Source organism: Carcharhinus amblyrhynchos, chromosome 1, assembly GCF_965287045.1.
Source record: "Carcharhinus amblyrhynchos chromosome 1, sCarAmb.v2.hapA, whole genome shotgun sequence".
NCBI lineage: Eukaryota > Metazoa > Chordata > Chondrichthyes > Carcharhiniformes > Carcharhinidae > Carcharhinus > Carcharhinus amblyrhynchos.
The window spans coordinates 173,644,603-174,798,035 of NC_137324.1; the positions used below are offsets into that span (position 1 = coordinate 173,644,603).

Here is a 1,153,433-nt window from a genome sequence, read left to right on the forward strand (position 1 = left end):
TTCGCAATTAATCCTAAAGATTGTTGAAAAGAAGAGTGGGATTGTATAAACGTGATAAAAATTTGATTATATGGCAATCTTTTTGATTAAAAGGGCAGAATTGTGTGCTTTGCTAAAAGACTGAGTTGAGTAATAGGAAGCTCCTCTATCATTTTACCCACGTGAGACAGTTCCATATAAATGATGGAAAAGTGTAGATATCACCCAGAACTGCACTGTAGCCAGCTCTCTGACAAAACTGAGCTGCCAATCTGTGAATTTGATTCCAGGAGGTCAACTTGCATCTTGCATGGGATCCCGCTATGGTAGCTAGTGGAATTTGAATGTAATTATTTTTTTGAAAACATGGAATTGAAAGTTAGTCTCAGTAATGATGAGCATGAAACTATCAATCATTGTAAAAACCCTTGTCCTTTTAGGAAACAGTAAGAAGTCTCACAACACCAGGTTAAAGTCCAATAGGTTTGTTTGGAATCACGAGCTTTCGGAGCGCTGCTCCTTCATCAGGTGTGTGAAGCAGAGCACACACTCCACTCACCTGAGGAAAGGGCAGCACTCCGAAAGCTTGTGATTCCAAATAAACCTGTTGGATTTTAATCTGGCTGTTGTGAGATTTCTTACTGTGCCCACCCCAGTCCAACGCCGAAATCTCCACGTCATGGCTTTTAGGGAAGGAATTCTGCCATCCTCACCTGGTCTGGCCTACATGGGTGTTAGCTGGCACAGCAGTTAACACTGCTGCTTCACAGAGCCAGGGACCCGGGTTCAATTTTGGCCTTGGGTGACTGTCTGTATGGAGTTTGCATGTTCTCCCAGTGTCTGCATGGGTTTCTGCCGAGTGGTCTGGTTTCCTCCCACAGTCCAAAAATGTGCGGGTTGGTTGTTTGGCCGTGCTAAATTGCTAAATAGTGCCAGGGAGATTAGTAGAGTAAATATATGGAGTTATGGGAAGAGGGCCTGAGTGGGATTGTTATTGGTGCAGGCTCAATGGGCCAAATGGCCTCCTTCTGTACTGTAAGGATTCTATTCCATGTGACTCCAGACTGAAAGCAATATGGTTGATTTTTTCCTGTCCTCTGAAAAGGCTTAACGAGCCACTCAGTTCAATGGCAATTCAGGATGGGCAACACATGCTGACTTCCCAGCAAACCCCACATCACATGAAATAATTTTTTAAAACTCCACTGCATGACCTCTAATGAAAAAAAATTCAGCAGCATAAATTTCCCTCGAAGGGCACCACGAATAAAGTGACAGAAATGTAGAGAAATATCAAAACCTTCGACAATATACAGCTACAAAGGTGGTTAATTTGGCCCATTCTGTCTGTGCCAAGTGTGAAGTGCCTAATCCCATTTTCAAACTCTTGACCTGTGGGTCACTACGCCTCAAACATCTATCCAAGTATTTTTTAAATGGTGAAAATAGTTTCTGCTTCTTTTGAGCAGTGATATCATGGTGGCACATGGCACAGTGGTTAGTACTGCTGCCTTACAAAGCCAGGGACGCGGGTTTGATTAACAGCTTGGGTCATTGACTGTGCGAAGTCTGCACATTCTCCTCATGGACACTGAAGAGTGCAGTAGAAAAGAGGGATCTGGGAATAAAGGTACATAATTCCCTAAAAGTGGCATCACAGGTAGATAGGGTTGTAAAGAGTGCTTTTGGTGCACTGGCCTTTATAAATCAAAGCATTGAGTATAAGAGTTGGAATGTCATGGTGAGGTTGTATAAGACATTGGTGAAGGAAATTTAGAGTACTGTGTGCAGTTTTGGTCACCTAATTACAGGAAGGATATTAATAAGGTTGAAAGAGTGCAGAGGAGGTTTACAAGGATGTTGCCGGGACTTGAGAAACTGAGTTACAGAGAAAGGTTGAATAGGTTAGGACTTTATTCCCTGGAGCGTAGAAGAATGAGGGGAGATTTGATAGACGTGTATAAATTTATGATGGGTATAGATAGAATGAATGCAAGCTGGCTTTTTTCCACTGGGGCTAGGGGAGAAAAAAACTAGAGGACATGGGTTAAGGGTGAAGGGGGAAAAGTTTAAAGGGAATATTGGGGAGGGGGCTTCTGCACACAGATTGGTTGGAGTGTGGAATGAGCTGCCAGATGAAGTGGTAAATGTGGGCTCAGTTTTATAACTTAAGAAAAACTTGGACAGGTACATGGATGAGAGGGGTGTGGAGGGATATGGTCCAGGTGCAGGTCAGTGGGACTAGGCAGAAAAATGGTTCGGCACAGACAAGAAGGGCCAAAAGGCCTGTTTCTGCGCTGTAATGTTCTATGGTTCTATGCTTGCGTGGGTTTCCTCCGGTGCTCCAGTTTCCTCCCACAGTCCGAAAGACATGCTGATTAGGTGCATTGACTCAAACAAGTACCGGAGTGTGGCAACAAGGGGAATTTCACAGTAACTTCATTGCAGTGTTAATGTAAGCCTTACTTGTGACTAATAAATAAACCTTGATCCGCACATAGCCCCTCAGATAGCCCAGACATCAGCCCCCCTCCACCCCTGGATGATCCTATAGGATAATCTGCAGAGCTCATTCCCCTTTGATAACATCATAACCTCCAGCACTCAGGAGGACAAGGTCAGCAGAGGTGTGTAGAACTGCAACATCATCCTGGAAATTAAGCAAAATCAAGTAGGAAGAGGAACTTGGAACTGAAACATCAAGTGCTGGTCGGAACCCATTTTTTAAAGTTAGAGGTAAATTTGGAAATTACAAAATATGAGCCATTTTTCCTCCAATCTCCTGGGTTATCCTGGGCAGCACGTTGGCACAGAGGCTAGCACTGCTGCTTCACAGCACCAGGAACCTGGGTTCGATTCCCGGCTTGGGTCACTGTCTGTGTGGAGTTTGCACATTCTCCCCATGTCTATGTGGGTTTCCTCTGGGTGCTTCAGTTTCCTCCCACGTTCTGAAAGACATGCTGGTTAGGTGCATTGGCCATGCTAAATTGCCCCTTATTGTCAGGGGGACTAACTATGGTAAATGCATGGATTTGTGGGGATAGGGTCTGGGTGGGATTGCAGTGGGTGCAGGCTCGATGGGCTGAATGACCTCCTTCTGTACTGTAGTGATTTGGACATAAATATCCCCAGTAGTGGGTGAAAATCCTGAAATATTTCACTGCGGGTGGGCAATTCTGGTTGGGCAATAAAGATACCCCTAGCCTCCATACCTATTTACCAAATTCCAGGCTATTCCCGTTTGCGTCGCCTCTGGAGCTTTTCCTGAATTTTGAAGGCAATTAGATCTCTCAGTAGAACACTGCCACACAATTCAGTTCATTTCTAACATCTATCCACATTCCAGGTGACCTGCCCACTTTCTCGCTCCGTCCCGTCGTGGCACAGTCTCTCTCTCTCTCTCCCTCCTCCCCAACGCTTACTTGATGTTTTCCTGCTATCCATCAGATTATTCATGGGGATGCAACTCTTAAGTCCTGTCCGCCGCTTAGAAATTCCGGAGCACAGCTTCCATTGAGTGTAAACCAGTGACACCTTGCGTACATTCGCTCAGCTGTTTAAATACAAGAAGCAATGCTGTCTTATTCAATCGCAGTTCGAGATGTGCCTAAAAAAAACCCACCAATGGAACATTTATGGACGGTGCCAGATTAATCCAATTTGAGGAATGTGTCAGGTTAATGAAATCACTTTGATTTACCATTAGGGATATATAACCATTCCTGATCCATAACAGCTTTGTTCAATTCCTAATACACAATATAATTCCAATTGGGAATTTTCTACTACCACTCACAATATTAAACATAACAGCAAATGTTCTGAAGTTTATTTATTAGTGTCACAAGTAGGCTTACATTAACACTGCAATGAGGTTACCGTGAAAATCCCCTAGTTGCCGCACTCCAGTGCCTGTTCAGGCATAGAATCATAGAATCCCTACAGTGCAGAAGGAGGCCATTCAGCCCATCGAGTCTGCACCCTCTGCAATTCCACCCAGACCCTATCCCCATAAATGCATGCGTTTACCATAGTTAGTCCCCCTGACGATAAGGGGCAATTTAGCATGGCCAATGCACCTAAACAGCATGTCTTTCAGAGTATGTAAAGAAACTGAAGCACCCAGAGGAAACCCACGTAGACACGGGGAGAACGTGCAAACTCCACACAGACAGTGACCCAAGCCGGGAATCGAACCCAGGTTCCTGGCGCTGTGAAGCAGCAGTGCTAACCACTGTGCCGCCCAGGATAATCCAGAAGATTGGAGGAAAAATGGCTCATATTTTGTAATTTCTAAATTTACCTCTAACTTTAAAAAATGGGTACCAACCAGCAGAACTGTCTCAATGTTTCAGTTCCAAGTTCCTCTTCCTGCTTGATTTTGCTTAAGAACCGCAGGAGTCCCTGTTTTCCATTAATTGTGATTCAACTCCAATAAAGTAAGGATGAACCTCAGGCAGCATCTCGCAATCAGAGCTCAGCGGGGAGTTTGATAGCATCATAATAGTTTGACTATAATCCAGGTGTTAAACAGTAATTAAAACAATTGGCTTCCCCCCAATCCCATACTCAAATAAAAACCGGTTTATCTCAAAGGGGAGAGGGATCTGTGCCAATCCACACAGATCAGGGATTGTGGCCAAGAGTAAGGGTGGCACGGTGGCGCAGTGGTTAGCACTGCTGCCTCACAGCGCCAGGGACCTGGGATTGATTCCTGGCTTGGGTGACTGTCTATGTGGAACCTGCACATTTTCCCCGTGTCTGCATGGGTTTCCTCCTGGTACTCCAGTTTCCTCCCACAGTCTGAAAGATATGCAGGTTAGGTTGGTTGGCCATGTTAAATTGCCCCCCTTGATGTCGGGGGGGATTAGTAAGATAAATACATGGGATTACGGGGACAGGGCCTTAATGGGATTGTTATTGGCGCATGGTCTATGGGCCAAAAGGCCTTCTTTTGCACTGTTGGGATTCTATGCTTCACTGATAAGTAGTTTAAGTTGAGAGGACATGGTTAAGCCCACCTCCCCCAACCCATTGTCAAGATACATCTCGACTCAGTTGAGATGAACATTTGATTAGGTCAGTCCTTTAGTTCTTTGCACTGAGCACATCCATAAAACACACCATCAATTATCAGGAGTTGGGTAATGTAGTGGAAAACCACAGGGAGAAATAATTTTAAACACTGAAGTTATCTGATTTTTATCAGATGTTCTCCATAGTTGTAATATTTCCTTTCTTGAGGGCTGCAATGGGAAAATAGATTTCAAAAAATCTTTTCATGTGATGTGGGTGTCACTGGCTGGGCAAACATTTGTTGCCCATCCCTAATTGCCCTTGAGCTGAGTGTCTTGCTGGGCCATTTCAGAGGGCATTTTAAGAGTTAACTGCATTGCTGTAGCTCTGGAGTCACATGTAAGCCAGACCAGGTAAAGACAGCAGATTTCATTTCCCAAAGGACATTAGTGAGCCAGATGGGTTTTTACAACAATGAATGATGGTTTCATGGCCATTCACTAACTTTACATTCCAGATTTTTCACAGGGAACATGATGATTATTTAAGACACTAATCCATTGGTCCCCTTCATGTAAAATGGGGGTAATACCAGGCACCAGAGTTCACCTGTTTAAGATAACAACTTTGGCCCATGCATATGAGAATTGAAGGGCTTCTAAGTTAGACAATAGCAAAATATTGGGAATCCTGGGAATCTGAAATGAAACAAAATACTTTATTAAAAAAGCTCTGAGTCAGACAGGAATAGAGCAGTGAGAGTGATTTTTTTCATTCTGTGACCTTTCATCAGACAATGGAATAATTAGAAACTTGAAGAGTGGAAGCAGGTGAAGATTGGGAAGAACAGAGTCACAGAATAATGAAGGAGCTTCAGGAGGCTATTCAGCCCATTATGTCAGCATTGGTTCTCCAAAAGGGCATCGTGATTTTGAGCCATTTCCCTGCACCCCTGCACATTGTTTCTATTCAAGTATTTTATTTAGTAGCGTCACAAGTAGGCTAAGATTAACGCTGCAATGAAGTTACTGTGAAAATCCCCTAGTCACCACATTCCTTGTTTGGATACACTGCGGGAAAATTTAGGGCAGCAAGGTGGCACAGTGGTTATCACTGCTGCCTCACAGCACCAGCGACCCAGGGTTCGATTCTGGCCTTGGGTCACTCTGTGAAGTTTGCACTTTCTCCCCATGTCTGCGTGGGTTTCCTCCCACTGTCCAAAGATGTTCAAGTTAGGTTGATTGGCCATGCTAAATTGACCCTAGTGTCAGGGGGTTAGCAGAATAAATATGTGGGGTTACAAAAGAGGGCCTGAGTGGGTTCTGGTTGATGCGCACTCTATGGGCTGAATGGTCTCCTAATGCACTATAGGGATTCGATGACTCTATGGCCATTGCACCTAACCAGCATGTCTTTTGGATTGTGGGGGGGGGGGGGGGGGGTGGCGGCGAAACAAGAGTATTCAGAGGAAACCCATGCAGACACGGGGAGAATGTGCAGACTCCGCACAGACAATGACCCAAGCCAGGAATCAAAGGATCCTTGGCGGTGTGGGGCAGCAGTGTTAACCACTGTGTCACCGTGCTGCCCAGTATTCCCTTCGAATGCCTCAGTTGAACCTGCCTCCACCACACATCCAGGCAGGCAATGCATTGGAGAGGCGGACAATAGCGAGATCCAGGTCAGGGCGGAGGACAGGGGCGGGGGCGGAGGTGGAATTAAAGGAGAAAAATTGGCCTATAACAGAGGAATACGGTCAAGCTTTGATGTGGAATGTTCGGGACAGAGCTTGTGGGATGTAAGGAAAGGTTCGAATGTTCCAACCTGTTCCCCCTTCAATATTATAATTTAATATTTCTCGTTTTTAAAAAAATGGAAAAGCCTCAAAACTGGGTAGAAAGCGGTTTAAACTGGAGCTATTATAACAGAATTTCAGAGATTAATGAGGACAGCATGAGGCTAATATATTTAATTCCACCATTTCTCACCGGATATATAAAAATAATTGATCGCTCTGTCACACACACACACGTGGACTAGCCCTGCAGATACACCCGGGAGTTATTTATATGTCGTGTTGGGGCCCTGGCCCCAAATATATAGGTTGCACTGACCCGTTTAAATCACTGTTATGTACTTAGCCTGACAACAGGTTGAGAAAAAAAAAGTGGAAATGGATTAAACTGCCTTGTCACACAGTTATCAGTCAGGAGAACAGGCTTTTAGAAAATAGTATCGTTTTTAAAAAAAATGTTTTTTAAAAAAAACTTTCACACGCCTGTTCCCAAAAGATATGTGAAAATAAATGTGTAATGCGATCTACCATCCGGATGTGTTAGTGATGGAGTTGTCAGATAGACCAATGGATCCAGAATTAAATACTCTGCTGAACATTCATAGAGAGAATTGAGGGCGGTTAGATCTGTGCTGGCCTTATGTACACCAGCATCTTTGCTATTGAAACTGATTTGATTTTAAAGCATTAGCCCAGTAGGTTTTGTTTATCACCCCCCAAACTGCTACAGAACCTAACTTTCCCCCCCTCCCCGGGGAAAATGTAGCCTTGTGTTTAATGGGTTAAGCACATCGCATTCTCACCACATCCAAACCTTTGGTGGTGATTTTGACGGGCGTTGAGTTGGGGACTGGGTCTAAGATGTAAATTATAACAAAACAAAAGGAATAGCGGGAGAGTGCATTGGCCGGCCGGGGCTATTATTTCCAGGAGGTGGCGAGAGGAGAGGGAGCTGGGGTGGGACTACACAATCGTGTATGTGTGTCCTTGCTTGGGAAGAGGAGGGAGGGACGGTGTGGCAGCCGGGGCACATCTCGCCAGGGCAACGAATGGTTAAATCGCGACTCCTGCCTTGCCAGGCGGGCTGGCAATGTAGGACAGGGCTGATTCCCCCCTCCTCCTCCTCCCGACACCATTCCGGAGCGGCTTTCATCAACTGGGATGAGGCGAGATTGGGTAGACAGTTCCTTCTTGCTCTGACCATGGTTTATCGTGGAGATTGCGAGTAGCGGCTGATAAGAACGAGCTGTGGCTGTTTTTTTCCCCCCCCTCTCTCTTGTATTATCACACACACACACTCTCTCTCTCTCTCTCTCTCTTATACAAATCGCTTTTGCTGCTGGATGCTGGTTTATTCCGATGTGCTACTGATGCTGAGCGCCCTCTTTGGATGCGAATAGCAGCAGATTCTGCAGTTCTCTCGGCTTCTGCTGCCTGCCTACCTACCTCTCTCTCTCTCTCTCTCTCCCACACACACACACACACACACACACTCTCTCTCTCTTCCATCCTCAACCCTCTCTCTGCACGTCGACAGAAAGAGAGAGAGAGAGGAAAAAGTTTTTACAGGTGTGTGCAAATATATCTTTTAGCCAGCAGAAGAGAGAGGGAGAAACCGCAGCCTCCTGGAGCAGACTGGATATTGCCCCCAAAGAACAGATCGTGGATCAAGAAATCTTTTGCCTTTCGAACAATCTCTCTCCCCCTTTTTTGGCTTCCTGGAAACGCAGCCAGAACATTCTTCATTCCCTCCGATTTCCAAAGGAGCTCTCCAATGTTTCAAAGCTACGTTTTTTCCAAAAGCTGGACCCTTTGCGAGGCGGCACCAGTTTCAAGTTAGATGATTATAGATATATATATATTTGTGTGGTGTGTGCGTGTGTAACACCGAACCTTTGCTGCATCAACCCTCCCGGACCGGCGACTTGTCTCCAATTCATTTGAACATTTCCATTGGATTACAACTGGATTCGCTATTCGTGTGGCCATCAAGCTGAGATATTCTAGAGCGAGAAGGAAAAGAGAGGGGGGAGAGAGATTTGCACGACTTTGCAACGTGTTCACTTCAACAAAGGATAAAACGGCATCTGGAAAGGGTGTTTTTTTTTTAAAAAAAGAGATAAAATAAGCCAAGACTGTAAGAGGGAGAGAGGACACCCAGAAGGAGGAATTGGTGGTTAGAGAGGAGAGGGAAGTGTCTCTGGCATTGAGGGGAAGGGACACCCCATCTCCCTCTCTCTCTCTCGCTGTGTGTATATCTCTTTGTATCTGTCTATTCTGCAACTACCCCCCCAGTCTCCCGGAATTAAAGGCAGCGCCCCGCGGATCACCACGGATCCCCCGATAAAATATCAAGAGGAAATCACACGGGGAGGAAATGGAAGTTTTCCCAGCCATCTGCCTGGTGTCCATCCTCTGCTTCCCCTGCCCCGATGTTGTCAGCGCCGATTCCATCATACACATCGGTAAGCTACACACTGCGGTCTTTCCCCTTCCCTCTCTCTCTCTCTCTTTCTCTCCCTGGTTAAATCCTATTGCTTTTCTGCGCTTTATTACAAAAAAAATTACCATGATTTGAGAAGGACTGGGCGAGCAGGAGGCGGTGTATGGTGGATTTGTTGCCCCGCTCTGAACTGAGAGGCCGATTGAAAGTTACACATCTCCCAAATCTCTCATTGAGTGTCGGGAGTTCAAGTCTGGCTGGGCAATGAGCGGGCGAAAGCGCAAAAACACACAGATACACACTGATATACACACACATATGTATACACACACATATACACATTGATATATATATACCCACACATATATACACACTGATATATACACATAGATACACACACTGATATATACACACAGACAAATGCACGCACATATATATGTATACACACATATACATAGATATATGCACGCATAAATATACACATATATCCATACACCTAGATATACACGCATATATGCATGTGCACACACACATATACATGCAAGCACACATACATAAATATTCATAAATATACACACATATATACATATACAAATATATATGCGCACGTGTACACACATATGTACACATATTACTATACAAAATATACACGTATATACATACATACACACACACGTACTCCTACATTCACACACACACACACAATCTCTCCCTCTCTCTGTTTTGACAAGGCATGTTTAAAATTATAATCGGGCAAAGTAGAGGACTTGTTCTTCCCACACAGTGAAGCACGGGGAACTTACTATTTTCATTTTGGGTTTTATGAAATCGTTCGAGAGAGGAAAGGAAGCTGGTGGGAAATGCGAAGATTTATCATCAAAGTGACTCTTTAAAACGAGGAATTGTGTGTATCCAAGTATAACAAAAAGAAAGAAAATCCCCCAAATGAATCATCCGTCCGGATTCTCGATTGCTTTTAGCACGGGGAAGTATTTAAGTCACAACGTTTTCTGAGCGAAAGGGCTAAGCGGTGTTCCTGCACTGGCTGTGCGTGGGGGTCTGTGTGTGTGTATGTGTGCCACTGTGTGTGTGTGAGTGTGTGTGTATGTGTGCCACTGTGTGTGTCAGTGTGTGTACATGTGTCACTGCGTGTTGTGTATGCCACTGTGTGTGTGCATGTGCCACTGTGTGTGTATGAGTGTCACTGTGTGTGTATCACTATGTGTTTGTCACTGTGTATATATCACTGTGTGTTTGCGTATGCCACTGCCACTGTCTGTGTGTGTATGTGTGTGCCACTGTATGTGTGTGTCATTGTGTGTGTGTCACTGTGTTTATCACTGTGTGCTTGTGCGTGTCACTGTGTGTGTGCCACTGTGTATATGTCATTATGTGTTACTGTGTGTAAATTACTATGTGTTTGTGTCAGTGTGTCATTGTGCGTGTCACTGTGTATATCACTGTGTTTATGTGTGTTACTGTGTGCATATCACTGTGAGTTTGTGTGTGTGTGTGTCACTGTGTGTTTGTGTGGGTCACTATATATGTTTGTGTGAGAGAATGTGTGTGTGAGAGAGACTTTATGTTTGTGTGTGTTACTCTGTGTGTTTCTGTGTGTCACTATGTGTGTGTGCGTGTGTATGTTACACTGCGTGTGTGTGTGCATGTGTGACTGGAACCAGATCACAATCAGACTCCCGGGTTACACAAAGCATCTTTCAGTGACTCTCTTCTGCTTTGTGATGTGAATTGTAATAACCCTCAGCAACAGCGAGGTGGAAAAAAAACCCCCACATACAAACAAAACAAGCGGCCCCGGTGCCCAGAAACTTGCCACACCAATCAGCAACAACCCCCACTTCCCTCTCTCTCCCACCAACTCTTGCAGGGAAGAAATGCAATTCTCCCCCCGCGCACCACCACCGCCCCCCACCACCTCCCCCCGACCCGGCCCTCCGCCCAGTCACCTCTGGAAGGTGTTTATCTGGGAGCAGAGAAAATTGAACCAAACGAATTCAAAAGAATAGTGAACACATTCCTGTCGGCGACCTATCGCTTTCATGATGTGTCACTCTCTGTCAATCCTTCCTACCTCTGCATTTACACACACCGTGGACACTAAACCATCAAGGCCAATTACATTGGTTGCACTTTTGATAAGAGCTAATTTTAAAATCATGCTGAATGACCCGTAAAAGGCAGGTTTAGTCCACCGGAATTTTTTTTTTGGTATCTCCAGTTTTGTAAAGCTTTCAGCACATCTCTGCCCAAAGATATGTTTAAAGATCTACTTCGCTGAAACAGGGCTGGGGTACCCCAGGAATGAATTGCTACAATAACTATAGCTTGGCAGTTTTGGCAGCAGCAGTCTCCGAAATGTTATCAAGCTAATTTAGTCACTGGCCAGCTTATTTTTTTGCCAGATAATTGTTTTACAGTATCTGTTAGGAGCACGCAGAAATATTTGCTAGCTAATCCATACCCTCCCTCATCTGAACGCCAGTCTTTTCACATGAAGTATAGTTAATGCAATTCTTAATTGCTTTGTGTGGTGACGTTTAATTGCTACTAAGAGAGAAAAAATAAGAGAAAAAAAAACCACCCTCAAAAATGAATCCTTGAAATTGAAATTAGGATTTTAGCTCTAAGTGATCTGCCATGGTTTGCTGTGGAACTTCCTCAGCAATTGCCTTGCGTTTTTTTTAAATATATTCATTATACATAAAACCTTTGCTTCAGCCACCGGCCTGTGTTCAGAAGAAACCCTGCTGTCCTTTAAACAGAGATATCTGCTCCGTGAAAATAATGGACACAGTGCAAAGCGTAAACCGTCTCTAATTAAAGGAACAGATTAATCAATGTTGCATGCAAATCATTCTCGTGCATCCAGAACAAGCACAGTGCTCGCATACTGCCAGAACAGGAGTCTAAAACTCGAGAGCATGGGTTTAAGGTGAGAGGGGAGAGACGCAAAAGTATCCAGAGGGGCAATTTTTTTCACACAGGAGGCCTGGAACAAGCTGCCAGAGATAGCAGTAGAGGCGGGTACAATTTTATCCTTTAAAAAGCATTTAGATAGTTACATGGGTACAATGGGTATAGAGAGATATAGGCCAAATGTGGGCAATTGGGATTAGCTGAGGGGTTTAAAGTAAAAGGGTGGCATGGACAAGTTGGACTGAAGGGCCTGTTTCCATGCTGTAAACCTCAATGACTCTATGACTATCTATAACTCTGCCACCTCATCAACCATTTAGTACAGTAAAAACCTGCTTTAATTATTAGCATACAATCAGAAAATCCCGACAGTATAAAAAGAGGCCAGTCTGTACTGACCACAATCCCACCCAGGTCCTATCTCTGTGACATCACAAATTTACCTTGCTAATCCTCCTGACACTAGGGTCAATCTAGCATGGCCAATCAACCTAACTGGCACCTCTTTGGATTGTGGGTGGAAACCGGAGCACTCGGAGGAAACCCATGCAGACACAGGGAGAATGTGCAAACTTCACACAGTTTAAAGTTTATTTATTATTCGTCACAAGTAAGGCTTACATTAACACTGCAATGAAGTTACTGTGAAATTCCCCTAGTCGCCATGCTCCGGCACCTGTTCGGGTCAATGCACCTAACCAGCATGTCTTTCAGACTGTGGGAGGAAACTGGAGCACCCGGAGGAAACCCATGCAGACACGGGGAGAATGTGCAAACGCTGCACAGACAGTGACCCAAGGTCAGAATTGAACCCGGGTCCTTAACGCTGTGAGGAACAGTAAGAAGTCTCACAACACCAGGTTAAAGTCCATCAGGTTTATTTGGCAGCACTAGATTTTGGAGTCTCATGCTCCTTTGAAGGAGTCTGAGACTCTGAAAACTAGTGCTGCCAAATAAACCTGTTGGATTTTATTCTGGTGTTGTGAGACTTCTTACTGTGCCTACCCCAGTTCAACGCTGGCAACTCCACACCATGGCTGTGAGGCAGCAGTACTAGTTACTGTACCACCATGCTCCCCCACCCCCCTATGTTTTAACCTGCATTGAGCTCTCTCTGCTTTCAACAACTGCTTTTTTTCAAAAAAACAGAAAGTTCCAGTTAAGCAGCTACAGAGCTCAAATCACCAGTTGGGTCACTTTGTAATCAACGTCTGCTCAGTAGATCAACTGTGCCAGGCCCTCTCTACACAACATATGAAGATACCCCAGTTCTGTGTGACTTCAAGAAGGGATCAAGGGATATGGGGCAAGGGGGGGAGGGGCAGACGGGGAAATGATACGGATATTGAATTTGATGATCAGCCATAGAATCACAAAGAGATACAAAAAGTCTGAGGTCACATCCCAACCGACTCAAGAACAGTTTCTTCCCTGCTGCCGTCAAACATTTGAATGGACCCACCTCGCATTAAGTTGATCTTTCTCTACACCCTAGTTATGACTGTAACACTACATTCTGCACTGTCTCATTTCCTTCTCTATGAATGGTATGCTTTGTCTGTATAGTGCGCAAGAAACAATACTTTTCACTGTATGTTAGTACATGTGACAATAATAAATCAAATCAAATCAAATCAAAATCAAAGACTGGGATTCTCCCATGAAGCCTGTGATTGGAATTTTAGCATGGGGGTTGCAGAGAATGAAGCCCCATTGATGGTTGGGCAGGAATTTCTGGCTCTCAGACCAATATGGCTGGAGAATTCTGCCCATAGAATCCATACAGTGTGGAAAGAGGCCATTCAGCCCATTAAGCCTGCATAGAAAACAATTCCAACCAGATCCTATCCCTGTAACCCCACGTATTTACCTGTTAACCTCCCTGACACTAAGGGGCTGATCAACCTAGCCCACATTTCTTTGGACTGTGGGAAGAAACAGGAATACCTGGAGGAAACCCTAGCAGACATGGGGAGAATGTGCAAACTCCACACAGCCATGATCAAAATGAATGACAGGGCAGGCTTGAAGGGCCGAATGGCCTCATCCTGCTTCTATTTTCTATGTTTCTATGTTATTGCATTGAGAAATTGATGGTTTTCTTTGTTATCTTTGAGCTTGGTGGGGTCAGCGTAAGGGGACCATCAATATAAAGCAGTCACTGCTAATCCAATAGAAATTGAGGAGAATTTTTGTTTTGAAAAAACCCCAGTGAGTGGTGAGAATGTGAAGCTCATTGCCACAGGGAGTAGTTAAGGGGAGTACATGAGTAAGGAAGGAATGTAAGGGTATACAAATAGGGTCAGTGGAGATTCTAATGGATCACACACACTGGCATGGATTTATTGGGCAGACGAGGAATGGGCAATAAATGGTGGTCTAGTCAGTGATGCCCACATCCCATAAATGAATTTAACAAAAGGCCTATTTTGGTACTGTTAGTTCTTTGTAATAACTGTCTATATAAGTTCATCAGATATAGGAACAGAATTAGGCTATTTGACCCATCGAGTTCACTCCGCCATTTGATCATGGCTGGTATGTTCCTCATCCCCATTTTCCTGGCTTCTCCCCTTAACCGTTCAACCCATTAGCAATTAAAAATCTGTCCATTTAAACATCGTTTATCGACCTCTCCAGCCTAAAGTATATATGACTCTGTAGATGTCAATTTGGTTGAGCTTATACTCATACTCCAATGTACATTCTGGGGTGCTTTTTTTCCACCCTCTGGTGTTGGATGCTAATTTTTCTCTTTTGTGAAAGTAATATGCTTCATTAAAAATGACTTTTTGACTTACTGAAGCAGGTGCCCTCTGAACCCAACTGTCAGGTTTATTAATGGAGACACGATCAAATATGGAGTGAGCATGATTGTCGGTTTCTGCTGCGCTTGTGCATTGCTTCTATCAAACCCCGCGCCACGTCTACACTCCACACTGAAAATCAAATATAGGGTTCAGTTTTATGAGTTCCGGCTAACCACCATCCTTAGCACACATTTATTCGAAAAATATTCGTATGCGGCCTCCCAATTAGTGAATGAGTTAACCAATTGCCATGCTAATGATTTGAAATAAAGCATATCAAACAGCAATGTACAACACTGCACATGGCATTTGTGACTCGCCAGGGCTTCTCAGTGCTTTACAAGTGGTTTATGTCTGCACGGGATTTAACAGTAAAGCAATTGACACCAACTTTAACATTTGATTCATTTGTCTTATCCTCGCACATCGTTATTTAAACGCAACTGATTTGAATGAGCTATTCACCTTGATATCAAGATAAATAAATCAACATGACCAGTGGAACCAGTAATTGCGGAAGCCATTTGCTTTATCACTATTTCCATTGCTAATAATTTAGTTTCCTCGCAATACAAATCTCAGAAAGTCATTTTCTCCCAATTATGCCATTGGAACTTAGTGTATTAATCAAAATCGATTCAAAAACAAGATGTTAAAGTTAATTAAATCCTTTTCAATAATTGAATTTTCAATGGGGCTGGTGAAATTTGCACTTTGAGCGGTTACTTTTGACAAATAAATCACTTTAAACTTTGAATTAACAGTTATTCGATAACCTGACAGCTAAGAAATGATTAATTGATCCATCATTTCTTGGGTGATGCGGATGGATTATTTGCATGTAAACAAAGGAAAGAGTCCAATGATTTTATCCAATCACCCAATCCAAATCTGTACCAACTGTATAAACCATCCGATAAAACATATTGATAGTCAATAAACAGATGTATTTTTCTCTAGTGTTAATTATTAGGCATGGCATTCATCAAGAAATTGGAAGTTTATGCCTACTATGGCTGGCACAATGATTTAGCCAGTGTGGGCATCCCATTGGTATCATTAGTTACATTTTAATAGTTTTTGTAAGTCCTTATATTAGCTCTAGAGTCATAGAGCAATACAGCACAAAAACTGGCCCTCCAGCCCAACCGGTCCATGCTAACCAGGGTGTCCTCCGAGTTAGTCCCAATTGCCTGCATTTGGCCCATATCCTTCTAATCCTTTCCCTTCCATGTACTTATCCAAATGCTTTTTAAATGTTGCCATTGTACCTGCCTCAATCACTTTCTCTGGCAGCTCATTCCATATACCCATAAGACCTTAAGACATAGGAGCAGAATTAAACCACTCAGCCCATTCAGTCTGGTCCATCATTCAATCATGGCTGATATTTTTCTCATCCCCATTCTCCTGCCTTTTCCCCATAACCCCTGATCCCCTTATTAATCAAGAACCTTTCTGTCTTAAAGACACTCAATGACCCGGCCTCCACAGCCCTCACCACAGATTCACTACTCTCTGGCTGAAGAAATTCCTCCTCATCTCAGTTTTAAAGGATCGTTCCTTTAGTCTGAGGTGGTGCCCTCTGAATCTAGTAATAGACCCCCCACTCTCTGCATGAAGAAGTTGCTCCTCAGGGTCCTTTTAAATCTTCCCCCTCTCACCTCAAAACCTCTAGCCTCTAGTTTTCAATTCCCCTACTGTGGGCTTTCTTAACTATTGTGTCAGCATGGAGGAACCAGGTCAAGTTGTTGGTGAACTGGACACCTAAAGCTCTCGACCCTTTCCACTTTTTCCCCTTGACGTAGACCTATAATTTAAAATTGAATTTAGATTAGAATCAAAACCGGTTGTTGGATGGCCTACAGTAAGTCAACCAGATCATGAGTCCTCAGTATGTTTTAACATACAGTTGAGAGGAATTCATTTCGTTCTCCACTCAACGAGATGGTATAGTATTTAATAATTCCATGCCGAATAGTAATTTTTCATGCGTTATCGATTCAGGGCAAAAGTATGAGAAATTTTTAATCAATTGTGTTGATCTGATGTGATTTATTATTGTCACATATATTAATATACATCTTATCATCCTATCTATGCCCCTCAAGATTTTACACACCTCAATATGGTCACCCCTCATTCTCCTACATTCCAAGTAAAAAAGCCTTAGCCTGGCCAACTGCTCTCTATAACCAGCCCTGGCAACATCCTCGTAAATCTTCTCTGCACACTTTGCAGTTTATCAATGTCCTTCCTATAGTCCAGATTAAGTGGTTATAGACTGGAAAAATGAATGGCAGAAGTCACAATTTATTTGAAATTTGAATAGGGTCCCCAATTGATTTCTTACAGTAAGCTCCACATTGGCCTGGTCTATACAAAGTGCCATCTTTTAGATGGCATCTTAAACTGTGGCCTCATTTGCTCTTTCAGGCAGAGGTTAAATACCTAATGACAATGTTTCGAAGACGAGCAGGGAAGTTCTCCCCGCATTTTTAACGTAGATCATCTGGCAATGCTTGACCGCTGTTTGTGGGATCTTGCAGTTTGAATGTGCAATTTCTACCTCAGAATGCTGACCAGGTTTAAGATGCACTTCATTAGATGTGCAATATTTTTGAGATCTCCAGAAGTTGTGAAAGATACCACATAAATGCAAGTCTTTCTTATTTTTCCTTTGATTTTTGATTTGATTTATCATTGTCACATGTATCAACATACCATGAAAAGTGTTGTTTCCCTACAGATAAAGCATACCTCTCATAGAGAAGGAAAAGAGTGCAGAATGTAATGTTACAGTCATAGCTAGGATGTAGAGAAAGATCAACATAATGCAAGGTAGGTCCGTTCAAAAGTCTGACAGCGGCAGGGAAGAAGCTGTTCTTGAGTCATTCGCGACCTTTTGTAGTTCTTTGCTGTCTTGGGCAGAGCACAAGCCATACCAAGCTGTGATACAACCAGAAAGAATATTTTCTATGGTGCATCTGTAAAAGTTGGTGAGGTTCATAGTTGACATGCCAAATTTACTTAATCTTCTGAGAAAGTAGAGGTAGGCTTTCTTAACTATAGTGTCAATGTGGAGAGACCAAGTCAGGTTGTTGGTGATCTCGACACCTGAAAACTTGAAGATCTCGACGCTTTCTACTTTGTCCCTGTTGATGTAGACCTTTAATTTGAAACTGAATTTAGTTTAGTATCAAACCCGGTCTAGAGTAAGTCAGCCAATTATGAGTACTCAGTATGTTGTAACATACAGTTATGAGGAATTCATTTCATCTGCCGCTGATTGAGGTAATATAGAATTTATTATTTCCATGCCGAATAGTAATTTTTCATGCTTTATCGATTCAGGGCAAAAGTATGAGAAACTTCAAATCAATTGTGATTTGATTTGATTTATTATTGTCACATATATTAGTATGAAGTGAAAAGTATTGTTTCTTGCTTGCTATTCAGACAAGGCATTCTTTTCATGGAGAAGGAAAGGAGAGAGTGCAAAATGTAGTCTTACAGTCATAGCTAGGATGTAGAGAAAGACCAACCTAGTGCGAGGTAGGTCCATTCAAAAGTCTGATGGCAGCAGGGAAGAAAATGTTCTTGAGTCGGTTAGTACATGACCTCAGACGTTTGTATCATTTTCCTGATGGAAGAAGATGGAAGAGAATGCCCAGGGCGTGTCGGGTCCTTAGTTAAGCTGGCTGCTTTTCCGAGGCAGCGGGAAGTGTAGACTAGTCAATGGATAGGAGGTTGGTTTGCTTGATGGACTGGGCTTCATTCATGACATTTTGTAATTTCTTGCAGTCTTGGGCAGAGCAGGAGCTCTGATATAACCAAGCTATGATATAACCGTATCATATAGCTATGATATAAGCTATGATATATATGATATAACCAGAAAGAATGTTTTCTGTGGTGCATTTGTGAAAGTTGATGAGAGTTATAGCGGACATGCCAAATTTCCTTAATCTTCTGAGAAAATAGAGGGGTTGGTGGGCTTTCTTAACTATGGTGGGGGGACCAGGATAGGTTTTTGGTGATCTGGACAACTAAAAACTTGAAGCTCTTGACCATTTCGACTTTAAATTTTTTTAAATGGCACCGGTGTGGAGTTATCCTGAAATAAAAGTCCTTCTTCCTTTTCGACAGAACATTCAAGGAGATACCTGTTTTCAATATGATGTTCTCCCCACAGATTTTTATGTCTGCGAATGAGCACTTACTGCAGTGCGTGGTGTTTGAACACCCGAGTAGTATGCTGCAACTGACCTGCTGTACTATAGGGGGATGTGTTGAGCAATGCCCTTCAATTTGTTCTCATTTATGGCTGAAGATTTGGAGTAAGGTTTAGACTCAACCAATTCTCAGGCACATTCCTATTTATTAGCTTAGAGCAACATTATCATCTGCAGAGATCGGGATCAAATTGCTTGTCAATTCTCTTGTGTAGTACTTAAAGTGGAAAAAAAAATACACTTTCGGTGACATGGTGGCACAGCGGTTAGCACTGCTGCCTAACCACTCCAGGGGCTGAGGTTCGATTCCAGACTTGGGTGATTGTCTGTGCGGAGTCTCCATGTTCTCCCTGTGTCTGTGTGCATTTCCTCCAGGTGCTCCGGTTTCCTCCCCCAGTCAAAACATTTTTTTTTAAAGTTTACTTATTACTATCACAAGTCAGCTTACATTAACACTGCAATGAAGTTACTGTGAATATCCCCTAGTTGCCACACTCCTGCACCTGTTTGTGTACACTGAAGGAAAATTTAGCATGGCCAATTCACCTAACCAACATGTCTTTCGGACTGTGGGAGGAAACCGGAGCACCCGGAGGAAACCCACACAGACATGGAGAGAACGTACAGATTCCACACAGGCAGTGGCCCAAGCTGGGAATTGAACCCAGGTCCCTGGCACTGAGTGCTAACCACTGTGCCCCCAGGTGGATTGGCCATGGTAAATTGCCCTTTAGCGTCCCAAAATGTGTAGATTAGAGGGATTAGCAGCATAAGTATGTGGGGTTACAGGGATAGAGCCTGGGATATTTCACTGGAGGGGATACTGGGATGTTCCTTCAGATAGTCAGTGCGGTCTGGATGGACCAAAAGGCCTCCTTCTGCACCGTAGGGACTCTCTGATTCTATGAGGATGGATACAAGCAGGTAGAATGATAAATGACCTCAGAATATTATGAGGGTGGAGATAAAAATTAAAATCCATCTTAATGATGAGCCCATCTGTCTATTGCAATAGTTAGCTCAATGCCGTAAGGCCATTTCAGCTGACTTGATCGCTCGCCTTACTCAGCAGTCAGCTGTTCCCTGCTTGTTTCTCTTTAGTTTAACTCCATTATGTTCACTGCTGCGGGTGGAAGCCAATTTCTTAGCGTTGCCCTGTCTGAGTCACTGTGAAGCAATTTCCACAAAAGTAACAATACGCCCTGAAGTCAGATCCTGAGTTCGACACTTGAACACGGCAACGTGGGTTACTCCTGGGGTAACAACTTCCACGAAGGGCAACTCCAGCTACAACATCAGGTTAGGTTTAAAAAGCGTTCGAGCAGCTGGTCAGACTTCCGGGAAACTGACGGACAGGCAAAAAGATTTCTTAATGTTCTGAGAAAAAGAACACTGCAGCAACTCCTGCGTATGTTTAAATAAGGCTTCTAACTGGCTTTCCATTATAAGTGCTACACACTTTCAGAGCCAATTCTGCGAGTTACTATTTAAGCATTAACCTTTCAATACATATATATATTTAAATGTACTGGATCTATTTCTATCTATAGTGTAGATGTCAGCATAAAATGCTTTAATTGTTTTTTGGAAGAAAGGTGAAACCTTATCATTTAATGCTTTTTTTTGGAAGGGTGAAATTTAACAATCTTTCAAAAGTCAAATTTACTTTAGTACAACCGTAGAATTCTGACTGTTGTCAGGCTGTGTTGACTTACAACAATTAGGGCGTCAGTTACCAGTGATGTGCTGGTGTGCAACTGCCTGTGAGGTGCCACAGAGGACCACACCATTGAGGGTGCAGAGATCGGTGACCACCTGTCTAGAGGGTCACATTCTCCTTTGGCACTGGTTCACCATCATGTTCAGGGACCATCACTTTGGTCTGTAAATTCTATGCTCGGGGTCGTGTCTTGTTCGTATCCCTTATCCCTCTCCGTTGATCTCCTAATGCCTGGCTCGCTGCCCCTCATTTACAGGCTGATGCTCCTCATCTCCAGCGGTCTTGATTTCTGAGGGTGTGGCACCCATTTCCGCCCTTCTTGGTGTGCAGGTGGAATCGAAACAGTCCTGATCAGTGCTTTGATGCACACGTGATGCCAGAAGACTGATGACCGCCCGCCAATCTGGCAATGTTCTGAATGCTAATTCCTCTCCCGATCTGTTTGGATCTGCTACCAGTTTAATTTCAGAGGCCTGCATTCCTTAACCTATCAAAAACACAAATACTTATTAGCCTCCATGACTTGCCCATAAGAAGATCCTCACTATCCTTCCACTCGTTTGATTCAGACAGTTGCAGAAGGCTAGCCATGCCTAAAGGTTTTAGAGTCCAATTTTAAACAAGCTCTTAACAATTCTTAGTGTTCAGGCAAAATTGATCTGTTATGCCAACAGGTTAGCTCCCTCACCTTTGCTTGCTTGCAACTGCAAAAATAAACTCATCAGAATTAATGGGAATTCTGAAAACTATAAACATTGTGCTGCTTCTAATGCAATAAATTTATGTGCATTATTTTTTAATTAAATATCGTAGGTAAATTCATTCAAGGCAAAAACAAAAATGTAGACAATTCTGTATTATTAATGTTAATATTCTAATAGAAGATATTTATTTGAAATGTGTTATATAATCATCACAATAACCTTTTACTCAGGAATAAATAGTCTATCTTAATCTATAAAAATCAGCAGTAATATAAATCTTACTGTAAAACTACTAGTCCAAGATGATGCTGGAGCGTGGCAACTTCTTGCAAGCTGTGCCCAGCATATCTTCTAATTCTGTTTTATTCTCATTCTATGATTCTAAAACTTCTTTTTAACTCTTTCAAACTCTCTAACAATGCTTTGATGCAATTTCTTACAGATTTGGTGATCCTTAGGCATTAAGTTGATCTTTCTCCTCACCCTAGCTATGACTGTAACGCTACATTCTGCACCCTCTCCTTTCCTTCTCTATGAACGGTATGTTTTGTCTGTATAGTGCGCAAGAAACAATACTTTTCACTGTATATTAGTACACGTGACAATAATAAATCAAATCGAATCATTGGTGTTGCTTGCTCTCGCAATGGATGACCCCTGAGGTGGTTTGCTTGTGTGGCATCATGCATGTGATGGGGTTAGAGATCTTGGCAGGGTCTCCTCTTTGACCCTGGCTGGGATGTTGGCTGAAATATTCTGGGCCTCGCTCGCGGCTTGGATTTTCCGATGTCGCTGACATCAGTGAATGGAGTTTTGGCTGGGGCGCCGAGTTTTTGCTTCCCAACCCCAATGGGTTCTGCCAAGTTTCAAGTTTATTTATTATTGTCACAAGTAGGCTTACATTAACAGTACAATGAAGTTGCTGTGAAAATCCCACGGACAAGAACCAGACAATCCCACTTGCTGTGTGCCACGAACCAGCCGGAGGACTCTCGTGAGCCACCTGCGTTCTGTGAACCACAATCTGAGAACAACGGTTCTAAAGTAAGGACAAGAACTTACATTTAAATAGTGGGCAGGGTTTTACAGCCTTGCTTGTCCCAAAACCGTAAAATCCCGCCCATGGTCAATGGATCTTTCCATGGTCCACACCTTGCCCTCTCTGATTCCCGTGGTGGACAGGATAATAAAATTCCGGCCAATGACCTTAACCTTGGGAAATGTTTCAAGATGCGCCATAGGAGCTTAACCAGACAGAAAGGGACACAGAAACTGAAGGAGTTATTAGGATATTTGGTAGATTTGAAAGAGTGTTTTTAAAGCTTAAAGTTTATTTACTCATTACAAGTAGGCTTACATTAACACTGCAATGAAGTTACTGTGAAAATCCCTGAGTCACCACACTCTGGCACCTGTTCGGGTACATTGACAGAGAACTTAGCACGGCCAATGCATCTAACCAGCATGGTCTTCGGACTATGGGAGGAAACCGGAGCACCCGGGGGAAACCCAGCAGACACAGGGAGAATGTGCAGACTTCGCACAGACAGTGGCCCAAACCGGGTGCCTGGTGCTGTGAGGCAGCTGTGTGACCACGCCACCCTTCAAAATAGCTTACGGGAGCAGAGATAGACAGAGAGACCGAGGGAGGGAATTACAACACATGGGGCTCAGTCAATTCAAGGCACCACTGCAAATACTGTGCAAAGTGAGTGAGGGATCTGGAAGAGGCCAAGGTTGGAGGACTAGACAGTACTTAGAGGATGCTAGGAGGTGGAAGAAGTGGGGAAGGGCTAGACCGTGATGGTTTGGAGTAGGAGGTTGAGCTTATTTATAATTGAGCCTATGGTGGACTGGGTAAAAGTTTACATGGTTTATCTGGCGAGAGTTAGTCAAGAAGTTGGCACAGCAGCAGAATTGTCATTTATTTACCCCTTTTCTCCCATTTTAAAACTGTCAACACTAGCTAGGTGAAAGAATGGTGTTCAAACATGTTGGAAATACAGTCCACCATTTAAGCACAAAACAAAACAATAATAGAGTAATATTATTCAGGGTCTTGCTTACGCTGCTTGAAGGATAATTTCACAGTTACTGATTGTGGTTGATGTGCATTATCAGGTGTCGCTGCTGAAAGCAGATTAGACATTGAGAATAACATTTTCCACTTGATGCAGCACCACAAATGATGTTTGTATCAATGTTAATGTATTTATTATAATGGCTGATGCATGAGCTGTTACAATAGCTGGTGCTGAAACAAGGTGATGTTACACCGCCCTCCCCCACACAACCCCTCAACCAGCACACCCCATTCAGCACTGAGCTACACTAAGCAGCATGCTTATCAGATCATCTGATCTCAACCCTAAAGGGGGAATTGGTGATGCTAATGCGCGATAGTTGACACAGGGGAGCCTTGAGTTGCTGTGGTAACATGCTTGTTGCAGTCTGGAGCTACAGATAGTGATGCAGAGGCTCCAACATTCTTTCCATGTCATCACTTGGTAGAGTGAAAGAATGGTGTTCAAACAGCTTGGAAATATAATCCACCATTTAATTACAAAACCAGCCTCCCATCCATTATCTCTGTCTATATTTCCCGCTGCCTCAGCAAAGCAACCAGCATAATCAAGGACCCCATGCACCCCGGACATTCTCTCTTCCACCTTCTTCCATCAGGAGAAAGATACAAAAGTCTGAGGTCAGGTACCAGCCAACTCAAGAACAGCATCTTCCCTGATGATATCACACTTTTGAATGGACTTACCTTGCATTAAGTTGATCTTTCTCTACACCCTAGCTATGACTGTAACACTACATTCTGCACTCTCTCGTTTTCTTCTCAATGCACAGTATGCTTTGTCTATATAGTGCACAAGAACCAATACTTTTCACTGTATACTAATACATGTGACAATAATAAATCAAATGAAAAAAAAACTAACATTATTTTAAGGAAAGAACATGACAAGGGGTAATTCCTCTCCCCCCTTTTCCTTCTCCAGAAAGATGTCAACATTTGCTGGGGTGTAGATTAGCAGACAACCAGTAACTTTCAAGTACCTCAACCAATAGGCTGTCCTCATTTGTGAGCACCGACTGCAAGGTGTGAGTAGGATGTGTCGTTATGTTAGCACCATACCCTGGTTGTTGATTGCAGTGTGTCAAAGACTCTATCCAAGGAACCTCAGCGCTCTTTGGTTGGGGAGGGGGCGTCCGTGTGCTAGTGCAAATGCCCACACGGGAAGAGCCCACAATGTTAGTGATTATGGTTGGAGGCTGCAGCATCTTCTGGGAAAGAACTGACAGTATCTGGGTCACACTCGCCTGAGCAGCTGTTGGAGACTGTGAGTGTCAAGGCCACTAATATTCAGAGGTCTGTGGGAGGCCAGGCTTATGCTGTGCCCCAGGCTGAAGACATGCCACTGGGGTAATATATGAGGTTGAAGATGCTGGAAGTTCAACGTGGGTAGAATTTCACAGCTTTGCTTGTCCTGAAAATGTAAAATCCCACCCGAGGTCAACAGACCTTTCCGTGATCCGGCCCTTTGCCCACTCCAATTCCTGTAGCAGGCAGGACGGAATAATTCTGGTCCTCATGTTGGTGCCACTGGGCAAAGGTTAGAGCAGGGATTCTGGATAATTTGTTTGTCCTCTTAAACTTTAGATCAGGCAGAGAAATTTACAATGCTTCGACCTCCTTCATGGGAGTTTCAGGATGCAACGGCTAGTGTCCGTGCCTCTGAAGTTCGGGTTCCGAGTCTCCTCCCAGGATCTAATGGCCAGGGAAGGTGCGATCGTAACACAGCCAAAAAGCTTAACTGTTAGCCTGCAAATCTTTTCAATATACGGCAGGTGGTATTCCTGGTCAACCATGTGATGGAAAGAATGTTGGAGACTCCGCATCACTGTCTGGGGCTCCAGATTACGACAAGCATGCTGCCACAGCAACTCAAGACTCTCCTGTATCAACTGTAACACACATCCCCTTTAGGGTTGAGATCAGATGGATCACCATGGACTGATTTTTAAAAAAATCCTACAGTGCAGAAGGAGGCTATTCAGCCCATTGAGTCTGCACTGACCACAATCCCGCCCCCCCCCCAGGCCCTATCCCCATAACCCCATGCATTTACCCTAGCTAGTCCCCCTGACACTAAGGAACAATTTAGCATGGCCAATCCACCTAACCCGCACATCTTTGGACTGTGGGAAGAAACCTGAACATCTGGAGGAAACCCTCGCAGACATGGGGAGAATGTACAGACTCCCCACAGACAGTGATCGAAGCCAGGAATCGAACCCGGATCCCTGGCGCTGTAAGGCACCAGTGTTAATCGCTGTGTCACTTTGCCACCCTGATTCTGGCAACCAATGCTGATTTGTATAGTTCAGTTTGGTTTGATAACTTGAAGGGGAATTAGAGATTGGCAACAAATACTGGCCTCGCCAGCAACACCCACATCCCGTAAAACAATCCATTCTTTGAAAAGTACAAGTTGATGTTACTTAGTTAAACTTCCATCAACAGTCAGTAACTAAAGAAGAAATTTCCTCAAAATGATCAAAACAAAAACCACACACACCTTTTGTCTCACTGTGTTGCTGGAAAATGGACAAAAGATGTCACAGCTCTCCTGTGTAAAGTGAGGGAATACATCTACGGAGATCACATGCCCACAAAGTTGTGCCTGTTGCTCATTTTTTCAATTTACTGATCAGAAATTCAATTAGCCACATCTGCCTTCTCAATTAGTCACACATGAGCAACGCTGAGTGTATTGGAGTAGAGGAAAAGTTTTGTCCTAATCAGGTGTGACAAGTACACACATGGAAATTGGCAGCTCTCCCTCGGGGAGAAGAATTGGGCAATAATGTCCTTGCTCCCAAGTGCAACTGCAGTGCATTGGCGAGGAATTGGGAAGGTATTTCTGTTGTCACAGAGAGCTGGGTTTTACTTCAATAACTTGCTGGGAAATCTTTCCACTCCCTACCCCCGTACTTTCTGCCTACTGAGAAATGTGAATGATATACAATTCTTCTATCATTATTTCAAGACCAATTTAATCAAAGTGGGTCAATGCCTCAATTTGTAATATCAGACTAAAGAGTGTTTTTTTTATTCATCCGTGGGACATCGCCGGCTAGCCAGCATTTATTGCCCATCCTTAGCTGCTCTTGTTCAGAGGCCAATTGACCAACTACCTTGCAATGGCTCTGGAGTCACATGTAGGCCAGACTGGGTAAGGATGGCAGATTTCCTTTCCTAAAGGGAATCAGTTGGAGTTTTCCAACAAACGATAATGTTTTCATTGTCATCTAGTAGATTCTTAATTCCAAATTTTTTTAAGTTGAGTTCAAATTTCACCATCGGCCAAAGTGGAATTCGAACCTGGGTCCCCAGCTAAATTTCTGGATTAATTGTGCAGCAATAATACCCCTAGGCCATCATAGAATAAAAAAATTCCTACAGTTCAGGAGGAGGCAGTATGGCCCATCGAGCTTGCATTGACCACAATCCCACCCAGACCCTATTCCCGTAACCCCACATATTTACCTTGCTAATCCCCCTGACGCTAGGGTCAGTTTTGCATGGCCAGTCAACCTAACCCGCACATCTTTGGAGTGTCAGACCAAAGTGGAGCAACCAGAGGAAACCCACGCAGACACGGGGAGAACGTGCAAACTCCACACAGACGGTGACACCATAGAACATAGAACATTACAGCGCAGTACAAGCCCTCGATGTTGCGCCGACCAGTGGAACCAATCTAATGACCCTTTAACCTAAACTATTCCAATATTATCCATATGTCTATCCAATGACCATTTGAATGCCCTTAAGGTTGGTGAGTCCAGAATTGAACCCAGTTCTCTGGCTCTGTGAGGCAGCAGTGCCAAACACTGTGACACCGTACCGTCCTTCCCTAAGTGTAAATGTATTAAACTTCCATCGGTTTATGGCAGCAGCGGTCAGTTCTAGACTTGTTTCTGTGTGGTGGCGGTGGATTCGAGTTTGTCATTGGACTATTTGTCACTGTCAGTGGGAAGTGTTTTTTTGCATCTAGGACTTGACTGTCCCATGCATCTGAACGTGGTTAGATGCCCTGCGGCTCACACTGTGTGCCTGGCTTCTGCTCTATAGCTCCTATTATCTAACTTCCTGAATAATTGCGGCTCATAAATTAAACAGATACTCGTGGCTTTCTTTAGCAGCCAAGATTTTATGAAATGTTATGAAATCCAGTTACATAAGATGAGACAAACATGGTGATATTGTTCCAATCTGAATGAAAAAGACATTGATACCACTCTGGTGGGAAAATACAGCATTCCTCCGCTGGCTTTGTTTGGAATATGGCACACCAGTTTGTTTTCAAAAGTCCTTATTAAAGCACTAAGAAGGATATTGTGAGCGAGTTTTCTTAGGCATGGGGTAAAGTTAGAAACCCTGGGTAGTGCTGTCAATCAGAGTACATACTGCTGTTACAGTCTGCGGTAATCTTTCCTATGAACGTTCATTGTCAAATAAAGTTTATTTATTAGTCATAAATAGGCTTACATTAACACTACAATGAAGTTACTATGCAAATCCCCTGGTCACGAGACTCTGGTGCCTGTTTCGGTACACTGAGGGAGAATTCAGCACAGCCAATCCACCTAACCAACACACCTTTCGGACTGTGGTAGGAAACCGAAGCACCAGGAGGAAACCCACACAGACACGGGGAGAACATGCAGACTCCAAACAGATATGACCGAAGCTGGGAATTGAGCCTGGGTCCCTGGCTCTGTGAGGCAGCAATGCTAACCATTGTACCACCAAATGTGACATCTCTAGTAAAAACTTAAGCTGCAATGGTTCCTGTGTATTACTGCAGTGGTTCCTGTGTATTACTGCAGCAAACTTAAATTTCAGAGGAACTCATGCAGACATGGGGAGAATGTGCAAACTTTACACAGAAAGTGACCAGAGGCCGGAATTGAACCTGGATTGTTGGTGCTGTGAGGCAGCAGTACTAACCATGATACTCTATCTTTCCAATGTTTCCCATTTCTGAACATATTCTGACATACTTTGGACATTAGTTTTACAGAATGCTAAAGCAAGTGTGATGGAAGCTTAAGATCCTTCAACCATCAGAAATCACACAATATCCCTTTTCTGATATTCAGATGTTGATCAATCAGACGTTAGTATTTAGCACTTTTTCCAGTAACCATGTAACATTTTTCAAAGTGGAAATTTCTTGACGTTAACCTTGATTGTTCATTTGGAGCAGGTTTCTGTCTTATTCTGTCCACTCACATTGCAAATTAATCTTTACCCAAAGAACACGTTCCTATGGAATAATTGATAGCCCCATTTGAAAATACCATAGTGAAACAGAGCTGGCTAATAATTGTTGATTTGAAAGTTTATCTGAAACATGCATGCACTGGACCAAAGAATTTTAACCTAACTGTCTCTGAGAAAATTAGACTTCCTTGAATCAATGAAATAAATCAAAGGGCATGTTCCAAGTGATGACATTATGATGAATGTACTCTGCCATATGTTGGCATAGGAGCTGGCACGATGGCACAGTGGTTCGCAATGCTGCCTCATAGCTCTAGGGACCTGGGTTCAATTCTGACTTCAGGTAACTGTCTGTGGAGTCTGCATGTTCTCTCTGTGTCTGCGTGGGTCTCTTCTAGGTGCTCCTATTTCTTCCCACAGTCTAAGGATGTGTGGGTTGTGTTGATTAGCCATGCTAAAATGCCCGTTAGTGTCAAGGGCATTAACGGGGCAAATCATTTGATTTATTATTGTCACATGTATTAGCACACAGTGAAAAATATTGTTTCCTGCGCGCTGTACAGACGAAGCATACTGTTCATAGAGAAGAAAAGGGGAGAGTACAGAATGTAGTGTTACAGTCATAGCTAGGGTATAGAGAAAGATCAACATAGCGTGAGGTAGGTCCATTTAAAAGTCTGATGGCAGCAGGGAAGAAGCTGTTTTCGAGTTGGTTGGTACGTGTCCCCAGACCTTTGTATCTTTTTCCCGTTGGAAGAAGGTGGAAGAAGGAATGTCCAGGATGCGTGGGGTCCTTGTTATGCTGGCTGCTTTTCCGAGGCAGCAGAAACTTGGAGTTATGGGGATAGGGGTTGGGTGGGATTGTAGTTGGTGTGGGATCAATGGGCCGAATGGCCTCCTTCTGCACTGTTGGGATTCTACGATCCTCAGCAGCAGTAATATCCCTGAATTGCAGGTGGTGTCAACCTTGGCTCAGTTGGGTGCATGCTGTCCTTAGAATCAGAATTTTCTGGAGTCAAGTCCTGCTTCAAGACTTGATTGATTTACTATTGTCACATGTATTAACATACAGAGAAAAGTATTGTCTCTTGTGCGCTAGACAGACAAAACATACCGTTCATAGAGAAGGAAACAAGAGAGTGCAGATTGTAGTAGAACATAGAACACTACAGCACAAACAGGCCCTTTGGCCCGCAAGTTGCGCCGATCACATCCATACCTACCAGGCCTATTTATAACTCTCAATCCCATTAAATCCCATGTACTCATCCAGAAGTCTCTTAAAAGACCCCAGTGAGTTCGCCTCTACCACCACCAACGGCAACCGATTCCACTCACTCACCACCCTCTGAGTGAAAAACTTACCCCTGACATCTCTGTACCTACTCCCCAGCATCTTAAACCTGTGTCCTCTCATAACGACCATTTCAGCCCTGGGAAATAGCCTCCCAGAATCCACCCTATCTATACCTCTCAACATCTTATAAACCTCTATCAGGTCGCCTCTCAACCTTCGTCTCTCCAAGGAGAAAAGACCTCGTTCCCTCAACCTATCCTCATAAGGCATGCCATGCAATCCAGCAATATCCTTGTAAATCTCCTCTACACCCTCTCAATAGCTTCCACATCCTTCTTGTAGTGAGGTGACCAGAACTGCGCACAGTACTCCAAGTGGGGCCTGATAGTGTTACAGTCATAGCTAGGATACAGAGAAAGATCAACTTAATGCAAGGTAAGTCCATTCAAAAGTCTGACGGCAGCAGGAAGAAGCTGTTCTTGAGTCGGTTGGCATGTGACCTCAGGCTTTTGTATTTATTTCCTGAAGGAAGAAGGTGAAAGAGAGAATGTGCGGGGTGCGTGGGGTCCTTAATTATGCTGGCTGCTTTGCTGAAGCATCGGGAAGTCTAGACAGAGTCAGTGGATGGGAGGCTGGTTTGTGTGATGGATTGGGCTGCATTCACGACCCTTTGTAGTTTCTTGCAGTCTTGTGCTGAGCAGGAGCCCAGACCAAGCTGTGATACAATCAGAAAGAATGCTTTCTATGGTGCATTTGTAAAAGTTGGTGAGAATCATAGCTGGCATGCCAAATTTCCTTGACATTCCAGTGCAGTACTGAGAGAGTGCTGCACTGTTGGAGGGCCATCTTTTTGATGAGATGTCAAACAGAGATACTGACTTCCCTTCCAGTTGGATGTAAATATCTCCAGGCACTTTTTAAGGCATTTAGAGAAGATATCCCTGGTATCCTGTCCAACATTTATCTCTCAATCAACATCACAAAAACACAAAACAGCTTATGCGATGATTATCACTAGATGTGTGTAAATTGGCTGTTGTGTTACTTACATTACAACAGTGACTAGAATTTTAAAAGTGCTTTATTTTCCTTAAGACACCTTTGTCCCATGTTTATGAAAGGTGGTATATAAATGCGTTTCTTTTTGATTTAAATGGTAATCTGAATTTTTTATAGCAGAAACCAGCTCCTTGTTGAAATATATTTTATTTTTACATTTATTTTAGTTGAAAACAGAATTGATCAGGTGGAAATATACTTATAAGAAGATTATTTTCTTTCCTCTGGGAAAATCATTAAGCGAAGATTCCTTCAGAAGCGATGCATTTGCAGGATCAGATTGATTTCCAGTGAAATTACATCTCCCAGTTATGGAATTTGCACAGTAGAAATTGCCTGCTAATTCTGCCTCAGTGGTTGCGCCACCAGGCTTTATGGAATTTTTTTCAAGGGATGTCTATTTGAAATCCGGTTTAGCAATGCTCTGATTTAAATTTTTTATCCTTGCATTCAAATCCCTCTGTGGCCCTGTCCTTCCTCCTTCCGTAACCTCTAAGCTTACAACCTTCTCGGAACTGTCTTCCTCCAATTCTGGTCCCTTGTACATCTCTGATGCCCGTCACCCTGTAGCTGTAGCCTTCAGCTGCCTAGATCCTGGGCTTTAAAATTCCTTTCCTAAATCTCTTCGCCCCTCTCTCTTCTTTGAGTAAAGTTTATTTGCTAGTCACAAGTAAGACTCACATTAACATTGAAATGAAGTTACTGTGAAATTCCCCGAGTCACCACAATGTGGCACCTGTTCAGATCAATGCACTTAACCAGCATATCTCTCAGACTGTGGGAGGAAACGGAAGCACCCGGAGGAAACCCATGCAGAACGGGGAGAATGTGCAAACTCCACACAGACGGTGACCCAAGCTGGGAATCGAACCTGGGTCCCTGGAACTGTGAGATATCAGTGCTAACCGCTTTGCCACTGTGCCACTCCTAAAGGTGTTCCTTAAAACATGTGGTCACCTGTTTACAAATATAAAGCTGAATCAAGCCATTCACAACTTTTTTTTTACTCATTCATGGGACATGGGTTTTGCTGGCTAGCCAGCATTTATTGCCCATCCCTAGTTGCCTGAGGGCAGTTAAGAGTCAACCACATTGCTGTGGCTCTGGAGTCACATGTAGGCCAGACCAGGTAAGGACGGCAGATTTCCTTCCCCAAAGGACATTCGTGAACCAGATGAACGTTTCCGTCAATTGACAATGGTTTCATGGTCATCAATAGATTCTTAATTCCAAATATTTTTTATTGAATTCAAATTCTATCAGCTGCCGTGGTGGATTCAAACCTGGGTCTCCAGAAATTAGCTGAGTTTCTGGATTAAAAGCCTAGTGATAATACCATACGGTCATTGCCTCCCCTGAACATGTAGGGGAACATATTTCAATAGATTTTGGGCAGAATTTTTCCCGCCATCCCGAGGCGGGTTCCGAGGTGGGGGAATGACAAAGTTGAATGGACAGGGAACCCACCTGCCCAAACTCAGGTTCAATTTCGCACTTGGGCAAGGCCGTAGACCATTAGGCCATTTGCCTAGTAAGGCTCTGAGGGGGCTGCTTATTGCCCACTCTTCAGAGCCTTTCCCTGCCCTGCCTCAATTTTTAGGCTGGTGGGAGTGGATGCAGGTAGGGTGGGAAAAAGAGAAGGAAATCTTCTCTCCTATCCCTTGGGTAGAAAGAGAGTGGGTGGCGCCTCAATCTAAAGGTCCCTTCAGAGTTGGACGGCCTCTCCTCCAAGACCATGGTTGACTCTCAACTGCCCTTGGGTAACGAGGGATGGGCAATAAATGCTGGCCAGCCAGCGATGCCCCTGCCCCACGAATTAATAGAAAAAGGGTCTGGGCCTCCCTCAGCCCTACCTACCCTCCGACACCACAATTACAGCCTTTCTTAATCCTCCCCATCTCTCCGAGACGTTCTCCTCCCCATCCGCCCCTGAGTCGCTAGGGACGTGGTTCCAGGTAGCACAGCAGTACCACTGTTGGCCAATGCAGCGCAGTGCCTGTCCTGATTGGCTGGCAGCTGTCATGGGTGGCATCTCCAAGGGCAGACAGCCCTTAAGCAAATGGGAGTTTGAGAGTTGATGGCAGTGCGTAACTCGCCGGCTCTCAGGATGGTGAATGCTAATCACTCACCATTCTTAAAATGCTATCCTATGTTACAGGTGTTACTTGCTGAATAAGTACTCTTAAAGTAAAGATAAAGATGCTCACTCGCATCTCTCAGATTCTGTGCCACAGTTTTGATTGAATTCTCCCTCCCCAAATCTTCGGGAAATTCTCAATATGGTGTTAGAGAAAAAGCAGTGCGTTATTCTGAGGTAGGAACACCTTGCTGCAGCTCTTGTCAATACTTCAATACCTTAACGGAAGGGAAAATGTGACTTGGATTTACATAATGTTGTTTTCTGTCTGAAGAGGGTTGATATTTGGGTGTGAGAACTCCTCAACCATGAAGTCTTTGACGCATTTTGACAGGCTGCATTTGCATTAGAGCAAAGGTTTGCAGAAAGGCATATTCATCACCCCAATGTTATGCAGGGGAGTTGTGGGTAGATTCCCTGGAAGACAATAAATATCAACATGCATCAAGAAAAGACCCCCATACGTTTGCATGGAGAATAAAAGAATAATTCTGTAATAGCAACTGCCTCAATACACTGATGTTCAAGCCAAAATCCAGTAATGACCACGCAAATAATCTGATTCAAACTTCTATTAAAACCTGTGAAGTTTATTTATTAGCCACATGTAGGCTTACATTAACACTGCAATGAAGTTACTGTGAAAATCCCCTTGTTGCCACACTCTGGCACCTGTTTGGGTACACTGAGGGAGAATTTAGCATGGCCAATGCACCTAGCCTGCACACCTTTCAGATTGCGGGAGCAAACTAGAGCACCAGGAAGAAACATGCACAGACACAGGGAGAATGTGCAAACTCCACACAGACAGTGACCCAAGCTGGGAATTGAACCCAGGCCACTGTGAGGCAGCAGTGCTAACCACTGTGCCACCAATGCTCGCTTTTACTGGAATAAATACCATAGGTAAAATGTTATGGCCTTATTGTGACAGGGACAGATCATAAAATGAAGAGGACTTTCAAAAGTCCATTGACTTAGCAGTGGCACAGTCGCACAATGATTAGTACTGCTATCTCACAGCACCAGGGACCTGGGTTCAATTCCTGCCTTGCATCATCTCCCGCGTGATGTCTACACATTCTCCCTGTGTTTGTGTGGGTTTCCCCCAGGTGCTCCAGTTTCCTCCCGCAGTCCAAAGATGTGCGGGGTAGGTGGATTGGCCATGCTAAATTGACCCTAGTTTCGGGGGGGATTAGCAGAGTAAAAATGTAGGGTTACCGGGATAGGGTGGAATTGTTGTCAGTGTGGACTTGATGGGCCGAATGGCCTCTTTCTATACTGTAGGGATTCTGTGACTTCAGTTGAACTGTAAAACCCCACTAGTATAAAATGCTGCCTGTGTAAAATACTGCAATATAAAAAATGTAAGAAGAACTCACATTTATTTAGCACATTTCATAACCTCAGAATGTCCCAACATTCTTCGTGCCAATAAATACTTTGAAGTGCGGTCACTGCCGCAATGTAGAAAATGCAGCAACTAATCTGTGCACACAAACCCCCACAAATAGAAATGCAAATACCCCCAGATAACCTGTTTCTCTGATGAGACAGTAAAGTAGCATTTTCAAATTCACATTCAATGGTTTCTCTTTATGACCAGAAAATGTATCAAATGCATCTGGAAAATGGTTCTGGACAATTGAGAAAGCTTTCAGTGATTGCAGCACGATAGCGCAGTGGTTAGCACTGTCGTCTCACAGCACCAGGCACCCAGGTTCAATTCTGGCCTTGGTGACTGGCTGTATGGAGCTTACATGTTCTCCCCATCTGTGCATGGGTTTCCTCCAGGTTTTCCAGTTCCCCCCCACACAGTCCAAAGATGTGCAGGTTAGGTGGATTGGCCGTGCTAAATTGTCCCTTCGATTAGCATGTATTTATTAATGTTATAAGTGGCTTACATTAACACTACAATAAAAGTTACTGTGAAAATCCCCTATATCCCAAGATGTGTAGGTTAAATGGATTAATTACGATAAATGTGTGTGGGGTTACAGGGAAAGGGCAAGGTAAAACAATCTGTCGGCACAGATTTGATGGGCTGAATGGCCTCTTCAGCAATGTAGAGATTCCATGGCTGGAATCAGACCACCATTCACGATGGCAGGGTTTTCCCATCCTGCTGCAGTGAATGGAGATTTGTCTGGTCACCAAATCCCCCAACTTCGCTGCAGCTGGAGTGTAGCATGAACAGCTGGTAAGATCGCACCCCGTGTCTTTATCTAACCATTTTAGTGGCTTGGGTTAAGTGGGGAACATTGTCAGTTGAAAATGTTTGTCAGCCTAACTTTTTTTTTCTGATGGTGACGGCACAATGTAGCACGAAGCTTGATCTGTTGACTGCGTTTCTGCATTACCAAACGTTTAGATTTATTCCTGGAAGTTTAATTATAAGAGATCCAGTCCCCACTCACATTTGTTTATCCTTCAACCAGAGTAAATGGAACAATTGGACACTGGGTATCCTTTTTTAGCTTCTAACTCGATCAGAGTTGGCGAGGTTATTTTCATTCTCAAACTCTGAGAATGGTTCATTTTTAAATAAAGAACTGTACTTTTATTCGTCCTCTGATTTTTGTTTTTCCCCAGTTGCTTGCAGCTGTAGGCTGGAGGTTAATATTCAATTCCTGGAAATCCTGGAGAGTGGCAACCTTCGGTTTACATAAATCCTGGTTTTACATTTGCCACTGCTTCCTGTCACAACACCAAAACAATGCTGCAACACCTCACTGGCATCTAGTATGGCTAAAGGCTGATGGTAGTGACTTCACATTTTAAGTGCTCTATGTGCTCTAACTGACATTCTCAGTTAGTGTAATAACTCCACGCGGGCGAATGTCCTGTCACCAAATTACTTTATTTACACCATACATCTATACACAGCCAGCTCTCCATTTACTCCCTGCTGAATGCAGGCTGGGAGCCTGACACACCTGCTTTAAATAGGGAGCATAGTCATCATTGTTAGTTGTGTTTTTATGTGATTGACATTACATTGGAACAAGGGGCGATGTGCACCAGCAGCTTTCCCATAAGACCATAAGATATAGGAACAGAATTAGGCCATTCAGCCCATCAGGTCTGTTCCGTCATTCAATCATGGTTGATATTTTTCTCATCACCATTCTCCTGCCCATAACCCTTGATCCCCTTATTGATCAAGAACCTATCTATCTCTGTCTTAAAGACACTCAGTGACCTGCCCATAGCTCTCTGCAACAATAAGCTACACAGATTCATCACCCACTGGCTGGAGAAATTCCTCCTCATCTCTGTTTTAAAGGAACGCCCCTTCACTCTGAGATTAGTGTGCCCTCGAATTCTAGTCTCTGCCACACGTTGGAAAACCCTCTCCATGTCCATTCTATCCAGGCCTCTCAGTCTTCTTTAAGTTTCAATGAGATCCCCCCTTCATTCTTCTAAACTCCATTAAGTATATGCCTAGACTCCTCAAGCACTCCTCATATGACAAGCTCTCCATTACTGGGGTCATTCTTGTGTACCTCCTCTGGACCCCCTCCAAGGCCAGCACATCCTTCCTTAGATATGGGGCCCAAAACTGCATTCAATATTCCAAATGGAACCTGACCAGAGCCTTATACAGCTTCTGCTCCTTAATAGAATGATTCCGCCTTGACATACTATGTAGATTTTTGTGCAGCTATAAAGATGAAGATGACCATAAACATACAGCTATATATAGACATTCATCCTTCTGCACTTGGAATATCGTGTTCAATTCTGGTTGCCATGCTACCAGAAGGATGTGGAGGCTTTGGGGAGGGTACAGAAAAGATTTGCCAGGATGTTGCCTGGAATGGAGGACATTAGCTATGAGGAGTGGTTGGAGAAACATGTTTTGTTCTCATTGGAATGATGAAGGTTGAGGGGCAACCTGATAGAAGTCTACAAGATTATGGGGGACATGGATAGTCAGAAGCTTTTTCCCAGGGTGGAAGAGTCAATTACTATCAGTTTAAGGTGTAAGGAGTAAGGTTTAAAAGAGATGTATGAGGCAAGTTTTTTACACAGAGGGTAGTGGGTGACTGGAATTCGTTGAGGGGGAGCTAGTGGAAGCAGATACGATTGTGACCTTTAAGGGGTGTCTGGACAAATACATGAATAGGATGGGAATAGAAGGATGTGGTCCCCGGGAGATTAGGGGTTTTAATTGAGTCGGGCAGCATGGTCGGTGCAGGCTTGGATGGCTGAAGGGCCTGTTCCTGTGCTGTAATTTTCTTTGTTCCTTGTTCTTTATGCACATGGGAATGGATTCATGAAAAATAGCACTTATGGGGCTACACCCACTTAAGGGCTTTATCCTACCCAGCCTCAATTTTAGGATGGTGGGAGCCGGTGTGGGCAGGCTAGTAAAATGATATTTAAACTTTTCCCCACCTCAGGCAGGAAGGGAGTTGGGGGCACCTCTGAAGACCCCCTCAAAGTTTGGGCGGCCTCTTACCCTGAACGTTAGGACTCTGAGACCTCCTCCTACTTTTGCTTACCTCAACCTGCATCATGATACCGCCCTCCCCGCCTCCCCATCCTGATGGCCACCCCCCTCCCCCTTCCCCCCCGCCCCCAGACATTCCTACCCACTCAGAATATACTCTTTCAAAGACATTGGGACTTACCCCAGACAGAGGCTGCAGTACTGTTGCCTGGCCACTGCAGTGCTCTGCCTGGCTGGGTTGAAGAGTTGTCAGCCCAGCAGAATTGGCTGAAAATCCTCATGGGTGGGGCTTCCTTCCACGGGCGGACAGAAGTTCCACGCCAACCGCCAATCAACACTCAAGTCAGCATTAAATGGCACTGGGAGTTCGAGAGTCAGGGGCTGCACATTAGGCGCCAACTCTTGGTATGGAGGAGGGCCAATTGCCCAACAATCTTAAAATTCGACCCACTGTGTTTGCTCAAACAGTGACAAGATCCCTAAACTAAAATAATAATAAGAACATAAGAACATAAGAAATAGGAGCAGGAGTAGGCCATCTAGCCCCTCGAGCCTGCCCCGCCATTCAATAAGATCATAGCTGATCTGTCGCGGCTCAGTTCCACCTTCCCGCCCTCTCCCCATAACCCTTAATCCCCTCTCTTATCAAAAACCCATCAACCCGCGTCTTAAAAATATTTAGCGAGGCAGCCTCCACCACTTCAACGGGCAGAGAATTCTGTGCCGGTACCTTGTGGGCATAATGCCAGTGAAATCATACCGGGAGAGCATTGGGCAATCTCTTGACCCTTATGAACTCATCTACTTGTCTTTAATTCCCCAGTCTAAGCCAGGTGTAGCCCATTATGTTTAATATTTTAAAGACAACAGTTTGGTCTCAATTTTGGCAGTCATCTCTGAATTTGATGGCATCTAGTGTGGCTAAGGCTTGATGGTAGCGATTTCACATTTTAAGTGCTCTATCCTGTCCAAGAGTGGACATGCTCAGTTAGTTGTGCTTTTTTGTGGTTGACACTACATTGCAACAAGAGACAGAGTGCACCTGTAGCTCTTCCTTGGCCCCTCGCCTTAATAGAATGATTCCTCCTTGACTTCCTATGTAGGTTGTTGTGCAGCTATAAAGATAGAGCAATCGTAGTCCCAGATGACCACAGGCATACAGCTATATTGTACATTCATCCTTCTTTATGCACATGGCAATGGATCCATATTTGCATTTCAGATGTAGGCAATCCCCAGACAGAATTAAAGCCTGTTAAATTTGTTTTGTTTCTGATCAATTCAGAGTGTTTTCTTTCTGTGAATTGCTCGAATGTTTGTACATAGTTGCTGCACATTATCTTTTTAACAACTCTGCAAGAACTGTTTGTAGAGAAGAGGAATAACAAGTGATCGCCAGAAGTGTTGCAAACAGGGCTGACTGGGAATGGTGCTAATGAGTCGCAGTTTATGCTTTAGAAGACTGATGCCAAGCAGTTCTTAGCCAATTACAACCTATCACATAAAGGTGAGTTCCACAGTGTTAAAGTTAGTTCAGCAAACTGTGCTAAGTTGACATTTAAGTCTGTGTGGAGTTTGCACACTCTCCCCATATCTGCGTGGTTTTCATCCATGTGCTCTGGTTTCCTCCCGCACTCCGAAGATATGCAGGTTAGGTGGATTGGCCGTGCTAAATTTCCCCAAAATGTGTAGGTTAGCTGGATTAGCCATGATAAATGTGCGGGGTTATGGAGATAGGGTGAGGGAGAGGGCCTGGGTAAGATACTCTGTCAGAGAGTCAGTGCAGGTATAATGGGCCGAATGGGCACACTGTTGGGTTCTATGATTCAATGAGTGATCAACAGTCCCCCCATCCCCTGACAGTTTGATTATTCTAGAACGGAATGGAAAGCCAGATAAGCAGATTTGAGCCTTCAACCACCTATATGAGGATGGGATGGCCTAGTGGTATCGCTAGACTATTAATTCAGAAACTCAGCTAATGTTCTGGGGGCACAGGTTCAAATCCCACCATGGCAGACGGTAGAATTTGAATTCATTAAAAATCTGGAATTACGAATCCACTGATAACCATTGTCAATTGTCATAAAAACCCATCTGGTTCACGAATGGCCCTTAGGCAAGGAAATCTGCCCTCCTTACCTGGTCTGGCCTGCATGTGACTCAAGAAGCACTGCAATGTGGTTAACTCTCAACTACTCTCCAAGGGCAACTAGCAATGGGCAATAAATGCTGGCCAGCCAGTAACACCCATGTCCCATGAATGAGTAATAATAGAAAAACAAATAATTCACCAAAAGTCTATTTACTCCTTTTGTGGCTCTGTGGGTTTGCCTGGTGAACAGTTACATCTTGGGGACCAGGAAGATCCCATATTTTGCTGCCGATCTGTGCTGAGTTAGCCTATCTTGTCTAGTTGGCACTGGAACACTGCTCTTCATCTCCACTGCTGTGAGTGAGTGACTGATGTGTCCCTCCCCGTTCTGGCGGAAGCCTGGTTTCCAGGTTGGGGACAAGGTTGGAACTGACTGAGATGAAATTAAGTATTTTCATTTACATAGCAATAACAGAGCACCTTTCAAACCCATGGCCGCCATCATCTAGAAGGACAAGATCAGCAGATACATGGGAACACCATCACCTGCAAGTTCCCCTCCAAGTCATTCACCGTCCTGCCTTGATGTGGAGATGCCAGCTCAGCTGATGAAGGAGCAATGCTCCGAAAGCTCGAAATTCCAAATAAACCTGTTGGACTTCAACCTGGTGTTTGTGAGACTTCTTACCATCCTGACTTGGAACGATAGCATGGTTCCTTTAGTGTCGCTAAGTCAAAATCCTGGAACTACCTTCCTAATAGCCCTGTGGGTGTACCTACACCACATGGACTGCCGCAGTTCAAGAAGGCAGTTCACCACCACCTTCTCAAGGGCAATTAAGGATGGGAAATAATTGTGCAATAATCATCCCTTGAATGAATAAAAAAAAGCACCTTTCCTGACATCTCACAGCCAATGAAATAGGTTTTGAAATGCAGTTATTGCGTTAGCAAGCAAAACTGTGGTGACAAATTTATAAATATTAAGACTGCAGTGGCATAACTGACCAAATCAATCTCTTTTAATGACATTGCTTAATATTAATATTAACCAGCATTGGGAAATTCTACTCAATTTTTTCCCCAGTAGCTTAGGAGTTAAAATATGCTATGGAGATGAGAAGTAACTTGTATTTAAACAGTCCCCATCTGGAGCACTGGGCATCCCAAAATGATTTACAGCTAATAAAGGTCGTTTGATGTGTTATCACTGGCAAGAAACATGCCAGCCGATTTTCTGCACAGCAAGGCTCTACAAACAGTGCTGGGATAATGACCAGATAATCTGTTTTTGAGATATCTTTGAGAGATAAATGTTGGTTTGGGACCAAGCAACACCCATGATCTTCCTGAAATAATGTCAGCGGATAATTTCACAGCTACCAGAGAAGGCAGATACAGGCAGTCTAATGCCTAGCCTGAGACGAGGCATCGTGGATAATGCAGCAATCTCTTGGCACTTAAGGGTCAGCCAAGCTGAATTTCTGATGACCTGAAGTGGGTCTTGAAACTGTGACTTTCTGGTCGAGATACCAGAACTCAACAATTGACCCAGGCCTGACTCCTGATACCTTAAGGTGTCTTGAGTCTTTAGGTGCTACTCAGTAGCTGCTCCCTCTCCTTTCCTTCTCCCCTGCCTACTCTATGAATGGTACGCTTTGTCTGTATAGTGTGCAAGAAACAGTAGTTTTCCCTGCATCCCAATGCACGTGACAATAATAAATCAAATCAAATTCCTTTAGCGCTGTTGATCATAGATTGGGAGGGAGAAGAAGAGGGGTGAGGGGAGAGAGATGGGTTGCGGAGAATCTTCGTGTCCCGCCCACCACAGGATTCAAAGCACATTGCGGGTTGGGGGAAATGTCCGTTGACCCTGAGCAGGATTTTCCAGTTTTCGGGTGATTTTTGGGGAAAATCCAGCCTGAAAGACTAATGTGTTTGAAAAATATCGATGCTCAGCCAATTGATAAGATTATTTCCCTGGCTTAAAAGAAAGTTAAATGAATTTCAGCGCAAGATGCAAGAGGAACTTGGGACTAAGCCTGACGGAGTTACAGTTTGTGATGCTGCATAGTTGACTGAAAATATGAAGTGATCTTAGCAGTGGTAGTCTTCTCCCTGTGAGTGATCTCCTCGAATCAGCTGTCCATCTCTCTGATGTCTGCTGCAAATATATTTCTCCCATTCGTATTGGTCTAGAGTTACCTCTGGGTGCCATGTAATGAGAAAGTTAAAGTTAAGGTTTATTTGTTAGTCACAAGTTGGCTTACATTAACACTGCAATAAAATTGCTGTGACAATCCCCTAGTCGCCACACTCCGGTGCCTGTTTGGGTACACTGAGAGAGAATTTAACATGGCCAATGCCATGTCTTTCAGACTGTGGGAGGAAATCGGAGCACCCGAAGGAAACCCACGCAGTCATGGGGAGAATGTGCAAACTGCACGCAGACAATGACCCAAGCCGGAAATCGAAACCGGGTCCCTGGCACTGTGAGGAGGAAATGCTAACCACTGCGCCACCATGGTCAACGAGGTCACCAGCTGTCAGGTGAAGGTGGAAGGAACTGAAGTTGCAGGATTTTATGGTCTGGACCTACGGAAGGTTTCTAATATAATTATATTATAAATTGGTTTTCAGAGTCACAACCCCCCAGTCACAGGGAAAAAAAATTCCATCTGGCAACTGGAATGATGCCCAGGGCTGCCAGGGGTCCAGGTATTTACTCAAGATCCGATGGCCTCATAGCTGCCATGATCTTCAAGTTAATATATTCCCAGCAGATTAAATTTATACGTGTCTCTATACAGCCACTGTGCTGCCAATAAACGGAAATTGCAGCTGCAGTTTCTGCAGCACTGTTGTTGAGGGTGATGGACTGACTGAACTTTGAAGCAAATCTGTGCTAAGTAGAATGTAGAGTTAATGCTCTCTGACCTGAATTTTCTGCCAAGCTTCCAAAAGTGCTTCCTCCTGTCAAGCATCAGTGGCTGAAACAGAGCCCTAACTTACTTCAAAGTGTAAGGATTTATATAGCATCTGTCACCACCTCATGATCAGGCAGCACGGTGGCACAGTGGCTAGTACTGCTGCCTCACAGGACCAGGGACAAGGGTTCGATTCCTGGCTTGGGTCACTGTCTGTGTGGAGTTTGCACATTCTCCCCGTGTCTGCATGGGTTTCCTCGGGGTGCTCCGGTTTCCTCCCACAGTGTGAAAGAGGTGCTGGTCAGGTGGATTGGCCGTGCTAAATTCTCCATCAGTGTACCCGAGCAGGCACCAGAGTGTGGCGACTGGGGGATTTTCACAGTAATTTCATTGCAGTATGAATGTAAGCCAACTTATGAATAATAAACTTTAATCTCTCAAAGTGTTTGACAGACAATGATATACTGAAATGTAACTGCTTGTTGTTAGAAAGAAATCGATTCCAACCTCGGTTCAGTGTCTGTGTGGAGTTTGCACATTCTCCCCGTATCTGTGTGGGTTTCCTCTGGGGCTCCAGTTCCTTTCCACAGTCCAAAGATGGATTGGCCAGGGTAAAATTGCCCCTTAGTATCCCAAGATATGTAGATTAGATGGAGTGGTCATGGTAAATGTGTGGGGTTACTAGGATAGGGCATGGGGTAATAAACTCTGTCAGAGATTCGGTGCAGATTCAATGGGCTGAATGGCCTGCTTTTGCTCTGCAGGAATTCTTCAATGATTCCAATTTGCGTACAATAAGATCCCACCAGCAGCAATGTAAATAAAAGACCAGACAATTTGCCCTGGTACCGTTAGTTGAAGGGTAAATATTGACCAGGAGACATATTGCTATGTAACTGCAAGCTTTCTCTTTCTGAATTTCATGAGCTTGTGGACTCCTTCATTTTTCTGTCAAGTGGGGGAATCGAGGCAGGTGGATGGAGTTAAGATACAGGTCAGCCATGAGTTAAAGAGGTAACAGAACAGGCACAAGGGCTGAATAATTACCACTGTTCCTCTGTTCCTTCTTCAAATAAACAGGTTGCCCTCTGTATATCAAAGTATTGTGAACATTTCTAGAGAACGAATCATTGCCCTGTGTGTGATTTTGTGCTCTGAGTCACCTATGTTGACTAAAAAAAGTCCCTTTCAGTTCTTGCTGGCATTGTGGGAAGGAGTCCGATGTACTATGGGTCCAGGCAGTTAGAATCATAGAATCTCTGCAGTGCAAAAAGAGGCCATTTGGCCCATTGGGTTTGCACCGACCACAATCCCACCTCAGTTATATCCCTGTAACCCTACATATTTACCCCGCTAGTCCCTCTGAGGTGAAGCAGCAACTTAGCAGAACCAGTCCACCTAACCTGCACCTCTTTGGAGTGCGGGAGGAAACCGGAGCACTCGGAGGAAACCCGCACAGACATGGGGAGAAAGTGCAAACTCCACACAGGCAGTGATTCGAGGCTGGAATTGAACATGGGACCTTGGCGCTGTGAGGTAGCAGTGCTAACCACTGTGTCACCGTGCCGCCCTAACAGAGTTCTGGAGAGCTACAATGTTGGGCCAGATTATCTGATCTCGCCGGCAGCTGGGATTCTCCAGTCCCGCTGCGGCGAACGGGGATTCGACGGGACGCCAAATTCTCAGTTCTCGCTGGCTACAGTGGTGTGGTGTGAACGGCCGGAGAATTCCGGGGCCACCTGTTCTGACGATGCTGCTGCTGCATCTTGGAGCAGCAATGCCCTGGATGTCCTGCAGGGGGTGTGTCACAGGCTGAGCTATTGGGTTACGTGGCCACTTACAGTGCTGTCTTCACGTTCAAAGTCGTCCGCGAGTCTTTCTTTGCATTGTATGACAGCATTTCAAAAAAGAGCAAAGAACAGTCGAGCGCAGGAACAGACCCCCCCAAGCCTGTGCTATCATATTGTCCTATCTAAACCACCGCCTATATCCCTCTATTCCCCATCTGTTCATGTGTCTGTCCAGATAAATCTTAAATGTCGCTAACATATCTCCTTCAGCCACCTCACTTGGCAGTGCATTCCAGGCCCCACCACCCTCTAAGTAAAATCTTCCCCCCGCACATCTCCACTGAACCTTCCCCCCATTATCTTCAACTTGTGCCCCCTTGTAATTGTCATTTCTGCCCTAGGAAAAAGCTTCCAACTATTCACCTTATCTATTCCCCTCATAATTTTATAAACTTCTATCAGGTCGCCCCCTCAGTCTCCGTCTTTCCAGGGAGAACAATCCCAGTTTATTCAATCTCTCCTCATAGCTAATTCCCTCCATACCAGGAAACATAAAGCTTTTTTATTCATCGCAAGTAAGGCTTACATTAACACTGCAATGAAGTTACTGTGAAATTCCCCTGGTCGCCACAGTCCGGCACCTGTCGGGGTCATTGCACCTAACCTGCACGTCTTTCAGAATGTGGGAGGAAACCGGAGCATCCGGAGGAAAGCCACACAGACACAGGGAGAATGTGCAGACTCCACACATACAGTTACCCAAGATGGGAATCAAACTCGGGAGCCTGGCACTGTGAAGCAGCAGTGCTAACCACGACGCTACGTCCTGGTAAATCTTTTCTATACTCTCTCCAAAGCCTCTACTTCGGAGTTGCGTGATGTCCCTCATTTAGGACGATTTAGCAGCAGATTCGGACAGTCGGTCCCTTGTGCCACCTGATGTCTTTAGCAGTGCATCACTGCTCTGGCTTTTCATCCTCCAGTCTATCAGGTGACAAGTGCTTTGAAAGCAATTTCACTGCTGTGGACTTTCTGGTTGTTAAGACTAATTGAGAGAGTTGCTGTCGACTTCTAATTCGTCACACATGGCAAACCGCCGGAGTTCAAACATCCAGGTGAGTGCATCACCAGTGCATTGCAAGAAAACGTTACAATCCGCTTAATAAGCGCAGCACGGCAGCATCTCACAGTAATTCAAGAGAAGTGAGGACTGTGTTTACTTCAAACCCGAACAACTGTTGGGCACCATCGCACAATTGACACTGATGTCAGGCTTTATGTCAACAGTAATTACTAAGCTCTTGTTTGTGTTTAGTTAGTTTCAAGAAATCATTTGTCTGTGAGGAAAATCAATTACTTCTCTCTTATTTGTTCAGGAGTTTTGGTTTGGTAGGCCTGGCAGTACATAATTAAACAACATATCAAAAAAAAATCCCAGCTTTTCTTTGGTTGCATTCATGAATTCACGAACCTGTTCTCTAAGCTGAAGTTGTGACCCCCTTGTTGGCGTCCTGGCAAATATTTGTCCCTCAGTCCATATTCCCGACTCGATTTATCCGAAGGTTTATCTCTTGGAAGCTTGTGGAACTTGATGTCTGCACATTACATAAGAACATAAGAAATAGGAGCAGGAATCGGCCATCTAGCCCTTCGAGCCTGCCCCGCCATTCAATAAGATCATGGCTGATCTGAAGTGGATCAGTTCCACTTTCCCGCCTGCTCCCCATAACCCTTAATTCCCTTGTCTATCAGAAGTCCGCATTGTCCGCAATGAACCCTACATTATAACAGGTTAAAAACTACTCCATGGACCATAAAGAACTTCGGGAAAGTGCTACATAAATCCAATATTTTATTATTTTTACCTCATTGTTTCTTTCTCTTTTTCTTTCTTTCCATTTTCTTGGTTTCTCCCTTCCCTCCCTCCTCCATCTCTCCTTCTCGTCGCCATTTTTCTGCTCTCGTTTTCCTGCCTCAGTGTTGGCCAATAGGATAAAGTGATAAAAGAACTCACAATGATTCAAAAACCTGAATCACATCAATTAATTTGATTTATTATTGTTACGTGTAATAACATACGGTGAGAAATATTGTTTCTTGCGCGCTATACAGAAAAAACATACCATTCATAAAGAAGGAAAGGAGAGAGTGCCGAATGTAGTGTTACAGTCATAGCTAGGGTGTAGAGAAAGATCAACTTAGTGTGAGGTAGGTCCATTCAAAAGTCTGATTGCAGCAGGGAAGAAGCTGTTCTTGAGTGAGTTGGTACGTGACCTCAGAATTCTGTATCCTTCTCCCAATGGAAGAAGGTGGTGCTTGACTGTTCCTTGGCTGCTTTTCTGAGGCAGTGGGAAGTGTAGGCAGAGTCAATGGATGGGAGGCTGGTTTGCGTGATGGTCTGGGCTTCACTTACGACCCGTAGTTACTTGCGATCTTGGGCAGAGCAGGAGCCAAACCAAGCTGCGATACAACCAGAAATAATGCAGGTTAAATATGTTTAGTTGTGGGCTTGGATCCTTTGTGGTGAAATTCACGTAAATGGAAATCGGAAGCTCAGTCACTCAGACTGGCAAAGCAGGAGAAGCAGCGCTGACATCAAAATGGTGAACTGGGGTCTCCAAACAAGAAACAATTGCCTCACAGACTGGATCACCATTGACGAGAAACTGCCCAAGCAGAAAGCAGTGATTCAAGATACACTTGATACCATCAAAACCAAATTTAAAAATTCACACGCATATACAGGTAATACAACGGTGCAGGAATTAGGTTACATTCGACAGACAGACTGATGTGAATTCCTATTTTCACAGAGAGAGAGAGTGTAGTATTCACTGGAATTCAGTGATGCAGTAAGAAATAAGCCATTGTAATGGGGCATCGCTAAGATGTTTTGCCGGTCCATGAGACATAATCACATTGGTTACGTACCACTGCACGAAGAAAGAGTTCAACTCGGAACACGTCAAATTCATGAACCATTAATTTTTTTGTTTACTTGGGTAGTTTCTAGTTTAATTTTACGTAGCGACTGTGGCTACACAACGGTCGAATGCTTGGTATCTTTTATTTAAAACGTCCCTCTCATCGATTTCAGTGGACAATTATTTAGAGTAAATATCATGCTGGATATATTCTGGATCATTTAGTGTGCCGCGATGAGTTTAAAGGGAGCTTGGAGCCTTTGGTTTCACATGACCCCTTGAGCAGCACATTCAGCACATAACCACATCAATTCATCAGCCCAGTTTCAGAGGCTTCAGTGTTATTCGGAAAGGTGGCATGCCCGTATATTTCAGCATCAAAGATTATTATATCCGCACCAGCTGAAGACATTGTTTAACTCTTATTCAAATTCAACCACACATGCACTGACACTTGTACTTGCATAGTTAGGGCAGGACTCTCCGGCTGCCAAGAGTAGAAGTTCTCGCCCGAACTTAACATACTTTTGAACGGTCAGCTAAATTTTCCATCTCGCTCACTATGATTCCCAAGGCAGGCAAGATGGGAGAATTTCCGCCATAGAATTTCCAATCCTTCTGGTCAGCGGGGTCTGCCAGTCCCACAGAAGTTCACTGGCAACAGGCTGGGTGAGTCACGCAAAACACTGTAAACATCGGCGGGACTGGAAGATCCCGCTTTGTTCTGGAGCCTATCGGGGAAATAGGTTCTCTCCATCTACCCAATCAATATTTTTGATTATCTTAAACACGTAAGACCGTAAGACATAGGAGCAGAATGAGGCCACTCAGCCCACCAATTCTGCTCCGTCATTCAATCATGTCTGATAATTTTCTCACCCCCATTTCTCCTGCCTTTTCCCCATAACCCCTGATTCCACTATTAAGTAAGAATCTATCTCTCTCTGTCTTAAAGACACTCAATGATCTGGCCTCCACAGCCTTCTTCTTCAAATAGGCCATCAGATTTCCGTTGACCTGTTGTGAGATGGCTGATACTTTTCTTTCCATATGTGTTGACTTACTAACACTTCTACCAGTAATGATCAACAGGCAGAGCAGGACCTTAGCGTTAGGGTTGAGGTGTCTTGCTAAAACTATATAAGGTACTAGTTAGACCATACCTGGAATACTGTGCACAGTTTTGATCACCTTATCTAAGGAAAGATATACTGGCATTGGAGGCAAACCAGAGAAGATTGAATCGGTTTATCCCGCGTATGTAGAAGAGATTGAGCAGGCTGTGGCGGTAGTCATTGGATAGACACATGAATAGCCAGGGAATAGAGGGATACAGGCAATTTGTCTACACAGGACACTGTGATCAGCTGAAGGGGCCGTTCCTGTGCACTTCTGTCCTTTGAGTTTGGACGAATGAGAGGTGACCTTGTTGAGACGTATAGGATCTTAAAGGGGTTTGACAGGGTAAATGCTGGGAGAATGTTTCCCCTTGTGGGAGATTCTAGGACCCGAGGGTATAATCTCAGAGTAAGGAGTTGCTCATTTACGACAGAGATGAGGAGGAATTTCTTCTCTCAGAGAATCTGTGGAACTGTTCACCACGGAGGGCTGTAGAGATGGATCGTTAAGTATGTTTGCGGCTGAGGTAATCAGTAAGGGAATCAAGGGTTATGAGGTTAAGGCAGGTAAGTGAGGATTATCATATAAGATCAGTCATGATCTCATTGAATGGCAGAGCAGACTTGATGGGCCAAGTGGCCTGCTTCTGCTCCTACACCTTATGGTCTAAAAAAATTGTGCTAGGCAGTTTAAGGTGATGTCAGAACCTTTACACGATCTTTGCACAATGCTCATGGAAACCTGAGAATGTTCTCCCAAATCTCACGGTTAGACTAGAATCAACTGAACATTTTAAAACTTGAGATTGACAGGCTGTTGTTAGGTAAGGATATTAAGGATTACTGAGCCATGTGGAGTAGACAGAGTTTAGAAGCAGATCATCTGCAATCTAATTGAACGTCGCAACGGACCCAAGAGGTTGGGTGGCCTCCTCCAGTTGCTATGGTTTCAGGACCCGCAAGATTCAATCCATCTGGACAGCTGTGATTGGTGGGAATGGGAACCGGATCGATGAGGCGAGGGCAGGAGATGGGCCCGGAATGAAAGATGCAAAGGATAGTGGGACAGAGACCAGGTTGTGGATTTGGACCATTTTCATCACCATCTGCGGACATGATTCCTTTTGGAATGGAGCGCAGGGAAGGTGGGGAACGTTGTTAAACTGCTGAGCAATCGCAGTAATGTTGCATTTATACAGCAACTTTCAGGATCTCAGCATGGCCCAACGTGCTTCGCAGTAACTCAGTAATTTGGAATTGTAAATGCCTGTTGTATTGTGCAGAAATATACTGCCGAGTTGTGCATAACAAGATTCCACAAATAGGAGAATGGTGAGTTAGAATCATAGAAGCATAGAACCCCACAGTGTAGAAAGACAAAGAACAAAGAAAATTACAGCACAGGAATAGGTCCCTTGGTTCTCCAAGCCTGCACCAACAATGTTGCCCGCCTGAACTAAAACCCCCTCCCCTTCCAGGGAACATATCCCTCTATTCTCATCCCATATTTGTCCAGATGCCTTTTAAAAGTCACTATTGTATCTGCTTCCACTACCTACCCCCAGCAGTGAGTTTCAGGCACCCACCACCCTCTGTGTAAAAAACTTGCCATAGACATGATGTAGAGATGCCAGCGTTGGACTGGGGTAAACACAGTAAGAAGTCTCACAACACCAGGTTAGAGTCCAACCAGTTTATTTGATAGTAATCTTACAAGCTTACAAAAAAACTTGCCTCACACATCTCCTTTAAACGTTGCCTTTTCTACCTTAAACATATGCTCCCTAGCAATTGACTCTTCCAGGAGGAAGCTATTCAGCCCATCGAGCCTGCACCGACAACAATCCCACCCAGGCCCTATCCCCATGTGTTTACCCTGGTAGGCCCCCTGACACTGAGGGGCAGTTCAGCATGGCCAATCAACCCAACCCACACATCTTTGGAGTATGGGAGGAAACTGGAGCACCTGGAGGAAATCCACGCAGACATGGGGAGAACGTGCAGTCTCCGTATAGACAGTGACCCAAGTCCGGAATTGTACCCAGGTTCCGTGGCATTATGAGACAGCAGCGCTAACCACTGTGCCACCTGGACGCCCCACTGTGAACCGTTTTGATTGTCGACTAAACTTTGGCCAGGACAACTCTGCTATTTTCACCTTCCAGTCGTATCATTTACTAGCTGAGAAGGCAGCCTCATTAAAAGAAGACAGTTGCACTTTCTCAGTTATGTGCCCCAGTTCCTGGACAAGGGATTGAACCCATGACCCCCCTGACTCGGGTGAGATCGCAAACAGTAAACCAAGGCTGACACCTAGTTAGAACTCCACTTAGAATCATAAAGTGCCTGAAGATTCTATTACTTTAGTATGTATTGTTTCCATTATTAAAGGCCAGGAAACCAATTTGTGAGAAAAGGGGAATTAACAAGAAGGGTTTGAAGGGCTTTGAAATGCTCAGAATGAGCTTGTAAAGTCAAATAAAGCAAAACCCAGGCTGAATTCTATCTGCTGCAATATAAATCCAAATCTGCTTGTAAAGAAGTCAAATTAAGAATTCCAAAAAGCCAGAGAACGCTGTCCTGGAGTGACTAAATAATTCGAGGTCACAGTTTGTGGGCGCAGATCTATAATACTACACAGGGTTGATCATTACAGAACATGTGCCTGCATCTTAATTGGTTTCCTAATGTACTCTATGGAAATGGTAAGATGACAATATTTGCCCGGTCAGCCTGCATTCCGAATGCAATAGTTTAAATTAGATACTGAGAGCGCCCGTTTGGCCTTGAAAAGTAATCTGACAAGCTACCCGACATACTTTAAATTGACTGGGGTTCAGGCCCTGCAGAGAGGTCAGTTCAGGAACATGTCAAATTCCAACTGGCTACTTAGCAAATTAATTCTTATATTCAGCACATCCAAATTTATGACATTTACTCATGCCTGTCCTGTTTACTACGGTAATAGCCCTTCAAGAAGTATTTAATTGTTGTGTAAAGCCATGTAGTCTGTGCCCTCTCTTATTTTCTTATTTACCAGCTCCTTGTCTTAGGAACTGTGAAAAGGGCATGTGAGGTTTATTCTACATGACTTGTTTCTCGCGTTCAGCATCAATTGTTACATGAGATAAGCAGCAGTTGTTGTTTTTTTTGTAGAGTCATAAAATCTCTACAGTGCAGAAGGAAGCCATTCGGTCCATCGAGCCTGCACGATACCTATCCCATCCAGGCCCTATCCCAATAACCCCATGGACTTACCCCTCCCTGCCACTAAGGGACAATTTAGCATGGCCAATCCACCTAAGCTGCACACCTTTGGAGTGTGGGAGGAAACCGGAACACCCGGAGGAAACCCTCGCAGACACGGGGAGAATGTGCAAACCCCACCCAGACAGTGACCCAAGGCCGGGATTGAACCCGGATCCCTGACGCTGTGAGGCAGCATTGCTAACAACCGTGCCACCCGTTTACCACCGCTTGTTGTGGCTTTCCATAAGATCTGAGGGCACGGTTCAAGAAACAACAAAGGTTGTTCTTCCAGGCCCCCTCAGTCAACGTCACTAAAACCCTCTGGACTCAGTTAGTGACACACTAAGGTCTGTGGCAGCTTGCTGAGCTCAAATAACTTGCCGTGTACCCAACATTACAACAATGTACGCACTTGAAAATGCTTCAGTGGCTGCAAGTTGCTTAGGGGCATCTTGAGCATTGTTGAGGTTTATTAAAAAAGTGGGGTATTAATTCTTGTCAAATAGTATTCTAACCTGTATGCAAATCAACATGCTTTTGCAGTTCAGTCTTCTCCTCCCTTGATTTGTTTTGATTTATTATTGTCACATGTATTGGGATTCAGTAAAAATTACTGTTTCTTGTGAGCTATACGGACAAAATGTACCGTTCATTTGATATATAGGGGCAAAGGAAAGGAAAGGGTGCAGAATACAGTGTTAAAGTCAAAGCTATGGTGTAGAGAATGATCAACTTAATATAGGGGAGGTCCATTTAAAAGTCTGAAGGCAGCATGGAAAAAGCTGTTCGTTATCATCATAGAATCCCCACAATGCAGAAGGAGGGCGTTTGGCCCATTGAGCCTGCACCGACAACACCCTATCCCTGTAACCCCACATATTTACCTGACACTAAGAGGCAATTTAGCATGGCCAATCAACGTAATCCACATATCTTTGGAGCGTGAGAGGAAACCAGAACATCCGGAGGAAACCCACATGGACACGGGGAGAATGTGCAGACTCTGCACAGGCAGTGACCCAAACCAGGAATCAAATCCAGATCGCTGGCGCGGTGAGGCAGCAGTGCTAACCACTGTGCCATCGTGCCACCCTTGAGTCAGTTCTTGAGCTGGTTGACACTCTTTCTCAGACTTTTGCATCTTCTTCCCAACGGAAGAAGGTGGCACGGTGGCATAGTGATTTGCATTGCTGCCTCACAGTGCCAGGGACCTGGGTTCGATTCCCGGCTTGGGTCACTGCCTGTGTGAAGTTTGCAAGTTTTCCCTGTGTCTACAAGGGTTTCCTCCGGGCGCTCCGGTTTCCTCCCACAGTCCAAAAACGTACACTAAGGGGCAATTTAGCATTGGCCATGCTAAATTGCCCCTTAGTGTACCTGAACGGGCGCCAGAGTGTGGCGACTAGGCAATTTTCACAGTAACTTCATTGCAGCGTTAATGTAAGCCTATTTGTGATGAATAAATAAACTTAAAAGTGGAAGTAATTATGTCTGGAGCGCGTGGAGACCTTGATTATGCTGGCTGCTTTTCTTGAGGCAGCGGGAAGTGTAGATGGTCTGTCGAAAGCAAATATTCGGTTTTAATCCTGGGGAAAGTGGTTTGTGTCTTCACATCAGTGCGGAGTGCGTCTGCACTGGAAAAAAAAACGGGAACACTTAGCCATTTTTGTCACTGAGCATCAGTGTCAAGAGCACTCTGTGACAGGTTGTACACACTCTAACAATTTGCTCCAATGACCTGTCTTAACCCCAACCTCAGGGGAGAATCCCCCGCTATATCAATGCCAGGCTTTTCGATCTATCAAAGCAACTGAGTGTGGCATCTCTTTGAGGTTGTAAATTTAGTGCCAATTTGTACCGTACGGTGGGCAGTTTTTTTTTTGTCCTGTAGAAGCTGGTTTGCAACTGTTCAGATCTATTTAGTTCGACACCTCGTGGGAGGCAGGGAAAAGAGGTTTTCATCTCTTCAATGCAAGCTACATCAAATCCAAGCGCTGAAGATGAAAAATTGTGATAAGCCAATGTGACAACCTGAGTTTCCAACGCTGCGAATGGATGTCAGTGTTTAAAAGAATTAATTCTCTTATGGTTTTTAATCCCGGGTACTTACGCTGGCTCTCGATCTGGAGGCTGAGCTGTGATTGTCTCCTGTTTATGAAGACATTGTACTGCAATTTCATGGTGAGGGTAGGCTTTGCAGCTCTTGATGTGACATTTCAATTGCCGCTGATCTGAGAGATACTTCTAACTTCTGGGAAATATTTAGCTGTCCATTACCCAGTCGTCTTTACTTATGCAATGCCCTTGATTCAGAATAGTCCCGTCTCAACTTGACTTCACATCATTATTAATCGAATCAAACAGTGCAGAAAGACAACACTTGGCCCAGGCTGCCTCTGCAGGGTATTGGAAAGAACTATCCATTTAGTCCTTAGGCTGGAATTTTACTGGCCTGTCCACCATGGGAATCGGAGGGGCGGAGGGCGGAGAATGGGAAGGTCCATTGAATTTGGGTAGGATTTTACAGTTTTGGGACGTGTGAGGGCGTAAAATCCTGCCCATTGAACCCCTACAGTACAGAAGAAGGCCATTCAGCCCATCGAGTCTGTACCAACTCCTAAAAGTGCATCTTATCCAAGTCCACCCCATCCTCCATTTCCACGTAACCCCGTGCATTTACCTTTTGCCATTCTCTCCTGCTCTTTCCACATTGCCTTGCAAATGTTTCTGTTTTCAAGTTTATATTGATCTAATTTCACAGAGCATAGAATAAAAAACAGTACAGCACAGGAACAGGTCCTTTGGCCCTCTACGCCTGCGCTGATCATGGTGACTACCTAAACTAAAACTGTATACACTAATGGAGTCCATGCCCTTCCATTCCCACCCTATCCATGTATTCATCTAGTTGCCCCTTAAAATGCCACTATTGTACCTGCTCCCATCATCTCGCCATCAGTGCGTTCCAGACATTCACAACCCTCTGTGTGAAAGAGTTGCCTCTCACATCTCCTTTAAACTTTTCTCCAAGCATCCTTAAACCTATGTCCCCTAGTACTTGATTTTTCTACCCCAGGAAAGAGCATCTGACTATCCACTCTGTCCATGGCACTCATAATCTTGTAAACCTTTATCAGGTCATTCCTCAGCCTCCTTTGTTCCAGTGAGATAGAACTGAGTTTATCCAAACTCTCCTCATTGCTTATACCCTCCAGACCAGGTAACATCCTGGTAAACCTCTGCTGTACCCTTTCCAAAGCATCCACATCCTTCTGGTAGTATGGCAACCAGAATTGTACACATTTCCTTGGAGCTGTTGCTACCATTCACAGAGAAGGAAATCAGAGTGCAGAATGTAGTGTTACAGTCATAGCTAGGGTGTAGAGAAAGATCAACTTAATGCAAGGTAGGTCTATTCAAAAGTCTGAGGCAAGGCAGCAGGAAAGAAGCTGTTCTTGAGTTGGTTGGTAAGTGATCTCAGACTTTTGTTTCTTTTTCCCAGTGGAAGGTAGAAGAGAGAATGTCCGGTGTGCATGGGGTCCTTAATTATGCTGGCTGCTTTGCTAAGGCAGCGTCAATGGATGGAAGGCTGGTTTGCGAGATAGATTGGGTTACATTCATGACCTTTCGTAGTTCCTTCTGGTCTTGGGCAGAGCAGGAGCCATACCAAATTGTGATACAACCAGAAAGATGCTTTTCCTTAGTCTTCTGAGAAAGTAGAGGCGTTGGTGGGCTTTCTTAACCATAGTGTCAGCATAGGCAGAACAGGAAAGATTATTGGTGATCTGGACAACTAAATACCTGAAGCTCTTGACCAATTCTACTTCATCCCTGTTGATGTAAACAGGGGCATGTTCTCCACTACGCTTCCTGAAGTCAATGACAATCTCCTTCATTTTGTTGACATTGAGGGAGATTATTGTCACTGCACCAGTTCACCAGATTCTCTATCACATTCTTATACTCTGTCTCGTCACTGTTTGAGCTTCGACCCACTATGGTGGTGTCGTCGGCAAACTTGAAAATCGAGTTGGAGGGGAATTTGGCCACACAGACTCAGCAGTTTAGGCACCAATTCTGTAGAGAGAGACAGAGACAGAGACAGAGATAATGGCTGTATTTTACCCGCACACCCACTCCGATTCTGGGATGGGGGAGGCTCACAGAACGGAATTCTCCATTGGCCTCGGGCAGGATTTTACGAGATTCGCCTGAGCAAGATCTTAAAATACCACCCAATGGGCTGTCCCGTGGGGTGTGCAGAACTAAAGTCAGTATGCAGGTACAGCATGTAATAAAAAAGGTAAATGAAATGTTTGCATTTATTGCCAAAGAACTGGAGTATGAAGTGTTGTTGCAATTGTATAGGGTGTTGGTGAGACCTGATCTCTTCTTGAAAACCATTTGGTGATTCAGACTCCACTATGGGGGGCAGCGAGTTCCACAAGTTCACCACCCTCTGCGAGAAGTAGTCGCTCCTCATCTCAGCTTTAAATCTACCTCTCAAACTATACCCTGCGATCGCTTGTTCAAGATTGCCCCATAAGAGGAAACATTTGGTCTACATTTACTTTATTAATCCCTTTTAGTATTATATATACCTTGATCAGATCCCCTCTTATCCTTCTAAACTCCAGCCAGTACAAACCCAAGCTGTTTAACCTCTCCTCATATGTCGAGAGTATTGCATCCAGTTTTGGTCTCCTTACTTGAGGAAGGATATGATGACTTTGGAGGAGATTCAGAGGAGGCTTAACTAATTGATTCCGGGGATACAGTGGTTGACGTATCGCTGAGAAAGTAGCGATGTTGGTAGGCTTTCTTAACTGTAGTGTCGGATGGGGGGAACAGGACAGATTGTTGGTGATCTGGACATCGAGAAACCTAAAGCTCTTGGTCATTTCTACTTCATCCCTGTTGATGTAGACAGGGGCATGTTCTCCACTACTCACAGAGGGTGGTGAATTTGTGGAACTTGCTGCCCTACAGCGAGGTGAATCATCAAATGGCTTTCAAGAAGACAGGAGACCGCACCAACACTCTATATTATTGCAACAACACTTTTCTACTGCAGTGGAACAGGAAAATTCTGCTGGAGAATCCCAGCTCTGATCTCAACAGTATTGTTTTGGAGAGAGAGTTCCAGATTTCTGCCACACTTTGTGTGAAGAAATGTCTATTGACATCACCCCTGAATGTCGCAGCTCGAACTTTAATGTAATGAGCCGTTGTTCTATACACAGGGGAACATCAGCCTAGTTTATGCAACCTGCCCTCATAATTTAGGTTCGTCTATTACACGAAGAACTGATTATTTGTTTGACTCCTAATAGATTAGGTTTCCCAAAAAGGCAATAAAATGCAAATAGGCTCTCATAAAAATAATTGAACCCGGTTTTTGAGGTTAGCCACATGAGAGTTCTTGATCTCCCATTATCACCAGGAAATATCTTCAGGGTGAGTTTAGCAACAGAATCTGGGAGGGTTGACTTTGCAGTCAGCGCTGTCAGTCCTCAGTTTGGTGTCTTGTTGAGGCATGAACATATTTAACTGACAGCGTTTAGAGCCGGCAGGGGAATTTATCACCACACAAGTCCTAGTGGCCTCCCTAAAGGAATTCTATCATGCATTTTCTACATATTTATTTTACAAAATTGCAGCTGTTAAAAATTGGTATCAAACTGATTGCGCAAAATCAGACAGAATATGAATTGCGCTCGTGTGAGAAGAGAAACTTAATAAATTGTCCCCTCATGCTCTAATCACAGTAATCTTACAACTATGGCCATTATCTCTAACATAAGGATGACTTTCGTAAGGAATTCAAATGTAAATCTACCACTTTAGCGGGAGGATTTGATTGCCCTTTTCAGCAAGCGTGTATATTTATTTCAAACAGACATTAAAGGGCTGTTTTCCTTATCAAAGTGCACTATTACCACTTCAAGATGCAAATCCCGTGGTTAGTACATCCAGCTGATGACACGATAGAGCCCTGTCTGTGCAAACTCTTACATTTCAAAATTCAAGCCTCACGCATAGTTATTATCATGAAGATTTTGGTGATTAAAAGCAGCACAGGACAGGACAGATCAAAAGAACCCAAGAATTACAATCAGTTACTTGTCAATGAATAGGGCTTAGACATACACTTTACTGAAGCGACCATTGGGCCCAATTTTGAGCGCACAGCCCCTTTGAGCAAAACAAAATGCCTTCTGGCAATGGAGAATTACCATAGTATTACCATAGAACCCTACAGTGCAGAAAGAGGCCCTTTGGCCCATTGAGTCTGCATCGACCACAATCCTACCCAGGCCCTACTCCCATATCCCTACATATTTTACCCACGAATCCCTCTAACCTAAGTATCTCAGGACACTAAGGGGCAAATTTGGCATGGCCAATCAACCTAACCTGCACATCTTTGGACTGTGAGAGAAAACCCACGTGGACATGAGGAGAACGTGCAAACTCAGGTCACCACCTGAGCCGGGAATGGAACCCAGGATCCTGGAGCTGTGAAACGGCAGTGCTAATCACTGTGCTACCGTGCCACCCTAAATGTTGCGACAGAGAAAGCACCTCCTCAGTATTTACTCAGAAACAATGTGGAACGCACGACCTGGAGTAGTTGAGGCAAGTAATATGGCCTGGCGCTATGGGAAGTGATGGCTGAGTGGTATTATCACTGGACTATCAATCCATCAGCTATTGTTCTGGGGACCTGTGTTCGCATCCCACCATGGGAGATGGTGAATTTGAATTCAATAAAAAATATCTGGAATTAGGAATCTAATGATGACCATGAAACCATTGTTGATTGTCGGAAAAATCCATCAGGTCCACCAATGTTCTTTAGGGAAGGAAATCTGCTGTCCTTACCTGGTCTGACCTAGAGCCACAGCAATGTGGTTGACTCCCAACTGCCCTCCAAGGGCAACTAGAGGATGGATGATAAATGCTGGCTAGCCAGTGACACCCATATCCCACGATTGAATATAAAAAAAATGGATGCCTTAAGGGGGATGTTGGGTGGGGTGGTGGCAGAGATGGTGGGGGTAGGAGGAGTGGGGAGTGGGGAATGGGGGTATGTGGAGTGGCAGTTTGCAGACAAAGCTGGATAAGCACATGAGGAAGAAGGAAAGAGGAGATAAGGTGGGGGGAGATTGGTGTCAACCTGTCGGTAAGGTGGCCCTGTTTAGTGCCGGAACTTACTAACTTGCATTTCCGGAGATTTCATAATGGGACAACATTTTCCTTTCTGTGTCCCTTTTTTTGGCTTCTCCTTCCAGTTGTTCAAGAATAAATGGTGACTACTAAAACTGAATCGAAGGAAATGGCTGGAAAGAGCATCTCGAGGCTGATGGCAAAAGCAAAGGGGATTAGCATTAGTGAACATGGTCATTAGTGAAGCTTTTTGTCTGAGAGGAATTACTAAACCCTGCACTGCGAGGGAGCTGGATTTTATATAAGTGCATTGATTTACGTAAGTGGAGAGGAGTTACTGAGCCTGAGTACAAGAACAAAAATGAACTTCAGTGAAATACCACTTTGAATTTAGTCTCATCATTTCAATGATATGTTTGATTTCACTTCTTTTAGCTAATGGTTTCAGTTTCCCAGATGACTTACTCAGTGTCAAACCACTGGGAATGTTCGAAAAAATGTCAGTTGCGGGTGAAATGAAACCTTTAAAAATTTATTCTTTCATGAGATATAGACATTGATTTGATTTGATTTGATTTATTATTGTCACATGTATTAGCATACAGTGAAAAGTATCATTTCTTGCGCGCTATACAGACAAAACACATCATTCATCGACAAGGAAACAAGAGAGTATGAATGTAGGGTGTAGAGAAAGATCAACTTAATGCAAGGTAGGTCTATTCAAAAGTCTGTTGGCAGCGGGGAAGAAGCTGTTCTTGAGTCGGTTGGTACATGACCTCAGGCTTTTGTACCTTTTCCCCAACAGAAGAAGGTGGAAGAAAGAATGTCCAGGGTCCTTAATTATGCTGACCGCTTTGCCGAGGCAATGGGAAGTGTACAAAGAGAACAAAGAGCAAAGAACAAAAACAGCCTGGGAAACAGGCCCTTCGGCCCAACGAGCCCGCGCCGCCATTTTAATACTACCAGTCCCCCCCTCCACACCTCCCCCCTGCCCCCAATCTCCACCCATATCTATTGTTTTATGGCCATCCACATTGAGGGAATCTAATTTAGGGACAATTTATTACTGCCAATCAGCCTAATAGCACATCTTTGGGGTGTGGGAGGAAATCGGAGCACCCAGAGAAAACCCATGCAAGCACGGGGAGAATGTGCAAACTCCTACAGACACCGGCCCAAATCCATGTGTCTGCACAGCAATCAGTGATAGTCACTGAGCTGTCGTCTTGCCCAGCATCTGGTCCAGTTTAATCAAACACTAACGACATGAAGCACTCGGCCTATCTCGAACAACCAAGAGCAGCCCAAGTACGACCCATCGCGTGTATGCCCCTCGTTGGACAACAAGGCGGACCAACTTAAAACCTGTGAATGAAAAGAGAAAAAACATTATCATCATACATATCCATTTACCTTACCAGGGACGCCCCAATGCTAATGAACCTTATTTAAAACAATCTCCTACATCCACCCATCTCCAACCCACTCATGTGCCTGTCTAAGTTACTCTTAAACAACTCTAGTGTGCTTGCCTCCACCACCTTACTTGGCAGAGCATTCCATACCCCCACTACCCTCTGTGTGAAAAACCTCGCTCTAATATCTGTGTTATGTCTCTCCCCCCTCACCTTAAGCCCATGGCCCCTCGTACTGTGTGTCTCTATCATAAGAAATAGCTTACCTCTGTTTACTCTATCAATACCCTTCATAATCTTATATATGTCTATTAGATCCCCCCTCAGTCGACGTCTTTCAAGGGAAAAGAGCCCCAATTTGTTCAATCTTTCCTCATAACCCAGTCCTTCCATACCAGGCAACATCCTGGTAAACCTCCTCTGCACTCTCTCCAGAATCTCCACGTCCTTCCGGTAGTAAGGCGACCAGAACTGGACGCAGCACTCTAAATGTGGCCTAGACAACGTTCTATACAACTGCAACATTAGACTCCAGCTCTTATATTCTATACCCCTTCCTATAAAGGCTAACATACCATAGGCTTTCTTCACAACCTTCTCCACTTGTACTGCCACCTTCAAAGACTTGTGCACTTTCACCCCCAGGTCTTGCTGCAATTCTATACTCCTTATGGGCTTACCCTTTATCATATAAATCCCCCTTACATTATTCCGTCCAAAATGCATCACCTCACATTTATCCGGATTAAACTCCATTTGCCATATGTCTGCCCAATATACCAGCCTATCACTATCCCGCTGTATTGCCAGACACTGCTCCTCACTGCCTGCCAATCCAGCCATCTTGGTGTCATCAGCAAATTTGTTGATCACACCACTTACTCCCTCTTCCAAGTCATTTATATACACTACAAAGAGAGGAGGTCCCAGTACTGAGCCCTGCGGCACACCACTAGTGACAGACCTCCAGCTAGAAAAGGACCCCTCCACTACTACTCTCTGTCTCCTCTTAGCAAGCCAGTTCTCAACCCATCTAGATACCTGGCCAAGTATCCCATGAGCCTTAATCTTTTCTACCAACCTACCATGAGGGGCTTTGTCAAACGCCTTACTGAAATCCATATAGACGACATCAACGGCTTGTCCTTCGTCAGTGTAGTCAGAGTCAATGGATGGGAGGCTGGTTTGTGTGATGGATTGGGCTACATTCACGACCTTTTGTAATTCCTTGTGGTCTTGGGCACCAAGCTGTGATACAACCAGAAAGAATGCTTTCTATGGTGCATCTGTAAAAGTTGTTGAGAGTTGTAGCTGGCATGCCAAATTTCCTTAGTCTTCTGAGAAAGTAGAGGCGCTGGTGGGCTTTCTTAACTGTAGTGTCGTCATGGAGAATTTGCCAGCAAGGCCAACATTTTTAACCACCCCTATGGATAACTGTACGGCTTACTTGGCCATTTTAGAGGGACCATTAAGAGTCAACCACTTTGCTGTGGGTAGGGAGTCACATGCAGATACAGAAGATTTTCTGCCATAAGGGACATTGGTGGACTGATGGGGTTTTGAAACAATTGATGATATTTTTGTGGTCATCATTACTGAGAATAATTTCAATTTCAGATTTATTGACTGAATGGAAACCCCGTCAGCTGCTATTGTGGGATTTGAACTCATGTCCTCAGGTTATTAGTATGGGCTTCTGGATTATGAGCACAATGAGTTCACCACCGCCACAAACGGTCCTCCTGATTGGGCACACCTTGTAACTCGCTTATGCCCTGTTCCACGCAGTCGGTTGCCTGGGCCATCACCACAGCTTTTTTCTAAACAGATTTTTGTCTCAGCCAGCAACTTTTTTTGTTTTGCAAAGATTTCATCGCATTCCGCAGACCAAACGGTCTCTTAGCATCTCTCCTAGAATGAGACCAAATTTGTGGTGCTCAGCTAACCCTCTCAACCTGGCCACAAAACCAGGGACAATCTCCCCTGTCTCCTGGACTGCAGAACGAAATTTATACCTCAACATAATTATTGAATGTCGGGGGGTGGGAGGTGGGTTAAAATGACTCATGACCAATTCAACTATCTGATCAAAAAGCATTGTGGCTGGGGCATCTGTTGAACATCCCACCAGGCTGTAGACTTGTAAACCACAGATTGTGAGTAGAATCACCTTTTTGTTTCCTCTGTGATTTCATTAGCTATAAAGAAATAATGCAGCCTTTCAATATTCCACTTCTGGTCAAACAACTCAATCTTGCCAATTAAAGGCATGTTTATGTAGTGTATGTATCTTAATTTTTGTTTTGTTGCTTCAGCGCTCAGTCTCCTCAGTGCGAGGGAACTAAAATGGTCCAGGGTTGGGATCCAATATTAGGATCTGGTAGAGATTGGGCTTGGCGTTGGATGATGTACGGGGACAGGTTTTGATGTTGCATAATGTAGAGAATAGGGCAAAAGTTAATTACGGTACAAGATACAGTCAGATTGAAGATGGCACATTGATGCAGTAAACTGTTAGATATGGTATAGAAACAGACTTCATTGCATCAGTTGCTGGAACAAAATACGAAAGCACATTGCCAGAATTGTTGGATTTTAAGTTGCAGCGTTCACTGTGCGTCGCTGCCATTATTGCAGATGTCAAACATGGCATGAAATGTCACATTGAAGTTGGGATTGACCCTGTGTAACAAATGAAAAAATAATTAAAATTGCACAGGAGGAGGAAAGAGGCCAAATCAGATGTTCATTCATTATTTCTATTTTGGGTTGAGATGTCATTTTATATCATGCAAGACTTCTTACAGAGAAAAGTGAACAATGGATTTTTTTTCACATGCCCTACGGTTACTTTTCCATCAAGAATATGCATGAATGTCACCTTGAGTGGAGTCTAATTAATAGAATTGTTCTCATTCTCTTCAAGTTAAAGGTTTTTGAAATTCTGGAATAAAAGGCTCGTTTCTGACTATCCCATCATGCCTTCCCTTTTCAGGTTCAGCACCCGTGCAATTTGATCCATCAGATTCAATGCTCTTTACCTAATTCTGGTGTTTCAATAGATTTATAGCTTTGAATCAAGGCCACAGATTTGTTGTTATCATTGGAAAGCAGGCTGGAAATGTAGCACTTGAATGGTAGTAATACTAAAAACAAATCCGGAATGCCAAGTTGGACTCTACTTAAAACTATCAATCTGAAGCTTGGCTAATGACCTTGTGCTGCCTCAAATCTTGCACTGTGTTAAAGGTGATAATGTTATAGTCCAGGTTAGAAACTCTGAAGTGTTTTATGCAGCCCATCTGAATCATAAGTTTTGCATTTGGAATTTGGCTAGGATAAGCATGAAATCAGATGTGATTCAAAGAGATCTTTTATTGAACAAAGTTTATTTAAGAATAGAGTTAACATGCATAATAAGCAAATTAGCAAGAACTTTTATCAATTACAAACAAGAAACAAAACAACCACTATAATGTATAACTCTTAATGAATATCTCTAGTGTGTTTCCAATTAAAACAAAAACCCATAGATAACAAAAACCATTTTCACAGGTTTAACACAGCACAGACTAATGCTCACATGATAATGGAAACTTGAGCCCCTTGGTTGAAGTCTGCAGTTCTCTGGATTCACTCCAAACAGTTTGAAGACAAGATAGCTTCCCAAAGCACCAGAGAGAGTCTGGTCCAGCCCCCAACAACAGCAGGTTTTCACCCTTCAGGGTGACGATCTTGTTTTCAACTAACCAACAGAACTTTCAACAGGGAGAGAGGGAAAACATTTCTTATTAGCCTGCTGCCCCTTCTAAAACTCAACTCAAAGCTGCAACTCAAAACTAAAAATGAAAATCAATCCTTGTCACCTGACCTGCCCACAGTTTTTTTCTTCCTCTCAACAATGACATCACTAAGACTGTGAGCATGAGTTAGAAAAAAATCTCTTAAAGAAATGCTAATGCCACAATACATAAATTCACAGAAGAGAATTAAACCATAGAGACCCATAGAAAGGTAATAGGAGGGATTGAATAATTTTAAAATGATATGTTGGGGTTGCGGGGGTGGAGTGGAGGATGGTACCTTGACTGCCTCTTTGAGAGCAATGGTCTACTAGTGTTATTGCCAGACTATTAATCCAGAAAATTAATATTCTGGGGACTCCAGTTCGAATCTTGCCACGGCAGATGGTGGAATTTGAATTCAATAAAAAAAATCTGGAATTAAGAATCTATTGATGGTAATGAAACCATTGTCGATTGTGGGAAAACCCCATCTGGTTCACTAATGTCCTTTAGGGAAGGAAATCTGCCGTCCTTACCCAGTCTGGCCCACATGTGATTCCAGAGCCACAGCAAAGTGGTTGACTCTCAATTGCTCTCAGGTAACTAGGGATGGGCAATAAATGCTGGCCAGCCAGTGACACGAATTAATAAGAAAGAAACAATGGCCTCTCTGATCCATTATTCAAACTGAACTGCAAATGGACGATTAACGTCGCAATTTATGAAAACAATTAGGACCTTCCAAAACCCTGCTTCGACAATCAGTCCACTGGGCCATCAATAACAAAAGTAATGAATCTGTCCTGAAGAATTAGAATCGACTTGCACAGGGGATAAGAACTGACCTCTTCCATCTTCATTTTTCATGGTGTTTCTTTTCAGTACTAGGTCAAGCAGAGATTACCGAGTGATAGTCTTGTAAGGAGGGGTGTCTGGGAAGAGCTCTTTTGCCTCGAGTGCGAGGGGACTGAATTAATGAAATTGCTAGATCATCTTCTTTCCTCCCTTGAGTTAATGACCAATTCTGTTGATGCTAATACCACTTACTTGCGTTATTGGACTGTAACTCCTCAAGGTCAGTTCCCTCAATGTTGTCATCAGTACTGTCTCTTTGACGAACAAAGTTGAATTTAAAACAGAAATGAAGGGATGCATGTTTGGCCACATGCAGCTGTAATTACATTTCAAAATGTGATTCAGTTGGTTGAATTGCATTGCAATGTCCTGAGGATGTGAGGAAGGTTTTCTATTGATTGAATATGTGTTCATTCTTTCTCCTTCACCTTTCCTCTCTCTCACGCTCTTTCTTTCTTTAGCTTTTCCTTTATTACTTTGTCTTTGTTCATTGGTGGTGTTCTTACCTTGGTGTCAGAGGTCATGGATTCAGGCATTCCTGCAAGATGTTAATGCCTAAGCTACCCGGTAACTTCTAGTGCCATACTGAGGGAGTTCTATGCTGTTGGAGGTGATCTTTTGGGAGCTGAGATTTTTCCACCCCAGGATGAGAAACAGAAGGGGGGGGCGGGCGGGGAACAGGGAGACTGTTTTTGGGTTGCGAACAACCCCTGGGGGAAAACAGGAAAACAGTCAATCAGTGGGTTTTTTTCACTTTATTGGCATTGGTCTCCAATTAAGACAATTATTTGCTTTTTTTGAAGTGGTCAGGCTAGTTCCAAATCAGCAACGGAGTCATAGAATCATAGAACCTACAGTGCAGGAGGAGGCCATTTGGCCCATCGAGCTTGCACTGACAACAATCCCACCCAGTCCTATCCGTATAACCCCATTATTTTATTCTCCTAATCCCTCTGACACTAAGGGGCAATTTAACATGGCCAATCAACTTAATCTACACATCTTTGGATTGTGGGAGGAAACCGGAGCACCCGAAGGATACATGTACAGACTTTTATTTGATTTGATTTATTTTTATCGCATGTATGAGCATACAGTGAAAAGTATTGTTTCTTGCGCGCTACACAGACAGAGCATACCATTCATAGAGAAAGAAATGAGAGAGTGCAGAATGTAGTGTTACAGTCATAGCTAGGGTGTAGGGAAAGATCAACTTAATCCAAGGTAAGTCCATTCAAAAATCTGATGGCAGCAGGGAAGAAGTTGTTCTTGAGTCAGTTGGTACGTGACCTCAGACTTTTGTATCTTTTCCCCAATGGGAGAAGGTGGAAGACAGAATGTCCGGGGTGTATGGGGTCTTTAATTATGCTGGCTGCTTTGCCAAGGCGGCAGGAAGTGTAGACAGAGTAAATGAATGGGAGGCTGATGTGTTCACGCCCTTTTGTAATTTCTTGTGGTCTTGGGTAGAGCAGGAACCATCCCAAGCTGTGATACTACCAGAAAGAATGCTTTCTTTGGTGCATCTGTAAAAGCTGCTGAGAGACATGGGGAGAGTGTGCAAACTCCACACAGACAGTCACTCGAGGCTGGAATTGAACCCGGCTCTCTAACCACTGTGCCACCATGCCACCCAAGTGAACATCTGCAACCCCTTCATCGCTGCTGCTCATTGTAGTCCTCTCTCACCTATATTGTCTTTATTCTCCATGGGGAGAATGATTCTACTGAGTTGGTGATGATGTGTGTACACTGATGTTTTAGAGTGTACCTGGTGAATTCATGAAAAATACAGAACATTGGGAGCAAATTTTCATCTTTTAATTGTAGGCAGTAACCTGGCAGTATATATCACCTACCCCTTTTTAGAACCCAATTACTGCTAGTTTCAGATGGTTTCTATATGGATTGTGAGGGATGAGTAGATGCTCAGTTGACACGACTGTAAATGATCTCACCTCGAAGAAATGCGTGGCTATGTTTTACATATAACGTACATTAGTATTTATTTTACTGTACAGACAGTCTAGAAAATGTGGCTACAGACCCCATCATTGCAGTTTGAGAAATTGACTGCCAAAATGTGAAAAGACTTGACCAGAAAGCCTTCAGACTGCTTTAATAAATTTGACTCCTTCATTAATATCCTTGAGGGGAGGAAATTGAACGTGCTTACCCAGTCCGGTCTACACGTGATTCCAGTTCCATATTAATGTGGTTGACTCTAAGTGCCCTCTGATGTGGCCTAAGTTGGCACTCCATTGAACAAAGCAATACACTTGAGAGGTTTAAGAAGAAGGCCCATTGCCACCTCCTTGGGAGGAAGATGGGATAAGCAATAGGCATCGAATCATGGAATACTACAGTGCAGAAGGAGGCCATTTGGCCCATTGAGTCTGCACTGACTCCCTGATAAAGCATCCCATTCCCATAATCGCACACATCTACTCCACTAATCCCCCTTAACCTACGCATTAAGGGGAAATTTAGCATTGTCAATCCACCTAACCTGCACATCTTTGGGTTCTGGGAGAAAACTGGAGCACCCGGAGCAAACCCACACAGACATGGGGTAAACACAAATAGTCACCCAAGGCCAGAACTGAACCCAAGTCCCAGGTGCTGTGAGGCAGCAATGCTAACCACTGTGCCATCTAGTGACTGCCTTACCCTGAGAATGAACCCCTCGGAGAATATTGAGAGTAGTGGCGTAGCGGTGATGTTACTGAACAAATAACTCACAATGTTCTGGAGACATAGGGTGGAATTTTATGATTTTGCTTGGGCAAGATCGTAAAATCCCGCCCGAGGCAAACGGAGATTTCTGTTTTGCGAATCTCCGAGTGACACAGTAACATCCCAGCCATAAATTCAGATCCCGTCACGATATCTGGTGGATTTTAAATTCAATTGTCCATTAAATCAGGAATTAAATCCTTTTATCAGTATTGTTGGTGATCATGAAACTACTGGATCACAGTTTGGTCACTAATTCCCTGTAAGGAGGGAAATCAGCTGTCCATACTTGGCCTGGCCTAATATGAATCCAGACCCACAGCAATGGTCAAATCTTAATTCACCCACAGAAACAGCCTATAGCCACTTGGTCATCTTAAACATTAACCACAACTGATGGCCTTGTCACTCATTAGAATGCAGTTCATTATAATTGCGCATTATTTCAATATAATGTTTCCCATGATTTATTTCATACTCTCCCTTAAATTAAATTTTAATTTATGTTTTAACCATATGAAAATTATCTTGTAGCCCACACATACATTGGTGTAAATTTCCTCTAAACACTGTGCAGCACGGTGGCGCAGTTAGCACTGCTGCCTCACAGTGCCAGGGACCTGGGTTCGATTCCTGGCTTAGGTTACTATCTGTGTGGAGTCTGCATGTCCTCCCCATGTCTGTGTGCCCTTCCTCTGGGTGCTCAGGTTTCCACCCACACTGCAAGGATATGCAGGTTAGGTACATTGGCCATGCCAAATTCTCCCTCAGTGTACCTGAACAGGCACTGGAGTGTGGCAACTAGGAGATTTTCACAGTAACTTCATTGCAGTATGAACGTAAGCATACTTGTGACTAATAAATGACGTTTTTTTAAATGGCCCCCTTCTGCACTGTAGTGATTCTATGATGATTTTGAGTGGATCCAACAACATTTTAGTACAGTACATTGTGATGAAAACATGGAATATACTTTGAATAATAAAACAATTTTCATGACTGGTTTATAATATTTTATCATAGTTTTAGGTTTCAGGTGTTCCTCAGTTCACACAATTATGCTCAGGCATTCTATAATCCAGGAAATTCAGGAATAACTTGATTCTGTGCGTTGTGGACCATCGAAATGATGGTGTATCTCATTATTTTAACATGGTTTTGCTCGCCGTGTGCCGTTATCAAGCACAGTAACGTTACACTTACACATCTCCCGACACATGAACACTCAGCCTGGAGCCAACGATTCGAAATAGGCACCGGTGCATTTAATTATGACAGGTTATCATGCAAAAATTTCAACATTGGCAGCTTAGACTGTGCTAGCCCTGGACATGTCTCAGTGCTAATAAGCAGAATAAGAAGCAGGAATAAGCAGAACTTGTAAAAAGGCCGTAATAGGCCGCGCAGCTATCATTAACTTTAATGATGACATTAAATATAAAAGGTCGTGAGGATTAAAAGAAATACTACCTTTGGATTTTTCTCCCAATGGTTTTACAGGTTCTAAAACTCTTCAGAGAGTTTGTTTTTTTTTGTTTTAAGAACTGAATGGCCTGAATTCTCCCATTCCATCCGCCATTGGAATTTTAGCGGGCAGGTAGCGGAGAATGTGAAACGCCATTGATGGTCAGGTGGAAATTTCCAGCTTTTAGACCAGCGCAGCCGGAGAATTCCACCCAATAATCTGGTGTCATAGAGGGCTGACAGGTTTGCCCAATATTTTCCTATGCTTGCATAATTTGCCGGAATTTTCCAGCCATTCATGTTGGCAGGTTTTATCCGAGCCCGTCGCAGCGAACGAAGCTTCGGCTGAGCGCCAAATTCCCCTTCTGTGCTGGCAGGGGCGGCGGGCTGTGAATGGCTTAAGAATTCCAGTCATTACGTGCAGCAATGACAATGCCGTGGTCACGTGTTAGGAAGGATGTTAAGGCGTCAGAAGAGGTGCTGAAAAGATTTATGGAAATGGTGCCGGGGTTCAGAGTCCTCAGTTATGTGGTTAGATTGGAGAGGCTGGAGTTGCTCACCTTCAAGAAGGTTGAGAGATTTGATACAGTTGGACAAAACCATAGACAAACTAGAAAGAGAGAATCTGTTCCCACTGGCAAAAGGCTCAAGAACCTGAGGGTGCAGATTTGGGATGAATGGTGAAAGCCTGAATGCAGTATGTTGGACATCTTTTCTCCATCATAAGTTGGTGCGGTACATCTTGAGTGTGGCAGAGGCAGATTCAATCATTTTAATTTTATTATTAGTGCCGTAAGTAGGCTTACACTAACACTGCAATGAAGATACTGTGAAAATCCCCTAGTTGCCACACTCCGACCTATGTTTGGATATACTGAGGGAAAATTTAGCATGGCCAACGCACCTAACCAGCATGTCTTTTGGATTATGGGGGGAAGCCAGAGCACTCGGAGGAAACCCACGCAGACATGAGGAGAGTGTGCAGGCTCAGCACAGTCACTCACCCAAGCTAGGAATCAAACCCAGATTTGTCGCATTGTGAGGCAGCAGTGTTAACCACTGTGCCACCGTGCCACCCATTTTCTTTCAATGGGACAGCACGCTGGCACAGTGGTTAACGCTGCTGCCTCACAATGCCAGGGACCCGGGTTCACTTCCCGGCATGGGTCACTGTCTGTGTGGCGTTTGCACATTCTCCCCATGTCTGCATGGGTTTCCTCTGGGTGCTCCAGTTTCCTCCCACAGCCCAAAGATGTGCAGGTTAGGTTGATAGGCGATGCTAAATTGCCCCTTTAGTGTCAGAAGGTTAATAGGGTTCAATAGGTAGGGTTATGTGGATGGGGTTTGGATGAGATTGTGGTTGGTGCAGACTCAATATGTCAAATGGCTTCCTTCTGCACTGTAGGGATTCTTCTTCTATAAACCTGGATTAAATTTTTTAAATTAAAAACGTTTGCAGGACTACGGGAGGAAAAGGTGATGGAGTGGGACTAGCTGAATTGTTCTGGCAGAGTGCTGGCACCGATATGATGGGCTGAAGGGTCTTCCTCTGGGCTGGAGCCATTCCTTGATTACTAATCTGCTAAATCTTGCTTTGCGATTAGCAAATGATGGCTAACGTTACCTCCACAAGTAGTCCCATCTGCTGAATCTATATTCAATGGCATGATTTTGTTTTAAATATCACAGCAGATGCCATAAATATATTAAGCTCCATCATTTATTGGAACAACCTGGTGCCAAGCAAGCCTTGTGTGGAATCAGACAGGCTTTTCGCAACATGTATTGACTCTGTCCCACATTCCATAGCTTCAACACAAGATGCCTCAAGCTCAGCATAGCATAGGAGATGCTCAATAAAGAGGCATGAAGGATTATTGCGGGAGTGATGTCGGCTTAGTAAAGCATCAGGGGGCCTTGGTATAGCTCAACTCCGTACAAGGCTATTACACACTATGTTTGGCGTCGGGCTGCCCCGGGTCCAAACTATACAAAGCCATCATGGTGTGACATAGGCTGGTTCTGCCTGCACGAAGGTTAAGTCCCCGGTGCATGAGGTTAAACAAACAGCACCTGCAGTCTTTGAGATAAGAGGTTGGTGAAGCAGGATATATTGGTATAAGTCCATGAATTGAAACGAAAGCCACTAATGCTTAATACCATGTTGTAGATCTGTCAGTGAGTTATAACTTTAAATTCACTACCAATCTATTTAGAATTTTGTTTTCCACTGCCACTTCAGGAATTTTCTGATTTAATGTACCCTCACTTGTGTGGATGCTGTTACATTTGAGCTGTCTATTTCAGCCGAGGATTTTTTTTCCACATAAATATACTTTACCATGATTCTCTTGCAGCTATTTTTAATTAGAAATGCTAGCATTCCAAAGGAGCTGGTCATTTTAGGTAAATGAGTCTTCATTTTCAATAAAGCATGTGCATAAATTTAACTGCAGTAATAATGGAACCACTTAGTCATAGAGAATCATAATCATAGTCATAGAGGTTTCGCTGGACATTAGCTTAATAGCGCAATCAGATGCAATCCGATCTTCTCCTGTTATTCTGTTAACAATTTGTAAAGTGGACAGAAGATTAACTGATAAAATGTAGGGGATATTGACACCACTGGGGGAGAGGTAGGCTATATCATACAAGTCTGCAAATCTCACGTGGGAAATGGCAACAGAATGAGCAAGGGATGCCTCTGAAATACCTCTTAACAGCCCTGAATGCAGCTCGCTGAAGGGCAAGTGTATCCGGAGGCATTGATGATATACTGTATGCATGTTACAGATTAATGCATCACCGAGTGCAGCATTTGACCTCTGCGTAATAGTTAGACTGCACATTAGTTTGAAAGTGTACTTATCTGCGCTATCAATGTTACTTATTTAGCAAGTGATGTTGGAAGGGGCTATTTTCCATTTTGTCGCAAATTATTTGAACAATTTTTATGATTGTGACATTTATGCTTAGCTTTCAACGGCTGAACTTTGGAATGAGTAGGCATGATGATGTATGTCATGCCAACAGTGTCTCTAAGTGCTAACACTGTGTAAGAAGTGAGAAAATGGAACTGCAACATGTGGGAAATCATCATTTAGTTTTTTGAAATGGATAAGCAAGAACAACTGTGGGGTAAAATTGCTGTATGATATTCTTCCTGTTGCTTTTTTTAACCAAAGATTTCAATCCATTGAGAAGGATGGGCTGCTAGGGTTGGATGAAGAGTGGTAGGAGAAAGTTGATGTTTAGCATAAATATTGGCATGAACTGTTGGGTCAAACGATCAGTTTTTGTTCAATACATTCATAAGGAGATGGTGGTGTAGTGGTATTATCATGAGACTAAAATCCTAGTGTTGTGTTCTGAGGACCGGGTTCGAATCCCACCAGGACAGAAGGTGAATTATAGAATCATAGAATCCTACAGTGCAGAAAGAGGCCCTTCAGCACATCGAGTCTGCACTGACCACAGACCCTACCCCCATATCCCTACATATTTTAACTGCTAACCCTTTTAACCTATGCTTCTCAGGACACTAAGGGGCAATTTTAGCATGGTCAATCAACCTAACATGCACATCTTTGGACTGTGAGAGGAAACCCACGCAGACACAAGGAGAATGTGCAAGCTCCATACAGACAGTGACCCGAGCCGGGAATGGAACCCAGGTCCCTGGAGCTCTGAAGCAGCAGTGCTAACCGCTGTGCTACCTTGCTGCCCCAAATTTGAATTCAGTGAAAATCTAGAATTAAAAGTTTAATGATGACTAAGAAATCATTGTTGGAAGAACCCATCAGGTTCACTAATGTCCTTTAGGGAAGGAAATCTGCTGTCCTGGTCTGGTCTGGCCTACATGTGACTTCAGAGCCACAGCAATGTGTGGTTGACTTTCAAATGTTTCCTGAACATGGAGAACAATTAGGGATGGGCAATAAGAGCTGGTCCCAGCCAGTGATGCCCCCATTCTATAAAGTGAATTTTTAAACAGTGTAAAATGAATTGGACTGAACGATCTTTATACATCAATACAAAACCTTTTCTTCCATCTCTAACAACAGGTTTACGTGGTGGTGTAAAATGGTTCCATTCCTGATGGTTGAGATTCTTGTATCTCAACCATACAATGTAATGATGCCAGAAATCAGGAAAGAGTGAACAGATACTGTTGTGGGATATCATTGTAGATTGGCAAGTCCTAAGGAAGTCTCTGCCATCTTCTGTAGGTTAGCCATGAAACCATTATTAACTGAGAGAACTATTTCCACATATAGTAAAATGGGCTGCGTGTAATTATAGGATTGCAGAGTACAGCATAAACGGAGGCCATTCTGTCCAACTTGCTGATGACACCAAGATTGGTGGAACGGCAAATTGGGCGGAGGGTGTGGAGAGTCTGCAGAAGGATTTGGATAGGCTGGGCAAATGGGCCAGGAAATGGCAAATGGAATTTAATGTTGGCAAGTGCGAGGTGGTCCACTTTGGTAGGAATAGTGGTAGGAAGGACTATTACTTACATGGCAAAAAACTGCAGCAGGCGACGGTGCAGAGGGACCTCGGGGTCCTTGTGCATGAGTCGCAAAAACCCAGCCTGCAGGTGCAGCAGGTGGTCAGGAAGGCGAATGGGATGCTGGCCTTCATCGCGAGGGGGATTGAATATAAAAGTAGGGAGGTCTTGCTGCGGCTGTGTAGGGCATTGGTGAGGCCGCAGCTGGAGTACTGTGTGCAGTTTTGGTCGCCGCACTTACGCAAGGATATTTTGGCCTTGGAGGGAGTGCAGAGGAGGTTTACTAGGCTGATACCGGAGTTGAGGGGGTTGAGCTATGAGGAGAGGCTTGTACTCGTTAGAGTTTAGAAGAATGAGGGGAGATCTCATTGAGACGTATAAGATGATGAATGGGATGGATAGGATAGAGGTGGAGAGACTCTTCCCGCTCAGAAAGGACAGTAGGACTAGGGGGCACAGCCTCAAGATAAAGGGGGGGCGGTTTAGAACGGAGTTGAGGAGGAACTTCTTCACTCAAAGGGTGGTGAATCTCTGGAATTCTCTGCCCGTTGAGGTGGTGGAGGCTGCCTCGCTAAATATTTTTAAGACGCGGGTTGATGGGTTTTTGATAAGCGAGGGAATTAAGGATTATGGGGAGAGGGTGGGAATGTGGAACTGAGCCACGACAGATCAGCCATGATCTTATCGAATGGCGGGGCAGGCTCGAAGGGCTAGATGGCCTACTCCTGCTCCTATTTCTTATGTTCTTATGCTGTTACAAGCACAGCAGATGTTATTGGCTAAGTAGGCCAAACTTCAGAGGGAAACTTGTCTCAGTGACCATAACTTTTTTTTGCATTATGAAAATGAGGAAAAATCTACTAATCTCAGTGGCATAGAATTCCAGTAATATTTTGGGGAAACTCAGCCCCCTACTATACTCCTCATACACCTATAACTGTGCGGCCAAATTCCCCTCCAATTCGATTTTCACGTTTGCTGATGACACCACTGTAGTGAGCCAGATCTCAAACAATGACAAGACGGATTACAGGAAAGAGATAGAGAATCTGGTGAACTGGTACAACAACAATAATCTCTCCCTCAATGTCAACAAAATGAAGGAGACAGTCACTGACTTCAGGAAGTGCAGTGGAGGAGACCTCCCTCTCTACATCAATTTCCTTTTTGAATGTTATTTTGTTGGATTTGCTTCAGAGCTTTGTATGGTTCTTGTTCTGTCCAAGACTGCAAGAAACTACAAAGGTTGAGAACATAGCCCAGTCCATCACGTAAGTCAACATGCCATCCATTGACTCTGTCTACACTTCACGCTGCCTCGGAAAAGCAGCCAACATAATCAAAGACTCAGTGCATCCCGGACATTCTCTCTTCCACCTTCATCCGTCGGGAAAATGACACATAAGTCTGAGGTCATGTACCAACCAACTCAAGAGCAGCTTCTTCCCTGCTGCCATCAGACTTTTGAATGGACCTACCATATATTAAGCTGATCTTCCTCTACATCCTCTCTATTACTGCAGCAATATATCCTGCACCTTCTCCTAATGTTTTTAAAGTAAAAGTTTATTTATTAGTCACAAGTAGATGTACATCACACTGTAAGGGCGCCTGTTCGGGTACATTGAAGGAGAATTTAGCATGGTCAATGCACCTAACCTGCGCATCTTTAGACTGTGGGAGAGAAGTGGAGCACCCGGAGGAAACCCATGCAGACATGGGGAGAATTTGCAGACTCCACACAGACAGTGACCCAAGCCAGGAATCGAATCCAGGTTCCTGGCGCTGTGAGGCAGCAGTGCTAACCACTGTGCCATCCCTGACTCTATGTACTCCATGAACGGTATGCTTTGTCTGTATAGTATGCAAGAAACAGTTCTTTTCACTAAACACTAATACATGTGACAATAATAAATCAAATTAAAGAACTCACTTCCCCTTCTGAGGAAGGTCATGAGGGAATGGGCAGAGCCAAGTTCAGCTCCAGCTCTCAGCAGCAGAGTCACTGCTCAGGCATGATGGCCCCACACACCCCGGACATTCTCTCTTCCACCTTTTCCATTGGGAAAAAGATACAAAAGTCTGAGGTCACGCATCAACCAATTCAAGAACAGCTTCTTCCCTGCTGCCGTCAGACTTTTGAATGGACCTACCTTATATTAAATTGATCTTTCTCTGGCTACGACTGCAACACTACATTCTGCTCCCTGTCCTTTCCTACTTCCCTATGTATTCTAAGCTTTGCCTATATAGCGTGCAAGAAACAACACTTTTCATTGTATACTGATAACGTTTGACAATAATAAATCAAATCAAAAATCACCTCCCTTTCAGGCAGCAGAGTTCAGCTCAAGACAAAGAGTTATGTAAAAATATTCTCCTTGCCTCCACTTTTATCAATTATTTTGAATCTGTGTCCTTCGGTTCCTGACCAGCTTGCCATTGCTATTTATGCTATCAAGCCCTCCGTGATTTTGAACGCCTCTTTTAGATCCCTTTTTAACTTCCTCTTCTGTATAGTGTCTATTCATAGGTTTTGTCTTAGAAATCCAACATCAGTCTTGTATCAACCTACTTGAAACGATTGAGTCACAAAGCTCCATTTATCTGCTGCAACCTTACTGCAGGGATATCATTTGTTGGAATTTCTCTTTTCTTCATCTCTCCAAAGTTGCCCGTTCATTCAAGTTTTCCTAAGTAAAAGTCCATAACAGCAAACCTTTAATGACCTAAGCCACATTTCTACAGGCTACCACTAAAGGCATAGCTCTTTTCCCTTTTGTTGAGTTAAGAGACATTCTCAACACATTCTCAGTAAGATATTCTTTTTCTTAACCTTAGGGAGCTGTGCACCATCTATACTAATACTGATTCTGATATCCAATTGATTCTGTTTAGTGAGGACATGGGTCCCTTCCGGGCTGTATAATATCCTGGAGCTTCCCAGCTATAACTATACTTTATTTCATAGAATCCCAACAGTGCAAGGCCATTTGGCCCATAGAGCCTCCACCAACAATGATATCACCCAAGCCCTGTAATCCCATATATTTATCTTGCTAGTCCCCCTGACACTTATGGGCGATTTAGCATGGCCAATCTATCTAACCTGCACATCTTTGGACTGTGGGAGGGAAGCAGAGCACCCAGAGGAAACCCACGCAGACATGGGAAGAACGTGCAAACTGCACCCAGACAGTGACCCCAGCTGGGAATTGGACCTGGGTCCATGTTGCTGTGAGGCAGCAGTGCTAACCACTGTGCCACCGCACTGCCCTAGACAGTGAACCAAGCTGGGAATCAAACCCGAGTCTGTGATGCTGCGAGGCAGCAGTGCTAAACCACTATGCCATCCATAATCTCCGATTATTATCTACATTGAGACATCCCCTTGCCGAGCAAAAGGGATCATTTACAGCTCGGCTGAGTGAGCTGGATCAGTTTAAAACAGGGCACACATTTTAATTCAGAATATAAGGAGACTTGCCTATTTCCACATTGTGATGATTTGTAGAAAATTGTAGTAATTTCATGTGAGCTTATCAAAACGTGTTTGAAAAACGCTGCAGGCTACAATTAAAGTATGTAAGATCGGCCAACAACTAAACAATATTTTTTTCAATGTGGCACCTTTCCTTAGTAAAAGTAGGGTGTCATTTTAATTGCCTTGCTCTCTCGTTTTTCAAAATTATTTATTCTTTCACAGGATGTGGGTGTCGCTATCTGGGCCAACGTTTACTATCATTCCCTAATTGCCTTTGGGAAGGTTGTGGTGAACTTCCTCTTTGAACCGCTGTGTCCATATGGGCGTGGGTGGCACGATGGCACAGTGGTTAACACTGCTGCTTCATAGCGCCAGAGCCTCTTGGCTTGTCTGTGCGGAGTCTGTACATTCTCCTTGTTCCTGTGTGGGTTTCCTCTGGGTGCTCTGGTTTCCTCCCACAGTCTGAAAGGTGTGCTGGTTGGGTGCATTGGCTGTGCTAAATTCTCCCTCAGTGTACCCGAACAGATGCCAGAGTGTGGCAACTAGCGGATGGTCACAGTAACTTCATTGCAGTGTTAATGTAAGCCTACTTGTGATTCTAATAAATAAACTTTAAACTTTAAGCCATATGGCATACATGCTGTCGGGAGCAGAGTTCGAGGATTTTGATCCAGCGACAGTGTAATCCCAAGTCAGGACAGTGAGTGGCTTCCAGGAGATGGTGTTCCCATGCATCTGTTGCCCTTTACCTTCCAGATGGTAGGCATTGTAGATTTGGAAGGTGCTGTGGAAGAAATCTTGGTGAGTTGTTGGTGGGTGGAATATTGAGGATATTTGGAACTTATAGTGTGGTTCTCAGAGAATGGAGCTATCCCATCAAAAAGATGACATGATATTTAACATTCTTGTGGAGATGTAGGTATCTGCATGCAAATAAAAGCTTTATTTCCATAAGTTATTCAAAACCATATTGTGATTGAAAATTTATGATTCAGCTTACAACTGACCAAAAGTAGCAACATCTCAGTAAGACTCAAGGAGCTCAATAACATCCAATTTAAAACAGCCCGATTAATTGGCATCCCATCCATTAGCTTCAACATCCACTCCCTCTCTCAGCAATGTGCAGAGGTAGCACTGAGCACCATTTATATGATGCACCGCAGCAATTCATCATGGTTCCTTCAGTAGCGACTTCCAATTCTGTGACCTCTTGAAGGACAAGGGCAGCAGTGGCACAATGGTTAGCACTGCTCCCCCGCAGCATCAGGGACTCAGGTTCAATTCCGGCCTTGGCTGACTGTGTGAAGTTTACACATTCACCCCGTGTCTGCGTGGGTTTCCTCCTGGTGCTCTGGTTTCCTCCCACAGTCCAAAGGTGTGCAGGTTGGGTGAATCGGCCATTCTTAACAAACAGAAGAAACTTTACTGTAAAATAATCAACAAAGCAAACAGTTAACACTATATGTCTAACATATAGAAATAACAAGAGAAAAATATGAAGGAGATTGTTCTTGAACATGTCACAGACTACACTCTAAATGGCAGGCACAACCAAAACAGGTTCCACACTGTTTCTCTGCCACCCACCCTGACGTGGAGATTTTTTTGAATGGTGGCCTGATTCCTTAGAAAAACTAAGTATTCTGTGAAAACTAAATCTCACAAAGGCAAAATCCTTCGGTTTTAAAACATACCAAGATTTATTAAAAACATATAGGGCTTACAGAGACTGACAAGAACATAAAGCAACAGCTAAAGGGAGATCCTCAGATTGCCAAGCAGCACTAAGCTCAGGTGTATAAGATTTTGATGGGTATAGATAGAATGAATGCAAGCAGGCTTTTCCCACTGAGGCGAGAGGAGAAAAAAACCAGAGGGCATGGGTTAAGGGTGAATGGAGAAAAGTTTAAAGGGAAGATTGGGGGGGAGGGGGGGTGCTTCTTCACGCAGAGAGTGGTGGGAGTGAGCTGCCGGATAAGGTGGTAAATGCGGGGTCACTTTTAACATTTAAGAAAAACTTGGACAGGTACATGGATGAGAGGGGTGCGGAGGGGTATGGTCCAAGTGCAGGTCAGTGGGACTAGGCAAAAAATAGTTTGGCTCAGACAAGAAGGGCCAAAAGGCCTGTTTCTGAGCTGTAAATTTTCTACAGTCCTATGGTGCTAAGCCTTCCAAGGATCCCAACTTTGTGCCAAATTCAAATACAATTATATATATTTTTTAATCTAAGCCTTTCCTATTAATTAGCTTAATTCAATTTCATTACATATTAAATTGCTAGTCTTTATCATGTTAATTGTCTTGGCAATACGCCGCCCGACATTTTTACTGGTCCATCCCAATATCTGACTGCCACCTCTACGACACAATCTTTTCATTTCTTTTCTTGTGTTATCTATGGCAATTCCAAAGCATCCTGATAACATAAAAACTCGAGTCCAGAGATTTGACACTTTCTTATGCTTTGTCATCTAATTCTATTGTATTCTATGTACATCTCTGGAATTCTCTGCCCGTTGAAGTGGTGGAGGCTGCCTCGCTAAATATATTTAAGACGCGGGTAGATAGGTTTTTGATAGGCAAGGGGATTAAGGGTTATGGGGGGAAGGCGGGAAAGTGGAACTGATCCACTGCAGATCAGCCATGATCTTATTGAATGGCGGGGCAGGCTCGAAGGGCTAGATGGCCTACTCCTGCTCCTATTTCTTATGTTCTTATGTATAATGTTACATTACGTGTTCTTCACTTGAAACATCTGTGTTGTTGCTGATCAAGTCATGAACTTGGTCCATAAAATAATGAGGGGCTTGGATCAGCTAGATGGATAATATATTTTCCCTAAGATAGGGGAGTCTAAAACGAGAAGGCATTTTGACTAAGATCAAGTGTAGTATTGATGTCCTGAACTTGTTTGAAGTCATGAGGTTACACTGAGGCTTCACTTGAAGCAATTTTTTAAAGTGGCGTCTTGGCCTTCTGATTGAGATGCAAATGAGATCAAGCCTTGGAGAAGGTGCAATGCCTGCTCCAATCAGCGTGGATCATGTAGATCAAGCCCCAGACAGAGGTGAGAGCCCTGTCTTGTCAGCTTGGATCGAGGATGTCTCACTTGCTGAGACTCTGATTGAGTTGAATTGGATATCTAAACAGAAGAAAATTAGAGGGCATAGGTTTAAGGTAAGAGGGGAGAAATACAAAAGTGTCCAGAAGGGCAATTTGTTCACACAGAGGGTAGTGATTGTCTGGAACAAGCTGCCAAAGATAGTAGTAGAGGCAGGTATAGTTTTGTATTTTAAAAAGTGTTCAGAATGTTACATGGGTAAGGTGGGTATCGAGGGATATGGGCCAAACATGGGCAATTGGGACTGGCTTATAGAATCATACAGTCATAGAGGATTACAGCATGGAAACAGGCCTTTCAGCCCAACTTGTCAATGCACCCTTTTTTTTAAACCCTAAGCTAATCCCAATTGCCCACATTTGGCTCATATCCCTCTACACCCATTGCATCCATGTAATTGTTTAAATACTGTTTGAAAGACAACATTGTACCCGTTTCCACTACTAAATCTGGCAGCTTGTTCCAAACACTCACCACCCTCTGTGTGAAAAAATTGCCCCCCTGGACAATTTTGAATCTCTCCCCTCTCACCTTAAACTTATGTCCTCTAGTTTTAGACTCCCCTATCTTTGGGAAAAGATATTGACTATTTAGTTGATCTATGCCCCTCATTATTTCATAGACTTCTATAACATTACCCCTCAGCTTCTATGGTCCTGAGAAAATGTCCCAGTCTATCCAACCTCTCCTTATAACACAAACTATCAAGTCCCAGTTGCATCCCTAGTAAATCTTTTCTGCACTCTTTCTAGTTTAATAATATCTTTTCTACAATAGGCTGACCAGAACTGTACACAGTGTTCCAAGTTTGGCCTTACCAATGTCTTGTTCAACTTCAACAAGACGTCCCAACTCCTGTATTCATTGTTCTGACCAATGAAACCAAGCATGCTGAATGCTTTCTTCACCATTCTGTCCATCTGTGATTCCACTTTCAAGGAGCTATAAACATGTACCCCTAGATCTCTTTGTTCTGGAACTGTCCCCAGTGCCCTATCATTAATCGAGTAAGTCCTGCCCTGATTCACTTGACCAAAATGCATCACCTTGCATTTATCTAAATTAAACTCCATCTGCTGTTCGTCAGCCCACTGGCCCAATTGATCAAGATTCTGTTGCAATCAAAGATAACTTTTGTCAGTATGCCACCAATCTTGGTGTCATCTGCAGACTTACTAACCATGCCTCCCATATTCTCATCCAAATCATTAATATAAATGACAAACAACAGTGGACCCAGCACTGATTCCTGAGGCACACCGCTGGTCACAGGCGGTGACCCAAGCCGTGAATTAAACACAAGTCCCTGGCACTGTGAGGAAGGAATGCAAATCACTGCAGCACTGTGCTGCACTGAGCAGGCAGGAGGGACTCGGGTTTAATGAGAGATGGCACTGCTAACAGTGCAGCACTTCTTCAGTACTGCGCTGGAGTGTTAGCTTAGGTTACACCCTTTATGTGCTGGAAGGAGGTTTGAATCTACAAGCTCCTGATTTCAAGGCAAGAGTGATACCACTTTAAGAAACCCCCAAGACAATGCAAGCTGCTCAGGAGGACAAATTGGGAAGAGCTAAGTAATTTCACATGATTATAATGATCTCTGGCATGGGAATATTTTACACCAGGAGCATTTAAGACTTGAAATAAAGATCAGGTCATGTACCAGAATAATAATTAACTTAATTACTCCAGGAATAACACATTAAATTAGTAACAATCATCTTCAGTATTTGCATTAAGTTATATCCGATGGGCTTGGATTTAAATAGTTAATAATAATAAGCAGGTGCTACTTTTATAGAATCACAGAATCCCTCTAGTGCAGAAGGAGGTCATTTGGCTCATTGAGCCTGAACCAAGAGGCCCTATCCCCATAACCCTATGTATTTACCCTGCTAATCCCCCTGACACTGTTGAAGATTTTAGCATGGCCAACCAACCTAATCTGTACATCTTTGGAGATTGGGAGGAAACAGGAGCACCCGGCTGAAACCCATGCAAACACAGGGAGAATGTGCAAACACCACACAAATGGTGACCCAAGCCTGGAATTGAACCCACATCCCTCAATGAGGCAACAGTGTTAACCACTGTGCCACCACGCTGCCCCATAGATGTATTTTAGAAGCTTCTATAGTTGATTTACGTTGTGTAACCCTGTTAAAAGTCTGCAAATTTGGAAGGAAAACAATAACGAGGTTAAGTATTGGGAACAGTTGCTTAGAGGTGTATTGATCAATTGATCAATTTTGAAACTTTCCCTGGTTTTCAAATCTCTCTGTGATCTTGCTCCTCTTTAACTCTATAATCAACTCTAACCCTTTTGAGGTCTTTGAATTCCCTCAATCCTGGCTTCTGTGAATTCCCAGATTCATTAGATGCAGAATGTAGTCCGGGATTAGACACAGACTCCCTACAATGCAGAAGGAGGCTATTTGGCCCATTGAGTCTGCAATGACAACAATTCCACCTACATCCTATCCCTGTAACGCTACATATTAACTCTGCTAATTCCTCTAACCTATGCATCCCAGGCCGCGAGTTTAATATAGCCAATGCACCTAAACCACACATCTTTGGAGTTTGAGAAGAGGCAGGAGCACCTGAAAGAAACCCACACAGGCATGGGGAGAATGTCCAAACTTCACACAGAGAGTGACCCAAACCAAGAATTGAGCATAGGTCCCTGGAGCTGTGAGGTAGCAGTGCTAACCGCTGTGCAAATTGTTGCCCATTGTTCCACCATCAATAACCTGGCGGTGCTGCATTAATGTAGATTGTTCACGTTGCTGCAGATCGGTAACAAAAGTGTGATGGTGCCCCATTATGTGATATATATATATGCATTGTTGGGGCTTGGAGTGCACACTGCCCCTTTAAGAGTGCAGATCAGGTGGCCCCAGTGGGGGATTAGCTCCTCCTAGTGTGGGACCCAGTTGGGCAGTCTGAGATCTGACTGTGGAATAGTGTACACCCCCAATGAATGGGTTCTAGTGTTCAAGTTACTTAACCTACCTCCAGGTTCTTTTTTTAAGCTTTCCTTTTATGGGACGTGGGCATCACTGGCTGGGCTAGCGTTTATTGCCCATCACTAACCAAATGCCCCCCATTTCAGAGGGCATTTGAGAGTTAACCATCGCTGTGGATCTGGAGTCACATGTAGGCCGAACCAGGTAAGGATGATAGATCTAACTTCCCTAAAGTGACATTAGTGAACCAGATCATTTTTTTAATGACAATCGATAATGGTTTCATGGTCACCACTAGACATTTTAATTCCAGTACTTTTTTTAAATTGAACTCAAATGCCATAGTGGGATTCGAACCCAGATCCCTCAAACATTACTCTGAGTTTCTGAGTCCAGTGACAATATCATTATGTCATCACCTCCCCCTCTTTAAGCACCATAAGTATTGATAGATGTATAACAGCCACAACTGTCCTATTTAACATGTGTGGGCTAAGAAGAGTCCAGCTCTACGTTCTGACACCTCATCAACTTGACACTAATAGAGAGAGTGTGAGAATAGTGGCAGAGAATGGGGCGACATGGTGGCACAGTGGTTAGCACAGTAGCCTCACTATGCCAGGGACCTGGGTTCTATTCCTGGCTTGGGTTACTATCTGTGCGGAGTCTGCACGTTCTCCCCGTGTCTGCATGGGTTTCCTCTGGCTATTCTGGTTTCCTCCGAAAGACGTGCTGGTTAGACACGTTGTCCATGCTAAACTCTCCCTCAGTGTATCCGAACCAGTGTCGGAAAGTGGCAACTCAGGGATTTTCATAGTAACTTCATTGCAATGTTAATGTAAGCCTACTTGTGACTAATAAATAAACTAAGTCATTGACTTTGTCAATCCACCTGATTTAGAGAGGAACACCATTCCAGTTCTAGTGGTACTCTGCAGATGCTTAGAAAGTGTCTTGAGTCAGTTCTCTCTGTTTTTGATTGTGTCCTTTGGGAAAATAGCCGGGCCCTTTTAAATCCTCCCAACGTTATGGCTGACGTTCATTCCACAGAACAACATGGTGTTGTGCTCCATTGCTACGCTGAACGATGACAGTGCTCAGGGCAGGCAATTTCCCAGCCCATCTACTGGTGGAGAGGTGGATGAAAATGAGATGGAGAGGGTTATTATTAGCTACGTTCAAGGAAAGCCATGGCTTACTAGATTGAGAAAAGGACGTCCATCGAGTTGCAAATGCATTTTGAAAACTAACATTAAAAGAAGAAATGTAATATCAGTTATCCTGACCTCAGACCCTCCCTGTAGAGGGATCTCATGGCATGGGAATAACCACATTGATCAGAAGGCAAATGAGTTTTGCTGCATAATAAAAAAAATACTTTGGGCATTTCTCTCTATCTCTGGTTCTGCCCAGTGAGAAAATAGCTGGCTTATGTATTGAGCACCTTACTGTGGTACGGCTGGTGTTCTGAACAATGCCCTATCATTCCATGAGCAACGTTTTAGACTGTTGGCATGATGCCCCTTGATGTAATCTGAATTGCGCCAATGCAATGCTCAACTAATCCAATCTCCCTTGATTTAACAATCGTCCCTGTGAATACAAAGTTTTATCTTTCTTTGATTTGCTTTGCATTTTTTTTCCCCGAGTCAGTCTTTAAACTAAACTAATGCTGCTTATTTCTCTGAACTCCAGACTTTGATTTGATTTATTTTTGTCACATGTATTAACATGGTGAAAAGTTTAGTTCCTTGCACACTATACAGACAAAGCATAGCGTTCATAGAGAAGGAAAGAAGAGAGTGCAGAATGTAGTGTTATAGTCATAGCTAGGATGTAGAAAAAGATCAACTTAGTGCGAGGTAGGTCCATTCAAAAGTCTGATGGCAGCAGAGAAGAAGCTGTTCTTAAGTTGGTTGGTACGTGATCTCAGATTTTTGTATCTTTTTCCCCACGGAAGAAGGTGGAAGACAGTATGTCAGGGGTGAGTGGGGTCCTTAATTATGCTGCCTGCTTTTCCGAGGCAGCGGGAAGTGTAGACAGAGTCAATGGACTGGAGATAAACACAAAATACTGCAGATGCTGGAATCTGAAACAATAACAGAAAAATGCTGGGAAATCTCAGCAGATCTGACAGCACCTGTGGAGAGAGAATAGAGCCAACCTTTGGAGTCTAGATGACCCTTCATCAGAGTTGGGTCAATGGGGCATGCGAGGCTGGTTTGTGTGATGGACTGGGTTTCGTCCACGACCCTTTGTAGTTTCTTGTGGCCTTGGACAGAGCAGGAGCCATACCAAGCTGTGATGCATCCAGAAAGTGTGCTTTCTATGGTGCATCTGTAAAAGTTGGTGAGTTTATTTATTTGTCACGAGTAGGCTTACATTAACACTGTGATGAAGTTACTGTGAAAATCCCCTAGTCGCCACATTCCAGCACCTGTTCAGGTACACCGAGAGAATTTTAGCACAGCCAATTCACCTAACCTGCACATCCTTGGACAGCGGGAGGAAACTGAAGCATTTGGAGGAAACCCATGCAGACACTGGGAGAATGTACAAACTCCTCAGACGTTGACCCAAGTCAGGAATTGAACCCAGGTCCCTGGCACTGAGGCAGCAGTGCTAACCACTGTGCTACTGTTCTGTCATAGCAAACATGCCAAATTTCCTTAGCCTCCTGAGAAAGTAAAGGCATCGGTGGGTTTCCTAATTTGCACAGTGATGCGGTCATTTCTCAACTGCCTCCTCAAATGGTCTAACAAGCTCTTCAGTTCTGGGGCAATTAATATGGGAAACAAATGCTGGCCTTGCCTGCAGCATCCACATCCCATGAGAGAATTCAAAGTAAAACTATTTCAATGTCTTGAGCAACCCCCCCACATTGTGTTGTGCAGCTCATGCTCATTGACTACATTAGCTCCCAGCCTGGCAATGTCTGGATTTTAAACTCTCATTCTTGTTTTCAAACACCTCCACAGGATCAAAGAAAATGGAAGCAGGAGTGGGCCATTTGGCCCATTGAGCCTTCTCCACCAGTCAATGAGATCAGGGCCGATCTCATTGTGGCCTGAACTCCACTTTCCTACCTGCTTGCCATAACCCTTCAGTCTCTTGTCAATCAGAAATCTGTCCAATTCAGCTTTTATTTTCTTCTCTATACTGTTTCTAAATCCACTTCTCGTCGGAATCGTAGCGAGTGGGACACGGATCACGCTAAGGTCTGTTGACCTCAGGTGGGATTTTCCGGTCTTGGGACGAGTGCATCTGGAAAATCCCATGGGATTTTACGGCCTCGCTCATCCCAAGGTCAACAGACCATCCCATTGTCCATACCTTGCCTGCTCCGATTCCCGTGGTGGGGCGAATGGTAAAGTTCCGACGCATTGTCTCTCCATCCTGACTATTCAGATGCTGTCCCCAAAGTCGGTGAGATGTAAGATGCACCAGCAAGATATTTAACTTTTGAACTCTATTATATGTTTACATTTTCAGGCGGGTGAGTGGTGATGTATGTCACTATCTTTCTCACTTGTTCCTTCGCTCCGCGTTTTGCAAATTCTGAAATCATGCCTTATATATCCAAAGGCAGCAGTGGTGTCAACACTTAATGTGAATGGGGTCACACAGCTGTAAACATCTCTCCACCCTGAAAAAACAAGCTTTCCTGCTCTCTATCCTTTTGACAAAGGGTCATCTGGACTCGAAACGTCAGCTCTTTTCTCCCCTTGCAGATGCTGCCAGACTGGCTGAGATTTTCAAGCATTTTCTCTTTTGATTTCCTGCTCTCTAACCCTGAACTGGTGCTGGACCAGGTAGTCACTGCCTTTTCTATGGTACAATATTATATACCTGTTGCATGTATGCAAGGCATCACTTGCTTCATTCACCCTCTCCATTACTTCATCGAGAGTCAAACATGACTTTTCATTAATAACTCCATGACTCTGTTCATTCGTACTTTTCCAAATGCCCATTGGTTTTGTCAAAGAGTTGGTTTTCATCAGGGGGTGGACTGTTCTCTACCTTGCCTCTCCCCTTTTCCTGTCTGCATAATAACACGCATGGGAAAAAGCTAAGGGTTATACTTGCACCCCTTCAGTGGACAGGAAGGCCCACCCCAGTCCCGGCAGTGCCAGAGCTCAGTCATGGGCACTGACAGGACTGCAAAGGACACTCAGAAGAAGACAGCTAGGTCCCAGGCTTTTAGTGGAGACAGGGATCAGTAGGCCTAGGGACAGAGAGCGAGGTGGAAGGCTGGATTTCAAGGGCAAGTGGGGAGGAAAAAGAAAGGAGGTGACATTTTGGAGGGAGATTGTACCTTGTGCACAGAAGATATCTACCTCCACACACCTCTCCACTTGATAGGCCTCCTTTCCTTCCTGTTCATAGAATCCAGTTCAAAAATGGGCTTTGCCCGCTGGCCAATCTATTACAATCGACTGTTTTCTGGCAGCTGAGGCAGACTAAGCCCCTTAATTGCCATTTAGTTGGGCAGTTAAGGGTTTCAATAGTCCCAAGGGTAAGCTAATCTAGTGAATGTCTTACCCGCTCCAGTATTATGGGGAACAGGTCAGGATTATGGTGGGCTGGGCACATGACGTATATGAAAGTTTCTCTCCCTAACCCTCCCACGTCACGTTGAAAACATGGTCAGTCGGGGTGGAGTGTGGACAGCACAGGAGTTAGCACTGCTGCCTCACAGTGCCAGGGACCTTGGTTCAATTCCGGCCTCAGGTGATGACTATCTGTGTGGAGTCTGTGTTCTCCCCATGTCTGTGTGGCTTTCCTCCGGGTGCTCGAAAGATGTGCAGGTTAGATCGGTTGATCATGTTAAATCAACTTAGTCATTGAGGCACGGAGATATACAGCACGGAAGTAGCCTTTCGGCCTAACCAGTCCAGGCCGACCAGGTTTCTTAAACTGAACTAGTCCCAGTTGTCTGTGTTTGGCCCTTATCCCTCTAAACATTTCCTATCCATGTAACTGCCCAAATTTTTTTTTAAATGTTGTAATTGTACCCACCTCTACCACCCCCTCTGGCAGCTCATTCCACATACTCACCACCCTCTGTGTGAAAAAGTTACCCCTTGGGTCCCTTTTAAATCTCACGAACCTACACCGTCTAGTTTTTGACTCCCCCCTACCCTCTGGAAAATATCTTGGTGATTCACCTTATCTACTCTCCCCGCGCCGCCACCCCCCCCCACCATGAATTTATAAACCTCTGTAAGGTCACCCTTCGTCCTCCTGTGCTCCAGGGAAAAAATTCCCAGCCTATCCAGTCTCTCCTTATAATTCAAACCTCCAATCCCAGTAAATCTTTTTTTAGGGAGTCGAGCGGTGAATGTCATAAAGTGCAGAATTATTGACTCTCATATTTCCCCACCAGTGCTGAGTGGCCTGCAAGCGCTGTGTTTTTGCAATCTGTCAGCCGTTTGGTTCCTCTACTTTAAGTTTATTTATTGGTGTCACAAGTAGGCTTACATTAATACTGCAGTGAAGTTACTGTGAAAATCCCCAAGTCGCCACAATCTGGTGCCTGTTTGGGTACACTGGGGAAGAACTTAGCATGGCTAATGCACCTATCCAGTATGTCTTTCGGACTGTGGGAGGAGACCGGAATCCATGGAGGGAACCCATGCAGGTATGGGGAGAACATGCAGACTCCATAGATATTGATCTGAGCCTGGGATTGAACCTGGGTCCCTGGCACTCTGAGGCAGCAGTGTAACCATTGTGCTAGCATGCATCCTATCCACAGGCAATTGGAAGTGTGGCTAGAGCCTCGACAAGTTCTTTCTGAAGAATGTTGCCTCTTCCTGTGCAGTAGTTCCTCAATGTCACATTAGAGTGCCAACTCAGGCAAAGTTCTTAGGTTTGCTTATCACTCTAGTTGCTATGGACAATTTTGAATCAATGGACTCTTATGATGTCACACAGCCCTGGTGCTCCACTCTCACGGAGTCTCATGAATAACAGCAGAACCTTAGTAACAAAAATCATTTCATTGGAGATGGCAGCAAGCCCATTGCTTCAGGATTTGAAATGGAATTATTGGAAAAGGAAGCTAGGCAGCGTCAGGGATCATGTTGCAAATTATAAAGATAAGCATTCACCAGATCTGCCAGATAAAGGTTCACCACACTGGAGCAGCAATGAAAAAGGTCAAGGGGCTAATTTTTTTCTGGGGAGTCAGAACTGCTTTTATAAGTGAGAAGAGGTCACAATCCAACTAGACCAAGTCTTGCATAGGCTCTGGTCACTGAGAAATGAAGGCAACATTAAAATGTTGGAGACAGCAGTGGAGAACATGTATCTGCCGCAAGATCGGAGGAATCCAACAGTAAGGCCGGCGTGGAGAAATGGGCCCAACTAGCAGCTGCCTTAAGAAGATGAGAGAAACCCAATAGGAAAAACAATTCAGATCATTATTCTTATTTCCCAGATTTTGCTGGTGTCCCATTTAAGATATACAAGGCCAGTTCAGAACAGTGTTCGTATTTCCCAGTTTACTATCTTTTTTCCCGTCTGGAAAAGGTGCAGGGTAAAGTGAGGAGGCAAGGATGGCACTGTTGGGAGATGATTCTATGATTTAAGGGCATTGGTCAGTAGTATCTAAGGGCAGAGAGTCTGGCGACTTTCTCTCCACCACCCGAGCCTCTTGAATTCTGTATGCAATTGCTATTTATTTTCTTGCTTATCTAATTTTCTTTCCATTATATTTGGGCTTTTCAATGCCAGCTCCTACGTGTGTGTGTGTGGTTGCCAGTTTTGTATCCTCCATGCTCTCTGGGTAAAGAAATTCCTCTCAAATTCGCTAGCTTTATTCCTCTCAATCCCGAATCTCCTTTATCCGACAACTTTCTAAGATCTCCACACCTTTCCAATTTCTGCATTTTTGCGTGCACTCTTATTTTAAACGCTCCATCGTTTCTTTCAGCTTGTTAGCCCTTAAGCTCTGGAATTCCCTCCCTAAACATTTCCCCCTCTCTTGCTGTCCTCTGTTTTTTTTTTAAAGACATTTCTTAGAAGCTGCCTCTTTGACCAAATGGACACCCCTCCTCATAGCTTCATACTGAGTCAAATAAAAAGATATCTTTAAGAAAGCTTTCGTGAAATGCCTGCGATATCCGACTATGTTAAGGGCACCAAATAAATGCGTGTTGTTCTTGTTGCAATGGGCTTACAACAAAATGTGCAATTGATCTCTCCTCTTCCTACTGTTGGCTGTTGAAGTGTGCATGATGCGCATCAAGACCTCATGTTTAAAGCCTAGAGTCATTCAAGGATGTTTTTCTACACATTGACACCTCCCTTTGTATATTGCCTGTAGAAACATAGGAATTGTGTATCTGAAGCAGTTTATTTTCAGTGCAGAATCTGATAACACCCTATATCAACTGTGCTGTCAGTTAACCCATCCTATTTCTTCTTGTAACAATGAAAGCTTAAAAATAGTCCTTTGAGAATAAAATTATTTTTTAATCTCAAAATTACAATTCTTTATCACTGGCAGATAAAACCACAACAATTACCAGTCATTTCCCTTAATTGTTGTATTATTTGCCAAATGAGAGAAATTAGGCTACGTTGTTAAAACTGTACTTATGTAATTATTAGGCAAAAAAAATTATCTTTCGTTTTCCTTGGTAGTCTTCCAATGAATTACTTCTGCTGTCAAGTGCAGTGTCTATGTGCTGCTAACATAGCCAGCCAAAATTGGCAGTCTGAATCTTGAGAGTTGACGCTGTAACCTTGGCTGGTGTCTGCACTCATTTGTCCTCGTTGAGCAAATGTGTTGACAGTTCTCTGTGGAGCCATTAGATGGAGCAGTGTTTGAGATGATCACGCTTGCCCAGGATAATCGATCAAGCTGACGGTTGCTCACAGTTCTTGCATGGAAGTTACCAACTCTGGTTGGACACGTTCCTGGAAAGTCAGTCACATGAATGTCTGTTTCCAGGCATTCTGTCCAGTCGTAGAATTTCTCCAGTGCAGAAGTGGCCAGTTGGCCCATCAGGTCTGCACTAGCTCCCTGTCAGTATCTTGCTTAGGCCCTCTTCCCTGCCCTATATCTATAAACCCACACTTTTACCATAGTCCATCTCCCTAACCTACACACCTTGGGATACTAAATGGTAATTTAGCACTGCCAATCTACCTAGCCGGCACATCTTTGGAGTGAGGGAGGAAACCAGAGCACCCGGAGGAAACCCGTGCGGGGGGAGGGGGGGAACGTGTAAACTCCACACAGACAGCAACACAAAGCTGGATTTGAACCTGGGTCCCCAGAGCTGTGAGGCAGCAGTGCTAACCACTGCGTGACCATGGCACCCAAATCCTCCTTTCAAATTTTCTTTCTTACTATTACAAACTAAAGAAAATGGACCAAAAAAAACCCTCAATATCATGGCATTTTTTTTTTCTCTCTGGTTGCTCAAAGCAGAAGATAAATCCCAGGAGGTCCCTAGACAAACCCTTGCTTCGATTGTATGTCGGTGAGTGAATGTGCAACGTTTCCACTGGGGTTTAGTCTGCACAGAATCCATCCATCTGGGTGGAGATCGATTGAGGGAAATGCAGGACAATCATCGCTTCAAGTACTCTCAAGAAAGGGAAGATGTAATAACTCCAACGAGATCCATGAGTTGGACCTGTTGGAATATGAGCTCCCTAACTGAGGCCTGTTAAAGCTGCCCAATCAAGGAACACTACAGAGATTCCCATCGTGTACCACCCCGTACAGCATGGGAATTGGACAGCGAGGGGCGGACAATGGGAAGGTCCATTGACATTGGGCAGGATTTTACAGTTTTGGGATGAGTGAGGCCGTAAACTCCACACCCCTCCCCCCAAAATGTAGCATGCCCAGCTCACTGACACGTGATGTACCGGGAAGTACTTGTCTGAGTATTTAAACCGTTGTAAAATATTATCAGTCGTAGTAAAGGGACACTGGCCACATAGCAGATGCTTCAGAAGGCTAATCAGCCAAAGGTTTCTGCTCCTTTTTGCTGATTAGTTACCTCTGATGGAAGGTTATGTGGTGGCCATTGGGCGAGTGCAGCTGGAGTGCAAAGATTTATTTTTTCTTCTTTCACTGAATGGGTGTGTCACTGGCAAGGCCAGCATCTGTTGCCCATCCCCAATTGCTCTTGAACGGAATGGCTTACTTGCTAGATCATTTCATTGAGGCAGGTAAGAGTGACCCGCATTGATGTGGGTCTGGATCACAAGGAGGCCAGACCAGGCAAGGATGGCAGATTTCCTAAGGGACATGAGTGAACCAGACAGATTCGTAGAACAACTGATCATAGTTGTTACCATTAGTCAGACCAGCTTTATGTTTCAGGTTTATTAATCGACCTTAATTAAATTCCACCAGCCTCTTTGGGATTTGAGCCCATGTTCCCAGGACATTAGATTAAGTCTTCAGATCACTAATCCAGTGCTCAAACAACTGAAGAACTCAATACTGCCTGTTGCCCAGTGTCACATATGAAAAATAGTCATTTAGGCACAAGTAGCCAAGGTTTGCAATTAATGTCTGCCATGAGGCACTGTGTTCAGGGCTGTAAAGATTTACTTTCTAAGACTCCATTAATGAACACAAAAAGGATTTATCTTTTAAGAATTGTTCAGGAGCTTCCAGGCTACAGTTAGCTCCTTCCATGTCTCCTGCTTAAGAGGGGATCCCTCCCCGCACCCCCCCTGCCTTTTCCTTCCCCCCCCCCCCACTTCCCCCGGAGTGATTACCCACTCTGAGTCCCAATTGGTCCACCAAGCCAGGTGACCCACCTACTCTGCCGTGTGGCCATTAAAGGGACAATCACCACAATTCACCACATCCATCCCTCTTTAACTCCCCTATACAATCTTCAATAACCAAGTTGTTCGGTCTTAAATTCTAACTAAGCCTTATATACTTTAGTTGGACAATTATAAATTGAGTCTTTGAGGGGGTTTTGTGTTTCTTGTAGAGCGGGCATAATTCTGTAGACTGAGACGCTTCCACAGGATTGACATATAACAGGAATTCCGATAACGGGTACCTCTACTGGTGCAGGCGGTTCATTACTATTTCCTTCCGTAGACACATGTCTACAACAGATCAATCGGGAACTTTGGTGCTTACAGGTTCAAAACATTACTACGCTATTGGAGCATCTCTCTACTCAATAAGTAGAGGAGCAATCTGTCCCTCAATATCTACTTGGTACGACAGGGCTCCGGTCTCAGAGACATTAATTTTCGGGATCTAACTTGATCCAAAGTTTTGCATTCATTTGATTTGATTTATTATTGTCACATGTATTAGTATACAGCGAAAAGTATTGCTTCTTGCGCACTATACAGACAAAGCATACCCTACATAGAGAAAGAAAGGTGCAGAATGTAGTGTTAATTAAAGGATTGTTAGTGCATTTAAAAGAGTTAGAATAAAGTTTTAGAAGCACAGAATGAGAGTAAAAGATAGAATTAGAAAGTACGCTGGGCACATCTTGCAAGAAGTCGCCTCATTCTGGTGCCATCACAGTCAAGTATTTAATATGGGATTTTTATTGTTGGAATGGTAATAGTTATTGATAAGATCTTGAGGCTTGTGTTTATACATAAGCACCTTTAATGGTAGACTTTAATTATGTGCAGTTCCATGTATGGTCTTGCATGGAGCTGTTCCATGCAGGCTTGCTGCATATTAAGTTCTGTCCTCGACTGCTCCTTGACCATGTGACTACATACATCACTCTGTGGGCGGTGCCACTCTGCAGCCCCACACTGACCCTTGTACTGCTGATTACTTTACATTATACTGCATTAGGCACCTAACATCACAATGCAACAGAGTCCGATGTCTTGAAAGGTCTTTCACAATCTTGGTCGGTCGCATGAAGAAATAGCCATGATACTCTGTTTCTTGTACTTAGATTTCATGATAATGTTGCTCCTTTTTCCAGCATTTCACAGAAACATAGAAACATAGAAAAATAGAATCTAAAAACAGGAATAGACCATTCAGCCCTTCGAGCCTGCTCTGCCATCCATTTTAATCATGGCTGATCATCAAATTCAATATCCTGATTTTCCCCCCTTCCCTTTATATCCCTTGATCCTTTTAGCCCCAAGAGCTATATCTAATTTCTTCTTGAAATCAGGCAACATTTTGGCCACAATTACATTCTGTGGCAGTGAATTTCACACATTCACCACTCTCTGGTTGCAGTAATGTCTCCTCACCTCAGTTCTAAAAGGCTTATCCCTCATCTTCAGACTATGACCCCTAGTTCTGGATTCCCCCGCCATAAGGATCATTCTTTCTGAATCTACCTTGTCTAACTCTGTTAGAATTTTAGAAGTTACTATGAAATTCTCTCTCACACTTCTAAACTCTTGAATATATATTCAATTCAGCATCTTTTTCATTGACCATTTTACCCTATTGGCTCTTGTGCTTTTCCATTCACGTGACCAATTCAGCATTCTTGTTCTGGCTTGTAATCTAATTTCCATCCGTGTCTGAATTGCTGATTCTGCTGTCAGCTTCAATGTTTTTACCTCTTGACTTAATTTCTCATTGCCAAACTTCCCTTCAACCTCTCGTTCCCCTGATTCAATTCTTCGCTGGGCTTGTTCTCATTTTCTAGTTGCTTTCTCATGGAGTTCAGTTTATTTTCCATTGTCTTATTATGTTCTTCATTTTGTAACGTTTTGCAACTTTCTTCAAGTTTCTGTTACTCAGTTTACCTTGTTGTTTTAATGTTTTCTCTGGAGTTTTAATTCTTTTTGCTGATTCCTCTTTATGTTTAATAGTCCCTGGTTTCTTTTGAAGTCTCTAATCTCTGCATTTCTTCCAGGAGGAATCCATCATGTTCTTACTGGACATGCACATCTCACACATGGAGCCTCCATTTCAACTTGTCTTAACTTTAACCAAACCCTTTCGGTTTCACTGTTGGACAGGGCTGTCTCCAGCAAAGTATTGACTTATTTCCATCCTGCAATTCCCGCTGTCCTCTTTCTGGGGTCTTTCATTGTCCCTTGTTCAGGTCTTCATTGTTAGTAGACCTTTTTTTGAGAGTTGCCCTCAATCTGGGACCTTCTCCAATTTTCCTGTCCGTAGTTTCTTCCTCTGGTTGCCACTTTAAGTGCGCTGCCACTTTAAGACTGTCATCTATTTTTCACCCAGTTGTCAGCAGCTGTTGGCTTTCTCTGTGTTTTTCCCATGCTTTTGGAGTTTTGGTGCAAACTTGGCTGCTTCAAACTTTTAAAACCTCTCAATTTACTAAAGGAAATCCCTTTCAGTGATCTCTGGAGTATTTTTCCTTCTGGCCATATGGAGAATCTATTTTATTTCTTTATGCTGTTTTTTGGTCTATATCACTTGGAGATGCGGCACATTCGAGGGCCGTTATTTCTAAAATTTGTTAACTTTTTAAACTTCTGAGCTTCTCTGCTTGAATGATCTGTGCAGGTATTATTTCCAGGCTGTGCTGCAATGCTGCACCTTGTAAGTTTTAGCTCCTTGATTTTTCCCGTGCTTTGCAACAGCTCTCTGAAAGTCACTTGGGGTGTTTTTTTTTACTTAAAGCACTGCTTTCTGTGTGCTCTTTTTTTAAAAAAAATTCTTTTACTCAAGATTTTTTTATCTTAAAGCCACAGCTCTCGCTTCGCAGTGTTATTTTCTCTTTTTTTTTTCTCTTTCTTTCTAAACTCTCAATCCTGCTGGTTAATTCAAATTAGTTCTGCATCTGTTCCTCAGCTTTCACAATGCGCTGAGCCTCCAAGACCATCTCTTGATTTCCAAAGTGAGAGGAGATATGTTTCTGCATTTTCCTTGCTCTTCGTGCGGATTCTGATCCTAGGGTCTTGCCGTGTTGTCTCTGTTGGCTACACACCTTGCAACTGTCCACGTTTTCTGATTCTACATTACTCAGTGTCTGGAATATCTCAATATTTCAGATAGGTCAATTAGCACAAAGGGAGGCATTCTGCTGAGTACTTTTTGTTTTCAGACTTCCATTAAATCAGGATACGTAAAGGTGTTGGGCCAGAGGAAGTGTCATAGATAACTTATCCTTGTCGCCAGATGTAAACATTTACTTTCAGACTCCAATAATGAATACGAAAAGGAATTATTAAAAAAGAATGGGTGGCACAGTGGTTAGCACTGCTGCCTCACAGCACCAGGAACTCTGGATTTGGGTCACTGTCTGTGTGGAGTTTGCATGTTCTCCCTGTGCCTGCGTGAGTTTCCTCCGGGTGCTCCGGTTTCCTTCCACAGTCTAAAAATGTACAGATTAGGTGAATTGGCCATGCTAAGTTTCTCCTTAGTGTCAGGGGGACTAGCTGGAGTAAACACATGGGGTTATGGGGATAGGGCCTGGGTGGAATTGTGGTTGATGCAGACTCGACGGGCTGAATAGCCTCCTTCTGCACTGTAGGATTCTATGATTCTATGAAAACCACACCCACACAGTTGCCCTTGTCCCCTACATGTCTTCTGCCTAAAATGGGATTCCACCCCCAGGGATGATTACTCACTGAGTTACAGTTGTACCTTACCCTGCTGTGCTGCCCATTAAAGGGACAATCACCAGGAGGCCACAGAGGAACAAAAAGAAAACAATGAGAGAATGGTACTGTTCATTTGTTGTTTTAAAGGCATTACTGGGTATGTCAGGCATGAGGCATGAACATAAGTAGGACGTCATTTCTCAAATATTTTCAGTGCAAAAAATGTATTATCGGTAGTTCATCGAGTGAATGGTGAACCTTTGCAACCCACTTCCAACGGAGATAACAGAAGCAAAGACGTTGATTAATTCTCTCACAAAACAGATTTTCCCTTCAGAAGAAAACTTTTTGGGTTACAACAAATGAGTAATTTGAGACATGAAGTTTGGTGAGTGTAACACGTTTAGGAGGGAGAGGAGATTTTTAACCCGTGGTTTCCAAAGCGCTCCATTAGTGGGGGGACTTTCTTACCTCTTATCCATTGTAGACTCATTGACAGAGATGATTGGGGTGACTAATCTGCAAGTCAATCACTATTGTATCTTGAGATGAGCAGAATGGTGGCATGATGTACTGCTGCCTCACAGCGCCAGGAACCCGGGTTCAATTCCAGCCTTGGGTTACTGTCTGTGTGGAGTTTGCACATTCTCCCCGTGTCTGCGTGGGTTTCCCCCAAGTGCTTGAATTTCCTCCCATGGTCCAAAGATGTGTAGTTTAGGCGGATTGGCCATGCTAGATTGACAATCGGTGCCAGGGAGATTAGCAGGGTAAATGTGTGGGGTTACGGGGATAAGGTCTGGGTGGAATTGTGTTTGGTGCAGACGTGAAGAGCTAAATGGCCTCCTTCTGCACTGTAGGAATTTTGTGATTCTATGGCAGTCTTTTATTTGTTTATTTTTTCTTTTTAATTTTACTCCATCTTAAAGTTACAAAGCCAATGTGCAGAGTGGACTGGGCAAACCCAAATCCACCTCCTTCCTTGCTCCAAAAGACAATTCAGATTGAATCCAATTCATGGACACCACAAGAGAGAGACAAACGAGATCCAAGCTGACAAGAAAATGCACTGCACCCCAACTTGGGCTTGGTCTGACATTTTATATCGGCCACAAGGCCGAGAAATACATCCTTGCCAGGTAACCACGCTTTCACCCTTTGCCAGGTAACCACGGTTTTCACCCCTCACTAGGTCCTGGCCAATCCACCTCTTTGACTGTGCTTGCACTCCTGCCAGGTTCATCCAGTAATTCAAATGAATTTTAATAAGGAATGTGAGTGATGAGACAAAGGCTCAAGAATCAAATGTTCAGTCACCCATGTTTTGATCAGTTGTAAAATGTTCAATTGATCAAAGTCTTTATGGATTGGCACACAATGTGGCGCCACGCCAGTTGCTCCAGCTCAATAAACAGAAGTTGTGTGAGGGAACAGAAAGATATAAAATTCTCTGAAAATAACAGGACCTCCTTGCTGAGCGCTTTGAGCTTGGGAGGGGCTGGGGGGGGGGAGGTGGTGAAGAAACAACCTGAAAGATTTCTTAATGACACAGGAAGATTGCCGTAGTTTATTGAAATGATTTGTGCTTTTTAACTGTGATGCTGAAATATTCTGAGGCTGTTTGTAATTTTTCAGGGGCTTTTGTTTGTCAGAGGGGGAAACCGCATCTTGAAAGCTGTAAAGTAACAGCACCTTATTAATGATCCCCAAGGGGGTCTGACTGAGTAGACTGAGAGAAACTATCTGCAGTGGCTGGCAGGTCAGTAAACGAAAGGACATAGATTTAAGATAATCGGCAAATAAGGCAGAAGAATATGAGAGGATTTTTGATCTGTTGAGTTTCTTGATCTGGGAAGATTTGCTTGAAAGGATGGTGGAGGCATTTCAATAGTAACTTGAAAATAAGGATTTGAATAAATACTCGAAGAGGAGGAATATGGGGGTGGAGCATGGGAAGGGGGGCTGATTTTATAGTGCTTTCAAAAAGGGATGATGGGCTGAGTTCCCTTTGGTGCTACAACATCCTGTGAAAGATAACATGTAGTGAAGAAAGCATTTTTTTTATTGTCACGACCGGCGTCATCAGGAACTTTTCTGATGGGTTATAAGTCAAAAGAAATGATCTGGAGATTGTCTTGAATTGGATTGAAGCCCAGATCTCTTGAGCTGAGAAGATTATATTCTAATAACACACCAAACCCTGGCGACAGCTCATCTTTTCAGTAAGTCTGCTGGACCCCACCTGAACACCATTATTTACCCTACACTATTAGGAGAATGATTTGAGGAGATTACATTTTTTTCTAAGGTTTTAGAACAAGATGATTATTTCACACTTTTTTTATTTGCCCTGCTACGACAGTGTGCTGCATATTAAGACTGTGAAATAAAGAGATAAGCACCTACTTTCTATATTTTTCCGAACAGTGAGAGTTGTAGATTTATGCTTGGGTGATAACCACATATTACAAATATCAAGCAAATCAATGCAAGAAACCCTGCCAAAGCCAGGAAGCTATGAAGGTTGTGGGTCTATGGAGAGTGTTGCTGATAACACCACCGTGGTGAGTCGGATCTCAAATAATGACAAGACAGGGGAATGAGATAAAGAATCTGATGAACTGATGCAACAGAAATAATCTCTCCCTCAGTATCAACAAGGCAAAAGAGATTGTTAGCAACTTCAGGAAGCCTAGTAGAGAATATACCCCTGTCAACATCAAGTAGAAATGAACATAAGAACATAAGAAATAGGAGCAGGAGTAGGCCATCTAGCCCCTCGAGCCTGCCCTGCCATTCAATAAGATCATGGCTGATCTGTCGTGTCTCAGTTCCACATTCTGGCCCTCTCCCCATAACCCTTAATCCCCTTGCCTATCAAAAACCTACCAACCCGCGTCTTAAAAATATTTAGCGAGGTAGCCTCCACCACTTCAACGGGCAGAGAATTCCAGAAATTCACCACCCTTTGAGTGAAGAAGTTCCTCCTCAACTCCGTTCTAAACCGCCCCCCTTTTATCTTGAGGCTGTGCCCCCTAGTCCTACTGTGCTTTCTGAGCAGGAAGAGCCTCGCCACCTCTATCCTATCCATCCCATTCATCATCTTATACGTCTCAATGAGATCTCCCCTCATTCTTCTAAACTCTAACGAGTACAAGCCTAGTTTATTCAGCCTCTCCTCATTAGTTCAACCCCCTCAACTCCAGTATCAGCCTAGTAAACCTCCTCTGCACTCCCTCCAAGGCCAAAATATCCTTGCGTTAGTACGGCGCCCAAAACTGCACACAGTACTCCAGCTGCGGCCTCACCAATGCCCTATACAGCCGCAGCAAGACCTCCCTACTTTTATATTCAATCCCCCTTGCTATGAAGGCCAGCATCCCATTTGCCTTTCTGACCACCTGCTGCACCTGCAGGCTGGGTTTTTGCAACTCATGCACAAGGACCCCGAGTCCCTCTGCACCATCGCATGCTGCAGTTTTTCGCCATGGTCCAACAGTCTGTCTTGCTCCCTCCATGCCAACACTATAGTTTAAAAAAAAAGCCCACCAGCGCTTTTTTTTTCTCAGAAGACTAAGGAAATTTGGCATGTCAGCTATGACTGTCACCAATTTTTACAGATGCACTATAGAAAGCATTCTTTCTGGTTGTATCACAGCTTGGTATGGCTCCTGCTCTGTCCAAGGCTGCAAGAAACTACAAAAGGTCAAGAATGTAGCTCAATCCACGAGGCAAACCAACCTCCCATTCATTGACTCTGTCTACACTTCTTGCTGCCTCGGAAAAGCAGCCAGCATAATCAAGGACCCCACACACCCCAGACATTCTCTCTTCCACCTTCTTCCTTTGGGGAAAAGATACCAAAGCCTGAGATCACATACCAACTGCCTCAAAAACAGCTTCTTCCCTGCTGCCGTCAGACTTTTGAATGGACCAACTTCGTATTAAGTTGATCTTTCTTTACACCTTAGCTATGACTGTAACACTACATTTGTGCTCTCCTTTTCTTCTCAATGAATGGTATGCTTTACCTGTATGCATGTGACAATAATAAATCAAATCAAATTCTTTTCCATTGCAAGAAATTCTTTAAAACGCTTCCCTCTATGCAAAAACAACCAGAAGGATTTCTTCACTTTGTCTTTTGCTCCAATTTTGATCCAATTTTACTGAAACCACCAAGATAAAGTCAAATTACTGCGGGTACTGGAATCTGAAACCAAAACAGAAAATGCTGGAAAATCTCAACAGGTCTGATAGCATCTGTTGAGAGAGAATAGAACCACGTTTTGAGTCTGGAGCATCTGTAGAGAGAGAATAGAGCCAATATTTCAAGTCTGGATCTAGGCTCGAAATGTTGGCTCTCTTCTCTCCACAGATGCTGTCAAACCTGCTGAGATTTTCCAGCATTTGCTGTTTTGCTCACCGAAAGCACCAGCTGAATGAGAGCCAGCGGAGAGACAAAGGATTGTGTTCACGTTGCCGCAGGCATTTCCTCTCTTGCTGAATGTTATATCCTAGGAGCCAATGTTCCAGAGGGCCTGAAACAAAAGCAACTGTTAGATTAGCACATTGTCTTGAGTGTTTTAGAAGACATAATACATTTGGGAAGAGCCAAAGGGAGCCAAAACACATCAAACAATGCTGTGAGCATTCAGATAAACAGCTGATCACTAACATTGAAAGGATCTCAATGCTCTTTCCAAAAGATGGTTCTGGAAATGACAGGGAACTACCTGCAAAACAAGTCAAGAGAGAAATGATTTCTCCTAACTGCCTCAAAACATATTTCTCCAGGGACTACAGAGGCTGGGATTGTTTGTGTTGGAGCTGTAAAGGTAGGATGTTGTTTAATAAGAGCTGTTTTTACTTGTGAGAGGCAGCAATGCCAGCAAAGACTAAATAAGCCAAGCATCTGTCCTGAATGTGTAATTTTGAAAACCCCTTCATAAATAAAGGATACTTCTGAGAACACAGACACGTTGCTGAAACTTTTCGCCTTGCACTCATCAGGACAAATGCAAGAATGCCAAATTTCAAATGATGACAACAATTTATTCCACTGGAGAAAAGAGGTGCTCAGTTGGCAAGTCAACTCTGGTCGAGGAGTTGCCATGGATAAAGCTAAGGGGAGCTGTAAATTACCCGTGCTTCAGGGTAATTTTAAAAAGGCACAAGGCTTGAATTAATTCCAAATATTTGCAAGGAACGAACCCCTGCCTCTGTTCATCTGCTGCTGCTGAAACTCTCTCCTAATTCTCGATCTCATCTTAGTTAATTCTAAATGTGATAATCCCAATGCAGTCCTGGCTGCTCTCTCACATTTTGCCTCTTAACGTCATCTAATCTCTGCTGCTCGTGCCTTAACTTGCACCAAATCTTCTTCACAGAACAACCCTGTGCTTTTTTTTACTTACACTGCTCTCAGTCAAACTGCGTTTTAGTTTTAAAATTCTCACCCTTGTTCTTGAATCCCTTGACGACCTCATCTCTCCTTGTCACTTTTATCTCTTCCAGCTGCACTAATGCCTGTTAGGGAAGGAAATCTGCCGTCCTTACTGGTCTAGCCCACATGTGACTGCAAAGCCATAGTAATGTGGCTGTCTGTCAACTGCCCTTGAGCAACTAGGGATGGGTAATAAATGCTGGCCTGACCAGTGACGCCCATGTCCCATGATTAAATAAAGAAATGACCCACAACCCTCAGATATTTTCTAACGTCAGACTCTTGTGCGTTCTTGATATTAACTGGTGCACCACTGGCGGCTGTTCCTTCCAGTTGCCAAGGCCTCAAGTTGTCTGGAGTACCCTTCTTACACCTCTCTATCTGAGAGCCTCCCATCTAAGACCTCAGCAGGAGTAGGCCATTGGCTCCTTGAGCCTGCTCAATAAGATCATGACTGATCTTTTCATGGACTTAGCTCCACTTACCTGCCCGCTCACCATAACCCTTGATTCCTTTACTGTTCAAAAATGTATCTATCCTTGCCTTAAAAACGTTCGATGAGATAGTCTCAACTGCTTCACTGGGCAGGGAATTCCACAGATTCACAACCCTTTGGGTGAAGAAGTTCCTCCTCAACTCAGCCCTAAATCTGCCCCTCCCTTATCTCCCTCACTCATTTTGTTCCTTTAGGACCACCCTTAAAACCCAACTGCTCGAGCAAGCTTTAGGCCAACTCACCAAGTAACTCCTTATCGGGCTGGGTGTCATATTTTGTTGATACTGGTGCTGTGAAGTGACCTGCGCTGTTTTAATTCATGAGAGGCGCAATGTAGTAATGAATTATTATTGTTGGTGGTAGCAGTAGTATTTCAGTGTTCAATCAATGGAACAGGGTTGGAAATAGTTAGTGTTGATTCATTTAAATGTAAATTAGATTTCTTTCAGAAAACAGTGTTTTTGATCTAGTATCTGAATAATTTTGTGACATGATGTGGAGCTGAGTGTGGAGTGCTTGTGACGATCTGGTGACCTTGGACCTATAATTCCCAAAGTACTGCACCACTTACTATTTCCTCCAATTGTGTGACTTGTCAGGACTAATCAAGAACTGCATTATTGTTGCACCAGGAAAATATCAGAATGATAAAGGGAGAATTAAACTGGCTTTACGTTATTTATTGTCCAGCAAACTCTGTGTCCCTCAGCCTGGAATGTTTTCCCTGGAGGAACGGGGATGGTACATGTTTTTGTTTGATTTATGAACTAGTATTTATGGGATTCACTGGGTTGTAATAACCCTCCCATCGTTAATCACATCAGGTCCTCGGGACTTAACCGTACAGCAAAGAGAACACTTTAAATGTTGAATTCAAAAAGTTTATTAACCATTAAAAAAGATAAGCGCTGGAATTCTACCGCACCGCCTGCCACGGAATTGGGGTGGGCAAGGGGTAGACAACAGAAATGTCCATTGACCTCGGGTGGGATTTTCCAGTCTCGCTTGAGTGAGTCTCATAAAATCTTGCCCAGAAAGATAAAAAGCAAAGGTCCAGTTAGCAGTAGGAGGAGAAAGTTTAACTTTAACATCAGAACACACCACCCTTCTCAGAGCAAATCACAAAGTGACAACTCTGGAAAACATCAGAAACCACAGTGGGTAGCATTGCTGCCTCACAGCACCAGGGACCCGGGTTCGATTTCTGGTCTCCAGTTTGTGCGGAGTTTGCACATTCTCCCCGTGCCTGTGTAGGTTTCCTCCGGGTGCTCTGATTTCCTCCCACAGTTGAAAGATGTGCAGGTTGGGTGGATTGGCCATGCTAAATTGCCCCTTAGTTTCAGGGGGACTAGCTAGGGTAAAAGCATGGGGTTATGGGGATAGGGTCTGGGTGGGATTGTGGTCAGTGTGAACTTATGCAACCAATAAATAAACTTTAAACTTATGGGTCCTGCTTAAAATAATGAATGATGTGGAGTCGTTGGCATTGGACTGGGGTAGACACAATAAGTAGTCTCACAACACCAAGTGAAAATCAACCGGTTTATTTGGTAGCACGAGCTTTTGGAGCGCTGTTCCTTCATCAGCTGAGTGGGAGTTGGGTTCACAAACAGGGCATATATAGATACAAACTCAATTACAAGATAATGGTAGGAATGCGAGTTTTGCTTGACAGTCACCAGGCAAGAGTGTTTCCTTCCTATCGGGGAACACATCGACAGTCATGGGCATTCAGCCTCTGATCTTCGGATAAGCGCTCTCCAAGATGGCCTTCACGACACTCGACAACGCAGAAACTGATAGTCAAGCTCTGCACACATGAGGATGGCCTCAACTGGGATCTTGGGGTTCATGTCAGACTACCTGTAACCCCCACGACTTGCCTGAGCTTGCAAAATCTCACTAACTGTCCTGGCCAGAGACAATACACGCCTCTTTAAACTGTACTTAACCCTCTCTCCACTTGCATTGTCTGTACCTGTAAAGACTTAATTACCTGTTAAGACTCGCATTGCAACCATCATCTTGTAAATGAGTTTGTGTCTATCTATACCTGTTTGAGCCAAATCCTGCACTCACCTGATGAAGGGGCAGTGCCCCGAAAGCTCGTACTATCAAGTAAACCTGTTGGACTTTAACCTGGTGTTGTGAGACTTCTGAGTGTGTCTACCCCAGTCCAATGCCAGCATCTCCACGTCAATGTAAGCCTACTGTGACACTAATAAACGAATTTAAAACTTTAACATACCTGTTAATGAATTACTAATTCTTTAAATATTTCACAATTCCGGCTGTCTAACTGATCTGGCTGGTTTCCAATAATACTGGTTTAGTTTTTATTAAAATAGCCTCCATCAATTTTAGCAGAAATCATTTTAAGAATATATTAATTCAAACTGCAAAATGATAGCCACACTGAAAAATAGTGATTTGGAAATTACCAACATTGAGAAGACGAGGGTTGAGTTTTCATCTCCAAATCTTGGGCGCCACATGAATGAAGTAGATTGTCTATTTGACCTTCATCGTAGATGTGTCGAGCTGGTCTGACAGTGGATAAAGTGACTTTATCATTTCGCTGCTTAGGTGAAAATCAATCTCCTCACCAATGCTTCTACTTTCTCAGAAGACTGAGGAAATTTGGCATGTCTGCTGTGATTCTCACTGCCTTTTACAGATGCACCATAGAAAGCATTCTTTCTGGTTGCATCACAGCTTGGTATGGGCTCTTGCTCTGTCCAAGACCACAAGAAACTACAAAGGGTCATGAATGAAGCCCAGTCCATCCCTCAAATCAGCCCCCCACCCATTTTCACTGACTACACTTTCAGCTGCCTCGGCAAAGCAGCCAGCTTAATCAAGGACCCCACGCACCCCGGGCATTCTCTCTTCCATCTTCTTCCATTGGGAAAAAGTTATAAAAGTCTGAAATCGTGTACCAACTCAAGAACAGCTTCTTCCCTGCTGCCATCAGACTTTTGAATGAAACTACCTCGCATTAAGTTGATCTTTCTCTACAGCTTAGCTACTGCTGTGACACTACATTCGGCGCCCTCTCCTTTCCTTCTCTAAGCACGGTATGCTTTGTCTGTATAGCGTGCAAGAAACAATACTTTCCACTGAATACCAACACATGACAATAATAGATTAAATCAAATCAAAAAATTGAGTTTGAGGAGACAATGTTGATAAGTAGACTGGGGAAAAAAATTCTTGAACGCTGAATAAAATTTAAATTCAGTGTACTTTAACACTGCCACATTTTGGTCTCTTTAGTTCTTTAGCCACCTTTTATTATTTGCTTTATTTCACTTAGCCGGTGCTGGCTTCAATTTCATTCTGCATGAATAAATGATAGTATTACATTTACATGTGGATTTCAATGAAGGTGCTTCAATCTTCTGCCGTCCAAAGTGCATTTTACCTCGCCTGTAACCAGTTATTGGCTCATTAAACATTGAACAGTCAGCAGTGGGGAGGGAGGAAGGGATGTGGCTGGATTCTGCAGGTTCCAGGATACTTAATGCAGGCGAATCTTGAATTGTGTACATCCCAACACATGAAAATCAACTGCTTTGCAAGTGCAGGAAGGCTTTCCGGCAACCAAACTCACAGTTAACAAATCCTGCTGTGTTTGGACAACAGCAACAAACTCAGTGTGGTTGGTAATTAGTCAGAAAAACCTCCCCAATGTAAACAGAAGTTGTGATTGCCCAATTACAGTAAATAGCCCAGAAATGAACAGTGAGTTGCTCACAGGCTTTTCAGAGATAGCGTAATCTAATTAACACTGTGAGACAAAAAGTTATCCAGCTTGTTTTCTTTTTGTTGTTAAATCTTGGTAATTACAGCAACATCTTGCATCTTTATAGCACTATTGATATCATACAATGCTCAGAGATACTCTGCAGGAGTGTTTCCAGATTAAATTTGACACTGCCCTACACGGATGGCTCAGTGCTTAAGCACTGTCGCCTCACAGTGCCAGGGACCCATGTTCAATTCCAGCCTCGGGTCACTGACTGTGTAGAGTTTGCATGTTCTTGCTGTGTCCGTGTGGGTTTCCTCTGGGTGCCCCAGTTTCCCCCCTCAGTCCAAAGATGTGTGGGTTAGGTTAATTGTCCTTGTTAAATCAACCCTCATGTCAGGGGGATTAGAAGGGTAAGTATGTGGGATTACGGGAAAAGAGCCTGGGTGGCCGGTGCAGATTTGATGGGCCAAATGGCTTCCTTCTACGCTGTAGGGATTCCAAGTTAATCCAGCATAATTTTTTTTAAGTTTACTTTATTTATTGGCGTCACAAGTATCACTACAATAAAGATACTGTGACAATCAATCCAATGCCTTGTTTGGGTACACTGAGGGAGAATTTAGCATGGCCAATGCGCCTCACCAGCACATCTTTTGGACTGTGGGGGGAAACCTACGGAGGCATGGGGAGAATGTGCAGACTCCGCAAGGACAGTGACCCAAGCCGGGAATCGAACCCGGGTCCCTGGCGCTGTGAGGTAGCGGTGCTAACCACTGTGTCACCGCGATCGTTAATCAATCACCTGGAACTTTCCTGTGTGCAGATTGGTTCCTGCCAATTTTGCTACCAAATGGTGAATGCGTTGACAAAAGTAATCCACTTTCTGTGAAGCGCTGGTAACGCAATGCTCTGAGGAGATAAAGTATGAATGCGAGGGCAGGGTTTGTCATTGCTCCAGTTACACAAACTGTTGAATTAATATGTCTGAAAGCTGGGAACTCCAGAACGGGAGAACGTACTCAGACAAACTGATAGGATGGAATTGCAATAAACTTTGACCCTGAGATAGACAATTTTTACAGATCTGCTGACAATCATGGGGTTTGTCTGCAAAGTACAATGAAGGACTGTTTGCTGAGGGGAAAATGTTCATACAGAACTGCAATAACTTTGCTAATAATGGCATTTGTATCCAATGGGGGGGGAGAAAGGGAGTTCATTATATTAATTAAACAGGAGAAATATAAACGACAAAAGGTGAAACTACTCGCTATGACAATTTATTTTTTCTCTCAAATTACAAGTGAATGCGATGTAAAATGACCTTAATTAAAATACTTCTGGGCTAAATCCCAGACGGGATAGCAAGCAAATAAAGTGTCCAACATGTTGGACTGTTTCCCTGTGATGAGAAATCGAATACTTCAAGATGTGTCAAATGAAGGTGTGTTTTTTTTTAAAGTGGAAAAGGGTGCTCCGGTTTCCTCCCCCTGTCCAAACGGGTTAGGTAGATTGGCTATGCTAAATTGTAAAGTAAAAGTAAAGCTCATTTATTAGTCACAAGTAAGCTTGTATTAACACTGCAGTGAAGTTACTGTGAAATTCCCCTAGTCGCCACAGTCTGGTGCCTGTTCAGGTCATTGCACCTAAGCAGCACATCTTTCAGACTGTGGGAGGAAACTGGAGCCAGGTCCCTGGCGCTGTGAAGTAGCAGTGCTAACCACTGTGCCACCCTGTTGAACCTTAGTGACAGGGGGAACCAGCTAGGGTAAATGCATGGTGTTATGGGGATAGGATGTGAGTGGGCTTGTGTTCGGTGCAGATGTGATGGGCCGAATGGCCTCCTACAGCACTATAGGGGGTTCTATGATGCCATGAAAAAATGCATTCCTGCTCAATCTCAGCGATTGGGTGTTACCCTGGTGACTGGCTCTTTCCAGGTTAGGTCACCATTCTATCTCCAAATAATTGTGAATATTGTGATGTGCCCCCTGCAACAGAAATGTATATGTTGGTGAAGCAAAACAGTTATGGGCAAAGTTTAAAATTTATTTTATTGGTGTCACAAGTTGGCTTACATTAACATTGCAATGAAGTTTCTCTGAAAATCCTCTCGTCGCCACACTCCAGTGCCTGTTTGGGTACACTGGGGTGCATCTAACCAGAACATAGAGTCATAGAGGTTTACAGCATGGAAACAGGCTCCCCGGCTCAACTTATCCATGCCACCCAATTTTTACCACTTAACTCGTCTCAATTGCCTGCATTTGGTCCATGTCCCACTTTACCCATCTTACCCATGTAACTGCTTTTTAAAAAACAAAATTGTATCCGCCTCTACTACTACCTCTGGCAGCTCATTCCAGACACTCATCATCCTCTGTGAAAAATTGCCCCGCTCGACTCTTTTGTATCTCTCCCCATTCCCCTTGAGCAATGCCCTCAAGTTTTAGACCCCCCTACCTCTGGGAAACAAAATTGACTATCTACCTTATCAATGCATCTTTTGGACTGTGGGAGGAAACCAGAGCACCCGGATGAAACCCACGCAGACACGGGGAGAACATGCAGACTCCACACAGACAGTGACCCAAGACAGGAATCAAACCCAGGTCCCTGGCTCCGTGAGGCAGCAGTGCTAACCACTGTGTAAATAAGAGATAACAAGTTTGAAGATTTTCTATCTGGTGTATGCATGGTCGAAATTACAGGCATGCTTGCTGTGTCGAAGCATTTGCTATCTCCCACTTCCGTGTGGCTTGCAAACACATCCACTTTCAAAAACATTGCTCAGTTTGTTGTTCCCTGAACAGAATTGAATAAAATTTAAATTTAAGACGTTGCAATGAACTTCTAGCGAGTCAGGCTGCCAAGAAAAATCCAAGAAATAGTTACAAAATGCAGAATAACTCTTATTGGAACATATGGAGTAAGAACACAAATGGGCCATATGGCCCCTGGAGCCTACCATGCCTAATAGAATCATCAGTGAATTTCTACATCAACTCCACTTTCCTATCCAACTCCGATTTTATTTGATTGCCTTAAAGACCTAAAAACGATTGATCTCAGCGTTGAATATACTTGACAACCAAACATCCATAGCCCTCTGATGTAGAGAATTCCAAAGATTTGTGACTTTCAAAGAAAGAAATTTCTTCTCAGCTCAGTTCAAAATGGTCATCCCCTTTGATGACACAGATACACAGTACTCCAGGTACACCCTGACCAAAGCCCTGTACTTTTGCAGCAAAACCTCCTTACTCTAGTCAAAAGGTCAGGGTACCATTTGCCTTCCGAATTGCTTGCTGCGCTGCCACGTTAACTTTGTTTCTTGTGCAAGGATTCCCAAATCCCCCTGAGCATCTAATAACTTATCACTATTTACCTTCCAGTCTCTGGATTGTTGGGGACCAGATGTAGGACTCAAGATGACTAGCCCTCATCGGACTATTTCACAGCTCACCTACCTACCTCCTCACTCACCTCATCCACCTGCCAGCACACTAACCCTACCTATTTCCTTCACCCTGCACCCACCCTACCACCCAACTCATTCATTCACGCACCCACCCAGGTATGGTATCTAATGCTCTGAAAGGGGACTGTATCCTGTCCCTGCACCCCACACCCCACATCATCTCTCTTCCACCCCCGAAGAAACAAGTTCTATTTCTTCATAAACTATCTTTATCTCTTTGATCCAACTCCACATATAATTCTCCATCAACCCCCAGTTCCACCTGAAGCCCCTTTATATATCAACAACTTCTACTGGATAATTAACATCAAATTAGGACTTAATTGGAAGGTCTGTTAACCCATTCCTAATACATCAATCTGACGATTCCCTCTCTGTGGAGGATCCAAGCCAATCCATTTTGATCTTGCAGGTCGAACCAAGTAAACAAACTTAAATTACGTTCGGACAAAGAAAAAGGGGGCGGCTCCCCAAAAGGAGGGGGAACGGCCTGAACGGAAACAAAAAGTACAAAGGAAACTTAAGACACGTCAAATCAAAATGTGATTATCGGGGTCTATAACGCACCTCAGCCCCTGCGGTGCCCAACGGGCACGGAAGGCCATTTTTCTATTCTTCCTACCAAGGTGAATGGTTCTTAGATTTCCCCACCTGCTAACACACTCACTCAATCTACCTCTATCTCTTTGCGGACCCTGCGTGTCCTTCTCATAGTTTACTTTCACATTTAGCTTTGTATCATCAGCAAGTTTGTATACATTGCACAAGCTCCCTTTATCTATGTTATTAGGATGGATTGTAAGTAGTTGAGACTTTGTGGCATCCCCTTTAGTAAGCTGGCAACCTGAAAATAAACCGATTCTTCCCACTCTCTGTTCTGTGCTTTAACCAATTTTCTATCTGTGCCCCATGAACCCTTATATTGTTCAACAACAGCCTTCCTTTTTTTTATTTATTTGTGGGACATGGGTGGCGCTGGCTGGACAGTGTCTATTGTCCATCCTTGTTCAGAGAGCAGTTAAGAGTCAACCACATCACTGAGGCTCTCGAGTCACATGTAGCCAGTCCAGGTAAGGATGACAGATTTCCTTCCCTGAAGGACATTGGTGAACCAAATAGGTTTTTATGACAATCAATAATGGTTCCATGGTCAGCAGTAGATTCTTAATTCCAGATACTTCTTATTGAATCCAAATTCCACCATCTGCTGTGGCAGGATTCGAACCTGGGTCCCCCAGAACATTACCTGAGTTTCTGGATTGATAATCTATAGGCCATCACCTCCCCTTTGTTGTTCAGGTGTCAACTTACTAAATGCTTTTGAAAATCGAAATCCACTGTGTCCTGTTTTTCTGTCTTACTAGTTACGAGCTCAAAAACTGAAATAGTCCTTCTCTGTCCTGGTCGCCTTGTCCCATCTGCATTGCTCATGGGATGCTGTTTTGAAAAGTAAATGTCCTCTTGGGCAGGAGGCGAGCTCAGCACTCAATTAAAGTTTGTTTATTAGTCACAAGTAAGGTTTACGCTGCAATTAAGTTACAGTGAAATTCTCCTTGTTGCCACACTCCAGCACCTGTTTGGGTCAATGCACTTAACCGGCACGTATTTCAGACTGTGGGAGGAAACTGGAGCCCCCGGAGGAAACCCACTCTGACACAGGGAAAACATACAAACTCCACGCAGGCAGTGACCCAATCCGGGAATTGAACCCTGGTCCCTGACACTGTGAGGCAGTGGTACTAACTGCTGTGCCACCATAGTACAATTAGTGGCAGGACCAAACTGCCCATCTCAACAGCAAAGGTGGACAGTATGATATGGGGCCTGCTGCCGTCTTGCCAAAGAGAAGGGACTGTACCTTGGAGGGCCAGCAGCACAAACACTCATGATTGTGGACATCCAACCAAATGAGATGCGATGTTCACAATTCATTGCAAGGTCCCTCCCCAGGTTGGAGGCCGAGGAGCAGAGGCACAGATAGAATGGAGAAGTTTCTTTTCCCCAGGGTAGAAATGTCAATTACGGGGGCGGGGGGATGGGACGTCAGAGGTTTAAAGTCAAGGGGGTGGTGTCAAAGGATTAAGGTCAAAGGGGAAAAGTTAAAGGGGATGTGCAGGGCAGGTTTTTTTTTACAGAGGGTGATAAGTGCCTGGAATGCGCTGCCAAAGGAGGTGGTAGAAGCAGATACACTAGCAATGTTTCAGAGGCATCTTGACAGATACATGAATAGGGCGGGAATAGAGGGATTCAGACCACATAGAGGCAAATGGTCTTTAATTTAGAAAGGTGTCTTATGGGGGTGCAGGTTTGGTGGGCCCAATGGCCTGCTCCTATGCTATATCTTTCTTTTCTCATTGTACTTTTGCTGCATAAAATAAACATTCACTTTCCCCATTTTGAGCCCGACAGCTGGACATTAATGTGCATAAGTTTGGCTTCACTGAAATTACACTTAAAGGCTGCAATCTTACCTTTCTTCTTCTCAAGGAGTTTACGGGACCCATGCTTAATGGAGATGAGTGGGTTTTCCATTCCCCCAGGGAGCTCAGGCTACCAGTGACTCTCCAAGAGCCATTTGAAGTCATACCAATATCACCAGTAAATCCAACCCCAAATGGCACTTGAGCTCACAACCTCCTGACTTCAGGGCAATAGCTCTAGCACTGCACCACATCTGTAAAACCATCACAGGGATGTGTCATAACCAATTTGAAAGCAATTACTCGAAATGAGTGCTGTGTGAACAGCCCTTCTAGAAAACAGATGGCTTACTTTGACTCCTGGATTTCTCTTCAGGAGTCAAAGTAATATACTCCAAGAAATATATTCAAGTGTAACTGTGGGGCAGCATGGTAGTACAATGGTCAGCACCGCTGCCTCACAGCATCAGGGACCCGGGTCCGATTTCTGGCTTGGGTCACTGTCTGTATGGAGTTTGCATGTTCTTCCTGTGTCTGCATGGGTTTCTTCCAGGTACTCTGGTTTCCTTGCACATTCTGCAAGACATGCTGTTTGGGTGCATTGACCAGAATAGGCACTGGACTGTGGCAGCTAGGGGAATTTCACAGTAACTTTGTTGCAGTGTTAATGTAAGACTTACTTGGTGACTAATAAATAAACTTAAACTTTTCATAGCAGTTATGTGCGTAAGATGGTTATAGAGGGATATGGGCCAAACACAGGCAATTGGAGTTGCTTAGTGGTTAAAAGAAAAGGGTTGGCATGAATAAGTTGGGCCAAAGGGCCTGTTTTCATGCTGTGAACCTCTATGACTTTATTGAATGACTCCTTGTGTTCCAGCTGCCAGGTAATGAGATGGGTTTCACATATATGAGTGGGAGTTCTCAACGGGTTGGATTCTTTAATTGGTGGCGAGAAATCCAGGAGTCAAAGTAAGCCATCTGTTTTCTAGAAGGGGTGCTCACACAGCACTCATTTCGAGTAATTACTTTCAAATTGGTTATGGCACATCCCTGTGATCGTGCAAGCTACCATCAGAAGGAAAATTAAAGAATCAATTGCACTAGGTTGTAATCAGGTTGTATATTTTTCATTGAATAATTTGTTATTCTTCATCTCGCATTTCATACGGGTCAGCTTATTTCCGGTGCTAGTGACGGATGCACAGGTCTGTAATTGCTATAAATTTGTTTGATCTCATGAGAAGCCGGGGGGGCATAAAAATGCTGAGATCTGTGTTATCACCGTCACTCATACTTGGTGTGGGGCGAACAAGGAGTTCCCAAAAACCCCTTCGCAGTCTCACAACGTGTGCAGGAAGACTCTGTGTAGCTACATCATTCTTAAATTGTAGAAACTAATAAAAAGGTGCTGCTTGTTTTCAGGTTTTGCCCCGCAACTTTATGTTTGGATCGGAGCTTCTGCGCTGGCTGATAGTTCTGCTCCAGTATACATATTTACAGCTTAAGATCATGCAAGTTGTGTTTAATCCAAATACCCAAGAAATGTACTCAAGGGTAACTAAATTGACATCAGATTCTTGATGGACGGTTAATGGATTTTAAGCTGAACTGTATTTCTGAAAGGCTTCATCAGTGGATGACCAGGGTTCCATGTTGGCAATTTGCTGTCAACTTTTCCAACGCCACTACTAAAATATATACATATAAATTCCAAGGGAATGTTGCTCCTCAATGAAAAGCTCATGTTCCACGTTCTTGTTTCTTATTCATTCGTGGGACGTGGGCATCGCTGGGTGGTCAGCATTTATTGCCCATCCCTATTTATCCTTGAGAGCGAACGATACAACTGAGTGGCTTGCTAGACTATTTCCGAGGGCAGTTGAGAGTCAACCACATTGTAGTGGCGCTGGAGTCACATGTAGGCAGATTTCCTTCCCTAAAGGACGACAGTGAACCAGATAGGTTTTTCCAACAATCAACAATGGTTTCGTTGTCATTATTAGATCCTTAATTCCAGATTTTTTTTATTAAATTCAAATTCCACCATCTGACGTGGCGGGATTCAAACCCTTGCCCCCCAAACATTAACTGAGTTTCTGGATTAATAGTCTCACAATAATACCACTAAGCCATCACCTTCCCCAGTACATTGATGACTGCCACACCTCCTGCTCTTGCCATGAGTTGGAGAAATTAATTGGCTTTTTTTTTAATTTCTTCTCTTCCCTCATCATCGCCTGGTCTTTGATCTTTGACTTTTCCAATCATAGAATCCCTACAGTGCAGAAGATGCCATTCGGCCCGTCAAGTCTGCACCACCAAAATCCCATCCAGGTCCAATTCCCACAAACTCACACATTTACCCTCCCATTTACCTTTCCTCGAGTTCTCTGTCTCTATATCTAGAGATAAGCTATTGACTATGTAATTTGTCCATCATGCTTTGAGTCATAACGGTTTAATGATGATTCAGCCATGCTCAGAGTACTGTGCACAGTTCTAGTCTTTGTGTTCTAAAACAGAAGTGGTGAAAGTGTCAAATAGGCATTGGCAGCAAATATTGGTCTCGCTCATGGTACCCGAGTTCCGAGAATGAACGTAATGCGTGACTTGGCATTTCCACTTTGTTATAAGTGCAGCAAAAAGTTAAATTGCAGACGTTGGGCTTGAGTGACATAACCATACTGACATGACTGAGTGTAACTACATGTTACAACATTAAAGGCATTATCATAGAACCTCTACAGTGAGACGGAGGCTATTTGGCCCATCGAGTCTGCACCAATCACAATCCCACCCAAATCCTATTCTTGTCATGTCTCATATTTACCCTGGTAATCCCCTGACACTAAGGTCAATCTAGCATGGCTAATCAACCTAACCTGCACATCTTTGGACTGTGGGAGGAAACCAGATCGCCTGGAGGAAACCCACACAGACACGAGGAGAATGTGCAAGCTCCACACAGACAGTGACCCGAGGCTGGAACTGAACCTGGGTCGCTGGCACTGTGAGACAGCAGTGCTAACCACTGTGCCACCATGCTATTCAAAACATAAAATACTATATACACCATATAAAGAGCATGTTGTTTTCGTGGTATTATTCTACAAAGTCAGATTGGCAACTTAACAAACAAGTGCTGCGTCCCATCATTGTTCCTCAGAATGCAGACTAGAGAATAGCAAAGGGATACTTCCAGGGTGAACATTATGGGTTAATTATTGTCCTCACCCCACCAATTCTAATAGCCTGTGATAGATAATTCAATCTAAGCTATTTGGATTCTCATCTCTGGGAGATAATATCATCAGGGTCTTTTAGATCTGACATGAAGGGTATTATGCTAGGAGTTGTTAACTGTCTGTGCAATGAAACAGCTTCACTATGAACTTGAGCAAGATGTGGAGGTGCCAGCGTTGGACGAGGGGTGGTCCAATGCGGGCATCGGCTTTGTAAGTCTCACAGTACCAGATTAAAATAAGAAACGTCACACCAGGTGAAAGTCCAACAGGTTTATTTGCAATCACGAGCTTTTGGAGCACTTCCTCACGTGAGTCACTCATCTGATGAAGGAGCAGTGCTCCAAAAGCTCATCATTCCAAATAAACCTATTGGACTTTAACCTGGTGTTGTGAGACTTCTAACTTGAACAGGATTTGAGAATATGTACAAAGAGTTGTGCCAGTGACAGGAGGTAGTTTATAACTCCTGCATCGTTCTTTTGACTGACCTGTTAGTGTATTCGATTTCCATGGTCATCCTTTTGTTCAACTGTGTATGTCTCCCTTTGACACTGCTTCAGTAGGATAAAATGATGCTGTCTCAGAATGATAATAAGGTTGAAGTTCAACAAAAAAAATCAGAGAGAGAGGATACTGTGTGTGAGAAATTTCTGTGAATGTGGCACAGAATCTTGAACCTTCCCGAATGGGTTCAATCCGAAAGACTTGCATCAAAAACTCAATTGTCCTGTCAAGGGAGAATGTGGAAATTACATTCCTTTTTACAGACAGTGGCAAGGGTGTTCGATCAAGGTCAGTGACAAATGTTCAAAGCAGGAAAGCATGTGAAATAAAATTAGTGCCCATAGTACAAAAGGATACTTGGAACAAAATGTGGTCGGGTAGAATGTGTCCACAAATAAGGAATGATGCATTAATAGATATAACAATGTACTCGAAAGCTGGGTTCAAAGTGTACATATCCATAGTCTGGTGGATAGCCTTGTATCTTAACCCTTAAATCAATAAACTAAATTATGCACATCTACTGACTGTTGTTGATCACAAGAGATTGAATTATGTTTAAAAGCAAATCACTGCGGCGTCTGAAACCAAAAGAGAAAATGCTGGAAAATCTCAGCAGTTCAGGCAGCATCTGCAAGGAGAGAAAAGAGCTGGCGTTTCGAGTCCAGCAGTCAGCCTTGACAAAGGGTCATCCGGACTCGAAACGTCAGCTCTTTTCGCTCCTTAGAGATGCTGCCAGACCTGCTGAGATTTTCCAATAAATTATGTGTTTGAGTCTTTCATGACTTTGGGAAATCCTGATGCCCTTTATAACTGATTAAGAATTAATTAGGCGGCAAAGTGGTTAACACTGCTGCCTCAGAGTGCCAGGGACCTGAATACTGTGTGTATGGAGTTTGTGTGTTTTCCTCGTGTCTGTGTGGGTTTCCTCCGGGTGCTCAGGTTTCCTTCCGCAGTCTGAAAGACGTGCTGGTTAGATGGATTAACCCAAACAGGTGCCGGAGTGTGGCGACTTGGGGAATTTCACAGTAACTTCATTGCAATGTTAACAAATCACTGTCTGTGCGGAGTCTGCACATTCTCCCTGTGTCTGCATGGGTTTCCTCTGGGTGCTCCGGTTTCCTCCCACAGTCCGAAAGAGGCGCTGTTTAGGTACTAAGTTCTCCCTCGGTGAGAACCTGAATGGCACTGGAGTGTGGTGACCAGGGTAACTTCACAGTAACTTCATTGCAATGTAATGTAAGCCTACTTGAGACACTAATAAATAAACTTCATTTTAAACAAATCAATAATCAACCCCCTCATGTTTAGTACACGCCTTTCCAGTCTGAACCAAGTCATTCCCAGATCCATCTAACCTATGCATCTTGGGCACTAAGTGGCAATTTTGGCATGACCGATCCACCTAACCTGCACATCTTTGGACCACGGCAGGAAACAGTAGCACCCGGAGGAAACATACACAAGATGTGCAGATTCCATACAGCCATGGCCGGAATTGAACCCAGGTCCCTGGAGCTGTGAGGCAGCAGTGCTAACTGTGTGCTACCATGCCCCATGTGATGGGGGAGATCTGATGATGTGTGTCTCTCAGACTGTGTGAATGGGTGCACGTGGATTCCAAAAACCAAAAAATAATCCTCTTCTCTACAATAATGTGGCACAATAGACCGAGTCAGATCTGTCTTTATAATGTCTGGCTATTCAAAAATTTTCATCCGAACTTTTGCAGTTGATGTGCGCGAAAGTATTTTGCATATTTAGCAATCAACATGCAAAAGAAATAATACAAAAGTTTGCTTCTAAACCCCTTGTTACTGCCTTCACATATTTCATGCATTGTATCTACACATTATGCAGCTTTGTCAATGCCTAGATTGTTCAGTCAAAGTCAGCACCTACGATGTGATATGTATTGAACGGTGAGGGATGTTTGGAAGAGGTTTGGCAAGATGAATCTCAGACTGTCAGCACCCACATTCTGCTTTCTAATTGCATTAAAGAATCCTGGAAGTAAATACTCTGATACCTTGCTGTTTTCTGCTCCTCGTCCCCCCCTGTAGGCAATACACTGGCATGGATTGAGGATTGGTCAACAGACAGAAAACAGAGTAGGAATAAATGTTGGCAGGTTGTGGCTAGTGGGATATTGCAAGGATCAGTACTTGGGGCCCAGCTGTTCACAATATATATGAATGGTTTGGAGATGGGACCAAACGCAATATTTCCAAATTCACGGGTGATGCAAAGCTAAGCGTGAATGTGTGTTATATAGAACATATCCCTATAATGCAGAATCAGGCCATTCAGCCCATCGAGTCTGCACCAACCACAATCCCACCCAGGCCCTATTCCCGTAACCCTCTCACAAGGTTCAATTTAGCATGGCCAACCAACCTAACCCGCACAGCTTTGGACCGTGGGAGGAAACTGGAGCATCCAGAGGAAACCCACACAGACACAGAGAGAACGTGCAAACTCCACACAGACAGTGACCTGAGGCTGTAATCGAACCCAGATCTCTAGCGCTGTGAGGCAGCAGTGCTAACCACTGTGCCACCGTGCCACCCTGTTGTGAGGAAGCTCTAAAGCAGTAACAAGAGGATTTAGGCAGACTTAGTGACTGGACAAGAACATGGCAAATGGAATATAATGTGGAAAAATGTGAGGTAATGTGTTTTGGTCAAAGGAACAGATGTGCAGAGTATTTCGTAAATCAGAAGAAGTTAGAAAGTGTTGATGTACAGAGTGATCTTGGATAATAGTTATTTACAGATCTTTGTCTTCCCTTTCTACAGCCTAACATGGGAACTTGGGTAATATATATACATAGGCCCACATATATACACACATGCATATTTTATATATACACTGAGGAATCTCAAAATGACTTGAATCTTAACAAGTTTTGCTATTCCAGATAAGCTGAATTTTCAACGGTTAGGCTGATTCCAATCAGAAAAGATCATTCCCTACCCTGGAACTCTCTAAATCAGAAATAAATACAGATGGAGTTCTAGTAATAAATGGTACCTTAGGAACATAGGAGTAGACCTTGGTCCATAAGTCACTGAAGGCTAACATGCAAGTGCAGCAGCTATTAGGAAGGCTAACGGAATATTAGCCGATATCGCAAGAGGATTTGAGTACAGGGAGGTATTGCTTCCATTGTATAAGAGCTTGGTTAGATCACAGCTGGAGTAGTGTGTACTCTTTTGGTTCCCTTACCTCAGAAAGTATAGTGTTGCCAGAGAGGGACTTCAATGAATCTTCACTAGACTTGTTTCAGGGATGTTGGGACTGCCTTATGAAGACAGCTTGGGCAAACTGGGCCTGTATTCTCTAGAGTTTTGAAGAATGAGAGGTGATCTCATTGAATACTTAAAGGAATAGACAGGACAAACGTGGGTTAGGTGTTTCTCCAGAATCAGGAGAACAATTTCAAAGTAAGGGGGATGCCACTTAGATTGAGGTGAGGAGAAATTTATTCGCTCGGTGCAGTGAATCTTTAGTATTCTGTATCCCAGAGGGCTGTGGAAGTTCAGTTCATGTTTAAAACAGAGATGGATAGATTTCTGATTAACAGTAACATTAAGGATCAGTGTGTAAAGGCATTGAAGTATCCAATCAGCCATGGTTATATTAAATGGCTGAGCAGATTCAGTGGGCTGAAAGACCAAATCCTGTTCCTATGTCTCTAATGTATCATTTGTTACTAGAACTACATCAGTATTTATTTCTGATATAAACAATTCCAGGGTAGGGAATGAGCTTTTCTAATTGGAATCAGCCTAACAATTGAAAATTCAACTTATCTGGAATAGTCCGCAAAACATTTCAGATTCAAGTCATTTTTGAGATTCTTTGGTGTATATATTTTATATGTATGCATATAACATGTATAAAACACACATGTGTATAGTATATATGTTATACACATAATGTATAATATGCACGTATGTGTACATGTGTATATATATATATAATATATATATATATGGGTCTATATAGCTCCCATTTTAGGCTGTTGAAAGAGAGGACAGAGATCTATAAATAACTATTATTCAAGGTTTTTCCTTTACAATTGTCTTCCTTCCATAAGAGCCCTCTTTGTATCTTTGTGCTTCATTGCAAAAACATTTTTTTTTTGCCAGTTGCCATATCCTCTGAGAAATGAAAGCCAAAGATTTGCCCTTTGTGCCTGCTCTGTAAGTTATCGGGAACAATAGGGAAACACTCTGTACTTCGCATGTGGCTGACGAGTTTGCAGTCTGCAGGGGCCAGCACTGTTATTATCACCGCATGAATCCACACTCCTTGAATCATCTGAAGTTTCACTTCCCTGGCCTGATAAAAGATCAAATCAATGGACTGTTGGAACTGTGATTTCAAATTCATTTCGACATTCAGAAACTGTCTCCACTACTTCTCAGTTGGGTGGTTCATTATTCATTCACTTATTCCATGAAGGCCTATGGGGGAGAGTTATATTACATTGTTGGCTGTGAAATGCTTAGCCTTTCGGGATGTCTTGAGGCAACGCAATATATAAAGGCAACTCATTTCCTTCTTTCCATCTTCATGTCCTTTTGTCTTTCGTTCCCCCGTTCCTATTTTCTTTCTTACCTCCTTCCGTTCCTCCTCCTCTGTCTGCCTGAGGAGCTTCACAAGTAATGTCTTCACTAATCATGTCAGTACAAGTGCTGTGAATAATTCTCATTCATGTACCTGTCCAGACACACACTGATACACAAGGAGGAAGAACCATTGGTACTTTCTAAGTCAGACTTATCTGTCCTTGTCAACTGAGATCGAGCGCAAAAATAATCCTAATATTCAGTCAGACATCAGCCACAATAATAGACCAGCTGGTTTTTTTCAAATGGCATTCTTAATACTGTTTGTTTTTACATAAACTTGCATTTATCAAATTCACAGCGTGTCTCAAAGTACTGTCAAGTAGATAGGGTAGTAAAGAAGGCGTAGGGCGTGCTTGCCTTTACTGGTTGGGACGTTGAGAACAAGAGTTGGGGTGTCATGTTGCGACTTTATAAAACTTTGGTTCGGCCGCTCTTAAAGTATTGCACTCAATTCTGGTAGCCACATTACAGGAAGGAGGTGGAGGCTTTGGAGAGGATACAGCAGAGGTTTATCAGGATATTGCCTGGGTTAAAGGGCATGTGCTAAGTTGGAGGGAATGAATGAGCTGACTCTTCTGAGACCGTGTAGAACTTCATTAGAAATGGCTTCATTCAGCATGCATGAGGGAAAGCAGTACTCAGACTTGTAATTCCAGCTTGCTTCTGAGCTACTCTGCTAATCATAGGTTCTTACACATTCTTATGCTTTTTGCATTACAAAGCACTACATTTTGATTCGGTCATCATATTGTTACTTTAACTTTGTTAAAGTTCTGTTTTGATCACATTATGCTGATCCATTGTCATGTGTGCTTTATCTTTAATTGTTTTCTAATACCCCTCTCTCTGATCCTGCTCTCTCTCAATACCACTGTCCTTGAGAATGAGGAGCTGAATTTACTTTCGTTGTTAGCAGAACAACGAAGGAAAAATAAGTATGTAATAAAAAATCTAATACCTCAATCATTGGACTATTAATGTACCAGAGAAATGTACATTTTCAAACAATCAGCATAAAGTTATATTAAAGACTTTAGGATATAATTTATCTAAGACATATTGTGGCAAACAAAGTGTATCATGTGTGTGGGAGGGAGGAGAGCAAGTGTTCCTCTGCTGTGCACATTGCCATCACATTGAAGCTTTCTATCCCATTAAATGGATCAAATCCCACAAATTTGGTCTGCAGGTTATTTTAGTAAATTAGCACAGCAGAGAAAATATACCATGACTATACGGTTTATCTGCCTAATGCAAGACAAACAAGAATACATGATAAAGCTTAAGACTGCATAAGGCTGATTCTTGGCTTCCTTGAAGCTAAAGAAACTTCATGTGATACTAGGGTGTGTGAGTCAAACTATTAATTAAGGGGCATAGTGTCTTTCTTTAAAGAAATCATAGAAACATTTGATTAAACATGATGATTCCACAATGCTTTCGACAAGTTTAAACTCCACATCTATATAAAAGGCAAAGCTGGGCGATTCTAAAACAATGCTTTTGCAGGTGTTATTTTAGATGAAGAAAGTGTGTGGTTCACAATAATTAAGCTGAATTTGGCCAATTCATCTCCCCATCTTCCAGCATTTTTAAACTGTACGTTAAGCCTTATAGAACAATGAGAACACATCAGGCAGTCCTGTGACTCAACCAAAAAATATAGCAGAAAGTCCTGCTGTTGTTCCTGAATGAGAGCTTCTAAAAATCAGTGGGAATCTTTTGCAACTTCTGGCAAATAATCAGGATGCAGTGCTCCCTCCAAACAAATGGGGCTCACTTTAGTCCAGTTTGATTCCCATCATGGTTCTGTTGATGATTACTGTCCCTACAAATGGTCTGAGCTGTCTTCTCTCCTTCTCCTGCAACTTACAACTGCAGCTCTTGTTTTGTGTTGTTCTTTTGCCCCTTGATTTTTGAATATAGCTACTGCGACTGCTACCCCTTTCTCATTCTTGTTTTTAGCTTGACCCATCCACAAAGCCTTCTGTTCAGCCACAGGGACTTCCGAAGCATATTCTCATCTTCTTAATTAATTTTATGTGATGATTGACTATCGCCTGTACATTAGATCCCCCAGGTCTTCATTGCAGCTTCCCTATACTGGCACTTGTCTTATCAGTCCCGGCCATCCTCACACTCTCTGCTCTCGCGGAATTCTCCATCGCGGCTCTACCCTCTCACGGAATTCTCCTTCGTGGCTTCTCTTCATCACAGTGAGCGAGACCTCTCAATCCTTCCTTCCTGTGGAATTCTCCATCCTGGTTTTATACCCAGGCCTCCTGAATTCCCCTATGTAACCCCAAATGCACAGTATTCCACTCCATGGCCAATGGTATTCCCCTTCACGGCTCTATGCCCGGGTTCCCAAAACTCTCTTACAACTCTATGCCCCGGCGCATGGTATTCCCCTATGTGATTTTATTCAAACTCACACAGTCAGACCCTTCCTACATACAATACTTCGGTACCACAATTTACAGCCGGCCAGCAACTAGTGTGGGATCTCTCCCCTAACTATGGGTGGTAAATTAAATGTACTCACCTGAATTGGAGCCACATAGTCACTGGTCATCTGGTTGCAGTACTGTGCTCATGGTAGAGGGAATGAATGAACTAAGTCTTCTGAGACTGTATAGAACTTCAACAAATACGGCTTTCTTCAACATACATGCAAGACAGCAGTACTTGGAGTTCCTAAGCTACTCTGCTAACCATAGGTTCTTGTGCATTTTTATACTTCTTTGCATTACAAAGCACTACATTTTGATTGGCTCATCATATTATTACTTTAAATTTGTTAAAGTTCTGTTTTGATCACATTATGCTGATCCATTGTCCTGTGTGCATTATCTTTAATCATTTTCTGAACATTACGGGTCCTATTTTAACATTTTGATTCTAAAGTGTTGGGTGGATTGAAAACTGGGGCTGCTTCAGATCCGACTTTTAGACCTGTTCTGAGATGCTCCCATATGCACTCCGTTGAAAAAGTATCGGCAATTCTGAATCATGCTGCAGGAGCCATGGACATGGTTTAATGTGCCTGAAATCCTGCAGCTCCAAACATGCCTCCAATTGTGCATACGTGGAAAGAAAATAATAGAATGTGACTCCTCTGCCATATCCCTCCCGGGCTGGATAATGCCTCCTCCTGGCTTCCACAGAATGATCGCAGGCCCCTCCACGTTCCCACTCACTGATCTCAGACAGAGAACCATCGGATCCTAGATCTCAGACAGCACAAAAACACTCGCACCTCAATCGGCCTGGGTGGTGGATGGGTGGGGGGTAAGGGAGGGTGGGGCAATGTGTGTGGGGAGGTATTATCCGGCCGGGAAGTGATGTGGCCGGGAGTGTTCGTCTATCATTTTCTCCGTGTATGCGCAGTTGGAGGCGCTGATCAGGGTTGCAGCGTTTTGGGTGCATTAGGCCCCACTTACAAACTTCTGCAGCGCAGTTTGGAATTGCTGATGTTTTTTTTCAGGCAGAATCCGTTTGGGGAGCACCTGAGAGCGGGTCTAAAAGTCGGATCTGAAACACTCCTAGTTTCAAGTCCGCCCAGCACTTAGAATCAGAATGGCAAAATAGAGCCCGTAGTTTTTGTAACTTGTCGTGTGTCTGCCTGCAGTGAGTACGAACAGTACAGTCAGATTGTCTAAATAACCCTTTCCATTTATTCCTCTCCTATTGCAGCCCTGAGTTGCTCTACTATAACCTGTAAGGAGAGGCTGGGCATACTGGGGCTGTTTTCTCTGAAATGGCAGAGAATGAGGGGAGATCAGAAGTCTATAAAATTACATGAGGCATTGATAGGGTTGGCTGTCAGATGAGTTGGTTTAGGTGCATTGGCCATGCTAAGTTCCCCCTCAGTGCACCGGAACAGGCGATCGAGTGCGGCGATGGGGGGGATTTTCACAGTACCTTCATTGCAGTGTTAATGTAAGCCTACTTGTGACACCGACAAAAAAAAACTATAAACTAACCATGCGCCTGTCCAAATGTCTTTTAAATGTTGTAATTGTACCCGCCTCCACCACCTCCTCTGGCAGCTCATTCCATACACGCACCACCCTCTGTGTGAAAAGGTTGCTCCTCAGGCCCCTTTTAAATCTTTCCCCTCTCATCTTAGGCTTGAGCTCAGTCACTAATAGAGTCTCTGCAACTGGGCAGGAAACGCATCCACTGCCATAATGGCATGGGTAAATGCAGCCTTACGTGCAGTGTTTTGTGATATAATGCGCTGCCGGATGAATTGAAGAGTTGCCTAGTCACAATGGCTCATGCAGTGGGAAAATTCTACCAAGGTGGATTGAAGCAGCTTCTTGTCCTGGACTGTGACTCGCCATCAACCCTGATGGTATATTTGTGTCTCATCGCTATGTACGTGGTCATGCTCCTCACCACACACAAATGGCCTGACTCTTCTCCAGCTTGTCTCCATTGAAAATAAAGGGGGAATTACAAGACTCATGTCCTATTTCCCTTCAGGATGCTCAGTGGGGCCAGAAGTGTGTACCAGGATTCGATTTGATTTAATTTACTATTGTCACATCTATTAGTATACAATGAAAAGTATTGTTTTTTTGGGGGTGGTACAGTGGTTGGCACTGCTGCTAGGGACCCAAGTTCGATTCCCAACTTGGGTATCTATCTATGCACATTATCCCCGTGTCTGCATGGATTTCCTCTGGGTGCTCCTGTTTCCCCCCCCAACGGTCAAAAAAATGTGTGGGTTAGGTGGATTGGCCGTGCTAAATTGCCCCTTCGTGTCAGGAGGACTAGCTGGGGTAAATGCATGGGGTTATGGGGATAGGGCCAGGGTGGGATTGTGGTCAGTGCAGACTCAATGGGCCGAATGGCCTCTTTCTGCACTGTAGGATTCTATAATTATTGTATGAATCTATGATACAGACAAAACATACTGTTCATAGAGTACACAGGGGACTAGGAAAGGAGATGTTGCAGAATGTAGTGTTACAGTCATATCTAGGGTCTAGAGAAAGATAGAACAAGAGTAAAAGATAGATTTAGAGGTTAAGATGGGCACAGCTTGCATGAGGTCACCATGCCCCGACACCATCCTGAATCCTCTACTTTCAGCTTTATTTCCACGGGGAACATTTTAGTCTATTACAAATGACTTTGCTTGTCGTCTTTCAGAGTGCGCTCCAGATCTCACCCTTTGGGTGTAAATAATTATTTAATTCTTTGGCAGCGTCATCATTCACTGCACTGAATTATTGCTTCAAGTCTCAGAGTCCAGCAAGCGCTGAAAACATAATAAGCTAATCAATTAACAGGCCTTTGAGTTTCTTGAAACCCTTGGTATGTGATGGTGTATCTTGCTTATGCACTTTACTCCTGTTCTGAGGAGACAGTTTAGCTTTTGTTACCGTGCAGGGTGTCCAACAGTCCTGGGTTTTTTGGAACTCTCCTGTAAGTTTGGTTTCTTGTCCCGTGTCCTGTTCATGTATTTCCAGGATGCCATTTTGTCTCGTGTTTCTTGAGCAGTGACAGCTGGGAAAAGTCCACTTGCCGCTAACATTATGTCTTTGGTTTGTGTGCACAAGTGCTGTGCACCTGTGTATGCGCTGTTGAGAGTCTGTTTGACCCATGAGGTCCCTGGAAAGAAGAGAGATCGAGTTGTTGAATGTCAAACAGGGAGCTGAATGCTCAAAAAAGACATTTGCCTGTTTGAGAGTGAGTAGAGTACCAATCACGGCTGAGAGAGACATCCACACACTGGCACATGCACATGCACACACCCATGCACACACACTGGCGTACACCCCACACACATGCATCACCCACTAACTCACACACCCACACACACTCTTGCACATACACATACACCCTCACACATACACACACTCACACACACTCACATACACCACACACACTCACATACACCACACACACATACTCACACCCACACCACACACACACTCTGACACATCCACACCACACATGCACACACACTCTCACATACACCACACATACACACACACACTCTCACACATTCAAACTCACACATGCACATACATTCACACACTCACATACACACTCATACCTACACACACTCACACTCACACTCACACTCACACACACACACACACTCACACACTCACACTCACACTCACACTCACACTCACACTCACACTCACACATTCACAATCACACTCACACACTCACACATTCACAATCACACTCACACTCACACTCACACACACTCACACTCACACATTCACAATCACACTCACACATTCACAATCACACTCACACTCACTCACACTCACACATTCACAATCACACTCACACATTCACAATCACACTCACACTCACACACACACTCACACTCACACTCACACACACTCACACACACTCACACTCACACACACTCACACTCACACATTCACAATCACACTCACACACTCACACACTCACACAATCACACTCACACACTCACACTCACACTCACACATTCACACTCACACTCACACTCACACAATCACACTCACACTCACACTCACACTCACAATCACACTCACACATTCACAAATTCACAATCACACTCACACACACTCACACAATCACACTCACACTCACACATTCACAATCACACTCACACTCACACACACACTCACACTCACACTCACACACACTCACACACACTCACACTCACACACACTCACACACTCACACATTCACACTCACACTCACACTCACACATTCACACTCACACTCACACTCACACAATCACACTCACACTCACACTCACAATCACACTCACACATTCACAAATTCACAATCACACTCACACACACTCACACATTCACAATCACACTCACACATTCACAATCACACTCACACTCACACACACACTCACACTCACACTCACACTCACACACACTCACACTCACACTCACACACTCACACTCACACATTCACAATCACACTCACACACTCACACATTCACACTCACACTCACACACTCACACATTCACACTCACACTCACACTCACACAATCACACTCACACTCACACATTCACAAATTCACAATCACACTCACACAGTCACACCCACACATACACACACTCATACATATACATACACACACACTCACACTCACACATACACATACACTCACATTCACACTCTCACACTTACACATACACATACACATACACTGACTCACACTCACACATACACATACACATTCACACTCAAACACAAACGAGCACACAAGAGCAGGGCAGCTCCAGCTCTGATACTCCACCTTGGGTTAAATTACTGTGGGGCAGCCGTCAAAATTGTGGGTGGACTTTTCTCCAAAACCCAACCCCTGACTCTTTAGCTGTGGGAGGTGGGAGCGGGACTTAATATGAGGTAAGTCCATTCAAAAGCCTGACAACAGCAGGGAAGAAGCTGTTCTTTAGCTGGCTGGTACATGACCTCAGACTTTTGCACCTTTTTTCCAACGGACAAAGGTGAAAGAGAGAATGTCTGGGAAGTATGGGGTCCTTCATTATGCTGGCTGCTTTTCTGAGGTAATGGGAAGTGTAGACAGAATCAATGGATGGGCAGCTGGTTTGCGTGATGGATTGGGCTAGATTCATGACCTTTTGTAGTTTCTTGGGTGAATGGTCTATAATTTTGTCTCCACACACTGGACTTTGTACTGTGAATTGGCAAAGTATTTCATCATGTTTTGGTTCCTCTGAATAATGGGAAACCTCACAGTGCTACTTCTCCCTCCCGAAGACCGATTCATTGCCACAGAAGGCTGTGGAGGCCAAGTCATTGAGTGTCTTTAAGACAGAGATAGATAGGTTCTTGATTGGTAAGGGGGGCAAAAGTTGTGGGGAAAAGGCAGGGAGAATGGGGTTGAGAATCATATCAGCCACGATCGAATGATGGAGTAGACTCGATGGGCTGAACGGCCTAATTCTGCTCCAATATCTTATTGTCTTGCAGCCTAATAGGCCAAGATGACAAAGGCAGCTCAGAATAAGAGGGTAAAAATGGCAGGACGGGATTAACAACTGTTGTGCCAGGCACCGATTCCAGATGACTGAACAAAAAAACGTCAAAGTTACTTCTTTCTTTTAGAATGCCAAAACTATCTTCCGATTTTGCTCAAATCACCTGCACCCACACTTCAATAGCCAGGTCAACCATGAATGCCAAATACCTGCATTTCAAATTGGCAACCAACATTCTGAAATCGGTGCCCTCATGGATCAACCCCAGCTCTGTATAGCTGCTTACGAATTTAGGTTGTTGAAGATATCTCTTTTGGCGTGGAGCTACATCCATTCGGAAAGCTCAGTCTTTTCCGCTGAAGTACTTTGGCTGCTTGCCAGCATCCAGGACTAGGGGCAATTTTAAAACATTTGAGTAATCGGATTTAGAATTAGCATGCATCAATACATATTCATGATAGCCCACAATTACCCTGGAGGAGTATGGGGGAAAGGCAAGCAATTTTTGGCACAATTCTCTCTGATATAGGTTAGATATGTTGGCAGTTTAAATTATGTTAATCCCATGCCTCGCTACGCTTCCAAGGGTTAAGATTTGAGCTGCTTTTTTGGGGGCTATATCGAAATTGCATGTTGCCTTATATTGGTTGCCTAGATAAGTAGGAACACTCTTCAAACACTACCTAATTCAGGATTCCTGCTGTATTCCTGGTGTTGGAGGTAGTATATCACATGGATAGAGAATTGGTTAATGGGCAGGAAACAGTGAGTGGAAATAAGGGGATTTTTTCAGGCTGGTGACCTGTGACCAGTGGGGTTCCGCAGGGATCAGTGTTGAGACCGCAACTGTTTACAATATATATTAATGACTTGGAGGAAGGAAATGAATGTACGGCATCCAGATTTGCAGCCGACACAAAAATAACTGGAAAGGCAAGTTGTGAGACAGATACAATTAGGGAATGTCGAGAAGTTTACCAGGCTGATTCTGGGGATAGCGGGACTGATGTATGAGGAGTGGTTGACTAAATTAGGATTGTTTTCGCTGGAGTTCAGACGAATGAAGGGGGATCTCATAAACTTATAAAATTCTAACAGGACCAAACAGAGTAGATGCAGCGAGGATATTCCCAATGGTGGGGCAGTCCAGAAACAGGGGTCACAGTCTGAGCTTTCATGGTAGACCATTTAGGAAGGATGTAAGGAGACTTTTCTTCACCCAAAGAGTGGTGAGCCTGTGGAATTCATCACCAGAGGAAGTAGTTGATGCCAAAACATTGAAGGTATTCAAGAGGCGGCTGGATATAGCATTGGGGTGAATGAGATCTAAGATTATGGGGAGAAAGCAGGATTAGGCTACTGAGTTGGATAATCAGCCATGATCGTGATGAATGGCGGGGCTGGCTCGAAGGGCCAAATGGCCTCTTCCTGCTCCTATCTTCTATGTTTCAATGTTTCTAAATAACTTACAAAGTGATATTAAGCAAATGGGCAAAAAGTTGGCAAGTGAAGTATAATTTGGGAAAATGTGAAGTTGTTCATTTTGGAAGGAAGAACAAAAGAACAGAGTATTATTTAAATGGAGAAAGAAACTGCAGAATGCTTTGGGGTACATATGCACAAAACACTGAAAGCCAGTACACGTGCAGCAGGTAATCAGGAAGATTAACTGGAATGTTGGCCCTTATTTCAAGGGGCTTGGAGTACAAGGGTAGTGACGTCTTGCTGCAACTCTACAAGGTACTGGTGAGACCACATCTGGAGTACTGAGAGCAGTTTTGGTCCCCTTATTTAAGGAAAGATGTTATAATTGGAGGCAGTTCAAAGAAAGATCACTCAGATGATCTCTGGTATGGAGGGATTGTCTTATGAGGAAAGGTTTAACAGCTTGGATTCTACTCATTGGAATGAGAGATGATCTCATTGATGTATATAGGATTCTTAAGGGGCTTGACAGGATAAATGCTGAGGGGATGTATCCCCTCATGGGAGAGTGTGGGACCAGAGGGTATAGTCTCAGAATAAAGGTGCACCAATTTGAGGAAGAATTTCTTCTCTCAGAGGGATAAGAGTCTTTGGAATTCCTTGCTACAAAGAGTTGTGGGGGCAGAATCCTTGTGTGTATTTCAGGTTGAGATAGATAGATTTTTGCTTAGTAAGGGAATCAAGGGTTACAGGGAAAGGACAGGAAAATAGATGTGAGGAATATTGGATCAGCTATAATTGTATTGAATGGTGGAACAGGCTTGATGGACCAAATGGTCTACTCCTGTTCCTATTTCTTATGGTCTTATGGTCTATTCGAACACTTGACAAATGACTATCTGACTCAAAGTTCAGTGAAGCTCTTTCTTTCCCTTATCTATGATGTGATGTGAGGATGCTAAGATAAACATTGATAGTTTAAGTTGGCACGGTTCTGCACATTGTCATGATGAAATACCATAGAATCATATAAATCAGAAGGCGAGCATTTGTCTCAACATCCCCATGCCAATTCTTTGACAGAGCTGTCCAACTTGTTCCACTCTCTTGTTCATTCCTCATAGCCTCACAGCATTTTCTCCCTTCAGGTATCAATCCAATTATTTTCTAAAAGTTACTAGAAGATATGGGGTGGCACGGTGGCACAGTGGTTAGCACTGCTGCCTCACAGCTCCAGGGACCTGGGTTCGATTCCCAGCTCGGGTCACTGTCTGTGCGGAGTCTGCACATTCTCCCCGTGTCTGTGTGGGTTTCCTCCACGTGCTCTGGTTTTCTCTCACAATCTGGAAGACGTGCTGGTTCGGTGCATTGGCCATGCTAAATTCTCCCTCAGTGTGCCCAAACGGTGTGGCAACAGTGTGGATTTTCACAGTAACTTCATTGCAGTGTTAACGTAAGCCTACTCGTGACACTATTAAATAAACTTTTTAAAAAACTTTCAAACTATTGAATCTGCTTCCACCACCCTTTCAGGTGTTCATCCCAAATCCTAACAATTCCATGGGCAAAGTAGTCTCCACAGCTGAAGATTTCCCATCTCAGCTGCTGCGGGAATCGTAGCAGGCAAGACAGAGAGCTCAGAGGGCCATGAGAAGGTCCATTGAGTTTGGGTGGGAATTTCCAGTTTTGGGGCCTGCAAAGCCGGAAAATTCCGCCCTTCGTGTCACCGCTGGTTCGTTTGACAATCATCTTAAATCTATGACCTGATTTTCCTGCCACGAGAAACACCTCCTCCTTATTTCCTCAGTCAAAACTGTTTGAACATTCTTGGTCTTCCCTGTTCTCAGGTGTTTCAGATGTGTAATTTTGAATCTATCGCTTCCAAGCCATTCCCATATAGGAGGATTAGGTACGCCAGCTGCAAGATATCACAGACCGACTCTGGGATGTTCGGAGATGAGCTATCCATTTTGAGGACTTTGGGCAGAATTTTCCCATTCCTCCCAATCCCGCCATGGGAATCGTAGCGGGCTGGACATGGATGGTGCAAAGGTCCGTTGAACTTGGGTGGGTTTTTCCGAGCTTGGGATGAGCGCAGCCGGAATATCCCGTCCTTTGCCTGTGAAGCCACATCTCAGACTGCACCAGTTGACTGTTCAACTTGCATTAACACAGGCCGTCCTATCCTGCTCCAGAATGAGCATAGTGGCAGCTTCATTGGGCTAGAAATCCAGAGACCTGGATCAGCACACTTCGAGACACAGACTCAAATCCCACCATAGCAGCTGGACATTTAAATTAAATTTAATATAAACCTTTTGAGTAAGAAGCCCATCTCAGATCCGCAGCAATGGGGTTGATGCTGACCTGCTCTGTGAAATGACCTAGCAAGCCACTCAGTTGTACCAAAATGCTACACAAACAAAGCACTGAGGCCAATCTACCAAACGGAATGCAGCGGTTCATAAAGGTGGCTCACATACCACCACTCACTTTAGAACAATTAATGTTGGATTTTGGCTGCAATATCCATGTCCCAAGATCAAATATTTATCAAAAATATCAAAGCCTGATTGCACTTTAGAAGGTTAGCTTCTAATATTGGATGCTGGCCTTCATAGCGAGGGGGATTGAATATAAAAGTAGGGAGGTCTTGCTGCGGCTGTATAGGGCATTGGTGAGGCTGCAGCTGGAGTACTGTGTGCAGTTTTGGGCGCCGTACTTACGCAAGGATATTTTGGCCTTGGAGGGAGTGCAGAGGAGGTTTACTAGGCTGATACCGGAGTTGAGGGGGTTGAGCTATGAGGAGAGGCTGAATAAACTAGGCTTGTACTTGTTAGAGTTTAGAAGAATGAGGGGAGATCTCATTGAGACGTATAAGATGATGAATGGGATGGATAGGATAGAGGTGGAGAGACTCTTCCTGCTCAGAAAAGATAGTAGGACTAGGGGGCACAGCCTCAAGATAAAGGGGGGACGGTTTAGAACGGAGTTGAGGAGGAACTTCTTCACTCAAAGGGTGGTGAATCTCTGGAATTCTCTGCCCGTTGAAGTGGTGGAGGCTACCTCGCTAAATATTTTTAAGACGCGGGTTGATGGGTTTTTGATAAGAGAGGGGATTAAGGGTTATGGGGAGAGGGCGGGAATGTGGAACTGAGCCACGACAGATCAGCCATGATCTTATTGAATGGCGGGGCAGGCTCGAAGGGCTAGATGGCCTACTCCTGCTCCTATTTCTTATGTTCTTATGTTCTTAGTCCATTAACATAGAAACTAGAAACAGGAGTAGGCCATTCAGACCTTCAAGCCATTAATTTTGATCATGAAATTCAATATCCTGATCCCGCTTCCCCCATATCCCTCAATCCCCATATCCCCAAGAGCTATATCTAATTCCATCTTGAAATCAAATAACACTTTGGCCCCAACTACTTTCTGTGCTAATGAATTCCACACATTCACCACTCTCTGGGTGAAGATATTTCTCTTCACCTTGGTTCCATAAGGTTTACCCCTTATCCTCAAAATATGACCCCTAGTTCTGGCTCCCCCACCATCAGGAAGATTCTTTCAGAATCTACCCTGTCTAATCCTGTTAAAGTTTTATAAGTTTCTGTGAGATCCCTTTTCACTCTTCCAAACTCTAGCAGATATCATCCTAACTGACTTAGTCTCTCCTCATGTGACGGACCTGCCATCTCAGGAATCAGCCTGGTAAACCTTCGTTGAACTCCCTCCATAGCAAGGACAACTTTCCTCAGATAAGGACACCAAAACTGCACACAATACTCCAGGTGTGGCCTCACCAAGGCCCTGTACAATTGCAGTAGAATATTTCTATTCCTATACTCTAATGCTCTCAGGGAAAAAGCACCCGTATTTTAATTCAAAGCTGAAACAAAAAAATCATACATAAAGCAAAAGGATTCAAATGTTGTAATATTGTGCTGCTGATAACCCCAGAATCGCACCCAAATGGCAATTTCTTGGTCTCCTCTCTATGCATCTGTCACTGCCATTACTGTCCAGATAGAATAGGACAGATTAATAAGTTATACTATTAAATTTCACAATAACACACTGGGTTTTATGTCAATAAGCCTGGGAAAATGCCTTGCATCCATATGAATGTGATAGCATCATTTCTGGCAGTATTTCCTGTGGCTCAGTTGCTCTGAGTCAGAAAGTCGTGGCCCACACTAGAAACATGTGTATCTGAAATCTAGGCTGACCCTCGAGCGCCATACTGAACCAGTGCTGCACTGCCAGAGGTGCTGTCTTTCAGATGAGGTTTTAAAATGAGGCCTTGAATCTGCTCCCCTTTGGACGAGAATGATCTCACTGGGAGGAATTGTCCAGCTCTGTAGATCACAGCTGCAGACCCTGCAGTGGCAATGAAATCTTGTGAGTTACCGTAATCAGGGTTTTTGCCAGAGAGATCTGGGTTTGAGATTTTCCCCTTCTCCCACCAATGACATAGTCAAAAAGGGCGTGAATTTGAATTCTGCACATTTCAACAAGCGATCATATTTACCAGGTTTGACACCTGTTGGGTCCATTCATTCCTCAGAATAGACATAGGCAGCATTTGGTACGAATTTTAAAAATGATTTTCTTCATTGAATAAAACTTAAAATTAAAACTACAGAAACGAAAAAAAGGAAAGTTGGGGACTGGCTTCATACTGAACTCAAAACACGCACACTGAAATGCACAATAAATGTTATTCGTAATTTGAGTTATTGAAATAGCTGGTACAAACTGCGTCCCCAACTTTCATAAACAATTTGCAGCTGTGTGGCTGTGAAAGCCTCTGTTTTGGCTTATGAGAAATCCTTGCCTTGCTTACTTTCAAAGAATGCAGTCAACTTTCCAAGTTCATCCCAGCATTCCTGGCTGAGTTTTAAAATGTGGCTAAGTTAGCTTTAAAGCTGAGCATAGTTAGTTACATAGGCAGAAATATCTTAAAATAACTGAAGTAAAGCATTACAACAGGTCCCACAAACCCCTAACATCCACCCAAGATGTATCTTCTCCCCATCCTCCCACCCCAGAAACACAGATTACTTCAGGTTTTCAAAAACAAACACCAGTTGCGATGACCATGTCGGAGGCTCAGAGGTCCCTGTAGCCCTTGGGTATTGAAGGATATGCCCGGGCATTGCCCCCTGGCAGGGAGGTGGGTTATCCTCCTTTTGGGGGGGGGGGGTTCCCTTTCTGCATGTAGGGGAAGATAGAGGAGCGTGGGTGGGGTCTCCTTCTTCATGTGGGTTTAGTTGGGGTCACCTTATCTGCTGGGGGCCTGATATCTATGGGAAGGGCCTGAGGTCCATTGTGGGTGTGGTGGGGGGGGGGGTGGTCTGCTGTGCGGTGTGGAAATTTAACTTTGTGTTCGGGGTTCCTTTTAAAAAAGATGCCCTGATCGCAGATTCCAGAGTTTTCTAGTCTGTTTAGGCTCCACCCCTCCAGCTGACTGTTTATTTGACTTGAGTTATTATTATCACATGTATTGGTAGACAGCGAAAATGTTGTTTCTTACACACTATATAGACAAAACATAATGTTCAGAGAGGGGAGGGAGAGAGTGCAGAATGTAGTATTACTGTCACAGCTAGGGTACAGAGAATGATCAACTTAGTGCACGATAGGTCCATTCAAAAGTCTGACAGCAGCAGGGAAGAAGCTGTTCTTGAGTTGTTTGGGACATAAGCTCAGACTTTTGTATCTTTTTTCCCAATGGAAGAAGGTGGAAGAGAGAATGCCCAGGGTGCTTGAAGTCCTTAATTATGCTGGCTGCTTTTCCGAGGCAGTGGGAAGTGTCGACAGTGTCAATGGGTGTGAGGCTGGTTTGCGTGATGGACCGTACCAAGCTGTGATACAATCAGAAAGAATGCTTTCTATGTTGCATCTGTGAAAGTTTGTGAGAGTCATAGCTGACATGCCAAACTTCCTTAGTTTTCCGAGAAAATAGAGGCGTTGATTATCTTTGCCAGCCCTTTGAAATTTCACAGAGTGGCATTAAACCAGGCAAGAAATGATGTCCATGAAGCCAGTGAGTTTCACACAGCATTTTGCACCTGATCCAACACCCTACACCATTCTGGGAAGATTGCACCCCATCTTACTATTGAGGAGAAGTTTTCCAGCTCAATAGGGAAGAATAACTCATTGGAAATTCTGAGATCATGAAAGATGCTATATCAACGCAAGTTTTTTTTTTCAACCATTTGCAAAGCTATGTATCACCCGCTTTCTCACTCTATAATCAGCCCTGTGCATCATTTCTCTCTGGTTATCGATGTGTTTTAGCAGATCTATGGATGTGTATAAAGTAAAATAAAGTTTATTTATTTGTCACAAGTAGGCTTATATTAACACAGCAATGAAGTTGCTGTGAAAATCCCCTAGTTGCCACACTCTGGCGCCTGTTCGGGTACACTGAGGGAGAATTTAGCACGGCCAATGCACCTAACCAGCACGTCTTTTGGACTGTGGGAAGAAAGTGGAGCGCCCGGAGGAAACCCACGCAGACACGGGGAGAACGTGCAGACTCCACACAGACAGTGACCAAAGCTGGGAATTGAACCCGGGTTCCTGGTGCTGTGAGGAAGCAGTGCTAACCACTGTGCCAACGTGCACCATATGAGAGAGAGACTGACAGAAACACGCTCTGCCTGATTGCAAGTTCTATTTCTCTTTGGTTTTCCCTGTGCTGGTGTCTCTCCTTTCTTTCATTGTTCCTTTCTTTTCACAAGCCAAAAAAAGATTAATTTTTGATTGATGGAGGAGAAGAGATAAGGCCTGTAAAGGGATAACTCAAGACTCTTCTATTACACGCACTAATGACAATGTCTTTGTGAATGTACAGAGATGAGGAACAGTATTGTGTATTCTCACTGCTTAACTCTCCTCAGGATCCTTTTAATGTAAAGTTTATTTATTTGTTAGTGACAAGTAAGGCTTACGTTAACACTGCAATGAAGTTACTGTGAAATTCCCCTAGTCGCCACAGTCTGGCTCCTGTTTGGATCAATGCACCTAACCAGCATGCCTTTTAGACTGTAGCAAGAAACCGGAGCACCCGGAGGAAACCCCCGTAGACACTGGGAGAATGTGCAGTCTCTACACAATGACCCAAGCTGGTAATCGAACCCTGGTCCCTGGCGCTGGGTGGCAGCAGTGCTAACCACTGTGCAATCCTTTTGTACCTCGACTGCAGATTGGCAGATATGCAGAAGAAATGAATCTTTCTAATATTCAGAAGGGACACATTTTCAACCTCATCAAATGTTCAGCTAATTGTATGCATCAGAGTGTCTCAGTGACCCAGAAAACTGATGACCTCCTCACACTCTGTTTTGCTAGTGCTGTATTAATGAAGACTGGCCAACTCATACGTTCACACGGACAAATACCTTACGGTCATATAAATGAGACTCCTTTGCAGCAAGCCAGTGAAAATGAATCACCCAGAGAATGAACAGAAAGTGTCACCGCAGATGGTGTATTAATAATGTTTGTTAGCCAAGGAAAAGCCCATCATAACTCATGCCTGCAGCATTTGTGATAGGCCCTTTATACGCATGAAAGAAACTTAATAATAAGCTACCACTGGCGCACTATCTCAGACACACAAATGTTTCCTTTGTTGTTCCGCTTAATCTCAGTGGCAAAGATATTTCTGGACAGTCATGTTTCCCTTTCTGTGTGCTGAAAGCTCTTGTTATCCCACTTAAATCTTTGGAACAATAATACAGACATAAAGAGCTGCTTTCAAAGGGGTAGAATCATAGAATCTGCAGCGCAGACACAGGCCTTTTAGCCCAAACTGATCCATACAGACCAAAATGTCCATCTAAGTTAACCCCATCTGCCTGCATTTGACCCATATCCCTCTCAACCTTTCCTATCCATGTATCTGTCCAAATCCTTTTTACGTGTTGTCAATGTCCCTGCTTCAACCACTTTCTCCAGCCGCTCATTCCACACACATACCACCCTCTGTATATAAAAAAAAAGTTGCTCCTCAGGTTCCCATTAATTCTTTCCCCTCTTAACTTACGTCTATGCCCTCTATTTCTTGATTCTCCACCTCTGGGAAAAAAGGCTGAGTGCATTCACCCTATCCATGCCTCTCATGATTTTATACACCTCTATAAGATCACCCCTCAGTCTCTTACGCTCCAGAGAAAAGCTCCTAGCCTGTCCAATCTCTCTCTATAACTCAGTCCCTTGAGTCCTGGCAACATCCTTGTAAATCTCTTCTGCACTCTCCTCAGTTGAATAGTAACTTTCCTATGGCAAGGCGACCAAAGCTGAAGACAATATTCCAGGTGCAGCCTCACCAACACCCTGTACAATTGCAACATAACTTCTCAACTTCTATACTCAATGCCCTGATTGATGAAGGCCAGCATGCCAAAAGCCTTCTTCAATGCCCTATCTACCTGTGACTCCACCTTTAGAGAACTGTGCATTCTATTAGAAGCAGAGTCCAGATCCCAGGCCCTATTCTTTACAAAGAGTCTGAGCCAGCTGTACCTCAAGTTTTATCAGGATAAGTATTGCGATTTGATGTTCCTGTGTGCAGGTAGCTGAGAATAGAAAGCTTGGGGAGAGAGTGAACTTTATGCCCACCCTACTGTCATTTTGGAATCGTACATTTTCAGCAGAATGGGGGTTTGATGAAGGTGGGGAAGGGGTGCAGTTCATTCAGCTGGATGGCTGGCATCCAGATTGACACCAACTGCACTGGGTTCAATCCCGCCACACCTTGTGAGGTAGACCCAGGGGCAGGGCAGCCTTTGATGCCCTGCCCATAGAAAACAGTCATGGCATGTTGCTGTGGCTCAGAGAATAATCACCAGGGACTTGCCTTCCAGCAGAGAACTCAAGATGAAGAAGATGTGTTAAAGGCCATAAAGGGCAGGAATTTCCAGCCCCACTTCTCCTGAAACTGGACAATCCCGCTCAAGGTCAATGGCTCTTTCCATGTTCCAATTCCCGTGATGGGCGGGATGGTAAAATTCCAGCCAAAGAGTTCTGTGCTCTGAGGACGCAACTGTGTAATGCGCCCTGGCCCAAGTCACGATTAGAGAGATCCAGTATCGAGAGTGACCCCAGGAGACACCAGAGATGGTGAAATGACATCTTCAGTGAATAGCCAAGGCTGGAACAGCAAATGGGAAGTCTTCTTTTGAATGAGTTCAAAGTGCTGAAATGTTGAAACAAAAACTGACAGGCCAAAGTTCAATACTTTTCAATTCCTTCATGCAAAATGGGTCAGCATCTCTGGCAAGACCTACATTGAGTTCCCACCTCTGGGTTGAACAGGGGAAGTTGGTCATGAGGCACCTTTTCCGAACTGCTGCAATCTGTGTGTGATGGTACACCTACAGTATTGATAGCGAGTTCCAGGATTTAGATCCAGCAATGATAAAGGAACAGTCAGAGTGGTGTGTAACAGACAGAGGATCTTGGAGGTGGAGGTCGTAGTATAAGGGTCTGGCATGTAAGGGTTAATATGGGACTGAGTGTAGTACTTGCCCACTGCAGTAACTTTAGAGAGCACATGACACACACCCAGTTCAGTCAAGTGTTGAACAGAGCTTTGTGTACCAGTAAGCATGGAGCCAGCTCTGAGTTTTTTTAAAAATGTTGAATGTTTATTTTGACAGTGTTATGAGCATTTCAAAGTTTGCCAGCTTTATTATAGGCCTCATTGGTATTTGTAACAATAGATATGCAGGTTACTTAGGGTGTATATTTATTGTATATATAAATCATTCTATGAGTCAATAACGACTTTGGCTGGCATTCTCCCAGAAAAATTCCAAATGTCAGTGTTGAATTCGTGTGAAAACTGGAGTAATTCATATTTTTTTTCAGTGGGAATTCAGAGAATAATCTCCCACACTGCTTCACAGAGGCCAATGGAGTGAATATCATTCAATTTCAGGGGTGGGGTCTATCCCTGCTGGAGAGGCTGAAGTTGGCATGCTGAGTGAGCCACTGCGCGTGTGTCGATCTGTCAATGCTGAGATCGATGCGTGCACAGTGGTCTCACACTGGTCGCCTCCTGATTGCTGGCCAGCTCGATCACTGGCCAGCCCCGCGACCCCTGCAATCTCAGCTCTTCACCCACCCACAGCCCAGTGGCTGGCCCTCTCGACCATTCCTGGGCCAGTCCCGATGCCCCTCCTCCTAGCCCGCTGCTGTCTCTGGGCCCCCTCCCTTCCCAGCAGTACCGGCAAATCCCACCCCCCCCCCCCAACCCCCCGGCATGCTGACCATTCCCCACTTCCCAGCCCACCCGTTTGCTGGCCTACCTCCTTCCTCCACCAATCCCATCTGCAGAGTGGCAGTGGGAACCCCCCTGACCATAACCGATCACCACATAGGTTTCTCCATCCCTAATTTCCCTTGATCTGAACTTTTTAGAGGAGCACTGAAGAGTCAACCTCATGGCTGTGGCTCTGGAGTCACAGATCGGGTAAGGATGGCAGATTTCCTTCCCTAAAAGGACATTGGTGAATTAGATGCGCTTTTAAAAACAATTGATGATAGTTTGGTCACCATTAATGAGACTACCTTTATATTCCAGATTTATATTCCAGCTACATCAGTGATGTTCCCATACACTTGTTATTACCTTATTCATTGTGTAAATGCTCTGTCTTCAAACTGGGTTTCACTCTACTACTGAGTCATCCTAAGTTTGTGCACAGAGGGCTGATTTGCACAGATGGTTAGACAGCTAACATGTATATCAGATTAACAGCAAGAACTCTGGGGACGTGGGTTCAAATCCCACAATGGCAGCTGGTGGAATTCAAATTCATTTAATAAATCTGGAATATAAAGCAAGCCTCAATCATGGTGACCATGAAACTATTGTCAATTGTTGATTTAAAAAGAAATCTGGTTCACCAATATCCTTTAAGGGAAGGAAATCTGCCATCCTTACCTGGCCTGGCTTACATATGAATATCAGACCCACAGCAATGTATGGTATGGCTCCTGCTCTGCCCAAGACCGCAAGAAACTACAAAAGGTTGTGAATGGAGCCTAACCCATCATGCCAATCAGCCTCCCATCCATTGTCACTTCCCGCTGCCTTGGAAAAGTAGCCAGCATAATTGAGGACCCTGCGCAGCCTGGACATGCTCTCTTCCACCTTCTACCGTCAGGAAAAATGTTCAAAGGTCTGAGGTCACATCCTAACCAACTCAAGAACAGCTTCTTCCCTGCTGCTGTCAGACTTTTGAATGGACCTTCCTCATGTTAAGTTGACCTTTCTCTACAGCCTAGTTATGACAGTAACACTATATTCTACACTCTCTCATTTCCTTCTCTACGTATGGTATGCTTTGTCTGTATAGCTCGCAAGAAACAATACTTTTTACTGTATGTTAGTACACGTGACAATAATAAATCAAATCAAATTAAGGTTGAGCAACAAATGTTGAATTTATTAGTGATGCTCGCATCCCATGACAGAATAAGGGAAACAAATAGTGTTGGGTGAAGAGGGAATCAGAGGGAGGAAGCTTGTGTGAGGCATAAACACCAGTCTGACTCTGACCAAGACCAGCTCTGTTCTCTCTCCAACAGTTGCCGTCAGAGCTGCTGAGATTTTCCAGCCACGTTCTGTTTCCATTTCAGATTCCCAGCATCCGCAGCAATTTGCTTTTACCAGCATTGACTCGTTGGGTTGAATGGCCTGCTTCAGTGTTGGTGTAGAATTGCAGAGCGGTGAAACAAACCATCCCCGCACTCCCCGCCGCCCCGCGACAGGATGGCAATAAAACGAAAGGCTGCAGCTTGTCATGTTAGCAGTTAACTCAGGTAATGGGATCGCCAGTGGGAGAGCTCGCAAAACAAGTCGAACTAAGCTGAGACCCAAACGCTTTAATGCATATTTACAAGGCTGCACAATTGTGTGTGGCTCTGACTTTGAACTTCCCAGTTTAAGATGTCAACTGATTCCCCTCAAGCGGCTTTGTGGAGTGCGGTACGGTGATGTGGTGCCAGCCATCAATAGTGCCGCTGTGCTATGTGCATCCAGCAGCCGTTCCTTTGGGAGTTTTGCCTGGTGTCGAAACCCTGATGGGTAAACGCTACATTGCAATAAAATATTGATGGAAACCCTTAAGCCTTCTGTGGCCCAACAAATCTCAAGTAATGCATTGCAATACCAACACTGTAATATCAGTAATAGCCAGGGTAATGAAAGATTTCTAACGTGCTGAGAGAATCTCCAGCAAATTACAAAAATAGTGCAGAGAATCCCTCGTTTACATTTAGAGTGAGTCTGTGGCTAAATTTATTCCCTCTGCTAAGGTTAACATGCAGGTTCGGTCGGCAGTTAGAGACACAAACTCTGTTAGCTTTCATTTCTAGAGGGCTAGAAGACAGGAATGGGGATAAGACCATATGACTTAGGAGCAGAATTAGGCCATTCGGCCCATCGAGTCTGCTCCGCCATTCAATCATGGCTGATATTTTTCTCATTCCCATTCTCCTGTCTTTTCCCCATAACCCCTGATCCTCTTACTATTCAGGAACCTACCTATCTCTGTCTTAAAGACACTCAAAGACCTGGCCTTCACAGCCTTCTGTGGAAAGAGTTCCAAAGATTCATCACTCTCTGGATGAAGAAATTCCTCCTCATCTCTGTTTTAAAGGATCGTTCCTTTAACCTGAGGTTGTGCCCTCTGGTGCTAATGCTGCTGAGGCTGTAGAAGGCTCTGATCAGACCCCATCTGGGATATTGTGAGCAGTTTTGGGCCCCATACCCAAGAAAGGACGTGTTGGCCTTGGAAAGGGTCCAGAGGAGGTTCACAAGAATGATCCCTGGAATGAAGGGCTTGTCATATGAGGAGAGGTTGAGGAGTCTGGGTCTGTACTTGGAGTTTAGAAGGATAAGAGGGGATCTTATTGAAACTTACAGAATACTGAGAGGCCTGGATAGAGTGGACATGGACAGGATGTTTCCACTAGTGGGAGAGACTAGAACTCAAGGGCAAAACCTCAGAGTGAAGGGACTGTCCTTTAAAACTGAGATGAGGAGGAATTTCTTCAGCCAGAGGGTGGTGAATTTGTGAAACTCATTTCCACAGAGAGCTGTGGAGGCCAGGTCACTGAGAGTATGACAGAGATAGATAGGTTTTTGATCAATGAGGGGATCAAGGGTTACAGGGAGAAGGCAGGAGAATGGAGATTGGAATCATATCAGCCATGATTGAATGGTGGAGCAGACCCGATGGGCCGAGTGGCCTAATTCTACTCCTATATCTTATGGTCTTATAGATCGAGTCCAGTGGTGTACAGCTTCTACCGACATCCAAAAATCTGAGGATGGGTGAATAAAAGTTAATCATTGGAAGAAAGCAGACATGGGTGATTACAATACATTATTTATCATTGAATTGATTCGGGGTTAATGAGCAAAAGTCATTCTTGGTGCTGTGGCCAGTGTGTGGCTCTTAGTAAAATGTATTAATCTAATCATAGCATCCCTACAGTGCAAAGGGAGGTCATTTGACCCATTCAGCTTGCACTGGCAATGACCCAATCTATGTTCTATCCGCTTAATCCCGCCTATTTATCCCGCTAACCTCTCTGACACTAAGGGGCAATTTAGCATAGCAAATCAACCTAACTGGTACATAGGGTGGCACAGTGGCAGGATGGGTAGCGCAGCTGCCTAACAGCACCAGGGACCTGGGTTCAATTCCAGCCTCGAGTCATTGTCTGTGTGGAGTTTGCACATTCTCCCCATGTCTGTGTGGGTTTCCTTCGGGTACTGCGGTTTCTTTCCACACTCCAAAGATGTGCAAGTTATGTTGATTGGCCATGCTAAATTGACCTTTAATGTTAGGGGGATTAGGGTTAGATGAGATTGAGGGGATAGGGTGGGATTGTGGTCGATGCAGACTCGATAAGCCAAATGGCTTCTTTCTGCATTGAAGGACTTCTATGATCCTTGGACTGTGGGAGGAAACCGGAGCACTCGGAGGAAACCTGCACCTACATGGGAAGAATGTGCAAACTCCACACGGACAGTGTCCTGAGGTGGGAATCGAACCCAGGTCCCTGGCACTGTGAGGCAGCAATGCTAACCACTGTGCCACCATTCTGCTCATTCTTGCGTCCTGCATCTGGGCTTTGACGGAGAAACTGAGTTAGTTTTGACTGAAGGCCGGGTTCACGGAAATTAAAAATGCAAATTTTAATTCAAAATCCGCAATAAAGTGGATTGCACCTGCTAACTGGCAGCCAGCTCCTCTGATAGGAGTGTGCATCATTAGGCATTAATTTTAATAAATCCAGTGATTAGATGTCATGAATTGTGTATTGACATTTATCTGGGTAAACACATTTCAGCAATATTCAATACCTGGTACAGCTTGACAATGTCACCCCGGACAACGGTGTTAATGATAACAGCTGCTGGTTTGCTGTAATGTAGTGGCAAAGTTTATAATGAAGGGAAAGAAGGAATTTACCTTGGAAAATGAAGATCGACCCTATCATTCTGGGAATTATCCACTCAAGAGAATGCAAAAATCTGTGTAATTGTGATTTTTTTTTAATTAAATGATTTCCAAAGAATCAAAATGTTGATATATCACTAATTTGTTTCAATGGCTGTCCCTCTATCTCTTTCCCTCTCTCCTCTTCCCTCACACTTTGAGTTCTCTTACACTGCCTCCTACAACAGCTCAGTGTCCCTCATTGTCTGGTTACACTCATCCGAGGCACGTTCAGATTGTTTTACAGCTTTAATTTAAACACTTTCCAAACATTCCAGTTTAATGAGACAAACAAGGACAGTAATTCAACAATTCCTTTATTTGACACTTCCAGTACCAAATCAAACATAAACGTTGCAACTCTAATTCCTTACTGAACTTTAACTCTTAGACTGCATATTTAACTGAACACCAACTTTAAGTAAACATCAACTTTAACTATTTAACTGAAAATAGATACTACTGAGTTTAGGAAAATCTTGGCCAAGAAATAGCCTCTCTGAGAATCTATCTTCTCCCTTTCTGAAGCATCTTTCAGGGTACAAGTCTTCTTGTGATGGTTGGTCTCTTCGCCTTATTGCTGGCAAACAGAGGACCATAGTATCTTTCATCCACAATTCTCCTCTCATTTCCAGAAGATTCTCTGTCATCCAGCCAATTGTGTTACCAGAAATTGATCACATGGCTTGAAATTCCAGTGAAATTATTTTTGAACAATGCCATTATGCTTAGTTCATTTGACACGTCCCATACATAACAACCATATAAATCGAAGGCAAACTTGGACACCCGTTCTGCATCTACCCAGTCTAGTCCTGTTCGAATTTTATGCTTCTATGAGATCCCCCTCTTTCTTCTAAACTCTAGTGAATACAATCTTAAATGAGTCAATCTCTCCTTATACATCAGCCCCACCATCCCGCCAATTAGTCTGGTAAACCCCACCTGCACTCCCTCTAGATCAAGAATATCGTTCCTTAGATAAGAAGACCATGACTGCACAATATTCCAGGTGTGGCATCACTAAGGCCTTGTATAATTGTATCAGGGCATCCCTACTCCTGTACTCATGTCCTGACCCTATGAAGGCCAAAATACCATTTGCCTTCTTTACCGCCTGCTGCACCTGCCTGCTTACTTCCAACAACTATTATATAGGACATCCAGGTCTCATTGCATGTTCCCCTCTCTCAACCTATAGCCAGTCAGATAATAATTTGCCTTTCTGCTTTTTGCTATGAAAGTGGATAACCTGACATTTATCCACATTATACTGCAGCTGCAATACAATTATCCACTCACTCAACTTGTCCAAATCACGCTGAAGCACCTCTCCGTCTTCACAGTTCATTCCCTGACTCAGCATGGGGCCTTTTGCAAATTTGGAGACACTGCATTTAGTTCCCTCAGCTAAACTGTTAATATGTATTGTGAGTAGCTGGGGTCCCTATACCGAAACCTGCTGTACCCACTATTCACTGCCTACCATTCGGAAAATGACCCATTTATTCCTACTCTTTGTTTCCTGTCTGCCAACCAATTTGCTATCCATCTCAAAACACTACACCCAATCTGATGGACTTTAATTTGATTTCTAATGTGGGACTTTGTTGAAATACATTTGAACATTTGAAATACATTTGGTAGGAAGAATGGTAGGAAGGACTATTACTTACGTGGCGAAAAACTGCAGCAGGCGACGGTGCAGAGGGACCTCGGGGTCCTTGTGCATGAGTCGCAAAAACCCAGCTTGCAGGTGCAGCAGGTGGTCAGGAAGGCGAATGGGATGCTGGCCTTCATAGCGAGGGGGATTGAATATAAAAGTAGGGAGGTCTTGCTGCAGCTGTATAGGGCATTGGTGAGGCCGCAGCTGGAGTACTGTGTGCAGTTTTGGGCGCCGCACCTGCGCAAGGATATTTTGGCCCTGGAGGGAGTGCAGAGGAGGTTTACTAGGCTGATACCGGAGTTGAGGGGATTGAGCTATGAGGAGAGGCTGAATAAACTAGGCTTGTACTCGTTAGAGTTTAGAAGAATGAGGGGAGATCTCATTGAGACGTATAAGATGATGAATGGGATGGATAGGATAGAGGTGGAGAGACTCTTCCCGCTCAAAAAAGACAGTAGGACTAGGGGGCACAGCCTCAAGATAAAGGGGAGGCGGTTTAGAACGGAGTTGAGGAGGAACTTCTTCACTCAAAGGGTGGTGAATCTCTGGAATTCTCTGCCCGTTGAAGTGGTGGAGGCTGCCTCGCTAAATATTTTTAAGAAGCGGGTTGATGGGTTCTTGATAAGAGAGGGGATTAAGGGTTATGGGGAGAGGGCGGGAAAGTGGAACTGAGCCACAACAGATCAGCCATGATCTTATTGAATGGCGGGGCAGGCTCGAAGGGCTAGATGGCCTACTCCTGCTCCTATTTCTTATGTTCTTATGTTCTTATGTTCTTAAAGTCCAAATAAACTACATCCGCTGCACCCACCGCCCCCCGCCACATTCACTTGATTAGTTACATCCTCAAAGAATTCCAGTAGATTTATCAAACATGATTTCCCTTCCATAAACCCACGCAGACTCTGTCTGATTCTACCACTGTTTTCCAAGTCTCTGCTATAAAATCCTTGATCATGAATTCTAGAATTTTCCCTTCTATTGATGTCAGGCTGACTGGTCAATAATTCTGTTTTCTCTCTACCTTCCTTTTTTAAATAATGGGGTTACATTAGCTACCCTCCACTCTGTAACAACTATTCCAGAGTCTGTAGAATCTTGCGAGATGGCCACCAGCGCATCCACTATTTCTCGGGCCACTTCCTTAAGGGATATAGATTATCAGTCCCTGGGAATTTATTGGCCTTCAGTCCCATCAATTTTCCCAACACCATTTTCCAACAAACACTGATTCCCTTCAGTTCCTCCTGCTCACTAAACCCTGTTCCCCAACATTTCTGATATGATATTTGTATCCTCCTTTGTGAAGCCAGAACCAAGTATATACTTAATTGGGTAACCATTTCTTTGATCCTCATTATAAGTTCCCCTGTTTCTGACTTTAAGGGACCTACATTTGTCTTCACTAATCTTTTTCTCTTCACATACTTGTAGAAGATTTTGCTGTTGGTTTTTATGGTCCCTGCAAGCTTACTCTCATACTCTATTTAGCCCTTCTCTCTCAATCCTTTTTTTTTCTCTTTTGCTCAATTCTAAACAGCTCCCAATCCTCAGATCTGCTGTTTTATTTCTGGCCAATTTGTATGTCTTTTCCTTGGACCTATCTCTAATTTCCCTTGTAAGCCATGGTTTAGCCACCTTTCCTGTTTTATTTTTGTGCTGGTCAGGAGTCATTGCAGTTCACTATTGCACTCTTTGAATGTTTGCCTTTGCCTATCCACTGTCATTCCTTTAAATAATGTTCCCCGCATGTATTAGGAAACTGTGAAAAATATTGTTTCTTGCGCACTGTGCAGACAAAATTTATGGTTCACTGGGGAGAAGGAAAGGAGAGAACATAAGAACATAAGAAATAGGAGCAGGAGTAGGCCATCTAGCCCCTCGAGCTTGCCCCGCCATTCAATAAGATCATGGCTGATCTGTCGTGGCTCAGTTCCACATTCCCGCCCTCTCCCCATAACCCTTAATCCCCTTGCCTATCAAAAACCTATCAACCCGCGTCTTAAAAATATTTAGCGAGGCAGCCTCCACCACTTCAACGGGCAGAGAATTCCAGAGATTCACCACCCTTTGAGTGAAGAAGTTCCTCCTCAACTCCGTTCTAAACCGCCCCCCCTTTATCTTGAGGCTGTGCCCCCTAGTCCTATTATCCTTTCTGAGCGGGAAGAGCCTCTCCACCTCTATCCTATCCATCCCATTCAACATCTTATACGTCTCATATACGAGGGTGCAGGATGTAGTGTTCTAGTCAGAACTAAGGTGTAGAGAGAAATCAGCTTAATGCGAGGTAGGTCCATTCAAAAGCCTGATGGCAGCAGGGAAGAAGCAGTTCTTGAATCGGTTGGTACGTGACCTCAGACTATTTTATCTTTTTCCCAAAGGAAGAAGGGGGAAGAGAATCCTGGATTATGCTGGCTGCTTTTCCAAAGAAGGGGGAAATGTAGTCAATGGATGGGAGGCTGGTTTGCATGAAGGACTGGGCTACTTTCACAACCCTTCATTGTTCCTTGTGGTCTTGGTCAGAGAAGGAGTCATATCGAGTTGTTGGTGATAAACTCCCCTACCTTTGATTTAAAGGAGACATTTCCTTTGCTTCTGAACCTGCTGCTACCTTTTTGATCGCTTCCTACATGACCGTAACATTCCCTGTGTCCCAAGACATTTGGATATTCTAGCGGAGCTGTAACCTATAGTTATGGGTCTGCCTATAAGCAGTTTGTTAAACTTTGCTTTCAGCAGCTCAGAGTTTTCTTCCTTGTAATTAATCAGTGGAGTTCTTGGCTTCAGTGACATGTTCCATGTCAGCCTCGGGCCTCTCAGCATTTTTACCGCTCTCGCTTCCCATATATTGAGAATGTGGGATTGTTAAAGTTTATTTATTGGTAACAAGTTGGCTTACATTAAACTGTAATTGTGCTTACTGTGAAAACCCCCTAGTCGCTGCACTTTGGCACCTGTTCAGGTACACTGGGGGAGAATGTAACACGGCCAATGCACCTAACCAGCGCACCTTTCCGATTGTGGGAGGAAACCCACACAGACACGGGGAGAACGTGCAAACTCTGCACAGACCCAAGCCAGGAATCGAACCCAGGTCCCTAGTGCTGTGAGGCAGCAGTGCTAACCACTGTGCCGATTGTAGGTGATGACTGTTCCATCTCACTTCTGTTTGGGAGTGCTGGAGAACACCTGCCCAACCAAGTCGAGGAACCTGTTGTTTTTTATTTGGTTCGGCAGTATGGCTGACATTGGTACCATGGTGACACTTGGCTCTTTCTTTTCTTGCATTGCCGCTTGCCAACAATGTAGCCTGAAACCGAAAGGCAAACCAGCATGGAAAAGCATGCAAGCTCATTTCACCCACACAGCCTTGGCGCCATATTGATCTGTTGTGATGCATCGTATTCACAGCTCTACAGGCCAGCTTTAGACTGCTGCTGATGATGATGATGATGATGATGATGATGATGATGATGATGATGATGAAACTTGGGCCTTGGTCTTACAGCAGATGGAGAACAAATATCAGCGTCAGGGGTGCAAGGCTGCTGGCAATTGTCTGCCTTTGAAGATTGACTTAACGAGCTCTATCACCCTGGTCACTATTGATTGCTCATTGTTTTTTTTAACATCAATTAAGGAATTATTGACGGCTGACTGAGACTCGGTTCCACTGGAGAAAATTAATTCTCCCACAATGTCCTTTCTATGTCGTTATGTTATCTCCAACAAAGATAATTGGTTGTGATGAGTGTGGATCTGCTGGTTGAGGAGCTTTGGTGTTCCAATATTACTGTTACTAATGAGTATGTGCTGATATCCTTTGGCAATGCCACAACAAGTCCAGTCAAAATGATATTTCAATTAGTGACAATAATTTGTGTTTATTTATTTGTGTGTCAGCCGGGTATATTTTTGACTGGGATAGAAGGTTTGGGTTCAGTTCCAGTGCCAGGATTTACATGTACACTCTACATCAAACCCATAGAAGAAGGCCATTTGGCCCATCAAGTCTGTACCAGCTCTCTGAAAGATCACCTTACCCAGTCCCCCAACCCTATTCCATAACCCCATGCATTTACCATGGCTAAATCCAACAAACCTACACATCTGTGGACACTAAGAGGGCAACTTAGAATGACCAACGCACCTCACCGGCATGTCTTTGGACTGGGAGAGGAAACTGGAGCACCCAGAGGAAACCCAAGCAGACACGGGGAGAACATGCTAACTCCACACATTCACTCAAGGCTCAGAAGTGAACCCGGGTCCCTGGTGCTGTGTGGGCAACAGTGTTAACCACTGTATTAGGATAACTTGTAGTCATGAAAGGTGCTATATGAATGCAAGGTATTTCCTTAAGCAATTTGCATCTCTTAATTGTGTGGCCTTATTGATATTTGTGTCCTGTTGCTCCAGCCTTTGGAACTGTGTGCCAGTAATTAGGTTGTTAGTGTGCTCATGTATAATCTAAGTTTACAGTTGGCACTTCAGTACCCTCAGCCTCTAGTCATCTGGTGCGGAGACATCAGTTTTAAGAGCTCTGGAACATGTCAGTGCCCCGACAACCTAGAGGGCTGTTCCACCAATGCTTATGTCCAAGTTGGTGTTGATACAGATGGCCTGCAAACTCTGAGTGTCAAGTCTCTTTCAGCTGGAAGGCAGGGAGTTCATGCTGCACACTAGTCTGTTGCAGCACAGGGTGACAGCTCGGATTTTGGCCAGTCAGGGCAACATTTTCTCTGCGGCTATTTTTCACACTTGAAAATATTCTTTCTCTTCAAGTGCTGATAAAAGGAGAATAAGCCTCATGCATTCAGGAGTGTTAATGAATGCAAAGCAGATTCTCCTTTGATCTTTAGAAGCCATTTTCCTTACTGGTTTTTCGAAATAGAGGCTGTCACTTAAAACATAAATTAGGGCAAAGACGAAGTGATCAGATAAGCTTTAGGACCCAGTGCTGAAATATTCAATGGATTGTGATATTGCCAACTGTCCCTCTTCTCTTTTTAATATTACTATGACAAAACCTTCCTCAAAAGACCCAACTTTTCAACTCTGTCCAAGAATTATAGATATGGAGATTAGCTGTAAAGACTCGCATTCTAATCAGTATTCTGTAAATTTTGTGTGCTTTTATATGCCCTGGTCAGAACTTTCCACTCACCTGACAAAGGAACAGCGTCCTGAAAGCTTGTGGGTTTACTATCAAATAAACTTGTTGGACTTTAAACTGGTGTTGTGAGACTTCTTGCCAAGAATCATAGAATCACAAGAGTGCAGAAGGAGGCCATTCAGCCCATCAAAGCTGCACCAACAATAATCTTATCCAGGCCCTATGTATCCCTCTAACTCCACATATTTATCCTGCTAATCCCTCCGACATTAAGGAACTTTTTAGCATAGCCAATCAACCTAACATAAACATCTTCCTGACTGTGGGAGGAAAGCCATTAATCCCCTAACCTACGCATCTTAAAACACTAAGGGTTAATTTAGCATGGCCAATCCACCCAACTTGCTCGTCTTTGAAATGTGGGAGGAAACCGGAGCAGCCGGAGGAAACCCACGCAGACACAGGGAGAACGTGCAGACTCTACGCAGACAGTCACCCAAGGCTGGAACTGAACCTGGGTCCTTGACTCTGAGGCAGCAGTGCTAACCACTGTGCCACTGTGTCGTCCATGAAAGTTGAAAAAGGTTGGAGCGTTACAGGCAACTATTCTGGGTGTGTAGTCTCACAAAGGACAACAGTCCAGTCCATGCCTGACGCAATTCTTCACTGAAGCAATCCAACCTTTTTGCCTCATTCTGTCACCTCACATCTTCACCGTAGCAAACATTTAACCCACCTCAAAGCACTTCCTGCCTACCTCCAACCTCCTTTTCCTTTTCAAAATGTTGAATTATTTTGTCACCTCCCAAATTTTTCCAGAAACTCCTTCATCTTCCCAATTTGATTTCATCCCAATTGTCTGCCCCTCTACCGTGGCTAAATTCGCGGCCAGCTGTCCCTGGAGAGGGAGCACGCGGTGTCCACGGACGCAGTTAACGCCTTCCGCGCCCGTTGGGCACCATAGGGGCTGAGGTGCCTTATAGACCCCGACAATCACATTTTGATTTGACGTGTCTTAAGTTTCCTTTGTACTTCTTGCTTCTGTTCGGGCCGTTCTCCCTCCTTTTGGGGAGCTGCCCCCTTTTTCTTTGTCCGAACGTAATTTAAGTTTGTTTACTTGGTTTGACCCGCAAGACCGACCCGAAAGACACCTCTACCGTGGCTACATTCACAGCCAGGTGTCCCTGGAGAGGGAGCACGCGATGTCCACGGACACTGTTGATGCCTTCCGCGCCCGCTGGGCACCGCAGGGGCTGGGGTGCATTATAGACCCCAGCAATCACATTTTGATTTAATGTTTTAAGTTTCCTATTGACTTTGGTTTTGTTTGGGCCATTCCCCCCCTTCCTTTTTGGGGGGCTGCCCCTTTTAATTTGTCCCTAAGTTAATTTGAGTTTGTTTACTTGTTTGGTGCCTCAACAGAGCCCCGCCTCCCCCTCCCAATTTGATTTCCTATCTGAAATTTAAAGGGACCTAATCAAAGTCACAAACAATATTCTCTGTGACAAGTGTTAATTATGTTGGAGGCATAGCCCCTTTAAGGGAATAGGTCAGGTGACCTGGGGTGTGGTATAAGATGTTGGGATCCGCCCTGATTGGGCAGTCAACATTTGGAGTGTAGAGTGAATAGGCTGAATAAAAGGTCTGTGTTTCGCCTATGTTTGGTTATTAAGTAGTTTTGAGGGGCTTGCTTCATATTCAGAGATTTAGCAACAAGACCAGAAGATGCTGGTACTAACTCAGCAGGGCTGGCAACACCTGTAAGGAGTTAAAATGGAATTAATGTTTTGAATCCTTTTGATTTCATCAGAATGAGGTGAGGGAGAATGTGTTAGGATATTAAAAGTGTGTGGTACTGTGGGTGGGAGGCACAGTGGTTGGCACTGCTGCCTCACAGCACCAGGGACCTGGGTTTGATTCCCAGCTTGGGTCACTGTCTATGTGGAGACTGCATGTTCTCCCTGTGTCTGTGTGGGTTTCCTCCAGGTGATCTGGTTTCCTTCCACAGTCCAAAGATGCGCAGGTTAGGTGGATTGACCATGCTGAATTGCCACTTAATGTTAAAGGGATTAGCTAGGGTAAATGGGGTTTGGTTGGGATTGTGGTCAGTGCAGGTTCAATGGACCAAACGGTGGCCTCCTGCACTGTTGGGACTCTATAAAACCTCTATCTATGTAGCTGTGAGATACTGCAACAAGATGTTACAACTTCCTCTGTGACTTGAACTGTTCTGTTCTGCCTCACTGCTCCCTCTTAAGACAGTCAGCCAACATTTCTTGTTTGTCCCCCAGCACTGTTACTTACCAATCGTAGCTGGAGCATCTCCAGCCCCAGAATGATTCCTCTGGATTCCTGCCCCATATCCATGCCCTATCTCCTCATCAGGTCATGAGATATGGGCATCACTGACAAGGCCAAAATTGATTACCCATCACTCAATGCCCTGGAACTAGCCTGTTGGAGAGTTTAGAGTCAATCATGTTACTCTGAATCTTGAGTCACATGTAGGTGAGGTAGGGATGGCAGATTTCCTTCCCAAAAATTTGATTAATGAACCAGGTGTGGCTTTTACAACGAGGGATAGACTCACGGCCACCGTTACTGAGACCAGCTATTAGTTCCAGATTTTAGTAATTGAATTTAAATTCCACCAGCTGCCTTGGCAGGTTAGTTTCTGTGTCCTCAGAAAATTAGCCTGGGCCTCTGGATTATAAGTGCAATGGCATTACATCACTGCCTCTGCCTCTCCCCTCCCCCCCCGCCCCCCCCCATCTGTATACTGCTTCTAAGGGATTTTCCCAGTAACTTCACTGCAGTGTTAATGTAAGCCTACTTATGAGATTGATAAATAAACTTTAATCTTTTGTAACATTACCTGAAGACCATGGCAGCACAGTTTTTGCATGGATATTGACAACATTGGTTAGATGCCCTCACCCCTTTTTTTGACTTCTCGATTGCATTTATGCTATCAAACTACTTGTCCCATGTGTAATTTTGAATGCGTTATAATTTCTTCCACTTGAGCATTGGGACAACCAGTCCCAATTGTCTTTGACTCTCCCTCTACCAACCCTAAACTCCTACCCATGCCTATGATTCTATTCCCCTCCCCCACCCCATCATCCCTTCTGTTGTATCAAATCTGTTCACCACCTCTATTTGGCACTCAGACTTGATTCTGACAATGCACCTTCTCTATCAAGAAGATAATACACCACCCTGCTCTAGCATTGCCCATTCCAAGCTACCATGAGGACATCGAGTTTCAAAATTGTAGTGTGTGAATGGAATCACATGTAAATCAGCTTGAATATGGCTGGAAGGTCCCTGCCTCAAGGTCACTAAATGACCCAATAGATTTATGACCTTCTGGCAGCTTTCAGTCAATTTTCCAATGCCACTTCACAAGGCAGCAGCGTTTCCAATTTGAACTAGCCTCTTGCTATGACAGAATACAGCCTCAGTCTCTTGGTTGCTCAGAATACACCATAACCACGAGGCCTATGGTCCCTGAATGAGATTCCCAATTCAATGTTGGTGATGAACTACATGCATTTTTGTGTTGTGAACAGATGAATTAGGAGAAGCCCACTCTGCCATTCAATAAGGTTATGGACTCATCTGATTGTGGTATCAACTTCACATTCCCTACCTATCCCTGATATCCTTTGACTCCCTTGTTAGTGAAGAATCTATCCACTTCTCCTTAATTATTCATTGACCCTGTCTCCACCATACTTTGGTGAAAAGAGTTCCCAAGGCTCATGGCCTTCTGAGAGGAAATGATTCTGTTTATCTCCATCTTAAATGGGAGACCCTTTATCCTTAAACTGTCTCCTGGTTCTAGTCTCTCCCACTAAGAAAAACATCTTTTTGGCATCCATCCTGTCAAGTCCCCTCAAAATCTTAAGTTTCAATACAATCATTTCTCAATTTTTTAAACTGCAACGTGGCATGGTGACACAGTGGTTAGTACTGCTGCCTCACAGTGCCAAATATCCAGGTTCAGTTCCAGCCTTAGGTCACTGTCTGTGTAGAGTTTGATGTGGATATGCTGGCATTGGACTGGGGAAAACACTAAAGTCTGACAACAGGTTTAAGTCCAACCGATTTATTTGATAGTAAACTCACTAGCTTTCGAGGTTACCCTCTTCACCTGAGGATTCACCTGATGAAGAGGGTAACCTCAAAAGCTAGTGAGTTTACTATCAAATTAATCGGTTGGACTTAAACCTGGTATTGTCAGACTTTTTACTGTGTAGAGTTTGCATATTCACCTCATAACTGTGTGGGTTTCCTCCAAGTGTTCCAGTTTCCTCCCATTCTCCAAAGATGTGCCAGTTAGATGGATTGGCCATGCTAAATTGACCCTAGCATCAGGGGGATTGGCAAGGTAAATGAGATTATGGGGATATGGCCTGGGTGGGATTGTTGTTGGTGCAGACTTGATGGGTTGAATGACCTCCTTCTGTACTGTAGAGATTGATTCAATGGATGTAGGCCTAAACTATGCAACCTTTCCTTGAAAGATAGCATTCCCATCCCAGGGATCAGTTGGGTGAATCTCCTCTGAACCATGGCAGATGTTGGAATTTGAATTCAATAAAAAAATCTGGAAATAAGAATCTACTGATGACCATGAAGGCATTGTCAGAAAAACCCATCTGGTTCATTCCTTTCCTTTTAGGGAAGGAAATCTGCCGTCCTTACCTGATCTGGCCCACATGTGACTCTGGAGCCACAGCAATGTGAGCGATTCTCAACTGTCCAAGGGTAACTAGGGATGGGCAATAGATGCTGGCTCAGCCAGCCTTGCTGATATACCACGTATGGGGGGGAAAAAAGCACAAATTTGGAACAAAAATTCCCTGCAAGTGCATTGGTGACCTTTGATCTTGACATTAAAGTTTAATTCAATGCAGCTTGATCAAATACTTCAAGGAAGCAGATTATATTCCAACCAAAATCCATTTTAAGTGTCCCCTGAATGAGAGTGTGGATAGGTTGGGTAAAGTGACATTCTGACGACCTGTTGATATGTTGTGATGTTAAGATGACAAGTATAATTTTAGTGACATGTGCTTTTGGAACAGGTCAATGTGCAGTTAACAGCTCTGTGCTGGTACCAATTCAAATTCTGACAACACTTTGCCAGAACCCTTCTTATCAACAACCATTCTTGTTATGATCACATTTTGAAGGCAGCTCTTTAAAAGAGAGACATCCAACACTGGTTTAAAAAAAATGCAGAAAGCTATACACGTGATTGTGTTTTCTTTTGCACCTCGATTGCATTTGAGGAAGGTGATGGCCAAGTGACATTATCGCTAGACTATTATCCAGAAACTCAGCCAATGCTCTGGGGACCTGGATTCAAATCTACCCCCCCCCACGGCAGAAATTGGAATTTGAATTCAATTATTATAAAATCTGGAATTAAGAATCTACTGATGACCATGAAACCATTGTTGATTGTCAGCAAAACCCATCTGGTTCACTAATGTCCTTTAGGGAAGGAAATCTGCCATCCTTACCTGGTCTGGCCGACAGCAGAGCCACAGCAATACGGTGGACTCTTAACTGTCCTCCGAGGAGAACTAGGGATGGGCAATAAATGCTGGCCCTTGTCCCAAGAATGAATTAAAATAGACAAATAGATGAAAAATAGTTTATAAAAAAACGCTGTTGCAATGTTTAAGATGAAATGTAATTACATATATAACCAACAGGGGAGCTTAGTCCTGGAGGTAATTTGGGAAAAGCTCTGCTCTGGAGTTACAAGAAGACGGCATCTGTGGAGAGAGAAACACAGCTAATATTTCAAGTCCACGTAATCTGTCAGGTTTCGTCATTGTTGCAATGTAGGGAAAGCTACAGGCAAGTTGAACACAGTAAAACCCCACAAAGGTGATACTAACTGGGTAATATACCACCAGTAAGCCCAACAACACCTCATTTCTCAGGAAGCTGAGGAAATTTGGCATGTCCGCTGACTCTCACCGTTTTTACAAATGTGCCATAGAAAGTATCCTTTCTGGATGTATCACAGCTTGGTATGGCTCCTGCTCTGACCAAGACCACAAGAAACTACAAAGGGTTGTGAATGTAGCCCAGTCCATCACGCAAACCAGCCTCCCATCCATTGGCTCTGTCTACATTTCCCACTGCCTTGGAAAAGCAGGCAGAATAGTCAAGGACCCCATGCATCCCGAACATAGGATGGAAATTTACCACCCACCTGCTACAGAAATCGAAGCAGATGAGGGGTGAGCCATGGGAAGGTCTGTTGACTTTGGGTGGGATTTTATGGTTTTGGGACGAGAGGCTGTAAAATCCCACCCCTTCTCTCTTCCACCTTCCTCTGTTGGGAAAAAGATACAAGATTGAGATCATGTACCAACTAACTCAAGAACAGCTTTTTCCATATTGCCATGAGATGTTCTTATGGACCCTACCTCACATTAAGTTGATATTTCTCTACACCCTAGCTATGACTAACACTACATTCTGTACCCCTTCTTTTCCTCTCCCTATGTACTCTGAATGGTATGCTTTAACTGTACAGCATGTAAGAAATAATACTTTTCACTGTATACTCATACATGTGACAATAAATCAAATCAAACATACTAGTGTCACTCATTCGTAGATGTGTTGGCAAGGGCAGCAGTGAAAGAGCCCCCATTCTTTCTTTGAAGTATTGCCACGGAATGTTTTATACCAATTTAGGATTTTCAGAAGACTGATAAGGTCTTGGTTAATGTCACATCCACGGTCCCCTGGCAGTGCAGCAGTCCCTCAGTACTCCACTGGAATGCCAACCTAGATTTTGTGTTCCAGTCCCTTGAACCTAACACTCTTCTGCCTCACAGGTGAGGGTTCCAAAATTGAGCCGCAGCTCATAATCTTTTGGGCATTTTATCACTGAGTGATGGGCAGACAATTGAGAGTCAGGGGTTTTGCTCCACTGAATGTGGATGATGTAACCAGGAGAATTAACTGGAAGGAGCTCCTCAGCTCCGTTGTGTAGGAGAATGTAAATTAATGTTAATACCATTAGACCAGGCTAAAGATTTTGAAGTTAATTATAATTTGAGTTAGCAGTTTGATCATGGAACCCCTTGAGGAGGGGTAATAGTTGGTTTGAAGATAAATAACAGCAGGTTTGTTTGAATAGACATGTTTGATATGCTTATTGCAGGTCAGAATAAGGTGCAAAATAATTATAAACAGATCGGCAGTGCCAATAACTTCTTCCGAACAACGCAACATCTTTTACTGTTGAAATGAGTCATCTCATTGTTTGGATAAAAGCCAAATTCTACGGCTCTGAAGCAAAAAGTGGAAAAGGCTGGGAAAACATTGCAGGTCCAGCAGCATCTGCAGGGTCAACCCTTCAAGTCCATCTGACTCTTTGATCGTTTGGGATGGATATAAACTTGAGAATAGGAACCCTTGCCTGTGCCAAATTCTTCCACATTCTTGGACATATGGAGCTCAGATAATGAGGAAATTAAAGCTTTTAAATTGTGTGAGAGTGTGGCTTGAACCCAGTCACGAACACATGTGGTTTGTAGATTGGATGAATTCCCCCGTCTCCTCCTCCACCCATTGTATGGGATTAATTATTTTCAAGAATTATTTCTTAGTCAAACTTTTGTCACCAAGTCTGAAGTACCAATTGGCTTAATGAGAAAGGACCTTTGAAGAACTTGACTAACCCATGGTGTGTGGCCTTGTACAACATGGTGGCTAAAGCTAACAAGCTTTTTGGGCAGTTACTTTATTGGCCCATCCTGCTTTTGCTATTGTAAGTTTCTAATTGACCATTCTTAACGTGGTCATCTCACAGGAGCCAGCCATCCAAGTGTTGTAGCTACTGGAGCATCCCAATTTTAATTGATCCACCATTGACAGCCATGACTTTGGTTGCCTAGGCCCAAAGCCCTGGAATTTCATCTCTCTAATTTTAACTTACCTTAACTAACAAAGCAGAGTGAGGGTAAATGGGTGTTCTTCTAGTTGGCGATCAGTGACTAGTGGAGTGCCTCAGGGATCAGTGTTGGGACTGCAATTGTTTACAACTTACTTAGATGATTTGGAGTTGGGGTCCAAGTGTAATGTGTCAAAATTTGCAGTTGATACTAAGATGGGTGGAAGGGCAAAGTGTGCAAAGGATGCTGAAAGTCTGCAAAGGGATATAGATAATCTAAGTGGATGAGGGTCTGGCAGATGGAGTACGATATTGATAAATGTGAGGTCATACATTTTGGTAGGAATAACAGCAAAATGGACTATTTAAATGGTTAAAAAAAAATTGCAGCATGCTGCTGTGCAGAGGGACCTGGGTGTCCTTATGCAGAAATCTCAAGGAGTTGGTTTGCAGGTAATTAAGAAAGCAAATGGAATTTTGTCCTTCATTGCTAGAGGGATGGAGTTTAAAAACAATGAGGTTATGTTGCAGCTGTATAAGGTACTAGTGAGGCCACACCTGGAGTACTGTGTGCAGTTTTGGTTTTCCTTGTGGCACTGGAGGGGGTGCAGAGGAGATTCACTAGGTTGATTCTGGAGTTGAGGGTTGGCTTCTGAGGAAAGACTGAGTAGAGTGGGGCTATACTCTTTGGAATTCAGAAGAATGAGGGAAGATCTTAAACATAAGATTATGAAGGGAATAAATAAGATAGAAGCAGGGAAGCTGTTTCCACTGGCGGGTGAAACTAGAACTAGGGGGCATAGCCTCAAAATAAGGGGAAGCAGATTTAGGACTGAGTTGAGGAGGAATTTCATCGCATGGAGTTGTGAATCTGTGGAATTCGCTGCCCTGTGAAGCAGTTGAGACTATCTTTTTAAGGCAAAGATAGATACATTTTTCAGCAGTAAAGGAATTAAGGGTTATGGTGAGCGGGTGGATAAGTGGAGCTGAGTCCACAAAAAGATCAGCCATGATCTTATTAAATGGTGGAGCAGGCTCAAGGGGGCCAGATGGCCTACTCCTGTTCCTAGTTCTTATTCCCACACCTTGGGACAAGTAAAAGGGAATGTGATTGAGTGAATGCCAGACATACTTCTGGCATCTCGGGATACTTTCTTGTACCATTTTTCATTCAAAATTTAATAGAATTTTTTGTTTGCAAAGGGAAAATTAACCTAAGCAAAGTTAAGATTGATATCTGGAAATAAATTCCACTAAATTTGAATTGTTTCTGAGGTGTCAATTTTTTTAATTGTCCATATCATCAGACATAAGAGGGAGAAATGGATAGAACACTTGAACTTTAAAAAGCTTGATGGATTATCTGTTTTGAATGTGCAAGTTTAGATGATTTGCAAGAAGATTTCTAATCAATGAATACTTAAATTCAAAGATCAAACCAATGTCGTGGATATAAACAGTCCACATTGATATAACGGGGCAGTATAGTGGCACTGAGGCAGCAGAGTGGCACTGTGGTTAGCACTGCTGCCTCACAGCACCAGGGACCCAGGTTTTGATTTCCAAATTGGGTCACTGTCTGTGTGGAGCCTACACGTTCTCCCCATGTCTGCGTGGCTTTCCTTCAAATGCTCCGGTTTCCTTCCACAGTCCAAAGATGTGCTGGTTAGGTGCATTGATCTGAACAGGCACCAGAGTGTGGCGACTAGGGGAATTTCATAGTAACTTTATTGCAGTGTTAATGTAAGCCTTACTTGGGACTAATAATTAAACTTTTAAAAACTTTAGGCCTTGAAGTTATGACAATAAGACTGTCAAAAGCATTTTAACATATTAATCGTCTTTGTGGGATTATTGAAGTTAGTTCATTACTAATTATTACCAATATTGCTGAGGTGATAAATGTAGTTTGTCTTAATATCCCATCCTGTGGAACTTACTGGAAAATGCCAAAGTTGTGGGAACGTTTTTTTTGTAGACATACAGGAGAACTGCAAAATAATGGAAAAAGATACAGGATGATCACCATTGTCAAGGATTTAGAGTTCTGGCCTCCGGCCGGAATTCTACCACCTCTCCTGCCACGGAATCAGTGGGGGTGAGGGTTTGACAATGAAAATCTTCGTTGACTTTGGGTGGGAATTTCCAATCTCGCCTGAGTGAGGCCACAAAATCCTGCCCTATGAATACTGATCTGATTCATCCTGGCCTTTTTGGATTCTCTGGTCTTGCTGACGAGATGCTGCCAACAAATGATCTTCTGATAGAAGGATGAACATCCACCTGGCACAGGTCATCAGCACAGTTGCCACGTGCATCTGGGGGCCAGTTCAATTCGGCAAGCTAGGAATATGGTATTTTTCTATCATGAATGTGGTGATATCTTGGTGACACGAGAGGCTCTGGGTTTAGTGTGGTTATTGCTAGCTAGTATTATTTTAGGAGTACTATCTGCAGTTACTATGACACAAAGGTCAAAAATTAAGGGGATCAGAAGGAATACCAGAGGAATTGGATTTCTTTTTGGAAGTGTATGAGTCACTTCAGAAACATAGCAATAGGGCTAAGCCATTCAGCCCTTTGAGCCTACTCTGGCATTCATCTTGATCATGGCCAATCATCATTCAATATCCTGATCCCCCTTCCCCCATATCCTTTGATCCTTAACCCCTAGAGCTCATCTAATTTATTTTTGGCCTCAACTACTTTCAGTGGTAGTGAATTCCACACATTCACCACCCTCTGGTGAAGAAATTTGTCCTCATCACAGTTCTAAACAGTTTGCCCCCGTATCCTCCAACTATGATCCCTAGTACTGGACTCCCCCACCATTGGGAACATTGTTTCTGAATCTACCCTGTCTAACCCTGTTAGAATTTTATAAGTTTCTGAGATTCCCCTTCACTCCTCTAAATTCCAGTGAATATAATCCTAATCTACTTAGTCTCTCGTCAGATGACAGACCTGCCATCCCAGGAATCAGCCTTGTAAACCTTTGCTGTACTCCCTCTACAGCAAGGACATCCTTCCTCAGGTAAGGACACCAAGACTGCACACAATATTCCAGATATGACTTCACCAAAGCTCTATGCAATAGCAGCAAAACATCCCCACCTCTATGCTCAAACCCTCTCACTATGAAGGCCAACATAACATTTGCCTTCTTTACTGCCTGCTCTACCTGCGTGCTTACACTCAGTGACAGATTCACAAGGACTCCAAGGTCTTGTTGAGTAACAGCTTTGAAAGCTGATAGACTGATAGTGTTGTGGCTTCCTCTGGCGATTGTCCCAATCAGGATTAATCTACAAATTAAGTGTCATGTGTTCAAAGGAACCAATTAGGGAGCAGGTTGATTAAGCATCCTATAAACAAGGGTTTCTGTTCGAGAGCCTCTGTATAGTTTTAACCTAAGAACATAAGAAATAGGAGCAGGAGTAGGCCATCTAGTCCTTCGAGCCTACCCCCCATTCAATAAGATCATGGCTGATCTGAAGTGGATCGGTTCCACTTTGCTGCCCTCTCCTCATAACCCTTAATTCCCTTGTCTATCAGAAACCGATCTACCCGTGACTTAAATATATTCAGCGAGGTAGCCTCCACTTCAATGGGCAAAGAATTCCAGAGATTCACCACCCTTTGAGTGAAGAAGTTCCTCATCAACTCTGTTCTAAGCTGCACCCCTCCCCCCCCCTTATTTTGAGGCTGTGCCCTCTAGTTCTGCTATCCTTTCTAAGTGGGAAGAATCTCTCTACCTCTACGCTATCTAGTCCCTTCATTATCTTATATGTCTCTAAGATCCTCCCTCAGCCTTCTAAACTCTAACAAGTACACAGCCAGTCTATTCAATCTCTCAACCTGTAACTAAATATGTTGATTCATCCTAAACTGCTGAACAAGAATGATACTTCCACACATAATGTCTACAGAAAACCTGTGAAGTAGGTTTTGTGCAGGATACTTGGTTCACTCTTTAACCTCCAAAGCTGTTACTCCATGTGTGGCGTCCAACTTTGTTTCACTGATTTTAAATGCACAGGGTAAAAGAAAGCAAGAATTCCTATTTAAGTTAAGCAAGCCAGCTTTAATTTGGAGTGTAGACTGGTGCTAAAATCTTAGATCAGGAAGTAGCAGTGCTGACATGGGTTAAAACATCACGTGAAAGTAGCACTTAAGTGGGAAGCAAAGTTATTCCCACAGCCATTTGTACCAACATGAATGGGGGGAGTTAGCAGGAGAAGATTCTGCATTTTTTAGTTGTTTTGACAGAGTGCTCCAAAATGCTGGACAGAGGGAAGTACTTCTGAGGTGTGGTTACCTTTGTAATATAATGTAAGAAATATAGCTGGCAAGTTTTGTAATTAATGGCTTGACTAACAACCACTTGCATTTGTATGGCATCTTCCGGTGTAGAAAGCAATTTTAAGGTGTTAAGCAGAAGAATTACATTAAAAATGTCCTAACCACACAATTCCTAGAATTCCTACAATGCAGAAGGAGGCCATCCAGCCCACTGAGTCTGCACTGATTCTCTGAAAGAACTTCTTACATTCCCAACATCCCATTCCCCCGCGCCCCCCCATCCCATAACTTACCATGGTTAATCCACATATCATTAGATACCGAGGAGTAATTTAGCATGGCCAATCCACCCTAACCTGCACATGTTTGGACTGTGGGATGAAACTGGAGAACCCCAGGCAGACATGGAGAGAATATGCAAACTCCACACAGATAGTGACCTGAGGCAGGAAACCCGGCTGGGTTCAAGGCGCTGTGAGGCAGTAGTTCTAACCACCAGGCCATCGTCTCTCTCCCAATGGACAGACAAGGCCTGAGGTTGACAATCCAACAGATTAGTAGACTGATAAACTAGAAGACGTCAATGTTAAAGATGTGTAATGGAAGAATATTGTCTCATTAAAGGCACCTTGCTTCGTGAGCACATTTTTGTTTAACCCAATTGTGTATTGGGACCAGTAAGCAAGAGTAGGTCTCCAAATTATCATGCCAAAGGACCATTATTTAACCTTGGAAATAATATAAATGCCCTTTGGACAATGTGTGCACAGCAGCTAAAACTTCTGTAATTGTCTCTAGAACCAAGCCTTGTGAAAATGAAATATCTCTGATTAAGTCCAACCTGCCCCTTTGCAAAAGTGATGAGAAGTGACAGCAATGAGAATGATGATGAATCACTGTGAAACAGGAGCCCTGGTTAATGCATAATCAGTTTGCTAAACAGCCTGACACTCATTATTGTCTCCTAAAATGCAATTTTTTTTATTCCAGCGAGCTGAAAAGTTTGAGTGGGAACCATGACATTAAAATGTTACAAAGAGAGTCTCTGGCTGTGATAGCGCACCAGCTGCGGATGTGGGGAGACTGCATATGTTCCCTCCCTCTCAATCCCGTGCTGGCAAAATAAATTTGGAAAATTAACCTACTTGGAATGATAGAATTGTGACATTTTATAAATGGAGAGTTTGATGAATTAATGATTCTCTTAATGATGTGGAGATGCTGGCGTTGGACTGGGGTGGGCACAGTCTCAACACCAGGTTAAAAGCCAACAGGTTTATTTGGAATCACCGAGTCAACTGATGAAGGAGCAGCACTTCAAAAGCTCATGATTGCAAATAAATGTATTGGACTTTAACCTGCCGTTGTGAAACTTCTTGTTATGTCTTAATCATAGAATCCATACAGTGCAGGAGGCCAGCTGGTCCATCAAGTCTATACTGACCTCAATCCCACCCAGGCCCTATTCCCGGAACCCTCATTTATCCTGCTAACCCCCCCCCCCCACCCAGACACTAATTTAACACGACCAATCAACCTAACCTGCACATCTTTGGACAGTGGGAAATTGGAGCACCTGGAGGAAACCCATGCAAACTCCACACAGTGACTTGAGGCCAGAATTGAACCCAGGTCCCTGTTGCTGTGAGGCAGCAGTGCTAACCACTGTGCTGCCTTCAATAGAAATCATAGAAATTCAATTTCTTTAAGCAGGTTAAAATTTTATCATACTAACATGACAGAGGAATTCTGGGCAAATATTGAAGCATTATTGTTCCGTGGTGCAAATTTGGGCCACCTGAGTTTTTGAGAGCTTTAACATTACCGAGGGAGACACCTGGCAAAAGGGAAGCCTTGACATTTGCTGCAAGACAGTGCTTTGTGACTGACTTTTTTGAGGTACCGTCAGTGAGGTCCACATTATTTGAGTGATGCCCCAGCTGGTTTTCATCACTCCACCATGAGTGGCCAAGTCTTCAGCAGCCTAGGCCTAAGCTCAGGAGCTCACATCTGAAACCTTTCCATCTCTCCTCCTCCTAGTCGCTCTTAAAAAACCCAACTTTTGCTCACCTGTCATTTCCTTATGTGATGTGGTTTGATTTTATTTGATAATCATTCTTCAGGATAATTTGCCTTGTCAAAAGGTGCACTATAAATAGAACCATAGAATCCCTACAATGCATAAGGCGGCCATCCAACCCACAAAAAATGGGAGCAGAATTAGGCCATTTGGTCCATCGAGTCTTCTCTGCCATTCAATCATGGCTGATATGATTCTTGGTCCGATTCTCCTGCCTTCTCCCAGTAACCCTTGATCCCCTTATGGATCAAGAACCTATCTATCTCTGTTAAAGACACAATGACCTGGCCTCCCCTGTGGCAATGAATTCCACAGATTCAACACCCTTTGGCTGAAGAAATTCCTCCTCACCTCAGTTTTACAAGAGGATGTGCCCTTGAGTTCTAATCTCTCCCACTAGTGGAAATATCCTCTCCATGTCCACTCTATCTAGGCCTCTCGGTATTCTGTAAGTTTCAATTAGATCCCCCCTTATCCTTCTAAACTCCATCTAGCGTAGAACCAGACTCCTCAACTGCTCCTCATGACAAACCCTTCATTGAGCCTGCACCAGCTCTCCAAAAGCACATCTTACGCAGGCCTGCCCTGTCCCACCCTATCCATGTAATGTTGTGCATTTACCCTGGCTAATCCATGTAACCTGCACATTTTTGGACACTTAAAGGGAGCTGATGGCCTAGTGGTATTATCACTAGACTATGAAACCAGAAACTCAATTAAAGTCCTGGACCTGGGTTCAAATCCTGCCATGGCAGATGGTGGAATTTGAATTCAATTTAAAAAAAAAATCTGGAAATAAGAATCTACTGATGAGCATGAAACGATTGTTGGGAAAAACCCATCTGGTTCACTAATGTCCTTTAGGGAAGGAAATCTGCTATTCTTACCTGGTCTGGCCTACATGTGACTCCAGAGCCACAGCAATGTGGTTGACTCTCCAATTATCCTTGGGCAACTAGGGATGGGCAATAAATGCTGGCAGCCAGTGGCACCCACACATGAATAAAAATTATCTAAGGGGCAGTTTAGCATAAACAATCCACCTTCTCTGCACATCTTTGGACTCACTAAATTGCCCTTTTAGAATAGCTAATCCACTCTAACCTGCACATCTTTGAACTGTGGGAAGAAAGCAGAGTACCTGGAGGAAACAAATGCTGAAAAGAGAAGGACGTACAAACTCTACTAAGATAGTCGCCCAAGGCTGGAATTGAGCCTGGGTCCAGTGCTAAATATACTGTGCCACCATGCCACCCACTACAAGTTGCTGGTGTGACATGCATTTGTGGAGGGGCAAGGAGGAATCTTTGCAAACCTGATTATGTGAGATTGAAAGAGCTATGTGACACTCCTGAGCACGTGTGGGGTGGAGGGCGGGGGGGAGCAGGATGGATTTCCAGTGTACAAGTGATTTAAAGAACATAATAAGAACATAAGAAATAGGAGCAGGATTAGGCCATCTGGCCCTTCGAGCCTGCCCCGCCATTCAATAAGATCATGGCTGATCTGTCGTGGCTCAGTTCCACTTTCCGGCCCTCTCCCCATAACCCTTAATCCCCTCTCTTATCAAAAACCCATCAACCCGCTTCTTGAAAATATTTAGCGAGGCAGCCTCCACCACTTCAACGGGTAGAGAATTCCAGAGATTCACCACCCTTTGAGTGAAGAAGTTCCTCCTCAACTCCGTTCTAAAACGCCCCCCCTTTATCTTGAGGCTGTGCCCCCTAGTCCTACTGTCTTTTTTGAGCGGGAAGAGTCTCTCCACCTCTATCCTACCCATCCCATTCATCATCTTGTACGTCTCAATGAGATCTCCCCTCATTCTTCTAAACTCCAACGAGTACAAGCCTAGTTTATTCAGCCTCTCCTCATAGCTCAACCCCCTCAACTCCAGTATCAGCCTAGTAAACCTCCTCTGCACTCCCTCCAAGGCCAAAATATCTTTGCGCAGGTGCGGCGCCCAAAACTGCACACAGTACTCCAGCTGCGGCCTCACCAATGCCCTATACAGCTGCAGCAAGACCTCCCTACTTTTATATTCAATCCCCTTTGCTATGAAGGCCAGCATCCCATTCGCCTTCCTGACCACCTGCTGCACCTGCAAGCTGGGTTTTTGTGACTCATGCACAAGGACCCCGAGGTCCCTCTGCACCGTCGCCTGCTGCAGTTTTTCGCCATGTAAGTAATAGTCCTTCCTACCATTCTTCCTACCAAAGTGGACCACCTCACACTTGCCAACATTAAATTCCATTTGCCATTTCCTGGCCCATTCGCCCAGCCTATCTAGATCCTTCTGCAGACTCTCCACACCCTCCGCACAATTTGCCGTTCCCCCAATCTTGGTGTCATCAGCAAATTTCGACACCCTACACTCGGTTCCCTCCTCCAGATCATCTATATAAATGGTAAAAAGCTGAGGCCCCAGCACCGACCCTTGGGGCACTCCACTAGTCACCATCCGCCAATCTGAATAGCACCCGTTGACCCCCACTCTGTGCCTCCTATTTGACAACCAATCCTCTATCCACGCTAACACCCTACCCCCAACTCCAAGTCCCCTGACCTTCTGCAATAACCTCTTATGAGGCACTTTGTCAAACGCCTTCTGAAAATCCAGAAAGACCACATCCACCGGCTCTCCTCTATCGACCGCCCTAGACACATCCTCATAGAACTCCAGTAAATTTGTCAGACACGACTTCCCTTTAATGAAACCGTGCTGCGTCTGCTCAATCAAGCAATTGCCTTCAAGATGCACTTCTTAAAATGCTAGGTCTGGTCCAGGAGATGTATAAGTCCCAGACAAGCAGCACTTTGCAACCGTGACTCACTCAATTATTCCTTCAGCAAACCAAACTGAACAAACTAACTGAAGGTTCTTCATAAACAGAGGTTCCACAGGAAGGTGATGGAAATGTCTCCAGTAAATTAAACTGCTGTTCTTGATGTGCAGTTCCTTGTAAAATAACTGCTCACTGGCAGAGCCTTTGCTGGTCTGGATCAGGGTTTTTTTGTTAAGGGGGTATGCCAGGATTTAAGAGTTCTGACTAATTGAATAGGCTTTCGCGTTGGGACTGTGTAATTCGTCTACCTTTTATGCTTTGTCAGAATGAAATTGATCTTGGATCGGTTGGCTGTCACTCTTGTTGGTCAAGTAATTCCTTTAAAGTACTTTTGGAATTGGTATTTTTGAACACGGACACCTATTCTCAGGTTGGCAGAGAACTCGGAAGCTGCTTTGCTGAGCTGAAGCTTTATCCTCTTTTCATCACTTTCAAACCTAGTCAACAAGCATTACGCTGTCGAAACAGGATCCCTCGCACCCAATTTACTGCCTGTGCTCGTCTGTAGCATCACATAAAAGCAGCAGCATTGCTGAAACAGGGAGGTGCTGGCCAAGTGGCATTCTCACTAGACTATTAGTCTGGAAACTCAGCTAATGTTCTGAGGACCCAGGTTCAAATCCCACCATGGCAGATGGTGGAATTTGAATTCAATAAAAAAAAAATCTAGAATCTACTGATGATCACAAAACCATTGATTTGATTTATTGTCACATGTATTAGAATACAGTGAAAAGTATTGTTTCTTGTGTGTTATACAGTCAAAGTATACTGTTCTCTCACCTGATGGAGCAATGTGACTTTAACTTGGTTTTGTCAGACTTCTTACTGTTCATACAGAAAGAAAGGAGAGCTACAGTCATAACAAGGGTACAGAGAAAGATCAACATAGTATAAGGAGGCCCATTCAAAGATCTGATGGCAGTAGGGAAGAAACTGTTCTTGAGTCAGTTGGTACGTGACCTCAGACTTTTGTATCTTTTTCCTGACAGAAGAAGGTGGAAGAGAGAATGTCTAGTGTGTATGGGATTCTTGATTATGTTGGCCTCTTTTCTGAGGCAGCAGGAAGTGTAGACAGAGTCTTTGGATAGGAAGCTAGTTTGTGTAATGGACTGGGCTTCATTCACAACCCTCTGTAGTTTCTTGCAGTCTTGGGCAGAGCAGGAGCCATACCAAGCTGATACAACCAGAAAGAATACTTTGTATGTCTGTTATTTCATTGTCCATTTATTATTATCACATGTATTAGTACACAGAGTAAAGTATTGTTTCTTGCGTGCTACAGATACAAAGCATACTGTTCAGTCATCTGGTGAAGGAGCAGTGCTCCAAAAGCTTATGATTCCAAATGAACCCGGTGTTGTGAGAATTCTCTCTGTTCATAGAGAAAGAAAGGAGAGAGTGCAGAATGTAGTGTTACAATCACAGCTGGGGTGTAGAGAAAGATCAACTTAATATAAGGTAGGTCTATTCAAGGATCTGATAGTAGCAGGGAAAATCCCATCTGCTTCACTAATGTCCTTTAGGGAAGGAAATTTGGCCTGGCCTGTATGTGACCCACAGCAATGCAGTTGACTCTGAACTACCCTCCAAGGGCAATTAAGGATGGGCACTAAATGCTGGCCAGCCAGCAACGTCCATGTCCTCTATTTTTTTGATTCATTCAATCAGTAGCTCTCAGACTGCGTTCCTCTTCTGCGGGTAAAGTTGGAAGAAATAGATGTAAGTTAACAGATGATGAGGCAGGTGGAGCATGTTAACTTTGCTCTTGTTCCTATGCCAACAAATGAGTCTGTGAAAAATAAAACATAAATCAAGAAAGCCTTGAGTGATTTTGATCATGAAAGGATAACTAGTAATAGTGTGATCATTACTCTTAGTCACACGTACACATTAGTTTTGGGAAGGAAGAGCAAGATGTCAAAGTTGTTTCAATTGTCCATATATTTTAACAGGATGGCCAAACCAAACTGTCAATTATTCCAGCCTGTCAGAATATAGCTCTAGTTAAAGCAATATGGCAATTTAGGATTGTTGTTGTTGGCAGCAGCTATCTTTCGATTTTTGAGGATGACATCTACTCAGAATCGATGTTTACACAAATTGATGTCTGCTCTGAATCACACAACTCCTACAGTGCAGAAGGAGACCATTTGGCCCATTAAGCCTACATCAGCAACAATCCTACCCCAGTAATCCCATGTATTTTTCCCTCTTTATCTCCCTGACACTAAGGACCAATAGTCAGTCAACCTAACCCACACATCTGGAGTTTGCACGTTCTCTTCGTGTCTGTGTGGGTTTCCTCCCACAGTCCAAAGATGTGTGGGTTAGGTTGATTGGCCATGCTAAGAAATTGCCCCTTAGTGTCCAGGGATGTGGCGGTTAGAGGGATTTGTGGGTATAACATGTAGGATATGGGGGTAGGGCCTGGATGGGATTGTGTTCAGTGCAGACTTGATGGGCCGAAGGGCATCTCTGCACTGTAGGATCTATGATCTATAATCGTTGGCATGTGGGAGGAAGCGTACACAGACATGGAGAGAATGTGCAATCTCCACCCATCGTTCTTATTGTGACTGAACAGGAAGATTCTCAAGCCCACAATATCTTTGGTCACATGGGACAAGATGTCCCATGAGGTGGTAGGATGGGGAGTGCAGGATTTGCTTCCTTTTTATTTCTTTCTCTGCCGCTGTCCTGCCTCATCTTTAGGGTGTTGGGTCAGAAATCTCTGACCTCTTCCACAGCTGGGATTTTCCAGTCCTCCTGCTGCTGAGCACCAAATTTTCCATTTTTGCTGGCAATGGCAGCCGGGTGTGAACAGCTGGAGGATTTAGATCCTTATTGAAATCTGCAGACATTAAAATAGTTTGGGAGTCTTAATCATTTGGGTGACTGAGGAAGAGGGGATGCTGGAGTTTCTATAATTGGTAACCGATGTGCAGCACCTATTGTACATTGGACACTTAGACCTGAATTTTTGCTCTTGTTGGGTGCACAGAGCTGGGAGAATTCCTGGTTCCGTGAACCTGACTGCTGAAAAATGTCCTGGAAGTTCTAATCTTCTTTCCGGGTGACTTGCCTGCCGCCCTCAAGGAGTTTGTAAGGAGCTACAATGGCTACTGGGTGTAGAGGTGAGCTAAGAGAAAGGTATGCCTCAGTGCTGGTACTTTGTCCCAGTTGTGGGGGGAAAAAAAAAAAGTATGAAGCAAAGAACAGCCCTCTAGTTCCCCACATCTCCCATCCCACCCTACAGCCCCCATTTACACCCCCCCCCCACCCTTCCCCTCCCCCTCACACATTCCCTATGGTCGGCCATTCCTTCCATACAAACCTGTGCCCATCAACCCACCTCCATGGACTGTCATACACTATGCCAGCCTATGCCCATCCATTCACTCTCCTTGTACCTGCTATGCTATCCCATGCACCCTATCCAGAACCCTTTGCCCTTACATTCTCCAGACCAATTCACCGAGTACTTGCCTTGGGTAAACCACAAGACCTAAGATTAGATAAAGTTCATAAGTGCCTATTGATGAATTCATTATTTTAAGAAACTCTATAAAAACACATACAAACTACTTAACTTCCTTCATTCTCTTTTAAGAACAAGCACTGGATTAATAGTCCCACTTCCTTATAAACACTTGGAGCTATCAACTGAACTGTGATCTGACAGGCAACTCATGGTGTTAATGATAGGTTGCAGAATCAGTCATGTAACAGCAGTCCTGTAATGGTAGCCTGAGGCTTATGTCAACCGATGGTAGTCTCACAGTCACCAATACTGATACTAGCTTTCAATTCCAGATTTTATTCATTGAATTTAAATTCCACCAGCTGTCATGGATTTGAATGTTATTAAAGCATTAGCCTGGATCTCTGGATTACTGGTCCACTGACTTTATCACCATGCCACTATTTTCCCCCTGGTTCCAATGAGCACTCACCTGATGAAGGAGCAGAGCTGCAAAAGCTAGTGGCTTTTGCTACTAAATAAACCTATTGGACTTTAACCTGGTGTTGTGGGACTCCTTACCGTGTTGGATCAATGGTGCCTTTTTTTGCAAAGATGGAGATATTTTCCATCTCCAATAAAGTTTAGGCCCAAGTTTAAATCAATCTTGTTAAAACAGGACAGAATGGTGGCATAACGGTTAGCCTCACATTATCAAGGAACCTGATTTGATTCTGGCCTTGGATGACTGTGGAAGGGTGCACGTTCTGCCCATGCCTATCTGGGTTTTCTCCAGGTACTCTGATTCCCTCTCACGGTCCAAAGATGTGCAGGTTAGGTGGATTAGCCATGCTAAATTGCACCTTTGTGTCCAAAGATGTGTAGGCTTAGGTGGATTGGCCAGGGTAAATGAACAGTGTTACAGGGATATCGTGGGTAGGATATTCCTTTTGAGAGTCAGTGCAGCCACAATGGGCCAAAGGCCTGTTTCTATACTATAGGGATTCTAAGCTGTTCAAATGGAAGTTAGTTCGTTTATTATTGTTACAAATAGGCTGACATTAACACTGCAATGAAGTTATGGAGAAAATCCCATGAAAGCCTTGATACAATTTACAATCTATTATACCTGTCCATTCTATAGAAGCAATAGAGAAATAAAGGTGGTGGGGGGGAGAATATTTGAGTTGTTGGTGATATGATTAGGGAAGGGTTAATTTTGTCATAATTTCCTGCAATTAGGAGAAGATCTTAAAATCAAGATCCCTTATTTTTGAATTTCAAACTGCTCAAACAAGAGCTAATCTTAAAATCAATAAACTATTCTTCACCTCGTGATTCTTGTGATAGCTACTATTATTTCTAACAGCCAGAAGCAGTGCAATAGTAATGCCATGATGGAAGATTTTAATTTAAAAAAAGCATAAGTCAGCAAAAGGAAAGTATCACAAAATACCACAAATGAAGTATTTATAAATCAAATGTATCGCCTTAAAATTGGCTTTTATCTATTCCGTTAAGACACTCCAATGTATTTAAAAATACATACCTTTGACTGTTCCCTACACATTTAAATAACAAAAACGCTATCTTTTTCTTGTAGGTAAAAGGTTTTTTAGAACGTTTCACTTTTAAAATGACGCGTTACAACAGTGACTACACTTCAAAGTTACTTCATTTGGCTGTGATGTGCTTTGAGATGCCTGGTAGTTATGAGTTGCCGCACAGAAATATCATGGAATCATAGAATCCCTACAGTGCAGAAGGAGGCCATTCGGCCCATCGAACCTGAGCTGACAACAATCCCACCCAGCCACACCCTACCCCACGTATTTATCGTGCTATTCCCTCTGACACTAAGGGCAAATTTAGCATAGCCAATCCACCTAACCTGCATTTCTTTGGAGTGTGGGAAGAAACCAGAGCGCCTGGAGGAAACCCAAACAGACATGGGGAGAACATGCAAACTCAACATGGACAGTCACCCAAGGTTGGAATCGAACCCAGGTCCCTGGCACTGCAAGACAGCAGTGCTAACCACTGTGCGATGTCTTTCTTTCTTTTGAGCGCATCAAGATTTTTGAGCATATTTTTTCTTTTTCTCTAACAGGCTTATTAAAATCTGGCAGCATTTAAAATAAGTTATCACCTTGTTGGATAGCCTGGAAACTGCTAGCTCCTGGCAATTTGGGGTTGCTTTATTCATTCAGGTTTGAATTATACTATGAAGCCTTTGGCATTTCTTTTATCCCCCCACATCCTCTGTACTTGATGCCAGTTAGTTTCATTCCTAATATAAAAATGTACTTGGAATTGTAAATTTCCTCTCAGCTTTCACCTGATTCCAGCAAGCTGGTCCATTAAGGCAAAGCTGAGAGGAGGAAGTAACAGTCAACTTTGTCAAAGGATGCAGAGCGTTTGAGGAATCCAAAGGAAAGACTTAGTTTTGTATTGTGCTTTCCATGCTCTCATGACACCTCATGGCGCATTGCATCCAGCAAAGCAGTTTCTGAAGCAAAAACAGATATACTGGAAAATCTCAGCAGGTTTGACAGCATCTGTGGAGAGAGAATAGAGTTATGGTTCAGGGCAAGACTGCAAAGTGTTTTATGAAGCCCACCAGAACCACAAGTTTTCCATCTTGAATTTGGCTAGATGGAGCATGAGATATTTCACTTTAGGTATAATCCAAGTGACCCATGAGAGAGCTTTTATCAAACAAAGTGTATTTAAGAATTTAATTAATGTACAGTAAGAAAATTAGCAAGAACTGTTATCAATTACAAACACAAGAATCACTATAATGTATAGCTCTTAACCAAATTATATATCAGATGTTCAAATCAAAACCAATATCTAATAAAACCAAACCCTTTAAACAAACTTATCACTGCACAGGCTCAATCTCACATGATACTGGAATCCAATTCCCTGGGTTGAATGCTGATTTCAAATGATCTTGAAATCTCAGAGCAGTTTGTAATCATCTGCTCCCCAAAACACCAAAAACATAGATTCTTTACTGCGGCATGGCAATAAGCCTTTGTCAACTGGTAAAACCTTCAAAGCAAAACAGAGAGTGAGAGACTCTTCCAGCTATTTTTCTAACAAAATTAAACTAAAACCAATCCCTCTCTCCTGACCTGCCTACAGTTGTTGTTCTTCTCCTCCCAACACCACATCACTTAAGACTGCGAGCATGAAAGCACTCAAGCTGTGAGCTGGAGAAATCATGTTCTTTTTTAAAAAAAAACTTAGAGATACTAATATCACAACAGAGCCAACACTTTGAGTAGTTCTGTGAAGGGTCATCCAGTTTCGAAACATGGGATCTATTCTCTCGCCACTGATGCTGTCAGACCTACTGAGATTTTCCAGCATTTTTTGATTTTGTTTCAGATTCCAGCATGTGCAGTATCTTGCCTTTATATTGAAGTTGTTTCTTTTGAACTGTGGTCACTGTTGGGATATAAGGAGTACAACAGCCAATTTTAAACAGCATGTGATAATGATCAGCTAATCCTGTTTTTCACGTGGTGATAATTGAGGGATAAACAGTGCTCCCAAGATATTGGGCAGATCTCCTCTTTGAAATACTGTGTGAAGATTTATGTCCAGGTGAGAGAGCAGGCTGAGGTCTTGGTTTAACAATTTAAGCAATTGGTGTGTTACCAGTAAGACTCACTCTAATCACCGCCCCATGACATTCAGTGCTGCTACCATCACTGAATTCCCCCACTGTCAACATCGTTGGGGTTGAGATTGACCAGAAACTCAACTGGACTCACTACATAAACAGTGCCAAGAAGAGCAGGTCAGAGGCTAGGAATACTGCAGCGAGTAACTCACCTCCTGACTTCCCAGACCCTATCCACCATCTACAAGGCACAAGACAGGAGTGTGATGGAATACTCCCCACTTGCCTGGATGGGTGCAGCTCCAACAACACTCAAGAAGCTTGACGCCACCCAGGACAAAACAGCCCATTTGATTGGCACCACATCCCCAAACATTCAATCCCTCCACCACCAACACTCAGTAGCATCAGTGTGTACTATCCACAAAATGCATCACAGCAATTCACTAAAGATCCTTAGGCAGCACATTCCAAACCCACAACCACTTCCATCTAGAAGGACAAGGGCAGCAGATACATGGGGAACACCACCATCTGCAAGTTTCCCTCCAAGCCACTCACCACCCTGACTTGGAAATATATCGCCATTCCTTCACAGTTGCTGGTCAAAATCCTGGAATTCCCTCCCTAATGGCATTGTGGGTCAATCCACAGCACGTGGACTACAGCGATTCAAGAAGGCAGCTCACCACCACCTTCTCAAGGGATGGGCAATAAATGCTGGCCAGACAGTGACACCCATGTCCCATGATTTTCAAAAAAAAATCTAAAAGAAGGATTAATGCAATAGGCTGTGGTTGGTGGTCTTGTGGCTCTGTAGGCCACATTCCTGCCCCCTAGCCTGAGGGTCTGGGTTCAAGTTTAACCCTAGGCCTTGTTGGCTACTGAAAAAATGTGAATGCATGGTTAATCCTTCCCCACTACTCCCCAAAATAGGAAAATATAAATGCGAAACTATGAAACAAGCAAACTGGTGCACTACCTCCGAGAACACAACAAACAGCTCACTGGTATGTTGGGAAAGTCCGAAGACTGATTTGGTGCAGTCCTGCTAACCTCATTAGATGAGTGAGGCTTCCCCACCTTTACTAATGTACGAGCCTGATCCCCCTATATCTCCCTAACTTCCATATCACTAAACTGGAAGGTAACAGGAGCAGTAAGAATTCCTATGGATGATGAAGTCTCATTTTCCCAACTCCTTCCAAATATGCGGAACTTCCTCTTTTCCTTAATGGATTTCTTATTAAGTTTAAATTGATTTATTAATGTCACAAGTAGCCTTACATTAACACTGCAATGAAGTGACTGTGAAAATCCACTACTCGCCACACTCCAGCGCCTGCTCGGGTAGCCTGAGGGAGAATTTAGCATAGCCAATGCACCTAACCAGCACATCTTTCAGACTGTGGGAGGAAACCTGAGCACCCAGAGGAAACCCACACAGACACAGGGAGAATGTGCAAACTCCACACGGACAGTGACCCGAGCTGAAAATTGAATCTGGGTTGCTGGTACTGTGAGGCAGCAGTGCTAACAGAAGTGCACCTGTATCTTCTAGATGGAGTGGTTGGCTCTCAACTGCCCTATGTTTTGCTCAAAAATGGGTGTCTTTTTTAAAATTAATTCATGAGACATGGTATCACTGGCTGGTCAGAATTTATTGCCCATCCCTAATTGCCTGAGGGCAGTTGAGAGTCAACCACACTGCTGTGGCTCTGAAGTCACATGTAAGGCCAGTCCAAGAAAGAACAGAATTCAAATTCCCCTATCTGCCGTGGTGGGATTCGAATTCGGGTCCCCAGAATGGTAGTTGAGTTTCTGGATTAATAATCTGGTAATAAATAATACCACAAGGCCATCACCTCCTGCCTGAAGAATCAGAACAGGTGAGCAGTATGTACAAAGTCTAAGAGTGAAAGCGATATTAACTGTGCTTGGGCAGGTTTGCTTTCTCACTTGTGTGTTCGAAAGATGGCGGGTGCACGTTGACAATTTCCATTTTGTTAAAAGATATTTTAGATTTGCCAGTTTGCAAAAGCAAACGCCTAGCGCCCGATTTTATCATTGCGTTTTTGGGCGCGAAAATATGTTAAAGTTGGGCGTGAGGTCATTAACACGATCTGCGCACGCGCAGATGCCCACTTTACCAAGACCCAAAAATGGCCACGATCCGATTCACGCCCAAAACAGGCACAATGGCAATTTTTAAATGTATCTGCATGCATTTAAATTGAATTAATGAACTGCCCGCCCAACTTTGAGCATTTCCCCCCTTTACCGTCGCGTTCATGCATCCAGATTCAGTGCAAAACACACCCGCTTGGCAAAGGCCTGTTTCGGGCACATCAGCCTCTGAAGAGGTAAGTTCAGAGCTTCCAACGACTCTCTGTCTCAGATCGGCGGTGGGGGTGGGAAGGGGAGGTAGTCCAGATGTATCTCCAGTAGATGGGGGCGTGGGGGGATGTGGGAGAAGGAAGGAACGTTTTCTGGTGGTGGAGAGGGGGGGGAGGCCAGATTATTGTCTGTTGGGGTGGGGGGTTGGGCAGAGGGAGGCCAGATCATTGCCTGGTGGGAAAGGGAGAGAAGGGAGTCAGGCTCGATCAGTCTCTGGGTGGGGGTGGGGTGGCGGGGGGGGGGGGAGAGGGAAGGAGGCGTGTCAGATGTATGAATGGGATGGATAGGATAGAGGTGGAAAGACTCTTCCCACTCAAAAAAGACAATAGGACTAGGGGGCACAGCTTCAAGATAAAAGGGGGGCGGTTTAGAACGGAGTTGAGGAGGAACTTCTTCACTCAAAGGGTGGTGAATCTCTGGAATTCTCTGCCCGTTGAAGTGGTGGAGGCTGCCTCACTAAATATTTTTAAGACGCGGGTTGATGGGTTTTTGATAGGAGAGAGGATTAAGGGTTATGGGGAGAGGGCGGGAAAGTGGAACTGAGCCGCGACAGATCAGCCATGATCTTATTGAATGGCGGGGCAGGCTCGAAGGGCTGGATGGCCTACTCCTGCTCCTATTTCTTATGTTCTTATGTATCTCTGGGGGTGGGAGGAGGGGAGACCAGATCATTGTCTGTTGGGGTGGGAGTTAATTCTATCCCATCACATTTCTAATTCTGATCATTCTTGTTATAAATGCTGCTTTGATTATATTTCAATTGCCATGAAAGTTGCTTTTTTCACCTTACATCAGCAAGTTCAGAAGAAGTAGAAATCATCTTATTACCATTTTCCAAATTGTCTTCTAAACTTGGAAAGGCAGAATTTACTGCAAGTTGGCTGTTGCTAAACACATGCAAATATTGTTGAATCAAGGAATGGTTATTTGCACTCTCACCCATATGTTTCACTACACAGCTTCAATAAAGGCCTGGATATGTGTACTTCAGTGGATTTTGCAAAGATAGGCAGCATAGAGAAGGGATTCGTCAGCTGTAAAAGTGCACAAAACTGTCAAAATGCTTGGCTTTGAGAATGTGGAAAATTAATAGGAAGGTGGCTAGATGGAGCTCTGGTTGGGAGGGTGCAGGGGAAGCATGGGCAGGGGGACTGCTGCCACTCTGCAGGCGATCGGTGGCAGGAAAGGGGGCAGAGGGTCGCGATTGGTCTAGGTAGCAGGACGGGAGGGTGGGTGGATAAGGGGGAAAATTATGTTGTAGGGATGGGGGTGATGTCTGGGGGGACCATTGCTCACAGGCCGAATTATCCACTTTTTGCGGCCTGGGAGCGATGTGACAGTGGTGTGATTTTCAAATTTTTTTTCTCACTGCTCATGCGCAGTTCAAAGCTCTGATCGTTTCAGGCACGCTAAGCCCCAGCCACAGTGCAATTCAGATCCGTGATTTTGTTTTTCAGGCTAAACGCGTGTGGGGAACAGATTTCCAAGTCGGATCTGAATTGCGCCCAGATTCAGCACTTGGAATGAAAATGGTAAAATGGTAGAATGAAAATGTTCTAGCAAGGGTCTGAAGAACTTTCATTAAAGCACAACAGCCAGCAAAGAGAATGCAGCTTGTATTCCAATGTGAAATATGCATAACCTTTATGGTACAATTATAGGCTTACATTAATTGAACATGTAGGTAATTCACTGTAATTATGGGTCTGCACAACAATCGGGGCAATTTGACCTTCATTACCTCTTTCTGGGGCTCAAATTTCAATGGACGTGTGAAAATTTCTTCTCAGAATTTCTCTTACCAACCCACTAATAGTGATCATTGACGCAGTCACCTATTGTTCATCAGCCCGTGGACCCACTGCAGAATGTTTTCCATCGTGGTCTGTGGATGATCATGAGTCACGACGAGCGCTCTCCAATATAACCCTGAAAGTGTTAACGTTGAAACGGTTCAGATTCAGGAGTTAAGAAACACGTGGGGCGATTCTCTGAGCTCGCCGCGCTGTTAGTAGATCGCGGCGGACCCAGAGAATAGTGCGTGAGCCCAATAATCCATCTCACGCCCAGTGCCAAACAGTTTGTGGGTCTCCTGACTTCTTCCTAACAGCATGAACTGGTTCACCCCCAGTAAGGGTGCAAGTTTGACTAGCATTTTTGAAGTGGTATTTAAACATATACAGCCTGTTCAAACACCAGTGCACAGAAATCACTGGCCTTGGCGCGCGCCACCATAATGGCGCGAATCACTCCTGGTCTTCACTTGCAGTGATGTTGAGTAATGGTCATTCCAAGGGAGCTTGGAGGTAACTGAAGCCCACGGTGGGTGCATGGCTGAGTGGTGCTCATCGGGCAGTGCCCACTTAGTGGAACTCAACTGGCACTCTGGCAGTGGCCACTGGACACCCCCAAGCTGCCAGTTGGGCACTGCCAGTGTGACAGTACCAGGAGGGTGGGACCTGAGTGGTGGCATGACAGAGGGAGTCATATTGGAAGTCTTGATGGTGGGGGGGACATGTTGGCGTTCTTGGTTGAGGGACAAATATCGGCAGGGACATCTCCCCAGCTCTTCTTTGAGCAGTCTTGTAGGATGTTTTCCATTCACCTGAGACATCTGGCAAGCTCTTGATTTAATGCATCCACCAACAACACAGCACTCTATTGCAATATCAGTGAAATGGTAAATCTCGGAAGTGAGACATGAACACTCAGGGCGAGGAGCTGGGGTAAGGGTGTCACCAACTGAGCCACAATCATCTGATACGCCTGAGTTTCCCCAGACACACCCCATTTCCCTTCCTCCAACAACTGCTCCCCGCCAATCCCCTCTACCACCACCATCCCCCCCCCCTCTAAATCCCTATCTTGCAGGTGTGAGGTAAGATGGTGTCATGCGTTATAGATGTTTGACAAGCTATTTCACAAAAGCATCTCCTTACTTTATTTAACAGGGGCAATTTTTGATGAATCTGCCAAGAAGGATGACGAAGTGTTTCGACTCGCGGTAACTGACCTCAACACGAACGAGGAGATCCTACAGACAGAGAAAATTACATTTTCCGTGACGTTTGTGGACAGCAACAACCCTTTCCAGGTGGTCCAGGAAGGTAGGAATCAATTAACAAATGCTTGGCTTGGGTTAAATTGATCTTGCAATGATTCACATTTGATGTTGCGTTGCTGCTTCAGGTTATAATTGCAATAAATAAGAAGTGTCTTTTGTTGTCTGAAAAATGTTGGTCCATCAACTTTTTGAAGCAATTTGCGTAATAAACTAAAATATTTGGTTTGTTTTTCTATGGAAGCTTCAGTAAGGTGTGTTAGCGATGCATCTCTGTGGAAACTCTCAATGCTGTGTGCTTGTTTTTGATAAATCGTATCCAGCTTTGTTGTGGAATTGTGGAAAAAGGTGACGACTCGCTCTGCAGGGAACTGACCAGATCAGACCCGACTCCTATCTTATCCGCTAACTGGTTTTGCACTCCATTAACCTCCATTGAATATATTGGCCGGAATTTTACTGGCATGCCTGCCTCAGAATCGGGGCGGGCAAGGCTTACAGAACGCCATTCTCTGGCCTTGGGCGGAATCTTAGGGCCTCATCTGAGCGATTTCATGAGATACCGACCATCAGTGGGGAATCTGAATAAAGCAGGCAATGCAATTGTTTCAATTTCCCATGAATAGCTTAAGCTAAAATGCCTCAAGTCATTGCAATTCATTCTCCAGTTATGTTGGTGCTTCTAGACTGGATGGTGACCCATGTTAGGCTGGGCTGAGATGGTACAGATTTTGTAAAACCTCCAGACCCCGACTGCAAACTTCATTAAAGGTTTCTGTTGGACAAGAGTATTGCAAATAAAATTTTACACCATAAACCCTCTATTGCATTGGTAGCTTCTTGTAATGAGGTTGAAATTGACATTGTAAATCATTACTAAGTTGGAAAAAAATTTCACCTCCAGTGTTTTGTTACAATACCATCGATTTGACGTGATTTTTGGCGAATCAAGTTCTGCTGCTTATCTGGGGATGTGTGACATTGATTGCGATCTTCGAGCAAGGAAGATTGGAGGGAGATAGTGACAACTCTCCACTTCCTCCAGGAGTGGAATTCAATTTATACTTTTACTGAATCTCTTCTGCTCCCCTCCTGCTGGTTCCAGCTGGTTTGGGTCAGACAGGGGAAGCCGTCACTACATTCCACTGCCCCAAATTCGGACCTCTGTTAGGAGGGCAGTGGATTGCAGCCAGGTGATGTAGTACGGTGGTCTTGACAGCAGGATCCAAAAGTGAATTGATCTAAAATCCAAGAATTGGAAAATCTTTTCTCTCCCTGTTCTTTGGATGTGGAGGAACAATTGCCATTTTCTTAGTGAGGATGGGTAGATTTTTATTTAGTCACCTGGTAATAACATGAATGTTCCTGGAAAGAGAGACGTGTTGTTGAAGCTTTTTCATCTTTATCTCATCAGGACAAATGCAAAAATGCCAACTTTCAAACAACACCAGTTGGCCGTTTGAAATTTGATGTTTTTAAACTGATGAGTGCAAGACCAAAAACTTCAGCAACATGTTTCTGTTTTCAGTGAGAGTTTTCATGGTGAGGTATTAATGGAAATATGTACTCAAGCTGCAGATTAGCCAAAATTGAACTGAACAGAAGAACAGATCTGAGGGGCTAAATGGCCTACTCTTCATTCCTAATGTCATGGCAATTGTTGTGAAGTTGAGTTTGTAAAGATGTGAACAATGTTTGTAAAGAAGGTGAAATATTAGAAGGAGAAAAACAATGCGCGTCCCTTTAAAAAGCTGGTTTTGGGTTCAGTGCTGGGATGTTTGTACTCTGCATGCCTGCATTTTATAGAAGGCAACAATTATAACTAGGGCCAAGCATCAGAGTTGCTTTGGTAACAGACTTTGCAGGCAGCTGTATTTTGATAGCATATCGGATTAGTAAAGGTACTCAGTTGAAAGGAACCTATCAAATTTGAATTTTGCTGTTGTTCAACTCAGAACAATCTGGTTACAGGGAATGGATAAGTCATCAGGAGTATAAACAGGAACTCAACTGCCTGACTGCAATTCAGTTCAGTTAGTGAGTTTCATTGAGTTCAACTGAGGACCTGCACAGAAGGCCATCTCTGGAATGGCTCCTTGCCCTCTGAAGAGAATTCTCCATCTAAACAACAGGATATCAAGTCAGATCTTGCAGACGAGAACTGATCAAAAGAAAACTCCAAAGCCATCAGACCTGGTTGTGTTTTGAGAGTGGCTAAGATTTTGTTATTATGGTTTTGAATGGTCCTTGTTTTTATTTGAACAGCGCTTTGGTCAAATCATCCTTTAATTAAAGCGTTATTGGTTTAGTTTAAAGTCCCAGTTGGTTAAATAAAATAACTTTTTAATTATTCATGTAAAGCGAGTGTCGGGTCTTTATATTGGTGAACCTCTAAATGTCAATATAGACTTCCCAAACACTTTTACAATATTAAAATATCACAAAGTGAGGTAATGGTGATTAACCTCTGCATTGTAACAGTAAAGTATATCATGCAAATGGTCTCTGGATGTCACTTTTCCTGGGATGAAGAAATATTGTTGCAATGGAATCAGAGTTTACAAATTTCCCCTTCCCATTCCTCATTCTCTCTCCCCAGTGAGTTTTCAGTGGAAGCAATGCCCATTGGGGTTCCTTGGTGTCATTTCTTTTGAAGAATACCAATTGTTCAACAGATTATAGTTAGGTTAAAACTGATCAGTCAGCTGTAAGTGTTAGAATAATCCTCAGTGGTGGAGAATGGTGACTCCTTCAGAGCTAAACTTCAGTCACAGAACTGAAACCCTTTGATTTGATTTATTATTGTCGCATGTATTAACACAGTGAAAAGTATTTTGCACGCTGTACAGGCAAAGCATACCATTCATAGAGAAGGAAAGGAGAGAGTACAGAATGTAGTGTTACAGTCATAGCTGGATATAGAGAAAGACCAACTTAATGCCAGGTAGGACCATTCAAAAGTCTGATGGCAGCAGGGAAGAAGCTATTTTTGAATCTGCTGGTGTGTGATCTCCTACTTTTCTATCTTTTTTCTGACAGAAGGAGGTGGAAAAGATTATGTCCTGGGTGCGTGGGGTTCTTAATTATGCTGGCTGCTTTTCCCAGGGAGTGGGATGTGTAGATATTGTCACCGGATGGGAGGCTGGTTTGCATGATTGTCTGGGCTTCAGTCGTGACTCTTTGCAGTTTCTTGCGGTCTTGGGCCGAGCAGGAGCCATACCAAGCTATGATACAACCAGAAAGGGTGCTTTCTGTGGTGCATCTGCAGCGGTTCTGCTCAAAAATGTAGATGGGGGGAGGCTTTGTTGGAAAATACAGCATTTATTTACCATTCTAATAGTATTTGATTGGGTGCTGACGAGTCCCCTTCTTGAAGAACTGCAGTGCATGTGGTATGGATGTTTCCACAGTGCTATTAGGTGGCTGGGGAATTCCAGCACTTTGATCCAGTGACAATAGAGTCACATTGATATCTCTCCAACACAGGGCTGTGTATGACTCAGAGCTGGTGCTATTTTTTATATTAAGTTACTTCACCTAATTTCATTGTATTAAGTTATACTCTGCTCTATTATCTCATTTTAAACATTATCTCATTACGCAGTCCAATTTAATCTCACGTAATATGCATTATGAATATATTTAAAGGTTATTTAATAAAACAGTTTCTGGTAATCTGTTACATTTTGTGAAAACCTAAATATTTACTGAGCAGAGCTATAAACTAAAACGCCTCTTGTGGAATTCATTAATTCTCTTACAATAATAACCAATGTAACTCACAGACCGTACACAGGCTGGTACATCACCTGAAGGCAAACTGTTTCTCAATGTTTTGTTGGGGTTGTTGTAAGAATTGCAGTGCTGCCGGTGATCTCCTTCTCAATGAGTGTAGTGATGTTTTGGCAGGAACTGGGTCAAATGATTTCAAAGCAGTGTGTTTGCCAACAGCCTGAAATCCCTCAGGGCATACATAGCATCACTGAACCAACGATTGGCATATACGTGATACTGAACAAAGCTGAACTTCCTGGTGATTATAGCTGGGCCAAAGAGCCCGTTGAACCTCTACAGTACAGAAGGGGGCCATTCGGTCCATCCAGTCTGTACCGACCACAATCCCACCTGAGCTCCATTCCTGCAATCCCATGCATTTATCCTGCCAATCCCCCCGACACTAGGGTTAATTTGGCATGGCCAATCAACCTAACCTGCGTAGCTTTGCACTGTGGGAGGAAACTGGAGCACCTGGAGGAAACCCAGGCAGATATGGGGAGAATGTGCAACTCCACACAAACAGTCAGGCAAGGCTGGAATGGAACCTGGGACCCTGACACCGAGGCAGCAGTGCTAACCACTGTGCCACTATGCCATCCCACAGACTGCCTCTAATTACTTCACTTCCATTTCTTCTTAACCTTAAAGAGTTGGGAGAGATAATGTTACTCTTTGCGTTTATAAGGAGTTTGCACGTTTCTCCCCATGTCCACGTGGGTGTCCTTTGCGCCCTCCGGTTTCCTTCCATGCTCCAATGATGTGCTGGTTAGGTGGATTGGCCATACCAAATTGCCCGTTAGTGTCCCAAGATTTTTGTTAGGTGCATTAGTGGGGTAACTACGCAAGGTTACGGGGTGGGATGGGGGAGGGCGGAGAAGGTGGTGAGCGTAGGTAAGATGCTCTTTGAGAGTGGTACAGACCTGATGGGCTGAATGGCCTCTTTCTGCATAGTAGGGATTCTATGGTACTATGGAGACCCTTTATTGGTTTTTACTATTGCTGTCATTAAAATGAATTCTGGAGCCACGTGCATACACTTGCAGTACACAGAGCTACTTTGCAGGCCTTGGCAAATTCATTTCTCAGTACCCAACACCTTCAGCAGATTACTACCTGAATTGCTGTAAATTGGAAGAGGGGAGTGTGCAGTGGGACCTGGGTGTCCTTGTGCACCAGTTACTGAACATAAGCATGCAGGTGCAGCAAGTGGTAGAGAAGGCAAATGGCATGTTTGCCTTCATTGCGAGAGATTTTGAGTACAGGAACAAGGGATATGTATTTATGCAAAGCTTTGGTGAGGCCATATCTAGAGTATTGTGTGCATTTTTGGTCTCCTTTTCTGAGGAGAGATGTTCTTGCTCTTGAGCGAGTGCAGCGAATGTTTATCAGGTTGATTCCAGGGATGGTGGGAGCGATGTATGAGGAGAGATTAATTACCAGGTTAGGATTGTTTTCACTGGAGTTCAGATGATTGTGGGGGGATCTCATAGCGACTTATGAAATTCTAACAGGACTAGACAGGGTAGATGCAGGGAGGGATGTTCCTGATGGTGGGGGAGGCCAGAACCAGGAGCCATAGTCTGAGGATTCAGAGTTGACCATTTAGGATGGAGGTGAGGGGACATTTCTTCACCCAAAGAGTGGTGAGCCTGTGGAATTCATTACCATGGGAAGTAGTTGATGCCAAAACATTGAATGTATTCAAGAGGCAGCTGGATATAGCACTGAGGTGAATGGGATCAAAGGTGGTCATCCAACTCAATAACCTCATCCTGCTTTCTTCCTATAACCTTTGATGGGGAGAAAGCAGGATTAGGTTATTGAGTTGGACCATCAGCCATGATCATGATGAAAGGTGGAACAGGCTCAAAGGGCCAAATGGCCTCCTATCTTTTATGTTTCAGTTGACGACCCTTCCTCCATTGCTTTACTGGCTGCATTGACCTGCTTATTTTCTCTGCATTTAAGTGCCTCCTGGTAAAATTGAGGAGTTTTGGAAAATATTGTCCGTCCCAAAGTAAGAGCAGGGCTGGTTGTAATGGTCAGACCTCCCAACCAAGAGGATTGGGAAGCAATAATCCGGCTGCTCAAACTAGTCAGTAACTGGTCCACAAGGTGCGGATGCCAGAGTAGGTATCTGAGAGGAGAGCAAGAGTTATGGGTGGGGGTTGCGGGGAGGAGATGAGGGGGACATTCTGGGTGGGATTCGTCAATCTCGTTCATTCCCACTGCCGCTGCCAGTGAGAATGGAGAATTTGGCCCTCGGCCAAGATTCTATTCATTGCAGCAGCACTGGAGAATCCCAGCCACGGGCAAGGTCGGAGGTTTCCAGCTTCTGTCTTTTTTCCCATCCACAGGAGTGGGCGTCGATTCTTAATACTTTGGGCAGGTAAGAGATTCGCCACAGCTTATTGCCACTTTCCCCACCCTGAGCTCAGCCCTCAGGCTTAAGCGGCAAGATATAACATCAAGCACACCAACTCAACTATGATTCCAGCATTGATTGCCAAGGCCAACAAGGTTACGCCTTCCGCAGCTCTTGTACATTTTGAGATTAAAGTATTCTCTTTTAAATAAAGTATTCTCTGTGTAGTCTGGATGCAGCAGACCAGTTAAAACCATAACTCCTGCTTTTCTGAATGCTGACTGTACACTGGGGTCATAGAGGTTTACAGCATGGAAACAGGCCTTTTGGCCCAACTTGTCCATGCCACCCTTATTTTTAAACCCCCAAACTAGTCCCAGTTGCCCGCATTTGGCCCATATCCCTCTATACCCATCTTACCCATGTAACTGTCTAACTGCTTTTTAAAAGACAATTGTACCCGCCTCTACTACTGCCTCTGGCAGCTCGTTCCAGACACTCACCACTCTGTAAAAAGATTGCCCCTCTGGACGCCTTTGTATCTCTTTCCTCCCACCTTAAACCTATGCCCTCAAATTTTAGACTCCCCTGTCTTTGGGATGTAACTGGCTGATGTCCCTTGTTTTATAGACCTCTAAGATCACCACGAAGCCTCCTATGCTCCAGGGGAAAAATTGCCAGTCTATCCAGCCTCTCTCTATAACTCAAACCATCAAATCCTGGTCGCATCCTAGTAAATCTTTTCTGCACTCTTTGCAGTTTAATAATATCCTTTCTATAATAGGGTGACCAGAACTGTACACAGTATTCCGAGTGTGGCCTTACCAATGTCTTGTACAACTTCAAGATACCCTAACTTGTGCCCCATGTAGACCTGCTCTTGGTCTATGTGGATTGTCGCTTCCCAATAGCAGAATTGTCCTTGATAACTCCATTCAGTTAGCCTGCTTGGTGCAGGAAAGAAGTGGGTAAATCCCATTTTATCTGCCTCCCTGCTTATCATCCAACGGCCTGGCAGAAGACAAGCCCAATCTGTTCTCTGCGCCTCCATCCCTATGGGTGACAGATCACCAGCCCTGCTCAGTACTGGAAAACATTGCAAAACTGGGTCGGACATCCCCTGGTCTGCTGTATCCAGACTGCACAGAAATAAAAGAGAATACTTTAATCTCAAACGTACAAGAGCTGCGGGAGCTGAACCCTTGTTGGTCTTGGCAGTCAATGCTGGAATTATATTGGCGCGCTTGCCATTACATTCCAGTGGACAAAGTGTTATTTTCTTTTCAGACTACGTGCCTTGTGATCTTGCCCAGTTACCACGAATTTGCAGATGTTTTAAAACAATGGTTAATCTGAATCTTTAAGTTGTATTTGAAATAAAATAACTGAAAATAGTTCCTAAAAATAGAAATTAACTGGATTGTGACAGGGGCCTTGCTGTGACTTCAATCATGTACAACAGAGGTGGTGAAACTTGTGTATCTAGCAATCTTCATTTTCATCAACTTTTCAGTATTGACCTATCTGCAGATTCAGATTGATGTTTACATTGTCAAGGTGGGGCCTTATTGAGACGGTGAGTATCTGTTGAAGATTTTCACAATCAAAAAATCCTACAGTGCAGAAAGAGGTCACTTGGCCCATTGAGTCAGCACTGACCACAGTCCCAACCAAGCCCTATCCCCATTATTACCCGAGCTAGTCCCCCTGACACTAAGGGGCAATTTAGCACGGTCAATCCACACCAAACCTGTACATCTCTTGATGAAGGTGCAAACTCTGCATAGACAGTGACCTGAGGTTCAGTGAATTGAACCCAGGTCCCTGGTGCTGTGAGGCAGCAGTGCTCACAACGGTATCACCGTGCCGCCCAATTTTCGTCTCAACTAAGTTTTAATTTCTTTGTATTCACTTGTCTCCAGGCATGTTGAGTTGTGTTTGGTTTCAAATCCTCCCGTGGCCTTTTCCCCTCCCTGATATCTCCGTATAAGATGATGAATGGGATGGATAGGATAGAGGTGGAGAGACTCTTCCCGCTCAGAAAGGACAGTAGGACTAGGGGGCACAGCCTCAAGATAAAGGGGAGGCGGTTTAGAACGGAGTTGAGGAGGAACTTCTTCACTCAAAGGGTGGTGAATCTCTGGAATTCTCTGCCCATTGAAGTGGTGGAGGCTGCCTCGCTAAATATTTTTAAGAAGCGGGTTGATGGGTTCTTGATAAGAGAGGGGATTAAGCGTTATGGGGAGAGGGCGGGAAAGTGGAACTGAGCCACGACAGATCAGCCATGATCTTATTGAATGGCGGGGCAGGCTCGAAGGGCTAGATGGCCTAGTCCTGCTCCTATTTCTTATGTTCTTATGTAACCTCGTTCAGTCTTCCAACTCTTTAGAATATCTGTGTTCCTCCAATCCTGGCCTCTTGCACACTCCCAATTTTAACAACGCTAACATTGACAGCCATACCTTCAGCAGCCAGGCCCGAAACTCTGGACTTCCTTCCCTAAACCTCTGATTGCCTGGGTGCAATTTAACACTGCCCCACACCTCACCTCACCGCCCCCCACCCCCATCCCAACCCCACAGCTGGTGGAGAATGGGGGTGAGTTTGAACGAGCAGGGAATTGCAGGGTGGGGAGCAACTCCCCTGGTTAGGTCGAGGATGGGTAGGGCTTGCAGATGACTTTTCCACCCGGATGCCGATTGAGATCCTTAAGTGGGCAATGAAAGTCCATTGTTTATTACTCATTCATGGGCCATGGGCATCATTGGCTGGGCCAGCATTTATTGCCCATTCCTGAGGGCTGTTGAGAGTCAACCATATGGCTGTGGCTCTGGAGTCGCATGTAGGCCAGACTGGGTAAGGATGGCAGATTTCCTTCCTAAAGAACATGAGTGACCCAGCTTTTTTTTTAACAATGGTTTCATGGTTATCAATAGATTCTTAGTTCCAGATTTTTTTATTTGAGTTCAAATTCCACCATCTGCTGTGGTGGGATTCGAACCCCGGTCCCCAGAATATTAGCTGAGCTTCTAGATTAAAATCTTAGTGATAATCCCACTAGGCCATCGCCTGCCTGCCTAATCCCGCCACCGCTGTTATTCAACCAGCACTGGGCAGGAGATTCGTTGTGTGGGGAGACCAAGAAGCAACCTCCTGGTGAAGGTCCAAGTGTATTACCAGCAGCAGCCACCAGCCCTGGTGGCGCTGTCTGTAATGGAGATCTGATAGTTTCGCAACTCTTGGAGGTGGGAGGGCAGGATTTCCACCCAGGCAAGGAACATGCGGCAATTAAATGTCACCTATGGAGCCATTACCCCTGCAGATTTCCTGCTGCCAATTAGGGATTCAATTCCCTCAGGCATCCCCAGAGGTTGAGTCAGTGGAGGTTCCTCCAGTTTTAATGGCAGACTTTTATATATTTGGCTGGCTAGTATTTAATGCCCATCCCTAGTTGCTGGAGAGCAGTTGAAAGTTGTGCCTCAATTCTTGTGCCTCTGGAGTCACTACGTAGGCCAGGAGTCACATGTAGGCCAGACCAGGTAAGGATTTCCTTTTCCTTTAGATTTTACCTTTAGATTTCTCTAAAGGACATTAGTGAACCAACAATCAATAACGGTTTCATGGTCATCAGTAGATTCTTAATTCCAGCCTTTAAAAAAAATTATTATTGAATTCAAATTCCACCAGCTACCTTGGTAGGATTCGAATCCAGGTCCCAGAATGTTAGCCAAGTTTCTGGATTAACATCTAGCAATAATACCACCATGCTGCCACCTCCCCGCTGAGCCTAATTCCACCCTCTATCTCTTCTTTAAAATGCTCTTTAAAACCTGTCTCCTTGATCAAGCAATTGACCACTTTTCCCAATATGCCCTCCTGTGGCCCAGTGTATTTAAAAAAAATAAAATCTGCCTTCAGATATTTCATTGCAGTACAGGTGCTATATAAATGTAGATCTCTATGTCATGGTTCATCTGATTTTGGAATGCAGAAAGGATTTCATCTCCCCAGTGTGTCTTCCACGTTACTCTTTGGCTCTGAAACAGAATGGAAGGATTATGGATGCCTTTGTGTGTTGTCACTGGAGATTAGCGCACTTCACAATATCGAAGATCTTTTACTTTTGCCCCTTGAATGATGGATGCCCCCGGCGTTTTCTCATCACCTTGTACTCGACCTCTCACACAGACCGGACAAAGTGGACAATGTTCTGGCGAAGGCAAATGAAAAATGGAAGGAAAAAAAAGCCATTCTCTTTATTGAAAAAAACAACAGAAAAAGGACAAATGCGGAATGTATTGTTGTTTGAGATGCTTTCTATAATTGGAAGCAAATGTTTAGCATTTGAAAGCCTGGAATTCTGGAGATGCATTTATGCATGGAGTTTCTTTGTCAAACAATGAATGAGTTATCTCTTAATACTGGTAATAAATTATAATTGGGCTTGAGCCAAGTCACCAATCAATGTTGATTAAATCCCACTTATTGATCACAATTACAGTTCTGCCCTGTTGTACTTCAAAGGGCAACCAAAAATATCTTGATGGTGATTGATATTTTTCTACCTAGGCTGCATTTGAAGACTCCATTAAATCTGAGTTTAAGCTTCATTAAAAAGTGGTAGCCCTCCCCCTCCCTGCCCGCCCCTCTCCCATAGCCTCACGGTCATGAATCTACCTTGACCACATCAATTGTCTCCAAGCCCATTGGCCGAAAGCCCTCATCCAACCCACGACCATCTCCAAGATTATTCCATCACTGCTGAAAAAAATGGAGGTGTTGCTGAATCTTTCTGCCTTGCACTCACCAGGAAAAACAGGAGTGCCAAATTTCTTTTTAAAAATATCACAGCAATTTATACTACAGGAGAAATGGGCAATCTTAACTCAGCCAATCATAGTCTACCTGCTAACCAATCGATACCCTTTTTCCCTTCTCGGTTATTGTGATCGCTGGAAATTTGGTATTCATGTGTTTGACCTGATGAGTGCAAGCTTAAAAGTTTTGGCAATGATTGTTTTTCAGCACTGTTTCAAACTCTGTACTACCAAACAAGTCTTTATATTCCATTGCTCTCTTTTAGCTGGGCCGTGCCCCCCCCACCCCCAACCTGCATGAAGCTCTGCTGCCTGTACCAATACTGTGACAAGTCCCACTTCCGCATCACTTATGTCCTTGGTGTACTACATTGGCTCCCAATCCCCTAACACCTCAATTTAACATTGCCGAGGAGCACATTGCGTGACTGAGTTTCAGTTGAGATGCACATTGCTTTCTTTTTCTGAGCAACTTGTTTGGTTTTCAGTAGAAACAAGCAGCCTGCAGTTGGATCCACTGATGCCAGGGTATCGCTGTGGCTCTTTAACTTCAGTTACAGTCTGCAAAGAGGAAGGCAATGAAAAACACATCAGTTGCCCAAGGCTCTTACAAGTTTGAGTCAGGGCCTCCCCTAAGAACATATTGGACAGTGACACTGTTGAACCCTTGTTTGATGTAGTTCTTGATAGAATACAGTGCAGAAGGAGGCCATTCAGCCCATCAAGTCTGCAGTAACTCAGCAACCCACCCAGGCCCGTTCCCTCCTTATTCCCAGGTCACCATGTAATTCCCCCCTAATCTACATGTCTTGGGACACCAGGAGGCAATTTAGTATGACCAATCCAACTAATATGCACATCTTTGGAGTGTGGGAAGAAACCGGAGCACCTGGAGGAAACCCATGTTGACTTGGGGACAATGTGCAAACTCCACACGGACAGACACCCAAAGCCAGAAATGAACCCGGGTCCCTGACATTGTAAGGCAGCAATGTTAACAACTGTGCCATTGTGCAGCCCGCTACATAACAGCAACGTAATGTAAGTGGACACTCTGCTCAATGTATGCTTCAGTCGCTTTTGCAGTCTCATTTGAGTAAAGCGTTGACAAGAAGCAACAGCATTGCTACTGAGCATCAGTGTCAATACATCAACTCCCATGAGTGCCTGATGGTGCACGCCTGCTGTGGAACTGAAGTCGCTGTCACCTGGATCCCACCATCACTGGGAATAGTCTAGTTTCAAATGGACATGTTTTCCCAAAATAGATTTCAGAGCACACAGCATGGCAGAACATGAAGAATAACAAAAACAAACAGCTTTGGAGGAGACACCACTTTAAAACCCAACACTGGTTAGGTGATGGCCTAGTGGTATTGTCGCCAGACTATTAACCCAGAAAGTCAACTAATGTTCTGGTTCGAATCCCACCAAGGCAGATGGTGGAATTTGAATTCAATAAAAATATCTGGAATTAAGAATCTACCAATGACTATGAAACCATTGTCAATTGTTAGAAAAACCCAGCTGGTTCACTAAGGTCCTTTTAGGGAAGGAAATCTGCCATCCTTACCTCGTCTGGCCTACAGGTGACTCCAGAGTTACAGCAAGGTGGTTGACTCTCAACTACCTTCCAAAGGCAACTAGGGATGGGCAATAAATGCTGGCCAGCCAGCAATGCCCATGTTCCATGAATAAATAAAAAAAAACAAACAGCTTTGGAGGAGAGACCACTGTAAAACTAATGTTGGTGTTGGATGGATTCTTGTTAGTAAAGGGCTGGCACAGCTGCATTGGCGATTCACTCTGTTGGAGAATGACACCTTCAGCTGCTTAAGTCCAAAGCTGTGCAATTCTTGATGTAAAACTCTCCTAAACCCTCCCCTTTATGATGCATACTCTTTAACACCAACTCTTTGTCTAAACCTATGGCCCTCGGTCCTATTATACCATTTGTGACTTGGTGTCATTTCTTCCTTCATTTGTACAGTGCTGGAATCATAAGGCTAACGTTAATTTTGACATCCTTCATTGCCCTTGAGAAGGTGGTGGTGAGCACAGCCTTGAATGTAATGGAGTGGCTCGTTAGGTCATTTGAGATGATGGTTAAGAGTTAGTCACGTTGGTGTGGCACAATGGTTAGCACTGCTGCCTCACAGCGCCACGCACCCTGATTCGATTCCCAACTTGGGTCACCATCTGTGAGAGTCTGCAAGTTCTTTGCATGTCTGTGTAGGCCTGAGGTGGGATTGTTGTCAGTGCAAGCTTGATGGGCCAAATGGCCTCCTGCACTGCAGGGATTCTATGAAAAAATGCCTGCATGGATTTGGCGCAGCCTGTCTCATTGCGAAATTAGTATTCTTTGCACTCCTTTTATAACTGGAAAATGGGCAGAATGCACTTTAATTTCAACCCTATCGTTTTATCCGAGCTTTTTTTTTTAAGGCGCTAATTGTTGTTTGACAACCTCGCAGCAACCACATGACGGCTCTTAATCCCTCGATGTGCAAGGCATCAGGTGAGGAATTCACTGGTCTAAATCATGCAAAACCAGCCAAGATTATGTATAAAAAAAATGAATGAAGCAGCCCCAGAACTGAGAATAGGTTGAATACATGTGAGCAGCTATTAGGCAGAAAACACGCTACTGGTTTCAAATGATGATTATAAGGTGTTAGAATTTTAATCTCATGGTTTATAATGTTCTCTGGAGCTTCCAATGTTATTACCATTGTGCAATCTCCACTTGGGTATCTCTTTTTCTATATTATTCTGGGAGGCAGTTACTGTTATAATAACTATTCTTGAAGCACATCCTCGATTTATTGTATTTTCAAGAGTAGCTTAGACTTTCCCTGTCTGAAGTAGACAGAAGCATCAATTCTGCCTGACAGAATGTACCCACAAATATCCGGGGTCGCTTCCTAATGGCTTAAGACTGCATCATAAATATCTGTATGGTCCACCTGAGCTCTATGATAAGCAAGGCTGTCAGCCTCCTCATTTGTCCCATCCAGCTGCTTTTTTTTAAAGAACATAACATAAATAGGAGCAGGAGGAGGCCATCTAGCCCTTCGAGCCTGCCCTGCCATTCAATAAGATCATGGCTGATCTGAAGTGGATCAGTTCCACTTTCCCGCTTTCTCCCCATAACCCTTAATTCCCCTGTCTATCAGAAACCTATCAACCCGTGACTTAAATATATTTAGCGAGGTAGCCTCTACCACTTCAACGGGCAGAGAATTCCAGAGACTCACCACCCTTTGAGTGAAGAAGTTCCTCCTCAACTCTGATCTAAACTGCCCCCCCCCCCCCCCCCCCCCCCCCCACCACTCTTATCTTGAGGCTGTGCCCTCTAGTCCTGCTATCCTTTCTAAGCGGGAAGAATCTCTCTACCTCTACCCTATCCATCCCCCTTCATTATCTTGTACATCTCTATAAGATTCCCCCCTCATCCTTCTAAACGCCAACGAGTACAGACCCAGTCTATTTAGTCTCTTTTTTTTCCACAGGGTTCTGCTGAACAGGCTTCTGTCAGCGAAATAACCAGACCACATTTTGTTTCTTCCTTCCTCTTGACAAGCTGCTCCATTCTGATGAAATAACGACCTGAAATGTTGGGGGCGATTTTTCCGACCTCGCGCGCCTGGCACAGATGGCATCGACCCTGGAAAGTAGCATGCCAGCCTAAAAATCAGTTCCATAAATCACAGCAACCCCAAAGTGCAGGAGGAGGCTATTCAGCCCATCGAGCCTGCACCGACCACAATCCCACCCAGGCCCCAGCCCCATTTCCCTATATATTTACCCACTAATCCCTCTAACCTACGCATCTCAGTACTCTAAGGAACAAATTTTAGCATTGCCAATCAACCTCACCCGCACATCTTTGACTGTGGGAGGAAACCGGAGCACCCGGAGGAAACCCACACAGAGACGGGGAGAATGTGCAAGCTCCACACAGATGCGACCCAGCCAGGAATCGAACCCGGGTACCTGGAGCTGTGAAGCAACAGCGCTAACCACTGTGCTTCCACGTCGCCCCCAAACTACTTTCGCTAGTTTAGAAGCGGGGTCAGGACGTTTACAATGGCATGAACAGGATTACGCCCAGAAAGGTCGCAAGGCCGATTAGCATATAGTTATAGAGTCATAGAGACTTAAAGCATGGAAACAGGCCCTTCGGCCCAACTTGTCCTTTTTTAACCCCTAAGCTAGTCTCCATTGGCCCACATTTTGGCCCATATCCCTCTATACCCATTTTACTTATATAACTGTCGAAAGTTTAGAACGGAGTTGAGGAGGAACGTCTTCACCTCAAAGGGTGGTGAATCTCTGGAATTCTCTGCCCGTTGAAGTGGTGGAGGCTGCCTCGCTAAATATTTTTAAGACGCGGGTTGATGGGTTTTTGATAAGTGAGGGGATTAAGGGTTATGGGGAGAGGGCAGGAATGTGGAACTGAGCCACGACAGATCAGCCACGATCTTATTGAATGGCGGGGCAGGCTCGAAGGGCTAGATGGCCTACTCCTGCTCCTATTTCTTATGTTCTTATGCTTATTAAAAGACAAAATTGTACCCGCCTCCTCTTCTACCTCCGGCGGCTGTTCCAGACACTCACCACTCTGTGAAAAAATTGCTCCTCTGGACCCTTTTGCATTTCTCCCCTCTCACTTTAAACCTATGTTTTAGACTCCCCCACCTTTGGGAAAAATATTGACAATCTAACTGATCTATGCCCCTTATTATTTTATAGACTTCTATAAGATCACCCCTCAGCCTCCTACGGTCCAGAGAAGAAAATTCCAGTCTATCCAGCCTCTCCTTATAACTCAAACCATCAAATCCTGGTCGCGTCCTAGTAAATTGTTTCTGCAGTCTTTCTAGTTTAATAATATCCTTTCTATAATAGGATGACCGGAATTGCACACAGTGTTCCAAGTGTAGCCTTACCAATGTCTTGTGCAACTTCAACAAGATGTCCCAACTCCCGTTTCCAATGTTCTGCCCAATGAAACCAAGCAGAATGCTTTCTTCACCACCCTGTCCACCTGTGATTCCACTTTCAATAAGCTATGAGCACGTACCCCTCGATCTCTTTGTTCTGTAACTCTTCCCAAGAACCCACCATTAATTGATTAAGTCCTGCCCTGGTTCAATCTACCAAAATGCATCACCTCACATATATTTAAATTAACCTGCATCTGCCCTATTTAAAACAGCATTTAAATATGCATAACTCGTTCGATATCGGATTCTCTCAGCTCTAGGAATCCTCTGATCCTTGGGTAAGAAGAACGATGGGAATCGCCAGCAGAGACTAGGCGCGATGGCAATTCCTAGGGCCCAGAAGCCATTGAGCCCTGGGTGGCTGGGGACATGGCAGGGCAGTGCCCACCTGCACACTGGCAGTGATGATGACCGGATAATCTATCTTTTCAATGCTGATTGAGTGATGAATATTGGTCAGAGCATTAAGCGTAATTCCAGTGTTCCTCTTTAAAATAGCAGCATGAGATCATTTCTATACACTTGAGACTGGAAGCAATACTATGGTTTAATTTCCCAAATAAAAGTTGGTACCTCTGTCAGGCTGGCCCTCTCTTAGCACTGCTCTGGAGCGTCAACATAGACTTTAGTACTCAAGTCATGGGATGGAGCTTGAACCCATATCCTATTGCCACAGAGGCAGGGTAGCCACTTACTAAGCTACAGCTAACATCAGTATACAAGAAGGCCACTTATTCTCCAGGTCTGGTTAGTATCTGCGTGTTGTGGAAATGCTGGCGTTGGACTGGGGTAAACACAGTAAGAAGTCCAACAGGTTTATTTGTGGCAAACACCACTAGCTTTCAGAACTGGCTGTTCCCTCGTCAAGTGGGTGGGAATTCTGATCACAAACAGGGCATATAAAGACACGAGCTCAATTTACATGAATAATGGTTGGAATGTGAGTCTTTACCAATAATCAAGTCTTAAAGGTACAGACAATGTGAGTGGAAAGAGCATTAAGCACAGGATAAAAAGATGTGCATTGATTCCAGACTGGAAAGTTAGTGAGATTTTGCAAGTCTTGTACCTTTTTAAGATTAGCTGCAAAGACTCGCATTCCAACCATTATTCACGTAAATTGAGTTTGTGTCTTTGTAGGCCCTGTTTGTGATCAGAACTCCCACCCACCTGACGAAGGAACGGCCAGTTCCAAAAGCTAGTGGTGTTTGCTACAAATAAACCTGTTGGCCTTTAACTTAGTGTTCTGAGGCTTCTTATAGTATCTACATAGCCAGCAATTAAAGCCCTTGCCGCTAATGAGGGAACCAGACTTCTTCATTTTGAATGAGGCCCTCACTTTGTTTATACCCTGCCTGAATTGATGGCAGGCAGTGGAAGCATGGAATTGACAAGGTAAATCAGAATAGGCCCTGTTCTCTTCAGGCATGGGGTAGGAATGGGCGGACTGGCATCTAATCTTAAGGGTCCTGGACAGACAATACTAGTGGCACTGGCTGTGTTCAATATAGGCCAATTTTGCACCTCAAAAAGAACCTCAGATAGAAATTAGGCCCCTTATTTGCAGTACAAAAAGCCCAACACCTGTTTCAGGTTTGAGCCCTGTGTGGCCTCTCTTTGATCAATGGCAGATGGGACACTTCCAACTCACTGACTGCTTCACATCCACCATGTTGTGCCATACTGCCTATTTAATGTCCCAAAACGGGCACAAATCCATTGAAGATTTGGACTGTACGTGAAGGATTTTTAGCTGATCACTTCTGCAGGTGGAAATGAGATTATGCAAGTACTTCACAGAATCCTAACAGTGCAGTGGGAGGCTATTTGGCCCACTGAGTCTGCACTGACTCTCTGACAGGGCATCTTGCCCAGGCCCGCTCCCCTGTCCTATCCCAGTAACTCCACATGCTTAACAAGGCTAATTCTCCTAACCTACACACCTTTGGACATTAAGGAGTAATTTAGCATGGCCAATCAACCTAACCTGCACATCCTTGGACTGTGGGAGGAAACCCACACAGTCATGGGAAGAATGTCCAAACTCCACACAGTCACCCAAGGCCCTAATCAAACCCAGGCTCCTAGAGTTGTGAAGCCGCAGTGCTAACCACTGCGTCACCCCATACTTGAATGTGGTGAAAGAACCAACAACAAAAAAACCTTTATGGTAAAGTGAATTTCAATAATATATTTTAGGGCAGCACACTGGTTAGCACTGCTGCCTCACAGCTCTAGGGACCCAGGTTCAATTTCCAGCTTGGGTCTCTGTGTGGAGTTTGCACATTCTCCCCATGTCTGCATGGGTTTCGTCCAGGTGCTCCGGTTTCCCCCCTCAATCCAAAGATGTGCAGGTTAGGTTAATTGGCTAAATTGGCTCTTAGTGCCAGGGGGATTGGCAGGGTAAATATGCGGGGTTACAGTGATAGGGCCTGGGTGGGATTGTGGTCTGTGCAGACTTGATGGGCCAAATGGCCTCCTATTGGGATTCTATGAGAACTTGGATGAAATTTCAACGCTGAGATGTACAATTAAAATCTTGTTAAAACAAAGTGCTTCCAGGAGACACTAGGGCCAGTATTTTACAATCACGCTCGGGCGATTTTTGTAAAATTTCGCCTGAGGCTAACGCAGAACTCTGTTCTGTGAGCCACGCCCGCCTCGATTCGGGGGTAGGTGTGATGGTAAAATCCCAGTATAGCTGTTCAACTCCCCATTGTTGGGGTAAGATGAGCCTCATTGTTCAGGAGGGTACGTTTGTATTTGAAGATGGTAGAATGGGCATTTTGGAAGCTGGGAATTAGTATGGTCCTAGGCATCTCACTTGGACTTAGGTCCCCATTGTTGGAGCTGGGAGACTCGGAGTTCCAGTGGGTGCAGAGTAGTTCTAGCCTGGCTTCAGAAGAAGATTGCTGATAATATTCTATTCCAGTGTCAATAGCTGACACTAACACACAATTAAAGGTTTAAGTGGCCCATTATAGTGGTGGGAGCATCACAATAAACACTCAGCTACATGGTATGAAGGTTGACATCATATATGGTAAGCATTAGGTAGGTCGCAAATTGAAGTCTCCCTGCTTCAATGCTTCACAAACTATTTCCTAATGTGACCCTATTTTAACACTTGAAAATTAATAATAGCTCAGCCACAAGCAATAGCAATAAAGCTGCATACTAACATTTGACATCCAATTATTAAAGTTTGTTTGTTAATATATAATAAAGACATCATACAAATATGAAAAGTCTGTGATTTTAAAGTGCTTGGTGAAAACATTGCTACATTACATATTCAACAGTCCACTACATCAACAGCATCTAGCCCAAGTATCTTGGACAAAAAGCAATGCATAGATCTTGGCCAAATTTTGGATTCAGCGTTCCTGATCTGCAGCATCTCATCAAGATCGTTCAAAAGCCATCTTCTCATCACTGGTTTTAACACAAATTGAGTCAGATAGAGATTGAAATTCTCTGGAGAAACTTGGCAGGTCTGACAGCATCTGTGGAGAGGATACAGCCAACATTTCGAGTCTGAATGACCCTTCATCAGAGCTGTTGAGTTTCTCCAGAATTTTCTGTTTTTTGTTTCCGATTCCAGCATCCGCATGTTTTGTCTTTATCTGGAATTTTTTGGCTATTCGTAAAAACATAGAAAATAGTCCTTGGAGTAGGCCATTTAGCCCTTTGAACCTGCTCTGCCATTTGTTTTGATCATGCTTGATCATAGAAATATCAAAATGTAGAAACTAGAAGCAGGAGTAGACTTTTCGAGCCTGCTCTGCCATGCAGTGTGATCATGGCTGATCATCGAATTCAATATCCTGATTCTCCCGTCTTCCTCCCCATATCCCGTGATCCCTTTAGCCCCAAGAGCTAAATCTAATTTCTTCTTGAAATCACGCAATGTTTTGGCCTCAGCTACATTCAGTGGTAGTGAATTCCACACATTCACCACCCTCTGGGTGAAGAAATTCTTTCTTACTTCAGTTCTAACAAGTTTATCCCTTAACCTCCAAACGATGATCCTCAAACTATGAATCAAATTCAATACTCTGACCCCATCTCCCTCCCCCCTTGAGTCCTTTAGCCCCGAGAGCTATAAGAGTCCTGCTGCCAGCGAGGATGGAAAATTTGGTGCTCGGCCAAATCTCTGTTCCCTGCAGCGGGACTGGAGAATTCCAACAAAGCTCTTAATTTTCTACTGAGGATTTCAAAACGCAAAATTATATTCATAAACCCAAAGACTGCACCGGATTTAGTTTTACTCCCAAGGTAAGCAATTTACTGGAATGTGGAGCTGTAATCCTTTGAACCTTGAGCAGGGCTTTATGAGGAATATGGAGTGCTTCTGAGTAGGTATATGTGATGAGGGTTCAGATCAGCTTTCCATATTTCCTGGCACAGAAGACTTAAGCATCTCTCTCATCCTCCCCCAACTACTGCGAATGAACTCTTTTCCAACACCATCCCTTCTCCCTACCACCCACCCAAGATGCAATCAAAACCTTGTCTCTTTTCCAATGCCCCCACCCCACCCCACCCCAACCTTAAGGGTGAGGGGGGGGGGAGGTATAATTTGGAGGTGAGAAGAAGGTTCTTTACGCAGAGAGTTGTGGGGGTCTGGAACGCGCTACCGAGTAGGGTGGTGGAGGCAGGAACGTTGGACTCGTTTAAGATGCAGTTAGATAGGCACATGAGCGAAACGAGAATGGAGGGATATGGTAGGGGCTATTAAATAGGGTTAAACCTCGGGAGACACCGGAAGGGCAGGCTGTATGATATTTTTTGTCTTTATTCCACAGGTGGAGGTCCACCTCGTGTCAAGCGAGGGGCATGCACACGGCGGGTCGTGCGTGGGCTGCTCTTGGAAGTCCAGGAGTGGCCTAGTACTTCATGTTGGTGTGTGTGCTTGATCCTGGACCGGTAGACGGGCGCCGCAACAGCTCAGTGACTAGCACTGCTGGCTGTGCAGACACATGGATTTGGGCCTGTGTCTGTGGGAGTTTGCGCATTCTCCCTGTGGTTGCGTGGGTTTCCTCCGGGCGCTCCGGTTTCCTCCCACACCCCAAAGATGTGCTCTTAGGCTAATCGGTTTTTACCAAATTGACACTATTTTTTCCCTGAATCTGACTGAGTAGGGTTCCATTCGTAGACATGCAGGGTAGAATAGGTGTAGGGTGATGCGGCAGTGCGGACTCGTTGGGCCGAAGGGCCTGTTTCCCGTGCTGGGTTGTTCTTTGTTTTTCTTCTTCTTTGTTGTTGTTCCACCCACATGCACACACTGTAATCAGCCCCTATCCAGTGCCAGTGTAGTAGAATAGAATAGAATCCCTAAGTGCAGAGGGAAGACATTGGGCCCATTGAGTCTGCACTGACAACAATCCCACTTAGCCCTATTCCTATAACCCCACATATTAACTCTGCTAATCCCTCTGACACTAGGGTCAATTTAGCAATGCCCATCAACCTAACCTGCACATCTTTGGACTGTGGGAAGAAACTGGAGCACCTGAAGGAAACCCACACGGAAAATGTGCAAACCAGCACATACGGTGACCCAAGCCCAGAATTGAACCTGGGACCCTGGCGCTGTGAGGCAGCAGTGCTAACCATTGTGCCACCTCAGTCTCTCTTCCAACAACCCCCCTCCCCTGTAACCACACACACACTGGAATCAGCCCCTTGTCTCTTATACAATGTCCCCCCCGAACCACCCACCCACATAAACACACTGTAATCAGCCCTTATCCAGTGTCACTGAAGTAAAGCTGCCAGCCTAGGATAAGGAGAATGTACAATGGACAGACAGGAGCAGAAACACAACAAGGTTTGGAGCCTCTGCTTAGCTTCCCAGCTCAACTGCACAGCATCATGGATTTTCCCAACGCACCAGACAGTTCAGCCAGTCAGTCAGTGAGTTAGACTTGCTGTCCTATGTCTGAATCAAGTTGACACACAACCATCCAGAGCCAACTTGGCAGTCACTGCTAGAAGTGTTTTCAAAGCTGAATGAGAACATTGTCTCCCCGTTATTGTTTGGCACCATTGATAATGCAGATCCCAGGCTATCACACCTGAGCCCCCAGACCGGGCAGTCCACTCGTCACAGCCATCATTGCTGCCTCGGAGAAAAGGGAGACCACAACCCCAAATGCTATTTCTGTGAACCCATGGCGGGGGTGGTTGGTTGCCACCCATAGAATGGAAACCACTGCTCTCCATGGTTTCAAAATGCTGCCTTTTCAAGAGCTATGGAAGAATATATGTTTCTCTTCACACAACTACATGTCTCTACCCCTTTGCTAATTTAGTGTCAGGTTCAAGCCTGCCGGTTGTTCGGAACAACTCACAGATAGTTACTACAGACCAGCAAAGTAAGTCGGTCTATTATATATTCTGTTCTGTTGACGTTTGAGCTTGAGGAACGTTTGAGGACTCTGGGTCTGTACTCGATGGAGTTTAGCAGGATGAGGGGGGATCTCATTGAAACTTACAGGATACTGAAAGACCTGGATAGAGTGGACATGCAGAAGACGTTTCCATTAATCGGAGAGACTAGGATCTGAGGGCACAGCCTCAGAGTAAAGTGATGAACCTTTAGAAGCAAGATGAGGAGGAATTTTCTTTTCAGCTAGAGGATGGTGAATCTGTGGGCCTCTTTTCCGCGGAAGACTGTAGAGGCCAGGTCATTGAGTGTATTTAAGACAGAGATAGATAGGTTCTTGATCAGTAAGGGGATGAAAGGTTATGGGAAAAGGCAGGAGAGTGGGGTTGAGAAACATATCAGCCATGATTGAATGTGGGAGTAGATTCGATGGGCCAAATGGTCTAAACTTGTTCCTATATATTATGGCCTTATGATCTATTTATCTTTTATCCCCATCCTATTCTCTCCTCTCAGCTCCTCTTCCCCTCTCCTGCAAATGAAAGCTTAGTGATTTCCACTTTCACTGGAAGGCAAGCATCAATTTCAGATTTTACTAATGTGATGACGAGCGCATAACAAGTGTGCGCTGATGGCCCAGGGAAATAACAACTTGCTTGCTTCCTCAGTGAAGCAATTCACTTGTTAATCACTGTAATATTCTGCATTCTGTCTAGAAGACCTTCAAGCAGACAATGGGAAGTTTAATTTCACCCATTTATTCAGGTAAATGGCAAGAATTAAATTGGTGCATGTAGGAATGTTCCATTAGCCAGCAGATTGGCTGTGCAAATGAAACCTTCGGGTTATCAGCGCAGGACTTAGTGCAGCAAGTTAGAATCCTTGCTTCAACCCATGGTTTGATTTGGATTAATATCATAGAATCCCCACAATCCAGAAGAAGGCCCTTCGGCCCATCAAGTCTGCACTTACAACAATCCCACCCCTGCCTTATTCCGTAACCCCATGTATTTACTCTGAGTTGCCCTGACATTAAGGGGCAATTTAGCACGGCCAATCAACCAAACTCGCACATCTTTGGAGTGTGAAAGGACACTGGAGCACCCGGAGAAAACCCATGCAGACATGGGGAGAATGGACAATCCACCCAACTGACAGACCTTTGGACACTAAGGGTCAATTTTAATTTATTTATTAGTCACAAGTAAGGCTTACATTAACACTGCACTGAAGTTTCTGTGAAATTTCCCTAGTCGCCACACTCTGGTGCCAGTTCAGGTCAATGCACCGAACCAGCACGTCTGTGGGAGGAAACTGGAGCACCTGGGGGAAACCTACACTGACGTGGGGAGAATGTGCAACCTCCACACAGACAGTAACCCAAGCCGGGAATCAAACCCGGGTCACTAGCGCTGTGAAACAGCAGTGCTAACCACTGTGCCACCATGCCACCCTAAAACATGTGTAATCTATAAATTATCAGTTAAGCATTGAAGCCCCAATGAAAATGTGAATAATTATCATACGTAGTGCAATACAATTTTTGGGACAATTCTTTCCAATTTCACCTCGTTCCGTGTTCATTGTTGGCCTCCTAACTTTTGTACACAACATTCCGATAACACTAGTGAACAGGCTACAAAATTAATAGCTGAGTTTCACCATCCATGGTATGTTTTTAATACAAACTATTTATCACTACATTAAACCCTTGGCACTTCCAGAAAATAAGCAAGATTTTTAATGAAATTATGTCAGGAGAATTTTATGATATTTAATGAAGCCGTTCTTGAGGTATATAGACATGAACATAAACATTAATTACCAAGCAATTAATCCCCATTCTGCCATAATCAGGTGCAAAATGATTGTGCCGAGGTGACCTTGCAATAGGCTATTGTTAAATGTGAAGAATAGGATTTGAGCTTTGTTAGTAAGGTTGCTATAGTAACCAGTCTTCATATAGTTTAACAATGAATGTGGAACATAATCTACAAATGGCTTGTTTATTCTTTGGCCTTGATTAATTGTCTAAAATAGTCCTTTTAACATATGTGGGAGATAATTTTTTCAAATTCAAATGAATTCTCTGTAACGTAGCTAGAGGAACGAACAAGAGCAAAGATCGTTCCTCGGCCTTTTGGCTAAGATCAAGTGTGATGTTAGTGTACCTTTAAGAAAGATGTCTTTTTTAAAACATTCTCTTTCGCTCACAGCTTTAGTTTATGGAGTTGGTTAGTCTGTGAAGAGTCCTTTTATTCCTCCTTAAGTAGTTGAGATGGAAGTTATTTGTTTGTTCTTAGTTTGAGGTTGCATTGTTAAGAGACGTGTTTTAATTCATGTTCACAGCCTTAGATAATGTCATGGTTGGTGAGGGAGGGGGAACTGTGGGCAGGTCAGGTGACAAGGGTTTTCATTTTAAGAGTTCTGAGGCGGCAGTTTAGTTTTTAGTTTTAGCAGGGGCATCAAGAAAGAAAGAGGCTGAAGTCTCTCTCTCTCTCTGTCTCCCTGTTCTATTTGGAAATTCTGCTGGCGATCTCCAGGCAATATTTTGCCTTCCAGAAGGAAAGTGCAGCATTCAAAAGGATTCAATTCCAGTCAAGTGAGAATTTAATCTATGCTGTGTTACGCCTCTTGAGAAATAGACTCACATATTCTCTACAGTGCAGAAAGAGGCCATTCGGCTCATCGTGTCTGCACCGACCACAGTCCCACCCTGGCCCGATCCCATATCCTCACATATTCACCCTGCTAATTCCCTGACACTAGAGTCAATTTAGCATGGACAATCAACCTAACCCGCACATCTTTGGAATGTAGGAGGAAACCAGAGCAACCCTCACAGACATGGGGAGAATGTGCAAACTCCACACAGACAGTGACCCAAGGCTGGAATCGAACCAGGGTCCCTGGCGCTGTGAGGCAGCCGTGCTAACCACTATGCCACCATGGGCAACCACCGTTGGCAGCTAAACCCTAGTGGGCTGCTGGAAAACCCCGCTTCCCGGCAAATTGCCGACAGAGATGGATTCACCACCTGGACGAGAATCCACAGCGGAAAATCTGGATTTTTTTAAAAGTCTGCTCATTGAATTTGTATTCTGGATTTCTTTTAATGATTATCTATGAATCTACTTAAGATTATGCTTTCTTTTTATGTGATGTGTCCTGCTTAAAGTGTGGTCATTCGATGAGGTTAATATTAGCATCTTGTTAATCCTTGAGATAAGCCTTTTGTCATAGAATCCCCGCAGTAGAGAAGGCAGCCATTTGACCCACTGAGTCTGCACCTACTCTCTGGCAGTACACCCCACCCAGACCCTATCACTGCAAGCCAAAATATTTAGCCCGCTAATCCCCCTAACCTGCACACCTTGGGACTCTAAGGGGCGATTAAGATAGCCCATGCACCTAACCTACACATCTTTGGACTGTGGGAGGAAACCGGAGCACCTGGTGGAAACTCACAGGGGGAGAACATGCAAACTCCACACACACAGTCACCCAAGGCCAGCATCGAATCCGGTTCTGTGAGGCAGCAGTGCGAACCATTGTGCCACCCGTACTGTTGCCATATTCCCTTGATCGCAAAGGCCACCCACTTTCACCTCAATGATATCACCCAATCCCACCCGCCTGCAGCTGAAACCCTTGCATTTGTTGACCAAAGAGTCCCCTGGCTCTCCTGTACAGGCAACCTTCCAATCTCCACCCATTTATCATTCGTGTTCTTCTGCCTTGCTTACTTCATGTACAGTTCTCACATTTAACTGTTCTGTTTTAATGTTATAAATACAAGTGTTTGAAACCATATTCGCCTTTAACTAAACATTCTACTTTAACAGCTGCACATTTTCTTTAATTGTCTCATCTTTTCAAATTCTTTAGAAAATATTTCAGTGGAAGTTACAAGCCATAGTTATGTGAAGTGTGTTGGCATTTATAAGAACTAGGAGCAGGAGTAAGGCATCTGACCCCTCGAGCCTGCTCCGCCATTCAATAAGATCATGCTGGATATTTTCGTGGACTCAGCTCCACTTACCTGCCTGCTCACCATAACCTTTAGTTCCTTTACTGTTCAAAAATCTATCTATCCCTTGCCTTACAAATATTTAACAGTTGATGGCCTCAACTGCTTCACTGGGCAGGGAATTCCACAGAGTCACAACCCTTTGGGTGAAGAAATTCCTCCTCAACTTAGCCCTAAATCTACTCCCCCTTATTTTCAGGCCATGCCCCCAGTCCTAGTTTATGACATGGGTAATTATTTGTTTAACCTTAAAATTCGGCTTGTCACCAAATTCTCTGTCTTCTCTGCAGCAGGAGCGTGGCATGAATGGGCAGTAAGATCATGGCCCCCTCTCTGTCCCTCAGGTGGATATTATTTTGAAGACAGCAGGGGAGTTATCCGCAGTGTCGTGGCCAACATTTATCCCACAATCAACATCACAAAATCACATAAGCTGGTCATAGGGCAGCACGGTGGCACAGTGGTTAGCACTGCTGCCTCACAGCGCCAGGGACCCGAGTTCGATTCCCGGCTTGGGTCACTGTGTGGAGTCTGCACATTCTCCCTGTGTCTGCGTGGGTTTCCTCCGGGCGTTCTAGTTTCCTTCCACAGTCCAAAGGTGTGTGGGTTAGGTTGATTGGCCATGCTAAGTTGACCCTCGTGTCAGGGGGATTAGTAGGGTAAATATGCAGGGTTATGGGAATAGGGCCTGGGTGGGATTGTGGTCAGTGTTAACCCGAAGGGCTGAATGGCCGCCTTCTGCACTGTAGGGATTCTATGATTCTATTTTACTCTATGATTAATGTATTGCTGTTTGTGGGAGATCCCTATGTGTGACTTGGCTGTTGCACATCCTGCCTTACACCAGTCACTACATTTCAAAAGTATTTCTTTAGCTGCGAAGCGTCTCTTTCTCTTGCATTCCGCCAAACCCCGACACTGTGTCAATCCCCACTTTCCCTGCAACTCACCGATGGTGACCATGACTTCAGCTGTCTGGAACCTGAGCGGATTCTTCCCAAACCTCCACAGAGTGTGGGCTCGGGTGAGAAAACGGATGTGAAGCTCACAGGCGTCGTGACCAGCTTCTTCTCTCTGTGCACTTTAAATGGGAAAGGAGAATCAGGCAGCCAGCTGTGTGGGGCGGGGCCCGAGATGTGGGCAAGGCCACGAATCCCCAGCGAGATCGGGGTGCCGATTTTAAAGACTTAAAAACCTCCTCCCCCCCCCCACCACCAAATGGGTATCAGAACATCACCCCCCCCCTCTCCCCCCACCCCTCGCAAAGATCAGGGCTACCCCTCTCCCCCCCGCCTTCACATGTGCCAGACAAATCTAACATGATCACTGCCCTTGCCCCACCTATAAGGAGACCCCCACCAATGAGGCTCCCAGTGGGCCTGCCCTTGGCGCTGCCATCCTGGTAGTTCCAGGGCACAATCTGGCCACATCCCGCACCTCCCTAGGGCTATCACTCGCTGCACATGGCCATTATGATGACTTTTCATTTTTGAAAAACAGTTGTAATTCACATTGGCACGACATCATGCCAGGTGGGTGTGGATATAAGGTGAGGGAAGGACTAGCACTGTTCAGCCTACTAATCAAATTTAACGTTGCTGTAAAATATGCTAACCAGGTTGGCGCCCCTTCATGGGCATGAAGATGATCAGGCAGAACTTTCCCGAAACCATTTGATTTGATTTATTATAATTACATGGATTGCTATACAGTAAAAAGTATTGTTTCTTGCATTATCAAGGACCCCACGCACCCCAGACATACTCTCTTCAAACTTTTCATTGGGAAAAAGATTCAAAAACCTAAGGACGCGTACCAACCGACTCAAGAACAGCTTCTTCCCTGCTGCCATCAGGCTTTTGAATGGACCTACCTCTTGTTATACAGACAAAGCATACGATTCATAGAGAAGGAAAGTAGAGAGTGTAGAATGTAGTATTACAGTCATAGCTAGTGTGTAGAGAAACAGCTTAATGTGAGGTAGGTCCATTCCAAAAGCCCGATGGCAGCAGGGAAGAAACTGTCCGTGAGTCGGTTGGTACGTGTCCTCAGACTTTTGTATCTTTTTCCAGATGGAAGAAGGTGGAAGAGAGAATGCCCGGTGTGCGTGGGGCCCTTAATTATGCTGGTTGCTTTTCCAAGGCAACAGGAAATGTAGACAGAGTCAATGGATGGGAGGTTAGTTTGAGTGATGGACTGGGCTTTATTTATGACCCATTTGTCAACAAACAATGTGGAATTAACTGAAGAGTGTCTGAGCTATGAATCAAACATTTTTTTGTAATGGGGTATAGTTGTTTCAACAAATGCAATGGTTATCTGTGCTCTCAGCCAGGCCTTATTATGTATTCTTGGCTGAGAGTCCAGACATCCATTTAACTCGGTGAAACGCCTGCATCTCAGACAAAATATTGTTTGATTGACAGCTCAAGCTTCCTGATCTCTGTCATCAATTTCACCATTTTTTTTTGTAGACAAGTGGTTTGAAGAGTTTGTAGTTTCTTCATCGATACTTAAAAGATTCCAGATGCTTGATGTCTTTATTTGTTTGTCATCAAACAGCATTCTTCGGGAAGTCTCCGGAAGGGAAACATACTCACGTGGGGAGCATGAGGGGGTCAGGCACGTGAGGGAAGAGCAGATCCTGGCAAATTGGGCATGTGAAGCCATGGATGTGGTTGAAAGGGAATGAGCGAAATGTTTGGAAGGTGAGGGCTGTGGGCCTTTCTGTTTTTATTTTCACCTGGGGGGAAAAAAGCCACACGACCGCAGAGTGAGCATTTTCAAACAGCCCGTCTCCTCACCCGGCAGCCCTCTGCACTACTTCTTCATCCACACTTGTTTTTTTCCAGGGTTGGCTGGCTCAACTCCAGCCCCGTACCTGCCACCACCACCCCTCCAGCCTAAGCCCCCAGCAATGAAGATGTCACCTTTCCTGGGGACCTAAACCCCAAGTGAGGATGAATGGCTAAGCCAGGAATTTTCCCAATTCCTGCTACTCTCCTTGTGAGTGAAAATGCAGACGTTTTGTCCCATGGATGTGTTTCTTCACCAACACCTTTAATCTCTGTGTTTAGAACGTGCAGCAGCAGTAGGAGGACAGAGTTCAATAGAGTAAATAAACATCATATTTCACAAAAGATAAAGAAAATTTCTCCTTGGAATAGTGGTTTACCTATAGAGTGCACTGCAGCATCCACAAAGGCTTAAAGTCATAGAAATATACAGCACAGAAACAGGCCCTTCGGCCCACCTTCTTTGGTAGTACATTCCAAACCTGAGACCTTCCATCTCCTAAGATGCCACCACTTCTGTGCCGCAGACCATCCTGACTTAGATATGCATATTACTCTGCCTCTCCGCTCCATCAAAGCCTGTCATGACCCTGTAAACTTCTATCTGGTCCCCTCTCATCTCCTGATGCTTCAGTGAAAACAACCCAAGTTTGTTCAAAACAGGCATGCAGATGTCAGTAATGTTTCCAAAAGCGTGAACAGCTGAGCACACTGCACATCCCCTGGATACATTTCACGCCTCTTTTAAGCAATTCGCAAGAGCTAGCTCCTACATTTTGTAAATCAGGGTGAGCTCTTGCTTGGTCTGTGCTATACACCACAACAAAAATTGCGCGTTTCAGCAGGAGAATCAAGGGAGCAGCATATTTGCATGAAAAACATGGTTTGAGCTTTGCCTTTTTCACATTAGCAATTCATGAAATCAGTAAGAAGCCCCCTGATGGCTGTACAACACATACCGAGATACAGTAAGTATATAATCCTGTTAGCCACCACTGATGGCCCTCTGTAATTGAAGAGGCTGGGGAATTAGAACGTCAAACGCACTAATAGGATATGGCTTTGTGGTTACAATGTATTAATTTTGCTCATCTCTGACCTAAAAAAACAGGTTGATAGCAGATGCACGGAAACAACTGGAGGGGGCTTCGGAATGAATACAAACAATATGATTGCTCGGATCAAAATTGTGTCAGTTTAACGTTGGATGTGACGTTAGTTGGTATATTTATTCGTCACCACAAGTCGGCTCACGTTAACACTGTAATGAAGTTACTGTGAAAATCCCCACGTTGCCACACTCCAGCACCTGTTTGGGTACACTGTGGGAGAATGGGATGGATACGATAGAGGTGGAGAGACTCTTCCCGCTCAGAAAGGACAGTAGGACTAGGGGGCACAGCCTCAAGATAAAGGGGGGGCGGTTTGGGGCGGAGTTGAGGAGGAACTTCTTCACTCAAAGGGTGGTGAATCTCTGGAATTCGCTGCCCGTTGAGGTGGTGGAGGCTGCCTCGCTAAATATTTTTAAGACGCGGGTTGATGGGCTTTTGATAAGCGAGGGGATTAAGGGTTACGGGGAGAGGGCGGGAATGTGGAACTGAGCCACGACAGAACAGCCATGATCTTATTGAATGGCGGGGCAGGCTCGAAGGGCTAGATGGCCTACTCCTGCTCTTATTTCTTATGTTCTTATGTTCTATGTTCTTATAAATTCAGCATGGCCAATGCATCTAATCAGCACGTCTTTCAGACAGCGGGAAGATACCAGAGGAAATTCATGCAGACACGGGGAGAACGTGCATCAATGTCTTAGATATGCATATCACCATTCTACATTCTTTGTTCCACTTTATTCTTTCATGGGATTGTGGGCATCTCTGAAATTTCTTTCCCATCTGACTGCCCTTGAACCAAGGGCAGTTAAGAGACACCCACTTTGCTGAGGGTCTGAAGTCACATGTAGACCAGACCATGCAAGAATGGCCGATTTCCTTCCCTAAAGGACATTTAAATGAACCGGATGGGTTTTTACAACAATCAGTGATAGTAGTCACGGTTACTATTATAGAATTGTTTTTAAAGAATGCTGACGCTGCAGAAGGAGTGATGTTGAAGTGGTGGAGGGAGTTAAAGTTCATCCACTTGCAGATGTCAGACATGCCAGCAACCTGCATCATAACTGCACAATCCATAAAACATCACAGGAGAACAAGTCTTTTCCCCAGTACGTTGAAAATCCTGCAAGTAATGAGAGAATGAAAGTTATGAGGAACACAAGCTGTTATGGAAAATAATTAGATTTTTGCCGAGTGTCACAAGGTACATGGGAACCAAATTCATTTTGAAGGAAACAGCAGTTATTGATGTGTAAATTGAAGTCATTATGTGCAGCATGCTGGTTAAATTGAACACTGGGTCAGGGTGAAAGAGACTTTTGATTGTAAGAAGTGTTAAATCCTTGATGTGCCAGGACTTCCATTTGTAGGTGGGATGATTGGTCATGCCAATGAGGTATTCATGCACAGGGAGCACTGTGAATCATGTCATGGGGGTGAACAGGAAGCCGATGACCCTCTCGTTGCTTCATGAGGTCAAAGATACGGGACCAGGTCCGGCGGCCGTTTCTAAAGGTCAGCTGGACAAGTATTCATTCCCTGCAAGCCAAGGGCATTATGCTTGCTGTCTGAAAGGAGACTGTGGGACTGCAGCTGAGGCCATTCACAGCTCACCTGCCACCCAGATCCCAGGAGCTATCACCTCTCTCCCTCAGTCAGCCATTCCCTGTTCTCCTTTAATTGCCCACGCTTGATGTCAGTCATCAAGTCAAGGGTGGCACAGTAGGTTAGCACTGTTGCCTCATAGCACCAAGGACCCAGGTTCGATTCTCGGCTTGGATCACTGTCTGTGTGGAGTTTGCACAGTCTCCCCGTGTCTGCGTGGGTTTCCTCTGGGTGCTCCGGTTTCCTCCCACAGTCCAAAGATGTGCGGGTCAAGTGGATTGGCCGTGCTAAATTGCCCCTTAGTGTCAGGGGAATGAGCTAGGGTAAATGCATGGAGTATTAGGGATACCGACTGGGTGGGATTGTGGTCAGTGAAGACTCAAGGGGCCGAATGGCCTCCTGCACTGTAGGAGCCTGTGATTCTAAGTGGAGAGTGTCCCATCACACTCCTGACTTGCTCCTTGTAGATGGTGGACAGGTTTTGTAGGAGGGGGTCAGGAGATGAGTGCCCTTGTCACCTCAGTATTTGTATGGTTAGTCCAGTTCAGTCATTGGTAACCCCCAAGATGTTGATGCAGGGTGGGGAAACTCACCAATTGTAATGCCATTGAATGGCATGAGAAGATCCTTTGAATAACTCTTTTTGATGATGATCATTGCTTGGCATTTGTGTGGCACGAATATTACTTGCCACTTTTCATCCCAAGCCTGGATCTTGAGGCAGCTTAATGGGCGGCACAGTGGGTAGCACTGCTACCTCACAACACCAGTGACCCGGGTTCAATTCCAGCCTCGGTGACTGTCTGTGTGGAGTATGCACATTCTCCCCGTGTTCATGTGGGTTTCCTCTGAGTGTTCAGGTTTCCACCCACAGTCCAAAGATGTATAGGTGGATTGCTGGTGGCGAATGTGCGGGGTTACTGAGCTTAGGTGGCGAAGAGGGCCTGGAAAATACACTCTGACAGAGAGTCAATTCAGACACGATGGACTGAATGGCCTCCTCTACACTCTTGGGATTCTATAATTCAGTGTCAGTGCAAATGTAGATTGGTTCCGTTTTTAAATAGAATTTACCGCACAGAAACAAGACATCTGGCTCAAGAGGTCCATACTGGTGTTTATACCCCACACCTGATGGGAAATCCAGTCCCCCCCACCCCTCCGACCCTCGTTATAGTCCAAAATTGTCTAGTTAGAGAAGCAGCAAACATCCTCCATATTGGATGACCCTGATCTGAAGAAGCTAATACGATAACTCTGTGTTCTTACTACTCACTAACGGACAATGAGAGAAAAGAAATAAAGGTTTGAATTAATATGAAACCTTTCACCTCCTCAGGAAGCCCCACAAGTAATTACCAGATGTTGTGGCCGTGTGTTGGCTGGGGATGAATATTGGCCAGGAAATCGGGGTTGGCGGGGGGGTATCTGTTTGCTCTTCTTGGAAATATTGGGTGTAATTTTCGCCTTCTCAACTTGAGTAGCAGACTGATGGAGTTGATTGCCTGCCAATAATGGCACCACGGAATTTTTTGTGCCATCCCGTGAGGGCAGAGTGCCTCAGTTTAACGTTTCATCCAAAAAGTGGTATGCCCTCTGCACATTTACATAGATACTACGCAGAACAATTTATCTATGCAGGATATCCTTTGTAAAATTCTAGCCCCCATTGTGAAGGTACTGTGCTACTGATATAATTTATGTTTAAGAGGACTGTTTTAAAATTCAGTTTTTTTTCTATAGACAGTCGGTATGTCTATGGGGAATACAGATCAGATGTCGTTGAAAGCAAAAGATAATTACTCATTTGAACCAGGTAGTATTTACTTACAAGAGGGCTAATGCATTCTTGTTTATAAAAGAAAAGGTCCTCTGGGTTTTTTTTGATTAAAGGAATGAAAGATAAATTTAGGTATGCAGGGTCATGTGATAATGTGGTTAATGAAAAGAGCTAGGTTTGTAGCAGAGAAACAGTATTCAGTTGATGGCTGGGGTTTGTTTAAAGATAGAAGTCTGCAAGCTGCTCTGAAAATCAAACCGTCCCTGAAAACTTCAAGGATGTTAACCCAATTTATAGCAAGAATACCTTCTTTTGCCTTAGGTTTGCTAACTGTATTTAAAAGTGACATTTGAGCCTAAGATGACTGTTGTTTATTTGGAACTAAAATAGTGATAAGAACATAAGAACATAAGAAATAGGAGCAGGAGTAGGCCATCTAGCCCTTCGAGCCTGCCCCGCCATTCAATAAGATCATGGCTGATCTGTCGTGGCTCAGTTCCACATTCCCGCCCTCTCCCCATAACCCTTAATCCCCTCGCTTATCAAAAACAAGTTAGAAATTGGAGTTGTTCCCTTCAATTTTTTAACTATTGTTCAACTGTAAAAAGTTAAGTTGCTTCATTTTTTTAGAAGTTTATTTAAACTGTTATGAATAAAGTTTTACTTTGATAAGAGATACATAATTTGTCAATGAAGTAACTCCTAGAATGAAGCATCCATTCTGCACATTTATGCGAAAAGAGAAAGTTTATTGGGATTCAGTCTGACTTTGTGAGAACCTTGGGGTTTGGGTTTAGGACCCTAACACCATTCTGATTCTGATTTGAGTTGATTTTTAAAATTTATTTATGTTTGATTTGATTGATTTATTATTGTCACATGTATTGGAATACAGTGAAAAGTATTGTTTTTTGGTGCGCTATGGAGACAGAACATACCATTCATAGAGTATATAGGGGAGAAGGAAAAGAGAGGGTGCAGAATGTAATGTTACCGTCTAGCTAGGGTGTAGAGAAAAATCAACTTAATATAGGGTAGGTCCATTCAAAAGTTTGATGACAACAGGGAAGAAGCTATTCAAAAATCTGATTTGATTTATTATTGTCACATGTGTTAACATACAGTGAAAAGTATTGTTTCTTGCGTGCTATACAGACAATGCATACCGTACATAGAGAAGGAAACGAGAGTATGCAGAATGTAGTGTTACAGTCATAGCGAGGATGTAGAGAAAGATCAACTCAATGCAAGGTAGGTACATTCAAAAGTCTGACAGCAGCAGGGAAGAAGCTGTTCTTGAGTCGGTTGGTACATTGGAATTGATCCACTACAGATCAGCCATGATCTTATTGAATGGCGGGGCAGGCTCGAAGGGCTAGATGGCCTACTCCTGCTCCTATTTCTTACGTTCTTATGTACGTGACTTCAGCCTGTATCTTTTTTCCAAAGGAAGAAGGTGGAAGAGAAAATGTCCGGGTGCATGGGGTCTTTAATTATGCTGGCCACTTTGCCGAGGCAATGGGAAGTATAGACAGAGTCAATGGATGGGAGGCTGGTTTGCTTGGTAGACTGGGCTACATTCGCAACCTTTCGTAGTTTCTTGCAGTCTTGGGCAGAGCAGGAGCCATACCAAGCTGTGATACAACCAGAAAGAATGCTTTCTAAGGTGCATCTGTAGACGTTGGTGAGAGTCGTAGGTGACATGCCAAATTTCCTTAGTCTTCTGAAAAATAGAGGCGTTGGTGAGCTTTCTTAACTATAGTGTCGACATGTGGGGATCACGATAAGCTGTTGGTGATCTGGACATCTAAAAATTGAAGCGCTCGACCCTTTCTATTTCATCTCATAGAGATTTAAAAGCATAGAACAAGAGTAAAAGATAGAATTAGAGGGTATGCAGGGGCAGCTACAAGAATTCACTGCACTGTGGTGCCATTTTGATTTCCTTTGCTTTCCTAAACAGGGGAAACCTCCCACTAAATAATCATTTCTGCATTTAACTGTTGAACAAATGCAACTGAGATGCTCAATAAACCAGATCCAGATCAGGGAAGTCAAAATCAAATACCTTTTTTCAAATTGTTGTCAAATTAACGATTAGATTACTATCCGGCATTCTCACACATGCTTTTCAAATGGGACCACCTTTCGTGTCCACTATTACCTGAGTGTGTTTCTTTGTGTTTGAAAGTGGCTGCAATTTCCCTCCTCTATGGGTGGTAAATTACAGGTGGTTCGTACAAAATGAACAATCGGAAGAAAATTTCAGGAAATGTTAAACGTTGCGGGGAAAAGCCCAATGAAGTCAGCTGGTACCCTCAGTGGTATTTAAGCTTACTCAACTGTGGCTGTTTACCTCTTCAGAGATCAGTGGCACTCTGATGTATTATTATAAGTGTAGCAATATAATAAGTGTAATTAAATAACACCTGAGTTGGAAAATTTTTTAACCTCAATTGCCTCCATGCCAAAACTCAGCTGACCACTGTAGACTTATGTGGTCTACGGTTTAGGGATGCTGATAGTGCCATTTCCCACTTTGTGCCAGATTTATAAGCCACTTCTTTTTTTATTCAGTCATGAGATGGCATAGTGATTAGCACTGCTGCCTCACAGTGCTAGGGACCTGGGTTCAATTCTAGGCTTGGGTCATTGTCTGTGTGGAGTTTGCATGTTCTCCCCATGTCTGCATGGGTTTCATCCGGTTTCCTCCCACAGTCCAAAGATGTGTGGATTACATGAATTGCTGAAGGGTGGCGACTAGGGGATTTTCTATCCTCATTGCGGTGTTAATGTAAACCTATTTGTGATTAATAAATAAACTTAAAACAAAAACTTTAAATAACTTTTCAGACTGTCACTTCAAGCAGATTGGTCTGTCCTTGAATGTTTCCAAACTCTCATATCCACCCACACCTGGTCCGCAAAATATTCTACCTTCTTTAGATATTGAAGGAGAGACTCTGGAATATGTTCAGCACTTCCTGCAGCCACCTTTGTCCAAAGGCATCATTGATGAGATCCAGCAGAACCAGTTTAGCCTTCTGCAAACAACGGTAGTGAGTGTTTGACTTTAAAGATCCTTTGCACGTCACCAAAACTCCTGGTGTATAGAGCAGTTGCCAGTATCCCTCACACTCCTGTACTGCAGTGAGACCCGCTCTGCGTATCAGTGACACAGTAGTGCAAGAGATACTCCATCATCAATGCTTCTGCCGTGTACCTGGATTCGATGGGAGAACCAACAAGTGTACCCCAGTGTCCTTAAAGCCAGTTCCACGGGCAAAACTGCATAATAAACACCGACGGAACGAACAAGGACGGAATTCTCCAACCTTGCCCGTGGCTCGGACTTTTCAGCCCTGCTGCAGTGGAGTTTAGGCTAAGTGCCAACTTCTCTGTTTTCGCTGGTAGTGTGGGATTGGAGAATTCTGGCCATTGCGTCTGGATGGCCATAAAGCAGCTCCCCGCCAGCTCCCGTTTTCCCAATGGCCAACCTTCCAGCAGAGGACAACTGAGCACCTCAAAGTCACACTGGATCGCTCCTCAAAACACGGCAGCGTTGACATTAATGAGGAGGATGAACTAGCTGCCAGTTGTTCTGAATGGCGAGAATTTATCCATCAAGCCGCATTATTCTGAGTCACAACGTCGAATGACGAGGCGGAGCAGTAGCGGGGAAAGAAAGAAAAGGAAATAAATCCTGCACTCCAGATCCCACTAACTTGTGGGACGTCCTGCCCCCGTGTCCTCAGTTAAGAATCAGCTTCTTCAATTATATGAAGACCTAGGATGGAAACTCCTCAGTGGAAATCATCTTCAAAGTGGGACAGCAGGCGACAATGACAGAGTCAGTGGCTGGAATGTTACCACCCTGCCCGTCACAGGAATTGGAGTGGGCGAGGGGTGGACCATGGAAAGGTCCATTGAATTTGGGTGGGATTTTATGGTTTCGCGATAAGCAAAGCTGTAAAATCCCACCTTATCATCTTCTTTTAATAAGGCATATAAGCCATAGAATCCGACAACAGAGGAGGAGGCCATTCGGTCCAACCTGCCTGTGCTGGCTAATCTGAATTGCCAATTAGTCCTACTCCTCAACTGCTTCCCAAAGCCTTGCAATTCTTTCCACTTTTATCCAATTTCCTTATGAAAGTTACTCTGGAATTCTCTTCCACCCATCTTTTCAAATAGCGAATTTATAATATGCTGACCACAAAAGTTATGCTTATATATTTGGACTTTGTGATAGACCTGTTTTCTTTTAGTCCAGTAATCTTGCTATTATTGTCAAACTATTTTGTTTGAAATGAGCTGCTGAGATAAAAGCATCATTAGAACAATTACAGATGAATGAGAGCTAACAGAAGATTACCGATATAGTGACAGTCATAATGAACACAAGTAGATTGCAGTTCCCTTTATAGTAAAGCACTCCAGTGATTTAAATTACTACTATGCCATTATGGGATGTCATGCTTGTTACAATGGACAAACTAGTAGTTTATTTGTATTTAGTGCATGTTTAAAATGAAGCATCCATTACTCCATCGAAAGAATTAGGGAAATAGTGGGAACCAAGGCTTGATTTTGATTTGATTTGATTTGTTATTGTCACATGTATTGGGATACAGTGAAAAGTATTGTTTCTTGCGTGCTGTAAAGACAAAGCATACCACTCGTAGAGAAGGAAACGAGAGAGTGCAGACTGTGTTACAGTCATAGCTACCTTGTAGAGAAATATCAACTTAATGTGAGTTGGCCCATTCAAAAGTCTGATGGCAACAGGGACGAAGCTGTTCTTGAGTCGGTTGGTACGTGTCCTCAGACTATTATATCTGTTTCCAGATGGAAGAAGGTGGAAGAGAGAATGTCTGGGGTGCGATTGAGCTGGCCAGCGATCAGGAGGCTGGAAGACAGGACAACTGCACCTGTGCCAATCTCAGCGCTGACAGATCGACGCATGTGCAATAGCCCACTCAGCACTACGCTGCCGGCCCTCCAGCAGGAATAGGCCTCCCCCCGCACCCCCCCCCCCTCCCCCCAACCCACCCCCAGCTTTTCAGCATTATTCACACTAGTGCACAGAGTGTGGGAGATTCATTGACAAATTTTTGTGGAAAAAAACTAACATGATTTACTCCAGTTTTCATGCCAATTCGACATTGAGAATTATTTTGGGGAGAATCCCGACTCAGCTTGCACGCAAATGTTTAGACTGCTTAAAACGTGTGAGAAAACTTTGATCCCTGATCCTACAACAATTTATAATCTTCACGTTGGTCATCTATTTGTTACAAAGCCTTTAGTCTGGCAGTGAGAAGATCCTAAAATTGTGCTGAAAATATAATCCAACCTAAAACTGCAGTAAGACTGAACAGGTGAGGGTAAGGTGCTTATGTGGTAAGGCACATTGTATACTCTGCGTAATATCTTACAGGGTTTATTGTGACTTCAAAATTAGCAGGAGTCATGGAGGTTTACAGTATGGAAACAGGCCCTTCAGCCCAACTTGTCCATGCTGCCCTTTTTTTTTAAAACCCTTAAGCTAATCCCAATTGCCTACATTTGACCCATATCACTCTATACCCATCGTACCCATGTAACTATCTAAATGTTTTTTAAAAGATAAAACTGTACCCACCTCTACTACTACCTCTGGCAGCTTGTTCCAGACAGGAGGTGGCTATTTAATAGCAAGCTCCAAGATATGTTCCATACTCGCTCCTTGTAATCTAACAGCGACACAGAATTTGAAATGAGATTGGATGTTGTTCAATTAACAATGCCACAATTTGCAAATCCAACAAGAGACTTTTGATGATTGTAATTTGCTGGCATTGGGTTACCAATTAAATGGATCAAACCGAACTGGACTGACTTTTCTTTCCAATCTGATTCCATTTGCAGCTTTTTGTTGTTGTTCTGGAGGTACCTTGGGACTTCTTTCAGTCTCGCAATTATTGAGCTTCATTTTGTCTGCTCACATCAGAAGCGAAAGTCAAAGCGATACGAGTAGAAAACATCCATTGTCATTACTTGTAAACCATTAGAATGACATCCTAGAATGGTCACGCTCAATTCTTCAAGGGCTCAACATAAAACATTACAGAAAATTAAGATTGCTATTGAACCGATTTAATTGGTAACTTTTGTGTCTTGTTTTAGATTTCAGTCCAAACAGCTAAGCAAAAATGATCCTACCTCAATGCTGATTACTGATTTTATCTGAATTATTTAACTCATTGAGGTTGTGGTTCACATGGCAATTAGATTGCAGCTTGTGCGTGATAACCAATGAAACCAATCATAGAATCACAGTACAGGAGGAGTCCATTCAGCCCATTGAGTCTTTACAGTCTCTGTGGGAGAGCATTCTAACCAATTCCAATATCCTGCCTTATCCCCGTAACCTTTTCATATTCCTCACGAGACCGGGAGTATCTATGTTGTTACCTACGTTGTTATCTACAGATAATAATTCAATTTCCTTTCGAATACCTCGATTGAACCTACCTCCAGGAAATTTGTTCCAGACTCCAATCACCCTCTGGGTGTTAATAAAAAACCTTTCTTCACACAGTGATCTTTGAGATGTATGACTATTAGATTAGTGTCATGATTAAAAGAGACCACCGATTGTACGGGTTGGTTTGATTGGCCGTGATAAATAGTGACAGAGTGACTAAAAGGGTAAATATATGGGGTAAGAGGTATAGGGCCGGGGTGGATTGTGGTCGGTTGACACTCGATGGGCCAAATGGCCTCCTTACGCACTGTAGGGATTCTATGATTCTATGATCCTAGACCACTATGAGAACAAGAACGGGAATTCTATTTAAAGATTGATGCTGTTCCTTTATATAAAGTTTTCCAAGGGGATTAATTGTACAGACAAGTTTCTTGAAAATTGCATTTATTCTAGGCCAGAGAACCCATAGCGAGGGGGATTGAATATAAAAGTAGGGAGGTCTTGCTGCAGCTGTATAGGGCATTGGTGAGGCCGCAGCTGGAGTACTGTGTGCAGTTTTGGGCGCCGCACCTGCGCAAGGATATTTTGGCCCTGGAGGGAGTGCAGAGGAGGTTTACTAGGCTGATACCGGAGTTGAGGGGATTGAGCTATGAGGAGAGGCTGAATAAACTAGGCTTGTACTCGTTAGAGTTTAGAAGAATGAGGGGAGATCTCATTGAGACGTATAAGATGATGAATGGGATGGATAGGATAGAGGTGGAGAGACTCTTCCCGCTCAAAAAAGACAGTAGGACTAGGGGGCACAGCCTCAAGATAAGGGGGAGGCGGTTTAGAACGGAGTTGAGGAGGAACTTCTTCACTCAAAGGGTGGTGAATCTCTGGAATTCTCTGCCCGTTGAAGTGGTGGAGGCTGCCTTGCTAAATATTTTTAAGAAGCGGGTTGATGGGTTCTTGATAAGAGAGGGGATTAAGGGTTATGGGGAGAGGGCGGGAAAGTGGAACTGAGCCACAACAGATCAGCCATGATCTTATTGAATGGCGGGGCAGGCTCGAAGGGCTAGATGGCCTACTCCTGCTCCTATTTCTTATGTTCTTAACCCGAGGCACCAATGCACTGTGTCAAATGGAAATAAAGACTTTGCATTCATTTATAAAAATTTATAGAACATCCTAAAAGTATTTACAAGGAAACACAGAAGTCAATCCATACACAGTAAAGATCCACAAACAAATAATGAGTAGCTAATCTGATCCGGTGGTGGGATAAATATTGGCCAGGATATCAGAATTCCTTTGTTCTATTTTTGAATAAAGCCCAAGGCTCTATTCACCTCTGTGTTCACCTGAGAGGGCATCTCTGACAGTCCAGTAGACAATCAGTACTGCAGAGCAGTGTCAACCTAGATTCTCCTTGTATCTGTGTGGACTTCCTCCAAATGCTCCAGTTTCCTCCCACAGTCCAAAGATGTGCAGGTTAGGTGGATTGGTCAAGCTTAATTGCCCCTTATTATCCCAAAATGTGCAGGTTAGGTGGCCATACTAAGTCACCCCTTGGCGTCCAAAGATGTGTAGGTTAGGTGGATTGGTTACACTAAATTGTTCCACAGTTTAGGTTAGAGGGATTAGCCGGGTAAATACATGTGATTACGGTGATAGAGCCTTGATAGGATGCTCTTTCGGAGAGTCATGAAGACTTATTGGGCTAAATGGCCTGTATCTTCACTGTGGAAATTCTAGGATTATCTGCTAAAGTTTTTTTTAGTTGTTTCAAATGTACAGGACATTAGTGAGACAATACCTAGAGTACAGTTTTGATCACCTCACAAAAGGAGAGAGATGCTTGCAATAGAAATAGTTCAGAGAAGGTTCAGTCAGCTGATTCCTAAAATGGGAAGGCTGCCTTGTGAGGAAATGTTGAGCAGATTTGGCCAAAACGCATTGGAGTTCAGAAGAATGAGGAATCATTTAAACATATTAAGATTGTGAGGGGGCTTGACAGACTAGATGCTGAGAGGATGCTTCCCCTCATAGGGAACCTAGAGCTAAGGGGCACAGTTTCAAAATAACTGGTCTCCAATTTAAGGCAGAGTTGAGGAGGAGTTTCTTCTCTCAGATGATTTAGTCCTTGAAATTCTCTTCCCCAGAGAGAAGTGGATATTGGATCGCTGAATATATTGAAGGCTGAGTTAGACAGATTTTCCATTGACGTAGGAGTCTGGGGCTATGAGGATACGCAGAAACGTGGAGCGAAGCCCGCAGTCAGATCAGCTGTGATCTTATTGACTACACACCTCTTATCTTGTTGCATACACATCTCTTTAACCTGTGCTTAACCCTCTCTCCACTCACATTGCCTGTACCTTTAAGACTTGATTACCTGTAAAGACTCGCATTCCAACCATCATTTTGTAAATTGAGTTTGTGTTTTTATTTGCCCTGTTTGTGAATTGAAATCCCACTCACCTGATGAAGGGGCAGCACTCCGAAAGCTAGTGGCTTGTGCTACCAAATAAACCTGTTGGACTTTAACCTGGTGTCGTGAGACTTCTTACTGTGATTACACCAGTCCAATGCCAGCATTTCCACATCTTTTTGACTGACAGAGTAGGCTTAAGTGAGCTCATGGTGAAGCAATGGCCTTGTGGCATTATTGCTGGACTATTAATCCAGAAACTCAGCTAATGTTCTGAGTAGCCGGTTTCGAATCTTGCCACAGCAGTTGGTGGAATTTGAATTCAATGAAAGATATCAGGAATTAAGATTCCACTGATGACCATGAAACCATTGTCGGAAAAACCCACCTGGCTCACCAATGCTCTTTAGGGAAGGAAATCTGCCGTCCTTATCTGCTCTGGCCTATATATGACTCCAGAGCCACAGCAATGTGGTTGATTCTCAACTGCCCCTGGGCAACTAGGGATGGGTAATAAATGCTGCCCATATCCCATGAAAAAGGGGCCAAAAGGCTTGTTCCTGCCCCTCTTAGGATCTTGACTTGGGTTTATGATCTTCAGATTCAGATGCAAGAGTATGACCTAGATTTACATTTACAATTTTCAAAATAAATAACCAATCTCAAACAGTATGGGCAGGGTGGGGGGACAGTTGCAAAGGGTTAACAATTTATAAATGGTAAACTAAGTACTCATCACTTGGTGCCAAGTTCAAATGTAGAATTGAGAGAGTTTGAGGAATATTTGACATCCTGGGAAGGAATGGTATACACTATTCATGGAGACCTGACAAAACACAAAAATAAAGTTACATTTAAGCTGCATTTTCACATTGATGCAAATAGGTTTTGGCGAATCTCAGGATTGCTTGACAGTTTGATTCCAATTTTTCTCTGGAGGATATGAAAACCAAGCAGTGTAAAATGATTCCTCATTGGCTGCCTCACATCTGAACTGTTTTGTAGCAGTTGGATTATAACTCCAGTTATACGAGTAAAAAGGTGTTGAGGCAGATCATTGTCTGATAAATTTGACTTTTATGGGCAATTTTGAGTCTTAATGTTCTAACAATATCATTATGCATAGAATCATAGAAACCCTACAGTGCAGAAAGAGGCCATTTGGCCCATCGAGTCTGCACCGACCACAATCCTACCCAGGCCCTATCCCCCATATCGCTGCATATTTAGCCACTAATCCCTCTAACCTACGCATCTCAGGACACTAAGGGGCAATTTTAGCACGGCCAATCAACCCAACCCGCGCGCCTTTGGACTATGGAAGGAAATTGGAGCATCTGGAGGAAACCCACGCAGACACGGGGAGAATGTGCAAACTCCACACAGACAGTGACCCAAGCCAGGAATCGAACCCAGGTCCCTGGAGCTGTGAAGCAGCGGTGCTAACCATTGTGCTACCATGCATACTTTGTATGTTTACAGGTTTATAGGTATACTTTGTATGTTTATATGTTTTAGAGGTATAGCTTTTTAGTTTTAGGCCCAGATTTTCTCCTCGCTGAAGATGGAGAGTCTCTCTATAGTGACGTGAATCTAGAAAATAGCCAGAAAAGCACAGCATTTCCTATTTTCGGGGTTGGGATGTTGGGAACATAACACTGTCCACTGCCTCATGAAAATGTAAGCACATATACACACATAAATATATAATCACAAAAATAACTTCCTCTTGATAGGTAGACTACAAGTCAGTGCTAGACACAGTTCTCAGTATGACTCAAATCTTGTTGCTTATCTTCACTCTCTCCTGCTATCATCCGCATATGGTTTGTCTAGTTTAACTGCAATCTTAAATATTAGGTTTAGGATTATTTATTAGCGTCACAACTAGTCTTACATTAACACTGTCATGAGGTTACTGTGAAAATCCCCCTGTCGCCACACTCTGGCACTTGTTCAGGTACACCGAGGGAGAATTTAGCATGGCCAACGCATCTGACCAGCATATCTTTCGAACCCTAGGAGGAAACCGGAGCGCCCGGAGGAAACCCACGCAGACATGGGGAGAACGTGCAGACTCCACACAGACAGTGACCCAAGCTGGGAATCGAACCCAGGTTTCTGGTGCTGTGAGGCAGCAGTGCTAACCACTGTGCCACCCTGCTGCCCAATGTGGCAGTGACAGTGCTGTTTAAACAGTTTTGTCTCAATTTCATATTAAGTTTGCTGTGTGGCATAGAATGAGACTGTAAAGGTTTTCCATGGACGGGTTTATCTATATGATCCACTTTTCTTACAATTACACTTCAAATTAAACCTTGCTGTGTTAATTTCAATCAATGCCATCACGTCACTGGACAGCGCTCCATCTTCACTGTTTGCAAATCTGGCTGAAACATTGTGAAAAACATCCTAATAGATGACAACACATCTTAATTCAAAACGAAAGCTGGAAATGTTTCAGCTAGCACCTGTGGAGAGAAGAAAGAGCACGGTGGATGTTTCAGGTCTGACACCTCTGTCATCAGGCATGGAAAAGATATGGAGGAAATGCATTTCAAGTGAGAGTAGGAAATAATAAATATACGTGCGCACGTGTAGAATATCGTTTAATGGGAAACACAAGACAGTTCCAGGCCATTCTACCTTTTCTCTCAAGTTTGTGTGCATGAAAATGGTTCTATCCCCCTTTTTCTTCAGATTTATTTCACAAGTAGGCTTACATTAACTCTGCAATGAAATTATTCTGAAAATCCCCTAGTCGCCACACTCCAGCACCTGTTCGGGTACACTGAGGGAGAAGTTAGCCTGACCAATGCACCTCACAGAGTCATAGAGGTTTACAGCATAGAAACAGGCCCTTTGGCCCAACTTGTCCACGCTGCCATTCTTTTTCTTCAACCCCGAAGCTAGTCCCATTTGCCCGCATTTGGCCCATATCCCTTTATCCCCATCTTACCTATGTAACTATCTAAACGCTTCTTAAAAAACAAAATTATACCCACCCGTACTACCACCTCTAGCAGCTTGTTCCAGACACTCACCACCCTCTGCGTGAAAAAATTGCCCCTCTGGACCCTTTTGTATCTCTCCCCTCTCATTTTAAGCCCTATCTTTGGGAAAAGATATTGACTATCTAGTGGATCTATGCCCCAACATGTCTTCCTAACCTAACCAGCATGTCTTTTGGAATGTAGGAGGAAACCCACACAGGCATGGGGAGAACATGCAGACTCTGCACGGACAGTGACCCAAGCCGGGATTTGAACCTGAGTACCTGGCGCTGTGAGGCAGCAATGCTAACCACTATGCCACAATGCTGCCCCAGGCCTGAAAGTAATAACTATTGTTCAGTCAGTACTGTTTTCCAATCTTGAAGAAAGATCCACACCTCAAACATCAGCCTCTCAGTCCTCTCCGCAGGTGCTGCCTGACCTGTTAACTGCTTCTATCTTTTTCTCTTTCTGATTCAGAGTCCCAGCTGTTGCAGATCTTGTTTTTGCCTCTGTTTGACACTCCTTTAGGAGTTAGCCAGAAAGAATAAGCGCTTCACTGGATTAAAACTTTGCAGTGATCACACTGGCCTGGCCACATTTCAAATATTATGCTGTTCTGGGGACTTTATCTTTGAAGTAGCATTGCCAAGTTGGTGAGAATTCAGAGAAAAGAACAACACAAATAATTCCAGGTCATGGAATTCATGTCATTGTGATAAGAGACTTAGGAAAGTAAGCTTAAGCTCACCAGAAACATTGAGAGGAGAATGTTCTTGGTTTTAGGAATGGTTGTGGGAGCGCAGGAAGATTGCTTTAATCTGTGCTATGAATACAGAGCAAGAAGACACAAGAATACAGAATTAATAAACCTCAAGAAAGACTTTAGAAAAAAATTGGCCCACCGCACTGTGCACAGTCTCTGTGGGACTGATGTTAAACCCAGTTAATGCTGTGTCAACTGGCACCTTTGAAGAAACGAGATGCGTGAATATCTGGTTAGAAGATGGATTGAGTGAGACAGGATAAATCAGAGAAAACCAAATCTTGTGTGGAATAAGATAGATTCCTGGGCTGCAGGAATAATTGGATTATTACCTTAAATAAATTTCTATTCAAGGTTGTAAAATATTGGATTAAGTATGGATTAATATTCTGGCGATTTTTATTTGATTTAGTGTAGCAGCCAAGAAAAAACTTTGCACCAACTTTTATGAGGAATTAAATTGATTGTTTGGAACCTACAACAGAGTAAATTCAACGTAGTATTGTGGAAGGAAGTATTGATGGTTGAGTGGGAGTTCTTCTTGTTCAATAACTCAACGCTTACATTCCTCAGAGAATCATAGAATCCCTCCAATGCAGAGGGAGGCCATTTAGCCCATCAAGCTTGCACCGACAACAAGCCCATCCAGGCCCTACCCCGCAGATCTACATATTTACCCTGCCAATACCCCTCACACTAAGATGCAATTTAACATGGCCAATCAACTAACCCCGCACTGTGGGAGGAAACCAGAGCACTTGGAGGAAACCCATGCAGACATGCAGAATGTGCAAACTCAACACAGGCAACCACCCAAAGCTTGGAATCGAACCCAGGTCCCTGGCACTCTGAGGCAGCAGTGCTAACCACTGTGCCACCTCGATGTTGTCCAAGGATGGCATCTGGAAATATGTAGATGTTTGTTTTCTTTGCTCTAGAGCATGTGCAATTCATCACACGACAACTGAAATGCCACATGGGGTGGGAATTTCCTCTCCAGCTCCCACTCTGTCATTGTAAGTTCACCAAGTATCCCGGGAGTTACTCCAAGGAAGTTATTGTCCACGTCGATCTACTGTTCAAATCTGACAATGCAACTACGAAGCAAAAAAAAGATACCAGGCTTATACGCTTTAATATTCAGAAGTGTTGCAAGCTGAGCATGCTTTGAAACGAACAACACAATACATTCTGCATTCTCTCCTTTCCTTTTCTATGAATGGTATGCTTTGTCTGTATAGCGCGCAAGAAACAATACTTTTCACTATATACAAATACATTGACAATAATAAATCAAATCAGTGTGCCAAATGTGAATAGCCACGGTGTTTACCATCATGTCAGATGGAGAGGCAATGGCCTAGTGGTTTTATCACTAGATTGTTAATTCAGAAAATCAGTGAATGCTCTGGGGATCCGGATTCGAATCCTGCCCTGGCCGATGGTGGAATTTGAATTCAGTGGAAAGCTGTACAGACAAAACATTCCATTCAAGAGTACATTGAGGAGAAGGAAAGGAGAGGGTGCAGAATATCGTGTTACAGTCATAGAAAGGGTCTAGAGAAAGATCAACTTAATGTAAGGTAGGTCCATTCAAAGGTCAAATGGCAGCTGGGAAGAAACTGTTCTTGAATTGGTTGGTACGTGACCTCAGACTTTTGTATCTTTTTCTCGATGGAAGAAGGCGGAACAGAGTATGTTCGGGGTAGGTGGGGCGGGGGTCCTTAATTTAGCTGGCTGCTTTTCCCAAGGCAGCGGGCGATGTAGGTGGACTCTGTGAATGGGAGATTGGTTTGTGTGATGGATGAAATGACAAAAGGGTTGATGGTGCAAGGCAAAAGAGGATGGCTGTGGGAAAATTAAAAATTTGCCCAGAGAAGATGTGAAATGGTTGGAGTAGAACAATTATTCTTCCTGGAAAAAAAACAGGAAGGGTACTTGTGTTCCGAAGTTCTTTAAACATGCGCTGTTATAAATTATAACACTTTACTGGTAACTTCGATGAAAATCATATCTTCCTTGGGCACCCTCCTGCAGAACAATTAATGAATAAATATTTGGTGAGTGCCAAGAGTTGCTCATGTGTTACGAGTGTCTGCTGTTTGACGATGGGTGGGGTGTGGGCAGTCTGACAGCGCTGTCAATAAAATATTGGGAGTGACATTTACGATTGGCTTGAATGACACAGATGGTGAGCACATTTGAAAGTGGAGCTGTATTTATGTTTGAGCATGACACACGGCGCAGTTTTAAAGGAAGGCGAGCAGTTGTCAATCTCGGTGAATGACACCTAGCAGACCTGCGTGGAAAATCATCAAATATGCAGCACAGAGACAGGCCATTCGGTTAGATTGGTCCATGATATTGTTGATCTGCACATTCCTCTATTTCAGAAAATCATAGAATCCCGACAGTGCAGAAGGAGGCCATTTGGCCCATCAAGTCTGCACCGAGCACAACCCCACGCATGTCCTATTCCCATAATCCCACATATTTACCCTGCTAAGATCCCTGACCCTAGAGTCAATTTAGCATGGCCAATCCATCTAACCTGCACATCCAGCCATATCAGCAGAATCTTTTTGTCTCTTTCTTTCCCTTTCCTTACCCTTAAAATCATCTGTTCTATTTGCCTCATCCACTCCACGTGTGGCCCTAAGTTCCACATTCTCACCATTCTATGCATAAAAGAGTTTATTCTGAAATATTATTGAGTGTACAATCACAGTAAATGCATGGGGTTACAGATATGTAGAGGTCGGGCCTGGGTAAGATACTGTTCAGAGAGTCTGTGCAGATTTAATGGGATGAATGGCCTCCTTCTGCACTGTAAGGATTCTGTTTTTTTTTAATTCATTCATGGGATATGGGTGTCACTGGCTGGTCAGCATTTATTGCCCATCCCTAGTTGCCCGAGGGCAGTTGAGAGTCAACCACACTGCTGTGGCTCTGGAGTCACATGTAGATCAGACCAGGTAAAGACAGCAGATTTCCTTCCCTAAAGAACATTAGAGAACACATTACGGTGACTCCATTTTTATGTAGATATTTGTTTGTTAAAATGGCCTCTGGTTTGGACTCCCCCCTACTGTTAAAATATCTTCACCACATCTACCCCGTCAAATCGTTGTATAATTTTAAAGACTTTGGCTGGTTGGTCATACTCTGCCTTCTCTTTTCTAGAATGCAGAACCATAGCCAGTTCATTCTTTCAGCTTGTACTGCAATCTCAATGATCCCTGCTGATTTACACTGAAATTGTTTCTCATTCTTCAGATTAGCACACAGGTTTTATTGGACCGATACAGGCAGTGGTGGCCTCAGCAGGTCACACATTGATCTAATCAACCACTGGGTCCATCAGCAAAGATCAGATCAAAGGAAGCCTCAGCGGCTCAAACTGAGGCGCAACACAATAGTTAGCACTGCTGCCTCACAGCGCCAGGGACCTAGGTTCGATTCCCGGCTTGGGTCACCATCTATGTGGAGTTTGCACATTCTCCCTGTGTCTGCATGGGTTTCCTCCGGGTTCTCTGGTTTCTGCCCACAGTCTGAATGACATGCTGGTTAGGTGCATTGGCCATGCTAAATTCTTCCTCGGTGTACTCAGTGTGTGGCAACTAGAGGATTTTCACAGCAACTTCATTTCAGTGTTAATATAAGCCTACTTGTAACACCAATAAATAAACTTAACTGATGCAAAGCTAGAGATATGTTTTCACAACAATGTTGACAGGAGAAATGAATATCAAGAATTGTTGCTTTTGGAATATCATTGTCTCCCAATATACAATAAGACAAAGTTATGGGGGTGTGCATTGTAAATAGGATTAGAGACAGAAAGCCTGAAAAGGACAAATATCAGAAAGAAATGTGCGAAAGCAAGTGGTTTGATATATTGTTAAACCAAGGTGCCAGGAGAATCTACACAAGAATTTATATCAGGCAAAGGGAAACATGGTTTGAGTTTGGCTATTGTATTTCAAAAAGAAACATACAACTGGAAGATTGTAAATAGATGAAAAAAGATAGGGTAAGTTTATTTTTAAAATTTAGAAGCCATAAAGCCAAAAAAGGGTTGCTTAATTCTGGGAAATGGGAACTTCTAAAGGATTATAGGAGACAATGATCAAAGGAGAAAAACAGATTTAAGTATATGTTGAAGTCTGTATATATATATATATGTGTGTGTGTGTGTGTGTGTGTGTGTGTGTGTGTGTGTGTGTGTGTGTGTGTGTGTGTGTGAGTGAGAGAGGGGATGGGTGGGGTGGCTGGTGTGGATGAAGCCAGACTAAGGGCAGGATTTTACGTCCTCTCTCATCATAAAATCCCACCCAAGGTCAATGGACTTTTCCATGGTCTACCCCTCGCCCGCTCTGATTCCCATGACGGGTAGGCTGGTAGAATTCCAGCCGTGGAGTGCCAGCTTGCTGTAGCCTCAGAGAGCTGCAATGCATTGCGTGGTAAAGTGATTGGATGTTAATAGTTTATAAAATCTGTAAGAACTGTTGACCCTTAGTTATTTAAGTCAGCTCTGAGTTATTTAACCCAAGGTCTGTTTGGAAAGGTTGAAACAGTACTGCTAACTGTGTCAAACTATTCTTGGATTTAAGCATAATTTTTTATATTTTTATTTCAATAAATGTTTAATTTTAATATAAAATCTTCCTGATTGGTCTGAGAAATTAGTAGTTGATTTTGGAAAAAAAACCTCCTCATAATAGACAAATTGCAGAAGCGTTCTGGCAGTTCTTTCAAGTTTTCGTTTGAGATTTAGCAGCTCAGCATTTAACATCTTCCATGCATCATTCCATAACAATGTGCATTCCAGACAACCCGACAGAACTTGTGCCTTCACCGCCACTGATTTTTCTCTTGGCCCTTCAGTTCAGATAGCAATGTGGTGAAGATTACTGGGAATCATCTTGATTTTTTTTTCCTTCAATTGATTTCAGTAGATCAAAAAGACTGGGAGGGACTAATAAGTTGCTGATTGACCTGTTTTGCGCTACCACTCAACAATGGTTTAATTCCCAGGCTTTCAAACTCGAATACGTGATCGAATGCTGACACATTATTGCAGTACCAAGGGAGTGCTGCATTGCCAGAGGTACCGTCTTTCAGGTGAAGTGTTAAAGCAAGATCCTGTCTGCTTTCTTGTACGGACAAAGACACAACAATTTTGAAGAATGAGAAGGAGAGCAAAGTTTTCAGCAATTTCAAAGGAATGTAACACAAATAGAGTAGTGATATTGGGAGACTTTAAATCCCCAAAAAGAAATGGGGAAGAACATAGTGCTGAGGGAAAGGAAGGAGATAATTTTCAGATATGTGCAAAGAACTTTTCAACCAATATATCTACAGTCCAACAAAGAAGGTAATCTTGTTAGACCTGGATCTGGGAAATGAAGTAACAAGTGGCAGTCAAAGTTGATTTAACTCTCAGTGCCACAACATAATCTGATCTATCTTATGTTTCTATTTGTTTTAATCTGCTTTTATTTCAGATTTCCAGCGCGCCCGGTATTATGCTCTTATTTACAATTTGGGTAATGTCTGTTACTTATCTTTATGGCAACATAAATCTTTACCTGCATGGCGCTACCAGTTTCATATCCACGAACTAGACTTTGCGATTTTTATAAAGATTCACATAGAGAGCAGCGCTACAAAGTTCACAGATGATGCCAAAGATGGCAGAAGGTAAACAATAGTGAGGATAGTTAACGTCTTCAGGAAGGCAGGACAGTAAAATACGCAGGAATAAGCTGATGGCGCTCAAAGCCGGGTAGTCTAAAGCAATGGGAGGTATAATAGGGAAAGGTAACAATACTATAGTTGATATGATTTTGAAAAATGAAGATAGAAAACTTCTACTCTCCATAAACCAATCCTCTTAAAGGCGGCAGGGCAAGTTAGTAAGATGATGGTTAAAAATATATAAGCTATATTTTTGAGCTTGTAATGGAGTAGAATATCCAAGCAAAGGGAAAATGCAGAAGTCTTAAATGGATAGGCTTTGGCTGGAGTTCTGTACTCTGACTGTGATCCCCATTGAGTTCTTCGTGCCGTTATCCCCAGATTGTAACCGATTGTTTCTTACAAGGTGAGTTGACAGGGATATCAATGAGCAAACACTGAGGGTTGATGTTATTTGTCAGATAGTTTGGGGGTGAGCCTATTTAGAGTTAAAGTTTATTTATCAGTCACAAGTAAGCCTTTTTTAACACTGCAATGAAGTTACTCTGAAATTCCCCTAGTCGCCACACTCCAGCACCTATTTGGGTCATTGCACCTAATCGGCACGTCTTTCAGATTGTGGGAGGAAACATGAGCGTCCGGAGGAAACCCGCGCAGAGACGGGAGAGAATTTGCAATCTCCACACAGTGACCCAAGCTGGGAATCAAACCTGGGTCCCTGGTGCTAGGAGGCAGCAGTGCTAATCACTATGCCACTGTGCCATCCCACATAAAAAGTATGTTGCTCTGATAAGATAATGAACAAAAGATTGCCTTTTGAATGTGCTGCAGGTTTGTTCCACAGTTTTTGTCAACAGTAATGTCCAGGCTATATGCTGCAGAGTTGTCGGATGTTAAAAATAGAGACAATTTATAATGTAGCTGAAATGTTGATGAATGAAATCTTACTTCGTAACTTCCGCTGATTGAGATTTACCGCATCTAATCATCATTCTCCACTGATTGATCCAGTTTAACTCTTTGAATTTAAAACGTCGTCATTGTGTGCAGTTTTGGTCTCCTTTTCTGGAGAAGGATGTCCTTGCTCTCGAGGGTGTGTAGCGAAGGTTTACCAGGCTGATTCAGGGGATGGCGGGACTGAGGCATGAGAAGAGACTGGTTCGGTTGGGATTGTTTTCACTGGAGTTCAGATGAGTCGGGGAGGGGAGGGAGGGGATCTCATGGAGATTTTTAAAATCCTAACAGGACTAGACAGCATTGATGCAGGGAGGATGGTACCGATGATGGGGGAGTCCAGAATCTGGGATCACAGTCTGAGGTTCAGGGTAGACCATTTATGACGGAGATAAGGAGACACTTTTTCATCCAAAGAGTGGTGAACCTGTGGAATGCATTACCACAGGAAGTAGTTGATGCCAAAACATTGAATGCATTCAAGAGGTGGCTGAATATAACACTTGGGGCAAAGGTTATGGGGAAAAAGCAGGATTAGGCTATTGAGTTGGTAGATCAGCTGTGATCATAATGAATGGTGGAACAGGTTCAAAGGGCCAAATGGCCTCCTCGTGCTCCTATCTTCTGTGTTTCTATTCTTGGCTGACAGCGGCTTTTACGATTTGCCAGGCTATACTCTTCTTGACATACAGAAGAACAGTGTTTGCTTCCTCTAGTCATTTATTTCCAATGGGCACAAGTCCTGCTGCTACCTTTAATAATGAACTTCCAACGACAGCTGACAAGGTGCTGATCTCATATATACCACAGGGCTACATCTGCTTTGCACTATTTAATTAACATTATCATTCAAATATTAAATTATATTTGAAATAAACCTGAATTTGACAACAGGGAAAGAGATCTTTATGAGTTTGGTGACCACAAAGATTGCAGTTTATGGACTCCAGAAGTCACATGAAATTCATGTAAAACTGGTTTGATCCCAGCCTCGGTTCACCGTCTGAGTGGAGTTTGTACATTCTCCCCGTGCCTGCATGGGTTTCCTCCAGGTGCTCTGGTTTCCTCTCACCATCCAAAGATATGTGGGTTAGGTTGGTTGGTCATGGTAAATTGTCCCTCAGTGCCAGGGGGATTAGCAGGGTAAATAGGTGGAGTTATGGGAATAGGGCCTGGGTGGGATTGTTGTCGGTGCAGGCTCGATGGGCTGAATGGCCTCCTTTCAGTACTGTCTGATGCTGTAATTCTATGGTGTGTAGTCACAAAACAGTCACAGATTCACTGTCGGAATAAGTTACATTCAGTTCTCTGTGTTTGAAGGTGTGCTTTTGAAATCTAATTATGTGAGAGACTCTATTAACGCGGATGTGATTGATAGATGAAGTGATGCAAAAAAATGAATCGTTCCAAGGCTAATGGACCAACTTGATGTATCATTAGACAATTACGGAGAAAGGACTTTGTTTGACAAAAGCCTGTCCGGCCGCATTTCAAATGAAATTAACTGCATTTAAACAGGGTGAGCCCTGATAATTTTTACGTAGCAGTACAGATTAGTGCAATGAGGTAAGGAGGCAACATGGTTGGTGAAATTGCCCTCGCTCTGTCATTTGGAATTTCTGCTCAATAATGTCAGAGATGGATTTGGTGCAAAGTGTTGAGAAAACTCTTCTTGAGAGAAATGTTTCAGAAAAAAATGCTTGTGCATCCGGCTCAGAAAGTTTCTGAATCTGTTACAGCTGGCCTGCTGTCAATAAAGGAGGATGTAATCAGCGTGGCTGGTTAGTCATACAATCCCTACAGTGCAGAAGGAGGCCATTCAGTCCATCGAATCTGTACCAAACATAATACCACCCAGGCCCTATTCCTGTAACCCCTCATATTTACCCTGCTAATCCCCCTGATACTAATGACACTTAGCATGCCTAATCAATCTAACCCGCACACCTTTGGACTGGGTGGGATTTATAGTCAGTGCAGACTTGATGGGTGGAATGGCCTTCTTCTGCACTGTAAGGATTCTGTAGGAAATTGCACTCTCTTCGGTGCCAGTAATAAAACAGCCTCCAGTTCATCAGTCCCACAGATGCCAACAGCCAAACTCATGAGGAATGATGAATTTATCCATTGGCTGTGTGCCTTATTCCACATTCCCTCTGCTATCTCAGTACTACCTGGCAGATTTAGCTGTAAGTAAAATCTGGGACGTACTCAGCCTCCTACGTGTAAAATAGATTAACTACATAGTAGATCTTTGGTTACTCAACAGTTCAGTCTCAGTGGATGACAAACGGAGACAAGTTCAACACTGCATCTCATGTCATAAAGACCTGTCAACTTTTGCTGAAGCCACCATTGATTATCAAGTGCTTTGGAAATTAATTTATTCTAAGAATTGTTACCTTGTCTTCAGTTGCCATGTACTAACTGCCCACTGGCCTTTTATAGGGGGGCTTGCTGACCTTGTCTGGGGTGGGTGTAGGGGGTGGGGGGAGATGGTGCAGACATCCCCAACACCCATTCGCGTGGTGCTGGTGCCTCTCTTCTGGCAACATAATGAAATATAATTTTCATCATTCATCAATCAGAGTTCGGGAGAAGACTTTGCATGAAACCAGTTCAATCTATCATCTGTTTCTGACTCGACAGAGTTGCATTAGTCACTCAATGCGGCGCGGTGACGCACTAGTTAGCACTGCTGCCTCACAGCTCCAGGGACCTGGGTTTGATTCCCGGCTTGGGTCGCTATCTGTGTGGAGTTTGCACGTTCTCCCCGTGTCTGCGTGGGTTTCCTCCGGGTGCTCCGGTTTCCTCCCACAGTCCGAAAGACGTGCTAATTAAGTGCATTGTCCTTGTTAAATTCTCCCTCAGTGTATTCGAAAAGGCGCTGGAGTGTGGTGACTCGGGGATTTTCACAGTAACTTCATTGCAGTGTTAATGTAAGCCAACTTGTGAGACTAATAGATAAATCAATTTTTAAACTTGCTGGAACATAGCGTGTAATGTTAAAGTAACAGTTGTATTGCACCTATGTTTGACAGTTCCACAATTTCCTCTTGTAGTTTGTGGTCTGTAGCCCCCAGCTGCTACAGACTTGACGTAACCTTCCTCACAGCAATTCTCACTTCCATTGTTACTCCCAGGGCTTTTGTTCCTTTGTTCCAGGCTGACTGCTCCTTAATTCAGCTGGAAAGAAGATATTTTTGAAATCATTTACCTTTGAATTGAGATCTGCATAAACCACTCGCGATGGAAATCGATGAAGATTTTTATCCCAGTTGCATCTTCGAGTGCTCTCTTATCTAGTGCACAGTGGTTAGCACTGCTGTCTCACAGCGCCAGGGATCTGGGTTCAATTCCGGCCTCAGGTCATTAGCTGTGCGGAGTTTGCACGTTCTCCCCAAGTCCGTGTGGGTTTCCTTCGGGTGCTCCAGTTTCCTCCCACACTCCAAAGATGTACAGATTAGGTGGATTGGCCATGCTAAATTGCCCTTTTGTATCCCAAGATGTCTCGATTAGGGGAATTAGTCATGGTAAATGTGTGGGGTTACGGCATTGGGGTGAGGATTGGGTAAGATTTGATTTGATTTATTATTGTCGCGTGTATTAACGTAAGTGAAAAGTATGGTTTCTTGCGCCCCATACAGACAAAGCATATTGTTCATAGAGAAGGAAACGAGACAGTGCAGAATATGGTATTACAGTCATAGCTAGGGCGTCGTGAAAAATCAACTTAATGTGAAGTAGGTTCATTCAAAAGTCTGACAGCAGCAGGGAAGAAGCTGTTCTTGAGTCGGCTGGTCCGTGACCTCAGACATTTGTATCTTTTTTTCCCGACAGAAGAACATGGAAGAGAGAATGTCCGGGGTGCATGGGTTCCTTGATTATGCTGGTTGCTTTGCTGAGGCAGCAGGAAGTGTAGACAGAGTCAATGGATGGGAGGCTGGTTTGCATGATGGATTGGGCTACATTCGTGACCTTTTGTATGTGGTTCCTTGCGGTTTTGGGTGGAGCAGGAGCCATACCAAACTGTGATACAACCAGAAACAATGCTTTCTATGGTGCATCTGTAAAAGTTGGTGAGGGTCATAGCTGACATGCCAAATTTCAAGATGCTCTTTCAGAAGGTCAGTGCAGACTTGATTAGCCAAATAGTCTTCCTTCTGTTTTATCACCCCTCCTGTTCCCCTGGACAGTGCTGTTCATAGTGTTGGCAACCATCAGCCACCTTCCATCCGATCTCCTCACAGACGTTTTTGGATCTGAAACAATTTAATAACATCTGAAACAATAATGACAGGTATATTTTAGATTTACCTGTCTAGCTGTTTGGAGCATTACATCAGGAAAACAGTTTCCATGAAGCAAAAATCTTCTTGCCCCTTTTGGTGAAAAGAAAGTTTCCTTATATTTTTGAAAACTTTCTTTGAGAATCATTGGAAGAAAATGTCACAGGCAGTTGTATCTGCATCAATCAAAAAATAAGCCACCCTGCCTAATTTGATTTGATTTGATTTATGGCTAACACATGTACTGGGATACAGTGAAAAGTATTCTTCCTTAAGCGCTATACAGGCAAAGCACACCGTTCATAGAGAAGGAAAGGAGAGGTGCAGAATATAGTGTTACAGTCGTAGCTAGGGCATAGAGAAAGATCAACTTAATATAAGTCTGACAGCAGCAGGGAAGAAGTTGTTCTTGAGTCAGTTGGTACATGTCCTCAGGCTTTTGTATCGTTTTATCGATGGAAGAGAGTGGGCAGGATTTTACGGCCTCCCTAGCCCTGAAACCATAAAATCCTGCCCGAGGTCAAGATATTTTCCCACGTGCCACCCTTCACCTGCTCTGATTCCCGTGGTGGGCAGGGTGATATGTCCAGGGTGCGTGAGGTCCTTAATTATGTTGGCTGCTTTCTGAGACAGCAGGAAGTGTAGACAGAGTCAATGGATGGGAAGCTGGTTTGCGTGATGGACTGGACTTCGTTCACAACCCAAAGCCTAACTCAACTTTCCATGGCCCTGCAGGGTTACGGCACTCATGGTGAATATCCAGACAATTTTCAGATTAGTCGAGAATTTCTGCCTGAACGCTATCCTTTCAAGCAGTGAGTTCCACAACCCTCCGGGTGAAAAATATTTTTCTTATCTCTCCTCTTGTCATTCGACCAATCAATCATCTTGCTGCTAATGTATTAGGTAAAACTCCAGTGAGAACTACAATTGGCTGTCTGTGTGGGGATGAGCTTAGAACTCAAAATCCACTTTCTACTCTATTTCCCGTGGTCCACTGCTGTTAGACCATAGAGCATACGAACATTAGATATAGGAGCAGAATTAGGCCATTTGGCCCATCGAGTCTGCTCAACCATTCAATCATGGCTGATATGATTCTCATCCCCATTCTTCTGCCTTCTCCCATTACCCTGATTCCCCTCATTGATCAAAATCTATTTGATGGGATCCATCGCACCAAACAGGGACTTATGTTGCTGATGTGGCTCGGTGTATTCAACAGAGATACCGTTCATCAAGGAATTCATGAAGGCAAATTGAGACAGGCATCGAAGTATTGAGCAGGGGATTAAACCATCCCACCTGCCACGGAAATTGTAGCAGACAGAGGGCCAGACTGTGCAAAGGTCTGTTGACCTTAGGCGGGATTTTCCAGTTTTGGGGCGATAAGAGCTGGAAAATCCCACACTAAGTGAAAACAGGGCAAGGGTGTAATTTGAATGCTTAAAGGAATGATGGGAGAACTGCCTCCATAGCCTCATGAATGAATAAAAAAAATCTAGACAGTAGGGTATCTTTCCCGATTGTATTTCGACGTTGATTCATAGTGTTAGTGATATCTTATGTTTATCACTTGTATTTGTTTATTTCTGATATTCAGTTGTCATTATATTATTTTTAATTTTGTTCCACTTATATCTGCCACTTCCATTAACTCCTGTTCTTAATCAATGCCCATGTAGGTTTTACCATTATCCATTCTTAGTGCAGGTTATCGGAGAATGTTAGGTTATTTCCTAAGAACTTTGGGTGTAGGGAATGCCACCACTGTATCATGGTTGACTCCATATCATGGCAAATAAGGTACTCTTGGCAATGTTTAATCCCTAATGTCTTTTTCTCCTCTTCTCATTGAGAACAATTATTTTTTTTTCCTATCCTGAGATGTTTTCAGTATAAAACAATTTATGTTTTGCCATTATGTGACCCTTTGTACTCAAAGCAAATCAAAAATCTTACAATGGCTAAATGCACAGCATGAATAAACTTGTGCCTGTATAATATGTTCATACATGAGGTGTGAAGATAAATATCATTATGCTTTTTGTAATATGTTGCAAACTTGATGTGAAAATGTATACCAACACACTGATGCCTTTTATTTACTTTACTCAGGCACCTTTTTAGAATCCTACAGTGCAGAAGGAGGCCATTTAGCCCATTGAGTCTGCACCCACAACAATCCCATCCAAACCCTAAACCCCACGTATTTACCCTGCTAGTCTCCCTGACACAAGGTGGGGCAATTCAGCATGGCCAATCCACCTCACCTTTTAAGTCAATCCAGTTGGCTTCAACTGATAAGTGTCCAGTTCAGAGAATCATTGAAGCCGCTCCATTTAAACTTAAGTGGTTCCAATTAGCCTGTCAACTTATCCCAGCAGAAACCAACTTGTCCCAGTAAGGTACAAATGGTCATGTTTGAAATCAACTGGACAAGAAGGATCACAATCGGTTTTCCATTTCAATTGTTCCAGTTGTACATATTTTAAGCAGAAAACAAAATCAACCAGTTCCACTGTAATAGTTAACATTTAAATGGGAAAGTTTGATTCGATCTAGTTGTGATTAAATCTGTGGTTTCCGGGTATCCTTGTATTAAGATCCAACAGCCAAGGACCCGGGTTCAAATCCCATTTTGGGTCACTGTGTGGAGTTTGCACGTTCTCCCCATGCCTGCATGGGTTTTCTCCGGATGCTCCAGTTTCCTCCCACAGTCCGAAAGACGCGCTGATTAGATGCATTGGCCGTGCTAAATTCTCCCTTAGTATACCTGAGCAGGCACTGGAATGTGGCGACTAGGGGATTTCCACAGTAACTTCATTGCACTGTTAATGTAAGACTATTTGTGACACTAATAAATGAACTTCTTTAAATTCAATAGGATGGCAAAGCAGCGCTTTAGCCAATCAGTAACTGTGCCAACAATTTCATGAAAAGCTTTTTCACCCAGTTCCCAACTGCTTCTTAACGGGGCAGGTATAGTACTTGCAATGAATCAATAGGTAGAAATTTTTAAATTACCTCATAACGAAACTATTATGAACTATTTAAAACAGGGTATAGCTGTAAGGTGAAATTGAAGGCTGCACTGTGAAAAAACGCCCAATTCCTTGAATCAGCTTGTACATATTAATTAGTATTAAGGACATGGTAGAGACTGATTATGTTCATCCTCCAGCAACCTATCATCGAGATTTACATTCCACCTTGTTCCACAGATATGGGAGTTAATGAATCCCTGACTTTGAAAATAGAAGTAGGTCACAGAGTTTAATTGAATGTGAAGGGCACTCAAAAAGTTATACAGTTTCTTGTCGCCAAGTTCCTTTGAAGTATTTTTGGCAGCAACTTCCAAATCTACGACCTCTACCATCCAGAAGGACAAAGATTGCAGAGTTGGGGAAACACCATTGCCTTCAAGCTGATGTATCACCATTCTACCTTGGAAATGTATCACCGTTCCTGCACTGTCACTCCGTCAAGATTTCAGCCGAATATTGGATTTAGAAATATTACCTCTTTTGAAGGCTCTCGGTTGTTCTGAAGCTGCTGGGCAGTTTTCGGAGTTTTATTTTTACAATTAACGGCTGTGTCTTCATCTGCTCCAATTTGGTAGGAAGAAGAATCTAAAAAGTTTATTTATTCGTGTCACCAGTAAGGCTTACATTAACACTACAATGAAGCTACTGTGAAATTTCCCCTTGTCGCCACGCTGCAGTGCCTGTTTGGATCAATGCACTCAATCAGGACGTCTTTCAGGCTGTGGGAGGAAACTGGAGAATACAAAATTGTTTGCCTTGAGAAGATGCATACGTTCACAGGGATTTTTTAAAAAAATCATTCTGGCAAAATGTACATTGATGACAAGGCTGACATTTATTGTCTCATTGTCCCTGAAAAGATGGCGGTGAGCCACCTTCTTGAACCTTCTTGTGGTTCTGGGGACTGAAAGAGTTGGAGCATTATTCTGGCAGTCCACCAAAATCAATCCACGTTGTAACCGTGCAGCGGTGAGGAAGCTGCAGGAATGAGTTCTTGGTGGTAGATTCGCAGAGAGAGAGACCATTAGAAGCAGATCTTGGAAAGGGGTAAATCAGAACAAAAGCAGAAATTACTGGCCACAATTTAACTATTGGATCTGTGGCGGGTACACTGTAAAGGGTTAATACCAGAAGCACCTGATGCTGATGTGAGGATGCAATGTCACATGACTAAGGAACAGCTCTAGAAGGAGGGACAAGTCAGATATTGTGTAGTGTTAGTCCTACGTACATAGAGCTTAAGTAAATAATAATGGAGGGAATTTTTTGGCCGTCACGCTAGTGGGATCCTCTGGCCCTGCTGCAGTGACAGACAAATTCTCCACCCTCGCAGTGGCGGGGCATGAATGGCTGGAAAATGCCCCCAGTGTTTTTAACGAATTACAGTCTTGAATAGCTTTCTTAGGGAAACAATAAAACAGTAGCGACCCCCACCTCGACACCGGATGCAAGGTGAAACAAGCACATACACTCCTGGATTGATAACACGTGTCGTGCCCAGTAAAGGACCTGTCATCTTCATAACCTTAAACGTGGGACTGTGCTTGTCTGGGAGTTTCTGTAGCTGTCATTGTTTATTTACAACAGGGACGCTGATGAGGTGTTAAGATGGCCACCAATGGCATCACGTGACTTTTGCAACTTCACCCCTCACCCCAGACTATCAAGCTTCAGGGAAGTTCGGGAAAGCTGGAGGATCCTGCCTTTAATGGACGTGCCGAGACAGCACTCCCTTGTGAATTTTACACCTGCTATTGTTCAAAGTTTATTTCAAATCACGGGCAACGCGGTGGCACAGTGGTTAGCATTGCTGCCTGGTTTCAGCTGGTGTCCCAATGCCTCCACACTTGCAGCGTAACAAAAGAAAGCTGACAAGATCAGTTATTCTCAAGTTTTAAGCGTGAAAGAGCACCTTCTATTGTATGTCAATGGCCATTGATCACACGGTTAGAAGTGGCACACTGATACTGGAATATTTTTATTCCAAAGCTCAGGAGAGACCTTGGCCAGTCTGTTAAGCAACACTGACAGGACAATAGCTTCAGAAAAAAGATTGTGCCACTGTTGCATTTTAAGAGTCGAAAGGCTTAAAGGGCCTTTTAAAAAGACTCCCAGATTGATTCCAAAGTTCTAAGCGCGCGTGCACTGAAATTGGACTTCCGAATGCAACAAATGCCTGTCTTCGTGACTTGCTGAATGTTCTTCTGATTGAAGTAACCCTGATATCCGACCCCCTAGACACCTGAAATATATCTGAATTATTATGCAAGAGGTGGAAAACATTCATTTTTCACCCAACTCTTAAAGACATGTTAACCGATCACTATTCTTTTGTACAAGTGCACTATTTTATTTAATTGTACTTTTCTTGAGTGTGTGTTGTATGACTGACATGACGAAGATCTTTCAGGGTGAATGAGTGAATAAATAATTCTTTTTTAAAATTGGGTGGTAGAGCAGCACAGTGATTAGCACTGCTGCCTCGCCAGGGACCCGGGTTCAATTTTGGCCTTGGGTGACTGTGTGGAGTTTGCATGTTCTCCCGGTGTCTGCATGATTTTCCTTTGAGTGCTCCGGTTTCCTCCCTCAGCCCAAAGATGTGCAAGTTAGGTTGATTGGCCGTGCTAAGATTGCCCCTTGGTGTCAGGGGAATTAGCAGGGGAAATACGTGGGGTTACAGGGATAGGGCCTGGGTGAGATTGTTGTTGGTGCAGACCCAATAGGCTGAGTGGCTTCCTTCTGCACTGTAAGGATTCTGTGGTCACAATCTGCTCTGCTACCTTTTAAATGTGCCTGCACACCAGTGGGGGTTTGGAAACACATCTACCTTTTCAAAATAAATCACATGGATTAGCTTAATATTTACTAGTGTCACTTGTAAGGCTTATATTAACGCTGCAATGAAGCTACTGTGAAAACCTTCCAGTCGCCACTCCAGCGCCTGTTTGGATACACTGACAGAGAATTTAGCATGGCCAATGCACCTAATCAGCACGCTTTCGGACTGTGGGAGGAAACTGGAGTATCCAGAGGAAACCCACGCAGATACGAGGAGAATGTGCAGTCTCTGCACAGACAGTGACCCAAGCCGAGAATCGAACCTGGGTCCCTGGTGCCATGAGGCAGCAGGGCTAACCACTGTGCCACCCAGCAGAGGTGAAAGGAATTGAGGGGGGTGTCAGTTTCTCTCTTCTGGTGTTAGTAGCACTTGTATAACATGGCTTAGGATTCACTACAGCCTAAGATATATTTATATCCCTCTGTCTCTCAGTCTTTTCCCTTTCTCTTCATTCCTGATGATTAATTCTGCTACAGGGTTGATCATTCCCCAAATCTCTCTGTGAAAATGTTTACCCAGAGTACAGAGTGCTGCTATACAGTCATAAATGGCCTTGTAGCCCAAAGCCATTACACAGCCACCATTGATCTTTATGATTGATAACTTGTCCGTCCAATGGTTTCTTTTACAATATACGGTCTTATTATTTCTTGAAGCTTCCAAATAAATTGTCACAGTCGCTGGAGAATAGGGTGGCTACACAGGTGAGAAAGCAGGCTGACGGATAATAATGAAGAACAATGGGTGGATAAAGTCAGAGGCATCACAACACAATGGAAGGCTGGTGGTTTGAGGGATAGAACATGGAGAGAAATTGCACTGGATATTCTAGTCACGGCCATTGTGAGGTTACTTTTTAAGATGTTTGTTCTGTAGAGATTTCCGACTACTGCTGTATGTGCCCAATGGCACAGTGGTTAGCACTGCCTACCCCACAGTGCCAAGGATCTGGTTCAATTCCCGGCTGTGTTACTGTTTGTGCTGAATCTCTCCCCATCTCTGTGTGGGTTTCGTCCGGTTGCTCCGGTTTCCTCCCACAGCCCAAAAGATGTGCTGGTTAGGTGCATTGACCATGCTAAATTCTCCCTCAGTATACCCCAACAGGTGCCAGAGTGAGGCAACTAGGGGATTTTCACAGTAACATAGAATCATAGAAACCCTACAGTGCAAAAAGAGGCCATTTGGCCCATCGAGTCTGCACCGACCACAATCCCACCCACGACCTACCCCCTTATCCCTATGTACTTACCCGCTAATCCCTCTAACCTACGTATCTCGGGATACTAAGGGGCAATTTTAGCATGGCCAATCAACCTAACCTGCACATTTTTGGACTGTGAGAGGAAACCCACGCAGACATGAGGAGAATGTGCAAACTTCACACAGACGGTGACCCAAGCCAGGAATCAAACCCGGGTCCCTGGAGATGTGAAGCAGTAGTGCTAACAACTGTGCTACCCTGCCGTCCAGACTGGATGGGTTTTTATAAGAATGGATTATAGTTTCACAGTCACGATTGATAAGATTAGCTTTATATTTCATATTTTCTGAATTTTACTTTCAATTCCACCAGATGCTTTGGTGGGATGTGAACCCATGTCCTCACAGCATCCTGCTGGGCCTCTGGATTATTAGTCTAGTAATACTCCCAGTACACCACTATCTCCCCCAAACGTCATTGCAGTGTTAATATAAGCCTACTTGTGACACTAGTAAACAAACTGAAAACTTAAAACTGATGCCCTTTGACCCAGAAACAGTACACCCATACCCTTGGAACAAGAATGAGGGGTACCCAATATTATTTCTGGTTTGAGATTGCTTGCTGCCAACCTTATTTCTGTTTGCAGTATTTTGGGAGATATTATTGTAACATTCTACACCCTTTCAAAGGTCTGTGGAATCTATAATCCTTTTTCAGAAGGTCTGGAAAGAGGTTTTTAAGAGTTTGCGTCAATTGTAACTGCATTAGGAAACGTTGGCCCATGTGACCTGGCGACCCTTGACCTGGAAACAGAACCCACCTGAACAGGTTAAGCAGGAAATGAGGTGAACAGCAGACACAAAGGAGAATGACTGACGCAAAGATATCAGAAATCCCAGTCGTTTACTGAGTGAATGAAGCCACGAGATTCCACAGTTTAAACAAGAATTTTCTTAATATGCAAAGCATATAAACAAAGCAAACGCTAAATACTATCTTGGCTAGCCCCATATGCTCTTTAAACCCAGAATTAACATAAATTAAACATGGATTAACAGGCAAATTGCTGTCGACTATAAACCATAAATTACATATTGAATGACATGTACACTAATCCTAGCTCTTGCAACTTAGCAGTTCGCTCAGCAGAAATGTCATCAGCCTCAGTCACAAAAAAAGTCCTCCATGACTTTGTTATTTTCACAAAGAATTTAAGCTCTTTTTAGAATACAGTCTGACCCCCAGCTGATAGCAGCCTGTAACCAATCTGGGTTCCACAGGAACAGTCTTCACCACGATGGCACATCCCTGCGGAACCTCCTCCAATCTGCTGCTGTGGAATCACCAGTGTTTTATTTTACTCATTCATGGGCATTGGTAGCTGGCTAGCATTTATTGCCCATACCCTAATTTCCCTTGTTCAGAGGGCAGTTGAAAGTCAACCACATTGCTGTGGCTCTGGAGTCACATGTAGGCCAGACCAGGTAAGGACGGCAGATTTCCTTCCCTAAGGGACATCACTTTTCCAACAACCAACAATGGTTTCGTGGTCATCAGTACATTCTTAATTCCAGATTTTATTTTATTGAATTCAAATTCTACCGTCTGCCGTGGCGGGATTCGAACCCTGGTACCAAGAATGGCACAGTAGCACAGTGGTTAGCACTGCTGCTTCACAGCTCCAGGGACCTGGGTTTGATTCCCGGCTCGGGTCACTGTCAGTGTGGAGTTTGCACATTCTCCTTGTGTCTGCGTGGGTTTCCTCCGGGTGCTCCGGTTTCCTCCCACAGTCCAAAGATGTGCGGGTTAGGTTGATTGGTCATGCCAAAATTGCCCCTTAGTGCCCTGGGATGTGTAGGTTAGAGGGATTAGCGGGTAAATGTGTAGAGATATGGGGATAGGGCCTGGGTAGGATTGTGGTCGGTGCAGAGGGCCTGTTTCTGCACTGTAGGGTTCTATTCTATGGTAAGAACATTAGCTGAGTTTCTGGATTAATAGTCTCGCATTAATACCACCAGCTGCCTGAAATGTTGTCTGGATGTAACAGACACAGCTGCAATAATTGTATGTTTGCATATTCTCAACTTCTGGATCTCATCTCTTTCCTGTTCAACCTACCTTTGCTGCATTACTAGAATCATTACCTGAACTCTGTCATATTTATGTATCAACCAGTTTCAGTCCCCACCTGAGGTTTTGGTTTCCAATTGCAGTTTCAGTCTTCATTTCCAATGGAACTGGGAGGTTCAGCTTCCATTATCAATTTCTGTTCTCAAATACCCTTTCCAGTTTCCCTTTCCAATTAGTGTCTGCCTCAAAACCAATGCAAACGTTGAAACTATGCCATACCCTGCTATACCTACACTGATCATAACTCTCTGTATAAAATTTTAAGACGTAATTACACCCTACTGCCAATAACAGAATCCATAGAATTTCTACAGTGCAGAAAAGATGCCATTCGGTCCGTCGAGACTCTGCTTTCTTTGTCCGAATGTAATTTAAGTTTGTTTGCTTGGTTTGGCCCGAAAGAACGACTCCTTGAAAGAGCATCTTTTCCAGGCCCGCCCATCTGCCCTATCCCTGTACCCCTGCGCATTTACCATGTCTAGTCTGTCTAACCTTTATATCTCTGTATACTAAGAGACAATTCAGCATTGCCAATCCACCTAACCTACACATCTTTGGATACTGGCGGCCAGTTCAACATGGCTAATCCACTTAACATGAACATCTTTGGACTTTGATGGCACTACAACACTGAGACGTGACAAAGGTAGCTTCCATTATGAAGGTAGTTGGACTTTTATTGCCTTCTCACATACTGCCCTAGACCTAACCCACACTCCCTGTACTCAAAGATACGGTCGGTTAGAAAATTGGCACTAACAAATATCTCCCAACCCATTTCTGTCTTCTGCAAATGCCCACTGGAAAAGTAAACTGTGAAGAGAAGGTTTAATTGAAGAATGAGGTACTAGATTCTTAGGATGAAAGGAATCATACAACGCAGAAGGAGGCCATTCGGCCCATCAAATCTGCACCGACCAGAATCCCACCTAGGCTCTATCCCATAGCCCCATCTATTTACCCTTGCAAGTCCCACTGACACTAAGGGATAATTTTAAATTGTCCAATCCACCTAACCGCACATCTTTGGACTGTGGGAGGAAACCGGAGCGCCTGGAGAAAACCCATACAGACACGGGGAGAATAGAACATAGAACATTACAGCGCAGAACAGGCCCTTCGGCCCACGATGTTATGCCGACCAGTTAAAAAACAATGACCCTCTAACCTAAACCAATCCCTTTCCATCCATAAACCTATCCACGGATCTCTTAAACGCCCCCAAACTAGGCGCATTTACAACTGCAGCAGGCAGGGCATTCCAATCCCTCACCACCCTCTGGGTAAAGAACCTACCCCTCACATCCGTCCTATAACTACCACCCCTTAATTTAAAGCCATGCCACCTCGTGCTAGCTTTCTCCATCCAAGGAAAAAGGCTATCACTGTCCACCCTATCTAAACCTCTAATCATCTTATATGTTTCAATAAGATCCCCTCTTAGCCGCCTTCTTTCTAGCGAAAACAACCCCAAATCCCTCAGCCTCTCCTCATAGGACCTCCCCTCCATACCAGGCAACATCCTGGTAAACCTCCTCTGCACCCTCTCCAAAGCCTCCACATCCTTCCTGTAATGTGGGGACCAGAACTGCACACAATACTCCAAGTGCGGCCGCACCAGAGCTGTGTACAGTTGCAACATGACGCTGCGACTCCTAAATTCAATCCCCCTACCAATAAACGCCAAGACACCGTATGCCTTCTTAACAACCTTATCTACTTGATTCCCAACTTTCAGGGATCTATGTACACATACACCTAGATCCCTCTGTTCATCCACACTATGCAGAGTCCTCCCGTTAGCCCTATACTCGACACATCTGTTATTCCTACCAAAGTGAATTACCTCACACTTCTCCGCATTAAACTCCATCTGCCACCTCTCGGCCCAGCTCTGCAACCTGTCCAAGTCTCCCTGCAAACTGTGACACCCTTCCTCACTATCTACCACACCTCCGACTTTGGTGTCATCAGCAAATTTACTAATCCACCCAACTATACCCTCATCCAGATCATTAATAAAAATTACAAACAGCAGTGGCCCCAGAACAGATCCCTGAGGCACACCACTCGTAACTGAACTCCATGACGAATATTTACCATCAACCACCACCCTCTGTCTCCTATCTGCTAGCCAATTCCTGATCCAATTACCTAGATTACCGCCAATCCCATACATCTGCATTTTCTGCAGAACCCTTCCATGGTGAACCTTATCAAATGCCTTACTAAAATCCATATATACCACGTCAACTGCCTTACCCCCATCCACCTCTTTGGTCACTTTCTCAAAAACCTCAATAAGGTTAGTAAGGCATGACCTACCCGCTACAAAACCATGCTGACTATCTCCAATCAATTCATTACTCTCCAAATAACTATAAATCCTATCCCTAATAATTTTTTCTAAAACCTTGCCCACAACAGAAGTAAGACTGTTGGGATATACAGTACTGAAAAGAACAACTTCCATTTATTTAGGACCACTAATACAGTATGATAGTGTGGTCAAAAAAAATGGTGAGCAATCCAAAGAAGATTCTACAAGCAGAGTAGAAATCTTTCTGGGCAGAAGGGCCTTGAAGGATGGGTTTCCATCTTTCAGTTTCTTTCCTTGGACTGCCCAAAGCTCCCTTTGTGCTTGATGCCTGTCATCAAATAATTAATCTTCCTACATTAACACACTTAGAGCAAGTTTGCTGCTGCTTTAAATGATTTTCACAGGATTAGATTCCTTAACTGAACACATTTAGCTTTAACGTTAATTGTTTTTCGTTTCCAAATCTTAAACGTGCAAATAATATTTAAACTGAAATTGAGGGAGTTGCTTATGGTGATTTACATAAGGAGACTTCAATAATTCAGACGTCTTCCAGGCGAGCTTAAATCACTTGGTAAAATAAGCTTGGGCTGAAAAGAATCAATATATTCTTGTTTAACTATCTTCTGAGGTGCTCCCTGAACATCAAGAAGGAATCAGTTGGTCTCAATTTCTGATCAGCTTTTATTGAATTGGACAGTTGGAAATGTAAAGGTAGGCAACTTGAGACGTATCTCTATTTATTAAAGCTGTTGCTGAAATAAAACACTGAGAATTAATTTTCCAATTCCTTTCTACATTTTGGATAAAGAAACTCTTAAGTCCTCTCAGGATAAGAGAGGCAGCCTGCCACATAAAAACATACTGATCAACGTATCCTCAATGTTTTTATTTCTGTAGTGCATGGCTTTAAGTTTGCAGCCCATCTTGAAGTATTTTTAACGTTTATTTATTAGCCCCACAAGTAGGCCTAACATCATCACTGCAAATAAATTACTGTGAAAATCCCCTAGTAGCTACACTCTGGCACCTTTTCAGGTACACTGAGGGAGAATTTAGCATGGCCAATGCACCTAACCAGCATGTCTTTCAGCCTGTGGGAGGAAACCGGAGCACCGGGAGGAAACCCATGCAGACAGAGGGAGAACGTGCAGATTCTGCACAGACAGTGACCCAAGGCGAGAATCGAACCCTTGCGCTGTGAGGCAGTTGTGCTAACCACTGTGCCAACGATCACTCGTACATGCAAGGAAAAAAGCAGCTGACACGTGCACTACCTGCACGCGAAATGTCAGGTTGTTGCCTGGCCGGGCAGCTTAAACAAAGATGCTGATAAAGAAGCAGGTTGCAAAGTAGACATGTTCAAAATGCACAGATGTGGCTTAAAGTTCTTAATGATTGTTTTGATGGAAATATATGGGGGATAAACTTCTGCTGGGGTTTCTCCTTGCTGTCCCTCATCACACCATTTCTGCTATTTTCCACAGTTGCTGAAGTTCCTGGGCGAATGAGAAAAGCCAGCAGAAATTGACTCCACACAGACAGTGACCCCCCCAAGTCAGGAATCGAACCCAGACCCCTGGTGCTGCGAAGCAGTAGTGCTAACCACTGTGCCACCGAATCCATCAGTCCTCTGTTCAGTATCATAAGTATTTTTTCCCAGGGTTAACTAATGGACAGTTCCTTAGAATACTCCACTCAGCGTGCACTTTTGTTTTGCTTCGGGTGACTTGTGTGTTTTGAAGCGACGTCACGAGAGTTCCTATATCCCACATACGCTAACTCTGGTGGGCAAACTGGAGGAATGGTCTCCCACCAAAGTTACAGAGGGAAGAACCCCCTCAGAAATCAGTGGCTTATAGATTTAGGTTTATTTCATGTCTGCTTCCAAATTAGAAATGGTTTGGTGTGCTTCTAACCTGAAAGATCTTTACAAGTTGAAATGAAAAATGTGTGGATGAGATTTAATGAAGCAGCTAGCCCGAGAAACTTCATGCCACTTGCATGAATGAGAACTTAACTTATTCCATTGAGACAGAGTTAAAGTCAGCCCCCATCTTTTTATTGAGACATCTGGGTGAAATTCTCACTCATGGGGTGAGAAGTCATGGGTTGGCAGAGGCAGGTCGCCATTGGCCGACAGTGAGATCTTCAGGCCCAGTCACTGTCAGTGGATTTTCCTATGGTTCACACCCTCCACTGCGGGGGAGCGTGTGGTAGGGGGCTGACCATTAGCCAGACTGGCTGTAATAGTTTGGCCTTAAGTTCAAAGGTCTCCTTATCTGTGTGTAGCATCCTTCAGTTCCCCCATCCCTGTTCTCCGCTCCCCTTGATATCGTCAATATCTTTCACTCCAGCATTGTGCCTAATCTCTGGAATTCATTCCGTAAATCTCTGCAAATTATTACACTTCCTTCAGATACTCCTTAAAATCTAACACATTAACTCAATTTTGGACACTAATTCTGACGTTTCCATCTTTGGCTTGGTGTCTCGACCTTTCATTACTCATGTAGAGGAGGCAATGGTCTCGTCGTATTATCACTTGACTTACTTCCGAAACTCAGCTAATGTTCTGGGGACCGAAGGTTCAAATCCCACCATAGCAGATGGTGGAATTTGAATTCAATTTAAAAAATCTGGAATTAAGAATCTACTGATGACCATGAAACCATTGTCAATTGTTGGAAAATCCACCTAGTTCACTAATGTTCTTTAGGGAAGGAATTTTGCCGTCCTTACCTCGTCTGGTACACGTGTGAGTCTAGAGGTACAGCAATATGGTTGACTCTCAACTGCCCTCCAAGGGCAACTAGGGATGGGCAGTTAATGCTGGCCAGCCAGTGATGTCCCAGTCCCGTGAATGAATAAAACAAAAGTGATGCATATTGGGAGGTTGTGCAGTGTTAATGGTGCTACACTAATGCAAGACTTGGAAGGTCGAAGGACCTCAACATCATAATGGGATTTGAAATGATCTCATTGAGACCTATAAGATGATGAATGGGATGGATAGGATAGAGGTGGAGAGACTCTTCCCGCTCAAAAAAGACAGTAGGACTAGGGGGCACAGCCTCAAGATAAAGGGGGGGCGGTTTAGAACGGAGTTGAGGAGGAACTTCTTCACTCAAAGGGTGGTGAATCTCTGGAATTCTCTGCCCGTTGAAGTGGTGGAGGCTGCCTCGCTAAATATTTTTAAGAAGCGGGTTGATGGGTTCTTGATAAGAGAGGGGATTAAGGGTTATGGGGAGAGGGCGGGAAAGTGGAACTGAGCCACGACAGATCAGCCATGATCTTCTTGAATGGCGGGGCAGGCTCGAAGGGCTAGATGGCCTACTCCTGCTCCTATTTCTTATGTTCTTTATTTCTTATGAAATAATTTGAAAACCTTTACCTGTCCTTTGTATGAATTAAAAAGTGCAACCTTCAAGCTATTCCCAGCTGCTCAAATGTCACAGGATCGATCATCTTAAAACCATGTTCAGTTGTTTGAACGCCATTATTTTAGTCCTGTCTTTTGTGGGTGGCACAGTGGTTAACATTGCTGCCTCACAGCGCCGAGGACCTGGGTTCAATTCCTGGCTTGGGTGACTGTGTGGAATTTGCACGTTCTCCCATGTCTGCGTGTGTTTCTTCTGGGTACTCCAATTTCCTCCCACAATCTGAAAGATGTGCTGGTCAGGGTGCATTGATCTGAACAGGCGTCGGAGTGTGGCGACTAGGGGAATTTCACAGTAACTTCATTGCAGTGTTAATGTAAGCCTTACCAGTGACTAGTAAATAAACTTTTATTTTTAGTCTCTACAAGAGACAAATGGAACAAGATACGAATGAAATTGAAAGGTGTAACAGAAGAGGTTGACCAAAGAGCATTCTGACTTAAGGTTGAGTTTTACCAGGTGACCCACAGACAGCCTTAATAAAATCCATGCTGGTTAGTTACCAACTGAGGAGTGAAATTTCAACGTTTCAGATAAATCCAGAATGCAGCAGTAAACGTAATGTAAGTTTTCTCAACAATCCTGCACTACTATGAAATAATTTCCAAATTTATCTTCGGCTGGGGTTGACAGATTGTTTTTATTTCTCTGCAACCTTGTTATTCGTATTTCAAGCTTTACCCCTAACCCAGCTACCAGATTGGTTTATTTATTGCCCGGCATTGAGTTGCGGAGCACCCCTCCCCCGCCCCTTTGATTTGTCGATGTCTATCAGTCTATCCAGTGTACATCTGCTGCTGCCGTTGCGACACTGCTCAGTTAATATATTGGGCCCAGCTGACATTGCTGCCAGTTCGAAAATGTTCTGAGCTTATTCCTTGTGACTGATATAAATATTTCACAGGAAGCAACACAAAGTGCCACCTCTGCAAGGAAAGTAATATAAAGTCAATCAAATGACAAAATCTGATGGAGTGTAAGCCATCAAGCCTTTTCTTAAGGGCTGACTTGAAGAAACTTTGTACGTGATTGATATCTTGCGAACGCACAGAAAGCAATATCATGTATTATGTTGCCAAACTTTTCGACATGGGAGCAGTGCGCGCACATTACATTAGAACAACCTTTTCTTTCCTGTTGATCTTTTCATGCAAAAAAGATTGAGGAGGAAAGAAAATGTCAGTTAAGTGTTGAATTCTGCAATTTAAGTCTCACTCTCTCTCCTCTCCTCTGGTTGTAAAATTATACAATCCCAACAGTGCAGAAGGAGGCCATTTGGTCCATCAGGCCTGTACTGACAACAATCTCACCAAGGCCTTATCCTTGTAACCCCACACATTTAACCTTCTGATCCCCCTGATACTAAGGGTCAATTTAGCATGGCTAATCGGTGTTGTTATTCGTACTTCAAGCTTTATCCCTAATCCCTATTTCAAGCTTTATCCCTAATCCCTATTTCAAGTTTTATCCCTATCTTTTGGACTGTGGGAGGAAATTGGAGCGCCCAGAGGAAACCCATGCAGACACGGGGAGAATATGCAGACTCCGTACAGGTGGCGACCCGAGGCCGGGATCAAACCCGAGTCTTTGGCATTGTGAGGCTGCAGTGCTGACCACTGTGCGGTCTGGTATCTTCCACACTTGCTTGCCTTTTTCTCTCATTGCTCATGAGTATCAGATCACCTTGGCCATTCCCCAGTTTACTCGTTGTTAGGCTTCATTTGATGAAAGATGTTTTCTGATTCTTGCTGGTGCATGCTTATGTTGGCCAGCCTTATAAGGGGCAGGCAAGCAGCCCACAAATGAGCTGGCAATCTCAACTGCATTGAGATTGCGATTGTCAATTGGGGAGAAAGCGGGAAAGTGGAACTGATCCACTTCAGATCAGCCATGATCTTATTGAATGGCAGGGCAGGCTCGAAGGGCTAGATAGCCTACTCCTGCTCCTATTTCTTATGTTCTTATGCATGGATTTCCCCTCTCCTGATGGCAGTTTAAATCTAGCGACAAGTCAAAGGGGATCTGCCCAGGAGAAGGGATCACAACCAGCAGGTAAACAGCCAATCACCTCGGTTGGATTAAAATAGAAACGGTGACACCATAAATTAATTTTAATAAATGTTATGGACAGGATTTTCCTCCCCCTGCGCTGTGTGTTTTGTGTTGACAGGAGGCAGTGCGCTACTTGCTGGCAAAGGGATCTTGGCCTCATCATTGTTAGTGGGGTATCCTGTTGAACATATCCCTCACTGCCAGGAAACCCTGGGTGGGGGTACACCATTGGCTGGACTATAAGATACATTTATTAGTGTCGCACGTAGGCTTACATTAACACAGCAATCAAGTTACTGTGGAAAAACCCCTAGTTGCCACACTCCTGTTCGGGAGAATTTAATATGGTCAATGCACCTAATCAGCATGTCTTTCAGATTGTGGGGGAAACCGGAGCACCCAGAGGAAAGCCTCGCAGACACAGGGAGAATGTGTAGACTCTACGCAGACAGTGACCCAAGCCAGGAATCGAACCTGGGTCCCTGGCACTGTGAGGCAGCAGTGCTAACCACTGTGCCACTGCCCGCCCCAATCTTGGTGGTGCACACATCAGCAAGATTTCAGCAATTATTTTCAAATGATGTGGAATTTGTCTTCATATTTGATATTTACAAATATACAATCAGCTTTTCAGAGCTAGAGAGGGTGTTTCCCATTAATTCTGAATGTCATATACCATTAAAGTTCCAGCAACCCCTCATTGAACAAGTTGCAATGTTTTCAAAAGATTTTACAGTGAAACTAATTGTAAGAATGGGACTTTCAATCATGCCACTGATTGCTTGGTGATTGCAATCCAGGAGCCCCAAATCAGAAAGCCCTCTAGATGAGCTAAGAGACGCTGACAATAACAACTGGGTTTTGATTTGATTTGATTCAATATTGCCACATGGAGAGGCGATGGCCTAGAAGTATTATCACTAGCCTATTAATCCACAAAATCAGCTAATGTTCTAAGTTCAGATTCTGCCACAGCAGATGGTGGAATTTGAATTCAATAAAACTGTAGAATTCATTCTACTGGTGACCATGAAATCATTGTCGGAAAAACTCATCTGGTTCACCAGTGTCCTTTAGGAAAGTCAATCTACCATTCTTACCTGGTCTGGCCTACATATGACTCCAGAGGCACAACAATGTGATCGACTCTCTACTGCCCCTGAGGACTTTGGGATAGGCAATGAATGCTGGCCAGCCAGCAATGCCCACGTCCCATGAATGAATTTTAAAAAATAAGAACATAAGAAATAGGAGCAGGAGTAGGCCATCTAGCCCTTCGAGCCTGCCCCGCCATTTAAAAAGATCATGGCTGATCTGTCGTGGCTCAGTTCCACTTTCCCGCCCTCTCCCCATAACCCTTAATCCCCTCGCTTATCAAAAACCCATCAACCCGCGCCTTAAAAATATTTAGCGAGGCAGCCTCCACCACTTCAACGGGCAGAGAATTCCAGAGATTCACCACCCTTTGAGTGAAGAAGTTCCTCCTCAACTCCATTCTAAACCGCTCCCCCCCCCCCTTTATCTTGAGGCTGTGCCCCCTAGTCCTTCTGTCCTTTCTGAGCGGGAAGAGTCTCTCCACCTCTATCCTATCCATCCCATTCATCATCTTATATGTCTCAATGAGATCTCCCCTCATCCTTCTAAACTCTAACGAGTACAAGCCTAGTTTATTCAGCCTCTCCTCATAGCTCAACCCCCTCAACTCCGGTATCAGCCTAGTAAACCTCCTCTGCACTCCCTCCAAGGCCAAAATATCCTTGCGTAAGTGCGGCGACCAAAACTGCACAGTATTGGGATACAATAAAAAGTATAGTTTCTTGCGCACTATACAGACAAGACATACTGTTCATGGAGAAGGAAAGGAGAGGGTGCAGAATGTAGTGTTACAATCATAGTTAAAGTGTAGAGAAACCTCAACTTAATATAAGGTAGGTCTACTCAAATATCTGAAGGCAGCAGGGAAAGAATCTGTTCTTAAGTCAGTTGGTACGTGACTTCAGATTTTTGTGTCCATTTCCTGACGGAAGAAGGTGGAAGAGACAATGACCAGGATGCATGAGGTTTTTAATTATGCTGGCTGCTTTCCCGAGGCAGCAGGAAGTGAAAACAGAGCCAATGGATGGGAGGCTGGTTTGCGTGATGGATTGGGCTACTTCACAACGTTTTGTAGTTCCTTCCAGCCTCGGGCAGAGCAGGAGCCCGTACCAAGCTGTGATACAACCAGAAAGAATGCTTTCTAAGGTGCATCTGAAAAAGTTGGTGAAAGTCATAGCGGACATGCCAAACTTCCTTAATCTCCTTTCTTAGAGTTCCTGCATTACTCTGCACGTGTGCAGACTCCTCAAATTGCTGTCAGTAACAATGGAAATGCATGCAAAAGCTTGATAATTCCATTATCATTGCTCGCAAATCAAGTCTAATGAGTCATGCAATGGCAAAAAAAAACTACCCTTTTAAAAATATGCCAGTCAATTACACTCTTGTCATTTCCGTACCAACCTAGGTTTCTGCATGATTTCAAGTTCAGATTGTAGAGGGATCCAATTAGCGCAATGGGTCAGCGTATACAGCTATTTATCATAAAGATTGCTGGTTTGAGACCATCCAGAGGCGTAGTTTCCCTTTTGGGGTGGCACATTGGCACAGTGGTTAGCACTGCTGCCTCATTGCGCCAAGGACCTGGGTTCGATTCCTGGCTTGGGTGACTGTCTGTGTGGAGTTTGAACATTCTCCCCGTGTCTGAGTAAGCTTCCTCCAGGTGCCCCAGTTTCCTCCCACACTCCAAAGATGTGCGGGATTGAATGATAAATTGACCCTAGTTTTGGGGGGATTAGCAGGGTCAATATGTGGGGTTATGGGGATAGGTTGGGATTGTTGTCGGAGCTGGGTTGAATGGCCTCCTTCTGCACTGTGGGGATTCTATGACTCAAAATCCTACTTTACCCTTTTAAAAGTATGCCAGTTGATTTCGGCCTTGTCATTTCCCTAGGTTTCTGCATGATTTCAAGTTGAGATTGTAGATGGACACAAATGCTGAGCCTGGCAGAATGTTGCATTGAATGTTTCCAATTCAATTCTTTCTCCGCATTGAAATGAATCCACACTGGGGATATGTATTTACTGGGTTTGAGGTGTTGTCTGGCACTTAGCTTCATTATATCACCTGAACCGCGTTGACCTACATAGTTTGTAAGTATTACTGAAGGAATGCTGTCAACTGTAGCCTTATGAACTAGAGCTTAATTGATTTGGAGTCTTGTGGATGCTTCAGTGATTATAAATTGCGATTGTCAAGCTGAATGCAGTTTCAGTGCAACCACGATTGTGTCTGCTATTTTCTGAGACGTGGCCCAGTCAGGAACAAATGGCTGATCATAATTGAACCCGACTGAAGTAGCTTTTCTCAAATCCCTTCATTAATTTATATTAAACTCTCTTAAAAGTTGCGTTATTAATTCAAACCCTCAGCTAGTTCCCAAACAAAAATGTAATTACGCAATTGCCTACCCAGGGTTAGGGGAAAAGATGGGACGGGGATGTCCAAAGAGTCAGGAATCAACTGTGAAAAGTGTGGGTGTTACTGATGGAGCTTGGCACGTGTTATGTGAAATTTTTAATTTGTGTACCACAGAGGGATGCAGTAATCATGACTTAATTGATGAAAATTTTATCAGGATATTTGGTCTTTCTGAATTCTCATCTTGCTGCTTTCGCACGTGGAATGTCATATATAGAAATGCTACCATTATTTACAATATTGCAACGGCATGCTAAAATTGTGAGGATTAATACCATTCACAGGGTCCCAGATTGTTAAAATCCATCCAGAGTTTAAATGTAGTTGCCACTCGTGGATGGAAGCACAATTTTGTTCGAAATTTGGATTTATGTGATTTCAATTCCATCTGCATTCACATGCGATTAACACCCTAAAATGAGCAAAGCCTTCAGTGGCTGAGTCACAAAAAGCCTTCTGTAAATGATTTGGGAAATTACCAATCACTCACTCCCAGCTTAGAAGTATTACGTAAAGCAAGGTAGTTTCTTTAACTTCATAGGCCCATGAGGAGTGAATAAATGACTCATGACACCCCTGAGAGCAAAAACCCTTACTTGGGCAAAATGGACCTGCCAACACACCTGCCCTCCCTTGTTGGCAGAAGGATCCTAGGTGTGATGATGATTAAGAGGAGGCAACAGCCTCTAGGTATTATCGCTCGACTATTAATCCAGCAACTCAGCTAATGTTCTGGGGACTGTGGTTCGAATCCCGCCACAGCAGATGGCAGAATTTGAATTCAATAAAAAATACCTGGAATTAAGAATCTACTGAAACCATTGTCGATTGTGGGGAAAAAATTGTCTAATTCACTCGCTCAGAGTGTAGAAAAGGTTTACCAGCCTGCTTTGGAGGGTATTAGCGGTGAGGAGAGATTGAATAAACTGGGATTGTTCTTCCTGGAAAGACAGAGGCTGAGGGGCGACCTGATAGAAGTTTATAAAATTATGAGGGGCATGGATAGGGTGAACAGTTGGAAGCTTTTTCCCAGGGCAGAAATGACAATTGCAGAGGGGCACAAGTTCTAGATAAGGGGGGGAAAGGTTCAGTGGAGATGTGCGGGGGATGTTTTTTACACAGTAGGAGGCTGGATGTTGCTAGTGTAACTGCCAAGCGGGGTGGTTGAGGCAGTTAGGAAAACCACATTTAAGACTTATCTTGATAGGCATATGAACAAACATAAAATAGAGGGATATAAGTGGTTGGTTTAAATCGGTAAACATGATCGGTGTAGGCTTGGAGGGCCGAAAGGCCTGTCCCTGTGCTGTATTTGTTCTTTGTAATGTCCTTTAGGGAAGGAAATCTGCCATCTTAACCTGGTCTGGCCTACATGTGACTGCACAGCCACAGAAATATGGTTGATTCTCAAATGCTGTCAGCAACTAGGGATGGGTAATAAATGCTGGCCAGCCAGTGACGCCCATATCCCACAAATTAATAAAAATAAAATTGGTTTGCTTTGGTAGAGAACAGTGATTGGGCATGCCATCCTGTGACCCAGAAGTGGGCCCATCATTCCAGCAGCGACTTGAAAAGATTCAATCTTCAGAGCAGCTATGATGGCCTTCCATCTACACTGTCCAATGATGTAGCACCAGCCACAGCTGCTTGATACAGTACACAAAGGCCAAAATAATTTTGTTAACTATTCTCTTCGTCTTTCATCTTCTTTTCACATTGACTTGAAGTTACTCATAGGCAGAGGCAATGAGTAAGAGCCCAGAGCTACTCACTGCTGTTTCGAACCAATGAAGCTGAACCTTCAGACGAGTGACCATCACCACTCTGTTCCTCATCATGAGCTGGAGCTCTGAATTTCCCGTCCGGAATTCCAGACTGGGCCTTCTGAGAAATGCGGAGCGTACCTGCCCCTGGAGTCCTTCCTTTGCAGTGTAGGAGCATTTAGGGGAAAACAAGACACATCGTCTTTTCTCAATGGCACTAGCTGCTATATTCCAGTAAGTTTAAGGGGGTGACAAGTTGCAGAGAGACACGAAGAGCAGAATTCTCTGGCCGCGCTGATCTAAATGCCGGAAATTCCTGCCCGACCGTCAGTGCCGATTCACATTGTCCGCAACCCGCCTGCTAAAATTCCAGAGGCGGGCAGGGATGGGAGAATTTCAGCCAAAGTGTGCAAAGTAAGTGGCTGAGGGAATAGGCTGGCAGGTGAGATTGTCAGGTGGGTAGGATGTGGAAGGGTGGCTGGGGGTGGGGTTGTTGTTGGTGTTTGTAGGTGTAGTTGGGTAGTCAGTCAGAGGGTCCAGTGAGGAGTCGGGGGTTCAGTAATATATTGGAGCTGGAACTGGTTTTAATCCTTTTAACTTTTCCTGGGTAACTAATCTGCTAGGTGAATGGGAACCTTCTGAAACCTCTGTTTTTAAGTCAGATTTTCAGAGGGTTCGAGATGCAGGACAAATGCGCAATGGAAGATGAAGTTTTCCGGGCAATTCCCCTCCAGTCAGATGCATGGAGGCACCTGAGGAGTTGGGGGGGGTGGGGAGGGTCCCTCAGTACATCTTCCAGGGTACAATCATCCAAAAACTGAAGAAGATCTGGGCCGTGGAATTTACCTATTTGAGTTACTCAGCAGTGTTAAAGCAGTACAATGTATTCATGTTTGCGTAACCTGAAAGGAAACTGTTGCTGATCTATTTTGCGCTGGAAATCTCAGACTTCATCCGTGACTGAGATTCTCCGGTGCTGCAGCAGGGAGTGACGTTTTGGCTGAGCGCCAGATTTTCCGTTCTCATTGGCAGTGGGGGACATGATGAATGAGATCCCAATGAGGAAAAACTCAAAAATTACATAAAATCCCTACAGTGCAGAAGGAGACCATTCGGCCCATCAAGCCTGCGCCAACAACAATCCCCGCAATGCACATATTTACCCTGCTCGTTCCCCTGATTCAAAGGGGCAATTTAGCATGGCCAATCCACCTAACCTGCACATCTTTGGAGCACGGGAGGAAATGGGGCTCTCGACAAACCGTAAGAGCTGGGAATGCTCTTAGATAAGAGAAGTAAAGTTTCTTTATTAGTGTCACAAGTAGGCTTACATTAACGCTGCAATGAAGTTACTGTAAAAATCCCCAAGTTGCCACAGCCTGTTTGGGTACGCTGAGGGAGAATTTAGCATGGCCAATGCACCTAACCAGCTCGTCTTTCAAACTGTGGGAGGAAACCGGAGCACCCGAAGGAAACCCACACAGACAGAGGGAGAACGTGCAAACTCCACACAGGCAGTCACCCGAGGCTGGATTTGAACCAGGGTCCCAGACGCTGTGAGACAGCAATGCTAGCCATTGTGCCGCCGTTTTAGCTTTTGAAAGCCCGGGGAGTAATGAAAATGTATTTAATTTTACCCATTGAGCTTTGCTTTGTTGAAAATGGATCAAGCTACCAAACTGCGTTTGGTTCCCCTATTCCTAATAGGCACTGCTAAATAGAATGTGCTTAAGCGAGAGTGGTGGGCATGCAGAGAGGCTTTATTAGTGTGGAGCAAGCCAGCAGGAATCTGATGACTCAGACCATTTGGAATTAGACCATTCCCAACCTGTCAAGTTCCATACTTTAACTACTCAATGATCAATGCTCTGGTGTACCAACATGTTGCCTCTGGATTTCTTTTGACAAATGCCCTTTCAGCTGCCCATGACAGACACATAAAGCACTCCATCCTACAGTGCGTGGTTCCATCTTGTACCTTGATGACCATTATGGCAGCCGTGTGAATGGCTTTAGCCAACCTATTTTTCACCAGGGGAGACAACTGACCTTGTATCACCTTGGCAAATGAGAAGTTCTTGCTGGAACTGAAACTCCCGATTTGACACGTCTGATCTGTTCACGGCAGGGTAACGCTGTTCACACTGCCTGAACACTGGCAGTATAGTCAGTAGCTGTGTTTATGGTTACATGAAGTTTGGACATTTCTACTGCTTGATCTTGAGCTTGCAGTTCTGTGATATATTGAACAAAGTAAAACATTTTGAACAAAATTTGACACTGTGCAGAACTTTACGGCCTTGCTCGTCCCAAAACCATAAAATCCCTCCCGAGGTTAATGGATGTTTCCATTGTCCGCCCCTCAACTGCCCTCTTTCCCGTGGCAGGTGGAGAGGCAGAATTCCAGCTACTGACTCTCAGAAGGTGGTATTAGCACAGGTGATCAAAAGATTAGCCGATGTGATAGGTTTTAAGGATCATCTTACAGGAGCAAACTTGGGGGCAGAGAGGTTTACAGGGTGAATTCCAGTCCTTTCGCAGTCTGTGTTTCCTGCAGTGTTGATAGCACCTTCCAAAGAGATAGCAGCACTTGAAGATAGTGAAGAGTCAGTGGATAACATCTAGCTGTTTCTCCAAGCTCATGGGATAGGAGAATTTCTTAAAACAGAACGATTTGATTTGATTTATTATTGTCACATGTATTGGTATACAGTGAAAAGTATTGTTGAGCGCTATACGGACAAAGCATACCGTACATAGAGAAGGAAAGGAGTAAGCGCCGAATGTAGTGTTACAGTCATAGCTAGGGTGTAGAGAAAGATCAACTTAATATAATTCAGAAGTCTGATGGCAGCAAATTCTTGCGTCAGTTGGTACGTGTCCTCAGACTTTTGTATCTTTTTCCCCGAAGGAAGAAGTTTGAAGAGAGAATGTCCAGGATGTGTGGGGTCCTTGATTATGCTGGCTGCTTTTCAGAGGCAGTGGGAAGTGTAGACAGTGTCAATGGATGGGAGGCTCGTTTGCCTGATGGACTGGACTTCATTCACAACCCTTTGTAGTTTCTTGCGGTCTTGGGCAGAGCAGGGGACATTCCAAACTGTGATACAACCGGAAAGAAAATTTCTTATGGTGCATCTGTAAAAGTTGATGAGAGTCATAGCGGACGTGCCAGATTTCCTTAGCTTGTTGGTAAATGGTTGATTGGTTGCTAGAAATTGTCTGTTAGGCTAGAGGATACTAATGGAGTGTCACAGGATTCAAGTTTGGAACCGGACTTATTTCTAATTTTTATCAATGATTTAAAGGAAGAACTGACAACCAAAGGAGGCAAAATTTGCAGAAAATACCAAATAACGAGCAATGGCAGATGATAAATTATAATGCGCACAGATTGATGACTCTTTGAAGACTATCGATAGCTGTATACGTGCAACCATTCATACAACAACCGACACTTCAATGTCACATCTAAATAAGAAGGAATACTGAGGTAGATTTAACATAGTGACTCCCTCAGCAGAGAGTCTTATGCAGTAGTCATATGTATTGGAATCATAGAATCCCTACAGTGCAGAGGAGGCCACTTGGCCCATCAAGTCTGCACTGGCTCTTATGCAGGCCCTATCTCCGTAGCCCCAAGCATTTTACCTCACCAATTCTCCCTAACCCCTATCTATCTTGGGACACTAAGGGGTAATTTAGCATGGCCAATGCACCTAACATGCATATCTTTGGAATGTAGGAGGAAACCAGAACACCCGGAGGAAACCCATGCAGTCCGGGAGAGAATCTGCATTCTCCACACAGACAGTTACCCCAGGCCGGAAATGAACCTGGGTCCCTGGCGCTGTGGGGCAGCAATGCTAAACAGTGTGCCACCACGCCGTCCCTTATTGGGAACTCATTTGTGAAGCTTAAGAGAGGGGAGGAGTGGGTGATGTGGAACATTAATCAGCAAAATGAAAGTAGATACATGCAGTTTGCATCAGATTGCTATTTTAAACTATTCTGCATTATTTCAAACCAAAGGAGAAAATGCTGGAGAATCTCAGCAGGTCTGGCAGCATCTGTAAGGAGAGAAAAGAGCTGGCATTTCGAATGCAGATGACCCTTTGTCAAAGTTTTGATCAATCAGTGTCACATGCCTTGACAAAGGGTCATCTGGACTCGAAACATCAGCTCTTTTCTCTCCTTACAGATGCTGCCAGACCTGCTGAGATTCTCCAGCATTTTCTCTTTTAGTTTCAGCTTCCAGTATCCACAGTAATTTGCTTTTACCCTGCAATATTTCGACATCCCTCATTCACATTTCACCATTTGGAACATTTTGTGCTTCCAAATGACACCAATTTAGCACCACAAATACTCTTTGCCTTCATATCAAGAGCTCTCTGTCTCCAGGTTCTTTCAAGGGTTCCACCAAGAAATGACCCATTCCTTGATGTGCTTCCAGTCCCTTTTGTGCGCTGCACTCAGTGCCCTAATCTTCACTGATATCACCATCACTTTAAAAAAAAGAATCAGAATTGTTCTGTTCCATGATCAATTTCCCACTTCAAATTCCATTGCTTCACTTTTCAGCAAGTGAAGGCAGTTTAAAGTTTATTTATTAGTCACAAGTGGGCTTACATTAACATTGCAATGAAGTTACTGTGAAAATCCCCTAGTCGTCACACTCTGATGCCTGTTTGCGTACACTGAGGGAAATTTAGAATGGCCACTACACTTAATAAGCATGTCTTTTAGACTGTGGGAGAAAACTGGATTTGACCTGATTTATTACTCTCGCGTTTATTGGTATACAATGAAAAGTATTGTTTCTTGCGCATTATACAGATAAAGCATGCCGTTCACAGAGAAGGGGAGGAGAGAGTGCAGAATGTAGTGTTACAGTCATTGTTGGAGTGTAGAAAAAGATCAACTTAATGCAATGTAGGTCCATTCAAAAGTCTAATGACAGCAGGGAAGAAGCTGCTCTCGAGTCGGTTAGCATGTGATCTCAGACTTTTGTATCTTTTTCCCAATGGAGGAAGGTGGAAGAGAGAATGTCCAGGCTGTGTGGGGTCCTTAATTATGCTGGCTGCTTTTCCGAGACAGCGGGAAGTGTAGACAGTGTCAGTGAGTGGAAGGGTGTTTTGTGTGATGGACTGGGCTTAGTTCACAACCCATTGTCGTTTCTTGCAGCAGGAGCCATACAAAGCTGTGATACAACCAGAAAGAATGTTTTCTCTACGGTGCATCTGTAAAAGTTGGTGAGAGTCATAGCTGACGTGCCAAATTTCCTTCGTCATCTGAGAAAGTTGAGCTGTTGGTGGGTTTTCTTAACTATGGTATTGATGGGGAAACCCACGCAGGCGCGGAGAGAAGGTGCAGACTCCACACAGACGGTGACCCAAGCCGGGAATTGAACCCGGGTCCCTGGCTGTGAGACAGTGCGACTGTGCCATCTCGCCACACAGCTGGGAGGGTTGACTTTTTTTTTTACTCACCAATTAAACTGCTGCTTGAGGAGTCCGAGAGGAAAGTTGTTACATCAGTACCCTGATTGGTTAATTTTGTTTTGGCTTGATCCAGCGCAGCCTCCGTTTTAATTGGGCCTGTTAAAAAAAAAACTGATTTACTAAGAACGAAAGCATTTTACTTGCAAGAAGAGGAAATAAATGATATTTAGTACAGACGGCTAAATGACAGTAAATAATCCCAAACGACGTGTGTGTCTTTAAAGTATCCAGAACTTAGTATCAGCTCAAACTATAAAAATGTTCCTCTCTCCAAAAGATCCTCATCAAGTTGATAAAATGTGTAAGGACGAGTGCTCCCCAAGGTGCGCTGCTGGTTTAAGCAGCTCAATTAGAACTGCTACTAGTGGCAATAACTTACTGCCAAGTTCCCTATTATCTGTTGGATTTTCTATTAGCCGGCTAATTCATTATCTGATTCACAGCCGCCTCCTGCATCCCATGAGCTTCGCCTTACTTCTGCAAAGAATGAAAAACATTATCAAGTACTCGGAGAGTAATCGGGATTACTGTCATCTGCAAACGTTACATCCTCGGAGGCAACCGGCCCCGCGCTTAGACATGACTTGCCTCTCGTAAACCCCCGCGTACACTTGGAGCTATCGTATAGAAGCAAATTACTGCGGATAATAGATTCTGAAACCAAAAGAGAAAATGCTGGAAAATCTCAGCAGGTCTGGCAGCATCTGTAAGGAAAGAAAAGAGCTGATGTTTCGAGTCCAAGTGACCCTTTGTCAAAGCTCTGACTCACTTTGACCAAGGGTCATCCGGACTTGAAGCATTAGCTCTTTTCTCTCAAAGAACAAAGAAAATTACAGCACAGGAACAGGCCCTTCGGCCCTCCAAGCCTGCACTGACCATGCTGCCCGACTGGACTAAAACACCCTACCCTTCCAGGGACCATATTCCTCTATTCCCATCCTATTCATGTATTTGTCAAGACACCCCTTAATAGGCACTACCGTATCTGCTTCCACTACCTCCCCTGGCAGTGAGTTACAAACACCCACAACACTCTGTGTAAAAAAAAAAAAATCTGCTGTACATTTCCTTTAAACTTTGACCCTTGCACCTTAAACCTGTGCCCCCTAGTAATTGACTCTTCCTCCTTACAGATGCTGCCAGACCTGCTGAGATTTTTCGGCATTTTCTCTTTTGGTCGTGGATCTATTGCATTTGGTCTTCCGAGGTGCACTTGAATTGTTGTTTTTTTTTTGTTAATATCATTTCTCCAACTAAAAAAGGTCCATAATTCTGATGATTTTGCTCTCGGCCAGATGCACAGCAATGGAATATTGAAATAGCTTCCCTTGAACGCTGCGGATTGCATTAGTGATGTAAGGATTGGTTGGTTTTCGACAAAGGGAAGTTTGATTGATTACAGCATGGATATGGAAGCTTAGACTTGCAGGTCACACTCCTCCGTGCCTCCTTTGTAATGCTCAGATCGTGATTGCTTGCTGTGATCAATAAGGGTTACACTTGCATAACTCTGTGCCCTCTAAAGATTGTCTGAAACACATAGTTTATAGCAATGCTGGGAGTAAGTACATGTAACTACTATTTGGGGTCTCCCTGCAAGAATATAGCTTAGAAAGAAGGATAAAAATATTGGACGCTCATAAAATATTAAACAATCTTTGCTTATGGTTTGAGTCCCGAGTTATACAATGAGGTGATCATTTTTTCACAAATCCAGCATGAGATGGTGATTGATTTGATGGTGTGTTTAGTCATCCCCAATCCTTAAGTCCCCACGCAGCCATTCTTTCAATCTTCCAGAAGGTCAAATCTTTTGAAAAATCATTCAACCCACCTAACTTGCGCTGATTTTTTCATCTTATAGGGATTGAAGGTGTTGACTCACTGATTACCACTTGCATTGCCCTCTCATTTCTTTTTATCTGGCTGTCTTTCTATCTATCTATCTGTCTATCTATTTATTCAATAGAGTCACAAATGGGCTTACATTAACACTGCAATGAAGTTACTGTGAAAACCCCGTAGTCGCCATATTCTGGCGCCCGTTCGGGTATACTGAGGGAGAATTTAGCATGGCCAGTGCGCCCTAACCAGCACGTCTTTTGGGAGGAAACTGGAGCACCCGGAGGAAACCCACGCAGACACAAGGAGAATGTGCAAACTCCGCACAGACGTGACCCATGCCGGGAATCAAACCTGGGTCCCCAGCACGATGAGGCAGCAGTGCTAACCACTGTTGCACCGTGCCACACTAAAGTCACCTTTTACAGCAACTATTTTACAGCAACCTTTCTTCACCAAGTTACATTTCACTCTTCAATGTCCACACTCTGATGTGACTAATTTGTATGATCCATCCTGCTGCTCGCAACACACGTTTGCAATTTTATTTCTCACTACATTTTTCCATGTCTGTGTGAGAAATTTACCAGTTTATTTCAAATAAGTCGACACCTGCATTAAAACAGCAGATGGAAGATTATCAGACAAATGTATTTGCCCACCAGTATCCCCAGTGGCAGTTTCGTCTTCAAAGACTCAACTAGGATGAAAAATCACCAGAAATATAATCCCAGACAGGAGTGAAATGATAAAATAGCTCTCCAACGGCACCAGTCTAGCACTCTGCTTTTTAACTGATAGACAGTTAGGAAAGCCTTGGTGATGAGGTTTGCAATATTGGAGTATGCAGAATGCGGCCAGTGTAAAGGAGAGCTGCAAAAGGCAACTCTAAGCAATCTGCTACCTTTAAAATTCTGTTACACAAAGCAAAGAACAGACCATCACACTGAGTGATCAAGTGGAGCAGGTAGAAGAGGGGTTAGAGTAACCTGAATCATAGTGTGGCAAAGCAAGAATGATAAAGATTGCATTTGGGCACTGTTGCCTCACAGCTCCAGAGGACCCTCGTTCAATTCCAGCCTCAGAAGGAGTCTGTACTGAGTCTGCACATTCTCCCCGTGTCTGCGTGGGTTTCCTCTGCGTGTTTCGGTTTCCTCCCACAGTCCAAAGACGTGCGGGTTAGGTTGATTGGCCATGGCAAATTTCCCCATAGCGTCAGGGGGATTAGCAGAGTAAGTACATGGTGTTACGGGAATAGGACTTGGGTGGGATTGTGGCCAGTGCAGACTCGATGGGCCAAATGGCCTCCTTCTGCACTGTAAGATTCTGTGATTCTATGATTGCTTCAAGGGTTTTTGCAATACAGCAGATGAAAAGAGTTGGGAAGCCAAATTTGTTAATCTAATGGGGTACTGAAGGTGAGAAGATCCAACTGAATTTATGAACTTCTGGTATTCACTATACCCCAAATTTTTAAATAATAATCTAATTCTTCCTTGAAGTAGGGAATGTTGATATTACAGGTAAGCACCAGTGATTTGGGGAGCGAGTGTTATAGTGATATTTTTGGTGAACCAGCAATCCAGAAACCCACCATATCAAATGTTGAAATTTAAACTCAATAAGTACCTGAAATTAAAAGTCTAATGATGATCGTGAAACCCTTGTCCATGATGGTATCATGGTCATAAGATAGAGGAACAGAATTAGGCCATTCGGCCTATCGAGTCTGCTCTGCCATTCAATCATGGTTGACAAGTTTCTCAACCCCATTCTCCCGCATTTTATACAAATTGCTTGAATCCATTATCAATCAAAAACCGATCTATCTCTGCCTTAAATACACTCAATGACCTGACCTCCACAGCTTTCTGTAGCAATGAATTCCATTGATTTACCAACCTCTGGTGAAGAAATTTCCCCTCATCTCAGTTCTAAAGAGTCATCCCTTTACTTGAGGCTGTGCCCTCAGACCCCAGTCTCTTCAATGTCGGATTGTTCTAAAAAATCATCTGGTTCATTAATGTCCTTAAGGGAAGGAAATCTGCCGTCCTTACCTGATCTGGCCTGCAAGAGACTCCAGATCCACCGCAGTGTGGTTGACTCTTAAATGCCCTCAGGGATGGGCAATAAATGCTGGCCCAGCCACCAATGCCCTCAACTCACGATTAAATAAATAAACACTAGCTCAGCATTATGCCTTGTCAACGGAGTTTTGGCTGAGCGCCAAGTTCTGTGTCCTTGCTGGCAGCGGTAGCAGAGTACGAACAGCGGTGAATTCTGGCCAAAGTCTTCAAATTAAAGAAAAGCTCTTTAAATATATAAGGGCATTGAGAGGAAACCACTTTGTGTGAGCAAGTGTGGAAATATTCTAATGGATCAGAGTATTTGAATAATTCATCTGACTTGTTTCAGAGAGAAATAATTTAATAAAAATACAACTGCTGATACATTGATGTACAGTTCAATAAGAATGTTCCACCACAGCTGTGTATTGACTGGAGTTGGATGAACAACTGCACGAGTTGCATTTTGTAGGCAACTAATTTTATTGAAAGGTGGAATCTAACAGTTTAAAGCAAAGTTTGCTTTGCAGTTTAGTTGTGGTTATGTAATAGGTCTTCTGAGACCTATTCCCCTATTCTGAAGACCCAAGTTTTAAGTTTTGAAATGTTATGACTGTAATTTGTATAGAACTGTAAAAAGTTTTAATTCTGCACTGTTTACAATTCAAAGACACGTAGATTTGCGATGGTTTATTTGAGATTTTTATGAGTAAAGTGTATTTTTGGAAAAAAGGTGGTTCGGGAAAGGCCACACTGTAAGGCCTTTTAACGGAGGCAAACCGAGGGCCCGGGAACTGCAGGACACCCTCAACCTGTGCAACTCTGTGCCAATCTGAGCAATAACGGCACACAGTAATTTTTGAGGCATGTATATAGTTTTATGGTTTGAAATGTTATGACTGTAATTTGTATAGAACTGTAAAAAGGTTTAACTCTGCACTGTTTGCAATTCAAAGACATGTAGATTTGCAATGGTTTATTTGAGGTTTTTATATATGAAGTATATTTTTGGAAAAAAAAAGTTCTGAAGACCCTTCACCAAAATCCCTTTATTTACAAACTTTAACAGCAGTACACAGAATGCAAGCAGTTAGCAGTCTACCTCCGGGAAGTGTCAGAGGATCTGACACTCCTGGTTAACTACATGGCAAAGACTACCTAATTGGCCCACCAATTAGATTGTTAATCAGGGAGTTCATACCTCAGTAGGGTGGTATGGTGGCACAGTGGTTAGCACTGCTGCCTCACAGCTCCAGGGACCCGGGTTTGATTCCTGGCTTGGGTCACTGTCTGTGTGTAGCTTGCACATTCTCCCCAGGTCTGGGTGGACTTCCTCTGGTTTCCTCCCACAGTCCAAAAATGTGCAAGTTGGGTGAATTGGCCATGCTGAATTCTCCCTCAGTGTACCCAAACAGGTGCTAGAATGTGGTGACTAGGGGATTTTCACAGTAACTTCATTGCAGTGTGAATGTAAGCCTGCTTGTGACTAATAAATAAGCTTGGAAAAAAAAACTTTAGGCCAACCTCAGTGGCCTGGCTGAAGTCATTATGGGTTATCTACTGAATAACTTCAAAAAAAATGCACAGTTGTACTTTTTAGTTCACCGTGTGATCTTCAGAAGGAATTCAGAAAAGAATTCAATAAGATTACGCAAACTAGCTTTATACTCCATGGAATTCAGAAGGCTAATTAGGGTGTCCTGAGGCATATTTCTCACAATTGGTGTCAGACCTATCAGGAGTGAACTTAGGAAATACTTTGACGGAGAAAGAGTGGGAGATGTTTGGAACTCTCCATGAATAACAATTGATGCTTGGTGAGTTGGTAATTTTAAATCTGGGATTAATGTTTTTTTTGTTAGCCGAAGGTGTTAAAAAACATGAAGCAAAGGTGAACATTTAGATTTACTCTGTAGAACAGCTATGATCTTGTTGAATGGTGGAACAAGCTATTCCTGTTTCTGTTTTTCCAAATGGTTCTGTTTGCTGAGTGCATGAGTTTTCAAGCAGTTGTGACACGGAGAAAGTTGATGGAAGCATTTTTGGGAGACATTGTCATATCTGCTGTACCCGAGGGCTTGATTTTTTCATCATCTTCACACAACCATTCCAGGATATTATCCAGAATCAAGACTATGTCAGTGGCATCTGAAAGCTGTCGCTATACTCTGCAATCGTATGTCCAACGCTTAAATTTAGATTTAGATGAGTCAAAATCCCCTTCTCCTTAAGGGTGGTGAAACTGAATCCAATCTCTTTGACCCAGCGGCATGGTGGCACTGTGGTTAGCACTGCTGCTGCACAGGGACCCGGGTTCAATTCCTGTCTTGGGTCACTGTCTGCGTGGAGTCTACATGTTTTCCCCGTGTCTGAGTGGGTTTCCTCCGGGTGCTTTGGTTGCCTTCCACACTCCAAAGATGTGCGGGTTGGGTGGATTGGCCATGCTAAATTGCCCCTTAGTGTCAGGGGGATTAGCTAGGGTAAATGCATGGGGTAACGTGTGGGATTGTGCTCAGTGCAGACTCAGTGGGCCAAATGGCCTCTTTCAGGACTGTAGATATTCAATGACCCTGATGACTGAGCTTCAATGTCTGCGTGGGTTTCCTTCCGCAGCTCCAGCTTTCTCCCACAGACCAAAGATGCGTACATTTAGATGCATTGGACATGCCAAATTGACCCTTAGTGTCCCAACATGTGTAGGTTAGATAGACTAGCCATGATAAATGATTTGATTTGATTTGATTTATTGTTGTCACATGTATTGGTATGCAGTGAAAGGTTTCTTGCACGCTGTACAGACAAAGCATACCGCTCATAGAGAAAGAAAGAAGGGGTTGCAGAATGTAGTGTTACAGTCATAGCTAGGGTGTAGAGAAAGATCAATACATGAGATAGGTCCATTCAAAAGTCTGATGGTGGCAGAGAAGAAGTTGTTCTTGAGTCAGTTGGTACGTGACCTCAGACTTTTGTGTCCTTTTCCAATGGAAGAAGGTGGAGGAGACTAGGTCCAGGGTGTGTGGGGTCTTTGATTATGCTGGCTGCTTTACCGAGGCAGCGGGAAGTGTAGACAGAGTCAATGGATGGGAGGCTGCTTTGTATGATGGACTGGGCTTTATTTACGACTCTTGGTAGTTACTTGTGGTCTTGGACAGATGAGGACTTACAGGGATAAGGCAGGGGAGAGGGCTCGGGTAAGATACTCTGTCAGAGAGTCGGTGCAGATTTGATGGGCCAAATGGCCGCCTCCTGTACTGCAGAGGTTCTATGATACCACACTTCTCGACCCTGTCTTACTGCTTCCTCTCCAATATGCTGCTTTAGCAAAACTATATTGTCACATGTATTGCCTTTGTAAAATCGTCCTTCTCCATCTCCTGCCTTCATCCCCTATTATTGGCAAGATCTGGCTTTGAAAAGTGATATTTTCCAGAATTGCTCTACCTATCCTTCCCGCTTTAACCCTCATCTAAAATGCTGCTGCCACGTCCATCACCTCATCACAGTCCAAACAGTGCTGCCTTTCTTGTGTATTTTAAAGTCAACTCCAAAATTTTCGGCCTTATTCTAAAGTTTTGCTGTAGCCCTGGTCTCATTATAAATTCCCATTCCCTTTCAGCCTTAGTATGGTTGTGTGCATTCATCATACCTCCTTAGACCTTGGCCGGAATTTTCCAGCTGTTTTCACCCCGCCGCCGCTGCCGCCGGCGAGGACGGAGAATTTGGCGCTGAGCCGAATCCCTGGTCACTGCAGCGGGACTGGAGAATCCTGCCGGAGGGAACCCCAGCTGGAGAATTCCAGCCCTTATCGCCTACTCTCTGAAGTCTTAACCTTGGTGATTCCTCACTTCAGGCGTACTTCTGGGAAATGCCTAGTAATTGTGTGGATGAACAGGAAAAGCTCTGTGGAAATTCATTCCCGTATGTCAGTTGGATGTCCTGCTGGCCATGTCTCCACTAGGAACCACGGTCATTCATGTATGCAGCTCTAAGTGCTACCTTCTAATTAGGCATCAATCGGAAGATTTTCTGAGAGCTCCCCTATTTGCAATTCCATCAGCTGTTTAACTCTGCATGTTATGGATTCTGATAGTTTAACCTTTCTGCCAGGAATAATCTGCTTGCTGGGGGGCCTTGAATAAATTCTGCACAAACAGGTGTTGATAAAGGACTTGGAATAACTTGAGATCAACTTGCTTATTCCTCTGCTCTGCACACGTGCTGTTACTGGAATTGTCAAGCTTTGTGCCGAATGTGTTGGACTCTTGCATTGTCTCTGAATCCCATGTGACGATCTGCCACATTTGCGATTCCAAGCTTTATTGTCCTCTGGAGACATTGAGCCTTAACATTGTGCATCAGTCCACGCCCTCTGGGAGCTGGGCGTGCTGGAGTACCGCAGAGGCACATTTCGCAGTACCTGCGCTTTATTGACCATCAAATAGTGTCGCAGTGTTGCGACACACCATCAGCTGACCCACAAAGCCTTTGTGTTTTACCTTCCCTCGCCTGTCGACAGACAACAGCCTGAGCTAGATTCTCACTGTGCACAGGCTGATAGAATGATTACAGCACAGAGGACAGTTTTCGGCTCACTGAGTCCATGTCAGCTCTCTGCAAGAGTCATTGAACTAGCCCCCATGCTCCTGCTCTTTCCTGGAATCCTGCATTTCATTCTCTTTTCAGGACCTTATGCAATTCTCTTTCAGAAGCTACAATTGTGAATTTGCCTCTTCCACTTTCTCAGGCAGTACATTTTAGCTTCTAACCACCTGCAGGCTAAAAGGATGTTTTCTCCTGTTGCCTCTGGTTCTCCTGCTGAACACGTTTAATCTGCTTTCGCTGATTCCAGACCCTTCTGCCAATAGGAATAGTTTCTCTATCTTTTCCCCTCTTGGTTTTGAACACTCAATCAAACATCATCTCAACCTTCTCTTTCGAAAAGCCGCTATGACTCTCAACAATTTTTACAGATGTACCACAGAAAGCATTCTTGTTGTGTCATAGCTTGGTATGGCTCCTGCTCTGCCCAAGACTGCAAGGAACTACAAAGGGTTGTGAATGAAGCCCAGTCCACCACACAAACCAATCTCCCATCCATTGACTTTGTCTACACTTCCTGCTGCCTCAGAAAAGTAGCCAGCATAATGAAGGATCCCATGCACCCCGGACATTCTCTCTTCCACCTTTTTCCGTTGTGAAAAAGATACAAAAGCCTGAGATCATGTACCAACCGACTCAAGAGCAGCTTCTTCCCTGCTGCCATCAGACTTTTGAATGGGCTTACCTCGCACTGAGTTGACCTGGCTCTACATTCTAGCTATGACTGTAACATGACGTTCTGCACTCTTGCTTTTCCTTCTCTATGAACGATGTGCTTTGTATAGCGCGCAAGAAACAGTACGTTTCACTCTATACTCATACATGTGACAATAATAAATTAAATCAAGTCAAAGAATGTAAGACTCCTCCAGTCTGTTCCTGCAACTAAAATATCTCACCCACGGAACCATTTTTGTTGGTCTTTTCTGCACCCTTTTCTAAAGCCTTCTCATCCTTCTTAAAACATGGCAGACGGAATTGGGCACAGTGCTCCTGTTGAAACAATGTTTTATAAAATTCATTGCAGCTTCTATGCTCAATGTCTTGATTTATAAAGCTCAGGAACCTGGCCCTGTGCATCTTTCACCACCTTTTCCCACCTGTCCCTTTCAATCGTTTGTACTGATCTACAGATGGGAATGGAAGATCTTCCCCTCACATTTCCCTTTTCATTGTGGTGTGAACAATGTAATTGAAATAAATCTGTTATTTTCACATTGCACATTTCATAGGATGGTGCGGCAGAGGAAGAGGCTAGTTGCCCATTGTATCGGAGCCAGCTCTTTGCAAGAATATCCAAAATGTAAAGTTAGGGGGATTAGCTATGGGAAATGTGTGGGGTTACGGAGAAAGGGTGGGGGAGAGGTCTGGATAAGATACTTGGTCAGAGAGTCAACGTAGACTCAATGGGCTGGATGGCTTTTTCTGCTCTGTTGGAATTCTATAATCCTTCTGTTAGTAATATTGCCATGGTGAAACTTGCTTTGTCTATTTCCTTCCTACTGGAAAAGAAAATATCTGCTGGCTTCACTCTATTGTGGAGATTCCCACAACTTTTGAAGGTCTTATCAGCACAGTTGGGATTTTCTTAACTCGTGTTGATTGAACTCTTTTCACAGACCAGTGTGTTAATGAGCTGTACTAACTCAGGGGCTCAACCTTGGCACCAAACCTTCATAAAAGTCAATATCGTCATTCTGTTGTGACTGGCAGCTCATTTCTTCCCATATTTACTAGCAAAGTCAGATTATTAGAAATCGCGTCATTCAAAGTTCCACATTCAGGGATTGCTTTGCTGTTTCACACTGAGGAAAGGGTTTTTCCTTCATTAAATGAACACAGAAACAGGAGTGGGCCATTCAGTCCCCTGAGCCTATTCCATTAGATTGTGCAGAGATCCTTCATTGTGATTTGGACAAACTGAATGAATGGGCAAATGCATGGCAGGTGTGGATAAATGTGAGGTTTGCACTTTAGTTGCCAAAACAGGAAGACAGATTATTATCTGTATGGCTATAAATTAAGAAGGGGAAATGTGCAAAGAGAATTGGATGTATTTGGAAAAACAGCCAGCATAATTATGGACCCCACGCACCCTGGACATTCACTCTTCCACCTTCTTCTGTTGGGAAAAAGATACAAAAGTCTGAGATCATGAACCAACCAACTCAAGAACAGCTTCTTCCCTGCTGTGGTCAGATTTTTTGAATGGACCTCACATTAAGTTGATCTTTCTCTACACCCTAGCTATGACTCTAACACTACATTCTATACTTTCTCATTTCCTTCTCTATGAACCACATGTTTAGCGGCATGGTAGCACAGTGATTAGCCCTGGCTGTTTCACAGTAAGAAGGCTCACAACACTGGGTTTACTATGTTTACCCCAGTCCAACACCGGCATCTCTACATCATGCTTCACAGTGCCGGGAACCCAGGTTTGATTCCTGGTTTGGGTCACTGTTTGCATGGAGTTTGCACATTGTTCCCGTTTCCTCTGGGTGCTCCCATAGTCTGAAAGACGTGCTGGTTAGATGTATTGACCCAAACAGGTGCTGGACTGTGGCGACTAGGGGAATTTCACAGTAACTTCATTGCAGTGTTATTGTAAGCCTTACTTGTGACAATAAATCAACTTTAACTTTGTATAGTGCATAAGAAACAATACTTTTCACTGTATAGCAATACATGTGACACTAATAAATCAAATCAAAAATGGTACACCAGGTGCAGCAGGCAGTAAAGAAAGCAAGTGGTACATAAACAATCTTGCTGCAATCCTAATAATCTGTTTGTGGACAGATTGTCAGATTACAGTCAGAACCTGCTTGCACTGAAATCCATAGCTATGGGCCAGAATCCTCCAGTTTCACATGCTCTGCTACCATTGGCAGCGAGAGCGGAGGATTTGATGCTCAGTTAAATCTCCTGTCACTGCAGCGGGACTGGAGAATCCCAGCCATGGGTGAGATTGGAGAATTTTGGCCATGATGTTTGTAAGTGCCATGCCTGAAAATGAAGGCAATCCAATTTTCAACTCTTGGGATTTTATTCTTGCTCACAATTCTGATGAGAAATGTTTAGATGATATTAGCTAATTTGAAACATGTTCCTTGCCTTCAACGCAATGCTTCTCCTCAATTTTACATTATTTGCTGCCATAACCTTCGTTCTGTGTGTAGCTTTCTGTCAATAATACAGAAGTCCCACTGTTACACAATGCATTGTTCGTACACCATAAACTGCTTACGTTTAAAGTCTATTCATCAGTGTCACAAGTGGGCTTACATTAAGACTGCAATGAAGTTCCTTGTGAAAATCCCTTAGTTGACACACTCCAGTGTCTGTTCAGGTACACTGAGGGAGAATTTAGCATGGCCAATGCACCTAACCAGCACGTCCTCGGACTGTGGGAGGAAACCGAAGCACCCAGAGGAAACCCACGCAGACATGGGAAGAACATACTCACACTGCACAGGTATGGACCCTGGCCAGAAATCAAACCCAGGTCCCCGGCAGCAATGAGTCAGCAGTGCTAACCACTGTGCCAAGGGGGATATATGATCGGGGGGATTATGGGGAATATATGCACGAATATCGGAATTGTTTTGTTTGTTTTGCTACTGCAATCCGATCAGATTGCAATAGCAAAACCCTCTGCAATTTATCGTTAAAACCTTGCAGTCTTGTTGGAAACCATGTTCCCTTGTATTCCCAGACCGATCCGAATATAAAAGAATCTTGTGACGGTGAAAAGTGAATTACGTTTTATCTGGACAAACCTTTCTGAATAACCTGGAGAAAGTTTTATAAAAGTTTGATTTGCACAGCTCTAAATTGATCATAACACCCCTACGGTGCAGAAGGAGGCCATTTGGCCCATCAGGTCTGCACCAACCACAATCCCACCCAGGCCCTATCCTTGCCCAATCCATGTAATCCCATGGATTTACCCCACTAACTCCCCTAATCTTAGTACCTTGGAACACTGAAAGGGCAATTGAGTTTAGCCAATCCACCTAAACCGCACATCTTTGAAGTGTGGGATCAATCCGGAGCACTTGGAGGAAACCCACGCAGACACGGGGAGAATGTGCAAACTCCACACAGACTGACAGGAATTGAACCCGGGCCCCTGAGGCTGTGAGGCAGCAGTGCTAATCACTGCCATCATGCCACCTGATGTGCCGCTGTACCACCCGATCATGGCAACCATGCCCCCTACCCCTCCATTAGAGCTCCTCAAATATTCCACGTGAGAAACCTCTTGAGCCTCCTCTTCCACACTCAGCGCAAGCGTCGGAGATGGAGCAACCAGAAGACATTGATTTTGAATAATTGACAGGAGAACCAGAGGAACTCTTTTTTGGCAATGAACTGTAATGATTAGGAATGCATGAAGTAGAAGGAAGCTAGGAGCAGGTTCAATTGTAACTTTCAAAGGGGAATTAGATAATTGTTTAAAAAGGATTGATCTGTTGCACTGTGGGAAAAGAGTGGTGGTGGGGGGAGTGTGAGTGGGATTAATCGGATAAGAATCCAGCACAGTTATGATGGGTCAAATGGCCTTCTTCTGTTCGATGTTTGCAAGTCATGATCAAACTTGACCAGCTGCGGAGCATCATTAAATTAGACTCTACCTGAACAACCTCACTTCAAGCTCCCACAATCCCACCCACTCCACCCCCACCGCCTGTCCTTATGACAGCGTCACGTTATAGCCCCGTTGTAAACTGTGGTCTCTGCCAGATAAATGGGATGTGACAATCACTCCCACAACACACTGAGGCATACAATGGGGAACATCGCCCACCCAGCATGGAACCAGTCCAATATTGATTGCTAGCTCTCTACAGCCAGGCACTCTGGGCTTCATTTCCATTTGCTTGTCAATTAAATCAATTCAAAACAGCAAAGGATACAATTACAGGCAATATCCTGACATTTTATTAAAGGTTGATTTCCACAAACCAGGATGTGCTGTAAAAATGTCCTACACATTGTCTTGCTGCTGTCAGTCTTGACACAATGTCACTTCTTTTGAGGATCTAGAAACAGGAACCCCATTGTTTAGACCTCTTTTTGATTCCCCAGACTAACCTCTTGTTATCTCGGCACTATTTTCTCTCCCATTATCCAGGACGCATAAAAAAATTAAATTCAGCACCGGAATTTTGCTACGACTCTCACCAACTTTTACAGGTGCTTCATAGAAAGTACCCTATCCAGATATATCACAGCTTGGTATGGCTCCTGCTCTGCCCAAGGCCGCAAGAAACTACAAAGGGTCATGAACAAAGCCCAGTTCATCCCACAAACCATCCTCTCATCCATTGATTTCATCTACACTTTATGCTGCCTTGGAAAAGCAGCCAGCATAATCAAGGACCCCACACACCCTGGACATATACTCTTCCACCTTCTTCCATCAGGAAAAGGACATACAAGTTCGGGAACACATACCAACCGACTCAAAAACAGCTTCTTCATTGCTGCCATCAAACCTTTGAATGGAACTGTCACATATTAAGCTGATCTTTCTCTTCACCCTATCTGTAATGGCAACACTACATTCTGCACCCTCTCCTTTCCTCGTTTCCACTGTACTCTATGTCCAGCATGCTTTGTCAGTATAACACAAGATACAATACTTTTCACTGTATCCCAATACATGTGGAAATAATAAATCAAATCAAATCAAGTTTCCTCATGCTATGCTGGCAGTATATGCTTTGACCACACCCCACCTGTTTCCCATTTTATGGGGGGAGGGGGGGCATATTGCAGGCATTGGGAGATGTCTGTTGCGATCCTCCACATCTGAGCAGAGCTTGTGTATGCAGAGGGCTTGTCCGCAGGGAATGGCTTCTTTAAGCTTTAAGTTTTTAGGTATCCAGATCACCAACAACCTGTCCTGGTTCCCCCCATGCTGACAGTTAAGAAAGCCTACTTTCTCAGAAGACTGAGGAGATTTGGTTTGCCCGCTGCGACTCTCTCAAACTTTTACAGGTGAACCAAAGAAATCATCCTTTCTCGTTGTATCACAGCTTGGTATGGCTCTTGTTCTGCCCAAGAGCACAAGAAGCTACAGAGTCATGAATGAAGCCCCCTCCATCTCGCAAAACAGCCTCTCATCCATTGATTTTGTCTGCACTTCCTGCTGCCTCGGCAAAGCAGCCAGCATAATTAAGGACCCCACACACCACCGACATGCTCTCTTCTACCTTCTTCCATCGGGAAAAAAATACAAAAGTCAAGAACAGCTTCTTCCCTGCTGCTGTCAGACTTTTGAATGGACCTACCTTGCATTAAGTTGATCTTTTGCTGCACCCGAGCTATGACTGTAACACTACATTCTACAAAGAGAAGGAACTCTCTCCTTTCCTTCTCTTTGTACGGTATGCTTTGTCTGTATAGTGCGCAAGAAACAATACTTTTCACTGTATACTAATACATGTGACAGTAATAAATCAAATCAAATCCTAAAATGAGACACAAACAATAACTCTGAAGTGTTATCGGGACTGTAATTTGGTCCAGTTAGTGTACAAGTTCTTAGTAATGCAAGAGTATTTAACAATCCATGAAGTAATTGCAAGATTCCAACACTATGCCAGGTAAATAGAGCCTGAGTAATTCATTAAGTGGATATCTGGAATGATGGGACATATGTGCACTGTATCATTTCTACCAGTTTAGACACAAAGGCAACAGTTCTGTAGAAATGGACTGCCTGGGACTCCTTAAGCTGCTTGGGATGAACAGTCTCCAATGTAATTTTCTGCAAATCCCATTTGTTGGCCATTAAACCAGAATATTAACTACGATCGCCCCAATGGGATCTCAGCAAATGTCAGGTGTGTTGTTACTCTTGCTGCATGCAAGGATACTTCTACACCAAGAGACACAAATTGAACAAGACATTTTCCCTTCTCCCGGACGGCACCTTTTAAAAGAAAACATTCTAACATGCACAGTTGGACACCAGATTCTGAAGCTCTTTAGCACTCATCTATCATTACACACACTGATTCCAGCCATTCTACCCAGGGCGATGCTCGATTCCCAATAATTCAAAGTTTTGCCTCAGAAGGTATGAATACTACAATAATTTTATTTGAACAATGTGAATAATGTGGCAAAATAGAACTTTAATGCTAAAAGTGCATTGTGTGGCCATTGTCTGTGCCACCTTCGCAAAGGGAACACTGCCCATTGGCACAGATATGCGGTTGGCTCACCTATCAGAAAGAAATGTGGATTGACTACAACACTCAGTCCAGTCTGCTGCCAGTGACATTAAGCGAAGCCCTGGTTGCCCATGGCCAGCTGAAGATTTTGATTTGATTTGATTTATTATTGTCACATGTATTAACATACGGTGAAAAAGTATTGTTTCCTGCGCGCTATACAGACAAAGCATACCGTTCGTAGAGAAGGAAAGGAGAGAGTGCAGAATGTAGTGTTGCAGTCATAGCTATGGAGTAGAGAAAGATCAGCTTAATGATAGGTCCATTCAAAAGTCTGATGGCAGCAGGGAAGAAGCTGTTCTTTGAGTTCTGAGTGACCTCAGACTTTTGCATCTTTTTCCCGATGGAAGAAGGTGGAAGACAGAATGTCCGGGCTGCGTGGGATCCTTAATTATGCTGGCTGCTTTTCCTAGGCAGTGGGAAATAAGAGTTGGCAGTATGGAATCTCCCCATGATCCAAACCCTGTGTTCAATGCCCACCTCTGCCAGACCTCAGGCTCCCTGGCTACAGTGATGCCAGATAAATGGACCTTCTGCTCCCTGTCAAACCCAAGCAGCCTTAATGATGTACTGTAGTCAAATTCCAGGGCCACCCCTCATTCCAGCTCTACCAAGGCATGGGGTGACCTTACAATGTTGCCAAAGTGCTACTTTGTGGGGTTCTTTTGTGTATGTATTATGTAACAGCAGGGACAACAGAAAGAAAGGCATTGAGTGAAACATTCTGAAGTGTCCTGGGTGTAAAAATGTACATTATGAGAGAAAATGTTTTCCTTCTTTCCTTTTTTATTTGAACCTTTTGTAGTACTGAACCCAAGTGTAGCGCAACACATGGTGCCCACCTCTGCCCCAGCCTTCTTGTTAAAGGCAGTGCCCTCCTCTCACCGCCTTTGGGTGTCAAAATGTCCCGCTTGGTATTGATCTCCTCCACCAGAGCTCCCAGCACTCACCAGGGCAACCAGGGATCAGGGTTCTCACCGGACTTGCCCTCCTGCCTTCCATCCTATCAAGGTGTTGAGGATATTAGCACTCATGGTTATTCCTTCCAATGCTGCGGAAAGTTCTCTCTGCCTCCCTCTCCCGCATCTAGCCAGCAACTGTGGGTTGCAGCCTACAGAACATTTCAAATCCTCCAGTGGGTCCAGTGGGGACCGGGTGCCCAACTTGTTCCACCCCCCCTTCCCACCTCCTCGCCCACACCGTCCAGTCAACCAAAAGATGTCTGTCATGCCTGGTGGGCTTTTCGTTTGGCTGTGCAATGTGATTGCGTGGAGGCTGCGATCTTGCACGGGAGCGGGTTCGGCCCCCAAATCTGCCGACTTCACATTTTACGCACCAAGCAGAAAATTCAGAAGGAATAGAAATGCTGAGGAAAGTATTGCTGTCATGGTGAATAAGGCTTAACATTTCCGTGTCGTTTGTACGGTGCTTGAAAATAAAATTATTGGTTATTTTGGTGGAATAATACAAAAGCAAATTGAATGAAAAGCTTAGCTCAGAAATGTGGTTTATCCTCCAGATGATCTTTGACATTAGTAGCTTGCCAGCAGCCTGTTACTTTCATTGCCATCTTCATAACTACCATTATAGTCAGTCTGTGGGAGCAGACTGCTGTGGATCTCTTTCAGAGCATCCATTTCACGTAGAGTTAATCAATTGTCTAGACGGCTTGTTAACCTTTCTCTTTGTGTCCCCAGTACTCGTTGAACCCTGTGTCTAGAATCCATGTGATAATGAGATTAGGTAAATGGTTAATCAGATCAATTGTAGCAATAAGAACACAAAGGCTAAATACCAAGCATCCTGGAAATCAGAAATTAAAAACGCTGGAAATATTTAGTAGGTTGGACAGCAACCGTAGCAAAAGAGAAACAAAATTAATGTTTCAGGTTTATCATCGGAAGGTAATAAGATGAACTCTCGGGACTGCTTTAGAATAGAATAGAATCCCTACAGTCCAGAAGGAAGCCATTCATCCCATCAAATCTGTACCAACCACAATCCCATCCAGGCCCTATTTGAGAGCAGGGGAATAAGGTTGGAATTCTCCCAATACCGTGCTGGCAGGTTCACAGTAGGCGGAGAGAGAGATTCTGGTGGGAATCCCAAAAATCGGTTTTGTGCTGGCATGCATTTCCCGCGGGATCTTCCACTAGTTCCTAATATAGCCAAGCGGGAAACCCACTGGTGGATGGTGTGAAACTGATTTACATCCTGTTCCTGCCTCTTTCAAGGAGATTTCCCATTGAGTCCACCCCACGCTGCCGGGAAAACCGGAGTGGGAACGTGCCATCAGCAGGACCAGGGATCCTGCTGGTATGAACAACCGGAAAGCTCCCGACACTGTCTCCTTCATTTCTGTGTTCACCAGTCAAACAAGTTTCAATTATCCAGGACAGTAATTTGAGAAACCTGACCTCAAACTTTTGCAAATTAGAGACTGTGTCGAGTTTGATTTGGTTTGATTTATTATTGTCACACGTATTAACATACTGTGAAAAGTATTGTTTTTTGTGTGCTATACAGACAAAGCATACCATTCATAGAGAAGAAAAGGAGAGTGCAGAATGTAGTGTTTCAGTCACAGCTAGGGTTCAGAGAAAGATCAACTTAATGCAATGTTATTCCATTCAAAAGCCTGACAGCAGCAGGGAAGAAGCTGTTCTTGAGTCAGTTGCTCTGTGACCTCAGACTTTCGTATCTTTTTCCCAATGGAAGAAGGTGGAAGAGAGAATGTCCGGGGTGCGTGGGGACCCTAATTATGCTGGCTGCTTTGTCGAGACAGCAGGATGTGTAGACCGAGTCAATGGCTGGGAGGCTGGTTTGTGTAATGGATGGGTTACATTCACGACCATCAGTTTATGGATTCTGCACCTTTGGAACTTGGATTTGAATCTGGTCGAGAGTTAAAAAAGGGGAGAAAGGTTTAATTTCAATTTTAACCTAGCAGCCACTCATGGGAGATTTGAGATCACTTACTAACTGACTCAAGATCAGTTTCTTCCCTGCTACCATCAGACTTTTGAATGGACCTACCTTGCATTAAGTTGATCTTTCTCTACACCCTAACTATGGCTGTAACACTACATTCTTCATCCTCTTCCTTCTTTCTCAATGAACAGTATACTTTGTCTGTGTAGCGCACAAGAAACTTTTCACTGTATACCAATGCATGCGGCAGTAATAAATCAAAGCAAATCAAGTCATTTATCATGGCTAATCTATCTGGCCTACACATCTTGGGACACTAAGAGGTAATTTAGCACTGCCATTGCATCCAACCTGCACTGCTTTGGTCTGTAGCTCTAAATTCTGCACCCTCTCCTTTCCTACTCCCCTGTGCACTCTATGTAGAGTACGCTTTGTCTGTACAGCGTGCAAGAAACAATACTTTTCACTGTATCCCAATACATTCAACAATAATAACATAGTAACATCTACAAACATCCACTGTCTCCGCCACCGATGCTCAGTAGCAACCGTGTGTACTATCTACAAGATGCAACAATTCACCAAAGACCCTTAGACAGCACCTTCCAAACCCACAGCCACTTCTGTCTCGAAGGGCAAGGGCAGCAGGACAAGGGAACACTACCATTTGCAAGTTCCCCTCCAAGTCACTCACTACCCTGACTTGGAATTATATCGCCGTTCCTTCTCAGTCCCTGGGTCAACATCTTGGAATTCCCTCCCTAACAGCATTGTAGGTTAACCCACAGCGCGTAGACTACAGTGATTGAAGAAGCAGCTCACCACCACCTTCTCAAGGGCAACTAGGGATGGGCAATAAATGCTGGCCAGCCAGCGACACCCTTGTCCCACGAATGAATAAAATAAATCAAATCAAACAGTAGGAATGGCACAAGTTCAGAGCAGAAATCAACTAATTTCAATGAAGAGTAAAATTGAATAGAGTGGAAAGTGAACAGTTGGCTCAGAGTAATCATACCCCCACTCCAGCAGACAGATTAGTTTAAAATTGGGACTTTGTCTTTCTTAACTCGGTTTAATCGAATGCCTTCCTCCAATATGAAACTACAGCACAAATCCACAACACAAAGTCACTTACCATTCAGTAGTAATTAACTCCAACATGGTGATGTCTCAAAATCTGTTTCTTTCAGGTTACAAGGATGATTGGTCTGATAAGCAGATATTGCACAGGTATAATAATGGTATAGTCCTGAAGTTAAGTTTAAAGTGCCTGGTTGTAGTGATGTTCCCTCTAATCTTAATCCTTGCTTATTAAAAGTTGAACATATTGGATACAGGCACTAACTGTCAGAAGGAAAACTGTGCTGCTTTCCTCAACAATGTTCTCTTTTTACACATGTGCATAGAAATATTCTCAAAAGAGATAAGTTTGAAATAAGCTTGAGTTACAATAAGTGCAGGTATCAGTCAGGCTCGGGGAATCTAATCCCTACAGTGTAGAAGGACTCTCCTGAAGATCATCTTTCTACAGTTCCCTCCCTCCCCTGAGCATGGGGGTTTTCTTCATGACTAAATCACACCCCACCCTCTTTCACATTCCAGCCTTAATGGGATTTCATAGAATCCGTATGGTGCAAAAGAGGCCATTTGGCCCATTAAGTTTGCACCATTTCTCTGATGGAGTATCTTACCTAAGCCCTCTTCCACCATTTTATCCCTTTAATCCCGCACATTTACCACAGCTAATCCATCTAACCTACACACCTTGGGACATTAAGGGGCAATTTAGCATGGCCATTCCACTTGGACTGTGGGAGGAAACCAGAGCGCCTGGAGGAAACCCACACAGACATGGGGATAATGTGCCAACTCTGCACAGACAGTGACTACATCCGGAATTGAACCCGGGTCCCTGGCAGTGCTAACTGCTATGCCATTGTGCCACCCCTAAATATGTTGGAACGGGGGGGGTGGGGGGGGAAGGGGAGGAGGGGGGCGGGGGGCGGGTAGCAAAGGATCTTCTAAATCCAGGTCCAGACTGTCCGAGCCATAGTTTCCCCATTCCTGTGAGAACACAACCTCTTAACTCTAGTCAATGGAAGGTGCCCTTAATCAATATACAAGCTACCTTTATGGAGTGTGAGTTGCAATTGTGCCTGGACTTGGTGCTTAGTTGATTTGTGCTGCCAAGATTCAATAATTAGTGGACCAAAACCAAATATTAAAGAGAATGGACTATTAACCATTCTGCCAGATGTCTATTTGATTTCAGGTTAATGAAAACCCAAGATGTAATTCTGCACCATTTCCCCTCCATCCAGGCTTGCACGCTGCCATCAACAACCTTAAAGGCCCAAAGAAGGTGGGATGAAAAGTGACTGAAAAGCCACACACTGACATTGAACATTACGTACACTGTTATAGTGCTAATACTTCACTGGCAAAGCACTCCTAATTAAGCATGCGATGATATGTGTGCAGGAATAATGGAAGACCAGCCAAAGGACCGTTAATATAAATGCCTTCCTCCTCACCAACCTTCATAACCTCCTCCGTGCCAGCTTTCCCTTTTAATTTGCTCCCACCATTGCACCCCACATTCTCCCTCATCTCCTGAAACATGAGGCTGCGATGTCTGAAGGCAGCAGAGGCAAGCAGAAATATTCAGAACTAAATACTTCCTAAAAGGGGGGAAAAAGGAGAAGGTGAATCACAAACCACTCAAAACCTGATGAGGCTTGAAAATACACAGGGGTATAAAGCACCTTAGTTTGGGGGGGGGGGGGTGCGAGGAGGGGGAATGAAGTTTGTTAGGTCTACAGCACTGAAGGAAACCATAATTAACCTCAGTAAATCATTAATTCCCTTCGACTCATTGATATTCCTGGTTATCTGTCAGTTAGACTATTGCTTAAATTCACAATTTTTTAAGGCATATTTCAGAATTTACCATAGAAACAAGATGAGTCACAGGTTATCTTTTGAAGTGCATTACCCACTGACTCTTTTTTCCCTTCGCATCCCATGGTTGCTAATGAAATTTAGAATTTATTTGGTATTCAATTTAAATGCAGTGATCTAACCAACTGGCCTGTGGGCATTAATTCTTTTTTTCTCTCTGTTCTTGAGCTATCATCTAAATATCAAAGTGGGTACTATGAAATACTTAATGAGATTACAATGCATGACTGTTTACCCAAGGCACAAATGTATTGATGGACCTTTGCCTAGGGTATGAGAAACGGAGATAACGAGAACATTTACCCTTTTTGTTTCATATTTTATCCTGCTTCCAACCTCATTTTTCTCAACTTTGAACTAGCTCTTTCATCAAGTTGCTGGGATCAGCAAAGGATTACACAAGCAAAAAACTCAGTCACTCTTGAGCAAGTGTAGAGAGAGAGCAGACTCAATGGGCCGAATGGTCTGCTTCTGAATTGTAGGGATTCTATGATCACTGAGCCAATCCAACATAGAGAAAAATTGATTCGCAATTGGAAAAATACATACCATAGCGGGGCATGTCTGCATTGGAACTTCTACAATGAGTTGAGAAAATGAATAAAGATGGTTTTCTCTTCTGCAAGTTAGTAAAACCAACTATTTCACTGTGCTAAACAGAACCATTCTTCCAGATTGATTATCCCTCACTCTTTCCCTCAATATCCATTTCCCCAAATTTTGATGGGGAAAAATAGTTCACTATTCTCTCGAAGCGCAATTTAGTTGAAAGAATGGGGCAGCATGGTAGCACAGTGGTTAGTGCTGCTGCCTCACAGCTCCAGGGACCTGGGTTCGATTCCTAACTTGGGTCACTGTCTGTGCGGTGTCTGCACCTTCTCCCCGTGTCTGCATGGGTTTCCTCTGGGTGCTCTGGTTTCCTCTCACAGTCCAAAGATGCGCAGGTTAGTGGATTGGCCATGCTAAATTGCTCCTTTGTCTTCTGGAATGCGTAAGTTAGAGATATTAGTGGGTTAGATATATGGGGTTGCGGGGATAGGGCCTGGATGGAATAGTCGTCAGTACAGATTCAATGGGCCGAATTGCCTCCTTCTGCACTGTAGGGATTTTATGATTCTATGAATGGGATCTTTTAGTCTCCCACTCGCCTCCTCTATCTGCTTCAGATGGAAGTGTTCCTCTTCCAAAGGAGCTGCAAAGAGTCATCCATTGATTTGTTCATGCAATTGACTATATCATGGAAATATATACACCAATTATTTTGGTCCTTGAAATGCCAACATAAAATTAAGAATTGTTTGCTCTATGCATTACAATGCTAAGTTAGCATGTAGTATTAGTAGTACAAAAAGGTATTCCAGAAGATCACAGTATCTGATTGATAAATACAAACTAAAGGATTCTTTAAGAACATAAACAACCCTGGTGTGACAAACAACTGCTCAGACTGTCAAGGCTGCATGTTCTCACATGCCATATACAATGTATATTAAAACAAATGCGCACTATTTTGATTATGCCCTTGGGGGGAAGACTTTCTCTGCGCACTCCTTACAACAAGATTGGGGAATCGGGTTATAGCTCAGATGGCGGGACGACTGGCTAGTGATGTAGAATGACGCCATCAGCGCAAGTTCAATTTACAATCCAGCTGTATTTATTCATGAAGTTCCCACATTCTCAACCTTACCCCCTTGCCTGAAGTATGATGATCCTCAGATTAAAGCTCAAGCACTCTCCCTCAAAGGAGAAAGAGCAGCCTGTGGTCATCTGGGATTATGGCAAATTTACCTTTTTATAACAAGATTATCACAGATGAGCTTATGATTTCAGTGCACACTGCACCGATCTTATAACCTGTCAGGATTAGAAGATATGTGCATACAAATGTATAATACATATAAGCCCCAGGGTCTATTTGGTCTGTCCTACACAATTGGGATAATTCTACTTCTCCCAGAAACTATGTGATCTTCTAGGCAAGGTTAAAAACCAGATTAAAAAACCCAGATCTATTTAGGAAGAAGAAAATCTGGAAAATTATTTTCTGACCCCAACCTATTGGAGTGAATTTACCCAGCCCCCAGGAACCGTAGTGGGTGATGTGCGGACCATGGAAAGATCCATTGACCTTGGATGGGATTTTTTGGTATCAGGGCAAACTTGGCCGGAAAATTCCGAGCATCGATTTTGATATAACATAGATCAGAAGTGTCCTGAAAAGTTGAGGTCCAGTTTTCGCGGATTTACTGGGCAGTCATTCTTAAAATATCGTGCTTTATTTCCAAGTACACCTGTAGTGTCAGGATAACATTGTGTTACAGTTCAAAGCTCAGCATTAGGATAGATTAAACTCTTTAAATAACGATTTAAAAAAAAAGATTTAAATCTTTATCACAAATTTGTAATTCTTATTTATCTCTTGATTTGGGTATGTGACTATTTGAAATTTTCCAGATTACTTACTGATATAGAAAAGCTATGTTATTAGAATAAATTAATTGGACCAGCAGCTTATCAATAAATTCCTTACTAGTGAGCTATTTTTCCACCAGGCTAATGATGTTAGTATACTCCCTATTTTATTATCTTACAACAATTTTTTTTCTTGTTACATATAATTGCTGTTCCATGAAGTGAAACTTTTAATTAAAAGTCTGCTTTTGATTCGGTGCTCTTTAACACTAGATGATTTCTTCCATTTCACAGGAATCTTAATTGAAAAAAACATTTTTCTTTTTAGTTATTTTTGCACCATTATTCTTAAAGTCTTCCTGAAACCTGGGAGCCTAATTAACTGATCACCATCTTTGTTCACTTCTAATCATTTTAACATATAATTTAGGGTCCACACCTCCCCAACAAACAAAGACTAAAAATTAATATTGCTCCAGTGTAAGGACAAATCAATGTCAGCGTTAAGATAGCAAACAGATCAACTGTTCCAAAAGTGATGATGAATTTTCTCCTTGCTTCTTTGGATGAGGGTTCGGAACGGTGGCACAGTGGTTAGCACTGCTGCCTCACAGCGCCAAGGGCCTGGGTTCAATTCTGGCCTCGGGTGACTGTCTCTGTGGAGCCTACATATTCTCCCTGTGTCTACGTGGCTTTCCTCCGGATGCTCCGGTTTCCTCCCACACTCCAAAAATGTGCAGGTTAGATGGATTGGCCGTGCTAAATTGTCCCTGGGTGCCCGGGCAATTAATAGGGTAAATACGTGGGATTAGAGGGATAGGGCTGGCGTGGGATTGTTGTCCGTGCCGGTTCGATGGGCTGACTGGTTTCCTACAGCGCTGTAGGGATTCTGTGATGACCGACCAAGTGAAGGTAAGCTCTGATCAGCATACTCCTGATATCATCTATGTGTCAATACAAATAGTCTCAGACTTGGAAGTGTGGAAAATGCAATGACTAGGTCTTGCAAACCTTTGCTGAAGTTCACAGTTTTATGCAGTGAGGAAACACACTGGAGAAACAAGCTTGAGAATTCACCATCTTCCAGTCACTACAGCTAATAGATGCTTCATATGTGATGCAGTGACTCCTGTACCAGTGTTGCTTAGCTACATTCCTAGTGTGTGCTCTGTATCAAGAGTGCTAATTAGCAGAAAGTTATACTTGAATGCGAAGTTATACGTATAATCTACATCATTCAACACAAACTGAGATTTCCGTGTCCCGTTTGGTCTTGAATCTTTTACCCGTAGTGTAGTCGATCATTTTTGATAAAAAAAACAGTTCATATAGTGTTGTATCTTCTTGGGGCAGCACAGTGTTTAGCACTGTTGCTTTATAGCTCCAGGGACCCGGGTTCAAATCCGGCCTTGAGTCACTCTCTGTGTGGAGTTTGCACATTCTCCCCGTGTCGGCGTGAATTTCCTGTGGGTGCTCCGGTTTCCTCCCATACTCCAAAGCTGTGCGGATTAGGTTGATTGACTATACTAAATTGACCCTTGTCCCGGGGGGTTAGTAGGGTACATATGTGGGGTTAGGGGAATAGGACCGGGAAGGGATTGTGGACTGTACAGACTCGATAGGCCAAATGGCCTCCTTCTGCACTGTGGCAATTTACTGATAGCAGGTTGGCATGGGACTTCACTAGCTGGACGGGAGGATAGTGAGGGAAAGACACACACCAAAAAAAAATTCGGAAAGGCTCAGAAGAGGTCAGTGATGGCATGGTGAAGGAAACAGAAGTTTGAAGAAGGTGGAAAGAAGCTTTAGAAAGAAAATTCTAGAATGCAAAAGCATTGTGACAAAGCATTTTCAATTATGTTGCTTTAGAGGGGACAGGAAACTTTGGTAAACCAACTATTGGGTCTCTGTGACATGAAGAGAAATCCAACACTGTCTGCATCAAAACTTTATTGTCTGTGCTAATTTTTCAATGAACTTTCTGCTCAACCAAAAAAAAAAAGATGGCTGCCAGAAGTCACATCACCACAAGTTGGGCCCTTTTCTTTTGGAAGCTACTAACAGCAGTTACAAGAACAATAGAATTCCTCTCTCAGCACATGGAATCTCACACCTCATTGTACAGATGAAGATTATACAGATGTGTTTCTGATGTGTCGGTGCAGACTCGATGGGCCAAAGGGCCTCTTCTGTGCTGTATGATTCTATGAGGTATCTTGTAGTCATGAAACCATGGGACTTTTGCATCAAAACTCGTTATTTCTACAGAGCTGCTAACAGACTCATCTCAAGTCTGGGACTGTCCAGGTTCATTTCAAAAGGAGAGTGCTGAGGATACAAAGGGACAACATATGCATCTGATAAGCTCATCTTTCTTGTGGAGTCAGAGGATCTGCCTTGACAATAGCCTCCTGATACCAGACCCTCAACCTGGATGGTAATTCATTCAACTGGCTAATGACTGGGATGTCCTGAAATCAAAACGAGTTGCAGGCATTGGACAAACATATTCCTTTTGACGTCCTTGTGGAGAAAGAAGGGCACATGACTCAAGCGACCATTTTGTAATCTCTACGTGTGTTTGAGAACAAAGAAATCCTCAGACTGCTGTTTTAACATCAACTCCAAAGCACTCTAGCAGCCTGGCTGGGCATGCAGCCCATTACAATCTCTCAATTCCTTGAAGCCTGCATGTTTCTTAAAGTCTCTGATCAATGCCTGCCAAATGGTCTAAACACTGAAAACCTATTGTGTGACAGCGTTATTTCTCCACACAGAAAATCACTGGGATCTAACTCCACTTAAAGAAAAATATCCTCTGGACTTTGACTTCTTGAACTCTGGAACTCACATGAACTAATCTTCATTTCTGTGATTCTTGTGCCTTACTGTCTGTAGTTGTATTAATCTATTGTATCTATTTATTCTAGTCCCCTCACTGTGCATATGTACATGTGTTTGTGTGTGTGTGTGCACATTTGTATGTGCATACCTGCATGTGTACATGCATGTGCGTGCGTGTGTGTGTGCGTATCTGCATGTGCACGAGTGTATGTAGGTGTGCATACATGTGCACGTGCGTGTGCGTGTATCTGCATGTGCACATGTGTGTGCACATGTGTGTGTATGTGTGCGTGTGTAAGTTTCAAACTCTCCTTTCCAGGTTTAGCATGTGAAATAAGCTAACCTTCTGAGTTAATCACAACACAAGTTTGCTGCAAGTTACTAATAAATTTGTCCACACAGACTGAAGGTTTTGGAAATCAAGCCACAGCGTACTTTAGGTAATTCAAAACACTTTCTGCTGATGAAAAGTTGGTGAGAAGAAAGAAATACAGTTTGTCTGTGCCTCACATGTCCATAACGTGATGCTGGAAGTGGGGAGGATATCAACTGAGATGTAGTTCTCCATGTACAGCTAGATGACATAACAGAAGTAGTATGGGTTGAGACCACAGGGGGTTTATATAGATAAGTTTGGGTTGAATTTAGGGTGGACACAGTATTTTTAATGTGTTGGATTTTGTGCTGGTTGGGTCTTGAAAGGACAGCAAGGAGGTCATTGAAGACCTTATGTACAGAGGTGACAAAGATGTACAAGAGAGTTGTAGGTGCTGTGAGGGTGACGTCAAACAGAGGCCAACAACGTTAAGAAACTGCCACGTGAAAGTTCAATTCAGTATCTAACGGGACACTGAGTTTGCACACAGTCAGTTTCAGCCTCGTCAGGCCACTAATGGAAGTGGGGGGAGGGGTCATTAGCAGGGCAGTGTGATGGCAAAATGGTATCCCATAGGAGGATGAAATCTGGGTGGCAACAATACTTGTACAAAAACTGACTTCATCTGTCGCATAATGTCAGTCAAATTGAGGTATACAAGATGATAAAAGGTATGGATAAAGTAGACGTGGAGCGGATACTTCCTCTTGTGGGGCATCCTGGGACGAGAAGTCATAACCTTAGGATAAGGGGTAGCGAATTTAAAACAGAGTTGAGGAGAAACTACTTCCCCCAAAGAGTTGTGAGTCTGTGGAATTCACTACCCCAAAGTGCGGTGGATATTGGGACAGTGAGTAAATTTGAGGGGGAGTTAGACAGATCTTTAGTTGGTAATGGATTATGGGGAGAAGGCAGGGAAATGGGGATGAGGAGCATATCAGCCATGATCGAATGGCTGGGCGAACTCAATGGGCTGAATGGCCTAACTCTGCTCTGATATCTTACGAACTTTTAAGGAGCAGCACATGGATAAGGAATAGGAAAGGCCATGGATGACCTTGAAATATGGAGCATTATTGAAAGCCTACACATCTAAATTAACCTTTAGAAACAGCTATTTATCCAGTTTCTTCTTAGAGGAACATAGGGGTCATGGTAGCACAGTGTTTAACACTGCAACTTCACAGCTCCAGGGACCTGGGTTTGATTCCTGGCTCGGGTCACTGTCTGCGTGGAGTTTGCACATTCTCCTCGTGTCTATGTGGGTTTCCTCTGGGTGCTCCAGTTTCCTCCCACAGTCCAAAGATGTGTGGGTTAGGTTGATTGGCCATGCTAAAATTGTCCCTTAGTGTCCTGGGATGCGTAGGTTAGAGGGTAAAATATGTAGGGATATGGGGGTGGGGCCTGGGTGGGATTGTGGTCAGTGCAGACTTGATGGGCTGAAGGGCCTCTTTCTGCACTGTAGGGTTCTATGATTCTATGAACATTGAGGAACATGGAAACTGGATAAGGCCATTTAGTCACTCCAGTCTTGTTTTACTCTTCAATTAGATCTTGGTTGATCTATACCTAAACTCCATTTATCTGCCTTTGTTCTGTTTGCCTTGATTTACTTGCCTAATGAAAATCTATCGACCTGAGCCTTAAAGATATCAGTTGATCCATCACCGGCCTTTTAGTGGAACTGTGTTCCAAGCTTTAACTACCTTTTCTGTGGAAAAACGGTTCATGATTTCACTCCTAAAATGGCCAAGACCCGGTTTAAGGATGATATTGAGGGATTCGGCAGTGGTATTACGGATTTGTGAGGATCTTCTTCCACATATGCACTATGTTGCTGTAAGCTGTTTTTCCCTTAAATCAATAAACTCATTTGAAGATTGCCACTTTTGTATTCGTGTCCATTAGCTTTGGAATCGATGTTTAAAGTTCAGTTTGACCAAGTTACAAGGAAGAAGCTCCTCGACATTGTAACTAAGATAAACAGCAGAGGGCCCAGAACTGACTCTCTGAATTGAAGAACAATCTCCGATTGTCTTTTTTTTTCCACTGCCAAACCAATTGAAAAATGCCAGTCGAATAATTTGCCATGAATACTGAGCCATGGGCCTGGAAGTGGAATTGGCCCTGAATCAAGACCCAAACAATCCCAGGGGAATGCCATGTCACACACGCCTAAAGAGATTGATGGCAGACTGAGAGTGGATGCCTCCGCAGGCCTTGTTAATGTAGCTTCAGAGAGTTATTACAATGGTTTTGAGTGGCAGCGTGTGATATGAGGGTGGGAGGCCAACAAAGGGATTGCCAAACCAATGGTTCAGGTTGAAGGCTGGTTGAGGCATTCTGGAGAGTCCAACTGGATGAACTGTAGTTCATGGCCCGCTGCTTAAACATGGAGCTGAGACCAGTACCCCATTCCTCCTCATGGCTTCACAATAAGCTAATAATAGAATCCCTACAGTGCAGAAAAGGGCCATTTGGCCCATCGAGTCAGCACTGACAACAATCCCACCCGGACCCTATCTCCATAATCCCATGTATTTACCCTGCTAGTCCACTTCACACTAAGGGGCAATTTACAATGGTCAATCAATCTAACCTACACATCTTTGGATTGTGGGAGCGTTGAGAATTAATGAAACAAGTACGCAAATCCTTTTAAGCTTTTATTGCTTGCTAGCAAGGAGAACAAGCACAGTGAATCTCACTCTGATGTTTTACCGGAGTTCCCCAGAACAGTGTCATTTATAACACTTTTTAGCTCAGGAGAGAGAACATACCAGTTAAAGCGCCAGTAGCCTACAGTTTGATGGGGACTGTCAACCAATAGAATTTGGCATCATTTCAATCCTTCATTTGTATCCTTATCACCGATACACACCACTGTACAGAATCCTTGCCTGCTAAAAATGTCATTGTTCAAGAAACATCCTGATTTTCTTTAAGCACAGTCGACACTTGGAACATTCTGTGTTTGTACAAGGGCCTGCTCATGCCGCAGAACACACTCAGACCCTTCACCTGCTAATGGCTGGTTTCAAATTCCACAGGAAGAAACTGGGGCGCCCAGAGGAAACCCACACAGACATGGGGAGAACATACAGACTCCACGTAGATAGTCAACCAGAATTGAACCTGGGCCCCTGGCGCAGTGAGGCAGCAGTGCTAACCACTGTGTAAATGAACTGAACTGATTGGATAGCAACCTCCAATGGTCTTTTTGTACCTGCCATGTGAGACGTCCCATGTTCCTCCAGCACTAGGGATTTGGGAATGTTAAACAAGAGGCAAATTGGGATATATGCAGCAAGATTTTGGAGGAATTGAAGTTTACCAAAGGGAAAGGTGGGAGATTCAATTTATACGAGACTGGAGTCAAGTCTAGAGTTATCGCGCAGGATTTCAACAGCAGATGGTCAAAGGTGGGCAGATGGAGTTGAGGTAGAAAGCAGCAATATTACAAATATATCATTTGTAAGATTCTTACGTATCAGGAAAAGCTATTTAATTTAGCATAAAATAGAGTCATGAAAAGGGTCTCGTGACCTGTTTCTGAATTCTGCCCAACAAGGTTAGTTGGCCAGGTGGTTATTGATTGAAGAGGGGCCCAGGTTGTTTTATTGGGAAGAAGGTGCAAGCTATTTTAACTGTTTTGGCCCAAAATGGCAGCCATAGAGTTATAGAAACAGGAAACAGCATGGAAACAGGCCCTTCAGCCCAACTTGTCAATGTCCAACAGCCAGAGCAATGGTTGTTAAACCCAGTCACAATGTGTCCCGTTATTTGGCTGGCCCACCTCTAGCTCAGTGAATGGTAGACCTGTCCAAACAACAATTCACTCACCATCTTGGTAATTCCTTGGCCAAAATGTTATACTCCCAACAGCTTCTGAGAGGCGTGCTCAAAATTGCATGCTTGGGATTCCCTCTGGGACCCTGCCCACTGAACCAATATGCAATTTCGTGGAAGGGTAGGGGCAGGGAACCCCTCCCATGCACCTAATAAGGCCCTAAAGTGTCCAACTGATGGCCATTTGAAGCCTGTTTCCTGCCCTGCCTCAATTTTTAGGTTAGTAGGCGCCAGCCAGGGCAACAAGTAAAACTGAAGAAGTTAAATTTTCCAATCTGACCGACTAACAGCACCCCCTCCAGACAAAATTTCTGTTTGAAGGTAATGGAAGTCCCTCCTGCTGTAGCCAATGCTCAAGTAAGTGTAATATTTTGATTTTGATTTGATTTACTATTGTAAGATGTATTGGGATATCATGTAAAGTATTGTTTCTTGCGTGCTATATAGCCAAAGCATACTGTTCATAGAATACATAGGGGAGAAGGATAGAAATATAGACATATAGAAGATAAGAGTAGGAGGGGGCCATTCAGCCCTTCGAGCCTGCCCCACCGTTCATCACGATCATGGCTGATTGTCCAACTCAATAGCTTAATCTTGCTTTCTCCCCACAACCTTTGCCCCAAGTCTTATATCCAGCTGCCTCTTGAATACATTCAATGTTTTGGCATCAACTGCTACCTGTGGTAATGAATTCCACAGGCTCACCACTCTAGTTGAAGAAATGTCTCCCCATCTCCATCCTGAATGGTCTACCCTGAATCCTCAGACTGTGACCCCTGGCTCTGGACTCCACCTCCATCAGGAACACCCTCCCTGCATCTACCCTGTCTAGTCCTGTTACAATTTTATAAGTCTCTGTGAGGTTCCCCCACCCCCCGCTCCCCCCAAACTCATTCGCCCAAACTGCAGCAAAAACAATCTTAACCTAGCCAATCTCTCCTCGTACATCAGTCCCACCATCCCCAGAATCAGCCTGGTAAAGCTTCACTGCACTCCCTCGAGAGCAAGAACATCCTTCCACAGAAAAGGAGACCAAAATGGTGCACAATATTCTAGGTGAGGGTGCAGAGTGTGGTGTTGCAGTCATTGCTGGGACGTAGAGAAAGATCAACTTCAGATATGGTAGGTCCATTCAAAAGTCTGATGGCAGCAGGAAAGAAGCAGTTAGTTTGGCAGTGGACCTGTCAGGGTCAGTTGGATGGGTTACGCACCAACTCTGCACTTGCTAATCTGAAAATTCAGGCTCTTGTTTTAGACCATAAGACATAGGAGTAGAATTAGGCCACTCGGCCCATCGAGCCTGCTCCACCATTCAATCATGGCTGATATTTTTCTCATCCCCATTCTCCTGCCTTTTCCCCATGACCCCTCATTAATCAAGAGCCTATCTATCTCTGTCTTAAAGACACTCAGTGACTTGGCCTGATTTGGATTGGGTGCTGGTTCACGATTTGGAATTGAACCCACTTCATAATTCTCTCCTCCAACTGGAAAATCTGCGATCAGAAGTTCAAAGCGTACGCCAGCTTGAAAATTTGAATTCAGCTTTTAAAAAATCTGGGAGTATGAGATCGTTTTGAGTAGGAGTTGTTGTAAAAGCCCAGCTGCTCTCTATGCCTTTGACTCCAGATCTTCACAAAGGCTCATAACTGCCCACTGATATAGTCACATTAGACAATCTGCTAAGGCCAGTAGTTTGAGAAAGACTCCAAGGCAGAGACACTTTGGGAGCTGGCTATATGAGGCTGTTGCAAAATTCTGACGAATAAATAAATATCTTTTGTCTTTACTGTGAAGGTGCATCTCTACAGATGGCAATGCCTTTCAACGTCAAGGGATGAGGGCATGTTGTGGATTTCTACTGACTGCCTCGGTTCTTCTAAAACTGCTCATAATCAAATAAAACTCAGAGGAAAGTTGGAAAGGGAGCTTTTGACGCTGCAAGAACGTGTAGCAGTTTTGTACCAAATTCATTTCTCACTATTTTCCTGGAGAGATGAGGCTATTCATTTTAAGCAGACATCAGGTCTTTTTATAATCACAAACAAAGGAATTTGGCATGAGCTCATTAGATATTCATTCATTAATATTGCATTGTGATATTTTCAATCTCTTGGGATTAACATTTGATTTGATTTATTGTTGTCACATGTATTAGCATACAGTGAAAAGCATTGTTTCTTACGCATTATACAGACAAAGCATACCGTTCACAGAGAAGGAAAAGCAAGGGTACAAAATGTAGTGTTACAGTGATAGCTAGGGTGTAGAGAGAGATCAACTTAATGCAAGGTAGGTCCATTCAAAAGTCTGACAGCAGCAGGGAAGAAGCAGTTCTTGAGTCGGTTGGTACATGTCCTCAGACTTTTGTATCTTTTTCCCGATGGAAGAAGATGGAAGAGAGTATGCCGGGGTGCGTGGGGTCCTTGTTTATACTGGCTGCTTTTTCACGGCAGCGGGAAGTGTAGATGGAGTCAATGGATGGGAGGCTGGTTTGCGTGATGGACTGGGCTTCATTCACAATCCTTTGTAGTTTCTTAGGGTCATGGTACAAGCAGGGATCATATCAACCTGTGATACATCTGGAAAGGATGCTTTCTATGTTGCATCTGTAAAAGCTGATAAAAGTGAAAGTTGTGATACACATTATGATATTGTCCATAATCTCAAATGGTGATGACCTGTCTGGACAGCTATCCATGCAGCCAGTCGACTGAACCAGGGCTCTTCACAATTAGGCCAGCATTGGTGATATGATCCCAACATTATGTGACACTTGTTCTCATAGGTTTATTGTTATAAATTCAGTTCAGACAAAACCAGAGTCCAATTTCTGACACCATATTAAGAAATAAACAAAAACTGGCATCTTTCATGCACTCAGGACATTCCAAAATGATTGATAGCCACCACACAGCCCACCTGAGATTGCAGGTAGGGCTTCAGTTTAATATCTCCTCCCGAAGACTTGTTCAACAGTGTAGAACTCCCTCAGTACTGCACTGGAATGTCAACCCAGAATCTGTGTTCAAGCCATAGGCATTGAAGTTTGAATCCACACCCTTCTGACTCAAGATGAAAGCGGTACCCTTTGAGCCACAGTTGATGTCCAAACGTATCTGGCAATGACTCAATAGTGGTGGGAGGAAGTTTAGCTTCATCAGTATTAGTGCTCAGATTTCATTGATATCATGCACACTTTGAATGTAATGCCCCCACCCAGCAATGAGGTCTGGGGCAGGCGCTATGGACTCCTCCCTGCTGCTCTCCCTTCCCTGACTGATTAAGTTCATGGCGAGAAGACGGGATGGACATCATTCCTGCTCAGTTGCAAATTGAAACTTTTTAAGTGTCCACATAAGAAATAGGAGCAGGAGTTGGCCATCTAGCCCTTCGAGTCTGCCCCGCCATTCAATAAGATCATGGCTGATCTGAAGTGGATCAGTTCCACTTACCCGCCTGCTCCTCATAACCCTTAATCCCCTTATTGATCAGAAATCTATCTACCCGTGACTTAAACATATTCAATGAGGCAGCCTCCACCACTTCAATGGGCAGAGAATTCCAGAGATTCACCACCCTCTGAAAGAAGAAGTTCCTCCTCAACTCTGTTCTAAACTGCACCCCCCTCTCCTTATTTTGAGGCTGTGCCCTCTAGTTCTGATGAGAGTCTCAACCCAGTGCTGCTTGCTGTTATGTCACAAGTGGCAGGCAGGGCAGTTGCCGTGTAATGCAAGCCCAGTCAGGTGATGTGGGTTTCTTGCCAGCTTTCCAGCTGCTGGGCAAGACCTCCATCACCTGGATTAAATTCTACCCTTCACTTCTGTTGGCATTATATATGGAAGGTCAACTCACCAGCCCTGCAGCTTACACCCACACAACAGACAAGAATAAGATACTTGCTGTAATGTTTTTGGATTTTCCAATTTCTCTGCAACTTTGTTGTTTTTTCAAAATCAAAATACCTTTGTTCATGCTAGTACGCATGGGAACTCTGTAACTTTTCAAGAGAAGTCTCAAAAATCTTTAGTAGTCAATTCATCTCAGTTAGGGCAGCACAGTGGTTAACACTGCTGCTTCATAGCATCAGGGATCCAGGTACAGTTCCGGCCTTGGGTGATTGCCTGTGTGGCGTTTGCATGTTCTCCCCGTGTCTCTGTGGGTTTCCTCCAGGTACTCTGATTTCCTCCCAGAGTCTAAAGATGTGGGGGTTAGGTGGATTGGCCATGCTAAATTATCACTTGGTGTCAGGGGGACTAGTGGAGTGGGGTTACAGTAATAGAGCCTAGGTGGGATTGTTGTTGATGCAGGCTCGCTTGACCCAGTGGCCACTGACTGCACTACAGGGATTCTGTGAAGTCCAAATACCATGGTACTGTAGAATTCTTTCTGGAAATTCCTTTATTTTTGTAATGCCTTATACCGTCTTACCTACTCATGCTTGTGACAAGAGACACAATATAAACTAAATGGTAGAATTATTGAAGAAGCCCAAGGATAGTGGAGCCTGGGGTTCAATTTCTAAAGGTGGCGGGGCAAGTTTTGAAAGCTGTTAAAGAAACATTTGGAACCCTTCAAAATGGAGGCATAAAATATGAAAGCATGGAAGTTGTGCCTAACCTTTATAAAGCATTGGTTACAACACAGAATGCATAATGTGTCTAATTATGGATCGCACTTGAGGAAGGATGTCAAGGCCTTGGAAAGGTCACAGAAGACCAGGATAATGAGAGAACTGAAGGACTTTCAGTTATGTAGGCAAACCATAAGAACCTGCAATGCTTTTCTTAGAAAAGAGAAGTGAAGTTTATTTATTAGTGTCATAAGTAGGCTTGCATTAACATTGCAATGAGGTTACTGTGAAAATCCCCTAGTTGCCGCTCTCCAGTGCCTGTTCAGGGTACACTGAGGGAGAATTTAGCACGGTCAATGCACCTAAACAGCACGTCTTTCAGACTGTGGAAAGAAACTGGAGCACCCAGAGGAAACCCACACAGATACAGGGGGAACATGCAGGTTTTGCACAGATGGTGACCCAAGCCGGGAATTGAACCCAGTTCCCTGTGAGGCAACAGTGCTAACCACTGTGCCAACCTGCTGCCTGTAAAGGAGGCAATTGAGGAGCTCATTTGGGATATGAAGCCAGGATTTCTCGCATATCCACTAACCGAGAATCGTGCCCCAAGACTAATGAACCCGCACAGTTTGGTGGTGCGTTACTGTTCACTGAGTTGCTGTGGCAACGTACACTTTTGCATGAATGTTATAGTCTGGAGCTGGTGGTCTTAGAGGCTCCAACATTATTTCCATCACAAGACTGATCGGGGATCTCTCCTTCCCTTGCCGTCTGCTGTTGGTGGATGCCAGAAGGATTTGCAGGTTGTAGGGGGAGGCGGTTGTGTAGTGGTATTTTCACTGGAATATTAATCTAGAGACCCAGGGCATGATCTGGGAACCCAGGTTCAAATCTCACCACAGCAGATGGTGGAATTTGAATCCAATAAAAATCTGGAATTGAAAGTCTAGTGATGATTGTGAAACTATCATCGATTGTCACAAAATCCTCTCTGGTTCACTAATGTCTTTTAGGGAAGGAAGTCTGTTGGCTTCACCTGGTTTACCCTACATGTGACTCCGGATACACAGCAATGTGGTTGAATCTCAAATGCCCTCTGAAATGGAGGATAGTTAGGAATAAGCATTAAATATCGGGCCCAGCCAGTGATGCCCACGTCCCATAAATAAATAAAAAAATACACAACCTTTGACTTCATTGTGAATGCACCTTCCTTGGCCAACAGGTCCAGGCGTGGAACTCAAGCACAAGGCTTCTGCTTTCGAGGCAGGAATTGTTTCACAGGCATAGGGAAGTTTGAGGGAAATTTAATAAGAGTGGTCAAAATGTTGAATGAGTTACAATAAACTTTTTCCACTCTTGTGTGGGTCAGTAACCAGAGGGGAGGGATATCAGCCAGAACTAAGGGGCAGGTCAAAATAAATTGTGTGACGCAGTATGTTGTTATGGTGTAGAACAACGGGCGGGACTTTGCGGCCATGCTCGTCCAAGGCTGGAAAATCCTGCCCGAGGTCAACAGACCTTTATCATAGAACCCTTACAATTCAGAAAGTGGCCATTCAGCCCTTCGAGAATGCACCGACCACAATCTTACCCAGTCCCTATCCCTGTAGCCCCATGTATTTACCCTGCCAGTTCCCCTGACACAAAGTGGCCATTTAGCATGGCCAATCAACTTGACCCGCACACCTTTGGACTGTTGGAGAAAAGTGGAGGAAACCCAAGCAGACACAGGGAGAAGGTGCAGACTCTGCACAGGCAGTGGTCCAAGCTGGGGATAGGCACCAAACACTGGCCTAGCCGTCGATGCCCCCACACTTATCCCGCTAATGCCTCTGACCTACATACTCCGGGACATTATGGGCAATTTATCATGGCCAATCAACCTAACCCACTCATCTTTGGAGTGTGGGTGGAAACTAGAGCACCCAAAGGAAACCCACACAGACACAGGGAGAATGCGTAAAGTCCACACAGACAGTGACCCAGACCGAGAATTGAACCTGGGTCCCTGGCACTGTGAGGCAGCAGTGCTAACTACTGCGCCACTGTGCTGCCCTGCGTGGTTGGCCCCCACCCACTATGACGATTCCTGTGACAAACAGGATGAGAAAGTTCCACCCACAAAGGTTGGTAGATGTAGATTTCAATGTTAACTTCCAAAAGGGAACGAGATACATATTTGCAAAGGAAAAGCTAGTACGTGTTTCAAAGATAAGTGAAATAAATGAGTTGCGTTTGCTCTTTAAGCACAGTGGGATAAAATTAAATGTAGACTGCTTCTCTTGATAAGCCCAAGGTGAATGCTGATGGCCTCATAAAGGAGGTCAGATGTCCTTCTTAAACATTGTGCTCCAAGCATTTTGTGTTATCAAATGTCTGCCTGTTTGTCACTGGTCCTGGTCAATATTCTACTGCTATCAAAATGTGTCGCAATGTACACACTGCGGAAAGCAATTCCAAAAGGATTAGGGACTGGCGCTGGGAAAATCTCTTTTAAATGAAAAGGGGGATATTGGGAAAACCGCAATGAATTTGAAAGCTGTCGACACCCATTAACGTCGCAATAATCTGGATAACCCACTTTGAATTTTATCCATGCGTTTGACGATGCAAAGCAGCCCTAACCAAAAATGAAAACTTCTATTTACCCAGAAGAGACACGGGATTGCTGCTGGGGAGGTGGGAGCTAGGGATGTGAGTGATTGCATTGGGCTCAATTTACTGGCTAAGTTAAAAAGTGCTGAATTGGGTCATTAATCCATCGCATTTGCACTTTTTAAATTTTGAAATGACAATTGGCGCACACATACACACACACGCACATATATGTGCACACACATCTCACACACACACGTGTGCACGTGTCACACACACACACAAGAACATGCGTCTCACACATATACACACACACCCATGCATGCACATGCGTCACACATACACACACACGTGCACATGTCACACATGTGTGTGTGTGTGTGCGCACACGTCACACACATGCACACCCATCACATGCGCACACATGCACGCACATGCCTCACACATGCACATGTGCGCATGCGTCTCTCACACAGATGCATACATTCACACGCACATGCGCGTGTGCCCCACACACAGACACACGTGCACGCGTCACACACACGTGCACGTGCATCACATGCACATGTGCACACACATAACACACACACATGCACACATTCACACATGCACACACACGTGTGTGTGCATGCATCATAGGCACACACACACACACACAGCCACACACACACACACACACACACACACACACTTTGGAGATTGGCATTTATATAATGCATTACACAACCTTGGTCCATCCCAAAATACTTGTAGTGGTGCTGTTATCATATGGGAAATATGGTAGCCAATTTATGCACAGCAAGATCCAACAGGCAGCACTGTGAGAAAGCCAAGGTTGTATGTTTTGGTTAAGGGGTTCCATTCAGAAAGGCACTTGGATGAAAATGGCTCTCTTCTTCTTCCGGTAGTGGCCTTTTAAATCTATTTGAGAAATCGCAGGCTTCCTCAGTTTACTGTCCCATCCAAGTGACACACCTGTGTTGGTCCATATCATTGGAATCATAGAATCCCTACAGTGCAGAAGGAGGTCATTCAGCCCATCGTGCCTGCACCGGCAACAGTCCCAACCAGAACCTATCCCTGTAACCCCATGTATTTACCCTGCTAATCCTCCTGACGCTAAGGGAAATTTAGCACGGCCAATCAAACTAACCTACATATCTTTGGGCCATGGGAGGAAACCAGAGCAACTGGAGAAACCCACGCGGACATGGGGAGAACGTGCAGACTCTGCACAGACAGTGACCCGAGGCAAGAATTGAACCCGGGTCCCTGTTAAGCAGCAGTGCTAACCACTGTGCCACCGTGCCACCCACTCTCGGTAAGTGGAATAACCCTCCAGCTAAATTTAGCTTACCAGTGACTCTTGATAGATCTCATGTGTTGGCTCGCCCCCAGATTGATCGACGGTGAGTTTGCAAATGTACAATTCAGATTACGTTACATATACCACAGGTTGCGGTAGATGGTTCCAGAATTAAAGCTTCACATATTTCATGAAAGAAAGACACAATGCAAAGGGCAGCCAAAGTTCAACTTTATCTCAAATGTCGCTGACCAACAGAACCCAATGTATCATCCTGGGGAAAACAAAATACATCAGAGAGGCTGTCACATAACTCCTCAATATTAGAGCATCCAGGAGCAATTCACTGTCAAAAACTCTGTGGCAGAACTAACTGCAAAAATGTTGATGCAGCAGCATAATCCATCACAGAAGTTAACCATGACTCAGTGGCTGGTAGCACTCTTACCTGACTTGGAAGGTCATGGATACAAGTTTAACTCAAGAGCTCATAATCCAGGCCATCACTTCCTGCAGCACTGAGGGTGTGCTGCACATTCAGAGGTGCTGCTTCTTGGATGTTAACCCAACATCGTTCAGATGTTAAACCGGCTGTACTATGTCCTTAAGAGATTGAAGCATGGCATCACTCAAAGGAATTATGTCCCGTGATCCAGTTTTAATTTCACTTTTGTCTTTCAGTAAAAAGTTTATTTTATTAGTGTCACAAGTCGGCTTATATTAACACTGCAATGAAGTTACTGTGAAAATCTCCTAGTTGTCATGCTCCAGTGCTTGTTTGGGTACACAGAGGGAGAATTTAGCATGGCCAATGCACCTAACCAGCACAACTTTCAGATTGTGGGAGGAAACTGGAGCACCCGAAGGAAACTCACGCAGGCGAGGGGAGAAGGTCACATAAACACTGACCCAAACCAGGCATGGAATCTGAGTCCCTGGCACTGTGAGGCAGGAGTGTTAACCACTGTTCCACCATGCTGCCCATTCAAGCTCTGCATCTCAATCATCTTGAAGCTTTCTGTGTTTTTACGGCTGTTCACTTGTGCCTAGAATTGATAAATGAATCCAGAATGTGTTTAACCCATCTCGGGAGAATGAATGGTTCATGTATATCATTATATAAACACAATAGATTTGTGGGCCTGTCTGCCCTCCAAGGTGGATGTAAAGCATTCTTTATTTTAAGATGAGCAGGGGAGTTCCCCCTGGTGTTATTTATCCGCGGACTGACTGACATATTTCCTACGTTGCAACATATTTACTCATATTGATCTTCAAGATCAGGTGTACACACAGCAAAATCTTCTGGGGTAATGAGTCATGGGCGCAGAAAATCTGCATGTCTTATGGAAATTCTGCTCTTGAACTGACAAGACCGAATTTGCTACAGTTAATTGGACTCGAGCAACAATCTAACTAGTTAAAGGGGTGAGCAATTCTGGCATACAGTCGAGCAAGAGAATTAAATCCTTACCTGTGTTAGCTAATCTCTTTGGAAGTTGATAGTCCTCAGTTGGATGCATGGAAATAAGGGGAGATTCAGTTGGTAGAAACATAACCAGGTCAGAGACTGAAATTCTTCCTGCAGTTTGATTGGTATTTAGCAACCCCAAGTGGATAATGGGTGAGGATAGATCCTTCTCAGCAAATTACAGCTTTGACAAAGGGTCATCTGGACTCGAAACTCTTTTCTGTCCCTACAGATGCTGCCAGACCTGCTGAGATTTTCCAGCGTTTTCTCTTTTGGTTCTTTCTCAGCTGTGACGTATCAACAGCCTACCAACCACTCATTCTCCAAGGTCATTTGTTCAACATGGATTGTTGGATGAATTATGGAGGTGAATGACCCCGCATAGAGCACAACCAGTCAAAGACTTCGCCAAGAGGAAGGATGTCCTTGCTATTGAGGGAGAACTGTGATGGTTTACCAGCCTGATCCCTGGGGTGTCAGGTCCGACCGACATATGAGAGGAGACTAAGTCGATTAGGATTCACTGGAGTTTAGAAGAGTGAGAGAGGATCTCATAGAAACTTGTAAAATTCGAACAGGTCGAGAAAGGGTAGCGTCAGAAAGAATGATGGTGAGGATGTCCAGAACTAGGGATCATAGTTTGAGGATGAAGGATGAACCTTTCAGGACTGAGTTGGAGAGAAATTCCTTCACCCAGAGGGTGGTGAATATGTGGAATTCACACCCACAGAAAGTAGTTGAGGCCAAAAGGTTGTGTGATGTCAAGAAGGAATTAGATATTGCTCTAGAGGCTGAAGGGATCAAGGGATATGGGGGGAAAGGGGGGATCAGGATATTGAATTTGGTGATCAGCCATGATCAAAATGAATGGTGGAGAGGCTCAAAGGCTCGAAGGGCCAAACGGCCTATTCCTGCTTCCAGTCTCAGTGCTTCTATGAGAGGATGGGGGAGGGGAAGGGGGGGCGGAGAGGGTGAAAACAATCTCAAAATATATTTTTGAATCCTAATTAAGTCCAGAGCAAATATGCCATTGTGAAGATCTGAATCAGGGATGATAAGAGGGAGGCTTCCAAAAATAAACTGGTATAATTTGAAGGAGCCTTTCTCAAAAATTACCTTTGGGATTTATGCAGCACGTTGAAGCTGATTTACATGATTCCCAAAGATTCACGCACCATAAGGAATACAAATTATATCAAAGATCCTAATGAGAATTTAGTGCCAATAGCCAATAAATTAATTGGCGATTCAAACTGCTACAGCGTGTTGCATATAAATAATACAATCCCAGCAATATACTTTTAATTACACAATTAAATTGCATCAAGTTCTGATCAATGAAATGGTTGGGGGGGTGGGGAGTGGAAGGAAGAAACTACCACAATGAAAATGATAATAGAAAATGCAAGAAATATGCAGCAAGTCTGTCAGCTTCTCTAAGGAAAAAGGACAGGTTAGCGTTGCAGATAAAGGCTCTCTGTCAGATCTGAAACCTGTTCTGATGAGAGATTTACAGCTGAAAGGTCAACCTGTCTTTTCTCTTCAGAGGAGCTGCGCATTTCCAAGGTTCTGATGATATGCAAGTTGTGTGAAAACTGAAGATGAAGGCTGTATTCGGAAAGGACAAATGTTAAGACTCGATGCCTCAAAGAGGCTTGTAAAGTGAGGGGGGTGTCATTAATAAGCTTAAAGGGCACGTGGGCTGTCATTCAGTGGTGGTATAAGTTACGATGGTTACTAACTTGCAGAATATTTAGTTTGCACGGTAGCACAGTGGTTAGCACTGATGCCTCACAGCGCCAGAGACCACTGTTCGATTCCACGCTTGGGTCACTGTCTGTGGAGTTTGCACATTCTCCTCGTATCTGCGTGGGTTTTCTCCGGGTTCTCTGATTTCCTCCCACAGTCCAAAAGACATACTGGTTTGGTGCATTTGCCATGTTAAATTCTCCCTCAGTTTACTTGAACAGGCACCTGAGCATGGCGACTAGGGGATTTTCACAGTAACTTCATTGCAGTATAAACGTAAGTTCTATGAGTTCTATGAGGATGTGTCTAGGGCGGTCGATAGAGGAGAGCCGGTGGATGTGGTCTTTCTGGATTTTCAGAAGGCGTTTGACAAAGTACCTCACAAGAGGTTATTGCAGAAGGTCAGGGGACTTGGAGTTGGGGGTAGGGTGTTAGCGTGGATAGAGGATTGGTTGTCAAATAGGAGGCAGAGTGGGGGTCAACGGGTGCTATTCGGATTGGCGGATGGTGACTAGTGGAGTGCCCCAGGGGTCGGTGCTGGGGCCTCAGCTTTTTACCATTTATATAGATGATCTGGAGGAGGGAACCGAGTGTAGAGTGTCGAAATTTGCGGATGACACCAAGATTGGGGGAACGGCAAATTGTGCGGAGGGTGTGGAGAGTCTGCAGAAGGATCTAGATAGGCTGGGCAAATGGGCCAGGAAATGGCAAATGGAATTTAATGTTGGCAAGTGTGAGGTGGTCCACTTTGGAAGGAAGAATGGTAGGAAGGACTATTACTTACGTGGCGAAAAACTGCAGCAGGCGACGGTGCAGAGGGACCTCGGGGTCCTTGTGCATGAGTCGCAAAAACCCAGCTTGCAGGTGCAGCAGGTGGTCAGGAAGGCAAATGGGATGCTGGCCTTCATAGCGAAGGGGATTGAATATAAAAGTAGGGAGGTCTTGCTGCAGCTGTATAGGGCATTGGTGAGGCCGCAGCTGGAGTACTGTGTGCAGTTTTGGGCGTTGCACCTGCGCAAAGATATTTTGGCCTTGGAGGGAGTGCAGAGGAGGTTTACTAGGCTGATACCGGAGTTGAGGGGGTTGAGCTATGAGGAGGGGCTGAATAAACTAGGCTTGTACTCGTTGGAGTTTAGAAGAATGAGGGGAGATCTCATTGAGACGTATAAGATGATGAATGGGATGGATAGGATAGAGGTGGAGAGACTCTTCCCGCTCAAAAAAGACACTAGGACTAGGGGGCACAGCCTCAAGATAAAGCGGGGGCGTTTTAGAACGGAGTTGAGGAGGAACTTCTTCACTCAAAGGGTGGTGAATCTCTGGAATTCTCTACCCGTTGAAGTGGTGGAGGCTGCCTCGCTAAATATTTTCAAGAAGCGGGTTGATGGGTTTTTGATAAGAGAGGGGATTAAGGGTTATGGGGAGAGAGCCGGAAAGTGGAACTGAGCCACGACAGATCAGCCATGATCTTATTGAATGGCGGGGCAGGCTCGAAGGGCCAGATGGCCTACTCCTGCTCCTATTTCTTAAGTTCTTATGTAAGCCTTCTGAGATGAGCTAAACACATTCTGAATTCATTTATCAATTCCAGTCACAAGTGAATAGATATAAAAACACAGAAAGCTTCAAGATGATTGAGATGCAGAGCTCATATGGGCAGTATAGTGGCACAGTGGTTAGCACTGCTGCCTCGCAGTGCCAGGGACCCAGATTCAGTTGCCGGCTTGGGTCACTGTCTCTGTGGAGTCTACACATTCTCCCCGTGTCTGCGTGGGTTTCCTCCGAGTGCTCCGGTTTCCTCCCACAGCCTGAAAGACGTGCTGGTTAGGTGCCTTGGCCATGCTAAATTCTCCCTCAGTGTACCCAAACAGGTGCCAGAGTGTGATGACTAGGGGATTTTCACAGTTTTTCATTGCAGTGTTAATGTAAGACTATTTGTGACATTAATAAATAAATAATTCTCCCTCAGTGTAACCCGAACAGGTGCCAGAGTGCGGCAAATAGGAGATTCTCACAGTAACTTCATTGCACTGTTAATGTAAGACTACTTGTGACACTGATAAATAGACTTTAACTTGTAGTTCAGATCAAGTGCATTGATCCTTTTCTCGAGCAGATTATTGCGATTAATTTTCAAGCATCATGTGGTGTCGTCTCTTTTTGTGTGACTATCCTGGATGCACCCTGAGTCCAGCCTGAGACACAGGACTGCAGCGGTTTGAACCAGAAAGAGAGAATGGTCAACAGAACCAGTGGAGAGAAGAACAGACAAATGATCAGGCAGTTAAACTGTGGAGAGAGTGATGTGGAGGTGCCGGCATTGGACTGGGGTGAGCACAGTAAGAAGCCTCACAACACCAGGTTAAAGTCAAACAGGTTTATTTGGTATCACGAGCTTTTGGAGCACTGCTCCTTCCTCAGGTGAGTGGAGAGGTGGGTTCACAAACACAACATATATAAACAGAAGTGCAACTGCAAAATAATAGTTGGAATGTGAGTCTTTACAGGTAATCAAAACTTGACAAAAACTTGATTGCCCGTAAAAACTCGCATTCCATGCATTATCTTGCAATTGCGTCTCTGCCTATATATGCCATGTTTGTGAGCCCAACTCTCCACTCACCTGTGGAAGGAGCAGTGCTCTGAAAGCTTGTGATTCCAAATAAACCTGTTGGACTTTAACCTGGTGTTGTCAGACTTCTCACTGTGAAAAGAGTGGCAGTGGACACCAGAGTGAGCACTGAGGCCTAAGGCGGTAGGCAGGAGAGGCGAGAAATAAAATAAGGGAAACAGAATTAAAAAAATAAGAACAAAGGCAAATGGAACGTGTCCCATAAATTTGCAGGATGTTTTTTCCCAAAGAGTATAGTGAGTGAGCCACATATCCCAAATAGACAATGGCCACATAGGGAGGTCATGGCAAGCAATACAGCTAACATAACATTGCAAAGAGATATTAACAGATTAAATGAATGAATAGACTATGGCAAATAGATTTCAACATATGAAATTCTGCGGTCGTCCACTTTGTGTCTACAGAGAATAGAACAGGGTACTTTCTAAATTGTGACGAGCTTGGAACAGTGGCAATTCATAGAGGTTTCATGGTCCATACACACAGATCATTAAACTGTCACATTCAGGCAAAAAACATTGGGTGGGATCTGCCAGCTACGCTCGTCCCAAAACCAGAAAATCCCATCTGAGGTCAACAGACCTTGACATAGTTCTCCCCCACCCCCCCCTCCCCTCAACCGCTACCATTCCCATGGCAGGCGGGACAGGAAAATCTCCCCCATATTCTGGGAAGCTAATTGAATGTTGACCCTTATAATTGGAGGGTTGGAGTGAATGTGTGTAAAAGTCTTGCTTCAACTAAACAAAGTCCTGACTTCAGCTCTCTTGAAGTTCAATTCTACACGCTGTACCCATTAGGAAGGATATATTGGCCTTGGAGGGAATGCAACTCAGATTTATTGAAATGATAACCAAATTCAAACACTCTTGTGATAAGGATGTATGAGAAAAAGTTTGGGATTCTCCCAAAAAATTCTAAGTGTTGAATTTACATAAAAACTGGAGTAACTCCACCTGGGAGTTTTGTCAGCAGAAGTTTCAAAATGAATCTCCCGCACTCTGTGTACTGGATTGGCCATGTGAATTGCTCCTTAATATCCAAAGATGTGCAAGTTTGATGTATTGGCCATGCTAAATTGCTCCTTAGCGTCCAATGATTTGCAGGTTGGGGCCATTGGCAGAGTAAATACATGGGGTTATGGGCTTACAGGATTGGGGCCTGGGTAGGATGCTCTGCTGGAGAGTCAGTGTGGACTCAATGGTCCAAATAACCTCCTTCTGCACTGTAGGGATTCTATGACTGCCCTCATCGAGAGGATGCTCCCCAGATGTGGAAAACGGTCCACATTTTTCAAAATCTCATCGTGGATGTTAATTGATGGGGGGGATGTGTTTTGCTGTGGAAGCTGGTTGGTTGGGGATCTCAGTTTTCCAGGTGTGCAGTGAAAACCCATTTTGCCACATGCTTTGGAGAAGGAGACGACAATGAGCTGGGGCTCAGTTTCTGAGTAAGTGCACGCACACAAGCCAAGCAACAAGGTTAAGTTCCAAGTCAGCAGGGAGAACTAAGAAACAATCAACTGGTAAAGGTCTTGAAGGTCTCCTTGAATATGGGACTGAATGGAGAAGATTTTTCAGGTGTTGCGGGGATTAGATTAGGCAATTGGAAAACTCGATACTTTCATCTTGTCAAAAACATCGATCAATTTATTCTCATTCTCACACGCGCTGCTGCCTCCAACAGAAATGCCCCTTTGTCAAAGGTAATGTTGCCATTCCTTTGCTCAAAGGCTGGATGAAGGTCAGCGTACATTAGATTAGTTCTACCGTAGCAGAGAGATTTCAGTCTGGCCCTCAAGCCTGCAGAAAGACTCAGTTATATGTTTAGTATTGACAAAGTTGTTTCACCTCATTAATTGGAGCAGCCAAGTGTTACTTTGCATTGGATCAGTGTATCGATGAGGCTGTGGGTTGTTTATGGCTCAGAGTTGATTTTGAAGATCTTCAGATTCATTTGTTTTAAATGTCAAATGCAGTAAATTCTCCTCATTTAGCAGCATTGCTAGCAAGACAGATGTGTTTGGAGTGGAGTACATTATTTATTTATGACTAGAGTCACAAATAGGCATACGTTAACACTGCAATGAAGTTACTGTGAAAATCCCCTACTTGCCTTGGAAAGGTCACAGGAGACCAGGATTATTAGACGGCTGAAGGACTGTCAGTTATGCGAACAACTCATAAGAACTTGCAATGCTCTTCTTAGAAAAGAGAAGTAAAGTTTATTTATTAGTGTCACAAGTAGGCTTACGTTAACACTGTAATGAAGTTACTGTGAAAATCCCCTAATCGCCACACTTCAGTGCCTGTTTTGGAATACTGAGGGAGAATTTAGCAAGGCCCAATGCACCTAATCAACATGTCTTTCGGACGGACTGTGGGAGGAGACTGGATCGCCTAGCGGAAACCCATGCAAACACCAGGTGAACGTACAAACTCCGCACAGGCAACAACCCAAGCCAGGTATCGAACCTGGGTTGCTGGCGCTGGGAGGCAGCAGTGCTAACCACTGTGCCACCCTGCATGACAGTGCATAAGAGATAATCATAATACCTGAGTATTACATTTGCTAAAAGTTAATGAGGCTGTGCCATTGTTTATTGTGGCTAATTCAACTCCAAATCCAATGAAGTTCTTTAGTTTCAAATCAACTTCAAAAGTAATTTGTAGTTCCAGTTTTTTTATTCATTCATAGGAGATGAGCTCGTCAGCATTTATTTGCCTATCCCTAGTTTTCCAAGGGCAGTTGAGAGTCCACCACATTGCTGTGGCCCTAGGGTCACATATAGTCCAGGTAAGGACAGCAGATTTCCTTCCCTAAAGGGCATTAGTGAACCAGATGGGGTTTTCCAACAATCATTTCATGGCCATCATTAGATTCTTAATTTCAGATTTTTTTATTGAATTCAAATTCCACCATCTGCTGTGGTGAGATTCGAACCCGGGTCCCCAGAACATGAGCTAAGTTTCTGGATTAATAGTCTAGCGATAATACCACTAGGCCATCACCTCCTCGCGCTGGAAGAATGCTAAATTTGAAGTTAATAATCAAAGATTAGGGGTTATTCATGGTTGACAGCACTTAGAACAAATGGAAATTTCTGTTTGGAAAATGTTTTATGAACTTCAACTTTTTAGCAGCAACTTGAAATTGCATCCATGTAAATCGTTATCATAAAATAAAATATCAATATTACAGGCTTAATTGGCTCTAACTGCAAGAGGAACTTCTTTCCAGTTAAAAAATCATCTTCTTTGCCTCAGTTGGACTTTGCTCAGAGAAAAAAAGGTCAGAGATATTGTGGCGGTGTGGATCCTTTAAGGGGTCAATCCCAGCAGGCCATGTGATCAAGCCGGACCCTGTGGAGAGGCACTGTGGGAAACAGAGCCAATCAGGTCCAAGGGCACATATCTTGGCTTGGAGTCAGGCAGGAGAGAATGTAGACGTGTATTGCAGTTTTGTTGGACACTGGGGATGGCAACTCTCTCGTATGAGGAGAGGCTAACTCGGTTAGAATTATATTGGCTGGAGTTTAGAAGAGTGAGACGGGATCTCATAGAAACTTATGAAATTCTAACAGGGTTAGATAGGGTAGAGGCAGAAAAAATGTTCTCAATGGTGGGGCAGTCTAGTCCCAGGGGAGATCATAGTTTGAGGATAAGGTGGAAACCTTTTAGAGAAATTTCTTCTCCCAGAGGATGCTGAATGTGTGGAATTCGCTACCACAGAATGTACCTGAGGCCAAAATATTGTCTGATTTCAAGTAGAAATTAGATATAACTCTTGGGGCTAAAAAGATCAAGGGATATGAGGGGAAGGCAGGATCGGAATATTGAATTTGATGATCAGCCATGATCAAAATGAATGGTGCGGCAGTCTTGAAGGGATGAATGGCCTAATCCTGCTTCTAGTTTCTATGTTTCTCTGTACACTTAAAGAAATACTACTGGGAATAAACCTGTCATAACTCAGAGCCACGACGAGTCACCTTCGAAATTATCACAATATGAAACAAAGTAATGGAGGACAAAACATAGACTTATTGATTGCTTTGTGGAACACCTCTGTTCAGTCCACAAAACTGACCCCGAGCTTTCACTTGCTTGTCATTTTAATTCTCTATCTTGCTCTCGCTCTGATCTTTCTGCCCAGGACCTCCAGTGAAGCCCAAAGGCAAGTTCAACAGTAGCTAGCACTTTATAGCAAGGCACAGTGGTGATGGGTGGTATAGTGGTTAGCACTGCTGCTGCTCATCGCCAAGGACCCGGAGTTCGATTCCCAGGTTGGGTCATTGCCTGTGTGGAGTCTGCACATTCTCCCCGTGTCTGCGTGGGTTTCCTCCGAGTGCTCCGGTTTCCTCCCACAGCCCAAAAGACGTGCAGGTTAGGTTGATTGGCTGTGCTGAATTCTTCCTCAGTGTACCCAATCAGGTGCCGGAGTGTGGGGATTTTCACAATAACTTCATTGCAGTGTTAATATAAGCCTACTTGCGACACAAATAAATAAAAAACTTATTTTTTCGACTTAGCGCCTTTTGGACTCAGTATCTAATTCAACAACTTTAGATCATAATCTCAGCCTCCATCTTGCCGTGTATGTTTTCTCTTCTCTCTTTTTATTGAGTTTTTTGTTTGGCTGGTTTTAATTATCTTGTTTTCTACTTCTTTCTCCTCATGCTTGCTGTGTAAGCCCTTCATGCCTCATTTATTAGGCACAACTTTTTCTTTCTGGATTATTCCACTCTCTCTGGCTCTTGCAGCTTGAAATCTTTTATGTAAGTTTCCCCTGCCCGCCTAGCCTATCACTGATCTTCCCTTTAGTTCTTCCTGCCTCCCTCTCCTTCGTCTGTCTTAAAACCCTTAAGTTTAGTTCTGACGAAAGGTTACTACGGCCTGAAACTGTTTCTCTCCACAGATGCTACCTGACCTGATGAGTCCTTCCAGCAACTTTTGTTTCCGAGTCAGGTTCCCAGCACCTGCAGGATTTTGCTTCTGTAAATGCAAAAGTAATGGGACATGACAGTGCTGGATTCTCCTGGCCAAAATCACTTAAATTTAACCCATGAGGCAATATTTGTATTGATGTGGGGTCTTTCCTGATCTCAGGCTATTCCATTAAATCCCTACAGAATGTCAGAAAGAGACCATCTAGCCCAGTGAGTCTGCACTGACTCTCCAAAACAGCATCCCACCCATTCCCCTCCACCCATAACCCCGCACAGTTACCATGGCTAACCAGAACATCTTTGAACTCTAAGCGGCAATTTAGCATGGCCACTCCACTTAATCTACACACCGTTGGGCGGTGGCAGGAAGTCATGATGTGGAGATGCCAGCGTTGGACTGGGGTAAACACAGTAAGAAGTCTGACAACACCAGGTTTAAGTCCAACCAATTTATTTGATAGTAAACTCACAAGCTTTTGGGGTTTCTCCCTTCATCAGGTGAAATCTTTTACCTGACAAAGGGAGAAACCCCAAAAGCTTGAGAGTTTACTATCAAATAAATCGGTTGGACTTAAACCTGGTGTTGTCAGACTTTTTACTGTGGGAGGAAACCAGAGCACCCAAAGGAAATCCACACAGACACAGGGAGAAAATGCAAACTCCACATAAACAGTCACCCAAGGCTGGAATTGAAGCCAGGTCACTGGTGCTGTGAGGCAGCAGTGCTAACCACTGTGCCACCGTGCTGCCCAGGACCTGAGAGGCAACCTCTTCATGCAAAGTCTGGCGTGTATATGGAATGAGCTGCCAGAGTGAGTGGTTGAGACAGATACAATAACAACATTTAAGAAGCATTTGGATATGCACATGGATAGAAAGGATTAGAGGGTTATGAGCCAAGCGTGGGCAACTGGGACTAACTGGGAGAGCACCATGGTCGACATGAACCAGTTGGATCAAAGAACCTGATTCCATGCTGTATTGCTTTGTAACTTTACATATTTCAATCATATGAATGAAAATTAGCATGGCAATCACAGTACTTCAAGGCAAGGTTTGTCCATATAATGTAAAATTTTCAATTGTATAATAAATGTTTCATTATGAAGAGACCAAACTCTTCAAACCTTCTAAAAGCTCTCACCTCCACCCTCACAGAGAACGTGAGATATCACAGAGCAAAGGAATATCACCTGGCAAAAAGTGACACTTGATTGACAATAATTTAATAGCTGATTCTCTATGGGTCAAACTTACAAATTTCAAGTTTTCACCTTCTGTCAATAGGTTTATAACAAGTAATGAATTTCATTCTCTTCCCTTCTACATTGCATTGCCGTTGCCCTGTTGTAATAATCTTTTCCGCCTACTCCCTACTCGTGTACACACAGGTCCATTTCCTCTTTCAGATGCAATATCCGATCAAAGCTGCTTAATTCTGTCCTCTAAGGTGAATGTGTCAGATCCCCTGGTGTTATTAAAATAAAGACGTTCCCCTGGGTGCCTTTACAAATACTTGTCTCTCAGTCACCAACACCTTAAAACAGATTTGGTTGTGAGCACGTTGCTGATTGTGGGATTTTACTGTGCCTCAATTGGTTGCTATATTTTCTACATTACAAAACAGACTGCGCTTCAGAAATATGAAATTGCTGTTTGTCATTTTCATAAATGACCTGGACGAGGAAGTGGAGGGATGGGTTAGTAAGTTCGCCGACGATACCAAGGTTGGTGGTGTTGTGGATAGCCTGGAGGGATGTCAGAAGTTGCAGCATGACATACATAGAATGCAAGACTGGGCGGAGAAGTGGCAGATGGACTTCAACGCGGATAAATGTGTAGTGGTCCATTTTGGCAGGACCAATGGGATGAAGGAGTACAATATCAAGGGTAGGAGTCTTAGCAGTGTAGAGGAGCAGAAGGACCTTGGGGTCCGGATCCATAGGACTCTTAAATCAGCCTCGCAGGTGGAGGATGTGGTCAAGAAGGCGTATGGTGTACTGGCCTTCATTAATCGAGGGGTTGAGCTTAGGAGTTGGGAGGTAATGCTGCAACTTTATAAGACCCTTGTCAGACCCCACTTGGAGTACTGTGCGCAGTTCTGGTCGCCTCACTACAGGAAGGATGTGGAAGCTATTGATAGGGTACAGAGGAGATTTACAAGGATGTTGCCTGGATTGGGAGGCATGCCTTATGAAGATAGGTTGAGGGAGCTTGGTCTCTTCTCCCTGGAGAGGCGAAGGTTGAGAGGTGACCTGATAGAGGTTTATAAAATGTTGAGAGGAATAGATAGGGTGGATTCTCAGAGGCTATTTCCCAGGGCTGAAATGCTCGCTAAGAGAGGACACAGGTTTAAGGTGCTGGGAAGCAAGTACATAGGAGATGTTAGGGGTAAGTTTTTCACTCAGAGGGTGGTGAGTGAGTGGATTCGGCTGCCGTCGGTGGTGGTAGAGGCGAACTCACTGGAGTCTTTTAAAAGACTTCTGGATGCGTATATGGGATTCAGTGGGATTGGGAGTTACCGATTGTTCTATGGCTTGGCAGGTATGGATGTGATCGACGCAACTTCTGGGCCGAAGGGCCTGTTTGTGCTGTGGTGTTCTATGTTCTATATGCCATTGGTTGTAAAGTGTTTTGGGCATTATGGTGGCACAGTGGTTAGCAGTGCTGCCTCACACCTCCAGGGACTTGGGTTCGATTTCCTCCCACACTCCAAAGCTATGCAGGTTAGGCCATGTTAAATTGCCCCTTAGTGTCAGTGAAATTAGCGGGGTAAATACCTGGGGTTAGAGGAATTGTTGTCAGTGCAGGATCGACAGGCTAAATGGCTTCTTTTTGCACTCGGCATTCTATGATTCTAATTTGTCCATTTCGGTCTAAGTAACCCTTTAACCATAATAAATATTGATTTATCCCTGGCACTGAAAATTAATTAGTCCACGTGTTAAGTTTCATTCCTTGTTTGAAGAGACTTTTTAAAATCTTATGAACATTTTCTTTCCGTTACTTTTCTCCCTCCCTCTCTCCTCAACCTTTCTTTCACTCTCTTTGTTTCTTTTTCTGTATCTGATTTGATATGGAATTCGCTCACTCTAACTTACACTGTTTTGTGCTGTTCATTGCACCAACTGAAAGGTTACACCTTTCAGGTTCCTGCTCTGTTGAGGTTACTGTACTCGCTGCATCTCGCCTTCCCGGGAACTGGAAGTGCAACACGTGAGTGAGATTATTACAGATGGGTGGAATTCGAACGTGCCCAGTCACCACTGTTCATGAGCTGCTCAAGCAAATTTTAGGTCAACATGCATTTAATTCCTCGGTGCCTTTAGGTTCATCTGTCCTTGACTGCAGATATAGACAGTTTTTACATGCATTCCTATTTTCCTGTAATCTGTTTTAAATTTCAGTTTCACTAATTGCCAGCTGTATCCCCTGGTCATACTTACTTTGAAGTCATAATCTTGGTTTACTTTATGTTTCCAATTTCACTTTTGAACATGCTTTGATTAGGCGTCTGCTTAACGATCTCCTTTCAGAGGCAGTAATCCTTCTTCATATCTTATCGCTTTTATAGGATCAGTTTTATTGCTCCGTTCTGCATCGTAGAATCCCTACAGTGTAGAAGCCCATCGAGTCTGCACCGACTCTCTGACAGAGTATCTTGCCCAGGCCCCCCCTCTCAGCCTACTCCTGTAACCCCACACATTACATTTCCCATGGCTAATCTATTTAACCTAAACATCTTGGGCGACTAAGGGACAATTTAGCATGGCCGGTACACCTAAACTACAAGGGGGCAATTCTCCCAGTCCAGGAGACGTCAGTGGAGATCATTTAGTGGGCTCCCCGCTGGGCACCATGGCCTCCATGTACCTTTGGAGCCAAGCTTTCTGGCAGTGTCAGCTCTGCGCCGGTAATCAACCTGGAGCTGACTTGAATATTAGAATCGTTATTTAAATCCTATTAGCAGGCTGGCGATTAAAGTCTCTGGGTTCGTTAGCCTTTGCACCCCCCCCCAGGTTCACTCCAACAGGGTTTACCACAGCTTCCCATCAATGGGAGCTGGCGGCCCGACCCCACTGAAGTAAAGGGAAGCCATGGAGGCCTTCAGGAAGTCGGGGAGTAAGGGGTGGGGTATTCCCTGAGCATTGCCAGCCTGGTCCCCTGGCACTGCACAGAGGGTAAGGGAGCTACAGGGAGTTGGCGGGGTGAGGTCAGGGAGATCAAGATGGGCCGGAGGAGGGGGTGGGTGGAGTATGGGCTGGCCTGGAGACTTCCAGAAGTAGTCATGATGTGGAGATGCCAGGGTGAACTGGGGTAAACACAGTAAGAAGTCTCACAACACCAGGTTAAAGTCCAACGTTGTCTACCTAATACACTGTGGGAAAGGATGTCCCAAGGCATGGTACACTGGGGAGAACGTGCAGGCGCTACGACAACGGATAAATGAACACTGCTTGGCAATCACCAGGCAAGACTGTTCCCTTCCTGTTGGCGAACATTTCAGCGGTTACGGGCACTCGGCCTCTGATCTTCAGATAAACGTTCTCCAAGGCGGCCTTCACGACACATGACAGCGTAGAGTCACTGAGCAAAAACTGATAGCCAAGTTCCACACACGTGAGGACGGCCTCAACTGAGATTTTGGGTTCATGTCACACTATTTGTAACCCCCATGACTTGCCTGGCTTGCAAAATCTCACTTACTGTCCTGTCTGGAGACAGTATGCAACTCTTTAACCTGTGCTTAATGCCATCTCCACTCACATTGTCTGCACCTTTAAGACTTGATTAGCTGTAAAAACTCGCATTCTAATCAGTATTCTGTAAATTGTGTGTGCCCTTATATGCTCTGTGATCAGAACTCCCACTCATCTGACGAAGGGGCAAAACCCCGGAAGCTACTGGCGTTTACTACCAAATAAACCTGTTGGCCTTTAACCTGGTGTTGAGAGACGTGAGACTTCTTACTGTGACATCTAGAAGACCAGCGATCAGGAGGGTGGTGGTGGGGGATGCTGGATGGCTGGGGGGTGGGGGTGGTGGTGGTGCTGGATGGTGTGTTGTGGGTGGGGTCACAGTGCCGGCCTCATTGAGTTAGCCAGTGATCGGGAGGCCGGCAGTATGGGGCTACTGCTATTGGCATGTGCCAATCAGAGCATGCACAGGGGCCCACTCAACGCTGTACTGCCAACCTCTTCAATGGGAATAGGCGTCGTTCCCACTCTCGCCCCCTTCCCAGATTTTCACTGTGAATCTCGCTAGGGCACTCTGCAGCGCTCAGAGTATGGGAGATTCATTTTGAAAATCCCACTTTAAAAAAAAAACAGTGGGAATTACTCCAGTTTTTACGCAAATTCAGCACTTTTTTTTTGAAGAATCCCAGCCCACACTTTTGGACTGAGGGAGGAAATCGGAGCACCCGAAGGAAACCCACACAGGGCTGGGGAGAACGTGCAGACTCTGCACAGACAATGACCCAAGGCTGGAATTGAACCCTGGCCCCTGCTGCTGTGAGGTAGCCGTGCTAACCACTGTGCCCCCCTCGTGCCATTGTTCTCCTCTTCCCATTGCATTTACGTATGTTTTTGTGATGTGGTGATATAAGCGTTATATCTGAGAGACTCCTCCAGGTGAGACACTTACTTCAAAAGTGCTCAGGGATTTAGATGAGGAGGTCAATTTGATTGACTTGAAGCTCTTCTCATTTTCCACCCATTACATTTAATATTTATCCTGGCGCTTTCACTAAATGGCTTTTAGTCCATTCAAATTCAAGGCTCTCGAAAAGATAATGTGTCAGAGAATCGGTGTAGTCTTGATGGACTGAATGGCCTCCTTCTGCACATCTATAGCAAGGACATCCCTCCTCAAATGAAGACACCAGACCTGCACAGAATACTCCAGGTATGGCCCCCACCAATGCAGCAAAACATCTCTGTCCACAACAGCAGAAAATGCTGGAAAATCTCAGCAGGTCTGACAGCATCTGCGTGAAGAGTCTAGAATCAACATTTCAAGTCTAGGTGACCCTTCATCACAACTAAGAGCACATTTGGCTCCTTGGCTCTGCTGAAGGATTGACTATACTCGAAACGTTGACTCTATTCTGTCCCCACAGATCTTGTCAGACCTGCTGAGATTTTCCAACATTTTCTGTTTTCCAGCATCTGTGGTATTTTGCTTATATATCAAAATTTTGATTTGAAACTCCAGTTGCAGATTTTGAATTTGAGATTGGGGGGCCAGAGGCGATTGTGGAGGTTGCGTGGATGCGACATTTCGGACAGGGTGCAGGCTCGGTAGTTCTTGATTAAACTGGAATGCGTGGAAAGTAGATCTTAACCGGTTGAGAGTAAAATCAAGGCAGGGTTGGATGTTAAGGCAGCGATGTGGGTACGCTAGAGATAGGGATAGGCTGTGTTGTAGAGATAGATGCTGGCAATCTTCCTGATTTGGGTTTGAAGCTGAGCTCATGGGAAACACGAAAATTTAATACCATCAAACATATTCCTCCCTTCCAGTTCTGACAGTAGGTAATACAGCTGAAAGGTTATCTATGTTTCGCTCTGCAACAAATGTTGCCTGATCCAGCATTTTCTCTTTTTAGTTAATACTGTCAGCTGAGTCTGAGTGAGTTATATCAAAGGGCGATGGAATGCACAAGAATTAGGAGCTGGCCATTTGGCCTACTCCGTCATTCAGTAGGATCTTATGCCATGACTTTAATCAGGCAATTGAGCTGGGCCTGTTAGAATAGGAACTCCCTGGTTAAGGGCCAAATTGATGGGCCAATCAGGGAGCCTCTTGCTTTGTATTTAACCAGGCGTGTCAGTTCCTCTGGGACTCCTAGTTCAGACTGCTAACTGAAAGCACTCAGTGTGCTGCTGTCAAACTCGTAAATAAAGGGATTTTAGTGAAAGGACTTCTGTCTCCGAGGGTTTATTATATCTTGGAATCCATGCCTAAGGTGGATAATGATATAAAAGCAAAATACTGTGGATGCTGGCATCTGAAACATAAACAGAAAATGCTGGAAAATCTCAGCAGGTTTGACAGCATCTTTGGGTTTGGAATAGAGCCAACGCTTCAAGTCTAGATGCTAGGGAACCAAATATGCTCTCATCACTGGTGAAGGGTCATCTAGACTTGAAATGTTGGCTGTATTCTCTCTCCACAGATGCTGTCAGACCTGCTGAGATTTTCCAGCATTTTCTGTTGCTGTAGATAGGGATGTTTTGTTGCAATTGTCCTGAGTGTTGTTAGAGCCATATCTGGAGTATTGCATGCAGTTTTGGTGTCCTTATCTGAGGAAGGATACCCTTTCTATAGAGGGAGTACAGCATAGGTTTACCAGGCTGATTCCTGGGATGGCAGGAGTGTCATATGAGGAGACTAAGTTGGTCAAGATTGTATTCATTGGTTTGTTAAAGTCCAACAGATCTATTTGGTAATACGTGCTTTTGGAGCATTGCCCCTTCATCACTCACCTGATGAAGGAGCAGCCCTCCAAAAGCTCGTGCTACCAAATAAACCTGTTGGACTTTAGACTGGTGTTGTGAGACTACTTACTGTGCCTACCGCAGTCCAACGCCGGCAACTCCATATCACTAGTTTAAAAGGGTAAGAGGGGATCTCACAGAAACTTATACAATTCTAACAGGTTTAGATCCAGAAAGAGTCCTGAACTAAAGTTTGGGCACGAGGAGTAAACCTTTTCAAACTGAGGTAAGGAGAAATTCTTCACCCAGTAAGTGGTGAATGTGTGGACTTCACTACACCAGAATATCGTTGAGGCCAAAACATTGTCTAATTTCAAGAAGAAATTAGATATAGCTCTTGAGGCTAAAAGCAACAAGGGGATGTCTCAGCATAAGGGATATCTCCTCCTGGGTGGGAGGAGGGGGGGGGATCAGAATATTGAATTCGATGATCAGCCAAGTTCAAAATGAATGGTCTAGCAGGCTTGAAGGGCCGAATGGCCTGATCTTGCTTCTAGTTTCTATAGTTTCAGTGGGGAGCCAAATGTGACTGCTTCAAGATTGGCAAATCTAAGCCGACAAAGTTCTGCCTCTTTTTCTCAGACAGGCGCTCTGGCAGAATAGTGAAATATTGCAGGGTCACGTGTGACAGCATGACTGTCATCAGCATTCATGTAAAATCTGACCCCAACATGTGAATAAATAAGATAGAGGGCGCTAAGCCATAGACTTTTGGGACATTCCTGAAGAATAATTTGTGGACCTTGGGGCTAAAATTACTGGAGCAATGCTGAGATTGTAATTATGAATTTTTACTACTTGCTGATACGAACATCTGTTATTCAAGTTCATACCATCTTCTGCCAACACAGGTTGACCGCACAAGATGGTCACCGATATCTGATTATGAAGCACACTGGTCTGCGTATGCGCTGAAATCTAATGAACTTCACTCCTGTGGGGCTGGCAGGACAGTATAACAGGGATCCTGAGTCTGGGAAATAAGAGTTTGGTATCAGTTGGGGAGCCGTGATCTGGAAGGGGGTGGGAGTTAGTTATCCTTGGGCTGACAGTCCTTTCCATTATAAAACTCTGATTGTCCTCTCAGCAAGCTGGGTGGCAAGGTGGCGCAGTGGTTAGCACTGCTGCCTCACAGCTCCAGGGACCTGGGTTCAATTCCTGGCCTCAGGTGACTGTCTATGTGGAGTTTGCACATTCTCCCCGTGTCTGCGTGGGTTTCCATCGGATGCTCCAGTTTCCTCCCGCAGTTCAAAGGTGTGCGTGTTAGGTTGATTGGCCATGCTAAATTGACCCTAGTGTCAGGAGGATTAGCAGGGCACTTACCTGATGAAGGGGCAGTGCTCCAAAAGCTCGTGCTACCAAATAAACCTGTTGGACTTTAATCTGGTGTTGTGAGACGAGACTACTTACTGTGCCCACCCCAGCCCAACACCAACAACTCCACATCATAAATGTGTGGGTTTACGGGAATAGGGCCTGGGTGGGATTGTGGTCGGTGCAGACTTGATGGACCGGATGACCTCCTTCTGTATTTTAGGGATTCTATAAGAGCTGTTTTATTTGATTCCCTTGGCAATGGAAAATCTGCCTAACTCAGCCTCGAATATATTCAATGACTCAACCTCCACTTCTCCCTGGGGAAGAGAAGTCCAACCTCGAATGACCCCCTGAGAGAAGAAAGTCCTCCTCATCTCCCTCTTAAACAGGAGACACGTTGGGTGGGATTTTACAGCCTCGCTCAAGCGAGGGCATAAATTCCCGCCCAAAGTCAACGGACATTTCCGCTGTCCACTCCTCGCCCGCTCCAATTCTGTGACGGGCGGGGCAGTAGATTTCCAGCGCTTGTTTTGAAAGTTGGGGAAAGATCCCTGCATGGACCAATGTGTAGGGGCAAGGTAGGGGAGTCTAAAACTAGAAGGCATCAGTTTAAGGTGAGAGGGGAGAGATACGAAAGGACCCAGAGGGGCAGTTTTTTCACGCAGAGGGTGATGAGTGTCTGGAACAAGCTGCCAGATGTAGTCGTAGAAACAGGTACAATTTTGTCTTTTAAAAAGCATTTAGACAGTTACATGGGTATAGAGGGGTATGGGCCAAACACAGGCAATTGGGACTAGCTTAGGGGTTTTAAAAAAAGGGCAGCATGGACAAGTTGGGCCAAAGGGCCTGATTCCATGCTGTAAACCTCTATGACTCTATGTAGAAATTGTAGATGTATTTGTTGTTTCACTATCAGAGGAAATCTTCTCCTTGTTAATTGGATCTTAATTCCCAGCAACGGTGATCAAATAGCCACTCTGATCGGGAGGGAGGACTTATTTTTGCTCAAGCATTAACATTTCAAATTGCCGTAATTTGCACAAAGTGCCAACAGAGAGGGACTGTGAAGTATTGCAATAATTTGTTGGAAGGGTTTACTGTCTCATTAACAGCATTAACGAGCGCCAAAATCTCCATCCTCGCTGGCAGCGATGGCGGGGTGTGAATGGGCCAGAGAATTCCAGCCAGGATATGCAAATCTGGTCAAGGGCGGAATAAAACCAAGATCCAAGGGCGGCGCAGTGGTTAGAATAGTTGGAAGTTCTGAACTCACCTCTTCAGAAGCTGGAGCACCCGAAACGGACCTTTGCCGAGCGTGTCTGTTATGCGCCTAATCTGGATGCGCAAACGCAATGGTAAAGGGGCAAATGCTGGTCAAGTTGGGCAGGCAGTTCATTAATTCAAATTAAATGCATGCAAATGCATTCAAATTGCCATTGCGCCCGTTTCGGGCGTGATTGTTTTCAGGCCTTGGTAAAGTGGGCATCTGCGCGGGCGCGGATCGTGTTAATGGCCTCATGCCCAGCCTTACCAAGTTTTCGCCGGGTATGATCCAAAGGTAAAATCCGTGTGGAGTTTGTGTCCTCCCCATATCTGCGTAGGTTTCCTCCGGGCACTCCGGTTTCCTCCCACAGCCCAAAGATGTGCGAGTTGGCCACGCTAAATTGCCCCTAAGTGTCAGGGGGATTAGCTAGGGTAAATACATGGAGATAGGGCCTGGGTGGGATTGTGGTCAGTGCAGTCACGATGGGATGAATGGCCTCCTGCACTGTAGGATTCTATGGTTCTACATTCTTCTAAAAGCCTGACTCATAGTTGTATTTTTAATGAAGCTATTTGCTGTTCTTTCAACAACTAGAAACCCAGCAGTTTGTTGCATTTGGGAGACATAAAATCAAACCTGCAATAAGTAGCTTATATTGTGTAATTTGGAATTGTTTTCATCATTTTCTCTCCTCTCTCCTTATTTTATTGCTAGTTAATGGCTGCACAGTTAGGTTTCCCTTATTCTCCGAGACCTTTAATGTGGGAGACCTTGGTGGTGAGTGGCATTTAGTCATGGGGAACATCGCAACTGATCAAATCTGATCTTACAGAATGTGTTCCCATACATAAATATATGTATATACACATAGACCTGCGCTCATGCTTTCACACACACACACACACTCACTCTCACACTCACACACTGTTACACACACACACACACACACACACACACACACACACTCTCTCACTCACACTCTCACTCACACTCTCTCTCACACACACACACTCTCTCACTCACACTCTCACTCTCACTCTCTCACTCACACTCTCTCACTCACACACACACACTCTCTCATTCACACTCTCTCACTCACACACACACACTCTCTCACTCACACTCTCTCACTCACACTCTCTCACTCACTCTCACTCACACTCTCTCACTCACTCTCACTCACACTCTCTCACTCACTCTCACTCACACTCTCTCACTCACACACACACACTCTCTCACTCACACTCTCTCACTCACACACACACACACTCTCTCACTCACACTCTCACTCACACTCTCTCACTCACACACACACACTCTCTCACTCACACTCTCTCACACACACACACTCTCTCACTCACACTCTCTCACTCACACTCTCTCACTCACACTCTCTCTCTCACACACACACACACACTCTCTCTCTCACACACTCTCACACACACTCTCTCTCTCACACACACTCTCACACACACTCTCTCTCTCACACACACTCTCACACACACTCTCTCTCTCACACACACTCTCTCGCTCTCTCTCTCACACACACACACTCACACACACACACACACACGTGCACACACACACACACACACACACTCTCTCTCTCACACACTCTCTCACTCTCTCACACACACACACACACACACACACACACTCTCTCACACACACTGTCACACACTCTCTCACACACACACACTCACACACACACACTCTCACACACACACACTCACTCTCACACACACACACACACACTCTCACACACACACACACTCTCTCTCTCACACACACACACACACACTCTCTCTCTCTCTCTCACACACACACACACACACACACACACACACTCTCTGTCTCTCTCTCTCTCTCACACACACACACACTCTCTCTCACAGAGACACAGTCTCTCTCTCTCACACACATGCATGTGTAAATGCAGACACAGTAAAAAGTCCAACAAGTTTATGTGATAGAAAACCCACTAGCTTTTGGGATTTGCCCCTTCATCAAGTGAGGCCACTTACCTGACAAAGGGGCAAACCTTGAAAGCTAGTGAGTTTACTATCAAATAAACTTGTTGGACTTTAACCTGGTGTTGTGAGATTTCTTATTGTGTTTACCCCAGTCCAACACTGGCATCTCCACATCAAGACGACATGCAGACACACAGGTGAGGCCAGGCTTGCATATACAGCTTGATGTCATAAGAACATAAGAACATAAGAAATAGGAGCAGGAGTCGGCCATCTAGCCCTTCGAGCCTGCCCCGCCATTCAATAAGATCATGGCTGATCTGTTGTGGCTCAGTTCCACTTTCCCGCCCTCTCCCCATAACCCTTAATCCCCTCTCTTATCAAGAACGCATCAACCCGCTTCTTAAAAATATTTAGCGAGGCAGCCTCCACCACTTCAACGGGCAGAGAATTCCAGAGATTCACCACCCTTTGAGTGAAGAAGTTCCTCCTCAACTCCGTTCTAAACCGCCTCCCCTTTATCTTGAGGCTGTGCCCCCTAGTCCTATTATCCTTTCTGAGCGGGAAGAGTCTCTCCATCTCTATCCTATCCATCCCATTCATCATCTTATACGTCTCAATGAGATCTCACGGGACAGGTAACTAGCTGATATTTTCTTCTATCAAATACAACACTAAGAACAGCTTTAAAATCCCTTTGACTGCATTGACTCTATGTTCAGGTCATGCAGTACAGATCAAAGGTCTAATATGAAACATTCCTCCTCTCTGTGTCTCAGAAACTTCACTGATCTAACAAGACATTAGCAGGGCACGCATAAATGGGAAATTCTAATGATTACTTTTTAGTTATATCCAGGTTACTTCACAGCACGTTGGGAAACAATGTGCAGCATCCTTTCTTGAGATGTGAGCGGCATTGGGTCAGCCAGCATTTGTTTCCCCACTCGAATTGTCCTCGAGACGGTGGTGGTGGTGGTGAGCTCCCTTCTTTAACTGCTGCAACCCCTGAGGTGTAGGTACATCCACAGTGCTGTTAGGGATGGAGTTCCAGGATACTTTCACCCAGCGACACTGAAGGAATAGTGACGCATCAGGATAGTGTGTGACTTGGAGGGGAACTTGTGGTGGTATTCCCATACATTTGCTGCCCTTATCCTTCTACATGATAAAAAAATCATGGTGCTGTTGAAGGAGCCTTGGTGAGTTGCTGCAGTGCATCTTGTAGATGGTACACACATTGTGCCTTGGTGGTGGAGTGAGTGAATGTTTAATGTAGTGGATGAGGTGTCAATCAAGTGGGCTGCTTTGTCCTGGATGGTGTTGAGCTTTCTGGGTGCTGTTAGAGCTGCACTCAGCCATTCAAATGGAGAGCATTCCATCAAACTCCTCATGTCCGCCATGTAGATGGTAGACAGGCTTTGTGGAGTCAGGAGATGAGCTAATCAGCACAGAATCCCCAGTCTCTGACACGAAGAAAAGAAAGAGGTCTTGCACTCATATTGCATTTCAGGACCTCAGAGTATCCATACCCCCCTTCCACCTTACTCCCTAATCAATTCCTGTTTGATGAGGCAGACAGCTTGGTGGCATAGTGGTTAGCACTGCTTCACGGCACCAGGGACCCGGGTTCGATTCCTGGCTTGGGAGTCTGTCTGTGTGGAGTTTGCACGTTCTCCCCACGTCTGCGTGGGTTTCTTCCGGGTGCTCTGGTTTCCTCCCACAGTCTGAAAGACGTGCTGCTTAGGTGCATTGACCCGAACAGTCGCCGGAGTGTGGCGACTAAGGGAATTTCATAGTTACTTCATTGCAACACTAATTTAAGACTTATTTTGACTAATAAATAAACTTGAAACTTGTTTCAAAGAAGTATTTGCTGTTGTAGGAGCCGAACAGTAAAGAAAAATGTGCATTTCACTTTATTTCCTTCAGATGGGTCGGCATCTTGGAGTTTCTCTGTTCCTGCCACAGAATCTCACTCAACCTGAATGAGAGAGTCATGTATGGAGATTAATTTGCAATTATAGATTTTAATGACCAAGATTCTGTATTGGGAGCAGGAAGTCTAAATCATCCAGCCTGGGCTTTCAAGTGGAACTTTATACTTAAAACCCCAGTTTTGGATAACATTTTTTGGGTGATGCTCTCCAACTTGTCAGTCACTTTAAGAGAATAGTTTGAGATCTGGTCTAGTTGATCTTGACGATGGATGGCTGTAATCCTATAGAGTGCTTCTGATGATACCTTAAGCTGTAAGGGCCAAGCTTGTATGAATATTGGGTGAATAATAATTTGATTAAAATCCAGAGCATTGCAGGGTTAGTATGACAGAGACAAAGTTGGATTTTAGGGCACTTGTTATTGGAAATCTTAGACATTGTATTGCACAAGATCTCCTACCCTTCATCCCTGAAAGAGCTGACCTCCTCTTACCAGTACCTGAAGTGTATATCCACACTTTCCTCAAGACCCTGTTCTTCACCGGGAGTCTGACAGTGAGCTTCAGTTAGCTATTTGATTGGAAAGGCCTTGTTGTCAAGCCCAATCCTATCCTCATGCATCTACTCAATCCCAGGTTTCATTGTCTAGTCACGGTGCTTAAAGGCTGCTGATAGAATTTCTACTGGTGCCCTAGTGAAGTTAAATAATTCAAGATAAGCGAGGATTGAACGGAACTACCCTGTTCTCGGGGTCCTTGTGCATGAGTCGCAAAAACCCAGCCTGCAGGTGCAGCAGGTGGTCAGGAAGGCGAATGGGATGCTGGCCTTCATAGCGAGGGGGATAGAATATAAAAGTAGGGAGGTCTTGCTGCAACTGTACAGGGCACTGGTGAGGCTGCAGCTGGAGTACTGTGTGCAGTTTTGGTCGCCGCACTTACGCAAGGACATTTTGGCCTTGGAGGGAGTGCAGAGGAGGTTTACTAGGCTGATACCGGAGTTGAGGGGGTTGAACTATGAGGAGAGGCTGAATAAACTAGGCTTGTACTCGTTAGAGTTTAGAAGAATGAGGGGAGATCTCATTGAGACGTATAAGATGATGAATGGGATGGATAGGATAGAGGTGGAGAAGCTCTTCCTGCTCAGAAAGGACAGTAGGACTAGAGGGCACAGCCTCAAGATAAAGGGGGGGGGCGGTTTAGAACGGAGTTGAGGAGGAACTTCTCCACTCAAAGGGTGGTGAATTTCTGAAATTCTCTGCCCGTTGAAGTGGTGGAGGCTGCCTCGCTAAATATATTTAAGACGCAGGTAGATAGGTTTTTGATAGGCAAGGGGGTTAAGGGTTATGGGGAGAGGGCGGGAATGTGGAACTGAGGTACGACAGATCAGCCATGATCTCATTGAATGGCAGGGCAGGCTTGAAGGGCTAGATGGCCTACTCCTGCTCCTATTTAAGAACATAAGAACATAAGAAATAGGAGCAGGAGTAGGCCATCTAGCCCTTCGAGCCTGCCCCGCCATTCAATAAGATCATGGCTGATCTGTCGTGGCTCAGTTCCACTTTCCCGCCCTCTCCCCATAACCCTTAATCCCCTCTCTTATCAAGAACCCATCAACCCGCTTCTTAAAAATATTTAGCGAGGCAGCCTCCACCACTTCAACGGGCAGAGAATTCCAGAGATTCACCACCCTTTGAGTGAAGAAGTTCCTCCTCAACTCCGTTCTAAACCGCCTCCCCTTTATCTTGAGGCTGTGCCCCCTAGTCCTACTGTCTTTTTTGAGCGGGAAGAGTCTCTCCACCTCTATCCTATCCATCCCATTCATCATCTTATACGTCTCAATGAGATCTCCCCTCATTCTTCTAAACTCTAACGAGTACAAGCCTAGTTTATTCAGCCTCTCCTCATAGCTCAATCCCCTCAACTCCGGTATCAGCCTAGTAAACCTCCTCTGCACTCCCTCCAGGGCCAAAATATCCTTGCGCAGGTGCGGCGCCCAAAACTGCACACAGTACTCCAGCTGCGGCCTCACCAATGCCCTATACAGCTGCAGCAAGACCTCCCTACTTTTATATTCAATCCCCCTCGCTATGAAGGCCAGCATCCCATTCGCCTTCCTGACCACCTGCTGCACCTGCAAGCTGGGTTTTTGCGACTCATGCACAAGGACCCCGAGGTCCCTCTGCACCGTCGCCTGCTGCAGTTTTTCTTTCAGAGCCATGACAGCAAATTGACATTAGCCCTCAATCCATTTTCGATCACTTTCTTAAGCGTAATGCTAGACCATTAATCCAGAAACTCAGCTCATGTTCTGGGGACCCGGGTTCAAATCCCGCTATGGCAAGTCGGGGGATTTGAATTCAATAAAAAATAGCTGGAATTAAGAATTTACTGATGGTTGTCAATTGTCAGAGAAACACACCTGGCTCACTAATGTCCTTTATGGATGGAAATCTGTCGTCCTTACCTGGCCTTACATGAGACTCCAGAGCCACAGCAATGTGGTTGACCCTTACCTGCCCTCAGGCAACTAGAGAATAAGTGCTGACCATCCAGTGATGCCCATGTCCCATGGATGAATAATAAAACAAAAAGGGTAACAGTCAATACTTGTCAAATGATGTTACGGATCTTCAGATTACATATTGTTCCTATCTTCCTTGTTCGGAAGGATAAAGATAAAGTTAAAAAAAGTTTATTTATTGGTCAAAAGTAAGGCTTACATGAACACTGCAATTAAATTACTGTGAAATTCCCCTAGTTGCCACACTCCAGCCCTGTTCGGTTAATGTATCTAACCAGCAAGTCTTTTAGAATGTGGGAGGAAACCAGAGCACCCAGAGGAAACCCACACAGACAGTGATCCAAGCTGGGAAGTGAGCCGGGGTCCCTGGCGCTGTGAGGCAGCAATGCTAACCATTGTGCCGCTGTGCCACCCTGGGGTTCAGGTGCAGACTGGCCACTGATCTAGTTGACTGGGAGAATATACTGAGGGTCTGAAGGCATTCTCCTCTTCCCAACGTTACAACATGAAAATCAAATTTAAAATATGTCCGTGAAAGCAGTATGCTCAATATCATTAATGATAATGTGGTTTGAGTATTGACCTTGGCTCAAGGCACTGAGATTAGATACAAACAAGATGGTAGGGACTTTAACAATCCCAGCACAATATTCAATGTTACGAGATGATCATTGGAATATAGTATGATTACCATTACTTCTTGGCAATACAGAACTTGAGTATTGCTGAAAAAAATGATTTTCATCTTGCACAGATGCAAGAATACCATATTTCAAAGGGAAAAACAAGGTTTGTTCTTCCTTTCGAGATTTAGTGTCCTTGTATCTGGCCTGATGAGTGCAAGATGAAAAGATTCAACAGTTTTTCTCTTTTTTTCAAAAGTAGCCATTAGCATTAACTGCTATTAACTTATCAACAGGAACCCCTCCTTGGCATAGAAAATGTATTCTCAGTTATTGTACCTCTTAAAATGTAATGTATTAAGTTTACTTTGTCAGAAACATCTGTTTTCTGTCAATAGCAATTAAGATTTTTTAAAGGCAGTTATGTGCACACAAGTTGCATCGCAGCTTTTCAATTATCTCTGCAGTCAAAGACTGAAATACATCTTCGGAGATTAAATTACATAAGATGATGGTAAACAACAGTGTAATTGAGTTCACTGTGTTCTTTGCCACGTATTTGCCCTACATCCCTACAGAAAGCAAAATAAGGCAAGAATGCCTTCTTTGCAGTCGAAACGGCCCGGTACTCCGTAATGTTCAAGGCAATGAGATCATCCTGGATTGTTTTCTCTTTGTACCTCCATGGTAAACCAGATGTTTGTGACAAGTCGAGCCTCAGTCCTCCCAGTGCAACACAGTGGCCCAGTGGTTAGCACTGCTGCCTCATAGCTCCAGGGACCCGGATTCGATTCCCAGCTGGGTCACTGGTTGTGCGGAGTTTGCGTGTTCTCCCAGTATCTGCGTGGGTTTCTTCCAGATGCTCCTATTTCCTCCCACAGTCCAAAGGTGTGTGGGTTAGGTGGACTGGTCGTGTTAAATTGCCCCTTAGCCTCCACGATGTTTAAGTTAGATGGGATTAGCCATGGTAAATATAAGGGGCTATGGGGATAGGACAGAGGAGAGGGCTTGGGAAGATATTCTGTCAGTCATTGTAGACTTGATGGGCCAAATGGCCTCTTCTGGCACTGTAGAGATTCTGTGATTCAATGATTGAGGAAAGTCTTGCACTCTCAGGATCCCTACTATAACGGCAAGATCTGCTACGGGACCAGAAAGAGTTAAGTGTGTATAGTTCCCCAATGTCATGGAATCCATCTCTCAAATTCAACCCAGAATAGGTATATCAGGAACTGGAGTTAAGTCATTTAATCACTCAAGTCTGCTCCACTATTCAATGAGATCATAGCTGATCTTCACCTCAGTTCCATTTCTTCATCTTTCTTCCATATTGTGTGATAGTCGTGACTGCCAAAAATCAAACAGATCTGGTTCATTACGATTATGGTGGCATGGCAATTAGCACTGCTGCCTCACAGTGCCAGGGACCCGGGTTCAATTCCTTGGTCACAGTCTGTGTGGAGTTTGCACATTCCCCCTGTGTCTACGTGGGTTTCCTCTGGCTGCTCCAGTTTCCTCCTACCATCCAAAGATGTGCGGGTTAGATGGATTGGCCATGCCTCTTAGTGTCAGGGGGGCTTGCTAGGGTAAGTGCACGGGGTTATGGAGATAGGGCCTGGGTGGCACTGTGGTCAGTGCAGACTCAATGGGCCAAATGGCCTCCTTGTGCATAGTGGGATTCTATAATTTCATGATTGGAAATCAGCAAAATTACTAAACAACATTGCTGCGTAAAAAACACAATCATCCACAAAACATGACTTGTATTGGAGAAGGGGTTATTGTATCAGAGCATTGTCTGGAAGAGATATGAATAGAATTTGACCAATTTTATTGAAGTGTTATCGACTCAAAATAATGGTATTTTCACAAATACAGTTTTGGTTGACTTAATGTTCTGTAAGTTTTTGTATTAATAATTTACGTGGAATCTTTCAACTGATTTCTTTGAGATCAGCTGGCTCTGTAAGGGGCTCAGAATAAAGATCCAATGTTGGAACAATGGATGAAATGGGTCAAGTTCCAAACTCAATTACTCCTTGGGAATGGAACAAGGAAGGCTTTAATACAGAAAGTGCTAGAAATATAGCAGATCTGGCAGCATCTGTAGAGAGACAGTTAACGTTCCAGATCGATCACCTTTCCCCATTGATCTGAAATGTGCACTTGCTTTCTCTCTCCACCAATGCTCAGAATTAACAGCATTTTCTGTTTTTCATTTCAGATTTCCAGCACCCCCAGTATTTTGCTCTTGTATTGGAGTATAAATGCCATCTCCTTCAAACATAGAGTTCATTATTCAACTCTTAAGTGACTTTATATTCCTAGTGTTTATTTGAAGAAAAAAGTTAATATGAATAAACCAGATTGCAATATTGTGACAAATTGTGAATAGCCAACAGCTTAGAGATTTGTTTCCGCTGCTTCTACCATGAAAATGGTGGTGTGTATCCAGGAGGTGTACTTTCCTGCACCAGCCAGTCCTCTGTTGGGTCTTGACTCTCACCAACTTCTACAGATGCACCATAGAAAGTATTCTTTCTGGTTGTATCACAGCTTGGTATGGCTCCTGCTCTGCCCAAGGCCTCAAGAAACTGCAAAAGGTTGTGAATACAGCCCAATCCATCGTGCAAACCAGCCTCCCATCCATTGACTCTGTCTGCACTTTCCGCTGCCTCAGCAAAGCAGCCAGCTTAATCAAGGACCCCACGCACCTCAGACATTCTCTCTTCCACCTTCTTTCATTGGGAAAAAGGTACAAAAGGCTGTGGTCACGTACCAAACGACACGAGAACAGCATCTTCCCTGCTGCTGTCGGACTTTTGAATGAACCTACCTTGCATTAAGTTGATCTTTCTCTGCACCCTAGTTATGACTGTAACACTACGTTCTACACTCTCTTGTTTCCTTCTCTATGAACGGTATGCTCTGTCTGTATAGCACACAAGGAACAATACTTTTCACTGTATGCTATTACAGGTGACAATAATAAATCAAATCAAATCAAAATCATTTGAATAAATGAAGGGACAGCACTAATATGAATTTTAAAATGGTTTTGTTTTATTGAATAGAACTTAAAATATTAACACAACAAAAGCAAAAAGAAAAAGCGAACATGGAGACTGGCTTCTACTGCCAGCCCCTGTACTGAACTTGAGCACACTGAAGGTCTGTAGGTTGGTAGGTGTTGATGTGATCGGCACAACTCGTGGGCCGAAGGGCCTGTTTGTGCTGTAGTGTTCTATGTTCTATGAACTGGACCTCAACAACAAATTAAAAAAACACACTTTAAAATTCAAACCATATTTCAACCATTATCTCATTATTGGAAATGTTTTTCACATTCTTTCTCTGTCTTAAAAAATCAATCCTCGCATCTGCTGCTGTTTGCTTGAATTGTGTACCCTTCAGGAATGCAGTCAATTTTTAACTAACCTTTAGCCTTCTGATTCTACCTGTAGTCAAGTTTATCGCTCAATTTTTAAGCTTAGCGGAGTTAGTTGCATAGGCAGAAATATCCTAAAATGAAGTCTTTGCATAGACTGAAGCAAACATGACTAAGCATACATCGGATTTCTCACTCTCTTTCTTAAAGGTGAAACTGAGTTTGACTACATTGCTGCTGCAGCTGCCTCGTGTATCCCCTTTTGTAACTCAGGCAGACCTCAACACACTGAACTTCCACCTTTTACCAACATGTTTCTCATCAACCATTGCTAACTGCCTTCTTCTTGTCTCACTCAAAACTTTATCACCTTCCTCACTGCGGGCATATCCAGTAACATAGACATCCACACAGGTGGCTATTTCAAATTTGATTTGATTTGACTTATTATTATTGTCACATATATTAGTATACATTTTAAGGATTGTTTCTTGCATGCTTTACAGACAAAGAATGCCTTTCATAGAATACATAGGGGAGAAGGAGAGGAGAGGGTGCAGAATGTAGTGTTACCGCCATAGCTAGGATGTAGAGAAAGATCAGCTTAATATAAGGTCGGTCCATTCAAAAATCTGATGGCAGCAGGGAAGAAGCTGTTTTTGAGTCAGTTAGTACATGACTTCAGACTTTTGTATCTTTTTCCTTATGGAAGGAGATGGAAGAGGGTATGTCCTGCATGCATAGGATCCGTGATAATGCTGGCTGATTTTCCAAGGCAGCGGGAAGTGTAGACAGTGTCAATGGATGGGAGGCTGGTTTGTGTGATGGACTGGGCTTCGTTCACGACCCTTTGTAGTTTCTTGCAGTCTTAGGCAGAGCAGGAGCCATACCAAGCTGTGATGCATTTCTATGGTGCATCTGCAAAAGAATGGAGCTGATGTTGATCAGGGTGTTGTGTCATTTAACTCTTGTCCTGTGAAGGAAGTAAATAGCTACAGAAGCGTTTCTACCTTTTGTTGTATCCTTGTTCAGAATCAATATGCTCATTATCAAACATACAAACTGCTTATGACCCAGCGGAATAAAACACCTCGGTCACAAGTTCTTAAATTTGATGACATGTTGGGGACATGATGGAGCAGTGTTAAAGTCAGAGTTTGTACGTGCTTTAATTAGTTAGAATTTCATGGCAGGAATTCCCCGGCCGTTAATGCCGGCAGGATCTTCCAGTTCTGCTGACATTGCACCCACGTTACAGATTTCCCAGCAGCATAGGATGGAATCAATGGGAAGTTCCATCAATGGTGGCGAGACCAAAAGATCCCACCACCAGTGAGTGGCCCATCATCTCCCACTGCCGACAAACATGTGGCAGGGTTTCCAAAGAATCCTACCTGATATCTGCGTTGGAAACCTGCTGCCTCGCCCACTACGGAATCGGAGCGGGCGAGGGACAGATAACGAGAAATGTCCGTTGACCTTGGGCAGGAATTTCTGGTCTCGCTCGAGCGAGGCTGTAAGATCCTGCCCATAATCTCAATACAAATGGTACGCAGAAGAAAACATTAGAATTACAGGGGTTAGTGCTGGAATCTCAGCTGCTTACAATCTATATTGATGACTTAGATGAAGAGACAGAGTAGGTTTACTGATGATAAAAAGCTAGGTGGAATGGTAAACTGTGAGAAGGACGTCTGGGGCTATAAAGTGATACAGACAGATTTCATGAGTGGGCAACAAGATGGCAGATGGAGGGAAGTGTGAAGTTATTTGCTTTGATAAAATAATAGAAAAACAGAACTTTCTTCAAAAGGTTGTTTCAGTTTTAAATGTTGATGCTCAATGAGGCATGGGTGTGCTCATACAAGGAACACAAAAAATTAGCATGCAGCTACAACTGGAAAAGAGGAAGGTAAATGGCATGTTGACCTCTATTGCAAGGTGTTTGGAGTACAGGAATAAAGAGGTTTTCTTCGAGTTGCACAGGATTTTGGTGAGACCATATCTGGAATACTGTGTGCAGTTTTTACCTCCGCATTTAAGAATATGTATAGTTGCATTGGAGGCAGTATAGCAAAAGTTCACCAAATTGGTGCCAGGATTAGGGATTGTCCTGGCTGAGTCTATTTTCTCTGAAGTTTAAAAGAATGACAGACAATCTCTTGCAAACATACACAACTCTGAAGGGACCTGAAAGGGCAAATGCTCAGAGATTGTTTGTGCTGGTTGGAGAGTCTAAACCCACCAAGGGCTGTGAATGTGCCATTATTGAATATATTTAAGTCAGGGATAGATAGAGTTTTGGACTCTCAGGAAATCAGGGATATGGGGAACGGGCAGGAAAATGAACTTGATGCCCAAGATCAGCCATTATTGTACTGAATGTAGAGCAGATTGATGCATCATATGGTCTACTCCTGTATCTTGTGTGTTTGTGTTCTTGTGAATTTATATCATTGCTAACTTTGTATGAACGGAGGGCATTTGAACAGTTCTTAACTCAGAAAGACCTTGCAATCCCCACCACTATTTACCACCCCACCTCACCCCAGTGCAACATCTAAATTACTTCTTAAATCGTGTATGGCCTAATTTTACATGCTGTAATTCACCTGAAAGTCTCTTGATCCAAAACATTGCGGATGCTGAAAATCTGAAATGAAAATTAAAAACAAAGCGTTGGATCATCTCAGCCGTTTGGGCAGCATTTGTGGAGTGAAATAAGGTCGAGATTGAGATGAGCTTTCAGCAGTTCTGATATTTAATGGCATTTGGGTCTTTTAATTGGAGTTTACCACTGACAGCCAGAAGACGTATGCATCAAAATGTAAGGTGGTTACTGTCTATGGATACCATGATGTGGAGATGCCAGTGTTGGACTGGGTTGGCACAATAAGAAGTCTCACAACACCAGGTTAAAGCCCAACTAGTTTATTTGGAGTCACCAGCTTTCGGAGAACTGCTCCTTCATCAGGCAAGTGGAGAGAGGTAGGTTTCACAAACGTGGTACGTATAGATAGAGACACAATTGTAAGATAATGGTTGGAATGCGAGTCTTTACAGATAATCAGGTCTTTACAAGTACAGACAATGTGAATAGAGAGAGGGACCTGTGATTATCCCTCTCTCCACTCGCATTGTCTGTACCTGTAAAGACTCGCATTCCAACCATTATCTTACAATTGTGTCTCTGTCTATATATATATATATATATATATATATATGCCATGTTTGTGAAACCTACCTCTCTCCACTCATCTGATGAAGGGGCAGTGCTCCGAAAGCTGGTGACTCCAAATAAACCTGTTGGACTTTAACCTAGCGTTGTGAGACTTCTTACTGTGTATGGAAGTATCCCGAATCATTCAGCTTTCTTGCAATGCTGTACACTTTCTCACCCCCCGATTTTATTATGCTTGATATTCATATGTCTTCATTATTTCTTTATCTCTGACATAAGCTATCGTAGAGACCTAATTCCCATTCAATGCATTTTGCTTGGGTTAAGATGTATTCTGTGGAGAATTTCAAAGTGTATGAATTTTAAAACGGGCTTTAGGTATCATGTTTTCTGAAGATTCATCTATCCATTTTTTTGCGTGATGTATGGGGGGGGAAGATCATCTTTTCCCAAGGTCTCAAGGGCTGACACATCTGGAGAGAAACTAATGAGTATGTCTTGGAAACAAATCAAACCTTTGCTCCATTACTGATCTCAGCCTTCTGAGGAATACCAATGACCTTGCTAAATCCTTTTTAGATTATGGTTTTTGAAAAAAAAAATGCATTTTAGCTGTGGATTCTAAAGGATTTGGGTTTTATGTGAATCTTATTTACAGTGTTTGGAACTTACCTCCATGCTATTATGTTGTAGAGAAGGGGCCTTTGTGTTGGAGCCATATCCCAGGGCTACACTCTCAGCACATCATCCTCACCTGAGGTGGGTGGAAGGTCCCAGAAACAATATCCTGGTTGGAATGTGCCTGTTGCCAGGTTTATCCTCTAATCCTTCCACATCGTTTTCCCATATTTGTGGGACATGGGGTGTCACTGGCTGGCCAGCATTTAATGCCTATGCTTAGTTGCCTTTGACTGAGGGCAGCTGAGAGTCAACCACTTTGCCTTGGCTCTGGAGCCACATATAGGCCAGACCAGGTAAAGACGGCAGATTTCCTTCCCTAAAGGACAAAGAACAGTTGTGACCCAGATGGGTTTTTCTGACAATCGACAATGGTTTCACAATCATCAGCAGAATTGTAGAATCCCACACTGCAGGAGGAGGCCGTTCAGCCCATTGAGTCTGCGCCAACCAGTCCCTACCACCATAACCCAATGCATTTTACCCCAGCTGGTCCTTTGACACTAAGAGGCAAATTAACATAGCCAATCCACCTAATCCACACATCTTTGAACTGTAGATTCTTAATTCCAAATATTTTTTATTGAATTCAAATTCCACCATTATCCATGGCAGGATTCGAACCCAGGTCACCAGAGGGTTAGCTGAATTTCTGGATTAATAGTCTAGCGATAATACCACAAGGCTATTCCCTCTTTCTCTGCCAATCTGCCAATCGAGTATAGTATTTTTTGCTGCAGGAATTTGCAGCTGATGGGCCAATCTTGCTCACCACGAGCACACCCCGCCCCCCCTCCCCCCCTCCCCCCCTCACCCTCTAACTATCATCTGTGACTCCAGCTTTTGGCCGTCCAATGCTCTATCTTTCCCCTGGGGTTGAATCCCTACAGGGCAGAAGGAGGCCACTCGGCCCATCGAGTTCGCACCGACCACAATCCCACCCAGGTCCTATGCCCATAACCTTACTTATTTACCCTGCTTAACCCCCTGACACTAAGGGACAATTTAGCACGGTCAATCAACCTAACCCACACATCTTTGGAGTGTGGGAGGAAACTGGAGCACCCAGAGGAAACCCAGGCAGACACGGGACGAACATGCAGACTCCACACAGACAGTGACCCAAGCCGGGAATCGAACCCGGGTCCCTGGCAGTGTGAGGCAGCAGTGCTAACCACTGTTTCACCACACCACACTTATGATGGGTTTAAAAAGAAATCCTGGCCCTGGAAATTGGACCACATTGGTTTTCCAGGCACAAGAAGAACCAATTATTTTTTTGCATGGGGCTGCCTCATGCCTCAAAGGTGCCTGGAGAACATTGAATATTCTGCCACAAGTGGCGTTACAATATAATACTTAATCATAACAAGGCAGAATGTGGAGATTTGAACTGCTGCCGGACTCAAAGGATTTTGTTCCCATTGTCAGCAATCAAATGCTTTGTCATTTGAAAGGTTCGCTGCCACCTCACCGCCATTAATTGAAAGGGATAACGTTTCATTCCTAAGGATCCTACACCCTTTATTATTTATTCGTCCCCAGGCAAATTTCAATGACTAAGGTAATCCAGGTCAGGGACTTTGTCACTCTGACATCCCCGTGAGCAAGAATCCAACAGATAGCACATTATTCTCGGATTTTAAATAGGATATTAAAGTGAAGAATAAAAGTGTAAGTTGTAATTGCGGAGTAATGAGAGGGGCCACAGGGCAAGAAGAAATATGAATGGTTCATGTCCTGTTTAAATTCAAACATGTTCCATTTGGGGTTAGGAGTGCAGGTATATTTTTCTGTTACTTTCGAAGCATGAATAGTAATAGATATTGCCATCAGAAGGACTGTTGTGCCTACGCTTGAGAAAGCCCTTCAGTGAGACACTCCCGTTTTCCTGACCTTTCTCTGTGCGTTTGTGTATTTTTCCTCTTCAAATAAATTAACTTCGAAATGTTCTTCCAAATTGATCCTTCGGTGCAGTCTAGGGTGACAGCCACTTGCCATAATGCGATTCATGCTCGGACAACACTCTGCCTGAAAAATTGCCCCTCTACTTCCCTCCGTCATTCCTCTACTGACACTTCTGAGCCTGTGGGTGGGATTTTACAGCCTCGCTCATCCCGAAATCGTAAAATCCCGCCTGGGGTCAATGGACCTTTCCATGGTCTGTCCCTCACCCGCTCCGATTCCTGTTGCGGGCAGGGTGGTAAAATTCGGGCCTGTAGCTCTTCTACAATAGGTAGAAGCCAAGTGTGGACACCACAACAGAAGGACCAGCATGCCTCTGGCACCTGTTTCAATGATGTGGGTATGCCGGCGTTGGACTGGCGTAAACACAGTAAGAAGTCTGACAACACCAGGTTTTAGTCCAACCGATTTATTTGGTAATAGACTCACAAGCTTTTGGGGTTAGTCCCTTCGTCAGTTGAATGAAGAGTATCTCAGGACCTCGCCAAGCATCGAATAATTCTATTTACATACTTCTGAGGTGCCGCCATTGTTACAGTGTAGGAAATATAGCAACCAATGTATGCACAAAGTCCCAACAAACAGCAACGGATTCATAAAGAACAAAGAACAAAATCAGCCCAGGAAACAGGCCCTTCGGCCCAACGAGCCCACGCCGCCATCTCATCACCACCAGTCCCCCTCTCCCCCCATGACCCCTGTCTAATGTTTTATGGCCATCCAGATTGAGGTAAACTGATTTAGGGACAATTTATTCCTGCCAATCAGCCTAACAGCACATCTTTGGGGTGTGGGAGGAAACCGGAGCACTCGGAGAAAACCCACGCAAGCACGGGGAGAATGCGCAAACTCCCACAGACACTGACCCAAATCCATGTGTCTGCACAGCAATCAGCGATAGTCACTGAGCTGTCGTCTTGCCCAGTATCTTGTCCAGTTTAGGCACACACTAACGACATGAAGCACTAGGCCAACCCTGAACAACCAAGAGCAGCCCCAGTACGACCCATCGCGTGTATGCCCCTCAGACACGAGGTGGACCTGTTTTATTGATTTTGATTTGATTTATTATTGTCACATGTATTGGGATAAAATAGAAAGTATTGTTTCTTGTGTGCCATAAAGACAGAACATACTGTTCATAAAATGTGTAGGGTAGAAGGAAAGGAGAAAGCGCAGAATATAGTGTTACAGTCGTAGCTAGGGTGTAGGAAAAGATCAACTTAATATGAGGTAGGTCCATTCAGAAGTCTGATGGCAGCAGGGAAAAAGCTTGGTTGTTATTTTTGCGTCTTTTTCCTGATGGAGGAAGGTGGAAGAGGGAATGTCCGGGATGCACGGACCCTTTGATTATGCTGGCTGCTTTTCCGAAGCAACAAGAAGTGTAGACAGTCAATGGGTGGGAGGCTGCTTTGCCTGATGGACTGGGCTATGTTCACAAGCGTTTGTAGTTTCTTGCCATCTTGGATGGAGCAGGATTCATACCAAGCTGTGGTACATCCAGAAAGAATGCTTTCTAAGGTTTAAAGTTTAGTTATTATTAGTCACAAGTAGGCTTATACTAACACTGCAATGAATGTACTGTGAAAATCCATTGGTCGGCACAGTCTGACACCTGTTTGGGTACACTGAGAGCAAATTTAGCACGGCCAATTCACCTAACCTGCACGTCTTTGGATTGTGAGAGGAAACCCATGCAGACATGGGGAGAACATGCCAACTCCACACCGACAGTGATCCAAGCCAGGAATCGAAGCCGGGTCCCTGGCCCTGTGAGGCAACAGTGCTAACTACTGTGCCACTATAGTTCATCAGTAAAAGATGGTGGTCAGTGGGTCATATCATTTAACTCTTGTCCTGAGAAAGGAGTAAATAAATACAGAAGCATTCTTACCTACTGTTGTCTCTTTGTTTAGAACCAATATGTTCATTGATATTTACAAACTTACGAACTCTTTATGACCCAGCGATATAAAAACACCTCTGTCACAAGTTCCCAAATTTGTTGACATGTTGGAATCATGATGTAGCAATGTTAAGTCAGAGTTTGCAGGTCATGATATTTTTGTCATTGAGAAAGATCAACTTAATATATGGTAGGTCCTTCCAAAAATCTGATGGCAGCAGGGAAGAAGCTGTTCTTGAGACAGTTGGTACGTGTTCTCAGACTTTGGTATCTTTTTCCTGAAGGAAGAAGGTGGAAGGGAGTGCTCCCAGGGTGCACGGGGTCCCTGATTAGGCTGGTTGTTTTTCCCATGGTAGCCGGAAGTGTAAGTTTTTACATCAAAACAAAAATTTCTCTGACAACTTTTTGAATCCCAAATAGCCCCACTGAGATATTTTTGAGGTACTGTCATTGTTCCGATGTAGGAAAACAAGCTGCAATGGTTTCATAATGGATAATTGGTTTTGGTGGTGTTATTTGGTGGATGTATATTTTCCAGGAACCTGGGGAAAATTCCTTTGCTCATTTTTTTGTTACAATTCTGTGGGATCTTATACACCCACCTGACAGGGCAGATGGAGCCTCAACTGAACGCTGAATCCAGTTCAAGGCAGAACTTCCATCAGTGTAGCATTCCTGCAATGTTGCGATTGACTGACAAGTTAAACTTTTGTGCTCATTTCTCCAGAGTGGATCTTGAATCCAAAATCCTCTGACTCAGAGACAAAAACATACCATTCATTGAGTACTTAAGGGTGAAGGAAAGGAGAGGGTGCAGAATGTAGTGTCATTATCATAGCTAGGGTGTAGAGAAAGATCAGCTTAATATAAGGTTGGTCCATTCAGAATTCTAATGGCAGCAGGGAAGAAGTTGTTCTTGTGTCAGTTGGTACATACTGTCAAACTTTTCTATCTTCTTCCTGTTGGGCAAAGTTGGAAGAGAGAATGTGCAGGGTGTGTGCACTGCCAACTGAACCGCAGTAAGATGTCTCTCAACACCAGGTTGAAGTGCAACAGATTTATTTGGTAGCAAAATCCACTAGCTTTTGGAGCGCTGCTCCTTTGTCAGGTAAGTGGGAGGGGCAGCGCTCTGAAAGCTAGTAGATTTTGCTACCAAGTAAACCTGTTGGACTTTAACCTGGTGTTGTGAGACTTCTTACTGTTTTTACCCCAGTCCAATGCCGGCATCTCCACAACTGAACCACATCAGACAGAACTGCAAAGAGGCAGCAGACCATTTTAGGTAGTCATTTTGGGTCAACAGGGTATTGGGAGATTGCACTGAGCAGCACTGAAAGTTGGCCTCACTTTTCATTTTCCACATGAGTTTGAGACGCAGCCCGTGTATCAGTCTTGATTATTGTAGTTGAAGCTTGGCGGATGACATTCATGCGATTTTGGTTTGATAGAAGCCCTTAGAGAGAGATGAGGGTATTATTTAATTACACCAAGCCTATGCCAAAGAAGCAGGTCGTTCATTCCAAATGGTCTCTCTCACACACACTCTTTCTTGAACACATGAACACACATTCTCTTAGCTGGTGCGGGCATCACCCAGACCAGAACTGCACCATACAACTGGGGAAGGTGACAGATTTTTCAGTGTTGCTGCCTTGTTGAAACTCTGAGGAAAATAAATTTGATTTGACTTATTATTGTCACATGTATTAGCATACAGTGAAAAGTATTGTTTCTTGCTTGCTCTACAGACAAAGCATACTGTTCATAGAGGAGGAAAGGAGCGGGTGCAGAATGTAGTGTTACAGTCATAGCTAGGGTGTAGAGAAAGATTAACTTAATGTGAGGTCCATTCGAAAGTCTGAAGTCGGCTGGTAAGAAGCTGTTCTTGAGTCAGTTGGTAGGTGATTTCAGACTTTTGTATCTTTTTCTAGAAGGTGGAAGGTATGCGTGGGGTCCTTGATTATGCTGGCTGCTGTGCCAAGGCAGTTGGAAGTGTAGACAGTCAATGAATTGGAGGATGACTTGCACGATAGATTAGGCAACTTTCATGGCTATTTCTAGTTTCTTGTGGTCTTGGGCAGAGCAGGAGCCATACCAAGCTGTGATACAACCAGAAAGAATGCTTTCTATGGCACATTTATAAAAGTTGGTGAGAGTCGTAGCTGACATGCCAAATTTCCTTCGTCTTCTGAGAAAGTAGAGGTGTTGGTGGGCTTTCTTAACTATAGTGTCGGCGCTGGGGGACCAGGACAGGTTGTTGGTGAGTGATTCCAGTGGCAGTGGAACGTGGGAGGAAGAGGAGTTTAATTGAGGGACCCTGGGCTGAATTATCCGACCTCCCCCATGGCTGGGAATCGCCAGTCGCGCTGCAGTGAAGAGAGGTTTGGCTGAGTGCCAAATTCTCCACTTGCGCTGGCAGCAGACACAAGGTGTGAATGGTTGGATAATTCAGGCCACTGCCTCCCTATTCACAACAGGCATCCCTCGCCGGACAGCACGTGCTAACACAGGCTGAAGAAGATTGGTGTGAGGCCTCCCACAGTCATGTAGCAGGCATAGTCTTAGTGCACAGGTTCAGGCAGTGATCTCTTGGCTGACACTCCAGATGGCAGCCAACACTGTAGGATGGGTCCAGGCTGGGAAATCAGCAATCTTGCTCATTGTTCTGTCCCAATAATCGATGGAAATTCTGAATTGGATCATCCAAGGTGAACTTAAATCCCGGATTTTACAGGAAAGGAGAATTAAAGAGACAACTGTGTTGAACAAAAGGGAGAAAAGATCATTCAAATACAACGTGATTTGATTTTGTGTGTGGATCTGTCGCAAAAATCAGGAAGGAGAGATAGAGATAAATTAAACTTGCGACGAACTAATTATTATACTTTATTTATTATTCTGCCTTGCATGTTCTCCATCTGTTCTACTTTTTAACCCAGAAGGTAGTAGACTGTGATCATAAATAATGGCCGGAATTCTCTGTTCTTGCACGTCCCGCTATCCTTGGCAGCGAGAGTGGAGAATTTGGCACTCAGCCATACCTCTGTTCACAGCAGCGGAACTGGAGAATCCCAGCCACGGGCCAGGTTGGAGAATTCCGGCCAATATGTTTCTTTCTGAATTAATGTTGCTCAGATTAACTCGTATTAATCTGCGTTAATGTGCACAACTCCCATCTGTGCACATGTAACTGTGAGATTTACCAGCAGCGATATATTGCCTATTTGTTTTTTTCAGAAGGAATGCAGCTAATGAAAATACAACAAAATTTACTCCAACTTACAAATCAAAGAAAGGGTTTAATAAAGAAACATCATTACTCCAAACTTAGGGCCTCGCCCTAGGCCACTCCAAGTGTCCCACAATTCTATATAGTTCCTTATTCATAGTGAATCGACTATTATATCACTCTGTAATTGGTTCCATGGTTTACTGGATCAGCTGATCCTTATACCTTGTTCCCATTGGTCACATTACACCCAATACAAAGTTGTCACTGATTACATTCTAATACTATCCATTGGCTGCCAAATTATATATTTTTAAAATTTTATCATGGTTGCCATTGGTGCATGTAACATACATTGCTAATTGCCCTTCAGAAGATGGTAACGAGCAGCCTTCTTGAATTGCTGTAGTCCACATGGTGTAGGCACAACCACAATGCTACCTGGGAAGTAGTTCCAGGACTCTGAACGTGTGATAGTGAAGGGACGGCGATATTGTTCCAAGTCAGGAGGCGTGTGTGGCTTGGAAGAGAACATGCAAGTGGTCACAATCCCATGTATCATTTGCTCTTATAGTTCTGGATGATGAGGTCGTGGGTGTGGGAGGTGCTCTTCTCATTGGAATTTGAGAAGAATGAGAGGGGATCTTATAGAAACATGTAAAATTATAAAGGAATAAATTAAGTGGAAGCCAGGAGGTTGTTTCCTGGTGAAACTAGAACTAGGGGGTATAGCATCAAAATAAGGAGAGAGCAGATTTAAGATTGAGTTGAGGAGGAACTTCTCCACCCAAAGGGTTGTGAGTCTGTGGAATTCTCTGCCCAGTGAAGCAGTTGAGGCTAACTCATTCAATGTTTTTAAGGCAAGAACAGATAAATTTTTGAACAGTAATGGAATTAAGAGTTATGATGAGTGGGCGGGTAAGTGGAGCTGAGTCCACGAAAAGATCAGCCATGATCTTATTGAATGGTGGAGCAGGTTTGAGGGGCCAGATGGCCAACTCCTGCTCCTAGTTCTATGTTCTCATGTAAGGAGCCTTGCATGTAACACAGCGCAAAACTAAAGACTTAACTGAACTTCCTGGCCAGCTGCTGGGATACAGGAGGTATGTGAAGAGAAGATACACTGGTATCTGCCTACAGAAGATAGAATAGAATCATTACAGTGCAGAAGGAGGCCATTTGGTGCATTGAGTCAGTACCGACCACAATCCCACTCAGGTCCAATCCCCATAACCAAACTTATTTACTCTGCTCATTTCCCTGATACTAGGGTCAATTTATCATGGCCAATCAACCTAGCCCGCACATCTTTGGAGTGTGAGAGGAAACCCATGCAGACATGGGGAGTACGTACAAACTTCATTCAGACAGTGACCTGAGGCCGCATCTGAACCCGGGTCCCTGGCACTGTGAGGCAGCAGTGCTAACCACTGTGCCACGGTGAGAGTTAGGAAGAAGGTACTGATGAGAGAAGGTTCCTTCCCTGGATTTTATCCTTAAAAATTGTACAGTTCAGCAAGCATAATGCAATTTACAATTTCAAGGGTTAGTAAGTTTTATTGGAGAAATTGGTGTGTAATTTTATGAAGTGATAAAAGTTAATGAGGCAGTGGCTTTCAGTCCCATCATATGCTTCTGTTTTTAAATAATTCCGTTTTCCAGAGCCTTCCAGTTGTTTCCTGGCCCCACATCGGGGCAACTGGGGGGAAGTTAATCTCTCTGACTTAAACAGGTGATGGTTTTGTTATGGAAGGCAAACTGATGCAGAAACCCTGTAATGTGACTGGAGAAATGTTGAAAAGTAGCAGTGGGTGGAGATTTACGTGTGAGAAGCAGGGGAGCATTATGCAAAGGTGTGATTTGTCCCAGTGGGGAAGTCACGCAACTAGGGAGTTTTATTTTAAATTCTGTCAGAGGATATGAGTGTTGCTGGCAAGGCCAACAGTTACGACCCATCCCTTGACAAGGCGTTAGTGAGCCTCCCCCCCCTTTGAACTGTTTGCAATCCACTATTTGGGAGTCTTAAGCCTTTGACCCAGTGACAGTGAACGGAAATGCCATGTTGTTCCAAGGCGGGATGGTGTGTGACTTGAAGGGGAACTTGCAGATGGTTGTGCACCATGTGTCTGCTGCCCTTGTCCTTCAAGGAGGTGATGGTGGTGGTAACAGTTTCTGGAATGTGCTGCGAAGGAAGGAGACTTGACGAATTGCCCCAGTTTGTCGTGCGGAAGGTACACACCGCTGGCACTATCCACTGGTGGTGGAGGGAATGAATATTTAAGGCAGTGGTTGGGGTGCAATCAAGCAGTCTGCTTTTGCCTTGGAGGATCAGGTCCAAGGATCAGATAGCAATGCTGCTGGCCCATTAACGTGCCTGGCAATCCCTGCTAGTGCAGATTTTTTATTCGTTAAGGGAATAGCGGAATTGCCCATGACGTCAGTCCTGAAGTGGTCAGCCCATGTATCTCCTTTTCTCACGCTGATGGGACTAGCTGTAGAGATTCTACATGACAAATATCGTTCGTCTGTTTTTCTAAAGGTTTATCCAGATGTGCTGTTTTGTCCTGTACACTAAGGAACACTGCTTCTGTACTGTATTTTGAATGTCATTCACACCATTCTTACCCCCAAAATACATTATTGGACTTCTATATTAATCTGCATGGATCACCTGCCCTGCCTATTCAGGCATCTATCTATATCTTTCTACGGCACCATCTTGACTACAATTTGTCCTACATCAAACCTTCAGTTTTATGCTGAAATATTTCAATGGTGTCATTCCTCCCTCATCTTGACCACCTTTCCCAGCCACACAGCTCTCCAACAATTCAATGTTCCTCCAACTCTGGCCTCTGGTGTGTTGTCTACATCCTCTGCCCCAATGTTGGCAACCTTGCCTTCAGTTAATGAGCTGTCACAGGCCTGAAATGTCAGCTCTATTTTTCTCTCCACAGATGCTGCCTGACGGGCTGAGTATTTCCAGAATTTTCTACTTCCATTTTAGCTTTCCAACATCTGCAGTCTTTTTAACATGTCCCTCCCTAAACCTTACGGTGGCTCAGTGCTTGGCAATGCTGCTCCACAATGCCAGGGACTCGGATTCAATTCCTGGCTTGGGTCACTGTCTGTGCAGAGTCTGCATGTTCTCCCCATGTCTGCATGGGTTTCCTCAGGTTTCCTCCCACAGTCTGTGTTGTTAGGTGCATTGGCTATGCTAAATTCTCCCTCTGTGTACCTGAACAGGCTTTAGAGCTGGGGGATTTTCACACTAGTTTCATTGCAGTGTTAAGGTAAGCCTACTTATGACAATAATAAATGAACTTTAAACTTCTCTCCTCCTTTAATGCCCTCTAAAACCTACCTCTTCTACAAAGCCTTTGGTTTGATGTCAGTTTTTGGTCTGCTTTCAATCCTGTGAAACACTTTGGGATGGTTTGGTCAGTAAAAGGTGCTACATAAATGCAGTTTCTTAGATGACTGCCGCTCCAGCAAAACTCAGGAAGCTTGAGATAATCTAGGACAAAGCCTTGATTGGCACCCCATCCTCAACATTGACCCTCCCCCCACCCCTCCCCCGTGCCTGGCACACTCAATGGGTACAGTGTGCACTGTCAGCAAGATGGGCTGTGGAAACTTTTCAAGGCATCTCCATCTGGACCACCTCAAACAACAAGGGCAGCGGAGATATGGAATCACGCACACTTCAAAGTTACGTTGTTAAAAATAAACACCTACATTGCTGCTGGAGAATTTTTACAATAGAAAGCATCCTTACTGGATGTATCACAACTTGGTATGGCTCCTGCTGTTAGCAAAACCACAAGAAACTACAAAGGGTCCCATCGCGCAAACCAGCCTCCCATCTATTGACTCTGTCTACACTTCCCGCTGCCTCGGGAAAGCAGCCAGCATAATTAAGGACCCCACACACCCCGGACATACACTGTTCCTCCTCCTTCCGTCAGGAAAAAGATACAAAAATTCGAGGTCACGTACCAACCAACTCAAGAACAGCTTCTTCCCTGCTGCCATCAGATTTCCGAATGCCCCTATCACGTAAGAACAAAGCACAAAGAAAATCCAAACCTGCACCGACCGTGCTGCCTGTCTGAACTAACCCCCACCCCCAACCCTCTGGGGCCCTCATCACTCTATCCCCATCCTATTCATGTATTTGTCAAGACACCCCTTAAAATATATATAAAAATATTAAGCTGATCTTTCTGTTCACCCTATCTGTGACTGCAATGCTATATTCTATACCCTCCACTTTCCTTCTCCCCTGTGTAGTTGATGAATGCTACATATTGTTTGCCTGGTGCACAAGAAACAATATTGTCACTGTATCCCAATATATGTGACAATAATAAATCAAATCAAATTAAAATTTCAGCGTAACACCAAGGGAGTATCTTCACTACACAGACTCCAGCTGACTCACCACTGCCTTCTCCAGGGCAATTAAGGACCAGCAACAAATAGAATCATAGAAACCCCACAGTGCAGAAAGAGGCCATTCGGCCCATTGAATCTACACTGACAACAATCCCATCGGGCCCAATCCCCACACATTTACTCCACTAATCCCTCTAACCCGGGACACTAAAGGGCAATTTAGCTTGGCCAACCAACCTAACCCGCACATCTTTGGACTGTGGGAGGAAACCGGAGCACTCGGCGGAAACCCACGCAGACACAGGGAGAATGTGCAAACTCTACACAGACAGTAACCCAAGCCAGGAATCAAACCCAGGTCCCTGGAGCTGTGAAGCAGCAGTGTTAACCATTGTGCCACCGTGCCCAGAATTTGGGCGTTGACAGTAAATCCCACATTCTGTGAAGAGTTAAGTTTTTAAAACAAATGTTCTTTTTGTCGCTTGCCTCTGTGCAGCATTTAACTAAATAATTTCCAAGCCAATCACTAGCAATCATTGGAGTTAACTTTATTTGACGCATTATGATTTTACCTGTTGTAACAGGAGGCCAGTAGCCTCCAGCTGACTGGCTCCAGTTGTAACTAGCACGTCTGTGCAACTCAACATAAATAGCAAGGGAACCCAACATGGCTGTTCAAAGAGCTTCTCTGATTTGATTAGAGGGGGAACTGTTTTGTGATGATTACCTCCAGACTCACCATGGTGGGGAAGGGGAAAGGTGGCCTGGAAGCAGAAAGACAACTGGGAGTAATTAAAGATGATGTTAGGGGTAATTTTGCAATGGCAGTGGTAGTTTCACATCGCCAGCGTGACTCCTTTTGCGTGTAGACACCAGCAGTTCAATCGAGGCAATCCCCAGGTGGCTGCTAATAGACCCTTGGAGTCAATCGTTCCATGTTCCAGTAGCAGGGCCACAAGTTTGGAAAGCCACATTCTACTTTATCTATAACCATGGGGAAGGGGCTTTCCCTCCTTGAATCAGCTTTAGTTCTGCTTGTTTGATGAATTCTCCACGGACAATGGAAAGCACCTCCACGTTCAGGTGCCCTTATGCTCGCCTGCCCGCCATAGCAGCAGTCACCTCTCCCACTGGGTGGCACGGTGGCACAGTGGTTAGCACTGCTGCTTCACAGCTCCAGGGTCCTGGGTTCGATTCCTGGCTCAGGTCACCATCTGTGTGGAGTTTGCACATTCTCCTCATGTCTGCATGGGTTTCCTCCTCGTGCTCCGGTTTCCTCCCACTGTCCAAAAATGTGCGGGTTAGGTTTATTGGCCATGCTAAGAAATTGCCCCTTAGTGTCCAGGGATGCGTAGGTTAGCGGGATTAGTGGGTATAATATGTGGGGATATGGGGTTAGGTCCTGGATAGGATTGTGTTCGGTGCAGACTTGATGGGCCGAAGGGCCTCTTTCTTCACTGTAGGGTGCTATGATTCTATGACTACTGGCCTGAAGACTCGAAGGGCTAGATGGCCTACTCCTGCTCCTATTTCTTATGCTCTTATGTTCTGACATTGTTGTAGTAGGCCTTTTGGGCCTTGGGAGCCTACCCAGCCTTGGTAGAGATTAGCAGGCTGCCTCCTGGAAATTTAAGCTGCTGGGTGCACTGACAAAGTGAGTGGATACTGAACTCTGCTCCCCCCCCCCCCCCCACCCCCAAACCCGAACCCATCACTCCCCCCCCCAACCCCACGTAGACCAGAGCCCCAAAACTGATTGGAAAATCCAGCCTGAGGTCTTTGACATTGAAACGTACTGAACCACATTTATATTGTCAGGAGACGCAGAGGAAAACCTGATCTTCTGTACAGCGCGAGAGAAATTTGAAAAGACCCAATTTTCAGATAAAATTGGATTCCGTCACTTTTTCTCATGATCTTAACAGCATGATAGATTACCCTCAATCTCTGGCTACCCACAAGGACTCTAACTAAAATTGACATTTCTGCACATCTCTCTTTTAGTTAAATATATTAAAACATGTCAAATTTAAATGGAACATTCTGTCATTGCTATTTGTATTCCTTGTTGCAATTATAGTCACAATTATGTTGCGGTTACACTTTCATTCAAAGCTGCACAGAATGTGCAGAGGTCCATAAATATTGCATACTTCGCTGCTGTCTGCTCATCAAAAAATTGTTCCGAGCTCTGTCTTTTGCTATTAAATTATTTAACCCTTTCGGCACTGCATTCCCTTCAACCTCTGCAGTGGATTTTATTTTGACCTTTAATGGTTCTCTCTTGAATACGGGGAATAGTTGAGATAGAGACCATTTGCACATTTTAAGGGAGAGCTGGGTGGTTATCTAGAAGCGTTGGATCACAGGGCAGAAGCACAGCAGCAGAGTTGGGTTTGGATGTGGCTTGATGAATGTATAAGAACATAAGAAATAGGAGCAGGAGTAGGCCATCTAGCCCTTCGAGCCTGCCCCGCCATTCAGTAAGATCATGGCTGATCTGAAAGTGGTTCAGTTCCACTTACCCACCTGCTCCCCATAACCCTTAATTCCCTTATCGATCAGAAATCTATCCACCCATGACTTAAACATATTCAACGAGCTAGCCTCCACCGCTTCAATGGGCAGAGACCACCGCTGCAATATGCAGTTCTATCTATCGAAGTCCCTTAAAATCAGCTTGGATTTATTTCATCATGGGCTTCAGAAGTGGATTCATCCGCGCTCAAGAACTGTGAGTGAGAATCCAACTGCACTGTTATTGTCTTTTTCTTAACAAACCGGGTGAGTGTTAAAGAAGTTTCTCAGTGGATTTACAGGGGATTGAAATTGGAACTTGTGGCCCCTGTTCTGTGGGTGTAGATGCAACCTGGTCCAATTTCAGGGGCAGATGCTTTGCATAGGGGAGGTGATGGGCCAGTGGTATTATGGCTAGACCGTTAATCCAGAAATTCAGCTAATGTTCTGAGGATCCAGGTTTGAATCCCGCCATGGCAAATGGTTAAATTTGAATTCAATCAAAACAAAATTATCTGGAATTAGGAGTCTGCTGATAACAATAAAACCATTGTCAATTGTTGGAAAAACCCATCTGGTTCACTAATATCCTTGAGGGAAGGAAATCTGCCATCCTTACCCAGTCTGGCCTACATGTGACTCCAGAGCCACAGCAACGTGGGTTGATCCTCAATTACGTTATGAACAAGGGCACCTAGGGATGGGCAATAAATGCTAGCCAGCCAGTGACACCCATGTTCCATGAATGAATTAAAAAAAAGCTATGGTCCCCTGAAAAACATCCAAAGCAAGGCTAGATCGAGGGATATGAGTCAGCAGCTTAACGGGAGTTGTTGGGTCACTTACGGATACACATATATGTAAACATGGGGCCTATAATGCCTCTTGTAAGTTTCCTTGATGATCTTTGAAGACTTTGAAAAACTGGACAGGAACTGAGATTATTTAAATGCCCCCTGCAGTCTGGCAACCTTCTGAATATGATCTTTTTTAAAAAGTGCTGAGACATGTTCTTATACAGCCTGGAGAAATAAGAGTGCATTTATTTACATTTTGCCTAAGGACTATTCCATCCACTCATCACCTCACACCCCTCCCGACAATACTCTGTATTTCTAAGAGGGGCTCCGCCACATTGTAAGTGCTTTAATTTTCAAGCCGGTGGAACTGAGGGTTATCAACGGACGTGCTCTCAGTCAGTAGATATAGGTGGGAGGCAATGGCACAGTGGTGTTGTCACTGGACTAGTAATACAGAAACCCAGGTTAATACCCTGGGGACCTGGGTTCAAATCCCAAAAACTGCAGATGGTGAAATTTGAATTCAATAAAAACCTGAAATTAAATGTCAACTGATGAAACAATGTTGATTGTTGTAAGACCTGTCTGATTCACTAATGTCCTTCAGAGAAGGAAATCTGTTGTCCTTACCTAGCCTGGCCTACATGTGAACTGCCCTCAAGCAACAAGGGATGGGCAATAAATGTTGGCACAGCCAGCGATGGCCACACCTCATGCAGGAAATAAAAAAATAGATTGCATGGCAGGAGAGCAAGTGAGCAATCCCCTGGCCAGTATTTATTCTTCATCAGAAATCAAAAATAGGTGATGTGGACATAGATGACCATGTTGCTGCTTGCTGTGTCTGAATTCCTTCCTACAGTATGACAGTGACGACCGATGTTCTGTGTGAGCTCTATGAGCAGTCATGCAGCAACCTGGAAGGTGCTCCTCACGTCACTCACAAGTTGTCCTCTTCAAGATACCATGAGCAGCCACGCAAAAAGAAACGAAGAGCACCGTGCATTTCAATGAGTAGGCCACGCACAAGGAAAAATTTTGAGGGAATATTTGGTGAGCAGTGGCTGTAAAGCACTTGGGCACCTTCTGGGAATGTGAAAAATGCCATTTAACTGAGTCTTTGGCTGGGATTCTCCGGCCGTTCACATCCCGTCATTGAGCAAGAAATGATGGAGAACTTGACACTCAGCCAAAACTCCCTTCCCTGCAGCAGGACCAAAGAATCCCGCTGGTGTGAATGGCTGGAAAACTCCAGCCTTTGATTTTTTAATATCCTCCCAGAAAGTCATCTTTCTCCACTTCCCATCTGGAAGAAACAAATGACATAAAACGTATTAGAATGGGACGAAATTTAGTACAATCAGTCGCATCTCCAAAACGTGGACCCTTGCTCTGACCATGACCATCCTGACATGGATAGATATCGGCCGTTTCTTCAGTGTTGCTGGGTCAAAGTCTTGGAACTCCCTCCCTAACAGCACTGTGGGTGTACCTACAGCACTTGTACTGCAGCTACTAAGGTAGGCAACTCACCTCCACCTTCTCGAGGGCAATTAAAGATGGCCAATAAATGCTGACCTAGCCAGCGACCCCCATATCCGGGACACATGAAAAATATGTAAGTTGTGAGTTTAATGTTTTGTTCACCAATTATGGACTGAAATTGTGCAATCAAAAACTTTTAGAGAATGCTTTAACATATTCATATTCATCCATTATTATATGTAATATGTTTTCCCATTTAGCAGGACAAATGCTTCCCTGAAAAAAAGTGTCGATTAGTAATTTATCTGAAAAGACTATCACTGAGAAGAGGAAATGTTTTACTTTCTGAATCTTGCACGTCACAAAAAGGCAGAAAAGTTATAATAGAGGAAGTTATAAATGATAATTTATCCCAGGATCTCCATTTGGTTTTTGATTTGATTTATTATTGTCATACACGTTAGTATAGAGTGAACAGCATTGTTTCTTGCAGACAAAGCATATCATTCATAGAGAAGGAAATTAGAGAGTGCAGAATGTAGATATTCATAGCTAGGGTGCAGAGAAAGATCAACTTAATGCAAGGTGGGTCCATTCAAAAGTCTGACAGCAGCAGGGAAGAAGCTGTTCTTGAGTTGGTTAGTACATGACCTCAGACTTTTGTATCTCCTTCCTAATGGAAGAAGATGGAAGAGAGTGTGTTTGGAGTGTGTGGGGTCTTCAATTATGCTGGCTATTTTGCTGAGACAGTGAGAAGTGTGGACAGCGTAAATGGATGGGAGGCTGGTTTGAGTTATGGACTGGGCTTCATTCACAACCCTTTGTAGTTTCTTGTGGTTTGCTACTGTCTACAGCAAGTACGTTTACTTTGAACACAGGTTAAAAAGCATTCAGACTGATGAGCTGCCGATGAACTTTGGCTTTTAGTCGCTGAGCTTGTTGTTCCCCAAACTCCAACTCCCTCTTGCAATTGATTTTTCCACATTAAATCTCACTCCATGCCTGCTGCAGTGTCAAGACTCAAATGTTCTTTGATTTTGATTTGATTTACTATTGTCACGTGTGTTAACATCTGCTGAAAAGTATTGTTTCTCACGTGCTATACAGGCAGAGCATACCATCCATAGAGAAGGAAAGGAGAGAGTGCAGAATGTAGTGTTAAAGTCACAGCGAGAGTGTAGAGAAAGATCATGTTAATGCGGGGTAGGTCCATTCAAAAGTCTGACAGCAGCAAGGATGAAGCTGTTCTTGCGTCAGTTGGTACGTGACCTCAGACTTCTGTATCTTTCTCCCGATGGAAGTTGAAAGAGAGTATTCGAAAGAGAAAATGCTGGAAAATCTCAGCAGGTCTGGCAGCATCTGTAAGGAGAGAAAAGATCTGACGTTTCAAATCAAGATGACCTTTTCTCAAAGCACGATATGTATGTATGTTTGACAAAGGGTAAGCTGAACTTGAAATGTCAACTCTTTTTTCTCCTTACTCCTGCTGCCAGACCTGCTGAGATTTTCCAGCATTTTCTCTTTCGATTTCAGGTTCCAGCATCCGCAGCAATTTGCTTTAATCCACTGGAAGAGAGTATGTCCGGTTTGTGTGGGGTCCTTAATTATGCTGGCTGCTTTTCCAAGGCAGTGGGAAGTGTAGACTGTGTTAATGGATGAGAGGTAGGCTTCCTTCTTCCCCAGCCAGCAGTATCACTGGCTCTTCATCACAGCAAAAACCACAGCATCGTTTAAAACGGACAAATTTCTTTAGCACCAAGAATAGTGCGGCATCCATAATGTTGCTCCCTTCCCAAACTTTTACAGATGCACCAGGGGAGGCGTTCTTTCTGGTTGTATCACAGCTTGGTATGGTACCTGCTCTGCCCAAGACCGCAAGGAAATACAAAATGTCATGAATGTAGCCCAATGCATCACGCAAACCAACCTCCCATCCATTGACTCTGTCTACATTTCCTGCTGCCTCGGCAAAGCAGCCAGCATAATTAAGGACCCCACCCAACCCGGACATTCTCTCTTCCACCTTTTTCTGAGACAAAAGTCTGAGGTCCCGTACCAGCCGAATCAAGAACAGCTTCTTCCCTGCTGCTGTCAGACTTTTGAATGGACTTACCTTGCATTAAGTTGATCTTTCTCCAATCCCTAGCTATGATTTTAACACTACGTTCTGCACCCTCTCATTTCCTGCTCTATGAATGGTACGCTTTGTCTGTATAACGCGCAAGAAACAATATTTCTCACTGTGTAATACGTGTGACAATAACAAATTGAATCAAATCAAAAAGAACTAGCTCATGCTTAGATCACAAGACTGAGAATGAGTGACGGTAACTTAAGAGATGGGGAGGACATTTTAAAATGCAGTGACAGTTATCCCTAACAATCATCTCATTGGGGTGCAGCTGAGATGGCTAACTGGATGGGTGTGACCTGATTTGTCCTGTCACTTGGCTCAGTAGGGAATGCTCATTCCAACAGCAAAAGCTCCGAACCACAGGAATATACTAGGATGTGGCAAGGGCAGAGATGCTGCCCCATGCAGAGGGCCATGCAGGAGAAGAGTTGGCCGAAATAGACAGCAGGAGGTGGGGAGGGGCGAGGTGACATGGCGCAGCCTGTGAGTTGGAAACTGAGGCATGCCAAAGGGTCAGGGACACAGACTGGGGGGAGCGGGCACCCAGAGAGACTGAAATTGGATCAGAAGAGTGTTGTGGCTGCAAATATGGTATGTATGCATGGCGGAGTTTGGAGGGAAAGAGTATGGGGTTAAAAAAAAGTTACAGGAGTACGGACAAGGACATTGCAAAGCAAATTCCACCATGGCACATGCAAGAGGGGCTTCAGAATTTGCGGAATGGAGCTCAAAGGGCAGCACGGTGGCACAGTGGTTAGCACTGCTGCCTCAAAGCACCAGGGACCCGGGTTAGATGCCCATCTTGGGTCACTGTCTGTGTGAAGTCTGCACGTTCTCCCTGGGTCTGCATGGGTTTCCTCCGGGTGCTCCGGTTTCCTCCCACAGTCTGAAAGACGTGCTGGTTAGGGTGCATTGGCCGTGCTAAATTCTCCCTCGGTGTAACCCGAACAGGCACCAGAGTGTGGCGACTCGGGGATTTTCACACTAACTTCATTACAGAGTTAATGTAACCTACCTGTGACACTAATGAATAAACTTTAATGACAGCTCAGGATTATTGAGCAGAGCATCTGAGGGCATTTCTCAGAGGAGGAGCTCGCTAACAGGAGAAGGAGATTTAGAGGGTGAGAGATAAAGGAAAAGAAGTGCAACATGATCAGAAGTGTGGTCATTTTTCTCATAAATACTGGAGACTTTTTAGACATCAGTTAAGTAGTATCGCCAAATGGATCCACAGGAATTGTTTTGTGACTGGGTATGTAGACCTCTGTGCTTTCAGCCTGGGACAGTCCGTGGGTGTTGTAGAGTGAAATGAATTATGGTCCGTTCATTTATATTTTATCCAGCCATAGTATGCTGTGATTGTTATTTACAATATTCTTCATCATCTCATAATATCCCCACCACAGGGAGCTGATTTGATAGCTCTGACCCAATTTGTCTTGTCACTTGCCTCACTTGGCATGGCAGGCAGACAGGTGGGGCTTCCATTAACATAACTCCTTCACAATATGGCATTAAGTAGGGAAATGTCTCCATCCTCTCTCACTGTGTCTTCAATTTACTCTTCCTTAGGGGATTCTGTCAGGCAGAGTCTTCCTGTCAAATTGTTTCAACCCTGGGCACATATAAGCAGTTGTCTCATCTGCAGCAATGCCATGCTAATGGCATCGCTATGTTGTTTCTTTTTAAACATAGTGTCCACATCTTCTTCTTCTTCCACCTGTAAGGAGAGAAAAAAGCTGATGTTTCAAGTCCAGACGACCCTTTGTCAAAGACTTTGGTGGAGGGTCACTCGGACTCAAAACGTCAGCTCTTTTCTCTCCTTACAGGTGCTGCCAGACCTGCTGAGATTTTCCAGCATTTTTTCTTTTGGTTTCAGATTCCACTATCCGCAGTAATTTGCTCTTCTTGTTCTTGTTCTTGTTCTTCTTCTTCTTCTTCTTCTTCTTCTTCTTCTTCTTCTTCAGTGATCACTCACTAATGAGTGCAACTTGTCCACCTAAGAAACTCTGTGTCACTGGCCATGGGTCCAAATGCGGCTGATGAGCTCGATCCTAGAACCATATCTTTGACCACATACTTGGCAGGTGTATCCAGGAGGTGGGTTCAGTTTATGGACTTGAGATCACTGGTATTCCTTCTTCCTTCTACCTTTGGGTATCCCTGAAGAATTGTGTCCCTTCAATCAGGAGGTTCCTCCAGATAAGGACTCTTTGGAGCAAGGGTCTCCCAAGCTTTGACGTCAGTGATGCACTTCTCGAGGTAAACATTCTGGGTGTTTTTGCAGTGCTTTCTTTGTCCACTTGTTTTGGAGGCTTCCTTGTGCTGGGTGAAGAAGATTTGCTTTGGCCGTCAGGACTCTGCGTAGAAACAAATACAGGTCAGGGATAATTGGACCGGATGGTAACACAGTCACTTCTGAGGCAGCAGGACAACGTAGAAAGGGTCGAGAGCTTTTAGGTGTTCAGATTACCAATAACATATCCTGGTCCCCCATGTGCCAACACTATAGTTAAGAAAGCTCACCAACACCTCTAATTTCTCAGAAGACTAAGGAAATTTGGCATGTCAGCTACAACTCCCACCAACTTTCACTGATGCACCATAGAAAGCATTCTTTCTGGTTGTATCACAGCTTGGTATGGCTCCTGCTCTGGTCAAGACCACAAGGAACTACAAAAGGTCATGAATGTAGCCCAATCCATCGTGCAAAGCAGCCTCCCATCCATTGACTCTGTCTACACTTCCCTCTGCCTCGACAAAGCAGCCAGCATAATCAAGGACCCCACGCACCCTGAATATTCTCCCTTCCGAATTCTTCCTTCGGGGAAAAAAGATAAAAAAGTCTGAGGTCACATACCAACCGACTCAAGAACAGCTTCTTCCCTGCTGCTGTCAGACTTTTGAATGGACTTGCCTTGCATTCAGTTGATCTTTCTCTACGCCCTATCTGTGACTGTAACACTACGTTCTGCACCCTCTCGTTTCCTTCTCTATGAACTCTATGTATAGCGCAAAAACAATACTTTTCACTGTATGTTAATACATGCGACAATAAATCAAATCAAAAGATTGTGCAGATTCAAACTGGGCAACACAGTGGCACAGTGGTGAGCACTGTTGCTTCACAGCTCCAGGGACCTGGGTTCAATTCCTGGCTTGGGTCACTGTCTGTGTGAAGTTTGCACATTCTCCTTGTGTCTGCAAGGGTTTTCTCCAGGTGCTCCGGTTTCCTCCCATAGTCCAAAGATGTGCGGGTTTGGTTGACTGGCCATGCTAAAATTGCCCCTTAGTGTCCTGAGGTTAAAGGAAGTAGTGGGTAAAATATGTAGGGATATGGGGGTAGGGCCTGGGTGGGATTGTGGTCGGTACAAACTTGATGGGCCGAATGGCCTATTTCTGCATTGTAGGGTTCTATGATTCAATGATGGAATCTCATTCAAAGCTTTCAGCACTTGACCTAGGCTGATGCTTCAGTGCAGTGCTGAGGGAGTGCTGCATTGTCTTTCAGATGAGACATTAAACTCGGGCTCCGTCTACCCTCTCAGGCAAGTCAACAAATTTCCATGACACTCTTTGGAGAAGAGCAGCTGTATGTGGAAGCTTGCCGTGTGCGACTGAGTAACTAGTTTGTCAATGTAACAACAAGAAATATCCATTGAAGATAATTCATTGTCTGTCTGTGAAGAACTTTGAAAATCTGGAAGGTGTGAAGGGCACTATATGAATACAAGATTTTTGCCTTCTAGATTTGTACAAATAAGGGCCAGAATTCTCCAGCCCCCCTGCTGCTGCCAGCAAGGTGGAGAATTTGGCATTCAGCCAAATCTCCCTTCACTGCAGCGAGACAGGCGAATCCCGCTAACATGAACAGCTGGAGAATCCCATTCTGCATGCTTGGTTTCATTGGTCAGAACATTGAATACAGGAGTTGGGACATCTTGTTAAAGTTGAACATTGGTAAGGCCACACTTAGAATACTGTGTACAGTTTTGGACACTGATTACAGAAAGGATATTATTAAACTAGAAAGGATGCAGAAAAGATTTACTAGGATGCTACTGGGACTTGATGATTTGCGTTATAAGGAGAGACTAGACAGACTGGGACTTTTTCCTCTGGAGCGTAGAAGGCTGAGGGGTGATCTTACAGAGGTCTATAAAATAATAAGGGTCATAGATTAGCTGGATAATCAATATCTTTTCCCAAAAGTAGGGGAGTCTAAAACTACAGGGAATAGGTTTAAGGTGAGAGGAGAGAGATACGAAAGGGTCCAGAGGGGCAATTTTTTTCATGCAGAGGGTGGTGAGTGACTGGAACAAGCTGTCAGAGGCCGTAGTAGGGACGGGTACAATTTGGTCTTTTAAAAAGCTTTCAGACAGTTACATGGGTAAGATGGGTATAGAGGGATATTGGCAAATGTGGGCAATTGGGATTAGCTTAAGGATTTAAAACAAACAGGGCAGTATGGAACAAGTTGAGCTGAAGGGCCTGTTTCCATGCTGTAAACCCCTATGGACCCTCTATCTGTCTTTGGCAACTGATTTCCATTATTTTTCAATGTCGTTTAAGCCTAAACCGAATAAATGAAAGTTAATTGTTGAAACACCAAAGCTTAGGACGGACTGTGTGACATTAACCTTCAAACATTTAATGCAATTAATTAAATAGGTAAATGCCTCTCTAAAATAACTGACATGACACAAAAAGATTACGTGCTAACATGGCATAATAATTCTCTCTCCATCTAGTCGTTGTTTTATCTCAACAAATAATTTATTGATTCATTTTCTAAAAATTGGCATTCTGCCTCTCAATGTCTAAACAACACTGAAACACATCTTCTGTTACTATCAGTCAACTCACTGTGGCATTGTTAAGATGAGATAACACATAACCTGAAGTTTGGTGGGTCACTAAAGGATGAAAATGGACATGTCTTCAGTCTCTGGTGAGGGCATGGCAAAGGAATGCAGATGAACTGTGGAGTTTTGGGACTGAAACAAGTCTGATCTAATTGAAAGACAGAACAAGCTCAACGGGACAAATGACCTACTCCTGTTCCCTCGTCAAAGCTGCAGAGAGTCAGTGCATTGAATTAAAATCCCAAGGCCGCTCGCTGTCTGAGTTAATAGCACTCATAACGTTCAGGAGGACAGCAAAGTTTGCCTGCTAGAGTGGGGCTCATTGTAGCCATCCAGCCCTGGCCTGCTATGTTAACTGCACCACACTCATGCCCTGCAGGCTAGATTTATCTTTAGAGGACACTAAACAAGTTGGCCTTGTCAATCCTGTTGCATGTACAGGAGCAATTATAAACGGGTAGTGAATGCAAAGAAAGTATGCCAACACTGGAATTCAGAAAGAAAATTAGATGAGTCTGAAGTGAACATCAAATTGTGACCACTTTTCGAGTAGTAAATTTATGCAGAGACAACTAATGTAGGCGGGGTGAGGTCTGTACCCAATCTGAACTAGCATTCAAATAATTGCTAAATTGTTTGGGGCCTGTAGGGTCCATTCATTCCATAGAATAGACGAAGACAGCACTGGTATGATGTTGAAATTTCTTTTATTGAACAGAGCTTCAAATTAAATGATTATAAAAGTGAAAAGAGAAAAGCTGAAGAGAGAGAGAGAGAAACTGGCTTCTTCTACCAGTCCTGTATTGATCAGATACTGAACTGAACTGCAAACACACAGCTGAAACCATAAGATATGTCACTCGTTATTTGTGTCATTGAAATTGTTTTGCACGTGCTATCTCTAACTAGGAGAAACTGGCCTCGCAAATGTTGTTTACGAAAAATGTTGTTTGGCTTAAGAAGAGCCTGTTTAAGCTTACATTGTACTTTTCAAAAACGCAGTCAATTTTGAGCTAACTTCTGAGTTTTAAAATGTAGTCGAGTGTTAGTTAATTTTTTTAAGCTTAGCCATTTAAATGTAATTGCATAGGCAGAAATGAAGTATTTGCATAAATGAACAAAACCATACACAGAATCCCTCAACAGAGTCTTATTTTGGGCCATCTCAGCAGTTGTTGAAATGAAGTCCAATGGTGTGATATGTGTACACATCGTATATTGGGGTTAGCGGTGGGGACTGTCCCTTTAAGACTGTAGATCAGGTGAGCCCCCAAAGGCAAGTAGCTCTGCCCAGTGTGGGACCCAGTTGGGCACTCTGAGGTCTGACTGTGGAACAATCTATTAACAGTTCTTATTAACGAGCGCCCAGTGTTCAAGTTACCAAGTCTACCTCATGATTCTTTAAGCATCCTTAATCCATAGGGGCACACGTCCTGCCATGCGGTTTCCAAGATGGAGGATGAACTATGCTTGGCGCATATCGGAGGTTGCCCCTTGCCAACTCTGATCACCATTTCCAACTCTTGAAAAGCCTGGACAGTGGTCCTTACAGAGAGGTTGGAGGGAGATATTCCCTCTCCAAGATGTGACCGTGGGCCTCAGCGCAAGCTACATACGGAGATAAGGGCTGGCTGTGTCTTTGCATCAGATTGGCACCCATAATTCACCTGAATTCATAGAATCCCTACAGAAGGAGGCTATTCAGCCCATCAAGTCTGCACCAGTTCTCCAACAGAGCGTCTTATCCGGGCCCTATCCCCGAAACCAGACTTATTTACCCCACTAATCCCCCGAACCGACACATCTTGGGACACTCTGGGGCAATTTAGCATGGCCAATCCACCTAACCCGCACATTTTATTTATTTATTAGTCACAAGTATGCTTGCATTAACACTGCAATGAAATTACTGTGAAAATACACTAGTCGCCACACTCTGGCACCTGTTCCGATACACTGAGGGAGAATTTAGCATGGCCAATGCATCAAGAGTTGGAAATGGTGATCAGAGTTTAGCAAGTCCTTCAGACTGTGGGAAGGAACCAAAGCACCTGGAGGAAAATGTGCTGTGCAAACTCCACACAGAGAGTGACCTGAGCTGGGAATTGAACCCGTGTCCCTGGTGCGTGAGGCAGATCACGGCACCAGAGTGCCACCCCTATTCTTCGAACCATTATGTTACTGAGGCATCACGGTGGATTTCCCATGCCTCTCCATTCTGGTTTGATGTCACAGGAATCAGACACTAATTTCTGATGCTGAACATGTAGAATAGTCATTTCCCCAGGAAAGCGAACCTGTTCACGGTTTACAGAAACTGCCTGACCTCCCATGAACCTCTGCCATACCCTGTTCCGTTTTGCTGTGCTGTGCTGGAAGAACAGAATTATGAAGCTTGGTTGATAACCTGCTTGTTTTTCTGATGAGGTTATTTGCTTAAACTATTTGTACTTTTGAGACATCCCTTGCCAGGTAAATTTTCCTTCTGGAGTGTTAGATTTAAACCTTCAAGAGCCAATTACAGCTACATGTGTGTTTGCTGTACATTAACTAGGATGGAGCCTGGGGCGAAAGCAAGATTGAGCCAGCAAATTGTTATACTTTGCTGCCTCTTGCTGAATATTTCATATTCATTTATATAAATATGTAAACTTGTTTTTTTTCAGTGCTTTTTAATGCAGTGGTAGGATTGCTAGCTTATTTTTTAAACCTGTTCCTCCTCAACCTCGGTGTGAATCGAGCTTGTGTCAGTCTCACTGGTTCACTTCTGTCGGAAGGGTCCCCAAGGCAAACTGAACTGATTCTGGGGTATTCTCTGATGAGAGGAAGCAGCATTAATACAGGCCCTGATCCAGGCTTTTTCATATAGAGTCATAGAGGTTTACAGCATGGAAACAGGCCCTTCAGCCCAATTTATCCATGCCGCCCTATCTTTAAACACCTAAGCTAACCCCAATTACCTGCATTTGGCCCACACCCCTTTATACCCATCTTACCCATGTAACTGTCTAAACGCTTTTCAAAAGACAAAATTATACCCGTCTCTATTACTACCTCTGGCAGCTTGTTCCAGACACTCACCACCCTCTGTGTGAAAACATTGCCCCTCTGGATCTTTTTGTACCTCTCCCCTCTCACCTTAAACCTATGCCCTCTAGTTTTAGACTCCCCTACCTTTGGGAAACGATATTGACTACCTAGCTGATCTGTGCCCCTCATTATTTTATGGACCTCTGTAAGATCACCTCTCAACCTCTGATGATCCATGGGATGGGGGTGGTTCCTTTTTGGGCACTCTTTGGCCCACAAGTCACTCCATGTCATCAACTCCAATAACACTCAGTGAGGGCACCCCACCACCCTCTCACTGCAGCCAGTCTCTGACTGACCAAGGTTTTGTAGTCTGTCCAGCCTCTCCTTATAACTCAAACCATCAATCCTGGTATCATCCTAGTAAACCTTTTCTGCTCTCTTTCTAGTTTAATAATATCCTTTCTATAATCGGGTGACCAGAAGTGTACACAGTATTCCAAGTGCGGCTAATATGTTAATCATAGCAACCAATTTACTCACAGCAAGGCCCACAATTACCGTGGACCAGACGGCGATTTCCGCTGTGTTTCTTGAAGGTGTTGATTGAATGCCAGATGCTACCTGGACTTGAATTTTACATTTGCCGGCTGGTAGGTTTGTAGGTGGGGGGGGAGGGAGGGGGTGGGGTGGGGTGGGGGGGGGATGGAGGGGGTGGAGTTGGGGGTGAATGCGAGGCTGGTGGGGGCATAAAACACCTCAGGCGGGCTTCCAACTGAGTGCCTACCTGCCTGACCCTCTCTGCAATTTTATGTTGGAGTGCGCGAGGCCTCAGACAGCTGCCACCCTTGCCCAAATTGAGGCCCTTAAGTGACCATTATTGACCACTGAAGGGCTGTCCCCCCCCATCCAGTCTCAGCTTGCAGCTGCTAGGGAGCATTCCCAGGTATGGGGAAGCCCAGGTTCATGCCCTGGGTGAGATGGCACAGGGTGGGGTGGTCGAGGGGGGGGATGTTGGCAGGTTGGGGGGGGAGGGGTTGGCAGGGGAGGGTTTGCCTGTAATAGAATCCCTCTTTAAACTTCTGGCACCCCTCCCTTAAGGTCCAGTCACTACAGGATCTCCTTACCCCTCCCTGACATTGCAATCCCATGCTGTTCAGGTCCCCAGGGCTCCCAGCCAAAAAACTGTTTTTTTTTGCAAGACTTAGTTCCTGGGGAGAGCTTGCAGCTCCCAGTCGTGTCCACTACGGCTTCTGCTATTGCAGGGACGAGAGTAAGGTGGGACTTTCTCCTGCAGAGGAGAATTCAAAAGTCCGGCCTGTAGCCAATCAAAGCTTGTTGGGAGTGTGAGTGGGGTCTGTACTCGTTGGAGTTTAGAAGGATGAGGAGGGATCTTACAGAGACGTATAAGATGATGAAGGGGATGGATAGGGTAGAGGTAGAGAGATTCTTCCCGCTCAGAAAGGACAGCAGGACTAGAGGGCACAGCCTCAAGGCAAGGTGGGGGGGGGGGGTGCTGTTTAGAACGGAGTTGAGGAGGAACTTCTTCACTCAAAGGGTGGTGAATCTCTGGAATTCTCAGCCCGTTGAAGTGGTGGAGGCTGCCTCGCTAAATATATTTAAGTCACAGGTAGATAGGTTTTTGGTAGGCAAGGGAATTAAGGGTTATGGGGAGAGGGCGGGAAAGTGGAACTGATCCACTTCAGATCAGCCATGATCTTATTGAATGGCAGGGCAGGCTCGAAGGGCTAGATGGCCGACTCCTGCTCCTATTTCTTCTGTTCTTATGTGAGTGGCAATGGGGCAGTTAGAACAGGTATGTTCCCCGCTGACTCTTCAGAAGGGCAGGATAAGGCACCCCACCATCCGAAATATTCTGGGCTTGGTCTTGATTGAAAGGAAGTTTTGACCATCGGTCGACAACTCCATCATTGCCAGCATTGTCAAAGGAGAGCTCAAAGGGCCTGGCTCGTTCTTCAGCTAACAGTACTTCACTTCCTAGTAGGCCTGACACAAGGGCAACTCTCTGTTCTTCTTTCAATTAGAGCAGAGGATCTTTTATGTCCATCAGGACAAGTTGTGACCTTGGTTTAAATCTCATCCCCAGATTGGCACCTGTGACAGTATACAGTACCACACAAGTCAAGGAGTGGGGCCAGGACCCATGTCTGCTTCAACAGTGAGACTCGACAAACTAAGCCAAGTGGACACATGCACAAGGCCTGAATTGTACTAGTGCCAAGGTGATTAAGGAGGCAGATGGCACGTTTGCTTTCATGGGCCGGGGCACGGAATACAAGAGTTGGCAAATCGTGTCGCAGCTCTATAAAACCTTGGTCAGTCAGAGTCTGGCTCCAGTGAGGGGGTGGTGGGGTGCCCTCACTGAGAGTTATTGGAGTTGATGACATGGGGTGACCGTTGTCACCAGGGGCCCCATGTGGGCCAAAGAGTGCCCAAAAAGGAACCATCCCCACCCCACCCTTCTTTGGACAGCTTCCAGAGTTTACCCAGGTGGTCGAGAGCCTCCAGCACCTAGCAGAGTTAGGAAGAGGCCCTTAATTGGTCACAATTGGCTTAGTTAGGCTCTGGATGGACGGGCAGTTTGCCACCTTCTCCTCTGCTGGCAAGACTACGTGTATCCTGTATTCTTTTCTTTTTTTTTGGCAATTTTCATTTTGTTACTGTCTGTTTCTACCTTGGGAATGGAAATGCAGCCAGTAGCGAAGTCTTATATTCAGTCTCTGAGTTGGATTATGTGAGTTGATGACAGAAGCAGCATTCTCACAGTTGGCAATGTTGGGATGGATTCAGATTCTGCATTCTGTTCTCGTTACTCCCATGTCCCAGTAGTATGCCATACAAACACAGGCTGATGTGCACAAGCATACAACATACATACATGGAGGAGACATATGCATACAGAACTCACACACATACCATGCCACGCACATACCCTGTCTCTTACACATACACATGCACCCAATATGCAAGGTGTATACACGCCCTGCACATAAACATACCTGCTTGCAAACAAGCCCCTGGCATGCGTGACGGTATACATGCCACTCATTGCACACGTGCTGCCAATGCCTCACACGCGTACAAATATTCCCTTCCAACAACCATAGAATCCCTACTGTGCAGAAGGAGGCCATTCAACCCATTGAGTCTGCACCAGCTCCCCAACAGAGCATCTTACCCAGGCCCTATCCCTATAACCCCACATATTTACCCCACTAATGGGTGGCACAGTGGTAAACACTGCTCCCTCGCAATGCCAGGGACCAGGGTTCGATTCTCGGCTTGGGTTACCTACTGTGCAGTCTCTGTACATTCTCCCCGTGTCTGCGTGCATTTCCTCCAGGTGATTCGGTTTCCTCCCACAGTGCAAAAGATGTGCTGGTTAGGAGGATTGGCTATGCTAAATTTTCAGGGTATCCAAACAGGTGCTGGAGTGTGACGACTAGGGGATTTTCACAGTAACTTCATTGCAGCGTTAATATAAGCCTGCTTGTGACATTAACAAATAAACTTCAAATTTCACTAATCCCACTAACCCACGCACCTTGGGACACGATGGGGCAATTTAGCACAGCCAATCCACGCAACCTACACATCTCTTGGACTGTGGGAGGAAACTGGATCACCCAGAGGAAACCCACGCAGACATGGGGAGAATGTACAGACTCCACACAGACTGCCATCCAATGCGTGGAATTGAACTTTGGTCCATGGCACTGTGAGGCAGCAGTGCTAACTAATATGCCATCAATTAGATCTAACTGCAAAACAAGAATACTCAGAGCGTATATAGTGAAAAATGAAACCCTTCCCAAGGCAGTAGAAAACTCCTCTGATTTGCATATGATCTTGGGTAGTCTTTAGTTTAATTCCCCCCTTGCTAATTGGGAGAAAATAGCAAAGGGCGCTACTTGCCTTTGTGCGGTAGCATAACAGATATCAAAATTCAGTTTTTCTGAGCTACTGCCTGGACGCCTGAACGCTTCAGATTATTCCGAAGCCAAGCCAAAAATGAAAATTGGTATTTATCTTTGTAAAGAGCTGTCATCTGAAATATGCCCCAATGAAGGAGAACTCGATGAGAAAGAGTATCATTTGAAGTGGTAATTGTTCCTCGACTGTTTATGTTCTTTCGTTCTCATCACTGGTAATGACCAAATCTGTTGTGAGATGAACAAAATCAAATACCAGTGTCAGCTGAAAAATGTTATGGTTTTTTTGGTGTCATTAGTGGGACAAGCATGTCATAAAAGCTATGGCCTCTGTCGGCTTTTCATTTCAGCACAGTGAGTTTTGTGGAATGGATGCTTGTGTTCCAACACTGTGTGTCTTGTGTTCAGACTCCGATCCTCAATTGAATCTGGGATATTAAAAGCAGGTGGCATTTTTTTTTTATTAACATTGCCTTCCACAGCCAGTCATGTTCAAAGACATTACGTTGCAATTGAGAAAGTATAGCCAGAACGTGTGGCATTTCTGGGAACTTGGATTCAGGACTTTGATCTGTAAACCAGCCTCCCATCCATTGACTCTGTCTACACCTAACTTGCACATCTTTGGACTGTGGGAGGAAACCCCTTTGCTGCCTCAGCAAAGCAGTCTGCATAATTAGGGACCCCACGCACCCCGAACATTCTTTCTTTCACCATCGGGGAAAAAGATACAAAAGTCTGAGGTCACGTACCAACCAACTCAAGAGCAGCTTCTTCCCAGCTGATGTCAGACTTTTGAATGGACCTACCTCACACTAAGTTGATCTTTCTCTACACCTTAGCTACGACTATGATACTACATTCTGCACTCTCTCGTTTCCTTCTCTATGAATGGTATGTTTAGCCTTTATAGCATGCAAAAAACAATATTTTCACTGTATGTTAATACGTGTGACAATAATAATAATAAATCAAATCAAATCAAAGTTAATGTTTATTTATTAGTCACAAGAATGCTTAGATTAACACTCCCTTGAAGTTACTGTGAAAATCCCCCAGTCTCAGCATGATGGCTCAGTGGTTAGCGCTGCTCCCTCACAGGGCCAGGGACCTGGGTTCAATTCCCGGATTGAGTCACTGTCTGTGTGGAGTTTGCATATTCTCCCCGTGTTTATATGGGTTTCCTCCGGGTGCTGTGGTTTCCTCCCATGGTCCAAAGATGTGCAAGTTAGGTGGATTGCCATGTTAAATTGCCCCTTAGTGTCAGGGGGACTAACTAGAGTACGTGCATGGGGTTATGGGGAGAGGGCCTGGGTGGGATTGTGGTAGGTGTACACTCAATGGGCTGAATGGCCTCTTTTTGCACTGCGGGATTCTATGATTCCACACACCAGCGCCTGTTCGGGGAAACTGAGGGAGAATTTAGCAAGGCCAGTAAACCAAATCAGCATTTGTTTTTATTTTGGGCTTTGGGAGGAAACCGGAGCACCCAGAGGAAAGCCACGCAGACACAGGGAGAACGTGCAAGACTCCACACAGACAGTGACCCAAGCTGGGAATCAAACCCTGGTCCCTGGCAGTGTGAGGTCTGAAATAAAGTTGGGTAAAGGGGATCTCGAAGGAGTGTGGACCTGATGGAATGATCCAAGCTGTAAAATTCAATGCCAGTGTATGAAATCCACTGTCAGTTATCATTTCAGAACCTAATTGAAAGTGGCAGCTGTCAGCTTGTCACAATAGTTCCATGGTTGAGTGGGTGCAGCTCTTTAACATCAGGTCGAGGCTTAAAGTGCCTCTACTCCACTCTCAGGTGGCCCAGTCAACCCCCGGGTAGGAAACGCACATGTCCACTGTGGGATGTTAGCAGGGAAGGGCCTTTTGGGTAACCAGGAGTGGGAGTTATTTGTGGGAGTGAGGGGGGAAAGATGGGGCCCAGAGGTTCAAACAGCTAATGCAGTTGAAAAGGCAATGGAAGGTCGAAAAAATATCTTTTGTGACCCAAAGCCGATGAAGTCATAGAACCCCCTACAGTGCAGAAGGAGGTAATTTGGCCCATCGAGTCTGGACCAACGCTCCAAAAGATCATCTTACCCTGGCTGATCCCCTTCCAGTGCTGACACCGTAACCCCGCACATTTACCTTGGCCGATCCACCTAACTGACACATCTTTGGATGATAAACAGCAATTTACCATGGCCAATCCATCCAACCTGCACATCTTTGGAGTGTGCAAGGAAACTGGAGCGCCCGCAAGAAACCCATGCAGACACGGGGAGAATGTGCAAACTCCACACAGGCAGTGACCCAAGCCGGAAATCGAACCTGGGTCCCTGGCACTGTGAGACAGCAGTGCTACTCAGTGTGCCACGGTGCTGCCCCACAGCGCCAGTGTAGAACAAAAGAGAATTGGCACAGTGTTATAAAGCAATCATCTAATGAAGTAGCTTCTAATGATGTGAAACACCAAGGCTGCAAGTTACGATGCTGTATTAATCAGGCTTTTGATTTTTTTTCTGATCCGTAAAACACCGAAAACGTAGGTTGGAGTGATATAGAGGTCACCCCTGTGAGGGACATGGACTGTGACCACTATTTGTTGTTGATAAAACCTGATAGGCAGTCAGGCAATAATAGATTCCTGCACCCGTAATGGTATTAGTTCTGGCCCTTTGCACTGTAATTCCTTGAAGTTGTGCCCCGAGGTTTTCATGTGCAGTCACTGTTTTAAAACCGGAGTAAACAAAAAGCTGTAAAAATTAATCATATTTTCTCCCAATGGCTTTTTTTTTTGTTAAAAGCAGGATCCCTATTTCCAGACCCGTGGAGCTGATCATGTTTCAGCACCGGGTTCTCTGGACGCTGAAAGTGTCACTGAAATGGCCCAGTTGGAGTTTGAGGGCTAACAGTATGTAACAAAGATTGTCTCCTGAGTGATAGAGATCACAGTAATAATGTTATTGAAAAAAAAGTCACAGAAAAATTGGAGGAAGGAATAAACTTGGCTGGTCTGACAGCACCTGTAGGGAGAGAATAGAGCCAACACTTCGAGTCTAGGTGCCCTTTCGTCAGAGCTCCGGCTCTGGAAAATCTCAGCAGGTCTGACAGCATCTGTGGGGAGAGAATAGAGCCAATGTTTTGAGCCTAGGTGACCTTTCGTCAGAGCTGTATGAAAGATCACCAAGACTTGAAACATAGGCTATATTCATAGCTGACATGCGTACTGCCACGTTTTGTTATTTACTGTCAGTTCTCAAACTAAAACTGGGCCATTTCAATGACATCTCCAGGGTCCAGAGAGCCCATTGCCAAATAACGAGACAGAGTACAGGAATGAGATAGAGAATCTAGTGAACTGGTGCAACGATAATCTCTCCCTCAATGTCAACAAAACGAAGGAGATTGTCATCGACTTCAGGGAGTGTAAAGGAAAATATGCCCCATGTCTACATCTATGGGGACGAAGTGAAAAGGGTCGAAAGCTTCAGGGTTTTAGGTGTACAGATCACCAACAACCTGTTCTGGTCCCCTCATGCTGACACTACAGTTAAGAAAGCCCACCTATGCCTCTACTTTCTCAGGAGACTCAGGAAATTTGGCATGTGGGCTACGACTCTCACCAACTTTTACAGATGCGCCATAAAAAGTATTCTTTCTGGTTATATCACAGCTTGGTATGGCTCCTGCTGTACCCAAGACTGCAAGGAACTACAAAAGGTTGTGAATGTACCCCAATCCATCACGCAAAGCAACCTCCCATCTATTGATTCTGTCTACACTTCCCACTGCCTCCACAAAGCACCAGCATAATTAAGGACCCCACACACCCCGAACATTCTCTCTTCCACCTTCTTCCTTTGGGGAAAAATATATAAAAATCTGAGGTCATATAACAACCGATTCAAGAACAGCTTCTTCCCTGCTGCTGTCAGACTTTTGAATGGACTTACCTCGCATTAAGTTGATCTTTCTCTACACCCTAGCTATGACTGTAACACTACATAATATACTCACTTGTTTCCTTCTCTATGAATGGTTTGCTTTGTCTGTATAGCGTGCACAAGAAACAATACTTTTCACCGTATGCTAATACATGTGACAGTAATATCCCCACAGATGCTGTCAGACCTGATGAGATTTTCCAGCATTTTCTGTTTTGTTTCAGATTTCAGCATCCGCACTATTTTGCTTTTATACTAACCTTGGCTAGTTTACTGCAAGTCACAAATGAACCAAAGCCATCAGAGGAAGGGTACGAAAACTAAAGTAGGATTTCTATCTTAAGTCCACCCATTATTGTAACCGTGGTGCATCCAGTTTATGCTTTATCACCGGTTACTGGTTCCATTCTTTGGATTATTACAATTTTTTCAATGCATTTTTTCAACAGGGATTGTAGATTAATGGTGATGTTCATGTTTGGATCCATGTCCAAGCAAGTATCTCAAAGAAATAAACAAGAAGAATTTTGCAAAGACCGACCATGTCCATAGAATCCTTGCAGTGCAGAAGGAGACCATCTGGCTCATCGAGTCTGTACCGACCGCAATCCCACCCAGGCCCTATCCCCATAACCCCATACATTTACCCTAGCTAGTTCCCCTGACCCTCGGGCGATTTAGCATGGCCGATCCACCTAACCTGCACACCTTTGGACTGTGGGAGGAAACAGGAGCACCCGGAGGCAACACATCAGACACGAGGAGAATGTGCAAACAGACAGTGCTCCAAGCCGAGAATTGAACCCGGGTACCTGGCGCTGTGAGGCAGCAGTGCTAACCACTGTGCCACCGTGATATCCTGAATATGTTTATTCATCTGGCCTGTATTTGAGTTATCCTATTGCCAGACTTTTACGTTGTTGGGGCAGTTGTGAGCCTGACCCAAAGGCATGTGGAATCATGGGAGAAGACATCAGGTCCGTGCCCCAGTGTCATTGCGCACTGGTACAATATTTTGCAACTTCAATAACCAGTAAACTCCAGTTAGCTAAGCATGATGAGAATAGCAAGACTGTCAATTGTGGTGCATGTTGAGGACAAGAGGATGACCTGGTGGTAGTGTCACTGGATGAGGGGTCCAGAGACCCAAGGTAACATGGGAACATGGGCTCAAAACCCACAGGAGAACTGATGGCAATTTAAATTCAATTGACTGTTGGAAAAGACCAAGAAACTTTAATTTATTTTTGTTGGTATGTTCTTGTCGTATTTTTAAACAGTTACGGTTGTGTGAGCGGTAAGTACGGGACAGAGTGACTGTGTGAATCTAAACTATGGATTTGATATGGTAATAAGCCTAGCGGTACTTTGAACAGATGTTTGCACAAGATAATTTAGTAAGGATTCAGTTAACTCCCCAGCAAGGTGTGTGAATGAAACCAACGCTGAAAAGCCGGTAAACCTCACGGGGCACGCCAAGAGAGAATTAGAGACACCCTGGGTGGGATATTCCAGCCACGCACACCCCAAAACTGGACAATCCCACCCGAGATCAACAGGCATTTGTATGGTCCACCCCCAGCCCACTACGATTCCTGTAGGGGGTGGGATGGGAAAATTCCAATCACGGTGTGGTAAAAGCTATTGGACTTTTTATAGACCATAAAATGTTATAAAACAGCAATAGATTTGCATCAGTTTTTGTGATTCAGTGCTGAAAATATGCAAGGTGTAGAAGAAAGTTATCATAGGTAAAGTATGGATAAAGTGAGTTTATCTTTTTTAAACTCTGAAAGCTGAAAGAAAGAGGTGAAGTTAATCGATTCTGCAATTCTACAGAGACTTGGTGAGACAATGGAGAGATAAAAGGGAAAGAACGTATTTAAGGAGATACAGAAACCTGTATCAAAAGGGCCATTTTTGATCTCAGCAGACAGTAGGAATCATTGGCTAACCTCCCAGGAGGTAGTGCGAACAAAGTTAAATCTGAAAAGCCAACTGCTGGCAACCTCGAGGGCATGCCAAAAGGCACTGTGTGGTAACAGTTACTGGACTTTTATATATTGTACAGTCTTAACATCTATAAGGTGTTGCTGAAGAGATGGGGAACATCAGTTCTGGTGATAGTCCGACCATAAGACCCTAAGGTATTGGAGGAGAATTAGGCTATTCAGCTCATCGAATCTGCTCTGCCATTCAAACACGGAACATAGAACAGCACAGTACAGGCCCTTCGGCCCTCGATGTTGTGCCGAGTTTTGTCTGAAAACAAGATCAAGCTATCCCACTCCCTATCATTCTGATGTGCTCCATATTCCTATCCAATAATCACTTGAAAGTTCCTAAAGTGCCTGGCTCCACTATCACAGCAGGCAGTCCATTCCATGCCCCAACCACTCTCTGAGTAAAGAACCTACCTTGGACATCCCTCCTATATCTCCCACCATGATCCTTATCGTAATGCCCCCTAGTAACAGCTACATCCACCTGAGGAAATAGTCTCAGAACGTCCACTTTATCTATCCCCCTCATCATCTTATAAACCTCTATTAAGTCGCTTCTCATCCTCCACCGCTCTAAAGAGAAAAACCGTAGCTCCCTCAAATTTTCCTCATGAGACCTACCTTCCAAACCAGGCAGCATCCTGGTAAATCTCCTCTGCACTCTCTCCAAGGCTTCCACATCCTCCTTATAGTGAGGTGACCAGAACTGCACGCAATATTCCAAATGTGGTCTCACCAAGGTCCCGTCCAGTTGCAGCATAACCCTATATCTGCTCCTCTATCTTCTGCTGGCTGTTGGGAAGCCTGTAAGAAACCCCCAACGTTGTGATTCCACCCTACTTATAATGTGGATAAGTATGAGGTAATCCACTTTGGTAGCAACAATAAGAAGACAGATTATTACTTGAATAGGTGCAAATTGAGAGAGGTGGATACTCAGCCAGACCTTGGTATCCTCATGCATCTGTTGCTGAAAGTAAGTATGGAGGTACACCAGGCAGTAAAGAAGGCCTTCAAAGCGAGAGGATTTGATTATGGGAAAGGTTGATATGATTCTCACCCCCATTCTCCTGCCTTCGCTCCATAATCCTTGATCCCCTTATCGATCAGGAACTTACCTATCTCTGTCTGAAAGGCACTCAGTGACCTGGTCTCCATATCCCTTTGTGGCAATGAGTTCCACAGACTCACCACCTATTGGCTAAAGAAATTCCTCCTCATCTCAGTTTTAAAGGAGCGTCCCTTCACTCTGAGGTTGTGCCCTCGAGTTCTAGTCTCTCCCACTAGTGGAAACATTCTCTCCACATCCATTCCACCTCAGCCTCTCAGTGTTCTGTAAGTTTAGTTTAATTAGTTGAAGTTAAACTGAGCTTGTTTGAAACTGTTATACACTATTGGTAATGTGTAAAAACATTGGCCTGGATTACCTCCCCACGTCCAGTGATGTATTTTCCCATGGCGGAGGCAGCTCACCATTAGATCTTCCAGTTCCGCAGAATTCCATGGCGTTTTGTATAGCTCGTCTGCCCTGTTAACTATAAGGTTCATGGTGGGTAATATCAGAGGGATGTCCGAGGTAGATTCTTTACTCAGAGTGGTTGGGGTATGGAATGCACTGCCTGCTGTGATAGTGGAGTCGGACACTTTAGGAACTTTCAAGCGGTTATTGGATAGGCACATGGAGCACACCAGAATGATAGGGAGTACAATAGCTTGATCGTGTTTTCGGACTGCCCTGCTATCCACTGCAGGGATTCGCCTTTGACGGGACTGGAAAAATAAGGTTTATTTATTAGTCACAAGTCGGCTTACATTCACACTGTAATGAAGTTACTATGAACCCATTGTTTTATTTAAGTGCAATTCCATTTTATTCTTTGTTATTTCTTTTGTCTTACTAGATATTTGCATTTCTACTAAATCATCGCAAGTAGTCGGGGACACCATTTCTGGGTGTACAAATTTCATAATGTACAAATTGCAAGTACAATCATGGAGGCAGCTGCCTCAAGTTTCCCTTCAACAGCTCGGCATTTGCCATCAGCTGTGCCCTTAGAACTAAACTCGGAATTGAAAGCTATTCTCAGTAATGGTGTCTTTCATCAGTTGTTGTAAAAACCCAGCTGGTACACAAATACCTGTTACAGAAGCAAGTCTGATCTCCTTACCTTGTAAGGTATGTGACCCCAGATTGAGGTTGTCTCTTAACTGTCCTCAAATTGACTTAAGAAGCCATTCAGTTTAAGGGCAATTAGGGATGGGCGACAGATGTTGACCTTGCCAGCAATGCCCACATCCCATGAAAGAATACAGGGAAAAAAAAGTTTATCAAGAAAATATTGACTCATCATTGCACAAGGGACAACACATTAAACCAATGGTGAGGGTGAACAGTACACTCATGATTCAGGCTGGTAGACACCGTGATGAAAATTTGCACATTTCTATGTTGGCAATGCCACTAATGCAGAAAACTAGACTTAATGCAGATAGAATTGATTAGATACCTTGGGGCTGGTCTTATCAAAAAAATTCTAGTACTGAATGAGAGCGCCAATTCTTTGGGCAAGATTCCAGTCGCAATCTTACAACATAAAAAAAGTGCCAGAGTGTGATTCTCGCCAGTTGGGGGAGGAGGTGGAGCCTATTCTCACCTAAGCTCTAGGGGAAAATTGCGCAAGCACCCAAATCTCCCAATATACTGTGTACAAAGACACTGGGAGATCTCCTGTTACTCTTCCCAACTCCCCCCAAGACCATTGAAACCCACCGCCAATTGTTCATTAAGCCATCCTTCCCACCCCCACATATTCCATTACCCCTCCCTGGACAACATCGCCCTTCCATCCCCCCCCCCCACTCCCCCAATCATTGCCCTGGGCAAACCCCATTCACCTGCCAATCACAGAATTCCTCCTCCCCTCCCCCCATGAAGATCCCCCTGCCTCCCATCATTGTGCCTCCCTCTCCCATCATTGCCCCGACCCTTCAAGCCCTGCCCATTTCAAGCTCCTGCCCCTGCCAGCCCCTCCCCTTTTGGGCCCTCGCCCTTAAGGCCTGCCCCCTCGGTGCCCAGTGGGCAGATCCAGACTGGCAGTGCCAGGATGCCAGGCTGGCAGTGTCAGGGTCCCAAGAGGCACTGTCTGGCCCTGTCCCTGACCACCTGAGGAGCTTCAAAGGCCTTTGGCCCTACCAGCAAGATCATCATGTCTGAATCTTGATGGTGGGGACCATGCATGAGACAAACGGGTAAGGTAAAGCGAGCCCGGCCAATAGCTTCAGTGACTCGCTAATTATATTTAAACGAGGTGACAAATATTGAAGTAGGCTTTGCTGATTTCTCTGGAAAAACAGGGCTGGTAAGATTGCAAGAGGAGAAAAACAGTGCGCAAAATCAATTTTTCGTCTCTTGCCCAATCTTACCATGCCAATCAACAAGTGGATGAACATTTAAGATCACCCTCCTTATCTTTACCTTAGTGGCGGGGAAACCACTCACTCACGTCCCTTATATTTTGGTTCTCAAGGTGTGAGTGCCACTTGTCATGGTGGCGGGTCTCCTTAGGAGACGTGGTGAGTGTGTGAAACTGGCAGGGAGGGTCAATCATTTCATGTAGGTTTGGAATCCCGTGTATGCCAGATCAGGTCCTGGTGAGAAATTTCTTCACCTGAAAGATCACAGAATCATAGTATCATATGCAGATGGAGGCCATTTGGCCCACCAGATCTGTACCAACCAAAATCCCACCCAAGCCTTATCCCCATTTATCTGCCTGGCTAGTTGCCCCAGACACTAAGGGGCAATTTACTATGGCTAATCCACCTAACCCGCACATCTTTTGGACTGTGAGAGGAAACCGGAGCACCCAGAGGAAACCCAAGCAAACACAGGGAGAACGTGCAGACTCCACACAGACAGTCACCCAAGCCTAGAATCGAACCTGGGGTTCCTGGCACAGTGAACCACTGTGCCACCCTGCTGTGATGAGAAGCTTGACATGGTAGAATTGAGTTTATCAGCAAACTTGCAACATCTTATCACATCTTGGGACACTAAGAATCAATTTAGCAAGGCTAATCCACCTAACCTGCACATCTTTTGAACCGTGGGAGGAAACCCACGCAGATACAAGGGAGAACATGCAGACTCCACACAGGCAGTAGCCCAAGGCTGGAATCGAACCTGGGTCCCTGGCGCAGTGAGGCAGCAGTGCTAACACTGTGCCACCATGCCAGCCCAAGCTGCTGAAGAATCAATTGGCGTGACAAGTTGGCACATAGGACGGCCATTTCCTTACTGCCCCCAGGCTGCAAGTTAGCACATTTATTGAGTTTGAACTCCTAAGCCCTTGGTTCCAGTTCGACAAGCACTGTGTACCGTCCATCGATGCCTTCCACTCTATTACAGCTGAAATGACATTAAATTTTTACCGTGTACAACTACATACAGGCATGACTAATCCATCCATGAAGGGAACATAATTGTATTTATTACTTTGCAAAGCTGCACCCTCGCATCCAAGCGTTTTAAAATTCAAAAAAGTCTTTCTTTTCCTTTGCATTTGCAGAAGATCATTACCCTAATGACGGTACCTAAACAAAACCGTACAAATTTGTGGATGGCCGCGTAGTGTGAATCCTGATCAGAATGACAAATCGTGCAGATGTACAATTGCTCATTTATATTCTGATGTTTCCCAACTGCTTAGCTGTCGTGGAAACCTTTCCTTTAAACTGGATTAGCACACAGCGCTCAGATTGGCCAACCAGCTTTCTTTATTTCTCCCCCTGCAGTGTGTAAAGTGACGGACGGGCTGTAGAATATTCCCGTCATTTAGTCCGTCTTAGGAGGTTAGCCCCATCGTTTCACGTTACATTTCTTCCTGAAAAACCCGGACGAACACTGCTGCATCCTGAACACTCCTCTCAAACAGGCCAGTGCACGTTGCTGTGACAAATCTTCCAAACGCTACGCCTCTCTTCCCTCGAGAGAGAGAGAGGCAGAGATTTTTTTCTCCCTCTCTCTGAAGATTCCAGAGGGCCCCCTGTGGAATTGTACCCTGGGGGGGGGGGAGGAGGAGGGTTCAGGGTATAAATGGGCAATTGCACTCCTGCACGACTTTGTCATTCTACCCAGGGTTCACATTTCACGCCCCTCGGCAAATCTTGTGCCTCTTGTTTCGAGGTGCCGTCATTAAAAATAACGAATTCTTGGTCCGTAAAAGTCAAACAGGAAATGGCATATTATTGTATTGTGGCATGTCGATGACATATTTCGACTTAATGGAGGTTTGTAAGATGATGAGAGGGATAGATAGAGTGGACGTGCAGAGACAATTTCCTCAGGTGGATGTAGCTGTTACGAGGGGGCATAACTGTACGCGTCATGGTGGGAGATATAGGAGTGATGTCCGAAGTAAATTCTTCATTCTAAGAGTGGTTGGGGTGTGGAATGCACTGCCTGCTATGATAGTGGGGTCGGACACTTTAGGAACTTTCAAGCGGTTATTGGAGAAGCACATGGACCACACCAGAATGATAGGGAGTGGGATAGCTTGATCTTGGGTTTGGACATAGCTTGGCACAGCATCGAGGGCTGAAGGGCTTGTACTATGCTGTACTGTTCTATGTTTCTATAAAAAAACGCTTCTTTCTTAGAGTACAGCTCTCTGTAGTAACAAGTGGATGTGTGCCAGGCAATGATACAAAGATACATGCACATACCTCTCTTAGTCCTCACCAGTTCAGGCTGTCTGATCTCAGCCTTTCTGTAATCTGATCCATGACTGGAATAATCATGCATTATGCTTCTAATTAGCATCTGGAAAATAACTTATCTATTAAATAGGGGTGGCATGGTGGTACAGTGGTTAGCACTGCTGTCTCACAGTGCCAGGATCCCAGGTTTGATTCCTGGCTTGGGTCACTGTCTGTGTAGTCTGCATGTTCTTTCCATGTCTGCATGTGTTTCTTCCAGATGTTCCGATTTTCTCCCACAATCCGTAAGGAAAATAGTTTATTTATTAGCCACAAGTAAGGCTTACATTAACACTGCGATGAAGTTACTGTGAAATTCCTCTAATTGCCACAGTCCGGTACCTGTTCAGGTCAATGCACCGAATCAGCACATCTTTCGGAATGTGGGAAGAAACCACAGACCACCCTGAGGAAACCTCCGTAAATATAGGGAGAACGTGCAAACTCCACACAGCGTCCCAAGCCGGGAATCGAACCTGGGTCCCTAGCGCTGTGAAGCAGTAATGCTAACCACTGTGCTTTCATGCCGACCTAAGAAAGAGGTGTGGGCTCAGTGTGTTGGCCATGATAAATTCTCCCTCTGTAAAAAAAAAAGTTTAGTTTGTTTATTAGTATCACAAGTAGGCTTCCATTAACACTGCAATGAAGTTACTGTGAAAATCCCTTAGTCGCCACACTCCGGCACCTGTTCAGGCACACTGAGGGAGAATTTAGCATGGCCAATGCTAACCCTCTTGTCTTTGGCACTGTGGGAGGAAACCAGAACACCTGGAGGAAACCCATGCGGACACGAGGAGAGCGTGCAGACTCCACACAGGCAGTGACCCAAACTGAGAATCGAACCCTGGTCCCTGGCACTGTGAGGCAGCCGTGCTAACTACTGTGCCACCATTGCCATCCTCAGCAGCAGAGTATAGCGACTAGGGGATTTTCATAGTAGCTTCATTGTGAAATTATTGTAAGCTACTGGTGACACTAATAAATAAACTTAATAGAGGAAATATAAACTGTAATGATGAACATGTACATTATTTCACACAACCCAACCCCCACTCCTCCCATATTGTAAGAGATACAATTACTACTTATTGTGATTCACCAGAAAGGTTTGCTTTGCTGATTTAAAAATAAATCTCCAGTTTTCTTTCCTGAATTGGTTGATCCTTCCACGATCGAGTATTGTTCCAGGAGATACCCTCTGGAACCTTACCCTGTGGTTAAGGCAGTGAATGTTGGCGCGGGAGAGTCTTTCGCTTGCAGATTCATAGGAAGAAATGATCCGGGAGCTGATGCAGAGGCTGCAGGAGATCTCAGTGTCGCTGTTGAGAGCAGAGACAGGGTTTCTGAACACCAATTCCCCTGCCTTTTGCTTCAACTGTGCTGTATTCCTTACACTCTGGGCAGACAGCCCATTATATCACACCTCTTCCGTGGCCTGCACGGTTCTTATATCAATTGCTTTTTGCTCAGCATTCCAAAGGCTTGCTGTTTCTGTGGTGTGGTTGGGCGAAAACTGCATTATCAGGACACCTCTACGCTTTTTTGTGGGCTTCCAGACATAGTGTGAGCTATCAGTCTTCTTGCACAGTGTAGCAAGTATAGAAGAAACCCCTTTTATGGTTTGATGACCGAGAGGTTTACTGCATGTCAGAACTATACCAGCAACAATCCTTGCTCCAGCTCGAACCAACTGTGAAAAGCCTTGAACGTCTGGGCTGATTTTGGACATATCCCAGAGAAAGCTTCCTTCAACACAGGCTTTGCTTAACCACTGAATGGAGGCCTTCATACAAGGAGGAACATGGAGACAAGCTTGTGTCTCTAACAACCTTCATTCTTTCAGCCTTAATCACAGCAAACTGCATAGTATTTGCAGCATAGAAACTGGCCATCCAACTGGCCTCGAATCTTTTCCCATTCATTTACTTATCACAGTGGTCAGCACTGCTGCCCCATGGCGCCAGGGATCCAGTTTGATTCTCGGCTTGGGTCACTGTCTGTGCGGAGTCTGCATGTCTCCCCGTGTCTGTGTGGTTTTCCTCCGAATGCTCTGGCTTCTTCCCACGGTCCGCGTGGTACGCTGGTTAGGTGTGTTGGCCACGCTAAATTCTCTCTTGGTGTACTCAAACAGGCACCAGAGTGTGACGGGGGATTTCACAGTAACTTCATTGCAGTGTTAATGTGAGCCTACTTGTGATGAATAAATAAACTTTACTATATCCAAGTGCTTTTTAAATGTTGCTATTGTGCCTGCCTCAACCACTTTCTCTGACAGCTGATTCCATACGCACACCACCCTCTGTGTGAAGAAGTTAACCCCCCAGGTCTCTTTTAAATTTTCCCCTCTCACCTTAAGCCTATGCACTCCAGTTTTCAATTGCCCTTCCCTAGGAAAAAGACTAAGTGTGTTCATCCTCTCTATGCCTTTCATGATTTTATACACCTCAATAAAGCCACCTTTCATTCTCCTACGTTCCAAGGAATAAAATTCTAACCTGGCCAACCTCTTCCTATAACCCAGGCTCACTTGTCCCGGCGACATCCTTGCGTATCTTTTTTGCACTCTTTCCAGTTTATCAATGGTTTCTCGGGAATCAAGGGACGTGGGGAGTAGGTGGGAGGATAGAGTTGTATCATCTGTGATTGTATTGAATGGATGAGGGGGCTCGTATGTCCAAGTCTCAATGTTCTGATGTTCAAGCCTATTCACAAACCTTAAAGACTTTTATCGGGGGCAACATTCAGCTTTCTTGTTTCTAGAGATAAGAATCCTTGGCTGGCTCTTCAACAGCAATAGAAGAATGTGGTTCCCGAGGATTCTGACCCTGTGCATGTCCGTGGTACCATGTGACTATGTTGCACAATGATCCCATTGTCACTCCTATTTTTAGTCCATTTTTAACTGTTATTAATGCTGTTTTCATTTTGTGGAGATTAATGCTGCATACTATGTTATTTTAAAAAATTACCAGTGACAGTCTGAGTGTCAGGCTATAATTTAATCTTAGCGGTTCATCTTGCATCCATGAAACACGTGCATCTTTTGCCGATATTGCTTGTACCATGGCTGCAGATGACAGCATTATTACTAATTTCCTCCCCCCACCAACCCCGCGCTTAACCTGTGTTTATTTTTATGTTTATTTTTCTTTGAACCTGTATCAAGTGACACTTGCGACTTGTCAAAAATAGCGGCCTGACAGCTCACCTGTGATGTCATCTCTCTTCAATGTCGCTGAGCAGGAAACAAAAGTTACCTTCGAAGATCGCGTAGAGGGAGTTTCCATAATCCTGCTCTCTCCTGGGGGAAAATCCAGCTCACAGCAAGCGTGAACTGAGGCAAAATTTGAAAGTAGTCGCAAATTCGCACTTCTGTTCGCAAATGTTGTCAATCACCGAGAGCCAGGCAGTAATCTTCTCCCCCGAAAAATTTGTTACCCCCATGACAAAAGTTTCAAGTAAAAACTTATGACTGGCCTAAAATATTTTGCAGCATTCTATTTTTCCATAGACTAGAACCCCTACAGTGAATAATGAGGCCATTCCCACCCAAACCCTACCCCCTTAAACCCACACTAATCCTCTGAACCTACACATCTTGGGACACTAAGGGTGGAATATATCTTGGCTAATTCCCCTAAACCTATACATCTTGGGATACTAAGGGGCAATTTACCATGGCTAATCCCCGTAACCTAGACATCCTGGGTCACTCAGGGGCAATTTACCATGGCTAATCCTCCAAACGTACACATCCTGGGGCAATTAACCGTGGCTAATTCCCCTGACCTACACTTCTTTGGACGCTAAGGGGGGAATTTACCACAGCTAAACCCCCCTGACCTACATATCTTTGGACACTAAAGGGGGGAATTTACCATGGCCAATCCACCAAACCTACCCGTCTTGGGACACCATGGATCAGTTTGTCATGGTTAATCCACTGAACCTACACATCTTGGGACATGAAGTGGCAACTTATCATGGCTAATTCCCATGACCTACACATCTTTGGATACAAAGGGGAAAATTTAGCATGGTCAATCCACCTAACCTACACATCTTGGGACATTAAGAGGCAATTTAGCATGGCCAACCCACTTAACCTACACATCTTTGGACACGAAGTGGGAATTTGGCATGGCTAATCCACCGAACCTCCACATCTTTGGACACAAAGGGGCAATTTACCATGGCTAATCCACCATACCTATGCACCTTGGGATACTAAGGGCCAACTTACCATGGCTAATTTCCCTGACCTATACATCTTTGGACACGAAGGGGGGAATTTAGAATGGCCAATCCACCTAATCCATATATCTTCGGACTGTGGGAAGAAACCGGAGCACCCGGAGGAAACCCATGCAAATACAGGGACAGTGTATAAACTCCACACATGGACAGTCACCCATGGCTGGAATCGAATGTGGATCCCTGGCGCTGTGAGGCAGTAGTGCCAACCACTGTGCTGCCCACGTGTAATTTTTGTGATTAGCAGCATTGTGAGAAGCCCAGTCACGATCTGAAAATGGAAGAATAGGTTGAAGGGTTTTGGGGACAGATTTACCGAGAACAAAATTGTCTGTTGAAGAGTCAATCAAGATGTGAACGCTACAAAACTAGATCACAGACATCACCGGCACTATGTTGCCGACCGCATTTCCAACTGCAATAGTGGTTGCTCTTCAAATAAGCTCCGTTGGCCGTAGAGTGATATGGCACATTCTCTGGTCATCAAAGGCATTATTGCCAATTCCCCGTGTTTAACCTATATTTATTTTTATGTTCATTTTGTTTGAACCTCTATCAAAGGACACCTAGGCATTGTCAAAACAGAGGCAATACAGCTGACTTGTGATGTCATTTCCCTTCATTTTAGGTAAATTGCCAAACAAAAATTTATCTTCAAAGGCTGTGAAGGGGAAGTTATAAATAAAAGCTAGCCATTCCGTCTTTCGGAAACCTCTTTGATTGGTTCACTTTGAGGTGAAGCCTAACCTGCAGCCTCTCACTCAGATTGAAAGGGCTAAAAGTGAAAACTCTGGTTCAAAATTTTCCCGTCTCTCCGCCATGGGAATCGTAGTGGGCGGGGCTGAAAATTTGGTGGACCATTCGAAGGTCTGTTGAGTTCGGGATGGGAGGGAACTTGGGGCTTGGGGTGCGTGCAGCCAGATAATCCCACCCCAGATAAACATTCATATCTCAGATGCCTATTAAGTCATTCCTCATTTATCTTTAATTTTGACTCTTTGTCAAGTCAATTGGTACAAATTTAAAAAATCTGAAACAAAACCATTCCAGTGAGTGGAAATTGTGTAATATACTCCCCAATCTCTGAGTGGAAGTGATGAAGTAGTTTTTGCTAATTGTTACCTTCACAGTAGTGAAGGTTGAGGGGAACATGTTGCACAATGGGGAGTGGAAGAGGGGGTTTCCATGGTTAAGAGGTTAATTTTGATGAATGTATTGTGTAAAATGCTTCTACTATGCTTCTTATAAATTGATAAGATATAGGAGCAGAATTAGCCCATTTGGCCCAATGGGTCCACTCCGCCATTTGATCATGGCTGATATGCTCCTCATCCCCATTTTCCTGCCTTCTCCCCGTAACCCTTCAACCCATTACCAATTAAGAATCTTTCTAACTCCTCCTTAAATTTACTCACTGTCCCAATATCCACCGCAATTTTGGGGCAGCAAATTTCGCAGATTCACAACCCTTTGGGGGAAGTAGTTTCTCCTCAACTCTGTTTTGAATTCACTACCCCTCATCCTAAGACTTTGACCTCTCATTGGAGAATGCCCCACAACAGGACATATCCGCTCCACGTCTACTTTATCCATACCTTTTATCATCTTGTATACCTCAATTAGATCTCTTCTCTCCTGGACAGTCTATTCCAACTTGCTGCAGCTTTATCCTAATTTTTCCCACTGGATTTTCTGCCAAACATCTGTGCCCTCTGGTTAACAGCTTTTCGGCACAATGGCTTGGTGGTTAGCATTGCTGCCTCTCAGAGCCAGGGACTCCGGCCTTGGGTGACTGTCTGTGTCGAGTTTACACATTTTCCCCATGTCTGTGTGGGTTTCCTCCAGCTGCTCTGGTTTCCTCCCACAGTCCAGCGGTGTGCAGGTTAGATGGATTGGCCATGCTAAGTTACCCTTAGTGTCCCAGGGTGTTAGTTAGATGGATTAGCCATGGCAAATGTATGGGATTACAGGGATAGAGTGAGGGAAAGTGCCTGGATAAGGTATTCTGTCAGAGAGAGTTGGCGTCGCCTCCTTGGGCTGAATAACCTCCTCCTGCACTGTATCGATTCTGTAATTATTTCCAGCGATGGAAACAACTTCTTGCTTTCTACTTTATCAACGCCTACGTAATATTGAATCCAGCCCAGCACCAATAATTTTTCATTTCCATACATCTATACGTTAAAAATAACAATGCCACACATTTAGAGAAGGCACACGGGCAGGTTTTGACCATGTATGTATTTATAAGTTTGTGCAACAGTTAGCTGTGGCATGTTTGGGGATTTATGAGAAATCAAATTTATGATTGATTTGAATGCTTCTTCAGGAGTACAGATGAAAATGCAACTCATAAGATAGACTACTGAGACAAAGCACTCTTTCAAAGTAACCCCATGCATAATTTTTTTGGCGGCCTGTGTACCTTGTAGCATAAATACATCTACTTTCACACAATCTAACATTCAGGAAATGTTCTATTCCATTAGGGATTGTACTCGACTGTCAGGAGTGCTGTAAAATAGTTATTACTGTTGTTAACCATCTGGGCGCTAAATGTCTATCGCATTTTATGGAAAACAGGCTCATTTTCAACATCAACCACCCACAGGAAGATAATTTGCTCCAGCTTGTATTGTACAGAGAATCTGAAATGTCCACACGAGGCTGTTGGAGCTGATTCAAATAAACTTTAATTTTCGTTTAACTTTAAGGGTAATATGAATCAGTTCGCAGAAGAATTGTAGGCCAGTCAGAGTCTCATAGGGCCCTATTTTACCATTTTGATTCTAAGTGCTGGACAGACATGAAACTGGGAGTTTTTCAGATCCAACCTTTAGATCCACTCTCAGGTGCCCCCATTCGCACTCATATCAGTGATTCTGAATTGCATTGCAGAAATGTGTGTGTGTGTGTGTGTGTGTGTGTGTGTGTGTGTGTGTGTGTGTGTGTGTGTGTGTGTGTGTGTGTGTGTGTGTGTGTAGGACTTAACACACCCAGAATCCTGCAGCTCCGATCGGCACCTCCAAATGCGCTTGTGCATTTAAAAAAAAATAGATAAACACTCCCCAACCACATCGTGCCTGGACCAGATAACACCTCACCTTGGCTCCCACAGACATTGCCACACTCCCACAACATTACTGACCACCTCACCCCCTCATCCACTCCTGCCACCTAGACCTATTGTGGGCCCCTCTCCCCTCACAGCTCTCAGGTGGAGTGACAGCAGACTCCCCCACCACCCCCCCCTGCCCCCTGTCGGTTGGTATGTGACCTCAGGCTTTTGTATCTATTTCCCAAAGGAAGAAGGTGATGTCTAGGGTCCTTAGTTATGCTGGCTGCTTTGCCCAGGCAGCAGGAAGTGTAGACAGAGCCATTGGATGGGAGGCTGGTTTACACGATGGGTTGGGCTACATTCATGATCTTTTGTAGTTCCTTGCGATCTTGGGCACATCAGGACCCCATACCAAGCCGTGATGCAACCAGAAAGAAGAATCAGGTACATCTGTAAAAGTTGGTGAGAGCTGTAGCTGATTTCCTTAGTCTTCTGAGAAAGTAGAGACATTGGTGGGCTTTCTCAACTATAGTGTCAGCAAGGGGGGACCAGGACAGGTTGTTGGTGATCTGGACACCTAAAAACTTGAAGCTCTCGAACGCTTTCTACTTTGTCCCCGTTGATATAGATAGGGGCATGTTCTCCTTTATGCTTCTGGAAGTCGATGACAATCTCCTGCATTTTGTTGACATTGAGGGAAAGATTATTGTTGCTGCACCAGTTCACCAGATTCTCTATCTCGTTATGTACTCTGTCTCGTCATTGTTTGAGATCCGACCCACCACGGTGGTATCGTCAGCAAACTTGAAAATCAAATTGGGGGGAAATTTGGCCACACGGTCATAGGTGTATAAGGAGTATAGAAGGGGGCTGAGAACACAGCCTCATGGGGCACCGGTTTTGAGGATGATCGTGGAGGTGGTGTTGTTGCCTATTCTTACTGATTGTGGCCTATGAGTTAGGAAGTTCAGGATCCAATTGCAGAGGGAGGTGCCGAGACCCAGGCCACGGAGTTTGGAGATGAGTTTCGTAGGAAGAATGTGATGGCTTTAGGGAGAATGCACTGAAGATTCATCAGAATGGTTCCGGTGCCGAGGGACATAAGTTGTGTCAATAGATTGAAGAAGCTGAACTTGTTCTCCTTGGAGAAGATAGAGGGAAGATCTGATGGAGGTGTTCAAAATCACGAGAGACGTAGTTTTAATTCTGATTTGCAGAAGAGTCATAGGTGACAGGAGGAAAAGTTCTTTAATGCAGGAAATGGTTCAGATTTGGAATGCAGTGCTTGAAAGGGTGGTGGAGGCAGATTCAATTGTAACTTTCAAAAGAGAATAGTTTACTTATTTGTTCACAAGATGTGGGTATCACTGGTCAGACCAGCATTTATTGCCCATCCCTACTTGCTCTCCCAGTGACAGTGGACAAGTAGCAATTATTGGTCCAAGTCAGGATGGTGTGTAAATTGGAGGGGAAGAACACAGATGATGAACTTTCCACGTGTCTGCTGCTCTTGTCCTTTGAGATGGCAGTGGTTGTGAGTTTAGAAGGTGCTGCCCGAAGAATCTTGGTGAGTTCCTGCTGTGCATCTCATAGATGGTACACAGTGCTGCTGCTGTGTGCCAGTGGTGAATGGAATGAATGTTTAAGGTAGTGGATCGGATGCCAAACAAACAGGCTGCTTTGTCCTGGGTGGTGTTGAGCTTTCTGTGTGTTGTTGAGTGTTGAACTCATCCAGGTAAGTGAAGAGCATTCCATCACACTCCTAACTTGTGCCTTGTAGATGGTGGATAGGCTTTGGGGAGCCAGAAAGCAAGTAACTTCCCACAGAATTGCCCTCCCAGTGACAGTGGACATTGTTTTTCTTCATTCTTTCATGGGGTGTAAGTGTTGCTAGCGAGTGCTGCCCATTCATAATTCTCTTTGAACTAAGTGGCTTGCTACAACCCTTTTAGAAGACATTAACGGTCAACCACACTGCTGTGATTCTGGAGTCAGATGTAGGCCAGACCACGTAAGGACAACAGATTTCCTTCCCTTAAGGATGTCTGTTTTTACAACAATTGGTTACATATTTACATACACACGTCCAAGCACACACCTACACATGCACAAACATGCATGTATACCTACACACATGTGCACACAACCCCAGCCACACACACACATCTGCATATACCTACACACACACACATGCACACGCACGCAAGCGCACACACACACACAAACAGGCACATGCGCTCGCACAAACGCACACAATCAAACATACATACCTACATCCTCACGCACGCGCGCGCACACACACACACACACACACACACACACACACACACACACACACACACACACACACACACACACACACACACAACCCCTGTCATATACCTACTCTCTCACACAAATCAACACATAGCTGCACCCACACACCCATACAGCCACACACACACTCCCACATGCACAGACACACACACACACTCCCACACACATATGCATGCATGGGCATGCATGCATTCATACACACACGCACACACACACGTGCAAAAAGCCAACTGTCATGTCTTCTCACCAGTTACATATAAAGGAAATGACAGGTGAGCAGTCAGTACCCAAACAGTTGTACATTGAATCCATCGCATCTAAAATAAATTATAGAATTGTCTGGGAACTAAAACCAAAGGGGAGCTAAAGAAGTAAGTATGTTTTTTCCACTATTTTGTTTCTTTAATTTTGCTTCTTGAGTTGAGTAATCTACTTTCTTCTCAAATTATTTTGCTTTTAGTCATCAGTAGAAGCACATGTCGTTTCTATCACTATGACAACATCCGCAAGTCACTTGATCATGCATTTTAGAATCACAGAATCATTCAGTACAGGAGGAGGTCACTTGGCCTGTCGCGTTTGTGTCGACTCTGTGAAGGTGATGTCCAATTCAGTCGCACGCCTCGCATTTCCCTGATAACCTTGTAGATTAGACCTCTTCAATCTATTTCCAAGTGTTTGATGAAGGTTCCTATGGAAGGTAATTCCACCTCTCTTTCAGGTTAAGCATCTCTGATCTTAATGAACTTTTGTGTTATGAAAATTCTCCTCATGGTCCATCTAATTCAATTCTCAATTACTTGGAAATGAAGTCCTTTGGTGAATGACTCACTTGCAAGAGGAAATAGTATCTCGCGACTTGCTCCACCAAAATCCCTCATTATGTTCTGCACTCTCTCCAGCTTTAATTGCTCTTTCTAATAAGTCTGACAAAGCTTTAGTTCCCATTCTCCAAGGAGGAGGAGGAGGATAAAATAGCCCAGGTTAGGCTTTCAGCTTTGGGGGCAGCACAGTGATACACGGGGACCTGGTTCTAATCCCAGCTTGGGTCACTATCTGTGTGGTGTTTGCACATTCTCCCCGTGTCTGTGTGGGTTTCCTCCTGGTGCTCCAGTTTCCTCTCACAGTCCAAAGACGTGCTGTTGAGGTGCATTGGCCGTATTAAATTCTCCCTCAGTACCCGAACAGAGTGGCGACTTAAGGGATTTTCACAGTAACCTCATTGCAGTGTGATTGTGACCCTAATAAATAAACTTTGCTTGATATTTGGGCAGTAAACTTGACAACAGATTGCCCAGCCTTCGAAAAATGTAAATGCTGGCTGTTTGGGGAAGCGGAATGGGGGTCTCACCTGATCTGTAACCATTGCAGGAACAAAAATCCCATACTAGGTTTGCAAATGAGAAAAAGTTGGACAAGGATAGATCCTCGGGAGCCATGGCGCAGAAGTGGAATCCATTACTGGAAATATCTGGCTGTGGTTGAATAGGCAAGAGAGGACTTGGCAAGAGCCTCCACACTGAGCTGGGCAATGGGGAGAGATGTTGGAGGAGGATGCTTTTATCGATTGTGTTATTAGATTGCAGAGAGGTCAAAGTAGGGTTGTGCACGACAAACACATGGGCCAAATTTCCCTGGCTGTCAGCAGAGGTGATAGTGACGGGAAAAAGAGATGTTGGCAGCAACTGCAACTTTCTCTGCCTTAGCATTGAGGACTTACGCTCCAAAACCTCAAAGGTGACAGGGGTGGGAGGCTTTGATTGAGTCAGCAGGGTGTAATACTGTTGAAATTGCAGTGCAATAAAAATACATCCTTATAGCTACTGTGCAATATTGAAAAACATTGAGGGGTGATTCTCCAGGCCCACTGCACTACTCGAGCCAGGAGATAGCAAAAGAAAAAGTGCTGGAAAATCCCAGCAGGCCTGGCAGCATCTGTAAGCAGAGAAAAGAGCTGACGTTTCGAGTCCAGGTGACCCTTTGTCAAAGCTAAAAGGCAGAGAAAGTGGGAGATATTTATACTGCATGGGGAGGGAATGAAAGATGAGCCATAGCCACAGGAACCAGGGAAAAGGCTGCTAATGGCAGTCCATAGACAGAATAAAGTGTGCGAATGGCCACACGGCAGAGAATGAAAGGGTAAACTGTGACAGATGAAGATTTTGGGGGAGGGGAGGGGAATGGATGGGACAGAGATAAAATTTAGAGAAGGGAGATAAAGTAGGGGGAAAGAATTGGGTGGGGGGAGAAAAATGAAGAAAGGCAATAAAGAAATAAAAGGTAGTGAACAGTAAAAAATGAAATAAAATGAAAACAAAGGGGTAGAGGTGGGGTAAAGCTGATCATCTGAAGTTGTTGAATTCAGTGTCCAGACCAGAAGGCTGTAAAGTGCCCAGCCGGAAGATGAGATGCTGTTCCTCCAGTTTGCGTTGGAACTGCACCAGAACATTGGAGAAGGCCAAGGACAGACGCGTGGGCACGGGGAGCAGGATCGTGTGTTAAAATGGCAAGCAGCCAGAAGATCAGGTTCCTCGTTGCGCACAGACTGAAGGTGCTCAGCAAAGCGATCACCCGCTCTCCGCTTGGTCTCTCTGAGCTGGGAGATATCGGTGGGCGGGATTTTACGGCCTCGCTTCAGCAAGACCAGAAATTCCCGCCCGAGGTCAACGGAGGTTTCCGTGGTCGAATCCTCGCTTGCTCCAATTCCGAGAGGTGGTAGATCCCGACTCGCGACCCGGCACCCAGCCACTTTCAATATGACTGTGAAGGAATGAGGAATAGGGGAATTTGCAAAACCCTAGACTTACACTTTGCTCAAAGAATGACATCCATCTTTAATCAATTGCTACCATAAACTTGAATAAAAGGATGAGCTACAGGGAAGTGCATTCAGTATGAGGAATGATTTAAATAACTGACAGACCACCCAACAATAATGTAAAGTCTGAATTCTGTGTCATTCAGGAGGTGAAAATACAATGCTGTCATGGCTTACGTATCCTGTCAGTCTGACAGAATTCATTTGCTTATTTGACTAGGTTACCTGATCAGTTCCATGTTGAATGAATTCCCTTCAATCCTGTGCGCTTAATACTCTGCTTTTAAAGTAGCCAGTTTTCAGGCAGCTGTAACACAGTGCGGCACGGTAGCACAATGGTTAGCACTGCTGCTTCACAGCGCCAGGGACCTGGGTTCGATTCCCAGCTTGGGTCACTGTCTGTGTGGAGTTTGCACGTTCTCCCCATGTCTGCGTGGGTTTCCTCCCACATTCTGAAAGACGTGCTGGTTCGGTGCGTTGACCTGAACGGCCACCGGCCTATGGTGACTAGGGGAATTTCACAGTAACTTCATTGCAATGTTAATATAAACCTTGCTTATGACTAATAAATAAGCTGAACTGTCCACTGAAAGAGGATGATTTAATTATAGAAGTCTCAGTTTAATATGGGGTCAACCTAAAGAATTTAGGATTCTGTGGCATAGAATTACTTGTACTTTGATTCACGGGTATCCAATATTCAGAATTATTTGCAAGTTATTGCTTTCAGTTTAAAGTTTCTCCAAGATTGCAACACAAGATCTGTAAATGTTTTACACTGCAGCCAAAATACAGGTTTCTGATTCAGATTAAACTGGCAAATTCCTGTCAAAACCTCACTAAATGTGATATTTTGGAATAACTTGAAGGCAACAATAAAGAAAAAGCAAACTAAAATATTCACACTGGAATCCAACTATAACTGTCAGAATACTTTTAGTGTCTTTCATAGAATCATAGAAAGCCTACAGTGCAGAAAGAGGCCATTCAGCCCATCGAGTCTGCACTGACCACAATCCCACCCAGGCCCTACGCTCATATCCCTACATATTTGCCCATTAATCCCTCTAACCTACGCATCTCAAGAAACTAAGGGCAATTTTTACCATGGCCAATCAACCTAATCTGCACATCTTTGGACTGTGGGAGGAAACCGGAGCACTTGGAGGAAACCCACGCAGACACGGGGAGAATGTGCAAACTCCACACAGACAGTGACCCAAGCCGGGAATCGAACCCAGGTCCCTGGAGCTGTGAAGCAGCAGTGCTAACCACTGTGCTACTGTGCTGCCCTTCCTTCAGGCAACGTGCGTGGGTACAGTGGTTAGCACAGCTGCCTCACAGTGCTAGGGATCTGGGTTCAATTCCAGCCTTGGGTGACTGTGTTGAGTTTTCACATTCTTCTCGTGCCTGCCTGTGTTACCTCCCGGGTGCTCCAGTTTCCTTCCACAGTCCAAAGATGTGCAGGTTAGGCGCATTGGCAATGCTAAATTGCCCTTTAGCGTCAGAGGGACTAAAAGATAAATACGCGTGGTGTTACAGGCATCGAGCCTAGGTGGAATTGTTGTCGATACAGGCTCGATGGGCCAAATGGCCTCCTTCTGCATGGTAGGGATTCCATGACTGTTTTCTTGAAGTTGTAGCTGGAAAAAAACTTTTTTTAGAAAGGTCTTTTAGTTCAAAAATCCCTTCCTTCATATAAAAAAAAATCTGGTAACATTTTTCCACTAAGATGTAAGCAAGTCCACATCTCAGTGACATGAGTTGGATTGAATTGCATTAATATATTACTTGTGTGCGGGGTACTGTTGTTGTGGAGCAAAAGCAGCCACCCTGGAGTCTGTGAGAATCCCTACAGTGTAGAAGGGGGCCATTCACCGTATTGAGTCTGCACCAACTCCAACAGAGCATACCCCACCCAGGCCCTACCCCTGTAACTCCACATGTTTACCCCGTTAATCCCCCGAACCTACACACCTTGGGCACTAAGAGACAATTTAGAATGGCCAATCCACCTAATCTGCATATCTTTGGGCTATGGGAGTAAACTAGAACACACGAAGGAAACCCATGCCGACATGGGGGGAATGTGCAAACTCCACACAGTCGCCCATGGACGGGATTGAACCCTGGTCCCCGGTGCTGTGAGGCACTAAAGTTGATTTTTCTCTCCAGCTTAGCTATGATTGTTACATTACAATCTGCACCCTCTCCTTTCCTTCTCTATGAATGGTATGCTTTGTATGACGTGCAACAAACAATACTTTTCACTGTACACTAATACATGTGACAAATCAAATCAAATCAAAATGTAAAGGCCTTGTGTAGTTGCAAATTTGCCTTGGTTTCCCCGTGTTGCTTTGTAACTCCTGTTCCCTACTGCAAAAAAAACTTACTGTGCCTACTTAACCTCATGCCATTTGGTCAGACTATTATCTATTTCTTCATCTGAGTTATTAGCACGAGTGGGTGGAAAGCTAAGGACCTGGTACCGGCCCTGGGGGAACATCCCATGCCTCACCCTTGTCATTTCAAACATAGTTCCTCTGCTTAGGTGCATCATAAAATGGCAAATAGTACAAACAATATGTGCTTCTCACTTTAAATGGTAATCCGGAACAAAACATGGACAATCTCCAGTGATTGCATGGATTAGAGTAATTTCACTCTGACAAAAAGCAACTAATTCTGTGTCAATAAACTTTTTCAAAAGAGTTGAATCAATACCCGGCCAACAAGCAGATTATAAAAAGGGGGTTTCTGCATCAGTAAACAAACGATCAAATGCTTTATAGTATTTCATATGCTTCTAACTCCGAGGGTGGAAATTCGTGCAGCTCATCATGGTGGGAACTATGGCAACCTGGCCCGGATAGTTGCAGGAAAGGCCTTGCGTCTGATTCCCAACGGTGGGAAAACCGTGAAGGGAGTGACGTGGGGATCAGATGCAGGTTGCACAGTTCACTTTCGCAATTGGAAGCTCTCGCTCTCCCCAGCAAAAGTGTCCAGAGGGGCATTTCACACAGGGTGGTGAATGTCTGGTACAAGCTGCCAGAGGTAGTAGTAGAGGCGGGTACAATTTTGTCAGATTTGCCAGTAGCGTCCCAGGAGTGGCGGTGGGGTACGTGGTGGGTGGTTGGGGGATTTGTTGGGGGATGGGGGAGGTTTGGGGATGGGGCGTGTGAGGGTGAGAGGGGTGTCCTTTGCTGTAACATACCCAGACCCTGAACAGAAGGCCTGGCATTGAGAAAGGGGTGCCTTTAATAAGACAACACCCCACCCCACACTTTCCTCTGATTTCTCCCTGGCCAATCCCCCCACCACCTCTCTCCCACAATCCTCACTCCACCTTCACTCGCTTGTGGTACTGGATCACTCCATCATCCTGAACCTCAGATTGGCGCCATTGGCAATGATACGCTGCTGACCTCTGATTGGCCAGCAGCTCTCAGCCGACAGGACCCTGGGTGGCTGGGGGTGTCAATCATTGGAAAGGCCCTACATGGCAGCCAATTAAACACCAGTGATTGAGGGATTGATTCTGTTGGGCCTCTGCCAAGAGTTCCCTGGAGACCTGCGTTGGCGCCACAGAACCTCAGCCCCAAAGCAGATCCCTTCAATAACCTAGCGAGTTGAGTGATGCAGTTGACATTTCAAAAATGGTACTATTTTGATTTGATTTATTATTGTCACATAGAGCCATAGAATCCGACAATGTAAAAGGCGGCTATTCGACCCATCGAGTCTGCACTGACTCCTAGGCCTTATCCCCATAACCCCATGCATTTACCCTAGCTTGTTCCCCTGACACTAAGGGACCATTTAGCATGGCCAACCCATCTAACCCGCACATCTTTGCACTGTGGGAGGAAACCAGAGCACCTGGAGGAAACCCACGCAGACCTGGGGAGAAAGTGCAAACTCCACACAAACAGTCACCCAAGCTGGAAATCGAACCCAGGTCTCTGGTGCTGTGAGGCAGCAGTGCTAACCACTGTGCCACTGTATGTATTAGTTAGTATACAGTGAAAAGTATTGTTTCTTGCGTGCTATACTGACAAAGCATACTGTTCATAGAGAAGGAAAGGAGAAAGTGCAGAATATAGCGTTACAGTCATAGCTAGGGTGTAAAGAAAGATCAACTTAGTGCAAAGTATGTCCATTCAAAAGTCTGACAACAGGGAAGAAGTTGTTCTTGAGTCGGTTGGTGCGTGACCTCAGACTGTTGTATCTTTTTCCCAACAGAAGAAGGTGGAAGAGAGAATGTCCGGGGTGCGTGGGGTTATCATTGATTATCATTGGGAGGTATGATGACCTTCATTGAGTTTTATCTTGGTGGATTAAATCTGTAGGTAGATATTCACCTCAGAGGTTGATTTAACGTAGGTGGGGAGGGACAGCTTGTACATAGGCTGGGAGAAACACCAAGCTGTATGAAATCATGGCACTTTTTCATTTCAACCTTCCTTCTGACACTACAGCCTGCATGTTTTCGGTATAAAGTTGATAACAGATGGGCCAATTGCCAGAGGAAGAGCTACAGTGACGAGCAAAACTGATTTCCTACAACTTCAAGTGAGAATTACCATTCAAAGAATCTGTAAAGAGGAGCGAGGTTGAATTGACATAGTGCCCTTTTTACCCTGTGCTAACAAGTGTACAGTCTTGAACTCATTGTGGCTTCACTGAGATGGGGTGTACACAGCGAAACATGAAGGAAAGTAGTAGACGATGTTTTGTGTCATTATCACCTGTTTAGTATTCCCGTTGTCTTTGACAGCATCATTGTTCCAACAACACCAAAAACCTATTGCCCCTGTTTTGTCTCTGTATTGGGCGGCACGATGGCACAGTGATTAGCACTGCTACCTCACGGTGCCAGGGACCCAGGTTCAATTCCTGGCTTGGGTCACTATCTCTGCAGAGTCTGCATGTTCTCTCCGTGTCTGCATGGGTTTCCTCCGGGTGCTCTGGTTTCTCCTCACAGTCCAAAGATGTGTGGATTAAGTGTATTGGCCATGTTAAAAGTGCCCCTTTGTGTAAGGGGGACTGGCTAGGGTAAATGCATTGGGTTATGGGGAATTGTGTTGGAATTGTGGTCGGTGCAGACTTGATGGGCCAAATGGCCTCCTTCTGTACTGTAGGATTCCGTGATTTCTGTGATCTTCTGAAAGAGGAAGGAGACTGTGTGCGTAGGGGATTTGCTTGCCCAGTTTAGAATAGTTGGTGAACTTGGCCAGACAGGTTAAATGCTGAGAAGCTGTTTCCCCTGGCTGGGGAGTCTAAGGTTAGGACCATGGTCTCAGATGAAGACATCAGTTATATTAGGTCTGAGATGAGGGCAAATTACTTCACACAGCGGATTTGGGATCTTCTGAATTCTTTACCCGAATGAATAATGGATGTTTAGTTGTTCAGTCTGTTCAAGAGTGAGATTGATAGTTTGTTGCGGTCTGAAGGGATCGAGGGATATAGAGATGAGGTGGAAGGTGGACTTTATGTCAAAGTTTAACCATAACCTCGTTGGAGCAGGTTAAAAAGGGCCTGGTGACCTACTCCTCTTTTGTTCTTTTGCACATTTCTATCGAGAATATTTAGGTCCTTTCTACAGATGGCTTTCTGGCCAGCAATGTCCTCATCAAGTCAAACTGATTGACACCCAGCAGTAGGAAAATTAATCCCCCACATAGAAACATAGAAACTAGAAGCAGGAGGAGGCTACTCGGCCCTGCAAGCCTGCTCTGCTGTTCATTTTGATCATAGCTGATCATCAAATTCAATATCCTGACCCCACCCCCCCCCCAACCTTTCCCCAGATCCCTTTAGTCCCAAAAACTATATCTAATTTCTTCTTGAGATCAGACAACATTTTGGCCTCAACTACTTTCTGTGATAGTGAATTCCACACATTCACCACCCTCTGAGTGAAGAAATTTCTCCTTGCCTCATAAAAGCAAATTACTGCGGATGCTGGAATCTGAAAACAAAAGAGAAAATGCTGGGAAATCTCAGCAGGTCTGGCAGCATCTGTAAGGAGAGAAAAGAGCTGACATTTCGAGTCCAGACAACCCTTTGTCAAAGCTGGGCAACGGGTCATTTGTACTCAAATACTGCCAGACCTGCTGAGATTTTCCAGCATTTACTCTTTTAGTTTAAGAACATAAGAACATAAGAAATAGGAGCAGGAGTAGGCCATCTGGCCCTTCGAGCCTGCCCCGCCATTCAATAAGATCATGGCTGATCTGTCGTGGCTCAGTTCCACTTTCCCGCCCTCTCCCCATAACCCTTAATCCCCTCTCTTATCAAAAACCCATCAACCCGCTTCTTAAAAATATTTAGCGAGGCAGCCTCCACCACTTCAACGGGCAGAGAATTCCAGAGATTCACCACCCTTTGAGTGAAGAAGTTCCTCCTCAACTCCGTTCTGAACCGCCCCCCCTTTATCTTGAGGCTGTGCCCCCTAGTCCTACTGTCTTTTTTGAGCGGGAAGAGTCTTTCCACCTCTATCCTATCCATCCCATTCATCATCTTATACGTCTCAATGAGATCTCCCCTCATTCTTCTAAACTCTAACGAGTACAAGCCTAGTTTATTCAGCCTCTCCTCATAGCTCAACCTCCTCAACTCCGGTATCAGCCTAGTAAACCTCCTCTGCACTCCCTCCAGGGCCAAAATATCCTTGCGCAGGTGCGGCGCCCAAAACTGCACACAGTACTCCAGCTGCGGCCTCACCAATGCCCTATACAGCTGCAGCAAGACCTCCCTACTTTTATATTCAATCCCCCTCGCTATGAAGGCCAGCATCCCATTCGCCTTCCTGACCACCTGCTGCACTTGCAGGCTGGGTTTTTGCGACTCATGCACAAGGACCCCGAGGTCCCTCTGCACCGTCGCCTGCTGCAGTTTTTCGCCACGTAAGTAATAGTCCTTCCTACCATTCTTCCTACCAAAGTGGACCACCTCACACTTGCCAACATTAAATTCCATTTGCCATTTCCTGGCCCATTCGCCCAGCCTATCTAGATCCTTCTGCAGACTCTCCACACCCTCCGCACAATTTGCCTTTCCCCCAATCTTGGTGTCATCAGCAAATTTCGACACCCTACACTCGGTTCCCTCCTCCAGATCATCTATATAAATGGTAAATAGCTGAGGCCCCAGCACCGACCCCTGGGGCACCCCACTAGTCACCAACTAGTTTCTCTTCACCTCAGTTGTAAAAGGTTTATTACCCCTTATTCTCAAACTATGACCTCTAGTTCTGGACTCCCCTGCCATTGGGAACATTCTTTCTGAATCTACTCTGTCTAATCCCTATATAAAAGCAGTCCTTGTTTCATCTTCACAGCATCATAGAGATTGAACAGGGGTTGTATGATTCTGCCTTGTTTGAACAATGAGCAGAAATAAGAACAGATTGGTGTAGATTCTTGGGAAGTAGTAAAAGCATTGTGTGTCGATGTCAGCGCGTGGACTGCAGCGGCTCAGGAAGGCAGCTCACCATCACCTTCCCAAAGGCAACTAGGGATGGGCAATAAATGCTGGCCAGCCAGCGATGGCCATTGGCAAATGAATGAATAAAAAACTCACACAAATCGCAAGTCTTGAACGACACTGCGACAAATTGACTATATGTTCCACATCCCACCCGAGGATTTCAATGAAAGAGGACCAGACAGTGGTTTAAAACACCCTGCTGTTGCTCTATCCCCCATGTTTCATTGCCAGACAAAACCAGTTTCACCTCCTTCATCACTGGATTTATAATTTTTGACGTTTTGACAGAAAGAGCAAAATCACACAATCGTAACATGGTAACAACACTAAATGAGGCCATTTGGCCCATCTTGTGCATAGCCCCCAAGAGCAACTCTGCTCGGCCCATCCCTTTGCCCTTACTCTGTAGCTTTCCAACACTTTTCTTGTCAGGTGCTCACCCAGTTCCCTTCAGAAAGCCATGATTCATTCTGCCTCCATTATCATTTGAGGGAGTGCATTCCAGATGCTAATCACTCGCAGTGTAGACATGTTCCTCCTGTCATCATTGGTTAGACATGTTACCTTGATGAGTAACTTTGCTGCCAAATTACATGAACGCTTTTTGCTTTCAGGAAGTTCTCTTTGGGAAGCAGAGAGAAGTGTTTCTCAACGTCTGTCTGCCATTTTTTGGCCAAGAAATTATGTTGGTTGGTTAGAAATGGGGCTAATTTCATATGTTTTGTGGAAGGGTTTTTTTAATTCGTTCATGAGACATGACTATTTCTAGCTGGGTCAGCAATTAATGCCCCGAGGACAGATGAGAGTCAACCGCACATTGCTGTGGTTCTGGAGTCACATGTAGGCCAGACCAGGTAAGAATGGCAGATTTCCTTCCCGAAAGGATATTAGTGAATCAGCTGGGTTTTTCTGACAATCGACAATTGGTTTCGTGGTCATAAGTAGTTTCTGAGTTCCTGATAGTTTTTTATGGAATTCAAATTCCATCAACTGTGATGGCAGGATTCGATCCAGGTCCCCAGAACCTTAGTTGAGTTTCTGAGTTAATAGTCTCATGATAATACCAGCAGGCCTCCCCAAAGGTTTGAGACTGTCAATCTTTTAAGATTGGCCTGTAGACCTCAGGAATTGAAGACCAATCTCCAGGGCACTGCGTGTGCAACCCTGGGAAAGACATCATCGGAACAACAAAACAAATTGCCTTTCTGTCATTTGGAAGTTTCTCTTTACCAGATATACAAATACTGAAAATAGGAGGAATAAGTTATTGGGCTGGATCTGGAGGCCACTCTCTCCAACCATGGAAATGGCGACAGGGGTTCAAAATCCGTTGATACCTGGAAATTGTGCATCTCGCCAGTGACTTAATCAGGTTCATGTCCATAATGGGCATGAACCTAATTTCAATACCTTTGAATATATTAGGATATGTTTATATATGAACAGCACAGTGATTAACACTGCTGCCTCACAGTGCCAGGGACCCGGGTTCAATTCCCGGCTTGGGTCACTATTTGGAGTTTGCACATTCTCCCCATGTCTGCGTGGGTTTCCTCCGTGTGCTCCAGTTTCCTCCCACAGTCTGAAAGACGTGCTGGTTAGATGCATTGACCTAAGCAGATGTCACAGTGTGGCGACTAGGGGAATTTCACAGTAACTTCATTGCAATGTTAATGTAAGCCTTACTTGTGACTAATAAATAAACTTTAACTTTATATCTTAATATTAGTAGGCGATGGCTTACTGGCCTTATCGCTGGACTATTAATGCAGAAACTCAGCTAATGCACTGGGGAGCTGAGTTCGAATCCCACCACGACTGATAGTGGAATTTGAATTCAATAAAAAAAAAATCTGGAATTAAGAATCTACCAATGACCATGCATTGATTGCTGGAAAAACCCATCTGGTTCACTAATGTGCTTTAGGGAAGGAAATCTGCTGTCCTTACCTGGTCTGGCCTACATGTGACTCCAGAATCACAGCAGCGTGGTTGACTCTCAACTGCCCTTGGGCAACGAGGAGTGGGCAATAAATGCTGGCCCAGCCAGCGATGCCCATGTCCCACAAATGAATTTTAAAAAAGTTAAACGACCCCTCTCCCCAGCCCCCAGCCAGATGACCCCTCATCATATCTTCAAACTTTGGTAATGCCGCTTGACGTCAGCGCAGTTTACAACAGGTTCACTGAGGTGTGAATCCGTTGTGGGCTCCTGCTGGGGGTGTCAAGGTGATTATAGCCCCCAGACAGCGCCCTGGTAGTGTCCGCTAGCACAGGTTGGGACTGCCAATTTGGCACCATGCCCATGTTAACCTGGCAGTGCCAGGGAACAATGCCAGAGTGGATGCTGGTGGAAGTCTCATGGGGTGGGGGAGGGGGTGAGTCCTTTTATTTGTGGCGGTGAGCAGGAGTGGACGTGGGGGCTGGAAATGTTGGCGATGGCTGTTTAGCTTGAGGTTGGGGGCCGAAAGTGTCCAATTGTCGAGCGATGTTTTGGGGGCAATGAATGTTTGGTGGGGATGGGGGAGGGGGGGAATGCTCATGAGTGGTGGGTGAAATGGCAGGTCAGAACATGGGGAGGTGGGGGTCACATTTTCTTCTAATTGGGGCACCCTTCAAACATGGCGCCTTGAGCTCAATGCAGCCAGGGTTTGCCGCCATGTTTTGCTCCCACTGATGGCACAAAACACGCATCTTGTTTTTTTTTGTCAGAGTGTGGTAAGTTTTGCTGAGAAAACCAGCCTGTTTCTTTGGAGCGAGATACACCGTCTTTCAGTCAGATTCTGATACTGATAAATTCTGGTAAGGTTGCCCCCCCATCCCCTTCCACCTCCCCCACCGTCATTAGGCTCGAGTAAAGCATCACCCAGTTGGGTAACGAGTACTAATTACTTTCTAATTGGTGTAGGCAGATAGTGCTCCCTCTCATATATACATGCGCACACAGCTCTCTCACACACACACACTGCTGTCTCTTTCTCTTACACACGCACACACACACAATCACCAATTAGGCAGAAAATGACTGCCAATGTTCTGCGGAACCAGTTTACCAACTCTTGCTGGCATTTCCTTCATTTGAGTAGACGGACAGTGGTTTCGGTGGCATGTCATCAATAGCAATCAATCCGTGCACCATCTCAACTGCGAAAGAGAACAAGTGCTTTACCCACCCAGCTCACACCACTTCTATAGATCCACGCCTGCTTCATTAACAATGAACATGGCGCAGCAGCAGCACCTGTGTATTTTCAGTTGTTATTCCTTATTTGTAATGATGCCAGAGATTGATTTCTTGTAGCATCACCCTTCAGTCTCCAGCCATTCAGCCTCCTCCCGCAAGCACCTGGCCATGTGACCCTCTATCCCAATTAGCAGCTAATGATTTGTAAAAGCTTACAAAGACTTCCATCAACACCTGCCCTCTGACTCCCCCAGCAAAGCACCAACAGGCTAACTCCTGAAGTAATTAATTTTTTTGGCCCTTTACTATCATGTCTCAGATATCAGTGTGTGTGTGTGAACTGGGTGGATTCTCAGAGGCTTTTTTCCCAGGGCTGGAATGGTCGCTACGAGAGGACACAGGTTTAAGGTGCTGGGGAGTAGGCACAGAGGAGATGTCAGGAGTGAGTTTTTCACTCAGAGGGTGGTGGATGAGTGGAATCGGCTGCTGGCGGTCGTGGTGGAGCCTCATTCGATAGGGTCTTTTAAGAGACTTCTGGATGAGTACATGGGATTAATAGAATTGAGGGTTCAGCCTAGTAGGTAGGGATATCATCAGTGCAACTTGAGGGCCGAAGGGTCTGTTTGTGCTGTTTTTTTTTATATATTCTATGTCCTAAACCCAATCATTCTCGTCACCTGCTATTTTGAACTGGATATCCGTGCAGTAGTTTAGCGAGCTGGGAATGCCTAATGCTGAGGTTATTGGCTCCGATCCCACTATAACAAATGTCAGAATGTGATCTCAGTATAAAAGTGCTTGGGAAGAGATTCTGAACTGTTGGCACTCTTCTGATTGGTGAATTCAGAACAGGAGGAGGCCATTCAGCCCCTTGAATTTTTTGATCTAGTCAATGCCAGTATAACTGGCCTGTATCTTAACACAATATGGGCAGCACGGTGGCACAGTGGTTAGCTGTGTTGCCTCACAGCACCAAGGATCTGGGCTCGATTCCCGGCTTGGGTCACTATCTGTGCAGAATCTGTATGTTCTCCCCATCTACATGGGTTTCCTCTAGGAGTTCAGGTTTCTTCCCATAGTCAGAAAGATGGTTAGGTGCTTTGACCAGACTAAATTCTCCCTCAATGTACCCTAAGTGCCACCGGAGTGTGGCGATTTTCACAGTAACTTCATTGCAGTGTTAACGTAAAACTACTTGTGACAATAATAAATAATATTTTTAAACAATTGACATGTTTCTAATCCATAAACCTCTGTCCTTCCTGAACTAAAGTCTACCTAAGTAGAATAAGTCCTGGGTGGGATTGTGATTGGTGCAAACTCAATGGGCCAAATGGCCTCCTTCTGCACTGTAGAGAATCTATGATTATCTATGATTGTCTTAAGTTAATCTTGGAAAATTGACGCCTTAGCCTACGCAGGGGGAACAGGTTCCAGATTTTCACCACTGCTTGTGCAGAAAAGTGCTTCCTGCTTTCATTCCCGAGCATATTCACTCCAATTTTAATATTAGGGCACCTTGTTCTGAATAGGAGCAGGAGAAGGCCATTCAGCCCTTTTCATTATGATCACGGCTGATGATTCAGCTCGATGGCCTGATCCTACCTTACCCCCATATTCTTAGATCCCTTTCGCCCCTAGTGCAATATCTAACTGCTTCTTGGATACATTCAATACTTTGGCCTCAGCTTCTTCCTGTGGCAGCGAATTCCACTGGCTCATCACTCTCTGGGTGAAGAAACGTCTCCTCATCTTTCTCCTAAATGGTCTACCCCCGTATCCCCAGACTGTGAGCCCTGGTTCTGGACACCCCCTGCCTCAGGAATATCCTTCTTCTATCTACCCTGTCTGGTTGTGTTAGCATTTTATAGGTTTCAATGACGCTCCCCTCATGCTTCTGAACTCCAGCGAACTAAATCTCTCCTCATACGTCAGTCCCGCCATCCCAGAAATCAGTCTGGTAAACCTCCTTTGCACTCCCTCTGGAACAAGAATATCCTTCCTAAGGTGTGTTGCCCGTACCTGCTCACAGTGCTCTAAGAGGTGTCTATCTAGGACTTTGTAAAACTGCAGCACAACACGTGCATCCTGAAACAGCAGCCTTTTAGATATGAAGGCCAGCATTCCCTCTGCCTTCTTGACTATTTTCTGCACCTGTTCGTGACGTTTTAAGGAGTTATGCACAGAGAAAGCCCAGGACCGATGGCCCCAATCAAAGACCACTCCAGGTACCTCTCGAAAGCAATGCAGAGGATCAACACCAACACTGTCTACATATAGACAGCTACATATTTCAGAGATTAATGCTCCACAAAACCAACAATTGACTCTCTTCCAATCTAAACTCGTGTCCCAACCTGTCAAAGTGAAATAATCAGCCGTCATAGAATCATCTCTACAGTGCAGAAGAAGGCCATTCAGCCCATTGAGTCTCCCTGATCCTCTGACAGAGCATTCCACTTACCTGACGAAGGGGCAGCGCTCCACAAACTAGTGGCTTGTGCTACCAAATAAACATGTTGGACTTTAACCTGGTGTTGTGAGACTTATTACAATCTGAAAGTGAAACAGGAAATACTGGAAATATGGAAGAGATCAGGTAGGGCCTGTGGAGAGAGTTACCGCTCCAAACTAATGGTGTGCCTCAGGGATCTGTTTTGGGGCCACTGTTGTTTGTAATTTTTATTAATGATCTGGATGAGGGTATAGTTGGGTGGATTAGTAAATTTGCTGATGACACCAAAATTGGAGGTGTGGTAGATTGTGAGGAAGGGTGTCATAGTCTGCAGGGAGACTTAGATAGGTTGCAGAGCTGGGCCGAGAGGTGGCGGATGGAATTTAATGCGGAGAAGTGTGAGGTAATTCACTTTGGTAGGAGCAACAGATGTGTCGAGTATAGGGCTAACGGGAGGACTTTGAATAGTGTGGATGAACAGAGGGATCTAGGTGTGTGTGTACATAGATCCCTGAAAGTTGGGAATCAAGTAGATAAGGTTGTTAAGAAGGCGTACGGTGTCTTGGCGTTTATTGGTAGGGGGATTGAATTTAGGAGTCGCAGTGTAATGTTGCAACTGTACACTACTCTAGTGCGGCCGCACTTGGAGTACTGTGTGCAGTTCTGGTCCCCGCATTACAAGAAGGATGTGGAGGCGTTGGAGAGGGTGCAGAGGAGGTTTACTAGGATGGTGCCTGGTATGGTGGGGAGGTCCTATGAGGAGAGACTGAGGGATTTAGGGTTGTTTTCGTTGGAAAGAAGGCGGCTAAGAGGGGATCTTATTGAAACATATAAGATGATTAGAGGTTTAGATAGGGTGGATAGTGATAGCCTTTTTCCTCGGATGGAGAAAGCTAGCACGAGGGGGCATGGCTTTAAATTAAGGGGGGGTAGCTACAGGACGGATGTCAGGGGTAGGTTCTTTACCCAGCGGGTGGTGAAGGATTGGAATGCCCTGCCTGCTGCAGTTGTAAATGCGTCTAGTTTGGGGGCGTTTAAGAGATCTCTGGATAGGTTTATGGACGAAAAGGGATTGGTATAGGCTAGTGGGTCATTGTTTTTGTAACTGGTCGGCGCAACATCGTGGGCCGAAGGGCCTGTTCTGCGCTGTAATGTTCTATGTTCTATGTTCTACCTTCAATCAGAGCTGTCACAAATTCCCCGCTGTTCAGGTATGGAACACAGCAGAAGAGGTAGATTATTAGCCCCTCATGTCCATTAGTTCATAAGATATAGGAGCAGAATTAGGCCATTCAGCCCATCAAATCCACTCTGGCGTCCAATCATGACTGATATGCTCCTCATCCCCATTTTTCTGCCTTCTCCCCATAACCCTTCAACGTATTACAATTAAAAATCTGTCTAATTCAAATCTTTCAATCAGACAATGCCTGATCTGTATCTCGTCCCATTTTCCTGCATTTGTTCCTTTCCATGCATATACCCACTTCCACCTTCTTCTGTCAGGAAAAGAATACAAGAGTCTGAGGTCACGTACTGACCGACTCAAGAGCAGCTTCTTCCCTGCTGCTGTCAGACTTTTGAACCTTATATTAAGTTGATCTTTCTGTACACCCTAGGCATGACAATAAAATGACATTCTGCACTTTCTCCTTTCCTGCTCTATAAATGATATGCTTTTTTCTCTATAGCACACAAGGAAAGTTAAAATTTTATTTATTAGTCACAGGTAAGGTTTACGTTAACACTGCAGTGAAGTTATTGTGAATATCCCCAAGTTGCCATACTCCGGCGCCTGTTCAGGTACACGAGGGAGAATTTAGCAAGGTCAATGCATCTAACTAGCAAGTCTTTCTGACTGTGGGAGGAAACCAGAACATCTGGAGGAAACCCACGCAGACACGGGGAGAATGTGCAAACTCCACACAGACAATGACCCAAGCTGAGAATCGAACGCGGGTCCCTGACGCTATGAGGCAGCAGAGCTAACCACTGTGCAATACAGAAGCAATACTTCCCACTGCATGCGAATAGAGATGAATAATAAATCAAATCAAAAACAAAGTCAATTTCCGTCTTGAATTTTGACCTAAAATCCATAGCTTTTTGAGAGAGTCGCACCTCTTGTGGATCTGAAAAGTTGACCTTTTTATGGGTGACAGAACTTAGAAATGTAGCCAGTGGTTAGAGGGTAGGGAAAATAAAGATTTTTAATCACAGCAGCACTGTGTGAGTGCCCGTGAACGAGAAATCTGGTGCAGGTTCTTGTAGTGAAAATCAGTATTAGGGATACTTCAATTCTTCTTGCTGTTTAATCACTGTTGGATAAAATAAATTGCCTTTGATTGCTGCAGTGGAAATGTTTATGATGTACTATGTCTACTTTTAACAAATCTGCGGCAGCAATACTTGCCTCCTGAGGGACTTTGCAAAGATGGCTGGCTGCAATTTTCTCCAAGTATGATTCTCGAGAGTGCCATTGAAGGTTTGGGCGCAATTGTTTCCCACAGTTCAAAACAGCAAGTGCTCCAATTAGCAAAGTGGCTAAATTTAGCAATTGTGACAAAGAGGGTGCGCAGAGGAATGAAGGCTTGAAGCAGGTGCTGATCACAATCATCTGGATGTTAATCCATCAGTTTCTGCACTGCAATTGAGTTGATTCTCCGACAATGAAGTTTGTGAGAGTGGGGAGAATGTCTCATTGAGTGGAGTTAATTCAGTTTTGTAAGTGCTTATAATTGCGGTTGCCTGACAGAGAGTGCATTTGGTCCCGGTGTTCTACAAACCACGTGCTTCTTTTCCTCAGGATGAAGATGCAAGTTGAGTCATTTGGATGAGACAGGGAAAAATGTGGAACGGATGTTCCCTCTTGTGGGGCATTCTAAGGCCACAGTCTTAGGATAAAGGGTAACAAATTTAAAACAGAGTTGAGGAGAACTGTGGAATTCGCTACCCCAAAATGCAATGGACGCTGGGACAGTGAGTAAATTTAAGGAGGAGTTAGACAGATTTTTGATTGGTAATGGGTTTGGAGGGTTATGGGGAGAAGGCCGGAAAATGGAGATGAGGATTATATCAGCCATGATCGAATGGCAGGACAGACTTGATGGGCTGAATGGCCTAATTCTGCTCCTATATCTTTTGAACTTATAAAGTGAGGATTAATACCGATCCTGTGTTGGTGATGGGCATCACCAGGTCAGGTTGAGTTACGACATAAGCAAGTATAAAATGAGTACATGTATTGGGAGAACCTCCTGACCTCCTCTTATGAATTGGGACTTAATGTCTGCAATGTCATGCATCTCACATGCTTATTGTTCAGAGCTCAGCCGCGATTTTCTGGCCAAGTCATGCCTGCACAGAATGTGTTGGAGCAGAGCGTGGTCGAAGAACTGTGGGTGAATGGTTTAGCACATTCTGTGCAGGTGTGAAACCTAGAATCATAGAATCACTACAGTGCAGAAGGAGGCCATTTGGTCCATTGAGCCTGCACTGATAACAGTTCCACCCCAGGCCCCATCCCTACAACCCCACATATTTTACCTGCTAATCTGTCTAACCTATGTATTCCAGGACACAGGGCAGTTTAGCATGGCCAATGCACCTAACCTATAGATCTTTAGACTGTGGGAGGAAACCAGAGCACCCAGACAAAACCCACGCAGACACAGGAAGAATGTGCAAACTCCACACAGACAGTGACCCAAGCCGGGAATCGAATCCAGGTCCCTGGAGCTATGAGGCAGCCGTGCTAACCACTGTGCCACCCATCATCAGCATCTTCACACCCACCACTCACAGTAATCCGGTTCCCACCCAGTAACGGAACCAAATCAGCATATTTAAATGAGCCGGATCTTCCCTGCTCCTGGAATTTTCCAATCCTCGGGCACAGCAGGGGCCTGCCAGGAATTACTACTTGTCTCCGCAAATGGAGACCAGACATGATGGCAACAGTGGGGCGGGGGGGGGCAGGGGTGGAGGTGCAGTTGGAAGCCTTAAACCACTTCCCCCACCCCAACTCATCACCTGTGAAGTGGTGGGTGAGAAGTGGGCACTTTTCCATTTGGCATTGGAATCTATTCAGGTGTTCACCCCAAAGCTTTAACAATGGGAGTTGGCAGCTTGGCAGCCCCAATACAGAAGAATGAAGGGAGGTCTTATAGAAACATATAAAATTATGAAGGGAATAGATAAGATAGAAGCAAGGAAGTTGTTTCCACTGGTGGGTGAAAATAGAACTAGGGGCATGGCCTCAAAATAAGGGGAAGCAGATTTAGGACTGAGTTGAGGAGGAACTTCTTCACCCAAAGGGTTGTGACTCTGTGGAATTCCCTGCCCAGTTGAGGCTACCTCATTGAATGTTTTTAAGGCAAGGATAGACAAATTTTTGAACAGTAAAGGAATTAAGAGTTATGGTGAGCAGGTGGGTACAGCTGAGTCCGTGAAAAGATCAGCCATGATCTTATTGAATGACGGAGCAGGCTCGAGGGGCCAGATGGCCGACTCCTGCTCCTAGTTCTTGCGCTCTTATGTTATTTCATGGAATTATTGTGGCGCAAGTTTGTGCTTATGACTCCATCGGGGAGTTTGAGGGAATTGACGGTGAGCTAGTTGAGTGGAGGGGAGAGGGGAGGAGGTTGGAAGAAAAAGCAAGTGAGCAGTAAATACTCTCTTACCTGGCTGTGGTCAGTTGAGGGCCACATTAGTGGACACTTACAATCAGCATCTATTACGTAAAGTATGAAAAGGAGTAAATCACAAAAGAATTGTCGAATTACTTTTTGATATGAAATACACTCATCCAATGCAATGTCAGTCCTGCATAATGAGAACACATAGGCATCATAATATTCCAAAGACAATTATTCTCGAAGATGGTGAGGACAATTGAGGCTGTTTGATGCTTTCCCTCCCACTTTGCCACTTTTGCAACAACAATTACAATCATCTTTCAGTCCTGACCGTGATTGTGCTTTATTGCTGGGAATGTGTCTGTAATGCAGAGGATCCCCGAGCTTGAGTTGGCCTGTTCTCCGAACCCTGCCTTTCTTAAACAGCAGGAAGAAGTGTCCAATGATTGCAGTGAAAGTCTGGAAGGATTATCTGTTGGCGAGGAAGGCTGGCGTCGGTTTGCGCATTTTGATGGAACTGCTTTGTAATGGGTTGATGGTGCTGCTCGAGTGGGTGAGTCAGCAGATGACGGATGTTTGTATTTCGCGGAGAACGGTAAGGGTTATATGAAAACAGAAAATGCGGGAGAAACCCAGCAGGTCTGGCAGCATCTGTGGGGAGAGGAAGGAAGTTAATGTTTTGTGCCCAACAAGACTTCTTTTGAATGAGCAAGGAAGGATTTTATTTGATTTTTTTTTTATTAATTCATGGGACATGGACGTCGTTGGCTGGTTAGTATTTATTGCCCATCTCTTGCTGTCTGAGGGCAGTTGAGAGTTCACCTTGTTGCTGTGGCTCTGGAATCACATGTGGGCCAGACCAGGTAAGGACGGCAGATTTCCTTCCCTAAAGGACTTGAGATTATTATTGAGATACAGCGAAAAGTATTGTTTCTTGCGCACTGGTCACACAAAACATACTGTTCATAGAGTACATCAGGCAGAGGGAAAGGGGAGGGTGCAGAATGTACTGTTACAGTCATGGCTAAGGTGTAGAGAAAGATTAACTTAATGCAAGGTAGGTCCGTTCAAAAGTCTGATAGCAGCAGGGAAGAAACTGTTTTTGAATTGGTTGGTATGCGGCCTCAGACTTTTTTCCCCGATGGATGAAGGTGGAAGAGAAAATGTTCTGGGTGCGTGGGATCCTTAGTTATGCTGGCTGCTTTTCCCGAGGCAGCGGGAAGTGTGGATAGAGTCAATGGATGGGGGGCTGGTTTGCATGATGGATTGGGCTACGTTCACAACCTTTTGTAGTTTCTTGTGGTCTTGGGCAGAGCAAGAGCCCATACCAAGCTGTGATACAACCAGAAAGAATGCTTTCTCTGGCGCATCTGTAAAAGTGGTTGAAGTGACAAAATCTAGAGAAAACTGCACGTTCAACAAATGGAAGAGTAAACCGTGAAATTAGCCCAAAGTATGCTGTTGCATCCAGCACTGGTTAATAGCCAACCATTTCTTGCTTACAATCAGGACTCAACCCGCAGTTTGACCTTTATCTCACTGATATCATGTGTCCCTCTGATCTGAATTGAGGGAGAAGAGGTAGACTCATGAAGAAGATAAAGAGATGTGGGATAGAAGGAAATTTGGCCAATTGGATAAGTAACTGGCTGTATCATCGAATCTCTCTAAAGCTAGTGAGAATATTATCAAATAAATAGGTTGGACTAAAACCTGGTGTTGTCAGACTTGTTACTGTGTATCATCGAAGACAGAGGGAGGTGGTGGAGGGAAAATTTTCAGACTGGAGGCCAGTTGCCAGCGGTGTACCACGGGGGTCAGTGCTGGGTCCTCTGCTATTTGTGATTTTTATCAATGACTTGGAAGAAGGGGCTGAAGGGTGGAGTAGTAAATTTGCTGATGACACCAAGATTGGTGAAGTAGTGGATGAGGGGGAGGGCTCTTGCAGGCTGCAAAGAGACATTGATAGGATGCAGAGCTGGGCCGAAAAGTGGCAGATGGAGCTTAATCCTGATAAGTGTGTCTTTGATTCATTTTGGTAGGACAAACTTGAATGCAGATTACAGGGTCAATGGCAGGGTTCTGAGGAATGTGGAGGAACAGAGAGATCTTGGGGTCCATATCCACAGATCTCTGAAGGTTGCCACTCAAGTGGATAGAGCCATGAAGAAGACTTACAGTGTGTTAGTGCTTATTAATAGGGGGTTTGAGTTTAAAAGCCGTGGGGTTATGCTGCAACTATCCCGGATGTTGGTGAGGCCACATTTGAAATATTGTCTTCAGTTCTGGTCACCTCATTATAAGAAGGATGTGGAAGCATTGGAGAGAGTGCAGACGAGATATACCAGGGTGCTGCCTGGTTTGGAGGGTAGGTCTTATGAGGAAAGGTTGAGGGAGCTGGGGCTTTTCTCTTTGGAGCGGAGGAGGATGAGAGGCGACTTAATAGAGGTTTATAAGATGATGAGAGGGATAGATAGTGTGGACGTGCAGGGTGGATGTAGCTGTTACTAGGGGGCATAACTGTAAGGTTCATGGTGGGAGATATAGGAGGGATGTCCGAGGTAGATTCTTTACTCAGAGAGTGGTTGGGGTGTGGAATAGACTGCCTGCTGTGATAGTGGAGTTGGACACTTTAGGAACTTTCAAGCGGTTATTGGATAGGCACATGGAGGACACCAGAATGATAGGGAGGGGATCGCTTGAACTTGGGATTGGACGTAGCTCGGCACAACATTGTGGGCCAAAGGGCCCATACTGTGCTGTAATGTTCTATGTTTCTTTGTCTATGATGGGTGTCACCCAAGGCTTGCGATCACATCTTCCCCAGAGCAGTATTGGAGGCTGTTAATGTGAAGAAAATAAGTGGGCTAGGGGGCCTCTTCTGAAATTTCAGGCAAATATCGCTGAACATTTATTATGATAATGTCCCTACAGGACCTCAATTTTCTTTTCATAAAATACATTTGCACCTTTTTCCACAAGGGTTTGGAAGGCTGAAGAAGAAAGCAGTCGGATGGTTTGGCGGAATGTTTTCTCAGAAAAAATAGATTAGCCAAGATCAAAAATACATTTAAGAAGGCAATTAAAATGACCACAAAGGAAATGAACAAGAAATGTTTGTCTAGTTTTTACTTCGAACTGAATTTAGATGTTTATTATCATTTGGAGTTACTGCTGGCATTTTACTGGCTGTAATCTAACTTCTTTATGCACCAGTTACTAAACTGAAATTAAAATGAAACCAATCACCCAAAAGAGCCAAGAAATTGGCTGAGCAGCAGGAATTTTCTCTTATTTTCCCTTTGTTTCCGATGTAATGTCTCCCACACGCCAACATAAGAAGAAGCCAAGAGTACTGTAAACTTTCTGTGCAGTTGCACTGGTTATTTCCCCTGAAGTGAGCAGAATAACCGACCATGGAATTTTAAGTACATGTTAGTTCAGCACTAATCAAAATTTTTAAAAAATCAAGCCACACAGGCCCAGCGATAAGGGTCGAAATTCCATCAGAGCTGTGGAGAATTATAGATTCACACCAACATACAAATTCGGAGCAGGATTAGGCCACTAAATGTTTTCAAACGTTTTTATTGTGTTGTGATTTACAGCAAGGTTGCACGTTTTGTCCTGTTGACTTGTCGCCATTATACCTTGACCACTAACCACCTTCTCAAGGGCAGTTAGGAGTAGGCAATAAAAATAGTGGCCTAGCCAGGCACCCAGTGAAATAGTAAATTAATAAAAATTCTGCATAAACACGTGAACCATCTCTTGATAACTCTTTCAATTCTAGATAGTTGTCTCTCCCACAGAATTCATTTCATACTATTACGGCCTGTAATTCCCTGCGTGCGTTACAAGACTTGACACCACCAAGTAAAGACCTCCCTTGTCAATGTGCGCTTTGAAATCCAACCTGAATTCTCCTCCCGTCTTTAGCCAACATTCCAGTCTCATGATTCCCGACTACAAGGAGCGCTGCACTATCTTTCAGATAAATCATCAAAACCAGTGCCCTGTCAGATGATTTCACAGAAAAGAAGTGGACTTTTCCTTCCTCTCCTGGTCAATATTTACTCCTCGGCTTTCATGGTTAAAAGCAGATAATCCAATCATTATCACATCGTGGTGAGGGGGCTGGATATAGCACTTGGGGCGAATGGGATCAAAGATTATGGGGAGAAAGCAGGATTAGGCTATTGCATTTGACAATCAGCCACGATTGTGATGAAAGAAGAGGCAGGCTCAAAGGGCCAAATGGCCTCATCCTGCTCCTATCTTCTATGTTTCTATGTTACATTGCTGCTGTGGGAGCTTGCTGTGCGCAAATTGGTTGCTACATTACGACAGTGACTAAATGTGGAAATCAGAACTTCCGTGTCAGACAAGTTTAAGTTTTTAAGTTTAAAGTTTGTTTATTATTGGCACAAGTAGGCTCCCGTTAACACTGCAATGAAGTTACTGCAAAAATCTCCGAGTCGCCACATTCCACAGCAAAGTGGCACAGTGGTTAGCGCTGCTGCCTCACAGCGCCAGGGATCATTCCTGGCTTAGGTTAGTGTCTGTGTGGAGTTTGCTCGTTCTCCCCATGTCTGCGTGGGTTTCCTCCGGGTGCTCTGGTTTCCTCCCCTAGTCTGAAAGACATGCTGGTTCGGTGCATTGACCCGAACAGGCGCCGGAGTGTGGCGACTAGAAGAATTTCACAGTAACTTCATTGCAGCGTTAACGTAAGCCTTACTTGTGACTAATAAATAAACTTTCGAACTTTAATTTCCTTTCCGGCACCTGTTCGGGTACACTGAGGGAGAATTTAGCACGGCCAATGCACATAACCAGTGCGTCTTTCGGACTGTGGGAGGAAACCGGTGCACCTGGAGGAAACCCCCACGCAGACGCGGGGGAGAACGGGCAGACCCTGATGGCCCGAGCTGGGAATCGAACCTGGGTCCCTGGTGCTCTGAGGCAGCAGCGCTAACTACTGTGCTGCCGTGCCACCCTAAATGCTGTGATGCGACCTTGGGTAAGTCACCATGAGTTTTTGCACTTCATTTCTTTCTTTTTGCATTCAGAGCAAGCTATCACACCTTCAACCTCAGCAGAAACCTGTGTATTACTGTGGTATCTTCAACCACATCGCCCGCCCACTTAACATCTCCCAGAGTAACAGCAGGGAACTAGATGTTAGAGATGGAAAGTGACAAGCGGTACCTATTGATGCACCGTTTTGGCTGCTTTTTCACTGCGACATGGGCTCATTCACAGCTACAATTAATGTTGCGTAGCACTGCCGAACAGCAGCCCATACAACCATCATTCTCCTTTTCAAAATGTCACAATGTATACTGAACCTTTTCTCCTGTGAAAAATAGTCAGCTGCTGACAAGTGTCACTTGGATACCAAAAAGCTTCAGGTGTTTTATGCTCACCAGGAGATATAATGCAACCTTGAGTACAAAAAAGTCACCACTTATTATTACCGCAGCTTCCAGTGTTGCCTGAAGTAGAGGCTTGATTAAAAAAAAAATGAAGAAGGACTTGAATATTTGAAACTTTCCGATTGTCAGGCTGAAAGTGGTCAGAACTGTGGAGCTTTGAGACACAGTGGTTAGCACTTGTTGCCTCACAGCGCCAGGGACCTGGGTTCGATTCCAGCTTTGGTGACTGCCTGTGTTTGCACATTTTCCCCGTGTCTCTGCGGGCTTCCTCCGGGTGCTCCAGTTTCCTCCCAGTCCGAAAGGTGTGCAAGTTAAGTTTGCAGGGTAAATACGTGGGGTTTTGGGGATAGGGCTTGGATGAGATTATTGTCAGTGCAGGCTCGATGGACTGAATGGCCTCCTTCTGCACTATAAGGACTCCATGATTCTATGGGTAGATGGAAAAGTTTAAAGTTAGTTTATTAGTGTCACAAGTAGGCTTACATTAACACTGCAATGAAGTTACTCTGAAAATCCCCCAGTCACCACATCCTGATGCTTGTTCAGGTACACCAAAGGAGAATTTAGCATGGCCAATGCACTTAACCAGCAAGTTTTCGGACTGTAGGAGGAAACCGCAGCACCCAGATGAAACCCGCACAGACATGGGGAGAACCTGCAAGCTCCACACAAACAGTGGCCCAAGCCGGGAATCGAACCTGGGTCCCTGGCGCTGTGAGGCAGCAGTGCTAACCACTGTGCCACCACACCGCCCATCCATGATAATCTGATCCACTGCAGCCGGGATCGTCCAGTGCCATTGAAAGCGGATGGGCTTTTTGCTAGCCCGATGCATTCCTTGTGACTGGTGTCACTACGGCAGGACCGAATAATCCTGGTCGCTGTGTCCAAGGATCTTTAGAGCAGTCGAATAATTTAATTCGTAATGAAAATGAAAGGTGTGGGGGAGTTTAAAACTGTCAGAAGCACCTGTCATGAGAGCTGTCAAGGTGTTTTTAAAAAAAGTATTACCTGCTGTTTTACTCAGTCTGTTAGTATGAGCCTGAAGGCTTCCATTTCTGGATTGCTTTTGCATGGCTGATTTTACAACCATCCATTATCACAGTCTGCTACTTCTCAGTTTGTTTGACAACTGCAATTGATTCGACTTTTTGAAGTGGAACCATGAATTCCATTGCTTGTTGATGTAAGGGATTAGGCACTTGAAATCAATGCCTGTTGTCATTAGGCTTTATGTAGTAGAAGGAATATGGATGTAGTCTTTTTTTAAGGATGAAAGTTATTTTTCATTATAATGCCATCTGCAATAAACACTTGGAACTTTGTTTTATAGAACTATATTGTATCACATCTCTCCATGGGTCCTGAGATCTGCCCTAGTGTATAATTGGTGAGTTGGGTGGAAAAGAAAAGGGCATTGGGTGGGTGGGTATGGGTTGGCATGAGTGGCATTAAGATGGCATAGGAACCATTAAAGGCCATGGTGTGGGTACAGGGGGTATGCTGGCATAGAATGTGTGAAGGGCAACGGGGGGGTTGGGTACAAGGGCATAGCTTGGCATAGAGGGTATGAATGGTTATTGCAGTGTGTACAGGGCACGAGGTACTGTGGAAGGGGAAAGAGGAGTGTATGGGAGTGGCTGAGGAGTGAGTGCTGGAGCGATTATTATATTTGATTATCTTTTGAAACAATTTGTACAGAGCACCGGAGCCCCCAGGCAGACCTTCGTTCCAGCCCACTCCACGCCCAGCATGCCACACACTCCTTTCAGAGTCACCCCACCCTGACTTCTAACCCCCCCTAGACCAGCAGTCTTTAAAAGCCGGGATCGCGGTGCAAGAGAGTCTTGTCTCACAAACTACAAAAAAATCAGTCCCTTGCATTGAAGCTCAGCACTGAGCGACAGATAATGAGACATTTCGCATGGGAATATTGCTTCATTACAGGATCTCTCTCAGTTGTTGGTGATGGCAGGGAGTTGTTTGGGGGGGAGGGGGGGGGGAGTTTTTGCATTAAACGCTGCCAGCTGCGGAATCAAAGCTCTGTCCCCAGCTCACCACTTTTTTCCACATTCATATGTAAATTGACGAAAAGGTGGCCAGATCCAGATTTTTGGATCTCGTCCCTGTTTGTCTCTTCAGAATCTGTTTACCCACCGCAGTGAGGTGAACAGCAGTGCTGGCTCCTCTTATTATGCCACATCAGATTGTTTACTGTTGTGCATGAGTAAACTAATCTTCATGTTACAATCAATTGCTCTTCATTTGAGATGAATTATCATAGTGCATATTGGCCGTCTGTCACAGAGATACATTGTGCATTGCTGGCAGAATTGTTGGTTTTGAAGTTTTTTTTTTATTAGTTGCATTATCTATCATACAGTGACTGAAGAAATCATTTAAATACCATACTTCATGTCAGGATGTGTAGTTCCTCAAGTACTTATTTGTAGTCACCCCAGACATTCTCTCTTCCACCTTCTTGCATCAGGGAAAAGATACAAAAGTCTGAGGTCACGGACCAACCGACTCAAGAACAGTTTCTTCCCTGAATGCTTTTGATCACTTTTCAAAATTCGTTCTCCTCGTCTCTCTCTTATCACCATAGAAAATATCCTTTCTGGTTGTATCACAGCTTGGTATGGTTCCTGCTCTCCTCAAAACCAGAAGAAACCCCCAAAGGGTCATGAATGAAGCCCAGTCCATCATTCAGATCAGCCTCCCACCCTTTGCCTACACTTCCCTCTGAAAAAGAGCCAACGTAATCAACACACCCGGGACATTCTCTCTTCCACCTCCTTCTGCTGGGAAGGAGATACAAAAGTCTGAGATCACGTACCAACCAACTCAAAAACAGCTTCTTCGCTGCTGCTGTCAGGCTTTTGAATGGACCTACCTTGCATTAAGTTGACCTTTGTCTACTTTCTAACTATGACTGTAACACTACATTCTGCACACTCTCCTTTCCTTCTCCATGAGTAGTATGCTTTGTCAGTATAGCATGCAAGAAACAATACTTTTCACTGCATGCTCATACATGTGACAATATTGAATCAAATCAAATCCAATCAAATTGAAAGTAACGAATTCTTTCATTTGTGTCAGTCTTATATGGAAAGTGTATAAGGAAATAATTTTTCAAAGGCCTTTGGCCTTGTGGATCCAGAACTGGCTTGCCTGCAGAAGGCAGAGAGTGGTTGTGGATGGGGCTTTTTCTGAATGGAGGTCAGTCACCAGCGGAGTGCCTCAAGGATCTGTTCTGGGACCCTTGTTGTTTGTCATTTTCATAAATGACCTGGATGAGGAAGTGGAGGGATGGGTAAGTAAGTTCGCTGATGACACGAAGGTTGGTCGTGTTGTGGATGGTCTGGAAGGATGGCAAAAGTTGCAGCAGGACATAGATAGGATGCAGGACTGGGCGGAGAAGTGGCAGATGGACTTCAACGCAGATAAATGTGTAGTCGTCCATTTTGGCAGAACCAACGGGATGAACGAGTACACTATCAAGGGCAGAAGTCTGAGTAGTGTTGAAGAGCAGAAGGATCTTAGGGTCCGGGTCCACAGGACTCTTAAATCGGCCTCGCAGGTGGAGGAGGTGGTCAAGAAGGCGTATGGTGTACTGGCCTTCATTAATCGAGGGATTGAGTTTAGGAGTCAGGAGGTAATGCTGCAACTTTATAAGACCCTTGTCAGGCCTCATTTAGAGTATTGTGCGCAGTTCTGGTCGCCTCACTATAGGAAAGATGTAGAAGCTATTGAGAGGGTACAGAGGAGATTTACAAGGATGTTGCCTGGACTGGGAGGCATGCCTTATGAAGTTAGGTTGAGGGAGCTGGGACTCTTTTCCCTGGAGAGACGAAGGTTGAGAGGCGACCTGATAGAAGTTTACAAAATGTTGAGAGGAATAGATAGGGTGGACTCTCAGAGGCTATTTCCCCAGGTTGAAATGGTTGCTACGAGAGGACACAGATTTAAGGTGCGGGGAGGGAGGTTCAGAAGTGATGTTAGGGGTAAGTTTTTCACTCAGAGGGTGGTGAGTGAATGGAATCGGCTGCCGTCAGTGGTGGTGGAGGCGAACTCGCTGGGGTCTTTTAAAAGACTTCTGGATGAGTATATGGGGTTTAATGAGATTGAGGGTTATAGATAGGTCTGTAGGTTGGTAGGTGTTGATGTGATCGGCACAACTCGTGGGCCGAAGGGCCTGTTTGTGCTGTAGTGTTCTATGTTCTATGTTCTATGTTTAAAGCACGCCATCTTCAATCTATTTCCTGCAATTCGCTGGATTTGTATCATTTTTGAGTACATATTGTAAATGAGGCAGACAGAGAACAAGCATTGGAAAATGGGTATAAGTTTTAAAGTATAAAGTTTACTTATTAGTGTCACAAGTCAGCTTATATTAACACTGCAATGAAGTTACCATGAAAATCCCCTAATTGCCACATTCCGGCGCTTTTGCGGGTACATTGAGGGAGAATTTTGCATAGCCAATGCACCTAACCAGCACATCTTTCAGACTGTGGGAGGAAACCGGAGCACCCAAAGGAAACCCACGCTGACGTGTGGAGAACATACAGGCTCCACACAGACAGTGACCCAAGCTGGGAATCTAACCTGGGTCCCTGGCGCTGTGAGGCCGCAATACTAATCACTGTGCCACCCCAGAAGAGGAGAGACTGAAGACGATTTTGTCCATCTCCTGCAAGTTTTACTTTTGTCTTAGATTACTGTCACTTACCTGTTCTTCCATTTTGAGCCTGATGTTTCTTGACCTCATCATGTCAAACCTGCTTTGGTCCAAGCAGCAAAACCCCTCAGTGTAACCAATGCAGCTGCTGCTCCTAAAGATGGAGGGACCCTTTCCAAGATTGGGGTTGCTAATCTTTCAAAAGTGCCCAGGAATTAAAGAGAAATCTTCTGCACAATAAGTTGACCTGTTAGACACCGTCCTTCCCTCTGTGCTTCTGCCAACATACTTATCATAGAATCCCTATAGTGCAGAAGGAGGCCATTTGGCCCATCGAGTCTGCATCAACTACAATCCCATCCAGGCCCTGTTCCCTGTTCCACATATTTCCCCTAACTAATCCCTCTGAGACCAGGGTCAGTTTAGCACGGCCAACGCACCTTGTTGGGTGAGCCCGGCAAGAGTCACTACTAGTCTCCCAAGGGGACTGTGGATGTGATGGCCATGCTGGGGTGTTCAGAGGTCATTGAAACCCCCAGCAACCAGCCTGAGTAACACAAGGGATAATGATTTGGGTTCCTCATGCTCCAGCCAATTGGTGTTGCCTTGATTTGGACTATTGTGAGCAGATTTGGGCCCTGTACCTAAGGAAGGGAGTGTTGGCTTTGGAAAGGGTCCAGAGGAGGATCACAAGAACAATCCCTGGAATGAAGAGCTTGTTGTATGAAGAATGGTAGAGGACTCTGGATCTGTACTCGTTGGAGTTTAGAAAAATGGGGGGGATCTTATTGAAACTTACAGGATACTGCGAGGCCTGGATAGAGTGGATGTGGAGAGGATGTTTCCACTAGTAGGAAAAACTAGAAAAAGAGGGCACAAACACAGGCTAAAGGGACGATCCTTTAAAACAGAGATGAGGAGGAATTTCTTCAGCCAGAGAGTGGTGAATCTGTGGAACTCTTTGCCGCAGAAGGCTGTGGAGGCCAGGTTACTTAAAACTGAGATAGATAGGTTCTTGATTAATAAGGGGTTCAGGGGTTAAGGGAAAAAGATAGGAGAACGGGGATGAGAAAAAATCGGCCATGATTGAATGGCGGAGCAGACCCGATGGACCGAGTGGCCTAATTCTGCTTCTATGTCTTATGGTCTGGTAACCTCACCTATTTTATACATTGGTCTACAAGCCTGACTTAAAACATTCTTTTTCATTCCAAAGCATCTACACTGTGAATTATAGTAACATTCATGGTCAATGTCCTTTGTGGCAAACATACCCTTCCACTCCAGTTGATAGGATTGGAACAGAATACTTTTGTTCATATTTCATGTTTTATCCCTCTTTGTGCGTCCCAACCAACCCCCTGGGCCATTGACCAGTCTCAGTTACTGGGGCTCAGTTTGGATTCAGTTCTCCAGGATTTCCAACACAAGCGGATGGAAAAATAACAATCCATTTTTTTGGTGGTTTGCCTGGAGACTTGACCTGCTGCTTTCCCCCTTCTGACTGGGGCTTTTGGAAATGGGAGTTGAGACCTGTTATGGCTCATTGGTGACCATCCCTTCCACGGAGGGTGAGAGACCAATGAAACCTGAGGCAATTGACAAGATAGCAAGGATTGGTGAAACTGCCCATCATTCGCAGTCCTGACAAATGACTTCACTCATCAGGAAACACAGAGCAGGAATTCACATGATCTTCTGATTCCCACTAACTTGGCAGTTCCTGCTGAAGAGCGTGGGTATGTGCCCAAATTCGTACAATATGCCAAAGATAAAAACTAACCTCAATATTCATAATTGGCACAATATATGCATAATATATATAATCTGTGTGAGCTATGTATAAAATGTGTGATACACATATGTGATATACATGTGAATACATATGATATATATATTTTTTTCATTCATCCATGGGACATGGGCATCACTGGCTGGGCCAGCATTTATTGCCATCCTTAGTTGCCTGAGGGCAGTTGAGAATCAACCACATTGCTGTGGCTCTGGAGTCACATATTGGCCAGACCAGTTAAGGATGGCAGATTTCCTTCCCTAAAGGACATCAGTGAAGCAGATGGGTTTTTCTAACAATCGACAATGGATTCATTGTCATCAGTAGGCACTTAATCCCAGATATTTTTTCATTGAATTCAAATTCCACCATCTGCTGTGGTGGGATTCGAATCCAGATCCCAGAACATTGGCTGAGTTTCTGAATTAATAGGCTTGCAATAATATCACCAGGCTATCACCTACCCTAAATGCTTACAGAGGAGGTGGCACTGTCACTGGACTAGTAAATACAGTGAGAAGTCTCACAACACCAGGTTCGAGTCCAACCAGTTTATTTGATAGTAATCCCACAAGCTTTCAGAAACAATGTCCCTTCCTCAGGTGTGTGGAAGGTTCATGACTGAATGGACTAGTAAGCCATAGAGCCAGGGTATATTCCTGGGACCTGGATTCGAATCTTACCATGGTGGATGATGAAATCTGAATTCAATAAAAAAAATCTAAAAATGGTGAACATGAAACCACTGTCGATTGTTGTAAAAATCCACCTGGTTCACCAATGTTTTTTAGGGAAGGAAATCTGCCATCCTCACCTGCATGTGACTCCAGATCCACAGCGATGTGCTCAAATACCCTGTGAAACGGCCGAGCAAGCCATTCAGTACAAGGGCAATTAGAGATAAATGCTGGCCAGTTAGCGACACCCACATACCCAATGAATGAGTAAAAAGAAGGATGTGATTTTAGATGTACTAAAGAGATTTTGCCAAATGGCAATACTGGATTACGTTCCTTGGATTAGATCCAAAACTCTCAATCAGTATAAAATCTTACGAATATATACAACTCCACAGATCAATACATAAACTATTAGACAGTGAAGAGTGATTGGAAGTCTATATCGTAACATCGGGCTCAAAGTATATTAGAAATTGTGACAGCAATTTACGTGTGGCTAAGAATAATTTCCCTCTACTTGATGAGGTTTGTAATTTATGCTGGACATTCTCTGCCTGTGCCTTCAAGCGGCAAGGTTTGCCTTTATCTATTGTGATTCCCTGCAGGAGAGTGACATCTGAGCTTCGTAACATTTTAATTTGTTTTACTTAAACACTTGAGCGTGTGCCTCTCCTTCCCTAGAGTAAAATATCTCCCATTTCTCCCAAGTAATAACGTTGGAAGGAAGATTGACAACTGCCCTCCGTTCTGTTTATTTTCCAAAAAAAACCACTGAACAAATAGCTCTCTAATGATTTTTTCCTTCTGGATGTGGGGAGCTGATAGGGCATCCATCAGAGTGTATTAAAGGCATTTAGCATTATACACTTGTGACATCTTGCAAGTGTCAATCAGCGCTCGGGGAAAGGAGTGGTTTCAGTTTGCTCAATCAGCCATTACTGTTCAATTAACTTGTGTCGATAGTGTTTACCCACTTAACTTTCACACAGTAACACCTGCGGTTTGTTGCGAGATCTGTTTCCTGTGTTTGGGAGAGTGAGTGACAGGTGGAGGCTGGAACCTAATGAAAGACGGGAGGCCGGCTGACATTTGAAGGAGTGTTTGCTTTTTGGAGTCCTTTACTTGCGAGAACACCGTGCATCGCTGGAGACAGTGGAGCAGAACGGATTAGCGAAACACCACCCTCCCCCTCTCCCCTCCCATTCAGAAAGGGATAGCTGAGCATTTGGAGGGGGAGGCCAGCTGAAGCACATGCCTGTGCAGGTCCAGTGTGCCCACATGAACAGCTGCACACGGAGCTCTTAAGAGAGATGAGGCAGCCCCAGACTACAAGTACATCCTTCATGATGCTAGCAATGGGCTCACTGTTCCAAGGCAATTGTTTTCTCGCCAGCCAGCAGTGCCTGAGTCGGATAGATCGAAGTGCGGCTTTCATTTTGTATGTGGGACGTACACAGCCTTTCACTGAGATTTATTCCACCCCCGGTTTGCCCCTGTACTAATTTTTTGTCACGATGCGGAGATGCCAGTGTTGGACTGGGGTGGACACAGTAAGAAGTCTCTCGCACCCACCAGGTTAGAGTCCAACAGGATTTATTTGGCACCACGAGCTTTCGGAGCACTGCTGCTTCACTTCGTGATACTACAGAGCTGGCCAGTAATGGTCGGGGAAATGTTACGCTCGATTAAGCTCCATTGCAATGTTTGCAAGGAAGGTTAGCGCTCCAAAAGCTCGTCATACCAAATAAACCCATTGGACTTTAACCTGGTGTTGCGAGACTTCTTTCTATATTTTTTCGTAGCAGCGCACAACCCAATTTCACTGTCAACTTCCCGCAGTCCAGCAAAATAATGATGTACGAGAGTTCATCCACCAAGGAATAGATGCAGAATTTTGCACATAGTTGGAAACTACAGAGCGTGAACAGTCTGCCAGTAACGGTTGGGGAAATGTAACGCTCGATTAAATTCCATTGCTTTGTATGCAGGGGAGGAGGATGATCCACATTTTGTTGGAGAACTGAAATTAACCATTTTTTCCCAAAGCAAGGTCCATCCAGGAACTCTCATCAAATTGCTTTTCCATCTAGCATCCATTCCCAGTGTGATTGGTGGCATGATGGCACAGTGGTTAGCACTGCTGCCTCACAGTGCCAGGGACCCAAGTTCGATTCCCGGCCTTGGGTCACCGTCTGTGCGGAGTTTGCACATTCTCCCCGTGTCTGTGTGGGTTTCCTCTGGGTGCTCCGTTTCCTCCCACAGCCCGAAAGACGTGCTGGTTTGGTTTATTGGCCATGCTAATTTTGCCCTCGGTGTATCCAGGCAGATGCAGGGACATGGCGACTAGGGGATTTTCACACTGACTTCATTGCAGTGTTAATGTAAGTCTACTTGTGGCACTGATAAAATGAACTTTAAACTCAAATCTCTCCTCTTTCTGCTGGCTGGAAGGACTTTGAATGCAAGATGGTGCCAAAGACAGTCTCTCTGAAGCACAAGGATGCAACACCAACCTCCGCCATGCACCAGCATCCATTGGCAGTGTCTACACCTCCGCTGCCTTGGAAAAGCAGCCAGCATAATCAAGGAACCCACGCAACCCGGACGTATGCTCTTTCACCTCCTCCTGTCAAGAAAATGATGCAAAATCATAGAATCCCTATAGTGCAAAAGGAGGCCAATCAGCCCATCGAGTCTGCACCGAACACAGTCCCACCCAGGCTTTATTCTCGTAACCCCTCATATTTACCTTGCTAATGCTCTGACACTAGGATCAATTTAGCCTGGCCAATCAACCTAACCCACACATCTTTGGACTATGGGAGGAAACCGGAGCACCCGGAGGAAACCCACGCAGACGTGGGGAGAACGTGCAAATTCCACACAGATAGTGGCCCAAATATGGAATTGAACCCAGATTCACATGACCAGAGCAAGCCAGTTAGTCATTTCCAGAACCTGGACAAAAGCTTCCTGACCTATGCACTGGTTTGGCCGTATTAAGTTCATTTATTATTGTCCCAAGTAGGCTTACCTTAACACTGCAATGAAGTTACTGTGAAAAATACCCTAGTCGTGACACTCCTCTTCGGGTACACTGAGGGAGAATTTTAGCATGGCCAATGCACCTAACCTGTATGTCTTTCAGGCTGTGGGAGGAAACTGGAGCACCCGGAGGAAACCCACACAGACACGGGGAGAACGTGCGGGCTCCGCACAGACAGTGACCGAGAATCGAACCCGGGTCTTATCATACAATCATAGAAACCTACAGTGCAGAAAGAGGCCCTTCGGCCCATTGAGTCTGCACTGAACACAATTCCACCCAAGCCCTACCCCCATATCCCTACATATTGTACCCGCTAATCCCTCTAACCTGCACATCCCTGGACACTAAGGGGCAATTTCTTAGCACGGCCAATCAACCTAACCCGCACATCTTTGGAGTGTGGGAGGAAACCGGAGTACCCGGAGGAAACCCACGCAGACACAAGGAGAATGTGCAAACTCCACACAGACAGTGACCCAAGCTGGGAATCGAACCCGGGACCCTGGCGGTATGTCCTGTGTCGATTCTGTATATTCTATGTAACTGTTTATGCGCGCCTGCTAGCAGTGGAATAGCTTCACGAATACATTAATGTGTTTCTGGGCCGAACATTAGTCTCACAAAAGCAACACAGGCTGAACTATCGTTAAACCACACTGAGGCTTGTTGCTAAGCAACTGTTGTTGAAAGCTCCATCTTTGAATGAACTATTATCTGGTTTTGTTTATATTGTTCCTGAACCCAAATAACTCCTTACATTCAGATTACCGTGTTATTTATATTTCTCTATTAATTCTTTGTGTTTTTATTAATGATGGTGGAACTCCCTTAGCTGATAAGCAAACAGAGCCACGTGAAGGTTAGATTACAAGTGTTGGCCCTCGGTTAAGCCAGCCTTTCTTCACAAAGCATAGTTTCGTATGGGGATATCCTTCCCAGAAGTGCTCTGTAGCTCTCCAGTTGCTGAAGTATTGTTGTATTTTTTCTGTTCTATCTTTCTCTTGCAGCAGTTTATAGCACTTCAGAGCTCCAGGCTTACCCACACTATTCTTAGAAACGTAGAAACTAGAAGCAGGAGTAGGCCATGTGGCCCTTCGAGCCTGCTCTGCCATTCATTTTGATCATAGCTGATCATCAAATTCAATATCCTGATCCCCCTTTCTCCCCATATTCCTTGATCCCTTTAGCCCCAAGAGCTATATCTAATTTCTTCCTGAAATCACACAAAGTTTTGGCCTCAACTACTTTCAGTGGTAGTGAATTCCATACATGCACCACTCTTCGAGTGAAGCAATTTCTCCTCACCTCAGTTCTAAAAGGATTAGTAGAACATTACAGCGCAGTATAGGCCCTTCGGCCCTCGATGTTGTGCCACCAGTGGAACCAACCTAATGACCCTCTAACCTAAACTATTCCAATATTATCCAAATGTCTATCCACTGACCATTTGAATGCCCTTAAAGTTGGCGAGTCCACTAATGCTGCAGGCAGGGCATTCCACACCCTTACTAGCCTCTGAGTAAAGAACCTACCTCTGACATCCGTCCTATATTTATCACCCCTCAATTTAAAGCGATGTCCCCTCATGTTAGCCATCACCATCCAAGGAAAAAGGCTCTCACTGTCCACCCTATCTAATCCTCTGATCATTTTATATGCCTCAATTAAGTCACCTCTTAACCTTCTCCTCTCTAGCGAAAACAAGCTCAAGTCCCTCAGCCTTTCTTCATAAGATCTTCCCAACATACCAGGCAACATCCTGGTAAATCTCCTCTGCGCCCTTTCCAATGCTTCCACATCTTTTCTATAATACGGTGACCAGAACTGTTTGCAATACTCCAACTCTAAAAGGATTACTTGTTAACCTCAAATGATGATCCCTAGTTCGGGACGCTCCCACCATCGGAATGTTCTTTCTAAATCTACTTTGACTAACCCAGTTAGAATTTTATAAGTTTCTATGAGATCTCTTCTCACTCTTCTAATTACAAATTAGAACTGCCTAAGTGCTTAACTCAAACATGGGGCGGGATTTTCCGGCCTCGCTCGCCGGGAAATTGGAAAATCCTACCCGAGGTCAATGGACTTTCTATGGTATGCCCCTCACCCCATCCGATTCCTGTGATGGGCAGGATGGTAAAATTCACCTCATGGTCTTTGACAAGGTGCCGCATAGGAGACTGTTAATTAAGAGCCCATGGTGTTACGGGTAAGATCCTGGCATGGGTAGAGGATTGGCTGACTGGGAGAAGGCAGAGACTGGGGATGAAGGGGTCTTTTTCAGGATAGCAGCTGGTCACCAGTGGTGTGCCTCAGGGTTGGTGCTGGGACCGCAACTTTTCACGAAATACATTAACAATTTGGAGAAGGAACTCAAAGCACTGTTGCTAAGTTTGCAAATGATACAAAGATATGTAGAAGGACAGGTAGTTTTGAGGAAACGGGGGGGGGGGGGGGGGGGCTGCAGAGGGACTTGGACCGGTTAGAAGAGTGGGCAAAGAAGTGGCAGATGGAATACAATGTGGAAAAGTGCGAGGTTATGCACTTTGGAAGGAGGAATGGAGGCATAGACTATTTTCTAAATGGGTAAGTAATTAGGAAATCAGAAACACAAAGGGATTTGGGAATTCTTGTTCAAGATTCTCTTAAAGTTAACAAACAGGTTCAATCAGCAGTTAGGAAGGCAATTGCAATGTTAGCATTCATGCCAAGAGGGCTAGAATACAAGAGCAGGGAGTACTTCTGAGTCTGTAAAGGCTCTGGTCAGACCCCATTTGGAGTATTGTGAGCAGTTTTGGGCCCCATATCTAAGGAAGGATATGCTGGCCTTGGAAAGGGTCCAGAGGATGTTCACAAGAATAATCCCTGGAATGATGAGCTTGTCATTATGAGAAACGGCAGAGGACTCTGGGTCTGTACTCTTTGGAGTTTGGGAGGATGAGGAGGGACCTTACTAAAACTTACAGGATCCTGCAAGGCCTGGATAGAGTGGATGTGAGGAGATATTTCCACTAGTAGGAAAAACTAGAACCAGAGGGCACAACCTCAGGCTAAAGGGACAATCCTTTAACACAGAGGTGAGGAGAAATTTCTTCAGCCGGAGGGTGGTGAATCTGTGGAATTCTTTGCCACAGAAGGCTGTGGAGGCCAGGTCATTGAGTGTCTTTAAGACAGAGATAGATAGGTTCTTCATTAATAAGGGGATCAGAAGTTATGGCGAAAGGCAGGAGAATGGGGATGAGAAAAATAGCAGCCATGATTGAATGGCGGAGCAGACTTGATAGGCCAAGTAGCCTAATTGTGCTCCTATGTCTTATGGTCTCTGAATGGCCTCTTTCTGCACTGGAGGGATTCTGTGATCTCCTTAACTGAAAGCTCAGTGCTTGATATTCCAGATAGGGACAAATTTTCAAAATGTTTGCATTTTGATATTCCTGCAGCGAATGATGAACAGTTGAATGATTCCATCACCACCACCAACCAATGCTTCCCTCTATCCCGTAACATTTCAATTTGCATTCTGCTAAGCACATTTTCTATGCAGTTAAACGTTCTGCATTGTGGCTCTTGATGTGTCCTAATGAAGCATTTAAGGTGTTGATCATTTCATCTTGCACATTCTCTGCTACCTTTATTAGTCATTTGCCAGCACTAAACTGCCTCACAGGCGATTCAAACAAGGACAGAACGATTCACTGCATCATACAAAACTCTTTCTGTAAAGATGTGAACCTGAATAAAGAGCTTAGCTTTTAAATTCTCCTGCCTCATGGCTAGAACTGGCATCTGACTTCACCCGCTCAACCTCAGCACTTAGAGAGACTTCTGTGCAAAGTATTGAGGCCATCAATGCCTGCTTTTGTTTTTCTTTCATGGGATGTGGGAATCGTGGGCAAGGCCAGCATTTGTTGCCCATCCCTGATTGCCTTTGAACTGAATGTCCATAGGACTCTGAAATCGACCTCACAGGTAGAGGATGAGATTAAGAAGGCATATGGTGTACTGGCCTTTATCAATCGAGGGATTGAGTTTAGGAGTCGGAAGATAATGCTGCAGCTTTATAAGACCCTAGTTAGATCTCTCTTGGAGTACTGTGCTTAGTTCTGGTCGTCTCATTACAGGAAGGATGTGGAAGCCATTGAAAGGGTGCAGAGGAGATTTACGAGGATGTTGCCTGGACTGGGTGACATGCCTTATGAGGGAGCTCGGTCTTTTCTCCTTAGAGAGACGAAGGATGAGAGGTGACCTGATAGAGGTGTTTAAGCTGTTGAGAGGTATAGATCGGGTGGATCCTCAGAGGCTTTTTCCAAGGGCTGGAATGGTTGCTACGAGAGGACACAGGTTTAAGGTGCTGGGGAGTAGGTACAGAGGAGATATCAGGGGTAAGTTTTTCACTCAGAGGGTAGTGGGTGAGTGGAATTAGCTGCCGTTGGTGGTGGTGGAGGCAAATTCGATAGGGTCTTTCAAGAGATTTCTGGATGACTACATGGAACTTAACAGAATTGAGGGTTATAGGTAAGCCTAGTAGGTATGGATATCATTGGTGCAGCTTGTGGGCTGAAGGGCCTGTTTGTGCTGTAGTTTTTCTATGTTCTATGAATGACTTGCTTGAGGTAAAAGCAGAGGATGGCAACCTACTGCCCACCCACTCGCCAGAATCTGAGTGCTCCTCCTGAGTGAACGCATGTTTAATGAGCCTAAAACCTCACAGTGCCAGGGACCCGGGTTCAATTCCCGGCTTGGGTCACCGTCTGTGCGGAGTCTGCACGTTCTCCCCGTGTCTGCGTGGGTTTCCTCCGGGTGCCCCGGTTTCCTCCCATAGCCTTAAAGATGTGCTGGTTAAGTACATTTATCCGAGCAGGCACCTGAGTGCGGCGACCGGGAGAATTTCACAGCAACTTCACTGCAGTGTTAATGTAAACCTTACTTGCGACTAATAAATAAACTTTAACGTCACCAGGTTGTGTGAGGTCAGCCATCCCAGCCCCCAGTGGGAATTGCTCCCAGTCCCACACCCACCACCAGACTTAGACTCTGGAACACAAGGCTCTGTAATCTCATCACTTGGTATCATTTGAGTATGGAAGAGCAGTCTGAAGGAGCTCTGTTTAACCGCACCTTTACATTAATCTTCCACTATGCACTGCACATCTTGAAAGTCATATATCTGCTCAACTTTGGCAAATAAGGAACATTTCTGAAAGGAACATTTGAAGAATGGCAGATGACAACATGTACTGCAAGTGCTGTCATTACAGTACTCCTGCTGCAGTATCTTGTGGGCCTCATTTTATGGAGTGAGAGATCGTATTATTTTCCAATAGTCCCTTTTATAGGTCCGTTTTTGATATGTGCCCTTTTACACCTGGTTTCCTCTTCTCTGTTATGCCTTGGCACTCCCCAGGGCAGATGTGAGGCAGTGGGCATTGACAGCACGATAATCATTGGGCGGCATGGTAACACAGTGGTTAGCACTGCTGCTTCACAGCTCCAGGGACCTGGGTTCAATTCCTGGCTCGGGTCACTGTCTGTGTGGAGTTTGTACAATCTCCTCGTGTCTGTGTAGGTTTCCTCCGGGTGCTCCGGTTTCCTCCCACAGTCCAAAGATGTGTTAGGATTAGGTTGATTGGCTATGCTAAAATTGCCCCTTAGTGTCCTGAGGTTAGAGGGATTAGCGGGTAAATGTGTGGAGGATATGGGGGTAGGACCTGAGTGGGATTGTGGTCAGTGCAGACTCAATGGGCCTCTTTCTACACTGTAGGGATTCTATGCTGATGACAGCTGGGCCAACTGCCCAGGAAAACATAGGCTAGCTGTCTACGAGTGACCAGCCATGACTTCTACACTGCAGCATTGCAAAAGTCCTGAGCCTACAAGGCACAACACGCTAATAATATTCTGCATCAGCCACCCCACCTGAACTGATGTACAACATGTCCATTTGGAATGATGTGGAGATGCCGGCGTGGGACTGGGGTAAACAGAGTAAGAAGTCTCACAATACCAGGTTAAAGTCCAACAGGTTTATTTGTAGCAAAAGCCACTAGCTTTTGGAGCTGGCTGTTCCTTCATCGGATGGGCCTGATGAAGGAACAACCAGTTCCGAAAGCTATTAGCATTTGCTACAAATAAACCTGTTGGACTTTGATCTGGTGTTTTGAGACTTCTTATTGCATTTGGATTGAGCCCAGGGAGAGGGTAGGGATAGTACTTTTAATATGGACTCTAAAAGGGCCTGCCTCCTCCTCTGGACTCCACAGACAGATAAATTAAAACATTTCTATTCAGCCTCCAAAGGCTGAACTGTGTTTCACCCAGAGGATGGTTGGAGTCTGGAAGAAATTCTCTGAGAGAGTGGTGGGAACAGGTTTGATCGAGGTATTCAAAAGGGAATTGGATTGGTATCTGAAAAGAAAGAATGTGCAGGGTTACAGGGGTGGGACAGGAGACTGGGATGAGACAGACAGTGCAGACTCAATGGGCCAAATGTCCTTGTTCTGCACGGTAAAGGTTCTGTGATGATGAATGCATCTTCTTTGGCTATCAAGTCTTGAGGTGAGATTCAAACTCAGACCTTCTGGCTCAGAGGTAGGCTGTGACCCAATTCAGCAGAAGATCTCTGACATGGATCGTACTTCAATGAGAGGGAATAAATGGCTGCTGAGTTGCCCAGACATCTTTCTGTTGCTAATTTCATTTGCATTTCACAAAAGATTTAAATGGTGCATTTAACCTCACTGTAACCAGTTTAGTAAAGTTGACATGTCATTCAACAGTGCTCTGTTCCTTAATTGGTAAAAATGATGGTGTTCTTCATGAAGATGAATTATTATCAATAATTTGCCTGAGAGACTCTGGACACTAGATCTTGCCAACAGAAAGAAATAACCAGCATTTCAGTAGCCTCTTTCATGACTTCAGTGTGTCCCCTGGGGAGCATTATGGCAACTGAAGCACTATTGCAGTACAGTCAGTGTTGTCATGTAGAAAACATGGTAGCCAATGTGTGCAAGACAAATTTCAGTGAGTTAATGAGCAGATAATCTGCTTTTAGGTGTTGTTTGAGGGATACATATTGGCTGAGGTACCAGAAAGAATGTCCTTGCCCACCTCCTGAAAAGTTTAAACGAAGGAATTCCTTTTACAAATCACAACAGAATCAAACTTACACTTCCGTGAATCGTTCTCTTATCCCGGGAGATGTAAGTCCATTCCAAATCCATGACTCCTCCAAACCCATCACTCCCCTACCACTTCCCGCTGCCTCAGAAAAGCAGCCAGCAGAATCAAGGACCCCACACACCCCAGACATTCTCTCTTCCACTTTCTTCCGTTGGAAAAAAGATAACAAAAGTTTGAGGCCATGTACCAACTGACTGAAGAACAGCTTCTTCTCTGCTGCCATCAGACTTTTGAATGGACTTCTATTAACCTGATCTTTCTCTACATCTTAGCCATGACTGTAACACTACATTCTGCACCTCCTTTCCTTCTCTGTACTCTATGACCTGTATTTTTGCAGTACAGCATGCAAGAGACAATACTTTTCACTGTATATCAATATATGTGATTTGATGAATTGGGCCAGTGGGCTGATGAATGGCAGTTGGAGTTTAATTTAGATAAATGCAAGGTGATGCATTTTGGTAGATTGAACCAGGGCAGGGTTTACTCAGTTAATGGTAGGACACTGGGGAAGAGTTTTAGAACAAAGAGATCTAGGGGTACAGGCTGATAGCTCCTTGAAAGTGGAGTCACAGGTGGACAGAGTGGTGAAGATGGCATTCAGCATGCTTGGTTCCATTGGTCAGATCATTGAATACAGGAGTTGAGACATCTTATTGAAGTTGGACAAGACATTGGTAAGGCCACACTTGGAATACCATGCACAGTTCTAGTCACCTTATTATAGAAAGGATATTATTAAACTAGAAAGAATGCAGAAAAAAATTATTAGGATGTTACTGGGACTTGACACTTTGAGTTAGAAGGAGAGGCTGGATAGCCTGGGACTATTTTCTCTGGAGCGTAGGAAGTGAGCTTATAAAGATCTATAAAATAATGAGAATCATAGGTAAGTGAGAGAGTTAACATCTTTTCCCGAAGTTTGGGGGGGGTCTAAAACTAGAGGGCATAGGTTTAAGGTGAGAGGGGAGAGATACAAAAGGATCCAGAGGGGTAGTTTTTTCACACAGAGGGTGGTGAGTGTCTGGAATGAGCTGCCAGAGGTAGTAGTAGAGGTGGGTACAATTTTGTCTTTTGAAAAGCATTTAGACAGTTACATGGGTAAAATAGGTATAGAGGGATATGGGCCAACCACGCCCAACTGGGAGTAGTTTAGAGGTTAAAAAAGGGCAGCATTGACGCATTGGGCCAAAAGGCTTGTTTCCATGCTGTAAACCTCAACTATATGATTCATTCAAAAGTCTGACTTGAAATTACAGAGTTTGGGGAATGACAAACACCTGATTGTGACATTTATGTGCGACATAATAATAACATGATAAACAAATGGTATGGGGAAGGAAAGATGTGGCAAACCAGCCTCCCATCCATTGACTTTGTCTACACTTCCCACTGCCTCAGCAAAGCAGCCAGCGTAATTAAGGACCCCAAGCACTCTGGACATTCTCTCTTCCATTGGAAAAAAGATACAAAAGTCTGAGGTCACGTACCAACCGGCTTAAGAACACCTTCTTCCCTGCTGCTGTCAGACTTTTGAATGAACTTACCTCACATTAAGCTGATCTTTTTCTATACCCTCTGACTGTAACACTACATTCAGCATTTGTTTCCTTCTCTATGAGTGGTATGCTTTGTCTGTATAGCAAGCAAGAAACAATACTTTACACTGCTTGAAGTTAAAGTTATAATTTATTTATTAGCCACAAGTAGGCTTACGTTAACACTTCAATGAAGTTACTGTGAAAATCCCCTAGTTGCCAAACTCTGGCACCTGTTCGGGTACACTGAGGGAGAATTCAACATGGCCAATTCACCTAACCTACACATCTTTGGACTGTGGGAGGAAACCGGAGCATCTGCAGGAAACCCATGCAGACTCAGGGAGAACGTGCAAACTCCACACAGATAGTGAATCAAGCCAGGAATTGAATTCAGGCCCCTGGTGTTGTGAGGCAGTAGTGCTAACCACTGTGCCACCATGCCACCCTGTACACTAATACACTAACCAAATCAACAATCAAAAAAGACATGCAAGGCATGTGATTGAAAGGGACTGTATTTGTCTGTGTACAGTTGCAAGTAACAGAGTTTACTCAACATTGAGCTATAGTTATTGCCCTTATCAAGCAGAGATTGGCAGGCTCTGAACTGCCATTTGGGTCTCCAGTTCAGCAAAGGATTAGGTAATAAGGTTTTGTAAGTGGCTTGAGATCCCGCATGCAGAAAGGGCTGTATATTTGTAAGTTATTAGCATAAAATAGTCACCTTTTGGTTCCTCCAAGAATTAATTTGGGAGTTCTTTTCACATTTAAATTGAATCTTCAAAGTGTGAGGTTCTGCTGGGATTACCATACATTGCTGGATAATTAGATTACATAATTTTAATAAATTAAGTGTAAAACCTAGTAATCCGTGCAAAGAAGAGTCTGTTAAGTCTATGTCAGTGAAAAGAACTACAGTATGAATTGATACACAGGACATATTGCCATCTGGTAACACAATCCTGAACACTAAAAAACTCATCATCAGGCTACAGCATTACAAAGATAAAAGAGGAGGCCACGTTCTAAGCTGTCTTCACCTTAATTATCCTAGCCCCAGATAATGAGAGCCAAAAAGCCCATAAATTAGATCATGACTCCAGGCTTATCCGATATTTTATACAGCGCAATCCTTTTGGAGTTCTGCGAAGTTATAGTCACAGGATGATAGCCAGAAAGACACTGGAAGAACGTGGATGTCTTATCTCATTCAATCTTCCTCCTACAGGAAGCACTGTGGAGTTTCCTGTTCTGTTGGCTGTCAAATCACTGTTCCTATTCGAGCAAATAGCATCCGCGTTGGTACACAGAATCTAAAGTCTCTCCAGCAAAGAGCACAAGATGTAGAACACTATCACTAAGAAGGACCAGAGGAGCAGGTGTCAGGGAAAACACATGGGGTGGCACAGTGGTTAGCACCGCTGCCTCCCAGCACCAGGGTCCCAGGTTCAATTCCAACCTTGGGTGGAGTTTGCATGTTCTCCCCATGTTTGTGTGGGTTTCCTCCAGGTGCCCCGGTTTTCTCCCACACTCCAAAGATGTATGAGTTAGGTGGATTGGTCATGCTAAATTACCCCTTTTGCTGTCCCAAGATGTGTCAGTTGTCAATGGATTAGCCGATCGCTATAATGCATGACCAACTTTCAATGCCAGTGTAACACTCAGGCACCAGCAGAGTGTCTACCCCTGTGTGATCTTATTGAGAGGTGTTGGAACGTGTCCTGATTTTTGCTAAGAGGATGTGCAGTATAACAGTAAGAAGGTAAAATAAAATACCACTTCTGCTATCATGATTTTGTAGATAGTCGTGGCACGCTGGCTTCGAAATCTTTGTCCTGTGATGTTGCAGACGATGTGGGTTACACCAGCGAGTCGATGGTTACAGGGACAGGGTGAGCGAGGGCCTGGGTAAGGTACCCTGTAAGAGAGTTGGTGCAGGCTCATTGGGCCAAATGGCCTCTTTCTGCACTGTAGGAGTTCTATGATTCTATGAACAGCACCACATCTGAAATCCCCTTCCAGTCCCATGCCAACAAACTTGAAAATACATCACTGTTCCTTCATCACTGCTGGGTCAAAAAATTCTGGAACTTCCTCCCTAACTTTCTCCCTGTGGGAGCACCTACACCACATGGACTGCACGTGGCTTAAGACAAAGGGCAACCAGAGAAGACCGTTAATATTGTCTTTGCGAGCAACTCCATTAACCTGAAAATAAATTAATATTGTCATGTAGCAGCTTGTAAACCATGAAATTCTAGCTTTCTGTGTCCTTTCTGTTTCTCTACTGGGTATTCATAACACTTCTGAAGCGGTGATGAAAATTTCAGTGCCAGTCAAGATTCTAATTCGAGGAAGATGTGACTGTCCATTTGGTACAGAATTGTTTCTGTTAACAAATGGAGAAAGAATATAGTGTCTCTCATGAGTTCAGGAAAGTGCTTTAGTATCACAGTGCAAAGTGATGGTCAATTTGAAGAATTCTCTCTGAAGTGGCCCAGCAAGCCACTCAGTTGTTCAAAAAGATAGCTCACCACCACCCTCTCAAGGGCAACTAGCAATAGGCAATAAATGATGGCCTAACCAGCAACACAAATTTCCCAGAAATAAATTGAAAAAAAAACAGCCTGTCGCTATAATGCATGACCAACTTTCAATGCCAATATAACACTCAGGCACCAGCAGAGTATCTAACCCCACGTAGCCCGTGTGATCTTACTGAGACTTGGAGAGATGTTGGAACGTGTCCTGATTTTTGCTAAGAGGATGTGCAGTGTAACAGTAAGAAGGTAAAATAAAATACCACTTCTGCTATCATGATATTGTAAGCAGTTGTGGCACGCTGGCTATGAAATCTTTGCCCTATGATGTTGCAGACGGCGTGGGTGACACCAGCGAGTTTGGCATTTATTTTTCATTCCCAATTGTCCTTAACAAGTTGCTCATGAAGTGCCTTCTTGATCTGCTGCAGTCGTGTGGAACTCCCACACTATTACTAGGGAGCGACTTCTGTGGCACTGAGCCGACATGATGAATGAACAGGCAAGAAGGTGTGTGACATGGAGGCAAGCTTCTGTCCACTGCTTTTCCTGTTCAAGGTGATAGAATTCACTGCTCATGAAGTGCTGTTGAAAAAGCTTAAGCAACGAAGTTGGGGGTGGTGCAGACTACAGCCACAGAGCACTGGCGATGGAGCAAGTGGATGTTTTAAGCTGGTGAATGATGTGCTGATCCAGCAGGCTGCTGTTGAGTTTCTTGAATGTGACAAACACTCATCCAGGCAAGTAACGATTGTTATGTCTGCGGGGCATAGCCTCTTTAAGAGGATGAGTCAGTGACCTGGGGGGGGTGAAGTGACCTGCCTGGGAAACTGCCCCTGCAGTACTTGAAGGCTGGAGGCGAGTTGTACAGACCTTCAAATAAACCTACAGTTCTTGTGGCTTGCCTTTGATGTGACTTCTTTGAAGCTACTTCCCCGATACTTACAGACTTAACAAGAACGATCCGTAACCTTTAGGTGGGCCAAAGACTTCAAGGATCAGGGAGGTGAATCACTCACTGCAGAATACCAGCCTCTAACCTATTCTTGTAGCTGTAGTATTTCTGTGTCTGGTCCAGTTACGTTTCTGGTGACTGCAGTTTTGGGAGGGGAGTCAGCAATGGTAATGCTATTGACTGTCAAAGGAAAGTTCTTGGGTTTCTTGTTGGAGATGGTCATTGTCTGGCACTTATGTGATGTGAATATTACTGCCAGTAATCAGCCCAAACCTTGATTACCAAGTCTTGTTACATGCATGCATGGATTGCCTTTTCCTATGAGGAGTAGCAGTAGAACAGAGCGCTGCAATCATCAGCAAACATCCCCACTCCTGACCTTATGATGCAGGAAAAGTCATTGGTGAAGATGGTTGGACCCAGGACGTTGTCCAAAGGAACTTCTGTAGTATTGTCCAGGTGCTAAAGTGACCGGCCTCCAACAATAACAAGCATCTTCCTTAATGCCAGTGAAGAAGACAAGTGATATGTTGGTCTTCACAGTGAGAGGATTTGATTACAGGAATAGGGATGTTTTGCTGCAATTGTACAGGGCATTGGTGAGGCCACACCTGGAGCATTGTGTACAGTTTTGGTGTCCTTATCTAAGGAAGGATCACCTTGCTATTGAGGGATCACAGTGAAGGTTTATCATGCTGATTCCTGGGATAGCAGGTCTGTCAAATGAGGAAAGACTAAGTCAGTTAGGATTATATTCACTGGAGTTTAGAAGAGTGAGAGGGGATCCCAGAGGAACTTATAAAATTCTAACAGGATTAGGTAGAGTAGATTCAGAAAGAATGATCCCAATGGTGGGGGTGGTCCAGAACTAGGGTCATAGTTTGAGGATAAGGGGTAAATCTTTTAGAACTCAGGTGAGAAAAAATAAGGGTGGTGAATGTGTGGAATTCACAGAAAGTAGTCAGGGCCAAAACATTGTGTGATTTCAAGAAGAAATTAGATATAGTTCTTGGGGCTAAAGGGATATGGGGACAAGGAGGGATCAGGATATTGAATTTGATCATCGACCATGATCATAATGAATGGCAGAGCAGGCGCAAAAGGCCAAATGGCCAACTCCTGCTTCTATGTTTCAACGCATGACTTTTGTTGGGAGAAAAGTTCTGTCACCTTACCCTGATTCTCGCTGACTCCTTTCCACCAGTCCCATACGTTTTCCAAGGCTGCCTTGACGTCAAGGGTAGTCATTCTCACCTCTGCAATTCAATTTTTTCATCCAGGTTCGTAAAAGGTGCTGGAGTGATGTGGCCTCGGCAGAACCCAAATTGAGCATTAATGAACCGGTTATTGTTGATTGAGCAAGTGCTGCTTGATGGCACCAGCAATGACACCTTCCATCACTTGGTCAATAATTAAATGTGGTCTCTTGGAATCGAGAATGAGAGGGGACAGGTTTAAAGTAATTGGCAAAAGAAGCAAAAATGGGATGAGGAATAATGTTTTCCTACAGTTAGTAGCTGAAGTTTGGAATTCAGATCAGATCTTATTAAATGGCGGAGCAGGCTTGAAGGGCCAAATGCCAACACCTGCCACTAATTTGTTTGCCCATATGTATCTGTGTTATGTACCAACAGGCAATGTTTTGATGGAAAAGTAAGCAAACTGTAATGCACCAACAATGTTTAAGAAAGGCTGCAGTTGACTTTTAATTAAATATAGATATTTCTCACCCGTGCCCTGCGATAATGCCACAATCAAAAGCTAATTTATTCATTTCCAAGGACTACCTGAGACTGCATCCATTCTTTTTAGCACACAGTCAAAGCCAATTAATTTTGAATGCCTTTTGAAATGGAGAGTTGTGAATACTTTGCCTGATTCGTCAAGTGCCCTGGCTGCTGATACTTCACTCGTCAAGTCTTTGTGATTGCAAGATCTTCATATTGTATCAGAATGGAATTGGTCCACTTCACAACCCTCATTATCTATCATCTGCCGCAGTCACCCGTGACTGGTATTAAGATTTGAGCATGCCTACATGACGTGCTGAGCTTGATTACGATTGTGATAAATGGTACTTTCATTGTGGATCAATCAGAAAGAACTTCAGCTCTTTCAAAAAAGAAAGTCAAAAGGCAGATTTTTTTTTCCATAGGAACACAAATGAATGTATTTATCTATTATTGTCACAAGTAGGCTGACATTAACATTGCTATGAAGTTACTGTGAAAATCCCCTCGTTGCCACATTCTGGTGCCTGTTCGTGTACACTGAGGGAGAATGTAGAATGGCCAATGAACCTAACCAGCATGTCTTTCGGACTGTGGGAGGAAACCCATGCTGACATGGGGAGAACATGTAAACTCAACACAGACAGTAACCCAAGGCCGGAATTGAACCTGGGTCCTCCGTGCTGTGAGGCAGCAGTGCTAACCACTGTGCCACCCAATGCAATGAATTACAATTTTTTAAACCGCCTTAACACATTTGATTTGTCTTTTCCATAATTATAACATTGCTAATGTTGGTTACTCATAGCTCTAGAATATTTGGCTGTTAATGCAGACGGATAGAAACCTCCTCAAGTTCTTAGCCCCTCCGAATGAGACATATCAAGTAAAACGTCACATTAATTTATTTTTGATTGGCGGCAGTAAGTTACGTTTTGTCAAAGCAAACAGACTCAAACATCCATGTGGAGTTGTACGTAAGACATCAAGTGCAGAGGGCCAATCTGCTCTGCATTCGATTGGAAGGAAAAGATTTGTCAGCCCCCACTGCTGTGTCTCAGTTACCAGGGGCCTTTGTATCAATTACAATGATGTGTAACTGCAAGATATAATTACCCATGCCTAACGATGAGTAAAGTATTCCCCTGTCCACTCATTATTATTCAAGGAGTATTCTGGGCTGGTATTTCAAGTTTAATTCAAGCATACTCATCAATGAAGTTAACTGGCGTAAAGTCGCCTGTAAACGGAATCCCTTGTTGTACCACTAAAAGCCACTTTATAGTGTCTCTCACATGTAGATTAGCACAGTAGGCATTAATTGTTCCAATTATCTCTCCCTCAGAATACTAGTTGGATGCATATTGGTTTGGACAGGGAATAACGTAGGAAGAATACTCAACAACTTCTGTTAAATGGATTTTCTGGAGGAACAGGCTTGTGGGTTAAATGACCAACTGCTATTCCGATGTTCCCCAAAGTCCTGCAAGTGTCCTTCTCCGAGTACTTTTCTACTTCCTTTTCCAAGTTATTCTGAAAGCTACTTCCACAACCCTTCCAGCCAGCAGATTCCACATCTTGATGCATTTGGAAAAAATCTCTTCTCTTCCTGCCTAGCCCCTTGACCCAGTTTCTTTGTGGAGATGCCGGGGTTAAACTGGGCTGGGCACAGTAAGAACTCTCAAAACACCAGTTAAAGCTCGTGATTCCAAATAAACCTGCTGGAATTTAACCTGGTGTTGTGAGATTTCTCACTTTTCTAGTTATTGTCAAGCTGCCTGAATCTGAATCTGAATCTGAATCCCACAGATTCACAACCCTTTGGGAGAAGCAGTTTCTCCTCAACTCCGTTTTAAATTTGCTACCTCTTATCCTAAGACTATGATCTCTCGCCCTAGAATGCTCCACAAGTAGAAACATCTGCTCCAGATCTACTTTATCCATGCCTTTTATCATCTTGTATAATTCAATTCGATCTTGCCTCATTCTTCTAAATTCCGGACAGTATTGGCCTAAACTGTTCAATCTTTCTTCATACAGCAAGCCCCTCATCTCTGGGTGTTGTCAGACCTATTACGTTTCTCCAGCATTTTCTGTTTTAGTTTCAGATTCCAGCATCTGCAGCTTTTGCCTTTACTCGAGGCAAATTCCCTTCTCATCTCTAAAATAAGGTGACAGAATCCCTTACGTCCAGCCGAAACAAAGACAGTGCCTTAGTTTAAAGTTACAAAACCTAAACCATGAACTGAATTTGGCACAACAGCTTGTATAAGATCGTTATTATATATCCAGATGGAATGCCACTTAAAGCTGGTTAATGAGTAAAGCATGAGTTAACTCAACATCTATATATTGTAATTGTAGAAACCATAGAATCATAGAGCCCCTACAATGCCGAAGGAGGCCACTAGGTTCATCGAGTCTGCACCAACCACAATCCCACCCAGGCCCCATCCCCATAACACCATACATTTACCCTAGCTAGTCGCCCTGACACTGATGGGCAATTTAGCATGGCCAACCCACCTAATCCGCACATCTTTGGACTGTGGGAGGAAACCGGAGCACCCGCAGGAAACCCGCGCAGGCATGAGGGGAAAGTGCAAACTCCACACAGAGAGTGACCCGAGGCCAGAATAGAACCTGGGCCCCTGGTGCTGTGAGGCAGCAGTGCTAACCACTGTGCCACCATGCGGGGACGGGGGCGCGGAAAACCCATTCATAGGATTCCAACACCTCCTCACACACCCACCCTGACTTGGAACTATATCACCGTTCCTTCACTGTCGCTAGGTTGAAACCTGGAACTCTATTCAGCAATGTCACTGACATTGCCCTCTGCAATGGCCATGCAAGTCATTCATTCCAATGGTGAATAGGGATGGGAAGCAACTGTTAGCCTTGCCTGTGAAGCCAACATCCCACGAAAGATGAAATATCAACAACATTGTAGGTGTACCTACACCGCATAGACTGCAATGGTTCAAGAAGGCAACTCACCAACACACACATGAAGGCTGGCTGCAGATGCTGGGCTGGTCTTGACAGTGATGCTCACATCCACGAAAGAATCAAGTTTGTCTTGTCCATGACGCACGCAGCTTTTTGACCCCACTAAACTGCTGAACAGTCAACTGCCCTCTGGGGTCTTCATGTTAGCTGACCTTGTAAATGGTTGTCTAACCTCAGGATTGGACCCTGCCCCTTTCAAAATCACTGTCCTCACCCTTTTGTATGTTAAACAAAAATAATTTGTTAATAAGTCACCCAGCAGCAATGTTCATAGCATGGGCTGTCTGTGCTTTGACATCGGGGATTTGGATTTCCGGTTAATTCACAACGGCCATGGGATTGAACAAAGCTGAAGCAGAAGGCAGATGCTAATAGTGTAAACGCTCTGACTGTTTATACTGATAGTCGAGGTACAGTCAGGTGCAGAGGCAGCTCAAGCATTGGAGACAGCTGCTGGGAGCACCAGGTGTAGATTCTTGACAGCTCATCCTGTTACCTCAGGGTTGCTTTGAGTCTGAAGGCTCAAACTGACTTTGTGTGTGTGGAAGATGATGGACCCAGAGCAGCTGTCTGATCCATCACCAAAGGAACATCTGCCAGATGTTTGTCTACATGCATGGCTCCCATTGAATCTTTTGTATTATTGCAGCATCTCCAGCAATAGATTTCCATTTCAAATTCAATAGCCTCCCAGGAGATTGGGAATTCTAATAACCACAGTGGAGCAAAATTGGACAACCGTGAGGTGTAGAATCATACTGGTTTCAGTACACAAAGACGTTATTTTGTCTGTCAAACCTATGCCACCTCTCTGCTATGATATTTAGCCCGTGCCACTAACCCAACCCGATCTGTGGCACTGCAATTATTTTGTCCTCAGATGCTTATCCAATTGTCCTTTTAAAACCACGATTGAACCTGCTTCCTACCTTCTCAAACAGTACATTCCAGCTACACGCTGAATAGAACATTTTACTCCTGCTGCCTTAGCTCCTTTGTCAATCATTTTAACTCTGCATCTTCTAGTGTTGGCCCCGCTGTCAATGGGAAGAATCGGATTGTGCAGAAGGAGGCCATTTGGCCCATCCTGTCCCTACCAACCTGTCTTAGCCAGCTCCTATGCCTGTAACCCCACATATTTATCTACATACTTACCCTGCTAATCCAACTACACACCTTGGGGCACTAAGGGTCAGTTTACCATGGCCAATCCACCTAACCTGTACATCTTTGGAGTGTGGGAGGGAACTGGAGCAAACTCATGTAGACATGGGAAAAACATGCAAACTCCACGCATGCAGTCACCCAAGGCTGGTATTGAACCCAGGTCGCTGGAGCTGTGAGGCTAACCACCGTGCTGTCTATGTTGCACTTCAGTTGCAAAGATTTGTCCAGTTAAGCGATACGTGCTTCTGTGTACTTCATTTGAGGTTGTAAGTGGCCCCTGTGTTGTAATAATATTTGAAAGGTGACTTGCAATTTCATGAATAGAGTTATTTTCCCCCTATTGGTGAGTGAGGTCGCTAATTGGGTTCTATGTGCAGGCTGGTTTGAGCATTGCAGACTCGAGCCCAGTAGGAACTGTACTGGGACTGCCTGAGCTCATTTCCACATGATTGCCAAGAGATAGAAGAGACTTTCTGCCTCGTCAACCGGAACTGGAGTTGAGCCCAGATCCCTGAAGTGAGGATGGCAGCATCTGCTGCCCCTCTGCTTTCTGTAACCTGCTGTAAATATTCATATATTAATAATAATGTAAAAACTGCACCTTCCTTCCCTGGCTAACATGACAGATATCAGATTTAAAGTTTATTTATCCGTGTCACAAGTAGGCTGACATTAACACTGCAATGAAGTTACTGTGAAAATTCCCCTAGTCTCCACACTCCAGTGCCTGTTTGAGTACACTGAGGGAGGATTTTGTATGGCAATGCACCCTAACCAGCATGTCTTTTGGAGTGTGGGACAAAACTGGAGCACCCTGAGGAAACTTATGTGGCCTTGGGGAGAACATGCAGACTCAGCGCACTGACCCAAACTGGGAATCAAACCTGGGTCCCTGGCACTGTGGGACAGCAGTGCTAATCACTGTGCCACTGTGTCATATTTGCTTTTCAGGACTAGATGATCCCTTCAGGCATTGAGTTGAAAGTAGGCTGGAACAGTTCAGAAGGCTGATTGAGACTTTAGCTGCCTCAGCAGATTTAGCAATACTCTTTATTCATGAATTATTCCTTTTAATATAGTGTATTGGTGATCTCACACCAGCAGGTCCAAAAACATTGACAATTTTGATGAAAACTCCTGCAAGATTCCAGGTTTGTCCGTTGGGCATGGATGTCCAGGAAAAACTGATTGTGGATTCGCTGGAGAATGTTCGATGAGCTTTACTTATAAAGCATAGTTCCTTGCTGCTCTCCTCTCCTGCTGCTGCTGAACATCTGCAGAGTGTTTCTACCATCGACTTTCTGAAGTGGGACCTTTGACTCTTATTCCCCAAAGTCTTGTCAGTGTCACATATTCCCCATGTCTGTTCTCTCTGCTACTGTCCTTCCAAATCCTTGAAGCGTAGCTTCCACCTTGATAGACAGATCTGAGACACCTCAAAGGAACAGAAAGTGTTGAAATATTTGTTCTAAGAAAGGAAGGAAAACCTGTGTGTATCCCTGCCATATTTTGATGCATCAATATTGGAGCCGCTCTTTGCCACTCATTGAATGGCAGTCAATAAATCTTCAGTTGGCTGTCATTTCGAACAGTATCTTAGGGCCACGTTTTGCCTTGGATGACAAGTATGGCATCTTTATCGAAACTACGCAAGAGATGTAACTGGTAGGGTTCCCAAGGAAGCTCCTGATCCCACCAGACGCAGCCACGGAATTGATATTGGATGGAGGTACCAATGATGCTTGAGCACATCTCCTCTCCTCGGTCCACTACGTTGTACAATCAAGTCACAGAAAGTATGGAGCGAAAGGTCCACTTTCCACCTTCTCATGCCTCTCTCCAAGCCCAACACACTCCCTCCCTGTTAGAAAACAGTTTATGCACAGTCTCCCTGTGTCTGCATGGGTTTTGTCTGGCTGCTCCGGTTTCCTCCCACACTCCAAAGATGTGCAGATTAGGGGGAATTGGCCATGCTAAATTGCCCTTTAGTGTCAGGGGGATTAGCTGGGGTAAATGTGTGGGGTTATGGGGATAGGACCTGGGTGGGATTATGGTTGGTGCAGATTCATTGGACTGAATGGCCTCCGTCTGTACTGTAGGATTCTATGATTCCAAGAGAACATCCAGGCATTTTATTTTTAAACTTTATTCTCAAATAATGACTGCTGTTAATGAGTTAAAGAACGTCAAATATTGGAAATAAATGATTGATTCCTGTAGATGCACATTGTCAAATGCATTCATAGTGTTTTAACAGAGACATTAAATTAAACATATTACTGACTTCAATGAAATGACAGACAGAACAACATCATATGATTGTGTAAATTGTGCAGTGTTCACAATCATTTATCTGGCCGATATATTCTTTGGAATATCATCTACTTCCACCTCAACCCATGGATGAAAAGTTCATTCATGCCCTTCCACCTTCAGATCCAGTTTTTTGTTGTTGACTGGCCTATACCCCATTCCTCCCACTATCAATTAAAGGAGATGATGGCGTGGTGTTAATGTCACTGGACTAGTTATCAATGCTCTGTGGGACAAGGGTTCAAATCCCATCACTGCAGCTGGTGGAATTTAAATTCAGTTAACAAAAACTGGAGTTGAGAACTGCTCTCAGGGATGGTGACCACGAAGTCGATGTCAATTGTTGTAAAAGCCCCATCTGGTTCACTAAGATCAAATCGCTTCAAATTGATAACCATTGGTGTAAAATTGGACCTAGGTGTAAAATTCAAAATGCTTTTTGATACACTGATATAGAGGACGCTCAACAAATGGATCTCTCAGAATCATATGAAGCAATTAATATCTTCTCAACTGCAAAGGATGTACAGATACACCTGTCACTCAGAATAATGATCAAATGCATTGTCCAAATTGTCAGTCCATAACTGATTAAATTAAATGAGATATTGAAATGAAACAAAGTGAAAATGTAACAGATTGGCCCCCTGAATGGCCCTTTTGCCTCCCAGTCTGTCTGTTCTGGTAGTTCAGTTAGAACAAAGGTTTCCCTTATCCTCTGCCCAATATTCGTCCTTCAATCAACACTATCAAAAATAGGTTAACACTAGTCATGTCATTGTTTTCTGTGTTGGCTACTGACTGCAAATAGCTGTTAAATTTGCCAATATGATGATCGTGGCAGTCCAAATGTAATTCATATTAATTCCTCATCCCTCCCCTATCTATGTAAGAACCTCCAGCCCTATGACCCACTGAGATCTCTGCACTCTTTCAATTCTGGCCTTTAGCATTATCATTGGTTTGCATTGCTCTGCCATTGGTGGACATGCCTTCAGTTGTCTAGGTCCTAATGGAACTCCCTCTAAAAACCCTCTGCCATCCTTCTCTCTCTCCTTCTTCAAGCTGCTCCATAAAACCTACCTCAGAACAATCCTTTGATCACCTGTTTTGATATATTTTATGCGGCTTGCTGTCAAAGATTGTTTGATAAACCTCCTGTGAAGTTCCTTGCGATATTTTACAATTTTGATGGTGCCATATAAATACAAGTTGCCGTTGACTTCATCTTGATGTTATTGTGTATTAACTGCTATTTTAATGATGAGCATAGCAGTTTGAGAAGACTAATGTCAAACAATGGCTAGAATTTTCCCATCAGTCCCGCCCATGGGATTCTCTGGTCCCGCTGATGGCGATCCCCTGCCCCAGGTTCCCCAGTGGCAGAGGATGTGAACAGTGGGAAAACCCATTGGCAGCAGTGGAACAGGTAGATCTCGCCACAATGGTGGGCTACATCCATTGCTGCATGACACACGGCAGAAAGAACTCCCCCATATGACAACTAGGGATGTGCAATGAATGAAGACTTGCCAACGTCTCCCAAAAGAGATCCTCTGGTTTCCTCCCACAGTCCAAAGATATGCGGTTTAGGTAGGTTAGCCCTAAATTGCCCCTTAGTGTCGGAGCAGACTCAATGAGCTCAGTGGCCTCCTTCTGCACTGTAGGGATTCTATCATTCTATGATTCTAAGTCTAATGATGACCATGAAACTATTGTCGATTGTCGTAAAAATGCACCTGGTTCACTAATGTCTTTTAGGGAAGGAAACCTGCCGTCCTTATTCAGTGTGGCATACATGTAACTCCAGACCCACAGCAATGCTGTCTGAAATGGCCAAACAAGCCATGTTCAAGGACAATTAGGGATTGCAACCAGTGCTGGCCCAGCCAGCGACACCCATATCCCATGAATGATTTTGTTTTCAAATCCCAAGGGTAATGATAAAAATCAGGAAAGCATTGTCCTTTAACCCAAATTCACATCATTGTGTCAAATGCTTTCATACCCTTTGCATTTGCAAAATAGATTTTCATTTCAACTTGTGTCCCTTGAAAATTTGTGTCAGGTAGTATAAATTGGCATCATCTGTCCTTGCATATTTATGGCCTTTTGTGAATGCAGCTGAGGAAGCTATATTGTTGACTTGTTAATGAAGCACGAGTCCCACAAGCAATGTTGGCTTTGAGAGATATTTTGATTTCCTGACTGTGAACAATGTTGGATTGTAATTTTTGGGGGACACTGCTGCCTGATAGCATCAGGGACCCGGGTTCGATTCCGGCCTTGGGTGTTTGCACATTCTCCCCCTGTCTGCATACGTCTCATTTGTTTGCTCTGGTTTTCTCCCATCATCCAAACATGTGCAAGTTAGATATATCGGCCATGATAAATTGTCCCTTAGTGTCCAAAAATGTATAGGTTAGGTGGATTAGCCATGGTAAGTGTATGGAGTTACAGGGATGGGGGTGGGCCTGGGTGAGATGCTCTTTTGGAGAGTTGGTGCAGACTCGATGGGCTGAATGGCCTCTTTCTGCACTGTAGATTTGCTAAGTTTTTTCATGAACATCAGTAAATTATTATCTGTGTGTAATGCTTCTCTGAAGTACCTTGGGAGATTTTATTACATCAAAGGCATTACATAAATATAAATTATTGTAGATGTGATGTCACCTGGTGCAGATACAAGTGTTAAAGATTCGAATTCAGCACAAATAGAACTAAAGATAATAACTCAATATATTCAAACCCTAATTTTCATCTAACCTATTCCTTTTTCAGTACTTTTGCTGTGAATATCATTTAAAATATTTATTGTAATTTTCTTGTCGCATTAGTCATGTGCAAGTGTTTGGAATTCTGCATAATAAGAAAACTCATCCAGAGAATATAGCGAATCTTTTGCTCAAACCGTCTTCCTTATCTCCTAAATCACCGGCTGGATTTTCTTCAAGGGTGGCACGGTGGCACAGTGGGTTAGCACTGCTGCTTCATCGTGCCAGGGATCCTGGTTCGATTCCTGGCTTGGGTCACTGTCTGTATCGGGTTTGCACATTCTCCCCGTGTGTGTATGGGTTTCTTCCCAGTGCTCCAGTTTCCTCCACTCTCCAAAAGTATGCACGTAGGGTGGATTGGGCATGCTAAATTGCCCCTCAGTGTTCCAAGCTGTATAGGTTAGTTGGATTAACCATGGTAAATAAATGTGGTTATGTGGACGTAGGGCAAGGGAGAAGGCCTGGATAAGATACTCTGTCAGAGAGTCATTGCAAACTCAAGGCCAAATAGCCTCCTTCTGCACAGTTGGCATTCTATGATTCAAAGATTTAGAAAATGTAAAATTTAGAAAATGTAACTTGTGAAGAGAGGTTGGATAGGTTTGGGTTGTTTTTGATAGAGCAGAGAAGACTGAGGGGCTGACCTGATCGAGGTGTACAAAATTATGAAGAGCATGGACAGAATGGATAAGGAGCAGCTGTTCACCTTAGTTGAGGGGTCGGTCTTGAGGGTTCAGGGTGAGGGGCAGGAGGTTCAGGGGGATGTGAAGAAATATGTTTTTACTCAGCAGGTGGTGATGGGCTGGAATGCACTGTCAGGGAGGGTGGTAGAGGTGGGTTGTCTCACATCCTTTAAAAAAGTACCTGGATGAGTGCTGGACACATCATAACATTCAAGGGCTTTGACAAAGGGTCACCTGGACTCAAAACGTTAGCTCTTTCTCTCCTTACGGATGCTGCCAGACCTGCTGAGGTTTTCCAGCATTTTCTCTTTTGATAACTGTCAAGGGCCAAGTACTGATAAATGGGATTAGGTGGGAGTTCAGGTGTTTCTCATGTGTCAGTGTAGAGTTGATGGGCTGAAGGGCATCTTTGTGATGGGATGTGGGTGTCACGGGCTGGGCTATTTCCCATATCTAACTGCCCTCCACTTCTATAAGATATAGGAGCAGAGTTAGGCCATTCAGCCCATTGAGCCTGCCCCGCCATTCAATCATGGCTGATATGCTCCTCATCTCATTCCCATTTTCCTGCCTTCTCCCCATAACCCTTCAGCTCATTACCAATTAAAAATATGCCTTACAATTCTGTGAAAATATAAGCATGTTTAGTGCGTTAGCCATTTGGACTAAGCATCCATTGAGATAGCTGATCTCAACTGGGATAGCGTCTCAGGAACAACTCAGAAATGTACTGTGTGCCCTGGTCCCAAACCTAATGAACCCTACGGGAAAAATGAGCTTTGCGTGATGATGGAGTTGTCATGTTTACCCGGTCTGGCCGCTGTATGACTCCAGTTTCCCCCTGATGAAGCTGACTCTTGCCTGCTCTCTGAAAGAAAGAGAGAGGTACACCTGTTGGAATAACTTGGGATGAGAACTAGGCCGGCAGCATCCGTGGCCGAGAATGAAAGAAACAAGACCGGTGGACATGTAAATTAACTAGCTCTTTTTAAAAGAGAAAATTCAACTGCTTCATTCTCATTATACAAAATAAATTGGTCTTTTCTGAGCAGCCGTGGAGGATTGTCGTACAGAATGGGAACAAAAATGTTGCTGATCTAACTCCAGTGTGACCACATATTCAAATTAAATAAGGGAGCTTTGAATGGAGATGAACAGAGAGGAGAATTACTGCCGTTAATATCCCCACTGTGAAAGGCATTAACAAAAGCAGGTTTGAAGACTCGCAAGATAATGCACTACAAGTGAGTAGGCTGGAGAATAACAATGATTCTGATTTGAATGGGGGAGGGTGGTGGGGGGATTAAGGTGCATTGGGAATTTGTATCAGTTGAAGCCCTGTCACTTACGTGTTGATCAAAGTGGGGGATTGCAGAGCTGAGCAACAGTGCTGCCTTCTGTTTATTCCACTCAATGTCAGCAGCAAGAATTTTGAGATAACTGTAGCAAGCCTTAGCTTTTTTTTTCTCTATTCACTCACTGTGATGGGATGTGAGTGTCGCTGGCTGGGCTATTTCCCATACCTAACTGCCCTCCACTTCTGTAAGATATAGGAGCAGAGTTAGGCCATTCAGCCCATCGAGCCTGCTCCACCATTCGATCATGGCTGATATGCTCCTCATCTCATCCCCATTTTCCTGCCTTCTCCCCATAACCCTTCAGCTCATTACCAATTAAAAATCTGCCTACCTCCTCCTTAAATTTACTCACTGTCCCGGCATCTACTACATTTTGGGCTGGTAAATCCTACAGATTCACAAATCTTTGGGAAAAGTAGTTTCTCCTCAATTCTGTTTTACCCCTTATCCTAAGTCTATGACCTCTCGTCCTAGAATGCCCCACCAGAGGAAGCATCCACTCTCTGTCTACTTTATCCATACCTTTTATCATCTTGTATACCTCAATTTAATCTCCCCTCATTCTTCTAAATTCCAGACAGTATAGGCCTAAACTGTTCAATCTCTCTTCATACGACAAACCCCTCGTCTCTGGAATCAATCTCATGAACCTCCTCTGAACTGCCTCCATTGCCACTATATCTTCCTTCAAATAAGGGGACCAAAATTGTGCACAATACTCCAGATGCAGCCTCACCAAGGGCATTTCAGAGGGCATTTGCCCATCCCATGGGTAGCACAGTGGTTAGCACTGCTGCCTCTCAGCTCCAGGGACCTAGGCTCGATTCCCGGCTTGGGTCACTATCTGTGCAAAGTCTGCACATTCCCCTCGTAGGTTTCCTCCGGGTGCTACTGATTTCCTCCCACAGTCCAAAAGATGTGCTGGTTAGCTGCATCAGCCATGCTTAATTGATCCTTAGTGTACCCAAACAGGTGCTGGAATGGGCAATTAGAGGATTTTCACAGTAACTTAATTGCAGTGTTAATGTAAGTCTACTTCTGACTAATAAATAAACATTAAATTTAACTTCAGCTAACTGCCGTTCATTTCAGAGGCATTTTAGAGGACATTACTGTGGGAATAGAGCCACATGGAGGCCAGACCAGGTAAGGATGACAGATTGTCTTCCCCAAAGGGCATTAACGAACCAGATGGGTTTTTACAACAGTCAACAATGGTTTCGTTATTCGACTTTTAATTCCAGCTTTTTATTGAGTTTAAATCTTACTATCTGCCGTGATGGGATTTGAACCCAGGTCCCTAGAGAATTACCCTTGGTCTCTGGATTGTCAGTTGTAATGACTTCAACGAGGCCATTGAGGTTGACTTCTGAGAATATGAACTCGCTGGTTGAGCTTCTTGTTGACTGCCTTATATAACTGGGAGTGTCAGACCTCCTCATACTCAGGATGCTCCCTCAGAACTTATAACGCTCTGTCAACTTGGAAATAAAAGTGAATCTGGTGAAGGGATACCATTCTCTGTTGACCTATTTCACTAAATGCATTGATAATTCCACTGCCTCCCCAGTTGGTTCAACAATAAGGTTCTAGTCTACACTTTACCCAGCTTGCCCTAACCTGCTGTGTAAATGGATGCATCCTAACGCAGCAATGCTGTATTTTTATTCTCTATATCAGCCACATCATTAACAAGACTGTGGACCAGTTTATTAAGCATTGAAAGTATTTTCAGCGCAGAAATAGACCATGCAGCTCTAGAGATCCAGGCCAGTTTTTGTGCTTCACATGGACCTCTTCCTATCCTTCTTTGTTTCACTCTATCAACATGTTTGCATGAGAATAAAGCTTAAAAATAGCACTATTAATCTGCGGTCTGGAGGTGTTGGGAAGACCAGCAGTGTGGTGGGGTATGGGAAGGGCAGCGTTGCAGGACCACGGGGCTGGTCACCGATCGAGAAGCTGGCAGTGCAGGGCTCCTCTGTGTACGCACCGGTCTCGGCGCTGACAGATCGGCACATGCGCAGTGGCCTGCTCAGCCCTGTGCTGCTGGCCTCTCCAGCGGGAATTCAGCTGCTTGAGGTTCTGGAGAAGATTCACATACAGAAATGCAACCAGCATCATACCAAATCATGAGATTGGGGTCTTTTTCTGTTGAGGGGGCAGGGGCCTCATTATTGGCCCACTCCCAAGCTGGATGAAGAGGAAGGATTGAAGATTTCATTCATTTCAATCAACAGGCTTTCATCCCTCCCTCCACCAGGCCCAATACTTTCTTTAATGGCAACAGATAGTGAGGCATCGATGAAGAGATGTGGGAAGTGTAATAAGTCTTCACTGGAACCCCTTTATTTACAATTCCAACAGCAGTGCACAGAGCGCTCGTAGTCAGCAGTCTACCTTCGGGAGTGCCAGAGGAACTGACACTCCCGGTTAAATAAAAGGCAAAGACTCCCTGATTGGCCCATCAATCGACTCCTTTTTCAGGGAGTTCATATTCCAATAGGCCAACTTCAATGGCCTGATTGAAGTCATTACAGGAAGACAATAGTGTATTTAGATTGGGCTTACACAGCGCGAAATGGGCTCCAAACTTAAAATTCATTGCTGCTGCTTGGGTTTACTGGAGGCCAGCAAAGATGACATGGAAAGGGAGGCAGGAAACTCCGCAAATCAGGTGTCCCTTCTCAAGCACTTATTGTGAGCCGGAAGGAGTAAAGTTGCTGCCCACTCAAGAAAGCCTCCCCGCTGCCTCTCTTGTTTGCTCTGGCCTTTGCCAATCGTGGCCTCTCTCTCCCCGGTTTCCCAATTGTCCGAGGCTGATTACTAATATTGTCAGTTGTGCCTTTTCCTCCACTGGCTATGCTTTCCCAGTCAGGTAGTGAATATGATGACTGGGTGGAAGACAGTATGTCCATTGGGTTTGAAGTCCTCGATTATGCTGGCTGCTTTTATGAGGCAGCGGGAGGTGGAGTTAATGCATGGGAGTCAATGGATGTATGTATGTACAGACAAACATGGGACATAAACAAGCACCTTACAGTGTATGCCTTTTGTCGGGCCTACTCATTCCTTTGAATAGACGAGGGCAGCACTGGTATGATGGATTTCGTTTATTGAACAAAACTTAAAAGTAACATTACAGAAGTGAAAAAGAAAAGTTGGGACTGGCTTTTATTCTCAGCCCCTGTACAAAAAAACATGTACTGAGATACATTGAGCTTGAAAACAAACTGAAACCTGAACACAGTTCCAAACTATATTTTAATTTTTATCTCATTGTTGTGATTTGATTTTGATTTGATTTATTATTGTCCCATGTATGTGATATTCGGATTGGCGGTTGGTGACTAGTGGAGTGCCCCAGGGGTCGGTGCTGGGGCTTCAGCTATTTACCATTTATATAGATGATCTGGAGGAGGGAACCGAGTGTATGGTGTCGAAATTTGCTGATGACACCAAGATTGGTGGAACGGCAAATTGCGCGGAGGGTGTGGAGAGTCTGCAGAAGGATCTAGATAGGCTGGGCGAATGGGCCAGGAACTGGCAAATGGAATTTAATGTTGGCAAGTGCGAGGTGATCCACTTTGGTAGGAATAATGGCAGGAAGGACTATTACTTACGTGGCGAAAAACTGCAGCAGGCGACGGTGCAGAGGGACCTCGGGGTCCTTGTGCATGAGTCGCAAAAACCCAGCCTGCAGGTGCAGCAGGTGGTCAGGAAGGCGAATGGGATGCTGGCCTTCATAGCGAGGGGGATTGAATATAAAAGTAGGGAGGTCTTGCTGCGGCTGTGTAGGGCATTGGTGAGGCCGCAGCTGGAGTACTGTGTGCAGTTTTGGGCGCCGTACTTACACAAGGATATTTTGGCCTTGGAGGGAGTGCAGAGGAGGTTTACTAGGCTGATGCCGGAGTTGAGGGGGTTGAGCTATGAGGAGAGGCTGAATAAACTAGGCTTGTACTCGTTAAAGTTCAGAAGAATGAGGGGAGATCTCATTGAGACGTATAAGATGATGAATGGGATGGATAGGATAGAGGTGGAGAGAGTCTTCCCGCTCAGAAAGGACAGTAGGACTAGGGGGCACAGCCTCAAGATAAAGGGGGGGGCGGTTTAGAACAGAGTTGAGGAGGAACTTCTTCACTCAAAGGGTGGTGAATCTCTGGAATTCTCTGCCTGTTGAGGTGGTGGAGGCTGCCTCGCTAAATATTTTTAAGACGCGGGTTGATGGGTTTTTGATAAGAGAGGGGATTAAGGGTTATGGGGAGAGGGCGGGAATGTGGAACTGAGCCACGACAGATCAGCCATGATCTTATTGAATGGCGGGGCAGGCTCGAAGGGCTAGATGGCCTACTCCTGCTCCTATTTCTTATGTTCTTATACAGTGGAAAGTATTGTTTCTTGTATGCAAAGCATACCATTCATAGAGAAGGAAGTGAGAGAGTGCAGAATGTAGTGTTACAGTCATAGCTAGGGTGTAGAGAAAGATCAACTTAATGCAAGGTAGGTCCATTCAAACGTCTGATGGCAGCAGGGAAGAAGCTGTTCTTGAGTCGGTTGACCTCAGACTTTTCTATTTGTTTCTTGATGGTGGAAGAGAGGATGTCTGGGGTGCATGGGGTCCTTGATTACGCTGGCTGCTTTACCGAGGCAGTGGAAAGTGTAAGCTCAGTCAATGGATGGGAGGCTGGTTTCCATGATGGATTGGGCTACATTCACAACTTTTTGTAGTTTCTTGCAGTCTTGGGAAAAGCAGGAATCATACCAAGTTGTGATACAACCAGAAAGAATGCTTTTTATGGTGCATCTGTAAAAGTTGATGAAGGCCGTAGCTAACATGCCAGATTTCCTTAGTTTGCTATGATGTGAGTGTCCTTTCAGTCAGTCTCTGTCAGAGGAAACAGGTTTTGCAGCTGTTGTTTTGCTTGCTGTGTGCTTTTCAGGAATGCGGTCAATTTTTAGTGAACCCAGCATGCCTTCTGAGTTTTAAAATGTAGTCAATTTAGCTTTAAAAGTTAGCAGTATTAGTTAACAACTACAATGTTGTATTTAAATATAATTATATAGGCAGAAATGTCTTAAAGTGAAGAGTTTGCACAAGTGAAGTCTTTGCATTGACTGAACAAGCAGAGCCAAACGTACATAGGATCTCTAACTTTTATTTGTGCATAAAACCAAATCCCTTCTCTCTCCGAGTTGCACGCGCCATGCTTTGAGAAACTTTGCAGGTCGAATCCATTGGGATGGCAACTTCAGATGGGGTGATTGTGAATCAGCAGTCCCGTTGTACGCACTGTGCTTTGCTTTTCTTTTCCAGTCTCCAGTGGCCTTTTCAGGTCACTATTAGAAATCAATTTTACCCCCTTGGTTACTGACAGCTAGAAGGCTCTTTCCCTTGCCCTCGACATGTGCCAGAGTTAATCCTGTAAGTATTGTTTGTCCAGCAGTTCCCAGCTCTCACTGTGATCACTCACCAGAAGTTTAATTACTTCTGCTTGAAAAAAAATCCAATTTTCAGCACGATTTCCATTTAAAAATCCAATGGGATTACACTTATTGCTGAAATGAAAGAGTTACTTGAACTCTGCACCCCCCCACTGCACTTTTTTTGTCTGGCTGCAACGCAATCCAATTTCTGGTCTTGTGTCAATGTTGTACAGCTTACTAAATAAAATATAATCTCAGTATTGATTTTCTCCCCAGAATTTTAGTTTACACTTGCAATTTGTTTGACTTTTTAATTTTGAACTTGTTCAATCTACTGTAACAATTGCAATGTGCCAATCTATTATTTAATACCAAATACATTTTTTTAAACAGTTTTGCAAAGTACATCCACACAAACTTACCACGCTTGACAGCCTGATGGTAGTTAGCATTGCTGTCTCACAGTGCCAGGGCCCCGGTTCGATTCCGGCCTTGGGTGACTGTTATCACGTTTTTTTGAAGTTTATTTATTAGTGTCACAAGTAGGCTTACATTAACACTGCAATGAGGTTACTGTGAAAATCCCCCAGTCGCCACACTCCGGTGCCTATTCGAGTACACTGAGGGAGAACTTTAGCCAATACATCTATCTAGTGGAGTGGGGTGGCACAGCGGTTAGCACTGCTGTCTTACAGCATCAGGGACCTAGGTTCAATTCCCAGCTTGGGTCACTGTGTGGAGTTTGCACATTCTCCCCATGTCTGCGTGGGTTTCCTTCAGGTGCTCTGGTTTCATCCCACAGTTTGAAAAATGTGCTAGTTAGGTGCATTGCCCGAACAGGCGCCACAGTGTGGCAACTAAGGGAATTTCACAGTAATTTAGTTGCTTTGTTGCAGTGTTAATGAAAGCCTTACTTGTGACTAATTTAAAAACTTAACCAGCACGTGTTTCGAACTGTGGGAGGAACCCGGGGCACTCGCAGGAAACCCACGCAGGCATGGGGAAAACATACGGACTCTGCACAGACAGTGACCCAAGCTGTCTGTGTGGACTTTGCACGTTCTCTCCGTGTCTGTGTGGGTTTGCTCCCAGACTCCAAAGTTGTACAGGTTAGGTGGATTGGCCATGCTGAATTGTCCCTTAGTGTCCAAAAGATGTGTAAGCTAGAGGGATTAGCCAGGGTAAATACTTGGAGATGGGGCTGGGTTAGATGCTGTTTCAGAGAGTTGCTGCAGTCTCGATGGGCTGAATGGTTTCCTTCTGCACTGTAGGGATTCCATGATTCTAAAAGGAGGATCGGACAAGACCAACTGATACATTTCCAAAACCTTTCTCCATCTGCCACATTTGGCGAAGGCAAATTATTAAACTATTAAAAATAGATTAACTCTATCATTGAAGTATCAGATCGATGAACGTCATTTGAACATTTGTCTGCAAGTATTGCCAGCAATATTTTTCAGCTTTGTAGGTCCGTTGACCATTTCTTTATATGTGCTGTGCAATATAATTATCACATCTTTGGAATTATCTTCTGTGGAGCCAATTCTGCACTTCTTGCACTTGTGACTCCTATAAAATGATGGTTGCATTTTGAAAGCCTGCTTATATATGATGCACAGATTGGTTTCACATCTGATTTATTGATCCATTGAGCATTTATTTTCTAAGAACAGACAACAGGCCCACAGCTTTACCCATACACTCCCGTTAAGGATTGAGGGAAGGGACACAAACCAGGATGCTGCACAGTGTATCCGACATTCCCACCCACTGCACTAACAGTTGATAGTGTAATACTTAAGAGTGAGGACTTGCAAGAGCCTAAATTTCCTCATTGCAAGTCTAATAATGCAAACATTGAGAGAAAAAAAGAGAAATGCATTTGCATAGAGTCTTCCATGATCTAAGAATACAAGTGGCAGTGTGGCACAGTGGTTAGCACTGCTGCCTGACAGCGCCAGGTACCTGGGCTTGATTCCCAGCCTGGGTCACTGTCTGTGTGAAGTTCGCACATTCTCCCCGTGTCTGCATGTGTTTCCTCCGGGTGCTCCGGTTCCCTCCCACATTCCAAAGGTGTGCGGGCTAGGTGGATTAGCCATGCTAAATTGTCAGGGGGCCTAGCTAGGATCAGATGCATGGAGTTATGGGGATGGGGCCTGGGTGGGATTGTGGTCAGTACAGACTCAATGGGTCAAATGGCCACCTCCTGCATTGTAGGATTCTATGATTCTAATATCCCAAACCACTTTATGGCCCATGAAGTACTTTTGAAGTGTGGTCACCATTGCAAATATAGGGAATGCAACCAATTTGTGCGCAGCAAGCTCTCCCAAATAACAATATGATAATGACCATATGGAGAGATCTGGGCATGTAGGTCCACAGTTCCCTAAAAGTGGCAACATAGATGTCCAAGGTGATTAAGAAAGCATATGGCATGCTTGCCTTCCTCAGCCGGAGTATTGAGTACAAAAGTTGGGAAATCATGTTGCAGCTATGTAAAATCTTAGTTGGGCCGCATTTGGAGCTCTGCATGTAGTTCTGGTCACCACACTGCCAGGAAGCTTTGGAGAGAGTGCAAAGAAGGTTCACCAGGATGTTGCCTGGTCTCAAGGGTGTCAACTTTGAAGAAGGATTGAAAAAACTAGGATTGTTTTCACTGTAAAGATAGAGGCTTGCGGGGGGGGGCAGACCTGCAGAGGTCTACAAAATTATGAGAGGCACAGACATGATGGATGGTCAGAAGCTTTTTCCAAGGGTGGAAATGTGAATTACAAGGGAACACAGGTTCAAGGTGAGAGGGGAAAGTTTAAGGAAGGTGTGCGGGGGAAATTTTTCACGTGGACAGTGGTGGGTGCCAGGAACGCGCTGCCAGAGGAGGTGGTGGAAGCAGACATATTAGCAACACTTAAAAAGCACCTGGATGGGTACATGAATAGGAAGGGAATAGAGGGATATGGAACCAAGTAAGAGCAGAATGTTTTTCAACTGCGTTGCAAGCAAGGTTGATGGAACATTAAAACAATGCTTCCATGAGAGAGAGAGAGCGTCTCAGACATGCTAAACCCTATTAATTTGATATCCCCTTGTCACATCTTGTACACTCTCTCCTATGACAGATGTCCATCCATCGGGATTATTTGACTTCAGTGACCTCCCCCTGCCTTTTGGCAGGATCCATGTCAGAGAGAAATGCCACAAGATGTCTCTGGACATTTACAGATGGCTAGCAAATTTCCAAGGCTAAGATTTTGAGCATCCCTCTTTACCATGTACCATTTACCTGACTAGTTGTTAACTAAGGCTGCACATTTTGTTTATAAAAGACAAGTAACCACTTTGGACATTCTTTCAGTCCTTTCTGCCAAGGACCACTGATATCGCTGAGAGAGAGAGAGAGACATGACCAATGCCCATGGTATTCTGCTTATTGTAGCTGTCTGTTCATCATTTATCACAAACCTCTGTTTGTAATTATCTAAACAAGCTATTATGCAATTTACTTCCTCCATTATCACAAGAGCTTTCACTCTGGCCCTGAATCTTTAATGAGAATCTAATCAAATGCTTTTGGAAGGTCCAGATATACTTTGTCAAGTTAATTTTCATTCACCACCAACACGCTGTAAGAATGTGATCACCCTGGAGAGATTAGAAAGGAGATGCACGAGGATGTTGCCAGAAATAGAGAAATTTAATTGTGGGAAGATTGAGCCGTGGTAGAGAAGGCTGGGGGGAGATTGAATTGATGGGTGTATCATTGTGAAGGGTCCGGATAGATTGGATGGGAAGAAAGAAGGACAAAGCAGTTCAAAATGTACAATTCCCAGAAGAAATTAGTAATACTAGCACAGGTAGTATTGGAGTTCCATTTTAAGGACCAGTTTGATCCCCAGAATCAGTACAGTGCACAATGAGGCCATTCAGCCCATCAAGTCTGCACCAAATCTCCAAAAGAGCATCCCACCCACGCTCTCCCCTCCAATCTACCCCTGTAAATAAGTGTATTTAGCATGGCTAATCCACTTAAATCGGCACAGTTTTGGATACTGTGGGGCAATTTAGCATGGCCAATCCATAACCTGCACATGTTTAAACATGATGTGGATATGCTGGCGTTGGACTGGAGTAAACACAGTAAAAAGTCTGATAACACCAGGTTTAAGTCCAACCGATTTATTTGATAGTAAACTCACCTGGTGTTGTCAGACTTTTTACCATGTTTAAACACTCAGGGGCAATTTAGCATGCCCAATCCCACTAACCTGCACATCTTTGGGCTGTGGGAAGAAACCCATGCAGACGGGGGAGAACATGCAAACTCCACATAGTGGCCCAAGGCAGGAATCGAACCTGGGTCCCTGGCACTGTGAGGCAGCAGTGGTAACCACTGTGCCACCATGGTGCCTTTCATTTTTCCTGGTTTTTCCTTCTGCTAGCTGAAAGGTCAATGATCAGGGAGTGTAGATTTGAAGTAATTCATGGGAGGATTCAAGGAGAGTTAGGATAAAGATTTTCCATCCAGGGAGTCGCGAGGGTCTGAAACTCATTCCCTGAGAGGGTGGTGGAGGCAGAGACCCTCCTTATGTTTAAAAGGTGCCGTAACCTTCAGGACTATGAACCAAGAGCTGGAATGTTGAGTTAGATTAGAAGAGAGTGGCACGATGGCACAGCGGTTAGCATTGCTGCCTCACAGCGCCAGGGACCCAGGTTCAATTCTGGCCTAGGGTGACGGCCTGTGTGGAGTTTGCAAGTTCTCCCCATATCTGCATGGGTTTCTTCCCGGTGATCCGGTTTCCTCCCACAGTCCAAAGATGTACAGGTTCGCTGGATTGGCCCTGCTAAATCACCCCTTAGTGACCAAGATGTGTGGGTTAGGTGGATTAACACTGGTAAATTTGCGGGGGATACAGGGAAAAGGGCCTGGGTAAGATATTCTGCCAGGGAGTCAGTGCAGACTCGATGGGCTGAAAGGACTCCTTTAACACTGAAGGGATTCTATGATTCCCAGCTGGCACCAATCATGGTGGGCCAAATGGCTTCCTTCTGGGCCATTCATTTTCTATATTCCCGTGTTAGATACGCAAATAACTCAAAATGAATTTGTTAGACATCTTTTCATCGCCCCATGTCAGCTTGCAATAATTTTAGTCAGCCTTATTAAACATGCTTGAATGATTTCATTTAAAATACTGTCTTTTTTTTGCTTACTGCAGACATCAAGCGAATCGTCTTGTAATCCTCAGGATTGATGTACTGACCTTTTTATAGATTCAAGTAACATTTGTCACTTTCTAAGTTACTGGTACCAGCTCCATGTCTATTGCCTCAGAATCAAATTCCACCTCTGATCCTTTAACATCTACTCCATTCATACTGCGCTCGTGGCACCTTTGTCAGCAAATGGATTTTACATGGGTATGTGTACCACCAAAGTAAATACGTCTTTCCAACTCTTTGGGGCAGCACGCAGCACACTGGTTAGCACTGCTGCCAGGGACCCAGGTTCGATTCCCGGCTTGGATCGTTGTCTGTGCAGAGTTTGCGCGTTCTCCCCGTGTCTGCGTGGGTTTCCTCTAGGTGCTCCGGTTTCCTCCCACAGTCTGAAAGACATGCTGGTTAGGTGCGTTGGCCGTGCTAAATTCTCCCTCAGTGTACCTGAACAGGCACTGGAGTGCGGCGACGAGGGGATTTTCACAGTAGCTTCATTGCAGTGTTAATGTAAGCCTACTTGTGACACTAATAAATAAACTTAAAAACTTAATGGGCAGGTCATTCCAAGCCCATCCGAGAAGGGTTACACGAATTACGTGATTAGGGAGTGTCGTATGTTATATCCTTTATCTATGTGGAGATGACGCAAGTTTCCATGTGTCTAACAGTTTTATTCAGTGTTTTGAAACATCTGCTCCATTCATCAGCTCCAGATTCCAGCTCCTTTTACAGTTTGTTTACTTTTCCCTGAGTTCCAAACCCAAGCTTAACCAATTAAACACAGTGAGCATCAATAGTAAACAGACTGAGACACAGAACATTCCAGGGAATGGGGCCACTTCCTTGAGTCTTCCATCATGGCTGACCCACAATCTGACTCCAAGGATTGGATTTTCTGTGTTGTATGTTGTACATCTCTTATCCAGTGATGACACCCATTTCCCAGTGTGTAGCAGTTTTATTCAATGCTTTACACTGTCTGCTCCACGCTCCAGACCAAGTTTCCAGCGCCCAGCCCTGAATGTCCTAATCATTGAAAATAATTTCTCCCAATCGACCCAATTTGTTTCCCTTAATATCTTGAAACTTTGGGCATCCCACCCTTAACTCTCTAAATATTGAGAGGACGCAACTGTCATTTGTGTAATCTCTCTCTGCAACTTAATCTCTGGATTCCAGGAGCAGAATTTCCTGAGGCTGATGGGAGCAGGAACTGGTTCAGACAGGCATGCAACTTTGTGCTACCAGATGGTTTGGTTTGATTTGATTTGATTTATTATTGTCACATGGATTAGTATGCAGTGAAAAGTATTATTTCTTGCGTGCTATTCAGACAAAGCATACCGTGCATAGAGAAGGAAAGGAGAGAGTGCAGAATTAGTGTCACAGTCATAGCTAGGGTATGGAGAAAGATCAATTTAATGCGAGTTAGGTCCATTCAAAAGTCTGATGGCAGCAGGGAAGAAGCTGTTCTTCAGTCAGCCGGTACGTGACCTCAGGTGTTGTATCTTTTTCCCGACAGAAGAAGGTGGAAGAGAGAATGTCCAGGGTGCATGGGGTCCTTAATTATGCTGGCTGCTTTTCTGAGGCAGCGGGAAGTGTAGACAGAGTCAATGAATAATATCACCGATGAGAGGTAGGAGGGGGTAGGGGAGAAATGAAAGAAATGCCTCGGCAAAGCAGCCAGCATAATTAAGGATCCCACGCAACCCAGACATTCTCTCTTCCACCTTCTTTCGTTGGGAAAAAGATACAAAAGTCTGAGGTCAAGTAATAACTGACTCAAGAACAGCTTCTTCTGTGCTGCTGTCAGATTTTTGAATGAACCTAACTTGCGTTCAGTTGATCTTTCTCTACACCCTCGCTACGACTGTGACACTACATTCTGCACCCTCTCCTTTCCTTTTCTAAGAAAGGTATGCTTTGTCTCTGTAACACTCAAGAAACAATACTTTTCACTGTATAGCAATGCATGCGATAAAAATAAATCAAATCAAATCAAGTCAAAAAGTAGTGGGTCTAAATAAGAATTAGGAATTGGTGCAGGCATGGTGGGCTGAAGGGTTTGTTTCTGGGCGATATTTTTCTTTGCTTCGATAGAATAATTAAGGAGAAAGGAGACAATAATAAATTAAAACAAATCAATGTAGCAGTGTACCAGGCAACCAATGGCAGGAGTATTGGGGCAGGATGGCTGGAGATAGGAGGTTAGGTAATGGAACCTCCCGGAATATGCCCAACCAGAGTGGGCAACACCAATCAGGAGCGGGTAGCGCAGGGATAAAACCACACCATAAAAAGCACACTGAATTATTTTGGCCCCACTTCCTGTGACCTTCTCGCCATTTTGCTTCTTGGATGGTTGAAAGCTTTGGGTATTTTTGAAGGAACAGCTTAGCTCGTGGCTCAGAAAGCAGGGAGACCTGCTTTATGCAGGTCAGATGTTCGGATACCTCACTCGTAGACATCTGGAGGCCATTGTGTTGTTGTTCTCCAATTAATTGTGCACATCGTGACATCTTGATGGCATTAATTGGGATCCGTCTGAGGATTTGCGGTAGTTTGTAACAAATTAACCTGGATGTAGATTTGGCACCCTGTTTCGATGCCCTTCCATTGCTGTGCATGCTGCTGCCCAGCTGTCAGCTCTGACCATTATGAAATTGTATTACTACCATTCAGGAGTCCGGCACCAGAATTAAATGTAGCGCAGCTTTGATTTTTTTGAAACTCACAAATTTTAACGGAAAAGTGTTTGAGTGACTGAATGAGCAAGAGAAGGTTCGTCGAATTAAACCTGGCTCAATCGAATTAGAGGACATAAATGCCTTTCTAGAAGCTAAATCTGTTGATAATCACGTTATTGCATTAAATAATATGCTTACACTTAACAGTAATGTTATACCATAGAGCCGCAGTTAATACAACAGCAACAGTAAAAGGTTGATGGAGTTTTGAATCTAACTGTGGGTGAGCTGAAATCCACTTAGGGTCTATTTTATGTACCAGCTGAGATTTTCTGCCAGTTTCTGCAATAATCCTACTTCAATACACAACTAAATCCTGTTTTTATGGCTCCAGATGCTTTTAATACTGAAGCCTCTCTGATTTGATCATGGCAATGATAAATTCAGAGCTGTAAGCCCTAATAGCAATGCCACCATTCCAGGTTCACACTTGATCATCAAATGATAGAATAGAATCCCTACAGTGCAGAAGGAGGCCATTTGGCCCGTCATGCCTACATTGACAACAATCCCCCTGACCCCACATATTTACCCTGTTAAGCCCTCTGATACTATGGGGCAATTTAGCATAGCCAATTCCCCTGACACTGGTGTTAATTTATCATGGCCAATCCGCCTAACCCACACATCTTTGGACTATGGGAGGAAACTGGAGCATCCGCGCAGACACGGACAGAATGTGTAAACTCCGCACAGTCACCTGAGGCAGCAATTGAACCTGGCGCTGTGAGGCAGCAGTGCCAACCACTGCAAAACTGTTTCGCCCCCTAATGATTCAGTAACTTCACTCCAACTCCCCGCCCCAGTACCACCACCAAACCCTTCTCACTTGAAGAAAAAAGACGAGCCAGATTTGATGGATATAGAGAGCGGCACGGTGGCAGAGTGATTGGTACTGCTGCCTCATAGCACCAGGGACCAGGGTTCAACTCCCAGCTTGGATCACTGTGTGGAGTCTTGCTTCCAAGGGGTTTCCTCCGGGTGCTCCAGTTTCCTCCCACAATTCATAAGGAATAGGAAGGATATGGGTGAGATTGTGTTTGGTGCAGACTCGATGGGCCGAAGGGCCTCCTTCTACACTGTAGGGATTCGGATCTTAAACTCGGAAATGGCTGTTCAATGGGGCTGCGGCACATTAAGCAGATCGTAAAGTAACGCAACACAAAAAGGAATAGGCTGGTGGTGTCACACTGATTTGTAAGGTTATGACTTTGATGTAGCAGTCATTTCAATATCGCCCGAAGAGAGAAGGAAGACAGTGATAGGGTGCAGGACCATTTGAACAAATTCGCAAGAAGAGACACAGTGTAAAATCAGCTCGTTCATCATCTGCCCTCGATTCTAATGTAATACTTTAGGTTGGTTATCACCATGCTTTTCTCTGCATTAGCACATGCCCGCAGCAAAACATGGGCAATACTTCATTAGGAAATGAACCCATTCTTAATCTAACCGAGTTCTCTGAATTCCGGCGTTGTCTTTTTTACGATTGCCGACTTCCACACAAAATTAGTGATTATAAGTGGGTAGATGGCTCACATCAATCACTTAAATGAAGTTTGCCGCTGCCAACAGCAATATTTTTGAAGTCCTCAACTTTTTGATGTCCTCGTCTTTCATAATAAATGTCACCAGATCTGGAGTGCAAACATTTTCAAAGCTCCGGATTTCTTTCCCCCTCCTTTGAAAATGGCTGCTGCTGATCTCCTCGAATCTCTTAACCGAGGTTAACGCCTAGCCTGCGTTCCCTTTTTAGTTTAAAGTTTATTTATTAGTGTCACAGGTAAGGTTTACATTAACACTGCAATGAAGTTACTGTGAAAATCCCCTAGTCCCCACACTCTGGTGCCTGTTCTGGTATGCCGAGGGAGAATTTAGCACAGCCAATGCACCTAACCAGCACGTCTTTCAGACTGTGGACGGAAACTGGAGCACCCAGTTATGGGCGGCATGGTGGCATAGTGGTTAGCACTGCTGCCTCACAGCACCAGGGACCCAGGTTCAATTCTGGCCTCGGGTCACTGTCCATGTGGAATTTGCACATTCTCCCTGTGTCTGCGTGGGTTTCCTCTGGGTGCTCCAGTTTCCTCCCACTGTTTGAAAGGTGTGCATGGACCCAAACAGGCGCCGGAGTGTGGCGACTAGGGGAATTTCACAGTAATTTCATTGCAGTGTTAATGTAAGCCTTACTTGTGACTAATAAATAAAGTTTAACTTTAAAAAAAAACCCACACAGGCACAGGGAGAATGTGCAGACTCCATGCTGATGGTGACAAAGCTGGGAATAGATCCTGGGTCTCTGGCACTGTGAGGCAGCAGTGCTAACCACTGTGCCACCATGATGCCAGCAAGAGTGCCATCTCTTAGAATGTGACATTTACCCATCAGTGTTGGAGCATAAGGTGACATTTGAAGCCTCAAAATATCCCTCCAAAAATGGGTGTCAAATTATATACCAGCAACAGAAGTGAAACTCCAATGTGGGTGTGGATGGTCACCGTTTAAACATGTCAATGGCATCCAACTCAAAGACTAGGCATGATTTAAACTCCCGTGCTTCTTAGCTATACAGCCCATCTCACCAGGGTTACAAGGGACCAGTAAGTAAAGCAATCATTTGTGGGGTTAAAAAAAAATTGAGGCTGACTACTGATGCGAATATGGCTGAAAAAGAGGTCATCCTATATGCCAAGGACACCCAAAAGCAGGCACAGGGAGAACATGCAAACTCCACACAAATAATGGCCCAAGCCAGGATTGAACCTGGGTTTCTGGTGCTGTGAGGCACCAGTGCTAACCACTGTGCCTTCTAGCCACTCCATCCTGTATGTGTGTCCAAGCAAAAGTAAGCACAGCCCGACTGGCACTTGACATTATTACAGAGCAAACTGCCTGGGCACAGGCAAGTCTAGGGTTGCCAGCTGTGATCAAGTGTACTCCTGGAGGTTACATTACATGATTTGTCCCGACACGTTAGTCAGCCAATACACCTGTCCTTGTGACACACCTCCTTACTACACTACTTGGACATCAAAAAGATTCATCACCCGTTGGACAGTGCTTGACTACCAGCTGAACATTTTCTACCCCCCGCTATTTTCTATATCTTTATGTGTGGCAGAGAGAAATGTGTAGAGAGAAATGTTCAAAAAGAAAATGACACAAAAAAATAATCTTTTTTAATGTCCCAATGATTTTTCTCCAGGGTTTGTGCAGTTTCCTGGAGACTCCAATTTTTGGAGAGTCCTGGCCAATCCTGAAGAGTTGGAAACCCTAGGTGTGTCCATCACAGAATCCCTACAGTGTAGAAGGAGGCCATTCAGCCCATTGAACATGCACCAATTCTCCAACAGTATATCTTATCCAAGTCCGATCCCCATATTGCCATATATTTACCCTGCTAATTTCCCTAACTTATACATCTTTGGACACTAGTGCTGGAATTTTACCAACGAGCCTACCCTGATTCCGGGGATGTTTGCCTTGGGTGGGATTGTACAAACCATGAGCGGATGTATTGGTAAAATTCCACCCTAAGGGGCAATTTAGCGTGGCTAATCCAGTTAACTTGCACGTCTTTGGACTGTGGGAGGAAACTGGAGCATCCAGAGGAAACCCACGCAGACACGGGAGAGAATGTGCAGACTCCACACAGACTATCATCCAAGGCCAGGAATTGGACCTGGTGCTACAAGGTAGCAATGCTAACCACTGGACCACTATGTTGTCCATGATAGCTCTCATCTCACTTCCCTGCTCAGACTTTAGTCAGATCCAATTTTTAACCAGGTTTTGAATGAGTTAAAATCTCTCTTTGAGGTGAGCCTCTGAAGAAGGAAATTCGAAGGCCCTCTAGTAAGTTGAGTTATCATTCTGGACTGGGATTTAATCTTTTGAAGTCGGGAGTGGGATTTCAGTGGTTCGGCCACTGAAATTGCTCTGCAGAAGTTCAATTCAATTTGATGGAATTTTTAACGTTGCGCAGGGGAAATACTGCTTCAGAAAGTTCTCGGGGCAATCTGCAAAACAATTGATTTCCACCTGTGAGCTTCTGACCTATTGATATTTTTCTACTTCATGTTGACCTTTCCAAGAAGCCGTACAGCTCTTAGCAAACCCTCCCCTCCCTCCTGCCTTGGCTCATGTTGACATTGGTTCAGCTCAACTAAGTTGTTAGCAATCTCATTTCTGTGCCAGGAGTTTGGGGGTATTAGTCCCATTTAAAGATTCAAACCCATAACCGAAGTAGACACTCCTGATGCACTATTGATTCCAGACCTGCGCTGCTGAAGGAACACCAGGTTATCACTCTTGAATGCATCAAGCTTGATTCTCCAACACAATTTATTTGTTACTTCTGTTCGGTAATGCTGCCCGATTGTGCTAGCTCGCAGGTAGATTAGGTTGAGGAAGAAGAATAGTCTGTAACGCCAACACATTTTTGAACACAAATTGGGTCTGCATCGCTAACTGCACCCAAAAGGGGAAAAAACTGGCTGATTTAATAATTTACATTTCGCCTCCTGTTCTTGGAAAGGTTAAAGATTATTTGATTTATTTATTAGTGTCACAAGGAGGCTTACATTAACCCTGCAATGTGAAAATCCCCACGTCACCACACTCCGGCCCCTGTTCGGATGCACTGAGGGAGAATTTAGCACCTAAACAGCACGCTTTTCAGACAGTTGCGAGGAAACCGGAGCGCCTGGGGGAAACCTACACAGACACGGTGAGGATGTGCAGACTCTACACAGACAGTCACCCGAGGCTGGGAATCGAACCTGAGTCCCTGGCGCTGTGAGGCAGCCGTGCGAACCACTGCGTTCCCTTCACCCTGACAATCTTACTCCCACAAACAAGGATGCTGTATGATCCATTCATTCCTCCAAATAGACCAGGGGAAATTGGTACGATTTTGGGACTTCTTTATTAAGCATCATTTAAAAGCATTTACAGAAAGTGAAATAAGGACTACTTAATAGAGAGAGAAAAATAGGAAAAGCAGCAGAAGCCAGTATTGTGCTGACCAAAGAAGTCAAAATACAGCCTGGATCGAACTAACGAAACATTGACCTGTATCTACAATATAACTACCTTCATTGTGAAATTACCAGGTACAAACTGTCTAGCTGTATAAGCAATTTACTGCTGAGACCATGAAACACTGCTGTTTATCTTATGGGAAAGCCTGTTTCCCTTATGTTGTACTTTCAAAGAATGTAGCCAATTTCTAAGCTAAACCCAGGATTCCAAGCTGAGTTTTAAAATGTGGCCAAGTTAGCTTAAATTAGCTTTAAAGCATGGCATGATTAGTTACATTAGGCAGAAATACCTTAAAATGAAGTCTTCTAACTAATACAAACCATACCGAGGATCCCACAGGCACTGTAATTAGTTATAAAGCTCAGTATTATTGAAGTTTAGTGAATGGGAAAAAGGGTGGTGATGAATGATGGGTGGGGTAGTCAGTCTGACAGTATCCCTCCCCCCAACTGCTCCACCCCAAAACAGAAGTTAAAAGTGAGTTTGTTTTTGGAACTTTATTGTGAACAAAATGGCTGTCATGTTGTTGATACGGTGTTCTCTTTCCTTCAACGTAATTCATGGTAAGTGAGGCATTAAGAAAGGTTCTGAGGGTGTGTGATAATTCAATGGTAAGTGGATTATTGCCATTGCTATTGCTCCTGCTCTGCCCCAGACCGCAAGAAACTACAGAAGGGTCGTGAATGTAGCCCAATCTATCACTCAAGGCAACCTCCCATCCATTGACTCTGTCTACATTTCCCACTGCCTCGGTAAGGCAGCCAGCATAATAAGGGAACATACACACCCCGGACATACTCTCTTCCACCTTCTTCCATCAGGAAAAAGATACAAAAATCTGAGGTCACGTAACGACCGACTCAAGAACAGCTTCTTCTCTGCTGCTGTCAGACTTTTGAATGGACCTACCTCGCATTAAGCTGATCTTTTCTCTACACCCTAGCTATGACTGTAACACTACATTCTGCACTCTCTCCTTTCCTTCGCTATGAACGGTATAATTGTCTGCATTGCGCGCAAGAAACAATACTTTTCACTCTATGTTAATACATGTGACAGTAATAAATCAAATCAAATCAAAGGATTAGGCGAGATATCTGAGTCTATGGAATAGCTTGCTGTTTAAATACAGATCCTTCCATTTGAATCAAGCCCCTGATTTGTCAACCAAGTCTCAAAAAATCAAACTTTCATTGAAATACGGCACATATTAGGGTGCTGGCTTACCACTGCAGGCTTTTTGAAAGTACAATCATACCAAGTACCACTTGCCCTCTCCTTTGTCCCTTACCCTGTAGGGTCCTCGTGCTTGATTGTCTGGCCAACTTGCTTATAGCATTATTGATGGAATTAGCTGCCACCACCAGTTCTTAGATCCAGTTCCCAACTCTGGAGTGAAGATCTACCCTTCATCTCTCCCCTTGGCCTTTTGCCAAGGATTATTTTCCCAATGAATGTTTGTGTTGAGGGTTTTCCATTTTACCAGGAAACACAACAAATCCCCAAAATCTAGTGCAGTCCAGGGATGTGCAGGTTAGGTGGATGGGCCATGCTAAATTGACCCTAGTGTCAGGGGATTAGCAGAAGTAGATATGTGGGGTTACAGGAATAGGGCCTGGGTGGGATTGCGGTTGGTGTTGACTCGATGGGCCGAATGGCCTCTTTCTGCACTGTAGGGATTATGTGATTCTATGATTGCTATTCCACATATACATACCAAAAAGAGCCATAAATACACAATAAAAATGGTTCAGATTATCAATCAATACTGTTGCTGTAGTCAGTATCTCGGATACCAGAAAGAGTAGGGGATTTAAGGGTAACAGGATGAAGCTATGAGCACATGGCACCACAGTGCAAACCGTCCTTCACAGGATAACCAAGACAGAGCCACACAACGTACGGGATCCCTTGAAGGATAAAATACAACCAACCAACTCAACATGCCAAGATGTCCAAGAAATGAAGGGATATCCCAGAAAAAGAGAACTATATGTGTACCGCTATCGGTACAAGACATGGCACGGGATGCCAGTAAACCAAGGATACTAACACCAAGCCAAGTCTTGCAACAGAACAGACCTCTTCTCTCCCACCGGGGAGCTGAGACCCTCGTCCACATCTTCACTCTCAATGGCAGCCATCAGCTCGATGCCTCTGGCTGAAGTGTGGGCCCGCTCACCAGCGAAACCGCCATTGCGAACTGGGCCCCACCTCTGCCATCTCCGACCACCTCAAACAAACAAGGACCCTCCTGACTTAGCATAGCTCTGCTTCACCCATCTTTACAGTAAGGAATCTCACAACACCAGGTTAAAGTCCAACAGGTTTATTTGGTAGCAAAAGCCACTAGCTTTCGGAGTGCTGGCTGCCCCTTCATCACTCCCACTCACCTGATGAAGGGGCAGCCAGCCCTCCGAAAGCTCGTGGCTTTTGCTACCAGATAAACCTGTTGGACTTTAACCTGATGTTGTGAGACTTCTTAGTGTGTTTACCCCTGTCCAACGCCGGCATCTCCACATCATCACCAATCTTTAGCCAGGGTTTTCCAGGAGCATTGTGCAGATTATACACATCAGGATTGAAAAATTATGGGTTGTGCATCAGAATTAAAAAAAGATTAAAAGATGAGTAGCACCAGAGCTCACAAAAACACAGCTGCTCCTACACTTACATCACGTGATCCCTCTCCCTTCATTAATCCGTGACCACCATTTATATCAAATCTGGTTTATTTCCTCACTATTTACCCTTTGAATAAGTTGCCCAGCATTGCAAAAGGTAATTGGAACAAATATTTGTGTGTGACCTATGCACATGTTCTTTCAGTAGCTTTTAACATCTTTGTGGCTTCTCGTTTAAGAACCGCTTTATGCGGCATTTTAGATTTAAAGGTCTGTGTGCTTAGTTATTTAACACAAAGCACTGAACACATAAAATGGAAGGGTTAAGCCTGTCTTTTATTAGCATGGTGTACAGCACAGTGGGTTAGCACTGCTGCCTCACATCGCCAGGGACCTGGATTTGATTCCCAGCTTGGGTCACTGTGTGGAGTTTGCACTTTCTCCCTGTATCTGCGTGAGTTTGCTTTAGGTGCCCTGGTTTCCTCCCACTGTCTGAAAGACATTCTGGTTAGATGTGCATTGACCATGCTAAATTCTCCCTCGGTGTACCCGAACAGGTGCTGGAGTTTGGTGACGAGGGGGTTCTCACAGTAGTTTCATTGCAGTGTTAATGTAAGCCTACTTGTGACACTAATAAATAAATGATGTTGTCATGGCATTACCTCAATGCTTCCTGCCTTTAATCACACAATTTCCCATCAATTAGTGCAGATTGTTGATATTTTTAGTCTATTTGATTTGACACGCTTGATCAAGGGTGTAAGTGATTGTTGATTTGTAACTTAATACTCACAAAAGGATATCACATTAACAATCCAGTAGCTGTTGATCTGTGAAACTGAGCATGAACCCCCCCATGCTGTCACAAGATTAGTGCTTCAGTGAGGACAGAGTGATGGGCTACAACAGGATCTGAAAGGATTTAGAGAGAAGTCCTTTGCTGATATGCCCAGAAGCAGGAAATTGATCATTGATTGGCTTAGCCATCAGGACAGCAGTGTCTATGACTAATCAATCACCAAAGGTAAACATATATCTTTACTTACTGACTTGCATTGGGTGAGCAGAATGATTTTTATTTATACATTCAGTTTATTTCATGAACATTTAGTTCATTCCATGAGAGATCTTGACGCAAGACTATTCAAATGGCTACTCTGCTCCGAGCTAGTCAGGGAGCCAGCGCATGAGGGACCAAGAAATATTTCAAAGACAGCCCCAAAGCCCCCCGCCCTCCCCACCCCATGTAAAACTGCTCCATTAGCAAGAACACACAAGACCATAAGACATAGAAGCAGAATTAGGCCACTCGCCCATCGAGTCTGCTCCACCGTTCAATCATGGCTGATATTTTTCTCATCCCCATTCTCCTGCCTTTTCCCCATAACCCCTGATCCCCTTATTAATCAAGAACCTATCTATCTCTGTCTTGAAGACACTCAATGTCCTGGCCTCCACAGCCTTCTGCGGCAAAGAGTTCCACAGATTCATCACTCTCTGGCTGAAGAAATTCCTCCTTGTCTCTGTTTTAAAGGATTGTCCCTTTAGCCTGAGGTTGTGCCCTCTGGTTCTAGTTTTTCCTATGAGTGGAAGCATCCTCTCTATCCAGGCCTCGCTGTATCCTATAAGTTTCAATAAGATCCCCCCTCACCCTTCTAAACTCCGAGTACAGACCCAAAGGCCTCAACCGTTTCTCATATGACAAGCTCTTCATTCCAATGATCATTCTTGTGAACCTCCTCTGGACTCTTTAAAAGGCCGGCACATCCTTCCTTAGATATGGGGCCCAAAACTGCTCGCAATACTCCAAATGGGGTCTGATGAGAGACTTATACAGCCTCAGAAGTACATCCCTGCTCTTGTATTCCAGTTCTCTCGACATGAATGCGAACACTGCATTTGTCTTTCTAACTGCCGACTGATCCTGCACATTAACCTGAAGAGAATCCTGAACAATGAATCCCAACTCCCTTTGTGGGAAGCAGATACCCGATCCTGAACAAATGGTAATCCATTAGGATATTGGTATCAAAACTTTCCAAGAATAGCCACTCACCTTTGACAAAGGGTCATCGGGACTCGAAACATCAGCTCTTTTCTCTTCTTACAGATGCTGCCAGACCTGCCGAGATTTTCCAGCATTTTCTCTTTTGATTTCAGATTCCAGCATCCACAGTAATTTGCTTTTAGCCACTGGGAGAGAATGATGAGTGAGAGAAAAAGAAAGCGAAACTGGGCATACCCACAACCTGCCACCACTTCTCCTGGCCAACAGGCAGGGGCAGGTCTAAGGTTGGACCCTGAAGCCATCTGCAAACCCACAGACAACACTGATATCTCATTTCCGTGAAGAATCATTCACTCCAGAAGGGATTGCCAGTAATGAAGCTTCATTAATTAGTGTCACAAGTAGGCTTACATTAACACTGCAATGAAGTTACTGTAAAAATCCCCGAGCCGCCACACTTCACCAGTTGTTCGGGTACACTGAGGGAGAATTTGACATGGCCAATGCATCTCACCAGTATGTCTTTCGGACTGAGGGAAGAAACTGGAGGAAAGTCACACAGAACGTGTGGACTCCACACAGAGAGTGACTCAAGCAAGGAATCAAACGGGGTCCCTGGTGCTGTGAGGCTGCAGTGCTAACCACTGCGCCACTGTGTCACCAGCATGATTGCCATCTCTGAAAGTGTGACACTTACCATAGGTGTTGGAGCATAAATAAACATTTGAAGCCTCAAACAATCCCTCCAAAAATGGGGGTCAACTTATAAACGGGCAATCGAAGTGAATCTCCAATGTGGGTATGGGTGGTCACCGTTTAGACACGTCAATGGCATCCAGCGCAAAGACTGGCCATGATCTAAACTCCCGTGCTTCTTTGTAACATAGCCCATCTCCCCTGGGTGACCCCTTATGCCCGGTTACAAAGGATCAGTAAGTAAACCATTCATTTGTGAGGCTGACTACTGATGCAAATCTGACTGAAAAAGAGGCCAAGGATTCGCAAAAGTATGATTTTCGGGGACCGCAAAAATAGAACATTACAACGTGGTACAGGCCCTTCGGCCCTCGATGTTGCGCCGACCAGTGGAACCAATCTAATGACCCTCTAACCTAAACTATTCCAATGTTATCCATACGTCTATCCACTGACCATTTGAATGCCCTTAAAGTTGGCGAGTCCACAACTGCTGCAGGCAGGGCATTCCACGCCCTTACTACCCTCTGAGTAAAGAAATGGGGCTGTTTTACACACCAGGTTGACTTAGCCACCGCAATTTACAGTGCTAATCACACTCTCGCACCTGTTGCTTGACAAACACTTGATGTACATTGGTTGTTATTGAACAGACAAGCTTCGTGGGATTTCAAGAACATTTCATTATCATTTCAAAAGCGTTGTTGTCGTAGTTGATGAATGTCCGGGCTTCAACTCAACATCAGGGAATTTACATGTAATCGACTCCTGCAATTGCAGTCAGTAGCGACAATGTCCTGTGGGCTAGAAATCATCATTTTATATTCAAGGGTATTCTGAAGTAGAACACAAATTACTTGATGAATGTTCATTGCAAAGAGGGCTATAAATGTTAATTTGCTCTCCCCCCCCACTCTTTTTTTTTAATTAGATAGTGAAGGATAGTTCAGAATCATTTCTACAGGGCAGAACTTCTACCTTCCAGTCATCAAATTCACATGAGAAAGAGATTGCATTAATTTTTGATTCATTTTTGTCATTGTAACATTTTAGCAACTTAAACACTTGTTTGGGTGAAAGGATGGCTTGGGGAGGAGGTTGACTTGATTTGATTTATTATTGTCACATGTATTAACATACAGTGAAAAGTGTTGTTCCTTGCACGCTCTCCTGACAAAACATACCGTTCATAGAGAAGGAAAGGAGAGAGTGCAGAATGTAGTTTTACAGTCATAGTTAGGGTGTAGTGGGAGATCAACTTAATGCAAAGTAAGTCCAGTCAAAAGTCTGACGGCAGCAGGGAAGAAGCTGTTATTGAGTCATTTGGTATGTGACCTCAGACTTTTGTATTTTTTTCCTGACAGAAGGTGGAAGAGAGAATGTCCGGGGTGTGTGGGGTCCTTAATAATGCTGGCTGCCTTGCTGAGACAGCGGGAAGTGTAGACAGAGTCAATGGATGGGAGGCTGATTTGCGCGATGGATTGGGCTACATTCACGATCTTTTGTAGTTCCTTGCAGTCTTGGGTAGAGCAGGAGCCATACCAAGCTGTGATACATCCCAGAAAGAATGCCTTCTATGGTGCATCTGTAAAAGTTGGTGAGATCAGTAACTGACATGCCAAATTTCCTTAGTCTCCTGAGAAAGTAGAGGCGGTGGTGGGTAATTACTGGTTTATTAAATCCTCAGGAGATTCCAAGGTGTTTTTGCATTACCTCAAGATTCAGTCTTCAGTTGGCAAATGCCGATTGCCAGAAGATTCAACAAGATTGTCTGCTAGACTAACCCAAATTCCTCATTTGTTACATAACTGACTCAATACTGTACAGATGTAATAGGGTTTTCCTCTGCAAAAGATTTTCCCAGACCCCTCAGGTCTCAGCCTCCTTGACAACTAAAGTGCATTTAAGCTTTCCATCTGCTCAGTAATCTACTGCAATTTCCCTTCACATAAGTTACTGTTCACATCAAGGTTAGAATCTGAGCTGAAACTGATTGAACAAGATGTTCGACAAGCCGGCATTTTGACAGATTAAGCCAATCTGACAAAAAAAACAATGAACTTGCCGTATGGTGGCACAGTGGTTAGCACTGCTGCTTCACAGCCCCAGGGACGCAGGTTCAATTCCCAGCTTGGGTCGCTGTCTGCACATTCTCCCCGTGTCTGCATGATGTGGAGATGCCAGTGCTGGACTGGGGTGGGCATCGTAAGACGTCACATAACACCAGGTTGAAGTCCAACAGGTTTATTCATATGTGGCAAATAAGTCTGTTGGATTTTAACTGGTGTTGTGTGACTTCTCAGGTGCCGTGTTTGTGAACCCAACTCTACACCCATCTGATGAAGGAACAGTGCTCCGAAAGTGCGTGATTCCAAGTAAACCTGTCGGATTTTAACCTGTTGCTGGAAGATTTCTTACCATGTTTGCATGGATTTCCTCCAGGTGCTCCTGTTTCCTCCTGCACTCTGAAAGACACGTTGGTTAGGTGCATTGGCCATGCTAAATTTCCCTCAGCGTACGCGAACAGGCACCGGAGTGTGACAACTAGGGGATTTTCACAGTAACGTCATTGCAGTATTAATGTAAGTCTATTTGTGACGCTAATAAATAAACTTAAGTGAAAGGGAGAAATCTTTTGGGCACTACATATGTGTGCAGAGCCCAGGACAGATATAGCAAGCTCATGCAGTAACCTACACAGAGTGAGGTCGAATTAACAGGTGACTTTTTTGAACAAAGTGCCTTGCTCGATGTGAGAGCAGGTCAATTGGTCAGGTTTTTAACACTTGACTGAAATGCTTTTTCCTCAGAGCAAAATTCTGTGCTGATAACTCTTAACTGGCAGATTGTGCCCCGATACTTAAACTGATTTGTCTTTTGCCTGTTAATGTGTAAATTAGTAAACTGCACAAAATGTTTCTGGTCTCGATGGCCCTCACAGTCCCATTCTACATCTTAATACTTAGCTTTGGTTTGACTTTTTGTGCTCATTAAATGGAAGGATATCGCTACAAGGGAATAACTATCATGCACCTTTTTTTTTGCACTGCTCCCAGTGTCAGGTGCAGCATACGTTGACTACCTTAATGATGTTCCTTAATGCTGAGATCATTAGAGATGTGCATCTGTGTGACATTTCGGCTTTTCACGGCTGCCATCCCCTGACTGGCTGGTTTATTCCTGAATGCTAAGCAGTTGCTGCACTGCGGAGTCACACATTTGCACATGGCTTTGGAGGCTGGTTAGAGCATGGTGCCAATCACGCCAAGGACGTGAGTTTGATTCTCCCAGCTGTACTTGCTTGTGCTTAGGCAATCTTGGCTCCAGTTATGCTCCACGCCAATCCCTTTGTCAATCGGCTTAGTTGGTTAAAATGCCTGTCTAGTAAGCAGGAGACTACACACGTTCATCTCACAAGGAGGCCTCACAGGTGGCAAAAAGAGAGGTTTCTGCTCCCTCAGTCTATGCTTCATGTGAATTCTTGTTCCTTGTCATGAGACTATCTCATACCAATCAAATTCCTGATGATGTAGCAGATGCGTGGCTATTTTCCAATTTAAAGCATTTGAACTCTTTCACCCTTTTAGTGCGGAAAAAATACAGAAAACAAGTCTTCCGTGTCTCCAGTTGATAAAGAAAGGAAGGCTGTTCCTGACATCAAGATGTTACAATGCGCTTCAGCCGATACTTTTTGAAGTGTATTTGCTTTCCACCTCTAATTGCCCTTGACACTTGGTGACTTAGAGAGCAGTTAAGAGTTAACCAAGTAATGGTGGATCTAGAGTCTCATACAGGCCAGGCCAGGAAAGGATTGAAGATTTCCTTCCCTAATGGTCATCATTGAGTTTTTATGACATTTGATGGTGGTTTCATGGTCATTGTTACTGGGACTATTTTTCAATTCCAGGGATGGAATATTCTCAGAGAAATTCTAAGCGTTGAAGGGATGAAAAAACAGGAGGTTTTCTCACCCATTTTTCCAGCGAGGTAATTTAGGTGATTTTACGGCACTCTGTGCAATACAGAGGCCATAACCTGATTCCCACTAGTAAGAGAGGCAGAGCCTAGTCATGCCGGGAAGCCAGCTGCAGGCTGTTAGGGGCACTATTGCGCATCGCCCTGTTCTCCCAGTGTACTGTGTACAAGTGTACATAGTATACTGGGAGATCTGTCACCCACCCTCCTCCATGGGCATCACCCCTCCCCCCAATCACCACTCCCTGATCCCCCAGTTCCATGGAACCCCCCCCCCCCTTGTTCGCTGCCACCCCCCCCACCACGCCCGATTGCTGGCCTGCTGAATTGCAGCCCCAACCCTCGATTGCACCCTCTCCCCCCGCAAGGATTAAGGCTGATGACGTTGGCATAATGGGGCTGGCAATATCAGGAAAGGCAAGAACGCCCAAAATTTTCACCTCTCACTCACACTTCCCACCTCGCCACTCTACTTGATTAGTGCAATTGGGTGGAAAAATCCCACCTCTGGTCTCAATCGTAGACATGATGTGGAGATACCGGCACTGGACTGGGGTAGGCACAGTACGAAGTCTCACAACACCAGGTTAAAATCCAACAGGTTTACTTGGTAGTACAAGCTACAAGCTTTCAGAGCACCGCTCCTTCTTTCAGTGCTCTGAAAGCTTGTGGCTTGTGCTACCAAATAAACTTGTTGGGCTTTAACCTGGTGTTGTGAGACTTCTTACTGTGCTCAATCGTAAAAGCAGGAACAAACAGTTTGATCCCTGTTTTTTGTGTTATCTGGTCTAAGAGATGCTAATACCTTGAGTATTACCAGCTGGGACAAGAAGTCTACAACAGTTTGGGGTTTTATAAAGCCATGAACATTCACAAGTATAAAATATAGGTGCATCACATTTTGTGTTACTTAGTAAGCCATAAACATACATTTCCCTGCACATGGGTCAATACTCTTCAGTGAAAACAAAATAAAACTTTAAAGATGAGTCAGAAAAATTGTGAATGAGCTGGTGCCTGTGACATAATCTTACAGTTCTGCTTAATAAAAGTCTGAAGTTTCAGTTAACTTAGAAAGCTCCATGATTTAGAGGCTTTCCTAACTTTGTTTTCCAAATATATTTAGAGTAGTGTTTATTATTTTTGTGACAGTTTTTTTCCCCACATCTTTCTTTAAGGAGCGCTGGTTTCTACTGGGTTATCTTTATGTGGGCGTCTTTACATAGAAACTCGAAGCAGGAATAGGCTATTTGGCCCTTCGAGCCTGCTCCGCCGTTCATTTTGATCATGGCTGATCATCAAAATCAATATCCTGATTCCCGCCTTCCTCCCATTTTCCTTGATCCTTTAGCCTCAAGAGCTAGATCTCATTCCTTCTTGAAATCAGACAACTTTTTGGTCTCAATTACATTCTGTGGTAGTGAATTCCACACAGTCACCACGCTCTGGGTGAAGAAATTTCTCCTCACCTCAGTTCTAAAAGGTTTATCCCTTATCCTCAAACTATGACCGCTAGTTCTGAACTCCCCACCATTGGGAACATTCTTTCTCAATCTACTCTGTCTAACCCTGTTAGAATTTTGTAAGTTTCTATGAGATCCCCCTCTCACTCTTTTAAACTCCAATAAATATGATCCTAATAAACTTAATCTCTACGCATATGATAAATAAATTTCTAAGTCATAGAGGTTTACAGCATGGAAATAGGCCCTTCGGCCCAACTTGTCCATGACACTTTTTTTAAGCCCCCTAAGCTAATCCCAATTGTCTGCACTTGGCCCATATCCCTCTATATCCATCTTACACATCCAAATGCTTTTTAAAAGACAAATTTTGTGGTTTCCTAAGTCATCGCTGAGAAAACCAGGAAAATTACTCCTTTTTGTTTCGTGGGTTTAGATCAATTGCTGTCGATCCAAATTTGATTGAAAGAGAATTCTATTCATGTCATTCTTGGGTCTGTTGTAAATTAATTGACGGAGTTTCATCGCTATCATCATACAGCATCTCTACTATCATTGCGTCGTGTGACTACCAGAATGCTTGAAGAAAAATTCGATTGATCTTGGTCTTTCCTCATTTCACAATCTCTACCTCCGCATGATCTAAAACTACGGTTAAAAAGCTTTAATTTAAACACCTTCCAAGCATTCCAGTTTAATGAGACAAACAAGGAACTGTGGTCACCCTACTACAGAAAGGATATTATTAAATTAGAAAGAGTGTAGGAAAGATTTACTAGGATGCTACCAGGACTTGATGGATTGAGTTATAAGGAGAGGTTGGATAGACTGGGACATTTTTCTTGGGTTTCCTTTTCGGAGAACTTGCTTTGCCACATTTCCTCTGTCCCAAGCTGCACTTCAACATTTACTTCATCTGTGTAGAGTTCTGGGCACCATATTATAGAAAAAAAATTATTAAACTAGAAAGAGTACAGAAAAGATTTACTAGGATGCTACCAGGACTTGATGGATTGAGTTATAAGGGGAGGCTGGATAGACTGGGACTTTTTTCTCTGGAGCTTAGGAGGCTTAGGGCTGATCTTATAGAGGTCTATAAAATAATGAAGGCTATAGATCAGCTAGATATTTTCACAAAGGTAGGGGAGTCTAAAACTAGAGGGCATGGGTTTAAGGTGAGAGGGGAGAGATACAAAAGGGTCCAGTGGAGCAATTTCTTCACACAGACAGTGGTGAGTGTCTGGAACAAGTTGCCAGAGGTAGTAGTAGAGGCGGGTACAAGGAACTGTATTTATTAGTCACGAGTAAGGCTTACATTAACACTACAATGAAGTTACTGTGAAATTCCCCTAGTCGCCACAGTCCGGATCCTGCTCAGGTCAATGCATCTAACCAGCATGTCTTTCAGAATGTGGGAGGAAACCGGAGCATCCGGAGGTAACCTACGCAGACACGGCGAGAATGTGCAAACTCCACACAGGCAGTGACCCAAGCTGGGAATTAAACCCAGGTCCCTGGAACAGTGAAGCAGCTGTTCTTTTAAAAAGTGTTTAGACAGTTTCATGATGTAAGATGGGTATAGCGGGACATGGGGCAAAAGTTGGTAACTGGGACTAGCTTCGGGGTTGATAAAAAGGGGCAGCATGGACAAGTTGGGCTGAAGGGCCTGTTTCCATGCTATTAACCTCTGTGACTCTATGACAATATTTCAATTATTTCTTTATTTAAAACTTCTAGCACCAACTCAAACATAAACAGTTGCAACCCATTAACTTTTTACTGAACTTCAACCGAACATCAACTTTCAACTGAACTTTAACTTTTAAACTGCGTACTAACTTTAACTAAACATCAAGTAGTGAATCAAGCTGGGAATCGAACCCAGGTTCCTGGTGCTGTGAGGCAGCAGTGCTAACCACTGTGCCGCCCCAAATCTATTAGTGAACAGTCCTTGGTGGAGTTGAACACATTGCGATAGGATGGAACACAAAAGGTTGGAATTAATGCAGCTTGTTGCAACAGAAAACATGGTGGCTTATCCCAATTAATCAGGGAAGAGCCCTCCCCAATTAAGAGGGAGGGTAGAAATGACTCCTGGCATGGAATGTCTGGCTCATTAATGAGGATTATTTAGTTGTCCAATCACGGATTCACATCCGACGTTGAAAACTATGGATGGAATCTTTCCAAAAATTCACTGAGTTTTGGTTTGGGTGAAAAACCGGTGTGGAGCCTCCCAACCTGCTTTTCTCTCCCTGTGATACAGTGCGCTGTGTAACTTCAAAGGCATGATGTGGAGATATCATAGAATCCCTACAGTACAGAAGGAGGCTATTTGGCCCATTGAGCCTGTACTGCTCACAATCCCCCCTAGCCCCCATTCCCGTAACACTCATTTAGCTTACTAATCCCCAGGACACTAGGGTCAATTTAGCATGGCCAATGAACCCAACCTGCACGTCGTTGGACTGTGGGAGGAAACCGGAGCACCCGGGGTAAACCCACATAGACATGGGGAGAATGTGAAAAGTCCACACAAACAGTGACCTGAGGCCAGAATTGAACCCGGGTGCCTAGCGCTAACCACTGTGCCACCGTGCTGCCCGCGATGCTGGCATTGGACAGGGGTGGGCACAGTAAGAGGCCTGACAATACCAGGTTAAAGTCCATCGGGCTTATTTGGAATCATGAGCTTTCGGAGCGTTGTTCCTTCATCAGGTGAGTTCCCCTCACTCTCTGTGTGGAGTTTGCACATTCTCTCCGTCTCTGCATGGGTTTCCTCCAGGTTTCCTCTCACACTCCAAAACTGTGCGGGTCACATGGGTTGGCCATGCTAAATTGCCCCTCAGTGTCAAGGGGATAGGCAAGGTAAATATGTAGGGTTATTGGGATAGGACCTGGGTGGGATTGTTGTCAGTGCAGACTCAATGGGCCGAATGGCCTCCTTCTGCACTGTAGGGATTCTATGATTACCGGCACGGTCTTGGGACTCCCAGGCGTGGGAAATTAATGCCAACCATATTCACATCCCAAGGATGCAAAGAAGATAAACTATTTGAATGTTTCCGATAGGAAACGTACACACAGATGACTTGACCTCAGCCAAATTAATTTGACTTCTATTTAGACTTGAATTGGTCCTGTCCTGATCTCGCTCCTGAATCCAAGCAAATCGACTTTCAGATTATATAATTAGGCCCTAGTAAAATGTTCAAAGTGTTTTATAGCAGCTGTTTATACAGCGCCTTGTTTGGAACCTCACGAGCCAACACACAGATTGGTCCCAGCTGCTAGGGTTTGATCACACAACACCGGGTTGCTGTTAAATTACATTTGGCATGGTGGAGCTGAAGGAAAACACAACGATACAATTACTGGGCTGGCACAAGCGTTCGTGTGTGTGCTGGTGGATACTGCGCATCAAGTGTAATTACATGTCTCTGCAATCTTTTCACTCGCCAAACACCAAAGGGGACCAATGTCGGACCCATAACATTGTAGGTGGAGTGTGTCCATTTTATTGTTTGGCCATTGTCAAAAGAACAATCTACTGTGAGTCATAGATTAAAGTAATTGCTTCATAACCTCTTAGGTTTGAGCATCGAGACATCTCGTATTTTCTGCTTTTAATTAAAGCAATTAAAGTAATTGAGTTGGGATGGTGAACTTTGCTCCTAATTTACAGTGACAAGAAGCAGATCGCCAAAACAAATAGACTTTGGAGTATGTCTTATTTCTCGCTACGGTAACCATGAATTTTAGAGAATTGAGGGTAGGCATTTACTCTCTATTTTGTGAAAGGGGAGATCCGTAAGATAATTGTAGGCAAGGATAATCCATTCAGAAATTGAAACCCCCAAATTCTCAAGGGTGTTCAACACTGTCTGGAACTACATTTTGAGATGGTGGCGCAGTGGTTAACACTGCTACCCCACAGTGCCAGGGTTCGATTCCCTGGGTTACTGTCTGTGTGGCGTTTGTTTGCTCTCCTATGCTGTGTAAGGAAAGCTCATCGAAAATTCCCCGGCGATTCCGCAGTCCCTTTTTCCTGGACATTCATGCCCAGTGGATAAATCTGGAATCTTGCAGAGGTTTTCATCAAAATTGTTTTTTGACCTACTGGTGTGAGATCACCAATACACTATATTAAAAGGAATAATTCATGAATGAGGAGTATTGCTATATCTGCTGAGGCAGCCAAAGTCTCAATCGGCCTTCTAAACTATTCCAGCCTACTTTCAACTCAATGCCTGAAGGGCTCATCTTGTACCAAGCAGCAAATGTGGCACAGTGACTAGCACTGCTGTCTCACAGCGCCAGGGACCCGGGTTCGATTCCCGCTTGGGTCACTGTCTGTGCGGAGTTTGCACATTCTCTCTGTGTCTGTGTGGGTTTCCTCCCGATGCTCCGGTTTCCTCCCACTGTCCGAAAGACCTGTAGGTTAGGGTGCATTGGCTGTGCTAAATTCTCCCTCAGTGTACCCAAACAGGAGTGTGGCGACTAGCGAATTTTCACAATAACTTAATTGCATTGTGAATGTCAGCCCACTTGTGATACCAATAAACATATTTATAAAAAACCTTAAACTTCTTGTGTGACTGATCGGTGGGGATAATATTGACTTTGTGCAGCAGTATAAAATGGATGATAATGAACAGAAAATCCCAGGTTTTATTCCCATTGAAGCAGTTCCTGAAATGCTGACCGCTGTATTTTTTTTAAGTATTTTGTTTGTGCACCTAATTATAAAATTGATGCCGCAGGCTCCACCAACTTCCTATATCTTCTCTTCAGCTTTCCTGCTGAAGAAATCTACCTCAACAATGACTGCCTGTTTCAGCTGTCTTCCTTTGCCCCGGATTTTATAGTAATCTGTGTTTGGAGTCTACACGTTCTCCCTGTGCCTGTGTGGATTTCCTCCGGTTTCCTCCCACACTCCAAAGATGTGCGGGTTAGATGCATTAGCCATGCTAAATGTCCCACGATGCTTAGGCTAGAGGAATTAGCGGCGTGAATGTGTGGGGTTACGGGGATAGGGCCTGGGTGGGGTTGTTAGTGCAGACTCGACGGGCCAAGTGGCCTCCTCCTGCACTATAGAGATTCAGTGAATAGTAAGATCTGCTTCTTCAAGTTTCTTGGCTTAGTTCAATCTCGTTCTACAGTGCAGAAGGAGGCCATTTGGCCCATTGAGTCTGCACAAACCACAATCCCACCCAGGCTCTATCCCCGTAACTCCATGCATTTACCCTAACTAGTCCCGCTGACACTAAGGGTTAATTTAGCATGGCCAATCCATCCAACTTGCATAATCTTTGGACTGTAGGAGGAAACTGGAGCAGTTGGAGGAAACCCACATAGACAAGGGGAGAATGTGCAAATTCCACTCAGGTAGTGCCCAAGCTGGGAATTGAACCTGGGTCCCCGGCGCTGTGGGCAGCAGTGTTATCCACTGTGCCACCATGCTGCCCCAAATGTGGCTTCATGGCCTGGGAGGACAATTTAAGGCATTCCTCCTGAGGTACCATGCCCCCTTGGGCCAATGAGTTGGTCCATGATGAAGCTTGGCAAAGTCCTGCAGTGGTTTGCCATTGCTTGTTGCACTGTGGCTGCAGTAAGAAGTCTTACAACACCAGGTTAAAGTCCAACAGAGCTATTTGGGAGCAAGCGCCACTAGTTTTCGGAGCGCTTGCTACTCCCTCATCAGGCGAGAGGGAGTTCTGTTCGCAAACAGGGCATATAAAGACACAAAATCAATTTACAGAATAGTGATTGAAATGCGAGTCTTTACAGCTAATCAAGTCTTAAAGGTACAGACAATCTGAGTGGAGAGAGGGTTAAACACAGGTTAAAGAGATGTGTATTGTCTCCAGACAGGACAGTTAGTGAGATTTTGCAAGTCCAGGCAAGTCATGGGGGTTACAGATAGTGAGACATGAACCCAAGATCCCGGTTGAGGCTGTCCTCATGTGTGTGGAACTTGGCTATCAGTCTTTGCTCGGCGACTCTGTCCTGTTGTGTGTTGTGAAGGCCGCCTTGGAGAACGCTTACCCAAAGATCAGAGGCTGAATGCCTGTGACTGCTGAAGTGTTCCCCAACGGGAAGAGAACAGTCTTGCCTGGTGATTGTCAAGTGGTGTTCATTCATCCGTTGTCGTAGTGTCTGCATGGTCTCCCCAGTGTACCATGCCTCGGGACATCCTTTCCTGCAGCGTATCAGGTAGACAACATTGGCTGAGTTGTAAGAGTATGTGTCATGTACCTGGGGGATGGTGTTCTCACATGAGATGATGGCATCCGTGTCAATGATCCGGCACGTCTGGCAGACGTTGTTGTGGCAGGGTTGTGTGGTGTCATGGCCACGATACACAACACTGCAGAGTCGCCGAGCAGAGACTGGTAGCCAAGTTCCGCACACATGAGGACAGCCTCAACCAGGATCTTGGGTTCATGTCACACTATCTGTAACTCCTATGACTTGCTTGGGCTTGCAAAATCTCACTAATTGTCCTGTTTGGAGATAATACACATCTCTTTAATTTGTACTTAATGCTCTCTCCAGTTACATTGTCTGTACCTTTAAGACTTGATTAGCTGTAAAGACTCGCATTTCAATCACTATTCTGTAAATTGAGTGTGTGCCTTTATATGCCCTGTTTGTGAACAGATCTCCCACTCACCTGATGAATGAGTGGCAAGTGCTCTGAAAGCTAGTGGTGTTTGCTACCAAATAAACCTGTTGGACTTTAACCTAGCGTTGTGAGACTTTTTAACCGTGTTTACCCCAGTCCAACGCCGGCATCTCCACATCAGCACTGTGGCTGACCAGGAGAGTCTGCCATCCAGCATTTTGGACAGATTCGCAGGCTGGTAATCAAACTGTTTGGCCACGTTATGAACACACCTTCCATGGCCATCACTTCCTGAAGTGGGACTTGAACCCAGAGCTTCTGGCATAGAGTTGTGCTAAACTGCACTACTTAAGGCAGGAGTGCGAGAATAATCATAATAAAATGTTAATTAAGATCAATTCATGATGCATTACATCAGGCAACATCATTTCAGCAGCTGGTTCTGCACAGGAACAAAATAAACAATCATTTACATTACTTCATTGTTTTGGGTGAGTTTGAAGTTTATTAGGGACAGCTTGGAATCATACAGCAATACCAGAGTCTGTTAAACAACCAAGCCTGACTGACTCTTTGAAAAATTTATCGAATTAGTTCCCCCAATGCCCTACATTTTATTTTTTCTTTCCAGTTCCCTTCTGAAAGTTCCCATTGACTTCCCCTTTACAACCCTTCAGATTCTGCCTTCTGGATGACAACAACTTGCGACATTCAAAAATATTCCTCCCCCTATACCTCCATGAGCAGCATGGGCAAGATGGGCCAAAGGGCCTATTTCCTTGCTGTAAACCTCTATGCCTCTATATTGCCAATTCTGTTAAATCTGTGTCCTCTGCTCTTCAACTCCCTTGCCATTGGAAACACTTTCCACTCAATTATTCTTTCTAAGCAAAGAAAAATACAGCCCAGAAACAGGCTCTTCAACCCACCCAGCGTGCACCAATTCCTAATCCTTATTTAGACCCACTACTTATTGATTTGATTTGATTTATTATTGTCACATGCATTAGTATACAGCAAAAAGTATTGTTTCTTGTGCTATACAGACAAAGCATACCGTTCAAAGAGAAGGAAAAGAGACAGTGCACAATATAATGTTATAGTCATGGCTAGGGTGTAGAGAAAGATCAAATTACTGTGAGGTAGGTCCACTCAAAAGTCTGAGGGCAGCAGGAAAGAACCTGTTCTTGAGTCAGTTGGTGCGTGACTTCAGACTTTTGTGGCTTTTTCCCTGATGGAAGAAAGTGGAAGAGAGAATGTTCGGGATGCGTGGGGTCCTTTGATTATGCTGGTTGTTTTTCCATAGCAGGGGGAAGTGTAGACAGAGTCAATGGATGGGAGGCTGGTTTGCGTGATGGACTGGGCTTTGTTCACGACTCTTTGTATCTCCTTGTGGTCTTGAGCAGAGCAAAAGACATACCAAGCTGTGTTACAACCAGAAAAATGGTGCATTTGTAAAAGTTGGTGAGAGTCGTAGCTGACATGAGAAATTTCCATAGTCTTCTGAGAAAGTACGGGAGTTGGTGTTCTTTCTAAACTATAGTGTCGACATTGGGAGGGAACCAGGACAAATTATTGGTGAAATGCCCATTCACAGTTTCTATCCCTCCCATTCATGCGTCTTCCCTAACTTTCTCTAATTTTGCATGCCTCAATTAAAACTCCCCTGAACCCTCACTGCGCTCATAGTACAAGGGTCTGGCACTTAAAGCTTAATGTGGGACTGAGTGCAGCACCACCCACAGTAATATGAGAGAATATATGACATGCACTTAAGGTTCAATGTGGTGTTGGACAGAATGGTGTGTGGAAGCAACCATGGAGACAGGTTCCTAGCTTGGACTGTTACTGCATATAGCTCCGAGTCATTAAAAATACTTGCAGTTGAACTGCCTAAGGCGGTGAATACCTTTAGAAGAACTGCCGAACTACATCCAACATGGTACAATAGTTCCAAGCAGAAAAATACCAGTTCCTCGAGTCGCTGCACAGAATTGAAATTCCTCATCCTTCTTGTCATTCTCGGTGAATCTCCCTCTTCAAGGCTTCCATCTGAAAGTGTGATGCTGAGATTCAAAAAGATTTCAAGATTGATTCCTTGCTTTCGTGCGTGTATGACAATGTTTTTCATGCACGGAAACCTGTAGATTTTTTTAACAGCATTATCAGCCAGGCCTGTCAAAGATTTCTACACACTGTGATCTTTTACTTTGTAGGGAACTGGATGTAGCAGTAAGTCGGAATCTTTTCACCTCTGAATTTACAATTTCATTTAGTCTGAATGATTGAAACGGAACGTTATCTTTCTGATGGTTATTGGGTTTCGGCGTGGAAACTCTGGCAGCTACAAGTCTAGTCCTGATTGACAGTGGGTCAGAAGGATAAAGCTGTGCACAAATCAACAACAAGTTGTATTTTCATTCAAATTGAATACAGAACCTCTTCCAAGATACATCACAGGGCCAAGGGAAAGGGAATAGATTAAAGCAATAAAGGAGTGGAAGCTGGGCCATGGTGCAAGATTTACTTAGAATCTCTACAGTACAGAAAGAGGCCATTCGGCCCATTGAGTCTGCACCGACCACAATCCCACCCAGGCCCTACCCCCATATCCCTACATATTTACCCACTAATCCCTCTAACCTATCCATCTCAGGACACTAAGGGTAATTTTAGCACAGCCAATCAACCTAACCCGCACATCTTTGGACTGTGGGAGGAAAGCAGAGCCCCCAGAGGAAACCCACGCAGACACGAGGAGAATGTGCAAACTCCACACAGACAAGCCAGGAATCGAACCCAGGTCCCTGGAGCTGTGAAGCAGCAGTGCTCACCACTGTGCTACCGTGCCATCCTTTAGAAGAGATCCTCAAAACTTTAGGGGAAAACGATGGAGGAAGGAGCGTGACCACAAGTTGTCAAAATGAGATAGATGAGGTCTAAACTCTGTGTTCACAGAACACATTAGATCCTGTTCTCCCACTACCCCAATTCTAAAATTGGCATCCAAGCACTGTTGCCTCACAGAGCCAGGAACCCGGGTTCAGTTCTGGCTTGGGTGGGTGACTGTGCGGAGTTTGCACCTTCTCCCTGTCTCTGAGTGGGTTTCCTCCGAGTGCTGCGGTTTCCTCTCACAGTCCAAAGATGTGTGGGTTAGGTTGATTGGCCATGTTAAATTCACCCTACGTGTATCCTTTCGCAAATAAGGGGACCAAAACTGCACACAGTACTGTCATTGCGGCCTCACCAGTGCCCTGTACAATTGCAGCAAGACCTCCCTGCTTTTATATTCCATCCCCCTCACGATAAAGGTCAACATTCCATTCGCCTTCTTGATCACCTGCTGCACCTGCAGACTGAGTTTTTGCAATTCATGCACAAGGACCCCCAGGTCCCTCTGCACAGTAGCACGCTGTAATTTATCACCATTTAAATAATAGTGCATTTTACTTTTATTCCTTCCAAAGTGGATAACCTCACACTTGCCAATGTTATACTCCATCTACCGGATCCTCGCCCACTCACTCAGCCTATCCAAATCTCTCTGCAGACTTTCTGCGCCCTCCCCACAATTTTCTTTCCCACTTGTGTTTGTGTCATCAGCAAACTTTGTTACCCTACACTCGGTCCCCTCCACCAGATCGTCTACGTTCGAAAGGGTACTTGGGCTGGCATAGGCATGATGGGCCAAATGGCCTCCTTCTGCACTGTGACAGTTGTCTGGTTCTAAGCCTGGCTGATGGACAGGCTGCGTCATTCCAAGCTGAGCTTTGGTTTCACGTGGTGCCAACTTTGCCCCTGAACAGATTCAGTCCGGCCTGAGCCAGTGACCTTGAGAGAGGAATGGTGTCAGTGGGTAAGGAAGCCAGGGCAAACTGACACAAATGCTGAAACTCTGTTTGGCACAAGACAAGAGTGACAGCCATCTGCCATGCAAATGTCACGCAGGTGCAGCTGGAGAGAGTAAACCTCTCTGAAACTGGGCTCAGAAAATGTTGTTACACGGGGGCAGATTTTCTGTCTCGGAGAGGGTCAATCTTATTGTTTTCTGCACATTGGTGAAAGAACGTTGAGCCCCAGTTTTAGCACAGATGAATTGAGTTGAGGCACACAGAATCACCACTACAGTGTACTGCATTGCTGTGAATTAAAATAATAACTGTTTAATACATTTCAGGTCAGGATCTCACACAGAGGTTTAACACCTAGCTGGGTGTAGACACCATCCCCCCGGCGACCCCCCCCAAGCCAGCCTGAGCTATCAAAATGGGCAGACCAATTGTTGAAAGTTCCACTGGCAAAGAGAAGCATTGGGGAAAATGCGATGTGTCTTTTGGCTGACGTCACATGATGCCCTTTCACCCCGGAAAACTGGCCACTTCGAAGAGGCTGATGATGGCTTGCCATTGTCACGGCAACATTACTTGAGCCAATGCCCTTCGGCAACAAGTGGAAGCAGAGTGAACAAACAACATTGTCTTCTGGTATGTGCCTAGAATTGCAGAATCCCTTCAGCACAGAAGGAGCCATTCAGCCCATCGAGTTTCCGACACAGCATCCCACACGAGGCCTGTCCCCAAGTACTCACCCCACTAATCCTCGTAACCCTCACATCTTGGAATGCCAAGGGGCAATTTACCATGGCCAATTCATCATCTAGTCTGAGGACACCCAAGTACCCTTTCTAATTCCACCTTCCAACTCTCAGCCTGTAATTTGCAGCACCTAAGGTGCAAATCCAAGTACTTTTCAAAAGAGTTTAGAGTCTCTGCCTCGACCACCAACTCAGGCAGTGAATTCCAGACACCCACCACCCTCTGCGTAAAAATGTTCTTTCTCATGTCCTATCTACATTTACTGACATTTATCTTTGATTTGATTTATTGTTGTCACATGAATTAATAAACAGTGAAAAGTAGTGTTTCTTGCATGCTATACAGACAAGCATACTGTCCATAGGGAAGGAAACGAGAGACTGTTGTGTTACATTTATAGCTAGGGTGTAGAGAAAGATCAGCTTAATGCAAGACAGGTCCATTCAAAAGTCTGATGGCAACAGGGAAGAAGCTGTTCTTGAGTTGGATGGTACGTGACCTCAGGCTTTTTCCCGACGGAAGAGGGTGGAAGAGAGAATGTTCTTGATTATGCTGGCTGCTTTTCCAAGGCAGCGGGAAGTGTAGGCAGAGTCAATGGATGGGAGACTGGTTTGTGTGATAGACTGGGCTTCGTTCACACCTTTTTATAGTTCCTTGCTGTCTTGGTCAGAGCAGGAACCATACCAAGCTGTGATACAACCAGAAAGAGTACTTCTATGGTGCACCTGTAAAAGTTGGTGAGAGTCGTAGCGGGACATTAGTTTATCATGGCCAGTCCACCTAACTTGCGTATCTTCGGAGTGTGGGAAAATCCAGAGGAAATCCATGCAGTGAAGGGGAGAATTCTGCACAGGCAAACATCCTAGGAATTGAACCCAGATCCCTGGCGCTGTGAGGCTATAGTCCTAACCACCATGCCACTCATCCTCACAAGGAAGCTTTATTTTGCAACGCATCTTTTAAGCTGCTAAAATCATTTTAAGCCAGAGGTTGCAGAGTTAAATTGCAAATTCTGGTAAACGCAGAAGAGATTATATTGCCGTTGCTGCACATGTATTCAGTCTGACTAATGAGGAAGAGATATTTTAATAAGATCATTCATTTTGCAATAATAGCATATTGACCATCTAGATGTGGTGGAAGAAAGCGCTTACTGAATGAGCAAAACATTCAAAGTAATGTGCTTGGAAATTTACTCCTACTCACTTCATTAACTACACTGGTGCATTTGAAATGCAGTCAATCACTGCTTCAGTGGCAGTCCAATGCTGCTTTATCAAGAGCTAAATAAAATGTGAGATTAGATATGACAAGGCCGGACATGTCTATTAGTGTGCTCGTGCTTGGCTGTAATGCAGCTAGTTTGTTAAGCAAAATACCTTCTTTGGCACTGTTGTCAGTGAATTATATGACCTTAGGGCGGTACAGTGGCACAGTGGTTAGCACTGCTGCCTCTCAGCACCAGGGACCCGGGTTCGATTCCCGGCTTGGGTCACTGTCTATGTGGAGTTTGCGTGTTCTCCCCATGTCTGTGTGGGTTTCTTCTGGGTGCTCCGGTTTCCTCCCAAAGATGTGCAGCTTAGGTGGATTAGCCATGCTAAATTGCCCTTTAGTGTCCAAAGATGTGCAGATTAGCTGGATTGGTCATGCTAAATTCCTCCTTTGTGTCCAAAGATATGCAGGTTAGGTAGATTGGCCATGCTAAATTGCCCCTTAGTGTCCAAAGAGGTGGGGGGGAGGGTGCGAGGGTAGGTGACCTTACGAGGTCGAAAGTTAAGGAGAGGGTACAGGTAAGGGAAGAGGCCGAGGATGTCCCAATAATAGAGGGAGTAGGGGGCGTGAGTATGGTTGGTGGCGTTACGGCAAATAGGGTCCAGGTGAAGGCTGGGATGAAAGCACTGTATCTGAATGCACAAAGCATTCGGAATAAAGTGGATGAGCTGGTGGCGCAGATCGACACAAATGGATACGATCTGGTGGCCATTACAGAGACGTGGCTGCAAGGTGACAAGGACTGGGAGCTGAATGTCCAAGGGTATCAAGTGTTTAGGAAGGATAGGCGGGAGGGAAAAGGGGGGGGGGCGTAGCTCTGCTGATTAAGGATAGCATCAAGGTGGTAGCAAGGGATGATATTGGAGCCAAGGAGCAGAACGTGGAATCGTTGTGGGTAGAGATTAGGAACAACAAAGGGAGGAAGACGCTGGTGGGTGTCTTCTATAGGCCCCCGAATAATGATCTGGAGGTGGGGCGGGCTGTTAACGCGCAAATAAGTGCGGTGTGCAGGAATGGGACGGCCATAGTTATGGGGGATTTCAATCTGCGTGTTGATTGGTCGACCCATGTTGGACGCGGTGGGCTCGAGGAGGAGTTCTTGGAATGCTGCCGGGATAGTTTCCTCGAACAGTGTGTGTTGGAGCCGACGAGGGAGCGAGCTATCTTGGATCTGGTGCTATGTAATGAGGTGGGTAGAATTAGGGACCTTGCAGTGAAGGATCCTCTTGGAGAGAGTGATCATTGTATGGTGGAGTTTCTGGTGCAGATGGAGGAGGAGAAAGTGGGTTCCCGGACACGCGTCCTTTGTTTGAATAGAGGGGAGTACGGTAGGATGAGAGAAGAATTGGCGAATGTGGACTGGGGGAGTGCATTGGAGGGAGGGTCTGCTGAGGAGCAGTGGAGGATCTTTAAGGAGATCTTTCTTGGTGCTCAGCAGAAATTTATTCCGATGGTCAAAAAGGACTGTAGGAGGAGAGGTAATAAGCCGTGGATAACGAAGGAGGTGAAGGAAAGTGTTAAATTAAAAGCGGAGGAATTTAGAGTAGCTAAGAGTAGTGGGCGAGAAGAGGATTGGGAGAGGTTTAAATGTCAACAAAGATTGACAAAGAAGTTGATAAAGGAGGGTAGGAGAAACTATGAAGCTGGGCTAGCGCTTAATATAAAAAAGGATAGCAAGAGTTTTTATAAATATATAAAAAGGAAGAGGCTGGCTAGGGTGAACGTTGGTCCTTTAGAGGATGAGAAAGGTGACCTAGTGGTAGGGGATGGGGATATGGCTAAGGTATTGAATAACTTTTTTGTTTCTGTCTTCACGGAGGAGGACGTGAATAATTTGCCGGGTGTTAGCGATGGAAAGGCGGTAGGACTGGAGGGTCTTAATGACATTACTGTTACTAGAGAGGCGGTGCTCGACAGACTGGAGGGGCTGATTGTGGACAAGTCCCCAGGACCGGATGGAATGCATCCAAGGGTTCTGAAAGAAATGGCGGAGGTGATAGTGGATGCCTTGGTGGTTATTTTCCAGACATCGCTGGATTCCGGAGAAGTGCCGGAAGATTGGAAAACGGCTAATGTTACGCCGTTGTTTAAGAAGGGTGCCAGGCAAAAGGCGGGGAATTATAGGCCGGTTAGTTTAACGTCTGTGGTAGGTAAAATGTTAGAATCCGTCATTAAGGAGGAAATTGCGAGGCATCTTGAAGGCAATTGCTTGATAGAGCAGACACAGCACGGTTTCATTAAAGGGAAGTCGTGTCTGACAAATTTACTGGAGTTCTATGAGGATGTGTCTAGGGCGGTGGATAGAGGAGAGCCGGTGGATGTGGTCTTTCTGGATTTTCAGAAGGCATTTGACAAAGTGCCTCACAAGAGGTTATTGCAGAAGGTCAGGGGACTTGGAGTTGGGGGGTAGGGTGTTAGCGTGGATAGAGGATTGGTTGTCAAATAGGAGGCAGAGAGTGGGGGTCAACGGGTGCTATTCGGATTGGCGGATGGTGACTAGTGGAGTGCCCCAGGGGTCGGTGCTGGGGCCTCAGCTTTTTACCATTTATATAGATGATCTGGAGGAGGGAACCGAGTGTAGGGTGTCGAAATTTGCGGATGACACCAAGATTGGGGGAACGGCAAATTGTGCGGAGGGTGTGGAGAGTCTACAGAAGGATCTAGATAGGCTGGGCGAATGGGCCAGGAAATGGCAAATGGAATTTAATGTTGGCAAGTGTGAGGTGGTCCACTTTGGAAGGAAGAATGGTAGGAAGGACTATTACTTACGTGGCGAAAAACTGCAGCAGGCGACGGTGCAGAGGGACCTCGGGGTCCTTGTGCATGAGTCGCAAAAACCCAGCTTGCAGGTGCAGCAGGTGGGTCAGGAAGGCGAATGGGATGCTGGCCTTCATAGCGAGGGGGATTGAATATAAAAGTAGGGAGGTCTTGCTGCAGCTGTATAGGGCATTGGTGAGGCCGCAGCTGGAGTACTGTGTGCAGTTTTGGGCGCCGCACCTGCGCAAAGATATTTTGGCCTTGGAGGGAGTGCAGAGGAGGTTTACTAGGCTGATACCGGAGTTGAGGGGGTTGAGCTATGAGGAGAGGCTGAATGAACTAGGCTTGTACTCGTTGGAGTTTAGAAGAATGAGGGGAGATCTCATTGAGACGTATAAGATGATGAATGGGATGGATAGGATAGAGGTGGAGAGACTCTTCCCGCTCAAAAAAGACAGTAGGACTAGGGGGCACAGCCTCAAGATAAAGGGGGGGCGGTTCAGAACGGAGTTGAGGAGGAACTTCTTCACTCAAAGGGTGGTGAATCTCTGGAATTCTCTACCCGTTGAAGTGGTGGAGGCTGCCTCGCTAAATATTTTCAAGAAGCGGGTTGATGGGTTTTTGATAAGAGAGGGGATTAAGGGTTATGGGGAGAGGGCCGGAAAGTGGAACTGAGCCACGACAGATCAGCCATGATCTTATTGAATGGCGGGGCAGGCTCGAAGGGCCAGATGGCCTACTCCTGCTCCTATTTCTTATGTTCTTATGTTCTTATGATTGGCCACGCTAAATTGTCTCTTAGTATCAGGAAAACTAGCTAAGGTAAATGCATGGGGTTATGGGGATAGGGCCTGGGTGGATTGTGGCCGGTGCAAACTAGATGGGCTGAATGGCCTCCTTCTGCACTGTAGGATTCTCTACAGCACCGAAGATGGCCACTTGGCCCATCTCATCAGTGCTAGCTCTTTGAAAGAGCAACTTGATGATTCCCGTTCCTCTGCTCTTTCTGCAGATCATAGAATCCTACTGTGCAGAAGGAGACCATTTGGCCCATCGAGTCTGCACTGACCACAATCCCACCTAGGCCCTATCCTTGTAACCCCATGTATCTCCCTGACACTAAGAAGCAATTTAGCATGGCCAATCCACCTAACCCGCACATCTTTGGACTGTGGTGGGAAACCGGAGCACCCTGAGGAAACCCACACAGACGTGGGGAGAACGTGCAAAAGCCACACCGACAGTGACCCAAGCCAGGAATCGAACCGGGATCCTGGCACTGTGAGGCAGCAGTGCAAACCACTGTGCCATGTAAAAGAAGAGTTGTAACCCATTCTGTTTGAATAGTGGCTGGAGCAGACACAAAAGGCCAAAGGATCTCTTCTGGTTTGTCAAAGTCTATGGGTGAGATTTAGGTCATTCTCGCAGAAGATCGCTATGGAATTTGCACCGGCAAGGTGTTGGCTTGAGATCCTCTCTGTCTCCCACCAGTGACGTGATCAAGTTCACACTAGGAAAAGTGTGACCCTGAGTTGTGTGAATTTGCATCAATGTAAATGTAATTCAATGGCTTTACACCGCAGCATCCAACCCTGAGGAATGTTCTGCCACACCTGGGGTGTGATGTCACTACTGGAAGTTTTTGAAACTGAAAGCCATTTGTGATGAGCAGGCCAGGGATGTGGAGGTCCCCGGAGACCCCAGGGGTTGCGGGCCAAAGCTTGGGCATTGCCCACTCACACCCTGGCAGCTCCCTCTGGCACTGCCCCTTGGAGCCATTAGCAGGGAGACACTGCCAGGGGGCACTGGGATGGAATGGGCACTGCCAGGGGGCACTCCATTGTTGGGAAGAAGGGGAGAGTAGCCCTAACTTGCGGTTGGGGAGGAAAGGGGTGAGTGCCAACAACATCATGCGGGGAAAAGTGCCCCCATGATGAGAGGGAGGAGGTGGTAACTCCAGATCTTGTTGCGGTGGAGGGGAGGATTCCACCGTGGCTGTGAGGGGGATTTTTCTTTATGAGATTGGGTGTTTTTTTTAATGAAAGTGCCTAGATTTCTGTGCATTCAGCCTTGCATGCTCTATTAAGCCCCGCTCCCCCAGACTGATGACCTTTTATTTGACTGAGTGTCCAACGGTCGATTCCAAAACCTGGCAATGTTTCCGTAGAGGAACATGCCGGTTTTCAGTCAGAACCTGGCATTTTGCCAGCTGTTTTGAGAAGTTCTGCGCTGCGGCACAATGACTTTGGTGCTGGAATATGGAACCTCCTCGATGTCGCTGAATCTGAAAGATCCATTTGAAACTGAGGGCAGCTTGGGGCTTGCGAGGAGAGGGTTGGAAGAAAGGACAGAGATTGAATTTCATCAGGTCCCACTCTTTTCCCGATACCAGATCTCTCAATCAGGCACTAACTGAGAAGGGACTGAATTCTACTCCCATTGCATTGTCGAAGAAGACGGGGATGTCCCAAGAAATCATCCTTTCTTCACTAAACTTAGCTGAACCGCTCCTTCATCTTCTTGGCTATTTGTCTACACAAGGGGCATAGCTCATTGGCCGTTGCATTAGGGTGGCCAACAGTCCCAGATCTTCCAGGGCCATCCTGTAATTTGGTTTTTGCCCCGCACCCTGAGGCCTCCCTGGGTTGTGTTTTGTCACGGCTCCTTTAGTCTCTGAAGGCTCTGTGTCCACGCATCCATCATTGTATTCATTCATGGGATGTGGGCCTTGCTGGCTGGACCAGCATTTATTGCCCATCCCTAGTTGCCCCTTGGAGGGCAGTTGAGAGTCAACCACATTGCTGAGGCTCTGGAGTCACATGTAGGCCAGACCAAGTAAGGATGGCAAATTTCCTTCTCTAAAGGACATTAGTGAACCAAATGGGATTTTATGACAATTGATAATGGTTTATGGTCAACAGTAGAATCTTGATTCCAGATTTTTTTTTAATATTGAATTTAAATTCCACCTTTTGCCATGGTGGGATTCGAACCTGAGTACTCAGAACATTAGTTGAGTTTCTGGATTAACAGTCTAGTGATTATGCCACGAGGCCATTGCCTCCCAACATCATTCGTCATTCGTTTGAATTGGGGGCTCTCTAGTGAGGTTATCAGCTGGCATTATCAGAGTCGGAGAGTGTTGTGTGGCAAGGGCACTGGTGTCATTTGCAAGTTGATGACCATTCCACACAAACCCTCCCTACCACCCCCACCCTCCCCTTTCTAGGTCTTTTCCAGGGCTCCTGTTGGTCACCCTGCATTAAACACATTGACACATCTTTAAGATCTGAAAAGAAAAGTAAAAATGTTTTTTCCATTCCGTGTCTGTATGGAGTTTGCTCGTTCTCCCTGTGTCTGCATGGGTTTCCTCCGGGTGCTCCAGTTTTCTCTCAAACTCCAAAGACATACGGGTTAGGTGGATTGACCACGCTAAATTGCCCTGTATTGTCCTAAGATGCAGAGGTTAGAGAAATTGGCCAAGGTAAATGCGTAGGGTTATGGGGATAGGGCCTGGGTAAGATGCCCTTTCAGCGAGTTGGTACAAACTTGATGGGCCAAATGGCCACCTTCTGCACTGTAGGGATTCTATGGTTGAGACAGAAGGCTGGGCTGAGGACGAATGGGAGGGGACATTGCTGCTGTTATTGCTCTATCTAAGGTTGCCCAGAGCACACCACTGACTGATTATCTTTTCATTAACATCAACATGAAGGTTAGGTTGATTGGCCATGCCAAAAAATTGTCCCTTTGTGTCCTGAGATGCATAAGTTAGAGGGATTAGTGGGTAAAATATGTAGGGATATGGGGGTAGGGCCTGGGTGGGATTGTGTTCGGTGCAGAATCGATGGGCCGAAGGGCCTCTTTCTGCACTGTGGGGTTCTCTGGTTCTATGATTTGGCCCCACAATTTTTTTAGTTAATACGGCTGCAGCAGAGGGGGGTTAGGAGGGTAATTATGCGGGGTGATGGGGATGGGGTCTGGATGGGATTGTTGCTGGTGCAGGCTCGATGCACCAAATGGCCTCCTTCTGCACTATAGATTCTATGATTCTAGGAAATCAGATTCTATTAGATATTATTTCCCTCTGAACTGAGTTAGCAGCATGTTGTGCAGTAAAACATCATTTACTGACATGGAGTTATGTTAATGAGCTTGAGTGGGAGAATGAAGGCATTTAGATGTCCTCGTTAATGACACCATTTGCAAATTGTTAATGTGCTCGGTGGGATATTGGATCCTGTGTGACTGTGCCTTCATTTCATTGACTCAAAATAATAAGTTGCACACTTAGCAACTTTGGAATGTTTCAGAATTAAGGCTGACAGGGCCCACGAGGTTAAAGTTGCCCAGAACCCAGCAGAGATTCTTTCAAAGAAAGTTTAATGAGAACTTACAAAAGCAATTAAAATTAACTTTAATTTATGAATCCAATGCATCCAATGAACAATACATCCACTGCTATCAATGTTCCATAAGTTAGAAGTAAATTATGAGTTTCACATTCCCTCAGCCCAATCCTATTATTTATCAGTTACTAATCTGATGTTACTGTGCCTCTAAGAATTGGATTTTATATCATGAAGGGTGTGTTTATAAGACAGCTCTGATTATAGTGCCACTTTGTCTGCTCCAGGCAGCCCAGAGAATACAGAAGAATAATTGCTCCTAGTTATTGCGCTGTCTGTTTTAATCTGAATTAATGCAGTTTTGCTATTTTTTTTAGGGTTGTCCCCTGGGGTTTCGGAGTAGGGGTTTAATTTGGTTGATTGACAAGAGGGAGTCATGTGAATGGGTGGAGCTAAGCTTACAGAGGGGGGAAAAGAAGCAGGCAGTTTCTATTTGGATTTGAAAGGAGCAGGAGCTGTTCTCTCTCTCTGGAGATTGAAGTCTGGGACCTGCCAGAAAATAGGTAGGTTGCTCCCGAGCTGTTCAAAGGCTTGAGGACTGGCAACCCACTGCGTGTTTTGCTAACTGATTCTGAAGAGGCATTAAAGACTTTAAGGAATATTGCTTCAATTGGAACTAATAGAGATAAGAGAGAATCATAGAACACCTACAGTACAGAAGGAGGCTGTTCAGACCATCAAATCTGCACCAACAACTATCCCACTTAGGCCCAATCCCCACATATTTACCCCACTAATCCCTCTAACTCCATCCCTGAGACAATGAAGAGCAATTTAGCAAAACCAATGCACCTAACCCACACATCTTTGGACTGTAGGAGGACATCCCAGCACCTGGCACATATCCACGCTGACACGGGGAAAATGTACAAACTTCACAAAGATAGTGACCCAAGCCAGGAATTGAACCCAGGTCCCTGGAGCTGTGAAGCAGAAGTGCTAACTGTTGTTCCACCCATGGATAACAGTTAAGAATAGTACCTTGTCATGCTTAAGTATTTCAATTGTTAAAAGTTATGCAAATTCTTTTTGTTATAGTTAGACAGTATTGTTAAGTAGTTTGTTTTGATAAAAGCTTGTCAATGGAACAATGGAATCAGACCTGAAGAGAAGAACCCCCTGCTCACACTAATGCCAAAATCCCAAAATAGTTGGGATCTAATCTCACTTTATAAAATACCTTGGCGTTTTTGATCTGGTTCCTAACACTAAGATAATACATCTGTCTAGTTGTTACCTTATTGGGAATTGGTGTGTGTGAACTGGCTTCTGTGTTTCCTTCTAAACAGATCAAAAGCCATTAATCAGTTCTGAAATATATTAGGTTGTTCTGAGTTCATTAAAGATGCTGCATAAATGTATGTATTCCTTTTGCATTCGTTACCAGGATCGCCATGTGTTTTAATGTTCATTTTGGTAGTGTACTTCAGACATCAAACTCTCTTGAGTATTGGAGTTTCACCTTTACGTTCAAGTTCCAAACTGTTCCCAGCAACTGAACTGTGCGGAACCAAAATTCTATTCGCGCTGCAGATTGCACAGTGGTTAGCACTGCTGCCTCACAGTGTCAGGGACCCAGGGTTTGATTCCAGCCTTGGGTCACTGTCTGTATGGAGTCTGCACATTCTTCCCATGTTTGCATGGGTTTCCTTCGGTTTCGTCCCACTGCCCAAAGTTGTGCAGATTAGGTTGATTGTCTGTACTAAATTGCCCCCTCGTGTCAGGGAGACTAGCAATGCAAATACGTGGTATTATTTGGGATAGGGCTTGAGTGGGGTTGTTGTCAGTGTAGACTCGATGGACTGAATGTCCTCCTTCTGCATTGGAGGAATTTTAAACAGGCCATTTTTCCCTTTCTGGAGCCAACATCCCCTACCTCTTTCACAAGATATTCCATCATTTGAGGCGTTTGTTCAAATAAATTTAGCTTATTTGTTTTGATTGAAATTCAGGAGAAAGAAAATAACAATTTTCATTTATATACCACCTTTCGTGACCACTGGATGTCTCACAGTGCTGTACAGTTGATGAATTCCCATGAAGTGTAGTCACTGGTGTGTTGGAAGGGAACACAGCAACCATTTTGCTTACAACAAACCTCCACAAGCAGCAATGTGCGAATGAAAAGAGAGTCTGTTCTTGTGATGTTGGTCGAGGGATTGATAAACGGTGGTCAGCTTACTGGGGATGACTTCCTCTTCGAAATAGGATCCTATCTCCACCCGAGAAGGCAACCAGGGCCTCAGTTTAACTTCTGATTCCAAAGGCAACACCAGTGCCAGTGCAGCACTCAGTCAGAGCTGCGCTGCAATGTCCACGCTGGTTCCCCAGTCTCTTGAGTGAAGCTGAAACCCACAACCCACTGACGCAAGTGTCACCAACTGAGTCACAGCTGACAGGAGATGAAAACTGCCACAATAATCTTTTGAATTAAGTAAAAAGAACACCTCAAAATGCTTTAAACCTGAATGTGAAATACTAGAAATGCTATTAAAGTTATATGAAACTTAGAACATAGAACATCACAGCGCAGTACAGGCCCTTCAATGGTTCTGCTGGTCGGCGCAACAATCTAATGACCCTCTAACCTAAACTACTCCAGTGTTATCCATATGCCTATCCACTGACCATTTGAATGCCCTTAAAGTTGGCGAGTCCACAACTGCTGCAGGCAGGGCATTCCATGCCCTTACTACCCTCTGAGTAAAGAACCTACCTCTGACATCCGTCCTATAATTACCACCCCTTAATTTAAAGCTATGTCCCCTTGTGTTAGCCATCACCATCCGAGGTAAAAGGCTCTCGCTATCCACCCTATCTAACCCTCTGATCATCTTGTATGCCTCAATTAGGTCACCTCTCAACCTTCTTCTTTCTAACGAAAACAACCTCAAGTCCCTCAGCCTTTCCTCATAAGACCTTCCCCATAAGAAGTTAGAACAGGTCGTTCAGCCTTACCTTTCCATATTAGTCTTTATATTTAAGACAAGTCATTTTCTATCTAACCCAATGATCCTGTTCCCATATCTTCCCTTTACTTCGACCACCTACCAAATTTATTATTAAGTGTTGTCATGGTCTTTGCTTCGATCATTAAGTCTAGTAAAGCATTCTTCACAACACACCCATGCATGGAAAGCACTTCAAAGATCCTCTGAAGCTCTCTCTTTGAAGTGTGGCTGCATTGACCTCAGGGAGGAACTGCCAATCGATCAAAATGGCCGACAACTTGTCCACTGACCTGCATCACATTATGAGTCACAAGGCCTCCGTGATGAGGCAGAAAGGTGACAGAGACAGAGAGCAAAGGAAGCAAAGCCTGTTTGCCAGATCCCATTGCCTGGTGGGACATCCTGCCCAACGATCTGAGAGTCAAGAATTGGCTTGTTCAGTCACATAACGAACGGCAGAAATTCGCATTCCTGAGTAGACGCCATCTTCAAATTCATGGATAGTTGACAATGATTCAGTGCAAAAAAAAGGTTTCTCCTCTCCTCTTTGTTGCATTTAATTTCCGTAGTTGTGGAGCTTTCAGTCTCTGGAAATAGTCATTTGTTTGTATCTAGCAAGAGAAGACACCTGTTATTGTCCCTTCTCTAACATGGTGCATACTTCATGCTGTGTATGAGTCAGAATTGCTTTGTCCTCACTGCATGCTGGGCCAGATCCAGATATGCTCAGTGTGACCAGACCTTGGAATTAACTCCATGCAGGTTTCCCCTATTTACTTGTCTGAGTGGAGAGCTTGGAAGAGTCTCTGACACTGTCAACAGCAACTGGCTCCTTCCCCTTCTCTCCCACAGCACTGTTACAATCAGAACCATTCTGATCCCAACTTTGTACAGTTTCATTTATCTGAAAGGCACTGTTAGCTGTTTGAACCACCCGAGCTCCGTTTAGTGAGGCCCAATATCACCAATGTGATCTAATCACATGTACTGGGTGGAATTGTCCAAAAATTTTCAGTTGCAGACTGAAAATTGACATGTGGCTCTCCAGCAGAGTTTTCTCTCCAGATTCACTGGCGCTCTGTGCGAAAATAATCTGGGGGCGTTATGTACCGTGACTCTCGCGAGGCCAAGCTGAAAAGAGTGGGCAACATATGTCAGGGTGCCATTCTTAAAAGGTGCCCCAATTTGCAAAGAAATAACCTCCATCGCTGCATCCCTCGCCCTTGGACACAGAGGAGCCTCCCCCCCCACAGGTATTGGGTCTCTCACCACCACCTGCCTCACACGCATGGCACCCCCCAACTCTCTCATTGGCATCAGGGAACCCCTTCCCCCTCCCCAAAAGCGTGGGCACTGCCAGGCATGTCCCTCACCACCTGGGGTGCTATTCTTACCTGTGCATTGTCATCTCGACTGGTTTTTGTTTTTGACAACGCGTGGTGATTCGTGCCACCACGCTGGCTGGGTGAGATGATACGTTGATGGCAGAGGTGGCAACCTCAAGCCCACTCTGCTAATATATGCCAATCAGCCCTGTGCCCTTCTTGGGCGTGAACCTGATCACATCATCGGATGGGGAGGGGGAAGATTCCAAACTGGAATCTCAAAGGCGCACACCCTGATCTTAGCCTCTCGCAAGGTTTAACGGCCGTTACAGGGTTTGCACCCACAGAGAGCGCGACCAGTACGTTGCGGCCAGCGTGTCATTTGACTGACACCATTTGATGAGCTCCCTCAGACGTGATCTCTTGTTGTCACGAAAGGACCGGGGAATGGGCAAGAATTCTGTAACTGGGAAACGATTTAGCGAGATCACAAACAGATGGCAGTCTGCAACGATGATCAGTCCGATTGGGCCACTTTAGTTTGTCAACTCTATCCCTGATTTATCCCAGGGCAGAGATTCCTTCTGGTTACTTCAATCAGGGAATGAAAAGGCAAGAAGCTCATGAAAAGATGATAATAATCAAGTTCAAGTGCCAGTCCTTCGCTGTCAATGTTGTCCTTTTAAAAGACTTCACCCTGGGTTACAGATTTAGCAGGGGATGCAGAGAAAAGCTAATGCCAGAGAGAAAATAATTTGTGTGGGACATGAAGATTTAAACAATGGGCTAGACTAATGCTTCGGATAGACTCACACAATCTTACACGTATTTTAAAAAATATTTACAGCAGAGAAACAGACCGTTCAGACTAACAAGTCTGTATGTCCGCACAAACACATCCCCCAACCTCACTTCATCATCCTTTCCCTCTAAGGTGCTATCCAGCTTCCCCTTAAATCCCTCTACACTTTCCACCTCAACTACTTCTTGCAGTAATGATCAAGTTCCTCATCCTAATTACTCTCTGGGTAAAGAAAGTTTTCCCTGATTTCCCCAGTGACTTTATTAGGGATGATAGATATTTGTGACTTCAGAACTCGCTCACAAGTTGAAAAACTATCTAACTTGCAAACACTTTCATAATCTTGAAGATAAGGGACGGAATCCTCCAGCCGTTCACGTCCCACCGCCGCTGCCAGCGAGAATGGAAATTCTGGTGTTCAGTCAGATCCCCGTTCACTGCAGCAGGACTGGAGAATCCCAGCTGCGGGCGAGACTGGAGAATCTGACCCAAGATCCTTCTCTGTTATGTGCTAACCACTGTATGGTGGCACAGTGGTTAGCACTGCTGCCTCACAGCGCCAGGGACCCAGGTTCGATTCCTGGCGTGGGTCACTGTCTGTGTGGAGTCTGCACGTTCTCCCTGTGTCTATGTGGGTTTCTCTGGGTGCTCTGGTCTCCCGCCACAGTCCAAAAATGTGCAGGTTAGATTGGCCATGATAAATTGCCCCTTAGTGTCAGAGGGACTAGCTAGGGTAAATGCATGGTGTTATGGAAATAGGACGAGGGGTGGGCCCGTGCAAGATGCTTTGTCGGAGGGTTGATGCAGACCTGATGGGGCGAATGGCCTCCTTCCACACTGTAGGGATTCTATGAACTGCACATCGAGGTACCATTATTCTGGACAAATCATGATATGCTTCGGCTAATTACATGAGGTCTTGTTAATTATTCCATTGCTGCGGCTTATTGCTTTGTTGTAATTATGGATTAGCCTATGTCAGTTATGATCAACCTGAACAATCAAAACTGCCCCCAGCATTCAGTTCAGATTACCTACATGTTAGTGCAACAAGGATTAAACATCTTTTTGAAGTTTATTCATCAGTGTCACACATAGGCCCACATTAATATGGCAATGATGTTACCATGAAAATCCCTCGGTTGCCACACTCCAGTGCCTGTTCAGGTACGCTGAAGGAGAATTTAGCATGGCCAATGCATCTAACCAGCCCATCTTTTGGATTGTGGGAGGAAGCCAGAGCATCCGGAGGAAACCGATGCAGACACGGGGAGAATGTGCAAACTCTGCACAGACAGTGACCCAAGCTGGCAATCTCTGATTCTGTGAGGCAGCAGTGTTAACCGCGACACATTCATTTTTGTATTCCCTCACGACTTGACTTATTGTTGTCACACGCATTAGTTTACAGTGAAAGGTATTGTTCCTTGCGCGCTATCCAGCCAAAGCATACCGTACATAGGGAAGGAAAGGAGAGGGTGCAGAATGTAGTGTTGCAGTTATAGCTAGGGTGTAGAGAAAGATCAGCTTAATGTGACCATTCAAAAGTCTGATGGCAGCAGAGTTGGTTGGTACGTGTCCTCAGTCCAGCACACTAGCAAGATACATCACTGACAACTGCAGGAACTGACCTGTATCCATTCCCTATCTGTCCGATGGTTTCGTAACAGTGAAGGTAAAATTTGCCTCTGTTGTATTTAAATGGTTGACGAGAGTGGCATATGTTGGTTTGCCCCCCTTTGCCATTGTAAGTGTATGGGCGGGATTTCAAGGACTCGCGTAGGCGAGACTCCCCACCTGAGGTCAACAGAGATTTCAGTTGTCGGAATCTCACCCACTCCGATTCCGACATGGTAGAGTTTCGACTTATGCCTTCTCTGCCTGCCATTTTGACTCTACCCTTGCTCCATTTTCCCTGCTGAGTTTTTTCACTCTTTCTCGAATGACAAGGATGCCAGCTTTGGGTTAACTTATTGACAGAAGCAGGACAATTTTGACAACGATGGCGACTTCTTTCAATTCGGTTACGGTGCATTCGGTGTTGAAAAGTACAAGCTCGTTTGAGGAAAATGCTGCAGTACAATGAATGGCAGCAGTACAAAGACAAGCTCGTTAGCCAAGAGAGATACTAAACCATTCAAATCAAATGGCATCAGCCTGTGTTTGAATGAGTTTGGTTGGAAGCTCTTTTTGAACAAAGACAATGCATGCACTTAAACACTTAGCGCCTTGCCATTTAAAAAAAAATCTATTTCTCAGTCAGTCTTATTTTAAATATTGTTGTCCTTCTGGAAGGCAATGGAAGAAAAGCAGATTTGCCAGAAAACAGCTCTGCAGATCATCAGTTACAATCCCCATTAAAAGCAAAATACTGCGGATGCTGGAATCTGAAACAGAAACAGAAAATGCTGGAAGATCTCAGCGGGTCTGAAAGCATCTGTGGAGAGAGAATAGAGCCAACGTTTCAAGTCTGGTAATAAGCCGTGGATAACGAAGGAGGTGAAGGAAAGTGTTAAATTAAAAGCGGAGGCGTTTAGAGTAGCTAAGAGTAGTGGGCGAGAAGAGGATTGGGAGAGGTTTAAATGTCAACAAAGATTGACAAAGATGATGATAAAGAAGGGTAGGAGAAACTATGGAGCTGGGCTTGTGCTTAATATAAAAAAGGATAGCAAGAGTTTTTATATATAAAAAGGAAGAGGCTGGCGAGGGTGAACGTTGGTCCCTTAGAGGATGAGAAGGGGGACTTAGTGGTAGGGGATGGGGATATGGCTGAGGTCCTGAATAACGTTTTTGTTTCAGTCTTCACGGAGGAGGACGTGAATAATTTGCTGGGTGTTAGAGATGGAAAGGTGGTAGGACTGAAGGGTCTTAATGACGTTACTGTTACTAGAGAGGAGGTGCTCGACAGACTGGAGGGACTGATTGTGGACAAGTCCCCAGGACCGGATGGAATGCGTCCGAGGGTTCTGAAAGAAATGGCGAAGGTAATAGTGGATGCCTTGGTGGTTATTTTCCAGACGTCGCTGGATTTCGGGGAAGTGTCGGAAGATTGGAAAGCGGCTAATGTTACACCGTTGTTTAAGAAGGGTGCCGGGCAAAAGGCAGGGAATTATAGGCCGGTTAGTTTAACGTCTGTTGTAGGTAAAATGTTAGAATCCGTCATCAAGGAGGAAATAGCGAGGCATCTTGAGAGGAATTGCTTGATAGAGCAGACGCAGCACGGTTTCGTTAAAGGGAAGTCGTGTCTGACAAATTTACTGGAGTTCTATGAGGATGTGTCTAGGGCAGTGGATAGAGGAGAGCCGGTGGATGTGGTCTTTCTGGATTTTCAGAAGACGTTTGACAAGGTACCTCACAGGAGGTTATTGCAGAAGGTCAGGGGACAGGGAGTTGGGGGTAGGGTGTTAGCGTGGATAGAGGATTGGTTGTCAAATAGGAGGCAGAGAGTGGGGGTCAATGGGTGCTATTCGGATTGGCGGATGGTGACTAGTGGAGTGCCTCAGGGGTCGGTGCTGGGGCCTCAGCTATTTACCATTTATATAGATGATCTGGAGGAGGGAACCGAGTGTAGGGTGTCGAAATTTGCTGATATCACCAAGATTGGAGGAAAGGCAAATTGTGCGGAGGGTGTGGAGAGTCTACAGAAGGATCTAGATAGGCTGGGCGAATGGGCCAGGAAATGGCAAATGGAATTTAATGTTGGCAAGTGCGAGGTGGTCCACTTTGGTAGGAATAATGGTAGGAAGGATTATCACTTACGTGGCGAAAAACTGCAACAGGCGACGGTGCAGAGGGACCTCGGGGTCCTTGTGCATGAGTCGCAAAAACCCAGCTTGCAGGTGCAGCAGGTGGTCAGGAAGGCGAATGGGATGCTGGCCTTCATAGCGAGGGGGATTGAATATAAAAGGAGGGAGGTCTTGCTGCGGCTGTATAGGGCACTGGTGAGGCCGCAGCTGGAGTACTGTGTGCAGTTTTGGGCGCCGTACTTACGCAAGGATATTTTGGCCTTGGAGGGAGTGCAGAGGAGGTTTACTAGGCTGATGCCAGAGTTGAGGGGGTTGAGCTATGAGGAGAGGCTGAATAAACTAGGCTTGTACTCGTTAGAGTTTAGAAGAATGAGGGGAGATCTCATTGAGACGTATAAGATGATGAATGGGATGGATAGGATAGAGGTGGAGAGACTCTTCCCGTTCAGAAAGGATAATAGGACTAGGGGGCACAGCCTCAAGATAAAGGGGGAGCGGTTTAGAACGGAGTTGAGGAGGAACTTCTTCACTCAAAGGGTGGTGAATCTCTGGAATTCTCTGCCCGTTGAAGTGGTGGAGGCTACCTCGCTAAATATTGTTAAGATGCGGGTTGATGGGTTTTTGATAAGAGAGGGGATTAAGGGTTATGGGGAGAGGGCAGGAATGTGGAACTGAGCCACGACAGATCAACCATGATCTTATTGAATGGCGGGACAGGCTCGAAGGGCTAGATGGCCTACTCCTGCTCCTATTTCTTATGTTCTTAAGTCTGGATGGCCCTTCGTCAGAGCTAGCTCCAAACTTGAAACATTGGCTCTATTCTCTCTCCACAGGCCTGTTGAGATTTTCCAGCATCGTCTGTTTTTGCCCCATTGCAAAGGCTCATTTTTAGGGATCTTTATGTTTGGGAATGAAGTGGACAGCATCAAGTTGGTCATTCCATGTATCCTCCTCTCCCCCTGCCCTGCCCGACTTTTGTTTTCATTGCGTTAAAAGAAATATCAACTAAAATTGAAATTGCCCATTGCGTGTCAGGTTCACACTGCACTATAATGCTGCTGATGTATCTGTTTTATTTTCCATCTTACAAGGAAATATAGGAGAAGCTTGCGTCTGGAGTAATTCTGCCTTGTGCCATTGCTTCTGTTCAAGTTACCCGTTTACTGCTTAATAAATCTGGTTGGCAGCCGTCAGCCTAAACCGCACTCTGGTGAAATGTGTATCCTGAAACCTCCTGTGTTATAGAAAGCGAGTGTCGTAAAAAAAAAAGTAGCAGCGAAATAACTAACGAAATGTACCTTGAGCAAAAATCCACAACTGTAATGATGTCCGTAAATCCATTAGTCCTTGAATATTATTCCGTGGATGGAAGTGCTTATACATTATGCATGGTGTCATTGGAAAGTGCTCTAGTCCCAAACTCACAGAGTACAGAATCTTGAGAATAGATAGCCAGAGCCATAGGAAATATAGTAGATTAAAGTTTATTTATTAGTGTCACAAGTAGGCTTACATTAAACACTGCAATGAAGTCACAGTGAAAAAGCTGCCACACTCCTGCTCAGGTTACGCAGCGAGACTTTAGCATCTAACCAGCAGGTCTTTCAGACTGTGGGAGGAAACCGGACATCCGGAGGAAACCTATGCAGACACAGGGAGGATGTGCAAACTCCACACAGACGGTGACCTAAGTCAAGAATTGAACCTGGGCCCCTGGCACTGTGAAGCAATGTGCTAACCACTGTGCCACTCACATATATTGCTTCACCATTAGGATAATCAACAACACATTTTTATATTTTATTCAACTGAGCTGTACAATCAAATTTATATTATGATTTACTTATTGTTGCATCTGATTTCCACAGTTGCGTCTTATCCTGTAGGATAGATAGAGAATGCATTCCCTACTCGTAAAAGTGAGTGCCTTATTTCTGTTGCTTGCCCCACAGTGTCTGGGGACCTCGTGCACAACTATTTTCTAATCATGCCTTTCATCTCCTTCAGTCATGTAAAATTCATATACAATTTTCATTCCAGTAATGTCACTATTAGTTTTCAGACAATCTCGAGCAGCGTGTTTGTCAAATTATAATATCTAACACTGTCAGCGGAGAAATTTGCTGGAAGGAGCATCAATGTCATCTGATTTTCCGCTGGAGCTGAGCTGATTATAACAATGTCACCACTCTTGCTCCAATCAACCAATATCTAACAGCAGTCTCGCAAAGAATATGCGAGATGGTTGGCATTTCGAAGTGAGAATGCAAACGCGGCTGAAGAAATGACATGCATTTTTTGAATCAATATCTGTTTGCAATTTAGGATGAATTGGAATAGAAAGATACATTCTTTCGGCTGGTGACGGTAGTCACTTTCCTAGCTCATCTTCGCTGTAATAATTAGAGAAAAGAAAGACTTACATTTGTATAGCACCTTTCGAAAGGTGCTACACTAACGTAAGTCTTTCTTTTATCAGAACAGTGAAGACGAGGTAGAAAAGCAACGACCGTCACCAGTGGAAAGAATGTACCTTTGTACATTCCCTCTCCACAGATGCTGTCGGACCTGTGGAGATTTTCCAGCATTTTCTGTTTTCGTTTCAGATTCCAGCATCTGCAGTATTTTGCTTTTCAACAATAAATATTTCATTGGCTGTAAAGCACCTGAAGGAATGAAAGACTTACATTTGTATAGCAACCTTTGAACTGAATGGGCAGAAAGATGCATTCTTTCCGCTGGTGACATTAGTTGCTTTTGCATCTCGTCTGCAGTGTAATAATAAAAGAAAGAAAAAGAATCTACATTTGTATAGCACCTTTCACAACCTTGGCTGTACAAACGTAAGTCTTTCTTTTCTTTGAAGTGCTCCTCAGCCAATGGACTATTTATCGTTAAAAAGCAAAGTACGGCAGAATCTGAAACATTATCAGAAAAAGTTAGATCTGACAGCATCAGTGAAGAGAGAATAGAGCCAGCACTCCAAGCCAGGGTGTCACTTTATCAGAGTTGAAACAAGGAAAATTGGGCAAAATTTATACTGTGAAGGTGAGGGGGTCTATAATTGACAGGTTGGCTTAGAAAGACTGTGAGAGCGCATGTTATCCCACATTTGTTGTGGAAAGTGACGCGAGTGCTTGCTTTATTTTTTCACAGAATGCTGGCATTGCTGGCAAGGCCAACATTTGTTGTCCATCCCTAATTTCCCTTGAACTGAATGGCTTGTCAGGCCATTTTAGCAGGTAGTTAAGACTCAGTACATTTCTGTGGGTCTGGAGTTACAAGTATGCCAGGTCAGATGAAGATGGTCTGTGACCACATGAGGTGTATCTTAGTCATATTAGATATTTAAGGTACAGCCAACATTTTATTTGAAATATCCTTCTTCCTTCATGTAAATTAATGATTGAATTGAGTTGATTTGTTACCTGAAAAGTTTTAAAAATTGAAATCTTATCCAGTAGCATTGCCGCTGTCCTTTTATTTTGAAAAGTTACCAGTTTCTACAGGAATCATCACAATTAGTCAAAGAGGTGGATATTTTAGCTATTGGGTGTTATCTTATCGCCTGTCCACGCCCTGCTTCCGCGGAGAATTTGGTGACAAGCCCAATCTCCGTTCGCTGCAGCAGGATAGGAAAATCCCATTGGTGGGTTGGGAAAATCCCACTGATCGACAGACTGGAGGGGCTGATTGTGGACAAGTCCCCAGGACCGGATGGAATGCATCCGAGGGTTCTGAAAGAAATGGCGGAGGTGATAGTGGATGCCTTGGTGGTTATTTTCCAGACGTCGCTGGATTCCGGGGAAGTGCCGGATGATTGGAAAACGGCTAATGTTACGCCGTTGTTTAAGAAGGGTGCCAGGCAAAAGGCGGGGAATTATAGGCCGGTTAGTTTAACGTCTGTGGTAGGTAAAATGTTAGAATCTGTCATTAAGGAGGAAATTGCAAGGCATCTTGAAGGGAATTGCTTGATAGAGCAGATGCAGCACGGTTTCATTAAAGGGAAGTCGTGTCTGACAAATTTACTGGAGTTCTATGAGGATGTGTCTAGGGCGGTGGATAGAGGAGAGCCGGTGGACATGGTCTTTCTAGATTTTCAGAAGGCGTTTGACAAAGTACCTCACAAGAGGTTATTGCAGAAGGTCGAGGGACATGGAGTTGGGGGTAGGGTGTTAGTGTGGATAGAGGATTGGTTGTCAAATAGGAGGCAGAGAGTGGGGGTCAACGGGTGCTATTCGGATCGGCAGATGGTGACTAGTGGAGTGCCCCAGGGGTCGGTGCTGGGGCCTCAGCTATTTACCATTTATATAGATGATCTGGAGGAGGGAACCGAGTGTAGGGTGTCGAAATTTGCTGATGACACCAAGATTGGGGGAACGGCAAATTGTGCGGAGGGTGTGGAGAGTCTGCAGAAGGATCTAGATAGGCTGGGCGAATGGGCCAGGAAATGGCAAATGGAATTTAATGTTGGCAAGTGTGAGGTGGTCCACTTTGGTAGGAAGAATGGTAGGAAGGATTATTACTTACGTGGCGAAAAACTGCAGCAGGCGACGGTGCAGAGGGACCTCGGGGTCCTTGTGCATGAGTCGCAAAAACCCAGCTTGCAGGTGCAGCAGGTGATCAGGAAGGCGAATGGGATGCTGGCCTTCATAGCGAGGGGGATTGAATATAAAAGTAAGGAGGTCTTGCTGCAGCTGTATAGGGCATTGGTGAGGCCGCAGCTGGAGTACTGTGTGCAGTTTTGGGCGCCGCACCTGCGCAAAGATATTTTGGCCTTGGAGGGAGTGCAGAGGAGGTTTACTGGGCTGATACCGGAGTTGAGGGGGTTGAGCTATGAGGAGAGGCTGAATAAACTAGGCTTGTACTCGTTAGAGTTTAGAAGAATGAGGGGAGATCTCATTGAGACGTATAAGATGATGAATGGGATGGATAGGATAGAGGTGGAGAGACTCTTCCCGCTCAAAAAAGACAGTAGGACTAGGGGGCACAGCCTCAAGATAAAAGAGGGGCGGTTTAGAACGGAGTTGAGGAGGAACTTCTTCACTCAAAGGGTGGTGAATCTCTGGAATTCTCTGCCCGTTGAAGTGGTGGAGGCTGCCTCGCTAAATATTTTTAAGACGCGGGTTGATGGGTTTTTGATAAGAGAGGGGATTAAGGGTTATGGGGAGAGGGCGGGAAAGGTGGAACTGAGCCACGACAGATCAGCCATGATCTTATTGAATGGTGGGGCAGGCTCGAAGGGCTAGATGGCCTACTCCTGCTCCTATTTCTTATGTTCTTATGTGAGCAGTCGGAAAATTCTGGTCATAAGGGGCGATTCTCCAGTCCCGCCGCACTAATTTTTTCGTGTGGCGGGCTGGGAGAATCACATGTAGGCTGATTCGCGGGATTTGCGCGTGCGTTCCCTCCGTGCGTGCATCTCCGAGCGTTAGATATCCGACACGGGTTGGGGCCACACTAGATACAAGCGGGAACAGCAGGTAAGCATCCCGCCAGCACAATTTCACTCCAGAGGTGTTCAGACTAGCTCCCCACTTTTGGGTAAGTAGCAGGGAACTTAGCGCTAAATAGGGGCCCCCAAGGGGTCAGGCGGCAAGGGGGTGGTGACCCCTAGGCATGGGAACCCTGGCAGTGCCAGCCTGTGCCCCTGACACTGCGCAAGGGACAAAGTGTCCAAGCCCAAAGAACACCTTGACACTGACCATCAAACATGGGGCAGTGCTAAGTGGGTGGGGCCTAGGGGCAGGGTCTGCTGGGAGCTGGACCTGCTGGGGGTGGGACTTAGGGGTGATCCATGAGATGTAGGGGTGGGCCGTCTCACTGCCACTCTGCATGGGGACCGGTTGGGACTGGAGTGAGGCCAGCAATGGGGGTGGGCTGGGGGCGGTGGGTGGTCTGCCTCCTGGGGGGGGTGGGGGGGGGGGAGGGGGTCAGCGGAGGGGGGAGTCTGTGGGGTGGGGGGTGCTGGAGATCAGTGTGCTGTGTTGGGGGGTGTTGGAGGGGCAGCGCTGCGAGGGTCCCAGACTGCCCTGAGATCGAGCTGGCCAGCAAACTGAGCAAAGAGCAATGGAGTTTAATGCGGAGAAGTGTGAGGTAATTCACTTTGGCAGGAATAACAGATGTGTAGAGTATAGGGCTAACGGGAGGACTTTGAATAGTGTGGATGAGCAGAGGGATCTAGGTGTATGTGTACATAGATCCCTGAAAGTTGGGAATCAAGTAGATAGGGTTGTTAAGAAGGCATACGGTGTCTTGGCGTTTATTGGTAGGGGGATTGAATTTAGGAGTCGCAGCGTCATGTTGCAACTGTACACAACTCTGGTGCGGCCGCACTTGGAGTATTGTGTGCAGTTCTGGTCCCCACATTACAGGAAGGATGTGGAGGCTTTGGAGAGGGTGCAGAAGAGGTTTACCAGGATGTTGCCTGGTATGGAGGGGAGGTCCTATGAGGAGAGACTGAGGGATTTGGGGTTGTTTTCGCTGGAAAGAAGGCGGCTAAGAGGGGATCTTATTGAAACATATAAGATGATTAGAGGTTTAGATAGGGTGGACAGTGATAGCCTTTTTCCTTGGATGGAGAAAGCTAGCACGAGGGGGCATGGCTTTAAATTAAGGGGGGGTAGTTATAGGACGGATGTCAGGGGTAGGTTCTTTACCCAGAGGGTGGTGAGGGATTGGAATGCCCTGCCTGCTGCGGTTGTAAATGCGCCTAGTTTGGGGGCGTTTAAGAGATCCGTGGATAGGTTTATGGACGAAAAGGGATTGGTTTAGGTTAGAGGGTCATTGTTTTTTAACTGGTCGGCGCAACATCGTGGGCCGAAGGGCCTGTTCTACGCTGTAATGTTCTATGTTCTAAGAGCAAAGAAAATTACAGCACAGGAACAGGCCCTTTGGTCCTCCAAGCCTGCACCGACCATGCTGCCCAACTGAACTAAAACCCCCTATTCTCTGGGGACCATATCCCTCTATTCCCATCCTATTCATGTATTTGTCAAGATACCCATTAAAAGTCACTATCCTATCTGCTTCCACTATCTCCCCCAGCACTGAGTTCCAGGCACCCACCACCCTCTGTGTAAAAAAAACTGCAGGCTGAGAGTTCGGGGCCACTGCACATGTGCAGAATTCCGGAACTGTCAGACTTTGGTGTGTAGGCCCCACCCCACCGAGCTTTTAATGATATTCATAAGTGTGCCCTCTGCATTGCACAGAGTGTGGGAGATTCGAATCTCAACTCCCACTGAAGAAACAATCGTGATTTACATCAGTTTTCCCACATATTGAGCACTTGGAACTTTTTTGTGGAAATTGGCCCCTTCGTGTTCAAGGGATGTGGTCCTGGACCACAGGGCAAATTGCAATAGGCTTTTGACTTTGAAAATGAATTGGAAAGAGTGGGGGATGCAAAAGCAGCCTATTTTAGAAGCGCGAGCAGAGTGTAGCGGCACATAAAGCGAGAGATAATTGCGAAGGTCGGGAGAAACAAAACAGTGTAGGGAGCTCGTAGATAAGGACAAGGGTTTAGAACACATTGCGCATTAATGAAAGGCTGTTAATGAGAGGCTGTTTGTAACTAACTGGGAACACTTTCAGAATAACAAAGACCGATGAAGGAGATGAGTTGCCGCTAAACTGAAAGATAGAACAGCCCTGGGTCCTTTTCACTCGCAAGGCAAAGGCTGAAGGGTGACCTCAGAAAGATCTTGAACATTCTCAGAGGGTTGATATGTTCAAGACAAGGCTTCCACTTGTGGGAGAGTCAAAGCTAGAGGTCAGGAACAGTCTCAAATAAATCTAATGAACCACTCAAGGGAAACTTCTTCTGCTACACAAAATGTTGAGGACATGGAACTCACTATCACAGGAAGCATTAGAGAGAAATTGATTAGGTGCCTTTTAAGGAGGAGCTAGATAAGCACTGAGGGAAGGAAGCAATAGAAGAAAGGAATGCTAATAAGACGAGATGAGACTCATTCTATATAAAAATGGCATTCCAAATGAAAATAACATGGAAGCAATAATGAGGCTGCAATCTAAAATCAAATAAGCGAGTGCAGATGAAACCCACCTGAAAATAATGCAGATCATCAGGGAGAAGTTTGTTAACAGATAGATGTGGACATAAATACCCAGTGAGCCATTGATAAATGGAGGACCAGGGATAGGAAGGGAAATCAGCCCATGTTATCTATGAATGAATTCCAGGAGCATCAAAATGGTGATGCCTCAATTGGGGTCTGTTAGAAACATGGAAGCCCACAGTGCAGAAGAAGGCCATTCAGTCCATCAAGTTTGCACGACCACAATCCCACCCAGGCACTGTCCCCATAATCCCATGCATTTACCCCAGCTAGTCCCCCTGACACTAAGTGGTAATTTAGCATGGCCAATCCACTTAACCTGCACATCTTTGGACTGTGGAAGGAAACCGGATCACCCGGAGGAAACTCACGCAGACACAGGGAGAATGTACAGACTTTGCACAGACAGTGGACCGAACCTGGGTCCTGGAGCTATAAGGCAGCAGTGCTAACCACTGTGCCACCATGTCACCTTCGGTTAAATGAGGAACAAATTTGATTCAGTGGGAAATTCAATACAACTTTCAGAGGTAATCAGTCTTGCCTGCAAGTTTCACATTTGAATGATGAATTTGGTTGGTTCTGCTGGTGGGTTTGCTAGGAAGTGTGCAATGTTCACTTCACTCATTGTGATTACATGTTATATGGGAGGGGATTGTTGCACTCTCGGTTTGGTCAACCCTCCTTGAGAAAGAGGTCCTCAAATAGACGCTGATGAGCTTTTTGAGTTTGGATGGCACAGGATCCCTCCATGCCTTCCTGTAAACCACAAGAACATAAGAAATAGGAGCAGGAGCAGGAGTAGGCCATCTAGCCCTTTGAGCCTACCCCGCCATTCAATAAGATCATGGCTGATCTGAAGTGGGTCAGTTCCACTTTCCCGCTTTCTCCCCATAACCCTTAATTCCCCTGTCTATCAGAAACCTATCTGCCTGTGACTTAAATATATTTAGCGAGGCAGCCTCCACCACTTCAACGGGCAGAGAATTCCAGAGATTCACCACCCTTTGAGTGAAGAAGTTCCTCCTCAACTCTGATCTAAACTGACCCCCCCCCCCCTTATCTTGAGGCTGTGTCCTCTAGTCCTGCTATTCTTTCTAAGCGGGAGGACTCCCTCTACCTCTACCCTATCCATCCCCTCCATTATCTTATACGTCTCTATAAGATCCCTCCTCATCCTTCTAAACTCCGACGAGTTTAGAAGGATGAGGGGGAAATGAGCCCATCAGGAACCTCTCAGATCAGAGCTCAATATAAGGCAACGGGTGGTAAAAGGGACACAAAATAGATGGATAAGGGAGGAAAATCTGGCAGACCGTGGAAAGAAGACCTCTTGACCACTGTCCATTTTGCAGCTCACACCCAAGGTTGATTTTGCAACCTCCCCCTGTCCCACCCCAGATCCCTCATCCCTCCCCCAGCAACCCAGCCCATCCTCCACCCCCATGTCTCCCAGCATCCAGTCTCACAGTGAACATGGACGTTGCTGCCTCTCTACCCACCCAAACAGTAGGTTGCACCCTGATGGGCCTGTCTGCAAACATAAGAGAGAGAAAAATGAAAAGTATGAAGAACCAAAGGAGCAAGAATAGAGAGAAAGAATCAGAAGAGCAGGGGAGAAAAGGAAAAGAGGAGCAAAACTGGAGCAGGCAGGTGACAGAATTGAAGGAGGAGACAGAGAGAAGATACAGATACAGGGGTGGCACGGTGGCACAGTTGTTTGCACCGCTGCCTCACAGTGCCAGGGATCTGGGTTCAATTCCTGGTTCGATTCACTATCTGTGTGGAGTTTGCACATTCTCCCTGTGTCTGCGCGGGTTTCCTCCGGGTGCTCCGGTTTCTTCCCACACTCCAAAGATGTGTGGGTTAGATGGATTGGCCATGCTAAATTGCCCCTTAGCGTCAGGGGGATTAGATAGGGTAAATGTATGGGGCTAGGGGGATAGGGGCCTGAGTGGGATTGTGGCTGGTGCAGACTCGATGGGCCAAATGGCCTCTTTCTGCACTGTAGGATTCTATAAGAAATGGTCTGGTCCAACAAATTGAAAAAGTCTAAAATAGATTAGGAATTGAGACTGGTACTTAATCTTGTTGCTGCTTGAGTCAATAGGCACAGTTTTTCAATTTAAGATTGGAAAATAGGGAGGCTGAATATTAAACACCCATTCAGTGCCTTGGAAATATTCACACTCAGATCCTGAGTGATCCTCACAAGATTTGTGTCCAGCAGTGGTGGAGGCTACACCATGCCATTGGCACAAGGCATTGAGAGGCCCAGCCAATGGCCCCTAAAGCATGAATGCTTCTCCTGCCTCAAGAATCTTCAGGGGCACTGGTTTCTCTACATGGTGCTCATTTCCACCTCCCCCCTGCCCCCCACCCACCCCAACCTCACCCAAATTACCCTCCGCCCCATCCCGGCGGGCCTGTCTGTTAGCTCAGCGGCCCAGAGGAGCAGGTGAATTCCTCGGCCTAAAACTTCCCCAGCTCAGTGCGACACCATCTCAAAGGCCAGGCCCCTCCCAAAGCCAGTACCGGTGCGTGTATCAACCCGTTACTTTTTATATTGGGTGGGATTCTCCCGGAAAAATTTTAAGTGTCGAGTTTGCTCAAAAACTGGAGTAAATCCCGCTGCTTTTTTCAACGGGACTTTCGAAATGAACCTCCGCACTCACAGATGTTGAAGTGTGAAGGTCTATTCCCACCGGAGGGGCTGGCAGCATTGTGCTGAGTGGGCCCCTCAGACCCCGTCCCCTTGGCATTTCCCGATGCCCTTGGGCAGTGCCAAGGTGCCCCTCAGGTCAAGCTGGCACTGCCAAACTGGCAATGCCCAGGGGGCATCCCCCTGACTCCTGACCTCATGGGGCACCTCCATGGCCTCCCTTCCCTTAGCAGGGTCTGACTACCAGCTCCCCATGAATGGGAAGCTATTGTAAACCCTGCTGGGGTGAAACACCCCTGGCAGCAGGGGAGGGGGTTGGAGGCGGGGGAGTGGGGTGTCTCCGGTTGCGGGCTCTTTAAATAATTTATTTAGCACCGTGCCGATTTCTGGCACAGAGCTAGTGACGCCAGAAATCCGAAGGCACGCAGAAACCATGGCACCCAGCGGGAAGCCTGTTACACGGCCTCCGCTCATCTCTCCTGGCCTGCTGCACCGCTACGGCAAGACCGCAGGTCCCCCTTCTTCTCACCACCTGGGAAGAAAATTAGGCATGTCCGCTACGACTCTCACCAACTTTTACAGGTGCACCATTAGAAAGCATTCTTTCTGGTTGTATCACAGCTTGGTATGGGCTCCTGCTCTGCCCAAGACAGCAAGGAACTACAAAAGGTCGTGACTGTAGCCCAATCCATCACGCAAACCAGCCACCCATCCATTGACCCAGTCTACACTTCCCGCTGCCTCTGAAAGCAGTCAGCTTAATTAAGGACCCCACACACCCCGGACATCCTCTCTTCCACCTTCTTCTGTCTGGAAAAAGATACAAACGTCTGAGGTCAGTAACCAAGCGACTCAAGAACAGCTTCTTCCCTGCTGCTGTCAGACTTTTGAATGGACTTACCTTGCATTAAGTTGATCTTCCTCTACACCCTAACTATGACTGTAGCACTACATTCTGCACACTCTCATTTCCTTCTCTATGAACGGCATGCTTTGTCTGCACAGCATGCAAGAAACAACACTTTTCACTGTATGTTAATACATGTGACAATAATAAATCAACTCAAACCTGTTCACTCAGATAAATATGGCTCCTCTGGGTGGGAACAGAGCCAAATGCCAGCTTCCCATCACCAACGTCCATTATTGTGAACCAAAGGAAAAGGCCTTGCTTGCGGCTTAGACCCAGGTAGCCTTCCCCTCGGTGCCTACAATTCTGGTCCGGGTGGAGTAACAGGGTAAAAATCTCCAACAGCAGCTCGGCAGGCTGGGAGAATTGCCCCCATTATTCATGAAGTGGCTGTGAAGACCGTTTCTATCTGAAAACACCAGCCCTAAAACGTTGCGGTGGAAACGCCTCCTTATTAGTGGCTCAAGCTTTCGCCATTTCCTTCCCTGTTAATTTAGAGATCAGTGGATAGGAAGCCCATGCAGCGACAGGGAATGGCACATCCCCACTCCTGGAATGACGGACCACAGCGCGTGAGCGCATTATAGTTGCTGGGTCTCTCGATGGCACAATAACAGAGGCCACTGACAACTCGGCAGAGCAAAGAGCAGGCTGTTATTTTTAGAGACCTAAGTGCAATGAATGCAGCTCTGAAGGACGTGGAACAGTCAAGATGACTTTCATCATGGGCTGTCAAAATAAATTCTCTTCTGGTTCACACATTGTCTGCCCAGTGGAAGTAACACATAATTCTACTGTAAACTCTGTGGAATATATTTGACTGTTGTTCAGCAGTCTTGGACTGGAATGCCCTCTTCACAAACTTAGCTTCCCATCCTTGTACAGAGTGATTCACTTTTTTAAATGATTCTTTCGTGAGTAGTTTGGCATGTCCATTACAACTCTCATCAACTCTTAACCGATGCACCATTAGAAAGCATTCTTTCTGGTTGTATCACAGCTTGGTATGGGCTCCTGCTCTGCCCAAGGCTGCAGGAAACTACAAAGGGTCGTGAATGAAGCTCAGTCCATCTCGCAAACCAGCCTCGCACCCTTTGACACTGTCAACACTTCCCGCTGCCTCGGCAAAGCAGCCAGCATAATTAAGGGCCCCATGCATCCTGGCCATTCTCTCTTCCACCTTCTTCCTTCGGGAAAAAGATACAAAAGTCTGAGGACACGTACCAATCAACTCAAGAACAGCTTCTTCCCAGCTGCCATCAGACTTTTGAATGGACCAACCTTGCGTTAAGTTGTTCTTTCTCTACACCCTAGTAATGCCTGTAATACTACATGCTGCACTCTCTCCTTTACTTCTCTATGAACAGTATGCTTTGTCTGTATAGTGCGCAAGAAACAATACTTTTCACTATATACTAACACAACAAATCAAATCAAGGACATGGCAGGCCAGCATTTATTGCCAATCCCTAGTTGTCCTTGGAGAGCAGTTGAGAGCCAACCACATTGCTGTGGCTCTGGAGTCACATTAAGGCCATTCCAAGTAAGGACAGCAGATTTCCTTCCCTAAAAGACATTCATGAACCAGATGGGTTTTTCCAACAGTTGACAATGGTTTCATGGTCATCAGTGTATAGTTAATTCCAGTTATTTTTTACTGAATGCAAATTGCACCAGCTTCGAACCTGGCTCCCCAAAACATTAGCTGAGTTTCTGACCATAAGACATAGGAGCAGAATGAGGCCACTCGGCCCATCGAGTCTGCTCCACTATTCAATCATGGCTGATATTTTTCTCATCCCCATTCTCCTGCCTTTTCCCCATAACCCCGATCCCCTTTTAATAAAGAACCTATCAATCGCTGTCTTAAAGACACTCAGTGACCCGGCCTCCACAGCCTTCTGCGGCAAAGAGTTCCACAGATTCACCACTCTCTGGCTGAAGAAATTCCTCCTCATCTCTGTTTTAAGGATCGTTCCCTTCAGCCTGAGGTTGTGCCCTCTGGTTCTGCTAGTTTTTCCTACTAGTGGAAACATCCTCTCCACTGCTGGATTAACCCTCTTCTGGATTAAATAGTCTAGCGGTAATACCACTCGGCCATTGCCTCTCCATGCAACAAATACTAACCTTGAATCTATGGAGATCCTATCTTTTAATTGAATATATGTATGTGCTGGAATTGTCCCTTTATTCTGTGAGAATTACGAGAACGAGATCACGGATTCCCTTTCTTCACACCATTTGTTCACTCAGATAAATATGGTTCCTCCATGGAGCCAAATGCCAGTTTCCCGTCACCAACGCCCTTTATTGTGAACCAAAGGAAAGGACTATATCTGCAGCTTATAGTCCGGCAGCCTTCACCCCAGGACTTACAGCGATGGTTCAGGTAGAGTAACAACTCACAAAACTCCTGCTGGCCGCTTCCCATTGGATGAGCGTTTGCTCACTCAATAAGGCAGCTCGGGCTGAATGAAGCCCATCGAGAGATCTATAGATGATCCCTCGTGGCCATCATAACACTTCGCAAAGTGTTTCAGGAGAAGAACATAGAATAGTACACACAGGAACAGGCCCTTCAGCCCACAATATTGTGCTGAACATGAATTCTTCCTGCCCTTGGTCCATATCCCTCTATCCCTTGCATATCCATGTGCTGATATAAAAGACTCTTAAAGGCCCCTCCAGCAACACCCCTGACAGCACATTACAGACACCTACCACTCTCTGTGTAAAAAAACTTGCCCCTCCACATCTCCTTTGAACTTTCCCCCTCTCACCTTAAGTGCGTGCCCCCTTGTATTAGACGTTTCAACTCTGGGAAAAAGATTCTGACTCTCAGCCCCATCTCTGCCTCTCATAATTTTATAGGCTTCTATCGGGTCTCCCCTCATCCTCCGCCACTCCAGTGATAACAATCCTAGTTTATCCAGCCTCCCCTTATAGCACAGACCCTCTAATCCAGGCAGCATCCTGGTAAACCTCCTCTATACCCTCTCCAAAGCCTCCACATCCCTCCTGTGATATGGCAATCAGAATTAAACGCAATACTCCAAATCAAACTTACCAAAGTTTTATAAGGCTGCAACGTGATATCCTGTACTCAATGCTCCAGCCAATAAAGCGTGCCATATGTCTTCTTTACCACCCTATCTATTGATGTGGCCACTTTCAGGGATTTGAACCCCAAAATCCCTGTATAGATCAATGCTGTTCAGGGTCCTCCCATTATACTTAACCTTAACATTTGACCTTCCAAAGTACGGCACCTCACACTTGCCCAGATTAAACTCCATCTGCCATCTCCCCACCCATATTTGCAATTGTTCAAAATCCTGCCGTATCCTTTCATAACCATCTGCACTGCTTCCTGCATTCTCCTAGCAAAAGAGAACTTGTTCTGTACTCTGCTCAAAAGGTTCTGACATCATTTGATTTGATTTGAATTATTGTTGTCACATATATTAGTATTCAGTGAAAAGTATTGTTTCTTGCATGCTAAAAGGACAAAGCATACCATTCATAGAGAAAGAAATGAGAATCTAGTGTTATAGTCATAGCTAGGGTATAGAGAAAGATCAACTTAGTGCAGTAGAGGTCCAATCAAAAATTTGGTGGCAGTAGGGAAGGAACTGTTCTTGAGTTGGTTGGCACATGACCTCAAATTTTTGCATTTTTTTCCCGATGGAAGAGGGTGAAGAGAGTATGTCCGGGGTGCATGGGGTCCCTAATTATGCTGGCTGTTTTGCCAAGACAGCGTGAAGTGTAGCCAGGGTCAGTGGATGGGAGGCTAGTTTGCGTGATGGATTGGACTATATTCACAACCTTTTGTAGTTTCTTGCGGTCTTGGGTAGAGCAGGAGCCCATACGAAGCTGTGATACAACCAGAAAGAATGCTTTCCATGGTGCATCTGTAAAAGTTGATGAGAGTCGTAGCTGACATGCCAAATTTCCTTAGTCTTCTGAGAAAGTAGACACGTTGATGGGCTTTTTTAACTGCAGTGTCGGCCTGGGGGTGGAGGGATCAGGACAGGTTGTTGGTGATCTGGTCACCTTAAAACTTGAAGCTTTCGACCATTTCTACTTCGTGCCTGTTGATGTTCTCCACTATGCTTTCTGAAGTCGATGACTACCTCCTTCATTTATTTGATATTGAGGGAGAGATTATTGTCGTTGCATCTTTGGCATTTTCTCAGGTTAACGTATGAATTGATGCTCCCATATGCAAAGCAGTTTTCTTGCTGAATGAGACACAATACTGTACACAGAACAGTTCTCCTGAACCTATATCGAGTCAAAGCATCACAACAGTGAAGAGAATCACAGGATTGATTCGAGGATATGGTTAGTACTCAGTGGGAGGACTCTGTCAGATTGAAACCAAAACTGCCATGTCTCAGACAAAGTCAGGAGGATGGGGATTTAACATAGTAATGTGCAAGGGGCAAGGTTTAAAAGAGATGTACACAGCAAGTTTTTTACACAGAGGGTAGTGGTCCCTGGAACTCGCTGTCAGGGGAAATAGTGGAAGTAGATACCATAATGACTTTTAGGGGGTGTCTAGACATATACATGAATAGGATGGGAATAGAAGGATGCATGGATACATGAATAGGATGGTCCCCAGAAGGGGAGGGGGTTTTGGTTCAGTTGGACAGCATGGCCGGTGCAAGCTTGGAGGGCCAAAGGGCCTATTCCTGTGTCGCAATTTTCTTTGTTCCAAAGCTATGTCACAAGAACGAGCATTATCAAAATTTGACACTGCCAGCCGTACAAGGATGTGCTACTTAAGTAAATGTGGATGATGGAGATAGATCTTTAAGGAGTTTCTTACAAAAGGAAAGGGATAGAAGGGAGTATTGAATCTCTTACTAGTGAATGTGCTTCCAACAATCCCTTCACCTTTGGAGAATTTTGAACGAGTTCAGAAATTGGACCAGTTAAAACCAGGTTGTCTAAACGGTAACTCTTTCACACCATGTGCTGCACCTTAACTTGTCTAAAGCTAAACAAAAACTTTCAAATCCACACATCTACAGACATGAAGTCCATGATTTATTAACATTTTTTTCCAATGTATTTTGAATCATTGCCTCGGGTTGTATCAGTTATTTACTTGGTTTTAATAAAACTGTCAGGTTGAGTTTGCTACTTAAATCTCCCAAAATGTATTAGTAAGCTTGAGTGATGAGGTGCATCAGCACTTTAATGCGTATCTTTGATAACTGGTTCCATTGCATGTGTGCTATGGTTAATACACTTGGATGAGGTAATTGCAAATGCCTGCTTGCATTTGGTGACTCTGGTCCCTGGATTGACATGGTATAAGACCATAAAACCACAAGACACAGGAGCAGAATTAGGCCACTCGGCCCATTGAGTCTGCTCTGCCATTCAATCATGGCTGATTTTTTTTTTCTCATTCCCATTCTCCTGCCTTTTCCCATAACCCATGATCCCCTTATTAATCAAGCACAAATCTATCTCTATCTTAAAGACACTCAATGACCTGACCTCAATAGCCTTCTTCCGCAATGAGTTCCACAGATTCACTATTCTCTGGCCAGCACATCCTTCCTTAGATGTGGGGTCCAAAACTGCTCACAATACTTCAAATGGGGTCTGACCAGAGCCTTATACAGCCTCAGAAGTACATCCCTGCTCTTGTATTCTAATCCTCTTGACATGAATGCTAACATTGCATTTGCCTCCCTAACTGCCAACTGAACCTGTACGTTAACCTTAGGAGAATTTTCAACAATGACTCCCAAATCCCTTTGTGTTTCTGATTTCCTAAACATTTTCTCATTTAGAAAATAGTCTATGCCTCCATTCCTCCTTCCAAAGTGAATAACCTCACACTTTTCCACATTGTATCCATCTGCCACTTCTTTGCCCACTCTCCTAACCTGTCCAAGTCTTTCCGCAGCCCCCCTGTTTCCTCAATGCTATCTGTCCGTCTACATATTTTTATATCATCTGCAAACTTAGTAACAGTGCCTTCAGTTCCTCCCTCCAAATCATTAACGCATATTGTGAAAAGTTGTGGTCCCAGCACCGATCCCAGAGCTATACCGCTAGTCACTGGCTGCCATCCTGAGAAAGATCCCTTTATCCCCATTCTCTGCCTCTGCCACTCAACCAATCCTCTATCCATTGCCAGGATCTTACCTTTAACACCATGGGCACTTAACTTATTTAACAGTCTCCTATGCAGCACCTTGTCAAAGGCCTTCTGGAAATCTAAATAAATCACATTCACTGGTTCTCCGTTATCTAACTTCCTTGTTACCTCCTCAAAGAACTCTAACAGAATTGTCAGACATGACCTTCCCTTGACAAAGCCGTGCTGACTCAGTCCTACTTTACCATGCACTTCCAAGTACTCTGCGATCTCATCTTTAATAATGGACTCTAAAATCTTTCCAATGACCAAAGTCAGGCCAACCAGCCTATAATTTCCCATCTACTGCCTCCCTCCATTCTTAAGCAGTGGTGTTACATTCACTACTTTCCAGTCCTCTGGTACCCTTCCTGCCTCCAGTGATTTCTGAAAGATTACCACTAATGCCTCTACAATTTCCTCAGCTATCTCTGATACTGAGATATCTAAGTGTCTAGATACTTGGTGTGTGTTGATCTTATGTGTAGAGTCTCATTGTATTAACATTTGCAGATACCGCTTCAGTATGCCTTGGATATTTTGTTTGTTTCACGCATTTTGCGTTTAATTAGGGCGGCACAGTGGTTAGCATTGCTACCTCACAGCGCCAGGAACTGGATTCGATTCCCAGCTTGGGTCACTGTCTGTGTGGAGTTCACACGTTCTCCCCATGTCTGTGTGGGTTTCCTCTGGGTGTTCCAGTTTCCTCCCACAGTCTGAAGTACATGCAAGTTAGGTGCATTGTTAAATTCTCCCTCAGTTTACCCAAAGTGTGGCGACTAGGGGATTTTCAAAGTAATATCACATTTCTAATGTAAGAGGCAATCTGTTCCATCCAGAGACCCTTTGAGATCCTCAAATAAATGAACCATTTGTGGGGAAATCACAAGCCACTTAAATCTGCTTTCCATTCAGGAGCATTGAAACTATAGTAAGGTAAAGTCGCCATGCTCCCAGATGACCATAAGCTGCTCTCCCAGTACGATGGCATGGTGGCACAGTGGTTAGCACTGCTGCCTCACAGGGACCCAGGTTTGATTCCTGGCTTGGGTGACTGTGCAGAATTTGCACGTTCTCCCTGTGTCTGCATGGGTTTCCTCCGGGTGCTCCGGTTTCCCCCCACTGTCCAAAAGACATGCTGGTTAAGTGCATTGGCCGTGCTAAATTCTCCCTCAGTGTACCCTAGCAGATGCTGGAGTGTGGACATTCGGTGATTTTCACAGTAACTTATTGCAGTGTTAACGTAAGATGACTTGTGACACTAATAAATAAACTTTAATTATCTTCCCATTCGTTCTTCTCTCCCGAAAGGATTGAGTCCTGCCTGTGAACCTAGCACAGGGTTATGGGAAGGTAACGAAGCAGTGAGACCATCTTTGAATTGTTTTAGCAAAGAGGCAGCTGAGCTGTTTCATCTTGGGTTGAGGATCAAGAGGCTGTTATTTGTCAGACCCACTCTTGTTAACTTACAGATCTATAAATATAAATCTGCAACAGATTACACTTCTGCTTCCCATTAAATCTCAGTTTCTTGGACATGTGATGTTGCATCATAGTTACCTCAGTAGTTAAATCAGTACTTGGTACTTCTGATATTAACCCGTCATGCTACATCTCCTCCCAAGCCATGGAGTCATAGAGGTTTACAGCATGGAAACATGCTCTTTGGCCCAACTTGCCCATTCTGCCCTTTTTTTTAAACCCCTAAACTAATCCCAATTGCCCGCATTTGGCCCATATCCCTCTATAACCATCTTACCCATGTAACATTTTTTTAACGCTTTTTAAAAGACAAAATTGTACCTGCCTCTACTACTACCACTGGCAGCTTGTTTCAGACATTCACCACCCTCTGTGTGAAACAAAAATGCTCCACTGGACCCTTTTGTATCTGTTCCTTCTCATCTTAAACCTCCTATACCTCCTGGTTTTAGACTCCCCTACCTTTGGGAAAAGATATTGACTATCTAGCTGATCTATGCCCCTCATTATCTTATTGACCTCTATAAGATCACCCTTCAGCCTTCTACACTCCAGAGAAAAAAGTCCCAGTCTATCCAGCCTCTTCTTATAACTCAAACCTGTAGCATCCTAGTAAACCTTTTCTGCAATCTAGTAAATCACTTCTTCACTCTTCATCCCAATTAAATGCATCCTCCTACATCTCCTTTGAAAGTCTCAGGGTTAGTCTCTGAGGTGCCTTGACCAATTTCCATGAGCTGATCTTAATTTCATTTAGATTTTGGGGATGGACTGCACTCTCTCATAGGAGCGCCTTCAGCCTGGATAGATGTATCAAACAAGTATCATTGTCTCCATCTGTGTCTCAATAGGATGTCCCATGTTCCTTTCCAATGATATCAAGGCACTTCAGTTCCTTCTGATTTTTCCCTGGTCCATCTCAATTCTATAAGACCTTAGTTTTGGAGTCCTTCCTTTGCAATTCCTTCTTTGTGTCAGTCCTGTATTTACGCTCTCTCCCTAGCTGTGGCACTTGCCGGCCTCATTCTCTCTACTTGATGTTGAAATTCCGCCCTTGGCTGTCTCTTTCTTGTTCCTCGTGCTTCCTAACTTTCTCATGATGGTCTGAGGTAACATTAACTTGTAGTGTTTGTTAATGCCAAAACATTGAATGTATTCAAGAAGCAGCTGGATATAGCACCTGGGGTGAATGGGATCAAAGGTTATGGGGAGAAAGAAGGTTCAGGCTATTGAGTTGGATGCTCAGCCATGATCGTGATGAATGGTGGAGCAGGGTTGAAGGGCCAAATGGCCTCCTTGTGCTTCTATCTTCTAGTTTCTGTATTGTAGAGCTGCGAGTTATGTTCGCAGATGTTTTACCATCAACAGTTCTGATTGCAAAAAATTTATTTTTTAGCAGTTAAGGTTCTGTAATTAAGAAGGGCAAAATATCTTTGTTATTTTTCATCAATTCCTTGATTGTTCAAACTTCTCTTTCTACTTTCTTTGACTGAGGATGTCTGGGTGAACAGATTGTGTGCACAAAACCACATTCCTGTGCCAAGTTATGGAACACCTCGTTAGTAAACTGAGGTCCATTTTCTGACACCACAATGTTCAGCATGCCAGCTATCGTGACGCTTCTTCTTAATAATATAATGACTGCCTGTGCCATGGTGCTATGCAGTCCACTCACTTCAAACCATCTGGAGTATTAGTCAGTGACAGTGATGGAAACTTTGCCTTGGAACACAAATGAATCCATTTCTAGCTATTCCCATGATCAAAGCACATAAGAGCATAAGAAATAGGAGCAGGAGTAGGCCATCTAGCCCTTTGAGCCTACCCCGCCATTCGATAAGATCATGGCTGATCTGAAGTGGATCAGTTCCACTTACCCGCCTGCTCCCCATAACCCTTAATTCCCTTATCGATCAGAAATCTATCCACCCGTGACTTAAACATATTCAACGAGGTAGCCTCCACCACTTCAATGGGCAGAGAATTCGAGAGATTCACCACCCTCTGAGAGAATAAGTTCCTCCTCAACTCTGTTCTAAACTGCCCCCCCCCCCCTTATTGTGAGGCTGTTCCCTCTAGTCCTGCTGTCCTTTCGAAGTGGAAAGAATCTCTCTACCTCTACCCTATCTAGCCCCCTCAGCCTTCTAAACTCTAAACTTTGTAGGAAAGGTAATTATAGAATCCCTACAGAACAGAAGGAGGCCATTCAGCCCATTGAGTCTGTACTAATGGCAATTCCACCCAAGCCCTATCTCCATAACCACATGCATTTACCCTACTAATCCCCTTTACATTAAGGGGCAATTTAGCATGGCCAATCAACCTAACTCGCACATCTTTGGACTGTGGGAGGAAACAAGAGCACCCAGAGAAAACCCACACAGACAAGGAGAGAATGTGCAAAGTCCACACACGGTGACCCAAGCCATGAATTGAACCCAGGTCCCTGGTGCTGTGAGGCAGCAGTGCTAACCATTATGCCATTGTACCGCCAAGGGTAGTGCAAGTGTTTCGTTCCGCTACTGGCTATGCACTACACACATACAGCAATTTATGATTAACTCTTCAATGGAATGTGCAGACAGTGTGGTTAGCACTGCTGCCTCACAGCGCCGGGGACCTGGATTTGATTCCTGGCTTGGGTGACTGTCTATGCGGAGTTTGTTGATTATTGTGAGACTTTTTTTCAAAATATTGAGCAAGAAGAGGCTTATTTGGAGTGCACTCTTGTCAGACAATATAAATTTATTTTGATGCACATATCATACTGCTGTTGTGCTTGCTCAATTTCTTCTAATCTCTTCTCAGTGGTTGGTAGGTGTTTGATAATGAGCGAAGGATACGGTCCCCTTCCACAATAAAATTTAAGTCTTCCTGTGTAATTCCTTCCACTGGTTTTCTTGATATTGCATCCACTATTCTCTGATACTTCCCTTGAACACCATCAGTAACTGAATCGTATCTCGTGAGATATATGATATGATAGCCTTGCTAAATATATTTAAGTCACGGGTAGATAGGTTTTTGATAGACAAGGGAATTAAGGGTTATGGGGAGAGAGCGGGAAAGTGGAACTGATCCACTTCAGATCAGCCATGATCTTATTGAATGGCGGGGCAGGCTCAAAGGGTTAGATGGCCTACTCCTGCTCCTATTTCTTATGTTCTTATGAGTTTCGGTCTTAAACATTGATTTCCAGGTGGCATTTTTTGCATATTCCTGTCGGCTAAGAGGAATACTCAAAGGTGTTTCCATTTTAAACCTTAAAATCATGAAATAATTAGAGAATTGGCCATGCTAAGTTCTTCCTCAGGGTACCAAGTGCCAAGTGTGGCGACCAGGGAATTTCACTGTAACCTCATTGCAGTGTTAATGTAAGCCTATTTGTGACGTTAATAAATAAACTTTAAACTTTTTATTGTGAGCTTCTGCGGCTGTTGATGCTTCTTTCTTCGTGATTTCGTGCCTCTCTGCTGTGTCTGTCAGAGATCTTGAGATAATAAATTGGTCTTCTTTGGCTATTCTTTTGAATGTGAAACAGCAGTCTGCCCAAGGCAGTACACACTGGGCCCGCTGCTATAACTGTTGGAAACTTTGGATCATAGCAAGCTAGAATTTCTGGTGAAGTTCAGTTTTTGATCTAGTGAAAAGCTTTTTTGCTGGTCCACATTCCCACAACACTGTCTCTAAAGTTGTCATAGTCGCTCACTGATTTCCACCAAATTTCCCAAGAAATTGCTCACTTGATTTCCCATTTTACCTCATTAGATAATACTGCAACACTTGGCCCTGTATCTATTCCAAATTCTGAGCGGTGATCACCAGCATCTAATTTAATGCTCCCGTAATTATTTTCTGTTTTGTTAACTTCTCCTCAGAAAGTTATTGATCTTTTTCTGTGTCTCTTCCACTTTTTGGATTTTATTTGCCTTTGTTGTTACCTCTTTCCGCCTATGACCTAAGGGAACTTTGGATCTTTGTGCTTTTTGAAGATGTCCTAGCTTCTCACAGTTGTGTCACTTAGCTCCCCCTGTTAGGCATTCTCATAGCTTGTGTAGGGTTTTTCCACCACAACAAGAACAGCTCAAGATGACAAATAATGTACTTCTTCCTGACTCCATGGGCTTTTACTTCATTGATCTTTCTCTTTTCTGTCTGATGCATTGAATGGTTGCACTTGTCTTTCCAAGGTTCATCACTTTCTCCCACAAATAACCACTCTGGTTTACTTCCTAATCTTGGATTGTTGCAATATTTGTACAGCTTTGTGAGGTTAAATTTTCCCTCATTTGCAACAAATCTGATAGAGATTCATCCAAGTTCCCAACTATTATGCTATTGTGTATATTACACCATCTCTAAGGATCCCACGGTCGCATTCTCTGCAAATCTTTACAGATCATTTATAAATTAGTCTATGGATTTGCGCAACTTATCCCTCCACTAATGAAATTTTGCTCACACATTAATCAGATTATTTTGGACATTGAAGTATAAGTTGTATGTTTGAGGACTTTCTCACAGGAGCTCCGAGCCTCATCAACACTTTTTCTTAATAACATCATCTGCTATGGGTTCTACTGCATAGAACGATGTATTGACCTGATGTTTCTTATGCAAACCTGAAGTTTTTCTGTATGTGGGGAATCTCTCCCTCCAGCTGTCCCAGTGTTGAGCCTATTCTAGCCTTCTGTGGTTCTGAGTGTCTCTGGGACTGGCAGTGTTGACTCCACGTTTATCTTTGGATGGGTTGCTTCTTCAGTTGATTGTTTCACTATAATCTGGATCACTGATGTTCGGACTTCGCTTCACCCTCGAAGTTTTGTTTGCATGTGAGTCCTCAATGTTTGAGATTCAAAAGTCTCAAGAATTTGCACTCTTCAGTTTTCTTGTTGCTCTTTATGCTCTGTCTGCGCCAACATTTGCTCACTTGATTTCCCATTAGATTTGATTTGTGTGTATTGGCACACAATGCAAAGTATCATTTCTTGTGCAGTATCCAGACAAAGTATACCGTTCATAGAGTGCAGAGAGGAGAAGGAAAGGAAAGAATGCAGAATGTAGTATTACAGTCATAACTAGGGTGTAGCGAAAGATCAACTTATCATAAGGTAAGTCCATTCAAAAGTCTGATGGCAACAGGGAAGAAGCTGCTCTTGAGTTGGTTGATATGTGACCTCAGATTTTGTATCTTTTTCCCGACAGAAGAAGATGGAAGAGAGGATGTTTGGGGTATGTGGGGTTCCTGATTATGCTGGCTGCGTTTCCTAGGCAGCGGGAAGTATAGACTGAGTCTGTAGATGAGAGGCTGTCTTGAGTGTTGGACTGGGCTACGTTCACAACCACTTGTAATTCCTTGTGGTCTTGGTCAGAGCAGGAGCCATACCAAGCTGTGATACGCCTGGAAAGAATGCTTTCTATGGTGCATCTGTAAAATGTGGTGAGAGTCGTGGTGGACATGCTGTATTTCCTCTGTTTCAGATGGTGCACATAGATAGTTGACAGAAACCTTTTTATATCACCATGTTATGACAGTATCTTGAAGGAGTTTCTTTAGACTCGGCCTGTTCCTTTAGAAGTGCTACCATGGGACATAATTTAGAAAAAAAAATTCCTGTTTATTTGTGAGTCCGTGTACATCTCAGTATTTTACAGGAGCATCGGGTGCGTCTGATGTTAACCCTCTACTTTCCAGTCTCCTTTAGTACTAATACTAAACCATTCTAACACTTTGCTGACATGGAATTATTTGAATAAATTTATTTGATTACTTTGTAAGTGCGAGTTCTACAGTGTAGAGTGATCAGGATTGTTCAAAACATCAGAACAAAAGTTCTTCAAATAAACCTGGAAAATAACAACCTGAAAACTGTGCATATAATTGTTAAAGTTGATGTTTTATTGAAACTTGTTTCCTTTGGTGAGGGAGTCCAGTATAAGAGAGGCATAATATTAGAATTAAAACTAGGCTATTCAAGGGTTCTGTCACACAAGGAGTGGTGGAAACCTGGTACTCTCTCGCTTAAAGCGGGTGGCACAGTGGTTAGCAATGCTGCTTCACAACACCAGAGACCCGAGTTCAATTCAGTCTTTGGGTGACTGTCTGTGGAGTTTACACATTCTCCCCATGTCTGGATGGGTTTCCTCCCTGTGCTCCAGTTTCTTCCCACAGTCCAAAGATGTGCTGGTTAGGTTGATTGGTTGCACTACATTGTCAGCAGAATGTGTGGGGGTTACAGGGTTCTGAAGAACAAAGAAAATTACAGCACAGGAACAGGCCCTTCGACCCTCCAAGCCTGCACCGACCAGGGTCCTCATGTGAACTAAAATCCCCTACCCTTCTGCGGACCACACCATTCTATTCCCATCCTATTCATGTACTTGTCCAGTTGCCCCTTGGGGCCGAGGTGGGATTGTACTCGATGCAGGCTCATTGGGCCAAATGGCCTCCTTCTGCACTGTAGGGATGAAAAAAGCTGCTTAGGGCTGGCGGGGTCAACAGAACATTTCAAAACTAAAGTTAACAGGTTAGGCAAAGCAATTAAGGAACATGGAACCAAGGCAGGCAGACAGTGTTACGAGTTCAGTCACGGTCTAATTGAATGGTGGAGCAGACTCAAGGAGTTGAATATCCAATTTCTATCAGGGTAATTTCCTCAGTGTTTTATGCTACTTAGGATCGTGTTATCCATAACATCCGGAGGTCATTCTTCTTCCATTCCGACCTGCAGGTGCGTGCCCCTAGAGCTACATTGGCACTGTCGCGCAAAGTAAATCTACTGATGAGCACGTCCTCTTAAATTGGCCGTGAGTCCACCACATCACATTAAATCTAGGTAATGTTCACAACATTGCTCATGGGATTCGCGAAACCCAAAGTGTTGATGAGATGCACCACAAGAACCGCATGAGCTGCCACCAAGCGAAGCCAGTCCTTTGTAACAAACACGACAACAGATAATAAAATCAAGGATGTTGACAGCGATATCTTTCCTTTAGGTGAAAAGCTAAAAGGAACATGATTTCAACTAATCGGGGAAAAGCAATCACCTCCATGGCAATGCCTAAAGGTCCCAGCACATGCTGCACTCCTTTATGTTATTCCTTTAAGTTACTGCATGTATGTTGGTGCACAGAAACATCATAAACGGCCCTGCACAAACCACTGCGCACAACAAAATAAAATTGCCGGCAGCTGATTCAGATTGTAGCTACCTGTGGTTAGCGCTGCTGCCTCACAGTGTCAGGGACCTGAGTTCAATTCCCGGCTTGGGTCACTGTGTGGAGTCTGCATGTTCTCCCCATGTCTGCGTGGGTGCTCTGGTTTCCTCCCACATGATGTGTTAGACTGGGATAAACACAGTAAGAAGTCTCACAACACCAGGTTTAAATCCAACTGATTTATTTGATAGTAAACTCACAAGCTTTTGGAAACAGTGTTCCTTCGTCAGGTGCACCCTTCTCTGATCAGAACCTTCCACACACCTGATAAAGGAACACCATTTCCGAAAGCTTGTGGGATTACTATCAAATAAACTGGTTGGCCTTAAACCTGGTGTTGTGAGACTTCTTACTGTGTTCCTCCCACACTCTAGAAGATGTGGTAGTGAGGTGCATCGGCCATGCTAAATTCACCCTCAGTGCATCTGAACAGGCGCTGGAGTGTGGCGGCTCAGGGATTTTCACAGTAACTTCATTGCAGTGTGAATGTAAACCTACTTGTAATAAAATAAACTAAACTAGATTCAGAAAGAATGTTCCTGATGGTGGGGGAGTCCAGAACTAGGGGTCATAGTTTGAGGACCTTTTAGAACTGAGGTGAGGAGAAATTTCTTCACCCAAAGAGTGGTGAATGTGTGGAATTCACTAGTACAGAAAGTAACTGAGGCCAGAACATTGTGTGATTTCAAGAAGAAATTAGATATAGCTTTTTGGAGTTAAAGGGATCAAGGGATATGTGAGGGGATATGGGATTAGGGTCTTCAATTTGATGGTCAAACCCTGATCGAAATGAATGGTGAGGCAGACACAAAGGGCTGAATGGCCTACACCTGCTCCTATTTCTTATGTTCTTAAAATATATTTTATAGAAATATAGAATGATGTCTCGGTCCCTCTTGCCCATGATTAGTATGTTTGTATGCAAACTGTGTGTGTTTTTTTCACCCTTAGAGTGAGTGTCTCAGTTAAAATATTCCCAATGGTGACCTTTGGTGGTTTTAAAAGAAAATTTATTATGGAACACTTGCCTTCAAGATTTTAGAAGTGATGCCTCACTCTCTTGACTTACACACACTATCACACACCATGGCTAAATACAGAGAATGGTAAAACAATACAACTGGAATTTATCATCGTCTCGGCCTTTTCTCATGGCAAGCATATAGTTTCTTAGATGAGTTGATGCTTCAGTTGAAGTGACGGTGGTGCCATGCAGAGAATTCTCAGTAAGCTGCAAGGCTTCCAGGAGGCTGGTTCTCAGATGCACTTGATGTTGGAAGGAGCTCTTCCCCAACTTTCAATGTATTGCTGTTTATTATCCAGGCTGACTTGCAGCTGGCTTGAGGGTTTTCTGATGTCTTCCTCATCTTGTGACTTACAGTTTCAAAGTGTATTTTCTTCCAAAAAGGAACAGTGTATTGTTTATGTAATAACTTTAATCAGGCCATTGAGGTTGGCCTATTGGGGTATGAACTCCCTGAGTAAGGATCCAATTGATGGACCAATCAGCGAGTTTTTGCCTTGTATTTACCTTGTATTCCAGTTCCTCTGGCACTCCTGGAGGTAGACTGCTGACTGACAGCACTCTGTGTACTGCATTAGAGTTTGTAAATAAAGGGATTTTAGTGAAGGGACTTTGATCTCTGGTGACTTCTTACAGTTTACACATACTGTGTTGTCAGTTGACACCTTAAAATTCAAATTTATCTAACAGGTATAATGTTTCTGTTGTCCATGCTGAAATTGAAAGATAAACCAGTTTGCATGTGATAGTTCTTTTGTTGATAGTTCATCCTTAAACAAGATGTGGAGATGCCGGCGTTGGACTGTCCTGGTGTGCAACAATTCACACCTCTTTAGCCTGTGACTATTCCTCTCTCCACTCGCACTGTCTGTACCTGGAAAGGCTTGATTATCTGTAAAGACTCGCATACCAATCATTCTCTTACAATTGTGTCTCTGTCTATATATGTCGCGTTTGTGAAACCTACCTCTCCACTCACCTGATGAAGGGACAGTGCTCCGAAAGCTCGTGATTCCAAATAAACCTGTTGGACTTAATTGTTGTGAGACTCCTTAAGCAAAGGGATGAGTGAATTCCCCAGTTGGTTATGATTGTCCGTATTTAATTAGGTATTTGTTTGAGACTCAGGAGTGGCTGGAGTTCAAATTGCCAAAGGTCAGATGGTTTGCAGTGGCCATTTTAATCATCTGTTTCTGTTCAATTTTTTAAAATATAATTGAAAGTTCATAATATACTGGGACATGTTGTGTGTCTTATTGCCAGGTAACATCAAATTTAAGCTAATGTTTCATTGGGACACAAAAAATAATTTTGTGGGAGAAAGAATGGAAGAATGGCATGGGATGGAAGAAGACAAATGCACTCTAATCAGCAAGCAGAAGGCTGAACGATCTGCAAACTACATAGAATTTTGGAGGGGTATTATCACTGGACTATTAATCCAGAAACTCATCTAATGTTCTGAGGACTCATGTTCGAATCCCACCACGACAGATGATGGAGTTGGAATTCAATAAAAAATATCTGAAACTAAGAATCTACTGATGACCATGGAAGCATTATCAAAAAAACCCATCTGGTTCAGTAATGTCCTTTAGGGAAGGAAATCTGCCGTCCTTACCTGGTCTGGTCTACATGTGACTCCAGAGCCACAGCAGGATGGTTGATTCTCAACAAGGACACCTACGGATAGGCAATAAATGGTACATACTCTTGCAACTTGGCCAACGTTGTCTACTGATACGCTGCAGGAAAGGATGTCCCGAGGCATGGTACATTGAGGAGACCATGCAGACACTACGACAATGGATGAATGAATACTGCTCAACAATCACCAGGCAAAAGTGTTCTCTTCCTGGTGGGAAACATTTCAGCGGTCACGGGCATTCGGCCTCTGATCTGTGGATAAGCATTCTCCAAAGTGGCCTTCATGACACACAACAACGCAGAGTCACTGAGCAGAGACCGATAGCCAAGTTCCGCAAGCATGAGGATGGCCTCAACTGGAATCTTGGGTTTATGTCACGCTTTCTAACCCCCATGACTTGCCTGGGCTTACAAAATCTCACTAACTGTCCTGTTTGGAGACAATACACATCTCTTTAACCTGTGCTTAACGCTCTCTCCACTCACATTGTCTGCACCTTTAAGACTTGATTACCTGTAAACACTCGCATTCCGATGATTATTTTGTAAATTGAGTTTGTATTTTTATACGCCCTGTTTGTGAGTCGAGCTCCCACTTACCTGACGAAGGAGCAGCGCTCCGAAAGCTAGTGGCTTTTGCGACCAAGTAAACTTGTTGGACTTTAACCTGGTGTTGTGAGATTTCTTACTGTGTTTACCCCAGTCCAAAGCTGGCATCTCCATGTCAACAAATGCTGGCCAGTCAGTGACACGCATGTCCCACGAATGAATTAAAAAAAAGAAAAAATCCATCCTTCCCAACTGGTCTGGCCTGGTGTTTATGGTCTACACAAGCCTCCTTCAAACCTGACTTCATCTCACCCTATCAGCATATTCTTCTGTTCCTCTCTCACCTGCACCTCCAGCTTCCTGTTAAATGCATTTATGCATATACACCTCAAGTACCCAAAGGCAGCGAATTCCAAATTATTACCATTCTTTTTGTGTAATAATACAGAAAGCTGTTAAATGATTCAGCATTGAACAAGTACAAGACCGAAAATCTATTTTTAATGCTGTGATCTGGACTGTACTGCCTGAAAGTTGATGAAATGGGAACATTCAAAAGGAAACTTGATATATCGGTGAAAGATTTACAGGGTTATTTCGGAAAGAACAGGAGAAGGGGACTAATTGTATATCTTCCATGGGCTGAATGAACACTGAGTTTTAATTCTTTCTGGTTGCATCTCAGCTTGATATGGCTCAAGGAAGAGCACAAGGAACTACAAAAGGTTGTGAATGTAGCCCAATCTATCACGCAAACTGGCCTCCCCATCCATTGACTCTGTCTACACTTCCCGCTGCCTCGGCAAAGCAGCCGGTATAATTAAGGACCCCACGCACCCTGGACATTCTCTCTTCCACCACCTCCCATCGGGAAAAAGACACAAAAGTCTGAGGTCACGCACCAATTGAGTCAAGGACAGCTTCTTCCCTGCTGCTGTCAGACTTTTAAATGGACTTACCTTGCAGTAAGTTGATCTTTCTCTACATCTTAGCTACGACTGTAACACCACATTCTGCACTCTCTCCTTTCCTTCCCTGCGAATGATATGTTTTGTCTGTATAGCGCACAAGAAACAATACTTTTCACTGTATGTTAATAAATATTACAAAAATAAATCAAATCAAAAAGATTCAATGATTCTAAATATGGAGTTGAGGCCTTACGGTCAGATATGATTAGCATATACAAGGGGCTGAATGGCCTTCCTTTTAATGTTTCATCTTAGCGGAAGGTCGTGAATTTTAGATCAGTCCTTTTGAGATTTGACCTCACCCTGTCCAGGCAATGCAAAGAAACCTTCCTTCATCCCCAGGCAACCTATTTTTTTTTGGGATTGGCCAGCCTATTCCCAAGCTTTCTGTCGTATCCTTTATCCTGGGAAATTGTGGCAAACGCTGACTAATAATGAAAAATTAATCGACTCAAATCAGATTTGCTCAAATATTGTCAAAGGGACACTCAGAGGCAGAGCTGGTAACATTATCAGATTAATAATGTATGAGCAGTGTAAAGCATGTTCGTAAGAGGAATCTTTGCAGAATGTTGGCTGCATTATAATGCTGCAAAATTCATGAATTCAACAATTGTTCATTTGAAGTCCAAAACGTCTAATCTAACATTGTTATTTCTACTGCTCAAAGCAGACTGAAGACAACTCAGGTTAAGATAGTGCGTGGAATTCTCCATTTCTGAGACTAAACGGAGAGTTTTCCCAGGAATCGTAACGGGCGAGGGAAGGGCCATAGAAAGATCCATCGGACTCGGGCGGGGATTTCCCGGTTTCGGGGCGAGAAAATCCCGCCAAGTGTGGAGGTGGGTGGCTCTGATGGCCACCGGTCTGAATGACGGGATCCTGCTCCGGATTCCGTGCTTGGGATCACATTAATCATGCACTGTCTGAAGCCCAGTGGGAATATGCGCCAGTCCAGAACACACCTGGAACGCGATGATGTGCAGAAGTCAGGATTTAGCTGAAGGATGACTGGGGTTGCCTCTGGAGTTCGGAATGGAGCTCATTATCAACTCTGGACCCTGAACACCACAGCAGTGAGTGGCAGGGAATATCTAACAGTTGGCTCTTCCAGCTTCGGTGTCTTTGAGAAGGCCTATCTCCCAGCCTCAGTGTTTTCCTGGTAATCCGGGGCAGTGTTACAGTGCAGAAAGATGCCATTCGGCCCATCGAGCCTGCACCGACAACAGTCCCCCTCCAGGTCGTATCCCTATAACCCCATCTATTTACCCTGCTAAAACCCCTGATTCTAAGGGGCAATTTAGCATGGCCAATCAACGTAACAAGCATGTCTTCGGACTGTGGGAGGAAACCGGAGCACTAGGAGGAAACATATGCAGACATGGGGAGGACATGCAAACTCCACACAGACGGTCACCTGAAGCCAGAATTGAACCTGGGCACCTGGCTCTGTGAAGCAACAGTAGTAATCAATATGCCACCCTACCGCCTTCATATAAAGGAATACTTTTGGTTGTGTGGACAGCATTAGCTTCTCTTCCCTGTCTTATTCCATTGGCCTCTCTTGTGAGCTGCATTTACGATGTTATCCGTATCTTTTAGTACAAATCAGTGTGCTCATCCTATTTTCAATTTCACAATCTTGTTAGCAGTTGGAGTAACAGAAGTCTTTGAAATGCTTTCCAACAACTGAGCAGCAATCTTGATTCGCAATCCTCAGCCAAACAAGGCAACTTGTTTGGAGATCATCGAGTCTTCCTTGCTCATTGGCAGTGATTAAAACATACCACCTCGCCCTTCACGGGCTACACTTTCCACAGTTGACTCTAGTGTAGCATCAAGTCTGACCACAGAGAAAACACTTGACTTTTTAGCCCAATTTTCACAGGAAACAGATATGTCGAGGAAAGAGCCTTTACGTACAATTGGATAGAGTCGAGAGTACAGGAACAAAGCTCTTCTGTGATCCACATGAAGCTTCTCCCACCTTACTACATCTCATCCAACGTATGACATGGAGTTTGCACATTCTCCTCATGTCTGCGTGGGTTTCCTCCAGCTACTCCTGTTTCCTCCCACAGTCCAAAGATGTGAGGGTTAGGTTGATTGGCCATGCTAAGAAATTGCCCCTTAGTGTCCAGGGATGTGGGATTAGTGGGTATAATATGTAGGGATATGGAGGTAGGGCCTGGGTGGGATTGTGTTCGGTGCAGACTTGATGGGCCAAAGGGCCTCTTTCTGCACTGTAGAGTTCTATGATTGTATATTTTTCCATTCCTTCCTCCCTTATGCCTTTATTTAGCTTTTCCATATACTATTCACCTTCCATAGTCGAACCTCTCCCTAAAGAAAGACCTTTCTGCTGAATTACCTGTTCAACTTATTTATTGCCACCCTATACTGATAGCTCTAGTTTTAGATGATGTGCCCTAGTCCTAGACTCTCCAACCACTGGTGATATTTTCTACCCTACTTTTAGCTCTTGATATTTTAAAACATATTTTGGAAGCAGATACAACAGCAACATTTAAGAGGCATCTCAACAGATGCATGAATAGGCAGAGAACAGAGGGATACGCTTAGTGGTAAAAGATCTTTATTATGAAAGGTGCCTTGTGTTTGTGCAGGCTTGGTGGGCAGAAGGGCCTGTTCATGTGATGTACTGTTCTTTGTTCAATAAAATCACCCTTAAAACATTTTATATTCCAGAAAACAGATTGTTTAATCTCTCCTCGTAACTTGGAGTCTATTGGGCAGGATTCAATCCAGTTGCTATCCTGACAGTGATGTGGAGATGCCAGCGTTGGACTGGGGTGGGCACAGTAAGAAGTCTCACAACACCAGGTTGAAGTCCAACAGGTTTATTTGGAATCAGGAGCTTTTGAAGCACTGCTGAGAGTACAATAGGTCAGCCACGTTAGTTCCAGGCATTCCTTATCTTTATTTCAGATTTACACGGTTTGCAGTTGGGTTCATTTTATTTATGGGATGAGAAAATCCTACTTTGTAACCTATTCCCTCCAAGGATCTTGTACAATTTATTTTTTAATGGACTTGCTCAATGCATTAAGTATCTCAAGAGAATAAATGAACCACAGGTTAAAAACATGGGATGCGCAAAGTATTCTTCCAACTCTCTCCTCTCTTCCGACAAGTGAAGTCGACTCTCAACAGTAATAAAGGATGTCAAGGTAACATTATGAACTACATGTAACCCTGCCAAGACTATTAATCAAAGACATTTTGAGTGTTCCTGATAACACAAGAGTTACCATGGAAGATTTGTTTGTATCTCTCAATATTTATCCTCACTTGCTTCAGCCTCATTCTTGAATAGATATTATCCAGCCCCTTTTGAAGCGAGTTAATGATAGAACCAATCTACTACATGCTTGTGGAAGGTACTTGTACCTCTCTCTAAGTTAATTTTTATATTTCTATCTCTGAGATCTCCCATCCTAATATTTTTCAACCACCTGCTTACATGTTCAGTGCCTTTTAAAAGTCTGAGTGAGATATTTTCATTACAAAAAGGAAGACTGAAAAGTAACTTAGTATGGGTGTGCGTACGATTATGAAGGTGGGCATGGAGTAGATGTTTCTACTTGCAGAGGAGACTACGGTTTTTACCTCATCTGAAAGCCAGTGCCTCCCACCGTGCAATATCCCTTCACAACTGCGCTGAACTACACAAGGGTGGCACAGTGGTTAACACTGCTGCCTCACAGCACCAGGGACCTGGGTTCGATTCCTGGCTTGGGTGACTGCCAATGCAGTGCCTACATCTTTCTCCCCCATGTGTGTATGTAGGTTTCCTCCGGGTGCTCCGATTTCCCCCGTCAGTCCAAAAGACGTGCTGGTTAGGTGCTACATTCCCCTTCAGTGTACCCAAACAGGCACCAAAGCGTGGCAACTCGGGGATTTTCACAGTAACTTCATTGCCGTGTTAATGTAAGGCCACTTGTGACACTAATAATTAAATTTAAATCTTAAGACTTAAACTGAATTGCCCGCCTAATTTCCGTGCTCCAGAGTGATGCTTGAACGCGTAGTCTTCTGACTTAGAGGCAAGAGTGTGACCTCTGACCCACGGTTGCCACCCAAAAGAATAGCAGCCACCAGCTGACCTATGTCAGCCCTGCATGCTTGTGTAGCCACGCTGACTGTATTTAAAACTATCAGGAGTGAAATGTTTGCAGGGCAATGTTAATTTTGTTTAGCGAGCAAGAATATTAAGGAATACAGAACCAAGTTAAGAGGATGGCGATTATAAAATAATCAGCCATAGAAACATAGAAAAAAACCACAGCACAAACAGGCCCTTCAGCCCACAAGTTGCGCCGATCATATCCCTCCCTACTAGGCCTACCTATAACCCTCAATCCTATTAAGTTCCATTAAGCCATGATAGCAGGAAGGCTCAAAGGGCTGAATGGCCTCATCTGATTTCTTTGACACTTTGTTAACCTCGGTATATTTGAACGTTTCTTTCTCATGTACCTTTGAAAGAAAATTTGTTCTGCAGTTTGTTACACACACAGCTCACAGAATCTGAACTAATTTGGAGTTTGCATTATGCAGGCAAAAGCATATTTAATTTTTGTAATGATTTTCAGCTATTCAAGATTAGTTCCAAAAGAATGGCTGGTGGAACCAGACCTGGTGTGATTTTTAAACCCAACAAAAGAAGTCAATATATTGTACTCGGAGAACATGTCTTACACTCTAGTAAAGCGACATGTACCTAATTTCAACATCTGTCGCTCCCAGCTCTGTTTGACGCAATGATAGATGTGATTATGTTATCAGTCCATGCATCAGCAACTATAAATATTGTAATGAAGGATTGTGTTAATAGATCTAAAACCTGGTGCATTACTGATTTTCTTGTGCATGACTTTACTCAATACATGCGGCATTCATTCAGAAAATAATCTCATTATTGTCAGGATAGTCCTTGTTACAGTGAGTACAACAAAAGCCTACTTTCGGGACAATTTACACTTATTTTCGAACGATGACTTACAAATAAGAAATGCGAACACCGGTTATAGGATTATTATTACTACTAATTTGATTACCAGTTCGAACCTTGAACGGAGACAGAAAAAGAGCCACATAACACTGGTATCGAGATTACTGAGCACGTGATCTGATTCTTGGACAGTAGCAAGGGATGGCTTCATGCATTACTGCAGTCACGATTGTGGAATAGGATCCAGATTGTAAATTGACAGGACTTTTGTTGAGGTGAGGCTCAGCCAAAGCTCAAAATTTTGCCTCTGAGTCAGGAGAAACTCCAACCATCGCCCCTTAGCATTCAATGGCATTACCATCATTGAAGTCCCCACCCGGGAGTTACCATTGACCAGAAACTGAACTGGGATAGCCAGTTTTTGATTTGGGTTGAAAATTGGGTTTATTGGGGTCTGACAAGTGGTGTTCTTTGGACTATTTTTGAGCTTTAAAGTTCAGTGTGGTAGTGTGTGAGGTCACGCTACTTTTTTGTCATAGACATAAATCTGAGAATTTTCTGATTGGAAAAATGTGGAACCTTTGAAAGGCAGAGCTTTCGTAATCCATATACATAGATCATTAAATACAATGTCTCTGCCTGCTCTCCCAACCCCCCACAGTCAAAAAGCTGATTCTGGGGAGTCAGGAATAAATCAAAATATAGTTTTTTTTTACCCTCTGAACTATGCATCTTGCCTAAACTCTGAGGTACAGTTTTGCAGAATTTCCCACATTACTTCTGCATCTATTCCTGGAAAGCACTAGATATATGGCTATAAAAGGATGTCAGTGGCTGGGGAGCCTGTGTCAGGTTAATTCACCTCCTGATTCCCCAGAACCTGTCCGCTATCTACAGGGTGTAAGTCAGGAGTGTGATGGAACACTGTCCACTTGCCCGGATGGGTGCAGCTCCAACAACACTCAATAAGCTCGACACCATCCAGGACAAAACAGCTCACTCGATTGCTTACTCCTTCCACAAACATTCACTCCCTTCACCATTGATGAACAGTAGCAGCCATGTATACCATCCATAAGATGCTCTGCAGAAACTCACCAAAGTTTTTTAGTGTGTCTGCATGGGTTTCCTCCCACAGTCCAAAGATGTGCTGGTTAGGTGCATTGGCCATGCTAAATTCTCCCTCAGTGTAACCAGAACAGGCACTGGAGTGTGGCGATTAGGGGATTTTCATGTGTTAATGCAAGCCTACTTGTGACACTAATATCAAAATAAACTTTTGTGGGGGAGAGCTCATTATTACATTACAGGTGGTGATTTAACCTAAGAAGCAATGGATCAATAATGTACAAAAGGATCAAAACCATAAAGAAACATAGCAGAATATTTATGCGGGTGATCTGGAGCAGGAGCTCTCACAAGCTGTGAATAAATCAGGACATTGATCAGATCCTTGAAAGTTATTGATAAGATCAAACAAATCTATTGAACCCAGAACCAAAGCTGTCACACTAGAAAGTTACTGCAGGTCTGGCCTCTTGGCAGAGAAATGATACATTAAGCAGTATTTCTTAATCTCCAATTTACCCAGATGAATGCACATTGTGCAATGTCACTCGCCATCCAAGGATAAATTGCTCAAAGCCATTGTTTGTTGCACAGAGATCCATTGACTCTGCCTACTCTTCTCACTGCCTCGTAAAAGCAGCCAGCATAATCAAGGACCCCATACACCCCGAACATACTCTCTTCCACCTTCTTCCATTGGGAAAAAGATACAGAAGTCTGAGACCATGTACCAACAGATCACGAACAGCTTCTTCCCTGCTGCCATCAGACTTTTGAATAGACCCTCCTCATACTAAGATGATCTTTCTCTTTCGCAAAGAGCCATCTTTGACAAAGGGTCATCTGGACTCAAAATGTCAGCTCTTTTCTCTCTTTACAGATGTTGCCAGACCCGCTGAGATTTTCCAGCATTTTCTCTTTTGGTTTCAGATTCCAGCATCCACAGTAATTTGCTTTAATTTTGATCTTTCTCTACACCATAGCTATGATTGTAAAACTACATTCTGCAACCTCTCCTTTCCTTCCCTATGAACGGTATGTTTTGCCTGTATAGCGTGCAAGAAACTTTTCACTGTATGTTAATACGTGTGACAATAACAAAGCAAATCAAATCAAAAGACTTGAGTCTTCAGTGACAATGGGAAATAGCTTATTCATGCTGGCATTCAAAGGATTGTGAAAGAATGATTTTGTTCATAAACTTCTAACATCCAAGTATCCCACATTCAAAAGGACATGTGGAGTAATCAGGGAAACCTGTGAAATGAAGAATGAAGAAATCACAATTTTCATATTATAATGCAACTGAAGTGTCTCCTCAGTTACCGTAATGCTGTCTGGAAGAAAAGTCTGTCATTAGGGGACGGAGAATAAGCGACAATCAGCTTACCTATAACTGAGGGAGAATTGACAGCAATTCAGCGATGGCTAAGGCTTAGGGATGAAGAAAAGAAACAAGGAAAATTTAGAAGTCTTCATTTTGGCTCAGCCTTTATTGAACCTGACAGCCGTGACTCAGTTGGTAGAATCCCTTGCAAGAGTTGCAAGATTCAGGGTTTAAGTCCCACTGCAGGAATTGAATATATAAGCCAAGGCTGGCACTGCAGAGCAATGCTGGAAGAGTGTCTGCACTGTCAGAGATGACTTAGAACTTGGAATCCCTACAGTGCAGAAGTTTGGCCCATTGAGTCCGCACTGACTCATCTTATCCAAAGTCTATGCCATGCTGGCGTTGGACTGGGGTGGGCACAGTAAGAAGTCTCATAACGTTAGGTTAAAGTCCAACAGGTTTATCTGGTATCACAAGCTGCTCCTTCATCAGACGAGTGACCTGAGTACCCCACTAATCCCCCTAACCTTCACATCCTGGGAGCTAATGGCAATTCAGCGTGGCAATCAACCTACCTTGCACATCTTTGGACTGTGGGATGAAACTGGAGCACCTGGAGGAAACCCGCACAGACAAAGGTTAGACAGGGTAAGTTCAGAAAGAATACTGCCGAAGGTGGGGGAGTCCAGAAATAGAGGTCATGGTTTGAGGATAAGGGGTGAATGTTTTAGAACTGAGGTGAGGAGAAATTTCTTCACCCAGAGAATGGTGAATGTGTGGAATTCACTGACATAACAAGTAGTTGAGGCCAAAATTTTGTCTGATTTCAAGAAGATGTGCGGGTTAGGTTGATTGGCTATGTTAAAAATTGCCCCTTAGAGTCCTGAGATGCGTAGGTTAGAGGGATTAGTGGGTAAATATGTAGGGATATAGGGGTAGGGCTTGGGTGGGATTGTGGTCGGTGCAGACTCGATGAGCCAGATGGCCTCTTCCTGCGCTGTAGGGTTTCTATAAGAAATTAGATATAGCTCTGGGGCTAAAGGGATCAAGGGATATATGGGGAAGGAGGGATCAGAATATTGAGTTTGATATTCAGCCATGATCAAAGTGAATGGCGGAGCAGGTTCGAAGGGCTGAATGGCCCAATCCTGCTTCTAGTTTCTATTTTTCGATGTAACGTGCAAACTCCACGCTGACAGTCACCCAACACAGGAATTGAATCCAGGTCCCTGGTGCCCTGAGGCAGCAATGCTAATCACTGCCACTGTGGCACCCAAAGCCCCATCTGTCTGGAAGGATGCAAAGGGTCACACAGCACTGTTTTTGAAAAAGAGTTGGCGATGTCCTGGCCAATATCTATCCTCAATCTTAAGATCAGAAGTCAAATTCCCTGACTATCACACTATTGCTGTACGCAGATTGGTTGCCTACAGGACAATAGTAACTACACTTCAGAAGCATTTCATTGGCTATAAAGTACGATGAGATGTCCGGTGGTTGTGAAAGGGGCTATATAGATGCAAATCCCACTTCCTGTTTCTTAAAACCAAAGACTTGAGGCTGGTTTTAAAGTTTATTTATTATTGTCACAAAGTAAGCTTACATTACCACTGTAATTAAGTTATTGTCAAAATCCTCTAGTTGCCACACTCCGGTGCTTGTTTGGATACACTGAGGGAGAATTTAGCATGACTAATGAACCTAGCTAACACGTCTTTTGGGGAAACTGGAGGAAACCCACGCAGATACGGAGCCGACTCTGCAGAGACAGTGACTCAAGCCGGGAACCGAACCTGAGTCCCTGGTGCTGTGAGGCAGCAGTGCTAACAACTGTGTCACCGTGCTGCTGTCAAGGTTATCAATGACAAAGAATCCTTCATTTACTTGGGGGCGATGTTCCACCAGCTGATTTTGATGGAGCTGCCTTTAAAATAAATTCCCAGTGTGATGAGTGGACATCCTCTAATCCTGCCTACCGCACAAACTGACTTAGGAAGGCGCGGTGGCACAGTGGTTAGCACTGCTGCCTCACAGCACCAGGGACTCAGGTTCGATTCCCGGCCTTGGGTCACTGTCTGTGTGGAGTTTGCACGTTCTCCCTGTGTCTGGGTGGGTTTCCTCCGGGTGCTCCTGTGTCCTCCCACAGTCTGAAAGATGTACTGGTCGGCTGAAACCAAAAGAGAAAATGCTGGAAAATTCCAGCAGGTCTGGAAGCATCTGAAAGGGGAGAAAAGAGCCCAGATGACCCCTTGTCGAAGCTGGTGAAATGCATTGACCCGAAAAGGCGCCAGAGGGTGGTGACTCGGGGAATTTCACAGTAACTTCATTGCTGTGTTAATATAAGCCTTACTTGTGACCAATAAATTAACTTTAACTTTGGTTTAAAACCTTCAATCCCAGTGGGCAGGAAAGAAGTTGATTGAAAGAATGCGGAATTCACCACTACAAAGGCTGGTTTGAGATCAATAGTGTAAATGTGACACATGAGGAGAAAGGAACAGAAACTTGCAAAGCAAAGCACTGCGGATGCTCGAGATCGGAAATACAAAAAAACAGAAAGTGCTAGAAAAGCTCAGCAGGTCAGACATGTTAACAAGATCCATGCTGGCTGGTATGTCAAAACTAACACATTCCTTGCTGAGAGGGTTTGTTGACTTTGTTCTGTGTCAACACTCCTAACCCTGCACCCAGCGTCCCAGCTAACCCCCGTTTATATGTTTCCAAATACACATCACCCAATCCCTTAGCTGTATAATTGACATTAATAAATTGTAGCAATGTAATATTTACATGGAGTCATTTGCAGAGAAAGAAACCGAGTTAACGTTTAAGTCCAATATGAACCTACTCTGGAACTCTGTCGGAGTGGAAAGTTACATTAACTGAGGTTAGAAAAAGGGGTAGAAGGAGAAGGCCTGTGAGGAGCACAAACCAGAACCAGAGAGATGTCACAGCGCAGAAGAGGGCCATTCGGCCCATCTTGTCCGTGCCAGCACAAGAGACACCCAGGTGCCCTTTCTAATCCCACATTCCTGCACCCGGCCCATATCCCTGGATCTTACAGCACTTGAGGTGCACATCCAGGTACTTCTTAAAAGAGTTTAGGGTCTCTGCCTCCAACCACCAACTCAGGCAGCGAATTCTAGACTCCCACTACCCTCTGCGCAAAAAGGCTCTTCCTCATGTCCCCTGTACACATTCTGCCACTTATCTTGAAGCTGTGTCCCCCGGTTCGAGAATTCTCTGCCAGTGGACACAATTTTATCCTGCCCACTCTATCTCTCTGCCGCATAATTTTTCAGATCTCAATCAAATCACCCCTCAGCCTTTTTTGTCCCTAGAAAAATTAACCCAACCCCAAAAGGGTTGAGTGGTTTGTTTTTATCCTATAAATTCTATGATCTTTCCTGTGAAATGTTGATAAGGTTGCACAGGGATTGAAAGGACCCGAGTTCGATACCTGGCTTGCGCGACTGTCTGTGTGGTCTGCACATTCTTCTTGTGTCTGCGAGGGGGTTTCCTCCGGGTGCTCCGGTTTCCTCCCACAGTCTGAAAGATGTGCTGGTTAAGGGCATTGGCCATGCTAAATTCTCCCTCAGTGTACCCGACCAGGCGCTGGAGTGTGGCGACTAGAGGATTTGACAGAAACTTCATTGCAGTGTTAATGTAAGCCTACTTATGACACTAGTAAATAAAGAAAACTGTCAAGATTGGAATATTGGCTGTTGGCATGCTTGGTGTAAAATAAAAAAGTGTGCATTTCCTGCATTAGCAAAAGAGCAGTGGTTTACGATTTTTATTTTACATAAGCATGTCATTTACTGGGGAGCAATAAACAGGGAAAAGAAAACTTTATAGGTTTTCCACTGAAGCCTTCCATTGTAAGCAGCGTCAATCCATTTATTCACTCAGAACTTTGAGGCAGTTTTCTCGATCGACCTGTTCACTGAGATATCTGATTTGAGTTGATGAGGCAAAAGATTTTTGATGATGCCCCAACGTCCTGCTCTTCAATGACGTTTTCACTTCCTAACCCCCCTCACTTTCCTGGGTACTGATGGTGACAGCACATTCCTGCTATAGAAAGTTGTCACCTCCATTCACACTGCGTCAACTGAATCGCACCAAGAACAACTGCACTTTGTCTTAAGAACAAGTCAGGGTTGACTGCACAAAGATAACACGTCAGTAATTCAAAGCATACTAGGATAAGTTAAAGTTTAAGTTTATTTATTAGTCACAAGTAAGGCTTACATTAACACTGCAATGAAGTTACTGTGAAATTCCCCTAGTGCCTGTTCAGGTCAATGCACCTAACCAGCACATCTTTCAGAATGTGGGAGGAAACTGGAGCATCTGGAGGAAACCCACGCAGACACAGGGAGAATGTGCAAACTCCACACAGACAGTGACCCAAGCCGGGAACCCAAACCACTGTGCTACCACCCCCAGGCGAGTGCTTGGTTATTTGGATTATAGTCGGTGCAGACTTGAGGGTCAAGTCATTCCCACCATGTACGTGAAGTCTCTGTGAAGGAACCATCAGTTATTCCCACTCCTCTCTCCACGGCCCTCCAAATTTTTCACTTTTTGCATATCGGTCCATTTAGCTTCTGAAAATTTCTATTGAATCTGCTTCCTCCGCCAGCCCTGCAGATCATGACAACTTCCTGTGACCGGCAGGAAAATTCCATGTGTGGTCAGCATCTACAAATGTACAAGTTAGGAGTAGGTGTCGGCCACTTGGACCCCCAAGCTTGCTGTGCCAATTGATAACATCATGACTGATCTGAATTATACCTCAACTCTACATTCCTGTCCATCCTTATAACCTTTGACTCCCTAAGCCTATTAACAATCTATCTAACTCAACCTTGAACATACTCAATGACGCCTCTGCTCTCTGGGGAAGAGAATTTCACAGACTAATGACCTTCTGAAACAAAAGTAAATTCTCATCTTTGTCTCAAATGGGAGGCCACTTATTTTTAAACTGCGTCCTCATTCCACAAGGGGAAATATTCTCTCAATGTTCACCCTATAAATTCCCCTCAGGATCTCAGATGTTTCAATCAAAGCACCTCGCAATGTTCTAAGCTCTGACACAGGCACAATCTTTCTTCATAAGAAAATCTCAACATTGCAGGAATGATGTCAGTGAACCTTGGGTGGGCACAGTGATGAGCACCGTTGCCTCACAGTACCAGGGACCCAGGTTCAATTCCAGCCTTGGTCACGGTTATGTGGAGTTTGCACATTCTCCCTGTGTCTGCGTGGGTGTGATCCGGTTTCCTACCACTCTCCAAAGACGTGTGGGTTAGATTGATTGGCCATGCTAAATTGACCCTAGTGTCAGAGGGATTAGCAGGGTAAATGTATGGGTTACAAGAATAGGGCCTGGGTGGGATTGTGGTTGATACAGACTTAATGAAGCTAATGGCCTCCTATTGGACCGTAGGTATTCTGTTCTATTTTCTGAACTGCTCCCAAAGCAATTACACCCTTTTTTTTCAGATACAGAGACCAAAACTACATAGTATTCCAGATGTGGTCTCACCAATGTCCCATTCAGCTGCAGTAAAATTTTCCTACTTTTGTATTTTGATCCTCTTATAATATATGTAAACATTTAATTTGCTTTTCTAATTACTTTCTGTGCCTGCATATTAACGTTACTAACCTGTGTCAGGACACCCAGATCAATAAATTTCTGCTAGTTGTCTCTTCTAAATGGTATATTGAGTAGCTAGTCTTCCTGCCCAAAGGGACTAGCTCATATTTACTCATGCTGTACTTGAGGGGAGGTGATGGCCTTGTGGTATTATTGTTAGACTATTAACCCAGAAGCTCAACTATTGTTTTGGGGACTCACGGTCAAATCCCACCATAGCAGGTGGTGAAATTTGACTTCAATAAAAAAAAGTCTGGAATTAAGAATCAACTGATGGCCGTGAAACCATTGTTGATTTTCCGATTAAACCCACCTGGTTCCTTGAGGGAAGGAAATCTGACTTTCATGTAACTCTAGAGCCATGGCAATATAGATGACTCAACCGCCCTCTGAACAAGGGCAACTAGGGATGGGCAATAAACGCTGGTCAGCCAGTGACGGCCATGTCCCACAAATGATTTTTCTAAAATTGCATATTAATAATTAATAAATTAATAATTTGCATTCTTTGACTCAAGAAGAGCTTCTTTGCTGCTGCTGTCAGATTTTTGAATGGACCTACCTCACACTAAGTTGATCCTTCTCTGCATCCTAGTTATCACTGTAACACTGCATTCTGCACCCTCTCCTTCCCTTCTCTATGAATGGTATGTTTCGTCTATATAGCGCGCAAGGAACAGTACTTTCCACTGTATACTAATACATATGACAATAATAAATCAAATCAAACCTCGTTTGGGTGAGGCTCATAAAATCCCCCCAAGGCCAATGGAGAATTCTACTCTGCGAAACTCACCTGCCCCACTTCCAGGGTGGGCACGGTGACAAAATTCCACTCTGTGTCTTCAGCTCTGTGTTTTTATTACTTTTTGCAAACTCAAGTCTGATCTGCTGGTGCACTCTGTTCCTTCCTGACACACTTTCTTTTTGCTATCCTGGCAATTGCCTTGCGATTTCCTGTAAATTTATCACACCTTTCCTTACATCACCCTTCCCACAGCACTATTTAGTTTAAAGCCCTCTCCAGCACCCTCATTAGACAACCCGCCAAAACATTGAATCCAGGCACAGCGCACAACTGTGTACAGTTCTGGTCACCCTATTATAGAAAGGATATTATTAAACTAGAAAGAGTGCAGAAAAGATTTACTTAGGATGCCTCCGGGGCATGACGGTTTAAGTGAGGTTGGATAGACTGGGATTTTTTTCTGTGGAGCGTAGAAGGCTGAGGGATGATCTTATAGAAGTCTATAAAATAATGAGGGGTATAGGTCAGCTAGATAGTCAATATCTGTTCCCAAAGGGTAGAGGAGTCTCAAATTGGAGGGCATAGGTTTAAGGTGAGAGGGGGCAGATACAAAAGTATCTAGAGGGGCATTTTTTTTCACTCAGAGGATGTCTGGAACAAGCTGCCAGAGGTAGTAGTAGAATTTTGTCTTTTAAGAAGCATTTAGACAGCTACATGGGTAAGATAGGTATAGAGAGCAAATGCGGGCAATTGGGACTAGGTTCGGGGTTTCAAATAAAAGGGCGGCATGGACAAGTTGGGCCGAAGGGCCTGCTTCCATGCTGTAAACCTCAATGACTCTATGACCTCTAGGTGAAGATAATCTCAACAATACAGCACTCACTTTCTTTCCCCAGTACCCCATGAACTGACATCAACCTTTGAGCCACGGATTCAGTCCCCTCATCTCATTTACCCTGGCTCAGATATTAATCTGGAGATCGTTCATTACCTTTTGAGGCTCTGTTTTTCTTTTGTTTAGCCTTTAGCCACTCCTACCTGCGCAGCCGAAACCCTCTCCTGCTTTGTTGTTACCAAGGTGGTTGAACCCCGATGCCTGCCACGGTCGATAATCCCGTTGGCACTCGCGGCTTCAGTAAAGAATAACCACCTGGGAAAATCCTGCCCCAGTCGAGTGGGTTTAAAGGATTTAAAAACGAGAAGTTGATGAACGCAGGCCTTCGCACACAACGAGGAAGACAGCTCAGAATCCATTTCAAGGCTCCATAAATATGATTGTATGATAAGCATATTAAAAAAAAAAGTCCTGGACACAGACAGAAGCTGGAGGGTTATAAAAAATTAAACCACTCCTGTCCTGACAGTTTGAAGGAAGAATTCCACTAGCAGAATCTTTCAGGCATAAATCATTGTTATAAATAAAACATGCGCTGTTTGACAGATAACTCAGAGCATATTACAGGGCATCAATTTAGCCAAGGGGTACAGATGAGTGACGTGAATATTATTGGAGCCCCGACACTAAATTATTCTGGCTTCCTGTATTTTATTAACTATTGCTGATTGAATTGAAAGGCTTGCTCTAGAATAACTGAAACCGCTAACATGTTGCATTGTATTACATGGCATTCATTCCACAGAACCAGCTTCATTTGATACAATGGTTCCATGTCAATATTAATACTCCGTAGGCACCTCCTCCCACCCTTCATCCCAGCCAATCACAAATCCTTTTATTGCTTTCTCCGTCATCTGTTTATCCAGATTCCCCTTAAATGAGGATATGCTCTTCACTTTAGTTGCGACAAACAGAACAGAATAGGGTCGCAGAATCCCGACAGTGCAGAACAGGCCATTCGAGGTTACACCAACAAAAATCCCAACCAAGCCCCATCCCTGTAACCCCACATATTTACCTTGCTAATCCCCCTGATTCTAAAGGGGCAATTCAGCATGGCCAATCGACCTAACACGCACATTTTTGAACCGTGAGAGGAAACCGGAGCACCCGGAGGAAACCCACGCAGAGAATGTGCAAACTCGGCACAGACAGCGACCCAAGCCTGGAATCGAACCCGGGTCCCTGACCACTGTGCCACCATGCCATTCAAGATTGTAAGAGCTGCATTCTCACCATAAGATTGTAAGAAATGGGTTACTCAGTCCATCAGGTCTGCTATGCCATCTAGTAAGATCATGGTCAAACTGAATGTGGCCTTATCTCCAATTAAAAAGTTAAAGTTTATTTATTAGTCACGAGTAGGCTTACATTAACACCGCAATGAAGTTACTGTGAACATCCCCTCGTCATGTGGGATAGCTTGATTGGCCATGATAAATTGCTCCTTCCTTACATGTATGGCTCTCGTGACTTCCTTAACTCCCTTGTCAATCCGTTTAACACAGCCTTGAATATCTTCAATAAGCCGGTCTCCACTGCTTCCTGAGGGAGAGAGTCCCACAGACTAGCAGTCCTCAGAGAGAAGAAATTCCTCCTCATATCTGTCTTAAATAGGAGAGCTCCTTATTTTTAAGCTATGCCTTCCCTTCCAGATTCTATCACCAGAGAATACATCCTGTCAGTATCTATTTTGCCAAGCATGATCAGAATCTTATAAGTTTCAGTAAGATATGCTTCAATGAATATAGGCCCAATCTACACGGCACAGAGGCGCAGTTGTTTGCACTTCTGCCTCACAGTGCCAGGGACCCAAGTTCAATTCCTGGGCTTGGGTCACTGTCTATATGGAGTCTGTACATTCTCCCCGTGTCTGCGTGGGTTTCCTCCTGGTGCTCCGGTTTCCTCCCACAGTCCACAAATGTGCAGGGTAGGTTGATTGGCCATGGTAAATTGCTCCTTAGTCTCAGGGGGATTAGTAAGGTAAATCAGTGAAGTTACAGAGATAGGTTGGGATTGTTGGCAGTTTTGGCTCGATGGGCCGAATGGCCTCCTTCTGCAGTGTTGGGATTCAAGGTTCAATCTTTTCTCATAAGACCACCCCTTCATCCCAGAAATCAGTCTGTTTAACCTTTTCTGAACTGCTTCCATAGCAATTGCAGACAGTCACCCAAAGCCAGAATTGAACCCTGGCACTGTACAGCAACAGTGCTAACCACTGTGCCACTCTGCTGCCCATATATGAAGATTAAAATCTCCCACAATTACTGCAGCACCTTTCTTAAAAATGCGCATTACTTCTTGATTCATATTCTGAACTATAGTGTAACTGGGGCGGCACGGTGCCTCAGTGGTTAGCACTACTGCCTCACAGTGCCAGGGAACCTAGTTTGATTCCAGGCTTGAATCACTGCCTGTGTGGAGTCTGTAAGTTCCCCCCTGTCTGTGCGGGTGTCCTCCAGGTGCTCCGGTTTCCTCCCGTACTCTAATGATATACCAGTTATGTTGATTGGCCGTGATAAATTGATGTGGAGAACAGAAAGAAATCCCATAACACCAGCTTAAAGTCCAACAGGTTTACGCTCCCAGCCACCTGATGAAGGGACAGCCTGTTCCGAAAGCTTGGGGCGTTTGCTACAAATAAACTTGTTGGACTTTAAGCTGGTGTTGTGGGAATACTTTCCATGATAAATTGTCCATTTAGTGTCAGGGGGATTAGCAGGGTAAGTATATCGGGTTTATAGGGTGGTGGTGTTGTTGGTGCAGGCTCAAATGGATCCTTCTGCACTGTAGGGATTTTATGATTCTATGATATAATTCTATTATCAAGTGACCTATAAACCAATGACTTCTTTCCTTTTGTGAATTTTTATCTCCACCCAAACTAATTCTACATTTTGATCCTTGAAACCAAGATCATTTCTCACTTCTGTTGTAACGTAGTTCTCCATCTCTTTTTCATTTCTTCCTGTCCTTCGAAATCTCACATACCCTGGGATATTCAGGTCCCAGCTGTGGTCACTTTATAACTAGTAATGACTTTCTTAGAAGGAAATTTCTATTGAATTTACCCGTGACTATCTTATGTCATGGGAGCTCTTGTGGCGCAATGGGTAGCATCCCTGCTTCTGAGCCAGAAGCTCTGGGTTTGAGTCTCACCCCTTCACTTAATGGCCAAGGAAAGTGCATTTGTAACATGGTCAAACAGGGTGAATGTCAACCTGTAAATCCTTTGAAATGGGCTGGTGGTAAGAGCAGGAGAGACTCCTGGTCAGCTGTGCTTAATATGGAGTGTGGAGTGGTGCCCCTAATGCTATTAGTCCCTGGCGACAGACTAGTGATCTGTTCTGGGAATAACTCACGATGGAAACAGACAAAAGTGTGTCTTTGTGCACCATTAGATTCGGGACGAGAATCGGAATTGGAAATCCAATTTTATGACCTGTAGTTTAGGATTCATCACCTGTGAAAAATCTTCTCCACATCTCCCTTACCACTTCCATCATGATTGTAATAACATCTGAAAACTAACCCCTCAGATTTACCTTTGCCAAAAAGTGTTGGAATTTTCAGAGTCTTACTCTGGATTCTGTTCCATCTGTACTGAGACAAACGGAAGACGAGGTGTAGCGAGTTGAACAGACAAACCTTGTATCAAGTCTGAAGCTGGTGGTTACTTATTCTGATGCAGAAGGATTTCTTTTAAAGCCATCACTGAAAGTAACATCGCATGAAGTAGATATTAATGTATTACTGTTGAATATGACATAAGACGTGAACAGATTTAACGCCAAGTGATGGCCTATGTTACTACACGTGCTTCCTCCGCTGCAGTTCATAGATCGGTGTGTTATAGGGCGAACATTTTTTAAAGACCTGCTGGAATCAATATTTATCCCATGGGAGGACCCGACTGTTTTAATGTCAGGTCTGTTCACTGGTAGGTTCAGTATTGAGTCGGGGTTTTGACTTTTTCCTGTGAATATTCCGAACAACTGAAGGTAAGGAGAATCAGGGCACCACACCAGCTCTGAACGCAGGTGACTTGTGTACAATGAGTAGGGCAAGTGGTTTAATATCACTTGTCTGTTCTCTGCAGCAAATTACAGCAAAGTACCCTATATGGTCACAATGCAGGGATTTAATTGTAGAAATTTGAGATCAATGTCATACCAGAACCTAATCACTTCTCCCAGCAATAACATCATAGACATGGTGCAGTTATGAACAATTATTTTTACCAGTGGGGAGTCTCACATGTGCATCGGGTGATATTAATTCTGCCTATCTTAGTAACTTGTTTATCGACATTAGAGTGTTTGTGAGGCGATGGCTGTTGGAATGACATACCACTTCCTAAATATAGCAATAAAGAGTTGCATTCCAAGTGAATCTTCTACATAGATATTAGCTCAATGGCACTCAGAACCATTGAATAGCAAGTGGAGGGAACAACTTAAAAGGAGCAACAGGCTCATGAATATAGCAGATGAAAATGGTTTGTACAGACCAGAATAAATCATACATTTGACAACTCACTATACACTATAATAGAAGAACATCTCTTGTGTGTTGAGTTGTAAAATTTACAGCCCAATCTTTTCCTGTCTGTCCAGATGTTGCTTCATCAGGTGGAGTCATTGACCCTAATTTTATGTTCTTCCTTTTCAAGATGGTTACTTGGCTCCCTTTTAAATGATACTCTCCGGTTAATGTCTGTTGTTTTATGGAATGACATCTTGTTAAAAAGTCAATCATGGGACATGGACATCACTGGCTGGCCAGTGTTTATTGCCCATCCCTAGTTGCCCCTGAGAGGGTGGTGGTGAGCCGCCTTCTTGAATCGCTGCAGTCTGCATGCTGTGGGTTGATTCACAATGCCGTTAGGGAGGGAATTCTAGGATTTTGACCCATCGATTGCAAAGAAACGGTGATATATTTCCAAGTCAGGGCAGTGAGTAGATTGGAGAGGAACTTGCAGGCTGTGGTGTTCCCAGGTATCTGTTGCCAAAGATATGCCAGTTGATTGGTTGTGTTAAGTTGTCCCTTAGTGATTTTAAGTTTATTAGTCACAAGCAGGCTTACATTAACACTGCAATGAAGTTACTGTGAAAATCCCCTAGTTGCCACATTCCAGCGCCTGTTTGGATACACTGAGGGAGAATTTAGCATGGCCAATGCAACCAACCAACACATCTTTCGGAGCGCCCAGAGGAAAACCATACAGACACAGGAATAACTCCACACAGTCCGTGACCCAAGCTGAGAATTGAATCTGGGTCCCTGGAGCTGCGAGGCAGCAGCGCTAACCACTGTGCCACTATGTTGCCCAAGACGTGTAAATTAGCTGGGCAAATACATGGAGTTATGGGGATAGGACCTGGGCAAGATGCTCTGTTGAACTGTCAATGCAGACTCGATGGGCTGAATGGCCTCCTTCTGCACTGTAGGGATTGTACGATTCCATGATTATCAGCCCCATGGCGTTTGCCTTTTAAAAATTGTATTCATGTTCAGGACATGGTCATGACTAACATTTATGAGCCTTGAGAAGGTGTGGTGATCTGCATTCTTGAAGCACTGTAGTCAGTATGGTTGAGGACTATATCCTGTTCAGTAGGGAATTCCTGGATTTTAATCCAGCAACAATGAATGAAATTTCGATATGTTTTCAAGTTAGGATGGTTTGTAACTTGGAGGAGAATTACTGCCTGGAACCACTGCAGTAAAACATGTCATGTTCTAACTATTTTATCTAATCTGTACCCTCTTGTTAATGTTTGCCAAATAGTCGAAACAGTCTCTCACTAAATCTTTCAGAATTAATTAAACTTCCATTTAATCCTGCTCTCCCATTAAAAATAAAGCTATTATGAAGTACTATGCAGAATAAAAGATCTCTCATTTTTGATACTATTCTAGTGAGCTGAGCTTTCATGGATTGAAAATATTTCTGATAATTGCATGCTGGCACGGTGGTTAGCACTGCTGCCTCTCAGCGCCAGGGACCCAGATTCAATTTCTGGCTTGAGTCACTGTCTTTGTGGAGTTTGCACTTTTTCCTCCACATGTCTGCATGGATTTCCTCCAAGTGTTCTGGTTTCCTTCCACAGTCCAAAGATGTGTGGGCTGGGTGGATTGGCTAAGCTTAATTGCCCCTTAGTGTCAGGGGGGCTAGCTAAGGTAAATGCATTGGGTTATGGGGATAGGTGCTGGGTGGGAATGTGGTGGGTGCAGATCTAATGGGCCAAAAGGCCTCCTCCTGCACTGTAGGATTCTATGAATTGGGTGCCCAGAGCTGTATGCAGCAAAGCCTTATCCAGGTTCATCTTTTCTTTGCTTTTATATTCACTGGCTATATATTTAAAATCCATAATCCCATTTTAATATATGTTTTGGCTATTAATTGTACTCCTGATTTTTAGTTTATCATCTTCTGATGTTCTCCGCATGGAATTAGAAAAAACACAAATTTCAAGTGATTTGGGGTTAATGGGCAATCGATAGTTAGATGAGAATGCACAGATGTAATTCAGTCCCTCTTTTGAAGATTATACTTGCTGTACTAATTTGAATGCAACATTTTGATGATATGATTATTATTATGACAAAGGTGTCATCTATGGATCAGCTGAGGGTTGGGTGGGGGAGTGCAGAGAATGGTAGGTGGTGTATGGTAATCAGCAGGAGGTTTCCTTTCCCATGTTTGAGCTGGTGCCTTGAGATTTTGTGGAATTGTGAGTGCATGATGAGGATTCCCAGAGGATTCCTACCGACTGTATACCACTGTGCCGCCACCTCTGATTGATCTGACCTGCCAGTGAGACAGGACATACTCAGGAACGGCGACGGTGTTGTATGAGTATGATTATGTCAAGCTGTCGCTTGATTATCCTGTGAGACAGCTCCCCCAATTTTGACACAAGCTCCCAGACATTAGCAAGGAGGACTTTGCAGGGTCAACAGGGCTGTGTTTGTCATTGCCGTTTCTGATGCCTAGGTCAATGTTGTGTGGTCCATCTGTTTCCATTACTTTGAGGCTTGGTAGTTGTTCGACACAACTCAGTAGTTTGCCAGGCCATTTGAGAGCACATTTAAGAATCAACCACATTGCTGTGTGTCTCAAGTCACACTGATAGGAAATATACAGTAAGTGGCAGAACCCTTAAGAGTGTTGATAGGCAAAGGAATCTGGTACATAGGTCACTGAAAGTGGCAATGCAGGTGGAGAAGGTAGTCAAGAAGGCAAATGGCATGTTTTCCTTCATTGGCCAGGGTATTGAGTTTAAAAATTGGCAAGTTATATTGCAGCTTTAGAGAACCTTATTTAGGGGCCACACTTGGAATATAGTGTTCAATTCTGGTAGCCACTCTACCAGAAGGATGTGGAGGCTTTGGAGCAGGTACAGAAAAGATTTACCAGGATGTTGCCTGGCATGGAGGGCATTAGGTATGAGGAGAGTTTGGAGAAACTTGGTTTGTTCTCACTGGAGCAATGGAGGTTGAGGGGAGACCTGGTAGAAGTCTGCAAGATTATGAGAGGCATGGACAGAGTGGATGGTCAGAAGCTTTTTCCCAGGGTGGAAGAGTCAATTACTAGGGGGCATAGGTTTAAGGTGCAAGGGGCAAGGTTTAAAGGAGATGTACAAGGAAGATTTTATACAGAGAGTAGTGGGTGCCTGGAACTGGTTGCTGGGGGAGGTAGTGGAAGCAGATACGATACTGGCTTTTAAGGGCACCTTTACAAATAGATGAATAGGACAGGAATAGAGGAATATGGTCCCTGGAAGGTTAGGAGGTTTTGGTTAAGTTGGGCAGCATGATCGGTGCAGGCTTGGAGGGCCGAAGGGCTTGTTCCTGTGCTGTAATTTTCTTTGTTCTTTGTTCCTTTATAAGCCAGTCCAAGTAAGGACAGCAGTGAAGGCGATTGGCCTAGTGGTGTTATCGCTAGACTATTAATCCAGAAACTCAGCTAATGTTCTTGAGACTTGGGTTCGAATCCCACCATGGCCAATGGTTGAATTTGAATTCAATAAAAAATACCTGGAATTAAGAATCGAATGGTGACTATGAAACTACTGCCCGAAAAATGCCCTTTAGGGAAGGATATCTGCCATTCTTACCTGGTCTGGCCTACATGTGACTCCAGAGCCACAGCAATGCAGTTGACTCTCAACTGCCCTTGGGCAACTAGGGATAGGCAATAAATGCTGGCCAGTCAGCCACACCTATGTCCCGTGAATGAATAAAAACAAGAACCACTTGGGTTTTTGGGGCAATTGACATTTGTCTTATGGTCACCATTGAGGTTAACTTTTAATTCCAGATTGAATTTAAACTCCACCAGCTGCCTTTGTGTCCCTACCCTTGACCTTCAATTTAATTAGTCCAGCGACCTTACCACTGCCTCTAACAAATTGCACAATTAATTGGTCGATTATGTGGCAAATAAACCATGAGTGCTTAAGGTCCATTGGAGTGGTTCCAGAGGGTGGAATTCACTGCCACAGAATGCAGTTGAGGCCAAAACATTGTGTGATTTCAGGAAGAAATTAGATATAGCTCTTGGAGCTAAAAGAATCAAGGGATATGGGGGAGGGGGGGGAGTCAGGATATTGAATTCGATGATCAAAATGAATGGGGGAGCAGGCATGATGGGCCAAATGGCCTACTCCTGCTTCTGTTGTAACTTTCTGCCAAAACTATGTTAAATGATAACCAAAGTAAGCGAGCCAGCTCTGAGAGACATGGAAGCAATGTGGCAAACAGAATTTCATCATTCTCTCTCAAGCGTGCAATGTTAGAGAGAGCTCCTTTACTCAACAACTGAGCAATACACAAGAGCCATTGGCTGAATTTGTAAATGTGTATTTTCCATAGTTGTCCTGAAGTGGGAATAGGAATTAGCTACACTCTGGTAATTAAAGAACAGCATGAAAATATCTGTCGAGGAGCATTGCTTTAATGGGGACGTGTCCTGTATTGTGCCACTGTGCCGCATATTCTTCCTTTGAACATCTTGGAAATGGAGGGTCTGCACTCCAAAGCTCTCTTATTACAGTTGTCTAATCACCTCTGTTGGGCACACATCACTGGGACTGAATGGCAATAATCAAGCATTTCAATCTCTTTCGGCAGGATTTCCCAAACGCAAACAGGCACTTGAGAGCGTTCCCCAGCATTCAAGCTGGGGAATCTTTTCAATCACACCATCGTGTGAGGATTATAAAGAATTCAAGCTTTAAAGGGGAACTAATTCCAGGAAAGCAGTGTGCCTGAGGGAATGGGATTTTTTTTCTTTAAGACTTCGCATTTGCAGTGATGCTAGAGTTAGTGGCAGCTCATGGGCTCCCATATGGACAATTGATTGTCTCAAACAGGGACATAACACAGCAATGCAAAATCTACATGAACCAAATTAATTCCTCCAGTTATTAATGCGTGAACAATGCTTAAGTATTGAACTTGCAGTGATTTTTGATGCCACCAAAGTATTTTGTGCCTTAATTAAATGCTGTTTATTACGCACGTGGGTCAAGGCAATCTTAATATTTGCTCAGGGAGTTCGGTCTTTTCTCCTTAGAGAGACAAAGGATGAGAGGTGACCTGATAGAAGTGTATAACGTGTTGAGAGGTATAGATCGGGTGGATTCTCAGAGGCTTTTTCCAAGGGCTGGAATGGTTGCTACAAGAGGACACAGGTTTAAGGTGCTGGGGATTAGGTACAGAGGAGATATTGGGGGTAAGTTTTTCACTCAGAGGGTGGTGGGTGAGTGGAATCGGCTGCCGTCGGAGGTGGTGGAGGTAAATCCTATAGGGTCTTTCAAGAGACTTCTGGATGAGTACATGGAACTTAATAGAATTGAGGGTTATAGGTCAGCCTAGTAGGTATGGATATCATCGGCGCAACTTGTGGGCCGAAGGGCCTGTTTGTGCTGTAGTTTTTCTATGTTCTATACTCTAAAAGGTTTTGATCCAGGTAACTGTCATCAAAATGTGTTCGGTGTACTAAAGGTAATGGAGACTTGTATTGGTGACGTTCAGAAGAATCCACATGATCCTGAGAAGTACTGACAGAGTGAATATGGAGACAATATGTGTGGGAAAATCTAGAACCAATAGGCCACTCAGTACTTCTCAGGGTCACGTGGATGCGGTTTCCCAGGCCCCAAGACCTAAAATTCCCACCTGAGGTCAATAGACCTTTAAATGGTCTGCCAAATGTTTAAAAATGAGGGGTCACCCATTTAAAACACTGCCTTAGATTAATTCAGAGAACTCCTTCTCTGAGGGTTGTCAGTCTTTGGAACTCTTTCTGACAAGGTGGTGGAAGCAGAGTCCGAATGTTTCTAAGGCAGCGGCGAATAGATTCTTGGTAAGCAAGGAGGTGATAAGTTACCATGGGTTGGTGGGACACAGATATGAGGTCACTATCAGATCAGCCATGATCTTATTAAGAGGTGGAGCAGGCTCAAGGCGCTACACCTGCCCCTTGCTGGTACCTTCGTATGAGACATTTTTCTCCGTGTTGTGTTCCGGAGATCATTCTTGTGAACCTCCTCTGGACTCTTTCCAAGGCCAGTACATCCTCCCTTAGATAGCAGGCAAGGGATTGACCGTGCAAAAGTCCATTCACGGCCTCACTAACCTGTGGCACAAATCATTGATGTGTGTCTTGGGTGGATTTGCAGGGATGCGGGGGGAGGGGGTGGGGTTGGGTGGGATACTCTGTCGGAGAATTGGTGCAGGCTGGAGGGGCTGAGTGACCTCCTTCTGAACCGCAGGGATTCTATGTTAAAGGATTCAACGCTGAAAAGGGTGAGATTCTGAGGAGGCTTTAATACATTTATGCCGTAAAATTGATGGACGAACTCTAGGAATCCCCATGAGAGCCTCTGCAGAAATTCATCCCTTGGGTACATAAAATGCAAATATCTTTCATCTCTTAGCTCACCGCTTTATGCCGATGTGCACTGAACATTCACAAAAAGTACATAAATCTATTGAGATAGGAATGTGGTGGGGAGAATTTAATCATGCGCAAAGTAATGAAGCATAAAATAAAAGATCTTTACATCCTGACAACCCCAACAGTCATAATCCAAGAGTGAGCTAATGGTTTACAAAGTGTGAACCATAATGCATTTTGGATCAAAGCACAGGGGAGATGTGTCATGTTCCAGGTTTGCAGCTGTCAGTATGCTACACAAACCAGCAGAGGAAACAACAATTTCCCTCCAAACGGTATGATTCATTTAATAACCGGTCTCCAGGGACTTGGCACCAGCATTATTAGGCAAAAATTAACATTGAACTACTTGAGGAGATATTGGGTCAAACTGCTTGGCTTGGTCAAACTGCTTGGCTTGGTCAAAGAGGGAGCTTTTAGAGAGCATTTTAAAGGAGAGAAGCCAAGTAGAGAAAGATTTTGGGTTGGAATTCCCAAGGCAGTGGTGAAAAATTAAAATCGAGGATGCACATGTGGTCAGGACTGCAGGAATTATTGTTGCTGTTGTCATTTGTGCTTCAGTGTCAGATGTTCTTTGGTAACACTTCCATTTAGTGCTTCAGGATCATTTTACGCATTAAAGGTGGGCTATATAAATTCAAGTTGTTGTTGGTGTAGTGCATCTTATTCCCTACGGACATCAAAGGGAGCACAACCTCAGGCTAAAGGGACGATCCTTTAAAACAGAGATGAGGGGGAATTTCTTCAGCCAGAGAGTGGTGAATCTGTGGAACTCTTTGCTGCACAAGGCCGTAGAGGCCAGGTCACTGAGTGTCTTTAAGACAGAGATAGGTAGGTTCTTGATTAAGAAGAGGATCGAAGATTATGGGGAAAAGGCAGGAGAATGGGGATGAGAAAAATATCAGCCGTGATTGAATAGTGGAGCAGACTCGATGGGCTGAGTCGCCTAATTCTGCTCTTCTGTCTTATGGTCTTATGGTTTTGTGCTACGATTTTCGTGGTGGGCAGGATGGGAGAACTCCCCCCTGCATTTCAAGTTTAACAAGTGTTGAGTTTTGTTATTTCACTTTCAGAGTTCTGTGAGTACTCCTCACGTGAATCTTCTCTTTATAAGGTGGGATTGCCAGGCTTCTCAGTGCATTGCCTAGTGAGGTGGTGAGCTGCCGAAACCAAGCACCTTTCCGTCTCAATCTCTGGTCTTCATCGGGGAGGGGAAGTACTATTGACTATATTGTACTGTTCCTGCATTAGGGAAGTGAAGGAAAATCAATAATGAAGCAATGTGATGCCAAATTGTGTGACACACATCGTAAAGGGTAGAAGGTGAGGGCCAGGAACATGGGACGCACAAGGAAATTTTATTCAATTTGGTTGCATTTCTTCCATCCTTGAATCCAATACTTCAAATTAGGTCACTTTTGGGCACTCACAAATTCATTAAAAGTAATGCCCCGGTAAAGGTCACTTTAAGTATGGAATTCAGTACATGCTCACTGCTGATGTCTGGTTTTATTTTATCTTGAAACCCAGCACTGCAGAACCCCTCTATGCTCCTTGGTGTTCTATTGAGATGTTTAATCGTTGAGATTCAGACTGTGGGAATAGCGCTGCAGTCAATTTAACTTGTCTTACTTCACTAAAGCGAGATCAGTGTGTCTCATCTTCTCTGGGTCTGCGAATGGTGATAGACAGGCTTCCCAGAAAAGCTGTTGGATTCTCACTGAAAGTTCTGGTGTTGGGGATGGGTGGGTGGAGGTGTTCCCTTGGCTGTAGTTCCGGAATCAGTCACATGGGAACTCAGAATATCTCTACATGGAACCACAGAATCGTACAGTGCAGAAGAGGCACATCGAGTCTGCACCCCACACATGAGAAACATCTAGTCTACCTACCTAATCCCATTTCCCAATACTTGGCCTATAGCCTTGAATGCTATGACATGCCAAATGCTCATCCAGACATCCGGGTGCTTTTTAAAGGGAAAATGAAGCAAGTCGCCTCCACCACCCTCCATGGCGGTGCATTCCACGCCATTGCGCCCCCCCCCCCAGTTACAAATTCTTTCCTCGCATCCTCTCTAAACCTCCTGCCCCCTTACCTCAACCCTATGTCTCCTCGTGACTGACACTTCTTCAATTAAGGGAAGAGCAACTTCCTATTCACTCTGTCCATGCCCCTCATAACCTCCGCTCAAGTCACCCCTCAGCCTTCTCTGCTGCAATGAAAAACAACCCCAGCGTATCAAATCCAAAAGAAAAAAATGCTGGAAAGTCTCAGCGGGACTGGTAGCATCCGTAAGGAGAGAAAAGATCTGACATTTCAAGTCCAGATGACCCTTAGTTGAAGCTAGATGAAGCAGAGGAAGCGGGAGATATTTATACCGCAGGGTGAGGGAATGAAAGATAAGTCACAACCACAGAAATGAGGGGAAAGGCTGCTAATGGCAGCCCATAGAGAGAGTAAAGGGTGTGAATGGCCAAACGGCAGTGAAGCTGCAATCAGAGGGTAAACTGTGACAGATGAAGAATTATCTTTATTGCAGTAGCCAATCCATTTTGCCTTTCATCTATTTTTAGATTTTAATGGTTTTTGCATACCCTATTACAAGGAAAATGTACTCATGTTGTACCTGTTATTTAGAGATATAAATTCTTGTGACAAGTTTGTTAATTTTAAGAGCAATAGAGACACAGGAGCTGTGTTCGTTCATGGAAGCTATTTTGTTTTTTTTCTGAGGCTGTATCAAAGATATCTGCCATGGCTTGATGGGTTGCGTTATTGCCTGCAGGTCAGAACGTTAGGGGTTCAAGTCCTACTCAAGGGCAGGAATGTCCAGACTTGCTGGGCCTGAGACCAGAAGTTCCTGCCCAAGGTCAGTTACAATGCTCCGTCAAATTGCCCATCCCGCCTGCCTCGGTTCCTGTGGCAGGTAGGACAGGAAAATTTACCTGGAAGTCAAAACTGATGCAGTCATGTGCTTCTGAGGGAGCGTTTCACTGTCTGAGATCTTAAAACCCAACACCTATGGTTGTGTGGCCAAATTCCTCTCCAATTCAATTTTCAAGTTTGCTAACAACACCACCACAGTGGGTCGGATCTCAAACAATGATGAGACAGAGTACAGGAATGAGATAGAGAATCTGGTGACAACAATAATCTGTCCCTCAATGTCAACAAAATGAAGGAGATTGTTATCGACTTCAGGAAGCATAAAGGAGAACATGCCCCAGCCTACATCAATGGAGATGAAGTAGATAAGGTCGAGGGCTTCAAGTTTTTAGGTGTCCAGATCACCAACAACCTGTCCCGGTCCCCTCCCATACTGACACTATAATTAAGAAAACCCATCAACGCATCTACTTTCTCAAAAGACTAAGGAAATTTAGTGTGTCAGCTATGACTCTCACCCATTTTTTCAGATGCCCCATAGAAAGCATTCTTTCTGGTTGTTACAAAGCTTGGTATGGCTCCTGCTCTGCCGAAGACCGCAAGGTATACAAATGGTCATGAACATAGCCCGACCATCATGCAAACCAACCTCCCATCCATTGACACTGTCTGCACTTCCCACTGCCTCAGCAAAGCAGCCAGCATAATTAAGGAACCCGCGCACCCTGGACATTCTCTCTTCCACCTTCTTCTGTCGGGAAAAAGATACAAAAGTCTGAGGTCACGTACCAACTGACTCAAGAACAGCTTCTTCCCTGCTGATGTCAGACTTTTGAATGGACTTACCTTGCACTAAGCTGACCTTTCTCTATACCCTCACTATGACTGTAACATTACATTCTGCATCCTGTCATTCCCTTCTCTATGAAGAGTATGTTTTGTCTGTGTAGTGCGGAAGAAACAACACTTTTTACTGTATGTTAATACACGTGACAATAATAAATCAAATCAAACCTCAAACAATACCTGAAGCAGGTTTATCTGGGCATTGCCTTCTTTTCTGGGAGTATCCTGTGTTTCCGTTGACTTTGGTTCTATTACATGTGATGATGTTGGAAAGAAGTATTTCATTGACCACATCTACATAGCCTCCACTGGCAGCTGTAATCAATGGTGTAATGTCTCAACATTAGCATGCACACATAGCAAGCAAAACTAGTGCCAGCTCATAGTAGCCAGCCGAGCATGCTAAGCAAAGGAGAATTTCACCCTCTTCTGTAAAATGCTGAGTGATATCCTGGGCTAACGAAATGAAATATAAAAATGCAAGTCTTTCTCTCTCAATGATTTCAAGTATAATTTCACTAGACACTGAAACATGTGCCATGAATGACCCAAGTAACTCCAGTTTTCAGACCCTTTTTCCTCAGTAGATTAATATAGTGAAAGAATGTCTGATCTGATCTTGCTGTAAAAATTTCAGCGTTAACAATGCACATCTCTTGTGTGTGTAATAATCCGACGGTGACTCAATGAGGCGAAAGAACAAAGTGCTTTATTGCCAACGAACAAATAATTATTTTATAACAGGTACAGACAGGATAACTATGCGACTGTATATTACTATTAATAAAAGCAAATTACACCAGATGCTGGAATCTGAAACCAAAAGGGAAAATGCTGGAAAATCTCAGCAGGTCTGGCAGCATCCGTAAGGAGAGAAAAAAGCTGATGTTTTGAGTCCACCTTAACTTTGTGATCTGGACTCAAAACGTCAGCTCTTTTCTCTCCTTACAGATGCTGCCAGACCTGCTGAGATTTTCCAGCAGTTTTCCTTTTGGTTTCAGATTCCAGCATCCGCAGTAATTTGCTTTTATGATCAGATTATTGGTGGATTGACTATCTGCTGCTGAAAGTATCCGCAATAGACTGTCTTTCTTACGAATATGTCTTGATCTATTTTTCATGTTTATCATGTAACGTCCACATGGGCCAGGAATGTTAACTATTCCTGAGTAGCAGCTCACTGCAAACAGGTTGGACCTCCCATGTCAGATATCTGGAAAGAATATTTCATGATGCGCAGAACTGGGAGACAGCCAAAAAAACACAGAGATGTAAGACCAATTCTCTTTCCAATTACATTCTCGGTAGTGACTGACACCGTTACCTTTTATGAAAGAGTGAAAGATGTTGTGCATGGGCATCAGCGTTGCTAGCAAAAGGATAATTTGCTGTTTTATCTGTTGTTTATCCAGAGGCAATATGTAGATTAACAGGAGATCTCATCTCAGTGAAAGAAAACTGAAATCTGACATATGCCACAGTGTACTTCAGCAAATTCACAACCTGTCAAACTGATTATACGGTAACACATCTTTTTGTTCCCTGGTGCCATCACCAGTTGAGCTAGCCAGTGGAAAATGGAGTACAAAGGTAGGACTTGCATTGATTTCACACCACTGGGGCATTGGCAAAATGCTTCTGCAGCCATTTCAATACATCTGAAGTGATATAGGGCAACAGTGTAGGAACAGCAGCCTCCCACCAACAGTGTTGAGATGAATGAGTATTACGCCGGAGGAGTTATTGCTGAACGAGATACCAGGTCATTTTTTGATTAGTGCTGGAAGGTCTACTTCAGCAGCCAGAGATGGCAGATGGGATCAGGGCATGAGATCTCAACCAGAATTTTCTGGTCGTTCACGCACTGCCTCCACTACCCCAGACCGGTGGCACAGTGGTTAGCACTGCTGCCCCACAGCGTCAGGGATCCAGGTTCGATTCTGGCCTCGGGTGACTGTGTGCACATTCTCCCCGTGTCTGTGTGGGTTTCCTCCGGGTGCTCCAGTTTCATGGAATAGCGTCATAGAATACCTACAGTGCATTCGGCCCATCAAGTCTGCACCAACCACAATCCCACCCAGGCCCTATTCCCACAACCCCCAAACATTTACCTTGCTAATCGCCCTGACACTGGGGGCAATTTGGCATGGTCAGTCAACCTAACCAGCACATCTTTGGACTGTGGGAGGAAACAGGAGCACCAGAGGAAACGCACGCAGACACAGGGAAAGCATGCAAACTCCACACAGACAGTGACCATGGCCAGAACTGAATGTGGGTCCCTGACACTGTGAGGCAACAGTGCTAACCACTGTGCCACCATGCTGCCCCTATCTTCTTCTACAGACCAAAGATGTGCGGCTTAGGTTGATTGGCCGTGCCATCTTGCCCCTTAATGTCAGGGGATTAGCAGGGTAAATGAATGGGGCTATGGGGATAGGACCTGGGTGGGATTGTGGTCGGAGCAGGCTCGATGGGCCAAATAGCATCCTTCGGCACTGCAGGAACTGTGGGACGTGAACCCACAGTCTTCTGATGCAAGGGTCAGATCAGCAAGACTGTACAAAGGCTAAATCTCAGAATCTGAGGTAGTCGAGGCTGCAAGTTGAACATAAAATGAGCTCATTCAAGTTTCAAATTATTTGATCAAGGCATAACCATATTCCGTAACTGTGAGATTCATCACAAAATGATTTCTCGAGAATATGTGATGTTAAAATGCATCAGCAATGATCTGTCTGAAGCAGGTATGTATGACCGAGAAATATTTTACAGGGAGATTGGTGGAAATAGCCCCAATTGAATGAAGTCAACACATGATGGTTTCTTCGGAACAGATGCAAAACGTTGGAATTAAATATTGTGTTGGATTTCCAGAATGTGTTTGGAATATAATGTATCACGTTAGCTTAAAAAAAAATGCTACTTTGCAATCAGAAACCGGGTCAGTTATCACACAGACTCCTTCATGTTTTGGCCACAAACACCGTCCACTTGTTTCAGGTGAAACGTAAAATCATACAATCCTTACAGTGCTTGAGGAAGCCATTCAGCCTGTCAATATCTGTACTGACCCACCATACTATCTCACCAAAGCCCTATCCACGTAACCCCATGTATTTGTGCTGCTAATTCCCCTAGCATACACATTGATGGGGGGGGAGAGGTCATCCCACTGTTGGCAAAATGCCAGCGAGACTGCAAAAATTGGATTCTTAACAATATGAACTGACTGTAAGGTACTGCGGGTGCTGGAATCTGAAACAAAAACAGAAAATAGTGGGAAATCTCACCAAGTCTGACAGTATGTGTGGAGAGAGAATAGAGCCAACGTTTCAAGTTTGGATGACCCTTCATCAGAGTTGAAGGCAGAGAAAATTGGACGAGATTTATACTGTGAGGGTCAAGGGGGGGGGTGTAATTGGCAAAAATGTCATAGAGAAAAAGACAGAGGGAATGTAAGTAGTGATAGTAAAGGCCGAGAAGGGTGTTAATTGCAGTCTATTAAGGGATCAGAATGTGTAAATGGCCAAATAAAGGTGCAGAGTTTCAAAGGACAACCTGAGGCAGGTGGCAGATGGGGACTGGGGTGGAAACAAGTTGGAAAGCAAGATTTTTCAGAAGTGAATAATTGCATTTTTAAAAATTAATTTGTGGGATATGGGTGTCGCTGACTGGGCCAGCATTCATTGCTCATCCCGAGTTGCTCTTGGAGAGCAACTGAGAGTCAACCACATTGCTGTGGGTCTGGAGTCACATGTAGATCAGACCAAGTAAGGCCAGATTACCTTCCCTAAAGAATATTGGTGAACCAGATGGGTTTTTCTGACAATCGACGATGGTTTCATGGTCATCACTAGATTTTTAACTTCAGATTTTTTAAAAAATTGAATTCAAATTCCCCCCCCATCTGCCATGGTGGGATTCGAACCCGGGTCCCCGGAGCATTAATTGAGCTCCTGGATCAATAGTCTGGCAATAATACCACTAGGCCAGCGCTTCCCCTGGAAGAAGTGAAAATTGAAAATAGCAAGAAGATATAAAAATGGATTAATAAGATAAAAAGGAATGAGATAAAATAAATGGAAAAGGAGCGGAGTTGGAGGAAGAGAGTTCATGCTCTGAAGCTATTGAACTCAATGTTAAGGCTGTAAAGTGCCCAGTTGGAAGAACTAACTGCCTGATTCCAGGGTCAAGCAACTTAATGCTTCTTAATTTACTCTAGGAAAGTCATCCAGTGGCAGGATCAGGGTGGTATCCTGATCTATCCCTTCCCCTCCACCTTTACTATTTTCCCATCTGCTCCGTCAATCCATTCCTCCCCCCAGCCCCAATCCCGCTGGCACAGATAAGGGAAAACATTTTTATAATCAGCAGCATTTCTAGAAATCAAACAATCACAGGATTGCCTCTTCCAATCGTGCCGTGTCTCTGAGAGTGCCTAAAGGCAGTCAAATGATCAGAAAACGTGTCTAATAAGGATAATATTTTATTTGGAGCATGATAAACATCTCAAGGTTCATTTGCTTTGTCTGATGTGTGTAAACAGCTCCAGGGTCAACATTAAAGAAATGTGTTGGTGGGTGTGACAAGCATCAAAGCAACAGCAAAGTGTTGATTTTAGATGGAAAGACAGAGATTGTTTCTCGTAATGATCTGTGTAATCAAAACAAATGCAATTAAATTGTCACACAATATCTCCAATGTTAAATTTGTTAAATTAATTTTGCTCTGAAGATTACTCGAATGACTGAAGGAGCTCAAAGCTCTTGATGGTAACTGCTGATTACAGATTATTTTGTGGTCAGCTGGATGTCTCGTACACCTGAAAATCCATTTGGTCAGGAGTTGGTACACTGAACGAACAAAAAAAAACCCACACAGGTGGCGGTGTCTGACGTACAGGGTAAAAGCAAATCACCGTGCGGATGCTGGAATCCGAAACCAAAAGAGAGAGCACTGGAAAATCTCAGCGGGTCTGGCAGCATCTGTAAGGAGAGAAAAGAGCTGACGTTTCGAGTCCAGCAAGGGTCATCTGGACTCGAAACGTCAGTTCTTTTCTCACTTTACAGATGCTGCCAGACCTGCTGAGATTTTCCAGCGTTTTCTCTTTTGATATACAGGGCATTTTTTCTTCTCTGGGGACACACTTCATCAGGTGGGATTTTCCGATCATGCTCGCCCCAAAGCTGGAAAATCCTGCCCAAGGTCAATAGATCTTTGCATTGTCTGTCCCTCATCCACTACAATTCTTATGGCAGGTGGGATAGGAAAATTCCACCCCTCCCACTGCTGCCTCACAGTGTCAGGGACCCGGGTTCGATTCCCAGACTGGGTCACTGGAGTTTGCACATTCTCCCTGTGTCTGCATGGGATTCTTCCGGGTGCTGCAGTTTCCTTTTAAAGTCCAAAGATGTGCGGGCTAGGTGGATTGGCCATGCTGAATTCATAGAATTCCCCCAGAACAGAAGGGGATGCCATTCAGCCCATCGAGTCTGTACCGACCACAATCCCACCCAGGCCCTATTTCAGGTAACCCCACACTTCTACCATGACACTAGAGTCAATTTAGCATGGCCAATCAACCTAACCTGCACATCTTTCGGGCTGTGGGAGGAAACCGGAGCACCCGGAGGAAACCCATAGAGGCACGGGGAGAACGTGCAGACGCCACACAGACAGAACCAGGAATCGAACCCGGGTCCCTGGCACTGTGAGGCAGCAGTGCTAACCACTGTGCCACCGTACTGCCCACGTCATTTCCACCAAATAACTTAAGTACAATTCAAAGAAAGACTAGCATAAGTACATGGAAGTTCTAATGATTTATGTCGTGAATGTAGTGTAAGAATTGAGAAAGAGAAGACATAATACTGTTTGTCAAGCTGCAAAAAATGATTTTATTCAGTTATATTGAATTATGTTCTACATTGCTGAATAAACTATCTTTTTTGAAAGCCCTTATATTACCATTAAAATAATCAAGTGCTCAGAGATGGAGAGGGGGGGAACTTCCCAAAGCTAATAAAAAGATGATCCTTGCAACTAAGCAGGGCAGGAAAAAAATGAAAAGGGATGTTTTATGGGCTTGTAAAAATAAAATAACAGAATACCGTCCTCCATATTACAGAGGTTTATGTTCCTGAAACAGCTGAATGTGACTGATAAAAGCAGGACTTTTACAAGATTGCGCTGTGAGAGACATAACAGCCAGGAAGGTGACAGATTTAAGAGAGATTCGAAAAAGGATGAGGGGAAAGAGAGAATGGAAGTATCAGAAATAAATGTGGAGCCTCGGTGGAAAGCAAACCTGATTTATTAAGAGTTACTCGGCCTACAACCTCACCCACTCTGAAAACTAATTTGTACTGGAGAGAAACAAGAGTTTGGGCAGTTTGCAGAAGTGAGACATTCCAGTAAGCCTCAACATGCTTTACACTGATATCTTGAGATGTTGGGCCTGATTTTAGTTGCACCCGTTTTCGGGCGCGAGAACTTGGTAAAGTCGGGTGTGAGGCAAGTAGCACAATCCGTGCCTGCCTCTGCGCCCGCCCCCCCTTTACCAATCGCCAAAAATGGCCGACTTTTGGACCTCGCCGGAACAGCTCATAAAATTGCCCCCTGAGAATTTTGGGGTGGGATAGTTCCACCCATATACTTTGAAAGTAAGGACTGCGGGGGAAGGAAGTGGAAACATCGGATAGTTTTTGTCCAAGAGCGTAGCAGGTCCAATGGGTTCCTACTGTGCAATTTTGTGAGAACATCGGTAGTTCAGTGGCAGTTAGTGACATTTATTAAGCTCCCAATGAAGCAGGCTCTACTTTCCCACAGGCTGTTAACGGATGTCTCTTCAATGTTTTTGTGAATGGCAAGAACAGGAAGCATCAGATTTGTTGGGTTGATCACAGGTGGGTGACATGTGGAAGTCAAAGGCGTCTCATCACTAAGACCCCTGAGGTTGCTTTGAAACACTGATGTCTGACTCAGGCAGTGGGTGGCAAGACAACTCATCTAGCTCATCCTCAAAGGACACTTCAGACTGAAACAGAAAGCAGAGGGAGCATGTTTCTAATAAGCTATTGGATGAAAATGCTTACCGTGTGGGCTGATTATGTCCTGATGTTTGTTTCCATGCAATCATCTCAAGAAAGGATAACTGTAATGAATCACTGTCTAACTTAAGATTATAAAAATGTAAATAAATGCTTGAAGCATGATTCATATGACATTTAATGCATCACACTCATATTCCCAGTGCCATGATTTAAAGTTCAGCATCAAAACTGTTGTTAATTGAAATATGCTGATAATATTTTGAGATCAGTTGTATCAGGGATCTTTGACTCACATACTTCTGACATACACCTTCACTGGACAAATTTTAGGCCAACTTTCCCCTGCAGCAATAAGATAGTACAACTTCATGTTATATCATTGATTGAGACGTTGCTCAAGAATGTGACAGCTGAATATGTGGTCCTGCCATACTGGCCCATGTGGGTGAATTTTCCCGCTACAGGAATCGGAGCTGGGCGAGCGGTGGACCATGGAGAGGTCCGCTGACGGAATTTTCAGGGTTCAGGGTCAGCGCGACCGGAAACTCCCACCCATCATTTTGGAATATATGGCCGTGTATCTAATGTGCTATAAATGTGCCATTCCCAAAGCAGCAAATAGACACCCACAGTGTCAGCTGTGGCTCAGTGGGTAGCACTCTCACCTCTGAATCAGGCGGTGTGCGTTCAAATCCCATTCCAGAGACTTTGAGTGCTAAATCTATGCTGACACACCAAAGCTGCACTGTTGGCATTACCGACTTTCAGATGTGACCAAGCCTGCTCTCACACATCCTACGGTACTATGCACTACTATTCAAAGGAGATGTACTTTATCTCTCAGCCAATAGATGAAGTTACCATTACCCTGGAAAACCATAGGCTGCTTGTCCCTTTGAGGGGAAGGTGTGAATTTAACCCAAGGGTCACCACACCTCAGGCAAGGGGTGAGGTTGAGAAAGCGGGGCCTTCATGCATAACCTCAGCTGATACGGGAATTGAACCAATATGATTGCCATTGCTCCACATCAGCAACCAACTGTCCATCCAACTGATTTAAAGTAATCCCCACTATAGGACTAAAACAGATCTGAAAGAGATCTGGTGTAAGATACATTCATTCCTATGAATAGACGAGGACAACACTGGCACGATGAATTTCTTTTATTGAACAAAACTTAACATTAATTCATTGTAGAAGCAGAGAGAAAGCAAACTTTGAGATTGGCTGCAAAGCCAATCCTTATACTGTACTGGACTGGATCTTGAAAACAAACTGCAAACTCAACATACAGTTCCAAACTATATGTTAATTCTTATCTCAGTATTTTTACTGTCCTTGCAGTCTGTCTCTGTCTGGCAAACAGGTCTTACAGCTGTTGCTTTCAAACCTTCTTTTGCTTGCTGTATAATTTTCAGGAATACAGTTAATTTTCAGCTAACCCAGCATGTCTCCTGAATTTTAAAATGTTGTCAATTTTTTAAGCTTAGCAGAGTTAGTTAACTCCTACAATCTAGTATTTAAATGCAATTGAAAGGCAGAAATATTTTAAAATGAAGTCTTTGTATTGACTGAAGGTAAGCACACAATGGATCTCTCATCCGGTCATCATTGCTGTTTGCAGGAGCTTACTGTATGTAAATTGGCTGCTGTGCTTCTATGTACCAACAATGGCCATACTGCAAACTAAATCTTCATTGACCATGAAGTACTTTAGGACATCTGAGGTCTTAAGTGGCGCTACCATGAATGAAAGTTGTCTTCTTTTACTGGTTGTATAATATCAGAGATTGATAATGGAAGATATCCCATATTTCTGAGCGACTGCCTGGAAGGTGAGCAAAGCCATTATATGGGTGGGAGAGTAGGCAAGGACACAAAGTGAGGATCCACCTGAGGATTCAAAGCTGTGCAAATCCTGCCTGATCAGCTTCTTCGCTCCATGAACCAAATGAAGCAATTTTGGAAGGAAGCTATAGAAGGGAATGAATGAATTGAGTCTTCCAAGACCGTGTGGAACTTGGCTTAATTCAATATGTATGAGAGAGAACAGAACTCAAGCAGAACTCGAAAAGAGAGAGGGCAGAGCTCATGGCTGTAACTAAAGCTTGCTTCCCAGCTACTCTATTGAGCAGGTTATTACAGATTCTTATACCCCTTACATTACAAAGCATTACATCTACATCAGGTCATCATATTGTTACTTTGAATTGGTTACAGTTCTATTTTTGGTTACATTATATGGATCAATTGTCTTGTGTGCTTTAGCTTTAATAGATTTTCTGGACATTTTGTGTCTACCTATTTGCATTATCAACCCATATGTTTGTCAAACTGATTCCAGTGGGGTATTAATTGTGCTGTCTCACAGATGTTTGATTAGTTTTCAGAGGCACAATGGTCCCTATAGACTTTTTGGAGCCTTGGTAAGTGATATCAACTCTCTTATGGTTGCTATAACCTTGGAACAATTGCACCTGGGGTGTGACTGTTTTAGTGCCATCTGAGATGTAGTTATTTGTGTTTCGTTCTGTCTGCCTGCAATGAGTGCGGACATTACGGTGCTATCCATTTAACCCTTTCCAGACATTCCTCTCCTGCTGCGCCCACACTCCCTGGATTTGCCTGACTACAGGAGCAGAAGGGGGCAGGGTGAAGGGAGCCTGAGCCATCGGCCCATCCCCGAGGGAAGGGATGTGTTTGAATTTGTCATGGACATTGGCGATTTGTGGGAGAATAGATAAATGCTCCAAGCGGAGATTGCATCCCTCAACTCCATCCACATAAAGTGTCTTCCCAGTAATTCTGTAAACTGTTGGGGGTAGGGGTGGATGTGGGGTTATCCGGGAGGACACTGTCAGGTACTGCCAATGAGACTGCTGGAATCATTGTTGATTTGATTTGACTTATTATTGTCACATGTATTAACATACACTGAAAAGTACTGTTTCTTGCACGCTGTGCAGACAAAGCATACTGTTCACAGAGAAGGTAATGAGACAGTTACAATCATAGCCAGGGGGCAGAGAAAAATCAACTTAATGCGAGGTAGGTCCATTCAAAAGTCTGGCAGCAGCAGGGAAGAAGCTGTTTTTGAGTCGGTTGATACGTGACCTCAGACTTTTGTATCTTTTTCCAATGGAAGAAGATGGAAGAGAGAATGTCCAGGGTGCGTGGGGTCCTTAATTATGCTGGCTGCTGCTCCGAGGCAGCAGGAAGTGTAGACCGAATCAATGGATGGGAGGCTGGTTTGCGAGATGGATTGGATGTGGTGAGCTGTGAAAATTCAGAATCATTATTTCAAAGTTAAGGGAACCAAATTGTTTGTCGCAATACTGAAAAAAAAATGCTGAGTTTAAATTAAATCAGATTCTTAATTTGCCTTCTACCGAAACACAGCTTAATGGGAGCATTTGGATTGAGGAAACATTTGTTTACTACAGAAGGTACTATTCAAAATCACTTTGGAATGTTTTTCTTAAGATATGATCCGAAATTGTGAATAGTATCAATTAGCGAGGAATCCAGATGTATGCAAATTTGTTGATGCTGTTTAAATCTTGCCTATAAGCAATTTTCATTCATTCATGAAATGATAAAGAACCATCTGACAGAGAAAGAGTGAGAGAAAAAAAATGTGCTCGTGTCTGGAAAGTATTTGTTGAAGTCAGTTCCCCACAAACAGTAAGGGTGGCACGGTGGCACTGTGATTCGCACTGCGCCAGGGACATGGGTTCAATTAAGCTATGTTTCAGTCAGAGGCAAATTAAGAATCTGATCTAACTTAAGCTAGACACTTTTTGAGGAATGGTAACTCAACAATTTGTTCCCCTTTATCTTTAATTCTGAATGTACCAAAATCACAGACTTACTACAGAGCAGAGGAGGCCATTCGGCCCATGGAGCAAGCACCAGCAACAATCCCACCCTGGTCCTATCCTTGTAACCCTGCGTATTTAACTTGAGATTCCCCCCGGCACGAAGGGACAATTTAGCATGGCCAATCAACCTAACCCGCACATTTTGTTGGAGTGTGGGAGGAAACCAGAGCACCTGAAGGAAACCCATTCAGACATGGGGAGAACGTGCAAAGTCCACACAGACAATCCAAGGCTGGAATTGAGCCCATGTCCCTGGCGCTGTGAGGCAGCAGCGCTAACCACTGTGCATTCCCTTAAAAATATTCTATGAAATTATACAGTCTAGTCACCATTGAGAGGAAAGTCTGTGCAGATATTTTAATTAACCTTCTGAGGATATTGTGGTATTTTGAATACAATAAATTCTATTTTATTTTTAAGCAGACCCAAGCAAGGAAGGTTAACAGTCAGGTCTCTTCTCTTGAGGACAAAATGTTGAGGGGTGACCTTAAGGAGTCCCTTAAAAATACAAAGGTTTTTGATAGTGTAAATGCAAATAAGATGCGAGAGTTTAACTCATTTAAAACCCATTGTGTTAAAATCTTATCCAAGATGTTTCCACTTGTAGGGAAACCCACAAGCTTGGGCTGGATTTTATAGCACGCCCCCTGCACCGATCACCAGCCCCCACTGGGTTTATGTTCAACAAGGGGAATGAGGTACATTCAGTGTGAAGGGTGGCTAACTCACTAACACCCCTTACTATCAGCCCCCCACCTTACCTCCCCCACCCCCAACCTGGTCTCCATAATATGTTAGGTGGGCGGGCGTTGAAATTGGCAGCCTGCCAGTCTTAAGTAAATAATCATTGAGCTTGTTAATAAACCAATTGGCCCAAATATTATGCTGACCATGCCTTAATACGGTTGCCGTGGGCATTAGGAGCCAGCAAACTGCCTTGTTGAAAAGGTGGGAAGGAAGGGTGTGCACAGGTGGCACACAGGCAGCACGGTGGCACAGTGGGTAGCAGGTGAGTGGCGAGGTAGGTTCACAAGTAAAGCATATACAGGCAGAGACACAACTGGAAGATCATGGTTGGAATTACAGGTAATCAAGTCTTCATAGGTACAGACAGTGTGAGTGGAGAGAGGGACAATCACAGGTTAACACTCACACTGTCTGTACCTGCAAAGACTTGATTACCTGTAAAGACTCACATTCCAACCATTATCTTGCAATTGTGCCCTTGTCTATATATGCCATGTTTGTGAAACCTACCTCTCCGCTCACCTGGTGAAGGAGCAGCCCTCAAAAAAGCTCATGATCCCAAATAAACCTGTTGGACTTTTGTGAGACTACTTAATTTTAAAGCATACATGGCCAGTTCAGACCAGTATTCTTATTTCTCCATTTTATCCTTTCTTTCCCTTCTGGGGAGATGGAGTTCCCTCTCAAGTGAAGGCAAAAGGTCCATAAAACATACATGTTCCGCCCTCACTGACAATATAATGGTGTCAGTATTTTATTTATTGTTTGCATTTACTAATGCACCTATTATATATTATATATTTGTGTGTGTGTGTGTGTGTGCGGGTATTCATTATATCAACAAATAAATCATCGTGATGAAGTACGTTTTCTTGCCCATTAGCCTGAAGATGATTGATGCTGCAAGTATTCTTGTTTTTTACTTTAACAAAAATATTACATCTTGCTTCTTTGAATTGAAGAGCAGAGCTAAGAGTTTGGCACACTTACTCACCATTATATCCAGTCTGCATGCGGATTTGTCCCACTGCTGAACACATAAGGGTTGTTTTACAAGCATTCCGAATGGACGCCTAAAACAGGCAAACTGCCCCTCAGTTCACAAAGGGCTTAAAGTTAGCTTGAGGTCTTCTCGACAATATGTGCTCCTGAGTGGTGAAGGCATTGGTTCTGCCCAGCTCAGTATTTTTTCAGTAGTCAGCATGGTCACCAACTCCAGGTATGTTCCTTTCATAGAATCCCTACAGAACAGAAGGAGGCCATTTGACCCATCGAGTCTGTACCAACCACAATCCCACCCAGGCCCTATTCCCATCATCCTCATTTACCTTGCTAACCCCCCCCCCCCCCCCCCGACACTAGGGTCAATTTAGCATGGCCAATCAACCTAACCCGCACATCTTTTGTACTGTGGAAGGAAACCAGAGCACCTGAAGGAAACCCACACATGTAAACTCAGTGACCTGAGGCTGGAATTGAACCCACGTTTCTGGTGCTGTGAGGCAGCAGTTGCTAACCGCTGTGCCACCGTGTCGCCCTAAATTTTGAAACCAGGTGTAAGTCCCCATAATTCACACTCATGATCATCACAGAGCTGACTCCGAACACTCTCACCATTTACCCACATCAGCAATTGCACTTTGAACTTACCTGGGGGTTTCAGATAGCCTATTTGGAGGGACAAAGCTGACCCCATATTAATATTACCCCCCCCATAACGCCTGCAACAATAAACCATGACCATCTTTCAATTGGATCAGGGAGTGGTAGAAATTAGCGGCACAGAAGTAGGCCATTTGAAACATTATGCATGTGCTAGAAGAATATATCCATCCAGCAAAATCCTACTTTGCAGCTCTCCATCCTTGGCCTTTGTAGATCACGATATTTGGAATGCATATTGTTCCTGGCACAGAGGTTAATCCCCTTTACCTTGCGTCGTGATCTGCTTAATTATTTAGGAAGGTGTTAACTGTTCTTAATTAACGTTTAGAGGCTCATTAACATAAAGGCCTGACACTTTCTTTAAGTGAATAATTAATAAGGTATTTTGCTTAAGTGACCAGGAACTTTAACTGAACAAGTAATACATTAACTAAGATACAGTTTGACTGAAATGCTGTTCGGATAACACGAGGAATATTCATTACCCAAAACAGAAATAACTGAATTCTAGTCACTTTCAAAGAAATTACTCAACCAGACTTCATGGGATTTGGAAGATTTTTGGAGTTGCCCTATAGTTGTGCACTGTCTGTAAGCACTGTTGGGTTTTATACCTTTTGCTGGCTAGAGGATGAATTATTTTAAGACCTATCTGAAGCTGGCAGAGTTAAGAACTAACTGCTCCAGTTGATCTAACTGTCTGTAACTGCTGTAGGTGGTCTGGCCCTGCTTATGATTGAACTCCTGGCTCAACTCCTGGTGGAACTTCAATGGAGGCAGCTAGCTCCTCTTTTAGAATCCTTATGACCTATCAACATTCCTGCACATGGATTAGCCTGAGGTTGACAACAACAGCAAAATTCAAACCTGATAGATTCCTTTTATCTGAGTGTTTTCTTTAAACTCATAGGCTAATAAAAATGCAAAAAACCTGCAGAGCTGGTTACCAAGGCAACCCTGATGCTTTTGATCTCTGAAACAAATGTTGCCATCTGTGTACTCTGTATACCTGCATTTTAAACATTCCAACACCAAAGAACTTTTAAAGGGACCATGCACTGTTTTCTATCTGCCTCTAACAGTTTTTAAAAGTCTTTCACATCTTTATAAACATTCTTTATATCTTTACAGATTCAACTTCACAACAATATCTAAATATGCCTTTGAAGCCACCAGGGTTTCCTTTCAGCCAATGAGTTCCAGAGTCCCACCACTCTCTGGGTGAAAAAATCTGTTCTTTGACTGCACCCCCGAATCCAATACCAATGAATTAAATCTCTACCTCTCCTCTTATCCATTTTATCTGATAATTTTTGTACACCAGAATTAAATCCCTCCTCAGCCTCTGCAGTTCCAAAGAAAACTCCAGCTGAAATTCTGTGGAGGGGGACTCACTTTCTGACTCCCCAAAGCCTCTCCACCCCGAAGGCACAAGTCAGGAGTGTGATTGAGTGCTCCTAATTTGCCTGGATGAGTGCGGCTCCAACAAGATTCAAGTTACTCGACACCATCCAGGACAAAGCACACCACATCCATCTCCATCAGCTCCCTCCACACTGGTGGACAGTGACAGCAGTATGTGCCTTTACAAGATGCACTGCAGTGACTCACTAAGGGTGGAATTCTCTCAAAAGATGACTAAAGGTGCGATCTTATGAGGGAAGTGCTGAAATAGTCTGAAACCGGGCATTAACCTCCCTGGTTTTTTTGGGGCACTGGACACCACAATCTTACAACACTTAGTGCCTCGATGTGATTCTCGCCAGCATGGACCCTCCAGGCTCATGACTCACCCAAAGAGGCTGCACCAGAGCAATGTTAAGAAACGAGAGCTGAATATAAGAACCAACTCACGGACAGTCACGCCAAGAAGATGGCACCGAGATGAACTGCCCCAAGGTTCACGGAGGAAGAGCTGCGCTATCTGCCAGAGGGAGGAGGAGGGGGATTTCCTTTTCCCCCTGAACGGGTGACGACCCAGGGGTCAGGCCAGTGACGTGTCCTTGAGGGGGGTGGTGGCAGCACCAGTGAGTGCTCACAAACTGGCATGGCGAACAATCTGCTAGTGCCAGAAGAAACTGAATGACCTCATTCGGGCAGCAAGGGTGAGTATCCATCCTGTTCTGCTGTCCGTCCCGTTTGTGGCGCCTGGAGTGTCGATCCACCCCACCCCCTTACCCCTCAATGCCCCATGGCCTTTCAGCACCTGAGACCCCCGACCCCCTGCCTCCCACCGCTCAGGCACCCCCATCATTTTGGGCAAAGAAACCGGTGCGATTCGCGCCGGGAAGAATTTGGTGCTTAGCTGACTCTCTGTTCACAGCAGCGGGACTGGAGAATCCTGGCTGCGGACGAGTTTGGAAAATGCAGGCCACAGTCTTTGTCGCCATGCCCGAGAATAATAAGCATGAAATTAATTATCTGAGTTTCACACCAAGGATGTTTACTGGGTTCAATCAAGAAAGAAAATCTGGAGTCATAAAACCTATTTGAACTCATTGAGCTTCCTCTATTCAAAGTTGTTGGATCATTGCACTAAGCTTTCCTCAAAGTTTTATTAGCGTCACAAACAGGCTTACATTAACACTGCAGTGAAGTTACTGTGAAGAACTACTCTCCGGTGCCTGTTCAGGTACACTGAGGGAGAATTTAGCATGGCCAATGTACCTAACCACTCTCTGGCACCTGTTTGGGTACACTGAGGGAGTATTTAGCGTGGCCAATGCACCTAACCAGCACGTCTTTCGGACTGGGGGAGGAAACCAAAGCACCCAGCAAAAACCCACGCAGACACGAGGCGAACGTGCAGACTCCGCACAGTGACCCAAGCCGGGAATCTAACCCAGGTCCCTGGCATTGTGAGGCTAACCACAGTGCCACCGTGCCACTCCGAATTCTATCCCCTCCTTAATTCTTCCCATTGCCTTTCCAGAAAATAAATTAAGTTGTGCTATTAATTACAGGCAACAATATCAATACAACTTCTCAACACCTTTTAACCCACCTCTCTCCCAAAGCTGCCAATTGATCCTGTATCAATGAGATAGGTAACAGTTCCCGTGAGTGCGAAACATGAAGCATTTATGATGCAAGCAATTTGAACCCATTAATCATGCATAGAAATTGGGTATTATTGATTGGACATGAACCCTGGCGCTGTAGGCATATTATCAAATTGAGTGGAGCAGAAATAACAATAACTTGCATTTATATGGCACATTTAATATAGACAACCTCTCAAGGCAGCCCGCAGAAATACAAACCACAAGAGTAAAGCTTGAACATTTATGAAAATAGACCTTAACACTTAATGGTTCACTTAAAGCCCAGCTTAATTTTGCCTGAAAGCTGGTTTTCTTAGCTCCAACCATTAGAAGTACCTTCACAGTGGATGAATATCATACTTCCCAGTGGTGACACTTGTGTATGTTATATGTATATTTGTGTATCTGTAGTTCCCTTTTTATCCTTCTGGGGTATAAATTATAAATGGTGTCATCAGCTCAATTTCCACTCCACTTCACAGCAGGATTTTGTTTTGGCATTGAGTGGAATATGTTTAGCTAAAGTATCCCACCCGACTGGAGAGTGATATCGTCCATTCATTCTTCATCCTGGAGTTGTAAGCCCGATCAAACAAAAATATGTTCTCTTGCGCACTCACGCTCGTCAAAGTATCAGTGCAATAACAGTCAACTGGAATATCTAATAAAGGTTGTTCACAAAACCAGCTGCACCGACCAGATAACTTATTTTGTCCCTTCAGCTATCCGCAGTGGCACAGTGGTTAGCACTGCTGCCTCACAGCTCCAGGGATCTGGGTTTGATTCCCGGCTTGGGTCACTGTCTGTGCAGAGTCTGCACATTCTCCCGGTGTCTGCGTAAGTTTCCTCCAATTTCTTCACACAGTCCAAAGATGTGCTGGTTAGGTGCATTGGTCATGTCCCTTAGTGTCTTGGGATGCATAGATTAAAATGATTAATGGGGTAAATGTGTGGGGTTGCAGGAATAGGACCTGGGTGGGATTGTTGTCTGTGCAGTCTTGATGGGCTGAATGGCCTCCTTCTGCACTGTAGGGATTCTATGTTTCTGCGTTCCTCCAATTCTGATTTCTTTGGCATTCCTGAGTTTAATCGCTCTGCCATTGGTGATTCCAAAGATGTGTGGATTAGATAGATTGGCCATGCTAAATTGCCCATTAGTGTCAGGGGAACCAGCCAGGGTAAATACATGGTGTTATGGGGATAGGGCCTGAGTGGGACTGTGGTCAGTGCAGACTCGATGAGTCAAATGACCGTCTTCTGCACTATAGGATTCTATGACTGTAGGCGGGAATTTTAGCACTTGCGGACAGAAAATCTTGGAGGAGGTCAGCGGACTTTTGCAGGGTCCATTTTCTGCCTACTGCAATTCCCATAGTGGGCAGGACGTGAAAATTCCACCCTGTGTTGTCACTTGTCTGAGTTTTAGAATTCCTTCCCCAAATCTCTCCGCCTCTTTACATTCTTCTCCTCTTTTGACTAACTCCCCAGAACCTGTATCTTTGACCAAGCATTTGCTTTCCAGTGTCTCATAATGTGGCTGAGTGTTAAATTTTGTTTGATTACAGCCCCCTGTGAACTGCCTTGCAACGTTTTTGCTTTGTTAAAGGTGCTTTATAAATGGAGGTTGTTGTTGTTTTGCTTCTCCATTTTCTCTGTACTTTCAAAGTCTTAGTGACCATAGGAAAAAAGCCAGCAGTTGCTCAGATTCTCTGTACCTGATTCTGAAACATGTTCCTAATCATCTCCAAAGGTTATTTGATGGCCTTGTTACTATTCACTATCAGAAATTAGCTTATAAGTACAAAAGAAATTATTTTAAGAAGGCCACAAATCTCAATGCCTTTGTAAGATGGCTGTTGGGAATGATTGAACTGAACATCAAAAACCCAAAGAAGAATCCATGGACTCCCTGCAGTGCAGAAGGAGTCCAGTCTGCGCCAACTCTCCAAAAGAGCATCTTACACAGGCCCACCCCTGTACCCTATCCCTGTAACGTTGTGCATTTACTGTAGTTAATCCATCTGGTCTCTACATCTTTGGACACTAAGGGACAACTTAGCATGGCCAATCCACCTAACCTGCACATCTTGGGGCACTAATGGCCGATTTAGTATGGTCAATCCACCAACCTGCACACCTTTGGACACTAAAGGACAACTTAGCACAGCCAATCCACCTAACTTGCATACCTTTGGACACCAAGGGACAATTTAGCATAGCCAATCCACTTAACCTGCAGACTTTTGGACATTATGAGCAATTTAGCATGGTCAATCCATCTAAGCTGCATACCTTTGGACACTAAGGGACAACTTAGCAATGCCAATCCACCTAACCTGCACATCTTTGGACACTAAGGGATAACTTAGCATGGCCAATCCACCTACCCTACACACCTTTGTATACTAAAGGACAATTTAGCACGGCCAATCCACCTAACCTACACACCTTTGGACACTAAGGGATAATTTAGCATGGCCAATCCACCTAAACTGCACATCTTTGAACTGTGGGAGGAAACCTGAGCACCTGGAGGAAACCCATGCAGACACAGGTAGAACATGCAAACTTCACAAAACCCAAAGCCAGAAACAAACCTGACCTCTGGAGCTGTGAATCAGCAGCACTAACTGTTACGTCGCCCTGAAAATGCCGTGAAGCTCAAATTGTACCCATGTTAGAGAAACCAGCCCCAGTGGACATAAATGTAATGTGTGATTTTCAATGAATATTTTCCAGGGAAAACTTGTTGCCCCTCCAACATCCCATGAATTTTAAGTCTGGGATAAGTGAAATCCTTTCCAATGCAGAATGGAGACTATTTAAAGTAAATAAAATTATGAAATGTGTTTAAATAGGCAACTAATACCCCAGGATTTTTTATAAAGGATCAGGTTGAAATAATGTTAGTACGTATGACGTGTTTCTGCTCTGCCTATCTTTTAAAAAAAAATGGAACAAGTAGTAAACCTTTGTTTAATTGAGAACCCAGGAAATAAATGTACCAAAAATACCCCACCTGTCAGTTAGTGTCAATGATGACTAATCAAGTTTATTGTCTTTACAACGGGTTTTTATGGAGCTGTTATGTTTACAACCAGTCTCCCTATCATAGAGGGCCACTGTCAATTAATTGTGTGAACAAACAGCTCTGCAATTTGCCGTTAATCAGGAGCTGTAATAGATGTTGGGTATGTGATGGTGAGAAGTCAGCACGACAGTGGCCCTGGGTGCGTTCCACATTAATTATTGAATCTATCACTTATTTTACAAAGTTACTCTCACTGTTCAAAGGTGTGATTTTTCATCCCGGCGAATTGCGGCTCTCAAACAGGCAGACGCGGAATTTGTTGTTAGTCGGATGGATGACAAAGTGGGAACCTAGAAAATGGATGGAACACTTTGGGACCTTTCGGTCCATCGTGTCCGTGTGGGTGGAATCAGCTAATACCCGATAAAAGCAAGTCCAAAGATGTGCAGGTTAGGTGGTTTGGCCAGCCTAAATTGACCCTTAGTCTCAGGGGGAATTAGCAAGGTAAATATTTGATTTTGATTTTGATTTGATTTGATTTATTATTGTCACATGTATTATCATGCAGTGAAAAGTATTGTTTCTTGCGCACTATACAGACAAAGCATACCATTCATAGAGGAGGAAACATGAGAGTGCAGAATGTAATGTTACAGTCATAGCTAGGGTGTAAAGAAAGATCAATTTAGTGCAAGATAATTCCATTCAAAAGTCTGACAGCAGCAGGGAAGAAGTTGTTCTTGAGACGGTTGATACGTGTCCTCAGACTTTTGTAGCTTTTTCCCATTGGAAGAAGGTGGAAGAGAGAATGTCCGGGATGCGTGGTAATGGAAGAATTGGTGTTTGCAAAGAGACTGGGTGGGATTTTCCGCGGCCCATCCCCACTCTGCGTTTCATGGCATCAGAGGCAGCCCGCCATTGCCCAGTGGTGCAATCTTCTGGTCCCGCCATTGTTCACAGGGTTTCTCGTTGAATGCACCAGCTCTTTGTCATTTCAAATCTTGGATCTCAATCCCCAGCAATATCTTAGGGAAAGGCCACGTCTCTGCTCAACCACCTGAGGAAGACCTGTAGGAATTATAAAGCGCCTTTCCAGAAATCCAAAGTGCCTCACATCAGTGGACTTACCAATGAAATGCAGTTACTATTATGAGGGGGAAATTTGTGATCAAATTGTACGGCAAGGAGTAATGGGATGTATTGCTTTAGTTGAGTGATTAATAGCAGCCAGGAAATACTCTTCTCCCAAAAGTACCATGTACCTCAGATAGATATTTCATTTAAATGGTTGCACCTCCTTCACTGCAACACAGTTCTGGATGCAAGCGAAGTGGGGATTGAACTCACACATTGAAGAAGAGAAGTTCTCTTGGTGACCTGGTCAATATTTATCCCTCAATCAACTTCACAAAATAGATTATCTGGTTATCATACTGCGGTGTCACGGTGCTTGCTATATTCTTTGGAGGGAGTCTTACCAAAAACTGGCAGTGTTGGTCCTAAGTCTGATAACACCAGGTTTTAGTCCAACCGATTTATTTGATAGTAAACTCACAAGCTTTCGAGGGGACTCTTGACTGTGACTTTTGACTGTGTTTACCCCAGTCCAACGCCGGCACATCCACATCAGTGTTGGTCCTGGCAAGAGAAAGGGCGTGTTTCCCTCCAGATCGTACTGTTCGCTATCACAAAAAAAAAGGCTGGGTGTGTTTCACGCCGTCATTTGAAAATGTGGCGGGGGACTCAACATCTGGCAGGAAGGGTCTTTGATGATATGGGAATATATTAAAATACATGTAAATCAGCTCCTCAGCCACTATGGGCCTGAACCTGTAAGTCACCAGCAAAGGGCGGTGAAAATTGGAAGTCACAATTTCGCAGGAGAGACTCGCGGTTTCAGAGTTTTGCCGGTACCCCCAAGCGATTCTGCAGGTGTAGGTTCAAGATCCCACCCTCTCGCACCAACCGTTCATGCCACACCCCCACTGCAGCGGGGTGGGAAAATCCCACCAGCATGAATGGCCGTAACATTCCAGCCTACATGTTTTCTACATTACTGCAGTGACAACACTTCAAAAACACCTCAATAGTTGCAAACCACTTTGGGACATCAATGGTTGTGAAAGTTGCCCTCTAGAAGCAAATTTTTTTTCTCTCCGTTTTTACAAGGCGCTGACTTGAGCAGTGATGAGACCTTCAAGGTAATTAACTTCCCAGTGTACCAGTCACCTACCCAGGGCATCACGGTGGCACAGTGGTTAGTACTGCTGCCTCACAGCGCCAGGGACCCGGGTTCAATTCCCGACCTCGGGTCCCTGTCTGTGTGGAGTTTGCACATTCTCCCCGTATCTGCGTGGGTTTCCTCCGGGTGCTCCGGTTCCCTCCCACAGTCCAAAGATGTGCGAGTTCAGTTGATTGGTCGTGCTAAATTGCCTCTTAGTGTCAGAGAGTTTAGTGGGTAAAACACTTGGAGTTACAGGGATATGGCCTGAGTGGGATTGTGGTCTGTGCAGGCTCGATGGGCCAAATGGCCTCCTTTTGCATTTGTAGAGATTCTATGATTCTAAGGTGTGATACATTGAAGCAAAATGGAAATTGCTTTATCTGATGGAAGACTAAAGAGCTCTGACGAAGGGAGTCAAAACATTGGCTCTATTCTCCCTCCACAGATGCTGTCAGACCTGCTGAGATTTTCCAGCATTTTTCTGTTTTTGTTTCAGATTCCAGCATCCGTAGTATTTTGTTTTCAACTTGCTCTATCTGTGTCGGAGTGGTACATCCCACTCTGATGGTTGGTACAGAAAATGATGGTGTTGAAACTGAGCAGTCTTGTATGAAAGAATGTGAAGGGGTGAAATTTAAATCTAAAAAAAGAATGTGGAATACACTGCAGTGATGTTTAATGAAAAAAATCAAGCATAATTATTGTTTCCTGGAAGTGTTAATGGAATAGAGACTGAGGAATGAAAGGAACTGGCATTAATTACCCAGAATGATTTGTTCAACAGTAGAACTGCAGATGTTGAACTTACACCAGTGATAATGTCATCTCACTCATATCCTTGACTCGCGTCATTAAGTGACACAGAATGTGTTGCAGCAATGAGTAATTGACGAGGGTATTGATAGTATCTTTACACAGCCAAACACCCTTACAATCAGCTCACGTGATCTGGATGCTGTAAATAAATCTTGGTTTGTGCAGCTGGGGTTCTGCAAACTGGTGACCAAGATATTTTGGGATGGTATTTGATTTGATTTATTATTGTCACACGTAAGTAACATACAATGAAGAGCATTGTTTCTTGCGTGCTACATAGACAACATGTACCGTTCATAGAGAAGGAAACGAGAGAGTGCAGAATGCAGTGTTACAGTCACAGCTAGGGTGTAGAGAAAGACCAACTTAGTGCGAGGGAAGTCCATTCAAAAGTCTGACAGCAGCAGGGAAGTAAGCTGTTCTTGAGTCGGTCGGTACGTGACCTCAGACTCTATGCTAAGAAACTCACATCAATATAGTTAGTGATTCCATCTGCCAGCAAGATATCATGCCACAAATCTTGTTATCCAAGACTCTAGGTTTGGTGCAGTGCACAGCCGTTAAGCACTGCTGCCTCACAGCGCCAGGCGCCTGGATTCGATTTCCGGCTTGGATCACTGTCTGTGCGGAATCGGCACGTTCTCCTTGCGTCTGCTTGCATTTCCTCCCCCAGTTCTGGTTAGGTGTATCAGCCATGCTAAATTCTCCCTCAGTGTACCCAAACAGATTCTGACCGTGACGACCAGGGGATTTTCATAAGAACATAAGAAATAGGAGCAGGAGTAGGCCATCTGGCCCTTCGAGCCTGCCCCGCCATTCAATAAGATCATGGCTGATCTGTCGTGGCTCAGTTCCACATTCCCGCCCTCTCCCCATAACCCTTAATCCCCTCTCTTATCAAGAACCCATCAACCCGCTTCTTGAAAATATTTAGCGAGGCAGCCTCCACCACTTCAACGGGCAGAGAATTCCAGAGATTCACCACCCTTTGAGTGAAGAAGTTCCTCCTCAATTCCGTTCTAAAACGCCCCCCCTTTATCTTGAGGCTGTGCCCCCTAGTCCTACTGTCTTTTTTCAGTGGGAAGAGTCTCTCCACCTCTATCCTATCCATCCCATTCATCATCTTATACGTCTCAATGAGATCTCCCCTCATTCTTCTAAACTCTAACGAGTACAAGCCTAGTTTATTCAGCCTCTCCTCATAGTTCAACCCCCTCAACTCCGGTATCAGCCTAGTAAACCTCCTCTGCACTCCCTCCAAGGCCAAAATATCTTTGCGCAGGTGCGGCGCCCAAAACTGCACACAGTACTCCAGCTGCGGCCTCACCAATGCCCTATACAGCTGCAGCAAGACCTCCCTACTTTTATATTCAATCCCCTTCGCTATGAAGGCCAGCATCCCATTCGCCTTCCTGACCACCTGCTGCACCTGCAAGCTGGGTTTTTGCGACTCATGCACAAGGACCCCGAGGTCCCTCTGCACCGTCGCCTGCTGCAGTTTTTCGCCACGTAAGTAATAGTCCTTCCTACCATTCTTCCTACCAAAGTGGACCACCTCACACTTGCCAACATTAAATTCCATTTGCCATTTCCTGGCCCATTCGCCCAGCCTATCTAGATCCTTCTGCAGACTCTCCACACCCTCCGCACAATTTGCCTTTCCCCCGATCTTGGTGTCATCCGCAAATTTCGACACCATACACTCAGTTCCCTCCTCCAGATCATCTATATAAATGGTAAAAAGCTGAGGCCCCAGCACCGACCCCTGGGGCACTCCACTAGTCACCATCCGCCAATCCGAATAGCACCCGTTGACCCCCACTCTCTGCCTCACAGAGGCAGTTTTTTCACAGACTATTTTCACAGTAACTTCATTGCAGTGTTAATGTAATGTGACACTAATAAATAAACGTAAGCCTGAAATAAATTTAATTGAATGGTTTCTTCCGGCAGCTTATGTTCTGATATTTGCTTAGGACAAAGAGCCATAATATGCTCGCCACATCTGCTTCATACAGCCCACTAGAAGCTTAAAATCTTGCCCCAATTTAAGGTTCATTTCCAGAAGATCACCACTCAGATGCTCGACAACCTATGGGAGCGATTTGCAGCGCAGTGGGCTGGGAGACTAAAGCGGGGGCTGTGTCGTGGGTTTCCCGTTGGGTGCCACAGTCTCTGCGTGTTTCCAACCATCAGATTTCCAGTGCAATCAGCTCTGTGTCAGAAATTAGAACATAGAAAAACTACAGCACAAACAGGCCCTTCGGCCCACAAGTTGCGCCGAACATATCTCTACCGACTAGGCTTACCCATAACCCTCAATCCTACTAAGTCCCATGTACTCATCCAGAATAGAACATAGAAAAACCATAGCACAAACAAACAAATTGGTGTGGAGCTGTATAAATTATGCTAATCAATCAAGTCTGCGGGCCTGCTGGCATCTCTGCCTCGCCCCCACCAGGAGTGTTCCAATTCAGCAGGATTTACAACAGATCCGAATTAGCGGGGTGCTGGCAGCCTGATCCCGCTGGAGTGGAGGGGGCCACAGAGGCCCCCCCAGGGGGTTCGGGGTGAGGGGCATGCCCCTGCGCACAGCCAGCTGATCAGTGCCAGCCTGGCCCCCTGGCGCTACCCAAGGAGCAACGTGGCAACGCCCTCGACATTGCCCACCAGGCGTCAGGCAGTGTCAAGGTGGTAGGGCCTACTGAGGGTGGGGCATCCGGGGGGAGATCGGGTGAGGGTGGGGTGTGTCCTGCTGAGCTCGGACTTGGTGACAGAGGGAGGGAGGCTAACAACTGGGGCTGGACATCGCAGCGTGGTGAGGGGGAGGGAGGGGGGCGAGAGGCTGCCGGTGAGGGGGAGGGAGAGGAATTGGGTGCTCAGGACTGCCGGGGTGGGCAAGAGTCGAGGCTGGCCTGGTCACGTCAGAGGGGGCCAATGATTGGATGGTAGAGCTGGCCAGCGATTGGGAAACCAGCAGTGTGGGGCCACTACGCACGCGCAGAACTCTGCTCTGACAGATCGGTGCATGCGCAATGACCCACTCAATGCTATATTGTTACCCTCTCCAGTGGAGATAGGTTCGTCCCACAGTTTTTTAATGAGATTCACACCGTGCTCTGCGGTGCACAGCATGTAAGAGGCTGTTAAAAACCAACGGGATTTACTCCAGTTTTTATGCAAAGTCAGCACTTAGAATTTTTGGGGGGAGAATCCCATTGTATATTTTAGACCTACAACTTCACCCCGAGGTGATGATGTTACAGGACGGATAATCCACCCTTTACGGAACCCCGCGGAAATTCTCTCCATTGCAGTCAGTGCAATGTAAATTGGATAGGTTCTGTAACCACGGCACCAGGTTCTTAATGAGGCGATAAGGACAAAAATCTAACTCTGCGGCCTAGAAATTAGTTCAAAAGTAATTGCACGTGTAACATTTTGAGATGTTTCTGAGAGATCTGGCAAAGCATGACATGAAGACAAGTCTGTCTTTGTAATGTTAACAACCCCAGTCTGCTCCAGTCCCCCTCTGAAGTCTGATAATGCCATGAAATGGTGCCCTCTGCCTGGCTTTTGCCATTTTGCTCTCTTCTTCCTTGTCATTTCATGAAAGTGACATCCTGAGGTGAAACTCTCGCTCCTGAAGGTCCTCATTCTGTGAGACTTAATAGATTCTCTCTCGCAAACCATCAAACAGGTTCAACAATGGAATCGTTGGATACTACAAGGGTGGGGGGGCGAAAGAAACTAGCAAAAAATTTCTCTGGGACTTTCAGCCCATTACTTTCTCAACATAGTCTGAGAACAAAGGTGTCATCTTTAACTGAAGCTATAAGCCTACCTCACCCAATAGAATTGCTTATTAAAATGTCTTCATGCAGTCTAAGCAACGAGGTGGCAGGGTAGTTAGCATTGCTGCCTCACAGTGCCAAGGACCCAGGTTCTATTCCAAGCTTGGGTGACTGTGCAAAGTCTGCACATTCTCCCCGTGTCTGCGTGGGTTTCCTCTGGATGCTCCGGTTTCCTCCTACAGTCCAAAGATGCTTGGTTAGGTTGATTGACCATGCTAAATTATGTCAAAGAGACTAGCTAGCGTAAGTAAGTGGAGCTAGGGGCTGGGTGGGATTGTGGTTGGTGCAGATCTAATGGGCCGAATGGCCTCCTTCTTCACTGTGGGGATTTTACGGTTCAATGGTAATGGTAAACCTTATTTACTCATTAATCACAGAGTTTTTGATTGCACTGTTATAATTTTCATTGTTCTTTCTGGAAGGTGAGAGGGTGTTTTAGTAAAGTCGGGCAGTATGGTCGGTGTAGGCTTGGAGGGCCAAAGGGCCTGTTTCTGCGCTGTAATTTTCTTTCTTCATTGTTCTTCCAAAACTGTTACACGCCAGAAGGAGACCATTCAGCCCATCTTGTCTGCACCACCTCTCCAAACGAGCAGAGGCGGTACTTAATTGGCTATCTCATGAAGGACAGTCCCCTGGATCCTGACACTGGAATATATGGTTTTCCCCCACCCAGATTTCTTCCCATCTCTGGGATCAGGATCCAATAGCTTATATTCATCCCACGATCTCTCATGGAGGCCCTGTTTCTATTGTGCGAATTTCAAAAGCAATATCTTCGCTTAATGTACCTTTATTTATCGAGTGCTTTGTGCCCAAGGTGTTTGGTCGAGAAAGCAGAGAATATTTGTTCAAAAGAAAGAAGTGAAATGTTGGCCCGAAGAAAAAAAAAATCAGATTTCTTCTTCCTGTTCTGAAATGGTAATGTTTCCATAGTAACTGCTGCGTTGCTACATTGCAAGAAGATTGACCATCTTAACTTAATGGAGAGAAACTGAAATCTGACAGAGAGATAGAGATAGAGGAGAGATAAGTAATAAAGCAGAGAAAACAAACAGGGAACAATAAAGCATGAGGCCTTTCTTATTTGTGGCAATGAGGAATAACTCCACAATAAAATCAAAAATATCGACAATGGAAAGTAACCCTGTACATTTGTTTGAAATTTGTTTTCTAGGAAGTGTCAATCCATTTGGGTTGTTTGAGCAGCTAATTATAGAATCATGCATTTTTTAGGTCTATTTTATTATTGATGACAAGTAGGCTTACATTAACACTGCAATGAAGTTACTGTGAGAATCCCCTAGTCCATAGAAAGAAACCCTACACTACAGAAAGAGGCCATTCGGCCCATCGAGTCTGCACCGACCACAATCCCACCCAGGCCCCACCCCCATATCCCTACATATTTTACCCGCTAATCCCGCTAACCGACGCATCTCAGGACGCTGAGGGGCAAGTTTAGCATGGCCAATCCACCTCACATGCACATCTTTGGACTGTGGGAGGAAGCTGGAGCACCCAGAGGAAACCCACGCAGACACGAGGAGAATGTGCAAATTCCACGCAGGCAGTGACCCAAGCCGGGAATTGAACCCAGGCCCCTGGAGCTGTGAAGCAGCAGTGCTAACCACTGTGCTACCGTGTCGCCCAAAGTCGCCACACTCTGGCACCTGTTCGGGTACACTGAGGGAGAATTTAGCGTGGCCGATGCACCTAACCGTCACATCTTTCGGACTGTGGGGGGAAACCAGAGCGCCCGGAGGGAAACCCATGCAGACACGGGGAGAATGTGCAGTCTCCACCCAAGTCGGAAATCGAGCCCGCGTCCCTGGCGTCATGAGGCAGCAGTGCTAACCACTGCATCTTACCATCCAGGAGAAGGCCATTTGATGCATCAGGATAGTTGAGGGGCTGATGGTGGAAAGAGACTCAGGTGTCACAGGTCACTGCTCCTTTCTCTATACACGCCGTCCAAAGAAAAAACATCCCACAATAACACACGACACAGCAAAAAATATCTGATAATTTTCTGCCCCTATTGTTCATTCTCCAGTTTTTTTTTGTTTTTTCTCTTTGTCAACTGCCCGATCTCTGAGTGTATTACTCAAACCTTTTCACCTGATCTTGATTAATTCTCTGCCATTTCACATTATGTAAGGCAAGCAAAGGCTTGAGACAACAGAATTCACAGCCCAGTAATTTAACATGGATCAAGGTGTCTCAGCTTCTCTCAGCCGCAGTTAGTGATCACAGGGCGGTTACTGCAGACAAAGCAGTGGCACAGCGGTTAGCACTGCTGTCTCACAGCGCCAGTGACCCGGGTTCCATTCCTGGCTTGGGTGACTGTCTGTGTGGAGTTTGCACGTTCTCCCCATGTCTGTGTGGGTTTCCTGCGGGTGTTCCGGTTTTCTGCCACAGTCTGAACGACATGCTGGTTAGGTGCATTGACCACGCATGATTCTCCCTCAGTGTACCCGAACAGGAGCCAGAGTGTGGCAGCTAGGAGATTTTCACAGTAACTTCATTGCAGTGTTCATAGAATCAAAGAATCTGAAGTGCAGAAGGAGGTCATGCGACCCATCGAGTGTGCACCTGCCACAATCCCACCCAGGTCCGAGCTCCATAACCCCATGCAATTACCCTTGCTAATCCCCCTGACACGTAGGGACAATTTAGTATGGCCAATCCACCTAACCTGCACACCTTTGTACTGTGGGAAACCAGAGCTCCTGGAGGAAACCCACGCAGACATGGGGAGAATGTGCAAACGGTAGGGCTTCTTGTGACAGTAATAAAAAAAAGTTCCATAACTGTCCTGCTGATAAACAATGTGAAATTAATCAATAAATATTAAAACTTTAAAGCTCTCCCATCTATCCAAATAATTGATGTAAAGGCAAAAATATCAATCTATGCTTTGAAAATATTGCCACTGGAATAGCAGCGGCAAATTGCTATGCGACAACATGTATTGACAATCACATCAGAGCTGTCCGTGCCTCTCACTGTCTGTGTCCCTTGGATATTCCTCTGAAGAGACTAGTTTCTGAAACTAATTTCATTTGCAATAGCCGAGTGGGTGAATTTGATCGTTTGTTGTTGGGAAATATGTTGTTTTTTTCCGCAACGTTTTGTTTCACAATCTCATCTCGGCGTTAAAGGTTTCACATTGCTTTTATCAGGGAGGACAGTTATGGAACATCTTTGTTCAGAAAGCTTTTTGAGTGGTTTGATTGATTCGTCAACGCAGAGGTTTTGGCATGATGGATACTCATGTGCAGACTTCCAAGCTAGCTGTTTAAAAATAATAAGCTGGTGCGCTTCGAAAGTTCTAACCTTCCAGAAGTAACTTTTCAGCCAGGCGGAGAGTGATTTATTTACTTTAAAAAGAGCAGGATTTATCACGCACTTTGCGATGGTGGAGGTGGCCCGCCGTTGGCTGGTGGTGGGGTCTTCCCGCTGTTGTCAAAGGGGTTTCCTTGGAATGCCCCTCTCCCACCGCAACCCATGAAATCGACTGCACGGGGGTGCCATCAACAGGATAGGATCATCCCAGTGGAGCGAACGGCCAGAAAGTTCCGGCCAAATAGTTTGTTTGCAGAGAACTGACAATATCGTAACCTGCGCATCACAATTAGCAAGGAGTTTCTTCCTTGCTAATTGTGACTTAGAAGCTAGGAGCAGGGGAAGGCTATGGGCTGAATGGCCTCCTTCTGCACTGTAGGGATTCTATGATTCTATGAGGCTTAAAGCAATTGCTACCTTTCAGGGAAGCTGGTGAAACATGTGGGGGGGAAATGATGCGGGGTTATGCTTACGGAGTTAGATGAAGTAGGGTTAGAGGATGTTTGTGTGGAGTATGAACATAGGAGGGAATAAACGAGGAGTCTTTGAGTCCGTGTCAGTGAAACAGTTTTATTCCCACATGCATGAGGCAGAATCAGCCTGGATCCAGTAAAGTCCAGTCTGTATCTAGACTGATTCTGAAGATACAAAGGCTGTACACATAACTTATACTGTTTCCTTGGGTCAGAAGTATTGTAATACAGGATATCATTGATTCGAATAGCTTGAATTGATTATAGTTGATCACATTAGGTGGGTCTATTGTCATGGGTACTTAAAGTTTATTTATTTATTAGTCACAAGTAAGGTTTACGTTAACACTGCAATGACGTTACTGTGAAATTCCCCTACTCGCCACAGTCCAGCACCTGTTAGGGTCAATGCACCTAACCAGCACATCTTTCAGAAACTGGAGCATCTGCAGGAAACCCACGCAGACATGGGGAGAATGTGCAGATTCCACAAAGACAGTGACCCAAGCCAGGAATCGAACCCGGGTCCCTGGCGCTGTGAGGCAGCAGCGCTGACCACTGTGTCGCCCCTTCACATTAATCAGTTGTGTTCAGCGATCCTTGTCTACCTGTTTTGTGATACAAAAGCGATGTGTGTGATGAATCGGTTTCAGTGGCGTGATCGCCGTCCATCTCCCCAGTTTCTCGGAACAATGGCCTCTCTAGACTCAGCGGAGCCTTGCTAATCAGTATTGACCCTGCATTGATTGTTCGCCAAGGACTTGAAATGATCTCACCTGTAAAGTAACAGCGTTGGCAGTCTCTACGTTACTAACTGGATAAGTCTGCACACAGGAGAGAAAACACTGGAAAATCTCAGCAGGTCTGGCAGCGTCTATAAGGAGAGAAAAGAACTGACATTTCGAGTCCAGACGACCCTCAAAGCTTTGACAAAGGGTCATCTGGACTCGAAACGTCAGCTCTTTTCTCTCCTTACAATGCTGCCAGATCTGCTGAGATTTTCCAGCGTTTTCTCTTTTGGTTTTCAGATTCCGGCATCCGCAGTAATTTGCTTGCATCCTGTGCCTGCCCACAGTCCCGCTGAAGCCTGTGCTTTAATCCTTTCTTAGACATTCTTTTTCCTGCTGTTTGTTACATGCACATCCTGGATTTGCCCCATACCGCATTCTACCTGGCTACAATGGACAACTGCACGGATCATGGTGAGCGAACAGTCTGTTCCCCGGAGCTGTAAATTTGATATAATTCTGGTGGTGAAAGCTGATCTGAACAGCCTGGAAGAGCGCAATCGCTGTCACCGTTTTTTTTTCTGAGTCAGGATGTTGTGAGGTGCAACAGGCTCATGTCACATTGCCTTAGCAACGTAGCTCAGGAGATCAGTGCCAATTATTAGTTTCCCTTTCCTCTCCACATTCTCTCCTGCATTATCAGCTTTTAGAGCAAGATTGCTCAACTATTACCGCTGATTAGAGTTGAACTTGCTCTCCTGGGAGTCCTGGTCCACTCACCAGTCTGTGAAACAAGCCATATTCAATGCAATTAGTGCCTTTAACAATCATCTCTCGAACATTCTACTCATCTATTTGGACTGAATTCTGATTGTGCTTGTGAAAAAAATGCCTTCCAAACTTAACATGTGGCCTCCACAAAGTGTTGCAGCAGTTAAGCCATTTTTTTTTATTCTTCTTTGTCTGATATCTCAGTACCTGAATAGCTCCCAACTTTGAAGTCTTTGTGTTGAAGGCGTCATCACGATGGTCTCAAACTGCACCACATGAGAGGATACTTCACATGGCAAATGCATTATTTCACCGTCATCGAGCTCTGCTCGCAGCTTTTAGCAAACTGCTTTAGCTTTCTCCTCATCAAGATATGACTGTCCCCACACCTCTGGACTTTATTGCCCAGAGGATCCAGGTGAAGTCCACACATGCTCTGAAGATGAGGCTTCTAGGGGTGTAATCACACTTGGGTGGCACAGTGGTTAGCACTCCTGCCTCACAGTGCCGGGGACTTGGGTTCAATTCCAGCCTCAGGTGACTGTGTGGAGTTTGCACTTTCTCCCCATGTCTGCATGGGTTTTCTCTAGGTGCTCCAGTTTCCTCCCACATTCCAAAACTGTGCAGGTTAGGTGAATTGGCCATGCTAAATTGCCCCTTAGTGCCCCAAGAGGCGCAGGTCAGGTGGATTGGACATGCTAAAGTGCCCCTTAGTGCCCCAAGATTTACAGATTAGCTATGGTAAATGCGCAATGTTACAGGGATAGAGTGGGGAGAGAGCCCTGCTATGATGCCCTGCCATGCTAAATTGCCCCTAAAGTGTCAGGGGGATTAGCAGGGTAAATATGCGGGGTTACAGCAATAGGGCCTGGGTGGGTTTGTTGTTGGTGCAGGCTTGCTGGGCCAAAAGGCCTCCATCTGCATTGTAGGATTCTATGACTCGATTAAAAGTAGGGTGAAATGGTTACCGTCAAAGCCAGTAGGGTGCAAATTAGGTCTTTGTTGCACCCAGTTTATGGGCATGAAATGCGAGCAAACAGCTGCAATTTTGCAGGGGTTTAAAGTTTGCTCATTGAAAGGCATCTGAAATTCATCCATCATCATCTTGGTTCGGGCGTCCCTGATGTCTGCCTGAGGGTCCTTCATAAATTCCAGAGTTTCAGAAGATGTCAGGACATCTTCTGAAACTCCATCAAGCTGAGTGGGGGTGACTTTTTTGTTCCTTCTTGGAAGGTTTCAGAGTAAGTTAGTTAATTGTTCTAAGCATAACAATGTAGAATTTGAATTTAAAACATCAAATGCATTTATGATGAGTTTCTTGAAGCATTCAGCCTGGTTCAATGAGACATTTCAATAGTTCAATGAGACATTTCATAGGTGCGCTTGTAGATTTTTGATCAGATTATGAATCTGTTTTGTTCGTTATGATGAAAAGGGAGTTTCAATTTCAATTCTAATCCAGAGTAGGAATATTTCAAAACCTTTCAAACACGCAACCTCTACCGCCTAAAACGTTTATTTATTTATTATAGTCACTAGTACACTCACATTCACACTGCACTGTGAAAATCCCCTAGTTGCCACACTCCGGCACTTGTTTGATACACTAAGGGAGAATTTGGCATGGCCAATGCACTTAACCAGTAGGTCTTTCGGACTATAGGAGGAAACCAGAGCACCCAGAGGAAACCCATAAAGACAAAATGGAAAACATGCAGGCTCCGCACAGACACTGATCCAAGCCGGGAATCGAACCTTGGTTCCTGGCACTGTGAGGCAGCAGTGCTAATCACTTTGCCATTGTGCTACCCATAACCAGTGTGTCACCATGCTGCCCATAAAGGACAAGGGTAAGCCACTGAACGAGAATGTTCCAGTCTGAGCCCCACACCATCCTGACTTGGAAAGGTATCACCACTCCTTCACTATTGCCGGGTCAAAATCCTGAAATTCCCTCCCTAACAGCACTGTGGATGTAGCTACATGGAGAAGGCAGCACACCACCACTTTCTCGAGGGCAATTAGGGATGGGTGGTAAATGCTGGCCTTATCTGATGCCCATATCAGATGAATGAATACAGAAGCCAAGGATTTACATGCATGGTAAACCGGCAGACACCTGAAATGTTTGACTTCCCGCAATGTCAAATGTTTGATTTATGTCACTCCATTAACGTAGTACAACATCGTAAGAGGAGTAGCTACCAAACACTGAGCCACAAAAGGAGATGGTTGAACTATAGAATGGTTGCAGCTCAAAAGCAGGCCATTTGGCCAGTCATGCCCATGCTGGCTCTCCCAAGCAAGTTAGTTGGTGCCGTTCCCCCAACACTTTTCTTGCAGCCCCTCAGCACTAATCTTGGCTTTGATATCTTTTGAGATGTTCTTACAAAATACCTGCGATGCTAATATTTCTATTCTTGTGTGTGCAAAGGCAGATATTGGTGCGGTACAATACAATAAGGTTATTTTATTTCTAAATTGTAGATGGCAGATAAACTAATTTGCTCATTTTACGGATTCGGATGAATGAAGGATTAGGGGTTAAGTGGAAAAATGTTCTGGAAATACTCAACAGGCAGTACGTGTGGGAGAGAGAAACAGAGTTAATCAGGTTGGTGATCTTTCAACAGAAATGGGAGAAGTTTGGGACATAGCAATTGGTGCGCGAGAACAGAGGAGGGTAGACACAGACATGGGAGTAGAGAATGGAAGGGAAAGTCTGTGATGTAAAATACTGAAGAAGGAAAAAACGAAAGACAAGAGTGAGGGAGCATGACAAACCTGATTGGTCTTTAAAAGATATTGGCCATGCTGTATGACTCTATGATAGGGTACAGTAAGAAGTCTCAGGCTAATGTGGGGGGGAGGGCAACCTGTTGGTTGGGCGGTTGGTATGGACCTCCTTCACCACCAGTTAAAGCCCAGTGGGTTTATTTGGAATCACGAGCTTTTGGAGCGCTGCTCTTTCCTCAGGTGAAGTGGCCTGATGAAGGAGCAGCACTCCGAAAGCTCGTGATACCAAGTAAACCTGTTGGACTTTAACCTGGCGTTGTGAGACTTCTTATTGTGCCCACCCCAGTCCAACGCCGGCATCTCCACATCTACGATAGGGTGGCTTAGGTTAAATGATAATACAAGGACACGGGGATGGCAATGGGACAAGTAAAGAAACAAAAGAATGAATGTAAAGTACAGAACAATTGGCAAATGGGAGCAGTAATTATGATCAGAAGATATTCAACTCATGACTGTGGCCAAAAGAGTGTAAAGTGCATAATCAACCAATGAGATGCAATTTCTCTTTAAAAGTCAGCATTGTTTTGTTTTATTTGTCGCTTACAACATACTGTAAGTAAATGATGGGCTATAGTACTTAAGTTATGATTTTTGCGAAGAATATTACATGAGGAAAAACTGAAGGCCCTTTTGATATTTCAGTTTTTTTAAAAAAATCCTAATACTTTCAAAGTAGTTTTTTTGTCCAGGATAATGTGGGGCTTTAAATTGGCAAGGTCGGACATTAGTCTGTGAGTGGGCTGTCTAGCTGTCACTTTTACACATCTCTTCAGCTCACAGGGCTTTGCATAAACTCAAGAGCCTCAGGCTTTTAATATGTGTACAGGCCTCTCACATACAGGAGTTCTGATCTTGGAGCTTTCATCATTTTTTCAGGAAATAATGTTTCTGACATCTGAATTGGTGACGGTGTTCATGCAGGAAGTCCAAGTTGCTATGGCAACATGCACTTTTACAAGCATGTGGTAGTCTGGGCCTGTGATTTTGCTTTGATTTGATTTATTATCGTCACATGTATTAGTATGCAGTGAAAAGTATTGTTTCTCACATGCCATACAGGCAAAGTTTATCGTCCTTAGAGAATGAATGCAGAGGGTGCAGAATGTACTGTTACAGTCATAGCTAGCATTCAGAGCAAGATCAACTTAAAATAAGGTAGGTCCATTCAAAAGTCTGATGGCAGCAGGGAAGAAGCTGTGCTTGAGTCAGTTGGTACGTGACCTCAGACTTTTGTATCTTTATCCCAACAGAAGAATATGGGGGAAAGTATACAGGAGTCTACAGAAGGATCTAGATAGGCTGGGCGAATGGGCCAGAAAATGGCAAATGGAATTTAATGTTGGCAAGTGTGAGGTGGTCCACTTTGGTAGGAAGAATGGTAGGAAGGACTATTACTTACGGGGCGAAAAACTGCAGCAGGCGATGGTGCAGAGGGACCTCGGGGTCCTTGTGCATGAGTCGCAAAAACTCAGCTTGCAGGTGCAGCAGGTGGTCAGGAAGGCGAATGGGATGCTGGCCTTCATAGCGAGGGGGATTAAATATAAAAGTAGGGAGGTCTTGCTGCAGCTGTATAGGGCATTGGTGAGGCCGCAGCTGGAGTACTGTGTGCAGTTTTGGGCGCCGCACCTGCGCAAAGATATTTTGGCCTTGGAGGGAGTGCAGAGGAGGTTTACTAGGCTGATACCGGAGTTGAGGGGGTTGAGCTATAAGGAGAGGCTGAATAAACTGGGCTTGTACTCGTTAGAGTTTAGAAGAATGAGGGGAGATCTCATTGAGACGTATAAGATGATGAATGGGATGGATAGGATAGAGGTGGAAAGACTCTTCCCGCTCAAAAAAGACAGTAGGACTAGGTGGCACAGCCTCAAGATAAAGGGGGGGCAGTTTAGAACGGAGTTGAGGAGGAACTTCTTCACTCAAAGGGTGGCGAATCTTTGGAATTCTCTGCCCGTTGAAGTGGTGGAGGCTGCCTCGCTAAATATTTTTAAGACGCGGGTTGATGGGTTTTTGATAGGAGAGGGGATTAAGGGTTATGGGGAGAGGGCGGGAAAGTGGAACTGAGCAGCGACAGATCAGCCATGATCTTATTGAATGGCGGGGCAGGTTCGAAGGGCTGGATGGCCTACTCCTGCTCCTATTTCTTATGTTCTTATGTTCTTATGTTCTTAAGTATGTCCAGGGTATATGAGGTCCTTGATTATGTAGGCTGCTTTTCTAAGACATTGGGAAGTGTACACTGAATGGAAGGGAAACTGATTTGCACAATAGACTGGGCTCTTGGTCAGAGCAGGAGACATACCAAGCTGTGATACAACCAGAAAGAATGCTTTCTATGGTGCGTCTGTAAAAATTGGTGAGAGTAGCAGTGGACTTGCCAAATTTCCTTAGCCTCCTGAGAAAGAAGTGATGTTGGTGGGTGGCTAGTGATCATAGAGATTCAATCTTTCAATCACATGACTGACCAAGAATCTTCTCGCTCTTTCCACCTGCCGCTGACATGTTTAGGAAGGATTCTGCAGGTTGATATTTAGCCATTTGGCCACATGCTGAACTTTCCTTGACCATCAAGTCCTGGGCCGGGACTCGAACCCAGACACTACCCGCTGCACCACAAGAACTCTCTGAATTATATTGTCCTTTTCTTGCTGCTATGTATTCCATTTAGTGTAGAAAGCAAGGGAGGGCAGAAAAGTTTTGGACCACTTAGCTGATTTTCAGTAAAGGCTATCCATTTTAATTTGAACTTTATGATTGACAATTTTCTTTCCTCCAACATTTGGTAGGTTTCCTACCCGATTATTTGTGTCTTGCTGTTGTTTGATGAATATGAAATTCAAGTCACTCAGCCACGAGAGATTTGCATGTACATTGGATTGAGAGTTGAAGCATGATTGCAAAATGTGACACGGAAGGTGTTATTGCCACAAAGAAAATCACTGATCCACTTTACAGTTGAGTTTTGTCCGCAGACATGAATCAAAATTAAATTGGTTTGAATTTTTTTTACATCAACCCCAAATTTAAGTTCAAATAGCTCTAAGTGTTCCAGCTGATGTAAAGGGAGCTTCACTCTGTATCTAACCCCGTGCTGTACTTGTCCTGGGAGTGTTTGATGGGGACAGTGCATAGGGAGCTTTACTCTGTATCTAACCCCGTGCTGTACCTGTCCTGGGAGTGTTTGATGGGGACAGTGCATAGGGAGCTTTACTCTGTATCTAACCCCGTGCTGTACCTATCCTGGGAGTGTTTGATGGGGACAGTGTAGAGGGAGCTTTACTCTGTATCTAACCCTGTGCTGTACCTGTCCTGGGAGTGTTTGATGGGGACAGTGCATAGGGAGCTTTACTCTGTATCTAACCCCGTGCTGTACCTGTCCTGGGAGTGTTTGATGGGGACAGTGCATAGGGAGCTTTACTCTGTATCTAACCCCGTGCTGTACCTATCCTGGGAGTGTTTGATGGGGACAGTGTAGAGGGAGCTTTACTCTGTATCTAACCCTGTGCTGTACCTATCCTGGGAGTGTTTGATGGGGACAGTGTAGAGGGAATTTTACTCTGTATCTAACTCCGTGCTGTACCTGTCCTGGGAGTGTTTGATGGGGACAGTGTAGAGGGAGCTTTACTCTGTGTCTAACCCCATGTTGTACTTGTCCAGGGAGTGTTTGATGGGGGGACAGTGTAGAGGGAACTTTACTCTGTATCTAACCCTGTGCTGTACCTGTCCTGGGAGTGTTTGATGGGGGACAGTGTAGAGGGAACTTTACTCTGTATCTAACTCCGTGCTGTACCTGTCCTGGGAGTGTTTGATGGGGACAGTGTAGAGGGAGCTTTACTCTGTGTCTAACCCTGTGCTGTACCTGTCCTGGGAGTGTTTGATGGGGACAGTGTAGAGGGAACTTTACTCTGTATCTAACCCCGTGCTGTACCTGTCCTGGGAGTGTTTGATGGGGGGACAGTGTAGAGGGAACTTTACTCTGTATCTAACTCCGTGCTGTACCTGTCCTGGGAGTGTTTGATGGGGGACAGTGTAGAGGGAGCTTTACTCTGTGTCTAACCCCATGTTGTACCTGTCCTGGGAGTGTTTGATGGGGGACAGTGTAGAGGGAACTTTACTCTGTATCTAACCCCGTGCTGTACCTGTCCTGGGAGTGTTTGATGGGGACGGTGTAAAGGGAGCTTTACTTTGCACTGCTCTGCAAGAAGTAGTTCCTCCTCATATCAGTTTTAAATCTACCGCTTCTCAACCTGTACCCTGTGACTTCTTGTTCTAGGTTGCCCCACAAAGGGAAACACTTGGTCTACATATGCCCTATCAATCCCTTTTAATATTTTATATATCTTGATGAGATTGTCACTCAACTCTAAATTCAAACTGTTTAATCTCCCCTCATGTATCAATTCTTTCGTCCCCAGAGTCAATCTGATAACTCCTCTGGACCTCCTCCAATACTACCACATCCTTCCTCAAATCTAGAGACCAAAACTGGACACAATACTCCAAGTGATAGGGCGGCACATTGGCACAGTGGTTAGCACTGCCGCCTCACAGCGCCAGGGACCAGGGTTCAATTCCGGCCTCACTGTATGTGCGGAGTCTGCACGTTCTCCCCATGCCTGCGTGAGTTTCCTCAGGGTGCTCCGATTTCCTCCTACAATCCGAAATACATGCAGGTTAGATGCACTGTCCATGCCAAATTCTCCCTCGGTGTACCCAAACAGGTGCCAGAGTGTGCTGACTGGGAGATTTTCACAGCACTTCATTGTGGTGCTAATGTAAGTCTACCTGTGGCACTAATAAATAAGATGTGGCCTCACCAACACTCTATACAACTGCAACAACAGCGGTGAAACAATGATAAGAACTGCTGCCTCACAGCGTCAGAGACCAGGATTCGGTCACTATCTGTGTGGAGTCTGCACATTCTCCCCGTGTCTGCCTGGATTTCCTCCAGGTGCTCTGGTTTCCCCCAACAGTCCAAAGATGTGCGGGTTAGGTGGATTGGCCATTCTAAATTGCCCCTTTGTTTCAGGGTAACTGGCTGGGGTAAATGCATGGGGTTGTGGGGATAAGGTCTGGGTGGGATTGTGGTTGGTGCAGACTTGATGGGCTGAATGGCCTCCTTCTGCACTGTAGAGATTCTATGAACACTTCTCTATTTTTATACCCCAGTCCTTTTGCAATAGATACTAACATTCCATTTATTTTTTTAATTACATTCTGTACCTGCGTCCTGACTTTCTCAGATTCTGCAACTTGAGATTTTCGTGGAAATTATTCATCCAGCTTAATCTGCTTTTGTGACAATATTACTTCTCTTACTAGAGACCAAAGATCAAGATTTGGATGTATGCATGGTTATTGGAAGGGCTGGCCTTTCCTCTCAGTTGTTGCCGCTGTTATTCATCTGCATTTCTTACCTCAGACAAGACAATTCTCGCTTCAGCTGGCAGAAGCAAAAAGATGCCTCGCATTCAAGCTGTATACTCACATTATCCACACAATTATGTAAATTACATGTTTTGAAGAGCATCTGGAATGCTCGCAAAATGAGTTAATGAGGCATGACATCCAGATGCCAATAGAAGCTCTGGACTTTTAAAAAAAAAATTAATTTTGCTGCCAAGAAATGTTTGTGATGCATTGAAGGATAAATCAAAACTTGCGATGTCAACGTGTACCACTTGTTTCACCCTTCAACTAAAAAATATTGTATTGCTCTAACTTTGGAATATCCCAAAACACTTTACAGCCAATGAAATACTTCCGAACTCACTGTTGTAATCTCAGTGAACGTTGTTCCAATTTTGACACATCAAAAACTCACAAACACCAATGGGAGAAGGGACCAGATAACTGGTTTTATTGATAATTAGCTGCGGTAAGTCTTGATTAAGTACCATCGTGTAAAATGATGGAGAGCAAATTCGCAACCGATTTCACACCTTTGCCCCGTTTTAATTCAGTTCAGTTGTATCAGGAGAGAAGTGGACCTGGCTGCCATCACACCAACTCTGTTAAGCCATATATAAAATCCAGATATGTAATCATGCCAGCCATTCCCGTCACGCCCCTGCTGCAGCAAGGTCGGAGAATTCGGCGTCCAGCCAAATCTCCATTCACTGTGACAGGATGGGAAAATCACGCCAGCGTGAATGGCCATAACATCCCACTTCATAAAGTGATTTCATGAGATCTTTTCCCTCACCCACAAGATAGCATCTCAGACAGAACAGCACTCCCTCAGTGCTGCTCCTTTTTGGGGAACTCTCTGCCGGAAGACGCTCGCATGGAGGGCAGAAGAAACGTTTCAAAGACACACTCAAAGCTTCCCTGAAGTTGCTTGACGTTGACACGACCACCTGGCACAATACCGTCCTACCTGATGCTGCCTCATTCACAAAGGCTGTCAAGCTCACGAAGCAAGGTGTATTGCTGAAGCACAGCTTAAGTGCGAGCTGCGCAAGTCCAGGGCCACCAGCGCAACAACTACAGTTTCTACATGAGTCTGCCCAATATGTGCCAGGACATTCAGTGCCCAAATTGGCCTGATCAGTCATCTTCGGACACACCACACCCAGCCTCAAAATGACTAATGGTGTCGAGGTCCTCATCGATGATGATGAACAAACAACAACTGGGAGTGCCAGTGTAAACGTTTACAAATGACTTTGAAGGTGCCATTTTGCAAAACTTGATGTATTTAGAATACGCCCATCAATTACTAACAATCCCTCAGAAATCCATTATTTTTAACTTGCTTTAATTAAATATGTTTGTTAATTACAAAAGGTCATGAATGTAGACCAATCCATCATGCAAACCGGCTTCCCCATCCATTGACTCTGTCTACACTTCCCACTGCCTCTGAAACCCCACATGTCTCCAACATTCTGTCTCCCACCTTCTTCCGTCGGGAAAACAATACAAAAGTCTGAGGTCACGTACCAACCGACTCAAGAACAGCTTCCCTGCTGCTGTCAGACTTTTGAATGGATCCACCTTGCATTAAGTTGATCTTTCTCTACAGCCTATCTTTGACCCCTATGATCCTTGGAAAGAAGAGCTTGTTGTATGAGGAACAGTTGAGGATTTTGGGTCTGCACTCACTGGAGTTTAGAAGGATGAGGGGGGATCTTATTGAAATTTATAGGATACTGCGAGGCCTGGATAGAGTGGACGTGGGGAGGATGTTTCCACTAGTAGGAAAAACTAGAAGCAGAGGGCACAACCTCGAGCTAAAGGGACAATCCTTTAAAACAGAGATGAGAAGGAATTTCTTCAACCAGAGAGTGGTGAATCTGTGGAACTCTTTGTCGCAGAGGCCAGGTCATTGAGTGTCTTTAAGACAGAGATAGGTAGGTTCTTGATTAATAAGCAGATCAGGAGTTATGGGGAAAAGGCAGGAGAATGGGAATGAGATAAATATCAGTCATGATTGAATGGTGGACCATATTCGATGGGCCGAATGGCCTAATTGTGCTCCTGCATCTTATGGACTGTAACACTATATTCTGCAATCCCTTCCTTCTCTATGAACGGTATGCTTTCTCTGTAGCGTGTGCAAGAAACAATACTTTTCACAAAACTGTGACAATAATAAAGCAAATTTTAAAAAAATCAAAATTACGTTTTGCGTATAAACGTTCTGATCACTCGCACTTTGCAAAGCAGGAACCTGAGGCAAAATTGACTGCAGTGGATCATCTCGTAGTGGAATTTTGAAATGCAGAACCCAAGTGGACTCACGGAGAAAAAATCTTTCCAGTCCAGGAACTTGACAAGTTTGTGATAATTGATGGTTTGCGTCTTCCACAGCCAACCAAAAAGGGATTAAAGGCAAATTAAGAAGAATAATTATGATACTGAGCACATACATTTCTTAACAAATTTTTTTTGTCTGCAGCCAATTACTTAGAAACAATCAATTTCAGTCATTTGTTTTTCCTTTGATAACTGCGCAGATCCCAGGACATACTGCAGATTTATTTGTGTGTGTTGTGGAGCCAGTCAACTGTTGGAGGACATCGATGAGCAGTAATCAAGGCCACCCCATTCCATTCCATTCAGTGCTCCAGCATTCGGCATCCCGCTTTCTGTCGGTCACGGATAGTTTTTCAGAAGACTGACCGTGGTAATGCATCTCCTGTTAGTCTCAGCAACACACGTCAAGCCCATTCATTTAATCGGCAATGGATCAGCCACCTGATGGTGTAGTCACAACCTGGAGATTCAGGGAGGATACAAGGGTTTTTGTAATGTTAATGCCAGAACTGAACAGCTCTCATGAACAAGCTGGAACTCTTTTCTTTGGAAAAGGATGCATTGAACTATGAGCTGAAGGAGATATAGAATCCTACAGTGCAGAAAGAGACCATTTGGCCCATCAAGTCTGCACCAACCACAATCTCACCCAAGTGCAATCCCCATAACCCCACGTATTTACACTAGCCAGTCCCCCTGGCACTAAGGAGCAATTTAGTATCGCCAATCCACCTAACCATCTTTGGACTGCGGGAGCACCCGGAGGAAACCCATGCTGACACGGGGAGAATGTGCAGACTCCGCATAAGCAGTGACCGAAGCAAGGAATCGTACTCGGGTCCCTGGCTCTGTGAGGCAGCAGTGCTAACTATCGTGCTGCCTACTGTGCCACCATGCCGTATGTAAATTAAGGGGGTGTTTGACAGGGTAGATGTTTCCACTTATGGTAGAGAGCTGAACCGTGGGCCACAAATCAAAACTGGTTGCTGATAAATCCACTGAGAAGTTTAGGAGCATTTTCTTTACTCAAAGAGCAGTTATAATGTGGAACTCCCAAACATTTCACAGAAATGTTATCTCACAAAACACGAGACCGAGCCACACAAGGAGGTGCTTGGACAAGTGACCAGAAGCTTAGGTTAAGAGATCAATTTAAAAGAGAGAGGGAAAGGTTACAGCAGAGTTCCAGAGCTTATGGTCAAAGCTGTGCTGAATGCATGGGTGCCAATGAAAGAACAATTAAAATTAAAAACGTGCAAGAGGCCAGAGTTATGACAAAGAGTTATGACAAAGAGTTATGAATGAAGCCCAGTCTATCACACAAACCAGCTTTACATACATTGACTCTGTCTACACTTCCCACTGCCTTGGGAAAAAAGCCAGCATAATCAAGGACCCCATGCACTCTGGTCATTCTCTCTTCCACCTTCTTCCTTCGGGAAAAAGATACTTAAGTCTGAGGTCGCATACCAACCAATTCTAGAGCAGCTTTTTCCCTGCTGCCATCAGACATTTGAATAAACCTTTCATATATTGAGTTGATCTTTCTCTACACCCTATCTGTAACTTTAACACTACATTCTGCACTCTCCTTTCCTCCTCTTCCATGTACTCAATGAATGGTATGCTTTGTCTGTATTGTGCACAAGAAACAATACTTTTCACTGTATCCCAGTTTATGTGACAATAATAAATCAAATCAGACTTAAAAGAGTACACTAATCTCGGAGGTATGTAGGACTTGAGGATGTTGCAAAGAAGCAGGGAGCTGGGGGAAGGGTCAAATTGATGGCAGGATTAGGAGGCCTGAACGAGGATTTTAAAATAGAAATGTAAATGTAAATCAAGAAGCAAAGGGTTTCTAATCCCATGGGGACTTGACATGAGTTCGGATACAAGTGGCAGAGTTTCAGACAAGCTCAAATTTACAGAGGGAACAGGTTAATAGACCAGCCAGGAAGGCCATTCTAGGCCCTTATTTAATGAATAAGAAGTCTCACAACAGCAGGTCAAAGTCCAACAGGTTTACTTGGAATCACGAGCTTTCGGAGCACTGCTCCTTCATCAGGTGAGTGCTGAGGTAGGTTTCACTAGTGCAGCATATATTGGTGAAGACACAATTGCAAGATAATTACAGATTGGAATGTGAAGATTGGTTGGAACGTGAGTCTTTGCAGGTAATCAAGTCTTTACGGGGACAGACAGTATGAGTGGAGAGAGGGATAATCACAGGTTAAAGAGGTGTGAATTGTCTCCAACCAGGACAGTTAGTAGGATACTTTATGAGACTATGCACTAGATTAATCGCAGTGTTTTGAAATCAGACCCTTTAAAGACTGCTTTCTTTCCTCAATCGCTCAGATACTGTAATATTGACATTGAAGGAGCATGGGAATATTTAATAAGGGAGCAAATGTCTTTAAATTAACCAACACAACCTGTGAGTATGGAATCTGTTTTGTGGAACTGCAGCTGGGAAGATTTCCAGCCGAGTTTTTTTAAGTTTATGTACAACGTGATCAGAAGGCAAATTCAGCAGGAAATCCTTACACGTCAATAATGGGCGCTTGCGTTCAATAATGCATGTTCTGCGACTAACACCCTCTGAATGCCCTCAATGGTCTGATGATCTTTTAGAAAAGTTTCTGCCTGAAACCTTTGCACCTTTGAAAGGAACCAAAATTATTTTGTGAAGAATAATTACAAGTGACCTGTGTGGCCGAAGGCAGGTTCATCTCGCTAGATCAGACCTGCTGCGTTGAGTTGAAGAATAAACCTTCAGGCAGCTTGGCAGCTGAACTGTGGTGCGAGACATGAGTTTTAATCTCAGTTGTGTCTGACATTTAGATTCCCGCAGGGTACACACTTGTCATTTCTAACCTGTCACCTGAGAAAGAAACTCAGGCCAGGGTAAGATCTTTTTTTGTTGAATTTTGCTGAATTCATAGAATCATACAGTGCAGAAGAGGTCCTTCAGCCCATCAGATCTGCACCTACGTGTGAGAACCACCTCGCTTGCCTACATAATCCCATTTACCAGCACTTGGCCCATAGCCTTGAATGTTATGATGTGCCAAGGGTTCATCTGGGTCCTGTTTAAAGGATATGAGGCAACGGGCCTCTACCACCCTCCCAGGCAGCACATCCCAGGCCGTCACCATGCTCTGGGTGTCACGCTGACACAGTAGTTAGCATTGCTGCCTCAGAGCTGCAGGGGACCTGGATTCGATTCCCAACTTGGATCACTGTCTGTGCAGAGTCTGTAAGAAGCCTCACAACACCAGGTTAAAGTCCAACAGGTTTATTTGGCAGCACAAATGTCAAGTTATGCCAAATGCCAAATAAACCTGTTGGACTTTAACCCGGTGTGGTGAGACTTCTTACTGTGCTTACCCCAGTCCAAAGCCGGCATCTCCACATCATGTGCAGAGTCTGCACATTCTCCCTGTGTCTGTGTGGGTTTCCTCCGGTTTCCTCCCACAGTCCGAAAGACGTGCTGGTTAGGTGCGTTGGCCGTGCTGAATACTCCCTCAGTGTACCCAAACAGGCGCCGGGGTGTGGCAACTATGAGATTTTCACAGTAACTACATTGCAGTGTTAATGTAACTCTACTGCTGACACTCATAAATAAACTTAAAACTGAATACTATTTCCCAGCACATAGCCTTGAATGTTCTGATGTGCCCAGTGCTTATCCAGGTACTTTTTAAAGAATGGCAACTCATCTCCACCCCCCTAAACCCCCTGTCCCTCACCTTGAACTTGTGTCCCCTCATGACTGACGCTTCAACTAAGGGGAACAGCTGCTTCTTATCCACTCTGAACATGTCCCTCATAATCTTGTACACCTCGATCAGGTCGCCCCTCAAGTCTTTTCTGCTACATTGTAAACAACCCAAGCCTATCCAACCTCTCTTCACAACTTAAATGCTTCATAATTTTAATGCTCATGACTTAAATTCCCAGGCAGCATCCTGGTGAATCTCCTCTGCACCCACTCTATTGCAATCACATCCTTCCTATAATGTGGTGACCAGAACTGCACACGGTACAAGAAGAGCCTGCAGAGAATTCTGTAATAAGTCTTGGACAACCGATGGAGATAGAATTCAAATGAGGGAGAGAGGAAAGAAAATGGAGAAATAAATTACCTGAGTTGAGAAAAGAGTTGTGCAATAAATTTATCTAATTACATTTTAGGGAACAAATTGGCTTTGAATGTATTGTTTCTTTGCAGGAGGAAAATTTGGATTTTCCACTCATTAATCATTGCTGGCTAATGCATAGCATTCTCACAGTGCTCTCCCAATATGTTTTGTTGATCCTAATCTTAGGAAAGGACCTGCCTTAGATCATTGTGATATCATCTGCCAATTTTACAATGTTTGTATTTACATCAAATAAAGGGGTTTCAAGTGCTTGCGGTTTCTACCATTCAAAAATTAAAGTGTCTAGATGACTGACGCTTTTATTGTGTTGTAGTAAAAACTATTTTCATGAAAGGGTGACTTTTAATAGTTTTTTTTGTAGACGGACTATTGTATTGCACACCAGCTAGTCCAGTGATTCTCAAAGTGAGGTCAACAAGTGCCCCGGCGGGGAGGGGGCATCCACGGAGAATCCCTTGCAGATCCACAAAATGAATGTATTTACCAAACCGCATCTTAAGTGGTGGGTTGCCTTGGTCAGCTGGTCTAATGTTGTTGAGCCACAGGCAGAGATATGTTTGGTTTGAGCTATGAAGTGGAGATGAGATGTGGCCACCACATGAAGAGCACAGATATTTGCATCCATGAATCGGGTGCATGGAGTTGGGAGAACGCTGAACTCTGGGTCTTAGGCCTGGCTTTTCACCAGGTTCGGATAGCTCGGGAACACTTCAAGAATGGGGGAACGGGTCCCAATACCAGGATTCCTGACCTTATTTTTGGCAGTGCCTTTGAAGTGTGCAGGTTAGTTCAGGTCAAAAGGCCACACCCTGAATTCCCAACCTGGCCAGCAATGAGGCATGGATAGGCATGTCCCAGTGCTCCACAACTTTGATGGAGTTGAGCCAGGTTTCCACTAAAGAGGGATGACAAAACAGGGTCTGCATGAGGAAATGTTTTAAAATGTTCAAAAGTTCCTCCTCATGTGCTCTTTATTCCAAGCTATGGCACTTCCATACTCATTAACCCACCATCCACTGTATAGAAGCAATGAACCCCATAGTGATAGTAGTACGTATTTAAGAAAGCTATAAAAAGCCACTCTTTAATTAAAATAGTTTTTACTACAACACAATAAAATTGTCAATCATCTGGACCATTGACTCTTCAATAGCAGAAACTGCAAGCACTTGAAATCTCTTTATCTTATATAAATATGAACATTGTAAAATTGGCAGATGATATCAGAGCACCAAAGCTGTCAATCAAGCAATGTTTTCACTGGGCTTCAGGTGTTTCAATAGGCTAATGGATTTCTGATCTCTCAGCCAAGTCTCATTATGTGTTCTTGGCTGAGAGTCCGGGTAGCCATTAGAGTACTAAAACAGCTGCACGTTTAATTCAAGCACACAATCCCATATAACAAGCATTGAAAGTCAAAGTCCCACATCAAGGAGTCTTTAACCGCTTGTCAACCAAACTGAAAAAGCAGGAACCTTGCAGCGATAATGGATGGCTGTGAAATCAGTCATGCAGCAGTAGTCCATAATGGAAACTATCAGTCTTAGAGCAACAGATTGAGTAAAATAGCAAGAAATGTTTTTTTTCAATTCTCTGAGATCTAAAGGGCATTGACAGTTTTTGATGGGTGCTTTTGACAGTTCCTTTTAACAGGTACTCTTGAAGGTCCTCTAGACATTTATAGATTTTGACTTGTCTGTTGACATTCCCAGTGATCTTTACGGTTAATAACTTTATCCACATTCTTGCCCACCTTTAACGATTCCAAATTTAAAGTTTATTTATTAGTGTCACAAATAGGCTCATATTAACACTGCAATGAAATTACTGTGAAAATCACCTAGCCGCCACACCCTGGTACCTGTTTGGGTACATTGCAGGTGTATTTAGTATAGCCAATGCATCTAACCAGAACACCTTTTGAACTATGGGAGAAAAACCAGAGCACCTGGAGGAAACCCACGCAGACTCCGCACAGACGGTGATCCAAGGCCAGAATTGAACCTGGGTCCCTGGTGCTATGAGGCAGCAGTGCTAACTGCTGTGCCACCGTGCTGCTCATGTTCATTTTATTCAGTCAGAGGTTAGGGGGGTTGACAATGGACAGGTGATTGTCCAAGGATTGCTGTTGAACTTTAACTACACCCTGTCCACTTTGCAGTTCCCCTGGAAGTTTTTAACTGATAGGATGGTGTTTGAAGGCGAGGGTGGGGTGGGGGGTGGAATTCAAGAAGGACATAAACATTGACATGAATTGGGCGAACCAATTCTATCATTTTAGGTATACAATGGGATACATCTACGAATATAGCGCACGTACAATGATAAGGTTAAGTGTTTGTGATTGTATTACCTCTAGGCCTGGAATCTGTAATTACTCTAATACAAGTGCTCAGTTTTGCTTAATTTACCCATACTCAGTGTTTGTCACTAAAGGTCACAAAACACCTGCATCATAAATTGCAATGAGCTTTCTCATTAAAAGCTTTGAGGGTCAAAAAAGATGTAGATTGCAATTACAGGTAATGGAACAATAAAGGGATAGTATTGATTTCCTATATCTAAAACAAGATAAACTACACAACCTGGAACCGGCCGCATTGTAATTACCAATATAAATTGCACGTTTTATTGAATGAAACCCAAGTGCTCCATTTAAACCAGAAGCTGCATGGGTTTGCAAACAACATCAGTCTATTGTCATTACTTTCTATCATGAGGTGACCAATCATTTACCTCTGATACAATAGTCACAAGCTGATCTACTTAAACTGCTCAGAATTACCGTCTGCAATTGGCAATCATATCTGGGCATATTTTAAATGTAATTTGAGGTTGTAGTTATACTTTGTGAGCTTCAGGTGTACAGTGACAGGAGGCCAAAAATAGTCAAGGGACAATTAAGGGTTAGTTTAGCTCAGTTGGCAGGACCGCTGATTCCATAGAACCCTCCAATCCAGAAAGAGGCCCTTCGAGCTGTATAGGGCATTGGTGAGGCCGCAGCTGGAGTACTGTGTGCAGTTTTGGGCGCCGCACCTGCGCAAGGATATTTTGGCCCTGGAGGGAGTGCAGAGGAGGTTTACTAGGCTGATACCGGAGTTGAGGGGGTTGAGCTATGAGGAGAGGCTGAATAAACTAGGCTTGTACTCGCTAGAGTTTAGAAGAATGAGGGGAGATCTCATTGAGACGTATAAGATGATGAATGGGATGGATAGGATAGAGGTGGAGAGACTCTTCCTGCTCAAAAAAGACAGTAGGACTAGGGGGCACAGCCTCAAGATAAAGGGGAGGCGGTTTAGAACGGAGTTGAGGAGGAACTTCTTCACTCAAAGGGTGGTGAATCTCTGGAATTCTCTGCCCGTTGAAGTGGTGGAGGCTGCCTCGCTAAATATTTTTAAGAAGCGGGTTGATGGGTTTTTGATAAGAGAGGGGATTAAGGGTTATGGGGAGAGGGCGGGAAAGTGGAACTGAGCCACAACAGATCAGCCATGATCTTATTGAATGGCGGGGCAGGCTCGAAGGGCTAGATGGCCTACTCCTGCTCCTATTTCTTATGTTCTTATGAGTCTGCACCGACCACATTCCCACCCAGGCCCTACCTCCATATTATTACCCACTAATTCCTCTAACCTAAGCATCTTAGGACACTGAGGGGCAATTTTAGCAAGGCCAATCAACCTAACCCACACATCTTTGGACTGGGGAGGTAACCAGAGCACCGAGAGGAAACCCATGCAGACATGAGGAGAACATGCAAACTCCACACAGACAATGAGCCAAGCCGGGAATCGAACCCAGGTCCCTGGAGCTGTGAAGCAGCATTGCTAACCACTGTGCTACCGTGCCGTGTCGTGGTGCAAGTGAAGCCAGCAGTGTGTGTGTTCAATTCCTGTACTGGCCTTGCCTCTCGGCTGAGGTGTGGTGATCCTCAGGTTAAATCACCACCAGTCACTCTCCCCCTCAAAGGGAGGAGCGGACTGTGGCGGCACTTTATATTTAAGCATCAAAGCAATTAGAAATAAAAAAAAATGTGATTTGTTTATATATATTGGAGGAGGCAGTGAGTTGAAGGTTAAGCTACTGACACACACTGTTGTTTTGAGACGCTATTTCGGATTATGTCCTAGATATTGTAAACTTGAGAAGTTAGATGGTATCAAGTTTGGAGATTGGTTATAAATAGATTTCAATATGATTGGTGTACTACTGATTAGTAAATACTTACATCCAATTTATCTGTGGCATTTGCTACCACAAGACATAGGAGCAGAATTAGTCCATTCGGCCCATCAAGTCTGCTCAACCATTCAATCATGGCTAATATTTTTCTCATCTCCATTCTCCTGCCTTTTCCCCATAGCCCCTGATCCCCTTATTAATCAAGAACCTATCCATCTCTGTCTTAAACACACTCAATGCCTGACCTCCACAGCCAAATAGCTCCACAGATTCACCAGCATCTGCTACCCCAAAGTGCGGGGGATGCTAGGACGGTGAGTAAATTTAAGAAGGAGTTAGATGGATTTTTAATTGGTAATGTGTTGAAGGGTAATGGGAAGAAGGCAGGAAAATAGGGACGAGGAGCGTATCAGCCATTATTGAATGGAGGAGCAGGCTTGAGGGGCTGAATGGTCTAATTCTGCCCTCGCTATCTCCTGATGATGCCATGCTTTTCTAAACAGAATAGGCTGGAAGGCTGCAACCAGATGTAATAAAGGACAATCTGACAGGGTTTTTCCAGCAGGGCGACTTGAGGTCAGACGAAAATATTTTCCCGTGTGCTGCGAGTAACGTCCTTATGTGGGCTCCCTTCCTGCAAAATGTATAATTTGTAGCCAACAGTTCCGTTGTTTCATTCCTGACATTTAACTTGCACTATTAATGTCTTAGGTTCCCATTTTACGTGGAAAACAGCTGGAGCCTTCTCCGCCTCCTGCAGTCACATCTCAAAATAGGCGCTGTTTTATTTATCTGTCTCGCTGTCAGGTTTGTTTATTCTGTTATACTTGTTTTTTTGCGTTGCTTGTCCCCTCTTTTCAATAATATTTTGCACTCCATTAACCCATGCAGCATCACAAATGCAATCGGACTCTTACTGAGGAACCCCATCGCTATCAGTGCAACTGAGAAACATATAAAGGAGTCACATAGTCATTTTTGTTTGCGTTGGGAATTAGGTATTCATTTGGGAAGTACACAATCAATTTTCTTGTCTTGGGTGCATACCCATCATGACACGCTGTTCGATAAGCAATCTGCCCATTTCTTTTTGGACTAGTTCAGGACCAAGTCGACACAGTGGGGACGGTAAGTGATAAGCCACAGTGAAGGGTCCAGGCACACAACGAAGACTCGAATGAAGCTTAGTAAATGAAAAGGCAAAGTAAAGCAGCAACTCGTACTGCTTTGGCCCCAGAGACGAGCTGGAGTTTGAAAGGCTGGAACTTGTTGTAGGATGGAGAAACCGAGCAAAGGTTTCGTAGACAACGGCCACTTAAAGAGTGAGTTGGAGTAAGAAATTCTGTGGTTGAGCCGGAAGAGCAGATGAGGCCGGGACCGCTGCCTCACAGCACCGGGGATCCCGGGTTCAATCCTGGCCTGTGTGGAGTCTGCCCGTTTTCTCCATCCCTGCGTGGGTTTCGTCCGCGTGCTCCAGTTTTCTCCCACAGTCCAAAGATGCGCAGGTTAGGTGGATTGGCCATGCTAAATTGACCCTGACTGTCAGGGAGACTAGCAGGGTAAATATGTGGGGTTACAGAGATAGGACCTGGCTGGGGTTGTTGTCATTGCAGGCTCGATGGGCCAAATGGCCTCTTTCTGCATTGTGGGGATTTTATGATTCTATACACCTCATAAAAATTGGGCAGAACGGAAGAGAGGGACATCAGTGGTAAACCAGACAAGGGGTCGCCCAATGAATTTGTTCAATTAATTTTATAAGGTAGAATTAGCTCCCACAAGAAGTAGCAGAGGTGAATCATTGAGAAGCATTTCAGGGGTAGAGAGATAGGCATGTGAAGAAGAAGGGGTTACTCTGATAGACGCGGGTAAGGGAGGAGATTGAAGAAGGATATAAGCATTGATATAAACTGTCTAACCAATTCTATCATTTCTATTATTCTGTAATTTTATATAAATCCTAAAATGAATTCTGAAATTGCAATGCTTTATTATTTACAATGCTTGGAGGAGATGCAATGGAACCACCTAGTAATTTGAGAAGCTGTAATTAAAGTTAGTTAATCTGTTTGCTCTTTGAAGCATTTTATCCGAGGCGTTTGATGTCAAGCCTAATATGTGGAATTGAGAATCACCTGTGAAAGTCAGTTAAAGTAAGGAAGCCAAAGAAAGAACCTGGCACGGAGGTTACGGAGAAGGGCCATCAATTCTGCCATCCTGACTTGGGGTTATATCACTGTTGCTGCTGGTGCAAAGTCCTGGAGTTCCCTCCCTAACAGCACTGTGGGTGTAACTACACCACATGGACCGCACGTGAGGACACCATCACGTTCTCCTCATGTCTGCGTGGGTTTCCCCTGGGTTCTCCGGTTTCCTCCCACAGCCCCAAGATGTGCAGGTTAGGTTGGTTGGCCATGTTAAGTTGCCCCTTAGTGCCAGGGGGACTGGCTAGGGTAAATATGTGGCCTTATGGGGATAGGATTGGTGTCGGTGCAGACTCAATAGGGTGAATGGCTTCCTTCTGCCCTCTCGAATTTCTAGATTCTCAAGGGCAATTAGGCATGAGTCGCAAAAACCCAGCTTGCAGGTGCAACAAGTGGTCAGGAAGGCGAATGGGATGCTGGCCTTCATAGCGAGGGGGATTGAATATAAAAGTAGGGAGGTCTTGCTGCAGCTGTATAGGGCTTTGGTGAGGCCGCAGCTGGAGTACTGTGTGCAGTTTTGGGCGCCGTACTTACGCAAAGATATTTTGGCCTTGGAGGGAGTGCAGAGGAGGTTTACTAGGCTGATACCGGAGTTGAGGGGGTTGAGCTATGAGGAGAGGCTGAATAAACTGGGCTTGTACTCGTTAGAGTTTAGAAGAATGAGAGGAGATCTCATTGAGACGTATAAGATGATGAATGGGATGGATAGGATAGTGGTGGAAAGACTCTTCCCGCTCAAAAAAGACAATAGGACTAGGGGGCACAGCCTCAAGATAAAAGGGGGGCGGTTTAGAACGGAGTTGAGGAGGAACTTCTTCACTCAAAGGGTGGTGAATCTCTGGAATTCTCTGCCCGTTGAAGTGGTGGAGGCTGCCTCGCTAAATATTTTTAAGACGCGGGTTGATGGGTTTTTGATAGGAGAGGGGATTAAGGGTTATGGGGAGAGGGCGGGAAAGTGGAACTGAGCAGCGACAGATCAGCCATGATCTTATTGAATGGCGGGGCAGGCTCGAAGGGCTGGATGGCCTACTCCTGCTCCTATTTCTTATGTTCTTATAGGGCGAGCTGGTGGCACCCACATCCTGTGAATGGATATAATTGCAGACAGAAGTTAGTGCGCAATCATACACTTGGCAAACCAGAATATGACTGAGCCTGCCAGAGGCCCTGAGACAAGTCTTTTAGATATTTTGCGACATTGGATAGTTCATTGTTCTACACCACTCCTCCTTTCAGATATTGACTGTTGTTTAACTTTGTTTTTTTATTCATCTGATCATCTCTGGCAAGGCCAACATTTACTGCTCACCTCAAAGCACCTTTGAGAAGGTAATGGTGAGCTGGCTTTTCTTGACAAGGTGTCCCAGCCGTTTTGGAAGGCAGTTGAGAGTGTGGGTCTGGACTCGCTCTTAAGCTGGCTGGGTCCAGATGTCAAACTAAATTCCCTTAGAGGCATTAGTGATCCACATGGATTTTCAACAACAATCCCATAGTATCTTGGCTGTCAGCTTTTTATTCCAGATTTGACTTAATTGAATTTAGCGTCCGCAGCTTCCACACTGGCATGTCAATGGATCATTAGTTCAGGCCTCTGGATTACCAGTCCAATAATATAACCAGTGTAATACTGTACCCGAAACTTCACTTTAAACAAGGCCATCACACTTGGCTTGAAAAAACAGATGACAATGGACAGGAGAATGAAAGTGGCAGCAAGAAATAAACTGATAAATCCCAACAAACCGGACTGCTCCAAGCATTAAATCAAAATACTTTCCAATAATATTATTATACGGGTACAGCGTGGTGGCACAGTGGTTAGCACTGCTACCTGGTATCACCAGGGATCCAGGTTCGATGCCCGGGTTGGGTCGCTGTCTGTGTGTTGTCTGCGAGATGCTCCGGTTTCCCGCTACAGACTGAAAGATGTGTTGGTTAGTGCATTGACCCAAACAGGTGCTGGAATGTGGTGACTACAGGTATTTTACAGTAACTTAATTACAGTGTTAATGTAAGCCTTACTTGTGACTAATAAATAAACTTTAAAAACTTCATTAGTTATCCATATTTTTAAAGAAAGTAAAATCGAAACTAAAAGCAAGAGTAGGCCCTTAAAGCCTGCTCCTTCATTCCTTTTGATCATGGTTCATCATCAAACTCAATATCGTGATCCCCTCTCCCCGAATATCCCTTGATCCCTTTAGCCTAAAGAGCTATATCTAATTTCATTTTGAAATCAAACAACGTTTTGGTCTCAACTACTTCCTGCGGTAGTGAATTCCAATCATTCATCACCCTCTGGGTGAAGAAATTTCTCCTCATCTCAGCTCCTTATCCTCAAATTATCACCCCTCGTTCTGGACTCCCCCACCACTGGGAACATTCTTTCAGAATCTATCCTGTCTAACCCAAGAATGCTTGTACAAGATCAAATTGATAGGCGTAGTACAAAGGGGATAGATTTAGCATCTCTTCATTAGAGTAATATCATAGGCCAGTCAAATGCATATCCCTCAAGGTCCTGACATCAGCTGAATTTGTCAGCAAGGTTGTTTACTTGTTTGAAGGGCAAACCACTTTCGAGTTAGCTTAAAAATAAACTTTCAGGTGGAGGTTCAATTATAAACCTGCATAGGCAAGATGGGAATATTTTTAAAATAATTTGTGGGGTATGGGCATCACTGGTGGCCAGTATTTATTGCTCGTTCCCTAGTTAGTTGAAAGTCAACCCATTGCTGTGGCTCTGGAGTCACATGTAGGGCAGACCAGGTAAGGACAGCAGATTTCCTTCCCTAAAGGACATTAGTGAACCAGATGGGTTTTCTAACAATCTACAATGGTTTCATGGTCACCAGTAGATTCTTAATTCCAGATTTTCTTATTGAATTCAAGTTCTGCCTTGGCGGGATTCGAACCCAGGTCCCCAGAACATTAACTGAGGTTCACGATTAATAGTTTAGCAATAATAATATCGCTCAGCCATTATTCTGTGTACTGAATAATTGTAAAAGTAGTCGGTATCTGTGACTTGGAGCTGAGAGCTGTATTAGAATGTTATCCCTGTGAGAGTTTTGGGACAGATTTGTTGGACAGGATGCTGTTCCTCCAGAGGTTTCTCTGGGATAGTTCCCTCCATGCTTGAATTATGAATAAACTCTTGTAACCTGCAGCTTGGTCTCCGGTGGTTACTTGGAAGAGGTCCACCAGAACAGCTTGCATTTCTTACAAGACGTTCCAAGCTCGACAGGGCATCCCAACCTTCACAGGCAATGAGGTTCTTTTCATTGAAGCATCACTGTTGTAAAGTAGGAAATCTATTACCGCTGTAATCCACATCCAAAGGCGTTTCTGCTTACACTCGCCCACACAGTAAAACCTATTCCCATCTCTTGCTGGTCACCTGCCTTATTTAAACCATTGAAACATAAACAGTGACACAATTAATCAAATTAAGTACGTTGTATTGCTTCCCATTACACAATCACTACAGTGCAGAAGGAGGCCATTCAGCCCATTGGCTCTGCACCAATATCTGACAAAGCATCTCATCTAGGCCCACTCCCTGTCTATCTCTGTAATGCTTTTAACCCATTAATCCCCTAACCCATACATCTTGGGACACTAATTCAGCATGGCCAATCCACCTAACCCGCACATCTTTGAAGTGTGGGAGGAAACCGGAGCACCCGGAGGAAATACAGAGTTTCACATATTCCAGGAAACGCATCACATCTGGCGAATCAATCAGACAGGTGCGTAGGCCTTGAGGAGATGGAAGAGTGGATGGAGAAATCTGCGAGGCCCAGTGACTTCCTCATTTGAAGGTTCAGTGTGCCCTGCTGTATTGGGGGCAGAGAAATCTCTTTCCTAATTTTCACATTGATGTAACAGAAAGAGAGAAAGCAGACCCACACTGAGAAAGTATCTGCAAGACATCAAAAGGCGCTTTGTACTGGATGAAGATTTTTTGAAGAGTAGTCATTGTTGGCATCACTCCAACACCGTGCAGTGCTCCGTGGAGAAATGTCATCTCTCAGTTCCTGCAGAGTGTCTCTGCACTTGTAATTTTGACTTCAATGGAAAGTTAAACTGGAAAGGTTGTAAAATAAGAGCTGGACCAGATCCTGTCACCCCCCTGCTAGTAGCCCACCCTCTGTGCCTACCATTCAAAGCTTCAGCTTGCCATATATCAAGGGTCATAGAGTCTTACAGCACAGAAAAGGCCTTTTGGCCCATCAAGTCTGGAATGCCAATGACCACCACTAAAGTTACGCTAATCCCATTTTCCATCACTTGTCCCATACCCATGTTTCAGTTTTAAGTTTATTTATTAGTGTCACAAGTAGGCTTACATTAACACTGCAATGACGTTACTGTGAGAATCCCATACTCTGGCACCTAATCAGGTATACCGAGAGAGAATTCAGCATGGCCAATGCACCTAATCAGCAGGTCTTTTGGACAGTGGAAGGAAACTGGAGCACCCTACCAGAAAGATGTGGATGCTTCAGAGAGGGCACAGAAGAGGTTTACCAGGATGTTTGCCTGGAATCGGGGAGGGGGGCGTATTAGTTATGAGGAGAGGTTGGATAAACTCGGTTTGTTTTCACTGGAGGTTGAGGAATGATCTGATAGAAGCTTACAAGATTATGGGTGACATGGTCAGAGTGGATAGTCAGAAGCTCTTCCCTAGTGTAGAAAAGTCAAGCACTGGGGGATATAGGTTTAAAGTGCATGGGGAAAAGTTAGAGGAGATGTGCAGGGCATTTTTTTTACATATAGGGTGGTGAATGCCTGGAATGTGTTGCCCAGGGAGCAGGTACAATAGCGGCATTTAAGGGGCATATAGACGAATAGGACGGGAATGGAAGGATACGGACTCTGTAAGTGCGTATGGTTTTAGTTTAGGCAGGTATCATGATTGGCACAGGCTTGGAGGGCCAAAGGCCTGTTCTTGTGCTGTACTGTTCTTTGTTTCAGTGTATCCAGAGGAAATCCACATAGACAGTGACCCAAGCCAGGAATCAAACCCGGGTCCTTGGCACTGTGCAACCATGCCACCCATATCCTTTTTAATATTTGCTCATATCCTTGAAGAAGGCTGTACAAGATTGCTTCTTACTGCCCGAGGTGGGAGCAAAGTTTGTAAAGAGACCTGATGATGGTAAAATGAAGGGGCACGCTTTCACTCAGGACTTGGATGGTTACTGGATAGAGATTCTCAGCCCAAACCAAATGCTCACTTTGCTTCCTTAGGAGCGCGCAATGAAGCTCAACAACAAAGTTTCAGACTTAAAATACACGGTGTATTCACTGCTCAAACCTGAGTTGTACCAACAAAAGATACCTCAGTACCTTCAAACATTCACTACATTACTGTTTACTGTGAAAGTAATTAGAATTAAAGTGGCATTTAATACACATTTTCTAGACTGGAAATCTTCCTTCAATGTTTGGCTACCTTTGGGAAGTCACTCCCATTTTCCTCATGCACCTGAAGTTATATTAACCAATACCAGGGAAAGGCTGAGGCTGGAATGTTCCATGACTCTTAAAGTCTGGATCTGCAAGAACAGACAACTCCCATCTCTTTAACCTCCTCCAGACTTACAACCTTCTGGTATTTCTGTGCTTCTCCGATTCTAGTCTGTTGAGCAGAGAGACATCTTCGAAAGTAGGGAGGCAGAATGTGAAGTAAACAGCACTGCCTGGGCCACACTGCTTTTTGACTCACCAAACCTATTGTTCATTTTGTCCTGGGTTCCCTGCATTCTTTAGTTTAATTTCCAATTTCCTGCATCCGCGATATTTTGCATTTGACAATGTTTCCTTTTAAATTCATCCTATATTTAGGAATGCACGTTCATAAACTGCTAACTGACAGCGAGGCAAAATTTTCCCCTCCCGCCTTCCATGGGAATCGTAGGGGCGGGACATGAACCATGAAAAGGTCCATTGACCTCGGGTGGGATTTTCCAGTCTTGGGGCGAATGTGGCCAGAAAATCCCACCCATGATTTTGATTTGAATTTGACTTGATTTATAACTGTCACATGTATGTGCATACAGTGAAAAGTATTGATTCTTGCATGCTATGCAGGCAAAGCATGCTGTTCTTTGAGAAGGAAAGGAGAGGGTGCAGAACATACTGTTACAGTCATAGCTAGGGCGTAGAGAAAGATCAGTACGAGGTAGCTCCATATCTTCATCTGCCCAGCTCCTAAGCTCTGAAGTTCCCTTTGTAGACTTCTCCACCTCTCCCTATAACTTTAAGACTCCCTTTGACACCTACCAAACTGTTGCTTGTGCAGTCTCATCTCCCCTTTTGTGGCTCAGTATCAACTTTTGTTTGATACTGGTGCTGTATAGAGCCTTGGGTGATTAGCCACCTCAAACGCGCTATATAAACACAACTATTATTGATGGAGGTGCAATGATGATGAGAAAGGCCAGAACACATTGCATCAATCGAGCAGCTTTGTGGTTCTTCAGCTGTGATTTGTTTGCAAGTTGTTTCTTGCAGATTTAAGGTGCTGGGAGGGAGGTTCAGAAGTGATGTTAGGGGTAAGTTTTTCACTCAGAGGGTGGTGAGTGAATGGAATCGGCTGCCGTCAGTGGTGGTGGAGGCGAACTCGCTGGGGTCTTTTAAAAGACTTCTGGATGAGTATATGGGGTTTAATGAGATTGAGGGTTATAGATAGGTCTGTAGGTTGGTAGGTGATGATGTGATCGGCGCAACTTGTGGGCCGAAGGGCCTGTTTGTGCTGTAGTGTTCTATGTTCTATGTTCTATGTTCTATGAACATCTTGTAAGTTAGGGAAATGGAACTCGTGAGGAGCAGTGATTGGATCCCAGTCTCTGTCATTGTCTTCACCTTTTGCTCATCTCCTGATGGAATCTGTGGAAACACAAGACAGAGTTTCCTAAGATCAGTGTAGATAATATTTGTGAGCTAAACAAGTCCCTGTGCCCAAGCTTCAAAATCCTGTGATGCTTCCATAGAAAACTGTGGCTGGAATTTTACCACCTCGGGGCAGGCGAGGCTCACGGAATGGAATTCTCCATTGGTCTCGGGCGCGATTTTACGAGCCTCGCCCGACCAAGGTTGTAAAATCCCTCCATGTTTTGTTTTTGTTCGGGATGTCTTGAATTCAAAGCTGGTCCTCCTCGAACCCATCCACTTCCATTTTTGTCAGATGGGATTGGAGAGGCAAGTGAACCAGGCTCTCACTAGGCGCAGTTTGTTCATTTAGATACCTGAACCCCACTGCATTCCAGCTTTAAGTTGGCAACTAAAGGGAAGTGTGGACTCAATGGAGCTTAGAAGGTTGGGGGGTGTGGGGGGATTGCATTGAAACTTACAGATTACTGAAAGACCTGGATAGAATGGACTTGGGGAAGATATTTCCATTAGCCGGAGAGACTGGGATTGGAGGGCACAGCCTCAGTGTAAAGGGATGATCATTTAGAACCAAGATTAGAAGGAATTCCTTTAACCAGAGGGTGCTGAATCTGTGGAATTCTTTGCCACAGAAGACTCTGGAGGCCAGGCCATTGAGTGTATTTAAGACAGAGACAAGAATAAAGAACAAAGACAAGTACAGCATAAAAATAGGCTCTTCAGCCCTCCAAGCCTGTGCCAATAATGATGCCCTAACTAAACTAAAAAAAAACTTTCTGCCCTTACTTGGTCCATATCCCTCTATTCCCTCCCTATCCACATACCCATCCAGATGCTGATGGTAGGGATGCAGTTTGCTCGGGTGTTTGGTGCTCTTCCTGTCTAACTATCAGTATTGTAAAAATACTTGACTCTTCCTCCTGGGAGTCATAAGATCATAAGATGTAGGAGTAGTATGAGGCCATTTGGCCCATCGAGTCTGCTCCGCCGTTCAATCATGGCCGATAGGTTTGTCAAACTCGTTCTTCCGCCTTTTCCCTGTAACCTTTGATTCCCTTCCTCCTCCAGCCCAACACCTCATACTTAGGGATATCTGGACTTCCCAAGCAGAATACCAATCCCACCCCAATACATAGTGGGGCCAATATTTGTGTTGATAACTTTTCAAGGTGTTCTGATGCAGGGAGACGATGGCCTGATGGTATTACTGCTAAACTATAAACCCAGAAACTCAGCTAATATTCTGGGGACCCAGGTTTGCCATGGCAGATGGTGGATTCAATAAAAAAATTAAGAATCCACCGATGACCATGAAACCATTGGCCAAAAAACCTATCTGATTCACTAATGTCCTTTAAGGAAGGAAATCTGCTGTCCTTATTTGGTCTGCATGTGACTCAGAGCTCACAGCAATGTGGTTGTCTCTCAACTGCCCTCTGAAATGGCTTAGCAAGCCACTCAGCTTCGAGGGCAACTCCAGGGGAGGCAATGGCAGTGTGGTATTATCGCTCGGTTATTAATCCAGATACTCAGCTAATGTTCTGGGGACCTGGGTTCGAATCCCGCCACGGCAGATGGTGGGATTTGAATTCAATATAAAATATCTGGAATTCAGAATCTACTGGTGATCACGAAACGATTGTCAGAAAAACCCATCCTGTTCACCAATGTCCTTTAGGGAAGGAAATCTGCTGTCCTTACCTGATCTGGACTACATGTGATTCCAGAGCCACAGCAGACTCTCAACTGCTCTCCAAGGGCAACTAGGGTTGGACAATAAATGCTGGCCAGCCAGCGATGGTCATACCCCAGGAATAAATTTAATAAATGCAAAGAAAGGACAGCAACCTGAAAAATTGACACCATTTCCCTGACCTCAAATGTTTCCCAACCTGCGGGAGTGTTTCCGGCACTCTCTATTTTCATTCCTGATTTCCTGCACCTGCACTGTTTTGCATTTGACAAAGGCTAATCTGTTTTACAACCCTGTTTCCAATGTTTTTTTTAATTTATCCTCTAAGTAACTACTTAGACAAGCATGTTCAGAGACTGCCAACTGACAAGTCATGTCTTGAACTGAATATTTGATGCGTGCACAGCAGGATTGAGAATTCCGGCCTCTCGAGAGCCAATGCCGTTGGTAACCATTTAATCATTACCATCAATAAGATATGTAGGGAAAACAATCATCAGTTATAAATGATTCATTGGTTCAGACTCTAACATCATTTAGTCCTCTGGTTGCTTTGAGTCAGTTTAACTTACATCCTTGCAATACAAATAAAAATTCATCACTGTATTTTCCTCATTCCTGGGATATGGAGTCACTGATAAGGATAGTGGAATCATTGCATTCCTACAGCACAGGAGGAGGCCATTCGGCCGTTCGAGTCTGCACCGACCACAATTCCACCCAGGCCTTATCCCCATAACCCCATGAATTTACCCCAGCTAGACTGTCTGACACTAAGGGGCCATTTAGCATGGCCAATACGCACCTTTGGACCATAGAAGGAAACCAGAGCATTGGGAGGAAACCCACGCAGACACGGGGAGAATGTGTTACTCCAGAGCCACAGCAATGTGGTTGTCTCTCAACTGCTCTCTGAAATGGCTTAGCAAGCCATTCAGTTTCAAGAGCAATTCCGGGGGAGGCAATGGCAGCGTGATATTATTGCTAGTTCCACACAGACGGTGACCCGAGCCAGGAATCGAACCGAGGTCCCTGGCACTGTGAGATAGCACTGCTAACCACTGTGCCACCGTGCTGCCCCCTGGCAGTTCTTGTTGCCCTCCACATGTCACCCCAGAGACATACCTGAGCAGACTATTGAAATTGGTATCCAAAACCAAAAGAGAAAATGCTGGAAAATCTCAGCGGGTCTGGCAGTATCCGTAAAGAGAGAAAAGAGCTGCCGTTTCGAGTCCAGATGACCCTTTGTCAAAGCTTCATCAAAGCGTTAGCTGGACTCGAAATATCAGCTCTTTTCTCTCCTTGCAGATGCTGCCAGAACTGCTGACATTGGTGTCAGGTCTTGCCTTGTGGTGGGAAAGGGATGAGAGTCAGGTCTGGCCAAGTCGGGGGCAGTGGGGGGAAGACTCCCCATGCAGTGGGGGTGGAAAATCCTGTGGTTGGGGTCTTCCCATCAGGAATGAGGTCCTCTGGGGATGGGGAGAGTCCCATGATGGGGGATTGGTGGGGAGGTTTGTCTAGGAAGTCGGGGAGAGTAGATGGAGGGTTTGAGTTGGTGAGGGGAGCCATAGGAGTGAGAAGTCGATAGGGGCCAGGGAGATGGCGAGGTGGGGCAGAGGGGTAAGTTTTGTATCCTATCAAAGAAGTTGTGTGGGTCTACGCAGACCCAGAAGTTAGAGATGTTTTTAGCTCTTCTATTCAGTGGTTAGCACTGAGGCCAGGGATCCAGGGTCAATTCTCGGCTTGGGTCACCATCTGTGCAGAGTTTGCACATTCTCCCCATGTTTGCATGGGTTTCCTCTGGGTGTTTTGGTTTCCTCCCACAGCCCAAAGACGTGCAGGTGATTGTCTGTGATAAATTGCCTCTGAGTGTCAGGGGGACTAACTAAGGGATAGGCCATGGGTGGGATTGTGGTCGGTGGACACTCGATGGGCTGAGTGGCCTCCTTCTGCACAGTAGGATTCTGTGATTTTTTTTCTGGGTGATCATTGATGTAACCCTGTTGGAACCTTCCAAAGGTTGTGATTTGAAATCACAATTTTTGGATGATTCCCAGTGCAGAGGGATTGCCCATTGGAAGTACGCAGCCCACAGGCAATTGTAAACCTTACCTGCGAACTTCCAAGGGAAATTCCCCAGCTCAGCTTTGGGGTACTCCCCGCCCATGCTGCGTGCTGGAACTAGGAAGTTCGGGCTCCACTCTGCCTCTCTCACCATAGCAGATGCCACCAGAGTTGCTGAGGATCACAGCAGTTACTGTCTCTCCCTCAGATTTTTCTGCCATCCACAGATTTGACTCCCCCATTTCTGACTGAAATTGCTTTTTAGATCAAAGTACAGGAGGGATCAAACAGCGAGAGAGGTTTGGAACTGAAATCGAAGATTACGCATCCTCAGAGGAGAGACACTACTTTAACAATGAATTGTTTCAACAATCAGTTCTGAATTATTTGTTGTTTATTCACATAAATGGCTGTAGATTTATTGTGCAAATAGTTAGAAGGCATCTTTGCACTAGAGCGTGAATTGCAAAGAAAATTGGAAACTCTGTAAAATCTTCTATCTGTAGCCTGCTCTCTCTCACACTTGACTAATCACCACTGGGGAAATGAATAATTGAGCAAAGCCCTGTTCAGGTATTAACAAAATTGATTGTAACAATAGGCCTATCTCTATTCGAGCCGCGTACTCAGGGTGACAATCTCCATAAGAGCGACCATGAATACAAATATTTCATGAAATCAGGGCCTGCAGTGCCTGCACTCGGAGTATTAATGCATCGCAGACATTTTAAAAGTCGGTTTTGTTTTGCTATCTCGTAAAGCAGAAGGAAAGTTGGTGATAAGGAAACTAACTGCTGTTAAAGTAGCAAGGCGGTACGGTGGTTAGCACTGCTGCATCACAGGCCAGGATTCGGGTTTGATTCCTGGCCTCGGGTCACTGTCTGTGTGGAGTTTCTCCCCGTGTGTGTATGAGTTCCCTCCGGGGGCCCCGGTTTCCTCCTGCAGTCCAAAGATGTGCGGGCTACGTGGATTGGCCATGATAAATTGAGGTAGGAAATATCACAATACCAGGTTAAAGTCCATCCTTACTGTGACTTCTTACTATGCTTTACCCCAGTCCAACACCAGTATCTCCACATCGTGTTAAATTGCCCATTAGTGTCAGAGGAACTAGCTAGGATAACTGCGTGGGATTATGTGTATGGGGCCTGGGTGGGATTGCGATTGGTGCAGACTTGACGGGCCGAATGGCCTCCTTCTGCACTGTCGGATTCTACGAAAAAAAGACCTCTCTCGGGGTGAGCTGCAATCGGCGGTGACAAGGTACCCCGAACAACAACTCTCGCTGACAGGAGGTAAACACATTCCAAAGTCCCAGAAAGAACTCTGAAAGAAAGCAAGAATTAATTTGCATTTATCGAGTGTTTTTCACATCTCCAGACATCCCAAAGCACTTAAGAGCCAATTAGGTATTTTACAAATCGCAGTTGCTGCTGTAATGAGTGAAATGTGACAGCCAATTTGCGCACAGCAAGGTTCCACAAACAGCACTGAGATAATGAGCAGATTACCTGATTTTTTATTAGTGAAGTTAGTGATGAATAAATATTGGCCAACATACGGCAGAGGGGGAGGGGGTAGAGAATGCCACTACTCTTCTTCAAGTGGGGTCATGAGATCTTCTTCATCCTAGAGAGGATGTCAGTGTATGTGGCTCACTCACAAAGGGAGTGTCTGTGGCTCTTCCCTCAGTATTCCACTAGAGAGCCAGATTCGACTATTGTACGAGTCCCTGGCGTGAACATTTTCCCTTCCGATGGCACAGTGGTTAGCACTGCTGTCTCATAGCATCAGAGACCCTGGTTCGATCCTGCCCTCGGGTTACTCACTGTCTGTGCGGAGTTGGCACGTTCTCTTCCTATTAGTGTGGATTTCCTCCGGGTATCCCAGTTTCCTCCCACACTCCAAAGATGTGCAGGTGAGGTGAATTGGCCATGATAGATTGCCCCTTTCTGTCCAAAAATGTGTATGTTGGGTGGCTAAATGTGCAGGGTTATGGGAAAGGGTGGGGAAGTGGGCCTGGATAAGATGCTCTTTCAGAGAGTCAGTGCAGACTCAGCAGACTGAATGGCCTCCTTCTGTGTAGGGATTCTATGGTATTTCTATGCTATGAAGTGTTTCTTCTTTCATGGGATCTGGATGCCACTGGCAAGGCCAACATTTTTATTACCCATCTCTAATTGCCCTTGAGGAGGTGATGATGAGCTGCCTTCTTGGACTGCCGTAGCTCATGCGGTGAGGGGAACTGCATGTGATGGTGTTCCCATGTGTTTGCTTCCCTTGTCCTTCTGGATAGGAGTGGTTGTGCATTTGGGAGGTGCTGTCGAAGATGGCAACTTGTTGCAGTGCATCAGGTAGATGGTACACACATATCGACGGTGGGTGTTGAAGATGATGGATGAGATGCCAGACAAGCAGCCAGCATTACCCTTGACGGTGCTGGACCTCCTGAATGCCGATAGACCTAGTTGAACCTTTAAACTTCTGAATCAGAAGCGTGAGTGCTCCCAGCGACCCGAAGCTGGCAATAATGTTTTAGTGAAGTCTATAAATCCTTAGGCATGCAAATGCCTGTATGCAGCTCACTTAATTATTCAAAATGCCTCAAGCCAAAAGCTTAACTTTTTTTTCACTAATATTGGCATGTGAAGGTACCCCAGATGGATGAAACATGTGAAGTTACTTAAATGCTTTGCTGATGCTGAACTCACCATGCACTCTGATGTTACAATATTTATTTATTTCTATTCATGGTCCTGTTCCTCCAGTTACCTTTTTTTCACAACACCAGGTTCAAGTCCAACAGGTTTATTTGGTAGCGCTGCTCCGAAAGCCCGTGCTGCCAAATAAACCTGTTGGACTTTAACCTAGTGTTGTGAGACTTCTTGCTGTGCCCACCCCAGTCCAACACCGGCATCTCCACATCATATCTATTTTTCAACCTATAATAAAACTTTCATTCTGATGGACTGTTATTGTTTGGTTGCGGATGGGTTAAGAAAGTCTGTCTGATAGATAACCAGGGCGACACGAATGGCGAGACTGGTTTAAATGCTTTCAATTTAGTTTTTAATAGATACAAATCCGATCTAATCTCTAATCCCATTCAAAGGCCCATAAAATGTCCGCAGAGATCTTTCCCTCAATATCTCTCCGCAACAGAAGGATGGTTAATGTTGGCACTGGGTGATTGAAATATAATAAATACTTCACATTTCAGTCCTGATGCCCCATGTTGAGTGTCCAAATGTACCAACTCCCTGACGGTGCTCCGGGAAGGCTGAATGTCTGTGGATCGCAGCTCTGCTTTCCTGCTCGCTGCTGCTCTGTTTTGTGGGAAGGCAAATAAAAACAGCTAACTTTCCTCCCTGCTCAGCGTAACAATTGCTGGAGACATGTAATGCAGTACAGGAGGCCAACTAATTCTTGACATGGCCCCCCCTGTAGGCAGCTGAGTGACCCAGCAGTGAGTGATGGCAATTTTGTACCTGTTCATAACAAAGTGTGATTTTCTAACAGAGCTAACTCCAACATGACCAAAGAACGACTCAATGAGCACTGCCACAATTTACTAATTAAATACCTCCAGATCATCTGCCTGCTTTTCCACTACAAAAGATACATTTATGGATGTCACATTCTCTTTGGCACAATTATGCGGTATTTCCCATTCTGTTCCTGTTTTGGGTCATCTACAGCAGGGCTATGCCTCCAGCGCCATTAGTTTTGGTCCATATTGTGTGTTGGCTGGCAGTGCTGAGGACTTGCAGCAGATGGCCTGGGTACATAAGAAATAGGAGCAGGAGTAGGCCATCTAGCCCTTCGAGCCTGCCCCGCCATTCAATAAGATCATGGCTGATCTGTCGTGGCTCAGTTCCACATTCCCACCCTCTCCCCATAACCCTTAATCCCCTCTCTTATCAAAAACCCATCAACCCGCGTCTTAAAAATATTTAGCGAGGCAGCCTCCACCACCTCAACGGGCAGAGAATTCCAGAGATTCACCACCCTTTGAGTGAAGAAGTTCCTCCTCAACTCTGTTCTAAACCGCACCCCCCCCTTTATCTTGAGGCTGTGCCCCCTAGTCCTACTGTCCTTTCTGAGCGGGAAGAGTCTCTCCACCTCTATCCTATCCATCCCATTCATCATCTTATATGTCTCATCTTATACGGGTAGTGGCAGAGATGGACAACATTACAGAGGTGGAAGGAGGCTGTCCTTATGACAGTGTGTTCCAGCTCTATAAATGAAGATTGAGGTCCAGTTGAGTGCCAAGCTGATGAATGGATTGGCTTGTTCTGAGATGGCAGCCAGTTGCGTGGCATGAGCTGAAGGTGATGGATTCTGTATTCCCAATGTTTAACAGAGTAAAATTTTAAAAGAAACATTGTGCAGGATTCACCGAGGAACGTGTCGAGTGTTTCAGTGATGGGATGTGACCTGCCTGTAGCCAGCAGTAAGATCTTCTGGGGTTTCCCCTTGAATGAACCCTGGCCTCCAGAAAGCCTGAGGTGGGCGCATGCCGTCAGAGGGATCAGAAGATCCCACTGCCGGGAACATTTGGAAAGTTCCAGACGTAAAGTGAAATGGTTAACCAAGCAAGGCCGCAAGCAAACTGACACGTACAAGCCATTTGTTTAGCTAAATTTTCCTGTCCCACCCGCCACGGGAAATATAGTTGGTGGGGGGGTGGGGTACACGCACACGGTGAGATTTTCCGGCTTTGGGGTGAGTGCGGTTGGAAAATATCGCCCTTGGAGATTTTTGTTCTCTTTTATTGGGCGAAGACATCAAGGGTCTTGGGCTAACAGTGGGTAAATGGACTTGAGATACACAGCAGCCGCTATCTAATAGAATATAACCTAGATGGGCTGAATGGCCATTCCCGTAGTGTATCTGGGATACGCCAGTGACCATTTGGTCAGTATTTATCTTTTTGTAAGATTACGCAGCTCAGGAATTAGCCCCAGTCGGGAATTAGCTTGAAATTCCATCGATCAGAATCATTTTATTCATTCACATGTTAAAAAATTAAAAAAGCAATTTGAAATAATTGGATCGTCTGCCCTAATGTATTCCCATCAACCCAGATTCTAATACCAATCATCTGAATAAAATGGTATCAGGGGTTTTGGAGCAGCAGGCAGTAAGAAAGACAAATGGTATGTTGGCCTTCATTGTGAGAGCATTCCAGTACCAGAGCAGGGATGCCTTGCTACAATCATACAGGGCTTTACCGAGACCATATTGGAATGTTGTCTGCAGTTTTAGTCTTCGTATCCGAGGTAGGATGTTCTCGCTAAGAAGGGAGTGCAGTGAAGGTTTGCCAGACTGATGCCTGAGATAGCAAGACTCATGTGTGAGGAGAGATTGAGTCGGTTAGGATTATATTCACTGGAGTTAAGAAGAATGAGGGGGGATCTCATAGAAAGCTATAACATTCTAACAGGACTGGACAAGGTAGATTCAAGAAGGATGTCCCCGATGGTGGAGGAGTTCAGAATTAAGGGTCACAGTCTGAGGATACGGGGTAGACCATTTAGGACTGAGGTGAGGAGACATTTCTTCAGCCAGCCAGCCCGTGGACTTCACTACCGTAGGGAGCAGGTCAGGCTGAAACATTGTACGTTTTCAAGAAGCAGTTAGATATGGCATTTGAGGCTAAAGGACGGCATGGTGGCACAGTGGTTAGCACTGCTGCCTCATAGCGCCAGGGACTCGGGTTCGATTCCCGACTTGGGTAACTGTCTGTGTGGAGTTCCCCGTGTCTGCATAGATTTCTTCCGGGTGCTCCAGTTTCCTCCCACAGTCCAAAGATGTGTGGATTAGCCAAGCTAAATTTTCCCTCAGGCGGACTAGCTAGGATAAATGTATGGGGTTATGGGCATAGGGCCTGGGTGGTCGGTGCAGACTCGATGGGCTGAGTGGCCTCCTTCTGCACTGTAGGGATTCTATGGATATGGGGGTGGAAAGCAGGAACAGGTTACCGGACGGAATGATCAGCCATGATCAAAATGAATGGCGGATGAATGAATGGCAAAATGAAGGGCCTCCTCCTGCTCCTATTTTCTATGCTTCTATATTTCTAACTATCGCAGCACTGTTGGAAGACCCTCAGCCCAGAACAAGGGGGCACCAATCAGGCAAAGGGTTAAAAGATGGCCCAATAAGTGATGCTGTCCGCAGGAGTTGGTGTGAGGAAATGCAACGCCCAAGAACGGTGCACCAGCCAACCTAAGGTTCACAGTTTTTCTAGTTTGGTTAAGTCCTAAAAATGTCTGATTCTGAGTGGTTGTGTGCTGCAGCAAAACCCATGATTAGGACACAGCGGGAGAAATGCAATCCCCTGATTACAGCTTCACATCAGTTGCAGGAAAACGCTTTACAATGGGCTGGATTGCAATTAGAAGCTGCTTGTGGATGGTCAGCGAGGCGATACCAATCTCTGAAAGATTCACACCCTTCAAACTTGACTTCACTTTCAATTTCAAAGTGTTATTGTCATACTCCTAGACCCAGTGCATTAAAGGCTCGCTGATAGCAACATGTTAAGGGAGTGCTTGTATTCCAGAATGGACACCTTGGGTTTAATTAAAATATTGGATAATCATTGTCGTTTCGCCCAGTACTCATCTCGATCCATTGTGGTCTTGCAACCTGACCCTATATAATAATTCAGTCTCTCCAACACTCTTGCCATCTGCTTCATGTACAACTCAACAAGCTCCTTCAACAGCATCTTCCAAACTGGCAATTTCGATCACGTGAAAGAACAAGGGCAGGAAGCAGGTAGGAGCATCTCCATGAAACACTCCATTGGGAGCCTCCGGAAAGTTCCGTCCCTTGTCATTGTTGGGCCACACCGCCCCCCCCCCCCTCCTCAGCCGCTCGTTCTCCATCCTGGTCAAATTTCAGACCCTCTGCTATGGAGGCTGCCCGGATCCCACAATGCAGTGCTGTCCAGATAGACACTGCTGTGCGGCACCAAGAGGAATGGACACCCCTGTACTCCCCAGCCCCAGTTACTGGACTGATCCAACTCAGTGACACAGGGGGGTCCATTTGTCCAGCAACATGGTGCTGTCCGTGAAGATCAGTTCAGCATGGAGGTGGAAGTAGGAGCCGGCCTGCCCCAGCAGAGTGACAAACAGGGCATCAGGCACGGCACGATGGCAGAAAGTTGTTGCCCTCCCCCCCCCCAGAGTCTCTGGTGAACCGAGGACCACCTTGTACCCACCACTCGTTAGAATCGGGTTTGACGCTAACTAAGATTCCCGCTGGCGTGACACAAGATTGAAAGGTATGATGGGATGCTGGCGGGTGGGTGCTTTACTGACCATTCATGAGATGCAAATGTCGTTCACATCTCACCTGCCAGCGGGAAGAACTACTCACCATTAACCCACCATTGGGAGAATTGCAGCATGATCTTATGGCAGATTCGCTGCACCCGTTCACCATCAAACCCAACGAAGGCTGGTTGGGAGAATTCCCCTCTTTGTTTTCGATGCCCAGTCTATATTTTCTAACATTCATAAAATCTATAAATAAAAATTTCAGAATCATAAAGCTTTACAATATTGGAGGAGGCCATTCAATCCATTAGGCCTGGCTCCATTCCTTTCCTTCCCCTGAGTTTTGAAATGTTTCTGTTTTGCATGGGGTGGCACAGTGGTTAGCACTGCTGCCTCACAGTGTCAGGGACCCAGGTTCGATTCCCGGCTTGGGTCACTGTCTGTGCAGAGTCTGCACATTCTCCCCATGACGACGTGGATTTCCTCTGGATGCTCTGGTTTTACCGCACCATCTGAAAGATATGCTGGTTAGGGGCATTGACCCAAACAGGCACTGGAGTGTGGCGACTAGGGGCATTTCACAATAAATTTATTGAATATTAATGTAAGCCTTACTTGTGACTAATAATTTAACTTTGACTTTTCTGGCGGATGGTTTATGGGCAGGATTTTCCAGCCACTCTCGCCCCAAGACTGGAAAATCCTTCCCAGGTAAACGGACCAGGTCTGTGTCCCGCTCGCTCCGATACCCGTGGCAGGCAGGATGGGAAAATTCCACCCTATACATCTTAAGGGACATTTATTAAACATAAACTCTGCATTGCTCTGATTTACCAATGCTCCACTGAGTGGTTTGGATAAAATCCGTCTGTAAAATGTCTGAGCTGAAAGAATTTAGTAAGAGAACATACAGTGTTCCAAACCATTGCTGGTGTGTCAGTGGAGAATATGATTAGTTCTGCAGTTATTTTTTTTTTGTTTTCCCTTGTTATCTACTGTAACTCAATTATGTTCTGTGTGCGAGTTTCCGCTTATTGGCTGCATTTCAAATTGTAGAAATTATCTCCAAAGCTTGCTGTTCAGTAAAGTTGGTGTACTGCGTTATTGCTTTAGCATCTCCAAACTCAATTGTACCTTCCCTGTATCTGACGACCTGGGATCGCTGATATGCAATGCATGTTTGACAATGCAAAACTGCCAGGCTGAAGGAAATAGGGTTCTTTTGGGCAGGGATGGATTAGGCTCCCTGGGGAAGGGAGTCAAGTTTTGAAGGCAAGTGGGAGGCGCCCTCAATGTACACAGGTTGCCCCCCCCACCCCACCACTTCCCACGCACACTTTGCTTTGATTTGATTTAATGTGTTAAGTGAAGTGTCTTTATTAATCACAAGTAAGATTTACATTAACACTGCAATGGAATTACTGTGAAATTTGCCCAGTCGTCACACTCCGGAGCCTGTTCGGGTCAATGCACCCTAACCAGCACGTCTTTCAGACTGTGGGAGGAAACTGGAGCACCCGGAGGAATCCTACACAGACTGTGATTCAAGCTGGGAATCAAACTCAGGTCCCTAGCGCTGTGAGGCAGCAGTGCTAACTACTGTGCCACCATGCCGCCCCAACATATATTGTCAAATGTATTGGGATATAGTGAAAAGTATTGTTTTTTGCATGTTATACAGGCAAAGGATACAATTCATAGAATACTTGGGGATAAGGAAAGAAGAGGCTGTAGAATATAGTGTTACAGTTATAGCTAGGGTGTAGAGGAAGATCATGAGGTAGACCTATTCAAAAGTCTAACCGCAGCAGGGAAGAATCTGTTCTTGAGTCGGTTGGTATGTGAACTCAGACTTCTTCCCGATTAAGGAAGATGACAAAGAGCATGCCCAGGGTACGTGCGGTCCTTAATTATGCTGGTGGCTTTTCTGAGGCAGTGGGAAGTGTAGACAGAGTCAATGATGGGGGGCTGGTTTGTGTGATGGATTGGGCTGCACTCATGACCCTTGGTAGCTTCTTGCGGTTTTCGGCAGAGTAGAAGCCATACCAAGCTGTGATACAACCAGAAAGAATGCTCTCTATGGTGCATCTGTAAAAATGTGCAACACCCCCCAAAAGGTTGTTCCCATCTTTTTGCCTCAGATGGTAAAGTAATGGGCTGGCCACTTCCATCCCTTCCACCCGCCCTGTGTATTATAGCAGTGGAGGCAGGATTAGACCTTTAACTGACTCTTAATTGGACAGCTAAGGACCTCAATAGGCCCAAGCGAAGGCAGTCTTTGTGATGTCTGACCTGTCCCAGAGAGTGGATAGGAAGACAGTCCTATCCTATTTTAAGACCTGTCCCATTTTATGTGCTTTCCCCTCCACACCAGCCACCCCCCATCTCCCCACCACCGCCCCCACCCCCAAACAAAAACACCCAGTTAGGACTGTAAAATACCACCCAAAATGTCTTTCACATCCTCAGAACATTTCAAAATGCTTCACATTTGCTGAGACACTTTTGAAGCTAATTTGTCCACTGACAACAATGAGATAAATGACCTGATGTTCTGTTTTAGTGACATTGATTGAGGAATGAATGTCGGCCAGAGTATTGGGAGAAATTCTCAAGTTTTTATCTTTGAATATACTGTTACATGCCAGGCTTTTCCATTTACACTGACCCCACCTTAGAGAACAAGAATTGATAGAATCACAGCATCCCTGCAGCAACATTGAGTCTGCACCAACCACAACCCCACCCAGGCCCTATTACCATAACCTCACATATTTATCCTGCTAATCCCCATGACAGTAGGGTCAATTTAGCATGGCCAATCCTGCACATCGCTGGACTGTGGGAGCTAACCCACACAGATGTGGGGGAGAACGTGCAAACTCCGCACAGACAGTGACCCGAGGTCGGAATTAAACCTGGGTCCCTGGTGCTATGAGGCAGCAGTGCTAACCACTGTACCGCTGTGCCACTCACAGCAAGAATTGATACAAGTTTCTTCATACAGATGGGCTGCTTTTAGCTTGAGTAGCAAATTGCCTTTTTATCTGTGGTAGGACACCGGCATGTTTGACACAAGCTCAGAGACCTTTCTGCTTCTTTTACTGTTCATTGGGCCCTTTGCCTTCTGCTCACATCTCCTGGAAATCCCTCCCCATCACCTACAACACTGCAGCCCCAGGGCAGTGGAAAATACGCTTGTCAAAGATCAAGCTGTTTTGTTGGGATTGATAGGGCTACACGACAGCTTATTTTTCTATGTTCTGTCCAATTGCACATAGACTGCTGTCAAGCCATTGACAATGTGTTTTATTTTCCGATGCATTCATTCAACAAGCAGCAGCACACAGCGACGCTTGCAGATATTATTGACCCAAGAAAATAAGTTCATCTTACAACATTCAGATCCAGTCATTATGAAGCAGTTTCTTTTCTGTCATCCACAGAGTTTGCTTTCCAAATAGATTCGCAAGCTGCGCTGTTATTACAATGAAGAACTGCGCTGAATCTTTGTTATGCATAACCTGATCCTTTATGTTCTTAAGTCCTTAAGCAGCAATTCATTGGCCTTCATTATATTTAATGGTCTCCCTTGGCGATGGGTATTCGGATCATTTTGAGCTGATCTGAAGACTCACCAGTGATGTTAGCCATTCACATAACTTGCTTCCAGAAAAATGTTTGATTGGTTTGATACAAATCCTTAACCTGGAGTACTGTATGCACTTTTGTTCTCCTTACTTGAGAAAGGATGTACTGGCACTGGAGGGGGTGCAGAGGAGATTCACAAGGTTGATTCCGGAGTTGAGAGGGTTGGCTTATGAGGAGAGACTGAGTAGACTGGGACTCATTGGAATTCAGAAGAATGAGGGGAGATCTTACAGAAACATATAAGATTACAAAGGGAGTAGATAAGATAGAAGTAGGAACGTTGTTTCCACTGGAAGATGAAACTATAACTAGGGGGCATGGCATCAAGATAAGGGGAGAATAGTTAGGGCTGAGTTGAGGAGGAACTTCTTCACCCAAAGGATTGTGAATCTGGAATTCCCTACCCAGTGAAGCATTTGGAGCTACCTCACTAAATGTTTTTAAGACAAGGATAGATAGATTTTTGAACAGTAAAGGAATTAAGGTTTATGATGAGTGGGTGGGTAAGTGGAGCTGAGTCCACAAAAAGATCAGCCATGATCTTATTGAATGGTGAAGCAGCCTCGAGGGGCCAAATGGTCTACACCTGATCCTTTATGTTCTTCAGTTCTTAAATAAGCTTGATCCTAAGCTGAAAACTCCAGGCTAAGAAATTCAGGAATGTGTGACAGGCAAGAAGGGTGTCAAATATGTGCCTTGTGCAAATAAAGTCAGTTGTAAATTAACATTAGTAATTGTTCAACTTGTCTTCTTCATAATTTCCCATTTTACAACATTCTTTGGTCTATTTATTTATTTCTTTCTATAGTTTCTTCATTCATAGGACATCGATTGCTGGCCAGGCCAGCATTTATTGCCCATCTCTCTTCACCCTTGGACTGAATGGTTCACTCACCCATTTCAGAGTGCATTTAACATTCATAGAATCATTACAGTGCAGAAGGAGGCCATTCAGCCCTTTGATTTTGCACCAACCACGATCCCACCCAGGGCCTATTCCCGTAACATATTTAACCTGCTCATCCCCTGACACTAGGGAGGATTTAGCATGGCCAATCAACCTAACCCACACACCTTTGGACTGTGGGAGAAAACTGGAGCACCCGGGGGAAACCCACGCAAACACAGGGAGAACGTGCAAACTGCACATAGACAGTGACCTGAGGCCAGGATTGAACCCGAGTCCCTGGCGCTGTGAGGCAGCAGTGCTAATCACTGTGCCCCGTTGTTGTGAATCTGAAGTTACATATAGCCCAGACTGGCTAAGGAAGGCAGAGTTCCTCCCGTAAAGGAACTTTGTACAACAATCAACCATTGTTTCATGATCATTGTTAGACTTATAATTCCAGATTTTTTATTGAACTGAAATTTCACCGTCAGCCATGGTGGGATTCGAACCCGGGGCCCCAAAGTATTAGCCTGAGTCTCTGGATTACCAGTCTAATAACAAGGCCACTACATTACACCTCTCCTGGTACAATTATGCATCCCTAAATTTCTAGTCTCTTGTTAGTCCCTGTAAATTCTTTTGTTAATCTAGTGTGAGAACACAGCATTCCATCGAATGATGTTGAGGTGCTGGCATTAGACTGGGGTGGGCACAGTTGGGCACTGTGGGAGACAGTTGGGCACAGTGGGCACTGTTGAAGGAGCAGTGCTCCAAAAACTCGTACTACCAAATAAACCTGTTGGACTTTAACCTGGTGTTGTGAGACTTCTTTCTGTTCCATTGAATGAATTCATGTTGTTGCAAAAAGAAGGTTTAGATTTTTTCTTTGGGTCATCAAAACCTTCTTTATAGATTGATTTGTCAGAATCATTTTACCAATATTTCCAGGGAGGTCAGTCAGGTGATTTCATCAGTGTTACTGAGGGTCCTTGTGCAGTTACTGCTTCATGTCAAAGGTCATCATGGAGTTGGGCAAAAGCCAAAGAAAAAGTCATAGTGTGGAGCCAACTAGAGGCCAAGGTCTGCTACTACATCGTGACTGTTGACGTAGCAAAATTGAATGGGAATTGACACAAAGGCACAACTGAATATTATATCGCAAATTGAGGTTTGGCAGTAAAAAAGACAGGTGCTAGCTACATGGAACTCATGATGAGGTCTATCAAATCGAAATCAAGGGATGGAATTTAATGTGGCCCCACATGGCAAACCGGTACAAAAACTAAAATCATCTGAGATTCGGGCTGGCGAGATGGATACAGAATTGACTTTGTTATAGAAGACAGAGAGTTGTGGTTGAAGAGCGGTTTTCAGAGTGGAGATCTGTCACAAGTGGTATTTTTCAGGGATTAGTGCTGGGACCACTGTTGTTTGTAATATATATATAAATGATCTGGGGGAAAATGTGGGTGGTCTGATTAGTAAGGTTGTGGATGACACGAAGAGTGGCGGAGTTGTGATAGGGCCAAGGTTTGTCGAAGGATACAATAGGATATAGACAGATTGGAGACTTGGGCAAATACAAGATGATGCAATTTGGAGGATCAAATTTTGGTGTGAATTATACTGTAAATGGCGGAACCCTTCGGAACATTAACATACAGAGGGATCTGGGCGTGCAGGTTCACAGTTCCCTAAAAGTGGCAATACAGGTGGCCAAGATGATTAAGAAGGCATATGACATGCTTGCCTTCATCAGCCGGGGTATTGAGTTCTGGAGTTGGGAAATCACGTTGCAGCTACATAAAACCTTGGTTAGGCCACATTTGGAGTATTGCATGAAGTTCTGGTCACCATATTGTCAGATGGAAACTTCGACGAGAGTGCAGAGAAGGTTCACCAGGATGTTGCCTGGTCTCGAGGGTGTTGGCTATGAGGAGAGGTTGAATAAACTGGGATTTATTTCACTGAAAAGAGAGAGGCTGATGGGAGACCTGATAGAGGCCTGCAGAATAATGAGAGGCAAAGACAGGATAGTCAGAGGCTTTTTCTAAGGGTGGAAGTGTCAATTACAAGGGGGCACAGGTTAGAGGTGAAAAAGGCAACATTTAAGAGAGATGTGAGGGGGCAGCTTTTCACATAGGGAGTGGTGGGTGCATGGAACGCGTTGCCAGAGGATGTGGTGGAAGCAGGCTAGCAACATTTAAGAGGCAACTGGATGAATACGTGAATAAGGAGGGAATAGAGGAATACAGACCGAGTAAGGACAGAAGATCTTTTTTAGTTAGGGCATCATGACTGGCACAGGCTTGGAGGGCCAAAGGACCTGTTCCTTTGCTGTACTTGTGTTTGTTCTTTGTAATACTGAAAGGCCTAGACAGAGTAGATGTGGAGAAAGATGTTTCCAATAGTAGGTGAGACTAGTATCGGAGAGCATGGCCTCAGGATAAAGAGACAACCCCTTATAATCGAGATGAGGAGGAATTTCTTCAGCCAGGGGGTGATGAATCTATGAAATTCATTGCCACAGAAGGCTGTGGAGGCCAGATCAATGGGCGTATTTAAGACAGAGATTGATAGGTTTTTGATTGGTAAGGGGTTCAAAGGTTATGGAGAAAATGTGGGAAAATTGGGTTGAGAAACTTATCAGCCATGATTGAATGGCAGAGTGGACCTGATGGGCCAAATGGTCTAGTTCTGCTCCTATGTCTTATGGCCTTATGGTCTCTAAGGGGAAAGTCAGGCATCCTTGACTTGTGGTGCTGTCCTAAGAGACAACAGTTTTAGACAGGCCAGCTTTAGACATCACCATCCCATCTCGATTTCCTCTGCATTGTCACTGACCAGTGCACCGCCCTGTCTAAATGGCAGCTACCAGATCGCAACAGCTCTGATGCAGGAGGGCGCTTGAAAATAGGTCATCATGAACTCTGACCCCATTGACTTCTCAGGCCTTCCAGCCCGATTATTTGCTTTGCCTTTAACAGGATGGAAGAGATCAGATGAAAGCCAGGCATTTTGAAAAAGGTAGAATCATGTCAGCATCAATATTCTTGACAGTTCAGAAGATGTAATAACAAAAATGCGGATGTTTCTCCGCTCCTCTCTTGCCAGGCATCCACAGCCCTTGACATTTCCACTACAATATTATAAGGTGTAACTTCTTCAGGAAAGAGGCCTGGAAAGGTGATTATTGCTTTGAGGTTGTTTGCTCTCACTGTCAAGCTGAATTGATGAAACAGTCATTGCCTGCTGGATTCTGACAACTTCAAAAGGTTTTGCCGACTTTGGATCCATCCTCTGAAGACACCTGTGTGGAAAGTTACTAACCTTAATGAAAACCGAGTCTAACCCTACTGGCCAAACATCAGAAAGGGGTGCCCTTAAAAATCCTGTCAACATGGCGGTCTACTGCCATGTTTGTATGGAAATAGGTCTACAACGATACTTAGGAAATAGAAGCAGAAAAAGGCAAATTCAGCTGTTCAAGCCTGCACTGCCATTCTATCAGATCATGGTTGATGTCTCCCTGTCTCAAATCCACCCCCCACTGGGGCAGCATGGGAAAACAGTGGTTAGCATGGTTGCCTCACGGGGTTAGGCTCCCGGGTTCAATTCCCAGCTTGGGTCATTGTCTGTCTGGAGCTTGTACATTCTCCTTGTGTCTGTCTCCCACAGTCCAAAGATTTGTGGGTTAGGTGCATTGGCCATGCTTAAATTCTTCCTCAGTGTACCCAGACAGGTGCCAGAGTGTAGCGACTAGGGAATTTCCACAGTAATTTCATTGCAGTGTGAATGTTAGCCTACTTGTGAATAATAAATACATTCGTTCGTACCCCTTTCACCAGTTTTTTTTTATCAGAAATACATTTATTGCCTTCTTGAAAACATTTAATGGCCAGAACTTTCCCGCCCCACCCCCCACAGGAATCAGAGCAGACGAGGGGCCGGAGCATCGAAAGGTTCATTGACCTCAGGCAGCATTTTACGGTTTTGGGATGAATGAGGCCATAAAAATCCCATTCCCAATGATTCAGACTCCACTGTGCTATGGGGCAGCAAGTTCCGCAAATTCACCCCCTCCGCGAGAAGGAGTTCCTCCTCACCTCAATCTACCGCCTCTCAACCTGTACCTGTGACCTCTTGTCCGAGATTGCCCCATAAGGGGAAACGTTTGGTCTACATTTACTCTATCAATCCCTTTCAATATTTTATGTACTTCAATACGTCAATGGTCGGGGAATAATTCCTAAAACAGCAGATTGAGAAATGAAATTGTTACTCCTCTTTGTGATTTCTAGTTCGGTCTTAATTAGGGAATTTTTAATCAGTACTAATTTTATTTATTATTTGCAATTAAAACTGAACTGTATCCTGAGATAATGGGATTTTGATGGACATGATGAAATGGGTTTACTTAATTCCTGGGCTGCTATAATGACACAATCATTCCTGTTCAGAATGAAGATGACTAGTTAAGTCCCCTGTCAATCACATATGGAAATGACTGAGATTGAATTTATGCACATCATTTTTATTATGTATAAGCAATGAAGGGATGGGGATCTTATTGAAACTTACAGAATACTGCGAGGCCTGGATAGTGTGGACGTGGAGAGGATGTTTCCACTAGTAGGAAAAACTAGAACCAGAGGTCACAACCTCAGGCTAAAGGGATGATCCTTTAAAACAGAGACGAGGAGGAATTTCTCCAGGCAGAGAGTGGCGAATGTGTGGAACTCTTTGCCGCAGAAGGCTGTGGAGGCCAGGTCATTGAGTGTCTTTAAGACAGAGATAGGTAGGTTCTTGTTTAATAAGGGGATCAGGAGTTATGGGGAGATGGCAGGAGAATGGGGATGAGAAAGATATCAGTCTTGATTGAATGGTGGAGCAGACTCGATGGGCCGAGTGGCCTAATTCTGCTCCTATGTCTTATGGTCTTGTGTAACGATCTCCACTCACTGCCTTTTACTGGAGAACTCATTCTACATCTATTGGGAGACTGCTTAGATAGACTTCTGTTTGCCAGGTAAATAGATCATGTTTGCAGTTTGCCACATTAATAGTTTGCGTGCTGTTAAGTCCTGCCTGACATCCAACCCATTGGCTGAAGCATTTGTGTCAATACGCACTCATCCCTGACTGGAAATAATCCATTAATCCATTCCTGTGAGAGGATTGAAATAACACAAAGTAGGAAAGTGTTTCAGACTTTTCTCCTTGTGGGGGAGGAGGTGAAATCCGGTGGTAAGAAAATTATAAACATCTTCCGAGCTCATTTTAGCATCAAATAAGAACATAAGAACATAAGAACATAAGAAATAGGAGCAGGAGTAGGCCATCCAGCCCTTCGAGCCTGCCCCGCCATTCAATAAGATCATGGCTGATCTGTTGTGGCTCAGGTCCCCTTTCTCATCCTCTAAAGGACCAACATTCACCCTAGCCAGCCTCTTCCTTTTTATATATTTATAAAAACTCTTGCTATCCTTTTTTATATTAAGCGCTAGCCCAGCTTCATAGTTTCTCCTACCCTTCCTTATCAACTTCTTTGTCAATCTTTGTTGACATTTATACCTCTCCCAATCCTCTTCTCGCCCACTACTCTTAGCTACTCTAAATTCCTCCGCTTTTAGTTTAACACTTTCCTTCACCTCCTTTGTTATCCACGGCTTATTGCCTCTCCTCCTACTATCCTTTTTGACCATCGGAATAAATTTCCGTTGAGCACCAAGAAAGATCTCCTTAAAGATCCTCCACTGCTCCTCAACAGACCCTCCCTCCAACGCGCTCTCCCAGTCCACATTCGCCAATTCTTCTCTCATCCTACCGTATTTCCCTCTATTCAAACAAAGGACGCGTGTCCGGGAACCCGCTTTCTCCTCCTCCATCTGCACCAGAAACTCCACCATACAATGATCACTCTCCCCAAGAGGATCCTTCACCACAAGGTCCCTAATTCTACCCGCTTCATTACATAGCACCAGATCCAAGATAGCTTAATAATAATTTATTATTAAAAATAATTTAGACTTTCTCATTGCTGTCCTCGTTCTGCTTGGCAAACGGATTGATTGAAATCTTTTGAATGCTTTGTCTGTATGGTGCGCAAGAAACAATACTTTTCACTGTATACTAACACGTGACAATAATAAATCAAATCAAATCAAAAATCCCACCCATTATCTGCTCAGTCATTTCCTTCTTTGGAAACACGTTGCCCACATTACAAGGGTGACTCCCCTTCAGAAGTACTTCCTCAGATGTAAAACACTTTGGGACATTCTTTGCTTGTGAGAGGCATGATAGAAAAACATTCTTTCCTCTCCGAGCAACTCCAATTTAGAGCCCTCACTGACATACTTCTCCCATAGTGCCACTGGCTAAGATGGCCACTTGATTGGAAAGCCTTGAGAATGTCTGAGATGTGGCGCAGGAGACACCGGTGTCCAAACCAGTCACAGGCCTTCAAGATTGGAATGGGTAGGAAGGAAAGAATGTTTTTCTATCATGCCTCTCACAAGCAAAGAATGTCCCAGTGTTTTACATCTGATGAAGTACTTCTGAAGGGGAGTCACTCTTGTAATGTGGGCAACGTGTTCCCAAAGAATGAAATGACTGAGCAGATAATGGGTGGGATTTTTGATTTGATTTGATTTATTATTGTCACATGTGTTAGTATACAGCGAAAAGTATTGTTTCTTGCGCACCATACAGACAAAGCATTCCATTCATAGAGAAAGAAAGGAGAGAGTGCAGAATATAGTGGGACAGTAATACATAGGGTGCAGAGAAAGATCAACTTAATGTGAGGTAAGTCCATTCAAAAATCTGTTGGCAGTGGGGAAGAATGTTCTTGAGTTGGTTGGTACATGACCTCAGACTTTTATATCTTTTTCCCCACTGGATGAAGCTGGAAGGGAGATGTCTAGGGTGCATGGGATTTTTGATTATGCTGGCTACTTTTCCAAGGCAGCAGAATGTGTAGACAGAGTTAATGGATAGGAGGCTGGTTTGAGTGATGGATTGAGCTTCATTCACGACCCTTTGTAGTTTCTTGCGGTCTTGGGCACAGCAGGAGCCCATACCAAGCTGTGATACAACCAGAAAGAATGCTTTCTATGGCGCATCTGTAAAAGTTGGTGAGAGTTATAGTGGACATGCCAAATTTCCTTAGTCTCCTGAGAAAGTAGAGGCATGGGTGGGCTCTCTTAACTGTTGTGTCGGCATGTGGCGACCAGGACAGATAGTTGGTGATCTGGACACCTCTTCAGATGGCTGCCCTCTTCTTCTACAAATGGTACAGTTGGATGTTTTTAAATCCACCTGAGGAGTGAGCCGAGGCCTTGGTTTAGCACCTCATCATCTTATCTTTAAAAAAAATGGCAGCTACAGTAGTGTAAAGTCCCTCGCTACTGCGGAGATGTGTGATTCCGGATCACACAGCCAAGTCCCTGGTGTGGGATTTGAGTTCAGCAGCAGCTCTAAGCCGCGACTGATGCTACAAGAGCTGCCTTGGATATCTCAGTTTTACTTCCTTTCATTCTGGTGGGCGATACGGCTCTGCTCTCTCTCTCCCGTCTCCTTCCACATTCAGCTACATTTATATTTGTCACAAGGTGTTCTGCCTCTGCTTTTCCAATTCACCTCTCTGTCCCCCAACCTCTCCACCCACCTTCCTGGACCCCCTGGGTCCTGGGTTCGAGTCCCAGCTTGGGTCACTGTCTGTGTGGAGGTTGCACATTCTCCTAGTGTCTGTGTGGGTTTCCTCTGGGTGCTCCAGTTTCCTCCCACAGTCCAAAGATATGCGGGTTAGGCTGATTGGCTGTGCTAAGAAATTGTCCCTTAGTGTCCAGGGATGCGTAGGTTAGAGGGATTAGTGGGTATATTATGTAGGGATATGGGGGTAGGGCCTGGGTGGGATTGTGTTCGGTGCAGACTCGATGGGCCGAAGGGCCTCTTTCTGCACTGTAGGGTTCTATGGTTCCCTCCCCAAACCCAGCCAACTCCTAGGCTGAACTTCTGCTCCTTAATCTCACCCTCTTGAAGCCTTATGCTGCAAAGCTGGACTGAAACAGATTCGATAGCTGCTGTGTCACAAGCTTTACACCCTCACACAGCCACTGATTCACAACATCCAGAGCATGTCAAACTGGCCAGAAACAAGGTGAAGCAGGGTTTGAAGTATCTGACACAAAATCAGTGCAGTCGTATCCAAGATTGTCAGCGTGCCAACCACCGTTGACATTCTACACATGGTGTTCAGGCGTATCTTTTCAATGCTGCTACTTTCCATTCAAATGCAAAAATGATCTTGTGTTATCCAGACTCCAAGGGACAGGTTTCAGGGAGAGATTACACAAACTAGATTATTTTTTTTTACTCATTCATGGGATTTGGCATCACTGGCTGGCCAGCATTTATTGGCCATCCTTCATTGCCCTTGGAGGGTAGTTGAGTCAACCACATTGCTGTGGCTTTGGAGCCACATGTAGGCCTGACCAGGTAAAGACGGCAAATTACCTTTCCTAAAGGATATTAGTGAACCAGATGGGCTTTTCCGGCACTCATATCACGGTCATCAGGGGATTCTAAATTCCAGATATTTTTTATTGAGTTCAAATTCCACCATCTGCCATGGTGGGATTCGAACCCAAATCTCCAGAACATTAGCTGAGTTTCTGGATTAATAGTCTAGTGATAATATCACATGGCCATCGCCTCCCCTCAGCTGAAATTTAAGGGGTGATTTAATCAGTTCTCAATGCATAAACAGGGGAACTGATAAGATAGACAGAGAAAAACTATTATCCCTGCTGAGGGATGAACAGATAGGCTGAATTTTCCCATTACCATGTTGCCAGGAGTGGGTGCTGGGAAATGTAGGGGAGCCATTTTGAGACAGCTTCCCAACACATGCCTGCCCCTGAGGAAGTTTCCAAAGGGAGGCCTGGGAAGCGGATCGCTTGCCTGCTACGTGGAGGCAGACAGGCTACTCAAATGGTTAAGGCCCCGATTGGGCAATTTTGTGTCGTTGCTGGCAAACACTGCTTGGCGGAGGGGGCACAATAGCTCCATTGGGGTGGCCCCCATGACAGTAAGAGGAGCTGCTGTCTCCGAAGAGGGGACAATAGGGGCTGCTCTCATGGCCAGAAGATATAGGAGCAGAATTGGACCATTCGGCCCATCAAGTCTGCTCCACCATTCAATCTTGGCTGATTCAACCCCATTCTCTCAGCTTTTCCTCATAATCTTTGATCCCCTTACCAGTCAAGAACCTATCTATCTTTGCCTTAAACACACTCAATGACCTGGCCTCCACAGCCTTGTGTGGCAATGAATTCCATAGAATCGCCATCCTCTGCTGAAGAAATTCCTCGTCATCTCGGTTCTAAAGGATTGTCCCTTTACTCTGAGGCTGTGCCCTTGGATCCTATTCTCTCCTAACAATAGAAACAAACAATCCAACTGTCAGTATTCCGCCTCTGACATGAGGGCCTGCTGCCTTCTATCCTCTGAAATATTTACTTGTCCCTATTCCTCTGAGGATGACTGGAATTGGGTTGTCCTCCTCCTGGTTGCCTACCTGTCTTACCAGCAGCCGTGTCTCCCAGTGGAGCAGCCAAAGCTCTGGAGCTGTTGACTCTCTGGTTGTTGGCCGGTGAATCAGAAGGCTGGTGTTAATGAGATGGCGAGTGTGGTCAATGAGAAGGCCATCTCCAGGAAGGTGGCCTGGGTGATCTGGCTACCGGCACGTGCGGGCTCGAGATCCCAACGTGATTCCAACAACGGGCTGAGGGCTTTGGGAAAATCCTGCTGTGAGAATTACACCTTTCAAGAGTGATATGAGAAACATCTTTACACACAAAGAGTAACAGACAAGTGGAACTTGCCTCTGCAATTGCCAATAGATCAGTTGTTAATTTTAAATCTGAGACTGATGGATTTTTGTTAACCAAAGTAATAAAAAAAAGGAGGAAAGGAAGGTAACATGAAGTTAAGTCACAAATCAGCCAGGACATCATTGATGGGATAGGCCATTTAGGACGGAGATAAGGAGACATTTCTTCACCCAAGGAGTGGTGAGCCTGTGGAATTCATTACCACAGGAAGTAGTTGATGCCAAAACATTGAATGTATTCGAGAAGCAGCTGGATATAGCACTGGGGTGAATGGGATCAAAGGTTTTGGGGAGAAATTAGGATTAGGCTATTGAGTGGGATGATCAGCCATGATCGTGATGAATGGAGGAGTAGGTCTGAAGGGCCAAATGGTCTCCTCCTGCTCCTATCTTCTACGTTTCTATGAATTGTAGGACAGGTTTGAGGGACCGAATGGCCTCCTTCCCTTACTACGTTCTTGTAAATTGTTGATTATTTTTAACTGCAGCCTCCTGAGGTTGATGGAAAAATTGATAAGATGAATGATAGAATACAGATAAGTGATAGCCCAACTTATTGGAACAGTTACAGTGGTTTCATGGACAACCAATGAATTGTCTTTTACCAACATTATGGATGGGATTTTCCAGCCCCATGCCCCAAAACTGGGATTTCCCGTCAGCAGACCTTTGGATGATCCATTGAATTCTCTGTCCCACCCTCTATGATTCCTGTAGCGGACGGGATGGGAATATTTTACCTGATCACTTACTGTTTAATCTTCTCAACATGAAAGTGATATCTGTGGAAGAGAGAGAGAGAGAGACAGGGAACACAGCGAAGCCAGTTCCATCTATACCTTATCAAGTATTTCTCCGCTGTCTTGCAATGCTGGCCTCCTGCAAACGTTGATTTGTTCACCATTGGCAGCCACGGTTATAGCTGTTCATGGCCTAAGCTTTGGTATGTCCTCTGTAATCTCCATCTCTTCACAAATCTCTCTTTCTTTAAGATGTTCCTGAAAGTTTATTTATATTTATTTATTAGTGTCACAAGTTGGCTTACATTCGCATTCCAATGAAGTCATTGTGAATATTCCCTAGTCACCACGTTCCAGCACCTGTTTAGGTTACACTGAGGGAGAATTTAGCACAGCCAACGCACCTAACCAGCACATCTTTCGTACTGTGGGAGGAAACCAGAGGAAACCCATGCAGATATGGGGAGAACACGCAAAATCCACACAGTGACCCAAGTTGGGAATTGAACCTGGGTTGCTGGCGCTGTGAGGCAGCAGCGCGAACCACTGTGCCACCGTGCCGCCCCCAAAAACCTACCCCTTTGACCAAAAGGTCAATGACACATCCTGCAAACTCCTCAAATTCTGTTTAATGTCATTCCTCGGACTATTTTACTCTTAACCACACTACTAACAGTGATTCCCGGCTTTGGTCACTGTGTGAAATCTGCACACTCTCCTCGTGTACGCGTGGGTTTCCTCCGGGTGCTCTGGTTTCCTCCCACAGTCCAAAGATGTACAGGTTAGGTGGATTGGCCATGCTATAAATTGACCCTTAATGTCAGAGAGACTAGCGAGTGTAAATACATGGGGTTATGGAGATAGGGCTTTGGTGGGGTTGTGGTTGGTGCAGACTCAATGGGCCTCCCTCTGCACGGTAGGATTCTATGATTCTATGACATGCGAGTTGTCGTTTGCTTATTTTGCTGAAGGTTGTATCGGAGGTGTGAACTGTCTTATTCACGATTCCTTTTCCCTGTCTTTCTTTCAGCCTGTGACCTGATGAACCAAGGCATTTTGGCCCTCATCAGCTCCATCGGCTGCATGTCAGCAGGCTCCCTCGAATCCTTGTCAGACGCCATGCACATCCCGCACCTCTACATCCAGAGAACCACAGCTGGATCGCCAAGGAGTGGCTGCGGCCTCACCAGGAGCAACAGGAATGATAACTACACTCTGTCCGTCCGCCCGCCAGTCTATCTGAATGAAGTTATTCTCCAAGTAATCTCCGAGTTTGCCTGGCAGAAGTTCATCATCTTCTATGACAGTGAATATGGTGAGTAGTTACATAATTAATAACATAATACAGTTACCGTTCCCTTTCATTGTTACAGAGTCTGCCGCCAAGTGATTGGAGGTTTGATGATTCCAGTTCAAGAGATTTGGTAAAGACCTGGGAATGTCAGTTTGAACTGTGTAGGAACAGACTGGTTGGCTCTTTTTTTTTCAGGATTTGAGCAACAAGACCAGCTTTTATTGCCCATTCTTCATTGCCCCTTGAGTAAGTGGCAATAAGCCACCATCTTGTCCACTGCTGTCCATGTGGTGTAGATACAGTCACAGGGCTTTTAGGGAGCATGTTTCAAGATTCTGTCCCAGTGACATTGAAGGAACAGAGTTTTAACCCTAACGCAGGATGGCGAGTGACTTTGATTTGATTTGATTTATTATTATCACATGTATTAGTGTACAGTGAAAAGTATTGTTCCTTGCGCAGTCTACAGACGAAGTAGGAGAGAGTGGAGAATGTAGTGTTACAGTCATTTTTTTGATTTGATTTGATTTATTATTGTCACGTATTAGCATACAGTGAAAAGTATTGTTTCTTGCGCGCTACAGAGACAAAACATACCATTCATAGAGAAGGAAACGAGAGTGCAGAATGTATTGTTACATTTATTGCTAGAGTGTAGAGAAAGATCAACTTAATGCAAAGTCCATTCAAAAGTCTGACAGCAGCAGGGAAGAAACTGTTCTTGAGTCAGTTGGTGTGTGACCTCAGACTTTTGTATCTTTTTCCTGATGGAAGAAGGTAGAAAAGAGAATGTACAGGGTGTGTGGGGCCCTTAATTATGCTGGCTACTTTGCCGAGACAGCAGGAAGTGTAGACAGAGTCAATGGATGGGAGGTTGGTTTGCGTGATGGATTGGGCTACATTTGTGACCTTTTGTAAATCCTTGCGGTCTTGGGCAGAGCAGGGGCCCATACCAAGCTGTGATACAACCAGAAAGAATGCTTTCTATGGTGCATCTGTAAAAGTTGGTGAGAGTCGCAGTTGACATGCTACATAGCTAGGGTGTAGAGAAAGATCAACTTAATGTGAGGTAGGTCAATTCAAAAGTTTGTTGGTAGCAGGGAAGAAGCTGATTTTGAGTCAGTTGGTACGTGACCTCAGACTTGGTGGACTGAAGGAAATGGATTTCCCATGCATCTGCTGCCCTTGTTTTTTGAGGCAGTAATGGTTTGGAAGCTACTGTTGAAGGAGTCTTGGTGAGTTGTTACCATGCATCTTGCAGATTTTAGTGAAAGTACGCCAATGGTGGATGGACTGAAAGTTTAAGATGTTGATAGGGTGCTGATCAAATGGGCTGCCTTGCTTTGGAATGTGCTGAGTTTCTGGAATATTGTTGGAGCTAGTCCAGATATCTGGAGAAAATTCCATCACCTGCGCCATGTGGAAAGTGGACATACCTTGCGGAGTCAGGAAGTGAGTTAGTTACTGTGGAAATTTCAGCCTCTGACCTGTTCTGGGGGCCACAGTATTTATAAGGATGGTCCAGTTGGCCAACGGCAGGATGTTGATAGTGGGGAATTCCATGATAGTAATGTCAAGGGCAGATAATTAGATTTTATTTTGTTGGAGATGATGCGGTATGTAAAAAGTGGGCAGCACGGTGGCAGTGTTTAGCACTGCTGCCTCACAGAGCCAGGATCCGAGTTTGATTCCGGCCTTGGGTGACTGTGTGTATGGGGTTCTCCCCGTATCTGCGTGGGTTTCCTCCAAGTGCTCTGGTTCCCTCCCACAGTCCAAAGATGTGCCCGTTGGGTGGATTAATCATGGTAAATTGCGGGGTTATGGGGATAAGACAGAGGGGATGATCTGAGTGGGATGTTCTTTTGGAGAGTTAGTGCAAACTCGATGGGCTGGAAGACCTCTTTCTGCACAGTAGGGATTCTGTGGTCATTGTCTGACATTTGTGTGATGCATATGTTACTAGCCACTCACCAGCTCAAGCTGGATATTGCTATATTTGGACTTCTTCAGTATTTGATTAGCTTTGAATGGTGTTAAATATTGTGCAGTCATCAGCGAACATCCCCACTTCTGATTTGACGATTGAAGGAAGGTCATTGAAGCAGCTGAAGATGGTTGGCTCTTGGACGCTACCCTAAGGAACATCTGGGGCTGAGAAAATTGGCCTCATACAACACAGCCATCATCTTTGGTGTTAGATGTGCCTCCAACCTGTTCCAAGATTTCCCTTGACTCCAGATTTCCTAGAATTCCTTTACGTCGCACTTCGTCAAATGCTGCTTACATGTCAAGGGTGGCACAGTAGCACAGCTGCCTCACAGTCCCAGGGACCCAGGTTCGATTCCTGGCTTGGGTCACTGTCTGTGCGGAATCTGCACGTTCTCCCTGTGTCTGTGTGGGTTTCCTCCAGGTGCTTTGGTTTTCTCCTGCCGTCCGGAAGATGTGCTAGTTAGCTGCATTGGCCACTAATTCTCCCTTAGTGTACCCAAGCAGGCGCCAGAGTGTGGCAACTAGAGGATTTTTCATAGTAACTCATTGCAGTGTTAATGCCAGTCTATTTGCGACTCTAATAAATAAACTTTAAGCGCAGTAATTCTCACCTTACATCCGGAATTCAGCTCTTTGCCCACATCTGGGCCAAGGTGATAATGAGATCTGGAATCAGATGATCCTGATGGAGCCCAGACTGAGCATTAATGAAGAGATTCTTGCTGAGTAACTGCTGCTTGATAGCGCCGCCAATGACACCTTCCATTACTTGCTGATGATCAAGAGTGGGCTGATGGAGCCTGATCAGGTTGGACTTGATCTACTTTCTGTGGGCAGAACATACCCAAGCAATATTCCACAGTGTCAGATAGGTGCCAGTGTTGTAGCTGCACTGTAACAGCTTGGCTAAGGGCACGGCTGGTTCTGGGGCACAGGGGATGTTGTCAGAGCCTGCCATATATCCAATGTCTTCAGCTATTTCTTGATATCATGTAGGGATATCACTTGAGCCCCAGGAATGCATTGTCATTTGGTAGCATGTGTGCTGCCTTTAAGAATATCTTTTTGTCCTTTATTAGAGTCATTGAGGTTTACAACATGGAAATAGGCCCTTCGGCCCAACTTGTCCATGCCACCCTTATTCTTTCATGGATTCAAGTATCACAGCATTTGTTGCCCATTCCTAACTGCTCTTGAACTGAGGGGTGTGTTGCAGAAGGTAGTTACAAGTCAGCCACATTGCTGTATGCCTAGAGTCACATGCAGTCCAGACCTGGTAAGGACAGCAGATTTCCTTCCCTAAAGGGCATTAAATGAATCAGACCAGATCTTACAACACTCGCAGATAGCTGTTACAGTCACCGTTACTGAGATGAGATTTTCAATTACAGACTTATTAATTGAATTTAAATTCCACCAGCTGTCAAGGTGGGATTTGAACCTGTGTCCTCAGAGCAGTAGCCCATGCATCTGGATTGCTAGTCCAGTGACATTACCACTATGCTGCTGTCTCTTCTATTCATGATTCCTTGCCCCACTGCACCCCTCCTCCTCTCTCCTGACCCCAAAATCAACTAGATTGCTTCCTGACTGGGACAGAGATCCCAGCGTATGGAAAGGAAGTGTCTGTATTGACAACATTTGACTGTGAGCCGTCCTGAACTGATTTAGATTCACCGAGGGGGCCAGGGAAAAATTTTCCAAAGAATCTTTTGCCTTATAGGCTTTGGGAATTTTTTTTTGCCTCTCCCAAGAGGCAGTGAGTTGAGGGAAAGTAATTGTCTCCCTGGTCCAGATGCCGCAGCTGTCATGGTTTGGGACAAATTAGAAAGATTAGCTGTTTCTTTTCCTCCCTATCAGTTTTGGAAGCTAGAACGTTGTAATGCACAATGATACCCTTGGTGGCAGCTCTGCTTTTCATTGATGAGACGGCATTTCATTATGTTATGAGACACAGGTACAAATGAAAGATGATTAAGAATTAGTATTTATTGGCCAACGAGGGATGTGGCAGTGTATTGACTATAGTTGTAGATTAGCAATCCAGATGGTTGGAAGTTCAAATCCCACCAGGCAAGTTATGAAATTGAATACAAATCCTGAAAAATAAAGCTCTTAAATTAAAATTCCCTTGACAATTCAGTTGATAAATTCAGAGGACAAGTGAGCCAAGCACAGTGGAATGTGCCAACTTTTACTTCCACTATGTGCTGGGTAAGTCAGTCTCAGTAACCAAATAAGGCAGGGTCCCAACCTCTGCTCTCCATCCAGTGACCCCTATTAGAGATGATGCACGTGTCTACAGGACAGAGTATGAGATTGGGTGGCTTTCTCATGACTGACAGTCTACCAGCTTTCATTGGGTGGAATCTTGAGTCTGCATTCGCTGTCTACGAGGTGGCTGGCGGGGGCTCAAGATCCAGAAGTTGCAAAACTTTAAGCTGGAGGGGGTTAGGAAGAAAAGGGGGATTTTATCTTTGGGGCCTCTCTCTGATCGACATAGGGCAGTCCCAAAGATTAAAACAACTTTTCTGCCTGCCTTTCAGGTTCCATTTAAAAGACCATAAGATATAGGAACAGAATTAGGCCATTCAGCCCATCAAGTCTGCTCCACCATTCAATCATGATTGATAAGTTTCTCAACTCCATTCTCCCACCTTTTCCTCATAACCTTTGATCCCTTTACCAATCAAGAACCTATCTATCTCTGTCTTAAATACACTCAATGACCTGCACCCCCCCCGCCCGCCCTCCAGCCTTCAGTGGCAATGAATTCCACAGATTCGCCACCCTCTGGCTGAAGAAATTCCTCCTCATCTCGGTTCCAAAGGGTTGTCCCTTTGCTCTGCAGCTGTGCCCTTGGATCCGAGTTTCTCCTACTAATGGAAGCATCTTCCCCAAGTCCACTCTATCCAGGTTTTTCGGTATTCTGTGAGTTTCGATGCAAGACCCCCTCGTTCTTCTAAACTGCATCAAGTACAGAACTAGAGTGCCCAAATGCTCCTCATGTGTCAAGCTTTTCATTCCCGGCATCATTCTTGCGACCTACTCTGGACCCTCTCAACTGGATGTTTTACAACCACCAACATACTTTTTGAAGTGCAGTTACTATTCTAATCCAGGAAAAATGGCAAGCAGCTTGTACATAGCAAGCTCCAGCAAGCAGCAATGTGATAATGACCAGATAATTCGTCTGCATTCTCAGAATATAGGCTGCCTGGAGCAGACAGATTGGCACCATTTAAACAGAGTGAGCCCTCAAACAATATGCTTCCTAAGAACTATGTTATGAACACATTTCTTAAAGGCACAGTGTTGTCACAAACCTACTGAGAGTACAGACAGGGCTTTATTTTAATGTATTTATTGAATATTTTTATTACATATATTATATATAATTATTTTTATTATGTATAATAAATATAACTAATATAAAGACAGCACCTCCAGCACTGCAGCACTCCCTCAGTATCGCACTGGAATGTCAGCCAGGATTTTTGTAGAATGATGGGATTATAGAATGCCTACTGTGCAGGAGGACGCCATTGCTCCATCAAGCCTACAGTGACAACAATCCCACCCAGGCCCTATACCCGTAACCCCACATATTTACACCCCGAATCTCCCTGACATTAAGAGGCAATTTAGCATGGCCAATCCCCCTAGCCTATACATCCTGGAACACTAAAGGTCAATTTAACATGGCCAAACAACCTAACCCATACATCTTTGGACTGTGGGATGAAACCAGAGCACCCAGAGGAAACCCACGCAGACATGGGGAGAATGTGCAAATTCCACACAGACAGTGATCGAAGGCTGGAATTGAACCCAAGTGCTATGAGGCAGCAGTGCTCACCATTGTGGCACCATGCCGCCCCTCGGGTACTTGGGTTTTGTACTCAGGTTTTGGAGTGTGGTTTGAACCTGGGATCATATGACTCAAGAGTCACAAATGCTGCTAACTGAGCCATATCTAGCAAAGAAAAGCAAACACATTCTGTATCTAGTTTTGTAGCCAGGATTAGGCCATATATTTGTCCATCCCTTCACTCCACAGTTCCCTGTCTGAGCTAGGAGATATCATGGTGCCCACACTATCCTGATTATTCTCAAGTCTTTGCTGCAGGAGCCCTGTTCTATACCAATGAAGTGGGAGTGTCAATCTTGGGAATCTCAGGCCTCTCCAGTTGGGAGCATGGGATTGACCCTTTGGCATTGCCTGCAGACCCCTGACAAAGTTCACTCAATAATGCACGCTCTTAAATTTCAGAGCTACCCCAAGTCCAGCAGTGTTGATACATTTCTTTTTATTCATAGCCTCCAGTCCTCCTCTCAAAAACTATCTTCCTTAAGTGTGCACTTGGCAGCCAATACCATGCTCACACTCAAAACTAAAACTGTAAGTTCCGATGAGGATTTATCAATCACTCTTGCAAGGGAGACGATGGCCTTTGTGATGTTACCGTTAGATTATTAGTCCAGGAGTACGGCTAATGTTCTGGGAACCCAGGTTCGAATCCCGCCATGGCAGATGATGGAATTTGAATTCAGTAAAAGAAAATCTGGCTTTAAGAATCTATTGATCCATTGTCAGAAAAACCAGTCTGGTTCACTGATTTCCTTGAGGGAAGGAAATCTGCTGTCCTTACCTAGTCTGGCCTACATGCATCTCTAGAGCCACAGCAATGTGGTTGACTCTCAACTGCTCTCGGGCACCTAGAGATGGGCAACAAATGCTGGCCAGCCATGAAGGAATGAAAAATAAAATTCATCCTCATTTGGTTGGTTGCCAAGTTCCAGTACACATCTCGGCTCTGATGTGACTGAGTAAACATCTGATTAATACTTCTAAATGTTCCTTCTGTAAAACCTCTAAATCTAGAGTGACAGAAAATTATGAAAATGCAAAGAGGATGATTTTTTATTCTTATATTTTTAATTGAACACTGGTAGATAATCACCCAGTGCAACTTGCCTCCCTATATTCATATCAGCCTCACTCCTGTCTGGGGTCATTGACTGAAAGCGATAATGAATAAGATTCTACAATCCAACAATCTTCAAAGTAAGCATCAAATTGTAGAATTTCCCCAAATGTTTGAATTTTAGGATTAGAATTAAATTACAGCTCTCCAATGACCCCGATTTGTGGTAAATATGAAGCTTTGCAGAGTGAGATTACAGGTTTGACCTTGACAGGGTCATCCAACCTGCAAAGGGGCTGTGAACCATGTTTAAGATCATGTGAAGTAATCATCCATCATGACTGTTGGTGTTGTTCACTGTGGCTCAGTGAATAGCGCTCAGGGGCCAACGTTGAAGGTTTGAGTTCCAGTGCAGAGATCTGAGTACAAAGATTAAGGTGGACGCTCCAGTCGAGTGCTAGTGGAATGCCGCACTGCTACAGGCGCTGCTTTTCAGATGAGGCATTAAACTGAGGCCTTGGTCTCAGGCAAATATCCAATTCACCAAAGATACTTAGACAGCACCTTCCAAACCCACGACCGCCTCCATCTAGAAGGACAAGGGAGGCAGATAAATGGGAACACCACCACCTGCAAGTTCCCCTCCAAACCACTCACCATCCTGACTTGGAAATCTATCGCCTTTCCTTTGCAGTTGCTGGGTCAAAATCCTAGAATTCCCTCCCTTATAGCATGGTGGGTCTACCCACAGAACATGGGCTGCAGGAATTCAAGAAAGCAGCTCACGACCGCCTTCTCGAGGGGCAACTAGGGATGGGCAATAAATGCTGGCCAGCCAGCGATGCCCATGTCCCACAAATGAGTAAAAATATAGGAAACAAATCATGTGATACTACTTAAAGAAAGAACAGGAGAGTTATCCCCGGTGCCCTGGGCAATATTGATCCATTACACAGCATCACAAAAGCAGATTAAGTGGCAAATATTATTTGATTTGGTGTATTAATATACAGTGAAAAGTATTGTTTCTGGCGCGCTATACAGACAAAGCATACCGTTCATAGAGAAGGAAAGGAGAGAGTGCAGAATGTAGTGTTACAATCATAGCTAGGGTGTAGAGAAAGGTCAACTTAATATGAGGTAGGTCCATTCAAAAGTCTAATAGCAGCAGGGAAAAGAACCTGTTCTTGAGTCAGTTGGTACGTGACCTTAGACTTTTATATCTTTTTCCTGATGGAAGAGAGTGTGTCCAGGGTGCTTGGGGTCCTTGATTATGCTGGCTGCTTCTCTGAGGCAACAGGAAGTATAGGCGGAGTCAATAGATGGGAGGCTGGTTTGAGTGATGGATTGGGCTTCATTCACAACCCCTTGTGGTTTCTTACGGTCTTGAACTGGTGTTACTGTTTGTCGAACTTGCTGTGAACAAATTGGCTGCTCTATTTCTTACTATACAGAAATGACTACACTTTGTTGGCTGTGGGGAGGTTTGGGCATCCTTAGGTTATGAAAGGTGCTGTCTAAATGCTAGTCCTTTTGTTCCTGCTCATATTTACTTTCTGGTGAGACGTAAAGAGCAATGTATGTGTCAGCTATAGCTCACTGAGTAACACTTTGTTTTTGAGTCGGAGCATTGTGGTTTCAGATCCCATTCCAGAGATATTGAGCAGGTGATCCTGCAGTACAGTGCTGTACCACTGGAGGCGCTGCCTTTGGGCGACAGGTTAAACTCAGGCCCTACCTGCCCTCTCAGACCAAGGCAGAAGCAGTGCCACTTTGAGCAATAGCAGGAGGGTTACCCCATGTATGCTTCAATATTTATCCTGCAAACCAACATCAAATCATTAAAAACAGATCATCTGTTGGTGGAGTATTCCATGCACAATTTGTCTGGCTTGCTTAGAATCATAGGATCCCTATAGTGCAGAAGGAGGCCATTCGGCCCATCGAGTCTGCACCAACCACAATCCCACCCAGGCCATATTCTATTAACCCCTTATATCTACACTGCTAATCCCCTGACACTCGGGTAATTTACCATGGCTAATTCGCCTAACTTGCATATCTTTGGACTGTGGGAGGAAACCGGAGCATCCAGAGGAAAGCCTCTCAGATACAGGAAGAACATGCAAACCCCACACAGACACCCAAGGCCGGGATTGAACCTGAGTCCCTGGCGCTGTGAGGCAGCAGTGCTAACCACTGTGCCACCGTGCTGCTTCTTATACTAAAACCACAAATACACTCGTGGATGACCATCTTCCTTAAATATGCACATGGCAGCCTATCCCATGCCCACACTCAAAACTGAAACTATGAGTTCTGATCGGGGCTGCAACCTCATAGCGTCAAGGACCCGAGTTTAATTCCGGCCTCGAGTCACTGTCTGTGTGGAGTTTGCACGTTCCCCTCGTGTCTGTGTGTTTCCTCCCACATTCCAACAATGTGTGGATTAGTGATTGGCCATGCTAAAATGACAGGGGGGAGTTAGCATGATACAGTGGCACAGTGGTTAGCATTGCTGTCTCACAGCGCCAGGGACCCAGGTTCGATCCCCGGCTTGGGCCACTGTCTGTGCGGAGTCCACACACTCTCCCCGTATCTGTGTGGGTTTCGTTCGGGTACTCCGGTTTCCTCCCACAGTCCGAAAGTTGTGCTAGTTAGGTGGATTGGCCATGCTCAGTTCTCTCTCAGCGTACCCGAACAGGCACCAGAGTGTGGTGACTGGGGGATTTTCACAGTAACTTCATTGCAGTGTTAATGTAAGCCTAAATGTGACATGAATAAATAAACTGAAACTTAAACTTACATGGGGTTATGGGGATGGAGCCTGGGTGGGATTGTTGTTGGTGCAGACTGAATGGGCCGAATGGCCTCCTTCTGCAGAGAGTGTATGACTGTAGAAGCACCTTGTTGACTGTAATACACTCAGGGATATTCTGAGGTCATAAACAATGCTATAAAAATGCAAAATCCTTCCTCCTTTGTCAAAACTTGGGGTGGGTTTAGTGGTGATTCTCCATCTGTAAAGGGAAACTGTATCCTCTGGTGTGAGACATCAGAACAATGTGGCATGACCTTTAGGTTATAGCTCGACTGTTCAAGGGTGACGTTTGGAAACAGCTCTTCACATCAAGCAGCAGGAAATTCCGAAAATCTCTTCCACCTCATGTCAAAACTGAGTGTGATCGATACTCTGTTTGGCAAGAATATTAAAGGTCACAGAACCCAAGTGGGTGAATGGAGTTAATGCACACCTCAGCCTCGAACAGATTGAGTGGAGGAACATGTTCCAGGGGCTGAACCATCTACCCCTGCTCCTGACATTGCTGGCTGTTGAGATTCAGACAAGATGAACAAACCCATGGTTTTAAAGTTTGAAGTTTATTTATTAATATCACAAGTAGGCTCACATTAACATTGCGATGAAGTTACTGTGAAAATCCCTTAGTCGCCACTCTCTGGTGCCTGTTTGGGTACTTTGAGGGAGAATTTAGCACGGCCCATGCACCTAACCAGCACGTCTTTCGGACAGTGGGAGGAAACCGGAACACCCGGAGGACACCCACGCAGACATGGGGAGAACATGCAGACTCCGCACAGACCAAACCAGGAATCGAATCTTGGTTCCTGGCACAGTGAGGCAGCAGTGCTAACCACTGTGCCACCGTGCTGCCCATAGGTTGAGTATTTGGAAGATTCTGTCATCCACAGACGATATAATTCATTTAAGAAATGGAGGGGGACAAAAGTGAAATAACTATAGGCTGGATTTGTTCCACCAGTTTTAGAAGCTTTATAAACTCTTTACGGGGTAAGGATTTGTATTGATAAATAGCACCTCATTTTATTGAGCCTCTGTTATTTGAAGGTTGCTTCCACAAAGCAGCCACTTCACATGTTGCCAGCGATAGATGTGGTCGAAGAAGATATTACAAGTCAATAAATTCACTTCTGCCTGAAGATACAAAGTCAATAAATGCTTGCTTCCTTCAGCCATTTTTCCCAGCGGAGTCTGATCTGTGAGATGGTGCATTCTATCTCATAATCAATCATCGACGAGGATTCCAAAGACATCATTCAAGGTGATAACCCATGCTGGCAGTAATTTTACCATCCCTTTCATAAAATGCAGGAAATATCAACTCAGGTGCATCAGTCACATTGACTTGTAGAGAAGACTTGTATTTATATACCGCCTCAACCTCAGGACATCCCAAAGAACGTTATAGTGGATGGGGTGTTTCCCAAGTGCAGGAACTGTAGATAGGATAGACAGCAACCAATTGGTACAAAGCAAGCTCCCAGAAACAGCAATGACCAGATAATCTGTTTTAAAATTTATTTATTTAGTTTATTTATTTGTTGTCACAAGTAGGCTTACATTAACACTGAAATGAAGTTACTGTGAAAATCCCATACTCCGGCGCCTGTTCGGGTACACTGAGGGAGAATTTAGCATGGCCAATGCACCTAACCAGCACATCTTTTGGACTGTGGGAGGAAACCGTAGCCCCCCCCGGTGGAAACCCACACAGACACAGGGAGTATGTGAAAACTCCACATAGACAGTGACCCAAGCCAGGAATCGAACCCGGGTCCCTGGTGCTACGAGGTAGCAGTGCTAACCACTGTGTTGCCCAAAAGTGATGTTCTTTGGTGAATAACCAGGGGGCATCACCTGCTCCTCTATATAGTACTTGGCGAATGTTTATTTCCATCTGAGAGGGCAGACAGATCCTTAATTTAAGGTCTCATTTGAAAGAACATTGGAAGCAAGAGCAGCTAAACCCAACGTGCCTGCTCCATTATTTGACATGATTGTGGCGGCTCTTGGGCTTCAGCTCCATTTGCCTATCTGCTCTCCCTATCCCTCTATCCCAGCCTTAGATGTATTCAATTAAGGAGCATCCACAATCCTCTAGGGTAGGGAAGATTCATAACCCTTCAGGTGAAGTCATTTCTCCACATCTCTGCACCCTACATAATTGGCCCCCTTATCCTGAGAGTGTGCCCATTGTTGTACTTGCCCCGACCAATGGAAACACTCTCAGCGTCCATCCTATCAAGCCCTTTCAAAGGTTTGTAGATTTCAGTGGAGATCACCTTTTGTTCTTCTAAACTGCAGAGAAGATCTGCCCAATTTTTTAGTTTTATTTATTAGCGTCGCAATTACTCTTACATTAACACTGCAGTGAAGTTACTGTGGAAATCCTACTATCGCCACCCTCCAGCATCTGTTCAGATACATTGAGGGACAATTTAGCATGGCCTAACTGGCACATCTTTTGGACTATGGGAGGAAACCCACGCAGACACGGGGAGATCATGCAGACTCCACACAGACAGTGACCCAAGTAGGGAATCGGACCTAGATCCCTGGCACAGTGAGGCAGCAGTGCAAACCACCATGCCAGTGTGCCATCTTGTCCCACTCAGCCTCTCATTGTAGGATCTTAATTTAAAGTTTATTTATTTACTAGTCACAAATAAGGCTTACATTGACGCTGCAATGAAGTTACTATGTAATTCCCCTAGTCACTGCAGTCCGGTGCCATTTCAGTTACACTGAGGGAGAATTTAGCATGGCCAATGCACCTAACCAGCACATCTTTCAGACTGTGTGAGGAAACCAGAGCACCTAAAGGAAACCCACGCAGACACCAGGAGAATATGCAGACTCCACACAGACAGTGACCCAAGCCAGGAATCGAACCCGGGTCTCTGGCTCTCTGAGGCAGCAGTGCAATTGAACCCATGTCCCCAGAGCATTCGTCTGAGCCTGTGGATCAAAAGGGTTTAGATAGCATAAATAAACATTATCCAATGGCTCATTATCAAGAGGGCACAGGATGTCAAACAGAAGCAGGGCTGACACAAGGAGGAAGATTTATGCAGCGACAGTTAGAATATTTATGCCTTGCCCAACAGAGTGATGGATACAGATTCAATAGTGGCTTTCGAAAAGAGAATTGTATGGATACACGAATGAGAAAAACATTTCAGTGCCAAGGGAAAAGAGCCTGGAGTGGAACTAATTGGTATATTCTTTGAAAGGGCTGATGCTGAGTTGATGGGTTAAATGGCCTCCATCTGTGTTGTATAGCTTTATGATTCCATCACGTTGCCGCGCACGAGCATGTTATTTCAGCCTAATTTTGAGATCTTAATAATGTTGAACGGAACGGGAGCGGAGAGCGTTTGCAATGGCAGATTGAAGAATGGACAGGTTCGTAAAATTATCCATTTCAAAACTCTTACTAGGATAATGCTCAGCATTTGAAAAATCGATTCAACAACGGGTAAAGGACTGGGCTTCATGGCATCACGTAACCCCAGGGGACTTGCTTTCACATCCAGCCCAGACCACATATCTTAAAAGCAGCTCTGAAAATCTTAAACCCTTGTAATGATGTCTCCATCTCAAGAGAGCACCCTCATTTCTTAGAGGACAGTGGTATTCTGAGCATGTTATGGAAGGTGATATCAAGCACACTCGGAACAACCTACCCCTCTACACACAAGCAGTACAGTTTTACATTTATCTGGTTGCCTTGTGTTTTTTTTTAAAGTACCATTGTACTAATCTGAAAGTTGTAAGTAGACCTTATATTGGGGCTGCTTCTTCTGAGTTTAAAAGAGTGAGAAGCTTACAAAATTCTAACAGGTTTAGGCAGGGTAGATTCAGAAAGAATGTCCCCATTGGTGAAGGAGTCCAGAACTAGGGGTCATAGTTTGACGATAAGGGGTAAACCTTTTAGAATTGAGGTGAGAAATTTCTTCACCCAGAGGGTAATGGTTGTGTGGAATTCACTACCACAGAAAGTAGCTGAGGCCTAACTCTTGAATGATTTCAAGAAGAAATTAGATAAAGCTCCAGGGGCTAAAGGGATCAAGGGACTCAAGCGAATCCAAAGATGTGCGGGTTAGGTGGATTGGTTGTTCTAAATTGTCCCTTAGGGTCAGGGGGACTAGCTAGGGTAAATGCATGGGGTTATGAGAATAGGGCCTGGGTGGGATTGTGATTGCTGCAGCCTTGATGGGCCGAATGGCCTCCTTTAGCACTGTAGGATTCATTGAAAAAAGGTTTATTTATTTATTAGTCACAAGCAGGCCAACATTAACAATGCAATGAAGTTACTGTGAAAATCCCCTGGTCATCACACTCCTGTCTGGATACACGGAGGGAAAATTTAGCATGACCAATGCACCTAACCAGCACATCTTTTGGACTGGAGGAAGAATCTGAACACCCGGAGGAAACCCAGGCAGACACAGGGAGAACGTGCAGGCTCCGCGCAGGCAATTATGTGGGGAAGGGGGGAATCGGGATGTTGAATTTGATGATGAACCATGGCGGGGCAGACTTGAATGTCCGAATGCCTACTCCTGCGTCTGGTTTCTAGGTTTTACTATTAAAAGGATCTGAACTGGTGCAGTTCAGGGCTTTCAGTTTCGAACAGTGTAATGTTTCATCGATAGTTCCAGTAATTCACGGTTTTTACTGCCGTCATAATAAAAAAAAATCGCAGTTACACAAAAGTGTTCCCAGTTAAATAGAAAACAATTCTCCAAACAAAAGCAATTGTTCTTTTTGGAATAAGTGATGCCAGTGAAGAGCTGACTTTGATAACATTAAATATTATTTAATGTTACCAAGTGAATTTTCAAGGATTCTGTGAGAAAATAACACAGTAGCACAGGCAGCAAACTAAGGCATCAAAATTAGATAGTGCCATTGGTTTTAAAGGCCCAATAAAGGGCAACTGACAAGCATTGCATATCTAACTGCTTCAAACCAGTGAGTGCATAATGAGGGTTGTCCGATTACTGTCTCAGAAGGGCTTTTGTTTTTAAGTTCAGTTATGTAATGTACGTTCAGTTCAGATCCTTTTAATCGTAAAACCTAGAAACCAGAAGCAGGAGTAGGCATTCGGACATTCGAGTCTGCCCTGCCATGGCTTATCATCAAATTCAACATCCCGATCCCCCCTTCCCCTAATAATTGCCTGTGTGGAGCCTGCACGTTCTCCCTGTGTCTGCCTGGGTTTCCTCCGGGTGTTCAGATTTTTCCTCCAGTCCAAAAGATGTGCTGGTTAGGTGCATTGGTCATGCTAAATTTTCCCTCCGTGTATCCAGACAGGAGTGTGATGACCAGGGGATTTTCACAGTAACTTCATTGCATTGTTAATGTTGGCCTGCTTGTGACCAATAAATAAATAAACCTTTTCTCAATGAATCCTACAGTGCTGAAGGAGGCCATTCGGCCCATCGAGGCTGCAGCAATCACAATCCCACCCAGGCCCTATTCTCATAACCCCATGCATTTACCCTAGCTAGTCCCCCTGACCCTAAGGGACAACTTAGCATAGCCAATGCTGTCATGGCGGATGTTCATTGCCCATCTCTTTAGAAGGTTGTAATGAGCTTCCGTCTTAAACCGCTGCAGCCCACATGGTGTAGGCACATCCACAATGCGGTTAGGGAGAGGGAGTTCCAGGGATTTGACCCAAGCCACAGTGAAATTCCAAGCGAGGATGGTAAGCGGAGAGGAACCTGCGGATAATGGCGCTCCCACGTGCTCGCTGTTCCAATCCATTTGGGTAGTAGAGGTTAGAATCATAGGCCAAAATTTTACCGGCCAAGTGGATTGACCTCGGGTGGGATTTTATGGTTTTGGGATAAGCAAGACCGTAAAATCCCTCCCACAGAATCATAGAATCCCTCCAGTGTGGAAAGAGGCTATTTGGCCCATCGAGCCTGCACCGACAATATTCCCACCCAGGCCCCATCCCCGTAACCCCATGTATTTACCCACTAATGCCCCTGACACTAAGGAGCAATCTAGCATGGCCAATCACCTTAATCTGCACATCACTGGAGTGTGAGAGGAAATTGGAGCACACAGAGGAAACCCACGCAGGCATGGGGAGAATGTGCATACTCCACACAGTCACCCGAGGCTGGAATTGAACACAGGTCCCTGGCTTCTGAGGTAGCAGTGCTAACCACTGTGCCACCGTGTTGCCCCTTACACAGGTTACTATGTGCAACTTGGTTTCTTGCCTTACACCTGTGACTAAACTTCAAAAAGTGCTGTAGAATGCTTTGGGATATCCTTTGGTTATCACATGAATGCAGGTTTTTCTTCCCAACTTCTAGTTGTTTGGCACTACAGAACTTGAGTCTTGCCGAAAAAAGTGACCTTTTTGACAAAGTCTTATGCCTTGCACTCATCAGAACAATTCACAAGGCCACAATATGTAAAGGGTATCTACATTTTATACCACATGGGAAGAGAATGCTGACTGGTTGACAAGAGAACTCTGATTGGTAGAGACGGTGCTATGGAGAATGCACCAGTTTTCTCATGATTGACAGTTAACTGCCAAGCATTTTTTTGAAATTTTAGGCAGTATGACTCTGGTCAAGACACTGCCCTGAGGAAATGCAATTTCAAATTAATTTGTGAACTGTCCTGATAAGAGCAAAATGAAAAACTTAGACAAAAAGAAATTTCCTTTTTCAAACTTATTTCACCGGAATCACTCCACAGGCGATTATATATTTGTGTTGTGACCCCGAGGTGGCAAAGCTATTCCCAGCAAAGGATGAGTTGCATCTTTCAGGATAGCAGTGGAGCTTTTTATTTTACTGTGCTACAGAGATAATTACTGGCCAGCTAGAGTAAAGCAGCAAGATAGAATGGATGGAGCAGAACTATATAATGATACAGTGCTGATGAATATAAGAACATAAGAACATAAGAAATAGGAGCAGGAGTAGGCCAACTAGCCCTTTGAGCCTGCCCCGCCATTCAATAAGATCATGGCTGATCTGTCGTGGCTCAGTTCCACATTCCCGCCCTCTCCCCATGAAGATCTGTGTGAGTGCTGCACAGAAGAACTATCTTCAGAAGAACTATCCAATTAGTGCTACACCCCTGTCCGAGACCAGAACACACCTGATGAAGGGGAAAACCCCGAAAGCTTATGGGTTTACTATCAAATAAACTGGTTGGACTTTAACCTGGTATTGTGAGACTTCTTACTATGTTTACCCCAGTCCAACGCCGACATCTCCACATCATGCCCACTTCATTAGCTCAGTAAACCTTTCCCCTTTCACCAATTCCATTTTGAAAGTTTCTTTTTGTATCAGATTGGCCATCCTTCCATCATCTTCCCACTCATCCCGAAAGGGAGATAAAAGTGTGTGTGTGCGTGTGTGAAGACACACTAAAGAAAACCTGCATAAAACAAATCCTTCTCATTTCCCCCTCTGGTGTAAAAATGTGGCAACAAAACAGAAAACAACCAAAAAAATTGAAAAACCAGAGAAAGTCTGAGTGAAAAATAAATGGCCCCAAACAAAACAACATATTTGATTGGCAAAAGGCCAGCAAGGCACTGAAATAACTGAAGTGAAACAGACACAGTGTCTGTGTTGTGCCTGATGTTAAGCGTCATACCTGAATCTTTTCCGGAGACAATGAACAGTGCTTTATTGAATGTACAATTGAATTGAACGCAGAATATAGACATGGGCAAACAAGTGCCAAGGGACGGCATGGTGCCACAATGATTACACTGCTACCTCACAGCGCCAGGGACCCAGGTTCATCTCCTAGTTTTGGGTCTCTGTCTGTGTGGAGTCTGCACATTCTCCCCGTGTCTACGTGGGTTTCCTCCAGGTGCTCAGGTTTCCTCCCACAGTCCAAAAATGTGTGGGTTGGGAGGATTGGCCATGTTAAACTGCCCGTTAGTGTCAGGGGGAATTAGCTTGGATAAATGCATGGGGTTATGGGGATAGGGCCTGAGTGGGATTGTAGCTGGTGCAGACTCGATGAGCCGAATGGCCTTCCTCTGCACCGTAGGGATTCTATGAATCTATGACGGTGTCAGGGGGCATTCTTGATCACTCTGTCCTGGAGCTATACTTACTTTTACAACCCTGGGGAGACCCTCAGGACAGAATCAGATGACGGTGGGTACTGGAATATCTGGTGAAGGGACAAGTCCCTGAGAGAGCGCTTGCTAATGACACACTAATGTGTTAAAATGAGCTTTCTGCGCTCCTGCAGTGTTTGTCACGCCAATCCACCGGTCAGAGGCCGGGAAATTGAAACCCGGAATCTCACCGGCACGAATCGCGCTCTCTGGATTTTAAGCGTGCACTGCTATTCCCGCAGAGGGAGAGTGCGGGCTCAAAATCGCCCCCGCCACTACACCTATGTTAGAGAATGGCCTGTTTGATAAGCCTATCTAACATCAGTGTGGTACACCCACCTAAATAGAAGCATAGCAATCTTAAAAGCATTTGGGGAAGGGGGAATGTCACGGGCTGTTTGCGGGATTCCCGCAAATGTTCACGTCCCACTAACATCTCTGTCTGTTCCGTGCCAGAAACCGGCAGGAGGGTGGGGCTAGCATTTAGATTATAACTTATATATCATTTAAATGCTATTAGTGGGCCCAGGATTGAATTCTCTGGGCGTCCTAACCTCTCCCACCCCACCAGAGTGTTTCACTCCAGCCGGGATTACACTAACTCCCCACGTCTAAGGAGATAGTGGCCCGGTCCTGCTGGAATGAAGGGGAGCAAGGGGGCTGGGTAACAGGGGGATTCCCCCAGGCACGGGCACTCTGGCAGTGCGAGCCTGTGGCCCCTGGCACTGCCCAAGGGGCAAAGTGCCCATGCTCAGGGTGGACCTTGGCACTGCCCATTGGGCAATGCCAGTAGGGTGGGGCATATGGGGGCAGGATCTGGGGGGGGGGGGGCCTATTGGGGGCAGGGCCTAGGGGACAATCAATGGGAGTGGGGGTGTCCTGCTGCCACTTTGGCATCGATGGGGGCAGGGAGGAGGCCAGCAATTGGGGCGAACCGGGGGCGGAAATCTTCAGGGGGGCAGGGAAGGCCTGCCGGAGAGATGGGAGTCTGCCGGATTGGGGGAGGTTCCCTTCCGGGGGAATTGACACAGTGGTGGGGGGGGTGTGGGGTGGCTGGAGATTGGGGCAGTCCTGGATGGGCGACGGGGGCTGGGAATGGTCGAGAGGTCGCGATTGGGCCGTAGGGAGGTTGGGGGGAGCAGCTCCATGGAAATTCCGGGCTGCTTAGTGATCGAGCTGGCCAGCAAATGGGAGACTGACAGTTCGGGGCCACTGCACATGCAGAGAGTCCCGCTCGTTTCCTGGGCCAAAATGGGCCCCACCCCCTGAAATCTAATGATATTCACGCTGATGGCCTCTACAGAGCGCAGACTGTGGCAGAGTCTAGTCTGAACTCCCACTGAGAAAAAAACAGCATGAATTATTCCAATTTTCCTGGGAATTCACCACTTCGAAAATTTTTGGGAAAATTCCGCCCTTGGTTTTGTGGAACATTTCAGTTTAGTTCCAGGGTTCAAGAATCATCTTGCACCTCAAGCCTTGAGGGCCAACTCTTTGGGGGACACAGCCATATGTTATGAATAGATAGTTCACCAGGGACCAGTGGTTACAACTATTTGCACTTTTGAAGTATATGCTTCACTCTAGTGTTCCACTTGAGGGTGTCATGTCTGTCCAGTGCCACATGCAATGGTTGAAGAAAGCTCTTCATGTACTTAGAATAGAATTTAGAGCTTAGATGTACAATCCACTGTGAATTCAATGCATACTGTGTTTCTAACAAGAAGGACTGAGCTTCTGGACAGCTTGTCTGCACGGAAGTGTAAACGAAAACTAAATAAATGTATCCCTTCTTGTTAGCGCTGCTGCCTCACAGCGCTAGGGACCCGGGTTCAATTCCCAGATGGGTCACTGTCTGTGTGGAGCCTGAATGTTCTTCCCATGTCTGTGTGGGTTTCCTCCACATGCTCTGGTTTCCTCCCATAATCTGAAAGACTGATTTGATTTGATTTATTATTGTCACATGTATTAATATACAGTAAAAAGTATTATGTCTTGCATGCTATATAGACAAAGCATACCATTCATAGAGAAGGAAACGCGAGAGTGCAGAATGTAGTGTTAGAGTCATATCTAGGGTGTAGAAAAAGATCAACTTAATGCAAGTGCAGAATGTAGTGTTACAGTCATAGCTAGGGTGTAGATCAACTTAGTGCAAGGTTGATTCAAAAGTCTGACAGCAGCAGGGAAGAAACTGTTCTTGAGTCGGTTGGTATGTGACCTGAGACGTATATCTTTTTCCCGACAGAAGAAGGTGGAAGAGAGAATGTCTGGGGTGTGTAAGGTCCTTAATTATGCTGATTGCTTTTCCAAGACAGTGGGAAGTGTAAACAGAGTCAATGGATGGGAGGCTGGTTTGCATGATGGATTGGGCTAAAGTCACGACCTTTAGTAGTTCCGTGCAGTCTTGGGCAAAGCAGGAGACACACTGAGCCACAACCAGAAAGATGTGCTGGTTAAGTGCATTCACCATGCTAAATTCTCCCACAGAGTAGCCAAACAGGCACAGGAGTGTTGCAACTAGGGGATTTTCACAGATACCGGAGTTGAGGGGGTTGAGCTATGAGGAGAGGCTGAATAAACTAGGCTTGTACTTGTTAGAGTTTAGAAGAATGAGGGGAGATCTCATTGAGACGTATAAGATGATGAATGGGATGGATAGGATAGAGGTGGAGAGACTCTTCCCGCTCAAAAAAGACAGTAGGACTAGGGGGCACAGCCTCAAGATAAAAGGGGGGCAGTTTAGAACGGAGTTGAGGAGGAACTTCTTCACTCAAAGGGTGGTGAATCTCTGGAATTCTCTGCCTGTTGAAGTGGTGGAGGCTGCCTCACTAAATATTTTTAAGACGCGGGTTGATGGGTTTTTGATAAGAGAGGGGATTAAGGGTTATGGGGAGAGGGCGGGAATGTGGAACTGAGCAGCGACAGATCAGCCATGATCTTATTGAATGGCGGGGCAGGCTCGAAGGGCTAGATGGCCTACTCCTGCTCCTATTTCTTATGTTCTTAAACTTTAATGCAGATAGAGGCCTTTAAGCTCTTTGTGATTGTTCATTTAAAGATCTACCCAATTAGTCCCAGTCCCCTTCTCATTGCTTAGATTCTACAACAGAGAATCTAAAACAAGTATCAATGCGTTTTGTTGCCTCTTTACATATTTCGGATTGTTTTCTCCAAATGCGTGCTATGGGGGCTTGGTGGCACCGTGGTTAGGTCTGCTGCCTCACAGCACCAGTGGCCCAGGTTCAATTCTGGCCTTAGGTAGCTGTCTGTGAGGAGTTTGGGAGATAGATAGGAGATAGATAGGTTCTTGATTAATAAGGGGATCAGGGGATATGGGGAAAAGGCAGGGGAATGGGGATGAGAAAAAAAATCAGCCATGACTGAATGGCAGAGCAGACTCGATGAACCTAGTGACCTAATTCTGCTCCTATGTCTTATGATCTTATGGTCTGCACGCTCTCCCCGTGTCTGCCTGGGTTTCCTCCGGGTGCTCCGGTTTCCTCCCACATTCCAAAGATGTACTGGTAAAGCACATTGGCCATGTGTCTGGGGGATTAGCAGAGCAAATGTGTGGGATTATGGGAGTACGGCCTGGGTGGGATTGTGGGTAGCACAGACTTGATGGGCCAAATGGCCCCCATCTGTACTGTAGGGATTCTATGATTTCAGACATAAGCATATACTCCTCAGACGGTGACACAAGCCAGGAATCGAACGCGGGTCCCCTGGCGCTGGGGGGCAGCAGTGCTAACCACTGTGCTACCATGCCACCCTTGAATGATTTCTCAAACAGCATCTGGGGCGGCCTGGCACACAGAGTAAATATGTGGGGTTATGGGAATAGGGCCTGGGTGGGCTTGTGGTCGGGGCAGGCTCGATGGGCCGAATAGCTTCCTTCTGCACTGTAGGGATTGTATGATTCTATGAGTACAACACTGGTGCCTCCAGGAGTGAGCTACCGGATAAAGTGTGAGTCTAGCGCTGCTCTATTGTATCAAACAGCCCATTAGAGACTTGGAGATATGGCCAAGTACAACTACACTCTCACTTGGAAATGGAGTCTGATTTTTTTTTCCCTAGCCTGAGTGTAGCAGGTGAAAAATATCACTTGGCGTTCTGAGGTTGACCAACAGTTATTTATTTGCACATTTTTAATTTTGAAGGATTATTTTCTGAGGATGAAATGGAATTGTCCTTTACTCTGACTGAATTTGTAGACAGCACAAGAGTGCAATTTGTCTGTAAATGATGTGCAATCCACTCTTTCTAATTCAATCAATGCCTGCACTACATTTTGAAATGGGGCAATATTTCAGAATCTGCAATGTAAATGGCACGCTGAAATGGGAAAGTAGCAACCAGGATATGAATTATCTAAACAATTAAACTGTGACTTTTTATGACGAGGACTGAACGACGATTGGAGAAGGTAAGATTCTCCCCCATTTCTTTGGCATTAAGGGCGGCACAGAGGTTAGCACTGCTGCCCTCACAGCGCCAGGGACCCAGGTTCAATTCCAGCCTTGGGTCACTGTCTCTGTGGAGTTTGCATGTTCTCCCAGTGTCTGCGTGGGTTTCCTCTGGGTGCTCCAGTTTCCTCCCATGCTCCAAAGGTGTGCGGGTTAGGTTGATTTGCCATGATAAATTGACTCTAGCGTCAGGGGGATTAGCAGGGAAAATGAGGGTTACGGGAAAAGGGCCTGGGTGGGATAGTAATCGGTACAGACTCAATGAGTCGAATGGCCTCCTCCTGCCCATCCCCCGTAGGGATTCCATTACATTACATACAATTGCAGAGCATTTATAATTGGCAATTTTCCATTCAGACCAACTGGTTAATGTTGATGCTCCTGCTCCAAATAAGCACCCCCACTTCATCTCATCCTACCTGCATGTACTTCTTTCTATTCCTTTATTCCACGTGATTATATAGCTTAACTTCAAATGCCTCAATGCTATTCACCTCAAGGTAAGGGTAAAATCACTATAGTCCCAGGTGACCATCAAAGGGGAGAGTTGACTGGTGATGATTTGTGGTTAGCACAGACTTGATGGGCCAAATGGCCCCCATCTGTACTGTAGGGATTCAGCACACCCAGGTGACGGATAAGATTGAAAGGGAGGCCCTACCTAAATAACCTCAGCCGACACAGGAATTGAACCCTCGCTGTTGGCGTCGCGCTGTATCACGAAGCCAGCCGTCCAGCCAGCTGAGCTAATCGACTCCCCTGTTCACCTCCTTGGGTCCATGTTCTCACCACTCTGCGAGTAAAGAGGCTTTTCCTAAATTCTCTGGTGGGTTTTTAGGAACATTTTTGTAATTATGGACCCCAATTATAAACTCCTCTACAAGTGGAAAAATGTTGACTTTAACATAAGTTTAAAGTAGTTTATTGATCATCCAACAGCATTCTCTTTGATAGAGAGAAAAGTCCCAGCCGAATAACATTGCCTACAAAGTATATCCTCTCCATTCTTTTCCAATCCTTATGTATTTTTCTTCCCCTTTTATACTTTTATGGAGGCTAAAATGATACAAATAACAGAATGTTGGTCTAGACTTAACATAACTATTAACATAGAAGCTAGAAGCAGGAGTAGGCCATTCGGCCCTTCGAGCCTGCTTCTCCATTCATCTTGATCATGGTTGATCATCAAAATCAATATCTGGAATCCCCCCTTCTCCCCAGATCCCTTTAGCCCCAAGAGCGATATCTAATTTCTTCTTGAAATCACACAACTACTTTCTGTGGTAGTGAATTTCACACATTCCCCACTCTCTGGGTGAAGAAATTCCTCCTCACCTCAGTTCTAAAAGGTTTACCCCTCATCCTCAAACTATGACCCCTAGTTCTGAACTCCCCCACCATTGGGAACATTCTTTCTAAACCTATCCTGTCCAATCCTGTTAGAATTTTATAAATTTCCATGAGATCCCTCCTTACTCTCTAAAGTCCAGTGAATATAATCCTAACCGATTTAGTTTCTCCTCATAATCAGTTTTTCAATTTAATCCCTCAGTCTGGAGATATTTCAATGGGCTCGATTTTCACTGGGTTGGAATGACCCAAAATGGTAGGTAGGTCTTGACTCCAGTATTCCCAATGCTATTCCTGGGGCTCGTGATTTTTGGGAGTGCCTTTTACGGGTACAGACTAGTTCAGTTCAAGTCTGCACTCTACATGCCCGAGCTGACTGGCTCCATTGCGTGATAGGCATGTCCAAGTCCTCTGCAATTTTAATGGATTCTGGTTTACAATGAGCTGCAGATCAGGGTACCTCAATGGTGTTGTGGACCATAATTCGCATGAGGAACCTTTTAAAAATAAGTTGAAGAAGTCCTCCTCATGACCACTCCCCCCTCATTGTTATTGTCTGCCCATCGAACAATCCCAACCCTCCCTCATGCCACCATGTCAAGGTATACCCCTCTACACCACCCTCATGTCCCCAATGCCAAACTGTGGCTCTTCCATGCCTACTGACCCAATTAACCCTAGAGTCGCAATAGAGTGTGGGAAAAAGGCGGAAGGGAAATAAATGAAGGGGATAGGCTAAAAGCGGGGAGAAGGGAATGAAGGCCTGGCTCTATCAGAGAGCTAGCACAGGACCAACGGGCCAAATGGTCACCTGCAGGGGCTGTAAAGTCCAGTGGAGGTGGTTTATTGAAGTTCAGCAGCTTGGCAGAGCAGAAAGCTCATTCACTGTCAAACCTGCCCGCTGTCTTAAAGAGATGAAAAGCAGATGGGTTTCACAGCAGGCCGTTTGATTTGCTCCATCAGATCAGCCCTCAAGTGGCAAAGTTGTAAATTGCCCCCGATGATTCCGAAGCTCTGCGCTGAACACAAATAAGTCTTGTCAGTCAGCAAGCTTTGTTTCAGCGTGAGTGATAGGCATTTGGAGTAAGTATTACAAGTCTATTCTCACTGTAAAGGTAGCAAGTGCCAAATAGCAATTTACATCTAGGTGCTCAGTCAGAAACGGTCAATAAGTCAATACCTAAAGGACAAGTTGGAAGTAGCTATTACTACTGAGCATTCACACTACATTAGTTTGTAAGTCTGTCAGATCCTGTGTCACTGCAGTATTGATAAAATTTAGTGGTATGCACTTTAATGTTAAACTTGTCCTGTTCACATCTTCCGTCACTTTGCCCTTCTTTGAACCTTCTCTGTTCACAGAATCACCGAATCTCTCCTGTGCAGAAGGAGGCCATTTAGCCCATCAAGTCTGCACTAACCACAGTTCCACCCAGCCTCTATCCCTGTAACTCCATGTATTTACCCTGCTAGCCTCCCTGACACTAAGGGGCAATTTAACCATGGCTGATCCACCTAATCTTCACACCTTTGGAGTGTGGGAGGAAACCGGAGCACCTGGGGGAATCCCATGCAGACACGGGGAGAACGTGCAGTCTCCACACAGACAGTGACCCGAGGCTGGAATTGAACCCGAGCCCCTGGCGCTGTGAGGCAGCAGTGCTAACCATTGTGCCACCGTGCCACCCCTGTTCTTTAACCATGTGCTGTTCAAATCTACACCTGTGTATTTTACTTGTTACGGTTTTTTTCTTTCTCTTCCTGGGACATTCATGACAGTTCAGGTCAGCTCGCAAGACTCTTGCTTTCGGCTCAGTGTTCAAGCCCCACTCAAGGATATGAACACATGTTCGAGACTAGTGTTCCAGTGTGAGAGCGGTGATAGCATTCAGATGAGCTGTTCAACCAGGATTATCCTGCCTCAGGAGGGAGTCTGAGAGATCACTCAGCGTTATATGAAGAACAGCAGAGAGGACCCTAGGTGGCACAGTGGTTAGCATTGCTGCCTCACAGCGCCAGGGACCTGGGTTCAATTCCCATCTCGGGTCACGGTCTGTATGGAGTTTGCACATTCTCCCCGTGACTGCGTGGGTTTCTTCTGGGTGCCCTGGTTTCCTCCCACTGTCCAAAAGATGTGCACGTTAAGTGGATTGGCCGTGCTAAGTTCTCCCTCAGTGCCAGAGTGTTGAGACTAGGGGATTTTCACAGTTACTTCATTGCAGAGTTAATGTAAGCCTACTTATGACATTAATAAATAAACTTTACTTTTTTCCTGCCAACTTTTACAACCACAAGCGAAGACAGATTGATTAGTCGTTCCAACATGTTGGCTGTGTGCACGTCTGGATGCCATACTGTTTGCAGGAGAGAATGAACGAACTGATTGTTCCGAGACTGTGTAGAACATCAACAAAAACAGCTTAGTTCAACAAGTATGAGGGAGAGCAGAACTCGTGGCTGTAACTACAGCTTGCTTCCGAGCTACTCTACTGAGCATCGGTTCTTACATGTTCTTATATGTTTTCGCATTACAAAGTGCGACATTTTGATTAAATCATCAGATTGTTACTTTAAATTGGTTACAGTTCTGGTTTTGATCACATTATACGGATCCTGTGTGCTTTAGCTTTAATACTTGATGAGTTTTCCAGAGGCACTTTGGCTCCTCCGGACTTTCTGGAGTCTTCATCAGTGATATCAATTCTTTTACGGTTGCCGTAACCTCAGAAAGAACTTACCTGGGGTGTGACTATTTTAGTGCTGCGTGGGATGTAGTTATTTGTAATTTGCCGTGTCTCTGTCTGAAGTGAGTGTGGATGCTACAGCCAGGCTGTCTGTTTAACCCTTTCCATGCATTCCTCTCCTGCCCACCCTCTCTGGGTTTGCCCGACTAGACTGTTTATCGAACATGAGGGACCATACCTCAGAAGCTCTGACAAAGGGTTATCCTGACTCGAAACGTTGACTCTATTTTCTCTCCGCAGAGGCTGTCAGACCTGCTGAGATTTCCCAGCATTTTCTGTTTTTGTTTCAGATTCCAGCATCTGCTTTTTTATCTCAGAAGTATAGTAAAGTTTATTCACAAGCAGGCTTAGATTAACATTGCAACAAAGTTGCTGTGAAAATTCCCCAGTTGCTACACTCCGGCGCCTGTTTGGATACACTAAGAGACAAGTTAGCATGGCCAATGCACCTAACCAACACATCTTTTGGACAGTGGGAGGAAACCGGAGTACCTGGAGAAAACCCACACAGACATGAGGAGAGCATGCAGACTCTACACAGACAGTGACCCAATCCAGGAATCGAACCCGAGTCCCTGCTGCTGTGAGGCAGCAGTGCTAACCACTGTGCCACCGTGCCACCTTGGTTCCAAGTAATTTGTTGGTTATTACAGTTAGAACATTATGATGAATTACCTTGCAGGCAAATGCCTTGCTGTTTAGTAGGCCTAATACAACTTTTTTCCCGAATGAATTCAAAATAGATTAATACCATGCAGTCCCTGTTTTTATCCATCTTACGTGCTGTTCTCACAATTCACTGGTCTCAAAGTTCCTGCCGTCATAAAATGTTTTATCAAAAAACATTTTTTGATAAAACTGAAGAGTTGGGCAGCTTACAAATCAATGGTGAGAAAAGCTCAAATTTGAAAGCTAGCAGCGAGAGACTTGTCATGACTCTCAAGAACAGCCAATTGTAAAGGGCTATGAAGGGCAGTCTAGATGTAGAAAAGGTGAACTAACTGAATCACTCAGCGACTGATGGGGTGAAAATCAGTGCGTGTGAAAATGTAAATGTTCATTGGTGGGTGAGCGGGTTGAAGCTGGTCAGCAGAAATGCCTTGAGTTGGCAAATGGCGGGACATTTTCCAGCAGATTTGTCCAGCCCACTACACTGCTGGAGTAGCACAGCGAGCTGTGAGTCATCAGCAGAGGCCGTTTTGCAAGCTTCCCACTGGGCATCATGGCCTCCGCGACTAAGATTTCTCACGTAATTAGCTTCCTGCCTGAAATCGATGAGGAGCTGATTTCAATATGGAAACCTCCATTTGCATCTGATTAGACTTCTGTCCCGGGCTCGCCGGCGTCCCTCCCTTTCACCTCCCCCACCTGCGAAGAGTGGTTCCCTCCAGCAGGGTGTACTCCTGAACAGGCAGACTCACTCTGGCTGGGTGGGGGGGGGATGGTCGGGGAGGTCGGGTGGGAGTTGTGGGGGGATATCGGGGCTCGCCTGTGGAGATCCAGTCGGCCTGCGATTGGTGGGGGGTGGGTGGGGCGGGCGGTGGGGGGGTCAGAAGGCCGGTGGTGTGGGGATGCGGGGCTGGCCAGTGATCGGGCTGTTCAGTGATCAGGGAGCCGGCAATGCGGGGCCACTGCACACAAACCAATCTCAGTGCTGACAGATCGGCGCACGTGCAGTGGCCCACTCAGCGCTACGCTGCCAGCCTCTCGGGCAGGAATAGACCCTGCCCACTGATTGCCAGGGCTCTCTACAAGCGTTGGAGATTCATTCTGGAAATTATGCTGGAAAAGCCAGTGGGATTTACTCCCATTTTCCCGTACATTGGGAATATTTTTGGGAGAATCCGGCTTTTATTCTGGTGAAGATGCTACATAAATTCCCATTGTTGTTCCTTGTTGAAGAAGGCCTCAAGCAGCTCACTCAACACTGAAACGTTTTAAGCACTGTCTACTGTTCACTGCTCTCTAGAACAAACTCACTCTGTTTCTACACACAGGGAACACCCATTGTGATCCAAAACCATTAAACTCCTTGACCCAATACTTTCTTTACCCAATAAGTATTCTCACAAATCAGTTTAAAGCCCAACAGGTTTATTTGGTAGCACGAGCTTTTGGAGCGTTGCCCCTTCATCAGGTGAGTGGGGCAATGCTCCAAAAGCTCGTGCTATCAAATAAACCTGTTGGACTTTAACCTGGTGTTATGGGATTACTTATCGTGCCTACCCCAGTCCAATGCAGGCAACTCCTCACCATGGCTACCTCTTCACCCAAGATTACTTTAAGTATTTCCAGACCATGAAAACCGCTCCCTTCAATCTCCCAGAATTTGGGGACCCTCTCCAAGTGAACTGCATCTCTGGACCAGTCCATGTGTTGCCAGCATCCCTCTGTGCTGAATTCCCAAACTTTAAGGCCCCTCCCAGAGCTCCAAGACGAGTCCTACCAGATCCTCAGCCTCCTTCTACTGTCCCCAGATCATTGGGCTGTACCCTCTTCTTTATTCTTTCATGGGACGGGGGCATCGCTGGCAAGGCAAAAATGTATTGTCTGTCTCTAATTGTCTCGAGAAAGTAAGGGTGAGCCACCTTCTTGAACCGCTGCAGTCTGTGCAGAGTAGGTACACCTGCAGTGCTGTTGATTTGGTGTCTTTGGTTTGATATTGATTTAATTTATTATTGTCACATGTACCAGTATACAGTGAAAAGTATTGTTTCTTGCGTGCTATAAGACAAAACAAACCATTCACAGAGAAGGAAACAAGAGAGTGCAGAATGTAGTGCGACAGTCATAGCTAGGGTGAAGAGAAAGGTCAACTTAGTGCAAGGTAAGTCCATTCAAAAGTCTGACAGCAGCAGGGAAGACGCTATTCTTGAGTCACTTGATATGTGACCTCAGACTTTTGTACCTTTTTCCTGATGGAAGAAGGTAGAAGAGAGAATGTCCGGGTGCGTGGAGTCTTTGATTATGCTGGGTTGCTTTACTGAAACAATGGGAAGTGTAGACAGTCAATGGATGGTAGGCTGGTTTGCGTGATGGATTGGGCTACATTCACAACCATTTGTAGTTTCTTGTGGTCTTTTGCAGTTTCTTGCAGTATCACTGGTAAGTATATGTTCCCCTTGCTGATACATCCTCTGATTTACTTTGACTGATATAATGATATATATGGCAGCCAGCCTTTACTAACTGATGAGATTAAACAAGATAAAATATGAAAGCTTGGCTCAGCGGTTGCCTGTCAGCTCTGAGTCTGGGAGGCTCTGGATAGAAGCTCAGTTCTGCGCATATAACGAAACTAGTAAATGATTGTGGTACCGAGGCAGTGCTGCAGTGTTGGAGGTGCAGTTCTTTGGGTGAGACATGGAATTCCTGTCTACCATTTTAGGTTGATGTGTAAGATACGCTAGCACTGCCTGGAGAATAAAAAAGAATTGCCTATATCGTAGTTAATATAAATCCTTTGTGTGACCTAGCTGTGTGGAAATTGGTTGATATTTTTACAAAGACATTTTGGTTGTGAAGATGTCAAAAAATGTAGGTATTTATTTCAAACAGGCTGAGTTTCTTTTCTCACAAGCGAGAAGTTAACCAATGGTTGTTTACATTTACTTATTAGTCACAAGCAGGGCTGACATTAACACAGCAATGAAGTTACTGTGAAATTTCCCTAGTTGCTACACTCTGGCACCTGTTAGGGTGCATCAAGGAAGAATTTAGCATGGCCAATGCACCTAACCAGCATGACTTTCGGACTGTAAGAGGAAACCGGAGCACCCGGAGGAAACCCACACAGACATGGGGAGAACATGCAAACTTCACACAGTCCCAAGCCGGGAATCAAACCCAAGTCCCTGGCATTGTGAGGCAGCATTGCTAACCACTGTGCCACCATGCTGCCCAGCTGACAGAGTTGATGTGGAGAAAATGTTTCCACTTCCAGAGGAGGCAGTGGCCTCGTGGTATCATCATTAGACTATTAATCCAGAAACTCAGCTGATGTTCTGGAGACCCGGGTTCGAATCTGCCCATAGCAGGTGTGGAATTTGAATTCAATAAAAATTATATAGAATTAAGAACATACTGATGATGTGGTTGACTCTCAAATACCCTCGGGAAAGGTGGGATAGTCAGTAAATAAATACTGGCCAGCCAGAGATGCCCATGTCCCATGAATGAATGAAAAAAAGCTTATGGAGGACTCAGAAACTAGAGGCTATAACTCGAACATAGCCACTGATAAAGTCAATAAAGAATTCAGAAGAATCACCTTTATCCAGGGAATGCTGAGAGTGAGGAACTTGCTATCCCAGGGTGGAGTGACTGAGGTAGATGAAATAGGTGGATTTACAGGGAGGTTAGGTAGGTGTATGAAGGAGAAAGGATTATGCACATGGGGTTTGGTGAAAGAGGGTGGGAGGAGCCTTGTGTGGAGTATAGAGGCTGCAATAAACCAGCTGAACAGAATGATCTGTTTTGTTGTTATAAATTCTGTGTAATTCTATATAACTCTGAATTGGCTCCTCTGAAAACCATTAGCATCTCAGTTTGGAATGAGATTGCTAAAATTTGAACACTCTTGAATCTATACTAGACAACTCATGCTTATTAAACTCATGCCTAATGTAGCGATTCCTGATAAATCCATTTAATGTGCTTTAGATATGTTTGAGTTACAGGATGACATCATTTAAAACTTTAAATTCTCACAGGGTTAGACAGGGTAGATTGAGAGAGAATGTACCCAATGGTCAGGGAGTCCAGAACAAGAGGCCATAGTTTGAGGATAAGGGTTAAACCTATTAGAACTGAGGTGAGGAGAAATTTCTTCATCCAGAGGGTGGTGAATGTGTGGAATTCACTCCCACAGAATGTAGTTGAGGCCAAAATGTGTGATTTCAAGAAAAAAATTAGATATAACTCTAGGAGCTAAAGGGATCAAGGGATGGGTGGGGGGAAAAGGGGGAGAAACAGGATATAAGAACATAATAAGAACATAAGAAATAGGAGCAGGAGTAGGCCATCTAGCCCTTCGAGCCTGCCCCGCCATTCAATAAGATCATGGCTGATCTGTCATGGCTCAGTTCCACTTTCCCGCCTTCTCCCCTTAATCCCTGAATCCCCTTGCCTATCAAAAACCTATCTACCCGCGTCTTAAATATATTTAGCGAGGCAGCCTCCACCACTTCAACAGGCAGAGAATTCCAGAGATTCACCACCCTTTGAGTGAAGAAATTCCTCCTCAACTCCGTTCTAAACCGCCCCCCCCTTATCTTGAGGCTGTGCCCTCTAGACCTACTGTCCTTTCTGAGTGAGAAGAGCCTCTCCACCTCTATCCTATCCATCCCATTCATCATCTTATGTGTCTCAATGAGATCTCCCCTCATTCTTCTAAACTCTAACAAGTACAAGCCTAGTTTATTCAGCCTCTCCTCATAGTTCAACGATCAGCCATGACCAAGATGAATGGTGGAGCAGGCTGGAAAGGCCAAAAGACCTACTCCTGCTTCTAGTTTCTATGTTTCTATTTACTAAATAGATTTCCATGTCAAAGGTTGCCCATTCCCTCTGGGCGTATCCATGCAGGGAAAAAAAATGATTCCTCCATTAATCCTTCACCTTTAAGTGTTTCTATAATTCTTCCCCTTCTGAAGTCCACATGTGTGTGTTGATTGCTGTTCAGATGAATAGCTTTCTGACATCCATCCTGAATTTACCATTATGTCGGTTAAACTTGCCTTCTATGACCAAGCATGACAGTTCACTGAGTCTCAATGTCGTCGTGTTCCAACTGTCTCCCTTTCCATTCAGAATAGCTCAAGTTTCCCCATCCTTGCTTCATCACCTAATCCGTTGTAAATTAGGGGCTCAGAAGTGGATGTCACGCTCAACAGAGGGTAGAGGGTGGAGCTCGTTTTAACATTAGGGAGAAGTATGAAACATTCTTCAACAGAAACCAAAGTTTACAGCAGGTGACCAAACCATTAGTGCATGTCTGCCAAAATCAACTTCGAGGTGCAAATAGAAAACAGAAATTAATATTTTTTGGTTCACAGTTATCTGGCAAGGAAAGCTTTGTACAAGATTGTGGCCCTGTATAATTATCTTGAGCGTTTCACAATGAATTTGCGCAAATATCTCAAACTGTTCAATTGCTGTTTACCAACGCAACTATCTAGAAGTGATTCATTATTTTGAGTAGCCAATACCATTGTCCAGAAATGTCCCATAATTCTGTGGACAGCATAGGTATATGTAACTAAAGTACCTAGCATGCATTTTTAGAACCAAACAGAAAATCTCGAGTTGTTTAACTATCTACAACAATTGTACAATTATCGAGAATGATTTCATTGTTAAATACCTGGTATAAATTTCTAAACTCTTCAGTTACTAAATTCCCAGCTCAAATTAGTGCACACTTATTTGAAATTTAAAGTTTATTTATCAGTGTGTCAAGTAGGCTTACACTAACACGGCAATGACGTTACTGTGAAAATCCCCTAGTCGTCACACTCGGTGCATGTTCGGGTACACTGAGGGAGAATTTAGCATGACTAATGCACCTAAACAGCATATCTTTTAGACTGCGGGAGGAATCCGGAGCACCCGGAAGAAACCCACGAGGATGCGGGGAGAATCCGCACAGACAGTGACCTGAGCCGGGAATCGAACCAGGGTCCCTGGTGCTGTGAGGCAGCAGTGCTAATCACTATTTATATTTCTGTAGCTCAGAATAGGTAAGTGGCTGGCCTGAAGCCAGGGACTAAAGCTTTAAGGGGCACCACTTTGCATCAAGCAAGGCTGACCAGGGTTTTACCAGTTCTTATTACCCACCCTAGGAATGTTGAATGCAGATGCTCAACCCATTTGGCTGTGTTATGAATGCACCTTCCTTGGCCATCAAGTCCTGGGGGAGGGAGACACATGATGTGGAGACGCTGGCGTTGGACTGGGGTAAACACAGTAAGAGTTCTCACAACACCAGGTTAAAGTCCAACATGTTTATTTGGTAGCAAACACCACTAGCTTTCAGGGTTTCGCCCCTTCTTCAGATGAGCGGGGAGTTCTGATCACAAACACAGCATATATAGGCACACACTCAGTTTATAGAACACTAATTAGAATGTGAGTCTTTACAGCTAATCAAGTCTTAAAGGTGCAGACAATGTGAATGGAGATAGCATTAAGCATAGGTTAAAGAGATGTGTATTGTCTCCAGACAGGACAGTAGGTGAGATGTTGCAAGCCCAGGCAAGTCATGGGGGTTACAGATAGTGTGACATGAACCCAAGATCCTGATTGAGGCTGTCCTGACGTGTGCAGAACTTGGCTGTCAATAGGTAGCCAAGTTCCACACACATCAGGAGGGATACACAGCCAGAGCTCCTGATTCAGAGATAGGGACTACCCACTGCTCAGCAATACCTCTTATTCTTGAGCATGCCAGAACATAACATCCAATGATGCATTCTGAATCCACAATGAAAGATGAAGAGGTTTGATACTCTGCATGGAATTGATTTCATTAAATGCAACCATTAAACATAAAATGAAGCCAGGCTTAGGCAACATTAATAAAACCCTGCTTTGTGTTCAGGATTTCTCTATTCTCTCACTGATCATATTAAGGTTTGGAAATAATGGGACTGGCTGACGAAAAATGAAGTAATATTCAATTCAAAAACCTCTAAAGATCCTGGTAGCAATGCAGTATTATATGGAACAGTGTCTCTAAAGAGCAGCAGTGAGTTATGATGAGATTGTGCTTTATAAAAAGATTTTTAGAAGCAGCTAATCCATCTTGGGTGAAAATATTAGGTTTTGCCTCACAATTGATGTCGAGATTCAGAAACTAGATAAAAACACAGAAATGGACAGGCATGGAACTTATTACAAAGCTAATTATGAGATTGTGTGCGTATTAACAACACATTATCATTGTACAAAAGTGTCCAAATATGAGGAAGGACGGATGGCGAAAGACTGACTAGCCCGTCTCCTTCACGCCTAGCACTCTTTCAGCTTGGCTGCCTTCCCCGCTCGCCCACTTTAAAAATTGAGCGGTATGGTGGCACAGTGGTTAGCACTGCTGCCTCACAGCACCAGGGACGGGGGTTCAATTCCCAGCTCAGGTCACTGTCTGTACAGACTCAGCACTTTCTCCCCGTGTCTGTGTGGGTTTCCTCCGGGTGCTCTGGTTTCCTCCCACAGTCCAAAGATGTGCAGCTTAGGTAGATTGGCCATGCTAAATTGCCCCTTATTGTGAGGGGATGTGTAGGTTAGAGGAATTAGTGGGGTAAATGTATGGGGTTGCGGGGATAGGGCCAGGGTGGGATTGTTGTCAGTGCAGAATTAATAGGCCAAACGACCTCCTTCTGCATTGTAGCGATTCTATGATTTTATGAAAATTGGAGATGTAAAAACGGAAAATGCTGGATAAACTCGGCAGGCCTGGCAGCATCTGTGGAGAGAGAAACACGCAGGCTGGAATTCTCATGGTCTCTGCCAACGCTGTCAGTGAGAATGGCGAATATGGTGAGCTGCCATTCACAGCAGCGGGACTGGAGAACCCTAGCTGCGGGTGAGGTCGGAGAATCGATCCGGAGTACAATGTGACTCTTCTCTAGAACTTGGCAGCCAAAGTTTTGATTTTAAGTTAGTGCGGCATGTTTTAACTTGCCATCTACAAGCAGAAGCAAAAGGCAAGTCCAACTAGACTCATCCTAACACCTCATGCATTTGACTGTCATCTTGGAGTAATGCTTTATGTTCAATGACAGACATAGGGATACATTAGAGTACAGCCCCCTCCTGTTTCAAGATCTCCCATTAGCTACACCCTAACAGAAGTAGGGTCTGTTAAGGAATGTCTTAATTGCAATTATACAGGGCCTTGGTGAGGTCACACCTGGGAATATTGTGTGCAGTTTTGGTCTCCTTATCTGTGGAAGGATGTTCTTGCTCTGGAGGGAAAGTGGTGAAGATTTGCCAGACTGATTCCTGGAATGGTGAGATTGATGTACGAGAGATTGAGTTGGTCAGGATTGTATTGGCTGGAGTTCAGGAGAATGAGGGGGAAATCTCATAGAAACCTGTAGAATTCTAACAGGACTGGACAGAGTAGATGCAAGGAGGATTTTCCCAATGGAGTGAGTGTCCAGAACATGGGTCACAGTCTGAGGAAACAAGGTAGACTGTTTAGGAAAGAGATGAGGAGAAATTTCTTCATCCAGAGAGGGTTCAGTCTGTGGAATTCATTATCACAGAAAGTAGTTGAGGCCAAAACATTGGATGTTTTCAAGAAACAGTTAGATATAGTGCTTGGGGAAAAGGGCATTTAAGGATATGGGGGGAAGGTGGAATCAGGCTATTGAATTGGATGATCAGCCATGATCATAATGAATGGCAGAGCAGGCTCAAAGGATCTATTGGCCTCCTCCTCCTGTCCCTATATTCTGAGGGCGATCTTAGTGCCAAATGAGTGTGAAAACAGGAGACAATCGCGCCCTTTTATGGATGAGCCCCCAGTGGCAATCGTACGGAACTAAGTTGATAAAAAGAGCCACAATGCGATTCTCGCCACCAGTGGGAGGGGGGTGGAGACTAATCATGAGTGGAGATGGTTGTTGAGCTCTAGGGGCGCCATTGCACAGGACAGTCATGCCCCCTCCTCTCATCACTGACCTGCATATCACCTCCGCACCCCCAATCTCTGCCCCGGCCAATTGTCTTCTACCCCCCAATACAGAGTACCCTTCTTACCTCCATTTCCCCACCTCCATTGGAGCTCTCCCCTCCCCCTCTGTCTCTATCCTATCATGGCCCTGCCCCCCAAGCCCTTCTCCTTCAGGCCTCAATTATCTCCCCCATCAGGCCTTGCCCTCTTGACACTGCCATGGTGCCAGGCTGGCAATGCCAGGGTGCCAGGCTGACATTGCTCAAGGGGTGCTCTGCTCCCCCCAACCACCAAGGGGGCTTCATTGGCCTCCACTCCCACTGGCAGGGCCATCACATCTGGTCACCATTGGTGAGGACCACATGTGATTCTTGCTGGTGAGGACCTTGACTGGTGGGGGCAGGTAAGGTCAAGTGAGCCCAGACTCACTGAAATGTATGGGACTCACTAATTATATTTAAGTTCAAGTTTGAATATTGAAATTTGCTCTATTCCCGGATGCGAGGCTGATTTTGTTAACAGAACAGTGGCTGTAGCATCGCGAAAGGCGAAAATCCAGGCATGAACCCAATTATTCGCTTCTCGCCCGATCTTACCAGCTCGCCACGGAGATCAGCTGGCGTGATGATCCAATAAGATCACCCGCTGCATGTTTCTATAATCTTGCCCTGCAAAGCACTATTGAGGCAGAGCAAGCAGTGCAGGATCAGGAAGCCAGGCCAGGGTCTATGACAAGGGGGAAATAACTCAAACACCAAGACAAGACTCGCTCCAAACGGACCATTTCGCAAATGTTTGCTCCACATCTGCTGAAGACTGCACCTGCTGGATTTGCATCACTGTCTGTAGCCTCTACAATGCGTGCCGCTGGGCTGGTGTTTGCAGGGTGCCTTGTTACAACAAGAGCTGGCTCTGTGTCTCCTTCCCTGAGAAAATGCAGGAGAACCAAATGTCAAACACATTTAACGGCTGCTTACCTTGGTGCGTACTCAGTGAGATGCTACGGTGCTTCAGTGTGTGTGAATGTCACTCAGCCAGGCCACAATACATAGCACAAGATTTCACTGCTGATCAGGGCCACAGGTACAGCTTGCTTCATAGCACCATCACGATTATTACAGAGTACAGCACAGACCCTACAGGACACAAACAGACCGTTTGACCCAACTGGTCTACGCCAACGTCTCCATAAGACTTCTCTCCTCCTTCCTCATTCATCTCAATCAGCATAACCCTCTATCTGTCTCTTACCTCTTCATCCTTAGTTCTCTACCTGAAGGCAGATCCTTGGCAATTATTCACTATTCTTGGTGAAGTGCCAAGGTTGTCTACAGTGCTGCAGGGAAGGATGTCCTGAGGCATAATACTTTGGCAAGACCATGCAGACGTTATGAGAGTGGATGAATGGACACCACTCAACAATCGCTAGGCAGGAGCATTCCCTTCCTGTTGAAGATCATGATGATGTCTTTTACTATGGGTGGGGGAAAGAGGAAGCCCCCCTCCAATATCATAGCTGGAGGAGGGTTTGAACCCGATGCTGTTGGTACTACTGTGATCCACGTGCTAGCCAAAGAGCCAACTGAGCTCACCAGCCCTAATGCGATTTAGCTCACCGTCCCTTAAATGCATCCGTAAGTTTAATGTTTATTCATTGGTCACAAGTAGGCTTATGTTAACACTGCAATGAAGTTACTGTGAAAATCCCCTAGCCACCACACTCCACGCCTGTTCGGGTCGTTCAGACTGTGGGAGGAAACTGGAGCGTCTGGAGGAAACCCACGCAGACACGGGGAGAATGTGCAGACTCCACACAGACAGTGACCCAAGCTGGGAATTGAATCCAGGTCCCCGGTGCTGTGAGGCAGCAGTGTTAACCACTGTGCCACCATGGTTTGCGCCCATCACTGTGTTGCCCATTTTATTCACCTCAATCACTCCTTGTGGTAGACAGTTCAACGTTCTTAAATTCTTGAAGTAAAAACATTTCCCCTCAATTCCTACTGAATGCATCATTGTATCTGTCACCCCCAGATATTGTCTCCCCCTCCCAGTGGAAATATCATAGAATCTGCCCTTTCAAACTCCTGCTTCAACCTGACTCAGCTTTCCCGATAGTTTGAACCTCTCAATTTTCATATTACCTTTAGAACTCTTTCCCCTACCTTCTCCCTTGACTCCATATCCCTTTTGTCTTATGAAGACTAGAATTGTCTACAAGTACCATCCAACCAAGGACCAACACAATAGGGGAACATAAAATCCCAAGCAGCACTCCACAAAAACCATTTTAAAAATTCTTTGATCTACCCAGTAAAACATAATTCTCAGATAACCAATACAAGCTTTATTCATTATGGTCACAGTAAAAAGTCTCACAACACCAAGTTAAAGTCCAACAGGTTTATTTGGTAGCACAAGCTTTTGGAACGCTGCTCCTTCATCAGGTGAATGGAGAGGTGGAGATTCACAAACAGGGCACATATAGACAAAGATTCAATTACAGGATAATGGCTGGAATGTGAGTTCCAACATCCAACCAAGTCTCCACAGGTGTAGACAATGCGAGGGGAGAGAGGGATAATCACAGGTTAAGGAGGTACGAATCGTTTCAAGCTGGGACAGTTAGTGAGATTTTGCAAGCCCAGACAAATGGCTACAGTTAGTGTGACATGAATCCAAGACCCCAGTTGAGGCCGTCCTCATGTGTGCAGAACTTGGTTATCAGTTTCTGCTCGGTGATTCTGAATTGTCACGTGTCTTGAAGGCCCCCTTGGAAAACATTTACCCAGGATTAGAGACTGAATGCCCTTGATTGCTGAACTGTTCCCCTACAGAAAGGGAACACTCCTGCCTGGTGATTGTCGAGCGATGTTCGTTCATCCGTTGTCATAGTGTCTGCATGGTCTCCCCAATGTACCATGCCTCAAGACATCCTTTCCTGCAGCGTATCAGGTAGACAACGTTGGCCAAGTCGCAAGAGTATGTATCATGCACCTGGTGGATGATGTTCTCATATGAGATGATGACATCCATGTTGGCTGGGTGGTTTGCTGTGAATAATGGTCTGTTTATGGTTGTGTGGTTGTTTAAAAGCTTGGGACAATTCGCACCTCTTTGGCCTGTGCTTGACTATCTCCACTCGCATTGTCTGCACCTATGGAGACTTGGTTCCCTGTTGGGACTCGCATTCCAACCATTATCTTGTAATTGAGTCTGTGTCTGTATATGCCCTGTCTATGAACCCAACTCTCCACTCACCTGATGAAGGAGCAGAACTCCGAAAGCTCCCAAATAAACCTGTTGGAATTTAACCTGGTATTGTGAGACCTCTTCCTGTGCCTACCTCAGTCCAATGCTGGCATCTCCACTTCATTATTGCATCAATGTTAGACTGTTCGGAGCAGCGTAATTTGCGTAAAATAGTCCTGGGATTGGAACATAGCAACATAAGAACAACAGTTTGCAAATTCAGCTCTTCAAGCCTGCTCCATCCTTCAATCAGATCGTGGCTGATCTCACCCTGGTCTCAAATCCACCTCCCCACCTGTTCCCCGCATCCCTCTTTCCCTTCTTTCATTGGAAATATGTCTATCTCCTTCTTGAAACCATTCAATGATTCAGACTCCACCGCGCTACGGGGCAGCGAGTTCCACAAACTCACCACTCTCTGTGAGAAGTAGTTCCTCCTCATCTCAGTTTTAAATCTACCGCCTTTCAACCTATACCCTGTGACCTCTTGTTCCAGATTGCCCCAGAAGAGGAAACATTTGGTCTACATTTACTTCATCAATCTCTTTTAAAATTTTATATACCTCGATCAGGTCCCCTTTCATCCTTCTAAACTCCAGCGGGTACAAGCCCAAACTGCTTGATCTCTCCTCACACACCAACCCTTTCATTCCTGGAATCAATCTGGTGAACCTTCTCTGAACTGCCTCCAATGCCAATGCATCTTTCCTCAAATAAAGAGACCAAAACTGGTCACAGATACTCCGGACGTGGTGTCACCAACCCCTTATACAATTGCAACAACACTTCTCTATTTTTATACTCCAGTCTCTTTGCAATAAAGGCCAACATCCCATTTGTTTTTTATTATTATGTGCTACACCTGCATACGGACATAACCTCAGATTTCCTCATGAAAAATGACTGAAAGTTCATTTTGTCTCTAATCTCTTTTGCCTGCACTTTTTCTTAAGCGTTCCAACCCAGGTTCTCAGTGCAGTTCAATCGCTGCTGAATTTACATTATTAAAATTAATTTTCTAGGTTTTGACACGGTGATAGATTTGCCTAAGGAACACGCTGTTAGTTTTGATGTTTTCTCTGCGATGATTCTTGTGTTTGTGCCATTGCTGACTCGATAGTCACATCAATATTAATTACTGCAGTTCTGTTGATGTAGCTACCTGCCCCCAACTGCTCCCCCATCAAGACACCAGGCACCAAGCAGATTTAACCTTAAGCCGTTCGGTTTGCACTGTGAGGCACAGCAGGATGGTTGGCAAAGCAAAACCACCACACAATTACCTCTACAGCTGCAGATCACTGTTCATAGCATCGTAGAATCTTTACAGAGGGATGCCATTTGGCCCATTGACTCTGCACCTACCACAATCCCACCCAGGCCCCACCCATGCAACCCCCATGCATTTACCTTCGCTAGTACTCTAAGGGGCAATTTGGCATGGCCAGTCCACTGAACTGTGGGAGGAAACCACAGCACCCCGAGGAAACCCACGCAGATACGGGGAGAACGTGCAAACTCCACACAGACAGTCACCCGAGGTCAGAATCGAATCCGGGTCCCGAGTGCTGCGAGGCAGCAGGGCTAACCACTGTGCCACCCTAAGACTACCTCGACTGACAATGAATTCAACTGCAAAAGTTAGAAAGTGATGCACCAATCCCCAGAAAGTCAATGCTTTTACCTTTCATTCTTATCATTGCTGGGACAGTTGACACTCAGATTGCGCAATTAACAGAAAACAAATACCCCAAAGTAACTTGTGAAGGGGAGGTGATGGGGGTAAGGGTGGACTTGATGAGGGAATTGTCTCTCCCGTGGAAAGATGAGGAGGAGTGCCTGGCGAATTTGATGTATTTTGAAAAGTTTTTTTTTCAAAAGGTGGTCGGGGAAAGGGGGGGAGGGAAAGAGGCTTCAGGTTGGAATTCCAGAGACAAAGCATCTGATAACTCTGCCTGTGGGAGAATGAGAGGAGATCAGCAAAAGGCTAAAGATGTGTGTGTGAGAGAGAGAGAGAGCAAGAGAGGGAGAGAAAGAAAGAGAAAGAATTGTAACATGGTGAAACAGGGTGGTCAATTTTGTACACAGTCAGCTTCCACAAACAGGAATGAGATAACTAATCAGATAATCTTTTTGATGAAGCTAGTTGAGGGATATTGATCTGAACATTGGGGAAAATGGCTACGAGCTTTGTCGGATAGTGCCGTGGGTTTTACATTCAACTGAGACACCAGACATGGACTACGTTCTTTCTTGTTTGAATCTGGAGAACACAGCATGGGAGTGAGTGGAGAAGGCTTGATAAAAAAAAACTGCAGATGCTGGAGTCTGAAACCGAAAGAGAAAATGATGGATAATCTCAGCAGGTATGGCAGCATCTGTAAGGAGAGAAAAGAGCTTTGACAAAGGGTCATCTGTATGCGAAACGTCAGCTCTTTTCTCTCCTTGCTGATGCTGCCAGACATGCTGAGATTTTCCAGCATTTTCTCTTTGGTGGCGAAGGCTTTGACTGTGTTTTTAAAGGTAGGTGTAATCGCCCCAGGAGGCTGAACAATGGAGGAAATGTAACGGAGGATGATAGCATGGGTAATGCTTATCAAATATAAAGGCAAGATTGAGGAGGGCAAGGGGAGGTGGGAGATGGGGCGGGGGAACCTGATGCTATGATTACAGAGGACCATGCCCCACACCCCACTTTGCCTTTAGCACTGGATGGTGGCATGGTAGCATGGTGGTTAGCACTGCTGCTTCACAGCTCCAGGGACCTGGGTTCGATTCCCGACTTGGGTCACCGTCTGTGCGGAGTTTGCACATTCTCCTCGTGTCTGCAGGGGTTTTGTCCGGATGCTCTGGTTTCCTCCCGCAGCCCAAAGATGTGCGGGTTAGATTGATTGGCCATGCTAAAATTGCCCCTTAGTGCCCTGAGGTGTCTAGGTTAGAGAGATTAGCGGGTAAATGTGTAGGGATATGGGGGTAGAGCCTGGGTGGGATTGTGGTCGGTGCAGACTTGATGGGCCGAATGGCCTCTTTCTGCACTGTGGGTCATCTTTTGTGTAGCAGGAAGGATGGAAGCAGGATTGGAGGGACTTGGATAGTGAGTTTGGGGATGGATTTCACATCTGCAAATGTTGGCAATGCAATTTTATCACTCCATTCTGCAAAATGATGGAAGGTGAGCAGGCAGGGAGATTGGCAGCCATTTTGAAATTACTGATTAACTGGCTTGTTAATGACCCAACCATCTGAAACTGGAAACTGCTCTTTTCCAGCATCAGCCAGGAAAAAGCTTTGGAAGTAAATCACGGCACCTATGAAGAGGTGACAAAAGAGTGGAGGGAAAGGATGGGAGCATGGAGCATGAATTTAGCAGCAGGTTCTGCTGGGGAAGGTGGCAACATCTGCATATTTTCCATTTTTTAACTAATTTTTGACCTCTTTTAACCCCCTAATAATAAAGAACAAACAGTCAGAAGGCTGATGGCCAACTTCCAACTTTCAGCATATGATCAACTTCCCATTCATGTCATTGGTCCTCGACCACATGATGTCCCAGCCTATGGTCTCGATTGGACGTGGAGACCCCACACTTTTGCACCTCTGATTCACCTCCTTTCCACCTGGTAGCCACTAACTGACCATCTAACACTGGATGAGCGGGAGATACCCAAGATGGCGCTGGAGTGCGGTGACTTCTTGCGAGCTGTGCCCAGCATATCTTCTAATTTTATCTTTTATTCTCATTCTACGCTTTTTAAAACTCTACTCTAACTCTTACAAATTCTCTAGTAATGCTCTCTGATCTTTGTCTACACCCTAGTTATGAATATGACACTACCTTCAGCACCCCTTTCCTTTCCTTCTCTATGAACGGTATGCTTTGTCTGAATAACAACCAATACTTTTCATTGTCTACTAATACACATGTAGAGGTCACAGTCTGAGGATTCGAGGTACACCATTTAGGACAGAGGTAAGGAAGCTTAGGTAAGTTCTTCACCCAAAGAGTGGTGAGCCTGTGGAATTCATTAGCACAGGAAGTAGTTGATGCCAAAACATTCAGTGTATTCAAGATGTGACTAGATATAGCACTTGGGGCAAATGGGATCAAAAGTTATGGAGAGAAAGCAGGATTAGGCTATTGAGTTGGATGATGATTGTGGTGAATGGCAGAGCAGGCTCGAAGTTTTCTATGCAGCAATAATAAATCAAATCAAAAACAGCGGGGGGTGGGGGGGCAAGGACAAGCAGACCATTTGGTCTCCTTTCATCTCTCTGCCAAAAAACGTAAAATCCAGCACATGGGCACAGAGTTAAGTGGTGACAGCATGTTCAGCAACCTTGCAGGGGAAAGGCAGGTTAGAACGGGGACAGCAATTGGAAAGAACAGAAGTGTCAAAGGTCTCCTTTTTTTCCCAGAGGGAAGATAACGATGTTATACTTGAAAGGTAATGGGGTGATGGCTTCACATTATTAACATTGCTGACACTGATCATTATTAGATTTGATGCGTTAGTATCTAGAGGATACGCTGTTAGATTTTTAAACTGCAGTTTATAACATTGACAAAATGTTCCTTGTGCGGAAAGAAAATGTGGATTGCTCAACAAGCTTTCTCGTTGCATTTCAAGGCAATTATAACCACCGTTAAGATGGAGCTAATTCAGAAGATTTAACCTAACCAGGGGCCTGTGTAATGAGCAATTGTGATAGACATGCAGCAAAATAATTGTTTGTTAACTCTTTTGTAAACGGGTGTAAACTTTTGAAAGGTTCCGTTGATGGAGGTATGGGGGTTGCGAAACTGAACATAATGTCTAACAGGGTAATTGTTATCCTTCAATTATCAGATATCCGTGGAATCCAGGATTTCTTGGACAAAGCTTCTCAGCAGGGGATGGACGTGGCTCTGCAGAAAGTGGAGAACAACATCAACCGGATGATCAGTACCATGTTTGCCACGATGCGCTTGGAAGAGATGAACCGGTATCGTGACACACTTCGACGGGCAATTCTCTTCCTGAGCCCACAGACAGCAAAGGCTTTTGTCTCTCAGGTAGGAGTGTGACAGCGTATGGCAACACCCTCTTAGAATAACACCATCTCGGTAGCTGAAACCAGTTGCTATTGCATTGTCTGGTTACACCAAAGCTGTCTGAGTTATGTAAATCTGACATATCATGGCAGGCGAGGTGTCAGAATTCTTAGTCTAGGTTAATTTTGCTGTTCAGTATGTACACAGTACTTTGTGTTAGTAACCTGTTAATTGCAACAAGTTTGTCCAAACCCAGACGATATTGCAGTCTTACATTCAGATAATGGTGTCCAAGAGGTGGCCATTTTGAACCTCCTCATTCACACCTCAACCGGTACCTCTTAGTTTTCATTTATATAGCACCATTTATGCAGTACAATGTCCCAAGGCACTTCACAGGAGTGTAACGAGACAAAAGTTCACGCCTAATAGGGATCATTTGGATGGGCAACGAAAAGGTTGGCCGAAGATTTAAGTTGGAAGGAGTGTGCTGAAGGAGGGGAAAATGTTAACTAGTCCAAGAGATTTACAATGGGGCTTTAGAGTCTTGAGCTCAGATGGCTGTTGTTATTGTCAGAATGGGAAATCAGAAGCAGCCAGAGATGGAGAAATGCAGATTTCAAGGACTTGCAAACTCAGACCGTGGAGAAATTTGAAAACAAGAATGAGAATTTTAAAACTGAGGTGTTGGCGGAGAGCCAGTGTATGTAATGGGGTTGAGAGTGTAGTTTGAAGGGGATTAGAGCAGCAGGGTTTTGGAGGAACTCAAGGTGGAAGAGAGTCAAAGGCATCACAGTGATTTGGTAGCAATGCACACTGAATCATAGAATCCCTACAGTGCAAAAGGAGGCCATTCGACCCATCGAGTCTGCATCAAGCACAATCCCACCCAGATCCTTCACATTTACCCTGCTAATTCCCCTGACACTAGGATTAATTTAGCATGGCCAATCAACCTGACCCACACATCTTTGGATTGGGGGAAGAAACCAGAGCACCCGGAGGAAACCCACGCAGAGAACATGCAAACTCCACACAGACAGTGACCCGAGGCAGGAGCTGAACCCGGGTCCCTGGTGCTGTTGAGGCAGCAATGCTAGCCACCGTGCCACCCCTGGAATTTCAAAGTAGTCAAAAGATGTTCAGGTTAGATTGATCGGCCATGCTAAATTGCCCCTTATTGGCCTGGGAAGCGTAGGTTAGAGGGATTAGCGGGGATAATATGTGGGGTTATGGGGATAGGCCCCGGATGGGATTGTTGTCAGTGTGGACTCAAATGGGCCGAATGGCCTCCCTCTGCACTGTAGGAATTCTATGATTCTATAATTCTACGGTGTTGTGGATTAATAAGAAGCTGCTTTGCACACGTGTTTGTTCAGAGGGTTGACTTGCTATTCTTAAAAACATCGGCACAAAGAGGCTCTGAACCGTTAGCAGCAAGAGGGAGGAAGGAGAAGTCAGAAACTCAGTCATTCTGAGCACTCCTCGGACACAGCAGAGGGGGCATGACAGCAGTCTGAGGTGAACTGTCTGATGGCTGGTGAGTGGAGAGGTGTGGAGCGCCAAAGCAGGAAAATGAGGGAAGAAGAAACAGCTTTTTAAATTGCAATGAGAGTTGAGAATCTTTAAAAGAAATAATTGAACATCACTTGTCCCCAGTTGTGATCTCAGTGGTGAAGATAGAAACTATTTGTTTCTGCACCCCCCTGCTGCCCCCGACCAAAGGACAAAACCAACAAGTGTTTATTTTATTCATTCTTGGGACATGGGCATCGCTGGCTGGCCAGCATTTATTGCCCATCCCTAGTCACCCTTGTAACAGAATGGCTTACTCGGTCATTTTGGTAGGCCGTTCAGATCAACCACATTGTTATAAGGTAAAGACAGCAGATTTCCTTCCCTAAAGGACATTCGTGAACCAAATAGGTTTCTCCAACAATTGACAATGGTTTCACGATCATCAGTAGATTCTTAATTCCAGATTTTTTTTTCACTGAATTTATATCCCACCATCTGCCGGGGTGGGATTTGAACACGGGTCCCCAGAACATTTGTTGAGTTTCTGGATTAATAGTCTAACAATAATACTACGAGGCCATCACATCCCCATCTGGTATTTTCGAGGCACTTTTAATGTAGTTAAACATCCAGTTGTTTCACAGGGGCGGTTGTCAATTAATACTTTGACACTGAGTCACATAAGGAAATATTAGGACAAACGACCAGTTGATGATTCTATACCAATTGTGTTTAGTTGTATGCAGATGGTGGGAATTAACTGGGGTTCCATAAATAGACATTTAAATGGGCACAGATAAAAACTGCAGTTGTTGGATTGGCAGGTACATGCTTGTAATGTGTTAATTTGATTTGATTTATTATTGTCACATGTACTGGGATATAGTGAAAAGTATTGTTTTGCGTGTGCTATACAGACAAAGCAAACTGTATACAGAGTACATAGGGGAGAAGGAAACAAGAGAGTGCAGAATATAGTGTTGCAGTCATAGCTAGGGTGCAGAGAAAGATCAGCTTAATATATGGTCGGATCATTCAAAAGTTGGAGAAGAAGATGTTCTTGAGTCGGTCGGTACATGTTTTCAGACTTTTGTATCTTTTTCCCAAGGAAGAAGATGGAAGAGAGAATGTCCGGGGTGCGTGGGGTCCTTGATTATGCTGGCTGCTTTCCCAAGGCAGTGGGAAGTGTAGACAGAGTCAATGGATGGGAGGCTGGTTTGCGGGGTGGACTGGGCTATATTCATAACAGTTTGTAGTTTCTTGCAGACTTGGGCAGAGCAGAGCTATCGCAAGCTGTGGTACAACCAGAAAGGATGCTTTCTATGGTGCATCTGTAAAAAATTGGCGAGAGTCGTAGTGGACATGCTGAGTTTCCTTTGCCTTCTGAGAAAGTAGAGGTGCTGGTGAGCTTTTCCAACGATAGCGTCTGCGTGGAGGGTCCAGGGCAAATTGCATGGGTGGGATTTTACATCCCTGCTCGAGCGAGAACGGAAATTCCCACCTGAGATCAACCGTCATTTCTGTTGTCCGCCTTGTGCCCGCTCCAGTTCCGTGGCAGGCGGAGTGGTAGAGTTCCAACAAATCTGTAAATAAATGTAAGAGTGTGAAAAGATTGGCTCTGGTTCTGTACGTTAGCATTGCCTTTCTAGAATGGAATACAAATAATCTGGTCAAAGGGATAGGTTTTAAGAAGTGATTTAAAGGAGGTAAGAGATAGGGAGGGGGAGAGATTCAGGGAAGGAATTCCAGAGCTCGGTGCATCGACAGCTCGGCCACCAGAGGTGGAGTGAAGGAAATCCAAATTGTGCAAAAGGCCAGAGTTAGAGGGGTGAAAAGCCATTTGGGATTTGGGGACAGGAGGAGAAGCTGATAGAGGAGTGAGGGTGCAGAGCAATTTTACCATCAGGAAGAGATTTGGAAAATAGCAGTGCTGCTGGATAGGCAGTCAGCGCAGTGTCGTGCAACCCAGGGTTTGGTGCGAGTTAGGATCGAGGCGTTTTGGATGAACTCAGGTTTTCGAAGCTGATGTATCCTTATCTCAGCATTAAAGCTAATTGCCGTTACAGGCTCTTCAGCCAATGAGGCAGGAGCAACTCCAAACACATTATTTTGAAACAAATTCTGAAGCCTCATTCTCAGGAAATAGTGGGAATACATTTTAGCGCTAAACAAGTGCCATAATGTTCCTTCAAAGAGGCAGCGTCGTCATGGTGATGTGTCTAGCACAATGGAAAGCTTAGAAAAATGGATTGATCAGTAATAGTATAAATTATTCTCTCACTGATTGCTGCAAGGAAGATTTACCACCTACGAGAGCAGGAACCAACAGAAAGAGGGAAACAGAACCACTCTGCCCCATCATCGCTGTTCCGGGAGCTAAGTTTGTTGGATAAACTTGTTGCAGGGGAGGCGATGGCCTAGTGGTGTTATTGCTAGACTATTAACCTAAAAACTCAGCCAACATTCCAGGGACCCGGGTTCAAATCCCACTGCGGCAAACTGGTGGAATTTGAATTCAATCAAAAATACCTGGAATTAAGAATCTACTGATGACCATGAAACCATTGTTGGGGGAAAAACAGCTCTGGTTCACTCATGTCCCTTAGGGAAGGAAATTACCCGGCCTATCTGTGACCCCAGGGCCACAGCAAATGTGGGTTGACTCTCAGTTGCACTCTGAACGAGGGCAACGAGGGATGGGCAATAAATGCTGGCCAGCCAGCGATGCCCATGTCCCACAAATGAATACAAAAGAAAAGACTTCCTTCTTTGCAAAACCAAACCCTCACACAAGGTTCGCAGTCTTTTGCGAATTGTGGCCTGCAATTCATGACTTCCTCTAAGGCCTGAAAGCTATGGTGTTTGGAAGCTTGCCTCACTTTTTTTTGCGTTGGACTGACTGTAGGATGCGAGCCTGAATTTTTCGAATTAGACCATGCAGGCTAACATGGTAATTATGCTTCATCTTTGTACTGCTGGATGGTGATTCTGACTGCAGAACCGACTTGACCTTTAGTTCAACTGAAGCAAATTAAGTTTCAAACCAATTCTTCGCATCCTGTGAGGAGGAGAAATGAACCATTTTAATTTCATACTTTAAATGATCGGCCACAGTCTTCCAGTGGGTTTGACACTTGCTCAACAGTGACACCTCTGGTCAGTTGCAGAATGGCAGAACAAAAAGATCATTTCAGAGTGGTTCATTTTCTTTGGATTAAGGTTGTGAGAGCGTGTTTTCTGAAGCTTCCAGCAAGGGCCTTTGATTGAATATAAAGAACGCTTCAGGTTTTGACTTTCAGTAGAATTGATTTCCTATGGAAACAGGATTTTTGATTTGGTTTATTATTGTTGCATGTTCTTTTTTTTATTCGTGTCACAGCTAGGTTTACATTACCACTGTAATGAAGTTACTGCGAAAATCCCCTAGTCGCCACAATCCGGCACCTGTTCGGGTACACTGAGGGAGAATTTAGCAAGGGCAATGCACCTAACCAGCACGTCTTTCAGATTGTGTGAGGAAACCGGAGCACCCGGAGGGAACCCATGCAGACACGGGGAGAATGTGCAGACTCCGCGCAGACAGTGAACCAAGCCGGGAATCGAACCTGGGTCCCTGGCGCTGAGAGGCAGCAGCGCTAACCACTGAGCCACCATGCCACTCTTCTCATTCATAAAACAACACCTCCGACAGTACATGACTGCTTCCGCCTGTATTCAATTCTCATGTGACCACACAACATTCTGGTTTAGAGTGAGAGTGCTACCCTTAAACAAGGGAAAAACACTGTATTCTGCACAGCCTGTGTCCAATGATGAGAGGTTGGAAGACGATGTTTTTGATTTGATTTATTATTATTATATGCATTGGGATACAGTAAAAAGCATTGTTTCTCATGCACTACACAGACAAAGCATTCCGTTTATAGAATACATGGGGAAGAAGGGAAGGAGAGGGTGCAGAATGGAGTTATAGTCATACCTAGGGTGTAATGAAAGATCAGCTTAATATAAGGTAAGTCCATTCAAAAGTCTGATGGCAGCAGGGAAGAGGCTGTTCTTGGGTCAGTTGGTACGTGACCTCAGACTTTTGCATCTTTTTCCAGACAGAAGAACGTGGAAGAGAGAATATCCTTGGTTCACATGATTCTTGATTATGCTGGCTACTTGTCCGAGGCAGCAGGAAGTGTAGATGGAGTCAATGGATTGATGGCTGTTTTGCGTGATGGACTGGGCTTCGTTCCTTTATAGTTTCTTGTGGACATGGTCAGAGCAGGAGCTATAGTGAGCTGTGCTACATCACAAAAGGATGCTTTCTATGGTGCATCTGTAAAAATTGACGAGAGTCGTAGCGGACATGCCAAATTTCCTTAGCCTCCTGAGAAAGTCGAGTCATGTAGATTGAGGAAAGCAAAACCCTATTTAAGATGAAGATGAGGAGGCATTTCTTCTGCTAGTCAGCCTATGGTGTATTCTTCCCTACTGAGCAGTGGAAACTGGGTCATTGAATATATTTAATTGTAGCCACAACTCTACTTTCCTTCCTACCCCTACACCCTTGGACTCCCTTGCCAGTCAAGAAACTGACCAAAAGTTTTAAAAATACTCCATAACCCAGCTCCCTGAGAAAGAGAGTTTCACAGACTCACAACCCTCTCGAGAGAAGAGAATTCTCCTCATCTGCACCTTGCGGGAGACCTCTTTTTTCTTTAAAACTGCCCCCAAAATCTGGTCTCTCTCACCAGGAGAGAAAAAAAAATAGGCTAAATAAGAAAATCTTATTCTGCTCCAAACCCACAGATAAGAAGTAGTGTTTTGCAGATAAACTGTCAGTCATAAAGAGCACAGCCCTCGCTTCTCACTGGCAAGAATCCAAAGGGTTTATATGAAAAAAAAACCAGACAATAAAATCTTCACGGCAGTTCAGTGCTTGAGGTAATATGGCAGATAATAGTGGGAACTGACTGGCAATTAATCAAATGTTATAAAATGGAAAGCCATAAAATGTTTGATGATAGCAGGTTTTAGTCTTGTCGATTGGGGTGGACAGAGCATAAACAATCGTGAAAATGCTAAATCATATTAAAAATATCATATTTCGCTGGTCTCTGAGCTTTGTCATGCGGAGTGTGTGATGGCTAAATAATATTTATGGATTCTTCAGCATCCTCGGAGGGATCAGAGGGGATGAGAAAATACCTCCCAGTCCTGGTCCTTTCAACAAAATGCCACATTCTGACCTTCATTTAGCATGCAGATAACCTTTAACTGGAAAGGTTCCAGTACGGCTTGAGTACAAATGACTTATGACAGTTCCTCAAGACCACATTCGGAGACAGGCAGCGAGTGTGACTTGCTGTCCTTCAAGTTGTTCATCCTTAGAAGGTGGCGTGTCACACTAACAGCAGCCAGAAAGCCTCAGAGGTTTCCCCAGTAGCTGTTTCTTTTTCTGAAGATGTTTGCAGCTGAGGTGCCAGAATTGACTAAAAACACACAGAAGAAAAATTGCTCAGTCAGTCTGACAAGCATCCGCGGCGAGAGAAATAGAGCTGTGATTGTTTGCCGAATACCTCCAGCTCATCCACGGCCTGGTTTCTCTGGTGCCGCTGCACTGAAGCGTGTTAACTGAGTTCTCCATTCTTGCTGGCAGCAGGGGCGGGTATGGTGGCATAGTGGTCAGCGCTGCTGCCATACAGCGCCAGGGACCCAGGTTCGATTCCAGCCTCGAGTGACTGTCTGTGTGGAGTTTGCACGTTCTCCCTGTGTCTGCGAGGTTCTTCTCCGGTTTCCTCCCACAGTCCAAAGATGTGAATTGGCCATGCGAAAATGCCCCTTGGTATCAGGGGGACGAGTAGGTAAGTATACGGGGTAACGGGGACAAGGCCTGGGTACAATTGTTGTCGGTGCAGATTTGATGGGCTGAATGGCCTCCTTCTACACTGTAGAGGTTCTGTGGATGAGATTGGAGAATCCTGCTCATTAACTCTGTTTCTCTCTCCATAGATGACACCAGAAGTGATGAATATTCCCAGCATTTTTCTGTTTTTATTTCAGATTGGCAGTTACTTGTGGTACTTTATTCTTGCACCTGCGTTTAAGCCATGTCAATAAATGAGCAGGCAAGGGATTCCTCACAATAGAATAGAAATTATACTTCACTTCCAGTTCCAGAAAATAATCCCCATCGGCGATTTGCATTTGAACATCACTAATACATTCTGCGTCAAAATCTCAGAACCCCTTACCAAACATCAAGACATTTTTATCCCGTATACAAGGAGAAAGCTAGAACCATTAATCAGCTTTGTGTTTCCAGCTTGCAACAAGGCCAAAAACAACTTGAAAATACATACAATATTGAACTTCCATACCAGGACATGGATTAGGAGCAGGAGTAGGCCACCGAGCCCTTTGAGTCTGCTCTTCTGTTCAATAAGATCATGGTTAACCTGACCTCCCATCCATCCCCGGTAACCTTTCACCCCTTGTCCATCAGGAATCTATCCACCTCTCCCTTGGAAACGTTCAAAGGCTCTGCTCCCACCGCCTTTTGGGGTAAGGCATTCCAAAGACTCATCACCCTCTGACAGAAAGCATGCCTCCTCAGTTCTGTCTTAAGTGGGAGACGACTTATTTTAAAACAGTGAGATTCTCCCACAAAACGAAACATCCTCTCCATATCGGTCCTGCCAAGATCCGTCAGGTTTCTATACGCTTCAATCGAGTCACCCCTTTCTCTTCTGAACTTCAGCAGAGACACACTAATCCAATTTTTCCTCATATACCAACTATCCATTCCAGGCAAAAGATAAATGCAAAATACTGCGGACCTTGGAATCTGAAACAAAATCAGAAAATGCTGGAAAATCTCAGCAGGTCTGACAGCATCTGTGGAGAGAGAGTAGAGCCAACATTTCGAGTCTAAATGACCCTTTGACGAAAGGTCACCTAGACTTGAAACATTGGCTCGGTTCTCCACAGATGCAGTCAGACCTGCTGAAATTTTTCCAGCATTTTTCTGTTTTTGTCACCCATTCCTGGTATTAGTCGAGTAACTCTTCTCTGAACTATCGTAGTCATAGAGGTTCACAGCATGGGAACAGGCCCTTCAGCCCAAATTGTCCATGCTGCCCCTTTTTTAACCCCTTAGCTAGTCCCAATTGCCTACATTTGGCCCATATCCCTCTATACACATCTTACCCATGTAACTGAATAAACACTTTTTAAAAGACAAAATTGTACCCCACGCTACTACTACCTGTGGCAGCTTATTCCAGCCACTCACCACCCTCTGTGTAAAAAAAATTGCTCTTCTGGACCCTTTTGTATCTCTCCACTCTCACCTTAAACTTATGCCGTCTAGTTTTAGACTCCCCTACTTTTGGGAAAAGATATTGACTATCTATCTGATCTATGCCCTTCATTACTTTATAGACCTCTATAAGATCACCCCTCAACCTTCTACACTCCAGAGAAAGAAGTCCCAGAGAATTGCTTCTTATGTACTTACATCTTTCTTTTAAATAAGGAAACTTATCTTGTAGGCAGTATTCCAAATGCAGCCTTACCACATGTGGCCTTGTATAACTGAAGCATAACCTCCCTACTTTTCTAATCAATTGCTCTCGCAATAAATGATAACATTCTATTAACTTTCCAAGTTACTTGCTGTACCTGTATACTAGCCATTTGCAATTCATACACTACGATACTCTAAACTTCAACTTAATACTCCCTCGAAACCAGACATTTCTGTTTACCTTTGTGAAAAATGCTTCAAATCTCAATCTATCATGAAATTGATTTTTTTTCTCTCTTTACCAAGCTACCGCATGCAGCTGGAATCCACTCAATCTGTTTCAGACTGATAAGGAGAACTTGCATTTCTGTAGCACCTTTCATTACCTCACAATGACCCAAAGCATTTTACCACCAGTGAAGTGCTTTTATTATTATGTTGGAAACACAGCGATCAGATTGCACACTCTAAGATAACACACGGGCAGCAATCAGCTCATCAGTTCCTTTTGTGCCATTGGGTTCCAATGATTAGTGATTAGTAGCACAGTAGTAGCATATAAGGCACGTTGGTACAGTGATTAGCGCTGCTGTCTCACAGCACTAGAGACTTGGGTTCAATTCCCGGCTTTGGTCACTGTCTGTGTGGAGTTTGCATGTTCTCCCCATGTCTGCATAGGTGTACTCCAGGTGCTCCGGTTTCCTCCCACAGATGTGCTGGTTAGGTGCATTGACCCGAATAGGTGCCAGACTGTGGCAACTAGGGGAATTTCACAGTAACTTCATTGCAGTGTTAATGTAAGTCTTACTTGTGATTAATAAATAAGCTTTTTGGTTAGCTCTGCTACCTCACAGCGCCAGGGACCCGGATTCGATTCCCAGTTCACACTGTCTGTGCAGAGTCTGCATGTTCTGCCCCGTGTCTGCATCCTCCAGATGCTCTAGTTTTCTCCCACGGTCCAAAAACACATGCTGTTTAGGTGCATTGGCCATGCTAAATTCTCCCTCAGTATAACCAAACAGGTGACAGTGTGTGGCAACAAGGGGATTTTTCACAGTAACTTCATTGCAGTGTTAATGTAAGCCTACTTGTGACACTAATATATAAACTTTCAAATTTTAGTATTGGCCAGCACACTGTGGAGGGCAACCCTTCAGATAATAACACTGTGAGATCTTTGAGCTGTACCCACCGAGAATGCACACAGGAAACTTCATTGAGAACTCATCCGAAAGATGGCATCACTGACAATGCAGCACCCCCTCAGAGGCAATAGTACTTCCCAATAAGTTAAGGCCAACAGAAAAGAGGATGTGGACATCGTCTAGAGGGTTTGATGGAATCATAGAATCCCTTCAGTGCTGAAGGAGGCCATTTGACCTTTCAAGCCTGCACCCACGGCAGTCCCACCCAGGCCCTATCCCCAGTAACTCCACATATTTATCATGTTCATCCCCCGACACTAACGGGCAATGTAGCGTGGCCTATCAACCTAACCCGTACGTCTTTCAAATTTAGGAGGAAACCGGAGGAAACCCACGCCGACACAGGGAGAATGTGCAAACTTTGTGCAGACAGTGACCCAAGCCAGGAATTGAATGCAGGTCCCTGCCGCTGTGAGGCAGCAGTGCTAACCACTGCGCCACCATACTGCCCAAATTAGAACTCCCTTTGCCCAACGCCTGTTAAATCCAAGGAATGGTTTACCACTCATTTTCCATCCCATAGTTCTCTCCTTGAGTGTTTGAAATGCCTACCTGCCTTGGGTTGAGAGATCCCCCATGAATAAATGTGCATCAGGATATGTGTCGGTCAGAACTCCAGTATAATTTTAACTGTCTGACCAGCGTTTTCATGTCCCATCTTCCCATTGTGATTGGCACAAAAAAAAAATCCTCCTCCTCTGGGCCACACAGAGAAAGTTCAAGCTTCTGCCTTGTGAAGCATTAAACCCTCCTGAACCTGGCCCATGACTCCCTCCCACCCCACCGTCGCCAGCCCGGTCGCCTTTGACCGTATCACGGGTAGGCTGAACCAAGATGCCCCTTGGGGGCAAGCAGGCAGAGGGATGATAATGAAGCCTGCCCATTAAAATAGACTGGGTCTCGAAGATCAGCAGCCCAATCAAATGATCTAGACCTCATACCGCTCTCTACCTGGGAGTGAAAAACTCCCTCCAATCCTTCACTGTAACACTGTGTAGTAATGATGGTTCAGTCTCAAGTAGATTGACCAGATTCCAGCCCTAACACAGCAGGTAGCAGCGAGCTAAAGAGGAAAAGAATTCAATCCAGTAATGATGAAATAGATTTAGAATTGAACCATTTTTCACAAATGTAAATAAGTGTAGGATACAGAAAGATCGTCTGTCTGAAACAGATAAAATAAATTCAAAGGCAAAGGTCTCATTCATCATGAACTAGCTATCAGTTTGGACAGAATTGCATCCTCAACTATTGATTGATTTGTTCAATAAATACACCAGGGTGAACTCGTGTTGGGAACTAAACATTTTTGGGATGCAACAAAAAAAAATTGTCATGCAGAATTGTGGTGCAGACGTGATCAGATACCTGTCACGTCTCCCACCATTCTCATCCTAGCAGGAGACCTTTCAGCCCATTAAGCTTCTTTAGCCCAGACAAGGCTAATCCATATCATAGAAGAATAGAATCCCTACAGTACAGAAGGAGGCCATTCAGCCCATTAAGTCTGCACCAACAACAATTCCACCCAGGCCCTATTCCCCGTAACCCCACACACTTACCTTGCTAATCACTAAGGTAAATTTATCATGGCCAATCAACCTAATCTGCACATCTTTGGACTGTGGGAGGAAAGCGGAACATCAGACATGGGGAGAATGTGCAAACTCTACACAGACAGTGACCCAAAGTGGGAATAGAACCCAGGTCCCTGGCACTGTGAAGCCGCAGTGCTAACCACTGTGCCACCGTCCTGCTGTTGTAACTCGACCCGCCCATCTTGGCTCCGTACCATTTCAAAGCCTTAGATGACAGAGATTTATCAATCTTAGGACTATAATCATTAATCAAGCTATCATCGACTGCTTTCAGTAGGTAAGAGTTCCACACATCCATCATCCTTTACTTGACAACATATTTCTGACATTCTCCCATGTTGGGCTGGTTCTAGAACTTGCAGACAAGCAAAAAGGTTTCTTGCTATTTACCAACCAATTAATTCTTTTGAAAATACTATAAGCCTCAATCAAATCAACCGTTACCTTCTATATTCCAGGGAGTACAAAATCTAGCTAATGCAATCCCTCCTGATAATCTAATCTTGGAACCCGAATAACATGCTGGAAATCTGCATTATACTTCTCCCAAAGCCAATACATCTATTCTGAGATGCAGTCCCCGGGTCTGTACACAATACTTAAACATGGACTAACCAGAACTGTGGCAAAACTTCCTCCCCTACATATCTCCAGGAATAAGGTCCCCGTTTCATTAGATTTTCTGATTATTTCTTGTGCCTGATCACTGCTATGTTTTAGTGATCTGTGTGCATGATCCCTGTGTTAATCACCCATGAGGTCCATGGAGGAATTAATGATTGATCTCCCTCTGGGGCTCATTGAGGATGAGTTCCCCTGGTAACAGGCAGTGGCCTGTCCAACTGGAACTCATCACCTGAGCCTTTTATAAGGCAGGTCCAGGACTGGGCCTGCTGAACTGTAGTCCCAGGTAATGTGTGTACACCATGGTAGTGGCTTTACCTTGCATTCTATAATAAACTACGTCAGGCTTCCTGAGTCATTTACAATCTTTTTTGATCCTCCATTCTTACTAGCTTTTCAAGATTTAAAAATGCTTCAGCTTTCTCGGCCCTAAGCTCAAGAATCCCTTCCCTAAAACCTCTCCACCTCACTCCCTCCTTTTCTAACGCTTCTCATAACTCACCCCTTTGACCATGCTTTTAGTCACCTGTTCCAATACCTCCGTATCTGGGCCATGTGTCAATTTTTGTCTGGTTACATTGCTTGGGATATTTTTTACACTGGTGAAGGTGCCAGACAAGTATAAGTTAGTGGTGCTGCATTAAGCATTTGGGCAGTAGGTCACCACCTTGGTTGGGTACCTAGTCATTACAGAGTGAACAAGGTTAAATATGCAATGTGTCAAACACTTCTTCACATGGACAGAGCAAAAGTGATCAGGTGTTAGTGCTGTGTGTGCATAACTCCCAACTCAATCGAACCAGGAGTGAGTTACTTTTTTTAGTTTGATTTGATTTGGCTTGATTTGATTTATTATTGTCATATGTATTGGCATTCAGTATTGTTTTGTATTGTTTCTTCTGCACAGAGCATACTGTTCATAGAGAAGGAAACGAGAATGTAGAATGTAGTGTTACAATCATAGCTGGTGTGTAGAGAAAGATCAACTTAATGCAAAGTAAGTCCATTCAAAATTCTGATGGCAGCAGGGAAGAAGCTGTTTTTGAGTCGATCCACTCCCTTGATCAGAAAAAGGATATTGCCTTTGGAAATTATGAAAGGGAGAGCTTTCATTTGTTGGACATGGGTGTTGGTGGCTGGGCAACATTTTTTGCCCATCCCTAGTTGCCCCTGAGAATGTGGTGGTGAAATGCTATTACAACTGAATGGCTTGCTAGGCCATTTCAGTGGGTAGTTGAGAGTCAGCCATATTGATGTGACTCTGGAATCACACGTAGGCCAGACCACATAAGGACGGCAGATTTCTTTCCCTGAAGAACATAAGAACATAAGAAATAGGAGCAGGAGTAGGCCATCCAGCCCTTCGAGCCTGCCCCGCCATTCAATAAGATCATGGCTGATCTGTCGCTGCTCAGTTCCACTTTCATAAGTGAACTAGATAGGTTTTTCCAACAATCGATAATGACTTCACAGTCATCAGTTCCTCCTTATTTCCAGACTTTTTTTTTAATGAATTCAAATTCCACCATCTGCCGTGGCAGGATTCGAACCCGTGTCCCCAGGACATTAGTTGAGTTTCTGGATTAATAGTCGAGCGACAATACCACTATGTCATTGCCTTCCCCATGGATATCCCCCAATCCCCCAAGGTCATACTCGAATGAAAGCTTAAGAAACAACAGATTACCAATTCAGAAATGCCTAACGAAATCCTTTGGAAAGGTCATGGTGACTTTATCTGTCATTCCATCGTCAATACATACATTTGTTAGCAAGTTCAGGCAAAAAAGGAGATAACCCCTGAAGCTGAAATTCTTCAGAACTTGGCAAGGGTTCGCCATTAGTTTCTCACAAACAGATCTCACCCTTAACCTCCCCATTATTTTTAACCACTTACTGGGGCATTATAGTGGTGCAGTGGTTAGCACTACTGCCTCACAGCTCCAGGGATCCAAGTTCACTTTCAACCTTGGTGACTGTGCGGAGTTTGCACATTTTCCCATTTCTGCATGGGTTTCCTTTGGGCACTCCAGCTTCCTTCCAAAGATGTGCAGCTTAGGTGGATTGGCCATGGTAAATTGCTCCTTAGTGAGCAAAGATGCGTAGGTTAGTTGGGATTAGCCATGGTAAATGTGTGGGGTTACAGGGACAGGGCTTGGGTAAGATACTTTGACAGAGAATCGGTGCAGTCTCGATGGGCTGAATGGCCTCTTTTTCACCATAGGGATTCTATGATACTATGATTTGCACATGAATTGCCCATTAATCTGACTGCAGAAAGTAAATTTAATACCAGTTAGCTTCTCCAGTCCCTGAAGGGAACAAATTATGTTTGACCAGAAAGATGCGGCATGATGGTACAGTGGTTAGTGCTGCTGCCTCACAGCACCAGAGACCTGAGTTCACTTCCTGGCTTGCGTCACTCTCTGCGTGGGTTTCTTCTGGGTGCTCCGGTTTCCTCCCAAAGATGTGCTGGTTAGGCGCATTGGCTATGCTAAATTCCCCCTCAGTGTACCCGAACCGTGTGATGACCAGGGGACTTTCACAGTAAATTCATTGCAGTGTTGAGTAAGCCCACTTGCGACTCTAAAAATAAACTTTAGTTTACTTTAAGATGCAAGAAAAATTCTAACACCGAACACTGTGACGCCTGTCTCCAAGAAGACTTGACCTAGTCAGGCAGTGGGAGAGTAAAGCAGGTTAAAGTCAGTCACAAACAAGTACACGTTTTTGGACATTGTCCAGAACTGAAATCTGTCATGTTGTACATGACGTTATCGCAGAGTACACACAGTGGAGGGAAGCACCTCTGATGGATAGAACCACCTTGAGAATATTTCAACTCTCTATCAAACCTCAAGGATCATTTACTTCTAATTGTTTTGTCACCCACTTTAGTGAATAGCCAGTCTACTGGGGAAGAATAGAAACAATCATGGTCTTTTATCAAATTCCACAACCCTTGTAATCTTCAGCAAGACTAGTTCAAGACTATTATGAAAACCCCTTCACCCCAATATATATGTCTTCCAGATTAACAAGACAATCCTGTGTTCTTCTACCAAGCGCATAGCAAAACCTGGAATGCTGGTGGAGTGGTTATACCACTGGGCAACTCACCCAGTGGCTTATATTAATAACAAAATAGATTTAGGTTTTATTAAAAAAAACTGCTGGCATATCTTGAGAATGAAGAGTTGTAATAGGTTTAAGTGCTCAGAATGTAGGATTTGCTACTTTAGTGTAATGTGTTATGTTGACTGTTGGGTTGCTAATGAATTTATTCTAGTTGTTAAGTATGCGAACTGGACACTGTATACACTACCACAGAGAGGTTTTGGAACATTATGGGTGGCATGATGGTACAGTGGTTAGCACTGCTGCGTCACAGAGTCACTGGGTTTCCTCTGGGCGCTCCAGTTTTCTCTCACAATCCATTGATGTGCAGGGAAGGTTAATTGGCCGCACTAAATTGCCCCTTAGTGTCAGAGGGATTAGCAGGTTAACTACATGGGGTTACGGGGAATGGCCTCCTTCTGCTTTTTTTATTCATTTGTGGGACATGGGCATCATTGGCTGGACAGCATTTATTGCCCTTCCCTTGGAGGACAGCTGAGAGTCAACCACATTGCTGTGGCTCTGGAGTCACATGTAAGCCAGACCAGGTAAGGACAGCAGATTTCCTTCCCAAAAGGACATTAGTGAACCAGATGGATTTTTCCAATAATCAACAATGGTTTCATGGTCATCAGCAGATTCTTAATTCCAGATTTTTTTTTAATTGAATTCAAATTCCACCATCTGCCGTGGCAGGATTTGAACCTGGGTCCCCAGAGCATTACCCTGGGATTACGAATCCTGCGACAATATCACTACGCCACTGCCTCCTCCTACAGGGTTTTTATAATTTGGTGTCTCATACAGCCTAGTAGAACATGTACCCCAGACACATAAGACATGTTATAATAAAACTCCTGATTCGTATTGGTTCCTGATTCAGATATCTTATTCAGAATCATTAAGTAAATTGATCAAAAGCACAGACGATACCAAACTGCCCACAGGGATTTTTTTAATTCATTCATGGGATGTGGACACCACTGGTTAGGCCAGAACTTCTTACCCATCTGAGCTGTCATTGCAAACCACATTCTAGAACCGCTGCGGTCCATATGATGTAGGTACACCAACAATGCTGTTAGGGAGGCAATTCCAGGACTTTGACCAGTGACACTTGAGGAACCATAGGGTGAGATACTCCAGCCATGCTCATCCCAAAACCGGAAAATCCGACCCGAGGTCAATGGATATTGCATAGTCTGCCCTCCCTCCTCCACCCCATACCCCCCCACCCTCCCCCCAGCCCATTATGATTCCCGTAGCAGTCAGGAAGGGGAAAACCCCTCCCCATGATCTCTTTACAAATCAGAATTGTGTGTGACTTGAAGTAGAATCTTTAGGGGGTGATGGTGTGCCCATGGTTCTGGGTGCCCTTGCCCCTCTATAGAGGAGAGGTCATGGATTTGAAAGGCTTTGTCGAAGGAGCCTTGATGAGTTGCTGCAGGGCATCTTGTAGATGGGACACACTGCTACCACTGTGCATCTGGGGACCCAGGTTTGAATCCCGCCATGACAGTGTGGGAGGGAGTGCATGTTTAAGGCGGGGTAGCCAATGACATATTAACTCATTGGGCTCTTAGCCAGAGACAGAAAGGATTTTTTGTGTTTTTTTTTAAATGAGTGAGAACGGTTTCTGCTCCGATTAAAGCCAGCAGTTTTATAGAATTAAGGCGTACAATAAAAGACAAAACCACCGAGTCTGCTTATGAAATTGAAATTGATAAATATCTGGACATGAGTTGTTATTTCAAGCATTTCAAAATGGAAATTTACCTGGTGTTTAAGGGAAGGAACAAGCAAAACTTGTTAATTCCTGGAATCGAACAGAAATATTTGATTACTGTTTAGAGAATATTCCATTTGACTATAAAGATTGTCCAGAATTCCTGAAAGTGTAGTTTAGTGGGGTATATACATTTGGCTATTGATGAACATTCACGGTCGGCACGGTAACACAGTGGTTAGCACCGCTGCCTCACAGCATCAGGTACCTGGGTTTAATTCCAGCCTCGGGTCACTGTCTGTATGGAGTTTGCACATAATCCCCGTGTCTGCATGGGTTTCTTCCCGGTGCTCCGGTTTCCTCCCACAGTCCAAAAGATGTGCTGGTTAGCTGCATCGGCCATGCTAAATTCCCCCTCAATGTACCCGAACAGGCACTGGTGTGTGGCGACTTGGGGATTTTCACATTTGCTTCATTGCAGTGTTAATGTGAGCCTACTTGTGACACTAGTTAATAAACTTTAACTTTAGATATTGGGACACAGTGGAAGGTATTGTTTCTTGCGTGCTATACAAACAAAATATGCCATTCGTAGAGTACATGAGGAGAAGGAATGGAGAGGATATAGTGTTGCAGTCATAGCTATCACACTCACGGAGCGTGAGCAGACTCGATGGACCGAATGGCCTAATTCTGCCCCTGTGTCTCATGGTCTCGCTGTAGGAAGTATTGTTACGGCTGACCACAAGAATGTTATGCCAACCATGGCACGAGGAGGAGTATTTCTGCTGGGTTTCGGAAGCAGTGCTATTTGAATAGTCACCTCAATCTTTTTGTGATTAAGTCTGAAGATAAGAGAATAGAATGCTTTCCATTCAGCTCTTACAGTGCATCAGCTGGCTTCTGAGTTGGAACCCCTTCAGTCGGGCCTCAAAAATAAATTAAAAAATCGACTGCCAGATTCAGGGATCGAAGAAAAAAGGCGACAAAGTACTGAACAGCGTCTTGTACTTTCTCAGTCAATGAATAAAGGAGTTCCTTTTATTTTTAAAGATAAACACTTTGCAGGAACGGGAGAGAAAGAAAAAATGGCAGAGATTTGTTGTGGTGGTGGGGGTAACCCCATTGAGGAAGGGGTGACACCGTGTGTGTGTATCAAATGGTATTTCATTGGAATGACTGTATAAATGACAGATTGATCTTTTCCACTTCACAGGTTGTTGACTCCAATCTGGTGGCTTTCGATTGTCACTGGATCTTCATAAATGAGGTAATTGTTCGTGTGCGGGGCGGGAGGGCGAAACGAAGCAAAAATTCGACCAAAGTTTTGCCAAGTTGCAATAGATATTATAATTACTTTTTTTTTTGAAAATCCTGACCGTACAAAAAGGCGTGAATATGTGGAAGACCCCCTTGCTTGCTAATGACCCCCGCTACCCGTGGACTCTGGCAGAAACAAAGGGAATGGGAGATATATTTTAATAGTCCTTTTGGGAGGGATGATTGGCAGCACTATACTGCGGGGTGCCCTGGCCTGTCCTGCTGCCTGACAGTGTGTACTGGTGGCTTTCTTGTCTGAAATACAGGCTTCCTTTTGTCAGCCCACTGAATACGCCACAGCAGTGTCACTTTGCTTCATTCATACTTTGGTTCCTTGGCAAAACTTCTTGTCGCCTTCGCTGGAATCTGTCGTTAGAAAGCTTTTGTCTGCTTGGCTTGAGTCACCATGCTTGTTTTAAAGAGACATTGCCATTTCTTTTTTGGTTTGTGGTTGAAAATTAAACATACGTGGACCTTAAGGAACAACTGTCTGGCTTATGAGCTGAATTCAGTCAATTTTGACGAATACATGTCATACGGGGGCGAAAGTATAAGTTCATAGATTAACTGTTGCCCTGAGTGTTGCTGGCTGCAATTCTAAGGAGTTCAAGGATCAATAGTGTCAACTTCCACAGCCAGTTTCTTCCTCTTTATCCAGACCTCAGAACTCTCCATTACTAAGACACAGTGCATTATGTGGCCGTTTAGTGTTCAGACTTGATTCAGAGCAGTTCAACTGGTTGATGAGGTGTTAGCTAGCAGCAGGTCATCTGTTAGGAGCGGGCAGGTACAGGACAGACACCACCAACATCACTTCTTTCTTCCACCATTACTGACCCTCCCACCCATCCACCTCACCTCTCTACCACCTACCCCCACTTCCCCTTCCCCTACTTGCAATTTACTCAAACTGCAGGATGTGCCATACTAGATGCCTCCACAGGTAAGTGAGAAAATGCCCTCAGGTAGGGCAACTTAGACAGTTTCCCCAGAGCCTGTGGTAAAGCATAATTGATCAAGACAAATTGTTTGAGGGATGGGAGTGTGGCACTTCTGCAGTTAAGGGGACACAGCCAGAGTTAACGCATCCGTAAACAAATAACAAAGATTTGAGTGTTCTTCTTTTCTCAAAGGTAGGGGAGTCTAAAACTAGAGGATATAGGTTTAAGGTGAGAAGGGAGAGATATAAAAGCGTTGAGAGGGGTAATTTTTTCACACAGAGTATCTGGGATGAGCTGCCAGAGGCAGTAGTAGAGGCAGGTACAATTTTGTCTTTTAAAAAGCAGTTAGTTACATGAGTAGAATGGGTATGGAGGGACATGGGCCAAATGTGGGCAATTGGGACTAGCGTAGTGATAAACAAAAGGCAGCATGGGCTGAAGAGCCTGTTTCCATGCTGTAAACCGCCATAACTCTGTGACTCTATTCAACATTTGTACAGACACAAAAAATTCCTGCCAAACTGATTGTTTTTGGGAGTCCAGAAAGCATAGGTTCTCAGGAATTTGAAGTATATCACTGCTGGATGTATATTTACCAGATTGTATACCCACAACGAACTTCCCGACAATGTTACATCTGTAGATGTCGCCATTAACTTAGTTACTAAATGCAGGAATTATTGCAACATCATACCAAAATGAAAGAAACTGCATTATTCTCAGTCCTTCTGCACATGTACAACCTCCCCTGTCACAGATCTACCCAGTTTTCCAACTCTAGTTTGACAATTTTCTGGAGGATTAGTCCAATGACTTTCCATTTACAACGGTCGCACTTGGTCAAAACTGCCTTTCTTCTCCAATGCCCCCTCCTCCACCAACCTCTATTTTACTTTGCAAAACACTGAAGAAAAGCAGTGAAAGAAAATGTAAAAAGAAACAACTTCTAATGATTTTTCTCGGGGTGTTGCTCACACCAAATGTCCTAGCGATTCCTGGATGGTCCATAAGAATTCCGGATGGTTCAGTATCTTAACTCTCCCCTCTGCACACAAAACATCAAAGGGAAGGCTTTGTGAAATATTCTGTGATGACGATAGCCCACGGATGTTTAGAATATGCATCTGTAGTTTCACCTCTATTAATGTAATGGGGTAGAGATGCCAGCGTTGGACTGGGGTGGGCACTGTAAGAATTCTCATAACACCAGATTAAAGTCCAACAGGTTTATTTGGAATCACAAGCTTTTGGGGCGCTGCACCTTCATCAGGTGATCACTCGTGGCGACTCCTCGCTATTCACCTGATGAGGAGGTAGCGCTTCGAAAGTTTGTGATTCCAAATAAACCTGTTGGACTTTAACCTGGTGTTATGAGACTTCTTACTCTATTAATACATAATAGAGCTTACTCTATTAATTTGGAATAAGACTTGGCTATTCAGCTCTTCAAATCTATTCTTTCATTCAGTGACATCAAGGTTGACTTGTATGCTTAGTAAGATATTAACTTGGGAAGATAGAGGGATATAGGTAAGCCTAGTAGGTAGGGACATGTTCGGCGCAACTTGGGGGCCGAAGGGCCTGTTTGTGCTGAAGTTTTTCTATGTTTCTATGCTGAATATTGTATAGCTGTTAATTCCCTTGGCTACTCTATCAAATTCCTTTTACAACCCTAAAAATCTCAATTAAATTATCCTTTCACCTTCTGCACTCCAAGAATACGAATCTAGTTAAGTAATCCCTCCTCACCAGTTACTCTGGCGACGTTCTAGCTGATTTGTGTTGCACTTCTTCCAAAGTCAATAATATCTTTTCTCGGAGGCGGTTCCTAGAATTACAGACAAATGGTCCTTTATGCCTCACCAGCATTGAGGTTCCACGATACTGACTGGCAGGGATAAACACAATGAGGCACTCATTCATTCCAGTGACCCAGTAATCGCAGCGCAGTGAATCGAGTATGCAGATCACCACACCAGAGTCTCACATCCAACGCTTCCGCCAAACAGGGTTCCAGGGCAGGAGTGCACAGTCCCTGAATTTGTTTCAGCCAGTTGATTGGTGACTGGCTCTCAGATATAGACATAGGCCAGGAATTTCCTCAAAGCTCCTGCCAAGCTCCTGGCAAAGAGAGTGGCAGCAGCAGCTCAGAGAAAATTAGTGGCAGTAGTTACTGTCGACGTGAAGTACCCAGGTAATCAGTTCACTATCCTCAGCGTTGCAGTGAGGTTCCAAGGCTGTGGGACTATTGAGATTTTTTTAAAATTTGTCAGCGTAGCATGACACCATTCTCCCACTCTTACCCAAATACAGTAAATGGGGTGGGTGTGGAGAGAGGGTGGGGGGGATGCTGAGAGGGAGTGCGTGGGTGCTGAGAGCGGGTGGGTGTGGAAAGTGTGGGTGGGTGGGTGCCGAGAGAGAGAGTGCATGGGTGCTGAGAGGGGGTGGGTGCAGAAAGTGTGGGTGGGTGGGTGCTGAAAGAGAGAGTGCATGGGTACTGAGAGAGGGTGGGTGTGGAAAGTGTGGGTGGGTGGGTGCTGAGAGGGGGCGGGTGCAGAAAGTGTGGGTGGGTGGGTGCTAAGAGGGAATGTGTGGGTGCTAAGAAGGGGTAGGTGCGGAGAGTGTGAGTGGGTGGGTGCTGAGAGGGGGTAGGTGTGGAGAGTGTGTGGGTGCTGAGAGGGGGTAGGTGTGGAGAGTGTGTGGGTGCTGAGAGGGAGTGAGTGTGGAGAGTGGGTGGGTGCTGACAGAATGTTGGTGGGTGCTGACAGCATGTTGGTGGGCGCTGGGAGAATGTTTCCTCCCCTGGGGGGCTCAAACCACAGGGCACAGTGTAAAAATTAGGGGTCTCCCATTTAAGACTGAGGTAAGGCAAAATTCTATCGCTCTGATGGCCATTAGTCTGTGGATTTGTCTTTCAAAGAGCAGTGGAGGCTGGGTCATTGATTATTGATTGGTGAGGCAGTTGAGGGTTATGGGGGGAGGCAGACTGGAAAATGGAGTGGAGACCACAATCTGATCAGCCATGATCTTATTGAAAGGTGCAGCAGGCTCGAGGAGCGGAGGGGCCTCCTCCGAAAGCTTGATGTCTTTGTTCTAATCGTGTGTTGTGAGTGCAAAGTCTTTCTGTGAAGGAAAAGAGGCTAAAAGTTGGGGATAAAGCCAAGTTGGGGAAATTCTGGGTGAATTGTGTTCCTGGAGCTTTCATGGCATACTGCCCCCATTCCCACATTCCTGCCATTGGACACCGGGCACCATCCTCACAGCTCGCACACGTCTATTGGTCAGAAAACAGAGTCTTTTGGTGACCTGGCTGGAGGATTCTTGACTATCAGTCAGTCAGACATTTTCACCACCTCCCATATTTTTAGAATGAAAACAATATAAAAATGTTTGACGAAACAAAAGCAAACAGCCTTTTCTTTCTGTAATTCTCTGATTCTTATTCCTGAGCTACTCATGTCAGTGTGCTGTAGGTTAATGTAGATCTGTATACGATGACCCTACTTTTGCAGCCCCAAGGATCATGCTTTTGTGTGTACTCAAAGTATAAGACCCCCCTCCCCTCCCCGCCACCCCACTTCAGCTATATTTGCATGGGTGGTCAACCTTAATTTCTTTTTCACCACAGAACTGCATGTTTTCCTCCTTTGCCTTCTGCTAATCTTCCCTCACTGGAATAGATCCCTTTTCTCCATTCATTCCCCATCCACTCCTTTCAAATTCCTGAAAGATCAAGAGAAATTTACTGTTTTATCTAGAAAATAGCACCTTCAACAATGCAGCATCCCTCAGCACTGACCCTCTGACAGTGCGGCACTCCCTCAGCACTGACCCTCTGACAGTGCGGCGCTCCCTCAGCACTGACCCTCTGACAGTGCGGCGCTCCCTCAGCACTGACCCTCTGACAGTGCGGCGCTCCCTCAGCACTGACCCTCTGGCAGTGCGGCGCTCCCTCAGCACTGACCCTCTGGCAGTGCGGCGCTCCCTCAGCACTGACCCTCTGACGGTGCGGCGCTCCCTCAGCACTGACCCTCTGACAGTGCGGCGCTCCCTCAGCACTGACCCTCTGACAGTGCGGCGCTCCCTCAGCACTGACCCTCTGGCAGTGCGGCGCTCCCTCAGCACTGACCCTCTGGCAGTGCGGCGCTCCCTCAGCACTGACCCTCTGGCAGTGCGGCGCTCCCTTCAGAGGGTGGTGAATGTGTGGATCTCACGACCACAGAATGTAGCCGAGGTCAAGATGTTCTGTGATTTCAGGAAAAATTTAGATGTAGCTCTTGGGACTAAAAGGATCAAGGGATATGGAGAGGGAAGGGAGAATCAGGATATTGGATTTGATCATCAGCTGTGATCAAAATGAATGGCGGAGTAGGGTCAAAAGGCCAAATGGCCTATTCCTGCTTTTAGTTCCTATGTTTCTACATCTTTAATCCAGGGCTTTGTTTTGCTGTCTGTGGCCTGCTTCAGAGGATTAGAGGGAAGAGGACAAAATAAAGCAAAATAAAATACTTCAACATTCTGCCCTAGTGACTGTAGTGAAATGTGGAGAAACAGATCTCTCTCCAGAACTAATTAGACCTCAAATGTGTTAATTATTGAGCGGGTGAATCTTGGTTCTTCCTTAATGATTCTAAACAAGGCGCATGCACCAGTGGGAGAAAAACACAAGGCTGTTCCCTGCAGCTTTTCATGTGGTGATTGTGAGAATATGGGGCTGTATGAATTAGCAAAATTAATTAACGCAACGTCCCTTGCTGCCAAGCTTTTATTTAAGGACTGCGCTTTATAGAGCCCCGGTTCATTCAATAACAACAAAAGTATGTTCATGTCATGCTGTGCAAAGGAACATTACGAATGAATGGGTTATTTTCAAAGCGAAAACCTCCCTTAACATTGCAGAGGGATGTTGGATACAAATGCATCAATTCTTAATACCACACAACAGGATTTCAATCTAATCTCCTGAACAAGAGTGTGGAAGCTCTGCATTTTTGTAGACCATTGACATGAGCCTTGTAAGTATGTTCCCATAGGTGTGCCCGCATCCCAATATTTGATTTGATTTATTATTGTCATGTGCATTGGGATACAGTAAAAAATATTCTTTCTTGCGCACAATACAGAGAAAGAATACTATTCATAGAGCACATAGTGGAGAAGGAAAGGAGAGGGTGCAGAATATAGTGTTGCAGCCGTAGCCAGGGTGTAGAGAAAGATCAGCTTACTATGAGGTTGGTCCATTCAAAAGTCTGCTGGCAGCAGGGAAGAAGCTGTCCTTGAGTCAATTGGTACATGACTTTTGTATCTTTATTCCAACAGAAGGAAGTGGAAGAGAGTATGTCCAGGGTGGGTGGGGTCCTTGATTATGCTGGCTGCTTTGCCGGGGCAGCAGGAAGTGTAGACAGAGTCAATGGAAGGGAGGCTGGTTTGCCTGATGGATTGGGCTACATTCGCAATGCTTTGTAGTTTCTTGTGGTCTTGGGCACAGCAGGAGCCCATACCACGCTGTGATACAACCAGAAAGGATGCTTTCGATGGTGCATCTGTAGAAGTTGGTGAGAGTCTACCAGCGTCACTTCTGCTCTGATGTACAAATTATCTTCCAGTGAAGGAACTGAACTGAGATTGATGCTTTGCAAATCTCCAGGCCAGAAATCTCAGACACAAAAGCAGCATAAGGCAAATATCACAGTATCACGTGTAGCACAGAAGGAGGTTATTTGGCCCCTCTTGGCAACGCTGACTCTTTGAAGGAGCTGTCCAATTAAGTCCCACTCCTTAGCTCTTTCCCCACAGCCATGTAACAGAACAGAATCCAGATGCCCGAGCTCTGTAGGCCAGAATCCCCTGGGTCCTAGGTCGGATGCTGTGCTGTAGATTTCGTTCTCCTATGTTCTGTGTACTTCCTGAGGCTAAACCTGAATCCCCAACCTCTGAAGCACAGCCACTGTGCCAGTTAAAACAAACGAGTTGGCAACATCATTGAACTAGCACAAAAGATGAGTGCAGACCAGTTAGCCAGTGCCTCGTACAAATGCCCATGAGCATGATATAAATACAAGAGGTGTCTTTAGGCAGTAACACTGAACTGCCGATAGCAATATAATATGTGCACTCTTACTCATTTTCTGTTTAATTGAAGTCAGGGCAGCATCTGTTTCATCCTGGTCCTTTCACTATCACCCAATGGCAATTTCACCCCAAATCCTTGCTCTCAAATATTCCCATTTTTACAACAGGTGAACAATATTAATATTTGGAGATTGGGCCTTTTTTTATCATCAATTTTCTTTTATCCATTTGTGAGACATGGGCATCGCTGGCTGCCCTGCGTTCATTGTCCATCCCTAGCTGCCCAAGGGCAGTTGAGAGTTAACCACATTGCTGTGGCCCTGGAGTCACACGTAGGCCAGACCAGGTAAGGATGGCAGATTTCCTTCCCTAAAGGATATTCGTGAACCAGATGGGTTTTTCCAACAATCGACAATGGTTTCATGGTCATCAGTAGATTCTTAATTCCAGATATCTTTTTGTTGAATGCAAATTCCACCATCTGCTGTGGCGGGATTCAAACCCGGGTCCCTAGAATACTAGTTGAGTTTCTGGATTAATAGTCTGGCGATAATAACTCTAGACCATCACCTCCCACATACCATTCCATACTTTAACAATACGTAGCCTCATTTTATTACCATCAGTTCACACTGGCTGGAAATACGCCAACACAGAGATAAAAGATAGCCCACTTACACTCTTCTCTTCCTCACAGAGGGTAGAGACTACTTTTTGAAGGTTTCTCACACCACTTTTACTCCCTCGCCCCCAAGTTTGCCATGTCATGCTTTACAGGGAGGAGGCAAAGTATGAATAGCCCCTTCTCAATGCTGGGTGACATTAGGAGGACATGCCATTTTGCCACAAGTCTCATAAGTTCAGAAGTTCATAAGATAGAGGACAGAATTAGGCCATTCAGTCCATCCAGTCTGCTCTGCCATTCGATCATGGCTGATGTGCTCCTTATCCCTATTTTCCTGCCTTCTCCCCTTAACCTTTCAACCCATTACCAATTAAAAATCTAACTCCTCCTTAAATGGACTCACTGTCCCCAACATCCACCACATTTTGGGGTACAGAATTCCACTGATTCACAACCCTCTGGGAGGAGTAGTTTCTCCTCAACTCTGTTTTAAACTTGCTACCCCTTATCCTCAGACTATGACCCGTCATCCTAGAATGCCCCACCAGAGGAAGCGCTCGCTCCATGTCTGCTTTATCCAGACCTTTTATCATCTTTTGTGCCTCAATTTGATCTCCTCTCAAGTCTTCTAAATTCCAGAGAATATAGCTAAACTCTTCAACCTCTCTTCATACGACAACCCCCTCATCTCTGGAATCAATCTAGTGAACCTCCTCCGAACTGCCTCCAATGCCACTATACCTTTCCTCAAATAAAGGGAGCAAAAACTGTGCGCAGTACCCCAGGTGTGGCCTCACCAATGCCTTGAATAGTTGCCATAATGCTTCCTTCTCGTTTGTAGTCAGTTCCTTTAGCTGTAAATGCCAACATTCCATTCCGAACAGGAAGGTGGTGCTGGTCGGAAAGGGCGAGGGAGCAATTGCCTGAAAAGCCCTAAAATCAAATGTTCAATTCACTCGAAATCAGCGAGAAACAATAGCAGCTTATCATTTCCCCCTTCGATCAGAGGTTGTAATATTTAATTTGCCACAGGCAAAAAGACGTCAGCTTGATAAGAAGCTGACAGTTTGTTTTTCTTTCACAAGACGAAAGAGAATGGCATTGTCTGCCTGTCTGTCTATTTCATTCTGTGTGATTTCTTTCCATCCTCCCCCCCCACCCCTCGGCTTTGTTTTGCTGGAATAATTGAAAACGAGTTTTGCCGCAGAAGTGAAGTAATGAGAATTCCGCCGTGGATTTGTGGGGTTTTTTTTTTGTACGCTCGCTTCGCTGGCGAGCGTCAGGCTTATCGTTCCACTGAGTGACACATTGGAGAGTGAAATGTTTTCTGTTCAGCCGTCAGTGTCAGCCTTAAGTACCCTGAGCTTCAAGTGCTGCTAGGATCAAGCAAAATGTATACTCTGCCCCCCAGAGTACAGGCTAAAGGTTTCTGTCAAACCGAAACTTCAGTCGGATGCTAGCTCGCAAACAGTATGTGTGATATGCCAAACAGAAGAGATTAGACACTGTTGCATGCGATGGAATCCTTCCAGCATTGCAATCTGTGGTTACTTTACCTAGTCTTCTGGTGTTAAAGCTGATGAACAGGCTAAAATTCCAATACCAACTCCCAGCTGCTGGTTTAACACCGTGATGTTCAGGGGCAGGGAGGTAGAGGGAGTCTTTTAAAAAGCAAAGGAAGTGAAGAAAATAGTGGTGCGACCTACACCTTAACGGAAACTGTTTCTTCCATTTCCCAGGAGTTAAGTGATGGTGATGTCCAGGAGCTGGTGAGGCGGTCAATTGGAAGGTTGACGATAATTCGGCAGACCTTTCCCATGTCTATTAACACCACTCACAGCTGTATTCGTGGCAAACACAGAATCTCCCCAGTACTATGTGATCCCAAGGATCCTTACAAGACTAACATGGAGGTAGGACTATTTCAACTCAGCCAACATAATACATTTTAAAACTATGGTGTAGAGTTAAAACTAAACTTGTTGATGCTGAGAATGTATTCTTTTTTATATATGATGAGCGATGTGCCCATTGTTACTATGCTGTGTGTGCCCTGAAAGACCACTTATGCGTGCATCAGAGTGCCCACAGACACAAGTGCACACATGGATACGTACACAACTACACACAATCACGTGACGCCACGCGTGTACACACAGATGAAGGGGCAGTGCTCCAAAAGCTGGTGCTACCAAACAAACCCGTTGAACTTTATCCTGGTGTTGTGAGACTGCTTACTGTGTACACAAATATACATCTGTCCAAGACCTGTCCAGATGAAAAGATGAGGAGAAATTAAACAGTTTGAGCTGGTTCTCACTGGAGTGTAGAAGGACGAGAGGGGATCTGATCGAGGTGTATAAAATTCTAAAAGGGATTGATAAAGTAAATGTAGACCAAATGTTTCCTCTAATGGGGCAATCTCAAACAAGAAGTCACAGGGTATAGGTTGAGAGGCGGTAGATTTAAAACTGAGATAAGAAGGAACTTCTTGCACAGTATGGTAAATTTGTGGAACGCACTGCCCCATAGTGTGGTGGAATCTGAATTGCTGAATGGTTTTGAGTAAGGAGATACATATATTTCTAATAAACAAAGGGAAAAGTGGGACATGGGGAACAGGTGGGAAGGTGAATTTGAGACCAGGGAGAGATCAGCCATGATCTGATTGAATGGTGGAGTGGGCTCAGAGAGGTGAATATTTCTACTCCTAATCCCTATGCTCCTATCCTTACACAGGATACTAGAATCGTAAGTATTGAAACATAGTCACTGATGTTTAAATACATAATGACAGACAGTGAAGGAGGGAAGGTTAAGTGAAATTATCTTCTTGGCAGAGACCCTCATTCTCCGGAAGTGGATATAAGGTAATCTCAGCGCGAGTTAAAATCATAGAACCCTACAGTGCAGAAGGAAGCTATTTGACCTTTCTAATCTGCACCGAACACAATCCCACTCAGGCCCTATCCCCATGCATTTAACCTAGCTAGTCCCCCTGACACTAAGGGGCAATTTAGCATGGCCAATCCAGCTTACCTGCACATCTTTGGGCTCCATAATGTGGAGTTGCCAGCATTGGACTGGGTAGGCACAGTAAGTAGTCTCACAACACCAGGTTAAGGTCCAACAGCTTTATTTGGCATCACAAGCTTTTGGAGTGCTGCTCCTTCATCACTTACCTGTTGAAAGAGCAGCGCTCTGAAAGCTCATGCTACCAAATAAACCTGTTGGACTTTAACCTGGTGTTGTGAGACTATTTACTGCATCCTTGGACTTTGAGAGGAAACCAGAGCAGCTGAAGAAAACCCATGCAGACACGAGGAGAATGTGCAAACTCCACACAGACAGTGACCCAAGCCAGGAATCGAACCGGGGTCACGGAGTGTGAGGCAAGAGTGCTAACCATTGTGCCACCATACTTTCCAATAGTTACTTCCTACTTTTTTAAATAGACAGAAAATGTTACGGAGTGTGCCTAAATCTTCCACAAACCTACTTCCCTGAGCGACATTTTCCACCCAAAGCAGATTTATTGTGAGATCAATCCTATTACTTTATTCCACGGATGAATTACAATGGATATTTTGAGCTATAATGTGTGACTAAGTTGTCAAATGACAATCACATGAGATACTGGACGGCACACCTGGCACACATTGGGATGGCATTTGTAATTTAAAATAAATGAATAAATGAAATCTCACATTATCTGTATGAAATTTATGCAGATGCGAAGGACATTGGTTGCAAGCCAGAAATTCTTGATGCAAACCAACCATCCACCCAACCAGGCTTGATTTCTCGTTATCCAAACCCTTTTCAGAGTTTAACATTTCATCAGGAAACAATTATCTCCACTTGTTTCCTTAAATTATTTTCAGACCCCAAAAATGTGTCATTCAAACTTTTAACAACGCTTTCAACTTGCGTTTATGTAACGTTTAAAACACTGAAGGATGCCCCAAGTTGTTTTGCAGGAGCACTGCTGAGCAGAACTTGACTTCAGCCCAATTAGGAGACATTAGGAATGGTAAACAAAAGTTGGGTCAAGGAGATGAAAGCTAAGGATAGGGTGCCCAAAGGATAGGGTAGAGGTAGAGAGATTCTTCCCGCTTAGAAAGGACAGCAGGACTAGAGGGCACAGCCTCAAGATGGGGGGGGGGGCAGTTTAGATCAGAGTTGAGGAGGAACTTCTTCACTCAAAGGCTGGTGAATCTCTGGAATTCTCTGCCCATTGAAGCGGTGGAGGCTACCTCGTTGAATATGTTTCAGTCACGGGTAGATAGATTTCTGATGGATAAGGGAATTAAGGGTTATGGGGAGCAGGCGGGAAAGTGGAACTGATCCACTTCAGATCAGCCATGATCTTATTGAATGGCGGAGCAGGCTGAAAGGGCTAGATGGCCTACTCCTGCTCCTATTTCTTATGTTCTTATGTAAGGAGTATCTAAGGAGAGAGAGGTGTGGAGTGGTGTAAAGTGAGAATTTTGTAGCTTAGGACCTCGATTTCATTGAATCCTACAGCACAGAAGGAGGCCATTCAGCCCATCGAGTCTGCATCAACCACAATCCCATCCAAGCCCTATCCCCATAATCCTTTACTCTGCTAATCCCCCTCATGCTAAGGGGCAATTTAGCAAGGCCAATCCACCTAAACCTGCCCATCTTTGGACTGTGGAAGGAAACCAGAACACCCAGAGGAAACCCAGCTGACACAAGGAGAATGCAAACTCCACACAGATAGTGACCCAAGCTGGGACTCAAACACAGGTCCCTTGTGGTGTGAGGCAGTAGTGCTAACCACTGTGCCACCTAGTGCTTCTACAGTGACCCAATGTACACCTCATATCACAAGATGTGATACTGGAATCCAGAGAGATGGTAAACTGGACTCCTTATTCCTATTGTTGCAATATTCCAAGTAGGTTATAACTGGGAATGTCATTAGTCCCACCAGTGGGAGAGGGGTGAAAAGCAGAGGTCGTGCTAGGTGCTAGAACTGGAGGAGATCTAATGGAGCTGGAGGAGAATGGAAAGGGACAACAGTAAGATACACCTTTAACATGGGAAAGAGTCAACAGAAAGCTGCAGCAAACCACTGGGAACTAGCTGGAGAAGGAAAGCAAAGAAAAGAATAATGGAGAGTTAGGAAGGGAGGGATTAATGCATCGGGCTGACCTGGAAGGTCTCTTTTTCAACTCTGTCAAGTAAGAGTCCATAACTCAATGGCTATTCACAACTAGCGAGGCATTGAGTGTTAACGGCATGGTAGCGCAGTGGGTTAGCACTGCTGCCTCACAGACCAGGGACCTGGATTTGATTCCCAGCTTGGGTCACTGTCTATCCGGAGTTTGCACATTCTTTCCATGTCTGCGTGGGTTTCCTCCAAGTGCACCGGTTTCCTCCCACAATCCAAAGATGTGCGGATTGGGTGGATTGGCCGTGTTAAATTGCCCCTTAGTGTCAGAGGGACTAGCTAGGGTAAATTAAGAGGTTATGGTGAAAGGGCCTGGGTGGAATTAGTGCAGTGGTTGGCGCAGACTCAATGGGCCAAATGGCCTCCTTCTGCACTGTTGGATTCTGTGATTCCTTATAGACAGTTTGTTAGTGTATTGACATTCCCAGAAACAACCTACTTTATTGGAATATTGCAACAATAGGAATATGGGAACCCAGTTTGCCATCTCTCTGGATTCCAGTAGATTCCATCTGTCTTGTGACATGAGGTGTACACTGGGTCACTGCAGAAGCACTGGGTTGCACTGACTGGCAGCCAAGGACTTAGAACAATAAAGGTTTACGATTAGATCTGAGCATGCCGTGTTACTGCCCACGGTCCAGGGAGAACTCCAGTGCTCTTGACACCTCACCCCTTTTGTACCCATGACATCCCAGTGTTCACATGAGACCTCCCCCATCCCCCAAGCCCAGTCTAAAGCCACTTTTCTCCATTTAATTCAAGTTGTGTTTTATTAACAATAGCATTTTCCGTTCTTCCTGCCCTTTCCTGCATTCTTTTTTTAAAATCTAATCAGTCTCCAGCTTAAGAAAACAGCAAGCATTTTGATATTCATTTTACTTTACAAGAATAAAGTATTGTGATCACTCCATGTCACTGATTAACAGCAGCTCTAACAATGAGATCCAACCTCAGATTATGAAATATGCTATCGTTTGAAAATATAGAACTTGCTGCAAATTGTCTAGAAAATTAACACAAGTGCTATTAAAAGATCACGGAAATAGAGTTTAATTAGAATTATGTTATTTACTGTAGAGCTTTAAAAACTGTAATAAATAATGTGATTCTAATTAGTCTGCGATATAAATTATTTCCATCATGGAAAAAATTACAACATACTTTTTTTTAAAAGAAATATTAAGTAGTGGGTGTGTTAATTAGATTCCACTGATCTAGATACTTGAATAGCAGTGAGAACTCCAATTAATCTTGAGCCCAGGAGGAGGATGTTGGGTCTCTTGTGAAATTTCAAACTGACAGCACTCACCTGCTAATGTTACACGGAGGAAAGGTTAGATCGTTACGCTGAAGTGCACAATCCCTACTGTTCCTGCACATCAGGGTGCACTGGTATTTTGGCAGTGCTACTCTGATTGGTGAGCTGAATTGGAAATTTGAAATGTAATAGTTATATAAACGCAATCTCAGTTTTCATCAACAATGAGTGAATTCTAAGACATGTTGAGATTTTTTTTTGATATCCACGGCATGTAAATTGTGCCAGGCGCGCAATAAGCAGGTGATAAATTCTCTGGCTGCAAGCAAAAAATATTACCCAATTTTTGCACTGACTTGTTGTGATGCCGCTGGTATTGGATCCCCATTCACGCCTTTCCAGGCTCAACAATTGCAATGCACTCCTGATTGGCTTTCACCCTTCTATCGAATTGAATGCAAACAAAACCCTTCTGCCTTTTTCCACTGTTAACCAACCTTTTGCCCATTAGCCCTCTGTTTACTGACTTAAATTGCCTCCAGATCCCTTGATTTTATAATCCGTGTTCCCGTGCTCAAAGCTCTTCATGGCCTCTCCAGCTCCGTAATGTTCTCCAGCGCTCTGTAACCATTGTGCTCCTTCAACTCTGACCTCCTGGTTTTACCTCCCAATCCTTCACCTCCTCACTGCTGGCTGTCCATGCAGCCCTCTGAGCCTGAGACTCTAGAAATCCCTCTCCGAGCCTCATTGGGCAGGATTCTCCCGCCACATTCGCCTGAAACCCAGAGATTCCCGCCCGACTTTAACGGACCTTTACATGGCCCGTCCCCCTCCTTCCCCCCCACTCGTTAGAATTCCAGTGGCGGGCGAGATGGAGAATTCCGGCCATTGACTCTCCAGCCCCATCTTGGCCTTTTAAATGGGGCCTAAAATCTCCCTCTTTCACCAAGCCTTTGGCCTCTTGCCCTCAACGTCTCCTCTCTTGGATCTGTTTCAGTTCTTGACTCACCTTTTCTTGTCTCTCTCAGTTCCTGTGACGCGCACATTTTACAACATGAATGGTTCCCTATAACTACAAGTTATCGTTGGTACTTATTTTACAGAACCACACATGTGGACCTCATTAATGACTGCCAAGGTGTTTAAATGTTTCCATAAATTTTATCCCCAGCCCACACATTCCAATATAGAATTGAGGTTGCAATATAACTCACGCCTGTCATCTTGCTTCAAGCAATCTCCTTTTTATTTCAAACATTTTATTTGCTGTGAAATTTGTTCTCCAAAATAAATCCGAGCTGAAGCTTACCTGCAATTCTCTTCTGCACTGAATAGAAAACAAAAGGCTGCCCTAAGAACATAGGGATTGTCGAGGTGAAAATCCGGCTAGTTTGTCTTCCAACATCCAAGTGGTCCCGTGATAGAACGATAATGGAGTTGTTGATGAGCCGTTGGAGTGAATAAGACTCAGATATATTGCGGAGAGCTTTGAGAATCAAGGACCTGAAGTCCCCTCTTCCTCCCAAGACCATTTTCCTTACCATCCATCATGTCACTAATTACTTGCATGCTATATCCGATATCCTATTTGTTTTTTGGAAGACATTGGGATAGCACAGTGGTTAGCACTGCTGCCTCACAGAGCCAGGTTCAATTCCGGCCTTGGGTCACCGTCTGTGTGGAGTTTGCAAATTCTCCCCATGTCTGCATGGGTTTCCTCCAGGTGCCCCGGTTTCCTCCCACACTCCAAAGATATGCAGGTTAGGTGGATTGGCCATGGTTACAGGGTTAGGGCAGGGGTTTGGGCCTAGGTAAGGTATTCTTTCAGAGAGTCGGTACAGACTTGAAGAGTTGAATGGCCTCTCCTGCTACAGGGACTCTATTCTATATAATGCCAAGCTTCAGTAACAAAATAGACAAGAAATCTACTGCTTTCTGCTTGAAGTTGGCAACATATGGATAACAACAACTTAAGGGAACCAGCAGAAAATGATCAACCAATTCAGCACCTGATCTTTTATTATCTTCAGTGAAGCAGCTTTATATTGGCATGTAAGAAGCACTAAGGTATCTAACGTCAATAAATGAATGCTTCTTTCTCATTCAAAAGACAATTTTAAGCAAGATTGAATTCCAATCCTCTCACTTCTGTCAAGTTAGAATCTCTACAGTGCAGAGGAAGACTATTTGGCCCATCAAGTCTGCACTGACCATAATCCCATCCAGACCTGATCCCCATAGCCCCACTTATTTAAGAACATAAGACCGTAAGAACTAGGAACAGGAGAAGGCCATCTGGCCCCTCGAGCCTGCTCCACCATTCAATAAGATCATGCTAGATCTTTTCGTGGGCTCAGCTCCACTTACCCGCCCACTCACCATAACCCTTAATTCCTTCACTGTTCGAAAATTTATCCATCCGTGGCTTAAAAACATTCAATGAGGTAGCCTCAACTGCTTCACTGGGCAGGGAATTCCACAGATTCACAACTCTTTGTGTGAAGAAGTTCCTCCTCAACTCAGTCCTAAATCTGCTTCCCCTTATTTTGAGGCCATGCCCCTAGTTCTAGTTTCACCTGCCAGTGGAAACAGCTTCCCTGCTTCTATCTTATCTATTCCCTTCATAATTCTATATGTTTCTATATGATCTCTTCTCATTCTTCTGAATTTCAATGAGTATAGCCCCAGTCTACTCAGTCTCGCCTCATAAGCCTGTTAGTCTCCCTAACACTGAGGGGCAATTTTCCATGGCCAATCAACCTAACCCACACATCTTTGTAGTGTGGGAGGAATCCGGAGCATCCAGAGGAAATTCACACAGACACAAGGAGACTGTGAAACTCCACACAGACAGTGACCTGAGGCCCGGGTCCCTGACACTGTGAAGGCAAAAAACTGGAATAAAAAGTGCTGGCTCAGCAATGATGACCATTAGGCCGTCGTAAAAACTCAGACGTCAAAATCTGCCTTTGTCACTTGGTCTGGCCTACACATGAGTCCAGACCCCAAAGCAATGTGGTTGGACTCTTAAATACCCCTTTGAAAAGCCCCAGAAAGCCACTCAGTTCAAAGGGCAATTAGGGATGGGCAGCAAATGCTGGCATTGCCAACGATGACACCTTAGCCGGTGAAAGAATTTAACAAAGTGCTGAGTTCATGCAATTTTCTGCATTCCTTGCTCCATATGGCTCAGTGCCTGCTGGTTTCTAATTTAACTCCATTCCCTATTAATACTCACATTTTGGCTGACAATATTATTGACTTGGCACACTGCAAGCATTGAATGCTCCTGCGCTGATATGCCACGAGTGGCTGAGACTATTATCTGATCTCGTCATTTTATTTTACCTCTTTGAATACATACAGCGTGTGATTTTTTTTTTCTTGCGTCGACTCGCGAAAATGTTAACTCTGAGGTTTGCAACGTGCACAGATCACCAATCTCTACATCTACGACACCGTGGTGCTCCTGGCACATGCCTTTCACAAGAAGCTGGAGGATCGGAAGTGGCATAGCATGGCCAGCTTGACGTGCATCAGGAAGAACTCAAAGCCTTGGCAAGGTGGACACTCAATGTTAGAAACCATCAGGAAGGTATTATCAGATGCTGCACCAAATTAGTCATCTCTTTGTGTTCTTTTGATGTCCAGTGCAAAAGATAAACTAAATACTGGCATAAAAGTACCCAGTAATGATACAGTATGCTGTAATATATTTTATTATGAGGGGTTCTGAGAGAGTAAACATGTAGAAATTATTCCCGCTGGTGAGAGGGTGGGTAACAGAAGACATAGACTTAAGATCGTTAACAAAAGAGCCCGAGGCAAGAAGAACACATTTTATGCAGCAAGTTATTATGATTTGGAATACACTCCCTCAAAGGGTCGCAGAGTTGACAGTGACTTGCCTTGAAACGTTGGGAGAAGGGGCAAAATATTTAGGGTTGTTGGGCAAGCACATTAACTAGGCTAACTAGAAAGCTCTTTCAGTGGTCCATCGGAGGGAAGGTGGGCCGAATGGCCTGCTTCTGGGACGCACGATGCCATGAAGTCGAAACGTCAAGGTTCCAGCCGAAATTACGGGCGGGGTTTTCTAGCCGCGCTCGCCCCGAAACCGGAAAATCCCACCCGAGGTCAGCGGACCTTTCCACGGTCTGCCCCTCGCTTACTCCCATTCCCGCGGTGGGCGGAACGGGAAAATCCGCCCTTATAGCCGGAATTTTACTGCCACACCCACCCCGGAGTCGGGGCGGGCCGCAGAACGGAATTCTCCACTGGCCTCGGGTGGGATTTTACTACCCTCGCCCGAGCGAGGTCATAAAATACTGGCCTGTAAATCTGTTTCCACTGAAAATTTGGTTAGAGTCAGCCTGCACTTTACGGGCCCTGTTTTATCACTGCGGGTGCAAAAACGTGGTAAAGTCGTGTCTGACGCCATTAATACGATCTGCACCCGCGTCCGAGCAGGTGGCTATTTTACTGAAACCCGGAAACGGCCGTGATCCACTTCGCACCCGAAACGCCCGCGATGGTGATTTAAATGCATCTGCATGTATTTAAATTGAGTTCATGAACTGCCCGCCCAACTCTGTCAGCATTGCCCCCCTTTCACCACTGCGTTCGCCGATCGAAATTACGCCAAAATGAAGCTGCCGGATAAAAATTGGGCACTGCAGCTGCTGAAGGGTGAGTTCAGAGCTTCCGAGGGCTCCCTGACTCAGATCGGTGGCCAGGGGGAGGAGGGAGGCAGGTCAGGTCATTCTCTGGCTGGGGTGGTGGGGAGGGGAGTGAGGCCAGATCGTCGTCTGGTTTGAGGGGGGCCAGGGGGGGTGGGAGGCATATCAGATGTATCTCTGGTGGGGAGGATGGGGTGGGGGGATGAGGTCTGATCGTTGCCTGGCGGGGGTGGGGTGAGAGGGAGGTGGGTCAGATGTATCCCTCGTGCGGGTTGTGTCGGGGGGCGCTGTTGGTGGGGTGGGGAGGAGGGAGGCCTGATCGTTGTCTGATGGTGGGGGGGAGAAGAGGAGGCGGGTCAGGTGTTCCTCTGGGGCAGGGTGAGTGAGGCTAGATCGTTCTCTGGGTGGGGGGAGAGGGAGGTGGGTAAGATGTATCTCAGGTGAGGTGGCGGTGGGGGAGGCCCGATCGCTCACTGTTGGGGGCAGTGGGGGGTGGGGGGGCAGAGTGATTTCTGGTTGGGGGTGGGGGGGGGGTCCGCTGCCACTCTGCGGGCGATCGGTGGAGAGGGGGGTGGTGAAGGGGGGCAGGGAGTCACAATCGGTCTGGGTAGCAGGTGGGTGGATAAGGGGGACAGTGATGTCTATGGGTGCCATCGCTCCCACTTTTCACTCCCGGGCCACTTTCTGTGGCCCAGGAGCGATCTGACGGACGCACTTTTTCAATTTTTTTTTCTAACTGCACACGCGCAGTTCAGAGCTCCGATCATTTTGGGTGCGCTAAGTCCTGTCCACAGCAATTCAGACCCACGACTTTACTTTCAGGCTGAGTGCATATGGGGGCACCTGAGAACAGATTTCCAAGTCAGATCTGAATTACATCCAGATTTAGCAATTAGAATGAAAAATCGGGCCCTGTGTTTGGGGTTTTTACTCTAATCTAACTCACCAGAGTATGGGGGAAAGCTTTCACTCAGTTAGGAAAGACACAGACTGGGTTCAGGTTGACATACTCCTGTTTAGCCTTCGATTTTACACACATAGGTTTGATCAAATGCTGTACCGTCTGCATGTAACTCTTGACTTATTCTAATGTCGAATTATTTGCAGGGTGGAGTAAATGGGATGACTGGCTTCCTGCAATTTAAAGAACACGGCGGAAATCCAAACATACAATTTGAAATCCTGGGTACGAACTATGGAGAGGACTTGGGAAGAGGGATCCGGAAAGTAAGTGAACTGTTGTTTGTAAATGTAGGATATTTAAAAATTATTTCATTTTGATTGCAGTGTCACAAATCCCTGGGCATGTGAGATTTTTCTATTCATTTATATTTTTGTCTGAAACTTGAGGAATATTGGGTGATGATAATAAACTGCAATTTGCATTTATCGAGCATTTTTACTGCAACGTAGTCGAGTGTTCTCCACAAGAACATTATGGCTGGAATTGGTCGCGCCGTCAGGGTTCTCAGGTCTCACCGATGGTGTACCCTATGCCACGGGTTCCCCAACAGCCTGAGGTGGTTTCAGTGGGAATTCCCATTGACAATGGAGGGGGCCAGAGAATCCTGTCGCCAGGGAACAGCACACTGCCTCCCACCTCCATGAGAAACGCTGAGCAGAGGCCAGAGAATCTCATCCTATCAAACAAAACTTGACTCCAAGCCATGTCAAGAGATGTTAAAATGAGTGACTCAAAGTTTGATAAAAGAGGAAGTCTTTTTTAAAGAGAAAGAAAAGTGATGAAAATGTTTAGGAAGGGAATTCCAGATCTCACGGTCAGGCAGTTGAAAGAACGGTCACACAGTTACAATCAGGGATATATGAAAAGCCAGAGTTGGGGTATTGAGAGATCGGGGAGGGGTATGGAGCTGGAGGAGATGACAATAATAGGAGAGGAGGTGAGGCCATCCAAGGAACTGAACACAAGAATGAGAGGTTTTAAATCAAGGAAATGCGAGACTGGGAGTTCAAGTAAGTCCATGGCCAAGGTTTTCTTCTTCCCCACCTCCCCCCTACCCTTCCCTTGGATCTTCCAGTCCCGCCAAAGTAAACCAACATTTGAACAGCTCACAGCTCACTGCATCCATCAAAGGGGCAAGAGTGCGTAAAGTCCTAGCCCCCAACTTGTGAGCATGAGGGTGATGGAAATGTTGTCATTTCAAGCCTGTAGTCTCGACTGGGGAGGCCATGGCCTAGTGGTATTATCGCCAGACTATAAGTCCAAAAGCTCAGCTAATGTTTTGAGGACCCAAGTTTGAATCCCACCACGGCAGATGGTGGAATTTAAATTCAATTAAAATAAATAATCTGGAATTAAGAATTTACAGATGACTATGAAACCATTGTCGGAAAAACCCAACTGGTTCCCTTTAGGGAAGGAAATCTGCCATCCTTACCTGGTTTGGCCTACAGGTGACACCAGAACCCCAATAATGTGGTTGATTCTCAACTGCCCTCCAAGGGTAACTAAGGATAGGCAAAAAGTGCTGGCCCATGAATGAATAAAGAGAAATTAAGCTTTCCCGGGTTTGTTATTAGTCAGGCACTGTAAAATACTCCAGGTACTGACACAACCTTTGAAGGTGGCAACAGTACTGTAAGTCCTTTATCCTCGTCCACCACTCGCTTAGCATTTTTATCGCTTCCCTGAGGTCGATTACCAGTTTGAAACCAAATTACCAACAGCTTAATGAATGGGTGGAGAAAATAGGAAACACAGTGCTAATTGACAACTCTGTTGTCTCGTTCCAAATGAATCTCCTTTCTGCACAGGGTACGAATGTAAACGGAGGCATTCAATCCCATTAGTTGATCCAGCTGGAAAAGACATCATTAAATCACCATGGGTGGAATTCGCCCAAATTTTCTAAGTGTTATAACAGTGAGAATTATGGAGTGATCCACGATACATTCTCAAACGTGCTCCCCTTTGCAATCCTCCTGCAATCAGTCACTTCTTTGGAGAATTGGGAGTTTTGTGCCGATATTTGGGGGGTGGGGGAAGGGGAAGGGGGATGCTTAACACGACAGTGAGTGCGACATCTGAGGGACCTGTTCGCCCAGCCTACTAACAGCATGGCGAGGTCAGAGAGTTGCCCCCCGGCCCCCAATAGAGTGAGAGGGGATCTCGTAGAAACTTACAAAATTCTAACAGGATTAAACAGATTAGATTCAGAAAGAATGTTCACAATGGTGGGGGAGTCCAGAACCAGGGGTCATACTTTGAGGATAAGGGGCAAATCTTTTCAAATTGTAAGAAGTCTCACAACACCCAGCTAAAGTCCGACAGATTTATTCAGAATCACGAGCTTGTGAGTTCACCTGATGAAGAAACAACGCTCAAAAAACTCATAATTCCAGATAAACTTGTTGGACTTTAACCTGGTGTTGTGCAAATTCTTACTGTGCCCACCCCAGTCCAACGCCGGCATCTCCATTTATAGAACTGGGGGGGGGGATCTCAGCGAAATTTTTCCACCCAAAGGCTGGTGAATATGTGGAATTCACTGCCACAGTGGAAAATAGCTGAGGCGAAACGTCTGATTTCAAGAAGAAATTAGATGTAGCTCTTTGGGCTGAAGGGATCAGGTGATATGGGTGGAAGCGGGGGAATCAGGATATTGAATTTGATGATCAGCCATGATCAGAATGCAGGGCAGAGCAAGCTCAAAGAGCCGACCGGCCTCCTCCTGCTTTCAGTTTCTATGTTTCTCCATCTGGCTATTACCACGTAGCTGCTTGTACGAGTTTGCTACGCACAGACTGGCTGTTGTATTTCTGATATTACAATGGACTTTGCAAATACTTCATTGGCTTTCGCGCACACTGGGACAGAGGTCATGAATGGTGCTGTTTAAGTGCAAGCCATTTCTTTAAAAAGAAATCCCAATTTTAAAAGAAGTTCTCTGGACTGTGATATTATGCTGCTTTAAATAACTTTACTTTCCAGCTACCGTGAAGTGTTAGTGAATGGAAGTGTGATCCTGACAGGTACAAACTATTCCGCTCTTATCAACTTTATGACCCATTACCACTGGCTTCATTTCAAACCTTCCACCTCATTATGTGCTGGTGAAGGTTGTGACAACACATCTATATTGATAAATTGCTTCCCATATCTAATTCAGATCTCCAGCCTCTCTGACCTGCATGGACAAAGGTGGGACTCAACAGATTGCTTTGTAGAGCAGACAAAAGTCCAAAGCCAATGAAACCTCATGTGTTGTAGAGTCAATGATTGCACAAGAGTGGGTGAAGACAGGCTGATGTACCATAGAAAGCATTCTTTCTGGTTGTATCACAGCGTGGTATGGGCTCCTGCTCTGCCCAAGACCGCAATAAACTACAAGAGATTGTGAATGTAGCCCAATCCATCACGCAAACCAGCCTCCTATCCATTGACTCTGTCTACACTTCCTGCTGCCTTGGCAAAGCAGCCAGCATAATTAAGAACCCCACGCAGCTCAGATATTCTCTCTTCCACTTTCTTCCATTGGGAAAAAGATACAAAAGTCTGAGGTCACGTACCAACCAACAAAAGAACAGCTTCTTCCCTGCTACCATCAGGCTTTTGAATGGACTTACCTTGCATTAAGTTGATTTTTCTCTACACACTAGCTATGACTGTAACACTACGTTCTGCACTCTCTCCCTTCCTTCTCTATGAATGGTATGCTTTGTCTGTATAGCGTGCAAGAAAACAATACTTTTTATTGTATGCTGATACATGTGACAAGGGTAAATCCAATTCAATCAAATCAAAATGTTTTCTTTAGCACTTGAGTGCAAAGCGAGAGGGTTTTTCCTCAACTCCGACTATGGTTTTAGCCACTGTTCATTCACCAATATCAACTGAGTACTTATTGAAAGAAACGGTGACAGGTTTGAGTTAGGAGGTGCGTTCCTGTAATGCTTCACTCCATAAATAATAAATCAAATCAAAGACCATTTGGGCCTTCAAATCTTCTCCGCCATTCATTATGATCATGACTCATCATCAAATTCAACATCCTGATGCCCCTCTTCCCCCTATATACTTTGATCTCTTTAGTCCCAAGAGCTATATCTAATTTCTTCTTGAAATCACATAACTTTTTGGCCTCAACTACATTCTGTGGGAGTGAATTCCACACATTCACCACCCTCTGGGTGAAGAAATTTCTCCTCACTTCAGTTCTAAAAGGTTTACTCCTTATCCTCAAACTATGACCCCTCGTTCTGGACTCCCTCATCTTGGGGAACATGCTTTCTGAATCTACCCTGTCGAACAATGGAAGACCAAGACCATCCTGGTACTCTCGAGACACAATAATAATGAAGTTGTTGACTAATTGTAACAATATTCAATTCATCCACAATAGATCCAGACAAGGAAAATCCCACAGTGATGCCAAACTTGGTGAAGCATTGATCCAAATTCATCTGTTCCTCTCAGACAAGCTAAATAGACTTACCATATGTCCTAAATTGCTATTTTCTAAAAGAAATCTATCTAATTTGTGTATGCAAACAGCGATCACCAATTCACTGAGATAATGCCCCATTAGCCCCTCTTAATAGTCAAAAGGTGTGCAAGTTAGGTGGATTGGTCATGCTAAATTGCCCCTTAATGTCCCAAGATTAAACTTAAAATTAAAATTTATTTATTTAGTCACAATTAAGCTTACATTCACACTGCATTGAAGTTATTGTGAAAATCCCCTTGTTCTCCACACTCCAACACCTGTTCAGGTACAGAGAGGGAGAATTTAATATGGCCAATCCACCTAAGCTGCACATCTTTGGACTGTGGGAGGAAACCGGAGCACCTGTGGGAAACCCATGCAGACACAGGGAGAACGTGCAAACTTTACACAGTGACCCGAGGCTGGGAATCAAACCCTGATCCCTGGCACTGTGAGGCAGCAGTGCTAATCACTGTGCCAGCATGCCACCCAAGGTATGAAGGTTAAGGGATTAGCAGGCTAATTATGTGGGGTTACATGAATGGATCTAGGGTAAGATGCTCTACCAGAGTTGGTGCGGATTAAATGGGCCAAATGGCCGCCTTCTGCACGGTAGGGATTCCATGATTCTATAAATAGGCAGGAGAGCATTCAGGATGGGTGGTTAAAGAGTTATGAGTAGTGAATGTGGCACCAGATACACACACAGCCACTGCCTTTCTCACCATGCTGAATAATTGGGGCATCAGAAAGTTGGGCAGTTCATTAACATATTTCAACCAATATCTCCTTGTGCGGTGGAGATCTAAGTTAAATATTAAAGTTGCTGCATGGCTTTCAGGAAACCCAACACTCAAAGGAAGGGGGAGCTGCCAGAGCCACACAATACGAACCTCTTCCAGCCCTTCTTGTGAGGCAAGAGAAGTGAGAATCCTCAAGGAAGCCTGCAGCCTTTCTCTCTCCTGTAAGTCCACTCTCACATCACCAGTCCCTGATTCTGATTTTGATCAGCTACGGCTCAGTGGGTAGCACTCATGCTCTCTGAGTCGGAAGGTCCATGGGTTCAAACCCCAGCCCAGTCCCTTGAGCAAACAGTCCAACTTCACACTCCAGTGCTAATGCTGTTGGAGTGCTGTCATTCAGATGAGATCTTAAACTGAAGCCCTATCTGTCCTCCCAAGCAGATGTGAAACATTCTATGGCCCCAGGGGAGATCTCCGCAGTGTCCCAGATGATATTTATCCTTCAACCAATATCATGGTCAGATCATTATCCCTTTGATCTTTGTGGGAGTTAAATGCAAGCAAATTACCTGCTAAGTTTCCTATATTCCACAACTTGAAGGAGCAGTGCTCCGAAAGCTCATGATTCCAAATAAGCCTGTTGGACTTTAACTTGGTGTTGTGCGACTTCTTACTGTGCCCACCCCGGTCCAACGCCAGCATCTCCACATCATATTACACAATGTTGACAAATATAAAGTACCCTTATTGGGAAGGCGATGGTGTCGTGGTATTATCATTGGACGAGTAATCCAGAGACCCAGTGTAATGCTGTGAGGACCCCGGTTCGAATCCCACCATGGCAGATGGTGAAATTTGAATGTCTAAAATCTGGAATTAAAAGCTTAATAATTCCCATGAAACCATTATTGATTGTCATTAAAACCCATTTGGTTCACTAATGTCCTTTAGGAAATGAAATCTGCCATCCTTATCTGGTCTGGCCTACATGTGACTCCAGAGCCACAGCGATGTGGTTGACTCTCAAATGCCCTCTGAAATGCAGGGCAATTAGGAAGGGCAATAAATGCTGTGCCCAGCCAGGGACTCCACATCCCATCAAATGAAATTTATATAGATGATCTGGAGGAGGGAACCGAGTGCAGGGTGTCGAAATTTGCTGATGACACCAAGATTGGGGGAAAGGCAAATTGTGCGGAGGGTGTGGAGAGTCTGCAGAAGGATCTAGATAGGCTGGGCGAATGGGCCAGGAAATGGCAAATGGAATTTAATGTTGGCAAGTGTGAGGTGGTCCACTTTGGTAGGAAGAATGGTAGGAAGGACTATTACTTACGTGGCGAAAAACTGCAGCAGGCGACGGTGCAGAGAGACCTCGGGGTCCTTGTGCATGAGTCGCAAAAACCCAGCTTGCAGGTGCAGCAGGTGGTCAGGAAGGCGAATGGGATGCTGGCCTTCATAGCGAGGGGGATTGAATATAAAAGTAGGGAGGTCTTGCTGCAGCTGTATAGGGCATTGGTGAGGCCGCAGCTGGAGTACTGTGTGCAGTTTTGGGCGCCGCACCTGCGCAAGGATATTTTGGCCCTGGAGGGAGTGCAGAGGAGGTTTACTAGGCTGATACCGGAGTTGAGGGGATTGAGCTATGAGGAGAGGCTGAATAAACTAGGCTTGTACTCGTTAGAGTTTAGAAGAATGAGGGGAGATCTCATTGAGACGTATAAGATGATGAATGGGATGGATAGGATAGAGGTGGAGAGACTCTTCCCGCTCAAAAAAGACAGTAGGACTAGGGGGCACAGCCTCAAGATAAAGGGGAGGTGGTTTAGAACGGAGTTGAGGAGGAACTTCTTCACTCAAAGGGTGGTGAATCTCTGGAATTCTCTGCCCGTTGAAGTGGTGGAGGCTGCCTCGCTAAATATTTTTAAGAAGCGGGTTGATGGGTTCTTGATAAGAGAGGGGATTAAGGGTTATGGGGAGAGGGCGGGAAAGTGGAACTGAGCCACAACAGATCAGCCATGATCTTATTGAATGGCGGGGCAGGCTCGAAGGGCTAGATGGCCTACCCCTGCTCCTATTTCTTATGTTCTTATGTTCTTATGAATACATTGATTATAAGAATTCAACCTTACTGCACAGTGATTGGCATGGGGTGAAATTTGCAAAACAGGTGCCAGCAGATTGGCAGCCTGGCTGATGTTGGTGAAATCGATCACCAGGCAGGGTGTATCGTTGACCTTTGATTCCCAGTCAATTCCAGTGAATTTCACTCCCTGCAACTGTAATGAAATGTCAGAGAAAAGGAATTTGATACTAACATTATTGAACATTCAGATTATAACATCAACTATACAGGTTTTCACTGATAAAACAATACTTGGGATGACAGGAGCAGAGATGGGTATGCACTATGCTCACTTTTCTGGGATGCCAATTTAGCAATTTGCACCCAACCTGTGCAGTCATTGGTTGTTTGGTGTTTCACTTCCGTGGTGGCACAGTGGTTAGCACTGCTCCCTCACAGCGCCAGGGACCCGGGTTTGATTCCTGGCTTGGGACACTGTCTGCGAGGAATTTGCATGTTCTCCCCGTGTCTGTGTGGGTTTCCTCCGGGTGCACCAGTTTGCTCCCATAGTCCAAAGATGTGCGGGTTAGGTGGATTGGCCATGCTAAATTACCCCTTAGCATCAGGGGGACTAGCTCAGGTAATGGGAGTGACACAATAAAATCAGGCCCAATATTTTTAATTTGAGAAGCAAGTTGACCGTCACTGCTGGAGGTTCCCTCTGGAAATGTAAGCTGTTTTTAATTTGCACACCTGGGCCAGAATTCTCCTATCCCGTCCGCCGCAGGATTTGTAGCACATTGCGGGGTGGACTGTGTAAATTGGGCGGAATTCTCTGGTTTTTAGGTGAGCGCAGCCAGAGCGTCCCACCCCTTATTGTTACGACACAGAATTTAATCCCTGTTACCTCACTTCATAATCTGGTAAAAGTGTTCGGAAAGGTGTTAACTGTTCTACATTAACGCCTAGAGTTTCATTAATATTAAGTCCTAACACTCACTTTAAATGAATAATTAACAGGTTATTTTATTCAACCAACTGGAATTTTAACTAAACTAGTAACATATTCAATTTGATTTGATTTGATTTGACTTGATTTATTATTGTCACATATATTAGTACACAGTGGAAAGTATTGTTTCTTCCGCGATATACGGACAAAGCATATCGTTCATAGGGAAGGAAATGAGAGAATGCAGAATGTACTGTTACAGTCATAGCTAGGGTGTAGAGAAAGATCAACTTAATGCAAGGTAGGTCCATTCAAAAGTCTGATGGCAGCAGGGAAGAAGCTGTCCTTGAGTAAGTTGATATGCAACCTTTTGTATCTTTTTCCTGACAGAAGAACATAGAACATAGAACATAGAACACTACAGCACAAACAGGCCCTTCGGCCCACGAGTTGCGCCGATCACATCAACACCTACCAACCTACAGACCTATCTATAACCCTCAATCTCATTAAACCCCATATACTCATCCAGAAGTCTTTTAAAAGACCCCAGCGAGTTCGCCTCCACCACCACTGACGGCAGCCGATTCCATTCACTCACCACCCTCTGAGTGAAAAACTTACCCCTAACATCACTTCTGAACCTCCCTCCCCGCACCTTAAATCTGTGTCCTCTTGTAGCAACCATTTCAACCCGGGGAAATAGCCTCTGAGAGTCCACCCTAGAGAGAATGTCTGGGGTGCGTGGGGTCCTTAATTATGCTGGCTGCTTTGCCGAGGCAGTGGGAAGTGTAGACAGAATCAATGGATGGGAGGCTGGTTTGCCTGATGGATTGGGTTATGTTCACAATCCTTCTTAGTTTTTTGTAGTCTTGGGCAGAGCAGGACCCATACCAAACTGCGACACAGCTAGGTAGAATGCTTTCTATAGTGCATCTGTAAAAGTTGGTGAGAGTCGTAGCTGACATGCCAAATTTCCTTAATCTTTTGAGAAAGTAGAGACGTTGGTGAGCTTTCATAGTGTCGGCATGATGGGGGACCAGGACAAGTTGTTGGTGATCTGGAAACCTAAAAACCTGAAGCTCTCGATCTTTTCTACTTCGTCCCCGTTAATGTAGCCAGGAGCATGTTCTTCTTTCCGCTTCCTGAAGTTGATGACAATCTCCTTCATTTTGTTGACATTGAGGGAGAGATTATTGTTGCTGCAGCAGTTCACCAGATTCCCTATCTCAATCCTGTACTCTGCCTCATTGGTTCGACTGAAATGCTGTTGGAGTGAAAACAAGGACCATTCGGTACTAAACAGTAATAGCAGAATGGTAGTCACTCTCTGAAAACTGTATACAACCAGGTCTCATGGCTTGGAAAAAATTTAGAGTTCTTCTGTAGTTTTCTGCTGTCTGTAAGTGCTTTCTGATTTGATATCAGGTTGTTAGGACAGTAGGACTAGGGGGCACAGCCTCAAGATAAAGGGGAGGCGGTTTAGAACGGAGTTGAGGAGGAACTTCTTCACTCAAAGGGTGGTGAATCTCTGGAATTCTCTGCCCGTTGAAGTGGTGGAGGCTACCTCGCTAAATATTTTTAAGAAGCGGGTTGATGGGTTCTTGATAAGAGAGGGGATTAAGGGTTATGGGGAGAGGGCGGGAATGTGGAACTGAGCCACGACAGATCAGCCATGATCTTATTGAATGGCGGGGCAGGCTCGAAGGGCTAGATGGCCTACTCCTGCTCCTATTTCTTATGTTCTTATGTTCTTATGTTAGATAGATGGAGAAATCTCTGCAGCTAAAGTTCTTTTAGCTGGCAGGGTGGAGAACTGCTTCAGAAATGGCCTTCTCATTTGAACTCAACTGAACACACGAACTGATCTGGAGTTATTGAAGACAGGTGGTTGAATTCCTATTGTATGTCCCTGATGACCAATGCATTTTCTACTTAGGATTGGTTTGATGCTGACAACGACAGCAAATTCATACCTGATAGGTTCCCTTTAGATGAGTGTCTCCTTTAAACTCATAGGCTAACAAAATGCAAAATCCTGCAGAGCTTGTTACCAACCCTGACGCTTCAATTTTTGCAACAAATGTTGCCATTTGTGTACTCTGTGTGCCTCCATTTTAAATCTTTCAGCATTGAGCACCAAACCAGCTTTTTAAAGGGACCACGCACTGTTGTTCTCCTTCTAGTATTTTATGTTCTTTAAACACATTCTTTGCATCTTTACAAGCTCAATTTCACAACGTTATTAAGAAGCACAAGTGGTCCTGTCATCCATCTCACCAATAAATCTGTGGGTCTCTGCCAGGTACCGCTTACTCCCTTCCATTTCTCTCAATTTATGAAGCTGCTTCCACGATCTCAGGATGTCCCAATGTGTTGTACGCCTGACCGAGTACTTTATTTGTTTGAAGTGCAGTCACTGTTGTAATTTGGAGACTCAGACATTGACCGTGCCTAGAAGTGAGCGTGAAACATTTTGAGACTTTAAGGAAGTGATGGGAGGTGGGTATCGAGTATGAAAATGGAGTTCAGATTGAGGATCAGCCGTGGACCATCAAGCAGGCTTGAGGGGTTGTGTGACTCACTCCTGCTTCTTATGTCCCGTGTTTCTATGTGGAAAATGTGACAGCCAATTTGTACACAGCAAACTCCAACAAGTAAATGAGATCTTTGGCTAAACGATGGCAGCGATTCTGCACCCACATTTGCTGGGAGAACAAACGGTGACCTGAGCGCCAAATATCATGAGAATCAGGATCTGAGAATCCCATCAGGAAGATATTGTTTCCTGATTTCCTCCACCCCATACCAATGACATAAGGAGGCTCATGCCCAGAAAAGCTGCTGCAATGAATTAATATCTTATTAAAGGGCTTCCCCACCATATCATCTCCTCCTCCCTCCCCCTCACTGGGAAATCCTCCCTCAGCAGCATGACGTCACACCAGTGAGGTTTGCAACGGGTTTTGCAAAATGTGGGCCAGGCAAAGGGAACCCGCTGGGGGTGCATTGGTAAGCATAACTCCCAGGAGGTGAAAGGGCATACCTGGGCACTACCCTGACATGGTCCCCTGGCACTGCCCCCCCTGCACACCGACACTGCCTCCTGGATTGGCATGCTGGTTTTTCTCACCTCAGCCAGCTCTCTATGCAAAGAATGGATCGTTGCGTCTGTTGTCTTTCAATGGTGATGGTTGAAGGAGGAATGTTGGCCAGAATCCCAGGAAGAATTTGACAACTCTTTTATTTCCAATAGTTCAAAAGAATCTGGAAATCTGACCTGATAGTGTACACTTTTAGAGTGAGTTTCATGGGGAATTAATGTGCAAGTTCTTAAAAAAAGAGGCAAAAATGCTGAGTACAAGATGGGCCGCACGGTGGCGCAGTGGTTAGTACTGCTGCCTAGAGTGCCAGGGACCTGGGTTCAATTCCAGCCTCGGTGTGCAGAGTCGACACGTTCTCCCCGTGTCTGCGTGGGTTTCCTCTGGGTGCTCAGGTTTCCTCCACACTCCAAAGATGTGCAGATTAGGTTGAGTGGCCATGCTAAATTGATCTTTAGTGTCCAAAGATGTGTTGATTAGGTGGATTGTCCGTGCTAAATTGTCCCTTGGTGCTAGGGGAACTAGTAGAATAAGTATAGGGTTATGAGGATAGGGTCTGGGTGGGATTGTTGTCAGTTCAGGCTCAATAAATGGAATGGCCTCCTTCTGCACCGTAGGGAGTCTATGATTCTATGAGACTGTGTGCAGGAGGCAAATGTAACTTGACAAGCAAGTTCTGGAGATTGGAAGCTCGTACCCTGTCTCTGAATCTTTTCACACTGCTGGTCAACTTGCAGATTCATAACATTCCCACACCATCATTTTCCCAGCAAATTCCAGCCTAGTCTCACCTCCTCCAAACATCTAATTGATTTGTGTACCTACATTTGCGTTTGTACGCTGGAGGAGTGTGTTGTTGCTCTGAGCCACATTTTAAATGGTCAATGTGGTTTTAAAGACCACAATCAGTTGTAAAATTATTTTAAGCTCAACATCCTGTCGACACAAAAAAGGAGATGAATACAGTCATTTGTGGAGATCATTAACACTCATTACAAGCCCCAAGGTATTGAGGCTATAATGGCTAAACACAATGATGTCCCGATTACTGTGTTGGCAATCACTGCAGGAATAACAATAGGGAGCTGCTGCAAAGTATAATCGCGAGGATCCACAGCACTGAATTAGCGGAGATCAAGCTGAACAATGGGTATCGTATAAGTGGAAACTGGAAGCGTTGAACACCAAGGGCAGGGCTTGAACATTCTACGCAGCGTGATCCCTGTGCAGTATCTGTTCCTGGTCAAAGTCGATTGGGGAATTCTCCCGTACCACCTGCCACGGGAATCGTAGTGGGGTGGATCACGCAATCGTCCACTCACCTCGAGCAGGATTGTCCAGTTCTGGGGCGAGCGTGGCCAGAAAATCAACCCACAGAAAGCAAATGGCCCAGACGGGGTACTCGGCCAAGCTCTCGGGTCTTTATGCATGGCAGCAGGGTGGTACAGTAATTAGCACTGCTGCCTCACAGCGCCGGGGTCCAGGTTCGATTCCGGCCTCGGGGTCACTGCGTGAGTGGAGTTTGCACATTTTCCCTGTGTCAGTGTCGGTTTCCTCCGGGTGCTCCGGCTTCCTCCCACGCTCCAAAGATATGTTGACCGGGTTGATTGGCCATGCTAAATTGAGTGTCAGGGGATTAGCAGGGTAAATATGTGGAATTATGGGGATTGGGCCTGGGTGGCATTGTGGTCAGTGCGGACTCGATGAGCAGGATGGCCTCCTTCTGTGCTGTAGGGATTCTATGATTCTATGCAGCTCAGTGTCAAATTCATATTTGCAAACACTCCGGTGAACCACCTTGAGACATTTTACTATGTTGAAGGCGCTATAGAAATATAAAAACTAGAAGCAGGAGTCGACCATTCAGCCCTTTGAGCCTGCTCCGTCATTCATTTTAATCATGGCTAATCATCAAATTCAATATCCTGATCCCCCCTATGGAATCATAGAAACCCTATTGTACAGAAAGAGGCCATTCGGCCCATCGAGTCTACACCAACCACAATCCCACCCAGGCCCTACCCTCCATATCTACCCCCTAATCCCTCTAACCCATGCATCTCAGGACACTAGGGGCAATCTTAGCATAGCCAATCAACCTAACCCGCACACCTTTGGTCTGTGGGAGGAAACCGGAGCACCCGGAGGAAACCCACGCTGACACGAGGAGAACGTGCAAACTCCACACGGACAGTGGCCCAAGCCGGGAATTGAACCCAGGACCCTGGAGCTGTGAAACAGCAGTGCTAACCACTGTGCTACCATGCTGCCCAGATGGCACAGGAGCACAGTGGTCCCTTAATCCCTTCAGCCTTAAGAAAAAGGTCTAATTTCTTCTTGAAATCAGTTAGCATTTTGGCCTCCACTACTTTCTGTGAATTCCACACACTCACCATCCTCTGGGTGAAGAAATTTCTCCTCATCTCACTCCTGAAGAAAAAGGTCCCCCCCCCCCCCCCACTTCTCCTCAAACTATGACCCCCTAGTTCTGGACTCCCGCACCATTAGCTGTTGTTGGTTTGAGAGCAGGATCCAAAAATAAGGTTTTATTTCGCCGAAGGAAGGTTGTTCCTTTCTTATAAAAAAAGGAAGAAGTCAGGTGAGTCGGTCCCCGTTGCCATGGTCACACCAATGCTGCAACCAGACAGAAACCGATGCATTTTTATCTCTTCGAGGTTCGCAGTGCGTGGACAAGTAAATTCATTCGCAACACATGAGGGGCTGGGAATTGATTAGGCAAAGGTTTCAGGGAATGCTTAAAGACAAATCTTTCTTTTCAACTTTGGGCTGGAAGGGAAAGCCCTGCACGAAATCAATAACAATTAGCATTTTTTAAAAACTTACCTCCAGGCGCTTGGCGCCCCGCTGGGTATGCCAGCTTGCTCTCAATTCTAAAGTTAAGCGATGAAAAATCTTTATTTGACTCCTCGGTCCCTCTGACTCCTATGCTGTCCAGTGGATCTGTTCTCCACAAGCATCTAACAACCACGATAAACCCATTTGAGAGGCCAATCAATACGAAACAAGATTTCCCCTCAGAAGGTTGTTGATTTTTACTTTACATCGCTGGCTGTCTATTTTCCAACCCACTTTTGAGCAATGGAAATGACAGGGCTCTGGCTGTAATGTTCCATTTAAAAAGAGTTAAAAGAAAAATATTTGTCTTCCTTTCTTGACTCACCCAAGTGTTTTACAGCCACTTTTCTTTAAAGCATAGCAATTTTTGTTTGGGAGGGAATGAGAAAGTTACCTGTGCACTGTCCCATGAGCAACGGTGAGGTAACGATCAGTTAATCTGTTTTAATAATGTTAGTTGAGGGAGAAAAGCTGACCAGGCCTCTCTTGGAAACATAGAATGGATTTTTTCCTTCTTCTTAATGCACAGGGTGAGGGCATTGCTGGTTGGACCAGCATTTATTGCCCATCCCTAATTGCCCTTGAACTGAGCGGAGTGGCCAGATATTTCAGAGGGCATTTAAGAGTCAACTTCATCATGTGCATCTGAGGGAGCAGACGGCCTGGGTTTAATGCCTCATCCAGGGCTGGCACCTCATAGAGTGCAGGGGCCCTTCGGGACGGCGGTGTCAAGCCAGATTCTGCTCAAGTCTCTGGAGTGTGAATTAAATCCACCAGCACCGCAGCCAAGGTTGACACCTAAGCAGTGTGACTGCCTTGGGCCCTCACACGTTCTTCAGTCTGCTGTGAGCCAAGCGATGCGGCACATTTCACAGTTGGCCTACCTTCGTGCATTAAGAGACTGAGTAATCGTTAAAACCTGCAAGAATACTAACAGCTAGTCATAAAAATACACTAGCTTTGAATTATTTTTAAAGATCGATACGCAGAAAAAAAAAATTCATACTGAATAACATTAGGGCAAGGAATATTGAAATTCTCAAAACATGATTAATACAATTTGACCTGTCAAGCACCAAGTTTCTCCTCAGGCATTACTTTATACATTAGTTTATCACAGTTTCTTCGATCTGCTGATATCATACTTTCACTATATTTGTTCAGTTATATTGGAGTGGCGCAGTGGTTAGCGCTGCTGCCTCACAGTGCCAGGGATCCGGGTTCGATTCCCGGTTTGGGTCACTGTCTGTGTGGAGTTTGCACGTTCTCCCCGTATCTGTGCGTGGTTTCTCCGGGTGCTCTGGTTTCCTCCCCTAGCCCAAAGATGTGGGGGTTAGGTGGATTGGCCATGCCAAATTGCCCCTTAGTGTCAGGGAGACTATTTAGGGTAAATGCATGGGGTTGTGGCGATAGGATTTGGGTGGGATTGAGGTGCAGACTCGAGGGACGGAATGGCCTCCTTCTGGACATATAAGATTTTATGATTCTATGTTCAATTAGAAGCAGAGAATCTTATTCCACATAAGAGGCCATTTGGCCCCATCTGTCTGTGCCAGCTCTTTATATACAAATCTATAATTTAGGAGCCGGAGTAGGTCACTCACCCCCTCAAGCCTGCTCGGCCACTCAATAAGATCACGACTGCTCTTAGTGTAACCTTAACGGGTTCCGGCCTAGCTTGAAACCCTTTCGCCCTTGAGAATTTATCTAACTCTGCCTTAAAGATATTCAGAGACACACTTCCACTGCCTTTTGAAGAAGAAAGTTCCAGTGACTTGCCACCCCCCGAAAGAATTAAATTCATTTCATCTCTGTCTTAACTGTGAACCCCTTATTTTTACATAATGACCCCCTAGTTCTAGAGTCTTCCACAAGAGGAAACATCCCCTCCTCATTCAGCCTGTCAATGCTCCTCAGAATCTTAAAGGTTTCCATCAAGTCACTTCCTATTCTTTTAAACTCCAATGGATATAAACCTAACCTGTCCAAACTTTCCTCATAAGACAACCCCTTCAATCCTGGAATTAGTCAAGTAAACCGTCTCCTGACTATCTCTAACACATTTACGTCTTTGCTTAGATAAGGAGACCAATATCGTGTACGATACTCCAGATGTGATCTCACCAATACCCTGTACAATGGAAGCATAACCTCTCGACATTTGGAATCAATTCCCCTCACAATAAATTAGAGCATTCTGTTAGCTTTCCTAAATGCTCGCTGTACATGAACACCAGCTTTTTGTCATTCGTGCACTAGGACACCCAGGTCCCTCTGCACCTCGGAGCTCTCCAATCTCTCACCATTTTGATAAGCTTCTTTTTTATTCTTGCTGCCAAAATGCACAATTACACGTTTGCCCACATTATACTTCATTTGCCAGATTTTTGCTCACTCACTTAACCTACCCATCCTCCTCACATCCCCTTCACAATTTAATTTCCTACCTATCTTTGTGTCACCAGCAAATTTAGCAGCCATACCTTCAACCTCCCCATCCAAGTCATTTAGATAAATTGTAAAAAGTTGAGGCGCCAGCACAGATCCCTGTGGCACACCATTCGTCATATCTTTCCAACCAGAAAAAGACCCATTTATGCCAACTCCCTATTTCCTGTCAGCTAGCTGGGATGGCACAGTGGTGAGTACTGCTGCCTCACAACGCCACAAACCCTGGTTCACTTCTGGCCTCAGATCACTGTCTGTGTGGAGTTTTCACATTTTCCCCGTGTCTGCATGGGTTTCCTCTGGGTGCTGCGGTTTCCTCCCACACTCCAAAGATGTGCGGTGAGGTTGATTGGCCATCTAAGTTGACCCTAATGTCAGGGGGCACAGCAGGGTAAATGTGTGGGGTTATGGAAATAGGGCCTGGGTGGGATTATGGTCAGTACAAACTTGATGGGCTGAATTACCTCATTTAGCACTGCAGGAATCCTATGATTCTGTCCATGCCAATATGCTACCCCCTGCACCACGTGCTTTTATTTTAGGCAATAGCCTTTGAAATGGCCCTTTATCAAAGTACATCCACCTTTAAAGATTAACGTTTATTTATTAGTGTCACAAGTAGGCTTACATTAACACTGCAATGAATTTACTGTGAAAATCCCCTACACTCCGGCACTGTTCGGGTACACTGAGGGAGAGTTTAACATAGAACATAGAACATTACAGCGCAGAACAGGCCCTTCGGCCCACAATGTTGCGCCGACCATTTAAAAAAAAAACAACAACAATGACCCACTAACCTAAACCAATCCCTTTTCGTCCATAAACCTGTCCACAGATCTCTTAAACGCCCCCAAACTAGGCGCATTTACAACTGCAGCAGGCAGGGCATTCCAATCCCTCACCACCCTCTGGGTAAAGAACCTACCCCTGACATCTGTCCTATAACTACCCCCCCTTAGTTTAAAGCCATAAAGTTTTAAAGCCATAAGTTTAGCGTGGCCAATGCACCTAACCAGCATATCTTTCAGATTGTGGGAGGAAACCGGAGCACCCAGAGGAAACCCACGCAGAGACGTGCAGACAGTGACTCAAGCCAGGAATTCACCCAAGTCCCTGGTGCTGTGAGGTAGCAATGCTAACCACTGTGTCACCATGCCACCTGGTTCACCAATAAATTGGTTAAGCCTGATTTCCCTTTCTCAACACCATGTTGACTCTGTCAGATTGCCTTGAATTTTTCAAGCGTCCTACTATAACATCTTATAGATGTATAGAACACTACAGCACAAACAGGCCCTTCAGCCCACGAGTTGCGCCAATCACATCTATACCTACCAAGCCATAGAACTATCCGTAACTCCCAATCCCATTAAATCCCATATACTCATCCAGAAGTCTTTTAAAAGACCCCAGCGAGTTTGCCTCTACCACCACCGACGGCAGCCAATTCCACTCACTCACCACCCTCTGAGTGAAAAACTTACCCCTAACATCTCCCCCTGTACCTGCTCCCCAGCACCTTAAACCTGTGTCCTCTCGTAGTGACCATTTCAGCCCTGGGAAATAGCCTCCGAGAATCCATCCTATCTATTCCTCTCAACATTTTATAAACCTCTATCAGGTCGCCTCTCAACCTTCGTCTCTCCAGGGAGAAGAGACCGAGCTCCCTCAACCTATCTTCATAAGGCATGCCTCCCAATCCAGGCAACATCCTTGTAAATCTCCTCTGCACCCTCTCAATAGCTTCCACATCTTTATTAATAGCTTCTAACATTTTCCCAATGACAGATGTTAAGCTAACTGCTCTGTCATTTCCTGCTCTCTATCTGCCTTCCTCTTTTTGAATAAAGGAGTTACATTTGCTATCCCTCCAATCTAATGGAACCTTTGAAAGGGTTGCCCAGTTTAATCCCATTCTCCAGCTTTTTCCCGTAATCTTGCAACTTGTTTCACTTTAAATACATTATTTTGTGTAGTTGTATTTGGATCAGGGGTGTAATATACCCATTACATCTCACTGAATTCCAACATGTGAATTATTACAAAATTCTGTCAAACATGAACACAGAATACTGAAGACAGTCCAGTTTTAATAAAATAAACAGTCTTCTGGGAAAGCTACAAGAACGATCAATAATAATTTACATTTTTTTTCTTTTTTTTGCATTGATTGTTGTAAAAACCCATCTGGCTCACTAATGTCCTTTAGGAAAGGAAAACTGCCGTCTTTACCCAGCTTCTGACTCCAGTCCCACAGCAATGTGGTTGACTCTCAACTGACCCTCTGAAATGGCCACTCAGTTCAAGGGAAAGTTAGGGATGGACAGCAAATGGTGGCCCAGCCAATGATGCCCACATCCCATGAAAGAGTTAAAAAATCTATATGTAGTGCCTCCAATAAAGAAAAGTATCACAAGGCAATTAACAAATGCATTACCAGTAAAAATCGACACTGAGTTACATGAGATATTCAGAGAGGTGACGAAACGCTTGATCAAAGAGTTAGGATGAAGGAGTATTTTGGAAGAGGAGAAGTAAAGAGGTTAAGGAAGTAAATTCCAGAGCTTAGGGTCAAGGCAGTGGGAGGCATGGCCACCAGTGGTGGATTCATAGAATTCCCGCAGGATGAATAGAATCATAGAATCCCTACAGTACAGAAGGAGGCCACTTGGCCCATCGTGCCTAGATTGACAATAATCCCACCCAGCCCCTATTCCCATAACCCCACATCTTCACCCTACTAATCCCCTGACACTACAGTGGGATTTTCCAGCAGAAACTGGAAAATCCTGCCCAAGGTCAACAGACCTTTCCATGATCTGCCCTTCGCCCGCTACAATTCCCGTGATAGATGGAATGGGAAAGTTTTCCCCTCAGGGTTAATTTAGCATGGCCAATTGAGAGATCCTATATATGTTTAGCCCTGTTTGCTTCAGTCTATGCAAAGACTTCATTTTAAGATATTTCCGCATTTGCAACTAACTCTGCTAGCTTGACTACAGGTAGAATCAGAAGGCTAAAAGTTAGCTAAAAATTGACCGCAGGGACCTCGGGGTCCTTGTGCATGAATCGCAAAAACCCAGCTTGCAGGTGCAGCAGGTGGTCAGGAAGGCGAATGGGATGCTGGCCTTCATAGCAAGGGGGATTGAATATAAAAGTAGGGAGGTCTTGCTGCAGCTGTATAGGGCATTGGTGAGGCCGCAGCTGGAGTACTGTGTGCAGTTTTGGGCGCCGCACCTGCGCAAGGATATTTTGGCCCTGGAGGGAGTGCAGAGGAGGTTTACTAGGCTGATACCGGAGTTGAGGGGATTGAGCTATGAGGAGAGGCTGAATAAACTAGGCTTGTACTCGTTAGAGTTTAGAAGAATGAGGGGAGATCTCATTGAGACGTATAAGATGATGAATGGGATGGATAGGATAGAGGTGGAGAGACTCTTCCCGCTCAAAAAAGACAGTAGGACTAGGGGGCACAGCCTCAAGATAAAGGGGAGGCGGTTTAGAACGGAGTTGAGGAGGAACTTCTTCACTCAAAGGGTGGTGAATCTCTGGAATTCTCTGCCTGTTGAAGTGGTGGAGGCTGCCTCGCTAAATATTTTTAAGAAGCGGGTTGATGGGTTTTTGATAAGAGAAGGGATTAAGGGTTATGGGGAGAGGGCGGGAAAGTGGAACTGAGCCACGACAGATCAGCCATGATCTTATTGAATGGCGGGGCAGGCTCGAAGGGCCAGATGGCCTACTCCTGCTCCTATTTCTTATGTTCTTATGTTATGTTCTTATTCCTGAAGGGTACACAATTCAGGCAAACAACAGCATAACAGCAGCTGCAAGAATAATTTTCCTAAGTCAGAGACAGACTGCAAAAAACATTCCCAACAGCGAGATAACAGTTGAAATATGGTTTGGATTTTAGTGAGTGTTTTTTTCAGTTTGTTTTCAAGATCAAGCTCTGGTGTGGAGATGCCGGCATTGGACTGGGGTAAGAAGTCTCACAGCACCAGGTTAAAGTTCAACAGCTTTATCTGGTAGCACAAGCCACTAGCTTTCGGAGCACTGCCCTTTCATCAGGCAAGTGGAAGTTCTGTTCACAAAATCTCATTAACTGTCCTGGCTGGACACAATACACATCTCTTTAACCTTTGCATAGCCGTCTCTCCACTCACATTGTCTGTACCTTTAAGACTTGATTATCTGAAAAGACTCGCATTCTAACCATTATTTTGTAAATTGAGTTTGTGTCTTTACATGCCCTGTTTGTGAACAGAACTCCCACTCACCTGATGAAGGAGCAGCGCTCCAAAAGCTAGTGGCTTGTGCTACCAAATAAACCTGTTGGACTTTAACCTGGTGTTGTGAGACTTCTGACTACGTTCAAGCTCAGTACAGGAGCTGGCAGTAAAAGCCAGTATCCAAGTTCACTTTTCTTTTGCTTTTCATTTTTGTCAAGTTAAACTTGTTAAGTTCTGTTCAATAAAAGAAAACCATTTTAAAATTTCTATCGGTGCGGTCTTTATCTATTCAAATGAATGAATGGACCCAACACCAATCAATCTAACCCGCACATTTTTGTTCAGTGGGAGGAAGCTGTAGCATCCGGACAAAGTCCACGCAGACATGGGGAGAATGTGCAAACTCCACACAGGCCAGAATTGAACCCAGATCCCTGGCACTGTGGGGCAGCAGTTCTGACCATTCTGTCACTGTGCCACCATAAAACAGGGAATGCCCAAAATCCCAGAATTGGAAGAGTGTAGGTCTGGAGATGGTGACAGGGATAGATAGGGATGAGGTCTCGGAGGGATTTGAACACCAGGATGAGGATCTGAAAATTGAGGTGTTGGTGGATCAGGAAAGCAGAGTGCATCGGAAAGTACGTGGGAAAAGGAATGGAATTGATTGCAAGTTAACACGGGAGCAGGAATGGCTCCGAGCAATCCTCGGCTTTGCTGCGTTTATCGCACCAACTGAGCTCAAATAAATGGAGCCAACCAAAGAAGACACGAGGTTTCCTTTAGCTAACTGCCCAGGAGATAAAAATAGGCAGACCATGGATCCTCTTTCAAGCAATTCATCAGCAGCTAATGGTTTCTGTGTGGCAAGTCCACATCCACAAGTACAGAAAGCCATTTTTCCATTCAGTTGGAAGATATATCACACAAAATTTCTGCTGCATCTGCTAATGAAAATGTCAGGAGTGGAGTATTTAAACCAAACCGGGTTCTGATGGACTAATTTCCTCACAAATGCCTTGCCCATGCTTCAGTGCTCTAATGCATGCTGCAGCATATAATTACACAACTTGAAATGATCTCTGGTCATCTCAGGAAATCAGAATGAATTACAATGTGATTGCCGTTTAGAGAACTCATTTCCCTCCTTTTAGATTGATTTTCTTATTTCCCGGCAGGTGACAAAATGACTGTCAGTGCGACAATCCCACGTTCCTTCCTCTTGTTTTATTATTTCTTTGCCTGGTAGTTTTAGCACGTGTGTAACTCCAGAGCAGCCATGGTTCACTCACAGGCTTATTATTTTGAGACCTCAGTAAGATTCACAACACTAAAAACGAGGCCATTTAATCCAACTGGCCTCTGTCAGTGTTGTTGCTCCGGAGGGGGCCAACTCCCATCGCATTCTGCTGAACTGCAGCAAATTATTAAACTGCATTTATTTTTTAAAAGGCGCCAGCAACCTTATATTAATGTTATAACCTTATTAACTTGGTTAGTACTGCTGCCTCACAGCGCCAGGGATCTGGCTTTGATTCCCAGCTTGGGTCACTGTCTGCACATTCTCTCCGTATCAGATCCTCCGGAAGACATGCTGGTTAGGGTGCATTGGCCATACTATAGTGTCCCTCAGTGTACCCGAACAGGCACTGGAGTGTGGCGACTGGGGGATTTTCACAGTAACTTCATCGCAGTGTTAATATAAGCCTTGGGCACTAATAAATAAACTTCAAACTTTTTACACCCTAGCTATGACTGTAACACAACACCCTGCACCCTCTCCTTTCCTTCTCCCCTATGTACTCTATGAATGGTATGCTTTTTCCGTGCAAGAAACAATATTTTTCAGTGCTTCCCAATATAAGTGACAGTAACAAATCAAACCACATCAACATATACTGAAGGTCTAGCAGTTCACTGTTCGTACAATTACAAACTCCGAGGGGAATTTTATCGCAAAGTAGTAGCTTAGCTGCCCACCCCAACCCCGCCAACCCAAATTTCAAAACCGCAGGCCAGCCCACCTCTTCTTGGCTGGATTGCCCCACAGTGGCCATCGCGACATTCATTGGCTCGAGTCAGGATTTCTCCCCCAATCTGGGAGGAAGTCCCACTTTGAGAGCTCCCAGCCAATCAAGTGGTCAACAGCTCTCTTTTCCCAGCAGCACCTGTGGGAATAGTAGCCACCATTCAGGTACAATCAGCCCCCCAAGTAATTAGTGGCCTACAGGGTTAGGCACCTTAAGGGAGTTTTGGGCTCTGTTGAGGTCCACCTTGTTGGGTCAGGGGGCTAATTGGAGGCCTTCCAATTGGGCAGATAGGAGCCCCTTCCCCTCAGCAAAACAAAGGCCATCAGATTTCACCTAGGGCCGTGCCATTTGGCCCAGTCACACACCGCTGATGGCGAGGTGGGTGGAGGCTGTGAAGGCCACTTAAGAGTATCAATAGATCCATTGGTGGGCAGGTCACTCCTATGCCCCACTGCTATGTATCAGGGTGGCATGGTGGTACAATGGTTAGCACTGCTGCCTCACAGCGCTAAGGACCCGGGTTCAATTCCTGGCTTGGGTCACTGTCTGTGTGGAGGCTGCATGTTCTCTTGGGTTTTCTCGCACAGACAAAAGACATTTGGCCATGATAAATTCTCCCTTCGTGTATCCAAACAGGTGACGGCGTGTGGCGACTAGGGGATTTTCACAGTCAGTTCATTGCATTATTAATATAAGCCTAGTTGTAACACTAATAAAATAAACTTTAAAAACTTAAAACCCGCCAGCTTGCTCCCAGGAGAAAGGCTATCAAGTTTCATAAAAGGCACACACTGATACTGTCAGATATGCTTTTGATGTAACATTGTGCCAAAAGACAGTCTAATACAGCTTAAGTCACAACAATAGAGGAAGCAGCGTACCTCTAAGAACCAGACATTCTAATGTTACCAAAGAAAGAAAGACTTGCATTTATATAGTACCTTTCACAACCTCAGGACATCCCAAAACACTTTACAACAGATGAAGTACTTTTGAAATCTAGTTGTTGGTACAATGCTGGAAATGAGGCAGCCAGTTTCTGTACCTGAGACTAACATAAACAACGTGATAATGACTAGTTAATCTGTTTTACTGATATCGGTTAAGGAATGAATATTGCCCAGGACGCCATGGGGAACTAGCCCTCACTGAAATAGTACAACGAAATGTTTTACATTTACCTGAGAGGGCAGGCAGGGCGTCAGGTTAAAGTCGCGTCTGAATGACACCCCCACAGACAGTGCTGCACTCCTTCCGTGCCTCTCTGCAGTGTCAGCCTAGTGGCACGGTAGCACAGTGGTTAGCACAGTTGCTTCGCAGCTCCAGGGTCTTGGGTTCGATTCCCGGCTCGGGTCACTGTCTGTGTGGAGTTTGCACGTTCTCCTCGTGTCTGCGTGGGTTTCCTCCGGGTGTTCCGGTTTCCTCCCACAGTCCAAAGATGTACGGGTTAGGTTGATTGGCTGTGCTAAGAAACTATTAGTATCCAGGGATTAGTGGGTATAATATGGGGGATAGGGCTTGGGTGGGATTGTGTTTGGTGCAGACCCGATGGGCCAAAGGGCCTCTCAGTGCACTGTTCTGTGATTTTATGCCCATGTCTTTGCGATGTGACATGGAGCTGTCTGACCTCGCTCTTGAGGTCAAAAGGCTTACATGAGATTAATAAGAAATTACACAGGGCATACAAATTCCATCTGTAAAATTAGATTTTATTGTGCCCTCACAACAGATTAAAAACCGTTACACATTCTAAAATTAGTTATAAATGTATCGCAGTGCGAGCAATACTCCAATATGATTAAAAGAAATATCCATTCATACAACCAGGAAGGAATCATCAGTCCTTGTTGATTGAAGGGCCACCTTGTGAGAGGACTGGCCATACCATTCCTCCCAATTGCAGCAATGGAGTTTCTTCCACAATCATTTCTTATGCTTTTTCTTTCGATAACAGACATGATGTTACACTAACTGGATGTCACCATCCATGAAAAATCTCTTGTAATGTAAATTATCCATAGGAGCACCATGTTCTTTGTTTGTTCCTTGTTTTATTCAGTTTTAAGTTTACTTTACTCGTGTCACAAGTAGGCTTACATTAATACTACAATGAAGTTACTGTGGAAATCCCCCAGTCGCCACACTCCGACGCCTGTTCGGGTACACTGAGGGAGAATTTAGCACGGCCAATGCGCCTAACCAGCACGTCTTTCGGACTGTGGGAGGAAACCGGAGCACCCGGAGGAAACCCACGCAGACACAGGGAGAACGTGCAGACTCTGCACAGACAGTAATCCAAGCTGGGAATCAGACCCGGGTCCCTGGCACTGTGAGGCAGCAGTGCTAACCACTGTGACACCAGGCTGCCCATTTGTGGGACATTGGCATCACTGGCTAGGCCAGCATTTATTGCCCATCCCTAATCGCCCTTGAACTAAGTGGCTTGATAGGCCACTTCAGAGGGCAGCTGAGAGTCAACCACATTGCTGTGGTTCTGAAATCACATGAAGGCCAGACCAGGTAAGGACAGCAGATTTCCTTCCCTAAAGGATATATTAGTTAAAGCCCGTCCTAACGTTATTCCTTCACCAGCAGCTGTCAAACATGCCTTCTATCCTTGATCTATCAAGCTTCTATGTTATCTTCCTTTATCTCAGCCCTGGCTGTTTTGCACAATTATCTTGAACCATCTTAGGCGAGAGTATATAAGCTGGAATCATAGAATCACAGGGTCCCTACAGTGAGAAGGAGGCTATTCGGCCCATTGAGCCTTCACCCTGTCTCTGACAGAACATCCCAACCAGGCCCTGCCCTATCCTGGTAACCCCACACACTTACCATGGCTAATCCATCTAACCTAGTCATCCTGGGACACTGAGGGGCAATTTAACATGGCCAATCCACCTAAACCTGCACCTCTTGGGACACCTTCAAAAATCTTTGTCTCCAATCTGTAAACTAACTTCCAGAGTTTCCCCCAATTCTGCTACCAGTGTCTGATGCCCCAGGCCATTCATATTGATTACTCATTACTAAATTCCTAAAATATGAGGGGTGACCATGCTGAGGTACACAAGATGATAAAAGCTATGGATAAAGTAGACATGAAGCGGATGCTTCCTCTTGTGGGGCACTCTGGGACGAGAGGGCATGGTCTTCGGATAAGGGGTAGCAAATCTAGAACAGAGTTGAGGAGAAAATACTTCTCCCAAAGGGTTGTGAATCTGTGGAATTCCCTACCCCAAAATATGGTGGATGCTGGGACAGTGAGTAAATGTAAGGAGGAGTCAGACAGATTTTTAATTGGTAATGTGTTGGAGGGTTACAGGGAGAAGGCAGGAAAATAGGAATGAGGAGCATATCAGCCACGATCAAATGGTGGAGTGGACTCAACAAGCCAAATGCCTAATTCCGTCCCAATATGAACTGACGAACAAAAGGTTCTACAGACTAATTAATTTTGTATTCTATCAGAATAATGAAGCAGTATGGTTTTGAAGTGTGGTTGTCTGTTATGCTTAGCTCTCTTTTTAATGACATTGGCCCTCTTGGCTAAACATCGCATGACCTCAGAAGTGTTGTTTCCCGACTCAATCCAGTCATTCTTGTTTATCTGTGAAAAAACAGCCTACAGCATTTGTCAGGCTACTTAACTTCGAAAAGTATTTTTTTGGCCTCACAAAAAATGCTAATAACTTAGATCAATGGGTGGCACGGTGGCACAGTGGTTAGCACTGCTGCCCCACAGTGCCAGGAACCCGAGTTCAATTCCAGCCTGGGGTTATTGCCTGAGTGGAGTTTGCACTTTCTCCCCCCGTGTCTGCGTGGGTTTCCCCTGGGTGCTCCAGTTTACTCCCACAGTCCAAAGATGTGCGGGTTAGGTTGATTGGCCATGCTAAATTGACCTGAGTGTTAAGAGGATTATGGGAATAGGGCCTGGGTGGGATTGTGGTCGGTACAGACGTGAGGGGCCGAATGGCCTCTTTCTGTACTGTAGGGATTCCATGATCAAGCTTCTTTAAAATTGGCTACAGCAAGAAAATGTCTCATCTGACCCAAACTGTCAATGTGTTGGATAGCTTCCACAAGTCTCACTCACAAGTTCTGAACTTAGTTGAGAACATTACAGTTTCTTTCCTGTTGCAGTTTCCGTGACCTTTCCACACCAGAGGTGAGACTGCTACCCACTGCGCCACAGCTAACATTTCTTGTCACAGCTTTGAGTGTGGTCTGCACAATCTCCTCTGAAGCATGACGTTTTTGCTGCCCAAACCATCTTTGCAACAGATTTGAAAGTGCGATTAATTCAGGCAAGGAGAAATGATTACCTAGAGGAAGCTTGCCATCAAATGGTTCTGCCGTTTGTTGGACATCAAAACAGAAAATGCTGGAAAAGCTCAGTGGGTCTGACCGCATCTGCGGAGAGAGGAACAGATTTAATGTTTCACGTCTGTGTGACCCTTCTCCATAGCTCTGAGGAAGAGATGAACAAACTGAAAACATTGGGCAGGATTTTATGGCCTCGCTCATCCTGAAACCATAAAATCCCACACAAGGCCTTCAGACTTTCCCATGGTCTGCCTCTCACCCGCTCCAACTCCCATGGCAGGTGGGATGGCGAAAGTCTGGCTGTTAACTCTGTTTCTCTCTCCACTGATGCTGTCAGACCCACTGGGATTTTCCAGCATTTTCTGTTTTTATTTAAGGTTTCCAGCCTCTGCAGCATTATGCTTTTACTTTTTGTTGGCAGTGTTGAGATTTTGGGATACATTTGCACGCGGTGTGCATAGACAGGGAGACTTTGGTAAGCTGGCTGTAATGTGTTCTGCTCACAATTGCCGAAATTGAAGCAAAATTCTTCGAAGAGTTAGCCTCAGACGGAAAACTGGTGTGAAGCTCTCCATCTCCCTAAGCCAGTTTTCACTCCAGATTTTGAGATTTTAGCGTCAAAAAAAATGAGCAGGCGTGGTTTATGCTTTCGGTCTGCTGGGGCAGGGACTCTGAGAGCTGGCAAGACCAGCTATACAAAGGGCGCCCTGATCAGAGATAAAAATGACCTTCAGCAACTCTGCTACCCTCCCCCACCACGGAAGTATCAGGGGTTTCCCCCACGATGATCGTGGGGGGAAAACGGGATCAGGCTTTTGAGTTAGACGATCAGCTGTGATCATGACGATTGGATGGGACACAGGAAAGATTGACCAGGATGTTGCCAGGTATGGAGGGCATTAGCCATGAGGAGAGGTTGGAGAAACTTGGTTTGTTCTCACTGAAATGACGGAGGTTGAGGGGCGAACTGATAGAAGCCTACAAGATTATGAGGGGCATGGATAGTCAGAAGCTTTCTCCCCAGGGTGGAAGAGTCAATGACTAAGGGGACATAGGTTTAAGATGCGAGGGGCAAGGTTTAAAGGAGATGTACGAGGCAGGCTTTTTTTACACAGAGGGTGATGGGTGCCAGGAACAAGCCGGGAATCGAACCCCGGTCCCTGGCATTATGAGGCAGCAACGCTAACCACAGTGCCACCGTGGATGCCTGTTGTATTTCACTCTGGCAGTATTAGGGGCTTAGTGATAAGATAAATGTGCACAGGCTGTGTAGTGGAAGCAGTTACCATAGTGACTTGACAAATACATGAACCGGATGAGAATAGAGGGATACGGTGCCCGCGAGGTTAGGAGGTTTTAATTTAGATGGACAGCATGGTCAGTGCAGGCTTGCAGGGGGGATGGGGGAGCAGGGCCTATTCCCATGCTGTAATTTTCTTTGTTCTTTGAAAGACGCAGCGAGCATGAAGGACTGAATGGCCTCCTTCTGCTCCTACTTCCGATGTTGTCTTTAGCCATGATGGGCGTTGCAACTAGCTGAGGTTGCGAAAGCTTCAACGTTAATGCAAGCCTTTATTTTTACCAAATTCTGAACCCATCTGGGATTGGATCAATTCAGCTGAATTCAGGAACTGCCCAAAATTTGACCATTTCAGAAAGTCTGACCGCTTGAGTTCGCCGCTCTGCATTACAAATGCAGTTTATACAATCCAGCATTCTTTCCCATTTATAATATCCAGCGCTTGAAGATTAAAGTAACATAGAACCATAGAAAAGTTATGGTGCAGAAAGAGGCCATTCGGCCCATTGTGTGTGGGCCAGCCAGAAGCAAAGAGAGTAGTTGCTCATTTTAACCCCATTTTCGTGCACCTAGCCTGTGGCCTTGCAGGGCCCAGCACTTCAGATGCAGATCCAAGTATCTTTTAAATGAGTAGAGCTTTTCAACCTCATCACTACCTTAGGCAGTGACTTCCATACGCAGCACCCCCCCTCAACCTTCTGGGTGAAAACATTGTTCCTCATGTCCCCGCTAACCCTTCAGCCAATTACCTTAAATTCATGCCCCCATCTCTCTTCTAATTCAGCAGAATGAACTGTAAGGTGATCTTAAATAGATTGAAGCTGTTTTTACATTCAGACTTCTTGTTGGTGACTCAGTGACGTATTGGCAATATGATTTTAAAAAGACTTCAATAATCTTAAGATCTTTATTGTGTACTTTGCATCTACGCATCAGCTGTTGAAACCATGCCGCTAACATTTCTTAAATCTAGTGTCCCCTCAGCGAGAGGGAAACATGTCTTTCTTGTCTACCCTGTCCAGGTCCCTTATAACTGTTTTCCATTGAGAAATTAGATTATTCAAATGCTTTTCCAGAAGGCACTCATTGACGGCACGGTGGCACAGTGGTTAGCGCTGCTGCCTCACAGTGCCAGGGACCAGGGTTCAATTCAGGCCTTGGGTCACTGTCCATGTGGAGTTTGCACATTCTCCCCGTGTCTGTGAGGGTTTCCTCCCACACGCCAAAGAAGCGCAGGTTAGGTGAATTGACAATGCTAAATTGTCAGGGGGACTAGCAGGGCAAATAGGTGGGGATACGGAAATAGGGCCTGGGTGGGATTGTTGATGGTGAGAGTTTGATGGGCCGAACGGCCTCCTTTTGCACTGTAGAAATTCTATGATTCTATTTACTTGCACCCTCCATTGATATATCAGATAGAATCCCCACAGTGAAGAAGGAGGCCATTCGGCCTGTCAAGTCTGTACCGATCACAATCCCACCCTGGCCCTATCCATATAACACCACGTATTTACCTTCCTGGTCCCCCTGCCACTAAGTGGCAATTTATCATGGCCAATCAACCTAACCCGCACATCTTTGGACTGTGGGAAGAATCCGGAGCAATTGGCGGAAGCCCACGCAGACATGTGGAGAATGTGCAGATTCCACACAGGCAGTGACCCAAGCCGGGAATCGAACCCAGGTCCCTGGCACTGTGAGGCAGCAGTGCTAACCATTGTGCCACCGCGGATGCCTGTTGTATTTCCCTCTGGCAGTACTGGGGGCTCAGTGATAAGATAAATGTGCATAGGCTGCGCTCAACATAAATGAGAAAACCGTTATTGGCAGGAACAAGTGTCCATTTGTAGATCCACCATCATGCCCACTCTGAGGTCCCAGTTTCAGTCTGTTGCTATGGCGAGGTGCCAGGTATATGGGGCCTACTCCTCAGTGGGAGGAAGAACAGAAGGGGATGAGCCAACCTGGGGAGTTCACCTACAAGACCTGACATCTGGTTCACTGGCAGAGGTCCGGGAACCAATTGCCAGCTTGCTGTCTCAGTGGTAGATTATACCTGGCAAGAGAAAGCTGCAGAGATAGGACAAGGAAGGAAATAGCTCAATTAGGAAAAGGCAGTGTTGTCACGGCACGTACTTGGTTTTAATGCCACCTTCCGTGTTCATAATATTTTTAAAACGCTTGTATTTGTATCAGGATACGCTTTGCCAGATTCTGTTCCTTTGACAGGAAGACCAAAAGGAGAATTGGGCATGGATACCGATGGTGTTTAAATCGCGTACTTCAGGATTTTCTGTCATCCATAACAATTCCACAGATTATCGTGAGCTCTCTGAATTGAATTCGCTCTCCTTTGGGCCCAATTCTTCAATCCATGCTCCATTTGAGAGAGCTTTACAAAATTGACAGTATTTTGTATCCTATTGCAGCTCTCTGAGCTGTCCCATGCTCCTCAGGTGTTATTGAAATGCACAGACTTTGTAGTTTTGTAGAACTATTTTCGCACACAACAATATACCATGACCAAAGTTCAGCTTTGGCGTCACAGGTTGACAGAGTGGTGAAAGAGGGTTTGGCACGATTGCCTTCATCTGTCGGAGCATTGAGTACAAGAGTGGGTATGCTATGTTACAACTGCACAGGACATTAGTAAGGCCACGTTTGGAGTACAAGTCCGGTCGCCCTGCTTTTGGAAGGGTGTTGTTAAACTGGAAAGGGTGTAAAAAAGAGTTACAGGGATGTTACTGGGGCTGGAAAGGCTGAATCATAAGGAGGGGATGGAAAGGCTGGGACATTTTCCCCTGGAGCATCGGAGGATGAGGGGCAAACTTATAGAGGTTTACAAAATCATGAGGGGCGTAGATAAGATGAATAGCCACGGTCTTTTCCCCAGGGTAGGGGAGTCCAAAACTAGAGGGCATAGGTTTAAGGTGAGAGGGGAAAGATTTAAAAGGGACCTGAGGGACAAATTTTTCACACAAGGGATGACGCAGGAATGGAATGAGCTGCCAGAGGAGGTGGTAGAGATGGGTGCAATTACAACAGTTAAAATACATTTGGAGAGCTATATGGATAGGAAAGGGATATAGGCCAATGGGACTAGTTCAGTTTAGAAAACCTGGTCGGCGTGGACGAGTTGGGCCGAAGGGCCTGTTTCCGTGCTGTATATCCCTATGACTCTAAAAAGCCATCTAATATGCCCAGAACTCCACATGTTCTTCAACAGATTGTGCACAAGAGCATTTTTGTTCACTGAAGCCGATGGTTGCCAAGCAGCCAGGATTAGCTTTGGGTCTCCAGGAAATGAAGCCCAATCTCCACTGAGTCATAGAATCTTACAGTGCAGAAGGAGGCCATTCGGCCCATCGAGCTTGCACCAACCACAGTCCTACCCAATCCCTTTCCCTGTAACCCCACATATTTACCCGAGCTAGTCCCCTGATAAGAAGAGGCAATTCAGCACGGCCAATCAACCTAACTTGCACATTTTTGGACTGTGGGAGGAAACCCAGAGCACCCGCAGGAAACCCACGCAGACACAAGGAGAACATGCAAGCTCCACACAGTCAGTGACTGGAGCCGGGAATCGAACCTGGGTCCCTGGCACTGTGAGGCAGCAGTGCTAACCACTGTGCTAACATGCTGTGAGCAACCCTGAAGAAAAATATTTTGCACATTGAAAAGCTTAGGATTTATTGAAACATTTATTTCTCTTTGCCAGGTATAAAAAAAAGATTGAAAATGGGGGAAGGAAAGGCTGTTCTGACTGACAGGGAAACATCATCCAATTTAGTTTTCCAATTAATCTAGGGATGTCAGAAGGGTGGATGTGTTGGCCAAAGAATGGTTGGAACGTGGTGGGGTTGGGGGGTCGGCATGGTGAAGATAATCACAGTTGGTGACCCTACCTAGACAGGCAGACCGGCCTTTGATCGATGTGTAGTCTCATTTCAAAGTATCACCACACTTCAGCAGCCCACACTCTCCTTCACTGGAGAGTCAGCCAAGGTTTACTCAACTCCCAGAATAGGCTTTGAACCCGTAATGTCCTGACATTAGTGGCAAAAACATTTACCAAGCTGGAAACGCTTGAGGAAGCAAGTGTGTGCCATATCGGGTGAGGAATGCAAATAGCATGCTTTGAAAAGCAGGTGAGCAAATAAAGTCAGAAAAGTGGCAAGAGTGCTTCCACATAATCAGCCTGGCTTATTTTTAATAATATGGCTGCGGGCATTTATTTACTGAGAGCTCCTTTGTTGTGTCGACCACGGAAAAATTACTTACGTAGGGAAAGGTGATCCAGAATCCTGACAGTGCTATCCAGTCCATCGAGTGTGCACCGACCTCCCGAAAGAGCAGCCCACCCTATCCCCATAAACCCACTCATTAACCATGGCTGATCCACCTAACCTGCTCAAATTTGGAGTGTGGGAGGAACCCAGAGGAAACTGTAGTAAGTCCTCAGAAGTAGAAGGCCCTCCACCAAAATCCCCTTCTTTACAAGTCTGACAACAGCATACAGAGCACTTTCGAATAGCAGCCGACACTAGGAGTCCCAGAGGAACTGACACGCCTGGTTAAGTACAAAGCAAGAGGCTCCCTGATAGGCTCACTAATTTGGCCCTTAATCAGGAGGTTGCACAAGCCCACCCCAATTGCCTGATTAAAGTTGTTACAGGAACCCACACAGAGATGGGGAGAACATGCACACAGCCAGTGACCCAAGCCCGGAATTGAATCTGAATCCCTGGCGCTGTGAGGCTGCAGCGCTAACCGTTGTGCCACCCCACCGATACGATGCAGCTAACAGACAAGATTTATCTTACCTACCTGAGAATATGGCAGGGACTACTTCAAACAGGTTGCCGATTCATGCTGTTTCCTGTTGCCAGCAGCTCACACTCTAGTGTCTGTTTAGGCCTCCCAGTTCATGTCAAAACACACACATCTACAGATGGGGAAACTTTGCTTTCTCAGAATCATTGGCAGGATTGAGCTTCAGCAAGGATTCGGAACTCAGCTGGAGTTCGCACAGTAAATGTCAGAATTTGGCGCTCAATTTCCTGCATCTCCCTCTCAGATGTACATGACTGACATTCTCCTTGTGTTCACCAGTATTTAATAATCCCCGCAATAAAGAAGCTTGAACAGAGTCTGTAGAACGTGGCTTAATATTCTGTGTGCGGATGATCATGCGTCCTCTTCCCATTCTGCTCTTTGTTTAAGGATCATAGAATGACTACAGTGCAGAAGAAGGCCATTCGGCCCATTGAGTCTGCACCGACCACAATCCCACCCAGGCCCTATTCCTGTCACCCCACATGTTTACCCTGCTAATCCCCCTGCCACTAAGGGGCAATTTAGCACGGCCAATCAACCTAACCTACACATCTTTGGAGTGTGGGAGGAAACCGGAGCACCCGGAGGAAACTCACACAGACACGGGGAGAATATGCAACTCCACACTGACAGTGACCCAAGGTCGGAATTGAACCCGGGTCCCTGGCGCTGTGAGGCAGCAGTGCTAATCACTGTGCCGCCCCATGGTTAGTTGGTTTGTACAACAGGAGGAGGCCATTCAGCCCCTCAAGCCTGCTCCATCATTCAGTTAGATTAAGGCTGATCTTTCCGTCAAGTCCATTTACCTGCCTTTGATCTGAATCTCTTGCTGCTCTTACTGAACAACAGCTTACCTATCACAGTTTCAAAATTTCCAGTTGCCCATCGGTCTCGAAAGCTTTTGGGAGCTTGGAATTCCCGGACTAGATGTCACCAGCCGTTCACGCCAGCGGGATTCTCCAGTCCCACCGGCAGTGCACCCCCTGCCTGTGGGTTTCCCACTGTCATGGGGTGAATTTAATGGGAATTCCCATCTAAAGCAACAGGACCAGAGAATCCCACCATTACCAAATAAGGCACCACCATCTGCCAATAGGAAGCGCGCAGTTGGGAAGCTGGAAAATCTCGCCGCAGGTCTCCATGAGCTTGTGTGTGAAGATCTGTTCCCCGTCATATTCCCTGGCTTTGATTTTGCCTCTGATCTTCAGGTAAATGTTCTCCAAGGCGGCCTTCACGACACACAACAGCGCAGAGTCGCTGAGCAGAGACTGATAGCCAAGTTCCGCGTGCACGAGGATGGCCTCAACCGGGATATGGGGTTCATGTCACACTATCTGTAACCCCCATGACTTGCCTGGGTTTGCAAAATCTCACTAACCGCCCTCTCCGGTGACAATACACATCTCTTTAACTTATGCTTAATGCTATCTTCACTCACAATGTCTGCACCTTTAAGACCTGATTAGCTAAGCAGCAGTTTGCATCTTTCCATTGTGAACATGCACAGTCCGTGTAGGATCTGTTGCCGCATAAAACATGGCTCTGATTTCCAGGATTCAAGTCACCGCCTTCCAATCATTTGTTGCCTCCTTGAACAACCTTATTGTAGTCTTGTTATTTCCCCTTAATTAGTATGCATACAGAGCTTTATAGTCATGTCTGTACAAACTATAATTATTCAGAGTGTTTATTTGTTTGAGTCACATTGAACATATAGCAACTCTGCACTGTGCCCAGGATTGGGAGGCAAATAGCCTTGTGTAGGACGATAATGTAGGAGTAACCTCGATGATAAAAGTATCATATGAAAGTAACAGTTCAGTGCAGCTATTTAACGAGCAATGATTGAATTTTGTTTGAAATGCGGGCAACCCACACACACCCTTGATCTCCGCTGTTTAACTTTCTATTCAGACACGGTCTGACAGTTCTACCTGTTCCTGACAGGCTTTCACTACATTTTGACATCGGTGTAACAATACGCATGCATTCAAAGCAACTATATCCTTCCTCGTTGTTCAATTTGCCTCCAACCACAAGACTGATATTCAGAAAGGTTGAAGAGACCATCTGAACGAGGTGTACAGGATTATGACAAGGAAGAAGCTGCTCCTATCAGTTAATATCTCAAGGACTGAAGGACTAAGCTTTAAGGACACAGGAGATAGGAAGGAGGCATTTTCTTTTACACAGCACGTGTTAATGAGCTGGAACTCATTATCGACAAGGGTGGTGAAAAGCGGAGACAATCAATGATTTCCAAAAGAAATTGGATCAGGACTCTAGGGAAATAAACTTGCAAGGCTCCAGTAATGGACTGAGAGAGTGGGGTTGACCGGATTGCTCAGGTCCCTACCCTGATAAGGACTTATGCATTTCCACATTAAACGTTTCTGGTATTTTGAGAGTCAATGGCATAAGGGAAGCTCTGAGGATTCAGCAGACAGATTTGAAAAGCATACGGATTACATGTGTCCCTTTAGCACGGTAAACCCCTCAATACAGAAGCAAGCACAGGACGTGTTTAATAGGAAGGTGAACGGGTGACTCGAAAGGGCTTTAAGCATAAATAATTTTGGCGAGGGATATTTGCTGGGGCATGAGGAGACCACACCATAGTCAAAATAGCCTTGAGTTACCCTTCAGTGATACAAGTCAAGTTGCACAACACCATGCAGCAAATATAATTAATTTTCAGTGTTTATTCTCCCTATCACAATCACTAATACTCTTCCTTTCTTCCTTTTGGCAGCACGGTGGCACAGTGGTTAGCACTGCTGCCTCACAGCGCCAGGGTCCCAGGTTTGATTCCCGGCCTTGGGTCACTGCCTGTTTGCACGTTCTCCCTGTGATTGCGTGGGCTCCCTCCGGGTGCTCCGATTTCCTCCCACACTCCAAAGGTGTGTGGATTAGGTGTATTGACCATGCTAAAAACGTCCCTTGGTGTCAGGGGGTCAAGCTAGGGTAAATGTATGGGGATAGGACCTGGATGGGATTGTGGTCAATGCAGACTCGATGGGCCAAATTGCCTTCTTCTGCACTGTAGGGATTCTAAGATAAGCTGTGTGTTTTTGCTCCATTTTAGTCAATTTTCGGTTAGATGACATTGCCCTTACGTTAAATTAATTATTTTAATTTCTCACTGCGATTGACTTTAGACCATATTGACAAATCATAGTGTTATTCCAAACCAATTGCTAACAATGCTTTTAAATCCAATTTGCCTCCAACCACAAGGTTTAAATTGAAGGAAGTTCAACAGACTGGTGTCTGATTTGAAAAGCATACGGATTATCTGTGTCCCTTTAGCACTTGTAAATGTTCAGCAGCTGAGAAAGATGAACTATAGATTAAGATGCACAATCTTTGATCTGTGACCACCATGTTGTCCTGGTGACTACAATTTGCGGATCAGTCTGTTTCTAAGGCTCTCTCTTCAGACCTGCCATCTTGAGTCCTCAAGACCATGATCCTCAGTCTATCCAAAACACTAGTCCCATCACCCACTCTGCCCGCTGACTTACACTGGCATCCAGTACAAGGATGAAGTTCTTACCCTCATGGTCTAATCCCCCGAGAGCCTATCCTATCCCTATCACTGTGACCACCTCCAGTTCTATCAGCCTCTGGGAACTCTGCAGACTGTCAATGATGGACTCTTCTGCCAACTTGATTTCCTTACTTGTCCCATAGTTTATGGCTGTGTCTTGAGCTGCTTACAGAGCGCAAGCTTCAGTTTCCCTTTTCTAAGTCTCAGCCTCTCAATATCGCTTTTTTCTATTAAGGCACTCCTTTGAAACCAACTTCATGACTAATATTTTGGTCATTTGTCGTATTATATCTTCTTATATACTTGGTGTTTTTATTTCTGAAGTGACTCCTGGGTGGCACAGTGATTAGCACTGTTGCCTCACAGAGCCAGGGAGTTGCGTTCGATTTCAAGTTTGGGTCACTGTCTGTGCAGAGTCAGCACGTTCTCCTTGTGTCTGCATGGGTTTCCTTCGAGTGCTCCGGTTTCCTTCCACAATCCGAAAGACATGGTTGTTAAGTGCATTGGCCGTGCTAAAATCTCCCTCGGTGTAACCAAACAGGCGTTGGAGTGTGGCAATTAGGGGATTTTCACAGTAACTTCATTGATGTAAGCCCACTTGTGACACTCATAAATAAACTTAAACTAAACTGAAGCACATGGAGAGCTTATCACATAAAAGGTGCTACACCAATGCAAGTTATTGTTGTTTCTGTTTAGCCAGGAGGAACTACATATGTGGCAAAGCAGTAGATTAAAAAAGTAGGTTAAGAAAGAAAAACAGTTTAATAATGTTGAAAAGGATGAGATGCTTTCCCGCCTTTTCGATCTTTAAAGTTTAGAGTTATAAGTACTTTTGGTGAGTCTTGTTTCTTCACTATAGTGTAATCTCTTGACTCTGCCAATGCGATAGACCTCCCGGCAGTACCTGGCTGGAGGGTGTCACAAGCAAATGCTATTAGTAAGAATGTCATATGTGTCTAACCACGTGTTATCCCAGAATTAGATGCCCCGTAGGTTTAGTTGATAAATGCACCATCTGGTATGTTACCAATCTGTGCAGAGTAGGAAGAGATTGAGTTCCATCTCCAGACCATCTTCAGTTAGTTTGCCTCAACTTTCAGAAGGGATTTGGATAAACACTTGAAGTTGCAAACTTTGCTCTGGGAGAGAGCGAGGGAGTGGGACTTTCCTTTGTTCTTTCGTGGGATGTGGGTGTCGTCGACAAGGCCAGCATTTGTTACCCGTCCCTGTTTGCCCTTGAACTGAGTGGCTTGCTGGATTATTTCAAAGGACAGTTGCTGTGGACTTGGGACACATGTAGGCCAGGCTGGGTGAGGGTAGCAGATTTTTCAAATTCATTCCTGGGACATGGGCATCACTGGCTGGCCAGCATTTATTGCCCATCCCGAGTTGTCCTTGAGAAGGTGGTGGTGAGCTGCCTGCTTGAAACTCTGCTGTGGGTTGACCCACAATACTGTGAGGGAGAGAATTCTAGGATTTTGACCCAGCGACTGAGAAGGAAGGGTGATATATTTCCAAGTCAGGATGGCGAAAGGTTTGGAAGGGAACTTGCAGTTAGTGGTGTTCCCATGTATCTGCTGCCCTTGTCCTTCCAGATGGAAGTGGTGATGAGTTTGGATTTCCTGCTATGAAGGGCCAGATGAAATTTTAAGACAATTCATAGAATCATAGAATCCTACAATGCAAAAGGAGGCCATTTGGCCCATCAAGCCTGTACCAACCACAATCTCACCCAGGCCACATGCATTTACCCTAGCTAGTCCCCCTGACAATGAGGGGCAACTTAGCATGGCCAATCCAGCTAACCGCACATCTTTGGACTATGGGAGGAAACTGGAGCACCCATAGGAAACCCACGCAGACACGGGGAGAACATGTAAACGCCACATAGACTGTAACCCAAGCCAGGAATCAAACCCGAGTCCGTGGCACCATGAGGCAGCAGTGCTATCCACTGTGCCACTGTGTCATGGTCATCATTACTGGGAATGCTTTATATTCCTGCTTCATTAAATGATTTTACATTTCACCAGTTGCCACGGTGAGATTGGAACCCACTGTCCCCCACAGCATTAACCCAGTCCTCAGGCTTACTGATCCCGTGGCATTACCACTCAATCACTGTCACTTGTACCACAGTTTGGTATGGCTCCTGCTCTGCCCAAGACTGCAAGGACTTACAAAAGGTTGTGAATGTAGCCCAATCCATTACACAAACCAGACTCACATCCTTTGACTCCGTCTACACTTCCCGCTGCCTCGGCAAAGCAACCAGCATAATTAAGGACCCCACACACCCTGGACGTTCTTTCTTCCTCCTTCTTCCTTTGGGGAAAAGAAGACAAAAGTCTGAGGTCACGTACCAACTGACTCAAGGACAGCTTCTTCCCTGCTGCTGTCAGACTTTTGAGTGGACCTACCTTGCATTAAGTTGATCTTTCTCTACACCCTAGCTCTACACCCTGACTGTTACACTACATTGTGTATTCTTTTGTTTCCTTCCGTATGAATGGTACGCTTTATCTGTATAGCGTGCAAGAAACAGTACTTTTCATTGTATGCTAATACATGTGAGAATAATAAATCAAATCAAATCTCTCCCAATTGGATCGGTCTTTCAAAGAGAAAATGCAGATGTAATTGGCCCAAGGGTCACTATCTGCGATGTGTTATTCCAATTCTCTGATTCAGTCAGAGCAGCAGTTGAGATGCTGCTGTGGGTTCTCTATCCATGATGTGGATATGCCGGCGTTGGACTGGGGTAAACACAGTAAAAAGTCTGACAACACCAGGTTTCAGTCCAACCGATTTATTCGATAGTAAACGCACAGGCTTTCAGGTTAGCCCCTTCGTCAGGTGAATGGAGAGTTCTGGCCTCAGACAGAGCATATAAAGCACCGACAGTTTACAGATTACTGATCTCTGTCCTGCAGATTCCTTCTTATAAATGCTGTATTGCTGGAGAGCTGAAGAGAGTGAGGACATTGCGCACCATGGCTAAGTTTTAGACTTAAGATTAATTCATTGCTAATAACTCTGGATCAGATTGTTTCAGATTATTGAAGGTGTATGTGAACAATGCTTCAATAACAGGTAAAGCGTTAGACATAGTCCAACATCAGGTGCAAGGGGAGGTGATAGCCGAATGGTATTATCACAATATCATAACCTGCCAGTGCTCACAATCTAATACCGCAATCACAATGAACAGTCACCAGTGAAACGCCTCCAGCTATAGACTCATCTCAGCATTAGCCCTGTCACAGGGGCATAAAATGAGGGAAGGACAATTGAAACAAAACACAAATCAATTCTCCCTTTGAGGCCTGATCAACATTCAGAAGCATTTCATGGCTGCTTTGACTTTTTTTTAGATACATTGCTTTTGTACCATTTACTATCAAGTTTGCAAATTTAATAATAATATAACCACAGAATCCTTACATTGCAGAAGAGGCCATTTGGACCATCAAGTCTGTACCAACTCTCTAGACAGAATATCTTACCCAGGCCCTTTCCCTCGTCTTATCCCTGTAACTTCATACATTTACCATGGCTAATCCATCTAACCTTGGGACGCTAAGGGGCAATTTAGCATGGCCAATCCACCTAACTTGCACATCTTTGGACTGCGGGAGGAAATCGGAGCACCTGGAGGAAGCCCACACAGACAAGGGGAGAACATGCAAACTCTACACAGACAGTCACCCAAGGCCTGCCTTTTCTTTCCATTGCTCCATCAGGCATCACTAACTGAGGGCATCCCAAAGTACTTTGTCTATAGTTCTTTTGAAGGCCAGTTATTGCAATAATGTAGGAAACATGGCAGCCAAATTCTACACAGAAAACTTTCAAACAGCAATGAGACAAATGGTCAGATATTCTGTTGATGTGATCAATGTTGAAAGATAAATATTGGCCAGCCCACCAGGAAGAAACTCTTTGAAATCGACTTCAGGAAGCATAGTGGAGAAAATGCTCCTGTCGACATCAATGGGGACAAAGTAGAAATAGTCAAGAGCATCATGTTTTTAAGCATCCAGATCACCAACAACCTGTCCTGGTCCCTCCATGTGGATGCTGCACGCCCTGTTTCCCTCACTATGTAGGGCGTGCTTTGTCTGTATAGCCATGATGTGGAGATGCTGGCGTTGAACTGGGGTGGGCACATTAAGAAGCCTCACAACACCAGGTTAAAGTCCAACAGGTTTATTTGGTAGGACGAGCTTTCAGAGCGCTGCGCCTTTTGGAGTACTCGTCTGACAAAGGGGCAGTGCTCCAAAAGCTTGTACATAAGAACATAATAAATAGGAGCAGGAGTAGGCCATCTAGCCCTTCGAGCCTGCCCCACCATTCAACAAGAATGCTACCAAATAAACTTGTTGGACTTTAAGCTGGTTTTGCGAGACTTCTTACTTTGACTGTAAAGCATGAAAGAAACAATACTTTTCACTGTATACTAATATATGTGACAATAATAAATCAGATCAAATCAAATTAAATTAAAATTATGCCAGGGGATCGTTTAACACCTGCTTGAGAGGGGAGACATGCCCTTGGTTCAACATCACATTCAGAAGAAATACCACCAACAGTGCAGCATTCCCTCAGTGGTACAATGGGAGCATCAACCTGGATCATGAATGCTTTAAAGTGAAATTTGAACTGATCGCCTTTGACTTGTTGCCTTATCGAGCTTATTGAAGGAAGCCGTTATCTTTTCCATTCTTAAAGTTACAAAGCCAATGCTCAGAGTGGAACGGGCAAGCCCTTAATCCGTCACCTTGCTTGCTCCAAAAAACATTCAAATTCAAATTGAATCCAATTTATGATCCCCACACAGTCCGAGCTGGCAAGGAAAAGCATTTTTTTTTAATTCATGGGATGTGGGCATTGCTGGCTGGGCAACATTTATTGCCCATTCCTAGTTGCCCGAGGGCAGTTGAGAGTCAGTCACATTGCTGTGGCTCTGGAGTCATACGTGGGCCAGGCTAGACAAGGACGGCAGATTTCCTTCCCTAAAGGGAACATGATGGGATTTTCCAGTAATTAGTTCATGGTCATCAGTCGATGCTTAGTTCCAGATATTTTTTATTGAATTCAAATTCCATTATTATCTGTGGCGGGATTCGAACCCAGATGCCCAGAACATTAACTGAGTTTCTGAATTAATAGTATTGTAATAATACCATTAGGCCATCACCTCCCTTTGAACCTAATGTTCGACTATGTCTACTTCTTTGTCTTAGTCAATCTGTTATTGAAGCATTGTTCATATTCACCTTCAATAATCTGAAACAATCTGACCCAGAGTTATTAGTTGTGAATGAATCTTAAGCCTAAAATACTTCTGGCAAAGGTATTGCTTTGATCTGCGTTTACTTTTTAATTTAATAACAATGCAAATGTTACAAGGTACTTAAAAGTTTCCCCTGCAGTTGTCAGAAAAGGGAGATCAGGAAAAGTTGCTTCAAATTAAGAAACCGTTACAAATGAGATAGATCTGCAACTTGGCACTTAAACCTGATAGAAGATTTAGCAGCTCATTACAAGGAGCTTTGTGATAAAGCAATCCTTCGATCAATCACAGTATCCAGCCATGTTATTAACCTCTCGTACCCTGTCAGCGAGAGCTGAAAACCTCGAGAAAATAAAACTGTTGTGTATGTCGGGGTACAGCCCCTTTAAGGGAATGGGTCTTGTGACTTTGGGTGTGGTGTGAGATGTTGGGATCCGCCCAATAGGCAGTCAATGTTTGAAGTGTGGAGCAAGTAGACAGAATAAAGAGTAAAGTAAAGTTTATTTATTAGTCACAAGTATGTTTAGATGCACACCGCGATGAAGTTACTGTGAAAATCCTCTGGTGCCTGTTCAGGTACATTGAGGGATAATTTAGCACAGCTAATACACCTAACCTGCACATCTTTTAGGCTGTGGGAGGAAACAGGTGCACCTGGATTCACAGGGAGAACGTGCAAACTCCATACAGACAGTGATCCAAGCCAGGAATCGAACCCGGGTCCCTGACGCTGTGAGGCAGCAGTCCACTATGCCACCGTGGCTTTGGAGTAGTTATTGAGTTATTGAGGAGTATTTATTGAGCAATAGCTATTGAGGAGACGTCTCAGTACAACAGGATTTCATAAAAACTCTCTCCAACATATGGTGTTCCCCAATGAAACTCCATCAAGGTGAGGTGTGGGTGCGCAGCAGATTAGTGTATAGTCCTGAAACATCCATGAACTCAGTTTCACACAGCAACCCAGGCATTTGCTGCAGATGCTATAAGAATTCCTGACCCATCAGGTTTTGGTAAAATAAACATGGAAGGAGTGTTTCCGTGTGTGAGAAAGACAACAACTGAAGGCCACCAACATGAGGTGGACACCAAGAAGTCAATTGGGAATTCAGAAGGAACATTTTCATGCCAAGATTGATGGGAATGTGGAACACACTACCACTGCCTCAGAAAAGCAGCCAACATAATTAAGGACCCTGTGCACCCCTGACATTCTCCCTTCCACCACCTTCCATCGGGAAAAAGATACAGAAGTCTGAACTCACATATCAACCGACTCAAGAACAGCTTCTCTCCTGCTGCCACCAGACTTTCGAGTGGACTTACCTTGCCTTAAGTTGATCTTTCTCTACAACCTAGCTATGACTGTCAGGGACCTGCTGAATAGGAAGCAAGATGTGCGTATTGAAGGGAACCGGGGAGGTGACCGGCACCGATCAGTTTGAGCAACATGTCGATGGACCTGTGACTCTGAAAGGAAGCGTCACTGGATTGACTCCTGGAAAGCCTGGATTCCATGTTCATGCTTTTGGAGATAATACTGTAACATTACATTCTGCACTTTCTCCTTTTCTTCTCAATGAACGGTATGCTTTGTCTGTACAGCACACAAGAGACAGTACTTTTCACTGTATGTTAGTACGTGTGACAATAATAAATCAAATCAAATCAAAAAGACAGTGTTGAGGTGAATAAATTTGACATATTTAAGGGTAATCTAGATAATTAATGAATGAGGAAGGGAATAGGGGAGTTATACTGATAGAATTGAATTAGGGAGGGCAGGAAGAGACTCATGTGTTATGTGGACAAGTTGGGTTGAATGGCAATTTTTACCATGTCGTTTATCTGATGTAATTGAAATCTGAATCCAGTTCCAAATGAAGAAAAGTCCACTGATGAAGGAGCTGAAATTCAGGGAGAATATTGATATTTCGGGGACTGATGGTGCAGCACGTCACTGCTCCCATCACCTTGAAATCCTCCACCTTGCAATGTTCAGGCTCTGGCTTCATTTAAATCTGAAAAGCAAGAACCAGGGTGCCAGACATCAAAACTGGGCTAAAGTAGCAACCAGCAAGGTTAAGTTGCACTGGGGATAGGGATAGGGATGGTTGAGTGCCTTTATGAAACATGGAGTCTAGATTCTTTTACATCCGAACATATTGTTGCGAAGTTGGGTAGAGTCATTGTAGATTGGGAGGTAGGAAGTTAGAATTTGGTTTTTGTAAGAATGGTAAAATTGTCAATTGCTCGGAGTGGGGGGGGACCGGGCAGGGGGCAGCATTGTATGGTCCCTTCAAAAAGTGGTGCTTTTTTTGTGGTTAGAGAGTTAACAAAATTGCAAGTACACAGAGAGCCCAAACTGAAACATTTGTTTCAAAAGGCCAAGCAGCCATTTTTACCAAGACAACAGGCTTTTGAATTTAGCTAATCAGTTGCAGTCAGGCACTTAGATACCAAAAATCTATTAAATGTAAATCTAATGGTTTTGACGACCTAGGACCAATCCTATTGTGGGAAATATTGATATCTCATCACAGGTATAAAAGGAGGGGGCAGTGGGACAAAGAGAGTTGAGCAACTGCCACCTGCCAGAGCTAACAGCTCACAGCTCTCAGCTCTCAACTCTCTCAAGAGATAGAATCATTGGCTCGCATAGCCTCATCTATGAGAAAGCACCATAGGAAAGATACCAAAGAGGAAAGAAGTTCCAGGCAGATGAATCAACAGGGAACGCCCAGAACATTCCAATGGACACAAAACCTAGTTGTAATTTACAGTGACTAAATTCTATTATGTTAATGAGTGGGAATTGTATTTATTTGTCCAGCATACCATTAGAATCTTGTTTTATTCAGAATTAGTTAATGATTAGATTGGATTCATCCTGTTTGTTAATAGTTTAGTTAATTTGCTCATTGTTAGTTAGTTAAATAAATTGTTACGTGTTGATTTTAGGAAGAGTGTAAGGGATTTATTTTTATTTGACCACTAGAAGCTGCAGATCACACCACTTCACACACATTTTTTACACATTATAGGGCAAGGTACTCCTCTTTGGCTGTTTCAGTGTTAGTTCTCTGAAGGGGAACCAATCTCTGCTTTACAACAATATGAACATCCAGTGTAGGAGCAGGAGTAGGCCATTCAGTCTCTTGAGCCTGCTCCACCATTCAATAAGATTGTGGATGATTTAACTGTGGCTCTAACTCCACATTCCAACCACCTCCAGTAATCTTTGATTCTCTTGTTGTTCAAGAACCTATCCAACTTAGCCTTGAGAATATGCAAGTGCTCTCTGGGGAAGAGAATTCCAAAGACTCACAACCCTCAGGAAGAAAGAAATTCTCCTTAGCTCCATCTTAACTCTTTTATTTTTCATCTGTATCCCCTGGTTCAAATTTCTCCAACAAGGGGAAACATCCTCTCAGTGTTCACCTTGTCAAGTCCCCACAAGATCATAAATGTTTTATTGATAAAGGGTGCTTGAATAATAGGACAGTTTTTGGCCAGGCCTCTTCAGTTCAATTGGACTCAGGTCTACTTAGAGCACACACAGTTTGAATTTCTGTTCAACATTTCAAATCTGAAATGGCAGTCTGTATTCTATTTGCATCAGAGCACTGTGATTCTCACATTGGAAGGTAAACTGGAAACATACAGACACTTTGGTAATAGTAGTAGCCCCCTTCAAAACGGAGGAAGCCAACTCACTGATGGTGAGCTCCCAATGTCATAATGATGCCAATAACACACCATCAGGCAAAAGCAGTGGAAATGAGCCCATTAATCATAAACTACCAACCTTATTTCAAACAAATGACACAAGTGAAAGAAGAATCTTTCTTCAGGCACCATGCCCTAGGAGACCATCGACAACTATGGATTTTCATTGGATTGGTCCATTGTTGCAACTGGCAATGTACTGCAGTGGCTTACAGTTGCACTCTGTGGGATATGGCTGACCAGGAAAGCTCTTTGCCACCTCCCATATTGGAAGGATTTACAAGCCGATAATGATCTCATGTGTCTTTGCCATAAGTACACCCATACAATGGGCATTGATTCCTGAAACGGGGCTTGAACACAGAGTTTATGACCCAGAGTTTATGCTATCACTACACCGCAAAACCTGCCAAAAAAAATCATTAAAATAATCTGGACACATATGGTGCCAGCTATGTCACAAAGGGTGCACTTGATAAATTAAGTGGCCTGTTCCACTTCCAATATCTGAGTATTGGCGAGGCAATGTTTCTGTACGTTTTCCTTTGGTATTCTGCCAGTTACAGGAATATGAGAATGATTGAAGAGATGGAGAGATTCAGTAATAAGGAGTTATTGTATAAATTGGGCATATTTCCAATGGAAAGGAAAAGATTGAGAGGTGACATGATTGCTGTTTGGCAGGATTGTAAAGAGACTAAATAATTTGGGTCATGATAAGACACTTCACCTTGTCCAGAACAGTTCAACCAGAGGATAAAATGAACCTGTGGAAAGTAAGCAAATTCATGGAACAAGCTCCCCAGGGAGATGTGGAAAGAATACTGATTAAGAGGCAAACTAAATCGATTTCATCACAGAAAGAGCATATTGTGATGAGCTACATGAGTAATTTGAAAAGTGGCATGTGATGAATGTGACATGGCCTGGGAAGACACCTGACCTTGGAAAGATCTTCACTAAGATCTTCATCACTGCAGGTTTCTTCACCTCATGTCTGGGTCTGTTGTAGACTCATTGGTTGATTGATTGCAATGGATAGTCAACAACTCCATCATGATTGTGTGAGGGACTTTGATGGTCGAAAACAAACTGGACCATTTCACATCAAGCAACTGGTTCAGCAATAATGAGGGAGGCAGTGGCATTGTGGTATTGTCATTGCACTAGTACTCCAGAAACCCAGGGATATGCTCTGGGAACCTCTGTTGAAATCACACCATGGCAGGTGGTAAAATTTTAATTTAATAAAAATATGGGTTTAAAAGTCTAATGATGGAACTATTGCTGATTGTCATAAAAACCCATCTAGTTCACTAGTTACTTTAGGGAAGGAAATCTGCCGCTCTTACTTGGTCTGGCTAATATGTGACTCCAGAGCCACAGCAATGTGATTGACTCTTAAATGCCCTCTGGAGTTGAAAGGCGATTTGGAATGAGCAACAAATGCTGGCCCAGCGATGCCCACATCCAATAATTATTTTTATATTCCAAAGAAACGTAGGAATTGCGAGTACATACGTTAGGTGGATTGGCCATGCTAAATTGCCCCTTAGGCGCCCAAGGACATGTAGGTTAGATGGATTAGAACCTAGAACATAGAACAGTTCAGCACAGGAACAGGCCCTTCAGCCCGCGATGTTGTGTTGAATGTGATGCCAAATTAAACAAACCCTTTCTGCCTGCCTTTACTTCATATCCCTCCATTCCTTGCACCTTCATGTGCTTGTCTTAAATGCCCCTGTCGTATCTGCCTGCAACACCACCCTCGGCAGTGTGTTCCAGATAGATTTGCCGCGATAAATGCACGTGGTTATGGGGATTGGGCAATGGGTTTGTCTGGGTCGGGAGCTCATTTGGAGAGTCGATGCAGAGTCAATGGGCCAGATGGTCTTTTTCTGTGCTGTACGGATTCTATAGTCCTGCGTGTGAACGTCTATATGGCAGTATAAGGGATGATACAGAGAGATTCAATATCTGATTGAATAATCTCATAATAACCTGACCTTTCACCCCTCACAGCTTGCTACCTGGAACCCCGACACTGGGTTAAATGGATCTCTAACTGATAAAAAGCTGGAAAACAACATGCGCGGAGTGATGCTGCGGGTTGTAACACTGCCGGTAAGGGCACATTATCTTGTTCCTCTGCCTCATTTGTTTCCGAAAGGGCTGCTTTATTACGCTAATGGCTTATTGGCTGGTTAAGAAAAGACTGGATTACTGTGTGATCACAGTTTGACAAGTTTAATTCGAAGCTCTCTCTACCGAGGGTCAATTAGTTTGGGGGTTTTTAAGACGTCACAGTGATTAATCAAATGGATTCTCTCTTTTTGATATTTGTAAATCAGGCCTTGTTCGTCCTGTTACCCAACATGGCGGAGTTAACCATTTTGTAAATTATCTTTCTCTTCTCTGAGAGACAGAATGCGTATATTTCATTTAGAATTTGAGTTGCAGCCCATTGTTTTTAGGTCAGATTCTAGGGGTGACGTTTTCCAGGCCGCAGAGGGCAAGAAGGGTGGGAAAGTATCAGAAAATGTCTTCAGAGCCAGATGTGATCCCACATTCTGCTGGCTTTCCTCGGAGCAAGATCGAAGGAGAGTGAGGAATTCCTTGGGTCGGTAACTAAGAAGCCAGTAATGAGCTACTTTAACGCCAAATCCAGAATGGTCAGTTACTTCCCAGGGCTACCAAGCTGAGTGTGTGGCAGGAACAACTTCTTCAACGAAACTGACAAGCTGGGAAGGCTTTGATCAATTACACTGAAGAGCTCCAACCATGGTCAGGTGATGAACTTCTGTTCAAAGCACTTCTCTCAGTGACAGTAGCTTTCACAACAGGACAGATGATTCCCAACATCTTGTAATTTCCCACTGCCAGCTTCAGCATGGGAGCATGTTCTGCTCTACTTTCCATCTCTGTTGAGGGTCAGGCACAGAGGCCACAAGAGAGATCCTTCCCTAAAAGACATCAATGAACCAGATGGGTCTTTATGACAATCGACAGTCGTTTCATGGTCATCATTAGAACTTTAATTCAACACGTCCTGCCCACCACAGGAATCATTGTCATTCAGGGCGGGACAAGGACCATGCACAGGTCTGTTGACCTCAGATGGGATTTTCCAACCTTGGGAGCACATGCAGCTGGAAAATCCTGTCCAAAGACTCTTAATTCCAAATAATTCCAGCCTACTCCTATTCCTATTACTTATGGCCTTATCATGACCTCAGTTTAGAGATATCCAATTGGACCTGGGGCTGTGAGAAGACACTATGAAGATGGACATTCTGGGGACCAATGGTAGGATCCTGATAAGACTATAAAACCATAAGACATAGGAGCAGAATTAGACCATTAGGCCCATCGAGTCTGCTCCATCATTCAATCATGGCTGATATTTTTCTCTACCTTTCCCCATTCTTCTACCTTTTCCCCATAACCCCTGATCCCCTTATTAATCAAGAACCTATCTATGTCTTAAAGACACTCAATGACTTGGCATCCACAGCCCTCTGTGGCAAAGAGTTTCACAGATTCACCATTCTCTGGCTGAAGAAATTCCTCCTCATCTCTGTTTTCAAGGATCGTCCTTTTAGTCTGAGGTTGTACCCTCTGGTTCTAGTTTTTCCTACTAGTGGAAACATGCTCTCCACATCCATTCTCTCCAGGCCTTGCAGTATCCTGTAAGTTTCATAAGATCCCCCCTCATCCTTCTAAACTCCAACGAGTACAGACCCAGAGTCCTCAACCATTCCTCATATGACAAGCTCTTCATTCCAGAGATCATTCTTGTGAAGCTCCTCTGGACCCTTTCCAAGGCCAGCACATCCTTCCTTAGATATGGGGCGATCAGGGCAGGAGGCCATGTAATGAAACCTCCAGTAATACGGTCAAACAGAGTCCACATTCCCACTAGAAACACGAGGAAGGAAGGCTTGCTATGTCTGCTATATGCAGCAAAAGGAGAGTACAAAGAGCTTTTTTATAAATTCTACTTGTTGCTGTTGTTCAGTGGAGTGTTTTGCACTTAACCACCTCAAGCTGAAATTGCTTTCTGAGCATAAATTGCTTTGTTTCAATAAGGTTTCTCTGTCTATCAAAGAAATGGCTCGTCCATTTAGACTTATTAATCATCTTTTTTTGTGTAAGTGTCTGAGTTCAGCATTTAAAGTGCTGATGGAACAAAGCGATATGTGTCTATCACAGGACATGTTGGTACACTTTCCACCTGGCACAGAAACTACTGACACAATTCAATTTCCTGCCTACCATAATAAGTGTGGCACAGGAAATAATTTTGCAGCAAAGCATTGCTCCAACAAAGTCCCTGGGGATGATATCCCTTCACACTGTTGCGATGAAATGAGAAACTAGTCTTTATGTTTGGTGTTTTCTTGATACTTGCTCCAAAAACCAATTCAATTTCAAATTGAATCCAATTCTTAATCCCTACACAATCCTAGCTATCAAGAAAAGGCTTTTTTTTTAATGCATTCATTTGTGAGACATGGGTGTCGCTGGCTGGGCCAGCATTTATTGCCCATCCCCAGCCAGAGTGACACAGTGGCACAGTGATTAGCACTGCTGCCTCGCAGCGCCAGGGAACTGGATTCGATTCCCGGCTTGGGTCACTGTCTGCGTGGAGTTTGCACATTCGCCCCGCGTCTGCGTCGATTTCCTCTGGTTTCCTCCCACAGTCTGAAAGACGTGCAGGTTAGGTGGATTGGCCAAGCTAAATTGCCCTTTAGTGTCAGGGGGACCAGCTACGGTGAATGGAAGAGGTTATGGGGATAGGGCCTGAGTAGGATTCTGGTCGGTGTGACATGCACAGTGGCCCACACTGATGAGCATTATGCTTCGGCCTCTCCAACGGGCTCAGGCCGACAGACTAAGGACACCCAAAAAATGGTTGGGAAAATCTCCCTTTTTTTGGGCATTGGGCACTTTGTTTTTTTTGGGGGAGAATCGCTCTCATTGAGCCTGTTTTCCTCAGAGAAAACAAGGCTGAGAGGAGGTTTGATAGATGTATTCAAGATCCTGAGAGGTATAGACAGGGTAAGTGGAGAGAAATTGAGTTCACACAAGATTACATCGAGAACTAGAGGGCACAGGTTCAAAGTAAAGGGCAAAAGGAATAAAAGCATTGTGAGGAAAAATCTTTTTTCACCCAGAGGATGGTTGAAGCCTGGAACAAACTTCCTCAGTGGGTGGTGAGAACAGGTTCGATCAAGGTATTCAAAAACCAGTTGGATTGCTGTCTAAAAAGCAAGAATGTATACGGGTTACAAAGAAAAGGCAGGGGAATAGAACTAGGTAACTTGCCCTTTCAGGGAGCCAGTACAAACTTGATAGGCTGAATGGCCTCCACCTGCACTGTGAAGATTGAAGCTCTCTCAACCTCGCTCTTGATGCCAGTAATTTGGTATGAATTGTCACTCAGTCTGGCTGGTATACTTGCGAGGAGCCACTCTCAGTTCGGGACTGAGGCACATTGTTGGGTTGAAGTAAAATGGGGTGGCACAGCAGCACAGGGCTGCCTCACAGCGCCAGGGACCCGAGTTCGATTCCCGGCTTGTGTGGAGTTTGCACATTCTCCCCGTGTCTGCGCGGGTTTCCTCCAGGTACTCCAGTTTCCTCCCATATTCTGAAGGATGTGCTGGTTCGGTGAATTGACCCAAACAGGCACCGGACAGTGGCAACTAGGGGAATTTCACAGTAACTTCATTGCAATGTTAATGTAAGCCTTACTTGTGACTAATAAGTAAACTTTGACTTCAAAAAGCTTCACTCAGATTCATAGAATTCCTACAGTGCAGAAGGAGGCCATTCAGTCCATCAAGTCTGCACTGACAACAATCCCATCCCAGGCCCTATCCCACACATTTAACCTGCTAAATCCCTGAACCTACACATCGTACAACACTAAGGGGCAATTTTGCATGGCCTGTCAATCTGACTCACTCATCTTTGGAGTGCGGGAGGAAACCGAAGCAGCCAGAGGAAACTGACACAGACAAAAGGAGAACGTGCAAACTCCACACAGTGACCCGTGACCAGAATTGAACCTGGATTCCTAGAGCTGTGAGACAGCAGTGCCACTGTTCCACCTCGGTTATGGCTATTCTGGCTGTATTATAACCGACCCAAGTTTAGTGCTCACAATCGGAGCCTGAAATTGAAAGATTTTCACACCACATCATTTGCTTACCTCACCCTCAATACTCACAAAAGAAGAAACTGACGTTAAGAGGTAAACTTCCACTTGTGGTCAATATCGTTGCTGGTTTATCGAGGTCAGGAATCAGTGCTAAAGATGGCAAATCAATCCCCTGCAATAAACATGGGTTATCAGTCTTCAAAACCAGTCTCATCTGTCACGAACGTGTATGTGAAGCTGATAAGCTTATTTAGTGGGATGCATACACTTAACCTGAGAACATGGTCATTATTCACTGAGGCGCACTGTGAGCATGTTGTCAATAATTTGAGCTCGGAGCCACTAACTCCAGCAAGACGTTTGCAGTGTGCGATTGTGTGTTATCTGTAACTTCATGCCTTCCTTTTATAATGGGATGCTGCCCATTTCAATTAAAGATTGCCAAAGTGTTTATACTAAGGTCGGCATGGCCTGGTTACATTTACTGTTTCTGAGCTTATACACCCGCGTTGTAGTCACTGGGTGTTATAACTCCGTCATCACCTTCCTTTGCTACTCCTGGCATTGTCTGGAGGGCTGTTTGCTCTCTGGGGGTGCGAAAGGTTTGACTGGGGGGCGGCTCGCTGGAATAGGATCGACCCCTCGACTAGCCATCATTTACCAACATCTCAAAGATGGCTTCACAGAATTTGGGTGCCCTGTCTGCCCTTAACCCAACTCTGTGTTTATTCACCAGAGGGTAAGACTGAACCAGTTCTGGCTCTTTTCTCTAGGGAAATCTGAGCATTGGCCTATTTGAGATCTTTAAAATTATGGAGCAGGTTTGATAGGGTAGCCACAGAGAAGATGTGCCCATTTATATGGAAGTTCAGAGCAATAAACATAAGATAGCAATAAATCTACTCCCCCCACTACCCACCAACAGGCTGGAACTGAGGTTAAAGAGAAAATGCTGGAAAATCTCAGTCAAGACAAAGGGTCATCTGAACTCGTAGCATCACCTCTTTTCTCTCCTTACAGATACTGCCAGACCTGCTGAGATTTTCCAGCATTTTCTCTTTTGGTTTCAGATTCCGGCATCCGCTGTAATTTGCTTTGATTGATATGGAACTGAGGTTACCCCATCGAGGAGTGAGGGACAGTTTGGAGTTGAGGTTATCCTATCTGGGAGCGAGGGACAGGTTTCTGTCAATGGCTCTTGATTGGGTAGCAGTGGAGAGTGAGATGTCATGATCTAAACCGTGCTGTTGCTTATCGGGTCAGCGGAGAACGAGAGCAGCCATTAAAAAGAAAAAAAATGGGAGGTCAGAGGAAAACTAAATAAATGGAGTGGAGTTGAGTGAATTTTCCAGAGCAGCTATTAATAATCAATCAAACTAGACTAGTGATGGTCAAACGAGTGATCCTCCAGCACACTGACAGTTTGAAAATTCACAATTGGTCCGTGGAGACTGATTGGGCTAAATGCAATCTAAATCACTTGCCAACTTCAATTGGCAGCAAGACAACTGTAGCATTTAATAAGTTTATTCATTCCCTAAGGAAGACTTGTTGATGGCAGTGTGACAAATGTGTCACGGCACAAGAAAGCTGGAGTATTCTTAGAACACTTAGCAAAGTATTATGGAGATCCCCGCAATAAAGTCTCTCTGTTGCATGGGGGTTTCAAACTTCTGCCTTCATGAGCCTCCCTATGCAAGAGGTTAATTTTCTACATTGCAATGGGGACATTGAGAAATTTTTCAAGGTGACACTCCATCCTAAATAGGCCGATTGTCAACAGTGTGAACTAGCAGAGGTTGCCCCAGCAAAAGTCCCATTAATTCCCCAATGTCTTAAGTTGATAACACCAACATATCTTCAGGAGCTGATTTAAGATTGGTCCACTGACTAGAATGCAACGGTGAAGAAAGAAACTGTCCTCCCTAAATCTCTCATCCTACAAGAGCCAAATAAAGGCAAATCAATGAATAAGGAAAGGTTGGAAGCAAAAATGAATCCTAACTGCCTTGGCTTCATTGCATTGGACTTTAACATGTCAATGGCTAAAAATGTGGAGACACCATGGACCTGATTTTCCAAAAAAAAACTTAATGCCCAATGGATGGAAAAATTAAAGTTTTTCCCACCTATTTTTTGAGTGAGCTGAGTGAAATGAGTTTACAGCACTCTGTGAATCATCAAAGTTGTCAGCGAATTTACACCGGTAGGGGTGTGGCAGGCCCAAACTGGCCAAAGAGGCTGGCATTGGACTGCTGAGGGTGCCATTGCGCACGTGCCGATTTCCCAGGCTGGCTGAATACATGAAAATCTATATTTCCATTTTGAAATCACACTGTACCCTAGCTTATTATGCCTGCTGGATGTCGGTCGCTATTTCCATTTTTGGTCCCCCAGTAACATTTCCCAGCCCGTTGTGCTACCTGAGCAGCAGAGCAGGCTGGGAAAATCGTGCTCCATAATCCTATCAATACTTCAAAAAGAAAGCCAACCCTCACCATCTAAAGGGCAACCAGAGATGGGCAGTAAATGCCAAATCTGCCAGCAAAATTCATATCTTGAGGATGAGTAAAAATGTTAAAAGTTAATTCAGAATCAAAATCCTGTGAATGTTGGAAATCTGAAATAAAAATTGCCAGGAATACTCAACAGTTCAGGCAGTGAAAAGGATTAACATTTCAAATCAATGATGTTTAATCGGAACATGAGCTTGGCTCCATGGATACTGGCTGCTAACAGTGGCTTATGCTCAAGGCCCATGTTCATGTGTAAGACCAGGCGATGATAGTATTGCCAAGCTTTCTACAATGGGAGGCACCCCTGTCAAACCAAGATCTGTCTTCATCTTCACACACTTTCCACCAGTGATCTCTGGGTGGTGATGGTAAGCGGGCAATCCTGCTTGATCTTTCTTGCCATCCTTGGTGGACTAAGCCTAGTGAGAGTGGCACGGTGACACAGTGGTTAGCACCGCTGCCTCACAGTGCCAGCCACTCGAGTTCAACTCCAGCCTCGGGTGACTGTCTGTGTGGAGTCTGCATGTTCTCCCGGTGTCTGTGTGGGTTTCCTCCAGATGCTTTGGTTTCTCATTCAGTCCAAAGATGTGCGGGTTAGATTGATTAGCCATGATAAGTTGCCCCGTAGTGTCAGGGGGATTAGGATTGTAAATATGAGGGGTCATGGGAAGGGGACTTGGGAGGGATTGTTGTCGGTGAAGGCTTGATGGCCTCTTTCTGCCCTGTAGATTCTATGAGACAGGGAAATGAGCTTAAAGCAGGAACCAAACTTGTGATATTTCTGGAAGAGAAGACCTAGAAACTTGAGTCAGAAATCCCAGTGCTGGATTGAGGGAGTGATGATTTTCTTTGTTAGGGATTATGCTGTTCAGTTTTTGATCTTTTACTTTTAGGATCAGTAGCTATGGATTCTGTTGTATTGTTAATTTATTGTGAACTCATTACTATTAGGTTATTCAGTATTATCATGCAGTTGATTACCAGAACATTTGTAAGGCTATCAATACAATAGGATTGATTCACTGATTGTATGATTCTCGTGGGCAAACTTACTCAGAGGTTTATTAAGTTGGGATTGCACTGTGGTAGCCCTCTCGCTGACTCATATATCTTTCAAACAGAGTTTCCCACAGGGAACACCTGGCAAGTAACTGCATCACTATATCACAATGACTAGATGTGCTTCGCAAGGCTGGTTTTGTGAGCCAACACTCCCAACAGGAGTGGCATTTAAAGTGAATGTATTAGAAGCAGACAACTCCTCATTACTCACAGCAGAAATAATCCTCAGACTTCTTCAAACCTCATGAGTCAGAATTGTTCCAAAATGCCACTGACAAACACTTGACCCTGCCAAAACCTTTTCTCTTTCAGGAGGAACCTTTTGTTATGGTGTCTGAAAACGTACTCGGAAGAACAAAGAAATACTATGGATTCTCAATCGATGTCTTGGATGCCTTGTCCAATTATCTGGGCTTCAAGTATGAAATCTACGTGGCTCCTGATCACAAGTTTGGAAGTCAGCAGCCTGATGGAAACTGGAATGGACTGATTGGAGAACTCGCCTTCAAGGTCTGTCTCTTGTATTGTTCCAGAGTCTGGTTTGTGCTTCTTTTTATTATTGCAACTTGCAGTTGAGAAAATAAGCAAACCTTCCTACCTGGTAAGGTGGCACAGTACCATTGGGTTAGGCCACTCACATTTCACAGTTGCCTGTCATACCAGTGGAATGGTAATGACCGATGGAATGGTAGTAACAAGCAACTTTCACTACCCACATTCTCTTTCTACACCTTACAGTTTGTGAATAAAGGCAAGCTAGTTCAGTTTGACATGAGGTTATTGTTTCTAGTCTGATCCCAAGCGAGTTGGTGAATTCTGAAACTCTACACTAATTTTTTTTTTGATATTAGGTTTGTTCACAGAATGCAGCATTATATGTATCTGATTCTTACCTACTAACCCAGTGATTTCTTTTATATTCATTGTGGGACATGGGCATCACTGGCTGGCCAGCATTTATTGCCCATCACTCGTTGCCCAAGGGCAGTTGAGAGTCGATCACATTGCTGTGGCTCTGGAATCACATGTAGGCCAGACCAGGTAATGATGGCAGATTTCCTTCCCTAAGGCATGTTAGATTTTCCCAACAATCGACAATGGTTTCATGGTCATCGACAGATTCTTAATTCCGGATATTTTTTATTCAATTCAAATTCTACCAGCTGCCACAGTGGGATTCGAACCCGGGTCCCCATAAAATTAGTTAAGTTTCTGGATTAATAGTCTAGCGATAATACCTCAAGGCTATTGTCTACTCTCTAGCAGTCTCTAGTTATAAGTACTCAAAGTACTTAATTAAACAATGCCTTTGATCTGTGTATCTTAACAACGCAATCATCATACCATTGACAATGCTTGTATCACCACTATGTTACTGGACAGATAACCTTAAGGGCCAGGACTAATGCCCCACTGAATTTGAGTTCAAATCCCCCAAATGGTAGTTTGAGAATTTCAACGCCATTCTGAAAGGAAATCTGGAAATTAAATAAACCAAGGCAGCACGGTGGCACAGTGCTTAGCGCTGCTGCCTCACGGCACCAGGGACCTGGGTTCAATTCCCGGCTTGGGTCACTGCTGTGTGGAGTCTGTATGTTCTTATCGTGTCTGTGTGGGTTTCCTCCGGTTGCTCCAGTTTCCTCCCACAGTCTGAAAGACGTGCTGGTTTGGGTGCATTGACCCGAACAGGCACCGGAGTAGGGGAATTTCACAGTAACTTCATTGCAGTGTTAATGTAAGCCTTACTTGTGAGTAATAAATAAACTTTAAAAGTTGATATCAGTAAAAGTGATCAAAAGGTGTTAGTTATTGTATAAAATCCAACTGGTTCACTCAAGAAGGAAACCTTCCATCCTTCCAACCTTGCCTAATATGTGATTTCAATCCCACACCAAATGTGCACGCTGCCTAACGGTCTATGCAAGCCAGTTTGTTGTATCATAGTCCTTAGATTCAAGAGCACAGACCATTTTCATCTTTGCAGGACATGGCAATAAATTCCTGACTTGTCAAAGATTCCTACATGCTAAGAATGAATGAAGAGTGAACCAAGCAACTCCTGGTAGGTGAAGGTGCAAACTACCCATAATTTAAGAGATGATCATAGAATCCCTATAGTGCAGAAGGAGGCCATCGCACCAGCACCAACATCTATCCCACCTTATCCCCGTAACCCCATGTATTTACCCTGCTGGGGCAGCATGGTGGCACAGTAGTCAGCACTGCTGCCTCACAGCGCCAAGGACTCAGGTTCAATTCACATCTTGGGTCACTGTCTGTGAGGAGTCTGCATGTTCTCCCCATGTCTGTGTGGGTTTCCTCCAGGTGCTCCGGTTTCCTCCCACTGTCTGAAAGACGTGCTGGTGAGATACATTGGCCATGCTAAATTCTCCCTCAGTGCACCCTGACAGGTGCCGGAGAGTGACGACTATGGGATTTTCACAGTAACTTCATTGTAGTGTTAATGTCAGCCAACTTGTAACACTAATAAATAAACAACTAATTCCCCCTGTCATTAAGGGGCAATTTACCATGACCAATCAACCTAACCTGCACATCTTCAGGAGTGCAGGAAAAAACACATGCAGATAAGAAGTAAATTTAAAGTTTACTTATTAGTTATAAGTAGGCTTATGTTCACACTGCAATGAAGTTACTGTGAAAGTCCTCAAGTCGCCACACTCTGGCACCTACTCAGATACACTGAAGGAAAATTTAGCATGGCCAATGCATTTAGAACATAGAACATTACAGCACAAACAGGCCCTTTGGCCCACGAGTTGCGCCGATCACATTTAACCAGCATGTCTTTTGGACTGTGGGAGGAAACCAGAGCACCCAGAGGAAACCCATGCAGTCACGGGAAGAACATGCAGACTCCAAACATGTGACCCAAGCCAGGAATTGAACCCAGGTCCCTGGCACTGCGAGGCAGCAATGCTAACCACTGGCGCCACCGTAGCGCTGAGGAGAAACTACAAACTCCACACAGGCAAATATCCAACGTCAAAGTCAAATCCGTTCCCTGGAACTGTGAGGTGGCAGTGCTAATCCACCCTGCCGCTACGAGAACATTTTACTCTGAGGGAGTGGAGAACATTGTTTAGGGTTCAGGCATGGTCGTGTGGTGGATATTTGAACTGTGCAGTTGAATTTTCTGCTCCCAGCCAGATGTGCTGCTTGACGGGAAGCGGGAACAAGCAGTCAGCGCACCTGGTCGTTGACAATGTGTGAAGGTCAGCGTGCCTCCACTCACAGCCGTCTTCATTGTCCGTCAAGATCACCAAGCACTCAGGACTTTCCTGAGTCCCACACACTGACCTTCAAGTCAGGTTGCTCAGCCTGCTCTCTGGTTGAGTGAAGCTCTGTGCTGGGATCACTAATGTATGTTCCTCAGAAGCCCTGGCTATCTCTGGCCTGGGTACGTTTGATCCTGGCACTAGGTGATCACAAGTCCCAGTTCTTTCTTTCTGTGTAAATGTCAAGCGTTGTTTGGTCTGGCTACAAAAGCAGCTTTGAAGGTTCTAGACTAACTGTCGCTCAACTGTCTGCTATTGCCACGGAGCTGTTTTAATTATTCATGGTACTTGGAGTAAAAAAACTTTTTATTCCTTTGGGACACCAAGTTTTCCCAGAGGAAAATCATGAAATATGCATTAAGAAAAAAAGGCTGCTTCAGAATACTTCAAATGAGGCTATCTATCTATTTCCCTGAACACTTCATTTCCCTCACTAATCAAACCAAAGTCTCGCATCTTCATCTGTTGTACATAGATAAAAATAATTCCGCTGCCAGGGATGGGCTGGACATACGCACTTAATGGGCACAAGTACCACAAGAAAACAGTGAGATAAAAACAAAGTACCACGGATGCTGGAATCTGAAGCAAAAACAGAAGATGCTGGAAAATCTCAGTAGATCTGACAGCATCTGTGGAGAGAGAATAGAGCCAACGTTTCGAGTCTGGATGACCCTTGACACGTGCAGACTCCGCACAGATTGTGAGCCAAGCTGGGAATCGAACCTTGGTCCCTGGCGCTGTGTGACAGCAGTGCTAACTATGGTGCCCCCGTGCCGCTAATATCTGGTAGTGTTTTAGCCAGAGCCGTTTCCTTGGCAGTTTTTTTTTGGCAGTGGCTTTCCATTGCCTTCCTCTCTCAAGGACAGGCGAGGAGGTAGGCCCCTAGCCTGCCTCAGCTGGAACAGAATTCAAGCCCTGTGTTCTTGGCATTATTCTGAGCCACGCACCAGCCAACTTACCATCGGAGCTAAATGACCAGTCAGGGCTAGGCAATGGGAAACGCTTGGTGTCAGGTGGCCAATAATGCTTCTTGTTTTATGTTATATTCAACATGGTGATATATGGATCAAGTCAGTCATGAACTTTCACCTCAGCACAAAAGTCATAATTATTATAGAATCATAGAGGTTTGCAGCTTGGAAACAGGCCCTTCGGCCCAACTTGTCCAAAGCTAGTCCCAATTGTCCATATTTGGCCCATACTCATCTTACCAATATAACTGTCTAAATTCTTTTTAAAAGACAAAATTGTACCCGCCTCTACTACTACTACTTCTGGCAGCTTGTTCCAGACATTCACCATCTTCTGTGTGAAAAAATTGCCCCTCTGGACCCTTTTGTATCTTCCCCCTCTCATCTTAAACCTATACCCTTTAGTTTTAGTCTCCCCTATGTCCCTTATTACTTTATAGACCTCTATGAGATCACCCCTAAGCATCCTACACTCCACAGAAAGAAGCCCCAGTCTATCCAACCTCTCCTTATAACTCAAACTATCAAATCCCAGTAGCATCCTAGTAAACTTCTTCTGCACTCTTTCTAGTTTAATAATATCCTTTGTATAATAGGTTTAAGGTGAGAGGGGAGAGGTACAAAAGGGTCCAGGGGGGCAATTTTTCCACGCAGATACTGGTGAGTCTCTGAAACAAGCTGCCAGAGACAGTAGCAGACGTGGGTACAATTTTGTCTTGAGAAGTGTTTAGACAGTAACATGGGTAAGATGGGTGTGGAGGGATAATGGCCAAATGGGGGCAATTGGAATTAGCTCAGTGGTTAAAAAAAAGAGGCAGCATGGACAAGTTGGGCCGAAGGGCCTGCTTCCATGCTGTAAACCTCTATGACTCTACCCCTGCTTCTAGTTTCTATGTTTCAATGTGGAGTTAAGGTGACAGGCAGATCAGCCATGACCTCATTCAAGGCATAACAGGCTCCTTCCATCTGATCCAGTTTACGAATTTGACCTGTTTGGCACCGCCAAGCTTAAAATATTTGAAAAGTCGTGACACGCACGTTGAAAAGAGGCTGGCTTAAAACCAGCACAGAAAGATCCCAGCATGGTTTAAATCCCACCAGTAAAAAACACTGCCTGTTCCCCAATCCAAGGCTTCAGAATGGTAAACTGTCCTTTTGGAAAACTGGATTGTCCTTGCACAATCAAACACAGCACTTTCACGAAAGTACGTTTCCCGAACTCACCAGCCACTCCACATTTTTACTTCGCGTAGATTCCCTACGGCACTATTTTGTGGCACCTATTTTCACAAAAGATTTTCTGGGGCAGATTGATCTGGGAGAACTTGTTCAATTTGGTGCCAGTGTGACCCAGCATGCAGCATTTTGTTACATCAGAAAAATCTTTGTTGAGACCGATAATCTTTTAATCGTTAAAATCTCTTATCTTGAGAAAAGCTTGAGGGATTAACCTATGAGATACGGGCCCTTTGGAGTTCAATCTGTTCATTTTGGTGAGCGAGCAATAGAAGCAGAAATCAATTTAAGATAAGTTCTTTTGATGTATATTTGAGATATCTTAACCTCTTCCAGATTCATTTAAGCTGCAGAAGTAGGAAAAAGAGGAGGCCATTCAGCCCTTGGTTCTGCTTGGCATTCCATGTGATCGTGGCTGATCTGTACCTCATTTATTCTTCCTAACTCCATATATTACAACGGGATGGCACGGTAACACAGTGGCTAGCACTGCTGTTTCACAGCACCAGGGACCTGGGTTCAATTCCAGCCTTGGGTCACTGTCTGAGTGGAGTTTGCACGTTCTCTCTGTGTCTGCGTGGGCTTCCTCCGGGTGCTCCCGTTTCTTCCCACACTCTGAAAGACGCGCTGATTAGGTGCATTGAACCGAACAGATGCTGGACTGTGGCGACTAGGCGAATTTCACAGTAACTTCATTGCAATGTTAATGTAAGCCTTACTTGTAAAGAAACTTTAACTTTACCCTTTAGCTGTTAAGGGATACAGGGCAAAGATAGGTATGTGGAGTTAAGGGGACAGATCAGCCATGACCTCATTAAATGGAGTAAAAAGACTTGAGTTTCTAAGTGGCCTCCTCCGGTTCCAATGTGTTCTCTTATCTGATAAAATATTGCCAATCTTGGGTGGCACAATAGTTATTACTTCTGCCTCACAGTGCCAGGGACTCAGGTTCAATTGCCAGCATGGGTCACTGTCTGTGTTGAGGCTGAACATTTTCCCCGTGTCTGCATGCATTTCCTCCAGAAACTCCGGTTTCTTCCCACAGTCTGAAAGATGTTGCTGGTTAGGTACATTGACCATGCTAAATTCTCCCTCAGTGTACCCGAACAGGTGCCAGAGTGTGGTAACTAGGGTATTTTCACAGTAACGTCATTGCAGTGTTGATGTAAGCCTACTTGTGACTAATAAGTAAACTTCAAACTCAGCAGAAATGTCAAAGGCGGGGATGGATTCAAAGTAAATCGTTACTTGGTAGTCAAAAACTTTCAGTCAAACCTTTTCTTTTCGCATTCAAATGGACAGACACAAGAATGGCAAATTTCAAATAATCACGGCAATTTATACCACAGGAGAAAGGGATACTGATTTGTTTGACAAGGATTGGTTGTGGCATTGCTATGAGAAAGTAATGAGGAACTACAAATAGTTTGGGACTGTGTAATTCCTTGTTGCTTTCTCCATGGCAATGCCTCACCAAACAGAGTTGAATTGCCAACAAACTAGCACCCTTTTCTCCTATAGTATAAACTGTTGTGAATGCCTGAAACTTGGCATTCTGGCATTTGTCCAGATATCTTGCAGTTTGCGCAAAATATCTCTTTCTAGCAATGTTCAAGATTTAATGCAATAGGTAGGAGGATTAGCAGGGAGATGAGAGAATTATTTTTCATGCAGTGAGTGGTGGAGACCTAGAACTCACTGCCCGAAAGCATGAAAGTGTCAGAAACACTTCATTGAGTCATAGTGCAGAAGGAGATCATATGGCCCATCGAGACTCACCGACAACAATCCCACCAAGACCATACCCCTCTGTAACCCACACATTTACCCTGTTAATCCTCCTGACACTAAGCAGTAATTTAGCATGATCAATCCATCTAACCAGCACATCTTTGGACTGTGGGAGGAAATCGGAGCATCCGGAGGAAACCCGCGCAGATACAGGGAGAATGAGCAAACTCCAGACAGACAGTGACCCAAGCTAGGAATCGAACCCAGGTCCCTGGCGCTGTTAGGCAACATTGCTAACCACTGAGACACCTTGCCGCCCACTTGCCAGATTGAAAAGAAATACTTGAATATCTATTTGAAAACTGATGATCCGGTAGGGCTCTAGGTCAAATGCAGGTTGTTAGGGTTAGGTTGGGTAACTCTTCTTTCAACCAGCAATGACATGATGGGCCAAATAGCCTCTGACTATACTGAAACATTTCTGTGAATCAGTGGCTCTGGATAGCTTTCATGCTCTGGGTATTTTGGAAGAGAATTTTTGGGCTGTTGGAGGAAACCAGAGCACTTGAAGGAAATCCACGCAGACAGTGGGGAATCGAACCCAGGTCCCTGGCACTGTGAGGCAGCAGCGCTAACCACTGTGCCACCGTGCCGCCTCTGTGTCCCTTTTTAATCATTCATGGGACGTGGGCAACACTGGCTGGGCCAACATTTGTTGCCCATCTCTAATTGCCATTGAACTGTAGCTTGCTTAACCATTTCAATGGGCAGCGAAGAGTCAACCACATTGCTGTGGATCTGGAGTCAAAAGTACGATAAGGGCAGCAGAACAATCGCCAATGGTTCCAAGCTCATCATTCAACTTTTAATACCAGATTTTTTCATTGAATTCTAATTTCACCATCTGCTGTGGTGGGATTCAAATCCGGGTTCCCAGATCATCACCCAGAATCTCTGGATTACTAGCCCAGTGACAATATCACCGAGCCACAGTACCTCCCCAATACCTCCAATTCACCCTAATGCCTCAACGTGGTTCAAAATCACCATCAGTGCACCTAAACTTCCAAATTCACTTTTCTAAAATAAATATTTTCAAAGCCAGGTGAAAAATGGAAGGATCTCCATTATTTTTGAAAGGAAATGCCTTTCACACATAAATTATTTTCATGTTCAACTAATATAATGTGTTCCTTCCAGTGGTTACCTCAGTTCATTTGCAATTTAATTTGAGTTGCATTATTAATTACTTTATTACTCTGTTAAAGTACTTTTTGCATGATTAACTTTGTTGGTAAAGAAAATAAATAATACATTTAATGCATAGGTTGTTGGAAATAGTCAGCCAGCTTCATTCAAGAAACATGCAGGCATCATAATGAAACAGTTTCAGTTGTAAATTGAAGAGCTAATCATTAATTTTTAATACAAATCACCTTTGATTTTGTGCTGAGGTCAATGTGGGCCAGGGAATTGAATTAAGAATTGAATGGATAAAGTCTTCTTCTGCCTCGATTATAGAATTTTCAATCTTGTATTCAAATCTCTCCTTGACCTTGTTCCTCGCTACCACAGTAACATCCGAGATCTCGATGCTCTCCCAACTTTCCATCCCTCATATCCTTTGTCCCACTGCTGAGAGCCGTGCCTTCAGCTATCTCGGCCCTAAGGTCTAGGACTTGCTGAAACCGCTCAGCCTCTCAACATCTCTCATGCCATCTTTAAGATACTCCACAGGTACTCCACGGTGCCCACCGCATGGTCACATATCCTCAGGCCCGCTACTCCGCCTAGATGTAAAGATTTTCTTTGATAAAGCTGCCATGAAGCATCTTGGGATGTTTCACACAATGTTAAAGGCACTATACGAATGCAAGTTGTTGTTGTTGTTAGCAAGCGGACCGGAGAAAAGGATGGGGTGCAGGGTGTTGGTGGGGGGGGGGGGGGGTTGGTTGTAAAGGCTTAAGGCGGGATTTTCCGATCTGACTTGCCCCGAAACTGGAAAATCCCGCCCGAGATCAACGGACCTTTCCATGATCTGCCCCTTCCTCACTCCGATTCACTTGGTGGGTGGTGGACGGTAAAATTCGCACCTTAGTCTCTGTCGCTTACTTTTACTGACTCTTTCTCTCAATCCATTTGCAGAGAGCGGACGTGGGAATCTCAGCGTTGACCATCACGCCAGAGCGGGAGAGCGTCGTGGACTTCACCACCCGCTACATGGACTACTCGGTGGGATTCCTGCTGAAGAAGGCGGAGAAGACCGTCGACATGTTTGCCTGCCTGGCCCCTTTTGATTTCTCGCTGTGGGCGTGCATTGCTGGCACAGTGATACTGGTCGGCCTGTTGGTGTACCTGCTCAATTGGCTGAACCCTCCAAGGCTGCAAATGGGCTCCGTCACCTCCACGACCTTGTACAACTCCATGTGGTTCGTCTACGGCTCCTTCGTGCAACAAGGTAAGAGATCATTACATCGCAACTATATTCCTGTTGCCCATATTTGCTGCTGAATTGATTTTGATTTGATTTGATTTATTATTGAGGATTCTGGGTCCGTAATCGTTGGAGTTCAGAAGGGTGAGGGGGGACCTTATTGAAACTTATCGGATACTACGAGGATAGAGTGGACTTGGACAGGATGTTTCCACTCGTGGGAAAATCTAGAACCAGAGAGGGCACAACCTCAGGCTGAAGGAACAATCCTTTAAAACAGAGATGAGGAGGAATTTCTTCAACCAGAGAGTGGTGAATCTGTGGAACTCTTTGCCGCAGAAGGCTATGGAGGCCAGATCATTGAGTGTCTTTAAGACAGAGATAACAATGTTCTTGATTAATAAGGGGATCGGGGTTATGGGGAAAAGGCAGGAAAATGAGGGTGAGGAAAATATCAGCCATGATTGAATGGTGGAGCAGACTCGATGGGCCGAGTGGCCAATTCTGCTCCTATGTCTTACGGTCTTATAAGTTCACTCCTCTCCACAAAGTGTGGTTCTAGCCGATTGAATCATTTTGCATCTACTTTCATTCCAAGAATTACCTCAGTCTGTGCAAACATTTATCTTACCCTTAGCTAACAATATTCAGAGAATGTGAACATATAATATTCCTTTTTTCTCATTGTTTTATCTAAATCACCAATTGTCTGCACATCAACTCAGATTTGCACTTTATTTCCCCGAGGACATTTTCCAAAGTTGTGTTCAAAAAAAAGACAAAGGAATTGGAAATCTGATTTGAACGCAGCTGGAGAAAATAAATGCCTTTCTTTCTAGGCCAGTGGGTCCGTGTATGTTGGTGCTTTGTGATGTCCCGCACATTGCTGGAAACCCCTCACACTGGAATTCTTCCCGCTGACCCTTCAGCCGGGAATTTCCGTTGCGCCACTTGTTAAATCGCGCAGACTTGCTGATGCAAAATGAACAACTTAGTCTGGCGGATAAAGGAATATCGATGTGGTGTCTTTCACAACCTCATGATGTTCCGAGGTGGACTGAAAACTTCCATGTAACTTTTGCAGTCACTGTTCACAAACCGACAGCCAACTAGCACACAACAAGCTACAGGATATGATTAGACAATTAGTTTTTGTCTTGTAAATTGAAGGTTAAATATTCACGCGTAACAGCAGGACTGGCTCCACTGCTCTTCTTTGATATTGTAACATGGAGTCTGAGTGAGGCTATTTTTAATGTCTCGTCTGAAAGATGACACCACAAGCAATGCAGCACCCCTTCAGTAATCTGTCACGGAATCATAGAATCCCTACAATACAGAACAAGGCACCACCAACAATCCCACCCAGGTTCTATCCCCATAACCCCACTTATTTACCCTGCTAATCCCCCTGACAATAATGCCACAATTTTATCTCCCCGCCCACCACAGAATCGGAGTGGGCGATGGGCAGACAAAATATCGGTCCGTTGACCTCAGGTGGGATTTTACGGTTTCGGGGTGAGTGAGGCTGTAAAATTCCGCCCTAAGGAGCAATTTAGCATGGCAAATCCACCTAACCAGCGTATAGCTTTGGACTATGGGAGGAAACCGGAGCACCCAGAGGCAACCCTCACAGACACAGGGAGCATGTGCAAACTCTGCACAGACAGTTACCCAAGGCCGGAATCGAACCCAGGTCCCTGGTGTTGTGAGGCAGCAGTGCTAACCACTGTGCCACCCTGACGCTGGAGTTATCAGCCTAAATTTTTATTCTCAGGCGTCTGAAGTCGGATTAATCCCACAACCTGTGATTTAGAGGCAATAACAAATGCAAATGAAGAGAGGGCATTATTGTTATAGAAAGTGCCCAACAGGCCAACCACCTGCAGTTCTCCCTAAAGATAAAAACTATATTCATTGGTAGGTGTCATTGGTGAGGCCAACAATCTCACTCCCTGTCCTAAATCTTGCACATTTAATCAATCCTCCCCTCAACCATTGGCATTTCATACTTCCTTCCCTTCACCATTTCATGCACCCCTTAATCGCATCTATTGTAATGACAATTGGCCCAATTTATCAAGTCCTTCCTTGTCTTTGCATGGTTGCACAGTGATTAGCATTGCTATCTCACAGCACCAGTGACCCAGGTTCACTTTCCAGCCTTGGGTGACTGTGCAGGTGGAATCATAGATCATAGAATCTGTACAGTACAGAAGAAGGTTATTAGGCCCATTGAGTCTGCATCGACCACAATCTCACCCAGGCCCTATTTCTGTAATCCCACACATTTACCTTGCTAATCCTTCTGACACTAAGCTAATCAACCTGACCCGCACACTTTTGAGACTGTGGGAGGAAGCCGGAGCACCTGGAGGAAACCCACGCAAACACGGGGAGAACATGCAAACTCTACACAGACGGTGACCGAGGCCGGGATTGCACTTGGGCCCCGGCGCTGTGAGGCAGCAGTGCTAACCACTGTGCCACCGTGTTGCCCAATTTGCGCGTTCTCCCCATGTCTGCAGGGGTTTCCTCCGGGTGTTCCGGTTTCCTCAAATACTCCAAAGATGGGCAGGATTGGTCGGATAGGACCTGAATAAGGTGCTGAATCAGTGCAAACTCAGTGGGCCGAATGGTGCCCTTCTGCACTATAGGAATTCATTGATTCAGATCATTTCCTCATACCTCACTCACAGCGTAGCGAATCTGCAGGAAAACAATATGACTGAAAATACTAACCTTTAACTGACCCCTCTGCAATCACAGATTAAAAAATAATTCCCGTTGACAGGTTGGTTATATTTTGCTTTTGCTGCTTTCCCTGCAGTCAGTTGTGACGGGGTATTACCAATCAGACTTCTCAAAACCCACTGCGCTACCTGATCCGGACATTATTGGTGGCTATTAATTGTGTCTGGCAAATGTCACCGCGGCAGTGGAGACGACTTCAAACATTGTCAGAAATGTTTAAGATGTTTTTTGGGCTGAGAGTAATCATGTTCTGGTTCACTGAATCTCATTTCGAAATAGAATATTTTTCGGTGAAAATTGTGCTGCCTCTGACCACATTTGTATCTCCTTGGATCGTAGTAACTCCTTGGACAGAGATTTCTCAGTAACTCAACCCTGCAACTGAGGCCGCAGGCAGGACCTGCGCCCACATGGGCAGGTCTTGAGATCCTTTTCTCTTCTATCCCCTCTCCTCGGCTGATACTATTTCCCACTTTACTACAGCCCTTCAAAAATACTTCGTAGAATCCCTCCCGTGCAGAAGAGGCCATTCTGCCATCGAGTCTGCACCGATTCTCCTACAGAGCATCTTATCCCCCACCCCATCCTTATAGATTTCCCATGGCTATTCCACCTAACCTACACAGAGGAAATCTGTGCATACATGAGGAGAATGTGCAAATTCCACACAGACTGTTACCCGAGGCTGGAATTGAACCTGGTTTCCTGGAGCTGTGAGGCAGTAGTGCGAACCACTATGCCATCATGTTGCCCATTGGCTGTCAGGTGGTTTGGGACATCTTGGGATACTAAGGGGACATTTAGCATGGCTAGTCCACCTAACCCACACATCTTTGTACATTGGGAGGAAATCAGCACCCAGAGGAAACCCATGCAGGCAGGGCAGACTCTACACAGACAACAGGGCAGAAGAGGCCATTCTGTCCATCAAGTCTGCACTGACTCTCTGACGGAGTATCTTGCCTGGGCCCTCTCCCCCATCCTATCCCTGTAGATTCCCCATGGCTAGTCCATCTAACCTACACACTTGGGATGCTAGGGGGCAATTTAGTATAGCTAATTCATCTAACCCACCCTATCTTGGAACATTAAGGGACTATTTATCACAGCTAACCTACTAATTTGCACATCTTTGAACACTAAAGGACAATTTAGAGTAACCTCCACATCTTTGGACTGTGGGAGGAAACTGGAGCACCCGGAGGAAGTCTATGCAGACACGGGGAGAATGTGTAAACTCTATACAGACAGTGACCCAAGGCTAGAATAGAACTCAGGCCCCTGGCGCTGTGAGGCAGTGGTCCTAACCACTGTGCCACCGTGCTGCCATTAGCTGTAAGATGGTATGGGATATCTTGAGATTGTGAAAGGCACTTCACAAATTGGAAGTTTTGAGAATTATTTCTGTGTGACCGTGACATCCCCAGTCTTCCTTGTATTCTCAAGGTCCACTCGCTCTTTCCGTTGGCTGGTGGTCACACAGGGAATTAGCATTGGTGTTGAGAGAGTTGGGTGTAAAAGGCCAAGCAGAGCCCCATGTTATATAAGTCATACTTAGAAAGAAATTGACTTCCAAACAGACATTAGCAAAAGTCAATGATCAAATCATTGGCTTTTCCAAAGGCAGCCATCTAACCTGCCTGGCTGGCAGGGAGGGAAGTAATCTAAAATGCAATTATAACAGCATTGAATTGACCAAACATAGCAACACAATTTTCAGCTCTCACATCCCATGTAACAGCTCGCTGGCTGGAACCTGTTGAGTTATAATGTGAAAGTTACATGGAGTGGTTATACAGCATGACACTCAGCAAAGGAAATTTCTTTTGCCTTTGATAATATCACCTGCAATCTCCTTTGTCCTTATACCATTCAGCACAATATGTCTTGATTAAATTCAATTCTCTAACTCTTATCTCTAACTCCGTATCATCCAGAGGCCCATTGGAGTCTGAATGGCAAAGTGCCACCTTCCTCTAACCGCAGCACTGTCAACATTAATTAAAACAGGGACTGCGTGGGTTTCCTCCGGGTGCTCCGGTTTTCCATTCAAAGGTGTGCACGTTAGGTGGATTGGCCATGCTAAATTGTCCCTTTGTGTCCAAAGATGTACTGGTTACTGCTAAACTGTCCCTTAGTCTCTGAAATAGGCAATCAAAGGAAATGATATGGATTAAAGACCTATTTCAATACCTGGAGACATAGAATTTTAGAATCACTACAGTGCAGAAGGAAGCCATTCAGCCCATTGAGCCTGCACCAACTATAATCCCACCCAGGCCCCTAGCTTGGAACCTTACCCTGCAATACCTCTGATACTAAGGGTCAATTTAGCAGGACCAATCCATCTAACCTACACATCTTGAAACACTAGGAGGAAACCAGAGCACCCGGAGGATACCTACGCAGACATGGGGAGAATGTGCAATCTTCACACAGGCAATGACCCAAGCCAGGAATCGAACCCAGGTCCCTAGCACTGTGAGGCATCAGTGCTAAACACTTGCTGATGTTTATTTTCCCAGATTAAACTAATACCGCCTTCCTTTGTAAACCAATGCCCACTGACATGTCAGCCTAAAACACCTCAGGGAGACTGTAGCTAAGGAGTCTTGTACATATGGGGTTAATGTGGGACTGAGTACAATGCTACTCACATAGTGATTCAAAGAGGCACATGACCCAGAGCTAAAGTTAATCTGGTGTTGGTCAGAGATGTGATAAAACCTCGGATGGAGATAGCTCTGTAGCTGTACCCTTTGCTATATACTTGTCTGGGGTGCGTGGGGTCCTTAATTAAGCTGAATGCTTTGCCGAGGCAGGAGGAAGTGAAGACAGAGTCAGTGGATGGGAGATTGGTTTGTGTGATGGATTGGGGCTACATTCATGACCTTTAAGGTTGATAAACTCATCAGCCATGATCGAAGCAGGCTCGATGGGCTGAATGGCCTAATTCTGCTTCCCTATCTTATCTTATGAAGATTTGCAGGTTAAGGGGGATTAGCGGGGTGAATACGTGGGGTTACGGAGTAACAGGGCCTGGGTAGGACCCCCTGTCGAAGGGCCAGTGCAGACTCAGTGGGCCGAATGGCCTCCTTCTGCACTGTAGGGACTCTATTGAAAGCTAGAGCAGAAGATAGTGACGTGGCAACGGGAAAAGAGATGTGTTAAACCCAGACCATTTGTTTGCACAGGATGGATCTCTGAATTCGAAAAAGTGAAACATTTGACTGAAACATCTAAGATCCCAAGGGGACTTGATAGGGCGGATGTGGAAAGGATGTTCCCTTTTGTAGGAGAACCTGGAACTCAGGGTCAAATATGAGGTTGCCCATTTAGGACAGAGAAAAGGAAAAACAAAATTCTCTCAGAGGGTTGTGAAATTCCTATCCTCAAAAGATGGTCAAAGCAGAGGTAGGTAGACTCTTGATGAGCTAGGCGGTAAAAGGTTAACAGGAGTAGGCAAAAATGTGAAGTAGAAATTAAAATGCGATCAGCCATGACCTGCTTGGATCGCATAGCAGGGTCGTAAAGGGCAGAATGGCCTCCTCCTGCTCCTGTCTGAGGAGTTGCGAATGATAAAGAAAATTGTGCAATCGTCAGTGAACATCCCCACTTCTGACTTCATGAAGGAGAGAAGATTATTGATGAAACAACTGAGATGACTGGGCCTAGGACACTGCCCTGAGGAACTCCTGAAGCCATTTGCTGGGACATGCCTATAAGCAACAGCCACAGTCATTTCCCTTTATCCTGGGTCTAATTCCAACCAGAGGAGTGTTTTCCCACTAATTCCTATTGACTTCAGTTTTGTTAGGGCAACTTGCTCCCACACTCAGCTAAATGCGATCTTGATGTCACCTGGATTTTGATTTGATTTGATCTATGATTGTCACATGTACTAATATACAGTGAAAAACATTGTTTCTTGCACTATACAGACAAAGCATACTGTACACAGCGAAGGAAAGGAGAGGGTGCCAAAGTAGCGTTACAGTCATAGCTAGGGTGTAGAGAAAGATCAACTTAATGCGACGTAGGTCCATTCAAAAGTCCGATGGCAGCAGGAGCGAAGCTATTCTTGAATCAATTGGTCCGTGACCTCAGACTTTTGTATCTTTTTTCCAGTGGAAGAAGATGGAAGGGAGGGTGTCCAGGGTGCATGGGGTCTTTGATTATGCTGACAGTTTTTTCAAGGCAGTGGTAAGTGTGGACAGAGTCAATGGATGGGAGGCTGGTGTGCATGATGGACCGGGCTTCATTCACAATTCTTTGTAGTTTTTTTGTGGCCTTGGACAGTGCAGGAGCCATACCAAGCTGTGATCTAACCCAAAAGGATGGGGGTTCTCACAGTAACTTTTTGCAGTGTTCATGGAAGCCTCCTTGTGAGACTATTAAGTAAACTTTTCTGTGGTGCATCTGTAAAAGTTAGTGAGAGCTGTTGCAGACATGACAGATTTACATAAGAACATAAGAACATAAGAAATAGGAGCAGGAGTAGGCCATCTAGCCCTTCGAGCCTGCCCCGCCATTCAATAAGATCATGGCTGATCTGTCGTGGCTCATTTCCACTTTCCCGCCCTCTCCCCATAACCCTTAATCCCCTCTCTTATCAAGAACCCATCAACCCGCGTCTTAAAAATATTTAGCGAGGCAGCCTCCACCACTTCAACAGGCAGAGAATTCCAGAGATTCACCACCCTTTGAGTGAAGAAGTTCCTCCTCAACTCCGTTCTAAACCGCCTCCCCTTTATCTTGAGGCTGTGCCCCCTAGTCCTACTGTCTTTTTTGAGCGGGAAGAGTCTCTCCACCTCTATCCTATCCATCCCATTCATCATCTTATACGTCTCAATGAGATCTCCCCTCATTCTTCTAAACTCTAACGAGTACAAGCCTAGTTTATTCAGCCTCTCCTCATTGCTCAATCCCCTCAACTCCTTTTCCTTAGCCTCAATTTCCTTAGCCTCCTGAGAAAGTAGAGGCATTGGTGGACTTTCATAACTGTAGCATCGATGTGGAAGGACAAAAACCAGATTGTTGGTGATCTGGATACCTAGCAACTTGAAGCTCTCCACCATTTCCACTTCATCCCCATTGATGTACTTAGGTGTATGTCCTCCACTATGCTTTCTGAAGTTGATGACTATCTCCTTCATTTTACTGACATTGAGGGAGAGATTATTGTCGCCCCACCAGTTGACCAGATTCTCCACCTCTTTCCGGTTCTCCGTCTCATCATTGTTTGAGATGCGTCCACTACAGTTGTGTTACTCGAAAATCAAGTTGGAGGGGAATATGGCCACACAATCATAGGTGCCTAAGGAGTATGGTAAGGAGCTCTCACCTCACCAGTTATTGTATCAAAACTAGGAGATCTGCAAAACCACCAGGAAACCGTTAGGGAAGCTGTGCCTATGCTTCTGCTTATGCAGGCAACATAGGATGAGGCACCTTCTTACTCTGATTGTTTCGATGCAATCTCTATGGCAGGTAGAATACTGTATTTTATAGTTCCTGTCAGGCTACAGAATTCAATGTCAGAACAAATGACTGCTTCCATCTTCTGTCAGGGGAAATAACAATACCATAGTCTTTGAATCGGGTAAAATAATGATATTATAGAGCACATCAAATGGAATAACTAGATCATAATCATGTGGAATAACTGTATCATCTCCTTTGTCAGATGAAATAACTATCTTACATTCAACGTCAGGTGAAATAGCAATGTGTTTCCCATCCTTTACGTCTGCATTGTCATGACACCCAGAACCACTACCATCTAGAAGACAAGAGCAGCAACTCTTGGAGGTTCCTGTCACCATCCTGACATTTTCTTTAATTCATCTGCAGGATGTGAGCATCACTGGCTGGGCCAGTATTTATTGCCCATCCCTAACTGCCCTCCATTTCAGAGGCCATTTAAGACTCAACCACATTGCTGTAGGTCTAGATTCACATGTAGGCCAGACTGGGTAAGGGTAACAGATTTCCTTTCCAAAAGGACATTAGGGAAAGAGATCTTTAATGACAATCAACAATGGCTTTATGGTCATCGATAATTCTGGATTCTTTTATTGAATTTAAGTTTCACCATTTGCCACGGTGGAATTCTAACCTGGGTCCCCTGATCTTGCCTTGAGCCTGTAGATTACTAGTCCACTGACAATATCACAATATCACTGCCTCCTCTCCTTGCCATTCCTTCACTGTTGCTGAACACCAAGAAACTTGAAGCTCACGACCATTTCCACTTCATCCCCATTGCTGTAGACAGGTGTATATCCTCCACTATGCTTTCTGAAGTCGATGACTATTCCCTTCATTTCACCGACATTGAGGGAGAGATTATCGTCACCCCATCAGTTTACTAGATTCTCTATTTTTTTTCTATACTCCGTCTCATCAATGTCTGAGATGTGACCCACTACAGTGGTGTTGTCAGCAAACTCCCTCCCTAATAGCACTGGGGGTGTACCTACACCTCAGTGACTGCAGCGGGTTCAAGAAGGCGGCTCCCCACCACATTCTGAAGGGCAACTTGGGAATGGAAATAAATGGTGGCCTAGATAGCGACACTCACACCCTGTAATTTAACAAAGTTAAATTTAACATATTGTTAAAAAGTAAATAAGCCAGTGTACATTCCTTTTAATCGTAGAAAAATACCTGAGAGAAAAGTAGAGACACGGAAATAAACTAATTGTACTAATATGTAATGAATGACAGACTAACTATAAAATCAGCATTGGTTCAAATTAATTGGTTCAGATATTCAAATGTGTGTGTGACCCTGTGCATTTCTGCATTAAATATTTTGATTTTACCAGCATGAAGGGACAGAGGTCAGCAGTTCTGATTATTTGAAGTCACATTTTATTTTAATTCTCATGTAGGATTGTGAATGTATTTCAATACATAAATAGAGACTGGAACTCTGTGCCTTTATTAATGGTGTGGAGATGCCGGCGTTGGACTGGGGTAAACACAGTAAGAAGTCTCACAACACCAGGATAAAGTCCAACAGGTTTATTTGGTAGCAAATGCCACTAGCTTTCAGAGTGCTTTTCCTTCATCAGGTAAGTGGGAGTTTTGTTCACAAGCACGGCACATAAAAGACACAAACTCAATTTACAAAATAATGGTTGGAATGTGAGTCTTTACAGGTAATCAAGTCTTAAAATCTTAAAGTAATCAGCCGACAGAGACATCCGCAGTGCAACAACTGAAGAGGAAAGGGGCAAATTGGACTCCTCCGTAAGGCAGATGCCCTCGACTTGACATGTATGCCCAAACCATCAGGAGGTACGTCAACACCAGATTTATCAGCTGCACTCACAAAACAGCCCCGAACATCACCCAAGCGCAACGCAACGCCACGCCATCCACGCTCTCAAGACCAACCGCAACATTGTCATCAAACCAACAGACAAAGGAGGGGCCATTGTCATGCTGAACAGAACGGATAACTAAAAAGAAGTGTACCGACAACTGAACAATGAGGAACTCTACAGACAGTTACCTGCAGATCCGAGCAAAGAACATACCTGTCAACTCAACAAACTGATCAAGACCCTTGATCCGGACATTCAGAACACCCTCCATGTTCTCATCCCACGTACTCCCCGCATTGGAGATCTCCCGAAGATACACAAGGCAAACACACCCAGCCGTCCCATCGCATCAGGCAATGGGACCTGCACGAGAACCTGTCCAGCTACATTGAGGGCATCCTGAAACCCATTGTACAAAGAACCCCCAGCTTTTGTTGCGACACTACGGACTTCCTCCAGAAACTCAGCACACATGGAGCAGTTGTCATCCTTGTCACAATGGATGCCTTGGCACTCTATGCCAAGACATCCTCAATGCAAGAGACCTGATGGGCAAGGCAGATAAACTCGGGCCATTGATGGGTACGTGGGACTGGGATATTAAAGCAATTACTGAAACATGGCTAAGGGAGGGACAGAACTGGCAGCTTAATGTTCCAGGATACTGATGCTATAGGAAAGGTAGAACAGCAGGTAAGAGAGGAGGGGGAATTGCATTTTTGATTAGGGAAAGCATCACGGCCATACTGAGAGGGGATATACCCGAGGGTTCGGCCACTGAGTCTATATGGGTGGAACTGAGAAATAATATCACTTTGACAGGGTGTACTATAGGCCCCCCCCAAATAGTCAGTGGGAAATTGAGGAGCAGATATATAAGGAGATTAGAGGTAGCTCCATGAAAAATAGGGTGGTAATAGTCAGAGATTTTAATTTTCCCAACATTGGGACAGCCACAATATTGGAGGGTTAGATGGAGAGAAATTTGTTGAGTGTATTCAGGAGGAATTTCTCATTCAGTATGTGGATAGCCTGACTACAGAGGGGGCAAAACTTGACCTCCTCTTGGGAAATAAGGAAGGACAGAAGTGTTAGTAAGGGATCAGTTTGGGACTAGTGATCGTAATTCTATTAGTTTTACGATAGCTATGGAGAATGATAGGTCTGTCCCAAAAGTTAAAATTCTAAATTAGGGCAAGGCCAATTTTGATGGTATCAGGCAGGAGCTTTCAAAAGTTAATTGGGAAAGTCTGTGGGAAGGCAAAGAGACGCCTGGTAAATGGCATGCTTTCAAAAGTGTGTTAACCAGGATTCAGGGTAAACACACGCCTCTTAGAGTGAAGGGCAAGGCTGGCAGAATTTGGGAACCCTGGATGACTTTGGATATTGAGACCCTAGTCAAGAAAAAGAAAGAGGCACATGACATGCACAGGTAGCTGGGATCAAGTGAATCTCTTGAAGAGTACAGGGGGTGTAGGAGTAGAGTTAAGTGGGAAATCAGGAGGACAAAAAGGGGACACAAAACTGTTTTGGCAGATAAGGCAAAGGAGAATCCAAAGAGCTTCTACAAATACATAAAGGGCAAAGAGTAACAAGGAAAAGAGTAGGGCCTCTTAAGGATCAACAAGATCATCTATGTGTGGATCAATAAGAGATGAATGAGATCCTAAATGAATATTTCTCATCAGTATTTACTGTTGAGAAAAGCATGGATGTTAGGGAACTTGGGGAAATAAATAGTGATGTTTTGAGGAATGTATATATTACAGAGAAGGAGGTGCTGGAGTCTTAAAGCGCATCAAGGTAGATAAATCCCCAGGACCTGATGAAGTATATCCCAGGACATTGTGGGAAGCTAGAGAGGAAATTGTGGGTCCTGTAGCCGAGGTATTTGAATCATTGATAGTCACGGGTGAGGTGGCTAAAGATTAGAACATAGAACGTAGAACATAAAACATTACAGCACAGTACAGGGCCTTCAGCCCTCGATGTTGCATTGAACTGTGAAACCAATCTAAAGCCCATCTAAACTATACTATTCCAATATCATCCATATGTTTATCCAATGACCATTCACATGCCCTTAATGTTGGTAAGTCCACTGCTGTTGCAGGCAGGGCATTCCATGATCTTACTATTCTCTGAGTAAAGAATCTACCACTGATATCTGTCCTATATCTATCACTCCTCAATTTAAAGCTACGTCCCCTCATGCTAGCCATCTCCATCCGAGGAAAAAGGCTCACACTGCCTACTCTATCTAATCCTCTGATCATCTTATATGCCTCTATTAAGTCACCTCTTAACCTTCTTCTCTCTAATGAAAACAGTCTCAAGTCCCTCAGCCTTTCCTCACAAGACCTTCCCACCATACCAGGCAAGTCTCCTCTGCACCCTTTCCAATGCTTCCACATCCTTCCTATAATGCGGCGCCCAGAACTGTACGCAATACTCTAAGTGTGGCCGCACCAGAGTTTTGTACAGCTGCAACATGATCTCATGGCTCCAAAACTCAATCCCTCTACCAATAAAAGCTAACACACCGTACACCTTCTTAACAACCCAATCAACCTGGGTGCCAACTTTCAGGGATCTGTGCACATGAACACCAAGATCTCTCTGCTCATCCACACTACTAAGTAACTTACCATTCGATTGGAGTGGCAAGTGTTGTGCCTTTGTTTAAAAATGGCTGCAGGGAAGTGCCTGGGAATTACAAGCCAGTGAGCCTAACATCTGTGGTGGGTAAATTGTTGCAAGGTATTTTGAGAGATAGGATCTACAAGCATTTAAAGATGCAAGGACTGATTAGGGTTAGTCAGCATGGCTTTGTGATGGAAAATCATGTCTCACAAATTTAATTGAGTTTTTTGAAGGGGTAACCAAGAAGGTAGATGAGGGCAGTGCAGTAGATGTTGTCTACATGGACTTTAGCAAGGCCTTTGACGATGTACTGCATGGTAGGTTGTTGCATAAAGTTAAATCTCATGGGATTCAGGATGAGGTTTCTAAATGGATACAAAATTGGCTTCTTGACAGAAGCCAGAAGGCGGTTGTAGAGAGTTGTTTTTCAAACTGGAGGCCTGTGAGCAGTGGTGTGCCTCAGGGATCAGTGCTGGGCCCACTGTTATTTGTCATTTATATTAATGATTTGGACAAGAATATGGAGGGCATGGTTAGTAAGTTTGCAGATGACACCAAGATTGGTGGCACAGTGGACAGTGATGAAAGTTATCTCCAATTCCAACGGGATCTTGATCAATTGGGCTAGTGGGCTGACGAATAGCAGATGGAGTTTAATTTAGACAAATGCGAGGTGATGCATTTTGGTAGATTGAACCAGGACAGGACTTAATCAATTAATGTCAGGGCATGGGAGAGTTAAAGAACAAAGAGATCTAGCTGTACATGTTCATAGCTCCTTGAAAGTGGAATCATAGATGGACAGAGTGGTGAAAAAGGCATTCAGCATGCTTGGTTTCATCGGTCAGAGCATTGAATACAGGAGTTGGGATGTCTTGTTGAAGTTGCACAAGACATTGGTAAGGCCACACTTGGAATACTGTGTGCAATTCTGGTTACCCTATTATAGAAAGGATATTATTAAACTAGAAAGAGTGCAGAAAAGCTTTCCTAGGATGTGACCAGGACTCGATGGTTTGAGTTATAAGGAGAGGCTGAATGGACTCAGACTTTTCTCTCTGGAGCATAGGAGCTGAGGGTTGACCTTATAGAGATCTATAAAATAATGAGGGACATAGACAAGGTATGTCAAGATAATCAATATCTTTTCCCAAAGGTAGGGGAGTCTAAAACTAGACGGCATAGGTTGAAGGCGAGAGGGGAGAGATACAAAAATGTCCAGAGGGGCAATTTTTTCACACAGAGGGTGGTGAGTGTCTGGAACAAGCTGTCAGAGGTAGTAGTAGAGACAGGTACAATGTTATCTTTTAAAAAGCATTTAGATAGTGATATGGATACAATGAGTATAGGGATATGGGCCAAATGCAGGCAATTGGGATTAGTTTAGTGGTTTTAAAAAAAGGGCGGCATGGACAAGTTGGGCCGAAGGGCCTGTTTCCATGCTGTAAACCTCTATGACTCTACACCAGCATCCCCCGTGATGATGGCATTGCTGTAACTGCCTCAGTATTCAATGCCAACAACTGCCAGTCTCTAGATACAATTTTGCAACTCACCCTGGACCATAATGTCTTCACCGTCAACAACCAGTTCTTCATCCAGACACATGGAACAGCCATGGGGATGAAATTTGCACCTCAATATGCCAACATCTTCATGCACAGGTTCAAACAAAACCTCTTCACTGCACAGGATCTTCAACTGATGCTATACACAAGATACATCAATGATATTTTCTTCCTCTGGACTCATGGTGAACAATCACTGACATCAACAAGTTCCATCCCACAATCAGACTCACCATGGACTACTCTCCGGAATCGATTGCATTCTTGGACACGTGCATCTCCATCAAGGATGGTCACCTCAGCACCTCACTGTACCGCAAGCCCACGGATAATCTCACAATGCTCCACTTCTTCAGCCTCCACCCTAAACATGTTAAAGAAGCCATCCCCTGCAGATAAGCTTTCCGTATACACAGGATCTGCTCAAATGAGGAGGATCACAACAGACACCTCCAGGTGCTGAAAGATGCCCTCATAAGAACAGGATATGGTGCTCAACTCATTGATTGACAGTTCCAATGCGCCACAGTGAAATACCGCACCAAACTCCTCAGAAGACAAACACGGGACATGGCAGACAGAGTACCCTTCGTCGTCCATAGCAGAGAAGCTATGACATCTTCTCCAGAGCCTTCAACATGTCATTGATGAACACGAACATCTCCCCACACCCCCATTTCTTGCCTTCAAACAACCACACAACTTCAAACAGACCAAATGTCTGCAGCAAACTACCCAGCCTTCAGGAAAACAGTGACCATGACACCACACAACCCTGCCACAGCAACCTCTGCAAGACATGCCGGATCATCGACATGGATGCCATCATCTCATGTGAGAACACCATCCACCAGGTACACGATACATACTCATGCAATTCGGCCAACGTTGTCTACCTGATACGCTGCAGGAAAGGATGTCCCAAGGTATGGTACATTGGGGAGACCATGCAGACGCGATGACAACGGATGAATGAACACTGCTCGACAATCACCAGGCAAGACTATTCTCTTCAAGTGGGGAACACTTCAGTGGTCACGGGCATTCGGCCTCTGACCTTTGGGTAAGTGTTCTCCAAGACGGCCTTCACAATACACAACAGCGCAGAGTCGCTGAGCAGAGACTGATAGCCAAGTTCCACACACATGAGGACGGTCTCAACCAGGATCTTGGGTTCATGTCACGCTATCTGTTGCCGCAATGACTTGCCTGGGCTTGCAAAATTTCACAAACTGTCCTGTCTGGAGACAATACACATCTCTTTAACCTGTGCTTAACCCTCTCTCCACTCACATTGTCTGTACCTTTGAGACTTGATTATTTGTAAAGACTCGCATCCCAACCTTTATTTTGTAAATTGAGTTTGTGTCTTTAAATGCCCTGTTTGTGAATAGAACTCCCACTCACCTGACGAAGGAGCAGCGTTCTGAAAGCTAGCGCCTTTTGCTACCAAATAAACCTGTTGGACTTTAATCTGGTGTTGTGAGACTTCTTACTGCCTTTGTTAATGGGACAGTCAAAAACACTTACAAGTTTAAGTTAAATGTAACACACATTCAAAAGTTAATTTTATTAATTTATTAAAACTTATTAATTTAATAAGTAGACTTATGTTAATGCTGCAATGAAGTTACTGTGAAAACCCCCTAGTTGCCACACTCCGGCATCTGATCGGGTGCACTGAGGGAGAATTTAATATGGCTAATGCACCTAGCTTTTGGAATGTGGGAGGAAACAAGAGCACCCAGAGGAAACACACGCAGAGAACATGCGCAGATAGCGTCTCAAGCCAGGAATCAAACTCAGGTCTGTGGCTCTGTGAAGCAACAGCGCTAACCACTGTGTCACTGTGCCCCCATGGACCTCATGTAAAGAGAAACCAGTGTGCTGAACACTTACTCATACAGCAATTAACAATCTGTCTCTCTTGAAGGATCTGTGCACACAGTCTGAAGTACTGGAATCAAAGGTAGAGGTCTGAAGGGCCAGCCTCTTTCTTATGTGACCTTCGTTCATCTTAACCACCCACCCACTTTCAAACCCACACGCTCTTCCAAAATAAAATCTAGCTTAACATTTCAGGTCAATCACCTTCTGTCACGAAACAAAGTTTTACTTATATAATTCTGCAAAATCGGGAGAACAGCAGCAGAAATCACATAGACCCTCTAAATAAAGAAAGCATAAATCACTGATTTTTGTAAACTCACGGGTTAAGCTCGTTGATTCACATTTTTCTTTATTCATCCACTGCATGTGAGCGTCGCTGGCAAGATCAGCATTTATCACCCAAATTGTCTTTGAGCTACCTTCCCGAACTGTCACAGTCCATCTGGTATTTGAAGGGAGTTCCAGGATTCTGACCTAGTGCCAGTGAAGGAACGGTGCTACAGTTCCAAGCCGCGATGGTACAGGGAACTTGCACCTGTTGCCCTGGTCCTTAAGAGGTGATGGGTCTGAAGGATGCTATTGAAGAAACCTTGTGTACCTTGTAGATGAGGGAGACGTGTTGCGCTTCTTCAGCAATATACATCAAAATGGTAAGGATCATTCAGTCACTCAGTCAGTCTTTTCTTTTAGGATTCCTCTGCAACTCACTTTGTAGAGGTAGATATATCAGAGACCTTTCCTTTGGACCTTAGTAACATCAAACACCCAGCTGAATGCTCCGTTCTTGCTGCTATCCCCCAGCTTTCTGTAAAAGACATCGGGGAAATAAGATGTCCCCTACCTCATTTAATTAAGTCCAAAAAGTCCTTGGGAGACACCTGTCCACTTGACAGCCTGTCTATCTGAAACATCCCGAGTTAAAATCCAAGCTGTTACCTGCTATTGCAATTTGAACTTCTGCATTTTCCTACAAAAAAAAGCCTGGCCTTCATTGGTTCTGAAGTGTTTTGGGATGTCCTGTGGGTGAGATGGCACTGTGGCACAGTGGTTAGCATTACTGTGTCACAACACCAGGGGGTTCGGTTCAATTCTAGCCTTGGGTGACTGTCTGTGTGGAGTTTGCACATTCTCCCTGTGTCTGCGTGGGTTTCCTCTGGGTGCTCCGGTTTCTCCCGCAGTCCAAAGATGTACAGATTGGGTGGATTGGCCATGCTAAGTTGCCCTTTAGTGTCCCAAGATGTGTGGGTTAGATTGATTGGCCATGCTGAATGTGTAGAGTTATGTGGATAGGGCAGGGGAGAGGGCCCGGGTAAGATACTCTGTCAGAGAATAGGTGCAGGCTTGATGGGCCAAATGGCCTCTTGTGCACTATAGGAACGCTCTAATCTATGTAACATGAGCTTTATTAATGCAAGCTTCTTTGCCTTCTAATAAATAATAAAGGAAAATCTTTTTCTCAGCTTACACTTCAGCACAAAGTGAACTTTACTGCAAAACAACAACAACTAATATATATAGCACCTTGAAAATGTGCTTTACAGACACACAATTGCAATTATGATCATAGCTCAGGTAGTAACATTCTCCCTCTGAACTAGGAAGGTTGTAGATTCAGGATCCACTCCAGTGACCCAAAGACACAATTGAAGATCATAGTGCAGTATTACACTGAAGGGGTGCATCATTACCAAAGGTGTAAACTTTCAGATGAGATGCTTGACCAAGTTCCCATCAGCTGGACATAAAACATCACACACTAACCAAGGCAGAATAAAGAGGACAAGCTTTATGCTTCAAACAATACCACTTGTAATAGTTAAATTGCTCATGTATCGCATTGGGTTTCCTTTTCGGAGAACTTGCTTTGCCACATTTCCACTGTCCCAAACTGCACTTCAACATTTAATTCATCTGTGTGCGGTTCTGGTCACCCTATTATAGAAAAAATATTATTAAACTAGAAAGAGTACAGAAAAGATTTACTAGGGTGTGACCGGGACTAGATGGTTTGAGTTATAAGGAGAGGTTGGATAGACTGTGACTTTTTTCTCTGGAGCGTAGGAGGCTTAGGGCTAATCTTACAGAGGTCTATAAAATAAAGAGGGGCACAGATCAGCAAGATTGGCAACATCTTCTCCCAAAGGTAGGAGAGCCTAAAACTAGGTGAGAAGGGAGAGACACAAAAGCGTCCAGAGGGACATTTTTTTCACACAGAGGGTGGTGAGTGTCTAGAAAAACTGCCAGAGGTAGTCGTAGAGGCGGGTACAATTCAGAATTTTAAAAGCCTGTAGACAGTTACGTGGGCAGGATGGATACAGAAAAATATGGGCCAAATGCAGGCAATTGGGACTAGCTTAGTGATTACAAAAAACCAAGTTACAAAAAAAGGGCGGCATGGACAAGTTGGGCCAAAGACCTGTTTCCGTGCTAAAAGTCTTGCGTAGGTTAGAGGGATTAGTGGGTAAAATATGAAGGGATATGGGGGTAGGGCCTGGGTGGGATTGTGGTTGGTGTAGACTCGATGGGCTGAATGGCCTCATTCTGTGCTGTAGGGTTTCTATGATTTTTGAAATCTCTATGACTCTATGGCTGGAATTTTACCAGCACGCCTGCCCCGATTCTAGGGGCGGGCGAAGCTCGGAGAGCAGCATTTTCCTTAGGCCTCGGGCGGAATCATGTGAAACTCAGGCAAACATGCCTGTAAAATTCCGACTTATGTCTCTATTTGCTCTAAGCTGCTGCTTTGGGATGTTCTGAGGTGCTGGAACCTCCTAAATAAATCTTCTTTCTTATTTCCTTAGTCAGACAAAGTTTGGAGCTGAGCAAAAGATTTAGGAGGGTGAGATTCATGTTTGCCCAAAGTACAGTGATTTAAAGATGGGACGAGAGAAGGAAGGATAGACAGAACAGGTTAGTGAGGGAATTCCAGAGCATAGGGTCCAGGCAGTTGAAGACACAAGCAGCAGTGTGGGGTGAGATAGGGTGAGGGAATGCTTTGGAAGAGTGGAGAGACATTGGAGGCTCGTAGAGTTGTGGGAGGTTGCAGAGGTGCAGAAAGTTATTAAAATACTTGTGCCCACAGTGCTAGGGACCCGGATTTGATTCCCGCCTTGGGTCACTGTCATGTGGAGTCTGCTGGTTCTTTTCTCCCTGTATCTGTGTGGGTTTCCTCCGGAGCCTCAGTTTCCTCCCACAGTCCGGAAAATGTGCTGTTGAGGTGGATCGGCCATCCTAAATGTTCGCTCAGTGTACCCGAACAGGCACCTGAGTGTGGCAACTGGGGGATTTTCACAGTAAGTTCAGTGTAGTGTTAATGTAAGCCTACTTATGACAAATAAATAAACTTAAAACAAAATGAATAACTAACGCCATGAAGCTAAAAGCACAGAATAATGGATCATTATAATGAATGTCAGAACGTAATAAGTGTTAAGAAATATTCCTGCAAATACCTTCTAACAAGTCGGAATAAAGGCTCACATAATATCCAATGAATGTTAAGACAGAGCTTGTTCATTTCCACTCTCTGATTCAGTGTTACAAATGGTTATATAATGCTAAATATGGATATTGGCAGGTGATGCTGGATTGAGCTGGAAGGCAAGTTGTCTTGCAGAGCTAATTATCCAAAAGGATCTAGAGACACTTGACACTTGGCACTTAGCTTAGTGACTGGCAAATTACCTTTAATACTGATGAATTTAAAGTAATGCACACTTGGCCCAGAGATATCAAGCATGATCGCACAAGGGGATGTGATATATGCAAAAAAAATGGGACAGCCAACCAATTATGTTTAGGTAGAAGGTGGCATTGGGACAGGGAGAAAGAGCATCGATACCACAGCATGGCAGAGAAGTTTAAATGACAAATACAATTCTTGATTAAAAGCTAAAATCGTTCACTTCGCCAGTGAGATATTATATAACATAATCCAATAAATAGAGCACATTTGTGTGACTTCTTTCAACATTGAGCTTAGAATATCGTTAAACACTGAAAAACACAAAAGCAGGTGGTGTGGTTGCTATCGGATCACAGTTTGTGGGAGTTTGCTGGGTCCTAATTAGTTGCTGTGTTTCCTACATTACAACAGTGACTGTACTTCCAGAGGTACATCATTGGCTGTAAAGCACTTTGGTAATGAAAAGCACTATGCAAACGCAATTCTTTCTCTCTTTTCAAATGGCCCTTCCCGCCTGTCCCTTATGGTCTTACAGGACATCAGTTGTCTGATTTTCCCTGATTCTCATAGAGTCATAGAGGTTTACAGCATGGAAACAGGCCCTTTGTCCCAACTTGTCCATGTCGCCCTTTTGTTTTAAACCCCTCAGTTGGTCCCAATTGCCTTTATTTAGCCCATTTTCCTCTACACCCATCTTACCCATGTAACTGTCTAAACACTTCTTAAGAGTCAAAGTTGTACCCGTCTCTACTACTACCTCTGGCAGCTTGTTCTAGACACTCACTACCTGCTCTGTGAAAAAATTGCCCCTCTGGACCCTTTTGTATCTCTGCCCGCTCACCTGAAACCTATGCCCTCTAGTTTTAGACTCCCTTATCTTTGGGAAAAGATATTGACTATCTAGCTCATTTATGCCCCTCATTATTTTATAGACCTCTATAAGATCACCCCTCAGCCTCCTATGCTCCAGAGAAAAAAAGTCCCAGTCTATTCAGCCTCTCCTTATAACTCAAACTATCAAGTCTGGGTAGCATCCTAGTAAACCTCTTCTGCATTCGTTCTAGTTTAATAATACCCTTTCTATAATAGAGTGACCAGAATTGCACACAGTATTCCAAGTTTGGCCTTACCAATGTCTTGTACAACTTCAAACAAGATATCCCAACTCCTGTATTCAATGTTCTGTCCTTTGAAACCAGGCATGTTGAATGCCTCCTTCACCACTCTGTCCATCTGTGACTCCACTTTCAAGGAGCTATGAGCCTGTACCCATAGATCTCTTTGTTCTGTAACTCTCCCCAACTCTCACCATGACAAGTACCCATTTGATTGGCGCAAAGATTTGTGGAATCTTTGTAAAATCAAAGTAGAATAAAAAGGACAATCTTTCTGCTTTAAACAATGCTTCAGCTGTCCTATTTTATCTATGTGCTTGTTGCCCTTCTCCATTGCCAAACAGACTTTGATTTGATTGACACATGTCTTAGTATACAGTGAAAAGTATTGTTTCTTGTGTGTTATACAGACAAAGCATACCATTCATTGAGTACAAAGGGGAGAAGGAAAGGACAGGATGCAGAATATAGTTTTACCATTGCAGATAGGCTGGGGAGAAAGATCAACTTAATAAATATATGGTAGGTCCATTCAAAAGTCTGATGGCAGCAGGGAAAAAGTTGTTCTTACATGATCTCAGACTTTTGTACCTTTTTGCCAACGGAAGAAGTGGCAAGAGAGAATTTCCGGGGTGCGTGGGGTCCCTGATTATGCCGGCTGCTTTTTCGAGGCAGCGGGAAGTATAGGCAGAGTCATTGGGTGGGAGGCTGGTTTATGTGATGGACTGGGCTACATGCACAGTTCTTTGTGATTTCTTGCAGTCTTGGAGTTTATTACTCCGAGTTCAGTCCCATCTCAGACGATCAGAGTTTGTGGGTTGGGAATCACCATGAGCAGGGAACAAAGACAGTTAGCAAAACAGGAGAATTGGCTTTTATATAGAATTGACAGCAGAGAAACAGAGGGCAGAATTTTCCTATACTTTCCACCATGGGAATAATAGTGAGCGGGGGTGGATCATGTGAAGATCCAGAGTTTTCCTGTTTTGGGGCAAGTGTGGCTGGAAAATCCCGCCCAGATTATTTTGTCCAACTGGATTATGTTAATGTTAATACCCCATAGAAGCCTCCTCCCACTCTATTTTATCTCACCCTGTCAACATATCTTTCAATTTTTTTTCCTTGTTTACTTACCTAGCACCTCGTTAAATACATTTCACTGATGCTTTTAATTAACCCGTCCAACCCGAGGTTTCAAATCTAATCTACAGCTATCCGATCAAATCTTATCAAAGAATTAAAGACCTCTATTAGGTCTGTAATGACTTCAATGAGGCCCATGAGGGAGGCTTCTTAGAGTATGAGCTCCCTGATTGAGATTGTAACCTCCTGCCCAATCATTGCGCCTCACCTGTATAGAATATGAGAGTGTCAGGCCTTCTGGTACTCTGGATTCTGACCGTGTGTCTGAAACACTGTAGAAGTGGAATAGAGTTTGTAAATAAAGGGAAACTGGTGAAGGGACACCAGCCTCTTAGGAGTTATTTCTGGCCACCTTTCTGTCTTCTCTTTTGTAAAAAAAACGACCCAGTCTACTGAGTTTTTCCTGTTCAGTGTAACTTCTCAGTTTTGATGCCATCCGCCCAAGTCTTTTTTTCTACTTTCTCCACTGAGTGTGTACTTTTTTTGTAAGATGCAGATCAGGCACAACACTCAAAGTGTAATCCAGCCAACACCTTAAAAGTGGATACGGCCTGTACATGTTCAAGCATTTCATCTACCAGTTCATAAATCCCAGCCAGACTGTGGAGGATGGAACTGGGCACAGGTCTACAGCAATCACAATCCCACCCAGGCCCCAGTCCTGTAACCCCTCACATTTACCTTGCCAATCCCCCTGACACTAGGATTAATGTAGCATGACCAATCAATTTAACCTGCACATCTTTGGAGTGTGGGAGGAAACCCATGTAGACACGGGGAGAATGTACAAACTCCACACAGATAGTGACCCGAAGCTGGAATTGAACTCGAGACCCTGGTGTTGTGAGGCAGCAGTGCTGACCACTGGGCCACCATGCTGCCATGTTGATTGGTTGTTCAAACCTCATGACCCTCACTCAGTAAGGCTGGTCTTAAAGTGAAAATCACCACAGCTTCTCAAGCTTAGATTTTTTTTAGCTATTCGAAAATTATTACTTCTTACACACCGAACACTTGAGTTCAATCTCATGCAGCGTTTTTAACTCTGCTGAACTCTTTGGACTCTGCGTGAATCTCATTCAATGTCAAAATGACTTGCGTAGTATTACTCTCGTCCAGTAGGAAGCCCCCATACGCTTTGATATCCAAATTAATGAAACTCGCGTGAACCATGTTCCTAATATTAACTACTTAAACATTCATCAGAATGAAAATAATACTTGTAGATATGAAACAGTGGGACAGCCTGAAGTCTATTATTCCTTAGCCATGGTGTGTTACTTTAAAATTCCAGACTGTTTCAATACTTTATCTTCATTTCACCAAATGGGTTGTTAATTTACAGATAGAATTCATAAAATCTGATACTGATATGATTAGATTAATGTATATTGAAGTTAATGAATTTTACGCAGAAGCCATCATCTCATCTGCCCTCGGTTAAATTAGTCCCTCACGTTCAAATGAAATGGCCCAAGCTTGTCTTTCTGAGGTCCTTTTTATGTTAGGCAGAACGTTGGAAATGGAAGTGAAACCTCTGGTACAGTTTAACAACCGGAGAATGTTTGACCAAGCTTACAAGTAACCATCTCAAGATATCATCTCTCCGTACTGCAGTAACTGACTCCTTAATGGCGGCACAGTGGTTAGCACGGCTGCCTCACAGCACCAGCGACCGGGGTTCGATTCTCAGCTTGGGTCACTGTCTGTGCAGAGTCTGCACACTCTCCTTGTGTCTGCGTGGGTTTCCTTTGGGCGCTCCGGTTTCGTCCTACACTCTGAAAGATGTGCTGGTTACTTGCATTTACCCGAACAGGTGCTGGACTGTGGACACTCGGGGAATTTCACAGTAACTTCATTGCAGTGTTAATGTAAGCCTTATTTGTGACTCATAAATAAGACTTTTGGTTAGCTGTGCTGCTTCAGAGTGCCAGGGACCCAGGTTCAATTCCCAGTTCCACATTGTCTGTGCAGAGTCTGCACATTCCCCCCGTGCCTGCGTGGGATTCCTCCAGTTTCGTCCCAGAGTCTGAAAGACGTGCTATTTAGGTGCATTCACCATGCTAAATTCTCTCTCAGTATACGTGAACAGGCACCAGAGTGTGGCGACGAGGGGATTTTCACAGTAACTTAATTGCAGTGTTAATGTAAGCCCAGTTGTGACACTAATAAACTTAAACTTAATGACCAGATAGTTCTGAGTTGTGGTAACAAAGCAAAGGTGGCACGGTGGAACAATGGCTAATACTGCTGTCTCACGGTGCCAAGGATCCAGGTTTGATTCCCAGCTTGGGTCACTGCCTGTGTGGGTTTCCTCTGGGTGCTCAGGTTTCCTTTCACAGCCCAAAGGTGTGCGGGTTAGGTGGATTAGCCATGCTAAATTGCCCCTTAGTGTTATGGAGAATAGCTGGGGTCAATAAAGACCAGAGTAGGATTGTGGTTGGTGCAGACTTGATGGACCAAATGGCCTCCTTCTGCACTGTAGGATTCTATGAACCAAGCTCAAAGGTTAACGCACAAACTGAAACACTTTGCAATTGCTTTTGTGATTTCACATGAATTAATTTAATTAATTAAGTACTTTGCCATCCACTGATGCCAATCATTGTTCACCCTTGATTCAATCGATTGTAATATTTGTAGAAGTTTATACACACGCCTTGACCAACTGGTGACACATTAGGTAATTGTGGCTTGGAGCTTCTATTCAATTGCACTGGCTTTTCTCGACTTAATTCGCATGAAAACAACATTATCTGGAGAAACGATCACAGAATCTGAAGCACATAGTAAGTGCAGCATCACTTAATGTTCGGCGATCTTGTGTACCAATTACAAAAACATTGCAGGCTCACCCCAAACACCATTACCCCACATCCTGAACTGCCCAGCTCCCCAGTATAATCACTATACGCAGGTTAATGATGCCCTTTCGCAGGCCATCAGTGAGCTCCAATGAGTTGTTTTGGGTGCAATGAAACTGGGAAGTACACTTAAAAAGGTTTTGATTTCTTTTTTAATTTCTAAGGAACTGGAAACCCACACCGCAACCAAAGTAGAAAATAGTTTTGCGTTTTTTAAAATCATTTTGAGTAATTTAGATTCAGGTTAGAATTGTAGAAAAAAGTTACAGCACAGAAGGAGGCCATTCGGCCCATCTTGTCCATGCCAGTCGAAGGATCAAATGCTCTTCCTAATCCCATCTTCCTGCAGCTGGCCCATAGTCCTGTAGCTTACAGCACTTCAAGTGCAGATCCAGGTGCTTTTTAGAAGAGTTTAGAGTCTCTGCCTCCACCGCCAACTCAGGCAGTGAATTCCAGACACCCACCACCCCCTGCTTAAAAAGGTTCTTCCTCGTGTCCCCTCTACACATTCTGCTGCTCATCTCGAATCTATGTCCCCTGGTTCTAAAATTCTCCACCAAGGGAAATAACTTTATCCTGTCCACTCTATCTCTTCCCCTCATAATTTTATAGACCTCAATCAAGTCACCCCTCCACCTTCTTTGTTCCATGGAAAATCACCCTGATATCCAGTCTCTCCTCATAGCTACACTTCTCTAGCCCTGGCCTTCTTCTCCCAAGATGTGTCGGTTCGGGGCATTCGCGGGGTGAAGTTATGGGGGTCAGGGAGAAGGGCCTGGGTAGGACGCTCTGTCAGATGTTTGCTGCAGACTGGATTGGCCAAATGGCCTCGTCCTGAATTAGCCACACTGGATATTTCAATCTGGCCTGACTACTGTGTACACACCAGACAATGCTGCAATTTAAATTCCTGCCTTGACTATCAGTCATTCATGACTGGGGGTGGGGGGGTGGGGGGGTGGACCATGCAAAGGTCCGTTGACCTCGGGTGGGATTCGCCTGTTTTGGGGCGAGTGTAGCGGGAAAATCCCACCCTGGGTGTTAGTTGATGGTTGATAATCTCGTATACCTTTAAATGTGAATCTGATTTTAAAAACTTTCAGACAAGAGGATATATTAAAAAAATAAAGCATCATCATAGAATTGGCAGACCTCAGAATGTCACATTTTAATGCCACACTAGATTGTGAAATGCATATAATGGTCTGAAATGCTTGATTAGCTTTTAATTACTTCAGCTCTTCATTTGCCTGGTTTTGTATTCCTACAAGACTTTCATTCAAGTTATCCTTGAGATGAAAGTCGCTGGTGTTCTTAATTTTATTCGATGGGGGAACTTACAGCAGAGAAACAGACCATTTCACCAAATCCATGCCAGTATTTGTGCTCCACATGCTCAACCTCCCCACCAGACTTCATCTAATCTCTTCCATGTAATCACATCTGTATATTCATTTCTCCTTCATGCAATTATCTAACTTAAATGCATCTATACTATTTGCAGGAAGTGTCTTGATTAATAAGGGGATCTGGGGTTATGGGGAAAAGGCAGGAGAATGGGGATGAGGAAAAAAAATCAGCCATGATTGAATGGCAGGGCAGACTTGATGGGCCGAGTGGCCTAATTCTGCTCCTATGTCTTATGGTCTAATACAGATTCACAGGATCATACAGTACAGAAGGAGGCCATTTGGCCCATCGAGTCCACACCAACCACAATCCCACCCAGGCCCTATTCTCATAACCCCACATATTTACCCTAGCCAGTCACCCAACACTAAGGGGCAATTTAGCATGGACAACTCACCTATCCCGCACATCTTTGGATTGTGGGAGGGAACCGGAGCACCCAGAGGAAACCAATGCAGACAACATGCAAACTCTACGCAGACAGTGATGCAAGCCAGGAATCGAAGCTGGGTCTCTGGCACTCTGAGGCAGCAGTACTAGCCATCGTGCCATCATGCCACTCCAAATTATTTGCCTCCAATTATTCCATGTGGTCGCAAGTTCCTCACGCTGTGGATAAATTCACCTGAATTCTACATTGGATCCATTAGTGTTTATCTCATATTGGTGGCAACATAAAAAGCAAAGTACTATGAATGCTGGAATCTGAAATGAAAACAAGGAAAATCTCAGCTGGTTTGACAGCATCTGTGGAGAGGGAGAAGAGCTTTGAGTCTGGATGACCCTTCATCAGAGCAAAGAGGTAGATTGGCCGTGCTAAATTGCTTCTGAGTTCAAGGGGACTAGCTCGGGTAAATACTTGGGGTTATGAGGATAGGGCTTCATACTGAGCACAGTATGCACTTCAACCGAGAAGGCCCAAACCAGAACTTGGGTTAGTCGCTGCCAATGGCCTCTGTCAGGATAGTGGGCAGATCCAAGGAGAGTGACTGAACATGCCCTCGCTCCCCGCGAAGTAAAAGCTTTTCTTCAGTTTGCTACTAAAAATATCACCACGAGTGATTTATGTTTGCGATGCCCTGAGGCAGTTTCCTCATTTACATATACAAAGCAATTAACTTGCTTTAAGAGGCCACCAGAGATATCTACAGAATGTTTTGGCTCACGACATTTTTCAGGGGTCAGACAGACCTTTGATCTGCTAAATGGGCCCTCATTGTACCACCATACATCAATAAAATGGAGACAATGTGATCTAACTTCCATTAACAACAACTTGAATTCTTTTTTATTAATTTGTGGTACGTGGGCATCACTGGCTAGTCAGCATTTATTGCCCATCCTTAGCCACACTTGGACTGAGTGTCTTACCTCGCAGCACAGTAGCACAGTGGTTAGCACTGCTGCTTCACGGCTCCAGGGTCCTGGGTTCGATTCCCGGCTCGGGTCACCGTCTGTGCGGAGTTTGCACGTTCTCCTCGTGTCTGCGTGGGTTTCCTCCGGGTGCTCCGGTTTTCTCCCACAGTCCAAAGATGTGCGGGTTAGGTTGATTGGCTATGCTAAGAAATTGTCCCTTAGTGTCCAGGGATGTGTAGGTTGGAGGGATTAATGGGTATAATATGTAGGGATATGGGGGTAGGGCCTGGGTGGGATTGTGTTCAGTGCAGAGTCGATGGGCTGAAGGGCCTCTTTCTGCACTGTAGGGTTCTATGATTTTTATAATTTCAGAGGGCAGCTGAGACTCAACCCCATTGCTGTGGCTCCAGAGTTACATGTCGGGCTGACCGGAAAAGGATGGCAGATTTCCTTCCTTGAAGGATATTTGTGAACTAGATGGGTTTTTTCAACAATGGACAATGGCTTCATGGTCATCAGTAGGTTCTTAGTTCCAGATTTTGTTTTATTGAATTTAAATTCCATCATTTGTCATGGTGGGATTCGAACCCTGGTCACCAGAACATTAGTCGAGTTTCTGGATTAATAATCCAGCGATAGTCATCTGGAGTGGGGGTGTGGAGGAGGGATCATTTGTGCGGCACGGTGGCACAGTGGTTAGCACTGCTGCCTCACAGCACCAGGGACCCGGGTTCAATTCCACCTTTGGGGTCACTGTCTGTATGGCGTTTGCATTTTCTCCCCATGTCTGCGTGGGTTTCCTCCAGGTGTTCCAGTTTTCCCCCTTAGTCCAAAGGTGAGCAGGTTAGGTTGATTGCTAAATTGACCCTAGTGTCAGGGGGATTAGTAGGATAAATGTGTGGGGCTATGGGAATGGGGACTGGGTGGGATGTGGTTGGTACAAACCCAATGGGCTAAATGGCCCCCTTCTGTACTGTAGGGATTCAATGTTTCTATTCTATGATTTGGAATGGGGGTGTGGAGGAGGGAATGCTGACTGGAGTGGGAGTGGGCTGACCTTTTGACTAGGGGTATGTGAGAAGGGGTATTTCATTAAATCCAAACCCACTTTATTCGACCAGGTGACCAAAGACTTGATCAAAAAGGTAGATTTTAAGGAGAAAAGAGAAAGAAAAGCAGAGAGTTATAATGTCGGAGGTGCAGAGTTTACAGCCTAGGCAGCTGGAGACATAACAGCCAAGGATGGAGTGGCTAAAATCGAGAATGGCCAACAGGCTGGAATTAGCAGAGCAGGGAAATGGAGGGGGTTTGTGGGGCTGAATGAGGTTTCGAAGATAAGGAGGGCATGAGGCCTTGAAGCGATTCAAAAGGACGGATGAGAACTTTAAAACGGTGTGGTTGCTTGGCCTGGTACTCAGTGAGCAGGGGGAAGAAGTGAGTGGACTTCATGAAGACAACCTCAATAATGTGTGAGTCTATTCCCTTAGTGGGAAAGTAAATCAAGAGCTTGGGCTCTTGCTCAACCTTCACAAAGGAAATGCGTACACCAACGGGTCAGTTTTTTTATTGTTTGCGGGTGCACATGGCTGGTTTAGTAGAACAACGGTAACCCTTGGCATCTATATTTTTCTTCTTGCTGCAGGCGGCGAGGTTCCCTACACCACTCTCGCTACTCGAATGATGATGGGCGTTTGGTGGCTGTTTGCGCTGATTGTTATCTCCTCCTACACAGCAAACCTGGCAGCTTTTCTCACAATCAACCGCATTGAAAACTCCATTCAGTAAGTGCCACATCAGAAGCCATCACAATGCAGCTATTTAATAGGAAGGTAAAATGCCATGAATGGAATCTCACTGCGTCTGGAATTACGGCTTTAATGATTCATTTTGTAAGGAGATAAAATCCAATTTTGTCTCTGACAGCACCTCAACTAGAATGGAATCAGTACATTAGCTTACCACATACACCTTCAATGTATATTCAACACCGTCTAAATGAGTGAATAAGATAGATTTGGCAATAGTGTGACTAGCTTCTATCTGCAAAAGTGAAAATCTACTTCAGTTCGGTGAACTGGTTGGATTTTAAAAGAAAAAACTGCAGTCTGCGTACATTTTTTAAAATTCATTCATGGGTTACTAAAATGATGATGGATCATCAGCCATGATATTATTTAATGGTGGAGCAAGCTTGAGGGGCTGAATGGCCTTCTCCTGCTCTGAATTCATCTGTTTATATGTATGTATGTTCCTATACTAGCATCGCTGACAAGGTGTTGTAGGGAATTTCCCCGTTGGTAACTCGATTCTCTCAAAAAACTTAAGAAGACCTCAATTAATTTCGCAAAGGCAATATCTTTCAGTTTTAAGGCATATAAAAATTTATTTTAAAACATAAAAGACACGCAAACCAAAGAAAACATTTACCTCGGCCGTTGGGAGGCATTTGGGTAGACAAGTAGCTCTGTGTCCGTGCTAAAGAGCCTTCTGTAGACCAGAGGCACTGAGCCCAAATTCATTACAGTTAAAAGTTTATTTATGAGTCACAAGTAAGGTTTACATTAATCCTGCAATGAAGTTAGTGTGAAATTCCCTGAGTCGCCACAGCCCGATGCCTGTTCGGGTCAATGCATCGAACCAGCACTTCTTTCAGAATGTGGAAGGAAACCAGAACCTCCAGAGGAAATCCATGCAGACACGGGGAGAATGTGCAAACTCCACACAGACGTGGCTGGAATTAAACCCGGGGCTCTGGTGCTGTGAGGAACCTGTGCTAACCATTGTGCCACCGTGCTCAGTAGGGTCCATTTTCAAGTGTTGTTAATGGAAAACTAACTGTTGTGGATTGGCCTCCCTATTGTACACCCCACCCTACCGAGGAAGGTAAGATTGAAGAGGTTCTGTAATAGGCAACCTAACCCATCGCTGCCTGTATTCTGCTCCTACTGCAAATAAACTTAGTTTCTCAAAACCCTCCAGTATTGCCTTAGGACAGGAACAAGCCCTTGGAATTACACTTAACTGGCGATCGCTCCAATTTCAGAAATTCAAAATGTTCATGTCAAGATGAAACAAGGCTGCCAGTTATCCCGGAACATGAAGTCATACAAATTGCCTGCCACTCAGAGGACAGGCCTCAGAGCTTCATTGTCATCCAATATGTGTTGGGCACCAATCCAACTGTCAACCCTTGCGAAACAAAGCTGAGTCACTTGACAATTCGCAGAAGGAACCAAGCATGTAGACAAGATTGCAATTAAAATATTAGCATTTTGGTGAACAGCATTGAAAAGTATTGGATGTCATGTTTCTCCGCAACACACAAGAGTGACTACACTTCAAAAGTATGTCATTGGAGTGCTTTGTGATAGCCTAAGGATGTGAAAAATGCAATGTAAACGCAAGCTCCATTTTTTCTTCTGAGCGAGCAAAATATTTGTTCCAGTTTATTGCCAATGTACAGGACACAAGTTACACAAGTCCTTCAACTGGGTTTTGGGATATGAAGGGACAGCACTGGACATACTTTAGAATTGATTCTCCTTACAATATGTAATAAAACATGCGCTCAATACTAAATTAAAGTTTAATATGCTCCACCACATACTATGTATAAACAAAGTCAGTTGTGAGGTAGTTGTTGGTTTGGACAATAGGGATGGCATGTTGCACAGTGGTTAGCACTGCTGCCTTACAGCGCCAGGGACCCAGGTTCAATTCCCAGTTTGAGTCACTATCTGTGCGGAGTTTGCACATTCTCCCCATGTCTGTGTGGGTTTCCTCCGGGTGCTCCCATTTCCTCTCACAATCTACCCTCAAATTTTGTGTTTTTGATTCGCAAGACAATGAGCAATTCCCACTGTTGGATACCTGGGTACAAATAACGCAAGGCACCTTGAGTACTCGGATTTCCAACCTTTAATTACTTATGCACAAGTGAGAACACTATACAGTGCAAAGCATTGCAGGGTGTTCTATTGATTCATACAGAAAATGTAACAGTTATAGTGCACCATATCTTGCTCTTTGGAATTTTGTAATTGAAAGTGTCATATTTTCATTCTTAGCCAAGGCTGGGAACACAGTGTTTATGGAATTAACACAAGGTTTAGATTAGTCGCTTATCCTGAGTATGCAAGCGCTAGCCTCACTAAAGTCCTTGTTTGCTAATAAGCACGTTCTATAACTTGATAGAGTTGTTGGTCATAACTTAATTTCCACAACTGTTGTAACTTAACAGCTGGAATTACAATTTAATTTCCAAAACACTTCATTCATTTGATGCTGGTCTGATAGTGCCGCACTCACCCAGTATTCTACTGAAATACCAAGTGAACTCTGACTAGGGTGCAGGAACCCTGGCAATTATTTTAGTTTGAGATATTTTGTCCTTCTCATAGTGGTGAGGCAGTGCAGCACAATGGTTAGCACTGCTGCCTCAGAGTGCCAGGGACCTGAGTTCGATTCTGGCCTTCGGTGATTGGGCAGGATTTTATGGCCTCGCTTGAGTGCGACGAAAAATTCCCGCCCGAAATCAACATCGTCTGCTCCTCACCTGCTCCAGTTCCATGGTGGGCGAGGCAGTAGAATTCCAGTGTCTGCATAGAGTTTGCACATTCTCCTCATGCCTGCATGGGTTTCCTCCAGATGCTCTGGTTTCCCCCCACAGTGCAAAGATGTGCAGGTTCGATGGATTGGCAATGCTAAATTGCCCTTCAGTGTCCTAAGATGTGTAGATTAGGGGGAATTAACAGGGTAAATATATGGGGTTACAGGGTGAGCCTGGCTAAGTGTCAGCGCAGACTGGATGGGCGGAATGGCTTCATTCTGCACTGGAGGGATTCTACAATTCTCATAGATCTAACATTTTGCTGTCTCTACATCTCCCACTATGTTGACAAATGAGTTATTTCCCAAATGTTGCTTAGTTAGTGAGTATTACCTTTCATCTCAACAGGGTGCTGCTACTTTTATCACCATTTCCCTGCAACCAGTTTGATCTGCATGTCCTCTGATCTTTGCATCCAAATGTTCTCATTCTTTAATGAGGTTTCTAACCCCCAATCCCACAGTCGCTGCCTTATTACTGTGTAATTTCCTGGCTGTGTCCTGTGTGACGTGTCATGTATTTGTTGGGCCTGATTATAGATGTTGCTTAGGAATGGTATTTCCTTCACCTCGGTGTAGAACATTGTTAGTCCGTGAACCCAACGCCTCTCACCCACTCAGCGGAGCTGCTCATACTTAGCTTTTATTGACAAATCTATCTCATCGGCTGGCTGGAGGTTATTGATGACGAGTGCATAATTTACTTGCAGGAAGTTGGCATAAGCAAGTGTTGTTTGCCTTCATTCGATGATTGCCTTGCTGTTGAAAATGTAATTTCTTCCAGGCATTTTGCAGTGATTTTTATCACCTGGGATCAATTGCAGCAATAATTTAATTCCAGTTTTACCACAACTGATGAACGCCCTGGATAATAAGCTCATGTTTGTCAAACATTTCAATGTTTGGATTAGGATTCAGCTCCTTTTCCTCCCCTCTAAGTTCTGATGGGTCAATTGGTTTTGAACTCTGAGGAAGGTAACATCATTGGCAAAGCATGAAAGGAAGGTTATTTTTAATGGCCTCCCTTAAGAAAGAGGAAAGGATGAGATAGAAACTGGACCTCATCCATTTAAATTCAGTGAAGTTTAAAATTAGCACCTGGATTTTGAAAGGGAATGAATCCAGCCAGCACAGAGTGAACAAAGTTGTGTCTATAAAAGTTAAAACCTCAGGACTGATTTTCTGAATATGTGCTACCAACAGAGAGAAAGCATTCTCTTCTGCCTGTCTGTCTTTCTGTCTGATGTCTAGCTCACTTTATCTATCTCATTGAATGGAATCAAAGAATCCTACCGTGCAGAAGGAGGCCATTTGGCCCATCAAGTCTCCACTGACCACAATCCCAACCAAGCCCTATCCCCTTAAGCATTTACCCTAGTTAGTCCCCTGACACCAAGGGGCAATTTAGCATGGCCAATCCACCTAACCCACACATCTTTGGACTGTGGGAGGAAACCACAGCATCCGGAGGAAACCCAGGCAAACACGGGGAGAATGTGTAAACTCGGCACAGACAGTGACCCAAGCCGAGAATCGAACCCGCGTCCTGCCGCTGTGAGGCAGCAGTGCTAACCACTGTGTCACCGTGACGCCCCATGGAGAGAGGGAGCAAGAGAGGGAGAGAGAGAAAGGGAGCAGGGGATAGATTTTGTCCAATTTGAGAAAAATAAATGTGTTCATTGAAAATTGACCTTCAGGCAGGCACGTTTTGGCAATTACTAATTGATCCCAGAAACAACAAGTTGGAATTATTTGCTTCTCAATCACTTTTTTAAATGGGAAAACCTATAAAACACAACATTAACTTGGTAATGGCCAAAGCTGAAATTAACAGGCAGTGAGACACCTTTTCAAATGATCTAAATGTTCCTACTGACTTCACAGTGGAGCAGACAAAAATGTGCCCATAATTTGCTCTTTCTAGATTCTAAATCCAGGGAAGTGAATGGGAGAAATGACTATTTACTCAGCAGAACATGGTGTCATTAAGCTTATAGAAACCCTACAGTGCAGAAGGAGGCCATTTGACCCTTCGAGTTTGCACCCATAACAATCCAGCCTCGGTTTTACCCCAGCTAAGTTACCCCACCAATCCCTGTAACCTATCACATCCCGGGATACTAAGGGACAATTCAGCATGTCGAATCACCCCAACCTGCTCACCTTTGGACTGTGAGAGGAAACCGGAGCACCCAGAGGAAACCCACACAGACATGGGGAGAAGGTGCAAACTCCACACAGATGGTGGCCCAAGCCAGCAAGTGAACCTGGGTCCCTGGTGCTGTGAGGCAGCAGTGCTAACCACAGGGCCACTGTGCCTGCCCCTGTATACTGTATCTTTGTATATAGCATCTTCCAGAAAGGCCAAAAGCAGGAGATGTAAACCTCAAGAATGTGTTGCATGCCTAGGTTTTATTTCATCATTGGCAGAGAAGAAACAATAGGTGTAATAGCAGTCAACTTGACCTCAGATTTCCACTCAACGGGCTCAGTGGGCTGAATGTGTTCCTCCTGCAATGTAGTGATTCTATGATTCCAGCCTATCATTTTATATACCTCCCCAGTCTATAGGAGACACCACCTGGCTGATCCCGAATGTCCTCTGAAATTATTCATTGCATTTTAATGGATGCGTTGACCTTGTAATGCCTTTTCACCAAAATGTTAATAGGCCTCCCAGGCTAACATTATGAAGAGATATTTCATAAACCAGGATCAAATTCCCTGGAATTTTAAAGGTTAAGTGGTAAGCGACCTGAGGCATTGAGGATTTTCAAAAGGAATTGATAGATTAGAGAGAGAGATTCTTTATCTGCTGGGTGCACGAGTGTAGGACAAGGTTGTTGTTCCTCTTCACGCACTCTATTGGTGCACAAGACAGACTTTCATCTGTTCCCAAAATTAGGCCACTAGATTGTCGCTAGGGGCCTGTAGCTTGAGGGGTGCCACTTCGCATCAAACGCAGCTGAACAGGAGTCTCTCCCACACTTACCGCCAGCCATTGGCGTATTGGATGAGTTTTGCATGTTGACACTCAATCTGTTTGACCAACTTATGGACGCACCTTCCTTGGCCATCAAGTCCTCAGATGGGACTTGAACCTGGAGCCGGAAAGATATTCATTGCACCACAAGACTTCCCTCAGATAAGGTGTCATCGCCTTAAATCAGAGCCAAGTCATGTTCGGAAATACATTTTGCACGCAAAGAATAATAAAAGTGTGTGGAACTCACAAACAATTCCGTGAACTATGAAAAGATATGGAGCTAAAGTAGGTGAATGGAGTTAAGGTACAGATCAGCTATGATCTCACTGAATAATGGGATGGCCTTCTCCTTCGTCTATCTTCCCCAGGGACCTAGCAGTCATTCAACTGTTACCTGGGAAGAAGGTTTTTCACCTGCACCTCCTTAGGGCAACATAAGGTTGACTACAAATACAGCATCACCACCATTGCCTATATCCTAACGGGATTTTCTCTCCAATATATTATTTATTTTATTTATTTTTATTAGTGTCATCTGTAGGCTTACATTAACACTACAATGAAGTTACTATGAAAATCCTCTAGTTTAAGGGTGGCACAGTGGCACAGTGATTAACACTGCTGCCTCACAGTGCCAGGAACCCGGGTTCAATTGCCAGCTTGGATCACTGTCTGTGCGGAGTTTGTACCTTCTCCCCATGCCTGCATGGGTTTCCTTTGGGTGCTCCGGTTTCCTCCCACAGTCTGAAAGACGTGCTGGTTAGGTGCATTGGCCGTGTTAAATTTTCCCTCAGTGTATCCGAACAGGTGTTGGAATGTGGGAACTCGGGGATTTTCACTGTAACCTCATTGCATGTTAATGTAAGCCTACTTGTGACACCAGTAAATAAACTTAAAAAACTTAAACGTAACTGGTTGCCACACTACAGCGCTGGTTCATTTAATTACATTAATTATATTACACTTAATGTAAGCCAGGAATTGAAACCGGGCCCCTGGCACTATGAGGCAGCAGTGCTTATATATGGCAGTATCTGGGTAAATGTTGATCATTGGACATTGGAGGTCATTGCAAAATAATTGGCACATTGGCCTCAGTGATGTAATCTCCGATTTGTGCTCCTGAAGGAATAGCCCAAGTCAAGAATGGCGTTTAGCAATGGTAATTCCACATGTTTTTGCTAATTTGTTATAGGCAGTTGCCTTTTCTACGATAGCCCAGAGTCACAAAGCATTTTTAAACATTATATTGGGCTCAAAGTGGCATCAAGTAGGCTAGAATCAATATGGAAAATTATCTTGCTGGTGGGACCAAAAGAATGAAGAGATTTTCCGAGCTCTGCCCTTCCAGATGTCAGATCACAGTGAACACCTGGAATATTTGGATAATTCACAGCAGACACTGGCACAGAAAGCTGCCCTATTTTTCTTCCATTTCACTTAATAAGTTGGCTGCTCATCATCTGTGTGTCCTGACCCACCACAGTCTATAGATATTCAGTTTATCAGGCAATCCAGAGCAGATAAATGCAGACCCTAGAAAATGCCCCCCCTTATATACCTCATAAAGTAAATATAACATATAAAATTCTAACAGGACTAGACAGGGTAGATGCAGGGAGGATGTTTCCAATGGTGGGGTAGTCCAGAAACAGGGGTCACAGTCTGAGGATTCAGGGTAGACCATTTATGATGGAGGCAAGGAGACATTTCTTCACCCAAAGAGTGGTGAGCCTGTGGAATTCATCACCACAGGAAACAGTTGATGCCAAAACATTGAATGTATTCAAGAGGCGGTCGGAAATAGCATTGGGGCGAATGGGATTGAAGATTATGGGGAGAAAGCAGGATTAGGCGATTGAGTTAGATAATCAGCCATGATCGTGATGAATGGCACAGCAGGCTCAAAGGACCAAATGGCCTCCTCCTGCTCCTATCTTCTATGTTTCTATATATCTTAATGCAGGATGGGTCCCACCTACAATGCTAAATTAACTCATTCAATCTCATTCTTGGCTTTTGTGACAAAATTTAGTATGCATCGTACTCTCTCAATCATTGGAAGACAAAGACAAATGCATTTTCTCCCAAATGTAGGTGTATTTGAGACAATTAGCTCCCCCTGGAATGGACTGTACCAACTCAGGGATATAAGCATCATGCCAACTAGATCTTATTTATAATTCCCCCAGTAAATTCTGCACTGGGATTTGGAGACTCCAGTTCTCACAGTGAATACCTTATCAATGAGAAACATAGAAAATAGAAGCCAGAACAGGCCATTCTGCCCTTCGAGCCTGCTCCACCATTCATTATAATCATGGCTGATCATCCAACTCAATAGCCTAGTCCACCTCTCTCCCCCCTCCACTGCCCTCCCTTGCCCCAGGTACAATCATTGAATCCTTGCAGTGCAGAAAGCGGCCACCAGCACTGGCTCCCTGACAGAGTTCCTTACCCAGGCCTGTTCACCCACTTTATCCCTGGATGGGGTTCTCCAGGCATTTGCCTGACCAATTCCCGCCCCATCTCTGGCTGCATTCACCTGAAAACCAGAGGTTCCCGCCTGGCTTCAGTGTACCTTTATGCGGTTCCCACCCCCTGCAAAGGAGGAGAAAGGGCAAACTCCACACAGACAGTCACCCAAGACGGGAATTGAACTGGGGTCCCAGTGCTAAACCACTGTGCCCTTTTGATCCCCTTCACCCCTTGACAATAATTGTTTTTATTATCTCCTAACTCCTAGATTTTAAAACTACCTCACACAAATGGCAGCCTGAAGAATATATCAAAAAGAATAGACCTTCATATTTGACCTATAAATTAATTTAAAATGTTTTCACAGACAATTATTAATGAAGTTGCAGGAATATCAGTAGACAGTGTTCAAGTGAAGTATTATTAGTTATGGAAGGCCATTCATCACTTTACTGAAATGGCATTCCTGATCTTAAAATAACCACTTGGTTTCTATAGGTTTAATTTACTGAATGAATTATGTTACAATTACATGGCAGTAATTCTCTGAATGTTCAAGTGTACCCATTTGAGTTGAATTCTGTTCAATTAATTGTAGTCGGTTCATCTCATCTCTGCTGGTAGGCTGAGTGACTAGTTCTAATGCTTTCGAATAATTAAGTGTCCTGAAAGGGGAGCAGTGCAGAGTCAAAGTCATAAGTATAGCCAATTCTGTCGGCAAGTCAAGCAGCAGAAACACTTGGGGTATGTTGAGGGAGTGGGGAGGTTGGGGGAGTGGGTGGTGGTGCAGGTGGTGAGGGTGACATACTTCTGCCAAGCACTCCATTAATAGCGAATGATGGCGGGTGAAATATTTCTTCGAAAGCACCAGCTCCTTGACCATCATGGGGCTCTCAACCAAACCCACTAATGATGGCAAGTGCTCACCAACAATGGTATTTATATGTGTACAGGCTTATTGCATGGCTGTTGCACCCTCACACCACACACCCACACAGACAATAATCTGTCCCTCAGTGTCATCCAGATGCTCCAGTTTCTTTGCACAGTTCAAATATGTGCAGGGTTAAGTGGATTGAGCATGCTAAATTGTCCAACAATGTGTAGGTGAGATGGATTAGCCATGGTAAATGTGCGGGTATACAAGGGCTGGAATTCTCCTATCCCACCCGCCACTGGAATTCTAGCAGGCGGGGAGAGGGTCTGAGTAAGATGTTGTGACAGAGAGTCAGTGCAGACTCGATGGGCCGAATGGCCTTCTTCTATACTGTAGGACTTTGTGATTCTATGATTAGAAGAATAAGAGGTGATCTCCTTGCAACATGCAAGAATCTGAAGAGACTTGAGAGGGCAAACACTGTCCAAACCATAGTGGTGGGGGGAGCAGGGAGAGGTACAATTTTAGGTTAAGGGATTAATCATTTAGGACTGAGATAAGGGGAAATTTTTCATCTTTGGAATTCATGATTTAATTTGATTTATTATTGTCACATGTATTAGCATTCAATGAAAAGTCTTGTTTCTGACATGCTATACTGAAAAAGCATACCGTACATAGAGAAGGAAACAAGAGAGCGCAGAAGGTAGTTTTACAGTCATAGCTAGGGTGTTGAGAAAGATCAACTTAATATGAGATAGGTCTATTCGAAAGTCTGATGGTAGCAGGAAAGAAACTGCTCTTGAGTCAGTTGGTCAGTGACCTCAGAATTTTGTGAATTTGATTTGATTTATTATTGTCACATGTATTAACATACAGTGAAAAATATTGTTTCTTGCGGACTATACAGACAAATCATACCGTTCATAGAGAAGGAAAGGAGGGATTACTGAATATAGTGGTACAGTTATAGCTAGGGTATAGAAAAAAATCAACTTAATGCAACATAGGTCCATTCAAAAGTCTGATGGTAGCTGGGAAGAAGCTGAATCTTTTTTATGAATCTTTATCTGTATCTGCTTTTGTATCTTTACCCTGATAGAAGAAGGTGGAAGAGAGAATGTCCGGGGTGCGTGACCAGACAGCTGTGGGTGCCCCATCACTGAGCAGATTTAAGGCTGAGAACTTTTGTCTCTCGAGGAGCCAAAGGATGCGGCGATCGGGTAGAAAGTAATGTTGAAGCTTTAGGTCAGATACGGTCATATTGAATGGTGGAGTATGCTGGCCAGACTAACTTCAGCTCCGACTCTTTATCTTTACTCAGAGGGTAGTAAGGGCGTGGAATGCCCTGCCTGCGACAGTTATGGACTCGCCAACTTTAAGGGTGTTCAAATGGTCATTGGATAGGCATATGGATAACATTGGAATAGTTTAGGTTAAAGGGTCATTAGATTCGTTCCAATGGTCGGCGCAACATCGAGGGCTGAAGGGCCTGTACTGCGCTGTAATGTTCTATGTTCTATGACTCCTTATGTTCTTATCTTCAGAGAATCAACAGCTGATCATCCAAACCTTTTCTTACATTGGGTTGCATGCTCTTTGTAACCCGTTCACACAATAAATGCAGCTGAGGTGACCTGCTGTGTCTCGGTGGATGGCATTCCATGCCCCAAGTCAGAACGTTGTGGGGCCAAAGCCCTGTTCCAGATTCGGAGAGTGTCATTTTGGCCGACCCTTCAGCGCAGTATGGAGGGAGGGCTGCACTGTCGAGGGTGCTTGGCTTGCAGAGCAGGTTTGAAAGCTGGGTCCTGCTTGGCCTGGATAAGTGGAAAGTAATGAACCCCAGAGGAGGACGAGGAACTCTCTCCTTCATCACTTTTCCCTTCCAAAAAAACAACACCTCCAAAAGCTGATTTTTATGACGATTTACCGCTTTGTATTTGGGGAGTTTGCTGCCACAAACCTTACAATAAATACGCTCCAAAAATAATTTATTGGCAGCAAAATGGTTGCGAATATATAGATCTATAAATTCCAGTAATTTGGTTTTACAACTTTGAAAGGATCATTGTTCCTCAATAGCTCCAATCACTTTAATGGGGCTCTTAATTTTGGAAGTGCTGGCAAGCTAATCTAAAGCGTGCAGTTCTGGGAAATTATAACTTCTAAATCAAAACTTGCTGTAGAGTTTTTCTTTTAAGCATTGTTTGAGGTGCTTGCCAGCGCATTGACTTAAAATCTTAGCGTAGAACATCTGTCAGGTTCTATTTACACATTGCTTTTCTTGGCGTTTTCTCTGATCTCCCGTCAACATTAAGCAGGGAATTGGGAGAATCCCGCTGAGACATCAGGTGCATTCTCAATTCCATGTACACAATCCTCTGAATCAAAATAAAATCAACTGCCAACTGAGCCAAGTTGACGCATTCCTGCTAATTTGTGGATCCATTTATTGCATATTCAGACTTGTACAATTAAATGGCTGGACAGATGTTAATAAAAAGGAAAGGTCTTGCACTTCTGTAGCACCTTTTCACAACCTTTAGCATCCCAAGGAGCTTTACAGCCAGTGAATAACTTGCTAAATGGGAGCCAGAATTCTCTGGCCCATTCATGCCCCCCACCCCAAACCCACTGCCATCGCCAATGGGAAGGGAGAATTTGATTTTGGCCAAATCTCAGCTCGCTGCAGTGAGACTGGCGAATCCGAGCCGTGGAGAGAATCCGGCCCTAGTTCAGAAATGCTCCTTCAACGTATCGCAGCCGATCAGCTGAAGGTTGCAATTTGAGGCGAAGCTGGATAAACACGGGAGAGGTTTATGCTGATGGGTTTAAGTGAAGGGGGAGGTGTGATTAGAGGAGGTTCATATGGAGCATGAACACCAACATAGACTGGTTGGGCTGGTTGGCTTGTTTTAGTGTTGTACCTTCTCTGTAACTCTGCGTGAAGTCATGGTGAAAGGTCATCAAGTCTGCAATTCATTCGGGTTGTCTAGACAGCTCCAAATCGCAACTCAATCAACAGAAGATCTTTATAAGCAAACGTAAAGACTTGATTCTGTGCGGAGAATTCTGCAGAAAGCTTTTTGTGGGAAAGAACTGACCTTTAGAATAAATCTGACAACTGGGGAAATTGGATTCTTATCCAAACAACAGTCATCCCAACGAAGCAGCTATTCTACTCCAGCATCGCCTGAGAATCCTGTTTCGCCACAGTGTGCAACACCACCCAGCTCACATCAGATCAAAAGTAAAGCTGTTTTGGGGTTTAGAAGCTATTGCAGATATTAAAACAAATATAGGTGACCAGTCGATTTTCGTAAATGTTCTTGGCATAGTAACTGTGGTATCTGTGATGTGCTTAAATCTAGCTAAGCATTCCATTCCATGAGAAGAAAGCATAAGTGGCGCATGTCCTACTTGAGAGAGTTTGATGTGTGCCTGAAGCGTGCACAGCAGAATTCAACAGCTATCATATAGAGGAACTATATTAAATTGAATCGCTCACTGTGATGACTTCAGCCTGGCTAATGAGGTTGGTTTGCGAGAGTATGAACTACCTGATGAGTCCTAACTGATGGTAAAGTCAGGGAGCCTCATGCTCCCCATTTAAAGCAGGTGTGTCAGACGCCTAGCCTGCATTCAGCAGGGAGCAACCGGAGAGCTGGCTGTGTACAGATGTATGGTGTAAATAAAGTAACTTGATGATGGGACTTTTGCCTCTGTGGAATTATTACACTAACTAATACAATACAAAGGATTGAATTTTCCACACATACCCCCCCCCAGCCAACCATAGTGTGTTTTGGGGGGGACAGAGGCAGCCCACCAATGGCCAATGGCAAGATCTTCCAGTCTCACCACTATCGGTAGGTTTTCCCATTGTTTGCACCCTCCACCACGGGAAGACTGGAAAATCCCAGCAGTGGGAACAACTGGAAAATTTTGGCCGAAATCTTTTAAGCGGGAGACATCTGTAAATCTAACAGCTGTTTCCCAATCTTCCAGTGTTTCTCACATGATACTTCTGCACTGTCCTGATGCACAGTACTCTTGACAATGATTTTGTAATGGGAAACAAGTGGCACGGTGTTGGTACCTGTCAATTTCATTTTGTCATTGGAGGTTACTGGGGTTAAGTTGGACCACAGGGCAACCTGATTGTTAAATGCTACGCAGGCACATAAGAATTGAAAATGGTGTACAAGATGTGATGGGAAGTGAGCAGGACACCATCTCGATAAAGCACAAACAAGTGGCCTCCTTGAATCACATCGGGAATCCCTATAGTGCAGACGGAGGCCATATGGTGCATCAAATCTGCACCAACTCTCGTAGAATACATACAGTACAGAAGAAGGCCGTTCAGCCCATCAACTGTACCAGCCACTATCCCACCCAGGCCCCATTCCCATAACCCCAAACATTTACTCTGCTAATCCCCCTGACATTAGGGTCAATTTAGCATGGCCAATCAACCTAACCTGCACAGAATTGAACCTGAGACCCTGGTGCTGTGAGCCAGCAATGCTAACCGCTGTGCTGCCTGACTCTGTGACAGAGTATCGTTTCCAGGCGCTATCCCCATAACCCCATGCTAACTCCTCTAATGTATATAGCTTGCGACACTAAGAGATAACTTAGAATGGCCAATCCACCTAACCTGGACATTTTTGGAGTTTAGGAGCACCCAGAGGAAACCCACGTAATCATGAGGAGGTGGGGGGAGTGGGGGGGGGCGCAGGATTAAATCCAGCCCGAGGTCAATGGACATTCCCATTGTCCGCCCCTTCCCCACTCCGTGGTGGTCAGGGGACTAAAATTCCAGCCAGGGAGAATGTGCAAACTCCACACAGACAGTCGCCCGAAACCAGAATTGAACCTGGGTCCCTGGCGCTGAGTAACCACTGTGCCACCACCTGGAGCAGACGTCAATCCTTCTGCTTGTAAACATCACTGCAGGAGTTCATGGTCCAACTGACAAGCCACCACATCGAAGGGCTTCTCTCCAACATTAGGTCAGATGTAGGGATGCTCACTGGTACTTGCGCAATGTTGAATGCCATTCAGATACTGAAGCAGTCCGTGCCCACGTTCAGCAAGATGTGGACAACATTCAGGCTTGGGGCTGGTAAATGGCAAGTGACATTCACGCCACACAAGTGCTAGGTAACTAACATCTCCAGCAATAAAAATCCAACAATCCGACCCCCCCCCCACCCCCCCCCCCCCCACTATCCCCCCATGCTGCTCATGCCATTATGCCACCATGCTGCCCATTGGTAGAAGGCTCAAGTACAAGATGGCAGATAATTGGCAAAAGAACCAATGGTGACATGAGGAAAATCTTTTGCACTCAGTGAGTGGTTCAGATCTGAATGCACTGTCTGATGGCGTGTTGGGTACAGGCGCAATTGAGGCTTTCAAGAGGAAATTGGAGAGACAATGCACATGGCTACAAGGAGTGGGCAGGGAGTCGGGTAAATTGCTAGCTAAATTGTTCCTGCTGAGAGCCGCACAATCACACCAGAACAAATGACCACTCTCCTGCTTTGCAATTAGTATATAATCATGTGATTAATGCAAGTTGTCCTCGTTAAAATTCAATGTTATATTTGGGAGTTTCAAATTTCAGACTGATCAAAATCAAAAATTTGAACCAATTCAGAAACCTATGTTTGACATTTTAGTAGAATAAATGGCATACTGCCTAGTCTAATCCTACTTACATAACCACATTTCCATAATAGCTTCAATGAAGGAAACATCCTTGTAAAACAATAAATTGGCTGAGTGCAACAAACTTGCTACCTTTGCACAAAGGACTTAGTTGAAATTTTCTTGCTGGTTTCAAAGAGGATTGAAATATCAAGCTACACCATTCATTATTTTGAAAGGTTGTTGAGTTTTGTGAGTAGAGCATTTGCAGATTAGCATGTTGTCTCCTTGTCTGCGTGGGTTTCCTCCCACAGCCCAAAGATGTGCAGGTTAAGTTTGTTGGCCATGCTAAATTGCCCCTTAGTATACAAAGATGTGTAGGTTAGGTGGATTGGCCATGCTAAATTGCCCCTTAGTTTCCAAAGGGGTGCAGGTTAGGTGAATTGGCCATGCTAAATTGCCATTTAGTGTCCAAGGTGTGTTGGTTAGGTGGATCAGTGGGGTAGATATGTGAGGTTACGGGGATAGGGGTAAGATGCTGTGTTGGAGAGCCGGTACAAACTGAATGACCTCCTTCTGCACTGTAAGGATTCTATGATTTTAACATAAAAACAAAAGATAAAATGGTTAAAAAGCAGAAATGCTGCTGGAACAACATGAAAAAGAGGTACATGCTGTTTATCCTATCTGTCTCCTCCATTTAGGTCTATGTGTGTGGCTCTTCCCCATTCCTCATGAGCTAATTTAGAGGATTAGGAACAGATAAGAACAACTGTAATGTTGGTTCCAGTGAAGAAAAAGTCATGCAACTAGATAGTGCCATTCACAACCTGAGGATACCCCTAACTCATTTCCAACCAACAAAGTACTATCGAAACATGGTCACAGTTGCAATGTAGGAAAACGTAACAGCTAATCTGTGCACAGCAAGCTCCCAAAAATAGCACCATGAGAGTGCCTTGGTCATCTGTTCCTTCAGTGAGTGTTTAGAGGGATAAATATTGGCTGAGACAAAATTCCCCGGCTTTTCTTTCAAATTGTGCTGTAGGATGTTTTATGTCCTTCTGTGTGCATAACGCACATTTTTATGGATAATTTAAAATTTTTGCTCTTGGGAATCTAAGTTGGAGTTTGGCTTCACTGACATTCGTGGAGATAAAGACACAAACAACATTCTTGACTCCATGTTAGACAGTTCCAATTGATCTTAAGCTTGCCAACCAATCAATACTTGCAGGTGGCACAGTGGGTTAGCACTGCTGCCTCACAGCGCCAAGGACCCGGATTCAATTCTAGACTCGGGTCACTCTCTGTGTGGAGTTTGCATGTTCTCCCCATGTCTGTGTGGGTTTCGTCTGGCTGCTCCGGTTTCCTCCCACGGTCCAAAGATGTGCCGGTTAGGTGGATTGGCCATGCTAAATTTCTCCTTACCATCAGGAGCGGGGGGGTAGTTAGCAGGGTAAAGACATGGGGTCACAGGAATGGATTGGCTTGTTGTCAGTGTGGGCTGAATGGCCTCCTTCTACATCATAAAGATTCTACAATCCTACGATCTTCTCATAAAGTGTAAACTGTTGTTCCCTGGTACTCTTGCAAATCCGTCTTGATGAATGCAGGACAAAAAGTTTCAACAGTCTGTCTCTTTTATTTTCCAGCGGGGCTTTCGTTCTGTTCTGCCAAGCGAGGGTTTAAGTATTTAAATCTTACTTTAATTTATTTGAAACAAAGATGCGCTGAGTCTTCCAGCTATGGCTTTCAGGGACAGATCAGAAGCAGAAGAGTAAAATGAAAGATAATCAAACACCCAGCCAGGTTGAAATCTCAACCTGACCTTGAATTGTTCTTTTAATTATGGAACAGCAGATGGCTTGGAGATGGTGTGGAACAAAGGTGTGAAGAGGTCTGAATTAGTTTCAGGCTGGGCTGCATGCAAGAACTGCAGTAGCTAGCATACACTGGGAAGAGGAAAGGTGGTGAGGGAGCACACCCAGCTTTGTGTTCCATTGACCACCATCTGTTATTTTATGAACAATTCTGTATAATATATTGCGGTAAAGTTTCTGCTCAGGGCAATCTGAATACAAATTCCAGCCAGAATTGCGCTATTTTTTAACATATCAGCGCAATCAATCAGCGTTTCAAAAACTAGTTGCTTTACAAAAAAGCGTGATTTATATAGTGAAGAGTGATAACGATGCCGTTTGATTAATACAGCTGAACGAGATTTATCACACAAAAAAATTAGCATTCTTAATCAGAACGTCGAGTCTGCCATCTGTGTGGAAAGGCAATTTGAAATGCATGAAAATGACTTTAAGAAAGTTCCACGAAACCAATTACGTATCACAGGCAGTTTCTTAGATATTTTCAAAGGAAGTATCATTCAAAAGCTGGTAAAAGACTCGGTTTAGGGTCAGTGCGCCCTAAAGAATCAGTTTTGTTTTGAAATGCGCCTCAAAGGTCCAAAAACAGTCACAATTAGTGGAACCGGCCATGATGACTAATTGATCTGAGGATGTGGTCAGTTTTGGGTGACAGGCCTTTCTAAACGAATGAGAAACATTGTAGAAACTTCATTTGCACCGCACCAAAGGTCTGTTTGAGATTCCGCAGTCTTTTATGCAGGTTTCGCAGATTTTGTGCAAAAAGACACAACACTACCTGGTGGAAACTCCAAGGCATGTAATTTTTAAGTGTATTTTTTAGTGCAACAAGTAAGCTTGCATTAACACTGCAATGAAGTTGCTGTGAGGATCCCCTAGTCGCCACACTCCGGAACCTGTTAGGATACACTGAGGAATTTAGCATGGCCAATCCAACTAACCAGCACATCTTTTGGACTGTGGGAGGAAACCAGGGCACCCAGAGGAAACCCACACAGACAGTCACCCAAGCCAGAACCAAATCTGGGTCCCTGGCGCTGTGAGGCAGCAGCGCTAACCACTGTGTTATCAAGCTTACAATCAGACTTTTCCATCCCAATACCGCAGTCAGCACCATTGACTCTTGCTATAAAGTATGTTTATTCATAATTACAACAACGTCTAGCTTTATGTTAGAAAACCTTCTTAAAGTCGAGGAATGGAGTCACAAATTCAACAGAGAAGTCACAACACTTCCCTACGGAGACACTCTGACAATTTGACCTGTCGTTAAATCCTGTCTGAATGCCTCCACAGTTCCTACATAACCACCATTGACCCCACTCATTCACCCCCAATCCCCACGGATCTCACTCATTCCCCTAACCCCGAACAACCCCACTCATTTCCCCCCAACCCCCATTGACCCCACTCATTCCCCCCAATCCCCCTGGATCCCACTCATTTCCCCCAAACCCCATGGATTTCACTCATTCCCCCCAATCCCCCTGGATCCCACTCATTTCCCCCAAACCCCATGGATTTCACTCATTCCCCCCAATCCCCCTGGATCCCACTCATTTCCCCCAAACCCCATGGATCTCACTCATTCCCCCAACCTCAATTGACCCCACTTATTCCCCAATCCCCATGGACCCCACTTGTTCACCCCCAATCCCCATGGACCCCAGTTGTTTACCCAAGCCCCACTGACCCCATTCATTCCCCCAACCCCGATCAACCGCATTCATTCCTGAAATTCTGCCACATTGACATTTTTAAGTTCCTATTTATTTATGCTAAATCTGCTTTAATAGCTTCTTGTGAATCAGTCAAGGATTATAGCTGGTGAGATCTTCTTCCAGGAATGAACATTAAAGCGGGTAACATTCCTCATTTTGATCTTTTCTTGGGTTTATTCCCTTGAATGATGTAGTAATTCCTTACATTATATTTATTTCATGTGTTTTTTATTTCTATTTCTGGTCCTCTGGGTTTATTTCTGGGCAGAATCTCTCTCTCTCTCTCACCCTATTGTTCGCTTCAATGCATTAAATCCAGACTCATGTTTCCTTTTCCAATCTCCATTACCATTCAGACCTCCCCACCGTCATTAATTCCCAATATAGCACTATAACCAATTTGAAAAAAAGAGTCATCCATAATGGCCCAGGGTTTGCAATCAGTGGTTAGAGGTCACCGCTGACCTCGGAGTAAGTTTCACTGGGATATCACGGGTCTCCCTGCCATGGATTTCCCCTCTACCGTCTAGGAGTGGCACCTCAACTGATTCCAACGTTCATCGCCAGGGATTCCCAGCACAGAGCTGGAGTGGTGTCAGCGAGCTGTCCAAGCAGCCAATTGTGTTAAAGGATACTCACAGCCATGCAAACAGGAAACAAAAGCCACAAAAATAATAGAACAGAAATGTTACGATAAGCGAGCGGTAACACGTGGTTGGATAAGTGTTTCAGCAGTAGATGACCCATTTGCTGTAAGTGAAAGAGATCATTTCATATTACTTCTGCCTTTGATTATTTTCCCTTCTCCTGCCATTTCCCGCAGAGTTCCATCTGATCCCTCTCAGTAGGTTACAGTGAGATTGTTTGATTTAATTTGATTTATTTCCATCACTTGTATTGGTATACAGTGAAAAGTGTTATTTCTTGCCCGTTGTACAGACAAAGTATACCATTTGTCGCGTACATAGGGGAGAAGGAAACGAGAGAGTGCAGAATGTAGTATTACAGTCATAGCTAGGGTGTAGAGAAAGGTCAACTTAATATAAGGTGCATCCATTCAAAAGTCTGGTAGCAGCAGGGAAGAGACTGTTCTTGAGTGAGTTGGCACGTGACCTCAGACTGCTGTATCTTTTTCTCAGCGGAAAAAGATGGAAGAAAGTGTGTCTGGGGTGCGTGGGGTCCTTAATTATACTGGCTGCTTTTCCAAGGCAGCGGGAAGTGTAGACAGAGTCATTGGATGGGAGTGATGGACTGAGTGATGGACTGAGCCTTGTTCATGACCCTTTGTAGTTTCTTGTGGTCTTGGGCAGAGCAGCAGCCATATCAAGCTGTGATACTACCAGAAAGATATGTGCAAAATACAAAGGATGAACTTCCGACCACCCCATTGCCCCTGCTCCTTGAAGCCCTAACATTCCAAGCTCCCTTGATATCTGAAGGTTTGGCCAATGTTCCCAAATAAATGCTTTCAAGATTACTAGAGTGTTTAGTGGATTAGTTGTATATTCGTTGCAGCCTGGAGTTCCCCCTCAATGAAATATATGAGTTTTTCATTGTGGGTAAATGACATATGACCTTACATTTAGCCTTAAGGATTTACTTTTGAACTTGGCATTATTTATTTATCTTCACATTCTTCTCAACCCAAAGGTCCCTGCAAGATCTTTCCAAGCAAACGGACATTCCCTATGGCACAGTGATGGAGTCAGCCGTGTATGAGCATGTCCGAGTGAAAGGAATGAACCCCTTTGAGAGAGACAACATGTACGCCCAAATGTGGAGGATGATCAACAGAGGTAACGGCACAGAAACCTCGGTGAAGGATTCCCAGGAAGGCATCCGAAGGGTACAGTGTATTTCTCTCACCTCTTTGCACCGGCTGTATATTATTCTCCAAAGTGTTAGATTAAATTGTTGCACTCTATGGCGGAGTTTTACTCGCACGTCTGCCCGAGATTCATATGATCCCAACCCGAGGCCAATGTTCTCCGAGCCTCATCCACCCCCGGAATCGGGGCAGGAGTGCCAGTAAAATGCTGGCCTATATGTGGGAGATGGAAAATTGCAAAACTCCGTGTAAACGGAGTTCAAATGTTGCCCTAAGCTGCAATTTTGCTTTCTTTTCACTTTTTTCCTTACATTTACAAAAAAAGATAATAGCCGGAATTCTACTGTGCCGTCCGCCAGTGGAACCCGAGTGGGTGAGGGGCGGACAATGGGAATTAAACTCGGGCAGGACTTTCTGGTCTCAGGTCGAGCGAGGCTGTGAAGTCCCGTCCAGTGTGTGGAATCTGTGGAATTCATTGCCACAGAAGGCTGTGGAGGCCAGATCATTGAGTGTATTTTAAGACAGAGATGGATAGGTTTGTGATTGATAAGGGGATCAAACATTACAGGAAAAGGATTGGGAGAATGAAGTTGAGAAACATATCAGCCATGAGTGAATAATGAGCAGAATCAATGGGACAAATGGCCAAATTCTGCACCTATATCTTATCATCTCCTCCCCCCATCCCAAGCTTCCCTTGGCTATTTTATGGAACGCCTCCCACCTTTCTTTTATTCATTCCTGGGACATGAATGGCCAGCATTTATTACTCATCCCCAATTGCCTTCAGAAGGCAGTTGAGAGTCAACCACATTGCTGTGGCTCTGGAGTCGCATGTAGGCCAGACCGGGTAAGGATGGCAGATTTCCTTCCCTAAAGGACATTAGCGACCTAGATGGATTTTTCCAACAATCGACAACGGTTTCCTGCTCATCAGTAGATTTTTAATTCCAGATATTTTTTATTAAATTCAAATTCATCTGCTGTGGTGGGATTCAAACCCGGATCCCCAGAACATTAGTCAAATTTCTGCATTAATAGTCTAGCAATAATGCAACTAGACCATCACCTCCCCTTGGCTCGAGGAAGCTGTAAAATTCAGCCTAACATTTGGAGCCTTTAAATCTGCTTAATATTTGAATGCTAAACTCTGTAGGTGGAGGGATATAGACATAGCTGTAGCTCACTGTTTTCAAGGCAGGTTAAGAGCTCCGGAATCTCAGGATTTTTGCCTGGACTGTATCGTTTTGTTATTCTGTCTCTTGTTGCTCAACTCAACGGGCTTTCAAGTTAACACATCTGTTATCCTGCTGAGTTTGTCCTCTGTTATTAAGTACATTGTACTATTAAAAGTGAATGATGCACAGCATATCAGCAAATGACAGGCGTGACTGACAATACATTATTTATGATGCTACTCATTCAGTAGGGCCGAGAGCTATATTATTTTGTATGCATATTTTATGCGTTTGTTCTTGACTTATGTTGTATCATGGGGTTGCTTTCTTTGAAATACCAGCACAGAACATTTTAATAAACTGTGGAGGCGGCTAGAATATTTTAAGAGAAATGCCAGTGGTTGCATTGCCCAAATGTTGAAGTCAATTACTCAACCTAGAGGATATTTTTACAGCATAGCTTGTGGTAGATTTTACAGCTTCTCACCACTATTGCCAAAGCATATCTTCAATCCAATTTTGACTCTGCGCACAACTTCTAGCATCTCTTGGTCAGATGCCAGTGATAGTCTCTGAGGCTAAGACTGCAGGAAATCATCCATTTTCATCCTTTTTGATCTTTCTGCTTGGTCAATTACTCAATTCCCCTCCATTATTCAGCTTCCTTGCACTGTTCTAGCTTGCTTTCACTCCTCACTGCACCAACAAAATTAACCCATAAGTATCGCTGAAATAGAGGCATGCCAAAGTTTTTCATCTTGCACTCAGTAGGACGTTCTCAAGAATAACAAAAATACAGGAAATAACAATTTAGACTTCATGGGAACAGAGTGCTGACCAGTTGGTCAAAGGGACTTTGATTGGCAAGATGTTGCCATGGAATTATTGGACTTAAATGCACGAGTTAACTGATGACCAGTTAACTGCCAAGTTTTGTTTAAATTTAAACCAAACAAGTTGATTCTGATCGGAACTAAAAAACACATGTTGGACTTGTCTGAGCACTATGAGATGCCACATGGTACAGATGCTAGAATTCAACCTCATAGTTCACTGAATCCATGAATGTATGGGTTGCCCAAAGCGCGCAAAACTGATATGCCTTTGCAACTTATCTTATCTATGACTGGTTCTGCACAACGTGAATTGGCCAAGTGTTTGGGCGAGTTGTGACAACCAGTTTTGAGCACATTTTGCACATACACAGTGAAGGATTCTCTCACATTTGCGAAGACCAAACAAGTCTTGCAGATCATCAGCAATGCCATGTCCAAGTGCACATTTTACATTGCCAGTCTATTCAAAGTGCTACTCAAGGACGTCAAGGACATTTACACCACATCACTATATCATGGTAAGTAGACCCAGTGCCATTGTGCAAATCAGTATTCATAGACCTTAAGAACTCAACTCACGCAGTTGAGTTCAATTTTAATGACAACACTGTCAGAATTTTACCACCTCACCTGCCCAATGCTCACCTAAGGCCAACGGAACCATACAGTTCTGCGAGCCTCACCTCTCCAGATTTTAAGGCGAGTGTGCCTGTAAAATTCTGGCCCATGTCTGCCCAAATAGGGGATGTTGCCATGGGAGGTGATGGCCTAGTGGCCTTATCACTAGACTATTAATCCAGAAACTCAGCTAATGCCCTGGGGACTCAGGTTCAAATCCCATTATGGCAGATGGTGAAATTCGAATTCAATAGAGGAAAAAACTGGAACTAAGAATCTACTGATGACCATGAAACCATTGTCAATTGTCGGCAAAACTCATCTGGTTCACTAATGTCTTTTAGGGAAAGAAATCTGCCGTCCTTTCCTGGTCTGGCCTGCATGTGGCTTCAGAGCCACAGCAATGTGGTTGATTCTCAACTGCCATTTGAACAAGGGTAACTAGGGATAGGCAATAAATGCTGGCCTACCAGCGATGCCCATGTCCCATGAATGAATTTTTAAAAATCCCCCCCAGGCCCAGCTCCCACAAGCATGTTTGTTAAGTTCCATGAGAAACGATAGAATGACACTATTGCATATTTCCAATCTGTAGATGATACATTTGTTATATTTGAATTTGCAGCAGCATGTAAGAATTTCCTGATTCAGCTTAACAGACACCATCCTGCACTCAAATCCACCTTTGAAGGGGGGCATCCAAATTAACTCTCCTTCCTTGACATGGTTGAGAGATCTGCTGGTGTTTCTCTGCAACCATCTACCAGAAGCCTAACTTCACTGATCAGTACAAGTGTTGGGAATCCTACAGTTCATGCACCACATGTTTGGCCTCTTGCTCAGCCTGAAGACTGATGCTGAAATAGGGTGTCTCAAAGCCATCCTGTATAAGGATGGTTACCCGACCAGAACATTGCTCACTGTATGTCGCACAAACTCACAAACTGGGTTACAGTCACCACTTTTGGTTCTGAAAAGTGCCCAATCTATCTCTGGAAGGGCAGGTTATCTCAAAACTTTGAGCAACTGGTGAAGCTGATGTTTTCACTGGAGTTCAGCCAAATGAAGGGGGAGGGGGATCTCATCAAGACTTATAAAATTCCAACAGGACTGGACAGGGTAGATACAGAGAGGATGGTGCCAGTGGTGGGGGTGTCCAGAACCAGGGGTCACGGTCTGAGGATACAAGATAGACCGTTTAGGATGGAGATGAGGAGACATTTCTTCACCCAAGAGTGGTGAACGTCTGGAATTCATGACCACAGAAAGTAGTTGATGCCAAAACAGAACCCATTCAAGAGGCTGCTGGATATAGCACTTGGGATGAATGGAGTCAAAGTTATGGGGAGAAAGCAGGATTAGGCTAATGAGTTGCATAATTAGCCATGATCGTAATGAATGGTGGAGCAGGCTCGAAGGGCCAAATGGCCTCCTCCTGCTTCTACCTTCTATGTTACTGTGTTTCACTCTGCGACTATGAAGTGGGTGGCATCCGCCATTAACAGGTTGCTGCTGTGAAGCCAACTAGACATTCTGCCTATCACACCAATGAGTGATGTGGTATATGAATTTCAGTGCCAGTGTACATAGCCCCTACTTCCCAAAGACTGGCAGATCATATCAAACAGCATGTTTCTTCCGCTGTTCACAACAGAACAGGTACAAACTATACCCAACCAGCCCACACCTGCTAAATCCTCAAAACACAGTGATCACATTAGATGTGATTCCAAGATTGGACAACATTTGAAAACACTGTTCTGAATGTGTTAAGAACTGCATTGACATCCAATTTAAGATTATCAATTGGGCTCACAGAGTGGCACACTTGTGTTAGCTAGATATATATATATGTACATATATATTAGTAAATAGAACCCTGTTCTTTGCAAACAGAAAAAACACCTATGCACATTCTGCCTGTTTCAACTGAACAAAAATAGGTGACAGCTGTGCTTTGGTTCATTCCCAGGGCAATGCCATAGCCATCAGAGTCAACCTGCCTGGCAATTAACTAACAGTTATAAGTTAACTGGTGCATTTGTTTTGGTAATGCCCCTACCAATCAGAGTTCATTTACCAACCAATCAGCACACTTTTCTTATGAAGTATAAGTTGTTGTTCCCTTTATATTTGGTATTCTTACAAATGTCCTGATGAGTGCATGGTGAAAAGCTTCGACATATCTCTTTTTTTTCAGCAATACCTCAGTTCCGTACAATCCAAATTATTAAAGTTAGCACAACATCCTCAAAGGGCCTTGAACAACATCCTCCCCTTGAAAAATCATCTCAGCAGCGACTAGAAGCTTTATTCTTTTTGTCAGCTGTACTGGGTGACATTGTTTATCATTCTGGTGACAAGCTTTCTGAAGTCGACAGCCAGACCTACCTCCCCCCCAACTCTTCACTCTTCAATTACCTCAACTCGAGGCCAACAGCAATATTGAGGTCACCCTGTTCACTGCCATTAAAAAACTTTGGATCTTGGGTCCTAACTCTGTACCTCTCACTACCTGAATACACAGCCTACATTTGAGAGTACAAATCTTAGACTCCTCTACGATTCCATGTGCTAGCCATTACTTTGGGCACCTATTTCACCATGTAGTGAAGGCTGCCCTCTCCCATGTCTCACTGGAAAGCAATTACTGAATCCATTCACCATCCTTTGCCACTTCTGAACTCCCCAAAGTTCTCCTTGCTGGCCTTTCACACATTGCAACACATCAAAAACTCTATAACCCACACCCTATCCTGCACTATATTCCTCCTCACAACAGATTTGGCTTTGCCAGAGTTGAATTCTGATCCTCCTCCAGTGAATAAATTTCAAAATCCTTACCTACAGCACCCTGTGCCCACCTCCCTACACCCCCTCCCCCACCCAACTCCATTTGTGACTCTGCTTCCTCCTTCATTGAGCAGTCTTTACCAGTCCTGGTGCAGGCCCCCCCACACCCTGCGATCATCAGGCTCAACATCCAACCTCTCTCCATCCCACTGGGAATGGGGCAACTCTCACTCTGCACTCTGAAACATATTGTCCATCAACCCTTCCATCTTCTAACCTCTCCTTAACATTACAAACCTCCTATCTATGCAGCCATCACCCTTAAAAAGCTCTGACGACGGGTCATCTGGAATTGAAATGTTGGCTCTCTTCTCTCTCTACGGATGCTGTCAGACCTGCTGAGATTTTCCAGCACTTTCTGTTTTTGGTTCAGATTCCAGCATCTGCAGTATTTTGCATTTACTCTTAATGAATGCTTATTTTGACCATTGTGAAATACACTGGGGACATTATATGTGCTAAAAGATGCAATTATTAAGCTGTTGTATTAGCCTGTTGCACTCATGTGGAAATCATATTAACGGCTGTAATCCAGAATTTAGAAAGTAAGGGTGTATCTCTTCCAATTATGTCCCCTGCAGCGACTACTAAAAGCCCAATAAGAAGTCTCACAACACCAGATTAAAGTCCAACAGGTTTATTTGGAATCACGAGTTTTTGGAGTACTGCTCCTTCCTCAGCTGAGTGGAGATCGGTTCACAAACACAGCATTTATAGACAAAGACACAATTACAAGCTAATTACAGATCGGAATGTGAAGAATAGTTCAAATGTGAGTCTTTACAGGTACAGACAGTATGAGTGGAGAGAGGGATAATCACAGCTAAATTATCTTGCAATTGTGTCTTTGCCTCTTTTTGCCGTGTTTGTGAATTAACTTCCATTTACCTGATGAAGGAATAGCACCCCGAAAGCTCGTGATTCCAAATAAACCTGCTGGACTTTAACCTGGTGTTGTGAGACTCCTTACTGTGCCCACCCTTTCCAATGCTGGCATTGCCACCTCGCACCAAAAGCCTCACATTTTGCCAATATCTCCCCCAAGTGGTTTATTCCAAGTATTGAATGTTGACAGGTTGTTTAACATTAAAGATCATTAAATGTGATGCAACTCCCGTTCTCACACCAGGATGGGTTTAGTGGGAATCATCTCCCCAGTTCGCAGCTTTACACATCAGGGCTGTCTAGGCCAGAATAATGACTGGACTTTCGGCTCATCAGTTCATCTTACTGGCAGGAAAACTCTGCTCGTTTCACTGCTGCTGGATTTGGAAGGATTCAGTGGAGGGAGATTTGCAAAGATAGCCTCTCTGGTACTCAAGAGATGGCATGGACTGTGCTGAAAACAAGAAGGAATGCCTGAGTCAGTAAGGAGGGTATTAGGGCAAGTGTCTATGTGTACGTCGTGCATGAAGTACAGCCTCACCTGTTCTTATTGATTCTTCTCAACCTCCTCTGAATCTTACCATTGAAATCCCAAAGAAAATTGCATTCTTTCCATCTCCTTAGTTATGAGGGAAATAGTAACTGCAAATCAGTTACTGCAACCGTTACCATCATCTCCAGTTCTCGGCAATTACTCGCTGAAGCATGGCAAAGTTCCATGATTTTGGAGCAAGACGCAAGGTCTTGTGGCACAGTGGGTAGCATCCCTGACTCTGAGCCAGAAGCTCCAAATTCAAGGCTGCCCTGATGTGTAAAGTTGCAAACTGGGGAAATGATTCCTGTTAAATCCACCCCGATGTGAGGGCAGGAGTTGCATCACATTTAATGATCTTTAATGCTGACCAACTTGTCAAATGTCAATATCTAAATTCACGCATGGAATAAATCACTTGAGGGAGAAATGACAACCGAGGAAGGTGAGTTCATAACACGGTCAAACAAATTGTTATCAACTTGTAAATCCTTCCTGATGGCAAGTGGTAAAAACAGGAGTGATTCCAGGAGAACCATGTGATGGAAAGAAATAGGAGCCTCCACTTTCACTGTTGGACGCTCCGGATTACAGCGTGCAAAAAAAAAAGGGCAGCATGGACAAGTTGGGCTGAAGGGCCTGTTTCCACGCTGTAAACCTCTGATTTGTAGGACATGCTGGCCAGCATTTATTGCCCATCCCTAGTTGCCCTTGGAGGGCAGTTGAGATTCAGCCACATTGCTGTGGCTCTGGAGTCACATGCAAGCCAGACCAGATAAGGATGACAGATTTCCTTCTCTAAAGGACATTAAAGTTTATTTATTAGTTTCATAAGTAGGTTTACATTGATACCGCAATTAAGTTACTCTGAAAATCCCCGGGTCGCCACACTCCAGCACCTGTTCGGGAGAATTTAGCACGGCCAACGCACCCAACCAGCACATCTTTTGTACAGTGGGAAGAAACTAGAGCACCCGGAAGAAACCCACGCAGACATGGGGCGAACGTGCAGACTCCACACAGACAGTGACCCAAGCCGGGGAATCGAACCCGGGTCCCTGGCGCTGTGAGTCAGGATTGCTAACCACTGCGCCACCATGCCGCCCTGGTGAACCAGGTGGGTTTTTCGGATAATCGACAACAGTTTCATGGTCATCAGTAGATTCTTAATTCCAGATATTTTGTATTGAATTCAAATTCCTTCACCTGCTGTGGCGAGATTCGAACCCAGGCCCCCAAAGTATTGGCTGAGTTTTTGGGTAAATAGTTGAGCAATAATACCACTAGGCCATCACCTCCCCCTGAGGTTTACACCTCTGTGGAGTGTGCTGGTTGGGTCAGTTGATTGGAGGTCCGGTGTGGGTCAGGTTTTGGTGCCAGGCATGGTGTTCGATCCCCATTCTGGCGGGCGTGGATTTAGGAGTTTTGGCACTTTGGGTCAGACCTGCCATAGCCCAGAGAACTGAAGAGGAGTGAACCCGAGGCTTTCTCAGCCGGAACGGGGGCCGAAACGCATGCCGTTGGGCTTACTCTGATCTAATGTCACAGCAGACATTAATCTGATTTAGAATTGTTCCTCGTGTAAACTTCAACAAGGTCATCCTGCACAAATTTCTCTACCATACACTTACCGCCTGTTGGATTGAAATCATGACTTGTTGCACATCCTGCCACTTTAATTCACTTTTCCCAATATTCCCCAGCAGTGTGGAGTGCTAACCTCTCTCAACTGAAAATATATTAACTGTACACCAAAGTGAAAATACCATTTCCTGCTGCAATCGTATCTGGGAACATTATTGAACTAGACTTTTGACATGATACCATAATAGTTACAGTTCAATTGCGCCACACTCTGCCTTTTAGGTGAGAAAAGAAGCAATCTTTTCTTAAATAGACGGGAATTCAGTATAAATTTTTTTATTGCTGTGTGGCTGTGTAATTCTGGAGGTTAAAGTGCCCTCATTTTAATTTGATCAAGTTCTCCAATATTGACAGATATGTCTGCCTTGCATTGCAATTTCTTCACCAACCTCTGGCATTTGTTCTGCGAGGACAGAGTTCTCCTGTCACACAAAGTTTGCACGGGAGAGTTTACCTGAGTGGGGAGTCTCAATAAGAAGCTTTCCATGCAATGAAAGAGCAGCACGGTGGCGCAGTGGTTAGCACTGTTGCCTCACAGCACTAGGGACCCGGGTTCAATTCTGACCTCCGTGTGGAGTTTGCACATTCTCCCCATGTCTGTGTGGGTTTCCTCCGGGTGCCCCGGTTTCCTCCCACACTCCAAAGATGTGCAGGTTCGGTGGATTGGCCATGCTAATTTGCTGGAGTACCAGGCGGATTTCCAGGGTAAATATGTGGAGTTACGAGGATAGGGGCTGGGTGGGATTGTTTTTCCTGTAGGCTCGATGGGCCAAGTGGCCTCCTTCTGCACTGTAGAGATTTTATGATTCTACAATTTATTGATATGGTGACATGAAGGGGGGGGTGAGTGGTGTGCTGAGGCTTGGTGTAGACCATATGAACCAGATGGGCCAAATGGCCTGTTTCTGCACTGGAATCCTGTTAACTGTTGCAGATGAAGGTCCTTCATGAAGCTCCATTATGGCTGTGGTATTGCTCGATTGATCGGGAAGGGGGTGGCGATGAGGGGTTGCGATCTTGTCTGCTTCTGCCTGGCCGTCAGCATGCAGTGATCGGCTGAAAATGGAGTGGTGTCCTCACCAGTCCGTTCACTGCGGCAGCTGGGCCAGCTCCAAGGATGTTCAAAGAGCTTACCTGTTTCAGCGGATAAGCCTCTCTGAGTATGTAAATCAGGAACCTGTGATGTGAAAGCATCCGCACTTGTGTACAGGAAGGAAGTGGCACAGGAATTTTGCTGAAATGATCAAAGTAATAAATGGATCCCAAACCAGACGGTGAATTATAAATCATGACACAGATCACTTTTTTAATAGTTCCTTCATGTACAGGGTACAGCATTATATATGTCTTCCTGACATAGACTCAACTCACTATCACAGCAGTCTCTCTTTATAGATGCTCTAAATACTTTATATTTTTCGTTTGTTAGTGTCACAAGTAGGCTTACATTAACACTGCAATGAAGTTACTGTGAAAATCCCCTAGTTGCTACACCCTGGCGCCTGTTCGGGTACACTGAGGAAGAATTTAATCATACAATACCTATAGCACAGAAGGAGGCCATTCAGCCCATTGAGTCTGCACTAACCATAATCCCACTCAAGCCCTATCCGCATAACCCCACCTATTTACCCTGCTAATCCCGTGACATTGAGGTCATTTTAGCACGGCCAATCAACCTAACCCGCACATCTTTCAGACTGGGAGGAACCTGGAGGAAACCCGCGCAGACACTGGAAGAATGTGCAAACTCCATACAGACAGTAACCTGAGGCTGGAATTGAACCCGGGTCCCTGGCGCTATGAGGCAGCAGTGCTAACCACTGTGCCACCCAATTTAGCACGGCCAACACAACTAACCTGCATGTCTTTAAACTGTGGAAGGAAACCAGAGCACCCAGAGGAATCCCACACGGACACAGGGAGAACGTGCAGAGTCCGCACAGACAGGGACCCAAGCTGAGAATCGAACGCAGGTCCCCAGCACCATGAGACAGCAGTGTTAACCAGTGTGCCATGCTTACATAAAGATTGGTGGCCAAATGTTTGCTGGTATCCCTTTCCTCGAGAAGCACATGTAGGTAAATGGCTGGAAAATGTCTGGAAAACCAAAGCACCTCTTCCAGTTCTGGGCACTGCCATGTCTGACTGTGTGTCCCAACTGGTCCTGCGATGGGTGAGCAATCTAGAAAGGTATCGGATCAATGTAATGGGAAGTAATGCAAGCTGAGAGGCAGGTGAGCGCACCAAGTGCTGCTACCTTCCTATCTGGTTGTTCCCTAGGCAACCAGAACCATTGGTGTGTTTAAACACTTTACTCTAATCTCCATGCCCTCCCCAGGGAAGTATGCCAACTATTGACCAGTCAATAGGCAACAGAGCTAGCCCAGCCTCATGGAAGTTTCTGCCGGTGTGAAATTCATGATGTGGAACTTTGCCGAGAGCTTAATTACACTCCCATCACGTGGTGAGTCCAAATTCTTTTAACCACTTCAGTTAAAATGAGCAAATGCGGACACCTTGTAAAAACATCGACATCCGCGTGACTTTCTCCACACATTCTAGTAAACATCTGCGAAAGTTTATAAATGCAGTTTTTTTGTACAAAATACTTGTGTCATTTCAATCTCTTCCTATTGTGAGAAAAGTCCCAATGGTATTTTCCTCTGCCACAATAGAGGTCTGAAACAGAGTTAAGAATGAATTACTGAGCAAGTTAAGTGTATTTGTAGATTCCACTGAGAGGACTGTCAGATGGTAGAAAGAAAAAGGTTTGTCTGTATTCCAACATACCTGTATCTGGGGATATAATGTCACATCCTATTTGATCTCACCCCTGCTAAATTGACAATTCTCTGAAGTTGTGTTTTTTATAAACTTTGAGAAATTGAAGTTAATATTATTTAAATTTGACTGAAACTCTGGCTGTTCTGAAAGCATTCAACATTCATTTTGAATTTTACTTGATCAATATTTTATAGGTAGATCCATAGAACGACACAATGCAGGAGGGAGCCATTCAGCCCATCACGTCAATGGTAGCTCTCTGAAAAAGCCAACTGGTTACACCCACAGTCCTCCCCCCTTAAGGCAGCACGGTGGCACAGAGATTAGCACTGCTTACCTCACAGCGTCAGGGACCAGGTTTAATTGCAGCCTTGGGCGACTGTGTGGAATTTGTATGTTTTCCCCATGTCTGAGTGGGTTTCCTTTGAGTGCTCCGGTTTCCTCCCACAGTCCAAAGATATGTAGGTTAGGTGGAGTGACCATGCTAAATATTAGAGGGACTAGTAGGGTAAATATGTGAGGTTATGGGGATGGGGCTTGGGCAGGATTGTTGTCAGTGCAGGCTTGATGGGTTAAAAGGCCTCCTTCTGCCCTATAGGGATTCTATGATCCTTAAGCCTGCGAACCTTTACTTCAAGAATTTACCCATTCTCTTTTTGAAAGTTAGTACGGAATCTACATCCATCAGACATTATCATTCAGACAGTGTGTTCCGGATCAACAATCACTGCATTAAAGCATCTTACCTCTGGTGAGCTGAAGAACTCTAAGCAGTAGCCTTGTACATGATCTTTTTATGCCAACATAGCCTTTAGTTCTTTGGGATGTCGAACAGACACGTTAATAGTTAATTCAAAGTTATTAACAGTAGATACAGGGCAGAGTGTACTTAGCCTGCTGGATTGGACAGGTTACAGAAATGAAGCCATGTAAAATTTGTTTTATGTCTGTGCTTCAAACAATTTTATAGCTGCAACCTTCTCCTCACAAAACAAGTACCGTTTTGGATGGTTTAAAGCCAAACACAAAGTCCTATTTTCAGATTATTAGTTTACTATTTATGTCCTTCTCTTTTCTCATATTAGTTTGCAACCATCATTCTTAATAATTGGTGCCTTTTACAGCTTGCAGGAAGATATGCCCCTCAGTGTAGCAATGCAGTGCCACACATCAATATCCTGGGTGTTGCCATTGACCAGAAACTGAAGTGGACGGGCCATAATAGTATTGGGGTTTTAAGAGCAGGTCAGAGGCTGGGAGTTCTGCAGAAAAATAATTCACCTCCTCACTCCATTCTCAAAGTTAGTGGACCAGGCAAACCCAAATCCATTCTTTGCTAGCTTCACAAACCAAATTCAAAATCCAATTGAATCCAATTCATGGTCCCCCCAAAAGAGACAGTCAAGTTCCAAGCTGACGGGATGAGGCATTGCACCCTATCTTGGGCTTGATTTGACATTTGATCTTCACCAAATTCTGCAAAATAATCCATAAGGCACAAGTCAGGAGTGTGATGGAATATTCTGCTCTTCCCTGGATGAGTGCAGCTCCAACACCTCCCATAGAGGTGTACAAAATTAGGTGAGGTATAGATAAGGTAGGTCAAAAGAATCTTTTCCCCAATGACAGAGGCACCTAAGACCAGAGGGCATGGTTTTAAAGTGAGCAGATATTTTCACCCAGAAGGTGGTGGAAACATGGAATGTGCCACCTGAGAGGGTGGTGGAGGCAGGCACCCTCGCTACAGTTAAGAAGCATCTGGATGAACACTTAAATTGCCAAGGCAGAGTAGGCTAGGAATCAGGTGCTGGTAAATGAGGTGAGTGCAGATTGGTATTTGATGGCTGGCATAGACATGGTGGGCCAAAGGGCCTGTTTCTCTGCACTGTATGACTCTGAATGCTCAAGAAGCACAGCAAGACCAAGTAACTCACTTGATTGGCACCCCATCCACCATCTTAAAAATTCATTCCAGCACTGACGCACAGTGACAGCAGTGTATATAGCTTACAAAATGCACTGCAGCAAAATACCAAAGCTCCTTGCACAGCGCCTTTTAAACCCACGACCTCTACCACCTCGAAGGAGAAAAACAGCAGATGGCACAGGAATACCACCACCTGCAAATTCCCTGCCAAGTCATCCACCATCCTAACTTGGAAAAACGTCGCAGTTCCTTCACCATCACTGGAGCAAAATCCTGGAGCTCCTACACCTGCCCTGGTTGAGGAAAGCTTTCTCGAGGGTAATTAGGGATGGGCAAAGAACACTGGCCGAGCTGAGGCAGACTAGTTCCTGCCTCCATCTCTGCTTCTCTTTAAGGGGCTGAAGCCTGAGGGCCACGTGATCGGGCCGGACCCTATGAGGAGGCAGTGCGGGAAGCCAATCGGGTAAAAGGGTGCGCGTCCCGGGTCAGGCAGGAACTTCAACTGAAGCCAGAGACGGAAGAGACTGGATGTGTATTTCAGTTCTGTAGACCATCGCTTGTTCATATATAAATAGTGTTCTTAATAAATTCTTCATAACTTGAAGCCACAACGAATCGCTGATGAAGTTATTGCAACTGTTGTGCTGAGCTAGTCTTGATGGGCAGCACCATGCTGCTGGACCTAGAACCAATATCAGTCAGCAAGCATTAGGGATGATGAGTGAGCAAGATTTGGTTGTAGTTGAGATACAAGCAGGAGAGTAGCCAGAACAAACATTAATGAACTACAACCTGTTAATTTCCAAATGGACTGTGCCATAGCTGAGATATTAAGGGCTTCCTGCCCTGTTAAAGAGAGGAACACATAGTCCATTGGTATCTGGGTATATACATGGCCTGCTAGTCTAAGCCCATCAGTACAGATTGTTAGGACTTACAAAGCTGATGCATAGACAAGTGGAAATTTACTTCTTTATCTAAGTTGCCTCCAGATTGCTTGTGACGAGCCTTTATGAAGAATTGATGTTAACCCAAACAAGTAGCAAGAAAAAATAATATGGGATCGATTAATTGTGGAATTCTCCAGCACTCATTCCTATAAGAAGCGTTCTGACCCACTAAATGAAGAAGGGCTATTGAGATTTTCCACTACTTGATAACTGTGAGTAGCTATGTAGGGGAGCTATGTGTGGATGGCATGGTGGCTCAATGGTTAGCACTGCAGCCTCACAATACCAGGATCCCAGGTTCAATTCCTCAGATCACTGCCAGTGTGGAGTTTGCACATTGTCCCCATGTCGGCGTGGGCTTCCTCAGGGTACTCCGGTTTCCTCCCACAGTCCAAAGATGCGCAGGTTAGGTTGATTGGCCAAGCTAAATTGACCCCAGTGTCAGGAGGATTAACAGGGTAAACATGTGAGGTTGCGGGAATAGGATCTGGGTGGCATTGTGGTTGGTATAGATTCAATTGGTTGAATGGCCGCCTTCTATACTGTAGGGATTTTATGATTCTCGTGATATTATTGCTGGGCAATTAATCCAGAAACTCAGTTAATGTTTTGGGGACCTGGGTTCAAATCTTGCCACAGCAGATGGTGGAATTTGAATTCAATCGAAAAAAAAAAGGATCTGGAATTAAGAATCTACTGATGGTCATCAAACCATTGTCAGTTGTTGGAAAAACCCATCTGGTTCACTGATGTCCTTTAGGGAAGAAATCTGCTACCTTTATCCTGTCTGGCCTACATGTGGCTCCAGAGCCACAGCAATGTGGTTGATTCTCAATTCAACTTCAAGGGCCAGTAGGGATGGGCAATAAATGCTGGCCAGCCAGTGACATCGATGTCCCACAAATAAATTTTTAAAAAATAGTGTGTAATTTGCAACGGATATGAAAGCGATACTAGTTACCTCAAGATTTCATATGCCATTGTATGAGAGAAAACATTTAAAAATTTCACGGTTGATAAAATTCCTTGTTTGCCAGATAAACACTGAATTTCCTAAAATAATTCAGAGTGATGCATTTTCATGCATGTATAATTGTGCCAAATACGATCAGTAAAATTTTACCGCATAGAACCCATTTCACAGTAAATGCTTTGACAGCAATTCAGTAACATTCCATTAACTTCTGGAAGCATTTCTGCTTTGCAAAAACCAATTGAAAGACATCTGCCTGTCTAGGCCTTTCCCAGCATGCACTGCCAGCTGCAAGATTGAATCTTACCTGATCATACCCCTTGTGAACAAAAACTAACGTTGACTCTCCAAGGCCAACACATATTTCAGCCAATTTCATCCTTTCCAGGATGTAGACATCGCTGGCAAGGCCAGCATTTATTGCCCCTTCCTAATTGCCCTTGAGAAGGTGGTGGTGACCCGCCTTCTTGAATCGCTACAGTCCAATTGGCGCAGGTACACCCACAGTGCTGTTAGGAAGGGAGTTACGGGATTTCAAGGCAGCGACAGCAAAGGAACTGGAATGCAGTATAATAAACGCAAAATACTGCGGATGCAGGAATCTGAAACAGAAACAGAAAATGCTGGAAAATCTCAGGTTTGACAGCATCTGTGGAGAGTGAACAGAGCCAACATTTTGCGTCTAGATGACCCTTCATTAGACTGAACTACACTGTCAGGGCAGGATGGTTAGTGGTTTGAAGAGGAACTTGTATGGGGCACTGTTCCCATGCATTTGCTGCCCTTGTCATTCTAGGTGGTAGAAGTTGTGGGTTTGGAAGGTGCTGTCCAAGGAACCTTTTGTGAGTTGCTACTGTGCATGTTAAAGATTGTACATACCGCTGCCATGGTGGTGGAGGGAGCGAATGTTTAAGGTGGCAGACAGGAAGCTAATCAAGCAGGCTGCTTTGTCCTGGATGGTGTCAAGCCTCTTCATAGAATCCTACAGTGCAGAAGCAGGCCATTTGGCCCATCGGGTCTGCACCAACCACAATCCCACCCAGGCCCCATCCCCACAGCCCCATGCATTTACCCTAGTTAGTCCCTCTGACACTAAGGAACATTTAGCATGGCCAATCAACCTAACCTGCGTATCTTTGAACTGTGGGAGGAAACCCACGCAGACACAGGGAGAATGTGCAAACTCCGCACAGACAGTGACCCAAGCCAGGAATCGAACCCGGGTTCCTGGCGCTGTGAGGCAGCAGTGCTAACCACTGTGCCACCCCCTTGAGTGCCGTTGGAGCTGCATCCACCCAGGCGAGTGGTGAATCACATTTCTGACTTGCGCCTTGTAAAGAGTGGGCAGGTCCTGGGGAGTCAGGAGGTGAGTTACTCTGCAGAATTTCACAATTGTGAATTTCAAGCTGCTGGCCAGGTCTTGCTGCATAAGGACATGGACTCTTTCAGTATCTGAGGAGTCATGAATGATGCTGAACTTTGTGTAATTGTCAGTGAACATCCCAACTTCAGTTTGAGGGAATGGAATTTTTTTTATGTACAGGTTTACAGCATGGAAACAGGCCCTTCAGCCTTTTTTTTAAACCCCTAAGTTGGTCCCAATGGCCTGCGTTTGGCCCAAATCGCTCGATACCCATCTTACCTAGTAACTATCTAACAATTTTTTAAAATACAAAATTGTATGCCAGAGGTACAGCACTGGCAGCTGTTCCAGACACTCACCACCCTCTGTGAGAAAAAATTGCCCTCTGGACCATTTTGTATCTCTCCCGTCTCACCTTAAACCTATGTCCTCTAGTCCCCTGCCTTTGGGAAAAGATGTTGATTATCTAGCTGATCTATGCCCCTCATTATTTTATAGACCTCTATAAGATCACCCCTCAACCTTCTACGCTCCAGAGAATAAAGTCCCAGTCTATCCAGCCTCTCCTTATAACCCAAACCATCAAGACCCAATAGCTTCTTAGTAAATCTCTTCTGCACTCTTTCTCGAACATAAAAACATAAGGAATAGGAGCAGGAGTAGGCCATCTAGCCCTCCAAGCCTGCCCCGCCATTCAATAAGATCATGGCTGATCTGAAGTGGATCAGTTCCACTTTCCCGCTTTCTCCCCATAACCCTTAATTCCCTTGTCTTTCTAGTTTATTAATATCCTTTCTACAATAGGGTGACCAGAAGTATACACAGTATTCCAATGCTGCATTGCCTTAGCTACTCTCTTTCAGATGAGATGCTAATTGAGTCCCACGTGCTTGGGTAGATACAAAAGATGCCCTGGCACTATTTCGAAGAGAGAGAGAGCCCCCTCTGCCCCAGGGCCAATCTTTATTCCTCAGAAGATAGAACCTTCCCCTTTCCTTCCTGTCCTTTAAAGAGATTATTTTAAAATCAGGCTGTCCACTCATCTGATAAATGTTTGCGGGTATCAGCAGTGTATTATCAGAGTCAATTGGCTTGGGAACCAGCCTGATTGACCTTTGACTATCTACTTAAGTAGGGCAGGCTGCCAATCTCAACAATTGTCCACCTCCCAGATTACAGGGGTGAGCTCCCAGGTAAGTGGGAAGATGATGCGATGGACACATGCCCTACTTTACATGCCCTCCCCCCAACTACACTCCCCCTCCACCCTCACTGAAAATAAATCCACGTAAAATGCAACGCAGAAATTATGTTGCCTGCCACTGAAACATGGCTGAAAATCAAACAGATCTATCTGTGCAGAACTCTCTGGAATCCTTCCACTCACCATCCTGACTTGGAAGGATGTCACCATTGCTTCACAGTCGCTGGGTCAAAATCCTGGCATTCCCTCCCTAATGGCATTGTTGGTTGACCCACAGCACGTGGACTGCAGCGACTCAAGAAGGCAGCTCACCACCACCTTCTCAAGGGCAACTAGGGGATGGGCAATAAACACTGGCCAGCCAGTGATGCCCATGTCCCACAAATCTTACCTTGTGCCTACACCCTCCTCCAACCCCAGCTTCTTCTTCTGCTAATCCAGTGCTCATTTCTACGCTTTGAGTTTTGCCCAGAATTTTTTGCGTAGGTGGGCAGAAAGGGCAACCTTGGTCACAAAGGCACAGAAGAGCACTTTGCAGAGTAAGAACTTTCAAAACATGATGAACTTTCCCAAAGACAGATGTTCAGGGGGTGAAATTGAAACAAAGCTTTCCAGTGCTTTTTATTTTCATGCATTATTCACGTCAGATCACTTCCAGTCACGTGCAGACGTTGTAAAGATTTCACTAAGCCAGATCCCAGTTCACAATTCAAATACTCAAAGGATTTACCTCTTCAAAAGCTCAACTGACTACATTATTATCGTCTATTCTTGCGTCAAAAGTCGCTGCACAAAGGGGTCGGTATTTAATGTGTTACATTTCAATATTCAGGCTAATGGTGGAGGAACAATATTGGAATAGTTGGTAGCACGTTTACTGATAAGGCTGTAAGTTCTGGGTTCACATTCCATGGAGACAGTGCTGTGCTGTCCGATACTGCCTCTATTTAAACAATTGTGTAAGTGATGCCTTGCTTAGATCAGGATGAAAGTCGGATTTTAGATATCCACTTCAGTTGATGAAATTAAAACAAAGAGGTACAGTTGCTTTATTTGCCGGAGAGAGTTTATTGACTCCGTTCACAGTTGGCAGGTCATGCTGCAGCTGTACAGAGCCACAGTTAGGCCTCATTTGGAATATTGTCTACAATTCTGGTCGCTATACGATCAGTGGGACGCGGATATTTTGGAGAGGGGGCAGAAGAGGGTTACCAGGATGTCGCCTGGTCTAGAGGGTATTAGCTATGAGAAGAGGTTGGATAAACTCGCTTCATTCTCAGTGGAGTGACAGAGGTTGAAGGGTGATCTGATAGAAGTCTACAAAATTATGAGTAGCATGGACAGAATAGATAGTCAGAAACTCTTTCCTAGGGTACAAAAGTCAAGTACTAGGGGACATAGGTTTGAGGTGCATGGGAGAAAGTTTAGAGGAGATGTGCGAGTCAAGTTTTTTTACACAGAGAGTGGTGAATGTCTGGAATGCGCTGCCCCAGGAAGTGGTGGGAGCAGGTATGATAGCAGCATCTAGACGAATACATGAATAGGACAGAATGGAAGTGTACAAAGTCCGTAAGTGTATGCTGTTTTAGTTTAGGTAGGCATCATGATCAGCACGGGCTTGGAGGCCGAAGGGTCTGTTCGTGTGCTGTACTGTTCTTTGTTCTTTGCTCTAACTTTGCTCCAATGCCCAGTGTCCCAGCTATTTCCATTTATGAGTGTATGAATACCTATCACCTATTTAACAATGTCATCTCCATTAAACATTAACGATGTAATTAATATGACATTGACAGAAGAACTTTTGGACTATTTGAAGACATGCACTGGCTCGCTTAGCCTCACAGCACCAGGGACCCGGGTTCAATTCCAGCCTTGGGTAACTGTCTGTGTGGAGTCTGCACATTCTCCCTGTGTCTGCGTGGGTTTCCTCCGGGTGCTCCAGTTTCCTCCCACGGTCCAAAGATGTGCGGGTTAGGTTGGTTGGTCATGCTAAATAACCCCACGGTAAATGTGTGATATTATGGGAATAGCACCCGTGTAGGATTGTTGCTGGTGCATACTCAATGGACTGAATGGCCTCCTTCTGCACTGTAATGACTTTATGATTATGTGAATCTATGATTTTAAGCTGGGTGGTGTTCCATCTAAAGTTTCTCTCACCACTTTACAACAAATCATCTGCTTGTTTATTTGATTGATAACTTAGCAACCACCAAGCAAATGATGGGCCTAACTTCATTTAGGTACAAGATACAGGAAGCAACGACCAAAATCTCACCTCGCTACAATAATCCTGACCCAAATATCGCAAAGTTTGTGCTATTATTCAGGAAACTAAACTTTGGTGCTTAAATTTTCACTGCGCACGCAACAGTTGTAGGAGAGAGTAGAGGCAGCTGGAATTATGGGATAAAAGCAAAATACTGCAGATGCGGTAAATGTGAAATAAAAACGGAGAGGGTTGGAAATACTCAGCAGATCTGGCAGAGTCTGTGGAGAAAGAAACAAAGTTTTTATCAAGAGGAGTCATATTGGGCTCAAAATATTCGCTGAGTAACCAGTCGTTTCACTGAGTAACCAGTCGTTTCACTGAGTAACCAGTCGTTTCACTGATCAACCAGTCGTTTCACTGATTAACCAGCCGTTCCACTGATTAACCAGTTGTTCCACTGATTAACCAGTTGTTTCACTGATTAACCAGTTGTTCCATTGATTAACCAGCTGTTCCACTGATTAACCAGTCGTTTCACTGAGTAACCAGCCGTTCCACTGATTAACCAGTTGTTCCACTGATTAACCAGTCGTTTCACTGATTAACCAGCCGTTCCACTGATTAACCAGTTGTTTCACTGATTAACCAGTCGTTCCACTGATTAACCAGTCGTTTCACTGAGTAACCAGTCGTTTCACTGAGTAACCAGTCGTTCCACTGATTAACCAGTCGTTCCACTGATTAACCAGTCGTTCCACTGAGTAACCAGTTATTCCACTGATTAACCAGTCGTTTCACTGATTAACCAGTTGTTCCACTTATTAACCAGTCGTTCCACTGATTAATCAGTCGTTTCACTGAGTAACCAGTTGTTTCACTGATTAACCAGTCGTTTCACTGAGTAACCAGTCGTTTCACTGCGTAACCAGTTGTTCCACTGATTAACCAGTTGTTCCACTGAGTAACCAGTCGTTTCACTGATTAACCAGTCGTTCCACTGATTAACCAGTCGTTCCACTGATTAACCAGTTGTTTCACTGATTAACCAGTCGTTTCACTGAGTAACCAGTCGTTCCACTGATTAACCAGTCGTTTCACTGAGTAACCTGTCGTTCCACTGATTAACCAGTCGTTTCACTGATTAACCAGTCGTTCCACTGATTAACCAGTCGTTCCACTGAGTAACCAGTCGTTCCACTGATTAACCAGTCGTTTCACTGAGTAACCAGTTGTTCCACTGATTAACCAGTCGTTTCACTGAGTAACCAGCCGTTCCACTGATTAACCAGTTGTTCCACTGATTAAGCAGTTGTTCCACTGATTAACCAGTCGTCCACTGATTAACCAGTTGTTTCACTGATTAACCAGTCGTTCCACTGATTAACCAGTCGTTTCACTGAGTAACCAGTCGTTTCACTGATTAACCAGTTGTTCCACTGATTAACCAGTCGTTTCACCGATTAACCAGCTGTTCCACTGAGTAACCAGCAGTTCCACTGATTAACCAGTTGTTTCACTGAGTAACCAGTCGTTCCACTGATTAACCAGCCATTCCACTGATTAACCAGTCGTTTCACTGAGTAACCAGTCGTTCCACTGATTAACCAGTCATTTCACTGAATAACCAGTTGTTCCATGGATTAACTAACTTGTCCACCGAGTAACTAGTCTCTCTGTTCCTCAGAAGACCAGCTTAAACCCAGGTTTGTGATTCAGAGCATCATCTGGTGCACGATAACCTCCATCTAAATCAGCAGAACATCCGCATCGGTTCAGTGTTATCTGGAGAACCAGTAAACACTCAAACTTCAAAGTTCTGTATTATAAGGTTCCGGGGGATTAGATAAATGGATTTCCAAATCCAAAGCCAAAATAGCTGCCGGGGAAAGTGCTCTAGCTAACCTCCCTCCATCAAACAAACGTAAATTCAGTTTCTAAGCCCCCAGTTGTATCATTAAGAAAGTCCAGGGATAAACACGGACTTTGTTTTCAGAGCAGAACTCTAGTAAAAGATAACAGTAACGGGGAGAGTTTAAAATATCGTGGTAAAGGACAGAGGGAGACAGATATGCATCGAAATACAGCCTGAGAGCAGATAAGCTACTCACATGAAGAAGTCCCTCACTTCTCTGAGAAACACTTTTCCATTCGCTGCTCCTCAGCCACCGTTGACTGATTACCCACAGAAGGTGGGTGCAGTGACTTTACAAACTTTGTCACGTCGATTGAACCAGCAATCTGGATTCAGCCAAGCTTCACATTATTAATAGGTCTGAGCAGTGTTCCTTTTCATGACACTATAAGATTCACTTATTGCCACGGAGTCCTTCTGTCTGATTTTGTGAGCTATGTTAACCCTGTGGGTGCATCGGCAAAAAATAACTTGCAATTATTATCATGTCTTCCCTACTTGTTCAATGCTGCCTTTTGAATTGACCTACCTTGGGTTAAGTTGATCTGACTGTAACACTACATTCTGCACTCTCTCCTTTTCTTCCCTATGTACAGTATGCTTTGTGCAGCACGCAAGAAACAATACTTTTCTCTGTACACTAATACATGTGGCAATAATAAATCAAATCAAATCAAAGTCCTCAGGATATCCCAATTTACTTCAGAACCTGGCAAACTTGCTGAAGTGTTACCACTGTTCAAACACTGGCACAGTGGTTAGCACTGCTGCTTCACAGCGCCGGCGATCCGGGTTCAATTCCGGCCTTGGGTCACTGCCTGCGTGGAGTTCGCACATTCTCTGCGTGGGTTTCCTCTGCATGCTTCAGTTTCTTCCCACAGTCCAAAGGTGTGCAGGTTAGGATGGATTGACCATGCTAAATTGCCCCTTGGTGTCCCAAGATATGTCGGTTAGATGGGATTAGCCATGGTAAATGTCTGGGGTTATGGGGATAGGGAAGGGCAGAGGCTGTGGGTAAGATACCCTGTCAGAGAGTTGGTACAGACGCGATGGGCTGAATGGCTTCTTCTGCACTCTAGGGATTCTATGATTCTAATGTAGGAAAGCGCCAATTTGCCTACAATGAAACTCCGCTAACATAATCCTGGCCAGGCTCTCATCTTCCATCCTCCATAAACCTAAGGACATCGATTATTCATATTCTTGTCTCATTCACCCACCGTCCCTGAGCTTGCTGACCTGCTTAGGCTCCCAGTTAAGCAACAGCTCTGTTTCAAAATTCTGGGCCTTATTTCCAAATCCCTCCATAGCCTCACCCCTTGCTTTCTTCCTCCAGCTTGGCAACTCTCCAAGAGATGAAAGCTCCTCCAATTCTAGCTTTCAGCTCATTCCAATTTCCATCACTTCACCAGTGGCGGTCATGTTCCCAGCTGCCTAGGCCTTAAGCCCTAGAAATCCCTCCCTAAATTCCCAGCCCTTTAATTCCTCATTTCAGATGCCCTTTAAAAAATGACTTCCTTGACAAAGCTTTTGGTCAGTTGAGCTCCCCTTCTGTGACTTGGTGCCTGTGTTAATTTGATAATGTTACTAGGAAGTAGCTTGGAATGTTTTACAATGTTGGAGGCATTAGATAAATGGAAGTTATTGTTGTTGTATCAACTGAAGACATTTGTGGTGGAATTTTCCAGTCCCGCAGCCATGGGAACTGTTGCCAGCGGAACACAGACCATCTGTTGACCTTGGGTGGGATTTTCCAGCCTTAGGGCGAGTGTGGCTGGAAAATCCCACCCTCCAGATTTACATGCTGGGGAAAATCATTCCTTTCTTTTTTGCAATGTTTGTCTTTTCTGTTTGCAAATCCGAGCCTGAAATAGCCCATCACTAATTAGTTCGTATGAATTTATAAAGGGGAGGCTTTGGTTAATTTTGATGTGAACATTCCACAGAGGATGTCACTGTGCAATTTAAGATGTCACCACTCAGCCTAATGAAGACTCGTTTGGGAATAGAAAGCTGAACAGCTATGAGAAAGGAAATGGGATAAATATTTCAGAGAAAATTATTGTAGTGGTTACGCGGAACTGAACTGTGGACATCTCTGTCCCACACCCTGCACAGTCTGGACGGGTGAATGGCCCAAAGCTGAAAAATTCCTTGAGTTTAAATGCAGCGGGAGCCCAAAATATTCCTGAGGCAGGTTCACCTGCAGAAAAGCGATAAAATAACCAGTTTTACTTTCATTTGCATGTTCCCTTATCACACCCAAACAGGTAGGAGGTGGTTCAACGAGCACTTCCAGTTTCCAGCTAATATATGAAATGAAAAGTTCTTCGCAGGATGGCACTTAGTAAGAAATACAATAACTCTGAGATTGTGACACACACACATCCTGAAAATATGGCTCTATTCCCTCAGTTTAATATGACCAATCAGTAGCCCAGTCATAATATTACTGGACTAGCAATCCAGAAGTTTGGACTAAAGCTCTTGAGAGGTGAGTTCAAATCCCAGCATGCAGTTTTGGGAATACTTAAATTAAATTCAATTGGTCAGTAAATCTGGAATGAAATGTGAGCCTCATTAATAATGACCAGGAAACTGGTAGTTTGTCTTTTAGTTCACTAATGCCCCTCAGTGAAGGAAATCTGCCATCATGAACCACTCTGACCCACAGGAGATACATGGGATATGGGCATCACTGGCTGGCCAGCATTTATTGCCCGTCCCTAATTGCCCAAGGGTAGTTGACGGTCAGCCATATTACTGGATTCTGGAGTCACATGTAGGTCAGACGAGGTAAGAACAGCATATTTCCCTCCCTAAAATACATTAGTGAACTAGGTGGGTTTTTTCAGCAATCGACAATGGTCATCAGTGTGTTCTTAATTCCAGATTTTTTTTATTGAATTCAAATTCGGATTCAAAGCCAAATGCCAAAAACATTAGTTGAATTTCTGGATTAGTTGTCTAGTGAGAATATCAGTAGGCCATCGCCTCCCATCGAGTTGCCTCGACTCAGTTTCAATGGGAAAAACGGTGGCCTTGCCACTGAATGGCCTACACCTATTCCTAATTCGTATGTTGGTATATTCAAATCCCAAGTATGAATTAAAAAAGCAATTCAATCGTTATTTGTATTCATTCATGAGGTGTGGGTGTCTCTGGCTGGGCCAGCATTTATTGACAATCCCTAGTTTATTGCCCATCCCAAAGTATCTTGCAGCACAGGGCAGCACAGTGGTTAGTGTTGCTGCCTCACAGCGCCAGAGACCCAGGTTTGATTTCTGGCTTCGGTCACTGTCTGTGCGGCAACTATACCTTCCCCCAAAGTCTGCATGGGTTTTCTCCGAGTGCTCTGGTTTCCTCCCACAGTCAGAAAGACGTGCTGGTTAGGTGCATTGGCCATGCTAAATTCTCCCTCAGTGTACCCGAACGGGCGCCAAAGTGTGGCGACTCGGGGATTTTCACAGTAACTTCACTGCAGTGTTAATGTAAGCCTACTTGTGACACTAATAAATAAATTTTAATGAACACACTATTCTGCGATGCCACTTTAAGGATGTATCAACACTATTCCAATATCATTCTGACCGTACTAAAAAGTTGAAAATTAAGAAAATGCTTTTGTAGCACGAAGAATTCATTCTATTGCCAAGACACAAATTGGTCTAAGTCTTTTGGAAGATTAGCCAAATGAATTTCAATCAACTGCTGTGATGGGGATTTTTCCTTAACTACTACTGTTGTGATTTTCGGTGTGTTACTTCTGAAGCATGAAGACCTGACAGGATATAATGTAGCACTTCGTAGCTTTAGGTGTTGTTGAGCCTGCTTTGTCAGGGATTGTTGATGGTTGGGTTTTCCCTCTTTGATCTGAGCGTTACTCTAATTGCGATACGACGAGGTGAATTGGGAATCTGGGGAGCAGGAAAGCATTTTTGATGTCTTGCGGCGACAATGGCTTCACCTTTCCAAAGAATCAATCCTTGGCAGACACAGTTTTTATATTGATACCATGAAGCAGCAGCATGGTCATACTATGACCAAGCTAAACTGGCAGCCAGGTTGTTGAAGCATCCTGCTCATTTTGGTAAATGGGTGAAAGCAGAGGAATGTTAGACGTGCAAAGTGGAGTTGAATCGGTGATAGCTATGTCTCAAAAGTGTACACATTATGTTGCCTTTCACCCATCATTTGTTCCATGCCCTGTATAATTCAATGCTACTGCTCCCCCACCCCCCAATTCCCAAATATGCTGCATTACTTAAGCAAACGTCAAAGATGGCTCAGAACTTTTTCCAGCGCGCCAAGTGAGGACCATAAAGTCACTCCCCTCAGCTTCCAACAAAGAACATTGCGTTATGGTCACTGATCTTCTCTAACAATTCAATTGGTTGTTATTAACGCAATGACAGTACCACAGACAAGGGTAGGCTGTGGTGCAGTGGTATTGTCACTGGAATAGTCATCCAGAGACCCAGGGTAATGCTCTGGGAACCTGGGGTTGAATCCCACCATGGTAGATGGTAAAATTTGAATTCAGTAAAAATATCTGGAATTAAGAATCTATTGGGCAGCACGGTGGCACAGTAGTTAGCACTGCTGCCTCACAATGCCAGGGATCCGGGTTCAATTCTGGCTTCGGGTCACTGTCTGTGTGGAGTTTGCACATTGTCTCCATGTCTTCGTACGTGTCCCCTGGGTGCTCCAGCTTCCTCCCACGGTCCAAAGATGTGCAAGTTAGGTCGATTGGCCATGGAAAATTGCCCTAGTGTCAAGGGGACTAGCAGGTAAATATTTGGGGCTGCAGGAATAGGGATTGGGTCGGATTGTGGTCAGCGCAGATTCAATGGGCTGAATGGCCTCCTGCACTGTAAGGATTCTGTGATGACTATGAAACCATTGTCAATTGTCAGAAATGCCCATTTGCTTCCCTAAGTCCTTTCAGGAAGAAAATCTGTCGCCCTTACCAAATCTGGCCTACATGTCACTCTAGACATACAGCAATGTGGATGACTCTGAACAGCCCTCTGAAATGGCCTCAGTTCAAGGGCAATTAGGGATGGGCAACAAATACTGGCTTAGCCCACATTGCCCACATCCCATGGAAGAGTACAGAAACCACAGCCAACAATGAAAGACTCTCTGCTCCATTTTTTGATCATAGGATGTTCCAAAGCACCATGCAGCGGATGAAATAATTTAAAAAGTGTAGTCACAGTGGTAACGTAGGAATCCATTTCACACATAGCAAGCTTCCACAATCAGCAATGAGATCATGTGCAAATAATTTGTTTTGGTGAAGTTGGGACTGGGGGATAAAAATGGCTGGATACCTGGGATAAGTCTCCTGCTGCTCTTCAAAATAGCAGTGTGGGATCTTTAGTGCCCACCTGAGAAAGCAAAGAGGGCCTCAGTTTAACATCTCATCCTCAAGACAGCACACCAGACAGTGCAGCACTCCTTCAGTATTACATTGGGATTGATTTGATTTGATTTGATTTATTATTGTTACATGTATTAACATACAGTGCGAAGTATTGTTTCTCACGCACTATACAGACAAAGCATACTGTTCATAGAGAAGGAAACACGAGCGTGCAGAATATAATGTTTACAGTCATAGCTAAGAGAAAGATCAATTTAATGCAAGGTAGGTCCATTCAAAAGTCTGACAGCAGCAGGGAAGAAGCTGTCTGAGTCGGTTGCTATGTGACCTCAGATTTTTGTATCTTTTTCCCGATAGAAGAAGGTGGAAGAGCCTATATCCAGGGTGCGTGGGGTCCTTAATTGTACTGGCGACTCTGCCAAGACAGCGGGAAGTGTAGACAGAATCAATGGATGGGAGGCTGGTTTGCGTGATGCATTGGGCTACATTCACAACTTTTTGTAGTCTCTTGTGGTCTTGGGCAGAGCAGGAGCTATACCAAGCTGTGATACAACCAGAAAGAATGCTTTCTGTGGTGCATCTGCAAAAGTTGGTGAAAGTCGTAGCAGACATGCCAAATTTCTTAGTCTTCTGAGAAAGTCGAGGCGCTGGTGGGCTTTCCTAACTATAGCATTGGCGTGGGGAGACAAGGACAAGTTGTTGGTGATCTGGACACCTAAAAACTTGAAGCTTTCGACCATTTCTACTTTGTCCCCATTGATGTAGACAGAGGCATGTTCTCCTTTATGCTTTCTGAAGTCGATGACAATCTCCTTTGTTTTGTTGACATTGAGGGAGAGATTATTGTTTGTGTGCTGAAATGGTCTTGACCACACAGCCTCTGATTCAGAGGCAAGAGCTGACTAAGCCACTGGCTGACACTGAACTGATTCATTTGAACAGCTAAATGTACATCAAGTATATAATGCAATGCCAACTTACTGACTGCAATAAAACCAGAAAACGCAGGTCAGGCAAGACTTTTGGAGAGAGAGACAAAGACAACAGCTAAGAATTTACCACAGGCTTCAGACTCCCAGTATCAGGTAAAATGGGAGTGCCAAGGCAGCAGCTGCCAGCAATGGGTCCAGAGGAATTTCTATTGCATTACTCTAAATTTCTGACAATTAGGCCAGTTACAATCCAATATCCATTCACATACTTCTGATCACATACCTGTGCCATCAATGAGACCACCCATTTCTTTCTCAGTAATATTTTTCTTATGAATTCATGGGATGTGGGTGTTGCTGGTTTGGCCAGCATTTATTGCCCATCCACGTTGGTGTAGGTCTGGAGTCACATGTAGGCCAGACCAGGTAAGGACAGCAGATTTTCTTCCCTAAAGGACATTAGAATCTTGGAATCCCTACAGTGCAGAAAGAGGCCATTTGGCCCATCGAGTCTGCACCGACCACAATCCCACCCAGGCCCTATTCCCATAACCAGTCATATTTACCCGGACAATCTCCCTGACACTAAGGCTAATTTAGCATGGCCAATTAAGCTAACCTGCACATCTTTGGGCTGTGGAAGGAAACTGGAGCACCCGGAGAAAACCTGCACAGACACGGGGAGAATGTGCAGACTCCACACAGTCAGCCGAAGCTGGAATTGAACCAGGTCCCTGGCACTGTGAGCCAGCAGTGCTAATCACTGTGCCACCTTGCTAACCAGTGAATGGGTTAGTGAACCAGATTTTTTTTTAATGACAATCAACAGTCATCATTAGACTTTTAATTTCAGATTTTTAGTGATTGCAAATTTCACCATCTGCCGTGGTGGGATTCAAAGCCAAGTCCCTAGAACATTGCCCTGGGTCTCTGGATTACCAGTCCAGCAACAATACCACGTGGACACTGCCTCCCCGAATTCAACCCTTCTTCAGCTCAAATGCTGTTGAAACCTTTCTCTTTGTGAGCTCTACATCTGACTACCCCAACTCACTCCTGACTGGTCTCCCACATTCCATAAACCTGAAGTCATCCAGACATTTGCTGTTCTAACTCACACATTCACCTCTCCAACCCCTGTGCCTACTAACTTACATTGGTTCCCAATTAAACAATGCCTTGATTTTAAATTCCCATCCTTATTTCCAAATCATTTAATAGTCTCTCCCCTCGCTAGCTTTGCAATCCGCTCCAGTCCCAGAACCGTTCGAGAAAACCTGCACTCCACTAATTCTAGCCTCTTGTGCATCTCCAATCAGTACACCATTGGCAGCCAACCACCTGCCTCTAAGACTCTGTTATTTCCTCCCTCTCTTGATTACTGCCTTGAAGACGCTCTTTAAAACTTACATCTTTAACCAAGCATTTTGTCACCTGCTGTAATATCTCCTTATGGTACTTGGTGTCACATTTTGACTGAGAATGATCCTATGAATAAGCCTGGGGCGTTGCACTTCATTGTAGATGATATTTAAATACAACGTAACGATAGACCTGTGCAATGTGACCCCTGCGAAAATGGAATAAAGACGGCAGCACCAATTCTCTGGCTGTCTTCCTTTTAATCGTAGTTCCCCGCTTGAAAAACAAACACACTGAATTTACCTTTAAATTTCTCAAGTGTTAACCACTGCTTTATCTTAGTAGCTACAGGCAACTATGGAGCCCAAAAGAAAGAGAGAGCAAAGAATAGGTCAACTTTGAATCATAAAGTCATTGAGCGATACAGCACGGAAACAGGCCCTTCGGCCCAACCGGTCCATGCTGACCACAGTGCCCTCCCAGTTACTCATTCATGGGTCATGAGCATCACTGGTTAGCCAGCCCACTTGATTGGCACCACATCTACAAACATTCAACCCCTCCACCACTGACACTCAGCAGCAGCAATGCACACTATCTACAGGGTGCACTGCAGCAATTCACCAAAGTGGTTAGCACTGCTGCCTCACAAAGCCAGGTTCAATTCTGGCCTCGGGTCGCTGTCTGTGTGGAGTCTGCACATTCTCCCCGGGTTTCCTCCGGGAGCTCCGGTTTCTTCCCACAGCCCAAAAGACGTGCTGGGTTAGGTGCATTGTCCGTGGTAAATTTTCCCTCAGTGTAACCGGACGGGCACCAGAGTGTGGCGACTAGAGGATTTTCACAGTAACTTCATTGCAATGTTAACGTAGGGGTTAATGTCATAATTGTGACATTAACAAATAAACTTTCAAACTTTAAGAGTGAAGGAAAGCTGGAAGGTCAAATAGAAACCTTCCAGCTTCAGAGGAGAAGAAGGCAGCTACAAAGGCTATTTAAACGAGAGGGCATCTCCCTGGGATTCTGCCCCATGGCCAACACCAAGAATAGGGTCAAGTCAGTGCCATTGGCACCAATTTTGTTTCTTTACCCTGGCTTCCTTTGCTTTTCCCTACAAACGAGGGGGTAGGGCAAGAAAAAGGCCAGATCAAGCTGCATCGGATTTGACTGAAATCTATTCTCTAACTTGCAGGTTAAAGCTGGGAATTATGCCTTTGTTTGGGATGTAGCGGTATTGGAATACATCGCCCTGAACAGCCCCGACTGCTCTTTATTCACCGTCGGCAACACCCTGGCAGACCGAGGGTACGGCATCGCTCTCCAGCACGGCAGCCCGTACAGAGACATCTTTTCCCAAAGGTAGGATCCCACAGATTTAACATGGTTTATCCCATGTGTTTAACCAGCCACCCGGCAAACATTAGGAACTAATGGATCAAGAGCAAAGCAAACAAAACTGACCTTCCTTCCCTGAGAATTCCATTAAAGTAAAAGTAATGTTTGTATTCAGCCCAAAACATACACTTACTCTCAGTTGTGCTACTTTGTAATGCCTGTTTTGCCTGAGCATGTTTGTGGATTGTTTAAGAACTGATGGATGTACTGATGCGAGCATTTTTAATAACATTATTGTTGCCTTTTCCTAAATGTATATTTCTCCCATATGTTTTGAATAATTTGTTCTTCACTCAATCTTTTTCCAAATGCTGTTTATCAGACAAGAATAAAACAGTTCTGATGCTGGCGGAGGAATGGATACCGGAATAGAGAGATCACATTATTGAGTAACTATTATAACTCCTATCAACAGGAATCTTTTTTTAGAGTAGAAGGAACTTAAACATTATTTATTCACAGCACATTCCCTTAATTTTTACGAAGGAGAATTTGCAGAGAATTGATGTATCCTTCTGAAAATTAAATCGACTGAAAAGTAGTTCCTTCTGACATATATTGCGTTGCTTGTAATAAACCATTTCTCCGATAAAAGAGAGGGTTTGCATTTATTCAACCTGTTTGTAGAGGATTTTCTGGTCGCTCTCACCCCAAAGCTGGGAATCCCATCCAAGGTCAACAGACCTTTGCATGATCAGTGTTCCCACCCATTACAATTCCCCGTGGTGGACAGGACGGGAAAATTCCATCCTTTAAGTTTATTTATTTAATGTTATAAGTAGACTTACATTAACACTGGAATTAAGTTACTGTGAAAATCCCTTAGTTGCCACACTCTGGGGCCTGTTTGGGTACACTGAGGGAGAATTTAGCACGGCCAATGCACCCTAACCAGCACGTCTTTCAGACTGTGGAAGGAAACCCATGCAGAGACAGGGAGAACGTGCAGACTCCACACAGACAGTGACTCGAGCCGGGAATCAAACTCGGATTCCTGGGGCTGTGAGGTAGCAATGCTAACCGCTGTATCATTGTGACGTCCACGCATTTTGAAGTTTATTTGTTTGTGTCACAGGTAGGCTTACATTAACACTGCAATGAAGTTATTGTGAAAATCTCTTAGTCACCACACTCCGGCACCTGTTTGGGTACACTGAGAAAGAATTTAGCATGGCCAATGCACCTAACCAGCACGTCTTTCGGACTGTGGGAGGAAACAGTGGGGAAACCCATGCAGAGAAGGGGAGAACGTGCAAAGTCCACATAGACAGTGACCCAAGCTGGGAATTGAACCCAGATCCCTGGTGCTGTGAGGCAGCAGTGCTAACCACTGTACTTCCACAGCCTCAGGAGGTCAAAGAGCTTTACAACCAATGAAATAATTTTGAAGTATTATTATGTTAGACTGCGTGACATTCATTTGCACACAGCCAGCTCCCACAAACAGCAATGTGATAATGACCAGGTTTGTTTTAATGATGTTGATTGAGGAATAATATTGGCTAGGATACCAGGGATAACCTGCTCTGCTTTGGAATGGGGCCGGGGGTTATTACATCTGCCTGAACGAACAGACTGGACCTTTTAGAATCTCATCCAAAATCTGGATGATTAAGAAACATGACTTGACTGGTATCATGGTTTACCATTCAGTGTCCTGCTGCATTTGTATCAACACCTTCCTGAAGCCAAAGTTTTGACATTGGAATGGTACAAAATTTAGCTCGTGAACAGCAATAAAAGATGATCAAAAATGTTCTATTCATTTCAACAATCAGCTTCTTATTCAGCATCGTAGAATCATTACAGTGCAGAAGGAATACTGATATGATTTTGTCATTTGTGGTCATACTTTTTTTAAACTTCAACCATTTCTCCACAAAATTATAAACTGCGCTAAGTCAGGCACGTTAAATCATTATTGTACATTTATATACAGCCCAGTCACCTAGTGAATTGTAATGCTTTTACACAGCATGTGTGCCTCAATCAGTCTTCAGAAACGAACTCTCCTCATGGCTCAGGTTTTGTACTGAGCTTTACAGACCAGGAAGACTCCCTTGCCAACCAGCAGCCGATCATAACCAGCTTGGCTTCAGAACACAACAAGGTAGAGAAAAAGATTAACCCTCAATCGAGTCTGTACGGACCACAATCCCACCCAGCCCCTGTTCCCGCGATCCTGAATGGCCCCCTTCTGCACTGTAGGATTCTACGATTTGAACGTTGACAATTGTACTCCAGCAAAACATAATGTCTCATATGCAGAAAATGAAGCTACACTCCTTGAAGGTGGATCGTATGGATAATGTTGGAACATAAGAGAGACAAGACTCTGTGTCCAGTTATACCAAGTGTCAGTCAGCCATTGTATAATTTGCACCACTCTTACCTCTGTGTCAGTGGGTTGTAGATTCAAACTCATTTCCCAAGAATTAAGAACTGGGATTTTACGATCTCCCTTGGGTGAGGCTTTTAAAATCCCGCCCGAGGCCAACAGAGAATTTCTGTTCTGCGAGTCTCACCCGTCCTGATTCCGGGGCAAGCAAAGCAGTAAAATTCTGGCCGTAATCTAGACAGATTCTCCAGTGCTGGAGGCACTGTCCTTTGGATGAAGTGTTAAACTAATCTTCCCTCTGCCCTATTGGGAAGATATAAAAGATCGCCATCACACTATCTGAAGAAGAGCAGGGAACTCTCAGTGGCATCCAGGTCAGTATTTCTCCCTCAGTCACCATGCAGAAATAGATTCATCTGACCTTTCTTTTCTCGTTATCCTTTGTGGGAGCTTGCTATGCCAAAACTGCCCGTGCTGTTTCCAACATTACAAAACTGACCGATCTTCAAATGTTGCATTGGCTGCAAAGCATTCTATGACAGGATGGTAATTCCAGGACATTCTATAGTTGTGCAAGTTCCCTTTTTTTCCTCATTATTATTGGCTTAACATTCATACTAAGGGCATAATTGTTGTATTAAATAGCTGGATAAGCACCGCAGCAGGTAAGATGTCTTTTGCAAGCGCTACTACCAATCATTTTCCAGAGATTAAAAATAGCAAAGTGGCAGTTTTAGTACATTCAGAGAGCTTAAAACAAAATAGACAAATCCAGAAAGATGTCTCACAAATGGAGCAAAAATCTGTGGTCTCAACTATTGGGGTGGCATCGTGGTTAGCACTGCTGCCTCACAACGCCAGGGACCTGGGTTAAAATCCCAGCTCAGGTCACTGTCTGTGTGAAATTTGCACATTCTCCCCGTGTCTGCATGGGTTTCCTCCAGGTGCTCAAGTTTCCTCCCACAGTCCGAAAGATGTGCTGGTTAGGGTGCATTGACCCGAACAGGTGCCGGAGTGTGGCGAATAGGGGAATTTCACGGTAACTTCATTGCAGTGTTAGTGTCAGCCTTACTTTTTACTAATAAAACACCTTTATTGCAAGATGGCGCAAAGGTTTAAGGAAATTGCAGCCACTGTGTGCCTACTCGAAAAAAGAATCCTATATTAACACAACGCCCTTGCTCCATTTAAAACAGACTCTGCAATTTCTTTAAACATACCCACGGGGTATTTGTGAGAAACTGCAGTGTTTGTACTGAGTTAGAGGCTGATACATCAGCATCCATCTGCAGTAGACTTGATAATTGTCCTTCAGGATGAGCAGAATTCAATCAGTAAATACCTGCTCTAGGATAGAATGAATCTCTGTGTCAGAGTACTTGGTTCTTGCTGACTATCACAGTTCAGAAGAGGCAATTCATCTTCCTTTCTCGCCATTATTTTTTCCTCCGTAATCAATTTTATACGGAGTTAAGAATTGAGCCAAACTGGCTACATCTGCGCGATAGATTCTGAATCTTTATGAGGTGAGTGTTCATCTTTAGTGTTCCTGACACAGATCTTTCCTCAGATGAATGCAGATTCCATTTATTTTGAGCGCCGGCACAGAAAGCTCAATGTTTGATGAGAACAGCCTTTGGATTCTTTTGTTGACACCATGTTCAAATTACCTGTTTAGTATGGCAAGGTTTTCATCAGAGCGTGTTCAATGCTTTTGTGATTTGCCACAGAAACATCAAGCTATTCAATGAGGTCATGTGGGATGGAATATGTGACCCACCCCCCCCTCACCTTGTCACCTGACAATCCGACCCCTCAATTAATCCATTTATTTAATTCTTGGGACATGGGTGTTATTGGCAAAGTCAGCAGATATTACCAATTCCCAAGTTTCCCTTGAGAGATTGGCAGAGAAGGTTCTTCAAAAATGTTCTGAATTACAAGGAAGGGACCCCCAACGTGCTTAAGAGTTCCAGGGGCGGACTGGTGGCACAGTGGTTAGCACTGCTGCCGCAAAGCACCAGGGAGCCAGGTTCAATTCCCAGCCTTGGGTTACTGTCTGAAGTCTGCCTGATCTCCCCATGTCTGCTCGTGTCTGCATGGGTTTTCTCCGTGTGCTCCGCTTTCGTCCCACAGTCTGAAAGACATGCTGGTTAGGTGCACTGGCCATGCTAAATTCTCCCTCAGGTACCTGTGGCGACTAAGGGATTTTCACAGCAACCTCATTGCAGTGTTAATTATAGAGTCCTACAGTGCAGAAGAAGGCCATTCAGCCCATCGAATCTGCATTGACCACAATCCCACCCCAGGCCCTATATCCATAACTCCATACATTTACCATAACCAGCCCCCCCTGACACTAACGGACAATTTAACATGGCCAATGCACCTAATTAGCACATTTTTCGACTGTGGGAGGAAACCCACCCAGACATGGCGAGAATGTGCAAACTCCACACAAACAGTGACTCAAACCGGGAATCGAACCCGGGTCATTGGCGTTGCAAGATAGCAGTGCTAACCATTGTGCCAACATGCCACCCAAGGCCCAAGTCACAGGCTTCATGTGAACCTACTTGTGACAGTAATAAATAAGCTCAAGAGGGTTTTCACTCAGAGACAATGAAGAAATGATGATTTATTTCCAAACCTTCATGGATGTGACTTTGAGAGAAACCTGCAGGGACCCGTGTTCCAATGTACTTGCAGCCCTCGCCATCTTTGGTGGAGATCGCAGGATTGGCAAATCCAATTTGCATTTATTCCTAATTTTCCCATTTACGCTGCGTCAATTTGGATCTGGAGTTTGCATTAAAGACTGTCGTTAGACATAATCTAAATAAGGACGCCAAGATCCACTGAAGGCAACAATTGGTGACGTATGCAAAATAACGGGAGCATGAATTAAAATTTTATACATTGTCTGTACAATTCCATGCTACGTCCCTGTAATGCCCGTGATGATAAAAGACTTGGACATGTCTAACGCAGGCGGATGTTAAGAACAGGAGTCAAGAAATTCTGCAGCACCCATTATACTCATGAAAGTGCTGTGGCGCAGAGCGTTACCCCACTATGGTTTTTAGAAGAGTACAGCATTGGAGCAGGCCTCCAGCCAATCATGATGCCTGTCTGAACTAAAACCGTATGCACTTAGGGAGTCCGTATCCTTCCATCCCCACCCTATTCATGTATTCATCTCATTGCCCCTTATATGCCGCTATCCTACCTGTTCCCACCACCTCCCCGTGCTTTGTGTTCCAGGCATTCACCACCTTCTGTGTAAAAAACTTGCCTTGCACACCTCCTCAACTTCTCCGCACGCACTTTAAAACTATTTCCCCAAGTAATTGACCCTTCCACCCTGGGAAAAAGCTTCTGACTATTCACTCTGTCCCTGCCCCTCATAATCTTGTAAACCCCTATCAGGTCACCCCTCAACCTTCATCATTCCAGTGAGAACAAACCAGCCTCTCCTCCAGATTTTGAGCAGTCATTAACCCTCTCCTGAATGCCAGGGGATGGAGCCAATTTATTACCCTGGGTTGTGTTAGCCAAAGACAGAGGCCCAAATCAGCAACTAGCTACATTTATTTCCTCTCTACCACTATAAGCAGCCATCATTTCTCTTCCCAAGGTAAAGAGAAAATGTGGAAGAGCTAATGAACCTTCTGGAAATGATTGCCTTTGGATTTTCAGGCTCCCACCGCAGCACTTTCCAAACCCACAAACTCCACCAGGCGAAGGGCAGCAGACACACGAGAACAGAAAGCCAAGGGCAGCAGACACATGAGAACATCACCACCCGCAAGTTCCCCTCCAAGCCACTCACCATCCTGACTTGGAAATATATCGCCACTCCTTCATTGACATTGGGTCAAAGAAGCAAAAGTCCCTCCCTAACAGCACTGTGGGTGCACATACACCACATGAACTGTAGGGGTTCAGTAAGATGGCTTATCAACACCTTCTCAAGGTCACTTAGGAACAAGTTACAAATGCTGGCAATCCCCACATCTCAAGAAGAATTTTTTTTTATAAATGGCCCCATCATTGTCCCCAGTTTAAGCAATTTTGGGGCTCAGATGAACTAGGTGAACTGTGTCTGGCCGTTTTTTTCCCCAGTTTGGAAAATTTTTACTCATCAGGAAAGCTAAAGTAAAATGCAAGAGTCAGTGATTTTTTTTTTGCCAGCTGCTTTGACATTAAAAGCTTGCTGGAAATCAAAAGTCCAGGGCCTGAAGGAATTGAACTGTGTGGCTGTCAGACCACATCAGACACTGAGGAGGAATCAAACTGGACTGTTCTTCGGATGTCTCTCTGGTGCCGAGTCGACTCGAGCAAGGTCTATTCTGAGAGTTTGGCAGATTGTACACACGGCCAGCGCTGCTGTGACAGGGGACATCAGCACCCTTTTTCTCTCCATCAATTCTGTCTGGATACGCAGCAGGTTATCAATGGAATGAGCGCCTTTTGATATGAAAGCTCCTCTTGCTGCGAATGCAAAAGTATCTCCGGCAGCACAGCTAAACGTGGAAGTTGCTGGAGTCTACATGGTGGATATTTTTATTTCCCCAATTAGCAGTCTCAGCACAGAGCTTTGCGTGACCGGGAGCACAAAACCCTGGAGGTCAGCACAGCCTGCGTGACTTTCCATCGCTAAATTTTATGCCCTTACCTCAAACGTCAAGAGTCTCATGCTTTGAATGTTAATGGATCATCCCATTTCTTGTGGGAGCTGACATCACACCAAAGCACAAGCGCACAAGTAGTTTGAATTAAAGTGGGCCTGCAATTACCTACGCCCTCTCTTGACCTTGCAGTACATCCCAAAGAGCTTTGCGGCCAGTGAATTATTTTTTGAAGTGTAGTCATTGTTGTAATATAGGAAAAGTGGCGGCCAATTTGTACACAGCAACATCCCACAGAGATTTGAGTCGTTTGCTTAGGGGCAACACGGCGGCACAGTGGTTAGCACTGCTGCCTCACAGCGCCAGGGACCCCGGTTCAATTCCCGGCTTGGGTCACTGTCTGTGCAGAGTTTGCACATTCTCTCTGTGTCTGCATGGGTTTCCTCTGGGTGCTCCTGTTTCCTCCCACACTCCAAAGATGTGCGGGTTAGGTTGATTGGCCATGCTAAATTGACCCTTAGTGTCAGGAATATTAGCAGGGTAAACGTGTGGGGTTACGGAGATAGGGCCTGGGTGGGATTGTTATCGGTGGAAGTTTGATGGGCCAAATGGCTTCTTTCTGCACTGTAGGGATTCTATGATTCTTCTATGAAAGGGCCAGGTCAGTTGTTCCAGTTACGCTGGTTAAAGGATAAATGTTAGCTAAGGCACCAGGCAGAACGTGGGAATTAAAATGTTAGTGGGAGCCTGGGTTGTATTCTCAGGTAGAGTGTGGCTGTGAAGCACTTTGAGATAGGCCTGAGAGTATGAGCTTACTTCATAACTACAAACTGACAGCCTGTTCAATATCTATCCCAATATCTATGTCAATTGATGGCAAATGCAATAAAACAAATCAGGAAAGATGTGAAACGTAAGCTGTTTTGTTATTGCCCATTTTACACACACACTAAATCAATATTCCTCTCCGTGTACATCACATAGTATCACACTGGTGTTGTGCAGTGTGTCCCAGTTGTTACCATCCCAGTTGATGTTACTACTGAACTGGAAGATCCCAGAATGGGTCCCTGGCACAAAAGCTCAAAACTATTACTTTTGTTAGGAAACGTCACAGAAATGCCAATTAGCTTTTAACAACAAAAGAAGTCATCTATTATATATGAAATGTTGGACTATAATATGATATTCCTTCATTCCCACTTATCTTCACAAACATACATGGATGCTAAGGATAACACTGTTTGCACAATATAACCCGTGCTCTCATGGTCTCAATAAACACATAGTCCCTTTACGCCCACAGGCTGGCCATAGTGAGACACTCAATTCTGAAACCAAATGGCAAATGCCACTCAATAGATGTTTCGCCGATTTCTCCACAAACTCCCTCCAGATGACTTGCACACAAGTGTTTCCAAATTCCACTCTCAAAAAGACATGCTTTAAAATCTTACAACCAAAGCTTTCCTTCAGCTGTTTTCATCAAGGATCCATCTCCAGGCTTCCCAACAAAAACTCTTTCCTTGTGGAGCTTCTCGGAACATCTTTCAACATGAACAATTCTGCATAAATGCAAATAGTCTTTGTCAATTTTAGAGTGGGCTAGAACTTTTTGGAGCTGATTATCTTTATTTTATTCTTTCGGGGGATGAGAGTGTCGCTGGCTGGCCAGCGTTTGTTACCTGCCCCTAATTGCCCTTGAACTGACTGGCTTGTTGGGCCACTTCAGAAGGCAGTTAAGGGTCAACCGCATTGCTGTGGGTCTGGAGTCACATTTATACCAGACTAGATAATGGGCTGGCTCAGTGGCACAGTGATTAGCATTGCTTCCTCACAACACCAGGTCCCAGTTTCAATTCTGGCCTCAGGTCATGGCCTGTGTGGAGTTTGCACATTCCTCCCCTGTCTGCATGGGTTTCCTCCAAATGCTCCGGTTTCCTCCCACACTCCAATGATGTGTGGATTAGCCTGAAATTGACCCTAGTGTTGGCGGGATTAGTAGAGTAAATGTGTGGGGCTGTGGGAATAGGGCCTGAGTGGGATTGTGATCAGTACAGACTCTATGGGCTGAAGGGCCTCCTTCTGTATTGTAGGGATTCTATGACAGCAGACTTCCTTCCCTAAAGGGCATTGGTGGAACAGATGGGTTTTTATGAGAATCCATTAGTTCAATGGTCATTAACACTGAGAGTATTGGTTTATTTAGAAAAATTCATTCAAATTCGACCTACTGTCAAAGTAGGATTTGAATCCCGTTTCATTCCCAGACCAGTCACCATACCACTATGTCTCCATCTTTTTCCGTTTGTTGGAAACATCCCTGTACCATTCAGTTCAAAGCAAAAACTTTGTCCACAAAGTTGAAGAAAGTGAAAAGCTGACAAAGGCTCGGAGAGGGAAACAGGGCATCTGAGACTTGTGCATGCCATAAGGTATCTACTTAACCAATCAGATATAAATAAGAGATAAACAGTGGACTTGAGGGGGGCTCAGATGGGTGAATTCAACATGAAGTAAAGAAAGGGAAATAAAGAGCAGGAAAGAAAGATCAGATTAAGCAGGAGAGCAAAAAGGCACAGAAAAGCAAAGTGCGTTTAAAAATTGCAAACTTTAAAATTTAATAACTACAAAATTTACTTGAAATGTTCTAAACTTGAAGGAATGAGACTCCACACTTGTGAGTTAATTTTTTGTGTCAGAATAGTTGGCGAACTATTAACCACATTGTTAAAAGTGTTTGTGTCCTGAAGTTGCTGACGCAACTACCCATGTAATAACTGTGAGCGTTGTTAGCCTTGCTTATATTTTGGCAACACGCTATGACCTAAAATCGCTCCAATGTTTCAATCAAAACATTTACTCGATTAGCACTTCCATTACCAGAAACCGTTGGTTGCTCTGTTTCAGACTTTTCACTGAATGCTGAACAGGTTGATAAATATCGCAGGTCACCAACTCCCCACAAAACAACAGACAACATTTCATTGGCAAGACTCCAAGTAGGTCGTTTCCAGCCTGTCCTGTGTTCTAAACATGCCACCTATGAAGGAAATAAAGCCCACAGCTGAGCCTTTCCTCTCTCCCACCCACAGTGACATTTTAAGAGAATGAAGGAGGATATTATCACTTAGTACTGCAAGAAACGCCATGGTAGAATCTGTCAACAGTCGCTCATTCTGTGTGATGGTCCCTTACATTGCCACCAAAACAGAAAAACTGTTGTTGCAGTCCCTCTTAGAAAAAAATAAATACAGCTCAGTAATGTTAAACAGCCTCTACAGTTTATGTCACTCTTGTTGCTCAAAAGGCTTCTCTCTACGGTTCCACAGCTGGCAACAGTTTACGATCATATCATAAACTTTAACTGCAACTTCAGTGGGAGATAAGTCAGTGCAAGAGGTTTCTTTATCTCGAGGGTTTCCGCATGGGCAAGGAATTTGAAAGACGATCAACACTGGTTCAGTAACTTGTCCACTGCAGCTATGCACCCCCCTCCCATAGAACCATAGAAAAGTTATAGCACAGAAGGAGACCATTCGGCCCACGTTGTTTGTGCCAAACTAAGGACACGCAGGTGCCTTTTCTAATCCCACCTTCCTGCACCCATCCCATAGCCCTGAAGACATTATGGGTAGCACAGTGGCACAGTGGTTAGCACTGCTGCCTCATGATGCCAGGGCCATGGGTTCGATTCCAGCCTTGGGTGACAACCTGTGCAGAGTTTGCATGTTCTCCTGTTTCTGTATTAATTTCTGGTGGAATGGTGACACAGTGGTGAGCACGGCTGCCTCGCAACACCAGGAATATGGGTTTGATTCCCAGCTTGGATCACTGTCTGTGCGGAGTTAGCACGTCCTCCCCGTGTCTGCATGGGTTTACTTCGGTGCTGCAGTTTCCTTCCACAGCCCAAAGATGTGCAGGTTAGGTCATGCTAAATTGCCTCTTAGTGTAAGGGGGACTAGCTAGGATAAATGCATGGAGTTATAGGGATAGGGCCTGGGTCAGATTATCGTCATTGCAGACTCTATGGCCCAAATGACATCCTTCTGCACTGTACGATTCTATGATTCTATAAGCTTACGGCACTTAAGGTGAAGATCCAGGTACTTTTTAAAAGAGATTAGGATCTCTGCCTCCAGCACCAACTCAGGCAGTGAAATCCAGACATCCAACATCCTGGTTAAAGAAGTTCTTCCTCGTGTCCCCTCTATCCTACTGCCACTTATGTTGAATCTACGTCCCCTGGTTCTAGAATTCTCCACCAAGAGAAACAATGTTATCCTCCCATTCTACCTCTGCTCCTTCTAATTTTGTACACCCCTATCAAGTCAGCCCACAGCCTTCTTTGTTCCACGGGGAAAATGACCCCAACCTTTCCAATCTCCCAAACAAATAGGTTTCAGATCGACTCAACATATCGTTCAATTTATCGTGAGAGATGTCATTTGAGATCAATTAGTTTGAAAACTAATATCACGGCAAATTAACTCTGAACATAAATTAACGGTTTGCAAATTAAAAGATACATGAATTCTGTTTCGACAAGATGCTGCTATTTTATTAATTGAGCAGTGTTCATCATATGCTTTCATCAAAATTAATGTGCATTGAATTTCTAAATAATTAAGTAGCACTTGCCATTTATTTAAATTAAACGAGAAAGTATGTTGTTTGAAATGCCAGATATCATAGCGACAGGATCTCATTAACATTTGGAATGTGCACGTTTTCAAAGGAGTTGATTATGGTCTTTGACCAAAATAATCTTGATTCATTCTTTCTCAGATTGTCTCCCTGAAAACTGAAGTAAATACACAAAATTTATTGAAATTTATAAACAGATTAGTTAAACGAGTGCTTGCATTAATCCATTGGAGGTTATTGGTTGACCTGGCACTCACATGGAGGTCGATGTCATGCCATGGTAGCCTTGGGAGGGGTCAGGGGGCATTGAGGTCAGGTAGCCATGGGAGGGGTCAGGGGACATTGAGGTCAGGTAGCCATGGGAGGGGTCAGGGGGCATTGAGGTCAGGTAGCCATGGGAGGAGACAGGGGCCTTTGTGGCCAGGGACTCATGGAATCCCTACAGTGCAGAAGGAGGCCATTGAGTCTGCACCGACAACAATCTCACCCAGGCCCTATCCCCGTAATCCCACTTATTTACCCTGCTAGTCCACCTGACACTTAGGGGCAATTTACTGTGGCCAATCAACCTAACCAGCATGTCTTTTGGACTGTGAGAGGAAATCAGAGCACCCAGAGGAAACCCACGCAGACATGGGGAGAACACGCAAACTCCACGCAGACAGTGACCCAAAGCTGGATTTGAACCCAAGTCCCTGGTGCTGTGAGGCAGCTGTGTTAACCACTGTGCCAGTGTGCCAGCTATTGAGGGAGTCATTGGGTTATTCCACGGCCTTATGGTTGCACCTTTAGGAGTCACATACTTTGCAAAACAATCTTTCTTCCCGAAGACAATCTCACAGTTGAGCAAGATGCCAAAGGAAATATCACAGCCCTAACATGAGAAATCTTCAAGGCTCATCTCTGGACTATTTTCATTTATGATCGTATTACTATCTCAGCAGGTCTTATCTGCTTCAGCTAGCACTAACCAGGTAAATGTTGGCAGAATATGGGTGTTAGTGCGTGATGCCAACACAACTGAAGCAGAAGAAGGAAGAGAAACCCTACTCTATGCTTGTGAATGGAGGTTCAGCAAGAAACCCTAGCGTATTGTGAAGTTATTGAGTCTCAACTACCCTGTAATCTAGGCAATTCCAGTCTGAATTAATTGCTCATTGTCTCTGTTCCAATTTTGCATGCATCAAGACTTAGAAAAACTTGCTTACCATTCTGTTGCCTTACTCATAGATAAACCCTAAATTAGGGCACTTCAATTGGATTCATGTTAAAACTGCATGGATTTACGTGACCAGAGAAACATTTGAATGCACATGAACCAAAGTTGGTTACTTCTAGTCTGCATCAAGGGGAGGTTAGACAAGAATTTGAGGGGTTGGTTGAGAAGGGAGAATAGAGGGGTTTTGAAGGTAGATTTAGATGAGGAAAGACAAGTTTTAAGTTTATTGATCAGTGTCACAAATAAGCTTACATTAAAAATCCCCTAGTCACCACACTCCAGCGCCTGTTCAGTTACGCTGAGGGAGAATTTAGCATGCCCAATGCACCTAACCAGCACGTCTTTCAGATCGAGGGAGGAAACCGGAGCACCCAGAGAAAACCCACACAGAGAATGTGCAGACAGTGACCCAAGCCTAGGTCCATGGCACTGTGAGGCAGCAGTGCTAACCATTGTGCCACCCTATGGAATGGGAGTAGGCTCGAGTGGAGCACAAACACCAGCACAAATTGGTTGGGTTGAATGTTAATGGGAACTCCAGGACAATCCTGGAATGTTGGCCACGTTACATATGGAGCATCAGCACTTTGGAAATTAATATGTCTCAATCACATGACGTGGAGAAGGATATTACAAGGTTACGATTTATAATCATGAAATTGGCAAATATTTTTCTTGCGATTCTAATCAGAGGCCATTTGACATGGGAGGCAACAGTCAAACAAGTCAGTTGTGGCTGTAATGGATCAGAAATGGCCTCATTAACTCGCTAAACCAGTGCATAATTTGACAATGAGGAAACATTTAGTTCTTTTATTGTGAGTCAGTCTCCAGGAATACAATGTAACAATGAATTTCAATCAATTGGTTTCAGACTCATTTCATAAGCCTCCATCTAATTGAACGTGTTACATGTAATGACATCTGCTATCTTCGTGATGTTTTCATTTTAATTGCTCCCCGCTTCAAGTATATAATTTAATGTGAAAACATTTGAGAGAAATGTAGCATGTTTCGCCCATTATTCATTTTGTAAAATAAAACGGAAATGGCCGTAAAGCCATCCTTTACTCAGTTATCTAATTACAATTCACTTGCATCCCTTATGTATCGTTAGCTTTTCAAACCAACTGCTCCATGCCTTATAAATATCATCCCACCCACCCCCATTATTTCAAATCTGTAGATTAATTCTGTCCAATCTCCATAGACGTTTTAAAAGATAACGCCATCTTAACTCAAAGCACTGAAAATTATTCATAGTTCAGAAGGTTATTTAGCCCACTGTGGTCATGCCAGTCCTTTGAGAGAGATTCTTCAATTAGCCTCACACCACCCCCCCAGCCCCCCAACTCTTCCCCCATAACCCTGAAAATTGGTCCCGTGAAACTTGTATCTCATTTGCATTTTGAACATGTTTCACAAATAACAAACAGCAAACAAGACAGTTTCAATGAAACCCAAAAAGACGGACAGAGATTTGAAATGCGGGTAGTGAGGGAGCGATGGTTCGGTTCTACAAAGCCTTGGGTCGCCTCCCATCTGGAATACTGCATTGAGTTTTGGGCACCACACCTCCGGAAATTTCAGAGAATAGAATCATAGAATCCCTACAGTGCAGAAGGAGGCCATCCAGCCCATCGAGTCTGCACCGACCGCAATCCCACCCCTGCTCTATTTCTATTACCCCACATATTTATTCTGCCCCTGACAGTAGCGTCAATTTTAGCATTGCCAATCAACCTCACCCATATATAAGACCATAAGACATACAAACAGAATTAGGCCACTCGGCCCATCAAGCTTGCTATGCCATTCAATCACGATTTTTTTTTCTCATCCCCATTCTCCTGCCTTTTCCCCATAACCCCTGGACCCCTTATCAATCAAGAGCCTATCAATCTCTGTCTTAAAAACACTCAATGACCTGGCCTCCTCTGTGGCAAAGAGTTTCACAGGTTCAAAATTCTCTGACTGAAGAAATTCATCCTCATCTGTGTTTTAAAGGATTGTCCTTTCAGCCTGAGATTGTGCCCTCTGGTTCTACCTTTGAACTGTAAGAGGAAACCGGAGCACCCGGAGGAAACCCACACAGACACGGAGAGAATGTGCAAACTCCACACAGACAGTGACCTGAGGCCGGAATTGAACCCGGGTCCCTGACACTTTGAGGCGCTCTGCCGGGTTCAATTCAAACTGGTGCCACCCAGTTATAATGGTCGTTGAGGGATGCCCAGATTGACCAAAATTATACCAGGGCCTAGCCTCTAAATTATGGGGACAGATTGTCTAAGCTTGGCCTACACTATACTGCCTTTGGAACATAGATGGGCCTACAACTATCGAATTGTTTGTCATTTCTGAATTTCTGTGCTTCATTTTTGATCTTTAAGTGAACCCTCACTGAACCTTAGATAATGCGGATGCTGGAATCTGAAACAAAAACAGAAACTGCTGGAAAATCTTGGCAGGTCTTACTGCATCTGTGGGGAGGGAATCCAGCTAATGTTTTGAGTCTGGGTGACCCTTCAAGTCAGACCTGTTGAGGTTTTCCTGCACTTTCTGTTTTTGTTTCATTGCATCTTACTTTGTAGACATTGGTCTAAACTTTATGCCCCTCCCACCACCCAGGCCACCCACATTGGGTGCCGAATTTAGTGTTGCAGCTACAGGCAGGGTGAAGAGAAAGATCGGCTTAATATATAGTGGGATGATTTAAAAGTCTGATGACAGCAGGGAAGAAGCTTATATAATCAGGCAATTGAGGTGGGCCTGTTAGAATATAAAGTCCCTGATTAAGGGCCAAATTGATGGGCCAATCAGGGAGCCTCTTTATTTGTACTTAACCAGGCGTGTCAGTTCCTCTGGGACTCCGAGTATAGACTGCTGTCTGAGAGCGCCCTGTATGTTGTTCTCAAACTTGTAAATAAAGGATTTTGGTGAAGGGACTTCTGACTCCAAAGACTTACTACAAAGCTGTTCTTGAGTCAGTTGGTACGTGATCTCAGACAATTGTATCTTTTTCCCGACTGAAGAAGATGGAAGAGAGAACGTCCAGGGTACATGGGGTCTTTGAATATGCTGGCTGCTTTCCCGAGGCAGCGGGAAGTGTAGACGGAGTGAATGGATGGGAGGATGGTTCGCGTGATGGACTGGGCTACGTTCACAATCCTTTGTAGTTTCTTGCAGTCTTGGTTAGAGCAGGTGGAATAGGTTTGAAGGGCAGAATGGCCAATGCGTGAAGAGAATACAGTTTTCACAACTTAAATGCAAGCATTTCCAGTTATTCCAGGGGAAAGAAAACAATAAAAACGCAATTCTGCTGTGATCGTAAGCAAAGCCTCACCTTCAAGCTGAACCTGAGCTTAACTTCCCCATGTCGGCTGTGCGTAAAGGTTTGGGGAGATGGTGTAAAAGTGGAGTTGAGGGCTGAAGATCAGCCATGATTGTATTGAATACTGGTGGATCAGGCTCAGTATGGTCTACTCCTACTCATGGTGTTTTTGGGTTCACGTACGTGTGTTCAAATGCACATCTGACTGCTCCGCCTGTTCAAAGACACAACCAGATACACGGTCATATAGAACGAGAGACCCTCACTAATTTCAGGTGGGGGGGGGAGCAGGGGGCAGGGAGGGTGAGCATGAAATTGCACGGATGGGATTCCATCCGAGACCGGATAAGATTTTACGGTGGGGCGGACAAGGCCTCAGATGGGAAGCTGCTTGCAGGAATGGGGATATTGAATTCGATGATCAGCCATGATCAAAATGAATGGTGGAGCAGGCTTGAAGGGCTGAATGGCCTGCTCCTGCTTCTAGTTTCTATGTTTAGTCTAGTTCGCTTTTTACCAGTCTGGGCCCAGCTTCTCAATATCTAATTCCTCCACCTCGGTCTCTGCCAGCCTTGTACATTTCCTGATTTTTCTCTGATGCATTGGCTAATATTACACAGGTCCCTTTTGTCTTTGTGCATCTGTACGTGTACACACACATTTATAAAAGTTACGGGTGAGTGACTTTACCTGAGGTATCTAATTCCCGGAACATTATCCTCTTAGGAGATAACAGAGCAGAATCTTGTCACTAACCAGGTCATTTAGTATTTACCGCCCACTGGGGACCTTCCACATCGGCGCTGAAGGAGAAATGCTTTTATTTTTGCAACATTAAGCGATCCATTGGAAATAAAGGCTAGCCAATTAGCATGTTATTAAGGAAGAAAGAGAAGCCAGATGGCCTGCATGAGAACACATAGAAGACAAAAGGAAAAATCAATCTGAGCCAGAAGGAATAAATCTTACAACCGTGGCATCTTGCATTTTTGTGGCATCTGTAAAATGAACAGTTTTATTTGTGATCGGAGAGGAACAAAGGGGAAATTCCTGATCGGATCAGATAACATAGGCTGAGAGGAGGATAGTGTGGAGCATTGAATGTCAGCATGGAGCAGATGGGCTGAATGGCCAGTTTGCCTGCTGTAGGCTTTGTGTGGTTCTATAGGTAATGAACAACAACTTGCAGATAGACCCTTTAATGTAAGAGACATCACAAAGCCAAAGCAAATGGGTATTGTTTTAAGTTAATCTATTATTGTCGCAAGTACGCTTACTGCAATGAAGTTACCATGAAAATCTCCGAGATGCCACACTCTGGCACCTGTTTGGGTACAATGAGGGAGAATTTAGCACGGCCAATGTATCTAATCAGCACGTCTTTCAGACTGTAAGAGGAAACCGGAGCACCTGGAGGAAACCCATGTAGACATGGGGAGAAAGTGCAGACTCAGCATTCAGTGCCCCAAGCTGGGAATCAAACCCAGGCCCCTGGTCTGTGCCACTATCTACTAAGTCTAGCAGAGAGGACAGGCATGATAGCACAGTGGTTAGCGCTGTTGCTTCACAGTGTCAAGGACCTGGGTTCAATTCCCGACTTGGATCACTATGTGGAGTTTGTACACTCTCCCCGTGCCTGTGTGGATTTCCCTCCAGGTGCTCCGGTTTCCTCCCACATTCTGAAAGATGTGCTGGTTAGGTGGATTGGCCTAAAAAGATGCCAGACTATGGCAACTCGGGGAATTTCACAGTAGCTTCATTGCAGTGTTAATGTAAGCTTTACTTGTGACTAATAAATAAACTTTAACTTTATACTGCCCTAATGAGAAAGGTTTGCATTTGTATAGTGACCACTGGGCATGAAAGAATTTAATAGCCAATGAGGTGCATTTGAAGTGTGGTCACTGTCGTAATGTAAGAAAGTAAGAAGTCTCACAACACCAGGTTCGAGTCCAACCAGATTATTTGATAGTAATCCCACAAGCTTTCGGAAACGGTGTTCCTTCGTCAGGTATGTGGAACTGTACAGATTGCTGGCACTTCCCATGAAGTAACTTAGCAGAGTTACTTTTTCAACAATATACATGTTCAATAGCTTCAATTGAACATGCGAGAATTCTTACTGTGTTTACCCCAGTCCAACGCTGGCATCTCTACGTAATGAAAGAAATGCAGCAGCCAATTTGCGCACAGCAAACTCCCACAAATAGCAGCATAACAATGATCAATGATTCCTTTTCCTGATGTTGACTGAGGGATAAGCATTGGCCAGGACACTGGGAATGTGAATTTCACCCTTCTTTGAAATGGGATCTGTTACGTCTACCAGAGAGGGCAGGGTTTAATGTCTCAGTTTGGTGTCTCATCTGAGATCGAGATTTACCAACAAGGCCAAACGTTGATGATTTACTTCACTTGTTGATATGACCAGGATGCTATTGGGACTTGAAGGTTGAGTTATAAGGAGAGGCTGGTTGGACTGGGACTTCTTTCTCTGAAGCGTAGAAGGCTGAGAGGTGATCTTATCGAGGTCTAGAAAATAATGAGGGGCACAGATCAGCCTGATAGTCAACATCTTTTCCCAAAGGTAGGGGAGTCTAAAACTAGAGGATAGAGGTTTTAGGTGAGAGGGGAGAGATAAAAAAGGATCCAGAGGGGCAATTCTTTTCACACAGAGGGTGGTGAGTGTCTGGAACAAGCTGCCAGAGGCAAGAGTAGAGGCTGTACAATTTTGTCTTTTAAAAAGCACTTAGACAGTTACATGGGTAAGATGGGTATAGAGGGATATGGGCCAAATGCAGGCAATTGCGATTAGTTTAGGAGGTTAAAGAAAAAAAGGGGTGGCAAGGACAAGTTGGGCCAAAGGTCCTGTTTCCATGTTGTAAACCTCTGACTCTATGACCAGTGCGTAAATGTGGTAAAATAGCTCACTGAAGGCTTGGATTTTTCAGTTCTGCTTAAGCAATTAGGATTAAGCTTCAGACTTCATGTTTTTTTTAATGTTGGCTTTAATTCAGAGCAGAAAATCGCATCTCATGACTGCTCAAGGGGAATCAAACTTTTGCAGTGAAAATTGGAAGATGGAATAGTTGGCGTGAGAACCCAAAGACTTGGTGGCAATTGCAAGTTATAAAATTTCCCAATTGCATAATTTTGCCTGACTTTGTCATGAGACAATGGCACTGGAATTTATTCCATGGAAGTGATGACTGCTGCTCTGCCTGCAGTTACCAGTGTCATATCCCATTGTTTCATTGTGTGAGCCTGGTAACTCTTTCCTCTCTCAAAGGGCTGGGTACAGAGCAACAACTATAATTTTCATCGAGTGTGGTCCAGCCAGGAATCTGCATCAGAAGTAGTGACGTGTATCACTGTAAAACCTCCTCGATATTTACGAGTCAGGTGTTGAGTCACTATGTGTTCCCTGGCCTGTCCAAAGATGTGCCGGTTAGATAGATTGATTGTGCTAAATTGCATCTTCGTGTCCCAAGACGTGTAGGTCGGGGGATTGGCTGGGCTAAATTACCCCTTAGTGTCCAAAAAGTGTGCAGGTTAGGTGGAATCGCCATGCTAAATTGCCCCTTAGTGTCCCAAGATGTGTAGGTTAGGGGGATTGGCCATGCTAAATTTCCCCCTAATGTCCAAAGATGTGCAGGTTAGGTGGATTGGCCATGCTAAATTGTCCCTTAGTATTCCAAGATGTTAGAGGGGTTGGTGGGATAAGTGCATCGGGTTATGGGGATAGAGTGGGGGGTTGGGCCTGGGTTATATGCTCTGTCAGGGAGTTGGTGCAAACTCGATGGGCCGGATGACCTCTTTCTGCATCACAGGGATTCTATGGGTCTATGCTCTGAGTGACCCACAATTTCACAAACAGACATTTTCACTTTTCATCTATACATCTGCCCGTGGTTTGCACGGATGCAGTTTGGGGATGTCCATGAGCTATGTGGGAGATCATAGAAACTAGAAGCAAAAGTAGGCCATTTGGCCCTTCAAGCCTGCTCCGCCATTCATTTCGATCATGGCTGATCATCAAATTCAATATTCTGATCAGCCCTTCCCCCCATCCTCCCCATATCCCTTGATTCCCTTTAGCCCTTAGAGCTATATCTAATTTCCCCTTGAAATCACACAATGTTTTGGCCTCAAAAACCAGTGCTTTCCGTGTTTTTCGATGACTTCTTGTGAGGACCATTCAATTCTTCCATGTTTCTTCAGGATCGAAACATCGAAACATTGCCTTATGAAGTTAGGTTGAGGGAGCTGGGACTCTTTTCCCTGGAGAGACGAAGGTTGAGAGGCGACCTGATAGAAGTTTACAAAATGTTGAGAGGAATAGATAGGGTGGACTCTCAGAGGCTATTTCCCCGGTTTGAAATGGTCGCTACGAGAGGACACAGATTTAAGGTGCGGGGAGGGAGGTTCAGAAGTGATGTTAGGGGTAAGTTTTTCACTCAGAGGGTGGTGAGTGAATGGAATCGGCTGCCGTCAGTGGTGGTGGAGGCAAACTCGCTGGGGTCTTTTAAAAGACTTCTGGATGAGTATATGGGGTTTAATGAGATTGAGGGTTATAGATAGGTCTGTAGGTTGGTAGGTGATGATGTGATCGGCGCAACTTGTGGGCCGAAGGGCCTGTTTGTGCTGTAGTGTTCTATGTTCTATGTTCTATGTTGCCTGAGGTGTTGAGCAGGGATCCAAAAGGCTAATGTGGCTTCAAGAGAAAGTGAGGGGCATTGCTGAAACCCTGGTGGGTGGGGAGGCACAGTGGCTAGCACTACTGCAATACAGTGCCAAGGACCAAGTTTCGATTTCCAGCTTGGGTCACTGTCTGTGTAGAGTTTGCATGTTCTCCCCGTGTCTGCAAAGGTTTCCTCCAGGTGCTCCGGTTTCCTCCTCTACCTTCATTTTTGCTGATGTTCGCTATGAAATTTCTCACGGGTTCACCATTCCTGGAGAATCCCGGTCAGTGCTGGATGTTTGGCCATTGATTAAATTTCATGCTAGTAAGTTTCTTTTTAATTCGTTCATGGAACATGGGTACCACTGGCTAGCCAGCATTTATTGCCCTCCTTAGTTGCCCCTGTTCGGAGGACAATTGAGAGTCAGCCACATATAAATCATAGAAACCCTACAGCACAGAAGATTGAAGGCCCATCGAGTCTGCACCAACAACAGACCACCCACCCAGACCCTATCCGCACTTAGTTACCCTGCTATTCCCTCTAACCTGCACATCCCAGAACACTAAGGGTTAACTCTGTATGTCCAATCAAACTAATCTGCACATCTTTGGACTGTGAGAGGAGACCAGAGCACCCGGAGGAAACCCACGCAAACATGTGGAGAGTGCGCAAATTCTGCACAGACAGTGACCCAAGTCGGGAATCGAACCCAGGTCCTTGGCGCTGTGAGGCAGCAGTGCAAACCACTGTGCCATTATGCCGCCCATATCTGTGGCTCTGGAGTCACATGTAGGCCACACCAGCTGAGGACGGCAGATTTCCTTCCCTAAAGGACATTAGTGAACCAGATGGGTTTTTTCAACAATTGACAATGTGAAAGGGAAATTAAGTTTAACTAATTTGTTAGAGTTTTTGAGGAATTTCAAGGAAAGGTGGATGAACGGGAAATGTGTAAATGGGATGTACTTGGATTTTCAAAAGACATTTTAATGTTAGTACACAAGATAGGAACACGGTCTGGGGGTAACACAATTAAGGATACCAATAATTAAGGATTGATTAGCATAGGTTAGAGTAGTGATTAGTAGGTACTTTTTGGGTTGGCAAGTTGTAACTCATAGAGGCCAAAGGATTAATGCTGGACTTCAGCTGTTTAGAATCTGTATCAATGACTTAAAATGAATTAATGATAACTAAATTTGCCAATGACACCAAGGTAGACAGGAAAGTAAATTGTCAATGGGAGATGGAGCGTCTGCAAAGGGATATAGATAGACTCAGTGAATGAGCAAAAATTTGACAAGTGGAGCCTTAATGTGAGACAATGTGAACATGTCCAGTTTGGCAGGAAAGTCAGAGAGGCGACATGCTGTTTAAATGGTGAGAGATTGCAGAACTTGGAGGTGCAGAGCACCCTACTACTAGAGTCACAAACGGTTAGAACGCAGGTACAGCAAGTGATTAGGAAGGGAAATGACATGTTGGAGTTTATTGTAAGGAAAATGGAACCTGGAAGTTGGGAAGTTTTACTGCAGCTGTGCGGGGCCTCGGTCAGATCACATCTGGAATATTGTCTTAGCCTCCTTATTTGAAAAAGGATATAATTGCGTTTGAAGCAGTTCGGAGAAGCTTCACGATTAATTCATGAGGCACTGGGTTTATTTTATGAAGACAGGTTAAAGAGGTTGGGCCAACTTTCCACCATTTATTGGAGTATATAAGAATGAGAGGTGATCTTATTGAAACATGTAAGATCCTGAGGGGACTTGACAGGGTGAATATCGAGAGAATCAGGGCTGGAATTTTCTGGATCAGCAAGCTATTGAAATCCCCATTCACGTCAGCGAGATCGGAAGATTCCGCTGGCATGAAAGACTGGAAAATTCCAGCCATTGTACTGAAAACTTGTGTTCCAAAGCTAGCCATTCCACTAGCCCAAGCTGCTCCGGTACAGGTACAACAGTGGCATCTACCCATGATGTGGAAAATTGCCCAGATATGTCCTACCCACAAAGAATAACATCATGAATGGCCGGTTACAGTCCTATCGGTCTACACTCAATCATCAGCAAAAAGATGGAAGGCGTCCCTAACAATAAGCAGCAATAACCTGCACATTAACGCTCAGTTTGTGTCAGGGCCACTCAGCTCTGGGTCTCATTATAGCCTTGGTCCAATCAGAGAATAAAAAAGTTGAACGCAAGAGATAATATCCCTTGATAAGACAGAGTTGAGGAGAAACTACTTCTCCCAAAGGGTTGTGAATCTGTGGAATTCACTCCCCCAAAGTGCAGTGGATGCTGGGACAGTGAGTCAATTTAAGGAGGAGTGAGACAATTTTTAATTGGTAATGGGATGAAGGGTTATGGGGAGAAGACAGGAAAATGGGGGTGAGGAGCATATCAACCATGAAAGAATGGCACAGCAGACTGGATGGGCTGAGTGGCCTAATTCTGCTCCTTTATGTTGTGAACTTATGAACTTATACCAAGGCAGTGTATGACCGAGTGTGGAAACAAGGGATCCTAGTAACATAAAAGTCAATGGGAATCAGTGGGAAAGCTCTTTACCGGTTGGAGTTATACCCTAGCACAAAGAAAGATAATTGTTTTTGAAAGGTCAACCCCCTCAGCCCCAGGATATCAATGCAAGAGATCCTCAGTATGATGTCCTTGGCTTAACCATCTTCACTATTCCATGAATGATCTCCCTTCTAACACAATGCCAGGAGCAGGTTTATTCACTGTGTCCAAAAGCATTTTCAACTCTTTGGATACTGAAGCCGCCCATATCCAAATGATGCAAGACCTGAACAACATTCAGTCTTGAGCTGATCAGTGGCAAGTAAAGTCGATGCCACACAAGTTCCAGAAATGACCATCTGCAACAAAGGAGTATCTGAGCAACTCTGCTGAACATTTAGCAGCATTACAATTGCTGAATCCACCACCATCACCATCCTGGGGGAGTGACCAGAAAGTTAACTTGACCAACTATACAAATATGGTTACAAGAGCAGGTCAGAGGTTGGGGAATTTTGTGGTGATTAACTCACCTCCTATCTCCCTGAAGCCTATCTGCCTCCGCAAAGTACAAGTCAGGATTGTGATGGAATATTATCCAGTTGTCTGCATCTCCAACTCAAGAATCTTGACACCATATAGGACAAAGCAACCCACTTGACTGGCACCCCATTCACCATTTTAATTATTCACTCCCTCCACTAGCGATGCAAAGTGACCACAATTTGTACCACATTGAAGATGCACTACAGCAAGTCACCCAGGCTCCTTCAACAGCACCTTCCAAACCCTCTGCCAACCGGAAGGCCTAGGACTGCAGGTTCATGGGAACATCCCCTCCACCTCACACACCGATCTAATTCAGAACTATATGCCATTACGTGCTACCATTGGGTCAAAATCCTGGAATTCCCTCCCTAACAGCACTGTGGAGGTGTACCTAATCCAGATGGACTGCAATGGTTCAAGAAGACAGCTCACCATCACCTTTGCAAGGACAATTGTGGATGGGCAGTAAATACTAACCTTCTCAGTGATGCGCACATCCCATGAACACATTTTTAAAAAGTCCAAAGATTGATTTTTTTCATTAGTAGATGCTCACCAAATTCAGCTCTCCTAGTTAAAGTTAACGTTTACTTATTAGTCACAAGTAGGCTTGCAATGAATTAACTGTGAAAATCCCCAAGTCAGCACACTCCAGTGCCTGTTTGGGTACACTGAGGAAGAATTTAGCATGGCCAACTAGCATCTAACCAGCATGTTTGTGGCTTCGGGGCTAGCCATTTAGGACGGAAGTGTGGAAACATTTCTTCACCCAAAAAGTGGTGAGCCTGTGGAAGTAGTTGATGCCAAACATTGGATATATTCAAGAGGTGGCTGGATGTAGCACTTGGGGCAAATGGGCTCAGAGGTTATGGGGAGACAGCTGGACTAGGCGATTGTGTTGGGCAATCAGCCATGATTGCGATGAATGATGGAGCAGACTCGAAGGGCCAAATGGCCTCCCACTACTCCTACATTTCTCAGACCGTGGGAGGAAGCTGGAGCACCCAGAAGAAACCCATGCAGACATGGGGAGAACGTGCAAACTCCACACAGACAGTGACCCCAAACCAGGAATTGAACACAGGTCCCTGGTGCTGTGAGGCAGCCGTGCTAACCACCGTGCTGCCCGATTTAGTAGCAGCAAAGGAAACTTCTAACAAATTGGCTTCACTTAATGGATTTCAGCTCGCCTCTCAGACGTTAGTTGAACTCTTGCAGTTGTGGGTAATCAAACATCTGGGCTCATCAATTGTCCAGATGAGGCGACAGCAGCATTTCAATTATGTTCTGCTGGGTTTTTTTTTCACAAACAGCTTCCTCTGAGAGATCACCATGGCAACTTTCCCCCATTCAGGCTGAGCTGCAGAACGACTCTTCGTGTAACATCACAGGTTGCCTTCGTTACAGCCACAGTCACTCTGCGGAAGACAGATCCATGTCAATCCAGCCAACCAAAATGACAATGAACTGAATGGTAGCCCAGAGCCAACACCGGATGGAAAGTGAAACAAGTGCAGTGAAGTGCCGTGGGGCTGACATTGAAGATTCCGTTTGTGTGCTGAAGACATCAGAACAAAACAACAAGCGAATCGAAATAGTCAAAGCGTAAAGTGGCAGGAGGAGATAACAGCAATTGAAAGTTGGAATGACATGCACCCATTTACTTGATCAAAGTTGTGGCCCAGACTTGATATGAGTATTTGACCCTCTCCACGCTGCTCCACAATTAGTGCTTGTTTCATCTTCCTACAGGGTATGTGTTGAATAAAAATGATATGATGCAGTCTGTGATGTTCTAAAGTAATAGATGCACATAGCTGCGATGTACTAACTACCATTTCCAAAGACTCTGCAAATGTGAGCAGCGATTCAGATACATTCCCGTATGGCCTGGACAGCACGTTGGCACAGTGGTTAGCACCGCTACCTCACAGTACCCGAGGAACTCGGGTTCAGTTCCTGGCTTCGGTGACTGTCTGTCTAGAGTCTGCACGTTCTCCCCGTGTCTGCGTGGGTTTCCTCCAGGTGCGCCGGGTTTCTTCTCACAGTCCAAAGATGTGCGGGTTTGGTGGATTGGTCATGCTAAATTGCAATAGTTTCGGGGGTACTAGCTAGGGTAAATACATGGCATTATGGGGATTGCAAACTCAATGTCCTTCTCCTGCACTGTTGGAATTCTATTCCATGAAATATCCCACGTAACCTACTTAAATGTCGCTAATGAAGAACTTAATATACTATAACTAGTGGAGTGCCATGGAGATCAGTGCTGGAGTCTCTATCGTTTGAGATCTATATCAATGAGTTGGATGGCGGCTTGGAATTTTCTTGTACCTAGTGGAACGTGAGGCAGACAAAGGACATGCTGAAAGAGGTGACCAGAGGCTCTCACTTGAGGGCCACCGTTCTGCATCTGGCACAGATGGCAAAAGACTGTCCTGCCCTTACCACCTCCTAACAGTGTTGATAATTAACCATTTTGGCCACGTTACAAATGCACCTTCCATGGCCATCAGGTCCTGAAGTGAAAAACAAACCCGGAGGTTCTGGTTCAGAGGTAGGGAGACCACTCACTCTGCCACAAAACCTCCATTCCTTAGACAAACAGAGTGATCTCGCAAACCAACCTCCCATCCATTGACTCTGTTTACACTTCCTGCTGCCTAGGCCAGCAAAATTAAGGACCCTACGCAACCCGGACATTCTCTCTTCCACTTTTGTTTTGTTTATATATCCAATTCAATCAAAGTCCAATTCAAAGTCTCAGCAAGTGAGACATTCCTGATCCAAGCTGACAAGACAGGCCTCTTACCTCCTGTCTTGGGCTTGATCTACATGATCCAAGCTGATTGGAGCAGGCATTATACCTCTGCCAAGGCTTAAGCTTATTTGCATCTTAGCCAAAGGGCCAAGACACCACTTTGAAAAATTGCTTCAAGTGAAGCCTCAGTGTAACCTCATGACTTTAAGCAAGTGCAGGACATCAATACTACACTTGATCTTAGCCAAAAGGCTGAATCTGAGGTCACATACCATCCAACTCAAGAACCCCTTCTTCCCCACTGCTGTTAGGTTTTTGAATGGACTTACCCTGCATTCAGTTGATCTTTCTCTACACCCTAGCTATAACACTACATTCTGCACTTTCTCGTTTCCTTCTCCATGAACGGTATGATTTGTCTGTATAGCGCGCAAGAAACAATAATTTTCACTGTATGTTGATACATGTGACAAGCATAAATCAAATCAAATTAATGTATGGTTCCTAAATCTGCTGATGATACAAAGATAGATAGTGGGGGTCTGATGTGAAGAGGACAAAAATTTTCCCATTCCATCCACCATGGGAATCATAGCGAGGGAGGGGTAAACCATAGAAAGATCTGTTGACCTCAGGTGGGATTTTACGGTTTCGGGACACGCACAGCCAGAAACTCCTGTCCAAAGTGATTTAAATAGGTTCAGTGAGTAGGAAGAAATTTGGCAGATGGAGTATAATGTGGAGAAAATGTGAACTTGTCCACTTAGGCAAGATGAATAAAAAAGCAGCATATTGATTAAATGGAGATAGATTCCTTGTGGTACCTGTATCTAGGTGTCTTGGTTCATGAATCACAAAAATAGTTAGGATGCAGATGATTAGGATAGGAAATTGAATGTTGTTGTTTATTGCAAGGGAAATAGAATGTAAAAATAGGGAAGTTTTGCCACAATTGTACAGGGTGTTGGTGAGACACCTGGAGTGCTGCATACTCCAGTTATAACCACATTGGGGTCCGAATGACTCCTCCTGTCCCTGAGGTTTAACGAGGCCCGCGGCTGCCTGCGGTGAGCAAGCTCCTAAGATGCCTGCATCGTGAATTAGCAGAAGGCACAAAGCTGTCAACAAAACAACATGATGTGGAGATGCCGGCATTGGACTGGGGTGGGCACAGTAAGAAATCTCACAACACCAGGTTAAAGTCCAACAGGTTCATTTGGAATCACAAGCTTTCGGAGCACTGCTCCTTCCTCAGGTGAGTGAGGCAACTCGCCCGATGAAGGGGCAGCGCTCCGAAAGCTCTTGATTCCAAATAAACCTGTTGGATTTCATGAGATTTAATGGGATTGGGAGTTATGGATAGTTCTACGGCCTGGTAGGTATGGATATGATCGGTGCAACTTGTGGGCCGAAGGGCCTGTTTGTGCTGTAGTGTTCTATGTTCTATGTTTAGTGTTGTGAGACTTCTCACTGAACAAAACAGAAATATACCCAGCCACCAATTTAACCTTCTCATATCCAGTAGAATGGGAAATACTAATTAAAATTGGGGCTGAGGCATGTTGTAATATGCTGAATGATGACAAATGGTCTCTTCAAAAAACATACAGAAAGGTAATGTATTATTACAATCTTACACTGAGCTCCTTTGCATCTACACTGTCACATTTGTGCAAGAACCTTCAAGCTCCCTGCTGCATTCAGTGACAGTTTTCAACCACCTCTGCTCAACTAAGATTGGGACCTGTGCTGCATGTTAACAGGTCATGATGTGGAGATGCTGGCGTTGGACTGGGGTAAACACAGTAAGAAGCCTGACAACACCAGGTTTATGTCCAACTGACTTAAACCTGGTGTTGTCAGACTTCTTACTGTGTTAACAGGTCAGCCAGTCCAATAAGGCTCTTCTCTGAGGCCATATCAGCATGGGACCATGCCGGTGCTGAGAACAATATGCACTTTGTTTCCCCACATTCCTTCTCTTCAATGCAACACAGAGAAAGTGAAAAGAGGCTAAACAATGGTTATTTCCCAATTCGGGTCTCTGAAAATGGGAGGACTGGCTTCCGAGATCAGAGGTAACAAAGCTATCGGTTGGGGCAGAGAGTTCTCCTTCAGTATAGGTTGAGTCTCCTATTCTCTAGGCTTAAGTCTAATGCAACGTCCCTTCAGTGGTCCGTAGGAAGTTGTCAGCCCTTCAGCCCTTCCTCCATTCTACACATAGAATGGCTCCGTATCCCTCAACACATCAAAAACCTATCACTGGCAGTTTTGAAATCTTCAATTGATCCCAACCTCAGCCGTTTGTTGGGGACAGTATTTCTAGATTTCCATAACCTTTCTGCTGGTTCTTATTTTAGTAGAAGCTCTTGAAATATTTAGATATTTTTCACTGCTGCTACCATTAAAACCTCTCAGACAGACATAGGATGTCTTTTGGGTGAGATGTTAAGAATCATTGATTCCCTACAGTGCAGAAAGAGGCCATCTGGCCATCAAATCTGCATCGACTCTTCAAAAGGGCATCCCACCTAGACCCTGCCCTCTGTCCTATTCCTGTCACCCTGTGCATTCACCATGGCTAATCCATCTACACATCTTTGGACACCAAAGGGCGATTTAGCATGGCCAATCCACCTAACCAACACATCATTGGACACTAAAGGGCAATTGAGCATGGCCAATCCACCTAACCTGCACATCTTTGGAATGTGGGAGGAAACCGGAGCAACCAGACGAAACCCACATGGGCACAGGGAAAATGGACAAACTCCACACAGGCAGTGACCCAAGGCCAGAATTGAACCCGGGTCCCTGTCATTTTAGCTAAGAGCTGCAGGTGATCCCATGCCACTATTTCAAAGAAGGACAGTGCAGTTCTTCCCAGTGTTCTGGCCAATATTAACTCCTCAACCAACGCCACCAGAAGCAGATGACCTGGCCACATTGCTGTTTGGAGCTGCATTCTGTGCTCCACTTGTCTGTCGCCTTTCCTGCAATACATCAATGACTGCATTTCAAATCATACTTCACTGGCTGTGAAGCCCTTCAGAACGTCCAGAGGTCAAAAATTCAAGTCTTTCTTTTCAGAAAGAAAACGTTATCCATCCAAATTTTTTCCCACCCTTGCTGCCGCCAATTTATCCAAAGGGGGTATAGAACACTGCTTCCATCACTTAACGCAGTGTCATTGAATGCAGACTGTGGTATGAGCTAAATTAGTACTGCAAGATGACTGAGAAGCCAAGTTACTTTCCTGGCTCACATTTCTTGCATTTGCACAAGAAGTCTTGAAGCCAAAAGCAGTAGCAAATGAAAAGTCAGCACATCTATCAGAAGTCTCTGCTGAAGTGAAACGTGTAAAGAACTTCATTGCTATTGAGGATTGGGCTGTAATCTTAGAGGGAAGCAGTTTGAATGTGTTGCTTTGTCTGTGTATTTATTTCAAATTTCATTGCACCTTAGATAGGGTTTGAAGACGCTTAATTTTGTTCCAGCAAAGTCTTGAAGCCCAGAGTAAAAGAACCTATTTGCTTGTATTTTCTAAGCCCATCTTTAGCTGACAATCACTAACATGACATCAGCTTTGGCATCTAGTAGAATGTTCCAACTCTGTCATTTACAATTGGTTAACATTGCCAAAAACAAGCTTATCATTTCACACTCCTCGAATCAAAGAGATAGATGGAGACGGCAGAGGTTTGATAATACTTAACTTCACCGGTTGGACTCAATCCTAAAAATGAAAATTATTCAGGTTCCATAAAAGGTGAATGATCTTCCCCATCAGATACTTATACATGTCTTAAAGTCTCTTTTTATTTCTGCCATTTTTTTTCCTTTCTTTATCTTGTTCCTTCCTTGTGTCTGAATCATAGAAAACCTAAAGTGCAGAAGGTGGCCATTCAGCCCATGGAGTCTGCACTGACCACAATCCCAACCGGACCCTATTCCCGTAACCCCACATAGTTACCCTGCTAATCCCCCCATTCAACCTAATCTGCACATCTTGGACTATGGGAGAAAACCAAAACACCCAAAGGAAACTCACGCAGACATGGGGAGAACTTGCAGACTCCACACAGTGACCCAAGTCGGAATCAAACCAAGGTCCCAGGGGCTGTGAGGCAGCAGTGCTAACCACTGTGCCGCATTGTTCCTGACATTCTGCAATAGCCAGAACCTTACATAAGTGCATTCCTGTTCATTCCATTAGCAACCAGATCAGAGAATCCCAGGTGTGTTATAAAGTTTGCCCTGACCCTAACTTTTTCTTTTGATTTTGACATTAGTGTGAGCATAAAATGTTTCACTCCAGGTATAATTCTGTTGATCCAGGAGGGAGCTATTAGCAAAACAAACTTTATTTAAGAACTTGGTTAGAATATAACCAAAAGAATTAGCGTAAGTTGTGCCAATTAAAAGATATAAACATGATGAAGTATAATTCTTAGAAGCTATCCACTTCTATTGTTCCACTTTATCAGTATCCCCATGGACATAAATCCCTTCTTCAGAACCAGTTAGCACCAAAGCCAATATGCTTATGTGGATGCTTGATTTCCAGCCTGTTAATACCTCTGGATAGACAACCCGACAGACACCTGTCTTCTGACTCTCATACAGCAGTCTCTCAGGGAAAGATTTATCCTCAAGCAGCAGAACTTCAGAGAAATAAACCTAGTCTCTGGTATATCCCAATCTCTAGACTTCAGCTTCTTCTTTTCACAACTCCCAGAAATCAACTGAATTAATTTTAAGGTGTAAGCCTAGCTCCACCTAGTCACATGATTTGCTTCTTGTCAATCATCCTAACCAAACCCTACTCTGCAAAAAACCCCAGCAGATCACTAAGAACAACAGAACAGCATTAGTCCAGATTAAAACAAACATTATAGCAAATTGGAGCAATTATACTGCTGCAGTAACAATAGAGATGCCAGTTATAGACACAACGGCACCAATAATACAAAAACCTGTGAAAGCAGATCTTGCACAAGAATCATGACTAGAATACATTTCTGAAAGGAATAGGATCATCACAATTCCAATATATGTTCATCAGCTGTCAAAGCTTTTCCTTGGAATAATGTTACAATACACACCCTCTGGAGATATACAAGATTGATCTTTAAAAACAACTGCAAAGTGGATTAATAAGAACAGCACAAATGCTCCCATTACATTCATTTATTCATTTGACTAAGCGTCACTTGCTCCTGATTCATTGATATCTTTAATAAGTCAAACCTAGTCAAAGAATTTTTGTGGCACAGGTTTGTTCTGAATTATCAGAGGCCACAACAGCTGAAGGAACTAGACCAAAGTGATTCTATGTTCTTCAAAGAGGGTTGTTGCAAACAAACCATCTCCTAATCGAACAAAATCTCTAACATCATTCTAAGGATTGTCAATTTCAAATGTGAATAGATTCTTCCTGTTGAACAGTTAGAATGCAAGTACAGCAAGAGATTAAGAAGGCAAATTTCATTGACAAGTGAGTCAAGGGTTTTAGGGGAAAGACAAGAAAGTGGAATTGGAGCCACAACCAGATCAACCATGATCTTACTCAGTGGTAAGTTCAACGGGCCAGATAGCCCCCCTCCTTCCTGCTTGTAAGTCCTATGTTCCTATGTTGTATTATGGGATTTTGTTGTGTGCTGATTGGCTGCCCCGTTCCCCTACATTATGAAAATGACTACATTACACAATCACTTCATCGGAGCAGCACGGTGGCACAGTGGTTAGCACTGCTGCCTCACAGCACCAGGGACCCGGGTTCAATTCTGGCCTTGGAGTGGCCAGACTCTGTGTGGAGTCTGCACATTTTCTAAGTGTCTGCATGGGTTTCTTCTGGGTATTCCGGTTTCCTCCCACTGTGGGTTAGGTGGATTGGCCATGCTAAATTGCCCCTTAGTGTCCTCAGATGTGTAGGTTAAATGGATTAGTCGTGGAACTATGTGAGGCAATGGGTGGACTTTGGGGCCTGGCTAAGACACTCTGTTAAAGCTTTGGTGCCGACTCGAAGGGCTGAAAGGCCTCCTTCTACACTGTAGGGACTCCATAGTGAACGTGTGATTAGCTGCAAAGCCATTCAAAGTGCCCTGAGCTGTTGAACATGTGCTACATAAGTGCAATTCGTTTTCCTCTTACATTCTTTCAAACTCTGACATGTTTGTACAACTATTTTTGGATGTGCCTGATGAGTAAACGTACATCTTACTGTGGCACTGAATCACACATAGCAGAAAAGATTCCCTGGCACCGAATACAGGTGTTCCAAATGTTAAATGTTTCATCCCCCAGCACAGAACAGCAGGCATTCTATGAATAGAGACTGCATGCTATATAAATGCTGCAGTGTGATTCCAAGTTAAACAACACGAAAACAAACCTTGGGATGAAGTAATTGCATTAGCTTGGTTTTCTTGCTTAAAATAAACCCAGTCTACCTTTTTTGTTTAGAAAGCGGGATAAGGTGCTGGAAAAATGGACCCAGGGTTAGGACACTGGGGCAGAATCTGGTGTTAGTCAGGGGCCACTAATATGGCGGGTGCATTTTCCAGCTCAATGTTTCTTCCTTATGCAAGTTTGGACAAGTTACATCATCTTCTCTGTTTTATAGCAACCTGAATGTAGCAGCTTTGATTCCATGGATGATGAAGTTTCAGTATTCTGTTAATAGGCAGGCACATCTGCATTTACGGTGGCACATTGGTTAGCACCGCTGCCTCGCAGCGCCAGGGACCCGGATTCAATTCCTGCTTCTGTCTGTGCAGAGTCTGCATGTTCTCCCTGTGTCTGCATGGGTTTCCTCCGGGTGCTTCGGTTTCCTCCCACAGTCTGAAAAACATGCTGGTTAGGTCCATTGGCCGTGCTAAATTGTCCCTCAGTGTACCCAAACAGGCACCGGAGTGTGGCGACTCGGAGATTTTCACAGTAACTTCATTGTAGTGTTAACCACTTGTGACACTAATAAATTAAAAATGAAATAAATAAAATTGCCATAGCTTTGTTCCTTATCACAGACTTGTAACGTTGCTCTCCAAATGAACAATTTCCTTATTGCCATTCTCCTACCTCCTCCCTGTAATCCTATATGTTCTTCCTTTCCAGATCACAGTCTAATTCCCTTTAGGAATGCCAAGATTTCACAGTAACTTCATTGCAGTTTTAATGGAAGCCAACTTGTGACAATAAGAAATTTTAAAAAAGATTGAACCAGCCTCCAACACATTCTCAGGCAGTGTGTTATAGAACTTAATCGCTGACTCCCTGAAACAACTATATTTTCAAAAAGATTTTGCTTCTTTTTGTCAATTATTTTAAATCTGTGCCCTCTCATTCCTGATCGTATGCCCTGATCCTGAGTGGGAGTAGTTTCTCCTTATCTGCTGTGGCCAAACCGCTCAAGATTTTGAATACTTTATCAGATCTTCTCTCATCTTTCTTATCTCCGAGGAAAACAGTTATAACTTCCCCAGTCTATCTTCATAATTGAAGTTCCTCATTCCTGGAATCATTCTTGCGAATATTTTCTGCTCTCTCCCCAATGCTTTCACATCCTTCCTGAAGTGTAGCGCTCAGAATTAGATGCAGTACTTTACCTGAAGCCGAGTTCGTGCCTTATATACGTTCAATGTAGCTTCCTTGCTCTATCTCCCTATTAACAAAACCTAGGATATTATATGCTTTATTAACTGCTCTCTCAACCTATCCTGCCATCTTCAATGACTTATGCACATACACACCTAGGTCCCTCTGCTCCCGCACTCTTTAGAGTTGTACCCTTTAATTTACATTGTCTACACTCTTCCTACCAAAATGAATCACTTCACCTTTCCCCTCAAGTAAAGTTAAAGTTTATTTATTAGTCACAAGTTGGCTTACATTAATGCTGCAATGAAGTTACGGTAAAATTCCCCTAGTTGCCCCACTCTGGCACCTGTTCGGGTACACTAAGGGAGAATTTTAGCAAGGCCAATGCTCCTAATTAGCACATCTTTCGGACTGTGGGAGAAAACCAGAGCATAGGGAGGAAACCCACACAGACACAGGGAGAACATGCAGGCTCCGCACAGACAGTGACCGAATCCGGGAATCGAACCCAGGTCTCTGGCGCTGTGAGGCAGCAATGCTAACCACTGTGCCACCGTCCCGCCCTTATGACATTAGGGGTTAGCACTGTTGCCTCACCAAATATAAGTCAGAGACAGGTTTGAGATTTTCTTTTTTATTTACCCGCCCACGGACACCTAACCTATCCAATTCTTAGGGGGTAACAACCTCTTCATCAACTCTCCCAGTACAGTATATAAGAACCGATGTCGTATCAATTTGAGGACATGGCCATCATTGGCAAGACTAACATTCATTACCCCTCATTAGTTGCTCCTGCAAATGTGAGCCTTCCTGAACCATTGAAATCTATGTAGTGAAGGTGCTTTTAGTTCTTTTAGATGTGCAATTGCAAGGTTTTGACTCAAGATGATAAAGGGGTATATGTAAATATATCTAATTTAGAATGGTTGTGACTTGCTTGGAGAAGATGGTATTCCGATGCATTTTCTGCTTTTGTCCTTGTAGGTACAGTAAGAAGCTTCACAGCACCAGGTTAGGTTCCAACAGGTTTATTTGGAATCATAAGCTTTCAGAGCTCACCTGAAGAAGGAACAGCGCTCCAAAACCTCGTGATTCCAAATAAACCTGTTGGATTTTAACCTGGTGTCATGAGACTTCTTACTGTTCCCACTCCAGTCCAACACCAGCATCTCCACATCATGGTACTTGTAGGTGATAGAGATTGTGGATTTAGGAGGTGTCTCTATTACAATGAATTGGGGACAATCTCTTTTCGGTGGCCCCATTCCTAACTAGAATCAGGCACAGGAGGATTGTACAATTGCCATAATTATATCTGATGATTAATACAACCTCGTGGCTTTGGAGATTGGCAACTATCATAATATGTCTTACTTAGCCGTCAATCTTATCATTAATCAAAGCATCCTTCGAAATACCTGCGTCTGTATCAATTCAGTAATGTTTATATGGTTATTGATTTGCACTTTTAGTTGATGAAATGCCTCAGAGGTGTAATTTGTCTTCTAGCCAACGAAGCTAATTTCTGCCTGCCTGTCTGCTGATAGGCATCTAGAATTGTAGTTCCAGTGGTCCAAAGACATGCCTCTCTCTCACTTTGTACTATCCAACACGTTGGCCTGTGTGCTGCTCCCTTTCAGACGCTCCAGCAGCAATCTATGTTGGAAATTATTTTCCCCTTTTAGTCAATTACGCCGATTGCCACCCAATGATATCACTATTTTCCCTCGGCATCACAACAAAGGAGAAGAAATAGTTACTGAGCTTCCTAAACGGATTTGTAAAGCCAGTGGTTTCTGCAGCCAAGCTTCCCACAAACAAATGCTCATCCAAGGATGCAGGAGGCAACGCTGCTTCCCAAATGGATCCATCAATTCTGTGAATAACCCCTACTTAGAAGGCATTTTAGAACACAAGATTGCACGCCAATGTTCCCATTAGCTTTTAACTGCCTTTCTTGAGACTGTGACAATCGTAGGTGGGGAGCCTCACCACTGGGGGAAAAGAGAAAGCTATCTGGTGCTTTCTTCAACTGTGATCGGACTTTTCTGTATTATTTCTAAGGGTCATCTGGCATTAATGGTAGCTAGCACCACCATTTTCCTTGATGGTGTAATAGTAAAGACAACCGCTTTCTTCGATGGAAGAATGGGAGAGACTTCAATATCTGATGCACCCATTATCGCTGATTGTCTGTTACTGCCCAGTTGTTTGAGTGACCTCTGGCACTCTAATAGTGGAGACAGTGCTTTAGTTCCTTATTGATGTTAAGGGGGCCAATGGCCCTCTTCATTCAGAATGTTTCTATAGCAATAAAGTGGGGCATATTCCTAGCTTGTCTAGAGAGGCTAGAATTTACAGAGACATTACTTTTTTAAAAAATGGACCATTACTATTCTCTGTCATAATAATATTGTAAGACCATAAGAACAGAAGTAAGCCATTCAGCCCTTCCAATCTGCTTGTTATCATAGAATCCTACAGCACAGAAGGAGGCCATTTGGCCCATCGAGTCCACACCTATCACAATCCCACCCAGGTCCCATCCCCACAACCACATGCATTTATCTCAGCTAGTCCCCCTGATACCAAGGGACAACTTAGCATGGCCATTTCACCTAACTCGCACATCTTTGGAGTGTGGGAGGAAATTGGAGCACCCGGAGGAAACCCACACAGACACAGGTAGAATGTGCAAACTCCACACAGACAGTGACCCAAGCTGGGAATCGAACCCGAGTCCCTGGCGCTGTGAGGCAGCAGTGCTAACCACTGTGCCTCCATCTAATGAGATCATGGCAGATCCAACCTCCACTAAGTCCACTTTTCTGTCTTCTCTCCATAACCCTTAATTCCCCAACTGAGTAAAAACCTCCTGATCTCAGTCTTGAAAATGTTCACCACAGCTTCTGGGGGTAAAGAATTCCAAAGATTCACCACTCTTTGAGAGAAGATAATCTTCCTCAAATCCATCTTAAATGAGCACCTTCTTTCTCTGCGACTATGCGCTCTGATCCTACTCTCTCCCATGAGTGGGATCATCGTCCCAACATTTACCCTTTCTAATCCCCCTAAGGATCTTATACATTTCATTCATGTTAAGGATAATCTTAGAGTCACAGAGGTTTACAGCATGGAAACAGGCCCTTCAGCCCAACTTGTCCATGCCGCTCTTTTTTTTTAACCACTAAGCTAGTCCCAGTTCCCCACATTTGGCCCATATCCCTCTATACCCACCTCACCCATGTAACTGTTCAACTGCTTTTTAAAAGACAAAGTTGTACCCACCTCTACTAGTGCCTCTGGCAGCTTGTTCCAAACACTCACCACCCTCTGTGTGAAAAAATTCTCATCTTAAACCTATGCCCTCTAGTTTTAGACTCCCTTACATTTGGGAATAGGTATTGACTTTCTAACTGATCTATACCCCTCATTAATTTATAAACTTCTATAAGATCACCCCTAAGCCTTCTCTGTTCCAGGGGGAAAAAATCCCAGTCTATCCAACCTCTCCTTATAACTCAAACCATCAATTCTAAGTCGCACCTCAGTAAATCTTTTCTGCACTCTTTCTAGTTTGATAATATCCTTTCTATAATAGGGTGACCAGGATCTATTCTGGATTTGAATTGAGTTTTCAAATCAGACCAAATATAGTTTATTGGATTGCAATTCCTGTTGGTTAAGCCATAATAACAAAACCTTGTTTAATTTAATGACTTGAAGACTATTAATCACTTTAATTCATCCAGTTTATCGTTTCAGTCTTAGTTATTTACCATGATAGTGCATATATAGTTAATAATTAGTGAAAAATGTGAATAAAAATGTAATCACCAGCATATTTCAAATATAAATCTGCCTTAAATTTCATAATGTTCTTTCAGAGCCAATTGGATGATATAATCAAGGGCCTTAAATGTAATGCATAATGTGACATAAGAACATAAGACATGATTAATTAATGACTTCATGGTAAAGGGTCTTATTGGTAAGAGTGATCACAACATTATAAAATTTCACATTCAGTTTGAGGGTGAGAAATACGGGTCTGAAACTAGAATCTTAAACTTAAATAAGTGCAATTACAAGGGTATGAAGATAGAATTGATGCAAATGGAAGGGGTAAATAGGTTAGAAGGTAAGACAGTAAAGGAAAAGTGGCAGTTTTTTTTAGATGATAGTTTGTGACCCTCAACAATTAGATATTCCATCGAGAAAGAAAGTCTCCACAAGAAGATTGCACTGTCTATGTCTATCTCAGCAAATTAAGGATGGCATCAAATTATAACCAAAAACATACAATGATGAAAAGATTACTGGCAGGCCAGAAGATTGGGGGGGAGAGGGGGATCAGAAATCAGCAAAGGATGACTGAAGAAAATGAAGAGGGAGAAATTAGAAAATGGGAGAAAACGAGCGAGAAATTTAGAAACAACGAGAAATCCTACAAGTATTTAAAAAAGAAAAGAGTAGCTAAAGTCAGCATTGAACCCTTGGAGGGTGAGATTGGGGAATTCCTCCAACAACACCTTCCAAATCTATGACCTGTACCATCTAGAAGTGTTTTTTCAAAGTGGTGGGTTGCAATCCACAGGTGTGTCATAGGATGTTGAAAAATGGGGCGTCAAAGATTACCTGACCTTTATTTCCATTTTTTTCTGGGTAAATTCTCACTGCGGTACCATGTATAATCATGTGAGACAGGAATAAAAAGTCGGCATGCCCTGTACATGTATTTGATGCCAAGCGTCCTGTACATACATACATTTGGCGCCAACTCTCTTGATGCCAATTTTCTTTCCCTCTCTGGTAAGCTGATTGTAGGCATGGATGATTTGGTTGCATGAAAGAGAAGACCAGATACACCAATGGCCAATAAACCTACTGTTCTGAATCTCACATCTGAATCTGCCAGAAGGAATACTGGTGCTTCATAGAGTCCAGGACAGGATCAAGCAGTATTAGTGTTAGTATGAACAGAGCATTGCCAGGGGCTCTGGTGAACAGCCTGCTTAGAAAACACTAAAAACAGGAACGAAACAGTGTAAAGATTTTTTGATGGATGGTTTTGTCAATTGTGCCAATGCAAATCAAGACGCAAAGCCCACTTTAAAAACATGCCACAAGTCCGTAAGGTTGTCAACATAGATCAGTGTCTCCCAGGATTATTTTGTGTTTTTTTTTAAGTTTACGTGTCAGGAGTAAGTTTACATTAACACTGCAATGAAGTTACTGTAGAATTCCCCTTGTCATCACACTCCAGCACCTATTCGGGTACACTGAGAGAGAATTTCGCATGGCCAGTGCACCCTAACCAGCATGTCTTTCAAACAGAGACCAGAGCACCTAGAGGAAACCCACACAGACACGAGGAGAATGTGCAGACTCTGCGCAGACGGTGACTCAAGCCTGGGAATTATACCTGGGTCCCTGGCAGTGTGAGGCAGCAGTGCTAACCGCTGTGCCACCGTGCCACCCACACAGTGCTGAATAAATCAAGCATTTAGTTCCTTTTGCCCTTCACAATGACCTACGTGTGTGAGGTGGGATTTTCCGTTCTCAATAAGAGTGAAGGCAGCACAAAGGAACCAGCAGAACTCTGCACCTGATTCGTACATTGGCTTCTCACCCTGTAAATCTGATCAGGGTGAGGTCGTGAGGGCAATGCAGGGTCACCTGTCAGATTAATTAGTAAAGTGGGCCACGAGGGACTGGCACTTGATAAATGTGGGTGGCCAGAAAAAAAGTCTGAAAAACACAATAGAAGAGCAGCAAACACATAGGAACGCCACTGGTTGCAAGTTCCCCACCAAGTCACTCACCATCCTGACTTGGAAATATATGACCATTCCTTCATGTCACTGGATCAAAATCCTGGAATTCATTCCCTAAAACACTTCAGTTAAGAAAGACACTGTAGTTAAGAAAGCCTACCAATGCCTCTACTTTCTCAAAATACTAAGGGAATTTGCCATGTCAGCTACAATTCTCACCAACTTTTACAAATGCATCATATAAAGCATTTTTTGTGGTTGTATCCCAGCTTGGTAAGGCTCCTGCTCTGCCCAAGAGTGCAAGGCACTGCAAAAGATCATGAATGTAGCCCAATCCATCACGCAAACCAGCCTCCCAAGCATTGACTCTGTCTACGCTCCCCTATGCCCCAGCAAAGCAGCCAGCATAATTAAGGACCCCACACATCCCGGGCGTTCTCTCTTCCACCTTCTTCCATCGGGAAAAAGTTACAAAAGTCTGAGGTCACATACCAACCGACAGCTTCTTCCCTGCTGCCGTCAGACTTTTGAAGGGACTTAACCTTGCATTAAGTTGATCTTTCTCTACACCCTAGCTATGATCGTAACGCTACATTCTGCACTCTCTCGTTTCCTTCTGTATGAACAGTATGCTCTGTATCGGGCACAAGAAACAATACTTTTCACTGTATGTTAATACATGTGACAATAATAAATCAAATCAAATCAAAATGATTGTGGATGTACCTACACCACACGGACTGCAGCAGTTCGAGAAGTCAGCTCACCACCACCTTGTCAAGGGCAATTAGGGATGGGCCAGTGACGTCCACATTCTGTTCTATTTAAAAATGGGAAATAAAGGAATGGCAGAGACTTTGAGTAAGTGTTTGGGGAGATTCTCCCCTCCTGCACATTCTCCCCGTGTCTGTGTGGGTTTCCTCCAGGTGCTCTGGTTTCCACCCACAGTTTGAAAGACACGCTGGTTAGGGTGCATTGGCCATGCAGAATTCTCTCTCAGTGTACCCGAATAGGTGCTGGAGTGTGATGACAAGGGGAATTCCACAGTAACTTCATTGCAGTGTTAATGTAAACTTACTTCTGACACTAATAAATAAACTTAAAAAAACACACAGTGGAATAGGAGATTTGAGCGGGGTCAGATTTGCATGATCCACACTGGGAGTCTGACCCTGGGCACGTCTCCGAGCACTGGATTTCCGGGGCCATCAGCTCTGCATAGGAAATAGGCACAAAGCTGCATAATTCATGTTGAATTTGAATTCCCATGTAATTTAAATGTTATTCACAGGTCCGGGACTGAAATCTCCAGGCCCGCTAGCATCTCCCTCCACCAGGAGAATTTCACTCCAGCAGAGATTGCAGTAGCTCCTCACTTTCAGGGAGCTGGCAGCACGACCCCGCTGGAGTGAACGGGGGGGACAACTGGGACCCCCCCCCCCCCCCTGACAGTCAGCAGCAAGGGAGATGCCACTTGGGCATTGGCATCTTGGCAGTGAAAGCCTGGACCCCCATCACTGCCCAAGTGGCAAAGTGCCAATGCCTGTGGGGCACCTTGGCAATGCCCATCGAGCATGGGGCAGTGCCAAAGGGCAGGGCCTAATGGGAATGGGCATGGACGAATGAGGTGTAGAGCTTGATGGGGGGGGGCCAAGTAAGTAGGGTTCGGGGGTGGGGGGGTAGGGGGTCCTGCTGCCACTCTTCACTTTGGAATAGTGAGCGGAGGGAGGGAGGCCAATAAATGGGGCTGGGCATCGGGGTGGGTCGAGGCTACGGGGGGGATTGATTGAGGTGGGCTGGGGGTAGGGGGAGATCGGGACTGGGTCAGGCAAGCTTGGGGTGGCAGTGATCGGGCCATGGTGGGGTGAGAGAGCTGGTGTTGCAGGAGTCATGGGACTGGCCAGCTCAGTCACTGACCAGCAATTCGGAAGCTGGCGGACAGAGGCCACTGCACATGCACTGATCTCAGCACAAACAGATTGGTGCATGCACAGTTGCCCACTCAGCGCTATGCTGCTGGCCTCTTCAATGGGAATAGGCCCCATGCCCTGATTTTGCAGGCGATTTATGCTAGTGCACTCTGCAGTGCATAGGCTGTGGGAAATTCTTCTCTGATCTCCCACTGAAAGAAACAACGTGATTTACTCCAGTTTTCATGCAAATTCGACATTTAGAATTTTTGGGGGGGAGATCCCCTTTCCATTGTGTCTGTCTTCACCGTCAAAAGACACAAAATAAACATCCAAGAACAGTAGAAAAATAGGGAGCAAAAGAGAGGGAGGAACTTAAAACAATCATGACCACTGGAGAATAAGTATCAGGAAAGCTAACAGGATTAAAGTCTGACAGGTGCCCTGCGACTCATGGCCTGCTTTTTCATGTCTTAAAATAAACTAGCTGCAGAAATAGTAGATGTATTGGTTATAATCATCTAAAATTCTTTAGGTTATGGAAAGATCCCAGCAGATTTGAAAATAGCAAATGTAACATTTATTCAGGAAAGGAAGCAGACAGAATCCAAGAAACCAAAGGTCAGTTGACCCAACATCATTCATGGAGAAAATGGTAGAATCCCTCATTAGGAAGACCGTAGAAAAACCATAGAATCCTACAGTGCAGAAGGAGGCCATTTGGCCCGTCAAGCCTGCACTGACAATGATCCCATCCAGACCCCACCTGTGTAACCCCATATATTTACCCTGCTAATCCTCCTGACACTAAAGGACAATTCATCATGGCCAATCCACCTAACTACTGGATAGTAACGTGATGTTTAGGAAATGATAGTACAATCTGGCAGATTCAACGTGGTTTTGTGAAAGGGAAATCATCTTTGACAATTTTTAAATGTGAGGATGTAACAGGTAGGGTGGATAAGGGGGTGTCAGTAGATGTAATGTATTTGGATTTTCGAAAGGTATTCGATAAGGTGCCACATAAAAGGTTACCACACAAGTTCTCATGGTGTTGGGAATAACGTATTATCGTGGTAGAGAATTTGCTAACTAACAAGAAACAAAGAATTAGGAAAAAGGGATCATTTTAAGATTTGCAAAGTAACTCACAGAATGCAAAGAATGAATGCTGTGACTTCAATTATTTATGATCCATATCAATAATTTGGATGAAGGAGCCAACCATATTGTGGTCAAACTTGTTGACAATACAACAAGAGGTAGGAAAGGAAGTCAGAAGCTGAATGGCAAGAGGGATATTGGTAGGTTAAGTGAGCAGGCAGAAGTCCAGCAGATGGAGTAGAATATGGGAAGGAATGAGGTTGTCCACATTGGCAAGAAGAATAGAAAAACAGCCTTGGTGGACATGATATTCAAAGGTGCACCAGGCTTGATGGACTGAATGACCATCTCCTGTTCCTAATTCACTTGATCTTATGATTGGTCAGGTAGTTAAAGTAGATAAAGGAGAAATTGTTTCCACTGCCAGGACGGTCAGTGACCAAAGGATTTATTACAATTTGGAGATGAATAAAGACTTGTATTTATATAGCACCTTTCACAACTACAGAAAAGCCCTAAACAGCAAATTAAACACTTTTTTGATGGGTTATCACTGTTCTACTGCAGGGAATGCAACAGCCAACCTATGTTTAACAAGATCCCATAAGTAGCAATGTGACAATAACCAAATAATCTGATCTTCTCATTTGATTGAGGAATAAATATTGACCATGGCCATCCCCCCTGCTTTTTCCTTTCAAATAACGTCTCACGATTTTTTATATCTTGCTGACAGGGCCGAATAGGCCTCAATTTCACGTATCATCTGAAAAATGCACCTCTGGCAGGGCAGCACTCTCTCAGTACAGCCTGGATTTCAATACTCAGTTTAGTTAGTTTATTGATAAGTGTCACAAGTAGGCTTACATTAACACTGCAGTGAAGTTGCTGTGAAAGTCCCCCAGTCATCACACTCTGGCACCTGTTGGGGTACACTGAGGGGTAATTTAGCATGGCCAGCCAGCACGTCTTTCAGACCGTGGGAGGAAACCAGAGCACCCAGGGGAAACCCGCGCAGACACGAGGAGAACGTGCAAACTCCACACAGGCGGTGACCCAAGCCGGGAATCAAAGCCGGGTCCCTGGCACAGTGAGGTAGCAGTGCCGCCTGCTCTATCCCTGGAGAAAGGCTTGGACCCACAGTTCTTCTGACTGAAAGGCGCGAGTGCCAACACATGAGCTACAGTTGACACAAGGTGGTGGGAGAGGGGGGGTGGGGGGGTGGGCGTTGGTGGGGAGCGGATGGAAGGATGAGGGGGTGGTTGATGAGAAGAAGTATTTTTTATGCAGCGAATTGTTGTGATGTGCAGTACATTCCCTGAAAGGGTGGTGCAAGCAGATTCAGTGGTGACACGAGAGGAAGTGATGGTCTATCGATATTCTAAGAAGTCTCACAACACCAGGTTAAAGTCCAACAGGTTTATTTGGTAGCACGAGCTTTCGGAGCACTGCTCCTTCATCATCATATTCTGACTAGTCTATTAATCCTGAAACTCAGCTCATGCTCGGGAACCCAGGTTCTCATCCCGCAAATTTTGAATACTATTGAAAAATTGGAATTAAGAATCTACTGATGACCATGAAACTATTGTCCATTGTCGGAAAAACCCACCTGGTTCATTCGTATCCCTTAGGTAAGGAAAACTGCCATTGGTCTGGCCTACATGTGACTCCAGAGCCACGGCAACATGGTTGACTCTCAACTGCCCTCTGAAGTGGCTGAGCGAGCCACTGATTTGTATCAATGTCTCAGTCGCTCTCCACCACCTTCTCTGGGGCAACAAGGGATGGGCAATAAATGCTGGCCAACCAGTGACGCACATGTCTCACAAATGAATCTGCCCTGCATTAACACTAAAATGCAAAGAATTGAGAAAAGCAGAGTGAACGATCCATATTTATAGATTCTAACAGAATCAGAAATCATTGTGCTCAGAAGTGAAGGGCAGGTCACTTGGATTCTGTGCTCAGGCTCACCCATTTCGTAGGAATCCATTGTACATTGCAACTCTGAAAAATGCTTGTTATTCAAAGATAGCCACTGTCCGCAGCTAGCTGTGTGCCACAGTATCTTTTTTATAGCTCTTTCTGTTTGAGAAAGCGTGTTAGACATTAGAGACCACTTATCTCCATAGTTCATTTGACAGCCATTACTACTGAACTCTACCTTCTCAAAGTACTTGCCATACGAACCAAAGTCTTGTGTGTGTTGACAGGAAGGGTCTGATTTAAGGAAGAAAGGTGAAATCTATATTATAGGCGATTTGATAGTACAACCCTCTCTGTACTTTTTTTTATTAGTGTCACAAACAGGCTTACATTAACACTGCAACGAAGTTACTGTGAAAATCCTCTCGTCGCCACACTCCGGCGCCTGTTGGGGTACATTGGGGGAGAATTCAGCATGGCCAATGCACCTAGCCAGCGCGTCTTTCAGACGATGGGAGGAAACTGGAGCACCCGGAGGAAACCCACGTAGACAGTGCAAACTCCACACAGACAGTGACCCTAGTCAGGAATCCCAAGACGGGATCCCTGCCATAGTGAGGCACCAGTGTTAACCACCGTGCCACCCTTTAACCAGGGGATTTTTACAGTAACTTGGGTAAAAGCAGATTACTGCGGATGCTGGAATCTGAAACCAGAAGAGAAAATTCTGGACAATCTCAGCAGGTCTGGCAACATATGTAAGATGTGAAAAGAGCTGATGTTTTGAGTCTGGATGACTGTTTGTCAAAGCTTTTCATAGGGTCATCTGGATTCAAAACCTCAGCTCTTTTCTCTCCTTACAGATGCTGCCAGACCTGCTGAGATTTTCCAGCATTTTTACTCTTTGCGTTTGCAGTAACTTCATTGCGGTGTTAATGTCAGCCTACTTTTGACATTAATAAAAATAAATCAGCACTGTAGAATTCTATGATTCTATGAAATAAAATAAATAATATGTTGGAGAGAAAATGCCTTCAGGATATAGGCAATGTTGGTGATGCTGTATTTGAGAAGGTGCAGGTGAATGACCTTCTTCCCAGGTAAAAACCCAGCTTGCAGGTGCAGCAGGTGGTCAGGAAGGCGAATGGGATGCTGGCCTTCATCGCGAGGGGGATTGAATATAAAAGTAGGGAGGTCTTGCTGCAGCTGTATAGGGCATTGGTGAGGCCGCAGCTGGAGTACTGTGTGCAGTTTTGGGCGCCGTACTTACGCAAGGATATTTTGGCCTTCGAGGGAGTGCAGAGGAGGTTTACTAGGCTGATGCCGGAGTTGAGGGGGTTGAGCTATGAGGAGAGGCTGAGTAAATTAGGCTTGTACTCGTTAGAGTTTAGAAGAATGAGGGGAGATCTCATTGAGACGTATAAGATGATGAATGGGATGGATAGGATAGAGGTGGAGAGACTCTTCCCGCTCAGAAAGGATAGTAGGACTAGGGGGCACAGCCTCAAGATAAAAGGGGGGCGGTTTAGAACGGAGTTGAGGAGGAACTTCTTCACTCAAAGGGTGGTGAATCTCTGGAATTCTCTCCCCGTTGAAGTGGTGGAGGCTGCCTTGCTAAATATTTTTAAGACGCGGATTGATGGGTTTTTGATAAGAGAGGGGATTAAGGGTTATGGGGAGAGGGCGGGAATGTGGAACTGAGCCACGACAGATCAGCCATGATCTTATTGAATGGCGGGGCAGGCTCGAAGGGCTAGTTGGCCTACTCCTGCTCCTATTTCTTACGTTCTTATGTTCTTATGAACTGCTTGGTGACTGGGGTAGATAGGCAAAGGAGAAGGCCATTCTATTTCAGCTGATCATTGCTGAATGAGATCATGGGGGAGAATTCAGCACGACCAATGCACCTGACCAGCACATATTTCAGACTGTGGGAGGAAACTGGAGCACCCAGAGGAAACCCACGCAGACACAGGGAGAACGTGCAGACTCCACGCAGACAGTGACCTAAGCCAGGAACCATTCCATGGACCCTAGGGCCTTGAGGCAGCAGAGGTAACCACAGTGCCATGATGTTACAGTTGGAATCCGAGTCAATGCTTTTTATCGTTCAGTGCTTGCCCTCCCCCGAGGTGGATTCTGTACTGGATATAAGAACGCTGGCAGGAGCTTGTGTTTTTCACTGAAAGAGAATATATTTTCCATGCCACAGTCAGAGCGAGCAAGTGGTGTGGATGTAGACAGCTGTGTCTTCATTGGACTTCAATCAAAGAAAATTTGGCAGGATAATCCATTCTAGTAAATATTCAGAATCACTCTCCCTCATGCTAGATTGTATTACATTGAATATATGGCACAACAAGAGGCCATTCAATCCAATAAGTCTATCCGAGTGCGCATGCTCCACCTGAGCCTGTTCTCACTCTATTTCATCTCACCCTAACAACATAACTTTCTGTTCCTTCCTCCCTAGTCTTTATCTAACCTACCCTCCGATGCATTTTTACTATTTGCCACAACTATTCCCGTGATAGCATGTTCTATGTTCTCATCGCTCTACAAATAACTGAGTAATGTTCAGAGTACCAGGGCGGCATGGTGGCAGAGTGGTTAGCACTGCTGCCTCACAGCGCCAGGAACCCGGGTTCGATTCCTGGCCTTGGGTCACTGTCTGTGTGGAGTTTGCACTTTCTCCCCATGTCTGCGTGGGTTTCCTCCGGGTGCTCCGGTTTCCTCCACACTCCAAAGACATGTAGGTTAGGTTCATAGGCCACGATAAATTGTTCCTTAGTGTCAAAGGGACTAGCCGGATAAATACGTGAGTGAGTTACAGCAATAGGACCTGGGTGGGATTGTTGTCGGTGCAGGCTCATTGGGCCGAATGGCCTCTTTCTGCACTGTAAGGATTCTAAGTTAAAGTTTATTTATTAGTGTCACAAGTAGGCTTGCATTAACACTGCAGTGAAGTTACTGTGAAAATCCCCTAGTCGCCTCACTCCGGCGCCTGTCCAGGTACACCGAGGGAGAATTTAGCATGGCTAATCCATTTAAACAGCACGTCTTTCAGACTGTGGGAAGAAACCAGAGCACCCGGAGGAAACCCACGCAGACATGGGGAGAATGTGCATACTCTGCACGGACAGTGACCCAAGCTGGGAATCGAGCCTGGATCCCTGGTGCTGCCAGGCAGCAGTGCTAACCACTGTGCCACCATGCCATGAAATTCTATGATTTCACTTGAAATTTCATAAAACTGTCTTCTATACGCGAGCCCCAGTTTTAGGTTGCTCTCATCAAGTAACACCCTTCATAATTTTTAAAGATCTCTATCAGGTCCACACACAGCGTCCCCTTTGCTGAAGTGAGGAACTAGAACTGGGCCACCCAGGGGCAAAGTCAGGAAGCACTACTTCATACAGAGGACAATGAGAATTTGGAACTTTCACCCCCAAAAAGGTCGCTGCAGCTGGAAGTCAACAAGAACATTTCAAAACTGAGATTGGTTACATGTATTTTGGGTGTGAAGTGTTACAGAACCAAAGCGGGCTAATGGAATTAAAATACAGATCAGCCATTCTTGCTGGGGTAGGCTTGAAGGCTGAATGGATTCTTCAAGAACAGATTCCAAATTAAACCCCGTTCATTTATCTCACGATGTGGAGATGCTGGCGTTGGACTGAGATAAACACAGTAAGAAGTCTCACAACACCAGGTTAAAGTCCAACAGGTTTATTTGGTAGTATTTCTGTAACCTTCCACACCTTACCCAAAGTACATGTAACCAATCTCAAGCTTTCGGAGTGTCGCTCCTGCATCAGGTGACTTCAGGGGTTCACCTGAAGAAGGAGCGACACTCCGAAAGCTCGTGATTCCAAATAAACCTATTGGACTTTAACCTGGTGTCGTGAAACTTCTTACTGCGTTTACCTTACACCACCTGAAGGACATCTGGCAAATATATTTCAATGTTACCAAAATGCAACCTCCCATCTCCGTTTTGGTCTGAGTTCATGGTTGGAGTCAAGCAGCTCCAGAGAGGCAAAGATCCCCACCCGAAACAACAAGGGTTTTCATGGACCAAATAAGGAGAAACCCAGTGACAGGGGGTTTGCTCGCTAGAGAACACAGATTTAAGCTGATTGGCAAAAGATACAAAGGTTTTCTCACAGCAAGTTGTTATGATCTGGGATGACAAGGGGTGACTAAAGGGGAAGAAAGTGAGACAGAGGACACTTCAGAGTCTGGGACCAAGGCAACTGAAGGTATGGTTACCAGTGGTGTCAGAATGAGAGAGTTGGCTTATGAGGAGAGACTGAGTAGACTGGGGCTATACTCATTGAAATTCAAAAGAATGAGGGAAGATCTTATAGTAATATACAAGATTATGAAGGGAATAGATAAGGTAGAGGCAGGGTGGTGGTTTCCACTGGCAGGTAAAATTAGAACCAGGGGACATGGCCTCAAAATAAGGGGAAGCAGATTTAGGACTGAGTTGAGAAGGAACTTCTTCACACAAAAGGTTGTGTACCTGTGGAATTCCCTGCCTAGTGAAGCAGCTGTGGCTACCTCATTGAATGTCTTTAAGGCAAGGATAGAATATTTTTGAACAGTAAAGGAATTAAGGGTTACGGTGAACGAGCGGGTAAGTGGAGCTAAGTCCAGGAAAATATCAGCCATGATCCTATTGAATGGCGGAACAGGCTCAAGGGATCAGGTGGCCGACTCCTGCTCCTAGTTCTTATGTTCTAATGTTTGTGCAAGAGGCCAGACTTAGAGAAGGGTGGGAACCTCAGAGGATTAAGAGGCTGGAGGAGATTACAGGGAGGGGAAGCCTATATCATGGCATTGTAAAAGACTAGCAAGAGAAATGTTTAAATCAAGACTTTGGCCACGATCCATTAGCCATTAGATGTGGGTGCAAATTCCGTAATGGCTGCTAAATCTCACAAGCGGCTAAAAACAAGACTTGTGCTATCAAGGTCTCAGCCTGAGATCATCCCCCACCCCCCAGGGATTTAATCAGGTTTCCACCAATAAGGACGAGAACACTGATTTCCATAAATTTAAATAAATTATCATCTAATTAGTCCGGGTTCGATTCCCGGCTTGGCTCACTGTCTGTGTGGAGTTTGCACATTCTCCCCGTGTCTGCATGGGTTTCCTCCGGGTGCTCCGGTTTCCTCCCACATTCTGAAAGACGCGCTGGTTAGGTGCATTGACCCAATCAGGTGCCAGAGCGTGGCGACTAGGGGAAATTTCACCGTAACTTCATTGCGGTGCTAGTGTCGGCCTTACTTGCGAACAATAAATAAAATTTAATTCTCGTTGGACGGTAAAGTGTTTTCAGTGGTGGGGGAGTCTTGAACAAGGGGACACAGCTACAAGGTAAAAGGCCAAGTAGGAGTTTCTTTTTGCAGAGGGTGGTGAATCTCTGGGATTCTCTGTCCCAAAGGTCAGTGGAAGCTGGATCATTAGAAGTATTTAAAGTGGAGGTGAATAGATATTTGACTGATTGATGAATTGAGGGGCTATGGGGAAAATGGCACAGAGAAGGGGAAGGTATAGATCAGCCAAGATAGTATTGAATGGTGGGGCAGTCTGGAAGGGTCTGGGGGCTGCCCCTGGTGCTCTTTCCTGTGTTCTCTGCCATTCATATTCTTCGAGTTTGATTTGACATTCTTCATTTCTTAAATCCGCGTGAAACACAATTACCTTTCCCAGCAGAGAAACAGCTTGAAATTTTTTTTTTACGGCGTCAGGTATCAAGTTGCACATTTGCATCAATTACTGCTTCATCCTTCGAAACTGATATGGGGCATTAATGCAATTAGACCCACTAATCACCGGAGGTTTGTCTGAAAGGCAAAGTTTTGTGTTTTGACTTTTGAGAAGAAGAGTTGCAAATTTGACGAGCCTCCCTAATCGTTCTGCAGCTGGGATGTGGTAACCTCGATCGTGGGTGATAGGCGATTGGTGTCCAGTTTCACGCTTGCTTTCTCGAAGGAACCGTAGGCAGCAGGTTAAACCGATTACTCCCCTCCCTGTGCTGATGACAAGACTTCAGTCGGGAAATTAAAATCCTTTAAATTCTGCCTGTCTGATAAACAAAACTTCTGGATTATTTTCATAAGTAGAATCATCGGCCAGAATTCTACCGTCCTGCCCACCACGGGAATCGGAGCGGGTGAGGGGCAGACCATGGAACGGTCCGTTGATCTTGGGCAGGATTTTACGGTTTCAGGATGAGCAAGGCTGGAAAATCCCACCCACAGAAGCACAGAGATACACAGCACGGAAACAGGCCCTTCGGCCCAACTCGTCTATGCCTACCAGGTTTCCTGAACTGAACTAGCCCCATTTGCCCATATCCCCCTAAACCTTTCCTATCCAAGTACCTGTCCAAATGTCTTTTAAATATTATAATTGTACCCGCCTCCACCATCTCCTCTGGCAGCTCATTCCGGACACACACCACGCGCTGTGTGAAAAAGTTGCCCCTCGGGTCCTTTAAATCTTTCCTCTCTCACTTTAAATCTTTGCCCTCTAATTTTGGACTCCCCTTCCTTGGGGAAAAGACCTTGGCTGTTCACCTTATCAACACCCCTCATGATTTTGTAGACCTCTATGAGGTCACCTCTCATCCTCTGACGCCCCAGGGAGAAAAGTCCCACCTATCCAGCCTCTCATAATTCAAATTTGTAGTCGGAATAACATCCGTGTAAATCTTTTTTTCAGTTTAAAAACACCCTTCCTATCTCAGGGTGACCAGAATTGTACACAGTACTCCAAACATGGCCTTTACCAATGTCTTGTACAATTGTAACGAAAAGTCCCAAAGTAAAATGTAAAACGTCCGAATATAAAAGCAAATTACTGCGGATTCATAGAATTCTACAGTACAGAAGAAGCCATTCAGCCCATCGAGTCTATACCAACCACAATACTGCCCAGGCCTTATCCCCATAACCCCCTGCTTTTACCCTAGCTAGTCCCCCCGACACTAAGGGGCAATTTAGCATGGCCAATCCACCTGACCTGCACATCTTTCAACCTTGGGAGGAAACCGAAGCAACCAGAGGAAACCCACGCAGACATGGGGAGGACGTGCAGACTCCACACAGGCAGTGACCCACACCGGGAATCGAACCCACGCCCCTGGCGCTGTGAGGCGGCAGTGCTAACCACCGTGGAATCTGGAATCTGAAACACAAGCAGAAAATGCTGGAAAATCCCAGCAAGCCTGACAGTATCTGTTGAGAGAAAACAGAGCCAATATTTTGAGTCTGGATGAGTCATTGTCAGAGCTGTTACTAGTTTTATTATTATTTTTGTTATTATTGATTCGTTTCATTCTTGGAGATTCCTGCTGGACAGACGCATGGTCAGCTCAGAAAGCACAGCAAGGCTTTCTCAACCTTGCCCCTCACTTGAGGTGTGGTGATCTTCAGGTTAAAATCACCACCAGTCAACTGTTTCTCTCAAAGAGGAGAGAGAGAGCAGTCTTTGGTCATCTGGGTCTATGGCGACTTCACCCTTACCGATCAGAGTGGGGCGGCATGGGATGGCACAGTGGGTGAGCACTGCTGCCTCACAGCACCAGGGATCCAGGTTCGATTCCCTGCTCGGGTCACTGTCTGTGCAGAGTTTGCATATTCTCCCCGTGTCTGCGTGGGTTTCCTCCGGGTGCTCCGGTTCCCTCCCACAGCCCAAAGATGTGTGGGTTAAGTGGATCGGCCGTGCTAAATTGACCCTAGTGTCAAGGGGATTAGTAGGGTAAATATGTAGGGTTACAGGGAATAAGGCCTGAGTGGGATTGTGCAGACTCGATGGGCCAAATGGCCTCCTTCTGCACTCTAGGAGATTCTATAATTCTATGAGAAGTCACGCACACCAGCTCAGGGTCAGCAAGGTGTGGGTGTGTTACCCTGAAAGTTTCAATGGGCAAGCTTAGTTACTGCTCCTACATGATGTCCTTCACAGCAACACGCAACCGCCTCGCTAAGCCAGAAATGTGCCCCACACACACACATGGCCACCAGAGCAGCATTCTGTCACTACCAATTTGTGCTCCCTCTAATTGCCATCTCCAGACTGTGTGAAGCACAGGAGCTGATGGCACGAAGCCAGCTAGCAGCACGCACTCAAATCAGAACACAGGATTCGACCATACTCACAAACTACCTCCTGCCTGTCAATTTTGCCTTCTGAGTCCTTCTTGCAGAGAATTGCATTTATTTTGTTTTAGCTGGAATGCGTTCGAAGCCTTCAAGGGAACGTGTGTTTTTGGTCATTCTTGTGTACGAACGTCAGGGTGGCTGGTAATGGGTGGGAGGTGGCGAGAGGGTGGCTGGAAAGAGGTGGTGGTCGGACAGATCAAGACTGTGCTTTGTGTGTAGAGCCTGCCCTCATGTGGAAACCCCTGGGATTGCTGCCGAGGGATTTTTTTTGTGTATGAGTATCGGCTCCAAAGACTTACGAGATGGTGGAGTGACTCGACTGTAGACTAGTGTGTATTATAGCATTGGAGAGTCAATTCTGCAATCTGCAAGCTTCACAGCGTGTGTAATGTTATATTATTTGCACCCACACGTACTCACAGATGTGAATATCTGTATCGAGTACAAAAATCGGGATGCTATGCTGCAGCTTTATAAAACTTTGCCTTGGCTACACTTAAGAGTATCAGCTTCAATTCTGATGGCCACATTACAGGAAGGACGTGGAGAGGGTACACAAGACATTTATCAGGATACTGCCTGGATTAGGGGGTGTGAGCTACAAGGAGAGGCTGGAGAAACTGGGGTTGTTTTCTCTGGAGAGGCAGAGGCTAAGGGGAGCCCTGATAGAAGTCTATAAGATTATGAGAGGCAGAGATAGGGTTGACAGTCAGAATCTATTTCACAGAATTGAAATGTCTAATAATAGGGGGCATGCATGTAAGATGAGAGGGGGAAGTTCAAAGGAGATGTGAGGGGCAAGCTTTTTACACAGAGTGGTAGGCGTCTGGAACACGCTGCCAGAGGTGGTGGTGCTGGCAGATAGAATAGGGGCATTTAAGGGGCTTTTAGAGAAGCACATGAATATGCAAAGATAGAGAAATATAGAGGAAGGGCAGGCAGAAGGGACTAGTTTAATTTGGTTTCATATTTGACACAACATCGTGGGCCTAAGGATCTGTTCCTCAGCTCTACTATTCTATGTTCTAGTAACATACTGACACACTTCCTCACACTTATACACACCCGCACTAACACGATTTAGTGTTCAGGTGACTTCACGATGCTTTGCCTGGTGTTTAATGAAAGTCTTAGGAATAACACACAATGATAAATGTTCACAGTGTTCCTCTCTCTTCTTTAACACAAGGATCCTGGAACTCCTGCAACACGGGGACCTCGACATGCTGAAGCATAAGTGGTGGCCCAAGACAGCGCAGTGTGACATCTACGCCTCGTCCAGAGCACAGCAGAGAGGCAGTGCCTTCGACCTGGCCAGCTTCGCTGGCGTCTTCTGCATCCTGGCTGCCGGAATCATCCTGGCTTGCCTCATAGCCATCGTGGAGAACTGGTGGAACAGGCGGAAAGGATCCCGTGTCCCCTCGAAAGAGGTAAAACTATGTGGTCACCATCACACGTTGTCTGAGCAACAAGTAACTGATTTAACGTCACTCCGCACCCACATGTGACGTGCCCACTGCTAATCGTCTTGAGGATTCTGTCGGTACCGGCTAAAAAGACCACAAAAAATATCTAGCTTCACATATTTGGTTCAGTGGCCATCTGCTTACAAAATAAGCAAAACAACAAACATGCTTGCATTTATATAGCGCCTTCAAGGTAGTTAAAACATCTCAAGCTGTTTCACCGGGGAAAATAAAACTCGACACAGAAGGATATACTGTATCAGGATAGCCAAAGAGGTAGTTTTAAGGAGTATCTTAAAGGAAGGGAGAGAGATACTGGAGTTAAAATTAGAGGAGTTACTATTAGGTCCAGGAATTAGAAATTAAGACCCAGACAGCTGAAGACACAACCACCAAGAGTGGAGTGATTAAAATCAGTGCTGCGCAAAATCCTGTGTTGAAAAGATGCAGAGATCCCAGAGAATTGGTGTCTTCAGCCGCTTAGGCCCAAAGCTCTAGAATTCTCTTCTGAAAGCTCGCTGCACCTCAACATCTCTCTCCTCCTTTAAGACGCACCCTAAAACCCAAGCCTTAGACCCAAGCCTTTCTTCATCTGGCCTAATATTTCCTTCCATCTCTCGGTGTCAACATCTTATTTTGTGGCACTTCTGTGGTGCGCACAGGCAAATTTTTGCACATTGAAGGTGCTACATAAATACAACTGGTTGATGTTGCTGGCTGGATTCCATGGTCTGGCAACTGTGAGAGGGGGATCGAAGATTGGATGGAACTGTGGAGGACTGAACTGAGATGTGGTCGAACTGGGAGGTGGAATAGTGTGTGTTGGCACACTGGGGGACTCTCAGCGTCCATCAAGATGAGGAGAAAGGGGGAGGGAGGTGGGAGAAGAGAAGAGGCGGAGTGGCCCAGATCTAGCGGCACTAGTTTATAGGGGTTGCTATGCAAACATAGATTCATTGATTTGTAAATTGATCCTTGTACGCTGTGATAGCGTGGCCCTTTTGTGGGGTGGGTGTTTGTGGGACCCTCCTGGGGCCTATCAGGTGGATACGCCTGAACCGTCGCCTGTTGGGTGGTAGGGCACGGGCCCTGGTAGGAGGCAATCTTCAGTGTGAGCCTGGGAGTCGGTGAGTCTAGACCTGTATCTGTACTGAGTTTGTTTGTATATAGTTTTAACTTTCCTTCAATAAATCACTATTGTGATTCAAGGCTTCCTTGTCGTGATACCTCGCGCTACAATATACACATTTTTCTCTCTTTTTCTCTCTCTCTCTCTTTCTCTTTCTCTCTCTTTCTCTATCTCTCTTTCTCTCTCTAACGCTCTTTCTCTTTGTCTCTCTTTCTATTTCTCTCTCTTTCTCAATCTCTCTTTCCCTATCTCTCTCTTTCCCTATATCTCTCTTTCTCAATCTCTCTTTCTCTACCTCTCTTTCCCGATCTCTCTCTTTCTCTATCTCTCTTTCTCTATCTCTCTCTTGTTCTCTATTTCTCTCCCTCTCTCTTTCCCAACTGCACCAAATTACAATTATTGCATTTCTCTAATAAGCAACAAAACAACAAATGCTATTTAAAGCCTTTCCATAGGTAAACCTTAAGAGGTTTACAAAATGTAGTTCTTTATTTAAAAGGCTATGGAAAGTCATTGAGTTTCTATTTTTCTCTTTTTCTTTTCTTCTGCACCATCACATCTGAAAAAAAATCATAGAATCCTTACAGTACAGAAGGAGGCCATTTGGCCCATTGAGCTTGTACAAACAATCAATCCCACTCAGCCCTATCCCTTAATCTAAACATTTACCCTGCTAATCCTCCTGACACTAAGGAGAAATTTAGCATGGCCTGCATATCTTTGGACTGTGGGAGGAAACCGGAGCACCCGGAGGAAACCCACGCTGACACGAGGAGAACGTGCAAACTCTGCACAGACAGTGACCCAAGGCCAGGAATCAAACCTGGGTCCCTGGTGCTGTGAGGCAGCAGTGCTTAGCGCTGTGATGCCGTGCCATAGAAATCAATGGAAAAATTATATTTCAAAGATTATTTAATAAAGCTTACCCAAATTCACCATTCAGTAAGTAATCAAGCCTTTTGTCAAGATAGTCTTATGGCCAGGCAATTTAACTTTTCCAGCACCAGAAAGGTTTTGTTTATAATTCATACAGGACAATCTATAATAAAACCTGGAAGTGTGGTGATCTGGATGGTCTCTCCCATTCAAAGAGGGTGAGTTTTTCTCCTTCATTTCACCACCCCCCTCACCCCCGCTCACACTCACAAACACAGGTTCTCAAATTAAAATGACACTGCATATAAAAAATGCTGGAAAAGTTTGAGAATAGTTTCCCCCTAACTTTGAAAAACAACCAGGTACAATCGGAAGCTAAAGAGGAAACTCCCAGCAGCTGAGCTAACTAAATCCTGCTAATCCATCCACTGAACATGTCCTCACGGTACAGATAATGAGCATCAAATCAACATAACAATTCAAACTTGGACCTTTTGGAGGAGCTAAGGCCTTTACCTCAGAAGCTGGAATTCTCAATTACTGAGGGGAAAAATAAATAGGTTGATTTCTTTAAAATATAAAAGCATTTGAACTGATTTAATTAATTCACTTTATTTTTTTTTGACTGGTTATCCAGGATTGGTAAATCAATTGGTTTTATGCTAAACCCTTAAGATTTTTTTCATTTGTTCATTGGCATTGCTGGCATTTATCCCCCATCCCTAATTGCCCCTGAGAAGGTAGTGGTGAGCCGCCTGCTTGAACCGCTGCGGTCCATGAGGTGTAGAGTACACCCACCGTGCTGTTAGGGAGGCAGTTCTAGGATTTTGACCCAGTGATGGTTAGGGAACGGCCGATATAGTTCCCAGTCAGGTTGGTGTGTGACTTGGAGGGCAATTTGTAGGTGGTGATATTTCCATGTCCCTGTTGTCCTTGACGTTTTAGGTATTACAGGTTGTGGAGGTAGAAGGTGTTGTTGAAGGAGCCTTGGCAAATTCCTTAAATGCATCTTGAATATTGTACATGCTGCTGTTGCTATGCGTCAGTGGTGCAGGGAATGAATGTTTAGGATTGTAGATGGGCAGCTTTATCCTGGATGCTGTCAAGCTTCTTGACTGTTGATGGAGCTGCACTCATCCAGACAAGTGGAGAATATTCCATCACACACCTGACATGTGCCTTGTAGATGGTTCAGTTAACTTTCTGGTCAATGTTAATGATAGTGGGGCTTCAGTGATGTAATGCTATGGGGAACATTAGCATATTGGTATTGTCACTGGACAAGTAATCCAAAGACCCTGGATAATGCTCTGGGTTTTAATCCCACCATGGCGGATGTTGAAATTTGAATTCAATAAAAATCTGAAATCGAAATTCTTTTGATGATCCTGAAGCCATTGTTTTTCGATTATTGTAAAAATCCATCTTCACTAATGTCCTCTGGAAAATGAAATCTGCCATCCTTACCCGGTCTGGCCTACATGTGGCTCCAAATCCCCAGCAATGTTGTTGAATCTTCAATGCTCTGTAAGATGGTCAAGCACTTGATTCAAGGGCAATTAGGGATGGGCAATAAATGCTGGGTAAGAAGTATCACAACACCAGGTTAAAGTCCAACGGGTTTATTTGGTAGCTCAAGCCACAAGCTTTCGGAGCGCTGCCCCTTTACCAGGTGAGTGGGAGTTCTGTCACAAACAGGGCATATATAGACACAAACTCAATTTACAAAATAATACTTGGAATGCGAGTCTTTATAGGTAATCAAGTCTGAAAGGTACAGGCAATGTGAGTGGAGAGAGGGTCACGCACAGGCCAAAAGATATGTACTGTCTCCAGCCAATACACATCTCTTTGGCTTGTGCTTGACCCTCTCTCCACTCACATTGTCTGTACCTTTAAAACTTGATTACCTATAAAGACTCACATTCCAACCATTATTTTGTAAATTGAGTTTGTGTCTATATATGCCCTGTTTGTGAACAGAACTCCCACTCACCCAATGAAGGGGCAGCACTCTGAAAGCTTGTGCTATCAAATAAACCTGTTGGACTTTAACATGGTGTTGTGATACTTCTTACTGTACTTACCCCAGACCCATGCCGGCATCTCCACATAGTAAGTGTTGACTCAGCCAGTGACACCCACATCCACCCAATATATTAAAAAAATGAACGCCAAGGGACAATGGTTAAATATTCTCTGATTGGAGGTGGTCATTGCCTGGAACATGTGTACTGCCAATGTTACTTGCTCCTTACCAGCCTAAGCCTGAATGTTGTCCAAGCTTGCCAGCACGGACTGTTTCAGTGTCTAAGGAGTTGCAAAATGAACTGAACACTGTGCGGCCATCAGTGAAAACCCCAATATTTGACCTTACAATAGATCGAAGGAAGGTCATTGATAAAACAGCTGAAGGTGGTTGGTTAGGATAATACATTACACACTCAATACCCATTCCACAATCCCCCATTAACAAGGCCCTGGGAGTCACCATTGACCAGAAGCCTAACTGAACCAGACACACTGGGCAGGATTTTACAGCCTCGCTCGGACGAGACCAAAAATTCACGCCCGAGATTAGCAGAGATTTCTGTCGTCAGACACTCGCCTGCTCCAGTTCTGTGGCAGGCGTAGTGGCAGAGTTCCAGCGACAGGGCGGGGTTTTCCGGCCCCACCTGAGGTCAATGGACCTTTAAATGGTTCGACAAATTTGCTGTCCTACCCGTTACTATTCCCACAACAGACAGGATGGAAAAATTCCACCCATAAATCCTGTGGCTGCAAGCGGTTTTCAGAGGCTGGGAACCCAGTGGTATGCAACTCCAGACTCTCCTAAAACCTGCCCACCACCTAGAAGGTGCAAGTAACCAAGAAGGTAGATGATGGAAGTGTAGCTGATGTTGTCTACACGGACTTTAGCAAAGCCTTTGACAAGGTACCACATGATAGGTTGTTGCATTAGGTTGAATCTCATGGGATCCAGGGTGAGGTGGCGAAATGGATACAAAATTGGCTTGATGACAGAAGCCAGAGGGTGGCTGTAGAGGATTGTTTTTCAAACTGGAGACCTGTGATCAGCGATGTGCCTCAGGGCTGGATCCATTGTTATTTGTTATTTATATTAATGATTTGGATATAAGAGGCATGGTTAGTAAGTTTGTAGATGACACCAAGATTGGTGGCACAGTGGACAGTGGAGAAGGTTATCCAGGATTGTAACAGGATCTTGATTAATTGGGCCAATGGACTGACGAATGGCAGATGGAATTTAATTTAAATAAATGCAAGGTAATATATTTAGATACATTGAACCAGGACTTACTTGGTTAATGATAGGACACTGGGGAGAGTTACAGAACAAAGAGATCTAAGGGTACATGTTCATAGTTCCTTGAAAGTGGAGCCACAGGTGGACAGAATGGTGAAGAAGGCATTCAGCATGCTTGGTTTCATCGGTCAGAACATTGAATACAGGAGTTGGGACGTCTTGTTGAAGTTGTACAAGACATTGATAAGACCACACTTGGAATACTGTGTGCAGTTCTGGTCACTCTATTATAGAAAGGATATTATTAAACTAGAAAGAGTGCAGAAAAGATTTACTAGGATGCTACCAGGACTTGATAGTTTGAGTTATAAGGAGAGGCTGGATAGACTGGGACTTTTTTCTCTAAGGCTGAGAGGTGATCTTGCAGAGGTCTATAAATAATGAGGGGCATAGATCAGCTAGGTAGTCAATATCATTTCCCAAAGGTAGAGGAGTCTAAAATTAGAGGGCATGGGTTGAAGGTGAGAGGGAAGAGATACAAAAGGGTCCAGAGGGGCAATTATTTCACACAGAGTGTGGTGAATGTCTGGAACAAGCTGCCAGAGGCAGTAGGAGAGGCAGGTACAATTTTGTCTTTTAAAAAGCATTTAGACGGTTAAATGGATAAGATGGGTATAGAGGGATATGGGCCAAATGCGGGAAATTGGGACTAGCTTAAGGGTTCAGAAAGAAAGGGAGGCATGAACAAGATGACTCTATGACTTTAAGTAAGGAGTGCAATAAGACACTGTCCTGAGGAACTGTTGCACCAATGCCCTAAGGCTAAGATGATTGGCCATTAACAACCACAACCCCCTTCCTTTGTGCGAGGTATGATTCCAGTCAAAGAACAAAGAAAATTACAGCACAGGAACAGGCCCTTCAACCCTCCAAGTCTGCACCAACCATACTGCCCGACTTAACTAAAACTCCCTTCCCTTCCAGGAATCATATGCCTCTATTCCCATCCTATTCATGTATTTGTTAAGATACCCCTTAAAAGTCATTATCACATCTGCTCCCACTACCTTCCCTGGCAGTGAGTTCCAGGCACCCACCACCTTCTGTGTAAAAACCTTGCCTCGTAAGTCACCTTAAACCTATGCCCCCAAGTAAATGACTCTTCCACCCTGGGAAAAAGCTTTTGACTCTCCACTCTGTCCATGCCCCTTTCATCTTTTTGACTTCTATCAGGTTGCCCCTCAACCTCTGTCATTCCAATGAGAACAAACAGTCAGTGGAGAGATTGCCCCCCTATTCCCACAGACTTGAGGGTTCCTCAATGCCATACTCGGTCAAATTCTGCCTTGGTGTCAAGGGCAGACATTCTCACCTCACATCATTAGGGAATTAGGTCCCTTCAGCCTGTATTTGGACCAAGGTTGTAATGAAATATGGAACCGAGTGATCCAGTCGGAGATCTACTCTTGTTCCAGCTGCTTTCCACACTTTTGTCTCACTGGTTACCCGCCTCAATTCTGATTTGTTACTGGTTTGCCTCTGAGCCAATAAGGGAAGTGCAGCAGCAAATGGGTGACAACAGGAAGTAGATACAACAACAGGAAGTGCAGGAAACGTGTGCTGGTTTTATAGATACATCTCTCCACCAATGACAAACCGCATGAAACGGTCAGAATGCAGCAACTCTACCAATTGTTTTAACATTCTATTATTTTGCAAACTGAAGAAACAGGATAGCTAACTGACCAGAAGGTGTCAGTTGTGCCAAACCTTTACCTGATGCAATAAAAACATAAACCAAAGAATCCTACACCTCACTGAAAAAAAGCAGCAAATTGTTAGAGGCATGTGCCCCTGAACCACATAACTTTCACTTGAACTTTCACTTTAATAAGTACATCAACATCATTGTGTACCTTTTTTTAATCCTTTCATGGGATGTGGATGTCATTGGCAATCTCAATATATGTTGTCCATCCCTAATAGACCTTTAAGGGCAGGTAAGAATGAACCACATTGCTGTTGTTCTGGTGTCATATGTAGGCCAGACCAGGTAAGGAGGGCAGATTTCCTGCTCTAACGGGCATCAAAGAACCAGGTGGATTTTTACCACAATATATGGTTGTTTCATGGTCTCCGTGACTGGCTTTTAACCCAGATCCATTTTTTTGACTAATGATTTGACTTTATTAATTGACTTTAATTGAGTGATCGACACGGTAGCACAGTGGTCAGCACTGCAGCCTCACAGCACCAGGGACCTGAGTTCGTATCCCGACATGGGTCGCAGTCTGTGTGGAGTTTGCACGTTCTCCCCGTGTTTCTGCGTGTGTTTCTTCCGAGCGCTTTGGTTTCCTCCCACAGTCCAAAGATGTGTGGCTTGGCCACGCTCAATTGCCCCTTCGTGTCAGGGAGATGAGCTATGGTAAATATATGAGGTTATGGGGAAAGGGCCCTGGGTGGGATTGTGGTTGGTGCAGACACGATGGGCCGAATGGTCTCCTTCTGCGCTGTAGAATTCTATGGTTCTATGACACAGCAAGCTCCCATAAAACAGCAATGTGATAATGAGCAGATTTTGTTTTTCTTTTTCATGTTGGCCGAGGGAAAATGATTGGTCACAGCGCTGGGGAGAACTCCCCTGCTCTTCTTCAGAATAGTGCCACGGGATATTTTACATCCACCCAAACAGGCAGATGGGGCCCCAGTTTAAAGTCCCATTTGCAAGACCCCACCTTTGACAGTGTGGCACTCTGCCAGTTTTGTACTTGGGATCAACCTTGTTTTTTGCACTTGACCTGGAGAGGGAATTGAAGCCAAACTTTGTGTTATAGAGGCAAGTGTTCTACCCAATGAGCCACTGCTGGTACAGTTTTAGACAAAGATATTCAGGTCTTTGGATCTACGATGGGTAAATGGAGTTAAGGTTCAGATCAACTATCATCTGGTAGTACATGCGTGAGGTGATAAATGACGTTCTTATGTTCCTAAGTTCATAAAAGTGCAAAACGCACCTGGAAAATCATGCACTTATTTTTCATTCATACTTCCATTTCGTTCCATAATAATAATCTCATTCTCCAGAACACCAGATCCTCAGATCTCTGTTACTGGGTCATACATTTTCTATCTTATTGTCCTGACTTATCCTCTTGTAGGCACCCTTAAGGCTGTGCTGAGAATTTATATTCTACTATCAGCTCTGTCGAGTATTCAAAGATGCTTTCCATTGTCAAATGAATCAATTTACTTCTTTGAGGTGCCCCAAGACTTCAGTGACAAGACTGTGAACTGACAGTGAGAGCTGAGAACTGATGCTTGAAAGGTGAAACGGAAGGAATCAAACCTGAACAAGGGGTTCACAGAACTGAATTATACTTCAGTGCATCAGAACACGACCGCAGGGGAATAAGTCCTTCTTTGTGGATTGAAACCACATTTTTAGCCCTTGTGGTCTCCTGAGCATCTTCGCTGTTGGGGTCAGGTTTTAACTGGTGTAAGTTGGGTCAAAAGGGGGTTGCTGGTCTCCCCACCCCATGGACCCCTATTCAGCAGGCTCCTGTCCCTCTAAAAGGCGGTCATCGTTGGGACCAATGCCGGAATTTTACCGGCACACCCACCCCAGAACCGAGGCAGGCGAAGCTCGCAGAATGGCATTCTCCATTGGCCTCGGGTGGGATCTTATGAGCCTTGGGCAGGCGAGGCGGTAAAATCCCAGCACGAGTGTCCATCTGTTTATGACACCAGGGTTCTTTAAATATGCAAATTAGGATCCATAGACCTGTGATTGCAGTCTGAGGTTGGAAATAGTCGGAGCGTGCAGAGTACAGGCTCTGGTCAACCCCACTAATGATGGAGCCAAAGAGACTCGGCCAAAGGTAGGTTTGAGATTATTCTTCATAGAATCCTACAGTGCAGAAAGAGGCCATTTGGTCCATCGAGCCTGTACCAACAACAATCCCACCCAGGCCCTAACTCCATAACGCCAGATATTTACCTTACTAATCCCCCTGACAGTAAGGTGCAATTTAGATGGCCAATCCACCTAACCTGCATATTTTTGGACTATGGGACAGGGAGAATGTTCACACTCCACACAGACAGTGACCCAAGGCTGGAATTGAACCCTTGTCAAATAAGAGAAAGAAAAAGACTCGTGTTTTGACTTTTGATGAAATCAGGCCACCCCAAAACACTTTCCGGTCAATGACTTAAAGTGACTAAGTGTTGTGTCTCTTGTAATGGAGGAAATGCCTCAGCCAGTTTGCACGCTGCGAGCCCCCACAAACAGCAATTTGTTACTCATCAGATTATCTGGTTTTGCCTGTGTTATTTGAGGGCTAACTATTGATCAGGCCAACGGGGAGTAACTCCCCCGCTTTTCCTCCAATAGTGCCGAGGGATCTTATTTATCCAGCTGAGAGAGGATGGACATGGCCTTGGTTTGGTGTCTCACCCAGAAGGTGGACGTCCAACAGTGCAGCGTCACATTGGCACTGCACTGGAGTGTCAGCCAAGATTTTTCCCTTGACCTCATCAATGATCCAATAGGTAACATCAAAAACTTTGCATCCTGGTTCATTTCCGATCTCAGAAGAGAATGGCAATCACATCCCTGGACGCAGTTATTTGATGGCACTCATTAAACATTGTCCATATTAATCCTGAGCGTTGAAAAGACTAGGTCAATAAGGCATTTGAGAAAGATTGATTGCAATCTTACCCAGCCCTCTCTACTCTGTCGGGATTCCAATTTCCATGCAATTACAAACACTCATGTCTCTGGCCCCGTAATTAAATTCGATCCACATTGTGGTGAACAGATAAAAGTTGGCACTGGGGCAAAGAGGAATAGAAACTCTGCCCCATCACGCAGTAGCATCACTGCTTAATAATGGAATATTAAAACCTGAGTTGGTGAACACAGAACAAGATGTGGGGGGCGGGTGGTTTCATCCAGGATGGTAACTTTTCTTTAATTCATTTACCAGATGTAAGCGTAGCTGGCAAGGGCAGCACTAATCCATTCCTAATTGCCCTTTGGAAGGCGGTAGTGAGCTGCCTTTTTGAACTGCTGCATAAGGTGCAGGTACACTTAGTGTGCTGTTAGGGAGGGAATTCCAGGATCTTAATCCAGTGTGACAGTGTAGGAACAGCAATATATTAGGATGGTGAGTGACTTGGGGAGCAGGGGGGGACCTTCCCCATGTATCTGCTGCCCTTGTCCTTCTAGGTGTTTGTGAGTTTGGAAGGTGCTGCCTAAGGAGCCTTGGGTGAGTTCCTGCAGGGTATCTGGTAGATGGTACACACAGCTGCCACTGTCCATCGGTGGTGGAGGGAGTGAATGTTTGTGGAAGGGTGCCAATCAAGCTAATATCTGTGGGTTCGGATGGAGATCGTAACAACGCAGACTGCAGCACTTCAAGATGGCCTCTCCAGCTTCTCAACTGCAATTACAGATGGACAAGAACTCTTGACCTTGTCACCAATGTCCACATCCTGTCCAAAGATGTGCGGGTTAGGTTGATTGGCCATGCTCAATTGCCCCTTAGTGTCAGGGAGATTAGCAGGGTAAATACTTGGGGCCTGATTTTACCAACAATTTGCACCCGTTTTCGGGCACGAAATTGTGGTAAAATCGGCTGTGAGACTTTTATCGCGATCTGCACCTGAGTACAAGCAGATCGCGACTTTACTGAGACCCGTGGACCTGTTCCGTGCCCAAATCAGGCGCAATGACAATTTAAATGCATTTGCACACATTTAAACTGAATCAATGAATTGCCTGCCCAACCCGATCAGCATTTCCCCCTTAACCGCCATGTTCACTGATCCGGGGCCACGCCGTTACGGACCTGCTGAATAAAAGTCTGAGTCGGACGCTCCTGCCTCTGAAGAGCACAATCGTTGTTTCCAACGGCTCTCTGACTCAGATCAGTGGTGGGAGTGGGGGTGGAGGGAGGTCAGGTCATTCACTGGTTGGAGGGGGGAGGAGGAGAGTGAGGTCTGATCGCTGTCTGGTTGGGGATAGGAGGAAGGTCAGATGGATCTCTGGTGCGGGGGGCGGGGGGGCAGATAGATCTTTGGGTGGAGAGAGGGCAGAGGGGTCCGCTGCCACTCTGCAGATGATCGGTGGGGTGGGGAGGGAGGCAGGGGTGGGCGATCGGTCTGGGTAGTGTGGGTGTGGATAAAGGGGGGGGCATTGATGTGTGTGGGTAGTGGGGGGGTGGATAAGGGGGGACAGTGATGTGTGTTTGTGTGTGTGTGTGTCCCTTATCCACCCCCCCCCCCGCTACCCACACACATAACTGGCCCCCTTATCCACCCCCCCCCCACTACCCAGACTGATCGCTAACCCTGACCCTCTGCTCCCTGCTGATTGCCGACAGAGTAGCAGCGGACCCCCCCTGCCCCCCCACACCAGAGATCCATCTGCACTCCCCCCCCCCCACCCCCCCCAAGATACATCTTACTCTCTCTCTCTCCTCCTCCTCCTCCCCCCACCGTCCCCCCCCCCCCCGCCCAGGACCTGGGTGAGATTGTAGTCAGTGCAGACTTGATGGGCCGAATGGCCTCCTTCTGCACTGTAACGATTTTACAATATTGTACAGAATGAAGCAGAATAATAGGATATTAGAGAAAGGATATCAAGGTATTGGGCAGGGCATGATGAAGGATTAACTGTGTCCGTAATGGTACTTGATCCCTCCTTGTCTTCCTGTGTTCCCAGCCCTCTTTCCAGTAGTGGCTGTAACTTACTGTTACATCTGTGAAAAACATGCCAAATTGCAGATGGATTTTAAGTGTCAGATAATGCACATTGCACGACAGTGCATACTGATATAGCTCACTGTATCAGTGATTGTACTGAGAAAGGATTCTAATTTAAAATCAGCCAAAGGTCCATAATGTTAACAGAATGTGAGCCAGTTTGAGAAGTTAAAATCAAGATATGTCCCAGAATTTTATGCTCCATCACTGGTCCTTCCCCATTCTGCTGGTTTCTGTGGTAGGGGAAGATTGTAAAATAGCATGGGTGGGATTCTGTCCATGGAGAAGCCCATCCACCTGAACCAGATACGATTTTATGGTGGAGTGGAAGCCTGTCCTTGCTCCCATTAAGTCCGTTAAGTGGCCTTTTCCCATCAATTTTTAGCCTGGCCGGTGTCCGATTACTGAGGGTGGGGGACAGAAGTTCTGACCTTTCATCTCGGGCGACACTGGGGTGGGGGGAGGGGTCACCTCTTTTGGAATGCCCCTTCTGTTTGGGTGCTCCTTCCCCTCAGGGAATGGAGAAAACTACCCCATTCCCCCCTCCACAGACTGTCCCCCAACACTTAGATCTCTCCCTCCCCAACGGCACCCCCCTCCCCTCCCCTCCCCTTCCCCACTCCCTGGTGATGGTATTCTGTGAGACTTTGACAAGATTGGTGTGGTGAAGAGAAGGGGAGGGAAGGGAGGGGAGGGGAAGGGAAGTTGTAGGATGTCTTGGGGAGGATCTCAACATTCCTCTCTCACACCCAATGTCCCAGCTGTCTCCTATTTATATGTGCTCAAGGTACTTATTTAAAGAGTGCCCTTCACCTATGCATCCTAACAATATAATTAATAACCTAGTCACAAATAATAGTACCATCTCAAAGAGTTGTGATGGAGGGGAGACACCCAATCTTATTTTTAAAACAAGGCAATAAAATAAAATTTATTTTTGACATAGTCACAGGATGTGGACATTGATGGCAAGGGTAACAATTACTGCCTATCCCTAATTGCTCTTAAGAAGCAGGGAGCAAGCCACCTCCAGAACGGCCTCAGCCCATGTTGTTACAATTTCCATCAAGTAAGGAGTCTCACAACACCAGCCTAAAGTCCAACGGGTTTATTTGGAATTATGAGCTTTCAGAGCGCTGGTCCCTCATCAGGTCTTAAGACAATTCACACCTCTTTAACCTGTGATTAAACTCTCTCCACTTGCATTGTATGTACCTGGAAAGGCTTAATTACCTGTTAGGTGTAGAAGCTTTCTTACCCATCATATAAAAATTCACTGATTTTGAAAAACACATCACCAGCCTACCCTGACCCAGGTTCCAGGTCTCCCACTGAAGGAAAAAAAAGACCTAATGAAGGAGCAGTGCTCCGAAACTCATGCTACCAAATAAACTGTTGGACTTTAACCTGGTGTTGTGAAACCTCTTATTGTCCCCACCCCAGTCCAAAGCCAGCATCTCCACGTCAATCTCCATCAGAATAATCAGAAGCTTCTTCCCAGGGTGGAAGAGTCAATTAGTCGGGGGAATGTGTTTAAGGTGCAAGGGGCAAGATTCAAAGGACATGTACGAGGCGGATATTTTACACAGAAGGTGGCAAGTGCTTGGAACTCACTGCCAGAGAAGGTAGTGGAAACAGACATGATAGTGACTTGTAAGGGGCATCTTGATAAATACATGAATAGGATGGGAATAGAGGGATATGGTCCCAGGAAAGGGTAGGGGGTTTTAGTTCAGGCATCATGATCAATATGAGCTTGGAGGGCCAAAGGACCTGTTCCTGTGCTGTAATTTTCTTTTTTCCTAAGACCTGAATTTTTGTTGAAACCCCCAAATTTGTTACAATCTGGTTGAGGAACAGTAACTTTTACTCCCTGGATTAAGACGAAAGACATGGCTAAAAATAATCTCTGTTTCTTCAGCAACAGTAACTTTTATTCCTTGTTATTTACTAAGATAATAAGATTCCACAGTTTTAAACAAACAAAAGAAATGTCACCATTATAAAGATCATTAAAGCACATCGTCAATGCACCCTCTGAACAGAATTAACGTGAGGTTAACATGAATTCTCAAGCAGATTGTGGTAATCACAGATTTCTACCGAATTTCTCAGCAACTCAACCAGACAATCGCTGTGAGTCGCAAAATCCTTTCAGAACTTTGTTTCCCCTCACAAGGGATTTCAGCTTATCTTCCTCCAAAAGCTAGTCTGATCTCCAGCTGATAATATGCTCTGTTCCGCCTGGGTTCCATGGGCACAATCCTTACCTCTCTGAAATCTGCTCCTTGGTCTCTATTTTCCAGCTGAGCCGACCTCCCACCGAGATCACATCCCCCTGTGATGGCCAGACTACACTCCAAACACGGGCACAGTCTCAGTTCTCAGTCACGTTGCTGCCAACCATGGCTCCTAGGCTTCCCTGAGCCCCAACTCTTAGCAGTATAGAGCTAATGGTTCCCAGGGTTTCTCTGAAACCCAGCCCTTTCAGCCTCATGAAGCTGACTATTCCCCACCCCCCACCCTCCCACCATTCCCCCCACTTCCCTTTGTCTTCTCCCTAGTGATAGCTGTTCATGCTACTCGCTCTTGAACAGAACTGTGCCTTTTTTCTTACCTTTTTTTAATATCCCCTAACAGGGTTCTATCTCCATTCCTCGGCACTTCAAATGTATCCAAGCTGCGAATAGAATCATAGAATCCCTACAGTGCAGGCAGAAGCCGTTCTGCCCATCAAGTCTGCCCTGACTCTCCAACAGAACACCTTACCCAGGCACTATCCTCATAACCCCAAGTATTTACCCCATTAATCCCCCTAGTCTTGAGACACCAAGGGGCAATTTAGAATGGCAAATCCGCCTAACCTGCACACCTCTGGACTGTGGGTGGAAGCTGGAGCACTCGGAGGAAACTCACGCAGACTTGTACCTTAAGTACCTTAAGTGTTACAATCTCCAGTTAACCAAAGAGTTACTCTTGGCATCTTGGCCAACATTTATCCCTCAATCAACGTCAGAAAAAACTGATTATCTGGCCTATGTCATTTGCCATTTGTGGGAGCTTGCTGTGCCAAATTGCCTGCTGTGTTTCCTCCATGACAACAGTGACAACACTGAGGAGGCGATGGCCTAGTGATATTATCATAAGACCATTAATCCAGAAACTAAGCTAATGTTCTGAGGACGCAGGTTAGAATCCTGCCATGAATCCCAGATGGTGGAATGTGAATTCAACAAAAAATGCGTGGAATTAACAATTACTGATCACTATGAAACCATTGTCAGAAAAATCCATTTGGTTCACTAATGTCCTTTAGGGAAGGAAATCTGTCATCCTTACCTGGTCTGGCCTACATGTGACTCCAGAGTCACAGCAATGTGGTTAACTGTCAACTGCCCTTGGGCAGCTAGGAGATGGGCAATAAATGTTTGCCAGGCAGCAACACCAATGTCCCATGAATGACTTAAAAAAAAAATGAATCCACAGAATCAGCTAATGTTCTGGGAACCCAGCTTTGAATCCCAACACAGCAAATGGTGGAACGTGACTTCAATAAAAAATATCTGGTGTTAAGAATCTACTGATGACCATGAAACCATTGTTGAGTGTTGGAAAAACCCATTTGGTTCACTAATGTCCTTTAGAGAAAGGAATCTGCCATCCTTATCGGGTCTGGCTTACGTGTGACTCCAGAGCCACAGCAATGTGGTTGACTCTCAATTGCCCTTTAAGGGATCCATAGAATCCATGCAGTGCAAAAGGAGGCCATTCAGCCCATTGAGTCCACACTGACCACAATCACACCCATTTACCCTGCCAACCTCCTGACACTAGGGTCAATTTACCATGGCACATCTTTGGACTGTGGGTGGAAACCGGAGCACCCGCAGGAAACCCACGCAGACACAAGAAGAATGTGCAAATTCCACGCAGACAGTGACCCGAGGCCCAAATTGAACCTGGATCCCTGGTGCTGGGAGATAGCAGTGCTAGCCACTGTGCCACCACACCGGATGGGCAGTAAATGCTGGCCAGCCAGCGGTGTCCGTGTTCCACGAATGAATAAAAACTTCAAACATACTTCAATGGCTGTGAAGAGCTTCGGCACTTGCCTGCAGTTGTGAAAGATGCTATATAAATGCAACTTTCTTTTATTAAGAACAATATAATAAGTAAGCTTAATGAAGTACCATGCACTAACCTTAGCTAAAGTATATGAATGTTAAGGCTGAATATCCTGATTTAATAAACATTAAGTATGTGTAATGCGTAAAAAAGCATGGAAAAGTGGAGTAATGGTTGTATCCTATAACTCAGTGCAATTCGTTAGCATATAATTTAAAAATACCTCCGGTCATGACAATTTGCTACTTTAACACCTTATTCACCAGCAAAATTGCATTCAAGCATTAAATAGAATAATTTGTCTATAACATTAGTTCACTTGTGAAAGGGATGGCATGGTGGCACAGTGGTTAGCACCGTTGCCTCACAGCGCCAGGGACCCAGGTTCAATTCCCACCCTCGGGTCACTGCCTGTGTGGAGTTTGCAAGTTCTCCCAGTGTCTGTGTGGGTTTGCTCCAGGCACTCCCATTTCCTCCCACAGTTTGAAAGACGTGCTGGTTAAGTTCATTGACCCGAACAGCCGCTGGAACATGGCAACTAGGGGATTTTCACAGTAACTTAATTGCAGTGTTAATATAAGCCGTACTTGTGACTAATAAATAAACTTTTACTTTACCACTTTGGGTTAACACTAACTCAGCCTGACACACCAGGGACAAGGCAGCCTGTAAAATGGGATCAGACATCCCTCTTTGACCCTATCAAGCATATGTGACCTCTTCTAATGCAATTCAATTGTATGGATTAAGATGAAAGACATGCTAAAAATAATCTCTGCTTCTTCAGCAGTTAAGGGTTGAAGGAACCAAAGCACTCACGTTTTACTGGATAAATGTAGGAACTGAATCAGTCTATGGAAAATACATTCTCAGTGAGGTTACCGAAGTGTGGGTATGGAATTCCCCATTTACCTGCTTTCTCTGGGATACATCTTCAAAGAGAATACAGGTCAAGGATAAGAATATTGTCTGTCCGACAATCCTTTGAACATAAGAACAATAGGAGGAGGCCACTCAGCCCTTACAATATTTCTATCATCAGTCAGATCCCGAGTCGTCTATATCTTTTGATATATTTACCTATCAAACTCTATCTGTCTCACGTTTGAAAATTGCAATTGTGCTTCTTTTCTTCTGACCCCCTTTGACATTCAATAGCATTACCATTGCTAAATCTCAACTAGCAACATCCCTGAGGGGGTTACCACTGGCCAGAAATGTAACCAACCAGCCATACAAATACTATGGCTACAAGAGTCAGAGGCTGGGGATTCTGCAGTGAGCAACTCACCTCCTGACTCCCCAAAGCCTGTCCATCATCCACGAAGCACAAATTAGAAGTGAGATGGAATGATTTTCCTGGATGAGTGGAGCTCTAATAACATTCAGGAAACAATAACACCATCCAAGACACAACAGCACATCCACAGACTTTAACATTCCCTCCCTCCACCGCTGTTGTGCAGTAACAGCAGTGTGCACCATCTACAAGATGCACTGTAGCAACTCGCCAAGGCTCCTCTGGCAACACCTTCCAAACCTGTAAACTGCAGAATCTGAAAGGACGAGGGCAGCAGATGGATGGGGGCACCACCTCCTGCAAGTTTCCATCCAGGCCAGATGCTATCTTGACTTTGAAATATGTTGCTGTTTCTTCACTGGGTCAAATCCTGGAACTCCCTCCCTAACAGCAATTGGGTCTACCTACACCGCACGGAATGCAGCGATTCAAGAAGGCAGCTCACCTCCACCTTCTCAAGGACAATTAGGGATAGTCAATACATGTTGGCCTTTCCAGCAATGCTCACATCTCATGAAAGATCAAAAGAAAACTTTTACTCATTGTGGGTTGACATAAAATGAAACTGATGCTATTGAGATGCACCATATCTTAAAGTAAATGTGATAGGCTTGGAGCATGTACCAAATAGGAAGACTTTGATTCATAGAATCCCTACAGTGCAGAAGGAGGCCATATGGCCCATCAAGTCTGAACCAGTCACAAGCCCACCCAAACCCTATCCCTGTAACTCCACCGATTTACTCTGCTACTCTGGTCCTGACACGAAGGGGCAATGTATTATGGCCAATCAACCTAACCCAAACATCTTTGGACTATGGGAGAAAACCAGAGCGCCCGGAGGAAACCCACGCAGACACGGGGATAATGTGTAAACTCCACAGAGACAGTCACCTGAAGCGAACCCGGATCCCTGGCATTGTGAGGCAGCAGTGCTAACCACTATGCCACGTTGCCACCCTTTCTTCGGCAGTCCACTATCTTATACTGCTCCAACAATTTGACAGAGTCCAGGTCAATGAAACTGATTGAATCTATTTTTTCATGTGAATATACAAGATCCCATATGCTTGGTGTTTGGAAGAATGCAGGCAATTTATCCTCAGTATCCTGGTCGATATTTATCCCACAACCAGCATCATTTAAAACAGATTATCTGGTTATAATCAGAAAGCAGCGTGTAAATTTGCTGGCCTGTTTCTTCCAACATCTGCACTTCAAAAATTACTTAATTGAGTACAAAAGCCTACAACCTGTCAAGAGTCATAATGGCGTTCCTACAGAAGATAGAAGATCATTTTACAGTGCCATCCTTATGGGATGTAAAGCAAGAATGGCACAGTGACGCGGTGGTTAGCACTGCTGCCTCACAGAGCAAGGGGCCCGAGTTCGATTCCAGCCTTGGGTCACTGAATGTGTGGAGTTTGCATGTCCTTACCATGTCTTCATGGGTTTCCTCTGGGGGCTATGGTTTCCTCCCACAGACATGCAGATTAGGTGGATTGGCCATGCTAAATTGACCCTTAGTGTCCCGGGACGTGTAGGTTTGGGACATTAGTGGGGTCACTATGTGGAGTTACAGGGATAGGGCCTGGTGGGATTGTTGTAGGTGCAGACTCGATGGGCCGAATGTTCTCTTTCTACACTTAGGGGATTCTACGATTCTATGAAGATGTGATGATAAATGGTGGTCATGGCCTGAACTTTCACCCATTTACTCAGAACCTGTTTTAATCTTTGCCACACACTTTTTCTTTTTCATTCACAGGATTTGGACATTTCGATTGGTGAGGACACTCAGTGTGTGTGGGGTAGGTGGGGGGAGGGGATGAGTGAAGGGGGGCAGGGGGAATGGGAGGGATCGGGGGGGGCACTCCTTTTCTATCCATCCTTTGGTATCACATCTTGCCCCTCGCGCCTTCAAAGGCATATGAGGCAGCACGGTGGCACAGTGGTTAGCACTGCTGCCTCACAGCACCAGGGACCTGGATTCAATTCCTGGCTTGGGTCACTGTCTGTGTGGAGTCTGCACATTCTCCCCATGTCTCTGATGCTCTGGTTTTCTCCCACGGTCCAAAGATGTGCATGTTAGGTACATTGGCCATGCTAAATTCTCTCTCAGTGTATCCAAGCAGGCGCCAGATTGTGGCAACTAGGGAATTTCCACAGTAACTTGATTGAGGTGTGAATATAAGCCTACTTGTGACTAATAAATAAACTTTAAACTTTAAGAGTGTACAAGGAACATGTTTAATCCTAAGCATATCCATGAACATGTCTCTCTTTCCATTGAAAACTTTTGCAACAGCTGATATTTAACTTTACAGCGTGCTTTAATCTAAGAAAACTAGCAAGCATAATGGATGGGGGGTGGTTGTGGACAGGAAGATCTTGTGGAAGTCCCATCATTATCTAGAGGTCAGTCGCAATGGCACGAGGTGATGGGAAGAATAAAGAAGTTGAATATTATTCAAATGGGGAAAGACTGCAGAAAGCTGCAGCTCTGAGAGCTTTGGGGACCCTCATGCATAAATCACAAAAAGCTAGCATGCAAGTTCAACGGGAAATAGGGAAGGTAAGTAGAATGTTGGCCTTTATTTCAAAGGGAATGGAGAATAAAAATAGGGAAGTCTTGCTAAAACTATACAAGGCACTAGTTAGACCTCACCTGGAATACTGTGAATAGTTTTGGTCCCCTTATCTAAGGAAAGATATATTGGCTTTGGAGGCAATTCAGAGATGGTTCATTCGGTTGATCCCAGATAGGGAGGGATTTTCTTATGAGGAAAGGTTGAGTAAGTTGGGCCTGTACCCATTGGAGTTTAGAAGAATGAGAGGTAAACTTATTGAGACATACAGGATTCTACAGTGCTTGACAGGGTAGATGCTGAGAGGATGCTCCCCCGTCTGGGAGAATCTACAACCAGACAGGATAATCTCAGAGTAAGGTGTTGCCAACTTAAGACAAAGACGAGGAAGCATTTCATCTCTCAGAGGGAAGTGAATCTATGGAATTCTTTACCACAGAGGGCTGTAGAGGCTGGGTCATTAAATGTTTTTAAGGCTGAGATAGTTAGATAGTAGGTACCACAGCTGCCTCACAGTGCCAGGGACCCAAGTTCGATTCCTGGCTTGGGTCACTGTCTGTGTGGAGTTTGCATATTCTCCCCATGTCTGCCTGGGATCCCTCTGGATGCTCCGGTTCCATCCTACTGTCTAAAGATGTGCGGGTCAGGTTGATTGGCTAAATTACCACTTAATGTCGGGAGATTGGCAGGGTAACTAGTTGGGGCTATAGGGATAGTGGCTGGGTGGGATTCTGGTCAGTGCAGACTCGATGGGCTGAATGGCCACCTTCTGCACTGTAGAATTCTATAGGCAGATTTTTAATCAGCAAGGGAATCAAAGGCTCTGAGGATAAGGTGGGAAAGTGGAGTTATCATGTATAAATTATCACATCAGTCATGATCTCACTGAATAGTGGAGGAGACTTGATGGACTAAATGCCCCACTTCTGCTCCTACGTCTTTTGTTCTTGAAATGCCAGGTCTAATCTACATGTCCTTTGGTTGCTGCCAAGTCTAATCCACATGGAGTTGGTTGCTGCCAAAGGTCTGCTTCTAAAATTAAAATTGCCCAAAGTAGGCCAGGTTTCCAGAGAGGTTGGATCTCAGGCTCGCTGCATGGCTTGGTGCCCTAACCTCTTGCTCTCTCTCTTGGACAGGACGACAAGGAGATTGACCTGGAGCATCTGCACCGGAGAGTCAACAGCCTGTGCACGGATGATGACAGCCCGCACAAACAGTTCTCCACCTCGTCCATAGACCTGACCCCGCTGGAGGTGGACACCATTCCAACGCGGCAAACCCTGGAGCAGATCAGTGACTTCAGAAACACTCACATCACCACCACCACCTTCATACCGGAGCAAATCCAGACTATAAGCCGCAGCCTGTCAGCTAAAGCCTCCTCTGGCTTCTCATTCGGGCCGATGCCTGACCATCGAACTGGCCCCTTCCGAAGCAGGGCACCCAACGGTGGCTTCTTCCGAAGTCCTATCAAGACCATGTCCTCCATCCCCTACCAACCAACTCCCTCAGCTGTCTACAGCCTCAACAACGACCCTGACCGAGGCACCTCCATATGAAAGGCCTCCTTCTCAATTACTTTTCCAATCGGGACTCAGTTTGTGAGACAATAGATTTCACGGTAGTTCTAACCTGGACGTAACTTTATTTGTGTTTTTTTTTAATCAAGATGGGGGTGGGGGTGGGTGGTGGTCAGGATCTTAGTTACAGCTTTCTCAAATATAATCGCAATAACTCCAGCCTGTTTGACGCAAGTATGTTTTATTTCCTGCTGCATTTGACTTCAAGGCTTTTCCTGCTGACAGTTTCATGTGTTATTTCATTCTGGACCAAAGGCACAAAACTGCTGTTAAAAATAAGGAACATTCAGGCCCCAAGTTCAGGAATGCTATATTTTATAGGATACATATATATGAAGCCATCCTTGTGATCGTAGAGACATTTCTGACATCATGTTGCAAAAAAAAATTAAATATGCCGCGTGTGTGGTCCCTCGCATAATCTTACTTTATAAGAAAGGTGAAGGTTTCGGAAGGTTCTATCCTCATGCAGATGTTTTCTAATGCACAGTTTTAGGGTAAATCTGCCCCGACAAGGCCAGTTTTTTTGGGCACTGATTAACTGCTCCCCTTCTCTGAGATGTTCCCAAGTTTGTGATGAATGTCAGAAGTTCACTTTTTTGGGTTCTTGTTGCTGGAGGAAGCGAGATGCCAGTATGCACTTCTGAAATGGAGTTAATCGCTGCTTTATAATAACGCTTCGAGACAGTCAGTGGCAAACATTAACGTTGTAGACCTAGCCTAGGCAATTCGGTTAAGGTAAGTTACATTTTAGCATTATAGGATCATATAAGTTTGGCCGGAGTCGCATTTACCTTTTCTTTCTTTAACAAAAAAGGTCAGGATAATTAATTATTTTGAAGATAGTAACAGCTAATAGAAAATGAGAACGTCCAAAGATTTAACAAAAAGGGAACTTTTATCTAATTCAGCAGAGGTTTAAATTAAGCTTGTAACAATCATTGCAGCGCAAAATGGGGAGGCTATTTGGCCCTTCAATGCTGGTGGCAGCTCTCTGCAAAGATCTCTCCAGTTCTTTCCACTGCCCTGCTCTCCACCGCCCCCCCCCCCGCCCTCCCCCCCACCACACACCACCCTCCAACTTGTGTCCAAACACTTCTCAAATCTGTACCCAATTACTGTTAAATGTGGCCTTAGCATTATTAACAGAACAACAAGTCGAACTGAAACAATTGTCTTTTGGCAACCATTCAGTTAACCAGGTGGAGAATCCTGTCCCTAAAATAACTGGAGGAAGGGAAACAGTATCACATGAGGGGCGAGGGGGGATATAGATCATGGCTTTGATTCACTTAAAGTAAAGAAAAGGTACCTAATCGCACAAAATTCCTTTATTCAATTGGTCAAACTGAAAAGTGACCAATTTGGCACCCGGATATACAACGAGGGGGACAATGAAACATCCTGCATCTATCGAAATGCAAGTGAAATAAATGTGTGGACTGAAACATCTATCTGTAGGAAGGTTAACCATGCTGACATTGAAATACAGGCAATCCCTAGAAGCTGTTTCATAGAATCCCCACAGTGCAGAAGGAGGCCATTCAGCCCATTGAGTCTCCATCGACAACAATCCCACCCAGACCCTATCCCCATAACCCGACATATTTACCCTGCTAATCCCCTTGACACTAAGGGGCATGGCCAAGCCACCTAACCCACACATCTTTGGACTGTGGAAGGAAACCGGAGCACCTGGAGGAAACAGACAGAGGGAGAACGTGCAGACTCTGCACGGACTCCCAAGCTGGGAATCGAACCCGGGTCCCTGGCGCTGGTAGGCAGCAGCGCTAACCACTGTGCCACCATGCCACCCCCCTCTCTCTCGCTCTCTCTCTCGCTCTCTTTTAAGTTGCAGCTTAAAGCGGTTGGTTAGTTGATCTTGCTTTAGTCCAATTGTAACTTTAATATAGTTTGCAAGCCAAGTTGAGCTCCCTCGTGGAGGAAGGAGAAAACACACACACCTACACGCACACACACACACACAAATTAGACAAGAGACAAGTAACTTACTGTTGTAAGTTCTCACAACCAGCTATCCTTTTAGAAACACTTGTAACTTTCTCTCTCTCACACACACACACACACACACACACACACACACACACACACACACACTATAAAAATACAAAATGATTGATGCGAGAAACTTGAGTGTCGCGTTTTCCTTATCTTTATTAAAAGAATATTTTTGTTAAGAGAAAAAAAATCGAAAAAGAGTTAGGTAGAAAGCAGCTACATCTTTCTTTCTGTGTTTGATATCAACATCAGGTGTGATTTAACTAGGGACTCATTAATGAACAAACAAAATAATAAATGGCTTATGGCTGTTGCCTCTGAATTCCTCTAGTTCAGCACAACTGGACTTGACATAGAAGTTATATATTTTGATGCTGATTCTTTTACCTGTTCTGAGATAGCGTCTGATCTAGTTACGCTTCTGGTTTGTAAAATACAATGTCTACAGTGTCAGACTACACTCATTTTTACCACGGGAAGGCAGCTCACAGGAGAGGGCAAGCCAATGGAAACATTTGTCGAAACCTGGTAAAGCTCAAGTTGCCTATCTCAGTACTGTCACGGATTTTCATTTTGGGCGCCATATATTGGGGGGGGGGGCTGAGCCAGATTACAATAATTTTACTGGGTTAGAAAAGGAACCATAGTTAACCACAAACAATATTTATAGGCCTATTTTGATGTAAGTGTCGCATATAAAAGAACACTTTTTTCGGGGGTGGGTGGGGAGGATGAGGGGGCCTCTGTCGCAAGTGGCAAAGCTTTGTGTGTATTATTTGTCTAATAAAATTGTTTCTTTTTCTTGCATGGGTCTTTCATTCATTATTTGAAATCAGTCAAGGCGACAACCACATGTAGGGCTGCCGATGTACCCCCCTCCGACCTCCCACTCTCAAAGGCGCAGGAATTACAAGTTATTCTGAAAGTTATTTAGGGGCAGCAAGGTGGCACAGTGCGTTAACACTGCTGCCTCACAGGGTCAGGGACCCAGATTCGATTCTGGCTTCGGGTCACTGCCTGTGTAGAGTTTGCATATTCACTCCCTGTGTCTGCGTGGGAGTGCTCCAGTTTCCTCCCACAGTCCAAAGATGTGAGGTTGTTTGGCCACACTAAATTGACCCTAGTGCCAAGGAGATTAGCAGGGTAAATATGTGGGATTACGGAAATAGGGCCTGGGTGGGATTGTGGTTGGCACAGACTCAATAGGCCAAATGGCCTCCTTCTGTACTGTAGGGATTCTATAAAAAGACAATGCTACAAAGATCATAGGAGCCTTAAAAAATATTGTTCTTTCTTAATCATTTATTGAAAACATTTGGCTTTTGGCTTTATATTCGCTTTAAAAAATTAGATGTTTAATTTAAGTTTATTCATTAGTCTCATAAATAGGTTTACATTAACTCTGCAATGTTGTTACTGTGAAAATCCCCTAGTCGTAACACTCCGGCGCCTGTTTGTTAACAGGGAGGGGCAATTTAGCATGGCCAATGCACCTAACCAGCATATCTTTTGGACTGTAGGGGGAAAACCCAGAGCGCCTGGAGGAAACGCACGCAAACACGGGGGAGAACGTGCAGACTCTGCACAATGACCCAAGCTGGGAATCGAACCCGGGTCCCTGGCGCTATGAGGCAGCAGTGCTAACTACTGTGCCATCCATAGTACCCCACCTCCCACCTTCAAAGGCACAAGAATTACGAATAATTTTGAACACAGCCACAAGCAACTCAGGAGAAAATTCAGAGGAGCCTTAAAAATATATACTTTTTTAATTATTTGTTGAAAACATTTAGCTATTGGGTTTATATTTTTAAAAATGGAGATAGTGCTGGTTGGGGTGTGATGAAAATCTATTTACAGATGCTCAGGAACAATCCAAATAGGCAATTAAGAAGCTGTGCCCCTCCCAGTTGATACAGAAAGACATTGAGTCACAAGGGGAATGATGTGTCCAGCACTCAATACAAGAGGTATCTGTTTGAAGGTGACATATCAGTTCATGAAGCCTTTAGCACTGCATCCAGCCAGAGTTAACAACCTGATATGTAAGCTGTACAGCATCGTGTGCACTTGGCATGGCTTATATGTCATCAACAATATTATAATTGGATAAGGAGTTAAATAATATGATTTGTTCTATTTTTTCATATTCATTCATGGGATATAGGTAATCACTGGCAAGGCTATTATTTATTGCCACTCTCTAATTGTCCCTGAGAAGGTGGTGAACCATCCTCTTGAACTGCTGTAGACTATGTGGTGGAGGTACATCCACAGCGCTGTTAAGAAGGGAGTTCAAAAATTTTCAACCAGCGACTGAGATGAGGAATGTGATATAGTTCCAAGTCAGATCATATGTGGTCTGGAGGCAAAGTTGCAGCTGGTGGTGCTCCAAAACATCTTCTGTACTTTTCCTAGGTGGCAGAGGCCATGGGTTTGGATGGTATCTGTTGAAAGAGCCTAGGTGAGTTCCTGCAGTGCAGCTTCTATACGTTACACGCTGCAGACATGGTATACTATGGGTGGAGGGAATGAATGTTAAAGGTGGTGGATGGGATGATCAAGTGGGCCGCTTTGTCCTGGATGGTGTTAAGCTCCTTGAGTGTTATTGGACCCATCCAGGCAAGTGGACAGTATTCCATTACACTCCTCAACTGTGGTGGACAGGCTTTGGAGAATCAGGAGATGAGTTATTTGCTGCAGAATTTCTACTCTTTGACCTGCTATTGTAGCCACAGTATTTATATGGTTGGTTTGGTTAAGCTCTAGATCTATGGTGTATTCTTGTAGAAGTGTGCATTGGTTATTCTGAAAACAAAATGTTGGTAACTAATGCTGTTTGCATGTGCTAATTTAACATTCTGTGGTGTCTAGAAAAGTAATGCTTTCATGCATGTTGTGGCTTACAGAGGCAAGGGTGAGGGGGCAGGATTGAAGAACAAAAGGGAAGATCTGTGATGGGGTGGAAGGCAAGAGAAATTCAATAACAATAAGGATGAAGATGGAAGCCAATAGTAAACCCATAAGGAAACAGAAATATGATGGAGTTGAGATGAATATATGAACAGCAAGATCATTACCAATCATAACCAATAACTGCTGTCTGAGAAAATGGAGATGGACATTAGAGCCTAAAATTGTTGACCTCAATCTTCACTGAAGGCCATTAAATGCTTAATTGAAAGGGAAGATGTAGCTCCTCGAGTTTACATTGAGCTTCACTGGAAGACTCTACGAGACCAAGGAGAGAGAGGCCAGAATGGTATCAGGGTTCTTGACTCCCCTTCCACCACTCCGTCTTTCCCTGCCTCCAGACCTACTGTTTATTTTGAGCCTTTACAAGTTATCAACCTGAAAAAGCGATTTATTTTCTTTCTTTCTTTCTTTCTTTCTTTCTTTCTTTCTTTCTTTCTATCTGTGTGTTTACCTATCTATCTACCTATCTGTCTATCTATCTATATCTATCTGTCTGTCTGTCTGTCTACCTATCTATCTATCCAGCTCTGGATCTGTCTGTCTGTCGATCTATCTATCCATCTGCCTGTCTGTTTATCTATCTCTCTTCTGCCTGTCTGTCTATCTATCTCTCTATCTATCTGTCTGTCTATCTTTCTATCTATCTATCTGTCAGTCTGTCTGTCTATCTATCTGTCAGTCTGTCCATCTATCTATCTAATTATCTTTATTTACATATGCTACCTGATTTGCAGCATTTTCTGTTTTTATGTCTGATTTCCAGCATCTGTAGTACTTAGTGCCTTTAACAAAGTGAACTTGGATTTCATATCACAAATATTGAACAGAACAATTCTTCCCAGAAGATATTCTGTAGAAGAGTCACTTGCAAAATACAACTGGGCAGATTTGTAGGTGTAGATTGTAAGGTCCTATTAGCATTCAGGACTTGTGTCTTGAGAAGAGGTTAATTTGGGTGAAATGTGGCACTTTCTTCTTCTTCAGTTCTCCTGCTGAAGACAGCTCCAACCCGTAGCACCACAACGTCCACCATTGGTGGGGTAAGCAGGCAAGTCCTGAGTCCACTCAGCCAAAACATGGAACAAATCCCATGCTTTTGGTACCAATCTGATCCAGATCAGCTGTCTAGCCAACTGAAGCCTCACCCCCAACAAGGAGTCCACATCGCTGTGGCAGCATACATTTTTCCATGCATGTTGGAGCCTGGAGCTATGGATAGCAATGACAGAGGTTCCAATTTCTTTCCATCACATGGCTGACCAGGAATCTCCCCCACTCTTACCACCTGTCATTTGTTATAAGGATATGCCAGTTGATAATCAACCTGTTTTGATATGTTTCAAACACACCTTCCCCCAACTGCAAGAAGCATCTGCCCTCATGATAAGGGGATAAGGAGAAACAGAATTGGCACATTCATCCTGAGGAAATTTACACCCTGGAGGCATTGAAAATAACCCCTCATTCTTATCGAAACAGAATTAAAAATGACGATATTTAGGCCTTTAGAGCAAACTAGCCTCCCAACCACTGACTCTGTCTACAATTCCTGCTGCCTCGGCAAAGCAGCCAGCATAACTAAGAGCTCCATGCGCGCCGGACATTTTATCTTCCACTTCCTCCCGTCAGGAATAAAATACAAAAGTCTGAGGTCACATACCAACCGTCTTAAGAACAGCTTCTTCACTCCTGCTGTCAGAGTTTTGAATGTTACAGCTATGGCTGTAACTTAGCCCTGCACTATAGGGTTCTATGAATATATCTATGAATTAAACTTAACATTCTGCATTCTCTCATTTCCTTCTCTATGAATGGTATGCTTTGTCTGTATAGTGCACAAGATCCAATATTTTTCACTGTATACTAATACATGCGACAGTAATAAATCAAATCAAATCAAAATAACTGATAAAGATATATTCTATCTAACTGTACACATTTCCTTCCTGACAAGATGGTTTCTTGTCAAACTCTTTGGAATCAGCTGACAACAAATAAATACACAGCTCTAATTAATTAATATGGTAATTAAACGCCAGTTCAGCTCACTAATGCAACTTCCCTCAAGACCAAAAGGCGTGAATTCTACATTTCAGAAGATGAGTGTGAAATTTAGGCTATCGCATCAATGGAGTATTGAGGGAGTGTCACATTGTTGGAGGTACTGTCATTCTGATGAAACACTAATGTGAGTACCCATCTGGCTGTTCAGAAAGTTTCAAATAATCCCATGGCGTTATTGAATGAAGAGCAGAGGATTACTCCTGACTTTCAACATAGGAATATTGGAAATAGGGGCAGGGTAGGCCATTTGGCCCCTCATGCTGGCTCTGCTATTCAGCTCAATTATAGCTGATCTTCTGCTTCAGCATTATTTTCCTACACTTCCCCCATATCCCTCAATGTCCTTAACACCTAGAAATCTATCAGTCTCTGCCTTGAACATGCTGTATGACTGAGCCTCCACTGTCCTCTGGGGTAGAGGTTCCAAAGATTCACAACTTGCTGAGTAAAGAAATGTCTCCTCATCTCAGTCCTAAATGACCCATCCCTATTCTGAGATTGTGCCCCGTGACTCTGGAACCTTTCGCCACCCCACCACCAACCAAGGGAAACATCCTTCCTGCTACCACCCTGTTGAGCCCTATAGCAATTTGTATGTTTCAAAGAGGTCACCTCTCATTCGTCTAAACTCTAGAGAGCACAGACCCAGTCTCCTCAGTTCTCCTCCTAAAACAATCCCACCATCCAGGAATCAGTCCGGTGCACAGTTGCTACGTCCCCTCTATATGTCCTTCCTTAGATAAGGAGACTAAAACTGTACAAAATACTTCAGGTGAGATCTCACCAAAGCTCTATACAATTGCAGCAAGACATCTTGGGTGGAATTTTACGGGCATGTTTGTCCAAGATTCATCCAATCTCATGCAAGGCCAACAAAGAATACTATTCTCTGAGCCTGCCCCTGGAATTGGGGTGGGCATGCTGGTAAAATTCTTACCCTTTACTCCTGTCCTCAAATCAGCAAGCAGTAAGGGCCAACATACCATTTACTTTCCTAATTGCTCACTGCAACCACATGTTCGCTTCCAATGACTTATGAACAAAAATACCCAGGTTCCTTTGGTTCCCACTCCCAGTCTCTCACCATTCAAGAAATACTCTGCATTTCATTTTTCCACATTATATTCCAACTGCCATGTTCTTGCCCACTCATTTAGCCTGTCTAAATCCCTCATGAAGTCTCTTTGCATCCTCCTTACAACTCACATTTCCACCTTGTTTTGTGTCATTGGCAAACTTGGAAATGTTACACTTGGCTCCCACAGTAATGTAGATTTGAAATAACTGTGGCCCAGGCACTGATTCTCAGTATTCTCACCAGTTACTGCCTACCAGTCTGAGAATGCCCCGATTATTCCTACTTTCTGTTTTCTGTCCGTTTATCATAATAAGGTAAACAAGGCAGGTAACAAACACAAAAAGAAATACGCAGAGGGACGGGTAGCATTGGGGAAACAGGAAGACTGCAGAAGGATTTGGACAGGTTAGGAGAGGGGGCAAAGAGTGGCAGTTGGAATACAATGTGGAAAATTGTGAGGTTATGCAGTTTGGAAGGAGGAATGGAGGCATGGACTATTTTCTAAATGGGGAAATGCTCAGAAAATCAGAAGCACAAAGAGACTTGGGAGTTATTGTTCAAGATTCTCTTAAGATTAATGTGCAGGTTCACTCAACAGTTGGGAATGCAAATGTAATGTTAGAATTCATGTTGAGTGAGCTAGAGTACAAGAGCAGGGATGTATTTCTGAGGCTGTATAAGGCTCTGGTCAGACCCCATTTGGAGTACTGTGAGCAGTTTTGGGCCCCATATCTAAGGAAGGATGTGCTGGCCTTGGAAAGGGTCCAGAGGAGGTTCACAAGAATGATCCCTGGAATGAAGAGCTTGTTGTATGAGGAATGGTTGAGGACTCTGGATCTGTACTCGTTGGAGTTTAGAAGGATGAGGGGGAGGATCTTATTGAAATTTACAGGATACTGCGAGGCCTGGATAGAGTGGATGTGGAGAGGATGTTTCCACTAGTAGGAAAAATTAGAACCAGAGGGCACAACCTCAGGCTAGAGGGACGATCCTTTAAAACAGAGATGAGGAGGAATTTCTTCAGCCAGAGAGTGGTGTATCTGTGGAATCTTTTGCCGCAGAAGGCTGTGGAGGCCAGGTCACTGAGTGTCTTTAAGACAGAGATAGATAGGTTCTTGACTAATAAGGGGATCAGGGGTTATGGGGAAAAGGCAGGAGAATGGGGATGAGAAAAATATACAAAGAACAACAAAGAACAAAGAGCAAAAACAGCCCGGGAAACAGGCCCTTCGGCCCAACGAGCCCGCGCCGCCATTTTAATATTACCAATCCCCCCCTCCACCCATGACCCTTATCTATTGGCTTTATGGCAATCCACATTGAGGGAAACTAATTTAGGGGCAATTTATTACTTCCAATCAGCCTAATAGCACATCTTTGGGGTGTGGGAGGAAACCAGAGCACTCGGAGAAAACCCACGCAAGCACGGGGAGAATGCGCAAACTCCCACAGACACTGGCCCAAATCCATGTGTCTGCACAGCAAACAGTGATAGTCACTGAGCTGTCGTGTTGCCCAGCATCTGGTCCAATTTAAGCACACACCAATGACATGAAGCACTAGGCCAATCTCGAACATTCAAGAGCAGCCCAAGTACGACCCATCGCATGTATGCTCCTCGTTGGACAACAAGGCGGACCGACTTAAAACCTGTGAATTAAAAGAGAAAAAACATTATTATCATACCATATCCTTTTACGTTACCAGGGACATCCCACTGCTAATGAACTTTATTTAAAACAATCTCCTATATCCTTCCATCTCCAACCCACTCATGTGCCTGTCTAAGTTACTCTTAAACAACTCCAGCATGCCTGCCTCCACCACCTTACTTGGCAGAGCATTCCATACCCCCACTACGCTCTGTGTGAAAAACCTCCCTCTGATATCTGTGTTATACCTCTCCCCCCTCACGTTAAGCCCGTGGCCCCTCGTACTATGTGTCTCTAACATAGGAAATAGCTTACCTCTGTTTACTCTATCTATACCCTTCATAATCTTATATACCTCTATTAGATCCCCCCTCAGTCGCCGTCTTTCAAGGGAAAACAGCCATATCAACCATGATTGAATGGTGGAGCAGACTCGATGGACCGAGTGGCCTAATTCTGCTCCTATGTCTTATGGTCTTATGGTCTCACATGATACACGTTGACAAGCTTTTCAAGGTTAAATTAGCCATCTAATAGCATCTTACTCAATTGTTCACTTGTCTATTCCTAGGGATCATAGAATCCCTACAGCACAGGAGGCCATTCAGCCCATCAAATCTGCATCGATGCTGCAACAGAACTTCTTACCCAGGCCCATCCCCTGCCCAAACCCTGTAGCCTCACACACCTATCCCACTAATTCCCCCTAACCTACACATCTTGGGATACTAAGGAGCAATTTAGCATCATCAATTAACCTAACGTACACATCTCTGCAGTTTGGGACGAAACCGGACCACACAGAGGAAACCTACCCAGACGTGGGGAAAATGCGAAAACTCCACACAGACAGTGAGTGACCCAAGGCTGCAATTGAAGCTGGGTCCCTGGCGCTGTGAGGCTAAGCACTGTGCCACCATGCCATCTATATTCCCATAATCCTGCATGTCTAAATGTCTACATGTCGCTCACTGTGCATTTGCACTGTCCTCTCGATTTATTTGAACAGCATCCTTTTCCTTGGAAACTGCTGTCGGACAAAATAGGTGACTATCCCATTTCTACTAAAGAACCAGGGGGGTTCCTTTGTTCATGAGTGAATTGTTGACATTGTGGGCTTTGTCTGCAGTTCAGCCCTGGTACCTATGGTGGTGCTATAGCACCGTAAGTGAGATGAGCAGAACTGTCAGAATAAAAGTGTGTGAAAGGTGACGAAGGGAGCACAGATTTGAAGTGGAGAAGTAAGCTGGGTACCAAAATGATGCAAGGGAGCAGAGAAATAAATGATAAGGATTTCAGCTACATTGATAAATTAGAAAGGTTGGCACTGCTCTTTTTGTAGAAGAGAAGGTTGAGAGGAGCTTTTATATAAAACCAAGAGAAGTCTGAACAAAATAGACAGAGAGAAATTGTTAAAGTTTATTTATTAGTCACAAGTAAGGCTTAAATTCACACTGCAATGAAGTTACTGTGAAATTTCCCTAGTCATCACATTCCTACGCCTGTTTGGGCCAATCCACCCTAACCAGCACATCTTTCTGACTGTGGGAGGAAACCGGAGCACCCGGAGGAAACCCACGCAGACACGGGGAGAATGTGCAGACTCTACACAGACAGTGACCCAAACCAGGAATCAAACCCGGGTCCCTGGCGCTGTGAGGCAGTGGTGCTAACTACTGTGCCACCGTGCCACCCCATGTTCTCATTGCCGAAAAAACCGTGAACAAGAGGACACTGATTTGAAGCACGTGGCCAAAGGGGCAACGGAGATGTGAGGAAAAGCTTTTCACACAGCAAGTGGTTGGGATCTGGAATACACTGTCTGATGGTGTGGTGGAGACAGGTTCAATTGAGGCATTTAAGAGGAATTGTATTATTATCTAAAAAGGAAGAATGTGCAGGGTTAAGGGAAAAATATTGGTGAATGGCAAAAAATATACAGCTCCTTCATTCAGTGCAGACTAAATGGGCTGAATGGTTTCCTCATATGCTGTAACAATTCTGTAATTCTGAGGTTGCACAATCCTGTATCGTGTTGAGCTTCAAAGCTGGTACAGTGCAGAAGGAGGCTGTTCGGCCCATCAAGTCTACACCGACAACAATCCCACCCAGGCCCTTTCACCCATAACTCCATATATTTACCCCACTAATCCCTGTAACTTATGCACCCTGGGACACTAAGGTGCAATTTTGCACAGCCAATGAACCTAACCTGCACATCTTTGGAATGTGGGAGGAAACCGGAGCACCCGGAGGAAACTCACGCAGATACGAGGAGAATGTGCAAACTCCACACATTCCGGGAATTGAACCCGGGTCCTTGGCACTGTGAGGCAGCAGTGCTAACCACAGTGCCACCATAACGCCCCAAAATGAGTTGGTCAAAAATAACCAACAGATCGATAGAGTCGATAGAGGTCAGGAAGTGCAAAACAACTGAGCAAAATCTTAAACTAGAGTTAGAGAATTCAGGAGGGTGTTCAGGAGGCATTGTTTCAGACATAGGACTGTAGGAATTCTGGAACTCTTGGCCCCAAAAAACTGTAGATGTTGGGGTTCAATTCAAAATCATAAGACCAAGGATTACTAAATTTGTGTCATAGGTTTCAAATCAAGAAATTCTCTTCAGAAAAATTAGAATACCTTCAAGGGGGCATCTTAGATACACTTATAAGTTAAGCATGGAGGGTTTCATTATGTCTGTATGGAGTTTACACATTCTTCCCGTGTCTAAGTGGATTTCTTCTGAGGCCATGCTCCTCACTGTCCAAAGATATCTGGAATAGATGGATTGGCCACGGAAAATGCATGGGATTACAAAGACAGGGCAGAGGGAGAGGGCCTAGTTAAGATGCTCTATCTGAGAGTTGATGCACATTCGATGGGCCAAATGGCCTCCTTCTGCACTATAGGGACTCTATGAAGAAGTTGCCTGTTTTTTTTACCAGGACCTGATCAATGTTGCCTCGCGACAGATCTCTGTCCTGTCAGAGATGGCAACTGTCATCAGAGAGCCATTACTCAGGAATATTCACTTCCACCAGTAGGGATTCATGGAGCTTATGGAGTGAAGGGCTCAAGCTGACCGGATGGCCAGAGTCAGGGATGTTTTGGATGGGAAAGGAGTGGGCTGGATGACACCATTTGAACTACTATGTTTTATGTCTGTTAAGCACTGCTAACTCACAGCACCATGGACCTGGGTTCAATTCCCAGCTTGGGTCACTGTCTGTGCAGACTCTGCACATTCTCCTCATGTCTGCATCCTCTGGGTGCTCCGGTTCCCTCCCGATTTCCTTAAGCTGCATGTTCTTCCTTTTTAAATAATAATACAATTCCCTCTTAAATGCCTCTATTGAACCTGCTTCCACCACGCCATCGGGCAGTGCTCGTTTTGCCATGTATTTTAAATCAATGCCCTCTTGTTCGCAGTTCTTTCAGCAATTAGATTCCTCTCTGAAAGATGTGTTGGTTGGATCGATTGACTTTGCTAAATTCTCCCTCAGTGTACTCGAACAGGTTCCGGAGTGTGGTGACTAGGAGGTTTTCAAACTTCATTGCAGTAGTTAATGTAAGCCGACTTGTGGCACTAATAAATAAACTTAAACTTAAAACTCACAGCCAAAGCATCCACAGCACCACAATCGTAGTGCTCTGTCTCCACTGCACCAAGGAGGCTCAAGCTTGCAGTGGATTCCCATCAAAACTGACCCCCATTCAGACGCAATTTCACATGGGTCCCAAGCCCCAGAACCTTCCTTGGGAGCCATCGTTCCAGAAGGGAGAAGCAATGGCATGTAGCATTGTCACTTGACTCATAATCCAGAGACTCACTACGGCAGATGGTGGAATTTGAAAATGGAATAAAATATCTGGAATTAAAAAAAATCTAACGATTGTCGTAAAAACTCATCTGGTTCATAAAGTCCTTCAGGGAAGGAAATCTGCTGTCCTTACCTGATCTGACTTACATGTGACTCCAGACCCACAGTAATGTGGTTGACTCTTAAACACTCTCTGAAATGGCCAAGGGAGCCATTCAGTTTTAATCAACCACTACAATTGGAACTAGAAGGAATGAAATCAGGTGGATCACCCGGCATCAACCCAGGCAACAGAAATGGCAACAGCAAATCCTGTTTGTTGCCTCTGTAAAGTCGTCCTTACTAAGGGGGGGTGGTGGTGGGGGGGGGGGGGGCAGTGCCAAAATTGGGAAACTTGTCTCACAAATAGTCAAGCAATGGCCTCGCAGAGCATACTCACAGAATCATACCTTACAGATAACGTCCCAGATACGTTCTTCACCATTCCTGGAATCTTGTGTCTCGCTGCCAGGACAGACCTAGGAGAAGCAGCAGTGCAGTGATATACAGTTAGGAGGTTGTTGCTCTGGGAGTCTCCATATTAACTCTGAAACCCATGAAGTCTCAAGGGACCTGCAAGGAAAGCTTCTGTTGATTACTTCATCCGTCCCCCTTCAGCCAATGAATCAGTACTCCTCCATGTTAACATCACTTAGAGTCATAGAATCATCCAGGTTTATAGCATAAAAACAGGCCCTTCGGCCCAACTTATCCATGCCGCCCAATTTTAATCATTAAGCTAGTTTCAATTGCTTATGTTTAGCCCATATCCTTCTATATCAATCTTATCCATGTAACTGTTTTAATGCTTTTAAAAGACAAAATTGTACCTGCCTCTACTAGTACCTCTGGCAGCTCATTGCAGGCACTCACCACCCTCTGTGTGAAAAAATTGCCCCTTTGGATTCTTTTGTACCTCTCCCCTCTCACCTTAAACCTATGCCCTCTAGTTTTAGACCCCTACCTTTGGGAAAAGATATCGACTATCTAGATGATCTATGTCCCTCATTATTTTATAGACCTCTATAAGGTCAGCCCTTGGAGGAAGCACTGAAGGGCACAGAATCTACTCTGGGTGAAGGACTTCAATATCCATTGCTATGAGTGGGTTGGTAGTACCACCAAGACAGAGTTGGCTGGGTCCTCAAGAACATAACTGCAAGACTGGGAGTGTGGCATGTTGTGAGGCAACTAAAAAGAAGGAAAACATACTTGACCTCATCCTTACCAACATGTCTCCCGCAGATGCACCTGTCCATGACAGCGTTGATAAGAGAGGCAACTGCAAAGTCCTTGTGGTGACAAAGTGCCAACTTGACATTGAGGATGACCGCCATCATGTTGTGTGGTACTACCACCATGCCAATGGGATAGACTTCGACCACATTCAGCAGCTCAAAACTTGACATCCATGTGATATTGTGGGATCACTAGCAGCAGCAGAATTGTACTCAACTACAATCTGTAACCTCATGGCCGAGCATACCCCCTCAGTCTATCACCATCAAACCAGAGCATCAACCCTGGTTCAATGATGACTGCAGGAGGGCATGCCAGGAGCAGCACCAGACCTACCTAAAAATGAGCTGTCAACCAGGTGAAGCTACAAAACAGGACTACATGCATACCAAGCAGCATAGGCAGCAAGTAAAAGATGGCGTTAAGGGATCCCACGACCAACGGATCAGATCTAAGTTCTGCAGTCCTGCCACATCTTGCTGTGAATGGTGGTGGACAATGAAACAACTCACTGGAGGAGAAGGGTCCACACATATCCTCTTCCTCAATGATGGAGGGGTCCAGCACATCTGTTCAAAACATAAGGTTGAAGCAATTCCCACAATCCCCAGCCAATGGTGCCAAGTGGATGATCCATCTCAGCCTCCGCCAGTGATTCCCAGCATCACAAATGCCGGTCTCCAGCCACTTGAATGCTCTCAATGTATCATCAAGAAATGGCTGAAGACACTGGATACTGTAAAGGCAATGGGCCCTGATAACACTCCAGCAATATTGCTGAAGACTTGTGCTCCAGAACCTGCCTCATCCCTAGCCAAGCCATTCCAGTTCATTTATAACACTGGTATCTAAACGATAACGTGGAAAATTGTTTAGGTATATCCTGTACACAAAGAACAAAACAAATCCAATCTGGCTAATTACTACCCTATCAGCCTTCTCTTGATCATCAGTAAAGTTATGGAAGGGGTCATCACCAGTGCTATCAAGAAGGTTTGGGCAGTTGAGGCCACCAGAGTCTAGATGTGCAAGAAGCCGAAGGAACTGGCTGGACAACATCGCAAAACTATTTGGATCCATTACAGTTTGCCTACTACCACAAGAGGTCCACAGCAGATGCCATTTCCCTGGCCCTGCACTCAACCCTGGAATACCTAGATAACAAGAACACCTATGTCAGACTCCTACTTATTGACTATAGCTCAGCCTTCAACACTATTATTCCCACAAAACTCATCTCCAAACTCCATGGCCTGTACCTCAGCACCTCCCTCTGCGACTGGATCATAAACTTCCCAACTCACAGACCATGATCAATAAGGATAGGCAATGACACCTCCTCCACAACCATCCTCAACACCAGTGCCCCTCAAGGTTGTGTTCTCAAACCCCACATTATATACCTATGACTACATGGCCAAATTCCCCTTCAATTCAATTTTCAAGTTTGCCGATGATACCATCGTAGTGGGCCAGATCTCAAACAATGATGAGAAAGAGTACAGGAAAGAGATAGAGAAACTGGTGCAACAATAAGACGTATTGAGACGTATAAGATGATGAATGGGATGGATAGGATAGAGGTGGAAAGACTCTTCCCGCTCAAAAAAGACAGTAGGACTAGGGGGCACAGCCTCAAGATAAAGGGGGGGCAGTTCAGAACGGAGTTGAGGAGGAACTTCTTCACTCAAAGGGTGGTGAATCTCTGGAATTCTCTGCCCGTTGAAGTGGTGGAGGCTGCCTCGCTAAATATTTTTAAGAAGCGGGTTGATGGGTTTTTGATAAGAGAGGGGATTAAGGGTTATGGGGAGAGGGCGGGAAAGTGGAACTGAGCCACGACAGATCAGCCATGATCTTATTGAATGGCGGGGCAGGCTCGAAGGGCCAGATGGCCTACTCCTGCTCCTATTTCTTATGTTCTTAATAATCTCCCCCTCAATGTCAACAAAATGAAGGAACTTGTCATCGACTTCAGGAAACGTAAAGGAGAACATACCCCTGTCTATATCAACGGGAATGAAGTAGAAAGAGTTAAAATTTTCAAGTTTTTAGGTGTCCAGGCCACCAAAAACTGTCCTGGTCCCCCCCATGATGACACTATAGTTAAAAGAGCCCACTAATGCCTCTACTTTCTCAGAAGACTTAGGAAATTTTGCATGTCAGCTATGACTCTCACCAACTTTTACAGATGCACCATAGAAAGCATTCCTTCTGCTTATATCACAGCTTGATGTCCCCTTGCTCTGCCCAACACTGCAAGGAACTACAAAAGGTCGTGAATGAAACCCAATCCATCATGCAAACCAGCCTCCCATCCATTGACTATGTCTACAGTTCCTGCTGCCTTGGCAAAGCAGCCAACATAATTAAGGACGCCATGCATCCCGGACATTCTCTCTTCCACCTTCTTCCTTTGGAGAAAAGATACGAAAGTCTGAGGTCACATACCAATCGACTCAAGAACAGCTTCTTCCCTGCTGCTGTCAGGCTTTTGAATGGACTTACCTTGCATTAAGTTGACCTTTCTCTACATTCTGGCTATGACTGTAGCACTACATTCTGCATTCTCTCCTTCCCTTCTCTATGAACGATATATTTTGTCAGCATAGCGTGTAAGAAACAATACTTTTCACTGTATATAAATATATGTGACAATAATAAATCAAATCAAATTAAATCCTAGCGATCTTATAAATGCCCATATTTGGGATTCTATTGCTTCTGTGTCATTCCAACAAATCACCTCAGGATCTGGTGAGCTCCGCAAAGCTGTGTCCTCAGCCCTTTACAGTACATCTTATACACCTCTAACTGTGTAGCCAAATTCCCCTCCAACTCAATTTTCAAGTTTATTGATGACCCCACTGTTGTGGGTCAGATCTCAAACAATGATGAGACACAGTACAGGAAAGAGTAAGAAGTCTCACAACAGCAGGTCAAAGTCCAACACGTTTATTTGAAATCATGAGCTTTCAGAGTGCCTTCATCGGGTAAGTGGAGTGGAGTGAATTGCTTCACTCACCTGATGAAGGATCAGTGCTCCAAAAGCTCATGATTCCAAATAAACCTATTGGACTTTAATCTGATGTTGTGAGACTTCTTACTGTACCTACTCCAGTCCAATACCGACGTCTCCACATCAGCACAAGAAAGAGATAGAGAATCTGGTAAACTGGTGTGACGACAATAATCTTTCCCTCCATGTCAACAAAATGAAGGAGATAGTTAATTTCAGGAAGCATATTAGAGAGCATACACCTGTCTACATCAACGGGGAGGAAATAGATATGGTTGAGAGCTTCAGATTTTTAGGTATCCAGAACCCAACAATCTGTCCTGATCCCTCCATGCTGACATAATTGTTAATAAAGCACACCAAGGTCTCTACTTTCTCAGGAAACTAAGGGAATTTGACATGTCAGCTACAACTCTCACCAACTTTTATAGATGCACCATAGAAAGCATTCTTTCTGGCTGTATCCACGATGTGGAGATGATGGCATTGGACAGGATTGGGCACAGTAAAAAGTCTCACAACACCAAGTTGAAGTCCAACAGGTTCATTTAGTATCATGAGCTTTCAGAGAGCTGCCCCTTCATTAGGTGAGTTACCTGATGAAGGAGCAGCGCTCCAAAACTTGTGATACTAAATAAACCTGTTTGACTTTAAACTGGTTTTGTGAGACTTCTTATTCTGGTTGTATCACAGCTTGGTTTGACTTCAACTCTGTCCAAGACCGCAAGATACTACAAAGGGTCTTGAATGAATCCCAGTCCATCACACAAACCAGCCTCCCATCCATTGACACTATCTACACTTCCAGCTGCCTCAGAAAAGCAGCCAGCATAATCAAGGACCCCATGCACCCCAGACAGTCTCCCTTCTATCTTCTTCCGTCAGAAAAAAATACAAAAGTCTGAGATCATGTACCGCCCAACTCAGGAATAGCTTCTTCCCCGCTGCCATCAGAGTTTTCAATGGACCAACCTTGCATTAAGTTAATCTTTCTCTATACCCTAGCTATGACTGTAACACTATATTCTGCACTCTCTCCTTTCCTTCTCTATGAACGGTACGCTTTGTCTGTATAGCGTGCAAGGCACAATACTTCTCACTGTATACGAATACTTGTGACAATAATAAACCAAATCAAAATCCCACCAGCACTGAGGTCCATCATTTTGATTAATGCAAATCCCTGTGCACAGGACAAAAAATGTCCATTTTCTGTGAGAGAAGCAAATTTTGCTTTGTTCCCTAAAGAACATTAGTGAACCAGATGACAATCGTTCATGGTCACTACTAGATTCATATTTCCAGATATTTTTAATTGAATTCTAATTCCACCATCTTCAAACCTGGGTCCCCAGAACATTAGCTGAGTCTCTGGATTAATCGTGTTTCGGCAATTGAATTGAGTCATCGTAACACTTGTATGGATTGGCCCTGCTAAATTGCCCCTTAGTCTTCCAATATGTGTAGACCAGATGGATTGACCATAGTTAATTTGCAGGGTTATGCAGATAGGGGGCTTGTGGACCACAGAAAGCGTACTTTCTGGTTGTATCCATGATATGGAGATGAGGGGGTTGGGTAAGATGCTCTTTCGGAGAGTCAGCACAGACTCAGTAGGCTGAACCGTCTCCTTTACAGTGTGGGAATTCTATTCTATGGTGACCGCTCAGTCAATTTAAGTTGAATTAGTGTAATGGCATGGTAAGGCACTGGCAGCTCTGATTAAGTTTGTTGTGATACCTGACAGCACTCTCTAACTGCCAAGTCACATTGCATCCAGTCACATTAGCTTCCCATTCTAATCAGTCCACAGTGTGCAACTTGACAAAAGCAATGGGGCAGCACAGTAAGAAGTCTCACAACTCTGGGTTAAAGTCCAACAGGGTTATTTGGTAGCACAAGCCACTAGCTTTCGGGCCTCTGACCCTTTGTCAGGTGAGTGGAGAGTTCTGATCACAAACAGGGGATGTAAAGACGCACACTCAGTTTACAGAATACTGATTAGAATGCGAGTTTTTACAGCTAATCAAGTCGTAAAGGTGCAGACAAAGTGAGTGGAGCTAGCATTAAGCATAGGTTACAGAGATGTGTATTGTCCCCAGACAGGACAGTAAGTGAGATTTTGCAAGCCCAGGCAAGTCATGGGGCTTACAGATGGTGTGATATGAGCTCAAGGTCCCGGTTGAGGCCGTCCTCAGGTGTGCGGAACTTGGCTATCAGTTTCTGTTCAGTGACTCTGCGCTATCGTGTGTCGTGAAGGCCGCCTTAGAGAATGCTTACCCGAAGATCAGAGGCCGAATGCCCGTGACTGCTGAAGTGTTCGCCAACAGGAAGAGAACAGCCTTGCCTGGTGATTGTTGAGCGGTGTTCATTCATCCTTTGTCGTAGCATCTGCACGGTCTCCCCGATGTACCATGCACAGTTGCAGTGATTAGCACTCTTGCTTCATAGCATCAGAGACCTGGGTTCAATTGCCCAGCTTGGGTCACTTTCTGTGCAGAGTTTGCACGTTCTCCCCATGTCTGCATGGGTTTCCTCCGGGTGCTCTGGTTCCCTCCCACAGTCTGAGAAACATAGAAGATAAGAGCAAGAGGAGGCTATTTGGACTTTCTGCAGGCTCACCGCTCCATCGTAAGTGTATATTTCCACCCTAAATCCTCAAACATGCTAGTTAGGTGCATTGGCCATGCTAAATTCTCCCTCAGTGTACCCAAAATGGTGCCAGAGTGTGGTGACTGGGGTATTTTCACAGTGACTTCATTGCAGTGCTAATGTAAGCTGACTTGTGACTAACAATAAACTTTTTTTAAAAAATTTTTTTGACAATGCAAGTTCTTTTCAAAGGAAAGCACCAAATTTATTACACAATCAGTCGTGCCGAAACGCATTAATTTACCGCGAGGGAAGAGGGACTTGCCCAATAACTTTTTGAGGGAAACGGCGCCTCTTTCAAATTGAAAAGTAGGGTCTGCGGCGCTTCCCAAATCCAAATTCTGGCGGTGTATATTTCAAATGCAACATTAAAAACTAAGTGCATCCTGGCTCTGTGGAGAGCTAGGAGATGTGTTTTTTTAATGCCTTCTTCTTGGAAAGGAATACAGCCAAGAAACCTGGCCAGTATAAAGTCAACGGGGCTGCAATGTGTCTGAACGAATGAATGACTTCGATAAAAATTTACCTGGGTTGCTGTGATTGGGAAGCATTATGTTTTGCATAAATTCTGCATCTAGCTAAGGGACCAACTTTACCATGTTACTGTCAAAGTAAATGTTTGCTGAGATACATAATTTTAACAACTTAATAAATATCGTGCGTTTCCAGAACAGAAATAGAGGTGAAACTAATACTGTTCCATGTGTCTGCTGAGATGGGTTAGGTGTAATGAAGGTTAATGTTACAACAGGGGTCTTTTAACTGTTAGGGAAATGTTAGGTTAACATATAGACATGTGGGGAAAATTATTGTTACAGAATATATATAGAAGGAACTAAAGGGTGATTTTTTTAATAATTGTTGCAGATTTATTTGATATACATTCCCTTCTGTTTTGGCAATGTAATTTATAATCTCTCTCTCTCGCCCCCAGCCCTGCATGTCTTTAGATTTTTGTTTTTTTGTGGGAAGGAGTCTGGCCTATGATTACCATGGAGACACCACTGCGTTAGCTGGTATCCAGACTGAATAATGTGCAGGGGCCACACCGTGTCACATCTTCCCTTAACACTCCGCGAGCAGCAAGCAGAGCGTGGCCAATGGGACACAGAATGCCATTGTGCCGGGGGACACTTTAATAAGCCCGAGTTACAATCTTCAACCGGGTGTGGCACGGGGGTTGGTCCCGCGGCAGAGCAGTGAAGGGCAGAGTTTTCAAGGAGCCTTGAGAAATACCCAGCCGCAGTCAAAAGGCAGCACCTCTCAGCCAATTTCACTCCAACTGAACACAAACCACTTCCAATATATTCCCTGCAACTTCGCATGTGGACCCATTTGCTCCCTAGACTTCCACTTAACCTACTCTTCTGAGGTTTAAATATATTACGGCCTGTCACTATCAACCCCTTAGTCGTTTTATTTTTTTTTATTTTAATCCACCCAATGCCTTATTGTGGTACCCTTAATGTCAACTTTTCGATTCATCCCTCGGCTATTTTTCGGTTGCACTCCATCTGCATGTTTCTTCGCTTGTACCCGCCTGTTTTTGTTTTGCTCCACTGCAGACATTCAATAAACGTGTAGCAGAATCATCATACCACAAACTATTAGCTTTTTGGCTAGGACAAAGCATCAGATCAAGTCCAGGATGTCTTGTCATCTTGGATCTTGTTTCTGTCTCTTTTATGTGTGTGCGGGGCGGGGGGGGTTCTTTAAATTGAATTCAATTACATTTTGAATGTATTTGTTTAAGTCAGCAAGGCATGGATTTCAGTTTGCCCGGTCCACTTCGGACATTAGAATGGGGTAAAAAAAAATCAAAAAAACGAAACTGTCCGCCGCACTTTCACCCAATGCAGTCAGAGCCACCTAACTTCATCATCTGGCTTGAAAAGTTTACTTTAACTCAAGGTGCATTGGAAGAATCTGGCTAACTCAATGTTTAAGACTCCACAATGAATGTAATTACATCTGTTTATCTTTTTTTAATTGTATTCGTTCATTAAAGTGCACCCCCCCCCCCCCCCCCACCCCTCCCCTTTGGCAATGCCTCCAACATACCGTACAGTTATCCAGGGATTACAGATGCGACATTTCTTTTAATCGCTCTGGTCAGAACACGTTGCAATTTTGCACATTTGGACATCAGTCGGGTGCTGTTAAGTGGCCAAATCCAGATGAATGGGGGCATCTCTGGGACAGGGTGTGCCACAGGAAAATCCGAAGAGTGAACTTGCACACACACACACACACATACACACACACAAAGGCTGGAAACACAAACGGGTTTAAAACTGACCAGAGAGAGAGGGAAAGTGGTAAATGGGGCGCAAGTTTATGTAAACCTTTTAGCACAAGCTGATATTCACGATCATCACATGAAACATTTTGGTTTAAAGCCGGCAAAAATATACCACCTTAGTCTCTAACTTCTAACTTTGATACTCTATATAGTTTTAACTGTCCTAATTAAACGATGAACACAGTAAGAAGTCTTACAACACAGATATAAGACATTGGCACACAAAAAAAAGGAAGGTATGAGATTTGTTTTGTATTTTATTGAGTGAGTTGTTCTGATCTGGAACACACTGAATGCAGATTCAATAGTGATTCTCAAAAAGGATATCTGATCATTGTTTGCTGGTCTACGGGGAATGGAGAGAGTGGACTTCCCATTGTGTTTACCCCAGTCCAACACCGGCATCTCCACATCCTAATTAAACGGTGACACAGCGAGATAACCTGAGCTGTGTCACAAAAAGGATTTATTTTGTCATTGCTTTCAGTTCTGTGTCGTTCGGTCTTTTAATATTAGAACTCGTTTGCCCCCGTTTCTTCCCCTGTGAGTATAATCAGGGCGCTCTGTCAGCTCCCTTTCCTGGAAGTGCTAAATCGTATCTCGCAAAAATTCCTGTCACCCTTTGTACTGTTAGCTCGGCGCACCAAATAGAAGGAATGTCCTGATGTCCAAAACCTCAACCTTCACTCCGCTGCTTTCAAGATTTTTCGGTAGCCAAAAGTTCAAAGGCAGAGATTGTCCTTTTTTTAAAAAAAATCTCTGGGAGACGGCCAAGTTTAAACTCCAGTAGAGTTCTGTATTGTTCGGCTACCTCTTCGAGCCTGCCAAAGTAGAACTTTTAAAAAAGGGGGAAGAAGTGGTCTCTAAACCGGCCAGATAAAAACACTAACCAGAGGACATAGGTTTAAGACATTGGCACACAACAAAAAATAAAGTTAGGTATGAGATTTGTTTTGTATTTTACTGAGTGAGTTGCTCTGATCAGGAACACACTGAATGCAGATTTAAAAGTGATTCGCAAAAAGGATATCTGATCATTGTTTGCTGGTCTATGGGGAATGGAGAGAGTGGATTGGTGTACACTGGCGCGGCGTATTGAATGGTCTCCTCCAAAGTAAAATGTATTTATTAGTCGCAAGTAGGCTTACATTAACATTGCAATGAAGTTACTGTGAAAATCCCAGAGTCGCCACACTCCAACACCTGTTAGGATACACTCTGCTTCACAGCGCCAGGGATCCGGGTTCAATCCCTGGCTTGGGTCACTGTCTTATGCAGGGTATGCACGTTCTCCCCGTGTCTGCGTGGGTTTCTTCCGGGTGCTGTGGTTTATCCCACAGCCTGAAAGATCTGCTGGCTGGGTGCATTGACTCGAACAACCGCTGGAGTGTGGCGACTAGGGGAATTTCACAGTAACTTCATTGCAGTGTTAAAGTGAGCCTTACTTGTGACTAATAAATAAACTTTAGACTGGGGGAGAATTTAGCATGGCCAATCCATCTAACCCGCACATCTTTGGACTGTGGGAGGAAACCAGAGTATCGGAGGAAACCCATGCAGACACGGGGAGAATGTGCAAACTCCAACAGTCAGTGACCCAAGCGGGGAAATTGGACCCAGGTCCCTGGCACTGTAAGGCAGCAGTGCTACTAACCACTGTGCCAATATGCCACAGTAAGATGTCTCACAACACCAGATCAAAGTCCAACACATTTATTTGGCAGCAAACGCAAATAAACCTGATGGACTTTAACCCGGTATTGTGATACTTCTTATTGTGTTTACCCGAGTCCAACGCTGGCATCTCCACACCAATGTGCCACCCCAATTCTCTAGTTCTAACCTCTGAAATGGGTGCCTGAAATATGACACCTGATTGTGTGTAGAACAGGTTAATCCTGGGTTGCGGTGATGTTGTCATTTTATACACACCGTTTAGTATATATTCTAGCTGAAACATCAGGCAAATGCACTGTGTCATTTTAAGCCCCTGGGAGATTCGATATGCCTTAATGGAGGGAATCAGGGAGATTGTCAACGAGAGTGACACCCAGAGGTAGATTTAAGTTCATGCCCCCCCCCCTTTCACCTTCATTCCCCCCATCCCATCAACCTCATGCCCCTCCTGACCCAGCCCATCCTCGCTCCACATTACACACAGGCTGAAGACACACACACAAAAAACACAAATTGGTTCCTTTGAAAAGAGCAGTCAGGCCCACGCTTAGACAAGTTTCACTTTAATCTCTGCAAAAAAACGAACTCGCATTTTATAGAATCATAGAATAGAGCCACTACACGGCAGAAAACACAGCCATTCAGCCCATCAAGTCTGCACCGATGCTCTGACAGAGTATCTTACCCAGGCCCTCTCCCCCACCCAATCCCCTAACCCCCATATTTCTCATGGCAAATGCATCTAACCTACACATCTTGGGACACTAAGGGACAATTTAGCCTGGTCAATCCACTTAACCTGCACATCTTTGGATATTAAGGGGCAACTTAACATAGTCACACCACATGACCTACATATCTTGAGACACTAAGGGGCAATTTACCATGTCAATCCACCTAACCTGCATATCTTTGGACTGTGGGAGGAAACTGAAGGAAACCCATGCAGACACGAGGAGAATGTTCAAATTCAAGGACAAAAATGGACAAAGGATGGAAACTATGAGTAGAACCAAAGGAAGTGGGTGAGATCCTTAATGATTACTTTGCATCGGTATTCACAAGGGACAGGGACATGTTTATTGATGATATCTCAGAGGCATATGTAAATTCTCCAGGGCATGTCATCATTACGAGGGAGGGAGTGTTAGGTATATTAAAAAGTATTAAGGTAGACAAATCCCCAGGACCAAATGGCATCTATTCCAGATTCCTGACAGAGACAAGGGAGGAAATTGCTGGACTTCTAACAGAAATCTTTGTCTCCTCATTGGGCACAGGTGAGGTAAGTATTGGAGGATAGTCACTGTTGTCTTGTTATTTAAGAAGGGTCAGTGAGCTTGATGTCAGTGATAGTGAAATTGTTGGAGAAGATTCTTCTGACTAGGATCTAAAAACATTTGAAATTGAATGGTCTTGTTAGCAACAGACAGCATGGTTTTGGATGGAAGAGATTGTGTCTCACTAATTTGTGTTTTTTAAGGAGGTGACCAAAATGATTGACGAGGAAAGGGCCATGGATGTTGTCTACATGGACTTTAGTAAGGCATTTGACAAGATCCCTCAAGGCAAGCTGGTGCAAAAGGTTAAATCACATGGGATCAAGGGTGAACTAGCTAGATGGATTCAGAACTGACTCAGCCATGGAAAGAAGTCTCACAACACCAGGCTAAAGTCCAACAGGTTTATTTGGTAATAAATGCCACTGGCTTTCAAAACACTGTTCCTTCATCAGGTAAATGGAGAGTTCTGATCACAAACAGGGCATATAAAGGCACACATAATTTACAGAATACCGGACAGTGAACTGCATGTGCTTTTATATGCCCTGTTTGTGATCAGAACTCTCCAGTCACCTGACGAAGGAACAGCGTTCCAAAAACTAGTGGTGTTTACTCCCAAATTAACCTGTTGGACTTTAACCTGGTGTTGTGAGACTTCTTATTGTGTTTATCCCAGTCCAATGCCGGCACCTCCACATCAGCCATAGAAGACAGAGGGTAGGGGTGAAAGGGTATTTTTCTGAATGGAGGTCTGTAACTAGTGGTGTTCCACAGGGATCGGTGCTGGGACCTCTGTTGTTTGTAATATCTTTAAATGACTTGGAAGAAAATGTAGCTGGTCTGATTAATAAGTTTGCAGGTGATATGAGATTGCTGGAGTTGTGGATAGTGATGAAGATTGTCAGAGAATACAGCAGGATGTAGACAGGCTGGAAAATTGGCAGAGAAATGGCAGGTGGAACATAATCTGGAAAAATGCAAGGCGATGCATTTTGGTAGATCCCATTCAGGTGGGAGCTATAAAATAAATAGCAGAACCATCAGGAGCATAGACACACAGAGAGGTCTGGGAGTACAGGTTCACAGATCCTTAAAAGTGGTGGCACAGGTGGCAAAGATGGTGAAGGAAGCATATGGTATACTTGTCTTTATCAGGTGGGGAATCGAGTATAAAAGTTGGCAAATGATGTTATAGTTACATAAAACATTGGTTAAGCCACATTTGGAATACTGTGTCCAATTCTGGTCACCACACTACCAGAAGGACCTGGAGGCTTTGGAGACAGTACAGAAAACATTTACCAGAACGTTGCCTGGTATGGAGAGCATTAGCTACCAGGAGAGATTGAATAAACTGGGATTGTTCTCCCTGGAAAGATGGAGGCTGAGGAGGCGACCTGATAGAAGTTTATAAAATTACGAGGGGTATGGATGGGGTGAACAGTTGGAAGCGTTTTCCGAGGGCAGAAATGACGATTACAAGGGGGCACGGGTTCAGGGGAGAAGTTCAGTAGAAATGTGCAGGGAAAATGTTTGCACAGAGGATGGTGATGGCCTGGAATGCACTGCCAAGTGGAGGTGGTTGAGGCAGACACTTTAGAGACATTTAAGACTTTTCTAGATTGACATGTGAACAGGGGAGGAATAGAGGGACAAGGTAGAGAGAGGGTTGTTCTAGGTAGGTCAACCTAATCAGTGCAGGCTTGGAGGGCCGAACGGCCTGTTCCAGTGCTGTGCTGTTCCTTGTTCCACTATGAAAAGCTGTGATTCTGGTTTCATACAGAACTCGGACACCATAAATTGCCCCACTGGGGTCTGATTGATTTAATCTGAGTGTTGTTTACTCATAAAGTCTGCTTATTTCAAATAGAACGAATGCCAGCGGAATGTTATTTCGCGTGTGCGAATTCTATCATTTACTGAACAGACCCCTTTAACTTATCCATCGCAATAGTTGCTGGAAAGGTCAGGCGTGCCCCTTACTAACTTCCACACTAAAACAAAACCTCTCTGCCAATCTTATACAAGCACAAAGAAGCAGTTATCTCGGGCCTGTCAGAAATCAGACTGACACAGTGACTCGAAAGCCAACGGGGGGAACTGGAAGAGATTCCTGGAATACAATTTAACTGCGGGAGAAAAAAAATTAATTGATTTTTTTTTCAGATGAGATTAACTGTTTTATTAGCTTCAGTCTCCTGTGATAAATTAACGGAGGATTAAAAAAATAGGTCGGGCCAAAGGTTGAAAGAGGAAAAGTGGATACTTGCAGTAGCAAAATAATTCTAAAGTAAACATGCCGCAGTGGGAAACTAATCCTTTAATAGGCTTAACACGGGCACTTCTCTAAGGCACGTTTCTCCATATTACTGTACAATGGTGTTACAGTCCTGAACTCCCATTGTAGAAGTGAGTCACACACATCCAGAAGTGATTCTTGGCTATAAATTGCCATTCAGACGGGCTCACCACGTGGTGTAACTGATCGCAATTGTAACACATCACAAGAGGGGAGATGATTGCTACTGTTTCAGAGTGAAAGGACCATAATCCGTCCTCAAAATCCTGCCTTTAATCGAGGTTGGCGAGGCTCGCTTCTGCTCCTGAGAGCCAGCCAAGTTCTAAAGCTTTAACACACACCTGGTTTGACTGGGTAGAATGGATGTTTGTCGCGGCTGGGATGAAAGTTGCCAAATGCAGCTTTCTCATTTAAAATGCACGATATCGTTTGTTTGCGCAGTTTAAAAAAAAAGTTTACCGAACTGCACCTGGATATTCCAACTTTTGGAGCAAACGGGCAATATTTAATATTGAGAGACAAAAAACAGAGAGAGCTCTGTGATTTTATTTTTTTTTGCACAGCATCCCAATCGTTGCAATTACGCAGTAAGCACCGGGGGAAAACCTTGCTGCCTCCCCCAAACACCTTTTGCCATCGGGTCTATGACTGACTGATGTAGATTCACCCCCATACACACCTCTAAAAAAACCAGGCTCATCTAAGGGAAGAGAGGAGACCCTACACGATTGTGATTAGTGCACCACAGCAACTTGCAGTGTAACTTTCTAAATTGGGAGCATTTTAAGGAGTGCACAGAGAATTAAATCCTCCCTCCCAAAATAGATAGCAGGGTCATATATAGGAAGAGCGGAGGGAGATCCCATTATAGTTAATGCAGCACATTATCTATCTGTGTAACTTTCCATGTTGCAGCATTTTAAGGAGTGCATTGAGAATTCATTAATCCACGATTTAAACTGAGGGCACTGATTAAGTATAGGGAGAATCATCTAAAATTGGTCCAAGGGCCAGATCTTAATTTTTGTTTGCAAAAGAAAATGTGCAAACTATTGCACAATTCAGATTGTACCCACAACTCAGCACATGCACCCAAACTGCCCTCACTTGGACATTGCTTTTTTGGGGGGAATCCAGTCAACATATGCATCCAAACTGCTGCCCTCCCCTTATGCATTGGAGTCGGGGGGGGGGGGGGGTTGGTTTAAGTCGGTTAAATGGGGTGGATGAGTGAAGGTTGGGTGTTGGCTGCAGGAGCTGTCCACACACACAACTGGTGCTCAGGTCTTTGCAGAGACAGACAGAGGGGAGAGAGTGTGAAGCCAGTCGCGTGGCCGGCGCGAGGTGCGTGGAACGGGGCCCGGGAAAGTGGGCGGGGTGAAGGTGGAAGCAGCCAAACAGCGCTGACAGAGAGGGGAGGAGGGAGAAGGGGCGCGTGCCGTCTGCTTTCATTGATACAAATGGAGCGAGGATTTCCCCCCCCAACCCCATCCGAAGACTCAAACATCAACCCAACCACGCGCGCCCCACCCCCGCCCATTGTCTCTGATTGGCCGCCAACTCCTCCCTCATTTGCAAAGCGGCCTGCCTTCCCCTCTCGATTGGCGGAGGAAGGGGACGGGGAGGCAGGCGGGAGGAGGGGGAGGGGGCACGTGCCGGCCCTTTTCATTGATCCAAACGAGGTGAGGGAGCTCTCCTCCGCCCCCGCGCGCACACACACACACACACAGAGCAACACGACCACGCGTGCCCCACCCCCGCCCATTGTCTCTGATTGGCCGCCACCTCCTCCCTCATTTGCATAGCGGCCCGGCTTCCCCTCTCGATTGGCGGAGGGGAGGACCCGGCGCTCGCTCATTCGCCAGCCGCACGCGCCGGCACCGCGCGCCCATTGGCTGCCCACACGCGACCGGCGCGAGCGGCCCATTCATGCCCCGGCGGACCGGCACGGGGAGGGGAGGAGGGGGAAGGAAGAGCGCGGCGCCTTTGATCCCCGGGCGGCGCGTGCCGCATTTAAAGGCGGCCCGCAGCCCCGCTCCTGCAGCAAGAGGAGGGTGTTGTATTTTCCATAATACACCTGCACACGCCTGGTGGGTCGCATCGGCTTGTTATCGGCGTGTGTGTGTCTGCAAATACAGTGCTGGGCTATTTACATAAACAACACACGCGTCCACCAGCGTGCAAGAAGAGGGAAAAGTTGCATTTGTGCAACTGCAATTAAGTTGCACTCCAGAACCTTTTTGTTGCAAAAAAAGAAACTTTTTTGGGGGGATTTTTGCATCCGTTTTGCAATGAGCCATTCGGAAGATTGGAGTGAAATGAAAGAGCTGACCGCGGCTGGAAGGTGTTTGCAGCAGCAGACGGCTCAGGGCTACGCCGCCGCCGCCACTGCTGCACTCTCCCTGCTGGACAGCGACCCCCGAGGGTGGCTGGCGCCCAGCTTGCAGGGTGGCTGCTCGGCGCACGCCGGCTACCTGTCGCCCGGCTCCTCGGAGGAGCAGCTGCTGCTGCTGGAGGGCGGCGGGGGGGGAGCGGCGGAGCTGGGCGGCGGGAGTCCCGCCGCCAAGGTGCGGGAGCTGTGCAAGCGGAAGGGCGCGGGGCTGGAGGAGCTGGGCTGCCGGCAGCGCGCCCCGCCGAGCCGCCACGCCAACGGGGTGCAGAAGCAGCGGCGGCTGGCCGCCAACGCCCGGGAGCGCAGGAGGATGCACGGCCTGAACCACGCCTTCGACCAGCTCCGCAATGTCATCCCCTCCTTCAACAACGACAAGAAGCTCTCCAAGTACGAGACGCTGCAGATGGCCCAGATCTACATCAACGCGCTCGCCGAGCTGCTGCAGGGCGGCGGCGGCGGCGAGGCGGAGAGCCCGCCGCGGGCCGGCGCGCTTCCCGCCGCCGGCGCCACCCCCGCCCCGCCTGCCCGCCGCTACCCGCCGCTCCCGTTCCCCTTTCCGGAGGCCGGCGCAGCCGCCGCCACGCCGCTGGCCCTGGCCCTCTCCCCGCCCTCGCAGGAGGGCAGCAAGACCTCCCCCCGCTCCCACCGCAGCGACGGCGAGTTCTCCCCCCGCTCCCACTACAGCGACTCCGAGGACGCCCCTCTGGACCTGCCCAGCGAAGACGATTAAACTTCCCTCCCCATCTCCTGCCCGGGGAGTGGGGCGGGGGAGGACTACCACCATAAACTCCAGCAAGTCATTGTCAGGAGCAGGCAGAAAGAGATCCGGGAATGAACTTGTCATTTTTTACCACAACAAAAAACAAGCAAAAACAAAACTGGGGATTTTTGGAATCTGAGAGAAGAGGAGGATGCTGGAAAAACTCATCAAGTCTGGCAGCATCTGTGAAGGAGGGAGAGAGAAGACATGAGAGTTGAAGTTTCCATTTCTTTTGGCTCTTTGACAATGTTAACTCTTTATGAAAAAGTTGACTCTTTCCAAAATGTTAACTTTGTTTCAAAGTTGACTTTTGTTTTTACAATGATGTTTCTGAAACAGTTGGGTCTTTAAAAGTTAATTCTTCTTGGAGAAAGTTGAGTTTCTTGATGAAAGTCGTCTCCGATAGAGTCATTGAGGTTTACAGCTTGGAAACAGACCCTTCGGCCCAACTTATCCATGCCCCCTTTTCAAAAAAAAACACCCCTAAGCTAATCCCAATTACCCACATTTGGCCCACATCCCTCTATACCCATCTTACCCATGTCACTGTCTATACGCTGTTTAAAAGACAAAATTGTACCCGCCTCTCTTGGAGAAAGTTAACCATTTTGACCAAGTTGGCTCTTCTGAACAAGTTGGCACTGGGGATGTTAACTCCGCTTTCTCTTTCTCTCTCTCCTTCTCCATACAGATGCTGCCACACCTACTGAGTTCACTTTTCTAAGCACCCTCTTCTTGCTCCGGGAATGAACTACTGGTATTTCTTGTCTTTTTATTATGTAATGTATCAATTTTCGTTTTGCTGTCACTGCTCGATGCTAATAGAATATATTTTGGTTGTTTGTGACCTTTTGTGGCGGGGTGGGGGGGAGAGAATTGCTAATTTTGATACTAATTCCATGTACGAGTGGTGATGTAGCTTGCAACGCACGCACTTTAAAACTCAGCCTTTCGGCAGAACAGCCAATTTTACGCGTTTGAGATATTTAAGTAACCCCCTTACACGCGGTGGCGTATAGAGAGAGAGAGTTTATATTTAGATTAATATTGGTTTGTGAGAAACGTTTTGTCTCGTAGAGTTTTGTGTCTTGGCTGCTGGGAATACAAATTATTATTTATTGCTGAACCGAGTATACTACTTTCTCGATTGCATGAGCCTGTTCAGTTATCTGCTGTACATATTATATATAAATATAAATTTTTAAATTCCAATCGGACAAGTGTTGGAGGGAGGGGGGGATGTAACGTGTTTTTTAAGGATTCGTTTCACCTTAGCGATTTTTTTTATTGCCACCGTTTTATGTACCGTCGCTTTATATGAGTTTTTAAACCTAAAATAAATATTATTGAAAAATATCAGGTGGAGATGTTTTGTTATTTATCTGGTAACATACAAGTGTCCCCCCGAGGACTCGGTTTTTCTCCCCCCTCAGGAAGGTGTAAAACAAAAGTAATCAAATAAAAGAGAAATTTGTTGCGTGGAGGATGTCAAATACTTTTTAAAAAATTATTTCTCTTCACGGCCTCGGTTGTCAGATTTCAAGCGATCACGTTTTTTGCGAAAATCGATAACTTTGCAGGGGGTAGCGAGAGGTTGCGATAAGTGTAACTCTTGAAACTTCTACTGTTTGACTCAGTTCCGTGTTTTTTTGTAACTGGAACATTCTCGATTCGCCAGATCCGAGTTGCAGAGGGATTTTTTTTAATATTAATTACATAATGAAAGGCTGAGTTGACTTACTGGGTGGGACAAAGGCAACTGCAGTGAACAAAAGGTCGCCTCTTCTTTGATCTGCAGTTCATGAAGGGAGTCTCATTCGAGTGGAGAAAGTTATCCGTTCTGTTTAATCTTGTATAGACTTTGCGGAGGGTATTATGTAGATCGGCGCAGACAAAAGCATTACAAGTACATTTGTAAAGCAACTAGTGTTACGTTCTCAATGGAGGTCAACCCATGTACTTAGACACAAGGTTAATTAAGCAGCAAGGCTGCGCTATCAGGAGCAACATTTTAGACTATTAACTTGGACCTGGACAACTGGTTTGTACTTGTGTACAAACATGTACTCAAACTGTACATGTTTGCACAGTAGCATGAACTTAAAGGGGTTCGAGGGGTTGAATAGCCCTTTGCTGTGTTCCTTGCTATTGCAATTTTTGCTAAATTCCCCCTGTGTACCCGAACAGGCGCTGAAGCGTGGGGTTTTCACAGTAACTTCATTGCAGTGTTAATGTAAGCCTACATGTGACACGAATGAACTTCAACTTAAAACGATTGGAAGAATTGCAACGTATTTGAAAGCAATCAAGGAAATGCATTACTCAAAATTCAATATCATGCTTAATGTGGAAAAGGAACAGAAACGAGGGGAACTGGACAAAGGGACAAACTTTAGTTTTGACTTTGAAGCGGTAATTTTCCGACCTTGGGAAACGGCACCACATTCAGAAAGTAACATATGTCTGCTGTTTCTATCAGTTAGGGGCTGTTTCATTTCCCTAATGTGCAAACTGATTGAAAAATAGCCATCTCAGGCTTATGAAGCAGCGTGTTTCAGAGCTTAATCACAGATCGAGAATAGAACAATATCTGTTATAAAGAGCATATCGATGTAATTATTCAATGTACATTAATAGTCAATATTTCATGTTAGATATGTTTAAGTAGAGTTTATTAGTAACAAGTTGGCTTGCATTAACACTAATGAAGTTTGTTTTTTTTAAAAAAAACTGATGCTTTAATTTTTTTGTATTTTTTTTAAAGTTGCTGCAATAAAATTGCAATTCGCAAACCCGTCACGAACGGGATTCAACGGCTGAGGTTTAGTTTTAACTCTATGTGCTGGAAATCTGAACTAAAATCGGAAAACGTTGCGTGTCCCGTGGAGTATATTCGGCATCAGATTAAATCTTCTAGAAACACGAGGTCATCTCGTTTCTGGGACGGAGGGGTGGGTGTTGAGGGGAGTCGTGAGGAATTCACGTTGTTTGAGCGGCCGTTTCGCTTTCTCCTCTCTCTCTATCCCCTGCAAACAGCGCCAGGTTCCGCACAGTTGTATCAGACACTGACTGCTGGGACAGGTACCCAATCGGGGAGCGTTAAGTAAGGATACTTTTCCGCTAATTTACGTGATTTGGTTGAATGAGTGGCATTTACCCTACAGTTAATTCGAGGCATAAGTGCGAACTGATACACTCGCTTCAATCATGTGGGGATATCGATGTAAAATTGCCCCGCACAAGTCAGAAAACTCTTGGAGACTTGACTCTTGTAGCCCTGCAAGAGATCATCTTACACTGGCCTGGGTCCCTGAAGCGTGCAACATAAATCCAGTCACTTTATTGTGCTCGATACAATAGAAAATCTATTTGGACACCAACAGGATAGCTTGTGGCCAGCGTAAAGTCGATGCATTAAGTGATGTCCTACTACTGTCCGTCAATAATAACTTTACCAATGGTGTTGATCTAATTGGATTCATTCACAACATTTTATTTATTTGTGTCTTCATGCATTCATTTATTTATTAGTGTCACAAGTAGGCTTATAACTGCGATAAGGTTACTGTGAAAATCCCCTAGTCGCCACTCTCCGGCGCCTGTTCAGGTACACGGAAGGAGAGTTTAGCACAGCCCAGCGTATCTGTCATATATGCAAAACAAAAAAAAATACAGTTATCTCAAATAATTTCAGTGCATAGAACATTCTTCAATTCCGTCAAGATCCTGACATTTTGACAGAGGTTCAATTTTAAATTTGGAATTCTAGATCTGAGGTTGCACCCAGATAACCGGGCACTATAGCAGTTTGTTACTGAATTCAAATTCCTATATGGCATGCATTGTAAGGTAGAAGCACCTTCACATTGTGATAACCTTCATCAGCACACTGGGAGGTATGTGCAGTGTCAGTAAGGTAAATACATAACTCCTGCAATGTCCCTCAACCCTACAATGCTCCACCAACTCTGCATTCCCCCAAATCTGACCCCGTGAGCATCCCCCACTTGCTACACCTCACCACTGACGTGTGTGCCTTCAGCAGTCTGGACCCTAAACTCTGGGATTCCCTTCCTGAATGCCCTCACCTCCCCACAATAGGGTTTGATCACATTTTAGCCAAATACTCTTAAATAGATTGCACCTAAGCAGGATGGTGAATGGGCCAACTCACACATTGCCGATTGCAATGGCATGGTGGTATTATCACTGGATTATTAATCCAAAAACTCAGCTAATGTTCTGAGGATCCGGATTTCAATCCTGTCACGGCAGACCGTGGAGTTTGAATTCAACAATAAAAATCTGGAATTAAGAATCTACTGATGACCATGAACCTATTGGCAATTATTGGAAAAATCTATCCCGTTCACTAATGTCCTTTAAGGAAGGAAATCTGCCGGTCTACATGTAACTCCAGAGTCACAGCAATGTGGTTGACTCTCAACTGCCCCTGGCCAACGAGGGATGGATAACAAATGCTGGCCAGCCAGACATGCCCATGTCCCATAAACGAATTTTAAAAAACGTTTGCGTCCATCTGAGATCAAGATTTCAAAAATCCGCAGCTTTTGCTCAAATTTGATGAATTCACTGCTATGTATCTTTATTGTCGACATCTATAGTGTGTATGTAAAATCTCTCCCCAGCTCTCTCTCTCTCCTTCTTTAAGCCACGCTTCAAGAACCTAACTGCCTGGCTACACCCAAAGACTCCTACCCCTACATTCTCCCCTCCCTGTGGCATGGTTCCACATTAACAATGAACCTGTGAAGTAATCTCTCAAGGCAGCTCAGAGATAAAAGGGAAGGGTGCAAAAGAACGGAATTAATGTTAGCATCATTGAGGACTGTGCAATCACAGACAATTCTGCTGAATAAAAAGAGTCTACTTAAATTGAACCAACGTGTTATTTGGTTAAGAAAAGCTGCCGAGAAAGGCATCGTCAAATTTGTCACCGTTTTGTATTGTAATTGCTGATTCTAGCCCGTTTGGCAGCAAATCTGTTAAAACTTCCCCCAGAAGTGACATGCCAAACCAAAAGACATCGTGCAAACCAATTACTCCATTTACCCTGTTATGTGGTCCCAGAATATCAAACAAAAACAGACCTCTTAAAGCTCACAGCACAACTAAGCTTTGACAGCATTTTATATATATATATAAAAGTCTAATCCAACCTCACACAATTGAAGGGTCGTTAGCACTGTTGCCTGACAGCGCCAGGAATCCAGGTTTGATTCCCAGCTTGGGTCACTGTGCGGAGTCTGCACATTCTCCTTGTGTCTGCGTGAGTTTTCTCTGGAGGTGCTCCAGTTTCCTCCCACAGTCAAAAAGATGTGCTGGTTAGGTGTGTGGCAACTAGGGGAATTTCACAGTCACTTATTGCAGTGTTAATGTAAGCCTACTTGTGACTAATAAATAAACTATTTTAAACTATAACCTTTGTCTACGTAGGTTTCCTCCGGGTGCTCCTGTTTCCTCCCAAAGTCTGAAAGATGTGCTGCTTGGGTACACTGGCCATGCTAAATTCTCCCTCCATGTACCCGAACAGGAGCCGGAGTGTGACGACCAGGGGATTTTCACAGTAACTTCACTGCAGTGTTAATGTAAGCCTAATTGTGACACTAAGAAATAAACTTTAAAACCAATAGCAACCTCATAATCTACTTAAAACATTATATTCCAGAACGTGGCAGCCGGTTGAAGCTGGTTTGTAATGTCACCCTGTCATTGATATCATACCGAGGGACACAGGGCTCCCTATTTTCATTACCATTTTACCAACAATGTTACAGGAGACTTTCCAGGATTCAGTATGATATGGCAACGATCCAAAGTGTCAACTTTGTACCAGTGTACTATTCACACTGTTGTTTCATATCCATTTCTCTTTCTATTGACAGGGGGCATTTGATCATTTTGACTCCTTGTGAATCATTCGGGGTTACAATGGGCTTCGTTCAGTTGTTGGGTGGTGTGGTGACAAGAGTTGGGGGATGTCTGGTGGATGGAACCAGTCACAGTCTGACTGGACAGAGCAAGCATCGAGAAAGGATATTGAGAGTCGCGAATGGTGTGTAATTAGCCCCCATTCAGGAACGGCCTCATCCCAGTTTCAATTGATCTAATGTGGAATGTTTCTTAAGCTTGCAAGCAACCTAGTTGAATGTGTTAGTCGCACTTAAATGTAAACACCATGTTGATGGCGAGATACTTGGTTGCATACAGAATGCAGGTTGATCTAATGAGTATACGCGCATGCACACAGATATGGGCGGGATCCTCCCCCCGCGCTTGCCTGAAAACAGGAAAGATCTTTACATGTTCCTCCCCCGCCCGCTAGAACTCCAGTGTCGGGCGGGATGGGAGAATATGCATGCTATGGCACACCGATGTTAAGATAGCTTGCAGCTCCACACCTATGCTCAAAGGGAAATTGGGATGTAAATCAGAATCAGAAACCGGGGACAAGAGATATCAAAAGCCCCTCCTCCTCGACTAGTGAGTGGGACCGCAGAACAGTGCCAAACCGGGTGTGGACCGAAGAACACAGACGAGGCCATTCAGCCCCCTGGGCCAGTGTTGGCCTTTTAAAAAAAGCAATCCAATATTACTTTCACACCCCACATTCTCCCATCATCACGGCTATCGTGTCCAATTATCTTTGTTTTGAAAGCCCCAAACGAAATCTGACTTTCACGCTTTCGGGTCGTGTATCTTAAATTGTAACACATTTAGATGGACCGAATGGCCTCCTGGAGGGATTCTATGATTGGAACTGGAATCCCATTGTCAACATGCATCAATGTCACAGCTCTATAGCCAACCGCATCTGTCAGATGATTTATCAGTCGATTACGTTAAGCCTGTGACTGCCTGTTACTGATTCCCTTGCCGGGGGAACAGTCGTTGTTCTATCGAAGGTCCTTATCAATGTGTAGAATATTAAAGCTCTCTGGGTCCTCTCTGCTGAGAGGTGCACAGTCCCAGCTCCTTCCACCTCTCCACTGGGAATCCCTCATTCCTAAAATCATCCTGATAAATTCAGAATTCCATATAATACTCCAACTGATCATTAATAGGCTAAATGTGAAGGTTAATTTCCTTATTTTTTTGTTGGAGAACAATTATTATTTCTTTTAGTTTATTTATTTGTCACAAGTAGGCTTACATTAACACTGCAATGAAGTTACTGTGAAAATCCCATAGTCGCCACACTCCGGCACCTGTTTGGGTACATTGAGGGAGAATTTAGCATGGCCAATGCACCTAACCAACACATCATTTGGACTGTTGGAGGAAACCGGAGCACCCAGAGGAAACCCATGTAGACACGGGAAAAGATGCAGACTCCACACAGTCAGTGACCCAAGCCAAGGATCGAACCCGAGTCCCTGGATATCTGCGACAGTAGTGCTAACCACTGTGCCACCGTGCTACCTATAATTAATTGTTTACAAAACCTGGCATCCCAAAATGTGTAACCACCTGATCAACAATCCAATTGTCCAAAGCTGTGCAGGTTAGGTGAATTGGCCATGGGAGATGTGTAGGGTTACACGGATAGGGCAGGGAAGAGGGCCTGAGTAAGATTCTCCGCCACAGAGTGGGTGCAGATCCGATGGGCCGAACGGCCTTTTTTTTGCATTGTATGGATTCTCTGATTGGAACTGGAATTCCACTGCCTGCGTTCATCAATGTCTCTATATCTCATCATCTATATCTAGGAACATAGGAATTAGGCAAATCCAGCCCTTCCAGCCTGCTGTCATTCAATCAGATCATGGCTGATCTCTCCCTGGTCTCAAATTCACCTTCCCACCTTGTTCCTTGATATCCCTTTATAATTTTTTTTATTAGAAATATACCTATCTAACAAAATCTTAACTCTGTCCAAACTAATTCAGTATTTGCGCCCCTCTCTGTTCAATCCGATTCCCCTTGTAGTATTGAAGTGTTATCCTTGATCACCACTTGTACGTGGAATAGTATCCTTGAGCAATATATGTCACCTCCTCGCCTGGCCTCTCCCTCCACACCCCCTCTTCCCGCTCCACCTTCTCTATATCTCACGAATGTTTCATTCCCACTCCTGTCCATGATTAAACGAGGTTCTCCGGCAACAGCCACTTTGTGGTCATGACTTCTGACAACATAAGCGTGTACCTCTCCAGCCCAATGGCCACCCTTTTGTCCTTTGCTTACATTGCCTCTTCAGGCCAGGCTGACCGGCTTTGCTCATTCACTCCTTCACCATTCCGTTCTCTCCGCACTTGCAGTTGCGTTTAGACAGCACTCACCCCACTCCCTAACACCAAAAAGGCCGGTGTGAGGATTGCACACAATCAAATGCCCCCAGGATGAGCAGCGTTGAAAGTTCAGCTTATCGCGGCCAAGGGATGAAATTTGAAATGTTTCTTGAATAAATTTAAATGTTTCTCACGTTTGCCTTCCTCCACCACCCACGCCCCCCACCCCCCCCCCCCCCCCGCCCCCCGATTCATATTGATAGCTGTAGGGTCATTAGCGCCTAATCGTTTTGAGATCTCTGACGCTATAATGATGTCCAAATGTAGGTCATGTACACAAAACTCACCCCGGCGCATTTATTAAAATACAGTATCTATCACACCTTATAAATAGATCTGGGTCCAAGGCCAGGCCAAAAATACACTGGTCAGCCTAGTTCACCCAGACATCCAATTGTCTGAGCAAGGTTTAAAACATAAGTTTTGCAGTGTTTTGTGAAGTTTAAAACACGCTTTGCAGTTTGTTGTGAGGTTCAAAACATATTTTACAGTGTTGTGAAGTTTAAAGCACGCTTTGCGATGTCTTTTGGAGTTTAATGTGTACTTTTCAGTGCACTGTGAGGTCTAAAACATACTTTGCAATGTCCTGTGATGTTTAAAATAGACTTTATAGTATTACACTCCGGTGCGTTATGCTTGCCATGAGTGTTACCTTTGCAAATTACCTCCGGCCGCTTCGATATTGGGACTATGTCGAGGCAAGTAAGATGTTACTTTCCTTCATTCTCTTAACCCTCAGAAAACCTTCAACTGATCTGTCCAGTTGACCGGGGAGAGGAGGTTCAAAACCACAGCGAACGCTGTTCTTTTTGATGTTGGGGGGGGGGGGTACTTTGTGCAGTGGCTGTTAGTTTGGGAGGGATGGAGAACAGTTGTGTGTTATCTCTCTCTTTCTCGGTTGCATTTTACACGCGGGATATTACAGATTCTACAGAGACTGAGTGGAATCCCAGTCCTCCCGAAGGAGGGGGGGGGGGGGGAGGGGGCTCCCCCGGAGCACAGCCCTGATGCTGAGCTAAGGTGGAGAGAGAGAGCTGCACCTGTCTCACCCAGATAGATAACCTTCCAGCTCTCACTCCCGTCCCTGTGTTAATCTGCCACAATAAATCTCTGGCGAGTCGATTTGACTGAACGGTACACAAGCCTAACTGATAGAGGCCAGTACTCTGTTGTCCAATGGGGCGGAAGACAAGAAATGTGAAATAAAAAAGCCGCATGATTATGTTTTTTTTTCTTCCCTCCACCAGACTGAGTTTGAATTCATCCCGAGTCATCGGCGTTTAACTTATTGTCGGAAGTGCCTGCACCGCCCCCCACCCCCCGTCCCCAGCCCCCAGAAGATTGCATTCTGAAATATAAACCACACACACACACGTTCAGTCTCTTCGTTATTGGAAATCAAGTCGCATCTGTACAAATACAAAGTTAGAAGTTTATTTACTGGTCACAAGTAAAGCTTACATTAACACTGCAGTGCAGTTACTGTGAAAATCCCCCAGTCGCCACACTCCTGCGCCTGTTCGGGTCCACTGAGGGAGAATTTAGCATGGCCAATGCACCTAACCAATCTTTTGGACTGTGGGGGGAAAACCAGAGCACCCGGAGGAAACCCACGCAGACACGGGGAGAACGTGCAGACTCCGCACAGACAGTGACCCAAGCTGCGAATCGAAGCTGGGTCCTTGGTGCTGTGAGGCAGCACTGCTACCGTGCCACCCAACCAGGGTGCCCAGGTTATCATTCCAACTCCAGCTATCCAGACACTTCCAGGGAGTTTGGATTAGCTTGAGCCCAAACTAACGGTCACTGTACACCGGTGTGTGGCTGGGTGAGAATGGTTACATAAGCTAACATACATATTGGATGGAATGAGACACACAATGCACACAGTTACAGTTCCAAACAACAAACAAGGTTAGACAGCGTGAAAACGCACCTATCCAATTACAGCGAGTCTTAAAACTGAACTTATCATTACCAATCCACGCACGTTTAGATTGTGTCCAGTCTTTTGTTTCAGATTAAAAATCTACAACCGCAAAATGAAACTACCATTGTTGCCTCAAACCCTCTCCCGAATATTAAAGGCAGCTGGGGTGATTTTGTAATGTTTAAATGCTGCATTCTCATGATCAGGAGACAAAAGTCTGCCTGCCCAACTTTAAATTTTAAAGAGTTGTTCAAGTTGGTTGTGTCAACAAGCGTCAGTCATACTTTAAGCACATCACAGAAAGGGCACACTTGACAGCGCGAATTCTTCCACTCCCTATCAACAAGCTGTAACCTTTGTTGCGGCCTGTTTAATAATCTCATTAACACATCCGAGAGTCGAAACTTGTGTGGTGCGGGCAGCACATTAACCATATGCCAGCCCATTCGCGACCCGCTGGGCGGCTCCTTTCTCCCGGAGACTTGTAATTAGCTGCGAGTCTCCAAAAGCCCAGAGCCAGGTATCCAGGAGACAGGCAGAAGGGTGGAATCGCGTGGGCAATGCTACACACACACACACAAACCTCAGCACCCCTAACACTACCATTGCCATCCCAGTGGCGAAGATCTGTTATCTCTCTAATTCTCTGTCTCTCTAAGTCTCTCTCTAATTCTCTCTCTTTCTCTAATTCTCTCTAATTTTCTCTCTCTCTAATTCGCTCTCTAATTCTCACTCTCTTTCTAATTCTTTCTCTAATTCAAGAGAGAGCTAACAGATCTTCACAACTATTGTTTTTGGCTCAGATCTTTGCTGGCGTTGGAGAGTGTGCGTTCAAGTGTGTGTGTGTGTGTGTGTTGTGGGGAGGGGAGTGGGGCGGGGGCGGCGGAGATGGGGAGAGAGAATCAGAGAGAAAGAGAATGAGAGAGAATTAGAGATAGAAAGAGAATTAGAGAACGAAAATTAGAGAGGGGGGGAATAAGAGAGGGAGAATTAGAGAACAAGAATTAGAGAGACAGAGAATTAGAGAGAGAAAGAATTAGAGAAAGAGAATTGGAGAGAGAGAATCAGAGAGAGAGAGAATGAGAGAGAATTAGAGATAGAAAGAGAATTAGAGAACGAAAATTAGAGAGCGGGGAATAAGAGAGGGAGAATTAGAGAACAAGAATTAGAGAGACAGAGAATTAGAGAGAGAAAGAATTAGAGAAAGAGAATTGGAGAGAGAGAATCAGAGAGAGAGAGAGAATTAGAGAGAGAGAGAATTAAAGAGAATGAGAGAGAGAATTGGAAAGAGAAAGGGAATTAGAGGGAAGATTAGAGAGAGGAAGAATTAGAGAGAGAGAATTAGAGAGAAAGAATCAGAGAGTGAATTAGAGAGGGCGAGAATGAGAAAGAGAGAGAATTAGAGAGAAAAAATAGAGAGAAAGAATCAGAGAGAGAGAATTAGAGTGAAAAAATTAGAGAGAAAGAATCAAAGAGAGAGAATTAGAGAGCGAGATTTAAAGAGAGAATGAGAGAGAGAATCAGAAAGAGAAAGGGAATTGGAGAAAGAGAATTAGAGAGAGAGAATTAGAGAGAAAGAATCAGAGAGAGAGAATTAGAAAAATAATTAGAGAGAATTAGAGAGAATTAAAAAGAGAATTAGAGAAATAATTAGAGAAATTGGAGAGAGAATTGGAGAGAGAGAGAATGAGAGGAATAATTAGAGAGAGAGATTTAGAGAGAGAGAATTAGAGAAAATTAGAGAGAATTAGAAAGAGGGAATTAGACAAAGAAAGAATCAGAGAAAGAGAGAATTGGAGAGAGAACTAGAGAGAGGGAGAATTAGGGAGAGAATTAGAAAGAAGAAAAATTAGAGATTGAGAGAAAGAATTAGGGAAAAGAATGAGAGAGAGAGAACTTTTGCCAAAAGATTCCCCAAAGGCGTGAGTGAAATGACACAAGGCCACAGTGCATCGAAAAACAAAAAATCTCAGCCTCTTCCCGCTATCCCCGATTGGCCTGGTTTAACCAATTAATGCTATCACTTTATATGAAAAAGTGATTCTTGTTTTGAAAAACAATGTGCCAAGTGAATAAAATAGGGCGCAACATTTGCTGAAATTGGCGCAAAATGCTAACGATTCTATCTAGCAGAGTGTGTGAGGGCTGAACATGATCTATATTGATTATTGGGAGGGGGGGGGTGGGTGGGCGTTGCGGTTAAGAAAAAACACACCTCTTGCGTGTGCTCCAGTTGTAATTTGTGAGCAATCTCGCCTCCAGACTGCTGTCAGAAAGACCCCGTGGAGTGTGACTGCAGAGTGGGGTTATTAATTAAAGCCGGGACAATGGGATGTTGGCATTTGTGCCGAGTTATCGTGTGCTGGGGCGGGGAGTGTCCTTGGGAGCCGGCCCTGAGACACGCGTCGTCAGCTGGTGAGCGCACGACTCACACACCTCCCCCCCCTCACCCCACCCCTCCCCTCCCCTTCCCACCTCCCCACCCCCTATCCCCGGGGAGAGGGTGGGTGGGTGGGTGGAAGAGGTGCCAGTCCCTCACTTATTTATACACATCGACATTGTTGACAACCGGCTCGCTCAGACGGACCTACCCCCAAATCACCATAAAGAGGGAGGTCACACAAGTAAAGGGAAAAGATCAAAGTTGCGAAAAAAAAACTTCCGGGGGTGGGTGGGTGGGGGTGAGTTGTGACAACACACGTTCCACTTTGGGTACCCGCCACTAAATGAAGCCTGACCTCAGCCGGACGATTTGACCTCATGCAAATGACTTTCAACTCTGGTTGGGTTTTGTTTGAAATCATTGATTCTACCACCCCCCCCCCCCCCAGCTGTGACAGAACCCCTGCAAACACGGGGACTGCACCCAGATATGTTCTGTCCCCCCCACCCCCGCGGCTTTTGCTGCCTTTGCATCTTATTTCAATATCATTCCCACTTTATCCAACAACATTGTTAAACACACCCGAGCTCCCCACCCTCTCCACCTTGACTCTCTCTCTCCCTCCCTTTTGAATATGTGCCCCAGGTTTTTTTTCTCACCCCCCCCCCCCAACCCCTCCCCACCATCTCTCTCCAATTGAACACTTTTTTAAACCTTCCTCCCTTGCGGGAAAAAAAAGAAACACACAGACACAAACACAACCTGTCTTTCAAAGACCTTTAATGTCCTGCTTTTGTGTTGGATTTATGGTGTTAACTTCACTCGGATCCAACACCACCCCCCCCCCCCCCCCACGTGTAGGCACCTTATTCCCAGTAAAATCTGTCCCCTTGTAATGGGAATTCGAATTAAATCTTCCCTGCAGCAGCTTTGAAGAATTTGAGGGCGTCTTCTTTCGAATCCTCCTTTTTTGCCTCTCTCTCTCTGTCCCACTTTTCCTCCGAAAGCCGCTGGCACAAGACAACAAAAGAGAACTTTTCCTAAGCTCCCCTGCAGCAGCCCCCCAGCTGTCCTGGGGTGGTGGGGGGTGGATTTAGGGTGAGTTCGGCGGGGGGTTGGGGGGGGGGGGGTGGTGGCCGTTGCTGCAGGAGGTAATTTGCGATTTCCACGTCGTGGGGACGGTGAGTGATTGCTACTGAGGTGGGCAAGGATACATAGTTGGATAATTCCCCAAACGCAACCTGTTACTGACGAACTCAGGTTAGCAAAAGGGTGAGGTATTAGCCTCTTTTAGGTAAGGGAGACGGGGAATCATTGCTAATACTGATTTGTACTTCTATATGGATAGATCCTGAGTCGGCACAAGTGGTTAAACTATGCAGACATTTGTTTCCAGACGAGAGTTTAATCCCTTCCAGACACATTTTCTGGATTTGTGGGTGATTTCTGCTGAAGGATGTTAATGCAGTTGGGAAGAAGTTGTAAATTGTTATAAAACAATGACAAAACAAACAGATGTGGCCCCGTCGCACAGAAATTTCGTTCATGGACCGACCTAACCTCACCTATTTAATATTTAAGATATCCGTTTTATTCCCAAAGTTTAAACGCGCCCACGTGTTTTTAAAGGTACGTTTATTATGCAAGGGCGAATGAATAATGAATGGAGGCAGGTTACATTCAGCCCAGCATTTCGCGACATGGATTATTGCATCACTTATTTAGAGCCCAGTTACTCGATCTTGTCCCACTTATTACTAATGTTCAGGGCAGTAGGGAGGATGGATTGGGAATCTCGCCCCCTACCCCCTACCCCGTCTCGGTCAGGGAATGGCCCAGACTTGAACTTTCCCAGACGAGGAAAGTTTCTTCTGAATTGTCCCGTTCCGCACAAATCAGTGGACAGGGACAGGACCGGCGTTTTTCTCCAGCGGCCACTCAGCAAGTGGAGTTGCAGTGGGAAAGAAGTGCTTTTTGTAAATATTGTCCCAAAATAATGCTCGGCAGCGGAAAATTGCAACGAATGGTGGCTACCTGAGCTTGGCAGAACGTCTACAATTAGAAGTGGCTCTTTATACCGAGCGCTTCGTGATGTTTCTGCAGAATGAAGGCTTCAGGAAGTTCCCTCAAATCGACGTGAGGTTCGCAATGCTTGAGGGTGGGAGACACAGAGGGCATTGTTCGGACAAACAGACAGATTGATCGATAGATACATGTGCAGATAGATATGCAGATAGATAGAAATGCAGATAGATCGATATGCAGATGGATAGATAGAAATGCAGATAGATAGATAGAGAGAGAGAGAGAAAGAGAGAGATAGAGAGATAGATACAGACAGATAGATAGATAGATGGATAGATAGAGATAGAGACAGATAGATAGATATGCAGATAGATAGATAGACAGATAGATAGCACTGCATCCCCTTCCCGAAAGTGTACTTTACCCAGGCAAGGACTGTAGGAGGAAACTGGATTATCCAGAGGAGACTCACACAGACACAGGGAGAACGTGCAAACTCCATACAGTCACCTGAAGCTGGAACTGAACCCAGGTCCATGGTGCTGTGAGGCAGCAGTGCTAACCACAGTGCCCTTAAAGGTAATTTAGGGATGGATGGCACAGTGGTTAGCACTACTACCTCACAGCACCAGGCACCCAAATTCAATTGTTGCCTCAGACAACTATCTGTGTGGAGTTCACACATTCACCCTGTGTCTGCGTGGGTTTCCTCCAGGTGCTTTGTTTTCCTCCCACAGTCCAAAGATGAGAGGGCTAGGTTGATTGGCCATGCTAAATTGCCCTTTAGTATCAGGGGGACTAGCAGAATAAATATATGGGGTTATGGGGATAGATCTTGGGTGGGATTATTGTTAGTGCAGGCTTAATGGGCCAATAGCCTCCTTCCACACTGTAGGGATTCTATTCATCTCTCTTCGAGCAAATACTGGCCTAGCCAGTAATGTCCACATCCCAGAAAAGAATAAAAACATCCAACTGGATCAATCCCCCAGCACAACTGAAATGAAAACTATTTTTACATTTCTGCCATCGGGCAAGTACCAACTAACTCATTAGCATTTTTTTAACCATGTGATAGATTAGAATGCACACTGGCAACTCATAGTCAGTGAACTGAGTGCTGTGCAATGTTTGTACTTGCTCTGTTTACAGAGTTATGTAAGCACAGTAGTATAACCACTGGCAACAAATATTGCTTCAAAATTAAGTGCTGCCTACAATAATTTACTAATGTATGGTAAGTCCTGTAGCATTTTAAAATCATTTTCTCCTTAAAAGATGCTATTTTTCCTGTGGGATTTAAGTCCTGGCTGTTCCAGAGGAAGACTTTGTCATTCATACTAGGGATTCTATTTTTTGGAGCACTGCTGGCAGGTCAGCATCTTTTGCTCATTCCCAGTTGCCCTTGGAGGGTAGTTGAAAGTCAACCACATTGCTGTGGCTCTGGAGTCACATGTAGGCCAGATCAGTTAAGGCCAGCAGATTTCCTTCCCTAAAGGACATTAGTGAACCAGATGGTTGCCCTTGTTGCATTTAGGATTATCCAGTTGCAACTAAATCTAATTTGGTGCATGAATGATAATGAAAAAAGTTCACCAAACATAAGTTAGATTTTTCAAACACATGAAGAGAGGAACTTGTAGAAAAAGAAAGGCCATTCAGCCCATCAAAGCAACCCCATTCAACAGTGATTAACAACGTATTTAATCATGAATTCAGGTCCAGCTTATTAATCACAAGCCCTGACAGGTATTCATAGTTATGTTGCAAATTTTAATTAAAATATGTCAACTCTTTTTTAGTTCACGCTGATATTCTTTGCATAACATAAAGCTGATTATGCCAAATTCTATTCCCTCTCTGTCCAGATGTCTCCCACTCTATTTAGTAAAACTATACTGATTACACATTCACACCCACCCCAGAACAATAGCACGTACAATGTAGTTACAACATAAATCTAAATAAGGTGTCAATCATTTGACATCTCACTGTGGATTTAGTTATTCATAGTTGCACCAAATTAAACTAAATCAACCAGAAGCTTCTTATCATGCTTTTGCGGCCATTGTAATGAAATTGTGTTTAAATATTGTCAGTACCTAGCCCAATGGTCCAATTAACCAAAAGAGAAAAAAAGAGTGGCAGTCAAGGATGAAGCTACATTTACCAATAATATATTTAGGTGTAAACATCAGTGAATTTGAAAAAAAATAACATAAACATTCCATTCAACCCAAATAGCAATGGAGTAGCATTTATCCTAGCAACTGTCAATACCCACTTACAAAGGAGCATCAATTCTCTAAGTAACTATGTCTACACAGTTTACAATACTTGGAATACCAGAGAGCACATCAGTGCTTATACTATTCATCACCTTCTGGATCTTGGGATGTGTTATCTTGAAAGCTAGTAAATGTTTTATAAGAGACAAGCCTGGATCCTGCTCAGAATCCTAGTCAGGGGGAGTTGCTCGATAAAGCAACCAGATAAATATATGTACACTACAGATGAAAATTGGCTGGTCGCAAACCGGGGAGAGGAGAGCCTCAGCCTGGCATCTGTTGTCTCAGGTGCCTGCAGGGATATTCTATCAGTAAGTAATGACACACCAGAGGCAGAAGTTACTTCATTCTATTCCACCCACCGCTGAACGTGAAAAAGAACGCCACCTACCATTGTCCATGCTCAACAAATCCCATTGAATTCCTTTGTAACTGGGGCGTAGATGAGATGTACCAAGGTAGTTCCATTTTCACCATCCTATTTAAAACAGCCAATAAATGGGACTGGAGGTATGCGTGACAAGATCATATAAATAATTGCATGGCCTTTGCAAATTGAGCAAAAGTGGCTATGTAAAATAACACCTCAAGTGGCACAGGTCACATTAGCTTGCATGATTTGTACAGACGTTTTGTTTAGCTGTATCACGATGAATTTAACTAAGAACGCTAACTAAGGGTGATAGTAACATATCAAATAAGGAAGTCAGGAGGAACTTCTTTAACCAGGGAATTAAAATTACTATCCCCGGGGAGTAGTTGATTCAAGTAGCATTGGTGCATTTAAGCTGGATAAAGCATATAAGAGAGAAAGGAAGGGAAGAGTGTGCTGATTGGGTGAGATGAATTGACGTGAATGGATGTAAAAGATTCTGTGTTTTGAAGAACAGCAGGTGTGTTATCCTCGGCACCCTGTCCAATATTTATCCTCCAATCAACATTGTGAAAACAGATTATCTGACCATTATCACATTGTTGCCTGTGGTACCTTTCTAAAGTTTATTTATTAGTCACAAATAGACTTACATTAACACTTTAATGAAGTTACTGTGAAAATCCCCTAGTCACCACACTCCAGCATCTGTTTGGGCACTCAGAGGTAGAATTTAGTATGGCCAGTCTACCTAAATAGCACATCCTTTGGACTGTGCTCAAATTGGCTGCCATATTTCCAACATTACAATAAAGTACTTTATTTGGTCATAAAAAGTGTTATACAAATACATTCTTATCTGGTGTTTTAATAGCCTAACTCAGGAGTGGGAATGCTACTCTAATGTCTACTCCTCCAAATATGATTAGACGTCTTCAAATGTCGCATAAATAACTAGAAAGTACACACAGCAAATCCCCTATCTCCAGTACCACAGCCACACTAAATGTTAAAAGTGCTCTTGAAACTCAGGCATAGTGTGGAAACCACAAGACCATAAGACAAATGAGCAGAATTTGGCCACTCAGCCCTGCTCCATCATTCAATCATGGCTGATATTTTTCTCATCACCATTTTCCTGCCTTTTCCCCATAACCCCTGACCCCTTTATTAATCAAGAACCTATCTATTTCTGTTTTAAAGACACTCATTGACCTGGCCTCCACAGCCTTCTGCGGCAAAGAGTTCCATAGATTTACCACTCTCTGGCTCATCTTTGTTTTAAAGGATTGTCCCTTTAACCTGAGGTTGTGCCCTCTGGTTCTAGTTTTTCCTACTAGTGGAAACATCCTTTCCATGTCCGCTCTATCCAGGCTTTGCATTATCCTGCAAGTTTCAATAAGATCCCCTCCCCTTCATCTTTCTAAACTCCAATGAATACAGACCCAGACTCCTCAACTGTTCCTCATATGATAAGCTCTTCGTTCCAGGAATCATTCTTGTGAACCTCCTCTGGAACCTTTCCAAAGCCAGCACATCCTTCCTTAGATATGGGGCCCAAAACTGCTCACAGTACTCCAAATGGGGTCTCACCAGAGCTTATACAGCCCCAGAAGTACATCTCTGTTCTTGTATTCTATCCCTCTCAACATGAATTCTAACATTGCATTTGTCTTCCTGGAGAAAGACATTTAATTTCCTCCCTCCCTCATCTTATCCTGGTCAATCCCTTGTTTCTCTAAGGATTCACCACCAAGTCTTAGAATACGGATATCATCTGCCCAGGTTTCTTCAGAAATCAAAGGCTCCCAGCCACTGCGGAAGCAGAGACCTGCTGGAAGCTCACAAAAGATAATCGCAGGAGGTGGATCCCAGGAAACCCACAGACTAACTCAATGGGAGCAAAGTCCAACATGCTGATTTTACACTTTAAAGTTAAATCCAGGCTTGGAGCATTCAACATGAATAGCTGGATTGCTCTACCTTTAAGGAACGAGTCTGTCTAAGTTAAGTATTGTAACCCTAAGTTTGTGAGTAAACTCTTGATGAATGCCATTAGTTAGAGAGGAGCCCTATTGATTATTGCATAAGAAACCATAATGTGGTGGGTTGTTTGCCGTTCAACCCAGAAAGGTCAAAGGGTTGATGTTTAGTAAAATACATCCTGGATGAAACATTAAGCTAAAGGCCCCACCTGGTCTCTCAGCTGTATGTAAAAGATCACACAGAAATATTTCAGAAGAGCAGGGGAGTTCCCCATGGTGTTCCAGCCAACATTTTCCTCAGCCAAAATGAATAAAACAGACTATATTGCTATCTTCACATTGTGGGTGTTTGGGTGTGTGCAAACTGGCTGCAAATTTTCTATATTACAACTCCATTTCAAAAATACTTCATTGGCTATAAAGTGCATTGACATGTCCCAAGGTAGCGAAATGTGCTACAAAAATGGAAGTCTTCTTTTACAGGCTAGCAAGCTATCTACATGTGCTTCTACTTTTGAGTCACACAATCAGAGTGCATGCAATCTCTCCACAACACATCTTGGTGCACACTGCAACATCAGGGTGTCATAAAGTTAGAAATTAAACATTCTAAGTCACCATTGGAAAAGGTTAGAGAAGGAAGAGCGAATGACAGGTGTTTCCAACTACTCCCAACTTGGGCACTAAGCTTAGCTGAATGGCAGACTGACAAATAAAGGAAGTGAGCGTGGAGAATTAAAAAAGGTAAAGATTTGTGTCTTAGAGCAGCACGCCTTGGTGGCATGGTGGCAAAGTGGTTGGCACTGCTGCCTCACAGTGCCAGAGACCTAGGTTCAATTCTCACTTGGGTCACTATCTGTGCAGAGTCTGTGTGTTCTCCCTGTGTCTGCGTGGGTTTCCTCCGGGTGCTCTGATTTCCTTCCACAGTCTAAACAACATGTTGGTTAGGTGCATTGAACCATTCTAAATTCTCCCTCAGTGTACCCAAACAGTGTAGCAACTGGGGGATTTTCACAGTAACTTCATTGCAGTGTTAATGTAAACCTACTTATGACTAATAAATTAACTTTACTTTTTAGAAGTAACTTCATTCAACTCTTTCGGAAAATAACAAAAGAAAGGAACAAAAGTTCATTTAACAGATACTGCTTGGCCTGAATTATTACAATATCAGACAAAATCAATGGCATTTTGAGCAACTCTTAAAAATTACTCCATATGAGTCTTAACTTGTTGCAATTTTTCCATCTTATGACCCAAGTTCAGTTCCACACCCTGTAATAAAATCTTCCGCTCATTTATTATTGCACCGGACTGGAGCCTTTTATTTGCTCTGATACAATCGTAATTGCAAGTCATTTAAACAGACAGGTGTTTCCAAGGCTATCCCAATAATGAATGACTATCATGGAGCCAGACTGTGCGGTTACACTGCAGGTTTAGACATAGAAACTAGAAGCAGGAGTCGGCCATTCGGCCCTTCAAGCCTATTGCACCATTCATTATGATCATGGCTGATCATCAAATTTAACATCCTGATCCCGCCTTTCTCCCCATGTCTCTTGATTCCTTTAGCCCCAAGAGCGATATCTAATTTCTTCTTGAAATCAAACAACATTTTGGCCTCAACTACATTCTGTAATAGTGAATTCCACACATTCACCACCATCTGGGTGAAAAAAATTCTCCTTATTTCAGTTCTAAAAGTTTCACCCATATCCTTGAACTGTGACCCCTAGTTCTGGACTCCCTGACCATCAGAAACATTCTTTCTGAATCTACCCTGTCTAACCCTGTTAGAATTTTATAAGCTTCTATGAGATCCCCTCTCACTCTTGTAAACTCCAATTAATACAATCCTGTCATTGGTACTTGCTGCACAATATAACCAGCCCTACATTGTTCTCCAACCAGGTAGTGAGGAGATCTCTGTACTGATGTCTAAGTTATTTTTATTCATTCATGGGACATAGGCGTTACTGGCTGGCTAGCATATATTGCCCATCCCTAGTTGCCCTTGCTCCAAGGGCAGTTGAATGTCAACCACATTGCTGTGGCTCTGGAGTCACATATAAGCCAGGCTGGGTAAGGATGGCAGATTCCTTTCCCTAAAGGACATTAGTGAACCAGATGGGTTTTTCCATCAGTGGACAATGGTTTCATGGTCATCAGTAGATTCTTAATTCCAAGTTTATTTTTATTGAATTCAAATTCTACCATCTGCCCAGGTGGGATTCGAACCTGGGTCCCCAGAACATTTGCTGAGTTTCTGGATTAGTAGTCCAGTGATAATAGCACAAGGCCATCACCTCCCCCTGTGTTTGTTAGATTTTTAATGTCAGAAAAAACAACAAAGCCAGAATTAAGCTGAATCTCATGTGAAATTATCTCCTTGGGTCTGTACTCGTTAGAGTTTAGAAGGCTGAGGGGGGATCTTATAGAGACGTATAAGATAATGAAGGGGATAGATAGGGTAGAGGTAGAGAGATTCTTCCCGCTTAGAAAGGATAGCAGGACTAGAGGACACAGCCTCAAGATAAGGGGTGGAGGGGGGGCAGTTTAGATCAGAGTTGAGGAGGAACTTCTTCACTCAAAGGGTGGTGAATCTCTGGAATCCTCTGCCCGTTGAAGTGGGTGGAGGCTACCTCGCTGAATATATTTAAGTCACGGGTAGATAGGTTCCTGATAGACAGGGGAATTAAGGGTTATGGGGAGAAAGCGGGAAAGTAGAGCTGATCCACTTCAGATCAGCCATGATCTTATTGAATGGCGGGGCAGGCTCAAAGGGCTGGATGGCCTACTCCTGCTCCTATTTCATATGTTCTTATGTTCTTAAGTGATTTAAAATTACACACTAGAATACTGTATGGTGCCAAGATTACTGATTTCATTCCCTAGTTATACTCTCATTGCTCTGAAATGCAGCCTAGAATGAAGAGATATAGGTCTCTTTCTACAACCCATACAGATTAAATGTGAAGTCAATTTGTGTTGGTTCAATCTAGCTTCTACTCAGAATGGGCCCACATTATCGATCTTCTCCAATTCATCACAAATTGGTGCTAAATTGGGAATCTCACTATGACAAGTTTATATTGTACGACTGGACCTTTCTTGGACTCAATGGCATTACCCATGTATATACTAAGTAGATTCATGCTATCACTGCTTAAACTATAGCATGAAATGAAATACTCTCCACTTACCTGGATGGGTGCAGCTGCAACAACAAAAAGCTTGACATGATCCAGGATTAAGCTGCTTGACTGATTGACACTCCATTCATGACCTTAAAGATCCATTCCCCTCACCACTGACTTACTATGGCTGCACTATCTACAAGGTGAACTGCAGTAACTCACCAAGGCTCCTTCAACATTACCTTCCAAATCCCCAACCTCCGCTGCATGGAGCAACAAACTTAGCATGAGAACACAACCAGCTCCATAATTCCCTCCAAGTCATATACCATTCTTAATGGGCTTGTATCAGCATCATTTCCGCAAAGGTCCATTGTTATTTCTGTCTACACAAAAACAGTGACAGGACTTCCTCAGGATATCTCAGAGATATATGTATATGTGCACTATATAAATACAAGATCTTTCTGAAATGATATAGGTAGACACAACATAGTGGCTTTAAAAGTCACAAATATAAAATATAGAATCATAACATCATAGAATTTCTACAGTGCAGAAGGTGGCCATTCAGCCCATCAAGCCCGTAACAACAACAACTCCACTCAGGCCCCTTCCGCACAACCCCATGTATTTACACTAATGATCAATTTAGTATGGCCGATCAACCTAGCCGCACATCTTTGGAATGTGGGAGGAAACCAGAACACCCGGAGGAAACCCACACATACACAGGGAGAATGTGTACATTCCACACAGTCACCCAAGGCCAAAATTAAGCCCAGTTCTCTGGTGTTGTAAGGCAGCAGTGTTAACCATTGTGCCACCATGTCACCCAGATGCCACTGTGCTGCCCATAAAACTCAAAGATGAAAGTTCTTTGCATATTTCTAGTGTTCGGTAAGGGAGGGCAGCAGATAAAGAAGCGTTAGGAAATGAGGAAATAGAGTTTATTCAAGACAAAAAAGAGATCGAGCAGTAAACATGGACTGCACCTCAACGAAGTCAGGGTAACGTGACTTGCAAGAGGCAGGCAACCGTCCAAAATGATTTCAACTAGACGGGTGTGTGAAGAAACTAAATTTTACAAAAGACTGACAACAAATTGGAAGGCAAGTCAACAAGCAAGTATGGACAAGGAACTCAGAGAGATACACAGGCACAAGGAGAAGGTAATCATGAAGGAGTGTGAAAATATAAACGCAGGGATGCTTTTCAAATGAGGAATAAAATGCAGGAACAAATCATTCAAAGGGGAGAACATTTTAGTAGAACCATCAGAAATATGCTTAGCTGTAGAGGATTGTACATACAGAGTTAGAGAGTGTTGACAAAAGATAGGAATGGAAGTGTTGTAACTCTGAATTTTCTGGGATATCTGAGAGGTGAATTAATTGATCCAACTGGAGGGGCAAAGTTGGACACCTCTAATGTGAAAGTGACAAAACAGACATTGAAGATGCATTACAGACCACCAGGTTACCAGGTTAGCCCAAGAAGCTGGACAATTTATTGAACAAAGATGAAAAGTCTTTTATGTAAACACTCAAATGCTTAATTGGAGGTTTCAGTGAATCAAATGGAAGTACCTAAATGGTTTGAAATAAGATTTGGTAAGCAGGAACTTTTAGAAATTTATAAAATAAGCACTAATTACTGGATCCACTCCTGATAACTAAAAGCTATAAGGCTAGGTATCACTCTAGTCATCCAACTACACACTTTCCCCAGAACCACTGTCAAGTGTAAGGACCAAAGAATAAAGTTTTGTTCACCCCCTAAGTATTATGATCTTTGTTCTAGATGCAACAAGCCTATTAATCAATTGAACATTCTATTTTTCCTCCTACAATCTCTTACACTATTTGTGAACCTAAAGTAAGGTATCAGTCATACCCAGGTAGGAAGATATACATGCAGGAAGCTTCTAAAATGAAGAATAAAGTGTTGAAATCAGTGGTTCTCGGAGGAAGACAGAGCAATGTAGCAGAATCATTAGAAATATGGTTGACCCCAGCGGATGATCAATAATGTTCACCAGGTACCACAGAGCACTAAATTCAGCCTGCATCAGGATTTAGTAGGTTTGCATTTGGACCAGTGTATCTAGTGGTTGCCTCTGCGTGGCTCCTAAAAAAATGTTTGGATTAGCTGGTATTTCAAATATGTGCATAACTTTTGAGGATACATCAACTTGCTTTAGTGAAGCATAAAGGGTTATTAGAAAATTGTATTTGCTAAAATAAATCACTTGAATTGACTTTAGTTTGCCATCACTATTAAAACTTGTCCAAATATGGCTGACAGAAAGCAAGTATAAAAGCCTTCGCAATTTGCAATGTTATTCAAGTTTAATTGACTCCGCTGGTGCTTGTGGAAACCCATTTCAGAAAACACAACATTGGCATTGGATCTCTGCTTGACAGGTGCAAAGTTGACCAGTTCTCAGTAAATGGGACGAAATGTTGGCCTGATCACAAATTCCATTTGCCACAAGTTCAACTGTCGAGGCATAAAGATGGTTCTATCGGAAGGTCTTGGTCAGAAGAGAAATCACGAACTTTAATATATTCCCGTTTCATCTTTATTACATATTTCATTTCATGGAGTTGTGAAAGGCAAAAGGTAAGTGATACCTTGGCCAGAAACAAAGATGTAAGGCAGGAAGGAAATTCCAGTGAGACCAGGCAATAAAACAGCGAAGGGACAGGACTACAAATGAAAGTTATCAACTATCAATTATTTATTCAGAATACAATGGGGAGTTGTAAAAGGCATCTTGTCCATTTTACTACAGGATTAAATCATCCAACAATGAGGACATAGAAAATACGAAAAATGGCAGTAATTCATAAGCAACAGAAGCTTAGTAAAATGAAAGAAAACTTTAATTATTAAAGACTTTCATTAAGCTAATAGCTCTGAAGCATGTTAGTGATGTTTCATGTGGCTCTCAGCCCTAAAATTTCTCTTCATGTTTTCCAACAAGCATACTGTTAGAAACAGAGCCATTTTAGATTGATTTTTCGACAGGACATGGAGAACAGAGCAGATCCCTTGTGACGGTAACTAAGTAAAGCTGACACATTTGTTTCAATAACAGAAAGAATCTAGAAAACACACTCCATCAGCAGTCACCACCTTTTGAAGCCCAGTATCTTTTTCATCTGTATTCAGGGCTTTTTTTTCCTCTAATGCAATGGCAAGTGGCAAGTGGGTCAAACATATCAAGTGGCTGATACAATATTGGTATGTTTGGGGTGGCGGTCAAGGGCAGAATTCCGTACATTACATGTCTTTATGACAACAGGGTGAGATCCTGAAACTACCATGTTGCAACGGTCAATATTGTTAATCAGGAGAACACTATTCTGGTTTGATCAAGGACATCACAAACATGGCATTGTTTAACATTCACCTTACCAATTCTAAAATACTTTCATTAGGTAACTCCTCAGCCTTCTCACTTGTACAGGGATGAAAAATCTCTTTCTTGATAAGTATATCTTCTCAATGCTGGTACCATCTTTTTGAATCTTCCACATCAGAGAAGCACTTAATTGCTATGGTGCTGAAGGAGGCCATTTGGCCCATCGTGTCTACACTGGCTCTCCAAACAAGTTTCATGACTGAAAGCCATTCCCCTGCCTTATCTCCACTCTCCTGCATTTCACTTCTATTCAAATAATCACCCAATGCCCTCTTGAATGCCCCAACTGAACCTGCCTCCACCACACTTCTAGGCAGTGCATTCCAGATCTGATCCACTCACTGTATGAAAAGCTTTTTGTCACATCAAATATGCAGATCATCTTAAGAACATAAGAACATAAGAAATAGGAGCAGGAGTAGGCCATCTAGCCCTTCGAGCCTGCCCCGCCATTCAATAAGATCATGGCTGATCTGTTGTGGCTCAGTTCCACTTTCCCGCCCTCTCCCCATAACCCTTAATCCCCTCTCTTATCAAGAACCCATCAACCCGCTTCTTAAAAATATTTAGCGAGGCAGCCTCCACCACTTCAACGGGCAGAGAATTCCAGAGATTCACCACCCTTTGAGTGAAGAAGTTCCTCCTCAACTCCGTTCTAAACCGCCTCCCCTTTATCTTGAGGCTGTGCCCCCTAGTCCTACTGTCTTTTTTGAGCGGGAAGAGTCTCTCCACCTCTATCCTATCCATCCCATTCATCATCTTATACGTCTCAATGAGATCTCCCCTCATTCTTCTAAACTCTAACGAGTACAAGCCTAGTTTATTCAGCCTCTCCTCATAGCTCAATCCCCTCAACTCCGGTATCAGCCTAGTAAACCTCCTCTGCACTCCCTCCAGGGCCAAAATATCCTTGCGCAGGTGCGGCGCCCAAAACTGCACACAGTACTCCAGCTGCGGCCTCACCAATGCCCTATACAGCTGCAGCAAGACCTCCCTACTTTTATATTCAATCCCCCTCGCTATGAAGGCCAGCATCCCATTCGCCTTCCTGACCACCTGCTGCACCTGCAAGCTGGGTTTTTGCGACTCATGCACAAGGACCCCGAGGTCCCTCTGCACCGTCGCCTGCTGCAGTTTTTCGCCACGTAAGTAATAGTCCTTCCTACCATTCTTCCTACCAAAGTGGACCACCTCACACTTGCCAACATTAAATTCCATTTGCCATTTCCTGGCCCATTCACCCAGCCTATCTAGATCCTTCTGCAGACTCTCCACACCCTCCGCACAATTTGCCTTTCCCCCAATCTTGGTGTCATCAGCAAATTTCGACACCCTGCACGCGGTTCCCTCCTCCAGATCATCTATATAAATGGTAAATAGCTGAGGCCCCAGCACCGACCCCTGGGGCACCCCACTAGTCACCAACCGCCAATCCGAATAGCACCCATTGACCCCCACTCTCTGCCTCCTATTTGACAACCAATCCTCTATCCACGCTAACACCCTACCCCCAACTCCATGTCCCCTGACCTTCTGCAATAACCTCTTGTGAGGTACCTTGTCAAACGCCTTCTGAAAATCCAGAAAGACCACATCCACCGGCTCTCCTCTATCCACTGCCCTAGACACATCCTCATAAATCTTAAATTTGTGCCCTCTTTTTCTGGATCTTTTTATGAAGGGAACAGTTTCTCCCTATCTAATCTGAGCAGCCCCCTCATGATAATGATTCTGAACATCTCTATCAAACCTCCTCTTAGCCTTTTTCTCTCCAAGAAGAAGTCTCAATCTATCCTCATTACTGAAGTTTCTCATCCCTGGAATCATTCTTCTAAGCCTCTTCTGCACTCTCTCCAATGCGTACACATCCTTCCTATAGGGTGGCACCCAGAAGTGTATACAATATTCCAGCTGAGGTCTAACTAGCAGCTGGAATTCTTGCTGTTCTCTAGGTAAAGGAGTTATCTTCTCCGGGGCCTTTTAATCAGGTAATAATATGAAGATCTGAACAGTGCACAGTACGCTAAGTGTACTGCAAAGCAAGTTATAACAGAATAATGCAGCCCATTTACACTGAGCATTCATGACATGTTCTGTAGAAGGGAACACTTGAAGGGTCACAGACATTTCATGGTAGTTTAGACTAGTTATACTGTAGCCTTCTTACACTTTTTGGTTAGGATGCAAAAACGTCTTCACATTCAGAATTGTTCCCGAAATCACAGAGAAACCAAGTGCTTGGGACTGATTTTCCTCTGTGGCCTTTGTTCCAAATGTAGAGGAAGAACAACTGAGTGTACACTCCACCAGATGGATCACTAACACATCAAAAATCCAGGGCTGCTTTAATTGAAAAGAGTGGAAATGCATTGAGCATGAAATTGACATGTATCTTCAGGAATTGTGCATACACAGGGAATGAATTGTATATAATGCAGGCATGTATAGAGCATACATTGGCTTTAGTTGGGCATGGAGTGGGTATGTATTAGGTATGAACTGGACATACCATTGCCGAGTGAATTTTACAAAAAGGCTGTTTGTGTTGCTGGGTCATCTGTCCATCTGTCTATTTTGTAACAAGGGGTCTTTCTCAGGATAGCAGCCAGTGACTAGTGGTGTGCCTCAGGGGTCAGTGCTGGGACCAGAACTTTTCACAATATACATTAACAATTTGGAGGAAGGAACTGAAGGCATTGTTGCTGAGTTTGCAGATGATACAAAGATATGTAGAGGGACAGGTAGTATTGAAGAAGCGAGAGGTGCAGAAGGACTTGCACAGATTATGAGAGTGGATAAAGAAGGGGTAGATGAATACAATGTGGAAAAGTGTGAGGTTATGCACTTTGGAAGGAGGAATGGAGGCATAGACTATTCTCTAAATGGGGAAATGCTTAGAAAATCAGAAACATAAAAGGGCCTTGGGAGTCATTGTTCAAGATTCTCTTAAGGTTAACATGCAGGTTCAGTCGGCAAATGCAATATTAGAATTCATGTCAAGAAGGCTAGAATACAAGAGCAGGGACGTATTTCTGAGGCTGTACAAGGCTCTGGTGAGACCCCCCATTTGTAGTATTATGCAGCCCCATATCTAAGGAAGGATGTGCTGACCTTGGAAAGGGTCCAGAGGAGGTTCACAAGAATGATCCCTGGAATGAAGAGCTTGTCGTATGAGGAACGGTTGAGGACTCTGGGTCTGTATCATTGGAGTTTAGAAGGATGACGGGGGATCTTATTGAAACTTATAGGATACTGCAAGGCCTGGATAGGGTGGACATGGAGAGGATGTTTCCACAAGTAGGAAAACTAGAACCATAGGGCACAAACTCAGGCTGAAGGAATGATGCTTTAAAACAGAGATGAGGAGGAATTTCTTCAGCCAAAGAGTGGTGAATCTGTGGAACTCTTTGCCGCAAAAGGTGATTGAGTGTCTTTAAGCCAGAGGCAGATAGGTTCCTGATTAATAAGGGGATCAGGGGTTATGGAGAAAATGCAGGGGAATGGGAATGAGAAATAATAAATCAGCCATGATCGAATGGCGGAGCCAACTCAATGGGCTGAGTGGCCTAAATCTGCTCTGATGGCCTGCTTATGGTCTTATGGTCTTATGCCAGAAGTGAGACATTGTAATTATCAGTAAATGAAGAGGGTGAAGCTCTTTTTTGTGAAAAGAAAAGGTTGAGAGATGATTAAATAGAAGTCTTTAAAACTCTTAAGGCTTTGTTAAGGTAGATTTGGAGAAGGTGTTACCTTTTGTGGGGAAGTCCAAAACGAGAAACAATGAATATAAAATAGTCACTAATAAAATAAAAAGGAAGGTCTGTGATTGGGTGGAAAGCAGGAGAGATTAAACGACAATAGAGATGGTGGTGCAAGACTAAAAAGGAATGGTGATGGGGCAAGTTAAAAACAAAATAAAAACTGAGCCTGGAAGAGGTGTAAGTGACAATAAGACAATCATCGCTAACAGTGTGCATTCACAAAAAAGGAGCAGAGGTTTGAATTTGCTTAACAATGTTGTGGCTATAAGGTGAAAGCACCAAAAGAGGACTTTCCTTGAGTTTCCAGTGAGCTCCACCTGCACGGTGTAGCTAGCCAAGTATAGAGAGGTCAGAATGGGAATCTGCTGCAACATTGATGGAGCTGAGGAAGTTAAATCTGAGAAAAATTTGACAAAGAATCCTAACAGTGTAGAAGGAAGCCATTCGGCGTATCAAATCCACATCGACCACAATCCCACCCACGCCCTAATCCCGTAGCCCCACATATTTACCCTGCTAACCCCCCTTTCACTAGGGTCAATTTCCCTTGGCCAATCCACCTAACCCACACATCTTTGAAGTGTAGAAGGAAACCGGAACACCCAGAGGGAACCCACACAGATACGGGGAAAACATACAGACTCCACACAGTAAGTAATCCAGGCCAAGAATCAAACCCAGGTCCCTGGAGCTGTGAGAGAGCAATGCTAACCACTGTGCTATCCTTGAGGTCAAACAACAGTGGTAAGTGATTAACAGAAAGATTGATTGAGTTCAGGGGAAATATTTTTCATTAAAAAAGAGAGCAACCAAGAATGGGATGCCACAGAGAAGTAAAGTGTAGCAGGATAAAACTGATGCAAAAAAATGAGTCCAAAAATGTGTGGGTTAGGTGCATTGGCCATGCTAAATTGCTCCTAGTGTCAGGGGATTATCAGGGTAAATGTGTTGCATTACAGGAATAGGGCCTGGGCAGGATTATTAGTGTCCCAAGATGCAAAGGTTAAACGGATTAGCAGGATAAAATGTAGGGTTACGGGGATAGGGCCTAGATGGAATTGTTGTTGGTGCAGACTTGATGGGCCTCCTTCTGCACTGTAAGTTTCTAAATGGCAAATGCAAAGTCCATTATAATTAATAGAGAGGATGAACAAAAGGGAATATGATGAGGTTAGAAAAAAGTTTAAGAAGACAATTAGGGGAACAGTGTAAACATAAAATTACAATATCAAGGAATTATAAAAGGAAATACAAATATTCCATTGACATATAAATATCAAAATGATGATTTATAAATGGATTGGGCCATTAAAGGATGAATGAGATAATGTAATAGGAGGTCACATTGAAATTGTACTTTCAAGTGTATTGCCTCAATTATCACTGAAGAGGTTAAACAATAAGTAGAAATGACAAGAGTGGAAGAAGTCAAGAGGAGTAAGATTGAAAGAAAGGAGATACTACAAACAAAGCAAACTGAGGGAGCGTGAAATAGGTCCAGATGGATTGCACCTGCAGTATTCAAAAACTCTAAGGAAGAGATAGAAAAAGCTCAAGGAAAAGTTAAAAGTTCAAGGAAAAAATAGATGTTCAAGAAAATTAGCAAACAACAAATGCAATGATCTTCCACAAAAGATTTAATGAATACAGAGAATTATAGAATATTTAATTTAATATCAGGGGTACGGAAGATATCAAAATCTTTGCTTAAAATCCCTAGAGGTGGGGAATATAATAAGAACATAAGAACATAAGAAATAGGAGCAGGAGTAGGCCATCTAGCCCTTCGAGCCTGCCCCGCCATTCAATAAGATCATGGCTGATCTGTCGTGGCTCAGTTCCACTTTCCCACCCTCTCCCCATAACCCTTAATCCCCTCTCTTATCAAAAACCCATCAACCCGCGTCTTAAAAATATTTAGCGAGGCAGCCTCCACCACTTCAACGGGCAGAGAATTCCAGAGATTCACCACCCTTTGAGTGAAGAAGTTCCTCCTCAACTCCGTTCTAAACTGCCCCCCCTTTATCTTGAGGCTGTGCCCCCTAGTCCTACTGTCTTTTTTGAGCGGGAAGAGTCTCTCCACCTCTATCCTATCCATCCCATTCATCGTCTTATACGTCTCAATGAGATCTCCCCTCATTCTTCTAAACTCTAACGAGTACAAACCTAGTTTATTCAGCCTCTCCTCATAGCTCAACCCCCTCAAAAAGGTGTGGATTTTTGAAAAGAAGGTAATGTTTAATCAACCTTGTGAAATTCTTTGAAGAATTAAAAAGATTATACCAGGGTAGTGCTTTGGATGTGGTGAAGATAAAGAAAAAGTTGCCATAGTTCCAGATGAGCATAGGCTGCTCTCCCCTTTGAGTGGGAGTGGGTGGCCATTTAACCTGAGGGTCACCGCATCTCAGGCAAGGGGCATGGTTAAGAAGGAATAACCTCAGCTGGTACAGTAATTGAACCCTTGCTGTTCGCATCGCTGTATATAAGGACTTTCAGAAAACTCCAATAAGAGAGTCAGGACGTGTGAAGCCAGGAATCAGGCGGTAGAATGGAGTGGAGGATTGATATAAAGCAGTGGGTAGGAGTTAAGGGAATTTTCTCAGACAGGCAGGAAGTGGGATATGATATTTATGTTGGCATGACTGTTATTCATCATGTACATAAAGAATTTGGTCTCGGAAGTTGGTGGCATTACATCAAAATTTGCAGATGATTCCAATGGTGGGGGTGGGGGGTGGTTAAAGCTAATAATGTGGGCATTGCACTAAGATACAGGAAAACACAAGTAGGCTTGCAAAGTGGGCAGACAAGTGGCAAATCAGAAACTATCTAGTGAAGGGTGAAGCTATTAGCTTTGATTGGAGGGTTAAGCTGGTCACTTATTCTTCGGAAGGTAAGAAAATGAATTGTGTGTACAAGCAAAGGCAATGATTTTTATTCTGTCGTGAGATGTGGGCATCACTGGCAAGGTCAACATTTGTTTACCTTGAACAGAGGTAGTTAAGAGTTACATTCATATGGGGGTGGCACCACACCAGATAAGAAGTGAATTATTTATGTATATCTTTTATTGATAATGGAGTTATTAACTAAACATCAGTGCTATAGTCTGGAGATATGGTTAAGCAGGAAACACTTCTAATCTTACTATTTACCATCGGCGTGTGTTGAAAGGATTTTTCAGATAGATATTCAATCTGTTTGGTTATATTGGGAAAGAACCTTCCTTGAACATCATGTCCTGGTGTCAGATGAAAACCCAGAGCTTCTGGTTCAGAGGCAAGGGACATGACCACGAGACCGCCTGTACAGTGACCACGTGCCATGAGACTGCCTGAACAGTGAATTATTAGTGAGCCAGATGAGTTTTTAAGACAATCAGCAACAACTCCATAACCAGGGTGGCATGGTGGCACAGTGGGTTAGCACTGCTGCTTTACAGCTCCAGGGACTTGGATTCGATCCCTGGCTTGGGTCACTGTTTGTGCAGAGTCTGCACATTTTTCCTGTGTTTGCGTAGTTTTGCTCCAGGTGCTCTGGCTTTTTCCCCTGTTCAAAGGTGTACAGGTTAGGTGCATTGGCGATGCTAAATTCTCCCTCAGTGCACCCAAATAGGTGCCAGAGTGTGGTGACCAGGAGATTTTCATTGTAACTTTGTTGCAGAGTTAATGCAAGCCTACTTGTAACATTAATAAATAAACTTTACAATCATTATTACCAGGGCTGGTATTTAATCCCTGTATTAATTCAACTATCTTGGTAGGATTTACACCTATGGTTACACTCCAGAACAGTGGCACAGTGGTTAGCGTTGCTGCTTCACAGCAGTAGGGACCCAAGTTCAAATCCGTTCTTCAGTCACTGTCTGTGTGGAGTTACACATTCTCCCTGTGTCTGTGTGTGTTTTCTCTGGGTGTTCAGATTTCTTCCCACAGTCTGAAAAATGTGCCGGGTAGATGCATCGGCCATGCTAAATTCTCCCTCAGTGTACCCGAACAGGTGCCGGAGTGTGGCGACTAGGGGATTTTCACAGTAACTTCATTTGAGGTGTTAATGTAAGCCTACTTGTGACACTAATAAATAAACTTTACAATCATTATTACAGGGACTGGTGTTTAATCCCAGATTTCACTAATTTATCTATCACGATGGGATTTACATCCATGTTTCCACTCCACGTCTGGGTCTCTGATTCAGTAATACGCCACCATCTCCCCTTATATTAGCTGTTCAAAGTGGGAACACAAGTTGACAAGGAGACAGGCTGTAGGAACCCTCATTCACCAAGGTCCCCAGATGCCCATCTGCCCTCGTCATACCGCTTGCAGCAAAGGGATTGGAAAAAGTAATCTAACAAATGGGGCATAGCACAAGCGTCCTTGTTTCAGAAAATGATGGGCCAATTGCTTCCACGCATGAAATAAAACAAATTGTACATAAAAAGTAATAAAGCACTTTCTTACTTAAAAAAAACCTCACTGCTTATGAATAAATTGGCCCTCACCAGATCAAATTAATCCTATTATCAACTGTTCTGAATACATTTTAATACAGTCACAAGCAAGTTCAAATCCCCTGATGTTTGCAGTGTTTTCTTGAACAGAATGGGAGTTAATCTCATTGATCCGTCGATGGTTCCGCTGAGGTATTAGCCCAGTGTCAGCATTGTGCCTTGCTGACTGTGGAAGTCTGTTTCTTATTCAGCATCGGTTACATCAGCTCGCCAGAGCAATCGGGGACTGCAGATTCTCCATCTAAAGACCTGTTGCGTATCAGTCACGGTGCTGTCGTGGCTAAAGAGGGAGAGAGGGGTGGATAAAGTGACTTGTTTACTTTCAGCGGGCTTGTTATGTCAGCTCTGAATTTTTCATGAGGGTCTCGGTAACCTGTAACCTGCAAACTAAACTCTCGGGGCTTCCTAGTACAAAGAGCTCCACTAGCTCTCACTCCCCATCTGGCACTGGGTGTGAAGGACAAGCTGGGCTCCTTGGAAACCTAAAGAAGAGGCGATATGTGGCGTGGTTTTTTTCATTTTTTTTATTGGCAAGATGCTCACATCCAATTATGTCTTCCTGATGCATGCGGCATTTTCATGGTCTTAGTGAAATCTATAGAACCCCATTTACTTGCAACAAGAGCTGTCTAATGTGCAGAAGGAAATGTCAGGATTCCAACAAGGAATATGTCTTTTGACATTCCATTAATATTTCCCAATAAATTAGAGAGGAATTGCTGCTGGAGTATTAGAAGATACAAATAAATTGTATGGCTTTTGTTACCTTTAATCATACAGGTTTAAATTAGGCTCCAGTCCAGGTAAATACCCCCCTGGGGATATTACAGGATTTATGTTACATATATCCAGCACTATCTTTCCCCTAATGCGATCGGCTCCTTTGTCCTGGACTACTTTATTTTCACTCTTGGATAAAGAAAGCAACAAAAAAAAACAAATAAATGAAAGAAGGAATTTAATACGGGGGTAGTTGAGAAGTAAAATCATTCTGGTATCTTATTTTAAGCGTTAGGCTCTCGGCTCCCCTTTCTTTTGAGTTTGCAGCCCGCTTGCCAACCTCAGCCTTTAGACTGTGAAGGCATTGTGGAAATTTGCCTCACGATGGACTGATTAATGTTCCAACAGGAAACTTTCCCATCTTTTGCGGCTATCCTCGGCGATTGCTAAAGTTCTGTTGATCTTTGCACTCATTATTATTCAACAGGAGGCAAACGTACTGGAACCAATCAGTTTGCGGGCGTTACTTGGTAAATTAGATTCCGTTAAGCTTGTGTTTGTTGCTATAAAGGAGCACCGCAGGCCCACATTTCGCAACGCCTCACTTACCGTTTTACTGCGAGGCCCATAGAATTACTCCTCATTTCTTAAAATAACCTTGCCTACTGTGTGTCTCACTCCCTGATCACTTTTATCGTGTCCTCATACATTTATTGCTTCCTTAAGTTAGACCACTTTCAACCATGACAGGAGTTTAACGTTTTAAGCTTATTTATTAGTGTCACAAGTATGCTTGCACCAACACTGCAGTGAAGTTATTGTGAAAATCCCTCTAGTCGCCACATTCCCCGCGCCTCTTTGGGTACACTGAGCGAAAATGTAACATTTAGCAATTAAGGTCCTTGCTGAATTATATAAAATATCATGTCCACCTTTTTTGGCAAGAATATATGTCACTTTGCCCACTTCTGAACACCAGTAAATAGTCACTAATAAAGACAGGAGGGAATTCAGGAGAAAGTCTTATTATTTTTATTTATTATTAATGTCACAAGTAGGCTGACATTAACACTGCAATGAAGTTGCTGTGAAAATTCCCTAGTCATCACACTCTGGCGCCTGTTTGGGTACACTAAGGGAAAATTTAGCATGGCCAATGCATCTAACCAGTGTGTCTTTCAGATTGTGAGAGGAAATCGGAGCATCTGGAGGAAACCTACGCAGACAAGGGAAGAACGTGCAGACTCTGCACAGACAATGACCCAAGCCGGGAATCAAACCCAGCTCCATGGCGCTGTGAGGCAGCAGTGCTAACCACTGTGCTACCATAGCCAAAGAGTAATAAAGATGCGGAAATCACCACTTATGGGACTGGAAATATGTGCACGTTCAAGTTGGGTGATAATGGACCATGTAAAGTAAAGCTTCAGATGGTTGAAGTTGCAACTCTCACAAGCATTATAATGAGTTCTGTTAAGCTGCATTACGGTTGGTTTTGTTTTCAACTAAGGGTCACTAACGTAACTTAGTCACTAATAAATTCAGTAAGGGATTCAGAAGAAACTTCTTTACCCAGAGTGGAAATTGCTACCTCCAGCAGGCAGTTCAGAAAAGTGCCTTAGGTGGATTTAATGGAAAAATAGATAAGTACTTGAGGGAGAAAGTCATATCAGATTATACTGTTAGGGGAAATTGGATGGGAGGCGGATTGCATGGAGGATAAGCATAGACCACTTGGGCTGAATGGCCTGTTTCTATACCGTGGACTCCCTGTAACAATATAATTCAAACAAACATGAAGCAATGTGCTTTCAACAATATTTTCAGACATGATTTTAACCCTATTTCTGACTGGCAGAAAACTAAGTGGATAACAAGTTAAAAAAAAACATCCTGGACTTAAATAAAAGCAAATTACTGCAGGTGCTGGAATCTGAAACCAAAAGAGAAATTGCTGGAAAATCTCAGCAGGTCTGGCAGCGTTTGTAAGGAGAGAAAAGAACTGACATTTCGAGTCCAGATGACCCTTTGTGAAAGCTGATTATTATTTTTATTTATTATTAATGTCCCAAGTAGGCTTACATTAAAGCTTTGACAAAGGATCATCTGGACTTGAAACGTCAGCTCTTTTCTCCCTTTACAGATACTGCCAGACCTGCTGAGATTTTCCAGCATTTTCTCTTTTGGTTCCCATCCTGGACTTGATGAGATGTACCTCAGATGACAAAGTCAGCAACCCACCACTGCAACCCCACCATGACCGCATTCCCTCCCCGGTGACCCGACCACCATCACAAGACCAGCAGTCTCCTTACCAGCATCGGCAAAGTCGTATTACTCACCCCAAGGAGAAAATGGAAGAGATTTAATCTCAAGGCCAATCAAGCAAGGGGTGATGCCAGTCAGAAGAAGTCCCAAAAAATACTGCTAGTTTTTAAAAATGATTTCTCATAGGGCCACAATTTCGCCAGGCCCAACCAGGAAACCTAGGCCTCTCCTGCCTTGAACGTCCTCCTCTCCCCGGCAACCAATCCCAGGGGCCTACCTGATCCAACTGGTGACCTCTAGGCAACGTGAATATGCACCACTTCCTGCTGACTGTCTGTCAGGCTGCCTGAACAGATGGGAAAGCAGCCACTGGTATTTAAATGAGATTCTGGACTCAGAACACTCCGAGTCTCATTTTCAAAATATAGTTGCTACAAACTGGCTCCAAATGCCAATTTGAGGCTACAGACTTACCAAAGATCACTGCAAACTCCCAGAAGCCTGATTGTGCAAGATAACAATTTTATTCTAATATTGCATCCTGTTCATGGCAATTGCACAACAATTACAGCTTGATATGATAAAGTTTATATTGTATGTTGACTTTATCAGGCGGCGACAAAATCACCGGTATGCTTGAAGTGATCGTATAATAATTATAGGATCATGAGAATTCTTCCAGCACAGGAGCGGTTATTTGGTCTCTCATGTCTGCGGCAGCTCTCTGCAAAAGCAACCAAGTCTTACTCATCTGCCCTTTCCTTGTAACCCTGCAGTTTCTTTCACTTCAGATATGTGGAGGTGATGGCATAGTGGTAATGTTACTGGACTAGTAATCCAGAGGCCCAGGGCCACTGCCTTAAATCCAACCATGGCAGCTGATGAAAATTCAATTCAATTAGTCATTCTGGAACATAAATATAGGGTAGAATTTGCCCGTCCCACCTGCCACAGAAATTGTAGCAGGCAGGGCAGGAACATGCAAAGGTCTGTTGACATCGGGCAGGATCTTCCAGTCTTGAGGTGAGTGCGGCCAGAAAATCTTGCCCATAGTCTCAGTAAAGGTGACTATGATAACTATCATTGATTGCTGCAGAAACCCATCAGGTTCATTAATGTCCTTTAGGGAAGGAAATCTGCCGTCCTTACCTGATCTTCCCTACGTGTGTTTCCAAATCCACAGCAATGTGGTTGAGTCTTAATTGCCCTGGGATAGTCTGGCAAGCCATTTAGTTCAAGAACAATCCGGGATGGGCAACAAATGCTGGCCTTGCCTGTGATGCCTACATCCCATGAAAAATATTTAAAAAAGATAATTATCCAATTCTCTTTTGAAAGACTCGATTGAATCTGCTCTCACCCTCTCTCAGGTAGAGCATTCCAGATCCTAACCACTCATTGTGTAAAGGAGTTTTTCCTTGGGTTGCAGTTGCCTTTTTCCCAATCACCTTAAGTCAGGTGTCATTTGGTTTTTGACCCTTCCGGCAGTGGTAACAGTTTTGCCCTACCTACACTGTCCAGACCCTTCAGACTGATTTCTTCCCACAGTCCAAAGATATGCGGGTTAGGTTGATTGACCATGCTAAAAATTGCCCCTCAATATCCTGACATGCATAGTTTAGGGGGATTAGCAGGTAAATATGTAGAGGTATGGGGTAGGGCCTGGGTGGGATTGTGGTCAGTGCAGGCTCGATGGGCCAAATGGCCTCTTTCTGCACTGTAGAGTTTCTATGATTCTATGTCTCTGTGTTCACATTTGTGAACACTTCTATCAAACCTCCTTACAATCTTCTCTTCACCAGGGAACGCAGCCCCATTTTCTCTAGTTTATCTCACGTAACTAAAGTTCCTCATTCCTGAAACCAATCTTTTCTGAATCATTTGAAAGCCTTCACATTCTTCCTAACGTTGTGGTGCCCAGAATTGGACACAATGGTGGGGATTTTCTCGTTGATGGTGAATCCCTGTTGCTGGGAATCCTGTGACGGGGAGGCTGCATAGAACAGAAAACCCCATTGACAATGGCAGGATGAGAAGGTCCCATTACTGGCCAATGATGGGCCACCTGCACTATCACAAAACCCACCGTGAAGCACCTGGTGGGAAAATCCCATCCAATATTCTAGTTGAGGCCAAATCATTGTTTTATAAAAAATCATCATAACTTCCTTGCTTTTGTACTCTTTGCCCCGATTTATAAAGCCCTGGATGCTTTGTTAATTGTTTTCTCAACATGTCTTGCCATTCCCAATGATTTGTAAGCACATATCCCAGCTCCCGCTGATCTTGCACACTTTACAGTGAGTGGAACAGAGGCAAGACACACTTTACCCCCACTCCAGAAGGCATCCTTCCCCCTCCTCCTGAGAGGCAATCGCAGCCCTGATCAGTGCAAGTACACTCCAGAAGAGGATGGGGCAGCAGTGTCGGAAGGAGATGAATGATCTTCTTCGCTAAGCCAGGATAAGTTAACCACCCCCAGTCTCTCACTAGACCCTCTCGCACCCCCAATCCTTTCTCTCAATCAGCCACCTTGCTGTCTGCCAACAGTAGGTACCAGGTAACCCACCCCTCCACCCCTACAATCATCATGTTCCCCCAGTAGCTGCAGTGCTCCTCACACCCCAGTTCCCACCCATGCCCCATGTCTGCCACACCTCATCACCACCTTAAATCTCATCACTCCCACCTATGCTCTTCCTCTCCGTGTCATTGCAAACTCAAATCACAACAGGTGTCAGCGGACACAGCCAGCTAGAGTCATGTACAAACTCCAAATCCTCGCATATTTTGAGGAGTGAGCTCTCGAGCTGGTTGGAGAGGAGGAAGAGCGTGCCTGCACTGTTGGTAAAGTGGGAGCAGCAGAGAAACGTGAGAATCCTCAACACACACACTGTCATTCCTCAAGTCTCAAGTGAGTAAGCAATGTTCCCCCCATATCCCCTGCACTGATGCCACATCTCTTCTCTTGCAGGCCAGTGGAAGAGGCCAGACCATCTTCATGCCCACTGACTCCAGCAGTTCAGAGGGGGACTTCTCCAACCCCGCTGTTGAAGAATGCCACAGCTGTCACATGCACGGGCCAACAGCAGAGATACTGACACCCCAGTAGATTCAATGAGTAGACAAGCTTCTGGGTCACTCACTGGTGAGTGCCAGTTCCTGCTTCCACCTGCTGTGGAGCTTCAGCTGAAGATCTGCAGCAGGTGGAGGCAGGAACCAGCACTCGGGGGGACGTCAGTGTCCAGGACTCTGCTGAGCCCCTTGCCGATGATGTGCCCCCATGTCTGGTTATCCCCCAGCTGTTGAAGCTGTAAATACAGTCCTGAAGCTCAGGACGGGATGGCAGCAGCCCTCCTTGGGGCTCAAGACTCCATTGGAGGAGTCCCATCACCCATTGTCCAAGGAGGTGGTGCAGTCACTGGAGGGCACCAAGGCCAACACCGCAAGGGTTGAGTCTGCAGCGGAGACCTTGGTGCATAACGTGCACTCCGTGGCAGGAGATGTCCACACTAGGGCTTCAACTACATGGTGCAGGCACTGGTGGGAATCCATGAGTGTCAGTGCCAGAGAACAATGAGACATCTGGATCTCACTCCAATTGTCCCTCCATCCCATGGAGGAGCACAGGGGCCCTCAAGGAACCTGAAGGAGAGAGGAGTGACAGGAGGATTGTCCAGGGCCCCCCAGCCACTGAACGCTAGGCTTCTCCAGCCCATCTGACCTTCCCTTCCTGTGAGCAACACATCTCCAGTCCCTGACTCCAAGGAGGGAAGCAGTTAAACATCCATTCTGCCCAAAAGCAGGCCTGAACCCTCAAGATCCTGGGGACTGTCCACCAAGGTCAGCTCAGCAAAAGGGCATGGAAGCCAGCAGGCTGCCTCAACCTCAGCTGTGGATCCTGGGGATACACCTAGACCTAGTGAGAGACATGTTGTAATTTGGGCCGATTTGGCGTCACGCTGGTGTTGGCTGAATATCTGGTGAGGGGGGAAGTCCTGGGGAGAGTGTTCACCAATGACGTGCTAATGTATTAAAATGAGCTTTCTATGGTCCGGCGGCGAGTTTCACACCATTTCAGCAGCGAGGGGCCACTAGGATCAGGACTCAGAAACTCGCTGGTGTGAATCGCGCTCTCCGGATTTGGTGCACGTTCCCGCACACAAAGAGTGTGGGTCCAAAATCACCCCCAACATTTATCCAAACACATCCACCAAGATTCCAGCATCACAGTATTTTGCTTTGAACTTAGATCCACCAAGTTCCTCAGACCTCATCTTATCTGTTATTATTTTCCACACTCCAGATCCCACTCTCCTTTTATTCCAAAATCCCTCTTCAGTGGAAGCAGTTGATGATTTAAAAGGCCAGTTGCTTTGCTTCCATTGTGGCAAAAATCTAGGCCAGGCTTAAAAGTTCAGACCAATGATCTTTCACCAGAAGCATAAACTAGTCCACTCATCTTCCTTGCAGAGAAATGCAACTCACTTGAAATGAAACAGGCTCCACCTCAGGAACACTGTAAGTAACCTTACTGATTAAATATTTGACCAAGTGTTATTTATTCCTTTTATTTCTTAACCAAAGATAATTGCTCTGTTTCAAGCTGTTATTTACATTTCAAAGACTGATTGTGACCAATTAAGTGTACCTGTTTATTTTCTTTGCTACCTAATGACATTAGATAGACTTGTACTCTTTCTGTGATTGCTGGTTGTTTAATTAGCACTGTGAAATTAATATTAATCACCGCTGAAGCTTACACAGTGGGAGTTCCCCCTGGTAGAATGAGAATATGGAAGTCATTCCAGCAAACAGCAGCCCCTCCCCAGGTGTATTCCTGCCTCTTGACTGCCCCTTCCAGTTTATCAACGTTCTGGTCAGTCACTGGAACCAAACCGGGTTTCTTCAGATCTCAGTCTCCTTCCCATTGCATTCACAATTATTTTCACCCATGATCACTATGTCTTAATTAACAATCCTCCATGGAATAGCATCAAACCATGACCATGCTCCACATTGTTTCTGATAAAGGCGTGTAGTTCAATGATGATCAGCAGACAGCAATGCAACAGAAGGAGAAGGGGCAACCTGCCCTCAAGAAAAAAGCCATGATGTGGAGATGCCAGTGTTGGACTGGGGTGGGCACAGTGAGAAGTCCCACTACACCAGGTTAAAGTCCAACAGGTTTATTTGGTATCATGAGCTTTAGGAGCACTGCTCCTTCATCAGGTGAGATTCCAAATAAATCTATCAGGCTTTAATCTGGTGTTGTGAGACTTACTGTGCTCAAGACAAAGGAACCACCGTCTGCACAAGGATAGTACAGTGGAAGAAAGAATGTGTGTTTATACAGCTATTTTCGTATCCTTAAGACATCTTGAAATTCTTTGGAGGTAATTACTACAGATTGTGGGGTGTAAATTGACCTTTAAAGCTTTGAAAAAATCCTTTGACAAAAAGAGGGATCAGCTTATGGGTCGAATATGAACACTCTAGGGGCGGCACGGTAGCACAGTGGTTAGCACTGCTGCTTAACAGCTTCAGTGACCTGGGTTCAATTCCTGGCTTGGGTCGCTGTCTGTGTGGAGTTTGCACATTCTCCTCGTGTCTGCGTGGGTTTCCTCCAGGTGCTCCGGTTTCCTCCCACAGTCCAAAGATGTGTGGGTTGGGTTGATTGGCTATGGTAAAAAAAATTTCCCTTAGTGCCCTGAGATGTGTAGGTTAGAGGGATTAGTGGGTAAATATGTAGGGGTAGGGCCTGGGTGGGATTGTGGTCAGTGCAGACTCAATGAGCGCAACGGCCTCTTTCTGTACTGGGGGGTTTCGATGATTTCTATGAAATGTGAACCACAAATGTTTGTGCAGGCGGACCCATTTCTTTTCCTCAGTCACCCCATGTGATCTTCCCTAAGAGGGCATGCCTTAACAGCTTGTGCATCATAGAATCCCTACAGTGCAGAAGGAGGCCATTTGGCCCATTGAGTCTGCACCAACTCTTTGACAGAGTATCTTAGCAAGGCCAACCCGCTCTATCCCCATAAGCCCAAACATTTACATGGCCAATCCACCTCAATCTGCACATCTTTGCATTGTGGAAAGAATCCGGAGCACCTGGAGGAAACCCACTCAGACACAGTGAGAATGTGCAAACTCTACACAGACAGTGACCCAAGCTGGGAATCGAACCCAGGTTCCTGGCGCTGTGAGATAGCACTGCTAACCACTGTGTCACCCCAATCCTATTGGCAACAAGGTCCATTTTGCTTATTCACCATTTTATAAGATGAAAGATGTATCTCTGAGCTGAAAAACTGAGTTTAGTATTTATTAGATGGAAAATTAGAGGATGACTTATACTTTGAACTTAACATGCATTTTGATACTGTAAAAGTAGAGTCATTTTATAAACTCAGTCAATTTATATTCCAGAATCTATGGTAATGTTTTTGAAAGTGCAATCACTGTTGATAGGTGGGCAACCAATTAGTCCACAGTGAGGTCCTGCAAATGCAATGAAATAAATGACCAGTAAGTCTCATTTGGGAATATTGTTCAGCTATACACACTGGCCAGGAGATCCTGGGAGCTTTGAACTGCCGTGGAATCTTTGGCCCCCACTTCAACAGGTAGAGAAAATCTTTGACACCACCCCATTGGAAAGATGGCATCAAATGTCAATGTACCACTCCCTCAGCACTGCATTGAAGAGGTTGGGACAAGACTGTGTGTTCAAATCCCCGAAATACAATTTGAACTCATAGGGCAGAACTTTACATGCCCCCGTGGGTGGAATTGCAGGGGGGAAGTAGAGGGAGAACAGGGGGAGGGAGGATCTGAAATCCTATGGGTGCCTTGCCCAGTGCACACACACTATAATTTTCTGAGCAGTGGGAGACGGGTCTGATGGTGTGCCCTGCCTTTATACAATTAGGAGCCACTCCCCACCTCTGCCACTATTTCAGGGATGGTGGACTGAGGCCAGCAATGGGTCAGAAACCTAGCAGGTTATACCTCTCAGGGATTGGCAGGAAAGGGGAGTGAGTGGAGGTGCCTCTTTTATGGGTCCCCCGTTTCATAGAAACTAGAAACAGGAGTAGGCCATTCGGCCCCTCTAGCTTGCTCTGCCATTCATTTTGATCATGGCTGATCATCAAATTCAATATCCTAATTCTGCCTCCCTCCCCCCCACCATATCCTTTGGGCCCTTTAGCTCCAGAGCTATATCTGATTTCTTCTTGAAATCACACAATGTTTTGGCCTCAACTATTTTCTATGGTAGTGAATTCACCACTATCCGGGTGAAAAAATTCTCCTCAGTCCTAAAAGGTTTATCCCTTATCCTCAAACTATCATTCCTAATCCTGGACTTCCCTAACATCGGGAACATTCTTTCTGAATCCACCCTGTGTAATCCAATTTGAATTTAATAAGTTTCTATGAGATCCCCTCATTCTTCTAAACTTCAGTGAATATAATCCTAATTGACTTAGTCTTTTTTCATTTAACAGCCCTGCCGTCCCAGGAATCAGCCTGGTAAACCTTCGCTGTAGTCCTTCCATACCAAGGGCATCCTTCCTCAGAATAGGAGACCAAAACTGCACAGAATACTTCAGGTGTGGCCTCACCAATACTCTTTACAATTGCAGCAAAACATCCCTATTCCTCTACTCAAATCCTCTTGCTCTGAAAACCCACATACCATTTGCCCTCTTTACTGCCTCTTTTTCTTTAAGTGAGGCATGAGAGAAACAGGGGGAGAAAAACACAGCAGGAAAAGGTTAAAGGAAGAAAATCCTAGGGGGATGATTCAACTACTTCCTGACATGACATTCATGGACGGAATCTTTACCTTGGATGACTCCTGCTCACTGCCTAGCATTCACAGTAAGTAGTCTCACAGCAGGTTAAAGTCCAAAAGGTTTATTTGGCAGCACTTCTGGAGTACTGTTCCTTCCTCAGGTGAGTGCAGGATTTGTTTCACAAACAGAGCATATATAGACACAAACTCAATTACAAGAAAATGGTTCTAATGGTTAAAGTATTCCAACCGTTATCTTGTAATTGAGTTTGTGTCTATACATTGCCCTGTTTGTGAAACAAATCCTGAATTCACCCGAGGAAGGAGCGGCACTCTGAAAGCTCGTGCTGCCAAATAAATCTGTTGGACTCTAACCTGGTGTTGTGAGACTACTTACTGTGCCCAGCCCAGTCCAAAGCCATCAATTCCACATCACTCTTAGCATTCAGTTATGGAACAGAACTGACCATGGTTTGGTGGGGGCTTTCTCACGCACCCATACTCCCTATCAGGGAAAATACAAGTCATGGGAAAGCAAAGAAAAGGGGGAAACATTTGGAAACAAATTTGCACTTGTTGAAGAATCAGTAAATTCAACAATCTAGCTCAGGACTGAAGGTTGACTGCAGATGTTGCACAGACGTTAGAGCTCAACATGCCTTTTGGCAAAATACTCCAGAATTTTTATGGGTGCGGAATTGGCCATGGGTTCAGGCAAAATTGCTTTTGTCATCCGTGATTCAGCATGTTTGGCAATCTGTTTTATTGCCATTAATTGAATTGCATTTTAGGTGGGGCAATGGCAGGTGACCATTGTGATGTTTTGTCTTGTATCCTCACACATATCCAATTTCGCCCTTTGTACACTTACTGCCTGCTTTATTTCCTTAGCGACAAGCCATTGCTTCTGAGAAATTTCACAATCATCCTTGAAAGGTGTCCGTAAATCAGAAAAATTTATGGCCTGTATTAGACTCAATAGATTGTGCTCTGATACATGCTTATATTTATATTTCACTATGAGAAAACAAAATCATCTTGATTATGTTTCTGATGACATTTTATGAGGGCCAGTCCTGGCTAGGGTTTGTCAGAAGTTCAGCTGAAATAAATTGTTTGACACCAGTTTCATGGTTCCAAAACTTAGCCCTAATCTACACTTCTTGGAAAATACCTTTTCCCTGCAGTGCTTACATTTTTTTTATTCATCTGTGGGACATGGGCATCGCTGGCTGGCCAGTATTTATTGCCCATCCCTAGTTGCCCTCAGAGGGCTGTTGAAAGTCAACCGCATTGCTATGTGGCTCTGGAGTCACATGTAGGCCAGACCAGATAAGGACAGCAGATTCCTTCTCTGAAGGACATTAGCAAACCTTCAATTTTTTAGACAATTGGACATTCTTCTGTCAGGAAAAGGATACAAAAGTCTAAGGTTCACATATGAACTGACACAAGAACAGCTTCTTCCCTGCTACCATCAGACTTTTGAATGGACCTATCTTGCATTAAATTGATTTTTCTCTACACCTTAGCTATAACTGTAACACTACATTCTGCACTCTCTCGTTTCCTTCTCTATGAACGGTATGTTGTGTCTATATAGCACGCAAGAAACAATACTTTTCACTGTACGTTAATACATGTAACAATAATAAATCAAATCATTGGCTTCATGGTCATCAGTAGATTCTTAATTCCCAGATATTTTTCAATTTGAATTTGAATTCAAATTCCACCATCTGCCATGATGGGATTCAAACCCAGGTCCCCCAGAAGACTTTCTGGATTAACAGTCTAGTGATACCACGAGTCCATCACCTCCCCATTTTCAATTTATGACAAGTAATGAAAGCAGAAAGGTTCCACAATTTCTAATTTGGAGCTCCTTTTGTTGGCTATTTCTTACACAATCCCAATGTAGCAAACTCTTCTGTTTTCTTCTTCCTTTGTTTTTTGCCCTCTTTCAGTTCCAGTTATTTTGTTTTGCACAGGAGACATATAATTGAAACTTTAAATGTGATCATATCAGCCTTCAACCATGTTTGTGCCTAACTAGTGTTTGGAACAAATAGGACAGCGCTGATATCAAAAGGTTGACCTTAATTATATTATTTATGTCCAATTAATCAATGGAAATAGAAAGTTGAAAATAATAAAGCAGGCAAACTAAGGATACCCTTTACATTTGGGGAACAAGGAAGGCTAGGGGATGACTTGATGGAGGCGTAGAACATTACTAGGGGAAGAGATAGAGTGGACAGGATAAAATAGTTTCCCTTGGCAGAGGATTCTTGAACCAAGGTACATAGATTCAAGAGATGTGGCAGAAGATGTAGCAAGGACATGAGAAACAACCTTTTCATGCAGAGGGTGCCTGGAATTCAGAGTTGGTGCTGGAGACAGAGACCCTAAACTCTTCTTAAAAAGTACCTGGGACTGCAACTTAAGTGCTATACGTTACAGGGCTAAAGGCTGGAAGGTGGGATTAGAAAGGGCATCTGGGGGTCCTCAGGCTGGCATGGAGCAGAGAAGCTGAATGGCCTCTTCCTCAGCTCTATGATTCTACTTGTTGTTGAGTAACCATAAGTATGATCCTAGGAAGATTTTCATCATTCCAATTTTTTTATCAACTGATGATAGAACAACAATGAGGGATTCACTGATATGATGCAGTATTGTTGCAACTATAGAAGGCATTGGTAAGGCCGCACCTGGAGTATTGTGCACAGTTTTGGTCCCCTTATATGAGGAAAAATATAGTGGCATTGGAGGCAGTTCAGAGGAAGTTCACAAGATTGATTCCAGAGATGAGGGGCTTGTCATATGAAGAGAGATTGAACAGTTTAGGCTGACACTCTCTGGAATTTAGAAGAATGAGGGGAGATTTAATTGAGGTATACAAAATGATAAAAGGTATGGATAAAGTCGACGTGGAGTAGATGCTTCCTCTTGTGGGGCATCCTAGGACGAGAGGTCATAGACTTAGGATAAGGGGTAGCAAATTTGAAACAGTTGAGGAGAAAGTATTTCTCCCAAAGGGCTGTGAATCTGTGGAATTCGCTACCCCAGTGTGGCTGGGACAGTGAGTAAATTTAAGGAGGAGTTAGGCAGATTTTTAATTGGCAATGGGTTGAAAGGTTATGGGGGAGCAGGGCAGGAAAATGGGGATGAGGAGCATATCAGCCATGATCGAATGGCAGAGTAGGCTTGATGGGCCGAATGGCCTAATTCTGCTCCTATATCTTATGAACTTACAGACTTATGAAGCAAAAGTTATTTTGCCTGCTAAAATAACTTTTTATAACTATCCAAACTATCACAACGTGAAGCACTTACTGAAAGTTGGGTTTGTTTGTTTCTAATAACCCCATCTTGTGGAAATAATTTGTCAGAACAGTTTGAGCATCGCCAATCTATAGCTGCCAAACAGAAACATAGCTTAAAAGAGGCTTAATTCACACTAAATCACTACTTTTAATTTGTCCATTCGCAAGTGTTAGCTGTACTTCAGAAGAGTGAATTCATTCAGCTAAGTCTTGTTCTCTCTGACAGTATGAGCATTAGTTCGCTACCTTCACATTTTAGTGAACACGTTCAAAAGGGAAGTTATAAGCTGAAGAGTCTCATAACTTACAACTTCACTTATAACCTTACAAGCTATAAGGTTATAAGTATTATAAGGTTATAAGAATATTGTAAAGCAATTCAATTGCTTTTTAAAACTGATGTACCCCACAAATTGACTACTGAACCTCCTTTTATTGATTCGGTGTATTGCATTTTGAATTGTAGATGTGCCTCGTGAATTGTTTGCATTAATTCAGTGTGTTTGTGTTCATTCAGTGTTTTATATTTTCAACTGTAGAAGAATGTAACCAGTTGTGGAGTGGATTCTGTCTACAGAGTTCACCAGGTAGCAGGGACATGGAGTACAAGGGACATCAGAACAAAGGGACAAGAATCCTGTCCGAAAATATCATTAGAGAGGCTCGTGTATTGAACATTTTATTAATATTAAGGACATGGACACTAAACAACACACAAATGGACATCCTAGGGCATGTCATTAAGATGGTGGCCCAGATTTACTGCACAACCAGACATTCATGGAGATTTTCCCCTCCTGCCCACCACAGGAATTATAGCAGGCTGGGGTGGGGGGGAATGGACCATGCAAAGGTCCGTTGACCTAGGGTGGGACTTTCCAGTTTTGGGGCACGTGCGGCCAGAAAATCCTGCCCATTATCTCCAAAAACTCTCAAAGAACTGACTTCCCGAGGAAGATGTAAATGGCTTCCTACCTGCCTTATCAGAGCTAAGGTGTCCATTAGTGTTACGCACCTGGAGACCCCACTTCACCCCCGTTTGCCCGAATGCAACGTGGTCATGAAAGGGATGGTAAGGTGCCAGGGATTAATCACCAAGGTACCAAAGCTCAATTGGATGACCCCATCGGGGGCTTTGCCTCATATGCCAAAGGGAGAGGAGACAGAGTCAGAAAAAAGGGCATAAAAGTCAGAACCCAAGAAGATATCAGAACAGCAGCCAGAGGGTGGTGTCCTGGTCAGTCATTTGGAGATGTGAGTAGATATCATCCAACAGGCCAACCACCTGAAGGGTAAACTGGTGCGTGGAGGAACAACCAAGCATTCGATATTCTGTGTATGAGCTATTACTGAATATGTAAAGGTTTTCCACCTGAAGTGGAAACTGCCTCCAAGACTGGTTTCATGACATTGCTACCCAGAGTCTAGTGGTAGTGAGACCCCTCACTGTTTAAGAGTGTTACAATATTAACTTGAATTTCAGGAGTCTTAACATTTTTATAAAAGAGTGCATATAGAGTTCATGTTACTGATGAAGTCGTTTGTTAAGCTGGAATGTATTTGCCCCTCTCTGGAAAGCAGGAAGCATCTGATAATTAAAATTGTTAGTTCATTTTCAGGATATAGGCACCATTGGCAAGGGAAATAAGAAGGTGATGCTGAAACTGTGTAGAGTTATTGGTAAGCTTGTGATTGTCATGTGAGTTATTAAGGTTCTTAAGTATCTGCTAGCACTGTTGCCTTCTAGCTCCAGGGACCAGGTTCGATTCCAATCTCGGGTGATGATGTGCAGTTTGCATGTTCTCCCTGTGCCTGCATGGGTTTCCTCTGGGTGCTCCGGTTTCCTCCCACATTTCAAAGACCTGCAGGTTAGGTTAATTGGCCATGGTGAATTGTTCCTCAGTTTGTTTGTGTGCCCTGTAATGGACTGGCATCCCATCCTGGCTGCTGTCTAGTGCCCCGTGTCTGTTGGGATAGACTCCGATTCCCTGCGACCCTGAATTGGACTAAGCAGTGAAGTGAAGTGAAAAAGTATTTGCATATTGTTAGTAGGACGAATGGGAACTGCCAAGATTGCAATATTTTTGGTTTATTCTTTTTGCTAAATCTGGATAAGGAATCTTATAAGGGAAAGACTTATTGTATCTTAAAATAGCCAATTTAAAAAGTAGAAAAACAAAACCAATGAAGAAAATAAATTATATTTTCCAATTAGAGAGACATTCACAAAAGGAGGTGGAAGTGAGTTTAGAATCAGTCTCCGAATGAGGGACAGGTCATTTTGGACTGAGAGGGGGAGGAGGAATTTCTTCACTCAGAAGGAGATGAATCATTGCAACTCTTTGCCCCAGATGCCTGGTTGCTCCACCATTGAATGTATTCAAGGCTGACATCGATGGATCTCAACATATTAAAAACATCAAGGGATACAGGAATAGTGCAGAGAACGTTACGTTGGAATAGAAAATCTCCAAAGCTCTCACTGAAAGGTAAACTGGTTAGAAGGGCTGAATGGCCTACTCCCAGGTCTATTTCATATCTTCTTATGCTAAGCATCTTGAGATGTTTTAATAAGTTAAAATTCCTGTTTGTGTCAAATTTTGTTTATTAATTGTTCTTGCGATGGTTTGTGCCAAAGTACCTGTTTCCATCTGTCATCTGCCATGGGATGGCACGGTGGCACAGTGGTTAACACTGCTGCCTCACAGCACCAGGGACCGCTTGGATCCCTGGCTTGGGTCACTGCCTGTGTGGAGTTTGCATATCCTCCTTGTGTCTGCATGGGTTTCCTCTGGATGCTCCGGCTTCCTCCCACAGTCCAAAGATGTGCAGGTTAGGTGGATTGGCCATGCTAAATTGCCCTTAGTGTCAGGGGGACTAGCTAGGGTAAATGCATGGGGTTATGGGGAAAGGGCCTGGTTGGGATTGTGGTCGGTGCAGACTTGGTGGGCTGAATGGCCTTTCTCTGCACAGGAGGATTCTATGATCTTACAACTTCTGTAGATGTCATTGATGAGAAATGGAATACAACTCTCTCCTTCTCCACCTCAACATGCTCATTTAAGATAATTTCCAAACTTGCTTCTTTATCTAAACTTTTGCTTGCCTCTCCTAGTATCTCCTTTTGCTATTCAAAATCAAATCTCATTTGATGATCACTTCTACAAAGCATCTTGGGACATTTAACCATCTTAAAGATCTTATACAAGTTATTGTCTTTCCACTGACAACATGATAATTTTTTAAAAAGCTCATTTATTATTGTCACATGTAGGCTTACATTAACACTGCAATGAAGTTACAGTGAAAATCCCCTGACACCTGTTCAGGTACACTGAGGGAAAATTTAACATAGCCAATGCACCTGACCAGTACTTCTTTCGGACTGTGGGAGGAAACTGGAGCACCCGGAAGGAACCCACACAGACACGGAGATCGTGCAGACTCCACACAATGATGCCAGCCGGGAATCGAACTAGGGTCCCTGGCACTGTGAGGCAGCAGTGCTAACCACTGTGCCACCCCATTGATAAATGCCATTTGGGTGAGGAATTAGATAACTTTTATCAGTGGAAATCTAACACAATGAATCAGTAACTGCAGGGGAGGAATGGAGAAAAGTATTCATACAAATAATTGGATAAATAGCTAACTGTCTTCAATATTAGCCAAACACATGGGGCAGGAATTTATTGTCTCTCTCGTCCTGAAACTGTAAAATCCCACCCAAGATCAACAAACCTTCCCATTGTCTGCCCCTCGATTCCCTCAGAGGACAGGGCAGTAAAATTCCAGCCATGGTGTCATATTATTTCTCCTGTACATCAGGTCCAGAAGAAAGTAAGTGAACAGGTCATCAGAAAATCACAGATATCTTCCAATACACTGCGACAGATAGCTACCAGAAAAGATCTGACACCTTGTATATTCAACTAACAGTAAAAAGGGCCGCACGTTTAGTTAAAAATAGTACCGGGTTTAAAGCAAAGATTCAGCAGGGTATATTAGACGTTATTCAGCCTCATCCTTGGATGGGACAAATGTCCAGTAGGGTTCAGATGTAATAACATCTTTGGAATAATGAAAGGTTCTGTTAGAACAGTCACATGAAAGAACATTTTCCCTAGAGGCCATCAAATTAAGATATCCATCAAGAAATAGAATAGGAAATTCAGAAGAAACTTCTTTACCGACAAAGTATTAAGAATGTGGAACTCGTTAGCCTGGGGAACCAATAAAGCAAATAGTATATATGCATTTAAGGGCAACTTGATTTGTTTTGATTATTGTCACGTGTATTAACATACAATGAAGAGTATTGTTTCTTGCGTGCTATACAGACAAGATATACCATTCGTAGACTACAAGCATATCAGAGAGAAGGGAACAGAGAGTCACAGTAATAGATTTAGATGAGAAAAGATGGGAGGAGGTTTGGTTGGAGCATGAATGTTGACATGAGCGGTGGGGCTGACTGGCCTGATACGTTCTATGTAATGCTACTGTAAACGTCTTTCTATCCATCCAAAGTTGACCATTACTTCTTTGAATTTGAAAACATTTTGAATAGAATGTACATTGTTGTGATCTATATACATCAAAAAGAACAAACATCTTGAGCACTCAATTAGCCACAATAAATTATTTGCATGTTCCCCCAGCTTTCGAGAATTGTCATGATCTATTTACTCAGTGGCGAGACTCACACACTCATGGTGCTGATAGTCAGGTATCCTCCTCCTCCTGTGGTGGGGTCGGGGGGTTTGCTGTCAATTATACATTATACTGAAGCCACACAGTTACTGATGACTGCATTTGGCACATACTCATTTAATTTGTTGATGAAAGCCAGCATTTTTGCACAGAACACCTGTTGCTGCATCTGAGGTTAATTACCACTCTTTGTACTTTGCTCACTAAAATATTTATAAGTGCACCCAAGTCTTCTGCTGCCTGCAAAACCGAGATCACCTCGCACTAACTTTAAGAAGTGTTCCAGATGCACGTTTGTGTCATTTTCTGGGGGCGTTTGGCAAACTAAGTTAAGGAGCTTGTGCTATTATTCACTGTTGTTCCTGAATGAAAGGTTTGGGCTGTTAGCACACAGTCACGGTGCTGTCATGTGTCCTGTAAGCTTTAGTGAGCCAGTTTTACCTTTAAGCATTCAAAGCCGTAATTAAATGGGAATGTGAAAATTGCTGGTCATATGAAACTATCAGATGAAAAATATTGCTGTTATCCTTCTGTGAATTGAAGGGCAGTTGTGAACAAGCCCATTGCAATTGAACTGATTCAAAGCCTGAGATTTTGTTCCTTTCATAACCTGTAGTAATTTTTCCCTCAATCTTGTCTGGTACTCATCTGAGGACTCAGATGAAATGAACAATCTTCATTTCCAAATCCTAGTTCATCCATAAAACACCACAAATATATTTAAAAGTGCAAAGAGATATAATTCAGAAACTTCAAATCAAAATATATTGTCAGCAGAATTTTGACAGTTTTAAGTGAGATGAATTCTGGATCTATTGTGGGTCAATGGGCCCTAAAGTTGTCCTGGAGAACTCTCCAATAATACATTTGATCTCACATTTCTCATCAGAATTTATATATTTATTCAGCTTTCTGACAAAATTTAGGCATCTTCGTTTTTTTTTGTCCTTTATGTATACATGAATGTGGAACCACCCTTTTTATGGGGCATGCCCATGTGTGGATAACCACCCTCCTTCCCGCCCATCCATCCTCATCCCTCCCCACTCCCCACCCTCAACCCCACCATTGCTGGCCCCAGTCAGCACTAAGACCCAGGCCCTGAGGGATGCACTGCTGCCCCTCCCCCATTCCCATCGTCCTCCCCCATTCTCCCCCTTACCCCACCCTCCCATTCTGATTCCCCTCCACCCCCACCATTGCTGGTCGCCTCCAGCGCTGAGACCCAAGCTCAGAACTGAGACCGAGGTCGGAATCCGTGACTGGCACCACCATTCCCCGCCACCTCCCTTCACCCCCACCCCCACTCCCTGCAGCCGCAACACAGAGCCTATGTTCAGAGTGAACATAGAACATAGAACATAGAACACTACAGCACAAACAGGCCCTTCGGCCCACAAGTTGCGCCAATCACGTCCCTACCTACCAGGCCTATTTGTAACTCTCAATCCCATTAAATCCCATGTAATTATCCAGAAGTCTCTTAAAAGACTCCAACAAGTTCGCCTCCACCACCACCGACAGCAGCCAATTCCATTCACCCATCACCCTCTGAGTGAAAAACTTACCCCTAACATCTCCTCTGTACCTGCTCCCCAGCACCTTAAACCTGTGTCCTCTCATAACGACCATTTCAGCCCTGGGAAATAGCCTCCGAGAATCCACCCTATCTATACCTCTCAAAATCTTATAAACCTCTATCAGGTCACCTCTCAACCTTCGCCTCTCCAGGGAGAAAAGACCTAGCTCCCTCAACCTATCCTCATAAGGCATGCCTCCCAATAACCTACCTTCTCGCTTATCCTCAGTACTGCTGCACATGCAGCAGCTGTTTAAACTGACTGGTTTGAGCAGCCCCCGACAAGGTTGTTAAGGTAGGCGAGTTGGGACAATTGGGAGTGAACCGCAATAAATAACACTGAGATGCAGGTAAAAGCATGCTAACTGACATCTTGCTTGCCCATTTTGGATGAGTTCTGCATTGTGCCCGGAATTTGGTTTTGGTACAATGGGAATGGGTGCGAAAATGGGCATGATTCCTGTTCTTGGACTCACTCACCTCCTTACGGCCTCCCCTCACTGAAAAACGGGTAGGATGAGGTCTTATGATCACTCACCGCACCCCATTATCTTTCCGAAATGTGCCCATCGGTCTCTTAAGTGAGAAAAAAAATTGAAATACAGCCCTTCACTTGAGAAAGTTGGATGCTTCTAGACTGAGGCACCCAGGGCACTTCACAGGGTGTTATTATACAAACAATGAGCCATGTAAGGAGATAATATGACAGGTTTGATAAGCAGGAAGGTTTTAAGGAATATTGAGAAGGAGCAGAGAGCACGGTAGAAAGGTTCACAGAGGGAATTCAAGATCTGAGGGCATGATTTTCAATGGTGAAATTATACAAATTTGATTTGTAGAAGGCCAGAATTGGAAGAAACCGTGGAGAGTTGTAAGACTTTGAAAAGAAGGGTGAGAATTTTAAAATCAAGGGATTGTTGAACTGGGTGTTAATACAAATTCTTTATTTCTATCTTTAGGTGAGAGACAGTTGTGGACACAATTTGGAGAGTAATATACCAGAAACAGCTATTTCTACGTTTATGGGGTTTGGTCTCCTCATGAAAACTTCTTGGTAGTTAAGAACAGGAGAAAAAGTATTGGGGAAAAAGTCCAATCAATGACAGCTGGGATTAAGGAATCTCTTCAATTTATCACTTCACTAGTGCCAATTGTAAAGTTCAAACTGTTGTCTTTAAGCATGGAAGGAATGACGCATTACTAGCACATGGACATGCTCCAGCTGTAGGTACGGGAAAACCACCTCACTTGTCAGTTTAGAACCAAGCAAACAAGAACAGGCACATATCTCCTGGTGAGGATATATTGTAATGTTTAACTGTGCAAAATAAACTTATCTTTCTTTCCAGTAACACAATCAAAGTGGGCTATTTAGAATGTTGAACATTGATGATTAACACATAGTACATTAGATTATCAGCTGCATACAAACACAGTGGAATTCAAAACAATTAGAATGGGGAAAAAAGAGCAAGGCAGCTGGTGACTGGGAACAGAAGTCAAGCATTTTTTTGGAAGAGCTAACATGTTAATGCAATTTAATGTGTCTGATATGTCTACCTCTGAATGTAATGGCTAATGGATTGTTCCCTGTGGTCTTGTTCAATACAGTAAAAAGTCTGACAACACCAGGTTTTAGTCCAACCTATTTATTTGATAATATTCTCACAAGCTTTCGAGGGGTTACCCTCTTCGTCAGGTGAATGGAGAGTTCTGGCCTCAGACAGAGCATATAAAGCACAGACAGTTTAGAGATTACTGATTAAAATGCGAATCCTTACACCTAACCTGCTGTTCAAGACCTGAAGTGGCTGATAATGTGAGTGGTAGGAGCACTGATCACAGTTTAAAGAGATGTGTATTGTCTCCAGACAGTACAGTAAGTGAGGTTTTGCAAACCCAGGCAAGTCACGGGGGTTACAGATAGTGCGACATGAACCCAAGATCCCTGTTGAGACCGTCCTCATGTGTGCGGAACTTGGCTATCAGTCTCTGTTCAGCGACTCTGCGCTGTCGTGTGTCGTGAAGGCCGCCTTGGAGAATGCTTACCCGAAGGTCAGAGGCTGAATGCCCGTGACCACTGAAGTGTTCGCCAACAGGAAGGGAACAGTCTTGCCTGGTGACTGTCGAGCGATGTTCATTCATCCGTTGTCGTAGCGTCTGCATGGTCTCCCCAATGTACCATGCTTCGGGACATCCTTTCTTGCAACGTATCAGGTAGACAATGTTGGCCGAGTTGCAAGAGTATTTACCATGTACCTGGTGGATGGTATTCTCACGTGTGATGATGGTATCCATGTCGATGATCCGGCATGTCTTGCAGAGGTTGCTGTGACAGGGTTGTGTGGTATTGTGGTCACTGTTCTCCTGAAGGCTGGGTAGTTTGCTGCGAACAATGGTCTGTTTGAGGTTGTGTGGTTGTCTGAAAGCAAGAAGTGGGGGTGTGGGGATGGCCCTGGTGAGATGTTCGTCTTCATCAATGATATGTTGAAGACTCCGGAGAAGATGTCGTAGCTTCTCCGCTCCGGGGAAGTACTGCTGTCTGTGCTTTATATGCTCTGTCTGAGGCCAGAACTCTCCATTCACCTGACGAAGAGGGTAACCCCTCGAAAGCTTGTGAGAATATTATCAAATAAATAGGTTGGACTAAAACCTGGTGTTGTCAGACTTTTTACTGTGTTTACACCAGTCCAACGCCGGCATACCCACGTCTTGTTCAATGCCAAACATTAGGCTCAGTGGGTAACCATCCTGCCTCTGTGTTGTAAGATTTAAGGCTGAACCCAAGTTGACATTTCAGTGCCCTATTCAGGGACTATGGCACAGTGGTTAGCACTGCTACCTCACAGTGCCAGGGACCTGGGTTTGATTCCTCGGGTCAATGTCTGTGTGGAGTTTGCACATTCTCGCCGTGTCTGCGTGGGTTTCCTCTGGGTGCTCTGGTTTCCTCCACAGTCCAAAAATGTGCAGGTTAGGTGAATTGGCCATGCCAAATTCTCCCTCAGTGTACCTGAACAGGTGCCAGAGTGTGGCGACTAGGGGATTTCCACAGTAACTTCATTGCAGTATTAATGTAAAACTACTTGTGACTAATAAATAAACTTTAACTTTACCACATTGTTGGAGGTGCCATCTTTTGGGTGAATTATGATCACAAGTCCCTATCTCTCCTCCCAAAAAATTCCCTTTACATTAGGGGTGGCACAGTGGTGAACACTGCTGCCTCACAGCTCCGAGGAGCTGGATTTGATTCTGTGTTCGAAGGTTTGAGGGAGCAAGGAGGGTGGTAAGGAGGTGAAATGATAGAAATTCGATCGGTAAAAGGCCAGAATTGGAGGAGACCGTGGAGAGTTGTAACACTTTGAAAAGCAGGATGAGAATTTTAAAATCAAGGCTTGTTGGACTGGGTGTTAACACAAATTCTTTATTTCTATCTTCAGGTGAGAGACAGTTGTGCGTATGCTTTTGGAAAGTCCTCCCAAAAAATTCCCTTCGTGTTAGGAGTGGCGAAGTGGCACAGTGGTTAGCACCGCTGCCTCACAGCTCCAGGGACCTGTGTGCGATTCCCGTCTTGGGTCACTGCTTAGAGTTTGCACGTTCTACCCTGTCTGCGTGGGTTTCCTCCCACAGTCCAAAGATGTGCGGGTTAGGTTGACTGGCCATGTTAAATTGCCCACAGTGGAGGGATTAGTGGGGTAAATGTATAGGATTATGGAGATGGGGCCTTGGGTGGAATTGTTATTGGTGCAGACTTGATGGGCCGAATGGCTTACTTCTGCACTGTAGGGTTTCTATGATTTTCTGTGGTCACTTCAAAGAGCAAGGGAGGTTATCCCTCAACCAGCATCACTTTAAAAATAAAGATTTTTATAGACTTTGTCCTAACTAGCTGTGAGACCTTGCTGTTCACAAATTGGCTGGGTTGTTCTTACATTACAAGAATGACAAAGTTCTTCAAAAGAACTTCATTTGCTGGAAAGTTGGGACATTCTAAGATTGTGAAAGGTTCTATATAAATGCAAGACTTCTTTTTATTCATGACTTTATCAGTAATTGGACATGTAGTGACTTCTGAAAATCCATTCCCTATTAGTGAGGGATCAATACACCAAACCTCCTCACTGTTTGAGAATATGTTGCTCTTCCTCCTTTCCTTTCTGCCCACTCAATCTTCTCCCTTTCCAATTACAAAATGTTTGACTTATGTTTCCAGTCACCTAGTGGGGCGGCACAGTGGTTAGAACTGCTGCCTCACAATGCCAGGGACCTGGGTTTGATTCCCGGCTTGGGTCGCTGTCCGTGTTGGAGTTTGCACATTCTCTCCAGGTCTGCATGGGTTTTCTCCCACAATCCAAAGGGGTGCAGATCAGGTGGATTGCCATGCTAAATTGCCCCTTAGTATCATCCCTAGGGTAAATGCATGGGGTTATAGGGATAGGGCCTGCGTGGGATTGCGGTCAGTGCAGACTCAATGGGCTGAATGGTCTCATTCTGTACTATAGGATTCTATGATGCTAAGATTCTCTCAAGGAAAGCAGTAGTCATGAGAAGAGGGCAGATTCTGTCAAGCCACCATGGAAGTACTCCATGGCTGCCAGTTAAAGGGTGACCAAAAAGTGTCCAGGTGAAAGCCTGTCACTCATTTCCCTCAACGTCATAGCACGGCCGAGACCAAAACACAGCAGAATGAAAGGTCAACAAGTCACATGATGCAGAAAACTGGTGTGACAACACTGATATGCATTTAAGTCTTGCATTCAGTTGAAACTCAGCAGCCTACAAATTCCAACAAGTGGCACATTGAAGCCATTTCTCACAAATTCCTGTACATTAAATGAGAAGGAACTTGCCTACGAATGCTCACACACTCTGATGGAAGAGTTCCTTTATTGTGTCAAGTTCTATAGTGACGGGTATTAAGCTTTTGAAATTTTCAAAGATCAAGTACATGTCAGAGACAAATATCAGTGCTCGAATCGCTTCTGATGACCTTTTGTGTAATGTTTCGTTACTCTTACATATAGTAAATGTCTGGGCTTATTGAAGGTGTCTTGAGTAACAATTCCTTTGACAAAGTAACAATAGAACTAAATGTTGCAACCATTGGTTTCTGCTTTTGTAAGGAGAAGCTTGTCCTTTTGAAAGATTATCGCAAATTGAGTCACGGCAACGTGTTTACTAAATCATCTAACATGGCTGTCCCTCAACCTTAATTTACCGACCACTGTTCTTAAACTCACATAGTTGACTCATTAGTGAAAAGGAAAGTGTCCTGGTTAGACCCAACGAGAAATGTGCTGGGCAGGACAAAATCTTCTGGATCAAAGGCTTGAAACCTGCAACCTTCCTTTATTATTCAGGAGCATCCTTCATTCTGCCTGTCTTTTCATTTGTGCATGAGCTGAAATTCACTCTTGCTGATTCCCGAGCTATTTATTGTTGTACTTTTCAATTGCATGAGGATAACTAAATACTGTCATTATCATTTGGTCGCGGGAAGAAGACTAAGCGGAAATTATTTGTATTAGTGCATCGAATACTTTGCAATAAAGCTGGATGTAAAACATTTAAAAATCCAACTAAATGCCCAATTGTTTTTGTTAGCTCACTCCCCAACTCCCTTACATGTCACATCCTGTGCACAGAACTCTGGCTGGATGTATCCTGTATAATTCTCCTGCGTCCGTTTCTCCTTCTGTCTGATATTTTTCTGTTGCTATGTAATTCTGCCTGAAACCAATTGTTTTCTTCCCCTTAAATTTGCTGTGTTGTTCCTCTGTTTCAAGTGGGCAAGATTTCCTTTAACACATTGTTCTTTCAGATGCACCAATTCTATTTGGCCTTTCCCTATTTAAATTCTTTATTTAAATATCACCTGCTTGTTTGTTTCACTTAATGTTGACCATTTTCTTAGCTATGGACTCATGTTGTCCTTTATGCCATGGTTACTTCTGTCCTTCCTTACTCATTTCCTTCCTTTCTCAAACATTTAAATTTCCTTCCTTTCTTGAATATCTAAATTCGGTGGCACGGTGGTACAATGATTGGCACTGCTGCCTCACAGCACCTGAGTTCAATCCACAGCTTGGGTCACTGTCCGTGCAGAGTCTGCCCACTCTCCCCATGTCTGCATGGGTTTCCTCCGGGTACTCTGGTTTCTTACCACAGTCTGAAAGACGTGCTGGTTAGGTGCATTGGCCATGCTAAGTTCTACCTCAATGTACCTGAACAGGTGCTGGAGTGTGGTGATCCTCAGGGATTTTCACAGTAACTTCATTGCAGTGTTAATGTGAGCCTACTTGTGACACAAATAATTAAACTTTAACATTATCGCTGAAAAGAGAGATGTTGCAGAAGTTTCTTGTCTTGCACTCATCAGGACAAATGCAAGAATGACAAATTTTAAATAATCACAACAATCTTTACTACAGGAGAAAGATGTACTGATTGGTTGGCAAGTTAACTCTGAGTGGCTGAGATGTTGCCATGGAGAAAAAGAAACAGGAAACTGTAGTCTCTCCAAGCTCCCAGTAATTCAAAAAAAGGCTCAAGTCTTAAACTTGTTCCTTTTGCTTGCAGAGAATAGGTCCTTATATGCCACTTTTAGCAAGCATAAATGAGCCACGATGCAAACTTGACTGATTATTTTGGGAAATAATTCTCAAACTCAGGATTGTTCAGCATGTGCTGTCCGATTGTAGAATCACATTAAACCATGGGTGTTTTGGGTTTTGCAAGCCTGGGCTGTTTCAGTACGGTCTTTACTTTGCTTACTACGAACAGAACATGCTGTTTGATTGAATCTGTTTAATGGAATGTATGATCTACTTTCCTATACTGAAATTCATGCACAATGTTGCTCAATTATGTGGTAAGCAAAGTGTTCCTTTGGCATGATGACAGTACCCTGTCAGTGGAAGATAACACTTGCATTGAAGCAACATGAAACATCTTCGCTAACCAGTTATTCAAATTTTTGAGATAACTTACCTTTCCAGGATAAGCTGATGTAGACCAAACACTTTCCATCCTTTTTCTTTCACTCTGCTCTTCCTAATCATCCAGTTTTATTTTTTCCCCTGGGACACTGAATATCTTTCCTCTTTCCAGCCTGCCTGTTGGATCCTTGCCAGCACATTGCAGAATCTCCTGACATGAGTCTCTTTGACATGTATGCACCACAAGATGCCAAGGCATGTCACAGTGCTGAAAATCTTGTGCAAACTGCCTTCCGATGTCTCCTCACCAGCTGGCAGCTGTAGCACCAAGTCTGCCAACAAAGGACAGGTGGCTTGGCTACAGGCTTCACTTGGAGTTCATCATCCTCTGCAAGAAACCTCCACGTTCAACTCCATGCGGTGACTAAAATGTGGCAATGGAGAAATGTGAAGAGGCGAAAGAACTGTTGTCTCCATAACCTCAAATGGTACTTACTTTACTGAATCTGAAAGTGCTAAATCTTGGAACAAGAGGCCACTGTGGGATTACCAAAAATAACTTAATACACCTTGAATGCTGGAATTCAGACTTCAGTTCACTAAGTTTTAAAGATAGAATCTTTCAAATATTCCTATTTCAGAGAGTTACAACAACTTACATTTATATAGTGCCTTTGACATAATAAAATGCTGCAAGGCACAATACTGAGCCACATAGGAAGATAGTAGGTCAGATGACCAAAAACTTGATTTTACAGAGCATCTTAAACAAGAAAAGAGATTTCGAGACATGGGGAGGTTTAGAGAGGGAACTGCAGAGATTGGGACCCTAGGCAATTGAAGGCGCATCCACCAATGGTGAAACAATTAAAATCAGAGATTTGAAAGGGCCAGGATTAGAGGTGTGCAGACACTTAAGATGGTTGTGGGGCTGGATGGGGACACAGAGATAGGAAGCAGCAATGCCATGGCAGGGTATGAAAACGAGGATGAGAATTTTAAAGACACATCGTTTATTTATTTTTATTTGATTTATCTTTATTGTCATATCGTGCAAAGCACGTTGGCACAGTATTAAAACAAGAACAGGAAGAACAATATCAGACAATACATACATATTTCTGACATGTCTTCTAAAAGTCGTTACATTTTCAGCATTTATGGGCGGCACGGTGGCACAGTGGTTAGCACTGCTGCCTCACAGCGCCAGGTACCCAGGTTCAATTTCAGCCTTGGGTGTCTGTCCGTGTGGAGTCTACACATTCTCCCTGTGTCTGCATGTGTTTCCTCCGGGCGCTCCAGTTTCCTCCCACAATCCAAAGACACGCGGGTTAGGTCGACTGGCCATGCTAAATTGCCCCTTAGTGTCAGGGGGATTAGTAGGGCAAATACGTGGGGTCACGGGGATAGGACCTGGGTGGGATTGTTGCTGGTGCAGGCTCGATGGGCCGAATGGCCTCCTTCTGCACTGTAGGGATTCTATGACACAAAATCAGGCAAAACATTCCAAGTATCGACAATTGTCTGTGAAAATAAAACTGTGAATATCAAGACATGAACATTGCATGACCCAGAGCCATTGTAGGTTATTGAGCACAAGTAGACCATGTGGCTAGGACGCACTTAGGCTGGAATTTTACCACCCCGCCCGCCATGGGCATGGGAGCAGGGGTGGACAATGGGAAGTTCTGTTGACCTTGGATGGGATTCTATGGTTTTGGGACGAGCGAGGCTGTAAAATTATCTGGTAACTGTCCTGTGAAACTTCTTAAGCTGGTTTAGCACATGAAAGATTCAATGTAAATAAAAGTTGTCATTATCCCTGCTCACTGCTCTTTCAAATGAGGGATATTTAAACTGGGGACTATCTCAATGTCAATATTAGAGCCTACCAGATGAAATATAACACAGCTGAAGAACAGAGATGTCTCTATTCGAACAATATCAAAATAGTACCGAAAATGCGCAAGATGGCATTCCTTGCATCCCCTTGAATTGATATTGTTAACGGTGCATTATTTTGTGTGACTCAAGGTCAGATTTTGCCCATTCATTTCTCATTTCAGATGAGAATTGAGAAACCATACTCCATCAAAAATAGGACTCTATGTGGAATAGAGCAACAAAGGAATTTAGAAGTACACACTGGAACTCCTTCCCTAACCACATGGCCTGCAGTAGTTCAAGAAGGCAGTTCACCAATGCCTTAAAAGTTAAAGTTTATTTATTAGTCACAAGTAAGGCTTACATTAACACTGCAATGAAGTTATTGTGAAATTCTCCAAGTCGTCTCAGTTCAACACCTGTTGAGGTCAATGCACCTAACCAGCACGTCATTCAGAATGTGGGAAGAAACCAGGGCACCCAGAGAAAACCCACGCAGACACAGGGAGAACGTGTAAACTCCACACAGACAGTGGCCCAAGCTGGGAATTGAATCCAGGTCCCTGGTGGCTGTGAGGCAGCAATGCTAACCACTGTGCCACCATGTCGCCCATAATTGCCCTTCTCAAGGGCAGGTAGGGATGGGTAATAAATATTGGCCTAGCCAGCAAGGCCAATGTACTGGGAATGAAAAAATAGGAACAAAATCATTCTCGACTCATTAAAAGTAGTAATACAAATTAACAAATCTTAAAAAAAAATGCACTTGGGTTAAATGCTAAAGGAATAGAATTCAAAAGCAGATCAGTTATGCTAAACTTGCATAGATCCTTGATTCAACAACACCACTATGTACAATCCTGATCTCCATATTACAAGGAGAATACGGAAGCACTGGAGAAGATGCAAGAAACCAATTAACTAGGATGATTCCAGAACTTTGAAGTTATAACCATCAGATTGAACTGGCTTGGGTTGTTGTCCCTAGGGAAAAGAAGGCTGCAAGATGATCTCATAGACACCTGAGAAATTGTAGAAGGAGGCCATTCAGCCCATCAAGTCTGCACCAACTCTCTGACAAAGCATCTTACTCAAGCCCAATCCCCACTCTAAACCTGCGACCCCCTGCATTTACCCCACTGATCCCCCCAACATACACATCTACTGGAGATCCTCAAAAGTGATGAAAGGATTTGATACAGTAAACAGAGGGAGGATATGTATACTTGTAAGGAATGTAAAAATTGGAAGCCATGAATGTTATTAATTGCATCAATTCTGTGTATTGATATTGATGTAGCTGTATCTGATGTAGTTCGAAACATTGAGTCCTTAATTGTTCCCGGAGAGAAAAGTCAAAGATTCATCTGTATGACAAATTTGTTTGGGAATTGAGAAAATAAACAGGTGCTTGTCTTCAATTGTGCTCTGAACCACCTGAAATTGAAGTCAATGCACCCTCCGGATGCTCCGGTTTCCTCCCACATTCCACATTCCACCCTGGTTAGGGTGCATTGATCCGAACAGGCACTGGACTGTGGCGACTAGGGGAATTTCACAGTAACTTCATTGCAGTGTTAATGTAAGCCTTACTTGTGACTAATAAATAAAATTTAACTTCAACTTTTAACTTTAAACCCTCCGTTTGTTTGAATTGTGTGTTTTCTTATTAAGGTGGTGAAAAATACATTTGAAAATAACACATTCATATCATGATGGTGTTCCTGTTATATAGAGATCACCTGGCTGATCCCCACTTACAAGGTAGAATTTTGCAATATACCAGGATAGTGTCAGTTTGTTGTAATTGTATGAGTTTGTCCCACACAGTACTGGCTCTGTACAGATATGGTTTCAGATCTAAGCACGAGCTTTTGAGTCAGGTACAGTAGCTGGGCTTTGTTTCTTTGAATTCCTTTGAACGTCCTTTTCCCTGAACTTCCCTTGGGACAGTGTCTCTCAGATAACTAGTGGGTGGAGGACACAGTTCACTTGGTTCAAACAGGCAAGCGTATTGCTTTCAGTTTATTCACTGCAACCAGCACCTCCCCACTCACACCCACCACCCCCCTCCCCAATTAGAGCAACATGCCTGACCCCATTCATTTCAACAAAGATAAGGACCATGATTTCAGGATCCGAAGTTGCACCCAGTGCTGGGAAAGGCTGAAATAAGAAGGTTATATTTTAGTAAGACGGGTGTATTTCAATATGACATTTGTCTAACAGTTTCCCGTGCTTACCTGATAGTAAACCTATACATAAGTATGAGTGAGTAGTTCCGAAATGATTTAAACTTCCACATAGCGTAAAGAGAAAGAAGGAAATTATGTGTTGTCATTCCATTTGGTTCCATTCAAACTGTCTTAAATTGTCTTACCAAACACATAGGGTGGAATTTTCTCATCCTGTACACCATGGGAATCTTAGCAGGAGGGGAGGACCTTGCAAAGGTCCATTGATCTTGGGTGGGAATTTCTGGTCTTGGAGTGAGCAAGGTCTGACAATTCCTTCCATAAAGACACATTGGCACAGTGGTTAGTTCTGCTGCCTCACAGCGTCAAGGACCTGTGTCCAATTCCAGCGTCAGGTGACTGTGTGGAGTTTCCCTATGTCTGTGTGGGTTTCCTCCAGGTGCTCCAGTTTCCTCCCACAATCCAAAGATTAGGTTGATTGGCCATGTAAAATTGTCCCTTAGTGTCAGGGAGATTAGCAGGGTACATGCATGAAGTTGCAGGGATAGGGCCTGAATGGGATTGTTGGTGGTGCAGACTCAATGTCTGTGGCCCCCTTCTGCACTGTAGGGGTTGTATGATTCTAATTCTCTTTCCTGTCAACAATGAGGCAGTGTTCTCCTTAATCAATCCCAGTACTTATACTAACGTGTGTGAAGAACTATAACACAGTATTTAAAACTATCTACGCACGTTACCCAACCCCAAAACTATCTATACACGCTACTCAACCCAAAACTATCTACGTACGCTACCCAACCCCAAAACTACCTACGCACGCTACCCAACCCCAAACCTATCTACGCACGCTACCCAACCCCAAAACTATCTACGCACGCTACCCAACCCCAAAACTACCTACGTACGCTACCCAACCCCAAAACTATCTACGTACGCTACCCAACCCCAAAACTATCTACATACGCTACCCAACCCCAAAACTATCTACATAGACTACCCAATTCCAAAACGATCTACTTACATCAGTGTTGAGTCAATGTACCTTCTTCATTGTTAATTCCCAATGCCCACTCTTACTGATGCCCTTATCATTGGGACAGAATAGTTTCACCTATTTCTTGCAATAATACAGCATGGCCCAAATACAAATTTTTGCTCAGTTTTACTCGAAGAGAACACTGAAACATTTGTTTCCCAGGATTGGTGTCACAGACAATGACAGCAATTGCAGATATAGAAAGAATCTCTGTTTATATTGAATCTTACAGTGAACAACCAGGCCAAGTTAAAAGACCACACGGCCTCATCCTATTTTCCACATGTAGAGTTATTAACAGTGCCGCAGTCTTCCAAAATAATTTCAAAAGTTTTAAATAGGCTGGCCTTCACTTGGGAAATAATATCTGAAGCTGCAAATTATTTTTTTAAAAGCCTACTTTTGAACTTCGAAAAGGAAAGCTCAGTTGCGATTGAGGCAAACCAACTTGGATTCTGCCCACATTCATATTAAGGTTTGCATCAGTCAGAGCAGGCTGGTTTGACTACACACCTGAACTGCAATGCATTGCAAAATCTGTAGCCATTCAACACATGACTTCTCCAGCTGTTGATCTACCTAAACAGCACACGACACTGCAGGGAAAAAATAAGGGAGAACAACTGAAAATGCACAAGCAGAGGAATGACACGCACAGTCTCACACACATATACACACACACACCCCTAAAATCAAACTTTAAAAAGTTGCTGTTCCTATCATAAGACCATAAGACATAGGAGCAGAATTAGGCCACTCAGCCCATCGAGTCTGCTCCACCATTCAATCATGGCTAATTTTTTTTTCTCAGCCCCATTCTCCTGCCTTGTCCCCATAATCCTTGATCCCTTTATTAATCAAGAAGCTATCTATTTCTGCCTTAAAGACACTCAATGACCTGGCCTCCACAGCCTTCTGTGGCAAAGAGTTCCACAGATTCAGCACTCTCTGGCTGAAGAAATTCCTCCTCATCCCTTTTCAAAAGGATGTCCCTTCAGCTTGGTTCTAGTTTCCTGCCCTCTGGTTCTAGTTTTTCCTACTAGTGGAGCTAATTGGAGTTAAAACTTTCCAAAAAAAACAGAAAGTGCAATGCAAATGTTCACAGCAATCAAAGCTGGAGAGAAAACAAAAGATTCGCAAACTACCAGAAGGCAGTGAGGAGCAGAAATTTCAGCATCCTTTTCACCGGATCAGTTTGTAGAATTTCCAGTACCTAAACAGACCATTCAGTCCAATTTGTTCATGTGATGTTTATGTTCCTCACAAGCCTTCCACATGCTCTATCTGAAAATACTCCTCAATTATCATTCAGAACCAATACGCATTGTGGTGCCTTTGCTGAATTAAACACAGGAATATCTTAAATATCTCATGGCAGTGTCCATCTAAACAATGTTTGGGATTTTCCCAAAAAAATTCTAAGTGTTGAATTCACGTAAAAACTGGAGTAAATCCTGCTATTTTTTTCAATGTGTTATAGTGGGATAATAATCCATGAAGGTGTACTCCAGTAGTAAACTCAAGAACTTGGTAAAAATTGGAGATATGTCTGTAATGTCAGATTAGTAAATACAGAATTTATGTAACATAAAGTTTAAAGTTAAAGTTTATTTATTAGTCACGAGTAAGACTTACATTAACACTACAATGAATTTACTGTGAAATGTAATATTGATTTCATACAACTTGTGCATGGCCTCATTTTAAATGTTGAGGAAATTAAATGTAACAAAGAACAAAGAAAATTCAACATAGGAACAGGCCCTGTGGCCCTCCAAGCCTGCACTGATCATGCTGCCCAACTTAACTAAAACGTCCTACCCTTCCAGGGACCATATCCCTCTATTCCCATCCTATTCACATACTTGTCAAGATGCTCCTTAAAAGTCACTACCGTATCCGCTTCTACTACCTTCCCTGGCAACGAGTTCCAGGCACCCACTACTATGTGTAAAAAACCTGCCTCGTACATCTCCTTTAAACCTTGCACCTCACAGCTTAAACCTATGCTCCCTAGTAATTGACTCTTCAACCCTGGGAAAAAGCTTCTGACCATCCATTCTGTTCATGCCTCTCATAAACTTGTAGACTTCTAACAGGTCGCCCCTCAACCTCTGCTGTTCTAGTGAGAACAAACCAAGTTTCTCCAACCTCTCCTCATAACTAATGCCCCCCATACCAGACAACATCCTGGTAAATCTTTTCTGTACTCTCTCCAAAGCCTCCACATCCTTCTGGTAATGCGGTGACCAGAATTGAACACTATATTCCAAGTGTGCCTAACTAAGGTTATATAAAGTTGCAACATGACTTGCCAATTTTTAAACTCAATACCCTCGGCCGATGAAGGCAAGCATGGCGTATGCCTTCTTGACTACCTTCCCCATTGCCACTTTCAGTGACCTGTGTACCTATACACCAGATCCAATGCCTAGCAATACTTTTAAGGGTCTGCCATTTACTGTATATTTCCCATCTGTATTAGACCTTCCAAAATTCATTACCTCACATTTGTCCGGATTAAACTCCATCTGCCATCTCTCCGCCCAAGTCTCCAATTGATCTATATCCTGCTGTATTCTCATCACTATCTGCAAATCCACCAACCTTTGTGTCGTCCACAAACTTACTAATCAATCCAGTTACATTGTCCTCCAAATCATTTATAGATATTACGAACAGTAAAGGCCCTAGCACTGATCCCTGAGGAATGCCACTTGTCACAGCCCTCCATTCAGAAATGCACCCTTCCACTGCTACCCTCTGTCTTCTTTGAACGAGCCAGTTTTGCATCCACTTTGCCAGCTCACCTCTGATCCCATGCGACTTCACTTTCTGCAGCAGTCTGCCATGACGGACCTTGTCAAATGTCTTTCTGAAGTCCATTTAGACAACATCCACCGCCCTACCCTCATCAATCATCTTCGTCACTTCCTCGAAAAACTCGATCAAGTTCATGAGACTTGACCTCCCCTTCACAAAACCATGTTGCCTCTCACTAATAGGTCCACTTACTTGCAAGAGGGAATAAATCCTGTCTCGAAGAATCCTCTCCAATAATTTCCCTACCACTGATATAAGGCTCACCAGCCTGTAATTACCTGGATTATTCTTGCTACCCTTCTTAAACAAAGGAACAACATTGCTTTTCTGTATAGCGTGCAAGAAATGATACTTTTCACTGTAGACAAGTACATGTGACAATAATAAATCAAATCAAAAATACTAAAAAAAACTTTCTCCCCTTACTCAGTCCATATCCCTGTAGTCACTCCTATTCATGCACACATATAGATGCCTCTTAAATGTTGCACATGTGCCAGCTTCCACCACTCCTCTGACAGCACGTTCCAGGCCCCCACCTCTCTCTGCGTGATAAAGAACATAGATTGATATGGGAACTTCCTGGATTTTATTACCCACTAGATAATGTCACTGAGTGACTAAGGGAACTTCTATTATGTTCTCAAAGACAGATTTGTAGTAACAACTGCCATATATTATATATTGATAAATAAAAGCTCAGGCCTCTTGCTCTGAATTTGGATGCCTTGGCAGGACAGAAGATAGACTAATAGAACATAGAACATAGAACATTACAGCGCAGTAATGTCTATTTAGGTTTCATTTCTCAATGAGTTTAAATTTCTGCTGAAAATCTGGCATAGTTTTCTGTTATTTACTTATTTATATTATCTATAAACCAGCAGCTGAGCAAACATTCCACTTTATAACTGAGAATGATAAGTTAATCAGTTCTAGCTGTTGTCAATCTCAAACTCAATGGGTTTCTGGCATTAATTCCGTACTAATTAAACATAGAAGCAATGTTGGCTCACTGCTCTGAGCACCCCAGCTGAATGTTACCTTTAACACTATCTCACATCACTAAAGTTACTGAAATAAGTATCTGACCTGTAGCACTGGGCCACATCTTACAATAAGTTTCCTAAGTCAGAGAAATTCAAAGTTGCATTTCACTTCTGAAATATGGCAAGGAATTTGTTCTTGTAAATTATGAAGGAATTGAATAAAAAATGGGTTAGTCATAAACACACACTCATAAATACCCACACCCACAGGAGTGGCATGGTGGCACAGTGGTTAGCACTGCTGCCTCACAAAACCAAGGACCCGGGTTCGATTCCTGGCTTGGGTCACTGTCTGTGTGGAGTTTGCACCTTCTCCCCGTTGCTGCTTGTGTTTCCTCTGGGTGCTCCAGTTTCCTCCCACAGCCCGAAAGACCTGATGGTTAGGTATAATGGCGATACTAAATTCTCCGTCAGTGTACCTGAACAGGTGCCAGAGTGTGGCGATTCGGGGATTTTCACAGTAACTTCATTGCAGTGTTAATGTAAGCCTACTTGTGACAATAGTAAAATAAACTTATTAACACTAATCAAGTCCCATGTTAGGAAAATTTTTTGGAGTATTGCTATGTTGTCAAAAGCAGAACACATTTCCCATCATGGCCAAAATGATTCCCCCATGGAGGCTCTGTGGAATCTCTTACCCCCTGTACCCTGATTTTGACTAATCTCTCCAAGTTGAGACACTCTTGCAGTCCCCCATCTGCCTGGGCAGCACCCACCTCTCCTTGTGTTGGTGTCTCCAATTGGGCTGCCAGCATCAGGAGCCCATCGACCATCTTTGATGGCCCAATGGGCCTTGAGGCAGAGCCTGTTCCACTGCTGGCAAGTGGAGGCTTGGGACACCCACCCAGGAGCCACCCTCCCCCCCACCACCACCCCGCCCCCCCTCCAGATCTGTTGGTTGGAGTAGCAATCAGAAGGTAATTTACCTTACTCTGAAAGTTAGAGAGCAAAGATTGTCATTTTGATAAGTGGAATAGTGTTCAGTTATAAGACAAGCAGACATAAACAGATATAATAAGATGTAAAAGAGGATGGACAAAGCAGATGTAAACACCGGAATTAGGTGGATAGACCATGCTAAATTGCCCCTTAATGTCAGGGAGATTAGCTGAGGTAAACATTTAAGTAGTATTTAGATGTGCACTTGCGATGCCAAGACATACAAGGCTGTGGGCTAAGTGCTGGAAAATGGGATTAGAACAGTTTGGTGGTTGCTTTTGACTAGCACAGATGGGATGGGCCAAAGGACCTTTGCTGGGCTGTAGACCTCTATGCCTCTACTCCAAGGATAGTCACACCAGTGTCAATACAGTTGTAGCAAGATATCTTTACTCCTCCAGTCCCTTTGTAATGAAAATTCATATACCATATGCTTTCCCAATTGTTTGGTGTGCCTGTAAACCAACTTTGTGATTTGTGTACAAGAACACCCAGGTCCCTCCAAGTGTCAACATTTCCTCATCCCTTATCATTTGAAAAAATATTCTGCTTCTCTATTTTTCTTGCCAATAAGTTCACATTTCTTACAGGTGGCCTGGGTGGGATTGTGGTCACTGCAGACTCAATGGGCCAAATGGCCTCCTTCTGCACTGTAGATTCTATGAATTCTATGAATTCTACTGCCCCTCCCACCACAGAATTGGAGAGGGTGAGGGGCATTCGCAGAAATGTCCATTGACCTTGGATAGGATTTTCTGGTTGCTTGAATGAGATAAAATCCCATCCAGACTGTTTGATGGTCATGGTTTTAGGCTGAGGGACAAAATGAGGAGCAATTACTTCACTCAAAGGGCCATGAATCTGTGGAATTCCCAATCCCAGAGTGCAGTGGATGCCTGACCACTAAATAAATTTCAGAAAGAGATAGATAGGTTTTTAATTAGTAGTGGGATGAGAGTATATGGGGAGGAAGTTGGAGATGAGGTTGAAATGAGATCAATCATGATCATACTGAATGGTGGAACAGGCTCGAGGGGCTGAATGGCCTACTCCTGCTCCTAGTTCTTATGTTGTTATGTATTCAAGGCAAAAGAAAATTTCAGACTAAACCTTCACCAGGCAACCATTTGGAGTCTCTATAAGACCTGTTGCTAGTGGCAGATTGTGTGTTTCCAACAATAAAAATAAATTCCAGAATCTGCAACTTTGTTCTGGATTTTAAAATGATTCACAGTGCGTAACGTAGGCAACCCAACATTATAGAATCCTTACAGTCCAGAAGGAAGCCATTTGACCCACTGAGTCTGCACTGACCACAATCCCACTCATAGCTCCATGCACTTACCCTAGCTAGTCCCCCTGATACTAAGGGGCAATTTAGCAGGCCAATCCACCTAACCTGCACATCTTTTGGACAGTGGGAGGAAACCAGAGCACCTGGAGGAAACTGGAGACACGGAGAGAATGTGCAAACTCCACACTGTCACCCAAGCTAGGAATCGAACCTGAGTCCCTGGTGTTGTGAGGCAGCAGTGCTAACCATTGTACCGCCGTACCACCCCCAAAGCAAACTGAATGAAAAGACTATCAACCAGGTCCAGCCTCTTGTATCATCATCGTATTTTATTTAGTTTTTTTTACTCCCTTCTTTAAGTTGTAAAGCCAACTCTCAGAGTGGACTGGACCAGATCTATTCCTCAATTGCTCGAAAAACCAAATTCAAAATCCAATTGAACCCAATTCATGGTCTCCACACGGGAGACAAACAAGATCCAAGCTGACAAGATAAAGCATTGTACCCCACCTTAGGCTTGATCTGACGCTTGATCTTAGCCAAAAGCCAAGAAGCATTATCCTCAAACTAAACCTTAATATGCGTGCAGGAATCACTTCTTTATTATCTCTCAGGCTTGTGAAGCACTCTTTTGCCTCCCCTCTAAACTACCGGTGACGTCTCTGAGAAGATCAAAAGCTGATCAGATTAGAAATTGGTCTTGCTCTATGCATGAGAAAGATGGCTAAAAAGGCTAAAATTTCCAACATGCAACTACCCACGCCCAATCTGTGCCTGCATCATGGCACTGCCACTTTGGCAAAGGCAGATTTGTAAACGCCATGGAAAACTGCCCAAAACAAGCCTTAGTCATGTTTTATTTGCAAATGAGAAGCTCAACACCAATTTTTGACTCTCTTACAGAAATTAGCTGCAGCAGATAATGCTTTAGCAGAGTCAAAAAAAAAGTAAGTTTAAATTTGAAAGTGCTTATTTTTAAAATTCCAGTTGAGGTCAGAGGAGCAACAATATGTCCCTGACCACACCGCATCTCCAGTCACCACACATCACTCCTGCCACACAGTTACCGCTCTAACCCCACCACTGAGGACTTCCCTACCAACTGCTGGCAGCGAGGGAAGGAAAGAAAGAAAAAAGAAAAATGGACTGAAAATGCATTTATGTAGCACTTTACTTCAGAATTCACAATGCATTCTACATGGACTACAAAGGTAACAGCAATTGGTATTTATATAAACTGTCTGCTGGGTCCATTGATTTGTTTGAATAGACGAGGGGACAGCACTGGTGCAAGTTTTAACTTTTTTTATTGAACAGAACTTAAAATTAACATGACAAAAACTAAAAGAGAAAGCAAACTTCAAGATTGGCTTCTACTGCCAGTCCCTGCACGGAACTGGACCTCAAAACAAACTGATAACACACACTAAAATCCAAACTATATTTCAACCTTTGTCTCATCATTGGAAATGTTTTTCGCATGTTCTCTTCGTCTTAGAAAAACAATTCTTGCAGCTGCTGTTACGAAAAGCTTGCTTGCCTGAATTGTGTACCCTTCAGGAATGCAGTCAATTTCTAGCTAACCTTTAACCCTCTGATTCTACATGTAGTCAAGCCAGCAGTCAATGTTTTAAGCTGAGCAGAGTTAGTTGCATCGGCAGAAATATCTTAAAATGAAGTCTTTGCATAGACTGAAGCAAACAGGGCTAAGCATATATAGGATCTCTCAAAGTTCCAAGGAGGGTTATAAAGCAAAATTAGTACAGACAGCAACTGTCTGCACTAATATTACATGGTGTGAGCCACATCAGGTAATACTAGGACAGACAGTTGTTATCTGGTCAAAAAGGTAAACCTTAAGGGTCATTATAAAAGGGAAAAAAAAGAAGTGGAGAGGATCAGGGAATGAATTCCAGAGTAGAGGCAGCTGAAGGTATGGTCATCAAACTTACTGTTATAATGTAGGAAATATGGGAGCCAATTTACACACAGCAAGCTTTCACAATCAATAATTCCATTGTCTCTGGATATTGTCTGTGCACGGTGTATTGCTCTGTGATATCAGTTGAAGGATAAGTATTGGCCAATACACCTAAATCTTTCTCTCTTTGCAGTTTGTCACAATCTCATAGATCCTTAGTTCCGCGCTTAGATCCACAAACTTTCCATTTCCAAAGACATTGCTTGATTTCAGATCTAAAGTCACACTAAATTCAGGTCTGCAGCTTTATTTGATTTGACTTATTATAGTCACATGTATTAGTATACAGTGAAAAGTATTCTTTCTTGCGTGCTATACAGATAAGGCATACCGTACATAAAGAAGGAAAGGAGAGCGCGCAAATGCAATGTTACAGTCATAGCTGGAGTGCAGAGAAAGATTAACTTAGTGCGAGGTATTTCCATTCAAAAGCCTGATGGCAGCAGGGATGAACCTGTTCTTGAATCAGTTGGTACGTGATCTCAGACTTTTGCATCCTTTTCCTGATGGAAGAAGGCAGAAGAGAGAAACCTGTGGGGGGGAATCCTGCCCTGTGTGATTCAGTGAGGATTTTTCACTCTGTTTGGATGGAGAGGTTTGCTGTTTCTTAGCCTGGCTACCATAGATATCCATGTGGAGAGTGCCATGCTGAAACTCCTGCCTAGAAACCGGGGCAGATTTCCCATCTCTGTGGCCATACTGACAAACAGCCTGAAACCTTTGGCAGGTAAAATCACATATTAGTGACCCAGTACAAGCCATGCCCAAAGCACCAACATTAAAACCTCACATTAAACTAGAGTATGCATGGAAACACCTTTTTTGTTTTGATTTTGCCATTTTATTTGTGTTAATGCATTTGGTTTTCATCACTGCACCATTGGTCATTGTTCTTTCAGATGCCTGGGTCCTAATCTCTGGAAATTACCTCTGTGAACCTCTCTACATCTTATAAGATTTCATACAATCATAGAAACCCTACAGTGCAGAAGGAAGCCTTTCAGCCCATTGAATCTGCACCGACAACAATCCCACCTAGGCCCGTAATCCTACATGTTCACCCTCTAATCCTCTAACCTACACATCCCAGGACTTTAAGGGGCAATTTAGCATGGTCAATACACATAACTTGTAAACCTTTGGACTGTTAATTTTCACCTAAAAATATCCCAGGACCGCTCCTTACTCCAGGCTGCCCTAGAGGCAACTGGAACACTGTTCTGGACACACGTATGCTTGTGATCCACTAACTTGCGACTGTGTCCCTTCCCCCATCAAACATCAGAGCACCTGAAGAAAACCCATGTAGACATGGGGAGAACATGCAAACTCCACACAGATAGTGACCTAAGCCGGGAATCGAACCCGGGTTGCTGGAGCTGTAAGGCAGCAGTGTTTACCATTATGCCCCTGTGCCACCATGCCGACTTCTGAAAATCTACTTTCCTTCCCCAAGCTTTTGGTCATGTATCCTAATTATTCCTTATGGGACTTGGTCAAATTTTGTGCAGTACTTTGGGATGTTTTACAATGCTAAAGGTGCTATCTAAATGCAAGTTGTTATTGTTAAAACAAGATGGCCCACAGGCTGACATTCATCTTCAGCAAATGGTGCATTCAAGACATAGGGTTCCCCCTGTTAAGATCATGTGAGGCAGAAGAATGCGGAGTGAAGCAACATTGTTGATAATCTCTGCAGGTATTCTGGAATGAAAGAAAAGTTTGATAGGCCACTCTTGATATGGATATAGCCTAGTCCATCATACAAACCAGCCTCCCATCCATTGCCACTGTCAATACATCCGTCTGCCTCAGCAAAGCAGCCAGCGTAATTAAGGACCCCATACACCCTGGACGTTCTGCACTCCGCCATTAGACTCAAATGGAGTAGAGTTGGATTGAGCCTGGGGTGGTGGGTGTGAGGGGCAGCATGTCAGGTTAGGCCTCGGGTAGACAATTTGAGTCAGGCAGGGTCGGGCCTGGATGCAGGGGGAGGGTGGGAGGAAGGATGGGTCCGGTCTTTTCGGGAATGGGAGGGGTGAGAAATCAAGCTGGGGCAGGCTGAGTTAGGCCTAGGGGTGAGGGGTCAGAGTATGTCAGGTCACGTCAGGACAGGCCTGTTGGATCAACTGGAGAGCGAGGGGGAGGGGCTTGTTTAGTCAGGCCGGTAAGGTGTAATTAGAGGCAGGGGGTGGAGGGAATCTGCTTGGATAGGGTTGGATAAGGCCTGGGGTTTGGGGAGTGGTCAGGTTGGGCCTAGATCTGTCAGATCAGGTCAGAGGGGTTCAGGTCAGGGGCCAGATAGTCTTGGGGAGGGGCATGTGGGTGCCATGCAAATGGGAGGAATCCCTTGACGTTCGTGGATTAGTCGGGGCTGGTAACTGAAGCGCCCGAAGGAAACCCACACAGTCAGGGAAGAATATGCAAACTCCGCACAGACAGTGACCCGTGGCCAGAATTGAATCCCTGGCGCTGTGAGGCAGCAGTGCTAACCACTGTGCCAACGCGCCGCTCTGAGGGAACAAAACATGCACACCTTCCTGATGGCATATTTACAGTCAAATATACTTGCACCTATAAATAAGAAAGCCTGGCAAGAGTTTGATTCAGGAGCACGAGTTGTGGCGCAATAGATAACAAAGCAATGCACAACATCGTAAACCTTACAGTTGAAACAGTTCTCAAGCAACACGGACTATTAAACCGTCCCGCAAGAAAGGTTAAGCAAGAAGGCACAAGTCTGTGACTGTTCACCCGCTAAATAAAATGGAAATCCTTTCTCTTTTATTTGGGAGAAGATTATTGCGGTACTCTGTGTTGTTCCAGTGACATAGTACGGGGCTTTGGTGGATTGGTTTTCAACCTTTGTTTTGCAAAGCCATCGCTGTCAACAAGTGTTACAGTGTACTTTGCATTGAGTTTACTGTCCTCCACTGGGAATTCATATTCATCCTCAATGCTTAGTGATGAGTAAAAAGGGAAGAGGCAGTCATGTGCCATTTTCTTTTTTACATAACCTTGTTACCATAGGAACATGCGCTATTAGTAGGTGGTGTCCTTTTCATCACGGACTAAAGTTCTAATAATTCTAAAGGATAAAACAGAATGCTGTAACTTTATCTCACTTGATCTGCCACATGCAGCAATTTCTCAGAAACCTGATCAGCATTTGAGACAACAACCTTTTTTTTTGGGGAAAAAAAAAGGGCTTTGAAAAATCTATTCATTTTTGCAGAACGATAATTTTATAATAATGAGTCATAAAAAATGAGAAAGAAATAGTATTCCACTCGCAATAGTCCAGTCAAAATGTTGCAAATTAATAAAACTTTCTCCCATTCACCTGGTTGGTGCGAAGTTGAAACATTCTACAAAGTTAACTACAAAAAGGAACAGCTGCAGTGCTATTATTTACGATTAATATAATTTACACTTATCAATTTTTCATTACATAGTAACATTCCAAGCAATTAAATTTTTATGATATTAATGCATTAATATTTCCCCATGAAATGTAGACCATGAAAAATTAATCAAGTCAGCCAAAAAGATGAGACATGTTGTTTGTTGACTGGGCAACTGACTTCACACTTAACTAATCTTTGATGTATATTTTCACAAAAGCAAACAATGGCTTTCACTTGATTTTTCAACAATTTTACTATTTCAAACTAGTTCCACCTACAGCGCTTCCAACAGAATTCACCAATACCAATGCGAAGAATTTTAGTAAACCCTGGCGCTAATTTTTATTGTCAGTTATAAGTCTTTAAGACCTTATGCAAGTCAATCCAAATGCATATTGTCAATTCTGATATGTTAAATAAATGCAAAGTTGCCATAGTCCCAGAGGCCGACTGGTGGTGATTTTAACCTGAGGATCACCACACCTCAGGCAAGGGGCAAGGTTGAGAAGGTGGGGCCTTCATGAATAACCTCAACCAGCGCAGGAATTGAATCCGTGCTGTTAGCATCGCTCTGCATCACGAACCAGCCAACTGAATTAACCGACTCCCCATCTAACAGCAAGCGTGAAGCTGTCAGATTGTTGTCAATACCCAACTGGTTTACTGAAGTTCTTTACAGAAGGAAACCTGCCATCTTCTGGCATAAATGTGGCTCCAGTCCCATGCTAACGTGTTTGATTCTTAACTGATGTCCAAAGTGGCTGAGGCAGCCATTTAGTTATGGACGACACGCGATGGGCAATAAATGCTGACCTTGTCGGTAATGATTACATCCTGAGAATGAATGAAACAAGATGCATTGCGCTGTTTGCTAAGTCGCCTGCATGCAAGTTGAAGTCTTTCATTACCTTGTGTAATTTGTGCGTTTTGGCTTATTTACACACATATGGACAGCACTCTTACGAGTAACTGGAAATGGAGCCAAGACGAATACAATATATTAATCAACGTCCACAGGGAAATATGAGAATTGAATTCATAATCAATAAGGGTACAACAGATTGTCATCGCCAGACTGGAGGCGTAACTGGGATCACAAGATTCAACTTGCCTGTCCTGTTTTTGGAAACCACATTTTTGAGCACTCCACCCTTTCAATTTATTAGTCACAAATTCAGACCTCTCATTCATTTTGTAAAATATCACCACTTTCCCCTTAAGCAGTCTGAGAGTCTTACTTGTACGTGAGGGAAATCTGAATTAGGAGCAGGAGAAGGCCACTCAGCCCTTTGAGCCTGTTCTGCTATTCAATGTGATCATGGCTGATCAATTATTTGATTTGATTTATTATTGTCAGATGTATAGGGATGCAATGAAAAATATTGTTTTTCACGTGCTATACAAAGCATAGAGTTCATAGTGTGCAAAGGGGAGAAGAAAAGGAGAGGGTGCAGAATATAATGTTACAAACATAGCTAAGGTATAGAGAAAGATCAGCTTAAGAGAAGATAGGTCCATTCAAAAGTCTGATGGCCATAGGGAAGTTGCTGTTCTTGAGTCAGTTGGTACGTGACCTCAGACTTTTGTAGCTTTTTCCCGATGGAAGAAGGTGGAAGAGTGTATGTCTGGGATGCATGGAGTCCTTGATTTATGCTAGCTGATTTTCCGAGGCAGCGGGAAGTGTAGACAGAGTCAATGGATGCCAGGCTGGTTTGCGTGATGGACTGGACTATGTTCACAACCTTTCGTAGTTTCTTGCAGTCTTGGGCAGAGCAGGAACTTGAACTCCACATCCCTGCTTATCCCCAATAACATTATATCCCCTTACTTATCAAGAATCTATCTACCTCTCCATTAAAGATACTCAAAGACCCTGCTTCCACTACGTTTTGAGGAACAGAGTTCCAAAGACTCACAACCATTGGAGAGCAAATATTTCTCTTCGTCTGTCTTAAATGGGTGACCCCTTATTTGTAAGCAGCAATGCCTAGTTCTAGTTCTTTCCACCAAAGGAAATGACCTCACCATATCCAACCTGTCAAGGCCTCTCGGGGTCTTATAAGTTTCGATCAATCCGCCTCTTATTCTTCTAAACTCCAGCAGATGCAAGCTTAGCCTATTCAACCTTTCCTCACATGGCAACTATCCATTCCAGTCATTTGTTCAGTAATCTGTTTTCAATGCATTTACATCCTTCCTTAAATAAGGAAACCTTCATAGCCCTCTGGCTTCTCACTCTTGGTTGCAGAGAACAGCGTCTTACCACCAATAGCCCCCAAAGCCCTTCCCCTCCACCCCCCCATCCACCCATCCCCACTACCACCACATCTACACTCCTATTCCTCCATTCCTCTCCCGCTTTCATCAACGCAGGTTGCAAGCATCTTAAACCCGTTTGACAATTGCAAAGCATGAGTCTCCTGTGCTGCTGTCTGCTCAGTCGCTTTACCTGCCTCACTCACAGTCACACCCCCTTGTCCCTCATCATTGACCAAAACTGTTGACCCCATTCTAAGGTGTGTAACCACCTTCTGGAATGAAGTATCCAGGTATTTCACCTCCTTCCTAATGTTGTCCAGTGTATTCAGTTCAGCTTGCAGGTCAATAATCCAGATCCAGAAGTTCTCTGGAGCTTACACTTTCTACAGACATTTTTGTTCTGGTTTGCATTGGCATCCAGGAATTTCCACATTCCACAGCAGCAACACAACACCTGACCTGCCATTGTTACTAACATTATTCAGTTAATTTAGGTTAATTACTTTTTTAATTAACTTAGAATAATTCCTATGTGTGCTACAATTAACTAAGGCCTGAGTTTTACCGGCACACCTGCTCCAATTCCGGTGGCGAGCAAGTCTTGGAGAACGGCATTCTTCATTTGCCTTGGGTGGGATCGTAAAAATCTCAGGTAGACGTGCCGGTAAAATTCCACCCTGTATTTGTTAAATGCTGGTCAGCTAAGAGCTGTCCATTTTTCAATTGGCTCACCAACTGCCTCTTTCTGTTGCACCAAAGTAAGAAAAAAGGAGGAACTCCTTCCCCATCCCTTTCCTTCAACAAACTCACCACTTACCAAACTCGTATCAGCTTGCTCTGTTTGTAATCTTCACCCAGTAATTTACACTCTCACGTATCCACTTGTCCCCAGGGATTCAACAGCTGAACCACCCCTGAAGAAAAGGTTACAGACCCGAAACATTTACTCTGCTTCTCTCTCCACTGATGCTGTCAAACCTGCTGAGAGTTTGCAGCATTTTCCATTTCATTAATCAGGCCATTGAGTACAAGAATAAGGAGGTCAGGTTAAACTTGTATAAAGCACTGGTTAGGTCTCATCTGGAATTGCTTGATAGGGCGGACGCAACACGGTTTCATTAAAGGGAAGTCGTGTCTGACAAATTTACTGGAGTTCTATGAGGATGTGTCTAGGGCAGTGGATAGAGGAGAGCCGGTGGATGTGGTCTTTCTGGATTTTCAGAAGGCGTTTGACAAGGTACCTCACAAGAGGTTATTGCAGAAGGTCAGGGGGCATGGAGTTGGGGGTATGGTGTTAGCGTGGATAGAGGATTGGTTGTCAAATAGGAGGCAGAGAGTGGGGGTCAATGGGTGCTATTCGGATTGGCGGTTGGTGACTAGTGGGGTGCCCCAGGGGTCGGTGCTGGGGCCTCAGCTATTTACCATTTATATAGATGATCTGGAGGAGGGAACCGAGTGCAGGGTGTCGAAATTTGCTGATGACACCAAGATTGGGGGAAAGGCAAATTGTGCGGAGGGTGTGGAGAGTCTGCAGAAGGATCTAGATAGGCTGGGAGAATGGGCCAGGAAATGGCAAATGGAATTTAATGTTGGCAAGTGTGAGGTGGTCCACTTTGGTAGGAAGAATGGTAGGAAGGACTATTACTTACGTGGCGAAAAACTGCAGCAGGCGACGGTGCAGAGGGACCTCGGGGTCCTTGTGCATGAGTCGCAAAAACCCAGCTTGCAGGTGCAGCAGGTGGTCAGGAAGGCGAATGGGATGCTGGCCTTCATAGCGAGGGGGATTGAATATAAAAGTAGGGAGGTCTTGCTGCAGCTGTATAGGGCATTGGTGAGGCCGCAGCTGGAGTACTGTGTGCAGTTTTGGGCACCGCACCTGCGCAAGGATATTTTGGCCCTGGAGGGAGTTCAGAGGAGGTTTACTAGGCTGATACCGGAGTTGAGGGGATTGAGCTATGAGGAGAGGCTGAATAAACTAGGCTTGTACTCGTTAGAGTTTAGAAGAATGAGGGGAGATCTCATTGAGACGTATAAGATGATGAATGGGATGGATAGGATAGAGGTGGAGAGACTCTTCCCGCTCAAAAAAGACAGTAGGACTGGGGGGCACAGCCTCAAGATAAAGGGGAGGCGGTTTAGAATGGAGTTGAGGAGGAACTTCTTCACTCAAAGGGTGGTGAATCTCTGGAATTCTCTGCCCGTTGAAGTGGTGGAGGCTGCCTCGCTAAATATTTTTAAGAAGCGGGTTGATGGGTTCTTGATAAGAGAGGGGATTAAGGGTTATGGGGAGAGGGCGGGAAAGTGGAACTGAGCCACGACAGATCAGCCATGATCTTATTGAATGGCGGGGCAGGCTCGAAGGGCTAGATGGCCTACTCCTGCTCCTATTTCTTATGTTCTTATGTTCTTATTTGAAGGTTAAGTTTATTTATCAGTGTCACAGATAGGCTTACATTAACACTTCAATGAAGTTGCTGTGAAAATCCCCTAGTCGCCACACTCCTGCACCTGTTTGGGTACACTGAGGGAGAATTTAGCCTGGCCAATGCACCCTAACCAGCGCATCTTTTGGATTCAGTTTTGGCTACTGTATTTAAGGAAGGATGTGAAGGCATTGGAGAGAGTACAGAGGAGATTTACAAGAATAATTCCAGGGATGAAGAACTGTGGCTGCGGAGATAGATAGTTGGGTCTGTTTTCTTTGAGGAGAAGAAGGTTCAGAGGAGACTTAATAGAAGTATTCAAGATCCTGAGGGGATCTTGATCCCACTCAAGAAAGGATCAAGAAGTGGAGGGTGGTTGGAGTCTGGAACTTCCTAACAGGGTGGCGGAAGCAGGTTAGCTTGATTTGGATTGCTATCTGAAAAGGAATAACGTGCTAGGTTACAGGGATGAATCAGGAGGGTGGGCCTAGGTAGAATGTTATTTCAACGAGCCACTGCAGACTTGATGGGCCGAGTAATCTCTTTCAGCACTGTGACTTCCTACCACGCTCCCACCTGCTCTGTCCTCTCCTCAGTTTTATGCTTGGATGGATGAGGCCTAGGCTAGCCAGCCTACCCTGGCCCCAATCGAAGCCCTTAAGTGTCCAATTATCGAAGGCTTATGGGCCACTTCCCACCCAACCCCAATTTTCAGGCCGGCAGGAAGAGTGCAGGGGCAGAGGGAAGCCCAAAAATTAACCATATTCAGGCCTGGAGTGGAAGGGTGGTGTGGGTAAAGGTGGGGAGCCTCTATCGACAGGCTGTACCCCTGTTTCCTCCCACCCCTGCCCAGCCACCGCTCCATCGCTATCCCAAACATCCTCTGTCCAACTCCCTAGGCCTCACCTACCCTCCCTACCCTGAGACCCCCAGAACTTAGCTGGTCCTGGACTCCCATGACTTAGGTCCTGGGCACTGCCTGCAGACCCAGTGTTGTCCACTGTGGCTTCTGGCACTGTGGAGACTAGTCTGCCAAATTGGCTGGCAGCTGTATGAGGCAGGACTACCTCCAGTCAATGAATGCTCACTGGAGTGTGAAATGGCTGCAGAACTGCTGGAATGGATGGGGATGAGTTTGCTGCCCACTCCTCAGACAGTGGGAACTGAAACTCTGGCAAACAAATATCATGGCCAATGTGTTGAATGCACATTTACCAACTTTATTTGATACAACTTAAGTTAGTGCAATTGTATAAAAATAATGAAGATGTTACATTGGTTCCACTTCAGCAGATTTTATTATCTACAAAAATATACTTGGAATATTGTGTACAGTTCTGGTCACCCTATTATAGAAAGGATATTTTTAAACTAGAAAGAGTGCAGGAAAGGTTTACTAGGATGCTACAGAGAATTGATGGTTTGAGTTATAAGGAGAGGCTGGATAGCCTGGGACTTTGTTCCTTGGGAGTGTAGAAGACTGAGGGCTGATTTTATAGAGGTCTATAAAATAATGAGGGATACAGATCAGCTAGATAGTCAATAGTTTTTCCCAAAGGTAGGGGAGTCGAAAACTAGCGAGCATAGGTTTAAGACGAGAGGAGAGAGATACAAAAGGCCAAAGGGGCAATTTGTTCACACAGAGGGTGGTGAGTGTCTGGAACAAGCTGCCAGAGGCAGTGGTAGAGGTGGGTACAATTTTGTCTTTTAAAAAGCATTTAGACAGTTACATGGTTAAGATGGGTATAGAGGGATGTGGACCAATTGGGACTAGCTTCAGGGTTTAAAAAAAAGGAGCAACATGGACAAGTTGGGCTGAAGGGCCTGCTTTTATGCTGTAAACCTCTATGACTCGATACTTTATTCATATAAAATCTAACAACACATTATAAAAACATTTCAAATTGCTACAACAGTAAAGTGCAACGATATTCACATGTTCCCCAGAGGTGAACATGCACTTTGAGCAACTTCAATCCAGCAATGGAAACATTTCATACATTTCAATTGTCATGTGAGTGTACCTACAACCTCTTCTGAGTTTCTTACACAAGGGATTTTCAGCATTCAATCCTGGAGGCAGGATTCCTGTAATCCCTATGCTGTGTTGTGCTTATTTGAAGGGGTTTGTGCATTGGATGTTGGTTTTGGATGGAACACATTTCAGGTATTTCCCTAACAGTTACACATTATCATGATTGTTATGCTTCTTGTTTGTAATTGTTAGAAATTCTTGTTGAGTGTCTTATTATACATGTCAACAATATTCTTAATTAAACTTTGCTTTTGATAAAAGCTCCCTGTGGGTCACTTGACTCACACCTGAAGTGAAACATCCCGTGCTCATCCTAGCCAAATTCAGTGTAAAGCGTTGCAAGTCAGACAAGCTTCTTAGAACACCTGACTTGCAACACAATATTTTCATTACAAGGAGTCCAATTCTTTTCAAACTACATATATCGGTCACTTTACACTGTGTGGTCCCCCTTCATAGATATTTTTTTAAATTTACTCCATCCTTAAAGTTACAAAGTCAAAGTGAACCAAGTCAGATCCTTACTCTGTCGCCTTGCTTGTTCCAAACACCAAATTCCAATTGAATCCAATTCAAGGTCTCCATAAAAGAGACAAACAAGATCCAAGCTGACAAGATAAGGCATTGCACCCCATCTTGGGCTTAATCAGACACTTGGGCCACAATCTTACTGGCCATTCACACCACGCTCCCCCTCAGCGAGGCTGGAGAATTCAGCGGCCAGTCAAATCTCCGTTCACTGTGGAAAGATGGGGAAATCCCACTGGTGGGAGCAATGGTAAGATTCCAGCCTTGATGTTAGCCAAAAGGCTGAGAAGTGATTAGCAGGTCATTTTGCCTATTTTAAAGAAGATGATTTTGAGCTATTCTCCACCTCTTTACTTCAGCAAACATTTGTCCCTCATAAAAATACTAACGTTTTTCAGTCACAAACCTCAGTCTGTGTTCCTTTTCATCCCTCAAATTCATTGACAGTCAGAGACCAAAACATTTTTCAACGTAAAAGTGTGAGAGGTTAAGGAATTATTTATTGTTCAGACACTGGGAAAGAAAACATTTGATTAGCATATGAATCAACATTCTCTGTCTTTTGATCCATAAGCTTGCCTGAAAAGTCTCCTCAACACAAACATCCTAAAACATCTCATATCTAGATTCTCTCTGTGAAAAATCAGTAAATATATGCCTGAAACCTGAAACTATCACATTTTGTTTTTAGTAGAGAAATCTTTACAATAAATTGATGAGAGCAATAAAAGCTTTTGGATTATCGGTGGTAATAATAGTCCAAAAGTACCAAATGCCCCTGTTTGATATTCAAATTCTACCATCAGATAGTCTCAGATTTCAGTTGAAGAATTGGATAACCAACCAATAGTTAATAGTAATTGCGAATAGTCCTTCTTTACTTCTTCAGTATTTCTCTCCTTCCACTTTTGATTAGAGTTGATTATTTAACCATCACAGCGATGGTCCACCTGCATCTGGAAGCTTGGTCTGATGATAACTTTAGAATTTCTTAAAACTTCAGGTAAAAGAGTCGAAGCAGCTTGTGTCTTTCTGACTAAATCATTCAAAGATGGATAACACGCTGAAATGTTCAGCAAGGGATACATGCTGCCCTATCAATCATCTTATCCCTTCACTGACCCTACAAATTTTACCCATTCAGAGCTTCAGATGATGATCGGAGCTTATGCATTAATTGAAGATAATGCATTATCTTGTAATTGAGTTTGTGTCTATCTATCCCCTGTTTGTGAACCCAACTCTTCACTCAACTGATGAAGAAGGGAGCTCTGAAAGCTCATGCTACCAAATAAACCTGTTGGACTTTAATCTGGTGTTGAGAGACTATTTACTGTACTCAAGAATGATCAACAATTCAGACCCAAAAGTTGGATGATCTTGTTAGGAAATAGATATATTTTTGAGAATGATAATGTTCAAAAGCATTCAGATCCATTCACTTCTAAGGGTGGCACAGTGGCACAGTGGTTAGCACTGCTCCAGAGACCTGGGTTCAATTCTCAGTTCCATTCCCGGTGCGGAGTTTGCAAGATCTCCTGTGTCTGCTTGGCTTTCCTTTGGGTGCTCCAGTTTCCTCCCACAGTCCAAAGATGTATGGGTTAAGTTGTTTGGCCATGCTAAGTTGCCCCTTAGTATCCCAGGATGCATAGATTAGAGGGATTAGTAGGGTAAATATGTGGGGTTACAGGGATAGGGCCTGTGTGGGATTGTTGTTGGTGCAGACTCGATGGGCTGAATGGCCTCCTTCTGCATTTTAGGGATTCTATGATTCTTTTTCATTAAGACCATTAAAGAACAGAATCTTACAGCTCTTATGGAAACCATTTCACCTATCACATCCATTTCTTTACAGAGCAACCCAGTAAGTCCCACCACCTGCCTTCCCCCCGCCCCTTTCCCCATTTTCTTGCAATTTTTTTCCCTTTCAATTCTTTATCAAATTCCCTTTTGAAAGCTACTGTTTATATCTGCTTCCACCACCTTTCAAGCAGTGCATTCCAGATCATAATTCACCGCCAAGAAAACCTCCTCATCTCCCCTATTGCAGTGTCATGAGCACTAACATGTTTGAGGAGAAAAGAGAGATTTTCTATTCTTCATTCTGCATTGCTGTGGAGACGGACAATGGAGGGGAACTTTATTTTGAAGCAGTTGTCCTCATTGAGTTTAATTGGCAAAGTCAATGACAAAATTCTGGAAAAGTTAGGAATTGAGTTTATAAAATTTCTCTCTGTTTCCTCTCTTTTTCAATGCTCTCTCTTTCATGACATATTAAGAGTTTATAATTATTATAATCTTGGCTATCTCAAAATTAAAATTATAATGTTTAGTTTTCAACAAAACCCTAAAATTACAATATGGGTGGCACGGTAGCACAGTGGTTAGCACTGCTGCCTCACAGCTCCAGGGACCCAGTTTCGATTTCCGGCTTGGATCACTGCCAGTATGGAATTTGCATGTTTTTCCGTGTCTGTGTGGGTTTCCTCCGGGTGCTCTGGGTTCCTCCCACAGTCCAGAGATGTGTGGGTTAGGTGCACTTGCCATCCTAAATTGTCTCTTAGTGTCCTGGGATGCGCGTAGGTTATAGTGATAGGGCCTAGGTGGGATTGTTGTCAGTGCAGACTTGATGTGATGAATGGCTCCCTATTTCACTGTAGGATTTCTATGATTCTATGAATAAAGGTCCTTGAAGAAACAACTAAATCAGTCTGAAAGTTGAAGAATACATCAACATTATATGAAAACTGAGGACTTCAGTAATTAGATTTAAAACTTCTTGTAAGTTTTTATAATAGTTTTGTCAGCATCTAATACAATCAGATAAAATCATTCTATATAGCACTGAATATAAAACTACCCACATTCCTTCTAATGTCACCAAAAAATATTTGACAACAATTCCCAACTTTTGTGAGAAGGAATTGGAAGCTTCTGATACATTCTATATCTGCAATATGTACCAGCTGCTTTTGCCTTCCATGGATATGGATATTAGTTGGAATTAAGGTTAAAAGGTAGATATTCTATTTTACGAACAATTGTGCCACCTTCAACTGTAATCACAGCATCCCATCGGTGCTGAAGGTTTGATTTGTAGAGTGGAGACTAGGTGATTTGAGAAAGGCAACTAGTCTTGAAACAATTAGACGGAGGGCATAGAAATACATGGGGAGTGAAATTCCATGTACTAGGCAACAAGAGATGGTAGCAAATCAGCAACTTATCTCACACACAAATTTTCAACGATTAAGGGGCCTCAAGTGAGCTGAGGTAGATACGAGATGAAATGGAAGAGATGCAGGAAAACGAACACTAGAAACCATTTCATAGAGAGAGTTGAGGCTCTGACACATCACAAGAGATGGTGATTGAAGCAGAGACATTGTCAACATTTAAGAATAGGTCAGATAAGTGGTTGAGGAGCAAGGAATAAAGGCAGGTAAGTGAGATTTGGATGACTGCTTGTATGGAGGCTTAACATTGAGATGAGCCGAATGGCCAATTTCTATCTATCTATTGGGTATTGTCGCATAATGGTGATGTTACTGGCCTAATAATCCAGAAACTGAGATCAAATGGCAGCTTGGGAATTTAAATTTAGTTAATCAAATAAAACTGGAATAAAACAAAACTATTAGTAATGATGACCATAAAACTATTGGATCATCATAAAAACATATCAGTGGATGGCACAGTGGCATAGTGCTGCCTCAGTACCAGGGACCCGGGTTAGATTCCCAGCTTGTCTGTACGGAGTCTGCATGTTCTCCCCATGTCTGCGCGGGTTTCCTCCGGGTGCTCCAGTTTCCTCCCACCATCCAAAGACGGTGGTTAGGTGCACTGACCATGCTAAATTCTCCCTCAGTGTACCCGAACAGGCATCGGAATGTGGGGACTAGGGGATTTTCACAGTAACCTCATTGTATGTGTTAATGTAAGCCTACTTGTGATGCTAATGAAAATAAACTTATAAACCTATCAGATTCACAAACGTCCTCAAAAGGAAGGAAATCTACCATTCTTACCTCATCCTCACCTATATGTGATTCCTGACCCACACCAACGTGACTGAGTCTTAACTGCCCTCTGAAATGGCTTAGCAAGCTTCTGTTGCATATGGATGGGCAGTAAATACTGGTATTGCCAGTACCACTCACCTTACGTGAGTCCAACCCTGTGACACTTTGATCACTTTGCTTTATTACAGAAGTAAGTGCAAACAATGCCGTGCTTAATCTGCATGAGAACAATGACCATGATGTGGAGATGCCGGTGTTGGACTAATGTGGACACAGTAGGAAATCTCATAACACCAGGTTAAAGTCCAACAGTTTGTTTGGAATAACTCATCGGATGAAGGAGCAGCGCTCTGAAAGCTCGTGATCCCTGTTGGACTTTAACTGGGATTGTGAGACTTCTTGCAGAGAATGATGAGAAACACATTCTAGGCTCTCCTGTGAGAAATGACATCAGATATGTATTGTTATTTTGTGAAGACTTGTGTAATATTAGAGTTAAAGATATTTAATCATCACAGCATGGATGCTACTATTCTTACTTCAGAGATGATTGATCCAATATAGATCCAGGATCTATCATATCCTCAAACATCAGTACATCATGGGAATGATCATTTATTTCCACAAACTAACATGAAAAAATATTTACTCATAGTTATACTTGAACATGTGTGCATATTAACAGGTGTGGATAGAGATGTGTTAATTCATATCTGCATAAAACATGTATAATTACCTGTGAAATAGATCTGGTTGAATGTATAGATCTACATATTTTTGTGAGTGTGACTGCGAGTGTGTTTATGTGGGATCTGTGTGCGCGAGCATGTGTGTGTGTGTGCGTGTGTGCGTGTGCATCTGCTTGTGCGAGAGAGAAAGTATACATGTGGAAACGGTGTGTGTGTGTCTGTGTGTCTGTGTGTGTGTGTGTGTGTGTCTGTGTGAGAATTGGTGTGCGTGTAAGTGAGCTTGTATGCGGGTGTGAGAGGGAGAGTATGGTGTGTGAGAGTGTGTGTGTGTGTGCATGTGATGGGGTGGGGGATGCGGTGGGGGGAAGAGTGTTGTATTACGGCTTTGAAATTCCACAGGAATCTTTCCCAAATTGCTGCTAATATCATCAGCAAAAAATGTATAAAAGACTGTTTTCAGCCCCGTAAACCTTTGTCCAAGTGTTCTCCTAGTCGGTCAGTATTGTATTAGGAACCTCAGTGCTTATTACTGGCAACTAATTATACTGGAAGAAAAGCAGCTATTTCCTACTGAAGAAAAAAGCTCAGTTGGCTGGATGGCTGGTTGCTGCTGCAGAGCGACACCAACAGCAAAGGTTCAATTCCCGTACCGGCTGAGGTTATTCAGGAAGCTTCTCCTTCTTCACCTTTCCTCTCACATGAGGTGTGGTGGCCCTCAGGTTAAATCACCACCAGTCAGCTCTCCCCCTCAAAGGGGAAAGGGGAGACCAATCTCTGGTCATCTGGGACTGAGGAACTTTAAAATGCCAAAGCACATTTCAGATCAGCGTTTAGACATACGCACTGTTCTGGGATTACAGGTTCACTTCATATTCTTTCTCACTGCGGAGAAATAACAGGCAGTGTTTTCAGGAGGTGACTGTACAACCTGCATTGTAATGCCAACAGAGTGTGCAGTCAGGGGAATACACGATCACTTATCAAGAATAAAAAAGCTCGCGTTAGTTGGTTCAGGGATCATAGAATCCATACAGTATGGAAGGAGGCCATTCAGCCCATCGAGCCTAAACCAAACACAATCCTACCCAGCCCCCAATCCCATACCATCACATATTTACCCTGCTAATCCCCTGAAACTAGGGTCAATTTAGCATAGCCAGTCCACCTAATTCACACAGCTTTGGACTGTGGGAGGAAACCGGAGCACCTGGAGGAAATCCACGCAGACACGGGGAGAATGGACAGACTCCACACAGTCACCCAAGCCAGGAATCGAATTCAGGTCCCTGGTGCTGTGAAGCAGCAGTGCTAACCGTTGTGCCACTGTGCTGCCTGAAGACTGAAGCAGGCCAAAATGTCCCCTTCCTGTTCACTTAACAGAACTATTAATTTCATAGACATTCACTTAAGTGGTGAGAATTGTGAAGCTGGATTTGACTGTCACTCAGGACTCTCTAGCAGAGAGGTCTTTCCACATCTACATTAATGCTTCCAGTGTTCCATGTGCATCAGACTTGAAATCACTGGTGGACTTTGCTGCACGTAGTTTAAACTTAATGAATGAATCTATCCCTTGTCTGCAAAGTAAAAAAGACATTAATAAGCCAGCTCCCAAGTAAACTAATGGAATGAAGGATGCAAAAACAAAACTGCAAGTGGCTGAGACTTTGGAGAACAGAAACTTGGTCATTTATATTCAGCTGATTAAATCTTGGTTAACGGGAGCTTTATGGGGTTGTAAATAATATCTTTTTAAGTAGTGTTTTTAAAATGGAATCATTTAAAACCCCGCAACTAGGATTGAACTCTGAGGGTTTTTTTTGCTCATTCTAAAAGGAACATTGAACAATGAGCTTCTATCTGAGCTGGCTCTCACATTGTTCTGCCCAGAGTCTACCAACGAACGTGAGATGGAAAGGCTCTCTTCATTATAAGGAACTTAATAGAGAATCAAAGTTCTGCCAGAGAATAGGCCAATCTAAACGTTAGCCTCCCTTGGGCCCCGCTGAAAGATTACAGCGAAGGTTGGGGGGGGTGGTGGAGAGGGAGTTGTGAGGGGGTGTAGTCCTTGCTAAGGTTAATGTAGCAGATAGTTTTACACTGATAGCGACTTCTGTTCTGACCCACCTGAAGCACCCACCTGAAAGAGCAGCCAAACCGACGGGCAAAAACCCCACCAACCAGCAGCGGCAATCAGACAAGATTTAAAAAGGGAAGTTAGAGCTTGAAAACGAACAAGTGTGTTTGATCTTAACTGGATATTTAAAACTCCCTCTTCCCCATAGAGCAATTGGTCAATTTCTTTCTCTGGTTCTTGCTCCAATATAAAATAAGTGTACTGACAGTTCCAGTGAGCTTGTATCTCAAAGGGAAAGGGCACAGGGCAGTTGTAAGGGGCCTTCGGTGAAGTTGTTAAACTTCCTTTTATCAATCGATCTTTCATGTGCAGTTCTCAGTGTGGACACTGAGTGAAGTTTGCTGAAAACACAGCTAACTGACAGTGTGCAAAGATTCCGATTACAAAGTGAAACAGGTTTCAATTCAACAGCCCACCCCGATCCCAGCTGCCACCTACTACCATTTGATAAAAAAGAACACCTTATAGTGGCGTCACTTGAGGCATTTCTATAAAATTCCTCCCTCTGCTTGCTGAAATGAGGAGGGGTGGGGAGCATTCCGATTGCCAACCCTCCAAGATTGACCGAACATCTCCAGGAATTAGAAACACAGAAAATATAATCAGGCCATTCAGCCCTTCGAGTCTGCTCTGCCATTCGTTATTTTTTTCCCAAGGTGGCGCCGGAGCGAGGCGACTTCTTGCAAGCTGTGCTCAGCGTACCTTCTAATTCCATCTTTTACTCTCGTTTTTATGCTTCTAAAACTTCACTCTAACTCTTTTCTTTCTCTACACCCTACCTATGACAATAACACTGCATTCTGCACTCTCTCCTTTCCTTCTCTATGAATGGTATGCTTTGTCTGTATAGAGTGCAAGAAACAGTGCTTTTCACCGTATGCTAATACGTGTGACAATAATAAATCAAATCAAAAAATTATGTTCATGGCTGATCAAGTTCAACGCATTGAAGCTCAATCTCTAGGACACAGTTGTATTCAATCCTGGCTAAGCAAATTTATAAGGATGTGAAAAAAATTATGAGCAAGATTCTTCAGCCACCCAGCCGTGGTGGCACGTGGGACAGAGATGGCACGTTGTTTGCTAGTGGCAGGATTCTCTGATCCTGCCACTATCAATAGGGATTCCCATTGACATCACCCCGTGCTGGCAGGAATTCTGCAGGTGCGCTGCCGGTGAGGCCGGAGAATCCCGCCGGCCTGAACAGCCAGAGAATTCCGGCCTATATTTTTGGCCATTTTCTTTGAACATTTCTCTTGACAAGATATAAAAATATTGAAAATGGACAAAAAGAAAAGCTGCTTGGCAAATCGGTCAAGCATCATCCAGCTGAGTCTTTGTCATTCTGATTTGCATAGGAAGGCAGTGGTCCTAATTTTACCGGCACACCCTCCCCGAGGCTCGCAGAACGGCATTCCCCGTTGGCCTCGGGTGCGATTTTATGAGCCTCGGGCGGGCGTGCCTGTAAAATTCCGGTCAATGTGTCAGAAGGATGGATGTGTTGGCGATGAGCTGCTGGAGAGAGGGGCATGTCATTTAATGAAATCTCCAGGAGAAATGTGTATAAGTCACTCAAGCAGACATCTAGTTCAACTATCAGTGAGTTTCTCTTCTCCCAGAGAGTTGGAATGAGTTCTAATGAGTGCAGATCCACTATCAATGTTCAAGACTGGAAACTACAAATTCTGACAGGAGGCTAATATTGGACATGCAAAATGGAGATAGGCCAGTCGAACTTACATCACTGATATCTCTTGGAACTTATTTCTGATTGTTTTTCAGAGTCTAGAAGTGGAATTTTGAGGATTTCTTTTTTGTCTTTTTTTAATAATCTGATCATTTTACCTCTCGCAGGAGGCTACATGGCTGCTAGTGAGTGAAGAATATTAAAGGTCACATTGCCCAGTTGTAACATGATTGAATGGAACAGTCTCAATGGACCACTTCCTTGTTTCCTGTCATTGTTTGTGCACACTCGCAAATGTTTCGTTTCAATCGACCACCACACAATTTTAGGGCCTAGGGGATTAACCCGACTCCAATTTTGTCGCTTGTTCTTTGTTCAAAAGGGTTCTGGTTTCAGCTTTGGCTCAAGTGGTAGCACTGTTACCTCAAAGTCAAACATCCATTCCCACTCCAGGGATTGAAGCACCAAAGCCCAGCTTGATACTCCAGCACAGTACTCACGGAGTGCTACACCATCAGAGGTGCCACCTGAAGGTCAATCCGTGGCCCCGTTTGCCATCTCAGGTAATTGCAAAAGATCCCATGGTACTCTTTTGTAGGAGGATGGGGGAGATCACCCTGGTGTTCTGGCCAACATCAATGCTCAATCAATGTCACTAGAGTAGATGTTCTGTGCTGTACGTTCTTGTTGGTTGTGGGGGCCTGCTATGTTTAAATTGGCAGTAGCATTTCCAATATACAACAGTGACTACACTTCAAAAGTGGAACATTTTGGGACTTGCGGAGGTCATTAGAAATCACTCTTTACCTCATGGAACAAAAATGTTTGGAGAATCATCAGCTACAGAACAACAAATTAAATAATTTGATGAAATGTCTTGATATGATTGGAATGATAATATTTTGATTTTTGAGTAAGACTGCACATCTTCCAACCTATAGACTTATTAGTGATGTATCAGGAGAACAAAGCATATGTTTATGTCTGTTTCACAGCTAGACTTAGGTCACAAGCCTATCATCAGAGGCTACAGCTTATCAGATGGGTTTTATGCCAATCAATGATAGTTTCATGGTCACCATTACCAAATTAACATTATGTACCAAATTTTATTACTTGAATTTATATTCTACCAGTGACCATGGGGGGATTTGAACTTATGTCTCCAGGGGACTATGGATTACTAGTCCAGTGACATTGCCATCATGTCCCCTCTCAGCTGGGTGGCATGGTGGCACAGTGGTTAACACTACTGCCTCACAGCGCCAGGGACCTGGGTTCGATTCCCAGCATGGGTCACTGTTGGTGCAGATTCTGCACGTTCTCCCCATGTCTGTGTGGGTTTTCCCTGAGTGCTCCGGTTTCCTCCCATACTCCAAAAATGTACGGATTAGGTGGATTGGCAATACTAAACTGCCCCTTATTATCAGGGGGACAAGCCAGGGTTATGGGGATAGGGCCTGGGTGGGATTGTGGTCAGTACAGACTTGATAGGCTGAATGGTCTCTTTCTGCACTGTAGGGATTCTGTGACCTATGATTTGTGCATCACTGCCCTCACTTCACCCATCATTGGCTATCAGCTGCCAAGGCGTGGAGCTCAGGATTTTCTCCCTAAACCCAGCTACCTGTCTTCCTTCAACACCCTCCTTACAACCCACCCCAGACAATGATCAGCTGTCCCTAATTCTCGTTCTTTGTCTCACTGAGCATTTGTTCTTCTCATGCCTCCCTGAAGTTTCTTGGAATGTTTTTCTCACATTAATGGTCCACTGTTCATATCGAGGATAATCATCACCACAAACTGTTTGGGCCGAATGGCAGCAGGATTTTCTACCCGCACCATCGGCAGGCATTGTCGCGGGTGGGATAGGAAGGTTTGGAGAACCTGTTGATGCCTTTGCTGGGAAGTGGGACACAACTTGATCATGAACCCCTTCTCTTTCTCTCTCAACCTTATGGGTGACACAGCGGTACAGTGGTTAGCACTGCTGCCTCACAGCGTCAGGGACTCAGGTTCAATCCCGGCCCCGGGTCACTGTCTGTGTAGAGTCTGCATGTTCTCCCCATGTCTGTGTGGGTTTCCCCCAGGTGCTCTGGTTTCCTCCTACAATCCAAAAGAGGTTGATTGATCATGCTGAATTGACTCTTAGTGACAGAGAGATTAGTGGAATAAATATGTGAGGTGATGGGGGATAGGGCCTGGGTGGGTTGATGTCAGTGCAGGCTTAATGGGCCAAATGGCCTCTTTCTGCACTGTAGGGGTTCTATGATACCACTTCTTCTCTATGATACTCCTTAAAACCAGCCTCTGACCAACTTTTTTATCTTCTGGCTTAATATCGCCTAACGTAGCTGAGTGTTTTATATTGATTCCTACGGAGTACTTTGGGATGTTTTACTACATTAAAAGTGCTATATAAATGCTAATTGTTGTTGTTCTTCTATTTGCCATGCTGTTCTGACTGAGACAGTCCACATTATATAGGGCAAAGCAGCCCACTTGATTGGCATCCCTTCCATAAATATACACTCCCTCCACCATCAATGCACAATAGCAGCAATGTGTACCGTCCACAAAATACACTGCAGGATCTCAACAAGGCTCTTTAAGCAACGCCTTCCAAAACCACAACATCTACCATCTGGAAGGACGAGGGCCACCTGCAGATTCCCTTCCAAGTCACTCGCCATTCTGGCTTGGAAATATATCAGCCGTTCCTTCACTGTCACTGGGTCAACATCCTGGAAAACCTGCCCTAACAGCCCTGTGGGTGTACATATACCATAGGGACTGCAGCGGTTCAGGAAGACAGGGCACCACTACCTTCTCAAGGGCAACTGGAGATTGCTGGCAATAAATGTTGGCTTAGCCAGTGATGTCTAGATCCTGTAAATGAATTAAAAATTTTTGCTTAATTCCCTTCTCCACAACAACCATATATGACAATGAAACAGGATTTATTTTTATCATGAAGGAAATTCAACTCAGTTTAGAAATGGTAAAAAGCAACAGTTTACACAGAAATGCTATTCTCTTGCACCTATTTTTTTCTATAGAGCAATCCAGCTAACAACACTGATTTTACCTTCATACATAATGGCATTTTCTCTTCTTCCTGCTATTAGTGATTGCTGAACCTTTCTCCTGAATGTGACTCCAGTCAGGACACAGAGTACAAGGGAGCACAAGATTAACAAATCATTGGACAGTGTTTTGAAAGGAAGAAAATTGAATAACATGTTACCTTTTCTCCCCTTGGAAACATGATATTATTGAGTCAGACTTTCCCTGAAGGCAGACGAGGCAGAACTGGACTGTGGCTCCTGGTGACACAGCAACCTGTGGTTCAGGTTACTTGGCAGTGGGCTGTGTTAATATACTCAGTGCTAAATGGAATGCTTTTTCCCTTTAACACAAACTGAAGTGACATATCTTCTGGGAATGAGTCTGAACTCCATCCCTCCAAAAAGCTGCTGGCACAGAGAAATCTGAAAGAGTCAAAGCCTTGGCCAAGTTGTTAGAATGTGGTTGGGTGTGTGCCTTTAAGAACTGAAATTCTACGTGAACCTAAAATGAGAATCAGGATTTATGTTTCGAGATTAGAATCCCCATGCCAAAATCAAATGTCTCAACTCTGCCCCTGTGTCAGAAATGATCACTTGACATTATTGTCCAAGGAATGGCCAATTAGTGGCCAGAAGGTCTACTTGCCGCCTAATGATGTACAGCGGGCAGGGTGAGGTGGCCATCCTGCTGAGCCAGCAGCAGTGAATCTGTCTGGAGTTTCGCCACCCCCTCTCATAGGTCATCACATAGCCACTGCAGGGGCAGGGAGGGAGCTGGAGCCATCTGGTGATTGGAAAATTCCAGCTGATAATAGCCCAGAGGCAGGAAGATGCCAGAAAAGCAGCAAGCCATCCTCTGGAGGTGACCTTTCTCTCTGGCCTCCTCTGGTCCTGCCTCCATGACCATTTGAAACTCCAGCCCCCGAATCAGCCCCAATCACAATGTGACTTCATCATCTTAAAATCTGTAAAGGGTGACAATTCAGACCTCACCAAAAGCACAAATTTCCACATACACAGTGCCAAGGGCAGCAAACACACTTACGTTCTCACTGTGCACAGAGGAAATGTGGACAAATATTTGAAACCCCATCTCAAATCCCAATTGCAGTCTGTCACCACTGGACAGCCAATGATTACTGCTTAGATCCGTTTGGGGCAGCACGATGGCGCAGTGATTAGCACTGCTGCCTCACAGTGCCAGAGACCCAGATTCGATTTCCAGCTTGGGTCACTGTCTATGTGGAGTCTGCACGTTCTCCCGTGTCTGTGTGGGCTTCCTCCAGGTGTTCCGATTTCCTCCCACAGTCCAAAAGATGTGCTGGTTGGGTGCATTGACCATGCTAAATTCTCCCTCGGGGTACCCAAATAGGCATTACAGTGTGGCGACTAGGAGATTTTCACAGTAACTTCATTGCAGTGTTAATGTAAGCCTACATGTGACACTAATAAGTAAACTTAAAACTTTATTGTAGCAGTGAGGCCCCTTTAAGGGGTGATCATTCACAGATCGTATGTTCTATCTGGAGCCTATTGCATGGAAGCACTCAAACCTCGACAAATGGGGAGAAAGCTCATGTGTCCAGGGGAGCAGGGACCCTCAGTGTGAGCCCAGGAGTCAAGGAGTGATGACCTATGTTGTGGTTGCTGTGCCTGGACATAGTTTGACTTGGTGTCTGTTAAAAAAAGTTATCTTTGTGATTCAAGCAGCCTCCTGATGATACTCCGTGCCATTACAGTAAAAATTAAACATCCCCACAGGTAGAATTAGAAAACTGATGTTCCAAACCTAACCTGCTAAAATCATCAGGGATTAAATGTTTCCTTGTGACAATGAAACAAACGCACGGTTTACTCAGTCCACCATCACTAACGGTACAACATCCATCGCAGTGATGGGAGATTGATGGAAAATATACCCCATAATAACATATCCAAAAGGGAGGGAAAATACATTCCTATTTACTGGCGAACTATATTAAATGGATTGGCCAATGTGAATGTGAAATTGTCCACATTGCTTCGGCTATTCTGCAAATTGACAAAACTTGACCAAATCCATACAGATTTTCATTATAAATGTGGCGTTTTTCTCACTCATACTACAGACATAATGGCATATTTTTTCTATTTTTCTCCATTCTGATGTGCATGAAACCTTCGGACAGGAACAGGCCTTCTCGGTCCTATCTTCCCAATCTCTGTAATCTCCCTGAGCTCAAAACCCTCTAAAGGTAGCTGTGCTCCTTTAATTCCACTCTCCCTGATTTTAATCACTCCGTCATTGGTGGCCACACATTCAGTTGCCTCAGTCCCAAGTTCTGAAATACTGTCCCCACACTTCACTGCCTTGCTTTGCTCTTTTAAGACGTTCCTTAAAATTGACATCTTTGACCAAATGTTTTGTCATCTGCACAAATATAGATACAGGCTGGGATTTTACTGGCCTGCCCCGCCTGTTGACAGGTGGAGCAAGTTGGTAAAATTGCATGACAGCCGATAAATCAGGATCTCGCCCAATTTCTCGTGATTTTACGAGAGCCAGATTTACAGCGGAGTCAACCTCTCGCCAGAAATGTACTTAAATGCTTATTTGCATCTATTTAGTGAGACCCCCCTCCCCATCCCCCTATCCTCCCTTCACTGCGCCCCCCCCCCCCCCCCCCAAAACCGGATTACTGAACAGTTTTCTTGTATAGACAAAGAGCAGGGACAGGTATGACATCATGTATGGTAAAAAGATTTGCAGGACAACAGGGGAAAGGCAGGGAAACGGACATGATGGGCCAAATGGCTCTTTCTGTGCTCAGTTATAAGTCTCACAACACCAGGTTAAAGTCCAACAGGTTTATTTGCTAGCACAAGCTTTTGGATCGCTGCTCCTTCATCACCTGATGTTGTGAGACTTCTTACTGTGCCTGCCCCCATCCAACGCCACAATCTCCACATCTTTCTGTACTGTCACCATTCTCTGATTCTATGGTGACCTCTCCCAGTCCAAGCCTGCTGTACTCGCTGCTAAACTTCAAATGGAAACAAAGGCCAAATGGAGGACTTTCCAGCAGGTAGCGCCATCAGAAATCAACATCTTCGGGGGAAAGGGAGGTGAGAAAAATAATCAGAGAAAGAAATCTGGAATTGAATATAGTTTCAGACTTCCAAATAATTATTTAACTTACAAACTATTCGGTATAGTTTTTGGCAATGACTCACCAGACCTGAAAAAGAATCTTAATGCTAAACAATAAGATTAAACTGATTAAAGAGTTTTGGTTCAACATTGTTTCAAAAAGAAAAGCACATCAAGGGCTTTAAAATCAACATGTGATGGTTAGATTTTTAACCAGTCATCTTCTAAAAGGCTCCCAATGCTTAAATGAGTAATTCAAACCCCTTTGTATTTCTATGCTAGCTAAGTATTTACTACGAGTATTATTCGGGGTACTGGCAAAAGGCACACATGCTGTTTTTCAAGTGGGGTCTTTATCATGTTTACATTGAAAGCTACTTATTACTGACACGAGAGTGGCAGGTGAATTATCCTATTTTGTCTTCAAGTTAACCACTCTGACCTATAGGCTTCTTCCCCCAGCCCTCGAACTGCTGTAATGCACCTCACAAAAATGACACTTCTGAGTGCAAGTTCCCAGTGCTGTGAAAGAGACATTGGCCTACCTGGTGTCTCTGGAGAGGAGCTGGTCCGACTGTGTGAGTCTGCAGTGAGAACTTACTAAATACCTGAGAGAGCCCGAGTTAATGTAACTAACTTTCCCCTTCTCTCGGCTACGGTTTTAAATTCACAGCAACAACCTGATGCTGAACAATTTCAATTTGAGATATGGGTGGTGGTGGTGGGAGGGGGGAGATACTCATGGGGGTAATTTTTTTTCCAATCTCTCACCGAACAAAGACTGAGTTTAGTGCAAAGTTTTCCACCCTGTTTAATCGAAGGACACAGGAGAGTAAATTTACTGATGCATTACAACCTGATTGTAAAAGGAATTTACAAGGACGTGGAGGCACAAGATGGGTATTCTATCAGGTTCTCTTCTGAATGAAAATAAAGTATGCACACACCAGGATTATGAGAACAGGAGGAGGCTATTCAGCCTCTTTAATCCTGTCTCACATTCAACTGAAGCACGGCTGTTTTGTAATTTAACACCATTCACCAATCCCTGATTCCATAACCCTTCCTACACTTACATAACAAAAATATGAAGTGAAAGTGTACTGGACTCTTCATCCTGACAGGAAGATGATAGATTAGATAGCTAGGATTCACTGATACTTATGCACATTTGCCATGGTTGGATTAACTCCTATTTCTCTCCCTGTCCTCTTCTGGAGCTAGTGACTAAAATTTGAGGATAATTCTAAGGATTGTCAGCTAAGCAGGGTAAGGCATGTTGTGGACTATTCAACTACAGGGGAGTTCACAGTTAAAATTGACCTAGTCTTTAACCAATGGTAACCCACAAAGATCATTGGATGGACATTAGGTTTTGGACCTTTGACTAATCTTCGCCAGCCCATTGATACAGTGAGTAATTTCAGTGCAATAACTTCAACCAGCAAATTAGATAATAAATTCCCACTTCTGTGAAAGTACATGAAAGGTCCTTAATCATCCTTAATCATCAGTACCCACATGTTGGTTAGCAATCATTCAGAATTGATCAGTGAGTTAGTGATGAATCTAACCTTTGCCAATACATCAGTGAATACCATAAGACTATAAGACACAGGAGCAGAATTAGGCCACTCAGCCCATCAAGCCTGCTCTACCATTCAATCATGGCTGCTATTTATCTCATCTCCATTCTCCTGCCTTTTCCCCTTAACCCTGATCCCCTTATTAATCAAGAACCTATCTATCTCTGTCTTAAAGACACTCAATGACCTGGTCTCCAAAGCCTTCTATAGCAAAGAATTCCACAGATTCACCACTCTCTGGCTGAAGAAATATCTCCTCATCTCTGACTTAAAGGATTGTCCCTTTAGCCTGAGGTTATGCCCTCTGATTCTAGTTTTTCCAAATGGTGGAAACATCCTCTCCACATCCACTCTATCCAGGCCTCGCAGTATCCTGTAAGTTTAAATAAGATCCCCCCTCATCCTTCTAAACTTCAACGAGTATAAACCCAGCGTTCTCAACTGTTCCTCATAGGACAAGCTCTTCATTCCAGGGATCATTCTTGTGAACCTCCTCTGGACCCTTTCCAAGACCAGCACATCCTTCCTTAGATATGGGGCCCAAAACTGCTCACAATACTCCAAATGGGGTTTGACCAGAACCTTATACAGCCTCAGAAGTACATTTCTGCTCTTGTATTCTAGCCTTCTTGACATGAATGCTAAGATTGCATTTGCCTTCCTAACTGCCGACTGAACCTGCACATTAACCTTAAGAGAGGTTGAACAATGAGTCCCAAGTCCCTTTATGTTTCTGATATCTTAAGCATTTTCCCATTTAGAAAATTTGTCTATGCCACCATTCCTCCTTCCAAAATGCATAACCTCATACTTTTCCATATCATATTCCATCTGCCACTTCTTTGTCCACTCTCCTAACCTGTCCAAGTCCTTCTGCAGCCGGCCCCCCGCTTCCTTAATACAGCCGATATGGAAAATAAATTATTAAAATCATCACATATAATTAATCACTGAATACACCATGATATGTAAACAGGATCAATATGATATATTCATAACAGTAACAGCAATAGGGGTCTTGGAGCACAGTCTGCCTGAGCCAGAAGCTCTGGGTTCTAGTCCCAGCCCAGGACTTGATGACCAAGGAAGGGGAGTCTATAATGCAGTCAAACAAATTGAATGTCAACTTGTAGATCCATAAAAACACGCCAATGACTGGCAGTAAGAGCAGGAGAGACTCCTGGTCAGCTACGCTTGATGCGGAGTAGAGCCCCCTCAAGCTATAAGCCTCTGGTGACAGACTAGTGACCTGTTCCTAGAATAACTAGTTCTGGAAACATTTGAAAGTCTGCCTTAGTGCACCACTAGATGTGGGAAGAGAATTAGAATGCAGAAGAGATTTTGAGCTCCGCTCTCTCAGGTGCCCGTGGTACTATTTCAAAGGAAGAGTGGGGGGGGCTTGTCCCCGACAGCCGAGCTAATACTTATCCCTCAACCAAGACCAAAAAGCAGGTTATCTGAGCATTATCAAGCCACTGTTTGCAGAGCCTTGCATAAGTTGGTGGTTGTGTTTCCTACATTCCAACAATACGTATGTACACTGCAAAAGTACTTAATTGATTTTCAAACAATCCTGGTTTGGGAAGGCACTATATAAATGCAAGTCTTTCTTTCTATACCTAATAAGTGCTTGTTTTAATCCCATAATGAACCACAGAATTCCTATAGTGCATAAAGAGGCCATCTGACACATCGAATCTGCGCTGATTCTCAAAAGAGCATCCCATCCAGGCCCTCCCCTCTGCCCTAACCCCATGCATTCACCAGGGCTAACCTGCACATCTTTGCAGTGCAGGAGGAATCCAGAGCAGCCGGAGGAAACCGACACAGTCATGGGGAGAATGTGCAAACTTCACACAGTCCCCAAGGCTGGAATTGAACCCAGATCCCTAGTGTTGTGAGACAACAGTGCTAACCAATGTGCCACCTTGCCATCCTATGCAACAATATTATTTTGATGATGTTAATTGAAATACAATTCAGCAGCAAGTCAGTTCACGGCACATTCATGTAAGTAATCTCACCAAGATTCAGTAAATCAAGAACAATGAGCTCAAAGGGTTAAAGACTGCATTGAATTCTTAGCCTCCATCTCAGTAAACCACCCAAAAAAATTGTATCAGTGTCCTGGGTTTCTGAACTGAAATAATGAAGGTTTCACCTGAAATGTATTCAGTCAAATCCCAGCAGACTAATACAAGTGAACTTGCAGCGTGTTATCCTCTGAGGCTCAAGATAAAACTGCACTCTATTCAATTCCACAAGCAAAAGGTGCAAACAGAAATATAATAAAGAGAAAACTGTGCACTATATTCTGACGGTAAAACGGTGTGATATCAAGGAATCATTGCACAATATTAGTTTGTGGACAGTTCAATCACATCACTAAAGATTCCGACATACTTTTCAAACTCAATATTGTGCAATAACAGCAAGTTACAAAAAAAAAGTCCACTGTGTCGAGAGTGTATGAATTTATTATACAGAGCCCTTGTATCAACACAATTCCATTAAGTCTTTGTTCATTCCCCTGGGAGATGTAGAGGCAGCTTCAAAGACATTGTTACCAATTTACCATATATGTATTTAATAAAGTGGGAACAAATTAAATGCAACACCACAACCTCATTGTATCCAATAAAAGAGACTTTACTGGGGAAAAGGTTTGAATCTCCCCAAAGCAGTGAAGATACGAGAAAGTAACTTTGATGAATTTCAAAGATTCATGTGACCATAGGTTCCTGAGAATCTGGATGTGATGTGATGAACATCCCACCCTTCCCGAGTGAATGCAATCTTGTATCAGCTTTTGCCACACATCCCCCTCCAATCATCAGATGCTGAACCATGAGGAGGTGATGGTCCAGTGGTATTATCACTAGACTATTAACCCAGAAACTCAGCTCATGTTCTGGGGACATGGCAGATGGTGGAATTTGAATTCAATAAAAACAATCTGGAATTAATAATCCACTGATGACCATGAAATCGTTGGTGGAAAAACCCATCTGGTTCACTAATGTCCTTTCAGGAAGGAAATCTGCCATCTTTACCTGGTCTGACCTACATGTGACTCCAGAGTCCAAAAGTGTAGTCAACTCTCAACTGCCTTCCAAGGGAAATTAGTGATGGGCAATTAATGCTGGCCAGCCAGTGATGTTCATGTCCCACAAATGAATGAAAGGACATGGGAACTGAACAAGGCCACTGAAGTGCCCTGATCCAAATCGACCCAGTGGTGAGAAACATGGGCGTTTTTTATTTAATTGGATGCTCACCCACATATGGGCAAGCACACTGCCTCCTACAGGACAGTCTATGATGAATAGTCGGGAGTTGTGTCTGCTCGCCCCACAGAGATATTGATAGGGTGAAGCACATATCTTGGGTCATTGCGTCCTGCCATTTGGAGCTCCACTATATAACTTTATTCCAATAGCTTGGCATGTCCCGTTGCCTCAAGGATGCAGTTGAGAGAGAACAGGCTGCAATTAGCAGTAAATGGTGGAATTTTACCACTTCTCCCACCCCAGAATCTGGGCGGCTGACGCTCGCAAAATGACATTCTCTGTTGGCCTCAGGCGGGATCTTACAAGCCTCGGGCAGGTGAGGGGGTCAAATTTTATTGCCTCGCCCGCCCGAGGCTTATAAGATCACACCCAAGAGAAACGCTTCTGGGGCGGGCGAGGTGGCAAAATTCCAACCCATTTCTCTGAATAACGTAACATTCAAAATCAGAGCCGGAGTCTGCTATGCATCTTCAAGCCCATTTCACCATTCACTGAAATCATAAGTTAATTTCCCAACTCCATTTTCTCACCCAAAACCCCATAATGTGGGACCATAGAATTCCAATAGTGAACAAGGAGGCCATTCAGCCCATCGAGTCTGCACCAACCCTCTGATAGAATGTCTCACCTATGCCCTCTGCCCAGCCCTATCCCTGTAACCTCACAGATTTCCCACGGCTAATCTACACCATCTTTCGACACTAAGAGGCAATTTAGCACAGTTAGTCCACCTAACCTGCATATCTTTGGACTGTGAGAGGAAACCAGAGCACCTGGAGGAAACCCACGCAGACACAGGGAGAACGTGCAAACTCCACGCAGACTGTCATCCAAGTCAGGAATCGATCTGGGTCCTTTGAGGCAGCATTGCTAACGTTGTGCCAACGTGCTGCCCCTTAATTCCCTTCATATTCAAAAATGTATCCACCTATCTCATGAATATATTCAATGACTGCAAGCATCACAGTTCCCCTGGGATTGAGAAATTCCATAACTTCACAACCCCCACATTGAAGGAGTTTCTCCTTAATTCCATCCTAACTGGCTGACTCCCCTATGCTGTGATAAAGACCCCCAACCCCAACACTCCCATTAGCAAATGCTCATCTTCAATGCCAGTCTATTAATCCAGTAAAACAATTTGTTTGGTTGTTATAGCAAACACCCAGTTTTCATGCCGTTGAAACAAGGTATTCAAGAATATTTGCCATGAAGGAAAATGCACAGTTAAATGAATAAAAACAAATGACTTGTTTTACGCATAAGTTGAACTATTCTTTCCTGGACCAAAATTCCTATTGATATCTTGCTCAAGGGAGATATACTGAATCAGAATTGGGAGTTGGGATGCAATTCCATACAGGCAAACCTGCAAAGGCTGAATTCCTGAATTCAAAGAGCAATTATCAAGCTGTTCCCCCAAAGAAAAACAGCAGCAGTAAAATTGGAGAAAATATTGTTCTATCAAATGACACCACTGTAAGTGACTTCTTTTGCATAGTATCTGGAAATAGTATTTTTACTGGAGCAAGGTGTGGGAACAGTAATGAATCCTGCAATTTCTTAGGGTGGCACGGTGGCACAGTGGTTAGCGTTGCTGCTTCACAGCGCCAGGGACACAGGTTTGATTCCTGTCTTGGGTCACTATCTGTGTGGAGTTTGCATGTTCTCCCAGTGTCTGCATGGGTTTCCTCCGGGTGCTCCGGTTTCCTCCCACAGTCCAAAGATGTTCAGGCTAGGTGAATTGGCCGTGCTAAATTCTCCCGAACAGGCGCCAGAGTGCGGCGACTAGGGGATTTTCACAATTACATAAGTTGACTTGTGACTAATAAATAAAACTTTAACTTTAATTATTTGTATCCCTTATTTGCAAGTCATGAGTAAAGGCCAAGAATCAGTGTAGGCAGCAGTGGTGGTGGCAGAGCAGTATTGTACTTGAATGTTCAGAGACCCAGGGTAATTCTCCAGGGGACCTGTGTTTGAATCCCACCACAGCAGATGGTGAAATTTTAATTCAATAAAAATCTGAAATTAAATGTCTAATGATGACCATTGTTGACTGTTGTAAAGAACTATCAGGTTCACTAATGGTAGGAAATCTCCCATCCTTACCTATTCTGGCCTCCAGATCCTCAACAGTGAGGTTGACTCTTAAAATGTCCACTGAAATGGCCTAATAAGCCACTCAGTTCAAGGGCAATGAAGGATGGTCAATAAATACTGGCCCAGCTAGCGATGCCCAGATCCCATGAATTTAAAAAAAATCTGCCATCTGTTGAAGGTAAAAGGAAAGGAAACCTAGTAGCAAGTGTGAATGTGTACAAGCCAAATTGTATTTTGGGTGGCGTGAGTGTAGCTTAACACTTTAAGCATCTATTTTAAATTGGCCATCAGCAAGTCATAAAGAATTGCTCCAAACAAGTATCATAAATTCTTGCCAGTTCATAATTTCTTTACACCAGGTTTGGAGAATCATAGAATCCCTACAGCGCAGAAAGAGGCCACTTAGCCCATCGAATATGTAGTGACAACAATCCCATCCAGTTACTACCCCCTCAATACCACATATTTATCCCATTAATCCCTCTAATCCACACATCCCGGGACACTAAGGGGTAATTTAGCCTGGTCAATCCACCTAACCCACACATTTTTGGACTGTGGGAGGAAACCGGAGCACCCGGAGGAAACCCACACATACACGGGGAGAACGTGCAAACTCCACACAGACAGTGACCCAAGCCAGGGATCGAACCCAGGTCCATGGAGCTGTGAGGCAGCAGTGCAAACTACTGTGCCACAATGCCACCTGAGAATAGTCTATTCCATATACATCCTGGGTTAAATATTTAAAGTTTGTTTGTAATCATGATATACAGGTACAGCAAGCAATTAGAAAAGCTAATAGAATGTTAAAATTTATTGGGAGAGGAAGTGATAACAGAAGTAGAGAGATTATGCTTTAGATGTGCAAGGTACTGGTGAGACCACATCTGGAGTTTTGGTCTCCTTTTTTTAAGAAAAGGTGTAAATGCATTTTAAGCAATTCAGAGAAAGTTTACTAGACTAATTCCAGGAATGGAAGGGTTGACTTGAGGAAAGGGTGGAGAGCCACTAGAGTTTAGAGAAGTAAAAGACGACTTGATCGAAACCTTTAAGATCCTGAGGTGTATTGAGAGAGTGGATGAGGAGAGGACGTTTCTTCTTGTCGGAGAGTGTAGAACTCGGGGTCGCTGTTTAAAAATAAAGGGTCATTCATTTTAAGACAGACATGAGGAGATATTTTTCCTCTCAGAGGATGGTGTGTCTCTGGAACTCTCTTCCTCAAAGGGCAATGGAAGCAAATTCTTGGAATTTTTTTTTAAGGCAGAGATGGATAGATTCTTGATTACCAAGGGAGTGAAAGGTCATCTGGGGTAGGCAGGAATTTGAGGTTGAAGTTATAATCAGATCAGCCATGATCTTATTGCAAGGTGGAGCAGGCTGGAGGGCCTGAGTGGCTTCCTCCTATTCCTAATTCAAATGTTCTTTTGGTTCTACAATGACAATGGCATACATCGGATGAAGTGAAGCAATGACTAAAAGCAATCGATGCACTCATTAGCATGTGATCCCTGCTCGGTAACTGTTGAGGTTTTGTTGTGTGAATGAGTGATAGACAGTGACCACATCTTTGTTTTGACAGCACTCTGCGGATTGTGGCTGGCAAGTGTCCATCCGTGTTGTTATGGGATTCCTGAGTTTCGCCCCATTATGGTGAAAAGGTCAGAGAAGTCGATTGGCTCTAATTGCAGTACACTACGGAAAGGCAGATCGGTGATCTGAGAGACATATTTGCCTCCAAAGTGAAGACCTTTCGCGAGAGACAATGAAATCAGTCAGTGCAAAAATTCCATATCGCCAGGATATCAGCAGAGGGAGGGGGTGGGGTGGGGGGGTGGGGGGAGAGGAAAAAACTGCAAGGTTATGTTTTAAATTTTAAAAAGGCGAATGGGAAACCTGCCTTTTGTTTGTTATTGGCATGGCTTTCTGCTCTCAAGACAGCAAGGTGTAACACAGTATAGCCAAAGCCATTATGAAGAAAAACAGGAATTATTGTGAGCCCACATTTGAAGTGAATTTGATTCTCTTTAATGGAACAGGCAGGTTCAGTGGTTAACTAAACTCCCTTTAAATCAAAGCCAGCACTGCTCAGGTCACCGTATTGGGTTAACTGCAAAAGCCTCCTGCCCAGGTCCCTGGGTGATACCTGACACATTCAGCCACAAACTCTTCAAGGCTGCAGGCAGGGAAGATAAGGTGCAACTCACAATGTAGTTGCTTTGCATTTGACCCAGTAAAAAAAACTACAAATAGGCTGTACTGAGTAGCGGCTGAATTACTTCAATGTCAGACCCTCATTGTTAGGGTTGTATCTAAGTATCCTGTACTATCATGTATACAGACCGAGGCAGATAGAGTACATTTCACATTAACTGTGTTCCTGATAAGTGAATAAAAGAGTTGAAAGATAGTACGTTTTGTTTTATCCCTCCGCACACAGGATCTGTCTTAAAATTTCAAATGAAGCCTCTGGACTGGCAAACCCAGATAATTTTCATTAAATTGTGAAAGTTCCATTAGAGCTTTTCAATCAAAGATATTCTAGTGTTTCCCAAAGCGAGCCGCTAATCTCCCTTACGCCTCTTCACAATTTATTTTGTTATATATTTATCGACTGTATTTATCCTTCGTTTACATTGAGCGCACAGCACAGAAACAGGCCATTCTGCCCATCGGGCCCATGCAGGTTTGTGTGTTCCATGTGTGTCTCCTCTCAGCTGACATTAACACGTTCACATTTTTTTAAAAAGCAAATCACCTCGGATGCTGGATTCCGAAACCAAAAGATAAAATGCTGGAAAATCACAGCAGGTCTGGCAGCATCAGTAAAGAAAGAAAAGAGCTGACATTTTGAGTCCAGATGACCCTTTCTCTGGCTACCTTTGACAAAGGGTCATCTGGACTCAAAACGTCAGCTCTTTTCTCTCCTTACAGATGCTGCCAGACCTGCTGTGATTTTCCAGCATTTTTTCTTTAGGTTTTTAACAAGTTTACTGTTTTGAAATTAATGTTTCTTCACATTACACCTAGTATTGATCTCAAAGCTATGAGTCCATGTTTGCTGAACACCCACTCGTTTATCTCATTTCTGTTTGCAATTAAGTTCTATCAGCCTGCAGATTGGCTGATGTATTTAACTGTACAGCGGTGCCTCTACTTTCACAGAAGACTAAGGAAATTTGGCATGTCAGTTATGACTCACTAACTTTTGCAGATGCATCATAGAAAGCATCCTTTCTGGTTGTGTCACAGCTTGGTATGGCTCCTGCTCTGCCCAAGACCGCAAGGAACTACAAAAAGTTATGAATGTAGCCCAATCCATCACTCAAACCCGCCTCCCATCCATTGACTCTGTCTACACTTTCCGTTGCTTTGGCAAAGCAGCCAGCATAATTAAGGACTCCATGCAACCTGGACATTCTCTCTTCCACCTTCTTCCATCGGGAAAAAGATACAAAAGTCTGAGTTCACGTACCAACCGACTCAAGAACAGCTTTTTTCCTGCTGCTGTCAAACTTTCGAATGGACTTATCTTGTGTTAAGTTGATCCTTCTCTACACCCTAGCTATGACTGTAATACTACATTCTGCGCTCTCTCGTTTCCTTCTCTTTGAATGGTATGTTTTGTATCACACGCAAGAAATAATATTTTTTACTGCATGTTAATACATGTGACAATAATAAATCAAATCAAACAGTTAAAAGTAATTGGCCCCAAAGTGCTTTGAAATATTCTGAAAATGTGAGAAGTGCTGCATTAATGCAGTTCTTCCTCTGTAACTGAATAACAACTGGTATTTATATAACTTTACCATAACACGTCCCAAGGTGTTCCATAAGAACAAAATGAAACAAGATACGACACTCAGACACAGATGGAGATATTAGAGCAAATTACCAAAAACTTGGTGACAGTGGTAGGTTTTAAGGAGTGTCTTAAAGAAGGAGACTGATGGGAAGAGGTAACATAGAAATACAGAAGATAGAAGCAGGAGGCGGCCATTCGGCCCTTCGAGCCTGGTCCACCATTCATCACGATCATGGCTGATCGTACAATTCAATAGCCTAATCCTGCTTTCTCCTGATAACCTTTGATCCCGTTTGCCCCAAGTGCTATATCTAGTCTTTTTTTGAATACCATACAGAGAGTGTATTTCTAAGCAGAGAGTGTATTGCCTAAGCAATTGAAAGCACGGCCACGTACAAATATATTTATTCATAAATGGCTAATAATGTATGTGCGTGTAAAAATCTTACCAAGGCCAGTCTTCCATCACCAATCACCCTTTTATTTACAGTGATACCTGAGTGCTGTTCAACAGCTACAGAGTACAGATCAGTCCCAAATCTAAGGACTGTTGGCCTCAGTGGAGTCAGCTGGTTTTAAACCCCTCACTGCTCCTACCCTATTGGGCGAGCCTCCACTTGCCTAATACAGGAGGTCATATTCAAACAGGGCCCACGGGAAGGCCCACTGATTACCCTCCAGGCCATCATAACAGTGTGTATATAATTTTTGAAGGTGAGTTGAAAGGCTGCGTATACGGTGGTCAATTGTAATTTGTAACGCTTGGAATCTTAGATTTTTATTTGGCAAAGGTATCAAGAGACAAGGAGCAAAGGCGAGTAAATTAACTTCAGGAACATATCTGCCTTGTTCTGACTGAATGGCAGACTTGCATGGTTTATTCCTATGACATGTTAGCAAAAAAAACTTAGACTAAAAAAATCTCTTTTAAAGCCATCAAACACCACTCTAAAACCCTAGCAGTCAGATAAATTTAGTGGCAATAGCTTCTTCTTAGACTATCCAATGTAGAGTATAGGCCAATATATTAATAGCAGGATCTTTTGTTCTTGATGCCATTATGTTTAACCACAATTAAGGAGCCTTACTCCAAACCCCAAAAAATAGTCTATACCTTATACATTCTTCAACTGGCCTGTCGAGGACTTGAGGTTGTTTAAGTTCCATTACAACATTCATAATCCCAGAGCTATACAGTGAAACGTCCAGTGTTTTGTCAGACTTCAAAACTGCACCAACATTTCCTTGTGGAAAAAGCAAGGGAATATGTTGAGTTTTGGGGTTTTGTTTCCTCACAATCAGTTCATTTGAAGCCAATGTTACAGCAACTATTTCCTCAAGTCTCTCCTTCTGTTCCATTCACCCCGATATTACCAGTGGCAGCAGGAAGCAGCAGGAGGAATCCATGCCAAGGTCATTTGCCCAGACAACTCTCTGTTGAGTTTTCTCCAGACTGTTCTTTTTATACCAGCTGATGCATTGGACAGGCTTTGAACAGATGTAGTAACTCAAATCTGGGCATCCGTGAGAGAATGTGGGCCATCAGCAGCAGCAGAATTGCATACAACACAGTCTGTGACCTCATGGCCTGGCATATCTCACACTAAACCAGGAGATTACCCCGGTTCAATAAAGAGTTCTGGAATAGCATTAGACATTCCTAAAAATGAAGTGTCAACCTGGTGGAGCTACAACTATTGAATGCCAAACAGCAGAAGCAGCATGCAATAAACAGAACACAGTGATCCCACAACCGATGGGTCAAATCTTACCTCCGTAGTCCTACTATATTTAATTGTGAATAGTGGTGGACAATTAAACAGCTAACTAGAGGAGTAAGCTCCACAAATATCTCCATCCTTAATGGTGGGGGAAACCAGCACAACAGTGCAAAAGACAAGGCTGAAGCATTTGCAGCCATCTTCAGCCAGAAGCGCTGACTGGACGATCCACCTCGGCCTCCTCTGGAGGTTCCCAGCATCTCAGATGCCAGTCTTCAACCAATTCGATTCACTCCATATGATATCAAGATAAGGCTGAAGGTATTACATACTTCAAAGGTGATGGGCCCTGACATTATTACTGAAATAGTTCTGAAGACTTGTGCTCCAGAACTAGCCATGCCCTTAGCTAAGCTGTTCCAGTACAGCAACAACACTGGCACCTACCTGTCAATGTAGAAAATTGCCAATGTATGTGCTGTCCAGAGGAAGCAGGACAAATCCAACCCACCCAATTACAGCCCCATTGACCTATTCTTGAGCATCAAAGTGATGAAAAATGTCATCAACAAGTGTTGTCAAACAACAGTTACCAGCAATAACCTGCTCACCACATTCCACCATGGCTACCCAGCCATGAACCTTATTATAGCCTTGGACCAAACATGGGTAAAAAACCATAACTTAAAAAAAACTACAGAAAGCTGTAATTCAAATGGACTTTGGTGTTCTAGGCTCAATCATCTCCAGCTGCTTCATCAGTCACCTTCCTTCTCTCACAAGGTCAGAAGTGGGGAAGTTTGATGGTGATTGCACAAGATTAAACACCACTTACAAATCCTCAGATACTGAAGCAGGATAAATGCAGCATGACCTAGGCGATATTCAGATTGAGCTCATACATGGCAAGCAACATTCGTGCCATACAAGTGCTAGGCAATTACGATCTACAAGGGAGAGAATCTAACCATCTCTTCTTAACATTCAATGGCATTACCATCACTGAAGCACCCACTATCAAACATCCTGGGGTTTAGCATTCAACCAAAATTGCATGAGGAGGATTATCTTTAATGGTACTCTAAGGAGCAGCAGCACAACATACCTGGAAGAAAGTGGAAACCAGGGTCAAGAGGAAAGTATGAAATAAGTTGAGTTGAAGTTGGCCTTCATTTCTGAGCTTTTGTGTTTGTCTGCCTTATGGTATGAAGCAGATTCAAGTTTCTAGGTCAGAAATAATGTAGATGTGCACCCAGGCCAATGGAGTAGATGCTTCTTCAATAAGATGTTTGGGGGATTACTGTTGTGCATTGATCTTAAAGGTCTTATAAAGGTTTGACCAACTAAACCCTGGATAATGTTCTTGGTAGATTGAACAACTCACTGGGTAGCTAATTACTCCAATTTTTACCCTGGAGACAAAAACTCCAGCCATATTGCAAAGCATCCTTTCTTTACAAATATGCCAGATATTGACTGCAATCTCACTTTTTTGTGATCTGAAAAAAAACCCTCTTTTAAAACTTAGAAGCTCTTTTCTCACTTGGTCTTCCTAAACTGGCATCTCAATCTTTAATCCTGTTGTTAATTTTCCCCAGCCTTCTAATATTCAAAGTGCGAGGGCCCACAATGCATCTTTCTGACTTTGATTTTTTTTTGATGTTCTCAATGTAACAAAATACTGACTCATCGCCAATTTCTTTTTTGTAACGTCCTAGCAATGTTTGGGGTTGTGGGTCTTAAACAAACAAAGATGATTCAAACTAACAACAACAGATTTATTCTAGAAACTTTTGCTGCTATGAGCACAAACCAAAACTAAAACAGCAGCCTGTGAAACATCCTAATGACATCACCAACAAATCAAGTGATCATCTCTGAAAGCAATCATGCAACTACTTAAATATATAACATTCTCCTTCAACCAAAATGCAGCAGCTTATACTTCTCTACATTAATGTTCTTCTGCTGTCTATCTGCTCACTCCACCAATTTTTCTGTCTTTTTGAAAGACTACATTGTCGTCTTCACAGTTTATAATACTTCCAAGTTCATATATCCTCCACAAACTTTGTAATTGTCCCCTGCGCACCAAGACCAAGGTATTTAAGATATATCAGGAAAAGCAAAAGTCTCAGTACAAACTCCTGGGAAACACCACTATAAACCTTGGAGATAGTGCAGCATAGATTTATTCAAATTGATATTGAGGTTTATGTTACAAGGAGAGGTTATACAAAGGACGGTTCCTTGGAATTTTGAAGATTAATCGGTGATTTGATCAAAGTATTCAAGTTGTTGAGGGGGACAGATAGGGTAGATTCAGAGAAACTATTTCTGCTATTTGGGGTCCGGGTTCATAGGACGCTCAAAGTAGCTGTGCAGATTGAAGCTGTGGTTAAGAAGACATATGGTGTACTGGCTTTCATCAATCGAGGAATTGAGTTTAGGAGTCAAGAGAAAACGTTGCAGCTAAATAGGACCCTGGTCAGACCCTCCAAGGGCAACTATGGGTGGGCAATAAATGCTGGCCAGCCAGTAGCACCCATGACCCATGAATGAATAAAGAAGAAAAATGGTTTCTTTCTGCACCACAATTCTACGATTCTGCAAAGCAATCCAGTCAACTCAATTTTTCTGTTCTATCCCTGTACCACAGAGTTTATTTCCCTCAAATGGCCATCCAATTTCTTTTTGAAATTATTGAGCTTCTGCCTCTACAACCCTTGTAGGCAGCAAGCCCCATTCACTGCATGAAAATGTTCCTCCTTCCAAACCCCCACGTCTCTTGCGTAAAGCCATAAATCTATGTCCGCTTGTCCTTGTACAATCAGCTAATGTCCTATGATTAACACAAAGCCAGTTCCCTTTGCTCTGCTAGATACTTTACTATAAGTACACAAGAGAGCATTTCAGTGCTCTGACATCCATCAGGCTACTCCCAAAAACTAATACCCATCAATGGCCCACTCCTTCAAATAGTTTGCTAATTCTCCTTTACATTTTCCCATATTACCTGCCTCCAACACCCTCAATATGTGCCAAGTCTCCCTAAATATTAACAAAGTTGTATTGTCAAACATTTCAAACTTCACCTGAAAAACCATGGGAACATTTCGTATCAGTAGATGAAATATAAACTAATAGGAGTTCAGATACCTTCCCTACACAGTTCCTTTGTTGCCATTCTAATACATGCTGAAATTGTAACTCTGCACCAATAATTATGTAATTAATGTCAGGATAGAGCAGGCAAATCTATGAAGTGATAGTCAGACCCCACTAGTCAATTACTACAACGTCATGCGCTGAGTTGTTTATGAATGCTTTATGCCTAACACATTTGACAGCTCTGAAATGCTGGGCTATTAGGCTGCATGACTATTATTATTTTCTGGTATTCAGAAGATTTTTTTTATCATTTTGAAATTAAAAGTAACTGATTTGTGATGAGTTTGGTGTCATCTGGGGCTATGGCGGCTTTACCTTTGCTACTATGTGAACTGAATACCTGAAATATATGAAAGATGATCAGTAAATAAAATGGTGATGATTTTACCTCAAATGGCCCAATTATTTCACCTGACATTTAACGGCATGATGGCACAGTGGTTAGCACTGTTGCCTCAGAGTGCCAGGGACCTGGGTTCCATTCCAGCCTCGGGTCACTGTCTATGTGGAGTTTGCACTTTCTCCCCATGTCTGCATGGGTTTCCTCAGGTGCTCCAGTTTTCTCCCACAGTCCAAAGACGTGCGGGTTATGTTGATTGGTCGTGCTAAATTGATCCTAGTGATAGGGGATTAGTAGGGTAAATATGTGGGGTTACAACTTCTTTGCCCTGTCTGTAACTCAGCATGTATTAGAATGGCAGTAAAAGAGCTGTGTTGGGAAGTCTGAACTCCTTTTAGTTCATATTTCACATCCACTGGTATAAAACATTCCCATGGTTTTTCAGGTGAAGTTTTTGGGTGGCACAGTAGCACAGTGGTAGCACTGCTGTTTCACAGCTCCAGGGACCTGAGTTTGATTCCCAGCTCGGGTCACTGTCTGTGTGGAGTTTGCACGTTCTCCTTGTGTCTGCGTGGGTTTCCTCCGGGTGCTCTGGTTTCCTCCCACGGTCCAAAGATGTGTGGGTTAGGTTGATTGGCCACACTAAAATTGCCCCTTAGTGTCCTGAGATGCTTAAGTTAGAGGGATTAGTGGGTAAAATATGTAGGGATATGGGGGTAGGGCCTGGGTGGGATTGTGATCGGTGCAGACTCGATGGGCCGAAGGGCCTCTTTCTGCACTGTAGGGTTCTATGGTTCTATGAAGTCTGAAATACTTGACAATACAACCTTGTTGATATTTAGGGAGACTTGGCACATAAATGTGGGGAATAGGGCCTACGTAGGATTGTGGTCAGTGCAGACTCAATGGGCTGAATGGCCTCCTTCTGCACTTGTCATGATTCTATGAATCTTAGCAAATATTTCTTTAAAGAATCACACCTGAAATGGAACTTTTGATGAGCGAGTTAAACGTCAGGTGAAATAATTGGCCCATTTGTAGTAAAATCATTTATTTTATTCAGTGATCATTTTTCATGTAATTCACTTCTCAGAGTAGTATAGGTAAAGTCACCATACTCCCAGGTGACCATAGGCTGCTCTCCCCATTGATGAAGGAGCTGACTAGTGGTGATTCACCCTAAGGATCCCCACACCTCAAGCGAGAGCAAAGTTGAGAAGGAGGGGCCTTCATCAATAACTTTAACCAGTACAGGAATTGAACCCCCGCTGTCTGGCTACTCTGCATTACTAACCAGTTGTCCAGCCAACTGAGCTAAACCAACCCCTACAGAGTAGTAATACTGAAATTGGACAGCATACAAATTTTTGATCTTAACTGAGTTCACTGTCAGTCATCTCAAATGTGGAATTTGGGTGGATTTGATTTATTATTGTCACATATATTAGTATAGTAAAAAGTATTGTTTCTTCTAAGCTATACAGACAAAGCATACCATTCATAGAGAAGGAAAGGAGAGAGTACAGAATATAATGTTACAGTGATAGCTAGGGCATAGAGAAAGATCAACTTAATGCAAGGTAGGTCCATTCAAAAGTCTGATAGCAGCAGGGAAGAAGCTGTTCTTCAGTCAGTTGGTATGTGACTTTTCTATTTGGATGGTCAAGTCAGCTGATGCAGAAATCATGAACCTTGGACTATTTTAACTCCTGGAATAACAACTTCCTTGCCCTAAAATACTAAAATAAGGCTTGTTTCTTAACATTCCTGCATAAAGAAAGACTCGATCAGATGTCCTTGCCAGCTGTGCAGGAGAGATAGTTAATATCAAAGACGGAGGAACCTAGACGTTCCCAGGCAGTAACTTGGGAATTTTAACAGAATATCCATCTAAGTTTCATCACTTAAGTAATGTTAAAATTGCCCCTTTACCATCCCCCAACTTATTTTGATGCATATTTCTAAAGGGCTTTCAATGATTGTCCTTGCCAAATATACATAGAAATATACAGAGAAAATAGAAGCAGGGATAGGCCATTCAATCTTGAAGCCTGTTGTGTCATTAATTGTGATCATAGCTGGTCATCAAATTGGCCTCAATTACTTTCTGTGGTAGTGAATTCCACATATTCATCATTCTCTGGGTGAAAAAATATCTCGTCACCTCAGTCCTAAAATGTTTACCCCACATCCTCAAACTATATCCCCTAGTTCTGGACTCCCCCACCATTGGGAACATTCTTTCTGAATCTGCTGTCTAATCCAGTTGAAATTTTATATGTTTCTATGGGATCCCCTCTCACCCTTCTAATCCCCAATGAACATAACCCTAACTGACTTAGTCTCTCGTTATATGACAGTCAGCATCCCAGGAACCAGTCTGTTAAACTTAGTGTATTTCTTATATAGCAAGAACATCATTCCTTCTTTGTTAAATTTTAAACTGCTCCCAATCCTCAGGTTTATTGTTATCTCTTGCCAATTTGTATTTGCATCTTTGAATCTAATATTTTCTCTAATATTTCTTTTAATCCATGGTGTGGCCACAGTTACCTTACCACTCTTGTGCCAAACAAGAATAAACAACTTCTGGAGTTCACTTTTTTGTTCCTTAAATGCCTGCCATTGCCTGTCCACTGTCTTTCCTTTTAGTAATGTTTCTCAGGCCATCATAGCCAATTCCTGTCTCATACCATCAGATTCCTCTATTATACTGTGACTAATTTGACTCTCAAATCTATATGCAGATTAAAGTCACTTATAATCAAAGTTGTTCCTTTAACACATGCATCTCTGATTTACTGTTTACTGCTATTCCCAACTTTAGCATTACAATCTGATGGTCTGTATAACACCTGCATAAATGTTTTTGCCCTTTGGTGTTTCTTAATTCAACCCAAACAGATTCCACATTGTCTGTGCTAATATCTTTTTTCAATGTTGTATCAATCTTTAATCAACAATACAACTCCACCACCTTTTCCTTTCTGTCTGTCATTTCTAAACACTGAATAGCCCTCAATGTTTAGTTCCCATCCTTGGTCACCTTGGAGCTATGTCTCCATAATCTCAACTATATCATAACTCTATTTGTGCAACTAATTCATCCATTTTGTTTTGAATGCTCCAAGTGTTCAAATACAAAATCTATTTCTTTTATCATTCCTTCTCTGGTTCCTACTTTTTTTTTGCTGTGTCCTTATCTGTTTCTGACCCTTGATTTCTCTGCTATTCTTGTTCTCCTTGCTGTCTTTTTCTCTTGTTCCTCCTTCCCCCTGTTCTGAATCTTTACATAGGTTCCCATCCTCCTGCCATATCCAATTAAACAGTTCCCAACTTCTCTAGCAAGTATTCCACCAAGGACATCAATCTCGGCCCTGCCCAGGTCTAATCCTTCCAGATTGTACTGGTCCCACCTTCCCTAGAACTGGTCCCAATGCCCCAGGAATCTGAAACCCTCTCCCTCACACCAGCTTTTCAGTCACATATTCATTCTATATATCCTGCTGTTTCTACTTTTTTTTGATTCATTCATGGGACATTGGCGTCACTGGCTGGCCAGCATTTGTTGCTCATCCCTAGTTGCTCTTGAACTGTGGCTCTGGAGTCACAAGTCAGCCAGGCCAGATAAGTACAGCAGATTTCCTTTCCTAAAGGGCATTAATGAACCAGATGGGTTTTTACAACAATCAACAATGGTTTTATGATCAGCAGTAGGTTCTTAATTCCAGATTTTTTTTGTGTTGAGTTCAAAGTCCACCATCTGCCATGGCGGCATTCGAACCCAGGTCCCCAGAATATTAGCTGAGTTTCTGGATCAATAATCTAACGATAATACCACTAGGCCATCAGCTACTCTGACTAGCATGTGGAGTTGGTAGTAATCCTGAGGCACCTATCTTAGAGGTCCTACTTGCTTCCAAGCTCCCCACATTCTGTTGTTTGGACCTCATTCTTTTTTTTAAACCTATGTCGTTTGTACCAACATGTACCAATTGGTTGTTCACCCTTCCTCTTCGGAATGTCTTGCAACTGCTCGAAGACATCCTTTGTCAATATATCAAAACTGATGTCCATAATCAAGTACTAAGTATTTCCTGTTTCCTCAGCACTGGAGTTTTTTTTATGATAGACAACCGTACATAGTTTATTTAAAATAGTTCATTTACATGTAGCATGTATATTTTGAAGCCCCAAATTCTTTTCTACATCATTATTTACTGAACTTATTTAACAAATTTCCGCAGAGATCTGAGGCAAGGGTCATTTTACTCATAACTAGTCTTTCACTTTCAGATACTTCCACTAAAATGATTAGAATCAGAGGATTGTACAGTGCAGAGGGAGGCCTTTCAGTCCATTGAGTCTGCCCTGGCTCTTTTGGAGAGTGATTCCTTGCTCTTTCTTCATTCCATTTTTCCCTTTCAAGTATTTATCCATATCTCTTTTGAAAGCCAATATTAATCAATTTCCAGCACCTAAATGTATTTCAAACCTGAATCACTCACTATTTAAAATGTCACCTCTGATTCTTTTGCCAATCATCTTAAATCTGTGTGTTCTAGTTACCCACCACTCAGTCAGTGGAAACAGTTTGGTGACAATCTTACCGGCTCATCACACCAGTCGATCAGCATGGTGCGCCGGTAAGATTGGGCAAAACATGGAAAATCGGGCATGTACCCCGCCTCTTGCCTCATGTGATGTTATGGGTCCCATTCTGTCAGCAAAATCAGCCTCAGCTCCAGGAAGGAGTAAGTTAAATCCAATTAATGAGTCCGGGATGCAATTATCTCATCCCCACCCACAGGGGCCTGTCGTGATGGCTTCGCTGGTGAGACCAGTAGACATTGAAGCCCCCCAAGCCGCAACCTCCCCCCCCCGGTGGTCAATGTTTTCTGTAGAGAGATGCATTATCAAAGAAAAATACACTATTCAAGTTTTGGGGGGCACGGTGGCACAGTGGTTAGCACTGTTGCCTCACAGCGCCAGGAACTGAGGTTCAGTTCTGGCCTTGAGTGACTGTCTATGTGGAGTTTGCACATTCTCCCCGTGTCTGCATGGGTTTCCTCTGGGTGCTCCAATTTCCTCCCATAAGATCTAACAAAGATGTTTAGGTTAGATGGATTGGCCATGCAAACTTGCCCCTTAGTGTCCAAAAATGTGTAGGCTAGATTGGCCATGATGGGTTTAGAGGATAGGGAGGAGTGAGCCTGAGTAAAATGCTCTGTCGGAAAGTCAGTGCAGACATGATGGGCTGAAGGGTCTCCTTCTGCACGCTATTCTATGAAATGGTGAAGCAATGTCATTAGAAATTCAATGATCACAGAGTTGATGATTTTAAAAGAACCGAGATCACAACACTGCACAATTGGTATTGAATCTGAAGATATGGTTGGAATTTTTCATTAACTTGAGATTTATTGGGCTTTGAAGTGTGTGTACGGGGTGGGGGTTGTTGTTGGGGAGGGGTGGGGGGGGTGGATTTCTGCCCAGGCTGCATTGAACATGTTCAGGTGTCTGAGCCCAAAGCTGAACATTAGAGTTTATCTATGTGACATTATGATAATTCTAGGGCACGCCGATGGTTTTCAGCTCCAGTTTCCCAGCTAATTACCTTATCAGTTCCAAGCCGATTGGGAGAATAAAAACAGAACTATTGCCAGAGTTCCATGACATTCAGGTAGACATCTTGGAAACACAGATAGAACTGATAGTGAGCCATTTCAGAGGCCACTAAAAGCTAGTTAAAGACTAACAAGGCCCATTAGAGCTTCTTTCATGCATATGATGTAAAATATACACCACTCTGAGATCCCCTGGATTGTCTTGCCCTGATAGCAGCAGGCATTGTGTCTAAAAGCCTCTTGGTTGGTTACTTCTCTTCAGTGTTTCCGCTCTACTGCCTAGTACAAGTCTCAAGTACAGTGGGTAGACAGAGAGAGCTTTGTGACAGGACCTGTATGACCCATGGAAAGCACAATGTGTGACCCTTTGGTTTAACAAGAAAAGGGACAACAAGAGAAGAGCAGTCTACTGCAGGCTCTAGTTTCAGGTTTAACATCAGCATCCACTATTAATGCTTCAGCCTTGTTGGCGCTCAGACACAAAGTAACTCTGGCTCCTCAGCTGTCATGCACATGGATTCAGTAGTCGATGGTTTTGTAATTAGGTCTATTGATTTAGGTGAATGACTGCTCATGTATTTGATCATACTCTTGATAATTATTGCACAAAAATCAAGAATAAAAGAAAATGTCAAACATTAAGAGATAATTTGAGGCCTTCATTTAACACTTTTGACAGATAATGTGGCATTAACAATAAACATGCACAATTTTCTCAGTCTTTTAAAAGGTTTTCTGCAAGTAAACCAATATACGCCACAAGTAAAACTTCCATGAGTATACTATATGACAGGCAGATAGGATACGGGATCATAGCCACATCAAGGTACTCTGAAGAATAAGTTCCAATGTCAGCTGATAAGATTGGGTGATACAGATAGCAGAGAGAGAGAGAGAGTGAGGGAGCTGAATCACCCAAACCAGTCTTGGTTAATTCCTATGGTTCAGATCAAAAGCAACTGGACTACTAACCAACTTGTTCACCCTGTCTTCCTGAGAATGATAGATCATCCAAAGAAGATGGGAATATGGAATTTGAAACACAAACAGATCTTATTGAATAGTGGAGCAGGCTCGAGGGGCTGAATGGCCTACTCCAGATCCTATTTTGTATGTTTGTATGTAACTTGTAAAGCGAGGTGGCGAGAACTGGAGAATGAATTCAGCTAATCTCAAAAAAGCATGACCTTTCTTAAAAAAAAAGTTATTTGTTTATTTGGGCAGCATGGTGGCACAATAGTTAGCACTGCTGCCTCACAGTGCTAGGGTTTGATTGTCGGCTTGGGTTACTGTCTGTGTGGAGTTTGCATGTTCTCCCACTGTCCAAAGATGTGCAGAATAGGTGAATTGGCCATGTTAAATTGCCCCTTAGTGTCAGGGGGACGAGCTAGGGTAAATACGTGGGGTTATAGGGATAGGCCTGGGTGGGATTGTGGTCTTTGCAGACTCAGTGGGCCTTCTTCTGCGCTGTATGGGTTCTATTTAATTGTCTTTCAGAATTTAGAAAATAGAATATTAATTTTGTGCAATTTCTAAATGTTTCGAATGAAAATTCAGCAAAAAAAACATTAATTTGTATTTTGATATGGTGAAGAAATCTTTAAACACTTACTTATGTCTTAATCCACGAAAAGGAATTCAATATTATGGGGGAAATACAAATACATCACTGTTCTTATAATGTTAAAAATCTGTTGACATCGCTGCAACTATGCCTTTAGACTGACTGGAACTCGAGTTTCCAAAGGAGTGCTATTTCCCATTGGTTAAAGATGCAAACCATCGAGGTCTGCTGGGCGCCAGGGGTAACTCATGAGCTGTCCTCTGTGGCTGACCTTGCCCAAGTGCCTAGGGTCAAGTGAAGGTGGCCAGCCTGGCAGCGGCAGCTGCCCTCACTTCCATTTACACCATATCTCAAAACATTTGCAGAAGCCAGAAGGCTCCGCTCGAAGAGCTGCCTGTTAGGGATGTAAGGCGTAGATGTTGTGGGTTCCCTGAATCTTTGACAACAAAGACTGTCTTCAAGGTAATTTATTCATTGCACTTGCGCTCTGCCCGTGTTCCCAGGATAACTCCCACCCTCCCGCCACATAACGTCTTTTGCAGTCACGTCATCATGTTCTCATGTGACCTCTCGGTCTACAGAAGGGACAGTGGTTGGTGGGGGGGGTGGGGGGGGGGGTGGATTTCCGCTCCCTCTAACCCTGAATCTGTGATTCAGCTTAGAACTCAAACTGGGCCAATGGCCTAGTATGTATGGTCTCACATTCCTCTACTGACTGAGTGAGGTTGGGGACGCAGTTACTCTCGCAGTTAGAATCTCTGCCCTTGGCCCCCTTTGCCCCAGTATAATGCCACTGGCTTTAAGGGCAGGCTTTTAAAAAGCCAAATGAAAACCCTGATAAGGGTCAGGGTCTGAACATTCAGCCTGAAGTATAGCCTCTTCAGCGATTCTTCCCTGAAATCGCAGCGAGAAGGCTTTAGATTTTATCTTCCTCTTTTACTGAACACCTGCTTTCTCTTTATTGTTCAGTGGATCTAAGAGGTAGTTGTTTGTTTCTTCAGAAGGAGCTCTTCAAAATGCAGCTCATGAAAATACAACAAAGTCTTACTCCAACTTATAAATCAAAGAAAGGGTTTAATAAAGAAACATCATTACTGCAAACTTAGGGCCTCGCTCTGGGCCACTCCAAGCTCTCCACAATTCTACATAGTTCCTTATTTATAGTGAGTCAGCTGACTATTACATCACTCTAATTGGTTCCATGGTTTACTGGGTCAGCTGACCCTTACATCTTGTTCCTATTGGTCACATTACATCCAATACAAAGTTGTCACCGGTTACATTCTAACATTGTTAAAATAGAATCATAGGACCCTACAGTGCAGAAAGAGGCCCTTCAAGTCTGCACTGACCACAATCCACCCCCATATCCCTACACATTTACCTGCTAATCCCTCTAACCTAAGCATCTCCGGACACTAAGGGGCAATTTTAGCATGGCCAATCAACCTAACCCACACATCTTTGGACTGTGGTGGGAAACCAGAGCACCCAGAGGAAACCCATGCAGGCACGAGAAGGATGTGCAAACTCCACACAGACAGTGACCCAAGCCGGGAATTGAACCCAGGTCCCTGGGGCTGTGAAGCAGCAGTGCTAACCACTGTGCTACCATGCCGCCCCTACTTCCCTGCAGCCAACAACTATTCAAATATCTTGAACACCCTTTAGTGCTCTGAGTCCCCAATCTACCAGAAGTGCTTGCAAATGGCCGGAATTATTTAATAAAGCAGCAGGTGACTAGTTGGTTCATCTCAGTCTCTGACAAACTTCACCTAAAACTGGACCACAATTTTCCTTCGCCAGCAGAGAAACTACCACAAAGAACCAAGGCACAAGATAAAAAAAGCACACTCCCACATTAAAGGGAGCTACAGCATTCTTGCTCAGTGATATCATCTAAAGTAACAGACATAATTTACAATAATCACAAGTGCTCCAGCAGCAGTTCCATCCCTTACTGTGCCCACCCCAGTCTAACGCCGACATCCCTCAAATGCAACAAAGCATCTGTCTTGATTGCTTAAAGGGGCAATGCCGCTCTGACTGTGCTTTTTCTCACTCTCGTTGCCCTGAATAGTTTTTCTGTCTTTAATACCCGAATTAAACAATGGTTTTCCAGGGGACAAAGACACAGTTTCTGGGGCATAAGCATCCAAGCAGCCAACGAAGGCGAAGGAACCACAATGGATTTATCCACGTGGAGAGAACCCCCAGCAGCATACAGACAGAACCACTCTCCGTCTAAAGGTTGAGCCTTGCTTCACTGCCAGCCTATCCACGTTGGATGAAAGCAGATTATAGACACCACAGAGCATTTAGTATCTATTTATGGTTAGAATAATAATGAACTGTGCCTTTGTGAATGTAAAGTATTTGCTTTGCAGTGGAGTGCAGTGTTGCCTTCACTTGTAACATGAATCCTCAGATGGAGTAGCAAGTTCATAGAAGTACAGAACAGCACAGGATTTGATCTGATTTATTATTGTCACATGTATTGATATACAGTGACAAATATTGTTTCTTGCGCACTATACCGAGAAAGCATACCGTTCATAGAGAAGGAAATGAGAGAGTGCAGAATGTAGTGTTATAGTCATAGCTAGGGTGTAAAGGAAGATCAACTTAATGCAAGGTAAGTCCATTCAAACGTCTGATGGCAGCAGGGAAGAAGCTGTTCTTGAGTCGGTTGGTACGTGACCTCAGACTTCTGTATCTTTTTCCCGAAGGAAGAAGATAGAAAAGAGAATGTCCGGGGTGTGTGGGGTCCTTAATTATGCTGGCTGCTTTGCTGAGGCAGTGGGAAGTGCAGACAGAGTCAATGGATGGGAGGCTGGTTTGCGTGATGGATTGGGCTACATTCAGAACTTTTTGTAGTTTCTTATGATCTTGGACAAAGCAGGAGCCATACCAAGCTGTGATACAACCAAAAAAAATGGTTTCTATAATGCAGCTGTAAAAATTGGTGAGAGTGGTAGCTGACATGCAAATTTCCTTAGTCTTCTGAGAAAGTAGAGGCGCTGGTGGGCTTTCTTAACAATAATGTCAGCATGGGGGTGGGGGGGGAAATCACGACAAGTTGTTGGTGATCTGGATACCTAAAAACTTGAAGGTCTTGACCATTTCTACTTCGGAGGCCTCTTGGCCCATTAGGCTTGTGCTGGCTCTTTGAATCAGCTATACAATTAAGCCCACACCTCTGTTTATTTGCCATTGCCCTTCAAATTCTTCTTTTTAATGCATATATCCCATTCCATCTTGAAAGTTACCCTTGTATCTGCACCCTCCTGATTACTAACTGTCTTACAGGAAGAAGCAATTTCTCCTCGTTTACTCTGTTAAAACCCTACATAAATTTGGTTGCCTCTATTAAATATTTGGGCTTTAGTTAATGTACTAATGATGAGTAAAGCTCCTGTATTTATGCAACTGTTTCAAAATACAAATCTATCAATTATTTACACTATAACACAGCAACTTACTATAAACTGTGTAGGATTAGCATTCATGCTATCAGCATCTGTTGGCTGATAATTAAGACAGAATATGGAACAATATTTTTGTAGGTATTGTCTGGGTCATGCTGCAAAACCTTCTGCTTATTGGGTGATAGAGGGTGGCCAAAAGACAAGATAAACATTGATGGATGTAGCATACAAACATAGGGCCTGAAATTCCTCCCTGAGCTCCAGAGCATCTCCAGCCTAACTGCCAGCGGAGACACGTAAGTGTCCACTAAGGTTCTGTCTTGTGCCAAGGACACTGTGAAATTCCAATTGAGGGTTGAGAACACAGCCTTCAACAACAGCTTTCCCCCACCAAATGTTAAGGGGTGTTTTACCCAGTAAGTCATTTGATAGACCCAAAAGAATTAATCTTTGTGGATCCTTTCCATGTGATATTGAGAAACAGCTGAAGGCACTCGATACTGCAAAGGCTACAGACCCTGATAACATTCCAGCAATGGTACTGAAGTTTTGTCCTTGAGCTTGTGCACCTCGAGTCAAGATATTCAGTACAGCTACAACGTTGGCATCTATCCGGCAATGTGGAGAACTGCCCAGCTATGTCATGTAAACAAGCAACAGGTCAAATCCAAGCTGGCCAATTACCACCCCATCCCCCATCAGCCTAGTCTCAATCATCAGTAAAATGATGGAAGGAGTCACCAACAGTACAATCAATGGCATTTATTCAGCAATAACTTGCTCATGAATGCTGAGTTGGGCTCTATCAGGGTCAGTCAGCTCCTGACTTTATTACAGCCTTGATTTAAACATAGACAAACAGCTGAACACCAGAGGTGATGAGAGAGTGACTGTCCTTGACATCAAGGCAGGATTTGACCAAGGGCATCAAGGAGCAAAGCAGCTTTCAATGAGAATCAGTGGGAAAGCCCTCCACTGTTCAGAGCCATACCTGGCACAATGGAAAATAGTTGAGGTGATTGGCGATGATTCATCTTAGCTTCAGGACATCATTGTAGGAGTTCCTTAGGGTAGTGGTCTAGGCCCAACAATATTCAGCTGCTTCTTCAATGACTTTCCTTACATCATAAAAGTCAAAGCAGGAATGGCCGCTGATGACTGCACGATGTTCAGCACCATTCATAACATTCTGTCATTCTCACATTCTAAAGCTGTCCATGTCCAAACGCAGCAAAACCTGGACAATATCCAGTCTTGGGCTGACAAATAGCAAGTAACATTCATGCCACACAAGTGCCAGGCAATGACCCTCTCCAACAAGAGCAGATCTAACCGCAACCCCTTGACATTCAAAGGCGTGACCATCACTGAAATCACCACCATTAACAACCTTGGCGTTGCCATTGACCAGAAACTGAATGGGTAGCCATATAAACACTGAGGTTACCAGAGCAGTCAGAGGCTGGGGATCCTGCCATAAGTAACTCACCTTCTGACTCCCCAAATCCTGTCCATCATCTACAAAACACAAATCAGGAGCATAATGGAATGCTCTCCTCTTGCCTGGATGAATGCAACTCCAACAATGTTCAAGAAGCTCAACACCCTCCAGGAGAAAGGAGCCCAATTGATTGCTACCCCTTCCACAAACATTCAATCTTTCCACCAATGAAGCACAGTACCAGCTACAAGATGCATTGCAGGAACTCACCAAGTTTCCTTAGTCAGCACATTACAAACCCATGGCCACTACCGTCTGGAAGGACAAGAGCAGCAGACACATGGGAACACCACCACCCGTAAGTTCCTCTCCAAGCCACTCACCATCCTCACTAGGAAATATATTGTTCCTTCAGTGTTGCTGGGTCACAGTCTGGGAACTTCCTTTCTCCCTAACAGCACTGTGGGTGTACCTATACCCCAGGGCGGTTCAAGAAGGCAACTCACCACTATCTTCTCAAGGCCATTGAGGGATGAGCAATAAATGCTGGTCTGAACAGTGACACTCACGTTCCATAAATTAATTGTTAAAAAAGCCATGATCTTATTAAACAATGAAGCAATCTTGAGGGGCTGAATGCTCCATGTTCGTATGAGAGTCAATTTGCACACAGCAAACCTCTATAAACAGTAATGTGATAATGACCAGATAATCTGTTTCAGTGATATAGAGCAAGGGATAAATATTGGCAAGGACACCAGGGATAACTCATGGGTCATTTTTTTGTCAATTATCTTAAATCCATGTTTCCTTGTTCTAAGCATCCTACCAGTGAGAACAATGCCTTATTCGATAAATATCCTTCATGTTTTTGAACAATTCTCTTAAATCTCCCCCTAACTTGCTCTGCTCTAACAAGAATGACCCGATGGTATGGGGCATTGAACTGGGGTAGGCACAATACCAGGTTAAAGTCCAATAGGTTTATTTGGTAGCATGAACTTTCAGAGTGCTGCTCCTTTGTCAGGTGAATCCGAGCTTCTCTCCTCTCTCCACCTAGCCAAATCTCTTATCCATGTTGACATTCTTGTAAATTTCCAAGGCTGTGATATTCTTTGTAAAGTTTGGTGTCAAATGCTGAGCACAGTTGAGGTCTTTCCAGGGATTTACAAACTGGTAACAGCACCTCAAACTTATCCTAAAATTCTTCCTTGACCAAATAATCAGAAATCTCCAAAGAGGAGAATAGTGCAGAATCAGAAACCAGCAACTTTTGCTCCATTGTTCCTTTCTAAAAAGAAAAGCATGTTTATTATTCCCCATTTAAAATATACGTGAAAAAGAATAAAGTTGAAAAACAGATACAACACAAAACTGAAACCTTATCCTGCCAGTTTCTTAATAAAAGTCACTGTTGCAAATATTGAACCCTGAATGATTTGGGACATTGCACAGTTCTGTTAAGCAAGAACTTCTCAACACTTTTGTATGGACAAAAGATCCCAGCTTGCACTGTATGGGATCATCTGCATTGCAAAAACTTTTCTAAACCACTCTTAATAATCATAATTTCCATTTCAATCATTACAGTCAGACCTCTTGAGTGGGAAGAAGTAATTAATAAACCATGACACTTACCAAAAGAATAATTGCTGTACAAAGTTAATGAAAAAGGACGATTATTTGTTCAGTCTCTGTGAAATGGAACACACTGTTAGATGCTAAGATATTCGGAACCTCTGAATTTCCCCAATAGATTTTGTTATAAATAGGATGTTATAATACACCCAGTATCTGCTTCATGCAAAACTTCACAGCTAACTACTTATTTGGTAGAATAACAGGAAAGTTGATTGATCAAAATTAAATATTCTCATAAATCTGATATGATTTTTATCTACAAAGTGTTCTTGTGCTCTGGAGGATGTATTTTGTCACCCTGAAAAAATCTGAATGTGTCTGGTAGCAAGAAAGTAGCTGTCAGTTCTCTATAGTCATTATAACAGGAACCCTCCCTTTGTTGGACAAAGCACTTTGTATTTCTCTTTTCTAATATGTATGTGCATTTCCTAACAAAATGCAGATTTTTTTGTCTGTCTTTACCTGTCTGTTAGTCGAAGACTGTCTGTCTGACAACCAGAATAAATGGCGACTCTCCCACTCCCCTGCTGAGCAGAGTGCACTCCCCCAACCTGTCCCATGCTGCTAAGGTCCATGTCAAACAGCAGCCCCTGTCATGTACCTCTTTATTTTCCTGTTTGCATTTGAGAGCTGTCACCACCCCCTGGCAGGGCTGCTTCAGTGCAGACAAGGACCATACCAGCCCTGGCAGCGGGGGAGCCCGGAGGAATCCATTGACATCTTGGATGCTTTTGACTCTGCACTAGGGAAGAACCAACAGCGTCTGAATGGGCAGAGACGCTGTAGACATGTTCTCAGACAGAGAACGACCGGATTAGGTATTTAGAACCTATTAAACAATGTTTCTTTGCCGAAAAAGCTCACACGTTAGTCACATTTAATGGAAGTAGATTCCTAGAAATTGAATCTTCCTTTATAGATTTCAAACGCCTTGTAAGATCTTTTAATTCAGCAAAAATAACCCTTTAGGGTTATCTTTGAATGTTTTCATGTGTTTGGAAAACAAGTTTTCATAGAGACTAGATGGACTTGGTTGATATGTTTTCTTGAGTCACGTGTGCAGTGTTTTGTGGCAGCAGTCACTTAAAGGAAAACAGAGAGGGGGTCAACTTCCTTCTCTGAAACTTCAACATAAACATCAGTGAGAAAAGGACAGCAAATGGATCTACATGACATCAGCAGAACACAAGAACTGTCCAAACAATGGCCCATTCTACACAATCAATGTCAACAAGAAATCCCCTGACACACCACCACTGGTGCCTGAGTGAATTTCTCCAGAGCAGCATATGAACATTCCAGGAGGGGATTTACAGAGAATCTGATAACCTACATCATTCAATAAGCATAGCACAATATCACAATGAGAAAGAAAATATAGGCAGTCCTGCATTTATTGGATTTTCAAATGCAGCTGTTTTAAGGTATGAGGAAGAAATTTGTGATACTTTTATTTGTAAGCAGAAGTAATAAGCAAACATGTTAGTATTGCACAGTTTTAGGCACATTCTTTCATGAGTGTCTTACCCCTTCATCTTTTTTGAAACAAAGGAACATTTTTTGCCAAGTTGAAAATAGTATCTTGTCCATGAAGTGAAGTGAAAGAATAAAAATATTGCAACAAAGATCTGAAGGTTTTTTCCCAGCATGTACATCGAAAACATTTTTAAATATTCCCATAAGTAGTCTTAACCCTGTAACTGCAGAAGTTATTATCAACCCCTTCAAGGTATATTATTTTTAATGATAAAGTTGGTAAGGTGATATATATAGTTCTATTGAAGATGGATTCCTCAATAACTGAAGGATTTTTTTGTTTGGATTCTGCAGTAAACCCATTTTTACCTTCTGTGATGTTTCATTGAGTATTGCTGTACACAATTCACCATAACCAGAATCAAAACTTCATAAATTGCCATTTTTTTAATTTTCGAGCCCCCACCATTTGAAAAATTCAGGGTTATGTTTATTGTGATTCCACCAGTTCTAAGAATTAATATTGGTTGGGGTTTGAAATGTAATCAGTTTGATCGACATCACGGGTTTCTGTAGTCATGTGACCATGTCATGAGTCTGCCTCTGGAGGCAGACATCTTGAAATCAGTTGAATAAAGCCTCTTACCGAAACACACACTGAAGTAGTACAGCCGCCCTTATATTAGCAACATGGCGTCAGAGAGCAGCAGAAAACAAATGTTTGAACCTTGCAGAAGGAGCAGAGAAGACACCAGGAATACAAAGATTCAAAACCTGTAGAAAAAAGCTATTGAAAAGACCAAAGCAATGCTGTCAAGTCTGCAAAAGAAATTACTGGCTGCAGAAGAAAAGGACTAAAAAAAAAGCACACACAGGCTGCAAGTGAAAATACTAGCTTCAGATAAAAAGGACAAAAGAAAAGCACATATAGGCTGCAGAGAAAAAGAACAGACAGATAAATTACTGAGTAAGCAAAAATGGCTGCAGAAAATTTACCAATCATATCTCCACTCCAATTGAAAAATGTGCATGGCAAAACTGGTAGTCTTTCTGCTTACAAAACTATAAGATTGTAATAGGCTTAATTAACAGGCCTGAACTGATAAGAGTAGCCACACTGTCAACATTGCTGCAGGAGGGATTGTTACAAAGTGTGTTCCATTCTATATTTGACAGATGAGCCAAGAAAAAAATACAACAGAGATTGTGGAAGCCTTGAATGCACATCTTGAACTATGTATATAGTCTGTATATTCTCCCCATGTCTGCGTGGGTTTCTTCCGGGTCTTCTGATTTCCTCTCACAATCCGAAAGATGTGCTGATTAGGCGCAATGGCCGTGCTAAATTCTCCCTCAGTGTACCTGAACAGGAGCTGGAGTGTGGCGACTAGGGGATTTTCACAGTAACTTCATTGTAGTGTTAATGTCAGCCTACTTGTGAGGCTAATTAATTTTAAAGTGGTTGTGGATGATCCGTTTATCTATGAATGTGGAGACACAATGAAAGAGTAGAGCATGAGCAGAATTTAATATAGGAGCTGGAGAGAACTCCCCAGATGAATCTGAAGCTGAAGAAGAACAAATTGCAACTGAAGATGCCTGAAGTCAAATACATAGCTCATGTATTAACAGCAAAAGGTCTTCACCCAGATCCTGGCAAAGTGAGAGCTAAAGCAGTGATGCAGCAAATAACAGATGGGAAAGCAATGATGTGCTGGATTCATGAACAGCTCAGGTACACCTTTGCCTAAGCTGTCAACTGAGTGAAACATTATGTAAGCTCAGGCCTAAGGATGTGCTGAGGTTCTGGGACATAGAATAAGAAAAGGTGCTCACCACCATCAAATGACTAGTTACAGCAACGCTGGTGCTGAAGGATCATGATGAAATCACCATGCAGTGTGACGCTAGAAAGGTCTGGAAGCAACTCCAAGGCAGCAGGGACAACCAGTCACATTTTTGTCTAGGGCAAATCAAACTGAATGACACTGTGCTCAGATTCAGCATCCATCCATTATTTCTGTCTACAAGTACTTTCAACAATACCTACTTGAGAAAGACAAGGTAACAGTGGAGTCTGACCACAGGCCCCGTCAAACTATTTTTCGCAAACTGCTACCTTCTGCTCCAAATTGACTGCAAAGAATGTTATTTTGTTTACAAAGACATCATCCATACATGACATATAAGCAAGGGAAGCAGATGTACAACGCAGCATGCTGTCCAGAGCCACGCTTCCCATGATGAAAGTTGAGAAAACTACAACAGAAGGTGACAATCTTCCAGATTCAACAAGATCTGGAAACCTCCAAGCCAGCAGACAAATTGAATCTGACAGACAAGTGCCTTGCTCAAATCAAATGAACCACACAACAAGATACAGCTCTACAAGCAGTACAAAAAGTATTGATGAAAGAATGGTCTGAGAGTGTCGTGGACACAACCGTTATCACAACAACATATAGGACACACCAAAATTAATTGGCAGCCAAGATGGCATCTGGTACAATGGTAATAGAGTCATTATCTCCAAGGAGACGAGAGGAGAGATGCTGAACTGTACCTATGCAACCCATCAAGGAATTGAATCGACACTGAGAAATGCAAGAGATGTGGCTAGGACTGAGCTTACTGAATGTAGTCTCAGGTAGGGGTTAATGAGTGCGTGCTGCCATGCTGGTGGTTTAATTTTGCATTCTGTAATAAACTATGTTCCTTTGCAATCGGGCTTCACGAGTCATTATATCTATCTTTGTGTCATCAACAAACTTAGCAACCACACATTCGGTCCCTCCATCCTGTTAATTGCTATGAATTGTAAACAGTTGAAGCCGCAGCACTGATCCCTAGAGCACTCCACTTGTCACATCTTGCCAATCTGAAAATGACCCATTTATGCCTGTTTGCTAGCCAATCCTCTGTCCACAATAATATGTTGCCCCTACAATAATATGTTGCCCCTACATCATGAGCTTTTATTTTGCATAGTGACATTTGATCACAGAATCAAAGAATCATAGAATCATACAGGGCAGAAGGAAGCCATTCGACCCACCAAGCCTGCACTGACTATAATCCCACCCAGGCTCTATCCCCATAAACCCATGCATTTACCCGAGCTAGTCCACCTGGCAGTAAGGGATAATTTATCACGGCCAATCCACCTAACCGCACAACTTTGGACTATGGGAGGAAACCGGAGCACCCAAAGGAAACCCAACAGACATGGGGAGTATGTGTAAACTCCACATAGACAGTGACCCAAGCTGGGATTCGAATCCAGGTCCCTGGTGCTGTGAGGCAGCAGTACCAACTCCTGTGCCACCCTTGTGATGTGGCACCTTGCCAAATGCACCTTGGAAATCTAAGTACAGCTTAGATCCCACAGTTTTCCCTTTATTCATGTTGCTAATTACTACCTCAAAAATGTCCGATAAATTAATATTGCTGAACAAAGGTATATTATTGGACCTTTTTATCTTTCATTCATCAGGACAATCGCAAGAATACCAATGTCAGGGAAACAACTATTTTATACTATATGAGAAGAGATGCTGATTGGTTGGCAAGTGGACTTTGATTAGTAGAGGTATTGCCATGGAGAATAAAGCATTTGATGGAAATTGACAGTTAACTGCCAAGAATTGTTTTAAACTGAAACCAGGCAGCTTGACTCTGTTCATCAAGGTGCTGCCCTGAGAAATGAACCACCAAATGGCTGTCACTTATTTTGTTTAGTTGAGACAGGTGCAATGTGTGTACATGTTCTTTCTGTCTGCAAAGAACTTCAGCATAGGGGCTATGATTTCCCTGTCATGTATAAGAGTTTGGATAGTCTCAATCCCAGTCATAGTGTGCGTGAATAATTTTCCATTGCTGTCTCTGGTTGTCCATTCTTATTTACTATAACTACACATAATTGATCAAGATTTTGAAATTGAATGAATAATATCAAAGCACACCACTGGACGCCAAATGGAGATATGCTGGATGATTTCATATTGTGACAAGAGTTATACAAGATTGAAAGGGGATGTGCATACACTAGCAAGATGGTCAGAGTGGTGATAGATGTTCATTGTACAGAAATATGAAATGGGACATTTTCAATAGAGAAAGAAATCACACAGATATTGATCAGAATAGAAAAGTAGAGGGATCTTGATAGATGTTAAAGGTGGCAACACAAATATTGAGGGTTAGAAAAGGGCAGTGGATTTTTTTTTGATTTTGTATGTAGAGGTAGAATACAACAGCAAAGAAATGATGTTTAACTCAGCTAAAGTCCTCGATTAATTTGCAACTTGAATGTGGTACAAATTGTACACATATAGTAGAGGAAAAATCAAAAAGTCATGAAACAATGCACCGTAGATTTATAAAGATGTTACCAGGCTTGAGTTTGAAGTTATAAAGAAAGTTTTGAATGGTTAGGGCATTTAAAAGAAAACTAGAGTGCAGAATGTAAAGGATGACCTGAGGGTTATGAGAAGGTGAATAAGGAAGCATAAAGGAGAACATGCCCCTGTCTACGTCAGTGGGGATGATGTAGAAAGGGTCGAGAGCTTCACGCATTTAGATGTCCAGATCACCAACAACCTGTCCTGGTCCCCCCATGCTGACACTATAGTTAAGAAAGCCCACCAACACCTCTACTTTCTCAGAAGATTAAGGAAATATGGTATGTCAGCCACAACTCTCACCAACTATTACAGATGCACCATAGAAAGCATTTTTTCTGGTTATATCACAGCTTGGTGTGGCTCCTGCTCTGCCCAAGACCGCAAAGAACAAAAGGTCATGAATGTAGCCCAATCCATCATGCAAACCAGCCTCCCATCCATTGACTCTGTCTACACTTCCCGCTGCCTCGGCAAACCAGCCAGCATAATTAAGGACCCCACACACCCCGGACATTCTCTCTATCTTCTTCTGTCGGGAAAGAGATGCAAAAGTCTGAGGTCATGTACCAACCAACTCAAGAGCAGCTTCTTCCTGGCTGCTATCAGACTTTTGAATGGACTTACTTTGGATAAAGTTGATCTTTCTCTACACTCTAGCTATGACTGTAATCCTACATTCTGCACTCTCTCGTTTCCTTCTCTATGAACGGTATGTTTTGTCTGCCTGGCACGCAAGAAACAATACTTTTCGTCGTATGTTAATACGTGACAATAATAAATCAAATCAAAAAGTTTTTTTTTGTGAACACTGACATAGAATCCCTACAGTATATACAGAGATCATACCACTCATCAAGTCTGCACTGACTCTGAAAAAGCATCCCACCCCGGCCCTCCCAGCCACACTATCTGCATAACTCCATGCATTTTCCATGGCTAATCTACCTAACTTAAACATTTTTGGACACTAAAGGGCAATTTAGCACAGCCAATCCATCTAAGCTGCACATCTTTGGACTGTGGGACGAAACTAGAGGAAAGCCAAGCAGACATGGGGAGAACATGCAATTTTCACACACCCAAGGCCGGAATCAAACCCAGGTCCCTGGCACTGTGAGACAACAGTGCAAACCACTATGACAGCATATCACCCATGTTCTACATGAGCTGAAAGTCAATCAAAAATGACAAGATGCAAAATTCACAGTGTCTGTATTTAACCACCAATTCCAAAAATGTTAATTAACTAAGAGTTAATTTCAATGCATCAAATCCTGCTAGCTGCAATCATTTATGTAACCATCGTCAAAAATGCGAGGCGTAGGTCGATAATCTGAACAATTTCTTGACTGACAATCCATTCTGGTTTTCTGACAGAACTACCGTGTAATGTTTGGTGTCACACTGCCAAGCCGAGTTTTTGAGAATGTTCCTCTGATAAGGAATAAACAATTCCTTATATGCTACTTTAAATAGATTGCAAAAAGCTGTTTGGCAGTTTTAGAAAGTGAGGGCACTTCAACCTTGATTACCTTACTTAAGAGTGCAGTAAAGTCACACCGAATTTTCAAGTAAAGGAAACAAAAGCTATCCAGGCTACTGAGAAATTCTCCACCTATGCTGTCAGCTTTCATCAGATCTTTGCGTTCCGCTGGAACAGGAGCTGTCAGCTGTACTTTATGTTCTTATACCAATAATTCTATTTTCTTTTTCGGTGCAAGTCCAGACTCAAGGCTCCAAAACAAAAAGAAAATAACACAGCACTTAATTTCAGGTGAACAATAAATGCTCCCTCGCAGAATGAAAAGAGCCTAATGCACTTATGCCGCACTGAATACAGCGATAACAAAATAAATGGGACTGGCTAATGCAATTCAAAGCTACAGTAACCTGTGCTGTTGGAGTGCCTCTTTTATGTGGCATTTTTAATACTCTTATCATTTGAGCTCTGGGAATTCCCACAATATATTAGGCCTGGTATGACAATAAGCACACACAGCGAGGAGCATGTTGCTTTTGACACACATTCCCTTCCCACACTCATTTTACCCAGGAAACAACTGGACTGCAGTTTAATTAAACATCGCTGCCCTGAATTAGTCCAGGTCTGGGACCACCGACCGTGAGCAGCTTTGAGGTGCCTCCTAGCCGCCCTTCCCGGTGGCAGCAGGATCCGAAGGAAGCAAAAGATTCAAAGATTTGCAACTCCAGTGAGCCAACCACCACCCTATCCAAACTGTACAGCAAAATAAAAGAGTCAAAGTTAGGGGCAACACACCCATGGAGCAAACTGCAGCCCTTTAGTCCTGCATAGCGATCACACTCCTGAGAATTTGTTGAGTGCCAAGGACAAAGTAATTGCAGGAGGAAAGTTTGACTTTAGGGTGAAAATTTGTTTGTTTTAAATTGCAGTTGCACAGAACATTCTCAGGAGCAGGGAAGCGTTGGGGTTCATAGGGTATTTATTAATAGTAATGTAATATTAATTTTTTAAAGTAAATCTTCAAATAAATCATATACAAATATGCTGCATTTACAATTATGAAACCATAAACAGATGACTGATATCAGTTGCTAATTACCAAAATCTTAACGAGGCAAAAAGTAAGTACAAGTATGGCACTGAACTACATCTTACTATGCGCCATGATTTAATGTGCCCCTTTTGATGAACTGGGCATTTAGTTTACCTGAAGTATGGTGGACAGCCTGGGGTCATTTGCTTTTCCAGATACTGACAGGTGCTTTTCACCTGTCTGTTTGAGAAGTGGATTTACGAGAGCTTGATGAGTTAAAATCACTGGGGTCAGTCAATGGAACCCAATGATTTCCAGCCACAAACCAGCTAGCAGTTCAATTTCCATCTCACAGCTTTGGTTTCCTACATTGCAACAGTGACCGCACTTCAAAAATATTTCATTGCTGCAAAGTGCTTTGAAATGTTCAGTTATCATGACTGACAGTATATAAATGAAAGTCTTTAGCTTTTTTTCCATGGGCTGCAATCCCTGTGTCCACCTGTGTAACTACAAAACCATAACTTTCATTTTAGGAATCGACGTGCGGTTTGAGATACCAGAAATCTCATTGTGCAGCAATCTCCCTGACAACATTCGTGCATCCTTGGTAAATTGGATCCACACGGGAGGTTTATAGAATGACAATTAACTAATGACAGCAGTTAATTAAGATAATAGTGTCTTTGCCTGTGTTCATCACTGGCCCTTTAATAGCATTACGGTAATGGCACCTTTTGGATAAGATGTTAAGTTGAGGCCTTGCCTATCCCCTCAGTTGGATTTCAAAGATCCCATGGCATAATTTGAAGAGAAGTTAGGAGAGTTTTGGTCTCCTGGCTAACATATATTTTCAACTATCATCATCAAAACAGATTACCAATAGATTTATCTTACTGCTGTTTACAAAGCCTTGTGTGGAAATAGGCTGATGCATTTTGCACATGTTAGTACAGTAATCATACTTTAAAAATGTACTTCATTTGGCTGTGAAACCCTAGGCAAAGGGGTTTTGGCTAGGGTTTCGCCCTAAGGGGAAAAGTGCCATATAAATGCAAAAACTATTATTTTTTTCCTGGCTTATCAAATCTACAGCCAACTAAGGAATAATGGGTCAACAAACAAGAGCAACTGATAGTTCAATGTCACAGAGGGAAGAGGGATCTCCGAACATGTTGTTGCCCATCACATTCTGCACAACATGGCACCATTTCACAACATTACTATTGATCCATTAATGTACAATAACAGGCCAATAGTGGATGTAAATGGGCAAGTTAAACAGTCATATGTTGATACTTGCAAAGGAATGAAATCCTGCAGATCCTGACAAGGATGCTAGCCATAGGATTGTCTGTTGCAAATTCCCTTTGTGGTAACATAAAGACAGCAACTTTACAACAACAAAAATGAACTGCGTAGAAACTGTGCCATGACAAAAGTAATGTCAGGCTCATTTCTATTTGTAATTAATGTACCTCTGTAGCATAAGAAACAAATATTTAATTCTACTAACCATACAAATAAAATTACCAATTCCACGACCTCCAAAAATATTGATGAATGAGTCATTTTGAAGTTTACTTGCCACTTATAGCCTTCCTATTTCATCATGATTCTAATAATAGAAACATAGAAGATATGTTAAGGAAGGAGGAGGCTATTTGGCCCTTACAGCCTGCTCCGCCATTCATCACAATCATGGCTGATCATCCAACTCAAAACTCTAATCCTATTTTCTCCCCATAACTTTTGATCCCATTCACCCCAAGTCCTACATCCAGCCACCTCTTGAATACATTCAATGTTTTGGCATCAACTACTTCCTGTGGTAATGAATTCCACAGGCTCATCACTCTTTGGGTGAAGAAATGCCTCCTCACCCTCATCCTAAATGGTCTGCACCGAATCCCCAGACTATGATCTCCTATGATGTGCTTTAAAAATCTCACTTCTAAACCCATAAAGGAAAAATAGCCATGGCAATAATTTGTGCAAACAAAAAAGTACTATGGTCATTTTAAGAGTCTTCAGCTGTTGTGAAATGTGCCAGAAAATTGTGGCTTATCACCCCGTCAACTTCACCTTCTTCACTATAATTACAAATAAGTCAAAGCAAGTCAAGGATTGGGGAATTGAGGCAGAAGTTCAGCACGATTGTATTGAATTGTGGAGCAGATTAGAGGTACCACATGGTCTACTCTTGTTCCTATATGTAACAGTAACCAAAATGTGCTTTATATTACAATGCATTTGAACCCATTTTGTTTTGCCAGAATGAAAGCTAAGCAGAGATTTCCTACTTGTGTATTTTTTCCCTAAGGGGAACATTTAAACAGAAGCCTTCTCCTGCTCCTAATTCGTATGTTCATATGAGAGGTGTTAAGTGCTGAAGAATGGAACAGTTCCCATCCCAATCCCCCAGTGTCAGCACCATGCATACCTATGCTAGGTTAGATTGAGATTGAAGCCTTTTCTACCTTAGCCCAACAATATTTCTCAATTCCAAATTCAACAATTATGGCCTGTAACTCAAGCCTGGCAACTTACTATTTCCATAGTCATTCAGTGGACTTGGAGTGGAAATGCCAAAACACTGTAAATTACATACAGGTATGCACGATTTTCCATCTGGAAAACCAAGGTCTGGACCATTTCTGGATACTGAACCTGCCTCCCCAGGTGAGAGGAAGGTTGGGGTGCGGGAGTGAATAAGTCACTAACTCTGATATGCATGGAGGCTCCCTGTTAATTGTCATGGAGGCAGGTTCACTATCTAATTAAGGACTGGTGGGAGTTGGAGATTCAATCAGAGGTCTTGTAGCTTGAAAGAAGCAGTATGCTGCAATAGAAGGTGATTCAACGTGGAGGTGCCCTCCCCAACATTTTCAAATCTATATTAAGAAATCAGTTTTTCAGCCAGGCCACCACAGTGGTTGGGGGTGGTGGAGCAGTCTATGATCGCTCCTAAACCAGGGCGGACTGAAAGGGCCTGTGGGCCTGCTTGGAGCACTGGTCTCACAGCCTGGCATCAGGACACTACTTCCAGATACCCACTGTAATGCAGCCAGCCGGAACCTGGAGAATGACAGGAAAACCCCAGTTGGCCCCCTTTAATGGGTCTAAAGTGGCTCTTAATGAGCTTGATGTGTTGGTGGGTAGCCCTGCAAAAATTATCTTGAGGCAGGATAGAGATGGGGGGGGTGGCTGGCAGGCCAGCCAATGAGGCTATTTTTGATCCTACCACCTCCAATTCTTACCCCAGCAGGACTGAAAATTCAGACCATGCTATAGGACCAGATCCACCAGGAAATAAAGTTTAAAGTTCATTTATTAGTCACAAGTAAGGCTTACATTAACACTGCAATGAAGTTACTGTGCAATTCCTCTAGCTGTCCTAGGCGCCTGCTTGGGTCAATGCACCTAACCAGCATGTCTTTCAGACTGTGGGAGGAAACCGGAGCACCCGGAAGAAACTCACACAGACACGGGGAGAACGTGCAAACTCCACACTGACAGTGACCCAAGCAGAAATCAAACCCTGATGCCTGGCACTGTGAGGCAGCAGTGCTAACTATTGTGGCACCGTGTTGCCCCTGCGCCAAAATGCTTGGGCCTTTCTAAACTCTTTACACATAATGCTTTATCCCTACATTTTTCAGGACGAAATGTTAGACCATTACCCCGACTTAGATTAAAGGTCAATGCTTAAACCACTGCACCACAGTGAATCATTTATTTCAATATCTAATTTAGAAGGAGCCCTGAGGTACATAAGACTGGACAGAAAGCAAAATGGTGATGAAACGGAGTGCATACTTAAAGAGGGCCTGTACAAAAAGGTGATATGTGTGACTTCATAAATCAAAGTTATGCCATTCAGTAAAAGACTGTGCTTGCATTTGAACTTCAGAAAGTACTGCTAATAAATACAAAAAGGCAGTGCTGGCAGCCTTCTGTATCATAAGACAATGGTTGGCCCTGTGGTCAACTCTGTACTAAGCATCACTTTGTGTGGCTTAGGAACTGCATTTGTTGCAAAGGAAGGCAGTAAACTGAGAAGGTGCATGATGGGCAATGTTTTCCCTAGCCTCTTCTCAGCAAACTGAGATGTTTTGTTTCTGCTTGTCTCTTCCGATGGCCTTCCACACAGTCAACCTCCAGAGGTTACAGTCATCAGTGACTGTCTGCCGCTTGTCAGTGTCAATATCTGCCATCTTCATACCTTGCTTGCAGCAGAGATATGGATGCCCTGAAGCTAATGACCCACTAGCCATTCATTGTACTGATGGTCTTTGTTTATATGGCTATCATCCATCCAAAGAACATGACCAAGCCAGCGCAGCAGTTGTTGGCTTAGCATGCTCCAGGACCTCTGAATTGGTGACCTTGTCCTGCCAAGAGATACTGAAGATACATCTGAGACAGCATACGTTTTCCAGTTCTCACTGCTATAAAAGGAGAGTGTTGAGGATGCAGACTTGGCCGATTTGCGGTTAAGCCATAGAATCTCTATAGTGCAGAAGGAGGCCATTCAGCCCATTACTGACCTTACCCTTTAAGTTGTCATGGAAAGAGATCACATTGAGCAGTTTTAATAGGTAGTCAATTTTTTTCCATTCATTTGGATAGACCATCTCTGAAACATAGAAAATAGAAGCAGGAAAAGGCCATTTAACCCTTCGAGCCTGCTCCACCACTCACTATGATCATGGCTGATCATCCAACTCAAAAGTCTGATCCGGCTTCCCCCCATATCCTTTGATCCCCTTTGCTGCAAGACTTATATCAAACTGCTTCTTGAAAACATACAATGTTTTCGCCACAATTGTTTTTTGTGGTAATGAATTTCACAGGCTCACGACTCTCTGGGTGAAGAAATGTTTACTCCATATCCTTAAACTCAATGATGGGCAATATCCTTCCTGTATCTATCTTGTCGTGTCCTGCTGGAATTTTATGAGTTTTTCTGAGTTCCCCTCTTGCTTCTGGACTCCAGTGAACATAATCCTAACCGACTCAATCTCTCCTCATATGTCAATCCTGCCATTCCAGGAATCAGTCTAGTAAACCTTCGTTGTACTCCGTCTATCGCAAGGATATCCTTCCTCAGACAAGAAGACCAAAACTGCGCACAATATTCTAGGTGTGGCCTCACCAAGGCCCTGTATAATTGCTGACATGGTCAAATGCTTTGGTGAAATTGATGAAAGTGAAATATAGTGGTCTTCTTTGGTCAAGTAATTTCTCAGCAACTGTTGGAATAAGAATACCATGTCAATGTCAATCTTCCATTTCTGAAACCAGATGGAGATTTGGGATAGATGTGTTCAGACAGGATCTGCAGTCTGACAAGGGCAACATGGGAAAGACTTTCCCCATGATCCTCAGCAGGGTGCTGCATCAATAGTTGTTGCCCTTGTTCGTTGCATCATGCGTACCCTGGGACTTTGCTCCCACCCTCCAGCAGAGACAGAGATGCTTATACAGACATTGGAAGCGTACTAGCTTCACAGACATCAGCATCTGGATCTTTGCCCACGGCAAAGTCAATACCTTTGCTAAGCTCCTCCACTGTGGGTTTAATATCGAACACTGACATGACAGTAGGCTTTCTACAATGTCCAGAATATTTCCACAGTGGCTGTGGTCTCCTGAGAGTACAATTTAACTTAGTGTTCCACCTCTCCAATTGTTTACTACAGTCAGTGATCACTTCCTCTAACTTTGTTTCCAATGGGGCTGTTCTCTTAGGTGAGTTTCCTTTCTCATCCTTTCAAAACGCTCTTGACATTCTCTGTTTTGAAAGACATTTTGATATCCTAGTAAAGTTCTCACCAGTAGTTGCGAGCGTACCACTTGGTAGTTTGATGGGCTTTATTTTAAGCAGCTCTTGTGGCATTCATAGTTTTCTCACTCAGTTCTCTCTTGTAATGAAGGAGAGCAGACAGCATGGCTTCAATGACAGGTTCCATCACAGTGATGTTAGTCCCGTACCAGTCAACATTTTTCCGTTCTTGCTTCCCATATGTTGGGAGTGCTTTGCTGAGATGTTGTTTCAAAGTACATTCCATTTCACTTCTGCACCTTTGTGTGGGAGTGCCAGAAAGGATATATTCAATCAAATTGAGGAACTATTGGTTTTATCTGGCCCCACAGTATGGCTGACGTTGATATGAGGATGGGATTTCTGCTTTGAATAAAACATTTCAAAGGTTGCATTAACACTGTTGTGAACATCAGGGGGTGATCTGTATCACAGTCAGTGTTGTGGTAGCTGCATGTGTTAAGAATACTGTTCAGAGAGTCACATTGAATGACGATCAGATCCAGCTGGTGCCAATGCCCCGATCTTGGAAATCTCCAGGACATCTTGTGGTATGGTTTGTTCTGAAGGAAGGTCTTCATTACACAAAGCTTGGGATAGCAGCAAAGCTCTCTGCCTGTTTTAATTTATCGTTCCCAATCCATGGTGCCTCATGCTGGATAGCTATGCCACACTTGCATTGAAATTAGTAGATAAAGATGTTCTGCTATTTTGCAAATGAGTAATAGAGCACAGCTTTGAAGCATAGATACTTGTGAGGTTAATTGACCATTATTTGCAAGGCAAATGGAGAATGTGTTATGAGGCCTTTGTAGGGAGTTCTAGTACAAGATCCATTGAGCAAAGCCTTCACTCTGCTTATGTGTCTCATCTGAAGTCTTGCCTTGCCAGATGAACATGTAATGGTTTTCTTTCAATCATCTACTCTCAGTGTCTTTGGTCTCTCATAGGGAAGATTAGCTGATGTTCAGTCTATAAACTTCCACATCAATCACAGCTGTGTTGCACATGCTATTGACCAGCTCCGAGTCATCTGTCAATCCTGTGAACATAATCCTGCTGTTCCAGCTTGCTAACTGAAGAATAAATACACATTTCCATCAAGTGAAGGTCCACAACACGGTCTCACAAAATGTTTAAAGTTTATTTTTATTAGTGTCACAAGTAGTTTTACATTAACACTGCAATGAAGTTACCGTGAAACTTCCCTCTAGTCGCCACACTCCAGCACCTATCCGGGTACACTGAGGGAGAATTTAGCATGGTCAATGCACTGAACCAGTACGTCTTTTGGACCGTGGGAGGAAACCAGAGCACCTGGAGAAAACCCATTCAAGCATGAGAAGAATGTGCAGACTCCGCACAGACAGTGAGCCAAGCTGGGAACTGAACCCGGATACCTGTGTGCTGTGAGGGAGCACTGCTAACCACTGTGCCACCATGTCACCAAATGTAACCCATGCATGCACTGGCAGGATTATTGGATCATACCTTTTGAGTCAAAAGCCTTTCAACTGGATGGGCCCTGTTAGCTATTTGAGTGCATTCTCAATGTACAGTATTTATTTAGATATTTTCACTGCAGAATCATTCGCCAAGTTACATGAACACTAACAATAAGCAATTAGCAGAATATTTCACCTTACCTCTGGGTGTTGGACAGCAAAGCAGTTAGACCAATGAATGAAATTAGGATATAACTCTTATTATCCTTTCAGTGTTAGGCATATTCAGGATCCCTCAATAGTTAGCAGTCAGTGCAGCATTGTTGGCTGCCTTTTATTCTCTATAGATTTTTGCCAAATTCATCTTGTTGCTGCGAGGGTTTTTTCACCCCACATTTTTACAAGAGCCTGCAGTAGCTCCTTAATTCCAACAATTTTATCATCAACTCTTGGCAATGCTCACATTCCCATTAGCAAAACGTCTCCACGATAGCTTTAGTTGGTGACATCTTCATTAATTTTTTTCTAATTTAATCAATGCTTTGAACTGCATTTGCCCAAGAAACGCTTCACATTTGTCACCCTTGTCGGAGCCTGGTCCAAGAAAGCAGTGTGTGGCTAATGTATTTTCTATGTAAATTCCTTGCTGCCCAATTAAACTCCTGCTGTTGTAAAGTACTGGAGGAATCCCACTCAGCGCAGCTGGATTGCAGCACAAGATTTAATATGGCGCCACCCATAGGTCCATTTGGAAAAGACTCGATGGTCGTGACAGTCTGTTGCTGTTGTTGCACTCCTTATAATAATTTACTGATAATTTGACTCTGTGGGAGTCTGTGCAGCAAGTTTAAATGCCAGACCTGGTGCCTTAGTGATCAGCTCGTCATGCCGCCATGTTACCACAGGAGTGCTCTGCTGCAGGGTAACAGGCACATCAGGTTGCATGTAAAGCATGTGACCTTAGACTCCTCACATATGACCTATGCACTGTGAGCGACCATTCATCTGTGTCTCGTGCAGACAGGAATCAGGTAGCACAGTCCTCTGCTGTCTCTTACAATAAAGATCCAAAGCTGCTTGTTCATCAAGCAGGAGGCCACAGAGATACTATGGAAGCAAGTCAGGAAACATTTCTCATGCACTTTTTTTAAAGCCCTTACAATCAGTTATGCAGTAAGAAGTCTCACAGCACCAGGTTAAAATCCAACAGGTTTATTTGGAATCGCGAGGCTTTGGAGCACTGCTCCTTCATCAGTCGTGTAATGAAGCTCTGTCATATAATTAAGCATTTCAAAAATAATGCTTAAATGCCAGTAAAAAAAATCACAAAAATCTGTAAAGTAGAAATTTGATTTGCCATTTAAAACAAAATCTGCCACCCTACACAAGCATTTGTACAGTCGTCCAATGTCATTGCAAAAACCAGAAATTCTAATTGGCATCTTTTTGTGTGGTGCCCAGAGAAGAAAAATTTCCAACTTTTTAAAAGTTAAGATTCTGAAACCATCTGTTTCCCCAAGCAGAATTACCCTGAACCGCAGAATTCTTTATTTTGTTTGCATATTGATAAATTGCTGAGCATACACCTCAGATTGAATACTGTTAGAAAAACGCACGTTCTAGCCTTTACTTGTCTGCGACTGTGTTAATGCATTGGAAATATCTTATACCCATTGTTCTGTGTTTGTTTACCATCTTACACTACCAAGCCAAACTGGTTAGGTATCAACCGTGGCTCAATGGCAGCACCTCTGGGTTCAAGTACCATTCCTGAGATTTGAGCACGTAATCTGGCTGACACTCGAGTGCAGACTGAAAGAGCAACACTCTAGTGTAGGACTGAAAGATGGTGGTGTCTTGCGCATTTAACTGAGGATTCAATTGCCTCTCAGGTGGATGTAGACTGATACTATTCCAAAGAGAAAGGGATTCTCCTGCTTGCACTAAACAATATCTATCCCTCAACCAACACAATTAACACAACTATTGCATTGCCACTGTGGGCAGTTGCTGTGTGCAAATAAGCTTTTTTCTTTCCCCCTACAACAGTGGCTATATTTCAAAAGTTCTCCAATGACTGTAAGCTCCAGATCCATGAACCATGCTTTATAAATGTAAGCTCTTGCCTTATGTAAATGCACATATTATCTAACATCGTTAACTTTGCTATTACACTATTTTAAATTTTATTTTTATATTGTAATACAAGTTAAATAGAAATATTGAATATTTTAAATATTTACTGGCCTCACTACAGCCGAAAACTACTCTAGTCGTAAGATCAATTTTGTTTGGCACATTGCAGGAGTTAGTATTGCTAAACAAATTTTCATCTCAGCACTTTAACTGGTGTACACAGTGGAATTATGTACATATTAGAGAGGGAAAGAGTCAGAATGAGGAATCGGCCTCAGCTGGACCTAGCAGTGCTGCAAGCCTATTGTATGCTGGTGGCGCTGACAGCTAGCGTTGTCATGACAGTAATGATGGTCAATGTAATGTAGAACATCTTTAATGCCCTTTCTGATTATATCCACTTTCTTTTTAGGGCATGTGCTTCTGGTGTTCGGAGGGAGTGACATTGTTCTGGTTTGATACAGGTCAGAAAATGGGTGATGCAAACTTGAGTAATTTCAGAGGAAAATCATTCTTGTTCTGTTATTCCTATGAAAATTGTTCATAGGGATTAAAAGGCCATTGCAGACTTTATTAGTAGGCAATAAGCACCATGGCAACAACCCCTGGGCACGTAAACCCAAACTTCCCTTCTGTCAACTTCTTTGTCCAAATATGAATCATCCAAGCTGTACCATTATGTTTTTTAAAAAATCAGTAGCACCGTAACACTTGCCAAGAAACATTTTGAATGTTTGATGTACTAATGTTAGTTTTGGCCAAGGAAATCCACTAATGAACACAAATCAATAATCTGTACTCAAGAGATCCTAACGGTTGGAAAAACATAGTGGCAGACACACCCAATGTATCACTGCCAATCGTGAGGTGTCTTTCATCTCCTCAATCAAAACTATGATAATGAAGAAGAATTTCCACATATATCGTTCAAGCTACGAAAAACTACAACGTCTGCATCTCCTTAGTTTTGCCTTTACCTACTTTCCCGGCATGTCATACATTTGAAAAAAATTGACATAAAGGAGGTGGTTTTCTAAGAACCTCAGCAGAAAACATGTCTACATGTTCAAATAGGGTTATAGAACATCTTGTGCTGAAATTGAGAAGTATTGCTCTTTGTAGGAAGAATGAGGAGAGACAATACTGGAGGGACTAAATGGTACAACTTTAAAGTGGGTGTATGAATATGGGGATTTATGTACACAAAACCTTTGAAGGCTAATAAGGCTGTTAAAACTACATGAGGGATCTTTGACTTTATAAGTGGAGCAATACAGCTCAGAAACAAGGAAATTATGCTAAATCTTTATAAAATCACTTACTGGACCTCAGCTGGAATATTGTCCAGTTCTGGACACCATAAGCATAGGAAGAATGTCGTGGGACTTGGAGACCGTGGGGAGGAGATTGATCAGCACGGTAGCAGGAATGATGGGCTTCTGCAATGTGCAGAGACCGGAGAAGCTGATGTTCCTGTCCTTGCAGCAGAACAGGTTAACAGAAGATTTATTAGAAGGTATTCAAATTGAGTAAAGTGAATAGGGTAAACATTTTACATTGGTAGAAGGGTTGCTAGCTAAAAATCATAAATTGAAAGTAATAAATTAGGGCGGCCACAGTGGCACAGTTGTTAGAATTGCTGCCTCACTGCGCCAGGGGCAGGGTTCGATTCCAGCCTCGGGTGACTGTGTGGAGTTTGCACATTCTCCCCATGTCTGCATGGGTTTCTTCAGGGTGATCTGGTTTCCTCCCACAAAGGTGTGCAGGTTAGGTTGATTGGCCATATTAAATAAGTCTGTAGTGTCAGTGGGACTAATAGGGTAAATACATGGAGTAATGGAGATAGGGCCTGGGTGGACTTGTTGTCATTGCAGACTCGATGGGCAGAATGGCCTCCTTCTGCACTGTAGGGATTCTATGATAATTGACAAAAAAACAAGAGGAGAGATGCAACAAGCTGCTTGATCTGGAATGTACGTCCTAAAAGGGTAGCTTTCAAAGGGAAATTGCACAATCTGATAAATACTTGAAGTGAAAATATTTGTTGAGCTATGAGGATAGAAAAATGAAGTGCAATCACTTAGATGACTCTTTCAAAGAGGCATAAGCATGACGGACTAAATGACCTCCTCTGTGCCATATAATTCTAAACTCAGAGAATAGCTATCAGGAATAAGTATATCTATAACATGTCAGAAACATAAATAGGCCACCAAAGTGGAATAAGTTTTATTTTTCTCTGCCCCAATATTGCCAATCAATGGGGAAGGTAAGGACACATTCGACAAACAATGGATACTGCACGCTCAGCTAAAACTGAAATTGAGAGATCATAACCTTTGTGGATTTAGCTGCTCTGATGTAACTTCATAATAGCTTTGCCTAGTGAATACCAGGTATTCAAAGGTAGTTATTGCCCCTTTACTTCTGTCTGTAGTAACTGGTCAAAATTTGTTCTGAACCCATTTTCAGAAGGTGACTGAGGTTGTATTTGTCTTTCTGACTGCCCAATAAGGATTGGTGGCCCATACTTACTGGAACTTTTGTTTTGACCCCAGCTGAAAGATGTAGTGGACTCCTTTTGAGACCTGGAGTTGATGAACATTTTGAAATCCAAAGGAAACAGATGAATTCAGGGTAGAAAGCCATACCAGTTATTAACTGGTTATCTTTCTGCAGCTTCCAGATCTGATTTATTATTGTCACATGTATTAATATGCAGTGAAAAATATTGTTTCTTGTATGCTATATAGATATAGCATACTGTACATAGAGAAGAAAAGCACAGAGTGCAGAATGTGGTGTTACAATCATAAGTAGGGTGTAGAGAAAGATCAACTTAATGCAAGATAGGTCCAGTCAAAGGTTTGATGGCAGCAGAGAAGAAGCTGTTCTTGAGTTGGTTGGTACTTTTGTACCAACTGACTGGTCACATTAGCTGGTCGCATTGACTAATCACATAAATGCAGTTGAGGTGAATAATGCCAGAAGTACCTATGATTTTGTTTGGTTTGTGCTCACAGTTCCTTACAGCAAACAATGGAACAGATGCAGGAGATCCCTTGGAGCACTGTTCAGCTTTATTATCAAGTGTTTTAATCCAATCAAAAACTCCTTAAGTTCTATGTTCTGTTTCTCAGTATTTGGCTAGTGAACAAGAAAATTGGGAAAAAAAGAGAGCAGGCCAGTCACATTGATATCGATAGTTAAGGAGTGGACTTGCCTCAAAAGAATTATCTTAGCTGCAGATCTTTGTTTGGTAAAATGGCATCCATAAGTGGAAATAATTAAACAGAAACATGTGATAATAAGTAAACTGTGTGACCCTGATTCAAGGGCTAAGTATCATTTGTAAGACTTCTGCCAAGAGTTTCTTTTGCTTTTTAAACTGCAAGAGTTTTTTTCTCCTGAGAGATAAGAAAGTTGCCAAGATTATACTTAACACTTGAAAATGGTAATAACCATAGCACATCATTTATATTCATATTTTAGGTTAGTGGCAGAACACTCTAAGCCTTTTAATCATAATTGATATTGCTGTAAGTCTTCTAACTGTGCGGGGATAATATTTCCTAGAAGTTGGGGGAGGTGGAAAGAAAGAACTTTAAGGAAGCTGTTTAGGAAGACTGCTTCAGGTTCTCTGACAAAATATAGGCTGGCACTGTGATAAATCGGGTGGAACTGACAATAATTCTGAGGCTCTTTCCTGCTCACTTCCACTCCTCCCCCCTGCCTGCCACCAAGTCCTCATTTTATTGTTTCACACTGACTGTACATTATCATGACATTCGCCCTGCACACAAACACTCACATCTACACAAAAAGTGCTCCCCTGTAGACCCTGAATATTTAAACCGGAGACACCAGCAGTCTGACCCAGCAGGAATGATAAGAAGGAGAAACCTGGGAAACTTGGGCTTAAATTAAAATGTCACTGCCACTCATTTCTTCAGCTGGGGGAACTGAATGATGAAGAGGTAGCCATAGTTACCACACCCTGTCTGCACTCTGGGCTTTGCATTGTGACCTTAACACTTGAGTCTGTTCAAAACAAGGGGCAAAAAGTAAATCCCCTCTAATCCTTTGCATTGAAATCTTCAGCAGTCTGATGAAATTTATAAAGGTTTTGGACGGAAGTCTAGATTTAGACTCTAGTCTCTATTTGAATAGTCCACACATAAAAGGAGACATCACTGTTAGCCTTACACATGTGAAACCTCTATCCTTACAGTTGTCTCTGCTGTCATCTGCTGATGTGCCATCTAATCTACAAGTGAGCATGACCCGACAACTCATGAATGACAAAGTCATGAGTGGGTTATTGTTAGTCACCAAAATGTATGTATTAATATCACTTATCAAGAATGGCAATCTACTTATCTCAGAAAGTATACTTCAAACTCAAAAATTAATTGATTAGTTTGGTAGATCTGTTATCTTCTAAAAATCAACATCTTTATGTCGCTTTGATGTAACTGATTGTATTCTTTTTGCTCTCTCTCTATTTTAGGGAGTCCAAAAACTGTGGACTAAAAATATAATATAGTCACTAATTTTGTAAATCCTATAAGGAATTCAGAAGAAACTTATTTATCCAGAGAGTGGTGCGAACGTGCAACTTGCTGCCGCAGGGAATTGTTGAACCAAATAAATGTAATGATAGAGGAGGCAAGATAAACACATGAGGGAGAAAGGGATAATATGATTGTGTTGATAGGATTATATTGAGTAGAGTGAGAGGAGCATCATGTGGTGCATAGACAGCGGCACAGGCCAGATTGGCAGAATGACCTGTTTCAGGGCTGTAAATTCCATGGCTGAAACTTTCTAGCTATTCATGCCAAAAGTATCTTCTGGTCCTGCCGATGGTGCATCCCTGTCCTGGGTTTCCCAGAGGCACCCCTCCCAATGGAAGGCTGCCTCTGCGTAACATGTGGTGAGTTGAGTGAAAATCCTACCCCAACTTTCTATCCTCTTAAAGTTCTTTCTTTGTAAGGCTTTGCTGATTTATCTACTTCTGAGATCAAAAGAACCCATCTTTATAAAAGCATTAAGCACCAACCCTCTCCGACTCCACCCATCAATTTTTAACTTAGAACAGAAATCAGGAGTGCTGAAGCCTAAGTGAGAAGTATTTGCCTCTCCTGTAGCCCACTTAACCTTCCACGCTCCCCCCTCCTGCCACCCATTCCCCCCACCCAGTGGGTGAGGTCTAGAAGAAACTATTCTGTGTTATTATATCAATCCTGGGCCTCATCTGCATGTAGTCCCACTCTAAGCTGTTAGCAATGCCAATGGTACGGAGTCAACATTCACAGGGGAAGGGAAGGGGTGAGAATACAGGGACTGAGTGCCACTAGAGTTCCATGGAAACAATCCCAGTGAAGGTAAGTGAACAACTGGGGGAACGGTGAAGTTGGCAGTCTGTATCTTCAAAGTGGGAAGAATTTTGACAACAGGAAGCCAGGGTTACCTCATGGAGAAAGAAAAACAATTGTGAAGTTGAAACTGTTTCACTACGGGGCTTGGAGGTTAACTGTGCCCCAGACAATAGCTGTCTGAAGTGTTAATTCCAAAGAGCCATTATTTGTAATCATAAACATCTTTGCCATTGTCAAAGATTTCCTACATTCAATATTGATGAATAGCTGTTTCATCTAATGTATTTATGAAAGATACACAGTTATCTACAGCCTTTGTGTTGGGATGACTGCGGAGGTCATCCCATGCCATCCGGGCATAGATCAAAGAATAGACCCCAGCCTGATGTAGTAGTCTTGACTGACAGTTCTTTCTGAAACCTTTGAGGAGTGAACAGGGTCATTGATTGCAAAGAGTACATGTTGATTGACATCTCAGGGTCAGAGTTCTCATTTTACAGAATTATTTGGGGAGCCAGCTAACATCCAGGGATAGTTACTGCATACATTTTGTAGCTGCAAAGCGTTGTATTTTTAAATTAATGCCGGGCCTAATCAGAAGTGGTTGATTAGGTTGATTAGGAAGACTGTTTAAAGTCTGTTTCCAGAGAAAGCAATGCTGCATTTATATCTTTACAGATTTGAGTAGAGAAATTTAATTACATTGTATTATCATTTCTAATGTTGATTCATCTGTAAGTAAATTTGTATGTTATTCTGAAGCCTGCATACTCTAACCTCTGCAGTTTGCTTTCAAAGACAGAAGAGCCATACAAACCGTGTTCAAATATCTGGTACGCAGGACAATTATTCTCTTTTAGGATCTCACTATCACTTTACTCAGTATTAGCCAGGAAAAGGTGACTTCCAGATTACAGGGTCCATAAAGTTTACTTACAGAAATGGCCAGTGAAACTAAACCTGCAAATATATCTAGTGCAAAAACGCAAAAAAGTGACACTGAACTGCAGGAAAAAAATGGTTGTTACAGGCTACCAAAGATAATGAACATTTTTGACAATTGTTGCCCAATGTAACAATACCAATATAGGATACAGTATATTGTAAATGTTTCAATGTCTTAATCTGTTACTCTATGCTTTTTAACACAGTGAAATAACTTAATGTATGTACCTGTGCCAGCTCTAAATTGGTTCCTGTGTGGTTATTTAATAAACTAGTTTAATAGCTGAAGATATTATATGACTTTATTATTAAATATAGTCTATAGTAGTTTCTCAGTCCCTTCAGTATTAATATAATTAGATGCCATTTTAATATATTTAGACCCACCTGTGAATAAAGGCTAGCCAATTACCATAAGCTGCTTGGATTTTCTGAAGGCATGGCTGATGTTGCATACTTAAGGTTTCTAAAGGAAGTTAAAACTCAACAAATGGACATTTATCGAGGGTAACCTTAAACTGGCTTGATAATTTATGGATACCTTAGTGGTTATGTTATGGGGCTAGTGAAGTGGGGTAATTGAAATAATTCAACATTAAATATTAATAGCTTTAAAAGTGTAATTATCATCATTAGCAGTTTTAAAGGAGTAGTTATTAGAACCCTTTCTCAGCATGATAGTATGGGAAAGTAACAATCCCAAGTTAATGACCTCCACAGGATATGCAAGCAAAAATGTGACAAGAAGCACAGACTTCAGCCTTAGGTCAGACAAAGCAGAGAGCTGCAGCTTTTATAATTCTGTTTCTTAGGATTTTATCATGTCCGAGTGATAAGCAGAAGTATAAATATGTCATGCAGCCTTTGTATCAGACAGCCATCCTGTAGGAGCAGGTTGTGTCTCCCTACCATGTTTGTGAATGAAGTCTCTGTTACTGCCACTTACATATTTGAGAGGTTTCAATCTTTTACCACAACACTAGTACCAGGAACCAAAAGAGAAAATGCTGGAAAATCTCAGCAGATCTGACAGCATCTGTAAGGAGAGAAAAGAGCTGACATTTCATGTCAAGATGACCTTTTGTCAAACCCATTATTTGTAATCATAAACATCTTTGCCATTGTCAAAGATTTCCTACATTCAACATTGATGGATGGCTGTTTCGTCTAATGAATTTACGAAAGATACACAGTTATCTACAGCCTTTGTGGTGTTGGGATGACTGCGGAGGTCATCCCATGCCATCCAGGCATAGACCAAAGAATAGACCCCAGCGTGATGTAGTGGTCTTGACTGACAGTTCTTTCTGAAACCTTTGAGGAGGCAGCTTTGAGAGAGTCATCTGGACTCGAAACGTCAGCTCTTTTCTCTCCTTACAGATGCTGCCAGACCTGCTGAGATTTTCCAGCATTTTCTCTTCAGGTTTCAGACTCCAGCACCTGCAATAATTTGCTTCTAACTTGTTTCAGAAACACTGGACCACTGGTTTTGAATCATCTGGGAGACATTAGCCCGGCAGCTGCAGAATTTATATTCCAAGCAATTCAATAAGTCTGGAATTTAAAAAACTGCCAGTATTAGTGATCACAAATACAACTGGACTATGATTAAAAAAAATACAGCTGGTTTTCTAATATCCTAGTGTAATAATCCTACCAAGGCCAGTTTCCGACACTAACCTTCCATCTATTTACAGTGATATCTGAACGGTGATAAATTCAACAGCTACAGGGTGCCGATCAGTCCCAAGTCCATTGACTGCAGCCTGAGTGAAACCAGCTGTTTTAACCACCCCCCCCTCCCAAACTCTGCCCCGGCTGCTCCTTCCCTATTGGGTGAGCCTCCACTCGCCTAGTAGGGAAGCTCATATTCGACAAGATCTACTGGTGATCTCCCATGGCCATCATAACATCCATTCCCACCTCAAGTCCATTTCTTCTCCCGCACACAAGCCGCTTAGCAACCGGCCTGGGATCGGCTGGAGGCAGGACAGGATCGGGCAGCATGCAGCCGATGGGAGCCTTTGCTTGGAAGCGAGCGTGAAGCCACTGACTCTGGCTCTTCTCAGGGTCTCAGTCTCTTCCACTTCATCACCCAGGGTCGACCTCCATTTGTGACTCGACACTGGCAGTAGCCATCCCCAGGGCTGGTAATGTGAGCTGTACTGGCACGGGCTCCCTACTCCAAACGTGGTCCAGGTGCGTTGTGATGATCTTGCCCTGTGCATGGACTTTATACAACATGGGCCCTGTTTCCTCTGTTGTGATCCCAGGGACCCAACTGAAGCCATACCCAAGTTCCTCACATGAACTGCGTCGCTGGTTTTGAATGTTCTGGTTGGCCTTAGAGAATTATGGTTCTTCTTCTGGGTATCTTGTTGGGAATCCACCCTTCCCACCAGGATTTGGAAAAGAATCTTGCCCTTCATCCCATTAATAATTCTGCTGCGGCGATTCTTATCATTGTATGAAGAGTAATTCTATAGTTGAATAGAACTCACGCCAGTTTGGTCTCTATGGGCGCAGCATGTTACTTCTCCATATCAAACTTAAAGGTCTGTACCACTGATTCTGCCAGCCTATTTGATAATGGGTGATAGGGTACTGTACTAAAGTGTTTGATTCCATTGGAAAGCATGAAGGTCTGAAACTCAATGCTACTGAAGGCAGTGCCATTGTCAGGGCTTTCGGTATCCTGTGCATGCAGAAACTTCATAGTAGTTTCTCAATTATAGTTTGGAAGTGGTCTCTAAACATTTGGAGTGTACGTCAACAAATCAGGAACATGGAGCCCAAAAAATGCCTGGTAAAATCAACATGCACTCGCACCCAGGGCCTACTAGGCCATTCCTTGGATGTGGGGAAGCTGGGAGGGTGGGGGGGGGGGGGGGGAACAGTTCTTGATTCTATTGATGATTCCCTGTGGCCATCATAACATCTAGAAAAAAAGACTTGCAATTTATAGTGCCCTCTTGACCATCAGATGTCTCAAGCATAAAACAACCAGGGAAATAATTTTGAAATGTTTTAATATAGAAAGGCAGCATTCAATTTGCACACAGCAAAGTCTCACAAACAACAATGTCCAATCTGGGCTGGATTTTCATGAAGCCAGGCTGACTCCAGAAGCCTTTAAAAATGTTGGTAGGACCGAATTCCAGGATTCCTACCTGCCAATCCCCAGCACTTGCAATTTTCACTGTTGCAGGATAAGGGTGCAGGTAGCGAGCTCATATTCCCACATTATGCACTCTTGACCAGGCTGATTCCTTTGCGGGGGTAGACACCTCATACTTCCCTGTGCAATTTTTGTGGATTAGAGAAGACGTGAACAATAAATAGCCTGTGCCCTGGTAATTCCCCCCTGTCCCTTCATATCTTGCATGCCCACAATCTCAGCTTTGCATAAACCAATCAGTTCTGGTCATTTTTCTGTCAATACTGTTGCCAGATGGCCTCATTATATATGCTTAATTGAACTCTAAGACTATTAATTGATCTGTTCAGCAATGGTCTGTTTATACAATCTAAAGTGGTGTGTTGGCTTTGATTGATTGACATCTTTGAGGATATAATAATTTATTATGTTTGATTTTTTTCAATGTCTGTATGTTTATTTAGACTATATTAAGAGTGTAAATGGGGTAAGGCTTCTACTGT

The 1,153,433-nt window shown here is 44.2% G+C and overlaps 2 protein-coding genes across 2 annotated transcripts; both read left to right on the forward strand.

Moving 5' to 3' along the window:
- Positions 1–8,456: 8,456 nt before the first annotated feature.
- Positions 8,457–964,930, forward strand: grid2 (glutamate receptor, ionotropic, delta 2). The gene is made up of 16 exons (XM_080200204.1): positions 8,457–9,255; positions 181,344–181,499; positions 659,151–659,435; positions 703,622–703,827; positions 722,327–722,380; positions 731,808–731,981; positions 739,963–740,124; positions 742,313–742,432; positions 790,142–790,243; positions 798,173–798,370; positions 807,246–807,558; positions 836,942–837,080; positions 857,161–857,356; positions 888,085–888,251; positions 942,665–942,905; positions 964,135–964,930. The coding sequence occupies exons 1-16, from the start codon at positions 9,168–9,170 to the stop codon at positions 964,555–964,557; spliced, it is 3,024 nt and encodes a 1,007-aa protein (XP_080056330.1). The 5' UTR covers positions 8,457–9,167; the 3' UTR covers positions 964,558–964,930.
- A 30,059-nt stretch (positions 964,931–994,989) lies between these two features.
- Positions 994,990–1,036,090, forward strand: atoh1a (atonal bHLH transcription factor 1a). Its single transcript, XM_080188111.1, has 6 exons — positions 994,990–995,818; positions 1,000,388–1,000,482; positions 1,010,483–1,010,616; positions 1,020,713–1,020,911; positions 1,023,669–1,023,704; positions 1,035,953–1,036,090. The coding sequence occupies exons 1-6, from the start codon at positions 994,990–994,992 to the stop codon at positions 1,036,088–1,036,090; spliced, it is 1,431 nt and encodes a 476-aa protein (XP_080044237.1).
- Positions 1,036,091–1,153,433: the final 117,343 nt, after the last annotated feature.

Bases quoted from the DNA above. Each gene is read 5' to 3' on its own strand.
- grid2 (XM_080200204.1), top strand. From the start codon at position 9,168: ATGGAAGTTTTCCCAGCCATCTGCCTGGTGTCCATCCTCTGCTTCCCC. The intron at 807,559-836,941 runs GTAAGAGATCAT...TTCTTGCTGCAG, and splicing joins CGGCTCCTTCGTGCAACAAG to GCGGCGAGGTTCCCTACACC. The intron at 942,906-964,134 runs GTAAAACTATGT...TCTCTTGGACAG, and splicing joins CCCGTGTCCCCTCGAAAGAG to GACGACAAGGAGATTGACCT.
- atoh1a (XM_080188111.1), top strand. From the start codon at position 994,990: ATGAGCCATTCGGAAGATTGGAGTGAAATGAAAGAGCTGACCGCGGCT. The intron at 995,819-1,000,387 runs AAACTTCCCTCC...AACGTTTGCGTC, and splicing joins CCTGCCCAGCGAAGACGATT to CATCTGAGATCAAGATTTCA. The intron at 1,020,912-1,023,668 runs GTAAGTGATACC...GCTGTTCTCTAG, and splicing joins GGAGTTGTGAAAGGCAAAAG to GTAAAGGAGTTATCTTCTCC.